Here is a 1,032,442-nt window from a genome sequence, read left to right on the forward strand (position 1 = left end):
CAAAACTATGGAGATTAATATTAGTGGTTGCTAGGGTTAGGAAGGCAGAGTACAAAGGATTTTTAGACCAGTAACAATGCTTTGTATAATGATAGATATATATCATTAGATGTTTTTCCAAACCTATAGAATGTACAATACCAAGAGTGAACCATAAGGTACACTATGGATTTTGGGTGATTAGGATAGGTCAATGTAAGTTTGTCCTCAGTAAAATGTATATCTTTCTGGTGAGTGATGTTGATACTGGCTATGCACATGGGGTGAAGTAATAAATGGGAAATCTCTGAACCTTCTCAATTTTGATGTAAACCTAAAACTGCTTTCTTAAAAGTAAGGTTTATTAGAGAGAGAGCATATGTGGGTGCATGGTGAGGGCAGAGGGAGAAGGAAAGAGAATCTCAAGCACATACTGTTCTCAGCAAGGATCCTGACACAGAGCTCAATCCCACGACCCTGAGATCATGTCCTGAGTTGAAATCAAGAGTTGGATGCTTTTTTTTTTTTAATTTTTTATGATAGTCACAGAGAGAGAGAGAGAGAGAGGGAGAGAGGCAGAGACACAGGCAGAGGGAGAAGCAGGCTCCATGCACCGGGAGCCCGACGTAGGACTCGATCCCCGGTCTCCAGGATGGCGCCTGGGGCCAAAGGCAGGCGCTAAACCGCTGCGCCACCCAGGGATCCCAAGAGTTGGATGCTTAACTGATTAAGCCACTCAAGTGCCTCTAAACCCTAACATACTTTTTTTTTTTTTTAAAGATTTATTTACTCTTGAGAGAACAGAGAGAAGCAGAGACCTAGGCAGAGGGAGAAGCAGACTCCCTGAGGGGAGCCCGATGTGGGACTTGGTCCAGGGGGCCCCCGGACCATGCCCTGAGTCCAAGGCAGATGCGCAACCACTGAGCCGCCCAGGTGTCCCCTTTACATACTCTTAATATTGAAGAGTAACTTGGCAATATCCATTCAAGTTAAAATGTTCTTAGCTCCTGACTTAGCAATTCTACTTATATAACTGTATAAAAATAATTTTCACAAGCAGGCAAAGATATGTGCAAGACTTTACTTGAGCTTTACTTATAATAATAAATGTTGGAAATAACCCTGATGCCCCCTGGTAGTTAGTAATTAAACGCTGGACAATGGAATACTTCACAGTGGCTAAAAGATTAAAATAGTGCTATATGAGGGGATCCCTGGGTGGCTCAGTGGTTTAGCGCCTGCCCTCAGCCCAGGGCATGATCCTGGAGTCCCGCATCGGGCTTCCTGCTTCCTGCATGGCACCTGCTTCTCCCTCTGTCTGTGTCTCTCATGAATAAATAAAATCTTAAAAAAAAAAAAGAAAAACAAGTAGTAATTTGAAAAAGATTATGTATTATCAGCTTGCTTTCATTTTAAATTATATACACATATATTAATACATGCACAGAAAAATGGATACATACATCAAAATCTTAATTATTCTGTTGAAATAGGATTACAAGAGATTTTCACATTCTATAGCAATTGTTAATTCACAATATTCCATAGGATTCCTGTAAGGATTAAATGAGTTAATATGTCATAAGGCAATTGAAACAGTGGACCATAGCACATAGAAGATATTACATAAATATTTTTGAAATATTTTTTACAATAAATTTTATTAAAGCAGAAAAAAATGAGGTGGCAAAAATGCAGTGTTTGAGCTGTTTAAACATGAAAAGTTAGAAATAAAATGAGAGCTGGAAGACTCATGGGTCCTCTATGCATATTTGAAAGAAGGAGTTAGTTAAAAAGGAAAGGTTAATAATGATAAGGTCCAAACAGAAGAGAATGGGAAACTATCATAATATTAACTGATATTTAATGAATGTTTATAAGGGAGCAGGTGCCCCAATTGCCTTGGAGCCCACAAGGAGAAAGGGTTAGCCTGGAGAAAGGGAGAAACAACCTTCCTTTGAAGATTAGAACAAAAAGATTTTTAACTTCACTCTTTTGAAATTATATGCTAAATTTAGGGGACAAATGCATTTCCTAAATATCCAAAACAAGATCCATAACTTTCATCAGATTTCTAAAAGAATGTGTGAGCCCTCTGAAACGTAAAAGAATCAAGGATGAAAGATTGGTTGCAAAAGTATTTTGAGATGAAGAGATAAGAAAACGAGAGGGCTTTTGCCAGATACAGTATTCTTCTTCACATTAGTTAAGAGGATTAAGAGATATCCTTTAAGGACAGTGAATTTTAGTGATTATCGCATTGCCAAGTTCTGAAAACCGATTCATCCTCCTCCCTTCAAAATATACGTCTAATGGCAGAGCGAATTTCTACCGCTCAGGCTCAGCGTTTAGTTTTCGCAGACCAATGGGCTCACCCCGGATCTTTCCCTTTCGCTTCATTGAAGTCAATCCAAATTCTTTCCAAACATCTTTTCAAGGAAGCCTTTGATAAATCTTACTGTTTGGATGCTAGATTTGGCTCCTATCAACTTTTGGTGAATAGCCTTAATGCCTCTGATTTCGTTTTTTTGCATGTGTCAGTCAGCATTTCAATTTCTTATACGGATCAAACGAGTCATCTGTGAAAACCTCCTGCAAAGTTTTGGCAAAGGTCGGTGCTATGCAATTTTCAGGATACGTTCAGGAAAAATTTTAAGCTGAAGAACTGGTGTCCTGCGGAGTCTCGCCCCTTACAAATAATCAAAGTGGGTGGGCGCTCCTCCCGGTTTGAGGCTACGTCTTTCGCTCCTTTTGTCTTTTAGTCGGGACAGAACTGTCATGGCGCCTTCAAGAGGAGACGGAAGGCCTTCCTTTCGCCCGGCGGACTCATCGGGGGCATCTGGACTGGACGGAGGGGTGGACAGTGAGACCAACCCCAGCCGAGACCCAACACACCGATGCCTCCGAGAGGTCTCAACCGGACAGGCTCAAGGGGAGGAGACCGGCTTGGAGACTATGGCAGCGAGCGGCCGTCTTCCCGGGGCACCGCCCACCTTGGCCGCCTCATCCAATGGCAACCCAACGGCAGTGCGGCACCGCCCATCTGTTGGTCTGGACGCCGCGAGGGCGGGGCCCGCAGTTCGGTTGCGCTGCGGAGCGCAGCTGTGAGGGAGTCTCTCTGGTCCGCGGCCCCGAACCCGAGCTGGAGCTGAAGCGCAGGCTGCGGGGAGCGGAGTCGGGAGGTGAGCGCCGAGGGGAGGGAGCGGGAGGGACGGGTTCGGCGACCGGACAGAAGGGTCGGCTTCCGCGGCCCGACGCGCCGGGACCCCGGCAGGCGGGTGTCTGGAGGTTGCTCTGCTCGCTCGGCGGCCCGAGGCCCGGCCCGCCGGAGCCCAGGGGCCGCTCCGGCCCCACAGTCTCGGCCGGGCCCTCCCGGCCTGCCCTGAGTGGCGGCCACCCGGAATTCTGCCGGCGCGGGGCGCGAGGCCCTGGCGTTCGTGTCGAACTGGGGCTGACGAGAGGCGGGGCCGGCCGCGGGGGCGGGGGCGGCGGTGGCGGGCCCCGCGGCCTGCGGAAGCGCAGCGTCGGGGCCGCGCCTGCTGGCGGAGGCCGGCGCGCCGACAGCGCGGGGGCGTGGCCTGCGCCCCTGACGGCGCCGCGGGGCTGGCCTTTGATGAGGTGGCCGCCCCTGGCTCCCGGGCCTGCGGGACCCGCGGCGCTCGCAAGCAGACGGCGGGCAGGGGACCTGTTGGAGCGTGAGGCCGTTCCCTGCGCTTGCTTTGACGTCTGACCACACAACCCTGTGGCTCCCGGAGGCCCTTTGGTCGGCTCGGGGTGAGGGCAGCCCAGAGGCCTGTGGCCTGCGAGCTGTTGCTGAGGAGTTGAAATGCAGAGGGGCTGCAGTCCAATAAATGAAAGTCTCCGAGAAAAACTTTGCGCGACGATCTACCTACACTGCTCAGAAGTGAACACAGTATTCTCGGGGTGGCTGGAAGCGGCGAGGAGTTTCCCTTGTAGGGGCGTGAATGGCCTTTTCCGTATGTGATCTCTTAAACCTCTGAACGACCCTAAGAAGAAAAGCGTTGCAAAGGTTTCTTCATCGGGAGGGGAAGTGCTAGGGCATCTTGGGCAGTGCCTTGGTTTTGCCTGCTGGGGAAAGATTGGGGAGGGAGAAGACAAGGTCACGGCTGTGACTGGTAAAGGTTTGGCTTCTATTGTGGTGCTTTACTGTGGATTGCCTGTGACCTGGGTCAAGAGGTTTCCTTAGAATCCATTGGCTACAGGCTTCCTGTATTGGAGCTCCAGTGGTATTTCCTATTGTCATTTAGCTGGAATTTTTACTTAGCTGTTCAGATTCAAGATGCATTCTATAAATATAGCTGCTCTAGGAAGTAATCTCTATGAACTTTCTTACCATTTTCTTAGTTGCTTTTTAGGGGGGAAAGAAAAAGGAAAGTGGTCTCTAACTGGTGTTCTGGTACATTACTAAGACAGCTTTCTTGTCTGGTTGAATAAAGTCTATGATAGGCAGGACCTAGAAAATAACAGGCAAAGAATATCTTGCCAGATTTTCTCTGTAGTGCTTTATGGTTATCTGGTATTTACTAGAATGTCATCTTAATAAGAATCTGATTTGGGTTAAACATAGTGTAAATTGGGGGTGGAGATTGGCAGAAGGGGTTCTAAAATAAGAGCTTTTTGAAAGATTGTTGTTGATCAGAGGCTTCTGTATTCTGAATTTAGAGGAGGAAGTCTACTTTCCAGAATGTCACTTTCATATGGAGCACTCCTTTGAGCCCAGCACACACAGGTTTCAGCTCCGTCATAGACTTTGTTCTTAGAGATATGGAATAACATTCAGTGGTTGTCCTGTGACTGTATGGATAAGTTAGCGACATTTAGCTTGTGAGAATTCTTTTTCTTCCAAATAGCCATGTGCCATAAAAAAAAATATTGTACTATATAGTATTTTTTCTTGTAATTGCTGTATTTTGAGTTATTTGTTCTTTTTAAAAATTTTTTTATTTTAAAGATTTTACCCATTTATTTGAGAGAGAGTGAGCTTGAGCAGGGGAAGTGGGAGCCAGACTCGGGGCTCAATCCCAAGATCATGTCCTGAGCTGAAGGAAGATGCTTAACAGACTGAGCCAACCCAGCACTCCTTGAGTTACTTGTTTATGAGGGAATATCTCTGTCAGATCTGGTATCCCTGAGGGTGGAGCCTTTGAGCTGTTTGGATGAAATGAAAGCTGGAAGCTGAAAGTTCTAGATTTGTTTAAATTTGTGGTTCCAGGGCAGCCCGGGTGGCTCAGCGGTTTAGCGCCTGCCTTCGGCCCAGGGCGTGATCCTGGAGTCCCGGGATCGAGTCCCACATCAGGCTTCCTGGATGGAGCCTGCTTCTCCCTCTGCCTGTGTCTCTCCTGAATAAGTAAATAAAATATAAAAAAAAAAAAAAAACACAACTTAAAAAAAAAATTTGTGGTTCCATAAATGTGGGCATCTCATTTATTTTATTCACTATTTTATCTCTAGTACCTAGCCCAGTGCTTGGCCTACAGTAAGTGCTTAATAAATATTTGTTGAATGAGTGAATGAAAAAAAATGTTGCTAACCAATACCCATTTGCACACTCACATCACAGGGGAGGTGAGGGCATCAGGGATGAAGTCACTAACCACTGCCAGTTACCTGGCCCAAGGGTATCCTCAGCATGGACTGGTAGACTTGATCTATGTGTAGGAGGAATGGATAGCAAATGCCAGAATTCTAGTGGAATAAATTAGCTTGAGGGTTTCATCTGGATAAATTGGCTGAGAGTGCTACAGGTCCAGACTTAGGGCTGAATCAGTGAAAGATTTTGGGGTCTAGAGTCATCTGAATAGGGCCATGCAGCTTTGTTCTTGAACACATAAAGGCAGGTGAAGATTTAAAGGAAGATTGTTGGGTGAGTATTGCTGAGAAGGAATGGTGTCTGTCCCTGATTTGGCTGTTCATTTGAACCTGAAAAATGGGAGTTATATTGTCATAAATCTTAGGGTTGCCACTCCTCATGGGTCATCTTCAACCACTATAGCTTGACTTCTCTAGACTAAGAAGTAGTTAATGTTTCAATGTTCAGACAGAATTAGTTTGACTTTGGATTTAAAGGAAACAAGGGAGACCGATGTTTTGTTTTGTTTTTTAATCCCAGATGAGGTTATTAGGATTAAGCATGGAGCCCAACATGGGGCTTGAACTCATGACCCTGAGATCAAGACCTGAGCTGAGATCAAGAGTTGGATGCTTAACTGAGCCACCCAAGTGCCCCAGGATTAAATCTTTATAGATCTGTCCTGACCCTTTCTGCCTTCTCCCTTCATCCTTGCCCCAACCAATACAGGCCTGAGTGTTCGTTCCAGCATGTCGGAGGGGGAGTCCCAGACAGTAGTCAGCAGTGGCTCAGACCCAAAGGTAGAATCCTCATCCTCAGCTCCTGGCCTGACATCAGTGTCACCTCCTGTGACCTCTACCACCTCAGCTGCTTCCCCAGAGGAAGAAGAAGAAAGTGAAGATGAGTCTGAGATCTTGGAAGAGTCACCATGTGGACGCTGGCAGAAGAGGCGGGAGGAGGTAAAGTGGTGGTAGTGTCACTCTGGGGGGAGTGGAAAGGGAAAGTCTCAAAGGGTCACACCAAACTTTAACAGATCAGAGCCTAGGAGAGGATGATCATTTGGAGTATTAAAATGGTTTATAAAAAAAATAAAAATGAAATGGTTTATAAGGTAACTTTAGTAATTCCTTTCCATTTGGATTTCTTCTCAGGTGAATCAACGGAATGTACCAGGTATTGACAGTGCATACCTGGCCATGGATACAGAGGAGGGTGTAGAGGTTGTGTGGAATGAGGTCCAGTTCTCTGAGCGCAAGAACTACAAGCTGCAGGAGGTAGGTAATGGTGAAGAATGTAGCCCGTAGGGCATTAGAATGCAGGTGTTAAAGAGAAATTGGTGTTGAGAAGCTGATTAGGAAGAGAGGATGTTGGGGCTAGATCATTTCTGGGGAGGGATAGGGAATGGCTTTTCAGGATTACAGTAATTTCTGAACCTTGTATCCCACTCTCTCTTCTGCCCTCAGGAAAAAGTCCGTGCTGTGTTTGATAATCTGATTCAGTTGGAACATCTCAACATTGTTAAGTTTCACAAGTATTGGGCTGACATTAAAGAGAACAAGGCCAGGGTAAGAACTTTTTCTTGAGCTTACTGCAAAGAGACTAGCTACATTTATTGTTCTTTTTACATTCAGAGATGAAAATAGATAGTTTTGAAACAAAACTGGAATCAGCTATTGTGGAGGTGAGAGTAGGGCTTTGCCTACTATGATCTATGATGCCTTTTGTTTGGTTATGGACGGGGCAGAAATGAGCGAACTTTTGTTTCCTTTCCATAGCTTTTATTGTTCAGTAGGGTTTTTTCTTTTCTTTTCTTTTCTTTTTTTTTTTTTTTTTTGTTTGTTTGTTTGTTTGGTTTTGTCCTGTTAAATCTAAGGATGTGGTGCTAACAACAAAAGGAGGGAAACTTAAAATAATCACCACCACCAGGTTTCAGATCTAATATATATCTGGTATATGTATCATCAGATAGGGAATCATTCCTACTCTAAGGTTTTATTTGAGTGTTTTGCCTCTCCAGGTCATTTTTATCACAGAATACATGTCATCTGGGAGTCTAAAGCAATTTCTGAAGAAGACCAAAAAGAATCACAAGACTATGAATGAAAAGGTATGAAGGGAGAGCAGACAAAGCTTTAGGCTAGTTTGGGTGTTTTAAAAAGATTATATTAATCATGAAGCTAAGCAGGAAGGGATGGAGGAATACTAGTTGGAGGGTTAAGAGAAGGGATTACTGTTGACTCTTTGACTACACTGTTTCTAGGCTTGGAAGCGCTGGTGCACGCAAATCCTCTCTGCCCTTAGGTAAGTAGCATCTGGTTAGTGTTTTTCCCCTGATTTAGTTTCTGGTTTAGTTCCTCCAAAGAGATTTTAAGGCACTACTCTGCTGTTTTTTTCTGCTTTAGCCCACTTTTTTTTTTGAGTCCTCTACTGTCAAGATTAGGCCCCTATGGTCTTTTAAAGGGTCCATTGTAATGCCCTAACCACAATACTATCTCCCACCTCTTTCTCCTAGTGCTTATCCAGCTATTTAACTCATCAGGCATAATGGAGATTCAGAGTGTGGGGATTATCTTTGTGGTGACCAGCAGGAGACCAGGCCCTTGCTCCTCTTAACCCTTGGGTTCCCCCTGCCCTTAATTTCCCAGTGGCCCCTCTAACAGCCCAGTGCCCCCACAGCTACCTGCACTCCTGTGACCCCCCCATCATCCATGGGAACCTGACCTGTGACACCATCTTCATCCAGCACAACGGACTCATCAAGATTGGCTCTGGTGAGGGGAGGGAGAGGTTCTGGGCAGGGGAGCCTCGGGAATTTGGGAACCATGGGGGTAAGATGAAAGGAGTGGGAGAGTAGAGCAAAATTCTGAGGTATGGGCCGGTGGTAAGAGATAGGACTCTGCTAGGGGTTATTCATAGGGATAGGCCAGTCAATTAGGGGGTAGGGTCTAATCTTAAACATTTTTTTTGGAGGGAAGTGGGTTAATCCAGAGATCTTAGTAGGAAGTTGGGAAAGGGCAAGAGATGGGTCTAAGGTCTGACTTGAGCCCCTGTGGCCAGACCCTACGAAAGGAGGTTCCAGGCTGTGTCTGCTGTGAGTGCTTTCATTTGCCGTGTATCTGTGTGCAGTGTATAACATTTCTGTGTGCCGTGTTTGTGTGTGGTTTGTGTGTCCATTTGTCTGGGGCTTGGCTGCTCCATCGCTCACAACTTTTCTCTGTTTTCCTCCCTCCCGCTTACGGGCTGCTCTGTTCCCAACAGTCTTTCATAGGATTTTTGCTAATGGTGAGAGCTCCCTGTTGCCCCACTTGGGGCTCCGTTTGTGCTCCCTCTGCTCCTCTTTGCGGCTGCCCAGTGCATGCAGTCGTGGGAGCAAGCCCCGTTCCCCTACCTTCCCTGCCTACTTATGCCTGCTTGGCTTCTCCCTACCAGCCCTCCACCTGCTTGCCCTTCCATAATTTGCTTGTTTCCTGTGGTTTGTGCCTGGCCGGCCATTTATGTCCTGGATTCTTATTTCCCTTCATCATCAGGCTGGTTCCCTAAATCATACTGTGCTCCTAGACACTCTGTGATTCGTAGTCATTGTTTATGATCTGAGTGAGTCCAAATTGGGCCCGGCCCTGGTTCCTCGTTCAGGCCTGTGGCAGGAATGTTGAGGAATAAGAGAGTAGAGGAGGAGTTTCACATTTTGGTGGATTAAACATGAGAATGATTCAAGGGTGTTGGTTCAGCTTTGAGCTGTTTTGAGTTTCAGTCAGCAAAGTTGGGTGAGAAGGAGGCTGTCTAGTTAATTGTATTGTTAATCCTTCTTACTCTTTTTTATCCAAGTTTCTGAGATCTTTAAATTGTCCCAGGTTAGGAAGGGCTGCCTACGTTTTTATGCTAATTTGCAGGTGTCTGAAAGAACTAGACCAAACATTTTCATGTGACAGGGATTAGTTATTCTTGAGTTTGGGGGAAGGTTTTCCTTAGCCTCCATTGCTGCTTGGCCAGCCCAAGGCTCCCATATTCCTGTTAGTTTAGTGTGGTATGTTTGTTGTTACTGAGTTAGGGACCTTAAGTGAGAAGCGCTAGACCCAAGAAAGGGGAAGTAGGTGGTGTTCATGTTTAGTTTGTGGTTCAAGATAAGAAGAGGACAGGTTTGCACTTTCAGTGTTAAGAGTCTTCAGGAGAGAATTTGGCTTTTGGGGAACCTCTCTCTGGAGTGAGACTATGCTTTGTTGATGGTGGTCAGATTGTGGGTATCTCCCCTACTCCCAGTGGCTCCTGACACTATCAACAATCATGTGAAGACTTGTCGGGAAGAGCAGAAGAACCTACACTTCTTTGCACCGGAGTATGGAGGTGAGGCACCTCAGTTTCTCTGCCCTCTCTGTTCCCCAGGTTTCCACCTTATAACCTGAGGCCCAGAGGTAATAGAACTGAAACTTCTAGTTTCTGCTGGCATACATAAAGTTTTTAAAAGGCATTTCTGCCACCCTCTGCCCCTATCCTCTGATTCACCAAAGGTTTCTCTGTTTTCCCTAGAGGTCACTAATGTGACAACAGCAGTAGACATCTACTCCTTTGGCATGTGTGCACTGGAGGTGAGGAAACCACAAGCAGTGGTGATGGAAAGGGATCAGATTATAAGATGGGAGGGGAGGCCAACTAAGGTCTTGAGGGAGTGATTCTGGAGCACTGAAATTCTGAAGTCTTTTCTGTTCCCTCTCACTGCAGATGGCAGTGCTGGAGATTCAGGGCAATGGAGAGTCCTCATATGTGCCACAGGAAGCTATCAGCAGTGCCATCCAGCTTCTAGAAGACCCATTACAGAGGGTAATAATCTTTTGGGTCACTCCATAAGCAGAGTTTGAAATGTCTTGAGGTTTTTCTTCCTTTTTACTTGGAATATGCTGTCTTCTAAGAGCCAGAGAACAGAAAGCAGAAAGGACAGGCAAAAGCAGTGAATATTTAAATATTTTCCTAGGTGGTGCCTACCTTGTTTTTTTTACACACACAGGTTAAGGGTTTAAGATGGGTAGTATTGAGGGTAAAGGTTGTATATTAATATAGGTGTATCTGTGTCAAGGTAAATAATTTAATGGTTACCTCAAGGTAATTGGTATATGCTATCAGACAACCATCTTGATATTTTTATTTTATTTATTTATTTATTTTTTAAAAGATTTTATTAATTTACTCATGAGAGGCAGAGAGAGTCAGAGACACAGGCAGAGGGAGAAGCAGGCTCCATGCAGGGAGCCTGACGTGGGACTCGATCCTGGGTTTCCAGGATCACACCCTGGGCTGAAGGCGGCGCTAAACCGCTGAGCCACCCGGGCTGCCCCCATCTTGATATTGTTAAACAAATTGATGAGTTTGAATTAAATCCATCATTTAGGGTTTCGTATGCGTGTGTTTGTGTGTGTGTGTGTATGTATGTTGTATGTATGTATGTTTTAGGTGGGAAAAGTGCCCTGAAATAACAAACTAAGATTTAAAGGATGTAGCTTTATGAATCAGTAGGTAGATTATAGTTAAGTAAAGGCTGGACAGGGATCCCTGGGTGGCGCAGCGGTTTGGCGCCTGCCTTTGGCCCAGGGCGCGATCCTGGAGACTCGGGATCGAATCCCACATCGGGCTCCCGGTGCATGGAGCCTGCTTCTCCCTCTGCCTGTGTCTCTGCCTCTCTCTCTCTCTCTCTCTCTCTCTCTGTGACTATCATAAAAAAAAAAAAAAAAAAAGGCTGGACAGGAAGGTCTGAACAAGGATAGTTTGTAACTCATTAGGTAGTTGTTACAGCTAGGTTAGTGTGGAGTAAATTTCTGGTTCAATGTGTTAGGTTGGAGCATTCAAGTGACAGATTAGGCATATGACCTTGGCCTTTGAGTTTGTAAGGAGGAAAAGAAAAGCCCGGTTATGGCCTACAGGAAGTGGGAAGGGTAGGCTGTATGTGTAGAGGAAGCTTGGGGAAAGCCAGTAAATTTAATAAATGATTGTAGGAGACAAAGGAAATTGTGGTAGTAGGCTTGAGAAATAAAAAGATGGTGAGTACTATTGAGCACAACAGATAGGTTTGGAAACAGGTGAACTTTGGTGAAAGAGAGGAACGTAAGGTAGGCAGTGAGTGGGCTTATAAAGCAGAGAAGTAGAAAATCAGGAAAAAGAATTCGTAAGTTTGAATAGAAAAAAAAAAGTTTATGGTTGGAGAGTAGAAAAACCATTAAAACCAGAAAACCAGTGAACAGCACCTTTCATATTATACCTCAGCATCTTTAGAGCCCTTTCAGATACATGTAGCAGTTTGTTCCCTCAACTGGTGCTGACCACCTAGTATGTAGGCCTGTGCTAGGTATGATGAGTGATGAAGTAGCACGATGAGTGCGGTGGCCTGGTTGCCAGATGCCTACTCTCCTTCCTTGTTCCCTTTTCTAGGAGTTCATTCAAAAGTGCCTGCATTCTGAGCCTGCTCGCAGACCAACAGCCAGAGAACTTCTTTTCCACCCAGCACTGTTTGAAGTGCCCTCGCTCAAACTCCTTGCTGCCCACTGCATTGTGGGACACCAACGTGAGTCTTCTTGGCCCTACTAGGAATTTTCTTCCCATCTGGAGCCTTAATAACTATCACTGGCATGCTCTCTTCCCTCTTCCATTTCCAAAGGAGTTCTTTACCCCCCAGGACTCCTGGGCTTTCCATGACATTAATCTATCTCTCCGTAACTTCCCATCTTATCATGCCCTCTAGACATGATCCCTGAGAATGCTCTGGAGGAGATCACCAAAAACATGGATACCAGTGCTGTACTGGCTGAAATCCCTGCAGGACCAGGAAGAGAACCAGTTCAGACTTTGTGAGTAACTAACTTAGAGGATCTGAAAGGGACAGATTTGTCACTACCATCGAAGGTTCTGTCAACTGTCCATTTTTTGGGAATTGTTGAATCTGTTTTGTTTATTTCCTTCCTTTTTGTGTGCTTTCTCTCTTTTCTTCTGCAGGTACTCTCAGTCACCAGCTCTGGAATTGGATAAATTCCTTGAAGATGTCAGGTGAGAGAAGGTCGAGAGGAAAGCCTTGCTGGAGGAAGCAGGGTGGGTGTTCTAAGGCATTCACAGAGCCTGTGTGACCTGTCTGACCTCCCCCTAGGAATGGGATCTACCCCTTGACAGCCTTTGGGCTACCTCGGCCCCAGCAGCCACAGCAGGAGGAGGTGACATCACCTGTTGTGCCCCCCTCTGTCAAGACTCCAACACCCGAACCAGCTGAGGTGGAGACCCGCAAGGTGGGGCTCTGCGGGGATGGAGGTCTCTGGTCATGGTGTTGGGGAGAAGAGGACACATCAAATAAGGCTTTGTCCTTCAGAGAAAAGAATGTTCCTGTGGACTGGAAAATATTCCAGCTGTTGGCTTTTTATGGCCTAGTGTCTCCTGTCATGACCCTCTGTGTGCCCTCTCCCTAGGTGGTGCTGATGCAGTGCAACATTGAGTCCGTGGAGGAGGGTGTCAAACACCATGTAAGGCTCAGGGCTAAGGGCTGCATGGGGCTAGGTGGCTGGGGGTGGGGGGAGAAGAGGAGCCTTTTTCTGACCATCCTATTCTCCAGCTGACACTTCTTCTGAAGCTGGAAGACAAACTCAACCGGCACCTGAGCTGTGACCTGATGCCAAGTGAGTCTCTCCTTTCCCTCAGGGCATGAGAGCCCGTGAGCCTTATCTGTGAGGAACATTCTTAGGGGTGGGGAAGAAGGCTACAAGGCAGCAGCACATCGACGCACAAAGAACGAATATCTTAGCTCCTAAAACTGGAGGGGAGATCCTACAGTTTTGCTTGTTTCGTTCTTTCGCAGCGAGGCTAACCCAACCAGGGCTGTTGGAAGGGCTCTGGGCTCCTGACTCCCACACTGTGCTCACCGTCTCCCTTTTCTCTGTCAGATGAGAACATCCCCGAGTTGGCAGCTGAGCTGGTGCAGCTGGGCTTCATTAGCGAGGTGAGCTTTTCTGCCTTCAGCTGCCCTGGCTGCTGCATTCTCCTCTTGCCCTGTCTCACCCAGCTCTTCTCCTCCAGGCTGACCAGAGCCGACTGACTTCTCTGCTAGAGGAGACTCTGAACAAGTTCAATTTTGCCAGGAACAGCACCCTCAACTCAGCCGCTGTCACCGTCTCCTCTTAGAGCTCACCCGGGCCAGGCCCCTAATCAGAGCTGCAGCCGTCACTAGACGCGCCCGCAGCCTTCCTGCCTCTCCCCCCCCAGTCAGTATTACCCTGTGAAGCCCCTTCTCTCCTTTATTATTCAGGAGGGCTTTGGGGCTCCCTGGTTCTGGGCATCACCTTCCCCTTCCCCATCTCTTCCTCCCCTCTGCACTTTGTTTACTTGTTTTGCACAGACGTGGGCCTGGGCCTTCTCAGCAGCCGCCTTCTAGTTGGGGGCTAGTAGCTGATCTGCCGGCTCCCGCCCAGCCTGTGTGGAAAGGAGGCCCACGGGCACTGGGGGAGCTGAATTCTACAATCCCGCTGGGGCGGACAGGGCGGGAGAGAAGGGTGGTGCTGCAGTGGTGGCCCTGGGGGGCCATTCGATTCGCCTCAGTTGCTGCTGTAATAAAAGTCTACTTTTTGCTAAAGCGTCCCGTGTGTGTGTGTGTGTGTTTGCGCGCCTTCCCCGCTAGAGGGAGCGGGCTGGGAGCCCCGCCCGGGGCGCGGGGTTGGGCCTCCAGGTGCGGAGCGGGCGGAACTGGCCGGGAGAGCGAGGGCGGGGCCGCGAGGCCAGGTAGAGCTGCCCTGCGGCTGGGCGCGGAGGGCCGCGATGAGGTGCTGCGGCCTCTACACCTTCGGTAACTTCCGGCCCTGGTTCGCTGCCCTGCGTCCGCCGGGGACCCGTCCCACAGCCCTCCGCTCACTCGGGTGGCCACCAGGGGGGCCCTCCGGTTCCTTTCCCGGCTCAGGCCTGCCTCTCCCCCGTGCTTTGCAGACGCGGCCAGCGGCCCCCGGCGGCTTATGCGCGTGGGCCTCGCGCTCATCCTGGTGGGCCACGTGAACCTGCTCCTGGGGGCCGTGCTGCACGGCACAGTCCTGCGACACGTAGCCAATCCCCGCGGCGCCGTCACCCCGGAGTACACCACGGCCAATGTCATCTCCGTGGGATCCGGGCTGCTGGTGAGCGGGGCGGGGCCGCGGGCGTGGGGGCGGGGCGGCGGGGCGGCGGGCCGTAGAGCGGCGCAGCCTTCAGGCTTTGTGTCTTCCAGAGTGTTTCCGTGGGACTTGTGGCCCTCTTGGCATCCAGGAACCTTCTGCTCCCACGACTGGTGAGAGGGGATTTCTGGAGCTTTAATGGGGCCTTGAGTCAGGGAAATGACCTGACTCAGCTTCATCTTCAAGTGGGAGGAGGAGCCTCAAATAGAGAAACCAAAGTATATTATCAGTGGGAGAGTCAGCGGCGCTCGCAGCCGCTCACCCTGATCTGCCCGCTCACCCTGATCTTCTGCCCGTCAGCACTGGGCCCTGCTGGCCGTAGCGCTGATGAACCTGCTCCTGTCCGCCGCCTGCTCCCTGGGCCTCCTCCTTGCCGTGTCGCTCACTGTGGCCAACGGTGGCCGTCGTCTTATTGCTGACTGCCATCCAGGACTGCTGGATCCTTTGCTACCGCTAGACCAGGGGCCTGGGCGGGCTGACTGCCCGTTTGACCCCACGAGAATCTATGTGAGTGCGTGCTCTTCTCAGCCTTTCTGCAGCCTACAGGTCTTGGTCCTGGCCTGTCAGCCTCCCCTACATGCCTGCCCTGCTCCCTCTCAGTTCCCCACCTTCCTGCTTCGCCCCAGGATACAGCCTTGGCTCTCTGGATCCCTTCTGTGTTCATGTCTGCAGCGGAGGCTGCCCTGTCTGGTTACTGCTGCGTGGCTGCACTCACTCTCCGTGGGGTGGGGCCCTACAGGAAGGAAGGGCTTCAGGAGCAGGTAAGGAGGATGGACAAGAAAGTCCATTCAGCAATGACTGGCTGTGTGGGAAAGGTGCTGAACTGGAATTCAGGGCAGGAGTAGTAACTCCGTCCATCCCGACAGCTGGAAGAACTGACAGACCTTGACCTTCCTAAGTGTACAAGGCAGGAAAATGAGCAGCTACTGGATCAAAATCAGGAAATCCAGGCATCGCAGAAAAGCTGGGCTTAAGACAGGTAATCCATGAGGAGTGGGGCCTGGGAGAGGGTGGAGGCAGGGAACCACTCTTAGAACCGGGTCAGGTCCTCTGCTGTCCTGCTTGCCTTCTGACCCCCGTTCTCCCTTCAACAGAGCAGGTGCCAATCCAGAGGCTCAGTTCACAACGGTGACATAAACCCCAGGATGACGTAAACAGCTGTAATAAAAGAACTCTTTCCTTCTACTTGGTTATGATTCCTTTTGGGAAAAGGGCACCAGATTGATATTGGGGATGACTTTGATCAAAGAACACAGTGGTCTCCATTACCTACAAGACTTTAATGAGGGAGAGAATCCAGTAACTCCTCCCTGAGCCCTCCCAGTTACTGAAAGGAAAAACTGGTGCTGGGTAGCCCTCCACACCACTGACTAATGAATTTCAGCACATCTTGGCACACGGGGCTGTGGGAAGTCTGTGGACAAACAGAAGAACAAGAGAGGAACATTAATGCTAAGGAAAAGCATTCCTTCTCTAAAGAAAATCAGCCCCATCTTAGAAGGTAGAGCAGAGTTCAGGGCCTGCACCTGCCTTCTTGACACTCCCACCCATCCTCTCTTGGTTTTGTGGTTTCCTTCAGTGCTGCTCTCCCTCTCTAACCTTTTTTTTTTTTTTTTAAGATTTATTTATTTACTTATTTATGATAGACATAGAGAGAGAGAGAGGCAGAGACACAGGAGGAGGGAGAAGCAGGCTCCATGCTGGGAGCCCGACGTGGGACTCGATCCCGGAACTCCAGGATTGCGCCCTGGGCCGAAGGCAGGCGCCAAACCGCTGAGCCACCCAGGGATCCCCATCTCCCTCTCTAACCTTGATAGCCATAAGGAACTTATTCCAGTTGTCCTTGTTGGCTGCCTTCCCTGGCCGCTTAAATTCAATTTTGTTCCTCAGAATGGGGTACCCTGCGGGAGAAGAAAAAAAGATGAACTGGCATTTGAGGGGGAAAACCAAGAGCGATTTCAGAGTCAAATACTTTCTTGGTCCTGCTATTTTCCCTTTCCACCCACCACAGAATGTGGGGGGCTACAGGGTTCTGTACCTGTAATGAGGCAGGGTAGTGCCCGAACTCCAGTGCTCGCTGCCACCAGGGAAGCTTCGTAGGCACCACGCTCATCCCGAGGTAGAACCTGCTCCAGCCGCTGGTCCATTGAGACCGTGAGTACCCAGTCTCGAACCTCTTCCCTCTGAGCCTCCTGGGAAAGACAGAAGAGCAGTAGCTTCACACAGGGCAGGGCATGCAGAAGGTGGTGAGTTAGGAGTCTTACTAAACCGTCATCCTGTGCATCATCTATTTTTTTACCCATACATGATCCTCCTTGGATGGGGTTCATGGTCACCACTTTTTTTTTTCTCTGCTTCTACTTTCACTGACAGAAAACTGAGGGCTGAGGCCCTTCCAAAGATGTTGCCAGCTGATGCCCATAACAAAGGTTAGGAGGACCAACATGAAGTGTCCTCCTTTCACAATGCCTCCCACTGGTGAGGCCTTCCATTCTTCAATCTCGTCACCTTACCGGCACATGCTGCTTGGCTGGAAGTGGCACCTCAAAGGGAATGTCTGTATCCTGAAAGTCAGAGTGGTCAAGGGCATCCAGAGTTCCTTCTTCAATTGCCTGCAGCAGAGTGGGCAGCCATGAGATAGACACAGCTGGTGACAGGCAAAACCACCCTCCGGGCACAACTTCTCTACTCACATCAGTCAGATCCAAAAAGCGGTTGAGGAAGATGAATGCCATGTTCTCCCAGCCAACTGCCTGCAGCGAGAGAAGGTGCAAGTGGGAGTGAACAGCTGGGCTTGGATGCTGCTTTTCCGGGATGCAGCGGGAGGAACACAGGAAGACACAGGAAAATGATGTCCTCCATAATATCAGCCTCACACTCAGCTTTGCTCTACCTGAGCAGACAAGATACTCTACCTTCCAACTTTTGATTTCCCTCTCTCCTCGGCCACACCCTTCCTTGTCCCAGCTCACCTTGGCAGCAATGCCTGCTTCATAGAAGGCCTTGTCTGCAGGTAGTAGCTGGGTGTGGCGTAAGAGCGAAACAGAAAGCCTGGCAGCCACAGTTTCCTACAGATTAAAGTCAAAGCATTATGATCCTGGCACTGGAACAACTGAGCTACCAAACCAGTGATCTTATAAGTAAGGCAGCCCCAGAACCAGAAAACCAATAAAAACAGTTGCTCTGGATCTTGAGTGGTTCTGGGTCTTAGTCTTTTTCATCTCCCCAAAGAACTAGGCCTAGATTATTTCTATCATGCAAGTACACACAGTAAATATACAATATGCTATCCCGAAGAAGCCAAAAGGATGTATTCTAAGAGATCAATACAGAAATTGTGGGGATTGAATGTTTTATAATGACGCTGGAGCTATGTGGGCAGAGAGCCTGAAGGAGGCCAGTGGAGGAGCCCAGGAAGCCCAAGAAGACCATCCTCAGTGAGGCTAAAGGGCTAAAGATTTCTTTAAACATAGGAGAAACTAGGAGAGGAGTAGACCAAGCTGGAGCATCTGGGACTTGAATTCATTCAGCCTGATACATTTGAAGATGTGTCCATAAGACGGAGTGTTCCTCCCCTCCCATCTCACCAGCTGTTTGACACTCTGGGCCGCTGAGCGAGTGGCATAGTAATGAGCAATCAGAAGCATCGTCTCAAACTCCTCATGGGCTGGGGAGTTGACCTCACTAGACTTCACCAGGTTCTCACACTAGAGCAGGAAGAGAGCACAGCCTGGGTCAGAGTTGGAGGAGAGCCAGAGCCACAGGGTGGTCGGCTACCGGCAACCTGGACAGACAAAGGTGTAGTCCATCTGTGTGCATGAGAGAAGAGCTAGGGACAGGGAGAGGTGGGGTAGACTTGTCACCCTGTTGTGGACCTGACTTTCTCACCAAGTTAAAGAGCACATCCCGAAGATCAGCCCAGTTGTGATAGGCTTCAGCACTGTTGGTCCCAGGTGAGCTCACCATGTCGGTGAAGATCCTTTTGTAGATATTGAAGTTCTAGGGGTAGTTGGGAAAGGAGAGCTGAGTGAGAATGAATAACTAGAAGAGAAAGTACATGTGGGGCCAAAGAGGAAACAAGCAGTATGTGTGTGGAGGGGCTAGGGGGCAATGATGGAGAAAGTGTTGATCATTTTTAGGGAAGAGAAAGAAGAGTAAGAAAATAACTTTCTTACAATTGGTGCTCTGCGTGTGGACAAATGTGTGAATGCGAATGCAGTCACAGTGTTAACGGGCCAATGTTCCAGGGAGCTGAGATGCTCAGATAGGAGAGCAGTGTTTAGTCTCTGAAGGAAGCTAATGAGACCTTAGAGGTGAGTGCAGGATTCATCTCTGTTCCTTGTGTGAGCTAAGAGCATGAGGAGGTTGCTGAAGGTTTCCTCAAATGATAAATCTGTAGAGGCTGTACATTTCAGAAGAGGTCAGTGGGGGTCTCTGGGCCTGATGCTCTCTAAAAGAATGCTTTGAGAAGACAGTTTCTGAGGGGATGGGTGGTTCTTCAGGAGAATGTAAGAATTTCCTTGAGGAAACATTCACTCCAAGGAGCAGGTTGGTACCTGTGGGTTAGCAGGGGCTCCATGCTGCACATACAGGGCCAGCGCCTGGCCATAGCCACCTTCTCGGATCAGGTGAGTCGCATACAAAGCCACGTACTTGTGCAGAATCTTGTAGTTCTGTCCCGGGGATGGAGGAGAAGCATGGGAAGGTTGGGATCAGTAGGACCAGGCAGTGAGGGTGGAGTGGTTAACTTGAGGCCATGGATTTGTTTAGGAGGCAAAGGCCTATGCAAGTCAGGCCCAGCTAGGCCTCTAACCCCAGTTTCAAGAGGATCGAAGACTGATTCTCTGATGATGCTGGGTATGGATCTTTGGGGTTGGGCTTTGGAGGAAGTAAGAGAGAGAGAGCTCTGGGTCAAGGGGAGCCAAGGGCAAACATCCAGAAGAACTACGGATGGGAGGAGGACAGCAGTACCTGCTTGGTAGCTGTTTCAATGCACTTGTCCCACTGGCCCTGCTCCACATACAGGTCCAAAGCAGCCACCACATCCACACCCACCAGCTATGGATCAGTGGAAAAGAGAGTTAAGAGGACAGAGATGACATGAGTGGGGAGAGAGGAGGGAGAGAATCCCTTGAGCCTTCATGCATTCTGCCTCTTATTAACTCTGCAAGTCTCACCGAGTCCACTTTGCCCTGGTTCTTGAGGAACTCTTTATAATGCTGGTCCACATAGTCTTCATACCTGCGAAGATGTGCAGAGATCTAGCACTGCATGGTCCCAAAATGCACACCCTTCCCATGAGAACCTCCTCTTTCTCTTTACAAAAAGAAGCAAGGGAAGAATTTCTTGGAGAGAAGGGGTCAGGAGCTTACCGGGGATCTAACTCCTTGGCCACACGCTTAGCCTTGTTCCACTCCTCACCCTCAATGAAAGCATCGATCGCCTCCTTGACTAGGTCCAGGTTCAGATAGAGCTCTGCTGCCTGCATGGTGGGAAATCAGAGCCTGGAGAAATCTGTGATTCCACAGAACTAAGTGCAGGTCACACCTCCCAGGAGGCCTACCTCACATACCCTCCTGGGTGTAGATGGCATCATTCCAGCCCTCCCCATGGAATCTATTTCTTTTCTGTTCCAGCACTCTACTTACTGCACTATGCTTTCCAATTCCAATCAGCTGGGGTCCCACAGCTTGAACTACTTCCAGACTGCGTTGGGGAGGCAGAAATTTGATGGCGAGTTCAGCCGCCTGAGTGGTTGAATGGGGAGGAGAGACAGATACATGACAGACATGTCCTCAGTCTCTGTTTTTTCCTTCCAGTTACCAACCTTCTCTCCTGCACTTTCCTTTACCTTCTACCCTCCTGGGCAAGGCCTGTCTCATGGTCCCTCACAGTTCCTCAGAGCCTTGAAAAGACCACAGTGGACCTACCTGTTCCTCTCAGCTCCTCTATCAGACACTTGCTATGCTGTCTGAGGTCACTGCGTTTGGTCCTACCACCTCAAACTGGTTTCTCAAGTTCTTTGTCACAGAGTTTGGGTAGCGTGGTATCAAGAAAGAAGGCATTCTGCAGCTATTTGTGCTGGGCTTTCCTTTTTTTTTTTTTTTTTTAAAGATTTTATTTATTTATTCATGAGAGACACAGAGAGAGAGAAACAGAGACACAGGCAGAGGGAGAAGCAGGCTCCATGCAGGAAGCCTGATGTGGGACTCAATCCTGGGACTCTGGGATCACACCTTGAGTCAAAGGCAGATGTTCAACTGCTTAACTACCCAGGCGTCCCTGTGCTGGTGTTTCCTGAGCCTCAGTTTCTTCACCTGTAAGAATGATGACTGGTCTAAATTTGTACCATCTGGAACAGAAGCCACTAGTCACATGTGGCTAGTTCCAACTGAGATGTGCTATCAGCTTAAATACACACTGGGTTTCACAGACTTAATACGAAGGAAGGAGTGTAAAATATCTCAATAAATTGAGAAATAAATAATATCAATAATATATCCATCAATAAAATACTGATTTCATGCTGAAATGAGTTTAGAAATATTTGGGGACACCTGGGTGGCTCAGCGGTTGAGCATCCGACTTCGGCTCAGGTCGTGATCCTGGAGTCCCGGGATCAAGTCCTACATCGTGCTCCCTGCACGGAGCCTGCTTCTCCCTCTGCCTATGTCTCTGCCCCCCACCGCCTTCTCTCTCTCATGAATAAATAAAATGTTTAAAAAAAAAGATATTTGAGGGGCACCTGGGTGGCTCAGTGGTTGAGTATCTGCCTTCGGCTCAGGTCATGATCCTGGGGTCCTGGGATTGAGTCTCGCATCGGGCTCCCTGCGTGGAGCCTGCTTCTCCCTCTGCATGTGTCTCTGCCTCTCTCTCTGTCTCTCATGAATAAATAAATAAATAAGATTTTAAAAAAATTTTGATTAGGTAAAATATAATTATTTTTTTGTGTTCCTTTTTACTTATTTGAATGCGGCTACGAGGAAATTTTTAAACTTACATGTGTGACTTACCTTTGTGACTTGCATTCTACCTCTATTGGGACAGTGCTGATCTTGATGACTTTGGAGACACCTTCCAACCCTAAAACTCAGTAATTCTACAAACCCGAGCATTCTATAAGTTTACTCTATGTCCACTGTGATGTTGACAACTTTACCAGATTTTAATTTCCACATACGTGGTCCATTTTAGTGACAGTCTATGCCAATCCTCCTGGTCTCTCCTCTATCTTGGCTCACCTTCTTTGTTTGCCAAGATAAGGTTTAAAGTGCCCCATCCAGGAAGCTAATCTGAAGAGGGTATAGTCATGCACAGATGCTAATAAACAATGCTCCAGAGTAAAACACAGTGGATGCTTCATCAACATCTGCTGCTTAAATCTGCTAAATTTGCATAACAATCCTTTCTACTTCCTTCTCTCCAAACTATTCTAGGGGCTATTCAATTACAAGGCCTCCTAAATCTGAGGGAAATTCTGCAGGGGCATCACCACACCAACATTTATTTAGGGAAATGATCAATCTCAACCCCCTCCCCACAACTCCTAATACCATATTTCTCTGAATCAAAAATGCATCATTTATTTATGTTTTGTTTGAGAGAGAGACAGAGAATGCGAGTGGGGAGGGGTCGAGGGAGGAGAGAGGATCTCAAGCAGATTCCATGCCCAGTGCACAGCCCGATGTGGAACTAGATCTCACAACCCTGAGATCATGACCAGAGCCAAAATCAAGAATCAGACACTTAACTGACTGAGCCACATAGGCGCCCTAGACACATCACTTAAAACTTCACATGCATCCCAATTTCTAAGATACTAAAAATGTGATTATATGTTTGTTTTAGAATCACATTTAGAAATGTGATTATATGTTTTATAAACAGCATGTTTATATGAAACATGCTGGCTTGGCTTAATCTGTTAGATGGTTCTTTTCAGGAGCTTCTGGTAGGGGAAGAACCTCTGCTTTCTTCATGGCCTCCACATGGCCCCAGCCCTGGTCTCTGGATTTGCCCTTCCAACTCTGGTTCTGGGCCTACCTCCTCCCTCACAAAGCCTCCCTGACCACTACAGCCCACAGAGATCTCACCCTTCTCTGAACTCCATCTTGAATCACATCCTTTAGTTTTCACTGAGATACGCAATTAATTGAGGCCCATTGGTCTAATTTCCCCCAATTTCTGGCTCTGCCTTAGATCCCCTCTTCTAGCCTTCCTAGGCTCTGGCTCTAGCATCCAGTGAACACTCCGGAGATACCCACTGCCTGAGTGAACAGAGAGGCACAGGAGGGAAAAGGAACAACTGAGGAGTGCTGGGTGTGAGGGTGGTCCGGGAAGCCGGGGGCCAGGAAGCGTGTGGCAGGCCTCACCTTCATCCAGCATTTTTCCATCAGGCTGCCGCTGCTGGAGTCCCGCACTTTAAGATAGCAGTCCACTGCACGGCCATACTCCCCAGCCTGTTCCCACTGCCGAGCCTGCTCCACCAGCCCCTCCAGGCCCCTGAGAGGATGAGAGGATGCGTGAGCAGGGACAGGGTGGGCAGCATGGCCTATCCTGTGCCTACCTTGTGACCCACCCTCCAGGCCGACACCTGCTGCCTCCTGGCTTCATACCTGGCCCCCTTCTTGGTAGCTTCCCGCTCATACTCTTCCTGCAGAGCCTCCAGCTGGCCTGGTACATAGTCCTTGCAGATCCGCAGAGCATCACTCCATAATCCAGCCTCCTGCTCAGGTTTACAGGTATCAGGGAGGCAGAGGCAAGGAGAAGAGCTTCCCACTGCCATGCAGGTGCTATGTGCTATGAGCCCCTGATCCATGGGCCCTTGGACCTTTCTCCTCCTTGTCTCCTTCCCCCTCCCCAGTGCTAACTCCATGGATCTTTCTTGGTGGCAGGGCTCAGTGTAGTGCTCTGTGGGTTCTCCTACCCTCTCGCCCTCCTCTCATGGCCCCAAATCCAGTGCCCTACCTTATAATAATTGAGGGCCAGGCCTGGCCTCTGGGCCCGAAGCAGCAGCCCTTCTGCTTTCTGAAAGTCCTTCTCCTCCAAGGCCCCCCGGGCCTGCCCCACGAGCACCTCGGCGACGCTGTCAGGATCGTGGGCCTCGGCCACACGCTGAGCTGCCTCCCAATCCTGATTGTGGACAAACCTGCTCCCAGGTGAGGAACAGGAAAGGCTAAGTACAGGACCGAAGCCTCGACAGTGGGAGGCAAACAGCCATGTCACGGAGGGGGTAGAAGATTTATTGGTACTAGGTCAGATGCCAGGTCCTGTGGCTGCGCTTGGGAGGATGGGAGAAAGGAATTTAGGGGTAACTCACATGAGGACTGCTTCCTTGGGTTTACCAGCCCTGATGAATTCAGCTTCGGCCTCTTCAAATTTACCCTACAGGTACAGAAAGGCAGCCACACATGATAAGCAGCAGATTACCATCACCGGCAGCCAGGAGACAGGAGGAGGTCAGGGTCAAAAGCAACTGGAGAAGAATCACATCTATACCTCATCCTCCAGGTACATAGCGTATCGGAGATGAATCTCAGGGGTTTTGTGCTTGAGGGCCAGCCGAGAGAGTTCAAAAGCAAATTCAAATGAGCTGAAATGGAAGGTGGAAATAAGGTCTCCCTACTCAATACTTCATTTTGTAAGACAAGAGCAGAAACAGGGCAAAGACAGTGGGAGGAAAAAGGACAGATTAAGAAAGACAATGCCTGTGAAGTGACAGGGAAGCACACAGACACATAAAGGAAGATGTGGATCAGGAAACACTTGAAAAAGCCTGTGTTTCCCTCGTAGGCAGATGTGAAGGGGCCGGATGGGCACGAGGAAGGGGCCTGCAGCGAGCCTCCCAGCACTATGCTGCCCACTGCCCTCGGAAGCCAGGGCTCCTGGTTCTCTAGCACATCTACACTAGCAGAAAAAACGCTTGCTTAAGAAAAGCTCTTCCTGCATTTAACACATTTAATAATCATGCTTCCATCACTCAGAGGTAAGACACTCACTTAATATGCCTTGGCCTGAGAAGCTGTTCTCTCTGGGGTGCCTGGCTGGCTCAGTTGATAAAGTGAGTGACTCCTGATCTCAGAGTTGTGAGTTCAAGCTCCACATTGGATGTAGAGAGGACTTAAAAAGATCTTTAAAAAGCAAAACAAAACAAAACAAAAGCCCTGTTCTCTCTCCAGCTTCTCTTTAGAACAGTTAAACAGTAAACACTGTTCTGAGCCCCCAGGGAAGAGGAGCAGAGCTGCGGATTCATTCTTGCCTCTCTATCAAGTTCTTCCAAGGATTCCTTCACTGTAGCCTCAGTTTTTAGAAATGCTCTCAGTTATACAGCAATTTTCTTTGTCTCTATAGAGAGGCTCTGTTTGGCAAAGGGCCAGTGGGGAGAAGCCTTAGGGCCTCACCAGTTGTCCGCAGCGTGGTCAATGGCAGCTTCCAGGAGTCCCAGCTTATTAAGCAATCTAACTGCAGACTCTCCTCCCAGGCTTTTTGCCCACAGATAGGCCACATGTTTGTGGGCATTAGCTCCTCCATGAGCCTTGGCCACCTGTGAAGCAAAGGCATTTGGCAATCCTCCCACGCAGGGGCACATGGCTGCTACCTCACCTCTGACCCGACTTCAGCTTTGACAAGGATCAAGTACTTCTAGTAGAACAGGGAGAGGGTTACGTTCCAGGATCTATTAACCTGCATAGGGTCCAAGGATGGACTTCAGTAGTCCACAGAACCTTCATACTGTATGTGAAATTTTGCCTATTGGTGTGGACATTTTTCAAAGATACCCAAGACCAGTTCAGAATTAGTCACCTGAGGGTGGGAAAGAGGGATGGACGTGCCCCCAGCGCAACCTGGACTACTTACCCGGTAGGCCTCCTCCCAAAGCCCACTGGACCGGTACATGTTCACTGTTGCTTTCCATTCCTGAGCCTCCAGGTAGTGATACTCAGCCTCCTGAAGTCGGCCTTCAGCCTCCAGCTCCTGGAGAAAGGTGGGTCAGGATGGAGAAAGGGGGCATGAAGCCTGCTTGGGGAAGGGATGGCAGAGACAGGAGAGGGCTCACCTTGCCCAGGTGTAGGTGTGTGTCACTGAGGAGATCTGGATGGTGCTTCCCTACCAGGCGGATCATATCTTCATACAACTTGTGCTTTTTGAACATGGTGATGGCAAGATCAGGTTCTTCCACTGTCACATATAGCCTGGGGATGGGAGACACACCCAGGGCCTCCTAGACCCAGATGCCTGCCACAAGAGTCATCCCTAAGAGATTCTGTCACTGCCTTCTAGGCAGAGGGCACATCGGCACATACCCTCAGACCTGTCCCTCCCTGCAGCCCAAAGCCTCATCTCCCTCCATGCCTCCCCTGGGGCTGCAGCTCACCTTTCAGCCTCACGGTACTTGCCCTGCTTCTCCATCTCCTGAGCCTGGGTGATGTATAGCACTGACACATCCTCGGGTCTCATGCACTTCACTGCCAGCTGTGCAGACACACAAAGCCAGAGTAGCCTTGCCAGTTTCCAAGGAAGGCAGAGGGATATGCGTAACAGCCAGGGAGGCGGGACTCAGGGGCCACCTGTTTTCTCAGCAACTCTGAACTTTCCCAACAACCACAGGAGTTTGCTTACTGCTGCTTTCCTAGTCAGTGCAGGGAATTCCAAGTCCATCAGGTGTAAAGTGAGAACTGTCTTCTGCTCAAGCAGAAGGGCCAGAGATGCCTTGTGCTGGGGCATCTATCCATTCCTACTCCCATGCTCCCATTACCCACCGAGCTCTGGGAACAGGAGTGGAACAAAGTTGCCACTGTGACTAGAGCTTGAGGAGGGATATTTCAGACTTCCAGCTCTCAGGCCCTTCTGCTTGCTTCAGAATTATAGGTTTGGGAATGAGGGCCTCTTTATCCTTGCCTTTCCCTGTGGTTAGGGATCAAAGCTCTCTAGACTTTATTTTGGGACTCCTCGGCTTTCAGGGAACCCGGTGAAGGGGGGGAGATCAGAGAACCAAGGAGAGTGGCAACACACCCAAAGAGGTGGAATTCTCTGATAAACTCTACCTTGTGGGCTTGCTCCCAGCGGCCAGCCTGAGTATACATGTCTATTGCATCTTTTGTCCGGTCTCCCTTAATATAGAGTTCCTCAGCAATCTGTGGGTGAGAGAGGTAGATACAAAAGGCCAAGAGTCAAAAAAGTTAAACTCTCCCTCTTCACAGATGACATGATACTGTACATAGAAAACACAAAAGACTCCACCCCAAGATTGCTAGAACTCATACAGCAATGCGGCAGTGTGGCAGGATACAAAATCAATGCCCAGAAATCAGTGGCATTTCTATACACTAACAATGAGACTGAAGAAAGAGAAATTAAGGAGTCAATCCCATTTACAATTGCACCCAAAAGCATAAGATACCTAGGAATAAACCTAACCAAAGAGATAAAGCATCTATACCCTAAAAACTACAGAACACTTCTGAAAGAAATTGAGGAAGACACAAAGAGATGGAAAAATATTCCATGCTCATGGATTGGAAGAATTAATATTGTGAAAATGTCAATGTTACCAGGGAAATTTACACATTTAATGCAATCCCTATCAAAATACCATGGACTTTCTTCAGAGAGTTGGAACAAATCATCTTAAGATTTGTGTGGAATCAGAAAAGACCCTGAACAGCCAGGGGAATATTAAAAAAGAAAACCATAGCTGGGGGCATCACAATGCCAGATTTCAGGTTGTACTACAAAGCTGTGGTCATCAAGACAGTGTGGTACTGGCACAAAAACAGACACATAGATCAATGGAACAGAATAAAGAACCCAGAAGTGGACCCTCAACTTTATGGTCAACTAATATTCGACAAAGCAGGAAAGACTCTCCACTGGAAGAAAGTCTCTTCAATAAATGGTGCTGGGAAAATTGGACAGCCACATGCAGAAGAATGAAACTAGACCATTCTCTTACACCATACACAAAGATAAACTCAAAATGGATGAAAGATCTAAATGTGAGACAAGAATCCATCAAAGTCCTAGAGGAGAACACAGGCAACAGCCTTTTTGAACTTGGCCACAGCCATAGGTTATGAAGCTAATCCTGGAGTCCCACCAGCAACCATGAGTGGTTCCATGATGGGAAGCGACATGCGTACTGAGCGCTTTGAGCAGGGAAGTGCAGGACCTGTGGGTGGACAGGGTCCTAGAGGAATGGGGCCTGAAACTCCAACAGGATATGGTAGAGGGAGAGAAGAGTATGAAGGCCCAAACAAAAAGCCCCGATTTTAGATGTGATATCTAGGTTTTCATTCCAGTTTGTTTTTGTCTTTTCTTGTTTAGATACCAATCTTTTAAATTCTTGCATTTTAGTAAGAAAGCTACCTTTTTATGGATGTTAGCAGTTTATTGACCTAATATTTGTAAATGGTCTGTTTGGGCAGGTAAAATTATGTAATGCAGTGTTTCAAACAGGGGAATTTTTTTCCTTTTTATTTCCTTTTTTTTTTAAGATAGATTTATTTATTTATTTATTTATTTATTTATTTATTTATTTATTTATTTATTTATTTATGATAGACAGAGAGAGAGAGAGAGAGAGAGAGAGAGAGAGAGAGAGAGGCAGAGACACAGGAGGAGGGAGAAGCAGGCTCCATGCTGGGAGCCCAACGCGGGACTTGATCCCGGGACTCCAGGATCGCGCCCTGGTCCAAAGGCAGGCGCTAAACCGCTGAGCCACCCAGGGATCCCCCCCTTTTTTTTTTAACTGTATAATGTCCCTCAAGTTATGGCAGTGTACCTTGTGCCACTGAATTTCCAAAGTGTACCAATTTTTTTTTACTGTGCTTCAAATAAATAGAAAAAATAGTTATATATATATATATAAATAGTTATATATAAAAATAGTTATATATATATATATATATAAAAGAACTTGGCCACAGCAACTTCTTGCAAGATACATCCACGAAGGCAAGAGAAACAAAAGCAAAAATGAATTATTGGGACTTCATCAAGATAAAAAGCTTCTGCACAGCAAAAGAAACAGTCAACAAAACTATGGGATCCCTGGGCGGCGCAGCGGTTTGGCGCCTGCCTTTGGCCTGGGGCGCGATCCTGGAGGCCCAGGATCGAATCCCGCGTTGGGCTCCCGGTGCATGGAGCCTGCTTCTCCATCTGCCTGTGTCTCTGCCTCTCTCTCTCTCTCGGTGTGACTATCATAAATAAATAAAAAAATTAAAAAAAAAAAGAAAAGAAACAGTCAACAAAACTAAAAGACAACCTACAGAATGGGAAGAGATATTTGCAAATGACCTATCAGATAAAGGGCTAGTATCCAAGATCTACAAAGAACTTACGAAACTCAACAGCAAAGAAACAAACAATCCAATCATGAAATGGACAAAAGACACGAACATAAATTTCACAGAGGAAGACATAGACAGGGCCAACAAGCACATGAGAAAATACTCCGCATCACCTGCCATCAGGGAAATACAGATCAAAACCACAATGAGATACCACCTTGCACCAGTGAGAATGGTGAAAATTAACAAGACAGGAAACAACAAATGTTGGAGACGATGTGGAGAAAGGGGAACCCTCTTGCACTGTTGGTGGGAATGTGAACTGGTGCAGCCACTCCGGAAAACTGTGTGGAGGTTCCTCAAAGAGTTAAAGATAGACCTGCCCTACGACCCAGCAATTGCACTGCTGGGGATTTACCCCAAAGATACAGATGCAGTGAAACACCGGGACACCTGCACCCCGATGTTTATAGCAGCAATGTCCACAAGAGCCAAACTGTGGAAGGAGCCTCGGTGTCCATCAAAAGATAAATGAACAAAGAAGATGTGGTCTACGTATACACTGGAATATTACTCAGCCATTAGAAACGACAAATACCCACCATTTGCTTCGAGGTGGATGGACCTAGAGGGTATTATGCTGAGTGAAATAAGTCAATCAGAAAAGGATAAACATTATATGGTCTCATTGGGGAATATAAAAATTAGTGAAAGAGAATAAATGGAAAGGAGAGAAAATGAGTGAAAATATCAGAAAGGGAGACAAAACATGAGAGACACCTAACTCTGGGAAATGAACAAGGGGTAGTGGAAGGGGAGGTGGGCAGGGGGCTGGGGTGACTGGGTGATGGGCACTGAGGGGGGCACTTGGCGGGATGAGCACTGGGTGTTATGCTAAATGTTGGCAAATTGAACTCCAATAAAAAATAAAATAAAATAAAAATTAAAAAACAAAACAAAACAAAAAAGGCCAAGAGCAAGAGTCAAAGCAGCTGCAGGAGGAAAGAAGAAATCTCAGCTGGGATGGAGGAGAGCCGTGGATACCATTATTCCACAATGAGCGAGAAGAAAAGAGAGCAATGGGTGTCTCATACCTTCTACTGTTTTGAAAAAAAGACCAGCCAAAAACAGAATGAGAACAACACAACGGCAGTTTAAAAGGACCTCACATTTCCACAACACAAGGCAACTGTACATTGTAACTCTGGTGGAGCCACCATGAAGAGTCACACATGCTAGCATAGGCAGAGAGCTGGTGACTAGCTTTCTATATCTGGGAGAGGGGTCTGTGTCATGTTGGACTGAAATAAGGGAAGTCAACTGCCTTTTCCTCACTCTGGGTGGCTGGTACTTCTGGGACCCAGAAAGAAGGATTTGGTGAGGTGGCCCCCACTTCCTGTTCTGGGTTCTCTCCTTGTTACCCTGTACTGTATTGCCCCCAGCTCCAAAAAAGGGATTCTCCTCACCTCATACTCCTGCAGAGACGCATAGTGTTGGGCCACACGGGGATAGTATTTGGACGCAGTGTTCTGGTCCTGGAGATCTAATATATAAATTGCCTTCTTCCACTGGCGGGCACCCAGGGCAGCCTCAATTGCCTTAATGGAGCACCTGGCAGAGTTGGGAAAGGCATCCATACGTATAAGGAAAGAGAAGGTAGGGAGAAACCGCAAGCATACTCCAACCTATATTTTGCCATCTCTCTTCCAGCGCTGGCGCCCTCACTTGTCCCATCACCTTAGACCTCATGCCCAAGCTCCTTTGCGCCCCTCTACCTGGCTTCAATGTAGTGATTAATGGCTGCATCCAGCTGCTTCTGCTGCACCAAATGATCCCCCCATGCCTCTTCCAGTCTCACTACTTCCACTGGGAATGCCAATCGAGCCAACTCCACTGCTGCCAGAGACAGAGAGAGCACTCAGCTAAGACTTCCAGGGATGGGACTCAGGAAAAGTAAGACAGGGAAATGGGGTGTGGAAAATAAGTGAGAAGGGGAGGAATGGAGAACAGCCGATCGGACTGAACAGATGCACAAAACAGGTGCTGGGGACTATCTGGGTAAGACTCTAACAGTGAAGGCTGGGCTGTGCGTGGTAGTACCTTTCATGAATGCGTTGCCTTTACAGTAGCACTCCAGGGCCCGCTGTGGATTTCGAATCTTCTCGAAGAGATCACCGGCCTGTTAACACACACCACATGACTACAACAATAGCCCTACTACACAAAGAATCAAGTATCAGCCCCTAGGGGGGAGACTGAGCCACCAGTCATGGGGAGGTGCTGCATTCCAGGCCTCCTCTGGATAGGAGGGGCCCTGAGCTCTGGAGATGAGGACAGGAATGGGAAGCCAGTCACACCCTTTCATACAGCTCCCCCTTGACAAGGGCTGCAGTGATGTGTTCCACCAGCTCTGTGTTGGCTAGCAGTTCCTCCCGGGCCAGCACCAGTCGAGCAGCTTTGGCAGGGAGCCCTGCTTTGAGGTAGAGGCTGATGGCTGCTAGTCCATCCCCTTGGCTCTCCTGTAGTTCACCTGCTCGCTCCTCTTGCTGGGTGTCCATCAGCCACTGATAGTAACCCCGGCGCAGCTTCTCCAGGGCCGGGTGCCCCTAGATGTGCAAGAGAGGCAAGAGGAGTCACATCCCTCCTTCCTGCCCTGCTGCTTCCTAAACTTCTCCAATCCCACTGTAACAATGGAAATCCTCCCGGTCACCACCATCCTAACTCCCAGCTCCAACTCTGTTCCAGTTCCTATAGCATCCTTGATTAGAGAAGGTCTATGATATTGGTGGAACTGAGTTGTGAGCACTGTGGAGAAGACAGAATTGGTCATACCTTGGCCTGAGCCACTGCGATACACTCATCCCAACGGTGTAGCTCCTGGTACATGTCCATGGCCTCCTCGATGGCATTCTGGGGAGGATCCGGGCAGAGGAAAGAGGGACACCAGGAAGACATATGAGGACCAGAAATCAGCAGGCTGTTCTCAGTCTGGCTACGATGCCAGCCTGTGTGGACTGAAAACCTCATCCTTTACTTATGTACAAGCATTGGTCCATTTATTATGAAGGTAAAAGCAGCTTAAGCCTCAGGGCATCTTATTTGCATAGGCCCCTTCCAAGGCAGGTTTTTCTTTTTTTTTTTTTTTTTTTAAATTTTTTATCCATTTATGATAGTCACACAGAGAGAGAGAGGCAGAGACACAGGCAGAGGGAGAAGCAGGCTCCATGCACCGGGAGCCCGATGTGGGATTCGATCCTGGGTCTCCAGGATCACGCCCTGGGCCAAAGGCAGGCACCAAACCACTGCGCCACCCAGGGATCCCAAGGCAGGTTTTTCTTAAAGAGGGCTCCTCAAATTGTGTAAGCTTTCATTTCAGGCCCCACAAACCTGGATCTGCCTGTGTGCACAAGAACTGCCAGGACAGGCTCTGGAGTACAGGGGGAGACAGCAGACAGTTTATGAAAGAAACATAACTGTAAGGACTAATGCAGAGGGGAAGTGAGGAGTGAAATTAGCTGCACAAACCTTTCTAAAAGCTCTCCCCAGTCCTCTTTCCTCTTCTCTGTTTGCCTTGCTTCCCTTCCCCACCAACCCCACTCCCCTCTTCAATCTGGTTCCTCTGCTCCCATTACCTGTTCCAAGAAGATCATTTCAGCCAGCTTGTAGTTCTTCTCTAGCATGGCTAGGCGTGCTCGGACCTGGTAAAAGTCTGTTCCTTCTCCACCCTGTGGGGAGGAAGAAGGTTCTGTTATTCTGTTGGTGCTGCCAGAGCCATTCTGTCTGTGTGAGCTTAAACAGGAAAGCGACAAAAGACAAGGAAGCTAAGAGATTGGAAAGCTGAAAAACTTCATGGGCTTAGAGGATGAGATCTGGCAAGTAATTCCAGAGTGGTTTGACTTGAGGGTGGAGGTGGGGTAGGAAGAATAGAGCAAACAAGCCATGGCTGGAAAGCCAGAGATCATGGGGCTGATCATGAAGAGAAATCTCAGCTTGAGAGACTGAATAATTCAGGAGGATAATACTTGCATATTCCCGAGACACTTGATCTGCAATCTCATTGGTCTCGTGCAGGAATCGAGCTTTTGCTACATGGCCCAAAGCAGAAAAGCACCTATAGTATGGAGGCAACCATAGTAACAGCAGTATTACTATAGGATCATCATGAATTCACTGGCTTAGCAGATACACACTGAGCACTGATTACGTGCCAGGCACTGTTTTTGCCACTGGCAACACAAGGGGATGAGACAGATGAGGGCCTTGCTCTCACAGAACTTACTTTCTAGTGGAAACAAATAATTAGTAAACAAATAAAGATATTTCAGAGAATGAGGAGTGAAATAAAATAGTGTGAAATTACATATAAACAGTCGAGCTGGTAATCAGGGAAGGCCTATCTGAGGGGCTGAGATCTAAACACAAGAAAACGTCAGTCATGGCAAGATGGGGAAAAATTATTACAGGCAGAGGGAATAGTACATGTATAGGTGCCATGGAAGGAGTGAGTGTGATATGCTCAAAGGGCCCAAAGGATGCCAGGGTGGCTGGAGACGAATGGGCAAGGAGGTACCTGGTATAAGAAGGAGGCAGAGGCCCAATACTGTAGGGCCTTAGCATACGGCAAAGAATATGTATGGATCTTATACTAAGTAGAACAGTAAGCTACTGGCAAGTTCTGAGAAAATAAAAAAAGACAATATCTAATTTATGGTTTAAAAAATGATCTCAGCTATTATGCGATGAACAGATGGTATGTGAGACTAAGAGACTTTTGTGACACTGCAGGTAGTTGAGGTGTGGTCTATTCTAGGGTGGAGATAGTAGAGCTGGACAGTAAAAGCTTCAGGAAATGTTCTAAAGACGCTGGTCAGGGCTGAGGAGAAGCTGGTAGTCTAGCTGTGGGGGTATGGGAAAGAAGGGGTCCAAGAGGACTCCTGGACAAAAATAGCAGCAATTGACGTTTACTGAGCACTTAGAATCTGCACTCTTTGCACAGATTTTCTCACTTTCTTCACTGCCACCACACTTTCTTTACTGCCCTAGGAGGTAAACTGTATTAATACCCTCATTTTACAGAGAGAAAATTGAGAAACCAAGGCTTGGAAAGGTTGGTTCACTTAGCCTAAGGTTATACAAGCTGATAGACAGAGCCAAGATAACTCAGAGTCTAGAGTCCCAAGTTTGTCCTACTAACTACAGTCCTATACCACATTCGGAAATACACATCAACTGTGGAGTGGAGGGTATGGATGTTAAAACTCTGAAAGGGCACCTACTTATAAGAAAGGGAAGCAAAAACAAGAAAAGACATGCTCCTATAACCTAGGATGGAAGAATGTTTGGAATAACTACATGAAAGGGTTCTAAGATTGTTGTTGGCATGGAAAGGAAGCTGTGCCTAGGCACTGGGAGGAGCGGCCTACTGGCACAATACCTCCTGGCTATCCTTCCTAGCTGCCCAGCACCTCGGTTCTGGTCTACCGCACCTCTCGGCAATGTGGAGCTGCCTTGCCTCTAGCGCCAGTTTGCTCAAGGTTTTCCACATTGCCTCTGTTTCAGGGGTCATTTCCAGAGTCTCCAAGAAGGCTGTTGCCCTGAAGAGAGAAGAAAAGAAAGCAACAGTCCAGCGTCAGCAAGACAAGGAGGAAAACTGGTGATGGGGCAAGGGGCAACATGGCCAGTTTTCTGGCCCATCCCAGGTCCTCCCTCCTCAGAACCAGACTCTCCCACACCCCGTGGGTTATTAGCCCAGCCTCTCACCGGGTGTAGTTGCCATCATCGATGGCTGTTCCAAACTCAATAAGGCCTTCATCCAGCGTGTAGGCAACTGTAGTCACACCTTCGGTCACCATCACCTCGGTCTTCCCCCCACCCCGTTCCAGACTTATGACATCGCCCTGTAAAATTTCAATTCCCCCACCCCACCCAAATTCCAGGTTAGTGTTTCCACAGATGCCATCACAGAATGGACCCACCCTTATCTAAACCCTAGTGCTCACAGACTGCGGGGAATTACAGTGGCCTTTGCCTAACATTTAGTTTCTCTCAAGCAGGTAAGAATTCCTTATCTATGCTAATACCTTCAGGTTAAACTACACTCAGCTGTGCCCACACTAATGCCTGGAGGTAAACTGACAAAGTGTGCATCCACTTCTGCTTCCAGCTTGAGTCCTCGGTTGAAATACAACTTCAACCTGGGACATACTATTTAATGCATTTGTTGCTGAATTCATCTGAAGAAATCACTAGGCATGTGGATAAAGGGGAACCCTCTTACACTGCTGGCGGGAATGCAAGCTGGTGCAGCCACTCTGGAAAACAGTATGGATGTTCCTCAAAAAGTTAAAAATAGAGCTACCCTGTGACCCAGTGATTGCACCACTAGGTATTTACCCAAAGATACAAATATAGTGATCCAAAGGAGCAGCTGCACCCCAATGTTTAGAGCAAAAATGTCCACAATAGCTGAACTATGGAAAGAGTCCAGATGTCCATCAACAGGTGAATGGATAAAAATGTGGTATATAGATATACACAATGGACTAGCACTACTCAGCCATCAAAAAAAAAAAATGAAATCTAGTCATTTGCAATGACGTGGATGGATCTAGAGGATATTATGCTGAGTGAAATAAGTCAATCACAGAAAGATAATTATCATATGATCTCATTCATATGTGGAATTTAAGAAACAAAACAGATGATCAGAGGGGAAGAGAGGAAAAAATAAAACAAGATGAAATCACTGAGGGAGATAAACCATGAGACTCTTAATCATAGGAAACAAACTGAGGGTGGTTGGAGGGGAGGGGGTTGGGGGGGACAGGGTAACTGAGTGATGGACATTAAGGAAAGTGTGTGATGTAATGAGCACTGGGTGTTATATAAGACTGGCGAATCACTGACCTCCACCTCTGAAACCAATAATACATTATATGTTAATTAATTGAATTTAAATAAAATAAAAAAATCACTAGGCATGTTTCTTACCCTGTCTCCTACTGGAAGGAAGGGAGGGAAAGAGGGAGAGGAGGAGGGAGGGAGGGGAAGGAAAGGAAGTGAAGAAAAAGAAGAAAGGAGAGAAAAGGAAGGAAGGAAGGAAGGCAAGCAGGTAAGCAAGCAAGCTAGCTAAAACCTGAGCAGGGAAAAACAGAACAAGTGGAAAGGGTACAATTGCCCTGATGGCAAACACAGTAGCAGAAGAATAAACCAGGGATCCTCCAGCAGGATGAATCTGAGAATCCATCAGTCATGAAATCTGGGATCCTTTCTTCAGGAAAGGGAAGAAAAGTCATTAATATGCCTGATTCCTACAGAAGCAAACACTGATCATCTCTGGAGGAAAATATGTCTGTGTTAGGCCCTTGAGATTCTAACAGATTATATTCAATGTAACATGAGCTCCCAATAAAAAAAATAGTACCAAAATAAAATATAAGTGAACCACCATAAAAGAGTAAACAATAACTACAGCACTTTTGGGCCTGCAAGGATTTCCAGTATTAAAAATGAGTTATGGAAAAAATTATGGAGTATAAGTGTAAAATGTTTAAAAACCTAAAAGATGGAATGAAAAATTAAGCTAGAGACAAGAGACTATCAAAAGTGGCCAGGCTGTACTTGCTTCAGCAGCACATACTAGGAAAAATGACCAGGCAGACTGGAGAAAGAACCAAATAAAACCATATGAAAAATTCAATATTTGAAGTAAAAAAAAAAAACCTCAGTAAATGGTTTCAATAGCAGATGAGATGATGGTGAAAGCAAATCCTTGACCTGCAAGAAATTACCCAGAATGTAGCATGGAGTGAAAAAGAGAAAGGAAGAATAAGAGAGGTTATAGAAGCACAAAGACAGAACAAGAAATGGAACACATGCCTAATTAGAGTTCTGAGGGGGAGACTGGAGAGTGCAAGAGAAGAAGCAACATTTGAAGAGCTCATGGCTGAGGAACAACTGGGTTCCTCGTAAATGTGCTCCCTTACACGCATATACATGGAGCATGATGAGTAAAAGGACATTTACATGCAGATGTATTATAGTGAAGTTTCAGAGTGCTGAAGAAAAAGACTTTAAAAGCCGCAAGAAAGAAAGGACAGAAAGGGCTATTAATAAGCTTCTCAGAACAAAGGAAGTCAGTCAGTGGGACAGTATTTGTGAAAGGCTAAGAAAAACTGCCAATCTGGAATTGAGAAGGGAGTCCAAGTATCTTTCAAGAACAGGCCAAATAAAAACATTTTCAGATAATTCCATTTCAGGAATTTTCAGAAACTGAGCATTTGTCTTTAAAACACTTTCTCTCAAGGAGAAGAAAAATAACTCCAGAGGGAAGATCAATGCAAAAGAAAAAGTGAACAGAGAAACTGGTACTATGATGGTAAAAGTAAACAAGTTCTGGCTGCGTAAGAGAATAATATCTAACTTTGTGGATAACAAAATACTGAACAGGGACCTCTGGATGGCTCCAGCGTTGAGTGTCTGCCTTTGGTCTGGGGATCGAGTCCCACATCGGGCTCCCTGCCAGCAGCCTTCTCCCTCTGCCTATGTCTCTGCCTCTCTCTCTCTTTCTCATGAATAAATGAAATCTTAAACAAAATGGCAAAGGGGAGGTGATCAAAGTTAAGGTCCTTGTATCATTTGCCGGGAAGTTAGATGCTAAGTAACTTGAGACTATGAATTTAAGTATATGGTAAACTTCTGAGGGTAACCACTGTAGGAATAAAATGTAAAACTACCAAAGCAAAAAGATGAAAAATGGTGTTTAAAAAAGGATAAAACAACCCCCAAGCCCCAAACTTAGTCTAAAACGAGGCAAGAAAGGAGGAAAAAAAGAGATATAGAAAAAGGACCAAAAAAAACCTCTCAAGTGCTCTACATATACCCATATCAGTCATCCCAGCCTAGCACAAGGGCTTCTCTTGTTTTCACAGTTCTTCCCAGATTTTGGAAGACCACTGGAATGTAAGTGATGCTGGCGGGATAGACAGAGTGTCTGACCTTCAGGCTGATTTTTTTTTTAAAGATTTTATTTATTTATTCATAGAGACCCAGAGAGAGAGAGAGAGAGGCAGAGACACAGGCAGAGGGAGAAGCAGGCTCCATGCAGGGAGCCCGACGCGGGACTCGATCCCCTGTCACCAGGATCACACCCTGGGCTGCAGGCGGCGCCAAACCGCTGCGCCACCGGGGCTGCCCTTCAGGCTGATTAAGAACGAACTCTGAATGGCGTACAACAGAGAAGCAGCACACAGGAACAGACACAGAACTGCCCTTCCCATGGAGGCTCTTCCAGCTTAAAAAAACTCATTATGAACCTGGTGAATTCCTAGGGCCACTGTAATAGGGATATTACAAGGACTTAATGTCAGAAATCTGAAGAAGGATGGTTCTGGAACCCAGGCCACTGTGGGGAAGAATATAAGCTTTACTTGCCAACTCTATTACAGAGATTATGTGTGGTGGTCCAGAGAAAACCAAATAACCTTGGGAGCTTCCTCAGGGTCCTAATCAATCAATCTGACACTATGTCTAAGGTGCTCTGGTGTCAACATACCCTAATAGAGGACATGGTGACCCTCTCAGGTGCCTCAATGTTGTACCAAACACACAAGCTGTTTCGGTTCTGAGCTACCAGCACATCACTTCCTGGGATCCATTGCACGTAGGAGCAGAAGTTGAGGATCATTGTCTTAGTGCAGCTTTCGATATCGTATAGATGTAACTAAAGAAGGAAGAGGTAATACAATTAGAAGGGGATATAGAATGTTTTCTGATCTTGACCATTTCTTTAATGGTGAAATGTGGTGAACTAACCCACCAGTCAAGTAAATGCTGAATTTCATTTTTTTTTTAGATGTTGAATTTCAAAGCTTAATAACCTGCAACACTTGAAGTTTATGTTGACTTGGTATATGCTGACACTGGCCAATAAGAGATAACCGAGTAAGCAAAGATCTACACCCAGAAATTTAAGTTAGGGGAAGGACAGACTTTCATTCTTAGAGTAACTCTGGGTCAGGGTTGCCAGATTGGATTACAAAAGTAAGGTCACCAGGCAAATTAAATGGTCTGGAAACTTGTGATGTGGCTTTCACAGCACAATGAAAATGAAATGAATAATCACCAGACAGTCTCTCTGCCCTTGAGGCTGAGCTCTTTGGTGTACTTCATTGAGATTAGAGTCAATAAAGGGCTCATGAGGGACTTTCCTCAAGCCAGCTTTAATTCTGTCAGATAAGTGTAGCTGAAGGACACTGGAACGAGTGTGGGTAAAGGTCAGCTAGGCATGTGGAGGTGATGCAGTTTCACGAGGGCAAAGATTTGTGAAGTAAGAGAGAAACCAGCTACCAAATTCCCCTCTGGACTTTGGTGCCATCTCCTTAAGGGTAATATAGGATGGGCTATGATGTCAGCCCAATGTTGATTCTTCTGTGCCTTTTGCTATGTTAATGGCACAGCACCAAAAAATTATGTCCCATCCTGCCCCCTACAATCCCTGATAGCAGGTACTACCACATCCTCTATGGACTGACTACTCAATGGCTAAGGCCTTAGTAACCCTCCTTACACGAAGTTTCCGGTCCCTGAAGAGAAGCTTGTGCCCAGTTTCATTAAGTTCCAGCCAATCCACACGGCTGTCGTGGCTGATGGTGCCAATGTTGTAGCCACCAATCAGATCCACTACGAAGTAAAGGAGACGGGGGTTAAGAAGACAGATTCCACAAAATCATATATAGGACATGAGGCAGCCTGCAAAAGTCTAGCCTTCAATTGTATGCTGGGATTTAAGAATGATGCATCAGTCTACAGTTATGAGGAATGCAAACAGTCAATAAAACATAATTTTGCTAAGGTGCTTACAATACTAGATTTCTACTAAAATTTAACTCTGTAGTTAACTCCAAAGGTCTAGATGTGTCAAGAAATGAGATTCCTCTCTGGGATTCTTGGGGTTGTCTCATAGCCCATCAGAACAGATCAGAGCAACTGGCTTCTGTTACTCACAAAATCCTCTGGAAGGCAGCATTGAGCACATTAAGAAAGAGCCCTATCCCTATTCCAGCACACCAGTGAGAGAAAGCTGATGGATGAGATGACCTTCATGAACATTTTTGCTACAAGGAGTTGCCTGCACTTTGAGTGCCTATGATGTAAGAGTACTGAGAGGTCAACAGTGGTGAAGGCCCACAGACAAAACAGGAGAAACCTCTGACTCAAGTTAGGTTGATCATGCTGAGGATGAGTATTTTAGTTTGGTGTGAATTTTGTAGACAATATAGGAAATGATCACACTTAGACCACTCAGCATTGGCTAGGATGCTTTCAGGGGGTCTCCTGAACACAGCCCATTCACTACTCTTACTTGTATACATTACCAGGGTGCAATGTCCTGCCTTTGTTATACATGCCCAACGTTTTCTTTTTTAAAGTTTTAAGTAATCTCTACACTCAACATGGGGCTTGAACTCATGACCCCGAGATCAAAAGTCACATGCTCCTTTGAGCCAGCCAGGTGCCTCAAGGAAACTTCCTAAACAAGACCTCAAAAATCACAAACTATTTCTTAAAAAGTGATTAAATGGGCAGCCTGGGTGGCTCAGGGGTTTAGCGCCACCTTCAGTCCAGGGCGTGGTCCTGGAGACCGGGGATCGAGTCCCATGTCAGGCTCCCTGCATGGAGCCTGCTTCTCCCTCTGCCTGTGTCTCTGCCTCTCTTTCTTTGTGTGTCTCTATGAATAAATAAATAAAATCTTTTTTAAAAAAGTGATTAAATGAACTACATTAAAATTAAAAATGTCTGAACACTAAAAGAGGCTGAGACAAAATATCCACAATATAAATGACCATCAAAGGCTAGATACGCACATACACAGAAATCCTTCAAGTCAATAAGGAAGAGATAACCTGATTTTAAAAATAGGCACGGGATAAGAACTGGCAATACGCGGAAGAAATCCAAATGGCCAATGAACAAATGAACAACAGAAATTAATACAATGAGATATTATTTCATGTACGTCAGATTGAGCCAAATTATGAAGTCAGGCAATTTTAAGTATTGGAGAGAATGCAGAACACTGGGACCTCTAACTGTTGGTGGGAATGTAAATTGGTACAATCTCTTTGGAGAGCAATTTGGAAATATTTAGTGAAATTGCAGATGTACCTCTTCTAAATTTTTTTTAAAATTTTTATTTATTTATGATAGTCACACACAGAGAGAGAGAGAGAGAGGCAGAGACACAGGCAGAGGGAGAAGCAGGCTCCATGCACCAGGAGCCTGATGTGGGATTCGATCCCGGGTCTCCAGGATCGGGCCCTGGGCCAAAGGCAGGCGCCAAACCGCTGCGCCACCCAGGGATCCCCAGATGTACCTCTTCTATGATTCAGCAGTTCCACCTAGGTGTAAATCTTAGAGAACCAAAATAGTAGAAACAGTGAAAAACCAACTTACATGTCCCTCAATAAGAGAAGAGCTAAAAGATCCAAAGTAAATATAATGAAAGGTCAGGACATGATAGAACTGGGTGTGGTACGCAAGTAATAATAATATTATTAATAGCTAACATTTGTTGCTTATTATGTGCCAGATATTAATCTGAGTGCTTTTCATATAAGATAGGTACTATTTTTTTAAAGGTAGTTACTATTTTTATACCCATTTTATGGTTGAAGAAATTGAGATATAGAAAGGGTAAGGAACTTACCTAAGATCACACAGAAGTGGAGAGGTTTGACTCCAGACCCTTGTTCTTACCAACTATGCTATATGGATATGTTATTCTCTATATTTCTTTGGAAATACTATGCTATTCTATATGCATTTTTCTGTGCTTAAAACATTTCATGAGGGATCCCTGGGTGGCGCAGCGGTTTGGCGCCTGCCTTTGGCCCAGGGCCCGATCCTGGAGACCCGGGATCGAATCCCACATCGGGCTCCCGGTGCATGGAGCCTGCTTCTCCCTCTGCCTGTGTCTCTGCCTCTCTCTCTCTCTCTCTCTCTCTGTGACTATCATAAATAAATAAATTAAAAAAAATTTCATGATACAGAGTTAACTATTAATATACAAAATAAGATTTATTTATGTGAACATTTGTGAAATTCAAATAAAGTTTGTCATCACTGGCTACTAATGACAAAGTCTACAGAAAATAAGTCCCCTTCAAGTTGTAATTGTCTATTATCCTAGGAAATCTAAACAGGAAAATTCATAAATTCACTAATGGTTCCCCTCTAAATTTATAATTTCTAACCCTAAGATACATGCCTAAAGAACAGGAATAATTATATGGACAGGCCAATATATGTAACAGTGTATCTGTATCTATATATCTAGATACAAACTCACAGACATGGATTTGTACATTTCACATGTCCTCTGTAAGAGCAGGGTCACATATTTACCTGGTGCCTCTCAGAAACCTGGATTCTCCACTGTACGCAATCTTGTGATATGGAAGTGTATTGTAAATATTTTGTTATCAGAATTATGAGAGAGTCTTACTCACCTATAGCAATAGTTTTAATATCAACAAGATAAGCCAATTTCTTATTGTCTTCCATTCCTCGCTGACGCCTCTCATTAATGCGGACGCTGAAACATGAAGGGTGAGGTAAGGTGGAATGGGCTTGGGCCATCAAGATGCTTATCAAGGGCCCCAAAGTAACACATGGGATGCGATTTTTAGATTCATCTTCAGGACCACGAGTTAAAAGTTAAAAAAGGAATTCTTTTAGGTTTCAAAAATTTAGAGAACCTTTTGGGGTTACCTGATGAGGTGGGGGTTCATGAACTCAGTACGTACAGAACCCAGGGTATCATTACTCCCATACTCCACTAGAGTTAGCTCTCCAGCATTGAAGATCATACACACCTGGGGATGAATGGAAGAGTCATGTGGTGGGAAGTTACATGAAGAGAGAGACCAAAGTAGTAGAGGGAGGTATCCTGCTAGTTCAAAGTGACTCCCACTTTTCTCTTTATTCTGTTCCTCTGCCTACTTTACTCTTCCTTCTTTATCTGCTCTCTCCTCAACCCCTGGCCATTTGCTATCCTTCTGTCATAGGAGCTAGAAGGAGGTTTATTGAGATGATGATGGTTAATCAAGCTCTACTCACATTTTCATTTTCAAAGAAATACTTCTCATTGCCCCCAGATCCCTGCCAAGCAACCTGTAAGGGAGGGAGAAGACATAAGGAACAATGTGGATAACTATCCAGGACAATGCTGAAAGAATGACAGGGGAGGAGGCAGAGAGACTGAGTTCAGGACAGTCTTGATGTTGCACAAAAGAGATGCTAAGTCAGATTTTACCCTAGGTTTCTCGGTCTCTGAGAGATGAGGTAAAAATAGCCCAACGGTGGGGATTCACATTCCAGAATTCCCCAACCCCAGCATGTTAAATCTTTCCCCCTCAGAACCCTGGCTCCCTTGAAGTAGCAACTCAAGATACTGATTCCCACCCCTCCATTCATGGTTCCTACCTCACTGAGGCGATTAGTGTTCAGGTCCCCCAACAGCAGTGTGTCTGATGTGTGGGCCACCAGGTAACGTTCCTTTCCCAGGATTTTCACCTCTTCCACTTCATAACCATAGTGTGACTTGAGTACCACTCGGGTCCCCGATGACAGGTTCTTCACAATCACCTTGGAAGGTACAAGTCTGATCTCCCAATCCCAAAGAGGGGTGAACATGTTGTGCCCCTTCTCCACTCCAGTATCAAACTAATAAAGCTAATATCTTTAATATTACCTAGCCTAGGTTATTGTTGGTAAAAATGACACCTCACATTCCCATGGTGCTTTACTATTTATGAATGCTTTCAAAGATTCTCTCGATACTTATAACACATAATATATAATACATATGGGGTAAAACCAATCATTCTCTCTACATCTCTGTACCTCTTGTGAAAGTGTTTGTGATTACTTTAATCACATGTACAATACTGTCGTTTCATAAACCTGTTTCCTTTGCTAGAATGATCTTCTTGATTAAGGGACACTATACTACAGATAATTATCTTTGTATTCTCAATACCTAACAGTGCTCACACATAGAGAATGGATAGAAAATGAAAGAATGGGGGCATCTGTTTGGCTCAGTCCAGGAGCATGTAACTCTTGATTTCAGGGTTGTGGGTTCAAGCCCCATGTTGGGTGTAGAAATTACTTAAAGATAAAATCTTAAAGAAAAACAAGAGGGAGCACCTGAGTGGCTCAGTTGGTTAAGCATCTGCATTTGGTTCAGGTCATGGTCTCAGGGTCTTGGGATCAAGCCCTGCATTGAGCCCCATGTCAGGCTCCCTGCTCACTGGGGAGCCTGCTGCTCCCTCTCCCCCTACCCCCATTCATGCTCTCTCTCTAATTAAAGTACCTAAAATCTTAAAAAAAGAAAAAAAGAAGAGACCAACAAATAATAAATGGAATGAAAAAAGGATAGAGGTAGAGAAAAGAGAAAAGTGGTCTCAGAAACTAAGAATTATCTTACAACGTCATACACAGTGAGTTCAGAGGCCCTAAAGCAATGCTATTCACGTGCATAATTCTAAGCTCCTCAGTTGACTGCATATAGGTAGTAAAATTTTTTTTCTTTCTTTTTTTTTTTTTTTTTTTTGTTTAGAGGGACAGTTAATAGGTTGAGGGAGAGGGAGACAGAAAATCTAAGCAGGCTCCATACCCAGCCCAGAGCCTGATGCAGGGCTTGAGCTCACAAACCTGAGATCATGACTTGAGCCGAAACCAAGAGTCTGACACTTAACTCACTGAGCCACCCAGACATCCCAGGTAGTAAAATTTTAAACTAGGAAGATGTAAGTGGCAATCTCTGTACCCCTTAGGTCTGGTGTTTAAATCTTTTCTTATAATAAGCTGGAAGTACAATAACTTCGAAAGTTGCCCAACACATTCTGTTCTCTAGAACGGCTCTGCCAGGGGTTAAATTTGACACTGTCTGTGTCCAGAAGGCAAGAAAGCATCACAAGGATGAATGAATGCTGGTAAGATCTTGGCATAGCAGGCTATCAGCTGCTTACCTGGCTAGGTCCCACATACGTCAACTCAAACTTATTCTTATAAATGCTCCTCCGGAGGCAGCAGTCAAACTGTTCCACTCCACCACAGAGTGTGCCCTAGAAGGGAGGTTGAGAACATAAAAGGTAACAGGCATGGGGAGGATATCTAGAGACATTCTCAAAACCTAGGTTCTAGAATCTAGAGAAGAGTTGGCAGTAAAAGGGCTGGCAGTTTTTGGAAGTACCAGATGGGAAGAGGTGGCAACTATAGGACTCAAGGATAGTGATGGGATGAAAGGGAGAAATCAGCCCTGCCTACAGATTTCTTTGTCTCTTTTGGCTTCCAATAAAGTGTGAATTTCTCTTTCCTGCCTTTAATGTCATATTTTTAGGTTGGAGTCAAAAGGGAAGAGGAGATTCTCTAGTTTCAGGACAGAGTGCTTTAGGAGAAGGCAGGATTTTTCCTAGTTTGAAGAAAGTCACCCATGCAGAAAGGGACTACTAGTGAAACACACCGCACAGAGTCGTGAGCCATCCCGTTTCCAGGCCAAGGCAGTGACGGTGTATAAGTTGGCAATCTCCTTGGGCTTGGCCTCTTCCCAGATGCTTCTTCGAGGGCTCCAGTTGAGCACCCGAAGTCTGAAATTAAGTAGGTGGTTTTTAGAAGAAATGGAGGCTGAGCAAAAGAGTGGAAATAGGTGGGTAACTGAAGGAGATGAGTCTTGCTGTATTAGAGAAGGAAGTAAAAGAGAACACACAAGCTAAGTAATTTCACTGGAGAGGACAAAAAGGTTCAAAGGAAGGAAGCTGGGAAAATCCAAGTCAAAAGTAAAATGGGATAAGAATGATGGGAGCGGAGAAAACAAAAAGGAGATCTTAGCTGGTGAGAAAAATAAGCTGTCAGCAATAGAAAAATAAGGAAAAAGAAAAGAGAAACAGTAAGAAACAGAAAAAGGAAGGAGGAAACACACATGAGATTGACAAAGGGTTGACAAAGCTGATGAGAGGAGACCCAGACCTAGCTGTTTATTTACTGTTCCATCCATCCCTCATTCATTCGCCAAACATTTAAGTGTAGATTATGTATTATATGTTAATTTAGGCACTGGAGATTAAAAAAAAAAAAAAGAATAGGTCCTCTTCTCAAGGGCATTTCAATTTTGCCAGATAGCTATAAACACAAAGTGTAATATAATGTGAGAAACATGGGACGCCTGAGTGGCTCAGAGGTTGAGCATCTGCCTTCAGCTCAGGGTGTGATTCTGGAGTCCCCGGATCAAGTCCCACATCTGGCTCCCTGCATGAAGCCTGCTTCTCCCTCTGTGTCTCTGCCTCTCTATCTCGGTGTCTCTCATGAATAAATAAATAAAATCTTAAAAAAGTAATAATGTGACAAACACTAAGCCAGTGGTCTGAAAAGAGGCAATAGTCATACAAAGAGAGTAGAGATGAATTCGACTGTGGAGTCCCAGAGAGAGGCACAGAGACAAAATCCTGGTGCATTCTGGAACTGCCAGAGTGCCAACGGATGGTGGGAGCAGGAAAAAGGAAGTGTGTGAATTAAAAGTTGAGGATCTCTTTCAATATCCACTTGATTCTCATCCAGTTTCCCACTCTGGTTGAGAATAACTGGCTAAAGCAGAGTGTACATAGGGAAAGCAGACAAAATATACACATGGAAAGGGACCCACCTGTCATAACTTCCCAACACAACAGACTGGCCTCCAGGACTTGCGGCGGCTGTGGTGAACTCCCGCTCATTAGGGTCACGGCTGTAATCGAAAGTTTGTAGTACATGGCCTTCCTTCCCATAGGCCACAATCCTTCGATCACAGCCTGCAGCCACGATGCTGTTGGTTGCCCAAGCCAAGGCATAGGGTGGGCATGGGTGGTTAACCAACTTCCCCTAAGACAGAAGGGGAACATTTCAATTACTAATTCTGACAGCTCCAGTTGGGCATTTCTCCTTTCTAGCACCTAACACGCTCACTCTGATCATCCTACTCTGTGTAAATATTTCAACATTTTCCCACACCAACACATCCTAATCTGGAGGACTTCACAAATTGTCTTTCCGTTTTATATTGTCACACACATATGTATGACATACATACATGCTTATTGACATTGTGCTCAAGAGGAAGCCTCAAAATACTTGTATGTTGGAGTCCTTTAAAAAAAAATCTATAAAGTCTCCAAGGAAGATATCCTAGACATTGACCAACGTTGGGTAGGCCCACAGGGAGCATATGACTCTTATTTTTAGGGGAAATAAATTTAATTATTACATGAGTAATTTTTTTTTGAGCTTTAGCTATTTAAGTAATCTCTACACCCAACATGGGGCTCGAACTCACAACCTTGAGATCAAGATTCACATGCTCCATCAACTGAGCCAGAAAGGCGCCCTATGCAAATAATTCTTAATATAAGGTATTCAAACAACAGAGAATTATAGAGAGTAAATTATGAACATTTCATTTATCCCCCATCTTTTCCCTCTCGAGAGTAAATGACTTTTTTCCCCTATGAATTTGTATACATAAATATACTTTTTACATAGATGAGAATAATTTTCGCTTTCCCTTACTCTCAGAATCCCTTCCACTTGACTCCCTCTTTCTCACAAGTATTAAGCTCTAGCCTCCTGAACACAAATTCTCTCTATGGCTGTATCCAAATGGCCCCCTCCCACCTCTCTCCTCTAGCTACCTCCCCTAGCACATCAATCTTAATGTCTGCCCTCCTCTAGAAGGGGTCTTGGGTTTCCTTACCCCATGACACAGCATGCTTTAATCATACCTGTGACTCTCCAGAGCCTTCATCATCAAAGAAATACCTAACAATGGTGCCATCTGCATGACCAGAGAGAATTCCTTTCCCAGAGCAACTAAAAAAGGGGAAGAGGAGCCAAGGAAAGAGATTATTCTGTCTCACCAAGGAATCCCCTTTCTCTGTCAAACATCACCCTATCTGGCCTTCCTGCTACCAGTCCTACCAGTCCTCTCCACCTTCCATATTACAGTCTCCCAGTCCCAACATCCGCATCACTTCTTCCTACAATTCCAGGCTCTTGGGATCTGATCTTCCTTACTTACTTTGTTGTCAGTGATACCACGTAAGAATCTGTCCCATAGATGGTAGATGATTTATTAGTTTTAGTGTTTGCTAAACGAACCTGGAAATGGGAAAATGGATACAAGTCTGATTGGGCTACTTTCAATCCCATCAAGATCCTAAGGAAAGAAAAATAAGTAACAAAAAACTGGTCTTTCTGTATTCTCCCCCAATACACAACTTGACCCTAAGGGAGAAATTTAACCATATTTCTCTTTCCAGAACCATTATCTCCACCCACCACCTCTCCTGTGTTTCTCTTCCTCTGTTACCTTCCCTTCAGCCAGTCCAAAGACAATGATGTGCTCCGCTGGCCACTGCAGACAAGTGACAGCACTCTGTAAGAAGAAAATCATGAAAAGGATAATCCTGTCTACGTAGCTTATCATATTTCTAACAAACTGAACCCCCTGCCACATGCCACCACCCCAGTTGCCTATAGGGGAGGAGAAGACACAACTGGGCTCAAGGAGGAAAGCAAATGAGGATGAGCAGCCAGGCAGCACCATCCTTGTAATTGGAAAAGTGAGATTCATATGTTAAAAAAATGCAACTCCTGGTTAATTTGTAAGTAGATATATTGATACATGTTCGTTCAGCCTAATCTCCCAGAAACAGGTCTGGACTTTACCGTCTGGATGAATTTGTTACAGATGACTTTCTTGTCACCCCTGCCAAATAAAAGGAGGGAAAGCATATTAAAAACACTTTCATAAATAAATTGCCACATATGATGCTGGGGGAAGGGAAGAGAGAACAGACACCTTCCCTGCTCCCCTAGTGTTTCCTACCATTCCACAGGAGCCCTGAAAGGAGGCATAAGATGTAGCCTGAGAAGCTTTGGAACAATAACAAAGATGCTCTACCACCGTGGTCTCCCCAGAACCTCACAGGCCCTCATGTGGACCTTAGGCTGATTCCACCAGGGATGGGATCTCAGAACACATGGAGCAAGCAAAGGTAGGGAAGCAATGACAGGCTCTGGAGGGCCTTTGTTCATGTCCCAGCTTGGATTATCATCTTCTCCACTCTCCCTTCCCCAATGAGGCATTTCTTCCTGCCCTCTCCTTCTTTTCCAGGTCATCCCATCTCCCAGTCTCTATTCTCACCAATCTTCTCCAATCTTGTACACATAGATGATGTTGTCGGTCTGTCCTATGGCAATTTTAGTGGAATCAGGAGAAAAAGCCATGCCTTTCACCATATAGCTCTTCCTGCCATACTAAGGGTTAAAAAAAGAAAAAAAAGTAATGAGTACACATGAAAGAGAAAAGAGAAGAAGAGGTGTATGTTTGATTATAATGAGCTTGAGGGATTTGTCCTGAGAAAAGAAGAGGCAGGCCATTTCCTATGCTGAAGGCTGGGGAGTCAATTATGAAGTTTTCCAGATTTCTAAGGCCCCACCAACAGGTTAAGTACACACAGAGTACTCTCTTCACCTTCATGTCAGCTGGTTTGGTGGAAAATTTGTCTCTCCGCTCCCCATGCTCATCATATAGCAACACCACTCGGTCAACTGTGCAGACAGCAAATTTGGCATTGTTGTGGGACCAAGCCATGCAGGTCACCTTCGCAGCTCCATCCTGCAGAGACAGTGGGGGAAAAAATAAACCCAGATGCTTTCTAGAACAACAAAAGCTTTCTAGTTCCTTTATTTTATTTATTTATTTTTTTATGATAGTCACACAGAGAGAGAGAGAGAGAGAGAGGCAGAGACAGGCAGAGGGAGAAGCAGGCTCCATGCACCGGGAGCCCGATGCGGGATCCGATCCCGGGTCTCCAGGATGGCGCCCTGGGCCAAAGGCAGGCACTAAACCGCTAAGCCACCCGGGGATCCCTAGTTCCTTTAGTTCTAGTGTGATTTGGTCAATTTTCCTCATCATAGTCCTTAAACAGATGTTTGTGATGCATCCTGGTCTCCAAGACGATAAAACCCTGGACCAGGAGAACAAGGGGCTTTAGCAAACTATTATGCAAATGCACTAAGAGGTGGCATGCTAAATCAACTGTACCAATGTGCCCCTGCAATGGCCTCACTCTCTCATATCCTAGGACTGCTACTGAAATAAATTCAATTGGTCTGATAGGTTTTTTTAAAAAAATAAGTTTTGGTCTTTAGTCATTCATTCAATATTTTTTGAATACCTTATTGAGAAAGGCATGTGGCCAGGAACTGAGAGGGGGACAAAGAACAAAATATGGTCCCTGTCCCAGGCTAATAAGATGGAGCAAAACGAGGGGCACCTGGGCGGCTCAACAACAGTTGAACCTGGGGTCCTGGGATCAAGTCCCGCATTGGGCTCCCCCACAGGGAGCCTGCTTCTCCCTCCATGTCTCTGCCTCTCTGTGTGTGTCTCTCAAGAATAAATGGATGAAATCTTTAAAAAAAAAAAAAAGATGGGTAAAAAAAAACAGGAAAAGTCCTGTAAGAGAGGCATATACAAAGCATGGTAATAGTTTGGAGAAGCCTAAGGTAATTTTATGTTTAAATGATCAACTTTGGGACACCTGGGTGGCTCAGTGGTTAAGCATCTGCCTTCAGCTCAGGGCATGATCCCAGATTCCCGAGATCAAGTCCCACATCGGGCTCCTTGCATGGAGCCTGCTTCTCCTTCCTCTGTCAGTGTCTCTGCCTCTCTTTCTGTCTCTCTCATGAATAAATAAAATCTTGAAAAAAATAAATGATCAACTTTAAGCTTTGAAGAATGGATGCAGTTAAATGAGAGGAATTATCTGAGGTAGAAGGAATGATATGAGCAAAGGCAAGTCTGGTCAAGAAATAATAATTTAATTTAGCTGCAACTACCTTGCAAATAGAACAGAGGAGGTAAGGCAGGAACGACAGTGAGTCCAGCTCAAGAAAGATCTTTGAAATTTGGCCAAGGAGTTTGGGCTTATTTTGTGGGAAAGGGAGAGACAGTGAAGGTTCCAGAATAGGGAGTAAGACAATTAGAGTTGAGACTTAGGATGAATATGCCACCTGGTTAGTTTTTTTGGATCCCCCCTCCCCCGCCCAAGGACTATGCACTGCACAGAAGCCCAATTTAGAAGTGACCATCTCCCAGTGAATTATTTTTGCCACATCTGTCTGCCACCAGCCCTGGTCCTCACTTAATGGTTCTGCACTAAGGATTTCCCTCCTTGAAATTAAACATTTAGATTCTGCTCCAATTGCATGATTAATTACTTGGGCTCTAGCACTCTGGTTTCAAACTTTGTTAATTTTCATTCCTAATCCACTTACCTCTGAAGTCAGAGGTTTAAACAAAAAAAAAAAATGCTTTCTTTATCAAAATTCTCAGAGTCAGAATATAGCCACACCACCACCTTCACCACCCTCCAACTCTTGATTAAATTAGGTTTGAAGGACTCCTCAATAACCATTGTTCATCTTCCTTCATCATTTTGCCAACTCTGGGCATTCGCCCTTCCCTGCATCATGACATCCTATTTTCAAAGACTGAAGGAGGTTTTCATTTTCAATAATTCCATTAGGGTAAAGAAATCTTTAAATTACATTTTCAGGGGCAGTTTGCTGAGCCAATGAGCACACTTCTCTTTTCTTCTCGTTTCCCTCTGTTCTAATGCCACATCTTCTGTGAAGCCTTCCTGATTCCTCACAGCAGTCATAAGGATTACATGAGGTAGGGAACAGAATAATAAAAGCTAATCTTTAACAAGATCTTACCACAGGCTAACACTTTGATAAGTGCTTAATATGCACTCTCCTTTTACCTCATAACACTGAGACGGATGCCATTATTGGGTACATCTTACAACCAGAAACTTGAGGTTCAGAAAGGTTAAGTAATCTGCTCAAGTTTACATACACAGTTTAGAAGTGGCAGAACCAAGATCTAAGTCCACGTATGTCTGATTCCACAAACCACAATCTTAACAACTAATGCTGCCCTGCTACCTATTAAACATTCACTTGTGACAGATATTATCATTTGCTCTGTATGATTTTGTCCTTTAAATTTTGAATGCTGGGATCCCTGGGTGGCGCAGCGGTTTGGCGCCTGCCTTTGGCCCAGGGCCCGATCCTGGAGACCCGGGATCGAATCCCACGTCGGGCTCCCGGTGCATGGAGCCTCCTTCTCCCTCTGCCTGTGTCTCTGCCTCTCTCTCTCTCTGTGACTATCATAAAATAAAAAAAAAAAAAAAAAAAAATTAAAATTAAAAAAAAATAAGTTTTGAATGCTCTCCTCTCTTGTCTATCAGTTTTAATACTGCTTTTAAGTTTGCAATGGCCTTTGTGTGCATTACTTCCTTTAACTCTTCCTCCAAATCCCCCTCAGGTTGCTAATTATTGTTACTCCCGTTTTCCACTCAGAGACTTTGTGTGACAAGGGCCAAAGTCAGCGGTACTGGGTCATTTATTTAAAGTAGAGCTGGCCCTAGGACTTGGATTCTGGTCTCCCAGCTCCAAAACCCAGCCTTTCTTTAGCATGGTTCCTCCCCCAGGGCCCCGCCTCTTCTGAATCTGAAATCTTCATCATCAGAATGAACGTGAGGTCTTCTGCACCCTTTCTCTGGGGCTTGCACCTAGAGCGCTAGTTTCTTTGGGTGCAGACTTAGGCTCGCAGTTTACAAGCGCGCCCACCACGGGGCCTCCTCGTCCACAACTGACGTTAAATGAACGGGCATGAAAGCTACCGAGGCTAAGAGGTCCGTCTCGCCTACTGCACACTATCGAGCAGAGTCGAATCATCCTTAGAGCCTTCAGTCTTCGCATACAGTAGGCGCTCAACATCTTGACATTTCAGTTCCCCCTTTTCTTGCAACGTTAAGGCGGGCGGGGAAGGGAAGAGGCACGCAACTCCTCACCTGAGGGCTCAGCAGGGTCCTCAGGTGCTTCAACTGCATGACGAACACCTGCCTCTCAGCTGCCACCAGTCAGCGACAACTCCCGTGGTTACCTGGACAACCCGCCACGCAGCCGCAGCGACTGCCGCTGACGCAGATGCGAGCGGGACGCAACACACTTCGCAAGGTCACCACGTAGGTTCGCGGCGATGCAAACAGAACGTGCGCAGGCGCAGTGAGGCCTGGGGCGGGACAACGAGAGGGATGGAATCCTCTCCTTAACGAACCAATCCCGGCGTTGCCTGCAAACCCAAGCTCAAGCCACGCCCACAAGTCCTAGGCCAACTCGAGGTCCTACGTAATCGCGGTGTTTCTCGCGCTGTGTTGCGAGTAAGCGTGGCTGAATGCATTATTTCGATCTTCACTACCTCGGAGGAAATCAGGGTAGTTGCTTCCATACGTTTTGCAGCGGATGGAATTGAACCCAAATACGTTATACGACTCGCAGGGGATCGCAAGGCTGGCTAATAATGATTGCTAACTGAATACTCAGTATGCGCCTGCCAGGTACTGTGCATTATCTCATTCAATCTCAAAGCCGCCTTTTGAAGGGGATGGCATTATTAGTCCCATTTTACATACCAGGAGTCTCAGGATTAGAGGGGTCACTTACCCAAACTAATAGTAAAGGCTATAACTGGGATTCAAGCCTGAGCTGGTGCTTTTAAACACCTTGTGTATTCGTTCTGAACTCCTAGCTCCCTGTCTCCATGCCATGCTTCTTATACTCTGTGCCACTTCCATCCCAAGAAACGATGTGTCCAGAGTCTGAGAGATGAGTGTTTTGGAACCAGTGGCCAATGAGAGGTGCTACTATACAATTAGGTAGCAGTGGATTAAAGACTCCTGCCCAGATCGGGATGCTTTGTGGTTCAAGGCAGAGGGCAAACCGGAGCTTGGCTCGCCCGATTGCCTAAGATTAAGTCCTGTGATAACTGGGATTGGAGCTTGGTTAAGTAAAAAGGATATTGACTTCTTGATCTGTATAGATTGGGGTCCCTTTCAGAATTTCTGTTCTAAATTCTTGTACCAGAGCCTGAGATGCAGAAAAGGAGAGTTAGGAGAATTATTCTTATACCTCCTCTGGAAAAATCTGAAGCTGAGAAGACCTATACTTCTCCAGAAAGGGTAGCATATGCTGTCCAAGCAGATTCTGGGTTCTGAAGCCTTTCCCCCACCGTGGTTGCAAATGTCAATAGATACTTCTCTCACTGGCACCATCCCCCCCAACCCTTGGTATTTAGGAAAGAGTAGAGGAAAGCCCCTATTTATACAGGAAACAAGTAGCCCCAGAACCCAAAGTATAAGTCTTTTGACAGGGGAATTCCAATCCCTCAGTTTTATTTCCATAATCCTCCTCTGGATGTAGTGGCAGAGAGTGAATATAAACTCATTTACACTTTACAATTATTATTGACTTTGACCGGATGAACAGAGACAGACAAAAGGGAAAGCCAGAGGGCAGGGAAGAATAGGTATGGGAATGCACAGGATAGGAGCACATGGATCCATTAGTATAGGTGCTCTGTCCTTTGTCCCAAGATACTATTCAGTCCTTTTCTGGAAATTGACTCAGGCTTGATGGAGGAATCGGAGGAATAAATGGTGAAGAGCTTGGTTATCAATGTGGGCAGTGAACCTAAAAGGTTACTGACCCCTCTCATGTGGTATAACTTTTCACTTCCCCTGGTGCAGGAGAAGTGGTATCTTCCTTTCCTTTGCTTCTCCCCCCTTCTCACTGAACAAAACAAAAGGAAGTAGGGCTCTAGTTTTCTACACCCATTTCTGGCCTCCTCCTCACCTCCCTCCCAGGCTAGAGAATCAAAATAACACCTTAAAATCAGAATGCTCCTGTCGAGTTGGTGGTGGTGTGAGAGGCCCTTGTAGTCAAGGGAGAGACAGTGGGGAAATGTCTTCAACATACTATACGGTATACCATACAGTCAGCTCCAGTTTGTCCAAGAACCTTTATTGGAAAAATGTCCAAGGGCTGAGATCACCAGCAGCTGAATGGGCTACCAGGTGAGAGGGGAGCACCTCAGGCTCCATGGAAGACATTGGAGTAGTGCAGTGCAACATCTGCCTCCAGACCCAGGCAATTCCTTTTCATTGCTGGGGGAGGGGGAGTAGCGAAAGAAACACCCCTCTCTGAGACCCAGAGGCAAGATGTGGGGGCAGCTGGGGATGCCAAGAGTCCTGATGCAGGTGAAATGGGGGCCCCATTTGGGACCTAGTGGGATATGATTGAACAAGTGACTCTCCCCTGGATCTGGGGGATGGAAGGACATATCCCATCTGATAGCCATTCCTCAGGTCCAGGGGCACAGACCTTAAGAGACCTACCTTCTGGCCTTGCTCACAGTGGAAAGAGGATGGATACCAGGCCTGAGATTGTGGGAGTGTCATTACCCTCTGGGAAACTGTGGGATCCTTCACTCTTGGGCACATCACTGCCTGAAGCTCTCCCTGACCCTATCCCATCCCCAGGTTGTTAGTGCATCCATTTTCTGGTTCTGTTTCTTCACTCATACATCAATGGTGTTGATGGACGGTGACTTTTTCTGTAAAAGAAAAAGGCTTGAGTCTCTGATTTCAGGAAAGGAATAGCTGCCTGCATCCCAAATATCCATCTTCCCTCTTTTCCTACCCCTCTTTGGCCTTCTCCCTTTCCCTGGCTGCTCCTAGAAGCAAGATCACCGTTCCCTCCCTCATTTGCCGCACATCACCTGTCTTGTCCCCACTGGCCTTCCCTGAGGACTCTGTTCCGGCCCCTTCCCCTTCTCCTTGGGGTTGTTGTTGGAGTCGTTGTCCTTGATGATATCATACTGACGGCAGAATAGCCCAATTACAGCTGAAACACAACAATACAATCTGCACCTTGATCTTGACCTCCCTACTCACAGCCGTGAAGGGCAGTGAGATACCCACAGAGTTTCTAGAAAACCTGAGAGGAGAACCCTTGAATTTCTAGTACTCGTGTGAGCATCACCCTCTTAATCTTCCTCTTCTCAAACTTTTTTTTTTTTAAGATTTTTAATTTTTAGGTATTCATGAGAGACACACAGAGAGAGAGAGAGGCAGAGACATAGGCAGAGGGAAAAGCAGGCTCCCTGTGGGGAGCCCGATGCGGGACTTGATCCCAGGACCCTGGGACCACAACCTGAGCTAAAGGAAGATGCTCAACCATGAAGCCACCCAGGGACCCTTTCTCCTCAAACTTCTGCTCACCCCCCTCGACTAAGCATCTCCCCACTCAAAATCTCTCCCTATCTCTTCTCTCCTTCACCACCTCACTCCTGCACTGAGCCCCACTCCCCTGTCCTTGGTCCCCGGTCCAGCTGCTCACTCACCAGCCCACATGAGCAACACCACCACAATGATGACCACTTCCCCCGTCTGTAGGGGTCGCTCTCCGTCCAGACCCTCCACTGTGATGTCACCTGAGGAGGAGGAGATAGACTCCAGGTTATGGGGAGCTGCTAGAGAGCTCTTCTCTGCAGACAGGTAAGGATGGAGAGTCTGGGGACTAGTGTCGGGGTAGACCGACCCATCACAGGGTTGCCCCTCTTAGTCTCTCTAGGAAGCTGTTGGTGGACAGGTAGTTAGAGACCAAAAAGCAGGAAGGCTGTGGGTGAGTACTCACGTAGGCTGTGGTGGCCGTGAACTGAGGTTGGTTAAGCCCTTCTCCCAAGCGATTCATTATCAGCCTGTTTATACCCAGTCCCCTGCCAACCTTTTCCCTGCGTTTCTTGGCAGTATGATGAGTTAAATCATCCTTTTATTCATCTAAGCTAGACTGTTGCTTGATTGGGGGAAGTTAACAGGCTGAAGGCCGGTAAAAAGCCAGGGAATCCAATGCTTTCGGGGGTGGAGAATAGCTGAGACCCTCACCTGGGCTTGAGCTGTTTGAGGGTAGCCGGTCAGAACCCTTGAGAGTTCGGAAGTGCACCCGAGGCCCTGGGGGGCTCTCTCCTCGGAGGCCGATGCTCCTGACCTGCACTGTGTAGTCGCTGTCTTCAGCCAAGCCCCAGAGGGCACAGGCCCGAGTGGTAGTGTTCACCTCCCGGATCACACGCTGCCCAGGGCCATTCTGTCGCTGCAGGGAGATGATGGGATAGGAGGGCAGTCTCACACCAGTCCCAGGACTCTTGAACATGCAAGCAGTCCACAGAGTAAGGGTGAAAAGGGCAGCCGGAGCCAGGGAACACCTGCTCCCAGATTCCCCCATCACCAGGTGGTGAGCTGAGGTCTGGGGTGGGGGCAACTGAAGGAATGTTCACAGATCCAAGGACACAGGTTGAGGGAGCAGAAGGGTGATTCATACTTGCTGGGAAATGGAGTAGCCAATGACGATGTTGCCTTCTGGGACGTCCCAGGATACAGTGGCCGAGTTGGCTCTGAGGTGAGTGACTGTCACATTCACAGGAGAGGGAGGTCGGTCTGTGGGTGCCAGAGTTAACAGATTAACAGGTTCCACCCGCGGACTAGCTCTGGTTGATGCTACTACCCCTTTACTCACCTGCTCGCACAAAGCCCAGGTCACAGCTGACCAGCAGGAGGACCGTGGGGCTTAAATATGGGGAGAGAGGCATCAGCGAAGCCATGGTCCCCACCGAGTCCGCTGGGAGGCACCGGGGCATCCGCTTGACATCCAGGCGGGGCTCCTGGAGGTGGCAGGAGTTGTGGGGGCGGGGGTCAAGGACTGCCCAGAACGCTCGGGTGGCAGCCGCTGTCCCGGGCTCCCCACCGCCCACAGCGGCCCGGGAGCCCCCCTTCTCCCCACGCCTTCCCCGCCCCCGCATCACCCGGGCGTCCCCAGTGGGCGGCTCTGCCCTGCCCACACCCACCTCCGCCGGTCCTCGTGGTCTGTCAGGCCTCGGGGGGCTGCTCGGTGCCCAGAGGGCGGCCCATCGCCCGACGCGGTGGCGCTGGCCCTACCCCATCCCGGCGCGGGCCCGGCGCGGCGGGCAGCGCGGACCGAGCTGCGGGCAGGGGGCAGGCGGAGGCGTAGCGGGAGCGGGCCGCGGGGCTGCGGGGGCCCCCGGAGCTCGGACGGGCCGCGTAGTCTGTCTCTGGGCAGGGGGCGGTGCCGGCGCGGCCTGGCCGCTGGCCTGAGTCCCGGTGCGGGAGGCAGTGCGGCTGCCCCGCCGGCCCCTGCAGCGGGATGTGACCGTCCCGGCCAGCCAGCCGCCGCCTTCTGCAGAGCTGGCCCGGCTCGCTCCGCCGCAGCCCGAGCGGGACGTGCCGGCCCGGCCCGCCCCGCCCCGCTGGGGTTCTCGCCGCCGTCATCCCCCTCATCCCCCCCGCCTCCGACCCCGTTCTCCCGGGGCTCCTCCCACGACCCTCCCATTGGCGGCCTTTCGGGTCCCCCTGCCTCTGCTCGCGGCTGGGTCCCAGGAGCCTGCGGGGCGTGGGGAGAGGCGCGGGTGCGAGGGTCTCCGACACCTGGAGGGCCCCTCCTTCCCCGGTGGAATTAGCCAAGTTGGGAGGAGAATTCCACCTCCCCTGCGGGAGGGGATAGCGTGGCGGAGAGAATTGTTTTAACAATCTCCTACTTGTAGACTGCGTCAGCTTTTAAATCTCTTCCCCATTCATAATGTGGTATTGATTCTCTTCGCTCTCTCATTCATTCTTGAATTTATTAAGCAAATATTTATTGAGCATCACCTATGTGTCCGGGTGTGTGAAGAGCCGGAGACACAGCGATTGAGATTGCTGGGTTTATAGGGAGGAATCTAAAGAGCAGCGACCTACGGTCTTGTCTTAGCTCTGCCACTTACTGCCTGGCCCGAGAAATTGGTCATCTGAGTGTCCGGTTTCCTAAAATCAGAGCGTCCAGAACCTCATAGGGCCGTTGGCAGGACCGAATGAGACAATGGTGGGGAATGTCTTTAAAAAATCTTATTTATGACACTGTGTGAGTCAAGGATTATCATTAATTTGTACCAATCTGTTAGTTACTTCATTCATTCAACTAACATGTAAATCCTTCAGGCATTTCATGAGATCTGGAGTGACAGCCTGGGTGTGAGTCCCAATTCTGTCAACTGTGTGAACTGTGTGATCTTCAGCAATGACCTAACTTGTCTGAGCCTCAGTTTCAACATCTGAAAAATGAGGGTGTCAATATCATCTTCTTAGTGTTGATGTATCCAATGAGATACCTTATGTGAAAAGTGCATGGTTCAGTGTAAATAAATGTTGGCTAATGTTATATTTAGGACAGATGCTTTGGTTTCTAATTCTCATTGCAGCATTTCTATTTCTGTGGTACTTTTGCCTCTAATATTCAGTTCATCGTGTGCCCCCCTGGGGCTCCAAAGCTTCTGTTGCCTTCCTTCTGAGATGAAAGAGTGAAATGGAGCAAGAGGAGCAGGGAGGACTATGTGTTCTGAGCATGTGATCAAGCCATGGCCCAGGTCCTCTGACCTCTGCTGTCCCTGAGGACCCTGATCTCTGGCCTCCTGATGCATCCTGGTCCCAGGGCACTCTTGCTCAGGGATTCTCACTGCCCTGGGCCTGGGCCTGGGCTTGGGTTTTATCCTACACTTCCAGGTTTTAGGCCATCCAGAGAAGAGGTCATTGTATCCAAAGGTTAAGAGAAATGAACCTCAGGTTTTTCCCCTCAGGGGCAAAGCTGAGGCTAGACGGTCTGCATACATGCCCAGAGGAACCCCAGGAGCTTCCCTGGGGTGATCAGAGGGCTGGGGGGGGTCTACTGACCAGGAAAGGGTGCAGGAAGTGGTGCTTGGAGGGGGTGGTGCTCAGAGAGGCCAGGGTACTTGGGTTAATCATCACTGTAGCTCAGATAAGGCCCTGCCAGCTGGAAGCAGTTAGGGTGACAGAAGGGTTTGTGTGGCTGAAGAGGCAGGCACGACAGGGTGTCCACAGCGTGTGACCATGCCCAGCACAAAACGATTTCAACATGTGATTGAGACCCCAGAGCCTGGCAAGTGGGAGGTGAGACCCCCTTCTATATGTCGGTTTTCTGCATTGATTCCTAGAATCATGTCTCGTCTGGACTTCCCTCCATGCTGGGTTTCTACTCTCCCTCTCTTCCTTCCCATCTTCCTTCCTGGTCTTCTGCCCCTATTAGGCCCAGAGTACCGAGCGCAGGCTAAACCCTCGGGTGGGGTGGATGTGTGTGTGTGTGTGTGTGTGTGTGTGTGTGTGTGTGTCCAAACATTGTGTCTGCTGCCACTCTTACCTCCAGATCAGCAGGCACGAATGAGGCTTTGGCTTCCTGACTGTATCCTTGTGCCCCTTTCCCTCCAGTTGTCTGGGTATGAGGCAGCCCTGCCAATCACAGAGAAGTCAAATCCACTGACCCAGGACTTGGACAAAGCAGACGCCGAGCAAATTGTTCGATTGCTGGGGCAATGTGATGCTGAGATCTTCCAGGAGGAGGGGCAAATCATGCCCACATACCAGGTGACCCAGACCCATCCCCTGGCCACTGAAAATAAAGATACCAACTCCAACCACATCTTAACGTCTGCTCTCTCAGACCACGGTCCTTGACGTTTGAGACCCAAGGGCCCCTCCACTTCACCAATTACACCCCCACCCCCACCCCCGTGCCAAATCCTCTGTCCTTTACCTGGCTCCTGATTTCTGCCTGTTCCCTACAGCGACTGTATAGTGAATCAGTTCTGACTACCATGGTACAAGTGGCTGGAAAAGTTCAGGAAGTGCTGAAGGTACAGACTCTCCATCTGCCCCCCTCCTGAACTTTTGCTCCCTCCACCTTTCTCTTTTCTTGATCTCCCTTTCTCATTTTGCTCCATCGCAGTTCTCCTTTCTCCCAGTCCTCCCTTTGGGATCTTTATTGTCATCTTATTCATCAACAGTAATTATAATAACTGTTACCTGCGTAATACTTTATAATTGACATTGTACTTTCCCACTCATTACCTTTGCAAAACTCTGTGAAATTGGTGTTATGGTCTCCATTTTTTTTTTTTCAGATAGGAAAACAAAGAATAATCATAGTAGCTTGCCCAAATATATCCAACTAGTGATTGCTGGGGAACATTGTTTGTATTGATTGGTTGGTTGATGACAAGGGTGCTCTCAGTCCTTACTGGAACAAGTCAGGGTTGGAATAAGTAGCTAAGCCAGAGTTGGGAGTCAGACTGAAGTTTCGTTCTCAAAAACAGTGTTCTTTCTGCGACACCATATTGCCTATGTTCTATTTCCTTTTGTCGTAAGAGGAGGGTTAAGAACTCTCAACGATTGCTCTTCTGCTGTTGACAAAGAAAGAATATGCTTCCCCCCAACCTGAGCTAGGCCCTGGTGACATAGGTGTTCTTTTCCTTTCTCAGGAGCCTGAGGGGGGACTGGTGGTGCTGAGTGGAGGGGGTACCTCTGGCAGGATGGCATTTCTCATGTCGGTGAGTACCCTGATCCCCATCCTCCCTCTGCCTTATCTGGGTGACTCTCAGGACCATAAAGCTCACCATAGCTAATCTCCTAGGTGGTCCCCTCTAGCCCTCTCTTCCAACAGCTAGATCTTACTACGGAGCCCCATATCTTCTGAACTCACTTGAGCCCCACTATTACTCATGTATCTACAGCCCATGCACCCCCAATCAATCATTTTAAGTGCCAGATTCCCAGCAGTACTGGCTTAAGCACTGGTCTAAGGGAATCCCTATACAGCCCCTACCCTCTAGGTGTCAAAAATCCAAGATAATCGCTTCCTTCACTGTCATCACTACTTCATGTCCTCTTGCCCGTGACAGGTCTCCTTTAACCAGCTGATGAAAGGTCTAGGACAGAAACCTCTTTACACCTACCTCATTGCAGGGGGTGACAGGTAAGCCAAGTTGGCCTATGAATATTTTGTGTGGCCTGGATAGTGTTTTTTGGAAGTTTCATTTGAAGACTTTTAGGTGAAGATTGTGTCCAGCTTGCTTGGTCCCTGTCATTCTTGTTGTCTTACACTTGGCCCACTTCACGTACATGTGTTACCTGACCAGAGCTAGCTGACCAGTGCATGTAGGTATGTGAGTTTTTCAGCTATAGAGTGTTGATCATGGCATCTAGCAAATAGAGAATATTCAGTCTATGATAGCTTTTCCCTCAGTCCCTTCATTCAAAGCAGTCTGTTCTCTGTCTTAGTATACCATAGACTTCTGCTTCCAAACCAGTGCCACTGACCTGGAGTCTGTCCTCTTAGGTCTGTGGTGGCATCTAGGGAGGGGACAGAAGACAGTGCCCTGCACGGGATTGAAGAACTGAAAAAGGTGTGTGTTTAACTAGTAGCCAGTCAACCAGACACCTCTATCTGTCCCTTGTCATGATGATACAAAAGCCCCCACTCCAGCCACAGCCCATTCCCTCCTCCAGTGCTGACCCCATCATCCCCACGCAATAGGTTTGTATTCTAGTTCCTTGTGGCGCTGTCTCACTCATCTTCCTCTCCTAGGTGGCTGCTGGGAAGAAGAGGGTGATTGTCATTGGCATTTCCGTGGGACTCTCTGTGAGTATGAAGACAGGCTTAGTGGAACCATTTTAAAGGGAAGGGGTGGGACTGTTCCATAGCATGGAAAATAGGTTGATGAAGTGGGGGCTAGAAAACAGAAAGGGTTTGCACATGGAATTTTGATTTTACTCTCACCAATTAAGATCCAGTTGCATGAATGTGGGATGACAGGGAAAGGATCCTATTTCAGAATACCTGTGTATCAATCCATTCAACAACCAAGGTAGATGGACATTCCTAGGGTCAGCAAACTACACTGCCAGGTCAGTCCTGCCACTGACTCTTTTTGTAAATAAAGTTTTATTGAGATACAGCCATTTGTGTTTACTTTGTATCTGTGGCCACTTCCTGCTACAACGGTAGGGTTAAGTATTGCACAGAGATCGTAGGGCCCCCAAAGCCTAAAATATTTACTCTTGTTCTTTACAGAAAAAGCTGACCCCTGGACCGGTCTCTTGCTACTTAAGCATGGTCCTTGCATAGCAACATGCGTATCTCCTAAGATTTGCTAGAAATGCAGACTCTCAGGCTCTGCCCCAGAACCACCGAGTCTGAATCTGCATTTTAACAAGATTCCAGGTAGTCTGTTTGAGAAGCACCAACTTGGTGAGAACACCCACAATCTTCTCTCACCACTGCAGCATATGGATTTGAACAATTCACTAAGTAGAAATGAGTCCAGCCATGTTAGATGTGGAAGGAGGCACACAGGAGGGCAGGACATTGACTTTCAGGAGCATACAATTTAGTTCAGTAGCTTTTAAACTTTACTACACAGAGGATTTCCTTGGAGGAACTTGTTAAAAATACAGGCCTGGAGCTTTCCCCTTCCACTGTGGACCCAGTAGATCTTACCTGGGCCTAGGAATAGGCATTTCTAGCAAGGATTCTGGGGGATTCTGATGCTCAACGGCCTTGTGGGCAACACTAGAGTAACCCCTCTCATCATGCGTCCTTTCTACCCCACCCTCTGTCAGGCTCCCTTTGTGGCAGGCCAGATGGATTACTGCATGGACAACACAGCCATCTTCTTGCCTGTCCTGGTTGGTTTCAACCCTGTGAACATGGCCAGGTGAGCCTGCTGTAATGAAAGGCAGGGACTGCTCAGACCCCTGGGGGAGGTGGAGAGGAAACCTGTCAACATCTACAGTACAATCATAAAGGAGAGGCATGGTGGATGCGGTCTTATTCAGGACATCTCAGAATAGTAAAGTAAATAAGTATTATCCCTGAGTTATGAGGCTTTTGTTTGGGGGGTTTGTTGTTGTGGTGGTTTTGGTTGGTTGATTTATTCCCCTGTTTCAGAAAGGATTGAAGGCAGCTTTCAAAGGCCACATAAAATACCGGAAAGCATACATTCAAAACAGGCAGTGGAGGGGCAAGGAAAACAGGGCTGCAAGATAGAATGGGCTCAGGAAAATGCATACCATAGAGATAAGCATCTTTTCAAAGGAGCAGTGGCTCAGCGGCTGAGTGGCCTCCCCTTTGCCCAGCTTCCTTATTTTAGCACCTGTTCTCCTTTGTCACTCCATGCATCCCGTGGGTCCCCTCTGGCTACTCAAATCCCCAACCCTGTTCCCCTTTCCTGAGAACTCTGTGCCCCCCAAATCCCCTCCACCTTATTCTCTATGTAGATGATCACTTTGAGCTCAGAGGAGGTCAGCTTATGAAACCAGCAGTGCTCTGGTGTGGTTCTGTGGTTGTGCAGCCTTGAGGGTGTTGAAGCAATAAGAAAGGAGATTCTTAGCCCCTTGAGGGAAAGCTCTGATGTCACTTTGGGGTAAGGCCCTGAAATACCTATTTTTTGAAAACATCCCTGGAGATTCTGGTGCACAGCCGGGTTTGGGGAACTCTGCTAACTTAACCACTGGAGTGGGCCTCCTGGTGGAGTTGAAGGCTTCCTGTCACTGGAGTATGCCAGTGAAGGCTTGTTGATTCCTCAAGAGCAGCCTTGCATATTCAGTGGTGGTCTTGGGGGGAGGGACAGCTGCGTGCTTTCTGAGGTCCTTTCCTCAACTCCCAGATTCCAGGCTTGTAGTGTAATTTGTGTGAAGATATAAATGAGTCTGAGATACTTTTAACCCTGCTCCTTTTAATGGAGGACTCTCCTTCACCAAAAATGTATCTGCTGCAGTGGATGCTAATTTCAGGCACTGTGACTAAGTGAAATGAAGGATTTCAAACAATGTAGGCGTAGAGATCTTCCAGTTGTTCCTTAAATCGGTGGCTCCCAAACTTGGCTGATCTTCAGAGTCGTCTGGGAAGCATTTTAAAAATACAGATTTTTGGGCTCCACTCCAGAACTCCTGAGGCTGACTCTCAGGGTGGGCATGGTATCCAGAAATGGGTAGTTTTTAAAAAACAAAACTCCCCAGGTGATTTTGACTAGCCAAGTTTGGGAATCTCCATTTTAAACCACACGGTGAACACTGGCTCCTCACTCTGCTTAGGTCTCCAGGGACTTCCAGCAGCAGTTTGAGGCCCAATTATAGGAAACACTTTACACAACAGGCATGTAATATATGAAACTTGTTTGCCGTCGAGGAACTACAGATAAAAAAAATACAAAGATAGTTCAAGAAGGGGTAGAGATTTTGAAAAGATGGGATGATAAGGGGAGGTTAGGGAGACCTTATACAGAGGTCACTCTTGGAGCTCCTGCCACAGTGGAAGATGCGCTGAATATCTCCCAGCAAAGTTGATCAGCAGAGGTCAACTACAGAAGATCCCCATTCTCTGAGATTTCAGGCTCACACCTACGCAGAAATCAAGACTGTTACTCTCCTGTCCCAGTAGCATATTGTTTTGTTTGTAATTGGTTTATTCAAGAAATGTTTGCCAACCGTTAGGTGCGGTGCCTCATACCTTGCAGTTTCTTCCTACAGTAGGAGCTGCTGTTCCTCCCTCAGGTAATGAAGGGTTCACTATTTGGGGAGATTGCCAGAATATATTTCTAGGAAAGGGAAGGGCTTCTGGTGGACCTTAAGACTAAATAAAGTGGCAATTTTGACATTCTGATGGTGGGTACTCCTCCAGGGACCTAAAGAGAGCTGTGGGTAGTATGGCCATAGCAATGGGACATGCACAAGGACCAGGATACAAGAAAGTTCTGGTCTCAGGTTGGAGCTTTATTTTTTTTTTAATGATTTTGTTTATTTACCCATGAGAGACACACAGAGAGAGGCAGAGACATAGGCAGAGGGAGAAGCAGGCTCCCTACGGGGAGCCAGATGAAGGACTTAATCCCAGGATCCCAGGATCACACCCTGAGTTGAAGGTAGATGCTCAATCACTGAGCCACCCAGGCGTCCCTCAGGCTGGAGCTTTAAACTTGAGTGTTGACTTTGTTCTGGGATTAAATTGCTGAATGTTTTACTAATCCTGATCTTTGGGGTTCAGGGACACAGTGCCCTATGAAGCTTCAAAACACACCTCTAGGAGGTTGTTGATGTTAGACCCCAATCCCAATGTGATCTTTGATCCCGACTCCCATCTGAGGTCCTTCCTTTAGATCCTCACAATCTCCCCACTTCTTTCTCTGTGGGCCCCAGAAATGATCCCATTGAAGACTGGAGTTCCACATTCCGACAAATAGCAGAGCGGATGCAGAAACTGCAAGAGAAACAGGAAGCTTTTGTGCTCAATCCTGCAATTGGGGTAGGATCCTCCCCACCCCCACCCCCCCACCCGGGGAATGCTTGCCACCCAAATGCCTCTGATTTTGTGACATCTTGTCTGAATTCCAGGCATTGTGTGTCAACTAAAATGTCCTAAAGCAAATCCGATTTTCTCATTTCATCATTCACCTTAAGATGTTGCATTTCCATCCTAACCCTGTCTCCTAAGTCAGTAATCATTAACCTCCTAACCTGTCTAGGGCATTTCCTGTGTGGAGAACCTCTTTTGCATCTGTGAGTAGAGAGTATTGAATGGAATGGTGAATTGCTTTCTGTGTCTTTTTATGTTTTAGTTTCAAATATGGGCTTAAAACTATGAGAGGTGGCTTCCTTCTGCCTTTTTTTTTTAATTTAGATTTTATTTCTTTATTCAAGAGAGACACACAGGCAGAGACATAGGCAGAGGGAAAAGCAGGCTCCCTATGGGGAGCCTGATGTAGGACTTGATCCTAGGACCCCGGGATCACAACCTGAGCCAAAGGTAGATGCTCCATCACTGTGCCACCAGGTGCCCACTCTACCTTTCTAATCCTCTCCAAAACTGGGTGGGCCTTCCAAGCCTCCAATGCTCCTGCACCTTTTTCTCAGGAGTAAGGAGGCACAGCACTAGGGATCCAGCACCATCTCCCCTCACTTTGACTTTACAAGGGCCTGAGCCAAATCCCTGCCCCTGCCCCTCTCTGCCAGTGATGGGCACATGTGTGAGGTTCTTGCTCTTCCCTTTGTGAGATGGGAAGGCAGTAGCCCCGGGTTATGCACACGGTTGTATCTTTCACCTCTCAGGCACTCAGTTTTCCTCCTGTCTGCAGTTGTTTACTTTTAATCTCCTTTTCTCAGACACCGGGAACACCGTTTTTATCATTCTTTTTGCAATGATCTCTTTATGCTTGATGTGTCGTGTTACATCCCTGTCTGTTGCAATGGCTGCTTCATTGGTCTGTCCAAAGAACATGAAATGTGGTGTTTGGATTGACAAACCACTATGAAAAAAATGGGGGGTTGGGTGGGGAGAAGGTTCTTGAAAACAAAGCAAAACAAAATCCTCTCTGAAAACGCTTCTTTCCTGCTAACTGTGGCTTCCTTCTCAGAGTCCTGAATATACTGTAGAAATGACCAGAGGTGGCCTTTACCCTCTTTTCTTTCAGCTAAGCCTTCAACCCAGCACTCCTCATAGCACACTGGGCACCGTTCATACTGCCGAATGCAGGCACAGTGGCCTCTAACCAGACTGCATGCCCAGGAGTCACTAACCAGGCTGCATGCCCAGAAATCACTAACCAAACTCCGTGCCAGGAGTCACTAACCAGAGAGCATGCCCAGCCGCCACTAACTAGTGAACTCCAGGACCCTCCTTCCTCTCCCAATTCCTTCTGGGTGTCATCACCTCCTCAGCCCGAGGGTCTCAGTGGCTCATCCCGGATGAAAGGTGGAAGCGCTACCAAGATCCTGCTGGAAACCCTGCTACTGGCAGCCCATAAGACAGTGGACCGGGGCATTGCAGCATCTCAGAGGTAGGGAGGAGCTGGACAAGAGATGGTATGGGGATGGTACAGGTTGAGGGATGGCAAGTCCAGATGCAGAGATGAGTTAATGGCAGCAAGGCTGATGCTCTCACCACTCTTCCCGTGGGAAAAGAGCTGGCCGGGGACTCTTACCACAGAGTCACTGAGTCTCAATTGGTTCCAGTGGACTCTGGTTTCCTCAGGTCCCACTAATCCCTGAGCCCACCTGGGACATCCAAAGCTAACTTAGTTTCAAAGAGTCTTTGACTTGGGGATGGTCCAGGTCATATAGAAAGAACCCATTCCACTGGGGGGCTTTTTCCCTTACTGGGGTCTTTGGCTGGCTCCCAGATCCCCACTTACCTCCTCATCAAGTCTGATCCCATACTCCTCCTACTGCTCTTTTAATGTCCTTATCCCTCTGTCTGTTCTTTGCGTTCTGCTCACCGAAGCCCTCTCTGTCCTCTGTAATGCATTTTGACAGTACTCACTGCACCTCCGTTAGGGACCAGCAGAACTTAATTTTAAGGGAATTCTCCTGGGCAGGGATGGGTACCTAAGTTTTCTGAGGGGGCACAGGGACCACCCTGGGAGCTGGTGACCTTTCTTCCAGGTGCCTTCTGGAAATCCTGCGGACATTTGAGCGGGCTCATCAGGTGACCTATAGTCAAAGTCCTAAGATTGCTGCCCTGATGAAACAAGCCAGCAGCAGGTGGGTGAAAATGTTTTGGAAGGGGGGAGGTGGTGTGGATGGGGAATATCCTGAGAGCAGTGGAGATTCTACCAGATATGTTAGCATGTTGACGGGAACAGATCTGCATGGTGGAGGGTCATAGCAGGCCTTCTGTTGGTTGACTCCTGTGCTCTGCCATGTGCATCTTTCCCTGATTCCTGGTCTTTTCTCACTGTGATGTCTCCTCCCATGTCCTGATCGCTGCCCCATTCTCAGCCTGGAGAAGAAAGGCCGAGTATACCTGGTTGGCTGGCAGACCCTTGGCATCATTGCCATCATGGATGGAGTGGAGTGCATCCACACGTTTGGTGCTGGTGGGGCCCCAGTCCATACTTTCTTCCTGGTTCCTCCTGATGCAAACCAATTGTTCTGCCATCCAAACACTTTTCCACTCCCAACCAATGGGGGTTCCTCATTTGCTCTCCATCCTCTTGTATCTGAATAGGCATTTCAGTTAATTGTTCCTTCCTTTGAAACCGTACTCAGGCCTTGGTCCCTGGACTCCCAGCCCTGCTTAGACATGGCCTCCCATGTTACCTCACCCAACACCCCCTTGCCGCTTTCCTCCAAGCCCCATTAATATCCCCCCAAACCTAGAACCTTTCTTTTCTATAAAGCCCATCATTCCTCTCTCCCTGTCCTTAAACTTTCCAGATTTCCAAGATGTCCGTGGCTTTCTCATTGGTGATCACAGTGATATGTTTAACCAGAAGGCTGAGCTCATCAACCAGGTGGGAGGATGATGGGACATAGGGCAGGTTGTGAAGGTGACTGGTATGCAGAGAGTGGGAGGTAAGGGGAGATGGAGACAGGTTGGGGAGTACAACAGGGCAGATGGTGCAGAAAAAGGAATATGGGTTAGAGGTCAGGAGGCTTTGGGGCAGCACAGGGAGGGTAGAAGGCTCTGGGTTCGCTCTCTAAAGCTGGCTCTAGTCCAGTGCTCTTCCCTCAACTTGCTGCATCATCTTGGCCAAAACACTTTACTTCCTTGAGCCTCACTTCTTTGATCTTTATACAAAACACTGTATGAGAGGTTCTGTGAGGCCCTCTGCAGTCTCCAGGTCTATGTACTAGAGTTTTTCATAGAGGGGGGACTCCCATCTTCGTCTGCACAGGGTCCCCAGTTCTGCTTCTCCCAGGAGGACTTCCTGACTTCCATCTTGCCATCCCTCACGGAAATTGACACCGTGGTCTTCGTTTTTACCTTGGATGGTGAGAGGGAAGACGGGAGCAGGGGGATGAGCAGCTTGAGGCAATGCAATGACTCAAGGGAACTGTCATTTTTCTGGGTCTTAAGGCACCTGCTCAGAGGGAGGGACAGGGGCCTGGGTCCTGACTGAATCCCTGAGGGACGGGAAGAATTGCTGAACAGCCAGCCTTCCAATTCTGGTGCCCTTCCCCCGCTTCCCCCCAGACAACCTCACGGAGGTGCAGACACTGGTGGAGCAGGTGAAAGAGAAGACTGCCAACATCCAGGCCTTGGCACATAGCACTGTGGGGCAGTCCCTGCCGGTGAGTCCAGCCATGAGAAGGGAACCTGGGGTGGTTATTGCAGCAAGGCCTTCCTGGAGATGCTGCTCTTGATTCTCTCTCTCTCTCCAGACCCCTCTGAAGAAGCTCTTCCCTTCTATCATCAGCATCATGTGGCCACTGCTTTTCTTTGAATACGAAGGGAATTTCATCCAGGTATGGAGAATGATTAGGTATTATCTGTGTGAGGGACTCAGAGGAGGAGGGATTCCAGAAATTAGAAAACTCAAGGCTGGAAGGTAGAAAGCTTTGTTGGACTTCCACAAAGCCAGCTGGGCAAGTTCTTGTGTTAACCAAGGCAATGGCTCAGTTCTCTCCAGGAATATGCAAAAAAGACAGGCCAGGCCGCCAGTCACCTGACAGATACTTATTTGTTCTTTGTTACAGGTTCATTGTAGATATTTAGTCCTCCTTACTCTGCACTTTACAAATATTTCACTTATAATATCATTTCTCATAACGGATCTCCAAAGGGATGTAGGTTTTGTCCCCATGTCCTAGATAAGAATGCTGACACTAAGAGATTAAGGGATTGTAATCACAGCCACAAGGCTAAAGCAGGAGTCAGGGCTTGAACCCTGCCCTTGTGACTCTACATCTGTGGTTTATAAATATAAATTTATAAACAATATAAATTTCAACCATATCCATGAGTTGAGCCAGATTCTTTTATTCAGTCATTGAACAAATATTGTTTTTATGCACCTATCCCATGCCAGGTACTATTCCAGGGATAGGGAATATAGTAGGGGATGTTAACCTGTGATCTTTTGAAAAAAGATCTGTGTTTTTAAAGAAAATTATAATAGCAATATTTTTATTGTAAACACTCTAGAAAATCAGAAATCAAAAGAAGGAGAAAAGCATCCATAACAACTTTCTTCCAAAAAAAACCATTTACACAAATTTTGGAGAATGTCCCTCTAGAGTTTTTTATGCATATGTAAATATATTTATAAAAAAATAGGACCATATTTGACATGTGTTTTTTTAAAGATTTTTATATATTTATTCATGAAAGACACACACAGAGAGAGAGAGAGGCAGAGACATAGGCAGAGGGAGAAGCAGACTCCATGCAGGAGGCCCCAGTGGGACCCAATCCTGGGATCACACCCTGAGCCAAAGGCAAATGCTCAACTGCTGAGCCACCCAGGGATCCCTGACATGTTGTTTTTAACTTGCTTCTCTTCACTGAAAATTATGAACACCTTTCTGTACAAATATATCCACATCATCTTTTTTTTTCAGATTTATTTATGTATTTGAGAGAGAGCACAAGTAGGGGGAGAGGAAGGGATAGAAAGAGAGGGAGGGGCAGATTCCCTGCTGAACAGGGCACCTGATGCGGGGCTCCCTCCCAGGACCCCACACCCACCCCCCCCAGAAATCATGACCTGAACCAAAGTTAGACACTTAACCAGCTGAGCCACCCAGGTACCCCCTCATTATCATTTTTAATGGTGATGTAGTATCTCCCTGTATGGATGTACCATAATTTGTTTACTCTCACCTCAATTGTTAGATATTGTAGATAGTTTCAATATTGTGGCTTTTATCAAAATACTGCACTGAACGTCCTTCTACATGTACTTGACTCTTCTGTGAGGAGAAACCCTGGGATAAACCTCCAAAAGTGGAATCACTGGGTCAAAGGGGGTATAAAATTTTAAGGCATTTTGATGCAGATTGTCAAAATGACCTTGAAAGATTTATAAACAAAGTGTAAAATTGCTTGTACCCCCACATCCTTTAAACACTGGGTAACACTGTTCTTTTTCATCTTACTAATCAACAAAGCAAGAGAAGAGAAACTAAACAAAAAGCACTTCACTGTTGTTTTAATTCATATTCTTTTTAAAAAAGGTTTTATTTATTTATTCATGAGAGACACAGAGAGAGAAGCAGAGACACAGGCAGAGGGAGAAGAGGCTCCATGTAGGGAGCCTGATGTGGGACTCGATCCCAAGACCCTGGAACCATGACCGAGCCAAAGGCAGATGCTCAACCACTGTTCACCCAGGCGCCCATATTCTTTTTTTTTTTTTTTTAAATTTATTTATGGGATCCCTGGGTGGCGCAGCGGTTTGGCGCTTGCCTTTGGCCCAGGGCGCGATCCTGGAGACCCGGGATCGAATCCCACGTCAGGCTCCCGGTGCATGGAACCTGCTTCTCCCTCTGCCTATGTCTCTGCCTCTCTCTCTCTCACTGTGTGACTATCATAAATAAATAAAAAATTTAAAAAAAAGATTTAAAAAAAAATTTATTTATTAGAGAGAGTGTGTGCATGTGTGCAGGCGTGAGTGGTAGGAGGGGCAAAGGGAGAGGTAGAAGCAGACTCCCCGGAGAGCACAGAGCCCAACACAGGCACTTGATCCCAGGACCCTGAGATCATGATCTGGGCCAAAGTCAGCCACTTAACTGACTGAGCCACTCAGGTGTCCCTAATTATTATTTATTTTTTAATTTTTTAATTTTTATTTATTTATGATAGTCACACAGAGAGAGAGAGAGAGAGAGAGAAGCAGAGACACAGGCAGAGGGAGAAGCAGGCTCCATGCAGGGAGCTCGACGTGGGATTCGATCCCAGGTCTCCAGGATCGCGCCCTGGGCCAAAGGCAGGCGCCAAACCGCTGCGCCACCCAGGGATCCCATGGTGTCCCTAATTAAAATTCCTTTGATGACTATGGAAATTGGCCACTTAAAGACATATATTGGCCACTGAATTTTTTTTCTTTATTCTCTCTCTTTTTTTTTTTTAGATTTTATTTGAGAGAGAGAGAGAATGGGCAAAGGGGAGGAGTACAGGGAGAAGTAGATTCCCTGCTGAGCAGGGAGCTTGATGTGGGACTTGGTCCCAGGACCCTGAGATCGTGACTTGAGCTGAAGGTAGATGCTTAAATGCTTAACTGACTGAGCCACCCAGGCACTCCTATTGTATTACTTCTGCATACCTTTTGGGCATATTCTTTGGGGAGTATTTATCTTTTCTTTTTTTTTTTTTAATAAATTAATTTTTATTGGTGTTCGATTTACCAACATACAGAATAACACCCAGTGCTCATCCCGTCAAGTGTCTCCTTCAGTGCCTGTCACCCATTCACCCCCACCCCCCGCCCTCCAGTATTTATCTTTTCTTACTAATTTATAAGGAGTGTATATAGCAAGGACAGTAGCCTTTTTTCCTGTTCTATATTTTCCTTCAGTTTATTACTATTTTTTACTTCTACATTTTTGTCGTAGAAACATTTTATTTACATTTTTCTATAGTCCTATCTATTAATTTTTTTGTGTGTGTGTATGGCTTCTGTCTTTTGCTTGATTCTGGTTTGTATCTAAGTATATTGCAATTGTTTGAAATAAGAGGCTTGCATTAGTAAATCTTTAGTTGCAGAAATATTGTTGATGTATTCCCACACTTTTTTTTTTTTAAGATTTTATTTATTCATGAGAGACACAGAGAGAGAGGCAGAGACACAGGCATAGGGAGAAGCAGGCTCCATGCACGGAGCCCGATGTGGGACTCGATCCTGGGTCTCCAAGATCAGGCCCTGGGCCGAAGGCAGGCACCAAATCGCTGAGCCACCCAGGGATCCCCCCCACACTTTTATTTTAAAAAATTGAACACCAATAAAAAATAAATTTATTATAAAAAATTTTTTTCCACCCTACAGAAAAATTGCAAGAATAGAACAATGAACACCCATACATTTTTCCCTAGCTTCATTAATCTTTAACATATTGTCACGTCTGCTTCATCCCTCTTTTCCTCTGAATTATTTGAAAGATGCTTGGAGATACAATGACACTTGTCACAAATTACTGTGTCTCCTAAGAGCAAGGACATTTGCCTACATAACCACAATATAATTAACACACTCAGGAAAATGATAGTGAATATGATTACCTAATATGCAAACCATATTCAAATTTCCCCAATTGTCCCTGTATTATTTTTGTTTCCATTTCCAGGTCCGGGATCCAATCAGAGATAATGTGTTGTACTTAGTTATCAGGTTTCTTTAGTTTCCTTTAATTTAAATGAATTCTTTAGCTGTTTTTTGTGTCTTTTATGACATTGACATTGATAGTAGAGGAGTCTGGACCAATCGTTTTCCAGAATGTGCTTCACCTTGGATTTTCCTGTTTCTTCATTATATTCAGGTGAAGTTTTTTTGGCAGGAGTACTGCATAGATGAGGTTGTACCTTTGTCAGTACATCACATTAGGAGATGAATAAAGTTCATCCCTTTATTGGTGACATTCTGTTTGATCACTTACTCAAGGTAGTCAGATTTCTTTCTTTTTTAAAAGATTTTATTTGTGTGTGTGTGTGTGTGTGTGTGTGTGAGAGAGAGAGAGAGAGAGAGAGAGAGAGAGAGAGAGAGAACATGAGTGGTGGGGAGGGGCAGAGGGAGAGGGAGAAGTAGAATCCCAGTTGAACACAGAGCCAGACTTGGGGCTTGATCCCAGGAGCCCAAGATGCTTAACTGAGCCACTCTGGTGTTCCAGTAGTACCAGATTTCTTTGCATCCTATTCCTTAGCAATCTTTCACCCAATGGTTTTAGCATCCATGGATGATTCTTGATTGAATCAATTTATTAGTACAGTGGTTTTTAAATGGTGATTTTCCATTTTTATCCTTCTGTCCACATTTATTAGTTTGTATTCTTCTGTAAAGAAAATCTCTTCCTTCTTTCCCTACCCCATCTACATTTGTTTAGACTCACTATGGACTCATGAATTTTTTGTTATTAAATGTGTTTTAATCCATTCCTGTCATTATTGATTTTAGTACTCAAAATAAGAGCTTATTCAAGCTGGCCCCTTTGTCCTTGAGACATATCCACATTAGTGTTTGAACACTCTTTGCTGTGTTTCTTTTTGGAAAAAAAAAATCACCTTTTCTCTTATGCAAAAGGGTAGCATATTATAGTCTTTTGTACCTTGCGTTTTTTCTTAACAAGATGTCTTGAAAATCACTCCACTTCAGTTTCTAAATCTCTTAACGATTATTTACGTGGATGTGGATGTGGATGTGTGCATGTACAATAGTGTCCCCAGACATCTATGTAGGAGTACAGAAATGTTGTCCCAGGTTCACCTTGTACTTTCCTTGGTTCCAGTCCTGGCTGGAATCAGTAATTTTCAAGGATCCCAGGTGGTTGTCAGTGGAGATACAGCAGTCCTGCCTTCTCCACGGTTTTGTTTTCCACAGTTCCATTTACCCCAATCAACTGTAGTCCAGATGATCCCCCTGATAGATCACCAGAGGTGTCACAAAAAAGAGGAAGGGTGAATACAGTATAATAAAATATTTTGAGGGCAGCCCGGGTGGCTCAGTGGTTTAGCGCCGCCTTCAGCCCAGGGCGTGATCCTGGAGACCCGGGATTGGGTCACACGTTGGGCTCCCTGCATGGAGGCTGCTTCTCCCTCTGCCTGTGTCTCTGCCTCTCTCTCTCTCTCTCTCTCTCTCTCATGAATAAATAAATAGAATCTAAAAAAAAATCTTAAAAAAATATTTTGAAAGAGAGAGACATTCATATAACTTTGTTATGTCTGTACATTGTTATAATTCTATTTTATTATGGTTGTTAATCTTTTACTGGGCCTAATGCATAAACTAATCTTTATCATAGGTATGTATATGTAGGAAAAGACAGTATATGTATGGCTCTGTTCTATCTGCAGTGCCAGGCATACATTGGGGGTCTGGAACTTATCCCTGTGGGAAGTGGGGACTGCTATATTTAGAACCCTAGGTGCTTAGGTCCGTTCACTGCTACTGGTGATTTTTGCCTCTAAGCTCATTTGGTAGAAAGAACAAGGAAATATAGGGGTGCCTGTTTTGCTCAGTCGGTTAAGTGTCAGACTCTTGATTTTGGCTCAGGTCATGACCTCAGGGTCATGAGACTGAGCCCCACATCTGACTCTGTGCTTAGCATGGAGTCTTCTTGAGATTCTTTCTCTTCCTCTGTTCTCCCTTCCTGCTTGTGTGCGCTGTCTCAAAAAGAAAGAAAGAAGGAAAGAAAGAAAAGAAAGAAAGAAAGAAATAGAAAAGAAAGAAATACAGTTGACCCTTGAACAACACAGGAATTAGAGACACTGACATCCTACATAGTTGAAGATCGCCATATAACTTTAACTCCTCCAAACATAATAGCCTACTGTTGATCACAGCCTTACTGATGACATAAATAGTCAATTAACACTAATTCTGTATTCTTACAATAAAATAAGCTAGAGAAAATAAAATGTTATGAAAATCATATAGAAAATTCATTTATAGTGCCACACTGTATTTATTGAAAAAAAAATCTGCAGGGATGGCTGGGTGGTTTGGCAGTTGAGCATCTGCCTTTGGCTCACGGTGGGATCCTGGGGTCTGGGATCGAGTCCTACATTGGGCTTCTTGCAGGGAGCCTGCTTCTCCCTCTGCCTGTGTCTCTGCCTCTCTCTGTGTCTCTCATGAGTAAATAAAAATCTTTAAAAAAAAGAAAAAAAACCCTGCATATAAGTGGACCTGTGCAGACCCTTGTTGTTCAAGGATCAACCGTATTTTTCACAGAAATATATATATATATATATACACACATATATGAATGTATGTGTTCCTCTTCCTGTTTTCTCTTAGTGAGAATGTTGACTTTCAACATCAATATGTTTATTCATTTGCTAAGTCCTGCAATAAATACCAGTTTTGAAATTGCTACCCTAATACCACTATCATCAACAAACTTACCAAGAAATGGTCAAGATTTCTTTCCTGATCTCTTTGTCTTTTGACCATATCCCACTAAAGATACATAGAGTGTTCAAAAGTCACTTGGATTAAAAATTTTCCCCTCTCTCTGTGGCTATCTTATCAATATGATATATAGTTTCATTTGCTTTATTTATTTTCAGTTTTAGTTTTTGTATGTCATTTTATCCTTTGAATATGTAAAACATAACGTGGTTAAGAATCAAACTATAAAAAGGAGATGTTCCATCCCCTTCACTCTTCCCTCTTCCTGTTTCCCTGCAGGTAAACAGTTTCATTAGTTACTGACTTACCTTCCTGTGTTTCTTTTTGCAAAAAAAAAAAAAAAGGGGGATCCCTGGGTGGCGCAGCGGTTTGGCGCCTGCCTTTGGCCCAGGGCGCGATCCTGGCGACCCGGGATCGAATCCCACGTCGGGCTCCCGATGCATGGAGCCTGCTTCTCCCTCTGCCTGTGTCTCTGCCTCTCTCTCTCTCGCTGTGACTATCATAAATAAATAAATTAATTAAAAAAGAAAAGAAAAAAAAAACATGTTTAAAAAAAAGTATTTATTTGTATGTACTTTGCACATTTTTCTTTTTTTTTTTTAAGAACATTTTTCTTATACAAGAGGCAGTGTACTATGCATATACTTTTGTGCTTTGATGAGCTATCCTGAAAATAACTCCACTGGGGTTAATAAAAACCTTATTATTTTTTAGATTTGTGTTATTGTATATGTGCAAGAGTTATCTGGGCAGTCTCTCTTTTTTTTTTAAAGATTTTATTTATTTATTCATGATAGTCACACAGAGAGAGACAGAGAGGCAGAGACACAGGCAGAGGGAGAAGCAGGCTCCATGCAGGGAGCCTGACGTGGGATTCAACCCCGGGTCTCCAGGATCGCGCCCTGGGCCAAAGGCAGGCGCCAAACCACTGCGCCACCCAGGGATCCCTGGGCAGTCTCTTATATAGGACATTTGATTGTTTCCAATATTGGTATTGGAATATTTCCAATACTCATGCAATGAATATGAATATATTTTGTAATGGTAGAAGTGTATCTTTGGGGTGAATTTCTAGGAGAGCTAGGTGAAGGGATAAATACATATGTAATTTTGTTAGATACTGCAGAACCTCTCTTCGTAAGTGTTGTGCCATTTTGCTTCTTGTATCAGCAATATATGAGAATGCCTGCTTCCCTATAGCCTCCCCCACTTTTTTTTAAAGATTAATTGATTGATTGATTTCTTTATTTATTTGAGAGAGGGGGTTAGAGGAAGAGAGAGGCTCAAGCAGATTCTTCACTGAGTGTGGAGCTCAACACGGGGCTCAATCCCAAGATCTTGAGATCAGGACCCTGAGATCAGGACCTGAGCTGAAACCAAGGATTGGTTTTAACCAACTGTACCACCACTAGCCTCTTTAAGAGCATTGTCAAGCTTTTGAATTTTTGCCAATCTGATAGCAAGTTCTATTTCTTTTTGTTTTTGTTGTTAAAGTTTTACTTGAATTCCCGTTTGTTAACACAGTATAATACAGTTTCAGGTGTACAACAGAGTGATTCAAGCCTTGGATACAACGCCTGGTACTCATTAAGGTGCCCTCCGTCATCCCCATCCCCCATTTTCCCATCTCCCCACCTTCCTCTGGTATTTATTAGTTTATTCTCTATGATTCAGAGTGTGTTTCTTGGTTTGGTTCTCTCACCCTCCCCCCTCTTTGCCAGTTTGTTTTGTTTCTTAAAATCCACATGTGAATGCCATCGTATGGTATTTGTCTCTCTCTGACTTACTTCATTTAGCATAATTCCTTTTCACTTCTTCCACCTCGTTGTAAATGGCTTCATTTCATCCCTTCTGATGACCGAGTGATATCGCAGTGTGTATATTTACCACATCTTCGCTGCCCATTCATCTGTCGATGGACATCTGGGCTGTGTCCGTAGTTTGGCTATTGTTGATAATGCTGCTACAAACATTGGGCTGCACGTCCCCCTTCGAATCTGTACTTTTGTATCCTCTGGGTAAATACCTAGTTGTGCAATTTCTGAAAGAGGGTAGCTCTATTTTTAACTTCTTGAGGAAACTCCATACTGTTTTCCACAGTGGCTGCACCTGTTTTCATTCCCACCAGCAGTGTAAGAGGGCTCTCCTCATCCCCACCAATACCTGTTGTTTCTTGTGGTGTTAATTTTAGCCATTCTGATAGGTGTCAGGTGATAACTCATTGTGGTTTTGGTTTGCATTTTCCTGATGATGGATGATGCTGAGTGTCTTTCCATATGTCTGGTGGCCATCTGGCTGTCTTCTTAGAGAAAATGTCCGTTCATGTCTTCTGCTCATTTTCAGTTGGATAATTTGTGTTTAGGATGCTGAGATTTATATCTGCTTTATATATTTTGGATACTATTTATTGGATTTGTCATTTACAAATATCTTCTCTCGTTTTTATGTTACCTTTTAGCTTTGGTTGTTTCCTTCACTGTGCAGAACCTTTTCAACTTAATGAGGTCCCAATAGTTTATTTTTGCTTTTGTTTCCCTTGCCTCAGAGGCATATCTAGAAAGAAGATCCAATAGCCAAGTCAAAGACATTCTGCCTTTCTTTTCTTCTTTTTATGGTTTCAGGTCTCACATTTAGGTCTTTAATCCATTTTGAATTTGCTTTTCATATATGGTATAAGAAAGTGGTTCACTTTCATTCTTCTGCATGTGGCTGTCTGGTTTTCCCAACAGCGTTTGCTGAAGAGACTGTCTTTTTGCCATTGGATAGTCTTTCCTGCTTTGTTGAAGATTGAGCATAGAGTTACAGGTTTGTATCTCATTTCAGTTTTCCATTCTGTTCTATTGATCTACGTGTCGTCTTCTTGTGTCCGCACTATACTCTTTTGATCACTAGAGCTCTGTAACATAGCTAGAAGTCTGAAATTGTGATGCCCCAGATTTGGTTATCTTTTTCAACACTGCTTTGGCTATTTCCAATCTTTTGTGGTTCTATACGAATTTTAGGATCATTTGTTCCAGCTCTGTGAAAAATGCTATTTCTATGTTGATAGGGATTACATTAAATGTGTAGATTGCTTTGAGTAGTATAGCCTTATTAACAATATTTGTGCTTCCAATCCATGAGCATGAAATGCCTTTCTATTTTGTTTGTGTCACCTTCAATTTCTTCCTCAGTGTTTTGCAATATTTACAGTAAGGGCATTCACCTCCTTGGTTAGACTTAATCCTATGTATCTTATTGTTTTTGGTGCTAGTATAAATGGGATTGAGTCCTCAATTTCTCTTTCTGCTGTCTCATTATTGTTGCATAGAAATGCAACAGATTTCTGCAAGTTCACTTTGTATCCTGTGATTTTACAGAATTTATCAGTTTTGGCAGTTTTTTTGATGGGGATTTGGGGTTTTCTTTTTTTTTTTAAGATTTTATTTATTTATTCATGAGAGACACACAGAGAGAAAGAGGCAGAGACACAGGCAGAGGGAGAAGCACAGGCAGAGGGAGAAGCAGGCTCCATGCAGGGAGCTGGATGCTGGACTCCATCCCAGATCCCTGGATCACGCCCCCAGCCGAGGGCAGATGTTCACCTACTGAGCCACCCAGTCATCCCTTCTGTGTGGTTTTCATGTATATTTTACTTATTATGTGTTTAGTTGAGCATCTTTTCACATGCTTAAGGCTCTTTAGTAAATCTTTTTCTTTGTGAACTGTGTGTGTTCATGTAAATATATAAAATATATTAATTTTCTAATGGTATTGGGGTCTGTATGATCTCTTGATTTTTAGTACTTTATAAATGAGAGGCATTAGTCCTTTCTTTCAGATATATATTGTAAATATTTCATTTGGGTTTTAACCATGCAAAAGTCTTTTTAAAATTTTTTCTGGGGTAGGGCAGCCGGGGAGCCTCAGCAGTTTGGTGCTGCCCTCAGCCCAGGGTGTGATCCTGGAGACCCGGGTTCGAGTCCCATGTCAGGCTCCCTACATGGAGCCTGCTTCTCCCTCTGCCTGTGTCTCTGTCTCTCTCTCTCTCTGTCTCTCATAAATAAATAAATAAAATTAAAAAAAAACTTTTCTGGGGTAGAACTTATTAATCCATTTTTTGTTGAATCTGGACCTTGAGGCACTGAAAGCTCTCTACTATCCCCAGTTTATAAAAGAATTCTACCTGTGTTTTCTTCTAGTACATGTTTCTTTTAGTAAAAATGGTTTCTTTTTTTTTTTAAGCACGTAGACCTGCAGTTCATTAGTTCATTGTGTATGGATTAAGGTATGAACCCAATTATATATTTTTTCTAAGTGACTATATGATTGTCTCAATATATTTTTTAAGTTCATCTTTTCCTGAGTGATTGAGACATATCCTTTATCAGATACTTAGTTCCCATGTGCACTGGTTTATTTCTGGATTTTCTGTTCTGTTCTACCAGTCTGTCTATCGATGTGATGGTGCCATACAGTTTAAATACAGAGGCTTAATTGTAGGCTTAATATTTGAAAGGTTAGTGCTTTTCTCATTTCTTTTTTTTTTTTTTTAGAGGATTTTTCTAGGTAAAGTTGCTGTCTTTTTTCCATATGAACTTTAAAATGAATGTGTCTGGATTCAGATTATGTACACTTTAAAATATATTTTTTAAAGATTTTATTTATTTAATCATGAGAGACACAGAGAAAGAAGCAGAGACACAAGCAGAGGGAAAAGCAGGCTCCACGCAGGGAGCCCAATGCAGGACTTGATCCTGGACCCAGGGATCATGCCCTGAGGCAAAGGCAGATGCTCAAGTACTGAGCCACCCAGGTGTCCCTTTTTAAAATATTTTGGTTAATGATAGTTAGTGGCCTAAATGGTTATGTAATGGTTAGTGACATAAATGATATAACCCAGAATTGATTGCTCTCTTTCCCACTGGGCAGTCCGTGTACTGCATACTAGCTAGCTTCATTTAGATTGGTCAGATTTCTGTGCTCTTTCTCTTTCTCTCTTTTGGCCAAATGAGCCAGAATATCTTTTTTTTTTTTCTGTTTTTATTTAAATCCTGTTAATAGGGACATCTGGGTGGCTCAGCAGTTGAGCGTTGGCCTTTGGCTCAGGGCATGATCCTGGACTCCCAGAATCGAGGCCCCGCATCAGGCTTCCTGCATGGAGCCTGCTTCTCCCTCTTCCTGTGTCCCTGCTTCTCTCTATATATCTTTCATGAAAAAATAAATAAAATCTAAAAATAAAATAAAATAAAAAAATAAATTCCTGTCAGTTAACATAGTGTCATATTAGTTTCAGGTGTACAATATAGTGATTCAGCACTTCCAGACAACACCCTGTGTTCATCACAGCAAGTGCACTCCTTCATCCCCATCACCTGTTTAACCCATCCCCCACCTCCCTCCCCTCTGGTGACCATCAGTTCTCTATAGTTAAGAGTCTGTTTCTTGATTTGTCTCTCTTCTCTTTTTTTCCCTTTGCTTGTTTGTTTTGTTTCTTAAATTCCACATGAGTGAAATCATATGGTATTTATCTTTCTCTGATTGATTTACTTCACTTAGAATAGTAGTCTCTAGCTCCATGCCCATCACTGCAAATGTACTTATACAGTACTCATGTCCTTGTCAATCCCTTGTTAAGTATTTTCAGTATACCCTCTGCAAGGGGTGTGTGTGACCTGCTATTTGTAGAATGCCAGAAGGAGGTAGAAGTAGTGGTAGCCTGTTCCTTTGCCTGGCCAGGACCCAGTAATTAATCCTTTCAATTCCTTGTCTGGACTCCTGTTACAGTAATAGATGCAAAGTGCAGTAATAGATGTTATAAAAGCAAGAGATGAGGGTTAAGGACAGGTGGCGTTTATACTCACAGTACTATGTGTTTGTGCAGCATTTTAGTTTTCAGTGTGCTTTCACGTACATTATCTTATTCACCCAGGAGATGACTGTGGCCAAGTAGGAAACGCCCTCATCACCAATCAGAAGACCTGAAATTAGGTCCTCATTCTGCGTCTCACTATCATATAAACTTATTCAAGTTACTTTACTTTTTTTTTTTAAGATTTGTTTATTTATTTGAAAGAGGGAGAGAGAAGAGTGAGAACCAGCAGTTGGAGGGGCAGAGGAAAAAGGAATGTCCAGCAGACTCCCTGCTGAATCTGGAGCCCAGCACATGGCTTGATCCCACGACCTTGAGATCATGACCTGAGCCAAAATCAAGAGTCAGATGCTTAACTGATGAGCCACCCAGGCCCTCAAGTTACTTTATTTCTAACCTCTAATTTCCACATATGTAAAAATGGGGATAGAAAATCCTATTTCATTAGGTTGTTATAATTGTTAAATTGAATTAATTCTCAACAAACATGTATTGCTCAGTAACCATGTATCAGCCATTATCAAAAAGATTGGGGCTCTGGAGCAGAATAAGACACTATCTTTGCTCCCGAGAGGCCTTTGGTTTCATGGAACGAATCCCAGGACTTTCACTCCTCGTATCAGGTACCTGGAGAGCAGAAGGAAAGTTCTGATACGTGCAAAACCCTTCTGTGGAAGATCTCAGAGAAGATATCTGTGTACCTAGGGATCAAAACCACAAATATGTGACACCACCAGGCTTGCCTGGGACTGTCTTGGCTTACAGCTACTATCCTAACATCTAAACTCTGGGCTGCTGAAACAAATTACGTCTGTATTTGGGTCTCTCTTTTTTGATCCCTGGATTCCCATGTGACAATAGGGCCCTATTCATCCTGTTGCTCTACCCTCCTCTAATTTCCGTCACCCCCCTATGTGTGCCCTATTTAGAAGTTCCAGCATGAGCTAAGCACCAAGTGGATACTGAATACTGTGAGCACAGGGGCCCATGTGCTTCTTGGGAAGATCCTCCAAAACCACATGTTGGACCTCCGCATCCGCAACTCTAAGCTCTTCTGGCGGGCGCTGGCCATGCTGCAGGTAGGCCATGATGGGTCGGGGCTGTGTGGGGCTGTGTTGGGCCTGGTGTCATGCCTAGACCGCCACAGAGATAAGGGGACACGTGGGGCTAAGGGCTGACTTTTCTCCTGCACCTCCACTTCCTCTTATCAGGCTCATCCTCCACTCTAGGGAGTGTATGTGCATGCATGGGTAAATGTCTGAGATTATAACTATCAGACAAGATTATTTCAGTTACAAGTATGTGACAGAACTCTAATTCATACTGGTTTAAGCTAAACAAGGCAAATGACCGGCCCATGTAACTGAAGTCTCAGGGGAGCTAGATCCAGATACTCAAAGCAATGTGCTCCAGAATGTCAGCCCTTTACTTTCCTCTGTGTCCCTCTCATTCTCAGGCAGGTTTTCTCCAGTAGGTGGCATAAGTGGCCACCAGCAGTGCCAGCCTACATCCCACCAAGGTAGCAACCCAAGTGGAAGGAGAGTTTATCTGTCCCTGTGATTCCCACGAATGCCTGGCAGGAAGGGCTCTTGCTGTCTTGTCTTGGGTCACATGCCATTCCTGAGCCAGTCACTATTCTCCAGGGGAAAGCAGCTCTCTACCCAGGTCTGGCTCATGTGCTCTCCCCATGGGATGGCACTGGAGGAATAGGGTGGGAAGGGAGCCTCAGTCAAACAGCATGGCCTCAGAACGGCAGAGCCATAGTTCCCCAGAGGAAGATCAAGGTGCTGGTACTAGGAGGACGAGGAATGGCTTCTGAGCAGAGAGCACAACAGATGGTCATGAAAGGAGGGTTGCAAGGTTTAGCAAGTAAAAATGCAAGACACCAGTTCAATTTGAATTTCAGATAAATAAGGGATTTTTTTTAAGTATAAGTATGTCCAGTGCAATAGTTGAGGCATACTAATGCTATATTTTTCATTATTCATTTGAAATTTCTATTTTGATGTATTTTTATTTGCTAAGTCTCAGAACTCTACATAAAGGGAATCAGTCAATCAATGAGCATTTAGTGAACACCCACCGCATCCCTAAAACAACCTTCTCAAATAAGTAGAACCAACCAACCAGGAAAAGAAAAGTGCTTTATGCTTTTTTAGTTCCTGGGGTTGGCGTGTTTAGGGGAAATCAGAGATAGGTATGATCCAGTCTTTGCCATTCCAGAGTAGCTCATCTAGTGGAGGATAGAAAAAAACCTACATTGAAAAAAGAGAACAAAAACAAAACAAAACAAGAACAAAAAAAAAAAAAAAAGAAAGAAAACAATGAAGTATCTAACTGCATGATCCTTACCGAAGGCCAGTAGAATTTCAAGGAATGTCCAGTCCAAATGTACTAGTGCAAAACAGAAGCCACCAGGGCTGCCCTCTGTTTCTTTTTAATTCCACCTGTTTCTCTGTCTCTTTTTAAAAAGATTTTGTTATTTATTTGAGAGAGAGAGAGAGAGAGCATGAGCCGGCAGAAGAGGCAGAGGCAGATGGAGAGGGAGAGGCAGACTCCCCACTGAGTGGTGAGCCTGATGCAGAACTGGATCCCAGGACATGAGCTGGAGGCAGATGCCCAACCAACTGAGACACCCAGGCACCCCTCACCTGTTTCTTTTTTAATGCAGCACTTAGAAAATCTTAAATTAGATATGTGGCCCACATAATATTTCTGTTGGGAAGTGCTGAGCTAGCAGAGGGGAAGGGTGGTGACAAAATAGATTCAGCTTTGGCAGGTGAGCAGTCTTGGCAGAGGTGTAAAAAATGGATGGGGTTAAGGAAGAAACCAGGAGGGGCTGCTGGCAATTTGGCTGAAAGTATGACCAATTTGCTATTAATCCTCCAGTTTGGGACGCTTGGGTGGCTCAGTGGTTGAGCATCTGCCTTTGGCTCAGGGCGTGATCCCAGGGTCCCAGGATCGAGTCCCACATCAGGCTTCCTGCACGGAGCCTGCTTCTCCCTCTGCCTATGTCTCTGCTTTTCTCTCTGTATCTCTCATGAATAAATACATAAAATCTTTTAAAAATCCTTCAGTTTAATCTAGCCAGTCAAAGCCCACCACTAACCCTTTTTCTTCACACCTGGGGACTGTGAATTTGGTATCACCTATAGGGACCAATTCTCTACAGCCTCCATGGCCAGTCTTCAGGATCCCATGCACCTGTCCCATCTCCCACTTCTTTCTCCTCCTTGACTCCATTCTCCACTCCCCCTGGCTTCCTAGCCCAGCACTGACCTTCCCACTTCTTCCACAGCGGTTCTCTGGACAGCCCAAGGCTCGGTGCATCGAGACCCTCCTCCAGGTGATCCATTTCCCCCAGCCACTGTCGGATGATATTCGGGCTTCTCCGATCTCCGTCCACATCCAGACTGCACACGAGAAGGAACAGGTATCCTGCCGGCAGCTTGTCATTCAGCAAACATTCAGCGAGTCCTTTGCGTGTAGGAGAAATTCTGCTTGGTACTGGGTTTACAAGGCTCCGTGACATTCTGCCAAGAAGCTCCCTGTTCCTGAGGGAGTCGTGATTGTGACAGGAGGCACAGACATGTGGGAATGGCGTCAGAGGGGTGCAGAAATGGGGCCTTCAGTTCTGTTTAGGAGGGGAGTCAGGAAAGGGGGAAGGGGGCCTTCGAACTGGCTCTTAAAGATGAATAGGAGTTTTCGGGTCCGGGTGAAGGCTTCTCTCAGTTCTTAACCCACCTCACTACAATTTCTGGTGTTGGTAACTCTTCTATCCTAGCGTCCAACCTAGTGGCTTCTGACTCCCACATGCTACACTCTGGCTCGTCCAGGGTTCCTTCCTCATGGCCTCACTCTCTCGGGCTTCAGGTGTCCCGGCCTCTTCCCCACAGGTGATCCCCATAGCCCTGCTGAGCCTCCTATTCCAGTGTTCCATCCCTGAGGCGCAGGCGCACCTGGCTGCGGCTCCGTCTGTCTGTGAGGCTGTCAGGAGCGCCCTCACCGGGCCAGGGCGCAAACGCAGCGTGGACCCCTTGGAAGCACTAGAGCCTGCCCTGCTGTGAACTGGTGTGACCTGGTGTTTCTGGGCGGTGAAGCCCTCGGAGGCACGTTGGCCTAGCAGCACGTGTGGTGGGAGGAGAGGCCCAGTCCCCGTGCCACCCGCAGCCCAGGATGGGGAGAAAGAGCCTCTCTATCTTGGGGAAGTTCTTCGCGGTCTCCACTGTTACTGGCATGTTCTGACTTCAGAAATAAAGTGAAATGCCTTGTTTTGGAAAGTTAACCTTCCTCACTCAGTAGATCAGAATCAATAAATTAGAGGTGGGAGAAGATGAGTGGCATGGTTGTTCCCAACAACCGGTTTGTTTCTTTACTCCTCCCTCTGTCCCCACCAAGCCCCTTTCACTGGCCACTGATCCAGACCTTATTCCAGCCTCTCTGTATCCTCATCTGCAATACCTAGGTTCATGTGTGTGCGCACCTGCACAGAATCACACAAACAAGGAGAGCGGGGAACATAGATAATTCCAGAGGAAGAGGGGAAAACTTGTGTCCCCAACATAGGACACCCAGAAAAAGAATCCCAAATAGGCAGGACAGGTTCCTTATCACTAGAATGAAAACTACATCCAGGGGTTAGACCCTGCCCGAGCGTGTAAGGGGAAAATAAGGAACTCTGGGGTGCTGAAGAGCCTTTGGTGGTGAGACGCGACAAACACTCAGAAGCCCCTGACTGGGGGTGCCTGGGTGGCTGAGTCAGTTAAGTGTCTGCCTTCAGCTCAGGTCATGATCCTGGGGTCCTGGATCGAGCCCTGGGTCAGGCTCCCTGCTCAGCGAGGAGTCAGCTTCTCCCTCGTCCTCTGCTCTCCCCCACTCCTGCTCATGCTCTCTCTCTCCTCTCTCTCGAAGAAATAAATAACAATCTAAAAGAAATAAAGCCCCATTCTGTCCATTTTAGACATCAGCTGTCACCTGTTTTGGTATATCAAAGGCAAATCTTGCTCATCCCAGACCCATGCCAGCTGTTTGGTGCCTAGGATATACGAGTCTGATAATAGAGAGTTGGCTCCCACTTGTGCCCGAGAAGTACACACACGTAAAACCTCTGAAGCTCTCTGGAAACTTCAGGCACTAGAGTGGCCTCCAAGAAGCCAAACAGATTTTAGTTTTATGAGCATAGAGTAGCCAACTTTTTTTTTTTTTTTTAGTTTTCTTTATTCGTTAGAGACACAGAGAGAGAGGCAGAAGCGGAGTCCATGCGGGGAGTCTGACGTGGGACTTGATCCCAGGACTCCAGGATCTTGCCGTAGGCGGAAGGCAGCCGCTAAATCACTGAGCCACCCAGGGATCCCGAGTAACCCACTTCTTAAAGGCAGCTGTAAGTACTCTCTAAATGTCTGTGGGCCTCCAGCCTCTATCTGAGCTCTCTTTTCCTGCTGTACATTTACATTGGACCTTAGATCCTTAAGCAGTGCCACTTTCCTCAGCCACTCCTCCCCTGACTTCTCAGTGTCATCCCTTTGTTTTTCATCCTCCAAAATGCCTCTTCCTAACTCTACGGCTCAAAATGTGTAGAGTGAAGAAAGGGTCTTCCTGCAAAAGCTCTCTGCTTCTTTTTACCTTGAACTCTCCTGCTTGTGTTTTCTTTGGGTAAATTCCTCTCTCTTCTTGGCATTACAGCTGGGTCAGGGCAGAAGAGATACCCAGCTTTCTAGTACTGGAGAGGGAAAAGTACCCCCTTGATCCTGTCAATGATGCCAGCATGTGCAGTAGCCCCACTTCCACATGTGGAATGGATATGGTTCAGGGTCATATTTCCCCAAGGATGGATGCAGGAGGACTGTAGAAGTCTAGAGGGTGTTTTGGTTTGGTTTGGTTTGGTTTTTTGCCACGTACTTGGATGGTGCAATGCTATCAAGTTGATTCAACTGCTGGACAGTTGTGTAAGATGTTCAGGTGTAACAAACAAGGTGGAGTAGGTGCTGGAGACAGTCAGGCATATGGAGGAGATAAGATGGCTAAGGTCTGATGCCCACCCCCAGGAATTCATGAGAACATAGGAACAATTCCAACACAAGACAGAGTTGAAGTGGATTCGAACAGCAAGCTAGGTATGGAGAGCTGCCAGAATTATTTGGGGGGATATTATAAGGTAGGCCAAGAGTCAAGGAAATTTTTGGAAGAAAGGAGGTTGAGTGTGGTAGGGTGAGGGAACATCCAAAGAAAACTTGGAAATGTTCGGACACTGTTGTGGTTCCAATATCAGAGAGTCAGGTCATTGTCAGTAGACTCTGACCTCTAGGCAGAGCTAAAGAGATTCAAAGATTTTTTAGAATTATGCAGAGACAAATGGTAGGATGACAACATTTACCATTATTTTGGAGAAAGTAAACTTCTGAGGTAAGAAAGGTGTAATCTGTTATCAACACAAGGCAGTAATTCTGCTGAAATGATGGAAGGATTTGTCCCAGAGACTGGGATTGTCCCAGAAGATTGGATTGTGGAAGACGAAGTCAACAATTTCCTGCTATATTCATTTGCTTGAAGACAAGTAAGAGGTAAGGGTGGAAGATATTTGGATATTGCATATACTTCAAACTTACTATATTAAAAACTGGAGCCCAGGATCTCTCCTCCAAATAACTGTTCTTTTCATAACGTAGTTGGTCTTGAATAGTAGATAGGCTGGGGCCAGGCACATGGGACAGTAAGGCCGGTGATCAAGGGGCCCCAATGTGGCTCCAGGGATGGAACACAGCAAATGTTTAATATCTGATCCAAATTCAGCTATAATTTGGACAGGTGGGTCAATCTCAGGCACTGAATCTAGGCAGTGTAAAATATTTCTTTCCTGGAAGAGAGAAGATTGGGGCTTACCTGTAAACTAGTGACTACATTGCTCTGTCATGGGAGAAAGAGACAGGAAGGGGAGCCAGGAGCATCTTGTAGGGCCAGAAAGTAAAGAAGCATCCATAAAAACAAAAGGATTGGGTCATATCGAAAGGAAAAAGGAGCCAACCCGAGAGAGCTCACAAAGGCCAAAGTTGGAACAATTTGAGCAACAAAAGAAATAATGTTGTATTGGACTAAAACACAAAGTACAAAATAAGTATGCATGAGTTTGTACTGCTATAACAAAAGAATTGAACAAATAAGAGGAGACAAATTTTCTCTATACAAGAATTCCAAATAACATTGTGTATAGGGCAGCCCAGGTGGCTCAGATGTTTAGCGCCACCTTCAGCTCCGGGAGTGGTCCTGGAGACCCAGGATCGAGTCCCACATGGGGCTTCTTGCATGGAGCCTGCTTCTCCCTCTGCCTGTGTCTCTGCCCCTCTCTCTCTGTCTCTCATGAATAAAGAAAATCTTTAAAAAAAAACAACAACATTGTGTAGATACACCCACTCCGCCTCTCACTCCTTCCAGCCACAATGTAGGCTCCACTTAGGGGCTTGCTTCCAAAGCACTGAGAATAGAAAGAGAAAAATGAGAGCTTCACACAGGAGACACTTGGCAAGCACAACCTTAGCCAGGTCATAAAGATTAGCAACACCCAGGTGATCTCATGTACTGCCTGATGTGATGTAATGAGAGGGGCATGTTGCCTCTGTGGTTTTTTTTTTTTCCCCAAAACACAGAACCTCAGGCTAAGCATACAGAAAACAGAAACCTAAATTTAAGAACCTGCCAGTACTCCTGAAAACTGTCACGGTCAGAGAAAACAAGGAAAGACTGAGAAACTGCCATAGACCAGAGGAGATTAAGGAGGCATGACAGCTAAATCCAACATGGACCCTCGATTGGATCCTAGACAAAAGAAAGGATGTTAGTGGGAAAATTGGTGAAATCTGAATGAAGTTTGGCATTTAGTTAAAAGTAAACGTACCGGGATCCCTGGGTGGCGCAGCGGTTTGGCGCCTGCCTTTGGCCCGGGGCGCGATCCTGGAGACCCTGGATCAAATCCCACCTCGGGCTCCCGGTGCATGGAGCCTGTTTCTCCCTATGCCTGTGTCTCTGCCTCTCACTCTCTCTGTGACTATCATAAGTAAATAAAAATTAAAAAAAAAAGTAAATGTACCAATGTTATCACATAGATTTAACAAATGTACCAACGTTCTACGGTAACGTTAGGTGAAGCTGAGTGAAGGGCATACATGGACCCACCGCTACTTTGCAACTTTTCTGTGAATCTAAAATGATTCCAAAATAGAGTTTATTAAGAAAATAAAATTCCTGAGTACAATAATGTCTATGCAGGAAGGGGAAAATATAATTAAAATATTCCGAGGGGGACACCTGGGTGACTCAGTGGTTGAGCACCTGCCTTGGGCTCAGGTCATGATCCTTGGGTTCTGGGATCGAGTCCTGCATCAGGCTCCCTATTGGGAACCTGCTTCTCCCACTATGTCTCTGCCTCTCTCTCTGGGTCTCTCATGAATAATAAATAAATCTTAAAAAAAATATATTGAGGGACTTGATTTATCATCCATACAGAGGTTTTAAGAATTTGGTACATTAAAAAAAAAAATATATATATATATATATATTGCATTTTAAAGGATATCCACTAAAAATGGGGTTGCAAATTATCTCTAAAGGGCTAGATAGTAAATATTTTAGTCATTGCAGACCCCTGTGGTGTTTGCTCTAACTACCTACTGTTGTAGCATCAAAGTAGACATAGACAATGTGCAAAATGGGTGTGGCTGTGCTGGAATACATTGTTATTTACCAAAAAACAGGCATCAGGTTAGGTTTGACCCACAGGCCATAATTTGTCAATCCTTGCACTAAAAGAACAAGACCAGAGTTTATCTTCCAATGAATAAAGGGAAAAAATGGAGTAATTCATTAAAAATACCTAGTTATCTAACAAAAAGACAAGAAATGAGAAAAAAAAAGAAATATAAAACAGGGTGAAACAGAAAGTGCCAAGTAAAAGGGTAATTTTGAATCTCATGCTTTAGTGATGACATTAAATATAATGGAACATGTAATGGAACTGAAAATGGAATACATGATGTTCAGGGTGGCAGAGTCTGTGTTGTATGAATGGAGGTCTCAGTTGTTGGGTTTCCTATGAACAATATCCATGAGGATCCATGCTCTAATAAAGATAGTTGGGAGGGAGGTGGGTAACTGGGTGATGGGCCCGTGATGTAATGAGTGCTCGGTGTTGTATGCAACTGATGAATCACTAAACTCCACCCTGAAATGAATAATACACTATATATTAACTAACTTGAATTTAAATTTGAAAAACGAAGACAGAAGAAAGTAGGAAGCACAAAGCAGTTTGTTAAGGACAGTAAACCCTCGGGATCCCTGGGTGGCGCAGTGGTTTGGCGCCTGCCTTTGGCCCAGGGCGCGATCCTGGAGACCCGGGATCGAATCCCACATCGGGCTCCCGGTGCATGGAGCCTGCTTCTCCCTCTGCCTATGTCTCTGCCTCTCTCTCTCTCTCTCTGTCTCTCTCTCTCTCTCTCTCTGTGTGTGTGTGTGACTATCACAAATAATAAATAAAACTAAAAAAAAAAAAAAAGACAGTAAACCCTCAAAGTGGGAGAGTGGGCCGGCTCAGCAGTGGCAACTGCCCCGAGGTTACAGGAGTCTTCTTTTTGTGTGTGTGTGTGTGTGTGTGTGTGTGTACGGGGTGGTCTCTAATGGAGGCTTCCAATCCTTTGAGGGACTCCTTCCACAGGTTGGGAGAGGTTAGTTTCTGACTTTACAAAGTTTGTCCCAGAACTGTCAGGGCAACCTTCCCTCTTGGGATTGGGGGTATGGCTAAAACACAACGTGAATGCATTATAATGAGTCTGGGGGTTACCCTGGAGCAGAGGTGGGAGAGGAGAGTGGCCTGTCCTGCATCTGTGGCTCTTGGTCTATTAGCCCAGGGGTCCTGGAAGACACAACTTCAAGATGCTGTGCCCCCTTCAGGCTTCTAATGTGTAACCATTTATCACCATCCTTGCCTCCAGCTTCTGTCTACCTAACTGCCTACTCTATCAGTGCTCCAATAAAATCTGTTTGTTTTAGATGTGTCTCTTGCACATTGCATATATTTAGATTTTGTTTATCCAACATTAAAACAAAAAGATATAGAAAAGTTGTAAGTAAAAGAAAGGGAAAAGATACACTATGCAAGTATCAGTCAAGAGAATATTGCTATAGCAATATTAGTATCAGACAAAAAAAGTAAAGGCTAAAAGTATTGTTAAAGAGGGTCTTCATAGTGATACAAGATTTAATTCACCAGGAATAAATAATGATTTTAAATAACACTTAAAAATACATAAAGCAAAACTCCGTGTTCAAAGGAGAAATACACCCACGATCATTATGAAAGATTTTACATACTTGTCTTAGTAACTAGTGGAAAAAAAGCAGACAAAAGTTAAGGAATAATACAGACTTGAAAACACTGAGATGAACAGAATTGACCAAATGGTCATAGAGACGCTCCCCCCACCCCCGCCACCAAAGGAAAACTCTGGAGAGACTTCTTTTAAAGATTTGTTTATTTGAGAGAGAGAGTGCAAGGGGAGGGCAGAGGGAGAGAGAGAGAAAGAATCCCAAGCAGACTCCCTGCTGAGGGTGGAGCACAATGTGGGCCTCCATCCCAGGACCCTGAGATCTTGACCTGAGCACAAATCAAGATTCCAGTGCTTAACTGACTGAAGTGTCCTGGAAGAGACTATTTTTAACACCTGCCGAATACATTGTATTTTTAAGCAAATAATTTTTTTAACTGACCATGAAGTGGGAATAAAGTCTTAGAATATTTCAAGGGAGTGAAATTAAAGTGTACATTCTGGCCACAGTGCAACTTTGTTAGATAACTAGAAAATCCCCCTGTGCTTAGAAACTTAAAATGAACTACCAAATAACCCATGTATTAAAGGAGAAATCATCATGGAAATTAGAAAACAGTTGAAAGAGAATGATAAAAATTTTACATATCATAACTTGTGCAATGAAGCTAAAGTAGTACTTAGGAGAAAATTTATACTCTCAAATGCAGATGTTAGGGAAAAGGGATTAAAAGTGAATGATCTAGGCATTTATCTCAAGAAATTAGGGGAATAAAACAGCAAGATAAATCCAAAGGAAGTAGAACTGTGCCAATAAAATGGGGCAAAAACGAAAGTAGAAGTAAGGCAATAATAAAGACAAAGGGAGAAATTATTGAAGTAAAAAGCAAACATACAGAAAATTGGTCCTTTGAAAGAATTAAGACTGACAAATCTTTAGCAAGAAGACACAAATAACCAATATCATAAATCCAAGGAGACAGAACTCCGCTTGAATAACTTTATGTCAATACATTTGAAAGTGTAGATTAAATAGAAAGCTTACTAGAGGGATGCCTGGGTGGATCAGTGAGTGGCTGAGCTTCTGCCTTGTGCTCAGGTCGTGATCCTGGGATCTGGGATCGAGTCCTGCATCAGGCTTCTTGCAGGGAGCCTTCTTCTCCCTCTGCCTATGTCTCTGCCTCTCTCTCTCTCTCTCTCTCTCTGTCTGTCTTTAATAAACAAATCTTTAAAAAAAAGAAAAATCACTAAAAAATATAACTCACCAAAGATGATTCAAAAAATGTACACATTCTCAATAGCATTGTAACCTGCAAGGAAATGAAATCTTTTGTCAAAAATCTTCACTCAAAGACACCTCCAGGCCTGTATGGCTTTGCCGACAAATTCTAGCACATGTTGAAAGATCAAGTAGTTCCAGTCTGATGCAAACTTTTTCAGGAATTACAGAAAAAGACAAAAAAACATTCCCCAACTCAGGAGTCTAGCACAACCCTCATACCAAAAGCCTGACAAAGACAGAACAAGAGAGAAAAATTATAGGATGGCCTCACTCATGAAAATAGGTAACAAAAATCCTAAACAAAATATTAGCAGCTAGAATACAGTATTATGTTTAAAAACGAAATGCCCAATTAACTCATGAAAGTGTGTTCACAAGTTAGTAATTATTAGTAACCAGAGAAATTTAAGTGAAGCAATGGAATACCGTTACCACATCTACCCGATTGGCTAAAATGAAACAGCCTGACAATACCACACGTTGGTGTGAAAAAGAGGCAGGAAGAACTGCCATTCACTGATCCCGGGTCTCCAAGGATCACGCCCTGGGCTGTAGGCGGCGCTAAACCGCTGAGCTACAGGGGCTGCCCTAGAGCAGGGATTCTTAATGTGCCATCCTTGGTCCAACAGCATCAGCAGCACCTGGAAACTCCTTAGAAATGCCAAATTCCTAAGATCCACTCCAAACTTACTCAATCAGCAGTACTAGGGGGAGAGCCCAGCAGTCTGTGTTTTAACAAACCCTCCTGGTGATTTTGGTGTATATTAAAGCTTGAGAACCACTGCCAGAAAGAACTAGGAATATATATCCAGCAAGATATATGGACAAAGATGTTTTTAACAGCATTGTTGGGCAGCCCCGGTGGCGGAGCGGTTTAGCGCCGCCTGCAGCCCGGGGCGTGATCCTGGAGACCCGGGATCGAGTCCCACATCGGGCTTCCTGCATGGAGCCTGCTTCTCCCTCTGCCTGTGTCTCTGCCTCTCTCTCTAGCTGTGTCTCTATGAATAAATAAATAAAATCTTTAAAAAACCAGCATTGTTTATAAAAGCCAGACATGGAAGACAAGCCAAATGTCCGTCAATATCGTAATGGGAAAATAAGTTATGCAGTAGTTATGCAGTGTAATGAAATAATAAAAATGAATCCTAGGTGTACCAAATAGCATAGATGGCTCAAACATAATGGTGAGTAAATATTCAAGACACTTAGAATATATATTTTTATATACGCATAGAAAAAAGTGTGGTGCCTGGGTGGCTCAGGTGCTTCAGTGTCTACCTTTGGCTCAGGTCATGATCCTAGGGTCCTGGGATAGAGCCCTGCATTGGGCTCCCTGCTTAGTGAGGAGCCTGCTTTTCCCTCTCCCTCTGCCACTCCCCCCCTCCACCGCTTTTGATCTCTCTCTTTCTCTCTTTCTCAAATAAATAAATTAATTAATAAGATCTTTGGGGAGCCCGGGTGGCTCAGCGGTTTAGCGCCGCCTTCGGTCCAGGGCGTGGTCCTGGAGACCCGGAATCGAGTCCCGCGTCGAGCTTCCTGCATGGAGCCTGCTTCTCCCTCTGCCTGTGTCTCTGCCTCTCTCTCTCTCTCTCTCTCTCTCTCTCTCTCTCTGTGTGTGTGTGTGTCTCTATGAATAAATGAATAAAATCTTTAAAAAATAAAAAAAATAAAATATTTTAAAAAAAGTCCTTGTCAAACCGTGCAAATGTATTCTAAGAACCAAAACTGTACCTCCGGCCCTAACCTTAGATCTCCAGGCTGGCATATGGTAGTATTGCCACATAATGTGTGCTCAGCCTGACAAGTATGGCTCTTTATAATTATCTTTATAGTGACTGCAAAGTCTTTCATAATTTGGACATACCATATGTTATTTAGCCATTTCCTTGTTGATGGGCTTTCTGAGAATATTACTTTGGCTGCACCAATAGACTGAAAATTCTATAAAGTGAGAACCATAATTGTCTTTTTCAAAAACAGTGCCTGCTATTCAACAGTTATTTAATTGAATTGATTTTCCAGATTAACATTGGTATAAGAAAAAATACCGTGGCCAGTTTTATTTACCTTTATTATAGCATAGGTCGATTCCTTGTAAATTTTGTTTACAGTGAATTAGCATAGAAAATCCAGGTAGCTCTGGGTGTAATGATATAATAAATGTTCTAGAAAATGAGACCCTGGATTCTGGAGTAGAGTGATCCTCTGAGATTATTTAATTTCCCTATGTGACATCTCTTCTCTGTTTCAGTGCTATAGCAACTAAGAAATGGGTTAAGCCTTGGAGTAGGAAATTATATGTATCACATTTTTCTGAGAGTGTTTACTTAAGATATCCAAGCTTTCTTAAATGTATTTGACTCTGTATTCTAGTTTGTGATTTGGGAACATACGACACCATAACTGACCCTCTATGGAATGACTGGTTCCAGAGAAGAGAAGATGCTTTAGTGCAAGACAGGCGACTTGGAGCCTTTGAAATCTTGACTCCATATTCTCTACTTTATGACAAGTTGTCCAGCCAAATCCTAGTAGAATTGTAAAGGAGGCCTTCCCTGAGCATTGATTGTCAGGACAGAACCCGTGAGCAGGTGCAGAAAAGGGCAGCAGATGGGTATGGCTCAGAGGAGAGAGGCCAGCAGCTCGGACATTGGCTGGGCCCTGTCAGGTTTACCTTGAAGTTTCCATTGTGACATCATATGGGGTCAGACACAGCCTTGAGGGAGAGGAGCTGAGAGGAGCATTGGGTTGAGAGGAGCAATGGGTTGAGTAATGGCACTGATTTGGAGTGCCATTTGGAGGCTATGCCACCTCCACTGTATGTCAGCCTTCTACTATTATTTGGTTTCCTTGCATGGGGACTTTGGATACTCTTTTCTGGGAAACAGAGCAGGAAGCAGGTGGCAACCAAGACAGACTCCAAGGTATGTAATGCAACCCTCCCTTGAAATTCACTGCTCCCTGTCTCTGCCCCAGAAGCCATGGCAACTCCCACATCTTGGGCCATGAGAGGAACTGGCTGGGGAAAGAGGGGAGTTGAGATCGTTCCTATGCATGTCTTTCGATAAGTACAAGTCATGCTCGATCCTGTTCCTTTCAGTTTGTTTCAACAAACCTCGAGCACCTATTATATGTGGTAGCATACTAGACATTGAAGAAAAATAAAACACCATCTCCCACGTTTTAGGAGCTCGAGGTGAACTGGGGGAGATGATCAAATGGGTATGTATATATAATCCAAGGAAAGAGAACGTGATGAGTTAATAGAAGAATAAATATTGCGGCAGACGTTGGAGGTGGAGTGTTTTGAAGCAGGGAGATCTATAAAATGCCTCTGGAAAGCTCGGGTTTGAAGTATGCTTCAGAGGAGGGGTAGGGCTTTGAAGGTGGATAGTGTGGATGGAAGAGAGTAGTGAAGACTTTCCTGATGTAGGGAATGGATTGAGAAAAAGCATGGGAAGCTGAAGAGTGTTGGATGTGTTTGTAGAGAGGACACCTATGAGGATGGCGTGTAGAATAGGGAGCCCAATGAGAGAAAATTTTAGAAAATTGGTAGAGATGACATTGTAGAGGGCTTTGAATGCCAGGCTGAATGCTTCTGATAAATATTAATCCCATATGCAATTGAAAGATGGCAGAGGGGTGAGAATGGGGAAAATTAACAAGGCAGGAAACCACAAATGTTGGAGAGGATGTGGAGAGAGGGGAAGCCTCCTGCACTGTTGGTGGGAATGTGAACTGCTACAGCCACTCTGGAAAACTGTGTGGAGGTTCCTCAAAGAGTTAAAAATAGATCTGCCCTACGACCCAGCAATTGCACTGCTGGGGATTTTCCCCAAAGTACAGATGCAATGAAACGCCGGGACACTTGCACCCCGATGTTTATAGCAGCAATGTCCACAATAGCCAAACTGTGGAAGGAGCCTTAGTGTCCATCGAAAGATGAATGGATAAAGAAGATGTGGTTTGGGATCCCTGGGTGGCACAGCGGTTTGGCGCCTGCCTTTGGCCCAGGGCGCGATCCTGGAGACCCGGGATCGAATCCCGCGTCAGGCTCCCGGTGCATGGAGCCTGCTTCTCCCTCTGCCTGTGTCTCTGCCTCTCTCTCTCTGTATGACTATCGTAAATAAATAAATAAATAAATAAATAAATAAATAAATAAATAAATAAATAAATAAATAGAAGATGTGGTTTATATATACAATGGAATATTCCTCAGCCATTAGAAATGACAAACACCCACCATTTGCTTCAACGTGAATGGAACTGGAGAGTATTATGCTGAGTGAAATGAGTCAATCGGAGAAGGACAAACATTATTTGGTCTCATTCATTTGGGGACTATAAAAAATAGTGAAAGGGAATAAAGGGGAAAGGAGAAAAAACAAGTGGGAAATAACAGAAAGGGAGACAGAACACGAGAGACTCCTAACTCTGGGAAACGAACTAGGGGTGGTGGAAGGGGAGGTGGGCGGGGGGTGGGGGTGACTGGGTGACGGGCACTGAGGGGGGCACTTGATGGGATGAGCACTGGGTGTTATTCTATATGTTGGCAAATTGAACACCAATAAAAAATAAATTTATAAAAAAAGAAAAAGTAAAAGAAAATGGCAGAGGGTGCCTGGGTGGCTCAGTTGGTTAACCCTGTGATTCTTTTATTTTTATTGAAGATTTTATTTGTTTATTCATGAGAGACAGAGAGAGAGAGACAGACAGACAGACACAGAGACATAGGCAGAGACATAGGCAGAGGGAGAAGCAGGCTCCATGCAGGGAGTCCAATGTGGGACTTGATCCTGGCACTCCATCCCTGCACTGGATCCCAGGACTCCAGGATCACGCCCTGGGCTGAAGGCGGCGCTAGACCCCTGAGCCGCCCCCCCCCCCCCCCCCGGGGGCTGCCTGAGAGTCTGCCTTTCTAACAAGTTCCCAGGTTCTGTTACTGCTGTTAGGCCACAGACCACTTTCTTTCTTCAGAACAGAAAATTTTATTTTATTACTTAAAAATTTTAATTCCAGTATAGTTAACATGCAGTGTTATATAAGTTTCAGGTTTACAATATAGTAATTCAGCAATTCTGTACATTACTCGGTGCTTGTCAAGATAAGTGTACTCTTAATCCCCTTCACCTGTTTTTACCCATCCCCCACCCACCTCCCCTCTGGTAACTATCAGTTTGTTCTCTGAAGTTAAAGCAAGTTAAAAACCACATGTCAGGGACGCCTTTGTGACTCAGCAGTTGACCATCTGCCTTCAGCTCAGGGGGTGATCCTGGGGTCCAGGGTCAAGTCCCACCTCAGTCTCCTTGTGGGGAGTCTGCTTCTCCCTCTGCCTATGTCTCTGCCCCTGTCTCTCTTTCTCTCTCTCTCTCTGGGTCTCTCGCAAATCAATAAAATATTTGTAAAAATGCAACTGATTTACTGTATTTTGCAACTTTTCTAAATTCATTTATTAGCTCTAATTGGGTTTGTGTGTGTGTTCTTAGGATTTTCTGACAACAAGATTATGTCATCTGTGAATAGACATGGAGATAGTTTAACATTTTCCTTTCCAATTGAGATGGCTTTTATTTTTCTTACCTAATTGCTCTGGTTGAAGTTTCTAGTCCAATATTAAAGAAAAAGTAGTGAAAGTGAGTATCCTTGTCTGTTCCCCCCTTAAAGGCAAAGCTTTCAGTCTTTCACTGTGAAGAATTATATTAGTAGAGGGTTTTTCATAAATGCCATTTACTATATTGAGGACATCCCTTCGAACCCTAGTTTGTTGAGTGTTTCTATTTTTTATAAATCATGAGTGAGTGTTGGATTTTGCCAATGCTTTTTCTCCATCAGTTGACATTATTGTTCAGGTTTTTCCTCTTCATGTCATTTCTTAAAGGTTTTATTTATTTATTCATTCATTCATTCATTCATTCATTCGAGACACACACAGGGAGGCAGAGACATAGGTAGAGGGAGAAGCAGCCTCCTCATGGGGAGCCTGATGGGGGACTCGATTCCAGGACCCTGGGACTACAACCTGAGCCAAAGGCAGACACTCAACCACTGAGCCACCCAGGTGCTGCTCTCTTTGTGTTATTAATGTGGTATATCACATTGGTTTACTTTCTTAGGTTAAACCACCTTAGTGTTCTTGGGAGATCTTACTTTCAACACTTCTATCCAACATCCGATTGCTTAGCTAAAACATTTGCTAATACTATGAATAAAATTGTATAGGCTGTTTTAATATGCTCTCAGAGACTGATGTCCTGAATCAAAAGGAAGAAATAAAAATTATTTTATTTGAAATGGCAACACATATCACTTCTGTCTTTAAAATGATCTGGGGTGTGCCTGGGTGGCTCAGTTGATTAAGTGTCTGCCTTTGGCTCAGGTCATAATCTTAGGATTCTAGGATGAAATAGGTTCTCCACTCAGGTGGGAACCTGCTTCTCCCTCTCCCTCTGTTTGCCACTCCCCCTGCTTGTGCTCTCTTCTCTGTCAAATAGATAGATAGATAGATAGATAGATAGATAGATAGATAGATAGATAAAATGACCTGGAACAACTTGGCTTCCACCTATATTTTAGTTTCATCTCTCACTACTTAGCAAAAGTACACCCAACAAATCATGACTTTATAATCTTCTTGGTCATGTTCCCGTTGGCTGGAATGCTCTCTCTTTACCTAAAAATCTTCTGGTGATAATTTAAACTCCAGTTCAACTGGCCATTTCTTGAGTAATTTTTTCCTTTTTTCCCAGGCAGTTAACCACTGTCCTCTTTATTCCCTAACCTTTATATTTCTGTTACCACCTGATATTGTAACTTAGCCGTTTAGCCATCTGTTTTCCCCAGTAATGTGAGTTCCCAGAATACAGGGATCTCATTTACTTTTGTAGTCCTGGCACCTAACATAATGCCTAGAAGTTAGTAAGCGCTCATTAGATAATTTATGAATAAGTGAATGGGGTGGTAATTGTTGCTGTGGTTATGGTTACCAACTGGATGAATAATTGTATCTGTAAGACGAAATGTGCTGTTGATAAATTCTCTAACCTAGAACATTTTCTGGTTTTATTTTTTCTTTTTGTGCCCCTCTAGACTTCAAGGCAGCGTAAATTGAAAAAGATCCAGAAATTCACAGGTCAGAGAGATCTTATACTTTATTCTTTAGCTCAAGGCTAATGACAAATCAACAGTGGGTCTGCTTTTAGACTGTAGACTTTAATAACAGGTAGAGGGTGGGAGGTTGAAAAAGATTGTATAAGTGAAAGAAATGTGCCTATTCTTCCTAACATCTCCAAAGATGCTAAATTCTTTCTGGCAACTTCCAAAGAGATGTAAACTGATTTATAGTTCTTTCTATGCTTCCGTTCCTCATGTTTTCTTTCCTAATTTCCTTTTATGCAAAACTCAAAGTATCAGGAAAGAAATTTGATGAGATCTTTAGTGGGGGAAGTTTCGATACATTTTTCCCCTGCCATAGACGCTGAATAGACTCATTTGAAGGAAAAAATATGTATTACAGATTTATTTCCCTTACTCCAACTCCCTCCTACCATGATTGTTTCAGCTGTTTCCAATGACTTACATCCACTACATGGTAAAGGCGGCATAGTATATTTTAAAATATAAAAACTTAGACCTACATTACGTCTGAGCTCTATCACTACTTAACTTTATGATCCTGGACATGATTTCACCTTCGATCTCTTCTTTGTAAAACAAGTGGCTTGAACTAGGTGGTATCAATAATTATGATTCTAACAGATTCTTTACCTCTGCTCCCAGCTTCCCAGTGGGAAGAAAATCTCAGAATGGGTTGCTCTGAAGCTAACCTGACAAAGTGAGTAAAATTGATCGTCACTATCTATTCTTTCTTTCTTCAGCCTACCCTACTGATAAACCCTGTAAAGTGAGGAGAAAGATACCTAGTACTGTTTTACTTTTCTGACTGTGATAGTAGTTTCCTTTCTAACTTAAGCCACTCTTCTTATTGGTTTCCTTATTAGTACTTTTAATATCACTTCAATTACACTGACACACTCTGTTGTATCCAGCTTTTCAGGACTCCCTGTGGGATGGGCCCAGGAATATATACTCTGGTCAATGACCAGAAGTCTTCAACAGATCTTCAAACATCTGGAATGCACAAGGTCAGGGAAGGTAGTTTCTGGGTGGGGGTTGAAGTGATGGAAGGTCTTTTGTTTGTTTTTTTTTTTAAGTAAACTCTACCCCCAATGTGGGGCTCAAACTCACAGTCCCGAGATCAAAAATTGCATGCTATACTGACTGAGGCAGCCAGGTACCCCAAAGCTGGTAGAACTTTTAAGAGAGAGGAAGGAAGGGACTGAAGGGAGGAAGGGTTATAGAGAGGGAAGGAGGGGAGGGAAAGAGAGAGGGAAAAGAGAGATTGTTAGTTGGTTGGTTGGTTGGTTGGTTGGTTGGTTAGTTTTGATAGTGGGGATGAATTCTGAGTTCAAAGGTTTAAGAACAACTGGTTTATGAATCATTTCTGATTGCAATGGAGACAATGGCCTCCCTTTCCTCCTGGTAGAGGAATTCTTTCTATAAATAATTGAAGTTGGGGAAAGCAACCTCTTTTGTTGTTGTACTCCCTCAGGTCAAAATATTTTACATTTGAAATGGCCATTATCTTTCCCTTTTCCTACTTTTCCTACCTTCTCCTGCTTCAAAGCAAATGGAATTTTTCTTTATTTCTTAGATCAAGTCTTATGCACTCGTGTTTGCAAGAATCTTCGGATATGATTTCTTCCTCTACCTCCTCTGTTATTGTGTCTCAGGAGCCTGTTCTACCCTGTTGTGGCTGTAAGAAGGCAAAACATTCTACTGATCACAGCATCTCCTCTGGATCATTATGCAACAGCTCCAGCCTGTCACACCTTTCTGTCATTTCTGAAGGAACAACCTGGCAACTCCAGAGCCGTAGTTTACCTATTTTACCCAAAAAACAGTCTTCTGTGCTCAGGAACCAAGGCACATCCCTGCCCCCTTTTCAACTCTCACAGCTTGAGAAATCACATCTTTTGGAGGATTTGGCAGCTCTTTCACCATTAAGGTCTCAAAGCTCTTTTATCAGCTCTGTTTTTGAATCCCCAGGTCTCTGTCAACAAGAACAAACAAAGAATGGGAGAGGGAGCAAGAGTCATTTGACATTGGATCATGGGTCAAATTCTATTTGCAAGGCAAGACCAGGATTCTCAGGGCGGGCTCCACTCCGGCTCTCTCCTTTGGCTGGGTGGAAGTTAGAAGGACATATGGCTTGGAAGGTTTGTACTTTGAAGGAACAAACAGTTCCTCTGCCTGTGAAGGAATCATGGGAAATGCTGCATTATTTAACTGAGGCACGAGGAGGAGTCCCTGAACCAGAGAAACCTCAAATGCAGGTATCTATGCCTATCCATCAAAGCAGTGAACAAAGTATCAACAATAAATCCCCAAACTGTCCATCATTCCAGCTCCATGTGAATATTGGAGTGGAATCTGGATTGAATAGAACAGAAACAAAAATTTCACAGTCACTTATCCCAGGTAAGCTGTCACAACTGGGGGATGGCCCCCAAATCGTTGAATCCAGGCCCTTAGTTACATCACTGGGCACTCCACCTCCCAAAAGTTTAGGAGTTGACATAATTCAAGAGGAAACCAATTTCCTGCAGAAAGAGCCAAAACACATCCTAGAGCTTAGTATAGACCAGAGGGTCATAGGTTTTCCGGAAAAAAGGATGCAGCAGCATGAGACCCAAGTGACTAAAGTGGAGTTGGCCCCAAGGCTATCATATCAAGTTACAGATAGCATAAAGGTAACTCCACTGGCATTACTTCAAGTCATGGATTCAATGGGGATCATCCCAGAGTCACATTCAGAAGTGGCAGAATCTGTGGGTTTGTTCCCACAGCCACCAGATGAAGTTGGGAAACCAGTGGAAACGATGAAAAGAGTGAGTGTAAGCACAAAACCATCATATCAAATCACTGAATCAGTGGAGGTAACATCAAGTCCTCAGCATCAAGTTATGGAATCAAAGATGACCTCCAGATCACCGAATCACGTCACAGATAATGTGAAGGTAACCCCTGTAGAATTGCTTCAAGTCATGGATTCTATCGGGATGATTAAAAAATCACATTCACATATCATAGAATCAGTGGGAATAACCCCAAGAACACAGTATCCAGCCATGGAGTCTGGGGATATAAACACATCGTTGGATCATGAAGTCATGCCACCAGGAGACATAGGTCCACAGGTAGGACATGAAGTTGTGGAAACTGTGGAAATGACTGTAGGGCCACAGTTTCAAGTTGCTGAATCCGTGGACATAACCTCAAGGCCACAAAATCAAGCCATAGAACCACTGAACATTCCTCCAGGACCAGTGTGTCAAAACACAAGATCCCTGGAAATGATCTCCACTCCATTGCACCAAGTTACAGATTACACAAAAGTAACTCCAGTGGCACTATTACAGGCTGTGGATTTCATGGGGATAATTCCATCAGCACAGTCACATGTTATAGAATATGGAGATTCACAGTCTAAAATTGCAAATTTGACCCCAGGAGTGACTCAACCAGATGGTTTGACTTCCGGCTCTCCTACTACTATTGGTTCACCTGGAGTTGTAGAAACTGTGGGTTTACCTCCAAAGCCACCACCTAAAGTCACAGAATCAGTAGGGGTGATTCCAATGCCATCACATCAATCCGTACATTCTCTAAAGGTAACTCCAGTAGCCCTGGGGTCAACCATGGGAATGATCATAGCATCACAATCACAAATTGTGGAAACTCCGGATTTGACCTCGAGGCCAGTACCTCAAGTCAAAGAACCTCTGGAGTTGACCCCTGGGTCATGGATTCAGGTGCTGGACTCTGTGGGGATGACTCCACAACCATATCATCAACGCACAGACACTATGGCATTAACCCCAGGCCTATCACATCAAGTCATAGAATCTTCAAGGATGACCCCGTGGGATCAAATCTTAGAACCTTCAGAGATGAGTCCAAGGCAAAGCCACCAAACTATAGAAACTAGAGGGTTGGCCTCTGACCCCACAGTCAGAAATCTAACTGAGTTGACACAGTCACCTCGTCAAATAATGGAATCTTTAGGTACAGTCCCGAGGTCACTGGGTCAAAGTACAGCGTCTGAGGGAATGAATCAAGAGCCACTGCATCAAGTCACAGATTCTTCAGTATTGACCACTACATCACTACTTCCAGATGTAGAATATTTGGGGGTGAAGCCAATGCCACAGCTTACGGTTGTGGATTCCATGAAGTTATCCCCAGGATTACAAAATGTAAAACCTATAGACGGAACCTCAGGTTCAATCCCACAAATGGCAGAATATGGACAGTTGATCCCAACTGTGAACTCTATAGAATCGGCCCCAGAACTTCAACTGCAGACTGTAAAATCTGATGGGTTGGCACCCATTCCACTGCTGGAAAGTGGGAATTCTGTGCAGTTAGCCCCAACGTCTCAGCTTCAAGGTCTGCAATCTATTCGTTTAGGAACACAAGAACAAAGTGGAACATCTGCTGAGTTAGCCCCAGCACCACAGTTACAGAATAGGAAATCAATGGAGTTGACCTCCGCTCCACAGTTGCAAGGTCTGGAATATGTTCATTTGGGCATGCCACCAGAGTTTCCAGATATAAAAGCTGTGGAGTTGACCCTAAGACCACTACAGGAAGACATGAAATCCATGGAGTTGGCCCCAGAGCCATGGTTACCTGATGAAAGACCAGAGGAGATAGCTCCAGCACTCTTACTTAAAGATGTGAAAATTCCTCGAATGGTAGAATGCAGAAGGTTGATTCCTAAAACACAGGTGGAAGGTATGAAATACGAGGAGCCGATTTCAGGGGCACGCACTCAAACAGTGAAATCTGTAGAGCTCAGCCTCAAGCCAAATCATGAAGCCATAGATCCTGAAGGATTGACTCCATGGCATCAAGCTTTAGAATCTTCAGGGATGATCACAGAGCCAGGATACGAAGGAGCAGAAGCAGAGTTGACCTCTGACACTTGTCACCAGAGGAAAGAATCTATGGAGTTGAAACAATCATCTTTAGGAAGTACTCCAAGGCCATTGAGCCAGACCTTAGAATCTATGCAGATGAACTCAATGCCATTCCAAGGTGCTCTTGAGACAATGCTCCAAGGCGTAAAAGCCTTGGAGACTCGGATGTCTCAACACATAATACAAGAATCTCCAGAGTTGGTCCCAGGATCAGAGATTCAAGATCTGACCCCAGAAGTGATGAACCCAGAGTCTCAAGGTATGAAGTCTGTTCATCTGAATCTAGGACCATATTCAGAATTTATGAACTATAAGGAGTTGGCCTCAGAACCACAATTTCAAAGTGTGAAATCTGTGCCATTGACCCCAGGACCACGGGGGCCCCAACGTACAAAACCTGAGACGTTGACTCTAGGGCCACTAATGCATGATAATAAATTTGTGGATTTCACTGTACCACTGGAAGAATCTGGGAGGTTAATTCCTGAAACACACTTACATGTTGAATCAAGGAAACTTACCATGGAACCACACTTAGAAGCAATGAAATCTCTGGGTTCAACTTCTAGATCAAGGCATCAGGACACGGCCTCTGCAGCTTTAGCTTCTGAGATCTGGCCACAAGAGGAGGAATCTGTGAAGTTAATCCCACAGCAAGTCACGGAAACTGCTGGGATGATGCCAAGACCACATTTTCAAAAGTTTTCAGAGATGACCTTGGGACCAGGCCATCAGGGCACAGAAACTGAGAGGCTGACTTCTGAGGCTTTGCTCCAAATGGCATTAACACAAAAACCAACAGGTCAAGTTATGGAATCTACAGGAATGACTCTAAAGCCACATTGTCAAGTTACCGAGCCTTCAGAGATGTCCGTAAGGTCAGAACATGAAAATACAGAAAATTTTGGGTTGGCATTGCTTCAAGTTGAAAATATCCAGGAGACAATGCCAGTACCACCATATTTAGTACAAGGATCTCCGGAATTGACTTTAGGACCAGGGATGCAATATGAGAAATCAGAGCCACTACTGCAAAATTTGAAATCTGTGATGTTAACCCCTGGAACATCCCCATTAATGGAAGGATCTAAACAATTTATCACAGGAGCAAAACGACGTGTTATGGAGTTGACCGCAGAGCCACAGCTCCAGGGAGTAAAGTCTATGCAGCTGAAGCCAGAGCCACAATTACAAGATGTGGACTATGTTAATGTAATTCAACAGCTAGCTACTACTGGAGTGGTAGGATCTGAGAAGCTGGTACAAGAACCAGTACTACAAAGTATACTATCAGAGGACTTGACTAAGGGGGCACAGCTTCAAGGTGTGAAATTGACCCCAGGGCCGCATTTACAAAGTGTCAGATTTTCAAAGTTATCCCCAGGGCCACTTCTTCAAGGAGAAAAACCTGTAGATTTAATCTCAGGATCCCCACATCACAGTGTGAAATCTGATGAACTGACCCCAGGTTCACCAATGCAAGAGATGAAATCGTTAGATTTAATCCCAGGGCCAAACCATCAAAGTGTTATGTCTGTACAATTGACTCCAGAATCACAAACTCAGAGTATGAAATTTGTGAAACAAAACTCAAGACCACGCTTGCAAGATGTCAGATTTTCAGATTTGACCTCAGAACCGAAGCATCAAGGTTTCAAACGTGTGCAGTGTGTACCAGGAACACAGCTTCAAGATGTACAGTCCATAGGATTTGCAACAGAATCGTCTTTGCAGTCAAACCAAGGGCTCTTGAATGAGAATATGAAATCTCTTCTGTCTATTGAAGGATTAAAGTTTCACAGCATGGAATCTATGAAATTGACCAAAGAACTACAGTATCACGGTGTGAAGTCTCAGGAACAGAATCTAGGGCCAAGGCTGCAAGAGGTGAAATTTTCTGAATTGATGTATGGGCCAAAGCTTCAAGGTGCCAAATTTGGGGAGCAAACCCCAGGATCAGCGTTTGAAGGTGTGAATTCTGTGGAGATGACCCCAGAATTAGGGCTTCAATATTCTAAATTAGCAAAGATGTCTTCGGGGCTTCAAGATCTAAAACAGGTGGGGCTTAGCTCAGGGCCATCGCTACAAGATATCAAATTTTGTGATCTGACATCAAGAAGTCAACCTTCCAGTGTGAAATCTTCAGAGTTAAACTCAGGGCCACAGCTACAGCATGTGAAATTTTTTGAGTTGACCCCAAAGCCAAAGATGAAAGGAATAAGATCTATGGGGTTGTCCCCAGGACCTCAAAAGCAAGTGGTCAAGCCTGAGGTATTAGTACCAGAGACATTGTTTCAAGGCATAAAACATTTCGTGGTGGGCCAAATGTCTAACTTGGAAGGTAACGGTCCTTATAAATTCGTCTCACAACCACAGAAACCAGATGCAGAATCTATGGAGTTGACTCCTGAGTCACAGTTGCCAAGAGTAAACTATTCTGAGTCGACTAGAAGACCACATTTACAAGCTATAAAATCTTCTGAAATGATCCAAGGGCCACACGTGGGAGGCGTGAAACCAATGGAGCTGACACCAGGCTCAAAACGTCAAGGTTTAAAACCTGAGTTGTTGATCTCAGAGCTGAAAGATGTGAAATCTGTGGCCTTAGCTACAGGACAGTGTCTAAAAGGTATGAAATCTATGTTGTTAACCCCCAATCCACAGCCGGAAGGTGAGAAATCCATGGAGACAACCACAGTGCAAGGGATAGAACATGTCAAATCTGTGAAAGACACCAAAGATACTAAGCTTCAAGTTGCAACACCTGACTTGGCTCTGCATGCAAGAATTCAAGAATTCAAAGGAGTGGAGATGGTCCCGAGAACACAGCCGCAAGATGTGAAAACCGTGGAACTGAAATTTGGGCTAAAGATGCAAGGTGAGAAACCTGTGCCTTTTGCACCAGGACCATTGCTCCAAAAGTCTGAACCGCAAGATGTGAAACCTGAGGAATTGACTTTAGAGCCACAAACGCAAGATAGGAAAGTTGTCGACGGTACCCCATGTGTAAAGCATCAAAGCTTAAAATCTGTAGAGGAAACTCCAGATTCAGAGCTGCAACATGTAAAATCTGTGAAATTGACCCCAAGGGTAAAGAAGCAGGAAGTAAAATCTGGGAATGTGACCAGAAGAGCAAAGTTTCAAGGAGTAAACTCTGTAGACTTAGCCCCAAGCCAACAGTTTCAAGGGATGGCACTCATGAATTTAACTTCTGGGCCAGAACAGGATGGCAAGATATCTGTAATCTCATCAAAGCAGCAATGTAAGAATTCAGAGCAATTGAAGAGAAGGCTTAAGGCAGAAGATGGGATGTCTTTGGAGTTAATTCCAGAACTAAAATTTAAAGGCAGAAAATTAGAAGACCTCAATTTTGAGTTAGGATTTAAAGATATAAAATCACTTGATTGGACTCCTGAATCAAATATTCAAGGTTTAAAACCTAAGGAATTCAACCCTGAACCACAGTTGCAAAGCCTAAAATCTCCTAAGTTGACCCCAGGGCCCCAGTTGCACCAAGTAAAACCCTCAGAGTCAGCTTCAGAGCCACAGCTTTGTGTAAAAACTCTTGAGTTACAACAAGAGCCACTGCTTGAAAGTATGAGATGTATCCAGTGGATACCGGGACCTAAGTTCCAAGCTGTGAAATCTGTAGAGTTAAATCTTGGGTCACATTCTCCAGGTGTTAAATCTGCAGGGTTGAAATCTTCGACACAGTTAAGAGATGTAAAGTCATCTGAATTGACTCCAGGGCCAAAACCTCAAAGTGCAACATATACAGAGTTCAACCTTGGGCCACAGCTGCAGAAGGTGAAAACCCCTGAGGTACTACCAGGACCACAGCTGCAAAAAGGGAAGGCTTTGGCATCCACCTCGGAGCCACAGCTTCAAGATGTAAAAACTATTGGGTTCAAAAGAGAGCCACAGCTTGAAACTGTGAGACGTATTCAGTGGATACCAGGACCCGATTTCCAGGCTGTGAAATCTGCAGAGTTAAATCTTGGGTCACATTCTCCAGGTGTTAAATCTGCAGGGTTGAAACCTTTGAAACAGTTAAGAGATAGAAGGTCACCTGCGTTGACTCCAAGGCCAAAGCTCCAAGATAAACAATCTTCGTCATCACTCCAGGAACATCAGCCTCAAGGTTTCGATTTGAAACCTTGTCTACAGGTTAGAAGTGTGAAATCATGTGACCTGACTTCAAAGTCAAAGTTTTGTGATATAAAATCTATGACATTCAAATCTAGGCTTTGCTTGCATGATAGGAAATCTACTAAATTGACTGCAGGACCAAAGCTTCAAGAAGTGAAATCCTTACAGTCATCCCCAAGAGCACAGCTTCAAGGTGTGAGGTCTCTAGTGCTTGCGCAAGAGCCACAGCTTCCTGACACAAAATCTGGGGTATTAAGCCGAGTGTCACAATTACAAAGTGGTACAACTATAGAGCTGAACTCCCCACGACACTTGAAAAGGATGAAGTCATCTGAGTTGACTCTTCGGACAAAGCTTCAAGGTGTGAAATCTGAGAATTTCAACTCTGGGTCACAGTGGCAAGATCTAAAATCTTCTAAGTTATCACCTGAGATAAAGTCCCAAGATATGACATTTATTGAGTTAAATCCAAGTTCCCAGATGGAAGGCATAACCTTTTCTAAACCGACTGCAGGGGCAAAGATTCAAGGTGCCAAATTTACAGATTTGTTTGGGTCATCGTTACAAGGTGTGAATGCTGCTGAGGGGACCTCACAATCGAAGCTTCAAAGTGTAAAACATAAAGAAAGCGACCCCAGTCCCCAGACGCAAGTTGTGAAATCCTCTGACCTGAACCTTGGATCAGAGCTTCAAAATATGAAACTGGCGTCCAGCCCTGAGCCACAGTTTCAAGGAGAGAAATGTTCTAAGTTAATCTCGGAAACAGAGTGTCAAGATGTGGAATCTGTGAAGTTCAAACCTGGGCCACAGTTGAGGGGTGTGAAATCTTCTGAATTGATATCAGGGACAAAGCTTCAAAAGGTGCAATCAGTGGATTTCAAGTCAGCCCCACAGTTACAAGATATGAAACCTTCTAGGTTGATCATGGGTATAAAGCTTCAAGACATTAAATCTACGAATTTCAAGTCTGGACCACACTTGCAGGATGTGAAGTCTTCTCAAGTGATCCCAAGGGAAAAGCTTCAAGGTATGAAATCTGTAGAACTGAAACCTAATCCAAAGTTACAAGGTGAGAAATCTTCTGATTTGACCCTGGGGAGGAAGTTTCCAGCTGTGAAATCAGGCCCACAGTTACAAGATGTGAAATGCTCTGAGCTGATCATGGGTATAAAGCTTCAAGATACAAAATCTACGGGGTTCAGTTCTAGATCACACTTTCAAGGTATGAAGTCTTCTAAAGTGATCCCAGGGTCAAAGCTTCAAGAAGTGAAATCCTCTGAGTTCAACCATGGTCCAAAGCTACAAGGTGGGAAATCTAATTTAACCCAGAAGAGGAAGTTTCAAGGTATGAAACCGGTGGAATTCAACCCTGGACCACAGAGACAAGGTGAGAAATCTGATTTGATACCTGAGTGCAGGCTTCGAGATTTGAAATCTGTTGAGTTAAAACCTGTTCCACGGTTACAAGGTGTAACCTCTTCTGAGTTGGCACCAGAAACAACGCTTCAAAGTGGAGAATCTGTGGAGTTCCTTGCCAGACCCATGCAGCAAGATATGAAATCTCTTGAATTGACTCTAGGTGCAAAGGTCAAAGATGTGAAATCTTTGGGGTTTGAGTCAGCCCCACAGTTGAAACTGCATATGTTGACACCAGGGGCACACCTTCAAGGTGTGAAATCTATGAAATTCAACCCCGGGGCAAAGTTGCAAGGTGCAAAATCTCCTGAGTCCATAAACCTTCGAATAATGAAAACGACAGAAGTCAAACATGACCCAGAATTTCAGGTTGCAAACCCCTCTGAGTTAGCCTTGAAATCAAAGACTGGCAGTGTGCTATCTTCCGAGTTCAAAGCTGGGAAACAGTGGCAAGAAGAGAAATCTTGTAAGTTGAAACCATGGCCAGAGCCTCAAAGTATGGAATTTATGGTATTCAATCCTGGACCACATCTGCAACATATAAAATCTTCAGAATTATGCAAAGAGACAAAGCTTCACGATGTGAAAGCTATGGAATTCAATCCCGAGCAGCAGTTGCAAGATGTGAAGTCTCCCGAGTTATGCAAGGGAACAGGTATGCTTCAAGGTATGCAGTCTTTTGAGTTCAATCCTGGGCCACAGCTACAAGAGATAAAATCTGAGTTGTGCACAGATGTGAAGCTTCCATATGAGCAATTTCTGGAATTCAAGCATGAGCCTAAATTACAAGGTGGGAAATCCTCTGAATTGAATCCAGGGCCACAGCTTCAGTGTACAAATCCTGTGGCATTCAGCACTGGGCCACAATTGAAAGGTGTAAAATCTGAGTTGAATCCTCAGCCGGGGCTTCAAGGTATAAAATCTCAGGTGTTCTGCCTTGGGCCACATGTGCAAGGTGTGAATTCTTCTGCATTTATTTCAAAACCAAAACTGCAGTGTGTAAATTCTTTTGGATGCAACCCTGAGCCACCTTTGCAAGGTATAAACCCTTCTGAATTAACTTTAGTTTCAAAACTTCAAGGTATGAAGTCTTCTGAATTGAGTTCAGGGACAGAGATTGCAAGTGAGACATCTATGGTGTTCAACCCTGAACCGCATTTGCAAGATATGAAATCTGAACTGATTCCAGGGTCGAAGTTTCTAGGTGTAGCACCTATGGAATGCAACCCTGGGCCACAGATGAAGTGTGTAAATTCTTCTGAGTTGAATGCAGAGCCAAAATTACAATGCGTAAATTCTATGGGGTGCAAACGTGGGCCACTTTTGGAAGGCGTACAGTCTTTTGGGTTGACTTCAGGGACAAAATGTCAAGGTATGGGATCTGAGGTGAATCCAGGGACTAAGAAGCAAAGTGAGACATCTGTGGTGTTCAACTTGGAATCACATTTGCAATGTTTGAAATCTGAATTGATTCCAGGGTCAAAGTTTCTAGGTGTAGCACCTATGGAATGCAACCCTGGGCCACAGGTGAAGTGTGTAAATTCTTCTGAGTTGAATCCAGAGTCAAAATTACCATGTGTAAATTCTACGGGGTGCATACTTGGGCCGCCTTTGCAAGGTATACAGTCTTTTGAGTTGACTTCAGGGATTAAATGTCAGGGTATGGGACCTTTTGATTTGAATCTGGGAACAGAAGTTCTAGGTGTAAAATCTGTTCTGTTCAACCCTATGCAACATTTACAAAATGTGAAATGTGCATTGACTCCAGGGACACAGTTTCAAGGTATAACATCACGGGAGTTCAATTGGGGCCCACAGCTGCAAAGCGTGAATTCTTCTGATTTGAAACCAGGGTTAGAACTTCAATGCATAAATTCCATAAAGTTTAATCCAGGGCCACAGATGCACGGCACAACGCCCTCTGAAACTAACCCTACATCAGAATATCAAGGTACAAAATCTATTCTGTTCAACGCTGGAGCATATTGGCAAGGTGTAAAATCTTCTGAGTTAATTCCAGGGACAAAGTTTCCAGAAATCCAGTTTTTGGAGAATCACTGTGGGTCACAGCCACAAGTTGTACAGTCGGTGTTCACTTTAGGCTCTCCGTTAAATGGTATGAAATCTGTGTTATTTTTACCAGAGCCACTGCTTAACGATGTAAAGTCGGTGGAGATGAACAAAGAGCCACTGCTTTGTGGCGCAAATTCTGTGAAACTGATTTCAGGCTCCGAGCTGCAAGACTTGAAATGTGAGATGTTTGCACTAGAGCCATGTTTAAAAAAAATGAAATATGTGGAGTTAAATCCAGGGCCACATCCTCAAGGTATGAATTCTGAGGCGTTGCCCTCACACCTTAGACAACATAGTGTGAGATCTGTGGTGTTTGCACCAAAGCTGTGTTTTCAAGATGTGAAATCTCTGGAGTTGAAACCAGGACCGCAACCTCAAAATGTGAATTCTAAGGATTTGAATTCTTGCCTCAGGCAGAAATCTGTGGTGTTTGAATCAGGGCCACGTTCTCAAGATGTGAAATCTTTGAAATCAAACCTATTGCCACATTGTCAAAGTGCTAATTCTTTAGGGTTGTCAACATGCCTCAAGTCACCACATGCTAACTCTGAGGCCTTTGCACCAGAGCCATGTTTTCAAGATATGAACTCGGTAGAGTTGACACCAGGGTTCCAACAGCAAGGTACGAATTGTCGAGAGCTGACTTCAGGATGGCAAGGTATGAAATCAGTGGTGTTGGCACCAGAGGCAACTAAAAAGTTTGCACCAGGACCATTGTTGACTAGCGTTAGATTTTCAGACTGGTCTCCGGAATCACAGCAACAAGATGAGAAATCTTTGGAGTTTACTCCAGATCCAAAGTTGCAAAGTATAAAACATGTGAAATTGTCCTCAGCCTCTCTACAGCAAGATACAAAATCTGTAGACTTAGCACCGGGGGCGCTGCTTCAAGGAACAAGAGCTGAGATGCTAAATCGGAAAAGAAGCTATCAAATCACAGACTCTGAGATAATCCCTAGACCAGGGCATCAGTTTGTAGAATGTGCAGAGATGATCCCGACACCAAAGCATCAAGTCCCTAAATCTATGAATTTGATTTCAATACCAGTTTATCACATCACAGAAAGGTTGGCACATCAAGGCAATGAAACCACAGAAAAATCTGTGGAGTTGACCCCAAAGCCAACAAGTAAAGCCATGGATCCTAAAAGGCTAGATCTTCAAGTACCAGAATCTGTTGATCTGACTCCAGTGCTAAGGAATCAAGGCTCTAAATCCTCGAAATTAACGCTAAAGAAAAGCTGCCAAATCCCAGAAACTCTAGAGTTGCTCTCTGAGTCACGGCCTCAACTTAAGGATTTGAGAGAGTTACATACAAGGCCACTGCAGCAAGCTGTAGGATCTGAAGAGATTACACTAGAGCCCAGGCATCACACTACAGAAACTGTGGGATTGACCTCCAAGGCAAGGCTAAAAGGGAAGGAATTCCTCGGAGTGACCCCAAAGCCAGTAAGCAAAACCACTGGATATTCAGAGAGATGTCCTAGGCCCTATCCTCAAGCACTAGAATTTGTGGAGGTGATCTCTGAGAAAAGACTGCAAAGAGGAGAATCTGAGGCACTGATTACAAAGTCATTGCATCATGTTCCAGAATCTCCAGAAATGACATCAGGGCTAGGATATCAGGTTCCTGAATCTGTGGGTTTAACCTCTAGGCAACGGCTTCAAAGGAGGAAATCTTTAGAGTTGCTCCAAAAGCAAACAGGTCAAGCTGTAGGACACGCAGAGTCTGTAGAGCTCACATCTGAGACGTGGCAGCCAGGGGATGGATCAGTGGGGCTACCACAGTCACAGAATCAAAGTATAAAATATTCACAGAGAGCTCCAGGAGTACGGGCTCAAACTACAGAAGTTATGAGGATTAGTCCAAAGCCACTAGATCAAGTCCCAGGATCCACAAAGACACAGCTTCAAGCTGCGCTCTCAATAGGAATAACCCCGGGAGCCCCCCAAAAAGTTACTGAGTATGTGAAAGTGACTCCTGGGCCACCACTTCAGGTTGTGAAGTCTGTAGCATTAACCCCAGGGCCAGCCTTTCAAATGATAGACTGTGTTCAGCTGACCCCAAAACTGCAAGATGTGAGACCCTCTGAGTTTACCTCAGAGCTGTGGTTGCAAAGTGTAAAATCTAAAGAATTAACCACAGAGCCAACACACCAAATTTTGGACATAATGAAGTTGACAGGCTTTCAGATCGTAAAGACTGTGTTAATCCCATGGCCACCACTTCAAATTGTAAAATCTGAGGAGTTAGCACCAGGGCCGATTCCTCAGGTTGTAGAACCAATAGGAGTAGCATTAGGATCAGCGATAGAAGTAATAGATTGTTTGGATCTTCAAGAAATGGTAGAACCCGTGGAATTAACTCCAAGGCCAAATACCCATGTGAAATCTGCAGAATTACTCTCACAGCCAGCATGTCCCTTTGAGGAGCCTGCAGTGTTCACTCATGAACAAGAGCTTCAGGCTGTGAAAGCAATAGGGATAAAAATAAGGCCTCCTCAAATGATGGAATCTGAGGATTTGAATCTACGACGGGTATATCAGAATAGGGAATGTGAGGATTTTACATCAAGAGAGGAGTTACAAATAGGGAATTATTTCTCTAGATTTCTCCATAACTCTTCCAACTCCCTCACCTCAAGTTCTGGTGAAACAGAATTCGGAAGCCTTTGTGATTTTGAGATGCCAGAACTATCAAGGGCCTTGTATATAAAAAACATTGGGACAGATATTTTTCAGCCTGAAGAGTCCTTTATAGACCCTACTATGATACAATCTTCAACTCTTCCCTTTTCCCTTCATAATCAACTCTCTGCTAAGATAGCTAACATTGTAGAAACTCCACATTTTGAGATCTCAGGAGTGGGTGTCATATCTAAGACGACTGACAAGAAGCAGGTGGAAGAGCTAGGGAACTCACTCCAGGGCCTATCCCAACATCCACCACAAAGCTGGAGATCACCACCTAGGACATTCCACTCAGGCTCCAGAACTCAAAGAGGCCTTACCTGCTCTGTCCTGGGCAGACAACAGAACGTCTGGGAGAATCACTCCTGGAGACAGCGACTACCTCGAAAATATCTCTCCAATATGCTAATGTTGGGGGATGTCTTGGGAACCACGATGGAAAGGAAGCTTTGTTCTCCAACGTCTTTAATGGAAAGAGCCACTAGAGATATCCGTCAATCTATCCAGAATTTATTTGGGGTTCCAGCTGAACTGATGAAGCCTTCCCAGAGTCTGCTAGAGAAAGGTCGAGGTGTTATTCCTCAGCCTTCAGTGGCCAGAAACTACATTCAGAGGCACACTTCATGTCGTGGTCACGAGCAAAGAACAGCCTTAAGAATATGGACACGTAGCTCCATGTCCTCCATAATACAGCAATATTCTGGGACTAGAGTGAGATTAAAGAAAAGTTCAAAGCTCACTGATATATCCCAGGACGTCATTCAGCACATACCTGTTTCAGAGGGCCAGCCTCCTGCCCCAGTACAGCTAGAGTCTTCCTTCAATATAGTTTTCACCAGGAAAGATTCTGTTCCAGTGGAAGAGAGTGAGAACTCTTTGAGGTTTGAGTCCCAACACAGTCTCAAGCCAAGTTATCTTCCCCACCAGGCCAAGACTGACTTCTCAGAACAGTTCCAGTTGCTACAAGATCTGCAGCTAAAAATAGCAGCAAAACTGTTAAGGAGTCAAATACCCCCAAATGTACCTCCACCTCTAACTTCAGGTCTGGTTTTAAAATACCCTATCTGCTTACAGTGTGGCCGATGTGCAGGATTTAATTGCTGTCATAAATTACAGGGCACTTTCGGACCTTACCTTCTTATCTATCCACAGCTCCACCTTGTACGCACTCCTGAGGGCCACGGAGAGATTAGGTTGCAACTTGGCTTTAGGTTGCAAACTGGGAAAAGACCCCAAGTCCCAAAGTACCACAGAAGAGACAGATCCATCACACCACGAAGTCCTATATCACCATCGCTAAGGACAGCGAAAGTCTATACTCGAGCTTCCAAGAGTCCTACTTCTACGATATATTTCCAGTCTGGATCTTCCCAGTCTCCTTCTCCTGTACAAGTCCACATCAGGCGAAGGCATTATAGAGGCCCTGACCTAGTAGGAAAGACAGAAATTAGAAAGCCGGGGCTCTATGAATTTACTCAGGTTCACTCTCTACCAGAGAGTGTCTCTGAAAGCAATCAGAATGTAAAATGGGCTAAAAGGAAAACCAAAAAGACCCATAATTCAAAATACCCATACCCAATGAAAAGAATCACCAAGGGAAGCAGAACACAAAACACAAAACTCTACACAAATGGTAGAAGCATAATACAGAGTCCTTCTAGGGAATTACCAGCCCAGGTAAGAAGCAAGAGGACTGGAACATCTCAGACTACTTCTGCCTCTTTAAGAAGACAATCTAAGAAATCCTCCCACCCCAAATTCATTCAACTGCTTTTTCAAGGCCTAAAGCAAGCATTGCAGACAGCACACAGAATTATGACTTCTGCTGGGCAGAAGCCCGTGGACAGGCCAAGGCCAGACCATTCGTGGTCAAGCAAAAACCAGCATCTAAAACAAAAAGCCAGAAATGATTACCTAGCAAGAGATATCAAAAGAGACAGGGTGTCAGTTGTTAAGGTAAAGCCAACAGACATAGCCACTAAGCAGAACATGTTATGGGAAGAAATAGAGCAATTCAGATCAGCTCAACGACCAGAAAGAGATAGCTCTTTCCAACTCAGACGTACCCAACTGCCTAAGCCCATAGTTTCCCAAGGAAGTGCCGCTTTCAAAACCAGTTCACTTGGACAGCCTATGGGTATTGTTCAAAATGACTATAGCAGCAAAGGTAAGAAAAAGCTCTACAGAAGTGAAATCTCTAGCCAGGAGTCCAAGAACTCCAAAACAGGAACCGGAGTTCAAGTCGGAGGGAGAAATGTACATGGTTCACTTCACAGAACCTCACACAGACACCTTAAAGAGAAACTCACACCCAAGAAGCAAAACCACAGCTTCTTAAGGGAGAGAACCCCATATAATTCCTCTGTCAGGAGCCATCGCAGTCCCTCCGAGAGGAGATGTCGCAGTCCCTCTGAGAGGAGCCATCGAAGTTCTTCTCAGAAGAGCCAACACAGTCCCCCTGAGAGGAGGCATCACGGTCCTTCTCAAAAGAGCCACCACAGTGCCTCTGAGAGGAGCCATCGTGGTCCTTTTCAAAAGAGCCATCACAGTCCCCTGAGAGGAGCCATCGAAGTCCTCAAAAGAGCCATCACAGTCCCTCTGAGAGGAGCCTTCGAAGTCCTCAAAAGAGTCATCACAGTCCCTCTGATAGGAGCCATCACAGTCTCTCTGAAATAAGACATCACAGTCCCTCTGAGAGGAGCCCTCACAGTCCTTCTCAGAAGAGCCATCACAGTCCCCCTGAGAGGAGCCATCGTCGGTCCTTCTCAAAAGAGCCATCACAGTCCCTCTCAGTGGAGCCATCGTGGTCCTTCTCAGAAGAGCCATCACAGTCCCTCTGAGAGGAGCCATCATCACAGTCCTTCTCAGAAGAGCCATCACCGTCCCTCTCAGTGGAGCCATCGCAGTCCTTCTCAGAAGAGCCATCACCGTCCCTCTCAGTGGAGCCGTTGCAGTCCTTCTCAGAAGAGCCATTACAGTCCCTCTGAGAGGAGCCATTGCAGTCCTTCTCAGAAGAGCCATCACCGTCCCTCTCAGGGGAGCCATCGCAGTCCTTCTCAGAAGAGCCATCGCAGTCCCTCTGAGAGGAGATGTCGCAGTCCCTCTGAGAGGAGCCATCGTTTCCTAAGAGGAGTCAGAGGGGACTTGACTCTTATTGGCCTCCTGATACTATCAAGTCTTGCAAGTAGAGATTTTTCCCATTGTTTTGGATGGTGGGTTTTGGTCCTAGAGTACTGCTAATTCCTGTTAAAATTTTTTATACTTTTATTGAGGTATCATTGAAGTACAATAGAATGCATCTTTACAGTATACATATTTAAAGCATATAGTATGATCAGCTCTTTTTTTTTTACATTTTTTTTAAAGATTGTGTTCATTTATTCATGAGACACACACAGAGAGAGAGAGAGAGAGAGAGAGGCAGAGACACAGGCAGTTTATTCATGAGACACACACAGAGAGAGAGAGAGAGAGAGAGAGGCAGAGACACAGGCAGAGGGAGAAGCAGGCTCCATGCAGGGAGCCTGACGTGGGACTTGATCCCGGGTCTCCAGGATCAGGCCTTGGGCTGAAGGTGGCACTAAACCGCTGAGCCACCCCGGCTGCCCTTTTTTTTACATTTTTTTTAATTTAAATTCAATTTGTCAACATAGAGTATAACACCCAGTGCTCATCCCATCAAGTACCCTCCTCATTGCCCATCTCCCAGTTACCCCATCCCCTCCACCAACCTCCCCTTCCTCAATCCTTTTTTGTTTCTCAGTTAGGAGTCTCATGGTTTGTCTTCCTCTCTAATTTTTCCCACTCAATTCCCCCCTTTCCCTTATAATCCTTTTGACTATTTCTTATATTCCATGTATGAGTGAAACAATACTGATTAGCTTTGACATATGTAAATAACCATAACAGTGTCACCACAGTCCAGATAACATTTCTATCCCTCCCCAAAGTTTTTTTTGGTTCCTTTGTCATCCATTTCTTTCTCTACTCCTGTTCCCAGACAACACTGACCTTTCTTTCTGTCACCATACAGTGGTTTGCATGTTCTAGGATTTTATATAAATGAAATCAGGTAGTATGTTCTATTTTTGCATGATTTTTTTTTTCATTCAAAATAATGGTTTTGAATGAGAACTATTTTTTATTGCTGAATAGAATTTCATTATAGGTATACCATGATTTGTTTAGCCATCTTCCTTGATGGACATTTGGGTTATTTTCATTCTGGGAGTATTAAAGTAAAGCTGTTCTGAACATCCATGTGCACATCTCTGTGTGGGAAATATTTTTTTTCTTTTTCTCTTGATAAATACCTGAGATGATACTGTTTTACCAAGATATGCCATCTTAGGTTGATTGGTCATATGTCTGGAGTATGTTAAACTTTTTAAAAAATTGCCTGTTTTCCAAATTGGTGGTATAATTTTATATTACTACCAGCAGTGTATAGGAATAAGTCTTTAATTTTAGCCAATTTTAAGGGTGTATAGTGGTGTTTCATTATGATTTTAGTTAACATTTTCCTAATGAATAATGATATAGAACATCTGTTCATGTGCTTAATTAGCCTTTCATATATCTTCTGGGAAGTACCTGTTCATATCTTTTGCCCATTTAAAGATTTGTTTTTGGGGTTCCTGGGTGGCTCAGCAGTTGAGCGTCTACCTTTGGCTCAGGGTGTAATCCCTGAGTCCGGGAATCCCGGGATTGAGTCCTGCATGGGGCTTCCTGTATGGAGCCTGCTTCTCCCTCTGCCTGTGTCTCTGCCTCTCTCTGTGTCTCTCATGAATACATAAATAAAATCTTAAAAAAAGAAATAAAGATTTTGTTATTTATTTACTTGATAGAATATGAGAGAAGGAATGAACACAAGTAGGGAGAGGTGTAGAGGGAGAAGCCGACTCTTTGCCAAGCAGGAAGCCTGACTAGGGGCTTGATCCCAGGACTGGATCATGACCTGAGCTGAAGACAGAAGCTTAACCAACTGAGACACCCAAGCACCCCTCTTTGGCCCATTTAAAAAAGTTGAGTTGTCTGTCTTGCTATGGAATTGTAGTATTTTTAAAAATTATATTCTGAATACAGTATGTTTGATAGATATGTCTTGAATATTTTCTTCCAGTCTCTGGTTTGCATTTTATTTTTCTTAATGGTATTTGTATGTATGTATGTATGTATGTATGTATGTATGTATGTATTATTTATTTTTAAATATTATTTATTTTTAAAACACTGAGCCACTCAGGCATCCCTTTAATGGTGTGTTTTAAAGATCAGTAGTGTTAATCCAATCATGAAATGGGCAAAAGACATGAACAGAAATTTCACAGAGGAAGACATAGATATGGCCAACAAGCACATGAGAAAATGCTCCGCATCACTTGCCCTCAGGGAAATACAAATCAAAACCGCAATGAGATACCACCTCACAACAGGGTGAATGGTGAAAATTAACAAGACAGGAAACAACAAATGTTGGAGAGGATGTGGAGAAAGGGGAACCCTCTTGCACTGTTGGTGGGAATGTGAACTGGTGCATCCACTCTGGAAAACTGTGTGGAGGTTCCTCAAAGACTTAAAAATAGATCTGCTCTACGACCCAGCAATTGCACTGGTGGTGATTTACCCCAAAGATACAGATGCAGTGAAATGGCAGGACTCCTGCACCCCAATGTGTATAGCAGCAATGTACACAATAGGCAAACTGTGGGAGGAGCCTTGGTGTCCCTTGAAAGATGAATGGATAAAGAAGATGTGCTCTATATATACAATGGAATATTACTCAGCCATTAGAAATGACAAATACCCACCATTTGTTTCGACGTGGATGTAACCGGAGGGTATTATGCTGAGTGAAGTAAGTCAGAGAAGGACAGACATTATATGGTCTCATTTATTTGGGGAATATAAAAAATAGTGAAAGGGATTAAAGGGGAAAGGTGAGAAAATGAGTGGGAAATATCAGTGAGGATGACAGAATATGAGAGACACCTAACTCTGGGAAACAAACAAGGGGTGGTGGAAAGGGAGGTGGGCCGGGGGTTGGGGTGACTGGGTGATGGGCACTGAGGAGGACATTTGACAGGAGGAGCACTGGGTTATGCTATATGTTGGCAAATCAAACTCCAATAAAAAAATACAATAAATTAAAAAAATTAATTAATTTTAAAAATCAATAGTTTTGTTTATTTTTTAAAGATTTAGTGTTTAGTTTACCAAGAAAAGGGATGAGCAGAGGGAGAGAATTCTGAGCAGACTCCCAGCTGTGTGTGGAGCCCAACTTGAGGCTCTATCCCAGGACTCTGAGATCATGACATGACCTCAGCTGAAGTCACTCAATTAACCTAGCACTGAGGCGCCTTGAAGACCAACAGTTTTAATTTATCATCAAAAATAATTAAAATGTTATTTTTTCCTTCTATATGTCATGCTTTTTTTGTATGTATTTGAGAAAACCTTGCCATCCCTATTTGCAAAGATTTTCTCCTTTTCTAGACTTTTTCTAGGTTTTACATTAGATATATAACTCGTTTAGAGTTAATTTTTTGTGCATGGTATATCCTAAGAATCAATGTCAATTTCTTTAAATTTTATATATTCTGTTGTTAAGACTTTCTTTTCCTTATTCAATTGCATTGGCACCTTGGTCAGTAATTATGTAAACGTATATATGTGTGGGTCTGTTTCCGGACTTCTTATTCTGTTCCGCTGGTGTATATATCTATCTTTTTGCCAATACTAAAACTGTCTTCATACTGTGAGATTAGAGTAAGTCTTGAAATCAGATAGGGTAAGTCATCTAACTCTATTGTTCTTTTTAAAAGTTTATTTATTCTAGTTTCTTTGTCTTTTTACATAAATTCTAGAGTTAGTTTGTCAATTTCTATAAAAAGAAGCATGCTGGAGTATTGATGAGTAGTATATATTGAATCAGTAGATCAGTTTGGGGAGAATTGCAATTTTAACAATACTGAGTTTTCTGACTTATGAGCATGCTGTATTTTTCCTTTATTTAGATCCCTAACTTCTCTCACCAACATGCTGTAGTTTTCATTATAAAAGTCTTGGTTATCTTTTGTTCGATTTGTTCTTAGGTGTTTTTTTGTGTGTGTGTTTTTAATATTACTGTAAATAATAACTTTTAATAAGTTCATTTCTAGTTGCTTGCTGCTAGTATGTCAGTCTAACCACAGGATTGTCAATTTTGTTGATCTTTTTAAAGAACCAGATTTTCTGTGCTGTCCTAATTCATGAATTCCTCCTCTTTGTTATATTTTTCCTTCTATTTTGGGTTTACTTTGCCCTTTGTAAGGTATCTTAAGATGAAGTATTGTCAGGAAATTAGATTTTAGGTCTAATTTTGTAATAGGAGTATTTAGAGCTTTTAAGTTTCCTTCTGAGTGCCACTTTGGTTGCAATCCACAAATTTTGATATGTGTATTTTTGTTGTTACTTTGTATTTCTCTTGTGATTTCTTTTTGACCTATGAATTATTTACAAGGAGATTATTTAATTTCAGGATTTATTTTTAATTTTAAATATCTTACTGATCTTGATTTCTTTTTTTTAATTTTTTTAATTTTTTATTTCTTTATGATAGTCACACACAGAGAGAGAGAGAGAGAGAGAGAGAGAGAGAGAGAGGCAGAGACACAAGCAGAGGGAGAAGCAGGCTCCATGCAGGGAGCCCGACGTGGGACTCGATCCCGGTCTCCAGGATCGCGCCCTGGGCCAAAGGCAGGCGCCAAACCGCTGCGCCACCCAGGGATCCCTGATCTTGATTTCTAATTTAATTCTGATGTGGTCAGAGAATACATGAATGATTTTCCTCTTTTTATTTTGTTAAAGATTTTACTTATTGATTCATGAGACAGAGAGAGAGATAGAGAGGCAGAGACACAGAGGGAGAAGCAGGTTCCATGGAGGGAGCCAGACATGGGGCTCGATCCTGGGTCTCCAGGATCAGGCCCTTGACTGAAGGCGGCGCAAAACCACTGAGCCACCGGGGCTGCCCGATTTTCCTCTTTCTAAGTTTAGAGTTATTCTTTATCTTGTTGAATGCACAATGTCTACTTGAAAAGAATGTATATTCTGTAGTTGTTGAATGTGTTGTTCAATAAAGTGATCTAGAATAAGGTAGCTAATATTGTTGTTCAGATCTTCTATGTCTTTACTGAATTTTTGTCTAGTTCTATCACTTCCTGAAAGAAGGAAGTCTTAAAATTTCCTTCTAAGACTGTAGAATTGTTATTTTTTTGCTTTAATTCTATCAGTTTTGCTTTGTGTACTTTGATCCTCTACTGCTAGCCACATAAAATGAGGAATTGTTTCTTTGTGATGATTTGTTACTTTTATCAGTATGATATGTGTCTATTTCTATCTCTGGTGATACTCTTGTCTTGAAGTCCATTGTATCTGGTATCAAAATAGCCATTTCAGACTTCTTCTGTTTGCTGATTGTGTAGTTTAATTTTTTCATCCATTTATGTCCAGTCTCCATATGTTTTTACACTAAAAGTGTGGGGACACATGGCTGGCTCAGTTGGAGGAGCATTTGACTCTTGATCTCCGGGTCACGAGTTCAGGGGCCACATTGGGTATAGAGATTACTTAAATATATTAAAAAAAAAAAAAGAAAAGAAAAGAAGTCTGCCACTTTTGGCACAATTTACACTTAGTTGACCCTTGAACAACACAGGGGTTAGGGATGCTGACCACAACACAGTTGAAAATCCACTCCCCCCAAAAGTAACTACTAATAGCCTATTGTTGCTGGAAGTCTTACTGATCACATGAACAGTCAATTAACACATATTTTGTGTGTTATACATATTATATACTATGGTGTTCTTACAATAAAGTAAGCTAGAGGAAATAAAATATTATTAAAATGACAAGGAAAAGGGGGCACCTGGGTGGCTCGGTGGTTGAGTGTCTGCCTTTTGCTCAGGTTGTGATTCCAGGGTCCTGAGATCAAGTCCTGCATTGGGCTCCCTGTGGGGAGCCTGCTTCTCCCTCTACCTATGTGTCTGCCTCTCTCTCTCTCTGTGTCTCATGAATAAATAATCTTTTTAAAAAAGTTTATTTATTTATTGACATTTATAATACTGTACTGTATATTAAATAAAATCCATGTATAAGTGGATCCATACAGTTCAGATTCGTGTTGTTCAAGAGTATTACTAGAGTACTAGAGTATTGCCTTTTTATTCACTCTTAAACAGTCTCTGACTTTTTAACTGGAGTGTTGAGACCATAAACATTTATTTTTTTATTTTTATTTTTTTTTAACATTTAACATTTTTAACATTTATTGAGGATTCTTGCCCAAATCTGGAGACCATAAACATTTAAATTAATTATTGATATGGTTGGATTTAGGTCTGCCATTTTTATTACGTGTCTTTGTACCCTGCTTTTTGTTCCTTATACCTTCTTTTGGATTATTTGAATATTTGGTGTCTGATTTTAGTTTACTGATTTTGACTCTTTCTCTTTTCTCTTTCTCTTGTGTGTAGTGGTTGCTCTAGGAAGTATAATATACATACCTATTGTTTCATAGGGTTGAGTTAATATACTACCACTTTGCTTAAATGTAGAAGCTTTACAACCATATAGATTGTTTAAGCCCTGCCTGCTGACCAATAAGTTATAGCTGTCATAAGTATTACATTTACATATGTTGAAAACTCTACCAGAGAATGTTAAAAATTTTTTTTAAACAGGGTTTTCTGTTGTTGTCATTGTTAACGTATTTACCCAGCTATTTACCATTTCTTTTGCACTTCGTGCTTAAAAATCCAGATTTCTCTCTGGTATCTTTTTCCTTCATCATATCTGGAATAATTTCCATTAACATTTCTCATAGAGCAGGTCTGCTAACAACAAATTTTCGTTTTCTCTTTTTCTTGTGAAAAGTATATCTAAGCTTTATTTTCACTGAGTATAGAAATTTGGTTTGCCAAATCATTTTTCTTAGGATTTTATTTTATTTTATTTTATTTTTTTAAATTTTTATTTATTTATGATAGTCACACACACACACACACACAGAGAGAGAGAGAGAGAGAGAGAGAGGCAGAGACACAGGCAGAGGGAGAAGCAGGCTCCATGCACCGGGAGCCCGATGTGGGATTCAATCCCGGGTCTCCAGGATCGCGCCCTGGGCCAAAGGCAGGCGCTAAACCGCTGCGCCACCCAGGGATCCGTTTTCTTAGGATTTTAAAGATGTTATACTATCTTCTGTTCTCCTTGGTTTCTGTTGAGAATTCTGTGATCAAACCATTGTTTTCTATATGTAATACGTCATTTAAAAAAATATTTTCTTCATTATTTGAGAGAGAGAGACAGAGATAGCAAGAGAGAACATGAGCAGGGAGAACAAGGATAAGCAGGCTCTCTGCTCAATGTGGGGCTCGATCCCAGTGTCTGAGTCTAAGGAGACTCTTTAACCAAGTGAACCACCCAGGTGCCCCTGTAATATGTCATTTTTAAAGCTGCTTTCTAGATTTTTATTTCTTTGGGTCTGAACAGTTTCTTTTTCTTTCTTTCTTTCTTTCTTTCTTTCTTTCTTTCTTTCTTTCTTTCTTTCTTTCTTTCGTATTTATTTATTCATGAGAGACGAGGAAAGAGAGGCAGAGACACAGGCAGAGAGAGAACCAGGCTCCCTGCAAGGAGCCCGTAGTGGGACTCCACCCTGGATCATGCCCTGAGCCAAAGGCAGACACTCAACCACTGAGCCACCCAGGCATCCCGGTTTTGAACATTTTCATTAAGATGTGTCTAGGTGTGTTTTTCTTTGAGTTTATCCTATTGAGTATTTGTTGAGCTCCTAGAATCTGTAAATTTATGTCTCATTAATTTCGGTGATTTTCTACCATAAATTTTTCAAATGTATTTTTGTGCCACAGTCTCTTTTTCCTTTCCTTCTGGGATTGTGGCTACACTTAAGTTAGACCTTTTGGTATTGACCCACAGGTTGTTGGGGCTCTGTTTACTCTTTTTCAACCTTTTTCCTCTTTGTTTTTCAGATTGGATAATTTGTCTTTAAGTTCTTTCCTTTGTCATCTCCATTCTATTATTGAGCCCATTCTGGTTTTATTTCAAACATTGTATTTTTCAGTTCTAAAATTTCAATTAGTAGTTTTCCTGGGTGGTTAAGTATCTACTTTCAGCTTAGGTCTTGATTCTAAGGTCCTTGGATCGAGCTCCACATCAGGCTCTCTGCTGAGAGAGAGTTTCTCCCTCTCCTGCTGCCTGCTGCTCTCCCTGCTTGTACATGTGGTCTCTCTTTCTCTGTCAAATAAATAAATAAAATATATTTAAAAATTCAATTAGTTCTTTCTTATGGTTTTTATTTTTCTCAGAATTTCTACCTTGTCCTTCATTTCAAGTGTGTATTCCTGTATTGCATGGGTCATAGTTATAATTGTTGCCCTAAATTTTTTATACTTCTGGCATCTGGATCATCTTGGGGTTGACATTTGTTCATTACCTATTCCTTTCAGAATTATGCACATTTTCCCATTTTTTGTGTATTACATCATTATGAATTTATTCCTAAGATAGTGCATGTTATTTGTATAGACTTTGGGTCTTCTTATAATTTTCTGGGGGATTGGCTAATTGAATTCAAATAAATCAAAAAGAATCTTCTGGGCGATCATTGCTGTTTTTCTTTTAGCAAGTAACCTGTTCACTGTTCAGACCATAGTTCTGTCTTGCTTTCTGAGGGTATTGGTTCAGTCTTAGTTTCATTCTTTGAGTCTTTGCTATGTTGGTTTACCTCTGCTTAAATTGCTTAGGGGTTCGTCTGAGACTTTTTCAGGTATTTCAAGTCTTGTTTCATTTCTCCAAGCTTTTGATACATTGGTTTGGGTCTGTCTTTTACTAGCAGCTCTCTCAGGTTAATCTGGTGTGCAGCTTGTTCACATCTTATTTCATTTTTCAAAGCCTTTGCTAAGCTGGTTTGGGTATGCTCCACACATATGAGATTTGGAATTAAGCCATGATTTGTATAGATTCATACAGAGAATTATGGGATCATCCTCCTTGTCTGTCTCTTCTCCACAGTTCTCTTACACAGTTTTGTCCATGGAGATCCCTTTTCCAGGTTTCTCTTGCCAGAAAGATAGAGTTTCTAGAGTTTCTATTAGAATTTAGGCTGCCTATGCTGCTCTGCAAATGGGGCCCACCCTTAATTGCAGAGCCACGTGAGGAAAAACAAAAAATGGGGAAACACACTCAATATGAGTCACTTCTCCTGATTTTGATTCCCCTCCACAATCCACCTGCTTTGTTTACTTTTCGGAGTCCAGGATTTTCAGTTGTGATCAGCAGGGGGGATGGGTCGTAGTGGCCTTATGCACTGCGGCAGAATGATAACTTCACTGTATTAAAATTCTTTGTAACTTTGGATCTCATGTGCAAAGAACTGGAAATCATTCTTCCCTGTTCATAGCATACTGACATCATCAGTTCCTAGTATTTTCTGTTTTCTTTATTCCCATTCCCTTTCAAAGACAACGGTGTTAGCGAGTTTGATATTTGTCCTTAAATATTTATGAATCCTTGTAAAGTAGCTAGTGTTGTTTACATGTATACTAGTTTTTAATTTACCACATTGAAGTTAAATCTTGTTCTATTACTTTTTCCTTTTTCTTCTAATGATTTATTTATTTTTGGAGAGAGAGAGAGAGCGTGCATGTGTGTACATGCTCAGGGTAGAGGGTAGAGGGCACAGGGAGAGGGAGAGAGAGTCTCGAGCTGATTCAGCGCTGAGCAGGGAGTCTGACTCAGGGCTCGATCTAACAGCCCTGAGGTCAGGGCCTGTACCAAATCTGAGTCAGATGCTTAACGAGCTGTGCCACCCAGGCACCCTTGTTTTCTATTTTTCATTCACCAGTATGCTTTTCAGTTATGTTCATGTCTTATGTATAGAAAAGGTTTGTTGCTGGGACGCGTGGATGACTCAGGGTGTGATCCTGGGATTCAGGGATCGAGTCTCGCATTGGGCTCCTTGAGGGGAGTCTGCTTCTCCCTCTGCCTATGTCTCTGCCTCTCTGTCTCTCTCTGTGTCTCTCATGAATAAATAAATAAAATTTTTTTTAAGTTTGTTGCTTCCAACTACATACTATTCCATAACAGGCATATATCACATTTTATGTATAGATTTTCTTAAGAAAGGTCATCTGTGTTACTTCCAACTCCTTCCTACCACAAACCTCTATGTGATTCTTATCTGGTTTACCTCTAACGTGTTATCTTGAATCTGCCAACTTACCTATACTACCAAACCCTCGTTCAAGTCCTTTTACCTCTTCCCTGTACTGTTAAGCCCTCTTCCTTTATTCACTCTTCCTCCATGGGCAATCTTCCCTTTTTTTTTCCTTTTCATCTTCCATATAGCATTCAGAGTGACCGTTCTAAACCATAAACCTAACATAGGCCTCACACAGATCTTTAGCTGGAAAAGGGAATGTCTCGAGGTCCTTGGACAACACTTTGAGAACTGCTGCTCTTCTGTGCATTCTGAACCACCTAGAAGACACTTTGTAGTTACTCAGTAATGTCTGCTAACTACATACTTACTGGTCTTAGATTTGAAAATTTGGATCTGGCTTACCTCAGACAAGGTAGCACTGTTCCTTGAACTATGGGAGTTAAGAATCATGTTGCCTAAGTGAGACAGGACAACCGTGACACCAGGTTTAGGGAGAAGGCTAAGGGAGAGGGAAGATGGATCAAACGAGGGCCCTACAAACTGTTCTTTTCCTCCTGTTGTCTCAGGGATACTATTTAGTTACTGTCCCTCTGTCAGAGAAATAGGGAGGCCTGGACATACCTGGTTCCAGATCCAGGAGCTCTTCTGAAGGGTCATAGAACACATAGAACACATATTACTTTGACTACTTTCTTTTCTTTGATCAACCTAGGACAGAATGCCTATGTGGGCTGCAGAATGATCATGAATGGACTGCTTTCTCATTATAATGAAGTATAATAATTTTCTATGCTGCATTTGATCAACGATTGTAGTTGTTAGATTACAATCCCAATTCTGTTTTTATTATCAAGTTTCTTAGTTTTTGCATAGATAACCAACTTGTCTTCTGAGGATATAAATAATTAAAGGAACTTAACTCTAGATCCTCCTTTGTGGTATATATATCTATATATATCTATGTCGTATTAATAGCAGGCCCCAGTGCTCCATAAAGGATAATAGTTTCCAGTACACTATCCCTCACGATGACTCCTTAAGCGGTTCATCATCTGCCTCTTCATGTGAGCCAGTGAGTGATTTTCCAACATCCTTCCGAAAATCTACCTACTGGATGAAGATGAGAAGGGTCAAGCCAGCTGCTGCTTCCCGTGTCGAAGGTATCAGTATCTCTGTCATGTTTCAAAGGCAGAGTACTCCCCAGGGAGCTGTTGTAAATGGCTCTTAAAGTATTAAGTATCACATATGTGTTTCTCACATTTGTGTTAGGCTGCCACATACTATTCAGCTTTGTGAACTGTCCTTCTATCTTAGAGTGAAATTCTGCTAATCTTAGTCCTGTAGGTTAGACCGGTGTCAGCCTGTCCCCTAAAAATGATTTGAATCTCTTTCCCACTGTTCCAGTTTGATCCTCTGTCGATGCTTAGGGTGATTCTAGGTACAGTTGTCTTGGTGGGCATGGTGTCAAGGGTCCTGAGCAGCCCTTTTTCTGGAACAATTCTTCTCCTTCATTGTGAGCCTCTATTCAAGACCAAAGAAAGCACACTGCCTTCAGGCTCTTATTATTCATAGGGAACAATTGATCACTTGGGATGGAGAATAGTGGAAAGGGAAAAGGGGAGGTTGTGTAAGTTGGTGAAGTTTTACCAACTTCCCTAAAAATGTCACAGCACCTCTGTGAGGCCTGTGCTCGCTCGTGAGCTTTCTCTGTGGTGGTCTTGTGAGTGATGTTTTGAAGGCAGGCCAAGATGTTCACTTGGAAGCCATACTGAGGGTTTTGTTTGTTTTCCTCTGGTATTTCAGGGTCTGGTGGAATATCAACCAAAGGAAAAAGGAAACCCAGGCAGGAAGAAGATGAAGATTATGGAGAATTTCCTCAGAAGAAGCATAAGCTTTATGGTAAGGGAGTAGTGTGGCTCATTCTCTTTCCTTCGGTGCCTGGGCTTTATTCCTTAGAGGTGAAAGAGAGAAAGCCCTTGGGTTTTGACCCTTGGAACCCTAGTGAGCCTTTTGATTTCTTGGCAAGGAATGGCTTCCGTCCTGACCTTACCTGTTGTTTTTTTCTGTTACAACTTAAGAGGGTCAGTTGGTTGAGGGAGTGGGGCACAGGGTATCGGGAAGAGGAGGGAAGAGATTTTGGTAGTAGAGAAAGGGTAGCAAGGTGATATGTTAGGCTTCAAGTTTCTGTCTTGCGTCAGGGAGGAAGCAACGGCCTAAAACTCAACCTAATCCCAAATCCCAGGCTCGTCGTATTCGGAAGGAACCACCAGCTTATGCAGCAGGTATGTGTTCTGCTGGACGCTTTGGGTACCTAGTGCTCACACTCTTGGTGGTGGCGGCGGCGGTGGTGGTATTAAAGGAATGATGTAGCAGGGTTTCTTTAAGGAGGCAGTTCTTAAGGGCATGAGTTTGGAAACCAGTCAGACACTTGTTGAAGTTTGGCTCTTAATTAGCTTTCTGGCCTGCTGCCCTCTAGTTAACTTCTGCAAGCTTCAGTTTCCTTGCTCTCCATAGGGGTAATGAAGGCAGTCAGAATTTTCGAGGAGACTAAATGGGATAAAAACACTTCACAAAGTCTCAAGCACACCCGTGGCTTGCTATATATCTCGGATCCCGCTGTTAGATGCTGCTAGGAAAATGTTGCCCGTTGTCAGTCATACCTCAATAAAGCTAGAAAAAACATGACGCTTAGAGCTTTTGAGTGGTTCTTAGATGGTTTTTATCATGGGGAACGAAGTAGGAGTTTCAGAAACTCCTGATTGTCTGAAAACAGATTATCGGTAGAAATCATCTGCAGCAAGGTTCTTTTCCCCAGGAAGGGGGGCAAACCATTTTATGATACTTTTACTAAGCTTCAGGATTGTGCTTTTCCTGTCTAGAGAATTGTGAAGATTATGAGGTGTTCCTTTTTCTCCTTTGTAGGCAGTTTGGAGGAACAATGGTACTTAGAAATCGTGGATAAAGGCAGTGTCTCCTGTCCTACTTGCCAGGCGGTAGGGAGGAAGACAATAGAGGGCTTAAAGAAACACATGGAGACCTGCAAACAGGTTAGAGATTTTGTGGCATTTTGTGATGGTTGTGATCTTTTCCCATACCTTAGACATCTTTCGCCGTCAGGTATACTGATTACACAGGAGAAAAAGCAGCATTGTGTTATAAGGAAAAAACATAAGCTTTTGAGTCTGACAGACTTGGGTTTGAATCTTCACTCAGCCACTCACTGTCCTTTAGCTTTTCAAGTGTGGGCCTTGGTTTTCTCATTTAAAAAAAGAGAGAGAAAAAGGGCATGTGGCTCAGTGGTTTAGCATTGCCTTGCCTAGGGCGTGATCCTGGAGACCTGGATGAGTCCCAAGTCCCACGAGGGGGTCTCCCTGCATGGAGCCTGCTTCTCCCTCTGCCTGTGTCTCCGCCTCTCTCTCTCATGAGCAAATAAATAAAATCTTAAAAAACAATAGAGAGAAAATTATTTTGTGTAGTCCCAGAGAGCTTAAGAAAGAAATAAAGTGCTAAGTGCCCATCCCATCACTCCACAAATAATTGACACTTAGTAAATGGTAATTCTTGCTACTTTAAACACGCGTTGCAGTTTACTTCTTTGCCTTTGAGGACATGACACTGAGGTTGTGGGATTTTGAGATTCATTGACTGTTGAGGTTGGGAAATGAGGGTAGATACAGACAAGAGCTTCTGAGTAGGATTTTGTAACATTCTGTTTCTCCGTTGAACAGCCTGGCACTGAGCAGTCTTTCTTCCTCGTAGGAAATGTTTACTTGTCATCATTGTGGGAAACAGCTTCGTTCACTGGCAGGGATGAAGTATCACGTCATGGCAAATCATAATAGCTTGGTAAGAGTATCTTCGGTACCGTATGAGTGAGCCTGTGTGTTTGGTGTTTGGATGTCTTTACACAGATGAGTGTGGATAACCCAGCGGAGGTGCCTAGGTTCTGGGGCTTTATAGGGGTCTAAAAACACCCTTTCGATAGAAGAGTTTCACAAAATGAAATCCTTGTTGGGTATTTGTGTGTTTCGGTTAGCCTCAAGGGTTCATCTCCTGGAAGATAGAGCCTCTGAACTCTTACTTGCATTGCATTTGCTTCCTTGTCTGTCTAGGAGAAGATGGAGAAAGCCAGGAGTCAGATAACTAAGCTTCATGGGCATCGGCTTAGGTGCTAGTCCAGTCCTTGATTCTCCTATGATATAATTTTTTTCTGTATCTGTCTTTTCTGTGAATCATCTTCTTGTCTGCTTCTCTTGCTTTCTAGCCCATTTTGAAGGCGGCTGGAGATGAAATAGATGAGCCAAGTGAGAGGGAACGGCTCCGAACAGTTCTAAAGAGACTGGGAAAGCTCAGGTGCATGCGTGAGGTAAGAGCCCAGGGACAGCACCTCCTTCGGCCTGGAGTCTTGAGTCAACGTCTTTCTGTTACTTTCTTCCATTTCTCCTCCTTCTCTCTTGTAGACTTTGTCTGTGTCACCTTACAGCATAAGAGTGGCTCCTGCTTTTCCAGGTGTTTTGAATTCATTAATAGTTCTTTATTTTCTTTCTCATCTCCACAAACTTATTTTTCTCCCCTTTCCCTTTGTTTGGAGGTGTTTCTTGACCATCTTTCTTTAGTGTGATGAAAAGGCTCCTAGCAGTCTCCTTGTGAGGAGCTTTGGCATTGCTGGGTGTTTGCTACTGGGGTGGAGTTGAGTCACAGACCAGAGAGGACGCTCTGCCACGGAGGAGATGGACAGTGCTAGTTTACTGAATGTCGACTCAACTGATTGAACATGACTCTTGGTGGTAGACAGGACAGATGTTAGGGCAGGGACAAGGGACAAGGAAGGGTTGTGAGAATGGGAGATGTTGGAGAGGGTCTAGCGATATCAGAGGATCTGTGTGATGATTGAGTCCTTTGTGGCTGTTTAGAAATTGAGAAATCACGTCAAAAGATGTAAGATTATAGTTCAGGCCTCTCTCCTGTATTCAGAGCTGTTCTAGTAGCTTCACCAGCATCATGGGATATCTGTACCATGTCAGAAAATGTGGCAAAGGGGCTGCAGAGCTGGAGGAGATGACCCTGAAGTGTCACCACTGTGGAAAGCCATATAAATCGAAGGCTGGACTTGCGTATCACCTGAGGTCAGAGCATGGGCCTGTGAGTACTGATTACTTTCCAGACCCTGTTTGGGGATCTATTTTGTGATGACTACTTACCTTACATCCTCCCATACATCTTTGGTTCTTCATTTGTATCCCTTTTTAATCTTTGAATGCTTTTGTTTTCTCTTCCATGTTTTTCCTTGGTTCTCTTATTTCTGCCTTTTGAACATAATTAGGTTAGAGAGATCCAAGTTCACTGTATAATCTGTGCAGAAGTAAACTCATTATTATATTTTTAAAGCCTAAGGCATTCCCCTTTAGCTAGAAATTTTGTGGAATTCTCTGTCCAGTTCTTCTTCCATCCCCATTGTTTTGTTTTGACTGTTTTTTTCTTGATTTCTAGGCTTGCCCCGCTCCTGTTTTGTTATTTTTTTTCAAGGTAAATTAATGGTCCCATTTTTTAGTGTACAGTTTATAAGAGTTTTGACAAATCCATACAGTTGTATAGTCCCCACCCCACAGTCAAGATATAGAACGATTTGACCACTGATCAAATCTATTGATCTATTTTCTGTCCCTATAGATATGCTTTTAAAAATTAGATCTACAGAGTACCTTCACATCAGCGTGTAGATTAGTGTTTGATTGAATAACTGGTTGACTGTAGCCTATTCAGGGTAACACATCGAAAACCCATCACACGCAGCATGACATAAATTTCCTTCTTCGGTTTCTTCTAGAAATTTTAGAGTAATATGGTTTATATTTGATTCATTTTCAGTTACTTCTTATATGTACTATGAAATATGGATTGAGGTTCATGTCTTTGCACATGGCTATGTCTTGACCCTTAATTACTTCACTTATTGAAGCAACAGATTTTATCCTAAGAAGTTTTTTTTTTTTTTTTTTTTTACCAATAAAATATGCATTAAGGTGGTGGAGCTTTATGCTAATGGAAAGCAAGCTAGTAAATAGCTTTGGTACTTAGAGCAGGAGGGATAGCTTTGAATCATTGGCTCTGATGGAACCCCACTTCTCAGGCCTGTGTTTTGCTATGTCTCATTCTTGCAGATCTCATTCTTTCCAGAGTCAGGACAGTCAGAGTGCTTAAAAGAGATGAGCCTGGAGCCAAAGAGTGGGGGTCGAGTTCAGAGGCGTTCTGCCAAGATAGCTGTGTACCACCTGCAGGAGCTGGCTTCTGCTGAACTGGCCAAGGAATGGCCTAAGAGGAAGGTGCTTCAGGATTTGGTACCTGATGATCGGAAGGTAAAGTAGAAACTTGTATTAATTTAGAACCATGTCTAATACTATGCTTATGTACGGAAAAGTAAATGCACTTGAGTACATGATAAATGATATTTTACTTCCTTATTTTTAGAGATGGGATATGTTTAATCCACTTTCAGTGTTTGGATTCATGTGGGTCCTAGAGAGACAGTCTGTTCCAGAAGTTTCTTAAGGAACCCCGTTATTTCTGGTCTACTTCCCGAGGGAACCAGAATTCCCAGATTAGTCTTTTGCTTAGTTGTTGCCCAGTATGTTTCCACTTTGTTAGTTCACGTGTGGGAGTCTATATTTAGTTAATGCTTTCCATTTGTTTTTCTAGCCACAGAACTCCTCTCCCCACGCACTCTTTTTTCCAAATGAAAGCTTATCTAAAACACCAGTATGTGAAATAACTGAAAATGGAGTCACTCCAAATAACTAGAGGTAGTGAGCCCAAAGCCTTGTCTACTTGGCCTTCTCTTTGATACTTTTATCATTACCTCCATGGTTCCAAGTGTACTTGTGAGTGGTATAGAACCCAGCTTGGAAGCCTTTGGGGTTTTTTGTTCATTTGTTTTTTGTTTAAATCATTTATGTATTTGACAGAGAGAGAGCACAAGCAGGGGGAACAGCAGAGGGAGAGGGAGAAGCAGGCTCTCCGCTGAGCAGGGAGCCCAATGTGGGGCTCAATTCTAGGACTCTGGGATCTTCTTGACCTGAGCTGAAGGCAGACGCTCAAAGGGCTGAGCCACCCAGGTGCCCCTGGAAGCCTTTGGTGTAAAACAGATCAAAGACCAGAGGAAGATTATTTGGCCAAGAGGAGACAAGGGGTATATGACTTAATGGGAGTAGTCATTCGAAAGCTTGGAGGATATACAGTAAGGATTAAGATTAGAGCTAAGGACCTATTACTCTCCATGGTATGGAGAAGAATAGTTTATATTTGGCCTAGGGCTTTCACTCATGCGAGGGGAATGTCATAAGTTATATGAAATTTGTCAAATCTCAGAAGTTGATACCTCTTATTTGGCCTAAAAATCAGTCCAAGGAGTAATTGAACATCAAGGCATCCTGTCTTGTTTCAGACTTATTGCTATTTCCTGCCACAGGCTAAAGTATATGGTTATCTAAATTCAGTTTAAATGTGAATTTTATACATTGGTAAGTACATTGTGATATTATAGTCCATCTGTGCATTGTCTGTGGTAGGGAATTTGACATAAATATTTGTTAGCTCATCGATAAGTTTTGATAGTCTTATCTAGCAGCTACTTTACTAAAATCATCTGTTTTATGTTTCAACATTGTGTAGGCTAAGGGAATTATTTTGTTTTTTTAAACTAAAAATTCAGGGGAATCTGGGTGGCTCATTCTTAAGTGTCCAGCTCTTGATTTTGGCTCAGGTCATGATCTCAGGGTTGTGAGATTGAGCGAGCCCCATGTCAGGTCTGTACCGGGCATGGAGCCTGCGTAAGATTCTCTCCCTTTCCATATGCCCCTCCCCAATAAAATAAAATAAAATAAAATAAAATAAATAAAATATGATAAGATAAGATAAGATATTAATTTGTTTGAATAGATTATACATTGTTGTCGTTAAAGTCAAAATGAGGGATCCCTGGGTGGCGCAGTGGTTTGGCGCCTGCCTTTGGCCCAGGGCGCGATCCTGGAGATCCGGGATCGAATCCCACGTCGGGCTTCCGGTGCATGGGGCCTGCTTCTCCCTCTGCCTGTGTCTCTGCCTCTCTCTCTGTGTGTGTGACTATCATAAATAAATAAAAATTAAAAAAAAAATTTAAAAAAAAAAAAAAATAAAGTCAAAATGATGATTAACATTGAGGTATCTCACTCTCACCCCATCCTTGTTGTCTTGTCTCCATGGTTAACCATTCTCACTGATTTCTGTGTCCTGCCAATGTTTCTTTTCTTTTCTTTTTTTCCCTGCCATTGTTTCTTGATGCAAACACAAGCAATATTGTCTAGGAGAAGCTCTTGTGTTTTCCTTTACTCTCACGCTACTACACACTTAAGCTTTGACATCAGATGTGTGGGTTTGTCCCATATAGAACAATTTTCTATCACCACCTGGGCATCCTACAAATAATTCAGTTCGACATTATCTATCTGGGCTTGGTGGCAGATCCTACAAGTTAAGGGCTCAGTCCCACCCACAGGACTGCTCCAATTTCAGATGCCAATCGCAAGTCTCAGTTTGCCACCTGTGCTTCTGAGTGATTGGCTATAAATTGGGGTTCCTATAACCCCATCCTTGGTTTTGGTAATTTGCTAGAATGGCTCACAGAACTCAGGGAAACACATTTACTGGTTTGTTATAAAGAATATAATAAAACCTACAGATGAAAAGTCAGATGAAGAAATTTATATAGAATGAGGTCTGGAAGAGTCCCAAGCACAGTAGGAGCTCCTGGCCCTGTGGAGTTGGGGGTGCATCACCCTCTTGGCCATATATATGTTCATCAACTCAGAAGTTCTTTGAACCCCATAATCTTGGGATTTTTATGGAGGTTTCATCACATAAGCACGATTGATTAACTCCATTTCTAGCCCCTTTGCCTTTCCAGAGAATGGGGAATTGGTCTGAAAGTGCCAAACTTTATCCCTTAAATGGATTTGTCTAGTGTTTTCTTGAGATTAGATTGAGGGTTATATGTTTTTGTCAAGAATACCACTGGAAAAAAAAAAAAAAGAATACCACTGAAGCAGTGTTACACCGTATCAGGAGGTATGTGATATTGATGTGTCTTTTTACTGATAACTTTGATCACTTGATGAGGGTGTTGCCCAATTTTCCCCAAGGCAAAATTATACTTTCCCCTCTTGTAATTAGTGAATATTTTGGGGGGAGATTGACAGTATGCAACTAGCCTGAGTCTTTTCATACTTCTGCCCACTTACCATAGCATCCATCAGTGATTCTTGTCTGCAATAATTATAATTATTATTATGGTGGTTTGCCTAATGATGGTTAGTGTTTCCATTATTTCTTCCATAGTTATTAATTGGAACTCTCCTGTGAGAAAGATATGTCCTTTTATTCTATAAATCTGTTTATATCCATATGGACTCATGGATATTTTATTGTAGCATTATCATCCAGTGCTATTATTGTTGTTCATTTTATAGCTCAAATTGTCTCAGATTTGGCCATCAAGAGCTCTTCCAAGTACGTACCTATGTCTTTTTGAGATGCTTCTATCATTTTTTGAGCCCCCCCTTTTTTTTGTTTTGACACCTCGAGACGCTATAGGGTCATCTCATATATTCCCTGTCCCAGCCCTGGAATCAACCATTTCCCTAAGGAATCCTGATTTCTTTTATTGGAGAATAATATATTTAAAAACCAAGATTTGAATGCTACGTGTACTCATTCCTGCTAGGGTGTCATTGTTTCTGGGCCCTCTTAGTGGATAGAGCTAGGATATATATGTATATTCATGGATACATGCACACACTCTGTTCTTTTTTTAAAAAAGATTTTATTTATCCATTTATTTAACGGAGAGAGAGAGAGAGAGAGAGAGAGAGAAGAGAAAGAGGGAACAGGGGGAGGAGCAGAGGGAGAAGGATAAGCAGACTCCATGCTGAGTGCAGAGCCTGACGTGGGCTTGATCCCATGACCCTGAGATCATGTCCTGTGCCAAAATCAAGAGTCGGATGCGTAACTGACTGAGCTACTCACTCGCTCCCCTCTGTGTTCATGTCTGTCTGTGTATCAGTGTACAGATTTAAGGCCATGATACCTTCAATTCCAATCCAACACAAGTTTCATTCTTGCCTTCCTCTGTGCTTATTTCTAACTTCTTTCTCCAACAGCGAGAGACCTCTCATAGAGTACAATATATTTACTTACTTGCTTAGTCCTAGTATAACCTAGTTTCTCAATTGTTAACCCATACCCCTGTAAAAACAGATTTACTACCTAGAGAACAATATTTGTTATAGTTCTTTTAATCTTTAGCCTTACAGTATATAGTCAAAGTACTATTTTACAGTTACTTAGATTGGCTCCTTCCTCACTTCATTTGGTTTCCCATTTATCATCATTAGCTTCATGTGTTACTCTTACTACATTTTGGGTTCCCCCTACATCCCATTTAATTGAAATGAGTAATTTATCTTGGGAGTATGTGAAACGTTACCGTGGTTCTAAAAGTCAGACCTGTACCAAAAGTCTTCTTAGAGAAGGGCTACTGCCCTCTTCCCAGCTGTCCCATTCCTAATACCCTTTTATTTCCATCCCGTTCCCACCCTGCTCCCTGCAAAGATAATCATGCTCAGTAGTTTCTGGTTTATCCTTCTTATATTTTTATGGGATGCATAACCAGATAATGCATATTTTCTTATATTCTTTTCTTTCTTACATAGATGCTTTTTTGCGTTTTGCTTTATTTCACTTCAAAGTCTGTCCTAGAAATCACTCCGTATGTGCTCATAGATTATTCTCATTTCTTTTTTTATAGCTGCATAAATATGATAGTTTATGAATATAATAGCTTATGTAAATATTCTGCTATCACTATAAAAAGATTTTATTTTATTATTTAAAGATTTTATTTATTTCCTCATGAGACACACACACACACACACACACACACACACAGAACCAGAGACACAGGTAGAGGGAGAAGCAGGGTCCACGCAGGGAGCCTGACATGGGACTGGATCCCAGGTCTCCAGGATCACGCCCTTGGCTGAAGGTGGCGCCAAACCGCTGAGCCACTGGGCTGCCCCACTATAAAAGGATTTTAGATGGTCCCACATACACTAGCTGCAGAGGAGAGGAGGTACTTAGAAATAAAGCCAGCTCTGTGCTCTGATTGCCTTTATAGATTTGTCAGCGTTTCCTGAAGGTGACTTCCTTACTTCCCCTGACCTCTATGGGCTTTGGCTCTGTTTTTCTATCTCAGTATCTGTTTCAGATACTTAAATTTTTCAAGCAGGAGGAGGATTGTTTTCTCACTGGAAACATAGCTATTACTTGTGGTGGGCTTTGTGAGAACTGTCTCTCCAAGTGCCAGCTGTCTCTTTTCTGGAAACTACAGTTGTTGTTTTAAGAAGAGACTAACCTGGAGCTCCAGTGGCACAATCGGTTAGCGCGCGGTACTTCTGCGAAGAGACTAACCTGTGTCAAAGCACATGAAGGAAAGTGCGAGGAATAGTTAATTCTCGTCTCAGGCAGTATCAGGAAAGATAGTGTATTCCATCCCCTGAGTTCTCTCACATCTTTTATTTTCACATTTTTGTTTTAAAATGTTTCACATTTTTAGATTGAATCTCAGTGTTTGTGTTTGAATTTAAAATTACCCAGAATTAACGTGACACTTCTGAAGAAAAAGGAGAAATGCAGAGGAGCAGGGAAAAGACATTAAAACCACTCAAAATTCCACCACCCAGAGATGACTACTGTTCACGTGTTCATTTATAACCTTCTAGCGGGATCCCAGGGTGGCGCAGCGGTTTGGCGCCTGCCTTTGGCCCAGGGCGCGATCCTGGAGACCCGGGATCGAATCCCACGTCGGGCTTCCGGTGCATGGAGCCTGCTTCTCCCTCTGCCTGTGTCTCTGCCTCTCTCTCTCTCTCTCTGATTATCATAAATAAATAAAAAAAAAATAACCTTCTAGCCTTTTCCCAATTTACATATATTTCTATCAAATGTATTATATATGTGCGTGTATGTATGTACCCTGTGTTTAAGTATACCTATAATAAGTATAATTTACATGTAGTACATATTTGTTTCCCTGGTTTTTTTTGTAAAAGTGTTTTAGCTGTATAAATGCTCTGTCAGTAGCTTTTTCAAATTATAGATGAAGTGCCATATCTGAAAGTCTCCTTCCCTCTGTTAAAAATCAAAACATTCTAAGATTAAACTATAGAAAATTATACTTACCAGTGTTAGGTACTTTGTACTAATTTGTACTAATTTGTACTAATTTGTACTTAAAGGATCATACCTACTACAGTTTTTTTGCACATGAAAGGATGCTTGTCGAACTCCAGAATTACATAACCTGAAGAGTTGGGTGTGAAACTTTTGGGGTATTTTGGTTGGAAGTTGGGTTCCTCCAATAAAATATTTCTTGTCTTGTAGTTAAAATATACTCGCCCTGGGCTGCCTACCTTCAGCCAGGAAGTGCTACACAAATGGAAGTCAGATATCAAGAAATACCATCGCATTCAGTGTCCTAACCAGGTGGTTCTTTCTCATTTATTTATTCCGTAAATGTTAATCAAACTGCTGTTTCAGTTATTTATTCCATCATGATGAAGTACATGAACCTCAGTGGCTTAAAACCTCAGTTATTTTATTTGTTCAGAATTCTATAAATCAGTAATTCTGCCAGGGCTCAAAGAACATTCTCCTGTCATACGTGGCATCAACTGGGATCATTCGTGGGTTGTATTTAGCCGCAAGCTCAGATGGGACCGGATGTCCAAGATGGCTTCTGTGCAGCCAATTGAGCTCCTTCAGGGTGTAGTGGGTTACCAGCAGGGCACATGGCAACTGACTTTTCAGAGTATCCCAGGAACATGAAGATGGAAGCCGCAGAACTCTTAAGGCCTAGCTTCAGAATTTGTTCAACATCATTTCCATGGGATTCTATTGGTCAGAGGAATTACAGGGTTCACCCAGATTCAAAGGGAGGGTAAGTAGCATCCACTTGTTGCAGGAAAGAGTGGCAGAGAATTTCCAGCCATCTTCTAATCTACCACAACCATATGTGCAGAACTTTGGGAAGAAGCAAATATACAAGAAATAGGAGACACATTTGTACTGAAGAAGGCAGATTTAAAAAAAATACCTAACTGCAATTTTCTGTGTCAGAGAAAAAGTAGCAGGGAAGAGAATATCTTAAGCTTTTCTCAACAACTTGTTCACCATTTGTTTTTAAACCTTTCTTTGGTTTTTCTTTTTTGCTTTTGTGGCTTGTGTGTGAATTTTTTTCCTGTTTGGTTTGTAATGTGATTTATTGGGCTTCTTCCTCCAAGTGTAGGGCTGGTCAGTGTAAATAAATGGCCAGGTTGCTAAGAGAAGGATGCGGTTTGCTATAGTTTTCATGGATTTCTTCTTCTCTTTTTCAGGGTTGTGAAGCTGTCTACAGTAGTGTATCAGGCCTTAAAGCTCACCTGGGCTCTTGTACCTTGGTTTGTAACTTTCTGAACAATTTATCTTACCATGACCTCTAAAATAGTCTGACATGGAAGAGAATTCAGTTTAGATGAACAGCTAGTTGTCCTGTTTGCCATTATCTTCAGAGGCTGGCTTAGTTTTTTCATGTCCCAAAGATGCTTGGTCTGTTATTAGAGGGGATGCCCGGCTATGTTCAAGATACAGGAAAAGCCAACATAGCCTTAAGTCTTATCAATTAAGGAATTTGGAGAAATATATTATTAATTTTGAGTCTCTACCAGGGATTTAACATCTTCCACCTGAGCCTCTCCTGCCTTGGGCCTTCCCTATCTTATCGGGCCTTAAACTTTCTTGAATCAACTTACATGTGTTTATCTGGATTGTTGAAGATCCTCTACTCCCATCTGAATTATACTGGCCTCTGCGGATGAGAAGTAGGCTCTATCTGCTGTCAGGCAGACGGCTGTTCACCTCACTGAATCTTTTTTGTGTTGACCCAGGTGCCCTACAAACTGCTGTAACTTTTTAATTCCCATTCAGAAATATCTCTTCACACAAAAGGAGCCCCATGGGCACTCAGAGCTTCAGGAGTCAAGGCAGCACGGGAGTGTAGACATCCAAACCCCATCTGTCCAGGAATGCTCAGGAGTTTGTCATCATGATCTTAGTTTCAGAGTCCTTAACCTAGATGTTGCAAATGATACTTCTCAAATTCTGGATGTCCAAGGCACTCTTTGAAACAGTGGATTATAGTGGGAAGAATTATATGCATTGGTGCCTCTGTTTAACCTCAGGAGTCCAAGAGTCATTCCAAGAGAACCAGGAAGTGAAAGAAACAAGGACGTTAGAAAAGTGTGACGTGTTTTATAGCAAAAGAAGGAGAACCTCAGTTTGTGTTGAAGGGGTGGGGGTATTATGTATAGAATTATAAGTAGGATAGATTTATATTGGTGACAGTCTGCCCAACCGAGTTTTCCTAAATGTATTGCTGTTTTGGATTTTCTTCCTTCTTTGCTGAAGTAAAATCCCCGCCCTTTCTGTCTCTAACAATCTCCCACATGGCTCAGGTATGTGTTCCTGAATTTACGAGTAATTCCCTTTTCTTTCTCTCTTGAAAACAGGGAAACTTTGTGGCTGGAAAATACAAGTGTCTTCTGTGTCAAAAAGAATTTGTGTCAGAGAGTGGTGTCAAGTATCACATCAACTCTGTCCATGCTGAGGTGAGGTCCCTGCTTTCCCCGCCATGTTTTTGTGATCCTGTGGAACCCATAGGTATGCGCCCCCAAAAGTGGATTTTGTGCGTTTTTATGGGCTGGGACTGTTGAGGAAAGGAATTTGAAAGTGCTTACCAGAGACAGAGTTAAAATACTTTGTGAAATTAGATGTGTAATTGTATTTTTATGTGAAAGCATTTGAAATCACTGTAAGTGTGAGCACCCCTGAGCTCTTGTGATTCTTTTAAATTCAGTTAAACCAAGAGTTTGGGCGCTGGGCTGAGTTTATAGCTGTAGAATTCTTGTTTTATAGCAGTCTCTATACTTCTGTTTTCTCCTATTCTAAGGCCTTTGAGCAATCTGTTTTTAATGTTTCAAATACTGCAAAGAAACAACTGTAAGGGACATTAGTGAGACAAACTGGAGAAATTGGAATACTGGCTCTATTAAATAACAGTGATGAGTCAATGTTCATGTTCCCAAATGTGATCATTGTGTTGTAGCTGTGCAGAAGGCCCTTGTTCTCAGGCAGATCTATGCTAAAGTTTTTAGGGATGAAATATGTCTACAAATAACTTGCAAATGGTTCAGCAAAATGAAGAGAAGAAGGAAGAAAGGGAAGAGAGGTAGGCAATGGTAAATCTAGGATTCATTGAATTCTTGTCACCTTTCTTAAGGTCTGTAAATTTTCAAAATTAAAGAATCAATTCTGGGGTGCCTGGGTGGTTCAGTGGTTGAGCGTCTGCCTTTCACTCAAGTCATGATCCTGGGTTCCTGGGATGGAGTCCCACATTAGGCTCCTCATAGGGAGCCTACTTCTCCCTCTATGTCTCTGCCTCTCTCAAAAAAAAAAAATTAAAAAAAAAATAAATAAATCGATTCTGCATAAAAATACTTTAAATACAGAAAGTCAAGAGGTTTCTCCTGGGGCAAGTTTTTAGTTATACAGGTCGATAGAGAAATTGTTTCCTGTGTAATTAAATACCTGTATTTCAAAAGCTTAAGGAGTAGAGTGTGCATTCTCTTGGAATATCTTACCGCAGAAGCTATTGTGGCCTAATAAGGAAAAAGAGCAAACACCTTCAACTGTTCTCTGCCCTCACATTTAATACTTCCTAACGCTGTGGGCTGTAGTTAGTGTCATGAAATGTGGTCTCTGTTGTTTTACAGGTTTAAGCTTTGGAATCGCTTTCTATATCTGAGATTTCCTCTGGAAGGCAGTCAGTCATATCTTCCTCATAGTAATAGTGTACCTTTTTATACTTCAGGAAGTATTTAAAAGATAATTAATCTCCTAACAAAATCCAGCATTTATGTAGTGAGCCTATTTCTCCAATTTCTTCTTAAAAAGTTGGAACCAACAAATTTCACTTGGTTTGGAGTTTGTTCTCCAAGTCTTATTAGTTCAATGATTTGTGCCTATATTTATAAATTATACGTGGTGGTAAAACATTTTCACTCTGTTCCTCCCTCTCTGCCTCACATATTCTGAAGCTACTTTTTTTCAACAGAAATTTTCAAATACATGAAAATGGACAGAATAGTATAATGAACAGCCTAACAGACATCAGTGTGTGGCCAATCTTCTTTTCCTTTATAATCACACCCACTTTTCTTGTCCCTTAAAGGCTTATTTTTTTTTAAAGGCTTATTTTAAAGCAAATTCCACATACCATGTCAACTGTCACTGCTTCTTTTGATGTGTGTGTGTAAAATATAAGGACTTTTAAAATTGTATAACCACAATCATCATTACACCTAAAAAATTAGCAAAGAATGGTTCTTGAATATCGTCATATACCTCGTCATTATTGAAATTATTTAAATTTCCTTGATTGCCTCTTAATTTTTTTTCAGAGTTGGCTTGTTCAGGAGGAAGAAAAAAAAAATGTCCGTATACTGTATATTTTAATCTAGAGTGCTATCCAATAGAAATGTAATGTGAGTCATGTATATAATTTCAGATTTCCTAGTACACACATTCTAAAAATGTTTTTAAATAAAAATAGGTGAAATTAATGTTGATAATATATTTTATTTAACCTAGTATACCTAAAATATTATCTTTTAAACATGTAGTTAATAAAAACTAATGAGATACTTTACATTTTTTCATACTAAGTCTATGCAATACAATGTGTATTTTTTATATTGAAAGCATATCTCAATTGCAGGTCTAGAAGTTTCCCCTACTCCCCCTTTTTATTTGTTGGAGAAACGGTCATTTGTCACATGTGTATACACATTTTGGATTTTGCTGAGTGCATTCCTGTCGTGGTGGTGGTCCTCTCTCCGGGTATTTCCTATGAATTGGTAGTTAGACCTAGAAGACTGATCAGATCACTTGATTTCAATTGAAATCCTTCCTTCCTTCCTTCCTTCCTTCCTTCCTTCCTTCCTTCCTTCCTTCCACAAGAGTGTTTCATAATTGGATTTCATGTTCCTCAACTGTTAATTTTTTTAAACTGAGTCTCAGAGAGGTTGAGTAATTTCCCCATGGTCACAGAGCCAGAAACAGCTGAGATTTGCACTAAGATGGTCTCGCTGTAGAATTCATGCCCTTAACCACTATACTTTCGTGAAATAAAAATGTCCTATGGCCCGAAGCTTTATAGCTCATGAGATTTTTACAAAGGAGATAAATAAGTAGGATGATGCTAAGTGAACAGACTTTGTAGTTCACTTACTGAAGTATGAAGTACCCCAAATCGTGTGCTACACAATAAATGCTTGTAATGACTACTCACTATTCTGTATTGAATTTCTCCCATTTAAAGTACAGAATTATAAGCCCTGGTTCCCTATCCGTTTCCTTCTTACTGTGTTCTGCCCTAGCCGTGCCTTTTAGAAAGTCTTCTCACACCCAGGGCGCCTGGGTGGCTCACTCAGTTGAGCATGGGATTCTTGATGTCATCTCAGGTCATGATCTTAGGGTCGCGGGATCGAGCCCCAGCCTAGGGCTCCATGCTTGGTGGGAGGGGTGGGTATCTGCTGGAGATTCTCTCTTGCCCTCTGCCCCTCCCTCTCCTCGTGCTCTCTCTCTCTGTCAAATAAATAAGTAAATCTTTCAAAAAAGAAAGAATTTCTTCCCCCACCCATTCCTTGTGCTCTCTACTGTGTATTGACTGGATGATTTTTCCATTTTGCCTCTGTAGGACTGGTTCGTCGTAAACCCAACCACCACCAAAAGCTTTGAAAAGCTAATGAAGATAAAGCAGCGGCAGCAGGAAGAAGAAAAGCGGAGACAGCAGCACAGGAGCAGAAGGTCTCTGCGAAGGCTGCAGCAGCCAGGCATCCAGCTGCCTGAGGCGGAGCTGAGTCTTAGAGTAGGGAAGGATCAGAGGAGGAATAACGAGGAATTGCTAGTGTCGACCTCCTATAAGGAACCGGAGCAGGAGCCAGTGCCAGCACAGTTCCAGAAAGTAAAGCCCCCAAAGACTCATCATAAACGAGGAAGGAAATAGGCAGGCAGTGTGAAAGCTCCTAGGAGAGCAAACGGGATGCTGTTGTCACGGGGACCTGTGCTGGGAGGACTGAGTCACTGGGGCTGAGCGAGGAGAAATGTACTCTTTTGTTTGGGTAAGGCTGTGACTTTCTCAGCTCCTTCCTCCTGTGTAAATTTCACTGTTCTCTCTATTTATTCACTTTGACCCCACTCCCCCCCCACCCCCACCGCCTCTTGGGTAGGTGTTCCTGCTATTCCTCATTGGAGTCCTCTTGTTTTTCTCTCATTTTGCCCAAAGAGCTCCCTCTTCAGTCCAACTGTGGGCCCTTCTTGCTCTGTACAAAACTGAGAAACCCATTTGGTTGTCCTTTTCCTTCCCGGGCTATAGAATGTTCTCGGACTCTCCACTGATTAGTCATTCCATCATTTCGCTTATAAAACAATTCCAAATTAATTTTTAAGAATCATACTGATTTATCATTTTGTATTTGTGATATAACAATCCTAGAAGCTAGAACTGTTGTCACTCATGTAATAAGCTTATCCTGTCTCCCTGGGTAACAGATTTTATGGAGGCCGTTTGTTCTCTCTCAATGTGGTTTTAGGATTGAAAGTAAGAAAATGGACTTAAGATGAAAAAGCTAGAACCTCCCTATGCTGGTTTTACTGGGAAGTGTTTCGTTTGTCCCAAGTAGCAGTGACTGGCTAGACCCCCAAGCATGAAAAGCAGCCCAAACATCAAAATGTCCCAAACATGAAAATGGTGGGAAAGCAGGAAGTAGACGAAGCAATAAATACTGCCTTGACTTTCCTAGGGCTTGAGTCCTCATCTGTTGCTATGATCAGTGTCCTCTGGGCGCTTGTCCCCCACCCCCAACCCCCCAACCTCCAACCCCCAGTTTTAAGGATGAAGAATTACCGCATTGCACTTGATGTTTTGACACAGAATCCTAGTGTTCCTAGTAATGCCAGACTGGCAGCCAAGGGGCACATTCCGTCTCCCCTGGGCTTGACCTCACTTGTTAGTCTACACCATGCTAAGTCCTTATTCCTCCCCTCAGCCGACGTCTGTCTTTTGGAGTTTTCTGAGAATATAGTCCTCTGTCCTCTTTTGTATGTGGCGTTTATCCTCTTTATATCTTGAGACTTGACACCAGATGTAGGTATTTCTCTGGTGTTGGAAAGAAAAATTCCTTTTCTGTACCTCATGCCTACCTGGTAATGTCTAGTGGGCTACTTTTCTTCTTCAAGGCTGGCTTTCTCTGGAGCATTGTTTAGAACAGCTCTGTTGTGTTTCTAGATTCTCTTCCCCTCTTCCATAAATATTGGTCTTATATATTCTTGCCAACTTTTGTGGCATATGCCACATAAAAAGCAAGGGCCCTTAACCCTGATATGGATAAATACTACCTTTTCAAATTCTGAAAGGCTGTTACTGCTCTTTAACTCTGTATTCTGTGCTGCTCCACATAGCTTTAAAATGTGGGCTTTTGTGAAGACCACTTTCAAACAAGGGAGCATTGAAACCAGATTTGGATACTGCCAGATAGATAGTTTTGAAACAGGTCAAGGACGTGGTATGTCCAGTCTACCTTTTCATTGGCAGTTGCACCCTTGAAACCCTTTCGGTAGGTGAGGATTGTCAGGGAGGAGAAATGAAGAAGCTATATTAATTTCTGGTGAGTAAGACTTGGGGAATGTTGGGCAATGACAAAAGAAATAAATGACTGTCGGTTAGAATGATGTTTCCAGTTGTTCATTGACTCCAACCTGCTGCCCGACTTGCCGACACAGTGCCGACACTGTGCATGGGGATAAGAAGATGGCTAGACATGGGAGTGGGTTTGAAATAAGTACCAAATGCGGTGTCTCAGTAGTATTTTAGTTCCTGAAATGTGTTGGCTAAAACGAGTAATTTGTTTGAGGTTAAAGTGAATTAGTATAGGAAACTTGTCCAGTCTCATCTAGGGCCATTGTAGGCACTTAAAAAAAAATTTTCCTTCCTGGGGTGCCTCGGTGGCTCAGTTGGTTAAGCACCTGACTTAGGTGTACGTCATGATCTTGGGGTCCTGGGATCAAGCCCCACGTCGGGCTCTTCACTCGGCAGGGAGTCTGCTTGTCCCTCTGCCCCTCCTCCTGCTCATGCTCTCTCTCTCTCTCTCTCTCTCTCCTTCTCTTAAATAAATAAAGAAAATTTGTAAGAAAAATTTTTTCCTTCCTGAGGCCATGTCTCAGCAAGTCTCAGTAGAGAGTATCATAATCATTCTACTGAGTTCTTAAGTTTTTAAACAAAGTTCATTAGAATACAAATTTGACAATATCGAATATAGCCAGGTTGTACAGAATGTGAACTCTCATGCACGAATTGGAATGTAAACTGGTACAATCACTTTGGAAACGATTTGTTAGTATCTAGTCAAGCTGAAAATATGCCTTAAGATGCAGCAGTTTTACTCCTGGGTATATACAGAGGGAAATCCTCCTGCCCAGGTATACCAGGAGACATAAACAAAGAATGATACTGTAGTATGGTTTACTCCACCATAATCTGCTCTCACCTTGCAGAGTTATAGGATTACAGGACAAATGGTTAGATTATGTTTCCCAGCTCTCCACCCCCCCGCCCCTGTATTGAAGGGGCAGCCAACTAACTTCTCTCCAATAGAACGTTAATGGAATTGAGGGTGTCACATGCAAGCTAGAATTTTTAAGAAAATGAGTATACTTCTATGCTTTTTTTCCCCCTTCCTTGGGCCACATGCAGATGATAAAATGACTTTAGAGGGTGGCAGAGCAGAAAATGGAAAATGGTTGATGCCCCGAATCACCCCATGAACATCTATCTGAAGAGAAAAAAGATCTGTTATTTGAGGCACTATACCTTCTTGGGTCTCTTTGTTAACCTACTTTAAAACTAATCTAATTGTCCATCAGGAGAAGGGATAAATCGTGATACAGTTATATGCTGAAATACTATACAGCGATAAAATTAAGGCTTCTTGTATCATGAATACATCTCAACAATAATGCCTGGAAAAAGCAAGTTACAGAATACATGAAGTAGGCCATTTATATAAGGCTTAAAGACAATGCTCTATATTGTTTATGGATATATAAAAATATATTTATATGCTACATATGTAAATATTTGTATGTAGTATACATTTATAGTTTAATATCATATGTATATGTATACGTGGCATGAAAACATGCACAGGAATGATAAACACCAAATTTAGGACAGTGCTTCTAGGATTCAGAAGGACAAGTGAATTTTTAAGTTCTTATTTCTTAAGGTAGATAGTGGGTTTGTTCTGATCTTCTGTATTTTGTGTCTGAAATACTTCTTTTAAAAAATCAGTGCCCACAAACTATTCTGCTCACCTCCTTCTTAAAAGGGAACACCTTAGAAATGTTACTTGTCTTAACCTTTCATTTTCCCTTCACCCTTTAGTCTGCTCTTCTTTCTACTTACTTCTATTTCAGCCGCCCTACTCCAAACCATCATCACCTCTTGGCTAGACTATAAGTTTCCTAATTGTTTCCTTCTGATTTTTACTGGTTTGGATACACTCCACATAACAGCCATAGTGAGTTTTTAAACTTGTAAATCAGCGCTCGTTCACCAGCTCAAAGCCTGCTGGTTTCCCATTCCACTTAGAATCCAAGTCACTCCCTCCTTGTCCCACAAGGCCTTCTCCTCCTCCTGCTAACCCATTTAGCCTCTTCTTCCCCTACTCCTTTGTTCTCTGACCATTCCCCAGCTACCCTTTAGCCATAGTGACCTTTTTGTTCCTGGAACCTAGTAAGCTCATTCCCATCTTAGGACCTTTGCATTCACTGTTCCCATTGCCTGGAATGGCTTCTTCCTTGGGCTTTGCAAGGTAGGCTTCATTGTATCATTTAGGTCTTAACCTAATTTCACCTCGGAGGTCCTTTTCCACCTAAATGCACTTTCTGTAACATCACTGTGTTTAATTTTGTTCATTGCAAAGCAGATTCAAAGTAGATTGAAGTATTAGTTGGCCAGCCTACTGCTCACTTGCAGGTATGGATTTCAAATTATCTTTATCAAATGATTCACTCTCTAAATAGTCTTCAAGGGAACCCTGGGTGGCGCAGCGGTTTGGCGCCTGCCTTTGGCCCAGGGCGCGATCCTGGAGATCCGGGATCGAGGCCCACGTCGGGCTCCTGGTGCATGGAGCCTGCTTCTCCCTCTGCCTGTGTCTCTGCCTCTCTCTCTCTCTGTGTGACTATCATAAATAAATAAAAATTAAAAAAAATATATTAAAAAAAATAAATAAATAGTCTTCAAGCTCTCAAAACCTCACTTGGAAAGGGACAGACCTAAAGCAGCAATACACCAGATTCATGATCTGGGATAATAGGAATTAAAAATAAACGTATGAGATGGAAGTTAGCCACTCCCCACTTAGGTAACTGGGTCAGCAAAGGCAGGAGAGAAATTAACAGCAGAATACTAAGATTCTAAATCCTTCCTGCTTTCTAACTCCTTATCGAGCCTTGGTATGTATTTTCCTACGCTTTTTGGCACATTTTTGCATCTACAGAGAATAAGGCTTCAAATTTGTGTTGGTTACCATATTTTTCAGGTTCGACAGTCTTTCTGTATTTTCGGCTCAAGAACTGAAGGTTAAGTTACCTGCATACTATCTAAAATTCTACTTTCTGTATTGAAATTGGTTTTATTATATCCATACTAGTATGAATGAGATATGCAGAAGCAGTAGTAAGAGAAGAGTGATGAAACAGGAAATCCGTTACTGGGGAAAAGTCAACAGATACATTATAATCTAAGGTTTTTATTTCAATAAGCTGCACATTAAAAACATTGTTAAAGCTAGAAGGTGAAGGCATTGAGGGAGAAAAAACTTTTTACTCCACAATTTTAAAGGAATTCATTTTTTCATAGGCATAAAACTGAAAACTCAGGAAAATTATTTTGAAGTTTTTATCACTGACAATTTCTGGAAAACATAAAGTTGACTTTATTTTCCCATAGAGGAGCAATGTTAAAATGTGGGATTATATTCCTGTACTAGGATTCAGCATGCAAATAAATAACTAGTCTAACCATCTATATGTCGTCAGTGCAAAAAAATTGTTAAAAACTACCATAAAAGTCTTACCAATTAAAAATATTATTTCCAGTTCTTCTACATTAGCAATAATCGTGCCTGGATAAACTTCTTTGGCTATGATGGATACTGTCACTGTGCAAAGCTTGTTCTTCTCAATAGACATAAATATAAGGCACTTTTAATTATAAAAGGCATTTCCAAAGGTACTATCAGGTACACACATAGTAAGAAAATGTAGAAGTACTTATATTTAAGTAATCTTACTCGTTGTCTTAGAATTCAGAATGTTGTTAGGGAAATAGACGGCACAAGACTCTTTACAGTTGTCCCAATATTTTAAAATGTTTTTCATATATTTTCCTGAAATAAGTAGAGGCATTCAGCTACCTCATTAATGCTAGAGGTATTTCTTGACAGAAAAGGTTTTTCAAAAGTTAAGACTTGACCTAATATCTGCTCTTCCCTTAATTTACTCAAAGCTAAAATTGTAGGGGCTGAGCATCAGACAAAAGGTAATTCTGCCCAGTGGGTTTTTTTTTTTTTTTTTTTTTTTTTGCCTAGCTCTTATTGAACATACCGTTTAAATTACTTTTCCACTCTTGACAAAACTATAGACGAAGCTGCCTGGTCACTGGTGCAAACTTGAAAAAGACCTTAAAAGCACTTTGCCTTTTTTGTGTGGAGCTGGCCAGGAGGCATGAGGATAACCAGTTTGTTTACAGAGAGGAAGGTATTATATAAAGTCAATCTGAAATGCTACTCTTAGAAATCTAACTTGGCCACACGAAATAAATCACACCACTGTTTTCCTTTCACTACCTCCAGGTGGTTTTCTTGAACTAGTTTAAAGTACTGGTGTTTGGGAAATGGTGTTATCTAGAGATTTGAGGAACATCCCATTTATTAACAAGATGTAATTAAGGAAAAATCTCCTAATTAAAGGAAGCTGGTGGCACAAATATGTAGCAGTACTGCTGGAAAAATGCACCTAATATTTCACACTAACACATCATGATGGATACTTTGCCATAGCAATCTGAGATCCTAAGGCCTTCCTAACTAAGTTTATGCAGCAATCGGTTTATAAGAATACTTGCTCCAGTCTTTATTTACGCAGTGTTATTTTAGGAATTGCTTTGGATTAATCTTTGGTTTGGTACTCAGAGGTGTTAGTGTGGTCCTTGGAGCATCCTGTCCTGGGCACCAATTACGCCTTCTTTGCAGTCGTTGCCTCGCCCGGATTAAGCCCTCCACATACCACTGTTCCAGCTGCAGCTGCTGCTTCTGATTTTCTAACTGGCTTTTAGTAGCTTGCAACTCCCGGCACTGCTGAGTTTGCTGCAGTAACTTCTTCCGTAACTCCCGGTTCTCTCTCCTGATGCCACGGTAGAACTCAAAAGTATACTGCTTTGCTTCCAACTCCAAGGCCTGGGCCTTCCTGTCAAGCTCCTTTCTTTTCCTCTTTCCCACCTGCCCCATGTCTGGCTCACTCAGTTGTTTCTCTAGAAATGCTTTTTCCTGGAGTAACTGGACCTGGATTTCCTGTTTCTTGGCATCTGTCTCAGCTGGGGTTTTCTTTTTCTCGTCCTGTAATATCTGGATTTCTCTCTCCTGTTTCTCCTTTAACAGTGAAATTATCCTCAGTGTCTGCAACTGCTGCTTTAAGTTGCTTTGGATCTTTTCCTTCTGCAAAAGCTCCCCTTTAAACACTGAAGTTTGTTTCGCATATTTGGAGGCATAGTCTCGTCTCCTTTGTTCAATCTCCTGACTTTTTTGTAAATAGCTGTTCCACAGCTTTTCAGGCTGCATTCTATACTCTTCAGTTTTGTTGGTTAGATATTCCAGGAAGAATTTGTTTTCAGTCTGGACGAGTAACTTCTCAGCATATAGCTGCTTGGTTTCCTCCATTAGTGACTCTTGCTGGCTTTGAGCTTGTTTTATTTGGTTGTTCAGCTTTGTCATTTCCACCACTGCCTTTTCTTTAAACCTCATCTCTGACTTGCTTAGCTTCTCTGGCTTGAAAAAATCATTTATTAAACTAAGATTCGGTGGAGAGGAACTCCTAGAGTCCTTAGCAAACCTGAAGGAAGAACAAGTAAGACATTCCCCCATCAATTCTTTCTTTTTTTTCCTTAAGATTTTATTTATTCATTAGACACACACACGCACGCACGCACGCACGCACGCACGCAGAGAGAGAAGCAGGCTCCACGCAGGGAGCCTGACGTGAGACTCCATCCCGGGACTCGGGGATCGTGCCTGGAGCCAAAGGCAGACGCCCGCCGCTGAGCCACCCGGGCTGCCCCTCCCCATCAATTCTTAATGAAAGTTTAGTAAACACAAAATGCACAACTATACCTTAATTCACACGAGAAAATACTTTTTGAGTACCTATTACGGTTCTGTCACTACAGCTAGGGGTAAAGACGAATGAATGTGGCTTACAATTTGCAAGCACGCATTCACTACAACCCCCGTAAGGCATTCCGTCCGTTTTCGAGAGGAGGAAACAAGTTCAGAGAATTTAAATGACTTGGCCCGACACGCACCGCCCGCAGCGGCAGCGCGTGGGTGTGGAACCTAGATTTTAAGATTCACTGAACACTGCAGTAGCCACAAAGGGCGACGGGACCCGCTGAGGTGGGCGAGAGTAGCAATACATTTCCTGGCTTTTCCAGCCCCTTTCCGGTATCCGAGGACACTTCCGTGGAGGGAAAAGCGCCCCCTTCAGTACCTACTTGCTCCAGGAATCCGAGCGTCCGTCTCCAAGGTGACGGTGAGGTTCGCCGAGGGGGACCGCCAAGGAAGGAGCGCTCGTGTCAGGGGCCAGCGACGCGCGGACGCGGCGCCCCCTTGCGGAACGTCTTCGCAGTTTCTCGGTTCTGTGCTCCACGGGGGTCGGCGCCGCCCAGCAACCCCCGGGGTCGCACTCCGCCCCAGTCCCAGCCTGTCCAGCCCTGAGCTCCTGAACCTCGTCGGCTGCCGAGTAAGGCCCAGCAGCCAGTTCCCCGGCGGCTCCGTCCCCCGCTACTTGGGGGCGGAGGGAGAAGCGCACTCTCCTCATTTGCGACCTGGGGGCGCCCTGCCTTGGGGACCCCATCTCGTCTTGCCCTGCTGGGGACCAGAGCCTCGTCTCTCCCAGACCCTTGGTTACGTTACGGCGGTGAGCGCCTCTCTCCCGGGTCCTCCCCTGCCCTCCATTTCCCCGCCCCTGTCCCTGGCTGGCCCGGAGGCTAGGATGCTCTGGCGAGCGGCCCGCCCCTCCGCCTTCCCCGGCCGCGCCGCGGAGGCTCTAGCGTCTCTTGCGCCGCCCGCGGCGGCACGGAAGCCTCTCTAGGTACGCGGCGTCTCTATGGTAGAGCGGGCGGAGCCCGAGGAAGATGGCGGCGCCCGCGGAGGCCGCTGAGGAGCGGGCTCCGGGGGGTCCTCGGCCCCCAGTGTGTCTGTTGGTGTTAGGAATGGCGGGATCTGGGAAGACCACCTTTGTACAGGTGACGTACAGGGCGCGGGAGTAGGAGGTGCGCTCGAGAGGTTGTCGGTGGTGGGCGGAAGGCCAGGGGGACCTCGAGGACGGGCTCGGGAGTTGAAGGGGGTCCGCGTGTGGCTTTCAGGACCTCGCCAGCAACTCCGGTTCCGAGCCTTTTCGGACTCTAGCCTGGTTCAGTTAGGGCTCTCTTCTCCGCACCCTCAGTTCGTATTTGGTACAGCTTGCCACGTTGTTCTGGAATCGTCTTGCCGCTAAAACTGCCGCCTCCTGGAAGGCGGGGGCTCCCACGTAACCGGCAGTTAGGACGGTGCTGGCGCCCAGGCTTCGGGTGGGGATTACTACGGTGCTGTTTCTTGCGCAGCTCTTCCGTTTCGAGCGCTGGAGATGCAGCGATTGAAGTTGACAAGGTTCCCGCTTTATCGGAGCTAATGTTTCAACGGGAGTGATGGGGAAAAACCTCACACGAATCAAGTAATTAAGTGATCGACAGACAATAGGGGAGGCCCTGTTGGAGGGATGATCAAGAAAAGAAAGCATTTCACCTGAGAGTTGAATGTTGGAGGCGGATATTGGGGACGAGTGTTTCAGGTAGAGGGAGGGACACGTAAGTGCAGAAGTCTTCAGCTGTGATCCATAAAGGGATCTTGGCCCCTTATCATTCCCTCGGTCTCACTCCATCGCTCTTTCGCGTCTCTGCAGAGGCTTACTGGACATCTGCATAGCCGAGGCTCTCCACCTTATGTGATTAATCTGGACCCGGCTGTACATGAAGTACCCTTTCCTGCCAATATTGGTGAGTAAACTGGAACAGAACTCTGAAGTTCTTCAGAAAACCAAAAGCCTCCAGCTCGGCCAATCTCTAATGCTTTCATTTTTCGTTTTCTCTAAACTATCTTTCATTTTCCTTGAATTTCCTAAAAATTCTAAACAATTTTCTTTGTTGACTCCTTTCCCTAAGTATATTAGTTTCCTTACCTCTCACTCTCATGTCTCCCCTCTTTCTGATCCGAGGGTGTCAGGCTACTGTTGTTTCATTTGTATTTTTTAAACATCTTATTTCTTGGACAGCCCGGGTGGCTCAGCGGTTTAGCGCCGCCTTCAATCCAGGGCGTGACCCTGGAGACCGGAGATGGAGTCTCCCGGACCCAGGCGAGCTCCGCTTATGGAGCCTGCTTCTCCCTCTGCCTGTGTCTCTGCCTCTCTCTCTCTGTGTGTCACTCGTGAATACATAAATAAAATCTTTAAAAAAAAAAAAAAAGATTTTCTTCCTTCATGAGAGAGAGAGAGGCAGAGACACGGGCATATACATAGATATGCATATATGCATTGTTTTGGGGAAAGGTTTCCGGTTATCATCAGACTTCCAGAGAAATCTGTGACTCTGACAGAAATTAAGGGTGAATATGATGCACTGTCATGATTCTTGATTGAATCTAGGAGCCTGGGATCCTTGGGTGGCTCAGCGGTTTAGTGCCTGCCTTTGGCCCAGGGCATGATCCTGGAGTCCCGGGATCGAGTCCCATATCAGGCTACCTGCATGGAGCCTGCTTCTCCATCTGCCTGTGTCTCTGCCTCTCTGTCTCTGTGTCTCTCATGAATAAATAAATAAAATCTTGAAAAAAAAAGAAAAGAATCTAGGAACTTCCTGATTTTCAGGCTGTCGCTGTGCTAATCCTCTCATTTTTTGTCTCTTAATTCTGCTAAGCTACTTGGACCCTAATCATACTAATAAAGGAAAATCTTGTTCAGGAGCCAGAGGTCATTTTGGGAAGTTGGGGAAGAAGTTAATATCTTCTTGCTTAAAGGATGGACTTCTACCTGATGATAGATGACTAGATAAGAAGATATAGATATGTGTGTGTATATATATATATGACTGGATAAGAAGATATATATATTTGTAAATAATATATATATAAATATATGGTTTTTTGTAAAATTACTCAGCCATAAAAAAGAATGAAATCTTACCATTTGGGACTACATGGATGGACCTAGAGGATGTTATGCTAAGTGAAATAAGCCAAGACAGAGAAAGACAAATACCTTATGATTTCACTTATATGTGGAATCTAAAAAACAAAACAAAGCAGAAACAGACTCACAGATATAAGAAACAAACTGTTGGTTACCAGAGCAGGGAGGAGCTGGGAGTGAGTGAAATAGGTGAAGGGGATTAAGAGGTACAAACGTCCAGGTACACACTAAGTCATAGGGATATAACTTATAGATTAGGGAATAGAATTAATACTATAATAACTTTGTATGATGACACATGGTAACTAGACTTGTGGAGATCATTTTGAAATTTATAAAAATATTGAATCAATATGATGTAAACCTGAAACTAGTAAGATACTATATGTCAGTTACACCTAAATTTTAAAAAAGATGGAATTCAAATAGTTGGTAGAGTCTGTAGGCTGGTAGACAGGTTTAGTTAGATATTACTGGATGCATTAATTCCCTTTGAAAAATCAGGTCTGCATTACCCCTTGCTACCAGTAGGCAGTTAGTAAGAAATAAACGTTTTTTCTTGATTTAGCTCCCTTTTTCTTTGTGTGTGATCACTGATAAGGTCCTTAAGTGGTATAAAACTTTTCCCCTGGGGCTCCTGGGTGGCTCAGTGGTTTAGTGTCTGCCTTCATACTCAGGGCATGATCCCAGAGTCCTGGGATCGAGTTCCACATCTGGCTCCCCTTAGGGAGCCTGCTTCTCCTTCTGCCTATGTCTCTGCTGCTCTCTCTGTCTCTCTCATGAATAAATGAATAAAATCTTAAAGAAAATCTTACAGAAGAAAAAAAGACTCAACTTGGCTACATTACTTAAACACACACACACACACACAGGGCAGCCCAGGTGGCTCAGTGGTTTAGCGCCACCTTTAGCTTTAGCCCAGGGCCTGATCCTGGAGACCTAGGATCAAGTACCACGTCAGGCTCCTGCATGAAACCTGCTTCTCCCTCTGCCCCTCCCTCTGCCTCTCTCTCTCTCTCTCTCTCTCTCTTTTTCTCTCTCGTTAATGAATAAATAAAATCTTAAACACACACACACACAAAACTTCTCTCCTTGTCTCAGACCGTTTCTACCATAACTTCTGAGCCCCTAGCCTAACATTTTTCATGGATTGCTTGCCACTTACCAAGTAAGGAAGGAAACCAATGTGAAGCTGGGGGGATTAGTAGAAGAGAATGCAGACAAGAGAAGCCTGAAAGGCTGGTTTCAGCTTCTTGTTGGTAGGAAGATACTTGCAGGGCACTTTCTGCCTTTCTGTTCTTCTCTTCACGATCTTGCTTTTTTCTGTATCACAGTTCAATGACCTTAGCTTAAAACTTTAGAAAATAGACTTGAAAAGTACCTGAGATACCAGGAGAGAAACTTACTTTTGTTTTCCTCAGAGGAAGCAGAGATGATTGGCGAGGCCCATTGTCTAAGGATGTTATAGGTGGAGTGTCTCAAACTATATTGTTTCTATGTGGGTTTTTTTTTTTGTAAGATTTTTTTAAGATTATTACTTATTTATTCATGATACACACACACACACACACACACACACACAGACAGGCAGAGACACATGCAGAGGGAGAAGCAAGAGAAAGGAGCACGACGTGGGACTCGATCTGGGACCTGAGTATCACGTCTGGGCCGAAGGCAGGCGCTAAACCGCTGAGCCACCCAGGGATTCCCTTGTTTCTATGTGTTAAATTCCATTGAATTTCCCCCCCCCCACCCTCCCAGATATTCGTGACACTGTGAAGTATAAAGAAGTCATGAAACAGTATCCTTTTCTGCATCTACTTCATTGAGTCATCCCTAGCTAGTTACTGTCTGTATTTTGTGGCTTTGAGAGTATTCTGCATTTTCTTTCTGAAATATACTAGCAATAGCATTTAATTGCTTTAAAGTAATTTACTTAAGAGGATAGAAAGATGAGTGAGGAGAGGTATTATAGGTGATTAGACTATTACACCTTGTGGTTTCAGTTTTCTTACCATCTTTCTAGACTATGGGCTGTTGTAATTAGAAGCACCCAGAGTGGGAGGCTGGGTAGCTGGTGCCATACCTTGCTTCCACAAAGTAGTATTGCCCTGGAGGCCACTGCCTCCTCTGATTGGGAGACTCAAAGGAGTAGGTTTATTTAAGAGCATTGAGTGTTAGTACATGCTGTATGAAATGTGTACTTTCCTTGCAGGTAGCTCTAGCTGGGTAGACCAATTATAATCAGCAGGTTGACCAGTGAGGATCAGAGCAAGGAGTGTGATATCTTCAGTGATAGTTTAAGATCTTAGTGTCTAATACCATTAAGCTGTCAGTGCCAAGTGCATCTGTCTGTTAGATTTTGGTCACTTTAATCTCTTCATTTTGCCTAGGCATCCCCAGAATGATAAAGGAATGAGGAAGATGTTGATAATGAAAATTCCTTGTGAGGTTAAGTTTGTGTGGTATATACTAGTCAAGGATTAGCTGCCAGTTTCCATTTGTGGAACACTAATGTTACGGTGCTATGTGTGTGAATAATATCCTAAGTGTGAGTTTCATCACCTAAATTGATCTGTAAGTAATTTAAATCCTCAACTTGGTGTCCAGGTATGGGCTTGGGCCCAATGGTGGTATAGTGACCTCACTCAATCTCTTTGCTACCAGATTTGATCAGGTATGTCTGTTTTTACTTTTATAGACATGAATGCGTAAAAACCTACGACTTTTTTTTTTTTAAAACCGATGACAGACTTAATTTTTTAAAGATTTATTTATTTATTTATAATAGACCTAGAGAGAGAGAGAGAGAGAGAGAGAGAGGCAGAGACACAGGAGTAGGGAGAAGCAGGCGCCATGCCGGGAGCCCGACGTGGGACTCCATCCTGGGACTCCAGGATCGCGCCCTGGGCCAAAGGCAGGCGCCAAACCGCTGAGCCACCCAGGGATCCCCAAAAACCTCTGACTTTTGAATGCTTGGCTTGCTCACATTGGGAAAGAAGAGCAATAAACCTGGATATACATATGGAAAATAAGTAAACATTTTGATAGACAGAGAAGTAAGTTATGACAGGATAATCAGTATTGTGAGACACTTCACATTTAACATTTGTGATGGCCAGTAAAACAAAAATCTAGGTTCTTTTCTTGATCTTGGCTTATACTGTCACCTTGAGGATGGAGTGGAGGATTGGGGAGTGGGAGGGGCTAGCAGGCATGGAATGGAAAGATAATGGGGCTTTTTTACATGTGACAGATAATTGTCACTGTTTAGGTTTTTCTCCTACTTCTACAAGAGTGTTTTGTAATCATGAATTTTTTACCCTCATGTCACTCCAAGAGACAGGCTGTTAAACATTTTATACCAAAGTACTAAGAGATATGACCCGAAAGTGAGAGATCGTCTTCAGCTTCTCAGGACCCTGCAGTACACTCTGGGGTGTGTCAGTGCTGCTGATGTGACTGTGTTTCCTTAGTTCATGGAGTTTATTAGTTGGTGTCCTAAGACTGAGAACAGAGATTCAGTAGTTGATAGTTGCCTATAAGGTGGGCCACCCTGGAAACGGTGATTTTTGTATTGAAGATGGATCCTGTTTTTAATTGGCATCTTTTTTCTTTCAGGTGATGAAATTTATTGAGAAGGCCCAGAACATGTCTAAGTAAGTGCTTTTGGCCTAACACCTGTTTATTACACTGTAGTTGCCGTGTCTCAAGGATTTCAGGATACCATCGGGCTCTGAAAGGGTGTAGATTGAGATGAAACCATTAGAAGTGAAACAAAAAGGTGGGCAAAAGAAATCATTAAGATGCTCTACAGTGATGAGCTAAATTCAATAGTATCCTACCCCCAATCACTGTCATATATGCCCATGGCTTCCTAGGAGGTGTTTTAAGACTTTGTCCAAATTCAGTTGTCTCCCTACCTTCTCTTGGGAAAACACATTTGTTGGCATTAAAATCTCTGAAGTACCTTTCTAACCCTTGTTTAAAAATAAATCATAAGGGGCGCCTGGGTAGCTCGGTGGTTGGGTGTCTGTCTTTGACTCAGGTCGTGACCCCAGGGTTCTGGGATTGAGTCCTGCATCGGGTTCCCTGCAGGGAGCCTGCTTCTCCCTTTGTTTATGTCTCTGTGTCTCTCATGAATAAATAAATAAAATCTTAAAAAAAAATAAAAGGAAAAAAAAAGACTATATGCTCATTATAGAGAATTCAAAACCTTCCTTCGACGCCCCCCACCACGACCCCAAGAAACCTTGGTTCCCCAAGAGATTTGCCTTCTGGTTTTGTTTATCTCTTATTTTTAACACAGTGTGTTTCTAATATGATCATAGTTTCTTCTGTGATCATTTGCAGCAATTTGTGGACTGCTACTCCTGCCTGGTATCATGAATACTGGACAGGTAGTATACGTTTTAAGGGTAGTGGGAGGAAGTTAGAGTTGACAGTGTGAAGAGGTTATTCCTTCTTGGATAAGCAGATGTTCAGTGTTACGTGTGCTGGAATATCTTTCAGTATTTCACAGGTGTGATACTTCTCGAATGGTTGTTCTTGATACAGATATGTCTTGCTTGACACACCTGGACAGATTGAGGTTTTCACGTGGTCGGCTTCTGGGACAATCATTACTGAAGCCCTGGTGAGTATTCGAGGACTTGTTAGACTGACTAACTAGAGCGCTAAACTGGTTAAGCATCTTTTTATTGAGTGGGATGCCATATGGGAAGTTAGTTGTGGAAGCTCTTGGCACCCTGCCTAAAGTGGTTTTCCCTTGCTAAGGAAGGTGGGAAAAGAGTTTGGAGATAGGTCATGAGTCCTTTGACTAAGGCTGTGATTATTTTGTGGCTTTAGGCATCCTCATTTCCCACAGTTGTCATATACGTCATGGATACATCAAGAAGTACCAATCCAGTGACCTTCATGTCCAATATGCTCTATGCCTGCAGGTAATGAATTGTTGGTGGGCCATGGTATTACATCAAGGTAGGAGGCCTCCTCTTTTCTTTTTTATATTTGAGTCCTGAGTGCTTACCAACCTGGATTTGTGCTCATTCAGATGTGCCCCTCAGTTTAGTAGTTGTGAGCTGGGGAGAGATTAGAAGAGAAAAGAGGCATATGTGTTAGCATTCTCTTTGACCAGCTTCTCATCTCCCCCCTTTGCTTGTTACAGAAACAGGTACTGTATGAATATGAACCTTTTGGTAGTCGCTCGCAGTTGAATGAAACAAGTCTAAATAGAATAGAGCCCTCTGATATAAATGTTCCTTTTCTGTGTTATGACATGTAGACTTAAATTATAAAATGAGAGATTGTGAATAAAGAGATTTATCTATAATTCCAAAAAGCACAAGTTTGCCCCAACTTGGTGTCTGTCATTAAGGACAGAGAGACATGCCTTACTAGGGTATGTGAGTGCATTCGACATAGAGCAAGGGAAATTATTATGAAATTTGAGAGAATTTTATTTGGTGGATACACAAAAACCATCACCAGCATTTGTGCCTTCTCCTATGACTAGGGATATACCTTCTTGGTAGATGCAATAAATTGTAGTCCAAATAGAAATCTGACGTCTGACAGCGTTGTTTCCGTATATATTGTTTAAAAGAGACCATTATTTGGTAGAAACAACCAGACAAAAAACCCATACACAGAAAACCAGATGAATATCAAAGCATTATTACTCCAAGAAAGAAAGAGAACGTATGTGTGTTGTTTGCTTAATGGTAGCGGTGAAGTCCCTCTTCCTCTTGGGAGAGTAGAATGTGAGGGCTGTGTCAGGATGGATAGCTGTATGTAGCGTCTGAACCCATTCCAGTTCTCGTTACTCGGTTCTAGCAGACTGACAATTGGGTAAGCAAGAGCTTAAGTGCTTTCACTGATAATGTCTTGATGTTTGATTTTCAGCATCTTGTACAAAACCAAGCTGCCTTTCATTGTGGTTATGAATAAAGTAAGTGGTTCCTTCCTTTTGTGGTTTAGTATTTCTTTTTCATCAGAACCTTGTGTTATTGGAAGGTTTAGGGGTTTGGGTAGGTGAGGATTTTCACATGTCGGAGAATAGATTCAAACTTAACTGAAACAAAGTCATGAGCATTTGTAGGAAAAAGATTCAGTCGAATTAAATGAATATTTATTACTGGCTCTCCTCAGAGTAATTTAAAACTGGATAGAGTAGCCCCTCAATCATAGTGTATAGGTTATTCCTCAGAATCACAACTATGTATATGGGGGAGGGACTGCTTGTTTATTGGCAGAGCAATTAAAACAGAAAACTTCACTTTTCTTGAGTCGACAGCAAGGATTCAAGAGAGTATATGACTTCAGAGCCTAGTATGTGCTGGCATCTACTGTGGTCATGGTCACTTGGCAGTGGATAGTAAAGGGTTGGCTTCAACCAAGAGAACACATATGTTCATTTGTTTACAGTATCCGTGGTCCTTTATGGTTTGTTGTAGTGGAGGAGGAAATGGGGGAAGCAGAGAAAAAAAAATAAGAATAATTGCTTTGTGGTTGGCATTTAATTAAAAAGTTTTTGACGTTGTTTGGTATCTAAACACACCTCTGATTGCTGATAATTGTCTTCTGTTTGGTACAGACTGACATCATTGATCACAGCTTTGCAGTGGAATGGATGCAAGATTTTGAAGCTTTCCAAGATGCCTTGAATCAAGAGACTACATATGTCAGTAACCTGACTCGTTCAATGAGCCTGGTGTTGGATGAGTTTTACAGCTCACTTAGGGTAAACTTTCTCCTCTGCTTATACTGACAGTCCCTTCAGACATCCTCTTAACCATAGGGCTGGCGTTGAGCCTATCTTAGAAAAGAAGTTTGGTATTTTCACAAAGCATTTAAAGGATTACTTATTAAAAATTGGAGGTTTTCCCACCTCTTCTTTTACATGTTGCTGTCCAGTTTTAAAACTGGAAGTTTAAGAGATAAAGTAGAGGTGGCTGGCTATTTTTTTTTTTTAAAGATTCTATTTATTTATTTGAGAGAGAGAGAATAAGCGCCCATGAGCAGGGGGAAGGGCAGAGGGAGAAGGAGAAGCCAGCTCCCTGCCGAACAGGGAGCCCGACATGGGCCTCTATCCCAGGACCCTGAGATCATGACCTGAGCCGAAGGCAGATGCCCAAACTATTGAGCCAACCAGGTACCCCATGGCTGGCTCTTAATCTCAGGGTCATGAGTTCGAGCCCCTCATTGGGAGATTACTTCAAAAAAAAAAAAAAAAAAAGAAGATAAAGAAGATAAAGACCCTACCTTCAGAGTTTATGATCTAGTTCAAAGGGAAGGCTACATACAGAATTGAAACATAATATATTGTGGTAAGGATCTTACTAAGATTGGAGGTTGGGCCTGATGCTGCTGAGGGGCAGATCACTCTTGAAATGAGGCATTTTGGAGGATATAGCATTAGAGGTATGCTTTGAAGGAAAGGTATGATTTACATAAGCAAATGTGAGTCGGGATGGCAGGGAGGATGGTAATTGCTCAAGCAAAGGCATTGAGATACTAATTTTTTTTTAAAAGATTTTATTTATTTGAGAGAAAGAGTGAGGGAGAACATGAGCAAGGGAAGGGGCAGGAGAGGGAGAAGCAGACTCCCTCCTGTGCAAGGAGCCTAATGCTGGGCTCCATCCCAGGATCTTGGACCATGACCCGAGCCAAAGGCAGACACTGAACCGACTGAGCCACCCAGGCACCAGAGATAGTTAATTTTTATAGAGAACAAGCAGTGGTTAGATTTGACAGGGAATAGATGAGAAGCCTCGTTGTGTGTTTCTCCTAATTTTCTTTTTATCCAGTCTTCTCTTTTCCATAAACTTCTTTCCATGGCTTTTGAGTATGTGTGCTGTTTTGTTTTAGCTTCACCCTTTGCCAGAGACTTCTTGAGGTATCTAAACTTCTTTCATGAAGATTTTATGACATTTGAATAAGGTAATATATACAGCATTTAAAAATACACAGTTGTTTGCTCAGTGGCATTGATGCTTTTGGCAGGTGGTGGGTGTGTCTGCTGTTCTGGGTACAGGCTTAGATGAACTCTTCGTGCAAGTCACCAGTGCTGCAGAAGAATATGAAAGGTGAGGATGAAGGAAAAATCCTCTTGATGACATTTTTAGTAACCCACAGTCTGATACGATAGCGTTTTGCCAGGCAAAGCATTTGGGTTTCACAGTGTAGGTATTACATTTGTCATTTGGATGTGTACGGGATCTGTGTGTGTACACTTAGGGATAAGAAGTCTCCATTAACCTTCTTTAAACATAGTGTACAACTTTCACTGTATTTAGTGATTAAGAGCAAGAGTGTTCAGACTTTTTATTTTTTGTTTTATTTTTAAAAAAATTTTTAAGAGATCTTATTTACTTATTTGACAGCACAAGCAGGGGAGGCTGCAGGCAGAGAGGGAGCGAGAGAAGCAGGCTCCCCGCTGATTAGGGAGCCCAATGCAGGGCTGGTCCTGGATCCCAGGACCCTGGGATCATGACCTGAGCTGAAGGCAGATGCTTAACGGACAGAGCCATACGGGCGCCCCACACATTTTTTTTGTAAAAAGCCAGATTGTAAATATTTCAGGCTTTTGTAGGCCTTACGATCTTTGTTGCAACTCTCAACTGTCATTGTAGGGCGAAAGCATCCGTAAACAATTTGCAAACGAATGGGCATGGCTGTGTCCTAATAAAATTTATTTACAAAAATAGGCATGATTTGGCCTGTTTGCCACATTGGCTGACCCTGGATTAAGAACATAGCCTGTGGAGTCAGACAGACATGGGTTGGATTTCTGTTTTCTCCACTGAATAAATGGGTGGCCTTAGCAGGTTTTCATCATTTGTACATCAGGGATAGTAGCATTTTATTGTTAAGGTTGTGAGCGTTATTTGAGAAAATACATCTGAAGCACCTAGTATAATTGCTGACTGCTGACACATAGCGAGCACATTTCACGATAAATGATTGTTGTTACTGTTATCATCGTTAATACTGGAATTTGTTTACTTAAAGGAAAATGTAATCCGAACGCTTTCCTTGGGGGGTGGCATGATAATTAGCTTCCTTTGGCTTCATTTGTTAGCAAGATTCTAACAACCACATGGTGATTTTTAGACACATTATTTTGATTTTGATTCATCAGAGAAGGGGTCTTTCTGTGTGTTACCAAAGCCTCAGGACAGACCCTTCTGTATCCTTTTGTTGTCGCCCAGATAAGCCACATAATTACACATTGAGCTTCCTGAGCCCAACGGGCCTACCTTCTTTTATTCATTCATCACTGTGTTTATCCAAACAAATGATGAGCTCATCAGACATGAACTCCGCAGAGTTCATCTTTCCAGGCCAGCAGTTTTTTGTCTCTTTGCTGGTTTCAGAGTGGGGACAAGCACTTTGACTTTTAATTCCATAGGTATATAGAATATCAGTGACTAAGACTTGTTCCATCTAACATTCAGTAAAGTAAGGTCTTCTGTTATTGTCAGAGCCCTAGGAACATGGAAATGATGTGGAGGCGGGTAGGACAGATTATTAAACACAGGAATTTAGAAAGTGTTTTCTCTCTCCAGGGAGTATCGTCCTGAATATGAACGTCTGAAGAAGTCACTGGTAAGAGAGGAGGCTATGTGTATGTTTTGGGCCACTAAAAAAGAACTTTAAACCATGCACTAATCCTCCTGCCATAAATACTTTTTTGGGGGCTATCAGTGTACGTTCTACGTGTTTGTTATTTTAAATTAGTAAACCTGTATGTGTGCTGTCTAGATGCAGGAGGGCCCCTTAATTGTTTTTCTTCTCTTTATTTGAATTTCTTAAAGTCTGATTTTTCCTGTTAGATGCGCTAAGCACTTCTTGGGCCCCACCCCACTCCTACTCTAAGCTGCATTTAAGAGCTGGTTATAGAATTTTAAGAAAAAAGTGGTTCACAGTGCTTATTCCAAATAATCGCTTGGCCTGCCCCCTTCAGCTCCATTGGGCCCCTTATCACTGCTGTGTGCTTGACGTTTCTTTTGATGGGTTCTTGTGTCTAACTTCTGCAACCCCTAATTCATTCTGCAGAGCCCTCCAGTCTGAACTTGTGCTATCTTGATCCACACTGCTTGGTGTTTCTGTATCTGCTATCTCTTACCTGCCTCAATGTCTAAATAGCCTCTAGTGTTTGTGTGTATACTTAGTCATCTCCAGTTACAAGTCTGGCATCTAATTCAGGGCTCCTATTTTTTTTTTCCCTAAAGATTTTATTTGACTTATATTTATTTTGTAGAGAGAGAGGGTGTTACCTGGGTGGGGAGGGTGCGGAGGGAGGGAGAATCTGAAGCAGGCTCCATGCTCAGCGACACAGATCATGACCTGAGCCGCAATTAAGAGTTAGATGCTTAACGGACTGAGCCACCCAGGCACCCCTAGGACTCCTTTTTTAATATGAAGATATTTTTCTTTGTGTGTACAGGCCAATGCAGAGAGCCAGCAGCAGAAGGAACAACTGGAACGCCTTCGGAAAGATATGGGCTCTGTAGCCTTGGACACAGGGACTGCCACAGGTACTGGAGGGTCTCCTCTCCTGGTGTTAGGAACTGAAAGGATGATATGCGTATTTCCACCGAGCAGGAAGATACTTCTGTTTAAGAGCGAGAAAAGGATAAAAATAATGTGTTTGAGATTGATCAATGTATTTATTTATCTATTCTACCGCTTTTGCTTTGTGTGTGATTTGCAAAGGTAAACTGGACGTTGTGTTTAACTATACCACTTTGAGTTCTTCCTCTTCAGGTAGGTTTTGCTTTACTTCAGCTAGATACTTGATGTCTTCTCTATTTTCTTAAACACTTTACAAAAAACCTAAATTAGTTAACATACAGTGTATTAGGAAGTTGAGGGTAGAGTTTAGTGGTTCATCAGTTGCATAATAGCACCCAGTGCTTATCACATCAAGTGCCCTCCTTAACGCCTGTCCCCCAGTTACCCCATCCCCCCACTCAGTTTTCTTAAATACGTTTTTTGCCTTCCACTCTCCTCCCTTGTTTCCTGTTTATTTTGACCTACTTTCAGATTAACAGAAAAATTGCGTGGCTAGTAGAATTATTACTAGGTAGCATTCAACCAGATTCACAAAATGTCAACGTTTTACCACGTTGCTTCATTGTCTTCTTCTCATGATGTATGACTTTGTATATAAGTATACATTTGTAAACAAAACATGTTCCTTTTTTCAGAGTCCTGTAAGTTACACACTTCTTATTTTTCAATATTATCCTTGATACTTCTGTCTGTATTTCCTAAAACAAGGATATTTTATATAAGCTCATTACTAGAAATTAGGAAATGAACACTGCTACTGTCGTGTAGTGTGTAATCCTTATTTAGGTGTAGCTATTTGCCCTGTACAGCAGGTGAAAATCCTGGATCTGCATTGCATTGAGTTGTCTTGTCTCTCTCTCCTTTAATCTGGAATGTTTCTTTAGTCTTTGATTTAATTTTTATTTATTTTTGATAGTCGCACACACACACACAGAGAGAGAGAGAGAGAGAGAGAGAGAGAGAGAGGCAGAGACACAGGCAGAGGGAGAAGCAGGCTCCATGCACCGGGAGCCCGATGTGGGATTCGATCCTGGGTCTCCAGGATCGCGCCCTGGGCCAAAGGCAGGCATCAAATCGCTGCACCATCAGGGATCCCATGTTCTTAAATTTTTTTAAAGATTATTTATTTGAGAAAGCGCATAAGGTGGGAGTGGCAGAGCGGGAGGGAGAGGAAGAAAGAATTGGAAGCTGATGTCTGGGTGGCTCAGTCGGTTGAGCGCCCGATTCTTGGTTTCAGCTCAGTTTATGAACTCAACACAGAGTGAGGAGCCCAGTGTGGAGCTTGAGCCCATGACCCATGAGATCATAACCTGAGCTGAAACCAACAATCGGGCGCTCCACTGACTGAGCCACGCAGGCGCCCCTGTATTTTCTTATTGTTTGAATTCATTTTGTCATTGATTCTTAGGGGTTTCTAGATTGGCGCTCATATTTAGTATGTATGCACCCCCACCCATCCACACTTATGGATGGACTGACCTTTAAAGGAATGAAGTTCTACTCACGAAAGCTGTTGCTGTATCTTCGATAGTCCATGCAAAGCAGCTTGGAGGGGGAGATGCTGGACTGTGGCTGGGTTTACCAGTTAAGTGAACTGGCCTGGCCATCCTTGTACACCTCAGCGACATAAACACCTGTGTGCTGCGCTCCTTTAAATCACTCAAGAATATGTGAAGCAAAGCAGCCCGGGTGGCTCAGCGGTTGAGCCGATGAGCCCAGGGCATGATCCTGGAGACCTGGGATCTAGTCCCATGTCAGGCTCCCTCCATGGAGCCTGCTTTTCCCTCTGCCTGTGTCTCTGCCCGTCTCTCTCTCTCTCTCTGTCTGTCTCTCTGTGTGTGTGTGTCTCTCATGAATAAATAAATTAAAAATCTTTAAAAAATATGTGAAGCAGTAAGTGTTCAATCTGCTGCAAAAGGTCTTTCACAGTCAGATAACCTGTTAAAGTTGAAGACTTGCAGTAAATTATTGGGGGAACATCCCAAGTATAGTTAGGCACCGACTGAAGCTCTGACTGTTAACACGCCATGCCACCATCCGTCTTCAGGGCCGCAGGGCCCCAGAGATCTGTGTCTCTTGCTGTTGTCACTGTCGGCCTCCTCAGTCCCCAGGTGACTTTTCTCTGACGAGGCTCCTGAAGGCTCTAGGATATGTGGCATCATGGAGGTTCTTGTAAAGCCCAACCCTCGCAGGCTGAATTCGACTTTGCTTGGCACTTAGCCCTCGTTGAGTTTCTCGGAGTAGGAAATTAGTCTCTAAGAGTAGATTCAGTTTCCCATTTTCCTCCTTCCCTCTTTCTCTTGAAAAATATCCGGGCTCCTTTGCTGCCTGCCATTTCACCATCTGTTCTCTTCAGACCCTCAGAACTTAAATTTCCATCTGGATCTTCCTTTACCCTGACTCCCCAGCACACTGCATCTGCTCACATGTCCTTAGTCTTCATAAGAAAAACTATAGCCTCTTCTAGCAGCTAGTAAGAATGAAAGAGGGCGAGCTACTTGAAAATTATTTTCTTCAGCTTAAAAAGAGCACCTTGGGGTTACTGGGATCCTGGAAGCATATTGTGAACTATACTACTGTAAAAGTTAAGTGGTATTAACAATAATACATTTAGAAAAGGTAAAATCCTGCATTTATATTTATCACGACCACTTTCATCCTGCCAATTTATAACCATAGTCACTGAATCAGAATCATCTTTTTGAGGACATATAGGTTCATGACATGCTACTGATTGGTGTTTTCTCTGTAGGCAGCTTATCTCGGGCACTTGACCCTTCTGACTTGATCCTGACTCGGGGAACTTTGGATGAAGAGGATGACGAAGCCGACAGTGATACTGATGATATTGATCACAGAGGTGAGAGGTGGCTGAAGTGGCTCATGAAGAGAGTAGCTGCTCATCCCCATCATGTTTGCTCGGGAGCTGCTTATTCAGAGAAACCTTACACATGCAGCCAGTGATAGGGGAGAGAAGAGATGGCACTGGATATAGCAGCAGGAAAGAGTGCATGTATTGAGAGTTCCTGGCCTCTACTGAACGGTCAACATTGAGCTCATTATAGGCTTTTAATTAGTCTTGTGTCTTCTCATCTTTAGCTCGAAATCCATTTGAGAAATCTAGAATTTTTGTTTTCTGTAAATACTCTTTTAAGAATACGTAGGGGGTGAGGGGCAGCCTGGGTGGCTCAGCGGTTTAGCATCGCCTTCAGTCCAGGGTGTGATCCTGGAGAGCCGGGATCGAGTCCCGCATCGGCTCCCTGCATGGATCCTGCTTCTCCTTCTGCCTGGGTCTCTGCCTCTCTCTCTCTCTCTGTGTCTCTCATGAATAAATAAATAAAATCTTAAAAAAAAAAAAGAAGAATACTTAGGGCGTGAGGGGCAAGAATGCATAAGGTGGCCTCAGCAGGGTTCCACCTGGCATAGTTTATGGACTGTGATCAGAATCCGTTTCTTGAAACAACATTTGTCGGTTCTAGCTACGACCAAGAGCAAACCTCTCTTTGCCGTCCAGTATGCTGGATGCTAACATCTAAAATGGCTCATTGACTCAGACTTATTGAGGTATAATTTACAAACAGTAAAGCCCACCCTTTTTAAGGGTTTTTAGTTTGCTGAATTTTAACAAATATATGTGCATTAGTAACAGCCATCATACGTCAAGATACGGAATACTTCCACCACCCCCAAAAGCGCCTCATGCTTGTTTTTATTCAGTCCCCTTTCTGCACACTTAGTTTTTCGCAGTCACTAATCTGATTCCTATTCCTGTAATTTTGCTTTTTTCTAGAATGTTGTATAATTGGAATCGCAGTGTTTTAGCTTTTCGCGTTTGACTTTTTTCAGTCAGTGTAATGCTCTTGCAAGTCCATCCTTGTGTCAGAAGTATGTTCTTTTTACCGACGAATAATAATATGCCATGATATGGCTTTTACCATGAATGGTCTATCCATTCACCTGCTGATTGCCATTAGGGTTGTTTCCAGATTTTAGCTGTTATGAATAAAGCTGCTGTATATATTTCTCTTGGTTAAAAATACCTAGGAGTGGGACCTCATTTTAGTTACTTTATGAGGGGGGTATTCTCCCCACTTATAGATGGAAGGAATTGTACATTTTGGGCAACATGATAAATAGGGCATGCTTGTGGAAGATATTTCTTCTTTGGGAGAAGTAAACACTTAGCTTATTAGAAGCAGAGTACTGTTTCTGATGGATTAGTGACAGCAGCTCTAGTCTACCATTATCTGATACCTTTCTAATGGGAAAGTTAAGAATTGACCTTTTTTCCTTGCAGTTACAGAGGAAAGCCGTGAAGAGCCAGCATTCCAGAATTTTATGCAAGAATCAATGGCACAGTACTGGAAGAGAAACAACCAGTAGTTTCTAGAAGTCTGAAATTTTGGAACCCTGAAGGAACTATCCTAACCTCTGATGGGGGCTACTATAAAGGACAATTTTGTTCAGAGTAGCAGTGTTTCTCTTATAGGGAAATTTGACTCCTATGCAGCCAGGGATACAAGACCATTGGGCCTAACAGGCTTCACGTTTTATCATTTCAACTTAAGTACTTTTGCTGCTGATGGATGGAACAGAGAGAACTTACTATTCACCTCAAATCTCTATTAGGCTGGATCTGTACTCTACTCTCCCGTCTTGTCCTTGACCCTGTACCATGAATTCCCCTCCTTTTAGCAGAAAGGGCGAGAGGAATCATGAGCTTCCCCAGGGTGGCAGCAGTCTGCTTGGCAACCAATCAATGTTGGGTACAAAAGGTGCCTCACACGGGGTACCTCATTGTAGAATAACAGGTTCGTTGAAGAAGGTGAGCAAAACATAGGATTAATGAATAAGAATCCTGCTTTGGATGGTGACTTGGATAAAGAGTTTTAAATTTTAACTTTAAGTCTGCCTGTCATAATTTCAAATAATAGAATTATGTAATTGCAAGTAGGTTCGCTTCTATTCAACACAGAGGTTTAAAGCCACGTGTCCAAACCTGTCTCAGTAAAGAGGGGACGTTTACTAAAGTCTCTCTTGTAAACATACCAAGTAACTGGGTACAGAGCCAGGCACTGTTTGTATTCTACATTAACCTTAAGGAAAAGGATCTTTTGTAATTTACTCAAAGGCCATGGATTTGGGTCAGGTGCATATTCCATATATAAATAATAACCTTGGTAGGGTTTGCCCTGCCTCCACATTCTTCACAGTACACACAGTAAAACTGCGTTTCTCTCAGGAAAGTTTATCCCTGCCTAACCTGTACTCGAATTCAGTGGTTCTCAAGTGTGGTCATTGGATCAGAAGCATCGGCATGACCTGGGGAATTGTTAGAGACACAACACTCAAGATCTGAATGAAACTGTGGGTGTGGGACCTAGAAATCTGTTTTAATAAGTCCTTCAGAGGATTCCCATGTACATGAAGTTTGAGAACCACTGCCCTAACTACCATAGCCTGTGACAGTTCCAGGCCTTGAGAATCTCCAGTATCTCAAAACGACCTGCTATATCAGAGTACCTAACCTTAACCATCTGGTGCCTATTCTCCAATGTAAATATTCCAAAAAGTATTTTATTTTGCCATTAAGTATTAATTTCAGTGTTCCATACCTGTCGATTATAAGCCTGTATAGATCTATAGGTATCTATACTTAAGAGATATTAATTTCAATATTCTATATCTAGAAACCACTAGGCTAAAACTTTGAACCGTTCAAAAGGAAACCATCTGCAAAGCAAGACTGAACATACTTGGTTTTCCCCTTTTAGTGCCTTTGAATACTTCTTTAAAAAATAATTTGGAGGTGCCTGAGTCGCTCTGTTGGTTAAGCATCTGACTCGATTTCAACACAGGTCTTGGTCTCAGGGTCGTTAAGTTCAAGCCCCATGCTGGGTGTGGAGCTTACTTAAAAAAGAAAAAAAAAAAAAAAGGCCTATTCCTTAAAGCTCTACTTTATAAGGACAGAGAGAAAGTCTTCCTTATCTTTGTATACCTTGTACAGGAACCAATACATAATTGGTGTTCAGTAAGTGTTTGCCAACTGAATGAATTAAATGCTAGATGACTACTTTATGGAAACTGCCTGATGTCTGCTTTCATAAATAGGGAAAGATGAAGCTAGGTGTGGAATGGAAGTTTAGAGAATTGTGTTCAGGATTGTGCAATTAGCAAATTTATAAATTATCTGAGAGTTTACATTGTAATCTCATTGCGACTGCATTCGTCTTTTTTTTTAAGTTTTTATTAGAGAATGTGTGCGCTTGAGTGGGGAGAGGGGCAGAGAAAAACAGACTCGGGGATTGATCTCAGGACCCCAAGATCATGACCTGAGTCAAAGTGAGATGCTTAACAGCCTGAAAGCTACCTAGGTTACCCTGCATTCATCTTTGTTCTCAGTGCCTCTGACATTCAAGGCATTCAGGAATATGCTAATTAAAGCTGTGCCTTGATTTTGGTCATTTAAAAGAGTGTGCAGATTTCAAAAGACTGGTATTCTGCACCCAGAAAGCAAACTTGAGCAGTACTTAAATGCTGGTGCCCGCTATCAAGGCATAAAGCACACATTTGTTAATTACCGCTAATAATTCCAGTGCTAATCATTCACTTAATAAATAAATGACTGAGACCATCAGATGCCAAGCAGGGCTGATCCTGTGATGGGTAACAATGTAAGGTTGAAGACATGATGTAAAGGAAGAGAGATGTGTACCGCTAGCCTTTTAGCTGCCTAGCCAGCAGGAACACAGTGCAGATGCTGAATTCTGGTAAAGGGATGGACTACTGTCCTCTGACGGCCAAGTAGATGCAACAGATGTAACTAGCACCAGTCTGTCCTTGGACAGGTCCTGTTTGCTTCGTTCCCAATGCAGAAAATGAAGGAAACATACATGGTAAAATATTTTTAAAAATCTGAATGGAAATAAGAAAATGACAGAATAAGGGTAGATGGAGTGAAGTCTAACGAAGAAGAGGGGCACCTGGCTGGCTTAGGAAAGCATGTGACTCGAACCTGGGGTCGTGAGTTTGAGGGGTAAAGCTTAGTTGAACAAAAAAGAAACGATGCAGACGAGATGAGGGCTGTCCGAAGAAACACCACAGACCCCTGGTTTTGTGAGACATCATGCACAGCAAAAAGTGTTTCAGAAAGACTACTGATCGATAAAGGGGGATTAGCTATTTCCTGTTAGGTTTTAGTACCAGGTTCCCAATGATTTGGCCCCAAAGTGAAGCAAGTTCAGTGAAAACAGTGACATTTAACATCAGCATGTATTTACTTGTGAATCTCTTCAAGCATAGCTTTGAGGTTTGATAAGAATCTCAATCTGTACAATATCCCTGCAATATAGAGCCAAGCAGTAGGATTCTTCTCAGTTGTGCAAAGACAACAGTCAGGGACAGTGCTTTGGTCTCCCGGTTACCATCCCGGTATTGTGAAGTGTCTGTGAAAGGCGGCTTGGTTGTAGAAAACTACAAAAACTAGCTGTAAAAGTAAAACGCAAACCTAATTGGTTAAATTCAGCTCCAACGAAATCGGGAAAGTTCACTGTGTTTAAGAGTAAGAGTCACGTCACCTTTTATGGAAACAAATGTAATACATGAAGCTTGGAGAGAAAGTCTCCCCTTTACCTTTTATATTTTCCTCATCCTCTTCTTGCAGTGCTGGTTGAAAACAGGGGAGGACCCCATGAGGCTATCAGTGGAGTGGGAACCGTAGCTGCTGTCTGAGTCATCAGGACTCTGAGGGATCCCAGCTTCACTCATCCCGGACATGGGCTCCTCGAAGACATCACTGCCCAGCACGCCATGCCCAGACACATTGCCTTCTTCACTCTCTTGAGGCTCCATTTTCACATGGGCCAGATTCCAAAGAGGGGAAGCATTTACCTCTGTGCCTGGCAATGGAGGAAATACAACCAGTGGTAAGCCAAGGCTGGAACACAGCAGACAAATATTTCATCAGGGCAGATTCCTAGCCTTTGAGCTCAGTCTTCAGTCTGACTCTACTTGACTGGAGATTATGGTGGTCACCTTCTGTTCCTAAAACTACTAATTCTGAGTATTTTCTTTCTTTCTTTCTTTCTTTCTTTCTTTCTTTCTTTCTTTCTTTCTTCTTTCTTCTTTCTTTCTTTCTTTCTTTCTTCTTTCTTTCTTTCTTTCTTTCTTTCTTTCTTTCTTTCTTTCTTTCTTTCTTTCTTTCTTTCTTTCTTTCTTTTTTTTCTAAGTATTCTGAGTATTTTCCTTTCCACTTCTTCCACCCTACTTAAATCCCACCTCACCCACCAGCCATTTCCCTTAAATCAGGGAAGTAAAACTATGTAGGTGGAAAGATTCCCTGTCTCATGGCCCAAAGGCAGGCACAACCACAGGCTCTTAATCAGGTGCTGAGTTGCTTCTTTCCTTCCTTCCTTCTATAAGGCTGTCCTGTTTTCCTGCCTTTTGTTTGGGTCCCTGGTCCTCTCTCACAGTATGAAGTTAACGATTACTACAAAATGCTGGCAGCAGTTCCTAGGCTGCTGAAGAGTGTCATGGCTCCTAAATCTGTAACAATTTATCTTTGGCCCTCCTGTCTCTGTTCTAGCAAAGCTGTTCTATGGTCATTACCTCTTTCATGGTGAAACTCTCTGGCCAACACTAAAAAATGTGGCCTTGGGCGCCTGGGTGGCTGTTGGTTAAGTGTCTGACTTTGCTAGGTCATGATCTCAGGGTCCTGGGATCAAACTCAGCATCGGGCTCCCAGCTCAGTGGAGAGTCAGCTTCTCCCTCTGCCCCTCCTCCCACTTGTGTACATGTGTGCGCCCTCTCTCAAATAAAAGCTTAAAATGTTTTAAAAAATAACGTGGCCTGATTCTGTTTAGGATTTGTTACTTGTATCATTTGTGCATTGATGAAGTGACAATTTATATTTGAGTAGAACTGAGGATCGAAACTAATTTGCAATCTGACAGAAGGATCAAGTATCCTGGTTCCTAGGGTGATCACAGAGTCTGTCTGGAAAAGGCCAGCTGCGTCTGATTGGATAGCCCTATTTCAGTCCCTTTCCGGTCGAATCTTTTGGGGGTACTCTAGCAAGGAAGCCCAACTATTCAAACAGCCTTGAGCAATTAGCCTTCCTTCATCTGTGTGGAAGTTGTCTTACTGAGTACAAGCATCAGGAAAGACAAATACAGCACACTAAGTATGGGATGAAGGGGACATCTGCCCACCCAGCTGGGTCAGCTAAATTAGCTCCAGTACTCAACAATAGAACACCTATTGCATCTACACCCTAACTCGGAATTATTTTAAAGAATGCCTGTAAAGTTGTGCTAGTCCTCCCTTCACTAATTACAAAGAAGAATGTTGACATATCTAGATCAGTGAGGCTGTATTTGTTTTTAGGCTTTCCATTTTCTTGCCCACTCCCACTTTTTCCTCTCCTCTCCACAGTTTGATTCCAAAATGCCAGAAGTGCTGAGATTGGCAGATATCCCAGAATCACAGTCAATTGTTTTCTTACTTGAAGCCTGTGGTGAAGCCTCAACTTCCAGGTTAGATGGGAAGCGCTCACTCTGAGCCCCGAGGACTCCCATGGGCAGTGACTGGTCTCCAGAAGCAAGGTCAGCCTCCAGTTCCTCACTGACAGGGAATGTGATGTCGCTCACAGGTTCTTCCTTGATCTTTACAGGTTTAGTGTCCTCTGTGGCCTTCTCAGGGTTGACAATCCTTTCATACTCCTCAGATAGTTGCTTACTAATCTGTTGGCAAGCAAGAGTCAATCTTCCAAAGAAATGTTAAGAGCAAAGTGGATGGTTAGCTTGTGGCATCGCACGTAAAACCAACATAATATGAATATGAATAAAGCAACCACTGCCAAAGGAAAGAACTGGTTTTTTGTTTCATTGTTTTAAAAGAGATTTTTATTTACTTATTCATGAAAGACACACGCACAGAGAGGCAGAGACACAGGCAGAGGGAGAAGCAGGCGCCATGCAGGGAGCCCGACGCAGGACTCCATCCCGGGACCCCAGGATCACGTCCCGGGCCGAAGGCAGGTGCTAAACCGCTGAGCCACCCAGGGATCCCCTGATTTTTTGCGTTGTTTTGTTTTTTTACTTTTTTTGAGCACAGCAGACACATGGAAGGAATTTGTTTGTGGTGCTGAGTTTGCATTTGTAAATGAGAGAGACACAATGAAGAAAAGTTGTTTTAGCAGAGTTTCTCATTAATTAAAAGTTACATAAAGGTAAAAGAGACTTTGTTAAAGACAAATCAGAGTGGGGACAAAAGATCACATTTTTGGCTGTAAAAACTAATAGTTGAGATCTGTCCCCTAGGTGGATAATGAAGGGTATAGGAAATCTGGATCACTTAGCAAAGACTGTCAGGTGTTAAAAATCCCTATCGCATTTTAGATTTGGGGAAACCGAAACAATGAACAAATGACTTGCTTAAGGCCACAGGGTTTGAAGAGATTAGGTAGTTCTGGCTGCAACCAAAAATGGTATCTCTATCCCTTCTTCTGCCCTTGGGCAGTATCACTTCATTCTGTTTGGTTTTGCTTTTTATAGCACTTAACGCCACCTGAAATTGTTTTGATCACTATTTATTTACTTGTTTTTGTTTCTCTCTTTAAAAATGCATGCTCAAGGGACTTACCTTATTAACTGCTGCTGTCTCCTGTAGTGCCTGACTCACAAAAGGCACTCAATAAATATTTATTGAATAAAGCATGCTAACCACATTCTCTCAGACTCCATATTCCTGTCTGTAATGTTTTTCCAGCAGAAGTGTTATCAAAAAATGTGGCTGCTCATTGACTAAAGGAGGCCCCAGGGTCTGGCCAGGTCAGTGATGAAGTCAAGAAAACACAGCTAGGGCCATGAGGAGAGCAGGTCAAGTCCACTCTATTCCAAGCCCCTGTGCTCTGTTCCCTAGGGCAAGTATGGGGATCCTGCTGAACACCCCTAGATTACACCCAGCTCTCACAGGGTGACCTCACCTGTAGCATGTAACTGTGATAGTCCTTGATTCGGTGCTGCCAGAACTTCTGGAGGGAGAGCACACTGCCAATGCCCACTTCATGGAATACTTGCTCCATAACGTCAGGGAAAGGAGTCTGCCCCAGCCGGGCTTCCCGATCCACAGCGAAGCGCAGCAACTTGGTGAATTTAAGGCAATATTCATGTGCCACATCAGTAAGGGTCTCCAGGACACTTTCATTAGCACACTCAAAGCCTGCATGGGCCAGGATTGTGGCCACTGCCTGGTAGAGAAGCTGCCGGCAGGAGTGCCAGCTGAGTTCAGTCACCGGTTCCCCTTTCCCGCTGAAAGGGGAAATAACATGGCAGTGTTATTAATGCTCTTGCAAAGGGCTGACCCATCCTGTCTCCCTAGGAGTTTTACAATTTTAGTCAAACCACTGGCCCCGCTTTCTAGGGGAATCCTATGCAGTTACAGAGCCCGGTTTATCTTGCTGCTACACAGGGCATGTCTCAACAACCCACGATCATATCTCTGAGCTCCTCCAATTACATAAAAGTCTTAATAGACAATACATGTCTACAATAAACAATATAAAAGTATCAGGTGAATATGAAGTTTCCTTTTATCAACTGCTCAGTTTTGACTACTTTCAGGATGTAAAAAAGTTTATAGCTCAGGCACTGTTCAAGAGTGCTCTAATTATTTCACCACATAGCTTCCTCATACGCTGGATGATACACGGAGTTTCAGAAATTCAGTCCCAATTAGGAGATTCTTATACAACTACAACAGACCATTTGTAAAACTGGACAAGCAACTCAATTTCATAAAAGCGATTTAAAATGTATACAGTTTACAAAGCATTTTTATCCTATCCTGTGCAAAGTGGGTAGTAGATCCATATTATGATTCCCATTTGGCTGCAGGTTTCAGAGGTTGAGGTTCAGAGGTGCGGACCTGCCGGAAGTTGTTTCGATATTATCGGAAGGTGGAGCTTCTGATTTCAGATCCCATGTTCTTCATAATACACCATTTTACTCCTAATCACTGCTGTAGAAATCTTAATCTAAGAAATAACTTCAAAAAGGTCTCTGACCTCCTAAAAATAACTTTTAACAAATTTCTCATCATTTACCTGTCTCCTGAAATTCCTATCTTCTGCCTCCCTCTGACAAATAAGTAAATGGATAAAATCAGGTATAGAAAATTTCTTGGGCAGCCCAGGTGGCTCAGCAGTTTAGTGCCGCCTTCAGCCCAGCGCCTGAGCCTGGGGACCCGGGATCGAGTCCCACGTCGGGCTCCCTGCATGGAGTCTGCTTCCCCCTCTGCCTGTGTCTCTGCCTCTCTCTGTCTCTCTGTGCATGTCTCTCATGAATAAATAAATAAAACCTTTAAAAAAAATTTCTTAAAAAAAAAATTTCTTTTCTCTGGTCCATACTTGGCATGTGTCACTATGTGCTGTACAAGAGGGCTAGAGGAGCTTTGTACCCACTTTACTATTATCTGCTCAGAAGCAATTACTGCAGTCCACATAATAGTTGGAAAGCAAGAAAACCAACTGCCAAATAACTTTTCAAAGATTATTTATTTGAGAGTGTGTGCGAGCAAGTGGGGGGTGGGGGGGAGCAGAAGGGGAGGGAGAAAGAACCTTAAGCAGGCTCTGCACTAAGTAGGGAGCCCAACATGGGGCTCATCTCAAAACCCTGAGATCATGACCTGAGCTGAAACCAAGGGTCAGACACTTAACTGACTGAGCCACCCAGGTGCCCCCCAAATAACTGTTCATTTACTATTTCCACCATCATTTCCTATGGCCAGTCTCCAACGCCAAAAGGGCCAAAAGCAAAAGGCCTCAGAAATGCCCAATAAAAACAGCCAAACCAGTATTGCTTTGAGTAACACATGGACTTACTTCAAAGGAAGATAATTCTTTCAGCACCCCATAGCTGACGCAAATTATTTTTGCTAAACGTTTCTTAAATATGTATAAAACAAACTAGTATAAACTTCTGATGTTAACAGCTCTTCTTAATTAAAATTAGAAGTTTGAGATTGGAAGAACAAACACGGTTGAAATAACTATACTACCCAAAGCAATCTACGCACTTAATGCAATCCCCATCAAAATACCACATGCGTTTTTTCACAGAGCTAGAGCAGGGGTGCCTGGGTGGCCCAGCGGGTTAAACATCTGCCTTCAGCTCAGGTCATGATCCTGGGGTCCTGGGATCAAGTTCCTACATCAGGCTCTGCTCAGCTGGGAGCCTGCTTGTCCCTCCCCCTCTGCCCCAAGCTCCCCTTGGTCATGCTCTCTCTCTCATTCTCTGTCAAGTAAATAAATAAAATCTCGAAAGAAAAGAAAAAGAACAAACAATCCTAAAATTTGTATGGAAACACAAAAGACTTCAGATAGCCAAAGCAAGCTTAAAAAAGAAAAGCAAAGCTGGAGGAATCACAATTCCAGACTTTGAGTTATATTACAAAGCTGTAGTGATCAAGACAGTATTGTGCTGGCACAAAAAATGGATGCATAGATCAACAGAATAGAAAACCCAGAAACGGACCCACAACTATGATCAGCTAAACTTGGACAAAGCAGGAAAGAATATCCATTGGAAAAGAGGCAGTCTCTTCAACAAACGGTGTTGGGAAAACTGGACAACAATATGCAAAAGAAGGAAACTGGACCACATTCTTACACCATACACAGAAATAGATTCAACATGGATGAAAGACCTAAATGTGAGACAGGAAACCATCAAAATCCCAGAGAAGAACACAGGCAGCAACTTCTTCGACAGTGGCCATAGCAACTTCTTATTAGATATATCCCCTGAGGCAAGGGAAACAAAATAAAAAATAAACCACTGGGACTTCATCAAGTTAAAAAGCTTCTTCACTGTGGAGGAAACAACCAAACTAAAAGGCAGTCTTTGGAATGGGAGACGATATTTGCAAATGATATATCCGATAAAGGGTTAGTATCCATCCGAAATCTATAAAGGACTTCTAAAACTCAACACCCAAAAACCCAAATAATTCAGTTAAAAAATGGACAGGAGACATGAATAGACATTTTTCCAAAGAAGACATACAGATAGCTAACAAACACGTGAAAAGATGCTCAACATCACTCATCATCAGGGAAATACAAATCAAAACTACAATGAGATACAGATCACACCTGCCAGAGTGGCTAAAATTAACAACACAGGAAACATGGTGGAGACATGTGAAGAAAGGGGAACCCTCTTACACTGTTGGTGGGAATATAAACTGGCGCAGCCACTCTGGAAACACAATGGAGATTCCTCAGAAAGCTAGAAAGAGAATTGCCTTACAATTGTGCTACTAGGTATTTACCCAAAGAATGCAAAAATGTTGATTCGAAGGGATACATGCACCTCCATGTTTACAGCAACATTATCAATAATAGCCAAATTACTGAAAGAGCCAAATGTCCAATGACTGACAAATGGATAAAGAAGATGTGATATATATTTACATATGTACGTATATACACACAGTGGAATATTAGCCATAAAAATGAATGAAATCTTGCCTTTGCAATGGCATGGATTGAACTAGAGAGTATTTTGCTAAGTGAAATAAGTCAGAGAAAGACAAATACCATATTTCACTCATATGTGGAATTTAAGAAACCTAACAGATGAACACAGGGGAAAAAAAGGAAAGAGGCAAAGCATAAAACAGACTCTTAACTATAGAGAAGAAACTGTTGCTGAAGGGGAAGCAGGCGAAGGGATGAGTTAAACAGACGACGGGTATTAAGGAGGACACTTGTGATGAGCAGTGGGTATTGAATGTTAAGTGATGAATCACTAAATCCTACACCTAAAACTAACATTACACTGTATGTTAACTGGAATTTAAATAAAAACTTGAAAAAAAATTAGAAGGTTTGATGCAAAACTACAAAATTCTAAATAACAGCATCAATTTAAATATGATGGCAATATTCTTAAACCTAAATTGCCTTCAAAATGTAAATATGGTACTGATCACTACAGAGCAAGTTTTGTGAAGCTGTATCTATATGAACATGTGAGATGCATGTAATGATAGTTACCCCTACCTTTTTCACTATTCCAAGGACTTCAGAACCTTCAATTATACAGTGTGCAGCAGGACATCATTTGGTCAACTGGAACTGCAACCCTTACATAGTAATAAGTCCATTTCTGTTCTTTTCTCACTACTTTGGGACAATTAAAATAGTAGTAACTATTATCAATAACAGATGAAATTAAGTGGTATACATATTACTTACTATATTTTTTCCAAATATATTTAACCTTCAATCTAATCTTGAGGAAATAATCAGCAAATCCAGTGAGTGGGACATTCTACATCTAAATGACCTGAACTCTTAAAGATTAGTATCCTGCGTTTTAAAAAAGGGGGAAGCTCTCTCCTTTCCGCCGCCATCCTGGTTGCGTGTCGTTGACTGTGATCGCCATGTCTTCTCACAAGACTTTCAGAATCAAGCGATTCCTGGCCAAGAAACAAAAGCAGAATCGTCCTATTCCCCAGTGGATTCGGATGAAAACTGGTAATAAAATCAGGTCCAACTCCAAGAGGAGACACTGGAGAAGAACCAAGCTGGGTCTGTGAGGAAGCATCGCACATCATGAAATAGCAAACATAATTGGTACACATATTTAAGCCACATGGAGATCACATGTTCCTATCCTATCAATATGGAAACATCCTTCCTACCTGGCCAATAGACATGTCTTATCAAGGGAATGATTTTCTCTGTTACTATGCCTCTATACCAGTAGGTTGGTTCAGTAATAAATGTGAGACCTTTCAGCTGAGCTGCTGTTGTGTCCTGATTTGTGAAGTACTGAATTCCCCCTCCTGTCAGATCTCACATAGCACCGTCTGACAGAACTTTCTGCAGTGATAGAAATGGCCCTTGACAACGAAGTATTTAAAGTGTGGCTAGGGGATGCCTGTGTGGCTCTGTCTGCTAAGCGTCTGCCTTTGGCTCAGGTCTTGACGGGGAGTCAGCATGTCTCCCTCTCTCTGCTCCTCCCCCTGCTCATGTGCTTTCTCTCAAATAAAATCTTTAAAAAAAAAAAGGGGGGGGGAAGCTATTCTTTTAAAAAAAAAAGATTTTTTTTTTATTAATGAGAGACACAGAGAGAGAGGCAGAGACACAGGCAGAGGGAGAAGCAGGCTCCATGTAGGGAGCCTGATGCCGGATTGGACTCGATCCAGGGTCTCCAGGATCACGCCCTGGGCTGAAGGCGGTGCTAAACCGCTGAGCCACCCAGGCTGCCCAGGAAGCTCTTCTGGTTTAAAATTCATTAAATAGGAGCGCCTGGGTGGCCCAGTTGGTTGAGTGTTTCACTCGTGGTTTCAGCTCAGGTCATCATCTCAGGATCTCAGGAAGGAGCTCCAAGTCAGGCTCTGCACTCAGCAGGCAGTCTGTTCTGGGATTCTCTCCCCCACTTCCTCTGCCCTTCCCCTGCTCACACGCTTTCTCCAACAAAAACGAAAACAAAAACAAGACACTAAACAGCTAAATGAAATTCATTTTTAGGTTCTGGATTAGGGGAAAATCTATTTATAAAGGATATTTTGGAGAAATCGGAATACAGAATTAATAATTGATATTATTTAATTAGTGTTCATTTATTTTGGTGTGATATTGGTATTGGGGTTATGTAGGAAATTTTCTTTATTCTTAGGTTAAAGTGAACAACTTAGGGGTGGAAGAATACTTAAGAATTAAGGGGTGAAATACTGAGATGTGTGCAACTTTAAAATATTTGGCAAGGCCTGTACGTGTGTATATTTACAATTGTTATGCATTTATTTACGTGTGTATGTGTGTGTATACATGCTTATACAAATGTGAGAGAAAATAGATGTGGCAAAATGTCAACAATTGGTGAATCCTGGTAAAGAGTATTTAGCCATTTCTTGTACTATTATTTAAAATTTTCTTTGGTCTGACAAATTTCAAAATGAAAAATAATTTTTTGGCCCCAGATGCAAACTTACACACTGAAATGCAGTAGTAGCATTATATCATAAAGCAGTCGTTTAGAGGATATGGAGCAGGGCTTCTCAAACTTAAATACACATATGAATCTTCTGGAGATCTTGTTAAAATGAAGAATTTTTTTTTTAAAAGATTTTATTTATTTATTCATGAGAGACAAAGAGAGAGGCAGAGACAAAAGCAGAGGGAGAAGCAGGGCTCCCTCTGGGGAGCCCAATGTGGGACTCGATCCCAGGACCCCGGGATTATTACCTGAGCAAAAGCAGATGCTCAACCACTGAGCCACCCAGACGTCCCTAAAATGAAGATTCTGATTCAGGAGGCTGGGTAGGGCCTGAGACTCTGAATTCGTAATAGATTCCCAGGTGATGTTGATGCTCGTAGTCTGAGACCAGATTTTGAGTAGCAAGGATCAAGAACATTTTTATATTACTTCTAAAGTGATGTTATCACAATGAAAATATAGCTGGACCCTTGAACAACATAGGGGTTAGGGGCACCAACTCCCTGTGCAGTTGAAAATCCACAAACAGCTCTGACTCCCCAAAACTTAATGATTAACAGCCAACTTTTTTTAAAAGCCTATTTTACCTTATTTTTTTAGTAATCTCTATACTCGATATGGAGCTTGAACTCATGACCCCGAGATCAAGATTTCACGTGCTCTTCTGTCTGAAACAGCCCGGCACCCCAATGATTTATACTAGCCTACTATTGACTGGAAGCCTTAGCGATAATATATAAAGTTGATTAACACTTCTTTTGTATGTTTATATGTATTATATACTGTATTCTTACAATAAGTCAGCTAGAAAAAAGAAAATCGTAAGGAAAATCCATTTCTAGTACTGTACTGTAAAAACATCCACATATAAGTGGACCCACACAATTTAAACTCATGTTGTTCAAGGGTCAACTGTACACAACTTAAAAATTCTTGTATAGAACTTATGGATTCCTCATAATATGAGAGTAAATCCATGAATCTCAACTTGAGGATACTAACCTAAACCCATAATATACATTTTAAATCAAACAGAAAGACTAAACTCTGAGGACTGAGGCCATGGCTTCTTTAACATACTAGTGCAGTATCTTGCTCCTAGTAAAATGTTTGGCATGTAATAGGCACTCAATAAATATTTGTTACCTCAAAAGTAAAAGATACAGACTGTGGATTTGGAAGATCAGGATTCAAGTCTTAGACTTCCTTCCAATTACCTGAGCAACTTTGGCCATGTCGATTACTCTTATACTCAGTTTCCTCATGGAATTAGGACTGCATGCTTAACAGTGCTGTTGTGAAGACTTTTTGGAAAAAAAAAAAAAAAAAAAACAGCAAAGCCTTGTCTTACCGATAAAAGTCACTCTCTGGGTCACTGTGCCGGATCTGGAATGGTGCATTGGGATTCTTACAATCTATAGGCAGGAGGTCATCAGGAAGAGGAGGTGACCCAGGGCAAGAGGGAAGAGGTTCACTCTCTTCGGTCTTTACACCTTCTGTCTGTTGCTGACTCTGGGCCTGAGCTGTGGCAATGAGATTGCGCAGACGTCGGTTGTGCTGGATCAGCTGAATAGTATGGATGGTGAGGCTGCATGGCTCTGAGGGGATGTCCAACATTGTAGGGGGCTTGGGCTTGTTGGCTGAGGGCTGGTGCAGTGGTGGGTCATGGACTTCCACTAGACGGAACTCCCGTGGGAGCAAATCAAAAGAACTTCTGTTGGTCTGGCTTGATGAGATGGGTATCTCTCCCCAGTATCTCAACATTTTGGAATAAGAAAGGAAGAACCTTCTAGATAAATGTAGTAGTGACCTAAAAGCAGTGTTTTTAAATCTCTAGGTTACAGGCTTCTATAGTAAAAAAAAAAAAAAAAAAAAAAAAAAAGTGAAGTCTAGCCAGTTATTTACATAGAAAGTAGGCTGTTCAAGACCACTCAGAAAATGTCAATGTCAGCAACACTGTAGGACCAAAGATGTTCTCCCTGAAGAAATTAAGAGAAATATAACTGTTAGATGCCATTCATCACAGTCACATACAATGACAATTCCTACTGGACTGAACCACGGGTGGAATTTGGGTCATTAGTAGACTAAAAGCTGCAATGGTATTGGGAGGGCTAGCGTCCATGTTTTCAATATTACCCCACTAACTCATTACGAGAACTACCATCATGCTCAATCCTGAACAATCTGCAAGGCAAGATCCTCAAATGAGACCTGGAGTATTTCTCAGGGTATCTCGACACATCCGTCCTGAATCAGTAGGAGAAAGGGGTGGGGTGGGGGGTAGAGTTAAAGATAGGAAGAGGGGGTTCTTACTATGTGTGTCAAACACAGGCAACCTTTTCCCTGGTCCCGATGAAAAAATCTATTGACCAGTAATCTAAATGGCCTTACGCATTCAACCTCTGACATATATACAGAAGAATCTCAGTGATTTCTGCTGCCTCCTAATTGGTATCCCTTACTTCAGTATCTCCCCGTATGTAATCTATGCTCCAGTGCTGCTAGACTTCATCTTTTTAAAACTCACATCTAACAACTTCTCTTTGCTTACTGGAAAAAGTCAGCCAGGAGTCTTGGAGCTACCATTCATCAAAATCTGCAATCTGACTTAACCCACCTTTCCGGATTCGTTGCCCATATGTCTCTTCAAGTTCAACAAACGTTTATCAAGTGCCAGGCGTTATGGAAGAAGACAAACACCACTGCAAGATCCCTGACCTGAGGTGAGGGAGAGAAATATAGAAACAGAACATTTCAATGAAAGTGTATGGTAAGGGCTGTTCTAGAGACACAGACCTGGTGCAGTGGAAGCACAAAGAAGGAGCTTCCTGGAGGAAATTTCCACCCTGGTTCTAACCGTATCATTACTATTCAGTTTCTTGAGCATGTCATGTATTTCCAGTTGACCCTTTAAGTTGTGATCTCTGCCAGAAATGCCCCTCCACGCACTACATCCCTGGCAGACTTGCATTCGATTTAAGTATAGTTGAGGTCACCAGTCTCCATCACCTCCCCAGGAAATCTCCCTTCCTTATATTCTCACAGCACTTCTCATGCCTTCACCACAGCATTTATACCTGGATTGAAACTAAGACTTATCTCAGTCGAGTTTATCCTTCCATCTACCCCCATGATCTTTGTACAGTGTCTGGCGCACAGTATATTTGGCATTTATTGAGTGCTTACCATGTGCCAGGCTTTGTCTTTACTGTTTCATTCAATCTCCACATCTATCCCATTTTTCAGAGGCGGAAGCTGAGGCCCGCCGTCTTGCCCAACGTCACAAATGACGGAGGGAGAAAATCAAGACAGGCTCCAGAGTCTGCGCTCCTCACCACTACACTATGCAGTCTCAATAACTGGCTTCCGAAAAAACGAAATGAACAAAGAATTGGATCAACGAAGGGACCAAACAGAACAAAATAAAACCTCAATTTCACCGAAAAGAACACGAAGAATAAGTTCACAGAAAGCCCCGGTCCTCGGCAGCTCCCCGTCAGCGTGAGGAGGCGCAAGGGCCTGGAGTCATTGATGCCGGGGCGGCTGGGAGACGAGGAGGTCTGGGCCTAGACCGTGGCACGGAAGCGCGACCATTCACTGCCGCGTCACGGGAGTTGGGCTGGAAGACTGCATGACTCGGAAAGGCCTGGGGCGAGGGTCGCCAGGCCCGCGAAAGCGGGCTAGGTGATGGGTGGTCCTCGGCGGTCGGAAGCGCTTCTTCTCACGCAGGATATGCCACAGGAAGCTATTACGACAGGTTGCACCCTCTAAAGATGTCCCCATTTTCACAGCACCTCGGTCTCCTTTAACTGTTTTTTCCTTCCCGTGATGTTGCCCTCTTCGTAACGTTGTGTGTGGGTGGTGAAGGAGCAACTCCGCCATCGCTGCCCAGAGAAGCCGCTGGGAGCTGAGAGAGAGGAGAGAGAGAGAGAGAGAGAGAGAGAGAGAGAGAGAGAGAGAGAGAGGAGAGGGAGGGAGAGAGAGAGAGAGAGAGAGAGAGAGAGAGAGAGAGAGAGAGAGAGAGAGAGGAGAGAGGAACTTAGAGACTGCGGGGGGCAGGTTTCCCAGGAACAGATTTTGAGAGTGCACCCGCCCGAGGATGGCTGATAGTCCCTCTCAGTCCGAGTCGCTGGCTTTGCCGGAGCTCAGTGATGACTTCAAGAAACCAACCCTGCCGGTGCCCCCGGTTGTGCGGGGCAAAGCTCCGGCCACCAGTCCTTCGAACCCTGAGGAGGTGAAGAAGGAAAGGCCCACGGCGCTGCCAGAGCCCGACCCCGGGGAGCCCGACGTCCCGCCAGTCCAGCCCGACAGCGGGGACACCAGGAGTCCACCGACCGAGCAGCCGCGGCCCCCCTCAGCGGCTCCTTCAGCTGGCGGCCCGGCCCGGGCTCCCCCTTACCGGGAGCCGCGGTGGGGCGGCCCCGCCTCGGCCCCCTACAGCCTAGAGACGCTCAAGGGCGGCACCATCCTTGGCACCCGTAGCTTGAAAGGGACGAGTTGCTGCCTCTTCGGGAGGCTGTCTAGCTGCGACGTGTGCCTGGAGCACCCTTCGGTGTCCCGGTACCACGCCGTGCTGCAGCACAGGGCGGCCGGCCTCGAAGGAGAATGCGACGGCCAAGGGCCGGGCTTCTACCTTTACGATCTGGGAAGCACCCACGGCACTTTTCTTAACAAAACCCGCATCCCACCGCGCACCTATCGTCGCGTCCACGTCGGGCACGTCCTTCGCTTTGGAGGCAGCACCCGGCTCTTTCTTCTTCAGGTAAGTAGAACAAGGTAATGCTGAAATCTCTGGAGTGCACCGGGCTGGGTTCCAGAGTTGCTTACGCTTTCTGTGAAGAAGGAGGTTCTCCCCGTCCCCGAGGACAAAGTGGGGGAATCTGGCTCCTCTGCAGACACGTGTCCCCGTTGCCATATTTCTGAAAGTGACTCCAACACTCCTGAACTCTGAAAGAATTCTTTCGCTTGGTTCATCAGGGACCAGAGGAAGACCGAGAGGCAGAATCCGAGCTGACGGTAACGCAACTGAAGGAATTGCGCAAGCAGCAGCAAATGATGTTGGAGAAGAAGATGTTAGGAGAAGACTCGGATGAGGAAGAAGTGGACACCACCGAAAGGAAGAGAAATACTAGTAGTCAAGATGATGAAATGGGCTGTACCTGGGGAATGGGTAAGAGATTAAAATTGCTGCCAGAACTTAATATTGTAAATTCATTACAAGTGGTATGTATATAGAGCACTGATCTTGATTATCATCACTGGAGGGGCTGGAACTACATTCAATCAAAAACCATGGAATGTTCAGTGTAGGATAGTGCCTCATTTTTTTTCGTACTTTATGTGTGTAAATTCCCTGAAATGTGAAATAGCTGATCAGAGAAAGCTTGTCCCTTGGCCAGAAGAATAAATGGAATTTTCTATAATGCCAGGCAGTTTGGAGGATGGGTATTCAGGAACTAGGAATATAAAAAGAAGATCATCTTAATGTATTGTTGGGAAGATTGGATAAATGTGATGAAATTACTTCGTAAGTGTAAAACAATAGCTAGAAACCCTAAGTATGCTGAAGTAAGGGTTTAGAGAAGGGAGTAATCACTGAGGACTTAGACGTGCACTGTCCAATATAGTAGCCATTACCCATATGTGGTTATTGGACACTTAAAGTGTGACTAGTCCAAACTGACTTGTACTATAAACCTAAAATACACACTAGATTTAAAGGCTTACTGTGAAAAAATAATGTAAAATATTCATAATATTTTCATATATTTTTAAAGATTTTATTTATTCATTCATGAGAGACACAGGGAGAGAGGCAGAGACACAGGCAGAGGGAGAAGCAGGCTCCACGCAAGGAGTCCGACGTGGGACTCGATCCCGGGACTCCAGGATATCACCCTGGGCTGAAGGCAGGGGCCAAACCGCTGAGCCACCCAGGGATCCCCCAATATTTTCATATTGATTACATGTAATAATTTTACCTGATCCCCCCCCCCTTTTTTTTTTTAAAGATTTTATTTATTTATTCACTAGAGACACACACACGCACACAGAGAGAGAGAGGCAGAGGCACAGGTAGAGAGAGAAGCAGGCTCCATGCACGGAGCCCGACACAGGATCCAACCCCGGGGCCCCAGGACCTCGCCCGGGGCTGAAGGCGGCACCAAACCGCTGAGCCACCCAGGCTGCCCTGATTCCCCTTTTTAATGTGGCTACTAGAAAATAAAAGTTTTTTAAAGATTGTATTTATTTAGAGAGAGAACAGGTGTGAGCTGGGGGAGGGGCAGAGGCAGAGCGAGAGAGGGAGAAGAAGAAACAGTATCTCAAGCAGACTCTGCACTGAGTGTGGAACCGGACAAAGGGCTCAACCCTGTGGTTTGCAACCCTGAGATCATGATCTGAGCTGAAATCAAGTGTTGGATCCTTAACCACCTGAGCTACTCAGGCACCCTGAAGATAAAAAATTGCATGTATGGCTTTCATTGCTGTTGGGCAACACAGACTTAAAATTTGAGAATGTTTTTAAGTTTACAAACAGATGTGTCTTGAGCTGGAACTTGAAGGAAAGGAAAATTAGCCCCTAGGAAGCTTAGTATTGAGATGCAGGACTTGATCCTGGACCCAGGGATCATGCCCTGAGGCAAAGGCAGATGCTCAAGTACTGAGCCACCCAGGTGTCCCTTTTTAAAATATTTTGGTTAATGATAGTTAGTGGCCTAAATGGTTATGTAATGGTTAGTGACATAAATGATATAACCCAGAATTGATTGCTCTCTTTCCCACTGGGCAGTCCGTGTACTGCATACTAGCTAGCTTCATTTAGATTGGTCAGATTTCTGTGCTCTTTCTCTTTCTCTCTTTTGGCCAAATGAGCCAGAATATCTTTTTTTTTTTTCTGTTTTTATTTAAATCCTGTTAATAGGGACATCTGGGTGGCTCAGCAGTTGAGCGTTGGCCTTTGGCTCAGGGCATGATCCTGGACTCCCAGAATCGAGGCCCCGCATCAGGCTTCCTGCATGGAGCCTGCTTCTCCCTCTTCCTGTGTCCCTGCTTCTCTCTATATATCTTTCATGAAAAAATAAATAAAATCTAAAAATAAAATAAAATAAAAAAATAAATTCCTGTCAGTTAACATAGTGTCATATTAGTTTCAGGTGTACAATATAGTGATTCAGCACTTCCAGACAACACCCTGTGTTCATCACAGCAAGTGCACTCCTTCATCCCCATCACCTGTTTAACCCATCCCCCACCTCCCTCCCCTCTGGTGACCATCAGTTCTCTATAGTTAAGAGTCTGTTTCTTGATTTGTCTCTCTTCTCTTTTTTTCCCTTTGCTTGTTTGTTTTGTTTCTTAAATTCCACATGAGTGAAATCATATGGTATTTATCTTTCTCTGATTGATTTACTTCACTTAGAATAGTAGTCTCTAGCTCCATGCCCATCACTGCAAATGTACTTATACAGTACTCATGTCCTTGTCAATCCCTTGTTAAGTATTTTCAGTATACCCTCTGCAAGGGGTGTGTGTGACCTGCTATTTGTAGAATGCCAGAAGGAGGTAGAAGTAGTGGTAGCCTGTTCCTTTGCCTGGCCAGGACCCAGTAATTAATCCTTTCAATTCCTTGTCTGGACTCCTGTTACAGTAATAGATGCAAAGTGCAGTAATAGATGTTATAAAAGCAAGAGATGAGGGTTAAGGACAGGTGGCGTTTATACTCACAGTACTATGTGTTTGTGCAGCATTTTAGTTTTCAGTGTGCTTTCACGTACATTATCTTATTCACCCAGGAGATGACTGTGGCCAAGTAGGAAACGCCCTCATCACCAATCAGAAGACCTGAAATTAGGTCCTCATTCTGCGTCTCACTATCATATAAACTTATTCAAGTTACTTTACTTTTTTTTTTTAAGATTTGTTTATTTATTTGAAAGAGGGAGAGAGAAGAGTGAGAACCAGCAGTTGGAGGGGCAGAGGAAAAAGGAATGTCCAGCAGACTCCCTGCTGAATCTGGAGCCCAGCACATGGCTTGATCCCACGACCTTGAGATCATGACCTGAGCCAAAATCAAGAGTCAGATGCTTAACTGATGAGCCACCCAGGCCCTCAAGTTACTTTATTTCTAACCTCTAATTTCCACATATGTAAAAATGGGGATAGAAAATCCTATTTCATTAGGTTGTTATAATTGTTAAATTGAATTAATTCTCAACAAACATGTATTGCTCAGTAACCATGTATCAGCCATTATCAAAAAGATTGGGGCTCTGGAGCAGAATAAGACACTATCTTTGCTCCCGAGAGGCCTTTGGTTTCATGGAACGAATCCCAGGACTTTCACTCCTCGTATCAGGTACCTGGAGAGCAGAAGGAAAGTTCTGATACGTGCAAAACCCTTCTGTGGAAGATCTCAGAGAAGATATCTGTGTACCTAGGGATCAAAACCACAAATATGTGACACCACCAGGCTTGCCTGGGACTGTCTTGGCTTACAGCTACTATCCTAACATCTAAACTCTGGGCTGCTGAAACAAATTACGTCTGTATTTGGGTCTCTCTTTTTTGATCCCTGGATTCCCATGTGACAATAGGGCCCTATTCATCCTGTTGCTCTACCCTCCTCTAATTTCCGTCACCCCCGTATGTGTGCCCTATTTAGAAGTTCCAGCATGAGCTAAGCACCAAGTGGATACTGAATACTGTGAGCACAGGGGCCCATGTGCTTCTTGGGAAGATCCTCCAAAACCACATGTTGGACCTCCGCATCCGCAACTCTAAGCTCTTCTGGCGGGCGCTGGCCATGCTGCAGGTAGGCCATGATGGGTCGGGGCTGTGTGGGGCTGTGTTGGGCCTGGTCTCATGCCTAGACCGCCACAGAGATAAGGGGACACGTGGGGCTAAGGGCTGACTTTTCTCCTGCACCTCCACTTCCTCTTATCAGGCTCATCCTCCACTCTAGGGAGTGTATGTGCATGCATGGGTAAATGTCTGAGATTATAACTATCAGACAAGATTATTTCAGTTACAAGTATGTGACAGAACTCTAATTCATACTGGTTTAAGCTAAACAAGGCAAATGACCGGCCCATGTAACTGAAGTCTCAGGGGAGCTAGATCCAGATACTCAAAGCAATGTGCTCCAGAATGTCAGCCCTTTACTTTCCTCTGTGTCCCTCTCATTCTCAGGCAGGTTTTCTCCAGTAGGTGGCATAAGTGGCCACCAGCAGTGCCAGCCTACATCCCACCAAGGTAGCAACCCAAGTGGAAGGAGAGTTTATCTGTCCCTGTGATTCCCACGAATGCCTGGCAGGAAGGGCTCTTGCTGTCTTGTCTTGGGTCACATGCCATTCCTGAGCCAGTCACTATTCTCCAGGGGAAAGCAGCTCTCTACCCAGGTCTGGCTCATGTGCTCTCCCCATGGGATGGCACTGGAGGAATAGGGTGGGAAGGGAGCCTCAGTCAAACAGCATGGCCTCAGAACGGCAGAGCCATAGTTCCCCAGAGGAAGATCAAGGTGCTGGTACTAGGAGGACGAGGAATGGCTTCTGAGCAGAGAGCACAACAGATGGTCATGAAAGGAGGGTTGCAAGGTTTAGCAAGTAAAAATGCAAGACACCAGTTCAATTTGAATTTCAGATAAATAAGGGATTTTTTTTAAGTATAAGTATGTCCAGTGCAATAGTTGAGGCATACTAATGCTATATTTTTCATTATTCATTTGAAATTTCTATTTTGATGTATTTTTATTTGCTAAGTCTCAGAACTCTACATAAAGGGAATCAGTCAATCAATGAGCATTTAGTGAACACCCACCGCATCCCTAAAACAACCTTCTCAAATAAGTAGAACCAACCAACCAGGAAAAGAAAAGTGCTTTATGCTTTTTTAGTTCCTGGGGTTGGCGTGTTTAGGGGAAATCAGAGATAGGTATGATCCAGTCTTTGCCATTCCAGAGTAGCTCATCTAGTGGAGGATAGAAAAAAACCTACATTGAAAAAAGAGAACAAAAACAAAACAAAACAAGAACAAAAAAAAAAAAAAAAGAAAGAAAACAATGAAGTATCTAACTGCATGATCCTTACCGAAGGCCAGTAGAATTTCAAGGAATGTCCAGTCCAAATGTACTAGTGCAAAACAGAAGCCACCAGGGCTGCCCTCTGTTTCTTTTTAATTCCACCTGTTTCTCTGTCTCTTTTTAAAAAGATTTTGTTATTTATTTGAGAGAGAGAGAGAGAGAGCATGAGCCGGCAGAAGAGGCAGAGGCAGATGGAGAGGGAGAGGCAGACTCCCCACTGAGTGGTGAGCCTGATGCAGAACTGGATCCCAGGACATGAGCTGGAGGCAGATGCCCAACCAACTGAGACACCCAGGCACCCCTCACCTGTTTCTTTTTTAATGCAGCACTTAGAAAATCTTAAATTAGATATGTGGCCCACATAATATTTCTGTTGGGAAGTGCTGAGCTAGCAGAGGGGAAGGGTGGTGACAAAATAGATTCAGCTTTGGCAGGTGAGCAGTCTTGGCAGAGGTGTAAAAAATGGATGGGGTTAAGGAAGAAACCAGGAGGGGCTGCTGGCAATTTGGCTGAAAGTATGACCAATTTGCTATTAATCCTCCAGTTTGGGACGCTTGGGTGGCTCAGTGGTTGAGCATCTGCCTTTGGCTCAGGGCGTGATCCCAGGGTCCCAGGATCGAGTCCCACATCAGGCTTCCTGCACGGAGCCTGCTTCTCCCTCTGCCTATGTCTCTGCTTTTCTCTCTGTATCTCTCATGAATAAATACATAAAATCTTTTAAAAATCCTTCAGTTTAATCTAGCCAGTCAAAGCCCACCACTAACCCTTTTTCTTCACACCTGGGGACTGTGAATTTGGTATCACCTATAGGGACCAATTCTCTACAGCCTCCATGGCCAGTCTTCAGGATCCCATGCACCTGTCCCATCTCCCACTTCTTTCTCCTCCTTGACTCCATTCTCCACTCCCCCTGGCTTCCTAGCCCAGCACTGACCTTCCCACTTCTTCCACAGCGGTTCTCTGGACAGCCCAAGGCTCGGTGCATCGAGACCCTCCTCCAGGTGATCCATTTCCCCCAGCCACTGTCGGATGATATTCGGGCTTCTCCGATCTCCGTCCACATCCAGACTGCACACGAGAAGGAACAGGTATCCTGCCGGCAGCTTGTCATTCAGCAAACATTCAGCGAGTCCTTTGCGTGTAGGAGAAATTCTGCTTGGTACTGGGTTTACAAGGCTCCGTGACATTCTGCCAAGAAGCTCCCTGTTCCTGAGGGAGTCGTGATTGTGACAGGAGGCACAGACATGTGGGAATGGCGTCAGAGGGGTGCAGAAATGGGGCCTTCAGTTCTGTTTAGGAGGGGAGTCAGGAAAGGGGGAAGGGGGCCTTCGAACTGGCTCTTAAAGATGAATAGGAGTTTTCGGGTCCGGGTGAAGGCTTCTCTCAGTTCTTAACCCACCTCACTACAATTTCTGGTGTTGGTAACTCTTCTATCCTAGCGTCCAACCTAGTGGCTTCTGACTCCCACATGCTACACTCTGGCTCGTCCAGGGTTCCTTCCTCATGGCCTCACTCTCTCGGGCTTCAGGTGTCCCGGCCTCTTCCCCACAGGTGATCCCCATAGCCCTGCTGAGCCTCCTATTCCAGTGTTCCATCCCTGAGGCGCAGGCGCACCTGGCTGCGGCTCCGTCTGTCTGTGAGGCTGTCAGGAGCGCCCTCACCGGGCCAGGGCGCAAACGCAGCGTGGACCCCTTGGAAGCACTAGAGCCTGCCCTGCTGTGAACTGGTGTGACCTGGTGTTTCTGGGCGGTGAAGCCCTCGGAGGCACGTTGGCCTAGCAGCACGTGTGGTGGGAGGAGAGGCCCAGTCCCCATGGCACCCGCAGCCCAGGATGGGGAGAAAGAGCCTCTCTATCTTGGGGAAGTTCTTCGCGGTCTCCACTGTTACTGGCATGTTCTGACTTCAGAAATAAAGTGAAATGCCTTGTTTTGGAAAGTTAACCTTCCTCACTCAGTAGATCAGAATCAATAAATTAGAGGTGGGAGAAGATGAGTGGCATGGTTGTTCCCAACAACCGGTTTGTTTCTTTACTCCTCCCTCCGTCCCCACCAAGCCCATTTCACTGGCCACTGATCCAGACCTTATTCCAGCCTCTCTGTATCCTCATCTGCAATACCTAGGTTCATGTGTGTGCGCACCTGCACAGAATCACACAAACAAGGAGAGCGGGGAACATAGATAATTCCAGAGGAAGAGGGGAAAACTTGTGTCCCCAACATAGGACACCCAGAAAAAGAATCCCAAATAGGCAGGACAGGTTCCTTATCACTAGAATGAAAACTACATCCAGGGGTTAGACCCTGCCCGAGCGTGTAAGGGGAAAATAAGGAACTCTGGGGTGCTGAAGAGCCTTTGGTGGTGAGACGCGACAAACACTCAGAAGCCCCTGACTGGGGGTGCCTGGGTGGCTGAGTCAGTTAAGTGTCTGCCTTCAGCTCAGGTCATGATCCTGGGGTCCTGGATCGAGCCCTGGGTCAGGCTCCCTGCTCAGCGAGGAGTCAGCTTCTCCCTCGTCCTCTGCTCTCCCCCACTCCTGCTCATGCTCTCTCTCTCCTCTCTCTCGAAGAAATAAATAACAATCTAAAAGAAATAAAGCCCCATTCTGTCCATTTTAGACATCAGCTGTCACCTGTTTTGGTATATCAAAGGCAAATCTTGCTCATCCCAGACCCATGCCAGCTGTTTGGTGCCTAGGATATACGAGTCTGATAATAGAGAGTTGGCTCCCACTTGTGCCCGAGAAGTACACACACGTAAAACCTCTGAAGCTCTCTGGAAACTTCAGGCACTAGAGTGGCCTCCAAGAAGCCAAACAGATTTTAGTTTTATGAGCATAGAGTAGCCAACTTTTTTTTTTTTTTTTAATTTTCTTTATTCGTTAGAGACACAGAGAGAGAGGCAGAAGCGGAGTCCATGCAGGGAGTCTGACGTGGGACTTGATCCCAGGACTCCAGGATCTTGCCGTAGGCGGAAGGCAGCCGCTAAATCACTGAGCCACCCAGGGATCCCGAGTAACCCACTTCTTAAAGGCAGCTGTAAGTACTCTCTAAATGTCTGTGGGCCTCCAGCCTCTATCTGAGCTCTCTTTTCCTGCTGTACATTTACATTGGACCTTAGATCCTTAAGCAGTGCCACTTTCCTCAGCCACTCCTCCCCTGACTTCTCAGTGTCATCCCTTTGTTTTTCATCCTCCAAAATGCCTCTTCCTAACTCTACGGCTCAAAATGTGTAGAGTGAAGAAAGGGTCTTCCTGCAAAAGCTCTCTGCTTCTTTTTACCTTGAACTCTCCTGCTTGTGTTTTCTTTGGGTAAATTCCTCTCTCTTCTTGGCATTACAGCTGGGTCAGGGCAGAAGAGATACCCAGCTTTCTAGTACTGGAGAGGGAAAAGTACCCCCTTGATCCTGTCAATGATGCCAGCATGTGCAGTAGCCCCACTTCCACATGTGGAATGGATATGGTTCAGGGTCATATTTCCCCAAGGATGGATGCAGGAGGACTGTAGAAGTCTAGAGGGTGTTTTGGTTTGGTTTGGTTTGGTTTTTTGCCACGTACTTGGATGGTGCAATGCTATCAAGTTGATTCAACTGCTGGACAGTTGTGTAAGATGTTCAGGTGTAACAAACAAGGTGGAGTAGGTGCTGGAGACAGTCAGGCATATGGAGGAGATAAGATGGCTAAGGTCTGATGCCCACCCCCAGGAATTCATGAGAACATAGGAACAATTCCAACACAAGACAGAGTTGAAGTGGATTCGAACAGCAAGCTAGGTATGGAGAGCTGCCAGAATTATTTGGGGGGATATTATAAGGTAGGCCAAGAGTCAAGGAAATTTTTGGAAGAAAGGAGGTTGAGTGTGGTAGGGTGAGGGAACATCCAAAGAAAACTTGGAAATGTTCGGACACTGTTGTGGTTCCAATATCAGAGAGTCAGGTCATTGTCAGTAGACTCTGACCTCTAGGCAGAGCTAAAGAGATTCAAAGATTTTTTAGAATTATGCAGAGACAAATGGTAGGATGACAACATTTACCATTATTTTGGAGAAAGTAAACTTCTGAGGTAAGAAAGGTGTAATCTGTTATCAACACAAGGCAGTAATTCTGCTGAAATGATGGAAGGATTTGTCCCAGAGACTGGGATTGTCCCAGAAGATTGGATTGTGGAAGACGAAGTCAACAATTTCCTGCTATATTCATTTGCTTGAAGACAAGTAAGAGGTAAGGGTGGAAGATATTTGGATATTGCATATACTTCAAACTTACTATATTAAAAACTGGAGCCCAGGATCTCTCCTCCAAATAACTGTTCTTTTCATAACGTAGTTGGTCTTGAATAGTAGATAGGCTGGGGCCAGGCACATGGGACAGTAAGGCCGGTGATCAAGGGGCCCCAATGTGGCTCCAGGGATGGAACACAGCAAATGTTTAATATCTGATCCAAATTCAGCTATAATTTGGACAGGTGGGTCAATCTCAGGCACTGAATCTAGGCAGTGTAAAATATTTCTTTCCTGGAAGAGAGAAGATTGGGGCTTACCTGTAAACTAGTGACTACATTGCTCTGTCATGGGAGAAAGAGACAGGAAGGGGAGCCAGGAGCATCTTGTAGGGCCAGAAAGTAAAGAAGCATCCATAAAAACAAAAGGATTGGGTCATATCGAAAGGAAAAAGGAGCCAACCCGAGAGAGCTCACAAAGGCCAAAGTTGGAACAATTTGAGCAACAAAAGAAATAATGTTGTATTGGACTAAAACACAAAGTACAAAATAAGTATGCATGAGTTTGTACTGCTATAACAAAAGAATTGAACAAATAAGAGGAGACAAATTTTCTCTATACAAGAATTCCAAATAACATTGTGTATAGGGCAGCCCAGGTGGCTCAGATGTTTAGCGCCACCTTCAGCTCCGGGAGTGGTCCTGGAGACCCAGGATCGAGTCCCACATGGGGCTTCTTGCATGGAGCCTGCTTCTCCCTCTGCCTGTGTCTCTGCCCCTCTCTCTCTGTCTCTCATGAATAAAGAAAATCTTTAAAAAAAAACAACAACATTGTGTAGATACACCCACTCCGCCTCTCACTCCTTCCAGCCACAATGTAGGCTCCACTTAGGGGCTTGCTTCCAAAGCACTGAGAATAGAAAGAGAAAAATGAGAGCTTCACACAGGAGACACTTGGCAAGCACAACCTTAGCCAGGTCATAAAGATTAGCAACACCCAGGTGATCTCATGTACTGCCTGATGTGATGTAATGAGAGGGGCATGTTGCCTCTGTGGTTTTTTTTTTTTCCCCAAAACACAGAACCTCAGGCTAAGCATACAGAAAACAGAAACCTAAATTTAAGAACCTGCCAGTACTCCTGAAAACTGTCACGGTCAGAGAAAACAAGGAAAGACTGAGAAACTGCCATAGACCAGAGGAGATTAAGGAGGCATGACAGCTAAATCCAACATGGACCCTCGATTGGATCCTAGACAAAAGAAAGGATGTTAGTGGGAAAATTGGTGAAATCTGAATGAAGTTTGGCATTTAGTTAAAAGTAAACGTACCGGGATCCCTGGGTGGCGCAGCGGTTTGGCGCCTGCCTTTGGCCCGGGGCGCGATCCTGGAGACCCTGGATCAAATCCCACCTCGGGCTCCCGGTGCATGGAGCCTGTTTCTCCCTATGCCTGTGTCTCTGCCTCTCACTCTCTCTGTGACTATCATAAGTAAATAAAAATTAAAAAAAAAAGTAAATGTACCAATGTTATCACATAGATTTAACAAATGTACCAACGTTCTACGGTAACGTTAGGTGAAGCTGAGTGAAGGGCATACATGGACCCACCGCTACTTTGCAACTTTTCTGTGAATCTAAAATGATTCCAAAATAGAGTTTATTAAGAAAATAAAATTCCTGAGTACAATAATGTCTATGCAGGAAGGGGAAAATATAATTAAAATATTCCGAGGGGGACACCTGGGTGACTCAGTGGTTGAGCACCTGCCTTGGGCTCAGGTCATGATCCTTGGGTTCTGGGATCGAGTCCTGCATCAGGCTCCCTATTGGGAACCTGCTTCTCCCACTATGTCTCTGCCTCTCTCTCTGGGTCTCTCATGAATAATAAATAAATCTTAAAAAAAATATATTGAGGGACTTGATTTATCATCCATACAGAGGTTTTAAGAATTTGGTACGTTAAAAAAAAAAAAAATATATATATATATATATATATATACATTGCATTTTAAAGGATATCCACTAAAAATGGGGTTGCAAATTATCTCTAAAGGGCTAGATAGTAAATATTTTAGTCATTGCAGATCCCCTGTGGTGTTTGCTCTAACTACCTACTGTTGTAGCATCAAAGTAGACATAGACAATGTGCAAAATGGGTGTGGCTGTGCTGGAATACATTGTTATTTACCAAAAAACAGGCATCAGGTTAGGTTTGACCCACAGGCCATAATTTGTCAATCCTTGCACTAAAAGAACAAGACCAGAGTTTATCTTCCAATGAATAAAGGGAAAAAATGGAGTAATTCATTAAAAATACCTAGTTATCTAACAAAAAGACAAGAAATGAGAAAAAAAAAGAAATATAAAACAGGGTGAAACAGAAAGTGCCAAGTAAAAGGGTAATTTTGAATCTCATGCTTTAGTGATGACATTAAATATAATGGAACATGTAATGGAACTGAAAATGGAATACATGATGTTCAGGGTGGCAGAGTCTGTGTTGTATGAATGGAGGTCTCAGTTGTTGGGTTTCCTATGAACAATATCCATGAGGATCCATGCTCTAATAAAGATAGTTGGGAGGGAGGTGGGTAACTGGGTGATGGGCCCGTGATGTAATGAGTGCTCGGTGTTGTATGCAACTGATGAATCACTAAACTCCACCCTGAAATGAATAATACACTATATATTAACTAACTTGAATTTAAATTTGAAAAACGAAGACAGAAGAAAGTAGGAAGCACAAAGCAGTTTGTTAAGGACAGTAAACCCTCGGGATCCCTGGGTGGCGCAGTGGTTTGGCGCCTGCCTTTGGCCCAGGGCGCGATCCTGGAGACCCGGGATCGAATCCCACATCGGGCTCCCGGTGCATGGAGCCTGCTTCTCCCTCTGCCTATGTCTCTGCCTCTCTCTCTCTCTCTCTCTGTCTCTCTCTCTCTCTCTCTCTGTGTGTGTGTGTGACTATCACAAATAATAAATAAAACTAAAAAAAAAAAAAAAGACAGTAAACCCTCAAAGTGGGAGAGTGGGCCGGCTCAGCAGTGGCAACTGCCCCGAGGTTACAGGAGTCTTCTTTTTGTGTGTGTGTGTGTGTGTGTGTGTGTGTGTGTACGGGGTGGTCTCTAATGGAGGCTTCCAATCCTTTGAGGGACTCCTTCCACAGGTTGGGAGAGGTTAGTTTCTGACTTTACAAAGTTTGTCCCAGAACTGTCAGGGCAACCTTCCCTCTTGGGATTGGGGGTATGGCTAAAACACAACGTGAATGCATTATAATGAGTCTGGGGGTTACCCTGGAGCAGAGGTGGGAGAGGAGAGTGGCCTGTCCTGCATCTGTGGCTCTTGGTCTATTAGCCCAGGGGTCCTGGAAGACACAACTTCAAGATGCTGTGCCCCCTTCAGGCTTCTAATGTGTAACCATTTATCACCATCCTTGCCTCCAGCTTCTGTCTACCTAACTGCCTACTCTATCAGTGCTCCAATAAAATCTGTTTGTTTTAGATGTGTCTCTTGCACATTGCATATATTTAGATTTTGTTTATCCAACATTAAAACAAAAAGATATAGAAAAGTTGTAAGTAAAAGAAAGGGAAAAGATACACTATGCAAGTATCAGTCAAGAGAATATTGCTATAGCAATATTAGTATCAGACAAAAAAAGTAAAGGCTAAAAGTATTGTTAAAGAGGGTCTTCATAGTGATACAAGATTTAATTCACCAGGAATAAATAATGATTTTAAATAACACTTAAAAATACATAAAGCAAAACTCCGTGTTCAAAGGAGAAATACACCCACGATCATTATGAAAGATTTTACATACTTGTCTTAGTAACTAGTGGAAAAAAAGCAGACAAAAGTTAAGGAATAATACAGACTTGAAAACACTGAGATGAACAGAATTGACCAAATGGTCATAGAGACGCTCCCCCCACCCCCGCCACCAAAGGAAAACTCTGGAGAGACTTCTTTTAAAGATTTGTTTATTTGAGAGAGAGAGTGCAAGGGGAGGGCAGAGGGAGAGAGAGAGAAAGAATCCCAAGCAGACTCCCTGCTGAGGGTGGAGCACAATGTGGGCCTCCATCCCAGGACCCTGAGATCTTGACCTGAGCACAAATCAAGATTCCAGTGCTTAACTGACTGAAGTGTCCTGGAAGAGACTATTTTTAACACCTGCCGAATACATTGTATTTTTAAGCAAATAATTTTTTTAACTGACCATGAAGTGGGAATAAAGTCTTAGAATATTTCAAGGGAGTGAAATTAAAGTGTACATTCTGGCCACAGTGCAACTTTGTTAGATAACTAGAAAATCCCCCTGTGCTTAGAAACTTAAAATGAACTACCAAATAACCCATGTATTAAAGGAGAAATCATCATGGAAATTAGAAAACAGTTGAAAGAGAATGATAAAAATTTTACATATCATAACTTGTGCAATGAAGCTAAAGTAGTACTTAGGAGAAAATTTATACTCTCAAATGCAGATGTTAGGGAAAAGGGATTAAAAGTGAATGATCTAGGCATTTATCTCAAGAAATTAGGGGAATAAAACAGCAAGATAAATCCAAAGGAAGTAGAACTGTGCCAATAAAATGGGGCAAAAACGAAAGTAGAAGTAAGGCAATAATAAAGACAAAGGGAGAAATTATTGAAGTAAAAAGCAAACATACAGAAAATTGGTCCTTTGAAAGAATTAAGACTGACAAATCTTTAGCAAGAAGACACAAATAACCAATATCATAAATCCAAGGAGACAGAACTCCGCTTGAATAACTTTATGTCAATACATTTGAAAGTGTAGATTAAATAGAAAGCTTACTAGAGGGATGCCTGGGTGGATCAGTGAGTGGCTGAGCTTCTGCCTTGTGCTCAGGTCGTGATCCTGGGATCTGGGATCGAGTCCTGCATCAGGCTTCTTGCAGGGAGCCTTCTTCTCCCTCTGCCTATGTCTCTGCCTCTCTCTCTCTCTCTCTCTCTCTCTCTGTCTTTAATAAACAAATCTTTAAAAAAAAGAAAAATCACTAAAAAATATAACTCACCAAAGATGATTCAAAAAATGTACACATTCTCAATAGCATTGTAACCTGCAAGGAAATGAAATCTTTTGTCAAAAATCTTCACTCAAAGACACCTCCAGGCCTGTATGGCTTTGCCGACAAATTCTAGCACATGTTGAAAGATCAAGTAGTTCCAGTCTGATGCAAACTTTTTCAGGAATTACAGAAAAAGACAAAAAAACATTCCCCAACTCAGGAGTCTAGCACAACCCTCATACCAAAAGCCTGACAAAGACAGAACAAGAGAGAAAAATTATAGGATGGCCTCACTCATGAAAATAGGTAACAAAAATCCTAAACAAAATATTAGCAGCTAGAATACAGTATTATGTTTAAAAACGAAATGCCCAATTAACTCATGAAAGTGTGTTCACAAGTTAGTAATTATTAGTAACCAGAGAAATTTAAGTGAAGCAATGGAATACCGTTACCACATCTACCCGATTGGCTAAAATGAAACAGCCTGACAATACCACACGTTGGTGTGAAAAAGAGGCAGGAAGAACTGCCATTCACTGATCCCGGGTCTCCAAGGATCACGCCCTGGGCTGTAGGCGGCGCTAAACCGCTGAGCTACAGGGGCTGCCCTAGAGCAGGGATTCTTAATGTGCCATCCTTGGTCCAACAGCATCAGCAGCACCTGGAAACTCCTTAGAAATGCCAAATTCCTAAGATCCACTCCAAACTTACTCAATCAGCAGTACTAGGGGGAGAGCCCAGCAGTCTGTGTTTTAACAAACCCTCCTGGTGATTTTGGTGTATATTAAAGCTTGAGAACCACTGCCAGAAAGAACTAGGAATATATATCCAGCAAGATATATGGACAAAGATGTTTTTAACAGCATTGTTGGGCAGCCCCGGTGGCGGAGCGGTTTAGCGCCGCCTGCAGCCCGGGGCGTGATCCTGGAGACCCGGGATCGAGTCCCACATCGGGCTTCCTGCATGGAGCCTGCTTCTCCCTCTGCCTGTGTCTCTGCCTCTCTCTCTAGCTGTGTCTCTATGAATAAATAAATAAAATCTTTAAAAAACCAGCATTGTTTATAAAAGCCAGACATGGAAGACAAGCCAAATGTCCGTCAATATCGTAATGGGAAAATAAGTTATGCAGTAGTTATGCAGTGTAATGAAATAATAAAAATGAATCCTAGGTGTACCAAATAGCATAGATGGCTCAAACATAATGGTGAGTAAATATTCAAGACACTTAGAATATATATTTTTATATACGCATAGAAAAAAGTGTGGTGCCTGGGTGGCTCAGGTGCTTCAGTGTCTACCTTTGGCTCAGGTCATGATCCTAGGGTCCTGGGATAGAGCCCTGCATTGGGCTCCCTGCTTAGTGAGGAGCCTGCTTTTCCCTCTCCCTCTGCCACTCCCCCCCTCCACCGCTTTTGATCTCTCTCTTTCTCTCTTTCTCAAATAAATAAATTAATTAATAAGATCTTTGGGGAGCCCGGGTGGCTCAGCGGTTTAGCGCCGCCTTCGGTCCAGGGCGTGGTCCTGGAGACCCGGAATCGAGTCCCGCGTCGAGCTTCCTGCATGGAGCCTGCTTCTCCCTCTGCCTGTGTCTCTGCCTCTCTCTCTCTCTCTCTCTCTCTCTCTCTCTCTCTCTGTGTGTGTGTGTGTCTCTATGAATAAATGAATAAAATCTTTAAAAAATAAAAAAAATAAAATATTTTTAAAAAAGTCCTTGTCAAACCGTGCAAATGTATTCTAAGAACCAAAACTGTACCTCCGGCCCTAACCTTAGATCTCCAGGCTGGCATATGGTAGTATTGCCACATAATGTGTGCTCAGCCTGACAAGTATGGCTCTTTATAATTATCTTTATAGTGACTGCAAAGTCTTTCATAATTTGGACATACCATATGTTATTTAGCCATTTCCTTGTTGATGGGCTTTCTGAGAATATTACTTTGGCTGCACCAATAGACTGAAAATTCTATAAAGTGAGAACCATAATTGTCTTTTTCAAAAACAGTGCCTGCTATTCAACAGTTATTTAATTGAATTGATTTTCCAGATTAACATTGGTATAAGAAAAAATACCGTGGCCAGTTTTATTTACCTTTATTATAGCATAGGTCGATTCCTTGTAAATTTTGTTTACAGTGAATTAGCATAGAAAATCCAGGTAGCTCTGGGTGTAATGATATAATAAATGTTCTAGAAAATGAGACCCTGGATTCTGGAGTAGAGTGATCCTCTGAGATTATTTAATTTCCCTATGTGACATCTCTTCTCTGTTTCAGTGCTATAGCAACTAAGAAATGGGTTAAGCCTTGGAGTAGGAAATTATATGTATCACATTTTTCTGAGAGTGTTTACTTAAGATATCCAAGCTTTCTTAAATGTATTTGACTCTGTATTCTAGTTTGTGATTTGGGAACATACGACACCATAACTGACCCTCTATGGAATGACTGGTTCCAGAGAAGAGAAGATGCTTTAGTGCAAGACAGGCGACTTGGAGCCTTTGAAATCTTGACTCCATATTCTCTACTTTATGACAAGTTGTCCAGCCAAATCCTAGTAGAATTGTAAAGGAGGCCTTCCCTGAGCATTGATTGTCAGGACAGAACCCGTGAGCAGGTGCAGAAAAGGGCAGCAGATGGGTATGGCTCAGAGGAGAGAGGCCAGCAGCTCGGACATTGGCTGGGCCCTGTCAGGTTTACCTTGAAGTTTCCATTGTGACATCATATGGGGTCAGACACAGCCTTGAGGGAGAGGAGCTGAGAGGAGCATTGGGTTGAGAGGAGCAATGGGTTGAGTAATGGCACTGATTTGGAGTGCCATTTGGAGGCTATGCCACCTCCACTGTATGTCAGCCTTCTACTATTATTTGGTTTCCTTGCATGGGGACTTTGGATACTCTTTTCTGGGAAACAGAGCAGGAAGCAGGTGGCAACCAAGACAGACTCCAAGGTATGTAATGCAACCCTCCCTTGAAATTCACTGCTCCCTGTCTCTGCCCCAGAAGCCATGGCAACTCCCACATCTTGGGCCATGAGAGGAACTGGCTGGGGAAAGAGGGGAGTTGAGATCGTTCCTATGCATGTCTTTCGATAAGTACAAGTCATGCTCGATCCTGTTCCTTTCAGTTTGTTTCAACAAACCTCGAGCACCTATTATATGTGGTAGCATACTAGACATTGAAGAAAAATAAAACACCATCTCCCACGTTTTAGGAGCTCGAGGTGAACTGGGGGAGATGATCAAATGGGTATGTATATATAATCCAAGGAAAGAGAACGTGATGAGTTAATAGAAGAATAAATATTGCGGCAGACGTTGGAGGTGGAGTGTTTTGAAGCAGGGAGATCTATAAAATGCCTCTGGAAAGCTCGGGTTTGAAGTATGCTTCAGAGGAGGGGTAGGGCTTTGAAGGTGGATAGTGTGGATGGAAGAGAGTAGTGAAGACTTTCCTGATGTAGGGAATGGATTGAGAAAAAGCATGGGAAGCTGAAGAGTGTTGGATGTGTTTGTAGAGAGGACACCTATGAGGATGGCGTGTAGAATAGGGAGCCCAATGAGAGAAAATTTTAGAAAATTGGTAGAGATGACATTGTAGAGGGCTTTGAATGCCAGGCTGAATGCTTCTGATAAATATTAATCCCATATGCAATTGAAAGATGGCAGAGGGGTGAGAATGGGGAAAATTAACAAGGCAGGAAACCACAAATGTTGGAGAGGATGTGGAGAGAGGGGAAGCCTCCTGCACTGTTGGTGGGAATGTGAACTGCTACAGCCACTCTGGAAAACTGTGTGGAGGTTCCTCAAAGAGTTAAAAATAGATCTGCCCTACGACCCAGCAATTGCACTGCTGGGGATTTTCCCCAAAGTACAGATGCAATGAAACGCCGGGACACTTGCACCCCGATGTTTATAGCAGCAATGTCCACAATAGCCAAACTGTGGAAGGAGCCTTAGTGTCCATCGAAAGATGAATGGATAAAGAAGATGTGGTTTGGGATCCCTGGGTGGCGCAGCGGTTTGGCGCCTGCCTTTGGCCCAGGGCGCGATCCTGGAGACCCGGGATCGAATCCCGCGTCAGGCTCCCGGTGCATGGAGCCTGCTTCTCCCTCTGCCTGTGTCTCTGCCTCTCTCTCTCTGTATGACTATCGTAAATAAATAAATAAATAAATAAATAAATAAATAAATAAATAAATAAATAAATAGAAGATGTGGTTTATATATACAATGGAATATTCCTCAGCCATTAGAAATGACAAACACCCACCATTTGCTTCAACGTGAATGGAACTGGAGAGTATTATGCTGAGTGAAATGAGTCAATCGGAGAAGGACAAACATTATTTGGTCTCATTCATTTGGGGACTATAAAAAATAGTGAAAGGGAATAAAGGGGAAAGGAGAAAAAACAAGTGGGAAATAACAGAAAGGGAGACAGAACACGAGAGACTCCTAACTCTGGGAAACGAACTAGGGGTGGTGGAAGGGGAGGTGGGCGGGGGGTGGGGGTGACTGGGTGACGGGCACTGAGGGGGGCACTTGATGGGATGAGCACTGGGTGTTATTCTATATGTTGGCAAATTGAACACCAATAAAAAATAAATTTATAAAAAAAGAAAAAGTAAAAGAAAATGGCAGAGGGTGCCTGGGTGGCTCAGTTGGTTAACCCTGTGATTCTTTTATTTTTATTGAAGATTTTATTTGTTTATTCATGAGAGACAGAGAGAGAGAGACAGACAGACAGACACAGAGACATAGGCAGAGACATAGGCAGAGGGAGAAGCAGGCTCCATGCAGGGAGTCCAATGTGGGACTTGATCCTGGCACTCCATCCCTGCACTGGATCCCAGGACTCCAGGATCACGCCCTGGGCTGAAGGCGGCGCTAGACCCCTGAGCCGCCCCCCCCCCCCCCCCCCGGGGGCTGCCTGAGAGTCTGCCTTTCTAACAAGTTCCCAGGTTCTGTTACTGCTGTTAGGCCACAGACCACTTTCTTTCTTCAGAACAGAAAATTTTATTTTATTACTTAAAAATTTTAATTCCAGTATAGTTAACATGCAGTGTTATATAAGTTTCAGGTTTACAATATAGTAATTCAGCAATTCTGTACATTACTCGGTGCTTGTCAAGATAAGTGTACTCTTAATCCCCTTCACCTGTTTTTACCCATCCCCCACCCACCTCCCCTCTGGTAACTATCAGTTTGTTCTCTGAAGTTAAAGCAAGTTAAAAACCACATGTCAGGGACGCCTTTGTGACTCAGCAGTTGACCATCTGCCTTCAGCTCAGGGGGTGATCCTGGGGTCCAGGGTCAAGTCCCACCTCAGTCTCCTTGTGGGGAGTCTGCTTCTCCCTCTGCCTATGTCTCTGCCCCTGTCTCTCTTTCTCTCTCTCTCTCTGGGTCTCTCGCAAATCAATAAAATATTTGTAAAAATGCAACTGATTTACTGTATTTTGCAACTTTTCTAAATTCATTTATTAGCTCTAATTGGGTTTGTGTGTGTGTTCTTAGGATTTTCTGACAACAAGATTATGTCATCTGTGAATAGACATGGAGATAGTTTAACATTTTCCTTTCCAATTGAGATGGCTTTTATTTTTCTTACCTAATTGCTCTGGTTGAAGTTTCTAGTCCAATATTAAAGAAAAAGTAGTGAAAGTGAGTATCCTTGTCTGTTCCCCCCTTAAAGGCAAAGCTTTCAGTCTTTCACTGTGAAGAATTATATTAGTAGAGGGTTTTTCATAAATGCCATTTACTATATTGAGGACATCCCTTCGAACCCTAGTTTGTTGAGTGTTTCTATTTTTTATAAATCATGAGTGAGTGTTGGATTTTGCCAATGCTTTTTCTCCATCAGTTGACATTATTGTTCAGGTTTTTCCTCTTCATGTCATTTCTTAAAGGTTTTATTTATTTATTCATTCATTCATTCATTCATTCATTCGAGACACACACAGGGAGGCAGAGACATAGGTAGAGGGAGAAGCAGCCTCCTCATGGGGAGCCTGATGGGGGACTCGATTCCAGGACCCTGGGACTACAACCTGAGCCAAAGGCAGACACTCAACCACTGAGCCACCCAGGTGCTGCTCTCTTTGTGTTATTAATGTGGTATATCACATTGGTTTACTTTCTTAGGTTAAACCACCTTAGTGTTCTTGGGAGATCTTACTTTCAACACTTCTATCCAACATCCGATTGCTTAGCTAAAACATTTGCTAATACTATGAATAAAATTGTATAGGCTGTTTTAATATGCTCTCAGAGACTGATGTCCTGAATCAAAAGGAAGAAATAAAAATTATTTTATTTGAAATGGCAACACATATCACTTCTGTCTTTAAAATGATCTGGGGTGTGCCTGGGTGGCTCAGTTGATTAAGTGTCTGCCTTTGGCTCAGGTCATAATCTTAGGATTCTAGGATGAAATAGGTTCTCCACTCAGGTGGGAACCTGCTTCTCCCTCTCCCTCTGTTTGCCACTCCCCCTGCTTGTGCTCTCTTCTCTGTCAAATAAGATAGATAGATAGATAGATAGATAGATAGATAGATAGATAGATAAAATGACCTGGAACAACTTGGCTTCCACCTATATTTTAGTTTCATCTCTCACTACTTAGCAAAAGTACACCCAACAAATCATGACTTTATAATCTTCTTGGTCATGTTCCCGTTGGCTGGAATGCTCTCTCTTTACCTAAAAATCTTCTGGTGATAATTTAAACTCCAGTTCAACTGGCCATTTCTTGAGTAATTTTTTCCTTTTTTCCCAGGCAGTTAACCACTGTCCTCTTTATTCCCTAACCTTTATATTTCTGTTACCACCTGATATTGTAACTTAGCCGTTTAGCCATCTGTTTTCCCCAGTAATGTGAGTTCCCAGAATACAGGGATCTCATTTACTTTTGTAGTCCTGGCACCTAACATAATGCCTAGAAGTTAGTAAGCGCTCATTAGATAATTTATGAATAAGTGAATGGGGTGGTAATTGTTGCTGTGGTTATGGTTACCAACTGGATGAATAATTGTATCTGTAAGACGAAATGTGCTGTTGATAAATTCTCTAACCTAGAACATTTTCTGGTTTTATTTTTTCTTTTTGTGCCCCTCTAGACTTCAAGGCAGCGTAAATTGAAAAAGATCCAGAAATTCACAGGTCAGAGAGATCTTATACTTTATTCTTTAGCTCAAGGCTAATGACAAATCAACAGTGGGTCTGCTTTTAGACTGTAGACTTTAATAACAGGTAGAGGGTGGGAGGTTGAAAAAGATTGTATAAGTGAAAGAAATGTGCCTATTCTTCCTAACATCTCCAAAGATGCTAAATTCTTTCTGGCAACTTCCAAAGAGATGTAAACTGATTTATAGTTCTTTCTATGCTTCCGTTCCTCATGTTTTCTTTCCTAATTTCCTTTTATGCAAAACTCAAAGTATCAGGAAAGAAATTTGATGAGATCTTTAGTGGGGGAAGTTTCGATACATTTTTCCCCTGCCATAGACGCTGAATAGACTCATTTGAAGGAAAAAATATGTATTACAGATTTATTTCCCTTACTCCAACTCCCTCCTACCATGATTGTTTCAGCTGTTTCCAATGACTTACATCCACTACATGGTAAAGGCGGCATAGTATATTTTAAAATATAAAAACTTAGACCTACATTACGTCTGAGCTCTATCACTACTTAACTTTATGATCCTGGACATGATTTCACCTTCGATCTCTTCTTTGTAAAACAAGTGGCTTGAACTAGGTGGTATCAATAATTATGATTCTAACAGATTCTTTACCTCTGCTCCCAGCTTCCCAGTGGGAAGAAAATCTCAGAATGGGTTGCTCTGAAGCTAACCTGACAAAGTGAGTAAAATTGATCGTCACTATCTATTCTTTCTTTCTTCAGCCTACCCTACTGATAAACCCTGTAAAGTGAGGAGAAAGATACCTAGTACTGTTTTACTTTTCTGACTGTGATAGTAGTTTCCTTTCTAACTTAAGCCACTCTTCTTATTGGTTTCCTTATTAGTACTTTTAATATCACTTCAATTACACTGACACACTCTGTTGTATCCAGCTTTTCAGGACTCCCTGTGGGATGGGCCCAGGAATATATACTCTGGTCAATGACCAGAAGTCTTCAACAGATCTTCAAACATCTGGAATGCACAAGGTCAGGGAAGGTAGTTTCTGGGTGGGGGTTGAAGTGATGGAAGGTCTTTTGTTTGTTTTTTTTTTTAAGTAAACTCTACCCCCAATGTGGGGCTCAAACTCACAGTCCCGAGATCAAAAATTGCATGCTATACTGACTGAGGCAGCCAGGTACCCCAAAGCTGGTAGAACTTTTAAGAGAGAGGAAGGAAGGGACTGAAGGGAGGAAGGGTTATAGAGAGGGAAGGAGGGGAGGGAAAGAGAGAGGGAAAAGAGAGATTGTTAGTTGGTTGGTTGGTTGGTTGGTTGGTTGGTTAGTTTTGATAGTGGGGATGAATTCTGAGTTCAAAGGTTTAAGAACAACTGGTTTATGAATCATTTCTGATTGCAATGGAGACAATGGCCTCCCTTTCCTCCTGGTAGAGGAATTCTTTCTATAAATAATTGAAGTTGGGGAAAGCAACCTCTTTTGTTGTTGTACTCCCTCAGGTCAAAATATTTTACATTTGAAATGGCCATTATCTTTCCCTTTTCCTACTTTTCCTACCTTCTCCTGCTTCAAAGCAAATGGAATTTTTCTTTATTTCTTAGATCAAGTCTTATGCACTCGTGTTTGCAAGAATCTTCGGATATGATTTCTTCCTCTACCTCCTCTGTTATTGTGTCTCAGGAGCCTGTTCTACCCTGTTGTGGCTGTAAGAAGGCAAAACATTCTACTGATCACAGCATCTCCTCTGGATCATTATGCAACAGCTCCAGCCTGTCACACCTTTCTGTCATTTCTGAAGGAACAACCTGGCAACTCCAGAGCCGTAGTTTACCTATTTTACCCAAAAAACAGTCTTCTGTGCTCAGGAACCAAGGCACATCCCTGCCCCCTTTTCAACTCTCACAGCTTGAGAAATCACATCTTTTGGAGGATTTGGCAGCTCTTTCACCATTAAGGTCTCAAAGCTCTTTTATCAGCTCTGTTTTTGAATCCCCAGGTCTCTGTCAACAAGAACAAACAAAGAATGGGAGAGGGAGCAAGAGTCATTTGACATTGGATCATGGGTCAAATTCTATTTGCAAGGCAAGACCAGGATTCTCAGGGCGGGCTCCACTCCGGCTCTCTCCTTTGGCTGGGTGGAAGTTAGAAGGACATATGGCTTGGAAGGTTTGTACTTTGAAGGAACAAACAGTTCCTCTGCCTGTGAAGGAATCATGGGAAATGCTGCATTATTTAACTGAGGCACGAGGAGGAGTCCCTGAACCAGAGAAACCTCAAATGCAGGTATCTATGCCTATCCATCAAAGCAGTGAACAAAGTATCAACAATAAATCCCCAAACTGTCCATCATTCCAGCTCCATGTGAATATTGGAGTGGAATCTGGATTGAATAGAACAGAAACAAAAATTTCACAGTCACTTATCCCAGGTAAGCTGTCACAACTGGGGGATGGCCCCCAAATCGTTGAATCCAGGCCCTTAGTTACATCACTGGGCACTCCACCTCCCAAAAGTTTAGGAGTTGACATAATTCAAGAGGAAACCAATTTCCTGCAGAAAGAGCCAAAACACATCCTAGAGCTTAGTATAGACCAGAGGGTCATAGGTTTTCCGGAAAAAAGGATGCAGCAGCATGAGACCCAAGTGACTAAAGTGGAGTTGGCCCCAAGGCTATCATATCAAGTTACAGATAGCATAAAGGTAACTCCACTGGCATTACTTCAAGTCATGGATTCAATGGGGATCATCCCAGAGTCACATTCAGAAGTGGCAGAATCTGTGGGTTTGTTCCCACAGCCACCAGATGAAGTTGGGAAACCAGTGGAAACGATGAAAAGAGTGAGTGTAAGCACAAAACCATCATATCAAATCACTGAATCAGTGGAGGTAACATCAAGTCCTCAGCATCAAGTTATGGAATCAAAGATGACCTCCAGATCACCGAATCACGTCACAGATAATGTGAAGGTAACCCCTGTAGAATTGCTTCAAGTCATGGATTCTATCGGGATGATTAAAAAATCACATTCACATATCATAGAATCAGTGGGAATAACCCCAAGAACACAGTATCCAGCCATGGAGTCTGGGGATATAAACACATCGTTGGATCATGAAGTCATGCCACCAGGAGACATAGGTCCACAGGTAGGACATGAAGTTGTGGAAACTGTGGAAATGACTGTAGGGCCACAGTTTCAAGTTGCTGAATCCGTGGACATAACCTCAAGGCCACAAAATCAAGCCATAGAACCACTGAACATTCCTCCAGGACCAGTGTGTCAAAACACAAGATCCCTGGAAATGATCTCCACTCCATTGCACCAAGTTACAGATTACACAAAAGTAACTCCAGTGGCACTATTACAGGCTGTGGATTTCATGGGGATAATTCCATCAGCACAGTCACATGTTATAGAATATGGAGATTCACAGTCTAAAATTGCAAATTTGACCCCAGGAGTGACTCAACCAGATGGTTTGACTTCCGGCTCTCCTACTACTATTGGTTCACCTGGAGTTGTAGAAACTGTGGGTTTACCTCCAAAGCCACCACCTAAAGTCACAGAATCAGTAGGGGTGATTCCAATGCCATCACATCAATCCGTACATTCTCTAAAGGTAACTCCAGTAGCCCTGGGGTCAACCATGGGAATGATCATAGCATCACAATCACAAATTGTGGAAACTCCGGATTTGACCTCGAGGCCAGTACCTCAAGTCAAAGAACCTCTGGAGTTGACCCCTGGGTCATGGATTCAGGTGCTGGACTCTGTGGGGATGACTCCACAACCATATCATCAACGCACAGACACTATGGCATTAACCCCAGGCCTATCACATCAAGTCATAGAATCTTCAAGGATGACCCCGTGGGATCAAATCTTAGAACCTTCAGAGATGAGTCCAAGGCAAAGCCACCAAACTATAGAAACTAGAGGGTTGGCCTCTGACCCCACAGTCAGAAATCTAACTGAGTTGACACAGTCACCTCGTCAAATAATGGAATCTTTAGGTACAGTCCCGAGGTCACTGGGTCAAAGTACAGCGTCTGAGGGAATGAATCAAGAGCCACTGCATCAAGTCACAGATTCTTCAGTATTGACCACTACATCACTACTTCCAGATGTAGAATATTTGGGGGTGAAGCCAATGCCACAGCTTACGGTTGTGGATTCCATGAAGTTATCCCCAGGATTACAAAATGTAAAACCTATAGACGGAACCTCAGGTTCAATCCCACAAATGGCAGAATATGGACAGTTGATCCCAACTGTGAACTCTATAGAATCGGCCCCAGAACTTCAACTGCAGACTGTAAAATCTGATGGGTTGGCACCCATTCCACTGCTGGAAAGTGGGAATTCTGTGCAGTTAGCCCCAACGTCTCAGCTTCAAGGTCTGCAATCTATTCGTTTAGGAACACAAGAACAAAGTGGAACATCTGCTGAGTTAGCCCCAGCACCACAGTTACAGAATAGGAAATCAATGGAGTTGACCTCCGCTCCACAGTTGCAAGGTCTGGAATATGTTCATTTGGGCATGCCACCAGAGTTTCCAGATATAAAAGCTGTGGAGTTGACCCTAAGACCACTACAGGAAGACATGAAATCCATGGAGTTGGCCCCAGAGCCATGGTTACCTGATGAAAGACCAGAGGAGATAGCTCCAGCACTCTTACTTAAAGATGTGAAAATTCCTCGAATGGTAGAATGCAGAAGGTTGATTCCTAAAACACAGGTGGAAGGTATGAAATACGAGGAGCCGATTTCAGGGGCACGCACTCAAACAGTGAAATCTGTAGAGCTCAGCCTCAAGCCAAATCATGAAGCCATAGATCCTGAAGGATTGACTCCATGGCATCAAGCTTTAGAATCTTCAGGGATGATCACAGAGCCAGGATACGAAGGAGCAGAAGCAGAGTTGACCTCTGACACTTGTCACCAGAGGAAAGAATCTATGGAGTTGAAACAATCATCTTTAGGAAGTACTCCAAGGCCATTGAGCCAGACCTTAGAATCTATGCAGATGAACTCAATGCCATTCCAAGGTGCTCTTGAGACAATGCTCCAAGGCGTAAAAGCCTTGGAGACTCGGATGTCTCAACACATAATACAAGAATCTCCAGAGTTGGTCCCAGGATCAGAGATTCAAGATCTGACCCCAGAAGTGATGAACCCAGAGTCTCAAGGTATGAAGTCTGTTCATCTGAATCTAGGACCATATTCAGAATTTATGAACTATAAGGAGTTGGCCTCAGAACCACAATTTCAAAGTGTGAAATCTGTGCCATTGACCCCAGGACCACGGGGGCCCCAACGTACAAAACCTGAGACGTTGACTCTAGGGCCACTAATGCATGATAATAAATTTGTGGATTTCACTGTACCACTGGAAGAATCTGGGAGGTTAATTCCTGAAACACACTTACATGTTGAATCAAGGAAACTTACCATGGAACCACACTTAGAAGCAATGAAATCTCTGGGTTCAACTTCTAGATCAAGGCATCAGGACACGGCCTCTGCAGCTTTAGCTTCTGAGATCTGGCCACAAGAGGAGGAATCTGTGAAGTTAATCCCACAGCAAGTCACGGAAACTGCTGGGATGATGCCAAGACCACATTTTCAAAAGTTTTCAGAGATGACCTTGGGACCAGGCCATCAGGGCACAGAAACTGAGAGGCTGACTTCTGAGGCTTTGCTCCAAATGGCATTAACACAAAAACCAACAGGTCAAGTTATGGAATCTACAGGAATGACTCTAAAGCCACATTGTCAAGTTACCGAGCCTTCAGAGATGTCCGTAAGGTCAGAACATGAAAATACAGAAAATTTTGGGTTGGCATTGCTTCAAGTTGAAAATATCCAGGAGACAATGCCAGTACCACCATATTTAGTACAAGGATCTCCGGAATTGACTTTAGGACCAGGGATGCAATATGAGAAATCAGAGCCACTACTGCAAAATTTGAAATCTGTGATGTTAACCCCTGGAACATCCCCATTAATGGAAGGATCTAAACAATTTATCACAGGAGCAAAACGACGTGTTATGGAGTTGACCGCAGAGCCACAGCTCCAGGGAGTAAAGTCTATGCAGCTGAAGCCAGAGCCACAATTACAAGATGTGGACTATGTTAATGTAATTCAACAGCTAGCTACTACTGGAGTGGTAGGATCTGAGAAGCTGGTACAAGAACCAGTACTACAAAGTATACTATCAGAGGACTTGACTAAGGGGGCACAGCTTCAAGGTGTGAAATTGACCCCAGGGCCGCATTTACAAAGTGTCAGATTTTCAAAGTTATCCCCAGGGCCACTTCTTCAAGGAGAAAAACCTGTAGATTTAATCTCAGGATCCCCACATCACAGTGTGAAATCTGATGAACTGACCCCAGGTTCACCAATGCAAGAGATGAAATCGTTAGATTTAATCCCAGGGCCAAACCATCAAAGTGTTATGTCTGTACAATTGACTCCAGAATCACAAACTCAGAGTATGAAATTTGTGAAACAAAACTCAAGACCACGCTTGCAAGATGTCAGATTTTCAGATTTGACCTCAGAACCGAAGCATCAAGGTTTCAAACGTGTGCAGTGTGTACCAGGAACACAGCTTCAAGATGTACAGTCCATAGGATTTGCAACAGAATCGTCTTTGCAGTCAAACCAAGGGCTCTTGAATGAGAATATGAAATCTCTTCTGTCTATTGAAGGATTAAAGTTTCACAGCATGGAATCTATGAAATTGACCAAAGAACTACAGTATCACGGTGTGAAGTCTCAGGAACAGAATCTAGGGCCAAGGCTGCAAGAGGTGAAATTTTCTGAATTGATGTATGGGCCAAAGCTTCAAGGTGCCAAATTTGGGGAGCAAACCCCAGGATCAGCGTTTGAAGGTGTGAATTCTGTGGAGATGACCCCAGAATTAGGGCTTCAATATTCTAAATTAGCAAAGATGTCTTCGGGGCTTCAAGATCTAAAACAGGTGGGGCTTAGCTCAGGGCCATCGCTACAAGATATCAAATTTTGTGATCTGACATCAAGAAGTCAACCTTCCAGTGTGAAATCTTCAGAGTTAAACTCAGGGCCACAGCTACAGCATGTGAAATTTTTTGAGTTGACCCCAAAGCCAAAGATGAAAGGAATAAGATCTATGGGGTTGTCCCCAGGACCTCAAAAGCAAGTGGTCAAGCCTGAGGTATTAGTACCAGAGACATTGTTTCAAGGCATAAAACATTTCGTGGTGGGCCAAATGTCTAACTTGGAAGGTAACGGTCCTTATAAATTCGTCTCACAACCACAGAAACCAGATGCAGAATCTATGGAGTTGACTCCTGAGTCACAGTTGCCAAGAGTAAACTATTCTGAGTCGACTAGAAGACCACATTTACAAGCTATAAAATCTTCTGAAATGATCCAAGGGCCACACGTGGGAGGCGTGAAACCAATGGAGCTGACACCAGGCTCAAAACGTCAAGGTTTAAAACCTGAGTTGTTGATCTCAGAGCTGAAAGATGTGAAATCTGTGGCCTTAGCTACAGGACAGTGTCTAAAAGGTATGAAATCTATGTTGTTAACCCCCAATCCACAGCCGGAAGGTGAGAAATCCATGGAGACAACCACAGTGCAAGGGATAGAACATGTCAAATCTGTGAAAGACACCAAAGATACTAAGCTTCAAGTTGCAACACCTGACTTGGCTCTGCATGCAAGAATTCAAGAATTCAAAGGAGTGGAGATGGTCCCGAGAACACAGCCGCAAGATGTGAAAACCGTGGAACTGAAATTTGGGCTAAAGATGCAAGGTGAGAAACCTGTGCCTTTTGCACCAGGACCATTGCTCCAAAAGTCTGAACCGCAAGATGTGAAACCTGAGGAATTGACTTTAGAGCCACAAACGCAAGATAGGAAAGTTGTCGACGGTACCCCATGTGTAAAGCATCAAAGCTTAAAATCTGTAGAGGAAACTCCAGATTCAGAGCTGCAACATGTAAAATCTGTGAAATTGACCCCAAGGGTAAAGAAGCAGGAAGTAAAATCTGGGAATGTGACCAGAAGAGCAAAGTTTCAAGGAGTAAACTCTGTAGACTTAGCCCCAAGCCAACAGTTTCAAGGGATGGCACTCATGAATTTAACTTCTGGGCCAGAACAGGATGGCAAGATATCTGTAATCTCATCAAAGCAGCAATGTAAGAATTCAGAGCAATTGAAGAGAAGGCTTAAGGCAGAAGATGGGATGTCTTTGGAGTTAATTCCAGAACTAAAATTTAAAGGCAGAAAATTAGAAGACCTCAATTTTGAGTTAGGATTTAAAGATATAAAATCACTTGATTGGACTCCTGAATCAAATATTCAAGGTTTAAAACCTAAGGAATTCAACCCTGAACCACAGTTGCAAAGCCTAAAATCTCCTAAGTTGACCCCAGGGCCCCAGTTGCACCAAGTAAAACCCTCAGAGTCAGCTTCAGAGCCACAGCTTTGTGTAAAAACTCTTGAGTTACAACAAGAGCCACTGCTTGAAAGTATGAGATGTATCCAGTGGATACCGGGACCTAAGTTCCAAGCTGTGAAATCTGTAGAGTTAAATCTTGGGTCACATTCTCCAGGTGTTAAATCTGCAGGGTTGAAATCTTCGACACAGTTAAGAGATGTAAAGTCATCTGAATTGACTCCAGGGCCAAAACCTCAAAGTGCAACATATACAGAGTTCAACCTTGGGCCACAGCTGCAGAAGGTGAAAACCCCTGAGGTACTACCAGGACCACAGCTGCAAAAAGGGAAGGCTTTGGCATCCACCTCGGAGCCACAGCTTCAAGATGTAAAAACTATTGGGTTCAAAAGAGAGCCACAGCTTGAAACTGTGAGACGTATTCAGTGGATACCAGGACCCGATTTCCAGGCTGTGAAATCTGCAGAGTTAAATCTTGGGTCACATTCTCCAGGTGTTAAATCTGCAGGGTTGAAACCTTTGAAACAGTTAAGAGATAGAAGGTCACCTGCGTTGACTCCAAGGCCAAAGCTCCAAGATAAACAATCTTCGTCATCACTCCAGGAACATCAGCCTCAAGGTTTCGATTTGAAACCTTGTCTACAGGTTAGAAGTGTGAAATCATGTGACCTGACTTCAAAGTCAAAGTTTTGTGATATAAAATCTATGACATTCAAATCTAGGCTTTGCTTGCATGATAGGAAATCTACTAAATTGACTGCAGGACCAAAGCTTCAAGAAGTGAAATCCTTACAGTCATCCCCAAGAGCACAGCTTCAAGGTGTGAGGTCTCTAGTGCTTGCGCAAGAGCCACAGCTTCCTGACACAAAATCTGGGGTATTAAGCCGAGTGTCACAATTACAAAGTGGTACAACTATAGAGCTGAACTCCCCACGACACTTGAAAAGGATGAAGTCATCTGAGTTGACTCTTCGGACAAAGCTTCAAGGTGTGAAATCTGAGAATTTCAACTCTGGGTCACAGTGGCAAGATCTAAAATCTTCTAAGTTATCACCTGAGATAAAGTCCCAAGATATGACATTTATTGAGTTAAATCCAAGTTCCCAGATGGAAGGCATAACCTTTTCTAAACCGACTGCAGGGGCAAAGATTCAAGGTGCCAAATTTACAGATTTGTTTGGGTCATCGTTACAAGGTGTGAATGCTGCTGAGGGGACCTCACAATCGAAGCTTCAAAGTGTAAAACATAAAGAAAGCGACCCCAGTCCCCAGACGCAAGTTGTGAAATCCTCTGACCTGAACCTTGGATCAGAGCTTCAAAATATGAAACTGGCGTCCAGCCCTGAGCCACAGTTTCAAGGAGAGAAATGTTCTAAGTTAATCTCGGAAACAGAGTGTCAAGATGTGGAATCTGTGAAGTTCAAACCTGGGCCACAGTTGAGGGGTGTGAAATCTTCTGAATTGATATCAGGGACAAAGCTTCAAAAGGTGCAATCAGTGGATTTCAAGTCAGCCCCACAGTTACAAGATATGAAACCTTCTAGGTTGATCATGGGTATAAAGCTTCAAGACATTAAATCTACGAATTTCAAGTCTGGACCACACTTGCAGGATGTGAAGTCTTCTCAAGTGATCCCAAGGGAAAAGCTTCAAGGTATGAAATCTGTAGAACTGAAACCTAATCCAAAGTTACAAGGTGAGAAATCTTCTGATTTGACCCTGGGGAGGAAGTTTCCAGCTGTGAAATCAGGCCCACAGTTACAAGATGTGAAATGCTCTGAGCTGATCATGGGTATAAAGCTTCAAGATACAAAATCTACGGGGTTCAGTTCTAGATCACACTTTCAAGGTATGAAGTCTTCTAAAGTGATCCCAGGGTCAAAGCTTCAAGAAGTGAAATCCTCTGAGTTCAACCATGGTCCAAAGCTACAAGGTGGGAAATCTAATTTAACCCAGAAGAGGAAGTTTCAAGGTATGAAACCGGTGGAATTCAACCCTGGACCACAGAGACAAGGTGAGAAATCTGATTTGATACCTGAGTGCAGGCTTCGAGATTTGAAATCTGTTGAGTTAAAACCTGTTCCACGGTTACAAGGTGTAACCTCTTCTGAGTTGGCACCAGAAACAACGCTTCAAAGTGGAGAATCTGTGGAGTTCCTTGCCAGACCCATGCAGCAAGATATGAAATCTCTTGAATTGACTCTAGGTGCAAAGGTCAAAGATGTGAAATCTTTGGGGTTTGAGTCAGCCCCACAGTTGAAACTGCATATGTTGACACCAGGGGCACACCTTCAAGGTGTGAAATCTATGAAATTCAACCCCGGGGCAAAGTTGCAAGGTGCAAAATCTCCTGAGTCCATAAACCTTCGAATAATGAAAACGACAGAAGTCAAACATGACCCAGAATTTCAGGTTGCAAACCCCTCTGAGTTAGCCTTGAAATCAAAGACTGGCAGTGTGCTATCTTCCGAGTTCAAAGCTGGGAAACAGTGGCAAGAAGAGAAATCTTGTAAGTTGAAACCATGGCCAGAGCCTCAAAGTATGGAATTTATGGTATTCAATCCTGGACCACATCTGCAACATATAAAATCTTCAGAATTATGCAAAGAGACAAAGCTTCACGATGTGAAAGCTATGGAATTCAATCCCGAGCAGCAGTTGCAAGATGTGAAGTCTCCCGAGTTATGCAAGGGAACAGGTATGCTTCAAGGTATGCAGTCTTTTGAGTTCAATCCTGGGCCACAGCTACAAGAGATAAAATCTGAGTTGTGCACAGATGTGAAGCTTCCATATGAGCAATTTCTGGAATTCAAGCATGAGCCTAAATTACAAGGTGGGAAATCCTCTGAATTGAATCCAGGGCCACAGCTTCAGTGTACAAATCCTGTGGCATTCAGCACTGGGCCACAATTGAAAGGTGTAAAATCTGAGTTGAATCCTCAGCCGGGGCTTCAAGGTATAAAATCTCAGGTGTTCTGCCTTGGGCCACATGTGCAAGGTGTGAATTCTTCTGCATTTATTTCAAAACCAAAACTGCAGTGTGTAAATTCTTTTGGATGCAACCCTGAGCCACCTTTGCAAGGTATAAACCCTTCTGAATTAACTTTAGTTTCAAAACTTCAAGGTATGAAGTCTTCTGAATTGAGTTCAGGGACAGAGATTGCAAGTGAGACATCTATGGTGTTCAACCCTGAACCGCATTTGCAAGATATGAAATCTGAACTGATTCCAGGGTCGAAGTTTCTAGGTGTAGCACCTATGGAATGCAACCCTGGGCCACAGATGAAGTGTGTAAATTCTTCTGAGTTGAATGCAGAGCCAAAATTACAATGCGTAAATTCTATGGGGTGCAAACGTGGGCCACTTTTGGAAGGCGTACAGTCTTTTGGGTTGACTTCAGGGACAAAATGTCAAGGTATGGGATCTGAGGTGAATCCAGGGACTAAGAAGCAAAGTGAGACATCTGTGGTGTTCAACTTGGAATCACATTTGCAATGTTTGAAATCTGAATTGATTCCAGGGTCAAAGTTTCTAGGTGTAGCACCTATGGAATGCAACCCTGGGCCACAGGTGAAGTGTGTAAATTCTTCTGAGTTGAATCCAGAGTCAAAATTACCATGTGTAAATTCTACGGGGTGCATACTTGGGCCGCCTTTGCAAGGTATACAGTCTTTTGAGTTGACTTCAGGGATTAAATGTCAGGGTATGGGACCTTTTGATTTGAATCTGGGAACAGAAGTTCTAGGTGTAAAATCTGTTCTGTTCAACCCTATGCAACATTTACAAAATGTGAAATGTGCATTGACTCCAGGGACACAGTTTCAAGGTATAACATCACGGGAGTTCAATTGGGGCCCACAGCTGCAAAGCGTGAATTCTTCTGATTTGAAACCAGGGTTAGAACTTCAATGCATAAATTCCATAAAGTTTAATCCAGGGCCACAGATGCACGGCACAACGCCCTCTGAAACTAACCCTACATCAGAATATCAAGGTACAAAATCTATTCTGTTCAACGCTGGAGCATATTGGCAAGGTGTAAAATCTTCTGAGTTAATTCCAGGGACAAAGTTTCCAGAAATCCAGTTTTTGGAGAATCACTGTGGGTCACAGCCACAAGTTGTACAGTCGGTGTTCACTTTAGGCTCTCCGTTAAATGGTATGAAATCTGTGTTATTTTTACCAGAGCCACTGCTTAACGATGTAAAGTCGGTGGAGATGAACAAAGAGCCACTGCTTTGTGGTGCAAATTCTGTGAAACTGATTTCAGGCTCCGAGCTGCAAGACTTGAAATGTGAGATGTTTGCACTAGAGCCATGTTTAAAAAAAATGAAATATGTGGAGTTAAATCCAGGGCCACATCCTCAAGGTATGAATTCTGAGGCGTTGCCCTCACACCTTAGACAACATAGTGTGAGATCTGTGGTGTTTGCACCAAAGCTGTGTTTTCAAGATGTGAAATCTCTGGAGTTGAAACCAGGACCGCAACCTCAAAATGTGAATTCTAAGGATTTGAATTCTTGCCTCAGGCAGAAATCTGTGGTGTTTGAATCAGGGCCACGTTCTCAAGATGTGAAATCTTTGAAATCAAACCTATTGCCACATTGTCAAAGTGCTAATTCTTTAGGGTTGTCAACATGCCTCAAGTCACCACATGCTAACTCTGAGGCCTTTGCACCAGAGCCATGTTTTCAAGATATGAACTCGGTAGAGTTGACACCAGGGTTCCAACAGCAAGGTACGAATTGTCGAGAGCTGACTTCAGGATGGCAAGGTATGAAATCAGTGGTGTTGGCACCAGAGGCAACTAAAAAGTTTGCACCAGGACCATTGTTGACTAGCGTTAGATTTTCAGACTGGTCTCCGGAATCACAGCAACAAGATGAGAAATCTTTGGAGTTTACTCCAGATCCAAAGTTGCAAAGTATAAAACATGTGAAATTGTCCTCAGCCTCTCTACAGCAAGATACAAAATCTGTAGACTTAGCACCGGGGGCGCTGCTTCAAGGAACAAGAGCTGAGATGCTAAATCGGAAAAGAAGCTATCAAATCACAGACTCTGAGATAATCCCTAGACCAGGGCATCAGTTTGTAGAATGTGCAGAGATGATCCCGACACCAAAGCATCAAGTCCCTAAATCTATGAATTTGATTTCAATACCAGTTTATCACATCACAGAAAGGTTGGCACATCAAGGCAATGAAACCACAGAAAAATCTGTGGAGTTGACCCCAAAGCCAACAAGTAAAGCCATGGATCCTAAAAGGCTAGATCTTCAAGTACCAGAATCTGTTGATCTGACTCCAGTGCTAAGGAATCAAGGCTCTAAATCCTCGAAATTAATGCTAAAGAAAAGCTGCCAAATCCCAGAAACTCTAGAGTTGCTCTCTGAGTCACGGCCTCAACTTAAGGATTTGAGAGAGTTACATACAAGGCCACTGCAGCAAGCTGTAGGATCTGAAGAGATTACACTAGAGCCCAGGCATCACACTACAGAAACTGTGGGATTGACCTCCAAGGCAAGGCTAAAAGGGAAGGAATTCCTCGGAGTGACCCCAAAGCCAGTAAGCAAAACCACTGGATATTCAGAGAGATGTCCTAGGCCCTATCCTCAAGCACTAGAATTTGTGGAGGTGATCTCTGAGAAAAGACTGCAAAGAGGAGAATCTGAGGCACTGATTACAAAGTCATTGCATCATGTTCCAGAATCTCCAGAAATGACATCAGGGCTAGGATATCAGGTTCCTGAATCTGTGGGTTTAACCTCTAGGCAACGGCTTCAAAGGAGGAAATCTTTAGAGTTGCTCCAAAAGCAAACAGGTCAAGCTGTAGGACACGCAGAGTCTGTAGAGCTCACATCTGAGACGTGGCAGCCAGGGGATGGATCAGTGGGGCTACCACAGTCACAGAATCAAAGTATAAAATATTCACAGAGAGCTCCAGGAGTACGGGCTCAAACTACAGAAGTTATGAGGATTAGTCCAAAGCCACTAGATCAAGTCCCAGGATCCACAAAGACACAGCTTCAAGCTGCGCTCTCAATAGGAATAACCCCGGGAGCCCCCCAAAAAGTTACTGAGTATGTGAAAGTGACTCCTGGGCCACCACTTCAGGTTGTGAAGTCTGTAGCATTAACCCCAGGGCCAGCCTTTCAAATGATAGACTGTGTTCAGCTGACCCCAAAACTGCAAGATGTGAGACCCTCTGAGTTTACCTCAGAGCTGTGGTTGCAAAGTGTAAAATCTAAAGAATTAACCACAGAGCCAACACACCAAATTTTGGACATAATGAAGTTGACAGGCTTTCAGATCGTAAAGACTGTGTTAATCCCATGGCCATCACTTCAAATTGTAAAATCTGAGGAGTTAGCACCAGGGCCGATTCCTCAGGTTGTAGAACCAATAGGAGTAGCATTAGGATCAGCGATAGAAGTAATAGATTGTTTGGATCTTCAAGAAATGGTAGAACCCGTGGAATTAACTCCAAGGCCAAATACCCATGTGAAATCTGCAGAATTACTCTCACAGCCAGCATGTCCCTTTGAGGAGCCTGCAGTGTTCACTCATGAACAAGAGCTTCAGGCTGTGAAAGCAATAGGGATAAAAATAAGGCCTCCTCAAATGATGGAATCTGAGGATTTGAATCTACGACGGGTATATCAGAATAGGGAATGTGAGGATTTTACATCAAGAGAGGAGTTACAAATAGGGAATTATTTCTCTAGATTTCTCCATAACTCTTCCAACTCCCTCACCTCAAGTTCTGGTGAAACAGAATTCGGAAGCCTTTGTGATTTTGAGATGCCAGAACTATCAAGGGCCTTGTATATAAAAAACATTGGGACAGATATTTTTCAGCCTGAAGAGTCCTTTATAGACCCTACTATGATACAATCTTCAACTCTTCCCTTTTCCCTTCATAATCAACTCTCTGCTAAGATAGCTAACATTGTAGAAACTCCACATTTTGAGATCTCAGGAGTGGGTGTCATATCTAAGACGACTGACAAGAAGCAGGTGGAAGAGCTAGGGAACTCACTCCAGGGCCTATCCCAACATCCACCACAAAGCTGGAGATCACCACCTAGGACATTCCACTCAGGCTCCAGAACTCAAAGAGGCCTTACCTGCTCTGTCCTGGGCAGACAACAGAACGTCTGGGAGAATCACTCCTGGAGACAGCGACTACCTCGAAAATATCTCTCCAATATGCTAATGTTGGGGGATGTCTTGGGAACCACGATGGAAAGGAAGCTTTGTTCTCCAACGTCTTTAATGGAAAGAGCCACTAGAGATATCCGTCAATCTATCCAGAATTTATTTGGGGTTCCAGCTGAACTGATGAAGCCTTCCCAGAGTCTGCTAGAGAAAGGTCGAGGTGTTATTCCTCAGCCTTCAGTGGCCAGAAACTACATTCAGAGGCACACTTCATGTCGTGGTCACGAGCAAAGAACAGCCTTAAGAATATGGACACGTAGCTCCATGTCCTCCATAATACAGCAATATTCTGGGACTAGAGTGAGATTAAAGAAAAGTTCAAAGCTCACTGATATATCCCAGGACGTCATTCAGCACATACCTGTTTCAGAGGGCCAGCCTCCTGCCCCAGTACAGCTAGAGTCTTCCTTCAATATAGTTTTCACCAGGAAAGATTCTGTTCCAGTGGAAGAGAGTGAGAACTCTTTGAGGTTTGAGTCCCAACACAGTCTCAAGCCAAGTTATCTTCCCCACCAGGCCAAGACTGACTTCTCAGAACAGTTCCAGTTGCTACAAGATCTGCAGCTAAAAATAGCAGCAAAACTGTTAAGGAGTCAAATACCCCCAAATGTACCTCCACCTCTAACTTCAGGTCTGGTTTTAAAATACCCTATCTGCTTACAGTGTGGCCGATGTGCAGGATTTAATTGCTGTCATAAATTACAGGGCACTTTCGGACCTTACCTTCTTATCTATCCACAGCTCCACCTTGTACGCACTCCTGAGGGCCACGGAGAGATTAGGTTGCAACTTGGCTTTAGGTTGCAAACTGGGAAAAGACCCCAAGTCCCAAAGTACCACAGAAGAGACAGATCCATCACACCACGAAGTCCTATATCACCATCGCTAAGGACAGCGAAAGTCTATACTCGAGCTTCCAAGAGTCCTACTTCTACGATATATTTCCAGTCTGGATCTTCCCAGTCTCCTTCTCCTGTACAAGTCCACATCAGGCGAAGGCATTATAGAGGCCCTGACCTAGTAGGAAAGACAGAAATTAGAAAGCCGGGGCTCTATGAATTTACTCAGGTTCACTCTCTACCAGAGAGTGTCTCTGAAAGCAATCAGAATGTAAAATGGGCTAAAAGGAAAACCAAAAAGACCCATAATTCAAAATACCCATACCCAATGAAAAGAATCACCAAGGGAAGCAGAACACAAAACACAAAACTCTACACAAATGGTAGAAGCATAATACAGAGTCCTTCTAGGGAATTACCAGCCCAGGTAAGAAGCAAGAGGACTGGAACATCTCAGACTACTTCTGCCTCTTTAAGAAGACAATCTAAGAAATCCTCCCACCCCAAATTCATTCAACTGCTTTTTCAAGGCCTAAAGCAAGCATTGCAGACAGCACACAGAATTATGACTTCTGCTGGGCAGAAGCCCGTGGACAGGCCAAGGCCAGACCATTCGTGGTCAAGCAAAAACCAGCATCTAAAACAAAAAGCCAGAAATGATTACCTAGCAAGAGATATCAAAAGAGACAGGGTGTCAGTTGTTAAGGTAAAGCCAACAGACATAGCCACTAAGCAGAACATGTTATGGGAAGAAATAGAGCAATTCAGATCAGCTCAACGACCAGAAAGAGATAGCTCTTTCCAACTCAGACGTACCCAACTGCCTAAGCCCATAGTTTCCCAAGGAAGTGCCGCTTTCAAAACCAGTTCACTTGGACAGCCTATGGGTATTGTTCAAAATGACTATAGCAGCAAAGGTAAGAAAAAGCTCTACAGAAGTGAAATCTCTAGCCAGGAGTCCAAGAACTCCAAAACAGGAACCGGAGTTCAAGTCGGAGGGAGAAATGTACATGGTTCACTTCACAGAACCTCACACAGACACCTTAAAGAGAAACTCACACCCAAGAAGCAAAACCACAGCTTCTTAAGGGAGAGAACCCCATATAATTCCTCTGTCAGGAGCCATCGCAGTCCCTCCGAGAGGAGATGTCGCAGTCCCTCTGAGAGGAGCCATCGAAGTTCTTCTCAGAAGAGCCAACACAGTCCCCCTGAGAGGAGGCATCACGGTCCTTCTCAAAAGAGCCACCACAGTGCCTCTGAGAGGAGCCATCGTGGTCCTTTTCAAAAGAGCCATCACAGTCCCCCTGAGAGGAGCCATCGAAGTCCTCAAAAGAGCCATCACAGTCCCTCTGAGAGGAGCCTTCGAAGTCCTCAAAAGAGTCATCACAGTCCCTCTGATAGGAGCCATCACAGTCTCTCTGAAATAAGACATCACAGTCCCTCTGAGAGGAGCCCTCACAGTCCTTCTCAGAAGAGCCATCACAGTCCCCCTGAGAGGAGCCATCATCGCAGTCCTTCTCAGAAAGAGCCATCACCAGTCCCTCCTCAGTGGAGCCATTGCAGTCCTTCTCAGAAGAGCCATCACAGTCCCTCTGAGAGGAGCCATCATCACAGTCCTTCTCAGAAGAGCCATCACCGTCCCTCTCAGTGGAGCCATCGCAGTCCTTCTCAGAAGAGCCATCACCGTCCCTCTCAGTGGAGCCGTTGCAGTCCTTCTCAGAAGAGCCATTACAGTCCCTCTGAGAGGAGCCATTGCAGTCCTTCTCAGAAGAGCCATCACCGTCCCTCTCAGGGGAGCCATCGCAGTCCTTCTCAGAAGAGCCATCGCAGTCCCTCTGAGAGGAGATGTCGCAGTCCCTCTGAGAGGAGACAGTGAAGAAATTCCTATGGTGACAGTTTCCTAAGAGGAGTCAGAGGGGACTTGACTCTTATTGGCCTCCTGATACTATCAAGTCTTGCAAGTAGAGATTTTTCCCATTGTTTTGGATGGTGGGTTTTGGTCCTAGAGTACTGCTAATTCCTGTTAAAATTTTTTATACTTTTATTGAGGTATCATTGAAGTACAATAGAATGCATCTTTACAGTATACATATTTAAAGCATATAGTATGATCAGCTCTTTTTTTTTTACATTTTTTTTAAAGATTGTGTTCATTTATTCATGAGACACACACAGAGAGAGAGAGAGAGAGAGAGAGGCAGAGACACAGGCAGTTTATTCATGAGACACACACAGAGAGAGAGAGAGAGAGAGAGAGGCAGAGACACAGGCAGAGGGAGAAGCAGGCTCCATGCAGGGAGCCTGACGTGGGACTTGATCCCGGGTCTCCAGGATCAGGCCTTGGGCTGAAGGTGGCACTAAACCGCTGAGCCACCCCGGCTGCCCTTTTTTTTACATTTTTTTTAATTTAAATTCAATTTGTCAACATAGAGTATAACACCCAGTGCTCATCCCATCAAGTACCCTCCTCATTGCCCATCTCCCAGTTACCCCATCCCCTCCACCAACCTCCCCTTCCTCAATCCTTTTTTGTTTCTCAGTTAGGAGTCTCATGGTTTGTCTTCCTCTCTAATTTTTCCCACTCAATTCCCCCCTTTCCCTTATAATCCTTTTGACTATTTCTTATATTCCATGTATGAGTGAAACAATACTGATTAGCTTTGACATATGTAAATAACCATAACAGTGTCACCACAGTCCAGATAACATTTCTATCCCTCCCCAAAGTTTTTTTTGGTTCCTTTGTCATCCATTTCTTTCTCTACTCCTGTTCCCAGACAACACTGACCTTTCTTTCTGTCACCATACAGTGGTTTGCATGTTCTAGGATTTTATATAAATGAAATCAGGTAGTATGTTCTATTTTTGCATGATTTTTTTTTTCATTCAAAATAATGGTTTTGAATGAGAACTATTTTTTATTGCTGAATAGAATTTCATTATAGGTATACCATGATTTGTTTAGCCATCTTCCTTGATGGACATTTGGGTTATTTTCATTCTGGGAGTATTAAAGTAAAGCTGTTCTGAACATCCATGTGCACATCTCTGTGTGGGAAATATTTTTTTTCTTTTTCTCTTGATAAATACCTGAGATGATACTGTTTTACCAAGATATGCCATCTTAGGTTGATTGGTCATATGTCTGGAGTATGTTAAACTTTTTAAAAAATTGCCTGTTTTCCAAATTGGTGGTATAATTTTATATTACTACCAGCAGTGTATAGGAATAAGTCTTTAATTTTAGCCAATTTTAAGGGTGTATAGTGGTGTTTCATTATGATTTTAGTTAACATTTTCCTAATGAATAATGATATAGAACATCTGTTCATGTGCTTAATTAGCCTTTCATATATCTTCTGGGAAGTACCTGTTCATATCTTTTGCCCATTTAAAGATTTGTTTTTGGGGTTCCTGGGTGGCTCAGCAGTTGAGCGTCTACCTTTGGCTCAGGGTGTAATCCCTGAGTCCGGGAATCCCGGGATTGAGTCCTGCATGGGGCTTCCTGTATGGAGCCTGCTTCTCCCTCTGCCTGTGTCTCTGCCTCTCTCTGTGTCTCTCATGAATACATAAATAAAATCTTAAAAAAAGAAATAAAGATTTTGTTATTTATTTACTTGATAGAATATGAGAGAAGGAATGAACACAAGTAGGGAGAGGTGTAGAGGGAGAAGCCGACTCTTTGCCAAGCAGGAAGCCTGACTAGGGGCTTGATCCCAGGACTGGATCATGACCTGAGCTGAAGACAGAAGCTTAACCAACTGAGACACCCAAGCACCCCTCTTTGGCCCATTTAAAAAAGTTGAGTTGTCTGTCTTGCTATGGAATTGTAGTATTTTTAAAAATTATATTCTGAATACAGTATGTTTGATAGATATGTCTTGAATATTTTCTTCCAGTCTCTGGTTTGCATTTTATTTTTCTTAATGGTATTTGTATGTATGTATGTATGTATGTATGTATGTATGTATGTATTATTTATTTTTAAATATTATTTATTTTTAAAACACTGAGCCACTCAGGCATCCCTTTAATGGTGTGTTTTAAAGATCAGTAGTGTTAATCCAATCATGAAATGGGCAAAAGACATGAACAGAAATTTCACAGAGGAAGACATAGATATGGCCAACAAGCACATGAGAAAATGCTCCGCATCACTTGCCCTCAGGGAAATACAAATCAAAACCGCAATGAGATACCACCTCACAACAGGGTGAATGGTGAAAATTAACAAGACAGGAAACAACAAATGTTGGAGAGGATGTGGAGAAAGGGGAACCCTCTTGCACTGTTGGTGGGAATGTGAACTGGTGCATCCACTCTGGAAAACTGTGTGGAGGTTCCTCAAAGACTTAAAAATAGATCTGCTCTACGACCCAGCAATTGCACTGGTGGTGATTTACCCCAAAGATACAGATGCAGTGAAATGGCAGGACTCCTGCACCCCAATGTGTATAGCAGCAATGTACACAATAGGCAAACTGTGGGAGGAGCCTTGGTGTCCCTTGAAAGATGAATGGATAAAGAAGATGTGCTCTATATATACAATGGAATATTACTCAGCCATTAGAAATGACAAATACCCACCATTTGTTTCGACGTGGATGTAACCGGAGGGTATTATGCTGAGTGAAGTAAGTCAGAGAAGGACAGACATTATATGGTCTCATTTATTTGGGGAATATAAAAAATAGTGAAAGGGATTAAAGGGGAAAGGTGAGAAAATGAGTGGGAAATATCAGTGAGGATGACAGAATATGAGAGACACCTAACTCTGGGAAACAAACAAGGGGTGGTGGAAAGGGAGGTGGGCCGGGGGTTGGGGTGACTGGGTGATGGGCACTGAGGAGGACATTTGACAGGAGGAGCACTGGGTTATGCTATATGTTGGCAAATCAAACTCCAATAAAAAAATACAATAAATTAAAAAAATTAATTAATTTTAAAAATCAATAGTTTTGTTTATTTTTTAAAGATTTAGTGTTTAGTTTACCAAGAAAAGGGATGAGCAGAGGGAGAGAATTCTGAGCAGACTCCCAGCTGTGTGTGGAGCCCAACTTGAGGCTCTATCCCAGGACTCTGAGATCATGACATGACCTCAGCTGAAGTCACTCAATTAACCTAGCACTGAGGCGCCTTGAAGACCAACAGTTTTAATTTATCATCAAAAATAATTAAAATGTTATTTTTTCCTTCTATATGTCATGCTTTTTTTGTATGTATTTGAGAAAACCTTGCCATCCCTATTTGCAAAGATTTTCTCCTTTTCTAGACTTTTTCTAGGTTTTACATTAGATATATAACTCGTTTAGAGTTAATTTTTTGTGCATGGTATATCCTAAGAATCAATGTCAATTTCTTTAAATTTTATATATTCTGTTGTTAAGACTTTCTTTTCCTTATTCAATTGCATTGGCACCTTGGTCAGTAATTATGTAAACGTATATATGTGTGGGTCTGTTTCCGGACTTCTTATTCTGTTCCGCTGGTGTATATATCTATCTTTTTGCCAATACTAAAACTGTCTTCATACTGTGAGATTAGAGTAAGTCTTGAAATCAGATAGGGTAAGTCATCTAACTCTATTGTTCTTTTTAAAAGTTTATTTATTCTAGTTTCTTTGTCTTTTTACATAAATTCTAGAGTTAGTTTGTCAATTTCTATAAAAAGAAGCATGCTGGAGTATTGATGAGTAGTATATATTGAATCAGTAGATCAGTTTGGGGAGAATTGCAATTTTAACAATACTGAGTTTTCTGACTTATGAGCATGCTGTATTTTTCCTTTATTTAGATCCCTAACTTCTCTCACCAACATGCTGTAGTTTTCATTATAAAAGTCTTGGTTATCTTTTGTTCGATTTGTTCTTAGGTGTTTTTTTGTGTGTGTGTTTTTAATATTACTGTAAATAATAACTTTTAATAAGTTCATTTCTAGTTGCTTGCTGCTAGTATGTCAGTCTAACCACAGGATTGTCAATTTTGTTGATCTTTTTAAAGAACCAGATTTTCTGTGCTGTCCTAATTCATGAATTCCTCCTCTTTGTTATATTTTTCCTTCTATTTTGGGTTTACTTTGCCCTTTGTAAGGTATCTTAAGATGAAGTATTGTCAGGAAATTAGATTTTAGGTCTAATTTTGTAATAGGAGTATTTAGAGCTTTTAAGTTTCCTTCTGAGTGCCACTTTGGTTGCAATCCACAAATTTTGATATGTGTATTTTTGTTGTTACTTTGTATTTCTCTTGTGATTTCTTTTTGACCTATGAATTATTTACAAGGAGATTATTTAATTTCAGGATTTATTTTTAATTTTAAATATCTTACTGATCTTGATTTCTTTTTTTTAATTTTTTTAATTTTTTATTTCTTTATGATAGTCACACACAGAGAGAGAGAGAGAGAGAGAGAGAGAGAGAGAGAGGCAGAGACACAAGCAGAGGGAGAAGCAGGCTCCATGCAGGGAGCCCGACGTGGGACTCGATCCCGGTCTCCAGGATCGCGCCCTGGGCCAAAGGCAGGCGCCAAACCGCTGCGCCACCCAGGGATCCCTGATCTTGATTTCTAATTTAATTCTGATGTGGTCAGAGAATACATGAATGATTTTCCTCTTTTTATTTTGTTAAAGATTTTACTTATTGATTCATGAGACAGAGAGAGAGATAGAGAGGCAGAGACACAGAGGGAGAAGCAGGTTCCATGGAGGGAGCCAGACATGGGGCTCGATCCTGGGTCTCCAGGATCAGGCCCTTGACTGAAGGCGGCGCAAAACCACTGAGCCACCGGGGCTGCCCGATTTTCCTCTTTCTAAGTTTAGAGTTATTCTTTATCTTGTTGAATGCACAATGTCTACTTGAAAAGAATGTATATTCTGTAGTTGTTGAATGTGTTGTTCAATAAAGTGATCTAGAATAAGGTAGCTAATATTGTTGTTCAGATCTTCTATGTCTTTACTGAATTTTTGTCTAGTTCTATCACTTCCTGAAAGAAGGAAGTCTTAAAATTTCCTTCTAAGACTGTAGAATTGTTATTTTTTTGCTTTAATTCTATCAGTTTTGCTTTGTGTACTTTGATCCTCTACTGCTAGCCACATAAAATGAGGAATTGTTTCTTTGTGATGATTTGTTACTTTTATCAGTATGATATGTGTCTATTTCTATCTCTGGTGATACTCTTGTCTTGAAGTCCATTGTATCTGGTATCAAAATAGCCATTTCAGACTTCTTCTGTTTGCTGATTGTGTAGTTTAATTTTTTCATCCATTTATGTCCAGTCTCCATATGTTTTTACACTAAAAGTGTGGGGACACATGGCTGGCTCAGTTGGAGGAGCATTTGACTCTTGATCTCCGGGTCACGAGTTCAGGGGCCACATTGGGTATAGAGATTACTTAAATATATTAAAAAAAAAAAAAGAAAAGAAAAGAAGTCTGCCACTTTTGGCACAATTTACACTTAGTTGACCCTTGAACAACACAGGGGTTAGGGATGCTGACCACAACACAGTTGAAAATCCACTCCCCCCAAAAGTAACTACTAATAGCCTATTGTTGCTGGAAGTCTTACTGATCACATGAACAGTCAATTAACACATATTTTGTGTGTTATACATATTATATACTATGGTGTTCTTACAATAAAGTAAGCTAGAGGAAATAAAATATTATTAAAATGACAAGGAAAAGGGGGCACCTGGGTGGCTCGGTGGTTGAGTGTCTGCCTTTTGCTCAGGTTGTGATTCCAGGGTCCTGAGATCAAGTCCTGCATTGGGCTCCCTGTGGGGAGCCTGCTTCTCCCTCTACCTATGTGTCTGCCTCTCTCTCTCTCTGTGTCTCATGAATAAATAATCTTTTTAAAAAAGTTTATTTATTTATTGACATTTATAATACTGTACTGTATATTAAATAAAATCCATGTATAAGTGGATCCATACAGTTCAGATTCGTGTTGTTCAAGAGTATTACTAGAGTACTAGAGTATTGCCTTTTTATTCACTCTTAAACAGTCTCTGACTTTTTAACTGGAGTGTTGAGACCATAAACATTTATTTTTTTATTTTTATTTTTTTTTAACATTTAACATTTTTAACATTTATTGAGGATTCTTGCCCAAATCTGGAGACCATAAACATTTAAATTAATTATTGATATGGTTGGATTTAGGTCTGCCATTTTTATTACGTGTCTTTGTACCCTGCTTTTTGTTCCTTATACCTTCTTTTGGATTATTTGAATATTTGGTGTCTGATTTTAGTTTACTGATTTTGACTCTTTCTCTTTTCTCTTTCTCTTGTGTGTAGTGGTTGCTCTAGGAAGTATAATATACATACCTATTGTTTCATAGGGTTGAGTTAATATACTACCACTTTGCTTAAATGTAGAAGCTTTACAACCATATAGATTGTTTAAGCCCTGCCTGCTGACCAATAAGTTATAGCTGTCATAAGTATTACATTTACATATGTTGAAAACTCTACCAGAGAATGTTAAAAATTTTTTTTAAACAGGGTTTTCTGTTGTTGTCATTGTTAACGTATTTACCCAGCTATTTACCATTTCTTTTGCACTTCGTGCTTAAAAATCCAGATTTCTCTCTGGTATCTTTTTCCTTCATCATATCTGGAATAATTTCCATTAACATTTCTCATAGAGCAGGTCTGCTAACAACAAATTTTCGTTTTCTCTTTTTCTTGTGAAAAGTATATCTAAGCTTTATTTTCACTGAGTATAGAAATTTGGTTTGCCAAATCATTTTTCTTAGGATTTTATTTTATTTTATTTTATTTTTTTAAATTTTTATTTATTTATGATAGTCACACACACACACACACACAGAGAGAGAGAGAGAGAGAGAGAGAGGCAGAGACACAGGCAGAGGGAGAAGCAGGCTCCATGCACCGGGAGCCCGATGTGGGATTCAATCCCGGGTCTCCAGGATCGCGCCCTGGGCCAAAGGCAGGCGCTAAACCGCTGCGCCACCCAGGGATCCGTTTTCTTAGGATTTTAAAGATGTTATACTATCTTCTGTTCTCCTTGGTTTCTGTTGAGAATTCTGTGATCAAACCATTGTTTTCTATATGTAATACGTCATTTAAAAAAATATTTTCTTCATTATTTGAGAGAGAGAGACAGAGATAGCAAGAGAGAACATGAGCAGGGAGAACAAGGATAAGCAGGCTCTCTGCTCAATGTGGGGCTCGATCCCAGTGTCTGAGTCTAAGGAGACTCTTTAACCAAGTGAACCACCCAGGTGCCCCTGTAATATGTCATTTTTAAAGCTGCTTTCTAGATTTTTATTTCTTTGGGTCTGAACAGTTTCTTTTTCTTTCTTTCTTTCTTTCTTTCTTTCTTTTCTTTCTTTCTTTCTTTCTTTCTTTCTTTCGTATTTATTTATTCATGAGAGACGAGGAAAGAGAGGCAGAGACACAGGCAGAGAGAGAACCAGGCTCCCTGCAAGGAGCCCGTAGTGGGACTCCACCCTGGATCATGCCCTGAGCCAAAGGCAGACACTCAACCACTGAGCCACCCAGGCATCCCGGTTTTGAACATTTTCATTAAGATGTGTCTAGGTGTGTTTTTCTTTGAGTTTATCCTATTGAGTATTTGTTGAGCTCCTAGAATCTGTAAATTTATGTCTCATTAATTTCGGTGATTTTCTACCATAAATTTTTCAAATGTATTTTTGTGCCACAGTCTCTTTTTCCTTTCCTTCTGGGATTGTGGCTACACTTAAGTTAGACCTTTTGGTATTGACCCACAGGTTGTTGGGGCTCTGTTTACTCTTTTTCAACCTTTTTCCTCTTTGTTTTTCAGATTGGATAATTTGTCTTTAAGTTCTTTCCTTTGTCATCTCCATTCTATTATTGAGCCCATTCTGGTTTTATTTCAAACATTGTATTTTTCAGTTCTAAAATTTCAATTAGTAGTTTTCCTGGGTGGTTAAGTATCTACTTTCAGCTTAGGTCTTGATTCTAAGGTCCTTGGATCGAGCTCCACATCAGGCTCTCTGCTGAGAGAGAGTTTCTCCCTCTCCTGCTGCCTGCTGCTCTCCCTGCTTGTACATGTGGTCTCTCTTTCTCTGTCAAATAAATAAATAAAATATATTTAAAAATTCAATTAGTTCTTTCTTATGGTTTTTATTTTTCTCAGAATTTCTACCTTGTCCTTCATTTCAAGTGTGTATTCCTGTATTGCATGGGTCATAGTTATAATTGTTGCCCTAAATTTTTTATACTTCTGGCATCTGGATCATCTTGGGGTTGACATTTGTTCATTACCTATTCCTTTCAGAATTATGCACATTTTCCCATTTTTTGTGTATTACATCATTATGAATTTATTCCTAAGATAGTGCATGTTATTTGTATAGACTTTGGGTCTTCTTATAATTTTCTGGGGGATTGGCTAATTGAATTCAAATAAATCAAAAAGAATCTTCTGGGCGATCATTGCTGTTTTTCTTTTAGCAAGTAACCTGTTCACTGTTCAGACCATAGTTCTGTCTTGCTTTCTGAGGGTATTGGTTCAGTCTTAGTTTCATTCTTTGAGTCTTTGCTATGTTGGTTTACCTCTGCTTAAATTGCTTAGGGGTTCGTCTGAGACTTTTTCAGGTATTTCAAGTCTTGTTTCATTTCTCCAAGCTTTTGATACATTGGTTTGGGTCTGTCTTTTACTAGCAGCTCTCTCAGGTTAATCTGGTGTGCAGCTTGTTCACATCTTATTTCATTTTTCAAAGCCTTTGCTAAGCTGGTTTGGGTATGCTCCACACATATGAGATTTGGAATTAAGCCATGATTTGTATAGATTCATACAGAGAATTATGGGATCATCCTCCTTGTCTGTCTCTTCTCCACAGTTCTCTTACACAGTTTTGTCCATGGAGATCCCTTTTCCAGGTTTCTCTTGCCAGAAAGATAGAGTTTCTAGAGTTTCTATTAGAATTTAGGCTGCCTATGCTGCTCTGCAAATGGGGCCCACCCTTAATTGCAGAGCCACGTGAGGAAAAACAAAAAATGGGGAAACACACTCAATATGAGTCACTTCTCCTGATTTTGATTCCCCTCCACAATCCACCTGCTTTGTTTACTTTTCGGAGTCCAGGATTTTCAGTTGTGATCAGCAGGGGGGATGGGTCGTAGTGGCCTTATGCACTGCGGCAGAATGATAACTTCACTGTATTAAAATTCTTTGTAACTTTGGATCTCATGTGCAAAGAACTGGAAATCATTCTTCCCTGTTCATAGCATACTGACATCATCAGTTCCTAGTATTTTCTGTTTTCTTTATTCCCATTCCCTTTCAAAGACAACGGTGTTAGCGAGTTTGATATTTGTCCTTAAATATTTATGAATCCTTGTAAAGTAGCTAGTGTTGTTTACATGTATACTAGTTTTTAATTTACCACATTGAAGTTAAATCTTGTTCTATTACTTTTTCCTTTTTCTTCTAATGATTTATTTATTTTTGGAGAGAGAGAGAGAGCGTGCATGTGTGTACATGCTCAGGGTAGAGGGTAGAGGGCACAGGGAGAGGGAGAGAGAGTCTCGAGCTGATTCAGCGCTGAGCAGGGAGTCTGACTCAGGGCTCGATCTAACAGCCCTGAGGTCAGGGCCTGTACCAAATCTGAGTCAGATGCTTAACGAGCTGTGCCACCCAGGCACCCTTGTTTTCTATTTTTCATTCACCAGTATGCTTTTCAGTTATGTTCATGTCTTATGTATAGAAAAGGTTTGTTGCTGGGACGCGTGGATGACTCAGGGTGTGATCCTGGGATTCAGGGATCGAGTCTCGCATTGGGCTCCTTGAGGGGAGTCTGCTTCTCCCTCTGCCTATGTCTCTGCCTCTCTGTCTCTCTCTGTGTCTCTCATGAATAAATAAATAAAATTTTTTTTAAGTTTGTTGCTTCCAACTACATACTATTCCATAACAGGCATATATCACATTTTATGTATAGATTTTCTTAAGAAAGGTCATCTGTGTTACTTCCAACTCCTTCCTACCACAAACCTCTATGTGATTCTTATCTGGTTTACCTCTAACGTGTTATCTTGAATCTGCCAACTTACCTATACTACCAAACCCTCGTTCAAGTCCTTTTACCTCTTCCCTGTACTGTTAAGCCCTCTTCCTTTATTCACTCTTCCTCCATGGGCAATCTTCCCTTTTTTTTTCCTTTTCATCTTCCATATAGCATTCAGAGTGACCGTTCTAAACCATAAACCTAACATAGGCCTCACACAGATCTTTAGCTGGAAAAGGGAATGTCTCGAGGTCCTTGGACAACACTTTGAGAACTGCTGCTCTTCTGTGCATTCTGAACCACCTAGAAGACACTTTGTAGTTACTCAGTAATGTCTGCTAACTACATACTTACTGGTCTTAGATTTGAAAATTTGGATCTGGCTTACCTCAGACAAGGTAGCACTGTTCCTTGAACTATGGGAGTTAAGAATCATGTTGCCTAAGTGAGACAGGACAACCGTGACACCAGGTTTAGGGAGAAGGCTAAGGGAGAGGGAAGATGGATCAAACGAGGGCCCTACAAACTGTTCTTTTCCTCCTGTTGTCTCAGGGATACTATTTAGTTACTGTCCCTCTGTCAGAGAAATAGGGAGGCCTGGACATACCTGGTTCCAGATCCAGGAGCTCTTCTGAAGGGTCATAGAACACATAGAACACATATTACTTTGACTACTTTCTTTTCTTTGATCAACCTAGGACAGAATGCCTATGTGGGCTGCAGAATGATCATGAATGGACTGCTTTCTCATTATAATGAAGTATAATAATTTTCTATGCTGCATTTGATCAACGATTGTAGTTGTTAGATTACAATCCCAATTCTGTTTTTATTATCAAGTTTCTTAGTTTTTGCATAGATAACCAACTTGTCTTCTGAGGATATAAATAATTAAAGGAACTTAACTCTAGATCCTCCTTTGTGGTATATATATCTATATATATCTATGTCGTATTAATAGCAGGCCCCAGTGCTCCATAAAGGATAATAGTTTCCAGTACACTATCCCTCACGATGACTCCTTAAGCGGTTCATCATCTGCCTCTTCATGTGAGCCAGTGAGTGATTTTCCAACATCCTTCCGAAAATCTACCTACTGGATGAAGATGAGAAGGGTCAAGCCAGCTGCTGCTTCCCGTGTCGAAGGTATCAGTATCTCTGTCATGTTTCAAAGGCAGAGTACTCCCCAGGGAGCTGTTGTAAATGGCTCTTAAAGTATTAAGTATCACATATGTGTTTCTCACATTTGTGTTAGGCTGCCACATACTATTCAGCTTTGTGAACTGTCCTTCTATCTTAGAGTGAAATTCTGCTAATCTTAGTCCTGTAGGTTAGACCGGTGTCAGCCTGTCCCCTAAAAATGATTTGAATCTCTTTCCCACTGTTCCAGTTTGATCCTCTGTCGATGCTTAGGGTGATTCTAGGTACAGTTGTCTTGGTGGGCATGGTGTCAAGGGTCCTGAGCAGCCCTTTTTCTGGAACAATTCTTCTCCTTCATTGTGAGCCTCTATTCAAGACCAAAGAAAGCACACTGCCTTCAGGCTCTTATTATTCATAGGGAACAATTGATCACTTGGGATGGAGAATAGTGGAAAGGGAAAAGGGGAGGTTGTGTAAGTTGGTGAAGTTTTACCAACTTCCCTAAAAATGTCACAGCACCTCTGTGAGGCCTGTGCTCGCTCGTGAGCTTTCTCTGTGGTGGTCTTGTGAGTGATGTTTTGAAGGCAGGCCAAGATGTTCACTTGGAAGCCATACTGAGGGTTTTGTTTGTTTTCCTCTGGTATTTCAGGGTCTGGTGGAATATCAACCAAAGGAAAAAGGAAACCCAGGCAGGAAGAAGATGAAGATTATGGAGAATTTCCTCAGAAGAAGCATAAGCTTTATGGTAAGGGAGTAGTGTGGCTCATTCTCTTTCCTTTGGTGCCTGGGCTTTATTCCTTAGAGGTGAAAGAGAGAAAGCCCTTGGGTTTTGACCCTTGGAACCCTAGTGAGCCTTTTGATTTCTTGGCAAGGAATGGCTTCCGTCCTGACCTTACCTGTTGTTTTTTTCTGTTACAACTTAAGAGGGTCAGTTGGTTGAGGGAGTGGGGCACAGGGTATCGGGAAGAGGAGGGAAGAGATTTTGGTAGTAGAGAAAGGGTAGCAAGGTGATATGTTAGGCTTCAAGTTTCTGTCTTGCGTCAGGGAGGAAGCAACGGCCTAAAACTCAACCTAATCCCAAATCCCAGGCTCGTCGTATTCGGAAGGAACCACCAGCTTATGCAGCAGGTATGTGTTCTGCTGGACGCTTTGGGTACCTAGTGCTCACACTCTTGGTGGTGGCGGCGGCGGTGGTGGTATTAAAGGAATGATGTAGCAGGGTTTCTTTAAGGAGGCAGTTCTTAAGGGCATGAGTTTGGAAACCAGTCAGACACTTGTTGAAGTTTGGCTCTTAATTAGCTTTCTGGCCTGCTGCCCTCTAGTTAACTTCTGCAAGCTTCAGTTTCCTTGCTCTCCATAGGGGTAATGAAGGCAGTCAGAATTTTCGAGGAGACTAAATGGGATAAAAACACTTCACAAAGTCTCAAGCACACCCGTGGCTTGCTATATATCTCGGATCCCGCTGTTAGATGCTGCTAGGAAAATGTTGCCCGTTGTCAGTCATACCTCAATAAAGCTAGAAAAAACATGACGCTTAGAGCTTTTGAGTGGTTCTTAGATGGTTTTTATCATGGGGAACGAAGTAGGAGTTTCAGAAACTCCTGATTGTCTGAAAACAGATTATCGGTAGAAATCATCTGCAGCAAGGTTCTTTTCCCCAGGAAGGGGGGCAAACCATTTTATGATACTTTTACTAAGCTTCAGGATTGTGCTTTTCCTGTCTAGAGAATTGTGAAGATTATGAGGTGTTCCTTTTTCTCCTTTGTAGGCAGTTTGGAGGAACAATGGTACTTAGAAATCGTGGATAAAGGCAGTGTCTCCTGTCCTACTTGCCAGGCGGTAGGGAGGAAGACAATAGAGGGCTTAAAGAAACACATGGAGACCTGCAAACAGGTTAGAGATTTTGTGGCATTTTGTGATGGTTGTGATCTTTTCCCATACCTTAGACATCTTTCGCCGTCAGGTATACTGATTACACAGGAGAAAAAGCAGCATTGTGTTATAAGGAAAAAACATAAGCTTTTGAGTCTGACAGACTTGGGTTTGAATCTTCACTCAGCCACTCACTGTCCTTTAGCTTTTCAAGTGTGGGCCTTGGTTTTCTCATTTAAAAAAAGAGAGAGAAAAAGGGCATGTGGCTCAGTGGTTTAGCATTGCCTTGCCTAGGGCGTGATCCTGGAGACCTGGATGAGTCCCAAGTCCCACGAGGGGGTCTCCCTGCATGGAGCCTGCTTCTCCCTCTGCCTGTGTCTCCGCCTCTCTCTCTCATGAGCAAATAAATAAAATCTTAAAAAACAATAGAGAGAAAATTATTTTGTGTAGTCCCAGAGAGCTTAAGAAAGAAATAATAGTGCTAAGTGCCCATCCCATCACTCCACAAATAATTGACACTTAGTAAATGGTAATTCTTGCTACTTTAAACACGCGTTGCAGTTTACTTCTTTGCCTTTGAGGACATGACACTGAGGTTGTGGGATTTTGAGATTCATTGACTGTTGAGGTTGGGAAATGAGGGTAGATACAGACAAGAGCTTCTGAGTAGGATTTTGTAACATTCTGTTTCTCCGTTGAACAGCCTGGCACTGAGCAGTCTTTCTTCCTCGTAGGAAATGTTTACTTGTCATCATTGTGGGAAACAGCTTCGTTCACTGGCAGGGATGAAGTATCACGTCATGGCAAATCATAATAGCTTGGTAAGAGTATCTTCGGTACCGTATGAGTGAGCCTGTGTGTTTGGTGTTTGGATGTCTTTACACAGATGAGTGTGGATAACCCAGCGGAGGTGCCTAGGTTCTGGGGCTTTATAGGGGTCTAAAAACACCCTTTCGATAGAAGAGTTTCACAAAATGAAATCCTTGTTGGGTATTTGTGTGTTTCGGTTAGCCTCAAGGGTTCATCTCCTGGAAGATAGAGCCTCTGAACTCTTACTTGCATTGCATTTGCTTCCTTGTCTGTCTAGGAGAAGATGGAGAAAGCCAGGAGTCAGATAACTAAGCTTCATGGGCATCGGCTTAGGTGCTAGTCCAGTCCTTGATTCTCCTATGATATAATTTTTTTCTGTATCTGTCTTTTCTGTGAATCATCTTCTTGTCTGCTTCTCTTGCTTTCTAGCCCATTTTGAAGGCGGCTGGAGATGAAATAGATGAGCCAAGTGAGAGGGAACGGCTCCGAACAGTTCTAAAGAGACTGGGAAAGCTCAGGTGCATGCGTGAGGTAAGAGCCCAGGGACAGCACCTCCTTCGGCCTGGAGTCTTGAGTCAACGTCTTTCTGTTACTTTCTTCCATTTCTCCTCCTTCTCTCTTGTAGACTTTGTCTGTGTCACCTTACAGCATAAGAGTGGCTCCTGCTTTTCCAGGTGTTTTGAATTCATTAATAGTTCTTTATTTTCTTTCTCATCTCCACAAACTTATTTTTCTCCCCTTTCCCTTTGTTTGGAGGTGTTTCTTGACCATCTTTCTTTAGTGTGATGAAAAGGCTCCTAGCAGTCTCCTTGTGAGGAGCTTTGGCATTGCTGGGTGTTTGCTACTGGGGTGGAGTTGAGTCACAGACCAGAGAGGACGCTCTGCCACGGAGGAGATGGACAGTGCTAGTTTACTGAATGTCGACTCAACTGATTGAACATGACTCTTGGTGGTAGACAGGACAGATGTTAGGGCAGGGACAAGGGACAAGGAAGGGTTGTGAGAATGGGAGATGTTGGAGAGGGTCTAGCGATATCAGAGGATCTGTGTGATGATTGAGTCCTTTGTGGCTGTTTAGAAATTGAGAAATCACGTCAAAAGATGTAAGATTATAGTTCAGGCCTCTCTCCTGTATTCAGAGCTGTTCTAGTAGCTTCACCAGCATCATGGGATATCTGTACCATGTCAGAAAATGTGGCAAAGGGGCTGCAGAGCTGGAGGAGATGACCCTGAAGTGTCACCACTGTGGAAAGCCATATAAATCGAAGGCTGGACTTGCGTATCACCTGAGGTCAGAGCATGGGCCTGTGAGTACTGATTACTTTCCAGACCCTGTTTGGGGATCTATTTTGTGATGACTACTTACCTTACATCCTCCCATACATCTTTGGTTCTTCATTTGTATCCCTTTTTAATCTTTGAATGCTTTTGTTTTCTCTTCCATGTTTTTCCTTGGTTCTCTTATTTCTGCCTTTTGAACATAATTAGGTTAGAGAGATCCAAGTTCACTGTATAATCTGTGCAGAAGTAAACTCATTATTATATTTTTAAAGCCTAAGGCATTCCCCTTTAGCTAGAAATTTTGTGGAATTCTCTGTCCAGTTCTTCTTCCATCCCCATTGTTTTGTTTTGACTGTTTTTTTCTTGATTTCTAGGCTTGCCCCGCTCCTGTTTTGTTATTTTTTTTCAAGGTAAATTAATGGTCCCATTTTTTAGTGTACAGTTTATAAGAGTTTTGACAAATCCATACAGTTGTATAGTCCCCACCCCACAGTCAAGATATAGAACGATTTGACCACTGATCAAATCTATTGATCTATTTTCTGTCCCTATAGATATGCTTTTAAAAATTAGATCTACAGAGTACCTTCACATCAGCGTGTAGATTAGTGTTTGATTGAATAACTGGTTGACTGTAGCCTATTCAGGGTAACACATCGAAAACCCATCACACGCAGCATGACATAAATTTCCTTCTTCGGTTTCTTCTAGAAATTTTAGAGTAATATGGTTTATATTTGATTCATTTTCAGTTACTTCTTATATGTACTATGAAATATGGATTGAGGTTCATGTCTTTGCACATGGCTATGTCTTGACCCTTAATTACTTCACTTATTGAAGCAACAGATTTTATCCTAAGAAGTTTTTTTTTTTTTTTTTTTTTACCAATAAAATATGCATTAAGGTGGTGGAGCTTTATGCTAATGGAAAGCAAGCTAGTAAATAGCTTTGGTACTTAGAGCAGGAGGGATAGCTTTGAATCATTGGCTCTGATGGAACCCCACTTCTCAGGCCTGTGTTTTGCTATGTCTCATTCTTGCAGATCTCATTCTTTCCAGAGTCAGGACAGTCAGAGTGCTTAAAAGAGATGAGCCTGGAGCCAAAGAGTGGGGGTCGAGTTCAGAGGCGTTCTGCCAAGATAGCTGTGTACCACCTGCAGGAGCTGGCTTCTGCTGAACTGGCCAAGGAATGGCCTAAGAGGAAGGTGCTTCAGGATTTGGTACCTGATGATCGGAAGGTAAAGTAGAAACTTGTATTAATTTAGAACCATGTCTAATACTATGCTTATGTACGGAAAAGTAAATGCACTTGAGTACATGATAAATGATATTTTACTTCCTTATTTTTAGAGATGGGATATGTTTAATCCACTTTCAGTGTTTGGATTCATGTGGGTCCTAGAGAGACAGTCTGTTCCAGAAGTTTCTTAAGGAACCCCGTTATTTCTGGTCTACTTCCCGAGGGAACCAGAATTCCCAGATTAGTCTTTTGCTTAGTTGTTGCCCAGTATGTTTCCACTTTGTTAGTTCACGTGTGGGAGTCTATATTTAGTTAATGCTTTCCATTTGTTTTTCTAGCCACAGAACTCCTCTCCCCACGCACTCTTTTTTCCAAATGAAAGCTTATCTAAAACACCAGTATGTGAAATAACTGAAAATGGAGTCACTCCAAATAACTAGAGGTAGTGAGCCCAAAGCCTTGTCTACTTGGCCTTCTCTTTGATACTTTTATCATTACCTCCATGGTTCCAAGTGTACTTGTGAGTGGTATAGAACCCAGCTTGGAAGCCTTTGGGGTTTTTTGTTCATTTGTTTTTTGTTTAAATCATTTATGTATTTGACAGAGAGAGAGCACAAGCAGGGGGAACAGCAGAGGGAGAGGGAGAAGCAGGCTCTCCGCTGAGCAGGGAGCCCAATGTGGGGCTCAATTCTAGGACTCTGGGATCTTCTTGACCTGAGCTGAAGGCAGACGCTCAAAGGGCTGAGCCACCCAGGTGCCCCTGGAAGCCTTTGGTGTAAAACAGATCAAAGACCAGAGGAAGATTATTTGGCCAAGAGGAGACAAGGGGTATATGACTTAATGGGAGTAGTCATTCGAAAGCTTGGAGGATATACAGTAAGGATTAAGATTAGAGCTAAGGACCTATTACTCTCCATGGTATGGAGAAGAATAGTTTATATTTGGCCTAGGGCTTTCACTCATGCGAGGGGAATGTCATAAGTTATATGAAATTTGTCAAATCTCAGAAGTTGATACCTCTTATTTGGCCTAAAAATCAGTCCAAGGAGTAATTGAACATCAAGGCATCCTGTCTTGTTTCAGACTTATTGCTATTTCCTGCCACAGGCTAAAGTATATGGTTATCTAAATTCAGTTTAAATGTGAATTTTATACATTGGTAAGTACATTGTGATATTATAGTCCATCTGTGCATTGTCTGTGGTAGGGAATTTGACATAAATATTTGTTAGCTCATCGATAAGTTTTGATAGTCTTATCTAGCAGCTACTTTACTAAAATCATCTGTTTTATGTTTCAACATTGTGTAGGCTAAGGGAATTATTTTGTTTTTTTAAACTAAAAATTCAGGGGAATCTGGGTGGCTCATTCTTAAGTGTCCAGCTCTTGATTTTGGCTCAGGTCATGATCTCAGGGTTGTGAGATTGAGCGAGCCCCATGTCAGGTCTGTACCGGGCATGGAGCCTGCGTAAGATTCTCTCCCTTTCCATATGCCCCTCCCCAATAAAATAAAATAAAATAAAATAAAATAAATAAAATATGATAAGATAAGATAAGATATTAATTTGTTTGAATAGATTATACATTGTTGTCGTTAAAGTCAAAATGAGGGATCCCTGGGTGGCGCAGTGGTTTGGCGCCTGCCTTTGGCCCAGGGCGCGATCCTGGAGATCCGGGATCGAATCCCACGTCGGGCTTCCGGTGCATGGGGCCTGCTTCTCCCTCTGCCTGTGTCTCTGCCTCTCTCTCTGTGTGTGTGACTATCATAAATAAATAAAAATTAAAAAAAAAATTTAAAAAAAAAAAAAATAAAGTCAAAATGATGATTAACATTGAGGTATCTCACTCTCACCCCATCCTTGTTGTCTTGTCTCCATGGTTAACCATTCTCACTGATTTCTGTGTCCTGCCAATGTTTCTTTTCTTTTCTTTTTTTCCCTGCCATTGTTTCTTGATGCAAACACAAGCAATATTGTCTAGGAGAAGCTCTTGTGTTTTCCTTTACTCTCACGCTACTACACACTTAAGCTTTGACATCAGATGTGTGGGTTTGTCCCATATAGAACAATTTTCTATCACCACCTGGGCATCCTACAAATAATTCAGTTCGACATTATCTATCTGGGCTTGGTGGCAGATCCTACAAGTTAAGGGCTCAGTCCCACCCACAGGACTGCTCCAATTTCAGATGCCAATCGCAAGTCTCAGTTTGCCACCTGTGCTTCTGAGTGATTGGCTATAAATTGGGGTTCCTATAACCCCATCCTTGGTTTTGGTAATTTGCTAGAATGGCTCACAGAACTCAGGGAAACACATTTACTGGTTTGTTATAAAGAATATAATAAAACCTACAGATGAAAAGTCAGATGAAGAAATTTATATAGAATGAGGTCTGGAAGAGTCCCAAGCACAGTAGGAGCTCCTGGCCCTGTGGAGTTGGGGGTGCATCACCCTCTTGGCCATATATATGTTCATCAACTCAGAAGTTCTTTGAACCCCATAATCTTGGGATTTTTATGGAGGTTTCATCACATAAGCACGATTGATTAACTCCATTTCTAGCCCCTTTGCCTTTCCAGAGAATGGGGAATTGGTCTGAAAGTGCCAAACTTTATCCCTTAAATGGATTTGTCTAGTGTTTTCTTGAGATTAGATTGAGGGTTATATGTTTTTGTCAAGAATACCACTGGAAAAAAAAAAAAAAGAATACCACTGAAGCAGTGTTACACCGTATCAGGAGGTATGTGATATTGATGTGTCTTTTTACTGATAACTTTGATCACTTGATGAGGGTGTTGCCCAATTTTCCCCAAGGCAAAATTATACTTTCCCCTCTTGTAATTAGTGAATATTTTGGGGGGAGATTGACAGTATGCAACTAGCCTGAGTCTTTTCATACTTCTGCCCACTTACCATAGCATCCATCAGTGATTCTTGTCTGCAATAATTATAATTATTATTATGGTGGTTTGCCTAATGATGGTTAGTGTTTCCATTATTTCTTCCATAGTTATTAATTGGAACTCTCCTGTGAGAAAGATATGTCCTTTTATTCTATAAATCTGTTTATATCCATATGGACTCATGGATATTTTATTGTAGCATTATCATCCAGTGCTATTATTGTTGTTCATTTTATAGCTCAAATTGTCTCAGATTTGGCCATCAAGAGCTCTTCCAAGTACGTACCTATGTCTTTTTGAGATGCTTCTATCATTTTTTGAGCCCCCCCTTTTTTTTGTTTTGACACCTCGAGACGCTATAGGGTCATCTCATATATTCCCTGTCCCAGCCCTGGAATCAACCATTTCCCTAAGGAATCCTGATTTCTTTTATTGGAGAATAATATATTTAAAAACCAAGATTTGAATGCTACGTGTACTCATTCCTGCTAGGGTGTCATTGTTTCTGGGCCCTCTTAGTGGATAGAGCTAGGATATATATGTATATTCATGGATACATGCACACACTCTGTTCTTTTTTTAAAAAAGATTTTATTTATCCATTTATTTAACGGAGAGAGAGAGAGAGAGAGAGAGAGAAGAGAAAGAGGGAACAGGGGGAGGAGCAGAGGGAGAAGGATAAGCAGACTCCATGCTGAGTGCAGAGCCTGACGTGGGCTTGATCCCATGACCCTGAGATCATGTCCTGTGCCAAAATCAAGAGTCGGATGCGTAACTGACTGAGCTACTCACTCGCTCCCCTCTGTGTTCATGTCTGTCTGTGTATCAGTGTACAGATTTAAGGCCATGATACCTTCAATTCCAATCCAACACAAGTTTCATTCTTGCCTTCCTCTGTGCTTATTTCTAACTTCTTTCTCCAACAGCGAGAGACCTCTCATAGAGTACAATATATTTACTTACTTGCTTAGTCCTAGTATAACCTAGTTTCTCAATTGTTAACCCATACCCCTGTAAAAACAGATTTACTACCTAGAGAACAATATTTGTTATAGTTCTTTTAATCTTTAGCCTTACAGTATATAGTCAAAGTACTATTTTACAGTTACTTAGATTGGCTCCTTCCTCACTTCATTTGGTTTCCCATTTATCATCATTAGCTTCATGTGTTACTCTTACTACATTTTGGGTTCCCCCTACATCCCATTTAATTGAAATGAGTAATTTATCTTGGGAGTATGTGAAACGTTACCGTGGTTCTAAAAGTCAGACCTGTACCAAAAGTCTTCTTAGAGAAGGGCTACTGCCCTCTTCCCAGCTGTCCCATTCCTAATACCCTTTTATTTCCATCCCGTTCCCACCCTGCTCCCTGCAAAGATAATCATGCTCAGTAGTTTCTGGTTTATCCTTCTTATATTTTTATGGGATGCATAACCAGATAATGCATATTTTCTTATATTCTTTTCTTTCTTACATAGATGCTTTTTTGCGTTTTGCTTTATTTCACTTCAAAGTCTGTCCTAGAAATCACTCCGTATGTGCTCATAGATTATTCTCATTTCTTTTTTTATAGCTGCATAAATATGATAGTTTATGAATATAATAGCTTATGTAAATATTCTGCTATCACTATAAAAAGATTTTATTTTATTATTTAAAGATTTTATTTATTTCCTCATGAGACACACACACACACACACACACACACACACAGAACCAGAGACACAGGTAGAGGGAGAAGCAGGGTCCACGCAGGGAGCCTGACATGGGACTGGATCCCAGGTCTCCAGGATCACGCCCTTGGCTGAAGGTGGCGCCAAACCGCTGAGCCACTGGGCTGCCCCACTATAAAAGGATTTTAGATGGTCCCACATACACTAGCTGCAGAGGAGAGGAGGTACTTAGAAATAAAGCCAGCTCTGTGCTCTGATTGCCTTTATAGATTTGTCAGCGTTTCCTGAAGGTGACTTCCTTACTTCCCCTGACCTCTATGGGCTTTGGCTCTGTTTTTCTATCTCAGTATCTGTTTCAGATACTTAAATTTTTCAAGCAGGAGGAGGATTGTTTTCTCACTGGAAACATAGCTATTACTTGTGGTGGGCTTTGTGAGAACTGTCTCTCCAAGTGCCAGCTGTCTCTTTTCTGGAAACTACAGTTGTTGTTTTAAGAAGAGACTAACCTGGAGCTCCAGTGGCACAATCGGTTAGCGCGCGGTACTTCTGCGAAGAGACTAACCTGTGTCAAAGCACATGAAGGAAAGTGCGAGGAATAGTTAATTCTCGTCTCAGGCAGTATCAGGAAAGATAGTGTATTCCATCCCCTGAGTTCTCTCACATCTTTTATTTTCACATTTTTGTTTTAAAATGTTTCACATTTTTAGATTGAATCTCAGTGTTTGTGTTTGAATTTAAAATTACCCAGAATTAACGTGACACTTCTGAAGAAAAAGGAGAAATGCAGAGGAGCAGGGAAAAGACATTAAAACCACTCAAAATTCCACCACCCAGAGATGACTACTGTTCACGTGTTCATTTATAACCTTCTAGCGGGATCCCAGGGTGGCGCAGCGGTTTGGCGCCTGCCTTTGGCCCAGGGCGCGATCCTGGAGACCCGGGATCGAATCCCACGTCGGGCTTCCGGTGCATGGAGCCTGCTTCTCCCTCTGCCTGTGTCTCTGCCTCTCTCTCTCTCTCTCTGATTATCATAAATAAATAAAAAAAAAATAACCTTCTAGCCTTTTCCCAATTTACATATATTTCTATCAAATGTATTATATATGTGCGTGTATGTATGTACCCTGTGTTTAAGTATACCTATAATAAGTATAATTTACATGTAGTACATATTTGTTTCCCTGGTTTTTTTTGTAAAAGTGTTTTAGCTGTATAAATGCTCTGTCAGTAGCTTTTTCAAATTATAGATGAAGTGCCATATCTGAAAGTCTCCTTCCCTCTGTTAAAAATCAAAACATTCTAAGATTAAACTATAGAAAATTATACTTACCAGTGTTAGGTACTTTGTACTAATTTGTACTAATTTGTACTAATTTGTACTTAAAGGATCATACCTACTACAGTTTTTTTGCACATGAAAGGATGCTTGTCGAACTCCAGAATTACATAACCTGAAGAGTTGGGTGTGAAACTTTTGGGGTATTTTGGTTGGAAGTTGGGTTCCTCCAATAAAATATTTCTTGTCTTGTAGTTAAAATATACTCGCCCTGGGCTGCCTACCTTCAGCCAGGAAGTGCTACACAAATGGAAGTCAGATATCAAGAAATACCATCGCATTCAGTGTCCTAACCAGGTGGTTCTTTCTCATTTATTTATTCCGTAAATGTTAATCAAACTGCTGTTTCAGTTATTTATTCCATCATGATGAAGTACATGAACCTCAGTGGCTTAAAACCTCAGTTATTTTATTTGTTCAGAATTCTATAAATCAGTAATTCTGCCAGGGCTCAAAGAACATTCTCCTGTCATACGTGGCATCAACTGGGATCATTCGTGGGTTGTATTTAGCCGCAAGCTCAGATGGGACCGGATGTCCAAGATGGCTTCTGTGCAGCCAATTGAGCTCCTTCAGGGTGTAGTGGGTTACCAGCAGGGCACATGGCAACTGACTTTTCAGAGTATCCCAGGAACATGAAGATGGAAGCCGCAGAACTCTTAAGGCCTAGCTTCAGAATTTGTTCAACATCATTTCCATGGGATTCTATTGGTCAGAGGAATTACAGGGTTCACCCAGATTCAAAGGGAGGGTAAGTAGCATCCACTTGTTGCAGGAAAGAGTGGCAGAGAATTTCCAGCCATCTTCTAATCTACCACAACCATATGTGCAGAACTTTGGGAAGAAGCAAATATACAAGAAATAGGAGACACATTTGTACTGAAGAAGGCAGATTTAAAAAAAATACCTAACTGCAATTTTCTGTGTCAGAGAAAAAGTAGCAGGGAAGAGAATATCTTAAGCTTTTCTCAACAACTTGTTCACCATTTGTTTTTAAACCTTTCTTTGGTTTTTCTTTTTTGCTTTTGTGGCTTGTGTGTGAATTTTTTTCCTGTTTGGTTTGTAATGTGATTTATTGGGCTTCTTCCTCCAAGTGTAGGGCTGGTCAGTGTAAATAAATGGCCAGGTTGCTAAGAGAAGGATGCGGTTTGCTATAGTTTTCATGGATTTCTTCTTCTCTTTTTCAGGGTTGTGAAGCTGTCTACAGTAGTGTATCAGGCCTTAAAGCTCACCTGGGCTCTTGTACCTTGGTTTGTAACTTTCTGAACAATTTATCTTACCATGACCTCTAAAATAGTCTGACATGGAAGAGAATTCAGTTTAGATGAACAGCTAGTTGTCCTGTTTGCCATTATCTTCAGAGGCTGGCTTAGTTTTTTCATGTCCCAAAGATGCTTGGTCTGTTATTAGAGGGGATGCCCGGCTATGTTCAAGATACAGGAAAAGCCAACATAGCCTTAAGTCTTATCAATTAAGGAATTTGGAGAAATATATTATTAATTTTGAGTCTCTACCAGGGATTTAACATCTTCCACCTGAGCCTCTCCTGCCTTGGGCCTTCCCTATCTTATCGGGCCTTAAACTTTCTTGAATCAACTTACATGTGTTTATCTGGATTGTTGAAGATCCTCTACTCCCATCTGAATTATACTGGCCTCTGCGGATGAGAAGTAGGCTCTATCTGCTGTCAGGCAGACGGCTGTTCACCTCACTGAATCTTTTTTGTGTTGACCCAGGTGCCCTACAAACTGCTGTAACTTTTTAATTCCCATTCAGAAATATCTCTTCACACAAAAGGAGCCCCATGGGCACTCAGAGCTTCAGGAGTCAAGGCAGCACGGGAGTGTAGACATCCAAACCCCATCTGTCCAGGAATGCTCAGGAGTTTGTCATCATGATCTTAGTTTCAGAGTCCTTAACCTAGATGTTGCAAATGATACTTCTCAAATTCTGGATGTCCAAGGCACTCTTTGAAACAGTGGATTATAGTGGGAAGAATTATATGCATTGGTGCCTCTGTTTAACCTCAGGAGTCCAAGAGTCATTCCAAGAGAACCAGGAAGTGAAAGAAACAAGGACGTTAGAAAAGTGTGACGTGTTTTATAGCAAAAGAAGGAGAACCTCAGTTTGTGTTGAAGGGGTGGGGGTATTATGTATAGAATTATAAGTAGGATAGATTTATATTGGTGACAGTCTGCCCAACCGAGTTTTCCTAAATGTATTGCTGTTTTGGATTTTCTTCCTTCTTTGCTGAAGTAAAATCCCCGCCCTTTCTGTCTCTAACAATCTCCCACATGGCTCAGGTATGTGTTCCTGAATTTACGAGTAATTCCCTTTTCTTTCTCTCTTGAAAACAGGGAAACTTTGTGGCTGGAAAATACAAGTGTCTTCTGTGTCAAAAAGAATTTGTGTCAGAGAGTGGTGTCAAGTATCACATCAACTCTGTCCATGCTGAGGTGAGGTCCCTGCTTTCCCCGCCATGTTTTTGTGATCCTGTGGAACCCATAGGTATGCGCCCCCAAAAGTGGATTTTGTGCGTTTTTATGGGCTGGGACTGTTGAGGAAAGGAATTTGAAAGTGCTTACCAGAGACAGAGTTAAAATACTTTGTGAAATTAGATGTGTAATTGTATTTTTATGTGAAAGCATTTGAAATCACTGTAAGTGTGAGCACCCCTGAGCTCTTGTGATTCTTTTAAATTCAGTTAAACCAAGAGTTTGGGCGCTGGGCTGAGTTTATAGCTGTAGAATTCTTGTTTTATAGCAGTCTCTATACTTCTGTTTTCTCCTATTCTAAGGCCTTTGAGCAATCTGTTTTTAATGTTTCAAATACTGCAAAGAAACAACTGTAAGGGACATTAGTGAGACAAACTGGAGAAATTGGAATACTGGCTCTATTAAATAACAGTGATGAGTCAATGTTCATGTTCCCAAATGTGATCATTGTGTTGTAGCTGTGCAGAAGGCCCTTGTTCTCAGGCAGATCTATGCTAAAGTTTTTAGGGATGAAATATGTCTACAAATAACTTGCAAATGGTTCAGCAAAATGAAGAGAAGAAGGAAGAAAGGGAAGAGAGGTAGGCAATGGTAAATCTAGGATTCATTGAATTCTTGTCACCTTTCTTAAGGTCTGTAAATTTTCAAAATTAAAGAATCAATTCTGGGGTGCCTGGGTGGTTCAGTGGTTGAGCGTCTGCCTTTCACTCAAGTCATGATCCTGGGTTCCTGGGATGGAGTCCCACATTAGGCTCCTCATAGGGAGCCTACTTCTCCCTCTATGTCTCTGCCTCTCTCAAAAAAAAAAAATTAAAAAAAAATAAATAAATCGATTCTGCATAAAAATACTTTAAATACAGAAAGTCAAGAGGTTTCTCCTGGGGCAAGTTTTTAGTTATACAGGTCGATAGAGAAATTGTTTCCTGTGTAATTAAATACCTGTATTTCAAAAGCTTAAGGAGTAGAGTGTGCATTCTCTTGGAATATCTTACCGCAGAAGCTATTGTGGCCTAATAAGGAAAAAGAGCAAACACCTTCAACTGTTCTCTGCCCTCACATTTAATACTTCCTAACGCTGTGGGCTGTAGTTAGTGTCATGAAATGTGGTCTCTGTTGTTTTACAGGTTTAAGCTTTGGAATCGCTTTCTATATCTGAGATTTCCTCTGGAAGGCAGTCAGTCATATCTTCCTCATAGTAATAGTGTACCTTTTTATACTTCAGGAAGTATTTAAAAGATAATTAATCTCCTAACAAAATCCAGCATTTATGTAGTGAGCCTATTTCTCCAATTTCTTCTTAAAAAGTTGGAACCAACAAATTTCACTTGGTTTGGAGTTTGTTCTCCAAGTCTTATTAGTTCAATGATTTGTGCCTATATTTATAAATTATACGTGGTGGTAAAACATTTTCACTCTGTTCCTCCCTCTCTGCCTCACATATTCTGAAGCTACTTTTTTTCAACAGAAATTTTCAAATACATGAAAATGGACAGAATAGTATAATGAACAGCCTAACAGACATCAGTGTGTGGCCAATCTTCTTTTCCTTTATAATCACACCCACTTTTCTTGTCCCTTAAAGGCTTATTTTTTTTTAAAGGCTTATTTTAAAGCAAATTCCACATACCATGTCAACTGTCACTGCTTCTTTTGATGTGTGTGTGTAAAATATAAGGACTTTTAAAATTGTATAACCACAATCATCATTACACCTAAAAAATTAGCAAAGAATGGTTCTTGAATATCGTCATATACCTCGTCATTATTGAAATTATTTAAATTTCCTTGATTGCCTCTTAATTTTTTTTCAGAGTTGGCTTGTTCAGGAGGAAGAAAAAAAAATGTCCGTATACTGTATATTTTAATCTAGAGTGCTATCCAATAGAAATGTAATGTGAGTCATGTATATAATTTCAGATTTCCTAGTACACACATTCTAAAAATGTTTTTAAATAAAAATAGGTGAAATTAATGTTGATAATATATTTTATTTAACCTAGTATACCTAAAATATTATCTTTTAAACATGTAGTTAATAAAAACTAATGAGATACTTTACATTTTTTCATACTAAGTCTATGCAATACAATGTGTATTTTTTATATTGAAAGCATATCTCAATTGCAGGTCTAGAAGTTTCCCCTACTCCCCCTTTTTATTTGTTGGAGAAACGGTCATTTGTCACATGTGTATACACATTTTGGATTTTGCTGAGTGCATTCCTGTCGTGGTGGTGGTCCTCTCTCCGGGTATTTCCTATGAATTGGTAGTTAGACCTAGAAGACTGATCAGATCACTTGATTTCAATTGAAATCCTTCCTTCCTTCCTTCCTTCCTTCCTTCCTTCCTTCCTTCCTTCCACAAGAGTGTTTCATAATTGGATTTCATGTTCCTCAACTGTTAATTTTTTTAAACTGAGTCTCAGAGAGGTTGAGTAATTTCCCCATGGTCACAGAGCCAGAAACAGCTGAGATTTGCACTAAGATGGTCTCGCTGTAGAATTCATGCCCTTAACCACTATACTTTCGTGAAATAAAAATGTCCTATGGCCCGAAGCTTTATAGCTCATGAGATTTTTACAAAGGAGATAAATAAGTAGGATGATGCTAAGTGAACAGACTTTGTAGTTCACTTACTGAAGTATGAAGTACCCCAAATCGTGTGCTACACAATAAATGCTTGTAATGACTACTCACTATTCTGTATTGAATTTCTCCCATTTAAAGTACAGAATTATAAGCCCTGGTTCCCTATCCGTTTCCTTCTTACTGTGTTCTGCCCTAGCCGTGCCTTTTAGAAAGTCTTCTCACACCCAGGGCGCCTGGGTGGCTCACTCAGTTGAGCATGGGATTCTTGATGTCATCTCAGGTCATGATCTTAGGGTCGCGGGATCGAGCCCCAGCCTAGGGCTCCATGCTTGGTGGGAGGGGTGGGTATCTGCTGGAGATTCTCTCTTGCCCTCTGCCCCTCCCTCTCCTCGTGCTCTCTCTCTCTGTCAAATAAATAAGTAAATCTTTCAAAAAAGAAAGAATTTCTTCCCCCACCCATTCCTTGTGCTCTCTACTGTGTATTGACTGGATGATTTTTCCATTTTGCCTCTGTAGGACTGGTTCGTCGTAAACCCAACCACCACCAAAAGCTTTGAAAAGCTAATGAAGATAAAGCAGCGGCAGCAGGAAGAAGAAAAGCGGAGACAGCAGCACAGGAGCAGAAGGTCTCTGCGAAGGCTGCAGCAGCCAGGCATCCAGCTGCCTGAGGCGGAGCTGAGTCTTAGAGTAGGGAAGGATCAGAGGAGGAATAACGAGGAATTGCTAGTGTCGACCTCCTATAAGGAACCGGAGCAGGAGCCAGTGCCAGCACAGTTCCAGAAAGTAAAGCCCCCAAAGACTCATCATAAACGAGGAAGGAAATAGGCAGGCAGTGTGAAAGCTCCTAGGAGAGCAAACGGGATGCTGTTGTCACGGGGACCTGTGCTGGGAGGACTGAGTCACTGGGGCTGAGCGAGGAGAAATGTACTCTTTTGTTTGGGTAAGGCTGTGACTTTCTCAGCTCCTTCCTCCTGTGTAAATTTCACTGTTCTCTCTATTTATTCACTTTGACCCCACTCCCCCCCCACCCCCACCGCCTCTTGGGTAGGTGTTCCTGCTATTCCTCATTGGAGTCCTCTTGTTTTTCTCTCATTTTGCCCAAAGAGCTCCCTCTTCAGTCCAACTGTGGGCCCTTCTTGCTCTGTACAAAACTGAGAAACCCATTTGGTTGTCCTTTTCCTTCCCGGGCTATAGAATGTTCTCGGACTCTCCACTGATTAGTCATTCCATCATTTCGCTTATAAAACAATTCCAAATTAATTTTTAAGAATCATACTGATTTATCATTTTGTATTTGTGATATAACAATCCTAGAAGCTAGAACTGTTGTCACTCATGTAATAAGCTTATCCTGTCTCCCTGGGTAACAGATTTTATGGAGGCCGTTTGTTCTCTCTCAATGTGGTTTTAGGATTGAAAGTAAGAAAATGGACTTAAGATGAAAAAGCTAGAACCTCCCTATGCTGGTTTTACTGGGAAGTGTTTCGTTTGTCCCAAGTAGCAGTGACTGGCTAGACCCCCAAGCATGAAAAGCAGCCCAAACATCAAAATGTCCCAAACATGAAAATGGTGGGAAAGCAGGAAGTAGACGAAGCAATAAATACTGCCTTGACTTTCCTAGGGCTTGAGTCCTCATCTGTTGCTATGATCAGTGTCCTCTGGGCGCTTGTCCCCCACCCCCAACCCCCCAACCTCCAACCCCCAGTTTTAAGGATGAAGAATTACCGCATTGCACTTGATGTTTTGACACAGAATCCTAGTGTTCCTAGTAATGCCAGACTGGCAGCCAAGGGGCACATTCCGTCTCCCCTGGGCTTGACCTCACTTGTTAGTCTACACCATGCTAAGTCCTTATTCCTCCCCTCAGCCGACGTCTGTCTTTTGGAGTTTTCTGAGAATATAGTCCTCTGTCCTCTTTTGTATGTGGCGTTTATCCTCTTTATATCTTGAGACTTGACACCAGATGTAGGTATTTCTCTGGTGTTGGAAAGAAAAATTCCTTTTCTGTACCTCATGCCTACCTGGTAATGTCTAGTGGGCTACTTTTCTTCTTCAAGGCTGGCTTTCTCTGGAGCATTGTTTAGAACAGCTCTGTTGTGTTTCTAGATTCTCTTCCCCTCTTCCATAAATATTGGTCTTATATATTCTTGCCAACTTTTGTGGCATATGCCACATAAAAAGCAAGGGCCCTTAACCCTGATATGGATAAATACTACCTTTTCAAATTCTGAAAGGCTGTTACTGCTCTTTAACTCTGTATTCTGTGCTGCTCCACATAGCTTTAAAATGTGGGCTTTTGTGAAGACCACTTTCAAACAAGGGAGCATTGAAACCAGATTTGGATACTGCCAGATAGATAGTTTTGAAACAGGTCAAGGACGTGGTATGTCCAGTCTACCTTTTCATTGGCAGTTGCACCCTTGAAACCCTTTCGGTAGGTGAGGATTGTCAGGGAGGAGAAATGAAGAAGCTATATTAATTTCTGGTGAGTAAGACTTGGGGAATGTTGGGCAATGACAAAAGAAATAAATGACTGTCGGTTAGAATGATGTTTCCAGTTGTTCATTGACTCCAACCTGCTGCCCGACTTGCCGACACAGTGCCGACACTGTGCATGGGGATAAGAAGATGGCTAGACATGGGAGTGGGTTTGAAATAAGTACCAAATGCGGTGTCTCAGTAGTATTTTAGTTCCTGAAATGTGTTGGCTAAAACGAGTAATTTGTTTGAGGTTAAAGTGAATTAGTATAGGAAACTTGTCCAGTCTCATCTAGGGCCATTGTAGGCACTTAAAAAAAAATTTTCCTTCCTGGGGTGCCTCGGTGGCTCAGTTGGTTAAGCACCTGACTTAGGTGTACGTCATGATCTTGGGGTCCTGGGATCAAGCCCCACGTCGGGCTCTTCACTCGGCAGGGAGTCTGCTTGTCCCTCTGCCCCTCCTCCTGCTCATGCTCTCTCTCTCTCTCTCTCTCCTTCTCTTAAATAAATAAAGAAAATTTGTAAGAAAAATTTTTTCCTTCCTGAGGCCATGTCTCAGCAAGTCTCAGTAGAGAGTATCATAATCATTCTACTGAGTTCTTAAGTTTTTAAACAAAGTTCATTAGAATACAAATTTGACAATATCGAATATAGCCAGGTTGTACAGAATGTGAACTCTCATGCACGAATTGGAATGTAAACTGGTACAATCACTTTGGAAACGATTTGTTAGTATCTAGTCAAGCTGAAAATATGCCTTAAGATGCAGCAGTTTTACTCCTGGGTATATACAGAGGGAAATCCTCCTGCCCAGGTATACCAGGAGACATAAACAAAGAATGATACTGTAGTATGGTTTACTCCACCATAATCTGCTCTCACCTTGCAGAGTTATAGGATTACAGGACAAATGGTTAGATTATGTTTCCCAGCTCTCCACCCCCCCGCCCCTGTATTGAAGGGGCAGCCAACTAACTTCTCTCCAATAGAACGTTAATGGAATTGAGGGTGTCACATGCAAGCTAGAATTTTTAAGAAAATGAGTATACTTCTATGCTTTTTTTCCCCCTTCCTTGGGCCACATGCAGATGATAAAATGACTTTAGAGGGTGGCAGAGCAGAAAATGGAAAATGGTTGATGCCCCGAATCACCCCATGAACATCTATCTGAAGAGAAAAAAGATCTGTTATTTGAGGCACTATACCTTCTTGGGTCTCTTTGTTAACCTACTTTAAAACTAATCTAATTGTCCATCAGGAGAAGGGATAAATCGTGATACAGTTATATGCTGAAATACTATACAGCGATAAAATTAAGGCTTCTTGTATCATGAATACATCTCAACAATAATGCCTGGAAAAAGCAAGTTACAGAATACATGAAGTAGGCCATTTATATAAGGCTTAAAGACAATGCTCTATATTGTTTATGGATATATAAAAATATATTTATATGCTACATATGTAAATATTTGTATGTAGTATACATTTATAGTTTAATATCATATGTATATGTATACGTGGCATGAAAACATGCACAGGAATGATAAACACCAAATTTAGGACAGTGCTTCTAGGATTCAGAAGGACAAGTGAATTTTTAAGTTCTTATTTCTTAAGGTAGATAGTGGGTTTGTTCTGATCTTCTGTATTTTGTGTCTGAAATACTTCTTTTAAAAAATCAGTGCCCACAAACTATTCTGCTCACCTCCTTCTTAAAAGGGAACACCTTAGAAATGTTACTTGTCTTAACCTTTCATTTTCCCTTCACCCTTTAGTCTGCTCTTCTTTCTACTTACTTCTATTTCAGCCGCCCTACTCCAAACCATCATCACCTCTTGGCTAGACTATAAGTTTCCTAATTGTTTCCTTCTGATTTTTACTGGTTTGGATACACTCCACATAACAGCCATAGTGAGTTTTTAAACTTGTAAATCAGCGCTCGTTCACCAGCTCAAAGCCTGCTGGTTTCCCATTCCACTTAGAATCCAAGTCACTCCCTCCTTGTCCCACAAGGCCTTCTCCTCCTCCTGCTAACCCATTTAGCCTCTTCTTCCCCTACTCCTTTGTTCTCTGACCATTCCCCAGCTACCCTTTAGCCATAGTGACCTTTTTGTTCCTGGAACCTAGTAAGCTCATTCCCATCTTAGGACCTTTGCATTCACTGTTCCCATTGCCTGGAATGGCTTCTTCCTTGGGCTTTGCAAGGTAGGCTTCATTGTATCATTTAGGTCTTAACCTAATTTCACCTCGGAGGTCCTTTTCCACCTAAATGCACTTTCTGTAACATCACTGTGTTTAATTTTGTTCATTGCAAAGCAGATTCAAAGTAGATTGAAGTATTAGTTGGCCAGCCTACTGCTCACTTGCAGGTATGGATTTCAAATTATCTTTATCAAATGATTCACTCTCTAAATAGTCTTCAAGGGAACCCTGGGTGGCGCAGCGGTTTGGCGCCTGCCTTTGGCCCAGGGCGCGATCCTGGAGATCCGGGATCGAGGCCCACGTCGGGCTCCTGGTGCATGGAGCCTGCTTCTCCCTCTGCCTGTGTCTCTGCCTCTCTCTCTCTCTGTGTGACTATCATAAATAAATAAAAATTAAAAAAAATATATTAAAAAAAATAAATAAATAGTCTTCAAGCTCTCAAAACCTCACTTGGAAAGGGACAGACCTAAAGCAGCAATACACCAGATTCATGATCTGGGATAATAGGAATTAAAAATAAACGTATGAGATGGAAGTTAGCCACTCCCCACTTAGGTAACTGGGTCAGCAAAGGCAGGAGAGAAATTAACAGCAGAATACTAAGATTCTAAATCCTTCCTGCTTTCTAACTCCTTATCGAGCCTTGGTATGTATTTTCCTACGCTTTTTGGCACATTTTTGCATCTACAGAGAATAAGGCTTCAAATTTGTGTTGGTTACCATATTTTTCAGGTTCGACAGTCTTTCTGTATTTTCGGCTCAAGAACTGAAGGTTAAGTTACCTGCATACTATCTAAAATTCTACTTTCTGTATTGAAATTGGTTTTATTATATCCATACTAGTATGAATGAGATATGCAGAAGCAGTAGTAAGAGAAGAGTGATGAAACAGGAAATCCGTTACTGGGGAAAAGTCAACAGATACATTATAATCTAAGGTTTTTATTTCAATAAGCTGCACATTAAAAACATTGTTAAAGCTAGAAGGTGAAGGCATTGAGGGAGAAAAAACTTTTTACTCCACAATTTTAAAGGAATTCATTTTTTCATAGGCATAAAACTGAAAACTCAGGAAAATTATTTTGAAGTTTTTATCACTGACAATTTCTGGAAAACATAAAGTTGACTTTATTTTCCCATAGAGGAGCAATGTTAAAATGTGGGATTATATTCCTGTACTAGGATTCAGCATGCAAATAAATAACTAGTCTAACCATCTATATGTCGTCAGTGCAAAAAAATTGTTAAAAACTACCATAAAAGTCTTACCAATTAAAAATATTATTTCCAGTTCTTCTACATTAGCAATAATCGTGCCTGGATAAACTTCTTTGGCTATGATGGATACTGTCACTGTGCAAAGCTTGTTCTTCTCAATAGACATAAATATAAGGCACTTTTAATTATAAAAGGCATTTCCAAAGGTACTATCAGGTACACACATAGTAAGAAAATGTAGAAGTACTTATATTTAAGTAATCTTACTCGTTGTCTTAGAATTCAGAATGTTGTTAGGGAAATAGACGGCACAAGACTCTTTACAGTTGTCCCAATATTTTAAAATGTTTTTCATATATTTTCCTGAAATAAGTAGAGGCATTCAGCTACCTCATTAATGCTAGAGGTATTTCTTGACAGAAAAGGTTTTTCAAAAGTTAAGACTTGACCTAATATCTGCTCTTCCCTTAATTTACTCAAAGCTAAAATTGTAGGGGCTGAGCATCAGACAAAAGGTAATTCTGCCCAGTGGGTTTTTTTTTTTTTTTTTTTTTTTTTTGCCTAGCTCTTATTGAACATACCGTTTAAATTACTTTTCCACTCTTGACAAAACTATAGACGAAGCTGCCTGGTCACTGGTGCAAACTTGAAAAAGACCTTAAAAGCACTTTGCCTTTTTTGTGTGGAGCTGGCCAGGAGGCATGAGGATAACCAGTTTGTTTACAGAGAGGAAGGTATTATATAAAGTCAATCTGAAATGCTACTCTTAGAAATCTAACTTGGCCACACGAAATAAATCACACCACTGTTTTCCTTTCACTACCTCCAGGTGGTTTTCTTGAACTAGTTTAAAGTACTGGTGTTTGGGAAATGGTGTTATCTAGAGATTTGAGGAACATCCCATTTATTAACAAGATGTAATTAAGGAAAAATCTCCTAATTAAAGGAAGCTGGTGGCACAAATATGTAGCAGTACTGCTGGAAAAATGCACCTAATATTTCACACTAACACATCATGATGGATACTTTGCCATAGCAATCTGAGATCCTAAGGCCTTCCTAACTAAGTTTATGCAGCAATCGGTTTATAAGAATACTTGCTCCAGTCTTTATTTACGCAGTGTTATTTTAGGAATTGCTTTGGATTAATCTTTGGTTTGGTACTCAGAGGTGTTAGTGTGGTCCTTGGAGCATCCTGTCCTGGGCACCAATTACGCCTTCTTTGCAGTCGTTGCCTCGCCCGGATTAAGCCCTCCACATACCACTGTTCCAGCTGCAGCTGCTGCTTCTGATTTTCTAACTGGCTTTTAGTAGCTTGCAACTCCCGGCACTGCTGAGTTTGCTGCAGTAACTTCTTCCGTAACTCCCGGTTCTCTCTCCTGATGCCACGGTAGAACTCAAAAGTATACTGCTTTGCTTCCAACTCCAAGGCCTGGGCCTTCCTGTCAAGCTCCTTTCTTTTCCTCTTTCCCACCTGCCCCATGTCTGGCTCACTCAGTTGTTTCTCTAGAAATGCTTTTTCCTGGAGTAACTGGACCTGGATTTCCTGTTTCTTGGCATCTGTCTCAGCTGGGGTTTTCTTTTTCTCGTCCTGTAATATCTGGATTTCTCTCTCCTGTTTCTCCTTTAACAGTGAAATTATCCTCAGTGTCTGCAACTGCTGCTTTAAGTTGCTTTGGATCTTTTCCTTCTGCAAAAGCTCCCCTTTAAACACTGAAGTTTGTTTCGCATATTTGGAGGCATAGTCTCGTCTCCTTTGTTCAATCTCCTGACTTTTTTGTAAATAGCTGTTCCACAGCTTTTCAGGCTGCATTCTATACTCTTCAGTTTTGTTGGTTAGATATTCCAGGAAGAATTTGTTTTCAGTCTGGACGAGTAACTTCTCAGCATATAGCTGCTTGGTTTCCTCCATTAGTGACTCTTGCTGGCTTTGAGCTTGTTTTATTTGGTTGTTCAGCTTTGTCATTTCCACCACTGCCTTTTCTTTAAACCTCATCTCTGACTTGCTTAGCTTCTCTGGCTTGAAAAAATCATTTATTAAACTAAGATTCGGTGGAGAGGAACTCCTAGAGTCCTTAGCAAACCTGAAGGAAGAACAAGTAAGACATTCCCCCATCAATTCTTTCTTTTTTTTCCTTAAGATTTTATTTATTCATTAGACACACACACGCACGCACGCACGCACGCACGCACGCAGAGAGAGAAGCAGGCTCCACGCAGGGAGCCTGACGTGAGACTCCATCCCGGGACTCGGGGATCGTGCCTGGAGCCAAAGGCAGACGCCCGCCGCTGAGCCACCCGGGCTGCCCCTCCCCATCAATTCTTAATGAAAGTTTAGTAAACACAAAATGCACAACTATACCTTAATTCACACGAGAAAATACTTTTTGAGTACCTATTACGGTTCTGTCACTACAGCTAGGGGTAAAGACGAATGAATGTGGCTTACAATTTGCAAGCACGCATTCACTACAACCCCCGTAAGGCATTCCGTCCGTTTTCGAGAGGAGGAAACAAGTTCAGAGAATTTAAATGACTTGGCCCGACACGCACCGCCCGCAGCGGCAGCGCGTGGGTGTGGAACCTAGATTTTAAGATTCACTGAACACTGCAGTAGCCACAAAGGGCGACGGGACCCGCTGAGGTGGGCGAGAGTAGCAATACATTTCCTGGCTTTTCCAGCCCCTTTCCGGTATCCGAGGACACTTCCGTGGAGGGAAAAGCGCCCCCTTCAGTACCTACTTGCTCCAGGAATCCGAGCGTCCGTCTCCAAGGTGACGGTGAGGTTCGCCGAGGGGGACCGCCAAGGAAGGAGCGCTCGTGTCAGGGGCCAGCGACGCGCGGACGCGGCGCCCCCTTGCGGAACGTCTTCGCAGTTTCTCGGTTCTGTGCTCCACGGGGGTCGGCGCCGCCCAGCAACCCCCGGGGTCGCACTCCGCCCCAGTCCCAGCCTGTCCAGCCCTGAGCTCCTGAACCTCGTCGGCTGCCGAGTAAGGCCCAGCAGCCAGTTCCCCGGCGGCTCCGTCCCCCGCTACTTGGGGGCGGAGGGAGAAGCGCACTCTCCTCATTTGCGACCTGGGGGCGCCCTGCCTTGGGGACCCCATCTCGTCTTGCCCTGCTGGGGACCAGAGCCTCGTCTCTCCCAGACCCTTGGTTACGTTACGGCGGTGAGCGCCTCTCTCCCGGGTCCTCCCCTGCCCTCCATTTCCCCGCCCCTGTCCCTGGCTGGCCCGGAGGCTAGGATGCTCTGGCGAGCGGCCCGCCCCTCCGCCTTCCCCGGCCGCGCCGCGGAGGCTCTAGCGTCTCTTGCGCCGCCCGCGGCGGCACGGAAGCCTCTCTAGGTACGCGGCGTCTCTATGGTAGAGCGGGCGGAGCCCGAGGAAGATGGCGGCGCCCGCGGAGGCCGCTGAGGAGCGGGCTTCGGGGGGTCCTCGGCCCCCAGTGTGTCTGTTGGTGTTAGGAATGGCGGGATCTGGGAAGACCACCTTTGTACAGGTGACGTACAGGGCGCGGGAGTAGGAGGTGCGCTCGAGAGGTTGTCGGTGGTGGGCGGAAGGCCAGGGGGACCTCGAGGACGGGCTCGGGAGTTGAAGGGGGTCCGCGTGTGGCTTTCAGGACCTCGCCAGCAACTCCGGTTCCGAGCCTTTTCGGACTCTAGCCTGGTTCAGTTAGGGCTCTCTTCTCCGCACCCTCAGTTCGTATTTGGTACAGCTTGCCACGTTGTTCTGGAATCGTCTTGCCGCTAAAACTGCCGCCTCCTGGAAGGCGGGGGCTCCCACGTAACCGGCAGTTAGGACGGTGCTGGCGCCCAGGCTTCGGGTGGGGATTACTACGGTGCTGTTTCTTGCGCAGCTCTTCCGTTTCGAGCGCTGGAGATGCAGCGATTGAAGTTGACAAGGTTCCCGCTTTATCGGAGCTAATGTTTCAACGGGAGTGATGGGGAAAAACCTCACACGAATCAAGTAATTAAGTGATCGACAGACAATAGGGGAGGCCCTGTTGGAGGGATGATCAAGAAAAGAAAGCATTTCACCTGAGAGTTGAATGTTGGAGGCGGATATTGGGGACGAGTGTTTCAGGTAGAGGGAGGGACACGTAAGTGCAGAAGTCTTCAGCTGTGATCCATAAAGGGATCTTGGCCCCTTATCATTCCCTCGGTCTCACTCCATCGCTCTTTCGCGTCTCTGCAGAGGCTTACTGGACATCTGCATAGCCGAGGCTCTCCACCTTATGTGATTAATCTGGACCCGGCTGTACATGAAGTACCCTTTCCTGCCAATATTGGTGAGTAAACTGGAACAGAACTCTGAAGTTCTTCAGAAAACCAAAAGCCTCCAGCTCGGCCAATCTCTAATGCTTTCATTTTTCGTTTTCTCTAAACTATCTTTCATTTTCCTTGAATTTCCTAAAAATTCTAAACAATTTTCTTTGTTGACTCCTTTCCCTAAGTATATTAGTTTCCTTACCTCTCACTCTCATGTCTCCCCTCTTTCTGATCCGAGGGTGTCAGGCTACTGTTGTTTCATTTGTATTTTTTAAACATCTTATTTCTTGGACAGCCCGGGTGGCTCAGCGGTTTAGCGCCGCCTTCAATCCAGGGCGTGACCCTGGAGACCGGAGATGGAGTCTCCCGGACCCAGGCGAGCTCCGCTTATGGAGCCTGCTTCTCCCTCTGCCTGTGTCTCTGCCTCTCTCTCTCTGTGTGTCACTCGTGAATACATAAATAAAATCTTTAAAAAAAAAAAAAAAGATTTTCTTCCTTCATGAGAGAGAGAGAGGCAGAGACACGGGCATATACATAGATATGCATATATGCATTGTTTTGGGGAAAGGTTTCCGGTTATCATCAGACTTCCAGAGAAATCTGTGACTCTGACAGAAATTAAGGGTGAATATGATGCACTGTCATGATTCTTGATTGAATCTAGGAGCCTGGGATCCTTGGGTGGCTCAGCGGTTTAGTGCCTGCCTTTGGCCCAGGGCATGATCCTGGAGTCCCGGGATCGAGTCCCATATCAGGCTACCTGCATGGAGCCTGCTTCTCCATCTGCCTGTGTCTCTGCCTCTCTGTCTCTGTGTCTCTCATGAATAAATAAATAAAATCTTGAAAAAAAAAGAAAAGAATCTAGGAACTTCCTGATTTTCAGGCTGTCGCTGTGCTAATCCTCTCATTTTTTGTCTCTTAATTCTGCTAAGCTACTTGGACCCTAATCATACTAATAAAGGAAAATCTTGTTCAGGAGCCAGAGGTCATTTTGGGAAGTTGGGGAAGAAGTTAATATCTTCTTGCTTAAAGGATGGACTTCTACCTGATGATAGATGACTAGATAAGAAGATATAGATATGTGTGTGTATATATATATATGACTGGATAAGAAGATATATATATTTGTAAATAATATATATATAAATATATGGTTTTTTGTAAAATTACTCAGCCATAAAAAAGAATGAAATCTTACCATTTGGGACTACATGGATGGACCTAGAGGATGTTATGCTAAGTGAAATAAGCCAAGACAGAGAAAGACAAATACCTTATGATTTCACTTATATGTGGAATCTAAAAAACAAAACAAAGCAGAAACAGACTCACAGATATAAGAAACAAACTGTTGGTTACCAGAGCAGGGAGGAGCTGGGAGTGAGTGAAATAGGTGAAGGGGATTAAGAGGTACAAACGTCCAGGTACACACTAAGTCATAGGGATATAACTTATAGATTAGGGAATAGAATTAATACTATAATAACTTTGTATGATGACACATGGTAACTAGACTTGTGGAGATCATTTTGAAATTTATAAAAATATTGAATCAATATGATGTAAACCTGAAACTAGTAAGATACTATATGTCAGTTACACCTAAATTTTAAAAAAGATGGAATTCAAATAGTTGGTAGAGTCTGTAGGCTGGTAGACAGGTTTAGTTAGATATTACTGGATGCATTAATTCCCTTTGAAAAATCAGGTCTGCATTACCCCTTGCTACCAGTAGGCAGTTAGTAAGAAATAAACGTTTTTTCTTGATTTAGCTCCCTTTTTCTTTGTGTGTGATCACTGATAAGGTCCTTAAGTGGTATAAAACTTTTCCCCTGGGGCTCCTGGGTGGCTCAGTGGTTTAGTGTCTGCCTTCATACTCAGGGCATGATCCCAGAGTCCTGGGATCGAGTTCCACATCTGGCTCCCCTTAGGGAGCCTGCTTCTCCTTCTGCCTATGTCTCTGCTGCTCTCTCTGTCTCTCTCATGAATAAATGAATAAAATCTTAAAGAAAATCTTACAGAAGAAAAAAAGACTCAACTTGGCTACATTACTTAAACACACACACACACACACAGGGCAGCCCAGGTGGCTCAGTGGTTTAGCGCCACCTTTAGCTTTAGCCCAGGGCCTGATCCTGGAGACCTAGGATCAAGTACCACGTCAGGCTCCTGCATGAAACCTGCTTCTCCCTCTGCCCCTCCCTCTGCCTCTCTCTCTCTCTCTCTCTCTCTCTTTTTCTCTCTCGTTAATGAATAAATAAAATCTTAAACACACACACACACAAAACTTCTCTCCTTGTCTCAGACCGTTTCTACCATAACTTCTGAGCCCCTAGCCTAACATTTTTCATGGATTGCTTGCCACTTACCAAGTAAGGAAGGAAACCAATGTGAAGCTGGGGGGATTAGTAGAAGAGAATGCAGACAAGAGAAGCCTGAAAGGCTGGTTTCAGCTTCTTGTTGGTAGGAAGATACTTGCAGGGCACTTTCTGCCTTTCTGTTCTTCTCTTCACGATCTTGCTTTTTTCTGTATCACAGTTCAATGACCTTAGCTTAAAACTTTAGAAAATAGACTTGAAAAGTACCTGAGATACCAGGAGAGAAACTTACTTTTGTTTTCCTCAGAGGAAGCAGAGATGATTGGCGAGGCCCATTGTCTAAGGATGTTATAGGTGGAGTGTCTCAAACTATATTGTTTCTATGTGGGTTTTTTTTTTTGTAAGATTTTTTTAAGATTATTACTTATTTATTCATGATACACACACACACACACACACACACACACAGACAGGCAGAGACACATGCAGAGGGAGAAGCAAGAGAAAGGAGCACGACGTGGGACTCGATCTGGGACCTGAGTATCACGTCTGGGCCGAAGGCAGGCGCTAAACCGCTGAGCCACCCAGGGATTCCCTTGTTTCTATGTGTTAAATTCCATTGAATTTCCCCCCCCCCACCCTCCCAGATATTCGTGACACTGTGAAGTATAAAGAAGTCATGAAACAGTATCCTTTTCTGCATCTACTTCATTGAGTCATCCCTAGCTAGTTACTGTCTGTATTTTGTGGCTTTGAGAGTATTCTGCATTTTCTTTCTGAAATATACTAGCAATAGCATTTAATTGCTTTAAAGTAATTTACTTAAGAGGATAGAAAGATGAGTGAGGAGAGGTATTATAGGTGATTAGACTATTACACCTTGTGGTTTCAGTTTTCTTACCATCTTTCTAGACTATGGGCTGTTGTAATTAGAAGCACCCAGAGTGGGAGGCTGGGTAGCTGGTGCCATACCTTGCTTCCACAAAGTAGTATTGCCCTGGAGGCCACTGCCTCCTCTGATTGGGAGACTCAAAGGAGTAGGTTTATTTAAGAGCATTGAGTGTTAGTACATGCTGTATGAAATGTGTACTTTCCTTGCAGGTAGCTCTAGCTGGGTAGACCAATTATAATCAGCAGGTTGACCAGTGAGGATCAGAGCAAGGAGTGTGATATCTTCAGTGATAGTTTAAGATCTTAGTGTCTAATACCATTAAGCTGTCAGTGCCAAGTGCATCTGTCTGTTAGATTTTGGTCACTTTAATCTCTTCATTTTGCCTAGGCATCCCCAGAATGATAAAGGAATGAGGAAGATGTTGATAATGAAAATTCCTTGTGAGGTTAAGTTTGTGTGGTATATACTAGTCAAGGATTAGCTGCCAGTTTCCATTTGTGGAACACTAATGTTACGGTGCTATGTGTGTGAATAATATCCTAAGTGTGAGTTTCATCACCTAAATTGATCTGTAAGTAATTTAAATCCTCAACTTGGTGTCCAGGTATGGGCTTGGGCCCAATGGTGGTATAGTGACCTCACTCAATCTCTTTGCTACCAGATTTGATCAGGTATGTCTGTTTTTACTTTTATAGACATGAATGCGTAAAAACCTACGACTTTTTTTTTTTTAAAACCGATGACAGACTTAATTTTTTAAAGATTTATTTATTTATTTATAATAGACCTAGAGAGAGAGAGAGAGAGAGAGAGAGAGGCAGAGACACAGGAGTAGGGAGAAGCAGGCGCCATGCCGGGAGCCCGACGTGGGACTCCATCCTGGGACTCCAGGATCGCGCCCTGGGCCAAAGGCAGGCGCCAAACCGCTGAGCCACCCAGGGATCCCCAAAAACCTCTGACTTTTGAATGCTTGGCTTGCTCACATTGGGAAAGAAGAGCAATAAACCTGGATATACATATGGAAAATAAGTAAACATTTTGATAGACAGAGAAGTAAGTTATGACAGGATAATCAGTATTGTGAGACACTTCACATTTAACATTTGTGATGGCCAGTAAAACAAAAATCTAGGTTCTTTTCTTGATCTTGGCTTATACTGTCACCTTGAGGATGGAGTGGAGGATTGGGGAGTGGGAGGGGCTAGCAGGCATGGAATGGAAAGATAATGGGGCTTTTTTACATGTGACAGATAATTGTCACTGTTTAGGTTTTTCTCCTACTTCTACAAGAGTGTTTTGTAATCATGAATTTTTTACCCTCATGTCACTCCAAGAGACAGGCTGTTAAACATTTTATACCAAAGTACTAAGAGATATGACCCGAAAGTGAGAGATCGTCTTCAGCTTCTCAGGACCCTGCAGTACACTCTGGGGTGTGTCAGTGCTGCTGATGTGACTGTGTTTCCTTAGTTCATGGAGTTTATTAGTTGGTGTCCTAAGACTGAGAACAGAGATTCAGTAGTTGATAGTTGCCTATAAGGTGGGCCACCCTGGAAACGGTGATTTTTGTATTGAAGATGGATCCTGTTTTTAATTGGCATCTTTTTTCTTTCAGGTGATGAAATTTATTGAGAAGGCCCAGAACATGTCTAAGTAAGTGCTTTTGGCCTAACACCTGTTTATTACACTGTAGTTGCCGTGTCTCAAGGATTTCAGGATACCATCGGGCTCTGAAAGGGTGTAGATTGAGATGAAACCATTAGAAGTGAAACAAAAAGGTGGGCAAAAGAAATCATTAAGATGCTCTACAGTGATGAGCTAAATTCAATAGTATCCTACCCCCAATCACTGTCATATATGCCCATGGCTTCCTAGGAGGTGTTTTAAGACTTTGTCCAAATTCAGTTGTCTCCCTACCTTCTCTTGGGAAAACACATTTGTTGGCATTAAAATCTCTGAAGTACCTTTCTAACCCTTGTTTAAAAATAAATCATAAGGGGCGCCTGGGTAGCTCGGTGGTTGGGTGTCTGTCTTTGACTCAGGTCGTGACCCCAGGGTTCTGGGATTGAGTCCTGCATCGGGTTCCCTGCAGGGAGCCTGCTTCTCCCTTTGTTTATGTCTCTGTGTCTCTCATGAATAAATAAATAAAATCTTAAAAAAAAATAAAAGGAAAAAAAAAGACTATATGCTCATTATAGAGAATTCAAAACCTTCCTTCGACGCCCCCCACCACGACCCCAAGAAACCTTGGTTCCCCAAGAGATTTGCCTTCTGGTTTTGTTTATCTCTTATTTTTAACACAGTGTGTTTCTAATATGATCATAGTTTCTTCTGTGATCATTTGCAGCAATTTGTGGACTGCTACTCCTGCCTGGTATCATGAATACTGGACAGGTAGTATACGTTTTAAGGGTAGTGGGAGGAAGTTAGAGTTGACAGTGTGAAGAGGTTATTCCTTCTTGGATAAGCAGATGTTCAGTGTTACGTGTGCTGGAATATCTTTCAGTATTTCACAGGTGTGATACTTCTCGAATGGTTGTTCTTGATACAGATATGTCTTGCTTGACACACCTGGACAGATTGAGGTTTTCACGTGGTCGGCTTCTGGGACAATCATTACTGAAGCCCTGGTGAGTATTCGAGGACTTGTTAGACTGACTAACTAGAGCGCTAAACTGGTTAAGCATCTTTTTATTGAGTGGGATGCCATATGGGAAGTTAGTTGTGGAAGCTCTTGGCACCCTGCCTAAAGTGGTTTTCCCTTGCTAAGGAAGGTGGGAAAAGAGTTTGGAGATAGGTCATGAGTCCTTTGACTAAGGCTGTGATTATTTTGTGGCTTTAGGCATCCTCATTTCCCACAGTTGTCATATACGTCATGGATACATCAAGAAGTACCAATCCAGTGACCTTCATGTCCAATATGCTCTATGCCTGCAGGTAATGAATTGTTGGTGGGCCATGGTATTACATCAAGGTAGGAGGCCTCCTCTTTTCTTTTTTATATTTGAGTCCTGAGTGCTTACCAACCTGGATTTGTGCTCATTCAGATGTGCCCCTCAGTTTAGTAGTTGTGAGCTGGGGAGAGATTAGAAGAGAAAAGAGGCATATGTGTTAGCATTCTCTTTGACCAGCTTCTCATCTCCCCCCTTTGCTTGTTACAGAAACAGGTACTGTATGAATATGAACCTTTTGGTAGTCGCTCGCAGTTGAATGAAACAAGTCTAAATAGAATAGAGCCCTCTGATATAAATGTTCCTTTTCTGTGTTATGACATGTAGACTTAAATTATAAAATGAGAGATTGTGAATAAAGAGATTTATCTATAATTCCAAAAAGCACAAGTTTGCCCCAACTTGGTGTCTGTCATTAAGGACAGAGAGACATGCCTTACTAGGGTATGTGAGTGCATTCGACATAGAGCAAGGGAAATTATTATGAAATTTGAGAGAATTTTATTTGGTGGATACACAAAAACCATCACCAGCATTTGTGCCTTCTCCTATGACTAGGGATATACCTTCTTGGTAGATGCAATAAATTGTAGTCCAAATAGAAATCTGACGTCTGACAGCGTTGTTTCCGTATATATTGTTTAAAAGAGACCATTATTTGGTAGAAACAACCAGACAAAAAACCCATACACAGAAAACCAGATGAATATCAAAGCATTATTACTCCAAGAAAGAAAGAGAACGTATGTGTGTTGTTTGCTTAATGGTAGCGGTGAAGTCCCTCTTCCTCTTGGGAGAGTAGAATGTGAGGGCTGTGTCAGGATGGATAGCTGTATGTAGCGTCTGAACCCATTCCAGTTCTCGTTACTCGGTTCTAGCAGACTGACAATTGGGTAAGCAAGAGCTTAAGTGCTTTCACTGATAATGTCTTGATGTTTGATTTTCAGCATCTTGTACAAAACCAAGCTGCCTTTCATTGTGGTTATGAATAAAGTAAGTGGTTCCTTCCTTTTGTGGTTTAGTATTTCTTTTTCATCAGAACCTTGTGTTATTGGAAGGTTTAGGGGTTTGGGTAGGTGAGGATTTTCACATGTCGGAGAATAGATTCAAACTTAACTGAAACAAAGTCATGAGCATTTGTAGGAAAAAGATTCAGTCGAATTAAATGAATATTTATTACTGGCTCTCCTCAGAGTAATTTAAAACTGGATAGAGTAGCCCCTCAATCATAGTGTATAGGTTATTCCTCAGAATCACAACTATGTATATGGGGGAGGGACTGCTTGTTTATTGGCAGAGCAATTAAAACAGAAAACTTCACTTTTCTTGAGTCGACAGCAAGGATTCAAGAGAGTATATGACTTCAGAGCCTAGTATGTGCTGGCATCTACTGTGGTCATGGTCACTTGGCAGTGGATAGTAAAGGGTTGGCTTCAACCAAGAGAACACATATGTTCATTTGTTTACAGTATCCGTGGTCCTTTATGGTTTGTTGTAGTGGAGGAGGAAATGGGGGAAGCAGAGAAAAAAAAATAAGAATAATTGCTTTGTGGTTGGCATTTAATTAAAAAGTTTTTGACGTTGTTTGGTATCTAAACACACCTCTGATTGCTGATAATTGTCTTCTGTTTGGTACAGACTGACATCATTGATCACAGCTTTGCAGTGGAATGGATGCAAGATTTTGAAGCTTTCCAAGATGCCTTGAATCAAGAGACTACATATGTCAGTAACCTGACTCGTTCAATGAGCCTGGTGTTGGATGAGTTTTACAGCTCACTTAGGGTAAACTTTCTCCTCTGCTTATACTGACAGTCCCTTCAGACATCCTCTTAACCATAGGGCTGGCGTTGAGCCTATCTTAGAAAAGAAGTTTGGTATTTTCACAAAGCATTTAAAGGATTACTTATTAAAAATTGGAGGTTTTCCCACCTCTTCTTTTACATGTTGCTGTCCAGTTTTAAAACTGGAAGTTTAAGAGATAAAGTAGAGGTGGCTGGCTATTTTTTTTTTTTAAAGATTCTATTTATTTATTTGAGAGAGAGAGAATAAGCGCCCATGAGCAGGGGGAAGGGCAGAGGGAGAAGGAGAAGCCAGCTCCCTGCCGAACAGGGAGCCCGACATGGGCCTCTATCCCAGGACCCTGAGATCATGACCTGAGCCGAAGGCAGATGCCCAAACTATTGAGCCAACCAGGTACCCCATGGCTGGCTCTTAATCTCAGGGTCATGAGTTCGAGCCCCTCATTGGGAGATTACTTCAAAAAAAAAAAAAAAAAAAGAAGATAAAGAAGATAAAGACCCTACCTTCAGAGTTTATGATCTAGTTCAAAGGGAAGGCTACATACAGAATTGAAACATAATATATTGTGGTAAGGATCTTACTAAGATTGGAGGTTGGGCCTGATGCTGCTGAGGGGCAGATCACTCTTGAAATGAGGCATTTTGGAGGATATAGCATTAGAGGTATGCTTTGAAGGAAAGGTATGATTTACATAAGCAAATGTGAGTCGGGATGGCAGGGAGGATGGTAATTGCTCAAGCAAAGGCATTGAGATACTAATTTTTTTTTAAAAGATTTTATTTATTTGAGAGAAAGAGTGAGGGAGAACATGAGCAAGGGAAGGGGCAGGAGAGGGAGAAGCAGACTCCCTCCTGTGCAAGGAGCCTAATGCTGGGCTCCATCCCAGGATCTTGGACCATGACCCGAGCCAAAGGCAGACACTGAACCGACTGAGCCACCCAGGCACCAGAGATAGTTAATTTTTATAGAGAACAAGCAGTGGTTAGATTTGACAGGGAATAGATGAGAAGCCTCGTTGTGTGTTTCTCCTAATTTTCTTTTTATCCAGTCTTCTCTTTTCCATAAACTTCTTTCCATGGCTTTTGAGTATGTGTGCTGTTTTGTTTTAGCTTCACCCTTTGCCAGAGACTTCTTGAGGTATCTAAACTTCTTTCATGAAGATTTTATGACATTTGAATAAGGTAATATATACAGCATTTAAAAATACACAGTTGTTTGCTCAGTGGCATTGATGCTTTTGGCAGGTGGTGGGTGTGTCTGCTGTTCTGGGTACAGGCTTAGATGAACTCTTCGTGCAAGTCACCAGTGCTGCAGAAGAATATGAAAGGTGAGGATGAAGGAAAAATCCTCTTGATGACATTTTTAGTAACCCACAGTCTGATACGATAGCGTTTTGCCAGGCAAAGCATTTGGGTTTCACAGTGTAGGTATTACATTTGTCATTTGGATGTGTACGGGATCTGTGTGTGTACACTTAGGGATAAGAAGTCTCCATTAACCTTCTTTAAACATAGTGTACAACTTTCACTGTATTTAGTGATTAAGAGCAAGAGTGTTCAGACTTTTTATTTTTTGTTTTATTTTTAAAAAAATTTTTAAGAGATCTTATTTACTTATTTGACAGCACAAGCAGGGGAGGCTGCAGGCAGAGAGGGAGCGAGAGAAGCAGGCTCCCCGCTGATTAGGGAGCCCAATGCAGGGCTGGTCCTGGATCCCAGGACCCTGGGATCATGACCTGAGCTGAAGGCAGATGCTTAACGGACAGAGCCATACGGGCGCCCCACACATTTTTTTTGTAAAAAGCCAGATTGTAAATATTTCAGGCTTTTGTAGGCCTTACGATCTTTGTTGCAACTCTCAACTGTCATTGTAGGGCGAAAGCATCCGTAAACAATTTGCAAACGAATGGGCATGGCTGTGTCCTAATAAAATTTATTTACAAAAATAGGCATGATTTGGCCTGTTTGCCACATTGGCTGACCCTGGATTAAGAACATAGCCTGTGGAGTCAGACAGACATGGGTTGGATTTCTGTTTTCTCCACTGAATAAATGGGTGGCCTTAGCAGGTTTTCATCATTTGTACATCAGGGATAGTAGCATTTTATTGTTAAGGTTGTGAGCGTTATTTGAGAAAATACATCTGAAGCACCTAGTATAATTGCTGACTGCTGACACATAGCGAGCACATTTCACGATAAATGATTGTTGTTACTGTTATCATCGTTAATACTGGAATTTGTTTACTTAAAGGAAAATGTAATCCGAACGCTTTCCTTGGGGGGTGGCATGATAATTAGCTTCCTTTGGCTTCATTTGTTAGCAAGATTCTAACAACCACATGGTGATTTTTAGACACATTATTTTGATTTTGATTCATCAGAGAAGGGGTCTTTCTGTGTGTTACCAAAGCCTCAGGACAGACCCTTCTGTATCCTTTTGTTGTCGCCCAGATAAGCCACATAATTACACATTGAGCTTCCTGAGCCCAACGGGCCTACCTTCTTTTATTCATTCATCACTGTGTTTATCCAAACAAATGATGAGCTCATCAGACATGAACTCCGCAGAGTTCATCTTTCCAGGCCAGCAGTTTTTTGTCTCTTTGCTGGTTTCAGAGTGGGGACAAGCACTTTGACTTTTAATTCCATAGGTATATAGAATATCAGTGACTAAGACTTGTTCCATCTAACATTCAGTAAAGTAAGGTCTTCTGTTATTGTCAGAGCCCTAGGAACATGGAAATGATGTGGAGGCGGGTAGGACAGATTATTAAACACAGGAATTTAGAAAGTGTTTTCTCTCTCCAGGGAGTATCGTCCTGAATATGAACGTCTGAAGAAGTCACTGGTAAGAGAGGAGGCTATGTGTATGTTTTGGGCCACTAAAAAAGAACTTTAAACCATGCACTAATCCTCCTGCCATAAATACTTTTTTGGGGGCTATCAGTGTACGTTCTACGTGTTTGTTATTTTAAATTAGTAAACCTGTATGTGTGCTGTCTAGATGCAGGAGGGCCCCTTAATTGTTTTTCTTCTCTTTATTTGAATTTCTTAAAGTCTGATTTTTCCTGTTAGATGCGCTAAGCACTTCTTGGGCCCCACCCCACTCCTACTCTAAGCTGCATTTAAGAGCTGGTTATAGAATTTTAAGAAAAAAGTGGTTCACAGTGCTTATTCCAAATAATCGCTTGGCCTGCCCCCTTCAGCTCCATTGGGCCCCTTATCACTGCTGTGTGCTTGACGTTTCTTTTGATGGGTTCTTGTGTCTAACTTCTGCAACCCCTAATTCATTCTGCAGAGCCCTCCAGTCTGAACTTGTGCTATCTTGATCCACACTGCTTGGTGTTTCTGTATCTGCTATCTCTTACCTGCCTCAATGTCTAAATAGCCTCTAGTGTTTGTGTGTATACTTAGTCATCTCCAGTTACAAGTCTGGCATCTAATTCAGGGCTCCTATTTTTTTTTTCCCTAAAGATTTTATTTGACTTATATTTATTTTGTAGAGAGAGAGGGTGTTACCTGGGTGGGGAGGGTGCGGAGGGAGGGAGAATCTGAAGCAGGCTCCATGCTCAGCGACACAGATCATGACCTGAGCCGCAATTAAGAGTTAGATGCTTAACGGACTGAGCCACCCAGGCACCCCTAGGACTCCTTTTTTAATATGAAGATATTTTTCTTTGTGTGTACAGGCCAATGCAGAGAGCCAGCAGCAGAAGGAACAACTGGAACGCCTTCGGAAAGATATGGGCTCTGTAGCCTTGGACACAGGGACTGCCACAGGTACTGGAGGGTCTCCTCTCCTGGTGTTAGGAACTGAAAGGATGATATGCGTATTTCCACCGAGCAGGAAGATACTTCTGTTTAAGAGCGAGAAAAGGATAAAAATAATGTGTTTGAGATTGATCAATGTATTTATTTATCTATTCTACCGCTTTTGCTTTGTGTGTGATTTGCAAAGGTAAACTGGACGTTGTGTTTAACTATACCACTTTGAGTTCTTCCTCTTCAGGTAGGTTTTGCTTTACTTCAGCTAGATACTTGATGTCTTCTCTATTTTCTTAAACACTTTACAAAAAACCTAAATTAGTTAACATACAGTGTATTAGGAAGTTGAGGGTAGAGTTTAGTGGTTCATCAGTTGCATAATAGCACCCAGTGCTTATCACATCAAGTGCCCTCCTTAACGCCTGTCCCCCAGTTACCCCATCCCCCCACTCAGTTTTCTTAAATACGTTTTTTGCCTTCCACTCTCCTCCCTTGTTTCCTGTTTATTTTGACCTACTTTCAGATTAACAGAAAAATTGCGTGGCTAGTAGAATTATTACTAGGTAGCATTCAACCAGATTCACAAAATGTCAACGTTTTACCACGTTGCTTCATTGTCTTCTTCTCATGATGTATGACTTTGTATATAAGTATACATTTGTAAACAAAACATGTTCCTTTTTTCAGAGTCCTGTAAGTTACACACTTCTTATTTTTCAATATTATCCTTGATACTTCTGTCTGTATTTCCTAAAACAAGGATATTTTATATAAGCTCATTACTAGAAATTAGGAAATGAACACTGCTACTGTCGTGTAGTGTGTAATCCTTATTTAGGTGTAGCTATTTGCCCTGTACAGCAGGTGAAAATCCTGGATCTGCATTGCATTGAGTTGTCTTGTCTCTCTCTCCTTTAATCTGGAATGTTTCTTTAGTCTTTGATTTAATTTTTATTTATTTTTGATAGTCGCACACACACACACAGAGAGAGAGAGAGAGAGAGAGAGAGAGAGAGAGGCAGAGACACAGGCAGAGGGAGAAGCAGGCTCCATGCACCGGGAGCCCGATGTGGGATTCGATCCTGGGTCTCCAGGATCGCGCCCTGGGCCAAAGGCAGGCATCAAATCGCTGCACCATCAGGGATCCCATGTTCTTAAATTTTTTTAAAGATTATTTATTTGAGAAAGCGCATAAGGTGGGAGTGGCAGAGCGGGAGGGAGAGGAAGAAAGAATTGGAAGCTGATGTCTGGGTGGCTCAGTCGGTTGAGCGCCCGATTCTTGGTTTCAGCTCAGTTTATGAACTCAACACAGAGTGAGGAGCCCAGTGTGGAGCTTGAGCCCATGACCCATGAGATCATAACCTGAGCTGAAACCAACAATCGGGCGCTCCACTGACTGAGCCACGCAGGCGCCCCTGTATTTTCTTATTGTTTGAATTCATTTTGTCATTGATTCTTAGGGGTTTCTAGATTGGCGCTCATATTTAGTATGTATGCACCCCCACCCATCCACACTTATGGATGGACTGACCTTTAAAGGAATGAAGTTCTACTCACGAAAGCTGTTGCTGTATCTTCGATAGTCCATGCAAAGCAGCTTGGAGGGGGAGATGCTGGACTGTGGCTGGGTTTACCAGTTAAGTGAACTGGCCTGGCCATCCTTGTACACCTCAGCGACATAAACACCTGTGTGCTGCGCTCCTTTAAATCACTCAAGAATATGTGAAGCAAAGCAGCCCGGGTGGCTCAGCGGTTGAGCCGATGAGCCCAGGGCATGATCCTGGAGACCTGGGATCTAGTCCCATGTCAGGCTCCCTCCATGGAGCCTGCTTTTCCCTCTGCCTGTGTCTCTGCCCGTCTCTCTCTCTCTCTCTGTCTGTCTCTCTGTGTGTGTGTGTCTCTCATGAATAAATAAATTAAAAATCTTTAAAAAATATGTGAAGCAGTAAGTGTTCAATCTGCTGCAAAAGGTCTTTCACAGTCAGATAACCTGTTAAAGTTGAAGACTTGCAGTAAATTATTGGGGGAACATCCCAAGTATAGTTAGGCACCGACTGAAGCTCTGACTGTTAACACGCCATGCCACCATCCGTCTTCAGGGCCGCAGGGCCCCAGAGATCTGTGTCTCTTGCTGTTGTCACTGTCGGCCTCCTCAGTCCCCAGGTGACTTTTCTCTGACGAGGCTCCTGAAGGCTCTAGGATATGTGGCATCATGGAGGTTCTTGTAAAGCCCAACCCTCGCAGGCTGAATTCGACTTTGCTTGGCACTTAGCCCTCGTTGAGTTTCTCGGAGTAGGAAATTAGTCTCTAAGAGTAGATTCAGTTTCCCATTTTCCTCCTTCCCTCTTTCTCTTGAAAAATATCCGGGCTCCTTTGCTGCCTGCCATTTCACCATCTGTTCTCTTCAGACCCTCAGAACTTAAATTTCCATCTGGATCTTCCTTTACCCTGACTCCCCAGCACACTGCATCTGCTCACATGTCCTTAGTCTTCATAAGAAAAACTATAGCCTCTTCTAGCAGCTAGTAAGAATGAAAGAGGGCGAGCTACTTGAAAATTATTTTCTTCAGCTTAAAAAGAGCACCTTGGGGTTACTGGGATCCTGGAAGCATATTGTGAACTATACTACTGTAAAAGTTAAGTGGTATTAACAATAATACATTTAGAAAAGGTAAAATCCTGCATTTATATTTATCACGACCACTTTCATCCTGCCAATTTATAACCATAGTCACTGAATCAGAATCATCTTTTTGAGGACATATAGGTTCATGACATGCTACTGATTGGTGTTTTCTCTGTAGGCAGCTTATCTCGGGCACTTGACCCTTCTGACTTGATCCTGACTCGGGGAACTTTGGATGAAGAGGATGACGAAGCCGACAGTGATACTGATGATATTGATCACAGAGGTGAGAGGTGGCTGAAGTGGCTCATGAAGAGAGTAGCTGCTCATCCCCATCATGTTTGCTCGGGAGCTGCTTATTCAGAGAAACCTTACACATGCAGCCAGTGATAGGGGAGAGAAGAGATGGCACTGGATATAGCAGCAGGAAAGAGTGCATGTATTGAGAGTTCCTGGCCTCTACTGAACGGTCAACATTGAGCTCATTATAGGCTTTTAATTAGTCTTGTGTCTTCTCATCTTTAGCTCGAAATCCATTTGAGAAATCTAGAATTTTTGTTTTCTGTAAATACTCTTTTAAGAATACGTAGGGGGTGAGGGGCAGCCTGGGTGGCTCAGCGGTTTAGCATCGCCTTCAGTCCAGGGTGTGATCCTGGAGAGCCGGGATCGAGTCCCGCATCGGCTCCCTGCATGGATCCTGCTTCTCCTTCTGCCTGGGTCTCTGCCTCTCTCTCTCTCTCTGTGTCTCTCATGAATAAATAAATAAAATCTTAAAAAAAAAAAAGAAGAATACTTAGGGCGTGAGGGGCAAGAATGCATAAGGTGGCCTCAGCAGGGTTCCACCTGGCATAGTTTATGGACTGTGATCAGAATCCGTTTCTTGAAACAACATTTGTCGGTTCTAGCTACGACCAAGAGCAAACCTCTCTTTGCCGTCCAGTATGCTGGATGCTAACATCTAAAATGGCTCATTGACTCAGACTTATTGAGGTATAATTTACAAACAGTAAAGCCCACCCTTTTTAAGGGTTTTTAGTTTGCTGAATTTTAACAAATATATGTGCATTAGTAACAGCCATCATACGTCAAGATACGGAATACTTCCACCACCCCCAAAAGCGCCTCATGCTTGTTTTTATTCAGTCCCCTTTCTGCACACTTAGTTTTTCGCAGTCACTAATCTGATTCCTATTCCTGTAATTTTGCTTTTTTCTAGAATGTTGTATAATTGGAATCGCAGTGTTTTAGCTTTTCGCGTTTGACTTTTTTCAGTCAGTGTAATGCTCTTGCAAGTCCATCCTTGTGTCAGAAGTATGTTCTTTTTACCGACGAATAATAATATGCCATGATATGGCTTTTACCATGAATGGTCTATCCATTCACCTGCTGATTGCCATTAGGGTTGTTTCCAGATTTTAGCTGTTATGAATAAAGCTGCTGTATATATTTCTCTTGGTTAAAAATACCTAGGAGTGGGACCTCATTTTAGTTACTTTATGAGGGGGGTATTCTCCCCACTTATAGATGGAAGGAATTGTACATTTTGGGCAACATGATAAATAGGGCATGCTTGTGGAAGATATTTCTTCTTTGGGAGAAGTAAACACTTAGCTTATTAGAAGCAGAGTACTGTTTCTGATGGATTAGTGACAGCAGCTCTAGTCTACCATTATCTGATACCTTTCTAATGGGAAAGTTAAGAATTGACCTTTTTTCCTTGCAGTTACAGAGGAAAGCCGTGAAGAGCCAGCATTCCAGAATTTTATGCAAGAATCAATGGCACAGTACTGGAAGAGAAACAACCAGTAGTTTCTAGAAGTCTGAAATTTTGGAACCCTGAAGGAACTATCCTAACCTCTGATGGGGGCTACTATAAAGGACAATTTTGTTCAGAGTAGCAGTGTTTCTCTTATAGGGAAATTTGACTCCTATGCAGCCAGGGATACAAGACCATTGGGCCTAACAGGCTTCACGTTTTATCATTTCAACTTAAGTACTTTTGCTGCTGATGGATGGAACAGAGAGAACTTACTATTCACCTCAAATCTCTATTAGGCTGGATCTGTACTCTACTCTCCCGTCTTGTCCTTGACCCTGTACCATGAATTCCCCTCCTTTTAGCAGAAAGGGCGAGAGGAATCATGAGCTTCCCCAGGGTGGCAGCAGTCTGCTTGGCAACCAATCAATGTTGGGTACAAAAGGTGCCTCACACGGGGTACCTCATTGTAGAATAACAGGTTCGTTGAAGAAGGTGAGCAAAACATAGGATTAATGAATAAGAATCCTGCTTTGGATGGTGACTTGGATAAAGAGTTTTAAATTTTAACTTTAAGTCTGCCTGTCATAATTTCAAATAATAGAATTATGTAATTGCAAGTAGGTTCGCTTCTATTCAACACAGAGGTTTAAAGCCACGTGTCCAAACCTGTCTCAGTAAAGAGGGGACGTTTACTAAAGTCTCTCTTGTAAACATACCAAGTAACTGGGTACAGAGCCAGGCACTGTTTGTATTCTACATTAACCTTAAGGAAAAGGATCTTTTGTAATTTACTCAAAGGCCATGGATTTGGGTCAGGTGCATATTCCATATATAAATAATAACCTTGGTAGGGTTTGCCCTGCCTCCACATTCTTCACAGTACACACAGTAAAACTGCGTTTCTCTCAGGAAAGTTTATCCCTGCCTAACCTGTACTCGAATTCAGTGGTTCTCAAGTGTGGTCATTGGATCAGAAGCATCGGCATGACCTGGGGAATTGTTAGAGACACAACACTCAAGATCTGAATGAAACTGTGGGTGTGGGACCTAGAAATCTGTTTTAATAAGTCCTTCAGAGGATTCCCATGTACATGAAGTTTGAGAACCACTGCCCTAACTACCATAGCCTGTGACAGTTCCAGGCCTTGAGAATCTCCAGTATCTCAAAACGACCTGCTATATCAGAGTACCTAACCTTAACCATCTGGTGCCTATTCTCCAATGTAAATATTCCAAAAAGTATTTTATTTTGCCATTAAGTATTAATTTCAGTGTTCCATACCTGTCGATTATAAGCCTGTATAGATCTATAGGTATCTATACTTAAGAGATATTAATTTCAATATTCTATATCTAGAAACCACTAGGCTAAAACTTTGAACCGTTCAAAAGGAAACCATCTGCAAAGCAAGACTGAACATACTTGGTTTTCCCCTTTTAGTGCCTTTGAATACTTCTTTAAAAAATAATTTGGAGGTGCCTGAGTCGCTCTGTTGGTTAAGCATCTGACTCGATTTCAACACAGGTCTTGGTCTCAGGGTCGTTAAGTTCAAGCCCCATGCTGGGTGTGGAGCTTACTTAAAAAAGAAAAAAAAAAAAAAAGGCCTATTCCTTAAAGCTCTACTTTATAAGGACAGAGAGAAAGTCTTCCTTATCTTTGTATACCTTGTACAGGAACCAATACATAATTGGTGTTCAGTAAGTGTTTGCCAACTGAATGAATTAAATGCTAGATGACTACTTTATGGAAACTGCCTGATGTCTGCTTTCATAAATAGGGAAAGATGAAGCTAGGTGTGGAATGGAAGTTTAGAGAATTGTGTTCAGGATTGTGCAATTAGCAAATTTATAAATTATCTGAGAGTTTACATTGTAATCTCATTGCGACTGCATTCGTCTTTTTTTTTAAGTTTTTATTAGAGAATGTGTGCGCTTGAGTGGGGAGAGGGGCAGAGAAAAACAGACTCGGGGATTGATCTCAGGACCCCAAGATCATGACCTGAGTCAAAGTGAGATGCTTAACAGCCTGAAAGCTACCTAGGTTACCCTGCATTCATCTTTGTTCTCAGTGCCTCTGACATTCAAGGCATTCAGGAATATGCTAATTAAAGCTGTGCCTTGATTTTGGTCATTTAAAAGAGTGTGCAGATTTCAAAAGACTGGTATTCTGCACCCAGAAAGCAAACTTGAGCAGTACTTAAATGCTGGTGCCCGCTATCAAGGCATAAAGCACACATTTGTTAATTACCGCTAATAATTCCAGTGCTAATCATTCACTTAATAAATAAATGACTGAGACCATCAGATGCCAAGCAGGGCTGATCCTGTGATGGGTAACAATGTAAGGTTGAAGACATGATGTAAAGGAAGAGAGATGTGTACCGCTAGCCTTTTAGCTGCCTAGCCAGCAGGAACACAGTGCAGATGCTGAATTCTGGTAAAGGGATGGACTACTGTCCTCTGACGGCCAAGTAGATGCAACAGATGTAACTAGCACCAGTCTGTCCTTGGACAGGTCCTGTTTGCTTCGTTCCCAATGCAGAAAATGAAGGAAACATACATGGTAAAATATTTTTAAAAATCTGAATGGAAATAAGAAAATGACAGAATAAGGGTAGATGGAGTGAAGTCTAACGAAGAAGAGGGGCACCTGGCTGGCTTAGGAAAGCATGTGACTCGAACCTGGGGTCGTGAGTTTGAGGGGTAAAGCTTAGTTGAACAAAAAAGAAACGATGCAGACGAGATGAGGGCTGTCCGAAGAAACACCACAGACCCCTGGTTTTGTGAGACATCATGCACAGCAAAAAGTGTTTCAGAAAGACTACTGATCGATAAAGGGGGATTAGCTATTTCCTGTTAGGTTTTAGTACCAGGTTCCCAATGATTTGGCCCCAAAGTGAAGCAAGTTCAGTGAAAACAGTGACATTTAACATCAGCATGTATTTACTTGTGAATCTCTTCAAGCATAGCTTTGAGGTTTGATAAGAATCTCAATCTGTACAATATCCCTGCAATATAGAGCCAAGCAGTAGGATTCTTCTCAGTTGTGCAAAGACAACAGTCAGGGACAGTGCTTTGGTCTCCCGGTTACCATCCCGGTATTGTGAAGTGTCTGTGAAAGGCGGCTTGGTTGTAGAAAACTACAAAAACTAGCTGTAAAAGTAAAACGCAAACCTAATTGGTTAAATTCAGCTCCAACGAAATCGGGAAAGTTCACTGTGTTTAAGAGTAAGAGTCACGTCACCTTTTATGGAAACAAATGTAATACATGAAGCTTGGAGAGAAAGTCTCCCCTTTACCTTTTATATTTTCCTCATCCTCTTCTTGCAGTGCTGGTTGAAAACAGGGGAGGACCCCATGAGGCTATCAGTGGAGTGGGAACCGTAGCTGCTGTCTGAGTCATCAGGACTCTGAGGGATCCCAGCTTCACTCATCCCGGACATGGGCTCCTCGAAGACATCACTGCCCAGCACGCCATGCCCAGACACATTGCCTTCTTCACTCTCTTGAGGCTCCATTTTCACATGGGCCAGATTCCAAAGAGGGGAAGCATTTACCTCTGTGCCTGGCAATGGAGGAAATACAACCAGTGGTAAGCCAAGGCTGGAACACAGCAGACAAATATTTCATCAGGGCAGATTCCTAGCCTTTGAGCTCAGTCTTCAGTCTGACTCTACTTGACTGGAGATTATGGTGGTCACCTTCTGTTCCTAAAACTACTAATTCTGAGTATTTTCTTTCTTTCTTTCTTTCTTTCTTTCTTTCTTTCTTTCTTTCTTTCTTTCTTCTTTCTTCTTCTTTCTTTCTTTCTTTCTTTCTTTTCTTTCTTTCTTTCTTTTTCTTTCTTTCTTTCTTTCTTTCTTTCTTTCTTTCTTTCTTTCTTTCTTTCTTTCTTCTTTCTTTCTTTTAAGTATTCTGAGTATTTTCCTTTCCACTTCTTCCACCCTACTTAAATCCCACCTCACCCACCAGCCATTTCCCTTAAATCAGGGAAGTAAAACTATGTAGGTGGAAAGATTCCCTGTCTCATGGCCCAAAGGCAGGCACAACCACAGGCTCTTAATCAGGTGCTGAGTTGCTTCTTTCCTTCCTTCCTTCTATAAGGCTGTCCTGTTTTCCTGCCTTTTGTTTGGGTCCCTGGTCCTCTCTCACAGTATGAAGTTAACGATTACTACAAAATGCTGGCAGCAGTTCCTAGGCTGCTGAAGAGTGTCATGGCTCCTAAATCTGTAACAATTTATCTTTGGCCCTCCTGTCTCTGTTCTAGCAAAGCTGTTCTATGGTCATTACCTCTTTCATGGTGAAACTCTCTGGCCAACACTAAAAAATGTGGCCTTGGGCGCCTGGGTGGCTGTTGGTTAAGTGTCTGACTTTGCTAGGTCATGATCTCAGGGTCCTGGGATCAAACTCAGCATCGGGCTCCCAGCTCAGTGGAGAGTCAGCTTCTCCCTCTGCCCCTCCTCCCACTTGTGTACATGTGTGCGCCCTCTCTCAAATAAAAGCTTAAAATGTTTTAAAAAATAACGTGGCCTGATTCTGTTTAGGATTTGTTACTTGTATCATTTGTGCATTGATGAAGTGACAATTTATATTTGAGTAGAACTGAGGATCGAAACTAATTTGCAATCTGACAGAAGGATCAAGTATCCTGGTTCCTAGGGTGATCACAGAGTCTGTCTGGAAAAGGCCAGCTGCGTCTGATTGGATAGCCCTATTTCAGTCCCTTTCCGGTCGAATCTTTTGGGGGTACTCTAGCAAGGAAGCCCAACTATTCAAACAGCCTTGAGCAATTAGCCTTCCTTCATCTGTGTGGAAGTTGTCTTACTGAGTACAAGCATCAGGAAAGACAAATACAGCACACTAAGTATGGGATGAAGGGGACATCTGCCCACCCAGCTGGGTCAGCTAAATTAGCTCCAGTACTCAACAATAGAACACCTATTGCATCTACACCCTAACTCGGAATTATTTTAAAGAATGCCTGTAAAGTTGTGCTAGTCCTCCCTTCACTAATTACAAAGAAGAATGTTGACATATCTAGATCAGTGAGGCTGTATTTGTTTTTAGGCTTTCCATTTTCTTGCCCACTCCCACTTTTTCCTCTCCTCTCCACAGTTTGATTCCAAAATGCCAGAAGTGCTGAGATTGGCAGATATCCCAGAATCACAGTCAATTGTTTTCTTACTTGAAGCCTGTGGTGAAGCCTCAACTTCCAGGTTAGATGGGAAGCGCTCACTCTGAGCCCCGAGGACTCCCATGGGCAGTGACTGGTCTCCAGAAGCAAGGTCAGCCTCCAGTTCCTCACTGACAGGGAATGTGATGTCGCTCACAGGTTCTTCCTTGATCTTTACAGGTTTAGTGTCCTCTGTGGCCTTCTCAGGGTTGACAATCCTTTCATACTCCTCAGATAGTTGCTTACTAATCTGTTGGCAAGCAAGAGTCAATCTTCCAAAGAAATGTTAAGAGCAAAGTGGATGGTTAGCTTGTGGCATCGCACGTAAAACCAACATAATATGAATATGAATAAAGCAACCACTGCCAAAGGAAAGAACTGGTTTTTTGTTTCATTGTTTTAAAAGAGATTTTTATTTACTTATTCATGAAAGACACACGCACAGAGAGGCAGAGACACAGGCAGAGGGAGAAGCAGGCGCCATGCAGGGAGCCCGACGCAGGACTCCATCCCGGGACCCCAGGATCACGTCCCGGGCCGAAGGCAGGTGCTAAACCGCTGAGCCACCCAGGGATCCCCTGATTTTTTGCGTTGTTTTGTTTTTTTACTTTTTTTGAGCACAGCAGACACATGGAAGGAATTTGTTTGTGGTGCTGAGTTTGCATTTGTAAATGAGAGAGACACAATGAAGAAAAGTTGTTTTAGCAGAGTTTCTCATTAATTAAAAGTTACATAAAGGTAAAAGAGACTTTGTTAAAGACAAATCAGAGTGGGGACAAAAGATCACATTTTTGGCTGTAAAAACTAATAGTTGAGATCTGTCCCCTAGGTGGATAATGAAGGGTATAGGAAATCTGGATCACTTAGCAAAGACTGTCAGGTGTTAAAAATCCCTATCGCATTTTAGATTTGGGGAAACCGAAACAATGAACAAATGACTTGCTTAAGGCCACAGGGTTTGAAGAGATTAGGTAGTTCTGGCTGCAACCAAAAATGGTATCTCTATCCCTTCTTCTGCCCTTGGGCAGTATCACTTCATTCTGTTTGGTTTTGCTTTTTATAGCACTTAACGCCACCTGAAATTGTTTTGATCACTATTTATTTACTTGTTTTTGTTTCTCTCTTTAAAAATGCATGCTCAAGGGACTTACCTTATTAACTGCTGCTGTCTCCTGTAGTGCCTGACTCACAAAAGGCACTCAATAAATATTTATTGAATAAAGCATGCTAACCACATTCTCTCAGACTCCATATTCCTGTCTGTAATGTTTTTCCAGCAGAAGTGTTATCAAAAAATGTGGCTGCTCATTGACTAAAGGAGGCCCCAGGGTCTGGCCAGGTCAGTGATGAAGTCAAGAAAACACAGCTAGGGCCATGAGGAGAGCAGGTCAAGTCCACTCTATTCCAAGCCCCTGTGCTCTGTTCCCTAGGGCAAGTATGGGGATCCTGCTGAACACCCCTAGATTACACCCAGCTCTCACAGGGTGACCTCACCTGTAGCATGTAACTGTGATAGTCCTTGATTCGGTGCTGCCAGAACTTCTGGAGGGAGAGCACACTGCCAATGCCCACTTCATGGAATACTTGCTCCATAACGTCAGGGAAAGGAGTCTGCCCCAGCCGGGCTTCCCGATCCACAGCGAAGCGCAGCAACTTGGTGAATTTAAGGCAATATTCATGTGCCACATCAGTAAGGGTCTCCAGGACACTTTCATTAGCACACTCAAAGCCTGCATGGGCCAGGATTGTGGCCACTGCCTGGTAGAGAAGCTGCCGGCAGGAGTGCCAGCTGAGTTCAGTCACCGGTTCCCCTTTCCCGCTGAAAGGGGAAATAACATGGCAGTGTTATTAATGCTCTTGCAAAGGGCTGACCCATCCTGTCTCCCTAGGAGTTTTACAATTTTAGTCAAACCACTGGCCCCGCTTTCTAGGGGAATCCTATGCAGTTACAGAGCCCGGTTTATCTTGCTGCTACACAGGGCATGTCTCAACAACCCACGATCATATCTCTGAGCTCCTCCAATTACATAAAAGTCTTAATAGACAATACATGTCTACAATAAACAATATAAAAGTATCAGGTGAATATGAAGTTTCCTTTTATCAACTGCTCAGTTTTGACTACTTTCAGGATGTAAAAAAGTTTATAGCTCAGGCACTGTTCAAGAGTGCTCTAATTATTTCACCACATAGCTTCCTCATACGCTGGATGATACACGGAGTTTCAGAAATTCAGTCCCAATTAGGAGATTCTTATACAACTACAACAGACCATTTGTAAAACTGGACAAGCAACTCAATTTCATAAAAGCGATTTAAAATGTATACAGTTTACAAAGCATTTTTATCCTATCCTGTGCAAAGTGGGTAGTAGATCCATATTATGATTCCCATTTGGCTGCAGGTTTCAGAGGTTGAGGTTCAGAGGTGCGGACCTGCCGGAAGTTGTTTCGATATTATCGGAAGGTGGAGCTTCTGATTTCAGATCCCATGTTCTTCATAATACACCATTTTACTCCTAATCACTGCTGTAGAAATCTTAATCTAAGAAATAACTTCAAAAAGGTCTCTGACCTCCTAAAAATAACTTTTAACAAATTTCTCATCATTTACCTGTCTCCTGAAATTCCTATCTTCTGCCTCCCTCTGACAAATAAGTAAATGGATAAAATCAGGTATAGAAAATTTCTTGGGCAGCCCAGGTGGCTCAGCAGTTTAGTGCCGCCTTCAGCCCAGCGCCTGAGCCTGGGGACCCGGGATCGAGTCCCACGTCGGGCTCCCTGCATGGAGTCTGCTTCCCCCTCTGCCTGTGTCTCTGCCTCTCTCTGTCTCTCTGTGCATGTCTCTCATGAATAAATAAATAAAACCTTTAAAAAAAATTTCTTAAAAAAAAAATTTCTTTTCTCTGGTCCATACTTGGCATGTGTCACTATGTGCTGTACAAGAGGGCTAGAGGAGCTTTGTACCCACTTTACTATTATCTGCTCAGAAGCAATTACTGCAGTCCACATAATAGTTGGAAAGCAAGAAAACCAACTGCCAAATAACTTTTCAAAGATTATTTATTTGAGAGTGTGTGCGAGCAAGTGGGGGGTGGGGGGGAGCAGAAGGGGAGGGAGAAAGAACCTTAAGCAGGCTCTGCACTAAGTAGGGAGCCCAACATGGGGCTCATCTCAAAACCCTGAGATCATGACCTGAGCTGAAACCAAGGGTCAGACACTTAACTGACTGAGCCACCCAGGTGCCCCCCAAATAACTGTTCATTTACTATTTCCACCATCATTTCCTATGGCCAGTCTCCAACGCCAAAAGGGCCAAAAGCAAAAGGCCTCAGAAATGCCCAATAAAAACAGCCAAACCAGTATTGCTTTGAGTAACACATGGACTTACTTCAAAGGAAGATAATTCTTTCAGCACCCCATAGCTGACGCAAATTATTTTTGCTAAACGTTTCTTAAATATGTATAAAACAAACTAGTATAAACTTCTGATGTTAACAGCTCTTCTTAATTAAAATTAGAAGTTTGAGATTGGAAGAACAAACACGGTTGAAATAACTATACTACCCAAAGCAATCTACGCACTTAATGCAATCCCCATCAAAATACCACATGCGTTTTTTCACAGAGCTAGAGCAGGGGTGCCTGGGTGGCCCAGCGGGTTAAACATCTGCCTTCAGCTCAGGTCATGATCCTGGGGTCCTGGGATCAAGTTCCTACATCAGGCTCTGCTCAGCTGGGAGCCTGCTTGTCCCTCCCCCTCTGCCCCAAGCTCCCCTTGGTCATGCTCTCTCTCTCATTCTCTGTCAAGTAAATAAATAAAATCTCGAAAGAAAAGAAAAAGAACAAACAATCCTAAAATTTGTATGGAAACACAAAAGACTTCAGATAGCCAAAGCAAGCTTAAAAAAGAAAAGCAAAGCTGGAGGAATCACAATTCCAGACTTTGAGTTATATTACAAAGCTGTAGTGATCAAGACAGTATTGTGCTGGCACAAAAAATGGATGCATAGATCAACAGAATAGAAAACCCAGAAACGGACCCACAACTATGATCAGCTAAACTTGGACAAAGCAGGAAAGAATATCCATTGGAAAAGAGGCAGTCTCTTCAACAAACGGTGTTGGGAAAACTGGACAACAATATGCAAAAGAAGGAAACTGGACCACATTCTTACACCATACACAGAAATAGATTCAACATGGATGAAAGACCTAAATGTGAGACAGGAAACCATCAAAATCCCAGAGAAGAACACAGGCAGCAACTTCTTCGACAGTGGCCATAGCAACTTCTTATTAGATATATCCCCTGAGGCAAGGGAAACAAAATAAAAAATAAACCACTGGGACTTCATCAAGTTAAAAAGCTTCTTCACTGTGGAGGAAACAACCAAACTAAAAGGCAGTCTTTGGAATGGGAGACGATATTTGCAAATGATATATCCGATAAAGGGTTAGTATCCATCCGAAATCTATAAAGGACTTCTAAAACTCAACACCCAAAAACCCAAATAATTCAGTTAAAAAATGGACAGGAGACATGAATAGACATTTTTCCAAAGAAGACATACAGATAGCTAACAAACACGTGAAAAGATGCTCAACATCACTCATCATCAGGGAAATACAAATCAAAACTACAATGAGATACAGATCACACCTGCCAGAGTGGCTAAAATTAACAACACAGGAAACATGGTGGAGACATGTGAAGAAAGGGGAACCCTCTTACACTGTTGGTGGGAATATAAACTGGCGCAGCCACTCTGGAAACACAATGGAGATTCCTCAGAAAGCTAGAAAGAGAATTGCCTTACAATTGTGCTACTAGGTATTTACCCAAAGAATGCAAAAATGTTGATTCGAAGGGATACATGCACCTCCATGTTTACAGCAACATTATCAATAATAGCCAAATTACTGAAAGAGCCAAATGTCCAATGACTGACAAATGGATAAAGAAGATGTGATATATATTTACATATGTACGTATATACACACAGTGGAATATTAGCCATAAAAATGAATGAAATCTTGCCTTTGCAATGGCATGGATTGAACTAGAGAGTATTTTGCTAAGTGAAATAAGTCAGAGAAAGACAAATACCATATTTCACTCATATGTGGAATTTAAGAAACCTAACAGATGAACACAGGGGAAAAAAAGGAAAGAGGCAAAGCATAAAACAGACTCTTAACTATAGAGAAGAAACTGTTGCTGAAGGGGAAGCAGGCGAAGGGATGAGTTAAACAGACGACGGGTATTAAGGAGGACACTTGTGATGAGCAGTGGGTATTGAATGTTAAGTGATGAATCACTAAATCCTACACCTAAAACTAACATTACACTGTATGTTAACTGGAATTTAAATAAAAACTTGAAAAAAAATTAGAAGGTTTGATGCAAAACTACAAAATTCTAAATAACAGCATCAATTTAAATATGATGGCAATATTCTTAAACCTAAATTGCCTTCAAAATGTAAATATGGTACTGATCACTACAGAGCAAGTTTTGTGAAGCTGTATCTATATGAACATGTGAGATGCATGTAATGATAGTTACCCCTACCTTTTTCACTATTCCAAGGACTTCAGAACCTTCAATTATACAGTGTGCAGCAGGACATCATTTGGTCAACTGGAACTGCAACCCTTACATAGTAATAAGTCCATTTCTGTTCTTTTCTCACTACTTTGGGACAATTAAAATAGTAGTAACTATTATCAATAACAGATGAAATTAAGTGGTATACATATTACTTACTATATTTTTTCCAAATATATTTAACCTTCAATCTAATCTTGAGGAAATAATCAGCAAATCCAGTGAGTGGGACATTCTACATCTAAATGACCTGAACTCTTAAAGATTAGTATCCTGCGTTTTAAAAAAGGGGGAAGCTCTCTCCTTTCCGCCGCCATCCTGGTTGCGTGTCGTTGACTGTGATCGCCATGTCTTCTCACAAGACTTTCAGAATCAAGCGATTCCTGGCCAAGAAACAAAAGCAGAATCGTCCTATTCCCCAGTGGATTCGGATGAAAACTGGTAATAAAATCAGGTCCAACTCCAAGAGGAGACACTGGAGAAGAACCAAGCTGGGTCTGTGAGGAAGCATCGCACATCATGAAATAGCAAACATAATTGGTACACATATTTAAGCCACATGGAGATCACATGTTCCTATCCTATCAATATGGAAACATCCTTCCTACCTGGCCAATAGACATGTCTTATCAAGGGAATGATTTTCTCTGTTACTATGCCTCTATACCAGTAGGTTGGTTCAGTAATAAATGTGAGACCTTTCAGCTGAGCTGCTGTTGTGTCCTGATTTGTGAAGTACTGAATTCCCCCTCCTGTCAGATCTCACATAGCACCGTCTGATAGAACTTTCTGCAGTGATAGAAATGGCCCTTGACAACGAAGTATTTAAAGTGTGGCTAGGGGATGCCTGTGTGGCTCTGTCTGCTAAGCGTCTGCCTTTGGCTCAGGTCTTGACGGGGAGTCAGCATGTCTCCCTCTCTCTGCTCCTCCCCCTGCTCATGTGCTTTCTCTCAAATAAAATCTTTAAAAAAAAAAAGGGGGGGGGAAGCTATTCTTTTAAAAAAAAAAGATTTTTTTTTTATTAATGAGAGACACAGAGAGAGAGGCAGAGACACAGGCAGAGGGAGAAGCAGGCTCCATGTAGGGAGCCTGATGCCGGATTGGACTCGATCCAGGGTCTCCAGGATCACGCCCTGGGCTGAAGGCGGTGCTAAACCGCTGAGCCACCCAGGCTGCCCAGGAAGCTCTTCTGGTTTAAAATTCATTAAATAGGAGCGCCTGGGTGGCCCAGTTGGTTGAGTGTTTCACTCGTGGTTTCAGCTCAGGTCATCATCTCAGGATCTCAGGAAGGAGCTCCAAGTCAGGCTCTGCACTCAGCAGGCAGTCTGTTCTGGGATTCTCTCCCCCACTTCCTCTGCCCTTCCCCTGCTCACACGCTTTCTCCAACAAAAACGAAAACAAAAACAAGACACTAAACAGCTAAATGAAATTCATTTTTAGGTTCTGGATTAGGGGAAAATCTATTTATAAAGGATATTTTGGAGAAATCGGAATACAGAATTAATAATTGATATTATTTAATTAGTGTTCATTTATTTTGGTGTGATATTGGTATTGGGGTTATGTAGGAAATTTTCTTTATTCTTAGGTTAAAGTGAACAACTTAGGGGTGGAAGAATACTTAAGAATTAAGGGGTGAAATACTGAGATGTGTGCAACTTTAAAATATTTGGCAAGGCCTGTACGTGTGTATATTTACAATTGTTATGCATTTATTTACGTGTGTATGTGTGTGTATACATGCTTATACAAATGTGAGAGAAAATAGATGTGGCAAAATGTCAACAATTGGTGAATCCTGGTAAAGAGTATTTAGCCATTTCTTGTACTATTATTTAAAATTTTCTTTGGTCTGACAAATTTCAAAATGAAAAATAATTTTTTGGCCCCAGATGCAAACTTACACACTGAAATGCAGTAGTAGCATTATATCATAAAGCAGTCGTTTAGAGGATATGGAGCAGGGCTTCTCAAACTTAAATACACATATGAATCTTCTGGAGATCTTGTTAAAATGAAGAATTTTTTTTTTAAAAGATTTTATTTATTTATTCATGAGAGACAAAGAGAGAGGCAGAGACAAAAGCAGAGGGAGAAGCAGGGCTCCCTCTGGGGAGCCCAATGTGGGACTCGATCCCAGGACCCCGGGATTATTACCTGAGCAAAAGCAGATGCTCAACCACTGAGCCACCCAGACGTCCCTAAAATGAAGATTCTGATTCAGGAGGCTGGGTAGGGCCTGAGACTCTGAATTCGTAATAGATTCCCAGGTGATGTTGATGCTCGTAGTCTGAGACCAGATTTTGAGTAGCAAGGATCAAGAACATTTTTATATTACTTCTAAAGTGATGTTATCACAATGAAAATATAGCTGGACCCTTGAACAACATAGGGGTTAGGGGCACCAACTCCCTGTGCAGTTGAAAATCCACAAACAGCTCTGACTCCCCAAAACTTAATGATTAACAGCCAACTTTTTTTAAAAGCCTATTTTACCTTATTTTTTTAGTAATCTCTATACTCGATATGGAGCTTGAACTCATGACCCCGAGATCAAGATTTCACGTGCTCTTCTGTCTGAAACAGCCCGGCACCCCAATGATTTATACTAGCCTACTATTGACTGGAAGCCTTAGCGATAATATATAAAGTTGATTAACACTTCTTTTGTATGTTTATATGTATTATATACTGTATTCTTACAATAAGTCAGCTAGAAAAAAGAAAATCGTAAGGAAAATCCATTTCTAGTACTGTACTGTAAAAACATCCACATATAAGTGGACCCACACAATTTAAACTCATGTTGTTCAAGGGTCAACTGTACACAACTTAAAAATTCTTGTATAGAACTTATGGATTCCTCATAATATGAGAGTAAATCCATGAATCTCAACTTGAGGATACTAACCTAAACCCATAATATACATTTTAAATCAAACAGAAAGACTAAACTCTGAGGACTGAGGCCATGGCTTCTTTAACATACTAGTGCAGTATCTTGCTCCTAGTAAAATGTTTGGCATGTAATAGGCACTCAATAAATATTTGTTACCTCAAAAGTAAAAGATACAGACTGTGGATTTGGAAGATCAGGATTCAAGTCTTAGACTTCCTTCCAATTACCTGAGCAACTTTGGCCATGTCGATTACTCTTATACTCAGTTTCCTCATGGAATTAGGACTGCATGCTTAACAGTGCTGTTGTGAAGACTTTTTGGAAAAAAAAAAAAAAAAAAAACAGCAAAGCCTTGTCTTACCGATAAAAGTCACTCTCTGGGTCACTGTGCCGGATCTGGAATGGTGCATTGGGATTCTTACAATCTATAGGCAGGAGGTCATCAGGAAGAGGAGGTGACCCAGGGCAAGAGGGAAGAGGTTCACTCTCTTCGGTCTTTACACCTTCTGTCTGTTGCTGACTCTGGGCCTGAGCTGTGGCAATGAGATTGCGCAGACGTCGGTTGTGCTGGATCAGCTGAATAGTATGGATGGTGAGGCTGCATGGCTCTGAGGGGATGTCCAACATTGTAGGGGGCTTGGGCTTGTTGGCTGAGGGCTGGTGCAGTGGTGGGTCATGGACTTCCACTAGACGGAACTCCCGTGGGAGCAAATCAAAAGAACTTCTGTTGGTCTGGCTTGATGAGATGGGTATCTCTCCCCAGTATCTCAACATTTTGGAATAAGAAAGGAAGAACCTTCTAGATAAATGTAGTAGTGACCTAAAAGCAGTGTTTTTAAATCTCTAGGTTACAGGCTTCTATAGTAAAAAAAAAAAAAAAAAAAAAAAAAAAGTGAAGTCTAGCCAGTTATTTACATAGAAAGTAGGCTGTTCAAGACCACTCAGAAAATGTCAATGTCAGCAACACTGTAGGACCAAAGATGTTCTCCCTGAAGAAATTAAGAGAAATATAACTGTTAGATGCCATTCATCACAGTCACATACAATGACAATTCCTACTGGACTGAACCACGGGTGGAATTTGGGTCATTAGTAGACTAAAAGCTGCAATGGTATTGGGAGGGCTAGCGTCCATGTTTTCAATATTACCCCACTAACTCATTACGAGAACTACCATCATGCTCAATCCTGAACAATCTGCAAGGCAAGATCCTCAAATGAGACCTGGAGTATTTCTCAGGGTATCTCGACACATCCGTCCTGAATCAGTAGGAGAAAGGGGTGGGGTGGGGGGTAGAGTTAAAGATAGGAAGAGGGGGTTCTTACTATGTGTGTCAAACACAGGCAACCTTTTCCCTGGTCCCGATGAAAAAATCTATTGACCAGTAATCTAAATGGCCTTACGCATTCAACCTCTGACATATATACAGAAGAATCTCAGTGATTTCTGCTGCCTCCTAATTGGTATCCCTTACTTCAGTATCTCCCCGTATGTAATCTATGCTCCAGTGCTGCTAGACTTCATCTTTTTAAAACTCACATCTAACAACTTCTCTTTGCTTACTGGAAAAAGTCAGCCAGGAGTCTTGGAGCTACCATTCATCAAAATCTGCAATCTGACTTAACCCACCTTTCCGGATTCGTTGCCCATATGTCTCTTCAAGTTCAACAAACGTTTATCAAGTGCCAGGCGTTATGGAAGAAGACAAACACCACTGCAAGATCCCTGACCTGAGGTGAGGGAGAGAAATATAGAAACAGAACATTTCAATGAAAGTGTATGGTAAGGGCTGTTCTAGAGACACAGACCTGGTGCAGTGGAAGCACAAAGAAGGAGCTTCCTGGAGGAAATTTCCACCCTGGTTCTAACCGTATCATTACTATTCAGTTTCTTGAGCATGTCATGTATTTCCAGTTGACCCTTTAAGTTGTGATCTCTGCCAGAAATGCCCCTCCACGCACTACATCCCTGGCAGACTTGCATTCGATTTAAGTATAGTTGAGGTCACCAGTCTCCATCACCTCCCCAGGAAATCTCCCTTCCTTATATTCTCACAGCACTTCTCATGCCTTCACCACAGCATTTATACCTGGATTGAAACTAAGACTTATCTCAGTCGAGTTTATCCTTCCATCTACCCCCATGATCTTTGTACAGTGTCTGGCGCACAGTATATTTGGCATTTATTGAGTGCTTACCATGTGCCAGGCTTTGTCTTTACTGTTTCATTCAATCTCCACATCTATCCCATTTTTCAGAGGCGGAAGCTGAGGCCCGCCGTCTTGCCCAACGTCACAAATGACGGAGGGAGAAAATCAAGACAGGCTCCAGAGTCTGCGCTCCTCACCACTACACTATGCAGTCTCAATAACTGGCTTCCGAAAAAACGAAATGAACAAAGAATTGGATCAACGAAGGGACCAAACAGAACAAAATAAAACCTCAATTTCACCGAAAAGAACACGAAGAATAAGTTCACAGAAAGCCCCGGTCCTCGGCAGCTCCCCGTCAGCGTGAGGAGGCGCAAGGGCCTGGAGTCATTGATGCCGGGGCGGCTGGGAGACGAGGAGGTCTGGGCCTAGACCGTGGCACGGAAGCGCGACCATTCACTGCCGCGTCACGGGAGTTGGGCTGGAAGACTGCATGACTCGGAAAGGCCTGGGGCGAGGGTCGCCAGGCCCGCGAAAGCGGGCTAGGTGATGGGTGGTCCTCGGCGGTCGGAAGCGCTTCTTCTCACGCAGGATATGCCACAGGAAGCTATTACGACAGGTTGCACCCTCTAAAGATGTCCCCATTTTCACAGCACCTCGGTCTCCTTTAACTGTTTTTTCCTTCCCGTGATGTTGCCCTCTTCGTAACGTTGTGTGTGGGTGGTGAAGGAGCAACTCCGCCATCGCTGCCCAGAGAAGCCGCTGGGAGCTGAGAGAGAGGAGAGAGAGAGAGAGAGAGAGAGAGAGAGAGAGAGAGAGAGAGAGAGAGAGGAGAGGGAGAGGAGAGAGAGAGAGAGAGAGAGAGAGAGAGAGAGAGAGAGAGAGAGAGGAGAGAGGAACTTAGAGACTGCGGGGGGCAGGTTTCCCAGGAACAGATTTTGAGAGTGCACCCGCCCGAGGATGGCTGATAGTCCCTCTCAGTCCGAGTCGCTGGCTTTGCCGGAGCTCAGTGATGACTTCAAGAAACCAACCCTGCCGGTGCCCCCGGTTGTGCGGGGCAAAGCTCCGGCCACCAGTCCTTCGAACCCTGAGGAGGTGAAGAAGGAAAGGCCCACGGCGCTGCCAGAGCCCGACCCCGGGGAGCCCGACGTCCCGCCAGTCCAGCCCGACAGCGGGGACACCAGGAGTCCACCGACCGAGCAGCCGCGGCCCCCCTCAGCGGCTCCTTCAGCTGGCGGCCCGGCCCGGGCTCCCCCTTACCGGGAGCCGCGGTGGGGCGGCCCCGCCTCGGCCCCCTACAGCCTAGAGACGCTCAAGGGCGGCACCATCCTTGGCACCCGTAGCTTGAAAGGGACGAGTTGCTGCCTCTTCGGGAGGCTGTCTAGCTGCGACGTGTGCCTGGAGCACCCTTCGGTGTCCCGGTACCACGCCGTGCTGCAGCACAGGGCGGCCGGCCTCGAAGGAGAATGCGACGGCCAAGGGCCGGGCTTCTACCTTTACGATCTGGGAAGCACCCACGGCACTTTTCTTAACAAAACCCGCATCCCACCGCGCACCTATCGTCGCGTCCACGTCGGGCACGTCCTTCGCTTTGGAGGCAGCACCCGGCTCTTTCTTCTTCAGGTAAGTAGAACAAGGTAATGCTGAAATCTCTGGAGTGCACCGGGCTGGGTTCCAGAGTTGCTTACGCTTTCTGTGAAGAAGGAGGTTCTCCCCGTCCCCGAGGACAAAGTGGGGGAATCTGGCTCCTCTGCAGACACGTGTCCCCGTTGCCATATTTCTGAAAGTGACTCCAACACTCCTGAACTCTGAAAGAATTCTTTCGCTTGGTTCATCAGGGACCAGAGGAAGACCGAGAGGCAGAATCCGAGCTGACGGTAACGCAACTGAAGGAATTGCGCAAGCAGCAGCAAATGATGTTGGAGAAGAAGATGTTAGGAGAAGACTCGGATGAGGAAGAAGTGGACACCACCGAAAGGAAGAGAAATACTAGTAGTCAAGATGATGAAATGGGCTGTACCTGGGGAATGGGTAAGAGATTAAAATTGCTGCCAGAACTTAATATTGTAAATTCATTACAAGTGGTATGTATATAGAGCACTGATCTTGATTATCATCACTGGAGGGGCTGGAACTACATTCAATCAAAAACCATGGAATGTTCAGTGTAGGATAGTGCCTCATTTTTTTTCGTACTTTATGTGTGTAAATTCCCTGAAATGTGAAATAGCTGATCAGAGAAAGCTTGTCCCTTGGCCAGAAGAATAAATGGAATTTTCTATAATGCCAGGCAGTTTGGAGGATGGGTATTCAGGAACTAGGAATATAAAAAGAAGATCATCTTAATGTATTGTTGGGAAGATTGGATAAATGTGATGAAATTACTTCGTAAGTGTAAAACAATAGCTAGAAACCCTAAGTATGCTGAAGTAAGGGTTTAGAGAAGGGAGTAATCACTGAGGACTTAGACGTGCACTGTCCAATATAGTAGCCATTACCCATATGTGGTTATTGGACACTTAAAGTGTGACTAGTCCAAACTGACTTGTACTATAAACCTAAAATACACACTAGATTTAAAGGCTTACTGTGAAAAAATAATGTAAAATATTCATAATATTTTCATATATTTTTAAAGATTTTATTTATTCATTCATGAGAGACACAGGGAGAGAGGCAGAGACACAGGCAGAGGGAGAAGCAGGCTCCACGCAAGGAGTCCGACGTGGGACTCGATCCCGGGACTCCAGGATATCACCCTGGGCTGAAGGCAGGGGCCAAACCGCTGAGCCACCCAGGGATCCCCCAATATTTTCATATTGATTACATGTAATAATTTTACCTGATCCCCCCCCCTTTTTTTTTTTAAAGATTTTATTTATTTATTCACTAGAGACACACACACGCACACAGAGAGAGAGAGGCAGAGGCACAGGTAGAGAGAGAAGCAGGCTCCATGCACGGAGCCCGACACAGGATCCAACCCCGGGGCCCCAGGACCTCGCCCGGGGCTGAAGGCGGCACCAAACCGCTGAGCCACCCAGGCTGCCCTGATTCCCCTTTTTAATGTGGCTACTAGAAAATAAAAGTTTTTTAAAGATTGTATTTATTTAGAGAGAGAACAGGTGTGAGCTGGGGGAGGGGCAGAGGCAGAGCGAGAGAGGGAGAAGAAGAAACAGTATCTCAAGCAGACTCTGCACTGAGTGTGGAACCGGACAAAGGGCTCAACCCTGTGGTTTGCAACCCTGAGATCATGATCTGAGCTGAAATCAAGTGTTGGATCCTTAACCACCTGAGCTACTCAGGCACCCTGAAGATAAAAAATTGCATGTATGGCTTTCATTGCTGTTGGGCAACACAGACTTAAAATTTGAGAATGTTTTTAAGTTTACAAACAGATGTGTCTTGAGCTGGAACTTGAAGGAAAGGAAAATTAGCCCCTAGGAAGCTTAGTATTGAGGATCGTTTTCAGGGCAGAGATTATGATTTTTTTTTTTAAAAGATTTTTGTGTTTTTATTTGACACAGAGAAAGAGAGAATGAGAGAGAGATGCACAAGCCGGGGGAGTGGCAGGCAGAGGGAGAGGGAGAAGCCGACTCCCCGCTGAGCAGGGTCCTGACTCAATCCCAGGACCCTGGGATCATGACCTGAGCTGAAGGCAGAAGGTTAACCGACTGAGCCACACAGGCCCCCGGGATTGATGATTTTAACTGAGTAATGAGTAGACCAGTCTATTTGGCAGATATGGTAAATATTAATAAATTATAATGGATACAGAGTATTAGACCCAGGTGTTAGCAGGAATACCAGAGCAAGAAGCTTAGGTTTTTTCCCATGGAAAATGTGGTAGGTAATTTTGTTTTTAAAATATAGTGATGGAGGGCAGCCCGGGTGGCTCAGTGGTTTAGTGACGCCTTCAGCCCAGGGCGTGATCCTGGAGATCCGGGATCGAGTCCCACATCAGGCTCCCTGCATGGAGCCTGCTTCTCCCTCTGCCTGTGTCTCTGCCTCTTTCTCTCTCTCTCTGTGTCTCTCATGAATAAATAAATAAAATGTTAAAAAAAAAAAAGACTTCGTTTTAAAAATTAAAAAAAAAAATATAGTGATGGAGAAAAAAAAATAAGATGCCATGAAAGCAAGTTTTAATTTGTCCCACAATTTAGAAAAACTAAAGATATTTATACTAGTGGTTTTGTGTTTGCCCCCTTCTCCCCGACCCCTCACCTTTCTTTTCATTGATAACTGTATGTTTGTGCAGGCTGAATGGAAAGTGGGTGTCATTGAGATAGTCTCTTCTTATGTCTGTCTGTTCTTTCCCATGTCCTGTAGGAGAAGATGCTGTAGAAGATGAGGCTGAAGAGAACCCCATTGTGTTAGAGTTTCAGCAGGAAAGGGAGGCCTTTTATATAAAGGATCCAAAAAAGGCTCTCCAAGGTTTTTTTGACCGAGAAGGTATGTAAACAGATTCTGACCCTGCCGGTAAAAGGTATCCATTGCGGTGTTGTTTTATAGATCTTCAGGGTACTTAGAAATGCTGTATTTTATCTGCTGTTCTGCTGTTCCCCTTAATCAGTTCTTGCCCTATGGTCGATCGCTTCAGGTTTATTTTGAAAATAGTAAAAGTCTTGTTAGTTCTTCCCATCTTGGAAAAAGAGACTACCTTTTTTTTTTTTTGACTTGTCCCATTGTCTCAAAAGATCTTAGACTTGGGTGGTGGGGAGATTGTCCTAACGTCTTAAATTTTTTTGTTTCTAATTCATCTGCTCTTTTATAATCCTTAACATGAATGTTCACTTTATATGATGTAAGGGATGTTTCCACAGAGGATTGTTTCAGGAGTGATGCTTGAGAGAATATCTGTGTGTGTTTATGAATATGTATGTGAACTGGATACATTCTGCACTTAATATTTATGCTTCTAAAAACCAGGCAGTTATGACAAATTAACTACCTCTACAACTTAAATAAGTGTGAAAGCTGCTATATAGTGGATAAAGCCATTTTGGGGGAGTTTTGATCTGTTTGCTTTTCTTTTTTTTTTTTTAAGATTTTATTTTTTTTATTTGAGAGAGATAGAAATAGCAAGAGAGAGCACGAGCAGATGAGAGAGGGAGAAGCAAGCTCCTGCTGAGCAGGGAGCCCGACATGGGGCTAGATCCCAAGACCCTAAGATCATGACCTGAGCTGAAGGCAGATGCTTAACCAACTGGGCCACCAAGGCACCCCGATCTGAGTTTGCTTTTCTTTGCCTCAAGCTCATCCTAATTTTTAAAAAATATTTATTTATTTTAGAGAAAGAGAGCAAGTAGGGGGAGGGGCAGAGGGAGAGAGATTCCTGAAGCAGACTCCCTGCTGAGTGTGGAGCCTAATGCAGGGCTCTATCCCAGACCCTGAGATCATGACCTGAGCTGAAATCAAGAGCTGGCCCCTTAACTGACTGAGCCAGCCACGCAGGGTCCCCAAGTTCATCTTAATTTTATTATTTAATGATAATCCCTAGGAATAAGAAGTGAAATGCTTTGAAATTTAGTATTCGGTGTGGCATGGGAATTTGATATTCTTATTTAACCCTTCCTCTCTTTTCCCTTTGTCTCAACTAATAGTTTTCAGATGTTATTAAAATTGTTTTGCCTTTCTTCCTCCCACAGGAGAAGAATTAGAATATGAATTTGATGAACAGGGGCATAGCACTTGGCTCTGCAGGGTGAGGTATGTTCTTTTCTCATTAATGTCCATTTCTGAAAGTGGCCAATTTCAGGTTGTAGACAACAAACCCAAAGAGTAACTTTAGTCTTATTTTTAGGGTATACCTGAATTTGGGCTTTGATAATTTGGCAGATGGGGTGGGATGGGTCAGAGGTATGAGGAAAAGATTTGAAGTCCAACCTTGGCAAGATAGAACAAGATGAATGAGAGATTATAAAAGCATGTCAAAAAATGACTATTATCACAGCATATTAGTTTTTTTGTTGAAAATTAGAGCTTAGTGTTGTGCTGTGATTCCCTCCAAACCAATATAGATTACCTGTGGATGATTCAACTGGAAAACAACTGGTAGCTGAGGCCATTCATTCAGGAAAGAAAAAAGAAGCAATGATCCAATGTTCACTGGAAGCTTGTCGAATCCTTGATACTTTGGGATTGCTGCGGCAGGAGGCAGGTATGTGGAAGACATTTTTTTCTTTAAAAGAAAGAAAGCAGAGGAGACAGAGAGGGAGGGAGAAGGAGGAAGAGAGGGGGAAAGAGATAGAGATGGACATAGACAAAGAAAAAGAAAGAGAAAAGGAAGGAAAATTTAACACAAGGCAATAAAATATCTTTCAGGGGAAGGTGTAAACTGTATAGAATTCTGTAGTGAAAAGAAAAGATTCCATATCTCAGTATTCAAAGGAAGCCATTGTATATATTCTCCTAGACATTTTTTTATGGGTATAGATGTATGTTCAGAATTAGGTCCTTTAGGGGGAATCCCTGGGTGGCTCAGCGGTTTGGCGCCTGCCTTTGGCCCAGGGCGCGATCCTGGAGTCCTGGGATTGAGTCCTGCCTTGGGCTCCCGCCATGGAGCCTGCTTCTCCCTCTGCCTGTGTGTCTACCTCTCTCTCTCCCTATGTCTATCATGAATAAATAAATAAAATCTTAAAAAAAAAATTAGGTCCTTTAATAAAAGCAAGCACTGGACAGCCCGGGCAGCTTAGTGGTTTGGTGCCACCTTCAGCCCAGGGTGGGATCTTGGAGACCCGGGATGGAGTCCCACATTGGGCTCCCTGCATGGAGCCTGCTTCTCTCACTACCTGTGTCTCTGCCTCTCACTCTCTCTCTCTGTGTCTCTCATGAATAAATAAATAAAACATTAAAAAAAAATAAGACTACCAATGACTCATAACAAAATACACCTGTTCCTTGCCCTGCCCCTCCTCAGTCTTCAACTTTAGAAGGCTTTTTAACTCTTTCAGTTATTCCTTTTGGCATTTAAAAATATCCATATTTCTAAAAAGGAAGAGTGTGCTGCTTTATTTTGAGTCATTTATTTTAAACATCTACTGACTCTGTTATATTAGTAGTTAGTATTTACATGATTATGTTTATGCAAATATTAGTCATAACTCAGCAGTTTTTTCTTTTGTTTTTCCTAAAGTTAATAATTATGTTTGTTTTTTATGTATTTGGATTTTATAGCTCTTAATCATTCTTCCCACACCTTTCAATAACCTTTAAATAAATTTTCCCACATCGTCAATCACATTAAATAATTGATCAGTTCTGACTTTTTTGGAAACATTCCTCCTAAAGAGCACTATTTTTTTTAGGACTTAGTGCTCTCTGAGTTGCTACAGGACTGTCAACTGGACCTTACTTTGCTGTTATCCTTGAGATTTCCTTTGTCTTTTTTCAGGGTTAGATTTTCTGTTTCTTGATTCCTAGATTCTCATGTTTCTTGTTGTATTCCTTGTTTTATTGGAGTATTTCTTTCTATAGTTTTAGCAGATTAAAAAGCTGGTACTACAGTAATGGGCATGGATGATTATAGTCTTCAGTGGATTTCACATCTTTCATTTTTCTTGATCTACTCTCATTTTGGTGGAAATCCTCTAGTGGATTCCTCAGAAAGGATGGATAGCAAGTAAACTTTATTAAATTCTCCATTCTGAAAATATAACTATTTTAGCTTTACTCTTAATACTGTTCAGAAACATTTCTGAAATTAGCCATTAGTCATTTAATCCCTCTGTTTTCTCTTTCTCTCTGGAATTTTGTTATTAGATATTGAATATCTTAGACTGACCATATAAGTTTTCTTTTTCTTTGCTTTGTTATCTCAATGTCTTTTTGTTCTTTCTGGGAAATTTCTGCAGCTTTATCTTTCTATCTCTAGTTTGCTATCAAGATTTTAATTTCCAAGGTTCATTTTTGTCCTTTGAACATTCATTTTTTAGAAAGATTTTATTTATTTATTTGAGAGAGAGTGTGCAGGCAGGAGTACGAACGAGGGGAGGAGCAGGGAGACAGGGAGAGAAAGAGAGAATCTCAAGCAGAGTCAGCACTAAGCACAGAGCCAGATACAGGACTTTATCTCATGACCCTGAGATCATGACCTGAGCCAAAATCAAGAGTCAGACGTTCAGGATGCCTGGGTGGCTCAGCAGTTGAGCATCTGCCTTTGGCTAAAGGTGTGATCCCAGGGTCCTGGGATTGAGTCCCACATTGGGCTCCCTGCATGGAGCCTGCTTCTCCCTCTGCCTATGTCTCTGCCTCCCTCTCTCTGTGTCTCTCAAGAATAAATAAATAAAATCTTTAAAAAAAAAAAAAGGCAGATGCTTAACTAACTGAGCCATCCAGATGTCCCTGAATATTCATTTTAAAAACATAATATGCTATTGTTTCATGGGTTGTAAATCTGTGTCCTTCAGGTTGCTTTTCTTTTTTGTGTGTGGTCTCTATCCTGCACATTCGAGGTGTTTCTCAGGGCACCTGGGTGGTTCAGTGGTTGAGTGTCTGCCTTGGGCTCAGATCGTGATCCCCCGGGGTCTTGGGATCGAGTCCCACATCAGGCTCCCCTCAGGGAACCTGCTTCTCCCTCTGCCTATGTCTCTGCCTCTCTCTGTTTCTCTCATGAATAAATAATTTTTTAAAAAAATTTTTTTTAAGTTTTAGAGGTGTTTCTCAGTTGTATAGTTCTTGGTTGTAGATTCTTATTTGGGGACAAAAAAGGTGCTTGACAGCTTGGATTATATAGGTGAGACTTACTAACTTTGAGCAATAATATAGAATGATGTTGGTGGGCCCTTTATTGGGGAATTCCTCATGTAAGTGTCCTTAGGTTTTTCCTCTTCTGCTGGCAGGATTCCTCAGAGAATATTCTTCCAATCTCCTGCATGAAATTCCTGGAGCTAGAGGCTGGAAGATAGCTGAGCAGATTCTCAATATCTGGCTATTTTCAGGACGGTACTATTTTTAGAATATAGTACCCATGTTCTTGTCAACTGGTCAGTCCACAATGCAGACTTTCCATCTTACCCTTTCTAGAGATTAACTTCTGGATTTTTTTCTGGGGATGGGAAGAAGTGAGCAGGCAGGGAGGAGAATCTATTTCTCAACTAGCTTTTACTCTATTCTGCTTATTTTAGCACTACTATCCATCCTCAGTTCCAGATCCTTTCGTAGATTTCTGCAGTATCATCAGATTGGTTCTCAGCTTTCCTCACTGTTGGTTTAGAGTTCATCTTTATTAGTTCTGCTAAGTTAGTTTCCACTTGTCTGTCTACTTAATAATTTCCAAAAATGACATGTTACTATCCCTTCTCTCATTCTGTGTGATTTGTAGATTTAGTATTTTTATCTTTTTGTTTACTTATTTTTTAAGGAAGCTCTTTACCGAGCATCGGACTCAAACTCACAACCCTGAGATCAGGAGTTAGGTGCTCTACCAACTAAGCCAGCCAGCAGCCCCAGTATATTAGTGTATTTATTTATTTATTAGATTTGTGTTTTTTAAAAAGATTTCTTTACTACAGCTTTAGTGGGATATGAGGAGAGAGTAAACTTAGAATGTGTGTTTAATGTACCATCTTAACCTGGAAATTACGAAGTTTATATTAATAAGGACTGTTGTGGTTGTAAGTAATAGAAACCCAATTCAAACTAGCTTAAGGGAGAAAAGTTATTGGCTCTAGAAGGTGGGAAGAGTAGCTTACAGCATTGAAGGAAGAACTGCGTGAACCAGGACTTTTAACTTCTGGTCCTATCAAACTAGAACTGTCAGTATCACCAGGATACCATAAAAGCTGTATGTGTATATCTGATCAGTTTTATGAGTGCATGGTTTTATTTTACAGATAGATTCTTATCCTATGCAGAAAAGCTGACTGCTCACAGCCTGAATTTATATCTTCCCTCTTTCCTAACTTCATTGGAAAGAGAGTCTTTTTTTCCTTATATCTAAATATAAATATAAGGGAAAGATTCTTACTGATTTGGCTTTGGTCACTTGAGTACCCCTAATCCAGATGGAATGGGGGAGGAGTTTTCTAGAAGAAAAGGGATACTTTTACCAGAACAAGGGGAATAAGATGGCATAGGGTAGACAAGAAAGTAATAGGTCCTGTAATCCCCTATTATAAGCCTTATACATTTTCATGGTTACAAACAATGTTGCATTGATATCTATAGGATAAATTTCTCTAGTGGAATTGCTGGTCAGTTGTATTTTTATTATTGACAGATGTTGTGATATTGACCATCAAAAAGGTTGTATTAATGTATATTCCCAACAGTTGTTTGAGAGTTCCATTTCCCCATACCCTTGCCACATTGGGTATTATTAATCTTTTTTCTAATATATAGGTGAGAAGTGGTATCTCATTATTTTAATTTGTATTTTTTTTCTTTTGTAAGGATTTTATTTGTTTATTCATGACGCTACACAGAGAGACAAGAGAGAGAGGCAGAGACACAGGCAGAGGGAGAAGCAGGCTCCATGCAGGGAGCCTAACGTGGGACTTAATCCCGGGTCTCTAGGACCACGCCCTGAGCTGAAGGCGGTGCTAAACTGCTGAGCCACCCAGGCTGCCCTAATTTGTATTTTTTAATTATTAAAAAATGTTTAACATCTTTTTTTCGCCATTTGGATTTCTTTTTCTGTGAACTGCTTTCATTATTTTTAAAATTTTCTTTTGGATTATTAGCCTTTTCTTTGTTTACCTTTTTCCTTTTTTAACTCATTGATTTTTGAGAACTTCTTGTTCACTAAATAAATTAGCCCTTTGTTTTAATTCTTTCATTGTGGTAAAATATATATCACATAAAATTTACCATTGTAAGTATTAAGTGTATTAAATACATTCACATTCTTGTGCAACCATCACTACTGTCCATCTCAGAAGTTTCTCATCTTCCCCTATTAAAACTTTGTACCCACTGAACACTAACTTCTTTTCTTCCTTCCCCCAGCCCCTGGTAATTACCATTCTACCTTCTGTCTCTGTGAATTGAACTACTCTAATTAACTCCTATAAGTGGAATCATGTGTGTCTGGTTTATTTCACTTAGCATAAAGTCTCAACCCTTTGTTTTTATATGTAGTTTGATAGCTTATTGAGTCTTGCAGTAATTGATGATATTTTAAGTTGCTTACCTACTTGCCTTTTTCTTTTTTTAAAACTCATTTCATTACCATTTATTTTATCTCCTAGTATCTCGAAAAAGGAAAGCCAAGAACTGGGAGGATGAAGACTTTTATGATAGTGATGATGACACATTTCTTGATCGGACTGGCCTTGTTGAAAAGAAGCGTCTGAACCGAATGAAAAAGGCTGGGAAGATTGATGAGAAGCCAGAGACCTTTGAATCACTGGCAAGTTTTACTTATAGAAATAGCTGTGGTAGTTCAATTTTTATATAAGATATTATTTAAGTTTGTTTTAAAATTTTAATTTTTAAAGCAATAGCATTGAAATCTGGTAGTGAAGTATAACTTTCTTGATCTGTCAATTTGTTAGTAATAACCAGTCTTATCCAGGTTGGAAAAAAGTTTGGCTTGCTGCTAGCCTCTGTCTACCTCTAGGTAGATACTGATTTATTAATGAAACTTCTTTGAATATGATTAACAGCATATCCAAAAAGAAAGGAAAATTCAGACATTCTGAAGTGAAATCAACTTTAGACTTTTGGCAGTCAAGAATTGTGAAAGGAATTTTGAGGAGTATACTTTATTAATAGTCTTAAACAGTATATCCTTTATGAAATCGTCATAAGATGGCATGTGTTTTCACTATATTAAGTAGTATTGAGAGCTTTAAAACATTACCTAACATCTATTTTTTTGATTCACCAATGAAAACAAATGCCTTGAGTTCTTTCTTTTGAGTAACATCAAGTCTATATTCTGTACAATCAGTTTAATTATGAATTAATTCAGAAATTAATTCAAATTAAACACATGAAAAATGTTAGCTCCATAAAATTCAGATTTAAGTGGATTTCTGAATTAATCCTCTTAAACAAACAAAAAAAATCCTTTTAAACCTTGTAACAATAGTGAAAATAGGAGGAAGACAGGAAAGCTACCATATTTTGAGAGAAGAAAAACATTTGTTCACCCTGTTAATTTGGGTATTACAGGTTGCAAAATTAAATGATGCTGAAAAGGAACTCTCTGAAATTTCTGAGAAACTGAAAGCCTCAAGCAAAGGTAAGTTAATGACCTATTAAACAAATATGTATTGGGCGTCTATCATAGGTACTATACGCTATATGCTTGTCAGCACTGAGGCTAATAAGATATACAAAATATGGAGCCTTTCTTTTTTTTAATTTTTTTTAAAGATTTTTATTTATGTATTCATGAGAGACACAGAGAGAAAGAGAGGCAGAGACACAGGCAGAGGGAGAAGCAGTCTCCATGCTGGGAGCCCAATGTGAGACTCGATCCCGGGACTCCAGGATCATGTCACCTGGGCGGAAGGCAGGCGCTAAACCGCTGAGCCACTCAGGTGTCCCTGGAGCCTTTCTAAGGAGCAACATAGCATCGTTGAATGAGAAAGAACATTATAAATTATTTGGTTTAAGCTCTTTATGTAATAGATGATGAAAATGAAGCCCATTGAGGCAAAGTGATATCCCAAGGTCTTCAAGTTATCACCTGTTTTCTTATTCCTAATATGAATAATGTCCTCTATCCAGCTTTATGTTAGTGGATTTTTTTTAAAAGGATTTATTTATTTGAGAGAGAGAGTAGAGCGGGCAGAGGGAGAGAGAATCTTAAGTAGACTCCTTCCTGAGTGTGGAGCCTGACATGGGATCATGACCTGATCTAAAATCCAGAGTTGGATGCTTAACCTGTTGAGCCACCCAGGTGCCCTTATTAGTGACTTTTCTATGGAAACTTTGGCTGAATTTTAAAATATTTGAGGCCATTTTTCTGAACATGTATTATCCTTTCTTGGACAGCTCTATCAGAGTCACCATCTCAGGACTCTTTAGATGCATTCATGTCAGAAATGAAATCAGGGAGTGCATTGGATGGTGTGTCCCGGAAGAAACTTCACCTGAGAACTTTTGAACTTAGGAAAGAACAACAGAGACTTAAAGGGTTGATAAAAATTGTAAAACCAGCAGAGATTCCAGAGCTGAAAAAGTAAGTCTTCATTATAATTAAAATTTTAAGAAGGCATGTTTGAATACATAACATTTTGAATTATATCATTGTTTTCTTACATAATCATTACAGAATAGAAATAGAATGTAAGAGGGCCTTTAAAGCACAGGAGACAGTGATTTCAGAGTCAAAACCCATTTCATTTATGAAATATAGACTGCTATGGAATTTTTAGAGAAAACTCTATTGATTCTTGTTTCATTGGAAGACTCTGAATTTTTTACTTAATCTTTTAATGCAGAGTAAACTTCTTTAAAGAGCAACATGCACAAAAGACTAGTATCCCTAATATATAAAGACCTTTGAATAAGTAGACAACCATCTAGCAAAGAGAAAAATGGGAAAGGGGTATTAACTGACAGGCCACTGAGAAAGAAATAAACATAGCTCTTAACTATGTAAAAAAAGTGCTCAATCTTGCTCATAAGGGAAATACAAATATAATAATGTAATATTTTTTAATCTATGATTTTATCTTATTTTTTATTTTTTAAAGATTTTACTTATTTATTCATGAGACACACAGAGAGGGGGGAGAGAGAGAGAGAGGCAGAGACACAGGCAGAGGGAGAAGCAGGCTCCATGCAGGGAGCCGGACATGGGACTCGATCCCAGGTCTCCAGGATCACGCCCTCGGCCGAAGGCAGCGTTAAACTGCTGAGCCACCTGGGCTGCCCTAACCTATGATTTTAAAACCCCAGAGGAAATAAAAGTACAAATTGTCATTTTAGCACTTGATTTGTCATTCCTAAGAACCGGTTGATAACTTTAATATATTTAGATACTGTGTAAAAATTATATTTTTTATTTATTTATTTGAGAGCGAGAACACAAGGCAGGGGATGAGCAGAGGGAGAGGGACAAGCAGACTCTGCTGAGGACCTAGCCCTGATAACAGGGCTCAGTCCCATAACCCCGATATCACGACCTGAGCTGAAATCAAGAGCCAGATGCCCAATGGACTGAGCCACCCAGGTGCCCCCCTATATTTAAATACTTTAAAGTGGACTTTCTTCCTTTAAAATGGGGGAAGGCATAATCCCCTAAAGTTGATTTTATTGGTTAACTTTGATTTTTGTGGAAATTATTGGAAGAAATTAACCTAAGTCCATTTGCAGAAATCTAGAAAATTTTTGAGTAATTTGTAAATAGGATTTTGGGAATAGTTTTTCCCAGACTCAGCTTGTATTTGTGAATGTATGAATGTATACATGGTGTGTGTGTGTATACGTGTGTGAGAGAGAATAAGATCCAAACTTTCAACTTGACAGTATTTTCAAATTTTGTTCTATGTGGTCTCAACAAATTTTGAAAATGTTGAGTAGGTTGTTGTGGAAATGAGCAATTCCCAATGAGCACAATCCAGGTAGACATCTCAAAAACTGGGTATTGCCTGGGTGGGATCACTCATTTATGAAGATAATTAACTCTGGAAAGTTTCTTATTTTCTTTAAAATTGTGCTGTCCTATATAGCACCCAATAGTCTCCTGTGACATTAAAATTAAATGAAATTTAAAATTGAGTTCTTTAATCAAGTAGTCACATTTCAAGTTCTCAGTAGCCACATTGTAGCTAGTAGCTTCTGTATTGGACAGTGTAGAAGTAGAACATTTCCATTATTGCAGAAAGTTCTGTTGGACAGTGCTGCTTTAAGTAGGCTCCATGTTGGGCGTGGAGCCCAATTTGGGTCTCAACTCACCATCCTGAGATCCAGACCAGAGTTGGGATCAAAAGCTGGCCACTTTTGATGACTGAGCCACCAAGTGCCCCATGGACAGTGCGGCTTTAGATTGTGTACGCATTTAGGCAGCCCCTTTCCCATATACAAAAAGCCTATAACTTGATGCTAGGGACATTGCATAGATAAGTATCTAGATATTAGAAGGTACCTTTTTTTTTAATAGAGATGTTTTTGGAGCCCTTGATCATCTGTACAGAAAATTAATCCCCAAATTACTAGCAGGTTTTTAAAAGATGTATGTATAGTTTGGATATTTCATACAGTGATTCCTAGGTCAGTCCACAAAAGTCTATGACCCAAGTAGTATTTCATTTACTAATAGTAAGGAGGGGAGTTAGCACTAAAGTTAGACTCCCTGGCTTTCATTCTTAGTTCTTTTCATTCTCAGCTCTTTGGGCATTTTGAGGCAAGTTATTTCTTTGACCTTTGCTTCCTTCAGCTGTAAATTAGAAGTACTAGTGATGTTGAAAGATGACATGAATAGAGGTGTCTGGGTGGCTCAGTCAGTTGGGCATCCTACTCCTGGTTTTGGCTTGGGTCAGCATCTCAGGGTCATGGGATCGAGCCCCACGTCAGGCTCTGTGCTTAGCAGCAAGTCTGCTTGGGATTCTCTCTCCCTCTGCCCCTCTCGCATTCATGGTGCTCTCTCTCTCTTTTTTTCTAATAAAATAAAATCTTTTAAAAAAAAGGAAGATAACATGAATAGCACTTGACAAAGTGCTGGCATGTATGTATTATTATTGTCATCATTGTCCCATTTTGCTTATACCTAGCAGCTATTTATAACATTGTGTTTATGGAGAAAGGATAAAAACTCCCAAGACATAGAACGGGTGAACATTAACATTGAGTTTTAATTCTAACTCCAAAATCGTTTCCCTTGGTAAGTCATCCCTGTGAGGGAGGGTATGCCAGCTTCCTCCAGAGCCTCCCTTCATGCTGTCTGCGTGTCTGCTTAGTTTCTCCTCCCTTTCCTACATTAGATCTGTCCTTTAGATGTGTATACCTTCTCTTTCCTCTTCTGACTTGAGGGTTGAACTTCCAAACTTTCTATCTAACATTTTTCCCGCCTGACCCAAGTAGCTGTTGATTGCGATCCCATCTTCTGTCTTTTCATATCCTTGGGGTGTCTTTGCTCATCCTCCAGACCAGCCAAGCTATTTAATAGAGCTGAAAAATATCTGTGTTGTTCTTGACTTTGTCTTTGTATGCCAGAATCTTCCTGAAGCCTTTGAAGAGGGCCTGTGAAGGATAGTATTTGTCAAAGAGTCTTTAGGCAGGCAGAATTCTTCTGGTGGCCTTAGCAAGGCAATGGGTGTGTCTGTGGTGGAGAGCACGGGGCTAAGGCTACGCTCAGGAACACTGCTGAGGGGATAGGACTTAGGTAGAAGAAGGCAGTAGTGGGATATGGGGCTTTAGCATGGAACAGCAAGGTCAATTTCTCATATGGGTCCCTGTGTGTCCAGAGTGCCATCTCGATCCCTGTATTCCAGAATGCAGGCCTGTCCTTCCCTCTCTCTCCTCATGCTATCTCGCCTACTCTCTGAGTGTCTGATCAACTCAACTGCTATCCGTTTTGTTTTTGCTCATTTCTTGTTTCCCTCTGCTCTTTCCTAATTTCTACAATCTCTTGTTTTTGCTCTTTTTCAGCTTTACCCTAGTGGGCTCAGCTATTAGAACTCTCTTTGGCAAAAAAAAAAAAAAAAAAAGAATTCTCTTTGGCCATTGAGAATGGTGACAAGCTCATTAGTTGTAAGGTCTCTCATATGTCTTTGTCATTACTTATCACGCAGTGTAGCTCCTACACACACTTTTTTTTTTTTTTTTTAAACTTCTGTGATCAGAGCTTTTGTGTGTGGTTATAAGTTTGAACTCCAGGTAAGTAAGACACTATGAGTCCTCTTGAGAGGTTGGTGGAAAATAGGGCTTTACACCATGGACTCATCCTGCCACTCGGTGGCAAGGAATGGGGTCTTGCCCCTTTGTCAATGACCTTTGTAGTCAGTATCATTTTATGAAGGTGAAGTCGTGGCATGTTACAACTTACTAAAGTCAGACCCTCATCTTGCTCTGAATAGCCCTGTCTGTGAGAGTCAGCATTCAGATTCTCTTGGCCTTTCCCATTTGTATGCTTAGATGTTCATTTTTTGGAAATTTTTGTTTTGCCAAAAGTTTGTCATCGTCCAGGGTGTTTTTAGATAAAATCTTGGCCTTGCCAGAATAGATATGTATAACTGTTCTTTCTTCTTAGGACTGAAAGTCAGACAGCAGATGTGGAAAACAAAGCTAAAAAGCTTACATTGCCTCTTTTTGGTGCCATGAAAGGAGGAAGCAAATTCAAATTAAAAACGGGAACAGTAGGGGTAAGTTGTGGGTCATGGTGTTAAACTTTTAGCTCTCAAGTCAGTTTGCATGTAACTGATAGGTACACTGACCATCAATTTATTAATTAGTGATAAATGTTGCGTTTAAGAGGTGTTTCTTGGGATCCCTGGGTGGCGCAGCGGTTTGGCGCCTGCCTTTGGCCCAGGGCGCGGTCCTGGAGACCCGGGATCGAATCCCACATCGGGCTCCCGGTGCATGGAGCCTGCTTCTCACTTTGCCTGTGTCTCTGCCTCTCTCTCTCTCTCTGTGACTATCATAAATAAATAAAAATTAAAAAAAAAAAAAGAGGTGTTTCTTTTCCTAGTGAGTGGATGTTGTGGCATTTAGACTCTGCTAACATATATGAGTCACATAGTCCCTGCACCTGGCCCTGCCATATGATGTTCCGTACTTCATTTAATCCCTCTAACACTTCCTGATGTGTGGGAATTATAACCTTTCACAGGTGAGGAAACAGGGTCAGAGAGGTTAAATATGAGATCACATCATCATTAAGTGACTAGACCGGCAGTCAGATCCAGGTCCACTGTTTCTTGAGTTTTATCATCTTTCTATTATCCTCTAACACTTCACTGGTGAATATTTTTGCTTTATGTACATCACTTTTCAGAGATTCAGCTTTTAAAAGATCTTCATCACCTAAAGAGCTGAACCTTATGTATTAGTGTGTGAGGGCTGCCCTAACCAAACCACAGACTGGGTGGCCTAAATGACAGAAATTTATTTTCTCACAGTTCTGGAGGCTGGAAGTCCCAGATCAGCATGCCAGCAGGTTTGGTTTTCCCTGAGGTCTCTTTCCTTGGCTGGAAGATGGTTGCCCTCTTCCTGCATCTTCTGTGCACTTGTACCTCTTAGAAGAACACCAGTCATCTTGGATTAGGGCCCCACCCTAACGCTTTTTTTCAACGTACCCCTTTAAAGAGTTTATCTCTAAATATGGTTACCTTCTGAGGTACTGGGGATTGGAACTTCATGAATTTTGTGGGGCCAGAATTCAGCCCCAAGCACCTTGAATTAGGGCAAACTGCCCCCTGGTGGCAGAGGCCTGAAGTCGCAGGTTGACCTGAGATGCAGGCTTTTCTGTGAAGGTGGAGGAAGGGAGGTACTTGTGTTTTAATTAGAGGAAAAAGTCTTTACTAAAAAGCTCTCTTGGGCAGCCCCGGTGGCCCAGTGTTTTAGCGCCGCCTTCAGCCCGGGGTGTGATCCTGGAGACCTGGGATCAAGTCCCACATCGGGCTGCCTGCATGGAGCCTGCTTCTCCCCCTGCCTGTGTCTCTGCCTCTCTATCTCTATCTACTGTCATAAATAAATTTTAAAAATCTTTAAAAAAATCAAATAAATAAATAAATAAATAAAAAGCTCTCTTTAAGGTTTACTGAATTAAATCCTATATTTAAAAAATGAAAAAAAAAGATGCGTTCAGTATATACTTTGGTACTTTTTCTCTATTCCTTAAGCTCCAATCAAATTTTTCTAATAAAAGGTCTTTTAGAATACTTGGCTTTATTCCTTAAGAAATGTCTTTAGGGGAAAAAAAAAAGAAATGTCTTTAGGGGATGCCTTGGTGGTGCAATCTGTTGAGCATCCAACTCTTGGTTTCAACTCAAGTCATGATCTCGGTTGTGAGATCAAGCCCCAGCATCAGGTTCTGTGCTCAGTGCAGAGTCTGCCTGAGAGTCTCTCCCTCTCCCTCCTGCTCTTTCTCTTCCTGTCTCTTTCTCTCTGTTTATCTCTCTCTAAAATAAATAAATAAATCTTAAAAAGAAAAAGAAATGTCTTCACAATCTGTTTTACTGATTGACATGTCTTATTTCTTTGAAATTGTGTCAAATCTAAAATGAAAAAGCTCCACAAATAATCTGTTTCTTAAAGATGTGTGTCTGATTTTCTTCTGCAAAATTTTGTGATGAATTAAGATCCTTTAACACCATGAGGGGTAACAGGACAGAATTCTTGCAGCTGACATTCACCTGCAATAAATGTTTTTGTTCCCTACAAGCTGTTTTAAGTGTTCTGTACTTAATATTCTTTTGACCCTAGAAACTTATAGACCTGTGTGTTAAGGGTCCATAGATGGATAAAATTTCACATGCAAGTCCTACTTCTGGCAGACTTCTGCAGGGTTCATCAACCTAGAGAGGTTAGATATACACATTTAGCTTAACCTCCTTAAAGAGATTTGTTTCTTTGTTATTATTTGGAACTATTTGTTCATGGTTTTGTTTTGTTAATAGAAGTTACCCCCCAAGCGTCCTGAACTCCCTGCAGCTCTGATGAGAATGAAGGATGAGCCTGAAGTAGAAGAGGAGGAAGAAGAGGAGGAGGAAGAGGAGAAGGAAAAGGAGAGGGATGAAAGGGGGGACATGGAGACTGGAAGCAGTAGGCTGCAGCAGGAGACAGAGCTGGAAGAAGCAGTGCAGGACACAAGGCCTCCTACTGACCTCATGTGTTCTAAAGAAACAAAAACCCATGGTAATATTTTTCTTCTTCTTCCTGTGGTGTTCAGTAGGGCATTTTCATTAATTGTGCATTGTTTTGAAAAGCCAAGCTAGTTCTTGCTTGTGCATTTTGACTCTGTGGCACTTGATGATATGTAATACAGTGGACTCTGGAAACATACTTTTTTGCTCTTTGACTGTCAGTCATTATTTATCATTGCCAAATAAGGAGGGCATGCATTTCCTGTCTATTCCAGAATTATGGAGCACTGAAAGCTGTGGAATCTGAAACCACAGCTGCTGTGGAACAATCCTGAGCTGCTGCCATTGTGTGATTAGAGGGCAGTAGAAGAGGGTGCATGATGGAGCCTAATCAGTAGTCTCAGTGTAGACCTCCCCTTAGTCATTTTTTTCCCCATCCCTAAAATGGAGGCTAAGCATACCTGTGCCCACAGAACACACTTCCTAGGAAGTATGATGCGTTGTTCATCTTTTTGCCCATGGTACTGGCAGAGAACCCAGCACAGTCTTCACCCACCTCCGCCAAGGCTTGATGACAAATGACAAAAGAGGGAATTGGTTGGTTTTAACTATGTTTTCTTCTGATTATAAGAGAAAGATGTATTCATTTTAGAAACTTCAGATCCTACATAAAAGTCCAAAGAAGAAAAGAGAACTCTCCTGCAATCTCATCCCCAGAGATCATTGTTCATTTTTCAGTATCCTCTTGTCCCTTGTCAACTGCAGGAGTTATTTCCCTGCAGGGTGGCCAAACTGCTTGGAATTGTTAACACTTTGTAGAAAATAGGGAGCATGAGGAAAAACAGAACAGAAACTGACATTAAATATTTATGGGAATGCATGCCATGTCTACTTCCAGAACAAACCAGGCTTGTCTGCATAAAGTGCCAGGCCTGGTATGGAGGCCTTCTCCTGAATCATCCTCAGTTGGTTGAGAAAAGTTTCTGTTTTTTTCATCTGTGAGAGATCTTTTGTTTTTGTGTTCTCCTTTGCTTAGTTATTGGCAAAATGCTTAGCCTTTTCAAACAAGGTACTTACACATACTCTTTTAGAGTCCAGTCTTTGATCCATACGTTGTGAGGGTGGCATGTAAGGTTAGCAGGAGGGGGAGTAATAAGTGTTGAATTTTTTTTGTTAAGAGACCAAAGGAAATATGTGTATGTATAAAAATGGTAGATTTTTAAATTTGGTAAAGATACATTAATGAATAAATCTGCAACTGCTTAGGGATTACTCTAGGCCTCTTTTTTATTTCAATATTAGGATCATATTGTACATGCTATTTTATAACCTTTTTTTTTCCTACGTCTTAAAATATTCTTTTTTTTTGTCTTAAAATATTCTTTTAAAATGTGGAGTCAATAAGGAGCATAGTGGTCCATCACATGCAAGTGCCATAATTTATGTAATCACCTCTCTATTGTTAGACCTGTATGTTATTTATTAAGTTTTGCTATTATAAACATATTGTATATAATAAATCTTGGTATCCGTCTTTGATTATTTTCTTTGAATATGTTCCTGGAATTAGAATTTCTAGGCCAAGGAATATGTACATTTTTAAGGCTTTTGGTAAGTAGTGCTGAAAAGTTTTACCTCAGAGTTGGCCAGTTTTTAAAGTGGAAAACTGATTTCTCTATTAAACATATGGAGGCACATTTTTTTGCAAATCTAATTAAGGTTATTGAAGCTAATGATAGTAAAACTGGATGATTATGTATTTACTTAGCTTTTCCTGCTTTTGTTTTTGTTTTCTTGGTTCCCCACTATGAATTAAATAATAACAATATGCTCTCGTTCTGCATTTTATAGAAAACACGTCTCAACTCACCCAACTGGAACAGATTAAAGATTATCAAGAGATTAGTGAAACAGCTGCATCATGTGAGGAACCCTCAGGCAAGTAGTGTAGCCGACTCTGTTGCTGCTCTGCACACAACCAGCTGGTGTCAGAGAGAAGTTGGCAGCTGAGCTGAAGCAGCAGGAGAATGGCCTTTCAGACACTGGGGAGATGCTCTTGCAAGGGCCTTCGACAATACTGGAATATATGAGAGGTTATGTGTGGTGCCATACCAGTTGCCTTTCTTTATTCCTTTTTCTGCCTCTTGGGGTTCCATCTCCCTGACCTACAAAATTCCTACTGCCTTTGTGCTTCCTTCTGTCCATGCAAGGCCCTCCATAATTTTCCATCTCCCAGAGATGAGTCTGTGTCTATCTTGGCAGTAATTCTAAAACTATTTAAAGAAGTTGGTTGAAAGGTTGTCCTATCGAAAGGACCGATTTTGAGGCCTCTGAGTGGTGTAGTTGGTTGAGTGTCTAACTCTTGGTTTCAGCTCAGGTCCTGATCTCGCGAGTTGTAGGATCGAGCTGGAGTTAGGCTCTGCACTCAGCGCAGTCTTTTGGAGACTCTCTGCCTCTCCCTCACTTGCGCGCGCGCTCTCTCTCTCTCTCTCTCCAATAATCTTTAAAAAAAAAAGAGAGACTAGTTTTCTACTGCTTTTAACTGTAATGGTTGAACTGTAGAATAGTAAAATCAGCCCCATTTTCCTTGCCCCCCTTTTTAAAAGAGATTCTTTTTATTTGAGAGCAAGATTGAGAGTGCATGAACAATTTGGGGGAGGGACGGGGGAGAGAAGCAAACTCCCCACTGAGCAGAGAGCCCTGCGTGAGGCTTGATCTCAGAACCCTAGGATCATGACCTTAGCCCAAAGCAAACACTTAACCACCTAAGACACCCTTTTCAAATGGTGCAGTTGTATTCAAGCTTGTAGAACAGCCTTAGGATTTGAAAACTAGGGTTATTAGCAGAGAGAAAATTCTCTAAAGATAGATAGTCTTTATAATAGAAGAAAAAAATTTTTTAAAGATTTTATTATTCATGAGAGACAGAGAGAGAGAGAGAGAGGTAGAGAAACAGGCAGAGGAAGAAGCAGACTCCGTGCAGGGAGCCTGATGCAGGACTTGATCCCGGGACTCCAGGATCATGCCCTTGTCCGAAGGCAGGCACTAAACTGCTGAGCCACCCAGCGATCCCCAATAGAATAAATTTTTGAGAATTTGTTACATGTTTGCTTCAATTTTTATAATGCTCTTTTAGGGGGAATTTTTTCTTTTCTGTTTTACTTATTCTGAAGTAGCTATTGCCTCTTGTTTTTCTTTTTCTCAAATTAGCATCAAAGAATAAATATGAGAAAAACAGAGATGAACCGAAGAAAAAAAAAGCTCCTGGTCCAGGCAAAGTAAGTACTTAGCCATAATCTTCATCTCTCTAGAAATAAAAGTGAATCCCCTTGTCATGGACCACATTCAGAAGAGTGAATTTTTAGGGATTGTCTTAGTAGAGTTCCCAATTGCCTAATCTAGAAATCCAGGCTCTCTTTTATTTTTGAATTTTTATGTTTTGCATTCTCTATTTTTGTCTCCATCCACATGGTTCTCTACTACTGTACATATACCTCTTTGATTAATTTGTGAATCTTTGTTCATATCCTTTTATGCCATACAAAGACATTCGCATAATATATTCTAATTTGACTGTTTATTACATAGAAGATAGAATGTAATGTACTGCATTCTATCAGGAATTTTTTTTTGTAACCCATTGTGGAAATCACTGGTCATCAGCATACCAAGAACTTCTTACTATGTGGATACCTAGCCAATCCCCTGTGGGTGGATACTTGGGTTGTTTTTAGTCTTTCATTGTAACAGTGCTATAATGAATAATCTTGTGTATACGTAATTTTGTATGGATACAGTAAGTTCCCAAAAGTGGGATTGCTAGATTGTGTCAGGAGGTCCCTAAGACCCTCAGGCTAGGCAATTCACAGAAAGCCTCACAGGACTCAGTACGTGGTTGTGCTCACAGCTATGATTTACTAGAGTAAAAGGATACCAAGCACAGTCAGCAAAGGGAAAAGGCCATGGGGCAAAGTTTGAGGAAACTAGGCGTAAGCTTCCAAGAGCTCTCTTTCATGAAGTCACACAGGATGTATTTAATTCCCCTAGCAATGAGTTGTGACATCTTATGAAATGTTGCTAACCAGGAAGGCTCTTTAGAGACTCAGTGCCCAGGATTTTTACTGGGGACTGATCACAAAGGCATCTTCTGCCTGACATGTACTCAAATTCCATTTTCCCAAAAGGAAAGTAGATGCTCAGTATGAGCCATATTGTTTTTATAGACAGTTTAGGCTCAGTGAGCCACTTAAGCTTATCAGGTAGTAAGAACCCTGCTGAAATCCAAATCCTCAGATACCAAGTGAAGGCCAGCATTGTAAATAGGCCTTTCAAGGGATAGCAGTCAGGCTTGCCCTGTTAAGTCTTTTCTGTACTTTGATCAAAATACAAATGTCAAATTTCCCTCTATGAGGGTTATACCACTAGAACTCATATCTCTGTTAACAGTCCCTTGTAAAAAACATCACTTCACTCTCACTGGCTGAGAATCAGCTTGTTGAGGCTTTACAGGAAAAAGTCAAGGTTCAGAGAGAGAGTGTGCTGCCATTTTTTGGTTACTTATGTCAAGGTAATTAATGGAAGCTTTTCTCTCTTAATTTTTATTTGCTGATAGGCATAGGGACAATAATTCTTAGAGTTAAAATTCTTTTGAGTAAAATAACCTATCTTTTCTTCGCAGCTTCCAGCAACACTTTCCTCCAAATATCCAGAAGATGACCCAGACTACTGTGTGTGGGTCCCACCTGAAGGTAGATTGTTTTCTATTACTTTTCTTCTCTTCTAAGACTTACATATTTATATTTCTGAATAGGTAATGTATGTTTAAGGTTCAAAATAAAGTTTTATAAGAGTATATGGTAAGATGGAGCGCCTAGGTAGCACAGTTCGTTAAGTGTCCACCTCTTGGTTTCAGTTCAGGTTGTGATATCAGCATCATGAAATCAAGCCCCATGTAGGACTCCTTGCTCAGTGCAGAGTCTGCTTGGTGTTCTTTCTCCCTGTGCCTCTGCCTCCCATTCACTCTCTCGTATTCTCTCTCTCTCTCCCTCTCTCTTTTCTCCCTCTCTGCCTCTCTCCCTCTCTCCCTGTTCCCCTCTCCCTCTCTCTCTCTGTCTTCCCTCTCTCTCTCTCTCTCTCTCAAATAAGTAGGGGCACCTGGGCGGCTCAGTTGGTTAAGGATCTAACTTTGGCTCAGGTTATGATCTCAGGGTCCTGGGATCGAGCCCCACGTCTGGCTCCCTGCTCAGGGGGGAGTCTGCTTTTCCTTCTTCCTCAGCCCCTTCCCCTGGTCGTGCTCTCTTTCTCTTTCTCTCTCAAATAAATAAATAATCTTAAAAAAAAAATCTTAAAAGAGTATGTAGTGGGAAAGTTCTTCCTTCTAGGGAAACAGAGTAAAAGATCTAAAAAGACATAGCTACTAAATATAATTTGTGGATTCTGCTTACATCCTTATTTGAACAAACAACCATTTAAAAAATTATATACCAGTCAGATAATTTTGAATACTAGCCAGATATATGATGATACTAGAAAATTATTAATTGTTTTAAAGTGTAGGTGACGTTATGTTTTTTAGGAAAAGTCCTTATCTTCTAGGACTAAGTACAGAAATGTTTACAGATGGAATGGTATTTTGTATTGCCTTAAGATAATCCTGTAGAGGTAGAGGATGAGGGAGCATGGAGGGGGTAATAGATAAAGTAGGACTTGCCACATATTGATAATTGTTTTAGCTGGGTGATGAATGGAGGTTCATTAAAATTTTTTCTTTACTTCTGCATGTCTTTCACATTTTCTTTACAGTTAAAAAAACAACAAATGCTAGCAGCTTTGCCTCAGCTACTCAGTGTTTTCCTCTAAAGCCAGCCAAATATCACTTTCTTATGAGTTCTTATATATGTCACATAAAATGCTTATGTGAGCAATAAAATACATAATATTTCACCATTGTTCTTACACAAATAGAAGCATATTCTATACTTTGCTGTCTTGCACTTAACACTATATGGAGATCCTTCCATAGCTATTTATAGATTCCTTCTTTCCCTCTCTCCCTCCCTGTCCTTCCTTCCCTAGTCCGTCCTTCCTTCCTTCCTTCCTTCCTTCCTTCCTTCCTTCCTTCCTTCCTTCCTTTCTTCCATAGTTCTTTTTTATGGTATAGATAATACCATTACTTATTTATTCAGTTCCCTCAATGAATATTTCCTGTGTTTCCAGTTTTGCCATTACAAACAACTCTGCATGGAGGGACCGGGGTAGGGGGATGGGGTAACTGGGTGATGGACATTAAGGAGGGCACATGATGTAATGAGCTCTGGATGTTATATAAAACTGATGAATCACTGACCTCTACCTCTGAAAACCAATACATTATATGTTAATTAATTGAATTTAAAAAAAAAAACAATTCTACAATAGGTAACCTCTGAAATACTTTTGCAAGTGTAGAGGTTCATGTGTAGAAAAATCATAAAAGTTAACATGCTGGATCAGAGGCTATAAACATATTTAAGACATTATAAATTTCATTCTATAGAGAGTGTACAGCTTATGTTCAAGATCTGTTTGAGAACAGACCCTGATTTTTCAGAACACAGTTCAGGCACACTTTTAAGGCAGTATATGAGATGCTTGCTCTCCATATGGTTATCATAGGTTGCTTTTTTTATGGATCAGGTTTCTAATATACTAGTAGTTAATAAAAATTTTGTTACAAGAAATGTTTGCTTTTTATTGGCTAATAAATGTAAGGATAGAAGTGAAAAGAAGACCATGTCTTGAAGTCATATGCAAAAAGGCAGAGTTCTAGAATAGAAGAAACTGTTTTACTTTTTAGCCCACTAATGTCTGGATATCTTTTCCCTCCTGACTTTGGGAAAGTGAATGTGTTTCTTTCTTTCTTTATACTCTGATCTAGGCCAAAGTGGAGATGGCAGGACCCATCTGAATGACAAGTATGGCTATTGACTGCTTCAGAATCCTAGAGGAAGATCTTGTGGACCATGTGACATAGGATATTTAGGGTACTATATCAAGTTGAATATCCAGAGAAGGAGTTCAGGTGATCTTTTGTAAAATCTGGTGACTGGCCTTTTCTTCCACTCTTGGCTCTCTAAATTTATCTACTCATCTGATGCCCTTGAATTTGGCATTTATGTTTAAAAGTGTTTGTGTATGTATGTAAAAACCATATATTTGAGAATTGGTAAAGTGAGAGACATAACTCTATTAAAAGAGAAAGAGAAGATGTCTCACGTTTGGGTAAGGCCACAGTGTCTTTCATTAAGTTTTAGGGATTGTGCTTCACTTGAGGAATAGGGTGCTTCTGGCAGTTAGACCCTAGGCTTCACTGATACGGTTTCCTCAAAGAAGTGTTGAAATATGAGGTCATGCCATAGTGTGACCCTGGGTGCCCCAGTCATTCCTGGAACTAAAAGTAGATACAGAGTGGGGGCGTCCTACTCCCTCCTACTATCATCCTCCTGCCAGGTTTGAGAACAGACCCTGATTTATCAGGACACAGTTAGGACATAGTACCATCTTGTGCACTCAGGCACTAGTCTTGATACAAACTCAGTTCTTTGCATGTCCTGTACTCTGACCAATCAGATTAGTCACTCCTTCTCCTGTGGGAAGGTGCAAATAAGGTCATAGAATGAAAAGTTGGGTGTGTTCTACCCAGCGTGAGGCTTCTCACCTCTATGGAGAGGAGAATAAAAGTTCTTCCTCTCTGGAAACACAAAGAAATGCGAGAAAATATCATCCCCCCCCCCCCCCGCACCCTCTTCCCCCTCAAAGGTTAATGAAGGCCTCACTTCCACAGGGAATGAATGAAAGCCTAAGAGTGGCAGCAAGGTGGAGAGTTTGTAGATTAGGCTGGAGGCAGATCCAGTGAGCAGGCAGGAGAAACTCTGTGGCCCAGGAAGAAAGTGGATGAGGGTGATGTTTTCTGTCTTTTATATGGCATATATAAAATGTGGCATATATTTTCTCCATTATATGGCATGCATGAAATAGGCAGGGAGCAGTAATGAGAAACTTCAGTTACCCTGACAGATATAGGAGGTCCTGTCTACTGAAAGTGATGCCTTTCATTTCTCAATGAACAATACCAATATTGTATTATGAGAAACTATTATAATTTTGGGCTTCATTTAGACCAACAGGGAAGAACTTGATATAAGAACTGACAGGAATTTGGGGGCAGAGTGACCATGCCATCTTAGATTGAAACTATAAGCAAAGGTCCCAGCCATGTTATTGGTCCTCAGAGGTGGAACTCTTCATTCAAACAAAATCGTGTGTGGGATCCTTAGGCTTGAACAGATAAAAACATATCTGTTCTAGTTTAAGTGTGGCCTTGGAGATGGGATCTATAGATTCTATATAGATACATACCCACAGGCATCCTCTCCTTCTCCCCTCACGGTGTTCCTAAGGAATCCTAGGGGCTCACAGAGCATCATCTACTTAGGACCCCGAAAGTGAATAGGTTTCCATATGCCAAAATACACTTGATCTTAGCCAAAAGGACGAGAAGCGATCCATATGCCAAAATAAAACATAAATCTGTTACTTGTACAGTGAACATCAGTGGTCAGTTGAATTTGGTTGAAAAGATGTGCTCATGAATCTTTACTCCCTTTACTAAATAGGAGACTTTGGAGACATCACTTAAGTCCCCTGAGCCTCAATTCTGTCATGTGTGAAGCAGGGACAGTAATGCTTCCTGTTTTTTGAACCTTGGATTTGTTCTAAGGGTCAAATCAGATAATGTAGAGAGATGTGCAGTACAGGGCTTTGAAGGTACTAGTAGTTGTCTCTCATTACAAACAGGAGACAAATCCTGACCTGTGGGCCTGGCTCCTCATCTGAGGCAAGAGACCGGATAAAATTAGTGATTCTCAACTGTGGCTGCGTATTAGAATCACTTAGGGAAATTTGTTAAGTCTTTCATTTTAATACTTGGATCCCACTTTAAATCTGTGTTTTTTTTTGTTTTTGTTTTTTGTTGTTTTTGTTTTTTTTTTAGATTTTATTCATTTGTTTGAGACAGACAGAGATAGTGCCTGAAATAGTACAAGCAGGGAGGAGAGGGAGAAGCAGGCTCCCTGGTGAGCAGGGAGCCCAATGTGGGGCTGGATTCCAGGACTCTGGGATCATGACCTGAACTACAGGCAGATGCTTTACTGACTGAGACACCCAGGTGCCCCCTTAAATCAGTTTAATCAGAATCTTTGATGTGATCTCTTTTAAAAAGCACTCCAGCGGGCAGCCCCGGTGGCCCAGCGGCTTGGTGCTGCCTTCAGCCCAGGGCGTGATCCTGGGGACCCGGGATCGAGTCCCGCGTCAGGCTCCCTGAGTGGAGCCTGCTTCTCCCTCCTCCCTCTGCCTATTTCTCTGCCTGTTTCTCTGTGTCTCTCATGAATAAATAAATAAAATCTTAAAAAAAAATAAAAAGCACTCCAGATGATTTTAATGTGCAGCCTAAACTCTACAGCATGGTCAGCAAACCTTTTCTGTTAATGACTAGATACTGTAGGCTTTGCAAACATGCAGTCCCTGTTACAACCACCCAGCTCTGCTATTGGAGGGCAAATGGCCTAGGCAGTACACAAATGGATGAGTATGGCTGTGTTCCAATAAATATTTATAAAACAGGTTGGAGTCCTGATTTGGCTTGCAGGTATCATTGGCTAACCCCTGCTCTAGGCTAATTCATCTTCAAGGACCCATCAGGCTCATGGTGTTTACAAGGACTTTAAGAAGTAATGTGTGCCTCCGTTCACAGATACTTGAAAAGTTTCTGTTCAAAAGGCTAATTATCCCCTCCTAAACTGGGACGTTGCAATTTTATGATCACCAGAAATCAAGGTAATCCCGTCTCCTTTTTAGTCATTACAAAAAATACTGTAACAGCAAGAACATAATATGTTAACTAAATGCAAGGTGTCCCTGGTCAGCTGTCCTGGTCTCCCCAGGACATCTTCTCTAGATTTAAAGAACAGTGGGAAGCCATTTGGATGTTAGTGATGGTAAAATGATCAGATTTGGGTTTTTAAGAGAACACTCAAAGTTACAGTGTGGAGGAAAGAGGGAAGAGGGCAAGAGGATGCAGGAAGACAGGTTAGAAGTCTGCTACAGGGGCACTTGGTTGTGGGCTTAGTGGTTGTGCATCTGCCTTTGGCTCAGGTCAGGGTCCTGGAATCGAGTCCTGCATCAGGCTCCCTGGGGGGAACCTGCTTCTCCCTCTGCCTATGTCTTTGCTTCTCTCTATGTCTCTCATGAATCAATAAAATTAAAAAAAAAAAAAGTCTGCTACAGAAGTCCAGGTGAGAGATTGTAGCAGCTTGCACTAAGTAAAGATCAAATGCAAAGAGGTACATGGGTCCTAGCAATATCTTGAAAAGTGGAATAGCTGAGACTGAGTGATGGATTGGTGGGAGGAGGGGGTGGAGTTAGAGGAGAGTAAAAGTTCAGTTTTGGACAAGTTGAGCTTGATGTCCCATTGAGACATCTAAGGAAATATGTCAGGAAAGCAGTGGGTACAGAAGTCTGGATCTCAAGAGAGAAGGCTGGACAACAACTTCTACCAGGTGACCCTAAGAGTCAGGAGGGGTTTAAAGACCAGTAGGCAGGCAAGGAGTTTATAGCACACCCCAGTTTTGGATAGCTGATTGCCCTTTTTTTTTTTTGGTATTGGGAGCACTTTTTCTTGGTATGAAAACTCATTTATTGGAGGTAAAAGGTAAAGTGTCAACAGTAAGCAGCGTACTGGAGAGAAAAAGTCAGAGGTATATATTTAACATTAAGGCAAGTCTCTTTGCTTTAGGAAATTTCTAAGGAGTTTGCAGTGCCTGGTACATTCAGATGTTTGTTGAGTGCCTGCCTTAAATATTTTTCCTGGAATTGCCCCAATCTAGGATAGGAATTATGAAGCCTCACTGTCCCCTTGTAGTCCAACCTTTACCGGTTACCACTTTGTCGAAACTGGATGGAGTTAGCTCTTTTGGGAAATATGACACAATTCCCAACAAACTTGAGGCTCTTAGCGACTGCCTGGGCATCTGTTGCTTTACCATTGAAATGCTGCCACCTTCCAGATAGGGTGTGACAAGTAGCCAGCAGCTGTGGCCAGCTTCCTGAGAGTGGGGAACCAGAGGGAACCCTGCCAGCCCAGCCCTGCTGTAGTCAAAAGCAGGAATTCAAGCCCCTGGGGGGCAGCTGCCTTCCTATACAGGGTCTAATCCAACCCTGTTTGGACCCAACCAGGTTCAACAGACTACTGGGAAATGACATATAATACTCTCCCTGACCTTTGGGAAGTGGGTCACGGCATTAAACTGGCCTGATCTCTTCTGTGACAGGGTGCTCTTTGATCCTGAGATTCCTTGCTTGTTGTGGGCATTGAGAACAATTTTTAAGATTTCTTCTCTGGTCTCACAGCAGACTTTACTCTGTTTTGTTTGGTCTTAGAGGTTTGGCACAACCTTAGTCCAGGGTGAGACTGAGGCTTCCATTCCATGGGAGACCAGAAGTTTCCCTTCCCACAGTAAGACCTGGCATTGATGAGGTGGGTTGGAGGGGACAACATGGGAAGGGACAGTAGTTACCCCCCCCCAAAGGTAGCTCCATTCTCTTCATCTTCCAAGTCAGTTTTAACTATTTCTGCATGTAAAGGTTTTAAGATTCATTTTTTCACTTGCCCACTGCCCTGACCCAAGCTTCACAGAGGTCCTTTCTTCTTGTTCCTGCCTCATCACACTCTTCTCCACACACCCGAGTTATCCTAAAATGCATCCCTGAGTAGGATCCTGTGCTCTGATATCTCAAAGGTTGGGCCCCTGTTTGGCTAAGTCGATTAAGTGTCTGCCTTCGGCTCAGGTCATGATCCTGGGGTCCTGGGATCGAATCCCACATCCTGCTCAGCAGGAAATCTGCTTCTCCCTCTACTCCCCACTGCTCATGCTCTCTTTCTCTCTCTCTCTCTCTCTCAAAGTCTGAAAGAAAGAAAGAAAGAAAGAAAGAAAGAAAGAAAGAAAGAAAGAAAAAGAGAAAGAAAGAAATCTCAAAGGTTCTTCAGTCTCCAAAGGGTGAGGTCTAAATTCATTTGAGGCTTTAAAATCCTGGATTGTAGGGTCTTGTACTTTCTGATGATCATACACCCCATATTACCCTTGTCCCTTCCTTTCTGCCACTTGACCAGGTGTACCTGATGCTCTAGTAATTGATTATTTCCCCAAACACTTTTAGCTTTTACTTCTTCCTATATTTTCTATCAAGCCCTGCTGTATATGGCCTTAAGCTTCAGTTTCCTGGTCTATCAAATTGAGAAAATAATGCCTCATAGTTTATGGAGATTAAATAACAGATGTTTATAAAACTCTTAGCTGTCTTGATGCATAATCAACTCCTTCCAAATGTAGCTATTATTAGTATCACTCTGGTCTTCCTTGCTCATATCTGCTCATGCCTGTTATTTTTTTAAGTCCAGCTTGAGTCTCAGTACCTTCAGAAAACTATGATCCCCATGGTCGTCATGAATCTCTCCTTTCCCACCAGCCTTGTAGCATTTTGTTTTTTACTTCTGTAATGGCCCTTACTCCTTTGGCCTGATCTCCATTAATTATATATATGCTTGGGTTATTTACATTTGTAAGCTTTATGAGTTTTTGAGGACAGGAATGATATATCTTATACCCCACTCTCACCCCTTGGCACCTATCAGTTCACAAAATAGGGACTCAATTTCTGAGTGGGGGTTGGAAGTTCTGGTCCTGGCCCTTTCTACTCTACTCTGGGTCTTCCAGGCAGAGAAGGGATACCTCAGAGCTGCCTTCATTTCCAAGATCTTGCTCCAGACAAACTGGACAATCCAGGAATTGACCATTTTAGTAGTCAGTTAATGGAGAGGGCCTGGATTCCTGTCCTACTTGGGGCAAAACCAGGCAGAACTACCCCTTCCCGTCAAAGAGCTCTGAATTCCGGCAGCTGGCTTTAATTTGGGCTTTAAGTCCTCTGCTGGGCCTGGAAAATCTTGATCTTGAGGGTTGGCTCTGATTTCCTCAGGCTGTCACGCACATCCCTTCGAAAGTTAGTGCCGCAGTGTCAGAGAATGACCACAAGAGGGCAGTAGAGACCCATTACTATGCCATCAAGTTACGTGCTGGGCTGGAAGCAAGAAGAAAATGTTTCAAAGCAGAAAAAGGATTACAAATCAGAGAAAAAAATAAAAATTCTGAAAGAGTTAGTCAGCAAGCTGGCTTGGGTCACCAGTGTCTTCCTGGGCCCAAGACCCGAGAGCAGCAAGTTAGTCACGGATGCTGGTAAGACCAAATGGTACTCCTCAAATCTCTTCCCAAACTTGTTGCTGGTCCATCATTTCACCTTGAGAAAGTCATTCTCCAGTGGTAATGCAAATATTCTATGGAGGAGTTTGGGCATTGCCTATTTAGTTCTTAACACACTGTATTACAGCTTTATGGTTTTTTACAGAGGATTTTTCACTCCCATTTCCCTCCATCCTTATTGAGATATAATTGACAAAAATTGTATATAATTGAGGTGAACAACTTGATGTTTTCATATATTATGCCCATTTTAAAAATCTGAATCTCTTGTCAGTCTTAAAAGGTAACAAGAAGAGATGTTATCATCTCTGTTTAAGGAAATTGAGACTCAGAAACATGAGGTGACTTGCCCAAAGGCATGCCAAGTTCATGGTGGAACCAAGTCTAGATTTTCTCTGATCCCAGATCCTTTGCTCAGTCTTTATAGTTTTCAGTTGTTTATGTTTGTAAATTCTGAGTTTTTAAGAGCAAGGACTATATCTGATTCATCTTTATGTCTTTGAATGGTGTCCCCTTTAATTTTTAGGACTGTGATTAGGTGTGTTGTATAAGGTCCTGCCCCTTAGGAGTTGGATTCCATGATTTCAGTTTTATCCTCCATGATTCAGTAACTTTGTGATTTTGAGGCATAGCCATTTCAACAAGGACAGCCACTTGGCTGCCAGTCTGTGAAGATCTATCCTTAGTAATGCAGAGTTGATGTAGGACAGTTGGACAGTTTCTCAAAGAGTGCATTGGCATCCCTGGTGTTATGAGAATTGACTTTAAGATATGAGAATGAAAATGTTTAATTTTAGTAGCTACACATATAAATATATACACATATTACTTATGCATAGATACAGATGCACATATATTGTTTAGAATAAAGTCAATTTTTAAAGTGAATTTATTTAAAGAAGAGTGTTAAATAAGTAATAGTATGGTGGTATACAGTAGTCAAAAAGCATGAAGCAGGTGTATCAATGACTCAAATTCAAGGAAATGTTGTGAAGTCAGAAGATGTAACTAGAGTCACACAATTCAAGTCTGGCTCTGTGACCCTCAAACCACATAACCCTGATTAAGTTGCTGACCTTGAATGAGCTTCAGTTTTCTCATCTGCAAAGGTGGAAAAGAATTCTAGCCCTCTTTAACTCAAATGAGAACTAATGAGAGCACACTGAAGCCTGAGAAACCCCTGTGCAAATGTTCAGTGGTGCTAATATCCCAATTCCCTGTCTTACTGAGGTTTATCTAGGATCTTTTCTCTCTCTCTCTCTCTCTCTCTCTCTTTTTTAAGATTTTATTTATTTATTCTTGAGAGAGGCAGAGACATAGAGGGAGAAACAGGCTCCCCACAGGGAACCTGATGCAGGACTCCTTCCTAGGACACCGGGATCATGACCTGAGCCAAAGGCAGACACTCAACCACTGAGCCACCCAGGTTCCCCTCTCCTTTTTTTTTTTTTTTTAAGATTTATTTATTTATCTATCTATCTATCTATCTATCTATCTATCTATCTATCTATCTATCTATCTATGATAGACAGAGAGAGAGAACGAGAGGCAGGCTCCATGCCGGGAGCCCGACGCGGGACTCGATCCCGGGACTCCAGGATCGCGCCCTGGGCCAAAGGCAGGCGCCAAACCGCTAAGCCACCCAGGGATCCCCTCACTCTTTTTTAAAAAAGATTTATTTTTTATTTGAGAGAGAGTGTATGAGTGTGTGAGTAGGTGGAGGGGCAGAAGGAAAAAAATCACAAGCAGACTCCCCACTGAATGCGGAGCCCAACCCCTCAGGCTCAGTCCCACGACCCCTAGTTCATGACCTGAACCAGAATCAAGAGTCAGATGCTGAACTGACTGAGCCACCCTGGTGCCCCAGGACCTTCTCTTTACTGCTGCAGAGGATGCCTCCTAATTAGCATCCATTTCCCAGGATCCCAAGGACTGAGTTCAGTTCAGTTAGTTGTCCACACCTAGGCTGCCATTCTAAAGATCAGGAGGAGGGAGATGCTGGAGAAGCCTGGAATCAGGGCAGGAACAAGCCCCAACACATGTCACTGTTTGCTTTGTCATCCTGATTCAATGACCTCATACAAGGAAGGGAGGGAGCAGAAGGAGCTGTTCTCTTCCAGATACCTAAGGAGGCTTCTGACATCTACTGTTTTCCTTGGCATGAAAGGAGCAGGCGCTGGGCTGTGATTTTTAAGGTCTGAGCTAATCTTGGAAATGAAGGAGAACAGCACCTCCCACAGCTGGCCAGACTCTGCTTGTTGGGGAGCTGCCTGGAGTAAAAGGGCAGGAGAAGAATGACCCCAGGGGCCAGGAAGGATCATCATCCTCACACACTCAGGCATTCCGTGAACACTTTCTGAGTACCTACTATGTACCAGGCTTTTTGGGGAAATGAAGCAGCCATGTGTACCAAAGGGCTGCATAGGACCTTAGGGTCACATTGTTACCACTAGAATTCCTTTTGTCACCCTTAACCGATCCCCTCTCCACCCTAGACTTAATTAAGGTTTAAATAAATTAAGTTGTCACCAAAAACTGCATTTATTAATTATTTACTTCTAAGTTTTTGGTAATTATTTATGTAACTACAAATAAGTAAATGCATTTGATCAACACAAGATAATAACTAGCATTACTACACCGAGTAAGTATCCAGTCAGACAAAAGCAGTCAGCATTTTAGATATCTTGTTTATCCTGGTTGAACTTTTTAAAATTTGGAAAGTGGCTGGCTGACTACCTGAGGAGTATGTTTTAGAAGTGGCAACATAACCACGGGGTTTTGAAAGAGAAGCAGGAGTTCAGCAGAGATAAAGAGGGTGCTGCCAGGAGAGGGACCAAACAGCCCCACACTGCTGGTGTACCTTCTCTGCCCCTGGGCCAATGGAGTGGATCAGGCTGTGGCATGAACTCAGTGGGTGGAAGTGGGTTTGGGAATGGAGCTAATGGGTGGAGATGAGAATTGAAAATTTTATGGTCAAATGTTCTGTCTTTCCACATCATGGTTCTAGAGAAACTGAGGCAGGAAATCCCACTGGAGTCTCTTTGGTTCTCAAGGGCAGAAGAGAAAAAGACAGCAAAGAACAAGCCAAAACTCTGCCCCAGAGCTGGCCTGAAACCTGTCTCCCACCCTGGCTGCCCCACCCCTTTGCTCCAATAGCAGACCATTTTTCTGTGATTTTTTGGCTCATCTCATAAATGTTCCAGAGCCAGAACAGGCTGTGCCATGGCTGAAACAAACTTGTTGAACAAATAAACAAGGCAGACTTGCAGGGCTGGGGAAGGCACCAGACATGGGCCCCCAACTGGATCCATGGGTTCTGGCAAGTCTGTCCTGAGCCTGGGCCTCTGCTTCTTCCTTCCAACTTGAGAGGTGGAAGCATGGGATTTTTAGGGTGCCTTCCAGCTCTGTGATCTAAGCAAACTGCCCACAGAGGGGTAAATGTCTGAATGGCAAGTTCAAAAGAAACCTTCCTTTTACATAGGACAGCTAAGGGCTGGGAAAGGGAAGATCTCCCCATGGCAGATACTGAAACCAAGGGATATCTATTCCCGTTTACTCAGCAAACACGGAGTGACCAATCTGTGCTGGATATTCTGCTGCCCCAGTCCCTCAGGAGCATTCACAGCATCCTAAATGCTCTAGCAGAGGAGAGAATGTCATAGTTCCTTGCATGTGCTGAGTGCTTGCCCACTTCAGGGCCTGTGCTCCTGCTGCTCCCACCACCGAGACTGCCAACCCCTCCCTCCGTGTTTTTCAGTCTCGGCTTAGATGTCATTTCCTCGATAAGGCTTTCCCTGACCACTGTATATGTGGTAGGCTTCCCCAGTTCTCCTGCCACTCCATTACTCATAGAATTTATGGCAGTTTGTAGTGCTATGTCTGCCTGTTCATTTATTTATTTGCCACTGTTTTGACTACAGTATAAGCTGCATGAAGAGCAAGAATTCTGTTTGTATTTATCACTTCTGGACTCTTAGCGGCATATACTTGTAGAATCTGAGACCAAAATGTTGACATGTACCAGATTTTTTTTTATAGACTACCTCATTTAGTCCTCTTGACAACCCTAAGAGAAAAGCATTATTATTCTGTACATTTTAGTGAAGGGACAGAGTCTAGGGATGTTAAGCATCTTGGAGCTGACGGGGCTGGGTTTGGACCTCATCTCATGTCAGTCTCTTTGGACTTCACATGAGGCTCTGACTTTTTTTTCTTTTTTACTTTTTTATTTTGAAATAATTTCAACTGACCAAAAATCTACAAGACTAGTACAAAGAACTCCTGTGTCCTCTTTACTCAAGTCCACCGATGTGAGCATTTTGCTATATTTGTTTTAATATTCCCTCTCCTGGCTTGTGTTTTTCCATGTTTATACTGATTTTCCTTTTTTGAATGATTTTAGAGTGAATTGCAAACATTATACATCTTTGCCCTTAAATACTTCATTGTAAATTTCTCAGGAACAAGAAGTTTGTTTTACACAAAATCAAAATCGGAATTTACATCAATATGATGCCACTACTTAATATATAACCCATATTAAATTTGTCCAGTTGTTCCAATGTTCTTTATAATGATACTTTTTTAGTCCAGGATCCAACCCAGGATCACACTTTCCTTTTAACTGTCTTATCCCTTTTGTTCTTAATGCAGAACAATTCTTCAGCTTTTCTTTTCTCTTTCATGACATTCATATTTTTCCAGAGTATAGGCCAGTCATTTTGTAGAATGTCCCTCAGCTTGGTCTAGTCTGATGTCTGCTCATGATTAGATTCAAGTTAGGCATTTGTGGACAGGAGTCTCACAAATGTGATGCTATGTCTTTCGTAGTGCATCCTATCAGGAACCACTTGATGTTTGCTTGTTTCGGTGTTGGTGACATTAACTTCAAACACTTGGCTAAAGAAGTGTCTGCCAGGTTTCTCCACTGTAAAGTTACTGTTTCTCTTCCTTTATAATTTTTTCTTTTTTAATTTAAATCCAATTAATTAACATATAGTATATTTTTAGTTTCAGAGGTAGAGTTCAGTGATTCGTCAGTCTTATATAATACCCAGTGCTCATTACATCACGTGCCCTCCTTAATGCCCATCCCTCCCATCTCTCCTCCAGCAACCTGTTTGTTTCCTATGATTAAGAGTCTTTTATTGTTTGTCTCCTTCTCTGATTTCATCTTGTTTTTTTTCCCTCCTTTCCCCTATGCTTCTGTTTTGTTTCTTAAATTCCACATACGAATGAAATCATAATTCTTTCTCTGATTGGCTTATTTTGCTTAGCATATAGTACTCTCTAGTTCCATTCATGTAGTTGCAATTGTCAAGATTTCTTTTTTTTGATAGCTCAGTAGTATTCCATTGAACGTATACACCATATCTTAATCCATTCATCTGGCAAGGGACATCTGAACTCTTTCCATATATTAACTATTGTGGACATTACTGCTATAAACATTGGGGCACAGGTGCCCCTTCAAATCACTATGTTTGTATCCTTTGGATAAATACCTAATAGTGCAATTGCTGTGTAGCTCTATTTTCAACTTTTTGAGGAACCTCCATACTGTTTGCCAGAGTGGTTGTACCAGTTAGCATTCCCATCTACAGTCTAAGAGGGTTCCCCTTTCTTTGCATCCTCGCCAACATCTGGCATTTCCTGACTTGTTAATTTTAGCCATTCTGACCAGTGTGACGTGGTGTGGTTTTGATTTGTATTTCCCTGATGCCAAGTGACATTGAGCATTTTTCATGGGTCAGCCATTTGTATGTCTTTGGAGAAATGTCTGGTCATGTCTTCTGCCCATTTCTTGATTGGATTATTTGTTCTTTGGGTGTTGAGTTTGGGAAGTTCTTTATAGATTTTGGATACTAACCCTTTATCTGATAAGACATTTGCAAATATCTTCTCCCATTCTGTAGGTTGTCTTTTGGTTTTGTTGACTGTTTCCTTTGTTGTGCAAAAGCTTTTTATCTTGATGAAATTCCAATAGTTCATTTTTGCTTTTGTTTCCCTTGCCTTTGGAGACTTGTCTAGCAAGAAGTTGCTACAGCTGAGGTCATAAAGGTTGCCGCTTTTGTTCTTCTCTGGGATTTTGATGGATTCTTGTCTCACATTTAGGTCTTTCATCCATTTTCAGTTTATTTTTGTGAATGGTATAAGAAAATGGTCCAGTTTCATTCTTCTGTTTGTGGCTGGCCAATTTTCTCAATATCATTTGTTGAAGAGACTGTCTTTTTTCCATTGGATATTCTTTCCTGCTTTGTTGAAGATTAGTTGACCACAGGGTTGAGGGTCCATTTCTGGGTTCTGTATTTTGTTCCATTGACCTATGTGTCTGTTTTTGTGCCGGTACCATACTGTCTTGATGATTACAGCTTTGTACTATATCTTGAAATCTGGCATTGTGATGCCACCAGCTTTGTTTTTTTTTTTTTTGTTTGTTTGTTTTGTTTTTTCAACATTCCTTTGGCTATTTGGGGTCTTTCATGGTTCCATACATATCTTAGGATTTTTGTTCCAGCTCTGTGAATCTCCCTTTATAATTAATAAGTAATTTAAGGTGAGATATTTTAAGTCTGTGAATACTCTGCTCTCACCAGACTTTTCCATCCATTGATGATTCTTGACTGAATCAATGATTAGTATGGCAGTTGCAAAACGGAGATGTTGGTTTTGATTGTAAGGCTGGTGTCTTTATTTCAGGATGATAGGATAGACTGGAAGGGAGACGGGGAGCTGGAGACAACATCTAATTCTGTAAAGAGTTAGTTTCTCAAATGTCTATTGTGGAAAGTAGAAGATGACTGGTATTTACTTTCTAACCCTGCTAACTAAAAAACTAAAGAATCAGATTGGATTTTTTTAAAGATTTTATTTATTATTAATGAGAGACAGAGAGAAGCAGAGACATAGGCAGAGGGAGAAGCAGACTCCCCTCAGGAAGCCCAATGCGGGACTCGATCCCCTGACTCCAGGATCATGCCCTGAGCCAAAGGCTCAGCCACCTAGGCATCCCAATCTTTTATCATTTAAAATACAGTCTGGGGTCGTCTGGGTGGCTGGTTGAGCATCTGCCTTTGGCTCAGGGCATGATCTGGGAGTCCCGGGATTGAGTCCTGCATTGGACTCCCCACGGAGAGCCTGCTTCTCACTCTGCCTATGTCCCTGCTTCTCTCTGTGTGTCTCTCATGAATAAATAATCTCTTTTAAAAAATGATAAAAGATGTTACTTCCTAATAAAAGAATGATTTCCACTTATGTAGCACTTACTAAACTCCAAACACCATTGGAGCTACTTGGCAGACACTTTTACCAGCCCTTTGTAACAAGTCTATGATGTTACCTCCAATTTACTGATGAGGAAACCAAGTCTCAGAAAGGTTAGGGTATTAGCCTAAAGTCACACAGCTAAAAAGTGGAAGAGTCTAGATTCCAACTAAGATGTGTTGGGCTACAAAACTCTTACTCTTTTTGGGAAGAAGAAGCTTGGTGAGGTCATGACATTTAGCCTTGACACACATTCTCGGCAGATCAGTTTTCTGCCCAATTCCCACCTTATGGATGAGGTTAGGCTCCCAATATGGATGTTAAACCTGGGGATCTGAGTCTTGCAAAGAGGCTGGTGAGGCCCCAGTGTAGTTATCTTCTGGCCTCAGCCAGGGATTGCAGACCATGAACAGCTCCTTGGCTAGGAGTGGCCTGAGAGGACCTCCTGGCCTGCTCTGTAGCCATCCCCCATTAGCCCAGGTGGCAGAGCCATCCCCAGACATTGAGTCATCAGTTCCCCTCACTCAGCATTGCTGTATCTCCTGTGCTTAGAAAGGCAGGAAACTGAACTCCAGTACTTTAGAAAGTCTTTAAACAATAAGCTTGATGAAAAGGGGATTTTCCAGTTAACCCTGGAGAATTTCAGTTAACCAATATCTTAATGTAGTCTAGTTCTTTGAAATATGGTAATCTATCTTCAGTGTGTGTGTGTTTAAAGATTTTGTTTATTCGTGAGAGACACAGGGAGAGAGAGAGGCAGAGACATAGGCAGAGGGAGAAGCAGGCTCCCTCTAGGGAGCCTGATGTGGGACTCGATCCTTGGACCCCGGCATCACAACCTAAGCCAAAGGCAGATGCTCAACCGCTGAGCCACCCGGGAGCCCTGTTCAGTGTTTTTATGGTAAATCTCATTTTTAAAAATTGTATAGTAAATCTCACTAACTAGACAATTCAGTTAAACAGTATTTCCCCCACCATTTAGGATAAGCTGAGGAACCACAGAATTACCAAATTGAAAAGGCTTTGGGATCATTTAGTAGGATCCTTCATGTACAGATGAGGAAACTGAGGCCCAATGGTATACAGCTTGTTACTGACACAACTGTAACTTAGAAACTCCCAGCCACAGTGCTTTCTCCCATGTCAAGAATAATTATAAAGCAGGAAGCCTTTATGTCTGGAGTTACCTATAGACTGAATTTAGCCTGAGGTCATGTTTTGTTTGGCTTGCACAGTGTTTTATTTATTTTTATTTTTTTATTTTTTTATTTTTTTTAAAGATTTTATTTATTTATTCATAGACACACACACACACACACACACACACAGAGGCAGAGAGAGAAGCAGGCTCCACACAAAGAGCCTGATGTGGGACTTGATCCAGGGTCTCCAGGATCACGCTGTGGGCTGCAGGCGGCGCTAAACCGCTGTGCCATCAGGGCTGCCCCTTGCACAGTGTTTTAAAAGTTGGGAAATTTCTCATAAAAATCCAAATCTGTTTCTTTTGAAAAGCTGGAAAATCTAGTTATACTTGGCCCAATGGCAATGAATGAGGACTGAGTAGAAGCAACCACTCTAACTAGGGATATGGGATGTAGATGCCATCTCCTTTTACCCTGTCATTGTATACCTGGCCTATTTCATCCATTTCATGACCTACTGGCCCCTCTAGGCATTGGAATTTGGGTTCTCTGCTTTATGGTGAGGGCATTCCTTGGTTAATAAAGAAGAGGGCTGAAGTGGGACAGACCAAATAGGGGAGATAATGAGGAGTCAGAAGCACTTGTGTTAAATACCAAGGTGCAACACCAGAGGTCTTGGCTCATCCCGCACAAGCTTAGGTCAGGGGCTGAGAAAGAGCTCTAGGGTCTTCTCCGTTTAGGTGAAAAATGTAAAACATGAAGTTATAATAGGAGAGATATCACCTGGCAAGATAAGATGTACTGGCAAAGTGACTAGAACAGGCAAGATGTCCTAAAGCCGTTCAGATGGTTGAGAAAGCTATAATGGAGATAGGTCTTGACTCCCAAGTTAACAGAACAGAGAGACTATGGGTAGAAAAACTAGCCAGGAAGCTACGACAACCATCAAAGCTGAAAGCTAGGTTCAAGTGAATGGAGGTGGGAAAGAGAAGGAAGGGCTGGATGCCAGGGAGATCCCAAAGGGGAGACAGACAGGATTTGGTGCTGGCATGGAGGTGGGAGGAGAGGAGAGAAGAGTACCAAGTTGATGGCACCTTTGTGCTGGGGTGACCAGGGGGGTGTTATGCCTCAAACAGAAAAGGGAAAAAAGGAGGGAAAGCTGACTTGGGGGAAGATGAAGAATTCATTTTTAGATGATAACAGGGCTTACATTTACTGTCCCAGTGGGCAGATGAAACTGAGACTGGAGCTCAAGAGAGGTTAGAGCTGGTAGAGGAGATAGCTGAAACCACCAGGGTCAGTGCCACCAAAGGGCAGAGGGCACACCTTGGGGAACTGATGGTGATGTGATGAGCCCTAGGCACAGCGACTCTTTCAAAGGCATAGAGGAGGAAGGGAGCCAGCATGGAGAAGGAGCAATAAGAGGTGGGAAGAGAGCTAAGCTGGGGTATTACTGTAAGAGAGCTTGAGAATAGCCCTCTGTAGTGTCAGAAAACACATCCAGAAGTTAACGGAGAAGAGGCTGAGAAAAGGTCCCCAAACTGGACAATGAGGAGGCCATCAGGCTAAGAATGCATATTTAGGAGTAGACATGACTCTCGCACTCTAGAGACATTGCACAGGGCTAGGAGAAAGAGCTAAGGGGGGACGCAGAGGGCATCTTAGGGAAGAGGGGAGGGAGGCATGTCTGTAAGTGGTAGGGAAGGTTTCAACGGAGAGGAAGAGATTGAGGATCCCTTTTAACACTTGTGGGAATCAAGAGCAGCCAGATTTCTTTTTTTTTTTTAAATTTATTTATGATAGTCACAGAGAGAGAGAGAGAGAGAGAGGCAGAGACATAGGCAGAGGGAGAAGCAGGCTCCATGCACTGGGAGCCCGACATGGGATTCGATCCCGGGTCTCCAGGATCGCGCCCTGGGCCAAAGGCAGGCACTAAACCACTGCGCCACCCAGGGATCCCAAGAGCAGCCAGATTTCAAAGACTGATTTCCACGGTAGCTGCTCTGTTTGCCTGGCGATGGGCTCTTGACTTCTCACTTATCATTCTGGAGATAACTCATCTCACATCACTTCCTTATTTTGGACTCATTTTTCCTATTGGCATTAAAAAAGACAGAAACTTCATCGAGTGTTGCCTGCTCTGAGGGGCAGCAGACAAGGTCTAAGTGATTCAGTGAGAAGTAAACCGGCCCTTGACAGAAATACCTTTGAGAGTTGCCTCCCTTTGCACTGGCTCATGTAGTTCTGTGAGGGAAGCTTGATTAATAGACTTCCCATTGTGCAAATCAAGTGAAGGCTCAGGGAAGCCAAAGCGCCAAAGCTACTAGGTGTTGGATTCCAGTGCAAGTCTCCACAAGTCCAAGTGTGATGTCCTTTCTACCACCAGTTTGGCAGGACCCAGGGAATGAACTAGACTGGAGATCAGAGGCGTGCCCACCCATCCCAAGTAAGCACTTTACACACTGACCTCCCATGGCCATTTGGGGGTGAAATCCTTGCACATGCAAAGCGACTTTTTAAAACACATTGAGGGGATCCCTGGGTGGCTCAGCAGTTGAGCGCCTGCTTGCCTTCAGCCCAGGGCATGATCCTGGAGTCTCGGGATCAAGTCCCACATCAGGCTCCCTGTATGGAGCCTACTTCTCCCTCTGCCTGTGTCTCTGCCCACCCCCCACTCCCACAGTGTCTCTCATGAATAAATAAATCTTTAAATAAATAAATAAATAAATCACACATTGATTGAATATAAAGAGGCAGATCACAGGGGAGGAGAGGAAGAAGGGAACAGTGAGTTTGTTTGGGAGGAAACTGGCAAGAGGAACTGATCTATGGGATACTGGGGGCCTCTGAGCTGGAGCTTTTGACCTGGGGTCCTGGGACCCCTAAGGTTGCATACCCAACTCTGACATTATAATCACAATTGCAGAGTCTGTGTGTGGAGAGGGGAGGTTACATATGGATACTTTCTGGGGGAAGGGTGCGTAGCTTTCATCAGATTCTCAAAGGGGCTTTTGTCCAAGAGAAAATTGAAAACCACTGATTGCAAAGCTACAGGGGACACAGTGGTATAATTTATACCTGGTACCCGTCATTTTTTTCTAAATCCTTGCCCAGAAATACTCTAACTAGCCTTTCATCGGGCACAGGACAGGGAGGAGGGGTGTAAGGCCCTCCTCTTAAAGCCTCCTTGGGGGCAGTTGTGGCAGAGTGACTCCCTCAAAGTCTCTGGGGTGTGGTGCAGCCCAGGGTGCAGAGGTGGCCACCCAGGGAAGGGTCGAGTTGGTGCTTCCAGCGGGAGGGGGAGGCTGCGGGAGCTGAAGCGGATGTCACGGCTTACCTCAGAGCCCGAATTAGAAGGCTGAAAAAATCACAGCAGGAAATAATGTGGTGCCTAAAATAGAAGCATCAACTGGGAGAGAGGCCGGGGAGTAGGTGGCATTTGAGGCTCCTGCCGAGTCCTCCCCAGCGGCTGCCTGACTAGTGCTTCGGAGGCGTGCGTGGATGCAATCAGGCCAGAAAAGGCCAGAATAGGCCAGAAAGGCCGAGGCTGCTGTTTCTGCTGAGGAAGGAGGACTCACTGTTCAGTAAACAGTCACACTGTGGATGGGAAGGCGGAGCTGCCCTTTCTGGCCTGGAGCCCCACTAGTTTCCCTGCTGGTTCCTTCTCAGCTGCCTCCTCCTTCCTCTCCTCGACAAGCTCCCCTCCCTAACTTTGGTCTTCCACCTTCCCCACTGCCTCTAGCCTCCTCCCCACCCACTACCTTTCCCTTAATCCTCCCTTTTTTTCTCCCTCCCCTCCTCTTCTGGTTTTTCCCACACCAGCCCCTCAATTTCTACCCTCTCCCCCAAGACCCTGCCCATTTTGCTCCTGGCCTCTGGGTTTCAGGCACCTTGCTGTCTTACCCAGGAAGCTGCCTGGAGGCCTTGGTGTCTTCCTAGGCAGTCCAGTCAGAGGTCATTCTAGCAGCAACAGCCTTCAAGGTCAGCCTCCCTCTGTGTGATTGCATGACCCCTCCACCACCCCTGACCCAGGCACCATCCCCACATCTGTGAGACTGTCAAAGTCTGGTGCCTGCAGAAAGGCTGGCAGGGAAGTCATTGCTTCACCTGGACCACTGTCTCCAGAGGGGTTGAGCAGTAGCAAAAACTCTGCCTACAGACCCAGACTGGCCCTCCTTCCATGGACACATCCTCAGAGGGGACCCTCATACAGGTTCCTGGACTGCCTGTGAGGTTTACCAAGCAAGGGGCCCGCTGCTACAATGCTGCCCGAGACCAACAGCCACATGCAAAAATAGTACCTGACCAGCACTTACATATTAACTCAGTCCTTGCAACAACCTCCCACTAGAAAAGTAGGTACTTTTGTTATTCCCATTTTCCAGATGAGGAAACTGAGACAAAAAGGTGAACTAACTTGGCCATGTTCGCAGAGATAGTTGGATGGAAGAGTCAGGATTTGGGCCCCAGGGGCCTGACTATGGGGTCCCTTCAGCCAAATTTCACATGCTATTGCCTCTTAGCTTAGTGCCCTTCTACTCAGCTTTTCTTTCTAAAAATGATCTTTGTTTTGTTAATTTTTTTCCCCTGAAAATAAGTATAAGATATTTGAGATTCTAAGCATTATGGATGTTTGGAGATTTCAGTGCTTAAAAAAAAATCAGATATTCTTATTTTTACTTCTCTGGGTGTTTTTCCCCCCCAGCTGTTCCTCTACTGAAAATAAGTGCTCTCATTTTTGCCATTTTCAAATGCTGTACATCTTCATCACCATCTGGAATGGAATGGGCATTCATTCGTGCTCAAGTGCACTGCCCACACACATACATGCGCCACTGGCTCCCTCCCGCATTATGCCTTTGTGTCGCTCTGGGCTTAGTCGCTCATGATTTGCCAAACACAAATCTCGGGAAATGTATGTGGCCAACGTGGCTTCACATGGGCTTTGCTCCCTGGAGACTGGGAATGATTGGAATAAATGGTAAGAAATGGTGGGTAAGGTTGTGGGAAGGAGACTAAAATGTCAGAATGAAATAACAATGTAGTTTACATTTATTAATACTTACTAAATGCAAGGCATTATCCTAAGCATTTTACAGGAATGATCTCACTGTGACACAATAACCTATGTTAATAGTATCACCCTATGGCATTAGTAGTATCAGCACCATTTGACAGAAAACTCAAGGTCGGGGAAAGGCTTAGGGCTTGAGGTTCTCAGTGCACTGAACCAGCACTCTGCAGATTAAAAGGAGGTGCTAGTTTTTGCAAGTTTTTTTTTCCTCCAAAAATATCTGGAAATATCTTTGTCATCATGCTAATTTTACAAGTAATATGCTCACTGTGAAGAATTAAAACAACACAGAAGTGTACAAAGTAAAATATAGAAATCCTTTCCCACAATGTACCTCTGCATTGACTTTGACACACTTCTACATTTTAAGATGCCTGGTATCACACTATCATGCTCTTCAGTGAACATCTTTGTGTGTGGGCAGTACACACTTGATTATCTTTTCAAAATTCCAGTGGGGAATCGGTGGGCCAGAATTTATGAACACTTATATTTTGGTCACTCATTGAAATATACAAGTTGTGGTTTTATTTTAAGCCATGGTATGCAGTGAGAGGTGAAGATGCAGTGCAAATAGGCCCCGCATTGCTAGTGGCAGTTTAATGAATACAATCTTAGAGAAAACAGTTTGTTGACATGTATCCGGAGACTTAAAAATGTTCACACTTTGTGAATCAGAATGATTCCACCTATAGGAGTCTAACCCACACAAATTAATAAATGAAAAAGTAATATTTAGGGATCCCTGGGTGGCGCAGCGGTTTGGCGCCTGCCTTTGGCCCAGGGCACGATCCTGGAGACCCGGGATCGAATCCCACGTCGGGCTCCCGGTGCATGGAGCCTGCTTCTCCCTCTGACTATGTCTCTGCCTCTCTCTCTCTCTCTCTCTCTCTCTCTCTCTCTGTGTGACTATCATAAATAAATAAAAATTTAAAAAAAAAGAAAAAGTAATATTTAGCATCATGAGAGCCAAACTTTGGGCATAACTTAAATATCTTCCAATAAGAGAATGGTTAAATAATAACTAGGAAAAAAAATGACAGACATCTTTTTTGTGGGAATACTATATGGTCATTAAAAGTGATGGTTATGAAGACTAGTAACCTGGAAATGCTTAGAATGTGAAGTCTAATGAAAAAAAAGTTCACACAGTTACATGTATAGGTGATTATAATTGTGTAAAAAGAAACCATAAAGAGATAGTAGCAGAATGATGTCAATGGTTATATTACAGTGTTGGGATTAGGGTGGTTTTTGTTTTTCATTCTTTCTGTAATGTGGTTTATTTTTATAGCAAAAATTATATTTATTTAAAGGCCAGAAAATGGATGGAAATTGTCAGAGAACTCTGCTTCCTTTCTCCTCTCTGGATTTGAGTTTCATTTTCTGTAAAAGAAGGAGTTAGACTAGGAAGGACTGCTAACTCATCCCAGTTCTGATGTTGTATATTCTCTGATAGAAGCAGGTGGCTTTTTCTGTTACAGATTTGAAGCCAAAAGTCAGTCTTCACACCAAAAAACGGATAGATCAGACAAGAACCTGTTTTGTAACCATTAGCTTAAGCTATGATTGCATATGTCAAAGTCTTCATTTTCATTCAAAGAAGAATGTTATTTAAATCTATGTAGATGCATGCTTAGGCTCAGTGTTTTCATGGGGAGTAGGGGGCCCCAGAATTGGCAGTCCTGGGACTAGATGTTGAGCAGTCACTTCCTGGCCCATCCCAACATTGAGGGGCTGTGTCTAGGGAATGAGGTCCCTCATTCCCCCTCCTATGACCCAGGATGCCAGTGGTGTGTGCGGCAGCTCTCCCAAGGCCATACTGGCCCACTCCTCTGCAGTGCAGGGCCTGAATGGAAACTGTTTCCCCTCCTTGGTGGAGGGCTCCTTTTAGGTAAGAATTAGGTTTTTATCCCTGATATCTGAACTATAAATGAATGAATGAATGAATGAATGGGAGATAGAGTGAAGAAGACCCATCAAATGGGAGGCTGAGGAATTCAGTGAGCCTTTGAAATAAGTGAGGCTAGCAGTCAGAAGAAGCATGTGGTGAGTTCATGGATTTAGAGTATTGAGAGAGAGAGAGAGAGAGAGAGAGAGTGTGTGTGTGTGTGTGTGTGTGTGTGGTATGTTTGGAAAGGGGCAAGGCTGGAATACCTCTCTGCTGGCACAGCCTTCGTCAGAGCCCCAAAAAGGGCTGAGTGGGCTCTGACTCAGCTCTGTGACTCACTCTCTGCATTGCCGTCTCCATGCTCTGGGCACATCCTCTGGACCATTTCAGCCCAGCTTCTAGTGGAGGAGGGCGAGATATGGGCCAGCACCTCCAGATGACTCAGTCCTGCTGAGCTAGAAGGAAGGGGCCAAAGCCCCACTATATCCTGCACCCTCATCACCACCCCTGCCTCTCCAGGGGTTCCCATGCAGCCCAGATCTCATGCACAGATTATGGCTGTTCCACTAAGGTCCCCACCCAGGCATTACCCACCCACATCCCCACACCTCCCTGCTTCAACTGCCACAATTTCATCTGAAGTCAGCCTATAAGGAGGCTTGTAAGACTCTTCCACACCACCTAACTGCCATTGTATTCTTTACTTCTCATAAAACTTTTCAGTTTACAAGATAGTTTTGCATCCCTTTTCTCAACTGATTCTCTCTGAGACCTACAAAGCCTGGCAAGGTCGCAAATTATCACCATTGTGCAGGGAAGGACATGGAAAGCCAAAGTGAAGGACATAATAGAAGGAAGAGTGAAGGGCATGGAGATGGTAAACAGAGGCATGCTGAGGAAAAGACAGAGCCTGCAAAGGAACTGAAAGGCATTTGGGTGGACAGTGGGCTGGGGAGGAGGGATGATGCTGGCTGGTTTGTGACACAACAAGAAATGTGGCTGCATGGGGGCAGAAGACAGACAAGGTATTTCGACTTTATCTGAGACCAGTGGGAAAGCATTGAGGGTTTTTAAGCAAGGGACCCTGAATGTGGTGTGGCAGGGACTTGGAGCAGGGCAAGCTAGGAGGCTGTCTGCTGTGGAGGTGAGAGCTGGTGGTCTGCCTGTGGACAGCAGCTTCTGGGATGATGTCACCCCTGAGTAAATTGTATATGCTGATTTCTACGGTAAAGGGCCAGAGCTCTCAATAGATGGTGACTGGAACAGGGCAGTAGATGAGGAGGCTCAAGGAAGAGGGAGGAATACTACGGACCCCAACACTTAAGAGCTGAGCAAAGGCAGGTACGGCCCCTGTGGCAGTACTTTCACAGGAGGAGCACATGGTGTAATGTTAGGGCACCTGCCCACCAGTGCCCTCCATTCTTACGGCCAAGACGCTGTGAAAGAGACAGGTTACTCTTGTCTCATAGAGGTTCACAGGTGAAATGACCTGAGCGGACCTCTCATTCTTCCCCGTGTCATGATCCTTCTGCCACCCAATGCTGGGCTGCATGGGTCACCACCCAGGAAGTAAGAACACAGCCTTTGCAGGCAGCCAGGAAGTGGCTTCTCAGAAGAGTTCCCAGAACAGCCAGTGGGCTCTAGCTGCAGGCTCTGAAAAGGGGCTGGGTTCCTTGAGCCCTTTTAACCCTGGAGATTTCGGGAAGGATAAGGTTTCCAGATAAAATATGGGATGCCCAGTTGAATTTGAATTTCAAATAAATAACACATAATTTTTAGTGTAAGTATTTGTCAAACATTCCTGGGGGTAGGGGTGGGCGGCGCCTGGGTGGTGCAGTTGGTTAAGCCCCTGACTCTTGATTTTGGCTCAGGTCAGGAGATTGAGCCCTGCATTGGGCTCTGTGCTCAGCGTGGAGTCTGCTCAAGATAGTCTTTCCCGGGATCCCTGGGTGGCGCAGCGGTTTAGCGCCTGCCTTTGGCCAAGGGCGCGATCCTGGAGACCCGGGATCGAATCCCACGTCAGGCTCCCGGTGCATGGAGCCTGCTTCTCCCTCTGCCTGTGTCTCTGCCTCTCTCTCTCTCTCTCTGACTATCATAAATAAATAAAAATTAAAAAAAAAAAGATAGTCTTTCCCTCTGCCCCTCCCCCTGCTCTCTCTCTCTCAAAATAAATAAATAAAATCTTTAAAAATATTCCATGGGATATACTTATATTTTTAAAGTATTTGATTCTTATCTGAAATTCAAGTCTAACTGGATGTCTGTCCTATTTTCTTACTTGCTAAATTTGGCAACCGTTGGGGGTGCCTCACTGCCACTGCATACCAGGGCCTTGGGGATTTTCCTCTGCCTGAGACCACGTTAAGAACAACTTCTGTATCCCTAAGCCTGCCTGGGGCTTAGGTCACCTGAGGAGATAAGCTCTGTCCCCAGTAGCCTCCAGCTTCTGGCTCAGCCTAGCCACTATGGCTTCCCACCTGGTTGGACATCCTGCTGCTTCCGATCATGGGACCTAATAAATGAGGTACCAGGGCTGTCCTTTGGTCAGCAGCATTTGCCAGGGTGTCACATCCCGGCCCAGGAGGTGGCCCGGTATGTAAGCTCTGCCCTGGGTCTAGGGGATGAAGGTAGGAGGTCAAGGTTGGGGGGATGTTTCAGAGGCTTCCTGATAGGAAACCCCACACCTGGCCTGGGCTCCACAGAGTTGAGGGGCTGTCACATGTCTGACCTCATTTGACCCTCACCATGTCCTTGTCAAGTGAGCAAGGAGGGTACTTGAAGCTGCCTTCTTTATAGATGAGGAAATGGGCTGAGAGATTAAGTCTGCCCAGAGAGTTCAGGCTCCTCTTAGCATAGAGCAAAGTGATCAGCCAGGCTGCTGCTTCAAGAAGTATGAGAGTTGGGGACACCTGGGTGGCTCAGTGGTTGAGTGTCTACCTTTGGCTCAGAGCATGGTCCCAGGGTCCTGGGATTGAGTCCTGCACTGGGCTTCCTGTGGGGAGCCTGCTTCTCCCTCTCCCTATGTTTCTGCCTCTCTCTCTGTCTCTCATGAATAAATAAATAAAATCTTAAAAAAAAAAAAAAAAACAAAGTATGGGAGTTGGCACTCTTGGTGAAGTTCTTCCATTTTCACGGTAGGGGGCAGACCTGAGGCCATGCTCTAAGAACTAGAAGGACAAGGCCACAGCCCTACTCTGGCCCTAAGCACAAAAGGCAGGCTGGCAGCTCTCACTGAAGAGCTTGGAGGGCTTCCTTAGGACATATCTATACCCCTTCCTGGGCATGCAGTGGGCAGCGGAGAAGACCTCCCTGAGGCAGCAGGATGGGTGCTGAGTACTGTGAGTGAGGATGTGGGTCAGTCACATCAGAGTCTCAGTGAATGTTGAGCCAGACTTTGAAGGAGGAAGACACAATGGTGTGTGTGGCTGAAACTGCATATGTGAGGAGTTGTATGTATTTATTCGAGAAATATTTTCTGAGCATCCACTGCATGCCAGACACCATTCTAGATCCTGGGGATACTAAAGGATAGAATAGATGTGCACACACAGATGCCTCACAGATTGTTCTCTCTTGTTGTGAGTTGTTTTGACCTCAGCAAATGTAATGAGAAATTGAGCCCCTTTACCAGCTTCCAGAAAAAATCCTTGTCTACCAAACATGGGTGGGGGGCTTGTTTTACTGAAGATTTCCTGCAACAGGGCAAGAAAGATGTTTCATTGTGTGAAATCTTCTCCCAAGGCCCCCTTTGGTCCTGCAGCTCCCTGGCCCTATACCTCCCTCCCTCTGCCTCCCAACCCTAGCTTTCCATCTGGCCAGCCTTTCTCCAGCATTTCACACAGACCCCAGTCTTGGGAGGGAAGGCTTTTTGTCTCTTTTCTGTCTCACTGTTTGGCCTTGAAGGACATGGCCTCAATCTGCAGGGGCCCCTGCTTTCTGACGTAGAGATGTTGTCTCTATCCCATTTCCATTCCACTTCTCAGAATTATTCCAAGTGAAATGAGCTTATATATGGAAAGACTTCCTCAGATCTCTAGCACTGTGGGTCACGTCAGCCAGAGACACACTTGATGGCATCTTGCTCAGTGTTAGATCAGCCTGGGGAAGACCAGGCCCTCGTGTTTTCTAAACTCAGGAGATGATTGTCCTTATGGGAGTAAAGGTTCCCTTTATTTTAGATTAGATGGGGTTTAGCACCTTGTTCTCACTCTTGTTAATAAAATAAAAAAATAAACACACACTACCATCAAAAGAACATTGACAGCCTGTGTTTATGTGTTTGTGTTGTGTCTGTCACTAAAGCAGCAACTGCAATGTAGATTTTTAACAAAATGAGTTTTCCCTCAGTGCTGGGGAGTATGATAATTAAGAAAAAAAAGGAGAGCAGATTCTTCTACTGTGTCTTTTCAATCCTGCTTTCTCTTCCTTTTCTTCTTTTCTCTTTCTCCCTTAAAACAGAGGTGTTGACCTGTCTGTTAATATGACCTTGGGGAACACCTGGGTGGCTCAGGAGCCTGCTTCTCTCTCTGCCGATGTCTCTGCCTCTCTCTTTTTGTCTCTCATGAATAAATAAATTAAATCTTAAAAAAAAAAAATTGACCTTGGCCATCTCTGACAAGGCCAAGGTAGATAAACTGGATTCCAAGAGTGCTGGTGCTCACACTGCAAAGGCTCCAACTGGGGAGCCCGGCAAATGCTCTCCTTCCTTCTGCTGTTGCTGGGGGTTTTAGCCACTTGTCTATCCTGCCCTCCCCTCAGAGGTCTGCAGTGTGATCTGGACCCTGAATGTGGTGCCTCTAGTGAGCAATGTGAGCCCCATATTGGGTGTAGAGGTTACTAAAAAAAAAAAAAGTTTGGTCTATTGGCTGAAAGTAACAGGAACCATTCTAATTAGCATGAGCCCCCAGGGGTAAGGTGTTAGCTCACAGAAGCTGACTGTGGAGCAGAGAAGGAACAACTGGGTTCCGGGAGTGGACACCCTTGGGACTTGCCTTCCCCTCTTGGGTGTTGGTTCATCCACAGCTCTCAGGGCTGTGCCAGAGAGAAAAGAGAGAGATCTTCCCACCAGCTTCAGGTAGGAGGCTCCAGCAAACAGTGACATATCATTTTTCAGTTGTTGGATTTCAAAAATGTTAAACTTCGATAATCTCAACTATTGGTGAAAGGATGAGGAAATGGGGACATTAATGCTCTGCTACCCTGCTGGAGGGCGGTATAGGTTGTCCCAGCCACTCTGGAGGGAAATGTGGCACTATGTATTATTATTATTTTAAATGTGGGTACTATTGATCTGATGGTGCCACTTCCCAAAAATCCAGATTAGTAAATCTCACACATGTGCATAAGGAAATAAATGCAAGGATGTTTCTTGAAATGCTATTTGTAGAACAAAAATAGGAATAACTTAAATGTCCATCTAAAGATGGACTGTGGTATATTTTATACTCCAAAAATGGTGCCAGACACCATTCTATATCCTGGGGATACTAAAGGATAGAATAGATGTGCACACACGGATGCCTCACAGATTGTTCTCTCTTGCTTGTGAGTTGATTGTTTTGTTGAAATATGTACTGACATAAATCCCTAAGACATCTTAGCAAATAAGAAAAGTAACTTGCAGAATGATGCATATAACATGGCATCACTCAAGCATAAATGAAAATGAAAATAAGACCTCGAAATAATAATAGATATGTGTATTTGTATGTTTTTTTTCACATATATTTCAAACTGTATCCAAATGCTTACAAAAAAGTGATGAGGAACTAAGATTAGGGTGGAAATTGAAGGAAACTGTCAGGTTTGAAGTTTTTCAATGATAGCATATTAGTGTATAATTTATTTAAAATTAAAATTGAAGAGGAAAGAATGATGGAAGCATCCTAATTGGTGTAACTTGGATCATGTGATTATTCCTAGACCAATCAGTGGCCAAGGGGCTCCTAGGGTTCTGTGATGCGCCCCAGCTGGGGTGTTCACCCCTGTGAATACTGGGACAATACTCATGATTGACAGTTCCTTCTATAATTACATATTGTAGTGGGAAAGAGCCCATTCCCTCAAAGAAGGGAGATGCTGTTCTTTTCTTTCTTTTTTTTTTTTTTTTGGAAGGGAGGTGCTGTTCTGGGCAGACAGAATGGTAAATCTCTGTAGTGAAAGCATTTGGGCCAGCATCATCTATATGGATTCATGTATGTGCCATCAAAGACTGAAATGCTTCATTCAATATATTTCTATTACAGTGTGGAATAAGGATTTGTATTCTCACTGCTATATTTCCAGAACTCGTGAAAGTTCAGGTTATATAGTAGTTGCTTGGCTTAGCAGATATTGGTTGAATAGAGATACCACTATTATCATCTATGATTATTTTAATAGTAATCTACAAATGGACCAGCTGACAGAGACAACTTCCCCCAAATGCTCTCAGTAGGGACAGAGGGAAAAAGGAAAAAGAAGTCAAATTGCCAGCTCAGGACTCCTCCCAAGGCCAGGGAGTCACCAGGACACACACCTGGGACAGTTTGGCAAGGACCTGACAGAGGCAGGGGGTTGTTCAGGGGGAATGTCTGCAGCCCAGGCACTCATCCTTCTCATGGTTAAATTGTGTTTCCTTTCCAGGCTACTCACTTTGCAAATGCTCTCTTAGCCTGTGTTATAGCCTCACCAGGTGTGGAAGATGGGGGCCACAGTAGAAGAGAAGATGGCAAAATGGCTTGGTTACCCAGGGTGGTCATCTGAATGGTCACCTTAAGTCATCTGAATTCTTTCCTTATCTGCAAAGTGTGAATGATATCATAAAGAATCTCTCCCTTAGCCAGTGGTAAACATGTCCCTCCATTATCCATTGGTAAACATAGAGGCATCAGCTGAAACCCTGAGAGGTCTTGTTTTCCTGAGAGAGCCCACCATGGTGAAAGGAGTCCCAAGGATTGAGCCTTGGGGGGTGCCCCCAGCAGGGAAGGAAGGACTTGTAAAGGACACAGTGAAGGAGGAATAGGTGGTCTCAGGGGAAGAATAACCAGGAGCTTAAGGTCAGGAAAGCTAATGATGCAGAGGGTTCCAGAAAGGGGGCACCAGCAGTGTTATCACTGGTGCTGTCAGAAGGAGGCCTCTCTATCAAGAAAATGCTTCCAGAAAACAAATGAGTGAGGCTGGAAGCCAGCCTGCAGAAGTGGCAAGAAGGAAATGGCTTCCAGTTCTCTTATCCCCACTTCCCAAGACTGGGTAGTCCTTCCCCTTCTTCCATTCTCCTCCTGGGTGCTGGCTCTGCCTGAGGAAAAAGCTGGTCGCCCCAGGTCTGCAGGCATGGAAGACTCAGCTCCAAGCCTCAGGCCTGACCCAGCCCTCATTACCCCCTCTGCAAGAGAACTGGATCCTGCTGGGTCCTGCACTCACCCCACCCCTCTATTCCAAATAGCCTGAGATGCTGCCTGGAAGGGGGTGACCAGCTAGAATCCTTCTTCCCAGCCTGGCCTCCCTGGGCCCAGTGGCAAATGAGCTTCCTTTAGCCAGGTCCAGAGTGTGTCTGCTCCAGGACCCCTCTGTGTCTTGGGCATGTGTTTACTCTCTTTGGGTCTTTCCCCGGCCAAGTAGGTACCCCCAAGCCCCGTGCCTCTTCTGCTACAGTTTCCAGAATGCCTCTCACCTGAGCACTTTTCCTGAGTGGAGAAATAGGATGATCTTAAGACAGAGCAAAGTATTATATAAACATCTACATAAATGTATAATTTATAAATGGTATAATATACATATGTCTATATGTTTTATATTTGGGGATTGAGACTTTACCATAGAGATAAAATTTTGTATCCCTCCCCCACCTTTTTTTCACAGAATGCCAAATCAGAATCATTTTTCCAGGTCATAGAAAACGTGTGAAGGCATTTTAATTAAGGCCAGGAGAGACCAGCATGGAAATCAGTGTGTATTTGTAGGCAAAGGAGGAGGTGTGAGTGGAAAAAGAGGCTTAGAGATGCAGGGTGATAGGTCAGGCAAGAGCCCAAGTGGAGCCTGAGCTGGGAGAGAGGGCACCAGGGCAGTTAGAGCTGGAGGTGTCCTGGATCAGGAGGTAGACTGCCCCTGCTTTCACTCTCACTCCTGAGCTTCGGGACCCCCTACAGACCGGCAGTGAGTCCACATTCTTCAGCTTTGGTGGATTTTCTGGTTGGAGAATCATGAGAATTTAAAGTGTTGCCACTAAACAGATCTAGTTGCTGACCATTTGAATCTTGGGCTGAATTTGGCTTGGCTGAGTCTTCCATAAGAAACCAATGGGAGCTGGAGGTGTGCATATCTGGTTGAAACTAGAAACCCAAGCCAGGCAATTTATTAACTAAGCAGATCCCAGGACACATGTTCAAATGCCTGTCCTTCACTCCCCAGTGCTCTGTCCCCTCATCAGCCCTGTCATCACTGATCACCTCATCATCCCACAGCTGAGATTCTGCACCAATAAACACCTACCTCCACCTCCACCTTTTGCTATGGTCATTACCCAGCATTTGATGAGTATCATTCATTCTGTCAACAAATATTTATTGAGCATCTACTGTGTGCCAGACACTATATTATGCTGGTGTTACAAGACATATCCTTGTCCTTAAGAGGGTTGCAACTAAACAGAAACTAGCTCAAGGGACAAAAGGGATCACCAAAACTTTGGCTGGGTAATAGACCCCTCTCTGAACTGATGACAGCTTTATACACCTCCCCAGAAAAACAACATGCTTGGAAATTTGCCTACTGTTCAAGGTGGCAGATTCCCTGGAAGCCCATTTACCTTTTTTTAAAGATTGTATTTATTTATTCATGAGAGACAGAGAGAGAGAGAGAGAGAGGCAGAGACACAGGCAGGGAGAGAAGCAGGCTCCATGCAGGGAGCCCGATGTGGGACTCAATCTCGGGACCCCAAGATCACGCCCTGGGTCGAAGGCAGACAGTCAACCGCTGAGCCACCCAGGCATCCCCCATTTATGATTTAAACATCTTTGTTCCCCAAGTTGTAAATGGTTTATCTGATTTAAACTTCTCATTCTGGGGATCCCTGGGTGGCGCAGCGGTTTAGCGCCTGCCTTTGGCCCAGGGCATGATCCTGGAGACCCGGGATCGAATCCCACATCAGGCTCCCGGTGCATGGAGCCTGCTTCTCCCTCTGCCTATGTCTCTGCGCCTCTCTCTCTCTCTCTCCGTGACTATCATAAATAAATAATTAATTAAAAAATTTCAACTTTCCTAATTTAAAAAATTTAAATTGGCTGTAGAGTCCATTCTTCAAAAAAAATAAAAATAAAAAAAAATAAACTTCTCATTCTGTAGATGGGGAGACTCAGACCTAGAGAGAGAAATTACTTGTCCAGGGTCATGTGGTGGGTTAGGGACTGAGTCAGCCTTTGATGCCCGGACCACTGGCTCCCCAAGCACTGCTCCACCAGGCTTCTTCTGCCTTCCCTGTTGGCTGGGAGAACCTGGCTGGAGAGGGGTCCCGGGCCAGTTCCCTTTTCAGCTGTCAAACCTGGGGCTGCCCAGCCTACAGGCCTCCTTTTCCACCACTTTACTGCCCCCTCAGGGATGTAGGCCAGTGGTCAGGAGTCCCTTGAACAGTTGCTCTGACCCTGACTACCTGACTGGTTCCTCCCAGACGTCAGGGGAAATGTTCTGCAGAGAACAGGATGTGTTTTCCTGCAAAATCATTTGTCTCACAAGATGATTTGCATACTGGTAGGGATACAAATGTCATTCCCTGCCCATTTCCTCCCTAGGGAGAAGTGTTCCCATCACAGCTTTCCCCTTGAAGGACAAGCCCAACCCCAGCCCCAGTGGACAACTTCCTGCTGGAGGGATTCATACATTAGCAAGTGCTCCCAGAAGTAAGGAGTCTCCTTTCTTGCCTTCTCCCTCACCCCACTAGGCTAGAGGGGGCTCTAGTCTCTAGTTTGACAGACGGTCTGCTCCTTGATCCCCAGGACCCTAGGCATCTACCTTGTTCTTTAGAACACTTTCTTGCAGATAAATTACTGAAAATTCAGCTACTGGAAGGGAGGCTTGAGGTGATGTTAGGTCAAATATAGTAACACATACTTAGTGCTTATTACACGCCAGACATTGCTCTAAGCAACTTAACTGTAAATTCATGGGATCTTCACAGCAACCTAATGAGCTTGGTTCTATTATTTTTTTCCATTGTCCATATGAGAAATCAAAGTTCCAAGAGGTTAAATAACTTGCCCAAGGTCACAAAGCTGGTGAGCAACACAACCAGAATTTAAACACAGCCAATCTGCCTCCTAAATTGAGACTTTAAATACTATGTTATAAGAGGGAGAATTAGAAGGTTGAAGGTCTATCTAACCCTGGAAGGCTGTGCTGTAGTCTAGAAGCACTGACATGGAGTTAGGTTCTCCTATGATTTGATATCAGCTACCTGGCTATCCCTCCCTGCCTTCTACCACTATGATCCACTGCCTAAACAGTCTGTGAACATGCCCCAGCTGGTCCATACATATTGTTTCCTCTACCCGGATACCACTTCCTCATTTCTGTCTGAAATATCTCTTTTTCTACTGAGAACCTCTAAAAAACCCCTCCAACATCTGTAGACTGAGGTGGGTGGTCTCCTTATTTTATTATTATTTTTTTTTTTTAGAGTGGCTCTCATCATTTTGCCTTCCAATTATTGGCTAAGTCTCTTTTGCTCCTAGACTTCACTCCAAAGGGCTAGATGTCTGTCATTCATTTCAGAATCCTCAGCACTAAACCTAGCAATTGATATGTGGTAAATACTCAGCAGATGTCTGTTATGTATAGTGAACAAAGTATGTTACAAAATAATATGCACAGGGGATCCCTGGGTGGCTCGGTGGTTTGGCGCCTGCCTTCGGCCCAGGGCATGATCCTGGAGTCCCGGGATTGGGCTCCCTGCATGGAGCCTGCTTCTCCCTCTGCCTGTGTCTCTGCCTATCTCTCTCTGTGTGTATCTCTAATGAATAAATAAATAAAATCTTAAAGAATATATGCACAGTATACTAAATATTGTATTATGTTTACTCTAAATATATCACCACCCAGATCAATCCCAAATGTTAACAATGATTTTCACAGAATTTGGGGGTTACAGGTGGTTTTTATTTTTTTGCATGTCTGTATTTTCCAAAATTTCTGTACTGATCATGTATTACCTTAATAATACAAAAGGAAAAATAAATTATTTGGAAAGTATTTTTGAATGGATAAAGCTAATATTTATTGAGTATTTATCACATAAACTGAGAGCTATATACAAAGATTAAGAGCCATACATGTACTGATTCTAATATAACAGTCCTCTTTGATAAGTACTATTGGCATAATTACCATTTTACAGATGAGAAAACTGAGATCAAGAGTTGAGCCCAGCCAAGTGCCCCCACATATTATTATTATAACAGTTTTAGTGAGGTATAATTCACATTCTATACAACTCACCCATTTAAGCTGTATGATTCAATGGCTTTTAGTATATTCACAGATATATACAGCCATCACCACAATTTTAGAACATTTTTATCACCTCAAAAAAGAAGCTCTGTACCCTTTAGCTAACTCCCCCCACTCACCCCAGCCCTAAGAATACATGAATCTACTCTCTGTCTCTATAGATTTATTTGCCTATTCTGGACATTGCATATAAATAGAATCATATATGTCATTTTTGTGACTTGGTTCTTTCACTCAGTGTAATTGCTTCAAGATTCATCTATATTATAGTTTGTATCAGTACTTCATTCCTTTTTAGAGCCAAATAATATTCCAGTATACAGATATATATATATACTACATTTTATTTATCCATTTACCAGTTGATAGACATTTCAGCATGTACATTGTGACTATTAGGAATAATACTGAACATTGGTGTACAAGTTTTTGTATGGACACATGTTTTCATCTCTCTTGGGCATATACCTAGGAGTGGAATTGCTGGGTCATATGCTAACTATATGCTAACTGTTTAAGGAATGATAATATAATCATCATTTCTTTTTGTTTTTTAAGATTTATTTATTTATTTGAGAGAGAGCAGAGGGGGAGGGGTTGGGGAGGAGCAGAGCGATGGGGAGAGAGGAACTCAAGCAGACTCTGCTGAGTGCAGAACCCCACACAGGGTTCCATCCTATGATCCATGAGATCATGACTGGAGCTGAAACGAAGAGTCTGACTCTTAACCAATGGTGAGACCCAGGTGCCCCTATAATTATTATTTCTAAACCTTATGAGAATAGGTTGCAGATGTGTCCTTTTATCCAAATACTTTGGAGAAAACAAACCAAGAACTTTTTTTCCCCATTTTTATCATAAATTTCAATAATCAAATTTAGGAAATTTAACACCAATATAATATTACCATCTATGATATAGTCCCTATTTAAATTTTGCCAATGACTTCCTTTATGGCAGTTTTTCCTCTGATCTGGATGCAGTCCAGGGTCACCCAGTGCATTTAGTGGTCATCCTCTTTAGCCTTCTTTAGTCCCAAACAGTCCCTTGGCTCTGTTCTCTTTCTGTTGCTCTGGAAAGAGCCCTCAGTTTAGTTGTTTCTGAGGTTTGGGTGGATGAGTTTCCATTGTCCATTTGGTAGGCACTGAGGCCAAGCTGTGTAGCTGCAGAAGGGAGGAAACATGGCTGGGCACACACCTGACCCTTGTAGTCAGACCTGGACGCAGGGACCTTAACTGTGTGGAAAATTCCTCCCCTGGAGGATCTGCTGGGAAGTGCCTCAGGAAAGAAAAGAGGCTTTGTGGGGGGTTCTTCCTCAGCCTTCCCCAGGAGCAGCTGAGAGCGGGAGGGATATGACTCCTGACCATGTGCTTCCTCATGGCTGCACTCAGGGCTCCTAAGGGCTAACCAGTCTGAGCCCAGCCTGAAAAAGACTGCAGTGAGGGACACCAGCACGTCCGGGAAAGGGCAGAGGGGGGAGACCAGCAGTCCCAGTGCTAGGAAGGACCTGCCCCTTCTGGGAAGGACCCTGATGCAAGTGCCCACCCACCCCCACCCCCTCAGCCTCGCCCTGCACTCTTGCTTCCGGCAGCCCCAGCTTGATTCTCTGGAAGGCTCCTGGGGGAGGAGATTGCAGCCTGATTCTAATCAGAGCACGAGATAGAGATTGGGAGCTGGAAGGCAGTTTACTTCCCTTGGCTCTGAGCCTGCTTGCTCCACAAGGACTCCCAGCCAAAGGCCCCACCAACCTTTGCAAGAGGTCTTCTCAGAGTTCTGTCAACATTATTGAGAAGAGCATAATCTTTAGTCCTGCCCCACAGCTGCCAAGCAAAATTCTACTTGAGTCAGCTCTCTTTCATTTATTCTTAGTTCATTCATTCATTCATTTTGCGGTTGAAGATCCCTGTTCCTCATCTTTCCTCTCCCTCTTGGGAAAGAGGCTTAGTGGGGCCTTCTCGAGTGGCAGGCCTGCACCGGCCTGCTTCTGTTGAGAACATCTGTCCCCCCTCAGCCCCACCCACGGCCTTGGGTTCAGACCACCTCAGGGCTGAACTAACCCCAGCTCGGTTTACAATGTGGGTGACAGACACCACTAGGGAAAAGGCAGAGCCTTAGGGAGCCAGGAAGAAAGGACTAAAACAGGGAGAGGAGAAAGGAAACCCATACTTCAAGCACATAGTGTGTCAGGAGACCTGTAGGAACGTCATTGTTTTCTGAGTTGATGCTCAGATATCCTGCAGACATGCTCTATTCTGTCCTCACAGAAAATTGGAAAAGTTCACGTGAAAATACAGATTTCTGATTTTTCTGACAAATAAAAAGATCTGGGAGCCCTGAGCCTGTGTTCCATGTGGCAGCCATGACTGAGTCAGGAAAGCTTTTTGTGGGAATTCTCATCACTAGTTCCATCACCTGCCTGTTCCCCCAAGAGCACCTGTGATCTCATTCAGGCCTTCCCAACTCCCATCGAAGAACATTAACCCAATTCTATACATGAAAAGAGCAAGGGGAGAGGTCAATAGCGTATGGCCCTAGGTCATAGCCAGGGAGAGACAGAGCTGGGAGTCTTACCCCTTTTCTTCCTGGTCAAAGAGCTGGTATTCCCAGCAGAAGTTGGATGGACTTCAGATGTAGACGGCAAATGAAAATCTGCCCACCCAGATCTGGGGCCTCCTAGGCCACTGCAGAGTCCTGAGCTTGGCTAAACAGCTCTTGGCCGAGCCTCTGGAGAGGCAGTGCTTTACCAGAGCCTGGAGCGGGAAGTGCTTGGTCAACGGTCCCACAGCAAATATGGACAGGAGAGAGGCCTCAGGCACCTTGGCATGGGGGCATTGACCTCTCTGTGGTCAGTCTGGTGGTTGCCCTTCCTGGCTTCTCTCTCTTCTCTGGAAACAGACTCCCTTTGGCGGCATTTTGCTGCATTTGGCCTTTTGGCCACACATGGTGCATCCTGATGGCTCAACAGTGCCAGAACCACTGTAGTCTGTAAATCACAGCATAGTCCAGTCCAGTGAGGCTTCCTCGAGCAAAGCACTCTTTCTCTTCCATTGTACATTCTCCTCCCGGAAAGGCTGGCCGACTCTTTTCTTAGATGGGCTTGGCCAGTCCGCCCTAGCAGTTTCTAGGAATGAATGGAGGGACAGCACCTTAGGGTCACGGGGCATCAGAGGAGGCAGGGTAACTGCTAATGAGAATAGTTCAGTTGTGTATGACACTCTATATAACCATTTCACATCCATATGTATTTCATTCTCATAATTTTATGAGTCAGACAGGGTAGAACTGGCAAATATGATCATCTACGGAAAGGGCACAGAATATTGAGTTACCTTCTCAATTCTGCTACTTACCTTGGGCAAATTCACTTCATCTTTCTTAGCTTTTATTTCTCATTGATTTTTTTTAAAAAGATTTTATTTGACACAGGGAGGGGGAGAGAGAGAGAGAGAGAGAAAGAGAGAGAGAGAGAGAGAGAGAGAGAGAGAGAGAGCACAAGCAGGAAGAGCTGTAGGCAGAGGGAAAAGCAGGGAGCCCAATTTGGGACTTGATCCCAGGACCTTGGGATTATGACCTAAGTCTAAGGCAGATGCTTAACTAACTGAGCCACCCAGGTGCCCTATTTCCTCATTGATTAAAAAAGATAATAATCTCTCCCAGGCAAGGCTACTCTGCTTTATAACTCCAGGGAGTGCTATTCACATTAAGTACCAAGAGATAGGTCTCCTTGCTACTATGTGATGGGCCCCCTTGCAATTGTTCACAGCATGAAACTCCTCATGTGTATGTTGTGAAGATTAAGTGACATGATTTATGCACCAGCAGCACAGGGCCTGCGAGATAGTAGGTGATTAACAAATGCTTGTCAAATGAATGAACTGCTCACTCAGTCATGATGCCTTTTAAGAGGAGCTCACAGGAAGAAGGAAGTAGTGCTGGCTCCCTGTGGCTGGTGTTGCATTTCCTGCCCATTTTTCTGTGACTCCTGCCAAGTTGCCCTTTGTCCCAGGCCTCTGGGCTCCCAGCCGGCTGGAGGCACAGACTTATCTATGGGGCCTGGAGAGCTGGGCCTGGGCCGAGTAATGACCAGCCTTCCGCTCACTTGAAGTTTCCGTTGGGGGGCTGGAAGCCACAGCATCCAGATGGCTAATTGCTTTGTGCCTGTTTCTGCAAATCACAGTGATTCACTGTCCCTGCTGAAAACATGCTCTCTTTTCAAAGATTTAATGGTTTCCAAAATTAATTTAGCCTCATCTGTTATCCCCCTGCCCTTCTGCACTGTCCCCTCCTCCCAACACCCTCCTCCACCCCAGGATGGAGCTTTCTGCTCCAGAAAACTGGCTTTCACTCTGTAGGGTATAGTAGAAAAGGTTGGGGAACACAGAACACTTTCCAACTTTCCAGGGTCACCTGAGCAAATACTAAGTGTGGAGTTTTTGAGTAGAAGCCCAGGAGGGAAGGGCTTGTGTGAGGAGCACTTGTCTCACCATCCTATGTGTTTTTGGCCACCCAGCTCAGGTATGACTGACGCTCCAGAATCAGGAACTCCAAGAAGCTCCCATTTGCACTGCTTTGCTTGTAAAACTCCCAGACATCATCTGTTTTCTACATGTGAGAGACATGGTTAGTTTTGTTTATTGTAGACAGCTCATTATGGGTCCATGAGACCTGGAGGCCAGAGCCTTGGCTAAGAGAACAGAACTTTAGGGAATTTACTTTCATCTGATTCTGACTTGTTTCTGCCCATCTCTGAGTCTTTGTTCTTCCCCAGTAACACAAAGATAATATAATTCCTACCTCTGCCCATTATTCATTTATATTTATATTTTTAATTTTTTTTAGATTTATTTATTTTAAGATGGAGGAGGGGCAGAGTTTAGGAGAGAGAGAGAACCTGGATCAGACTTCTCCCTGAACATGGAGCCCAATGCAGGGATTGATCCCATGACCATGAGATCATGACCTGAGCCCAAATCAAGAGTTGGATGAGCCACCTACTAAGCCCCTACTATTCATTTGTTTAATAAACATTGATCCTTTCCATATATTAGGCATGTTCTAGAGGCTGCAAGTACAGTGATTAGAAATCAGCATAACTCAACTCACAATCCGGAGTAGAGAAAGGCAGGCCCAAGGCCAGCAGGTGAATACATGTTATGTTAGGCAATGTCAGGCATCTAAGGAAGCACCAGTCTGGCAGAGCCAGAAAGGCTCCCTGGAGGAGGCGATGCCTGAACCAAGTCCTAAATGATTAGAAAGAATTATATTGAAGAAGAAAGAAGAGGAGGAGGAAGAGGAATGGAAAAGATGAGCCATGTTCTAGGTAGAGGAAATAACATGTGCAAAAGCCCCAAGGCAAGGGAAACCATGGTCCGTACTAAGGATACAAACCAGTTTGGTGTGACTGCCTGTAAGAGTGGGAATGTGGCAAAAGTGGCTGGTAACAAACATGAGGCCAGAGCAGCAAGGCTTTCTAGCACCTTATGGAATCATTTTAAGCATGGGCCAATGCATGTTTTAGAGAAATCATTCTGGCTTCAGTATGGAGAATTGATTAGATGAGATAAGACAGCAGTAGGAAGGTCAGGTATGCAACAATTGCATCTACAAAGCATTCTAAGACCCTGGTGAGATATTGTTAGCCATTTTTTATGAGAAAAATAAACAAAATGTCTTTATGGATTTGTAAAATTCTCTCTGTAACTTTTGGATTTTGCTTTATCTATTTGAAGGCTGCATTAAATACATTCAAATTCCAGTTATTATATCTTTTCGGTGAATCATTCCTTTTATCAATATGAAATGTCCCACTTTGACCCTTACAATATTTTTTATCTTAAATTTTATTTTATTTTGCCCATCAATAAAGGACTAGTTGAATCATTTGCATTATATCTACACAATGGAGTACTATGCAATTATGAAAAAGAATGAGTGCCATCTCTATATGCTTCTCTAGAGTGATTTCTAGCTTATGTTGTTAAGATGAAACAGTAGAGTAGCATACAAACCAGTGTATGCTACTGGTTTTTGTTTTTTGTTTTTAAAGATTTTATTTATTTATTTATTCATCAGAGACACAAGAGAGGCAGAGACACAGGCAGAGGGAGAAGCAGGCTCCATGCAGGGAGCCCAACATGGGACTCAATCCCAGGTCCCCAGGATCAGGCCCTGGGCTGAAGGCGGTGCTAAACCGCTGAGCCACCTGGGCTGCTCCAGTATGCTACTGTTTAAAAAAATTTTTTGTCTGTATGTGTTTGCCTATATTCTAAAAAGGAGAATAAACCATAATATTAAAAAAATAAATTAAAAACTAAAATGTTTCTCTCTGGGAGAGAGACTAAGCACAGGGATCACTGATAAAAGCTTGACTTCTTTGTTTTTTGTTGTTGTTGTTTTTGTTTTTTTGTTTTGTATTTTAAAGATCTTAAGAAAAAATTAAGTAACCTCTATACCCAATGTGGGGCTTGAACTCAAAACCCTGAGATCAAGAGTTGCATGTTCTACCAACTGAGCCAGCCAAGTGCCCAAAGCTAGATTTCTTTGAATACATGATGTTATGGCCCTGACTCTGGAGCCATATAAATATTTACATAATTATAAAAAAATTAAATCAAAATAGAAAAAGTAATTTAAAAATAAGGAAATGATACCATGTATCAAATTGGGGGCAAAACTCAGGGAATTGTTTCAAGAGACTTTAAAACACAATAGTTTGAGGATATGACTATAGAAGAACACATACTATGGAACAATAACCAAAAGCCTTGTAACAATATTAAACTTTTTTGGGTAATCATATACTAACTATATAGTTAGTAATATTATTAAGATTATTCTGATACTACTGTATATACATAAGATGCAGCAAATAAACAATTATGTTAACATCATTAGCATCCAAGATTTTCCAGGTAAGAGAAAAGATAGACACAAATATAAAAATCAAGGGGCACCTGGGTGGCTCCATTGGTTGAGCATTTGCCTTCCACTCAGGTCGTGATCTCAGGGTCCTGAGATTGAGCCCTGCATCAGGCTCTTTGCTCAGCAGTGAGTCTGATTCTCCCTCTCCCTCTCCCTCTGTGATCTCTCTGGCTCTCACTCTCTCTCAAATAAATAAATTAAAAATCTTTTTAAAAAATCAAATAAATTAAGCAAAAATCCAAAATTTGAATTGGAAATATAAGTATGTTCTTATAATCAGTTTACTTATTTACTTAGTTTTTTAAATATTTTACTTTTAAAAGACCCAATATGGGGCTCAAACTCACAACCCCAAGATCAAAAGTCACATGTTCTACCAACCGAGCCAGCCAGGCATCCCTGGACTTATAATCAATTTAAAATAATTTCCCAGTGAGGTCAACTGAGAAGTCCTAGAAACAATAACCAACCCGGTAACAATGAGCACCTCTAATTCCTAGACTGTGACTTCTAAATACCACATTTTAGTAAGACCAGGGTTCCTTGGAGGAAATGGCTGATTATAGGAGGATAATGTACAGTGTGGAAAAATTTGCCAAACCAGATAGAAGGAAACTGTCAAAGACAATTAAGGTCTTCTCAAAAGAACTACAGCATCAACTTGAAGAGGCTCTCATTGGCCAAAGATGGGATAATTTAAGTGTCAATAGCAATGATATCTTTACTGGATTAAAACACAGAAAATATCTTAAAGCCTGAGTTAATATTATTGTCAAAAAAATAATTAGTCACCATGGGAGGATGCTATGAAAACAGCTCATAATTCTGAAAATTAGTAAAAGAAAAAAATTAAGCATTTAACCTCCTTCTTATATGAACTGTATCTCAGGGTGACCAAAAGGCTGATGAAATATTCCTGCTAATAAATAAAAAAGGAGTAAGAGATTTAGAATATCATTTCATAAAGTACTAATAATAGATTTAGCAAAGGCCATGATCAATGTCCAATAAAAATCACAGAGAGAGTTATCTGGATATAATGTGAGTCCTGATAGAAGTATACAACACAATCTAGTAAGTATTCTTGCCAAAAGCTGAACCTGAATCAAATAAAAATGCCACATATTAACCAATTCACTGGAAATACAGGGTATAAAGAAAGATGTAAACAACACTACTGTTAATCAACAAAAATTCACCTGAAGAAAAAAAAAAAACAAAAATTCACCTGAGTAAGTTTGAAGATCTAATTAGCTTTATTAAGTGATTCATGAGTTAGGCAGCATTCCATTTAGCAAATAGAGGAGTGCTTCCAGGAATTATACAAAATGGAGGGTTTTTATAGGAAAGGAGCATGGGGCAAACAGCTATTAGGAATAGAAAAGAAAGCATTGTTTCAGGCAAGGTCACCTTTCTTTAGGGAGAAGGGCTGGGGGTCTTATCTTGCAGATTATCTCACCTTCCTTTGGAGGAAGGAGAGGGACCATATGACAGATTACCTCATTGGTGCTGACCAGAAAATTCCAGATGGATTGGTTTAAAATTCCACTGCTGGAGAGGTCGAAACTGCAATTAAATCTTGGTTTGCTGTCCTGGGAGCGAGTTACTCCACCTTGGACCTGTGGTTTTCTTTTGACACTACAAAGAGGCAATCAGCAAAATCCACACCATGGGAAATTCTATTAAAAAATGACACAGTTCCATATATATATATATATATATATATATATATATATATATATATATATATTAAGATATATATTTAATAATATATAATATTTAATATATTCATATATTATATTTAATATATACATATAGAATAAAAAGGGAGGGACCCTGAAAATTAAATGAGACTTAAAAGATATATCAAATAAATGCAATTTAATATTAAAAACTAATGTAAAGAATGTTTAAATGTGATACTATAACCAAGAAGCTGAAGCAACCCAAATGTCCATTGATGGATGAATGGATGAACAAAATATCATATACACGTACAATGAAACTATTCAGCCTTAAAAGGGAAGGAAATCCTGTCACATGCTACATGGATGAACCTTGCATTATTTTAAGTCAAATATGCCAGTCTCAAAAAGACAAATACTGCATGATTCCACTGGTATGAAGTACTAAAGTAGTCAAATTCATAGAAACAGAATGTAGACATGGTTACCAGGGACTGGAATGGGGGTGGGGCAGGAAGCAGAGGTGTTTAATGAATACAGAGTTTCAGTTTTGCAAGATGAAAAAGTTTTGGAGATCTGTTTCATAACAATGTGAATATACATAACATTACTGAAGTGTATGCTTAAAAATGGTTAAGATGGTAAATTTTATGTATTTTTTACCACAACTTAAAAAAATAGGTTCAAGGCAAAAAAAAATTTAAGTGTTATAATGACATTGTGGTTATTTTTAAAGAGAGTCTCTTAGCTGTTAGAGACACATACTGAAATATTCACAGTTTAAATGATAAGAGATCTTGGATTTGCTTCAAAATAACCCAAGAAAAAGATAGGGGAGTGGGTGGGGATATAGTTGAAATAACATTCCCTAATTATTGAAGTAGAATAATGGATAAATGGAGTCTCATTATACTATTTTCTCTATCTTGCTGTGTCAGAAAATTTCTATAAGGTGTTAGTCAGCTTTTCTGTGTGGACAGTTCTCCAAATCTCATTATCAAAATTTAGGGAGGTACTCACTCTCAGGTGCTGGATGGTGGCTCAAAGTTCATTTCACATCTCAAATGGTCAATTTCTTTTAGTACAGGCTGGTGACTCTTTTGACAATGCAATTCTCTCAAAAACTTTGTCTTTAAAAAAAAAAACTATTTGATTTTAGGGAGCTCTGTATGTCCATAGTTGTTCCCATAAAATTTTTGGAGAATTGCCTCTTTCTAGATTTCACTGCAAGTATTTTGATTAATCAGCTTCTATAGAATCCTGTTTATACTCTCTTTTTTGTCCAACCCAAAGGATTTACTGGGGGCCACCTTGTTCTCTTTAGAATTGTTGGCTTGTGGGTTTTTTTGTTTTTTAACCTTTTCCTTCAAATAAGTTATTTGCTGTGGGATCCCTGGGTGACTCAGTGGTTTAGTGCCTGCCTTTGGCCCAGGGCATGATCATGGAGTCTCAGGATCGAGTCCCGTGTCGGGCTCCCGGCATGGAGCCTGCTTCTCCCTCCTCCTGTGTCTCTGCCTCTCTCTCTCTCTCTCTCTCTCTCTCTCTCTCTCTCTCTCTGTCTATCATGAATAAATAAATAGATCTTAAAAAAAATAAGTTAGTTGCATTATCTTTTCTAACTCTAAATGACTCAAGGGGAGAGGTCATGGTATTTATCCCATGTTTCCAGTGTGCTATGATGGCCCATGGGAGGGTCTAAGGAAAAACATGCCATTGAACTGATAAATGAAAACTTATTCGGGTAACCAGTTTTACCCTTAGACTGTGAATTTACATTTAAAATTAAAATGCCCTTGTAGTTAGTTCAGTACTCAGTGAGGTGGGGGAGCACCCCTTAACCCAACTCTTTGTTTTGCATGGCAATAATGGTGGAACAAGATGGGTGGGGATGGCTGGGAGGTGACAGAGAAAACATGCAGCTCTTCTCAATGGTCATGTCCAAACCCATGGCTGTTGGCCCAAAGACTATCTCCAAGTTTGATCCCTCCTGGCCTACCTTCCATATTAGGATTTCATCACCCACTCACCTCTCTGGGTGCTGGTTTATGCAGACTTCCTATATGAATAGGTGGTTTGGGTCTCTGCAGTTTCTCCCACTGCCTTGCCTGTGTTCACGCATGTGCTCTCTACAGGTCTGCATTAATTACCAGTATTGCTTCCAGTCCTGATACAGGGCCATGAAGTCTGGCACTGTAGAACAGGAAGCAAAATAGGCAGAGCAGATCATTAACTGGTGTGCTGGGGTCTCCACCTTCCTCATCCTCTTGTCTTGGCCTCTTGAGCCCAGATGTGGCCTTGAGCTCAGATTGAAATCCTGGGGAGTCTTAGAAGGCAGGAGGATGGGGCAGCCTGGATGGCTCAGTGGTTTAGCGCTGCCTTCAGCCCAGGGCCTGATCCTGGAGACCCAGGATCGAATCCCATGTCGGGCTCCCTGCATGGAGCCTGCTTCTCCCTCTGCCTGTGTCTCTGCCTCTCTCTCTCTCTCTCTCTCTCTCTCTCTCTCTCTCTGTCTGTCTCTCCTGAATAAATAAATAGAATCTTAAAAAAAAAAAGAAGAAGAAGAAGAAGAAGGCAGGAGGATGGGTCCAAAGACACACTCCTGGAGCGGTGGCATCAGATCTGTAGGAGACCCCTATGACAACTGGAGCTCTTCTGTGCCTCCCTTAAGGAAGCAGCCTCTCATGGGGAAGCATGCATGGTTGGGAGCTGGGTCCACTGCCTGTTCTCATTGGCTCTAGTTCTATTTAGCAGTTTTAACAAAAATCTTTGCCCAAAAGCTGTCTTTTTTTTTTTTATGATAGTCACACACACACAGAGAGAGAGAGAGAGAGAGAGAGAGAGAGAGAGAGGCAGAGACACAGGCAGAGGGAGAAGCAGGCTCCATGCACCGGGAGCCCGACGTGGGATTCGATTCCGGGTCTCCAGGATCGCGCCCTGGGCCAAAGGCAGGCGCTAAACCGCTGTGCCACCCAGGGATCCCCAAAAGCTGTGTCTTAATTGACTTTGTTGCATGCAGGATTTTGCTGCTTTATTTCTACTGATCTTTCAACCCTCCAAGTTCCCAAATTCTGGATTCCCTGTTAATCTTTCATCCCTTCTTGAAAACCAGCTAATCATCTTCTAAACCTTTTTCTGTCTTGTGGAACATTGTCAAATGCGTGTAGTAATAATCAAGATACACTACTAAACATCCTGTTTCACAGCCTCTTCACTTGAATCTATAAGTTCATTAGGTACCTAAACCTTCCAAATGATCACAAATGACAGCTTTTCAAGTGTTGCACCACCGCGACACGTAGGCCACCATTTTTTCAGGCTTCCAGTAAAATTTTCCTCACTACCCTTTACCCAACTCCAAAGCCAATACCACATATTGTAATGTTTTCTTTTTCCTTTCCCTTTTTCCTTTGGTATGGCAGCATCTCAATTCCATGTAGCAATTTCTGTATCTGCTTTGCTGGAGTAATAAACGTACCACACAGAAGAAAAAAACTGAAGAAAAGAAAGCTAAAAATTCATTTTATTTGACAATAATATTGAATTAAAACCAGCTTTTTATTGGTTAATATTCGCTTGGTTTATCTTTTGCCATCCCTTTATTTTCATCTGTTTTATATCATTGCTTCAAGGCTTATTCTTCTCTTATACAGTATCTAGCTGCATTTTGATTCAGAGATCTAACTGGAAGTATTAATTTGTAATTAATATATTAAATCTATATTTATTGAGATTAATGATATATTTTGGCTTTTTTTCCCTGCCATTTAAGAAAAAATTTCTATCCCAGATTCTCATTATAGGAATCTTGCCTCGTCTTTTCTTTTTTTAAAGATTTTATTTATTTATTCATGAGAGACACAGAAAGAGAACGAGGCAGAGACACAGGCAGAAGGAGAAGCAGGCTCCATGCAAAGAACCCGACGCAGGACTTGATCCCGGATCTCAGGGATTATGCCCTGAGCCAAAGGCAGATGCCCAACCGCTGAGCCACCCAGGCAATCCCTTCTTTTATTTTTTTTAATCCCATATCTTTTATCTTTCTGGCTATGATCTAGGAGACTTCCTCACTTCCATATTCCAAATCACTAAAATCTACTTCAGACTAGAGTTGCAGAACATGAAACTGTTTATCCACAGTTTAGAATTGGCCCCTCAGCAACAGGTACCCACAACTCACATTTCAGTCATCTGTCCCTTTTTCCTTCAGTGTCATCCCTTTTAGTGTCTGGGACCAGGATCACAGGCAGCTGACACCTTTGGCTTCTTCTTTTCATTGTCTATGTGAATAATAAATTGTCTAAATCTAAAAGTGGCCCATTATATCTTTACCGGTTGAATCAATCAGGTCTTGCCCTTGCCTTGATTCCCATGCATGAACATGACAGATACTGTCTGTGGATTTCCTCCATGGTAATAGAAGTTTTAGTTTTCTTACATTTTCCCTTCTTTCATGTTCCTGTATAAGTACAATATGATTTTTAAAAATTAAATCGGTAGTCAATGTCTATTTTATTATGACTGTAAATTTTATTTACTGCTGAACAATATTACAAATTATATTCCTTCCAACTTTTTGGGTTTTTTTGTAGTTAACAGTTGCCATAGTTTTTCTTTTGCTTAGTTTCTTTTTAATAACTATTGCTAATATTTAAAGAATGTTTTCTAGGTATCTGTTAAGCATCTAGTGATGTTTCTTTCCAAATGTCCAAATATATCAAATAATCTATGACTATCTTTCCTGCCATCCACCCCTGGAGGTCTCTCTTTTATGCCCTCTGTCATCTTGCTTCAATTTGGTTGGGTTGCTCTTTATACCTGGGACTCAGGAGTCATCTTAGGACTTCTTTTTATCAGTCTTATCCTTTGGATTGTTTCTCTGTTTTCTGGCATCCCGTTGTTCCCAGTTCTTGGCTTAGTCTTTCATTTCACTGAATCATATCCTTCACTATCTTCCTAAGAAAAGGTGTGTGGGAGGTACAAATTTTGAGTTCTTACGTATCTGAAAATATCTTTATTTCACACTTGTCCTTTATTTGGATAAGTATAGAAGTATAGGATAAAAATGATTTTCACTCAGAACTTAGGGTGCCCAACACTACTGTCCAGCATCCTGCGCTGCTGTTGAGATGTCTGATTCCACAGCTTCTTACACCTTCATACGCAACATGATTTTTCTCTCTAGAAGCTATTAGGTTATGTCTTTTATCCTGGCATTCTGAAATTTAAAATTATTGCCTTGGTATTTTTCCTCCATTCTCCTAAACATTTAGAGGATACCTTTAATTTGGAGATTTCTGTCTTTTACTTCCAGGAAATTTTCTTACATTATTACTATCAAAAAATAATAATAATTTCCTATATTTTGTTTTCTGAAACTGAATACTGATGTCAGAACACCTTAAATAATCCTCTAAAACTAATTTTCACTGATGTTTTTATTCTACTTTCTGGGAGATTTCTTCAACTTTATTTTTCTGCCCTTTTATTGAATCTTTTATTTTAGCTATCACATTTTAAATTTCAAATTGTTTTTGCTCATCCTCTGATGATTCCTTTTTCAAACTACCCAATTCTTTTTGCATGGAAGTGCATCTTCTTTTAGATCTGAGGCCGTTAATTAAATGGATATATAAAAAATATTTTCTTCTCTTCATCTGTTTCCTCTGAGTTCATTTTATGTTTTTAATGTTTGTTTTGCTTTGGTCTCTTTCTTTCATGTGGGTTGTTTCCTGCAAATTTGTGGTGATCCTGGGCTATACAGTTCTTTAAAACAGAGAGGCATCAATGTGGGGATGCAAGAGGGATTTATTTGACTGGCAGGCTTCACTCTTAGGCCATTTCACTGGGAGATCATTTCATTGAGAGAAAAGTCATTACTTAGGGGATTTCTCTCTGGAGCTAGTAAATATTTATCAGTGAAGAATCCTCCAGTCTTCTACCCAGGGGACATATACCTGTCAGTCTCTTTCTGGGTATGGGGTAATGGAAGAAGTCTGGCAGAGGGCCCCAATATTAACCAGTGAACTTACACTTAATTTCCCTGTTTACAGCCAGGCAGCTGCATTTCTACTGTTGCTGGAATCACTGAACTTGGAGATTCTCTGTTTCAATTCAATTTCTCTAGAGAAAAAAAACCCTCTAGTCTCTTGTAGGGACATAATTGTCTGACTGTATGGGATTAAGAGGGGATTTAGAGTTGTCATTTCTCCACATATCTTTTCCAACCAATTCCCTAGTGTTTAGCCCATGCTTCAAACCCACTTTTGCAAAATCCTCTGCCTCTGAGTTCCCCATATCTCTGGGCTGTATGGGTAGAACCTGCTTCATCATCCCCATCAGTTCCCTCTCCAGGCCTTTCTGAGTCTTAGTTTTACTTACTCTACTAATTCAGTTACCTCTCCTTCAGTCACTTTCAATCATCCCCAGATGCTGAACTGACTCTCTTGTCTAGATTTGTCTTTGTCTAGACAAAGTTCTCAGAAGCCACTTTGGCTGCAGTGAGAGATGAAAGTATCTGTTTAATGGTGTGTTCCCATATTACCACATACCACATTGCCCAAGGAAACACTGCTATAAATAGTACTTGGTCTCCTCACCAGTTCACCACAGCCTAGTTAACCCAGATGTGATGGGACTTAGTAGGATGAGGAGAAAGCAGAAGAACAGATAAAGCAAGGAGAAGAAAGGAAGAAGAATGGTGGGGAAAGGATTGTAATATTAATAATAATGTTTATAATCAATGACTTTCATAATTGCATGTGCAAAAAACTTCCAATGCATGGTCTCACTTATCCATTAATTATAACAACTCAAAGAAGTATACTCACTTCACTTAAACTATCTTATATATGAAATTGGCTTTTGTGGGGTCTAGATTCAGGGATAGACACATGACATGAGCTGGGCCAATGAGAATTGGCCCTGGGATTATTACTAGAAGTATTGAAAAAGAAGCATGTTCTCTTTTTCTTTGGATTATAAAATAAGTATCAGTGGGTGTTCAGTATATCTAGTTATTTGTTTGTTTGCTTTTCCTCTATATGCATAGAGGAAGCTCTGAAGGAATATTCCAAAATGTTAATATCAATTAATTTTTGGTGGTGGGATAACTGGTAATATTTATGTATTTATTTTTAAAACTAATTTAATTATTTATTAATGAGAGACATGGAGAGAGAGAGACAGAGATACAGGCAGAGGGAGAAGCAGGCTCCATGCAGGGAGCCTGATGTGGGACTTGATCCCGGTACTTCGGGATCACACCCTGAGCTAATCCACCCAGGCATCCCAATATTTATGGCTTTTAGCATTCGCTTTGTGCAATGGTAGTATCGTAACCAATGAAGTTTATCCAAGGCGCAATTATTGCTAATATGGCTTTTACCATTTACGTATTATTTATATTTTCTATAAAGTAGTATATTACATTTATATTAACATAAATTTTTCTGTTATAAATTACTGTTTTTAATTATAATATATTTATGTTATAAAAAATATAAATACATAGTAATATATTTACTATCTTTATAGTATATTATTATATAAATAATAGATGAATGTAATTTTTACACTAATGTAAGACAGAAGTGCAAATACCCATTTATTCCTTTCTTTGGTTACTGCCTTAAACCCAATTCCCTATGGCTGGCAGGGCATGCATGCTTGATCCCATGATGATCGAATTTCCCAGAACAACTTTTTCAAAACTGAGTATTTTACCTTATCAAACTAAAGTATTGAGAAAAAAGAAAATTGTCAACTAAATTTTAGCAACTAAACATTTAGCAACTAAAAGGTTCTACTGGTTTGTCCATATCCCAGCAGACCTTGAGGCTACTAACAGAACAAAGTTGAAAGGTGGGGAGACCCTGCTCTCCCAGAGGGGTTCTCACTCCACTCTGGGTGGCCTGTGGCAGGGGGTCTAGGGGTAGATGTGCCAGTTTTACATGACTTTGTGGTCTTTTCGGAAAGAGCTCAGTGGGCTTGTCACTGACTTTGATGGTCTCAGTAGCCCCACCAGAGAGAGGAACAGATCACAACCCCCTAGCAGAAAAAGGAACAGCCCGGGCCTGGCTCAACCCTTCCCTGGCTTTCCTCCTCCAGGGTTTGTGAGTCCTCCTGGGAATCCCACACTGACAAGGAGGCCGTCCCTGCTGGCTAGGACCTCAGTCCTCTTTTCCACAGCCCAAAGGGGCCCCTCCCACAACTCCCCAAGGCACAGCTAAGGCCAGGCTGCAGCATTTAACAAAACTCCCCCTAAACCCTGAAGAGATAGGAAAATGCCTTCTACAATTAAGATGCAGGGCCCCTAACTTCACATCATACCGAATTGCTTTGTCTCTTTTCTAGAATAGATTGAAATTTTATCCTTGTGTAACCCAAAGACCTATTAAAATATTTTCCTGAAAACAAAAGGGATTATTCCCACCAGAGCAATCTGCTTCCCCCTCCGCAGGAGACAGAGGAACTGGTATAAACCCCAGCCCATGCAGTTTCCAATAGCTGTTTGGCCCCTTTTCTTGCCATTGCTGCTTCCAGAAACAGCAGCGCCCACTTTCTGTATGCTCCGCTGTCTGCCTGTTTGGAAACAAGTCTGACTCTGAAAGAGGGCAGGGATTTGGCTGACTGGGGACTATGGACTATGCCAGAGACCCAGGAGAGGGGCAGCAGGCCAGTGGCCAAAGAAACCACCAGTGTTCCCGAGACTGGGGCTTTAAATCTTGGAGTCAGATGTGGGGAGGGAGTGCTCAAGGTATCAGCTAGCCAGGAGCTCCGGGATCTCTGGTGACCTCTAAATGTAAAGGGGGCACCTGGAACAGATGACCTCTCCTGGCTCTTCCTGCTCCGAAAGTCTCCTTAGCTCAGTGAGGTCAGTGAGGCAAGGGACTTGTTCCCCAGTTGTAGGTTTCCACTGGGCTCTTCCCAGTTTGCTTCAGTGCTGCCAGAGTGCAGCCCTTCCACCCCAGAGTGCCTACACCGCCCTCCTCCCCTTCCAAGGCTTCTTAGCTTAAGATAACAGTCTTTTGTTCTCCCAGTGACTCCACACCCAAGGGGAGAGGGAATGAGGAAATCTTAGGAAAGTGTATCCTATCTGATGAAGGTAAGAGGCTGCTCCTCTGCTCTGTGCCTTCCAGGGGAGTTTGTTCTCAAGGGCCCCCACCCAGTTCAGGAGGCGTTTCTGGGCTTGGCTTCCTGGCAGGGGAAGCTCAGAGGCACTGGGGACACAGAGGGTGGCAAAATACCTTGGCCCATAAATTTTCATCTTGGGGATACATTAGGGATTTTTTTCGCCAGAGAATCCTCCAAGGAGAAGGTGGGTGTCTTCTAGTGGCTTCCCACCAGACCCCTGATTGGGTCTAAACTTCTTAGCATGGCATCCAAGACTCTGCAGAATCTTGCCCCAGCTTTCCTTGCCAATCCCAACTTCTGCTATCTCTCCTCAGACCCGCTGGGCTCTAGTTACATGGAACTACTGTTATTCCCCTGAAAATGTTATGCATTTTCACACCTCTGTGACTACTTTGCATATACTATTTCCTCTGTCTGAAGTGCCCCCCCTGCCACTTCTCTTTGAACTCCTACTCATTCCTCAAGACCCTGTTCAAAAGTCAGAGGCCTCTTCAAAGCTTGCTTGACTCCCCAGACAGGACTGGTTGCTCTGTGCTCCAAGGCATAGGGTTCCCTTTCCTGGCTCATCACCCAGTAAGTACTTATTAGGATTTGCATGTTTATCTTACTCTAGTCGCTCCTTCAGGGCAAGGACTATGTCATTCACCTTTGTAAATCCAGTGCAGGGCCCCAATAATTCCTCAGGCAATATCTGTGTAAGAACGAACACCCAACACCGTTTCTGCTGGATTTGTGGTATTTTTGAGTGGCATTAAGAGAACACTTCTGTCACCATGGGTCTCCCTGGCCCATAGTGCCATCTCTCCAGACAAAGGTAATATATTTGTGAATCTGAATATTCACACAGCATCAGTACAGCAATCCTCAGGTAATTTTACATCTGATTTTATTTTATACGTTAACTCCCTGGGTGATTATTATAGTTACCATCATAAGATGAAGAGACTGAGATGCCAGGTGATTAACATTGTGTTCAAGGTTAGAGTACCTACAGAGCAAAGCTGGGACTTAAACCCTGGTATTCTGGCTGTAAGATCCACAAGACCTCTGCCTATACCAGAGATTCTCAGTAAATGGTCTTTGAATCAGAGCAGCAGCATCTTGGATCTTGTTGCAAATGAAAATTATTGGGCCCTGCCCTAGACCTACTGAATCAGAAACTCCTGGGATGGGCCCAGCAGTCTGTTTTCACCAGCCCGGCAGGTGATTCTGTTACATCCTTCAAGTTCAAGAACCCTGGCCTACACTATAACTGTGCCAGCAGCCCAGAGCTGGAGCCAGAGGAGGGCGCTCCAAGGCAAACTTTCACCTCAAAGCAGTCGCGGCAGCTGGGATAGGGCAGGTAGCAGTCAGGGTAGAAGGGAAGAAAAGGCAAAGACTGAGTTAGGAGACAGAGTTCTAATCCCACCAGCTCTGCAATTATTAGCTGAGTGATTCTGAGCACTTCTCTGGGTCTCAGTTTTCTCATCTGTAAAATGAGGATGTTGACTAGCTGATCTCAAATTTATGTTCTTTATGTTCTGTTATTCAGCTCTCCTTCTTTGGAATAATATGTTGTCTATGTTAGGAATGGAACGAAGACAGAATATGAGTGCTCATTTTTAGTGGATTTTTCCCATACTTGGAAATCAACAGCCCCAAATTCCAAATGCTTGGACTAGCTACCTTCTCCTCCTTAGGGGCAGAAAGTTCAGAGCAAACATTTGAGTCGACTCATGAAACTTCATTAGGTGAAAAAATAGAAAACTGTCTGATGGTATTGGTTTGGAGCCCTTCCACTGAGGCTCCTCCACATGGGCCTTCCCCCCTCACTGATCCCTCTCCTGTTACCTGCTTCCCCACTGTGACTCTCCCATACCCTCTTGCTCACAGGACCATCTCCCTGTTCCGCTAGTGAGCCTGTGTACATTTCCTACCCCTTTTCTTGGGGCTGCCCAACTCATAAGCTCTCACTTATCCAACTTTTTTGAGGAAGGTGAGGTATGATGTGTTAGGGTGACTTACTAGGTGTGCCAGGGACTCAATGGTCCAAGGGGGAGTCTTCCCTGGAGCCCCCCATAGTGGATGGGCTGGGCCCATAGGTACCACATGGTACCTGGTGGGGCCCAGTATTTACTGGCAACTGGAAAACCTTTATACATCAGGATGAAAAGAAGGAAGATTGTTTCTTGCCCCTTTGAGATGATTATGAAAATTTGAGACAAGTAATTGTGCCGTAAAAGTAGAACCCTGAATCAGAGAGGTGGGTAGTCAGCAAGAGTGCATGATTGAACTCTCAAGTCTGGGGGGCTATGAGAAGGTGGGCAATTTTAAAAACCAGCCAAATAGTATGTCACCTTTGGTATAATCACATGTGCCAGATAAATGGCCTGAGTGTCAGTATCACACTCAGACTTTCAGTGTGAGTTTTCCAGAGTCCAGAAAAAGCTTAAAATGCAGGATGTCAGGTGTTGCCAAGTCCTTAGGTTAAAAGCCAAAGAAGGTAGTTATTAAACAGGGCCCCAGAAAGGACAGGAGCTTACTGAGGCTGTACTCCTCGGCTGCAGGTAGCTCAGTGAAGCTGGATCCCTCCTAGATTGGGTATCAGTGGAATCATGCAGGTTAGTAAAGAATACGTATATTCTCCAAACTCACCAAGTATACATGAAGTATTTTTGGTTTTTATATGTTAATTGTGCCTAAGTAAAGTGTTTTTTGTTTTTTTTTTTTAAGAACGTGTGTGAATTTGTGTGCAGTTCTAATGTACTCTTTAAATCCGCACACCTCGTCAGTGGTGGCTGATTTCCACTCAATTCCCTGGAGTCCTGTGTGAACACTTTCTGTGGATGGCTACTCCTTTCCACTCCATTCTGAGCCCTGTCAAAGGGGCCCTGATAGTTGAAGTGCAATCTGGAAACTGCCAGTCTGCCTCAGTGGTCCTGGCACCTCCCAGGATCCAGGGGGCTTGAGGGCCTGGGCAGATGCAGGCATAGTGTCATCTCACTGGGACTGCTCCAGAATGGGTCCCTCCTCTCTATAACAATCTGTTCCTGCCCCAACTCAGCCTGATGTTGGCCTGTTCCCCTGTGAGATATCCCTCTCCTCCTTCTGCATATGTTCAGAAGGTGTGTCAGCTTCACTCTTTAGAATCTTCTAAGCATCCTACTTGCCAGCTTATATGACTTCTGAACATTCATTTCTGGTGCTGTCTTCCATCCGCAGGTTGGCCAAGTCGGAACACCGTGGTTCTTTAGCTGTTCCTGAAGTGGTGCTGGAGCAAGGAGGTGTGGGCCAGAGTCGGAATAAGCTGATGCAATCTAGCTGTGTGGGCCCCCTTCCACCCACTCCACCCTTCCCCTTGCAAATTATGTTACTTCCCTGGGCCTCACTTTTATCATCTGTCAAAGGAAAATGTTGATTCAGATGCCCTCTCAGGTTCTCCTACTCTAACATTCTGAAATCCTGGAGCCCAACCTGCCTAAAACAGAAGGCTCCGATCTGAGGTCCTGCCCATGACCCCACCCATGCCCAAGTGGAGCTGGAAGGGAGCACATGCAGTGTCAGGACAGTGGGGAGGACTCTGGGCCAGTTGAACACTTGCCTTTCATGGACTAAGGTTTAAGGAGCGCCTGTTGGGTGGGACCTGGCTGGAAGGAATGAGCCAGCCTCCCCCAGATTTCCCCCTGCCTGAGTGCTTGCCTCATAGACTGTTACTTCACCCTCCTTACCACTTCCCAGGGCGGGGAGGGGAAGGGCAGATGGGCAGAAGCTGATGCAAAAGAAGACAGATGCAAGCCTGTGGGGTTCTTCGAAGACAGAGCAAAGGTCAGCTGGGCCGGCCCACCTAGGCTGCAACTGCAGAGTTTCTCCTTCCTTCCTTCCTTCCTTCCTTCCTTCCTTCCTTCCTTCCTTCCTTCCTTCCTTCCTCCCTCCCTTCCTTCCTTCCTTCCTGTATATATATATTTTTTTGGAGTTTGATTTGCCAACATTTAGCATAACACCCAGTGCTCATCCCGCCAAGTGCCCCTCTCAGTGCCCACCTCCCTTTCCACTACACCTTGTTCGTTTCCCAGAGTTAGGAGTCTCTCATGTTCTGTCACCCTCTCTGATTTTTCCCATCCATTTTCTCTCCTTTCCCCTTTATTCCCTTTCACTATTTTAATATTCCCCAAATGAATGAGACCATATAATGTTTGTCCTTCTCCAATTGACATACTTCACTCAGCATAATACCCTCCAGTTCCATCCACATTGAAGCAGATGGTGGGTATTCGTCGTTTCTAATGGTTGAGGAATATTCCATTGTATACATAGACCACAGCTTCTTTGTACATTCATATTTCGATGGACACCGAGGCTCCTTCTTCAACCTCGACTCTCTCTTGGAATGGAGTTTACTCTCTGGTGTCAGAGCCAATAGTTGATACTATTGGTTAGAGTCTCTTCACATCCATTCACTTGTGGTATTCTAACCTGCAGAGAACATCCTTGCATGCTAGTACACACACACACACACACACACACACACGCACACACACATGCACCTGCCTAGTGGGGGCATCCGGAAATGAGATAGTTGTTCTGAGTATGTGCTCCCATTGCTCTTCTGAGGAAGTAGGGTCAGTCAGAAGGATGAGAGAGTGTCAGAAGATCTGGAAAATTCCTATGTAGCCAAAGTATCAAAATATGGCCTAGGCAATGCCATTTCTATTCAAGACCCTATGTATCAAATATAAATGAGACTCTGAGCTAACTTGCCTATCTCCCAGGGATCTGCATGCCTTGGACACAATATAACTCTTTTAATCTTTAAAATTAAAACAAAGTCTGCAAGGGGAAAAAAACCAAGGTGCATCAAATCCTTTATCAAGTCCTTGACAGAAGGAAAAATTACTAAATATTACACTCAAACTAGCTTGATAATGAGTAACTATAGTTTCATGATAAGTGAAGATAAAAGAACATTGTCTTACTAAACTCATGCTTCAAGGCTGCACATTCTGCTCACTAGGCTCAAGAAGTATAGTCTAAGTACATTTAGGCCTTATGTGACTCATAATCATCATAATTTACTTTGCATTTATAATGTGCCAGACGTTGTGCTGAGCAATATACATGAATTCTCACATATTATCTTCAAACCCTAGGAGTTGGAGTCTATTATCATCCCTTTTTACAGGTGCAGAAATTGAGGCACAGATACTTAAGTAACTTGCTTAAGGACACAGAGCTGTTAAGCAGTTGAGTTGAGATGTTAATCTGGTTCCCCTGACTCTGAGCTGTTTTTTTCTTCTTCTCATAAGCATCTGGAAAACTCACCTATACAAATAAAGGATTTAAGTGAGATAGAATCCTTCAAATTATAAAAGGATTCCCCAGAATGTTCTCTAAATTCCAAATTCCTCTATAACATCAGTCAATAAAATCCACAACTTTATTTTCTTGGAGCTTATTTTATTTTCATATTTTAAGGAACATAGTTTTTGAATATAACAGACTTTAGCTCTTTGGGAAGGGTCACTACCAAACCTCTCATCAAATTAGTTAATTCCAATATGATTAATGCTGTTAACAGTTGATTCATTTTCTAATGGGTATTGAGTAACTGAATTTAGAAAGGAGCTTTGGCAAGGTAGTTTATAATTTAAGTATGAATTTTATAATTATACATTTGTATATCTTCACACATAATCAAATTTAATCAAATAAATAGTCTGAAAGAGTGAAATTATGGCCTTATCACAGTGTAGCAGGAGTTGGGGGCTTTCTTCTTGAATCAGCCATCAACTTGATTTATAGATGTTTTATCTCATTAACCTTTATGTCATAGAGCTAATTGGTGATGCTGGGAACTGCAAAACACAGTTTTGCAGCCACGTAGCTCTTTAATTCCATTGTGTACCAAATTAAACTGGACCCAATTATTCTGAATCATAGAAGCCATCTCTGGAAAAACTTTGCCTCCTTTATTTCAAATGGCTTATTGGAATGAGAAACAAACTTGATGTAAACCATGTTTTTTCTCTTTTGGCCACACACTATTTTATATCAAAACCTTCTGAGTCCTTCAAATGCTCTTCCCAGAGAGGCAAACATGCAGATTGTTCTGACCTATCCCTGTTTGGGTAAAGTTGTCCTGGCACCCCATGGTGGGTCCTGAGGATTTTACTCATGGCCTTGCATGTGCTGATGAGCATCAAGGCAGCTATACCTTGAAGGTATAGCTCCCTTCAAGACAACTCCATTTGAAGGGCTACCATCTTAAGGATGGAGAAAGTTCCTCAGGTTCTCACAGTGCTCTCAACATTTTTTTGCTCCTGTTCCCCATTTTTACTTTTGGGACTGAGCCCGGGAGGCACAGGTACTTACAGCCTTTCTTCCCCCCTAGCCTTCTTTGAGAGGATTCAGAGCTGCTTGGCCTCCCATTCTTGTGGCTGGATTAAGGTGATGGCTAGGATGGAAGGACAATGAGAATCCATAGGCTGTATTGATTTATACAGGAAAAAGTGTGAAGCTACTCTCTGGAGAGAGAATGCACTTGGTGTAGCTCTCAAGTGGGATTCTGAGTGAGAAAAACGGCTACTTCTTCAAGAAGCTTAGCAAAGATTTATGCTTTAAGGCATTTGGAGTTCAACTTGTGTTTCTTTTTAAAATATTTATTTATGAGAGAAAGTACACAAGTGGGGGGGAGGGGTAGAGAGGGAGAGAGAGAATCTCAAGCAAGCTCCACAGTGAGCTCAGAGACTGACTTGAGGCTTAATCTCATGACCCTGAGATCACAACCTGAGCCAAAATCAAGAGTCGGCCACTTAACTGACTGAACCACCCAGGTGCCCCAACTTGTGTTTCTTTTGAATACACATGAAGATGGACCTTCATCAGGGAGGAAGAAGGCTCAGGTTTATTCAAATTACATTTCAAGTCATTTTCTGAGAGTGGAAACTGGTTTGAGTAGAAAAATCCAAGACAGTGGCTTACAGTGGGGTTTTCTGAATTTGCATGGGCTTAGAACAGGACTGTGAAGTGTGGGAAGTTGTAAGAGAGGGGCCTGTGGGAAGATATATTATCAGGTGGAGGCCCTTCACCTTCCTTAGATTTGTGAGTGAAGCTGAGGTTTCCTTTGGGAAGGATTTCACATGAAGAGTAAACCTCAGACTTGTAGTAAGGTGACACCAAATGTCAATTTCTTTTCTTGGTTTAGTTTAAAAATGGACTGGATTGTTAACATACAGAAGAATTTTTCTGTGAGTTCTTGCTCCTTAAATGCCAAACTGATGTTCTAATGCCATTTGACATGTCTCTTGGGTGAATGACTCAACCCCAGCCTCATGGACCCTCCACAGGCTCTCCTTCCCTCAGGGGTGCAGGTGTGTCCCCACCTCAGTTGGAGGCTAGGAAACTAACCACAATCTCCTGGCTATGAGACTGGAGGCTCCTGCCTTGGAGGCAAAAGAGGGTGTGAAACACAGGCAGGCAGGATCCCAAACCACAGAAGCTCAAGTTAGGTCATCTTTGTGAACATGACAACTTGCTGTCTTTCTCAGTCAATAACAACAACAAAAAACACATAGACTCATTAAAAAATGGCTTGGAAAGACAGAATTTGCATGACTTTGGTGACTTGCCATTGAGCTCTATTCCAAAGCAACAGAGAACTAATTAGCCAGTCCTTTTCACGAGCCAAGAAAAGTGCAACGGTACATTCATACCAGTTTGTTGCAGGGACCGTTGAGTACCAGAGTTTATTTATTTATTTTTTTTTAAATTTTATTTATTTATGATAGGCACACAGTGAGAGAGAGAGGCAGAGACACAGGCAGAGGGAGAAGCAGGCTCCATGCACCGGGAGCCCGACGTGGGATTTGATCCCGGGTCTCCAGGATCGCGCCCTGGGCCAAAGGCAGGCGCTAAACCGCTGCGCCACCCAGGGATCCCAGTACCAGAGTTTAAATCACTTGTTTGGTAGCCAGTGAGTGCAATGTCTGATTTCTTGTTCCCTCTTCATATGTACCCAGCAACTTGGGGGACTCTGTGCTCTAGGGGAACTATTTCAAAGCTCTTGGAGAGGTTGCAGAGACACTCATGGAATTGTCCCTCTGTAGGACTGGGCTCATTGAGGCAGTTAGAAATTAGGTTGAAGATCAGGTTAGTTAGGAGATAGCAGTGATGGAAAATTATTCTTCTGAAAATAGTTATTCATGGGAACTTTGCCAAGACTGGTAGGGCCATTAATATGGTCATTTTGCCTTAAACATGGGATCCAGTCCAGGGTGAAGGGAGATGAACCCTTAGGAATGCACAATGACTATTTACCCAGTTTACTTGTGGGAATCAACCAAATGAAGTGGCTTGAGAAAAACAACACTGCTTTAAAAAGCATTCTCCTGTATTCACAGTATATTTAGAATAATCATTAGGAAATAGGGGCTGGTGTTTTGAGGAATCTATCAAAAATCTTCAGCCCAATTTGTTGTTAGGGCAGAGTAAGAATAAATTTACTTCACTGAAATCCTAACTGCTACTGTCAGGGTTAACCAGAAAGTCTGGATAATGCTACACATAGAAAATACAAACACACTAAAAAAAAAAAAAAAAAAAAAAAGAACAAACAGAAATGTTTTCTTTTCTAGACTGGCACCCCTGAAGACTAGGAATAATAATCATTTCAAATATGAGTTATTAATCCATTCCTCTAAGGCCAGTTAATAACAAATACTGTTTGTTCTTTGTAGGATTTAACATTTGCCCAAACTACTTATAGCACATGGAATTTGGTCTTAACCCACAGAGCCACACTGGTTGCCTTTGACCCTGGCATGTATCTTACTGACATCTATTTTGAGCAAAGGAAATAGAGTAATAGAGTTGATGGTGAGTGTACTTAATTCTTCCCATGACAAATGTGTTTCAGGCAGCTTCATGGAATTACTCCTACTGGGCCTGGGGTTTCTCTGGCTACCTACCTCCCCACTGGTTGGTTCAGTCCTTGATTCCTATAGCAGATCTACTTAGAAGGCTGGTGTATTTTCCTGGTTGCACTATTCTGTAGCCTTTTAATTGCCTCAGATGAGACGACTTAACATGCTCTTGTCTCCTGTGGCCAGAGATCTGCTCTAGGACAGCTTCAGAACCAATCTTTCCTGGGCAGAGGGCCAGACAGACCTTGGCCCTAGTAGTTAGCATCAAGTCATGGTGGTTCCTGCCTCCACTCTGGCCCTTGCCTGACTCCAGAAACTGGACTCTTACATTGTCCATTTACTTTATAAATATTGACACCTGCTCTGCGCCAGGCCCACAAGCATGGCAGTAATTAAAACAGATGGAAATCCCTGCCCCTCTGACTTTTTTTTTTTTTTAAGATTTTATTCATTTACTCATGAGACACTCAGAGAGAGAGAGAGAGAGAGAGAGAGAGAGAAAGGCAGGCTCCATACAGGGAGCCTGATGTGGGACTCGATCCTGGGTCTCCAGGATCACGCCCTGGGCCAAAGGCAGGTGCTAAACCGCTGAGCCACTCAGGGATCCCACCCTCTCTGACTTCTACTTCAGTTTAAGAAACTGAGTCTTGTTCTACCATTATTATCCCAAATTTCAATTGTGGTTCCCTGGTCAGTAAGGCACTTCTAGAATAGATTTCTCAAGCTTTAATGTGCATGCAAATCACCTGGGGGATCTTGTTAAAATGCAGATTCTGATTCAGTCAGTCTTGGGTGGGGCCTGAGATTCTGCACATTTAACAAGCTCCCAAATGTTACTGCTAGGATGCTGCTTAGCTTACGCTTTGAGGGGCAAGGAGGTACAACTAGCAGTTTCAGCACCATCTACAAATTTGTTAGAAGTGCAGACCTTCAGGCCTTGCTTCAGACCTATTGGCTCAGAATCTGCCCTTTAACAAGATCCCCAGGAGCTGAGAAACAATAGTCTAGAACAATGACTCCCAAAGCACATGCAACATCAGAAGCTACAGGTGACAGTTATAAAATACCTGTGGGTCTCGTTCGCCCATCTACCGAGTTGTATTACCTGGTAAGGTAGTGAACAACCCAGGCGATTCTGATGGATACCAAGTTTGAAACCTCCAAAGCATTTTCAGAGCTCAAATTTCCGAGCTTCATGGGACTTCACAATGGAAACAACTTTAGAGATGACCTGATTAATCATCGGAGATCGTGTGCTCCTCTGAGGTTATCCTCACATAAGTCTCAGATAAGAAACTGAGGCCAGGGTTTGCCTGGGTGGCTCAGTGGCTGGGGATCTGCCTTTGAATCGGGGTGTGATCCCAGGGTCCTGGGATCGAGTCCTGCATTGGGCTCCTTGCCAGGAGCCTGCTTCTCCCTCTTTGTCTCTGCCTATCTCTGTGTGTCTCTCATGAATAAATAAAATAAAAATCTAAAAAAAAAAAAAAAGAAAAAGAAAAAAGAAACTTGCCCAGGGTCCCATGGTTATAAATGGGGAGTCTGACCTCCAGCACACCTGAAGTTCTCTTCCTACCACCGTCCTGCTTCCTATCCATGGAGGGAATGACTCTTTTTTTTTTTTTTAAGATTTTATTTATGCATGACACACACACACACACACACACACACACACAGAGAGAGAGAGAGAGAGAGAGGCAGAGACACAGGTAAAGGGAGATGCAGGCTCCATGCAGGGAGCCCGATGTGGGACTCGATCCCAGGTCTCCAGGATCCCACCCTGGGCTGAAGGCGGCGGAATGCCTCTTCTTTACCATGACCCAAACCTTTCCCTCCTCCAGCAGCCAGTTTCAGCCCATTACCTCTAATTCTCCATACCTGCATAGGTGCTTTACTGCCATCCTCTCCCCACCCACATCACCCATCAACTAAACCACATATTTAATTTGTTGACTTTCCCCAAAGACTGTTACTGTCAGCCTTTTGATAATGTTTGTGGCCCTTCTTGGGGACAGGTGAAGTATGCGGGTGGGAAGGGTGTTGTCCTCTGGACTTCCATCCATCTTTCATGAAGGCAGCTAAACTTTCTGCTCTTTGTGTTCCATTTCAGCATCTCTGAGAAGTGTTCTGCAGCTTTTTTGGATGTATGTGAGCACCTCCTCTTTGCTTACAGCTTCAAGACTTCATCAGTCTTTCAGATTGGGCACTTTCTCCCCTCCACCCTGCTCAGGGAGGTGCTGCTCACTATGCGAAGTTAAATGGACACCCTTGGAGCTTATGGTCTAAGACTGGGGACCTGGCTCGGCGTCCACGTACTCCAGCATAGTACTTTTCAATCTTGATTGTACATTAGAATCTCTTAGGAAGCTGAAAAAACTCGATGTGTGGACAGCACTCCGATTGATTAAATTAAAAACTCAGGGTGGGAGGTAGGAACCAGTAGTTTATAAAGCTTCCCAAGTGATTCCAATGTGCAACCAAGGTTGTGGGCGACTGGAAAGTCCAGGTAAAATTGTTTCTAGACCAGTATATGTGCATTTCCTGGAAAAGCTAAGCCGTATCAAACAAGACCTAAGCAGAATACACCCTAGATGATTCCAAAGAAGTCAGAGACCAGAAAATAAAAGAAAAAGAACAGAACAAAATAAAACAAAAGGATCACTAAAGTGAAAAACAAATTTTAAAACAAAGTAGTAAAAATAAAAATAAACTTTTTAGCAGATTCTCAAAGATGTCTATGGCACCTTCCTCCTTCCCTTTCCCCACTTCAGAAAAGGCTCAGTGACCGGTCTAAGATAATAAATAAGCAGGAAGAACTTACCAATTGTCAAGGAGACGCCAAATACCTGTGTTAATTTAAATAAATCTGCATTAATATACAGAGCAGAGAAAGTCCCTATTGTTGCTTCATAAATGAAAAGGACATTGGGAGTGTTCTGGTTGGTGGGATGAGAGAGTCCTTACCTCTCTCCCAATTAGCCAGGAAAACCATGTGATTTCAGATGCTGCCAATCTAGGGGTCTGATCGCATCACTTAACTCCCCCACTGCCACAGAACCAGACCCTGACTCCCAACCACAACATCCTAGTTCCTTCGTGACCTAGGTCCAGCCATCCTTTCTAGCTCCTCTCCCTCACTTCTTTAAACACTAAGCTCCAGGAAGATGCTCACTGTCCAGCATTTAGACATTGTGCTTTTGCTTCTATTCTTTCCCAGGTTCCTTCCATTCTTGGGGTGGACCTGGGTGGGGAGGAAGATTGAAGAGACAGGGAATGGCGGATGCATGTTCCCTGAGTACATAAGGTGCTCAGTTCATATTTGTCAAAGTGAGTAGGGCAGCCACCTTAGGAGCTCTTGCCTGCAGGGTTAGAGGGATGATGTGCAGAGATTCAGAAGCTCTGGCCTTCAGGGGACTTAAATGCCAGTTCGGGGAAGCAAACCAGTGAGGAGTACAGGGAAGTATAATAGGGGTGGGAGGGTGAGTGGAGGGTGAGGAGAGACTTCATCCAGAAAGGGACGAATACTTAGCAGGCCCCAGTGAAGAGAGATGGGACTGAATTAGGAGGTCAAGGCTAGATTATGGAAGGCATTGAGGGCCAACCTGAGGACACCCACAACACAGATTTGAACCCAGCTGGTGCCCCCAGGGCTTGCCAGCCTTTAGTCTCACTCCCTCAGGAAGTCTTTGCTGTAATACCAAGCTGTGGAGGGATAGGGCCTAATTCTGAAGCTGTCTCATCTGCCTGGAGGTGTCTGTACTTGGGAAGGTGCCAGCATTGTGCAGGGAGCCCCAGCCTTCTCCTGCAGAGTCTCCCTCCCTACACTGCCCATGTTCCCAGGCCCCTGGAATAAGTCAGGGAGCCAGAATCACTGACCCCGTAGATAAGAATTGTGACTGTACTTCCCAACCATAAGTCAGGTGGGACATAGGTATGACAGTGAGCTGGACAATGGGATTTCTTGGAACAGTAGAGGAGGAGGGGAATAGCTTCTAGATCTTGGTTTTGAATTCCAGTGCTAAGTGCTAGGAATGCAGTGTTCAGCAATGTAACACAGGCACTGTCTAAAACTCTGCAAAAGTATATGTTCAATAAATGTTCTCCTCCATCTGCTTTCCTGGGCTGAGAATCCAGGCTAAACAGCTGTACTTTTCCCCAACTCGGCACATCCCTTCCAAAGAGATGGGTGCCCCTCCCCTAAGCCCTTCATCCCTTCCACTTGGGCTGCCAGGATTCTCTAATTATTCTACACTTTAATAAGGTACAGAGGGCTCATTGTGTAGATTCAGGCAAAAAAACCCCACCCACCCAAAAACCCACCCCCAAACCCAAATCATGAATTGCATCTGTATTAATAAACATTTTAATTAATACTTATCAACTGCCAACAGAGTGTTACATGTAGATAACAGGTGGATGCAGGTTGAAGTAATGAGACTAGAAAGCCACTGCTTCCTTTCTACTCCATTCAGGAATTTCAAGAAATAGTTCATTTGCTATCTCTTTTTATTTATTTATATATATTTTTAATTTTTTAAGTGGGTTCCATGGTCAGTGCAAAACCCAATGTGGGGCTCAAGCTTACGACCATGAGATCAAGATCTAAGCGGAGATCAAGAGTCAGACACTCAACTGCCTGAGCCACCCAGGTGCCCCAATATCTCTCTTTTAAATTTTTATTTATTTATTTAAGTAATCTCTGCAGCCAATGTGGGGCTTGAACTCACAATCCCGAGATCAAGAGCTGCAATCTCTTCCAACTGAGCCAGCTAGGTGCCCCACTGCTATCTCTTTTTAAAAACAAGCTTGTAGGAAGGAGCAAGCTTGGGTGGGTGGCCTAGTCAATCAAGTGTCCGACTCTTGATTTCAGCTCAGGTTGTGATCTCAGGGCCCTGAGTTTAGGATCGTGAGATTGAGCCCCACATCAGGCTTCATGCTGGGCATGGAGCCTGCTTAAGATTCTCTCTCACCCTCTGCCCCTCCTGGCTCAGTGCACACTCTCTAAGAAAAACCCCCAAACTCCCACAAGCTTATAAATTCTCCTGAATGCTAAAACTATTGGTATACCCTTATTATTGTTTGCTATTTAAACATATTTATTAATTAAAATTTGTATGGTACCTCTCATCTCAGACTCATTTACTCGTTCATTCATCAGATTGTCAATAGATGTGGTAGGCACTGTGTTAGGCTCCAGGATACAGCAGTAAGTGTATAAGACTTAGTTCGTTCTTGATCTCAGGAAGTCTACATTGTGGTGAGCAAGACAGATAATAAGGAAATCAACAAGTACAAAATAGTAAATGGTGAGAAGTGCTATAAGAAAACATAAAGTGAGGTAAGGAGAATAGGGAGTGTGTGTGTGTATTGCTTTCCTTCTGTGGCCAGGGAAGGCTTCACTGATTGGGTATTTGATTGACAGAATTTACTGATTGATTACATATAAGGCATGAGAGAAAGAGGAATTAAGTTGGCTCCTGGGCTTTTCACTTGAACAACTGGAAAAATGAAATTGCCATACACTGATACAGGGGAAGCCTTAGGGTTACAGAGCAAGTTTGGGAATTTGATTTTGGACATAAGATGTCAGTAGGCAGTTAAATATGCAATCTGGAATCCAGAGGAAAGGTTAAGACTGGAGATATAAATTTGAAAACTTCAGCCCCTAGCTTTTCAAAACCCAAACTCAGGTGTGACCACTAAGGGAATGAGTGGACAGAGATGAGATCCAAAGACTGAGCTCCTGGCATGCCTCCATTGAGGGGTGGGTGAGGTGAAAACAGAGAAAGAACTGCTGATGAGGAAGGAGGAGAACCAAGAAAGTGGACACCTGGACACCAGGTGAAGCAAGTTTTTCAAGGAGGATTGGAGGAACCGTGTAAAATAAAACTGATAGATGCTGAGTAACATAATGCTGGAGAATTGACCATGGGACTTGGTACTGTAGGGATCACTGGGGCCCTCATCAGAGTGGCTTCTGTAGAGAGGAGGAAGGAGGGGAGGCAAAAGTTTGATGTCAAATTATGACAGAGAGAGAGAGAGAGATGTTGTCTTAGTCCATTGATTAGATACTGTTTTGGAAGAAATCAGCTATAAAAGACAATTTGAATATGGACTAGACATTAGGAAATTGTTGTTAATTTTTGTAGGAGAGAAAGTAGTATAGTTATAATCTTAGTCTTGACAGATACCTACTTAAATGTGTAGGGGTGAAGGGTTATGATTTCTGCAATTTACTTTCATATAGCTTAGCAAAAAAACATATAAAATATACTTATTTATTCAGTATACATAGCAGAATGTTAACATTTGTAGAACTGGGTATATGGTGTCTTCATTGCACCATCCTTTCAACTTTTTGATATGCTTGAAATGCTTCTTTATAGAAAACTTGGGGAAAATACAGGGTCTGAAACTCATTGGTGGCAAATGGATTTTTAAAAAGACAACAGGTGACTCTGATATAACATCAGGGATGAGAACCACTGATCCAATGCTCCACTGAACATGAAACTGAGGTGTGAATAGTTGACTTTCCAAAGGTCAGAACAAAGGCTAAAATGCATGTCCTGGGTTCTTTTCTTATATATCCTCTAAAGGGATTTCCTAGATAAGAAACCTGACCTTCTTGAACACCTAAAACTCTTTGTCAGCAGATGAACTGCACAAGGTAAGGAAGGATTTGGGCACTTAGAAGGCACTCAGTTGTTAGAGTCAGGTTATTAAAAGATTGAAAATCATTAGACGGTGATAAAAACCTATAAGGTACTAAAAGGCAAGGACAGCCGCAATTTATTTTTATTTTTATTTTTTAGAGATTTTATTTATTTATTTGAGACATTAAGACTGCACACATGAACAGCAGGGAGGGGTAGAGGAAGAGGGAGAGGGAGATGCAGACTCCTTGAGGAGCAGGGAACCTGATGCAGGCCTCTATCCTAGGACTCTGGGATCATGACTTGACACTTAACTGACTGAGCCACCCAGGTGCCCCAGGGACAGTCCTAATTAAAAAAAAAAAAGGAATTGAAGAACTAAATTTTATTTTTAATTTTTCCCAAGATTTTATTTATTTGAGAGTAAGGGGGTGAGAGTGGGAGAGTGGGAGAGAGAGAGAGAGAGAGCATAAGCAGGGGGGAGGGGCATAGGGAGAGGGAGAAGCAAACTCCCTGCTGAGCAGGGAGCTCCATGCAGGGCTCTATCCGGGGACCCTGGGATCATGACCTGAACTGAAGGTAGATGCTCAACCAGCTGAGCCACCCAGGTGCCCCATGAAGAGCTACATTTTCTTTCGAATAATTTTATTACTTTTTGTGAAGAGAATCCATGAGATTGAATTTTATTTCACGTTTGTAAGATTTGATATACAGACAAAATCACAGATTAGGAAAAAAATCCAGAAGTCCTGATTATTAGTTGGGAAATGAGGTTACAGATGCTCTTGGTGTTGAAAGAGCCCAGGTTCCTTGCAGAGAGACGTGAAGAACTGAAGATGCAAATTAGTAGTAGGTCCCAACGTCTAGTGGGAAAGGCATGAGTCTCCATACAAGCCGTGTTGGAATTCTGACTCTGCCATTTACTAGTTTTGTGACACTGAACAAGTTACGTGAGCACCCCAAACCTGTTGTCCAGCCCCTCTTGGAGGTACTGTAGCAGGTGCTCGGATACAGCAGTTAACAGAAGTTGCTCAAGGTGGTGCCCTCTTAGAAATCCAACAGATTAAGGAATGGGGGGGTCTTCAGGTGGGAGTTCTAACTCTAAAGAGACTGAGAGCAGCTCTTAACCAGGTGGAGATGAAGTTGGTTGGGGAGAGGCAAACGAAGCAAACTTTTTTTTTTTTTAGATTTTATTTTATTTTATACATGAGAGACAGAGAGGGAGTCAGAGACACAGGCAGAAGGAGAAGCAGGTGCTCGAGGGGAACCTGATGTGGGACTCGACCCCAGGACCCCAGGATCATGTCCTGAGCCAAAGGCAGATGCTCAACCACTGAGCCACCCAGGCGTCTCCGAAGGAAACATTTTAAGGAAATACAGGGGGGCCTGATAGCCTGGAGCAGCTGAGAAACAGTTCCTATGGCTTTAAAGCAGGTGGTGGCGATTATTTAATGAAACAAGTATGGAAGGACCTAACTCTGACCCAGAAGTAAGTAAGACGCCAGGCCTGCAACGAACTCAAGTCACCCGTGGGGGAGGGCCTGAAAATTTATACGGGGGGCGTGGCCTCGGGCGGCTCCCGACGTCCTCTTCCGGGACAAGGTGTGTGCCCCGGAAGCACTTGTTTGTTGAGCGATTTTTGGGCCCGTTTCGGAGACCGCGGGGGTGTTGTCACCATGTTCCTGTCCGCGGTCACCTGTGAGTGGGGCTGGAGGCGGCGGCTGGGCCTTCGGCGAGGGCGGGAGGCAGGCGTCGCGACGGTGCGGGGCCGGGGGCGCGCGGCGGCCGGGAAGCTGGCGCTGCGACTCTCCAGGCTTTCTGGACTACAACGTCCGGCATGCCCCGCGGCGCGCCTCCCCTTGGGGGCGGGTGGTACTTGGTCGGAGTGGGGGGGTTCTGCGGCGGTGGTTCTGGGTCCGGTTGGGGTCCGACGCGGGGAGTGTAGAGTCTGAACAGCAGGAGCGGGGCGCTTTCCCCCGTCCTCCGTAGGGACGTGTTGGTACAATCCCTGCATGTCCGAATTGGGGGAAAAACCTCAGAATTTTTAGTTCACTTGCTTCGAACTCTGAAGATGGGGAAATGGCCTGAACCGGGCAGTGATTTACCCTAAGTCAGAACAGCTGGGCTCTCGGTAGTTTCCCTCCTCCACCTAATATGACGGTGGTTCCAATTTGCATCGGCTAACTTGTCAAACCAGTGGCTTGTTCCATTGCAAATGTTTTGCACCTTAGGAGAGGAACATACGGAGCAGATCTTAGAGAGATTTGGGCAGTAACCGGTCCACCTGAAAAGGGATTGTGCAAAGCATTATATCCAGAATTGTGTTGGTCTTCTTGGATCTTTGTCTTCCTTCTAGAATCCTAGCGGGAGCTCTACAAGCTAGGGAGTAGTTGAATGGCAAGCCATGGCCTACTTCGTGACTTACATATGTATCACAGACATTTATATGAACTTTGCATAAAAAAGCTAATAAATTGATATTTTTTCTCTTTCAACCTTTCCTCTCTGCAAAAAAGTTGCCAAGAGCAAGTCAAAGTAAGTAAGGTTTTTCTTTCGTTCTTTTTATTTATTTATTTATTTTTACTTGTTTATGTTCAATTTGTTTTTCCAGCCGCTGCCAGTACTTCCTTAGGTTTAACTAAGCATTTGGTCTGGATTTTCTGAAAGTTGGTTTGAGGATTATTTACTCGGGGAATTGTTTTGGCTCTATGAATTCTTTCAAAAAATATTTTCCCTTCTGCCCAACGACCTACTTAAGTGAGTGTTTGAATAATTGAAGAAGCTCTTGTTGTCTTGTTCCTAAACAAAACATCAGGGTTCCCATGCTCTCTTTTTGGACTACCACCATATTTCTGTGTCCTCAGAGGGAGGACCCAGGGCTATTTGTCTGGAGCCCACCCACTACAGGAATCAGGCTGAACAAGCTGTGATTTGATTGAACTACAGTCAGTTTTAATGAGTTTTGTAATCCTTTGCATTCATGGAATAAGCATTTCAAAAATAGCAAAGATTAAAGATTCCACACTATACCAGAGAGACTATAAATACCAAAGTGGCATCTCAAAATAAATTTTGTAGACAATAACTGAAGTAAGATTTTCTGTGTTAAAAATAGGAAAATTCTTTTCCAGGAAAAAAAAATTGGAAAATTCTAATGCAGCCTTTGCTTACAACCCAAGACACATCACAGATCATAAAACTAGGTATTTTGGAGTAAAGTTAATGAAAAACATGTAAGTTAGTGTTTTCTCCAAGATAGCTTTTATTCATATTGCTTTTCCCACAATCCAGTTATTTATGTTAGGGTTCCCCCCTCCAGGTTCTTTAGGAACCTCCCATGCCTTTGGTTTCTTTAGAGTTACTCCCTGCCTCTAATGTTCTTTGTATCCTTCTTGTGACATCTATCAAATATGTCTTGCCTTATAGACCTTGTCTACACAACTCACCTTCCTTACTGTACTGTTGGTTCCTGGAGGGGGCAGCTATAGCCTTTTAGAGCTTTGCAATTCCTGTAGTGCATTCCACAGAGTAAGCACTTAATAAGTATTTGTTAAATCTTTTTGAATGAATGACTAAATATTGTCTTTCTTAATTAGCAAGTGTATGCCTCTTAAGTGTGAGGCACTGTGCTAGACATCGAAAAGGAGGCAAAGATGTGTAATGTATTGTAGGTGCTACAAATTCTTTTTGGAGTTAGATGAGAAATAAAATAGCATGGTCTACACAGGGAAGCCAGACACATGAAAAAGTAACAGTACAAGGTATTAAAAGGTCTAGTGAGGCAAAACATGAACTTTATTCTTTGGATGACTATAACTTAAAATATGAAGGGGAACAAGGTTTTGCATGTTAGCAGTGTAAAAGTTCCAATCCCTTTATTTTGTCCCTTTCTGACTACTCCTATTGCACATCTTGGAAGAGAGGGCTCTTTCTTGAGATGGCCATCTTCACAATTTCGTGACTGGTCACCTAGCATTACCAGTACTTTTGCAAATTCACACCCTTCCTGACTTCTCCTTCCAAGAGGTGGTTGTCTGAGTTCCCACAACAACAGTGTGGTTTGATTTTTGTTGCTTGGTTAGTTGATAACCAAGGCACTCTATAATGAAACAAACCTTGGAAATCTGAGCCATTGAAACTGTGGTTTATGGAAAATGTAGGCTGTCTTAGAACTGAACCTTCTTAGGGCTAAGTGATATTCCCACAACTAATACTACTGTACAGAGTTCTCACAATACGCCATCCTCCTGTGACTGACTTTAGTCTATTTCCTCAGCTTGTAATAGCTTCTTTTTAAATCTTAGAACCATTCTGGTGAAAATGCTGAGCCAAGCTGGAACAGGTTACTCCTTCAACACTAAGAGAAGCCGACTACGGGAGAAACTCACTCTCTTACATTATGACCCAATTGGTAAGATTCAGATAAATTACTCCAAAATAAATTCAGATACTTACAAGGTCTGCTGCCCTTTCCAGAATGAAGCTTAACATATCTTGGCAGTTTTGCGGCCCCTTTAATTCTGTAGCATTCAGTTAGCAAGTGCGTTTTGAATGTTTACTGTAGTGCCACTTACTGTCCCAGGTGCTGTGATATACCAGGACACATTCAGGCTTAGTCTCCGCACTCGTGGTACTTATAATCTGGTTTGGAAGGGAGAGAAAGAAAGAAGAAAATGATGTTCTGCTCAGTGCTTTGAGAGACACAAGCGGGATGCTGAGATACAGCATAAAGTTGGGAAGAGGCAGATTTCACCTCTATTCTATCCTTTAGATAGGTTTCTTTCTGGGAAGGAAACTAGCCATGTAAAAAGTATAGCTGATACTGTTCTGGAAACAAAGAAAAGAGTATCTTCAGAAAGAAAGGGACTATTCTCCTGGGATCATCTAACAGTGGCAAGCAGTTAGGTCAGTCCAGATTTGAATTTAAGAAGTATGGTATCTGTATATTAGTGCTGGAAGATAAGAAAAGTCCTTTTCCATTTTATACCCTCTGCTAAAATGCCATAATAAATGGTAACTTTAAATGGTCTCATTAAGGGGCACCTGGGTGATTCATTCGGTTAAGTGTCTGCCTTAGGCTCAGGTCATGATGCCAGGGTCCTGGGATTAAGCCCCACATTGGGTTCCTGGCTTAGTAGAAAGTCTGCTTCGCCCTCTTCTTCCCCTGCCTGTGCTTTCTCTTTCTCTCAATAATTTTTTTTTTTTAAAGGTCTCAGTAGATAGAAGTATTTGTCCAAAAGAGACAAGTGTTCCCAAGGCCAGATTGCCTGCTTACAAACAAAAGACAGCAGCTGATTGCTATTGGTAGGAGCCCAATTTTGTTTTTGGATTTCATGAGCAGATTTATATAAACTAGCAAACAAATTATTTATTTTAAAACTCCAGGCCATTTGTTTCATTTTTGTGTCCTGGATTCTGAATAGTCTCTTTATAATTGCTTCTTAATAAGAACTGTACTGGAGCTTCTGGGTTGGTGACCGTGTAGTGATTGTGGGAGGGTGACCTGCTGGGAAAGGGCATAGAAGCTTTGTGCCCCTTCCCCATACCTTGCCCCTGTGTGTCACTTTTGTCTGGCTCTTCCTGAGTTACTAATCACTGGTAGTTGCTATCAAGATTTTTCTTCTTTTTAAATCATGCTGTATTATCTTTAATTAAGCATAATTTCAGTCACATCACCTGCAGACCATTTTACCCACTGCTCTGGCTGCCAGTCTCTAGTCTCTCTCTCAAGCAGTGGTGAAGCAGATACCTTTTCAATGGGGAAAGGAAATGGTTTGTTGCTTTTGCCAATAACAAAAATGTTGGGGAGCCGGGTGGCAAAGCTCTCATATTGGTATCTTTCGCTTGAACTACATCAAAAGAACCAGGGTGTCTGTCTGTTGGTAATCACACCAATTCTTCCCAGGTTAGCACCTCCAGTCACCATACACAGATTACCAGTGTCAAACTTGATGAAATCAGTAATCTTTCCAGTCTCCAAATCAGTCTGAATGTTGTCCTTCACCTTGATGAGCTCAAGATTTCACATGGTGTGAGCATCATGCGTCACCAGTTGAGGGATTCCTTTTGTCCCAACAGAGATCTTTCTCAGTTTGCACAACTTCTACTTGACCTCCTCAGGTGTGATATGATGAATAGCAAAGCATCCCTTGGGGTCATACATCAGATGGATGTCTTGTCAATGCTGGTGACATCCATAAAACCAGCAGGGTAGGTTATATCGGTTCAGACCTTGCCATCAATCTTAATAAAACACTGCAAACAGATTCTTTACTTAATCTCCTGTTAGGGCATACTTAAGTCTGTTCCTTAGGAAAATGATGAGTGGGAGACATTCTCTGAGGTTGTGGGGACCAGTAGATGGATGAGAAGCAAACGCACTGGTCAGTTTATCTAGCATCTAGTGCTTTGGAGCTACACATGCTTCAGATGCTTCTTGGGACCACGAGCCATGGCTATGCTAGGGCACAAAAAGAGAGCAGAATTGAGTTGAATTGTAAGACACCCAATTGGTGATCAGAATTGAACTGGTATCAGAATCCTATTCCCAAAATTAATCCCTTATATAATGAAAGACAGTTACTTAACCTCATAATCAGCTTTTTCATTAACTAAGACCTCATAGACTCTTACTTCTGGCCAAGATGGAATAATAGGAATGGAATTTCCCTTCCGCCCCCGGAAACAACAAAAGGACAATAAAGGCAATAAAAGACAGTGATCCCTAAAAGAAAGGAAACAAGTGCTTTGAATGATCAAAAAAAATGGAAAGGTCTGTCTTACCTATTCAAATCTCGTATCTTCAGATGTCATGAACACAAGCACCTGTACTCTCCAGGCAATGTCCATTTTGTAGATGAGGAATCTCTTGTCAAGAATCTTGATTAATCAAGGACACACAGCTAAAATATGTTTAAACAAAGATTTGAACTCAAGACTGTCTGACTCCAAAGCCTGGGCCCTAAACTACTCTATGTAGGGACCTATTAATGAGAGGTTTCACAGACAGTGCATGATGTCTGGGCAGGCTCTAAGTGTGAATCCTGGCTAACAGCTACATTTTACATTCATAGCCACCTTCAGAGTCTGTACAGGTCTCACAACCACTATTGAACCGTTCATTATGCTGCATTCATTAATGTCTAAGAAAAATAAAAATATCACCTTCAAAATAAGCCCTGTTGTCAGCTTAAAATTGGATAATTTCCATTCTTCAACAAAAGTAAAATTCCCTGCTGTTTTTATGGTGTTAAAATTTTTGGTCATTCTTTATCATTACATAAAAGAGATTCTAGGTTTGTACCTGATGATTGGGAGTCTGAATTTCAGGGTGATACCTCATATGGTAGAAAAATTACTAGAATGATAGAGTATGTGTCTTAGTCCTTTTGGGTTGCTATAACAAAATACCACAGACTAGGTGGCTTATAACAACAGAAATTTATTTCTCAGAGTTCTGGGCCTGGGAATTTCCAAGATCAAGGTGCCAGCATGGTTGCTTTCTGGTGAAGGCCCTCTTCCTGGTAGCCTTTGGAAGGGCAAGCAGGCATTGTGGGGGTCTTTTATAATGCGTTACTCCTGTTCATGAAAACATCCTCATGACCAAAGTACTCCCCAGAGGCCCCCACCTCCTAATACCATCCTGTTTGGGGTTAGGATTTCAACATATGTATTTGGGGTAGGGAGAACACAAGTATTCAGACCACAGCAATATGATACTGAGTTGGTGTGGTATTTTTCTCCCTCTGATTTCTTTAGATCAGCTGATGAAAACTCAGAGTGATGAACTTTAAAGTAATTGTTTTTCTAGCATTAAGCATCTTTAGAGTTTATTTTTAGGAACTTGTCCAGTGTTAACAAATGTTACTTGAATAACCTTTTATATTTCAGTATGAAAATGTATCAGGATTTTCATACTTAGTGTAGAAGTGTTAGGAGCTTATTATTTATCAGATTGATAAATAATATCAAACTTAAAAAGTTTTGAGATTGGGAAAGAACACAACCATGAGCAGTTCTGATCATAAGTTGAAAGTGGGAGGACAGATTCATATATAAATTTCAAACAAACTGTTAGAGCTTTTCTGATAAGGGATGGTCTAAGTCTTGACCGCACAACTTTGTCTTTTCTGAAGAAGAGAATGTTCTGGGACAGTGGACTGCTTGGCTTTCTGCCCACCTCCTGAATACCCTGCAGGCCAGAATGATGATGTTCGCCTTGGGGCCTGCCCCATTGCCCAAGGTACCAAATAGCTTGGCAGTTCTCCCAGCATATATTATTGCAGTGAGTAAATGGTTAGTTTAAGGGTAATGTTTTATTAGTCTGCTTTATAAAGGAAACAGAAGAGTTCCCAATTATTTGAGCATTTCATAGCATACTCTGGCTAGAACCAGCCTGTGTCTTTTCAGACTCCTTTTCCTCATATAAAACTAGATGCTCATTTGCAACGAGGAAGGATTAAAGGCTGAGGCGTAAGCTTATTTAACTTTGCTAAATATATGAAGGCTTATCGTAAAGAAAATGAAAACTTGTCAGTTTTGATTCCTTGGATGACTAAACAAGACAATATAGACTTTAATTGAAGCAGAATAGATCTAGGTTAGATGTAAGGAAAGAGTTTGACAGATTTATTCTTCTATGAATTAAGCAGCAGATATTTTGACAGAAAATTAATTTATGTTTATGATTATGGATAGCAATGTGTCCTTTCAATTCAACTGTATATCTGACAACAATTCTGTGAGGGAGATGGAGTTATCCCCCTTATAGGGAAGCAAACTGAACGCCGAGCATTTTGAGAGAGGCAGAGACACAGGCAGAGGGAGAAGCAGGCTCCATGCACTGGGAGCCCGACGTGGGATTCGATCCCGGGTCTCCAGGATTGTGCCCTGGGCCAAAGGCAGGCGCTAAACCGCTGCGCCACCCAGGTTTAAACCCAGTTTCAACTCCAGGCTCCTACTTTTTCTATGAAGTGGACCTAAGTTAACCTTCCTGTTATTATTTTTGAAATCGGGGAGTGCTATAAGGCATTTTAAGAACAATGAAAACCTTACTGCCCAGCACTAGTTCCTGACCTTTCATCCAGGCAATTAGTACTTTTTTAAAGATTTTATTTTTATTTACTTATTTTAGAGAGCATCTGCACATGCATTAGTGAGGGGAGGGGCAGAGAGGAAAGGGGAGGGAGAGAGAATCTTGAGCAGACTGTGCTGAGCATGGAGCCCAAAGCGGGGCTTGATTTCTTTTTTTTTTTTTTAAAGATTTTATTTATTTATTCATGATAGACATAGACATAGAGAGAGAGGCAGAGATACAGGCAGAGGGAGAAGCAGGCTCCATGCCAGGAGCCCGACGCGGGACTTGATCCCGGGACTCCAGAATCGCCCCCTGGGCCAAAGGCAGGCGCCAAACCGCTGAGCCACCCAGGGATCCCACGGGGCTTGATTTCTGACCCTGTGATCATGACCTGAGCTGAAACCAAGAGTTGAACACTCAACTGACTGAACCATCCAGGCACCCCAGGCAATTAGTACTTTTGTTTTGGTTTTGTTTCAGAGAGCTGTACTCTGTTATGGTATTTTCAATAATGAGATTTTGGTTATAGTTTTCATTCTATTACCATACTACAGAATCCATATTTGGGTATATTAAGGCATCTCTGGAAAGTATAAGGTTTGATGTGTATTTACTCTTCTAGCCAGACTGCCTTTTCTTCCTTGGTCTGCTCAGTTCTTGTTGCTTTTTTTCTTTGGAGTCCAGCTCTTGTCTGGTCTTGCTAATCTTCTGCAAAAGTGTTCATTAACTGGGTGAAGACTTTGAGTGCTTTCCATGCTTTGTTCCTTGCTTTTTTTAATTTGGATATTTCACATTGGGTGAGAAATGACTGTGGGGTACCAGATGTGCCACTGATTGGCTGGTGAGCCTTCCCTTGGCTTCCTTCCCATTTTCTCTAGGTTTCTCTGGCCTCTGGGATTGAGGAACTGAGTTTGCAAATCTGCTCCATCCCCGTGTCAGAGGAATAGTAAAATAAGAAAAAGGAGAGTACTTGTAGTCTGATAGGTATTTTTATTTAGAAATTTTCTGGTGACGCTTTTAGTTTTCTGCTACAACTCATTTTTCTCTTACAGTGAAAACAAAAGTCCTCTTTGTGGAACAGAAGAAAATACGCTCCCTCTAAACAATGGATTGAAAATGAATTTGATTTATAAATGAGAAGACTAAGGGCGGGATACTGATTCAGAAATTCTGCAGTGTGTAATAAAAGAAGAGGAAATAGCATGGAATCACTGCCTCCTGTGATTTGAAGGCAATTGTGAAGAAAAACAATGTACTGAAAGAAAGTAATTCATATTAGGACATATATCATTGCATCACATTTATTTATCTTTCTGGATATTTTTATAGCCCTTAATAAAAAATATTAAAATAGCCTGTGCTATTGTCTCTTAGTGATGTTTTCCCCCACTCTTTGAAATAAAAAACAACTATATTACTAAAGAATAACCATTGTTTCATATAAAAGAAAGTTTCCATAATGAAACTTGTGCAAGACTTTCCAGTCTGCTCCTCTTTGTACTTCATAGGAAAGGCAGAGTCACTCTCCAGAGTGATCTTGAAAAAACTCTTGTGTGATATAACAGGGTAATGCTGAACAGGAATAAGAAGTGGGCCAGCCTTGTAACACAAAAGAAACCATGAGAACTTTTGTGTGCTTATATAATTAGGAAGAATGCCATTGGTCCAATTCTCAAACTCAGGTCACTAAAGCAGTATCTAGGAGTTTCTAGGAATGCTTTGGACTCCCTTTATCTTCTAATTTCCTTTTTTTTTTTTTTTTTTTTTTTAAGAAGAACTATAGTATTTCCATAGAGACACAGCTAGGACTTCTGCAGCATGGTACCACACAGCTAACCAACATGGAAATTCCACTGATAATCCCTAATGTTCACGTAAAGTAAGACTGCCCTACCCAGATCCATATACTTTCTCACTCAAACTATTGTTTACTACAGATTTTCAGAATTATTCAGTTTTCTTCTTTTAAAGATTTTTTTTTATTCATGAGAGACAGGCAGAGACCTAGGCAGAGGGAGAAGCAGGCTCCATACAGGGAGCCTGATGTGGGACTCAATCCGGGACTCCAGGATCACACCCTGAGCTGAAGGCAGGCGCTTACTGCTGAGCCACCCAGGCGTCCCAATTTTCTTCTGATCACATTTCTGATTGAATATAAGAAGGATCAGCTTCTGTTTTGAGTTGTGCTGGTTCATATCCTACACCACTTAAAGCATTTATGTAGAAGACTGATGGCGTGCTCACCATGACCCCAAGCATGAGGAAACCAGTGTTCCCTCCCTGTGGCCCACGCTGTCTATGGAGGATATGTAAGAGTGGCTTTGGCTTTCTGAAGTTGGAATTAGATGTAGACAGTTGTTGACTTTCAGGGGGCTTGTGGTATTATAGTCCATTAGCTATTTTCTGGCATCTATTGTTAAAACTCTGCTCAAAGTAATAATAGGTGAGATCTTCGCTTTTTTTTTGGTTGAAACTATATATATGATACTGGGTTACAAGAAAAATTGTTCACCAGATCCTGGGTAAGCCTGACACAAAGGGTCTGTGACACACAGGAATCACCATTAAAAACAAAGCAAAACAACAGCTTAAAATCTGGCTTAACAAATGATTCGTCCCTTCAGCACATGAGCTTAATGTGGCCCACAGGTGGTGTTTATGTTTTTAAAAAAATCAATTGCTGATACTTAAACATTGATAAAATTTCAATGAACATCCAAGCTTCTGGCTTCCCTGGCAAAACAAGCTTTGGCAACACTAAGGCTGAATATCAGCTGTCCCTCTTAGGGACTGCTTGAACAGTCCATGTGCCCCCTTTATTTAACATTCTCTGCTCCCGACTCTAGATATTGTTATCCACAACCCTTGATCTATGGTGGACACACAGTGTTCATAATCTGTTGGCTAGTGAGTTTGCTGGTTCCTGCTGGTGCTAATGTTTGTATAGTTCCCGGGCATGGGATCTTAATTTTGGTTGGCTCTTGCAAATACATAAAGAGCAAAGAAATCATCATTATAAAAGAATAAATGAAAGCTGGAGGATGACTTCATAAATGAACATATTTGCAAATAAAGGAGAAGAGGGTATTTTATAGTAAGCTGCTGGCTAAGAGGAGCCACCTCCCTCCCCCAAGTACATTTTATTTCCAGGTACGTTTATTTTAGGGTTAGTAGTAATCAAAACAGATCAAGTGGCAGGTCTTTTTTGTATGGATAAGATGACTGTGTTCCTGCAGCCTGGACGCTGACTGCAGCGATGAAATTGGATCTCTTGAGCATTTCTTCCAAGGACAGATGTGGGTAGTAAGCCAGGTAGAAGGCCAAAGCCCCCACGAAACTGTCACCAGCACCCTGAAATTAAAAGCATAGTTGTGGAGATAAGCATTAGTCACCTGGTGTCCAGATTGTATTTTAGAACTATTCAAGTACACTTCTTATTTTAAAAGAGTTTTAGATTTACATAAAAGGTAAAAGGTAGTATACAGGTTTCCATATACCCCACATCCAGGTAATGTCTAGTAACCCCTGGTAATGTGCTACATTTGTCATAATGGTGAAATAGTATTGATATTAGTTGAACTCCATAATTAATTTGGATTTCACTAGTTTTGCTTAATGTCCTTTTTTTGTCCCAAGATCTCCTCCAGGATACCCTATTACATTAAGTTGTCATGGTTCCTTAGACTCCTATAGGCTGTGAACAGTTTCTTGGACATTCTTTTTGTTTTTTTAAGATTTTGTTTATTTATTCATGAGACACACACACACACACACACACACACACAGGCAGAGACACAGGCAGAGGGAGAAGCAGGTTCCATGCAGGGAGCCCAACCTGGGACTCAATCCCTGGTCTCCAGGATCAGGCCCTGGGCTGAAGATGGGGCACTAAGCTGCTGAGCAACCCGGGCTGCCCACATTCTTTTTGATGACTTGATAGTTTTGAGGATGGGTCAGATATTTTGTAGAATGTGCCTCAGTTGGGATCTGTTTCTCTCATAGTTAGAGTGTTATGGTTTTTGGGAGGAAGAGGTGAAGCGTCATTCTCTCATCACATATATCAAGAGTACATACTGTCACGGGGACTTGCCACTGATAATGTTAATCTTGATTACTTGGCTAAGGCAGTCTTTGCCAGCTTTCTCCACTGTAAAGTTACTTTCCTCTCTCTTTACAAGAGAAGTAAATCATTAAGTGTAGTCCACACTTAAGGGGAAGAGCAGAGTATTATTTGGAATTCTCTATGGGAAATTTGCCTCCCTCCCCATTTATTCAGCACCTAATTATATCTGAATGAACTCATGGGTCTTTTTTTTTTTTAAAGATTTTATTTATTCATGAGACACACACACAGAGAGAGAGAGAGAGAGAGAGAGAGAGAGAGAGAGAGAGAGAGAGGCGGAGACATAGGCAGAGAGAGAAGCAGGCTCCATGCCGGAAGCCTGATGTGGGACTTAATCCCAGGACCCCAGGATCATGCCCTGTGCCAAACGCAGGAACTAAACCGCTGGGCCACCCAGGGATCCCCCCATGGGTCTTTAAATTTTTTTTTTGTAATTTATTATTTGGGCTATAATCCAGTACTACATTATTTCATTGCTCAAATGTTCCAGCTTTGGCCATGGGGAGCTCTTTCAGTTGGCTCCTCTGTCCCTTTGGTATACCCCCATTGTTTTGTTTCTTGAGTGCTTTACTTTCTGATATTATAAGATACTCCAGGCTCATCTTTTATTAGTCTCTGCTTTAGCCCTAGATTTAGCCATTTCTCCATTAAAATGGATGCAGAACAGGGTGAGAGCTATTCAGATATCATTTTCAAACTAAATACAGGGAAAAAAACAATTGCTTTCCCTTTTCTCTGAAGTTCCAAAGGTCTGAGTTGGTAAAATATATATACATGGGCCCATAGAAACAGAAAACACTAAAGTCTGTTGACTTCTGCCTCAGGCAGGGTAATACCTAGTTACGTGTTCATCTAACAGAGATATTTAAATTAATTTAAATATGATTATACAAACTCACTTGAAAAATCATTCTGATATTTAATAGCTTTCAGGGTCATTTTCCAGTTTTTCCCAGTTTGTTGTTCCTTATACCCAAGGGTTTTCATAACAAATCTTGAGGTTATACTTCAGACTTCAATGAAGAGCCTTGGCAAACAAGATTGTTCCAGTTGCAACTAAAGTATTTAATGAGTTATATGCCCAGGACAGCGATGGGTGCCGGTAAAGGGGTGGATTCCCTTTAACCCATTGTGGATTAAATGCTAGGTAGTATGGCAGAGTTTATAAGTGCTGTTGGATTTTTTTTTTTTAAGATTTTACTTATTTATTCATGAGAGACAGAGAGAGAGAGGCAGAGACAAAGGCAGAGGGAGAAGCAGGCTCCCTGAGGGGAGCCTGAAGTGGGACTCAATCCTGGGACGCTGGGATCATGACCTGAGCCAAAGGCAGATGCTCAACCACTGAGCCACCCAGGCATCCCTATGCTGTTGGATTCTAAGAAAGAGTTTGAAGACAGCCTCCCTGAAGAAGGGAGTTCTTATAGACAAGACAGATTTATAGAGAAGGCAGGCCTCAAGGAACAAAGACACATGAGGAGGAAGGAAAAGAGTGAGCTCATGAGACAGTGAATGGCTTTAAGGAGAATGACATTTCCCCTTGTTTACACAGATAAAGCAGTCAGTATTAAACTTGCCAAGGAGTCATAGTAACCAAGGTGTGAATTCAACACTTTCCTTCCTCCCATAAATGTTTTTTGAGTGCCCAAAATGTGTCAGGCGCCACGCTAGATGCTTTGCAATTGTTTGTATCAGTCTTTCCTGACGGAAACAATGGAGTAAGAGAGACAGGGCTCTTGCCCTCCCTCAATACAATGTTTACACAACCCACACTCCCACAAGTGGGGGCAGGGAGGGGAGAGGGACAGACTCCCCACTGAGCTGGGGGCCCAGTGTAACTTGACCCCAGGACCCTGCAGTCATGACCTCAGCAGAAGGCAAACGCTTAACTGAATGAGCTACCTAGGTGCCCCAATATTTGGTTTTCTTTTTCTTTTTTTTAAAAAGATTTATTTATTTATTTATTTATTTATTTATTTATTTATTTATTTATTTATTTATGAGAGAGAGAGAGAGAGAGAGAGAGAGAGAGAGAGAGAGAGAGGCAGAGACACAGGAGGAGGGAGAAGCAGGCTCCATGCCGGGAGCCCGATGCGGGACTCAATCCCGGGATTCCAGGATCGCGCCCTGGGCCAAAGGCAGGCGCTAAACTCCTGAGCCACCCAGGGATCTCCCAATATTTGGTTTTCTTATTTACAAGGCATGGGGACAGTATTTTTTTCTTTTATGTATCTTTTATATTATTGCTTAAGTTTATTGTTATGAGCTGATAATATTTTTCAAAAAAATTTAAGAGAATAAACATACTTTATGAATAGGTAAGTCATATTTATGTAACTCTTTCACCTTTAACTTGTAGCCTGACCAGTGCAAAGGCACAGGGCTGAGGGGAAACATTTTAGCATCACTGACAGAAATCAGTTTTATATACTCCTGTTGGCTAGTGGAGTTATTTAGCTGCAGACAAGGTCTTTAAGAATGTATAAAAAGGATTGTACTTCTGTCTGAAAAGACTACTGAAATAATTTAAATTGCTTCTCATTATAGCCAAAGCCAGGGAAACAGTGTTTGATAGAACTGTGTGTGTTGGAAGCATTATTTAGGCAATGGTGATTTTCACAACTTGATTTCCTTTCATTCTTAGTGCTACACTGTTGATAGAAACTACAAAGGTAAACCATTCCTTTATTAAAAATAGTTTCTCCACATAAAAAACCTCTAAGCTAGGGATGTCTGGGTGACTCAGTGGTTGAGCACCTGGCTTCAACCCAGAGTATGACCCTGGAGTCCTGGAATCGAGTCCCACATCAGGCTCCCTGCATGGAGCCTACTTCTCCCTCTGCTTATGTTACTGCCTCTCTCTCTCTCTGTCTCTAATGAATAAATAAATAAAATCTTAAAAAAGCCCCTCTAAACTAGATAGCTTCATTGATAATTCTAGCAAACGTTTAAGTAAGAAAAAATACTAATTCTACCCAAATTCTTTCTGAAAGTAGAAGAGCCAAGGAAACTTTCCAAATAAATTTGTAGGGCTAGCATTAGTGTGATACGAAACCCAGGTAATGATAATCCAAGAAAAAAAAAAAGACAAAGCAAATCAAAACTTCTCATGAACTTAGATGTAAAAACCTTAAAAAGTTTTTAGTAAACTCATGTGTGTGTGTGTGTGTGTGTGTGTGTGTGTGTGTGTATCTCATGAACAATAGGGCTTATCCCAGGAATGCAAGATTAATTTAACATTAAAACTAATTACATTTAAAACTAACATTAAAAAATCAGAGTACGGGCAGCCTGGGTGGCTCAGCGGTTTAGCGCGGCCTTCAGCCCAGGGCGTGATCCTGGAGACCCAGGATCGAGTCCCACATCGGGCTCCCTGCATGGAGCCTGCTTCTCCCTCTGCTTGTCTCTGCCTCTCTCTCTCTGTGTCTCTCATGAATAAATAAATAAAGTCTTAAAAAAAAATCAGTGTAGTTTTACTATATTAAAAAAGTTAAGAAAATTTTAGTAGAAACAGAAAAAGCACTTGACAAAATTCTACACCCATTAATGATAAGAATTCAGCAAAATTGTAATAGGAGGTATAACTTGATCTTCTTGATAAAGGGAATTTATGAAAAATCCAGTGAACTCATGATTAATGAAAAAGATTGAATGATTTTCTCCTGATATTGGAAACAGATCAAGGATGCCTGTACTCACTACTTCTATTTGACATCATACTAGATTGTAGCCAGTGCAATAAGATAAAAAGAAAGAAAAGGTAAGCAGATTTGAAAGGAAGAAGTAAATCTCTTTCTTAGCAGATGGCATAATCACCTATGTAGAAAATCATAAGAAATCCAGCAAAAAAGCTACTAGAAATAGTAGATTTAGCAAGGTCACAGGACACAAGGTCAATATAAAAAAACAAGTGTATTTCTATACAGTAGCAGTGAACAATAAGAAGTTTAAATAATCAAAACATAACCACATTAGCATAAAAATATTAAGTAGGCTTAAATGAAATCTGTGCAATATAAATGAATATGTGCAAGATTTATACACTCTTACTATGGAAAGTAAAAGAGATTAAAAAAATTCAAATAACTGGTGAGATAAACTATGTTCATGAATTTGGAAAGCCCAGTATTGTTAACGCATCAATTCTTCCTAAACTGATGTATAGTATAGATTCAGAGTAATTCCAATAAAAATCCCAGTTAGCAGTTTTTAGAAGTTGGAAAACTGATCTCTAAAATTTATATGGAAATACAAAGGACCTAGAATAGATAAAACAATTTTGAAAAGAACAAAGCTAGAGGATGTAAACTGATTTCAAGACTTACCATAAGATATAGTAAGCAGTGAGATAGTGATATAAAGACAGACATTGTAGATCATTTGAACAGAAAAGAGTCTGTTAAACAGACCACCAACTTATTTTTAACAAGGTAATTCAGTGGAGGAAAGGATAGCTTTTTCAACAAGGCAATTTAGTGGAGGAAAGGATAGTGCTGGAAGAAATGGATATCCATATAGAAAAACATGAAACTTCACATAATACACAAAAAATAATTCTAAATGGGCCATACACCCAAATATAAGGGTTAAAACAACAAAAAAAAATCTAGGAGAAAACCCTCATATATCTGATAAAGCATTCTTATATTTTAATAGTACAATCCAAAAAGACAAAAATCCCAGTAAAAATGGGCAAAAGAATTGAATAGAGATCTCATCAAAGAAGATACATGGATGGCAAATAAGTATATAAAAAGATGCTCAACATCATTGAACACTAGGGAAGTGCAGATTAAAAACACAATGAGAGAATACTGCTTACCCGTTAGAAAGGTTAAATTAAAAAAAAACTAAAAATACTGAATTTTGTTCCAGTGGAACAACTGGAACTCTTATCTGTTATGGGAATACAAAATGATACAGACACTTTGGAAAAGAGTTTGTTAGTTTCTTACTAATATTCAGCATAAACTTATATAGCCGAGCAGTTCTACTCTTAGGTGTCTATGTAAGAGGAATGAAAACATATAGCACACAAACATTTATATGTGAATGGTTATATCAACTTTATAATCATTCCAAGTGGGAAACAATCCAGATGTCCTTGAATGGATAAGTGGGTAAAAAAAACTGTGGTGGCTTAGCAGTTTAGTGCCGCCTTCAGCCCAGGGCGTGATCCTGGAGACCCGGGATCGAGTCCCACATCGGGCTCCCTGCATGGAGCCTGCTTCTCCCTCTGCCTGTGCTTCTGCCTCTCACTCTCTCTCTCTGTGTCTCTCATGAATAAATAAATAAAATCTTAAAAAAAAACCCAAAACCTGTGGTACATCCGTATGGTGGAATACAACTTAGCAACAAAAAGGGAAAGACTGCTAATACAACAAGGATAAATCTCAAACGCATTATCCTAAGTGAAAGAGGTCAAACACAAAACACTACATATTATATGATTTCATTTACATGACATTCTGGAAAAGGCAGAAGTAGATGACCAAAAAACAGGCCAGAGGGTAGAGAATATCAGCTCCACAAGGTCTATGCAGGGAACTTTCTGGAGTGATTCAAAGTTCTAGAATTATGATTGGTAGTTCAATGCCTCTACGTTTGTCAAAACTCATTGAATCATACACTTAAAATGGGTGAAATCTTATGTATGAAAATGATATTTCAATAAAGCTGATTTTTTTAAAAGGCAGGGTTGAGGGGTGGAGGGCACTGAGTCATACAGGAGTGTAATATAAGGTTTGGAAACTTTGACAATATCTAAGTACCCTCACCTTATTGCTGATTAAAGTGCATGGTTAGGATAATTTTTGAGACTTAATTGTGGGCCAGTGTTGTCATGATTGGCATATTGGAACCTATTGGGCCTTATGCTGTGAGCCCTAATTCCACCTCTGTTCTTCACTACAAATGTTTCTCTCCTTGTGCTGTGGCTTTGTAGTCAGATTTGTATTGAATCTCGGCTTTGCCACTTACTAGCTCTGCGACATTGGGAAACTACTACAAATTCTCTCTGACTTAGTTTTCTCATAAATAATGAGGCTATTAATAATATCTCATAGGAATCTTGTGACTCCGTCATTCCTTACTTCCCAGTTTTCTTACCCAAATTCAGTTCACCAAACTCATGTTGTTACTTTAGCTTAGCCTTTCCACCTTACTCTCCTGACCTCTTTGCTCTTCTGCATATTCGTTCCATCTCCCTGCCCTTCGTCCACCCCACTTGGTTCTGTCATGCCCCCCTTTTTCTGTCCAATCATGAAGTATGATTGTGCCACTCTTCTTTCCCTTCTCATGTCTTCCTGCAAAACCCCTTTCTTTCCTTTCTTTCGAAGGGCCTGCTCCCTTGTGTCTTCTTGCGGCATCCCATTTTGCCACAGCTACTTAAAAACACTTTTTTTAAAAAAGATTTTATTTATTTATTCATAGACACACACACACACACACACACACAAGAGGCAGAGATACAGGCAGAGGGAGAAGCTGGCACCATGCAGGGAGTCCAACGTGGGACTCCATACCGGGCCTCCAGGATCACACCCTGGGCTGCAGGCGGCGCTAAACTTCTGTGCCACCGGGGCTGCCCTACTTAAAAACACTTTGATTACCTATGTGTTCAACCAAAAATCCCCATAAAAAGTTCTGTTTTCTATTTCCTGTTTGCCTTTGTAAATAGTGGGGTGTAGATGAAATGTTCAGGTCCATATCAAAAAAGAAATATGCTTGCAATGAGGCTGACCCATCCACAAATGCAGAAGTGATTTATTTATTTATTTTAATTTATTTTAAAGATTTTATTTATTTATTCATGAGACACACACACACACACACACACACAGAGGCAGAGACACAGGCAGAAGGAGAAGCAGGCTCCATGCAGGGAGCCCGACATGGGACTCGATCCCAGGTCTCCAGGATCAGGCCCTGGGCTGAAGGCAGCGCTAAACTACTGAGCCACCTGGGCTGCCCGCAGAAGTGATTTATAGAAGGAATAGATAATAGGTAATCTGTTAACACAATCATTTGAAAATTTATTAAGAATTCATGAGTCTGGGGTGTCTGAGTGGTACAGTTTGTTAAGCTTCTAATTCTTGGTTTCATCTCAGGTCATGATCTTGAGGTGGTAGGATCAAGCCCTGAGTTGGGCTCTGTGCTCAGTGTGGAGTCTGCTTGGGACTCTCTCTCTTTCTCTATCCCTCCCCCTACTCTGGAATAAATAAAATAAATCTAAAAAAAAAAAAAGAATTCATGAGTCTATACTGATTTTAAATAGATAAATGAAAAAATAAATAATGTAGAAAGGAAAACTCTTCCTTAAAGTAGAATGCCAATTAGTAAATACAGAAGTTTGATGGTGATTTTTCAACCATCATAGTAATAACTGATTCAGGCAAGAATCATCAATGGATGCTTTTAAAACTGCTGGATAAAGGTTTGATGAGGACACAATATTTGCAAGTCTGAAAGTATCTCCATACAGATTGCCTATTCATAACAGATAACTGTCTAGTGAAGAGCCCTGGGAGACAGCACCTTGACCTAGTGAGCAACCTACCAATAATGAGACAAACTGCTGTCACATGTGCTCTCCGATATGGGGCCTTGATGAGGACATAATGTCACTTGCGTAGTATTCCTGCCTAAAGCAAATTCTCTAATTCAGATCATGGGGAAGCCCTCAACAAACCTAAATGGTGAAAAATTCCACAAAACAATGAGCTTGTGCTTTTCAAAAAAAATATCAGTATCAGGAAAGACAAGGTTGAGGACCAGTTTCATAGTAAAGAAGCCCAAAAGAGCATGACAGTTAAATGTCATACATACTCTAGGACTGCCTCCTGGACCAAAAAAAATTATAAAAAAACACTTTGAAAAAAAAAACCACTTTGAGACATTATTGGACTAGGCATATAAGATTATTTCAGTGTTAGGTTGTAGTTTTGTTATGTCCTCGTTCTCAGGAGTTCTATACTGCAGTAGTAAGAGGTGAAGAGTCATGATGTCTGCAAATTGTTCTCAATGGGTTCATCCAAAAAGAAGTATATTTAAGTGCTCTGAGAGGCAGCAATAAAATCACTGGTGAAACTCCGCAGTGTATATACAACTACAACTTGTCTGTAAGCTTTACTTAGGTAAGCAAACGTTTTAATGTTTTTAATAAAAGAAATTTTACTAAAGATATTTTAAAAATCAACATCACCCTTTGTGAATTTACAAATGAGCTGATTTCAGCCTCTGAATAATTTTCCTTTTTCTTAATTTAGTTAAGACATCGACTCCAGGTCAGGGTGAACTGAATTGAGAGACGCTCCTCCCTGAATTGAGAATACCCATCTCATCCAGGCGGTTTCCCTTGCAATGAAGGACTAGGCAGTGACATCCATCTGAAAGTCAAGGGGACTGGGAGGAACTTTCTGGCCATGAGAGTGACTGCAGAGGAACTGCGGTCCGGGATGTTAGGGGTAGCACTGTGGTGACAGCGTCCGGTGCCTCATGCCAGTCCCACAACTGGTCTGCTGTTTTCCACCAAGAATCTCGACTGAGGTGACACCAATATGTTGAAGTCTTAGGAGAGGTCAGAAATCGTGTCTAGTTCTTTCCTTGACTCCTCAGAGTTTAACTGTATGTGCTCAAATACAACATACGCTCATATACGGTATATGCTCAATGACTGCCAATGGGTCGGTTCTCAGCTGCCCTGGTCTCCACCTTCTCACCAGAAAGGAGGTGGCAGGCGGGGTGGTGGTGGGTTTTGCATGTTCTTTACAAAGAGGGCAGCAGTGGGGCCTCTGAGTCCCAAAACACGAAGAAGTAGGAAAGCTCTTGGAGGACAAGAGCCATCAACTCAAAGACATGCAGCAAATACCCACCTTGAAAATCACCTTATATCCAATGATGGACAAGCCCTTTGAAATTTAAGCATGAAAAGGGTGGAAAACTAAGTACTCCTTAACCTTCACAGAGGTGTGGAAGGGTGAGGAAGAAGTGAACTTTCACCATTTGCTTTGCATCAGGAAGCAGCAAAGCTGGGTACTTAATATACACACACAGGACATTTCATCTTTACAACAACAGCCCCCTGCCCCCTGCAACCCTGCCGGGGCCTGATTCCTAGAGACGTGAAATCATTCTGTCCCGGGTCACGCAGCTAGTGAGTGGCAGGGTTGCTGTTTGCATCCAGACCCAGCTGACTCTGTGTTCTGTTCACATTACACCATAGGGAGACTGTGGGAGGCAGGGAGAGGGGAGGGAGGGAAGGAAATTAGGAAGTCAAAAGAAGCTCTCTCCCTTCTATCTCCTATCGCACTGCCCTTCCCTTAGGACACCATGCTGGCGACTGTTTTGTGTGCAGGCCTCCAGTCTGGGACAATCTGAAGACTCTTTGAGGGCAGAGGCCACAGTGCTGTCCCTCTGTCCCTCCCACTGGCTCACCCAGTGCTTTGGGTTGACCTGACCTGTTGGACCTAATTTTGCTGTGTTCTTTTCCAAGGTGGCCAGATGACTCGCTGAACTACATGTGACTTTCTTTTGTGTCAGTGAAAATGGAGGTTAGATTGCCACAGCCCAGAGTTACTTGAGATTCATTCTCATTGTTGAATCTATTTATATCACAAGGCTTTCAAGTGCCAATAAATTCCTCGGCTGTTGATTCACATCTTCAGTATAACTATTTTTATACATTGGTATGATTTTTTTTTAATGGAAAGTGCTTTAAAAGTGGAAGCTGCATTGTATCACTTTGATTTTCCTGTAAGTAAAGTACTTTCCAATCAATCATTCTTGGAATAATGGAACGATTCTCATTGATACAACATGATGGTTTTAACCTTTTACTGAAAATTATTTCTGTGCCAGAAGGGGTGATGGCATAATTCATCTTTCTTCCATAAAAATACCCAGGTGGCTACTATTCATTGCCTTTTGCACAGTGGTTTCCTCTTAAGGAAGAGCTGCTCTTACAGGATGGACAGGCCTTCTGAAATTCCTATTCTCCTGAAGGCCTTCCCACTCCTGGCTTTGGAGGAGTCCTGGTCTGTGGCATCCATGGGGGCAGGTGGACTATCAGTGGAGTGAAAGAACAGCAGAACATGTCCTCTGGCCTACCCGAGCCTTCCAGTGGGGTGAGCAGGTGCAGGGGCCCAGGCGGTCTGCAGGCATGGTGGGGTAGGGAGCATCACACTCATGAGCAGCTAGGGAGAGGTCTCCATTGGGAAAATCTGAGAAGTGGGGGTTCCTGAGGGCAGCTCCGCAGAGTTGGAGTGTGGGGCGGAAGTGGGCAGCCTCTGCCCCTAGTACCTGGGGCACTGTTGCTCGGGAGGTGGCCACTCATTTGGACCAATCTCTGTCGACTGTCCCACTGCCCCGTGCCCTCCTGGAGCCCCTGACTATGACCATAGGTCTGCTCCCTCACTTCTCAGCTCACTTCCAGTCTCTCAGGGCTCTGTTCTCCTGACAAGAAATGGGAGCACACTGATAAACCTCACGGAGCTGGCAAGAGATGCCTAAAGAGGGCCGATGGTGCCATCCCAGCAGAGCACACCCACGTGTTGATCCAAGTCCAAGTGGTCTATGTTAGCTCTTTTGTCTGAGGTTCTGCTCAGTCATGCTCTTGGCCGAGTGCCGTGCATATTATGGCCTTTATTTCACAAGAGCCCATACAGAGGTAGGTGCAGTTGGGGCCGCAGTGGGTGGTTCTGCAAGGTGGCACTGCACCAGGGTGCCCAGGTTGGGGGGGGGCTGTGGTCTGCAGGCCATGCTTGGCTCCTCACGCCATCTGCCTGGCCAAAGGGGCACCTGCTTCAGGTTTGCACAAGTGCCATAGAGGTTGGCAGCAACACTGGTGGGTCCCGATTTTAAGACTGAGGACACTGGTATTCGAGGAGGTTAAATAACTAGCCCAAGGGAAAAATCAAGGTGGGAAAGGGCAGTCAGGAGTTGCACCAAGGTCATCTGTGTGGAAACCCAGCAACAGAGCAGGTGGAGAAGCTATTTTCAGAGAGAGAGAAATTGGGCTTTTGGCTACGGCTTGAATTTTCCTATTTCCCCATGGGAAGGCGTAGGTTTTCTATAGCCACGAAGAATGACAGGAATGACAGAGTAGAGATAGGGAATGTCTAACGATGTTCCTCTGTATGGAGTCCCATTTTCCTCAGTGTGCTTGGGGCAGGAGCAGAGAAGAGGCTGTGACCTTGCATTGCCCTGGTCACGTGTGGGGGAGAGTGGGAGTGCAAAGAAAGCTAAGGTTTCAGGAAACACCACCTCTGATCAACAGCCAGATAGTCTAACCTGGTTAAGGAAGGAGGAGAGGTCAGGAGGGAGTCAAGAGGTCAGAAGAAAACAGAGGGGGCTAAGGACAGTGAGATAAGCGTAGGAGAGATGAGAGAGCTGGTTGTGCTCAGAGAGTAGGATGTGAGGTTTGTTCCCATATAACGGAAGTGAGGCAGATATTAACCATTTCCTGGGAGTCTCTTGGGAGTGGGAGGCTGGAGGGGAGGTGAAGAGTCACTGGAAGTGAGGGCACCGGGGAACTGTAAGCCTCGGTACTGGTTCACCATCATGGCACTGAAGTCATCTGGTAGGATGGCAGCAGTGGGGTGGAGAGAAAGATGGTGGTGCAGGTAAACAGAATGGTCAGGAAAGGACGTCAAGGCATTATAAGTGAATTGCATGAGCCTTGAAAATGCAGGATTCTCTACGGGAGGGTGGGTGAGGGATGGCTGGAAGTTGCAGGGAATGGGCTTTGGGATCAGGAGCAGCTTTCACCTGCAAAGGCTGTATGGGGAGCTGAGGATTAAAAGGAGCTTGCTTATGAGGAGTAAGACTGCCAGAGGGCCAGTGGAAGGTTCAGGAGGGAAGAGAAGGACAGAGCAGCAAGGGACTCTCCTGGGTCCTGTGTCTCTCTGACTCTCCTTTGTTTCTATCATGGGGCCCTTTTCCTTCTCCTGAACTAACAATACTGGCATTCCCTGGGGTTCTGTCCTTGGCCCACTGTCTTCTCATTGCCCATCACTTCCAGGGTGCCTATACTGCTATGCGGTTACAGTTTCAACTGTGATGAACACCAGGAGTCCTAAGTCAATATCTTTAGCTCACACTCTCCACTGTCTTCAGATTCATGTATCTAACTCCTCATGATCAGCTTGACCAGTCTCATGGCCCCTGCAGGCAACTCTCACTTGGCATGTCCCAACTGAACTCGTACCTCTGCCTGAACATGGGCTCCTTATCTTTCCCACACTGAAAATCTGGGGGTCTTCTGGATATCTCCCTTTTATTTTTTTTTAATTTTAATTTTTTTTAATTTATGATAGTCACAGAGAGAGAGAGAGAGAGGCGCAGAGACATAGGCAGAGTGAGAAGCAGGCTCCATGCATCGGGAGCCCGATGTGGGACTCGATCCTGGGTCTCCAGGATCGCGCCCTGGGCCAAAGGCAGGCGCCAAACCGCTGCGCCACCCAGGGATCCCTGATATCTCCCTTTTATAAAACTAATTAGTCACCAGTTGCCAAGTTTAAATCCTAAATATTTCTCAAATCTCTCTCATCTCCATCCTTCCTCTCATCACCCTACTTGATGCTCATGTCACCTCTAGAGGACTGCATTAACTCTCTGACGAGTCTCCCTGCCTCTAGTCTGGCCCCTTCCAACTCAGCCTCCATACATTTGTAAATCTAGCCACCTCACCTCCACGCCTAAAGCCCTTTGAACGTTTTTCATCTTCCGTAGGATACATTTTAGCTCTTCAGCATAGCACGCAGGAGGCTCTCTAGCACACTTGCCCAATTTCATCTCTTACCTCTTCCTATTCACCTATGGAAACGTAGGTCTTCATTCATGGAAATATCTTGTTTGGACTCTTCCCTAGACTAACTCCTACTCATCTTCTAAGACTCCACTTAGGTATTCACTTAGTCATCACATGTTTACTCACTGACCCCACATTGAAAGCACTGTGTTTCCCCTGATCCCATGAGTCTGGGTAGGTGCCCTCCTGCATGCTCCTGCCCTCCTCCTTGGTCTTCATCCCCTCAGACTAGCTTGGCACCAGGCTCACCACTGAAACACGTGCTGACTGAATCGAGGACTGTCAGGAGAATGGGTGCTGAGTGATCAGTTGAGGAGCACACACTGTCCCAAGAGTGCCCTGTAGCAGGGACGACAATGAGACAGACTTGTGAAAGTCCTAGTTTGCCAAATTCTAGGTGATAGAAAACTGGATGAGTTAGAAGGCATGATGGGTATTAAGTGTATTTGGGATAAAAACCATGTGATGAAAATCCCCAAGGTAAGAACTTGTCAGGCGGCTACAATAGATCCCAGACAATCTTGCAAGAATGATGTCATCACGAGGCTTCATTTCTTAGGAATCTGTACCCACACCGGATGACTCATTACCCGAACTGCTGACGGACCCTAACACTCAAAACCCTCACATTCTTCCTCGATGTCTTAACACATTCCATCTGATGAGTAGATACCACTTTCCTTTCTTTTCAAAACCTCTCCCTACACAAAGCTATTCAAAGCTCACACTGTGGACCCGAATTCCTAAGCCAGGCTTGTGGTTTTAGAGGCCAGGGAAAAGGCAGATGGATGAAACATGACTAAATCCCAAATCAATGCACTGTTTCTTCACAAGAAAGAATATTGCAAGGGGTTCAGGAAACAGAGATAGAGAACAGTGTCAACCTGCCAGGACTCCTGCCCCCTTCCACCCACGCAGGCAGGGCTGCACCAACGTTGAGACGGCTCGCCCTCAGGCTAGCTAGGTGGCAAGTCCTGCTTTGCTCTGGCTTCCACGTCCTGAGAATGGGCTCCTGCCTTGCTCCCATCTGCAGGAGGTTGAAGCCTGAACATCTGGCGGGTCTGGGGAAGTAGAAGTCATTCTTTATCCTTAAAGTGCTAATCGTGGACTGGCAGGAGATATCATGTCATGACCCTCGAGGAAGCGGCACAGAGGGAACAAACAAACCAGCATTTTTATTAGCCATGTGTCATCTTTTAAGAATGGTAAATTCATTATTTTTATACCTACAGTGAAGCCCCCCTGGAAACAATTGGGAAAATGTTTACACATTTTCTCAGCTGGAACAATGCAGTAAATGGTTTGGAATCAGATGAACCTGAATTTATGTCCTGATTTCACCACTCCGGCAAGTTACTCAATCTCTACATGACTATCTGTAGAATGGGAACCTACCTCATGGGGCTATTGTAAATCTTGAATTAGATAATGCATATGAAAGGCCTAGCACAGTGCCTGGAGCAGAGCAGGTGCTCAACAAAAGTGGGATGGACTAGATGGCATCATCTCAGCAGCCCCTTCATTTGTTAACGTTTTTGGAAATGAAAAAGCCCATGACCTAGGTCAGAAGGGGCCAGACAAGGGTTCTAAGGAACAAGGAGGGTCATGATCTTATGGCATGGCCCTATGGGTTCTAGGAGGATGAGTTTATGCCATGACTAGCTTTATGTTGCAGGAATGCTCTCACAGCCTGGAAGAGACAGAAGCCAGTGTCTGGTAGCTCTTAATTACAAGGGAGGCCAGGCTCCAGAGAGTTCTAATAGTGGCTGCCTGTATGTGCCAGGGTCTGGGATATCCATCCCTCTGTGGGGGAAGAGAGATACTTTAGGAGACTTATAGAGAGGCTGCGAGGAGGAGATTAAAGAAATGTCAAGTGAAGAGTGCAAGACTGGAAACCTGGTAAATCTTATGCTTCCATTTGGGGTGAAGGAACACAGGAAGAGCAATGAGTGAGGCTTCTGGGAGAGGCCTACAGCTGGGAGGTTTGGAGGACAGCACAGGAAGAGGGTGACCCACTGTCAAGGGAAGCTGTGCCCTTCCACCAGCACTGCTGCTTTGATGAAGGATCCTGTTTTCTATCACAGCAAGCCAGTCGCCAGGCAGAGGGCTGCTGCCCAGGAGGAGGAGGTGGTGGCAGAGCCTGGAGGATGGCAGGCAGGCCGAGCAGATGGCACAGGGACAGCGTGATTTTGGAGGACACTCCTCTAGCTGTGCTGTAATCCGAAGTCAGGGCCCATCCTGGTTAGTGATGGACACGGGGTCACCCGATCCATCTTCTCCATGTGAATGATCACAACACTCACTCAGAGTGTGAGCAGAGAGAGAGAGAGAGGCTCTGCCTAGATCGTTCATTCCATCCAGGGCATGGACTCTCAACTGGAGCGGTACATCTCAGACAGGGGTGAAAATTCATGCTTGCATGGTAGGGAGAGGGTTGTGGTGAAAAAGTTTTCTAAATATTACAGTGGTCTGTGGCTCTCTAAAGGCACAGTACATAAATGTATCTATCTAGAAAGAGAGAGCATCTGTGGTACCAAAATTTCATAGGGGAAGATGATAAAGAGGAAAAAAAATACTAAAAGGCTCCTTGAGGTGGATGGTGATAACCCAAAGATAGGGTAGGGTCTGGTGTCCCAGAGAACTGCTGGTGGCCTTGTTATAATCTGCTGGTGTACTACGAAGCCCTAACCAGTTAACTGTCTGACTCTTGATTTCAGCTCAAGTCATGATCTCAGGGTCATGAGATCGAGCCCCGTGTCAGGCTCCATGCTTGGGGTGGAGTTGGCTTCACTTTTTCTCTCTCCCTCTGCCCCTACCTCTACCTTCTTTCTCTAAAATAAATAAGTAAATAAATTTGAAAAAGAAAAAAAAAAAAAAGAAGAAGAAGCCCTAAACAGCAATCTCTAAGTTGCAAGACGCACTGAGCAGGTGTTAGTAGCTCCTTGCTCGCTATCTGCTGAGCCAGAAATCCCCACATCTCCCAGCTACTTCCTCTCCTGTTTGCCTCAGTCAGGTCTCCATGGCCACCAGTGAGCCCTGGGCAAGCCCCACACTGTGGTGTGAGGACTTTCCAAGGAGATTAGAACTAGTGGAGGCTGGCCTATCTTCCCAAGGTAGGAAAGTGTAAAGGTTCTCTCCTAGGCAGACAAAAGTAAGTCTGAGGAACATACCATGAAATAGGATGCTGCTTACACAAGAGCCCCATTTCATAGTTCAGTTCTGAATATCTCTATTTTCTCTTATCAGCGCATACTGACATCATAAGGATGAGATCACATCCTTTCCAACCTCAACCTTCTGGCTGTCCCAACCAGATCAGTTTAGAAGCATCAAGATGGACAGTGAGAATCCTGTTTTCTTATCACTATTGTGTAAGGGCTGCTGATTTTTATTCTAAATAAACCTGTAGGGAGCATGGACAAATCATTAGGTCATAAATGCCCATGACCGTGGCTTCAACTATTAGCCAGCTTCGTTTGTTACATTTAAATTTCAATTATCAGGCTGAGATAGTCAACTTTTAAAACACAGTGTGATTAAAGAAAGACAAACATTTCCTGCCTTAATATATTTCAAGTGCTCATTATTTCATCTTAATCAAGTATGAAACTGCATGCAGCAAAGTATTGATATTTATTCCTGTCTTTCATTTTATTTTATTTTTTAAAGATTTATTTATTTATTTATTTATTTATTTATTTATTTGACACAGAGAGAGACAGAGCGTGCACAACCAGGGGGAGCAGCAGGCAGAGGGAGAGGGAGAAGTGGGCTCCCTACTGAGTAAGGAGCCCAATATGGGGCTCAATCCTAGAATCCTGGGATCATGACCTGAGCCGAAGGCAGATGCTTAACCAACTGAGCCACCTATTCCTGTCTTTTAAATAGGCACAATGTTTTCCCAGCTCTACAATTTATTAGCTATTTAAAAACAACAACAACAACAACAATAACAACAACAATTTTTGGGGGTATCTGGGTGGCACAGTCGGTTAAGTGTCCACCTCTTGATTTTGGCTCAGGTCATGATCTCAGGATTGTGAAATGGAGCCCCACATGGGGCTCTGCACTCAGTGCAGAGTCTGCTTGGGTCTCTCTCTCCCTTTCTTTCTGCCTCTCCCCTCCCCCACCACTCCCACAAATAAATAAATAAATCTTTAAAAAAATACTTTTTTTTTTTTAAAGTCAGCTCCAGACCCAATGTGGGGCTACAACTCACAACCTATTGATCAAGAGTCACATGCTCCACCAACTGATCCAGCCAGGAATCCTAAAACAGCTTTATTGAGATATAATTAAATAACATATAATCTGCCCACTTTAAGTATACAATTCAGTGTTTTTAAATATATTCACAGGGTTGAACAACCATCACCACAGTCTAATATTAGAAATTTTCACCCCCACCAAACAAAACCTTGTACCCACTAACAATCATACCTCCTTCCTCCCTGATCCCCCCACACCTAGGAGTTACCACCCTACTTTCTGTCTCAGTTGATTTGTCAAGTAAGCACATTTTTGAACAAAATCATTTCATATTCTAACTCCATAATTAACCAATAGCTTATTATTACATAATCAGCCAATAATTTAATCACATTTAACCAATTCAATTCATACCTAATCTCTTGATTTTAACTGGCACTTTGTGTGAAATGTGAAGTTGATGTTGGCCTAGTGGGAACTGCTCTGGGTTACTAAAACTGCATTCCTAATAAGCACTAAGGTAATAGATTTAATTTCCTGCCCGGGTATGTTCACTGAAGTTCAGTAAAGTTTTTAGGTGAAATCATAAATGCATCAGGAACTTGCTATTAAAGAATTCCTATGGTGAAGGTGTTTGGAAAGGCTAATCTCTAAGGTACAATCCACCTACATTCTCTCCAGCACAGATATGTTGACTGGTCTGGTTTTGAACTCTTGGCTTATATAGATTTGGTTTGCCTGAGGGGTTTTCTTTTTGGTCCTCTCTGCAACAATTACTGTGTGGCAGTGGACACTTAGCATCATCCTTCTTCAAGGTCACAACTCCTTTGCATAGTGCTGAAATGGGTGGTTTCAGGAAAGACCCTTCCACTGCTAACAGGAGACAAATTCTGGTCATGAGAGCTTCCATGCCCACATTCACAGTCTGTCCTTACCAATCATCGTAGAGCTTTCCATGGAAAACAGCATGTCTGAAAATGGATATATTTTCTAGACCTTGTAGCCATTTATCAGGCAGTAGTATCCCTCTCTTAGCATCAGATAAACCATTAGGCTAAAATGGCAGAATCAGAGGCACATCCACAAAGATGATGAAGTGGTCATTATATAGATAAAAAGGTGGATATGGCCAAGGGAATTATAACTTTTTCCAAGTCTTCACCCTGGTATAATGCTTAGATCACCAGAATCCTGTCTGCAGAATAACAATGACTTTCATTTTTTCACAGTACCAAGAGCATACCAACATGCTTTATGGAGTGTGTTTGCAGATGTGATTCACTTTGAATCTCATTACAATCCTGTGACGTAGGTCGGATGCGTCTTTCATTTTCCAGATGAGAAACCAAGTGTGAGAACTTGCTTAAGGTCAAATGGCGAAGTGGTGGGAGTGGATGCCTCAGCTGAGGTAGATTTCTGCAGAAGCAGTCCTCTGGAGAGGCCAGACATGTACTCCAACTTCGCTCAAAAAGATTTAGAAATTTTTCTTTGGAATACTTTCCAAGTCTGTAATACATCTTTGAATATCCTCAATGGAGGCAATATTTCTTTTTTTTTTGGAGGCAATATTCCATCTTCAGTGGTTCCCAAACTACAGTGAGCATCAGACTTACTTGGAGGGCTTGGTAAAACACATATTGCTGGGCCCACTCCCATGTTTCTGATCCATTAAATCTGGGGTAGAGCCCAGATGATATTCCTAGGTGATGCTGATGCAGCTAGTCCAGCACCGCATTTTAAGAACCACCACCCTAAGGAATTTATTTCTGGAAAGAATGAATCATTTAAAACCAAGTCTAGTAATTAGTGGGAGATCAAGCTAGGGAATTCCACCATTGGCCAAGACAGTAGGCAACTACCAAGACTACCCACCAGTTCTGAGGGAAATTTGAATAAAGAGCTCCAAGGAGGTTCTAAATAATGGCAGTCTGATTGGACTAAATGTGAAGCTTCCCAATATCACTACTTTAAAGGAGATTTCAGGGATCCCTGGGTGGCGCAGCGGTTTGGCGCCTGCCTTTGGCCCAGGGCGTGATCCTGGAGACCCGGGATCGAATCCCACGTCGGGCTCCCGGTGCATGGAGCCTGCTTCTCCCTCTGCCTGTGTCTCTGCCTCTCTCTCTCATTCTGTGTGACTATCATAAATAAATAAAAAAAATTTAAAAAAAAATAAAGGAGATTTCAGTCTTTTGGATGTGTGCTAAAGAAGTTTTCTCTTGCACCGTATTACATATGTGAGATGTGTGTTATCAAGTCTTTCTTTTCCCAGCTTTAAGAAAAGAAAAGAGACCATGGAGGTGACACACACATTAGGGAGAATCAGTATCAGGGAAGAATTAATAGCTATTTACAGCAGATGACTAGTCAGACTGGTGTCTCGGGGTCCTTTCTAGGCTGCAAGCATGATTGGCGTGGAAGATGTGGAGGGAAACGTGGACTCTTTCTACCCTGACTGCTCTGTTGAGATTAGAATGGAAAAGGTGAAAAGATCTAATTTTGGATGCCAAAGACAAACATGCAATGTTTTATGGGAAAAAGATAATTCCAGCAGGCAAGAAAAATGAACTGTATTAGGTACTTAGGCTGGAAGTCAATCCTTCGTTGTGTCACAGAAGGGGAAAAAAAAGAGGCGGAGGACTGCCTGAATATTCATTCTAATTTTATTTTCAATTCTACATTCCATTAAACTCTCCTTGTACTCCTGTTTAATTTACAGCAACTGCTGACACAAATTGGTGTGCCTTCTCTTCTTTGACATCAGTATTTCTCTTGAATTATGCATTTCTATCTGGAATGGGGTTTGGGGGCTAAACCCATCTTTATTTTATGGGTAAAAATAGACAGGGATCAATTGGGGGTTGAGTGCAAAACCAAAGTAAGGTGGGGCCAATATATGTTCAAGGTAGCATCTCACTGCCCCCAAATGACTATAAATGCTATTAAAAAATAACATCAGTCTTTCACTTTTTAGCATACTGGTTAAAATTCAACTACTAGGGGCACCTAGGTGGCTCAGTCAGTTAAGTGTCTGCCTTAGGCTCAGGTCATGATCCCAGGGTCTTGGGATTGAGTCCCATATCAGGCTCCCTGCTCAGTGGGGAGTCTGCTTCTCCTTCTTCCTCTGCCTCTTCCCTGGCTTATGTGCGCCTCTCACTTGCTCTCTCTCTCTCAAATACATACATACATACCTAAAACTTAAAAAAAAACATCCTACTACTAGAGAATAAGAAAAATTCTATCAACCTCCATCTCAGAACTTCCAGATTCTACATTAATTGGTACCTTACATGTATTTGGTAACCATTTGTAAGAGTACAGATGATCATAATAATTGTATCAATTCTATTTGATCTATGGTGTACATTGGTTGTACACTCAGATATTAGCACCATGGGCTGACTTGGCTCCATTTTTGGTGATATATGGCTCCTGGTCCAAGTCAATCAGTGGTTCATTTTGACAGAGGTCATTTGCTGGCTCCATTTAGGGCCTTATTCAGTGTCCACTTAGTTTCTGGTTTTTGAGGTTTCTGGGCTGGCCAATCAATCAGTAATGAAATGGGGAATCAAAAAACATATATTTATTTATTTGAGAGAAAGAGAGAGAGAGAGAAGGGAGGAGGAACAGAGGGAGAGAGAAGCGAGGGGGAAGGAGTCTCAAGCAGATTCAACACTGAGCACAGACCAATGTAGGGCTCAGTCTCACAATCCTGAGATCATGATGACCTGAGCCTAAACCAAGAGTTACACACTTAATCAGCTGGGCCACCCAGGTACCCCAAAATGGGGCATTTTGATGAAGCTATTTTGAGGTAGCACTTGCATCAAAATGACCATATGAAAATGCAGATATACTGTGTCATATTACCATGTAACATACAGAACAAACATCCCTGTTCCCATATCCTTTTTTGCACCTCATGCCTCTCTCAGCCCATGCCTGGTCTCTGCCCTAAAAACAATCCTCAGCCATCTCACAAAACCTTTCATCTTTAATCCTCACCCATCACACACTCCACCCCAGCAGTGGGATTTAGGGATGAGGTGAAACTCTTTGCTTTGTACATTGCTTGATTGTTTATTTAATTTAATTTAATTTAATTTAATTTAATTTAATTTATTCATGAGAGAGAGAGAAGGAAAGAGACAGAGACAGAGACACAGGAGGAGGGAGAAGCAGGCTCCATGCTGGGAGCCCAACATGGGACTCGATCCTAGGACTCCAGGATCACTGTCTGGGCCAAAGGCAGGTGCTAAACCACTGAGCCACCTAGGGATCCCCTTGATAGTTTAGAAGAGAGGAGAATTTTATGTTTCATTTATTGTAGTTTAATGTGAAAAATGTTCTTGAATAAGTATGGCCACATGAAAGCAGCTTGATCATAATATTGTTTGGCTAAAACTGGCTGTGCCCAGCAGCCCTGGCATGATGTCCCTTCCTTTCTAGAACAGCAACCAATGGTCGGCCAGCTTCAAGAACAGGTGAGGGTCAACTGTCAACCTGGGAGGGGTTGGCCATGAGGCCGGGGGCTGGTGGCTGCCCTAGCCTCTCTTCAATCTTAGGGGCAGAGCTGGCATGCGCTCAGCAGGTGCTGCTCTGAATCACAGCCCTTGAGGCTCTTCTGTCTGGCTGTCCACAGAGAATGGCCAGTGGAGACTTGAAACTGGTTAAAAAACCCCATTCTGGCCAAAATGTCTGTGGTGGATTAATTTATTCTATCATTAAAGAACTCCATTATTGGAATGGAATTAATGAAAGAGAAGCAGAACCCTGAGTGTGAGCTAAAACTGGAACAAAGAAGGTCCATTCTTTAGGCAACATTAATGGAAGCTTTGTATATAAATAACTTTATATATTGGTGAGTAAGTGGCACTTACAACTAAAATGTCTGTGAGTGATTCACCAGGTTCTAAAGGCTGGCCCTGCCTTCTGTGGCCAGTCATCTTTTTTCTTTGTGACTCCACTATTCTAGACAGAAAACAGTTAACCCAATATGATTTAGTATCTCACAAAAGATTCTGCTGAAACATTTTCTGCCAAATGTTCGTCTTCTAACAGCTGCTTTTTTATTTCAGTGAGAGGTACTTGAAATAAAATCATTGTTCTCTGTGCAAATTGCGTGCTACATAATATAGAGCTACCCGATTATTAAACAGTAAAGACATGTGATAATATTAGCACCAGCCACAGGTTCCACTTCTGCTGATGCACAAAATTTTGAGTAATTAGTCATTGCACAATATTGTATTTATATCCTTTTTTTGCTTGAGCTGTTAGGCCACAAAATCGGTAGGCAGTTGCTGTTATAAAAGGGTTCTCTGGGTTATTTATAATGTTTCTGGTTCCTTACAGTTGCCGGTTCACTCTTGGGTCTTGAGCTAGTTGTACATTGTGGGAATGAAGGTTGGGGACGCCTGGGTGGCTCAGTGGTTGAGCGTCTACCTTAGGCTCAAGGCATGATCCTGGGGTCCTGGGCTCCAGACCTGCATAGGGCTCCCCATGGGGAGCCTGCTTTTCCCTCTGCCTATGTCTCTCTGCCTCTCTCTCTCTGTCTCTCATGAGTAAATACATAAAATCTTTAAAAAAGAAAAGAAATGAAGGATGGAACTGAACAATTGTTCTGGGAATCTCCCTGCTGAAGGATGAGGTGGATGATTCACAACAAACTGTACACCTAGGCTGGAATAGCTGGTGTTTTGTCTACACAACCCAAATTCATCACATGCTGGCTGATTTGTCACTTCATCAGAGGGAGAACATGTAGTTACATGAAGGCTGTGTTTGTATCTAGAGAAATGTCTCAGGCACAGGTGGTAAGGGAGATACCTCAACCAGCATTGTGTTGCAAAAGAGTTTCCTTCACTGTTTCCTTCCTGTTTACTTTATTTATTTTTTTTTTTTTTTAAAATTTTTTTTTAATTTTTATTTATTTATGATAGAGAGAGACAGAGAGAGGCAGAGACATAGGCAGAGGGAGAAGCAGGCTCCATGCACCAGGAGCCTGATGTGGGATTCGATCCCGGGTCTCCAGGATCGCGCCCTGGGCCAAAGGCAGGCGCTAAACCACTGCGCCACCCAGGGATCCCTCCTGTTTACTTTAAATGAAGGATAAATTTCTGCTCTAAATGCTTCTCTGTTGCACAGATCAGTGATTCCACAGAATGGGGCTGGCAGGCAGCCAGACATGCCCAATGGAAGGGCATGGAGGGATCACCTGAGCATTTCATTTTATTTTCTGTAAACTACATAGCCATCTTCTGGTGCCATCTGCAGAGAATCACCAATGATATGGACTGTTTCTAATAGGAGTAGGTCTTAGTCCTTAGGTGAGTCAAGGCTCAAAAGATGTTGACAACCACTGACACTGGTAGAATGACCTACTGGTTTTGACCATTAAATAACCAACTTACTTGGTCCCCCCACCCTTTTATTTTAAGAGAAATGAACTACCATTATGTTCTCTGATTCTTAAGAGTTCTTAAGCTCACTTTTCAACATCCTCTTGCCACCTCCCTAGTCCAGGCTGCCATAATCTGTTACTAGATAGATCAGTGCAACAGTCTTTGGGTGGTTCTTCCTGCCTCCAGTATTGTAATATTCAATTTATTCTTTTTTTTTTTTTTTAAGTAGGCTCCATGCTCAGTGTGGAGCCCAATGAGGAGCTTGAACTCATAACCCTGGGATCAAGACCTGAGCTCAGAACAAGAGTTGGATTAACTGACTGAGCCATCCAGGTACCCCTCCAATGTATTCTTTATAAGCAGCCATGTTAATCTTTTAATAGAGTAGAAATCTGATAAAATCTATCCCTGCTTAAACTCTTCAATGGCTCCCTGTTGCCCTCAGGAGAACATGTAAATTTGCAGTTGTGGCAAATGAAGCACTTCACAGCCTGTCCCTGTTACAGCTGCACCTCATCCTTTTCCATTCTCCCTTGTACTATAAGCTCTTTTCACAAAGAACTACTTGAAAAGGCACAAACATTGACAACTCTTAGCTTTGGACCTTTCATGAGCTGCCGCCTCTGCCTGGATTACCCTTCCCCAAGCTGACTTATCCTTTAGCTCACCTTCCCTTGCCCTCTCATAGTAGGGTCACAGGCTCCTTAGGCGAGGTGGGCTCCTCAGCTGCACTCCCATAACACTGTGCGAGCATCTCCATCACGGCACTTCTCATTCTGACTGTGGGCTACAGACTCTTCCAGACTCAAGTTCTTTGTGTCCAGAGACTGTCTTATTACACCAGTGTCCCTATGATACCGGTGCACACCTGCTATTTACAATGAAGAAAATGAAAATATAGTGTGCTAAGTAAATGTGTGCACAGTGGGGCACTTCTCACCTTGTTTTGCTATAAATTCCCACAGTGGTCTTTCTATTTCTTAAAAGACTGTGACTTTCTGTGTTTAAAGTACTGTGTTGGCAGCCCTGGTGGCGCAGTGTTTTAGTGCCGCCTGCAGCCCAGGGTATGATCCTGGAGACCCAGGATCGAGTCCCAGGTCGGGCTCCCTGCATGGAGCCTGCTTCTCCCTCTGCCTGTGTGTCTGCCTCTCTCTTTCTCTATGAATAAATAGATAAATAAATCTTAAAAAAAATAAAGGACTGTGTTTTCAGTTCTCAAGGTCACTTTTGTTTCATTGACCCTGGAACAAGAATAGGTGACAGGCAGCCTCAGGATCCCAAGCTTCTCTCTCTCTAGCAGTTTTTTTTTAAAGATTTTATTTATTTAGGAAAGAGAGAGAGAGAGAGAGAGAGAGACTGAGAGCATGCAGAAGGAGAGGCAGAGAGAGAGGGAGAAGCAGATTCCCTGCTGAGCATAGAGCCTGACGTGGAGCTGGATCTCACAATCGTGAGATCATGACATGAGCTGAAACCCAGAGTTGGATGCTCAACCAACTGAGCCACCTAGGTGCTTCTCTCCCTAGCAGTTTTAAAAGATGTGAAGAATAGAAAAGAAATGGTCTAATATATACCTTCTAGGGGTTCTAGAAGGAGAAGATTGAGGAAGAAGGAGAGGCCATGATAAAAGAGAGAATGCTTAAGAATTGTTCATAACTGAAGAGAAACACAAATACTGAGATTCAAGGAAAACAGAGTCACGAGCAGTATTAATGAGAATACATTCAGATCTGGGCTCATTGTAGTAAAAATGCAGAATGACAAATTCTTACAAAACCCTACCATTCTTCTGTTCAAATGTGCATCTAAAAGCTAGGTTCTGACAGGCTGTGTCTTCATAGCACTAAGGATCCTAAGCCAAGAGGTCACATTGTGTTCATGACACTTTATTTCTTAAAAACTACTTGAAGGAAACATAGCAAAATATTAAGAAATAAAGCTGGGTGGTGGATCCATGAGTGGTCATGATCTTGTTCTCGGTATACTTGAAATATTTCACAGGGCACCTGGGTGGCTCAGTTGGTTAAGCGTCTACCTTCAGCTCAGGTCATGATGCTAGGGTTCATGGGATCGAGCCCCACATCTGGCTCTGCTCAGCCGGGAGCCTGCTTCTTCTCCCTCTGCCTGCTGCTCCCCTTGCTTGTGTTCTCTCTCTCTCTCTCTCTCTCTCAGTCAAATAAATAAAATCTTAAAAAAAGAGAAATATTTCACAATTTATAAAGAAGGAAGGAAGGCAGATGGCAGGCAATCTGATTGGCCTTGGGAAGACTGTGGGGAGTAGTCAATGTAAGTATTTGATGCAAATTATATTTCATGTATCTACACAATTAGATGCCCACATGCTAAAATTAAAGGATCAGACTAAGTAGAGAAAGATTTTTTTTTTAATTTTTAAAGATTTTATTTATTTATTTATTTGAGAGAGAGCATGCCCAACCACGTGTGGGGAGAGAGGCAGAGGGAGAGGGAGGATCCTGAAGCAGACTCCCCGCTCAGTGTGGAGCTCAGCTTGGGGCTGGATTCCAGGATCCTGAGATCATGACCTGAGTCGAAGGCAGACACTTAACCAACTGAGCCACCCAAGTGCCCCAGAAGATGGTTTTCTTAACTGGGAAAAGGACAGTCGCGTGAAGTCACTTAGGAAATGTACCTGTGATTTTTCTTTTCCTAGTTTTCATTTGTTTTGACCAAAGGAAGGAAAGGATATAAAATTTTGTTTTTAGAGACACTTTTAGGGTGCAGTGGCCATGGCCCCAACTCACTGGGCTCTACAGCTTGGCTCCAGAAGGGTTTTCACCTCATAATTTCAGGTCTACCCAAGAAACATGTTCACACATTGGAAACCACCGAAAAGGACTATAGTCTATAGTCCTGGCAGTTTTGCTCCAGAGAACATGAGTGTAGCATCTTAGGATGTAGGCAAGGAGGAGACATGTGATCACACTGCTATCAAGGAGCCGGAAGAGGTGGAGGGTAGAGGTAGGAAGCTACATGTCTTCACTGTGAATGGATAAGGAAGCTCCTATAACCTTAAACTGTCCCTTCTTACTGAGACAGGGACTATTTCCTGTCCTTTCAAATAGGTTGCATCAAGGCCCACAGAACACTCTAAATCTAGATCTAGACTTTGCTTTCTTGATTTTTGCGGAGGTTTTAACAGTTGTCTTTTTTTCCTACATCTTACCTCCACCTCCATGCCCCTCTTCTCCACTACGATGGCTCTTTATAATCTCTGGGTGGATCTGAGTTCTGAAGCAGGGCCAGGGATCCCAGCTGCCGGTTCAGGAGCCCCTAAGATGTCCGGCACTAGGCACATGTACATGTGTGTCCGGGTCTGGTCATGGGACGGTACTTTAGGAAAAGGGAAAACACAGCCTTGTATTTGGCCCTGGTCCAATTCCTCAAAGTGAAGATGACATTTCTGGTAAGCAGTTACAATTAGATTTTTAGAGCCCTGGGTTTTCAACTGATCACATGTAGGATTAAGAAAGATAATGTAAAATATTTAATTCTGCTTGATTAGCCAGCAAATGAGGTGATCTGCTGATACAGAAGTAATGGAATAGAGCTAATACGGACCCCCGGGCATGACAGATGTCCTGTGCCTTGTCGATCCATCTCTTTAGCAGTTACTTTGTCCTATGTCCTTTCTTTATATTCAGTTACCTTCTTTTTGTCCTTCATCTTTTCTGGCAGCCAGAGTTCACTCAGATCATGTTCATTTACTGATATCATTCCTAAGGTTAAGATGATTATTTCAGAACCTCAGCTGGGTTTTCTGTACTCTGTGATGCCTATTTTGATATGCCATTTACCCTCTGTAACTTAATTGTTTTGGTCTGGCCTATCACTGCAGGTGAAACAATTTATGTTTAAAAATGGGAAACTGGGTATTTTGTTTTCATAACGTTAAAAAAAAAAGCATTTGTATCTGAGATTTTTTCTTTCCCTTGGCATATTCAAAGTAGAATTTAAGGACTATAAGGAATCCTGGAGATCCTCTAGTCTCCTGAGAACAGTGGGGCTCAGTGAGGCTAAGTGATACACACACTAGTTACTTTTCCAGAAGGAACTAGAACTCTTTCATTACTTCAGGAGGGCTTGTTATTATATGCCAAACATATACTAAGCACTGAGATTGCCCAAAAAGGAACTCTCTGAGCTGGACCTTTAGGATGGATAGGAGTCTGCTAGGCAGGGAATGAGGAATGTTTTTGTCTTTCCTTAAACTAGAGAGCTAGTTTAGGAATGTTAAAAAAAGAGAAATTATAGGGGTCCCTGGGTGGCATCAGTTAAGGATCAGTTAAGCATCTGCCTTAGGATCAGGGTCATGGGATCGAGCCCCAGATCGGGCTCCCTGCTCCTCGGGAAATATGCTTCTTCCTTTCCCTCTGCCTGCAGCTCCCTGTGCTTGTGCATGCTCTCTCTCTCTGTCAAATAAATAAATGAAATTTTTTTTAAAAAAAGAGAGGGGAATTATATTTTCCCTAGTTTCTCCACTTAGCAATTCAGGCCCCTATTTACAGAAGTTTCATGGAAAGATGATCTAGTGATTTTGTCCAGGAGTGGTGCACCTCTCCTTCACGTTTGATGACTCAGTGACAAGAATGAATGGAAGTGATCTGTGCCTGAAACTTTGAAATTCAGACTGGAATGATCCTGCCACCCTACTATCCGTGCAGTCCAGCTCCTTGTTCTGTACAGGAGGATGCTGGAAGGGAATGGCAGTGGGAAGTGGGTTTCCTTCCAGTAATGTACAGAGCCAAGGTCATGCCCACTTTATGTATTGGAAGGTGGTGCAAGCTCTATGCAGGCTTCCTGGTACCCCTACATGATCCAGGTACAGTGAACAGACATGTAGGGACCTACTAATGAGCACCTAAGAAGTATTGGGTGCTTATATGTGCCAGGCACTGTTCCTACATGGGTGCCTGTTTTTAAGTGAGGCTGCAGTGTACAGCACAAAGCAGGCAGTGCCTTTGCAAGATCTGGCAGTTTCTGAAAACCTAGAGAAATGGAGTGATTACAGAAGCCTGTATCATGACAAGTGACAAGGAAAGTCAGTGCCGAAATGCCATAAAGAAGGGACTGCAGGTAGGCAGACTGCCACAATATCAAGAGGCAGAGTGGTGTGGCAGGGAGTACTTGGATATAGGCGTTAGACAGACAGAGCTGCAATCAATCCCTGGCTCTGCCAACCTGCCTGCTGTGTGACTGGGCAGGTGGTTTGTCTTTGGGAACATTATTTTCCTTCTGTCTAGGGTGGGCATTATCCTCACCTTGCAGGGTTGTTCTACACATAGGGGGTCCAGCACAAAGCCCAGCACAACATGATGCCCGGCTTTTCCACATTAGCCTCATGTTCCCAAGAAGCTATAAGAATCATGGAATGTCAGAGGTTGAAGATACCTCAGAGATGACCCACTCCAGAAACGTCATGTTTGGATGCACAGCCTGAGCCCAAGCATAATGAGTCCTTTGCCCAAAGAAGCCTGCTAGTTAATGGCTAAATCAGGGTTTGACCTTAGGACATCAACTGGCCTTACCTACTGGGACCCATGATTACAGTGAAGCCAGAAGCAATACTCTCAAGACATTCACCAAAAAGGTGACTTAGGCTGATCCTGTTATTTCACTTAGGATTATTGTCTCCTCACAAAACAGCAGTATTTGCTTTTCAGTGTTTGCTTTTCAGTATTTGCTTTAAGTCACTTCTGAAGTATGCTCATTTGCTTTCCTATGTGTATTTGGGCCACCATATAAAAACCACTAGCTGGGTGGCTTATACAACAGAAATTTATTTCTTATAGTTCTGGAGGCTGGAAGTCCAAGATCAAGATGCTCACAAGGCAGGTTTCATTCTAAGGCCTTTTTCCTGGCTTGCCATCTTGCTGTATGCTCTGACCTCTTTGAGCCTACACAGAGTGAGCTCTCTGGTGTCTCTTCCGGTAAGAACAGTAGTCCTATGGCTATATCCTTATGACCTCATTTAACCTTAATTACCTCCTTACTTCAACATACAAAGTTTGGAGGGGACACACTTCAGGCCAAAGGATTGTGTTACGTATGTCCCTCCATCCCTCATGAGCCATTCCATTCAGGTCTGTTTCAAATGGGAAGTATATGGATGATGAAGTATGTGAACTATTAAGTACCCAAACATGAGGTACCACCTATGGCCTGGCTCTTTTTTTTTTTTTTTTTTTTTTTTAGATAGTGAGAGACAGAGAGCACAAGCATGGAGAGGAGCAGAGGAAGAGGGAGAAGCGGATTCTTTGCTGAGTAGGGAGCCCAGGCAGGGCTTGATCCCAGGACCCTGAGATTATGACCTGAGCCGAAGGCAGACGCTCACCTGACCGAGCCACCCAGGCACTCCATGTCCTGGCCCTTTTTACAATTCCTTCAGGTCATCAACTAATAGAGCCTGAGAAATGGGACAAAGGCAAAGTCTGGAATGTTCAATATATTATTAATTGTGGGAATGAGGGTTGAAGAGATTAAGATATGTAAACTGACCTATTCAGAAAGAAAACTTGACCATGAGTAAAGCTTCTCTGAAGATCTGCCATGCATATGAGTGATGAACAGAAACAGTGCAGCTTTGACATTTATTCTGTTATTTCTAAGGAAAACTGTATAAAATAATATATTTTTGAGGGAAATTGTTTCTTTAGGAAGATTAAGGAAAAAAAAATCCTGTCAAAAGTGTGTAGTGAAATATCTAGACCTAAAGAGGTCTGGGTCTAAAGGCAATACAGATCTATTTCTTTGGTATCAGGTGTCCATTCATTCAGAAGTCGTCTTAAGTCAAAGGGCTACTCATCCTACTTATATAGAGATTTTGGAATGCTTGAGAGATTCTTTATGAAACCAAGAGTGCGGGCAGCCCCAGTGGTGCAGCGGTTTAGCACCACCTGCAGCCCGGGGCGTGATCCTGGAGACCTGGGATCGAGTCCCACGTCAGGCTCCCTGCATGGAGCCTGCTTCTGCCTCTGACTCTCTCTCTCTCTCTCTCTGTGTGTGTGTGTCTCTATGAATAAATAAATAATCTTTAAAAAAAAAGAAAAGAAAAGAAACCAAGAGTGCACTTGGCCAATTACTGGCTCCTTTGTGAAGATACTGCTCAGCATACTCTTTGAGAAATATCACCTCTCTTGTTAGATGTGGCTCCAAATAGTTTTTTGCTCTGTCCCAAATCATATATCCTCCCAATTTCAAAGTAATACATGAAATAATAAATGAAATACTAAAGAAATTCAGAAGAATATGGAGTAGAATGTATAAGCCCTCCTTTATGACACCTGCCTCCTATCTCCTTCCCATGAGCAATGATCATAATGGTTTGGTGGGTTTTTTCCCCCAGATTTTTAAAATGTGCTTTTATTTATGGATAGCTAGAGTTATTTTTTTTTAATAAATAGCACCATTACTATTATAATTTGAAGTTCTTGGGTGGCCCGGGTGGCTCAGTGGTTTAGCGCCACCTTCGGTCCAGGGCCTGACCCTGGAGACCCGGAATCGAGTCCCACGTCGGGCTTCCTGTATGGAGCTTCTCCCTCTGCCTGTGTATCTTCTTCTCTCTCTCTCTGTGTCTCTCATTAATAAATAAATAAAATCTTAAAAAAAGACTAATTTCTTCTACTGATGATTACGTAAATATGTCTGATCAATTTTTGATTATTACAAACAAAGCTGGAATATTCTTTCAGAAATATTTGTATATATGGAAGGAGGGTTGGGGGATGGGGTAACTGGGTGATGGGCACTAAGGAGGGCACTTGATGGCGTGAGCACTGGGTGTTATATGTTGGCAAACTGAATTTAAATAAAATATTTTAAAAAACAAAAAGATAATCAGCCTTCAGAAAAAATATTTGTATATATGAACATTTCTGTAGGATAGATTCTTAGAAGATTTACTGGGTCAAAGGGAAAGCATATTTAAAAAATTGTCAAATTTTTAACTGTCAAATTCCCCTCTGAAAACATGGTAAAATTTACACTCCCATCAGAATTATATGATAGCGTGTGCTTCCAGTGTATTTGGACTTTGACATTATCAGTCTTTAATTTTGCTGAACTGATAAGCATTTAAAGGGGGGGAATCTCACTGTGATTTTCATTTGTATATTCTTGATTTCTTGTAAGGTTGAACATGATCACATTTATTTTCTGATTTCTTCTTCAGTGAATTGCCCATTTACTAGAGAAATGGTTGATCTTTTTGAGTAGTAGAGGCTTCCCCTAACTATACATGTTAATCTCTGCTGGGGCAAATATTCAAATTTTCTGTTAACAGATATTCAAAAGTGTGTGAATGGGTCTGGAAAAAAATATGGAAGGATTTGTACTAAGAGGATAATGGTGGATGGGGTACCTGGCTGGCTTGAGCCAGTGGTGTATATGACTCATGATCTTGGGTTGCAGGTTTGAGTCCCACACTGAGTGCAGAGACTACTTAAAATCTTTAAAAGGATAACGATGGTTACATCTAAGTGGCAGACTCATGGGTATTTTATTTTCGTCTTTATCCTCTTCTGTGTTGTCTGTTTTTTTCTCCTCTTGAGAACTATGTATTAATTTTATGAGTGGATAGGAAAAAAAAAAAACCAGTAGGCTGATAAATAGGGCAAAGATGGTCTCAAGGCTATTCTAAAAGATAATTTTCCAAGATGCTTTGAGTGGTGACAGTATCAGTAGATACTTAATTTTCCTGAGGTCAAAATGTAGAGGAAATGACAGTTACTTCTTGGATCATAAATTGATATGGCAGTTAAAGTTAGCCTTATTATTTTATATTTACCTCTTCAGCACCCAAGATTCTATCATTCTTTACCCACAGTATTTTCCTCTCCCAACCCCTTTTCAAGTCCTGGCAATCAACAGTGAGGGGAGCTCAAATGATATCTTGGCTACAATCTAAGTTCCTGGACAGAACTGTGCAAAGGCTCTTTTCAAGGACAGAGTGGAGTATGAGCTACAAAGACCCCTTAGAAACCCTACCAATTATTAACAAATGCAAAGAACGTATGTATTCATCAGAAAGAAAGAGTGGTTTGCTGGGGAAGCACATTTTAAGGAGCGTTACAGAGACTAACATTGGCAGTGTCTGTGTAAGAAACTGAGGAGTGAAGAGAAAAAAAAACAACTGAGGAGTGTTTAGTCCTCTCAGTGAGACCATGGCTAAGTAGGAAACACCTCAGTTTGCCCGAATTTAGACACACCTCTTAAGAGCTCTAAATTCATGGGTTCTAGTGGCATCCAGCAATAGTAACTTGCCCTTCCACTTGCAAGGGGGAGGGAGCAGGAAGAGGATGTAGGTTGGGGGGGAAAAGTCATACCAAGATGGGAACATGGCCCTTTGAATCTGGGTTTCCAAAGGCTGACCTGTCATTCTGAATGGTGCCTCAGAGGTAGATCAATGGGAGCCAGTACTCAAGAACAGCCTGGATGGCTGAAGGCCAGATCCAAGGATATGGGGAATATGCTAAGGAGAAGTTACCTTGGAAAACTGGAGGTAACCCATCAGTCATAGCAATCACTGTACTTTCATGAGCGCTTCCATGCCAACTTTAAAAGAAACTATCCCCACATCCTATTGGGGCAATTTCTAGTTCAGGGCTGACTCTCCAAGCCCTGAGTTATCTGTTGGGGTCATCCATGCAGCTGGCTGACATTGCCTAGTGCCTCAACCAGCAGCTGCAAATACTACAGGACTCAAATATAATGGATAGAAAAAAAGGGGAATCAAAAGGAGGTAAGAGAATCCCTATGCCTCTGGCTTTTGATCACTGTCAGCTTGTGTGTATACCCTGAATTATGATGATTTATTATAAGGTGAGTGATTCTAGGGAAGATGGCTTTAGTCTATGGGTTGAGTTCTTAAAATCAGAGTAAGAATGCAGATTCTCGGATTTCACCATTTACATGTAGAAAAGCAATTTCTATGTCAAGAGTTTTATGTAGCTTGTAGGCCATGGATAACCAACATTATATCACACTAGAACGATAACCCAAAATATTACCATGTTTAAATGTGTGTGACTCTTGACTACTGAGTGATTATTTAGTGCAATGAACACAAGAAGGCAAAGCTCCCCTAACCTTCAGCGTGGAGGACAGCACTGAGAACACGAGGGCCGTGGCATTTTGAGGCTGAGATACCCTCTAACATAGAGAGGTCAAAGAAGAAACACATCTGTCATGTCTCCTAACCTCAGCTGAGGACATCTGTACTACCACCACCATCTCACTGGCATACAATGGGAAAAATGGATATAAAAATAGAAGTGATACAGCCAACTATTAACACGGAGGTAGGGTGAATAGAGCACTGCACTAAGTGGGAAATGGCTCCTTGTAGGGCAGGCTGCCTGTCTCAAGGGGACAATGTGAACCAACTAAAGGTGTTTCCACCATCCATGCCATCCCCGATTGATTGATTGATTGATTGGATTTTGGCCAGCTCGGTCGAAGTGTGATTGACAAAAATTGTATACGTTTGGGTTGTACAACATGATTTTTTTTTTTAAGGTGTGCATTGTTGAGGGATTAGGAGGAGGAGAAAAGTGAGGTAATAAATCTCTGGAGAGCAAGTAATGCCCTCCTGACAGAAAAGTGAAGGAGCCCATTTGTTCAGGAGAAAATGGCTCCCTGGGAGCTCTTCACCTCACCCTGTGAATTATCTGCTCTTTATTAAGACTTATGAAGAGGCTGAACAGTTGTGTGCAGAACAGGCAAGGATTTTCATAATGACAGTGCAGGATGAGAGGACAAGATAGCATAAGAGGCTGAGGGAGATTCTACACCCAGAAAATAACTACTCTTGTTTCCTGTGTCACCTCCGCTCCACTGGGGGGACGTTGAGAGCCCATTGAGTAGATTCAGTGGAGCAATGAAGTGGAAAATTCTTTATCACAAGAGTATCTGCTCATTGGTGAAGTGCCTATATGGATCTTTGTATTACTATTGTCTGACCTTTGTTTTCTAAATTGATATAATTCACATATCATAAAACTCAGCCTTTAGAAGTGTACAATTCAGTGGTTTTCAGTATATCCACAAGGTTGTGCACCTATCACCAGCATCTAACTCTAGAACACTCTCCCTACCCCAGAAGGGAATCCTGTACCCATCAGCAGTCACTCTCTCTTCCCCCTCTTCCCAGCTGCTGGCAGCTATCAATAGACTTTCTGCTCCTATAGATTTACCTTCTCTGGACATATCCTCTACATGGAAGCATATAATATGTGGCCTTTTATGTTTGTCTTCTTTTTAAAAAGATTTTATTTATTTATCTGATAGAGAGAGAGAGAGAGAGAGAGAGAGCAGGAGCGGAGGGGCAGAGGGAGAAGGAGAGAGGATTTCAAGCAAATTCCATGCTGGGCTTGGAGCGTTACACGGGGCTCGATCCCAGGACCCTGACATCATGACCTGAGCTAAAACCAAGAGTCGGATGGTTAACTGACTGCACCACCCAGGCACCCCTATGTTTGTCTTCTTTCCCTTAGTATAATACTGTCTTAGATGTTCATCTATGCTGCAGCCTGTATCAGTACTCCATTTAATGGCTGAATAATATTCTATTATATGTATGTGCCATAATTTGTTTATCCAATCATCTGTTGTTGAAAGTCAGGTTGTTTCCAATTTGGGGCTGTGAGGACTAACGCTGCTATAAATCTTTGTGTATAAATTTTTGTGTGTTTCTATTTCTCCTGGGTGTATACTTAGAAGTAGAATTGCTGGGTCCTATTGTTAACTCTAAATTTAACTTTTTGAAGCACTTCCAGACTGTTTTCAAAGCATTTCCGTTTTCCCTTTCTACCAGCATTAAGGCTTCTGATTTCTTCATATCCTAGTTACACCTTGTTATCATCTGTTTTTTATTCCAGCCATTCTAGTGGGTATCAAGTGATATCCCACAATGTTTCGTCATTTCAGAAAAAAAATCAAATCCATCCATATATATAGTGTAAAAATACAAGTCTTAAAGAGTAAATGTCCCATCTCTTTCCAGAACCATTTCCATGAGGCAAATACTTTAAATTCCTTTAGCGATTTCTTCTGGTATTTATCTTCTCTTCCTGATAATATACTTCTACTGCTGTTTCTTAAGATCAGTTTCTGACACTGGGACACCTGTACCCCGATGTTTATAGCAGCAATGTCCACAATAGTCAAACTGTGGAAGGAGCCTCGGTGTCCATCGAAAGATGAATGGATAAAGATGTGGTCTATGTATACACTGGAATATTCCTCAGCCATTAGAAATGACAAATACCCACCATTTGCTTCAACGTGGATGGAACTGGAGGGTATTATGCTGAGTGAAATAAGTCAATCGGAGAAGGACAAACATTATATGGTCTCATTCATTTGGGGAATATAAATAATAGTGAAAGGGAATAGAAGGGAAGGGAGAAGAAATGGGTAGGAAATATCAGAAAGGGAGACAGAACATGAAGACTCCTAACTCTGGGAAACGAATTAGGGGTGGTGGAAGGGGAGGAGGGCGGGGGGTGGGAGTGAATGGGTGACGGGCACTGAGGGGGGCACTTGATGGGATGAGCACTGGGTGTTATTCTGTATGTTGGCAAATTGAACACCAATAAAAAATAAATTTATTATTTAAAAAAAAAGATAGTTTCTGATACTCTCTCTTGACTTCCAACCCTGGAGGATAGGCATTCAGCTCTCTTCTCTTCTTCCAGGTGCACAGAGACACACACTCACTTTATCTTCCATCTTCTAAACAGGATTACAATCTCCATTTTTGGTTAAATCAATAATTGGCACTTGCACTGTTATGACTGCATATTCATAGCCGTGTGAAAGGCAATTATATTTACTTAATCATACTTTAACCCTCAGACTGCAGATGACATAGAACAAAAAATTTGCCTGTTTTTCATTGCCACAGTTTTCTGCATCTTAGTTACTACTGTATCTTCAAACTTTGCAAGAAAACTAAGAATCTCTGGGCATACTCAAACACATGGATATTCCACTGTTTCTTTCTTTGTCCTTTCCTGTTTTTGTTTTTGTCTCTGGGAGAGATCCTCCAGGGCTCTCCACTCCTGCTCTCACCAGGATGGCCCGGTTATGGGCTTGCTGCATCGCTGGGGCCCTGGGACTCCCCTTCATTGTCCTCGACTTCTCTCCTTGGTGGCCTTGCCTGATTCCTAAATCCCGTGTTTCCTGCTGTCTTAGTTTTATCCCTCAGTTTACAACAGCATATCTCCAGTAGCTTCTTTAGTCCTCCATTCCTGCCTTCGTTTGTGTTAAACAGATATTTTTAAGTGTACCACTATAATTCCTTTGTTGCTTTCAGGGTTTTTTTGTTTGTTTTGTTTTAGTTCTTTTTTAGTGATCACATTGGTGATTCCAGTGAACACCTACCTTAGAACAATGTAGTTTAGATGAATACCAACTTCGTTTTGATAGCATCCAGGGTGGAAGTGAGTAGTTGTGACAGAGCGTGTATATATATAAGGCCTGTAAAGCCTAAAACTTGACTGTCTGGCCCTTGATGGCGAACACTCGTTGATCCCAATCCGGTGCCCTCATCTTTGTGATCCCATTCTCTGCTTCCCGCCTCCAAGCATTAGTAATCATTTCTTCTCTGAGCTCTCACTGTGTTTCCCCTTTCCTGAAACCCAAACATTAACTGCACATGCTAAGAAGGCAAATAAAAGGGCATAACAATGTGTGAGAACCTCCCTGTACATATCGCTGTGTTTAAGATAGATGCTCAAGGCACAGTCCATCATGATCTATGAAATCCAGTTCTTCAACATGAAACGGCTCTGAGGATAATGACTACTGAGTCAAATCTGAGGATTTCCAAGGCTGGCTTCCTCATCACTTGGTCCCATGCCCTGGTAGTGCATTTTCACACACTTGTTCTGTGGTGAGCAGGGCTTGTTTTTGTCTGACCAGCTTCCACTTCCCATCCTCTGAGAAGAGTTCTTTGATTTTTATGTGATATCCAGGGGTGGGGACATGACATGAGGTACCATGTAGGCAGGTGGCTGCCAGAACCACTCCTTGGAGGGAATCTGCTTGAGCTCAAAGTCCAGCACAAGGCAGACAGAGAACAGGGAGAGAGTGAGCAAGCCCCTGGGACGTGGCTTCGCCTCTGTGCTCGGCCCTGCCTTTGGACCTTCCACATAGGTGCACCAAATCAATCCCTGTTTCTGTGGAGGCCCCTCTGATTTGTGCTTTGGTGCTTATGTACCACAGACACAGACATTGGAAGCAGAGGCTGAGTCTTTCTTGGGGAGATATGTAGGCCCGACATCTTCACAAAGACCCTTCATTTTTTAAGTGTATTTTTTGCTCATCATATGCATTTTATTTTAAGTAAGTTTTATGCCCAATGTGGGCCTTGAACTCATGAGCCTGAAATCGAGTCACATGCTCTGACTGAGCTGGCCAGGCAACCCCCCTAGGACCCTTCATTTTTAGCAAAGGAGAGTAAACTCTTCTGCTCTTGTTCAGGACCTGGATAGTTTTACTCTAATGCAGGGTCGATTTGAGAACTAAGAAGGAACCTCTCAAATTCAGGTGACTGCTTGACAGAACAGAAAAACACTAATGGTTTCTAAAATGACTCAGTATGAAGAAGATGACAACATCAAGTACAGTTTATCAAATACCCGATCACGCACACTGTGAAAGGCAGTCAGGGTGTAATTTCAGGTTATAAAAGCATTCCTTGTACTAATCTGTTTTTCAAAGCATATTCGCACCCATGACTTCATCAGATTCTCTTTGGTTCCTTTCTGATACGTGACCCACATTTTCAAGTATTTTCTAAGCATAAAACCAAAGTATATTTTATAAATAATTATATACTAACTTCTTATAAATAAGAATCTTAAAATGTTTATTCTTCTTCAGCTCTAGTTTTGCATCTCTGACACTTATTTACTTTGCTAGTCAGCTCTTCTCTTTTTTTAAATTAAAAAAAAAAAACAAACTTTTAAAGTAGGCTCCACACCCAATGAGGAGCCCAATGCGGGGCTTGAACTCATGATCCTGAGCTGAGATCAAGGTCAGCCACTTTAGCTGCTGAGCCACCCAGGCATCTCCCCATCTCTTCTCCATTGTAGGCCACAAGCAATTTTTATTTTCCCGGTTTTAGAGGGACCCTGAGCTTCTTTTTCTAATCTGTTTCCTTTCTACTCCATTCTGGGCTGTGACTTATCCACTTAACCTGCTTATCCTTAATGCAGCACCTTACGCAAGAAGTGTCTGGAGTCCACAGGCCGAGTTTTGAACCCCTATCTCTGTTACAACCTAGCATTATGGTCCTCAGCAAGTTTCTAAATCTGTAAAACGAGGACAGTAACTTGCATCTCATAATTGTAAAGATTATATGAGACGTATACAAAAGAGACACAGCAAGCATGCAGTAAATGTTAGCTGTTATTGTCTGTTGACTAAAATAATGATTTCTGCCAACCCGTGCACTTGTTCTCTCCACACGAGAGGCTTATAAGAACCAGCGATTGCTATATCATCTAAAATCTAAGCCCCATGAGACAGAAATTTTGTCTTGTTCATCACTAAAGCCCCAGCACCTAATAGATGACTGGCACATAACAGGTAGTCAGTACATATTTATTGAATGAATCAGTGATTGAGTATAGGTAATACAGGTATTCTGCTATTGCTACTCCAATTTTATGGATGAAGAAACTGAGGCTCAGAGAGGTTAACTGACTTGTATAAATTCCCCCCGTTGGTTAAGGAATGATCAAGAGCTAGTCCTCCTGCCTGGTTTTTCTTCTATTCTATTGTATCACTTCCTCAGGCCCTTATCTTATGATCCAAAAATTCAGGTGCAGAATCTTTGTTACCAAACGATGATTTTCAAGGAGGCAGAGGTAATTTTGAAATTTTAAAACCTACCGTGGTATCCACAGGCTTAACTTTCTCAGTGGGAATGTGCTTTGGGACAGGTTCTGTCTGTGACAGCATCACACATCCTTCAGCACCTAAGGTGACGATGACCACGTGGCAGCCCCTCTCCATGAGCACCAGCGCAGCCTTCCCAGCATCTGCAGGGCTGCCGACTGCCAGGCCAGTTAGGATCTCAGCCTGGAATACATAAAAGTGAAAGGAAAAAGCAGTGAGAAAAGTGACCTTGGTCCTCTTCCAGATTAGATCTGTTCTTCTAGAAAACATTTCCCTTCTTTTGCATAACAACCAATGCCATCAGGAGCTTTGATGCACATTGGCTCAAGAAAAGAAATAACCCAACAACGACAACAAAAATTAGCTCTCAAGGACACTCTTGGGACAACTGGGGAAATTTGAACGTGGCCCTGGATGTTAGATGACAGTATATCATTATTGATAATTTTCTTAAGTGTGAGAATGGTATTGTGGCTCCTCTCAGGAGACACACACTGAAATATTTAGGGGTCAGGTATCATGTTATTTGCAACTTACTCTGAAACGATTCAAGAAAAACAAAAGGAAATACACACGGGGAGAGAGAAAGCAAAACGGCAAATGTTAACAACCATTTGGGCGGACAGTCTATGGCTATCTGTTGTATTGCTCTTTCAGCTTTTCTGTGTGTATGTGTGATGATTTTCATCAAGAATTAGGGAGAACGCAGGCAGCCCAGGTGGCTCAGCGGTTTAGCACCTGCCTTCAGCCGGGGACGTGATCCTGGAGACCCAGGATCGAGTCCCATGTCAGGCTCCCTGCATGGAGCCTGCCTGTCTCTCTCTCCTCTAGCCCCAGGTGGGCGCAGCGATGGGGGAATATATAGGGGTATTAGAGGTATGTGAGGCATTGACTGTCTATTTTAATTATCTTCTAGATATATATATATCTTGACGGGTGCTCTGCTGTCTTCTGATGAGCATACACAATCTCTCTAAAGCTCCATTATATATCATATAGGAGGGCAGGCTCTCTTGAGGGCTATCAGTGCGTCCATCCGAACCGACATTGTATATAAATCAATGGCTGGTATGGATGTGGGTGGTAGGTGGGCCGTTGTATTGGAATGATCTGTTGACACAATCTTGCACACACACATAAGGGGGGGTTGGCTTCTCTTAGTCTAGTCACACGGCCCACTTGGGATATTATACACACACACAATGGGGGGCGTGTGATGTGTGTGTGGAGGGAGTGGAAGTTGATGGTAGAAAATGTAGGATGCAGTTTGATTGATGGAGGGGAGAGGTCATGTTATGTATGAGTTCGATCTAGTTTTGGGTAAGTAGAAAATTGATATTATTGGAGGTAGATAGGAGGTGGGGGTTAGTTATATTAATAATGGGATAGAAATGTTGGTATATAGAGGAAGGTGGTAAAAAAGAATGAAAAGTGATGAAGAGTTGATGAGGTAAAGAGTGGAGTTAGTGAGATTTTGGTAGGTATTGTGTTGGTGTGTGTGGGGGGTAAATTTTTGGGGTGTAATTTGGGAGGGAGGGAAAGTGGGAGAAGTTTTTTTGGAAGGGGGCAGGAAGTGAAGTAGAGTTTCATAAAATTGTAATGAATTGAATGTTGATAAAATTGATGGGAAGGGAGGAAAAATATAAAATGTCATTAACTTGACCATGTGTCCTTCCTGAACCATCTTTTCCACAGACCCTTTCTGTCTGCGTTGGCTATGCCTTGAGGCCACCTTCTATTTTCTTTTCATAAGTTTTTCACTGATCTTCATTACTGAGATCACTTACATCTGTTGAGTTAGATGGTATATTTGCAGAAACATGGAATTCTTGTGGTTTCTAAAAACCTGTTAAAAACTATTCTTTTATGAAAAGTTCCTAAATGTAAAAAAGTAATACACCCATGTACCTACCACCTGCTTTTAATAAATCTTAATGTGTTATTTTATTTGCTTCAGATGTTTCTCTTTAAAGAAGGTGAATCATGCCTTCCATAGATACTATTTAGCAATGTGCCTCTTCCCTTAACTTAATTTCATTTGTGTTGATATGTGTAGCTCTACTTCTGTTTAACTGCACAGTTCCATATAGTACAGATATATTACAAATATACTACAGTTTAAAAAGATCTATTCTCCTTTTCATGGACACAAATTTTTCCATTTTCCCCTTTTACAATCAGTGAAGTATTGGATATTCTTATCATGTATATGTTATCTGTCTTTTTTCCCCTCTGGCTGTTTAAGAATATTTTTGTCTATACTTTTCACTCTATGCAGTTCCATTAAAATGCATGTTAGGAGGGAGTTTTATCTATTTATCTCAGGTGATACTTTTTTAAAAAAGATTTTATTTATTTATTTGAGAGAGTGTAACAGGGAGCAAGAGAGAGCATGAGTAGGAGTGGGGGGGGGAGGATCAGAGGGAGGAGAAGCAGACTCCACATTGAGGGGGGAGCCTGATGTGGGACTCGATCCCAGGACCCTGATATCATGGCTCAGATCCCAGGACCCTGATATCATGACCTGAGCCAAAAAGAGAGTCGGACACCCAATGGATTGAGTCTACCATGAAACCACTGCAGAGGCAGGATCAGCCTAGTGGGAACCAAAGTGTGGGATTCCCCAACTCAGAGAGAGCAACATGAGCCTGCAAATGAGGAAGCATAATGCTCAAAAGTTATCCAACAACATCAATAGTCTTGGATGAATTTTCCCAAGACAAAATTCAAATAATGAAACAATGCCAAGAAAGACTTTAAAATAAGTATGATTGAGATTCTCATTCATTAAAAAAGGAGATGAAGACTCCTAACTCTGGGAAGCGAACTGGGGGTGGTGGAAGGGAGGAGGGCAGGGGGTGGGGGTGAATGGGTGACGGGCACTGAGGGGGGCACTTGACGGGATGAGCACTGGGTGTTATTCTGTATGTCGGCAAATTGAACACCAATAAAAAAATAAATTTATTATTAAAAAAAGGAGAAAGTAAGTGTGAAAGAGAAACAATTGAAGCAATGATATGTGAATATAAAAACCAATCAATTAGAAATCTTGGAAATGAAAAGACACCTTTGAAATGTTTCTATTATTACACTCATTAGGAAAAAAAAACCCACTCACTAGAAGATAAACATTAGAATAGAATGAAGAATTAGTGAATTGAAAGAGAATCTTGATCAGTTCACCTACAGTGAAAAACTCAATTCACCTAGAATGTATCACAGAAATAATTTTTTTAATATTAAAAAGAAATTTAGAGAAATGAAATAGCTCAAGCAATTCTAACATACATCTAGTTGGAGTGAAAGAAGAGAAAGGAGGGAATTAGAGAGAAACAATATTAGAAGAACTGTAAGGTGTTATCAAGAACTGAAGAAAGGCATGGGTCCTCAGATCAAAAGTAGATTAAAAGTACCACCCCTGCCTTTTCAGTGGTTTCATAGTAGCATCTGTTAGGCCCCTGAGGGTCTCTAAACCAGAGCCAAGTTTTATATCAGCAACATGGAGTTCCTGTTCTGCTGTTATTGGCGATATTGCCAATCTAGTCACATTCCTGGTTACCAGGTTAGCAGTTGGCCTGATTCCTTCTTGATCACAGGCAGTACCTCTGTCCTGTCTCCACAGCTTGGTAGCTTTACATAATGCTGTAGTCTGGGTAGCAGGCTGAGCAGCTTCCTCTACTTTTTTTGGTTAGCAGGGGAGTCTCAGCCTAGCATCTCTGGGTTCCAGCAGTGGCCACTGCTCCAGGCTCCCATGAGGGGCACATTTTTAGTGCCTATTACCCATTGGAGGTCCCTACCACCTATACCTGCTTCTAGCACACTCAGGGCTGAATGCTCTAGGATTCTGTTCCCTTTCTGATCTGTGGAGTTATCTTGTTTCTGAGCTTGTATCTTTTCATTGTCTCTTTGTGTATTTATTTATCAATGGTTTGTCTGTTAGCAGAGAGAGGTTTTTTTTTTTTTTCCTTAAAGAGAAAGCGAACAGGGTGGTGGGAGGGGAGAGGGTGTGAGAGAATCTTACGAAGCCTCTACACCCAGCACGGAGCCCGATGTGCAGCTTGATCTCATGATCCTGAGATCATGATCTGTTCCAAAATCAAGAGTTGGATGCCTAACCAACTAAGCCCCCCAGGTGCCCCAAGAGAGAGTATCTTAAAGCATGAATTTACATTATTATCCTTTTTAGAAGTCATCCATAGAATCTTAATTAAGCTTTTAAAGTTTTTCTTTTTTCCACTGAGTGTCTGAGATCAACTTTCCTAAAGACCAAAGTTTGTTCATTTGCTCATTAAAAAGCATTTACTAGGTGCCAACTATGTGCCAGGTCAATATAACAGAGTTACATAATTTCCAAAAATAATTCTATCAATATATATCACACTATAAATGCTCTTTTCACACTGTGACAAGGACAATCTTGTATTGAAACAAGGGGTGCAAGGGTAGACTTTCCTGCCTCAGTCAATAGAATGGACCAGAAGAGATACTGTGTAACTTCGAAAGTGATGTCATAAAAGGCAACATGTCTTCTGCCTGGTTCCCTCTCTCTCATCCTCTGGATACTGTGTCTTGGAACCCAGCTTCCATTGTGAGGAAGCCCAGGTCCCAAGGAGAGGTCCTGTGTAAGTGTTAAGTGTTCTGGCCAAAGGCCAGCATCAACTAGCAAGCATGGGAGTGAAGCATGATTCCTGCTCTCCACCCTGAGTCTTCTAGGCCCCACACATCATGGAGACAGACAAGCCATGCTGTGCCCTCTCTCAATTCCTGATGGACAGAAACTGTACAGGACACGAAATAATTATAGTAGTCCCCCCTTATCCACAGTTTCACTCTCCTTGGTGTCACTTATTCGTGGTCAACTGCTGTCAGGAAAGTAGGTAATCTTCCTCCTGTCATATCGTCAGAAGGTTAATAGTAGCCTACTTGCTGTGTCTCAAGCCTGTGTCACTCACCTCACTTCATCTCATCATATAGGCATTTATCACCTCACATCATCACAAGAGGAAGACAGGTGAGTACAGGATAGTGAGATATTTTGAGAGAGAGAGAGAGAGACCACATTCATAAAACTTTCATGACAATATATTGTTAAAATTGCTTTATTATTAGTTATTATTGTTAACCTCTTCTGTGCCTTCTTCATTACTTAAACTTTGTCAAAGGTATGTATGCATAGGAATAAAACATAATATTTATCGGGTTCAGTACTATCTGTGGTTTCTGGCATCCACTGGGGGTCTTGGAACTATTCCCCATGATAAAGGGGGATTACTATATTGTAAGCCCTGAAATCTGGGGGTAATTTATTATGCAACAGTAGATAACTATACAATTAGGATTACCCATTAGGGATACAACAGTGAATAAGACAGATGTCCCTAGCCTCACAGGACTAGTAATTCAGTGGAGAAGATAGAAGTATTGAATAAGTAATTTGAGCTGTGATGAGTGTTTGAAGAATAAATATAGTGCTCTCCAAGTATGCAGCAGGGAAATTTAAGCCAGTTGGCAGTGGAAAGTAATCAAACTTCTTATTGTGCAATAGCTACTATTTCCCACAATCCCTTTTTCCTAGCACAAGGCCTGGCTATGGTGGTTGCTCAAAAATATTGCATAACCTGTTGTGATTTGTTAAAATTAGTTTCCTTGTGGCAGTCTTCTTTTTTGTTTACTTCATGTTCTGAGAGATAAAATTAACAAAAAGGCAGGTCGGGAAATCCTGGAAACATTCATGCAGCCTTCTTGAACCACATGGACAATTACTATTATAATTCTTTAATTACTAACTTTCTCTCTCTACATGTTGTATTGTATAATAATATGTCCTTCTTCCCAGTGTGGAGAGCAAGCTCTGGTCTAAAATGATCTGGCCTATAAAAAGGAGGAATACTGAAATTTTCTTCCTAAAATGCTTCAGAATAGATGGCACCATCTGAACATATTGATCAGTATTTTATGCAAATCTATACATTATGATCCTCAGGTGGTCTGAGAGGGCCCTCTCCTAACAGAGTGGCCCCTGAGGTCCTTCCTGTGGTATCAACAGGGAGCCTAAGTCTGTACACCCATGCAGTCCCAGGGTCTTCACAAGAAAATGTAGCAAATGCTCCAGGGGTCGTATCTTAATTAGGGTTGTTAGGCCAGCTGAACTTGAATTTCAGATAAATAACAAATCATTCTATAGCACAAGTACATTTAATATACCACTTGTTGTTTATACGAAATTCAAATTTAACAGGGCATTCTGGATTTTTTTTTTGCTAAATCTAGCAACTCTAGTACTAATTAGTCCACAGAATGTAGAACAATTTAAAAAGAAAACAAACCACCAATAGCGTGAAGGCAGGGAGGGAACTAAAAATAACTGAGGTTTGATAAATGCCAGATTATGGAGATGACTCAGGAAATCCCCCCCCCCCCCCCCCAGAACTCACTAATTTCCTTTTCTCCACACCCTAGTTGTCTGACAATTGTTTTCAATGGGCCCAAGAATTTACATGCAATCAAACTGAAGTGGTTAGTACTGCCTCTTTGCTTCATCCACTTGCATGAAAGTCTTTGGCTTCTTCTGGAGGGAGCAAAACCTTCCATCCTTACCTCAGTTTCATTGCAGCAGAACACATCTGAAAGCGTGTAGAAGCGAGGGTCCAGGTCAGCAATAGCAGGAGCTGGATTGAACAATGTTTTCACTGTAAAGAATGGAAAGGGGGGTTCAGCGATCATTTTTTAACATGGTGCACTTATAGATAGTAAGGGAAATCCCATGTGCAGCATTTTCCCCATTAGATGACAAATTGACTTAGAAAAGTCTGAAATCTCAATCTCTGTGGTGACCTAGTCCCAGCCCCTTTTTATTTCCATTTGCTCCCGTTTTCACTTTACAACATTTCAACTTCAAGGGCAAGCAACAGTATCACAACCAAGGTGATTACAAAGTTATGTCAAAGGGCAACATTAAATTTTAAATGCTGTGACATGAAAGGACATGTATGGATGTGAACATTCAGGCTGGTGAAAATTTTTGTTCATAAATCCATTTTCCAGGAAAAAAAAAGAGATATTTGGAAAGAAGTAATGAAGAGATAAAAGAAATTTCCTGGTAAGAACAGGAAGTAGGAAGTTCATTTACATATGTAGGTTTTGTACACCTATGCATGTCTTCCAAATATATCACAATTACTCATGCAAACATGTACTTTTTTTTTTTAAGATTTCATTTTTAAGTAATCTCTACACCCAAGGTGGGGCCCAAACCCACAATCCCTAGACAAAGAGTCCCATGCTCCACCAACTGAACCAGTCAGGCTCCCCAAATATACACTTTTCACAGAAGCTTACATTCTTGGCTTCTATGAGCAACCTGGAAACATAAAGAAAGCTTGAGAATGGAGGATAAATTCGATCTGAGGCTGAAAGCTAGCTCAGACTACAAACCTATAAGAGAAGGATGGATGGGGATAGCAGACAGGGAAAATGAGAATGTCATAGCATTACAGTGTTAGAAGAATATTTACATTTTTCAGAGGAGGAAAGTGAGCTTCAGTGAGGTCTAAGGTCATACACTGGGACACAGTTAAGCTGGGTCCCTACCTGGCGTCCTCCAGCTTAAAGTCCAGTGTTTGGGGGATCCCTGGGTGGCTCAGCGGTTTATCGCCTGCCTTCAGCCCAGGGTGTGATCCTGGAGTCACGGGATCAAGTCCCGTGTCTGGCTCCCTGCATGGAGCCTGTTTCTCCCTCTGCCTGTGTCTCTGCCTCTCTCTCTCTCTCTCTCTCTCATGAATAAATAAATTAAAAATCTTAAAAAAAAAAAAAAAGTCCAGTATTGGTCATCTCTAGGCCAGGACTCTGTTTATAGCAGTGCAAACCTTCATCCCCATTTATAGAATTTTAAAACAATGTTTGATGTGGAATTTTGAAAATATATATATATACATTTTAAAGTCTTTAGAGATTACATTCACAGGAAGCTCCCTCTTTGTCAAAACACTTACTTATCCACCAGAGGATCCAACTAGATTGGTTGGTCTTCTTTTCCTCTACCCAGGTCCACTGACTTATGTGTTTAGCGACTCCAATCTACTATGGACCCACAGAGTAAAATCTTCTACCTGCAATTCTCAGAGACCCTTCCAGGACAGTGGCTCACAAACTTAGCTGCACATCAGCATCACTAGGAGACCTCATAATGTTGTGCCCGAGATTGCAAATCCGAGAAACCACCAAGGAGCCGACACCGATGCAAACGCATGAGGGTTTATTTACAAGCTTGGGTCCAAGTGTACCCGACACAGCGGAGCAGGGACTTGGACCCCGAGATTAAGAGGGGTAGCAGCTTTATAGGGGCCAGTGGCCCATGGGATACGCAGAAAGTTGCGCAGTCATGTCGGTCCACACGCAGGTGGCCAATTGAATTACATCTTACCCTATAGTATCCATTTGAGCTGGCCTATTACTTTGGTCAGAATTGGCACGCAGTTTTGGCGGGCACAAGGCAGGGTTACATTGTTATGAGCCGATTTCCGATTAGGGTGTGCCCAGCGGCTTGACTAGGGTGGGGCAGCGCCTTAAGCAATAAGCAGGTCATGTGGGGGTGATACAGGAGGTGGCAGGTGGCAGCACAAAATGGAGTTAGTCCTGCTCTGCTTGTCCAGGGGTAGGGGATTTTTGTTAAATTTCCTGGGTCCCACAATTAAAGTGCATGACTTTTAGGCTCCACCTCAAATCTGATTAGAATCTCTTGGGAAAATGCACACATTGATGAGTTGTCCATGTGGCTTTTCCACAGCTGTCACAGCACTGATCCATTCCACATTCTTGGGTAGATGCTTATCAGCACATGGCTAATGGAAACTGTCCACTACTGCCTGGTGAGGCTAGCTAGTTTGCTTCTACACCTTCCTTGGTCTTAACATTTTGGTTTGGTTAGTGGATCTTGTCCAGTGGTTTACAGGCTAATGCTATTCTCACATTTTCATTATTTTAGAATCTAGAATGTCCATCCACAAAAATTCTATGGTATATTTTTGGCTGCTCATATTTTTGTACAGGTCATTGTGCAGCTTAAATTAGAAGCTGGGTGTAAAAGCCCTCTGTAAACTGTAGAGTGTTGTACAAGTGTAAGGGATTATTACTGTTATTATATTGTCCTTCACACACAGCCCAACACCCCCGCCTGTCCACCCATCTCTTTTGCCTTCTGTTGGAATTCATAGCCTGGCAACAGTCTCTCATTGGTCTTCCCGTTTCTGCAAGGTCTTAGAGATGTCAATTATGTGTAAAGGCCCTCCATGCCCAGCATTCCAACACACCCATTTACTTTTTACAGTTCCAGAACAAATATATTGCTCCCTGTTTTCCTCAAACGGTGAAATGAAAAAGCATTGCTCATGTATTGTGATCTCCAATCTGCACGCAAAGGCATTTGAGCACAGGGTAGAGCAAGCTACCCGTATGGAACAATAGCATTAAGCTACTCTTATTAAAGTTCCATTTTATCTCAAAAGAGCCCTGATCTGGCAATTCCTTTTCCAAATCTCTCCCACAGAAACACATAGGCATGCAAAGTGATGCTCAGCTAGTTTTTAACAGAAAAAAATAAAAAATAAAAAGAAACCTAAACTTCTACCAGACAGGATTGGTTAGGAAAAAAATAGCTCTAAAAGAATACTCTGCTGCTGTTAAAAAGAATGAAGGAGATCTCTGTTTTGTCACAGAAAATTTTCTATAATTTATATGTGAAAAAAAGGAAGTTTTTCTTTTTTTAAGATTATATGTATTTATTCATGAGAGACACAAGAAAAGAGAGAGAGAGAGAGATTGAGAGAGAGAGGCAGAGACACAGGCAGAGGGAGAAGCAGGTCCCATGCAGGGAGCCCAATGTGGGACCGAATCCCAGGACCCCAGGATCAAGCCCTGGGCTAAAGGCAGGCGCTAAACCAGAGCCATCCAGGGATCCCAAAAAGAAAGTTTTGTAATAAAATCTTTAGTATGACTCCTCCTTTTTTAATAAAGCAAAACATAATTGTATGTGTATTTACATTTATACACTTGGACAGAAGAGAAAAAAGTCTGAGAGGTTATTCACTAAACTAATAAGGATTAATTCCAAAGGGTGATGGGAATAAATCTGACCAGAGATTACCTGGTGTACACCAGGCAAAGACATCATTCTTAAAAGATGTGTAATATCTTACAGCAAAAATCAAGTCCATTGTGAATGAAATGATATACTGTTTGGCTGGTGCTTCAGAATATAACCCAAGGTTGCAGTGGGAGGGTGTGGGGAGTAGTCAGGGTATAAATGCAACAGGATTGGCCATGTGTTGAGAATTATTGAAGCTAGGTGATAGTATATATGGGTTTACCATACTAGTCTCTGTATGTCCACATATATTTGAGATTTTCCACAATAAAAATAAATTTTATTTTTATTTTTTAAAAGTTGTATCTATTTGACAGAGAGAGAGAGAGAGATAGCACAAACAGGGGGAGAAGCAGAGGGAGAGGGAGAAGCAGACTCCTCAGTGAGCAGGGATCCAACACAGGGCTTGATCCCATGACCCTGGGATCACGACCTAAGCCAAAGACAGATGTTTAACCAACTGAGCCACGCAGGCGCCCCTAAATACAAATTTTAAAGAAACAACTACACTGAATTTTAAGCAATAGAATTGCTGGAACGAGAAATCCTACAATTTAATTTGACCATAAATATTGTATAAAAGTCAATAAACTCAAGACACCTGGGTGGCTCAGCAGTTGAGCATCTGCCTTCAGTTCAGCAAGATCTAAGAATCGAGTCCAGCATCAGGCTCTCTGCAGGGAATCTGCTTCTCCCTCTGCCTATGTCTCTGTCTCTCTCTGTGTGTTTCTCATGAATAAATAAATCAATCTAAAAAAAATGAATCAAATCTTATCTGCTTATTTCCCTATTGAAGGAAAGCATTTTGACCAATGCTGGATGGTAATAGGCTGGATACCTAGGCTTAGAGTCTGACTAGTAAAAAAAGTTAGGGGAAAAATGAAAATGCCATAAAGCAAGGACTCTTCTTTGGCTCATGCTACCAAAAATAAACATAAATACTTTACCATGGTGAAAAAAATGTGAAGAATGAGTAGATGTGGTTAATCAAAGAAGAATGCACATTTGCAATAGATAAGGTGGGGAAAATGATGCCATCCTGGAACCACGTAAAACTAGAGACACAAGATGTACCATGGAGTAGTGTGGAGCTGCAGAGGGCACTGACCACACTCGACATAATCATTATTCATTACAACATAAGGTGGGCTAAACTCCTGGTTGTCTTAACAGCATGCCAAAGGCTGGCACAAGAATGTCAGTGAGGAGCTGCATAGGTACAGAGCCAGGAGAATGAGGTGGAAGCTCTTTTTTTTTTTTTTTTTTTTTTTTTAGGTTTTATTTACTTATGAGAGATGCAGAGAGATGCAGAGAGAGGCAGAGACATGAGCAGAGGAAGAGGCCGGCTCCCTTCGGGGAGAGAAGCCTGATGTGGGACTTGATCCCAGGGGTCCTGGGATCACCACCTGAGCTAAAGGCATATGTTCAACTGCTGAGTCACCCAGGCATCCTGAGGTGGAAGCTCTTACCAGTCTCACCATGGAGGGCATGAACTGGACAGTTGAGAAGGCCATAATAACTTAGCTCAGAGAAATAGGAAGAAAGTCACCCTAAGTAAAGAAACTGTGGAAAGGCTGGGGTAACCAAAACGCTGGCTTGGCAGTCTCCCTCTGGGGGTTGTTTCCTGTGAGTTGAGCAGCGGAAACACTCAACACTTGGGCTATGTGCTGGACAACGTCACTGTGAAAGTCAAGGTGGCCAGCCAAGAAGTTTGGTTTGACAAATAGAAAAGGACTCAAGTGTCATTAAAAGATATTTTGTGTCCTACCTAGAATTTGATCTTGGCGATCTTACAATCTCAATTATTTATAATTGTTCCAGTAATGTTCCATTTGCTTTGAAATGGATATAAAGACCAGACCCGACATGCATAATTTCATCACGAGCAGCTGCAGCACCAGCTCTGCTGTGGGCCTGCCTCACAGCATCATGACCTAGAGAGGAGGGGGCCACTGAGGGCCACTGGTGCTGTCCATTTAAAACCAATGCTTTCCTTTAGGTGAAGACAAAACAGAGTTCTGACACCATATATTCAGAGATGGGGGATGGGGGGAGGTGTCGGTTTCCTCTGTATTTTTAACAACTATATATAATCCAGTCATACTATGTATGTGCTTAATTCAGATAAAGAAGCTGTGATAATAAACCCAGAGAGGAGGAGGAGGAGGAAGAGGAGGATTATTTTACCTCCTTTCTTGTAGGTGGAATATTGCTGATTAGCACATAGGTAGTCTCACGGGGCAATGGACAGGACACGAGGTGCTCAACGTATCTCTAAGCTTTGCCTGCTCTGCTCTGTGACCAGTCCATTCATATATCCTGACAGTAAACAGCTGCAAGAGCTCTTGGACCAGTACTGTTTCACAGAGGCCTAGAACCAAGAACTGACTTATTTGCATGCGGTCCCCTATTTACTAAGGGATGGATTCTGTATTCAAACCCAAACTTCATGACTGTATTCAAACCCAAACTTCATGACCAGTGCTTCCTTCATTGTATCACTCTTCTCTGACGTGAGAATGAAAACACATTAAATTCACACACACACACACACACACACTCATGGTTATAGAGAGTCTAAGCTGCTTCTGGCTGCTTCACCACGTGAAGACCAGCTGAATTCTGGTCAGAGGAGTCCATGTGCATGTATTTTATGGGAGCAGGTAAGAGATGCATCGCAGAAAGTAGTCTAGTGTCTCTGAGATGTGAGCTTCAAAAACACTCAAAGCTTAGGCTACGTGTTGAACAATATTACAGTTTATGGGTTTTACTTTTCTCCATCAAGGCTCAGTTCCTTGGAATCAATGGGGTGTGGTAATATTTAAGGTGTGTTCTAGGACACAGAACTTGGGTCTTGGCATCTGAAATCTGGGTTTCTACACTGACCTTGGGTAATTACTTACATTTTCCTAGTGTATCTTCTCGCCTTCATTTTGGGAGAATGATGCCTGCCATATCTTTGTCATGAGGTTTTTCAAAGGTCAAATATATATGAAAGTACGTGGAATTAATACTTAGACATGCTGGCTCTTAGTAAAAATGTGGAATTGGCTAGTGCTAGTTTACCATCACTACGCCTGCCCATTCCCTTCCCCCTCCTTTTTTTTTTTTTTTTTTAATGGTAGGCTTGAACTCATGACCCTGAGATCATGACCTGATGATCATGATTCTGAGCTGAGCTCAAGAATCGGACCCTTAACTGACTGGGGCACCCTGGCACCCCATACCACTGCCCATTCCTGATGCCCTAGGTCATCTAGCTCTAGCCTAGCAGAGCTGGCTAGCAGGTGATGGAGGAAGCATTTTTGGACTCCACCCAAATGACAGCCCCAAGGTCAGGCTGTCTGCCCATTGGGATAATTCTAGCTCACCTGTGAAAGATATTCAACTGTGGTGGCTTTACCTTTCTCTCCTCCACAAGCTGAGTAGTTAACCTGAAACTAGACTAAGACAAAGGGAAGAGTGATCTCTGAGAAGCAAGGGAGTGTAGGAAAAGCAATTACAAGAGACTATGCCCCAACCTGTAAAAGGAAAGACAGGAGCATGAATGAAGTGTCATGTTGTATTCACATTGCTCAATTCAGATGAACACGGTGTAGGCAATGCTCACCATAAGCATTAGACTCTATCTGTGACACCCTGAGAAAATGTAACCAAATGGGTTTTTGGCTTACTTAGAATTCTTTCTGACAGCTTTGAGTCCATTAAAAATACATTAAATGTCAATGAGAATTTACCACAGCACGTTGTTTTGCCAAGAGGAAAATTTGTTAAATCTGGACATACATTTAAAAATTCTCTACAAAATCATTTCAAGTAACTTACTTTCCATTTATTGCTTTGTAGAACGCTGGAGATTTGGGGAGAAACCACTTATACAAACACACACACACACACACATACATTTACTGTTCTTTTTCTTCTCTTTTTTAGTTTTGTATATTGATGAGAAAGTTTTATGTGGAAAATTCAAAGTGGTTCTCTCTCTTAAGTCACAGAATTACGGCTGCAGTATCAAGAGGAAGCCATTGTTTTAGAATGGCTACGATCTATTTTGATTTTTTTCGATGCTGAGATCAGGATATTATCCTAATTTAAATTTCAAGAGAGAAGTGAAAAGGAGAAGAAATGAAGAAATTTGGGATTCGTTTAGATATATTACATCATGCTCAGCATCATATTTTATTTTGTTTCATTCTTAGAACAATTCTATAGGGGAGTATTTCTATATGCTCTTAACAAACAAGGCTTAGAAAAACTGGATCATTCTAGAAACACCTCAAAGCTAAAAAAGGAATGGAAACGGAATTCTAACTCGGAAGATGCTTTGCCCACCAGTCAATGGTGAACAAGAAGTAAACACAAAGAAACTCTTTGGATTTTTAAAGAGTTTGTGATTTGCTGGGGGTAGAAGCAGAGAGTGAGCAGGAGGGCAGACGAGTCAACATTAGCCACATGTTGATAATTGTTGACACTGGGTGAAAGGTTTCGTTAGGCAATTCTACCTGCCTTTGTGTGTTTGAAAATTTTCAAAATTGAAGGTCAAAAACCAACTAACTGCTCAAAGGACATTGACAACATAGAAAATATTACACGTAAATAATCTTTTCTGGTTTATCGAACAGAGATGGAGTTTTACAAAAAAAGAGAAAGAGCTAATCTTTAATTCCTAGAGACACTTATCAAAATAGACCTACCAGGGCAGTCATTGTACATGACATGAAACTTGACCTCTGCTTCTACTTTTGGGCTATGGGCTGTTTCTGAGGTTCTAGTCACTACTTGTATCATCTCCGCGAACTAGATAGAAGATTTATATTGTGGGGTATCAGTAGTGCTACTCAGGTTATTTTTTACCCTGTTTGTAAACTTTCCTAGCTACAAGAAGATCGTGAATCTCACAGGTGGAAGAAAGGATATTTTACTACAGGGAAAGTATTGCTTTGCTTAACTTAAAAGGCTACCTTTTATTAAATTAACAGTGATAAAAGCTTTTCTAGGGGGGCACCTGGGTTAGGTGTCTGCCTTTGGCTCAGGTCATGATCCCAGGTCCTGGGATCAAGTCCTACACTGGGCTCTCTGCTCAGCGGGGAGTCTGCTTCTCCCTCTCCCTCTCCCTCCTGCTCGTGCTCTTTCTCTCTCTGTCAAATAAATAAAATCTTTAGGAAAAAAAAAAAGCTTTTCTAGGAAGAATAACAAATAGGTAAAATCACCTCCATTGCTGTGGGCCATTGTCAGGGCTTCCAAAGATGTTTCTGGAGTTATTTCTAACTGGCAGATCATGACTTTGGCTTTGTTAATGGTCGTAGCTGCTTTCTTCAGGTCTTCAGTATTCAAAAGTAAATTTGCTCCAGCCACTATAATGATGATATTCTGGCCTATAAAGATTTTCCACATATTTATATTAAAAAACAAACAAGGCTAAGTAATGATATTCTGCAATGTTACAATCACTCTTCCAAAGTCATCATGCTAGATGTATTATAAGTATTAATTTTGACATTTTTAGGTGATTCAGGTGAAATTCTACATTCCTACTGTATCTTCTTTTATGATACCCCTGCTCTGTAAAACTGATATTATTCTGACAATTTTGAGTAAAATCTAAAAAATAATTCCCCTATCAGTATTCTTATATACAAAGAATACTAGCTGGGAAGAGATATATAACATACTTTAAAATGGTTGGTACAAGGCATCTGGTAAAGATTCCGAATCCTAAATGACAGATGTCATAAGGATACATATGGACAGGAGTGTACTTTCCCAACATTAAAAACTAAGGCTCTGTGGTATGCAGTCAGTTCATGTGTGTACCCTAGAGTATTCTGAAAATCAAAACATATTTTATAATATCTAACAGATGGGAAATTGTGTTAGATAACCTAAGGTCGAGAGAGAGAGATCTGACCTATGCTGTACCAGATCAAACAGAAGCAGGAGTAAAGAATCTTACATACTTATCACTTGGACCTACTCTCTACAATACCACCTAAAAGGGGAAGGATTAGGGGTGCATTTTATCTGTTAGGTGAACTCTTAAGAGCTGTGCTGTCCAATATGAGAGTCATGAGTTCAGGCCACACGTGATTGTTAGCACTTGAGATGTGTCTGGTGTCTCACATCTTAAGTGAGATGTGCTTCAATTGTACAACACACAGCAGATTTTAAAGACTGAGTACAAAAAAAAAAGAAGGTAAAATATCTCATTAGTCTTTAAGTACATTTTGATTACATGTTGAAAAGATGATATTTTAGATATATTGGGTTAAGTAAGTATATTAAGATTAATTTTACCTGTTTCTTTTTACTTTTTAAAATGTGGCTAATGGAAAATTTAAAATTATGTATGTGGCTTGCATTGTATTTCTTTTGGACAGCACTGATCTAGAGGGACAAGTTGTAGCAGTCTTTTTTTTTTTTTTCTTTTGTGCTCCAGGCTGCTTGTGATGGTCTTGTATAGACATGACCTAAAATTACCTCTGAACACAGAACACATGCTAGCCGATCATCTTACCACAGATGTGTCTGTTGGCCACAAGGAGGACTTAATAAAGCGAGGATGGTTCAGTATAAACCCAATCTTGGTACTGGAAAAATTCAAGTACCCACACACTGAAAGATGGCATATCTCCTTCCTTTTCTCCTTTGGTGACCTCATTCCTTCTGCTAGAGTTAACTGCTGCTTCCGTGTTGCTGACTCCAGAAATCTATGTTTCTGGCCTGGCCTTGGCTGATGAGCAATAAGACCAAGACTACAGCTGTCTGGTAGACATTGCCATATGGCGAGATCATTCATGTCTCAAATTTAACTTGTCAAAACTGAATTCCTTACTTTACCTTGGTACTGATTCCTTCACTTAAGGGAGTTGATGGTCCCCTCTCAGGGTATTTCTGTTAGCTCTTCTATGACAATCTATATTCTCTATATATTTACATATGTGTTATGTAAATCAGACAAGTTCTAGCATAACAGGCATCTAATACATGATATTAAACTAATCTTTGCATGGGAAGTGTAGTATCTTGCTACACTGATAAGCAAGAAATGGAACTTGAAGATATTCCTAGAATACAAAAAAGAAGTTTAAGACAGGGAATGAGGGGCTGTTGGCAGCAATAATTATTTAAGATGTAGCTTAAAGGAATGAACATAGACTGTCTATTGTTAAACATTTTTTCTTCTTTAAATATAACACATAAAAAAATAAAAAAAGATAAATATACACATATTTTCACTGTTGTTATTGCAACTTTGGGATCACTAGAATAGAGTGAAAAATACCATACCTTCTGTGAGAAACAATTGTTTGAAACTCTATTACAAATCAAAGAGATATTATGACAAATCCTAATTTCACAAAATGCACGCTGACTGCCTATAATGCATTAGGTTCTGTCCAAAGTGCCCCATGAAATGTCTAGTCCTTCAGAATATTAATTCTGAATTAAACAATTTTACATAGTTTTTATATATATATACTTAAAGTAGTTGGCAGAAATCATGAAGACTTTACTTGGGGGTAAAGGGAAGTTACCGTTTTTATAGACAAATATTTCAACTGTCACAAGGCCCTGTGACAAATATAGTTGTATATATCGACTTTTGAGATTTGATTGCCATTTAAAGAGCAAACAAAATTGAACACAAATGATAAGTTAGAAGTAATTAGTTGCTGCCATTTGCTCAGTAAATATTCTATAAATATGATTCATTAACTTCCTTGTGCACCTATCTATTTACATTTATTTACCTAGTATAACTGAAATGACAGATGAGAATACTTAACTGCTTTTAGAGACAAATATCAATTCTGAGTTCACATGGAGGGTAATGGGATGCTTCAGGATATAAATATTATTTTGAGGCAACTTAACACTTCCTATGTATTGGACGGACAATTTTATATTTAAATGATCAAGTTGGGAAGTATAAATAAGGGGAAATATTCATAGTTAGACTGGAAAGACCACAATTGAGGCCTTGGAGTGGTGGGTATGGTAAGAAATCCATAGGATTATGTTAAAAATTGATGCTCCTACTCTAGTTGTGGACATGAAATGCTTCATGAAATGACACTCCAATATGCGAAACACGTACCTTCGTTATTGACAATTATAGAAGCAGTTCCTGTAGCAGCATCTTGAGTCTGATATGTAAATTCTGAGAGAAAAAAGAAATTACAATCATGTATATATAGCCTGGCATGGATAATCTATTTTAGCAATTTCAATGCACCACTCATCTTTGGAAAAACTTTTTAACCTTTAACCATCTGGAATGATAAAAGAAATAAGTAATTAGCGCTAATTTATACCCATCACCTATACATCAAGGAAGACAGAAGACTTTACATTCAGTTGCACCTTTGCTCTACATTAGTAACAACCCAGCAAACCAACCCCACTTTCAATCTGCTCAAATTATTCATAGCGTATACATCTGCATTTTTCTAGACCACCATATTTCTTTTCTTCAGTGAAAGAAATGACAGAGTTGAGTGAGAGATTAAAGGTCAAACCTATACAATGAACTTGGTTGCGTTTCTTCATAAACTTTGCATTTCATCAAGAATCATGGTCTGGAGCATCAATGGAAGTGTTGATCAGACAGCCTTTGGCAGCAAAAAGCCTTGAAATGGAGCCAAAGACCTGCATTCTACTCCTGGCTGTAGCTCCAACTAGCTGTGTGCTCTTGGACACATTGAGAACCAATCTGGCCTTCAGTTTCTCTTTTGTGCAATGATGGGATCAGCTTCAGTGGTTTTGAAGATCGTTTCCAGCCATGACATTCAATGACTTTTCTTAAAATATCTTTTGTGAATGCAGCACCTGTTTTTTTCTTGTCACCTGCTTTTGAAACATTTCTATGAGATGAAGGTTTGTAACCTCCTATCATTTAATTCCCATCTGGAGGAATGTACATGAAAAGAATTAACCAAACGACATTTAAGTAAGATGAGACAAAGCTGTGCATAAAAATTCTCTGGCCACCAGAGGAGGATCTAATAATTCTATTCTATATTCAACTGTTCTTGTAACCAGATCCCAGAGGAAAAGTCATAAAAACTAACTTTAAAAAAGATGAAATTTTACCTGTAGAAATATCGTTCTGTTTTAAGTTTTCTATATAGTCACTGCCAAAAGAATCTTTGCCAACCTGTACCAAAGAAATGATGAATGTTAGATCTTTTACATTTAGTAAAATGCTACAATGTAGTTTTTAGAATACTTAGCATTTTAAAAGGGCATATCTGCACAGTACTTTATAAACATTAGCTAATTAATCTTCTTAATGTAAGATGCTAAACTTGGTTTCAGCCCAAAGAATTGTCCCACTTACATCCTAAAACGTGAAGCATTTAATGAACTTTGCTCTCATTTTGATCTGTTCGTGTGGAACCTCCCACTGAGCCAGAGCTGTCTACCATCAACAGTCCTCAATATTTATGAAGAATCTCAGTTTTTTGTCCTTCACTATAAATGAGGGCATCTTTGTAATGACTTGCCTGTTTTAGAATCTTATCGGACATGGGATGGCAGCATAGTCAAATTGTTAAGAGAAGAGGGAATTTAAAAAGCCCTCATTGGTGGGTCTGGGAAGCTCAATGGGTTAAGCATTAAGCGCCTGTCTGACTGTCTTTGGATCCCTGGGTCCTGGGATCCATCTCCTAGTCTGGCTCCCTGCTTAGCAGGAGTCGGCTTCTCTCTCTCCCTTTGCCCCTCCCCCTCTGCTTGTGCTCTCTCTTGCATTCTCTCTCTTGATCTCAAATAAATAAAATCTTTCAAAAAAAAAAAAAGCCCTTGTTAACTTGGGTAACTCAGTATAGTGTAAGTCTGTTGCTTCCGCATCCTAGCATGTATTCTGATAATGATAGTTCAGTTTTTCCCAATCATTGATCCTATGTTGACACATTGTTATCACCCAAACACCATAGTTTACATTAGGGTTCACTCTGGTGTTGTACATTCTATGGGTTTTGACAAGCGTATGTCATGTATCCACCATTACAGTTATCCAGAATGGATTCACTGCCCTGAAAACCCTCTGTGCTCTGCCTATTAATACTCCCTTCTCTCTCCAAGCCCCTGGCAACCACTGATCTTTCTACTTTCTCCAGACTGTCATACTGTTGGAATCATACAATATGAAACTTTTCTGACTGGCTTTTCACTTAGTAAACCCATCTAAGTTTCCTCCATATCTCCTCATGGCTTATCACTCATTTATTTTTAGTGTTAAAAAATGTTCTGCGGTATGGACATACTGTAGTTTATCCATCCATTCACTCACTGAAGGGCATCTTGAGTTGCTTCTAAATTTTGGTAATTATAAATTTTCATGTGCGGGTTTTTGTGTGGATGCCCTCCTATTGTGTTATTTTATTTTAACTTCAGTGGAGGTAACATACAGTGTTTATTAGTTTCCTCCCATCTTAATTTAAATTCTAATCAGCTGTCACCATTTAAGTACTAGGCCACTTCACAAAAACAAATTCCCAGGAGGTCCTGAAAATTCAGAGGTTCTGGCAACATCGGGCCCACATTCCTGCAAGGCAACCCAGCTAGAACTGCCCCAAAGGTGAGCACATGATCTCTAGTTGACCACAGCCTGCACCTGGCCTACTGCAATTAATGTTACTTGCTTGGCACCTGTAGACTTGTAGGGTGGCCACTCCTGAATTTCTATTTTGTCCTGTAGGGAGTGCTCACTACCTCAATGGATCATGTATCTATCTGGGTCTCAGCCACTCCTGGTGTGTTTTGCTTTTCCACATAAAATTGCTTTTCTCGGGATATATCAATAGAAAGAAATCTAGAGATTTGCTTGGGTTGAGAGCCTCAATGAGTGAAGAGAAGATTTTGGACTATCTAGATCAGTGATTGGAAAATTTTTTCCTATAAAGGTACACATAGGTAGTAGTTTAGACTTGGTGGGCCAGATGGTCTCTTTTGCAACTATGCAATTTCGCTGTGTGAAAGCAGCCAAAGAAAATCTGCAGACAAATGGATGTAGCCTGTGTTCAAATAAAACTTTATAAAAATACATGGTAGGCAAGGTTTGCTTCCTGAATGGTAGTGTACTGACCCCTGATTTAAATGCCACTTCTGAGAACTTCTTCTTCAAAGAACACTTGCCCTGTGCTCCTTTCCCGGCAGAAATGCTGACTAGGCAATAATTCTGAACAATATACAATAATTTCTTTTTTTTATTAAAGGTTTTATTTATTTATTCATGAGAGACAGAGAGAGGCAGGGACATAGGCAGAGGGAGAAGCAGGCTCCCTGGAGGGAGCCCGATGCAGGACTTGATCCTAGGACACCAGAATCATGATCTGAGCCAAAGGCAGATGCTCAACCACTGAGCCACCCAGGCGTCCCTATATAGTTTCTTATTAGCAGATTTTCTATCTCTACAATGAAGAGTGTCCACTCTAAAGCACTGCTGTGGGGCAGAGTTCCCCGGGGAAAGGAGGTCATCTGTCAAAGGTTTTCTTCATGGAAGATAGGCTACGTATCTACCAAAGCATCCCATTTCTTAGGTCAAAGATTCATACCAGAAACAAATTGTTTATTTTCTCATCTCTCTCTCTTTTTTTTTAAACATGTATTTCTCTCTTATGAGCAATTAAGATGCCATATAGTTGGGAAAGCATCATTTTAAGAATGTTGTAGCAATTAAAGGAAGGCCATTCCTAGGCATGTGGGGCTTGGTACAGATTAGAGCAAAGAAACTTCTCTCCCTTTTCCAATCAGTTTAATATAGGCAAAAATCTGTTTTTTTTTCCAGGCAAAATCTGTTTCAGGTGAATTTCAAAGGCATGTTTGGTAAATGGTATCGTGATACAAACGTTAGGAAGTGCAGGGATTAAGAAGAATTGTTGGAAAGAAGGAGAAAACCAATGAGTAGGCAGCTTTGCCTTCCAGAAACTGTTGGAGGGAGGAGAAGACTTACAGAGGCACCTCCAAGTGGAGTATCACGTGCATCCAAGGCATAATCAGGAAGGGACTGCATGCTCATGGTAACTGCATTTTGCAGGGTTGCTGCAGTGGTATTTTTTATTTTTTAAGTAGGCTCCATGCCTGGAGCCCAATGTGAGGCTTGAACTCATGATCCTGAGAGATCAAGCCCTGAGCTGAGATCAAGGGTCAGAAGCTTAAAGGGCAGAGACCCCCAGTGCCCCCCACCCCCCACAATGGTGTTTTAGAGGTGGCAAAGCTGTCTGCTTCCTACAGGGGAATCACCTGAGGGAGCTACATCCTTGGAGATGTTATGGTTCCAGATTTATTCCACTAGTGATTTCCTGGCAAACCTGTTGGCTGGCATCCTAACCTCTATATGAGAGTGGAACAAAATCCTTTGCTTTTGCCCTTTTTGATATTCCCATGACAAAATTAAAATCTGGTAACTAAGGCAGCCCAGGTGGCTCAGCAGTTTAGCACCGCCTTCTGCCCAGGCGTTATCATGGAGATCTGGGATCAAATCCCACCTCAGGTTCTTTCCGTGGAGCCTGCTTCTCCCTCTGCCTGTGTCTCTGCCTCTCTCTCTCTGTGAGTGTCTCTCATGAATAAATAAATAAAATCTTAAAAAAAAATCTGGTAACTAAAAAAATAATGGTAAAGTAACAATACCCGCTGAGGATCAAGAGAAATCAACCTTAGCTCCATTAACTTTGCCTGGGGGTCATGGTAACACATTACAAAGCAAAAGAAGTGGTAAGAAGCCTACAAATAAGCCACAAGAGACTCTTAGCTCTAGGAAACACACTGAGGGGTGCTGGAGGGCAGGGGGTGGGGGATGGGGCAACCGGGGGATGGGCACGAAGGAGGACACGTGAGGGGATGAGCACTGGGTGTTACCGGGTATGGATGAATCACGGAGCTCTACCTCAGAAACTAGTAATGCACTGTATGTTAACTAACTGAATTTAAATCATAATAATAAAAGAAGAAGCCTACGAAAAGGAAGGCGATATTTGCATTTGTGTCCTGGAAGTCAGAAGCCTCTTCATATTTCCTTTTTTTTTTTTTTAAGATTTTATTTATTTATTCATGAGAGACACTCACAGAGAGAGAGAGGCAGAGACACAGGCAGAGGGAGAAGCAGGCTCCATGCAGGGAGCCCGACGCGGGACTCAATCCCAGAACCCCAGGATCACGCCCCGGGCATGAAGGCAGATGTTAAAGGAAAAAAAAAAAAGAAGGCAGGTGCTAAACCACTGAGCCACCACGGCGTCCCACCCCTTTACACTTCCAGTGTGGCTTGGGACAAGCCACTTTAACCACCTCTCGGCCTCAGTCTCCTTATCCAGAAGGTCAAAGCACGTTTGCTGTGAGGGTAACTCACGTGAAGCACGTTTACAACTGTAAAGGATTAAATAACGTCTCGGAGTCACTGTCATGGTCCCCATCCTCCTCATCACCATGGCAGTACCACTGCCACTGTGGCGGCTTCCCTGGGGGGAGGGACAGGGCTCCTGCTGCTCGGATTCAATCTTATAAACTACTTTCCTGCCCATCTGGTTCCCCCTAACGTTTCCATTTCTTCCTGTTGCTCCCTATCTTCAAACAGAAGAGTAGTACCTGGTCATGGAAGCAAGCCCATGGGTGCACTGAATTATTTTAAAAATAAGACTGCATTACTGTTATTAAAAAACATAACATCTCCATTAATGGTGACATGAATGCTGTTTAATTAGCCATGTATCTCGTTACTTCCATAGGAATAACAGAGCCAACTGCGAGCACGTCTGTGTCTTAGACATGCATATTTATTATATCGAAATGTGGGCAAAAAGCAGCAGAGATCTGAGTCCTCCTTTTCCCCCCTGCATTACAGAGTTGCACAAATGCTTTGTGCAATGTCAGACTAAAAGAATGCCATTTCCCGTTTCCCCACCCTCAGACCTCTTACACAATCATTTGTTCTGCTGGATTTGCTTTTAAAAAGGTTGACAGAGGCAAACACCTTCCAATCCCCTTTGCCTACTTCTGACTCAAATGTAAGCCTCTTCCTCAGTAACTGGAAATTGATAACCAGAAATCAGAGTAGAACCTAGACGAAGGTGTCATGCATCGAGTGCCATTGAGAGCTGAGTGAAAAGTGTCCTGAAAAATCACAGTGAATGATACAAATGGAACGATTTGTAATGAATGTGAATGAAAATCGTAGTGAATGACTTAAAATGGTCCTTGAAATAAAAAGGACTTGACATAATAATATCATAGAGGAATCGTCATAGGTATTTTGGGGGGCTTCTCCATATTCCTGGTCACGTTTTGTCTATTAAATTGATAAGAGAACTTTAAGTGTAAGTATCTTGGTCATGCAGCAAAATAGAGCAAATGAGGGTCAGGAAACTTGGAATCAAATTTCAGTTCTGCCATTATCAGGCTAGTTAAAATTCTTTATATTTTGCTGCAAATTGTTGCAACTGAGCCAGGTAGGGTGGGACTAGGGTAGGAGACCAGTAGTTCTCGGCCTTCACTGTGCATTAGCTCCCATGGAGCTTAGACATCTTGGTGCCCAGGCTACACCCCAGATCAATGAAATCAGACCCTGTGCAGAGAAGGGGGGGGCCGTGGCACGCGCCCCAGGTGATTCCAATGTATGCCTCCAGCTGAGGCCCACTGGATTGCAGGATGAAAGCTGGGAGAGTGAGTGCGAAGCTTTGTGTGGAAGTAACGAGGAGGAAGAGCACAGTCCTGCCTGGCCCTATGTTGGGAAGTCAACTAAGTGGGAACACAGTGTGGCCTATAGCGTCAGCCCTAGGGCAAGGGGCCCAAGAGTGCCCAACACTGTGATCAAGTTATTGTAAAACTACACACGTCCTTATGCTTGTGTTTGCTGACTCCGGCCTCATTTTGATGTCACCAGGCTTGCTTCCCCTTGCTTTGTTGGCTTCTCTAACACTCCTATTTGGCCAAAAAAAAAAAAAAAAAAAAAAAAAAAAAAAAAAAGTTGGATATCCCTGTTCTACAAAGTGGTCAGTAGAAAGGCACTATTAACTTAATATTATCATTTGACTGTGTTAAGACGCAAGGTGAGTACAATACATTTGTGTCAATTTCCCTGCCCTCTGAGAACCTAGACGTCCTTTCCTTTCTCCATTTAAGCAAACTTCACCTGTTTTTCTTTCTCTTTTTTAAAGATTTTATTCATTTTTTCCTGAGACACATAGAGCGGGAGGCAGAGACATAGGCAGAGGGAGAAGCAGGCTCCCTATGGGGAGCCCGATACAGGACTTGATCCCAGGACCCCGGGATCACAACCTGAGCCAAAGGCAGATGCTCAGCCACTGAGCCACTCAAGCGTCCAAAGTGCTTCTGTTTTCTATCATGGAGAGCTCCTGGAGGGAAGTAATTTCAGATTCCTGCTTCCCAGGGCCCAGCACAGACCTTTACCCACAGTGGGGTTGGATAAATGGGACCAAGTTAAATGTGGGTTTCTGTACAGGTTAATCTGGCCCCTCACCTATTTTTCAAGTGCCACTTAAGGCCTCCCTTCCCTATTCTAGCCCTTCTTAATGCTCTCATTTTCTGGAACTCCTAGAGCATTCCTGATAGATACTAGTAAATATTTAATTGAATACCACCTTATATTGTTTGCCTAAACAATCTTCCTAAAAATCTGGCCTTCCTAAAAGCTTATTGGAGACTCCAGTTTAGCATATATTTATCCTTCCTTAAGCCCTGTGCATGAAATGTGTTCTATTAAGTATTTGGTCATCCTTAGTTGCCTGTCTGTTTATTTTCCTTGGCCTAGCTTGTCATTCTTAAAGGGACAGGACTAAGGCACTCAGACTATCCTAGCTGGGGCTGCCAAAAGGTCCTCTACAAGGTTTTGCTCCTAATAGCCCCCTGGAAGGCACTCCTATACTCTTTCGGTAGCAGCAGTGAAATACTTTTGGGCAGGTTTCTGGGAAAACCACATAGTCTGAGGTAGCCTGTGTAAGCCTGTTCTGGGTGAAAGAAGCCAGGTCATCAGCAGTTATGGACAACCACTTGCACTTAATCTAAGGCAACTCCTAGAACCCCAGAAGCTCTTTAGGAAATCCCAGGCTCAGCTCTACCTTGAAGACTGTAGAGTCATGCAGTTGGATAGAACTTTCTACAATGATGAAATGCTCTCTATCAGTGTTACCCCAAACAGGCACTTGAAATATAGCCAAGTATGATAGAGCAACTCAATTAAAAATTTTATCTGAATTACATTTAAATCTAGCCACACATGGCTAGTGGCTGCCATCTTGGATAATGCAGCTATAGAGATGTAAATTAGAATCAAGGGAAACACGACTGTGTGTATCAGGAGTAGGAGCATTTCCTCCAGCTAAGGGCACTAAGGTATTTCCTTTACTTTTACCACTGAGAAGGCTCCCTTTGCATTGAGGGAGAGCCTACCAGTGGCTTCCACAGTCCAGAACCGTGATCTAATGCTGAGAAAGGTAACTTTAGTTAGCACTACAATATAACGAACATCCACATTTCAAAATGGTTGAGGAATCAGCTGCTTGGAACCCTTGAATGGTAGAAAACATCTAAAAATTCCATCTGTCAATATACAGTTGAGGTAAATAAAACCTAGAGGCCCAAGATATCTAAACTGAAGTCACATGAAGTTGAAGATTTCTGCTAAAAAAGTAGTCACATGTATTAAAACAGGTTATCAGTTTTCAAAGTTAGAATGCACAGAAATATAATTAACACTAAAACCAAGTTGAATGCAGCTTAATATTTGTGATTCAAGACATTTTGTGACTTTTCAGTGCCTGAGGGTAATGATGAGCAGGTTTGGGAGACTAACAGGAATTTCTTGTCATGTAACAAAACCTGGCAGTTGCTTTTTTGAATTAAGTCTCTCATATTAACTTTTTAACCTGTCACTGTGGCTTTGTCATAAAAGAGGACAGAAGAATACATATAATTCCAGTTGCTTAAGCTAGCTGATTGTTTAAATCCTATCTAAATGGAGATAATGACCTTTAACAAAAAAAAATTAATGTTTTTATTTTAAACAGTCACTATTGAGTCCTGTTTATTTGGGAGTAGAGGTGGATAGGAGGTAAGAGGTGGTTGGTGGTAACCCCAGTTTTGTTCCATTCTTCTATAGGAGACACTTATTGTTTATTTGTTTGGGGTCCTAGGGTACCCTGTGTTTGGACATGTGGCCAGGGACTCCAAACAATATAGCCAATATTGTCCTCCAGGAGAGTTCAGGCAAGGACAGATTTCGCTTCATTATATATTACCTGGAAAGTGCTGGTGACTACTCATTTGATCTTTGAAAACTAAATCTTAATGCGTATCAGTTAACAGTCCCACAGTAATCTGACAGACAATCTAACCTTTTTTGGTTAAGATGATGAGTACTCTAATACACTGCTTTTCAAAGCCATCTGTGGTGAAGGCTTTTTTTTTTTTTTTTTTTCATTTTCAATCCATTGTGGACTAATAATTCTGTAAAATATAAAAATGAAATAAACAGAAGAGAGTCCTACAAAACACAAGGCTTAATTTATTATTACTATTATGTTCAACAGCTATAAGATTATTTTGTCAAATGCTCTGTTTATAACTGCTTACTCTCAATTTCTGTACTGTCCAGACCAGTGACAATTTGCAGCCTGGCCTGAATTTCAGACTTTAAGTAGTGTGGCTCTAACATACTGCCTCTGTCACAGAGCTTAATATATGCCCATTCTGCAAAGAAAGCACACATCTGCTTGTATTACAGAGGTTTTTCTTTTTTTCTTTTTTTCCCTCTCTCTTTTTTTCTTTTTAAAGGAAGCTCTCTATGCCCAGTATGGGGCTTAAACCCACAACCCCAGGATCAAGAGTCATGCATTCTACTAACTGAGCCAGCTAGGCACCCCTAGAGAGTTTTGAGAGTGTCATATTCCAGGAAAGCAAGACCAGGTAATTTCTTGGAAGTTCTCCCACATGGCTGATTTCAGATCTGGGTCATTTGGGCCCATGCCTGTTCAGGGCTTCTTCCTACCACATAAGAAGTAGGCTTATGACTAGCTTTAGGTTCAGACTAGCCCACTACATCTTTTTTTTCTTTTTTAAGATTTTATTTATTTATTCATGAGACACACACACACACACACACACAGAGAGAGAGAGAGAGAGAGAGAGAGAGAGAGAGAGAGAGAGAGAGAGGCAGACATAAGCAGAGGGAGAAGCAGCCTCCTGTGGGGAGCTCGATGTGGGACTCGATCCCAGGACCCTGGGATCACGACCTGAGCGGAAGGCAGAGGCTCAACCACTGAGCCACGCACGTGCCCTTAGGCCACTGAATCTTGAACTCTTTATTCTACTACGGTGCTCCTGAGCAGCCAGTTCTGGATATCTGGAAATAACTTCCTCCTCTCGAACATTTAGCTTCAGTGGAAGGGTGGAGGAGGAAACACTTAAGAAAATTGTGTGAAGTCCTATGAATGGTATTCTCGCAGGCTCTTGCCCTGCCAGCAGACTTCGTTTTTCTATGATACCTGCCTGGATTTGTAATCTGAAAATATCACTTCAATTATCCTTGGATTGTGGCCTTGGGCCCATGACTCAGGTGAATACTGACTGTGTCACTCTTTAACAACTTGAAGTGTTTCATCATGACATGTTTCACTGGATGCATATTGACAGACTCTTGCTTAATAGTCCTTGTCACAATATCTTGGCAAATAATTCCCTTGAGCTCAATATCACCTGTTTTGCATGTGCCATCAAACAATCTTACTTTACCAGAGCTTGTATTTAGGTTTGTTGTGGGGCAGTCATAGGTAAGTTAACATTGCTAAGAAAACCAGAGGCAATTTTCTACCTGTTTTTCTTTTGCTCCATCTGTTCATTTTTATCCTGAATCATTTCATGATTTTGGTTTCTACTTGAAATTTGTCATCTTTGACAAACTGCTATACAGCAGGTTGGCTAATTCTGCTTAATGAGAATCTACTGCACCATGGACAAAAAAATTATCATGATGAAGGGGTAACAAACAACAGCTTCTATTATAATTTTTTTTTCTTTTGAAGAAGTCTAAGAATATTATGCCGTTTGTTTAAGTTTAAAAAAATACGTGTCTAAAGATGCCAAGTTGGGGACGCCTGGGTGGCTCAGTGGCTGAGCATCTGCCTTTGGCTCAGGTCATAATCCTGAGGTTCTAGGATTGAGTCCCATATCGGGCTCCCTCTGGGGAGCCTGCTTCTCCCTCTGCCCATGTCTCTGTCTCTATATCTCTCATGAATAAAATAAATTAAATCTTTTAAAAAAAAATAAAGATCCCAGGTTGTCTAAGCAAAGTCACCCCATGGGGTTTTGGCTGCAGCCATGCCTTCTTATCCTCTCTGTGCGGCCACTCAGGAGTCCAGCGCCAAACGGCCGCCGGCTGCGTCAGGGGCATCGCGGATAGAAACAGCTTTCCCGACCGTACAGGTGTGAACATAAACTGCTGGATACAGACCAGAATAAAACAAACGCACCACTGCTTTATCAAACTCCCGACTGCAACGATTCCCCAAAGACAGCCCTCTGCTGTCTATTCCTCTCATATCCACTCCTGACGATTGTATGATTCACTTCCTAAGTTCAGTTCCACAACTCAAATATTTCTATTTTGCGTTTCTTTTTTGCCTCAAATTCAACAGGCCCAAAATAACACCAATCTCAATCTTCGAGTTGGATGAGATCCCAGGGGACATCCAATTTTGACTTTCATGGCTACATGAATAGCATTTATGAAGCTTCCAAGAGGGGTTCTCTAATCTCTCCTTGTATGGCTCCGGCTCCAGGGAACTCCTCTCTTCCCAGAGCAGCCATTTTTGGTACTTTGCTTCCAACACCAATTCTCTGTCCACATTTTTCCAGCCAGGAAATAGCCTCCTTTTGCCAGTTCCCAAGCCCCGTTAAGTCAGCACCATCTGATGACTCCCCAGACCCTTCATTTCTAATCAAGTATACACTGGTCAGGCCTACTGCTCCCTCTCCTAGCCTCACAGTTCCTAGCATGGAACAGGTCATCAAAAATTAATGGCTGATTAATTGACACTGGAAATCCATCAAGAATTCAACTTCAGCAAATATGCATTTCTTACTTTGAATCTTGTGCTTTAGGTGATGTTTTTGACCAAACAGCCAGATGAGAATTTTATCACATCAATCATAAATTAGAAATAAACTACACTTCATTAGCAGATGAAAAGATAATTGTATAGCTTGTACATCATTTAAAGACTCCTGTGGAGAGAAGAGTGCTGTATGTAATGAGAAATGACATTTCAGAGAAATTTTGGTAAGACTGACCCAGATCACAGGAGCGAGCTCATTCTTTTAAATTTCTCAGGTTTTTCTTATCCTTTACTGTGCAGACTTGTGTCTAGCTTCCTGAAGATAAACTATCTTTCATGTTATACCAGTAATGCTAGCATCTTAAAATTTCACTAAACACGCAAACCTTGAACCTTTGGAAGCCAATTTTATTTTCAAATTATTTCAGTCAGGAGAGAAAGAGGGACTATTGGATTTTACATATTATTTCCTTACATACTTGCAAACAGAACTGTGTCTAAAGATTAGTTATGCATAGTTCATTAAGGCCCAGGTTCCTTTCTGGTCCAAAAGCTAGCATTAGAAGACCTAATTTAGAGATGAGTGGATCAGCAGTTATTAGACCAAGTTTCCAAAAGCTGTGTTGCAGCAAAACCTGCTAAAAACAGGATGACTTTTGCTGTTGTGAAGCCAGACTATAGAAACTCAGTGGAGTAGGCGAATTCCCCTCACTTTTCAGCCTTCACTTAGAAGTTCATTAAGTTAAAGGAATGCAGCATTAAGTTATTTGCAGCATTAAGCTACTTCCCAGAGGACTCAGGGAAGAAACTATTATAAAGGTAAGGAAAATTACTCTCTATTTAAATCTTTAACAATACAAAACAGATATTCACGTAAGTACCTGGACACACATGTTTACAGCAGTACTGTTCACAACAGCCAGAAGGTGGAAACAGCTCAAGTGTCCACCAACAGACAAGTGAATAGACAAATTATGGTCTCTACAATATTATTCAGCCACAAAAGGACTAAAATAGATAACATGCTATAGGGTAGATGAACCTTGAGAATATCATGCTAAATAAAAGAAGCTAGACACAAAATGCCATGTAACCTATGATTCCACTTATAGGAAACATCCAGAATAGATCAATCCATAGAAATGGAATGCAGGTTGTTGGTTGCCAGGGCCACGAGGTTGGGTGGTGGGAGGACTGGGGGAAACTGCTTAATGGTAAGGAGTTTTACTCTGGAATGATAGAAATGTTCTGGGACTAAAGAGAATCATGGGACGCCTGGGTGGTTCAGTAGTTGAGCATCTGCCTTTGGCTCAGGGTGTGATCCTGGGGTCCCGGGATCGAGTCCCACATCGGGCTCCCTGCATGGAGCCTGCTTCTCCCTCTGCCTATGTCTCTGCCTCTCTCTCTGTGTTTCTCATGAATAAATAAAGAAAATCTTTAACAAAAAATAAAAAGAATCCTGGTTGTCCAACATTGTGAATATACTAAATGCCACTGAATTGGCTGCTTTAAAAAAAAAAAAAACAACAAAAACCAATCAGCACTAGTCTTAAAACTGGACTCTTGCCTCTAGAATCCTCTCCACCATACTTTACACTTACCTTGCATACCATGGATGTCTTTGCTCCAAGCCTGGCAGCTTGGACACACTGGTTGGCACCTTTCCCTCCAAAGCCAATAAAAAACTTATGTCCATGGATGGTTTCTCCAGTTTTTGGCAAACGAGAAGTGAGACTATCATAGTTTAAAAAAGAGAAGGAAAAAAAAGGCACATTGGTAACTGCAATCAATTTAAGTTCTTCAGAAGAGAGAGAGGGAAGGTTCTCTGATGGAGCTCTAGTTTTAGCTTGCAAAAATGCAAGCAGAAGCAGAGATGACCTATTCCTTTAAGGTAACATTCAGTAGTTCATGGCATCACTAACCAGAATGAATCTGCTGACAGGATGTCTCTCCCCCATTCCCAGTACCACAGTCATGCACTGTAGCTCCACTTCAGACCACGGTTTCTAGTGTCTACTGCATCAGGGGTGCTAATGGGTGCCTCTTTTTTCTTTTTTAAGATTTTATTTATTCATCACACACACACACACACACACACAGGCAGAGACACAGGCGGAAGGAAAAGCAGGTTCCCCAGGGGGAGTCTGATTCGAGACTGGATCCGAGGACCCGAGGACCCCGGGATCATAACCTGAGCCAAAGGCAGACACTCAACTGCTAAGCCCACCCAGGTGTCTTAAGTGCCTCTGTTTTCTATCATAGGGAACTCTTGGAGGGAAGTAACTTCAGATTCCTGTTTCCCAGTACCCTGCGCAGACCTGTATTCACAGTGGGACTGGATAAATGGGACCAAATTAAATGTGTGTTTCTGTACAGGTTTATCTGGTCACTTTAACAAGAAGTAGGAAGTTTACCAGGATTCTGGTAACCATGATCAGGACTTAAGGAGAAAAGGGGAAGTGGCAGGTCTTGGGCCTAAGGAATCCCATTTGTTTCCCTGCAGGTGGGGTGGGCATGGGTTATTGTTTTGATGGCAGGGTCAGGTGTTAATCCCAGGCCATCCTGTAGACCACCCGTTTCAGGTCCTGACTCAAAAACAGCATCTATTTTTTTTTTTTTTAATAGAGTCTAGAGAGCTACACTTAGCTTTGAACGTTTACTATAGGAAGTTTCAAAAGCAACTAACTCTGTTTATAAAACAAGAGAAAACAGTATACTGACTTCCCCACCCCCATGCCCTCATCACAGATTCAACTGTTAACTTCTAGCCAACCCCGTTTCAGTCTCTACCTGGTGGACTTCTCCAAGAACTAAGGATTTTTACTGACCTGTTACCTCCTAGTGAGGGCAGTGCTAAAGGACACAGAAAGTCAGAGTAAAAGATTTTCTCCAGGGTAGGACTCTCATAACATTAAAGTAGAAGATGTGAGGAAACCATCCCTTTGAAAGACTCCGGAGATGTGGAAATGGAAAGAGTCCTGCATGTAAGGGTGAGTGAGGGAAGATGGGTGTGAGTAGCAGGCGGACTGGATGGCTACAAAGAAGCAGGCCCAGGGCCAGATAGAGCAGATGGAGCCATGGCAGGTGTGACTAAAAAGGTTAATTCGCTTTAGATGAGGAAGAAGAGCCAAGAGACAAGTTCACAACAGTAGGTCAATTGAGATCCTACCCTGTTTGGGCAGATTTGAAATTTATATTCACTTCCCCACCCTAGGCTGTGACCTATCTGAAACCAGTATTTGATGCCTAATATTAGAGTACCAGCATGATGCCAATTCCAACAGGTCACTCACAGCCTGTTTGTCATGCAATGACCTATGACTGATGCCAAGAACACTTGATGGTGTTGGCAATGACCAAATTCAACCTGTGTACCTCCTGTATGTAGCTCTAAAAGTCTCAATAAATTGGCTAAACTACTCCATTCCCTAGCAGTGCAGTGTCAAATATGGTTCTTTGAGATTCACAAGAGACTCATCAATAATTTGAAAACATTCTATTCCACTCCGCCCCTTTTCAGTTCTATTTTTATCTCCTATTCTAAATGCATTTATAGTACCGATGAAAAAATATCCATCTACAAGGTTCACTTCTGAAAAAGGTACTCAATCAAGAGAAAAATGGTTTTAATGTAATGTTATTATCCTGTCATTTAATTTAGCGATGACAAGTGATGATGAGATTTTGATTTGCATCAGAAATCTTAAACATTTTAGGATTCTGTTATGAACAGGCAGTGATGAGTAATCTGCGCGACTGAGTAACTATGTGAATTCTTGGCTTATTGATGCTGCTACAAACAACACCCATAACAACCTTAAAAAGAAAAAAAAAATCCAATGTGGCTAAAAACAGGCCAAATAACTTAATTAGTAAGATTGTCAGTAAAGAAATGTATGACTTCCACTATATTTATACTTAGATATGGGTCACAATTCACTGGCTTGAATCAAGTGTATTTTTTTTTTATTATTGGCTGTGGGAAATCATGAAAAATAGACCAGCAGATGATTATTGGGATGTATATATATATGGGATGGAGGAGTGAAATCGGGGGTACAGTGTGTATTTGTCTGATGTGGGAACAGATGGCTGGGATTGAAACTCCTTTCTAAACAACTTGTATTAACACAAGCACTATACTAATTTAGCCATCACTGAAATGTCTCCCTCCTTTAGAATTCTACTCTTTTCTTTCTGTATCTTTTCCCTATTCTTTCTTCCTTCAGTTGGGAGACTTTCCCTGAATAGGGACAGGGCCATGTCTGTTATGGTCTCCATTTTATCCAGAGTACCTGCCACTTGGCCTGGGGTTAACATGTTTCTGAGTGAGTGAATTTTTTATTTTTTTCTAATTAAAAAAATATTTTATTCATGAGAGACACACACAGAGAGGCAGAGACATAGAGAGAAGCAGGCTAACAGTGGGGAGCCCGATGTGGGACTCAATCCTAGGACCCGGGGATCATGACCTGAGCCAAAGGCAGATCCTCAACCACTGAGCCACACAGGTGCCCCTGAATACATTTTTTTGTTAATTATTTATTTATGATAGTCATACAGAGAGAGAGAGAGGCAGAGACAAGGCAGAGACATAGGCAGAGGGAGAAGCAGGCTCCATGCACCGGGAGCCCGACGTGGGATTCGATCCCGGGTCTCCAGGATCGCGCCCTGGCCCAAAGGCAGGCGCCAAACCGCTGCGCCACCCAGGGATCCCTGAATACATTTTTTTAAAAGACTTCCCTTGTCTTTCTGAAGGGTAGCAGAATGTACCACTCCAAAATATAACTGGAGGAGCTCAGGACCTGCTGGCCAGATATGTCACTTTGGTATACGGATTATGTTGAGCTGTAGGCACTTGGAAAGTAGCAAATGCAGAGAGAGGCTTTCTCTGAACTCCCCTTTATCTGCCTCAGGATCAGTCCCCCAAAAAGGACTCAACAGCCATGAATCCCCTCCTGGGAGTTTCATCAACCAGCAGGGATGGACTCCTGTCACAGACTAGAAGTGAACATCACAACGAGACAAATGTTCTCACAAACATTGTCATATCTCCTATTTATTCTACTGAGGGTGAGTTCATCTTTCATAAGTCATTTATTCTTTCCTAAGAGGCCTCCCCCTTCCTCTCCCTTCCCTATTAAAAGCCCTGAATTCTTAATCACCTTGGGGAGTTAACTCCTTTTCTCCTGGGCATCTTCCATTTATACGGTGGGGCATACAGGTTAATACATTTGTTTTTCTCTTGTTCATCTGTCTTTCATTACCAGGGTCTCAGCCAAGAACTGAGAAAGGAAGAGGGAAAATTATTTTTCCTCCCCTATGTTTCTTCTCTGTGTCTCCCCTGTGTAGCAACCATTTTTACTTCTGAATTGCAGATGTGGAGGTGTTGTTGAATGGGAAGGAGGAGACTGGCAGGGATGTTCAATTAGCTGGCAGTGACAATTCCATGTTTTACCTGACCTTGCCCATTGCATTCCCAGTATTAGTAGCACTCCTGTCCTATAAGCAGGAACTGTAACTAGAAATCAGACTATCATTCTTCATTCATGTGTTAATTCAACAAATGTTAAATCAGTGTTTTCCAGTATACCTCTACAGGACAAAAGCAACTCGCTGACAATGTAATAAACCCTAACCCTGATACAAGTAATAGATGAGTGAAAAAATAAAACAAAACATGTCAGAGCACAAGATTATTATGATCTGATTCATGTTTTTTTTCTTTTAAAGATCAAATTGGCTTTATTAAGCAATTCATGAATCAGGTAGCATCTAACAAGAGGAGGGGAGCTCCCCAACTTATGTTTTTTAAAAAATATAAAGCTATATGTTCTCATAATATGTAAGTGCATAGAAAATGAACTGTTAATGACAAGTATCCATGAAAAGGGTGGAGAGAAGGAGCAAAAGTTCATGTTTTACTTTATAGATGTATAGAGGTATATGCAAGAAGCATATACTTGTGCATTAGGAGGCCATTTATTACTACTTCAGATTCATTTGGCTTCTCAGCATCTTCTTAAGAGCCACCAGCTCTTCTTTGGCTCCAGCTGGCTTCTGGCAGGTGCAACCTAACACAGCCTTGTCCAGCGCCACTCTCTTTCCACTCCTTTGTCATGGTTCCCGGCTCTCCTGCAGCATTGAGCAATCAGCAAAACATGTCAAGTATCTTTGTATAGGTTTTTCTTGCTCCCTGGATTTTAGTCCTGTGCAGATTATATGCTGTTAAGCCTTTGTCTTGTGCCCTTTCTGTTGAACCCAGACTAAGGCAGTTTCCTGCTTACTTTTTTTTTTTTTAAAGTAAATGAACTGGAGTGGAAAGTCGAGTTGAGAGCAACTAGTCAGTTACAGGGATGTCTGGGTGGTTCAGTGGTTGAGCATCTGCCTTTGGTTCAGGGTGTGACCCTGGGGTCCTGGGACCCCTAGTCCTGCATTGGGCTTCCTATGGGGAGCCTGCTTCTCCCTCTGCCTGTGTCTCTGCCTCTGTGTCTCTCATGAATAAACAAATAAAATCTTTTTTTAAAAAAGATAGTTACAGACAGGCAGAGGCATTTCTGAATTATAAATCCCAAGTTACCTTGAATTAGGTTTTCCTATCTCTTTCCTTATTAAAATCATGAAATTAAGGTCTGGTTCAAGAAAGGATCTGCACAAAACACCATCCTTTAAATGAAAGCATTGCTATGATTTGCCCCAATTCAAACACAAGGTTTAGCAGGATGCCATGGACAAATTAAAGTGCTCAAAGGAAAATAAAAAGGAAGCAGTTCTGATAGCAATACACTGTTACTACCATTTAAAAGTTAAAAATAGTGTCAGTTTCTGAATGAGGGAGAAAACCCAAACAGAGAAAAACAGCCATAAGAAATATACTTGAATTTAAAACAAATTTGTAGCTTTAACTGTCAAATTTTAAATCTGCACAGGAGGAAACACTGCTAAATGTTCATAGACAGGGGTGCCTGGGCAGCCCAGTTGGTTAAGCATCTACCTTGGGCTCAGGTCATGATCCTGGGGTTCTGGGATCCAGTTCCGCACTGTGTTCCCTGCTCACCAGGGAGCCTGCTTCTCCCTCTCCTACTCCTCCTGCTGTACTCTCTCTCTGTCAAATAAATAAATAAAATCTTAAAAAAAAAATGTTCATAGATGGCTCTGCAGTCTTCCAGGCCCTGAGAGGTCACATGGTTAGAGCCTAGTTGTGTGAGGCAGCAGGCTTGAGCCACTTACTGATTGTATTACCTTTGACAGCTTTTCCCTCTTTGAACCAGGTTCTTCTCTTGCAAAACAGGTTTAATAATACTTGTCAACTCCTTAAATGCCTGGGTTTTGTGCTCTGAGTTATTTCACTGACAGGTGTTATCAGAACAACTAATCAATTGCTTTTAGCTTCTTGACAATGATGTGCTTGTTACAGGTTCTCAGAGATGATTCATACCAAAGGAAGGAATGACCTGGTGAAACAGGGCTGAGAAGTCTTTTGACCAAAGAGGTCACACTATCCTGGTTCCAGCCAAAAGTCAAGGAATATGCTTCTCTTTGGCTTTCTGTGTTCCATCCTTTCTTCTTCGGGCTGCAAGTGTCTGACACACTGTATGCTTCCCTAATAGGGGATTGTACTATTATTGCCCAATTAAAATTCATTACACCCATTTATTATTCCCACTGTCTGTACTCTTCAACTGTATCTATTCTTCTCAGCATTTGTGTATGTCACATTTACAGGAATGAGCATCATTTCCAAATCAACTTAGTGATGCCTCTTTCTAGCTCTGTTAAAAAAAAAAAAATCTCCCAACTAAATCTTCATTCTGTGGTTCCTAATCCTAAATTTGCAGACATAAGATTTATTTAAGGGAATGAAAGCTGCATTATGCTTTAAACCGTTTTGTTTTTTTTTTTTTAAACTGATTTTGAGTACTAACTCTTATTCTTTCTTAGCTAACCAGTGGAGGGGTACAAAGTAGTTTTGCCTGAAGATGTAGCTATTCTTTTTTTTTTTTTTTTTTAAGATTATTTATTCATGAGAGACACAGAGACATAGGCAGTGGGAGAAGCGGGTTCCCTGCAGGGAACCTGATGTGGTACTGGATCACAGGACCCTGGGATCATGCTCGGAGCCAAAGGCAGACGCTCAACCACTGAGCCACCCAGGTGTCCCAAGAATGTAGCTATTTTTGAATTTATAATAAGATAGTTATGAAAAATATTGGTCACAAGTGGCCAATCTGTCAGAGTGTCATATTCTTGAACCATATATATATATTTTAAAGATGTTATTTATTCATTCATGAGAGACACACAGAGAAGCAGAGACACAGGCAGAGGGAGAAGCAGGCTCCATGAAGGGAGCCTGATGTGGGACTCGAACCCGGGTGTCCAGGATCACACCCTGGGCCGAAGGCACTCAACGGCTGAGCCATCCAGGGATCCCCTCTTGAACCATATTTATTTAAATTTTGCTTATGTGTAAAAAAGTGTGCTAGGCATAGGGAGAGCTAATAAAGAGGAGTATATTATGGACTTACATGGCTTCCTTCCTTCTCATCTCTGGCAGATGTTACCTCCTCAGAGAGGCCTTCCCAGACCACCTTTCAGGAGTTATCCTTATTCCTAATTTTTGTTAAGTATTAATTCAATCTGACAAAGAATACTATGTTTCTGGATCAGAGACAGCTTTTTAATTACTTATAATTGTGTTAGTTCTCTGTGTTCCAATCTTCCCCAAGGTGACGTGAGAGGAACTTCCAAATAATGAAATCTTTAGAGTTTATATAGGAGCTGACATAGCTGTTGCTCCTTCTCCCCTGCAGAGTGGAGGAGAGGGGGAGGGAGAAAACAGGACCGTTGCTTTGTAATGTAAATGATGGGGGGGTTGTCTCTAGATTTACAACTCCTAGAATGTAAATAAATGTGTCCAAGGAAGAAGTTCCTAAATCTCTCCAGAGGTCTCTGATTTGGTTTGCCATTCAAACATTCTTTAATCCTGGTGCTAGCGATCTTTGCTCAGAAAGTCCTCATCAGGCAGAAATGTGAGAACATTCATGGAGCGTTGCTTCCTGACGATTTTCTTCAGATCAATATCACCATCTGACATTATAATGCTCATTTATTTCCCTCCTCTCTCCCTACCTTCTTCTGGATTGTTTACCATTTCATCTTCTTTACATTCAACGTAGGTCTCGAGCTTACAGCCCTGAGATCGAGTCGAGTCGCATGTTCCATCTGAATAAGCCAGCCAGGCACCCCTCCCTTTTTTCTATTTTTTTTTAAAGATTTATTTAATCATGAAAGAGAGAGAGAGAGAGAGAGAGAGAGAGAAAGAGAGACATAGGCAGAGGGAGAAGCGGGCTCCACACAGGGAGCCTGATGTGGGACTCGATCTCAGGACTCCAGGATCACACTCTGACCAGAAAACAGATGCTCAACTGCTGAGCCACCCAGGCATCCCTCTTTTTCCTATTTTTCAAAGTGATTGACAGGCAGCCAGGGTGGCTTAGCGGTTTAGTGCTGACTTCCGTCCAGGGCATGATCCTGAAGACCCAGGATTGAGTCCCATGTCAGGCTCCCCGCATGAAGCCTGCTTCTTCCTCTGCTTGTGTTTCTGCCTGCCCCCCCCTCCGTGTTTCTCATAAATAAATAAATAAAATCTTAAAAAAATAAATAAAAGTGATTGATCTAAGGTTTAAAACGAGCATCTTTAACTTAATACAGCTTATTTTCAGACATTACTATGCTACTTTACTTACAAATATAATTTACAGTTGTATTTCATTTCCCTTCCTAATCTTTGTGCTATTATTGTTACATATTTTACTTCTATATGATATAAACCTTACAACACTGTGTTTTTACTTAAACCATCAATTGCCTTTTAAAGAAATTAAGAAATGGAGGAAAAAAGTCTTTGTATTTGCCCCTGTATTAACCGTTTCTGGAGCTCTTCATTCCTTTGGGTAGATCTGAGCTTCCATCTAGTATCATTTCTGTTCTGCCTAAAGAACTTCCTTCAGTGTTTATCGTAGTGCGAGTTTCTGGTGATAAATTCTCTCAGCTATTGTTTTTCTATCTTTATTTCTCCTTCATTTTTAAAGGATATAAAATCCTATGTTGACAGTTATATATATATATTTTAAAGATTATTTATTCATGAGAGACACAGAGAGAGGCAGAGACATACGTGGAGGGTGAAGCAGGCTCCCTGTGGGGAGTCCGATGTGGGACCTGATCCTGGGACCCCAGGATTACACCTTCAACCAAAGGCAGACGCTCAACCACTGAGCCACCCAGGGGTCCCAACAGTTGTATTTTTAAATATTTCTTTAAAGAATTTTTTTTTTCTGGCTTGCATTATTTCTGACAAGAAGTCTGCAATCTTAGTTCCCTTATATGTAATGTCTGTTTTTTTTTCCCCCTCTGGATGCTTTTAAGAGTTTGTTTATAATTGGTTTGCAGGAATTTGATTACAATGAGCTTTGTGGTTTACAGGATGCTTATCCTGCTTGGAGTTCACTGACATTCTTAGATTTATATATTTATAGTTTTCATAAAATTTGAAAATTTTTCAGCTATTATTTCTACAAATATTTTTTGTGCTTCACCTACTCTTTCTTCTTAGACTCAATTACACAGACTCCTTGTCTCACATCACAAAGGCTCTGCATTTTGGTCATTTTTTCTTGTGCTTCAATTTAGATAATTTTACTATCTTCAAGTACACTGATAATTTCTTTTGTAATGTCTGCTCTGCTGATAAGCCTATTGTGAATTTTTCATTTCAAAAGTTGCATTTTTCATTTCTTAAACTTCTATTTGGTTCTTTTCTATATCTCCCACTTTTCTCCTCACTACACTTATGTTTCTCTTTAAACCACTGAGCATTTTATAATGGCTCTTTTAAAATCCCTTTCTGGGGCGACTGGGTGGTTCAGTTAGTTAAGTGTCTGTCTTCGGCTCAGGTCATGACCCTGTGGTCCTGGGATTGAGCCCCACATCAGGCTCCCTGCTTGCCAAGGAGTCGGCTTCTCCTTCTCCCTCTATTGCTCCCCCTGCTTGTGCTCTCTTGCACTGTCAAATAAATTAAAATCTTAAAAAATCCCTTTCTGCTAATTCCACCATTCTAGTCATTTCTCTATGTCAATTTTGATGGACTTCTCTTTCCTTGGTTACGCATTGTTTCCTTTGCACCACTATTGATTTTTTTTTTAATTTTTATTTATGATAGTCACACACACACACGGCGAGAGAGAGGCAGAGACACAGGCAGAGGGAGAAGCAGGCTCCATGCACTGGGAGCCTGACGTGGGATTCGATCCCGGGTCTCCAGGATCACGCCCTGGGCCAAAGGCAGGCGCTAAACCGCTGCGCCACCCAGGGATCCCTTGACTATTGATTTTTGAGTGGATGCTAAATATTGCAAGTGTTGCACTGTTGCATGTTTTAATTTTGTTGTGTTTTTCCAAAGGGTTGAACGTTGCTTTTTTGGGCAGCTAAGTATCTTGATTCTTTTGAGGACTGCTTTTGAGATTTATTAGGAAGAGTTTAGAGTAGCCCTTACTTTAGGGCAACTTTACCCTTTGTACTAAGTTGTGGTTCTTCTGGGATCTCTACTGAATGCTCCAGGGGTTCAATAAGGTCTCTGGCCTAATTGAATGTAATACCTCCCATTCCTGTATAATTTCTGGGAAATGTTCAATTTAGAGCTCTCTAGTAGTAGCCAAGCTTTGTGGACTTTCTCTCTATGTATGTCCATGTAGAATTTAGCAACAGACTCATGGGGACTCCTATGCAGATCTCTGGACCTTTATCTGATTAGCTTTCTTTTCCAGTATATGTTCCCACAAATTCTAGTCACCTCAGTCTCTGTAAGCTATGAACTCAGTTTTCTCAACTCATTGATATTGTCACACTTTCCTTGAGTTTCTTCTTTCTGTGCCAGTCAGTAATGTGCCTCCAGGACTCACCTGTTTGTTTCCTTTCTTGGCTGGATAACATGCCTGTTGTCCAACATCCGAAACAGAAACAGCTGCTGTTATATATGTGTGTGTGTGTGTGTGTGTGTGTATACACATATATATATTCCATTTTCTTGTTGTTTATGGCAGGAAGGTAAGGGTGGTACTAGTCACTCCATCATGGTGAGAAGTAAATATATTTTTTAGAAGATTTATTTATTTGAGAGAGAGAGATAGAGAGAGAATGCACACAGTGGGGAGGGGCAGAGGGAGAGAGAGAATCTCAAGCAGACTCCCTGCTGACCATGGAGCCTGACACAGGGCTAGATCTCAGGACCCTGAGATCATAACCCAAGTGGAAATTAAGAGCTGGACACTTAACAGACTGAGCTACCCAGGTGCCCCCAGGAGTAAATATTTTTGAATGAATGGTCTACACTTTAAAAGACATTTATAGAGACAATTGGGACGACAGATGCCTGTGTACACAGTAAGTCATACAGTGAGATGAGAGAGTGCACGAATGCTGTGTATGACTGTAACCCAAGGGAAAAAAGTAAACTAGTTATTAAAAAGAATATGGTCAGAATAAAGGAAACAAAAGGGGGTCACATCCTCCTTTATCTCTCTAATACAGGACTGAAGACTCAACATAGAAGGTACCAGGAGAAGCATAGTAGTTAGAAACATACTTAAAATTTAAAATGTCATCTGATGTCAATGAATTATTTTGAATAATTATACAGAGACCTCCAGGCTTCCCAGTTGAGCAAAGTTCTGGACAAAGAACAGAAGCTTAGGGGTGCCTGGGTGACTCAGTGGTTGAGCATCTGCCTTTGGCTCAGGGCATGGGATCCTGGGATCAAGTCCTGTATCGGGCTCCCTGTGGGGGTGGCCTGCTTCTCCTTCTGCCTGTGTCTCTCCCCCTCTCTCTGTGTCTCTCATGAATAAATAAATAAAATCTTTAAAAAGAACAACAAAGAACAGAATAGAGAGGTATAGAAAGAGCTCATACAGGAGGTAGAATCGGCAAGAGGAGAGGGCAGGAGAAACATGACTGTATGGGGGGGGATCAGTGAGTGGGAACTGAACAGGATGCAGTAAGGTATGTGGGAAAATCAGGATGCAGAAAAATAGAACAGAAAGGGAATTGGTGAGACCAAAGCTTTCATCAAAGTTCCTGATGAGACACATTTAAATTAATTGAAGAAGGCAAGCAAAGTATGACTACTGACAAATTAACTACAAAACCGGCATTTTATTTTCTATTTTGCCAATTAATTACAGTAAACTTTAAATTTCAAAATGACTTCTGTCACCACATTGTAATTATCTAGGCTACTTCTTCCTGCCATCTGCTGGTGTAGGTTAAAGAAATACACATGGAATTAATTTTACCCTAAGCAAAATATAATTAGAAAGATAAATCAGCATATAAAAAATAATGTATTCTGGAATCAATTATTAAAAATGTTAACTTATCTACGATTTTTGGGTTTTGGTGCTCATGTTTCTTTCACATTCCTATCGTGAATAATCAAGAATGGATTATATTTGAGCTTCACAATACATTTTGTAAGATGGGCTAGAGTAGGCATTATTCTCTTTGGCAGCTAGTGAGCTATGTGAAATGTCATTCTTGTTCTTTGAGCCTTTCACTGGTCCCCAGGGCCAGCGAATAAAACCCAAGCACCTTGGCATGGCTGATAAGGCCTTTCCACATCATCTTACATCTGATGCTCTACCGACTTAGTAGCTTCTGTCCCCAGCATACCCCGTGTATACCCACATCCATGACTCTACTCCTCCTGTGTTATTCTGGCTGGCCAGAATGTACTCCCTCCTCTTTTTTTTTTTGTGGGGTTAGCACTTGCTTATTTGCTAAACCTTGGCTCAGGAGGCATCCCATCCAGGCACTTTTCCCTATACTCCCACAGACCCTGCAAGCACTTACTGCATCACACTACAATGATCTCTGTGTCTACCTTCTTCTTTGGACTAGAAGTTCCTCCGGAACAATTACCATTTTTTTCTAACTGCAGTATCCCTAGCACTCAGCATAGTCCCAGTCTTTCAATAGTGTGCACAAGTAACCAAAATACTGGAGTGACATTCATCATGAAGCCCACCCAACCTTCCTCTCCTGAGAACGTAGACACTAGGGCATGAAGAGCTGGCAAAGGAATAGGTTACTAAAGGAACTTCTTTGTAATGCCACATGGTAGGTGTGCTTGCTTTGTCAAATGTTTACTTTTTCATGTGTTTTCCTTGAAGGGGCCAAAGTAGCAAACTTCTCGTGAATGATCTCTTTTGATGTTAGGGCATTTGGTTGACAGAAACATGTTTACCGAAATACTAATTTAAGAGTTGCTAACTGGGATCCCTGGGTGGCGCAGCGGTTTGGCGCCTGCCTGGCCCAGGCCGCGATCCTGGAGACCCAGGATCGAATCCCACATCGGGCTCCCGGTGCATGGAGCCTGCTTCTCCCTCTGCCTGTGTCTCTGCCTCTCTCTCTCTCTCTGTGACTATCATAAATAAATAAAAATTAAAAAAAAAAATAAGAGTTGCTAACTGATATGCAACTTTCAAGACCAATTTAAGGAGAAGAAAGAATAATAAAGGATATTCCTGTAAGATTGGGAATGCAAGATACCACTCAGGTCAACAGCCCTCTGGCTTTGACTTTACTGAAAATGTGATGTACAAGAGATTTTTCTGTTCTAAATATGAAAAGTCAAGAGGCTTCTGTTAGAGTGCCAGGCTAGAGGTTACTGTGATATGTTAGACACATGCAACCTTTTTCTAGGCATGGTATACATTTTCAGCCTTTTTTCTTTTTTTTAAAGTAACCTAGGTCCTATGTTTCATCCATCTTGGATCAAAAAGCTTCTAAATTCACTTATTCCGCCATCCAATTAAAGTCTTTTGAAAATTAAGCAATCATTTCCTGACTTGCCAGGGATTAAATTTAGATGCTTGGTTGAACATGAGCCTTATCTCTCAAGCCATCACTTTTAATTGGAGCATGTAAAAGGATAACATAGGGTTTTAGTTGACATCATAGTCTATTGCCATGGAAATGTAAACATGGGTTTGTACTAAGCTTGTCTCAAAGCAAGTTTTAGGGGTACAGAGAGACTGGGAGACAGGAGATAAATTATATAAAAAACGTATGCTGTAGAGATGTTGGAATGCCCTTGTAGTTCAAACCTTTAGTGATCTCATCCCTGCCTTATGGCCTCAACTTTCCTCGATACACTGATGACTCTCAAATTTATTTCTCCAGTTGGTCCTATCCTCTGAACTCCTGTATCTGTCTTCTTGATGGCCTCAGTTGGATGTCTAACAGACACCTCAAAGCTTACATTTGTACCCTGAACTCCTGATACTGCCCTCTTCCTAGCCAGCTTGCTCTGCTCAGAGTCTTCTGCATCTCAGCAAAGGTCAGCTTCCCCTTCCTCATGCAGAGGCCACAGAACTTGGGAGTAATCCTTGCCCCACCTGTCATCCTCAGCAAACCCTGTCAGCTCTGCCTTCAAAATGAAGATGCTCACTTCTCCACACTTGCACTACTTTCAAGCTACCATCATTTCTTGCTGGAATTATTGCAAGGACTCCGGTCTCCCTTTTTTTGCCCTTGCCTTCCTTTAGTCTGTCTGTTCTGAGAGAGCCCTCACAGTGATGATATTAAAATTAGATCAGATCACTCCTCTGCTCAAACCCTCCAATGGCTCTTCATCACTAATGATCTTTGAATCATTAATTGCCCTTCCCCCTCCCATTTTTTCTTCTTCAGCCACACTGCACTCCTTGTTCATTGATCATAAAAGGCATGCTTCTGTCTCAGGGCTTTTGCATATGCTCTTACACTGGGTATCTGTACGGCTTGTTTCCTTTCCTCCTTTATGTTTTTACTCACAATCATCTCAGTGGGGCTTTCTGTGGGCAATGACCTAAAATTACTACTCCCATCTCCCTTTCACACCTTATTTTCCTCCTTAGCATTTATCTAACATACTATGCATTTTACTTACTTCTAGTGATATTGTTTCTTCCATTAAAATAGAAGTTCCACGAGGCAGGGATTTTTGGCTGTTTTTCACAGCTGCATCCTCTGCACTTAGGGAAGTACTTGACATATATGTAAAGTCAATAAATATTTGTTGCATGAATAATTTAGAAGATGGGTGATAACCGTCATAAGAAAGATTAGTGAAAGCATGATTAGCAAAGATCTATGAGCTTAATGTCTAAAAAAGTTCATTTGTTGCTGGGTTTTCATGGAAACCTGTCTTTGGTGGAACTCTGACTTAATTTTCCACAAGCCTGACTTATCTTTGCATTGTGGAACTTCAGAGATGAGTGTTCAAAAAGAGAATAATGATAAACATAGGTGGGTATTAAATAATGTTCATTGTCTGCCATGTTGGATGAGCTAATGATATTTTAAAATTATTAGTACACAGAGCTTACTATTCATAGCAAACTGAAATTACACATGAAAAAAAAGTTGCTCATTGAATAAGCAGTGTCTGGCACACAGTAATGTAATATATAAAGTGAATTGGATTGGATGCTGTCCAAGTGGGCTTAGTTACTGAAGTAGTTTTATTTCTCAAGTGATTACAGAATAAAGGCACAAGTGTCCAGGTTGGCTCCAGTTAAACTAAGAAATTAAGAGACAGTCATGAAGATACCATCTTAGGCTTGAAAATTATAAATCCTTAGTTGTTGTTCTTGATCAGCTTACAAACAATGAATGCAAACACTACAAGCTTTCAAACGAACTGCAGAAGAAAAGGCCAATAAAAACCAGCAAGAGTTAGAGGTAGAATGATATAATGGAAAGATAAAGCTTGGGAAATGTGGGTTCCAGCTTTCACTGTGCTACCAACTGGCTGTGTGAATTAGGGTGAGTAATCTAACGTCTCTTAGTTTCCTCACCTGTAAAATGTGGAGAATGGACAGATGGGCTTCAGTGATCCCCCAAGCTCTAAGTATTGTAAGATTTTTTTGACTTTAAGCTTTAATCACTGTGGTAGGTAGAGTAAGGTCCCCCCAGTCTCTTCCTCCTGGCGCCAAAGATGTCCACATCCTGACTCCCAGAACTTGTGAATGTTACATTACATGGCAAGGGAAATTAAGGTTAATAAGCTAACTTTAAATAAGCATATTACCCTGAATTATCCATTTGGGCCCAATATAATCACAAGGGTTCTTATAATGTAGAAGAGGAAGGCAGAAAGTGCGCATTAGGGTGATGCCATGTGAGGAAGCCTTAACAGACATTCTGACTTTAAAGGTGGAGGAAGCGGCCATGAGCCAAGGACTGTGGGCAGCCTCTAGAAGCTGGAAAAGGCAAGAAAACAGATTTCCCCTAGAGCCTCCAGGAAGGAAAGCAGCCTATAGACACCTTGATTTTAGCTCAGTGAGATCTGTGTCAGACTTCTGACCTCCAGAACTGTATTAAATTTGTAACATTTAAGCCACTAAGTTTGTGTCAATTTGTTATAGCAGCAAGAGAAAACTAACAGGATCATAGTATGTACCATAACTAGCAAAGCTGGACCCACATTTATCACCCATGTAGAGTTTATTTTTTATTTTTTAAAGATTTTATTTATTTATTCATGAGAGACACAGAGAGAGAGGCAGAGACACAGGCAGAGGGAGAAGCAGACTCCATGCAGGGAGACAGATGTAGGACTCCATCCCGGGACTCCAGGATCACGCCCTGGGCCGAAGGCAGGCGCCAAACCGCTGAGCCACCCAGGGATCCCCATGTAGGGTTTTATTTTATTTTATTTTATTTTATTTTATTTTATTTTATTTTATTTATTTATGATAGTCACAGAGAGAGAGAGAGAGAGAGAGAGGCAGAGACACAGGCAGAGGGAGAAGCAGGCTCCATGCACCAGGAGCCCGATATGGGACTTGATCCCGGGTCTCCAGGATCGCCCCCTGAGCCAAAAGCAGGTGCCAAACCGCTGCGCCACCCAGGGATCCCCCATGTAGGGTTTTAAATACAAATTCCATACTCAGGTATTTTGTAAAGGTCTTCAGAGGCAGGAGTAATCAGCAACCATAAGAAGTGTGCAGAAAAGCCGTGAAACAGTCTCTAAGGGAGTAAAGTTTTTGCTAGTGATTTATGAGGAGTAGAAACCTGGTTATTTTACAAGGGGAAAATGAGGAGAGAAGAGATATTAGAAAGGTTATATACAACATAAGAGTTTATTCCTTTATGAATGAAGGGCTGGGATAAAAAAATTTTTCTAAATTCTTTATTTATTTTTTTAAGCAAGGGAGGGGAGGGGGAGGAGGAGCAGAGGGGCAGGAGCAGAGGGAGAATCTTAAGCAGACTTCAGCCCAGTGCAGAGCCCCTCTGGGCTCATGACCTTGAGATTATGACCTGACCTGAAATCAAGAGTTGGATGAATCACCAACTGAGTCATCCAGGAACCCCAAATTCCTCTAGCTCTTAAATAAGATTTCAAAATTCCAATAGATGCTACATGAACTTTTGATACCCCGCCCTCCTCAAAGTATGAAGAGTATTCATTTTAAAAGTATAACTACCCTTAATGTCTGATGGTCGAGCTTCACAGAGAGCTCAGACTTTAAGAAGTGATTCTGAATTTTAACCCTGACACTTATTCAGTACGGTGGAGGGGAAAATTGTTTAGCTGACTCTTTTACCACTGCACCTATAAAAGTATGTTTTTTGGCAATCGTCATACCTGCCCCTACCAGTCTCTCCCCCTTTCCACTCTTAGTCTGGAAATTTGATAACCTAGTTTATAAACATTTTAAGCAGTGTTAAGACTAAATTGGTTACATACAGACCCTTAGAACGATTTTCTAAGTAAAACATAGGTGGTGCAGAGATTTGGTGACTGACTTGATTTTTTATTTATTTCCAGGCTCTCTTCTATCCTTTGGAAAGGCAAGGTAGGTTTCAGGACAGATGAGGTCTTCCTGTAGTATGCCTGACCATTTTTAAGTTTTATAATGTAAATATAGCATATCTGAAAAGCCATTCATAAAAATATTAAACAGAAGCAATCTGAATGGTAGAATTTTCTTGGAGTATCTGATTTCTTTTTACAATGAACATATATATATATTTAAGATTTTGTTTATTCATGAGAGAGACACAGAGAGAGGCAGAGACACAGGCATAGGGAGAAGGAGGCTCCATGCAGGGAGCCCGTCGTGGGACTCGATCCCAGGGTCTCCAGGATCATGTCCTGGGCGGAAGGCAGGTGCTAAACCGCTGAGCCACCTGGGCTGCCCTATATTATTTTTTATAAACAGAAAATCCTTTTTTTCTTTCTTTCTTTCTTTCTTTCTTTCTTTCTTTCTTTCTTTCTCGCTCTTTCTTTTCTTTTTTCTTTTTTTTTCTTGACTAGCCTCTAAGCCCAATGTGGGGCTTGAACTCACAACCTCAAGATCAAGAGTCATGTGCTCTACCTACCGAGCCAGCCAGGTACTCTGCCATTTTCATTAGGGGGAAAAAAAAAAAAAAAAGAAAAGAAAAATTAGTAGGAGGATCTCACCATCCAACCTATTTTCACTTGGCATAGTTTCATTATTTGATCTTTTTTTTTTTTTTTATGGTTGTAAGCATTGTGTTTATGGGCTTTTTATTTCGATTCACACTCAGGTTGCCGTAAGATAACCCATATGCTGATACATTTAATACTGAAAAGCAAGGTGTAAATACGAACTATTGCGGGAATGCCAACAGTCAATAGGACCTCTGGTCTATACATCCAGGCTCAGATGAATAGTTATCCAACCTGGTTCATGTCACTTTCCTCCGCGGGATCCTCACAACAACCCTGAGAGGTAGGCACGTCCCAAGAGATGGAATGACTTGCCCCAAAGTTACTCAGGCTAAGTCAGGGGACAGGTTCAGCTGACTGCTCGAGACAACGGGAGGGCGGGTTCTTTGCAGGCGCTTCCAGCCAACAGTAAGAGCTTTCCATACACCCCGGCCTCTGCGATCCCTGACTTCAGGTACCTCGACAAACTCAAACTCTGCCTCTTCCGCGCCAGAGAGGCAGGCTGCGGGCTCGGGAGACCCCTAGCTCACCCCGGAAGCGGGCACCCTCCACCGCCAAAGCCCAGGCGCCCAGCACAGTCCGCCCCCGCCCCCAATACCCCGCCCGCGACCGCGGGCTCGGCGTTCAGAGCCGCACTAACCTGACCAGGTCGGTCATGCAGGAGCCCACCACTACCACCGCCGCCACCTCCTCCGCCCACTGCTGGCCGGGATCCCCAGCCGCCGCCATGGCCCAAAGGAGGCGCTCTTCACCCCCAGGGACTGACCTTTGCCCTCTGCCCGACCCCGCACCCAGCAACGCCGCTGCGACGCTCCCTACCGACGCGCGGGCCTTCCCGACGGCCCTGCGGGTCGCCCACCTGACTGCCCGAAACAGCCCCGCCCCCAACCTCCCTCTGTTCTTCCCGGGACGGTCTCCCCGCACCACCTCCCGTTACAGAGCCCTCCTGACGGCTCCAGACCCCACGCCGCTCGCCGCCCGCGAGGCCGGGGCGCAGGAAGGGCCCTTCAGGCACTGCAGGGACGCCTTTCCGAGCGCCCGGCTCGGCGCGTCCGGGGGCGCGCACGCCGCCCGCTCCGGGGCCGCAGAGGGGGCGGGGCGGGCGGGGCGGGACGTCCGGGGCCGCGCACGCATCCGGCTCGCGGTGCGCGCGCAGGTCGGTGCGTCAGTCGGGGGCGCGCTCGGGTAACCTGTACCCCACGTAGTCGCCGGTTACCGATCGGACTAAGTTCCAGGTACCTGGACTGGGGCTGGTGCGGGGAGGTTGGATCCCGAGTCGCACAGGTGGCCCGAGGACCGTGGTTTAAGTATGCCCAGGGCTCGCCGCCTCTTCCTATAGAGAAGGCCCCCGTTCTGAAGATGCCCTGCTCATCCCCATCACGCTGGTCCCCGCAAGAACCAGCCCCCAAGGCCACAGGCTGCTTTTGGCATATCTAGCCCGCCCCCCTCCCCACCCCCGCTCCCTCGTTAACCTCAGACTCCTTTCTCCTGCCCGCCCGACGAGGGGATCATACAGTTTGGGAAGAGGGAGAGTATCCCTTTATAGATGGCCCCTAGAGAGGGGTGGTCATTCCTTGGGTCTGAGCCTACTTGTTTTTCTTGAATGTTGCCCCTGGAGAAATAGCTTCCCTGCTTAACTTCCCTCGTGCGCTGTATGACGTTGAGGTGACGCAGCGGGACGCCACCCCTTTCCGTTCCGTGACGTCAGCAGGGCACATGTTTCCGTGTTTGTCATCCTATCTTAATTGCGTGATAGTGGACGATGCCTTAGACGTCTTTGTAGTCCCCAGGCTGCCCATCCGAGGACCTCAGGTGACCTTATTTTGAGCAGCAGACCCTGTAAAAATTGTCTTTCTGCATTTTCCTTCTGTAATACGTCAAAATAAGGAAGTACAAATTGCACAAGTAGCATTTAGGGAAGGTGGCCACTGTAAATTTGTGCCTAGCTGGGATCTATTGTAGGAATGTAATGTGTAAAATCCACTATTGGGGATGATTCCCCGTCCATGTCCCTGGCTCAAAAGGATCACACCCAAACTATCATCTTTGGCTATTTGGTGACTTCTGGTTTTGGAGCATTTGTTTCCCCTCTGTCTTAGAGAAGTCACTACACCTGTGGTTGAAACAGATTTAAACGCTGCAGGAAGTCTTGCATTGTCAGAAAATAGTATTGTAGTTGTTCTGAAAGAAAAAAAAATATTCCTTCAGGCGTTAGTCTAAGGTCATGAGATTAGCTGAGTTGGGATGGGTTGTTGTCACCTTAAGTAAGTATAGTTTGGCTTTTGGTACAGGTCTCTTCCCTGTAGCATTTGACTGGTGAATCACTCAGGCCAGCTTTGGCAGCAGACCAGCTGTAGTCAAATGTGTTTCTAGTGGTCAAACAACCATTAATTCAAATTCATGACCTTTTGTCTGTTCCAATTTTATAAGGTGTACACTTAGATGACTTTGATGCTTTTCTCTTTGGTGATTGCAATTATACATGCTTATGTGAGAGTCCACATGCATAGTGGACTTTGAGGGACATCTGTATTTAAATTCTGATCTTTATGCTTGCTACTTTGTGATTTTGAGCAAGTTACTACTCTTGTTGAACTTTAGTTTTCCTTTTTTTTTTTTGAGCTTTAGTTTTCCTGTCTGTGAAATGGGGACAGTAATAGAGAACAAGTAAATGAAGTTACTGGTGGAGATGGGAAATATAGGGCCTGATTCTCAGTATATTTTTCAGAATGTGTTGATTCTGTTTCCATTTTTCATAGAAATGAGAGGTAAAATAATGATAGGTATTATGGGAAAAAGCATGGAAGAATAATTTTGTAATGTAGGTGAGATCCTTTTGCTTTTTTTCCAGATGAGTATTTCTCTGTTTTGCATAAGATCTATATAAGCATCCTTTCAAGAACTGTGACATCAATGGATAGAAATAAGAGTGGAAATGTTGCAGAATAGGAAAGAAATAAGCTTCAAAATGATAATATGGGTTAGTATACTGTTCAAAGACAAATTACACAAGTTATCCCTATCGTCTGTGGTGTGCGAATTCTAATACCTGCCTTACTGTCCAGGATTGTGACGATTAACTATGATAATGTATTTGGCGGGTCTTTACAAGTGGTAGTGTTATAAAAATGTACAACGTGATTTTTATGATTGATAATATAGTGCACTGGGTGTTTATTCTTACTTTGTAGTGACGATGGAGTGGTGAAGGGAGGTCATCTGTTAAGTGGCTGGAAGAGGAGTTTGTTTTATATTTGCAGGAAGGATGATTTGAGTACTGAATATAAAGCTTTTACTGCCTCAAAGGTACTTCTGGTTGTCATCACTATATCAGGTCACCAAGTTATTTATTTATTTATAAGATTTTATTTATTCATGAGAGAGAGAGAGACACAGAGAGAGAGGCAGAGACATAGGCAGAGGGAGAAGCAGGCTCCATGCCGGAAGCCAGATGTGGGACTCGATCCTGGGACTCCAGGATCATACCCTGGGCCGAAGGCAGGTGCTAAACTGCTGAGCCACCCAGGGATCCCCACCAAGTTATTTTTTGAAAGATCACTGCAGTCCTTCCCTTTATTACTGTCTGAAGTGATTTAAGCAAGTACTGGTTTTCAACATTTATTTTGGCAGAAACCTAGAAGTCCTCATATGGTAAATATATGAAAACTAGAACCAGAACATCATTTCCTTGTAGTTGTAAGAAATTAATTTGCTTTTGATGCGAGATTATCCTTTCAGATTGAAGAAGGAAGTGATTATTAAAATGGACTTGTTCACCTCTGAAAGTAGAGGTTTTCATTTAGAAGTCTATTTAGAGGAATTCATTCTTTCCCTCCCTTAGCTCCATGGGTTTCCAAATAATTTAGATATGCTTTATTGGTTTTACTTCTGTATTTTCAAGTGTAAGGACTTTTTAGTGACTTAAAGTCAATGATTTTTATTTTTTTTTTTTCTTGTTTTTTTTTTTTTTTTTTCAATTTTTTTTTTTAATTTATTTATGATAGTCACACAGAGAGAGAGAGAGAGAGGCAGAGACACAGGCAGAGGGAGAAGCAGGCTCCATGCACCGGGAGCCTGACGTGGGATTCGATCCCGGGTCTCCAGGATCGCGCCCTGGGCCAAAGGCAGGCGCCAAACCGCTGCGCCACCCAGGGATCCCAAGTCAATGATTTTTAGATCCATGTTAGTTTGTGCTACTCAATATCAGGATAAGTATATATTTTCATGATTTTAAATAGTTTTTTTTTTTTTTTTTTACTACATATGTTCCTGAGATACATTTTCCTTGACCAGGTTTTTTAAAGGCATATTATCTTCTCTCCATACCTCAATATTTCTCTAGCTTTTGTCTCTTTATTTACTTATATATTAAAAGCTTTTTATTGGGTGCTTAGCCTGTGCCAGGTACTTTTGTTAAACACTAGGGATTCAGGACAGAGTCCTTTCCTGGGAGAGATCACAAAGCAGGTCAGTGTAGCACACTGTGGAAGGATAGTGTATCAGAAATAAATAATTTTTAGGAAGTAACAATTTTAAGTGGGTTATGCTTTTTCTAGAATTTTATACAGTATTATCAATCAAGTCCTTCCTGTGGGGATGCCGAGGGAGTGGTTCCTGACTTAATGGTGTGTACATCTTGTGCGTTGGGGAGAGGATTGTTAGCAAAGGCTTCTTAGGGCCTCAATCAAAGCAGGAAGCTGCCGGTTGTAGAATAGAGCAGGGCAACTTTAAGCAGTGCGGGGCAGCGTAACAGTCAGCTTTGGAAAGTAGGATGGAACTGGATTCGAAGGGTTGCTGCTTTTCTCTTTTCTCTGAAAAGCATTGGTATAGTCTCTGTCCTAATGAGGTAAGCAACAGAGGTTTGGTTTCTTCTGGAGGGTCATTGGAAAAGGCCACTCCAAGACAGGATATGCAGTGTTTGTTTGTGCAAGAGAAACTTCTATGTGCTGTGCCAGTTTTCAGTACAGTTGTTTTATCTAGTTCCTTTGAATACTCTGACCACGATTCTTTTCTTCTGTTTCCAGTGGTGATTTGCAAGTCAAACTAAAATGTCCCCAGAAGTGGCCTTGAACAGAATTTCTCCAATGCTCTCCCCATTCATATCTAGCGTGGTCCGCAATGGAAAAGTGGGGCTGGATGCTACAAACTGTTTGAGGATAACTGACCTGAAGTCTGGGTATGTACCAGAACTAACTCAACTGTTGGATCAAGCCCAATCTAGCCTTTCCCTGATAATAAACTTTTCTTACCAGATTCATAAAAATTGAACACCATAGAAATTCATCAAGTCATGATCTCATCACATGTTGATGCAGTTGGTTTTGTCCAGTACTTGATGTTTTGTGTTTCAAGTTGTTTTATTTGTGTTGTGGGCCTTTGCTTTATAATCACAATGTTTGTCTCACTCACTCTCTCTCTCTCTCTCTCTCTTTTTTTTTTTTTTGGTGTGTCTCTTTGTTAACAGTGTGCCGTGTGGTTTTTAGCAAGTATGTTTTCCATTCATTGATTTGTGTTCTTGTTATGTTTGCTGCAATCCAGCATGTACTAGAAGAGTTGGGTTTTGGAATTCTGAATCTGATATTATTTGGTAATCTCTCCTGATAGGAAAATTATAATATCTAGCCAGAAGAAGTCATTTTTCACAATGAGGTTGGAACATACTCTCACACCTGGAAATGCTGCATTAAAAAGCCCTAACTTTTTATTTCAAAATAAATAGAGAGTTACAGAAAATTTACAAAATATTACAGAAAATTAATGTTGCTATAATGCAGTATTACTGTTGCATACTGTTAATTGTTCTATGGGCCTTGTTTGAATTTTGCCACTTTTCCCACTCATGCATGTCCTTTTCTCGGTCTAGGATCCAATCCAGAATACAGCCTGAATTTAGCCATCATATCTTCTTGGTCTTCTTGACCTATGACTGTTCCTGTCTTTCTTTCTCTTTTATGATTTTGACACCTCTGAAAATAGCACTGGTTATTTTGTAAAATGTTGCTCAGTATGGGTTTATCTACTGTTTTCCCTTTATTATAGTGAGAATTGCATCCCCCTCCCCCCCAAGAGTACTACAGAATTGATGCTGTATCGTTTTCAGTGCCTTAGGTCAGGGAGTATGTAATGTTCATATGTGTGTTAATGGGACTGTGAACTTTGACTACTCAGGTAAGATGGTGTCCACCAAGTTTCTCCACTCTGGAGTTAGCTTAATCTTCTCTTTGTCATTGGTAAGTATCTTGTGGAGTGATGCCTTGAGACAGCATAGATGTTCCCTTCCTCTTTGTACTTTTGTCCACTAATTTCAGCGCCCATGGATGGTTCTGGCCTGGAAATGTTATTACTATGGTGCTGGTCTAAGTGATTTTCTTAGACTCCCCTCACATTTTTTAATTTGAATTCTACTGTAAAGAAGTGCTATCCTTTCTCTCTCAGTCACTTATTTATTTATGTCTGTGTGAATATTTAGGTGTTTTTTTTAGTCTGTGAGTTATCATCCAAAACTGTCTTCATTTATATTTTTGCTCAGTTGTTCTAGCTTTGTTAATGGGAGCTCTGTCAAATTGGCATTTGTGTTTTTATGACATAACCCCATCAGCTTTTGAGCACTTTCTTACTAGAAATATGTTGCATTCTTGATTCTCTTTTAGCTTCTCTTTTAGGCTCTTTTGCCTCTATACATCTAGCTATTTTTTGACTGAGCTGAAGACTTAGATATGAGGATATACACTTTCTTCAGCAATAAGATAAAGAAGACTAAGTTAGTTGGATATTTTATCGCAAAGTAGGATACTTTTTTTTTTTTTTAAGATTTTATTTATTCATGAGAGACAGAGAGAGAGAGAGAGAGAGAGAGGCAGAGACACAGGTAGAGGGAGAAGCAGGCTCTATCCAGGGAGCCCGATGTGGGACTCGATTCTGGGACCCCAGGATCACGCTCTGGGCTGAAGGCAGGCGCTAAACCACTGAGCCACCCAGGGATCCCCCTGGAAAGTAGGATACTTTTTAAAAGATCTGGCATTGGGACGCTTGCCCGGGTGGCTCAGCAGTTAAGCGTCTGCCTTCGGTTCAGGGTGGGATCCTGGGATCTGGAATTGAGTCTCACTTTGGGCTCCTTGCAGGAACCCTGCTTCTCCCTCTGCCTGGGGCTCTGCCTCTCTCTCTCTCTCTCTCTCTCTCTCTCTTTTTCTGTGTCTCTCATGAATGAATAAATAAATATTTAAAAAAAATCTAAAAAAAAAGATCTGGCATCATCTTTAATCAGTGGGTGAGGGGTTTCTTTTGGAAGCGACAAAACTGTTCTATTTATTTTTTATTTTTTTATTTTTTATTTATTTATGATAGTCACAGAGAGAGAAAGAGAGAGAGGCAGAGACATAGGCAGAGGGAGAAGCAGGCTCCATGCACCGGGAGCCCGACGTGGGATTCGATCCCGGGTCTCCAGGATCGCGCCCTGGGCCAAAGGCAGGCGCCAAACGGCTGCGCCACCCAGGGATCCCGACAAAACTGTTCTAAAAGTAAATAATGGTGATGGTTATACAATTCTGAAGATATATGAAAGATGACTGAACTGTGCACCTACAAGGGTGGTTTTTTGGTATGTGGATTATAGCTTAGAGAAGCTGTCCTCAAAAGAAGCCAAACCCATGAAACAGGGATGTTCACTGTCCCAAATGGATAGGACATGGAATTAGGTCTTCTTTAGTTTGTGACAAACATTTTTTTTTTTTAAGAGATGGCAAGGACATGATGGGACTGATCGCCAGAGGACTGGGGACTGGCTTATGTAAGATGATGTCATCTGAACTCCTTACTCCTTCTGTCTGTATCCTGAGAGAACAGTTGGGTTCATCAACATGAACTTCTTTTCTGCAGACTCCTTCTCCAATGTCCTCCAATTCCTAAATGATTAGTTGAGTGCTTAGGTGCAAATAGTGAATCTGATGATACATTTCAATGAATCCACTAGAGCTAGCTCGGTCTTGACTAGCTCTGTGAAAAATATTTCAAGTGGCCTTTTTTTTTTTCTTTTTATTTCAAGTGGCCTTAATGGCATTTAGTGTTTATGGAATTTGCTTTCTTTAGATTTAAAAAAGGAATGCAAATACCTCTACCTACATTAACAAAGTTGCTATGCATAAGACGTTATTAATCTAGAGCATTAGTGATGCCTTTTATCTTGTGCTTGTCTGAAAGATTTGTGAAAGTTCTTTGAAATCTCATTAACAATTCTTTCTTCAATCCTTCCATCAGGCAAAGTGTGCATTCCTCAAGTTTCTATAGCAAAATAGTGGTGGGGTTTGGGAACAGAATGGCTCCTTTTTAGTGTGTCACTTCTGGCATTTCCCTTTCTTCTAAAAGAAGAAGCACTCATGATTGCAAGAAACAGGGTGCACATTTGTGATTTCTGTGAACTTGAAGGGGCATACCCTATAGGGCACAGCATACACAGAATTAGTCTTATTTCTATATATGACTCTTTGCCCTTAAAGTGATGAGGTCTGAGGATCTATATTCTAGATCTACTCATAGGAGTAATAGATAGGTAAGAATCTTTTCAATAAGATTTTTTTTTTTAAATAGCAACTCATCTTTATTTTTCTAATGGCACCTAAATCTTTCTACCTTATGTACATCTATATGTGTGTGTGTGTGTGTGTGTGTGTGTGTGTGTGTGTGCTTCTAAGCTCCATTGCTAGCCTGTCATGATGTTAAGGACAGGATTCTTATTTAATTTGTTTTTAGGCATCCTTAAGGTTGGCTATGGTAACTTTCACAGATAGTGTAGCAAGTAGGGGTTGAATGATGAATAGATAAGATGTTTTCCTAGAGAAGTTGCCTGGTTTGGGGATCATAGTAGTTTGGACTTCTGGCTTGGAAATCTGTCTATTGGTTTATTAGTTTATTGCTTAAATTTTATTATCCATCATCCTTTAAAATGTCATTCCTTGACAAATGAAGTGATATTTTTGAAATTATAGTGAAGTGTATTACAGTACTGGGTTTTAGTCTTTGAGACAGAGGGGCCAAATTTTTATTTTAGGGAATTATTCCATGAGGCTACTGACTGTTTATTAGCTTTTTGGTCTGTGACAAATGAAGTGATATTTTTGAAATTATAGTGAAGTGTATTACAGTACTGGGTTTTAGTCTTTGAGACAGAGGGGCCAAATTTTTATTTTAGGGAATTATTCCATGAGGCTACTGACTGTTTATTAGCTTTTTGGTCTGTGTTAATTGGATCACAAGCATGTGCTATTTGTAAGATGCCATATTTTTGTCATTTTTAGTGATATACTAATCTCAAAGATGTCTAAATGTTCAGTGTTCTGGAATGGTGCCTGGCAAATAGAAGAAAGCAGAGGGCTTACTGCAACCTGTGGCAGCCAAGCCTTATTATCTTTTTTCAGCATATCACAGTGACTCAACCTTACTGGCACATGGCTGTGTTTGGGGCATCTGCTATGACATCTCACCCGCCCACAACTACCTGTTGCATTTTTTGTTCATGTTCTGAATTTCATTACTTAATTAAAAATAGATACTCAGTGTACTTGGTTACTAAATAGAACAGTTTTAAAAGATGAACGCTGCAAACTTTGAATACTGATCTCTCTTTGGTGTGTTGGTCCCTCTGGCGGGCTCAGCCTTTATTAGCTTTGTGCCTGGAAGGAAGATGCTGCCCCAGGAGGCAATAGTTTAATTTTGAAGATGGGTAACTTTTAAACATTTACTATCTAGTTGTTTACTGGGCTTTTTTTTTTTCCCTTAGGTTTTAAAAAAGTTTTAAATTTAAAAACATTTAACAAATTAAAATTTTTAGATTAAAAAATTTATTTATGAGAGACACAGAGAAAGGCAGAGACATAGGTAGAGGGAGAATCAGGTTCCCCGCAGGGAGCCTGATGTGGGACTCGATCCCAGGACCCTGGGATCCCTACCTGAGCCAAAGGCAGATGCTCAACCACTGAGCTACCCAGATGCCCCTCACTGGGCTTTTCCATTTCACTTTCTTTTCTGTGATCTTTTTCCTTTTCTCTTATGCATATCTTTATACCTTCTGTATTCATTATATAAAAATATATCCCTAAACCATACATAGTATTATTTTGCATGTTTAAAAAGTTTATACAAATGATATCATCCAGTGTGTGTGTGTGTGTGTGTGTGTGTGTGTGTGTGTGTGTATTCTTCTACAGCTTGCTTGTTTTGCTTAGTAGGAAGTTCCTGAGATTTACTTATGTTAATACTTATGGTTCAAGTTCTTTGGTTTGCATTGCTGTGCATATTCCATTGTATGAATACACCTTCAAATTTTTTTTTTAAGATTTTATTTATTTATTCATGAGAGACACACAGAGAGAGAGAGAGAGGCAGAGACACAGGCAGAGGGAGAAGCAGGCTCCATGCAGGGAGCCCGACGTGGGATTTGATCCTGGGTCTCCAGGATCACACCCTGGGCTGAAGGCAGATGCTCAACTGCTGAACCACCCAGGCGTCCCGAGCCAGCCAGGCGTCCCTACACCTCCAATTTTTTATTCGCTCTCCTACTGATTGATTTATATCTTTTCTTTTGACAAAAAATGCCATAATGAACATTCTCTCACCTTTGTATAAGAAAACTATATATGCGAATATTTTCTGAGGCATGGGTTTTTGAACTGGGTGGGTTTATCCATTGGTAGTTATACAATCAATTGAGTGAGTCACTCCAACATTTTAAAAATGAATGAGAATAGTATGGAAACTATCAGAATGTATCACGCATAATAAAAATAAGCACTGTTTTGTGAATTTTGCTTTCAGTTAAGTAAGTATATATGTACTGGGTTAGAATGTCAAATATGTGTCTCATGATAAAAAATTTTGAAAGTGGAAAAAAAAAATTGGAAGTGGAAAAAAAGTTTGAAAGCTCACCCTCTAGAATATATTCCTGGAATAAATTGCAGATTCTTATGATATAAGCACCTTCTAGTTTATTTAGATATTGCTACATTTTATCAATTTCCTTCCACCAGGAATGAATAAGAGTTCCTATTGTTCTGTAGTCTTTTTTTTTTAATTTTTTTAAAATTTATTTATTTATGATAGTCACACACACAGAGAGAGAGAGAGGCAGAGACACAGGCAGAGGGAGAAGCAGGCTCCATGCACCGGGAGCCCGATATGGAATTCGATCCCGGGTCTCCAGGATCGCGCCCTGGGCCAAAGGCAGGCACCAAACCGCTGCACCACCCAGGGATCCCCCTTTTTTTTTTTTTTTTTTAATTTGTTCTGTAGTCTTAACAGTACTCTGTGTTGTCAGACTTAAATTTTTGCCAATCTGATGGGTATGAAATAGAATCTCATTATGTTTTTAAGTTTTATTTCCCTGATTACTAGTGTAGTGAAGAATCTTTCAAATCTTTATCACCTATTCAGGTTTCTTCTTTTAGGAATATCCTTTGCCCATCTTTTAAGTGGGTTGTTTGTAGTTTTGTATAGATTTTAAATCATTCTTTATGTATTTTGGAAACTAGCTTTATACATATAACTAGCAGTTTGTATTACAAATATCTGCATTCAGTCTGTGGTGTATAGCATCTTAATTTTTATTTATTTTTTAGCATCTTAATTTGATGCTACTGTTGCCCAGAATTTTTAATTTTAATGAAGTCAAAAATATTAGTATTTTGTTTTTATTTATTTATTTATTTATTTTTTAGTTTATTTTTTATTTATTATTTTTATTATTTTTTATTTTTTTAAATTTTTTTTAGTTTTTAATTTTTTTAAAAGTATTTTTGTTTTTAGATTTACACTGTGTGTGTGTGTATGTGTGTGTGTTTGTGAGAGAGAGGGAGCTTTTCAAGAAATTCTGACACAAAACTCATATATCTATCTTCCTGTAAGGATTTTAAAGTTTTCCTTTTTTGGTTTTCAAATAGAAAGTTTTTCTAGGGCAGCACGCCTGCAGCCCGGGGTGTGATCCTGGAGACCTGGGGTCAAGTCCCACGTCAGGCTTCCTGCATGGATCCTGCCTCTCCCTCTGCCTGAGTCTCTGCTTCTCGCTCTCTCTGAATAAATAAATAAATTTTTTTTAAAAAAAGAAACTTTTTCTATAAAATATGTTGTGAGATAGGGATATAGTTTTTTTCTTCGTACAGATCATTGGTTGTCCTACCATCATTTATTGAAAAGGTCATCCTTTGGCTGTGGATCTGCAATGCTACCTCTTGTGTCAAGTTTATGTCATATGTGGATCTGTTTCTGTTTGATCTGTCAGCCTCATTGTCCTTATGCCAGTTGCACACTGTCTTAACTATTACAACTTTATGCTATGGCATAATATAGGAAAATTCATCCATCTTGTTTTGATTCTTAAAAATTGTCTCACCCATATATTCTACATATTTTTTTTTTTTTTTAAGATTTTATTTATTTCACAGAGCGCAAGCTGGGGGAGTGGCAGGAAGAGGCAGAGGGAGAAAGGAGGCCCAATCCTAGGACCCTGGGATCATGACCTGAGCCAAAGGCAGACGCTTGCTTAACTGACTGAGCCACCCAGGCACCCCTCTAGATACTTTTTGATAACCTCATTTAAATAGTTGCATAACCATCCTATTAGGACATCTGCAAATTCAGTTAAAAACTCTTCTTTTTAACTCATTGAGAAAAGGAAATGAAGGGAAACTGACCTGATGAAGGACTAATTGAGAATTAATGGTCAGGAAAGCTCTCTGAGAAAATGACATTTAAGTTGAATCATGAAAGATGAGAATAATTCAATGTGAAGAGCCAGGAAAATTGATGTAAAAAAGGGAATAATACTACGTGTAAAGGCAGGAGAAAGCTTTACATGTTCAAGGATCTGCAAGGCCACTGAGTGTTGGAATGTAGTGAGAGACCGTGAGAGGGAAATGAGATTCTAAAGATAGTCAGGGGCCAGATTATGCAGAGCCTGGTGGGCTATATTAGGAAACTTGGGTTTTATTCTGGGTGGAATGAGGAATTATTGAAAGATTTTAAATTTTTTTTTATTTTTTATTTTTTTAAATTTTTATTTATTTATGATAGTCACAGAGAGAGAGAGAGAGAGAGAGAGAGAGAGAGAGAGAGACAGAGACGCAGAGACATAGACAGAGGGAGAAGCAGGCTCCATGCACCGGGAGCCCGATGTGGGATTCGATCCAGGGTCTCCAGGATCACGCCCTGGGCCAAAGGCAGACGCCAAACCGCTGTGCCACCCAGGGATCCCTTATTGAAAGATTTTAAACAGAGTGACATGATGTAATTTATATTAAAAAAATCATGGTTGTTATATAGAAAGAGGCTTGTGCAGGATTAGGTAGATTAGTTAGGTGTCCATTTGAACACTAGGCCGTGTGACAGATGATGGCATCTTAGAATATGATGGGGGCAATGGAGGTGGAAGGAGGTGAATATAAACTAGTTAGAAGGTAAAAACATGAGGATATTTAATTTGGGGTTTGAGAGAGAATCAAGAATGACTTCTTTCTTCTTAACTTGAGCAAGTTGGGTAGGATGGTTAGGCAGTCAACTGAGATGGGAAAGATGGGTGGAGGAACTGCTTTTATTTGGATTGATTATTGTCTGCGTCTGCCATGCAGTTATCATTGTAGGTGGTCTTTTGCCTCTTTCCTCTGTTGAATCTCATGTCTTGCTTTCTTGTTTTTCCCTCTTGCTTTATTGGAACATGCACTCCAGTAGTATCCCAAGAAAGGGAAAAGAGAAGGCTTATTTTTTGAATTCCTCAAAGTCTGAAATGTGTTTATTCTACTTTTAAACTTGATTGATAATTTGGGCAGGTATAAAAGTCTAGGTTGCAAATTATCTTCCCTTCAAATTTGGAAGGCCTTGGTCTATAATATTGGGGACCCTCAACATATATATTGTTGTAGTTTCATGGATGCAGTGCCTCCTCTTCTCTGTGAGGATATTAAGAATTGTTTGTTTTTAAAATTGAGGTATAATTGACTCTGGTTTTAAAAGATTTTCTCTATATCCCGTGTTCTCTGTTTTGGTCACTTTACTCAAACTGATGATTCTTGGCTGTCTATGCCTATTGAGGGAGAATGTAAAATGTGACCTTGAAGCTTTTTGTGCATAGGTGGACTTCTTAACTACTGAGCTTCACTGTAGTGTGATCATATAGCACCTTGGCCTTTTTATTAGATGATTGCCAGATTAATTACCTGGAGATCTTTTCTCTGGGGCTATAAAAAAATAGAAGTGCCTGTATGGATGTGTATATTCCTATGTGTCAGCAAAATTCTAACTTTTGGGTCAGAGTATATAAATTTTAAGATTTCTGATATATTTGATGTATTCTTCTTCTTGGTTCTGGTCTCCCAGAGAGACACTGGCCTGCATGACTAGTGCTCCAGCTGCCCCAGCTCAGTTTGGCCCCAAGCCAACCTATTTGCTGAATGCAGCTGCATGCATGAGCCAATGAGAGGCCAGCAGAACTGACCAGCTCATTTTTTTTTAAAAGATTTTATTTATTTATTCATAAGAGACACAGAGAGAGGCAGAGACATAGACAGCAGGAGAAGCAGGCTCCTTGTGGGGAGCCTGATGTGGGACTCGATCCCAGGACCCTGGGATCATGACCTGAGCCAAAGGCAGAGGCTCAACCACTGAGCCACCCAGGTGCCCCCTAATCAAATATTTCAAAGTAGATCCACCTGCTGTAAAAGTGATGAAGAGGGGCACCTGCCTATGTCTCTGCCTCTCTGTGTCTCTCATGAATAAATGAATAAAATCTTTAAAAAATTTTGATTAGGTAGAAGAATGAATGGGCTTGGAAATGTCAACTTCTTTTTTAACAGACAGGTTCTCTTTTCAATAGTTATTAGAGATTGAACCTTGGCTTTAATGAGCAGAGACATGCAACAGTTTTCAACAGTGGGTTGAAGAAGCCTGCGTCTTTAGCCTCCACTAAAGTGGGAAGCTCTGTTGGAGGGTGGAGAGCTAGTATGGGCAGTGGATGGGTGGGGTTGTGAATGCTACAGGGCAGAATTTTGGCTAGGGCTCGAGGTGCTTATCTAGGCACCACAACATCTAGAAACACTGAACAGTGCACAGTGTTGATATTTTGTCTTCTATTACAGTATCCAGTTTATCCTCCAGGAATTACTTCCTTTTTTTTTTTTAAACTCAGAGAAATATAAATTCCTCTATTCCTCATGCTCTAGTGCATAGTATTTTCTTCTCTTAGATCTTTAACTCAGGTAGCTTGCCTGTCCAGCTGCCTTCTGATTATAATAGTATAATGTAGTAATGTCAATAATGTTAATTAAACAGTTAATGGGTCTTTTAACATTTCAGAGAGCTTTCACTTATTTTGTAGTTAGGATTTTTTGGGGGAAAAAGTCAAAGGGTTGGTATTGGCCTTGGGTCAGTAAACTCTGAAATCATTGACCTTATTAGGAACTTGTGCTAGGATTCCACGGTCTTCCCACAGAGACCAGAGTGATGAATGCTGGGAGAGATCTGGATTTGCAGTTTTAGATGATTATGAATCTTGGACTTTTCATGCCCTGCAGTGACTTCATTTCAGAATGACTTTGTTTGGTATGGAAGTTGGGGAGAGGAAGAGGTGAAGGGAAGTAGCCAGTCTAATGTGTAAATGAAAGGCGATAGAAGATTCATTTAATTGATTCCTAGCTCTACTTTGTACTAATCAAGGGAACAAAAAATCACTCTGTACTGTTATCTTTTGTCTCCCCTATTCTACGCAATTTTAAGGTGGTGTTTTTTGACTGGTTTCTGTTTGATTAGAATGACAAATTTATAGAGCTCTTTAAGATTAGAAGAATAGCGGGGCTCTTTTAGTTCATGTTGATAAGCACATGTTAATAAGTTTGTTTCAAGACTGCAAATTAACTAATCCTGAGCTCTTATGTGTTAAAGGACCTCTATGCCCATGTAGACAGCCCCCTTTTTAACTTCCATGATACTTGAATGATCTTGCTTTCTGGTGCCATATTCTTGAGAAATAGTTTTGTAATCTTCCTTTCAGGGCCCCATTTCCTGAGTAATGTGGTTATCTTTCTGATGGCATGTGATGAAAGTTGTTTTTCCCGTTGGCCTTGCTTCTCTTGACTTTTTGAAAAATGTATCCTTTTTGTTTTCTGAAATAGTTTTCATCTCAACCTTTGCTCTTGCCAGTTTATCGATAAGAGCTCTTGAGTCAAGTGGAAGTTTAGGAGAATGTTTTGAAGTTCTTCTGTGAAGTAGGTACAATGCCCTTACAATGATTGTTTTTTCCATCTATGGACTACTTAGACTTTTTTAATCTAAAAAAAAAATTAAAAATTTCGTGTTTCAGTAAATTATTAACATGTAGATTCATTTTGGGGCTTAGCACATACTTTTCTTATAATATGGTAAAACATACATATTATTTACCACGTGCATCGTTTTTATGTGTACAGTTCAATGGCATTAAGTATATGCATATTGTTGTGTAGCCATCACCATCATTTATCTCTAGAATCTTTATAATCTTGCAAAACTGAAACTCTATGCCATTAAATAATAACTCCCCGTTCGTCCTTTCCCCCACCCCTGGAAATCACTATTTTTTAAAATTTATTCATGAGAGACATAGAGGCAGAGACATAGGCAGAGGGAGAAGCAGGCTCCCTTTGGGGAGCCTGATGTGGGACTCATCCTAGGACACCGGGATCACACCCTAAGCCCAAGGCAGACGCTCAACCACTGAGCTATCTCGGTGTCCTGGAAGGAAATAACTGTTTTATTTCTTGACTACTTTAAGTACCTCGTATAAGTGAATTATGCAGTATTTGTTCCTTTATGACTGGCTTATTTCACTTAGCCTAATGTTTCTAAGGTTTTGCCATGTCGTAGCATATGTCAACATTTCATTCCTTTTTAAGCCTGAATAATATTCTATTTTTTTAAAGATTTTATTTATTTGTTCATGAGAAAGAGAGAGAGAGAGAGAGAGGCAGAGACACAGACAGAGGGAGAAGCAGGCTCCCTGCAGGAGCCCAATGTGGGACTCGATCCTGGACCCCAGGATTAGGCCCTGAGCCAAAGGCAGACGCCCAACTGCTGAGCCACCCAGGCATCCCAATATTCCATTTTTTAAAAAAGATTTTATTTATTTATTCATGAGATACACACACACAGAGAGGCAGAGACATAGACAGACGGAGAAGCAAGCTATGACCCCGAGATCATGACCTGAGCAGAAGGCAGACTCTCAACCACTGAGCCACCCAGGTGCCCCTGAATAATATTCTATTGTATGTATATACCACATTTTGTTTTTCCATTTACCCGTCGATGGATACTTGGGTTACTTGCACCATTTGACTATTATGAGTAGTGCTGCTGAAAAGGTAGGTGTCCAGACATCTGTTGGAGTCCCTGTTTTCAGTTCTTCTGGCCATATACCCAGAAGTAGAATTAGCAGATCATATGGTAATTCTATGTTTAATTTTTTGAGGAATCACCGTAGCATTTTCCTCAGTGGCTGCATCATTTTATATTGCAACCAGTAATGCACAAGGGTTCCAGATTTTCCACATTCTCACCAATGCTTGTTGGTTTTTAAACGTTTTCTTTGTGTTTTTAAAATAAAAAAAAAATTTATAGTTATCCTAATGGATGTGAAGAGGTGTATCATTGTAGTTTTCCATTTTCCTAATGACCAGTGACATTGACCATCTCTTCAGGTGCTTAGTGACCATTTGCATATCTGCTTTTGAGAAATGTCTATTCGAGGTCTTTGCCCATTTTTTAATTGTGTTGTTGTTGGTAGTGCGTTGTAGGAGTTCTTTGTATAGTCTAGATAATCAATTCCTTATCAAATATATGATTAGAAAATACCTTTTCCCATTCCATGGGTTGCCTTTTTATTCTTTTGATAATATTCTCTGATGCACAATATTTTTACTTTTGATGAAGTCCAGCTTATTAATTTTGTTTTTGTTGCCTATCCCTTTGGTGTCATATCCAATAAATTATTGCCAAATCCAATGTCTTTAAGCTTTTCCTCTATGTTTTCTTCTAAGAGCTTTATCATTTTAGCTCTTCTGGTTAGGTCTTTGATCCATTTTGAATTTTTAATTCAAAGTTTTTGCATGTGGATATCCAGTTTTCACAACAGTATTTGTTGAAAAGATAGTCTTTTCCTCCATTAAATGGTTTTGGCACTATTGTTGAAATTATTTGACCATATATTTGAAGATTTATTTCTGGGCTCTGTATTCAGTTGGTCTGTCTTTATGCCCATTCCACAGTCTTTTGATTACTTTAGCTATGGTAGTAGGTTTTGATATCGGGAAGTGTGAGACTTTCATCGTTGTTCTTCTTTTGACAGATTGTTTTGGCTATTCAGGATCCATTGACCTTCCATATGAATTTTAGGATGGCTTTTTCTATTTCTGCAGTTTGTTGTTGAGATTTCGCTAGGGATTGTTTTGAATCAATAGACTCTTTTGGGTGGTATCACCATTGAACAGTATTAAGTCATCAATGAACACAGGATGTCTTCCCATTTACCTGTGTTTTCTTTAATTTTTTTCAGCAGTGTTTTGTAGTTTTGAGTACAGTATTCTTTTTTTTTTTTTTTTATGTGGTTTTGCTTTCCATGGTTTCAGTTACCTGCAGTCAACTATGGTCCAGAAGCAGGTGATCCTCCTCTTGACATGTCGTTAGAAGATCAGTAGTAGCCTAATGCTATCTCATGATGCCTACCTCGTTCACCTCACTTCATCTCATCATGTAGGTATTTTATCATCTAACATCATTACAAGTAGTAGGGTGAGTGCAGTATGGTAAGGTATTTGAGAGAGAGAGACCACATTTGCATAACTTTGATGTGAATGTGTTACAGTTCCTTTTTTTCCATTAGTTTTTGTTATTAATCTTTTACAGTACTTAACTTATAAATTAAACTTTATCATATATATATAAAGAAAAGAGGGATCCCTGGGTGGCGCAGCGGTTTGGCGCCTGCCTTTGGCCCAGGGCGCGATCCCGGAGACCCGGGATCGAGTCCCACGTCGGGCTCCCGATGCATGGAGCCTGCTTCTGCCTCTGCCTGTGTCTCTGCCTCTCTCTCTCTCTGTGTGACTATCATGAATAAATAAATAAAATCTTAAAAAAAAAAAAAAAAAGAAAAGAATATACATACGGCTTGGTACTATCTGTGGTTTCAGGCATCTGCTGGGGGTCTTGGAATGTATTTCCGGTGGATAAGTAGAGTCTACTGTATCCAACCCTTGCCCTCTAGGTTAAGTTTATTCCTGAGTATTTTATTCTTTAAAAAAATTTTTTTTTTTTTTTTGTGTGTGTGTGTTGGAGACCTGTTTAATGTGGACGTTCAAGGCCTGGGCAGAGTGAAGAGTGCCCCAGAATTGGGCAGGCAGGCAAGGTGGGTGGGTCGAGGGCCCACACCTGACCCCGGGAGGGGATGTGGGATGTTGGGGGCTGGCCCAGGCATGCCAAGGGGAGTACCAGAAGGGTGTCCAAGGCAGGCAGACCCACTGGGGAACCTGGAGGCCAGCCCCTGAGCAGGTGTTGAAGCCAGGTGGTGAGTGCCTAGGCCAGAGCCTAGCCCAGGGAGGCAGGGTTGGGGCTGGCTGGGAGCTCCTAAAACCTAAGGACTGGCATCAGGAGGGGCCTCCCCAAGCTGCTGCTGGAACTCAAGACGTGTCTGCCGGTTGGACTCAAGCAGCTCCTGGAGGCGGGCATGGAGGTGGTCATTCGTCTCCTCTAGGTGGTCTAGACAGGAGTTGATCTGGTCCAACATGGAGTTGATGGCAGCATATTCTGCTTCCCCGAAGCCGTCGTCCTCGCCTTCTGCGCCCACCTCCACCGGCAAGTCCAGGTCCCCGTTGGCGCCCGACATTGCGGGCTCGGGCGCAGCGAGTGCCCCGCGGCGACGGAACGCGGCGACAGTCCCACGGACAGCCAGCGCCGGGCGGAAGGTGGAGGCACGGGATGGAACGCGGCGCCGGAAGAGTTCTTTTAAAATTTTTTTTAAGAAAGATTTTTATTTATTTATTTGTCAGAGAGAGAGAGAGAGCAAGCAAATGTTTACAAGCAGAGGGAACTGCAGGCAAAGGGAGAAGCAGGCTCCCTGCTGAGCAAGGAGCCCAGTGCAGGACTCAATGCCAGGACCTTGGGATCATGATCCAAGCCGAAGTCAGACACTCAGCTGACTGAGCCACCCAGGCATCTTTTTAATACTATTATAAATGGGATGTTTTTATAATTTTCTTTCCAGATTGTTCATTGTTAGTGTATATAGAAAGGCAACTGATTTTTCCATGATCATGTATCCTGCAACTTTGCTGAATTTATTAGTTTTGATTGTGTGTGAATGTGTGTGTTTGTGGACTCTTCAGGGTTTTCTGCATGTAAGATCATGTCCTCTGCAAACATATTTTTTCTTCTACCTTTTGGATGCTTTTTATTTCATTTTCTTGCCTACTTGCTCTGGTTAGGAGTTTCAGTACTATTTTGAGCAGAAGTGGTAAAAACAGGCATCCTTGTCTTATTCCTGACCTTATGGAAAAGGCTAGCAATCTTTCACATTTGACGATTGGAGTTTTTTTCCCCCCAATTCATGCTTGATTTAAGCTTTTGGCTGAGGAGGCAAACTAGTTAAGTACTGTGAGAAAAGTTAAAATAGTACTGAAATTGTGAACTTATTTTTGAACCGTAAATTCTTATGAAAATAGCTTCTGTATAGGAATCTGCCCCCAGATTCAAGCCAGAATACATGGGTGGAGCGCCCTCACGGTTTTAGAAACAGCTGAGGGTCTTAAAACTCAAAGAGGCTTTTTTCCCTTTTCAGTGTGTGTAAGAACATAGATTTGCATTCACACTATTTTCACTCTTTTACTGTAAATGTATCTGAATATATACTGTTTGGTGTAGGGCTGAGAGAATAGCAGTTGAGAACAGAGGGAACAAACATCTGTAGACAGTTTAGACTCTATGCCAGTGGCTTTTAGTGGCCTTCTACCTATAAAATAATCAAAATAACGGTAGTAGGAATATTAGCTGCTGCACCAGATCCCGTCCTTGGCATATTATGTCTGTTACCTACTGAAATCTCACATTGCCGCATGAAGTATAGATTTTAGCAACCTCATGTTACAAGTGAGGAATGGGTCTTGAAATGTCCAGGTGAGGGTCCCAAGCTATTCTGTGGCAATGCCAGGGTTTGTAACCGAGCCTCTGGGATGCCTGGGTGGGTCAGTGGTTGAGCGTCTGCCTTACGCTCAGAGTGTGATCTCGGGTCCTGGGATTGAGTCCTGCATCTGGCTCCCTGCAAGGAGCCTGCTTCTCCCTCTGCCTATGTCTCTGCCTCTCTCTCTTTCTCTCTCTGTGTCTCTCATGAATGAATAAATGAAATCTTTAAAAAAAGAAAAAAGAAACTGAGTCTCTGATTATATAGCTCTGCAGCTTTCCCCTGAATTTGTTGTTTTTGTTTTGTTTGTTTGATTTTAATTCTGTAACTGCATCTTAATTACAAGGTCCTTTAATTAGGAACCTTGACTCATTGTGGTCAGCACCAAGAAAGTGCTATAATAAATTAAGGTACAGTCCTTCATATACATTTCTTTGGTTGGTTAATTTGATCTCTGAGATGCTGATATCACTTCTCTGGCCAGCCCGTCTCTTAGCACTGTCTCCTTGTGCTTGATTTTCTTTAAAGGTGAGAGAGGGCTGTGCTGAATTTGAGCCAGGCTTTTGTATGGGTAACACTGCTTTAGAAGGAGAAGAGAGCCATTAATTGATAGACCTGCTTCTACCAAGAGTAGAAGCCTTTTAATTGAGAATTAGTGACCTATAAAATATTATTCATTGTTAATATTACTGTATTAGTGCATAGATCATGCTGACATTGGTTAACTCAACAACTCTATATTAAGCAGTAAGGGCAATAATAAGAGCTATTATCATTCATAATGCTATTATTGTAATATAAGTGCTTTGAGAGATATTATCATACTTAATCTTTATAATAATCCCCTTAAGGCAGATGAGGTAGCGGAGACTCAAATAAGTTAAGTGACTTGTTCAGGGTTGCCTAACTGGACCATTCCATCAAAAGCAGATCTCCCATGTTTTGCTCCCTCCCAGGCTCTGTCCTCTTGCCAATCTCAAGCTTTTATTTATATATGTATGTCTATATTTATTTGTTTTATCAAAGAAGGCAGGGGCCTCATCTGGCATTGCAGCTGTATCCTCAGTACCTCACATAGAACCTGGTACATAGTAGAAGCACAGTCAGCATAAAGTTGGGAATCTGAAAGTAGATTTCATGGTTCCAAGTCAGGGCTGTGTCACAGCTGTCTTTTGGGGTAGAAAAAAATAATCAGCTAAGAAGTGGTTAGTTGTTGCTTTTCCCTTCCTCTGGACATTAAAGTTTAACCTCCTTGATTAAAAAAACCTTTTTATTGAAGTATGGTATATATTTAGAAAAGTGCTCCTAATCCTATATATATTACTCAGAGGATTACCAGAAACTGAACACATTTGTGTAATTGGGACCTAAAAGAAAAGGAACATTACCAGCACCTCACACATCTTCTGGTGTGCTCCCCCTCCCATCAGGCACAGAATAACCACCATCCTGCCTTCTAAAAGCAGAAGTTGGTTTTGCCTTCTTAAAAAAACCTAAGTGGAATTTGTATCCCCAAAATGGCATTTTGTGTCTGGCTTCTTTGGTTTGGCATCATGTTTGTGAGATTCTGTACCGTTGCAGATATATTCCTTCTCCTGGCTGAGGAAGGAGTGGGGTGTTCCACTGTGTGAACATACCAGTTTCCCTGTTCTGCTATTGAGGGACATTTAGGTAGTTCTGAGTTTCTGTCTTTCATGAACAGTGCTGCTGGGAATATTATAGTACATGTCTTTTGGTGAATGTATACATGTCTGAACCCTCTTTATTTTATTTTATTTTATTTCATTTTATTTTATTTTTTTACCCTCTTGATTTTAAATTAAGAATAGGATAAATGGGGGATCCCTGGGTGGCACAGCAGTTTGGCGCCTGCCTTTGGCCCAGGGCGCGATCCTGGAGACCCGGGATCGCATCCCACGTCGGGCTCCTGGTGCATGGAGCCTGCTTCTCCCTCTGTCTGTGTCTCTGCCTCTCTCTCTCTCTCTCTCTCTCTGTCTGTGACTATCATAAATAAATAAAAATTAAAAAAAAAGAATAGGATAAATGAATATTTAAAATTCTTTTCAGTTCCATATTGTAGTGAAGTAAGGCAGAAGGCTAGGAAGGGAAGAGAAAAGGCGATAGAGAGGGATAGAAGAGAGGCAGAAGGGTAGTGTGAGGGGAGATGAAATCAAGGAAGAGGAAAGAAATATGGAGAAAGGGTGAAGAGGAGCAGAGGCAGGGGTCTGGCCATTGAGAGGGGCTCCTAAATGCAATGACCAAAAAGCCCTGTTCCAATTTTGAGGATGGGCTTCAAGGTATTACCAATTCCTGAGATGCTTCTCTGGTGCTTCCCATCCACATCTCTCAAAGGCCCTCTGGCCTCTACTCTACCCATTTACTCCTGTCTGTGTGGTGGATTCAGATCTCCAAACAGACCATGTCTGTCGTATATATTTTTTTCTATAAAGAAATGAGCAGTAAATGAATTTAGCTTTTGTGAACAGTATAAAGCTCTTTTCTCCATAGGTTGTCTTTGCCCTCAGTAGGTCTGTGAGGAATGTTTTTATAATCTCTCACTAAAATGTTATTTTTTTATTTATTCATGACAGACACACAGAGAGAGAGGCAGAGACATAGGCAGAGGGAGAAGCAGGCTCCCTGTGGGGAGTCCGGGACCCCAGGATCATGACCTGAACCAAAGGTAGACACTCAACCACTGAGCCACCTAGATGCCCCTTAAAGTGTTTTTTAAACACATGAGGATAACGCAAGTCTCAAAGAGGTTAAGCAGCTCCTTCAGGGTTACTTAGCTGATAAGTGATGGAGGCCAGGACTAGACCACGGGACCAATTCCAGGTCTTCTTTACCAGATGTTCTGTATTTTTTTTAAAAAAAAATTTTATTTGTTTATTCATGAGAGACACAGAGATGCAGAGAGGCAGAGACACAGGCAGAGGGAGAAGCAGACTCCATGCAGGGAGCTTGACATGGGACTCCATCCTGGGACTCCAGGATCACGTCCTGGGCTGAAGGCGGCGCTAAACCGCTGAGCCACCCAGGCTGCCCTGTTTGTATTTTTTAAGGAAACATTTGCCATCATGTGATTAAGGAACAGATGCCTTATAGTATGTACCTAGGTATTAGGTTTACCTAGTCCTACTTCTTATTTTCTGGATCTTCCTAAGGACTAGGAATGAATTAGACTTTTGGGTTCCACTTGATATTTACCCCTCCATATGCTATTCTATTTTGATTTTTTTTCCCTCTCAAACCTTTTTAAAGAAATTACACTGTATTTTACCAATCCTATTTTTCTCTCATAGCTCCTCTGTGGTGAATTAAATCTGTTTTAGTTAATTTTTAAAAATTTTACATATATTTTTTAAGTGGGCTGCTTACCCATTGTGGGGCTTGAACTCATGACCATGAGATGAAGAATCACATGCTCTCTACCATTTGAGTTAGTCAGGCATACCCTAAATTTTTTTTAAAATACAAAGTCCTATATGATATTGGGCCTTCTTAACAAAAACAAAAACATAAAACCAAAACCAAAACAAACAAAAAAGCGCATCTGACCAGGAAAAGTTAGGAATCACTTGTTAATATAGCATACAATGGAATTGGTTTTCTAGCTACCTGTATTGATCTGTATTTGTGAAATATCTTCAGGTATGAATGTGAAAAATGCCCCCCCTTCCATTACTGGCTAGAATTCAGATAGAAATTGGTTCGGTGATTGAGATTAAACCTTAAGCGTCAGGAATAGTTCAGTTTTAGAACTCATTCAGAAAAGACAGCTATCTAAAATAGCAGTGTTTTTGAGGCAATAATTTACTATAAATGGGCTAGATCCCAGATCATTTGACAAGAGTTTGTAGATGTCTACAAATTAAAAATTGAGGGGAGGGAATACAATTTCATAGTTGGTACTGGGATAGAAATTCAACACATGCAGTTATTTTATGGTCTGTCACTGATTAACTCTTTGACCTTAAATTATCAGACTCCCCCCTCTCCCCCCCTTTTTTTTACATTATTTAAGTCATTGAAGAGTTGGAAGCATGGTTGATATTTCAAATCTTAACTAAAAGCATATAATTATTGGCACTGTAGAATAATTTCCTACAGCACATCACTGTGTATTTATTTAACATTTCCTAAGAGTATTACTCACCATACTTTAATGTAATAAAAATATCTTTGAATTGTTTGTTGGCAGGTTTTTATAAATATATTTATTAAATCTATCTTTATACATGTTTATGTAAGAAATAAAAGAATATGTAAGTCAGAAGAGGATTCTGGAGACCAAAATAGTTCAAATGGAGAATTGAAAGTCAGGTGTGTTGGCAAAATTGCCAAGATAAGCAGTCTTTGAGGATGAGCGGAGGCCTGGCATTTAAAACTGTGCTATGCTGTCTCTAGACTTTCTCGAAAATGATGATTGACTACCATGGATTGTGCCAGCTATCACGTTGCAGGATTGGGTGACCCTCCCAATTCGATGGATCATCAAATTAGTTAATATCTTCTTACAAGGGATGAATCCAAGAATATGTTGGAGCTACATCTGGATGCAGATGAAGTGATGTTGCAAGTTCTGAGCAATCAAATAATCGGGTGATAGATTTTGAGCCATGAACTGTGATATTACTGACAATTAAGCAGAGATATCAAAAGAACACTTCAATAAACTGGTAGGGTTTGTTACTGTGGTGAGGAAACCAAGGTGAAGAGGGAGATTGGGGGACATCAAAGTGAAGTAGTTTATCTTCTTCTCCAAGGACCTTCAGCATTTAAAGGACCTTTTGAGAAGTTTTCTCAAATTGTCTTTGCCAAAAGATAAGTATTTTAAGATTTTCTGATCTGTTACCAACTGATACTTTTGCAAAATATAGTAGAAATGAATTACTAGAAAAGTGGAATAAAAAAGACATAAGATACAAGGCTGGGCTTTTTAATATTCGATTCAGCAGACTTAAAACTCATCTTACAGGGATCCCTGGGTGGCGCAGCGGTTTGGCGCCTGCCTTTGGCCCAGGGCGCCATCCTGGAGACCTGGGATCGAGTCCCACGTCGGGCTCCCGGTGCATGGAGCCTGCTTCTCGCTCTGCCTGTGTCTCTGCCTCTCTCTCTCTCTGTGTGACTATCATAAATAAATAAAAATTAAAAAAAAAAACTCATCTTACATATTGCTGGAAAAGCCTCTTACTCTCATTTTCTCTGCTTATCTTATTATGGGTTAGTAACAGTTTATAATGCACTGTCCATGGACCCCACTTTGAGTAGCACGGTCCTAGAAGGGTTTCTGCATTCTAACAGTCCGGGAATTGGCCTTTGTAGAATTATGTTTGAGAATAGAGATAAATAATTCCTAACTACACATCTGAGATATGGCAGTATTTTCCTTTTAGACAAATATGGTAGAACAAATATGGTAGAGGGTTGTAAGAATGAAGATTTCTCTCAAAATTATTAAAATTTTCAGTTGGTCGGGTCAGTAAAAACTGAGAGAGCATTGTTATTTTGTTTATGTTACCTGCATGCATACCAGAGAAGTATAACTTGAGTAGGGAGAAAATGTTTACAGTACAGTCTTTTCTGGGTAACCATTCTTCCTTTATTCATGTACATCTTAAAGGTCAAACATTGTTTTTCTATTTGCTTGTTAAAGCTGTATATGGATTTATATTTCTAAGTAGGTGCACATCTTAACACCAGTTCAGTGACTCAGGTGGCATTTCAGTTGTTCTCTAGTTTTAACTAGATAAAAGATTTAACATGTTTGGCACGTTAAGTCAACTTTTATTACATTGTTTTTATTAAAATATTCTCATTTTGTCTTTAAAGGTGGTTTTATGTAGTTCATAGAAGAATTCATTTCTTTTTTTAAACTTTATTTCTTTTATTTTTAAAAATATTTATTTATTGGGGGAGCAGAAGGAGAGGGAGAGAGCATCTTAAGCAGATCCTTGCTGAATGTGGAGCCTGATGTGGGGCTCAATCCCACCACCCAGAGATCATGACCTGAGCCAAAATCAGATGCCCAAGATGTCCAATTGACTGAACCCCCCCGGGTGCCCCAGAATTCATTTCTTTTTAAAAAGGTAATAAAGATATGGTGTTGGATTCAGAAGTCATATTATAGTATAATATTTTCATAAACTATTTGAGAATTATAGAATTTCAGGATTAGAGGCATTAAACTCTAGTGACCACCATATGCTAAGTGAGCCCCTTCTAGGCTTCCCTGCCAGGTGACTGTCTTGTCATAGGAAAGCCCCCTGAGGGGCCCAAGGCAGTTTGCTGGGCAGCAGATACTGTTAGAAAGGACTTTCCTATATTGACTAAACCCCTTTTTTTGTGTCACTTGTACCACGTGGCACAATACAGAACAAGCTTAATCAATCCTCCATGTGACGACACTTCAAATAAATGAAGTAGCTATCGTGTGTTATATTTTTATCTTCTGTAGTCTGACATGGAGTCTGCTGATAACCATATAATTCATGTCCTTTTCAGCATCCTCGCTGGCTTCTTCCCATTGAGATCCAGTTAGTCTCTGTCTTTCTTCCAGTGTAACACCTGGAACTGAATGACGTGAAAAGAAAGAATAAATAAATAAAAGAGGAGAGGATCTGTATGGTTTACTTGGAGAAGTGTTAGTAATTAGGAAAGCCAATAGGAGGCTAATGCATAAATATCTGGAAAAAAGAATAAAGAATATTTCCCATTACATGCAAAAAAAATCTAGAATTCCACATATTTTGTAGAAGATCCCAAGAATGAATTCATTGAGAGCATAATTTTAAAGAACAATAAGCTTTATGCCAACTCACCATTCACAAAACATTGATCTACTAAGTAGAGAGAAAATATTATGTGACTCAAATCTAAAGATCACTTGTGTCTGTCAATGAAATGAATTAGCATGTTATTTCTTCTATAGTGATAACTTACAGGAGGTAACTCAGATATCTGTCAGGATTATCTGTAATATATATATATTTTATATACATATAATTATTATATTTTATATATAAGTTATTATATATATAATATATATGTGTGTATTTAGTCAAGAAGATATTATTTAACTGTTCTAGTGACTTTAAAATATAGAATATATGTAAGGAACTTACTTGATACTTTCTGATAAAATGCCAGTATTTTAGACTGTATTTTGAATGTATTTTGAATCCCTGGAACTATAGATTTTTAGGTTTTGGCAATGACCATGGTTTTTTACATGTATACTAATGATAATTATTTAAAAGTCTTTGTGATTAAATTGCATTATTTACCTGACATGCCACATTTAAAAAATCTCATTTAGCCATAAGAAAATAAGGTAGTTTAAAAAGTATTAGAGTGAGGAAGATCATTCTATGACAGTCCACAAGCCATAAAACAAAAAAAATAATAAATTCAAATATATTTTAAAAAAGTCCTGACCAGTAAAAAAGACATAAGAAAGGAAAAGCTATTTCTTATTTGTGTAGAGTGTATACATGTATACATACCTATATACGTAGTTATTTCCCTTTTATGGGTCAGTAACCCACCTTGGATTTAAAGAAAACTTTTTTAGATATCAGCTATAGGCAGAATATACATGAATCTTAAATCTAGCAAAATGTATGCAATAGTTACCTTTTCTGCTTTTTTTTTTCTTTTTGTAAAGGTTTTATTTTAAAGTAATCTCTATACTCAGTGTAGGGCTCAGACTCATGACCCTGAATTCAAGGGTCACATGCTCTTCTATCTGAGCCAGACAGGTGCCCCACGTTTGTTTGTTTGTTTATTTTTTAAGTGTAACACCTACAACTGAGTGAAGTTTTCTAGTAATAGTTTTGACTAATGTGGAGTAGAGTACTGTTATCTTCATTTTTCTGGAAGCTACATTCTTTGAGGATGTATTGGAATGAGCTGTGTGTTACAAACCATTGGTAGATTGTGGTTCACTGGTATGTTATGAAATCACTTTAGTGGGTGTTGATTCAAATAAAAAAAAAGAAATAGAATTGAACAAAATATCTGAATTTCACGTAATAAAGCTAAGTATTAAAGCATACTTGTTTCAATTTATATACACACTAATAAACATGTATATGTACATATATGCATATTACATATATGTGTACCAAGTGGTGATATAAAATAGTGATTTAAAAGTTTCTTACTGTGTAAAAAAAGTTTGAAGGCCTCTGCTCTAGACCAGAGGCTTTCCCTCTTTGTTTTTTTCTCTGACAACTCCTTCTAGTCTCTTCTTACCCTACCACTTAGATATTCCATCTTTATACTCTTCTGTGAGTCTCCTGCTCCGTGCACTATGGGCTCCATTAGATTTGCTTTTGGACCTAGGAAAATCATTTTATTGCTCTGATTCAATTTCTTGTTAACTGGATTACCTCTGAGAATTTTTGTCTGTGAAATGAAGAAGGCATAGTAATTGAGGCAAGAGGGTCAGTTGAAGTTTTTTTGTTTTTTTAAATTCTGAAAATTATCAGCCAAGTGAATTAAGGGTTTAATGAAAATAGTGTTTGAAATAGACTCTCCCGTATTTTTGACTTTGCAGTTTGTGCTTTTGAGTAATCATAATAGTAAGTATCTACTATGTGCTATGTTCTGTTCTAAATGCCCTGTGTGGGACGCCTGGGTGGCTCAGTCGGTTGAGGGTCTGTCTGCGGCTCAAGTCATGATCCTGGGGAAGAGACAAATTGCTTAACTTGAACAGGGCTGAAAAATTCATAGTGTGTAACGATAGTATATCAAGCAGCAATCTAAGAAAAAAAATCCCCCCAAACCATTGAAAACCTCAAAATACATGGGTGCACATTTATCCTGTTATCCTCCAGTTCCTGATAATGCTCATAAAGCAGATGCTAAGTCTTTTTGTAATCACTTAATTAGAAGAGTTTGAGGATTTAAAAAAACTTTTCTTGGTGCACCTGGGTGGCTAAATCAAGTTAAGCATCAGCCTTTGGCTCAGGTCGTGCTCCCAGGGTCCTGGGATTGAGACCTGTGTCTGGCTCCCTGCTCAGTGAGGAACCTGTTTTTTCCCCCACTCTTTCTCCCACCCTAACACTGCCCCCCCATGTTCTCTCTTGCTATCTCTCTCTCAAATAAATAAAATCTAAAAAAAAAAAGGCCAATAAACTTTTCTTCCATCTTTAGAAGACACCTTTCACCAACAGGAAGGAGAGTCCTGTAATGGCACTTCAGAATCTATCAATTCCCCTCTTTCCTTCTATTTCTACTCTTCCACTCTCTTTTTTCCATTTTTTCCCCTCTACCTTCTCTGTTTCCACTACAGCTCATTCTAACGCTTTTTTTTCCTTGTTCTCGTTCTTCCCCCCCACCTCTACCAGTTGCCATCTGTTTTTTTCTGTACCCTGCCCTTGTACGGTTCATATTTACCCAAATGTATTTTTCATAAGAAAAGCATATACCGAGTACTTAGTGAGAGGTACTGTGGAGATGCAAACATAAATGAAGCAAACATCAGGAAAGCTAGTAAGGGAACCATCACAATTCTTCTAGTTCATTCCCTTGAGAATCTGAGCTCCATGCCAAGCTACTTTCCTCCTTCTCTCTGAGGAACAGGAATTGAGATTGGGATTTTGATACATAATATACAAGTATAAAATATAAAGCCTCCAGAATTCAAAGAATTGGGAATACATCCATTTAGGACGTGTTTTGGGTCAAGGGATGAAATTGGTGACCTAAAAAGTTTACAGGAATATTTTTACTGAACAAATTAAAAGTTTAGTATAAAAATTACTTTTTATAAAATTATGATGCACATTAAATGTATAGAAATAGTATGTAAGTTGGCCTTGTCCCCGGGGATTTCTTTTTTGAAAAGATTTTATTTATTTATTAGAGAGAGAGCATGGGGGAGGGTGGGGGCAGAGGGAGAAGCAGGCTTCCCACTGAGCAGGGAGCCCAGTGTGAGACTTGATCCCAGGAGCCCGGGATCATGACTGGAGCCAAAGGCAGATGCTTAACCGACTGAGTCACCCAGACGCTCCCCTGGTATTTCTTATAACATTTATTAATGGAAGAATGACCAGCATTCCCACAGTTGGATAGGAATCAGTTCAGGAAATTTATGTAATTTGTTTTGACTTTGACATGACCTTGGAGTGTGCTTGTCATCACCAGCTCCACTTGTTCACCTGCACTGTTTATGAGGCACTTATCAGGTGCCTCCTGTGTGCCAGCAGGTGGGCTGCTGGGCACTAAAGGATCCAAGGTATAATAGACTGTTTCATTACAGAGCTTTCAATTTAGCTGAGTCTCTGTCTCCTTGGTTTTGTCCTTACCTAAGGACAATAAGTAAGTATTTTCCCTCTGCTACCCAACTTGACTGGATCCAAGTCATTCTTAGAGGCCAGTCTTGTATTCCAGTGAACCTTCCTTGATTATCCCAGTTAAAAGTGGTTTCTCTGCTCTGGCAACTTCTATTGTGCTTCTTTTCTTTAACCACTAATTTGGCAATTAATCATGTTAATTGCTTTGTGACTTGTATCTGTTGTTGTCTTGAGCTGTTATTTAAATTGTGCTTGTTTGACTTTCATGGGTTTGATTTTTGTCTTCTGATTTACAATTTGAGGTTCTAGAGAATAGACTCCTTTCTGTACTCTTGTAGCTGTAATCTCTAAACTTTTTGATTATGTACCTTAAATAATTTATGAACCCTCAATACACGTATACTTATTTAATTATAAAATATACTTATGTTATGAAACATATATAAAATATAAATTAGAAAGAATGACATAAAATGAAATAAGCAATATTGTAAAAGTAATTTATATTACTTATAATATGGTATTTTCACCTGTCATACCCAAAAAGGAAATCTGCAAAAATATATAGATATTAATGAAAGAAATGCCATGTTGGCTGTATACACTATGCCATAAGATCAGTTTTTAATCCCACTTGGTAGTGTCGGTTTGATTTTAACCACTCTGATGGGTGTGATGTGTGCCTTATTGTAGATTTAAATAGCATTTCTCTTGTGACTAATTAGGTTAAGCACTTTTTCATGTTTATTGGTCATTTGGATCCCTTTTTATGAAGTGTTTTTTCAGGTCTGCTAACTTCTAGAGAAAAGCTCTTACCAATTTACAGGAGTTCTTTATATATTTTAATATCAATTTTGTATGTTTCAAATATCTTCTTTCTGTGGTTTGTCTTTTCACTATTTTTTTATGAACAGAAAATCTAATATTAATATAATCCAGTTTACTCATCTTTTCCTTCATAGTAGTACTTTTTGGGAATTTTTGTTCACCCCAAGTTCTTGAAGATATTTTTCTATTTACCCAATTAACCTTCCCCCATTATCTCCTAAAAATATTTTGCTTTTGCTTTTCCCATTCAGAGCTTCAGTTCACTTGAACTTGATTCTTATGAATGGTATGGGGTAGGGATTAAGTTTCGTATTTTTCCCTGTTAGTATGTCCAGCCAATTCAGCACCATTTATTGAAAACAATTTCCTTTCCTTACTGTGCAGAGATGCTTTTATCGTAAATTAAGTGTCCAGGAGTGGCTGGGTGGGTCAGTCAGTTAAATGTTCTCCTTTGGCTTGGGTCATGATCCTGGGGTCCTGGGCTTGAGCTCCACATAGTTGGGCTCCCTGCTCAGCAGGAGCCTACTTCTCCCTCTGCCTGCCACTCTCCCTGCTTGTGCTCTCCTCTCTTTGTCAAATAAATAAATAAAATCTTAAAAAAAAATTTGAGTGTCCAGATACATGAGGATCTGTCTCTGGACTTTGTCTTTGTATCAATACCAATATTTTAATTACTAAGATTTATAGTAATTTTTAATATCCAGTGGAGCAAGTTCCCCAATAAGTTTTTTTTCCTTATTGTGGTAAAAAAACATAAAAATTATCATTTTAACCATTTTTAAGTTTACAGTTCACAGCATTAAGAACATTCACATTGTTGTGCAACCATCATCACCATGTATTTCCAGAACTTTTTCCTCTTGCAAAATTGAAACTCTGTACTCGTTAAATACTGTCTATTGTACCCTCCCTCAGCTCTTAGCAACTACCATTCTCTCTATGTCTTTGAATTTGATGACTCTAAGGATCTCATATGAATGAAATCCTGTAGTATTTGTCTTTTTGTAACTGGTTTATTTCACTTAGCATACTATCTTCAAGATTTATCCATGTTGTAGCATGTGTCAAAATTTCTTTCCTTTTTAAAGCTATTAAATAATATTCTATTACACATATATGTCACATTTTGTTTATCCATTCATCTCGATGGACACTTGGGTTACTTCCAGTTTTGGGGTATTGTGTATAATCCTGTCACATTTTTCTTCTTCCAGAGAATTTGGTCTATTCTTGGTTCTTGGTATTCTATTTACATTTTAAAATCTGCCTCTCAGGTTTCAGATTAATTGAGGGGAACTAACATCTTTCCATTATGTGTGTTTTAATCATGAACATACCTATATTCATTTATTTTCTTCTAATAATAGCTTTCTATGTAGAGATCTTGTACATCTTTTGTGACATTTCTATATATTTGATAGTTTGATGTTATTTTTGATGGCCTCTTTCTAAAAGATTTTATTTTTATTTTTAAAAAGATTTTATTTATTTATTTGACAGAGAGAGTGAGAGAGAACACAGGAGTAAGGAGAGGGGCAAAGGGAGAGGGAAAGGAGCCTCCCTGCTGAGCAGGGAGCCCAACATGGGGCTTGAACTCTAGGACCCTGGGACTGTGACCTGAGCTGAAGGCAGATGCTTAACAGACTGAGCCATCCAGGTGCCCCTAAATGTTTTTATTTTTTAACTGATTGTTGATGGTGTGTAGATATGTGTATATAGTCTACAGTTGATTTTTATGTATGTCCTTTGTCTAGCAACTTTGCTAAATGCACATATTTCCAATAATGCCTATGAATATTTAAAACATTTTCTAGGGAACCCTGGGTGGCGCAGTGGTTTAGCTCCTGCCTTTGGCCCAGGGCGCGATCCTGGAGACCCGGGATCGAATCCCACGTCGGGCTCCCGGTGCATGGAGCCTGCTTCTCCCTCTGCCTATGTCTCTGTCTCTCTCTCTTTCTCTGTGTGACTATCATAAATAAATAAAAATTAAAAAAATATGTATTAAAACGCTTCCTATATGCACAGTCCTATTATTTACACATAAGTATAGTTTTATTTCTTCCTTTCCAATATATATACCCTTATTTTCCCATGCTGCTCTGCACTTGCTAGGATTGCCGGTATGATGTTGAATAAAAGTGTTAAGATCAGATAACATCTTGTTCTCTGTCTCAAAAGGAAAAATGTAACATTTTGTTATTAAATGTGATCTTGTTATAGGTTTTTTTTGTAGATGGTCTTTATCATATTAAGGAATAGTTCCTTTTTTATCCTTATTTTCTTTTTTTATCCTTTTCAAAGTCTTTAAAATCATAAATAGATATTTAATTTTATCAAATATTTATCCTGTACTAATTGAGATAATCCTATTAATTTTCTCTTTTATTCTGTTAACAGAGTGAAGTAAGTGCACATATTAGAAAAGAAGAAAGAACATTAATGAGCTAAGCATCTGTCTCAAAATATTAAGATTTTCCCCCTCCCAGTTAACTGTTAAAAATAGTTTTTGAAACTCTCATTCCTACTGGAATCATACTGTAAATTAAACCATGTTTTTGTTATAGGAACACCTACTAACACTTAAAAACGTTCCCTACTTTAGGATTGAAGTCTATCATTTATAAATGGAGATACAGCATATAAACTGGGAAGAACAGTTGATGCCACATGAACTGGCAAACACTTTTTTTGAATATTTTAATTTTATAATTTTTAAAACATTCTGAGCTGAGTCACATATTTTGGTAATGGCATTTTGGAATCCTATGCTAAGAACTGAATCCATCACTTTCTAGTAGGGCCTAGAAATAGATTTCAGGCTTTGGAGATGTAGAGGATATATTTGGTGTATCAGGAACATCATATGTCATCAAGCAAATAGTGCCATTCTTCTGAACGATGTAAAAAAATCTCAGTGCAATGTTTTTTGGTCCTTTTTTACCTATTTTAATTCATGAGTCCCCTTGTAGAAAGCCTAAATTTGACCCAGCAGGTTTTTGATGGGCCAAAACTCCCTTCTCATAAGGCTGAGAGTGTAAGATCCTGTGAGTCAGAAGTTGAGATGGCTTTGCAGATCAGATGACTGTTTTGCAGATGATTTGGTAGCTGTTGAGATAGCCTGAGGCACTCTTCAAGCTTCTTTGCTGTGCCTTTCAGTCTGGAAGCTGTGATAATTTTGAAAATGCTTTAGTCTGAGTGGAATCATTGATGATAGAGTTAACTCAGAGGAAAGAAATTCTGTAAAATGAAAAGGTTGGTAAATATGAGCTAACAAGAATCCATTCTAATTTGTGACTTCACATTCATGTAGCAGCCAGTTATTGGTCTCTGAGCTGATCTTGTTTCATAGTTACCTGTGATTTTAGGTTGCCAAAGCTGAGGACTTCCTTCTCAGCTGCTGGTGAATATTGTTGGTTAAGCACAAACGTCATTATCAAGAAAACAGGAAGCTATGTAGGAGAACGTGCCAAGTGGTAAATTAATAGCGTAAAGGAAACTGACGTAGACTCAGGGAAGGAACCCTGGACTCATCTACTTTGTTCTTTTCTAATGGCTTGCAGAGGAGAAATGTTTTAAATCACTCTTTTTCCAGAAAGCATTATCGAATAATAGAGTTAGTATCAAATTAGAAAGCATGTATTTTGCATTCTCTTAAAAATGCTAATGTCTTAAAGGTTGTAGAATATTTTTGTATAACTGTTAATCAAGATTAATTCTTGGCTGTCACTAAAATCCTATAAACTGTAGTGAAATTGCCAACTTTTCCTGTTTGTAGCAATACCTTAATAATTTGAGTCAGATCTCAGGAACTATGAATAAGTAATAATTTAAAGATGATTCAAATCCAAATTTACTTTCACTGTTTGTTTAAAGGGCTTGCTAAATAAGTTAATAGTGTTAACATTGCAGAGCCTTGTTTAATCAAATTAGGAGCACCTTGTTCCTGCCTTTGCATCATTGATTTACATGTGTATACAGTTCTTATACTTATTACTGATTAATCATTTTCATTTCACTGAAGCTCACGTGATAGAGCACTCTTTTTTGCAACATTCTGTCAGCTTTTACTTTTTATTATTTTAGGTACTTCATAAAGTGGCTTTTATTGACAAATTTATAATTCACATTTTTTACTAATTCTGATGGTTTCCCCTTTAATTATTGAAAGATGATTGAGAGTTTAAGAAAATAGGCCCTGGGGGATCTCTGGGTGGCTCAGCAGTTTAGCACCTGCCTTCGGCCCAGGGCGTGATCCTGGAGACCCAGGATCCAGTCCCACATCGGGCTCCCTGCATGGAGCCTGCTTCTCCCTCTGCCTATGTCTCTGCTTCCCTCTTTGTGTCTCTCATGAATGAATAAATAAAATCTAAAAAAAAAAAAAAAAAAAAAAAGAAGAGAATAGGCCCTGGAGCCAGACATCCTAGGTTTGGATCTAAGCTCTGTCACTAACTAGCAAGATACTGTGCCTCAGTTTGCTCATCTGTAAAGTGGAGGTAATAATAGCATCTTTCTCTGAAGGTTGCTTTGGGTTTGAATAGTTCAGTCTAATTAAAGAATTTAGAATAGTACCTGCCACATAGCAAATGCTTTATAAATGTTAACACCTTTTGTCATTATTTATTGTGAAAATAGAGTAATTTTAGGAAGTGACTTTAAATATAAATTCTGGGTCACACATACAGCCCTTCAAAGGGAGGACCTTTTACAAATAATCGTACTTTGGTCTCAGAGGTGAGGTTAAGAGCATCTTCCCAACTCCAGTAAAATCATTAGTTTATGTCATGAAAAGAGCCCCAGACTGGGAGTCAAAGTTTATGCATTCACTTATCAAACCTTTATCTCCATGCATGGTTGATGGAATGAATATCCATGTCCCGAACACCAGTGCTGGCTGCTGGAGATTTACAGATGACCAAATATGCCTAAGTCAGAGAGACTGAAATGTGACCAGAGCACCCTGGGAATGGTTCCTGGTCCCCATGTTCTCACTAGCACATGTGAGACCCTTGGGTTTCACTGTCATCATCTATAAAATGACAGTTTTGAGTTTAGTGTATGATGTTAAGTATGTGCTATAATGTCATTAGTGCTAGATGCTTAGTATGGTGCTAGATGCTACACTAGGACATTATAAAAAGTATAAAACTGTTTTGGCACTATGAATCCTATGATGTGGTTGGGAGGACAAACTACAATTGGAAAATAGATAAAGAATAATCTTGGGAGTCGTGATTAGATGTAAGGTAAGATATGGTAGGGACAAGAGTATATGGAGGTAGTATGCTAAACATTTTACTGTATCTGTGGTTAGCTGGCTGTAATTTCTGTAATAAAGTACCATAGTAAACTACCGGTTCTGATGTGATCAGGGATTCCCACTTGATACTTCCCACTTTTGGAATCTGTAGAATGTGGTAGTTTAACTTCCTCTAATCTCCCAGGTGTTAAACTTTAAAATGGTACATTCCCAGTATATTGAGGTAATTCCAATTTAGTAAAAGATATATTTTTAAAGCATAGTCTTCATGCCAAAATTTTTTTTCCCAATCTAATGCCGTGATGTTTTTTGTCTTCATCACTGTTGTATTCTGTGCACCTAGCACAGTGCCTGACAAGTGGTAAGCGCTCGGGAAATTTAGTTGAGAGACAAATTGAGAGTTACATTTTGATCGTCAGAAATTTTTAAATCATTTAAAGTTAACTTATTACTTAAAGATACTCCGTTTGGAATATTGGTTTTTAACTCTTAGATCTGTGTTAGGACAAGTTGCCACTATACAAATATAATTTTAATGAAGCCAGCAGCTGGGTTATTTAGTAGCTTTTTTGTACTTATATAAGGAAACGATTTTCTAGATGAATGAACTTCTCCACTATATTAGTTATCTGTTGATGACGTCTGATTGCAGTATCCTGGGAGACCTTACACCAGAACTGCTCAGTCAGGCCATTCCCAAACTCTGACACAATGAAACCATGAAGGATAATAAGTATTAGTGGTGTGAAATTTTGACATACAATATAAAGACCTCTCTATATATTTTACTTGAAGACTTCATCAGCAGATTACCCTTGCAGTTTTTCCTTCTCACTAAAGAGTGAAGCTCTTTTTTTTTTTAATTTTTTTTATTTTTTTTTTAAGAGTGAAGCTCTTTAGAGGAAAAAGATAAGTCAAGCCATCTAGTCAAATATAAAAATGATCCAGTTAACTTTAAAATATTTATTTAAATATAAAATAGTCCATGTTCATCATAAAAATCAAAGCAGCACAGAAATGTAATCAAAGAATGTTGTAAAAATTACCCCAAATCCTGCCATACTTTGGTGACTCTCCTGAAATCTGTTTATGTGGATAGACACACACACACACACACACACACACACACACACACACACAGATTTCTCTTTTCCATAAGTGGAATCTTACTGTTCATATGTATTCTTTGATCTTTTTTAACCCATGCCCTTTCTTGAGTAACAGAAAAACTAATGCCGTCCTTGAATGTGATTTGAAATTTCATAGTAAATTAAATACGTGACCAAAACCAACTTTATTTATGTATATATTTATTTATTTATTTATATTTTATTTATTTATTCATGAGAAAAACACAGAGAGCGAGAGGCAGAGACACAGGCAGAGAGAGAAGCAGGCTCCATGCAGGGAGCCTGACGTGGGACAGGATCCCAGGTCTCCAGGATCACGTCCTAGGCTGAAGGTGGCACTAAACCGCTGAGCCATTGGGGCTGCCCCAAAACCAACTTTAGGCAGAAGTAATTTTAAAGAAGGGGAAACATTTTAGTTTAATCTTAGAACCTTTAAGTAACATGACATTGGTTTATTTCCCATAAAGCTGTTTAACCTGGGTAATATGGAAGATAGAGCATAATAGATATTTAAAATATTTGTTCAACATTTCATTTGAGAAACTGAGTTCTGTGTAGGGGAGAGAGACCTGCTAATGGCAGCGTAGTCTTTGCCCTGTTTCCTTGAACAGTTAAGCTCTTGGCCCTAAATTCCTATAGCAAAACAGAAACCTGCAATTAACTAGAGATTAGCCATTTTAACTTGGGAATGCTCTCTGGGTAGTATGGCCTCTGCCCTTGTCCCCACACCAAGTGAGTGATCTTTTCAACAATACACAACACTCACTCTGAAGTCAGTTTTGGCAGATTTTTCTTCTGTCTTCTCTGTGATGTTTTCATGGCTCTTATGGATTGGCAGGCCTACCCATTACTCTGGCTCTGTTTCCATATATGATTTGGCTGTTGTCTCATACCATCTACTCTTGATTGCCCTTCTTCCTAAACTTGCTTCCCTCCTAGATGACCTTCCTGAGTAAATCCACATCTTTCCATTGGCACTGCTGCTCCCCTAGTTGAAGTATCCATCATCTTTCTTTCCTGAAATGGATTCCTCTTGGTTTTTGTTTGACATCCTTACAATCTCTTTGTCTTGTCCTTAGAGTAGGCGGGATGATCTCTTAAAAAGCACAAAATCAGATACTATTACTGTTCTTAAAACCCTCCTTTGGGCTTGGAATAAAATCTGAATTAATTGCCACCACCTACAAGGCTCTGCAAGATCTGTCTTGCTTACCCCTTGTCCTGATCTCTTGCTGTTCTCTCCCTTATTCATTCACTCTGCTTTAGTTGCATCGCTCAGACATACCAAGATTTTTTCCCTGAGATCTATCAGACTTTTTCCTGCCTTCACGCCTTTGCACCAGCTGTATCCTCTGCCTAGAGGGCTCTGGCCCAGAACTGGCCCTGGTGGGACCCTTGGTGATAGTTATGTAGGTTTCAGATTTCACCTCCTGGGAAGGAGGTCTTCTCTAGTCTTCCGGGGCAATATAGCTCCTGTTCCACTGCAACACTGGTTTATTTTCTTTATAACATTTAGCAATCTTGAACCATCTTTATTTCTTTGTCTCTGGTTTATCCCTTCTTTTTCCCTTTGCCAGAATGTAAGTTCCATAGGACTGGAGATGTCTGTTTTGTCCACCCTGTATTCCTCACACATACAACAAACCTCAGTAAATCTTTCTACCCACCTAGGTGGAAAAAAAAAATCAGTGAGCGAATCACTCAGGTGGAGAAATGCACTTTTTAACACCCTAGGGTGTCTGGAGCCAACTGTTCACATAGGAAGGGAGGAGGGTGAAGGGGCAGAGCATAAAGCACTTTTTAGTCCTAGTTAAAGCATAAAGTAAATAACCCAAAAGGTGGTCCAAACAGTGAATATAACAACTCAGAAACTGATTTCACATTGAAGAAGGACGAGTTATTCAAACTAGAATCAAATTAATTGTGAGGATTTCCTGTACTATTAATAGCTTCAGTTGCTAAGCTATGTAAGATAGGTAGATAATTTGATCTTCAAAAAGAGATGCTCGATTGTGAATGGTGTTTATTTTTTATTGAAAAATAATTTTAAAGCATTGTTCTTTGAATATATGTAAGAGAAAAAATTCTTAGTGTTGCTTATAGGGTCATTTCTATCATTAGATCATAGTTTATATTTCATAATGCTTTAATTTATGTGTTTTCCAATAACTGCTGTTCTAGGGGCTAGAAAAGATTATACTATAAGGGAAATATTTTATTATTTCTTAAAGATTTTATTTATTTATTCATAAGAGGCACAGAGGGAGAGGCAAAGACATAGGCAGAGGGAGAAGCAGGCTATACACAGGGTGCCTGATGGGGGACTTGATCCCCACACTGGGGATCATGCTCTGAGCTGAAGGCAGACGCCTAACCTTGGAGCAACCCAGGTGCCTAAGAGAAATATTTTAGTACCTTTAATAAAATGTACCCCAAAGAATTTTTTATATTGAACGGTAAAGGAGAATGTGTTCTTAAAACCTGTAAGAAATTGAAAGAGGTTACTGTGCAGTTACTAGAGCAACTTTGTTGTTTCATTTGTAAACTGGTGTTTTTTAATTATCCCCTAAAGATAAGAGGAATAATCATCCTAGTGATTTATGTTAAATACATCTGAGTTAAACTTTCCATCTGGTCTTTTCTCTTTCACACTCAGATAGTTTTGGGAAAAAGTAATGGTAAATCTGAGATCTGAATTAGTTTTTTTAAGTCAATTTTTTTTTTTTTTGAGAAAGAGCACGTGCATGCATGCCCAGGCTTTTTAAAAATTCTTTTTATTTTTTTATTTTTATTTTATTTTATTTATTTATTTATTTTGCCCAGGCTTTTGAGTGGGGGAGGAGTAGAGGGGGTAGGGAGAGAGATAACCGCAGGCAGACTGCACTGAGCCTGGAGCCCTACAGGGGCTGGATCTCATGACCCTGAGATCTTGACCTGAGCCAAACTCAAGAGCCGACACTTAACCAACTGAGCCACCCAACTGTGTCCCTTAGAATCAGCATTTTTTAACTTTATTTTTAAATGACTATTGCCTTCAAGGTGGCCATCTAGGGAAGTGGTACATTTACTCTAACAATGCTTCCCGTTCCTTAAAATACCCTTTTCAGAGATGCCTCATAATCAGTATTGGAATTATGAAAGAATTTTGCATTTTTTATTTATAATTGAAAAACCTTGTTTTTAAAAACTAAATGAAGACTTATAATTTCCTCAGTTGACTTCATATTAATATTACACTGATTTATGAAGCCAGTACTGCTGTTATGCAGTTAAAGTTATGACTTGTGAGATCATGAACAAGATCTTGTAAATCTATGGAAAGAACAAAAAACATTGTATAACTTTGTGGAGTAACAGATTGAAAAGAAACCAAACTCGGACTAATTCAACCCCCTTTTAAATTTGCAATTTATCTGAAACCAAGGGCAGTGCATTGTGCTCTGCTGTAGATGGAAGTCACTGGGGTGCCAAATCCAGAGGAAGCACCTTACCTTTGGGGAGAGAGAATGATCTGGTGTCAGAAAAAAAGTGGACTCTTTTGGTTCTGAGCGAAAGAGGCTATTTAAAGTCTGTCCATAAAATTACTATTGCAATTCTTGACATCAAAGAGTACAGATCTGTTTTGGATGATACACTTCCTTTAAAATTCAAGATACACTTATTGGAGAGAGAGAAGTAGTTGAAGCTTTGTTGGTGTTTGTCATTAGAAAGCGTGTAAGTTTTATTGTGAGATAAATGGATTACTTGTTTTGGGGCAAGTCTTATTGTCTTGGCCTCCTTGACCATCAAGCACTTTTATTTTGTTTATAAGCCAATGTTTTAAACTTTGACCTATAAGGCTCACCTTTTACTTACTTTATTAAATATCACAAATATGTGGACTTTTTAAACAAAACCTTTTCTTTTCTTTAAAGCTGCACATCATTGACTCCTGGACCCAACTGTGACCGATTTAAACTACACATACCATATGCTGGAGAGACATTAAAATGTAAGTAAATGATGACTATTCTATTGAAAGTGTAGATTACAGTGCTAGTTGTCTGACTTTGTGCTTCCGTTTTTATTTCTGGCTAAGTGTTATCACTAGGATTTACCACTTTAAAAAAGTTTGTCTTTCAATCCTAGTTCTATTCAAAGTAAGGCAGTTGTCAGTGGTCAAAGTGACCTGTTTGCCTGAGTGCCTGAAATAGGCATTCACCGAAATTTTAAATTTTTAGGTCAATGCGATAATTCTTGTATTTTTGTTTTTCTCTATTGGCAGATCTTATGTAATATCCCATAGAGAGAGTCTACTGCTTTAAGATACCTGGTTATTTAGAAAATATATTTAGATAGAAATGGGTGCTCTGCACCACTCCTGGTAACTCCTTCCTGGAGCCAAGGCGGCCAAGAACCATTGTCATTGATGTACTTCTGATTGCTACCTGAGCATAAGAATCCTACTCTAGAGGTTCTTTCACAGGTTAGGAATGCTAACAGGTTTCTTCTTTTATAGCAAGGGTCAGAAATGCAAATGGCTACCACAGCTGGACTGGTAACCGAAATGAGGGGAGGGAGCAGGCTAGGTGTGGTGGGGCACACCTACCCTTCTTGAGGGGACTGCCTCTGTTGATTTCTCTGTTGAGAAAAAATGGAAATCCAGATCAGTTTTGGATGCTGACTACTTTTTCAAAAATTAAAAACGGCATGAGCCAACATAATGCATATCCAACCAAATGTGTGTAGGGTGTGGCTGGAGCTCTTGGACCACTAGTTTGTGACCTTGATAAATAGTAGGTGAGACCTACCCTTGGATTTAGTCCACCATCCACAATACCTGCCTTGGTTGTATCAGCCCTTTTCTGCTGTTATGACAATTGCTGATGCTCTAGCCCAGTGTGGAATTAATGGTGGCTTTGGTCACTCAATCTCACCAGGAATTTTCTCTCTTAAGCGTATTCTTGTAGTAAACAGGGTATTGGGATCTCTCCATTCTTAAAAAGAAGAATAAAGAACATAAATGTTCAAGATGGGACAGATGAGTAAATAGTGCCTTTCAGACTGTGGACTGTGTTTTATAATTACAGGCCACCAGGGGCCACATCTTAGTATTCTGTAGAATCACAAATGAAGTATTAAGTGAAAAATATAGGACATGCTAACTTGTGAACCTGGCATTGTTAGATCATTCTCTGGAAACCATTAAAATACATAAGAATTTCAGCTGCCTGAGATAAGATAGTATGACATTCTAGATTGTGACTATTTTTGAAAAAAATATTAACTAAATTTAAAAGAAATAATCAAAGTGAATCATTCACATGGTAAAAAATGTAAAAAGTTCAGAAATTTTTTACACATGAAAGCAGTAGTCCTCTGTGACATTTCTTCCCAAGTTTAGTCCTCTTTCCCAAGGGAAGCACTTAAATTTTGTTGTTGTTGTTTCAGTATGTAGTTCTTCTGGGGATGATTGCTGTATGTCTAAATAATGTTTATGCCCTCTGTTTCTTTACTTGCCAATTTTAGATATTGTTATCTTTTGACTTCCTGCCCTGATACATGAGGCATCAGCCCTGTTTTCACCATGCTCTTTATCTTTCTCTTTCCTTCCCTTTAATGTAGTTATATCATCACTGTTGGTTCCTATGGCTAACAGTGTTCCTATGTTGGTTACCCTGTGGCTAAACATTTTTCCTTTCTTTTTTTTTAAGGATCTTTTTGAGCATCGTATGGTACAGTTAAATGAACAGCCCCTAGAACATTCTTTGTAAGTGGCACACAGTTAGCACTGTTGTTATGTAAGCACAGTCTCTGGGTTAGTATATTTTTATTTAGTTTCCCGTGAACCAGAGAGTGTCTTTTTGGCTCCTTACTTGTGAGATGAATATATTAGCTTCTGCCCTTCTCTCCATTCCTCTTCTTTCACCTCCTAACTTTTGTATTATTTTCCTTTGGTAGTGTCAACATTAATAACTTATTGTCTGTTTCAAAGCTAGAGTTATCTTCTGTGCTTTGTTTATAAATTGCTTGAATGAATGATCTGTAGGCCTGCTCCTATTCAGTTATCACTGTGGGGTTTACCTGCTTTATTTATTCTTTTGGATTTGACCATGTTTTGTAGAGTCTATGTATTGAAAATTCTGTGTTTTGTGGGATTAAAGCATAATTGTTGGAACACAGTCAGATACCTTGCTTTGATTCCATTCCTCTCTCTACTTTTTCTGTAGCCCTTCTGAGAATTTTTACTTAACCATAGTTGTAATTAGGTATCTTAGTTTCTAAGAGCTCTTTTTTGCTCTTGCTCTCTGCTCCTCTTTCACAACGTCTTGTTCTTATTTTTTGAATACAATGTCTTGAAAGCTTTCAGAGAATGTAACTTTTTAAAAAGGTTTTCTTAATTATTTAAATTTTCCCCAGGGATTGTATTTTTGTTTGTTTATCATTTTCCCTTCTCTATTATTCTGTAGTCTTTCCTTAAATAAGAGTTGGGTTTTGGTTGTCTGCTTACATTTACGACAGACAAAAAAACTGATTAAGACTTCTGTATGGGTGAACCAAGCTTATTCATAGGTTAATGGTAGGCTGCCTCTTAGTATGAGAAAACCCTATGTGTTGTATCAAGGAGTTCACCTGTTCCTGGCACTCCCTTAAATCATTGTTTCTTTAGAAAATCCCCTACATTTTTTTTAGGAGGGGGCATACACATGGCTACCATGCCATTTTTGGGGGACAGGTATCATAGACTATTCCCCATGGAGCTTTACGTTAATTTCCCCATTCTTGGCCCCATTTTTCATTCTTTCCTTTCTATGTACTGGATGACTACAAGTTTCTATGGGTTTACCAGGACAGATGGCTTCCCCCTCATCAGTAGCCTTTTTCTCATGTTATTGTAACCAGAGCTTTCCCTGCCCTGTCTCATTAGTTACTACTCTTCCATCTGCATTCTGCCTCCTAGGCATTTGTTGAAATTGTTCATCTACGGATTGCTACTCTTTTCCCTTTCTCTTTGCTTGATACTGTTTTGGATTCTTATTTTCTCTGTTTTATTATCATTTAATGGAAGGGTGGGTCTTACAAAGGAGAAGAAATAAATGTGTGTGTAGTCCACAGTCTTGAAACAGAAATAATGTTAGATATTGTATCTTCTTGTTAGATATTGTTATCTTCTCAAAGATGTTAATTGCTGTATGAATTTGTGTTAGAAAGCATTTACTAATATTCTATATCCTGTCATTACTGTAAGATTTTCACAGGAAACCTCTTATAACATTGATGATTCTGGTATTTGGACTGATATTCACCATATAAGTTAATTATGTCCTATTAAGCTACTGCTGTATGTAATAATATGTACTAGGGACTTAATTTAAGCCATAGAATACTCTGTAATAATTCAGTAAAAAGGGATCCCTGGGTGGCGCAGCGGTTTGGCGCCTGCCTTTGGCCCAGGGCGCGATCCTGGAGACCCGGGATCGAATCCCACGTCGGGCTCCCAGTGCATGGAGCCTGCTTCTCCATCTGCCTGTGTCTCTGCCTCTCTCTCTCTCTCTCACTGTGTGCCTATCATAAATAAATAAAATAAAAATAAATTAAAAAAAAAAAAGAATTAAAAAAAAATAATTCAGTAAAAAAATGAACTTTGTATATTGAGGTTCTTCCACATTAAGGTGAGTCCGTATTCTAGCCTTACACAGCCCATAGCCAAATAAAAGGAAAAGATACTTGATTATGCACTATATTTATAAAAGTCCATTCAATTGGAAGAATGAGTGTAGTTTTTTTCTTCTGAAATTCTGGACATTCTTTAGGAAGGCGTTCTAAAGGATGTTGGTCATATGATTAAGTATAGTGTTAGAATCCCTTGCTTTAAAAAAATTATCTGTTAAACCCTAAAAGTGGTATACTTTGAGGTACCACAGTGCTTCACTATGGAAGCCAAACTCTAAACCTTTTAAAATTTCCAGATGGAAATTGTTTTTTTAATGGCTTTTTAAAATGTGATAGAATTGTCAAAAATAAATCAACTACATAAAATTATGAAACACAAGTCACTGTTCTCTGACAGTATGAAAATGGAAAAATTTACATGGAGAAAATCAAAACAAATACACAAACCTTTTGATATAGTTGAAACTTAAGATCAGTGGAACCATCTTTATTGACTAGTGTTTTGTGAATCTACCCACATAAATTTGTTCATGTCACTAATTATATAGCAAGATTATTTTACTTTCCTTAACTTGTATAATATTTAGGTTATAGTTATTTAACATTTCTTTCTTTCCACCTCATTTTAAAATTATTTCAAAATTATTTTTGTTTCCAATTATTTTAATAAATGTTTTTGTGAGGAGTTTGTAGAGTCATTATGGGTTGATTGTAGTAGTAATGTAGAACAATTATATATTTTATTAGCTTCAATAATTAGTATAGGTTTATTCTGTGTATGGTTTGAATCATGGAAACAGATAATTTACTGTTTCAGCCAAGTTTATTGTAAAAGAAATTATTCAGGGCAAATCATGAATTTGCAAAGAATCATTTTCCCCTCTTGGAGAACACGAAGATCTTGCATTGCTTTAAAAGTAATGTTAGACTCACTCCTTTTTCTTTTTTCTTTTTTTAACTCCTTCATTTTACTTTTAAAAAACCTGGCAAGGCCAAACACTTTTTACATATGTTTTTACTCCATCAGTTTTTATAACCTCAAATATATCATCTCCAAGATCAGTAAGGTCATAGTGGTTAATTATCACAAGATTTGTGATTGAATTCCACCTCCTACAACCAACACAATGTTCATCTTTAGATAATTAACTCTCATACTCTACAACAAATATTTTAACACATGTTTTCGAAAACAAATGTACAATACTGAAAGGTTATATAGTTTAATAGTCCTTGGAAAATAACACTCTGAGCCAACAGAAAAGCTCTTTGCCTTATTTAGGAAACAGACCCAGAATGAGACTTAATTTCATGGTAGTGAGAAATTGAATAAGTATCAATTTAAATTATATTCTGTGGTAACTACTAGATAAATATTTTTTAACTTTTACCTTTTTCTTTTCTCAGCACAGGGTGATGGCTAACCCAGGACTTTACAGTGTCAAAGCCAGTTATGTAAACAACTTCTTTATCTAAAGTTTCTCATTAAATCCTGTGGTGGGTGTTTTCAACTATAATTTTAACCAAGGCTGAATCAAAGTATTTGACACTTATAGTAATTTTATTTCATAACTTTAGTTCAGTGAACTTAGAGATAGAGACTGTTTTGTTTGTTAAATGATATCTTCAGGCCCTAGCCTAGCAAAGATATTCAATTCAATCTTTGTTGAAGGAATGGAGTGAATGCATGCATACATGAATTAATGAAGCTTAGTGTTCACATTTTTGTTGAAGTATAGTGTTATAAAGAATATGGCATTCTATTACTTGTATCAGTCTTTTACCAACAGAAATTCAGTCTTTAGAAGTTATTTATTCTGAAGGGAATTTGTAATTGGATCACTGCTCTTCATAATTCAGAAAAAAGGAAAAACAGAGTACTTTGTAGATTTGGAGTCTGTATCAATTTTGTCTTTTATGTATTTCACTTTGCCTTAAAGTAGATTAATGAAAATAGCATGTAACTAAAATTTATATTTTGAAATATTTTATATGTTAGAAAACAGTTCTTCTATAAATGTCTCCTCTGTGAATAAAGGAAACTGTGCAGTTAATAATGAGAATGAAAGACGAGGGAGAGGACATATTTCTCCCATGAATTCGTGAATTGATGCCTACAGAATTACCCACATTCAAAATTAAATCACTGAAATGAAAAAGACCAGAAGATTACAGTACATTAGGAATGATGTTCCTGTTTCTTCAGCTCTTTCAATGTGAAGAGACAACTGTTGGTCAGTGAAAGAGTTGCCAATTTTTGTAAGATTCTCATGCAAGATAACAAAGAATGTCTGAATTAAAGAGAAGTCCTTGAATTTCACAATTATATAGAAGAGACAGTTGGCACTTGAATAGTATTGAAAGAGTGAATCTTTGGTAATCAAGACTGACTTAAGAAAATACATGTTAAAGTGTAGGATGGTGCCACTTTATTTATTTATTTTTTAAAAAAGATTAATTCATGAGAGATGCACAGAGAGAGGCAGAGACATAGGTAGGGGGGGAAGGAGGCTCCCTGTAGGGAGCCTGATGTGGAACTTGATCCCAGGACTGCAGGATCATGACCTGAGCCAAAGGCAGATGCTCAAACGCTGAGCCACTTTAATGAGTCAGGATCATGTCACTTTAATGAGTGAAAATCTACTAGTTATAACAAAACTTAGAGAAAGAGCAATGAGCTTCATAAAAATGCATATTTGTAAATATAGCGGCCCTTGTCACTATATATAGCACTTAACTCTTAAAGAAATTATTGTTTGTGTTTTTGTAGACCCTATAAATATGGCAGGGAGTGAGGCTGTTTTCTTATTTTATTTTCAATCTCTAGCTTATTGCCTGGCATGTAGAGGGACTTGTTTAATAGGTATTAGTGGAATGCATTAACCATGTTCATTCTTTGGATCTGGCAATGGTGAGGTTTAACGAAGAAGTGACAGAACTTTGCAGTATTCTCAATTTTACAATTTCTTTGAATGCACCACTTACATAACTATATAAAGAGATTATTGAAATATTTTAAGTGTATTGAGCAAGTTTGTGGCCAGTAAATCAAACTGTTTGCTAACATTGGTTTCAAATTTAAAATTATCTTTTGTTTAAAATTTGTCTTTTTCATACTAACAATTTTTTCCTAATCAGGGACTGTTTGGTATAAGAAACCCATTGAAAGAAACATAAAGAGTTTGTTTGTTTTTCTGAGGAATTATATGAATTCCATGGTGCCCAAGGGCAGGAAGTATAGCCAGGTCTCAAGAGGGACTAGAACCTGGGACTAGCAGCAGGATGATAGACACCATTGCAGACAGTCAGCATCTGTCCTTGTTTGTCTGGCTCTTCCTCCTGTAGCATATCCTATTATTACTTTATTCATTTTATTTTTTCCCCCCTTCAGATTTCTCTGTTTCTCCTCACATAAAGTGGAAATGGCTGAGCCCCTTATGTGGTGACTCAGTTCAAGGCCACAAGAGACAGCCTATGGTCTTTGAGTCTAAATTCCTGTGAGAGAAAGTCTGATTGGCAGCTTGGACTGGATATTCACTCTTGATCCAGTGGTTTGACCAAGAGTTCTGGGTTATGGTTACAAGGGGGTAGTTTTAGCACAAGGTAGACATGAGCTGGGCAAGTACCCACAGAGGTATCGATTACACTGTTACAGGAATTCTTTCTAAAGAGCTTCCAAATGAAATTATAGACATTTCCCTTTTGTCTTTAACAATAGAAGCAGTATGGTTGTTTATCATTTGAGAGGAATGATGAACATTTCAAAGCCATTTGCTACAGAGTGAAGAAGTCATGCCAAAAAATTATCTCCAAAGGTTTTGAAGTGGAAAGACTTTCCCAGAGGAAAAGCCTTTTTTTTTTTCCAGAAGGAAAAGAAAAAAAAAAAAAAAAGAATTATGATTTGGATAATACTTTCTCTCCCATGTCCTCAGAGGGACATTGTAAAGTTGCTGTTCATTTCCAAGGCTTTGATACTACATCACTGCATTTAAATTTGTATGTTTTGGGGAATGCTTACAATAAAATGAAATCAACCTTAGAACTGCTATTTTTAAGTGGGATGTTTTGTTACACAATGGTCAGATGTATACAAGGATTTTTACAGACACGTTGCAAATAGTGTTCCAGAACTTCTATTTTATTGGATCTTGAAACTGAACTTCATGTTTGATTCTGTCTCCTTGGTGGCTTGACTGCTGTGTGTGTGTGTGTGTGTGTATGTATGTGCATTCACACTGGGCTTCTTGTACCTTGGATCTGTTACATACTGCTTTGTCTTATGCAGATGCATTTGTTAACTCAGAATGTTCTTTTTCCTCCCTCCCGGCCTTTGTCCTCTAAGATCTTTCTTAGGCAGCACTGTAGAGACACTCAGGGTCCTGACATTGACAGCTATCCAATAGAAACTGAACACTGGGATGGTAGCCCTGAAGGACCCAGTGGTGTTGTGGGGAGTGTTGCCCCAGCTGACAAAGATATTAAGGTCCTGTTGATTTTATCTTATCTAGAAGAATTTTGCACTTTGTTTGGTTTGTTACTATACCTTGTGTTTTGAATTTTGACTAGATCCAAAAGCTGGCTGCGGTGGCTATAGCTCTCAGCACTCTTTTTGGGTTGACAATGTGATTTCTTTCTTACATTGTCTAAAATAAATAATCTGTTTGGAAAATGTTAACTAAGTAATCTTTCTGCCTTAACCCTGTCCTCCTCCCTTTCAGTATTTGAGGACTGAATCCCTGAGCCTAGTATTCACGGCTGTCAGAGCCTGCCATTCCCTCTTCTCTGCCCCCATCGTTGGAGCTGAGCTGACGACAATCCATGTCAAAAGCTCACCAACAACCAATTTGCTCATTGTCCTTCTCCAGTACCCCTGTCTTTCCAGTTTCAGCTTTGTTTACACCGTTTTGGCATTAGTAGGTTGGGCCAAGGAAATCATAAAGTAGCCTGTTTTGGTGGCATATTAGGTTCTTCATTTGCACTCACAAATCTGCTGCTCTAATGGATGTGCTCTCTCTGGAGGCTCCTTGGCTGGCACCCTTCTTGTCTCCGAGATCACCTGCAGGGAGAGTAGGTGGTACTCGTTTTCAGTCTGACTTGTTACAGTTGAGCTAAGTAAAAAGTCGGACACTATGTCCAGGGACTTAGTATTTTGCATCATGCTGAGAGGCATTATAATTTTCTTGGGAGCATAGTTCATTTTACTTTTATTTTTATCTTTTTAAAAGATTCATTTACTTAAAGATTATTATTATCTAGCATTCACGGTATTTTTAGAGGCTAATTAGGGAGGCAGGTCACCTTTGATATAGTGAATGTTCTAAAAAACGCTCATGAAAGGCAAGTAAGAAGTGCTAATTTTGTGGATTAGACATGATTTCTCCTGTAGATTTTGAGGATTCCTTTGTCCTGGTATTTCAGAACATTTTATTTTCTTGGAATTCATGGAATGTTAGAAAAACTTCTGATTAAAGTTTATTAAAAAATAGCCGATAGATAATTGTTAAGATAACTTATTGAGCATTTATTTTGTAGAGAGGTAGGCTTATTTATATACATGATCTCATTTAATCATACAGTAATTCTGAGGTGGCAGTTTTTTTTTTTAAGACTTTTAAATTTATTTATTCATGAGAGACATAGAGAGAGAGGCAGAGACCTAGGCAGAGGGAGAAGCAGGCTCCATGCAGGGAGCCCGATGTGGGACTCGAACCTGGGTCTCCAGGATCATGCCCCAGGCTGAAGGCAGCACTAAACTGCTGAGCCACTGGGGCTGCCCTGAGGTGGCAATTTGTATTCCTTTCTTAAAATATTAACTTTATTGAGGTATAATTTCCATATAATAAAATATACCTATTTAAGATGTATACTTCAATACATTTTGTCAGTTGTAAATACCTGAGTGACTCAACCATAGTCAAGATACAGAACATTTCCATCCCCCAAAGATAGAGAACATTTCATTCCTTCTATAAGTTCATCTCCTCCACCACGATCCCTGCAATTCCTGAGCGTTCTTTCTGAAACTATAAAACAATTTTGCCTGTTTTAGAACTTCATATAAATGGAATCATATACGATGTAGTTTTTAGTGTCTGGCTTCTTTCATTCAGCATAATGTTTTTGAGATTCATCCATGTTATTCCTTGTATCAGTACTTTGTTTCTTTTATTGCTGCAGTATGACATTGTGTGGATATATGTGCCACAGTTTTTTTGTATTCATTCATCTAATGAAGGACATTTGCATTTTCAGGTTTTGGCTATTATGAATAAAGGTGCTATCATATTTTTGTACATGTCTTCTGTGGAGATTATGTCTTAATTTTCTTGGGTACCTACCTAGCAGTGGTATTGCTGTGTTGTAAGCTACATGTATGTTTATAAGTAATTGCTAACCTGTTTTCCAAAGTGGTTGTACTGTCTTACATTTCTACTAGTAATTTATGAGCAATCTAGTTATTCTATATTTTTGCCAAATTGAGTATTATTATTAATTATATCCATTCTAGTGGATGTGTAGTGGTATTTCATTGTAGTTTTATGTGCTATTGGCTATCCATTTATCTTTTGTTGTGAATGTCTGTTGACATCTTTTGCTCAACATTTTGATTGGATTGTTGGGCTTTTTGTTGAGTAATAGGTAGTCTTTATATTAGTCTAGAAAGAAGTTGTTATTTTGTCAATATATTCTTACAATCTGTGGCTTCCCTTTTTATTTTCTTAATGATGTCTTTCCAACAGCAGAAGTTTTTAATATTGATGAAGTCCAGTGTAATAGTTTTTTCTTTCATAGTTCGTACTTTTGGTTTTTTGTTTAAGAAATCTTTGCCTACCTGAAAGTCTTAAGGGTTTTTCCTAGGGAGTTTTATATTTTTACTTTTGACGTTTTGGTCTATGATCTATTTTGAATTAATTTTGACCATATATATGTTAATTAACCATTTAAGTGTGAGTCTATTTCTGGACTTTATGTTATATTATTCCACTGATGTATCATCTATCCTCATGTAATATAAGTTACCAAAATAACTTATATTATTCCACTGATGTATCATCTATCCTCATATCCACTGCTTCAATTACTATAGCTTTATAGGAAGTCTTTAAATTAGGTAGTGTAAGTTCTACAACTTTTTAAATAACTTAAAAAAAAACTGTTTTGGGTATCTTAGGTCTTTAGTATATCCATAGAAATTTTAGAATCAGCTTGTCAAATGTCTGCAGAGATCCTGCTGAAATTACATTGAATCTGAAGATCTGTATGTAGAGAACTCAATCAAGTGTTCCAGTAGATGAAAATGATAGCCTCTCTATTATTAGGTCTTCTTTAATTTCTTCTGGTCTTATAGTTTTTTCATGAATAGGTCTTGAAAGTTGTCTTTGTTTTTTAACAAGTTTTTTTTTTTTTTTTTAAGCTTTTATTTGATCCTTGATTCGAGGATTCTGAGATCATGACCTAAGCTGAAGGTAGATGCTTAACCAGCTGAGTCACCGAAGTGCCCCTTGACAAATGTTCTTAAATTTACCTCAAAATATTTTATATTTTTGAGACTAATTTATAGCACATATAGATTTCTTTGAATTTTATCTAAGTCTTTGTTGCTAATCTATTGAAATATCATGGATTTTAGTATCCAAACCCTTGTATTGTTTCTGTGTCTTTAAGTTCACTTATTAGTTCCAGTAACTTTTTTGTAGGCTCCTTATATATTTTCTTCAAAAATAATCATGTTGCTTGTGAAAAAGACAGTTTTGCTTCTTCCTTTCCAATCTGTAGGATTTATATTTCGTATTCTTCCTTTATTGCACTGAATGGGCTCTCCAGCATAGTATTGAGTAGCAGTGATGAAATCAGACATCCTTGCCTTATTTCCAGCCTTAAGGGGAAGGTGTTTAGCGTTTCATCACTAAGCACAACTGTAGTTTCCCTTTATTAGTTTGAGAAAGTTGCCATTGTTTTTAACATGCCGAGAGTTTTTATTATGAAAAGATTGTTAATATGTTAAATGCTTTTTCTCTATTGGGATGTATTATCTCTTTTTTTTCTATTAATATGATGAGTAAACTGATTTTCAGATGTTAGACCATGTTGCATTCCTAGGGTTAATCGCACTTGATCATTATGTATTATCCTTCTTACATATTGCTGGACTTGCTTCATTCATATTCTTTTAAGGACGTTTGTATCTATATTTGGAGCTATTATTTCTGTACTTCTCTCATAGTTCTTTTGTATCCAAAAGTACAAACTTCCAGTTATAAAATAAATAAGTCTTGGGGATGTAATGTGTAATAGCAAAGTTATAATTCTATATTGCATATTTGAGAAAACACAAAAAGAAAGCCAATAGTGGCTTTACCCTTCACATTTCTCTTTTGATACCATTCACATTAATACCAATGATAACAACCCTGCCCAAACCAAACCAAACCAAACCAAACAAAAATCCTTGTTTTCCTTCTGCCTTTAGCTACAGGGCTAGGTTGTAAAAGGAAGGGAACAAAATGTTTTAGTAAGATCATGTCTTTAGTGATGGGGAATTAGAGCCGTTAAAAAACAACAACAACAACAACAACAACAACAAACAACTTAACCAAAAATATGGCAAAATACGAAGTTGGTGGCTAGAAGACTTAGGCCATTCCAGGGAGTTTTGTAGATTTGGGATTGTAGATGAAGACCAGATACATCTACTTTGTGAGGGGAATGAAAGACCAAGGGAGGAAATAGAATTAGCTTGAGGAGAGAGAGAATTGTTTTTTAAAATACACTCTTATGCGGTCTGAATAAAGTTTACGTTTCCCCCTTCCTGGGGCCTTAGAAATTAGAATCTTTTCATAGTACTGTCATACTATGCTTTTGATAGTGGTGCTGTAAGCCTAAGTTGATGTGGTTGTGTTCATTATATAGAAAAGTTACATACAACTCATCTCTAGTTAGTTCTCCTTTTGTACTTATGCCTAAACCTCTCCATCTGGAGAAGTGCCAATTTACCACTAAATTTAAATAAATAAGAACATTTCTCATCAATAGGGGTGGCAAATTTAGCCCCTCTTTACAGCACTGAGCAATTTATGACCATATGTTAAATACCATAAAACAGCTTTAAAGACTTGGTCCCTGGCCATTGCCAGATTGCACTGTAGGAGTACAGCAGCGCTGCGAGGGACTGGGAATGTTTCCTCCGGCCCTCGGAGGCCTCAGTAACTCACTGATGTCACAGCCAGAGAGGCCTGTTTTCAAACATTCCCTTTATAAAGGTGAAATACTAAAAGATTCCATTTTGGCATTTGGGTGCAAAGAAGGCAAGACTTCTTTTTGATTCTTAAGGGTCAAAATTAATATGGAAAGTGTTGTGTGGGAGAATGAGTAACTTGGCAGCAGTGAGTCCAGAAGGCAAGTCTAGGAATAGGTAGTAGATATCCTACTCATTCTTTTTCTTGGAGCATGAACTGGACTTTTATAAGGTATAAGCAAACCAAATATCACATGTTTCTAAATTGTTTTCCTTTTGCCAACTTTTATGGCATTAATATTCATGTTAAAAATGGTTATTAAAATTTTGTCCCATAGCTCTGCCAGTTGTAAGGATTTCTCTTCTTCCAGGAGGATGACTCATTATTTGGTGAGCTCCAAATATTAGTTTTTCTCCTTACCATCATCACAGGCTGTGAATCATTGATGGCATTTAGTGGGCTCGTGGCTGAGGGAATAAAGGACTGTGCCAGCAAACCTGGGAGTTTTGATCAAGTTGTGCTGCAGGACCTCAGCTGGACTTTTAACATGTGTTAAACTGCTGGTTCAGGCAGGGGGCAGTGTTAATAAATAGTACTGGGCACCAAAAAGCTTTCTACTAGATTTTTCTGACCATTTTTTTTCTGAAGGATAACTCTCCCTACAAAGGGAGATGATGAAATTTGGCTGTCAGAGGTCCAGGATTCCTAGCCTTCTTGACTATGCAAGTGTCAGCCCAAGGGCTGATTTCCTGTCACTTCCCGTGTGGTTTGTGCTACATCCTCTTTGCAGCAGATCAGTATTTAAGGTCATCGATCATAACTGCTATCCTGCAAAATCTTGGCAATTTGATCTCGGTTTACAGAAGGCAGCTGGCATACTTCTCTAGGAAGTGCAGCTGGAGAGTCCCAGCTCCCTCTTCCTAAGGCCAGGAAGTACACTATTGTTACTTGTTGCTGCTTTCTTCCTTTAAAAGAACAAAAATCTTCAAACTTTGGCAAATTCTGAAAGTACCCGTGACAGTTTGAGATGACCTTTTCCATTTTGTTGGTCTAGGGCAAAAACTTGAGTGATCTCTGACATCATCTGTAAATCTGGTCTGGTTTTCCCATAACACAGATACGTGTATTAGTGAGATTCCCACCCGCTCCCCACCACACCATAGATGAAGTCATGCTGAAGTCCTTAGAGTCATATCAGGGTATTTGTTTTGGGTTTTGATTTTCAAAGGTAGTCTAATTACTTAGGCCATGCTGTTGCTTAGTTATTCCTCTCTGTTTCTTTCTCCCAACTCTGGGATTTTTCTCTTCCTGTAAGCAGCATCCATGAAAACTATTCACCTAGGGTCTGACTTAAGTATTTGCATTGGATTTTCAAACTATATGGAACACAGAGATATTTAAATCACATTTCTTCACTATTTAATATTACAAAAAAAGTATCAGTTGAGTTTTTCCCAAGTGATCATGTGTTGTGGACTTGAGAAAGGGAGCACCTTTCTTCATTTCATATGACTCAGCAGTCACAGTTTGGCAGTTTGATTTTGTTGATGTAGAACAAGAATTGCCTTTAGCCCAGTTCATCTGGGAGAAGAACCTGTTTGTAAAGAGAATGCAAACTCATGCATGAGTTATTTTTACATAGAAACCTTAGCAATCTGTGTGGCACAGATCATTTTCCTTTTTCATTTTTTTGTACAAACTCTGTTTTATAGGATTCAGCACCATCACTAGTGTACATCTTGGTGTCCTTTGTATTCTGGTTTTTTTTTTTTTTTTTTGGTTTTTGGTTTTTAAGATGAATGGAGGGCCAAGGAAAGATAAATTGTGATGCTTTATAGAAAAAAAAGTGAACACCATGACAATGGATTTGATGTCAGATTTACAGACATTAGGCAGTATCATCAGAGAAGCCTCCTGAATTCTGCTAGTGCACTGAGGATGGCTTGAAGGAAGAAATTTGGATTCAAGACATAGGAGAATTTGATATCTAGATTATTTGTATCAAATCATATCTGTAGTTCGTAAGATCGTGTGTTGTTAAACTCTAGGGGTGGGAACCCCTTTGAACTCTAAGGTCCGTATAACCCATAGAGTAATTGATCAGGAAATGTTTGTTTATTAAATGAGTGAAACCAGGACAGTAAAAGATTATGTCTTGTGTGGAAAGTCTTAATTGGAAGGATACTAATTTTTGTGACCTTTCAATGGGATAAGGGGGTATCTAAAGATCTGAGAAAGAGCAGCATAGTTTCCTTATTAAGGAAAGGGAAAGAAAACTAGGAAAGGTTATATACGTTAACCAGGTTAATATACATATTTAGAAAGAACCCAGAAAAAAAGACTCACAAAAGTAGTTTAGTAACACTTGGGCTAGAATAGGACTAACCACTTTTACTTTGTAAAGAATGACTCAATAGATGAATGTCTTACTATAGAATGATGAGAATAGTATTAACTTGGGAAGAAAAGAATAAAGTTGAATATATCCTGAGGATAGCAGAGCATTTGATTCTGTCTTTGAGATGGATCCAGTAAGCAGATAATGAAATTAGTTAGACATAAAATTATTGCTTGACAGCATGCCCGAAATCTCATAACTAAAGAATGAATGCTACTTAATGTCGAAATCAGAGCATTTTGCCATCTTAACATGGAGCAGTTAGGATGTAGAGGTCCTGTAGAGCAATTGTTTCTTCTGTGGTTATTTATTTATTTTTATTGTTCTTATCCTCATATTTTTCCTTCCTGTAATTTCACTGTACTTGGGTAAGACAAGTTCCAGGCAACTGCACCCAAACGTCAGATTTCTTTTTTTACCTGCTTTCGCAGAGTTGACCATCTCCCATACAAAGGAAAGGAAAGAATCTACAAACGTCAGAATGCTTTCACTTCTCCACCCCACCTGCCTAGTAGCAGAGCACCTATCCACCCAGTCCAAATTCTGAAGCATGGTATTGGAGGGCCTCCATTGTTTGGCACCATCATAAACTTTCCAGCATTCTCTCTTCTCCCAAACCAGATTACTTTTTGATAGTTTGCCTCTAACCTTTGTTTTCAACTCTGTTGTTTTCCCTTCTGAACATCTTGTTCCTGTTAGTGTCGTCTACTCATCATTCCTAGGGGCACATGATTTTCTGCTCCCTCAGTTTTGCTAATTCTTTTACCCGTGCCTGTAATTACCTTCTCACGTTTCTTTATGTCAGCCTACTCTGGGCAACAGAGAGTGGACATTTTTAAAAAGGATTAGATGGAGCATGATTTTAGATGAAATATTTAATGAAAGTCAAGTGAACACCATGACAATGGATTTGACATCAGGTTTACAGACATTAGGCAGTATCATCAGAGAAGCCTCCTGAATTCTGCTAGTGCACTGAAGATGGCTTGAAAGAAGAAATTTGGATTCAAGACATAGGAGAATTTGATATCTAGATTCTTTGTATCAAATCATATCTGTAGTTCGTGAGATCGTGTGTTGTTAAACTCTAGGGGTGGGAACCCCTTTGAACTCTAAGGTCCGTATAACCCATAGAGTAATTGATGGGTTGGATCAACAATCCAACAATCTGTGTTGGATTGTCCAGAGGTGGCCACAACTGAATCTCCTGTCCCACATGCTCTTCTGTACTGAGTGTCACCTTGTCACTCCTCGTTCAGGAATTGGAGTATAGTTTTCCTCCCCTTGATTCTGTGTGGGCTTATGATGATTTTGACCAGTGGAGTGTGATGCAGATAATGTTGCATTGATTTCTGAGGCTATATAGTTTCTGACTTCTCAGAGGAATACTGAGCTGTGCATAAGAATATGTCTGACTGGGGCACCTGGGTGGCTTAGTCAGTTAAGCATCTGCCTTGGGCTCAGGTCATGATCCCAGGGTCCTGGATTGAGCCTCACATCTGGCTCCCTGCTGACTGGGGAGTCTGCTTCTCCCTCTCCCACTGACCCTCCCTCGCTCATGCTCTCTCTCTCAAATAAATAAATAATCTAAAAAAAAAAAAGAACATGTGACTACTATGAGGTTGTCATGTTGCCAGGTAGCTGTGCTGTGTGGGGAGGCCACTTGTAGGCATGTGGTTGGCAGGCTTGGGCTTTGAGTTACCACAGCCAGGTACCAGACACCGGAGTGGAACCTGTATTGAACCAGCTGAATACCACTTAGTGATCTCAGTGCTACAAGGGGCCACCTTGTAGCACTATCTGCATTCTGCTTATATTTCTAACCCACGGAATCTGTGAATATAATAAAATGGTTGTTGTTTTAAACCTCTGAGTTTGAGGCGTAGCATTAGTAATTAGAACATAGTCATTGGAGAACAGGAGCAGAAGAGGAGCCTGTAGGAAGATGGAAAAGATGGGTGTAGGAGCAGACATACAGAGGCTCAGGCTCCAGAGGGAGGAGGAGAAAACCAAAGAATTGGAAAAGAATTGGGTAAATTTTGAGGAAAAAGGGTGGAGAATGCATATCAAAATTTATTAATTGTATATCATTAATTATATATTAATTGTGTATAATATATATTATTAAATGCATGAATATATTATTATATATACAGTTATTAATTGTGAATATATTTGAATATATTTATATTTATTTTGTATGGAGCTGGGGTTGAGGTCACTTACCAAAAAGCAGAAGGTCTGGAGAGGGTCTGGCAGCCTAGTGGAGAATATTGAAGACCGTATAGATTATTGGCCTTCAGTTTCTTGCCTTTAGCAAATACTCTTGTGAGGAAAAATAGAGGGATGGCATTTGATTATGGCCTGACTTCCTCAAGAGAGCTTTATGCGTAGTGTATACCGTCAGCGTGAAGTGCTTTGAGCCCTTCAGAAGAAGTAAAAGTGATTCTTTCAGAGGAGTGCCTCAGGCCACTGTGGCTCTTTGTTTATGAATTCTGAACCTCAACATGACTCTTTAGGGTTTCAGATAACCAAAGCCGCTAGTGGTTTGGGGAAATGGAAGGGATCCTACCTTTTAAAGCAGGGAGTTTGATTTTAAGTAGCAGCTTTCCTGAGAGGAGGAGAACAAATCTCCCATTCTAGTTATGAGCTTCAGAGGGCTTTTATCCACACCGAGGACTCAGCAAGTGTTGTTAATTGAGTGGTGGAATGGCTTATGTAAAATAATTGTTTTCTGGAGCATCCAAGGGTCTGGCCACCAGCCACATGTAAGTCAGTTTGTTCCTCTGAAGTATTACATGCTCCACGTCTCCATGTACTCTTAAGAGTCTGGGAATCCTGGAAGTTTTAGAAGGTTTTAACCATGTAGTAGACTATCTGATTTGTTGTTGAAATCTTGTAATTAATTTTGTACTGAGCAGAGCTACTCTAGAACCTCATTGAACTACTATTACTGGATAAAAGAACACTACTTTCATGACAGGGTGACCGTGGATCATGGATCAAACCTTTACTTCATGGATTATAGGCAGAGTATATGAAATTCTATGGTCTTACAGCATTTGCCCTCATGCTGTTGGAGATTCCACTATATTTCAGTTGGTCTCTGTTAGATGGTTTTATTTCACCATTTCTTAATGTTTTATTTTTATTTATTTATTTTTTTTACTGTGTTGGAGTGACCTTGGCACTTCTGAGCTGTTATGACTTGTGTTTTGCATATTTCTCCACCCTTTCCCTGAAAATTGCGGTACATGTAGATAACTTGCTCTTACAGACCCTGCTTGATTTGTTTCTTTCTGACTTGCGAAATTTTCCTGGCAGGAGCATGACTGTCTTTGTCCTTTGTTATCATCAACTTAGATTTAAATGATCAAACAGAAAGTGTTGTCATTGTGATACCATTGCTTTTAAAAAACTGCTTGGGGGCCTCTGGGTGGCTGAGTGGGTAAAGTGTCTGATTCTTGATCTCGGCTCAGGTCTTGATTTCAGGGTTGTGAGTTCGATCCACGCCTGGCATGGAGCCTACTTAAAAAACAAACAAACAGCTTATTTTCGGTTGCTTGATTTTTTATTTTTTCATATTTTCAGTGAATATTGGCTAGACTTTGTGCACCTTTAACTGTTTTTACTCTGGTAGTAGATTTATTTGTAAAAATATTTTCATTCATTGTTTCTGAAAAGCATTTTCTTATATCTACTTTTGAAAAATTTGTTTATTCATCCTTATTTTTCAGCATCCTAAATTTTCATTCATTTTCATAGATTTCCCCCACTTTCGCTTCTGTGGCTTAGGGACTTGCTTTTGTTCATTATTAGACTTGTTTAGCTCTGTCGTGTGTGAACGCAAAGGATCCTTCATGCTGTCTTTTTTTTTTTTTTTTTTTTTAATATCTTTCTTGGGCCAGCTGCTGGGCATTTCAGAATTATTTGACAGTAGCAAGTATTATTCAGTGTTTTTTTTTCTTTTTCATGAATTCCACAGGCTAAAGCTAGGTTTTCATAAAGTTTCTGAAAGTTTATGAGTGGGCTGTTGCACGACCTTCCAAGCTCTGTTTGTGGGAGCTGGAGCACAAAGTCTGGCCAGAGAATGTTCTTTGTGTGCTAGTTTGGTTCTGCTGCTGGGGCTCCGGTTTGCGCCTGTGGCTGCAGTCAGCAGAAGTCACATTGTTCAACAATGAACTCAGAACTGAAAGGAAGATTGGTGTGGTTTCTTCTCCCCCAACACCCCATCTTGCATTCTGTGGTTATTTCTCCTGATTTTTTGGCAAGTGTTACTTGTCTGTGTCAAGCTGTGCCACATCAGCCTTAAATTTCTGCTTTGTATAATTCAGTGAGGAATTTGAAAGAAGTATTTACAGTTGTATAGCAGTCCGTATTTTCCAAAGTATTTTTACTTAAGTGATCTCATTCTAAGCTCCCATATAAGGGAGGGCTCACAGAGGCTTAAGTGACTAGCAGCCTGAGGTCACATAACTGGGAAGTCAGGGACCCAGAACTCAAATCCAGGACTTCCGAGTATAAGCCCAGTGCTTTTCCCACCATAACGTGCTGGGAAATAAATACCATTTTTTATTACCTTACGGTAACTGTGCTTCTCACAGTAGAAGCAGATTAATAGCAAATTAACATGAATAATCAGTGGCTCACAGAGAGAAAGTGCAGCAGGAAGTAAAAACAAGCAATAGCATCACTCAATAGGAAGTGTTAAACACAACATCAGAAGCTAATGGCATGTGCCATACATCACTAGGAAAGGTGGTGGTCTGTTGACTAAAATCTGATTGGGAAATTAACTGACAAACTTACACTTTTGTTTTTGTGTAGATGTCTCTTGGACACTTGTGGATGGTTTTCTTTCTGAGGGCAAAATTCCCAAGAAGTTCGAGAAAATAGGGTGAGAAGTTAATCAGGCTTATGAGCGATAAAGGCTCATTTTCAGCTTTGAGAGATAGGGGATAGTATTAAATGCTATATTTTACTCTATGTGTCTTTTAGGCTAATTAGGCTGTGATCTGAAGTTATCTTGGAGGCCCTGACCTAGTAACATGGCTTTATGATTCTGTTCTGTTATTTCGCCTCATACGTCTTTAACTCTCTTAATTATAGCTTTCTGATATAATAAAAACTGTTGTTTAACTTACAGTCAGATCACAAATTAAAAAAGTTATGAACCACTTTGTCAAATCACTTGGGTGATTTTTCTTTAACGTGGAAAAGATGAGGGAGGAAAACTTAAAGGCCAAGATAATAAGGTGGATCAGATTATATAGCTCAATTCTTTGGACATTTGTGAGTGAAAACATTGGGTTTTCATTTTAAAATGTACTTAAATTTTATTTACAAATGAAATTATCAAAAGATTTTAACCTTAGCCTGTACTTTAGGGTAGAGTCTAAGTGACTAGCTGATTACATACCCAGTTTTATTTTATTTTATTCAGAAGAGATCTGGAATAAATTAGATAGGATCAAAGTCAAATGTAATTAAAATAGAATATTCTCCCCTCAACCTGTTAGTCATGCTACATTTCCTCTTAAGAGACATGGATTTGTCAGAACTTATGTCATCATAATAATTAACTAAAGTGAAAGCATTCTATTTTTAGAGCTAAAGAAACTTTGATGCCATCTATTTTACTACCTGTTGTAGCAGCTTCTCTGGTAGTGTCCTTGGTAAGTGAGTCTATAGCTACTATCATTAACTAGGATCTTATTGTTCAGATGTTGAGACATTACTATGCTCATTCAAAAAATATTGTTGTCCTAGGGACAGAACAACTTTATTTCCTCATCTGTGTGATAGTTTATGATACTGAAAGGAGAGCTCAGTAGAATTCTTGTTTAAATTAACTAGCCATATCCATATTCTTTTTGTAGTGGTGATCTTTTTGAAAAATGGAATTGTTAGAATTGCCAAAGAGCCATCAGGGTGGAGAAATTGTGGATAGTGGCAACAGACTACAGATGAAGAAAAACATGGTCTCGATATTTAGAGAAAAGGAAGGAGAGATATATTCTTAAAATTAGTCTAATTTTTATATTGGCATTTGGTAAGAGTTAAGACCGGATTATTAAACAAATGGTTTGAGAGCATTTGAAACATGTTGTCTTTGGTAGCCAGCATAGGTTTACTTAGAAACAAGTTATATCAAACTAACCTAATTTCTCTTTTGGTGGTTGATCAACTGACATAGCAAATCATTTCAGCAGGAAATCTGACCATTTCTCTGTGTTGTTTCCTGGATGTTTTATGTTTTTGAACCAAAAAATGATATATTGATTAATCATTGGAAAGTCTTTAGGGTCATATGTTTTGCTTTTTTTTTTTTCAGTATATTTGTGAACGATATTGACATACTTGTTCAACTTGTAGAAGAGCACATGTTTAAAGAGATTGATCTGTGGTATGTGACAAGTAGGCTATCCCAGTAGGCTACTATATTGGATAGGAAACAACAGGATGAAATTTAACAGAAAATGTAAAGTCCCTTATTTAGATTTCAAAAATTACTTGCATGGGTAGATGGAAGCAGTTACATGTGGAAAGATCTGGGATATATAGTATGAACCACTAATGTGATATCAGTATGGAAAAAGCTAACAATCTTGTTCTATATTAACAGAAACATCCTGTCTATAGCTTGGAATGAGGTTCCTGTGCAGAGCCTGTGGCATAGCAGGCCATACATAAGTGCTATGTTGACATTTGTGCGCCTCAGTGTAGGAGACACATTATCAAACTAGTGTGTGCTTGACACGTTAACAGTGCTTGAAGACACTAGGAGTACTAGTTTTTAAAGATAGAAAGGACTGGAAATGGAGTCTCAAGAGAGATTAAGTCAATTGTCCAAGATGGTATTAGCTAACGGCAGATCTAGTTTTCTACTCTTAGGTCAGGATTCTTTCTACTCATCACACTTTGCTTTTCCAGAAAGTAAAACCAGTATTACCAGGGAGAAGTTATTAGGAAAGCAGCTTTCAACTCTGCACAAGAATTTTTAATAATTGGTCCAGGTCTGGGGCACCTGGCTGGCTTAGTAGGTAGAATGTGCAACTCTTGATCTTGAGGTCATGAGTTTGAGCCACATGTTGGGTGTAGAGATTACTTAATTTAAAAAAAACCTTAAGGGGATCCCTTGGTGGCTCAGCCGTTTGGCACCTGCCTTTGGCCCAGGGTGTGCGATCCTGGAGTCCCGGGATCGAGTTCTGCGTGGGGCTCCCGGCATGGAGCCTGCTTCTCCTTCTGCCTGTGTCTCTGCCCGCCCCCATCTATCAAGAATAAATAAATAAATAAATCTTAAAAAAAACATAGTAAAAAAAATTGGTGTTGTCTTATAAGAAATTGCTTTGAGAAATGAGTTTTTTGTTATTGGAAGAATTGAAGTAGATACCATATAACTTCTTTACTGGAAATATTGTGTGTTTTAGGGGATAATTCTGAGCTGTCTGAACTGTATAGGGGTGAGGTAGGATGTAGCAGGATGAGGAGGAGAGGGGGGAATGAGGGAATGAGAGTGGGGTTCAGAGTGAGGAAGTAGTGTTGGTAATTTGATTTAGAGGCTTAATCAGATTCAGGTTCATTTATTAATTTTTTTTGGCAAGAATATCTTACAGGGTCACATATTCTTCCATTAGGAGGTCTATAATGTCTGGTTGTCTTTTGATGTAACAGAGCCTTTAAATGGTCATGGCTTAGATTCGTTAATTTGTTAAGAGTTGCAAAATGGTGATATTCTATTATCTCTTCCTTACTTGTTAGCTGAAATATTTCTATAAAAAGAAGTTTTTCCTGATTAACTATTTGGTACTCCTAAGTACAGTTCCTTTAGAAGGTGAGAAGAAATGCTTGATTCTTTTTTTTTTTCTGGTTTTAAAATATTGCGTATGTTTCTTTGTATCTTCCAAAGATAACTCTAACTATGGTTCTTTAGAATATTGTTGTTAACTCATGGGTTTGAAGTTCAATATGTTTTAGCCCATTACACATTATTATTATTGAAGTTTGAAGTAACCCATCTTTGGCTAGTGAGAGAGACTCTTCATGATGTTCCTGAGTCTTGTTAATATGACCCCAAAAGCCTTTGATAGCTTTTGTGCTTTCTGGCATGACCAGATGTTCCAGGCTCATCTTGTGCTTTTTTCATTCTGGGCCTTAGGCCAGCCTCATCACTCTTCCTCATCCTCCAGGGGAAAGCAGGGAAGCAATTTCTTGTATAAAATTGTTGGATTTTGCACAGTTGTGTGTCTGTGTCTAGTGAGTTGTTAAGCCAGATTCTCTGAAGTCTCAAGCTATGCTTTGGTTTGATTAAATTGGTGTATCAGGCATCTTTGATAGCTTGAACCATTCTCCTCTGTTGGAAATAATTTTGTTTCATCTTTTATTCCTTTTCTTGTCTTTTACCTGCTGCATTTCTTTATTGGTTGTGGGATAGAAATGGAGGTATTGAAGCCCTGTCTTATGGCAGGGAACTTGAGTGGCCCCTATTGAGTGCTCCCTTCTTATGAGGTCATCACTGAATGAACAGAACTGTCAGAAATGAGATTTTGGAAAATCATACATTAGCCATGATTCAGTATTAGATGTGTTGTTTCTTTAGGAGCAGAATATATTTCTTTATTGAACAGTCAATTTTTTGCCTTGGTTTGGATTCCTAAAACACAGAGCTCGCGACAAGGATTTGAGTATGTACAGCTTATTTGGGAGGTGATCCCTGGGAGCACAGTGAGGGAGTAGGGAAGAGAGACGGGGAGGAAGAAAAGCCAGAAAAGGGTACATAAATGAGTGGGTTATTAATGTGGTCAGAGGGGTTAAATCCTACTTCCAACTCCACAACTGTGTATAACTCATCTCAGCATTGTCTCAAGAAAGGCAAGGAAATTGTTTATATTTTCACTCTCATCTCTTGTTCTTAGTGTCATTTACTTTCAGACATCGGGGCTTTCTCCCCCCCCCCCCAAGCTCCCTTTTAGGCCAGATAAAGTTATTTGAGCTGGGTGGACTATAGCTATGGCCAGGGTAGGGGTGAGAGTGTATAGGGGTGAGGTAGGATGTAGCAGGATGAGGAGGAGAGGGGGGGAATGAGGGAATGAGAGTGGGGTTCAGAGTGAGGAAGTAGTGTTGTTCCCCAGAGATTATTAATATCTGGAGACCATTTTTGTTGTCAACTGAGGAAGGAGGAGCATGGTACTGGCTGGCATGTAGTGGGTTGAGCCCAGGGATACCACTAAACTTCCTACAATTCATAGAGCAGCTGCTTTCAACAAAAAAATCATCATCCAGTTTCAGATGTCAATAGTGCTGATTTTGAAAAAAACAGATGTACGGGAATCCAGAGCTGCAGATGACCATGGGGATGGGTGGACCGAGGGAAAATAGCTGGGGCGTCAGTGGTATCTGCTCTGCTTCCATAGGTATGTTCTAGGTCTCCTGCCCCTCTCCTGTTGCTCATGATGTTCCCTTCGTATCCTCGCTTCTGAATCCTTTTTATTTTTTAATGTTTGGGGTATATTCTATATTATTTCACTTTTTAAAAATTTCACTTTTTTATAGAAGAGTTCAATGTGTTTTATACAGTTTGTTTTTATTAGAATTGTTTGGGTTGCCTAATATCCAGCTCAAGTGCCACTCTTTGATGAAGCTGTCTCTTTATTAATTCCTCCATTTTCAGAATTACCATAGAATGCTATTTATGACGTTTCTTGCGACACTAATCAATTTTTACCCTCTACTATTTTTTTCTCTGAAATTGTAAATTTTTAAAAAAGATTTTATTTTATTTATTCATGAGAGACACACAGAGAGAGGCAGAGACATAGGCAGAGAGAGAAGCATACTTCCCACAGGGAGCCTGATGTGGGACTGATTCCAGGACCCCAGGATCATGATCTGAGCTAAAGGCAGACACTTAACCATTGAGCCACCCAGGTGCCTCTCAAATTGTAATTTGTAAAAATAGCATTTCTCTGATAAAATTTTTTGAAAGAATTGTATGTACAATGAGTATCTGTAAACCCTTTATCTAGTTTATCAGTTGTTAACATTTTGCCAGTTTCTCTTTCTTTGTACTCACATGCATATGTGCATATGCATGCAGATACACATACCTATATATCAATATATCTGTATATCAAAATATCTTTGCTGAACCATTTTAAAGTAAGTTGTAAACATTTCGATGCTTCACCTTGAATGCTTCAGTATATATCTCCCAAGAAAAGGATATTTTTCTTTTGTAGAATCTCAATGCCATTATCACACTCAAGAAATTTAACATTGATAGATTAAGATTATTTAATAAGTGGTCCGTGTTTATGTTTCCACAGTTGTCTGTTAATGTCCTTTTAGCTTTTTTCCCCTGGTCTATGATCCAGTGAAGGATCATGTATTTCCTGTTGGTATCTATTGAATTTTCTTTAGAACAATTGTCTTTTTTTTTTTTTTGTCATTCATTATATCAGTGATTTTAAAGAATTGAGGCTTATCTGATTATCTCTTCATGGTTGTATTTTGGTGAGACATTTTTGTCAAGCTTTCTCGATAAGTGATGTTCTGTCCCCTGGGCGGTAGTCACAGGGCCCATGATGTCCCGTTTGTTCCATTGTCAGTCTGCTCAGTTTGACCCTGTGGTTAAATTAAGGTAGTATCTGCCAACTTTCTCCATTCTAAAGATACCTTTTTCTATTGTAATTTATTAGTAGTCTGTGGGGTGATACTTTGAGACTATTCCCCGGTGACCTTTTGTCCAGTGGTTTTAGTATCCATTGATGATCCTTTCCCGAATCAATAATTCATTAGTGTCTGTAGTTATTTTTATAAATGTCTTACCTCTAAGATCATATATCCTAGATTACAAGCTTTATCCAGGGCAGAATCTCTTAACTTCTGTGTTACTGACACTGTGTGGAGTGATTACATATACTTAATAGTTTTTGAGGTATTGAATGAATTAATAAGTGAAGATTATTTCTCTAGAAAATGAGAGAAGTCTTCTTTTATCCTGTCAGCTTAACTCCAATCTTTACAGTCATGTGTCCCTTTTCTTAAGCTTCCTCAAGTCTAGAATAATCGTTACAATTTGTTTACATTGCTTCACATTTCAGGAGTTTTTCCATAGTGTTCTCTAAAGGACATGTCCCTTTTTCTTTTCTATAAATGCAGAACTGCTTACATTATACATTTAAACTAGCCTTTTTATGTATCTCTCTGACAGTTAGTTCCCAGAAAGTGAAATGTAAATACAGGATCATGTAGAGGCTATACCCAGATTAATGGCATGTGTATAAAAATCAAGCTTGTTTGCTAAGATTTCCTTTACTGTTGTTTTCCCAGTGTCTCATAATTTTGTGACAAATCATCATTACTGATTTGTTATAAAATTATCTTTAGTTCCTAACTACCTTTTAAAACTATAAAAAAAATCACAGAAAGGTTGAGAAAGAGTACTTTCTTTTTATGGTGTCAATGCATTACAGTCATTAAAAAAGAATTGGTAATAAATTGTATTAATGAAACAGTTTGTGAATATGCAGTAGAAAATTATTAAGACTAAAATTTTCTGCAGTAGAATATTTATTATTCAATAAAGTAATGCTAATTCATAGCATTTGGCTTAAGATAGTGTTATTTTATGCACTGAAATCAATATATAAAATACAAGGTTAAAGATTCATTTAAAACATATTATAACATCTGAAGGTGGGACTTTATACCCCTTTCCTAATTGGTTCAAGTTTCTAAGAATCAGCAACATAGAAAATTCCCTCTGATATACCTAAGAATCATGTAGCTTAATTTCCTGAGAACTGTCTTTTATTATAAACTACTGAAATAATGGAGCCTGTTTAACTTGAAGAAAACTAAAAGAACAGTCATTTGCAGATGGATTTGGGGACGGCCACATAGATTAATGCTTAGGGTAGGACCACCCTTAATAGATAAAAGTGATTTGTAGGCATATGTATATTTTCAACACATGAAATAATTTTTTCTATCAACTAATAATTGCTCAGCAACAGAAAGTGCTGCCTAATGATGTAGTGAGCACATTTTACCAGGAAGGAGTCATAGAAGGTTACATGACTTTCCCTTCATTCCCTTTGTTCTCTTCTTTCTTTTAATTTGTTCCTCTAGATCTGTGCTGCCTAACATGGTCACTAGTAGCCACCCGTGGCAATGTAGTACTTGAAATATGATGAGTCTGAATTGAGATGAGTTGTATGACATATCATATTCTGAACCCCTAGTTCTAAAAATAATGTAAAACATCTCACTAATTACTCTGACATTGATTCGTGTTGAAACAATACTATTTTATATCTATTGGCTAAATAAATGTATGTATTTAATTAGTTATTTTTATGTATGATTATCTATTAAATATTGATTTATTAAGAATAATGATCAGTTCTAGATAAGAAGGTCTAAATACTCTCCACCTTATCTCTCTTAGCGGTTGCAGTGAAAAACCGTAGGATACCTGAAGAATACATATAGCAAATATCTGAGAACCCTTGAAAGTAAATAATTGCAGACATACTAAGAACAAAAATCAGAACTCAAAGAATGACACATATAAAAGTTAGTTTTCTGTGTCCTGCCCCCATTTTTTTCTTTCTTATCTCCTGGTTTAGACCCTAGGGCACCCTAGATCCTAGAACTATGCCATAGGCATCAACAGAAAAAGCTCCAGTGAATACTCTTTCTCTTGAGTCATAAGACCAAAAGGAGGAGGCCCCTCAGGCTTATCCTTAAGCTGCACATGTATGGAACCAGACAGAATCAATGTAGCAAAGCCATTGAGAATTGATCTATAAGTGTAGACCATTGCCTAGATCCCAGACTGGTTTCTGGGTAGCACACACTTGGAGAAAACCAGAATAGCATTAAATGGCTTTGAAGACTATACTGACATTTCTTTTTTAAGATTTTATTTATTTATTCATGAGAGACAGAAAGAGAGAGAGAGAGAGAGAGAGAGAGAGAGAGAGAGAGAGAGAGGCAGAGACACAGGCAGAGGGAGAAGCAGGCTCCATGCAGGGAGCCCGACGTGGGACTTGATCCCTGGTCTCCAGGATCATGCTCTGGGCTCAAGGGGGTGCTAAACCACTGAGTCACCTGGGCTGCCGTTTCTTGTACTTGAATCCAACAGAAAAAAAATGTATGTGAAATGCATATGCATTTATGACCAAGTGGATTTTATCCTGGGAATAAACCTACAGCTAACATCATACATGATAAAAGACTAAATGTTTTCCTCCAAGATTGAGAAAAGGCAAGGATGTTCACTTTTATAGCTTCTATATAACATTATACTAGAAGTTGTAGACAGTGTATTATGGCAAGAAAAAGAAATAAAAGCCATACAGATTGGAAAGGAAAAGATAAAACTTTAGCTTTTATTCACATATAACATGTTTGTCTACATTGAGAATCCCAAGGAATTTCTAGAAACCTTCTACAACTAATAAGTTTTTCAAAGATGTAGGATACAAGGTCAGCATAGGAAAGTCAATCCTATTTCTTTTTTTTTAAATCCTGTTTTCTTTATACTAGCAAGAGCAATTAGAAACACAATTTAAAAATAGTGCCATTATAATAGCTACCCTGTAAAAAAAAAGGAAAGGAAAAAATAGATTTTTTAAAAGATTTATTTATTCATGAGAGACACAGAGAGAGATAGAGAGTGAGAGAGAGAGAGAGAGAGAGAGAGAGAGAGAGAGGCAGAGGGAGAAGCAGGCTCCATGTCATGCCCTGGGCCAAAGGCAGGCACTAAACTGCTGAGCCACCTAGGCATCCCAGAATAAAATAGTTATAAATCTAATAAGATATGTTCAGGATCTATATGTAGCAGGTGAGAGGAATTCAGTATATGGAAAGATATCATGTTCATGAATTGGAAGACTCAATATATTTAAATTATTTTCTCTGAATTGATCTACAGTTTTTTTTTTAATTTTTTTTTAATTTATTTATTTATGATAGTCAGAGAGAGAGAGAGAGAGAGAGAGAGAGAGAGAGGCAGAGACATAGGCAGAGGGAGAAGCAGGCTCCATGCACCGGGAGCCCGATATGGGATTCGATCCTGGGTGTCCAGGATCGCGCCCTGAGCCAAAGGCAGGCGCCAAACCGCTGCGCCACCCAGGGATCCCTTGATCTACAGTTTTAATGCAATCCCCATGAAAATCCCAGCAGGACTTTGTAAGATATTAAAAATATTATTTTAACTCAGGAAACAACAGATGTTGGCAAGGATGTAGAGAAAGGGGAACCCTCTTACACTGTTGGTGGAAGTGCAAACTGGTGCAACCACTCTGGAAAATAGTACGGAGTTTCCTTAAAAAGTTAAAAATAGAACTACCCTATGACCTACCAATTGTACTACTAGGTATTTATCCAAAGGATACAAAAAAATTCGAAGGGGCACATGCACCCCAATGTCCAGAGTAGCAATGTCTGCAGTAGCCTAACTATAGAAAGAGCCCAGATGTCCATTGACAGATGAATAGATAAATACATATATACATAATATATGGATATGAATGGATATATATATATATATATATATACACACACACATATATGCATACAAACATACACACATACATAATGGAGTATTACTCAGCCATCAAAAAGAATGAAATCTTGTCATTTGCAATGATGTGGATGGAACTAGAGGGTATTATGCTAAACGAAATAAGTCAGTCAGAGGAAGACAAATAACATATGATTTCACTCATATGTGGAATGTAAGAAACAAAACAGATGAACATAGGGGAAGGGAAGGAAAAATAAAATAGGATAAAAACAGAGAAAGAGGCAAACCATAAGAGACTTTTAACTATAGGAAACAAACTGTGTTGCTGGTGGGGGATGGGATAATTGAGTGATGGACATTAAAGAGGGCACTTGATGTAATGAGCACTTGGTGTTATATGCAATAGATGAATCACTAAATTCTACCCCTGAAACTAGTAACACACTACATGTTAACTAAATTGAATTTAAATAAAAAATTAGAAAAATATTACTTTAAAATTTATTTTGAAAGGCAGAGGAATTACAATAGCCAAAATAATTTTGCCAAAAAGAAAGTTGGAGGAGTCAGACTATTAAATTTTAAGACTGATTCTCAGGGCCAGTGGTATTGGCAAAAGATTAGATACCAATCAATAAAACAAAATAGTCCAGTAATTGAACCACATAAATATGGTCAATTGATTTTTCACAGTTATGCAATAGCACTTCAGTGGAAAAAGGATAGTATTCTTGACAAATGGTGCTAGGACAATTAGGTATTCATATGCCCTCCCTACCCCAAAGAAGGATCTTGACCTGTATCTTAAACCATGTACAAAATATAACAGACCACATTTTGAAATTTCAAACTATAAAATTCTGAGAAGAAAACATAGCAGGAAGTTTTTGTAATTGGAGGTAGGCAATGAATTCTTAGATATGACATCAAGAACACAATCCTCATAAAAAGTTGATAAATTGGATTTCACCAAAATTAAAAACTTGTTCCACTGGAAATGCTTTTGAGGCATTGAACAGATAAGACACACTGGAGAAAGTATTTGCAAATCACATATCTGACAGAAGACAAATTTCACCAAAGAAGATATACAGATTGCAAGTAAGCTCATGAAAAGATGCTCCACTTCATTAGTCATTAAGGAAATGTAAATTAAAACCATCGAGATGCCATGACACACTTATTAGAAGGAGTGAAAAGCAAGGACAGTGACAACTACAGACTGACCACATCAGGTGTAGGTGAGAATGTGTAGCAATAGAAACTCTCATGCTTTGTTTGTGTGACTGTTAAATGAAAGAGCCATTCTGGAAAACAGTTTGGTAGTTTGTTTTAGGGCTACACTTTTTCACATGACCTGCTGTTTTAGGATACACTTTTTCATGTTGCCTACTGATTCCACTCTTAGGTATCTAGAAATGACAATCATTTCTCTAGAAATGGAGATTTTATGTTTACACAAAAACCTGTACATCGATATTTGTAGTAACATCATTCATGACTTATCAAAAACTGAACTAGGGGGCAGCCTGGGTGGCTCAGCGGTTTAGCGCCACCTTCAGCCCAGGGCCTGATCCTGGGGACCTGGAATCGAGTCCCATGTCAGGCTCCCTGCATGGAGCCTGCTTCTCCCTCTGCCTGTGTCTCTGCCTCTCTTTCTCTCTCTCTCTCTCCCTCTGTGTCTCTCATGAATAAATAAATAAAATCTTAAAAACAAAACAAAACTGGAACTAACTCAAATGTCATCCATTGGGCAAATGGATAAACAGACTAATAAACAGACTACACCTTCATAGAATGGAACACTAGTCAGCCATAAAAAGGAACAAACTGCCGATACATGCACTTATATATATCAATATATTTGGCTACACATTCTCAAATCTGTGCTAGGTGAAAAGAAGCCAGTTTCAAAAGATTACAATCTATATGGTTCCATTTGTATGACATTCTGGGCAATGTGAAATTGAAGGGACAGAGAACAGATCAGAGGTTGCCAGGGCAGAGGGATAGTGGGAAAATTTAACTACAAAGTGGGAAAATTTAACTACAAAGGGATAGCATAAGGAAATTTGGGAGGGTGATAGAATTGTTCTGTATCCTCGTTTTGGTGGTTTACGCAAATCTATGTACATGAATCTATGTACATGAATCTATACATGTGATAAAACTCATGTACAAAAAAAGAGAATTGTACTGTATATAAAATTTTAAAAAATAGCTTAAAATTTAATTTCACCCTTGTATTTTTTTAAGATTTTATTTATTCATAGAGACAGAGAGAGAGAGAGAGAGAGAGAGAGAGAGAGAGAGGCAGGCAGAAACACAGAGGGAGAAGCAGGCTCCATGCAGGGAACCCGATGTGGGACTCGATCCCTGGACTCCAGGATCATGCCCTGAGCCAAAGGCAGACGCTCAACCACTGAACCATCCAGGCATCCCACTCTTGTATTCTTTTCATGTGGCTACTAATAAGTTTAAAACTAGGTACATATTGTATTATATTTGGTACATTGGTATTGGAATGTATTTGGAATATTGGTATATTAAGGTACACTTGTATTATATTTCTGTTATATAGCATAACTTTAGAAATGCAAAGAAGCATTAGATATAGTCTCAATCTAGAGATAGGGATCTGTAGAAGGAAGTCTCATAAGGAAAGAAGGCCAATTTAAATGACCTGTTTTATTTGTCCCCACTTCCATCATTTCTTCTACGGGTAGTTTTTGAAGACATGTTTCATGCAAATTATGCCAACTCTCAGATATGATAATTCTTTATAGTTTATTTCCCTTGTTACAGGAAAAGAAATTCTACCTCTCAAAAAAAAAAAAGAAATTCTACCTCTCAAGACAAAATCTGTGTTGTACAATGGAACATTGACACTATCTCTAAATTTGTAGGACAAACAGTATATCTTTGAGGCACTTGGTAAATTTCTTTGTGATATCCTTGTGATGAATGTTTAGTCTCATAGTGTTATTGGGTAAATATTATTTAAAAGATTGTACCCAAGAGGTACTGATTAATTGAACTGTGGCTGCCAGAGAGGGAGTTTTCCAGAAGCATGCTTATATCTGTTTATAACTCAGAACTGGGAGTGCCAACCCAAAATTGGAATAGAATCTAAGAATATTGTAACAGGCTGTAAATAGAGAGATAAATCTAACAAGATTGAAATATAATAGGGATAAATTTAAAATCCTGAAATGGATTCTGAAATTCAGCTGTCCAAATTAAGAATGAGGGATATGTGGCTTAGCAATAGTGTGTATATAGAAGTCTTCGGGCTTTTAGTTGATAGGAAGCACAATACAAATCAACACTGATGTGGCTGCCAACAAAGTAATTTCAGTTTGCCATGCTATTTATTAATAGAAGTTTAGCATCTAAAATGAAGCCATGGGTTTTTTCCTCTTGATTCTGTGTTCTTTAGAGTGCACCTGGAATCTTATGTGTAGTTCTGGGTTATCCTGGAAGAGAATTCCTGACAAACTGGTACATATGAAGAGAAGAGAGAGGACAGGGCAGTAAAGGAAATTGAGGCCGTGTTATATGAGGAATAATGAAAGAAACTGGAGTATTTATTTAGCCTGGCCAAGAGGTGACTCATGGTGGGGTTAAAAGAGAGGTCACAAGGACTGCCTGCAAATCATTGAAGGGCTATGATATTAAAGTGAAACTAGAATTGTTGGTTAAATTTTTAAGATCCAATGGATGACATTTTTGAAGAGAAAGAATTAAATTTAAGTGTAAGGAAACATTATCAAGAGTTGGAGCTAACTCTTGTAAATGAGTCCCCTCTCAGAAGTCTTTTGTAAAGCTATTGCTTGAACCTACCTTTCCATTGAAAATCCTCATTACCCTGGCATTTTCACAAGATTCATATCTGACTCTTACTTCCTATTCTTGGAGTTTCAGTAAGTTATCATTTTATCCAACAATTGATAGGAATAATTCTTTGATCATTCCAAAAACTCCAGTTATTTACCATTTGAATTGTTTATTTGAAAGTTGGTTTTCCTGGCACTTAAACTTTAAGACAGACAAACCAACATGATAGTATTTCACTGGTGAAAGAATAAGAAAAGGAGCATGTGGATAAGCTGTGTACTGTCTGTAACTGGGGAGCAGGACATCTGGTCGATCCTGCAGATCTGGTGATTGGGCTTTCTGGAGATGGTGCTGATAGCTTCTAAAGATTGTCAGCCTCCAAGGTATAATGTGAATCAAAGCTATCTTCCACCTGGAACTTCTGTGATTTCATGTAAATGTAATATCATGAGTAATGGTAAGTCTGTATTTTCAAAGGGAGGAACTTGTACCTGTTGGTCCCACTATGGTAGCCTGGGCAATTTTTAGGGAGTCATGAAAAATAAGACCTGAAACTACCATTTTGTTGTCGGGTGGTCATAACACTTCTAGCCATTCTAGGTGTTTGTTTCTTTACTTTTTACTTTGTTTTTTAACCTCACCTTATATCACTTCTTATCCTATTTTTATTTCTTTGTACTCTTGCCTATTCTTTCATTTTATGAAAAGTTGAAATAAGCAGTATCCAAGTAATGTATGCTCTGTGTTCATATCATCTTCTCTAGGGTGAAATAGAGGAAATACAATGTTATTGCTCTTCTGTATGATTTGTGTTGGTCTTTTCTCTGCCATCTCTGCCTTGAGGTCAGGTACTATGTTTTCTCCTTCCTGTATAACTCCCCAGGTGTCCAATATGTCCATCTGTGCATGGTGGGTTTTTAATAAATGTTATTGACTGATTTACTGACTGTTCACCATAGCAAGAAAACAATGCCACGTTTTATTCCAAAGAGGCTATCGTGTATTGAGGCAAAGTGTTTCAAGAGTTCTTTGAGGTTGAAGGTAAGTATCTGAGAAATTCTGAAATGTAAGAGTGTGAGATTCTGAAATATATTTAAATTACTTCCTTGTTTTGAAAAATGCTTGTATAATGTTTTTTCCTGTATGCAGAATAGTAATTTCCTTTTTTCTCTCCAAAGAGATCTTTTTAGTTGAAGATGTGCTAATCTGGTATACATTGTTTTTAAAAAAATTATTGTGTTATCAAATACTTTTGACTGCTTTAGAAATTTTAAAAAATCAATAAAAATTAAAAATCAACATTCTCCAATATTTTCCTTTAAAATGGAGCCATTTGGGGAGTGCCTGGGTGGCTCATTTGGTTAACTTCTGTCTTCGGTGCAGGTCATGATGCTGGGGTCATGGGACCCACCTCCACATCAGGCTCCCTGGTCTGCCAAGAGCCTGCTTCTCCCTCTCCCTCTGCTGCTTCTCTTGCTTGTACTCTCTCTCTGTCAGATAAGTAAATAACTAAAATCTTCCAAAAGGGCCACTTGGGGACTTTTTTTAATTTTTTTTATTTTTTATTTTTTTAAATTTATTTATTTATTTATTTATTTATTTATTTATTTATTTATTTATTTATTTATTTATGATAGTCACACAGAGAGAGAGAGGCAGAGACACAGGCAGAGGGAGAAGCAGGCTCCATGCACCGGGAGCCTGACATGGGATTCGATCCCGGGTCTCCAGGATCATGCCCTGGGCCAAAGGCAGGCGCCAAACCGCTGTGCCGCCCAGGGATCCCATTTTTTTTTTTTTTTTTTTTAAAGTAGGCTCTTTGACCAGCATGGAGCCCAAGGCAGGGCTTGAACTCACTACCCTGAGATCAAGACCTGAGATGAAATTAAGAGTCACACATTTAACCAGCTGAACCACCTAGGCACCCCTGGGGGATCTTCTTGAAAAATAAAGTTCTTTGTTAGTATTCATTGTATAAAAATATTCTTTGCTTTTAAAAAGGGCTCACTGTAGAGTTTATTTTTTATTTATTTATTTATTTTTTAATTTTTATTTATTATTTATGATAGAGAGAGAGAGAGAGAGAGAGAGAGAGGCAGAGACACAGGCAGAGGGAGAAGCAGGCTCCATGCACCGGGAGCCCGACGTGGGACTCGATTCCGGGTCTCCAGGATCGCGCCCTGGGCCAAAGGCAGGCGCCAAACTGCTGCGCCACCCAGGGATCCCTCACTGTAGAGTTTAAATGGAAAACTTCCCAACTGTATTTTCAAGATGGTTTTATTTATAAAAAAATAAATTAACTCATAACCATTGAGTAAACACTTTCTAATTTATTTGTATTTTAGTCAAGATTAAAGTGGAACAAATTTTTACATCAGATTAAAAAAACATCTTTACTGAGATATAATTCTCATAGCATCCAACTTACTCTTTGAAGGATACAATTCAGTGGCTTTTTAATATATTCACAAAGTTGTACAACCTTTAATATTAATTTCAACATTTCGATTTTCATCACCAGTAAAAGAAACTGTGTACTCATTATCATTAGCAGCCCCCCCACCCCCCACCTCTGGCAGCCATTAGTCTACTTTCTATCTCTATGGGTTTGCATATTATGGACATTACATATAAATGGAATTATTCAATAATCATACCTATTTGTGGACTTTTGTCTTTGACAGTTTTCACATAGCATAAAGTTTTCAAGGACATCCATATTGTAACATGTATCAATACTTCTTTCTTTATAGCTGAATGATAGTTCATTGTATGTATTTGCCACATTTTATTTCTACATTGATCAGTTTATGGACTTTGGGTTGTTTTACTTTTTGGCTATTGTGGACAATGTTGATGAAAACATTCATATGCAAGCTTTTGTGTAGACATGTTTTCACTTTTCTTAGGTATGTACCTAGCAGTGGAATTGGTGGGTCATAAGGTAACTCTGTATTTAACATTTTTTGGAACAGCCAAACAGTTTTCCAAAGTGATGGCACCTTTTTATATTCTCACCATCAGAGTATGAGGATTCTAGTTTTTCCATGTCTTCACCAACACTTACCATTGTCTTTTTGACTGTAGCAATAATAGTTGGTGTGAGGTAGTATTAAATTGTGTTTTTTTTCTTAAGATTTTATTTATTCGAGAGGCACCTGGGTGGCTTAGTGGTTGAGTGTCTGCCTTTGGCTCAGGTTGTGATCCGGGGGTCCTGGGATCAAGTCCTGCATCAGACTCCTTGGAGGGAGCCTGTTTCTCTCTCTGCCTGTGTCTCTGCTTCTCTCATGAATAAATAAATAAAATCTTAAAAAAAGAATAATGTTAAAAAAATATTTTATTTATTTGAGAAATAGAGAAAGAGAGCATGAGCAGTGGGAGGGGCAGAGGGAGGAGGAGGAACAGAGGGAGAGGAAGAAACAGACTCCCCACTGGGCAGGGAGCTTGATGTGTGGGGCTCAATCCCAGGACCCCAGGATCATGACTTGAGCCCAAGGCAGACGCTTAACCAACTGAGCCACCCAGGGACCCCTCAAATTGTAGTTTTGATTTTGATTTCCTTAATGACTAATGATGTTGAGCATCTTTTTTTGTGCTTATGAGTCATTTCTATATCTTTTTTGAAGAAATATCAAATATTTTGTCCATTTTGATTTTTAATTAATGAAAGTTCACCTTCTTTCTTTTTTAAAAAACATTTAATTCTGGTATAGTTAGCATACAGTGCCATATTAATTTGAGCTGTATAATATAGTGATTCAAGAATTCCATACATTAGTCAGTAACAATTCCATACATTACTCAGTACTCATCAAGATAAGAGTACTCATAATCTCTATAGCCTATTTCACCCATCCCCCTGCCCACCTTCCCTCTGGTTACTATCTGATTGTTCTCTGCAGTTAAGAGTCTGTTGTCTGTTTGTCTTCCTCCCCCCACCTTTGTTCATTTGTCTTGTTTCTTTCCTTTTTTTTTTTTAAATATTTTTATTTATTTATTCATGAGAGACACAGACTGAGAGAAAGAGGCAGAGACACAGGCAGAGGGAGAAGCAGGCTGTATGCTGGGAGCCCGATGCGGGACTCGATCCCGGGACTCCAGGATCATGCCCCAGGGCTGAAGGCAGGCCTTAAACTGCTGAGCCACCCAGGAATCCCCTGTCTTGTTTCTTAAATTCCACATATGAGTGAAATCATATGGTATTTGTCTTTCTCTGATTTATTTCACTTAGCATTATACTCTCTAGCTTCATTTGTGTTGTTGCAAATAGCAAGGTGTATACACACACACACATATCTTCTTTATCCATTTATCTATTGATAGACACTTGGGTTGCTTCCATAGTTTGGCTATTGTAAATAATGCTTCTTTGCCCATTTTTAAGTTGAATTATTTGTCTTTTTATTGTTTAGGTATAAGAGTTCTTTATATATTCTGGATATAGGTTATTTGTCAGATAATGTGATTTGCTAAATCATGTATTTCCTCTTTTTCTGTGGATTGTCTTTTCACTTTCTAGATAATGTTCTTTGAAAGACAGGAGTTTGAGATTTTTTTCTGAGGTTCAGTTTATATAGTTTTTCTTTTGTTCTTTGTGCTTTTGATCTCATATCTAAGTAAACATTGCTTAGTTATGAGAATTTATTCTTATATTTTCCTCAAAGAGTTTTATAGTTTTTGCTCTTACACTTAGGTCTTTGATCCATTTTGAGTTAGTTTTTGTATATGATATGAGTTAGGGACTCAGATTCATTCTTTTGCATGTGGCTATCCAGTTGGCCCAGCACCATTTATTAAAAAGACTCTTAATCTGTTCAGGCTACTATAAAAATTACCTACACTGGGTGACTTAAACAAATATTTATTTTTCACAGGAGTCTGGGAAATCTGAGATCAAGGTGTTGGCAAGTTCAGTGTCTGGTGAGGTCTACTTCCTAGTTTATAGACAGTTTGTCTTTTCACTTACCTCACATGGCAGAAGGAGGCAAGGGAGCTCTCTTGAGTTTCTTTTATAAAGGCATTAATCCCATTCATGAGGGTCCTACCCTTATGACTTAGTCACCTATTGAAGGCCTTCACCTCCAAGTGCCATCACATCGGGGATTAGGTTTCAACATGTGAATTTTAAGGGGATGCATTCAGTCTGTAGCAGACTCTTTTATTTTAAAAAAAATTTAAATTGTGGTAAAAATAACATAAAATTTGCCATCTTATTTTTGTGTATATTTCAGTAGTGTTAATAACATTCATATTGTTGTACCACTAATCTTCATAACCCTTTTCATCTTTAAAAACTGGAATTCTGTACTAATTAAACAGCTTCTAATTCTCCCCTTCTGACGGCTCTTGCTAACCACCATTCCACCATTCTTTCTATCTCTGAATTTGTCTACTCTTGGTACCTCATATGAGTGGGCTTATAAAGTATTTGTCTTTTTGTGACTGGCTTATTTTCACTTACCATAGATAGCATCCTCATGTTTCATCCATATTATTTTAAAAGGCTGAAGAATACTCCATTTGCGTGTATACCACATTTGGTTTATTTATCTGTCAGTGGACACTTGGGTTGTTTCCACTAGGCTATTCTGAATAATGCTGCAGTGAACATGGGTGTACAAATGTCTGTTTGAAACACTGATTTCACTTCTTTTGAGTATATACCCAAGAGAGTAGAATTGCTTGATCATATGGTAATTTTGTTTTTAAATTTTTGAGGTACCACCATATTGTTTTCCACATCAGCTATACCATTTTACATTCATCTCCACGGTATACAGGGGTTCCCATTTCTCTACACCCTCACCAACACTTGTTATATTCTCTTTCTCTCTCTTTTTAAAATAGTAATCATCTCTTTTTTTGATAGTAGTATTTTTTATGAGTGTGTGGTGGTAAGAAGACTCTTTTTACCCTATTGAATTGTCTTGGCAGCTTTGTCAAATATCAATTGACTATAATAAAAGAGGTCATAGGGATGAAAAGTATAAAACAGGGAATATAGTCAATAATATTGTAATACACTTGTCATGGAGAGTATTTTGTAATGTATATAATGTATATAGTGATTATTGAATCACTGTGTTGTACACCTGAAACTAACTTAATATTATATGGCAAAAATACTTCACTTGAAATTAAAATATTCAATTGACTGTAAATGTGAAAGTGTTTCCAGACTCTGAATTTTATTCCATTGTTCTTATGAGAGTAGCACACTTTCTTGATTACTGTGACTCTGTAATAAGTTTTAAAATTGGGAAATGTGTTTTCCGATTTGTATTTTTTCCAAGATTGCTTTTTGGCCATGCTGGAACCTTTGCATGTCTGTCTGACATTTAGGATAAGTTTGTCAATTTCTACAAAAAAAGCCAGTAGGGATTTTGATAGGGATTGCATGAAACCTGTGGATTAATTTAGGTGGTACTTCCATCTTAATAATATTAAGTCTTCTGATCCATGAACATGAGATGTTTTTCCATTTATGTAGGCCTTCTTCCATGTCTTTCAACAATGATTTATTGTACAAGTTTTGCACTTTTACAAGTAATGTCTTTAACAATGTTTTTGTGTAAAAGTTTTACACTTGTTTCACTAAATTTATTCCTAAGTATTTTATTCTTTTTGGTTCTTTTTGGTTGTAAATGGAATTTCTTTTAAAAATTTCATTTCTGGGTTATTCATTGATAGTGTATAGAAGTGCAGTTGGTTTTATACATATCTTATATCTTGCAACCTTACTGAACTTATTTGTATGTGTGTGTGTGTGTGTATGCCTTAGGATTTTCTATATGCAAAATCATGTCATCTGTGCACAGAGATAATTTTGCTTTTTCTTTCTGATCTGGATGCCATTCATTTTTTTTTTCTTGCCTAATTGCCCTAGCTAGAACCTCCAGTCCAGGGTTGAGTAGAATTGCCAAGAGTGAATTTCCTTGGATCAGATTTTTAATCTGTAGTGTTTTGGAAATATGTATACTGACAGTGATTGTTTGAGAACTTGTAAATCCAGCTTTATGTCCTCTTGTAGTAACAGAAGTAACAAACTTCTATTGGAATTTATAATGCTGTTTATTTTTTCAACATTAATAGACACAATAGATTCTAACTTGACTTTCTCCAAAACTTTGGTGCCTCTCCTTTTTAGCTTTATAAATTTGTTTTCTAAATGTCACTAAAGCAAGCCAATTGTGGGACTTCTAAAAACATATCTCTAATGTAAATGTCCTCTTCAGGAATTGTGAGTACTGAGTATAGTTGAATAAGAATGAATAATCTTCTGAACTTTATTCCTATTATAGATTTTTGTCAGTACTTAGATATCCAATTCAGAGAATAGAATTTTTTTTCATGTATTAGAGCATTTCTTGAATATACTCTGCATGTTACACTTTGACCATTGGAAATATGAAATAAATATAAGCATGTTTATTCTCTGAATGCTTGCAAGTTATTTAGGAAGATCAAGCATATGTACTTATCTTATACTGCTCTGCATTTGTGGTTCTGTGTATAATGTTCCTGGCTTCCTAACTAAATGTAAGCTCCTTGAGGAGAACCATCTTTGTATTGACACAGTGTCATAGTGCCTCACATATGCCATGTGTTTATTATGAATTCTTGAAATTAACAGAACAGGAAAAACCATATAATACTACAATGAAATACTGAAGTGAATGGCATAACCAATCAGTACTGTTGAATGTCAGGGGTAATGATGATCAGTGTGTACTGGATTTATTAGGAAAGTCTTTATGCAAGACAAGGTAATTAAATGGACTCATGGTTGGAGCAGGGTTCAAAATTTTTTTTCATTGGATTCATGAATGTATGAACTAGGTCATCTGGGCCTGGATAGAGCTGTTTGCAGCAGGAAATACCCATATGAGAAACATTTTGGAAGAAAAATTGAGGGGACTTGTTTTCTAAGAATATAAAGGGTGTGGGTAAGGTCAAAGAAGACATTAAAGTCACAGCATGGGAGATTAAGGAATTCCTAGAAATAGAGAAACCAGCTAAGGGGAAGAGAGGAGTGGGAAAAGGGACAGTCATGAGCATGTTTTTAGACTTGCTGAGTTTGACATTAAAATACATAGTATGTAGTTAGAGGAAAGAAGGCTCAAATGAGAACTGAGATCAGCGTATCATTGGATATAATTATGAAGATATTGTTTGAGCAGGAAAAATGATTGGACTGATAGAATTGTGTGTGCATGTACACACATATACATACCCTTATATGCTAGAATCCAATATGTGTGTTTGATTGTTGATATACTAATCTATGGGTTGGCATTAGCAGAATGATGAGTACTGGTTCTTGGGTAAGCAGGGGACAAAAGCTAAGGGGACAGGAAAGGAACAGAGGTAGAAGAACTTAACACAGATTTGCTAAGGAGACGCTGTAATTTGTCTTGTGTTTCAAAATGATATTAATAATAACTAGTAGAACTCTAATATCACTTACTAAGTGCTTGCTGTGTACCAGACACTGTGATAAGGCATGCTATCTCTATTTATCCTCACATCCAGTTTGTGATATCAGTACTATTAGATTCCCTTTTACTGATAAAGAAACTAAAGTCTAAAGAAATTAAAATTTGCCCCAGAGTTGAGCTAATAAGTAATTAGGATACAGTGTGGATATAAAACTGACTTTCTTGATTCCAAGCCAGATATTCTTTCCATTATACCAAAGGTTTATGTGTTTAATTTCTTCAAGGTAAAGTCTTTATCTTTAGAGAAATAGTCCCCAGTAGAGGCTTATTAATTAGCAGGTAGTGACTGAACAGTAACATTTCCTATAGAAAAATCTGCATATAATTTGGATGTGGCTGCTTCTGCTTTTCTGCTTGGGTGTTTGTATTTATAATGTGGTAGGAGATAAAACTTTTTTGATTGCATATTGTGAATATTTTATTTTTTATTTTAAAGATTTTATTTATTTATTCAAGAGAGACACAGAGGGAAGAGAGAGGCAGAGATACAGGCAGAAGGAGAAGCAGGCTCCTCGCAGGGAGCGTGATGGCGGGACTCGATCCCGGGAGTGGGATCACACCCTGAGTCAAAGGCAAACGCTCAACCGCTGAGCCACTCAGGCATCCCTATTTATTTTATTTTTAAAGATTTTATTTATTCATTTTAGAGAGAGATTGCACATGAGAGTGGGGAGGAGCAGAGGGGGAAGGAGAGAGAGGGAGAAAGAATCCCAAGCAGACTCTGCACCTTATGGAGTGTGGAGCCCTATGGATGGGGGGGTGGTTTGGGAGTGGGAGGTGGTGGTGGCTTGACCTCACGAACCTGAGATCATGACCAGAGCTGAAACCAAGAGTCAGATGCTTAACTGACTACACCGCCCAGGTGCCCCTGTGGATATTAATTTTAAAAGACATTATCAGTTCTCTCATTTGAAGAATTAATCATTCAGAGAGTGCTTCTCAAATTTTTTTGTCAAACTAATATAAACTATAAACTAAACTTCTTTTAGAAGTGTTTCTGATGTATGCCTCAAAACATTCGTAAATTAGCAAGGAAATAATAAGGGCCTGATGTTTTCTTTTTTTTCAGGGGACATCATTTTCAATGCCCAATACCCAGAGCTGCCCCCTGATTTTATCTTTGGAGAAGATGCTGAATTCCTGCCAGATCCCTCGGCCCTGCATGTGAGTACTGCAGGCTTGTTTCGGACGATCTTTATTTGTTGAAGGAAAATAAAATTAGCTTTTGACAATTGCTTGAAAGATAAATTTGCCAAACATGTGGGGTTTTTTTCCACCCCTTTTTTCTCTATCCTCTGCAATAAGTACAGCTCTTCCTGTGCCAAAATAGTTTAAAGAAAAGATTTTTTTCATTGCAGTTCTACTTTCAGACTATTTTGAATTCAAATCTCAAGCATATTGGTTACAATATTTTTACTTCAGCCTAAAGAGACATGTTGAAGACATTTCTTTATTTTAATTTAATATTTCATGCCTGCAATCAATTTTCTGATGTTTACTAACACTTCATCACAGAGCTTGTTAGGGGAGTGTTTCTTGGCTCTTCAAGAGGCCTTTTTTTATATAGAAGTGAAAGTGGCAAATTTGGACTTGTATCCATATTATCTCATTATTATCAGAAGGGTAAAGACCAGATTAAGTGTTCTTGATTAAGCAAGACCAAAAACTTTGTAGTTAAAGTAAAATGTTTCTGGGGTTAAAAGCAAGGAAAGGAGTGGTGGTACTTGTCAGAGCACATGTGGTTTACATAAAAAATTGTGTGTTTCACATTGCTGGTGGAGAAAAACATGTGCCATTTTGTTTAAAAGGTCTGACCAGACAAAATGTCTTTCTTTCCCAAGTCCAGTTTTGCTTTGATGCCTATACTGTAAGAGGGTTTTGTTTTTCAAAACTATGTTCTTTGCTTTGTTTTTTGGACACATTTTGTCTCAAAGTTTTGTAATTAAAGATTTTGATGACTTACTTTGAAATTTTGCCCTCCTCCCTTTTTAAAAAGGGAAGTGTTAAATGGGAAGTATGAACCCAAACCTAAAGAATGATCTTAAATTTTAGAACACAGCTGTAAAAATGCAATTGGCAAGAGTAGGGTAGGTTTGTTGCAAAATTTTTAGTAATTACACTCAAACTGTTAGTTGATTTTTAAAAATTTGTGGTTTAAACATGATTCCTTTAGATGCTATATGTTGCATATTCACCTCATATTGAAGCTGAGGGGTTATGTAGAGAAAATGAGGCAGAAGTATCTCTACAGGCCTCTTCTGTGTTAACACTGCCAGTGGAGGCTAGCATATGCTAAATGCCAAAGATGTATTGTAGGCTAAGTGCTCCAGGAATTTCAAGAAGGTTGTCAGAAAAGGCTCTGTAGTAGGGGTGAGACTTGGACTCATTCTTGAAGAATGAGTGGAGAGTATGGCAGAGAGCATTTCAAGTAGTGAGAGTGACATAAACAAATGAAGCATATGGTATGTTATAGAAGAAGGTACTGACAGGTTTGCTGAAGTGTAAGTCAATATAAGGAAGGGCTAGGAAAGTTGAGAGGGAAATTGGACTGAGATTGTGAAGAGCATTGAGTTTTAAGTTAAGAGTCACAGAAGGAAATGATAATTGGAGAATCATCTCGCAGCAATGTGGTCAACATAGTGGATTAAGGAAAGATTGAGGATCAGAATTGAGGACTGTTGCAAAAATCTGGAGGAGGGAGAAGGAAAGGGCTTTGAGCTAGGATGATCCAAGAGGGAATACTCTGAAGGAAAGGATAAGAAATGTGTTTACAACTTCTTTTTTTGGGGGAATTGCCTTTAAAATTTGCAAGACACATCTTCAATGGTGATAACTATTGTGAAAGCATAGAATTTAAAAGCCAAAAAGGACTTTGAAGTTCAACTTATTCTACTTATCTATTTTAGTATTGAGAAAATTGACCTAGAATTATATAATTACTTAATTGTGTCAGAGTTGATGTTATAACTTTACTCTTCTGATATTTAGTCCCTGAGTGAAGTTTTCACAGATGTTTTTGAGATTAGCTGAAGAGGAACAACCAAAAAATAAATAAAAGAAATCAAAGCACTGTATCTAAAAGAGAGATTACAAATCTAGGGGAATACTTTCTCTTTAGCTGTAGTCAGTCTGAGCACTCAGGCAGGCTATCCAGTGCTTCTTCATGGACCAGTGGTTTGGGTAAGCCTAGTAGAGCAACCAGGGTATACCCTCCACCAGCTGGTGAGGTCCTCCCAGCTCTATAGGTGCCTTTATGTTCGTTGTCTGTCATCTGGCTAACACACTAGGGCAGGATACATGTCAGCAGACATTTCTCTGAGCATAGCATGCCTCTGAAGGACTTTTCACTCACCAGTTCACAGGCTGTGGTTTACTTCTTCAATTCAATTCAGCCTTTCTCCCCCTCCTTCCTGAAATGCGCAGAGCACAATCACTAATAACCTGGTTAGTCTGTATATGGTTCTGAATGAAAGGGAGATTCCGTATTTTATCACCCATGGAGGAGAGAGCAGAATGTCTAGATTTTTCTCCCTGAAGTACTAACTATAGGAGGGAATGGATATGTACCCTTAGGTTCCGGGAGCAGAGTCCATAGTCCAAAGTAGTTGCTATGGCAAATATGGAATTTCCTTGAACCTTCTGGGTTTTATCTTAAAAATTAGTAAAAATTATTTTGCATTTGATTCTATAATATACCTGTACTTTAATATAATAAAAATTATATTAAATTATAAATATATGAGAAAAAAACATGTCCCAGTTTGAGAAATATAATTTTTGAGAATATATATGATCTATTATTATTTATTCAATTTATTTAAACCAGCTTCTTTTTATAAAAGTGTTTGGAGTAACTTAAAGGATACACATAAGGTTAATAAAAATATATGCGGGGTACTCTAATCCATCAGATGGAGCCACCTCTTTTTAAACTTAGGCTTTTCATTCACAGAGATGAGTTTCATTAAGAACTTTGAGATCCTGAGGTGAATGGAAAATACTAGATAGAGATACTAGATCCAGATAAATATGAGATAGATACCAGAGATAGGTATCTCGTAGATATTAGGGAACCAGAAAATCATGGAGTTGTAATTGTGGTTGTCCGATGGTTCCTACTTCTGGCTATCCACTATAATAATTTAGGAAGCTTGTTAAAAATACAGATTCCTGGATCCCACTGGAATCTGAATAAGACCTGTTAGGGAGCTGAAAAGTCATTAAATTCTCTGGGCCATTTCTATGTATTAGGTGAACTGCCATTGGGAATCACTGATTGAATCCATATTTTATAGTAACATCTCCAACAGAAGGCCCATTTGTCTTTGTTTGTTGTATTTCCAGTGAGGTATTATTTTCTATTTTGGGGACAGCTCTATTTTTTTTTAAATATTTTATTTATTTATTCATAGAGACACAGCTAGAGAGAGAGGCAGAGACATAGGCAGAAGGAGGAGCAGGCTCCATGCACCGGGAACCCGACGTGGGATTCGATCCCGGTCTCCAGGATCGCGCCCTGGGCCAAAGGCAGGCGCCAAACCGCTGCGCCACCCAGGGATCCCTATTTTTTTTTTTTTTTTAGATTAAAAGCTTTATTGAGGCATAGTTCATGTGCCATACAATCTACCTATTTAAAGTGTATAATTCAGTGGATTTTAGTATATTCATAGAGTTGTGCAACCATTACCTTATTAAATTTAATTTTTTAAATTGAGGTATAATTGACATTTTAATATTATATTTCAAGTGTACAACATAATTTGATATTTGTGTATGTTGTGAAATGATCCCTATAGTGTCTAGTTACCATCTATCATAATCAGAGTCAAATTTAGAACATTAGCAGTCACTTCCTCTTCCTCCACACCCCTACCCATATTCACTCTAAGCATTAACTGTTCTCCATTCCGTCTCTGCGGATTTGCCTGTTCTGAACATTTCATATTAATGGAATCATATAACATGTGGTCCTCTGTGACTGACCAATTTCATTAGCATACAGTTTTCAATGTGTCATATATCACTCCTTCATTTTTTATCGCTAAATAATACTACCTTGTATGCATAGACCACATTTTATTTATCCATTGTCAGTTGATGGACATTTGGGTTGTTTTCATATTTTGGCAATTATAAATACTGTTGTTGTATGGGCATATTTTAATTTTTCTTGGATATATGCCAGGGAATAGAATTGCAAGGTCAAAGGTACCTATGTTTAGCTTTTTAAGGAACCGCCAGACTGTTTTCCAAAGTGGTTATACTGTTTTATATCCATGCCAGCATCTAAGTGTTTTGGTTTCTCCACACCAACACTTGTTATTGTCTGTCTTTTTTATTGTAGCCTATGAAGTGGTATCTCATTGTGGTTTGGGTGTGTATTTCCCTGATGGCGGATGATGTTTTGCATCTTTCCTTGTGCTTATTGGCCATTTTTATACCTTCCTTGGGGAAATATCTATTCAAATCCTTTGCTCTTTTTAAAAATTAGGTTACTTTTTATTGTTGAGGTATAAGAGTTCTTTGTATATTGTATCTCCATACATGCCAGAATTTTTTTCCATTCTATGGATTGTCTTTTCACTTCTAGGTAGCATTGTTTAAAAGACAAAAATTTAAGTTTAACTTATCTATATTTTATTTTGTTGCATGTGCTGCTGATTTTATATCTAAGAAACCATTGCCTAGTCCAAGGTTATGAAATCTTACTGTTATCTTCCCTTAAATACTTCTGTAATTTTTGCTCTTACATTTAGGTATTTTGGGCATTTTGGGTTAATTTTTGTATATGGTATGAAGTAGGGACCCCACTTCATTTTTTTTTTTTTTGAGATTTATTTATTTTTTTCAGACAGGGAGAAAGAGTACATGGAGGGGCAGAGGGAGAGGGAGAAGGAGAGAAACAGACTCCCTGCTGAGCACAGAGTCTGACGTGGGGCTTGATTCTACAACCTGTGAGATCATGACCTGAGCTGAAATCAAGAGTCGGACACAACCAACTGATCCACCTAGGTGCCCCCCACTTCATTGTTTTATAAGTGGAGATCCAGATGTCTAGACATAATTTATTAGAAAGACTGTTTTTTCCATATTGAGTTGTCTTGGCATTCTTATGGAAACTCAGTTGACTGTAAATGTGAGGATGTATTTCTGGACTGTCAATTCTATTACTTTGATCTGTCTTTTGACCTTATATCAGTCCACACTGTCTTGATTTGCTATGACTTTATAATAAGTTTTGAGATTGAGAAGTATGGGTTTCCAACTTTATTCTTTTTTTCTAAGATTGCTTTGTGGGTCCCTGCATTCCCTAGGATCAGCTTATCAGTTTCTGTCAAGAATCCAGCTGGAGTTTTGATAGGAATTGCATTGAATCTATAGCTCCAGCTAGAGATTTGCTATTCACTATTTTCATTCACTTCTGCCTGGAACTCCCTCCCCTCATTTAATCTGAATAGTTTGCTCTTTTTCTATCTTCAAATGTCTTTATATCAGAGAGGCCTTTCTTGATGTCCCTCTACAAAGTAGTGGTAGCACACTCCCCCATTACTCTCATTTTTTATCATGGCACTTATCATTATTGATACTTTTTTCCTTGCTTATTTGTTTGGTATCTCTCTGCTAGGATGACCAATGGCTGATGGGTTTTCTGGGATGTAGTACCTTCAGTGCTGAAATTGGATAGTCCCAGGTAAATTGGGATGGAGGGTTACTCTTGTTTCTTTACTGGAATGGAAACCTCATGAGAGAATGAATTTGTTTTCTTCACTGCTATGTCCTAATAACTAGAAGAGTGCCAGGTGTGTAGAGATGTGCAGTACATGTCTGTTAGATTTCCTTTAATGTTGTGTATTTCTTAGGGGACTTGCTGGTTTTCAAGATTAGAAATATGTTTTAGATGGAAATTTCAAAATAGAAGAAGAGATTCAGTTTTAGAGAAACTGGGAGATAAAAATCAGTTAGCAGAATCTCTGAAGCAGGGATTTTCATCCTTGGTTTTGCAATGCCCTGTGGTATGTTTGGCTACCTCAAACGGCATTGTGAAATTCTTTCCCCCAAAAGTAATAATGATAATTCACTTTAATTTAAAATAAAATTGCATAAAGGAGGAAGGGTGGTTCATAGATTTAAATGAGAAGGACATGTTGCAATTATAGCAGAACTGGAAACCACTGATATCTGAACTCCTAGTTTGGAGAAGGTGAGGGTGATTTGGGGTTTGGGACAAGCATCTTCAGGCTAGGAATCTAATGCTACTAGTTCCTTCACTGATTCTGTTCTGCTCATATGGAATGTATGTGTAGGAAGAATGCCAACACCTTGTCACTTCTGCCCTACTGTTCACTGTGCTACCTCCAGAAGGACATATTTAGAATGTCTCCTTGCAAAACAGTGCCTATCCCCTCTGTACATGAAATATGTGTGAAGAATACACTTTACTGAGGTGGACTGCATGACCTGCTGCTGAAAAATACTGCCAGATGTGTGGTTGCTTTCTTTTGGACACTTCCCTGTGTGGTAGCCTATAGTACATTTAAAAGCAGAATTCTGTCATTTTTCAAATATTTATTTAATGCCTCATTTGAGATCTTTAAAAGACGCAACTGTAGCCCTAAAGCTGAACATAATGCTCGAGACAGAGAAGCAAACTGAATTGCAGCCTGAGGTGATATGTGCAGGGGTGGAGGTAGATTCATGTCGTGCTGTGGGGACATATGGGAGGAGAACTTTACCAGCTCCCTGTAGAGTGTCAGAGACTTAGAAAGTGATTGTTTATAAATCATCTGTGTTTTTATGTAACTTATAGTCCAGTGACGTACCTACAGAAGAGTGTACAAATCACAAGAGTGTTACATAGAGAATTTCCAAAAAAGTAAACATAGCATGTAACCAGCACTTAGATCGGGAACAGAGTATTTCCGGTTCCAGAAGCCCCACTCACTCCCCCTTCCTTCACTGTGATCACTTTGTGCAAGAGTAAACACTCTGCTGACTTATATCGCCATTGTTAATTTTGCCGCTTTTTGATCTTTCTACAAATGGAATCAAACAGCATGTACTTGTGTGTCTGACTTCTTCCGCACACCATTTATTTGTGAACTTCACCCCTGTGGTTTATTGTTGTTGTTTGCTCATTCCATTGTGTGAGCATAGCATGGTTTATTTGTCCGTTCTAGTAGTGATCAACATTTGGATTCTTTTCTGGTCTTTGGTGTTGTGAATAGTGCTACCATGAATATTCTTATGTATGTTTCAGCAAATATGTGTGCATTTCTGAGAGGCATACACTGGAGGGTGGACTTGCAGGTCATGTGGTCTAGAGCGCTAAGGAGAGGATTGATATATACACATGTGCATACACACATATAATTTTGAAGGTATGTGGTATAAACTAGGCTTTAAAAGCAGTTATACAAAACCAGAACATCTTGAAAGTACGAACAAGGTATACTTAAAAGGAGTAGAAGAGAACTCTAAAGAATGCAAACATAGCAGTTGTAGAGAGCAGCTACTCTGTGGCTGAGAGAGAATACCCAAGAGGTAATGAACTTGGAAGGCCTCGGGTTGAGGCACCATCCTCCTTGTTGGAGCTTTGGTGTGGCTGCAGCCCACTGGATGTTAGACCTACCTGTGCTTGGGGGTGCTGTAGGCCAGAACTGGTGTGGCCTGCTGGGTTCTGGTGGGCCAGTAAGCAGGCTGGAGGGTCTCCTGCATACTGCTGGCAGTTGCATCATAGGAACAGCTATGAAAAGTACATCAGAACCAGGATAAGGAGCTCCTTCCTCTGTTATGCTTTGCACTGTTCTTCCATCACTTTCTCTGGACAAGCTAAACATTGCACCAGCTGGCAAAGGAGCAGTGTTTGCAGGTTCCAGTCCTGGTTTCACAAACAGGACAAAGAAGAGTAGATTTGGAAGATGAGTGGCAATACATAAATAACTAGCACAACTAGATAATGCCAAACTTGTCTTCCAGTTTATTGTTTTCTGTTGTGTCTAATCTGCTGTTAAATCTGTCTAATGAGTTGTTAATTTTAGGTCATATGTTTTTCAATTCACAATTCTTTGGGGTAATTTATTCTTTTCATCTCTAGTTTTCTTCATTTTATTGCACATGGAAATCATATTTATTTGCAAATCCTTATGAGCCAGTTCTCCTATCTGGAATATCCTAGGGTCTATTTATTTTGGGTGCTTTTTTCTTTAGTTTTCAATCGTGTGGTTCTGTATTTGGCATTTCTTCAGTTTTGAGTGAATGTCAGACATTCCTGTTAAAAACAAACAAACAAACTATAGAGGCTTCAGATGATGTGGTTGTCTTATAGAGAGAGGGTTCATTGTCCATTCTCATAGGCAGAGAGTGTTGATTGATCGATAACCTTAATGCAGATGAGGACTTTGCTGGGTTGAGGCTGATGTATCTTTGGCAAGGGTCATCTGTCTGTGGTTCGTTGCAATTTCTGAAGCAGAGCTCTTCAGAGTTTTTTTCTGAAGGTCCAATGGAGTGGCCAGTGTTCCTAGCACATTTAAGTGCCTTGGCCTATAAAATATTTTAAAGTAGAATTCCAAAAAAAAAAAAAAAAACAAAAAAAAAAACAAAAAAAATAAAGTAGAATTCCACATCATTTATCAAATATTTAGACAAACAGGGTGGATCATTGCCCCAATAGATTTGATATCCTAAGGTTTATATTTTAAGACTGCTGATAGCCCTGCTATGTTTTTCAGAGGTACTTGCTTAATTTTAGCTTTTTGCCCACAGGCTGCCCCAGAATTCATCAGATGTCTTTCGGTAACTAGCTACATGTTTGAAGTCTCTCGAGACTCTTGCCAAAAATTGTGATGACTTTTCTGAGTCCAGCAGCAGCTTTGTTAGTGTGCAAAGCCTGGATTCTCAGCCTCTCTCCTTTGCCTGGAGTTTGCCAATGTCCCCAGGGTAAAAGCAGAAGTAAGTTGTCTTACATTTTTGAGAACATACAATTTTAACCTTTACTTTCATAGCAAAAACATAAAAAAAACTTTAGTGAACCATAAAATACTATTCTCTTTGTTGGCAAGAAAACAGAATTACTAAAAATTATCAATTAATAAAAATGTTTGACGTTCATAAAAATATTCAATAGCATTAATAAAGTGTTAACAGTCTACTTCCTTTTTAATGAAAACCTACATTTTAAGTTCTGGTAGATTTTTCTAAGATAGAAGTAAGGGTAAACATTATTTAGAGGTGGCATATCTAGTTCTATTGAATTGAATGCAGCTTGGATTAAAAGGATGCATCAATGTATTACCCAAGTGAACATGGGAAAGTTACTAGAAATTTTGATGCAAAATTGGTTTATGTGCTGATGAATTCTCTATTTGTACTTCTACCATTATCTGTTTTTACTTATCAGCCATGGAAGCATTTTATGAGGTAGGAAGAATGTTGATGTTATTCTTTGTAAGATGTACTTCCTAAGAGGAGATAGTGGAAGGCCCTGGTTTAAAGATGATGATTTATGATTTCATCTATTTTTCCAAAGGTATTGCTATTATAACCAGTTGTAGATTAAGGAGTATTAATATATACACATGTGTATATACACATATAATTTTGATGGCATGTGTTATAAACAAGGCTTTAAAAGCACAGTTGTAGAAAAACAGAACATCTTGAAAGTACAAACAAGGGACATTTAAAATGTTCACTCTCATAAGACAAATGGAAAAAAAAGGCAAACTAAGTTATTTTTTGAAATCCAATGGCAAATATAACATTTAGCAGATGTTACCAGTTTTGATTTACTCGATTGAATTTGTAAAAATGCTTTTGGGAAAATGAGGTACAGAGTTGCATGTGAAGCATTTCAGCTCAAGAATTTGCTTATCCGGTGGAGTTATTTAATTATCGGCTTTTGGATTGTTCGTTGTCTTTGGTTGGTTGTCATTGTCATCCTCTCTTTATCACCCCCTGTCCTCTCCTGCATTCTTCTCAAAGAGTTGGGTTTTAAAATTATGATAATGTATTCTTATTATTAGTAACATGCACACACACACACACACACACACACACACACACACAGGCAAGTGCCAAGAAAACAAACCTATAATCGTGCACAATTTAGAGATGAGTATAGTTACTGTGTTAATGTATTTACTCCCCGTGTGCTGGGTCTGTGTCACATGCACATATGTCCTCTGCAGTTGTCAGTATTTTTTTTTTTACTTTATATATTATCATAAGCATGCCTTTGATGACATTACAGATTTAAGATTGGCTTCTATACTATTGACCTGTCTCTGATGGTTACTAGTTCCCCAGGCAAATAAAGATGTATCTCAAACCAGTCCCCTCCCTCCCTCCCCTCCCTCCCTTCTTCCTTCCTTCCTTTTTTTTTTTTAAAAGATTTTATTTATTCATGAGACACACAGAGAGAGAGAGAGGCAGAGACATAGGCAGAGGGAGAAGTATGCTCCATGCAGGGAGCCCGATGCAGAACTTGATCCCAGGACTCCAGGATCACCTTCTGGGGCGAAGGCAGGTGCTCAACTGCTGAGCCACCCAGGCGTCCCCCCCTCTTCTCTTTTTAAGATTTTATTTATTCATTTGAGATAGATACGGAGAGAGATAGCATGAGTAGTGGGGAGAGGCACAAAGTGAGGGAGAAGCAGACTTCCAGCTGAGCCAGGAGCCATATGTGAGGCTTCATCCCAGGACTCTGGGATCATGACCTAAGCCAAAGCAGATGTTTAACTGACTGTGCCCCAATTTGTGAATTCTTAATAACTAATAATTGGTTATGGTTAATTACTTACTAAAAACAATTCATCATTGTAAGTCTGATGTCTGTGATCAGATTCTACTCATGTTTCTTTTAATAAGGGTGGAATGAAATTTTAGTAAAACAACATGGACTTGTTTTTGGCCAGCATCTATATGGCATCAAGAGGACCTTGGTTTATCTGGAGAAACAGGACTTAATTGTAAAAAAAAAAGGGGGGGGGGAATATTGTAGCAAATGGCAGTATGTTGTCATGGGACCTTATACTACATCTGGAGCCACTACTATTTTGTGTAGTAATAGTTTGTTTCTGTTTTTGCCTTTTCCCAGAGCAGAGACTATATCTTACTCATCTTTAATTTCCCCAGCACTTATTTGTGGTATAGGTACTTAGTAAGCACACACTAACATTTGTTTTTTTTAATGAATGAGTTTGCTAAGTACCACAATAAAGGCACAGGAGTTCTGATGAAGTAGTGATTATTGAGGCTGTGGTGATCTGAGGCTTCATGGAAGAGGGAGGGTTTTAGCTGGATCTTTAAGCAGGGGGTGGAATTTAGATGAGCGGAGGTAGGGGGACAGAGCTTACAGAGAAGCATCACAAACTGAGGAGAGCATATTGGAAGCACTGGGCAAACCAGTTTTGTTGGAGGAGAGTTTGCATAAACATACTAGAAAATATAGTTACAGAAGTAGATTGAGGTGAAATCATAAGGGGTCTGGAATACAAAGCTAAAGATTATTCATTACTAGTTTAGGCTCTGATTTTAAGAAGCTATTGAAGCCATAGGTTTTGTTTACCTTTTATTTATTTATTTTTTAAATGCAGGCATTTTTAAAATTAATTAATTAATTAATTAATTAATTAATTTATTTATTTATTTATGATAGTCACGCCAAACCACTGCGCCACCCAGGGATCCCTTGTTTACCTTTTAAAAAAAGTATGGTTTACTAAGATATTGAAGCCTTTGTGAGGTGTTCATGATCTAAAGATAACATTTTTTTCCCTGTAGTATTGAGGATTTCAAATATTTTGATACCTTTACTTTTTAGCCACCTGCTGCTAAGTACACTTCTGGAAATAGTTAACTTCATGTGTAAACATTAGTTTTTCAGAGAAGTCAATTTTTTATTATATATTTTTAAAGAAAAATGTACAGTTAATTGTTGATTATATTCCTTCAGAATCTCAAATTGATAATTTTATATTCTCTACTTGTTTCAGAGGCTGGTTTTACAACTGGTTTGCTGTGCGTGCTTTGGTATACAGAGCCTGATGAGTGAATAAACGTTAATAAATTTTTAATTTTAGAACTTTTCATTTTAGAATTTTGAGATTTAGAGTTACAAAAGTATTGCAAAAATAGTATAATGTTCCTGTATACCCCAAGTTTCCCTGTTGTTAACACCTTACTGTGATTCATATGTGAACATTAAGGAACTAATATTTGATACATTATTATTAACTGAAGCCCATACTTTATTCAGATTCCCTTAGTTTTTTTTTTCTAATGTTCTTTTTTCTGTCTAGGATCCCATCCAAGGTACCATGCTACATTTAATCTTTATGTCTGCTTAGGCTCCTTGTAGCTTATGGCAATTTCTCAGACTTTCCTAGATTTTGATGACCTTGACAGTTTAGAGGAGTACTGGTCAGCTCTGTTGATTACTGGGGTTGATTATGCTGACCAAGGTATTTAGTATTTACGTGTGTATTTATTTAAAATTGTTAATATTAGTACCAGTCTCACTGGTGGCTGTTGTGGGAATTAAGAAAGTAACATTTGAATGGAAAAATGGAAATAAAACTGGAGATATGGAAACCAAAATGACCAAGGTCAGCATATAATCATAACTCCAGAGGGCTTAGCAAATATTTGTATTTTTCAAAGAAGTCCTCTAGTTTCCCTATACAATTTGAAGCAGCTTATTCTGATTTTTGAGGTTACATTTAAACTCATATAAATGTGAAGTTTTGTACTTATAGAAAGTCTTTAGGCTTGGGATTATTTTGCTGTATTTGGGTTATCTACGGTGTTGGGAACATTAAAAATGAAAAGAGCCTTATAAATTTGAGCCTGGTTCCAATGTATGCTTTCTCCAACATTTTCAAAAAGCTAAAAAAAAAAAACAAAAAAAAAAACAAAAAAAAAAACCTCGTAGCCATTTAAAAACATTTTTCAGAGAAATTATCTGCATCCGGCTGAGAATTTTATGCCAAACTGCAGCCCCCACACAAGCTTTGAAGAGCCAAGATATTTAAACCTGCAAAGTGCCAGCTCAACCCTTACGCTGGTCTGATGTAATCATTTAACCACAGAATGATTTGTAGCCTTGAACTGACAATGACTCAGTAGACCTTGTATACATTAAAAAAAATGTTTTTAAATCATTGGGATTATGAAATACCATAGAAGCACAATGTTATTATAAGCAAAACATTCAACACATTTAATGCAGTTTCTTAACTGTATTTCAGGAACATTTATGAAGAAGACATATTGAAAAGTAAAAAATATGGATTATTATAGATTTTTTAAAAAAGAAAGGCAGATAATTACTTATAGTATCTAAAATAGGCTACCAGAGATCATCACTAATTTTAAATCAAAGGGGTCCTTTAGGAGATTTGAAAAAATTAATTGGTAAGAATAGTGATTAATATAGCAGTTGTCTATAGTTTGTGTGTTTAAGGGTACATTTAATTAGTCAATTAATCAATTACTTTTTAAAGATTTTATTTATTTATTCATGAGACACACACACACACACACAGAGAGAGAGAGAGAGAGAGAGAGAGAGAGAGAGAGAGAGAGAGGCAGAGACACAGGCAGAGGGAGAAGCAGGCTCCACTCAGGGAGCCTGATGTGGGACTCGATCACGGGTCCCCAGGATCAGGCCCTGGGCTGAAGGCGGCACTAAACTGCTGAGCCCCCCAGGCTGCCCTAAAGGTACATTTTAAAAGGGTTTATTTATTTTCTTGATTTGGAGTTGTTTGCAAGGTTAGCATGAACATGAGCTCAGTCAGCCGCTGTAGGAATTACTTTGAAAATGCAAAATTTGTTCCAAGGAAGTTTGAGTTTAATTTAAAAACTAATTTATTATATTAAAAGTATAAGTTAATCATTTGTTTTACTTTCCACTCCTACTGAGGTTCTACTCCTGAGCCCAAATTCATTAAATCCACTCACTTTAAATTAAAAGCATTTCAGGGTAAGGAAAAGATGAAATAACTATTTCAAACATTTGAGCTTATATGTTTATATTGATACATGAATAGAACTGAATAGAAATAATGTTGAGACATGAGCTATAGATTTATGTTGTAAATGTATCTTTTCTAACTCACAGTGAATAAACCATGGCACCTTAATATTTTTTGAATGAGAAAATCCATAATGGTAATTTTCAAACTTTTAATACTAAAAAGAAACAGTTGAAATACTATTCATTAATCTAATGACTTTAACTTCTTGAAGAGAGCCTAGGAACCATTTCTTTATTTTTTGTTAATACTTTTTTTTAGACCTTTTTTATTTATAACTATTAAAGTTGTAATCTAAACTTTTATACTGCTTTACAACATGTTCTGTGAGAATTTTTGTTTTCTAAGAAAATAATGTAGTAGAAGATGTTTATAAAATTTAAGGTAAAGGGTTAATGAAAATTTTGAAAGTTGAGAAACTCCTTTAGTCAGATTAAAAAGTTAAGATTAGTTTAATAATACAGCTCTTTTGGGATCCCTGGGTGGCGCAGCGGTTTGGCGCCTGCCTTTGGCCCAGGGCGCGATCCTGGAGACCCGGGATCGAATCCCACGTCGGGCTCCCGGTGCATGGAGCCTGCTTCTCCCTCTGCCTATGTCTCTGCCTTGTCTCTGCCTCTCTCTCTCTCTGTATGACTATCATAAATAAATAATTAAAACAAAGAAAAAAAAAAGAAAAAAATACAGCTCTTTTTTTTTTTTTTTACTTTTAGCATCATTTTATGACTAAATTTGTAACTAGCCATTTTTGGAAATCAAGGCATAATTCTTAGGTACAATTCTTAGAAATCAGAACAAAACAATATTCTTTATAACTATAGAATTGCCTCATTTTAAAAAACTTCACATTATGGAGAATTTCAAAGGAATACAAAAGCAGACAGTATTGTATAATGAGTCCATACAAAAGCGGACAGTATTATATGTATAATGAGTCCTTATAGGTCTATCACCTAGCTTCAAGAATTATCAACTCCCAGGGTTTTTTTTTTTTTTAAGGATTTTATTTACTTGAGAGAGAGAGAGAGAGAGAGAGAGAGAGAGAGTGTGTGTGTGTGTGTGTGTGTGTGTGTGTGTGAGCACAAGCAGGGACAGAGGGAGGGAGAAAAGCAGACTCTTTGGCTGAGCAGGGAGCCTGAGGGACTGGGGGCTCGAGACGGGGCTTGATCCCAGGACCCTGAGATCATGACCTCAGCCAAAGTCAGGCGCTTAACCCACTGAGCCACCCCAGGCATCCCTACCATATTATTTTGAAGTAAATCTCGTATATTATGTCATTTCATCTGTAAATACTTTGGTATTTGCTCAAAAAGATAAGGGGTCTTTTATTATTATTTTAACATACAGCATTTTATTAATTTCAAATGTACAATGTCGGGATTCAACAGTTCCATATGTCACCTGGTGCTTGTCACAAGTGTACTCCTTAATCCCCATCATCTATTTAACCAACCCCTCAACCTCTCCCCTCTGGTAACCATCAGTTTGTGGTTAGATTTTATAATTAAGAGTTTGTTTCTTGATTTGTCTCTTTTTCTACTTTGCTTGTTTGTTGTTTCTTAAATTTCACATATGAATGAGATCATACAGTATCTGTCTTTCTCTGACTTACTTTGCTTAGTGTAATAATACACTCTAGCGCCATCCATGTCATTGCACACGGCAAGATTTCATTCTTTTTTATGGCTGAATAATATTCCAATATATCTATATCTATATCTATATCTGTATCTAAATCTATCTCACATCTTCTTTATCCATTCATCAATTGGTGGATACTTGGGCTGCTTCCATAATTTGGCTTTTGTAAATATGCTGCTATAAACAGAGGGGTTTAGCTGTCCCTTTAAATTAAGCTGTCCTGCCCCGGTGGCTCAGTGGTTTAGTGCTGTCTTGGCCCACGGCATGATCCTGGAGACCTGGGATTGAGTCTCTCGTCGGGCTCCCTGCATGGAGTCTCTTTCTCTTTCTGTGTCTCTAATAAGTAAATAAAATTAAAAAAAAATAAATTGAGCTGTCCGTTTATTACCTTTTGGGTAAATATTCAGGTGTATGATTGCTGAATTGTAGGGTAGTTCTATTTTTAATTTTTTGAGGAAACTCCATACTGTTTTCCAGAGTAGCCGCACCAGTCTGCATTCCTACCAACAGTGCATGAGTGTTCCTTTTTCTTCACATCCTTGCCAACACCTATTGTTGCTTGTGTTGTTGATTTTAGTCATTCTGACAGTTGTGAGGTTATAAGGAATCTTTTAAATCTTTTTTTTAAAATTTTGTTTATTTATTCATGATAGACACACAGAGAGAGAGAGAGGCAGAGGCAGAGACACAGGCAGAGGGAGAAGCAGGCTCCATGCAGGGAGCCTGACGTGGGACTCGATCCTAGGTCTCCAGGATCACGCCCTGGGCTGAAGGTGGCGTTAAACCGCTGAGCCACCTGGGCTGCCCCTATAAGGAATCTTTTAAAAGACGTAGCCAAAATACTATTACCTTGCCTAAAAAATTACCAGTAATTCCCTAGTATCATCCAGTAACTAGTTAGTGTTCAAATTGTCTGAACCAAAATCTGTACATTGTGTTTGTTAAAGTCTTTTAAGTTTCTTTTAGTTGATAAATTTTCTCCACCTTTCTTTTTTCTCCATCTGCAGTTTATGGTTGAAGAAGCAGGGCATTTTTTGTGTGCAATTACCACAGACTGAATTTTCTTGATTGTATCAGGCCCTGGCATAGTTTAACATGTTCATTTGTTCCTCTGCCTTTCTTATAAATTGGTAGGTAGATACATGTCTCCTGTTTCATGTACCTTTAACCTCCTGGTCATAATCACAAACAAAAAATAACACCTACCCCTAAAAAAAGAGAGGTTCTTAATTTTGTAACACCCATCATAGGGACTATGTGCTGTATTTTATACATGAGATACAGAGGCATCTTTAGTTTTTATTTAGATAATTGTGTATAACATATGACTAAAGATTAAGATCTACAATGACACAGGCTATGTAGCAAAATGAGACAAATGTGTGTATAGTAATTTGAAAAGAACTGTAAAAAACAACAAAGATTCTAAAGGTGCATTATCTTAGAGTTATTTAAGGACAAATAGCCCTATCCACTTAAAAAACTCCTTATGATACCACTCTTAAAAAAGGCAGTATAATACATTCTCATAATAATGAGAATAATCATAATAATGATTCATCAAGAAAGGCGAATTATATGTAATGTGGCTTAATTTTAAAGAGTAACAACCACAACTAGAGAGTCAACAGTTTGGCATCTCAATGATTGAAGAATTATATATTAAAATTGTGAAATGTGCTGTTGTGGTTAATCTGCAATCCTCGTTAATAATGCATGGAATATGTGCACAATAAGTATAGGATCCGTATGTTAAAAATCATAGAAATTCTGTTTATCAAGAATAACTGGGAAATATGGTATACTGATTAATCAAATATTAATACTCTAAAAGTTTACTGGATAAGTCATATATGGATCACCAATTCTTTTCAAATAATTGAATTTTGATAAAATACCCTTTCCACTAAAAGTAGAACATGATATGATCTTTCTTTGATGAAGATTTTAAAGGTTTATCACATCAGAATTATTATTAACCTTGATTATCCCTACATTGTAGCTGCATAGTTAAGTTGATTAATGTAGATTTCCAAAGTCATGTTAATTATCAGAGAATTATTACTGGATTAAGGAAGTCTGAATGGGCTTTGTGACTGGGGTATTCACAGAGCGTCAAATGAAGAGACGTATAGGAACCAATATTCATGGGTATATATGTGTGGGTGCATACACGGTTATGTTCACCTGTGTGCACATGTGTACATATTACGGTTAACTTTATGATGTATATTGTTAAACACACACGTATATGCTAACTTGTGACATGTGCAGCCATTACCACTACTAAGGAAGCTGCAAATTGAAGGAATTTGATCAAAATTTACCAAGAGGAAATTGGCTCCAAAGCATTATGATTTTGGCTAGAGAAGATAGTATCCTGGCACCGTATACTCTCTATTTCCTTGTGAGAGCTCCAAGATTAAATGAATTAGCTACATAGAGGCAGATGCTTGGTAGTTTTCTGGAAGCACAATTATAAGGTTTATGAAAAACAGGAAGATCAACATCTCATGCAGGTTTTTTTGAATTGGGAACTGATTTAATGTGTTATTTTGTATCCATTAGACCTTGTCTATTGAGCCATGATAATTTGTTTTTACAACTTTTTTTTTTTTACATCCTTATTTTAAGTGTGCTAACCTTTGGAAAGAAATGATATCCTGAAATGCTTTTAAGATAATATTTTTCATACTGTTCAAACTTTTCATGATTGCTGACTATAATTAGTCATGTTGCAATATTGTATTTTCAGAGTTGCTCTGAACCAAAATCTGCAGTCTTTCTTGCCTGCTTCTGCTCAAAATGCAGATCAACTTAACTTCCACTAGCCAGTATCTTTCTTGACCCTGGAAAAATTTTGAATCCTTTAACACATTTAACTTAGTTTATAATGAATTGAATAGTAGTGATCATTCACTTGACAAGTAATTTGAGTGTCCATGTTCAAGAGCCCGTGTCTAGCCTAGACCTTGCACAAAGATGAATGGTGCTGTCCCTGTTCTCAGACCACTGACCACTTATGGTCTAATAGAAGGTAAAATGAAATAACTGTATAACCCAGACATCATTTATTTTACAAACATTAATGAGCACACTGAGTAAGCGAACTTCCTTTTTATCTTTCAGTTTCAGTGCCTGAGAAACTTTAGCCATTTATTCTCTTGCATTTTGCTTATACTAATAAACACCTTATGTATTTACTGGTAACAAATGAGGGAGCCATGGGAAGGACTAAAAATATCTTTAGGAAATGCCCTAAAATCTTAATTAAGGTGTTGCAAACTCAGATGCCTAAAGGAGCCAGCCGAGTAATAAAAATGAGTGAAAAACAGAGGTATAAAGATAGTTTTAATTGGTGGAGATTGTGACCTACTGAAGCATGTACACTTTGTCTAAAGATTTTAAAATAAAAAATTCATGTGGTTCAAATAAAGCATGTCTGCAATCTGAGGCTGCCAATTTGCAACCCCATTATAATTCCTTAATATTAATGGAAACATTACAAAAATATTTGAGGGAAAAGATGGTGATTTAAAATTAAATACATCCAGTTTAAGAATGATCACACCATTTAGAAATCTATTTGGTGCTCCCCCCCCCCCCCGGGTCTTAGGTGACATTAAATTAGGGATAATGGGATTTTAGGAGGAGCCTGGAAGATATTGATATAGGCAGGTGAGGGGATCAAGTTTAGGAGAATCATTAGTGTAGGAGAAACAGAAATTAATAAGAATGGTGTTGACTTCCCACTGCTGAAGACTCTTTTCTTCTTGGATATGGAAAGCCCTGAATTCCAGGTGTTAATCATTAGAGGTAGGTAGAATGTCTGGAGACATTCTGCTAATACCTGGGAAATGTGTGAGGCAACTTAATGGAAAGCGTTAGTGGATGGAACCTTTTGCCATCATTTACACAGTGGATCTTACATGAAGGCTTAATGAATTTATGTGAAATTACTTGAGTCTTTGATCTCTGTGAGAAAAGTCATCAGAAAGATGATCAGATTTTCTGGGTTTCTGCCTTGCATCAGAATGCCTGAATGCAATTCTCCAAATCAGGAAACAGATTATCTAGGGCCAGGGAATATGTATTACTCAGGTCCACCAAATCAGTGTCTCAACGGGTAGGACTCGAGAATCTGCCTTTTTAAGTTGCTTCCACGGTTATTCTGATGATAGCCAGGATGGGAACTGAAGCTGTAGATAGAAAATTTTTCATTTACTTGCTGGAAGATACCAGGTTTTCTTGGTCAATGAAGATTGCATATTTACAGCCCTCCAATAAGGGAATTATTTTAATTGGTGGTTAGCGATAAAAAGAACTCCAATCTGTTGGATGATAGTGAGTTGTCAGCAATAGAAATTGGTAGCTTGATATATTGGAGCTTTGTTCTTGAGGCATTTCTTTGGAGGGGTACACATGATTATTTACCTGAGATCCAGGGATGGCTTGCCTGGATGGTCCATTTGAGATAGATGCTTTTCTTTAGTTGGCTGTGAGGAGCCCCACAGCTTTGAAAGAACTGATAAGAAATGGCTTTGGGGGCTAGAGAGGGATGGTGAGTTTAAGGAAATGAAAATTGATAAAACTGAGTAATCGTTGTGTATTGCTAAGTTTACAAATGCTTCAAAGGCAGTCACTGTGACGGCTTTGTGGGGAGCCCTGTTTTAGTCTCTCTGGAGAGGGAACATGTGCAAAAGACACAAAGGCTGAACTAGTCAAAGGTACACATTTCAAGCTTGGCATGGAGCCAGCATTCATGAGACACCACAGAATAGTTTATATGTTCTGGTATGTTTCAGTCAACCAGAGGAAAGGTAAAAATAACTCCTACTTACAGGACCATAAACCCAGAGAAGACCTCCTCTCTAAGCTCAGTGCTGATAAAGTACTGTGCTGCTGCTTATTGTGTACAGCCCCCAAACACATGTCAGTAACCAGAATGTCTTTATCTGGTCTTGAATGGTTGCTCATTTTTCTCCTCTACACCCTTCAACAGGAATATTGGCTTTTACAGAAGTCTTACTTTATTACCCACCCCTCTCCCCCATCTAAAACCTTACTGGTGTTTGAAGAGCCCTATTTTAGATTCATTTTATCTTAAGTTCATTGACTGAATTGTAATATACACGGGTAGAGTCTTCCATCTTTCCCTTATTCTTTCCTTTTATTTATTTTTCTCTTAAGAGAAACGATTGTAATCATTATTGGGTAGTGGAAATTGGTTGTTCTTCTATGTAGATTTTTCTGCAGATAATGTAAGGAACAACTTAACTTTTCTCTCTCGCAGAAGATATCAGGACCCAAACTGAATCTATACTTTGGATTATAGTTTTCTTGAATTGTTATATGGCCCAGTAAGAGTTCATGTCCCTCTCCCTCTGTTTTCTCTCTTGGAGGAGGTAAAATATAGATATGGTATTATGGTATATCAGCACTCTTTTATTCCTCCTCCTCCTTCCTTATCTCCCTCTCCCTCTTTCACAGAAAATCTAACTGTGAAATCTACTTGAATTGATTGAATTCAGTCTTCGTGAAACCGGCTTAAACAATAAAGGAAATTCATCAGCTTACAGATCTTAAAAGACCAGGGGTGGGCTTCAGATAAGGCTTGGTTCAGTGGCTGAAATAATGTAATTAAGGGACCTAGTATCTTTCTGTTTCTTTTCTTTTCTGTTCTGCCTTTTCTGTGTTTTTATTCTTAACCTCCATATCCACCCAGTAGCTCAGTACCTTCTCCTGTGAATACAGAGTTGTTACTCCAGTTCACACTTTATATTCTCCTACTGTGGAAAGAAAGAATGCTTTTATTTCTCAGAAATCTCAACCAATGTCTTCATTTTTCTCACTGGATTTGATTTGGTTTGTGCCCATAGTTGAATCAATTATAGATGCTAGGTGCACAGGAAATGCTGATAGAGTTAGTCAGTCAGGGCCCATGAAGCTTAGAGTGGAAGGTCTCACTCAAAACCCCCACTTGAGAATGGGGAGGAGTGGTTTTCCAAAGGAAATCTGTGTTACCAGGAGGGAAATGGATGTTGAACATCAAACCATAGGTGTCTACTAAATGTAGATTTTGAATAAGGACGTTATATGGACAAGCCCCTCCTGGGGCTAGGAGGTAGAGTTTTTAGGGGCAAGGGTAAAGACACTGAAAGCTTCTATCACCCCATACATTATATTTTTGTGGATATCTTTTCATTTAGTTAGTGTTACTTTGCATTGCTTTTTTCTTTCTTATAGCTGCTTGTGGCTGGGATAACAGAAACAGCCTGGGGTAGCCTCCTTTTTAGCTGACATTTTTTCTCATTTCTATACAAATTGTGTTACCAGGACACTGGTGACTTTAAGACCACTGGCCAGGAATGCCCAAGACCGGGGTTTTGACTAAGAGGAGAGGCATCTGGCAAGTCCACAAGTCTGGAATTCAGTCCAAGGAGCTCAGCTCAGGTCAGGAGAAGCAGTGGTATAATATAAATCATTGTAGCCCAGAGGCCAAGTCTAGCTAGGGAAATCCTCTAGGGCAGGGGTCAGAAACTAGGTGCCAGAGCCTGCAGGTGTTTCTCTAGTTAAAAATAACTTGGTTGAAGCTCTTTGTTCTGTCTTGTTCCATATCGCCCAGTCCTCTGGGTCTCCTTTTGATTATAGAGTTGGAAAGAAATGAGAATTTGCCCTGAGGTCTGGTTCTGACTGAGGCAGGCAAAGAATTACTGTTTTGATTCAAGTGAATGGATAGGACTCCTAAGATGTTGTGACTCACCTATGGCTAAAAAATAGTGCCACAAAGGGTCAGTAAGCTTGAATGATCTTTCACCGTGATATAAATAATTTGCTCCAAGCTCAAAATCTATGGGCAGAAGTTGGGATTTGTAACCCTCTAAGTTTAAAAGGCTCCTGAAGACATTTTCTAATGAAAAACGAAACCCTAACAAAGTGTTTGCTTTAACTAAATGATTGCAGTTAATTTCTTGTAAAGAAACACAGAAGCACACATTAACTTAAAATAAGCTCACACTGTTGTTTCTTGTAGTACAGCCAGGAAAACCAGTAGCAAGCTGTCTCCTTCAAAATCACATCCCTGGATGATATTCGAGCAACCTGGACAATTTAAATACATCCCTAGGAAAAACAATTTGAATTAAGTTAGAAATCATATGTGCCAATTTTCTTTCTGCTATTGCAGTGTTGCCTTTTATTCTTGGAATCTGAGTAGCATTGATTGAGAAGGTATGAGGCATTAGTGACTCAGGTAGATATCAACATTCATTCAGGGGCACAACTAATTTGGGTTTCAAAGGGTTTTTTTTTTTGTTTGTAATTGATGGGATCTTGGTGAGCTGGATGTGTGCTCAGCTTAAAGGGATTTAAACTTATGCTCTTTAAAATACTTTGTTGGCCACACAAAAGGATTTTTTTTAAAGTTTTTTTCTTTTTTTAAATTTTGTTTATTTATGATAGTCACACTCAGAGAGAGAGAGAGAGAGAGGCAGAGACACAGGCAGAGGGAGAAGCAGGCTCCATGCACCGGGAGTCCGACGTGGGATTCGATCCCGGGTCTACAGGATCGCGCCCTGGGCCAAAGGCAGGCGCCAAACCGCTGCGCCACCCAGGGATCCCCACAAAAGGATTTTTGATAATTAGGGCTTATTAATCAAATTTTAGTCTACACTGATGTTTTATGCAAAATTGAACTTCATATTACTAACTCATACTTTATTTTTTTATTTTTTTTTACTAACTCATACTTTAAAAATACTTTAAAATGTTTTTAAAATTAAAATTAAAAACATTTTAAAAAGATTATATTATTTATTTGAAAGAGAGAGATAGTGACAGAGGGGCATAAGCAGGGAGGAGAGGGAGAAGTAGGCTCACTTCCCACTGAGCAGGAAGCCTGATTCAGGGCTCAATCCCAGGACCCTGGGATTATGACCTGAGCCAAAGGCAGACGCTTAACCAACTGAGCTACCCAGGTGCCCCTTATTCATACTTTTTTTGACCAAAAAGAGGTATAAAACTTGAGCATTTTAGCCCCAAATATATTTGATATTATATTCAGAAAACAGCAGCTTAAAGTTGTGAGGGTATAGACAACATCTTATGGAGAAACTAGAATGGATTTAGTTATTATTCAAGTCCTCATTCTCCAAAGTGCTTCTATTCAGTGATGTTGATGTTCCTAGTCTTAGGTCTTTTATCCATGTCATAGAAAAACTACCATTTCTGTTCTCTAAGTGGTTATAACATTGAGAGAAGAAAGGCTAATAAAGGTTTTGTAGAGGGTACTTTTTCCCTTCTTTTCAGCCCTATTGTGCCTGGGTTTCCAAGCTAGAAAAGAATCTGCTCTCTGCTTTCTTCCTCTTAATAAACAAGAAAGGCTGGACAAAAGGATATAGCTTGAGATTCCTTCCCTCCCTGCTCCCTTCAACCCTTGTTTCCTGTCATCTATCTACCTCCAATTCCAAAGAAAGAAACAGAATTAGAGGCCTATTTCAAGTGGCAGTTCAACATGACATTGGGCTGCATGCTGGTCACCTTTTAAGAAGAATTGAAAGGTAATGTTACAGTAACTTCTGATGGGCAAGAAGGGATATTGCAATTCTTTGAATTTTCTAAATGGAACCAAAGGTATAATTTTAGATATAATATTTAGATATTAAAAGTATGTTTACCTGTGAAAGAGACTGACTAAGCAAAGTATACCAGTTCCAACGATTCTGACACCCTAGCACAAAATTGGGATGATAGAAAAATTCTGATGTGATGTGCCGGTGGGTCATCTGTCTGTAGATATTTGAAAATTCTCCAGAACTCTTCTGTTAATTTAAAGTTTTGCTTACCTATCAACTGTGGGTGAGGCTGTCTATTGAACAGCATTTCTAAAGTTCAGATTTAAGATCCCTTATTTTGCTTTCTTTGTGTTACAAGTCTGTCAGTTCTATCACTGGGAAAATCATGTGGGAAAGTGATTTTTCAGCTACAAAGATTGATTGTGGATTTTGTTTGGGATATTACCTTCGTCCTTCTCAAGGATATATAAGTGTCATGTTCTAGACTGACATACAATCAGGATCACTTTACCATTACTAGCCAAGAGATTCTGTTGATTGTAAGCCATAGAATGGACTGCTGTATTTTATCTTTTAGGGCAATACAAAGCCCTTTTAGAAAGATCCTAGGTCACAAAAAGTGAAGAACATAAAAAAAAAAATCAGGGAAGTTGGTTTTTGGTTCTGAGGCAGATCAGAACCTTGGAGAGCTCTAAGAGCAAGCTAGGGGAGAAATCACAGCCAGAAGCTTCCATGGCTGGCCCAGATAGACTAGATTTTTGGGGAAGATGACAATTTCATTTTGTTTATTGTCAAGATATGTATGATATAAGGTGATAATTCCTTTTACTCTAGGCATGAGCTGTGTATTTGTAGACTAATTGGTGACTTGGGGCTAATGTCTTAAACTAGAGAAAATGCATTTCTTCAGCACATCTTGTAGGTCTTCTAGGTTATTTTGTGAGTTTGGATTCCTCTTATCAGGGCTTCTGGTACCAAGATGAAGATGGTCATAAACAGGAGGGGCAGAGAAGCATAAGATTTCACCATAGTATTCACTATGAATAAGACAAGATCCATTTTTTCCAGGAGATTTTTTTTTCAGGTGATATCTTAGGTAATAAAGCCAAATTTATTTATTTATTTATTTATTCATTTATTTATTTATTTATTTATTTATTTATTTATTTATTATAGTCACAGAGAGAGAGAGAGGTAGAGACACAGGCAGAGGGATAAGCAGGCTCCATGCACCGGGAGCCCAACGTGGGATTCGATCCCGGGTCTCCAGGATTGCGCCCTGGGCCAAAGGCAGGCGCTAAACCGCTGCGCCACCCAGGGATCCCATAAAGCCAAATTTAATTAATAACAGCTTTAAACATCATGGCAACAATCTCAGATCTCTGACTCAGTAGGCCCTACTTACAAGGATGAAGATATTTATTAGAGTACTTGAAAATAAACCCACTGGGGTTTGCAAAAATGACCCTATTTAATTTTTTGCTTTCCGAGTATTTATTTCTTTGAGTAGACTACAAATTTTAGTGGAACAGAATACAACTAGTGTACTCTCCCCTTCCACACACTCTGTTTTGTTTTTAACACTTGAAATTTCTTGAAAATAAAATCTCAAAACATCAACTACCAGTTAACTATAAGGGATATGACTGGGAGTGCTGTGTTGTCTTTTTCGTTAGTGGCATGACTATAGATATGTGGAAAGTGGTTATATGGAAGTGGGAGTAGACTTGTTCTGAGTAGTCCCAAAGTTAGCTTCTTTTAACTCAGCTTCTCTGTCACTGACCCTTAAATTTCATGTTATGTTAACTCTACTGTAAGAAGTTGCTATATTTTAAGAAAGTATATAAAAAGTTGAAAATAATTTCATTTAAATTATTTTAGGCGATGTGTTAGAGGAGTTATAATGTACAGTGTGGATATTCATTTTTAATAATACTTGGTCCTTTTACAAATAGGTCAGTTAGAAAATTTATTTTTATTTTTTGTATTCCATAGATGAAGTGACATTTAAAAAATTCATGCTGTCCAGTTACAGTTCTGTTAGAAATATAAAATGTCATCAGTCATTTCCTAAGAATTCCATTCAGAGGAGTATAACACAAAAAAGTTTTGGTTGAGAGAAGCATAATAAATTCCTACAACTGTTGCCATTACATTTTGGCATATTGCAGTAGCTTTCTGGAAATGTTCTGTGAGGTTTGGAATTTAAGAAATAGTTCAAGGTTACTTAGAGCATATTTATTTAGGGTTAAGTGATGCAAGATTTGTTCTCCAGAAGGCTATGGAATTGGGTAACTTTGAGTTGATAAAAAGAGACAATTGAAGTATGACCTTATAAAATATGTAAATGCCAAGTGGAATTTCTTAAACTTTGAGACTGAAACACAGTTTGGAATGAAATATTTGAAGTCTGCTATTCTATATTTAAAAATTTATAGTTTTCCATTATGAAAGTATGTGCATGTGTTACATATGTGCACATATATACATACATATGTATAACAATACAATTAGAAAATTTGGAAAATATAGAACATTAGGAAGAAGGGAAAGAGAACTCTCCTAAATAGCCCCCAATTGTAGATATCAGTTGCTAACAAGGTACTAAATTCATTTCTTTGGGGAGATAAAGGAGGAAAATAAGCAAATTAGCAAATGAGCCTTGGGACCCATCACTGCCTATAATAAGGGAGAGAAAAGAAATTCTTTAACAAAAATAAATCTTATAAATTTTTTTTTCATTAACAAAAGGAATTATCTGATACTTCATACAAAATTTCACACTATCTGACATTCAGATAAAATAGAAATTGAAGCAGATTAACAATATGTGAAAAGTATGCAACCTTATTAATAATCAAGGAAATGTAATTTCTTTGATTTTTTTTCTTTTTCATAAAGTCTCTTTCACTGAAGAAATAATATATACATGGTAAAAGAAACAGCATTTTTCCAATAGCATAAGAGAGCATCAAGAACAAAATAAGTCTCCCTCACAACTTATATTAGATCCCCCCATTCCCCAAGAAGACTGCTCTTATCTCCCAGAAAGAGCCGCACTGGGACTGCGTAAGGCACCAATGTCTGACCCTTTTTGGGTATTACTAGATCACCTTTAGCTTTGCTCACTCTGAATCTTCTCCCCTATTCTTTGACGTTACATACTCTGGCTCCCATGGTTCTACTGGCCTCTGGAATCAGGTGTTAATTTGAACTCAGTAGCCTGACTTTTACTCCAAGATGGAGCCTTAGCCTCATAAATTGTCTCTTGCTGTCATGGGACTCATGATTTGGCCAGGTCCTCACTTTTTAAGCAAATAACTAGTGCTGGTAAGGATGTAGTTTAATGGATACTTTGACAGATGAGAGTGAAAATTGATACAAGCAGGTTATATATCTATATTTTTTTCAAGAATCACAAAAATGTTCAGTCTCAAAACCCACTATAAGTCCTATTTCTTTTTTTTTTAATATAAGTCCTATTTCTGAGAATCTAAGAAAAAAAACAAAAATAAGGGAGGGAAAAAGCATCATAGACAAAAAATGTACAGTCATTTAAAATATCATAAAGCTATAAATAACCTAAATGCCTAATAATAAGAAATAGTTGAAAGTCTGTAATGGTCACTCAAAGGAATAATGCATCTAGTATGTGTATAAATACTGGGCAATAGCATAAAAAATACTATTAAATACTGGCAAAATATAAATGAGGACAGATATAAAACTGCATATATATTATGATCTTAACTTTTTTTCTTAAGATTTTATTTATTTATTCACAAGAGACACACACACACACACAGAGAGAGAGAGAGAGAGAGAGAGAGAGAGAGAGGCAGAGAGGGAAGCAGGCTCCATGCAGGGAGTCCAATGTGGGACTGGATCCTGGACTCCAGGATCATGCCCTGGGCCAAAGGCAGGCTCTAAAGCGCTGAACCACCCAGGGATCCCATGATCTTAACTTTGATTATCCCCATCCCTTCCTAAGCCCCTAGACCAAAACACATCTATGCATAAAAATACATTGTTTCCCAACTTCTTTCATGATTGATGTCCTTGTGTGTCGACATTTGCCCTGGTATGGCTCAGAAACCATGTTATCAAGTAAGTGAGATGTGAATTGGAGGTGATCTAGGCCTCTAAAAACAGTATTCCTCATTATGTTTCTCACATTAGGAAACTGACAAGGAACTGTGGATTGGTTGGGCATGTTCAAGGTTGTGTGGCCACTGATTTGGGAGTATACAGGTCTGGTGAGTGTGTTGATGAAGGTTGAGGGTCCCAGGAGCAGGAGCTTCCCTCAAGTTAGGTGGCCTCAGCAGGGGAGCCAAAGTAGAGAACCCAGAATTAGCACTAGGTGTGAGATACATCGTGGCTGTAGAGAGGCAGGTGCCAATTGTAAGGTAAGAAACTGATTATTTCGGTGAACTGAAGAGAAGGTTTGCAGATTTGTATTCTACACTGTCACTTATCCACACACTTGAATATCAACAGAGTTCTTCAACCTTCCTAGTTAACTGACATGACACCTCCCCGAACTGCTTTATCAGTGTTTAATGAGAGTGAGTAAAATTTCATGGTAGTAGTTAATTCTTTTACTTTGGTTTATTTACTTTTATTGGGCTTTATCACTTTCTTCTAATGTGTTTTTCATTCCTCATTTTTGAAATCTCTTTTCTATTCTCTTTGATAATATGTGCCCTGTGCTTACTCCTTGTGGCCATTCCTCATTTCAGATTTCTTCTTTCATGCATGACCAAAAATAAGTAGAATAGAACTTAGTATGTATAGAACAATATACATACACACACACATATTAGTAATATAGAAGGAAATACTTATTTTTATCTCTTCTCTGAGGACTCTTAATCTACGCCTTGAGCTACAACCACCTCCCCACCCCTGCCCCCACTCTGGCCTGCAAACTTCCCTGAAGAAACTTTGGACATTTTCTCTGTCTCTGCTCAAGAGAGTGGAAAGCTCCAACATCTGCCTTGTTAGACCCTTTTTCAAATGTCCTACTCTTAGAAGTGATCACAATCTTGTAATTATCGTCTATATTCTCCCCGCCCTTACTTTTTTTTTTTTAAAGACTTATTTACTTGAGAGAGAGAGCACCCACACAAGTGGAGGAGAGAGGGGCAGAGGGAGAGGCAGAAGCAAGCTGAGCCTGATACGGTGCTCAATCCCCATACCCTGAGATCATGACTGAAGTGGAGGGCAGACACTTAATCCATTGAGCTAACCAGGCACCCCTGTGTTCTTCCCTTCTAAACAAAGTGGTTCAAACCACAAATTACAAAAGTGAAAGTGGTCGTGTAGCAATAGTGGGGGGATTTTTATCTTGTTGAGCCTATCTGTACCTGCCCTGATGGGGATGCTTTTTGGCTAAGTCATTTCTCAGTGAAGTGTGTGCTGAATGGCCAAAAAGATCAAATATATTTCCATGTCCTGGGAGATTGTATTTTAATGGGAAGGGATTTATTGGCATATCTCTATGCATTTAACAATTAGGTTGAATTACTTGAAATGAATTCAAGTTGTTAAGAGATGTTTGCCAACTTATATCCTTTATATATATATTTATTGTGGGATATAGGCTGGAACTTGCCAAACAGCTTACAAAAAATGATAGAATTTAAAAAGTACAAGTTGAGGCAACTACACTGTTTTCTTTTCGTCCTAGAACAGGGACTTGACTACTTGACTAAGAAATGGAAGATTGGGGGATCCCTGGGTGGCTCAGTGGTTTAGCGCCTGCCTTTGGCCTGGGGTGTGGTCCTGGAGTCCTGGGATTGAGTACCGCATTGGGCTCCCTGCATGGAGCCTGCTTTTCCGTCTGCCTGTGTCTCTGCCTCCCTCTCTCTCTCACTCATGAATAAATAAATAAAATCCTAAAAAAAGAAAAAGAAAAAAGAAAAGAAATGTAAGATTGTATATTTTTCCTATTAATGTTTAATGATGATCGCTGAAGGAAATGCATAGCAAGTTACATGATTTCCCTATTGTTATTTGGTGCTTGTAAATCAACCCACTTAGTAGACCAGAGTAATTGCTCTCCTTTTAAAGGATGCGTTTTTTAACCTTTTGTTTGTTTTCTTTTGATAGAAGACTTTTCTGGTGAGATAAGTTATGATATTAATGAATGTGATTATGTGGTACTAAATAAACATGTCAACATTTGGAAGATCTGCATAACTCTGTGAATCAGTATTTTCTAAATGACCAAATGCATGATGGTACAAAATCATACATTAAGTAGAAGATACATTTAAAATGCAGGATAGATGAATGAATTTAACGTAAGAGTATGAAATGTTTATTAATATAGTTTCAGATTCCATATTGCAACTAATCCTTAAGAAACTTCCACTTGTTGAGTTTTGGTATAGTATTCAAGAAGAATATATCTAGAATTATTTGACAAGGCTATTAAAATACTCCTTTCTTTTTAAAGTACATATTTGAGTGAGGCTGGATTTTTTTCATGTCCTTCAGCCAAAACAACATATTGCAACATTGAATGTAAAAGCAGATATGAGAATTTAGCTCTTTTATTAAGCCAGACATTAAAAAGATTTGCAAGAATGTAAAACAATGCCATGCTCTATTTCTTTTGGAAATCCTAGTGATTCCGTTACAAATGTTTCTATGTTAACATGTAGTAGGTTGGTTATTTTAAAATGAATTAATAAATATTTTTAAAATTTCTTGATTTTCATTTTTAATATAGTGAGTTTAACCCTTATAATTCATCCACACAGAAGCTTGTTGGTGTTCTCAATACTTTTAAAGAGTGTAAGAAGTTTCCAAGACCAAAATGTGTCAGAACCTCTGGTGTAGTGCTTAAGCAGTGACTTAGAGCCAAATTGCTTAAGTTTGAAACTCAACTTGATTGTTTAAAAGCTCTGAACAGCACTGGGTGATATTCTATATGTTGGCAAATTGAACACCAATAAAAAATAAATTTATTAAAAAAATAAAAATAAAAGCTCTGAACAAGATATTGAACTATTTGCCTCATCTATAAAGTGCTGTAGTAGTAGACCTGCCTAAGGTTGTGATATGGATTAACTTGAATATACGAAAGGTTCTTAGGATTTATATAGCACTTGACAAGCTATATAATTATCACCTGTTGAACACTGGTAGTGTGACATAGGTTCTCCTTTATTGATGCTAAATTTCTAGCTTTCTAGAGATTGGGTGTTTTGGGGTATTAACATGGTCTGTTATCAGTAGAGTCCAAGATACTTGCCACCTTTTCTGTAATCCTTTTTCCTTCAAGTCAGTGGTTCTCAATCTTTGCTGTGCATTCAGGTCACCTGGGGAGCCTTAATTAATACCCAATAAATACCCAATACACAAGACCTCAAAGTGGACCTCAGATTAGGGCCCAAGTATTAGTATTTTTGAAGCTCCCTAGGTGATTTCATTTCACAGATTGGTAACCACTGCTCTAGAGTCTGACGCTCTGCCTGGAGGTTCTGTCTTCCCCTCCATGTTCTCCAATCAATTGGGGCCTATTTTTCTCTCACCCTCTTTCTACCACTGTGCCTGGAGGTATGGTAGGTGTTCTTCTTGCTCTTAAATGCTACTGCCAAGGAGACTGTCATTCCCTTCTCCCTAAAATTCTCTAAATACATGATTGAATATTCATATAAATGATTATTCCGAGGCAGGCACCCTTTTGGTGGTACTCCACACCTCGCCAGTCCCAGTTACAGACCACCTCTGTTCTTGATTGTAACCATCCTGTTCTCGGACCACAGCTCCTGTCTTTCCAGTTCATTCTTTTTAGCATTTCATCTCCAGCAATTCCTCCCTTCTACTGATTCTTCTGTTAGTATTAATCAAATGCATTAGTCTTTTCATTCAACCCGTAGCACTAGTGTGGGATTAACTGCCAGTGTTACTGCCAGACACCTACTGATTGACCTAATTGGAGGAGCAAAACTTGCCCTAAAGAGCATCAGCCCACCAGGTTCTTATTCTTATTCTATTCACTGCCCTTGAGCTTGCAGCAGCCCTAGTTTCAATTTCTGTATTTTCTTTGTTTTAAGAATACCTAACTCCTGCCAAACCCAGGACCATTGGTCCTGCCACCCTTTCACTAATTCTCACCCCCCCTTAGAAACTTGCTTGGCTTTTTCCTGGCTTAATGCCCATGGTCCATAACTATATTCATTCTTTTGCAAGCCCTCTAAGATCTTTGGCCTCTCTGTTGTGCTTTTCTGGCAAAGTCTCAGGCTTTGTTAAATACGAATTCCTCTCGATCCACTCCACATTTACACCCAGGAAAGACATTTATACTAATAAGCCTCACTTAAAAACCATACCTCTAACCTCAGTGGAGCTTTTAGCGCTCTCTGGAATTCCTCCTACATTTCTCCAGTCCATTTAGTCTACCAAATGACTCTTCTAAATGACTCTTTCACACTTTTCTTTTCAAAATTCCGGTATCCTTTCCTTCTTCCCATTTGATGACCTTCCTTCCTGTTTCAAGGAGAAAATAGAAGCTCCAGGGAGAGAACTGCCACAAGCTCCTGTCACTACATGGAACAGTCTGTTGGCACTTACACTCATTTATTTGGCTTTTCCTCCTGTTCCTGTGGATGGGTTCTCTGTGCTCATTGCTAAGGCCAGCCCTCTTGGAGATCCCATCCTTATCTACCCATTTGCTTTCTTTCCTCCTATTCTTCTGCCTCCCACCCCTACCTTATTTCCCCTCTTTCTCTACATGGACATTCCAGCAGGTACAGACATCGGAGCAAAATTTACCCTTGACCCCACACTCCACACTAATTACCAGTTCAAATTGTCCTAACTATGTGCGGTTTCTACCCATTCTTTCTTAAATGCTTGACAGTTATATTTTACTTTACCGAAGAGCACCTGTTGAGGATGCTTTTGATGGGCATGTCAGTGGGCCCAGAGGTCAGCTCTCAGGCTTCCTTAACCTACCTTGTCAACACCATTTCTTACAGCTGATCACCTCTTTCTCCCTGAAACCTCCCTTCCCTAGGCTTCTGGGATGCATGCTGTATAGTTCTCGGTAGCATTTATGACCATCTGATTTATTTCATTGTTTGTTGTTTATTTTGGCCCACTAAATTGTAAACTCCTGGAGAGCAAGGGCTTGGCTTGTTTTCTTTACTGCCTAGAACTGTGGCTGATGCTTAATAATAGACATTTGATACCTATCGTTGAATGAACGAATGTGAGCTTAAAAATGACTATTTACTGGATCTTATTCTACCCTTAGCTCTTCTCCTGCTCGTAAGCTACCATAGCCATTTCCTTCCTTTCTCTGAACCTTGCATTTTCTAATTTATTTTTCCCTCTTCTCTACTCCATTCCTAGCATTTCCAGTGTAAACCATCACCAGTGTGCTTATATTTCTGTGGTGCTCTGGTGTTTACAGAGCATTTATGTATATCTGATATTATAGATGCAGATGGTCTGTGGATCTGGGTTGAATGATGCTAGCATAGAACGCTGGATTTATGTGCAGATTGAGAAGAAATAATATTATAAGAGAATAAGAAGGAAATTAATTCTTCTAGGGCTAAAAATGATGGTCTTCTAAGATATCTAGATTTCTTGTTTTAGTACTACGCTGCTTTACACTTTACTGTTTCTGCCTCATGATGGAATTCCTCCTTGATTTTTTGCAAGGATTTTTAGAAGGCAGGAGAAGTCAGAAGACCCTTCTAACTTCAGTTCTGAGTTTTATGGCTAATTAAATCTGTTTCTTTTAGATTTTCATAACTCTTTTCCTCTGTGTTGATGTTCTCATGTGATACTGGATTTGTATCAGAATTCCTTTTTAATTGGTCTTTTACTTATGCCTTCTACAGAACCTTGCCTCCTGGAATCCTTCGAATCCTGAATGTCTGTTACTTGTGGTGAAGGAACTTGTGCAGCAATATCACCAATACCAGTGCAGCCGCCTCCGTGAGAGCTCTCGTCTCATGTTTGAATACCAGACATTACTGGAAGAGCCACAGTATGGCGAGAACATGGAAATTTATGCTGGGAAGAAAAACAACTGGGTAAGGTTTTTTGAGAATGGGGGAAAAAAGGAACTTCATCTGTAATAAAGTAATCAATTGAGATGTTCATTTATAGTAAACCCCAGCCATTTCCTTAGATAGATATGGCTTTGGTTGCCTTTGTACTTTCCATAATTTAGAATTTGAAGGGACTTGAATGTTCATGTGGTTCATGGTATTCCTCAAAATTATACCTGGGGAAGTTTGTCAAACTTGGAGCCTCATATCCTCAGCTTCAGATGTTCACCAGTCAGGGATGACACCTGAGGACCTGCCTGTATAAAAGGGTCCTTTGGAGGTTCTGATGCAGGTCACACAGGCCACATACTTGAGACACCGACAAATGTCCCTTTCAGTGTAGAACGTCTCTAGATTGCAGTCAGATAAGAGAGGTCAGTAACTGGAGATAGCAAGCTTGTATGGAACATTTTATAATCTCTTTTTATAATTTCTCGACTTTGTAGGATCTTTTAAAAATGCAAGTCGGATCAAAACTCTCCTCTGCCCAGAACTTAAATATTTTCTATTTTTCTTACATGGTAAAGTCAAAATCCTTCCACTGGGGTATAAATGCTCTACATGCTTCCCATCACCACCATCCTCCACCCATCATTGCTTCTCTCACTTCATTTCTTACTTCCCTGTCTAAAAATTTTCAGCTGCACACCATATTAGCACCCTTGCTGTGCTGCAGACACACAGGAGTGCTCCAGCCCTAGGGTCTTTGTGTAGCTTTGTCTTGTCAGGCATGTTTCTCCTAGATATCCTCATGGCTGATACCCTTCCTTTTTAGTTTTTACTCATGTGTTAAATTCTCTGTGATGCCTGTGTTAACACCTCCATTTTTTTTTTTAAGTAGACTCCATGCTGGGCTCCCAGCATGGGGCTTGAACTGATGACACTGAGATCAAGACCTGAGCTGAGATCAAGAGTCAGTCACTTAACCTGCTGAGCCATCTGGGTGCCTCAACACCCCCAGCTTTTTTAAACAACTCTTTTGAGATATAGTTAACATACCATAAGTTCACCTATTTTAAGTGTCTGATTCAGTGATTTCTAACATATTTGCCAAGGTGAACAACCACCACTAAAATCCAGTTTGAGAATGGTTCCATCACCCTGATAAGATCCCTCATGCCCGTTTATGGTTAACCCTTTTCCTATCCCTACCCCAAGAGAAAGTAGTTTAGTAGTTTCTGAACTACTTTCTCTCTGTATTGATTTTCTTCATACAGTGGTATCATTTAATATGTGGTCTTTTGTGGCTGGCTTTTTCACTTAGCATAATATTTTTGAGGTTCCTCCGTGTCGTAGCATATATCACTGCTTGTTTTCTTTTTGTAGCTGAGTAATTCCATTGTATGGACATACCACATTGTGTTTATCCATTTACCTATTGATGGACATTTGGGTTGTTTCCACTTTTTGATTATTATGAATAATGCTACTACAAACATTCATGTGCAAGTCCTTATAATACCCCCACTTTGTAAAATATTTTATTTTTTTATTTGAGAGAGATCATGAGCAGTGGGGTGGTAGGGAGCAGACACTCCCCACTGAGCAGGGAGTCTGGCTTAGGGCCTGATCCCAGGACCCTGAGATCATGACCTGAGCCAAAGGCAGATGCTTAATGGACTGAGCCACCCAGGCCCCCTGCATAACACTTCTTTTTAACATCATATCTCATACACGCCCACCTTTATTCTGCTCTACATTGTTTTGCATATTTTTTTAACATACCATATAATTATCATGTTATATTAATATGTAGTGCTGCATAAAATAGCCATTCCAGAATTTAGTGCCTTAAAACAACAACGTTTATTACCATGGTTTTTGTCAGGAATCTGTTTAGACCTTCTGTTTCTGGGTCTCTCATAAGCTGAACTCAAGGTACTGGCCAGGGCTGCAGTCACCTCAAGGCTCAACTGGAGATGGATCCATTCTGAGTTCATTCATGTGGTTGTTGGTACCACTTAGTTTCTTGTGGGCCTTTGGATTAAGGGTCTTAGCTTATTGCTGCCTGCTGGCTGGGGTTGCCCTCAGCTCCTTCCCTGTTCACAGGGCCTCTCCAGAGAGCAGCTTATAGGATGGCAGCTGGCTTCACCAGAGCAAACAAACAGGAGAGAGAGCTTGTGAGTAAGACAAGATGTAACAGTCTTTATGATCTAATCTTGGAAGTGACATCTCATCAGGTTTGCTGTGTTCTGTTTGTTAAGTCCAGTTCACACTTGGGAGGAATTACATGAGAATGTGAAGACCAGGGACCATTGGGAGCCACTTAGAAGCAACCTACCACACTTATTATGTTTTTTATTTGTGTGTCTCTCCCCACTGGAATATAAAATTTCACAAGGCAGGGATCTCTGCTCTGCACACTGTTGTATCAGAAATGCCTAGAACACTGCCTGCCACATTGTTTACATTCTATGAACATTGTTGAATGAATGAGTGAATAAGCCTGAGTCTAGTTAACCTAGAATAACTTATTTAGGTTCCCTTCTCCATGTTAATTCTTTTAGCTGTCACTTAGTCTTTCTTAAGTTAAATATACCTTTTCTTATTTTATTTTTCAGCCTTTTTTTAAAGGACATGTTTCCCAAGGTCTTATACAAGATCGATGCCTTTGAATTAGTAGGTCTAAAATTTGTTGTTACAGATTGTCTTGTTCAGCTCAAGGTGTTTTTTTTTTTTTAACTATTTTGTTTATTGTGGTAAAGGGCACATTAAATTTACCACCTTCACCATTTCTAAGTGTACAGTTCAGTAGTGTTGAGTATTTTCACATTGTTGTGCAATTGATCTCTAGAACTTTTTCATATTATAAATTTGAAACTGCCCAGTAAGTACCAGTTCCCCTTCCTTCTAGCCTTTGCCAACTACCTTTCTACTTTCTGTTTTTATCATTTTGAGTCTTTTAGATTCTTCAGATAAGAGGAGTCATGCAGCATTTGTCCTTTTGAGATTGGCTTATTTCATTTAGTAATGCCTTTGAGGGTTCATGCAGGTTGTAGTATATGATAAATTTCATTCCTTTTTAAGATCGCATAGTATTCCACTGTGAAGATATACACGTTTTGTTTTATCCATTTACTCACTGATGGACATTTGAGTTGCTTCCACCTCTTGGCTACTGTGAATAATGCTGCACTGTATAAGGATGTGCTAATACATCTGCAAGATCCTGCTTTGAATTCTTTTGATTATATCCCTAAGAGTGGGATTGCTGGATCATATTGCTAGTGATATTTTTAATTTTTGAAAAACCTCTTTACTCTTTTCCATAATGGCTGCACCATTTTCAGTTTCCACCAACAGTGCAGAGTTTGGTTTTAAACTATTGATGATTTTGCAGCTTGAATCTGTTCACATGGTTGGTAAGGAAAACTTTACTGAACTTAGTTTATCCTCTCATCCTAGCATTTTTCTTATTAAATAGTCATCTTATTCTCCTCTCAAAAACAGATGCTAGGTTAATTTGGCATGACTTCTTGGTGAACCTGTGTTGTCTTTAGTGCTGATTGACTTTTTTGAAAATGGGAATCACTGTCAAACTAATTGGTCTTTAGTTTTTAGGATTTTCCTTCCCACCCAATTCACTCTTTGAATATTAAGGCTGAATTTAAGTATATCCAGTTTTTTGGCACCATTTCTGATATAAAACATTTAAAAATTACAGTTGATCCTTGAACAACACAGGGTTAGGTACACCATCCCCGCCCCCACCCATGCAGTCAAAATCCATGTATAACTTTGGACTTCCCCAGAACTTAACTACTAATAGCCTGCTGTTTGACCAGAAGCCTCACTGCTAACATAAGCACTCGATTAACACATATTTTGTATGTTATATATATTACATACTGGTTTCTTATAATAAAGTAAGTTAGAGAAAATAAAATGTTACTGAGAAAATTTTAAGAAAGAGAAAATACATTTTGGTCCTGTACTATATTTATTGAAAAAATCTCCATATTAATGGACCCGTGCAGTTCAAACCTGTGTTGTTGAAGGGTCAACCTTATATTTATTGGCTCAGCTAATATTTGTAATCCATCTGGAAGTTGAAGTTCAAATTCATTTAAAGCATCTAGATAGTTTATAGTGTTTTGAAAACTTCGTACTTAATGTTGATTCTTTATTCTTCGCTTAAAAAACCTACTGCTGTACATACCTCAGTTTATTTTGATTTACTGTTGAATAATTTGTAAACACTAGGGCTGTGAGTATGAGTTCAGGGAAAGAAACTGAGAATCCCATAACAAGGCAAGGTGGACAGGTAGAGGTTAAGCTTATAGCAGAGCGGGCCTAGCAAGGGCCTAGTAGAAGTGGGAGCGGAGATTGCAGAAATAAAGAGGTGTACGGGTTGGTCACTGGTCAAGGAACAGAATATAAAGGTGTCTTAAGGGATGAAACACATTCAAACTTGGCAGACTGGTTCAGGAATGCATTAAAGGACAATCTGCTAATAGATTCCAAAACTAGACCAAGAATAGACCAAACCTGGACAATAAACACAGGACCCTGGCAGAAAGAAAGGAACTTGATTTTGAGCCGAGATTTTTTGATTCTGAGACTGTATGAGTTTCCTTTTGCTGCTATAAAAGTTTACCACAAACTTAGTGGCATAAAACTATACAGAATTAATATTGTTATAGTTCTGGATGTCATAAGTCTGAAATGGATCTCCTTGGGCTAAAATCAAGGTGTCAGCAAGGCTGTGTTCCACTTGGAGACTCTGGGGGAGACTGTTTCAAGGTCCTTAAGAAATTGGCAGATACGCTCTCAGAGATATCTTGTGAAACTGTGGAGCAGCAGAAAGATCCTAGAAGACTGTAGAAAGTAAAAATGTTTTGGAGATTTTTAAGAGAAATTACACTCAGGTTTTAAGTGGATGATCTGCAAACATTTAAGTTAGAATGGCGGTAACTGGATGATGGGCATTAAGGAGGGCATGTGATGTAATGAGCATTGGGTGTTACATGTAACTGTAACTGATAAATTACTGAACACTGCATCTGAAACTAAGTATGTACTATATGTTGGCTAATTTAAAATAAAAAAGTAGGAGGAGGGGCAAGATGGTGGAAGAGCAGGGTCCCCAAATCACCTGTCCCCACCAAATTACCTAGATAACCTTCAAATTATCCTGAAAATCTACAAATTCTGCCTGAGATTTAAAGAGAGAACAGCTGGAATGCTACAGTGAGAAGAGTTCGCGCTTCTATCAGGTAGGAAGACGGGGAAAAAGAAATAAAGAAACAAAAGGCCTCCAAGGGGGAGGGGCCCTGCGAGGAGCCGGGCTGAGGCCGGGGCGAGTGTCCCCAGGACAGGAGAGCTCCGTCCCCGAGAAGTAGGAGCTTCACCAATCTTCCCGGGCGGAAAGGCGCTCGCAGGGAGTTGGAGCAGGACCCAGGAGGGCGGGGATGCCCTCGGGCTCCCTGGGACACTAACAGACACCTGCGCCCCAGGAGAGTGCGCCGAGCTCCCTAAAGGCCTGCAGCGTGCACACGCATTGACCCGGGAGCAGCTCGGAGGGGCTCGGGCGGCGGCTCTGCGGAGAGGGGGCTGCGCGGCCCGGGAACAGCTCGGGGGGGCTCAGGCAGAGAAAGAGGCTCCGTGCCGAGGGGGCTGCGTGGCTCCGGGAGCAGCTCGGAGGGGCTCGGGCGTGGCTCCGCGGAGGGGGCTGCGCGGGAGCAGCTCGGGGGGCTCGGGCGGCGGCTCTGCGGAGGGGGCTGGCGGCTGGGAGCGCGAATCCAACAGCGCAGGCCCGGGGGCACAGGGCACCAGTACACAGCCCAGGATCCGGCCTCCCCCAGGGACACGCAGAGGCCGGGAGGGCACAGGACAGCAAGGACGCTCCTGCCCCGAGCTGAGCAGATCAGCGGCCCCGCCCCCGGTGCCTCCAGGCCCCTGCAGACCGAGAGCTCTGGAGCTACTGCGGGAGCTAAATCCAGGTTTCCAGACCTGCCACCGCCACTGCGGTTGTTCCTCCTGGGGCCTCACGGGGTAAACAACGCCCCCTGAGCCCTGCACCAGGCAGGGGGCAGAGCAGCTCCCCCAAGTGCTAACACCTGAAAATCAGCACAACAGGCCCCTCCCCCAGAAGACCAACTAGACGGACCAGTTCCAGGGGAAGTCAAGGGACTTAACGTATACAGAATCAGAAGATACTCCCCCATGGTTTTTTTTTTTTTTTTTTTTTTTTTTTGCTTTTTGATTTGTTTGCTTCCCCCACCCCCTTTTTTTCTTTCTTTTTCTTTCTTTTTCTTTCTCTTTTTCTTTTCTTTTTTCCTTTTTTCTTCCTTTTTTCTTTTTCTCTTTCCTTTTTTCTCTCTTTTTCTCCTTTTCCCAGTACAACTTGTTTTTGGCCACTCTGCACTGAGCAAAATGATTAGAAGGAAAACCTCACCTTGAAAGAAAGAATCAGAAACAGTCCTCTCTCCCACAGAGTTACAAAATCTGGATTACAATTCAATGTCAGAAAGCCAATTCAGAAGCACTATTATACAGCTACTGGTGGCTCTAGAAAAAAGCATAAAGGACTCAAGAGACTTCATGACTGCAGAATTTAGATCCAATCAGGCGGAAATTAAAAATCAATTGAATGAGATGCAATCCAAACTAGAAGTCCTAACGACGAGGGTTAACGAGGTGGAAGAACGAGTGAGTGACATAGAAGACAAGTTGATGGCAAAGAGGGAAACTGAGGAAAAAAGACAAACAATTAAAAGACCATAAAGATAGATTAAAGGAAATAAATGACAGCCTGAGGAAGAAAAGCCTACGTTTAATTGGGGTTCCCAAGGGCGCCGAAAGGACAGAGGGCCAGAATATGTATTTGAACAAATCATAGCTGAAAACTTTACTAATCTGGGAAGGGAAACAGGCATTCAGATCCAGGAAATAGATCCCCCCCCCCCAAAATCAATAAAAACCATTCAACACCTCGACATTTAATAGTTAAGCTTGTAAATTCTAAAGATAAAGAGAAGATCCTTAAAGCAGCAAGAGACAAGAAATCCCTGACTTTTATGGGGAAGAGTATTAGGGTAACAGCAGACCTCTCCGCAGAGACGTGGCAGGCCAGAAAGGGCTGGCAGGATATATTCAGGGTCCTAAATGAGAAGAACATGCAACCAAGAATACTTTATCCAGCAAGGCTCTCATTCAAAATGGAAGGAGAGACAAAGAGCTTCCAAGACAGGCAGGAACTGAAAGAATATGTGACCTCCAAACCAGCTCTGCAAGAAATTTTAAGGGGGACTCTTAAAATTCCCCTTTAAGAAGAAGTTCAGTGGAACAATCCACAAAAACAAGGACTGAATAGATATCATGATGACACTAAACTCATATTTGTCAATAGTAACTCTCAACATGAATGGGCTTAATGACCCCATCAAAAGGCGCAGGGTTTCAGACTGGATAAAAAAGCAGGACCCATCTATTTGCTGTCTACAAGAGACTCAAATTTAGACAGAAGGACTCCTACAGCCTGAAATAAAAGGTTGCAGAACCATTTACCATTCAAGTGGTCCTCAAAAGAAACCAGGGGTAGCCATCCTGGTATCAGATAAACTAAAATTTACCCCGAAGACTGTAGTAAGAGATGAAGAGGGACACTATATCATACTTAAAGGATCTATCCAACAAGAGGACTTAACAATCCTCAATATATATGCCCCGAATGTGGGAACTGCCAAATATATCAATCAACTAATGACCAAAGTGAAGAAATACTTAGATAATAATACACTTATAATTGGTGACTTCAATCTAGCTCTTTCTATACTCGATAGGTCTTCTAAGCACAACATCTCTAAAGAAACGAGAGCTTTAAATGATACACTGGACCAGATGGATTTCACAGATATCTACAGAACTTTACATCCAAACTCAACTGAATACACATTCTTCTCGAGTCCACATGGAACTTTCTCCAGAATAGACAACATACTGGGTCACAAATCGGGTCTGAACCGATACCAAAAGATTGGGATCGTCCCCTGCATATTCTCAGACTGTAATGCCTTGAAATTAGAACTAAATCACAACAAGAAGTTTGGAAGGACCTCAAACACGTGGAGGTTAAGGACCATCCTGCTAAAAGATGAAAGGGTCAACCAGGAAACTAAGGAAGAATTAAAAAGATTCATGGAAACTAATGAGAATGAAGATACAACCATTCAAAATCTTTGGGATGCAGCAAAAGCAGTCCTAAGGGGGAAATACATCGCAATACAAGCATCCATTCAAAAACCGGAAAGAACTCAAATACAGAAGCTAACCTTACACATAAAGGAGCTAGAGAAAAAACAGCAAATAGATCCTACACCCAACAGAAGAAGAGAGTTAATTAAAATTCAAGCAGAACTCAACGAAATCGAGACCAGAAGAACTGTGGGACAGATCAACAGAACCAGGAGTTCGTTCTTTGAAAGAATTAATAAGATAGACAAACCATTAGCCAGCCTTATTAAAAAGAAGAGAGAGAAGACTCAAATTAATAAAATCATGAATGAGAAAGGAGAGATCACTACCAACACCAAGGAAATACAAACGATTTTAAAAACATATTATGAACAGCTATACACCAATAAATTAGGCAATCTGGAAGAAATGGACGCATTCCTGGAAAGCCACAAACTACCAAAACTGGAACAGGAAGAAATAGAAAACCTGAACAGGCCAGTAACCAGGGAGGAAATTGAAGCAGTCATCAAAAACCTCCCAAGACACAAAAGTCCAGGGCCAGATGGCTTCTCAGGGGAATTCTATCAAACGTTTAAAGAAGAAACCATACCTATTCTACTAAAGCTGTTCGGAAAGATAGAAAGAGATGGAGTACTTCCAAATTCGTTCTATGAGGCCAGCATCACCTTAATTCCAAAACCAGACAAAGACCCCACCAAAAAGGAGAATTATAGACCAATATCCCTGATGAACATGGATGCAGAAATTCTCAACAAGATACTAGCCAATAGGATCCAATAGTACATTAAGAAAATTATTCACCATGACCAAGTAGGATTTATCCCCGGGACACAAGGCTGGTTCAACACTTGTAAAACAATCAATGTGATTCATCATATCAGCAAGAGAAAAACCAAGTACCATATGATCCTCTCATTAGATGCAGAGAAAGCATTTGACAAAATACAGCATCCATTCCTGATCAAAACTCTTCAGTGTGTAGGGATAGAGGGAACATTTCCTCGACATCTTAAAAGCCATCTACGAAAAGCCCACAGCAAATATCGTTCTCAATGGGGAAGCACTGGGAGCTTTTCCCCTACGATTAGGAACAAGACAGGGATGTCCACTCTCACCACTGCTATTCAACATAGTACTGGAAGTCCTAGCCTCAGCAATCAGACAACAAAAAGACATTAAAGGCATTCAAATTGGCAAAGAAGAAGTCAAACTCTCCCTCGTCGCCGATGACATGATACTCTACATAGAAAACCCAAAAGCCTCCACCCCAAGATTGCTAGAACTCATACAGCAATTTGGTAGCGTGGCAGGATACAAAATCAATGCCCAGAAATCAGTGGCATTTCTATACACTAACAATGAGACTGAAGAAAGAGAAATTAAGGAGTCAATCCCATTTACAATAGCACCCAAAAGCATAAGATACCTAGGAATAAACCTAACCAAAGAGGTAAAGGATCTATACCCTAAAAACTATAGAACACTTCTGAAAGAAATTGAGGAAGACACAAAGAGATGGAAAAATATCCATGCTCATGGAGTGGCAGAATTAATATTGTGAAAATGTCAATGTTACCCAGGGCAATTTACACGTTCAATGCAATCCCTATCAAAATACCATGGACTTTCTTCAGAGAGTTAGAACAAATTATTTTAAGATTTGTGTGGAATCATAAAAGACCCCGAATAGCCAGGGGAATTTTAAAAAAGAAAACCATATCTGGGGGCATCACAATGCCAGATTTCAGGTTGTACTGCAAAGCTGTGGTCATCAAGACAGTGTGGTACTGGCACAAAAACAGACACATAGATCAATGGAACAGAATAGAGAACCCAGAAGTGGACCCTGAACTTTATGGTCAACTAATATTCGATAAAGGAGGAAAGACTATCCACTGGAAGAAAGACGGTCTCTTCAATAAATGGTGCTGGGAAAATTGGACATCCACATGCAGAAGAATGAAACTTAGACCACTCTCTTTCACCATACACAAAGATAAACTCAAAATGGATGAAGAATCTAAATGTGAGACAAGATTCCATCAAAATCCTAGAGGAGAACACAGGCAACACCCTTTTTGAACTTGGCCACAGTAACTTCTCGCAAGATACATCCACGAAGGCAAAAGAAACAAAAGCAAAAATGAACTATTGGGACTTCATCAAGGTAAGAAGCTTTTGCACAGCAAAGGATACAGTCAACAAAACTCAAAGACAACCTACAGAATGGGAGAAGATATTTGCAAGTGACATATCAGATAAAGGGCTAGTTTCCAAGATCTATAAAGAACTTATTAAACTCAACACCAAAGAAACAAACAATCCAATCATGAAATGGGCAAAAGACATGAAGAGAAATCTCACAGAGGAAGACATAGAAATGGCCAACACGCTCATGAGAAAATGCTCCGCATCACTAGCCATCAGGGAAATACAAATCAAAACCACAATGAGATACCACCTCACACCAGTGAGAATGGGGAAAATTAACAAGGCAGGAAACCGCAAATGTTGGAGAGGATGCGGAGAAAAGGGAACCCTCTTACACTGTTTGTGGGAATGTGAACTGGTGCAGCCACTTTGGAAAACTGTGTGGAGGTTCCTCAAAGAATTAAAAATAGACCTGCCCTATGACCCAGCAATTGCACTGTTAAGGATTTACCCCAAAGATACAGATACAATGAAAAGCCGGGACACCTGCACCCCGATGTTTCTAGCAGCCATGTCCACAATAGCCAAACTGTGGAAGGAGCCTCGGTGCCCATCGAAAGATGAATGGATAAAGAAGATGTGGTTTATGTATCCAATGGAATATTCCTCAGCCATTAGAAACGACAAATACCCACCGTTTGCTTCAATGTGGATGGAACTGGGAAGGTATTATGTTGAGTGAAGTAAGTCATTCGGAGAAGGACAAACATTATATGTTCTCATTCATTTGGGGAATATGAATAATAGTGAAAGGGAATAGAAGGGAAGGGAGAAGAAATGTGTGGGAAATATGAGAAAGGGAGACAGAACATAAAGACTCCTAACTCTGGGAAATGAACTAGGGGTAGTGGAAGGGGAGGAGGGTGGGAGGTGGGGTGAATGGGTGAAGGGCACTGAGGGGGGCACTTGACAGGATGAGCACTGGGTGTTATTCTGTATGTTGGTAAATTGAACACCAATAAAAATAAATTTATTAAAAATAATAAAATAAAGATAAATTAAAAAAAGAAAGAAAAAAAAGAATGCAGGAGTCAAAACAACAGTCGGGTAACCAAGAAACAGTCATGGCAGTTTATTTTGCCCTTTTAAGGAAGGTGGATGTTGTTGAGTTAGATTCTCTTTCTCTCTCTTTTTAATGATTTTATTTATTTATGAGAGATACAGAGAAAGAGGCAGAGACATAGACAGAGGGAGAAGCAGGCTCCTTGCGGGGAGCCTGATGTGGGACTTGATCCCAGGACCCTGGGATCACACCCTGAGCCAAAGGCAGACACTCAACTGCTGAGCTACCCAGGTGTCCCAGATTATCTGATTTTCAACAAAACATTCTATTATTCTCCCTTAGTATTCTACTGACTGTATGTTCCTTTCTTGGTTGTTTGACTCTATGGAAGATCTACACCTAAAAGATTGGATATAACTCTTATTAGCCATCAGGTGTCTTGTGGAATGTCACAGTGCTTGTTGTTGATCACTGTTTTATTAGGACATTGAAAAGCATGCTTTTTAAATTTTCTGATAACGTGGAGTTTGTAAAGGTAGTTGTTATGAAAGACTACAGAAATCCATTTAAAATGATTTTTATATTTTTCTGTACTGGAATGCTGCAGCGAAACCAGAGATGTAGTTTGATAAGGCTAAATCAGTGCAGGACTGATGGGCATTCACTGAAAGTATACTCTGCTAGTTTCGGATAAAAAAGGCAGGACACAAGTCTCAGCTTTTCGGTCTTGAAGGTGTTAAAATCCAGTTCAGAAGACTCAACATAAATTTGTAAAAAATGAAATAGCAGTGCCGGATCAGTTGTCTCAAGTGGAAGTACAGCTCGTTTAAGAATTTAGAAGACCTGGTCACTGAGGAGTGAAGTGACAATGGAAAGCTGTCCCTGATGAAGTGGAACTGGCCAACGCCATAAGGACAGGTGGACACAGATGGCATGATGGGTAGTGGAGGTCAGTGGGTAATGGTTGGAGAATAACTTAGGAGCATGACATCCACAGGGAACAAGAATTATAAGCACACATATATGACTGGTTTACTTATCAGTAAATCACATTTCTCTCTCTCTCTCTTAAAAATTGATTGATTGATTGATTTAGAGAGTGCTCGTGTATGCATGGAAGAAGGGAGGAGGATGAGCAGAGGGAGGAGAGAAAGAATCCTCAGTCAGACTCTTTGCTGAGTGTAGAGCCAGATGTAGGGCGCAATCCCACAACCCTGAGATCATGACCTTAGCCAAAATCAGGAGTTGGATGTTCAACCAACTGAGCCACCCTGAGCTCCACATCTGTTATCTCTTATTGGAATATTGAAGCATGCAGATTTTTTATATGAAATAAATTGATGTTTATTAATGAAAACATTAGTATGTTCTCTAAATAAAACACCATGAGATCAATACATCTTACCTGCCTAAGCGTAAATCCATTTATTTTGGTTCTCCTGATACGACTAGTCGATTTGATAAATACTCTAATGAATCTAAGACTGTGCACAATTATTCAATACCTTTGTATTATAAAGTCCTGTATTCTTTTGAGAGGATGAGGACTGCTTGTCTTTACCTTTGTCATCACTGAATATTTCCTTCTGCTGCATATATTTACATTCTTAACTTTCCATTTCTGCTCTAAAAGTGAGGCTCTTAAAAACCCAAGATGCCACTTCCATTTTACTGCCAGCTGGCAAAAGGAAAATTTTAATAGCCATGGAAAAGAGGAAGAGGGTTCTGATCTGTCAGCCTTCTGACAAGCCTGCTAATACGAAATTCAGTGTTCCCTCCATACCACCTCCAAGACAGACACTCTTCTTCCTCCTGCTTCAGACTTCATCTAGAAGGTTTTAGCAAGTGCACACTTGAAAGTAAACATTTTTAAGAAAACCAAAAAACCCTTTGTTCTCTGCTTTTGTCTTTTATGAAGTCATTTCTTTTATTGCTTTGCCCATCTCCTTGAATGAGTAGATGTTAGTTTTGAACGTTGTGTTCTTTGCCTATGGTGGTTTTATAATTTTTAGTAAGCACTGTTGTTTTTTTTTAAATCTGGAGAAAACAGGTGATACATTGGAATGTAAGGTTATATGTTTAGAATGAACAACTCTTATGTGCCTGCATGGTCAGAGTTCTTTTTTAAGGTATAGTTTTTTATTTATGTAGAAATAACTCTAGACTCACAAGAGGTTGAAAAATAGTACACAGGTCTTATGTACCCTTCACCCAATTTCCTCCAGTGGTTGCATTTTACATAATGATAGTACAGTATGGAAACTAAGAAGTTGACCTGGGCACAATGTATGTGTATACCATTTTACCACATGCATCATTTCCTGTCACTACCACTGCAATGGAGATATAGAATTATTCCATCACCACAAAGATCTCTCTCCTGCTACCTGTTTGAGCAGAGTTAGTTTTAAGATTAGAATTTTAATTTTGATGAATGCCACAATATAAACAGCTATGAAGATCATATATACTGTTTTGATAAGATATATCAAATTAAAGATACATTATAAGTTTTCTCAATGGGTAAAGTATAAGGTGTCATTTTATATTACATATATATATATCTACTGCCTTGCTGGCATTTCCTGCATGGGTCTGTTATATCTAAAGAACCATTGTTTGTTACATGTAACAAAGCACAGTAAAGAAATTTGTGATTTTTTTTCCTTTGGCTTTTAATTCCCAGAACTCAGAGTTAGTTTAGCATACCTAATATTTTGATCAAAGACATTTTTCTTTCCTGCTATGAAATGAATGTTTTGAGATTTCCACAACCACATGTTTTCACATTTTTTACATATTAAAGAATGCCAGTGGGTGATCTGTGAGATAAAACAGTGTTTTGGCAACATTTTTTTCCTTTTGTGGGAATTTTCTTAATAATGACATATATAATAGAGAATGTGAAGCAATTATCTTTTTTTGTTACTGTAGTTGACCCCAAATCCCAGTAAGAATCTAGGAATCTATGGCTTATAAATTAAGCTCTGGCAGCATTTAAGAATATTGTACAGAATAGAAAGGAGCCATTCCATGAGGAGTTCCTCATTTGAGTTAATGACCTAGACTTCTGTCATCACCTGCTGTGATGTGACATTTGAAGGGAAAGGATATGAAGTTTGTTATAAAAATAAACTGAGGCATATTAAAATTTTTAAGAGCTTATTTGAGCAAACATCGATTCAGAGTGGTTAAGAGCATTCTGTTGATAAAAGCTTGGTGTTTCTCTTTTTGTAGAGAAGATACAGAAGCAAAGCTGGGGACTTAACTTGGCGATAGCCTAAGTGGTTGCACTATTTGGGAAAGCCCAGTTGGCTGTTTGTGATTGAGTGTTCTTAATTTTGAGGCATTTATAGGAAATCACTGATTTAGATTTCAGTTTGCTTAAGTCAGCTACCACAGCATTAGAGCTACCTCAGTCTTGTGGGCTCCTTGTTTGATTACTTTTGTAACAGTAGGTGTCAGAGTGTGTAAGGTCCTTCAGAGCAGAGGCCAATACAGAAGAAATGTATTGGAGAGAGAGTGATCTGAAAAGTGGAAGCTTCAGATTCTAATTCTGTCGTTAGTTTTATGTACATGTGACTATAGGTTTTCCCCACGTTACTTTCCTGGAGCTAACTCCCTTGTCACCCAACTTTGACACAAAGATAAATTAGAACCTGTATGTGGGAAGCAAACAGAATTAAGCAAACATGGGGTTATGTAATACACGCTATTATTATCATTAGCATCCTCTTGTAAATAGTTGAGGGCTCAATAATTGATATGATATAGCCCCCTATGATAGTAGGGGCTCAATAAATTCTAGGTTAGTGATTGTTCCTCTGTTGTCTCTGAGAATGCTGTTAATCATAAAGTACCATATGTGGACTAGTAGAGGTTGATGTCGCTAAGATGTAGATAAGGAATGGAAGGCAAGGTGAAAAGGGAAAGTTACTTTTTAAGAGAGAGAGAGAGTGGTACTTATATTTCCAGGAGCAGTTCTGATGGAGTCCTGGGCAGAGGAGAGCAGATTGCAAGGTATCAGGAGTGCAGGTGGAGAAAAGAAAGTAAAGACCATAGGTTTCAACAGTTTTCAGAGGAAGAATGAATGCCATATTATCTGGAAGAGGCAGTGGTGTCCCGTGATCCCTCCCCACTACCCAGATGACGGGTATCAGCGTTCCTGTTAGGAAAGTTCCAAGTTCATGGTACTTGGTAGCTCAAGTAGATCTTCGGGTCTTTGTGACAGAGAGTATCTAACTTAATGTGGGGATTAGTATTAATGGAAGAATGTCTAGAACTGTGTGGTCCAATTAAAGAGCTGCCAGCCACATTTATATGGCTCTTGAGCACACGCAGTGTTACTCTGAATTGAGATGTATGCAAATGTAAAATACATACCAGAATTCAAAGAATTCATACAAAAATGATCTCGTTAACAATTTTTATATTGATTATATGTGAAAATGAGAATATTTTGGATATATTGGGATATAGTATTAAAATTGTTTTCACTTACGGTTTTAAATGTGGCTATTAGAAAATATTAAAAATCTTAAATTACATATGCATGTGCAGCTTACATTTGTGCATTGTATTGTCTTTCTCTTGTATAGAACTGGTCTAGAATGGTGGGAGGGGAGGACCAGAATGCTAAGAGAGGGATCAAAATATCTGGAGGGTCTGGAAGCATGTGGCCTTTTTGCCTTGGGTCATGAGGATGGAGTAGGTGTTCTGGTGATGCCTGTCAGCCATATGTAGCAGGGGATCCAAGGAGCTTCTCTCCTAATCCCTGCTTAATTTACGCTACTTGGGAGTTACACCCTAAAGGGATTTGATTTGTAGACCGGGATAAACTTGTGCGAAAAGGGTGTAGCGTGGTAGTCAGCTGTGTTATACATACTTCTAGGAACTGACAGATTTGTTTGTTTTTGTTGTTAACCACATGGAACTATTATGAGTTGAACATGATTTAAAATAAATGAACCCATGACAGGGGCTCACATTTTTATTATTTTTGTAATGGATTTGTTATATTGAATTTTGACCTGTATGTCAGTAGGAGTACTTAGGATCTTGCTCTAAGTAGTTTATATCTCAGGTTGTGACTTCATTCCCAAAAAGTAGTGTGTGTGTGTGTGTGTACCTAAATTAAAGACATTAAAGGTGAATATGATAGCTTTTTCAAGGTTACTGACATTATAAGGGAATTTTATTATTATTTTTTAAATAATAGAAATACCATTAGGGAATTCACATTTCTTTTAGCAGTAGGGTGCATCACGTGGGAAAGATCCGGTTTTATGAAAGCAGATGAGAGACACAAAGGAAATCCTTTGCCTGCATGTTACAGAGCAGCATCTGAGGAAGGACTGGAATCATAATCCCTCGCTTTTGTTCATGAGGCCACATGTTTGTTCTGAAACCTTGGGTGCCCTGCCCCATTTCCTAGATGACCATTTGGATGTAGGGAGCAGTCTTTACACAAGGACCTACAAAGGTCTTCAAAGGACCTGCTGCCCTGAGTTTTTAATGCTTTCTTTCCATGTAGTAAGAGGAAAAAGGCGAAGAATCCTGTCTTTGAAGCGTTCTATCAGGAAACCCCTCAGAGTATTTTATGGCTTTGGGAGAGTGTACACATAACTTAACCCCTCACTCCTAAAAATGTTTCCTAGCTATTCAGTTATTTTCAGTGAATTTATGGTACCACTAACTCTTTTACTATAAAGAAACGTGGAGGTATTGTTGATGAGTTCAGAAGGCACGGGAGCCAAACAGTATTCTTGCCTGGCTGTTTGGAGTTAGCACTGAGAAAGTGAAGTTGGTTTCCTTATGAGTAACTGGTGTGTCACACATCAGTTTTTTCTCATATTATCTAGCCAAGAGAATCAGAAAGTGGTAGGTAGAGAGAAAGTAAGATAAAGCACAAAGCGAGCAGAGATAAGACAAGGAGAAACTGCTGAGGGTATTAACATCTCTTGAACTGAGGCTGGCCTGCATTTTTAGTCTTAGGTTCTGTGAGATGCCTCATATCCTTTTAAGAAAGTTTGAAGTGGAATTCCGTCACCTAAGATGCAGAGTCCTAACTGAATTACTTCCAGAGCATCTGGTGAATATCTCTGTCAGAGCATCACATTATAGTATTTTGTTCATCTTCTCAGAGTGGACTTTAAGTTCCATGAGTACAGAGGCTCTATATTTTGTTTGTCTTGAGATTTCCATCACCCCATCTGCCACCAACTTGGCACTTGGCACAAGTAAATGTTTGTTGAATTAATGAATGAATGCATGAATTATGAGCATCTCATTATGTATACTTTTAATTTGCAAATTCCTTTTTAAAAAAGATTTTATTTCTTTATTTGAGAGAGAGAGAGTGTGTGAACAGGGGTAGGGGAAGAAGGAGAGGGAGAATCTCAAGCTGACCCTGTGCTCAACATAGAACCTGACCTGGGGCTCAACCCTTATGACCCTGAGACCACGACCTATGCTGAAATCAGGAGTTGGACTCTCAACCAACTGAGCCACCCAGGTGCCCCTGCAAATTACTTTTTAAAAATTTTTGAATGGGGAATAGATTCATATTCTTGAAAAATCAAAATCTTTGAAAATACATGTAGTAAAAAGTCTCCTGTCATTGTCCTGTGTCCACCCAAATCAGGGCCACCTTCTTTTTCTTCCTCCACTCCAGGTAAGCACTGGTATAGCTTTTTTCTAATATAGCTTTTCAGAGTTTCTGTATGCACATATAAGGAAACACAAATATATATGTATATTTTAATACAAATAATATTTTAATACAAATAGTAACATATATTATACACTATGTTCGGCATCTTGCTTTTGACCTAATCATAGCTCAGGGACTTTTTTCCCCCAAATATAGAAAGCTCCTTTATTCTTTTACCTGACATTCTGGCCTGTCATTTTGCATGTGTTCAAGTATATCTTATTGTCAAGTAAGATAAATAGCTAGAAGAAGAATTGCAAGATCAAAGATTTTGTGTGTTTATAATTTTATCTCTAAAATGCCCTCCATAAAGGTAATACTCATTTCTTAACCCAGCAGTGATATATGAAAGCAATTATTCCTCCACAATATTGTCAACAGTGAATGAACATATTTGTAGATTTCTGTCAAGTTCCACTTTGCATAATGGCTCGGTAACTCCTGGACCAACACTTTCACAAACAACAACTGTAAGTTCTGGACAGAACATAAAGACATATGCCTGAAGATGCTGGGTAGTGATTGAAATCAGTTAGATACTGGATAGGAGTTGATACTTGGAAGAGGAGAAGGCGGAGTTTACCGGACAAAATCAAAACATCGAATATACATGGAAATGGAGTCCTGGAGTGAGAGGAAGGAGAAAAAGAGGAAGGAGGGAAATATTTGATAAAATAATGCTAGATATTTCCAAATATAGTGAAAGACATAAATTTACAGATTCAAGAATCTCAACAAATCCTAACCAAGAAAAATGCAAGTCAGAATACTGAAAACCAACATAAAGAGAAAATCTTAGGTGATCACAGGAAAATGACTATTTATTTGTAGGTGAGCAGTTATTTGAGTCAACACTGATTTGTCATCAAAAACAGTGGAGGTGAGAACACAGTGCAGTGGTATCTTTAAAGTGCTGATTTCTGCCACTCTGGTGAAAAATGATACTCAGTTTAGTTTTAATTTGTATTCATTTTGTTATGAATGAGGTTAAGTACTTTTTCATGTTTAAGAGTTTTTTGTATTTTCTATATATTCGTTGTCTGTTTTTATCTTGGATTTTTCATCTTTTTTTCATTAAGGTCATTAGCTTTGTATGAGAGAGTTGCAAATATATTTTCCTCTGTCAGTTGTTATTGACTTTGCTGATGGTGGTTTTTTTGCCATCCACAAAATTTTTATATTCAGGCTACCAAATTTACCTATCTTTTCCTTTTTGGCTTCTGAATTTAAAGTCCTATTTGAAAGGCATTCCTTAGTGTTTTCTTCCTTATGCTTTTAGTTTTGTACACTGAAATTCTTAATCTACTTGGACTTTATCCTCATACATGGTGTGAAATATGGATCTAACTTTATTCCTAGGTGGCAGTTCAGTTGTCCCACATCATCAGTCATACACTAAATGTATTTGGCCTTATTTCTGGACTTAACTTTTCTGTTTGTTAACATCAGTATTACCCTCCTGTAATTACTGTGTCTTTAGTCTCTGCTATAACTAGCCCTTCTCATTGCTTTGCTTCTTTGAAGTTCTCCTGATGGTATTAATTGTTTATTTTTCCATATGGTCTTATGACTTGGCTTTCTAAGAGTTCCCTCAATGTAATGAACCCCAAAGCCTAGACAGGTCTGGTCTTCCTGAAATATCAGAGCACTTTGCTCTTTCTTGGATAGATTTTTTACAGGTTGTAATTTATAGCAGCATTATTTTGATTAATGTCTGACTCACCTGCTAGATGATAAGCCCTAAGAGGGCAGGGGCCTCTTTTACTCATTATATTTGGAATGCCTTATCTAGGGCCTGACACTTTTTAGGTTCTTAATCCATAGTAATGAATGGGATGAATGGATCTTGAGTCTTGAGGTTGGCCTCTGACTCTTTATTACTCTTTGAGTGGCTGTGGGCAAATTTCTTGACTGTTCTAAGACCAAGTTTTCTCATTTCTGAAATAGGTGTAAGGGAATTTATATCTTTTGAAAAGGGTTTTGGTATAACTAAATAATGTACCTTAGAAAACATTTTGTAAAGTGTGAGATATGAAATCCTAGTTAGACTGACTTTGGCTTTCCTTTTCGCATATAATGGGAAGTTATGTATTTGCCAAGGAACAGGCTATAGACGGGCTACAGACTTGGGCTATTGGTTGTTAGAGTCCATTTGAAGAATCACGCTTACCCGACTGTCACCCTGTGAAAGCTGTAGTCATTCTTGAGTGTTTCTTCACTTTTGGCTATCTAAGTGGTAGAAGCAGTCAGTTTTGGATGACAGCTTGTTTGTTGACAAGGGAACAGCCTCTAAGAAAGAAAGGGAAATTTCCCTTTACAGAGCATTCTGGGTTTGGAGCCCATTCCGCACAAGATGTCTACCTGTCACTACCTGTCACATGACACAGATGCTATTACCAGAAGAAAAGCTTAGACCTAATAAATTGCCAAAACTCAGAGTCTTGTTAGTTTAAGGAACTTGCCAATGTACTATAACTTGAAAAAAAGGAAGGATGCACATATTTATTGCTAAGCTGGGGAAATTGCCATTAAGGCAGTTGGCAGAACGGCTGACATTTTAACAGTCATAGGTCAGATAATTTTCCACATCTATCCAAGAGAAGATTTGACCAAGGACTGACAAAAAAATCAAATTATTCTGTTCACTTGGCTGCATCTAAATGTCTCATTTTCAGCTTACAGGAAAGATTGAAATGGAAGCAATTTTTGATGTTACACTAGAGTGGCCGTAAATTGCTTGAATAACCGTTGGAACTTTGAATATAAAAACACAGAAAAAGTCATCTGAGGTAGAACTCAGAATGGATTTTTCACTTATATTTTGCTCCTTATATAATTTATAGCTTAAGTTTTATATTAAGACATGCTATAAGTCAGCATTTCCTTAGTTACACAGAAGGAGATTACTTCCAGGTCACAGGGAAAATCCGTGGCAGAACTGAAAACTGAATTCTTGAGTTGTAGTATCCAATGGTTCCAACACTGTTAGAAACAAATGCTAAGTTTTCTTTATTCTCTCAATGGCAAAATAAAGAATGTATAGTCCACTGGAAAGTTGGAGATCAAAAAGCACTTTCTATGGTTTCCAAGAGCACCAAATTCCTTTCACGGTCTGAAGGTTCTCGTATTATGAAATTTAGTTGTGTAAATTAGCCCATTGCTGATAAACAGAAAATCCTGTTAGTCCTTGGATCAACTTGCTTTTACTATGAGTTTAGTTGTGTAAATCAGTCTTTTACCAATAAACATAAATTTATATTCGTTCTAGGATCAACATTTTGAGAGGGGATAAAGTAGGGATTGTCAAAGCATTTTTAAAGGAATGTTGGTCTAAAATAGCTTGTAGAATAAAAATATATTGTACAAACTGAAATAGGGCAAAAGAGCTAAAATGTAGTACATGGACTAAAATAACTAGCAGTTCACATGAGTCCAAGTGCTAAGTACATAATTATATTTCCCATTACCTTATATGTACAAGACTTCTTTTAATTTTTAAATCCTACATTTTACTCCTTTTTATTGTTTTCAAAAAATATATAGAAGAGCCATTGAGTCTAACAATGTGAAAGTTTTGAGAGTGCCATTTTAACTGACAGATTGCCATGGTATACCAGTAGGTAGAAATGGCTATTTATTGATTGTAAATAGTTTGCTTCTCCAAATTGAAAATGAAGATGAATTGAGTTTGATTCATTATTGTCTGTCCAACTAACTCCCTTTTGCCACCCCTTGTAATTCCTTGGCACTTTTGAAAAACCTCTCTCAATATCCCCAGGATTGACTTAACAAAGTTCCATATAGATGTAGTAGTCATTTTGGTATTTACTAATGTTATGAGTGATTGTTGTACATCCTATAGGGGTTAGGAAAAGAGAGTTTCTGGGTGACCTCTGATCAGTATTAGTGCTTGTTTGCTCCAGTAACACTGATGTCCTTGGTCTATCTAGGCCTGTTCCTGCATCAGCTCTTTAATGCTTTCTGTTCTTTTTGCCTGGGATGTTTTTCCTCCACATTCTACATGATTTTCTTCCTTACCTCCTTCACATCTCTGCTCAATTGTTACCTTGTCATATTATTCTGTAAAGGAGCAAAGGAGGATCATAATCTGACTAATGTGTCAAAAGGGTTGCTGTGCCTTATGGAAACTTCCAGATGAACAGTGGCTGAAGCTGTCGGGGGTGGTTGCAGTGATCCAGGCTAGAGATAGCTATGGCTCAGATCAGGTGGTTGTACTGTGGTGAGAGATAGACTAAGGATCTATTTTGAAGGTAGAATTGACCAGATTTGTTGCTACTTTGAATTGAGGATGAGTGAGAAAGAGAGGAGTCAAGGATGCTTCTGAGGTTTTTTGCCTGAGGGATTGAAAGAATGGAATTGCCATTTACTAACATGAAGACCAGATAGTAAAGGAAGGAAATCAGGAGTTTGGTTTCATTCATGATAGTTGGATAAATGAAACAAGTTAGGGAAAGGTCTGGGAGGAGAGAGAACATTTGGGAATCATCCGCATATAAATGGTATCAAAAGTCTTGGGCCTAGATGAAGCCATCTGGGAAGGGTATAGGAAGGAGGGAGATCTTGAGGCTGAGCCATGGTGGGACACTCCAGTGTTCAGAGGCTGGGGAGTCTGTAGGGAGGGCTGGTGATGTAAAGTAGAACCAAGAGAGGGATCCTGGGAACCAGGGAAAAATGTTCCAGGAAAGGAATAATAATCTGTGTCAAAATTCTGCTGAGAGAACAAGTAATAAAAAATGAGCACTGAGAAATGCCAGTTGGATTTGTCAGTGGGGAGGTCCTCGGTGACCTTGATGAGTTGTTGGGGTTGTCTGATTCAGGGGGAAAGGGTGACAGGAAGAGTTTCCAGAGAGAATAGTAAAAGAAGAAATACAGAGCAGTTCTTTACAGGAGATTGTAAAGTAGAACAGAGAAATGAGATAGGACCTGAAGAAAGATATGAAGTTATGAAAGACTTTTTATTTTTTATTATTATTATTTTTGGTAAAGACTTTTTAAATGCTGTTGGCATGCTGATGGGTAAAGAGGGAAAAATGATTATACAAGAGGAAAGATGGGACAGTAGTTGGGAATTTATTTTCTTTGATGAGTGTCCCTTTCTTTGTAGCACTGTACCAGCACTCAAGGAAGACTTTTTTTTCTTTCTTTATTTTTTTAAGATTTTATTTATTTATTCAGAGAGACCCAGAGAGAGAGAGAGAGAGAGAGAGAGAGAGAGAGGGAGAGAGAGAGAGAGGGAGAGAGAGAGGCAGAGACACAGGCAGAGGGAGAAGCAGGCTCCATACCTGGAGCCCGACATGGGACTCGAGCCCGGGTCCCCAGGATCACACCCCGGGCTGAAGACGGCGCTAAACCACTGAGCCACCAGGGCTGCCCTCAAGGAAGACTTTTCTATTCTTCCCACACACCCCAAATTCCCACTGGGCTATATGTCCCTCTTAAAAACTCCCTTTTAATTCTGTAGTGCTTTACGTTGTCCCTACACTCACCTTTTTCAGTGTATAAGCAAAGAATCATACCTAAGAGGGGGTGTTGTGGTGGAGTCCTCTAGGAGATTAACAAAACACCAAAATCAATACCTTTCTAGTAATCTTGGACTGTAATAGAATGCAAGAATTGTATTAGGTTCTTTCACAAGCTTTTTCCTCCCACCCACCCTGATGAATTGTAGATCCTTAGGTAGCTCTTAACTATTCTTTCAAGTAGCCCACACGTATCGGCGTCCCATACTGAGTATAGCTGCTTAGCTCCCAGAATGCCTCCTATTTCTCACCACTGGCATTTCTGGTGGCATAGTGGCTTCTGTGGGTCTATCTGGCCTGCCTCAATTTTGAGTCTGTCCATTCAGTTCTCTCTTTTCTGCTTTTTGTGTCATGGGGTTAGGCTTGGGGCAGTGAGAAAGTGCTCTGTCCTTAGAGTTCCATGTAAGTTAAAAGATGTTGTCAGCAGGGCAGCCCTGGTTGCGCAGCAGTTTAGCGCTGCCTGCAGCCCGGGGTGTGATCCTGGGGACCCGGGATTGAGTCCCGCATCAGCCTCCCTCTGCCTGTGTCTCTGCCTCTCTCTCTCTCTCTCTGCCCCCCCCCCCGAATAAATAAATCTTTTAAAAATATCTATATATATATATTTTAAAAAAAAAGATGTTGTAAGCAGTAAAGCAATGAACCACCACGCAGATGGTAGTTACCACTTTTATCTTTTGAGCTCAAGGTTTATATTTCTCTCGGCATTTTCAAGGTTTTAAGTCACAGTTTAAAAATGACAGCCATGGGATCCCTGGGTGGCGCAGCAGTTTGGCGCCTGCCTTTGGCCCAGGGCGCGATCCTGGAGACCCAGGATCGAATCCCACGTCGGGCTCCCGGTGCATGGAGCCTGCTTCTCCCTCTGCCTATGTCTCTGCGCCTCTCTCTCTCTCTCTCTATCATAAATAAATAAAAATTTTAAAAAAATTAAAAATGACAGCCATTTGCTAGGGTATTTGTAAGAGAGGCGTGGTGATTAATATGGAATCTTCCATAAGAGGTGTGTAGGTATGCTTGTGTGCCTTCATCTGCCAATCTAAGCATTTGTAAATGCTTGATGTGTTTAAGCATGTGTTTTAGGAGTTTGAGGTGCTTGTTTTTTTTTAAGAGGGAAAGGAAGTAGAGATATTGGGAGCTCTTTAGTGTTCACAAAATATAAAAAGGATAGAGATCTGCTCTTCAGAGCAGTTCTGGATCATCCCCAAAGTTCTTTTTTCAAACATGTCATAGCGAAACCCAGTATGTTAAAACCCGAAGCTGACCTGCAGGCTTCCAGTGAAAGAGGTTGGAAGACCTGAGATTGCATCAGTTCATTACCTTTCTCTGTGGCCTTTGCAGAGGTTCCCAGAAACCCCTAGGTGTCTGATAGCCCAACTGGAAGCCCCCTTCTCCACAGTATGACAAAGCTTTTTTTTTTTTAATGTGATACCTTAGCCATTTCCATCATTAAAAAAAAAACAACTTTATGATTTCACATCATCATAAATTGAGAGGAAAACTCTTCTTCTATATGAGTTCTTTTTTTTTTTTTTTAAGCAGAAGGCATCATTTAAATGTTTTAAGGGGATCCCTTGGTGGCGCAGTGGTTTAGCACCTGCCTTTGGCCCAGGGCGCGATCCTGGAGACCCGAGATCGAATCCCACGTCGGGCTCCCGGTGCATGGAGCCTGCTTCTTCCTCTGCCTATGTCTCTGCCTCTCTCTCTCTCTCTCTGTGTGACTATCATAAATAAGTAAAAATTAAAAAAAAAAGTTTTAAATCTCTAAACCTCTGTATATCTTTATATATGGAGACTAGTTCATAGAATTGCTGAAAAAGATTAGTTGATGGTAATGATGTTAATAGATTTTTCCAGGAGATTAGAATCTTATTTGGGGTACCTACTGATAGACTGCTTTATATGGGTAGATGTTTGACCTTTGTATGTACTTCCAGACACACTATAAAGGATAGTGATCTATGTCAGTGCCTGTGGGTTATAAATCTTAATTGTCTGAATGCTTTAGTAAAAAGAAATGAATCAAAGGGAGAGGTCTGTCTCTTTGCTTGAATTAAAAAAAAAATCATACATTCATGTATTCTTTCTACACTTAAAAAAACCAAAAAGGTAATGAGACATTATAATTTTATTGCATGTTAAAAATGCAGATTTAAAAAATTCTAATTATGCTTTTAGTAGCTAATAATTTAATAATTCTTTTTGATCTTCCCCTGCTTTTCCAATCTTCTTTTCTTGCTTAATGTTAGGAACCCCAAATTGAAAATACCTCCAGTTTGAACAGGTTGAACTTGTGGCCTTGGCTATAATTGTCACTTCACAATCAATTTCTTATTTTAATCTTATTACACCTTTTGTCCTACAGACGGGTGAATTTTCAGCACGTTTCCTTTTGAAGTTGCCTGTGGATTTCAGCAATATTCCCACATACCTCCTCAAGGTAAAAATATGTGATCTCAGTATGATAATGTAAAGGAGCTTTTAAAGTAATTATTTAACTCTGAATATTTGTATGATTGGCTTGTCAGCATTTTCAGATAATGCATTTATTAAAGGTATTTATTGTATGAAGATTCACTGAATTTGTTTTGTAAAAACTAAAATAGTAGTCCTAAAAGTAATTTCAAAGGGAATTTTCCTTATAAGGTAAAATTTGTATAAGTAAATTAAATTTTGGGGAAAGTCACTGTTAGTAATCTTACTGGGAGGAAAGACTCTCATGGAAATTATCTAATAGGCATTCTGTCTTTAGGTAGGATTGCATATTAACTCTGTTGTGCCAAAACACATCTCATTTTCCTTATTTATGTCAGCAGTTCATCTCAGGCACCTTCATAGCTGGTCTGTCCAGAATTGATTTAGACCAGTATATATGGGATTCTTTAAAATGTGATTCAAGCAAGGTATGGCTGGGAGAGCAGCCACTTTAGGGCAGAGTCTGCAGGTGCTTTGCACAGGAGAGGTAGAGTCAAGTGACTGGGCTATGCTTAGTGTGATGGAAACCACATGGACCAGGGAGCAGGTTCTGAACAGAAAGTCTTAACACAAGATCTGGGTTCATCAGAAATGAGGATTTCGGTTGTGATTTAAGATATGGTTAGCTGCCCTCAACCCCATATTTCTAACCTGGAGTTATATGGCTTTAGTGTAATGTAAGAAAAATGTCTGCCTTCCTAATTTGATGTTGTTCAGAGAGTTAATGGTATTTATTACAACCTAGAGAGAAGATAGAAACCTTGTACAAGTTTTCCTATATATTGTGGTAGTCAGCTTAATATTAGATATTAATCTTGATAATGATTGGATGCATAGTCTCGTGGAATATAGACTATAAAAAAAGATTAGGGAACACTTTTTTTTAAACATTCCACTCAAGGTGGGGAAATTATTTTCTTTTCCCCTAAGTAAAACATAGGATTTTTGTGCCTCATTAAACTTTCATTTTAAGTTTCTAGTTGACTAGTTTTCCACTCCGTATCCAAATGATTATGAAGTCCAAATGAGAATGGAAGTCAGCAATTTATCTTAGTTTCTCCACACTCCTGTTGTGGAAAATATACATATGAGATCTGTGATTACCAAGCATAATTAATTTGGTTTAAGCAATTATTATGCTCTATTAGAGTAGCAAGCTAGTCTCCTTGGTAACTCTTAGATGGCAGATTCATTGACCTCCGTATATTCCAGATAAAGCTCTATTTCAGCTTATTAAAGTCAAATTCAGTAGTATATAAGAGTACATTATTTGTATAATCACTTTAATCCATAATTTACAGTTATAGTATCTTTGTTTTGATTTGTTGGGCCTTATCAGTTTAAATGGTTATCTTGTTTATTTGAACCTAACATTGCCTCTTCTTATATTCTTGAGGATCAAAGGAAAAAAATGCTTCTTGGAATATAATCTAATTTTTTCTCTTCAAAATAAAATTTCCATATTTTCTGTTCTAAGAGTTCTAACTTTATATTATTATGTTCTTACTTTCTTTGCTGGTCAGACAGGAAAAAAGTGAGACCTATTTGGCAAAATGGGAAAGCTTCTCCCCACGCCCCCAAAGTATGATGAAATGACATTTCTATTGCAGATGAAATGCCTACATTGCAATATTGATATCTTTCTGGACCTTTAGGCCATGCAAAGAGAGCAAAGCAACAAGGACAAAAAAAAAAAAAAAAAAAAAAAAAGAAGAAGAAGAAGAAAAGAAAGCGACTCTTTATAACACAAAACATCCGGGAAAAAATACCTGCATCCCAGAAGGAATCCAGAATACCTGTTGAAAGTTTTAAGATCTAAGTTCCTAAAGCTTTATCAGAACCTTAGAACATTTGGCTATACTATTCTTAAAACTAAGTTTGCCTCAGGAGCTGATTTACATATTATTAGCATTCCGATACTCCTACTCTGATTATCAGGCTGCTGTCCAATAGTCTCAGTCCCCAAGTAAATTCTTTATGAGGATACTGTTCACCAGCATCAATGTATTTTTACCTTGCCATCCCAGAGAAATGATTGGTGAAGTAGACCTTTTAAATATTGGAATAGCATGAAGTTTGACTGCATACTGATTTGCTAGAGTGAGATTTCATTATGTCATGATGAAGCAAGCCATCATCCACTTACAAGCATACCTCTTTTATCTACTAATAGAATTTTTTGATGTTAGAATGAAAAAAACCATTAAATAGCCAGCGATTTTACTTAATATTATGCTTTAGGTATATATGGTTCTTATGTGGAATAGAGTGAATTTATTCTGAAAATGAGTACTGACTTCAGTGTCTAAATTTTATTTTTGGATAAGGTAAGTCAGTAGGTTAGATAAATCATTTACATAAGAACTCAGTAAAACAAACAAACAAACAAACAAAAAACACCTCTGTATTAGGGTTTTTATCTGTGGATGGTGGAAATCCAGCACAAACTACTATAAATGAAATGGGAAATGTAGTACACATCCTCTACTTCCATAGTCTACATAGCAGGAAATGGATCCCATGTTGAATCATCTACAGATAGGCATGGATCAGTTTCCCCAGGTCTGTCCTACTTGGGCCAGGTCCACGCCCTTGAACTTCTCAACTGATAGGTTTATGTTGCGAATCTGTGGTCCCCAGAATAAAGGGGAGATTATTTGAAATGACAAAAATGTAATATTCACTACAGTTAGAGAAAGAGTGTTTTATACCTGTATGTTTTTTCTTGAAGAACTGGTCATGAAGCTGAATCATATATCATTAGAAGATGCTGCCCTGATTTTATTCCAGATGTGGTGAAAATTGACTTATGTGTATTCTGTCTTTATTCTCATTCTGAGAATTATTAAACTTGATAATAATATAATATAATAGTATATGATGGTGGGAAAGCATTTTTTTTCTTCAGGAAAAGCATACTCCATTGTGAGATAACTAAGGAAAATTTCTAGTTGTCTACTAAAATTTTTTATCATCGGAATCAGAAGTACTCAGAAACTCAAAAAAAAAAAAAAACAAACTCAGAAACTCGGAATATAGTGTTTTGGGAAGAGGAGAAGCTTACTTGTACACATGGTATGTGTGTGAAACTAGCCCTTAAAATAATAAGTCAGTTTATTTAGAATATAGTCAAGTTAAAATTTTATAGTTAGGACCCCTCTCAGTCGATGATACAGAAAATGTCTAGGAAAATTGCAGTATCTCACTGCAGTAGAGGGCTAAATAGTAACCATTTCCTGCTGATAATGGATGTGACAAACATAACCTTTAAGGAATATCAGTGCTAACTTTTCTTTGTTTGATAAGACCATAATTGTTTATATAGTTGTCTTAGTCCATTCAGGCTCCTCTAGCAAAAACACCATAGACTAAGTGGCTTAAGCAATGTACATTTATTTCCCACAGTTCTGGAACCTGGGAAGTCTAAGATCAAGTCAGCAGAAGATCCATTGTCTGGTGAGGGCCTGCATCTAGGCTTGTAGACAGCCATCTTCTCCCTGTATCCTCATATGGCCAAGAGAGAGCTTCTCTCTCCAGGCTCTTGTTGTAAGGCTGCTAGTCCAATTCTGAGGGCTCCAGTCAAAGGCCCTTCCTCCAAATACTGTCACATTGGAGATTAAGCATCAATAAATACATTTAGGGAGGGATACGAAAGATTCATTTTATAGCAGTAGTCTAAGTAGTTGCTGGAACTTCTCTACACCAGGTATCATGGAGCCCTAGCCCAGCCCAGAGGTAGGACTGTAACCAATTTACTATGACTGAAGTGCTTCGACTTCTAATTTCTACAGGAATCTTCTTGGCATCATTTAATATCCCGCAGTCTGAAGGACTGCTTGCTGCAGTCTAGTCCCACTATGGTATATGAATCATGATACAGTATAGATATGGAGTGAAGGTGACAGAGCTGAAGTTGGCCATCTATGTCAGGAGGTAAGGTTCTCAGCCTTCTCATCCTTTAGAAGCCACTGTGGCTATGCTGATGAGTCAGAGCACACTAAGTGCAGGGTTGTGGAACACAGGTTCCTGTGTCTAGCAGAGGCAAAAAGCAGCAATTATGATTGGGTTATCAAGGACAGGCAGAGAGTCTCAGGGAGATCTCCAGATTGGAATCATACATGGCTTAAGAAGGTCATTAACATGGAGGAGAACATCTAAGACTACATGCGTGGTGAGATTTTCCTGTAGGAGCTGCCTCCTTAGCCTGACTGTGACTGGCGGGTTCACCAGCTTACTCAGTCCCCTTTCTAATCACATGTATGTTTGAAACTGCAGGTGCTCACAAGACCAGGCAGGTACTGAGAAGGAGTGAATCTGGCTTGATAAAATACAGGAGGAAGTGGTGAGAGCTCCAGGGAGTCAGCCAGTGTGTGCTTCATGTGGAGCAGCAGCTACTATGCAATCTCACAGTTGTTCCCATGTGAAAATATGGGCCTCATGTTGCCAGATATGCAGATATTATAAAAAAGAGCCTGGAATCTCAGTTTTTGTTTGTTTGTTTGTTTTTAGTATGAGAAAATGGCTGCTTTGTAAGTGATGGCAATGGATAAATATTTTTTTTAAAACACTGATGGCCAAACAGAATGCCTCTGTGTGTTGGCCATGGGAGTTCTGAAGAATATCTCAGGTAGATAAGATATAACTCCCCAGGGCACAGGGCAGTCATTGATTGCTGGACTATGAGAACAGTAGATGGATTAACACTACATTTTGCCTTCAGATGTACAGATGCTGATTCTGAACTCAGGAACCACTCTGTATTTGTCAGTGTTCTCCAGAGAAGCAGAAAAAATAGATTATATGTAAGAGGAGACTTACTACAAAATTGGTTCACAAGGTTGTGGAGGCTGAGAAGTCCAGTATATTTCCTCTGCATGCTAGAGAACCAGGATAAGCCCGAGAACCAGGGGAGGAGAGGAGGCACTGATATAAGGCATGAAGTGTGAAGGCAAGAGAACCAGGAGTTCTGCTGTTCCAGGGCAGAGAAAATGATCTTTGAGATCAAGCTCAAGAGCTCAAGAGAGGAGAAGGAAAATGAGAGGAGGCAAGCGGGAGGAAGGAGGAGGAGGAGAGAGAGGAAAAAAAGAGGGAGAATTCATCCTACCTTTTGTTCTGTTTGGGCTCTCAAGGAGTGGGTGATGTCCACCCCCACTGATGAGGGTGGATTTTCTTTACTGTCTCCTGATTCACATGCTAATCTCTTCCTGAAATACCCTCAGAGAAACAACCAGGGATCATGTTTTACCAGCTATCTGGGCATTGCTTAGTTCTGATAAGTTGAAACAATGTTAACCATCACATACACATTCTATTCATAAGGCTGGTGAATTCATGACTGGAGCCACTAACTGAAAGATAACTAAAGTATATTTTCATAGAGAGAGCAGTTTAGGCCTAGATTTTTGGGTATTCTAGGACATAGAAAGTATATTTTACAATTATCTCAGGAGGTACGTATTGTGTTTTCTTTTGGGATGTATGATACTCCAGAATTCTATTACATAGTTATTGGATACTTTTCTACCCCGATTGCTATCATGTTAAAGGATAGAGATCCATATGAAGTGGCTTGGTTCCCTGAGAGTCTATGGAACCAAAGTAAATCTGGAGAGATTGCATCTGTTCTGCATGGTCTTGTCTGGGGGGAACTTGTAACAGTGGGCAACAAGTGCCAGGGGCCCTTGGGTTCCATTAAACTCTGGACTATGCCAGTTAATTTTAATCAGTGGTTCTCACGTTGGGCTACACTGATACTGGCCCTACATCAGGTCAATGAAACTGGAATCTTTCTCAGTAAAGCTCAAATATTCTTATATTTTAAAAGTTCTCCAGGTAATTCTAATGTGCACCCAGGGTTAAGAACTTCTGCTCTAAGCAGAAGCTGTGGCTTTCTACTTTGGCTCAGTAAACTCAAATGTAAATGGATTTATTGGCACAATGATGGCATGACTGCCACCCTGTCTAGCACCTCCAGCCTCATTTATTAATGGACTGGCAGTGCTAAGCTTAGAAGGGTGAGAGTGAGGAAAGGGGACTAATTGGTATTGAATACATACTGTTTGTAGGAACTGGACTAGGTGCTTTATGCATGTTATCTCCTTTAATATTCTCAACAACTCTGCAGGGTAGTTTTTCCCCTGCATGTTTTTAAATAGATAAGGACTCTGCAGGCACCATTATGTAAGTGATCCAGGTAGCAATTTGTGGAACTAGGATTTGGATGCAGATTCCTTGGCTCTAAAGCCAGGGGTCTTTCTAACATACCACACTGTAGCAAGAAATACTCTGTATAGCTAGATTATTTTAACTTGAGTCATCAGAATGGTAAGCTAGGACTCTTTAGATCTGTCTGAAGTAGAAAGAATAAAGATTGAGGAAGGATGCTAAAGTGAGAGCTGCAGTGGTCTGTGTTTACAGATTTACTTTGTAAAGATTTACAAAGATCTTTAAAAAAGTAAATCTGTCTGAAGTGTTTTTTCAGAGGCAAGATGTTGATGTGCTCTGTGAAGCCCTGAAATGGGTAGGACAAAGGAGGAGGGTGACGTGGATGTCACTGAGTCAGATGAAAGTGGGGGATGCAGTGCACAGGGACTCCGGGGACAGCAGAGAGAAAAGAGAAGGTAGTCCTAAAGGAGTAAAGTGGAAACAGTGGTACAGAGACGAAGGTGATGTGGGGGAGCCGGAGACAGCCTCTTGTGGTATGTAATTCTGAGTTAAGATGGCTGGAAATGTGAAGGGATACTGAAGCTCCCTGCCACTGTAGGAGAGTTTAATTGTGTTAATACATGAGTCATTTTGTTTTAACTGGAGTAAGGAGGTCAGGCAGACTTGGAAATGGGGATGACGCTGGAGCAGGTAGAGGCTGAGAAATTAGTGAGGAGGCAGAGATGGGATCCAAGCCCTTTTTCTCTTTCCTTGACTTATGTTGTAGAGTGATGTTAAGGGGGATCTTAGTGTGACCCACTGGGGTGGCAGAAGGAGAACCTTGAACAGAGGTAGCTCCAGAGCCTCTCCTCTGCCCCAGTATCCTTAGCTGCTTACAGCTGCAACACAGTGTACAGAACGGGCTTGGCTTCATCCCCCTATTGATCTGTCTGCCTATGAATGTATCCTTCCATCATCTATCCATCCATCCATCTATATTCTAACCCTGACCCTGACCCTGACCATATTGGCTTGACTTGGTTCTTCAGTGCAGTACTACTGTGCAGAATCCTGAAGAATTGATTTTGATTTAAAGTGATAGATTCAAATCCTTGAATCTGTCAAGGATTAGACAAGCGAAAAAAAAAAAAAAAGATAATTGTAGGCCTTTAAAAATGTACAGATTGTTATAGATTGGAATGGTTAGAGAAACCTTTGTGACCAAATTTAGGCATAAACTAGACCCCCTAAAGAGGCATAGCTTTTAAAGGCAGGAAAGGGAAGAGGGACAATTAAGTTGGGGCTGATCAGTTCACTCATGGTGGGACTGTGGGCATACTTGATTTAGGGTACAGGGAATAATCTAGACTGGTAGAGAAGTTTCTTGCAGAGAATAATGAGAGAAGAAGCTGAAAAGATGAGTTGGAAAGATCTTGAGTGCTTGAAGAATTACTTCAAACTTCATTAAACAGGTAGTCTTAATCTCTTTACACCTGGATTTTCATGGTAATAGCTTCCTAGTTCATTTCCTTGGCTCCAAGCCCTCCCTTGTCCAATTTCTCTGCAGTGTTACTGCTAGAGTAGTCTCCTTTAATCTGCTCTTGAAACAAATGATGGTTTCTTCTTGGATCCTGCTTTCAGAGCCTACCCATCCATGCAACGCTGTTTTATACTCTTCCCCAACCTGTGCTGTTATTAATCTGAAATCGGCAGCTCTCCTCATTCTCCTGCCACTACTGTGAGGATTACCATGCTATCACTCACAGCCCCTATTCTCTATTTATTTATTTATTTTAAAGATTTTATTTATTTATTCATGAGAGACAGAGAAGGATAGAGAGAAAGAGAGAAAGAGAGAGGCAGAGACATAGGCAGAGGGAGAAGCAGGCTCCCTATGGGGAGCCCAATGTGGGACTCGATCCCAGAACCCCAGGATCACTACCTGAGCAGAAGGCCAGATGCTCAACCGCTGAGTCCCTGAAACCTCTACTCTTTAATCTTTCCCCAGATTAATTAGATTATTACATTAATTAATAGATTAATATTTTCAGAGAGAACTTACTTAATTGTCGTAAGAATATAGGGAAGCCCAAAGAAGTTCCACTTACTTGCCCAAGACCGTTAAATGTTTATTTGGAGCTAATGACAGACTATCTAGTCTTAATTTTTGGCAGCTGGAACCAGAGAGGAGCTAAGTGATTTAAGTAGAGAAGAAGGGGAGCATGTGGGCAGCCTAGGTGGCTCAGCGGTTTAGCGCCCCCTTCAGCCCAGGGCGTGATCCTGGAGACCTGGGATCGAGTCCCATGTCAGGTTCCCTGCATGGAGCCTGCTTCTCCCTCTGCCTGTGTCTCTGCCTCTCTCTCTCAAATAAATAAAATCTTAAAAAAAAAAAAAAGGGTGTGGGGGGGGATCATGAAACCCAAATGAGGAAGTATAACATACAACTACAGGAAAGCCAAGACCTGAACTTGGAGGACCTGATGGAAGAAAGTTGTCATCTAGGTGGAAGGACTGCAGGAGCCCAGAGTTGTGTAAGCCAAAGATTTTAAAATGTTCATGAAGAAGACAATGCCCAAATGCCATTGAATGAACAAGAACAGGCCCAAGGAGGGGGATTTGGCTGGAGTCACAGGGATGGTGAGAATAGGAAAGATATCAGTGTTAATGTCTGAGAGAGACCAGATTGTTGGTGTTCATGAGAACATAGGTGAGGAGATATACTCAGTGGGTATTAGACAAAATGAGTCGTGGAAATGGGATGGAAACTTGAAAAACTGAAATGACTAAGTAAATTGTGAAAAAACACAACTGAAATGATAGCATACTGGCTAAAAGAGTCATAGAGAAGGCTTTTCAAGAAATAGCTTTATTTATTTATTTTTTAAAAGATTTTATTTATTTATTCATGAGAGACGCAGAGAGAGGCAGAGACATAGCCAGAGGGAGAAGCAGGCTTCCTGCAGGGAGCCTGGTGTGGGACTTGATCCCGGGTTTCCAGGATCATGCCCTGAGCTGAAGGCAGACACTCAATCACTGAGCCACCGAGGTGTCCCAAGAAATAGCTTTAATTCATGACAGACTTGAATATGATAATCTTACTGGTGTTCTCTCTGAAAAATTTAGAGGGAATGTTGCTGGGGAAACCTGTTTCAAGTGGTGCTTTGGTCCTTTCATATGGTCAGGGAAAATAGGTAACGGTGTGAGTGTTGGAAAATGTGTGTGTGTGACAGTCACATTTTATGACTTGTCCTCAAAGATTGAGTTTTCATAAGTTCACAGTTTTGAAATTTCTCATTCTTCTCACCTTCCTTTAGGGCCAGGGGGAAGATTTTGCATTCTGTGCACCCAAGAAAAGAGAATTAGGCTGATTAATTTCCTGGGTGTTTTTTTTTTTTTTTTTTGATAAATTCTTGCATTGTCCTTTTTATTTGGAATTGTTTGAAAGTCCATTTAGTTTTACATATTGCTAGGAAGGAAACTGATAATCTCCCCAAAATATTCTCTTTATTTGACATCCAGCCAGCTAGTTAGGGCGATATATATTGATTATAGTCATTTCTCAGCAAGCATAAGATAGCAAACATTAAAAAGTTTTCTGATCCTGATAAATGACTATAAATTCAAATACTGACCTCACAGAGGTTTTTCTCTAAACTACAGATTAAATGATGGCTCAGAATTTGAGACCTTTTAGTTTAGGGAATTTTTTGGCTCCAATAAAATCGCGCTTTTAGAAATAAAGATTACTTTAACTCATTTGTGTGAAATCTGGTTTTAAAGGAAAACAGTTTGTCTGCTGCTTGAAAGACCATAAAGAATTCACAGGGAACCCTCATCTTATCTCAAAGGAAATAGTTTCTGTCTAGTCAAATAGGAGCAGACATACTTTTATAAAAGTGGGAGTGTGTACCTGGAAGAAAGTGCTGTAAAAGTAGGGTGCTGTTTATTCTTGTAATAAGGCTGATTTATCAGTGCTAAGTTGGAGCCAAATTTAGCATTTGAGACCTAACTGCCAAGAAAGTAGTGAGATGGTCTGAAAACTTACTGTGCAGGGAACTTCCTTTTCTTCCTTCATGGACCCCTGGCTGCTTTTAGTTCGTTGCCCTTGTTCCACCCCCCTCTTCTAGAGACAGAAGCAGGGCTCAGAGAAAAATACACTCTAAATCAGGGGCCCCCAAACGTCTTCTCTAAAGGGCAAGATAGTAAAATTTTAGGCTTGCAGGCCATATGGTCTCTTTCACAACTACTCAGTTCTACTGTCACAGCATGAAAGCAGCTACAGACAATATGTGAATGAATGAGTGTGGCTGGGTTCCAATAAAACTTTATTTTCAAAACCAGGCCCGGGGCTGGATTTGGCCTGTTGGCAGTTGTTTGCCAATCCCTTCTCTAGACTCTGGAGGGGAATATTTCTTCACAAAGCACTGGGAACAGCATGGAAAGATAAGTAAAGGGATTTGGTTCAATGAGGATGAGTGGTTTTTAATACCATGGTCTCTGAGTTTATATTTTACAAGTATCGGGATCCCTGGGTGGCACAGTGGTTTGGCACCTGCCTTTGGCCCAGGGCGCGATCCTGGAGACCCGGGATCGAATCCCACGTCGGGCTCCCGGTGCATGGAGCCTGCTTCTCCCTCTGCCTGTGTCTATGCCTCTCTCTCTCTCTCACTGTGTGCCTATCATAAATAAATAAAAAAAAATTAAAAACAAACAAGTATCTTCAACGTGGTTGAAGGCTCCCTCTCTCTTTTCTTTCCTCCTTGTTTCCTTTCCTTCCTTGTTTCCTTCCTTCCTTTATTCCATCTTTTATTTTTAAGTAACCTGTTAGTAACATATAATTTACTAACTTCTCTTCCAAGTCTTAATCTCCCTGCTAAAATATGGTCAGGCTCTGCACACCCACCAAATTGTTGGATATACTAATGAGATGATGAATATGATGGTATTTAATGTATGTCTGAGCTTGGAGTAGATGCAGAATAGAAATGGTTTTGATTTTATTGAGTCATTGAATTATATTTCAAAGTATTGAATGTATTGTGGACTAGGAAGAGAGTAGGTATTCCACTGAGAGGAAGATAAATTATATTTGTTGCTTCTCTATTCCCCTCTCCTGATTTTCCTCATCTAGAATTCAAAATCCAGGTTTACTCTTGCTCCAGATTTCTAGATAAGATTTATGGTAGTTCTGACAATAGTATATTTTCCTACTAAAAATGAACAGTCACAGCTGGCTCTGTGAACTTCCTTTCTTTGGGTGTTCTTTTATAGTTTTATTTGGCCTTTATTTTTTATGGTGTGTTTGTGTTTTTGTTTTCTAAATTAGAATTTTAGAATATAGATGTATGTCAAATGATCATCAGTTGACCTGCTTTGCTACCCTATCACCATATGTGGTGATAATCCTTCAAGTATAGTCTGTTCTGCTACAGAGCATGCCTTAGTACCATGAATCAGTTCATACATGGCTCGTAGTGGAAGCATGTCAGTATAATACAAAAGTTACCACAGTTGATTTTTCCTCTCACGTTAATATTTTGACTACTAAATAACAGCAGCTGAATCCAAAGGATGGCAGTACAGATGAACACAGCAAGCTGTGGGGGGATGTGATGTTGCACACAATGTCCATTCACTCCATATCCTTCTACTTGACTCAATTTTGCCTTATACCTTGTACTTAAGTATTTATCACATGGTTTCCCCTGTTCTTTGTGAAAAGAAACAAACTCAAGGCAGTGAGCCAGAGCTCTCCCTCTCTAATGTCATTACAACTTGCTTCTCCACAGGTTGAGATAATGTTCCCCAACTCTTTCCTATAACTAAGCAGTCCAACCTTTCCTTGTAGTCCCTTTCATTGTTATCTTTGCATTTTCAGGAGTCTTATATTTACTGTAATAATTGTTTATTAGGAATATGGCTTGGTGTTTTAAGGATTTTAATATTTTTAACTGGAGTTACTTTGTGGTTACAAAGTTATGTAGGCAACTGTAAGGTAAGCCTTACCATATTTTTCTCATCAACCTCTTATTCTTAATATATAGTTTACTAGAATGCAGATTTTTTTTAAATGAATGAATATATGATGTTGTAATAGAAAACACTTGTAGGGGATCCCTGGGTGGCTCAGCGGTTTAGCGCCTGCCTTTGGCCCAGGGCGCAATCCTGGAGTCCCGGGATCAAGTCCCACATCGGGCTCCCGGCATGGAGCCTGCCTCTCCCTCCTCCTGTGTCTCTGCCTCTCTCTCTCTCTCTCTCTCTGTCTATCATAAATAAATAAATCTTTAAAAAAAAGAAAACACTTGTATTTTCAACCTGAGATTCTCTTCTCTTATAGGCTAGGCATTCTTAATCCTTTACACTTTATATATATATATATATATATATATATATATATATATATATATATTATAAGTTTTAAATTCTTCTCTATCCTCATGCTTCTCTTCAAGAAGTGTGCCAGATTGCTAGCATCTCTCTTAAATTGTGGTGCCTAGAAAGAAATAAGCACAAAACATGAGATAGAATTGATCAGGTCAGTGTTCCATTAGAACTCTTCACCATTAGTTAGTATTTATTGTGTTGGTAAAAAACCCAGACCTCCTTGTTTTTGTTTTTTTAAAGATTTTATTTATTTATTCATGAGAAACACAGAAAGAGAGAGGCAGAGACCTAGGCAGAGGGAGAAGCAGGCTCCATGCAGGATGCCCAATGTGGGACCTGATCCTGGAACCCCAGAATCACATCCTGAGCTGAAGGCAGAGGTCCAACCGCTGAGCCACCTAGGCATCTCCCTCCTTGTTTTATTAATCTTGTTTTATGCAGTTGGTTTTTAAGACAACATAATTATATCATGTTGTCTTTTTGAATTTGCTTGTGTATGGGGGAGGTATTACTACCTTTAACCACAAAGGGAGGTATAGATTTGAACCAGGTGGCACAGGGATCAGAGGATGTGATTATTATAGGTGACCATTTTTAAATCTGGAGTTGCTTTTCTCTGTGGTGTTTTTTTTTCCTCTATCCACATCATGAAGGCACCCCTTGGTACTGAAGGAGATCAGTTTCTCACTGTCATCTGTTCTCGTGAATCCATTTTCATCAATAAGCAACCTTATACTTTAAAATAAAAGTAAAATATGGTAGGGGCATAAGATGACTTCATAGACAACAGTAATGCAATTCATAATTATTCAAGTAGTACAAGGGAAATACAGGGTTCTTTTAGTGGGTTGATGAGAGATTACATCTGGTTGGGAGAGAAGTGACATATTGGATGGGCCCTGAAAGATTGTTAGTATTGATAGAAGCTAGAGACAAAGAACGAGCATGATTTTGGCTCACAACCATAGCACATTTGGAGGACAACAGAGCAGTCCGGTTTCTCTAAATCGTAGAACATGTGTCCAAAGTAGGGGAAGATAAGTAAGGAAAGGCATTTTAAAGATACAGTGATACAGATAGAGCCTTAAATATTCAGCTAAGGAGTTTAATTGGTTGTTTTTAATAGTACTGTGATAGGGATTGTCTTTAGGAAGAGAAATCTGCCAGTAAACAATATATAACATCATTGGGAAAGGGCCTGATAGGGTTCGGAGGATTTGAATGGAGTACTAAAGCTCCAGGTGAGCCACTTTTCAGACTTGCTGAGGTTTTGAGATGTGTAGTTGAAGTGCTTGCTCACCTAGCTCAGTGATCAATCTCGAAAAATGAGGGAGAGGAAGGAGTTCAGTTGGAACCTTCCAGGCAGTGCTACCCAAAGTTTATCTCTTTTGGTTAATGATAAGTACAGAATTGAGAGTCTTTAGAAACATTTAAAGCAATTTGATGGAATAATCATATGTCTGTTGTCTTGTAATGATAAAAATATTGGGTTTGCATTTTGATGTTTTAAATTTTTTCTTTTTCTAATAACTCATTTTTAATGTTTTGTATGAAGCCATCAATCTGTGAAGGATTAGGAAAAACAAAACAAAACAAATGATAACTGCTCTTTCATTGTAGGTAGTTTGAGAAGCCTTGCTCTAGCCCACACTGTCTTCTGCAGCTCCTGGCTGCTGTTGCCTCTCCTATCCTGAGTCACAGCAGTCTTTTAAGTATCTTGGGGTTTTTTTCAGGTTTATTCTTTCTGCGGAACTGGGTTTTGTATTCACTGTTACCCAGTGTTCTTCTCCCCTTTTTCTCATTATAAATGTATTCCCAGGATTTGGAGGAGGAGAAGGAACCAGCAGCCCTTGATTAGAATGATGTTTAACATAGAACTGGGAGAGAGGGATTTTTTTTCTCGTGTAAAATATTTTAAACAGATTTTAACAGCATACTTATATTTTGATGTTTCATGATAAAGTAATGTCACGATGATTCCTATCGTCTTTCTCCCATTTTTTGAAGACCCATTTTCTTTCTTGAATCCATTGATTGTGGCTTTGTTTTTACATTCTGCCCATATTGTTGGAAGAGTGACTCCCAGAAATAAGGTTGGTGTCATTCTCTGTTCCAAAATCGCTTATAAAAGGTATTGGCTCTCTTGAAGCAGGATGAGATGATGATTTAGGTTTTTCAAGTTTTGTGCTAACTCTAAAAGTAGTCTACAGTGACCCAGATGTCTGTTCAATATGTGGATTGACATCTTAACATAAAATCCTGGAATACTGATGATGATGATATTCTTAATCTCTGTTCTATAGACCAGGGCTTCAGAGGGTATGGTCTTGGAACTCTCATATCTCTAAGATCCTTTCAGAAGGTCCATAAAGTAAAAACTGTTTTCAAAATTAAGAATTTTTTACTTCATGAATGAATAGTGGAGTTTTCCAGAGGTACATGTTATGTTAATATGTCATCATTAGTCTGATGGCCAATGGCATGTTTGCTTGTGTGTCCTCACATTTTAGAAATTTCTCAGTTTTATGAAAGTGTGTTCAAGAAGACATGGATAAATTGAATAGTCTTATATCTATCATAGTTAAACTCCAGGCACAGATGACTTCTGGTAAGTTTTACCAGTCATTTAAAGAAGAAATAATACACAAATTCTACGCATATTCTTTTGGAAAATCGAAAAGGAGGGAATACTTTTCCAGCTGATTCCATGAAGACAGCATTGCCTTACACAAAAACCAGACAATTAGAACAATATTACAGATGACTCCCATGAATATAGATGTAAAATTCAAAAGGAAACCTTACCAAAATACAATATTGTATTAAAAGGATGATACATCATGATGAAGTGGGGTTTATCCCAGGGATGGAAAGTAGACTGAATATTAAAAATCAATATGATTCACCATATTTTTTTAAAGATTTTATTTATTTATTCATGAGAGACAGAGAGAGAAAGAGAGGCAGAGACACAAGCAGAGGGAGAAGCAGGCTCCATGCAGGGAGCCTGACGTGGGACTCGATCCTGGGTCTCCAGGATCATACCCTGGGCTGAAGGCGGCACTAAACCACTGAGCCACCTGGGCTGCCCTGATTCACCGTATTAACAAACTAAAAAGATCACATGATCATCTTAATAGACATAGAGAAAACATTTGACACTTGATAAAAACTCTCAGCAAACTAGAACTGAAAAGGGACTTCCTCAACCTAATGAAGTGCATCTGTGAAAATCCTGTGGCTAGTATATTTAATGATGAAAGATCACCCTAAGGTTAATAGCTAGTTGGTTAATAGATGTTTACTTTCATCCATTTTATTTAATACTGGAGATTCTGGACAGTGCAATAAGCCAAGAAAAAGGAATAAAAGGCAGAGTAGAAAGGAAGAAACAAAACTGTTTTTATTCACAAGTGGTATGATTATTTATATAGAAAAGCCCAAGGAATCTACAGAAAAGCTGTAGTGAATAATAAATTAATTTAAAAATCTATTTATTTATTTATTTATTCTAGAGAGCATGTGCGTGAGAGAGCACAAGAAGGGGGAGGGAGAGGGAGAAGCAAGCTCCCTGCTCAGCAATTCCGGGGGCTGGATCCCAGGGCCCCAGGATCATGACCTGAGCTGAAGACAGATGTTTAATTGATGAAGCCACATAGGCATCCCAATAAGTGAATTTTTTAATGTTGTAGGATGCAAGATAAACATATAAAAAATCCGTTGTGTTTTTATGTACTAACAACAAATAATTTGAAATTGGAATTTTAAAAATATCATTTATAATAGTATCAAAAATAGGAATTACTTAGGGATCAATCAACAAAAGATACAAAAGACCTGTAGCTAATAAGTCAGTCAGAGAAAGACAAATACCATGTGATTTCACTCATATGTGGAATTTAAGAGACAAAACAGGTGAACATAGGGGTAGGGGAAAACAGAGAGAGGGAAGCAAACCATATGAGACTCTCTTAACTTTAAAGAAAGAACTAAGGGTTGATGGAGGGAGGTGGGTGAGGGATGGGCTGAATGGGTGATGGGTATTAAGGAGGGCACTTGTGGGATAACACTGGATGTTATATGTAAGTGATGAATCGCTAAACTGTGTACCTGAAACCAATTTCACCATATATCTTAACTAACTAGAATTTAAATAAAAATTTGAAATAGAAAAGTGCCATCTTAAAAACAAATATATAAAACCTTGCTGAGAGAAACTAAAGAAGACCTAAGCTAATAGATCTGCCATGTTCATATGTTAGAAGGTTCAGTATTGTAAGATATCAGTTCTTCCCAAATGGATATATAAATCTGACCCAATCCTAGCAGGTCAAAACACAGCCAGCATTTTTTTTCAAACAATCTGATTCTAAATTTATTTAGAAATAGGAAGGGCCTAGAATAGCCAAAACAATTTTGAAAAAGAACAAAATTGGAGGACATCCACTGCTTGATTTCAAGACTTACGCAAAAGTTGCAGTAATTAAGACAGTGTGGTATGGTTTTAAAGAGATAAATAGATCAGTTTAGATCAATGTAACAGAACTAGAGTATCCAGAAATAACTCACACATGCATAGACAACAATTTTTGACAAATGTGGAAAGACAATTCGGAAGAAAAACAATGATCTTTCTTAAAAATGGTGCTAGCACAATTGAACATCTATACCAAAAAGAAACTTCAATCCATACCTTTGAACCATATAAAACTTAACTCCAAATGAATCAACTTAAATATAAAACCTAAAACTAGAAAATAACTAGAAAAAAATATGATAAAACTGCAATAAAGCTGCTTTTTAAAAATCTCTGTTTTAAGTTCTGATATACTAAATGTCAAAATAGATAACCCACATAAACAAGAGCTTTTTGGAGTTTTCAATACTTGTGCAAAGAAGGTCCTGGGACCAAAATATTTGAGGACTGCTGCTATAGGCTTCATAGCCTGTTGTATTTCCTAGTGGATTCATAGTGTAATATAAACATGCTCCATGGACCTTCTGCATTATCAGTCCTGATAATTGTGCTAAAAAAGTATTATCAGCTCCTACTAATGTAAAGTAAACCTGAGATCATTAAAATTGCTCTTTAAAATCAATTCTACTTGTAAGCTGCCAACTTCTAGGTTTTAGCAAAAGTATGGTCTGTGTAGGTACATTTGATGAATACTCAAATGTAGAAATTTAGAGTGCTTATCCCCTTTTGTATATCTGCCATTTTCTGTTATGACTCAGAGCCACTTATCTATTCAGGGTATGTGGTTTAGTGTTACAGCTAGCATTTAGAGAGGGATTTTGGTCAGAATCTTGCCACTGATAGGGCAGTGCTACATAAATTTATATTTAATCCTCACTGCTGTCATACAAGGGGGCATAGTGGATATCTGGTATCTGTTGTTGTCTGCCTGGCATCTCTCTTCCCCTTCTTCTTGTAATACTATTCCACATTCATCTTCTTTTCCCTGTGCCATCCATGTGATTCCACTAGGGCTGTACATTACAGTTCCTCTTCTGCCTGCAAGGGATTAGTCTAAGAGCTGGGTATATCATCCAATCTGGCCCAATCAGAGTCTTCCCTAAAACATTTGAAAATTGAAGTAGGAAGAGAAAAACTTTGTGTTGTGATGTTTGTAGGCTGGGATAAATTGAGTCCATAACTGTAGGCAGTCATGTTCCTCACCATGTGGGAAAGCTTCTAGGTCAAGCAGTGCTCAGGAGAAATACAATGTGAGCCACATGTGATTTCTAGTAGTTACATTAAAAGAATTAAGAAGAAACAAGTGAAATTAATTTTAAAAATGTGTTTAATTAACTTATATTCAAAACATTTCAATATGTAATCAAAGTTAAAATTATTAATGAGATATTAGATGTGTGTGTGTATATATATATATATATATATATATATATACACACACACACACACATGGAGTATATGGAGTCACATTTTGGTACTAAGTTTTTGAAACCTGGTATGTATTTTACTCTGTACCCTCTCAATTTAAACTTTTCCTATCTGAAATGCTCCATAGCCACATTTGGTTAATGGCTGCCATATTGGACAGTGCAGCTCTACACAGTGGGAGTGAGGCAACCCAGCACAGAAAAGGAAGTAAAAATGAGAGGTAGAGATTTAGAGTATTGTCAGTAGTGAGGTTTTGGTTTTAGTCCTTGAAATTTGAGGAGCTGTCTTGGCTTTAACTCCTACTATCAGCTGTCCTTTGGAGTCTGAGCTTCTTTCATAGTTTTCTAGTAAATAAGCTTTTTAGCTTAAGTGAGTATGATTTGTGTTTTTGTCATTTATAACTAGGAAGGCATTTTTATCTCCTCTTTTTTTTTTTTCTTAAAGGAGGAAACAAGCTGAGAGAAGTTAAATGGGTTACCCAGGGTTATCTTAACTGTACACTGCAGGTCATGGGTTTCAGTCCAGGTTTGTCTTATTCAAAAGTACATGTGCTTTCCACCCCCAAGAGATTGCATGGGAGCTAGGTGTAGAGCAGGCCGTTTGCTCTGGAGAAAAGGATGGAACTTTACTCTTACTCATGCAAGCCCAATACAGTTCTCTCTAGTTTTTGATATAATGGAATTATGAAAATACTTCTTTTTTGACAGGAACTTCTTGGTGGGAATGCATGGTAGTCCTGTCAACACATTCTACTTCCACCCCTTTCTAAAAAGTGACTTCAGCAAGTCACTTGTCAGTCAGTGGAACCAACTCCAGTCCTGCATATCTTGTGAACACATCTATGCCGCCCTGTAGATTGGTGGAGTAATCTAACCTTGTTTCATTTAAAATGCATTGTAGCCTGTCCAGGAAACTTTATTGGCACCTCTAAACAGTTATGTCATTAAAGAACAGGATTTATAAACTCTGATAAGGCCAACATCTATTTTCTACCCTGAATAAAAATTAAGCAAGTTCTCATAATAAGTTTCGAATGGTTCAGTCTTTTCTAGTTGCTGTAAGTGATGTTGCAAAAAACTGGAAATCAACAAGAGGCTCTTTTCTGTATGTCAGAATCATTCATTTGAATGATTACAATACTCTAATATTGAGTTGATAGTTGATCCATTTTAACAAATTGTCATAAATCCATATGTTGAGAATTAATGTGAATGAGGCTTGAGGTTTTGTGCTAGGACACCCAGGCAATCCATAATTGCAGTAAAAAATTTGTACTTGATGGCAGATAGCTCAAAGTTCAAGTTAATTTATTTACCTCGTTAGCACACTATCAGATATTTCATTATTAGACAGTGATATAACAGTTCTAGGCAGTTTAACTTACTTGGGCAGTGTAACATAAAGTTACCCCAAATTAAAATCTGCAAAGCAAGTGTACTGTCTGGTTTTTGAGTCTGCGGTCTGAACCTACCATCCCCATCACACCTCTCACTCCAACATTGCATCCATACCTATTTTATACCATGTATTAAGAGAAAAAAAAAAAGGTGATAGTTTCACATTGAGAGTCTTCCCATTCATGGTCCTATTGCACCACTCTTGTTCTCACCTGGAGTTACTAAAGCTTGCAGCCAATTCTTGGTGTCCTAGGAACTCTGTTCATGAGATCCTGCCATGACAAGGGTGCCCTTTCAATACTGGTTCTCCTTCAATCTCCTCTCTATTTTCTAGGGCTAAGTAGTCTGGTTCTTTCCTTTCTTAGATGTAGAGTGTAGGAAGGGAAACTACATCTACACATATACCCAATTTGGAGGGGCTTCTAGGGTAGTTGGCAAGTTCTGTATCTTGATCCGAGTGGTTCTTTCAAGGGTGTCTGTTTTTTAGTAATTCAGTCAGCTATAGATATTTTTTGCGAAGTTTTCTGTATATGTATTTTTGAATAAAAAGGTAAAATAATAAAAATAATCTATTGACTGTAGAATTTTCTATTTGCTCTGCCTTAGTCTTTTGCTAAGAAACCCAAGGCTGTGGGATCCCTGGGTGGCACAGCTGTTTGGCGCCTGCCTTTGGCCCGGGGTGCGATCCTGGAGACCCGGGATCGAATCCCACGTCGGGCTCCCGGTGCAGGGAGCTTGCTTCTCCCTCTGCCTGTGTCTCTGCCTCTCTCTCTCTCTCTCTCTGTGTGTGACTATCGTAGATAAATAAAAATTAAAAAAAAAAAAAAGAAACCCAAGGCTGTGAGAGTTGTAATACTGTAAGAAAATCTCCTTTCAGAGCCACCGTTAGGAAGGAGTCCATTCATTCATTCAACACTTACTGAATTGTTCCTGTGAGTCAGGTACTTTACTTGATGCTGAGGATATATATATATATATATATATATATATATATATATATATATACATATATATATATATAGTGTGTGTGCATATATGTATGTGTGTGTATTTATATTCATATCTGATAAACATGATAAATGTGATGTGTCCTCACTGTGCTTTTTAATTATGTCAGTTATATCACAAGTTGAAAGTATTTATCCTTTAGTATACCATTTGAGAATATTGTAATGATTTATATTTATATCTGAAGTCATTGACATTCTTCTTGCTAGACATTTATCAGTAGGTAGCACAGGAGTTATCTAATGCTGCATAATAAATTACTGTGAAACCTCTTACTGGCTTAAAACAATAAATATTCATTATGTCATTGTTTCTCTGGGTGAGGAATTTGGGAATGACTTAGCTGAGAGGTTCCAGCTCTGAATTTCTTGTGTGGCTACAGTCAGAATATTGGCAGTGACTATGGTCATCTGAAGGTTTAAGTGGGGCTGGAGAATACAAGATGGCTTACTCTAATGGCTCTTGGCAGGAGGGCTTAATTCCTCATCACATGGGCCTCTCTATAGGATGCTTGAGTATCCTCACAACATGGCACCTGACCTCCTCCACAGCAAGCAGTCTAGGAATGTAAGAAGGAAGCTGCAGTGCTTTTTAAGATCTAGTGTCTGAAGGTGTATACTGCCACTTTCTTTTATTCACTTCATTAGAAGTGACTTAAGTCCTACTCACATCTTAAGGGAAGGAGAATTAGGCTTTCATCTTGAAGGCAGGAGTATTAAAGAATTTGTAGACATATTTTAAAACCACCACAGGTGATAAGTAGGTAAGTAGGTTGAGAGATGCAAAGATAAATACTAGGTTCTAAAAGCTCACAAGCATTATGTTATCCTTTTATCTCTCTACTTATTTGTATTAACGTTGTATTTCAGCCATACTAGAAAATTAGCCTGAACTTTTCTTACTCTTTCTTGGTTTTTGTGTCTCCCTCAATCTGGAATACTTTATATTACATACAATTTCTGTTAAAATCTTCCCTATAATCTGTGGCTTTCTATTGCTGTCATGTTTGGGAGGACTGAATGTTTGAAGAAGGGCCTAAAGGTAGACAAATATGACTTCTGTTCAAGGAGAAACAAGATTGTTGAGTAGGGATTGTCAGATTAAAAGACTTGAACCTCATTTAGCACATGCTGAAAAGTCACTTAACGTTTGAAAACTGAGGCAGGATACAGTCAAGGTTTCACTGGCAGTGACAAAGGGTGGCAAGGAGTACAGGTTGAAGGAGACAGCAGTCATCTAGAAGTAAAGGAATAGACTGGAGCAGTGCAAACAGGAAGGAGGGGCTGATGTTTATAAAAGTTGAAACTCCTACTGGCAGAATTAGTCTAAGTCACCTCTAAATTTCTCTATGTTATATAACACAGTGCCTTGAACATAGTATTTCCTCAGTAAGATGTCACTTGAAAAATAGATATATGTCTGTGTGTATAGTACATTAAAATGATTGAATGATATTATAGATGAGTTCTTATATTATTCAAGTGAACCCTAAATTTTCAACTGATTTTTAAAAAGAAACATGATCGGGATCCCTGGGTGGCGCAGCGGTTTGGCGCCTGCCTTTGGCCCAGGGCGCGATCCTGGAGACCCGGGATCGAATCCCATGTCGGGCTCCCGGTGCACGGAGCCTGCTTCTCCCTCTGCCTATGTCTCTACGCCTCTCTCTCTCTCTCTCTCTCTCTCTCTCTCTCTGTGACTATCATAAATAAATAAAAAAATTAAAAAAAAAGAAACATGATCTGTAATTACAGCAATTAAAATCCTAAATCTAAAGAAAACATAAAAGGAAATGTAATCCTAGAAGTCATTCTATTTTTATTCAGAACCTATATTTTATTTGGTGTGATGAGACTAGCCTAATAAAGAATAGAAACTGACTTCTGATTATATAATAGCCCGCAATTATTTTTATGGTTATTGCATTCCAATATTCTTATGCAATATTTACAATGTACATGTGTAGCAAGGGCACAAAATAAAAGTTCTAACAATCTTAACAGTAAGTCAGAATCGAGTCACGCAATGTAACATTTGTGAGCTTGCTTGGCTGATGCAGACAACCTTTGTTAAGAATGTGTAAAATACCAAGTTTAAAACTGTGGTAGATTTGGAGTTTCGAGTTCTAAAATTTAATTATCCCCCCCACCCCATAACTAATTCTGCCAAGACATTTTGATATTGGTTTAATTGTGAAGGTGGGGGAAAACTCATATTCAATTTTGAGAAAAACAAAATGTCTTAAATACTATATGAATGTGCTGAGAATTTCAGCAGATTATGGCTACAAAAGATTATGATTCAGCCTGAAAACATAACCTATGGAGAATCATCAACTGTTCAGAATGAGCTCTTCCAGATGACAGATCTTACGAAGAAAACCTGCCAATAAAAGAGAGAATGCTAGAAGAAGAAGAATCCCGTTGACTTTCAACATATGGCCCCGACACTGACATATTTTATAGTTTTTAGTGAATAGCAACCCAAAATAACTGGGTTGATAAAAACCAGAGAGAGAGAGGGAGAGAGAGAGAGAGAGAAAATATGCGTGAATTTAAAGAATTCTTCTTTGATTTTTTCTTTTCACTCTTATTTCAGAGGATGTTTTTAATGGAGTCAGTAGGTATGTGTCTGTGTACAGGGGTGATGAAGGGGGGTACCTCTTAATTTTCACCTTTTAGGATAATAGAGACTTCTGGCAAACTGAAAATACAAACAAATATCCATGTAAATTTATGTATTAGTGAGAACATGCCCTCAGTGTCTATTTTCCTCATTATTGTTTCTCTCAGCTATATATTCCTTGCATTTGTTCTTTCCTTCCCCTCCATTCAGGCAATCCCTTGTCTTTCTTTAGTTAAATCTTTCTTCAGTTAAATCTTTCAAGTACTGCTTATAAAGGGGCCACTAGAGTTGGTCTGGTTTACTTCCTTTTTGTTAGGTAGATTATATAATATGTCTTAATGCTCCGTGAGGTTATCTCTTGTTCATTATTACTTTCATTTGATAAATATGGAGTGCCTGCTATGTGCCAAGCACTATACTAGAGAGACTTATAGTTTATGGGCCAAATCCTGTCTGATATATTTCCAGAGGTCTTTGGTATATAATGGGTCAAAGAATTACAGCGAGTTAAGTTTGTAGGTCAAGTTTCAGGTCAAGTTTACTTTTAATATTTCCTTCTCTGAAATGGAACTGATCCAGATAGATATTCCCTCTAGGGAGCTCTTCGTTTCTCCTAAATTCCATTAAGATTGTCCTGCTGCCCTGAGAACTGTGTTGCTAATTTAGAGCAGGATTGGCCTAACAGGAAGATTAACTGCCAGGTCACTGCAAAGCAGTAGATAAAAGTAAACACACCAAAATGTCAGCATTCCAGCTCTACTGCTTACTAGCTGTGTGCCTTGGTTTCTTCATCCAAAACAACAACAACAACAACAACAACAACAAAACTCGAGCATATAACTACCTGCTTCTGAGAGTGGCTGTGAAGGTTAAGTGAGTTAATGCAAGTCACCAGTTAGTCCAGTGACTACCACAGAGCACTCCCTAAATGTTATGTTACCATTCCTGTTACTGTGATTGGGATCAGAATTAATTCTTACACTAACAGGACAAATATTTACTAATTGCTATTACTAAATATTATGATCTATACAACAAATTCAAGCCTAGATGTTACATGGAATAAACTTAAAAGAGTCAGACCTACTTTAAGGCACAGTTTCAAATAACTTCATGAAATCTAACTATAGTCGAATTGGTTCTGTGCTCTGGTTTTCTTTATTGCTTTAAGAAAAAATGTTTCAATTGACAAAAAGCTTTTTAATAAGTCTTTTCCTGTGTGTTCTGGGGCCTTCTGCAAACTTTCCCCTTTGTTAGCTACCCTGACAGGTTTTATCTACCCAGAGACCTCCTGTTCTAATCCCCCACACATGTCTCTTTTACTTTGGAGAGAGGCTGCTCCATCATTTTCCATCTCTAATGGCCATACCTTGGCTCTCTTCAGAAACCCCCACGGAAGTTTTTATTTTGGTCAGTAAAAAAAGAAAACCAAAGCACTAGATCCTGATACGAAGCATCATTCCTAACCATCCTATACTCAGTTCCAGGAAAAGCTCGCTTACTACCGCAGTCTTTGAAGTACCTTCCTTATCAGCCTTAAGTTGCCAACAACTTGGGTTGGCACCAACAAAGATGTGATCTTAAAGCGATTATGTGGGTCTCTCTTTACATGGACATTTAAAACCATCAGAGCAAAACAGTGTTTCAAATGTAAAGTTCATTGAACTTTACCCTCAAAGTTACACTCAAGATTTGTGCACTTGACTTTTGTAACTTACACTTCAAAGAAAAAGAGGTGTTAATTCAGTTAAATTCTGGGCTAGAGCTTAAGCTTATAGTCAGATTGCTTGTGTCTGAACTCTCTACCCACCATTTATTGTGTAACATTGGCAAGTAGCTCAACCCCTCCAGCCTCATTTTCCTTAATTATAAAATGAGAATAGTAATCTCTGTCCCAAATGTCACCATGTGTTAGGGTTCTGTCTTGACTCCTCCACATGCTTCATCCTAATCACAGCCACCTTTCTCTCACTACCCTGAGTTTTAGAAAGAAACCCTGAGATTCTATTTTAGGTTCATCATCCAAGTGTGCATCTCTTAACTATACCTGAGTTTTGCCTATTGTTTTAAAATTCGATGTGTCTTTTAAGTCTCTTTCCATCTACAGGTTCCTCCTTTCATTCTTTTTCTTTTCCTTACAATTATTTGTTGAGGAACCCAGGTAATTTACTTGAAGAGCTTCCCCTAGTCTTAGATTTTGCTGATTGCACACTTATTGTGCAGTTCCTATGTATTTTCTGTAAGCTGGCAGCTGAAAGCAAAGGCTTAATCAGATCTGGGTTCAGTGCCTTTGGCAAGACTATAGGTGGTGGTGTCTTCTTTTAGCATGAGGCATGTAAATCATCATCTTTCTATGATGTTAGCAGGATTTGGTGCTTAATGCTTAGATCCTTTAATTCATTGAGGGTCACAAAAGGGTGATACTGTAATTTTTTCATCCTGTTTTTATTTATTAGCTAGAATAATTTTATAAGGAGATGATTTCTCTCATCTACTATTTGGTTACCCAGTGGTACAGTTCATATAAAAAAGGCAGGGTAAGTGCTTGATTCTTTCCTATTATTTGCCCAGCGTTTAAGATAATGAATTGTTCTGTCACTCTTAGAAGTTGACTGATTGTCTATATTCAAATTCATTTTGAACTTTGGTCTTTAAATATATTTGATGGATTGAAATTCAAATTGTCCCATCTCTGGCCAGCAGTAACCTTTTCAGGTTGGTGTCCGAGTCCCTTTAGCATGATCCTAGTAGTAGTCTTTGCTGTCTGGTAGAACGAGATGAGACTCATCTTGAGTATTTCCTGACACACATCTGAAGTCAATAATTTTTCTAAGAAACTCTGATTTCTTTTAGCTGAAAACATTTCATTTTCATGTTAGGCTCTTGGAGTGTTTATTGCTATTGGGTTGACTATAGTTTTTAAGCCTTTTTGTGGTACAGAGCTAGGAAATAGGTATTTAACATGCTTAAGCAACTTCAGTGATGAAAAATTTCGAATGTACACATAGAGAGGACATTATATTGTGTCATTAGATAACCCATCACCTAGTTTCAGTAATTACCATCAGAAAGCTGATCTATTTTAATTCTGTTCTACTTTTCCTGCCCCCCATCCTGGATTATTGGGAAGCAAATCCCATACGTGATGTGACTTTACTTATAAATACTCTAGTTCATGTTTGGGTTTTTATGCTATCCTTTGTCTTTCCTTCTCTTTTGTTTGTGAAGCTGAACCCTCTTTTACCGACCTGGCTCTGCTACTTAGCGGGTGGGTCTTACTTAAACTTTCTAATCCTCCATATTCTCCAAAAAAGTCATAATTTAACTAATGGCCCAGTGCTAGGTATTAAGATTGTTCTATTTTTTTTTGGGGGGAGGGGTGGGACTCTTAGTGCTACAGTGAAAATCTCTGAGCACATATGAACAATCCTATTTATTAACTTTGGTTAAAGAAGTGGCATTGCTGGTTCAAGGAATATACAAGGAAGAGAGAGCGAGAAAGAGAAAGATCATCTATATAATATACATCTTTAATATTTAATAGTTATTTATATTTACATTGTTTGTATTATATATATTTTTTCTTCCAGAAGATTGTATTGATTTACTGACCCTCTGAATTTTACAGTTAGTAGTCTAAGGCTTGGTTACACTTGGGAATAAATTGCTGGGACCCTTAGGAGTTGAGTGGTGGACAATTCATAAAGAGTAGGCCTGGATTTATGGGGACGGATTGCCATTTAGCATTCTTCAACTCCAGCACTACTGACATTTGTGTCAGATCTTTTGTGAGGGGCTGCCTTGCGTGTTGTAGGATGTTTAGTAGCATCCCTGACCTCTACCCACTAGATGCCAGTAGAACTCTCTCCCTGCCCCCCAGTTGTGACAACACACTGTGTGTTTCTCTAGACATTGCCAAATGTCCCCTGTAGGGCAAAATTGCCCCAGGTTGAAAAACCACTGAATTTTCCCCCCTAATTTGGTTTCTGTAATGGAAATCTGTTTGTTAAATTTAATTCCTAGTCTCTGCATCCCAATAATTAAATTCCTGTAAAGTAGTTAAGAAGTATTTTCTCTTTTTTGTCATAGTAGTCTCAGGGGAGAAAACAGTCTGAGTTCAGTTCCTTTGGTAAGAACTATGGGTGTTCTTGCCTTATTCCTTTAACGGTAAAGAAAATCCATGGGAATTGGAATGTATCGAAAACTTATTTATGAATGACAGTGTTCTTTTGTTCCATTTTGGTCACTTATGATCTAACATGTTCTCTAACTGGGGTGGCATCGTCCTGCTGTGTTCAGCCCATGCCTCGCCTCTGTGAAGCTGTCTGCTGGGGTTTGTCGCCCTCCCCATGTCCACTTCAGTGCACTGAGGGCCCGTTTTACCCCAGTCATGATGGCTTTTTGCTTCTTCTCTATCTGGCCATGATCTCACTTAAGAGTTTTAACCCACTCCTCTTCTCCTCTCCCAATCACAAATGAATTCAATGTGCACAGTCTTAGAACTTTATTTCAGCTTTTGGAAATTGCTTATGTGGTGTTTCCATTGGAATTGAATCTGGTGAAGCTGATAGAGACCAGATCTTAAATGTTGTAGCTAGCAGATTGCATTTCGTCAATTGTACTTTTGAAACCTGTTTGAAATGGTATATTAAGAAATAGGAATCATTTGTTACCACAACATTACTTTTGTGACATTACTTTTGACTCTGGTGGCATGACAACAGAGTCCTTCCCTGACCTTGATTTCCTCTCCAGGACTCTAGCCTCTGCTTCAGCTCAATTAGTACTAGGGATTTAGGATTCCAAATGCATTTTCTAAAGGAACAGCCACTTACCAACTTTGGGAGGTGCTTGAACCAGGTGAAAGGCTGTGCCTTCAATTGTGTAACATTCCCAAGTGATCAAACCTCCTTGACCTTCAGATTCTTCCTTGCACTCGCTTTCAGAAAATTTGATAGCTGTGCTTTGAACTCTGATTTTCTCTTTATTGAGTTATGTGTAAACTCATATTTAGAACTTGTTGTTTGCTCAGTTTAACATCTCTTGGCCCACACAGAGTTCCCTCTAGTCTCTATTCTACTATGGATTCCACTGGTAACACTTACATTTCTTCATTCAACAGTTACAGAGTGCCTTACTTCTCAGAGCAAGGGCTAGGGCCAGTGCTTTTGGAGCAAATCAAGAGTTAGCCCTTTGTAGATTTGTGCATAAGTTCATGGATAAAACAGGATTTTGACTTCCCTAACTCTTCCAAAGAAACAATGCCATCATACTATTGGTAAATCTTCAGTACACTGATTTCACTTTCTGGGACTTTTGCACTCTCTGTTTTCTTTACTGCCTTCCATGACATTAGTAGGGATGAGGGAAGATGAAAAACATGGAGACCTTACTGGAGGGAATGGTCATCCAAGCCATGGTCATACCTAGACTGGTGGAGGGTACCTGTTCACTACCCAAAGTTTCTCCATTAATTTAGATTAATTTGGAATTTCAAGCTCTTGTTTGAGATGTAAATTTTCCTTGAATAGTAAACTTTATTTGTACTTTCAGCACAGACATAACCAAATAGATACTTGAGACCATGCTTCTGCCAAGACTTTTTGGAAATAGGAGGTTTGTTACAGACCAGGAAAAAGGACAGCCATTTTTGAAGAAGCCCCCCCGGAGGTTCTACCTAAGGTAGTCATCACAGATTTTCTCAATTCATGGACCTTGGGACCACATCTTCATTGAACCCTGTAGGTTTTCCATACCACTGAGTTATGAAGCCAGCTGTTGCCCTTGCCTGCCTCCATTTTTAATACAAAGTGCACCCAGTATAGCTGATACAAGTTTTAACAAGTAAGCCTTTTTCTTTCTTTTCTTTTCTTTTCTTTTCTTTTCTTTTCTTTTCTTTTCTTTTCTTTTCTTTTCTTTTCTTTTCTTTCTTTTCTTTTCTTTTCTTTTCTTTTTTTTCTTTCTTTTCTTTTCTTTTTTTTCTTTTCTTTCTTTTCTTTCTTTTTTTCTTCTTTCTTTTTTTTTTTTGTAAGCCTTTTTCCTGATCACAACAGAAACTGTTTGGATCTAGCAGAGTTTGCTGGGACACACAGTTGTCTGGATTGGACCACACCTCTGCTTGAAAGTGGAAAGGGCTGCTTTTTTAAAAAAATGCAGATTAATTGGCCTTCAAGCTCCTAACAAGTTGGGGATGAAGCTTTACAACTGTGGGGCCCCACCCCTGTGGTAAACAGTGACTCCCTAAATCATAATGGTGTTCCTTTCCAGGCAGGGAAAATTTGTACTTAGTGAAAAAAGGATAAAAGTAAGTATACATTTGAAACCTTCCTATTGCCATTTCAGATTGTAGTTACTATCAGACAAAGACTCTCAGTGTGTGTGTGCATGTATGTACATACACAGGATATCTGTTTGGGCTCTATCCCTTGCTTTTGATTACCAGACAAGTCTTTGTGTTCTGAAGGTTTGGCAGGTATGGACAGTCATTGTGACTAATTATTTGAATGCAGTATACAGTGTTTGCGACTTGTGCTTCAGAGATCACTAATAGGCAGCTAACTCAAATAGAATGTTCTTTAGCATTTATGATTCCTATAATAAAATAGAATAATTGTTTTTACTTCATTTGCATGAGACTATTTCCATATTGTCTCATGTACTTTCCCTTTTTACTATATAAATTTTATATTTATATGTATATTTTATATTGTATAAATTGTATACTATAGATTATTAGATATAATTAAATTAACTTGAGGTAGAAAATTTCACCCCTGTTGTAAAATTTTAGATTAAAAATGTTTTTGAAAATAACCTGCTTCAGTAATTTAACATATGGTTTGAGGTCATTTGAATCTTAGATGACCACTTAACATTTTTAATACAGAATTTTATCATGTATGAAAGTATATCGATACTCTGAGCTCCTCAAAGACAGATTCAGTATCTTATTCATCATTGTATCATCAATACCTAATGTAGGTGATCAGCAGTATTCATCAGTTTGATGTATTCTTTCATTAATTGGAAATTGGTAGTGGGAGAAATGACTTAGAAAATCTATAGTCTCTCAAAGGCTATCATCCTTCATTTTAAGAGAGCCTAAGCAGACCTCTCAGCCTTTAGCTTTTAGAGACAAATGCTAAGATTATCCAGAGATTTGTCTACTTACTGGCAATAGAATTAAATGTAATTGATGGGAGTGAAGAGACTGGTTAGTTATACAAGGACATAAATGTTTGGAATAGCAAAGTACAACCTTCTATATTTGAATATCTTCTTACAGCATGTGTAAGTAAAGTTTTTCCTCTTCAAGGACTAAAGTTTTAAGAGAAGACTGCTGCTCTTTGTTCCTGTATGTTTTATGAATTTAAAATATTTTTATAGAGTGTATAAGATGCTATTAAGATTGTAGTAACTTTTGGATTTTATTTCATAGTATAATTATCTTTGATTACAGACTTCAGAAAAGGTAGTGTATGGAAGAGCTGTTTATCTCAAAAAAAATTTCACATAAGATTCTAGAACTTACTTTCTAAAAATAAAGGCTGTTCTTTTTGAGGTATTTAAACTTTTTTTTTTTTAAAGGACAACCGTCTTTAGTTTTGAGGAACAAGTATTCTTCAGCATGGTTTATTGTGAATACCCAGAATGTCTAGCAGTACCTTATTTGATCATATCACTTCAGTTCCTTTCCTAACCTCCCTCCCACTTCTTCAACCCCACCCCAAGGCAAATGCTCAGGAAAATACAACAAAGGCAGCATATCATGTTACCAGATTTCCTTTTTGTACCAGAGTGCCAATATCTTGGGAAGATAGGACAGTGTTAAATGTAGTTTTCAACAAATCCATTTTATGTTAAGAAAATTAAATATTAACAGATTGATGACTTGAGTAACTGGGTAGATGGTGGTGCCTTCGATGGGGAGGATAGGGACTGGAGAGGGATACAAGTTTGGGGTGGGTGAGCAGGTTGAAGGGTTGATCAAGCATTCCAATTTGGACATGTTAACTTGGAGCTGCCTAATAGACATTTGGGTGGAAATGTCCAGTAGGATATGAAAGTCTGGAGTTAAGAAGAGTGGTTGAGGTAGAGATATAAACTTGGAAGTGTTTAGCATGAAGACTTTTATATCTATTGGAATGCCTGAGGTCACCTGAGGAGAAGGTAGACAGCAAGGAGCCCCAAGGCCTGAGGAATATTTAGAAGTTGTGTAGAGGTGAAGAAGTCAGTAAAGGAGCCTGACAAAGATGATTGTTGAAATGGTATTAAAACCAGGAGAGAGTAGATTGCAGAAGTCAAAAGAGCATGGTCAACTGTGTCTAATGCTGCTGAGGGATGAGGAAAACAGTGTTAACAGTGTGGTGGCTAGCTTGCTTGTTCTTTGTTCATTCATTCATTTGTTCTTTATTAGTATTCATTGAACAAGTGGTTTTTCAACTTAGATCTTATATTCATATTTGTAGCATGAACCAATTTTTAACCCCTTTGTCAATTGAACATGCAAATTAACATATATTCTCAAATAACTTGGGGAATATTGATTTCAAAGTAAGAGAAGTTTGCAGAGAGAAAAAAAAATGACAATAAAGAACATTTCTCAAAAAGCCATCAAGTGTGCCACATTAGTCCCAGAACAGAAATTTCAGGGTGGTAGATAATTGGGAAGGGGATATAATGCAGTAGGGAACCCAGAGGCACTTCTTTTGTATTTAATGCCTTTCTTTATCTGTATGGTGGGTAGGTTGGTATTAATTATATCTGTCTGTATTATTTCATAAAAGAAAACACACATCTTCTTGAGAAAGTCATCAGAATTTGGTGACTCCAATGATAGTGTTTCTTTATTTTCTTTTTGTCATAGTGCAAGCAAGGCAGGAATTAGAAAGAGGTAAAATAAAAGCTATTTGCTTCCTTTACTAGGAAATGTAGCTTACTACTAAAAGATTTTATGATTAATTATGGAATTGCAATATTCTTTATGTAAACTTTATCCTGTGTGGTAACTAGTAAATAAGTATATTACTGTTGACCACTGTATATGTTTTTAACTAAAATTTTGAGCTCTAGGCCCTTGGTTAATATTTTTCCTTTATAATTCTTTTCACGGGAAACTCAGGGTCCATTATATTATTATTATATGTATTATTTATGGTATTTGTTAAGCTGTATAATTCTTTGTAAATGTAAGCATTACCTTTAATTTGAAGTAAAGGTAGGCGGATTTTATTTTATTGATTGAAACAGGTTCAAAGGCTAATATTAGAAGGTAAACTGTTTATTTTATGGTGCTCAAATGGACCCATTTTGAAGAAGGCAGAATCATCCTAATGTTTTTTGATAGTGGCATAAATAGTAAAAGTTATTTTATACTATTTTACAAATGTGTTATCTAAAAATCAATCATGAATTTAGGCTTATAGTTAGCTTAATGTTATAAATGTATTTCTACAGATTTAGCGTACACTTATTTTGCATGGTGAATTCTTAAACTATAGGAGCTCATTATTTAAGAAATTGTTCAGGCAGCCCCTTTATGAAGCAAATAACTTTTTGTAAGCTCACATTTTCAGATTACATTTTTCAAAGTAGTTAACATTGGATACCCTTTATCATATTTGTCCTTGATTAATGATGTGACTCTAGGGAGCTTAAGAAACCTCTCTTGAGTTTTAGCCTTCTTATCTTTAATTCCAGAATTACTTCAGATAATCTCTGAGGTTTGGCCTTGAATTTCTGTGATGCTCATCTTAAAAATAACTGTACCATTCAGCATTTAAAAAAGTTATTAAGGACTTGTGTATTCTTTAATGAAAGCAGTATTATTAGAACATTGGAAAATTTTTAAAAAAAAAGTGGGATTGATCTCAGCAGCATAGATTTGTTTTTTGGGCAGACTATGTGGATAAGGCAGAGGAATCCACAGACTACCTGACTCAATTTAAGGGGAAAAACATCTCCAAAAATAATGGGCAAGAGAGTACTGCTTTAGATGAGCTATTCATGAGCTGATGGCTTTTAAAAAATATTGTAGTAAAAAATATATAACATAAAGTTTACCATCTTAACCACTTTCAAATATAGTATAGTGGTTTAAATACATGTACATCATTGTGCAACCATCACCACCATCCATCTTCATACTCTTTTCATCTTGCTAAACTGAAACTCGATACCCATTACACAATAACTTCCCATCCTCCCAACTCTCCAGCACTTGGAAAACCCTGTTCTACTCTTTGTCTATATGATTTTGACTATTCTAGTACTTCACACATGTGCAATCATATATTTGTTTTTTTGTGATTAGCTTATTTCATCTAGCATAATGTCATCAAGGTTCATCCATATTGTAGCATATTGCAGTTTCTCTCCTTTTTAAGGATGAATAGTATTCAATTGTATGTATATATCATGTTTTGCTTATCCATTTATCTGTCAACAGACATGGGTTGTTTCCATATTTTAGCTCTTGTGACTAATGCTGCTATAAACATAGACGTACATAAATCTTCTCAAAACCCTGTTTTCAGTTCTTTATGATATATTCCCAGAAGTGGTATAATTGCTGGATCAGACAGTAATACTACTGTCATGCTGTTTTGTACAGTGGCCATACCATTTTGCATTCCCACCAACAGTGTAGAAGGGTTTCTGATGGATGTAAGGTGGTATCTCTGATTTTGCATTTCACTAATGATTAAGGCTTTCGGCCTTTCATACATCTGCTTTGGATAAACCCCTCTTCAAGTCCTTTGCACATTTTTGCGTTGGGTTGTTAATTTTGTTGTTGAGTTTTGGGAGTTCTTTATATAGTCTAGACATTAATCCTTGAACAGACATAGGATTTGCAAGTATTTTCTTTCCTTCTATGGGTTGCCTTTTTACTCAGTTGACACTTGTTTGATGCACAAAATTTAAAATTTTTATGAAGTCTAGTTTATCTATTTTTTCTTTTGTTAGTTGTGCCTTTAGTATCATATCCAAGAAATCATTGCCAAATCCAATGTTGTGAAGCTTTTGTCCTGTGTTTTCTTCTAAGAGTTTTATTGTTTTCAGTCTTGCATTTAGGTCCTTGGTCCATGTTGAGTTAACTTTTGTATATGGTGTTAGGTGAGGATGCAGCTTCATTCCTTTGCCATGTGAATATCCAGTTTCCCCAGCACTTTTTTTGTGGTGGTTGTTGAATAGAGTGAACAAACAAGTCATCCTGTTTGAAATTACCTGTTTGAGAGACCAACCCATGCCCTTCAGTGCTCAATGCTTTATAGACCACATTGTTCAAAGCATGATTTAAAAAGATAGAAAGTTTACTTTTAAACCATGTAAAATTACCTTGACATTCTCATTTTAAGTAGCTCTCTATACACATACTAATTTTATTATTTCATTGAACTCCTTATTTGATTAATGAGTGACCTGATGCTGTAAACATTTGTTAGGATGTGTCTTCCCTGGAGATGTATTAAGCCTAGAGCATGTAAGGCATCTTTTCCCCTTCAGTGTTAAGCTAGGGAAGTATTGTGATATTGTGATTACAATTGTCTCAGAACATTAAGAACCTTAGTCTGGATCTTTTTTAGCCATAAAAGGCAATGTATCATGCTTTCCTGTTTTGCATGGATGAGAAGGGAGTAAAAAACACTGAAAGAATTTTTATTGCATAGAAATATTTCCTTCCTAGCAGTGTGTGAAGCAATAATGAGCCTAAAAAACAATCTTATGTAGTGGTGGGAGAGGAAGGCAGGGAAGCACGGTGCCGTCGCACAGACCCGAGGGCTGGTCCCCAGCGCCTGGCTCCAGCCAGATCTGCTTCTCCCTCTCTGCACAGCCCTCTCTCCTGGGCTCGGGCCTTGGTGTCTTGTGCTCCTTCTCATGGCCGCTGAGGCAGGGAGGACGAGTGGTAGCTCCCTCTCTTCTAGAAGAGAAACTTGTCACAGTCTGTGGTACAGATAATTGGTGCAGACAGGCTATGGCCACACTTCCCTAATTGCCAATCTGTGGATAAGATGAGGGAGAAGTATCCATTGTGTTGGAATGTTTTCTGGGAGGCAAATGACTCAGTACAAAGAAGGTTGCATTTCGTGTCTCCAGTGTCTTCCAGTTTGAACCTGGAAGACTGGCACCACTGCATGAGGCTGGTGTGCTGCAGCTGTGGATTCGAGAATGGCCTGCAGTGGTGGTCACACTTTGCGTGTCTTAGGGGCCCACGTTTCCCACCCACCTCATTTACCTTGGGACCTCCCTCATTTTTAATACTATCCTACCCCTGCTTCTTTCCCCTGTATCTCCCTCATTTCATCCCTAAAACAGCTGAGGTTGCCAAACAGAAATAAAACAAACAGGACAGAAATGTTTTAAGCCAAATTCAAAGAGACCCGCCATTTCTTTAGTTTGTGCCTCACACATCCTGCATTCTCCAGGTGTAGAGATGATTCTGGTACCAAAAAAGCACAGGAACATGTCTTATTATGTGCTCTTCCAAAGATGTTTTTACATGCAGTTTAATTCTTAAACAGTTCTGTACCATGTATAAGAATTAAAGTACTAATACATAATATGTTCTGTACTTTTTAGTAATGGGTTAACAGTAACATTGTGGAGACAACCCAGAGTTGACCGTTTTCTTTGGAGGCGAGGAAACAAACATGGACACAAAGCAGTAATTTCACGACATGGCCGTGGCCTAGTGCTGCGCCAGGAAGGAAAACCCAAGCCATTCACTATGACATCAATGATGTGAAAGTGGGGAGCAGTCATTCTTCAAGCTAACGTGTCTTCAGTTTGGAGTTAAAAGTGGTGCATTCCTGAGAAGATGCTACAGTGCCTTCTCAGTGCAATGCAGATAAATATGTGCTGCTAGATCTTGGATGTGGTTGAGAATTGGTATTGCATAGCGTTAAATGAAATGTTTTAAAGATAAAGGAGTGAAGAGCAGAACTATGGGAAGTGGGAATAGTTAATACCACCTGAATCCATCAGTGGTCAAGAACAATGAGGGCTGCCAGGTCCCTTCTGGATTCCAGTCCCAGCTTTGTCATCGACTCTGACCTTGGGCAGGTGTTTAAATCATTTATGCCTTAGCATCCTCTTGTCTAAAGTGAGTGCAGCATCTTTATCATGGTCCAGTTGTAAGGATGAAATAAAATAAGGCATGTACCATTTCACCTAGTGCCTGGTGCAATATAAAGGCCTTAGAGAGTAATAGCTGAGGAATTTGATAGCTGTTATTTTTGTGGTACTTTTAAAGGCTTTCAGAGTATTTTACTAATAGACTCTAAGCTTGATTAATCCAGCCAACATTACAAGAATATGTTTTATCAAACACTCTTCTAAAGGTGTTTTTTGAATGCAGTTTAATTTTTAAACTATTCTATATTGTGTATAAGAATTAAAGTACTAATACATAATATGTCCTGTGCTTTTTAGTAATGAGTTAATAGTAACGCTATGGAGACAATCTAGAGTTGGTTCTTTTCTTTGTGATTTCATCTGGACACATACCTCCTCAATCTTAAGTCATATCTTTACTCCTTTATAAGGCTTCTCCTCTTGTCCTTAGTGAAAATTGATTGTTCCCTCTTCTGTGAAGGCCTCATTTTTCCCACTTCTGATTCACTGAGAAAGTATTAAAACATTGTCATTTGTCTACTTGCATCATTGTCTTCAACTAATCATTGCTCTCTCCACCTGCAGACTCATCCCTACTTTATCAGTCAACCACAGTACCTGGGATGTATCTTTTCTCCATTCTCTACCCTCCACATTACCAGTTTTGGTGTGTGAGATGAAGATCCATTCATTGTTCTTCAGCCTGCTAGGGTCTTCCTACCTCCATCTCTATTCTCCACCTCCTCTTTTCTGTGTACCTTGTGCTTCATCATCACTGTTCTGTGTCCGAGATCTCAGTACTCTCCTTGATTTGCAGAGTCTTCAACTGCTGCTGCCTCTTACATTCAGGTCTGTGATGCTGGATCTTTGCCTTGGACCATCCACTCCTAGACACTACTGATTCCCTGCCCAGCTTGTCCCAGAGATCTGCCACAGCCCTCCCAACCATGTGCTTGGTCCACCGTGATAGTCACAGCATGCTTTTTCTCTTTTTGCCCTGTGATGATAGAACATTTTGGAAGAAAGTCCTAGAACCACACTGATTTGGTCGACTACATATTTGTGATTCTGATTTCATTTTAGGCCTTTATTATGACTTAATGTAGTTTCTTCTTAGTAGCCCATTCTAATAAATATTTTCTATTTCCCTATGCCTCCAGTTGTAACTAGCCACCCTCCCTCTTGGGAGGTGATCTTCCGTCTTACTTTCCTGAGATTATTGTTGTTTTCTGCTGCCGTGCGTGTCCCAGGGAAATCGATGAATAAAATATTACACAGCAGCACTGTGTCCCTGAGGTCTGATCAGGTCTGGAAGTAACCAGATAGTTGGACAGTTAGAAAAAGAGTAACACACATAGCCCATCCTCCCTTTCTCCAAACTGATAATGAAGGAAACAACCCTGCCTAATTTAAGTAAAACTTCATTATTATGCACTTGGTTCTACCCATAAATTTGGTTACCTTAAAGGTCCTGCCCTTTCTTGTGGTGTAGGGTAGAGCAGGATGCAATTCTATAGGTAGCATGGCTGTCTTTTCCTCCTGATTCCAGAGCTATGATAGCTGCTGCTATTATACCCATGAGTGATAGAGATGTACTAGCAACCATTCAGAATTTTTATACTTGTGCTAAAGAAAGATTTGGAGAGGGTCTAAGGCAGGAGAGTAGTAGCAGGTATGAGATTGATTAAAGTAATAGGCCTGGAAAGGCCTCTCAGTAGGGTGTGTTAAGAGGGAAATCGGAGCTGGGCTTGAAGGGGAGAAATATCATTTGGTGAGGTAGTGTGCAAAGAATATTGCAGGGATGTAAGTGGTAATGTTGGCTGGAGAACAGGCTGAGAGCTGGCCTTTATTCTGATAAGTGACGAGGGCACAGGGCATTTCTCTAGAGTGAAATGTAAATGTCAACATTCCTTATACATAGAATCATCATTTTATTTTTGTGTTCAATTGCATTTGAAAGTAGAACTTGGATGGGATCTACAACTCACACAATTCCTTTCCTCCTTTCTGTACTTAAGGGTCTTTTTTTTTTTTTTTTAAATGTACTTATGGGTCTTGAAGGAGCTGATGGGTAGGTAGAAGTAAAGAGTTTTATCATGCAAGAGTTCTTGGATGTCTCCATCGAGGGTAGTTTCCTGAAGAGATAGTGTTGATGCTTTATACATGTGTTGTCAGCATTTTAGTCTTTTGCCAAAAAATATAATCCCAGAGATTTGATTCATTGGAGGAATCTAGGGGGCCAAGTTGTGGCCTCTGACAGGTCTGGGACAGTAGTTTAGGGGCTATGGTCTATGGTCCATGAGAACTTGGCCTGAAAAGTCCTTCTTTCTCACAGACTTAGTATACCATGGTAAAGAGACAAACCTAGGGTAATCTTAAAAGTTCCTGTTTTTGACTCTTCATCAGTCCCATGTAATTTACTTAAAAGGACAAAATGTGCATTCAGGCACTCCCTAATGTCACTTTATGTAGTGTAGTGTTAGAAGCAAATCAAACTAATTTCTTCTTTATTTTTATTAAAAAAATAAAAAGATTGCTCTTACAGAATGAAAGATAATAGCAGAAACAATTAAAGGAAAGAATTTTTATAAGAAATAACTTTTCAGCCTCTCTCCTTTGTGCATTTCCTAACTTGAATACTGCTTTTAAATGTCATTTATAATCAGACATAACATAAGGAATGTTTTAAATACCAAATTTCAGTTTGGGATGAATAGAACATTGTTTGTGTTGTGTCAACAAATACATAAATATAAATTGTTTTAAGGTGCATATTAAGCTTTATTGGGCAAAGAGATAAATATTTTGTCTCTGTTACTGCTTAACTCAAGTAACAGTAAATCTTTTAAGTCCACAAAGACATGAATCATTGCACAATGCATGGTACATTGTAAGTGTATTCTCCAGAAGAGATTTATGCATCTGACTTTTATGGCACTGAATTTCAAAACCTCATAAAGAAGTCATTTTTAGAGAAATGTCATGCTGACCTGTGCTGAGCAAGAGGTAAAATTTGCCCATGTGATCAACTTCATTCCAACTTGACTTGAAGAGTTATAGATAGAGTTGAATACTTGCATATTGCAGATACTCAGTAAAATGTTTGTTAAATGAATATTTAACACATTACTCATGTTATGTATTAGTGATTCCTCTAAAATTCGAGATTTTTAGCCCCAGTGACTGAAACTTGATTTCTTGTGTAGCTTGTTATCAATCCTTCCTTTGGGGCTATCAAAGAGAACCTTACTGTTTTTAGGACATTACTATGGCATCATCACAAACTACTTGTATTTGGTTTAAAAATTCATATCATAGCATCTTTAATATATGGCAGTTTTAATATTTTGGCATCTCCTACACATTGACTTATCAGGGAAGATTATGTCTTTATTTTACTTTAAATGAAGTACTGTTTTCAGAGATGATTTCCTTAAATCCATCTGCACTGAAAAAATGTAATTAATCTGACATTTTGTAAAGGTTTCATTGAATTATATTCTTGTCTTGTGCTGTACAAGGATAAGCACATATACATTTTCAACTAAGATTAGCTTTAGGATGTGTTAAGGAAAAAAGATAACAGTACATATTTTATGATCAATATATTTTAATTAGTCAATTTTCAAATGAGCGTGTCCATCTGTAAATTGTGGATAGGATATGCCCAAGTGCAGAGAAAAAAAAAAGATTTAGAGCTTAGACAAATAGAAGAAAGAATTTTGAATCTGTGTAAAGCTCATGTCTAAGAATAGGCTGGTTGGTCTGTAACCCAGTGTACTCTAATACATTGACGCAGCCCCCCCCAAATACAGGGAAAATTGGACTCGGGCTTTAAAACCCTTTTGAGGTCTCAGAACAGGTTTTCTTTGTTCCTAATTAATTTATTTCTTAACCACAGTGAGTTAATTTAGACCCCAAAAGAAATATGCCTCAGTCTTAGAGGAGCTTATAGTTTTCACTTTACAGAGGGACAAGTTTATCTATAAATACTTGCTTAATGCCTGTGGACACCTGTTTCCAGGTTTAAAAGAATTTTTTTAAAGTCTCGCATCGCATATAGTTACTTTTGTGACTGAGTAAGGTATTGTTTTGCCTAAAGAAGGGAAAATGTTGAAATATGTTTTCAAGGGCCTTATCTATTTTTCCTAGTACTATGATTCTGTTATTTAACTACTCTACTATAAAACTTCACTTAGAAATAGCAATGTAAGAACTTACCTAGGGTATTCTTTTTTCCCTCTTCAAATTTCAAAAAGGTTCTTAAGCACAAAAATGCTCCTAAACGTCTCCAATAAATTCATATTCCTTGATTCCAACATAGTTTCCTGAATTGTTTCTGATGGCTTCATATGTCATCAAAATATATGTAAGAGTTAACTCTTTAATCACCTACCTTCTAAATTAGGAGAAAACAAATGTTTTTTCCTCTGCTCTGCCACCATACTTTATTAGCTTCCTGATATATATTTTTGTTTCAAGAATAAAAAATTAATTTTAATATCCATTTAAGCAGATCTTAATTAGCAGAGAAGCAACCCTGCTGTTAAAACACACCTATAGTTCATTATGGTCTATTTGCCTGTTAATTTTTTTCTTCTTTAGTGTGGATGAACAGAACATGTTGTGTCAATAGATCATTGTGACCCTTTCAGTATGGAGACTCCTGTCTTTCATTTCTAGGAAATTATATTTTTCCTTTGAAAATTTGCTCCATTCTACTTTATTTTTTCTCTTTCTTTAGAACTCCATTTCGATATTGAACTCTAGATTACAGTTTTTTCCTTTGTTTTCTTATATCTCCCCTGGTCCTCTTTGCATTTTTTATTCTGCTTTCTGGAAAATATCTTTGACTTTATCTTCAATTTTTCCATTGAATTTTAAAATTTTACTATCATTTTTAATATATTAATTTTTTAATTTTAATTTTTCTCTTTTCTTGGAATTTCTTCTTTTCTGTTTTGGAGGCTTTCCTCAAAAATCTGGTGGTTCTTTTATATTTAGGAGTGAGATACTAAAAGTCTGAATAGAAGCTATACAAGCTGTGTGTGTGTGTTTGTGTGTGTGATAGAGGGAGTGAGATTGTGTGTTCATGGGTTGTATAGAGAGGGCTTGTCACCTGGGGGCCTAACTATGAAAAGATTAGGCAGTTAGCTGTCTTTTTCACTGGGAGATCCTTAACTGCCACTATCAGTAGGTCTTTCTTGGGAGTGGATTTTAAAATTCTCCAGAGTATAAATTTTTGGTCTCTTGCCTGGGGATGGAACGTGGGGTATAAGATATATAGGCCTGACTGCTTACATTCTAGGAGTGAATTTCTGGTTTCAGCTCTGTGATGTAAAGGGCTGGAACAACATAAGTCCCATCCTTACCACAAGAAAACAGCTGGACAGACAGATTTTTGTGAACGCATGAAAGAACTGAAGTCATAAAACAGGCCATCCCCAAATCTGGAGAGAGAGACAGAGGCCCTCAGCGGGACTTATGAGATAAGCATTTGCTAACCTGAGACACAGTCACTGGATGTTTGTAGAAGGTTAAACTAGAAATTTTCGTCAGTTGCTGGAAACCAAGGCTCTTCAGAACATGAAGTTTCTGGGGCCCACAGTCCTAGAAGGGGCTCTCACTCTTTTGTAAACTTATTCATACAAAGGGCTTGCCCCTGGCCTCAAATTCCACAGAATTGAGTACCTCTGTCTTGCCCTTTGGGGCTTTCTCTGTATAAAAAGTGAATGGGAATTTACTTCTTATCCCTATCGCCTCTGCAGTTTAATCTGTCATCTTAGCCAGAAGTCTCCATTGCAGTATATTATTACCTGAAAATAGCCCATGACAAAGGAGAATATATAGTAGATCTATCTAAAAATATATGACTAATATACACACAGATCATAGATTTTATAAGATGTTTTTCTTCTGTTTTAAAATTTTTCTATAGTGCTACAAATAAATGTTTAAGAGGATGCAGCCAAGAGAAATATCAATTATTCACTACTGCTTAGAAGACTCTCTTTGTTTTCTTCAGCTTGTTCTCATCTAGTATCAAGGATAGTAAACATGTAGCATTCTAGTAAAACTTGTCATTTGGATATGTAAGGTGGGGACTGCAATAGTTCTTTATAGCTGAACCCCCTTGACTGCCTGCAAGCTCACTGTTAGGGTCCCCTGCCTCATGCTAGGTCTTTAAATTAAACTGTTCTGGAGTTGCAGGTGTGGATGAAGATGGCCCTTGGGCTTGTGGGTTTATTCCATTCTCCCAGGAGAGGAGACTTTTGTAGGACAAAATGGTTATTGAATTCCCAGGAAATCCTCATCTGTTTTCAACCTTGATGGTACCTGAGGAACTTTAAAAATTCCCAGTACTTAGGTTGCATTCCATATCAATTAAATCAGAATCTCTGGAGGGGGGACCTAGACCTTTCTAGTTTTTAAAACTCTCCAAATGATCACAGCTAATAACATGGCGAGTCACTGCTCCAAAGGACAAATTAAACGTTTTTGTTCCTGTGTAGCCATCAGGATTTTCGGGGCTAATCTGAAAAAAAATCTCTGAGCTTACTATAATCAATATAGGTACCTCGTGGGGTTCTGTAGACACTTCATGCCCTTTGACTATCAGGGCACACTCGTCTGTGTGTGTACATCTGCCTTAATGTGACTTGTCTTAAGCACTAAGAGGAAAGGCAGTCTTTTTCTTCTGTTTATCATTGTATCCCAAGTGTCTAGAACAGATTTTGTTGTTCTAGTAGATTATCAAAAGATATTTATGGAAGTAACAAGTTCAGCCCTTTTTACTGAAAATGGGAGATGGCTATTCAGCAACTACCTCACTCTCTAGTCCTTGATTTTTAAGAAGTCTGCCAGCCCCGGGGATCCCTGGATGGCTCAGCGGTTTAGCATCTGCCTTTGGCCCAGGGCATAATCCTGGAGACCCAGGATCAAGTCCTGCGTCGGGCTCCTTGCATGGAGCCTGCTTCTCCCTTTGCCTGTGTCTCTGCCTCTCTCTCTCTCTCTCTCTCTCTCTCTCTCTCTCTCTCTGTGTTTCTCATAAATAAATAAATAAATAAATAAATAAATAAATAAATAAATAAATAAATAAAATCTTAAAAAAAAAAAAAGAAGTCTACCAGCCCCAGTGAGGAAGGACCTCTTCTTTATTCCCATAGTGTGTGTATAGTGAATGTCCATAGTTTGCATAGGCATTGTGCCTAGATGGACGTAAAGCTTGGAGAGCCATACCTACAGAGAAATAATAAGCATTTCAATATAAAAGTGAAAACCACCTTACTTTTCCATTACACACTTAGGTTTTGCCCATCTCTGTCTTCTATTCCCTGTTGTTCATGCAGGAGGCTGAGATGAGTTTCACACATTCCCAGATATTGCTAAGTAATTTTCAAGAACCAACTTTAGGGCTTGATTTTCATTCTTTTCACGGTTAGATTCTTGGCCAGAGCCCAAATGATAGATTTCTAGGTATTATAACAGATGATGAAATCCACAATTACATTTGAAGTTTACAGTAAACAACCTGATGAGGAAAAAAAATAGATATTCCTATTGTGCTTATTTTACAGATGAGGAAACACTTTTAACTACTTTGAGCTACTCGCTCAGACTTGTAACTGGTACAGCTCTGGCTTCAAATCTTATGAGTGAGAAGGATTAATATTCCGCTTGTTAGGTAATGGCAGACTGGGTTGATTTTGTACTTCGTGTATTGAAGTTAAATGCTGTTAAAAACGTTAGTCACAATAAATTAGTTTCACTGCCATTAATATTTGTTTTAAAATTACTACCAGTAATCATTGTTGAACTGTGGGTTTTTAAAATTTGCTTTGTTTTGTTTTTGGTGTGTATGTGTGTATTTAATAAGTTAGTATTGTTTTATAGAAAGATATGGGGACTTGAAGGTGTGCTCAGTGCGTTGGCAGAGCCACAGATACTACACATTAGGCTGTGTTTTTCAGTCTCCCATTTCCAGGTAATCTTAGAATAATTTTCACCTGTCTTTGTTAACAGGAATTATACCTACAACTTCTTAAATCCTAATGCGTGAGTAAAAGATAGTAATCAAGAGATGGCCAAATGACAGAGTGCTTATATCCTGTATTCAGAATTTAGGTCCTTGGTAAGAGTAAATTACCTCTTGTAATTTCTATTCCAGCTGTTATTTTCATGTCTTTATTGTCTTTCCTGTGGGTATCACCTATCAGAGTATTTAATTTGGGGCTTGAAATAGAGAAGTATGCTTCTAGCTCAGGGTCATTCCAAGGGGGTTATACTTCTTTAAGGTCTGTTCTTTAGGATAGATTTATCTTCAGGTTTACCTCTGGACTTCTTTATGTGTAAGTTATATGTATAGCCAACCAATGGGCCCTTGGCAGAGTAGAGTGATTTTGTTATCTGGAATTAGAGGACAAAGTGAAAGTCCAGATTTGCCATTTGCCCTTAGCATTCTGGACCTGTTTTCTCATCATGAAAATTAGAGTAGTACTATTTATTTTTCTATTTTCCTGGGTTTTGAGGACTCAAATGAAACGCGTGTAAAACCTATTCTTAACTGCCAAGTGGTGTATAAATAATAGATATCATTGTTTTTTCATCAACCATATGATAATATTATTTTCCTCATTCTTGAGCCTTTTTTTTTTTTTAAATAGGCTTCATGCCCAGTGTGGAGCCCAGTATGGGCCTTGAACTCATGATCCTGAGATCAAGACCTGAGCTGAGATCAAGAGTCAGATGTTTAACTGATTGAACCACCCAGGAGCCCCTCATTCTTGAGCCTTAATAATATATTTTCCCCTTGTTATACTACTTTTGTAAATTTAATTTTCCAATTTCAGATTGTATATAAAGATAGGAAAGTCCATTTGTCTTCACATCACCTTTAACATCCATCAGAACCTCTTGTTTTCCAACCCTACAACAATTAAAATGAAGCCTTATGCCAATCAGGACCTTGCTCTGATTAAAAATGGTGTGGAAAAAAAATACTAGCTCCTTTAATACAGGGTCTTTTATCCGAATGGATACATAATGCTTATGTGTTACTGGCTCACGGTTTCACAGTGTTTTCCATCGCATAGGAAGGTCAGGTTGACTATCCTGGTAGGGGTGGATAGAACAGGAGGAGAAGAGTATTTGGGTGATTGTAAGGATGGAAAGGAGTAGAGATCTCAGTTCTATCTCTACTTGTGTATGGGCTGGTGTATGGGCTGACTAGGAAGAATCAGTTTCATATCTACTTGTGTATGGACTTGGGTATGGGCTGACTAGGAAAAGTCATTTCTCCCTTTGGTGCCTATTTACTCATTTTTTAATATCTGAAGGTGTTAAAATTGGTGATCTACAAAGCTCCTTTCAGCTTTAGACTTCATTGAGTCTGTGACCTAATATTAAGGGAAGGTAACCAAACTGAAAATAATAATAAACTTAGGGTAGTTTTCTTTCTCAGAATCAGGGAAGTATAAACATATGAAAGGTAAATAAATAGAAATATTTGATATTTAGCACCATCCAAAAATTACCTCCTTGTCTCTGAAAGGTAAATGATTAGCACCAGGGAATATGGAGTTAAAGTAAAATATGGCTTAGTTTTCTCCTTATGCTACCTTGGGAGAATAATATTTTGTAAATACTTTGCATATAATTGCTTGTATAACAGTTTCTCTAATAGTTTTACTTACAAAATTTAGCAACCATTCTCTGAATTTGGCATTTTCAGTCTACACATTGCTAAAATCAGCTGTAAATTTTAGCCCATTAGGGTATTTCAATAGGACTGGTTATTATGAGGTCAGAATAACTCTTACACCAAACCTATCTAGGATACTATGAGAATAGAAAATTACAAACCATTATCCCTCATTTGTGAATATAGATGCAGAAAACTTTAATAAAATATTAGCAAATAAAATTGATGTTATATTTAAAAAGGTAATAATACATCAAGTGGAGTTTTACCCTGGAATACAAAGTTGATTTAATTTTCAAAAGCAGTGTAATAAACTACATTAGTACAATAAAGAAGAAAAATCATATGATCACCTTAGAAGAAACATGAAAAACATTTGACAAAATTCAACACCCATTCATAGTATAAGAAAAGAAAAAACTCTGAGCAAACTATGAATAGAAGTCAATGTCCTCAATCTGATGGAGGGACTCTACAGTAAACCCATAACAATCATCATATTTACTGACTAAATGTTAACCATGTTTTTCCCTAATATCAGGACAAAGGCAAAGATAGCTGTTCTCACCACTTGTATTCAGCGTTGTGCTGGATGTGCTAATGTTGCCTCTTCAATAAGGCAAGAAAAACAAAAAGACATAATGATTGGCAAGGAAGAAGTAAAAATGTCTTTGCAGACATTATAATTGTATATGTAGAAAAAATGAAATCTACAAAAAAGTTATTGAACAAAAGTTAAATTTAGTTAGGCAGAGGGTACAAGGCTAGTATTAGAAATAATTTATTATATTTGTTTTATTTATTTATTTATTTATTTATTTATTTATTTATTTATTTATTTATTTATTTATGATAGTCACAGAGAAAGAGAGAGAGAGAAGCAGAGACACAGGCAGAGGGAGAAGCAGGCTCCATGCACCGGGAGCCCAACATGGGATTCGATCCTGGGTCTCCAGGATCGCGCCCTGGGCCAAAGGCAGGCGCTAAACCACTGTGCCACCCAGGGATCCTATATTTGTATATGCTAGTATAAAAACTGGAAAATAAAATAGTACCATTTAAAATAGCATCCTGTAAAATATTTAGGAATATATTTAATAAAAGATGTGGAGGATCTCTACACTGAAATCTGTATCACTGAGAAAAACTATAGACATAGGTAAATGGATAGATAATACTGTGGGGTAAGTCCTAGGAATTGTCAAAATTCCTAGGATGGTTTGAAATAGGGGCATGGTTAAAGAATGGGATAAAATGGATTTTTAATTTTCCCATAGTATTTTTGTACCTAATCAATTACATCCAGTCTCCCCGTTCCCCCTCCCTTCTTCTTTCCCTTCTCCTTTTCTCTTATATACATACACACAGCACCCTGATCATTTGTACTTATTTCTGCCACCCTCACAAAGGGCCGGGATCAAAAAGATCATGTCTTTATGTTCATATTCTCAACATCTGGCATAGTCTCTGGCATGTGGGCACTGAGTAGGCTATGTAAAGATCACCGCCTTTTTGCTGGTATTATCTTCAGGTCATTCTTTATAGTTACCATTAAAGTATATAAAGGTACTTTTGAGGAACTGACACCTTTGTTAAAATGTAATTTTTCCTTGTTCAGTTTAGTCTTACTGAGTTTTAATCATTAACAAATCTTTGATCCAGATTTGAAGAAGAATCAGTCTTGTTCTTTAAATTTGTGTATCATCAAAAAACTCTCATGAAGAGTGTTTAATATGGTCATTCCAACAATTCCAATTCTATGTGGTAGACAATTTTTGTTTGTTTTTCCCATTCTTAGAGGAGGAAACTGTGTCAGAAATGTTGAACAGCTTGCTCAGGGTTTCTGGGGGGGGTAAGGTTTTATTTATTTATTTGTTTGTTTGTTTGTTTAGAGAGAGAGAGAGAGAGAGAGAGAGAGAGAAAGTGTGCTTGAACAGAGGGTGAGGGATTGAGAATCTCAAGCAGACTCTGTGCAGAGCATGGAGCCCATTGCAGGGCTTGATCTCACAACCTTGAGATCATGACCTGAACTGAAATCAAGAGTTGGACACTAAACCGTTTTAGCTATTCAGGTACCCTTAAACCCATGTCTTTTTACTTCAAACTCATTTTTCTTTTCTGCACTACACCACTCTCTACCCTCTCGGTTGAGACATTCGCCTTTCTTTTGAAGACAGCATGTCATCAGCATAGTGTCAGTACTCTGCTACCTCCATTCTCTGCATGGCCATCCCCTCTCTGCGTTTGGGGTCTAGAGCAGGTTACGATGTATACTTGTAAAGGGAATACATTTCCTCAAAGAGTTAAAAATAGAACTGCCTTATGACCCAGCAATTGGGTCATACCCAATTTACCCCAAAGATAGAACTGCCTTATGACCCAGCAATTTACCCCAAAGATACAGATGCAGTGAAATGGCAGGACACCTGCACCCCAGTGTGTATAGCAGCAATGTCCACAGTAGCCAAACTGTGGAAGGAGCCTCGGTGTCCATCGAAAGATGAATGGATAAAGAAGATGTGGTTTATGTATACTCAGCCATTAGAAATGACAAACACCCACCATTTGCTTCAACTGGATGGAGCTGGAGGGTATTATGCTGAGTGAAGTAAGTCAATCGGAGAAGGACAAACATTATATGGTCTGATTCATTTGAGAAATATAAAAAATAGTGAAAGGGAATAAAGGGGAAAGGAGAGAAAATGAGTGGGAAATATCAGAGAGGGTGACGGAACATGAGAAACTCCTAACTCTAGGAAAATGAACAAGGGGTGGTGGAAAGGGAGGTGGGCAGGGGTATGGGGTGACTGGGTGATGGGCACTGAGGGGGGCACTTGATGGGATGAGCACTGGGTTATATGCTATATGTTGGCAAATTGAACTCTAATAAAAATATTTAAAAAAGAAAAAAATTTAGAACATTAATTCCTTTTTGGTTTCTTGGTTCCTTTTCTGTTTTTAATTATCCTTAATTTGGTTTTGTGGTGATTTAATAATTCCTTTTTCCATGTGTTATTATTTTATCCCTCCAGCAAATGTTTATTGACCATCTACTATGTATTTTAGTTAGGCATTGAATAAGATTGGGACTGAGCTCTTGAAGTGCTCACAGTTAGTGGAGAAACAGATAAGCTTTCGTATGAAATATTTGAATCCAGTATAAAAATTGAACATTAACACTGCTGTGAGAGGTTGGTAGTATGACTAATAGGAATAATAGGAAGTCAGGAAGTGGGGAGGGTTAATTTGTGAATTGAACCAAATTCTTATCTCTCCTGAGCCAGGTTATAGCCAAGAACATTTTCTAGCCTATTTAGGATAGGTCTAGGTTGGATTATCAGAAAAATGGGCTGGCCCCTCCTCAAATTTAATTTAAAAGTTTTAAATTAGAAGATCAAAACAACACAAATATCTACCTGTATGTTGAGAAATATGTTGGGGTGATAAAGTTATATTTAAATTTAATATTAACATCTGTATGAGGATGACTTATGGTCACTACAGTGAATGCTTTATTAATTCGGAGACCTTTTAGATCTTGTCAGTGGTTGTGCCTGGCTCGGAGTAGGTACTCAGTAAATCTTTATTGAATTTCAATAAATTTAGAGGCACTTGAAACATTTAAATATAGATAGGAAGAGAAGATTGTGCTAGCCACAGAATACAGGGTCTGACCTAAGTATTCAGTTTTTAAAACTTATAAATGTAAGCATCCTTACTTACAAATAATCAAAGAATCTGATAAATATTTGACTGCATAATTACAAGGTAAATGTAGGTTAAGTCATGTAATTATAGAATATTAAGGGTAGAAGAGCTTCAGAAATCATCTAGTCCAACCTTAAAATTAATGTAAATAAGTGATTAATACATTTACAGGACTCAAAAATTGAAATATGTAAACAGGCATATATTGGAAAAAATTCATTCCCATCCCGGTTCCATGTACCCATTCCCCTTCTGGTCACCTCTAGATAATCACTTTTATTACTTTCTTATACATTCATTGTTCCAGAATTTCTTTATGCACATGTGTGTGTATATTATGTTCTTTTTTTGCATATTATGTTCTTATATATGTTTATTATAACATAAAAATTTTATATTATATATAACAAATATATTTTATATAAATATATAACAAATATATATTCATAAAATATATTTTATATTAACATATATTTATATGTAATTTTACATAATAAATGTAATAGTATATAAACATAATTATTTTTTAAAAACTTTTTAAAAAAAATTTTATTTATTCATGAGAGACACAGAGAGAGAGGCAGAGACACAGGCAGAGGGAGAAGCAGGCTCCATGCAGGGACCTGACATGGCACTCGATCCCGGGTCTCCAGGATCATGCCCTGGGCTGAAGTTGGCACTAAACCGCTGAGCCACCTGGGCTGCCCTAATAAATATAATTTATATATAAAATTTATGTTTATATATATATACTTATATAATATAAATATAAAAATATGTTTATATTATTATATATACATGAACCCTATATTATTAAATAATATAAACATATTATTATGTTCTTATGTATTATATATTCTTATTTATCTTTCTTATACAAAAGGTGGTATACTGTGTATACACTACTCTTCACCTTGTTTTTTTACGTAACAAAAGTATCCTGACAGTCTTTTCATGCCACTATATAGCTCCCCATTTTCTCTTTTTTTCACCAATGCCTAATTGTCTATTGTGATTATATCATAGCTTCTTTAATCATCTTCTATAGACTGGGTTGTTTGTGGACTTTGGCTATTATAAATAGTGCTGTAGTTGAATGAACCTTGTGTATGCATTATTTTCTGTGTTTGCTGGTATATTTGTAGGACAAATTCCCAGAAGTAGAATTGCCAGGTCAAAGGGTAAATGCATTTGTAATTTTGATGGGCACTGCCAAGTTTCCTCCAGGGTAGTCTTTTCATTTTATAGGTGTGGAAACTGAGGCTTTTGGAATTAAGTCACCTACTATGAGTGGCAAAACGAGGACTTGTCTCTGGGAGGTCTTTCCAGATCAAGTTTGGGTCAGATGCATTTCCTCCATGCTCCTATAATACCCTTTATGCCCCCCCCATACAAAGCCTTTATGTGTTGTAATTGTTGATTTATTTACCTGTCTTCCTGTGTGTTTATCATTACAGCCCTAATACCTAGCATGGGGTCTGATAGGGAATAGGTTCCTAATAAATATTTATTGAATGAATGAATGGTAATAAGTTAGGTCTTCTTTCATAGTACCATGATCATTATATTCCATTTCACATTCTTAAAATCAACTTAAAAAAAAGAAACCACATCAGCTATACAAATAGATGCAGGATATAAGGGAGATGTATTTAGAACTGTTCATGTGAAAAAGATTTAGGGCATTTAGGATTCATATGTAAAGAATTTGGGAGTCAGCTGTCAAAAATCTTAGGTAACACAAGTCTTCATTAATGGAAGTGCTGTTTCCAGAACTAGGAGGTGGTAGTTCCAAAAGCTGTCTCTGAGGCGCTAAGTAGCCTAATTCTGGGTGCTGCATTCTAACAGGTATTTAGATGAAGAAGACAAGCAACAGTGGAAGGTGAATAGGATAGTGAGACCTCTGAATTTCCACCAAGTATGTTTGAAGAATTAGGGTTATTTATGTAGGCAAAGAGACAACTTAAGGAAGGTCTTCTGTTTATATGTGTTTTGAAAGGCTTCATAAAGAACAGAGGATTTTTTTCTGTAGTTTCAGAGGGGAACACTGGAGTTATTAAGTCCAAATGATGGATTTGCAGATTTCAACTCAGTTGAGTCCAGAAGTGAATGCCTTGTGAACTGTCATAAAAGTTTTGGCCTTTGTATTCTCTTGGTGAGGAAAACTGTGTCAAGACTTGTATAGACTGGGGACTAGCCCAGCTGATACAAAGACTATACCACTCCAGGGAGAGATCTTCTAGGGAGAGACTACTAGAAGTATGGTGTTGATTTTTTGAGGTCCATTCCAAGGGGTTGCAATATCAGGAAAAGTTTCTGAGGAAATGGAAGAGATGTTGGAAATAGAGTCAGGTTATGTGCATGAGGAAATCAGTACCCCTGTCAGAGCTAGGTTTTAGTTTCAGGAGATAACTACCATGAGAACCGGTCATGCCCTTGGCCACCGGTGAAAGGTATGTGAAAGGTTGCACACAGTAAGTGTAGTCCGATGTCCACGTGGCTATTAATGGCTAACTCCATATTGAATACTGGATGCAAGTAAGAAGAGTAATTAAGAAAGAATATCCTTTATTGAACACTTACTATGTGGTGGGCATTTTACAGTGCTCCCAGTAGTTCAAAGAAGTAGATAATAGTGTCCCTTTTTATAGATAAGAAATCTGTGAATCAAGAAACTTAAATAACTTGTTAGGGTCAGATATCACATAGTACAGTCTGGATTCAAATCCAAATGTGTCCTCTTACTCCCTGCATTCATTGCCTTTCCCTACATTATTCACTGATTAGGAAAGGGCCTCTGAATATGCCAGCGCAGGCTCCCATTGACTCAGGGCCTAGGTGGGTTAGAACCTAGTAGTAGTCCTCACTGCTTGGGGAGCAGAGTAAATGGGGGCCTAATAGGAAAGTATTTAGGTGAAGCAGAGGTTGAATGTCTGACATCTGTCAAAAATGCCATTGTTCTAAAAATTGAACTACACAAATCTTGGAAACCTAATTCACATAAGTTTAGACACTAGAAGCAGGTAAGTTACAACAGTTTTTAGGTATTGTTGATCTGAAAAAAAAATTTATACTATAGTGGAAAAAAAATCTTTTCCTCCTTGGTAGGGCTGAGGGAGGGTACAAAAAGAATACTAGATGGTCTAGGCTTTGGGGTGAGCATGGGTGTTCAGGCAACTAATTTCCAAATCCTTTCACTTCTGATATTACTGAAACATTCCTCCAACTGTTTCCATGTACATATGGTTTACATAGTTGCCGTTTTAAAGTAGTTCTAGAACATTCCATTATGTTCCTATTTCATAGTTTTACCAGCCATTCTCATACCATTAGATACTTAAATTATCTCTCCTTCTTCCAGTCTTCCTCTTCCTGCCTCCCTCCGTCTCACCCAGCGTTCCTTCTTTCATTCCTTCCTTTGCTTTCTCTCTCTTCTTATTTCTAGTAGTGCTGCCTTGAACATTTTATACTAACTTCTGTTGTTTTATTTTGAATTATTTCCTTGGAATAATTTCCCTAAATAGAATTATTGGGTTAAAGAAAGGAAAAGCACAGTTTGTTACATATTTCCAGATTGCATTTAAGATTATACCAGGAGCACTTGGATGGCTCAGTGGTTGAGCCTCTGCCTTTGGCTCAGGTCATGATCCCAGGATCCTGGGATCGAGTCCCACATCGGGCTCCCTGCAGGGATCCTGCTTCTCCCTCTGCCTATGTCTCTGCCTCTGTCTCTCATGAATAAATAATTTTTTTTAAAGAAAGGTTATACCAATTTATAGTATAGTTGACCCTTGAACAACATGGGCTTGAACTGTGCAGGTCCACTTATACACCGATTTTTTTCTAATAGTACTTTAAATGTACTTTTTCTTCCTTATGTTCTTAGTAACATTATCTTTTCTCCAACTTACTGTATTATAAGAGATCAATTTGTAATACAACGTACAAAATATGTTTTAGTTGACTGTTTATGTTGTCAGTAGGGCTTCTAGTCAATATGTTATTAGTAGTTAAGTTTTGGGGTAGTCAAAAGTTATACATAGATTTTTCAGCCATGTTGAGTGTTTGGCACCCAACCTCTGCATTGTTCAACTGTATTTCCCACAGTATGAACAATATCTCCATGATTAATTAGATTCTTTTTTTTTTTTTTTTTTTTTTTTTGTGGGATAAGTCTGGCCCAGAACCTGGCCCTGGAAACTAAACTGATCCATTGGGTAGGATGGTAATCCAGGAAGGTAACTGTACCAGATAACCACAAGACAGTCAAACTGGCAGAAAGAGAGACCAATTACAATAATTGATATTTTTATTTCAGTCCCTAAAAGCAGAGCAAAGTTGGGCCAGAGTTATATAAGATCTCTGATGCCTGGCAGCAAAGCACCTGGGGTCAGGAAAATAAAACTCAGGTTTATTTACTGTAATGCATAGAAAGTAAGTTGTTGACCATATGTAACCAGACAAGACCCACAAAAGTAACGAGAATCTGGACTAGCTGGGGAGGTAGATGGGGTTATAGGATTAGAAGGCAAAGTTTTGTGTACTCCAACCCTGGCGTAATTGTCTATAATTTTTATTTATTTTTGCGAGGGTAATATTTATATGATAATGCCTTCAAATGATTTTTTTTTTCAAATGATTTTTATTGCCTTGTCAAGTTGTGCTTTTTTTCTAGGGTTCATGTCCTTGGACCACTTTTTCAAGTAAAATCTGGCTATTGACTCTTTTTATGTATGTACCGTGGATAGTAGCATCGTATCACATTTAGCTCTTCTGTCTTTTAGATATTTAATACTATATTGGTATATTTGCTATTTGATATATTTGAGAGGACAGATTTTTCTTTATATTTGAAAATATCTTGTCTATGATGATATTCTACTTTTTCTGGCTCTTCCATGGTTGGAATAAATATGCTGTCCTGTTTTTTTGTATATATATCTTCACTCTTTAGCCTGCACATATGGTATAAACTTAAGCTCTAACTTACTTCTTTGCATTTCTATTCACTCTTTAGTTATTCACTCACATTTTTCCTTCTGTAATAAAATTGCTTCTAGATTATCATGTACTAATAACACTGCTTTTATTTATGGATTCTATTTTGAGGTTTTTTTTTTCATTTCAACCAATACTGTACCTATTTTATTTTTAAGATTTTATGTATTTATTCATGGGAGAGAGAGAGAGAGAGAGAGAGAGGCAGAAACTCAGGCAGAGGGAGGAGTAGACTCCATGCAGGGAGCCCGATGTGGGACTTGATCCTGGGTCTCCAGGATCACACGTAGGGCCAAAGGCGCTGCTAAACCACTGAGCCACCTGGGCTGCCCCTATATCTTTTTTAAAACGTAATTTTTCTTTTGTAACAATTTAAAATTTGATAGTGTGAAACTGGTATCATAACTTCATTGTCTTTTGGGTATTTTTTCTACTTTTCAAATACTTTTTTTTTTTTTTAAGTTTGAGTAGTTGTGTATGTCCTTGTACCTGGATAAATGTTTCTTATCACACCATCAAAGCAGGAAATTCAAGGGGTAGGGGTGCGTTGCCATTTGACTCGAGTACCCTAATTGCTGAACACACACCCTTAGAAATGTTTTTTATTTTTTGTTTTTTTCCCAGAGAGGAGGTGGGAGGGGCAGAGGGAGAGAGAATCTTAAGCAGGCTCCACGCCCAGTGCAGAGCCCAACAAGGGGCTAGATCTCATGCCCCTGAGATCATGACCTGAGCTGAAATCGAGTCAGATGCTTAACTGACTGAACCCCCAGGTATCCCACATGTTTAGAAATGCTGTTCTGAAATTCTCAGTATTGATTCTGTTTCATGCTAATCATTTGATGGTACAGAATTGAAGATAACCTGAAATTACTGCTTTTCATCATTGTCTTTACTCTTCTCAGAGGAACCTTTTGAGACTATTGTAAGGATTAATTTGATGATGATGATGGTAGTAGTAGTAGTGGTGGTTGTAATAGCTCTTTCATTGTTTCTTTTGGATAGAATCCACTGATCAATATTAAAACATCAAGTTCTGTAAAATCAGTATTTTATTTGATATATATAATAATTTAGGGAATGTTGTCATCTTTACTGTATTTAGTTTCCTCAGCATGGAGCAAATTATATTTCTCCATTTATCCATCTTTCTGCCATCAGACTTTATGTCATCTTTGAATAAGCCTCTAATTTTCTGATTTAAATTAATACACACTTACTGAATATTTTATCAGCGTTAGAAGTGGGATCTCTTCCACTATTTTCTAGCTGTGGGCCATGATACATAGGCTTGTAGTAGTTTGAAATGGATTTTTTAAAAAGATTTATTTATTTATTTATTCATGAGAGACAGAGAGAGAAAGAGGCAGAGACACAGGCAGAGGGAGAAGCAGGCTCCCCACAGGGAGCCCAATGAGGGACTCGATCCCAGGATCATGCCTTGAGCCAAAGTCAGACGCTAAACCACTGAGCTTACCCAAGCATCCCTGAAATGGATTTTTATCCTGTAACTTTGCTGAAGTCACTTAACACTAGTTATTTAAAATTGATGTTATGGGGTTATATAGCATATAACCTTATTACTTAATGACGTAGAATCATTTCATGTATAAAATATTTTTTCTTTCCTTTCTGTGGTTATACTTTTTAATTCTTTTCTTCTCAAATACCTGATTGCCCTCTTGCTTCCCTAAGAACTAGGAAAAAAGGGTATCAGATTACCCTGTGAAAGTTGCAGCCAGCACATAAATGGATAAAGATATTAATATGTGATATTCTCTTTGGAAGATGAAATGGATTCCAGGTGAGCAATGTTAGACCTGTTTGAATGTGTTCATGTTTCTGAAGAAAGAATCACTCAAACCAAAGCTAGGGAAAGAATAGGAAGAAAGAATGTTGTAGAGTTAAAGTTTGGCAGTAACTATTCCAGCATAACTCAGAATAAAGGATGGGTTAACCAGTAAATTTTGAATAATCTGAAAGTGGAGATGGATGCAAGAGGTTGTAACTCAGACATAAGTACTCTTGGTATCCCCATTGGTCCCACTTACAAGTTTATCCCAAGAGTAGGATTGGTGTATCAGCCTTTATTAAAATGTATTTCCTCTAACTCCCCTTCTTCTGACCCCTTGCTCACCAACAGCCCACATGGATCTTCCTCATAGAAAGAGAATGAACACACTGATCTTAGGAGCTTGTACTGTTCCATTCCCTAGTGACTGTGATTTATCATTACAAAGTAATAGACTAACCATATGTGGGAAAGAATGCGCTAACCATATGAACTTAGAATATTTTAGTACATAATTAATTTCCCATAGTGAATTAATGAGTTAGCATTCTGGTTGTATGTCACCTACCCTTGGTGAATGGCTGTGCAGTTGGTGTGCAAACAGAGCTCAGAAGGTTTACCAGGAACATAAACTACACTCCTGAGGCCTCTTGGAGAGAACCTGACAACTTGGTTGTAGTGTTTGCACTGCCAAGGGGCATGCAATGGTTATTTTAGTTTTCTGTGAGCACTCATTGCAATAGTAGTAGGATTCTTGCTAGTTCTCTTCTTTATGTCGTGAATTATGTTGTTTCCCTATGTCCAGTCATGCAGCTCAAGTATAAATTCTGCTTGTTCATATTGGAAAATTATTTCAATGTGGTTTTGCATTGATTTAATAAGACATTTATTTAAGTATTAGAGCCATACTTATGTTAAAAACCATTGTGGGGGCACCTGCCTGGCTCAGTTGGTGGAGTGTACAACTCTTTATCTTGGGGTTGTGGGTTCAAGCCCCATATTGGGTGTGGAGATTACTTAAAAGTAAAAAAATCTTTAAAAAAAAACCATTATGAATGTCTTGTGTGTTTATGGAAAATAAGAGTGTATTTGCCTAATGAAGTAGCTTGAAAAACACAACATTCTTACCTATTTTTGGAAAGTTTAGAAACAATCTGCAACAAACTTATTGGCTATAGACATTTTTTAAAAACAATAATTCTTTTTTTTAATAAAGATTTTATTTATTCATGAGAGACAGAGAGAGAGAGAGAGAGAGAGAGAGAGAGAGGCAGAGACACAGGCAGAGAGAGAAGCAGGCTCCATGCACGGAGCCTGATGTGGGACTTGATCCCGGGTCCCCAGGATCACACCCTGGGCTGTAAGGTGGCGCTAAACTGCTGAGCCATGGGGCTGCCCTAAAAACAATAATTCTTAATAACATTTCTTTTTGTTGTTATAAGTTGTTCATTTAAGTTTGCTACTTCCTGATACTTCTCTTTTATTCTCTTTAATTTTGAATTATCTATTTCTATTTACTACATTTATTAGCATATAACTAAAACTTATAATGCCCTAATTAAAAAAAAACCCTATTTTCTAATGAAGAGTTCTGATTTAATAATAGAGATTTTTTTCTCTCTTTTGGATTGGTTGAGGTACTTAGCTTCTCTGTTATGTTTCTTCTGCTCTTAGTTTTATTTTTTGCTCTTCCTAATTTTAGTTTGCTATTGCTTCTTTGCTCTTTGTAAGGATTCTTTCAGAGAAATCCTTTTTAAAAAATATTTATTTATTTATTTATTTATTTATTTATTTATTTATTTATTTATTTATTTATTTATTTATTTTATTTATTTATTTATGATAGTCACAGAGAGAGAGAGGCAGAGACGCAGGCAGAGGGAGAAGCAGGCTCCATGCACCGGAAGCCCGATGTGGGATTCGATCCCGGATCTCCGGGATCGCGCCCTGGGCCAAAGACAGGCGCCAAACCGCTGCGCCACCCAGGGATCCCCTTTTTTTTTTTTTAATTTATTTATGATAGTCACAGAGAGAGAGAGGCAGAGATGCAGGCAGAGGGAGAAGCAAAAAATATTTATTTTTTGACTGAGAGAGAGTGAGCAGGGAGAGGGGCAGAGGGAGAGGGAAAGAGAGAACCTCAAGCAGACTCCCCACCGAGCATGGAGCCAGATGCACAGTTCAATCCCACAACTCTGAGATCATGGCCTGAGCTGAAATCAAGAGTCGGATGCTCAACCGACTGAGCCACCCAGGTGCCCGTCAGAGAGATTCTTGATTGCTTTTTTATTTCTTTCTTCCTCGTAATTTAAACAGTTGAAAACTCTTTTGTTAAAAGAGGACTGCTTTCCTTAGGATGGCTGCCTGAATTTAAAAAACCCTAATGGGGGATCCCTGGGTGGCTCAGCCGTTTAGTGCCTGCATTTGGCCGAGGGCGTGGTCCTGGAGTCCCGGGATCGAGTCCTGTGTTGGGCTCCCGGCATGGAGCCTGCTTCTCTCTCTGCCTCTCTCTTTCTCTCTCTCTCTTTCTCTCTCTGTGTGTGTGTGTGTGTGTCTATCATTAATAAATAAAGTCTTTAAAAAAATAAAAAACCCTAATGGTTATCATTCAAATAAAAATTCTTGCCAAATTATCTAAAAAAAAAATGTCCTATTAGTTGAAAATATCCCCTTTGGAGGTATGTGTATGGCCATTCCTACTGTCAGGAGTAATCATCTGAGTATTGCCTTCTGATCTTCAAACTTGGATGATTTCCTGCCATGTAACTATTTGATTATTAATAATAGGAAGCACAAAACCTGCTGGAAGGTGAGACTCTGCCTGGAAGAGAGAAGTTATTACCTGTTGGTATTTTTGTGCTTGCAGAAAAACGGCTAGGAAGTTAGTTGCCAAATGAAAGGGCAGATGATGTCTGTTGGTCCATGACTTTGAATTCAAAGTCCAGGGGCTGTGTGTAGGCCTGGCCAAGCAGGTTGTGGGTGCTAAGGGGGTGACAGTTGCAGTACCACTCATTTATCACAGTCAGGAGGGACCAAATGAGAAAGCAATTCTGCACAGACGGGTCAGGATTTGCCAACAAAGAGTGCACAGAGATGGCAATAGACAAGTATCATTTCCAGGGAAATGGAACAGCCCCCTTATGCATCAAGAGCAGGAAACAGGTGGGCCAGCTCTCCCAAGGTGATCTGAGATTACAAGGATAGTGATGGTGGCCATAGTGGCGGCTACCCTTTACATATGTCATTACTGATACAGTAATTTTATAACCTTTCCTATTTTACAGTTGAGGAAATAGAAGCTAATCCCAGTTTTAAATTATTTACCCAGCCAGGTTGACATAGCAAGTAAGCAGTGGAGCTGTGATTCTTACCAGCCTAACTCCAAAGCCTGTGATCAACCACATTACGTTGCCTGGGCTCTAACACGCAGAGACACATTCACACGTGATTCACATGATTGACACAACAGGGTTGCAGCTGCTGCACCAAGGATTGAGGTTATATGTTTTCCAGGTCTGGTTTTTCCATACTTTATTCAGTGCGTGTTAACAAGAACTGGCAGGTCTGTGTTGGCAGGTAGAGTGAGGCAGGGTCTTCCAAATTCCCATCCCTGAGATGATTAGAATTCTCCTGCTTCTCTGCCTAATTCTCTCACCTGTGCTAAAAGTGATATTTTTGTAAGTTTTTGGAGCAGAGGGAGGACTGAGATAAAGTCTACCTTCCCAGGCTGGCTGTGAATCCCAGGGCCTCCTTTGTGGTTGTCCTACTTGCTCTTCCATATTAGGAATCCCATGTAGTATGCTATAGTCTGGTGCAGGCAGCCACCCAGACTGGGAAAAGTATTTATCTCACCCTATTAGGATTTCTACTGTTTGGTGCATGTTACATGATGTTCACAGTGTTAATTATTAGCATCTCTGTTCATGTATATGGCTTATAAGTAAATACATGCAGACATACTGATGTGGAACTCAAACACTGTTTCCTGATGGGGTATGATTTTAAATGTTTGGAGATCAATACTCTAGGGCAATAGATTCTAAACCTGGCTGGGCAGCAGCTCAGTCTCCTGTATGAAAAAACAACAACAAAATAAAACTCAGATTTCCTTGACCCACTGGACACTTACTGAAGCATAATCTCCAGGGGTAGGGACCAGGAATATGATTTTTAACAAATGTCAGAATTTGAACCACTATTCTAGGGTATGGTCCCTCAAAATCATACTTGGAGTTGCTAGAACAAATGTTGGTGCCTACTATTATAAATAGACTTTTGGAAATCTGAAGTGCTTTGAATACTGTGAATTGGCTTACTTGTTTATTGTTTGTTATTCCTTGTTGAAAGGTTAGCTCCAATAGGAGTTCACCACTTGTTCCTAGAATAGTGCTGGACACATAGGAGTGAGCACTCAGGAAATATTTGTCAAATGAATGAATGAATAATGAGACCCTTTTTCCCCCCTCTGTGTTTGGGTAATACATGTTGCTTCTTTCCTCAACTACCAAAGAATGAATTAGTTTCAGCTGTGCTGCTGTCAATTTGAACACTGATGACGTCCGTGGTCATTCCACTGAACTGACTGCAACTGTTTAATGTTCAAAAATTATATGAATTCTCTTATTTTGTCATATTTTAATACCATCAAAGAAAATAGTGGAAGTCGTGAGGTGATGCCGAGATCTGCTTTTATTTCATTTCCCAGTTCAAGTCCCTGTGTCTTTAAGGAAAGGGCCAAGCTACAACTTGGTCATTCTCCAGATCCAAGAGGAAATGGATTGTAGCAGTTGTGCCTTTGTAGAACAGATGTTTTGGTTGGAAAGGCCATCAACCAGCTGACTCATAATAAATCCTCAATTCCAGTAAATTCCCAGTTTTTAGTTACAGTAGGTAGGATGCAGGAAAACAATGTCTTCCACTTTGGGATTTTTGAACTTGTCTCAGATATTACCACTATTCCCCGTGCATCACAGTGTGTGAAAGAATGAAATGCTCAGGGAGGTTAGAACAATTCCAGGAATAGGCTCAGTCAGTTTTTAAGAGAGACCATTGGAGGTAAACCAAAGCCACTACCCTCTCTGACGTAGTATTAATGACAAGAAGCATAACTGCGTTGAGTTTTCTTATAAGTTTCTGTGTCAACATCATTTCCAGGTTACATTAATCTGAATAATCTATAAATAAGCCTATAGTTCTGTTTGTTTTTTTATGGAGAGGGTTTCCTTTTTCCTTTTTCATAAACTTTAAAAGTAATTATATGGTTTCTTATATGATATATTTAATTTTAGAATATTTGTTGTCTGGGGAAAATTTACTGCATACATATAAGCTTTTCAAAATTCTACCAAGACTTTATGTCCAGTGTTCCAGATGGATAAATCAGAATTACAGAAATATTAAATATGTCATATTTTGCATTATGATTGTGGTTGAGAGAATTTATTATTGACTTAGTAAACTGCTGTCTTAATCTCCTCCCTCTGCTTTCATCTAGGAGTCAGTTTCTTTTCACCATTGCTAAACCAGTTCTTCACAGAGATAGATGGAAGCCTTCAAGGTCCTGTTGCTTCTTCAGGGGGCAGCAGTTCTACTGCTTCTAGTCAGAGGCCTGGCTCTGGGTTTGGAAAGCTTCTCAGGACGTCTCTTCCACTAAGTGAAACATTTAAAGTTTGGGAGTAAGCAGTTCCCACTTGATAGAACTCCTCACATTTCCTGAGTTGGTCTTTGGCTTTCTTATTCAACATCAAATTATTCAGAAGTAATACTATTCTCTTTATATTCCCTCTGTGTCATTTGTCCTTTCCAATTTTAGCTAATGAAGGGGTCATTATATACTCAGTAAGCTCATTTAGCACAGTACATGAAGAGAGCATCTTTTTACCTTCGTATTTTAAGGCACATTTGTACATCTTTGGAATTGCTGTAGGTGTCTCTTCATTGAGGGAAAATATAGTGTCCCTGAGTGCATCATGTGTTACATTCAGTTGTGATGAGGACCAGTGTGTGGGAGAGTGAGAGTAAGGAGGTAAGAGGCAGAAGATTCTGACTACAGCATAAAGGGGGAGGGTCAGAATGGTCAGTTCTCTGAGAATGGCTCATTCTTCTTGGTGCTTGCACAGTGATTGGCATGGTGCCATGTGCCTACGGAGCAACTGGATCCCAGTGGGAAAAGCAAAAGTAGGCTTTGAGCTAGAAAGGACTGACTGTGTGCTGATGCTCTACTTTCTAGTTGAAGACTCTGGACATTCTGCTTAATGTCTTTTAGAAAATTTTAAATCTGCAAAATGGAGATGATACAGTATCTGTCTTAAAGGGTCATTGGTGATGTTCATTTCAGTGTGATATATAGCACCCAGACACAAATAAGCCTTATTAAGCCATTTTCTGTTAAGGACCATTGCTAACCTAGGTTTGACTATTTTAGGCCTCAAATCTCGATGCCAGCATCCGGTGGAGGCCAGCCATTCCAAGTAGATAGCTATAGACAAACCTAGCAAGATTCCTTAACTTGGTGAAAATTGCAATCAATATCGGGGGAAAATAGCAATTTTGGGTGAATTACTAAGCCCATGTTATGATTTGAGAAATATGCACATTTTATTATGCACTAAAGTATAAATATGTACCATAAAATTTTAAAGTATGTTTAATGGGTTTCTGACTTACGATTCCAGCTTCTCTCTTTCCTTTCATTCCTAAGAGAATAGGGTCTTTATATAGTCAGGTCTGGATTTTATCATCTTCCAATTGTTTTCTTTTTTTTTATATTTTAAAACAATATCAAATTTATGATAGAAATATAAAAACAGTAGAAAGCACTTTTTTTCTTTAACCATTTTAGGGTGAACTGTGGATGTGATTGATGCCTGTCACCTCTAAATACTTAGCCTGTATTATAAATAAGGATATTCTCTGACATAATTACAGTATTTGGCAGAATTATATATAGCCATAAGTATCAGGAAGATAATGTTGCTATAGAACTACTATCCAATTCTGAGACCCCACTGACATTTCACCAATTGTTCCAGTGGTTTCTTGATGGCAGAATTCCATTTTGAATCATGTGTTAGATTCATTAGTTATATCTCTTTAGCCTCTGATAGTTCCTCGGTTTTTCCTGGATGTTTACAACATTTTTGAAGACTATAGGCCAATTACTTTATAAAATGGCTCCAAATTTGGTTTTGGCTGGTGTTCATAAAGATTTTTTTTTAAAAGACTTATTTATTTGAAAGAGAGAAAGAGTGCATTTGCACATGAGCAGAGAGGAGGGGCAGAGGGAATGAATCTCCAGCAGACTCTTTGCTGGGTACAGAGCCTGAAGCAGGGCTTGATCTCACAACCCTGAGATCATGATCAAAATCAGAAGTTGGATCCTTAACCAACTGAGCCATCCAGGCCCCCCTTCATCATGATTGGATTTTGATTATGTGTCTGTGGCAGGAACATCACAGAAGTGATGTTGTTCCTGTCTCATTGCCCACTCTCAGGTGGCACACCCTATCTCTTTGACTCATTACTGATGATGTGCTCACGTGGACTTCTTGTTTCAGATGGTGTCTGTAAGGTTCACTCTGAAGTTATTTTTTTCCCCTTTGTAGTGGTACATATTTTGGTGGGGTGGTCCTCTGAAATTACATAAATATCCCATTTTCATCATACATTGTCGACACTGCACAGGCAGCAGCAGGTCCAGCTGTGGTTTATTTGGGGGAAAAGCCCAGTTTAGTTTGTTGAGGCATTAGGAAGTTTTTTTTGCTCTTGTTTTGTTTTGTAATATAGTTCATTAAGCCTATTTTGGATTGTTACACACATTTACTTGTACATTACCAACATTTAATTCAGTAATAAACCCAAGAAACCTAAGAAGCTAATGGCCAAACCTAGTCCACTATCTTAATTGCTTTCTTTCTTGCTTACTTAGTATAAACTTTTTTCAGTAAGTTGAATCCACATTCCAATATGAACTAGAAATGTTAAGCTGTTAATAGCTTCTTCCCTGGAGAATTGCAACTTGCTGGAATGCTTCAGTACTGTCATCATCATTTATGCATCGTGAAATGTCACAATTTGTGTTCATAAGCACGAATGATAAATGTTTGTTAATTGGCCTATCATAAACCTGTTATTAGTTTAGAAATGAAACAAATAGTCCTCACTAACTCAAGTCAGTGATAAAGTCTATTTCAGTTTATAGTTCCCCTAAGTCTGGTCATCAGCATCCTATAATTAGTAAAGTTCTTACAAAGCCACCTACTCAATAGTTATGCTAAACTCAACATTTATAGTTTTACATTTTGGGAACTTTTAATATAATATATTCTTCCTCATATGAATCTTTCCACTCTTTTCATAATTCCCTCCTCTTTGGGATCTTACAGTTCCTTTTTAATTCACACAGGCTTCATTTAGTAAGTGACAAAGAGTTTTCAAAGCAAATTTGGATATAGCAGAACGATAGAATGAAAAAAAAAAAGCGTTGATGCCCGAAATCAGCAGTCATGGGTTTTGGTTTCAGCCCTGTGACTAATTAGCTCTGCACATTAGACAAATCACTTCCCTTATCTCAGTTTCTCCATCTGTAAATCTGTGAAGTGTGGGTGTTGAAATCAATGGTTACAAACTTTATTTTTAATATACTGGCAACATTTTTACAAATGCAATCTTTCTTGAATGCCCAGTATACAAAATAGATAGAATTAGTAACTGCTTTTAAGACATATACTCTTAAGGTACAGTAACCCCTAGTTTTCCCCTAGAACACGGGGTAACGATCACTGGAGCAGATCTTTAAGGAGCTTTTTATTACCTTTAACATTCTCTGATTTTTTTTACCCTTCACTTATATCATTATACCCATGGCACAGTTTTCCTATAATCACTAACCCCAAAGGGCCAGTCTCAGCAGTGCCATCTCTTTCCTGCATGTTCTCTGCTCCTCCATAGAGTATGGATGTGGCTAGTTGGAAGAGTATTTCTACTTTTTAGCTTCCACCACCATTCTTTCCTCCGTTTAACCTTGAGTTTTTGGAAGATGTCTTAGATACTTGTTTTTGTCTTAGAGACCATCTATTCTCCTCACCCAGTGGAGAAACATTACAGTTTGAATTCTCCTCCTGTTTAATCACAGGATGGCTGTCTCTCCATTTTCAGTTCTCTCTTCACCTTCTGACCCATTTTCTTTTCCTTAAGTGCCAGTTCCTTCCCTAAGCCACTGGTTTTCAAACTTGAACATGTGTAGAAGTCAACCAGGAATTTTAGTGTCCCGCAGGTGAAACTGATGCTCTTGGTCTGAGTAGCAAGGTTCCATTCATCCAGGCTTCAGCTGCCTTCTGTTCACAGATGTTGTGCCACACCTGCATTGCCAGTCTGGTACTGGCCCTTTGGCCCTCTGCATTTTGAATTAGATAGCCAGAAACATGGAAGGGGTAGAACTGTCTTCATTGGAAAACATCCAAAGCTGCAGGCTGGAAAAACCAAAACTTCTTTCCCTGCCTTTTATCACTTTAATAAGTTTTTCATTTTTCCTCTTGGTTTACCCATTACTTTCCTGCTTTCTGTATCTCCTCTCTTGTAAGAGTCTAAGGCCAGGAAAGAGTCTGATGAATTCATTCTTAATACATAGAAACAACCGATGAGTTTTTCAGCCTTATAGGGCTTTTGATGATTAAACATGCACTACGTTACAGGATCCCTTATTGAAGGAGAAGAAAAAAACTTTTCATACCTTCATGTGTTTACATCTATCTGCCTCTTAGAGTTGGAGTACTGATTCTAGCAGTTCTTTTTTTTTCTTCCCTTATTGTGTTTATCAAAGTGTCATGTACATGCTAGATACATCATAAATGGGTATTGGCTTAGTGATAGCACATGGTGTATTGTTGGAGGTTTATTAGAAATGCCAAAAAGATTTTTCTTACTTTTCTGTTCTGCAGGGTTTGATCTGTTAAGTGTTTGAACTTGAATTTTCCTCTTATTCCTGAGGTGATCTGAACCCAGGGGTTAATGGCTCATTCTGCCCAAATGTACTCCCGCTGATTACTATTGGAAAGTTAATAATCTACATAGGCTTTTTCTACTAGGGAAATCTACTTGTGGAACCTACGTTTGGATCAGTAGTTTGCTGGCAAGCCCGTGGAGTTATTCTCTCATACATATATTCATACACTTGTTCACCAAATACTTCTTGGGTGCCTGTTTTTGTGGTGGGCACCATACTAGGCACTGGGAGTCTAAAAAAGGAACAACACAGTCATTGCTCTGGAAGGAACTCACTCAGATAAATAAGAGCACATATGCAAATTATTTTAAAATACAAAAGAAATCACTAAACATTAACATTTATAAAGGGTGTAGCTAAAGACCTGTGGGATGTCAGAGGAGAAACTGTTACATCAGAGAGTGGGATTAAGGAAATCTCACTACAGGACACGGCATCCAGATGGGACTGGAAGGTATACGTGTAGGAGATTGGGGGGTTGGAAGAGGGAATTCAGGATTGAGGGGCAGAGTAGAGACAAGGTGATGTGTGGGCAGCTGCCTTTGTTAATGTGTGTCAACATGGGTAGGGAAAAGACAACTCAGAGGGGCTTGAATGCCAGGTCACTGTAGATGCAGGTGGGCTTTGGAGGTGCAGGATTTTCTCTGCTTCTCAAAGCTTGTCTTCTGTACTAAACCTTTCCTCCAGCCAGTTTCAGAGGGATAGGGCTTCAGGCTTTTTCCAGGTGTTTTTCAGAGCTCCTTTCTGCCTTTTAGGTTCTGTAGATAAAACCAATATGCAAATCGGGAGATCTCTGGTTCCTTCAAGGAGAGAGAGTTGCTGGTAGGATCTGTTCTCTGTTTTAACACCTGTGGTTTGTGATTGTCTTCAGTTAATGAGGGTGTGGTGCCAGGTGGCTGAAAGAACTTGGAAGTAACCAGTTGCCTAGTTGCCATGGGCACCTGGCTGTTTGAGCCAAGTGGCTTGCTGGGTGGGTGGGTGCAAGATGTTACGCACTTCTAGGGTTCCTTTTCCTTCTGTCCTCACACACAGAAGCACCTGGGAAGAATCTCTAAACCCTATAACTCAAAGCAATTTGGAGAGGAAGGGGGAGGTAGCTCTAATAGTAGGAAAATATCATGGTAATGGAAATGATATCAGGCCAAGAGTCTGGAAGCAGTGAGAAAAGTGAAAGTAACATTTATTGAACACCTTCTTCATGCCTGCTTCTGTGCTTGGCACTTTCACATTTATTTGCCAAAGCTGGGGACACCTGTTGCTTTCCATGATGTCTTCATTTAGCATATCGTATGGAAAAAACAAAAACATGTAAACTCATTGCAAAAATTCTTATTTCTATCACTAAAAAATCACCATTTTTATGCAGTTTTTACATTGTCTGACAGATTTGCAAAACACTTGATGTATTCAGATGGCATGCTGCTATGGATTTTCTGCCTTTAGAATTGGCACTTCTGATACCTTTTTGTTCACTGGTGAGGTTTAGGGGGATATAGAGCAGTGCAAAGTGTTCCACCCACAACCCAGGATGGGCTAGTGTCCATCAGGATGAGAAGCAGTAAGTCCAGAGAAAGAGCCTTGTTGCAGCCAGAGCCTGGTGCTGCTAGCAGATTGCTCTAGCAAAGCTTTCTTCCGGTATGTGCAGAGGCATGCCACTCAGCTTTGTCCTAGAAGCCCTTCCTGGGTTCTGATTAGGGCCCGACATTCCATAGTATGTAACAAATAACCCAGGGATGAAAGTCTCTTTTTAGCACTTAATTCTGTAGATTTTGATTTGCCATGGTTATCATCTATATTAGTTTAATAATTTACAAGAGAAAATGTTAGTTATAAGTAAAGGAAAACCACTTCATACTGGCTTAAGGAGATACAGCAATTTATTAGCTTTCCAAAGCCAGGAGAAGGTTGAGTTAGCCAGTACACAGTATGAGTAGGATGTAGCTGGACCAAGAGCCTAAGAATGAAGGGTGTGAATACTGTGCCAGGACTTCTCTTGTCATTTGTCCCCATGTCTCTCCACGTGTTGGTGTCCTTCTCTCATATTATGCCTCGCCTCTTCCACGTAGGAGGACTGTGATTACTGACAATTTCTTTAGCCTCTGCCAAGGGACTGGCCTCCACTTGACTCCCAAGTTCATAAATCTTGAAGAAAGGACTGGCCCCTCCTTGGACACATCAGCTGGTCTAAGGGCTGGGAACAGGCAGCTTTATCAAGAGCGCTAGAAGAGAGAGGGGCTTCCCAGGAGAAAGAAGGTGCCAGGCGAGCCTTATCACAAGTGTCCATTATTTCACTGACTGCTTTACACCTGTAACCTCTTTACATAAAAGCCTTTGTGGGCAGCCCAGGTGGCTTGGCCGTTTAGCGCCGCCTTCAGCCCAGGGCATGATTCTCGAGTCCTGGGATCGAGTCCCATGTCGGGCTCCCTGCATGGAGTCTGCTTCTCCCTCTGCCTGTGTCTCTCTCATGAATAAGTAAATGAAATAATAATAATAAAAAAGCCTTCATTACCTTTTCTTTAAGTGACAGAGACATACAGGGGATGTGGTCAGTGGTGATCATATTTGTTCTGTGACTGCTTAAGTAAAACTCACTATTGTTTTAACTTGTTTTCTTGGGCTCTTGGATAAAAGTCTGGCGCAAGGTTTGTATCAGTAGGTGTGTATAGAATCACAGCTCAGAGGATGTCTGAAGATGTGGTTCAGTATGATTTGTAAAACAGTTGCAAACATGGATGTTTAATAAGCTCAGCTCCTTTTTGGACTCATTAAGAACACAATTGCTAGAACAACAAAGAAAATCCCATATTCCAGATTCTCTAAAAATGTTTGTTAGTAGAGAAGGAGGTGGAAGCAAGGAAGCATATTTTGCTTCTAGCCAGGACCCTGGCTTACCTCAGAGGTGTCCCCCCCCCCCCAGCCTTTTCTAGAGCAGTGGCTCCATTTCACATACCTTTTAGAGTGATAATGCTGTGACTAGTCAAAGAAAGTGGGTGGATCGTAGGCTGTATCTATTAGGTAGGGTAACTGATGGGACAGGATTTGACCTGAAGTGAAATTGTGATCATTATTATTTTAAAAGAGCCAGGATTTTTTTCTCCCGAAGTTTGTTTGTACAACATGTGTTTCAATTTAGCTTTATAAACAGAAGCTATAACCAAAATGTTAAGAGTAAGTACAGCTTTGCAAGCAGATTCCTGCATGAACGAGAGCAATGAAATGGTCTTTGTTTATGAAAATAATAAACAAGATATAAATTTTTAAAACCCCTAACCCCATACTGTATCATGACATCTAGTAGTAATGAACTCAAGATGTCACTTTTAGAAAACATGGGTAGGTGACGGCAGCTCTATCCTAGTGTCCTGGACTCACCTTCCAAAAGCTGTATATTTCAAGAACATTGTAGTTTTCCTTTCCTGACCTGACAATCAGCTCTGCCCATTTTCAGAGTATAGTTAGTTAATCATAGAATGTGCCTAACCATACATAATTGAAAAAAGGTTGACATTATAGCCTAGAACTCTACGGGCCTTCTTAGTATTCTTAGAGAAGCCATCCTTCCTTCTTAACTGGGTCTGTGTAAAGATGTCAAATGAATACATTTTATTTGGCATAGTGACCTTTAATAGCTTTTAGTCTTTATATTCTTAAGGATTTTAATTTCTTGTTTCATAGTTTTAAAAAGTAAACATTAGGGGCACCTGAGTGGCTCAGTCAATTAAGTGTCTAACTTTGGTTTATTTATTTATTTATTTATTTATTTATTTTTCTTCTAACTTTGGTTTAGATCATGATCCCATGGTCTGGGGATCGAGCCCCACATCAGGCTCCCCACTCATTGGGGAGTCTGTCCCTCCCTCTGCCCTTCCCCTGTTTGTTCTCTCTCTCTCTCTCTCAAATAAATAAAATCTTTAAGAAAATAATTTAAAAATAAAAAGTAAACATTAAAATAAATAAAGCATATACTTCTTAATTTGTTTTGAATACTCAGATGTGCCTGGTATAGGCTGGGTAGTTTAGTTTGGGTAAAAAGGGAATAATGGCTCCTTAATATGGTCTTTTGGAGCATATAGGATTTAGACACTAAATGGAGAACAAGTCAGTATATGGTAAATCTCTGATATCTTTTCTGCATGTGGGTTTTCAAGTTTTTTATACCTTTCTCTGGGAATTAATAGTCCATTCTTTGTGCCCAGCAGCATGCTAGGGGATATGGCATTGTAGTTAAGAGTCCAGGTTCAAAGTCAGTATATGGGGCTTCAAAACTCATCTTCACCATTTAATCTCTCTCAGCCTCAATGTCTATATTTGCAAATGTATAATAATAGTACCTACCTTTGAAGGTTGTTATGATGATTATATGAGATAATGCATATAAAGCACTAAGCAAAATGACTACTGAGTGAACAATGAATAAATATCAATTCTTATTATTAGGCATAATAGGAAGTAGGATATCTCTACCACGCCCTCAAGAAATTCACAATCTATGGACTATAAACTACATACTGTTTAAACAGCAAGAGAAATTCATGAAGAACATAATGAGAACTGCCAAGGGCAGGCATAGATTACATTGCAGGTCAAAGGAATCTTCATGCAGCAAGTGAATTTACAATGAAGGTTAAAGAAATTAAAACCATGGCAATTAAAAGGAGAGAAAGAGCTTTTTGTTAAGGGGATGATGGCTCCCTTGAAAGTGTTAGTCAAGATCTGGTTTTTAAAAATGGGGGGGAGTGACCCAGCTTTATTAGACTACACTGGGAGATTCTTTTTGTTCCCATTTCCATTTGGAGAAACCAAATCAGAAGTAACTCTTTTATTTTTTTATTATTTTTAAAAACATTTTATTTATTTATTCATGAAAGACAGAGAGAGACAGAGACATAGGCAGAGGGAGAAGCAGGCTCCCTCATGGGGAGTCCTGATGTGGGGCTCGATCCCAGGACCCCAGGATCATGACCTAAGCCAAAGGCAGCCACTCAACCACTGAACTACCCAGGTGCCCCTGGAAGTAATTCTTTTAAATGCTACCTTCATCAGAGATATCAAAATATCAAAGAAGTCCTCAGCCAAGAACTAAATATTTGGTGGAGAAAGGCTGTAACTAGGCTTTCGGAACTCGTACCTCTGTGCTGTACCCCCTTCTGCATGGAAAAGAGGAGGCTCAGGATTGTGAGCCACACCAAAGGCAAAAGAGGCAGACATGACACCTGCTTGCTTCACTTCCTCATCTATTTGACTCAACTTCCTTATTCTTGGATTAGTTTTGCTTTCTGAATCTACTGCTTTCCCTGGCACTTGTACATTTCCCAGCACTTTGGTGAAGAAGTGGTGACCTGATTTCCAAAATGACCAGTGTCATTATTAGACAGAGACTCCTTAGCACTGAGACTAAGGTCTTACAGACATTATTTTCCTTGTTCTTCAATATTCTTTTGCTTAAATTTAATTCCATTTCTGACATATTCATTGCCATGTCTTAATGCCAATAGAATCCAAATTTCAATTTTGATCAAGGCTGCTTCTGTTGGTAAATAACACAGTGAGCCAAGAGATCTTTCTTTTTTTTAAAAAAAAAAATATTTTATTTATTTATTTATTTATTTATTTATTTATTTATTTATTTATTTATTTATTTATGATAGTCACAGAGAGAGAAAGAGAGAGAGTCAGAGACATAGGCAGAGGGAGAAGCAGGCTCCTTGCACTGGCAGCCCGATGTGGGATTCGATCCCGGGTCTCCAGGATTGCGCCCTGGGCCAAAGGCAGGCGCCAAACCACTGCGCCACCTAGGGATCCCAGCCAAGAGATCTTTCTATCTTGAATCTCCTGTCTTAATGAGAATCTACTGCTGAGTCCACCTTTCACCACTCTCTTTAATCTTCTATTCCCTCCTCTTTCCTTTTCCCTTTTCCCTGCTTTAATTTTTCTTCATAACCTTTGTAACATGCTATATATATTTTACTCACTTTGTTAAATGCATTAATGAATGGTAGCACTGTGAGAGTCTTACTCTTTTTCTTGAAGAAACTTGACTTTGAAAAATCTGGATTTATGTAATTTGATGATTAATCCATATTATCAAAATACTGGGGCCTCTAAAGTACAAATCTCACTTAGCATTTTTTTAAAAGATTTTATTTATTTATGTGGGGCTCGATCTGAGGACCCTAGGATCATGACCTAAGCTGAAAGCCGACACTTACCTGAATGAGCCATCCAGGCATCACTCACTTAGTATTTTTAAAAATAAGATTCTGTTTTGGAAATCTTCAATTTGTTTACAGTGTTTCAAAAACTGATAGCTTTTGTATAATGAGGTGCTTACTGAGACCTAGTTTTTAGTCACTCTGGGAATCATGATTAGTCCTGGATCTAGTTTAATACCCTTTAAGTGTAACTCTAAATGGCTCTTACTTGATTTTTGACATACTGTATGATGACTTCTTTATAGTCCTTATGTCTACAAACTGGTTCTGCTAGTAATGGTTATAGCTTTGTTTTAAGCCTTTTGAATTGAGGAATACAGTGGCTTTTTTACAGTCTTCTTATGTGACTTGTAGCTTGTAATATTTATTGTTCAGCTCATGTCTATCAGCAATAGTTAATTGGTAGTTTTTACCTATATTGACACTCAACATATAGGGGCTTGTTTAATGGCTGCTAGCTTCACTTGGAATTAGCATGTCAAAGGGGTGCAGCATAATGATAAATTGTGCTTGTGTTTACTTTCGTTTCCAAGGCTAATCCTTGTTTTTTCCTACACCCTTTTGATACTTGTAAAGAGCCCCATTGAGAACAGTTATATGAATAAGCCATTATGGCCTACACAGAATGTTACCTCTTATTAGTAGGGGTGCAGCCTTTGCTTATATATGGCTCAGATTTGAGTTTTCTTTAACGAAATCTTAAGTAGTCATAGATTCAAGAAAACAGGAGGTAAATATTGAGAATCTTTTTAACTGAAAGTACTTTCTATTTAACCCCATCATTTACTCATTCTCACAATCTTTCCTGCATTAATTCAGTGCCCCCCCAACCAGTTTATCATATATGTGCTTTTTCAGACATGTTCAAACAAACAGGAGAAGCTCCCAGTCTGCAAGGAACTCACCACCTAGTGACTATTCACTATAAGCCATAGGAACCCATTTCTGTTCTATAGCCAAGTGCTGAGCAAAATCCATTGTTAAATCTCAGCAAAATATCATGGCCATTATTGTATTGTCATCTGTATGTCAGCGCCTGATAGACTTTTATAAAGGTGCAAGGCAATATTCTTTTTTTTGCTTCAGATTCGACACATTTCCCCCCATTTTAACCTGCTGCAGTTTCAGATGGTACAGAAAGCAAGCCTTGAAAATGTATGTTTGGGCATTTTTAAATGTCCCCGACTACACTATAACCTCCCCCTGCTTTCCAAAATGTTGCCATTAGTGGTTACAATAATCATCTGTAATGTTAGCTTCTAAGAACCACAGTACAAGAGCTTCTTTTATAATTCCCCAGATGGGAAGGAACACATGTACAAGCCTGTTAGGGTTGCAGAAACTGGAAACAGTACTGTGTAGATTTGTATTTTTGGAACTCTTTGGGCTTATTTAAGCAAACTTAGGGATCCATTAGAAATCGAATACCAATTTGGGGGGAAACTCATGTGTCACACAGAGGCAAGTAAATTACATTAAGAGTGGTTCATAAAAGGAACTCCTGGAAAAACTGCTTTCCTATTGAGACTAATGTTTCATGTACTCTTTGCAGGATGCCAGGTGATAGATATTGATTATAGAAACCAGGGTCATTCTATTTGTTGGGAGGACCGTCTCTGAGCATTTCTGTTCTTGCTTCAATAGCAATGAAATAAAAAGTCACAAAGTAGGGAAAGGAAATAATTATAAATTATCCATATGTATATGGAGTGAAGCTACTAAGTACAAAGGTTTTCAGTGGCCTCTACTTTTTTGCAGTGTTGTTGTTACTATTGTTTTTAACTGGGTTTTGTGACTTGTAGTCAGAGTTTTGACCTTTAACAACGAAACTCAATCTGAAAGTCAGTGTCAGTTCTTTATTATCTTACTTTAAGGTGACCAGTATACCTCTAAAGAGGACTACTTCAATCCTTGGGTTATAAAATGAATTTGTCTTTCTGAATGTATTTTCAAACTCACTTCAACCTTAGTTTTAGATACTGTATGAGTTCTGGAGTTGTATTATATAATTATATAGTTTCTATTTGTTGAGACTGTATTTTAAAAAATTTCCACCCTCATTGTACAGAAAGGAACATTCAGGGTTGAATACTTTATCATTTGTGAAAGAGCACGAAATGGTAGATAAACTCAGATTCCCAATCTTGGCTTTCCTTCTGAAATCACTAGTTCTAGAACTTTGGTGTGTTACGGTGGGGGGCGGGGGGGGGGGATGCAGGAGCAAGGAGTCAGTCATGAGTTTCCAGACCATTGCTGAAGCAACTTTAGTAAAGCAGGTTCCTGAAAAAGCACCAGGTGTGGAGAAAAAAGGTTAGAAATTAACATTAATTTGTTTACTGTTGTATTCATTTAGCTCACACAGAGTGGATTCTGTGTTCCAGGCACTGTGCTAAGGTCTTTCTCTATATACTTCCTAAATCATACAACCTAAGGTTTTATAAACCTACATGTAAAAATAAAATGTTAGGTGAGATGCTAGGGAAGTAGTTAAATAACCTTAGAGTTACTGTCCAGATTTAAGTCTTTAGAAACCTAAATTTCCTGTGCTGTCAGAAGAGTCCCTGAAGTAAACAGTCAAAAGCTGGACTGAAGAGAAAAAATTTATAACACATGTGATAGACCAAGGTTAATAAACCCAATAAATAGCAATAGCCAGAAAAGCCCAAGAGTCTTTAGGACAAAGGGTTTGATCAGAGAAGTTACAGAAGAGATGACCAGTAAGCAAATTAAAAGTTGCTCAGCTTTAGTCATTGGATCTCAGCTGAGACGCCATTCTCCAGTAGCCAGACCGCCAACATTAAACTGCACAGTGAAAACAGCTAGTGTTATCAGCTTATTCAGGATGAGCTAGAAACAGGCTCTCTCTCCTACTGATGCAAATTCAGGAGTCCAAATGTAACTTGCTGTAAAATTTTTAGAAAACTAATCTTAAACTATTAAAATGTAAAATCTTCATAACCTGTGATCCAATCAGCTCAGTTTTAGTTATCAATTCAGAAATATAAGTTCTGCCAGTAGAGGTTACGTATATATCCTTATGTGATCATATTTATTGTAATACTATCAAATGGCTAAGAACTACAAACAACCTGAATGTTGCTAGGGGAATGGTTTAAAAAAAATAAATAAATAAATCCATGCCATGGAATAGTATGTGGCTATTTAGGAAGCAGTTGGTAGAGTGATATGTATAATACAATTCCATTAAGGGAAACAAAACAGAAGGTTAAAGGGAAACAAAACAGAAGGTTAAAGAGCTATTTATATGCAAGTGTGTATGTTTTTATGAGCATAGAAAAAGCTGCTTGAGGCTCCATACACAGTTAATATTGGTTACTTGTAAAAGTGAGGGGTGGAAGAGCTTTTCCTATATAAACTTCTGTATGGCTTGACTTGTTACAAGCCTAAATTTTGTCACATAAAACCAAAAAATAATTGAGAAGCAAAATGATAAAAAACACAAAATGTTGGGCGCCTGAGTGGTTCAGTTGGTTAAGCATCTGCTTTCACCTCAGGTCATGATCTCTCAAGAGTCCTGGGATCGAACCCCGCTTCTTCTGCAGGCTCCCTGCTCAGCGCGGAGCCTGCTTCGCCCTCTCCATTTCCCGCTCTAGCGTGTGCATGCACTTTCTCAAAGTTTAGAAAAAACAAAACACAAACCATGAGAAAGAAGAAAGGAAGTGGTCCCAGAGACAGAAGGTCAGGAGAGTATAGTTTCTTTGAAGCAAGAAACTGAGAGCATTTGCAGAAGAAAGAGATCATCCATGTCAAATACTGTTCAGAGATCAGGGAAGAGCACAGAGAAGCATTTACTGTGTTCTGTGGATGCCTTGGTGAGGGCAATCCCAATTACTTAGTGGGGTCAGAAAGCTATTCCCCTGTGCTAAGAGGATAGTAGGAGGGAAGGGAGTAAAGACTGGAAGTGCAGACACCGTTTTCAAGCAGTCTGTGAAAGAGAGGAAGGAGATGAGAGAGAATGCTGTGTAGAGAACCAACATGATTCTTTTCTTTCTTTTTTTTGAATTTTCATTTAAAAAATTTTTAAGTTTTAAAAGATTTTACTTATTTATGGGAGAGAGGGAACATGAGCAGCGAGAGGAGCAGACTCCCCGCTGAACAGGGAGCCTGGTGCGGGACTCAATCCCAGGACCCCAGGATCATGGTCTGAGCCAAAAGCAGATGCTTAACCAACTGAGCCACCAGGCGCCCCTTTAAAATTTTTATTTTTTAAGATGGGTGAGACTTCTGGTTCTTACCTCTTTGTGTACATGCTACACACACATCGTCTAGGCACAATAGAAGGCAGAATGAGGATACTGTCAGAGCTGAGCTGGGTAAATGTGATGACCAGCTTCCCATAATGCAGGACAGGAAGGAGTGAGGTTAGTTTTAGACTGAAGGAAGGACCCTGGTATCTGAGATTCTCAGTATTCATGGGCAGTGATTCTTAAAGTCTAGATGGGACCCTCCTAGGATGGCAGCTGGGCCCTCCAGAGGACCTAAGAACCAATCCAGAAACATATGCCAGTTCTTACCAGTTCTTATGGGTGAAAGATGTGCAGTCCGATTAAGTTTTCCAAAAATTTATGTTTGACTTAGAGCCACTACCAACCAAAAAGTAAAATGATTAAGAGTTACTAAAATCTGGTTTTCACAAAGTAAAACCATCATGCTACTAGAATTTATTCTAATTCAGTATTTTATTTGGAAATCTGGCAACATGCAGTGCTTGGCAATAATCGTGAACCTATAAATCCCACAGTTTTGACTCAGGACACTTAGATCAGGGTTGGCTTGAGTTGGTTATGACATTCAATTATCACTGTTCTTGCTTTTAATTATAAATTACAGGAAGTTTAGCTTTATCATTACCAGTTTAGTTTATTATGGGTTGTTAATCTTTCAGTGTTTCTTTGGTACATATTTGGATCAACAATGCTTTTGTCTTATAATTTTCTTATAACCGGGCTTTTAAGAAATGTATGTCTTGTGGTTCATATGTGAATCATCCACAGTCGTTTTGCAAAGCAGATGTGTATGTAACCCCCTGCCATTTGCTTGTGTGGTACCATAGGTCATAGTGATACGTTTCTTGGGAATTTTTGCTCTTTATATAACTTACAACATACTCTTAAGGTATAGATCATAAAATTACTGGGTATTTTTAGATTTGTTGTTGTCTTATGACATAAATCACATTCATAACTCCGATTCTTCCTATAAAAAGAAAATTATAAGACATTTATATATATATTATAAAAATTATAAGACATTACATATTATCATTAGCAACATGTTTGCTGCAATTTGTTAACTGTGTTTTTGACCAATTCGTGCTTATTGACAGATTCACTTTTCCCCTCTTGGAATGTGGGAACAAATGAGATAGGTGGGAGTCTTTTCCTAGCTGTGGTCAGCTCTGATCAGAAAGTTTGAAAGCCATAACTCTAGAGGAGTGATTGGCATGTGGCAAAGGATGTGCAGAGCTGCTAAATGCAAATCCAGGTACCTCACATGCTCCAACCTCAATGCCAGTGGACTGTGAGCTCAGCACCAGGAAGATGTTATAAGAGCAGGGACTGATGACAGTGTGTTTTTTACTCCCTACTTAAGGATGTAAATGAAGACCCTGGAGAAGATGTGGCTCTCCTTTCTGTCAGTTTTGAGGACACCGAAGCCACTCAGGTGTATCCCAAGCTGTACTTGTCACCCCGAATTGAACAGTAAGTATCAGTGTCTCTAATTTTATATAGCCTAGTGTTTCACTGTGTTAGCCAGACATATCTTGCTAATTCTTTTACCACTCTTGAACTCTTGAAATAATTTCTCTTGAACTCTTGAAATAATTTCTCCTTATTGACTTTTGTCAAGCTGATGCCTCTAGTCATCCATATTTGGATGGATTCCAAACATGAGTTGTATCGGGAGTTTAGAATGCCGAGTAGATGCAGTTAGTATTTGCCACTGCAATCTTTGGATGAGTCTTAGTTGTGCAACTTGTGATATGAATACTGTACCTTTGTAGAGAGAGATGAGTAGGCAGGCTGAATCCGAAATTGCGACTCCTTCCAAATGTTCCCTGAGTACATATGGTTACAGCCCAAAGAGGACTGCTCAACAGTGTCCTATCCAATTTCTTATATTTTTGTGACTATTATAGTTATTTGTAAAAATGTAACTAGTCTCCTGTGAATATTAGCAACAACTTATTCAGAGGTTAGTAATGGTGATATTAAGAGCTGAGAGCTTTAAAAGAGGACACTTTTGAATTACTCTTCTGTGTCTATGTAGCGCTATATAATTTTACACAACATTCCTGCTCTTTGGCACAAGGAGCTTGATACTGCATTTGTGTTTTAACCAAGTATCTTTACTTGTTGGTATTGAATTGTATGAGGACTAGCCTCACAAAGTGCTTATTGTTGGTTGAAATGCTTCAGAAACTGATTGTACTTCAAAGGAAGCTGAGGTTCATTGAAGATAGATTGTTATGCAGAGTTGGTCGGGAACTTGTGATAGGACAGATTTTTCATCAGCAGGGAGAGTTCATACAGATTTTGACTGAAATTTATGATTAAAATTCTGTCAGTTGGTCAGGGTTGGCTGATTTCTGTCTGTGAGATGTGGTCACCATCCAACGTTCCTACACTGAGTCATTTTTACTCCCTCTGGCCTTAGTTGTTCTAATTCATGGATCATGGACATACCATTTTATGCACTGCTACAAAATGTAGGGGTTTACTGTCAAATATGGATGACTAGAGGCATCAGCTATCTACACATTCTCTCATTTATTTGTATACATCTGAGAGCACCTAGGACAGGACTTTACAGTAGCAGGTATTCACTGAATGTTTTCATTTTTAATTGAAAATACTAACCCATATCAATAAGACACCAAAAGTGTTGGAGACAGTACGATGAGCTGGTGGCCAGGGCTCTCAGGTCAGCATATCCAGTTTAAACTAACCAGGTCCTGCCACTTACCAGTTGGCAAAACATTTAACATCTTTGAACTTGCTTCAAAATCGAAATAGTGATACCTATTTTATAGTGATATTTTGAAGATTACATTAAACCCTCTTCTTAAGGCATTAATTGCATTGCCTGGCACTTAGCAAGTAGGAGCTATTAGTATTGTTATTATCGATATCATTCATAGGAGAAGAATGCATGAGTGAGCAAGTGGTTAGGACAAGTTAGGGCAGGAAAGGAGAGGATGGGTCAGTAAGTGAACAGAAACTAGTTCTAAGTAGTCACTCTGTACACACGTGATAAATTAAGAAGATACTTTGGTGATGAGAAAAGAGGGATCTCTATGAAACAATCACAAGATGTAGGTAACAAGAATATATTGGTTAAGCTGCCCACAGCAATTTGCCAGCTTGGAAAAATGATTTTCCCAGCACCCACATTATTTTTTTTTTAAGTTACTGCCCCTAGGTTGCAAAGAAACTTGCTAATAAAATATTTCCCTGTCTAAAAATCTATGCCATCATGTGATAAATTATCAGAGAAGGTTATATTTTAAAAATTATTTCCTCTAAAATCTAGCTTTCTGTGTGTCCTCCCTCTTCTTTATGTTAAGAACTGGCTGCATCTTACATTTCTAGGTCAGTTTCTTTGGCCTTTCTTTCCAGTAGACTGTCGTTCAACCAGACTCCCTCACTTGAACTTTTCTTAATTTACCTGTGTGCTCTTGCCCACGTGCCTTTGCTAAAGCTGTTACCTCCGTGTATAATGCCTTCTCCAGCACCCTTTTCCTGTTGAAATAGAGCTTTCCAAATGCCATTTCTACCATTTTTCCTGAGCACCATTGGGCTGCCTTCTCTAGCCGTCCCCTGAACTCTCATAATACTGAATTTGTATCAGTTAGAATCTGCTCATCACAGATTTAGTTAGTGATGAGTATTGGTTTTCCCATCTTTTACTAAGTTGCTACTCAGGGACAGAAACAAGTCTTTTCATTTCCTTAATGTCTTGCTGAAATGCAGTGCCTGGGGAGCAGAAGCCTGGTTGGCAGTGTTCTGGGTCAATCAGTAATTATTACAAGAAAACTGGAAAATGCTACACTGAGGGGTTTTACATTTTTTCCTGATTGATACAGATTCACTTTGTAGAACCGCCTTTGTAATAACCAATGAAAACTGCCAAAAGTTCTTACATCCTTGAGTAGAAGTTTTAAAAATTAGGTTTTAGAAAAAAGGTTAAAATGGAAAATGGTCAAACTGTGCTATGACTTTCTAAGGGCTTACATAGTTCCAAGTTATTAATATCTTTGTTAACCCATGCAGAGTGTTTGGAATATAGAATGGAGATAATGTCATTTCAGTAGGGCCAAGGTCATAGGTTGTTACATGGTACTGGGTACTGGTCTTTAATATTGTGTTAAGCTCTCGTTTGTTTTCTGTGTTCATACTATCCTGTCAACTCTGAGCCATCTAAGCATTGATTATAGACTCAGACTTGGAAAGTGCTCTCAGGAGTCATGGAAAAAGCATCCCATGTGGACCTGCCCAAAGCCAGTGCCAGACGCTTGCCCTCAGCCGAGGCTTGTACTCTTTTTGGCTTTGGCCATAGCTCTTTCTAGGAAGTTCCAAACCCCATGCAGTGCATTTGACAGGCAGGGATCCAGGCCTGATCAATGTGGGTCAGTGATTATGTGGATCGATGGCCTGATCCACATTAGGTGAAAATTGGCAAGAAAAGACTTGGATTCTCTCTGTCTGCTCTCCATGGGTGTGGAAAGATATCTTGAGCCTGGAAGATACGTTATTTCAGTCTGGCTAATGCCCCTCTGCCCCAGCTTGTCCATGAAGTAGGCAAGAATATTATGCTTACACTAACTAGTCTTGGAAGTAGGAAAAGGCTACTTTGGGTCTTGTCTTCACATGTGGGAAAAGGGATCAATTTGCTGTACCCTAAAGATTTCTAGGGACATGGTTGCCAGATGTCCCCAAATTAGACGATCCTCACAAAAGGGAACATCTGTCAGAGCCATGGGATTGGAAACTCCCAAGTGTATTATAATTAATGAAGCTCTAAAATACAGTCTCATTTCAAAAGTCTGTCCTTGCCCAGGATCCTGGAAGAGTTCTCTGGTGTTTCTGGAGACACTAGAACCTGACTTGGTGCCTTTATGGTATTTAGATGTATGTTATTCCTGGTCTCCCACTATGGACATACGCCTTGCAAAGTAAAGCTTCTGAGAACTTCATGTTCTTCTCACACACAAGGCATTTATGAAATACACTTATTTCAGGCACTCTATACATTTGTTTTCCAAGGAACCCAGTCCATTCAGGTAAATGAGATACTAAGTAGTATTCATTAAATGAAATAAAACAACTAGTGGTCAGTTATGCAAACTAGATTTTGGTTGAATATGAAGAGAAGAAGAAAAACCCAGTTTCTAAACTAGTTGCCTTTTTTTTTTCCTGGCAGACAAGCTGCCCTTTTAAGGTGACATCATCAGAGCTGGCACCAAACCTGCTCTACCTTTCCCTCCTTCTCAGACTGTTGGTTGTTCCAGCAGTGACACCAGAAGTGAAACGGGCAGTTCTCTTTCCTGAAAGGTGTGGGCCCATTTCTTGGCTTGAGCCCGTTGGTGGGAGTGGTTTGAAGAAAACCAGCTTGTCACTCCCTGTGCTGTTCCCACTCGGTGCATAAAAAGAGGATTTCAGCCCCTGAGGCAGACCAGGTGGCATCTTTCACAAGTACAGAATTTGTTTTTAGAACTTTTTGTTGTTAAGTTACAGTCCGCCTTAGAAATAAGTACTCAAAGCTTACCAGCCCACAAATGCTCACCATTGGGGAGTCCCGGGTGCCTGCAAATACTTTCAGGCATCGAAAGCACAAGAATTGACCGAATGTCAGGCCCTTGGCTGGGTGCTTCGGAGGATATCAAGATAAATGAGATAAGGCTATGCCCTTATTAGTTTGCTTGTAAGACTGTAGGGGAAATAAGAACAAATATGGCAAGTCCCAACTTGTATTTAGGTAGAAAAGGCATGGTAAGACTTGGCATCAGAAGCCCCCGGTTCCTCCACTTATTACCTTGCAAGATACGTAGCCTTTTTGAGCCTCACTCATGTCATCCTGTGCAAAGGTGGATAAGTCCTACCTTTCTGTTTCATCTCATCCAAGGGGGACATATCTGAAAGTGCTTCCTGTAGTGTTGGCACATGGGCAATGCTCAGGTAGTGCTGCTTGATTTGTATAAATATCAAAACTAGACTTTTTAAGTACTGTGAGAGTTCAGGGCAGGACGAGATCACAATTCCATTTAACTTGGTGGAGAGGGGACTTTTTGGAAGATTTTGGGAAGCCTGGGCTCTTGCAGCGTAATGTGGAGCATGATGTGGCATTTCTAGAGATTAAACACATGCTACTGTGAAAATAATAAAAATATATTCATTTAGTACTTTCAGATATTTAACTGCTTTCACTTTATCATCTCATCTGATTCTCATGATAGTATTCCTAATGTGTGTTCTAGAATACATCTCTTTTCATCTATAACATGGAGTTCTTAGACCCTTCCTGATCTTTTCTGCTGACTCTTCTTCCTTTTTCAAGCCATTAAATTATGCTAAATTATGTTTCCCATGATTTCATCCCCAGAGCTTTACCTCTTTGTGGACAATCCCATTTCTCATCTCAGCTTTTCTCCCTGTTTGCAGATCTGCTTTTCTAGCCACTTGATAGGCATGTGTTCAGTTGACACCTGAAATGGGAAGTGTCTGAAACCAAACTCCTCACTCCTCCAGTAAGCCAAGGTTTCTTCTTCACAGCCCTGTTTCTGTTCAGGATACTCTATTTCTGAGGTGTCCAAGTGCTGCATCTGAATGGCATTAGCCAACCTCTGTTTTGTACTAGAAATATCCTGTCTCCATTAGATCTGTCCTTCTGGTCATTCCTACTCTCATTTCCTAGTTTAGTCCTTTGGTTGCCATGTCTCCTGATGGCCTTTTAACTTTTCTTCCTATATTAGTTTATCCAGCATGGAGCTGTCCCTGTCTTCCTGAAGGAAGTCACATAATGTTCTGTCCCTGCTCTGCACCATCAGTGCCCCTCTATCACCAACTGAATTAAGTATACCCCTCTCGGTGTGGCCTCCAAAGCTCTTTCTCTTATAGGCCCAGCTGATCTTTCTACCCCAGCCTGGGTTCTGTGTCCTGTTGTTCAGCCAAGCTGGTTTTCTGGGATTTCCTGTGAACACACCTTGTATTTTTTTTTTCCACTCCCATACCTTTGCTTGGGCTACTGCCTGTACGAGAGCATTGACTTTTATTTCCCTTTCCTGTAGAATTTGTCAAAATTCTGTCTAGCCTCACAGATCTTCTCAGTCCCCACCTCCTCTATGGAACTTTCCCGACCACCACCACCTGCCTCGCCAGCAAGACTCTGCTTTTCCCACCTGCGTTTGTGCCTCTGTTGTCATACTGTTTCCCTGATAGCACACTCCTTAAGGAGTTTCCATCAGTTGAGGGCTGGTGAACCACAGCCCCTATGCTGCCAAGCTAGCCCTGTCACTTGGTCAGCTCCCACTGACAGGAACCCCTGGCAGATCGGAAGGCTTTGAACCTGTTAGATCCCTGTGCTACAGAGGCAAGTGGTCTCCAAAGTGCATGTGTCTTGTGGCCCAGCCAGCCAGCTTATTTCCCTTATGGGTTCCTGGTCATGTTTCCTAGAGGTAGAGCTTCATTTCCTAGGAGTGGCTTATCAACTGAATCCTGAAAGTAGTAAATATGCTTTTGATCTTATGCAACCTACATCTCCTGTTGTGGCTTCTCCAGCCTCTTTCCCCTGCCTTCACCCACAGTGTGCCTAACCACAGACATGGCCTCTTGGAACATTTGGATAGCCTGTAGTCCAGAAAGGCTGGGCTGAATTAAAATTTACCTAACAGGCCTAGGGAAAGGGTTGGGAGGAACTGAAGATTCAAGTAATACTTAGAATTATGGGTGAGAATTAATGAAATGATACATATTAAATTTGAATAAATCAGAGAAAATAAGTTTTTAAAGCAATGAGTGAATTCAATACCTTGTGATTTTATTTAAATTTAGTACTGAATTCAACTTCTTAAAGGGATGGAGAATTTTTGTTTCAGATTCTCAAAAGATTTTTTAGAATAATTAGAAAAATTGTGCATATCTAAACACAGATTTTAAAGAAAAGATAATTCCCTGTCCCCATTTTTTTAACCTATATCAGTTGTCTCAAGAAATAATACCCCAGATCTCTTGGGTGATTTTGTGTCAGGATTTAAGTAATAGAACATCATAGTAAACATAGTTTAATTTAGCCTTACTCGTGTTTACTTGAGTCACTGAGATAATCCTATAATAAATATTGTGCTCCTGGAGGTTCCCCCCCTCCCTTTGATAAATATATAGTCCTGAATATAAGACAACCAGCTGTCAGGAGAAGATGTGTATTTGGTTTTAGTGAAATGAGCTATCTTAGCCTGTAGGGATTTGAGATGTTCGTTTTACTAGTCTGGGAGCAGGGCCAAAAGGGTTCTTCGTGACTTCGAATGGAATTCTGAAAAGTCAGTTCAGCAAGTTTTCATTAGTGAATTTGGCCTTTTGTCTTGCCAGTGCCTCCTGAAAGATCAAGAGCTCAGCCTGCACTTTGAAACATTACCAAAACGAACCAGAATGGAATTTAGTTGGGGGAGAAAATCAATCAGCCCCCAAATAGCATATTTTTGGAAACATTCTGGTGTAGAACTCCCACCCCCCAGCTGCCTGAGTTGGTGGTGTATCAATGTTTTTATCTAGCTTTCTTTTTCGTCAGAAAATATACATTTAGCAAGAAGATGTATACAATAAGTCCGTGATAACTCAGATCTCACTGGTATATGTTTCTTAAACTTCTTTGCCCCTTAAGCTCTGTCTTGGATTTATTTTGTGTCTGTGGGCAGTTCCTATGCCTTGTTTCTCTCAAGTGCTATTCTCCTGTCTACAGCATAATGATTAGCTTTAAACTTAAGATTTAACATGTCTTCGTTTGAAAAGTCAGCCTAGCACCTTTCTGCTAAATATCTCAAGGATTTTGTGCAGTGTTTTTTCTGTAATGAAGATGAGAATTTCATGATTTTCAATTTTTTACTGTATTTCAACAGCAAAACTCTGTGCTGTTTTCTGTAGTGTTCATTTATATTTATTCACAAGTAGGAAAATGATTCCTTAGTGGAAGGCCTGAGATGTAGAATGGTAGTTAACAAAAATATTAGGTTGTGTTACAGGTAGAAGCAGAGAAATTAGCAGAGAAAGTAGAAGAGGAAATGGTTTAGAATGTTCCAGAACTGATGGAAGATACCTATCCTCAAATAAAGGAAATACAGTGAATCTCAAATAGGCTAACTAAAAAGAAATTGACACCTAGACACTTCATCTGAAGTTGCAGAACACCAAAGATTAAAAGTTTCCAAAGTTCACACACTATGTTTAAAGGAAGGGCAGATTGATTGACATGGACCCCTTTGAAAATCTGATGAGAGCCATGGACTTTACCACAAAAAAACGTGCAAAGAAAGTTTAAATACAGTTTTGAGAGTAACACACCTGCCCCTGAAGCCAATTCACAAACCTCATTTGAGGATCTGTGTTCCAGATTTCAGTTCTGCATTTTTAATGCCTTCTATACCATCTCACGCTAGAATAATTGCTGAGGCTTCAGATTTAAATTTAAAGAGTAAATTATAATCCAGTACTACCCATTTCCTCTTCACCAAAATCTACACTTTCCCTGTGTTCTTCATCTTCATTAATGGCTTGACTAGCCTTGTACCCACAGCAATGAAATGTAGGCATCCTATTTTTGACTTTCCCCTCACCATAGTTGCCTGTATGTACACAACTGCTGGTTGATTTTGCCTCCATGGTGTCTTGTGTTCATCTGCTTACCCTTTCCCTGAAACAGCCCTGTATCGAGCCTGTGTATTTTACTGTTTGCCACAGTAATCTTTTGAAAGCAGAGCTAAGCCCTTGTCACTCCCTTGTTTAAACACTCTTGGTATCTCTTTTCAAGACAGGAGTGTGGGGCGGGGGTGGTGGGGCGGGGAGGGGGGGACCTGCATGTTGTCCTGTCTGAGCAGCCTCAGTGCTTAGCACACTCATAGCTGCCTAGATACCATGTATCCCAGACTCCTGGACCACAGGTGATGGAACCAGGGTTGGGTACTTCTGGGGATTCTCCTCAATTTTTTTTTTAGAAGTATAGTTACCATTGTTTAACAACAATTTTTATCCAATATATTTAGATATTTTGTAGCAGGAGGATGATAGGTTATTGAGTTGGCCATGCTGTGAGATATGCTGCATTGTGTCTTGATCTAGTTTTCCATAAGAATTGACTGTGATTGTAGATGTTCTTTGAATGACATTCTGTAATATTCTACTGCTTTTTCCCGTTCTTTTTACCTCTTGTGGTTTTTAGTAAAACGTACCCCTTTGAGATAACTTATCTGAGCTACTGTAGTCTCTCAGCTGGACTATTGAAATACTCTTCTAACTGGTTTTCCATGCCTTGTCTCCCCACTCCTAACTAGTTGCTAGACTGCAGGCAGAGCAGGCTTTCTTCACAAATCAGATCTCATCATTCTTTTTTTTTTTTTAACTATGTATGTATGTATGTATGTATGTACGTATCTATGTGAGAGAGCAAGAGAGAAAGCAAATGCATGAGCAGGGGGAGAATGGCAGAGGGAGAGGGAGAAGCAGACTCCCTCTTGAGCAGGGAGCTTGATGTGGGGCTCCATCCCAGGACCTTGGGATCATGACCTGAGCCAAAGACAGAGGCTTGGCTGACTGAGCCACTCAGGCACCCCTCATCATTCTTTAAAAAAAAAAAAAAAAGAAATCATATTTTTCTTCATAAATGATCACTTCAGCTTTATCACACTGAAGGTTTTTTCCTGTATCTACCAGGTGCGTGTGTGTGTGTGTATGTATACATATATATAGTGTGTGTATATATTTATTTTAATGCCACCTATTGTAGTCTTTTATCACATTCTACCATTTTTTCCTTCATACTGTCCTGAAATCTGAATTCTTCCAAGTCTTTACTTCTTCCTATCCTGTTATTTTAGTTTCCTTCCCCTTTAATTTTTTTTGTCAAACCTTTGGTGGAAGTAGAGATGAATATGTAAAAAAGGTGACATAAAATTATAAAAAAGGTGGCCCTCAACACTCCTATGTGGCAGTTGTTTCCATCCCTCTCAAGTGTGAGGACTAATTTTTAGTCAAAACCTTTTCCATGAGGGGGCCCCTGGATGGCTCAGTTGGTTGAGTGTTGGGCTCTTGGTTTTGGCTCCAGTCCCCATGATGGGCTCTGCACTAGGCATGGAACTTGCTCTGGATTCTCCCTCTCCCTCTGCCTCTCCCATGCCATGCATACATGCTCTCTCTCAAACACACACACACACACACACACACACACACACACACACACACACCTTTCCAATGAGGATGGAAGGAGGGTTTGACTATAATTGGGCAGCCCAAGATTTTTTTTTTAAGATTTTATTTATTTATTCATGAGAGACACACACAGAGAGAGGCAGAGACACAGAGGAAGAAGCAGGGTTCCATGCAGGGAGCCCGACGTGGGACTCAATCCCGGTTCTCCAGGATCACACCTTGGGCCGAAGGCGGCGTTAAACCGCTGAGCCACACAGGCTGCCCAGCCCAAGACTTTTAAGGATTGCTTCAGCATGATGGAATCGTTTAGTAGTATGATTGTGGTGGTGGATATACAACCCTGTGCATTTATCAAAACTCAAGAGAACAAATTTTACTGTGGTTAAAAGATAACATTGAAAAACATTTCAAAAGTCTGTATAGATAAAAAGTAATCTTTTAGTATTTTGTGTGAATAAATGAATTGAATGCCTTTTAAATGAACCTGCATTTTATTAATCACTTCAATGTGTGTACATATTTGAAAAATGAATATATATATACACGTGTGTGCTGTAGATGTGTGTATGCATATATGTATATACACATTCATGTACCTATTTTTATATGTATCAAACATAACACATATGACATTTATTCAGTCTTCAGCTGCTTGGTATCCAATAAATTAGCGAACCTTTTGTATCCTTTCAAATCAGTGTAAGGCCTGATAGTGTCCTGAAGCCACCAGATTGGGAACATTTTTAATAAGGGATGTTTAATAAATGACCATTTTTCCACGAATTCTGTTGTTTATATGTATTGGTATTTGTTTAAATAAAAGAGCATTTTAACTTATTTCTTGCTCTCAGAATAGCTAACATAATTATTATGTTTAGAAGCAATCTTTACGTTTATTGTTTTGTCTCTTAGTGGAATGACAGATCCACAAGCGCCTGGTTTTCTTAGTTTAGATCACGGTGAGGACAGAAGAACTCCAGAAGGAGCAAGGCTCCAAAGCGTTGAAACTAAGACTTTGGAGCTCTCCTCTTGTGCTTGGGCCTTGACTTGCTTGAAGCTCTTGTGATTCACAGCACAGCACTTCTTTTTCTAGGGCTCTTAGCTCTCAGATGTTCCACTCTTTTCTCAGACCAGTCAGTAGGTTTCTAGCTACACAGTGATCTCTGAATTGGCCTATTACATTCATAAAATATCTTTCACTTGGTTTTCAGAGCCAAATGTGGATGTGGATAGGGGGATATGACAGTTGGATTATGGAAAAAAGTCATCTTGCCTCATTTTCTTAAAGAAATATATGGTTTGTTATGTCAAGAGCATGGTTTCAGAGGGTAATTATTTAATACCAAAAGTAATGGCATGGTTCTTGATTACAAGTGTTTGGTGTGAGTAAATAATAACTAAGACTCTTAATCTATAAAATTCACATAGGCAGTGTAACCCCTTATAGTATTGTTAAAGGGAAGGTCTAAACACCAATGATGTCAGATTTTACTGTGTGAAGCTTTATTAAAGAGCATATAATTTGATTCTGGTATGTCTGATTTTGCTTCTCATAATATGGGGCTCATAATTATATTGGAGTTTTTCTGTACTTATTAAAATTCAGACATGCTGTCTTTCACTAATGACTTTAATGAATGGAGAAGCCTTTAGTTTAAAACAAAACAAATGATGAGTTCACATAATATTGTAAATAGGACCATAACAGGGAATGAACATCCTGTCTGTGAACATTATATGTTATAGACTGCTTCACCAAAATAGAGGCCATTCTTGAAAAAGACTAAAATCTTCTACCTTGCCAGATTTCAGCTAAACCAAACCATTAATTTGAAGAAGTTATGTATCCGTGGAAAACTTATTTTACTGACAGCCTTTTTTGCCTTTTTTTCCTACATACGAAGAGCTTTCCCCTCCTACTTTTTAATCCCTCCCCTCCCTTTAAAAAGGATGATGTAAGATTGGGTTGTTTTGTGCCAAGTTTTCATCCTGGAACAGATTTTTATAGCCATGTTTCTCTGAGAAGAGGAGTTTATGACCAAATGGTGATAATACTTCCATGTTTTCATTTCCTCCTCTGACCTAGTACTTTTTTCCTAACTTTGGCGGAGTTTAATGTGACCAATCCAATATGTGTGTTAAAGCCAAAGAAAATTATTTTGGAAGCTTTTAAGTTTTCATTAACTGTAACACAATCTATGATTCTTTTGGGAAAAAAAGAAGATTATGGAGCATATAATTATTTGAAAATTTTAGAATTTTCTCTTCGTACAATAAGGAAACCCTTCAGATTATCAAGGATATTACTTGTTTTGGTGACTGATCTTTATTATTTCCACTTGTTTAGGATTCACTGTTCATTAACTTTTTGCTAACTCCTTCTTAAAAACACAGATAAACCTGGGCCTCTTTGGTCTTGGTCATTGGGGAATTTAATGTTAGAAGTCCAAATGGTAGGGCATCCCAGGTGGCTCAGCAGTTTAGCACTACCTTCAGCCCAGGTTGTGATCTTGGAGACCCGGGATCGAGTCCCACGTCAGGCTACCTGCATGGAGCCTGCTTCTCCCTCTGCTTGTGTCTCTGCCTCTCTCTGTGTCTGTCATGGATAATCATGGATAAATAAATAAAATCTTAAAAAAAAAAAAAAGGAGTCCAAATGGTAGAAACAGGTGAATGACATGACTTAAAATACATTGGCATAGAATGAAGCAATCTTGAAGGTAGATTTCTATATACTCACATAGACAGATTTCTGAGTTAAAGAAAAAGCAAGTATCGGAAAGATGAGCAGAATTATACATTTTTTACAAAGATTTTATTTATTTATTTATTTATTTATTTATTATTTATTTATTTATTTATTTATTTATTTATGGTAGATAGATACAGAGAGAGAGAGAGAGAGAGAGAGAGATAGAGAGAGGGAGGCAGAGACACAGGAGGAGGGAGAAGCAGGCTCCATGCCAGGAGCCCAATGCAGGACTCGATCCCGGGACTCCAGGATCGCGCCCTGGGCCAAAGGCAGCCGCTAAACCACTGAGCCACCCGGGGATCCCAGAATTATACATTTTTATGTTAAAAAAGAAAGCTAGACCTCAAACCATCATGTGTATTTTCTAAAAGGGAGTATGTCTATGTGTGGGTGTGTTTGTGTACACTGGATACTAGCAATAGCTAATACTTGATGAGCACTTATGTCACATTTTTTAAGTACGCTCTACTCATTAACTCATTCATTCCTCACAATAGCCCTATAATCGTAGTTGGTTACTACTGTTGTCCCTATTTTATAGGTGATGAGGTTGAAATTCAGAGAGGGCCAGAACTTGGATGAGTCACATCCCCAGCAAATGGTGGTAGCACCATTTGCAAGTAGGTAGTTTGACTCTAACAGGTTTGAGGGTAGAGATCAAAGGGAACTTCAGCTTACTGGTAATGTTTTGATTCTTTTTAGTGGGAATCTAGGCATTTTACTTACAAAATCAAAATTCTTAGAAAAAGAGTCCAATTGGAAGAAATTTACTGGATATTTGATGGCTTCCGTACTTTTTGGTGGAACCTGTGTTCTTCATATAATAAATGCTATTGGGGCTTCTGAACATTTTGCAATTGTCTGAAGCACTATACTATAATCCCTGTCATTTCCTACAAGGTCTCTCAACTTTGGCACTGTTGACAGTTTGGGCTGGATGGTTCTTTTCTGTAGGGGACTTTCCTGTTCATGGGTGTTTAGCAGTGTCCCTGATCTCTGCCCACAAGATGTCAGTAGCCCTCCCCAACCTCTCCCCCCACACCCCCCCGGCCCCCGTCATGACAGTCAACAATGTCAGTAGTGTCCCCTGAGCAAAAGGTGGCAGGGGATGCATTAATCAGTCCCAGTTGAGAAACTCCAATATACTCTCATTGCCCTTCAGGAACCTTTAAAAGTCTGTACTTGTGCTGAGCTTTAGAAATATCTTTACTTGACACTATCAAATTGTTTTCCTTTATGTTTATATAATAGTTGTCATGCCAAGGTCATGCAGAACAATTAGGAATTGAAATAATGGATCCTTTAGTACTCTTCAGTTATTACCCCATTCCTGTCTTACTCCTAAACTCAAAGCCTCTAGGAATTACATATGTCACGTGTGCTGTACAGCCCACTTGCTTTTAGGGTCTCTCTAATTCACTATCTACCTCCTGTCATCCCTCAATCTCAGAAAGGAGGACCACAGCTTTCTACTTGGTACCATATGTAAGGTATGTTTCTCCATTTGTATCTCTTTTTTTTTCCTACTTTTCCATTTGACATATGAGTATGTCCCAGGTCAGTTCTCAGTGTCCTCACAGATTTTGGTGATCAGAACAGTTTTGTATGTTTACACTTTAGAGCTGGTTTTTATAACCTTACTGGAAGGATCCCTCACCATTTTACTTCCAAAGGACTAATATAACTCAAAGATCAACAGGGCACAGAGCCCAATTCTGTCTTTTGCCCAGACTCCCCACCTTTGGGAGATAAATGTAGCTAAGCCAGAAGCAGAATCTTCACCTCTGTTCTCCATAGGTGCATTACCCTTTATCCTGGCCCACCAGGCCCTCCCACTGGGATTAAGTGTTTAGTGGCATACAAAGGCAGGCATTGGCTAAGAGCACTGCTTTACAGGAAGACAGATTTGGGATTAAGCCTGACTACCAGTCTCTGGTATGTCACCCAGTGTCAGCTATTTGACCTGTATAACAGTTTCTTCATCTATAATCCTCACAGAGTTTTTGTCAGGAGTGGGTGAGAAAATTGGATGTATAAAGTGCTCATTATAGTGCCTAGCACATCATAAACCCCTGATACATGGTAAGTGCTCTTCTTAGTATTACTGTCATTGTCAACATTATCATCATCTTTGTCCTCCTCTTGAAATGTTCAGAGACCCCAGTTTTTGAAAATTCCTCTCCAGATGGTAGGGACTGGGACCTTAAGATATGTCAGCCCCTGAATTCATTTAGGGGAAGCTAGTGGGGAAGACAGAAGAACAGATATCTGAAATGACAGACAGAAATGACCTAAAGATTTCTCTAAGGGAGCAGCTCTTGACTTTTTGGGGGTTACAACCTGGGAACCCCTGACCACCCCCTCCCTGAGCCCTACTACAGATTATTTTGTATATTCCACAGAGGATTCACAGACTTCCTTATATACAAGCCCAGACCCTTTAGGAATCTGCTGCCCTCCATTAAAAATCCTTTCTCTGAAGTTTCTTCTTGAGATACCAATCAGTGAGATGGCCACTGGCCACTGCAAGGGGTAAGCTGGCTAAGGACAAAAATCACAGACAGGAGCAATCCAGCAGCCACTGAGCACTGGCCGCGAGAGATGCTGTGCCAAACATGTTGCAAACATTATTTTATTCAATATGCATGGTAGGAATTGCTGGTTCTCAATCACACGTGTGAATTTTGCAGCACAGGAAGGTTAATTAATTGTCAGAGGCCAACAGTGAGTATGTGGCTGGCAGCATCAGGGCTCAAACTCTGATCTGTCATTTTCACAGCCTTTGCTCTTACATGCTACCTAATGATTCACAGGGATTGCTGTGCTCCAGAGTATGGTACGCAGGACACCTCCATCTGTGTGAACTTTCAAGTTAAGATTGGATTCCAGAGGACAGCCCCATTCTGAGTCTCAGGTCTGGGAGTGGGTTCTGGAACCTGTGCTTTTAACAAGTACCAGGTGATTCTTAGGCTCACTAAATATTTTGGGAGGTACTGGTCATTCCAGTGCCATGTGGCTTCGAGAGTTGGACAGAACTGAAACAAAGACTTTGAAGGGCAGACAAAAAGAGCTAAGAGTATGCCCTACAGGTACTCATATCCTTAAATACATACTGCTTTTGTTTTAGCTCAACCCTGGCAGTTTTAATCTCGACGTTATGCTTTTTGATTGAGTCCAACCTTTCTTTTGCTGAAAGAAAGGCTTCCTACACTACCTTCTCTTCCTGACTTTCATCACTTCTTAAAAGTTGTGTTTTCTCCCCATTTTTTTTCTTTCCATTTTTTAATGATACTTACCCTTCCCAAGGCCCATGAGAAATGTGCTATGTCTGAAGGCTGAAATTGTCACCCTGAGTTTTCAGGCATCTTGTCATTCTTTTCTTCTGCTTTGTCTTGGTGTACTTGCCTTGCTTTGTCATTCTTTTCCTGTACTTTGCCTTGCTATTTTTTAAATAGCAGCTTTATTGAGATATAATTTATACACCACACAGTTCATCTATTTAAAGTAGACAATTCAGCATTTTTGAGTATATTTACAGAGCTGTGTAGCCATCACCATAATTTTAGAACATTTTTATCACCCTAACAGAAACTCCATACTCATTAGCAGTTATTCCCCATTTCCCCCTAGTCCCCGGAAACTACTAATCTACTTTCTGTCTCTGGATTTGCCTACTCTGGAGATTTGTTAGGTAATGGAGTCATGTAATATGTGGTCTTTGGTGACTGACTTCCACACTTAGCAGAAGTGTTCATCTGTGTTTATCATGTACCGGAACTTCATCCCTTTTTATTGATTACTAACACTTCATTGTATGGATACATTTTATTTATCCATCCATCAGTTAATGGACATTTAGATTGTTTTCATCTTTTTTCTATTATAAATAAGCTACAAACCATTCATGTTACAAGTTTTTGTGTAGACAAATGTTTTCAGATTCCTTAGGAAGAATGTTCACTCAGGTATTTTTCCCATTTCTTAATTGTATTATTTCTGTTACTGAATTGTAAGAGTTCTTTATATATTCTGGATACTAGACCTTTATCAGATGTGTGATTTACAAATATTTGCTCACTTTCTGTGGGTTGTCTTGTTCACTTTCTTGTTGGGTATCCTTTGAAGTCAGCCACTTGTTGAAGTTCCTTTTGGCTAGTATTCTTACCTACTTCCTAATATAATCATATCTTATAGTTTTCCTATGTGCATATTTTCAACCTTTTCTATGTTAGATCATTTATCTCCCTGGTTGAAAATCCAAATTGCCATTTCTTCATTTTATAACTTTAAACATAAAATTATAAACCTAAAATAACTGATACAGAATTCATATCCAGAATAAGGAACTTAAAATTAATAAGAAAATGGCAAAAAAAAAAATCCTATAGAAAAATGGCAAAAAGTGTGAACAGACACTTCACAGAAAAGGAAGCATGAATGACTAATAAAATATGAGCAAATGTCTTACCAGTGGGCCACTGTAGACTGTTGAGTGGCTGGAACTATTGAGTGACTCTGGATTTTGCTCAGCCTCTGAGATTTTTTTAAAGATTTTATTTATTTATTTATGAAGGACACACAGAGAGAAGCAGACATAGGCAGAGGGAGAAGCAGGTTCCCTACAGGGAGCCTGATGCAAGACTAGGTCCCTGGATCCCAGGACCATGACCTGAGCCCAAGGCAGAGGCTCAACCACTGAGCCACCGAGGTGCCTCCAGCCTCTAAGGTCTTAAGACTGAACTGGGCTTTCTAAGTCTAAAGACTTAGAAATTTTTCAACCCCCTAGTGAGACCATTCTGATCCTGGCTTGGAAGCTAATCTTAAAAACTCATATATTGGTTAAATTCCCAGCATTTGGAGGAATTTTTAAAAAAACTAGCACAGCCTTTTAAGTTCATTTTTAAAGGTGCTCAAGATTCCCCTGAAGGAATCCAAGGACTATGGAAGCCTTCTCATTTTAGCAGATTGTATTGGACCCACAACAGAATATAGTAGCATCTAGAGGGTCTACCCATCCCAGAGCCAAACATCTGAATCCTTTCTGGACATCTGAAAGGAGGGATTTTGTACTTAATGGCTGGCCTTTACATCATCTCTAACTGCTCATTTGCAAGACAACTAGAAACTCTTACTGAGCTGAAGACCCTAACTTTGGACCAGGGGCTTCTGCACTCAAACATTATAGTAGCCCCAGGCAGATTTACCCTGGAGCTGAGCCAGCGTGGTGCCTCCTGCACCCACCTATTTTTGGAACACTGTCCTTTCTTAGAGATTAAAGTTGCTTTCTTTTTCATTTTAACAAATCGTTGAAAAATTTTCTGTCATTTGCTTAAGTTCACATCTTTGTCATAGAACACCTCATTAAACAGATTAAGAACTTTACAAATATTAGATTTTGTTTACCCCTCCCTTTTTATCTTTTGTTTTTGAAGAAGAAAAGACCAGTGACAATGTATTAAAAATTGATCATTTTCCCATTAGGAAATTCTTTTGGTGATATGACACTCTCTCCAATGTGGGTGTTATACTCCTTTTGTCATGTGATGCTGTCCTGTGCAGGGGAGGACACTTAGCACCCTTGGTCCCTACCTGCTGCATGAATGACCCCTCACTAGTGGAGGCCACTTAACATATTCCCATACATTTCCATATGCAGGGTGCTGTCATTCCAATTGAGAAAGAAAATAATAGGCTTTTTTTCCCTTTGAGTGCCAGATTACAAACCGAACACCTTACTGGGTTGTTTATATGAGAATCTTATTCCTGTTCTTAGAAGAGGTTTCTAGGAATCCCAGAAGTACTTGACTCTTACTCTGTGGTTGTCTGGCCTGTTGGTTTTAGATCAGGATCTCATCCCTTGGAGTGTAGTTTCCTGCAGAAAGCATCACATGGCCTGAGCTAGCACACTTAGGTTTGGCTCTTCCTGCCCTGGCCCTTTCCTGATAGAGTGCCCTTTGAGTCTGACTGCACAGACACCTGTTCTGGCACCACAATCAGGTTGTCAGGGCTATTCTTTAAGCTTGCTAAGGTTTTCAAGTGTGGGCAGCCCCCCACTAATAGGTTACATTTCAGATTGCATGCGTATGTTGATTATTTCGAGTCTGGGACATGGTTTGCCATAGAAACCATTCAGTACATAGTTAGGTTACCAAGGAAACTAGACGTACTAAAGAAGTCCTTGAAGCCATAGTGCCTACCATGTGTATCACCACCTTTTGAGGGACAGAACCCAGCCCTCTTTCTTTCTCTTCAGAGGCCAGTCAGTTGTATACCCTGCCTTGCTGGGGGATGGCTGGGAGCCAGCAGTGATCCAGTCATGGCAGATTGGGCAGGAGTGTTTCACACAAAGGAAATCCATATAACAAGAGGTCCCCAAAGCCCAGGCATGTCTTCTTTCTACAAAGTATGAGTGCAGAGCAAACAACACCTGAGCTGTCACTCAGTTCTAGCTTGTTCATCTGGAACAGTGCTAAGCAGTTTCCCTTCATTGCTTATGAAACCCACTCCACATCCCAGAGCCAGGAGAACTGGAGCAGAGCGAACACAGAGTGGATGACGTACTTTCCTATCTTCCTTAGGTTTTCAAGTGCTTTGGCAATACACTGTTGTCTCTGTGAGCCATCTGTGTGGCCCCTGTGGTCACCCAAGGAAGGCCAACCAACTTAAACTGGTTAGGAGGCCCTTCCACAAAAGCTTATTACCCCATGGTATAGGTTCTTCAGTATTAATTGTGAAGCATTTCCCTGTTATATGTCACTTATTACAGTAAAGATAGGAATTGTGAGAACAGTAGGCCTATTGTACTGTTCAAAAGACAGCATGGTAACGGCGTTATTGCTTCCATGTTTTTATTGTCTTTGTTAAAATTAAGCTGAATATAACCTCAGTGTTTGCCAAGCCTGTTTCTCCCTAGCCCTGTCCCCTAGGGTGGTGGGTTACCACCGGCCTGCCAAGCACTGGGTACATAGTACTCAGCCATTGGGTATGACTTTCCTGGAGTCTTCACTGGGTGCCTCCTGGTCAGGGTGCTGGTCATCACCCTTCTGGGGCATCCTTATTTTCATCTTTTCTTGTATATCTTTATGCACTGGTTAGTAGCAGTCATTTGACTTTATGTTGCTAGTGTACTTCCTACTTTAGAAGCACACTCTCCACTCTTTCCTTTGCAAGCGAGGTAGGGCTGGTAATGTAATTCCTGTTTTCCAGGGTTAAAATCAACACTCGGGTGCCTTAAAGGACCTGCCCAGCTCTGGCAGCCCTCCTGGTGGGTCTGTAGCTGGCGCCCGGGCCTCCATGGGCCCTCTTCCCATGCCTTCTCCACAGCACCCGTGCCCTCATTGCCTCCTCTAGCTCTCCTTATTCCTTAACCGTAGCTCTCTTCACAGTTGCTTTTTTTTCCCCAGAGTGAAACATCTAAAGCTCCCAGCTCTGGCTGCTCTAGTCGGTGTTCTTGGCACTTTGGCCCTAGTATACTTCTTACTTCAAATTAGCACCTGAGGACAAGCTCCTGCTGTAGCATATTTATTAGTGGATTGGCACCTTTGCATATTTTATAAAGTGAATTAATGCCTTCGTGTATTCATCTTGGTGCTTAATAATCATATTTTGTTTTATACAGTGTCTTTTCATCAGAAGCATATATTATCTTCCATTATATAGGGGAAGTTAACTAGTTAAATTGCTTGTCTAAAATCATTTTTTGAAGGGGGGAGGGGCAGAGAGAGAAGGAAAGAGAGAATCTTAAGCTGGTGACAGGGAGCTCGATCTCACCACGCTGATATCATGACCTGAGCCGAAATCAGACGCTCACCCAACTCAGCCACCTAGGTGCCCCTGCTTATTCAAAAATCTTCACAGTAACAGCAGAAAAGGGGAGAAAGAAACTAATTTCTTTGAGGAGCCCATGTGAACAAGATACTGTACTAAGTGCTTTAAATTTATGATCTCATTTCATCCTTGCAAAAAAACCTCTGAAGTACATAGTGTTTTAGATTCTGCAGGTGAAGAAACTGTAGTCCAGATAAGCTAAGTAACTTATACTGCAAGTAAAAACTACAGGGAATATTAAAATCTGGCTTTCTCTGATTCTAAGGCTTGCATTCCATCTGCTGTGACACATACCAGCTCTTGGTCAAAGAGCAGCATTTTCGGCCCTTATAGTAACAAACAGAAGTGTGCTTGGACACATGGCAGGGAGGGAGAAGCCAGAGTATAGTCTTTTCTTTTTCCTGACTGCGACCAGAAAGGAGCGAACTCACTCCTCTAAACATCGTGGATCTGTGGACAAGTGCTCTGATGTAACTGAGGTAAACTAACCACGAGCAGTCTATAAGTGTTTCAGTGGCTCTTAAAGAAGCACCCTTCTTGGACAATCCCCCATGCTGAGCAGCTAGAAAGTCACTTGGAGAGTCACTTGGAGAACCAGAGAAGGAAGGGCATCCGAAGTCCAGACTGCTGTGTTCTGGCCCTGCTTCTGTCTCTGACTCCAGCTGTGTGACCTGACATTGGCAAGTCACGTCACCTTTGTGGGTTCCAGTTCCCTCACTGGCAAAAACGTGGGAACTGAGCGGAATGTCTCTCCCAGCATCTGCAGCTTTACCATCATCCATAGAAAGTTCTTTATCATGTTGGTAAGAAAAGGATCCTTAGAAAACAAGACTGTGAGAATGATGGCAAACCTCTGTCGACTCAGCACCCTTGGCAATTACAGCTTTTGAAAGAGCACCGAGTGTGAACAACTCTTAGAGCTTTGACTGTTTTAAAGAAGATAGAGGCCACAGAAGGTAGTGTTGTAATTATATTTGTGAGTAAATAGTTATTGATTATTGAAGATCGGTGAATAATGTTGACGGTATTTAAGCGTACTTGTAATTTTTGATTCTACTTTGTAGTTTCCAAAACATAGATGAGGTTTTAAAATTTCTCTTGAACACTATGTCTGCAGCATTTTGGCTGATTCCAGATGACTTGTGATGCCTTTTTTATGCCTGCATGCTCTAGGCAGAGTAACTGCTTTTGAGGCAATGGCAGACTTTTTCATTATGCAGACTTTTCTACAATAATTCTTAAATAGTGAGCTAAAACTAATAACTATTACTAATATTTACATAATAAATATGAGAAAAAAATCACAGTTTAGTGTAAGATAGTTCAAAATACTTTGATACAATTTGGTCCCTTCCATAATAAACTAAAATTTTAAACCTTTGCTACTTAATCTACCTCTGGATTTCCCGAAGTGGAATATCCAGTTCAGATCTTTTCTTGGAGAGGAGAGCTTCCAGGTCTGATGTCTTCTTGGGACATCAGAGCATTTTAGGTGTCTGTGGTTTTCACAAATTTCCTCACTTTTCATGGGCACTGAATACTTCAGCAGAGAGTTGGGTAGGTTTGTGTGGTGTGAGACCAGATTATTTATACAGCATTGTAAATAAGTAATAAACCTGATCTTCCAGAGGCTGTTTTTATTTTAAAAGAATGATTTTAGAAAAAGTAATTAAAAATGAATCTATCATACTAGAATATATAAGAGTTTTCTGAGGAGATATGTCTTCCTGAGGCATTTTAGCTGTAATATGCTGCACACAGCACTGCTCTTCTGTGTGCTCAGAAGACCCACACTTAGAGTTAGTAACCCCCCTTGTAAAGTTTAAACTCTTGCTTTAAATAATTTAGAGTGAGAATCCACGGACCCCTAGGGCTCTGCCCTGGCATCCTGGAACTGCCAAGTCATGTGCTTAGAGCTTTGGAACTTTCTTGCCATGTTTTAAATGCTTCTGAGTGGAGCTTTCAGGAACTCCACTGTACACTGGGCAGCTTCTCAGCTCCAGCCAGTGGCCTTGCTACCAGCTTCCATTTCTCTCTGCCCAGGGAAGAGCTCTCTCAACTAGGGGATCTTCCCCCTTCCTCATGTCTAACCTGGACCTTTTTGTTTTGGACTAGAGGCAGGAGCTGGGTGGGAAGGAGGCTCTGGGAGGCTTTACCTGCTTCGCAGTGAAGGTGTCTGGGGTGAGTGGTTGGGGAGGCAGGAACTGGTGAGCGGGGCAACAATTATAGAGAACCCAGGATGCATGAAGCTTCTCATCCACTCTGAAATCATGCTAATACATCGGCAGAAATATTGGCATGTTGCTTTGTGAAAGTAGTATGATACCAGAATACCAAAACCAGTATTGTAATCATTAGTGAATTTTTCTTGCTAGGGTAAGGAAGGGAAGGCTTCACAGAAGAGGTAGGATATGAGCTGAGTCTTAAAGGATAGTCGCCAGCTATCAGCTACAGATCCAGTTGATTTGGCCAGTGGCTACACCGGGAGTTGAACGTGAAGTTTATCCTATCTTTGCCTGTAGTTCAGTCTGTAATTTAGTAAGGGGGTGGGGTCTATAGATAGTTCTGTTGCTCTGCAAATCCGCTCTTTGCTTCATTCAGCCACTTCTCTTCTACCTCTACTTGTCTTTGTAATAAAAGCTTCCAGGAATCACTTGAGCAGTTTTGTGTGTTATTCTTAGTGGGTAACGCTTCGAAACATTAACACCTCATAACATTTCACTGGGAGTTGTTTTTTTCTCCCCCATGACTTTAGCATTTAAGAATGTAAAGACACATTAGGATTCTGGATCCTGTTTCTTGGATGCTCCTCCTTACAGAGGCTTATTCACAAAACCCTTTTTTTTTCTCTCTCTCTCTAGTTTTTCTTTTAATAGGCATTAAATTGGTCCATTGTTTGTCACACCTGTTCCCCTGAGCTGCTAGTTGGTGGTTTTGAAATTACAAAGGTGTAATAATCACCTTTGCTTTCTAAAAGGCTTTCCTTCTGTTCATTTACATGTGGATTTCTTGATATTGCATTTTTGGAACAGTTTCTCAATTCAGCTTCTTTTTATTCAAGACTTTAGAATGAGTAGTCCAAATCTCAGCCACTTAAATTATTCTTTAATCGAAGCTGTGTTGAAAAGTAATTGAAATGTTCCACCTTGTGTTGTCATCCTTAAGACCTCTAAATCTTTGTTGAGTGTGTTGAATTGGAATTTCGTTTTTTTATTAGATGGCTTTCTGGAACCTCAAAGCAGCGCTTCTAAGAGTGTGGTCAGCAGATCACCTGTACCAGTCTTGTAAGTTGTTAAGAGTGTAGATTCCTTGAACCTACCCCAGACCTACCAAATCAGAACCTTGATGGCTGAGAAACCTGCATTTTTATTAACTTTAGAGGTGGTTGTATGCATACAGTGTTTGAAAACTGCTGTGAAGTTGGCTCAGCACTCACTTATTTGGGTTTATTACCAAATTTTCTCCAGGACATACACGGTTGAATTCTGGTCTTTGTACAGTCTCTCTTTGATTTGATTTCTATGAAGAACAATCTTAGGAAGGCATAGGGTCCTACTTTCCCTGGTGTTCAGCAGAGCTGCAGAGAATACCAGGTTGCAACACTCTTGTCAAGGCCAAGTCACCTGGACTCTTGCAGACCTATTGTGTATGGTGCTTTGGAGGTATTTGAGAGCAATGGACCCAGCTCATGATGCTTGGATATCACTTGCCTGGGTCATAGAGGACCACTTATACCTTAGACACTAGACTATAGCTAATCTAAGCTCTGGAGCCTTATAATAATAGTAATTAACATAATGACACTTTGTATTTCTCAAGTGCCTGTGGGCTGAAGGCCTTACAGTGCCATATTAAACACAGTGTACAATCTGCAGTTGAATACAGAAGTTCTTCTTAGACACTTCTCTTCGATAATGGCATGTTCAACTTGGAGAAATTGAATATTTCTAAGGAAACATTTGTGATTTTAGTGGGAAGTGAGGTGGTAAGGGGGTAGGGTGATAGCTATTTTGGCATTCCAAGGTCTATCCTGGGTGAAAACAACCCACTTTTGGTTACTTTAATTATTGTCTTTAATGACAAGAGGTGTTTAGCCAGAAAACACCCTCATTTTTCCTATTAGCTGTTCTGTGGATTTTACAAGTCCCATTCCCATATTCCTTCTGGATCCTTTATACACCCTTCTTTTCCCTGGCCCTCATTATTTTGTAATCATTTAGAGAGAGAATGTTAAAGAACCTTCTAGAAGGAACATTAAAGATTTCTATGATCAGACCCCTTTGTTTTATGGGGAAAGATAATTGAGACTGGAAAAAATGAAGGAAGAGTCACCCCAAATGGCCCAAAGAGCTTAGCTTAGGTATGGGAGATAGGAACATTTAAGTTCTAGTTATTCTCTGTGTATGGCGTTGACAACTATGATCACCATGTTTTGTTTTGTTTTAAGATTTTATTTATTTATTCATGAGATACACACAGAGAAAGGCAGAGACAGAGGCAGAGGGCGAAGCAGGCTCCCTGTAGGGAGCCCGATGTGGGACTTGATCCCAGGAACCCGGGATCATGCCTGAGCCAAAGACTCAGTCAACTGCTGAGCCACCGGTGCCCCACCATGTTTTTCATTATATCCTTAGACCTTGTTTGTCTTAGAGTGTAAGTTTGTGTCCTTTTACCAACCTCTCCCTATTTCTTCCACCTCCTAGCCCCTGGCAACCACTTTTCTGCCCTGCTTCCAGAGTTCTTGTATTTGTGAGTTCATTTGTGTATCTTTTCTCAACTGAGCTGGAGTCTATATTAAATAAATACAGTTTAAAGTTGAGACTCAGTTTGGGTCTTTCAGAGATCCTGTTTAGTTATCAGCATTTTGCCTTCCCTTTTTTTTTTCTTTTATATTCTTTTTTAAACCTCAACTTTTGACCCTATGGTAGTCCCTTACCATTGCTGCTTTTTCATTTTCCTTCCATTAGCTTTTTCTGTATGCATTCTATCCCCTCTTTCCTCTTTCTTTTGCTTTTATGAACGAATCCTGTCACAACTTAGTAATTAAATATCCCAGAAAAATGAAACTGAATAAATGTTTTAAAATCCTAAAGATCAACACTTTAGGAAAAGCAGACTTAATTGAAAGATAAAGAAAAAAGAAAAAGTACTGGGAGACTTCTGGAATATTTGAGTTTGTTTTTTTAAGCAGTTCAACAGCTGTAGAAATAGAGAATTCTTCATTATCATAATCTTTAGCCTTCATCTGCTCAGCCACAAGTGTATGCATAACCAGCACTGCTCTTATGGGTGATTTATGGTGACCTTTGTCTTACAAATAAAATGAAAAAATAATTTCTAAGATAACAGACTAAGAATTTGAATAGGATAGAAAATTTAATCATTTATTCATCAAATGATTGATAGAGAGGGGTCATCTCCTTATAGAGTACACTGTATTTTTTTTTTAAGGATTTTATCTATTTATTCATGAGAGACACACAGAGAGGCAGAGGGAGAAACAGGCTTCCTGGAGGGAGCCCAATGTGGGACTCGATCCCAGGACCCCAGGATTATGACCTGAGCCAAAGGCAGATGCTCAACCACTGAGCCACCCAGGTGCCCTTAGAGTACACTGTATTTTAATGCAGACTGATGAGAGGCCTGGTGGTTTATGCAACCCTGCTCTTCATCTTCATAGTAAGATGACTGAGCTAAAGGTACTCTGTACATATAAGAAATGCTTGGGAAAGATGGAAGGGGCCATGCAAAACCTTGTAATTTCTTATTCAAAACAGCTCAGTTCTATAAATATTTACTGGGAATCTAGAAAACAAATATTTGTGTGCTAAGGACCAGGTGCTGGAGATACTGAGCTATAGAGAGAAAGGTAGAAACAGTGGGGGAACATAGCAAATTCATTCATTTCTCTGGGGAAGCAAAGTAGTCATGGAAACACCAACCATGTAGTTCCCCATACTAACCACCAGATGGGACTATCAGCCATAGGCAGCTCGGTTGCTCCTCCAGTGGGCTTCCTATTGGATAGTAGGGGGAGAAGGTGTGGAGGTACTTGCCTTATATGCGGGTAATCCACAACACAAGGCACTGTACTGTAGGCAAAATATTCCCTTTATTGTTTTTATCTCTCTGAGAAGAAAATTAGAGTAATTTTATTAGATTTATTTATGAAATGATGCTAGTTACTATTAGCTCTTCCTTTTCTGATGTTTACAGATTTAAGTTTTGGGGCAAGTACAGATATATTTTTCTGAGCATATGTATCAGAGTTAAGAGAGAACATGAAAAAAGTTATTTCCTGTTTTCTCTGACTGTGATCTTGCCTTCTTAGTTAATTCCTATTCCTCCAAGACTCAGCTCAAATGTCCCCTCCTCTTCAAAACCTTTCGGCACTCTTTTACCAAGCAGAGTTAAGAACGCCCTCTTTCACCTCCTATGTGGCTGTTTATGGTCTATGATAGCTCTTACCTCATTGAATAATTTTTTTAACGATATTATGTCTGCCACTAATTAGGAGATTCTTGAGACTATATATTATTTCTTTTTCTATGTCCACCATTGAGTACAAAACCGAGTGCAAAACCTCACAGGTATTAGTCATAGAGTAAGCAAGTGTGAAATATTCATGAACTGTACTTTCTATAGACTATTTAAAGAGTATTAAGTTATTAATAGTTACTGAGAAGTCTTCCTCGGGGTTATAAATAAGCTATCAGGAGTCAGCTTATAAAATAATTGATTCTAGAAAACTTCTAGAAGGAAGCATTTATCTTAAGAGGGAAAGGGTTATAGGATTACTTCCAAGGACCACAAAATATGAAAGGCTTATCTTACTTGAGGCCTACTCCCATTGCAGCAGATGTGTGGAATTTTAAGACTTACTTGGAAGTTTAATTTTGTGGCTTATTTGGAATGCATTTTCTTACTACTTTAATTGAAAAAAAAAATAGGTCCTTTCCTTAAATGAGTTTAAGTAGTTCAGGGATATCTTTGAGTAGTAGTCCAAATTTTATTCTATATTATAAATTTTTAAGAAGATCTTAATGGGAAAATGTGATTCACTTCAATCAATTCAAGTGATTGAAATCTGTTTTATAGCCAGCTTTTCTTTAAAGTGAACTATGTATTTCCCTTTAGAAAACAAACATATCCATCTATAATTTTTAGACTTCTATGGAAATGAAAATAGCTCTTTAACTTAAGACTGTAAGACTTTTCCTTATAAAAATAACATCCTAGTAATTTCCCTGTGTATGGAAATTTTCAATTTCTCTAATCTCGACTGGAAAAGTTTCTCCAAGGCAATTTAGAAAACTAAAGAAAAAAGTATTTCATCATCTTCAGCAAACATTTATCAAGTTCCTGCAATGGGAAGGTCATATTACCAGTTCCTTGGAAAAACCCCACTTATCCAAAAATGAGACTCCTAGCAAGCCCCTGGAAAAGAGCCTTGATCCCTACATGCATAAAAAGGGAGTCTGAGTAGCTACATAACCTATTTTAAAAATGCACTCAGCAGTTTTGTTTTATACTGACCTGGAAACTTGGTTGGTCTATTTTTATAGCCATAGTATATATGGAACAACAGATTAGAAGGCAGGTAGGCTGCAATGGATAGACTTGCTTTGAAAGCAGCAGGAAAGACAGCTATACAAAGCAGGAAAAATAAAAAATACAATATGTTAACTGACATCTTCAGAGGTGGTTCCACACCATTGATAGTGTTTGTACTAAAATCCATTAATTCTGCTAGGCAACTTATTTAAGGATGTGGACTGTGGGGCCAGACAGGCCTGGGTTCTAGTCTCACATCTACCACCTACTGATGATACAGTCATGAATAATTTACCCATCATTCAGACTGAGCTTTTCTTCTGTGACAAAAATATCATGAAAACAACAAACAAACCATAAAGATATCTATCACAAATACAACAAAAGCTGACATTTTTTTCCTGTAATAGTTGATCAGAAGAACACTTTATCCTTTTATAAAAGGATAAGGAATAGTGCCATTTAGTTTCCAAAAGAAGAAATAAAACAGCTAATGAATATAGAATATTTGCAGTCACCTAATGATTCCAAAATTCAAAATTTAAATGACGTACTCTCTGCATCAGGTTTAAATCAGCAGGACAGTAAAACTATATAGACAAGCTCTAAATGAAGAAGCTCATTTAGGGAGAAAAGACAGAGATCCAAAGGAAGAACAAAGTGACTGCTTGTAGAACGCTCATTGTAGCAGGAAAATTTAAAAATGCTGGTACACACACTGTTCTCCTCATAAGATAGCTCCCGCTATATGGCTCCCAGTGGCGCTAACACTATCCGTAGCAAAGGTGGTTTCTGGGAAGGGACCCCCGTCACCATTCTGTATCTCCATGTTACTACTCTGACCCCTATAAAAGCTTCCAGGAGCAGTCTCCTCTTAGGACTGACAATCTTCACATGTCTGTTTGTATTCTCCACTTCTTGGACCTTTCTGTTCTCTGTGTCCATTATTTGGAAGCGGAATTCTTACTCTTTCAACATTGCAGAGAAGCAGTGAGACTTCTTCCTCCCCTGACCATCCAACTGGCTTCCTGCAGCTTGAGTCTGTATTATTGCTATTATTGCACGTCTTACACCTTGAATTTTTACATAGAGATTGTGGGAGGTGTTTTAAATAGAGAAAAAAAGTTAAAGTTGGCAGAGTAGGGCATTTTTGTTTATTCTCCATGAATGCCATTGTTATTTCTTTCTCTGTTTCAAGTTATCACCTGTGGCTTAAGCTGTCTGGCAGCCTCAATTCTGCTTTAGTTCATGCCTGGAAATCGTACGGGTATGGAAAGCAAATTGTGGAGCTTTGGAATCATCAGTAAGACTCTCTTTTCATTTGGACAGCTAGAGGAGCACACATTTCATCGGAAATTCCTGTATTCTGAGGGAACTGATTTATGGCAAAGCATTGCAGGAGTTTGTGATGAAAAGATGTAGAGTTCTTTATTCTTTCAGCCAATATCATTGGAGTGCCTGGCACATGCCAGGCGCTCTCCTAACATGGTTGGAGTGGAAGTCAGGTGTGTGAAATAAGGGTGAAGACCGCCAACCCTCAGAAAGAATGTAGTCGGCCGATAGAGAGAAGCACATGAGTTTCTCGCTGGGACAGTGATGAATTCTGTGCTGGAAGTATGCACACAGAACCAGCCGAGCCCAGCCAAGAGTGCTGTGGGTTCTGTGTAACTAAAGGCCCAGGGGCCCACAGAAAGGGTACTGAAGGAAGAATGAAATTTTCCCGAGAGGTGAAGGAGAGGACAGATGTTCCGGGCAGAAGGGATGTGCGAGTTAGACCCAGAGGCAAGAGTGTGCCTAGCATGGTGCATGGAACAACGTGGATGTCTAATCATGAGTGATCCTGGCTGCAGCTCACTCACATGCTAGAATTTAGTTAGGTAAACAGTAACAATCTAGAAGGGTTTCACATCCTCCAGGAAGACAAAAACAGAAAATTACTGGGTTTTAGTGTGTTTCTTGTCCCTGGATCATGTGCCCAGAGCTCACCGTGTGTTGGGGCTGGAGTGGACACCCCTCCAGTCCCCTGTGCCATCCCCAGCCAGCTGTGGTCAAGTCCCTCTTCACACATTATGTTGAGAGCATTCCCCACTCCCTTAGCCTCCGTGTAGCGTGGTGGAGGCAGTGATTTAAAGGAGCCCACACCTTGCACCCATGTGTGGTTATCACCCCCACACAGTCACACAGATGTGCTTCTTTGTCTTTCCTTCCATTGTTTCAAATAAAAAAGTTGAGCCCCTGCGAGGCACTTTCTAAATACTTGATGACTTTTGGGGGCACGAGCACTAGCATCTAGCATGAGCACATCCTACCAGCTCATTTATCCGGAGAACTGAATTCAGTGAACATGGGAAGGAGGGACACAATAAATTGCTTTCTTTACAAAAGAAAAGTAGGTGGTGGTGGTGGTGGGGCATCTCCTGAGGCAACAATATGGGCAGGTGAGCAAAGGCTGTGATTTGGTGGGTATTTGAAAGTGACGGTGAATTGGGGAGTCTGGAAAGGGGGAGAGACTTGTGGTCTAAATGTGTCAAACTCAGGCACATGAAAGATCTGTAGCATCCATGCTTTTTTTTTTTTTTTTCTTTTCACGTAATGTTACTTAGTCAAACTTTTGGAGACTATTATAATGTTAAAAGTACCAGTGTGGCTCTCTTTGAATTTGTTAACAGTGGTTTATAATCTGATGATCCTAAGTTTTCCAGTTGTTAAGAGCCAGCTTTTCAACAGATTCCCATTAGAGAAAAGGCTCATAACTGAGGAATTGTTTCAACCGGCTAGACTTCATCAGGGAATTATGGGTAGGCAGTTTCTTTTTTAAGTGGCTTATAAAGCATTTGAAAAATGTCGTTGTGGGGTAGAGAGCACATGTCCAACCATTGTCCTTTTTTGGGGAGGGACGCTGGTTGGCACATTCTTGTTTTATGTCACCCGCACCCCATGGCTTCTGTGTGACTCCTTGGGGGCTTGGGATGGCTCTTAGGGTCTAGGTTGGTGCTGGAGGAAGCCAGTGATACTATCGGGGCTTGACCAGGTTTGTAGTGCCAGTGACTCCAGAGCTTGGGCCTGGGGATGGGGACCACAGTTGGACTGGGAGTCAGTAGAAAACAGAAATGAGACGTGGATTAGATGAGGATAAGCCATTTATTTCCCTCATTCTCAGAGAGTCTCTGGTTTGGCCCAACCTCCCAAAGTGTCTCAAAGGGCCTTTTTCCTTTTATTCTGGAACTACTTAGAACCCAAACTCTCCTATTTTTCAAGCAGAGCTTAGCCAGAGCTCTGTGGCAGACCTGCCCAGGATCTTATCCCAAACCCCATGAGCAGGGCTGAGCCCCTGCATTCAGAGTATAAAAGGGAACACAAATGGGTGTGTCCTTTTTGGCACTCATCCCCCTGCAGTTTGTTCTTTTGTGGTCAGAGAATCTTGCACAGCAGTTACTCAGTGTCAAGCTGGCACAGCTGCAGCTAATTTAACCAGTCATCTGTTGAGTGAGGTACTATTTCCATTTTGTGATTGGGGTAAACTGAGGGATGAGAGCTTTAATTATTTGATTTAAAGCCAGAGATAGACTCCGAGAGAACCAGGACCAAGCATTTGGACATCCTTTCTTTGCTTTCAATTTCAGACATACTTTACTAGATTATACCATTCCCTGTACCCTTATTTGGCATAAGTTTAAATTTTAGCCACTGCAACCATCACCTCATACCAGTTACTAATTCCTTAAATGAGTACCAGTTCAAATGAAGCCTTTTGAACTTATAGTCAAGTGCCTAGGAGTTGCACTTGTTTAAATAGAAATTATTTAGAAATTTGAAATGGCATACTTTTGCCTTTTATCATGGTTCCTCTAGTAGTGTTCAGGCCCAGAAGAAAAGTGCTGTCTTTGGGTACTAAAGTCCCTGGGCAGTAAAGATAAAGGGTGTTTGGAACATACTCCACTTTCTGTAGAAGGATGCATGTGGGGAACTGGAATTTGCATCGTGGTTAGTGTGTAGACTCCAGAGTCTGCCAGAACTGGCTTTGAATCCTGCCTGCCCCAGCTGGGTAATACTGGACAAGTTCCTTAAGCTCTCTGTGTGTCCATTTTGTCCCTTGAGGACAGTTGTGAGGATTCAGTGGGTTACAGCTACAGAAGCACCCACACTAGGGGCTCTCGGGCTCTACTCCACACAGGAAGCACACAGGGAACAAGAGCTCTGCCTGGGGTGGCCTATCCCGGGCCAGGCTCCTCACTAGGTGCCATGACGCACATTCCTCTTTCCATTTCCCCCACCATGGAGTCAGGTATTCCTCTTCCTTCCACAGCTAGAACAGTGTTAGTCAAACGTGATTTTTTTAAGCATCTTGACTGAATATGACACTGCATCAGTGACATTTTGATAGCTGTCATTGCATGGTTTAGTTCCAGCATCTTTCAGCACTTTCAGAAGCATCAACCTTTACATGTTGGGGCTTCTCCAGCAGCAATTATAGCCACAAATGAAGAAAAGCTATACATGTTCCCATCAAATATCATTGAGATTTGTGTCACAGGCCTCTAGTGACAAAGACTTATTTAGCTGCTAGATGTCAGCTCTTTTTTCCTTCAGATAAAATTAAACTGTGGGGTAACCATTCAATCCATGAGAATAAATTGCCTTTCCAATCATAATTCTGTAGAAAATCAGAGCTGGCACCAAATATCTTGACTTCTGTATAGTTTTGTTCTTGTAAGTGTATGGACGGATAGAGTGGGATGCCCCAAAGAAAAGAAAAGGAATTGTGGATTTTGACCAGCTTATGGCATTTCCCTCTGGTGAAATCCTTGCTCTTACCCGCATGCCATCTCAGCCTGTAGCTGTTCTGCTTTCTCCATGACCTTCATCTGAATGTGAAGCTCTGAGTGCTGGTACTTATTCCAGCCAACTCAGTAGGTGGGCCAGGATAAGTTTTATAATTAGTTTCCTTAACGGCCCCAACTGGCCGCTCTCAAAATAATTGTGTTAAATACGGCCTCTTGTGTTATGTGGGGGTAAGTCAATAGCTGGCTATCTGCAGGGCTTTAGGACATGTAGAGAGCTATCTGCCCCTGGGAAGAAAAGAGCATCTTTCTGGACTTGAGGCAGGTCACCAAAAAGGTACATCTGGAAAACAGTCGCATGTGGCTTAGATGGTTAAGGCAGCCCTTATGTCGACTCACGCTCCTTAGTAGATCACACAGAGCCAAGAGCAAAGATCTAGGAGAGGTGTGTAAGGCAGTCATCCTTGCTTGATAGTTAGGCGCCATATTTAGACATCAATGATATGTGATGAGTGAAATACTGACATTGCTAGGCCTTCGAAAGGGAAAAGGGAAGTGAATCAGAGGGCAGAGCAAGAAGAATTTTGACCACAGCCAGAAAGAAGGATAAAAGGAGAGGCAGAGTCTATCCCCACCCGACACGGTGTGCTACTTCAAAGTGTGGAACATGGTTTGGATGAGGTAGGCTGGTAGAACTGGCCAGAGGGCCCCTGAGTGGACCCACATGGCCCAAAGCTCTAAGGCAAGGTGTTCCAGAGCCATGAGAATGAGAGCTAAGGCCATGTGGGGGTGTTTCCCTTAGGGACACTGCCCATTGAAAATTGCTAGGTCCTCCCCATTTAGTTTCATCTCTAGGCCCACAGCTGCTCACCTCTACTCAGTCAGGAAGGCTGGAGATTGGTGTAGAACTTTCCCTGGAGCTGTCTTCTTAATAGGAAGTCCTAGACTTCAGGGACCAGTTGCAGGGGTGCATCTGGTGCAAGGAAACAGACGCTTTCAACTTATACTTCGTATCTTGATACCGGAGATCATAGAGATGGAAAACAAATGCAAATCCCACTCCATGTGGTATGTCTGGCCACCTTCATGTGGGCAGTAAGAACTGGTGGAACCCCAGTCCAACACTGGTGGAAACGTGGCAGGTAGAGCAAGGCACTTGTGCACGGATGGATGGATGGCATTTATGCTTCTCTTCTGTGTGGTATTCATTGTTGTCAAACAAAACGGAGTGAGAGCTGCCCCTCCCAGCCCCGACTGGAGTTTGTGCAGTGTGTCCGGGCCTAGAGCAGGCCTCCTCCTGGGCCGCCTTGTGGGCTGCCTGTGTCCTGAGAACACAAATATAAACCTCGGGCACATGAGGACATGCACAGGCCGCGGAGCCTGTCAAGGGCTCTGTCATGTTCCGAACGAACAGATGTTTATCCCACAACATTTTTCTTCTTGGGGTTTGTCCAATGCCTTAAAAAAAAAAAAAAAAAAAAAAAAAGCTGTTTACTCTAATTATTCCCTTTTGCTGCCTTTGCTTGTTTTGCTTTGCTCTTTTCTTTTCCCCATACATTAAGGACTATTCGTGTGAGGAAATTCTGCCCAGCTGCTTTCTGGAACAGGCCATTCCATAGCTTAAACCAGGAACCCTTTGTTCTTGGATCGGAGTGGAGCTCAGATTGCCTTGTCACATGTATCTTGGCGCTTCTTTCCTGCAGTTTATAGGCTTTTTAAAATCTATTTCCTTTCTACCCCAAAGATAATCAGCTTCCATAACTTTTCTGAACATAAGTAACTCCAGATCCCTTCCTTGTCTCACGTTTTCTCCTATGGTTCAGACAGTCCTTTATTAATAAGCACATACCGAATTTCTGAATACCATGACACTGTACTGGGTATTAAAAGAGAAATTGAATTCTTTTCTCGTTCATTGGTTTGTTTGTATTTCCTTTATTCAAGAAATATTTTTTTTAGTTCCTACTATGTACCAGGTCTGTGCTGGGTGCAGAGGAGTCAGCAATGAGCAAAACAAACACGGTCCTTGCCTTCAGGGAATAACCAGCATGGTGGTGGGGCGGGGAATGGGGGAAGACATGTAAAGAATTAATAACAATTCAGGGAGATACAGGCTGTAAAAGTAGTGCTCAGGGTTCTTTGAAGAATGGAAAGAGTGTTAATTGGTCCTGCCTCAGGCATCAAAAATAACTTTGCAGAGTACCTGACATGTGAGAATATTCCAGAGAGGGCAGCATATCCAGAGACAAGGAGGTATGAAAGTGTGTTTGGAAAATGATAGTTCAGTGGGTTCAGTATCTAGAGTGCAAAAAGAGAGGACAGAGAAGATGAAGCTGGAAAAGTAAGATGGGTAGCCAGGTGGCGAAGGTCACATGACATGACACATTTAGAAATCTAGAGTTTATCTTACAGAAGATGGGGGTGGGGATGTGAAGGGCTTTTAAGCAGAGAAAATACATACTCAGTGTTAGGAACTGAATTGTGGGGAGGAGGGGCAAGATGGCGGAAGAGCAGGGTCCCCAAATCACCTGTCCCCACCAAATTACCTAGATAACCTTCAAACAATCCTGAAAATTTACGAATTCGGCCTGAGATGTAAAGAGAGACCAGCTGGAATGCTACAGTGAGAAGAGTCCGCGCTTCTATCAAGGTAGGAAGACGGGGAAAAAGAAATAAAGGAACAAAAGGCCTCCGAGGGGGAGGGGCCCCGCGAGGAGCCGGGCTGAGGCCGGGGCGAGTGTCCCCAGGACAGGAGAGCCCCGTCCCGGAGGAGCAGGAGCTGCACCAACCTTCCCGGGCGGAAAGGGGCTCGCAGGGAGTTGGAGCAGGACCCAGGAGGGCGGGGATGCCCTCGGGCTCCCTGGGACACTAACAGACACCTGCGCCCCGGGGAGTGCTCCGAGCTCCCTAAGGGCTGCAGCGCGCACGGAGGGACCCGGAGCAGCTCGGAGGGGCTCGGGCGGCGGCTCCAGGGAGGGAGCTGCAGGGCGGGAGCACGAATCCAACAGCGCAGGCCCCGGAGCACAGGGCGCCGGGACACAGCCCAGGATCCGGCCTCCTCCGGGACAGGCAGAGGCCGGGAGGGCCCAGGACAGCAAGGACGCTCCTGCCCCGAGCTGAGCAGATCAGCGGCCCCGCCCCGGAGCCTCCAGGCCCTGCGGACAGAGAACCGGACAGAGAACCGAGAGCCCCGAGCCCCCGTAGTTCCTGCAGAGGCTAAATCCAGGCTTCCAGAGTTGCCATAGCAACTGCTGCTGTTCCTCCTGGGGCCCCACGGGGTAAACAACCCCCGCTGAGCCCTGCAGCAGGCAGGGGCAGAGCAGCTCCCCCAAGTGCTAACACCTGAGAATCAGCACAGCAGGCCCCTCCCCCAGAAGACCAGCTGGACGGACCAGTGATACTCCCCCGTGTTCCAATACAACTTGTTTTTGGCCACTCTGCACTGAGCAAAATGACTAGAAGGAAAACCTCACCTCAAAAGAAAGAATCAGAAACAGCCCTCTCTCCCACAGAGTTACAAAATCTGGATTACACTTCAATGTCAGAAAGCCAATTCAGAAGCACTATTCTACAGCTACTGGTGGCTCTAGAAAAAAGCATTAAAGACTCACGAGACTTCATGACTGCAGAATTTAGATCCAATCAGGCAGAAATTAAAAATCAATTGAATGAGATGCAATCCAAACTAGAAGTCCTAACGACGAGGGTTAACGAGGTGGAAGAACGAGTGAGTGACATAGAAGACAAGTTAATGGCAAAGAGGGAAACTGAGGAAAAAAGAGACAATCAATTAAGGGACCATGAAGACAGATTAAGGCAAATAAATGACAGTCTAAGGAAGAAAAACCTACGTTTAATTGGGGTTCCCGAGGGCGCCGAAAGGGCCAGAGGGCCAGAATATGTATTTGAACAAATCCTAGCTGAAAACTTTCCCAATCTGGGAAGGGAAACAGGCATTCAGATCCAGGAAATAGAGAGATCCCCCCCTAAAATCAATAAAAACCGTTCAACACCTCGACATTTAATAGTGAAGCTTGCAAATTCCAAAGATAAAGAGAAGATCCTTAAAGCAGCAAGAGACAAGAAGTCCTTGACTTTCATGGGGAGGAATATTAGGGTAACAGCAGACCTCTCCACAGAGACGTGGCAGGCCAGAAAGGGCTGGCAGGATATATTCAGGGTCCTAAATGAGAAGAACATGCAACCAAGAATACTTTATCCAGCAAGGCTCTCATTCAAAATGGAAGGAGAGATAAAGAGCTTCCAAGACAGGCAGGAACTAAAAGAATATGTGACCTCCAAACCAGCTCTGCAAGAAATTTTAAGGGGGACTCTTAAAACTCCCCTTTAAGAAGAAGTTCAGTGGAACAATCCACAAAAACAAGGACTAAATAGATATCATGATGACACTAAACTCATATCTGTCAATAGTAACTCTGAACGTGAACGGGCTTAATGACCCCATCAAAAGGCGCAGGGTTTCAGACTGGATAAAAAAGCAGGACCCATCTATTTGCTGTCTACAAGAGACTCATTTTAGACAGAAGGACACCTACAACCTGAAAATAAAAGGTTGGAGAACCATTTACCATTCAAATGGTTCTCAAAATATACCCTAAAAACTATAGAACACTTCTGAAAGAAATTGAGGAAGACACAAAGAGATGGAAAAATATTCCATGCTCATGGATTGGCAGAATTAATATTGTGAAAATGTCAATGTTACCCAGGGCAATTTACACGTATAATGCAATCCCTCTCAAAATACCATGGACTTTCTTCAGAGACTTAGAACAAATTATTTTAAGATTTGTGTGGAATCAGAAAAGACCCCAAACAGCCAGGGGAATTTTAAAAAAGAAAACCATAGCTGGGGGCATCACAATGCCAGATTTCAGGTTGTACTACAAAGCTGTGTTCATCAAGACAGTGTGGTACTGGCACAAAAACAGACATATAGATCAATGGAACAGAACAGAGAACCCAGAAGTGGACCCTGAACTTTATGGTCAACTAATATACGATAAAGGAGGAAAGACGATCCACTGGAAGAAAGACACTCTCTTCAATAAATGGTGCTGGGAAAATTGGACATCCACATGCAGAAGAATGAAACTGGACCACTCTCTTGCACCATACACAAAGATAAACTCAAAATAGATGAAAGATCTAAATGAGAGACAAGATTCCATCAAAATCCCAGAGGAGAACTCAGGCAACACCCTTTTTGAACTTGGCCACAGTAACCGGAGAAGGACAAACAGTGTATGTTCTCATTCATTTGGGGAATATGAATAATAGTGAAAGGGAATATAAGGGAAGGGAGAAGAAATGTGTGAGAAATATCAGAAAGGGAGACAGAACATAAAGACTTCTAACTCTGGGAAATGAACTAGGGGTGGTGGAGGGGTAGGAGGGTGGGGGGTGGGGGTGAATGGGTGACGGGCACTGAGGGGTACACTTGACGGGATGAGCACTGGGTGTTATTCTGTATGTTGGTAAATTGAACACCAATAAAAATTAATTTATAAAATTAAAAAAAAAGGAACTGAATTGTGCTCCCCCCAAATTCATAATGTTGAAGACCTCATCCCTAATATGTTAGAATATGACTGTATTCTAACAGTCTAACTGTATATTTGGAAGTAGGGTTTTAGAAGAAGCAAATTCAGTTAAAATGAGGTCATTCGGGTAGGCCAATCCAATATGACTGTTGTCCTTATAGAAAAGAGGAGATCGGGACACACACACACACACACACACACACACACACACACACAGGGAAGACTGTGGAAAGACATAGGGAGAAGACCATCTAGCAGCCAAAAAGAGTGGCTTCAGAAAAAGCCAGCCCTGCCAGCACCTTGATCTCAGACCTCTGTCCCCCAGAACTGTTAGAAAGGGAAGTTCTGTTGTTTAAGCCAATCATTAGTGAAATTATTTAATTTAATTTATTTATTTATGTTAAAGATTTTATTTACTTGTGAGAGAGACAGACAAATAGGCAGAGGGAGAAGCAAGCTCCCTGTGGGGAGCCTGATGTGGGACTCAATCCCAGGACCCCGGATCACAACCTCAGCCAAAGGCAGACACTCAACCACTGAGCCACCCAGGTGGCCCAGTGAAATAATTTTGAAGAGAATATTTACATAGCTTAACAGTAGAAAACATTTTTGGGTACTGTATTCTTAAGGATCTCAGAAATACATTTGTTTATAAGTAATCTGTATTACCTAATGACAGGCCATTTGTTAACCAGTTTGCTAAATCCCTTTGGTAGATAACGTTCAGTCGGTCAGCGGAGATTCAGTTACTCTATGTATCCCAAAGTACTTGAACTATAGTACCTATAACATCAAGAAGATAATAACATTCAGATGCTGTTTTTCTTTGCACTTATTTAATCTGTGTTTCTACACCATGAATTGGGTACCATTAATATTTTCTCATTGTCAGGGGTGAAACGGAGGCTTAGAGAAATTGCTAATTTTCCCAAGACCACACAGCCAGTGAATGTTAGAGTCACATTCTTCTATTTATCTGAATCAATGAGCGTTTTCATTAATACTTCGAAAGACTTTCTTGGACCTCATTCAAGAGCTTTTTGCTGCAGAAGAACTCAAGGAACCCAATGTAACACACTTAACACCTAAAAGGTGTGCTTCTGTAGTCTAGACTCAGAAGATACCTTTAAAGAAAGTCCAACATGGAGTTAAACCATTTTGCCATAAAGGGCTGGAATGGCCCAGTAGGACGGATAAAGGATATCCTTTCTATCTTTGTCTAGTATAAAAGTTGTATCCTTTGTACTGAATTAAATAATTTCACCAGTATCTGATTTCCTTGGAAGGCCATTGCTCCAGCCTTGTGCAAGTGTAAGCAAAGTACAGTTAGGACTTATATAAGCCCTGGCCTGCCACTTCTGGGGGAATTCTGCACATAGCTTGGTGTGGTATCATGGGGGTTGGCCGGTGTGCTTTGAGCAGGTAGTGATCACTCCTAGTGGCTATGAATTTTTTCCTTTCGTTTATTTCTAACTCTCCCCCTATTTGAGGGCTTCGCCAGGTTTGGGGCATGTGAAAATGAAAGTTTATGGCTCAAGGTCCTTATCTTCCTGTTCAGTACATTGCTGAAACTTATTCATAGATTTATGATTCTCAGAGGACAAGAAGTGCAGTTCTGAACAAGATTCTGATCTCTGAAGCTAGTATCTTGAATGAATTTAAAGGATCTCTCTAAAAGTTGAATGGCTTCAAGTCAGACCTGAAATGGAAACAGGAAAATATTAGTATCCTCACTTTTTTTTTTCCTCCTGTTTTTTCTTGGTGGATATCCGGTAACTTCACCTCTCATCCAGGATAATTAGTGTCAGTTCTAGTCCTCATGTCAGTCAATTCAGCCAGCCTTAGAGCGACACTGCAGTATGGGTTTTGAACAAACTGATGAAAGATTGAGCTTAACTCCAACGTGTGGGCTTCTTATTATCTTAGTACTCATATTAAAGACCTGCCTAACTGTATTTTATTATGGGTTTATTTGAAACTTTATTTTTTTAAAACCCAGGTAAGGATTGTGCGTCATTTTTTTACGGGCTCTTTGGAACATAATATTGAATGAAATTTTCTTTCAAGTGGTAGTAGTAAAATAAACCTGAAATCTATTACTTTGATTGTAAGTGTCTTTGGTTGAGGGGGAAATCACTTCTATTTTTAAAGATGTTTTTGTTTTACTCTAAGCATGTGCAATATCAATGACATTGTTTCTACTTATCCATTCTAGAAGATAACTTGACAGTATGTTAAAAACCTTGAAAAAAATGGATACCTCTTGTTCCAGAATTAATACAGTTCTTACTTAGGTGGAGCCTCTTTGGCTTAAGGCATTTATTCACCTGTCTTTATCAGCTCTTCAAAGAAACAGTCTAAATGTCCAATAACAAGGGGTTAGATACGGGTATTATGACCTATCCATATAGGAGAATCCTGTCAGCCATTAAAAAAAAAATGACTAATGGCATGGAAATATATTTCTAGTACGGCATTCCAGAAGTCTTGGTATACTGTTAAGCTTTAATAACTTCAGAAGTGTAAATGCTTCAATAATTTTAAAAAATTATTTGAAAGTTTAATTCTTAAAATTTCTTTTACGTTTCACTTTTTGAATTTGGGATGATTTTTAATTTTTTTGGTTTCAGTTAATATTTATCAGACTAAAACAATAAATAAAAATCAATTTGTGGGATCCCTGGGTGGCGCAGTGGTTTGGCGCCTGCCTTTGGCCCAGGGCGCGATCCTGGAGACCCGGGATCGAATCCCACATCGGGCTCCCGGTGCATGGAGCCTGCTTCTCCCTCTGCCTATGTCTCTGCCTCTCTCTCTTTCTCTCTGTGTGACTATCATAAATTAAAAAAAATAAAATAAAAAAAATAAAAATCAATTTGTTTGAAATTGTATAAGTAATGTATATTTTATAACAATAAGCACAAAAATTATAAAACAAATGATAAGTAGGGGTGATAATTTCTTAAAGCTGACTTTTAAAGTGGTAAGTTTAGCTTGCATGATTCGATTTTTGTAAAAAAATATATTCTTGTATACATTGGTAATAAAAAGGAAGGCCATACATCAAAATGAATAGTAGTTTTCTCTGGGGTGGTAGGATAATGAATTGTTTTAGTTTTCCTCTGTATTTTTATCTATTTCTCAAGTTTTCTACAATGAACATGTATGACTTTCTATTCAGAAAGTCTTATTTAAATATTTTAAAGAGGAGTCAGTATCCTGATTTCTCTGATATCCAGCGTATCACAGTTAATGTGTATGAAAAGCCAGGATTATTAACTCCATTCACCAAGTGCCATTAAAGTAATTAACTTAACTTTTAATGCTGAAAATAAAGAACAACTGAAATACAAGAAAGAAATATTCTTCCTTATAGCTATAAGCTGTTTCTTTTTGATAGTATCAACATTTTCTAGAAGTTATTTTTAGATTTTTGTGAACTACAACAGAATAATATGAACTTCAACAGAATTATATAAATGTAGAAGGAAGATTGGAGGGCTTTTTATTATTGTTTTGTGTTTTATGGTTCTAAGCAATTAAACAAGGATTCATGAGTAGAAGCAATAAAGGAAAAGAATTTATCTTTGTAAGAAATTTGTTTCTCTCTCACAGTTTTAAAATATTGTTAAAAGAAAAATCAGTGTATCCATTAAAGGATAAACAAATTAAAAAGACATTTAAGTGAAGTAAAAGATATAAAAGGATATACAGTGCAAAGTACATTTGTACAACCCTAGATCCCCTAGATCTGTAGTCACTCTTCTCCCAAAGTAGCCAGTGGACAAGTATGTGCATCCTTCAGGAATATACAAGGGTATACGAATGTATCGTTTCACTTGTCTGCTATCAAACTATACACAGTATACTGTAGCCTGTTTTTTTTTTAACTTAAAAATATAGCATGGAATCATTTTGTATTAAGCCAGATAGGTCCACTGGATGGTTATGACATACTTTATTTAACCACATCCTTTTTGATGAACATGTAGTGTTTGTTTTTGTTTTCACTCTTTTGCCACTATCACTAAGTAGGAGTATCTTTGTACTTACACTGAGGAGTACTGTTACAGTGGTCACAATCTGTCAACAATCAGAAGTGGTGATTCCTCTAGTACTTGATAGTTTTTGAAGCTTTTCTTTTGTATTACCTTATTAGCCTCCCTTGGCCTTCACAAATAGTTAGTTCTCCACTGTTGGGGGTAATCAAGCATCAGAGGCATTTGCAAGGTTGCTGTAGAGATGAGGTCACTCATTTAATGGTCAGGGTGCCCTCTGGCCCAGTTGCAGGGAGGTGAGGCAGTCCGTTTGTGCTCTTGCCATAATAAAGGCATATGTCTTTTAGCAGTTGGTGTTTTCTTACTAATACAGACTGAAGACAAGGGAAAGAGGAGGGAAATCCCATTGTATGCTAATCATTGTTCATCTTTAGTGCCCTATGCTCAATTTTAAATGGACTACTCTAGTTGGAGAATTTCATTTACACCTTGCTTGTGGCGCTTCTCAATTCCATAGTAATTAATAAGTTATATTGTTGATACCATAGCTGGGTCTCCTGGGGTGTGTGTAGCACCCAGAATGTTTACTGATTTTTATGAAGCTCATCACAGAAAACTATAGATTGGGACCTTGTTTTCTTCAGATTTCAGAGTTAGTTTCATTTTCTTCTCTTCAGCTAACTTAGAAACAGTGGCTACTTGATTTTTTGTGTGTAATAATTTTAGAACAAAGGACTTTCTTAACATGTTATATGCTCATCAGAGTTTTGCTCAGAGATGTAATCAAAAGGGAATGGTAAAGTCCCAGAAACTCAGGGAATGAAACATAACTAAAGATTACCTACCTCTTCTATGTTCAGTTTATTTTGTTTCGGGCTGTGCATTGGCAGTATTCAGCATACTACCCTTAATGGAACTGGTCATTCTTTTTTTTTTTTTTTTTTCTGGCATCTGATAGTATGATCAGATGAGTATGTTTGTTCAGAGCTTTGGAGAACAACATCTGTGATAAACTGCATGAGTCTGTTCTCACTTCCAATTTTTTGATGTTCATTGTGTCAAATTTTTCTTATCAAAAAGACAAAAAGGTTTTCATAAGAGTCTGAAGGATCTCCTCTGGTTACAGAACAGGGAAGATGCAGTAGTGCTTCGTGGTTGCCACCCACGTTTAGCCCCAACACACCTACACTGCATGTGTCTGCTGCCCTATTCTGCTTCATTGGCTCCTTTGGACAGGAATCACATCGGAAAAGGACTGGGCCAGAAGTCCAGGGCTGTGGCACTCTGCTTCTACATGCCTTTTTCCTCAGGACATCCTGGGTCTGTTCTTTCTGTCAGCTTATACTTCAAAGCAAAGAGAACCTTATCTTGGCAACGTGTGGCTGCTCTCAGAGTACTCTGGATGAGTGAGTATGAGTGTGTGTGATGGTGATGGACAAGTGTTCCTGTATTTTACTGAGTAGGAGAAGAAATCAAGTTTCAGGTATTATCATCAGAGCAGTCCAAATGTGTTTTCTGGACAAGTTAAAGCAACTTTTAAAATTTAAAACCTCATTTATTATTAGCTCAGGCTACTGTAACAAAATACCATAGAATGGGTGACTTAAACTCAGAAGTTAATTTCTCACAGTTCTGGAGGCTGGGAAGTCCAAGTTCAGTATGGTCAGTTTCTGGTGAGACTTCCTGGCTTGCAGATGGCTGCCTTCTTGCTGACTTCTTCAGATGGCAGAGAGAGCAAGCTCTCCAGATCTCTCTTTTAGGACACTAATCCCATCAGACCTGGGCCTTGCCCTCAGGACTTCATCTCATCTAATTACTTCCCAAAGACCCATCTCCAAATACCATCACGTTGAGAATTAGAGCTTCAGCAGCACATGAATTTGAGGGGGACACAGACATTTGGCTTCTGCCTGAGTTAGCTTTGTGGGGCTTGCCCTCATACAGGTTATTATTTACTTTTTACAAGGCCCTAATTGAGCAAAAACTAATGATATATAAATACATGACTCTATTTACTCTTAATCCCTTTGGTGTGTATAATTCACAAGCCCCTAGGCCTCACAAGACCTCAGGTAAGGCCAGGTAGGATGCCTGATCCCCCAGATCCAAATAGCCTCAGGAAGGGGTGAGAATGTTTTAAATTAGCTGTCTGAGATGTCCTAGTGTTCAGAGCAGGGGGAGGGTGTACTTGAGTCATTAAAAGCAGCCACAGTGACCCAGCACATCTCTGGTGATCTGGCTCCCAGGTTGTTGAGTGCAGCAGGGAGCAAGGCTTTTGGATCACACTGAGTGTGGCTCTAATGTGTGCAGACTGACTTCATGCTGGGACCACAGCGTCCCTAATCTTTTCTTGGTGATTTTAGATTTTTAACTCAGGTCTGGTTGTTGGATTGACATGATATTGTCATTTTTGTTTGATTTATCAGTGCATCATTTGATGATGTACTGCCAAGAAATCAATGACAACTCTGTATTGCCAGTGAAAATTTCTGGCAGCTTCAAGCATTCTGTGGTACAGGTTGGTACATGACCTTTGGGTTTGCAAGTCTTGGATGTTACCCAGGAGAAACAAAAAATGAGGACAAGATTGAGAAATAGGATTTATAAAGGTTAAGAGAATTAGGAGGATGAAGAGAAAGATTATAAACTCCCTGTGTACAGGTATTTGAATGAGAAACAAAGTATTAAGGGACAGGATCCCTTGCTTTAGAGTAGAATGACACCTTCCAGCCAGTTTATGAAGCACATCTCACTAAGGAGTTTAAATTTTCCCATTAATCTTCACAATAAAATCAGAAATGTGGTTATCCATAGGACTATATTCTAAACCTTTGGGAAGGCCTACTAACCCATTTATTCATTCATTAAACAAGTATGTACTGGGCATCTACTTTGTACCAGGCACTATTCTAGGTACTGGGGAGGTAGCAGTGAACGGAACAGATACGAATTCCTGTTGGTGTGGAGATTATGCCCTAGCTGGGGGAGACAGACAATAAAATAAACAAGAACATGGTGAGAGAGCAAGGAAGAGGGATGCGATGTGGGGGTGGAGGCGCAAAATGAAGTTGCTATTTTGGATATGGCGGTCAGGGAAAAGCCTCACCAAGAGAGTGACATTTTAGCAGAAGGAAGTACAAGAGTGAGCCATGCATCTGTCTAGGGAAGGAGAATCAGCAAGCATGGAGGCTAGGATGGGAGTTTACTAAAAGTGATCAGGGATCAGCAAAGATCCCAGTGTGGCTGGAGTAGAATATGTGTTGAGGCTGGGGGGTAGGATGATGAAGGTGGAGTGTATGGGAGTGGGGAAGGTGAATGATGTGATCCATCATTTTAACAAGGTCACTCTGACTGCTTTCATGTGGATAGATGAAAGGAGCAAGAGTAGAAGCCAGGAGACTAGTTAAGAGGCTCCTCCAAAGTCCAGGTGAGAGGTGATAGTAGCTTTGAGCAGAATGATAGCAGTAGAAGAGATGATGAATGGCATGTGTCTGAATATGCTGAGGCAGTTGAGGATTTGCTGGTAGATTGGATGTGGAGTGAGTAGAACTAGTGTTAATTTCAGGGTTTTCGTTTCTTTGTTTGGTTTTTATGGGTTCAGCCAGAAGAATGGAGTTATTCTTTACTGAAATTAAAAACTCTGTGGTAAAGCAGGTTGGGCTTTGGGGTGGGGCTGGGGAAGATCAGGAGTTAGGTTTTAGATAACATTGAGTTTGAGATGTCTGTTAGATCTCCAAGTGGATATGTCAGTTAGACAGTTGGATGTGTGAATCTGGAGCTCAAGGGAGAAGTCTGGTCTGGAGATACATATTTGAGAGTTGTTGGTAGATAGGTACCATTTAAAGTCTTGATAGTAGATGAGCTCATGTAGCAAGCAAGTGCAAGATGGAGAAGAGAAGACTGAATCTGAGCCCTGGAGCTCCTACAGGAACTAGCTCCAGGCAAAGTTGATTGTCTAAGTCAGGGGCCAGCAAACTTACTGTAAAGGACGCTGTAGTCAATAGCTTATGCTTTGTGGGCCAGCCCTTCAACTCTGCCAGTGTAGTGCAAAAGCAACCATAGACAATCTATAAACTAATGAACATGGCTTTGCATATTTAGGCAGCAGGCTGGATTTGGCCCATAGGCCATAATTTGTCAGCCTTTGGTATGTTCCAGCACTTGTCTTTGTGCCAAGACTTTTCCTGCTTTCTTAGACTGTAGACTTTTATTCTAACAGTCCATTTTGAGTAGACAGCCATAGTGTGTGATAGAACCAGTATATAACTTGATACATTAAATTGGTCCAGCCTGATCTAGTCAGAGAAGTCCTAAATTTCAATATTTTACTTTACTTTAAGTTCTGACCCTTTACTGTGTTTTAATCAGTTGTATGAGGAGAATGCATAACAGTTACTAGAGATAGGAAGACAGTAAAATTGACAAAGGTGAGTTAAAGAAAAAGAAGCCAATCTGCAGCAAGATAGATTTAGATTGTGTATAAATAACCTTATGATAGTCACAGTTGTTAAATAGTTTAATAGTTTACCCAAGATAATTCATGGGATAACTACCTTAAAAGATGTTTGTTTTCTTTTGATTTTGTTTTTGTTTAAAGGTTCTTTCTATAACTTGGGGGTAATTTGTGTGCATTTTATAATCCAAAGACAAAAGCATTAAACACATGGCAATGAGTTCTCTTTTTGACTCCTGATAGTATCTGTTCACTTAGTAATATGCATTTAAGGTTCCTTCATGGTGCACCTGGGTGGCTTAGTTGGTTAAACATCAGCCTTTGGCTCAGGTCAGGATCCCAAGGTCCTGGGATCCACCATGTCTGTCAGGTTCCCTGCTCAGCAGCGAACTTGCTTCTCCTCCTCCCTCTGCCCTTCCCCTTTGCTCATGTTCACTCTCTCTCTTTCTCTCTTTCTCAAAATAAAAATAAATAAATAAATAAATAAATAAAATCTTAAAAAAAAAGATTCCTTCATGTTTTTTTCATGGCATGATAGATAATTTCTTTTTAGTGCTAAATAATAGTCCACAATCTGGATGTACCACAGTTTATCCATTCACCTACTGAAAAACATCTTGATTGCTTCCAGGTTTTGGCAGTTATGAATAAAGCTGCTATAAATATCCATGTGCAAGTTTTTGTGTGGACTTAAGTTTTTCAGCTTTTTTGAGTAAATACCAAGGAGAATTGCTGGATTATGCGGTAACAGTATATGTAGTTTTCTTAAGCAACTGCTAAGCTCTTTTCCAGAGTGGCTGTAGTGTTTTCGTTCCCACCAGCAATGAATGAGAGTTCCTGTTGCTCCACATCTTCACCAGTATTTGGTATTATCAGTGCTCTGGATTTGGGGTCTTCTAATAGATGTGTAGTGGTATCTCTTTTCCTTATGACAGATCACATGGAACATCTTTCCATATGCTTGTTTGCCACCTGCATATCTTTTTTGGTGAGGTGTCTGTTAAGGTCTTTGGCCCACTTTTTTATTTGGTTGTTGGTATAATTACCTGTTGATGTGTCTTGGTTGGTTGATTGGTTGGTTTAGGAAACTGGATTAGGAGTATATTTCCAAAGAATGGTCATTGGAAGTATAGGAGAGCCTTGTGACTATCTAAAGAACTTTGAGTAATAGTAATAGATGTTGAGTAGTTGAAGTTATGCAGTCCTGTGTCATTTTTGAGAAATTAGTCCATTATGATGGCTCTAACATAACTGAATTTATCACTATGTATTGCTTATCTTGACAGTAAATATATATCTTTTGATGGTCAGTATTTAAACATATTGATGCCAGCAATAAAGTTCTCACGGACTATGAAAGCCATCTGGGTTGATCTGGGACTTTACTTTTGGACTCATTATTCTGGAGCCTCAAATGGTTCAGTGATATTGGGAATCTTCGAACCTCTTCTGAACTGTTGAAGAAAGAACCAGTGTAAACCTACTTTGAGTTGCATAAGAACTTCCTCTCTCCTCTGTTCAGCTCTTTTTGTTTCACCCACAGCCCCAGGTTGTCTGGAGAAGGCCCCGAGATGTTGTCTCTGGTTCAGAGAGGTTGTCCTCCCAGAATCTGTCTCTCTTTGCTTTGGGGGAGGGTGGAATGTGTGGGAATGTGTCAGAGCTGATGACCCCCCACTTGGGGACAGAGGTTCTCCTACTAGATGATATTGCACGGTCTTTGTAGAAACACATTACAGGGCACTTAAAAGTGGAGTGAATCCATTACATTTTAGTAGGGCTTCTTTCCTGAGGGTCTCTAGATTTCTGAACTATGACACCCATAGAATCATGGTTCACAGCGCGGAGTTGAGACACCACTAGGGCACCCCGTCGGCTCCACACAGGTGATAAAACTATTGAACAGAGACATCCCTCCCATGTTTAGAGTCACATGACATAACTAAATGGCAGTGGCAGGACTAGAATTATGGTGGGTCAGTGTCAGAAAGGATTTGGATCATCTGTATTGTAGTTCAGAGTTCCCAGGCTTTAAACAGGGGACCAGGTTGGGTAAGGGGATCTGCTATGGGGTTATTACAAAGACTGCAAACTCATATGTACAGCAACTGTTGTTTGCAGACTAAATAAGTGTCTAACATCTGTATGCCATTACCTTAAGAATCAATGCTGGCTCTGCTGTGATTAATAAATTGGAGTTTTGTTTTCAGCTGTCATTGCATCAGAAGTATCTTTTTATCATTGTGTATTTTCTAATCGTACAGCTTTTTAAAATATAACTGCTGTTATTTGATTAGCCTGACAGAGGCTTTAATGCATTAAAATGTCCCTCATGCTTGAGAAGATTGAGAAATGCAAATCTAGCCCAACCCTCCAACTTACTTTACGGGCTAGGACACTGAAATCCAGAGGAGATGGTCAGTAATAAAGTAGGGACTAGATCCTGGTTCTTGCAGATCCAAAGGGATTATTGTTTTGGTGTTTTTTTAAAAGTATGTCATTGATGGTTCCCATTAATGCAAAGCACTCATAAGAATTAGGAAAATTCCTAAGATATACTTCTTCCCTCAGTATAAGTGAAGGTCGCATAATGAGGCATGAAACAAGCAAGCCATAGCAACACATTATGACAAAGGCTGGTGCCTGGCTTTACTGTAGAGAAACTGAACATTTCTCCAGCCCAGCAGCCAGCCGCCTTATCATGGAGCCAATCACCAGTTCAGACAGCATTTAAACAAGCCTGACAGGTGTTTGCTCCGTTATAAGCCTTACACAGATTCTGCAGTTACACTGTCAAGCCAGCCGCACGGCTTTTCATATTACTTTTGGATAGAAGATGTTACACAAAAATAAAGTACATTGATTTGTTTGTGAGAGCTGAGGGTAGACGCCAACATCTGTTAACCAAATGGTGGTGGTGTACAAAATGCATCTCCTGTTTATGTGTGTGTGAGTGTGCTCTAAAGAAAGGATTTGTCTTTCTTGGGAAAGCCTAATCTCAGAGAGTTACAGTGTAATTTGCTCACAAAGACACACACATACTCTCTTTCCTTTGTGCTCTTATTCACACAAAACGTAACTCCCGGTGTGTTGAGCAATGGTTTGCATTTGAGCAAAGGATGTAAGTGTACACTTGCTCAGTTGGATCAGTAACTCCTTAACTATTGTTAGTCTTCTTTTGTAAATGAGATAAATCTCTGGATTACTGAGAACCTCAACCAAAGATCCAGGGCCATGACTTGTGAAGATTAACCTAGACTGACTTGTATTCAATTGCCTCTGCCTCCCTTATTCTAAGGAGTTCCAAATTTCATGAAACAATTAGTATGTACTGTCTTATATAGAGGAAATGTCTACTATGAAATCAGTCATTGGATGTATCTCACACTACTACTTTGAGAGGTGACTTTGATTAAGTCACTTGTTTTCTTAAGGGTTTATCTTGATAATTTTCTTTCATGGTTCATAATGAGATGGAAGAGATTTATGCCTCTACTGTCCTGAAGTTTTTGTGTTACTCTTTTATGTTTATTGAGGCCAAAAAGAATAAAGCTGTTTAAATCACTGGTGACTGTAACTCATTTATGTTGAGAGATGGGTCTTTGAATAGGTTAAAAAAGAATATATAGGCAGATGTATAAGGTGCCTGTCAGCTAAAAAGACCCACCCAGTTTAGAGTAACGTTAATGTATCAAAACCTCATTTCTTATCAGAACGTAATTATATTAGAACAAAATTCCGGAAAGAAATTCATCTGCCTGCAGACAGAGCCATGCACCTGAACCCCAGGTGGGTGTTTGTGTTTGGGTCTGTTTCTAGGTGGAATGAGCTCATGTTCTCCTCTTACCGCAGAATTGTGCAACACTGACACACACCTGTGTTTTGATCTTTAAAATCTGTCGTGCTTACATGTCAAGCAATTTTAAATAGCTTCATGAATGATCCAGAATGCATGTCTGCCAGAAACATCGTTAGGCACAGTTTTGTAACTGACTTGGACTCCTCTAATTTTAAGCTTGAGTTACATTCAAAATATATTGGGTCTCTAATTCTAGTCATATGCCTGAGACTTTAGTCTGAATGCATATTAGTACCCAAATAATCCCCTGGGTGGGGGTCAGTGCATGATGTCTTTGCAGTTACTACTAGAGTTGGTAAGCTTCTTAGAAAGTAAAGCAGATTATTTGGCTCACCACATTTCTTTTATTTTCAGTATTTATCTTAAATACTTGAAGCATTCTTTTGCCCTTTTAAACATCTTTTTCATAAAAGTTATTTTAAAATGGTTCAATAATAAAGTGCCTACTATGACCTGAGTCGCTCTGACATGGAATATCACTGATCTCTGTCTTTAAAGGCTGGTGCATAACCCAAGATAGGTTTAAGTGTGAGAAATGGTAAAGAGGAGCGAAAGGAAGAGAGCTGAAGACAGGGCTTTCTTTCTTTAAAAAAGAATGAGTCATGAATGCAAATTAAGGCATTTCTGTCATGTCTGCAAATCCATGGTTAATTCCTGCTGTAGCCTAGCACCATATTTTCAGGGCAAAAGGTTGATGTGGTAAGCGTTTGAAGAATTGTTTATTTTATTTTCAATATTTTATGAGCAATTTTGGAAACATAATAAAAGTAGAAGAGTAGAATGAACGTCAGGTCCCCGTCATCCTGCCATTCTATCTGTGCCTTGTTCCCCCTTCACTTCCCAGTCCCGCCTCTCCCTCTTCCGCTGCATGATTACCAAACCAATCCAAAAATGTGTGGTAAAAATGTTTGTCTTTTAGGGGGACATTTTAGAGGACCTTATCGTCACGCAGAGAGAGCAAAGGGGAGGTGAGACAGGAGAAAAGAGTGGAGAGAAGAGGTGGAGGGAGGCAGGTCAAACTGGAACAGTAGTGAAGAAAGGTGGTAGCTTCTCCTCCTTGCTCTGTATTATTTATTGTAACATCACAGATCACAAGGACTTGGACGTTTTCATAATGGGGAAATAGGTGTGCGTAGCTGGCTTTGTGGTGCATGAGCCTTGACTGTTTACCTCTTTCGTGCGAGTACCTCTGCAACTTAGCCCCAGTACTGCCAAGGAAAGTGGCAGTGGCAAGGTGCAAAGGTCCTAGTGGCCACTAGAGCGTCTCAGGGGCAGGATCCATGTCTGTTTCGCATGGCACAGTTGTGACTTCCACTGTGCCCAGCAGGTTTTGTTGAATGAGTGAATTCTTCTGTCTGTAGAGCCCTCTGCACATACAGTTCCTTTCCATAGTGCTTTAAAGACAGAGCAAAGTCACAGGAACAGGTTGTGGGATTCTTTGTGCTTTGAGTCTTTTAGTATAAAATTCTGTCTGTCCTATTTATTGTCTATCTGAAATCTAAAAAAAAAAATGTTGATAATGGCCTCTGGCTTTTACTAACAGAATTGAAACACGCATCCATAATATAGTTATAACCATTCTTATATAACAGGACCGTTGAGATCATTTTTTTAAAGATTTTATTTATTATTTATTTGAAAGAGAATACACAAGTAGGGAGAGGGGCAGAAGGAGAGGGACAAGCATGCTTCCCAGTGAGCAGGGAGCCCATTGCAGGGCTCCATCCCAGACCCTGGGATCATAACCTGAGCCGAAGGCAGAGGCTTAATCTGTCCAGTCACTCAGGCACCCCAGGATTATTTTGTAAAGATGCTTCTTTACTATCTTTGTAATTTAAAAGGACACGCTTCCTTTCACCTCACCCCTAGCCCAGGCAGTAGACATGAATTCTTTGGGATTGAACCTGAGGGTTGCTTGGTAACAGAAATAAAATGCAAATCTACCATTGATTCTTCATGTCATTGGGTCTATAAATATTAGCAGATTTTATAATGAGGCCTAGTGGATTTTGAACTAATATTTCTGATTTAACTTTGCTATAATGGCACTGTTTATTTCTCCCATTTATACCTGTTTATTACTATATATTCCTATTTTCCTTTTTCAGAGAATCGTGGATGGGATACCTCTAGCACTCTGTAGTGAGCTTGGGCTGGGAAGCTAGCCATCTGACTGACACAGCCTTTCACTTACACACTCTGTTATCTGCAAGCTTGTGAGGTGGATTGAGATGGTTGATATGGACTAACTCCGAAAAGTTGAAACTTGCATAAGATGATAAATTGCAAACATAGAACAGAGCCTAAGTATCTTATTTGCAAGTCTGATGTTTTAATGTCTGGACTACATGAACTCTGAGACATACACCACTGGAGGAACCATAACACAATGCCCACCTCATATATCTGCTCCTCACGGCTCTCATGTGATCATTTCTGGGCATGTATCCCTTTCTCCATTCTACCTTCACATTTGTCTATGTCATGGCAGCAGAACATTCCAGCCATCTAACTGGCTTTCCACTTAAAATACGCAGTTGACAACTTCCTTAAGTCTTTTTTTTTTAAGATTTTATTTATTTATTTGAGAGAAAGAGAAAACACAAGGGCAAGTGGCAGAGGGAGAGGGAGAAGCAGGCTCGATCCCAGGACCCTGGGATCATGACCTGAGTTGAAGGCAGCCACTTGATGGACTGGGCTACCCAGGGACCCCTCTTGTATTCTTTGTGGTGAATAAGCTTGAACATGATTTTCTTTGGAGAGGAAGGAGGAACTCTACAGGTCAGGGCTTGAAAACATATTGGTTACAGTCTTAAACTGTACTGAAAAATGGTTAGGGCCAGGATCCAGAATCCAATAATGGACCTGAAATCACTGAAAATAATTCTTGGATATGGAAAGGTAGAATTTGGCCCATATCTTATAAATAGCTGCCTGTATCTTATAAACAGACTCAATCAAATGCTAACAGCTATTTGTCAGAATTGTGCATACCAGGGACTGAAATGGAAAGTGGACAGAAGCCATCGTGGAACTAGGCTTCCCCTCAACAACAGGCCCTGTGGCCCCTTGAGAACTGCCAGCTGGACATGGAGGGCATGGTCTCTGTCATGCTTTCCTTCCTTGCGAGCTCCCAAAGGACATAGAAGCAAATCCACTGTTCCCTGAACTCCTTAGTCCCTAGGCTACAGTTGAACAACAAACATATATTTAATATTGGTTTTTTAATTGCTTAATTCTAAGTTTTCATCGGATACAGATAGACTGGAGTTTCAAATGGTTTTGTTTGGTGAGCTTTATTAGTCCTTTCATTAAAAAAGGACTTTTTCCTGTTTGTTTATCAATATTCTGGATTTGTGGATTTACAAATAAATATATAGTTTTTTACTCCCAAGAGGCTTGCAATTTAGTTGGGCAGCTGAGATGTGTCCAAGAAACAATAAAGAACACAGCAGCATATGTGACAATGTTAAGTTGTGTGATACAGTCAGAGGTAAATGGGCTAAGTAAATATGACAATGAGAGCAAAGGGAGAAGAAGTCATCATGGGCCAGAGTCTTCAGATCCTGGCATACAGTAATGACACAGAAAATGCTGTTGGACAGAAGGCTTGGAGATTAGAGATAAACAGAATAGAAGGAAAAGTTCATATCTTTCCTTTGAAAATGGATTGTTGTTAATGCCATTTATGAATAGCCTAAAAATAGGAAGTACTCAAGGAACATTCAACAAAAGAGGCATAAAACCTGTATGCTAGAAACTGTAGAAGGGTAATTAAAGAAGACCAAAATAAATGAGAAATAAATTAGCCATGGATTATAAGGTTCAATAGTAAGATGTTAGTTTTCCCCAAGTTGATCTATAAATTCAAGGTAATCCCAGTCAAAGTCTCAGCAGATTTTTATTTGTAGAAATTGAAAAGCTTGTCTGAAATATATGTGTAAATGCAGAGGACCAAGAACAGCCATAACAATTTTTAAGAAGTGCATGGTTGGAGTAAGGACTTATATACCTGATCTCAAAACTTACTGTAATGTTAAAATAATGGAGGTGAGGTGGCATTCATATAACGAGAGAAAAATAGATCAATGGAATAAAATATCGAGTCCAGAAATATATCCACATATATATGGACAATTGATTTTTGACAAAGGTACTAAGATGACTCAATAGAGAAAAGATAATCATTTCAAAAAAATGGTGCTGGAATAGCTGGATAATATAAGCAAAAGATGAACCTCAGTCACTTCCCCATACCATGTATAAAATTAACTCAAAATAGATTATAGACCTAAATGTAAGAGCTAAAATCATAGAATATCTAGAAGAAAATGTAGGGAAAAAAACCTTAGTGACTTTGGGTTTGACAAAGATTTCTTAAGTATGATACACAAAAGTACGTGAAATAGAAAATAAAAAATCAATAAATTGGATTGTATAAGAATGTTTGCTCTTCTGGGTACCTGAGGGGTCAGTTGGTTGAGCATCCCACTCTTGGTTTCTGCTCAGGTCATGATTTTAGGATTGTTAAGATTAAGCACCTTGTCAAGCTCCATGCTGTGCATGGAGCCTGCTTTATGATTCTCTCTCTCCCTCTGCTCTCTTCCTTGCTCACTCGCTCTCTCTGTCTCTCTAAAATAAATAAATCTTTTTATTTAAAAGATTTCTCTAAATAAATCTTTTTAAAAAGTTTGCTCTTCAAAGACAATGAAAACAAAATGGCAAACCAGCAGACTCAAGAGAAAACATTTTCAAAATGTGTTTGACAGAGAACTTCTATCCAGATATACAACAAACTCTTACAACTTAAGAAGACAATTCAATTAAAAAATGGGCTAAAAATATTTGAACAGATACCTAGTCATTGGTGAAATGCAGACTAGAACCACAGTGAGAGAATACTACCCACCCACTGTAATGACTAAAATTAAAAAGACTAACCAAAACCAAGTGTTGATAAGGTTATAGAGGAACTAGAATGTTAATGAGAATTTAAAATGGTACATCTGCTTTGTAAAGCAGTTTGGCAGTTTCTTGCAAAGTTAAATATATGCCTGCCATATGACCCAGTAATTTTCTTCCCAGGTACTCAGGTAAAAGAAATAAAAGCAAATGTCCACACAAATATTTGAAGACAAATTTTCATAGCCGCTTTATTTATAATAGTCAGTGGTGGAAACAACCCAATGTCCATCAATGGGTGACTGGATAAATAAAGTGTGTTATACCTATACAATGGAATATACTTACTCAGCAATAAAAATGAAAGTGTCAGGCAGCCCGGGTGGCTCAGCAGTTTAGCGTCACCTTCAGCCCAGGGCATGATCCTGGAGACCCAGGATCGAGTCCCACATCAGGCTTCCTGCATGGAGCCTGCTTCTCCCTCGGCCTGTGTCTCTGCCTCTCTCTCTCTCTCTCTCTCTCTCTCTCTCTCTCTCTCTCTCTCTCTCTCTCATGAATAAATAAATAAATAAATAAAATCTTTTAAAAAAATGAAAGTGTCTTTGATACATAGAACAGTGGATGAATCTCAAAATAATCATACTCAGTGAAAGAAACCAGACAAAGAGTACGTACTATGTGATCCCATTTATATAAAAGTCTAAAGGATGCAAACTAATCTATAATGGCATAAAGCAGATCAGTGGTTGCCTAGGGATAGGACTGGTACAGTTGCAGGAGGGAGAGATGATAAAATGTAAGAAGAAACTTTTGGGAATGATGTATACATTCATTATCTTGATTTTGGTGCTATTTCTTGAGTGTAACATGTCAAAAGTCATTAACACTGTTCACTGTGAAGATGTGCAGTTTGTTGTATGTCAGTTATTCTTCAAAACTATAAAAAATGTATTGTTTGCTTATTATCGTCATTTTCATTTGATTAATAACATCAAAGAGGTATTTCCAACAAGAGCTCAGTGTCCCATTGATATTGGCAGGAGATTATCCAGTAAGCCAGGTCGAAAAGCTAAAGCAATCACAATTTGTGGGTCTTTGTTAACTGCACTGGATTTCTAACTCCTGTTTTTAGCTTGTGTTTGCCTTTGTTTCAAAAAAGGTGCTGTAGAGCAATAGTTCTGTTTATGGTACCTATGGAGAATAAATTAGGTGCATTATAAAATTACGTTTTTATTAGATTTTAATTTGTTCAAGATGGAAGCCAATAATTATGCACTCTTGAGCCCTTGGCCCTCAGGTGTTAGACAAGGTGCTGGATTGATGCCTTGTGCCAACTGGATGCAAGTCAACCCTCAACAAGGAGACTGGAAGCCTAGTCTCTGGCTTTGCCACTTAATAAACTCATGACATTGGCAAGTCATGTGTTGCAGAGTCCCAGTTTCCTTATGTGTAGTGAGTCATAATAATAGTTGTCCTGTCTACTTTCCAGAATTGATAGAGTTATGTGACCACTCTTGAAAAGCTGTAAAATGGCATAAAAATGCAAGGGGTTATTGTTCCTTCTGTTGTTATCTTACCCGGGATCTCATTGTCTGCTTAATCATTGCTCAAGAAAACCAAATTACATAATCTTTGTAATTAACAAGGAAAAGAACGCTATGTCATAATACTACTTCTGTGTAGAAACAGATGATGTCACTCAAACATATGACACTGTTGCAGTGGACACTCCACCCTGTTCCTTCAAAAGCAATCTTTCTCTTGTCCCTTTTTTTTCTTCCCTCCTCTGCTTACTTCACTTAGTCAACAGATATTTGCTAAGCACCTGCCAGGTGTCAGGTCTTGTAGGCAACAGAAATAAAACAGGGAAGAAAACAGATGAGTCATTGCCTTCGAGAAGCTGGCATTCCAGTGAGGAGCTGTAGTGCAGTTTGATAAGTGCAATAATAGGAAAAATGGGGGGTCTGGAGCACTTGGGAGGACTCCTGACCCAGATCTGGGGAGTCAGAGGAAGGGACATCCAAATTGTGACTGGAGGATAAGTGAGGGTGTAGCCATGGAAAGAATGGGAAAGCATGCTCCACTTGAGAGGAATAGCCCATGCAGAGCTGTAGAGGAGAACCTGGTGTGACTGGAGATTGGAAGGGAAGGAATATAGGCAAGAGGTGGAGTTGGGGGCTTCCTGAGATTGTGTTGGAGCCTGGAAAGCCATGGAAAGAGCAGCCAGGAGCCACAGAGGGGCTTAAGCAGGATTGATTTGCCAGTCCCCTGTCTCTGCAGGAGGCTTCCTGCTCCCAGCGCCCAGGTCCCCTGTGGAATCCTGCTGGTGGTCTTCAAGATGAGGGAGGCCACGGACCTACATCTAGGCGAGATTTTCTTGGATAGAATGTACTTACAGTAACCAAACCAACTTGGTTTACCTTGTTTGTCGGAGGAAATAGAAACCTCTGCAAATAAACAGTGACTATTATTTATACTGGTTAATAAAACATACTTTTCAATGTTTCCCTCATAGTTTGCTGTGTGGTTGTAACAGAGACTACTTTATTTTATTATTTGATCATAAAATTTATTTATTTATTTATTTTTATAAATTTATTTTTTATTGGTGTTCAATATGTCAACATATAGAATAACACCCAGTGCTCATCCCGCCAAGTGCCCACCTCAGTGCCTGTCACCCAGTCACCCCCACCCCCCACCCACCTCCCCTTCCACCACCCCTACTTCATTTCCCAGAGTTAGGAGTCTCTCATGTTCTGTAACAGAGACATTTTAAATAGGGATTCTCTACCAGAGAGAAAACTGTGCTTGAGCAGAGAAGACCAGAAAGATTTGAATACAGGGGAAACTCTGAGGTCAAATGCAATAAGATTTTATTTTTTGAATGGTAGAATAATTAATTTCTGTTCCCTTTTCTTGAAATGTCACATTGGCATTTTTAAAACAGCTCAGGGAAGGTGTGCTAACTTTTGCAGGCCTTGGGGATACTATTAAGAATGCGTCTGCAGTTTATGCTTATTTGTACCTGTACTGGTCTTCCTTTTATCTATTTTATAGCTGAAAGTTTCTTTGGACAACATCTCACACTATACTTTTCAGATTCCTTGGTCTCTTACAGCTAATAATAACATATAATCTTTACAAAATTTTCCCCAGGTGTCAGGATGGTTTGTTGTTTCTTTGTTTTTATATTCAGAATTCTGTCTGGGGAAAAAAAAAAATCTCTATAACCTGAGAATTCCGAAGGGCAAAGGGCAAAGGGCTCAGGGCCTATTAGCCTGGGAACAGTTTCCCTCCTGTGGGTGGTTAAGTGGATGGCGGAAGAGTCTGTCAAGAAGGTCTGAGTTTTCAGGTAGTGAATTGTTATTGAACAAAATATTGGTGTCTGTTTAGTACCGTTCAGATGTGAACAGCCTGTGTGCATAAAAGTGACTGTCGTTGGATAAAAGGTCTCAGCAAGCATATTTGACACAGGCCTTTAGTCCACTTTCTGGCAGAAATGGGAATGCCAGGTTGAACGGAACACTTTCTGGCAGAAATGGGGATGCCAGGTTGAACGGAACACTTTTTTTACACAAAATAGTTGCAAATCCAGACTGGATAGTGTGGAGGTAGCTTTGTGCAAGTCTAACACACACATAAAATATTAGTTTGAGCAAGCAAAAAACAGTATCCCATGATGAATCCCAAATATACTGCTAGAGCCATTGCTAATGCCTAACACATTGGAAGATGGTTTGCTGTAAGCTCTCATACTTTATATGAGTGTCATCTACCATAGTGAGCATTGTGCTCTCACAATAGGGAAGAATCCAAAATTAAGATGTTTTTGCATTAAAATTTCCATTTTTTTAGGGTTAAGCATGCACACTGTACTCTGCCATAATTTGACCTGTGTTTGTGAACTTGTCTTCAACTATTTTTTTTTTAACTATTTTCTTCATCTCTGAATTGGCATACCAGTTTACTAATTAAAACGTAAGCTCTGGGAGAATGTTAAGACTGTATTCTATACTTTTTTTGTTTTAAAGATTTTATTTATTTTCTTGGGAGAGAGACAGAGATAGCAAGAGAGAGCACGACTGGGGAGAAACAGGAGAAGCAAGCTCCCAGTTTGGCAGGGAGCCTGATATGGGGGTCCATCCCAGGACCCTGGGATCTAACCTGAGCTGAGAGCAGATGCCCAACCGACTGAGCCACCTGAGTACCCCCATATTTCTGAAAAACTGCATGGTAGGTAAAGGAGAAAACATTTTTTTTTTTTTTTAGTTACACTGACTTTTGATTCAAAGCTTCAATACATATGTATCCCTGATCAATTTATTTAGCCTCTCTGAGCCTGTAATGTTATTGTAAAAGTACAGCTAGTAATTCGTAATTTACTAGGCTGAACAAAGAAGAAATAGTGTATGGGGAATCCAAAATGGAAGACTTTGTGCTTTACAAGTACTTAGAATGTGCTTTTCTCCCTTTTACAAGTACCAAAAACGGTTGTTATGGAAAATGGCATGGTGCATCAGCTTAGAACATTTCTCCTTTACAATTATCTGCATTCCCTACCCTTGAACCTATATGGGAGGTGAAGATGGGGTAAAAGAGATTAATTAGATAATTGCTATTTTTGTTAGCAGTCATCAGGAAATTATGTCTACTGCAGTCATAGTTTTAGAGCACCAGTAACCAAACCCAATTCTGTGTCAGAATCATTTGAGGAACTTGCTCATGAAAAATATATGTTTCAACTTCTGTTTCTCCCAGTATGTGTTATTAAGTACCTGAACAAAAACTCTCTGACTAAAAACTCTAGAAATGAACTAAACAAAAATTAAAGCTGAAAGAAAGTAACACAACCTCAAAGGCCAGAAATAATGTTTAGGCAGGAGTCCAATAGAATAGATTAGCATTAAAGTCAGCTTTCAACACAAAGACATCTGCTTAACCATTATGTCCTTGGACTTAAGTTCTCATAACTTATTGGATGTTGAGAACAGGAGCCAAATCAAAGGTTTTGCCCAAGGTAAGGATTCCAGTAAAAGGAATTTGTATAGAATTGGGATCCTAAATTACAATACCCTCCATGTAAGGATAAATGGGAAAGGAATCTGTACTACGGAAGGGGACAGCAACATGCCTGCCTTGGTGTTGTGTAGAAGAGAGCCAAAACTCCCTCCTCAGAATTTACAATCACAGGCAGCCTTCAAGCAAGCTTACCGCCTGTGTTCACACTGTCTGAGGGCCTGAAAATCCTCAACAAGAGTCTTCTTTAACATAGCTTTGGCTTGTGGGTACCCATGCTGCCTTTTTTGCTCCATATCCAAAGTACCTGCTCCCTTCCTACCTGCCTTGCCTTTAGTTCCAGTGACTAAATACTAGGAAAGCCTAAGAGTGGATCTTCTTTTGACCTTCAGTTACTGGAGTTTATAGTTGGCTGAAGTATTTTTCATGAATATGAGTCTTACCTAAGGCCTTTAGGTAAGCAGAAACCGACTATGGCATCCACAGTCATTGGTCTTGACCTACAGTGTACAAGTGGGAAGGGGGAAAAAGAGAAGAGAATACTTTTTTATCCCCTAACTATATTAAAAATCAGTCTTAAGCGTAACAACTGTCTCCTCCAAAAGCAATCCTAAAGCAAGCCCTCTGTGGGCTTTAGGGGTGGAGGTCAGGGGTGTGGTCTCAGGATGTGGAGATTTTGGCCACGGGACTAGGAAGAGAGCATCTGATCTAGGTGAGACCGCCCTAGGGCAGCCAAAGAAGGAGAAAGACAGTAACTGGGCCCTTGGGTGCCCCCACAGGGTGTATCTCACCAGGTACCCTGGGATTGCAGATTCAGGAATGCCGCTGTTTAGGTGAGATTATTAAAGGTAGAACTTGAGGTTGGTTGGCTTGAATTAGTGTACCTGTTTCCACGGTTCTGCCCCAGCACATCTTTTATTGCCTTCCTTGTTTTTGTGCTTCTTGGATTCGTTTTTATAATGCAGTGCTAATCCCTCTACTGGGTCAGTAATGAGGGCAAACGATTGATTTTGGAATCATTGTGCCAATTGGTGTAATCCCAGAAGCAAGGTGGCATGTGTTACATTACATGCTGAATTGACTTGTTGGCCGACACACCACCTCTGCTCTTTTATTACATGCTTGTCGCAAGTTGCTTGTTTTATGTGCATATTTTTGGCTAGGCTGGCACAGGTGAGTGCCACTGGCTCTTCTTTCCCTAAGCCTGTATTTGCTGTTTGGTTGGCTGTAGGTTTTTCTAGCAGATGACAGTCTTTATGTCTAAATTTAAAAATTTCACAAATGACTTTGTTCATGGCTATACACCCAACTCCTAGAATTGTTTGGCAAGCAGTAGTATGCTCAGTAAATTTTTTGAATAAATTATTATTTTGTACAGACTGCAGTTAACGTTCAGAAGATAAAACTGAAAATAGGTATTAGCTAAGAAGATAAGGAACTGGTATTGTAAGCTTAGGTTGCAGAAGATTCAGGGATTGTGTTGTTCTTTCAGTTGGCAGTGAAGCAGGTAAGGAGCAGAGAGCCAACTAGTGTGTTTGGTCAGAGTCGGCAGATTGAGCTGTAGGAAAGTAGCAGTGTATAGCGACTGAAGTTTGAAGAACCTGCAGATTGATGAGTTTCTTACTAAGATTTGGGAGCCTTTGTCAGTAGGTATAGAACCAAGTACCATGGATGGTAAGACCTAAGTAAGTGTTCTTTATCCAGAATTGACATGCATGCAGAGTATGGGGTAGAGTTGGACAGTTCCTAACACCCTGTTAATTTGCAGAAAATATTAGGAAACTCCTGTTTGTTCTGTATGTGTTAATAAAAGTGAACTGCTAATCACAGTTTGCACTGGTATCTTCGCTTCTCAGTGTGTGAAATGTGCCTTTTAGGGAAATAGTCTTGTTGATCTTCACAATTGAGTTACTGTCTACTTTCCAAACAACCTTTCCTAGCTACTGTGCCATTAACAGTGAACAATACCAAGAAGAGAAGGCAGGACTAAAAATTGGATCTTTACACTAAATTTCTTTCCCTCATAGTAGTTATTGCTGAGTCTTCTGTATTCCTTTTTCACGGATCATCATTTGCCATTGGCCTCTAAGTCCAAGTGTCTCTGTTGAATATGTTTGTATCTTATTACCCTCTACTAATGGAAGGCTAACAAGGTTAATTTGTTAGAGAAGTGAATGAAATATAATGTTATCCATAGATATGAACCCTCTTCTTCACTCCTGTAGATAACAGCACTATATCATTTCAGATGGAAGGAAGCACCGTGAGCTCCCCATTTGTGACCACACCATGCACACACTCAATCAGTAAGGGGGTCAAGTGCATGTCAGTAGGCATCTGGGAGTTTGCCAAAGCAATTAATCGGCCTCATCATCTATAAATAATAGTTTAAATAACTTCCTTTTCTTGCTCATTTGACTAAAACAGCCAGTCAAATGCAAACAATAGATAGCATCATTGACCTTTCCAAAAATAGACTAAGACTACAAAGTTTGTCTTTCATGTTTAAAACCTCCAAGCTGTTTGCATGTTTACCCAGTTTTGTGAGTTTTTTATGGGGTGGGAGATAAATTTCAGGAATAACCAAGGAGCTATGTCTTATGCTCCATTAAAAAAATAACACAGTATGCTATTCTGTATTAAAGTGTCATCTTTTTGTGGTTATTGTTTTGTTTTGTGTTTGAGGATTTAACTATAAGGAAAGAAATCCTGGTATACAGCACAGTAACAGAAATAAACAAGATGCCAGATTTCAGAGATGAATTTGAATTTCATATTCTTTGGTCCTAATATCACATAATGATTGTTTTTACCCAAAAATACCATATGGCTAATGTGGACCCAATCTCCTCAACATTTGTTTGCTGCCTTACCCACACATTTTCATTTATATTTCTTCCTTCCTTCCTTTCTTTTGAAAGTATGGAGCTTTGAGTAAGATGCCAAGAGAGATGATATGTTTGAGGAACTCATTGCCCACTCAGAGTGGATGTGATGTTGGCCTAGGTATTACATGGCACTCTAAATCTCTGTGCATACAGAGCAAGCAGCCTTTGATTTACGGCTACAGTGCTCACCAAGAGATCATTGCTAGTTTTTCTTAAAAACTCTTCTTTTGTGGATTTTCAGTATGAAGGGAAGGGGGGGGGGAAGAATCAAGGACAAGTGTGGCCAGACTTTTAAGATTTGGCTCTATCAGGAGTTCCATCTCCATTTTGTAGCCTCAACTAATCCTCCACAGTTTCTTGCCAGGGATTTAAGTCTTAAGACTTACAAAGATGCTGGCAAGCAACTGCAGTGCATCAGCAGGAACAGGTTGCAAAATGAAGACAAAGCCTCTGGCAAGACATGGAGTATTGATAGAGGCCAGGCCACAAAATGGAACCAAAGCCCCAAAATGCTGAAAGATCACTGTGGTCACCGCACAGATACAGAGACGGGATGTTCCTCCTCTTGGGGAGTCATATAGGGTGAGCCACCATGCCCAGTTGGCCAGAGGAACAATCAGGAGCAGCGGGCCAAGGGCACCCTTTGCCAGAGGATGTTAAAAGCTTTTAGGACTGAGAGTACTCAGAGGTCTCAGAACAATCTCTGGATGCAGTTCACACCTCCACTCTGATAAGGACTGTAGAGCAGTTGGAAAAGCACTGCTGGGTCAGGGGATGAAAATAAATCCTAGAGAAGATAACAAAGACTTAGTTAAGTACTATTTTATGGAGTACAGTTCATGACTAGGGTGCTTACTGTATTGTTTTTTTTTTCTTTTTAAGATTTTATTTATTTATTAATGAGAGACACACAGAGAGAGGCAGAGACACAGGTAGAGGGAGAAGCAGGCTCCATGCAGGGAGCCCGATGCGGGACTCGATCCCAGGATCATGCCCTGGGCCAAAGGCAGGTGCTAAACCTCTGAGCCACCCAGGGATCCCCTACTGTATTCCTAATATTGGATTACTTTAGTCTTGCTCTGTTAGTAGTCTGCAACTTGGGCCCTCCTCTGCTCATCCCTGCCTCCTCTCCTTCTTTCCCTCTCATCTCCATTTGGGCCCCCTCCTTCCCTTTCTTACCCCCTCCCTGTCCCCTCTCCCTTCTCTTCTGACTGAAGAAGTAACTTATCTCAGTAACTTTATCAAGGAGTGCTTATATTCTTGCACGGTTGAGTACAAAGTTCCTCAGGGAACAGAAAATTCTGCTTTAATTCCAGCACCCGGCTGCTTCAAAACACAGCAGGGTGCATTGAGTTTGTCAAAGCTGGACTTGGTGATGTTGCTCTAGTTTTATGTGGTGGGAACATTTTAGTTGGGGCTTTTGTTGATTTAATACATGCACCTGGGGAAAGAGTAGGACATGGCATTAGTTACCTAGTCGATGACATTATCTTTAAATATCCCCCACCCCCTGAAAATTTGGCATATAAGTACAAATAATTCGGACTTTCATCCTTTCTTAAGATATGATGAAAGGAGAGAGAGAGAGAGAGAGAGAGAGAGAGAGAGAGAGAGAAGAAAAGAGTAAGACAAAGTCTATAAAACACACAACATAAATATATATGCCTTTAGTGCTTTAAACATGGGACAAAACTACTCCCATTTTTTATTGCAGTTGATTGTGGCAAAGTATCAGCATGTATTTTGTACCTTCACCTCACCTGTGTCCTTACACTCCCCCACAGAGAGAATGCATTCTTATTGATGAGTCACTGTGGGACACATCCTGTCTCATGTATAGGGTAATGATGTGCCAAAATTAACACGTACCAAAATTGGGAAAGTCAGAATGAAGTGTCAGAATGAGCTAAGGTGACAGGTAGTACTTTGACCTTTATAATGAATTCACTTAATTTTACTTCTAAGTCTCTGTAAATATGTTCTGCTAGGGCTGCCTTATATTTTAGGATCTGGGTTTCTGGCTTCAAAGCATGTATCAATTAATTCTACACAAAAAGTGCTCACTTCTAAAGGCTCCTATGAAACAGTTTTGGTTTACTCTGGCAGCTAAAAAGCAAGTAACAACAGCAGTATGTTTTTTATTTGCCTCAGTCTTTTCTGTTTCAATTCCTGTCATTCCATAGCCTATTTTATTCTATATGTCTATATACATCAGTCAGTTATTTTAGGAAGAATTTTGTGGTAACAACTAATTCCTGCCAATGATTTTCTACCTTTATGTGGGGGTGTGAGTATGTGAAACTTTGGAGCAGAGTCTGAATTCCTCATACTGGTTTGTCAATATAATGTGTTATCATCACCACCAGTTAGGGCAAGGCCCTGCTTTTGCCTTCTTTTTATTTCTTCACTTCTTATCTCTGTTCTGTTTCCTTACCCTTAATAGTATTCTTGATATGCCCTTAAAAATATATAGTGTTATTTTGTGGACTTTACATAAGTGAAGTTTATCATTTACATTGATGATATACTATGGTTCTCATTTTATTTCTCATGTTCACTAGGCTTTATACTTTTAAGATCTTAACTCTTTGGGGCACCTGGGTGGCTCAGTCAGTTAAGCATCCCACTCTTGATCTCAGCTTAGGTTTTGATCTCAGGGACAAGAGTTCAAGCCACATGTTGGGCTTGAACTTAAGTAGGGTCAAGCCCCAGTGAGGAGCCCACTTAAAAAAAAAAATCTTTCCTCTTAATTTCTATGGCTTTTTTGTTTAAAAAAAAAAAACTTTGTGTGTTCATCGAGCTAGACATTGGTATATATGGTATGAAGGTTATGATATGTAGGCCAATGTTTGGAGAACTCAAGAACCAGCCTGATCCTTGAGACCAGAACAGTTCCGTAGGAACTTTCCAAGAAGCATGATCAGGGGGTTGAGGGGAAGCTCAGCAGTCACTTATAGTGTGGACCAGCACTTGAGTCATCTGTAGGGATCATCTGACTCTTTGGAATATCTTTCCTCAGCATACTTAGGAACGGGGTTGTTTCAAATGCCCACATTAGTGCAGAGAGATCACATTAAATTCTAACTCAGACTGAATTTTCACTCTGTAGGAGATTTTTGAATATAAAGATCTTGTGTTAGTTGGCCTGGACCATGTCATTACTTCTTGTCAGTCACACATGAACAGAGTTGACAGTGTCTCTTTCAGGTTGTGTTGGCAAAAACAAAACAAAACAAAACAACCTTTTAAAACAAACAACAGCAACAAAAAAAACAGCTCTTTTTTTACCAAATTGTCCAGGCCCTCTCTTCTTCAGCCAGCCTGGATTGCTGAGCGTCGAATTGAAGACACCTACCCAGGATAGTCTCTTGTGCACGGAGCCAACTTTCCATGAGCTTTTGCAGTGATAAGACACAAACATCCAAGAGACTGTAATATGTACAGCATTACCTAACCTATCCTAATTCATAAAGTGTGCCACTACTATTAACCCTCACTTTATAGGTAAAGAAGACATAAGAGATTAACTTGTCCACATTTCTCATGTCCTAAGTCTGACTCCAAAACTCAACATCCTAGCTTTAGTAGTTCTTCCTATAAGATTAATGCAATCCTAAATTTAAGTTGGCTTAGATGCCAACCCTTGTGTAGAATACAGAACGAAGCTAAGTAACTGCTTGTTTTAATTAAATAGACATTACAATCTGAGGCATTTATACATACCTGACTTAGAGCTATAATGGACAAATATGCTAGAGTAATTTGGCTACTTTCAGAGGAGTAAATGTTTTTGCCAACACGTCAATTTTCAAAATTGATAAAAATTATATTGCTGACTTCTTTTTAAGTTGGGCAGTTTGTTCAGATTATTCCATGGAAGCAGAAATTAGAACTCAAGAAAGCTTTCAAATAGGACAGACATGGAAGGAAAGATAAAATTGTGAAGCCTGAAGGGGTTTCCAGGTGAAAGGGTCTGCAGTAAGAAAATGTATTCCTTTTCCAGTATGTATTGAGCACTGACTGTATGCTAGCAACTCTTCTACATACTTGGGATACATACCTGAACAATACAGATAAAAAAAAAATCTGTATCCTCGTGGTGCTTGTATTCTAGCAAAGGTAGGAAAGAAGTATTTGCAAAGCTTCCAGGTGGCAATAGAGGAAATGCAGCTCCGAGGTAGATAGGAACCTTTGAGAACCTTGAGTTCCAACCCGAGTAATTTATATGTAATTTAGCTGGAAGTAGAGATCAAAGAATTTCCTAGAAGGATGACCTGATTGGAAGTGGTGGACCAAGACTCACTTAGACAGATGAATTTAGGAATATTAGAAAGAAGAATCTAGAGTAACCAGAATTGTTGATGTCTCTTCTGAGTCTCCATTTTTCTTATGGGTTCTTGATGGTGATGGTGGTGATGGTGATGCTGCTGCTGATGGTGATAAGATGGTGAGTAGGGCCTGAAACCTCAACAGTTCTATTCTTGCCCATCTGCTCTTCCTGCCAGGCTAGTGCCCTTGGGCACATCCCTCCTTAGAGGAAGGGGCATCTGTTTGTCATTCATCTTCAAAGGAGAGGGGGTACATCTTTTTATAATCTGCATAAGGATTCCTTATGTGCCTGAGAAGCCTGGAATAGGCAGCAGTGCTAGGATTTGACTCCAGTCCTACCTAACTACTAACCTGGTGTGATTTTGCCACTGTTTACTGCTATTACAACAGCTACCCCTACTACTGCTATTACTACTACTACTAGCTTGAAGGAGGAGAAGAAACAAATAGCGTCTGACATTCCTTGAGAGCTTGTTGTATGCTGGGCACAGTATTCAGTGCTGTCCATGTGTGATCATCTGACATCTTCGTAGTGTCCCTGTGGGACAGGTCCTGATAACTAGCTCCCTAAGTGGCAGAATGGGGGTTGAAGCCCATCTTCTTGACTCCAAATCTGAGGGCTTCCCCACTATCAGACCTCCCCTGAATACTTGAGGATGAAGTAACTCAGACAACAAAACTGCTACACTGTTAGAAATCAAATAAAACAACAATAGATTTTTAAGCAACAAACGAGCAGTACTCTGCCATAGTAGGTGCTCAGCAAATGTTTCACATGGTTTGTTCACACAGCCATCTTGAATGCTGGCATTTGAGCGAGGAGAATAGGTTAAATTAGAGGACACTGTAAAAGTAGATAAAAATTGTGAAAATTCTTTTATTTTTAAAGATTTTATTTATTCATGAGACACAGAGAGAGACAGAGAGAGAGAGAGAGATTGAGAGAGAGGCAGAGACACAGGCAGAGGGAGAAGCAGGCTCCATGCAGGGAGCCTGACATGGGACTCGATCCCTGGTCTCCAGGATCACACCCCGGGCTAAAGGTGGCGCTAAACCGCTGAGCCACCAGGGCTGCCCCCCAAAATTGTGAAAATTCTGATGGTCGTTTCTGGACACTCCCAAAAGAGCTTAAGTTCGGTGGGATAGGCTGACTATTCATCGGATCTAATTTCACTTCCTTTTCCATACCACGAATATATATCTAGTTCACTACCTATGACTGGTAGGTTTCTCCTCTGTGATTTAGCTCCCTGGCCTCTGCTACTACTGTTTATATTTCTGTTTTGTTTTGTTTCTTTGCTTCACCGATGGAACAAAGGGAGAGAATACCTTTTTCCTGAGACAGTTCATCACAAATTATAAGCGAGAGGGGAGGGGAAGGTGTTAAAGACTGTGTGCACACAGATTCATGAGAACAGGATCACTCAGCGGCAACAGACTTTACTGAGCTGCAGGAGGAAGACACTTGTGGGCAGGTGCCTTGCTGCAGATGCTGCTCCCTGGGGTTAGTGGTAATCCAGGAGAGCCTGGACATAATCAGGACAGACTCAGCTCAAGATGAGGTGTCTGTAGTGGGCCATTTACATTTATGGAACATTTCTCAACTGGGTGTTACTATTAAAAAAAATAAAAGCTAACTTGTTGAGTTTGGTTTAGAAGTACTATACGACAATGGTTTTGAGACCTTGGACATTTTTTAGGTTAGTAGAAATACTCCCTTTCCAACCCCAGTGTGTATAACTTAGAATCAGAATCCAGCCTGGTGGACCTCTATTTACTTAGTCAGTCTTCCTACTATTTAGAAGTGGCCCTCGAAGCATGGCCTTCTAGACAAATACTTCTTTTATTGTACCTTTCCTTCAATTTCAATTTCTTTGGCCTTTTTTACCCCTTGCATACCTGCTTCAGTGCTTACCCTCATCTTCTATTCTTCAGATCATTTTTTGAAGTTCCCAGTTATATCTGTCTTACAGTTTTATCCTCTCAGTACTTGCATGGGATTCAGCAGACCTATCTGGGTGAGCAGGGCCTCTGGAGCCCACCAGTGGGATGATGGGATAGCACCCCCAAACACACATATTAGATACATCCTTTCATGATGAACTGATTATAGGTTTCACTCCTTATTTTTCTTTGTTTCCTGGTACCCTTTCTTTGCTAGGAAACAGAATAGATGATTCTAGTCGTAACTGCTTTCATTGACTGTGTTCTCAGGAAAGTGACTTTTAATGTGTCTGGTCTCAGTTTCCTGAAATATACAGTGAGGCTAAATTATATATGAGAGTCCTTAGTAAATTCTTTGCAGTAATAAGTTTTGACACTCAAAGTCAGGAGAGTTGGTTACAGTTGCTGTCATACCCCATTCCCACAGCTCAGAGAGCCTTTTCTGGTCCAAAGTGGGCACCATAACAGGAAATCAGCTTGTCTCTCCTGATTCTTCCTCAGGAGATGGAGTTAGGGTGATGGTTACTTTGTTTATCTCGAAGGCAGTGGTGTTTTCTGTAGGAGCTACCTTGGGTGGAGAAGGTTCTGATTACTATTAGCAATCTGCTAAGATTGGCGTCCCACAAATTGGGGGTGGGGACTCTGCCAATAACAGAAACTTTGGACTTTAGCCTGATCCTCAGATTCCTTGTAAAGGGTGTGGCTTGAGGGAAAAGGATTATCTTGATAAGGATAAGTAAAAAATTTTTAATTTCTAGACACTGAATTATAAGCATTGCCGAACGAGAGAGAGAAGGAAAGGCCTGCCAGATGAGTAGAAGATGATATATGTGCTCTAATTGTATTGTTATTGTTGTCACATTACTCATTCATTCATTCAGCATACGTTCACTGAACAGCAATGTGTCAGATATTTGTCTAGCCACTGTGGGTTCTTTGTTCCTCAGGGCCACTACTGAGGACTGTGTGGTTTTTTTTTAGATATTTGGCCCACAGTTAGGGTTTCCTGCCATTAGAAAGTAGTGATTTTTTTTTGATCATGCTACATAATCCAATTCTAGGGATTGAGACATAGTTTACTTAAAGATTCTAATATGACTTTTCTTTATAGAAATAAAATTATTTCATAAAATAATTATATCTTGAATTCTAAGAGGAAATATTGCTGTATTAAGGTAAATAATACAGAGAAATCCAAAAGAAAGCAGGAAGTCTTGGTATAATTGTGTTATTCACATACCTTTAACTGTTCTAATTGTTAACCCTGTGGTTTCATTTCCATGGTGTCACCATTTTTTCCTTGTACTTCCTTTTTTTTTTTTTTTAGATTTTATTTATTTATTCATGAGAGACACAGAGAGAGAAAGAGAGAGAGAGGGAGAAGCAGGCTCCATGCAGGGAGCCTGATGTGGGACTCGATCCCAGGACTCCAGGATCATGCCCTGAGCCAAAGGCAGGTGCTAAACTGCTGAGCCACCCAGGGATCCCCTGTACTTCCTACATTTAAAGAATGTAGAAATCTCTAGGCTTATCCATGGTTCATTGGCTCTGTAGCTTCCCATAATATCATTCCATTTCCTTAAAGCTGAAGTCTCTTAGAAAAGCCTGCAGGGGGAGCTAGGGTAGGGAAAAGCCTTTCTTTTCTGGTTTTTCCGGCTTTCCTTTCCATTATTAATTTATAAGGTATTCACTACCTATTACGTGACTGGAATGGAGCCAAGTCCTGTGGCTACAAAGATTAATAAGAAAGATGTGTTTCCACCCTTGAGCTGCTCCACAGTCTAGGGAGGGAGAACGGCATATGAAATAGTAAGTTACACTCTACTGTGGAAAGTGCTGTGTTTGAGTTATGAACAAAGTACACTGGAAGAATAGAAAAGAGTGCTAGTAACTTCCTGAAAGGGCATAGAGGTTTTACAAAGGTATGATGATGGTTGAGCCAGATATTAAAGCAAGCCATGGAGTTTGCCAGGTGGCAAAGGTGGTAGCAGGAGACAGTTACTATGGTAACTTTTTTTTCAATGAAAAAAGGAATTATTTTTTTCTGAGAGAGAGAGAGAGAAAGAGGAAAGGAGAGAGAGAGAAAGAAAGAATGCAAGAGAAAGGAAAAGCAAGACAAGTAAGCCTCCCTCTTCCTAATAGTGTCAATTGAAGTTCCTGTATTAGGTGTTCCATGAAACTACAGTAGCAAAGCTTAGTCATTAAATAATTTTGACCAGTCCCTTTGAAATGAATCTCCGAAAAGAAAAAAAAAAACTTCCTCAGAGCACATTTCTTGAAATAATTATATTTCTTCTAAACAAAACATTTTAAACATGTAAGCAGAATACTGAACCTAAATTTTGGAACAAAGATATAAAGTGATTTCACCTCAATGTTAAATCTCAATTTCTTATACAAATGTAGGACAGTGGTACAAGACAATTCAAATATTTCAAATCTATTTTCAGAATGCAGTCTGTATAACTTGGAGCTCCAAGGTTGCCATCATACTTTTCTTGGATCAATAATAAAATGAATTAGCATCTCCTCAGCAAATAGTAGCCAAAACCTTCAGAGAATACCACAGAAATTCGTTTTCATGTCTCTTGAATTACCTGTTGATCATCAAAAAGTAGAGTAATCAGGTTGGTTTTGGAAACTGTTGTCTTTATGTTGAGTTAGGTTAGGACTTTAAAAAAAATTTTTTTTTTAAGAGATGCCTGGGTGGCTCAGTTGGTTAAACATTTGACTCTTGATTTCAGGTCAGGTCTTGATCTCAGAGTCGTGAGTTCAAGCCCTGCATTGGGCTCCATGTTGGGCCTAGACCCTTCTTTTAAAGAAAAAAGAAAAAGGAAAAAAAAATATATATATATATATATACACATAGTTCTCAAGCATACACAAAACCAAAAAAACATAGTATAATGGACTCCAGATAGTTACCCTTCATATTTAACAACTTTTGTTATGTACTGCATCCATCTATCTTCTCTTCAGCATCTTTTTAACCTGCATTCATTTGTGTGTTTTATGCATGCTTATGTGTAGCTCTATGTAATTTTATTTTACATAGTTTCATGTAACCACTATCACAGTCATGAGCCAGGGCTCTTACATCACTGCAAAAGAATTTGTTTATGCTATATCTTTGTTTCTGTATTATACTTAGGAAGGTAGGTAGGTATTTATTTTATGGGAGTGATTATAAATGATACTGTGCTTTTAATTTTGGTTTGGATATGTTCACTGTTGGTATATAGTAATATTAATTTTTGTGTGGTGATCTTGTATCCTATAATCTTGTAAATTTGTATATTCTATTGGCTTTTTGTAGATTATTTGGAATTTTCTACGTAGACAATCATGATGTCTGCAAATAAGGACAGTTTTATTTTTCATTTCTGGTATGTTGCCGGTTATTTTATTTGTTTGCCTTATTGCATTGCCTAGAACTTCCAGTACTGTTGAATAAGGGTGTTAAGAGGCAACATTCTTGCCTTGTTCCTGATCCTAGATGGATAAGTATTCGGTCTTCACTATTAAGTATGATGTTTGCTGTGGAATTTCTCTAGATTTTCTTTATCAAGTTGAGGAATTTCTCCTTTATTCTAAGTTTGCTGAGAGTTTTTTTTCACGAATGCTTGTTGAAATTGGTCAAGTGTTTTTTTCTGCATCTATTGAAATGCTTATTTGGTTTGGCAATTGAAATCTTCCCCAAACTCTCTTTGCAGGCCCCATATTGCCAGTAGTTGAATAACGTAATCTAAAGAGGAAGATTCCAGAGAAAGCAGTCTGGGATATGAATTTATGTTATTGTTAATTCTGCATTGATGAATATCAAGAGGAATTGATCAGATACTTGTTGAAAATCCGGACTTTGAAATTCTTTCCTTTCTTTGCATTGCTGTAATATATATTGAGGCAGGTGTAGAGCAGAGGTTAATAAGAGTATGCACTTCGGAATCCAACTTTGTTCTAATGTGACCTTCATCATTTACTATGTGTGACCTTAGGCAGACCACTTGTCTAAGCCTCAGCTTCCTCTTCTGTAAAATGGGGCTAATAACTATCTCATGTTGTTGTGAAGATTAAACAAGATAACACATATAAAATGCTCAACTCATAATAGGCATTTAGTAGTGTCAGCTGCTGCAGTCATAGTTGTTTCAGTATACATATATTTAACAATAATTCATTGCAGTCTCACATTCAAAGCATTGTGTTGAGCATTTTAGTTGAGACAGTTATATGAAGTGCCAATTCAATCTTAGAAGATTTGATTTTCAAACATCCCATGTGTTAGAATAAATGAATGAGAACTCCCTTCTATTCCACCCATCCAAGACCAGTCATTCCTTAGCTTCTCACCCCTGCCCCTTTGCACCTGTCCTGTCTTTCTCACTCTCCCCTTTTTCCTCTCTCCTCCTCACTTCCCTGGTTTTTGGTAGCAATCAAGCTGTCCTAGGTGAACCAGTTTCTACTCTTGTCAACTCTCATTCTACCTCATTTTACTTTTTCAGTTTTTCATAGTTCCCCTAATTATGTTTTGGGCCATCTTTCTCTTTAATCTCTTTTGTTCCCTTAAAGAATCTCAGGATAGCCTGCAAACCTCATAGCAGCCCCTCTTCATGGCTTGTTCTCTTATTCCTCTGTCCCTAATGACCATGATTATGACTAAGCTCTCTGAGAGACACCTGAATCCAAAGTAATAATAATCAAAAAATTAGTGACATTAACCTCTAAAAGCCTTGATGGTGCCCAGAATTCCTTAATAGAATCTGCACTAAATTTTCCACTTGCCTCTTCATTTTCTTCTAATTAAACCTTCTTTTCCTCAGATAAGGACATTAAGATAAATTAAAAGCTTCAATTTAATTTTTGTTTAATTGCTACATTTCAAAAAAAATCATTTCTATTATTTTCTCATTGCAACTTTACAGTATTTCTGCTACTCTCTGAATGTTTAAGAGCTTTAGTGGATTGGCCTATGAGTATAACCTTTACAACAATATTTCTAAAGGAAAATGCATCCCCTGGCTTCACAAACAAGTCAACTTTGGGAACCCACTTTGTTAGTAAATTGGACACTCCCTGTACTAAATGTTCCAACTTGTAGAGGATTGCAGTCCTTTCAGATTTTTTAGAGAACCAAACCAGCCTGTAAGTGCAGTATTTGGTTCATCCTCCTTGGAAAGAAAAACCATCTAATTAGAGTTGCCATGACAACTCTGTTTTCCCTGCAGTATAACAGACCTATTGACCTGAAGTTGAGGTTGATGGAGCACATGTACATGTGGGTGATAGAAACCATCATCCAAGATCTTAGAATATTGGCTCCATTTCCCTCCTAGCTTCTTTCCTAATTTATGCCCCTAACAAGCATTTATTAAGCACCCATTGTGTGGAGAGCTTATATAAGCCCATGAAACATCTACATAGGAAGAAAGAAACAGTATAAAACTCTCATGGAGATAGAATTAAATCCAAACACCTTAGGATCACCTTCATACTCTAGCCCTTACCAGTGCATTTGGCCCTTCTACTCCTGCTCACCTCTGGTGCTCTCTGTTTTGGCCACATCGACCTCTTCCTGAACTGCAAGCCTTCCAGGCTCATTGCCACCTTTGGGCTTTTGCACATGCTCTTCCCTCTACCACAAAGACTCCTTTCCGCCAAATGTTTACTTATTTGGCTCTACTTCATCATTTGGGTTTATTTAAATTTATGTCCTCAGAAAGGCTTTTCCTGATTGCTGTAATGTTGCCTCCCACTACCTTCCCACATACCTAGTCATGCTCTTTGACATTATATTTTGATTTCTTCTTAGTGCTTTCTATTCTTTTTACTTATTTTGTTATCATTTTATTATTGCATTGTTTGTGTCTTATATTGAATGTCTCTTAGTAGAAACTCTATGAGGGCAAGAGTGGTATTTGTCTTGTTCCCTGCAACATCTATTAATATTTGTTGAGTGAATGAAGAGGAGAGTGATTGAACATCATGGTAGTCAAGAAAGGCTCCAGATTGTCTTTGATGCTCAGCAAGTGAAATAGCATCATTTTTTTTCAACTATCCTTCTCTATTTTTAATAGATTAACAGCAAATTGCTTGCTTATTGTACAATTCTCTAAGAAGCCCCCCCCCCAATGACTGTGTTACTGAAAACAATATATAAATAATAAAGTGATTAAAAAGGAAAAAGAAAGAAAAGAAAGGCTTTGTGGACTGGCACTCAAGTGTTTTGGATGATGGACGTGGTTGGGCAGGAATAATGGCCAGAAGGCATTTTATGTGTGAGGAATTACCTGTATTCATAAGTGCCGTGTGGAAGTTGATAATCATTAAGATAATCAATGAGAGCATCTCTGAGTGGCCCGCTGAACTGTAGTGGAGACACCACTGGGAGAGTAAGCATGGAGGAGGCTGGACACGTGCAATTCAGAATGTTCAGGTGGGCTCGAGATACAGAAGTCATCCTACATTCAGGAAAATAAATAGTGGGTCCAAAGTAGAAAAAAACAAAAGTCTACCATGCAGAAGCAATTCTCTATTTGAAGAGATATGTCTAAAGTTATAGAATCTTGGGGCAGGGGTGGCAGGTAGGAAGAAGGAGGAGCCTGTTGGCTTAGTGACCTAGAAAGTTTAAAAAGAGCCCCTTAGCTACGCTTTCCTCCAGAGCAAGTTGGTCTTTTAAATAAATTAGAAGTGGGACTTTTCAAACATTTGACAGTAGATGACTACCAAATGAATGTATGCCCACTAAATGAATGTATTTTTTAGTTTGGTTTGAATGTTGATTCTCTTTCTTGTCAAACAATTATTGTACCTAAATATTGGAACTCAATGGTAGTAAGAAGTAGCCTTTAAAACTATGTGTGAGCCATTTGCTAAATACCTCACATGATTCTTTAATTCACTTTTCACAGTAGCCCTGTGAGCTTTATTATGATCCCCATTTCATAGATGAGCAAACTGAGGCTTAGGGAGGTTTTAAACAACTTGTCCCAAGGTTATTATGCTCAGTGGCCAAATCGGATGCAAAATCCTCATGGCCAATGTGATTCCAGAACAAGGGCCCTTAATCGCCTCATTTTTCTGGCTCATTCACACTTTAGGCTAATTTTTGTTAAGTTTTTATTTTGTATCATGTTATATATCTCCATGCTTTTATTTAGGATGCTGACTTTCTTTCTAAAACTAAAAGTTCAGTAAATCCACAGGTACTCATTGCTTGCCTACTGTATATAAGGTATTATATAGTGTATTAACATTAATTGAAAAATCACCTAGCCACTTTTATATTGTGTTCCATTAGAGAAAATTGAACTCATTGAACTCATATTTTCTTTCCCTAAAATTGTCTTTGCATGTCATATAACAGCAGATCAAATATGAGCATAACAATTTAAAGGATAATTTATAGGGGTTTTGGGGTAACTATCTATGTTGATACTTAAAACTGGAGAAAAAAGTTACAAGAACGATGAACTCCCTTATAGCTTTTACCTGGTTTTACCAATTATTTACATTTTGCCACATTTTCCTTGTCATTATATAAATGTATATTTATATATTATGGTTATTTTTTAACTCAGCCAGTTAAGAGGAAGTTGGGTACATGGTGCACTTTACCCTACTTGCTTCAGAAAGTATTTCCTAAGATCATGGGCCTTCTCTTCCAGCTACAGTGCAGTTATCAAATCAGGAAATGTATCATTGACACAGTACTATTATCTGATCCACAATCTGTATTCTAATTTTGTCAATTGTTCCAATAATATCTCTGTTGGCTATTTTTTACCCTGGTCCAGGATACAAGCCAGGATCGCACATTGCCTTTAGTTGTCATGCCTCTTTATTTTTCTTTAGTCTGGAACAGTTTTTCAATCTTTATCTTTCTTGACCTTGACAGTCTTGAAGAGTACAGGCCAATTATTTTGTTCCTCATTTTGGGTTCATTTGATGCTTCCTCATGATTAGATTCAGGTTATGAGTTTTTGGCAGCAGCACATATACACGTTGTGTGTCCTGAGTGCATTATACCAGGAGGCACATGAGGCCAGTTTGCCGCAGGTTTGGTGATGTTAACTTCAATCACTCGATTAAGGTGGCGTCCACAAGATTTCTTTAATGTTACTAATTTTCTCTTTGTAACTAATAAGAAATTTATGGGGCAGTATGTTGAGACCATGTAAATATTCCCACCAGACTTTGATCCACTAGTTTTAACATCCATTGATGATTTTCTAGCTTCATTTTTCCTTCTAAATTTATCAGTTGGGTTTCTATTTTAAAGAAGAGCTTTCCTAATTTATTTATTTACCCATTTATCTACTTATGTCAGAAAGATATACTGATTCTGTTCTATTTAATGGGACATACGCCATTTCTATCATTGTTTTGTTGCTTAAAGAAAGGTAACCTCATGTCCAAAAAGAAATTATATTTTGAGTGCTGTATTAGATTTGTATTGCTGCTATATCAGATAACCACAAATGTAGAAGCTTAAAACAACAGAGATTTATTATCTTAACAGTTCTATAGGTTAGAAGTCCAGTATGGGTTTCACTCAGCCTAATGAAGGTGGGGAGCTGTATTCCTTTCTGGAGGCTCTAGTGGAGAATCTGTTCACTAGTTCACTCAGGTTGTTGGAAAAATCCAGTGGCCTACACTCAGAGGACTGAGGTCCATGTCCTTGCTGGAGGTCAGCTGAGGGCCTTTCCTGGCTTCTGGAGGCTGCCTGCATCCCTTGGCTTATGGCCATCTTCCTCCATCTTCAAAGCCAGCAACAGGTCCCTCTTGTTTGCACTGTTTTCTAGGTCTCCTGTGGTGACATCTCTTACTTACTCTTCTGTTTTCTTCTTCTACTTTTAAGGACTCATGTGATTAGATGGAGCCCACCCAGGTAATCCAGGATAATTATGTCAAAGTCCTCAACTTTCTGTAAAGTCTGTTTTGCCATGTAAAGTAACATATTCACAGGTTCTGAAGACTGAGGCTTGGACATCTTTTGGGAGCCATTATTCTGCCTATTGCAAATGCCTACCCTTGTTCCAGGCTTATGCTAAGAGTTTGCTTCTATTTAATCAGAGAAAACATCAGGCAGGGGATTATAAGCAAAGAAACTATTCAGTGAGAGATTGTTTCATATTTAGTAAAAGTAACAGGCTTATAGTCAAAAGTAGGGGCTGGGAAGAATATATAGTATTAACAGGGCCTCAACAACAGGGCCTGAAGGGTTAGGCAGGCTGCAAAGGAGCCAAGCAAGCATGTAGGGCTTAATGTCCAAGTGTCTCTCTTGCAAAATGAAACTGTGGTACTGTTAGCTGCAGGAACTTCCATGCATGCAAGGCTGGTGAGAAAGATCCTAATATGGTGGACAGGCATGGCTCCGTTTCCTGAGTGTAGCATCTCCTTTTTCTCAGAATCTAACACTCCTGCTTCTTAATCATGTGCTTTCACTCTTTCTTAATTTTGTGCCAAGAAAGTTTCTATACTAAGATTGGATCTCTCAGTTGTTATAGGATTTCTAAAGCTTTCTTTATTTTTTTCTTTTTTTTAAAAAAAGAAGATATTATTTTTTTACTTGACAGAAAGAGAGAGTGAGTACAAGCCGGGCGGGGGGTGGATCGGCAGAGAGAGAGGGAGAAGGAGGCACCCCACTGAACAAGGAGCCCGAGGTGGGACTCAATCCCAGGACCCCAGAATCATGACCTGAGCTGAAGGCAAACAGTTAATTGCACCACCCAGGCACCCAGAATAAAGCTTTTTTAAGTAAGACAGGCTCCTAGGTTTCTGAATCCAAAAAGCTACCTTCCTGTCTACACTGCTGCATTAGACCAGGGGATAATGATAGAACCAAAAAAGATTTGAGAGTTAGTTGGTCCCATCTTCCCTGTGCATATAAGAAAACGATACCAGGAAACCTAAGTGATCACTAAAGCCTCCACAGCCAGATGGTCTGTGGTATGAGGCAGAGTATAGAGCAGTGGTGAAATACGTGGCTTCAGGAATTGAATGGCTGGATTCAACCCAGTGTCTATCATTCATGGATGAGTTAATGGAGTCAATTGGTTAACCTGCCAAGCCTTACTGTGTATCTGCAAAACATGTCAACCTTAGAGGGCACTTGTAAGGAGTAAATAAACCTAACAAATGAAGACTTTCAGTACAATGCCTGACTCATGGAAAGTGCTCAGTATGTGATAACTGTCATTACTGTTCTAAATAGTAGTAGAATTCAGATCATGCTGGGGGCACCTCTGACCTGTGAGGGACCACCCTCTGCCTTGGGACAATGAGCCTCAGGCCTTCCATCTCAATGAAGAGGCAGAGGGGAAATGTGACTTACTGGAAAATACACTATAGGTAGATATAGTATTTTCACAATGCTGTTCCTTTTAGCTCATTTTGGGTTTTTGTTGTTGTTTTAATATAGCCATAAAAATGGTGTGATACATACTATTCTGCAACTTGCTTTTTACTTTAACAGTCATGGTCATTTTTCTGAACCATGACCTGTAGGTCACTGTCATTCTTCCCTAGTGGCTACGTGGTGAGTCCACTGGAAGATTCACTTTAATGTATTCAGCAACTTGATGGGCGGATGTTTCATGTTGAAACTCGTTTACATTTGAGATTTAGTTCTACCCGTGTGAACTTGTCATGCATTCTCTCTGAGCTCAGTCCTCACCCTTCTGAGGAGGCTCCCGTCTCCAAATATGTCTGATCGATGTGTGAGTCTAGAGGACAGTTGGAGTGTATGCTGCTCAGGTGATGAGCATGGCTGCAGCTTGAGTTTGAGGATGTGATATGAGTGAACTTGACAGCTCCCCCTGCTCAGAAGTGATGCTGAGCCCCATTAGTTCCTAGCAAAATGAGAAAGCACCCACAAAACTGAGTTGTCCTCAGTTGGCCACAGCTCATACTGAGAAGCGTTCTCTGTCTGTTGGGGAAAAAGGGATGCTGATGTGAGCCTGGGGCGCCTCCTCTTAGTGGTTGGAGGCTCTGCCGTGGCCTGCTGAGCCCTGCAGACTTTGATGCTTAGGATTTGCCTGGTGGCCTCGAAGTTAGGGACCTCTCCCTGCCCTTCTGTTTGAAGACTGTTCATATCCACAGGACTCTGTGGGATTGTTAGTGTGGGAGAGTACCAGGACTCCTGAGAGTTAAGAGTGTCTGGATGTGCACCCTCACACCAAGAGGTCCACTTAGCATGTCCTCCTAACCTCTAGGTCAGGGTGAAATTACTTCAGACCCATTGATGCCCCGATGCAATCCTGAGACAGAGTCAAGCTTGAGTGGCTGTGGTTCGGCCATACAACTTGTGAAGTAAGTCATATTTGCATTTCCCTCTCTGCTGTTAATATTGCTCTGTTACTAAGTTTTGAGTGTTTTAGTTTGGAAAGCCTAAGAAAATCAAAATTCTGAAGCAGTCAAGAAAGTGAGTTTCACACAAGTTGTTAGGCCAAACCCAATTATACTTGGCCCAGTGAAATTGGTATCATCCTTGCCTGCATTTACCAGAACCCATCCCCATCCTAAGTCTCTCTCCTTCTGTTGCATCTGTGCCAGTGGGTTAAAGGAAGCAAACACATCTGCCTTGTGGGGCAGTCAAGCTCCCCACAAGCCCAGACTCCCCCCAAGCTGCCGGGACCCACACCGGCGCGTGCCTCTTGGGCCTCCTATGGCTTCTCCTCAGGCCTGCCCTGCAGTCTCTGTCTGGGCATGTGCAGGCCCTTGCTTACTGTCATGGCTATTTTGAAACATCTATTTTAGAGAATTTATAAAAATAGTGTTAAACCAATGGATTTCTTTTTAAGTAAGAGACACAGGTAAATAAATGGTGATATTCAGAAACAGGCTCCCAGTTCTGCACAGATGGATATTAACAGAACTGAACTCCCACTTTATCCATTAGTAAGTAAACAATTTGTTTAGTAAGATAAAATGTTTTTTAAATGACAGGCATCTACCAAATGCGTGTTATTTCAGTTAGAATTCTGACTGTGCTCAGAGCCTCCTCAGTCCTCATCTCTGCAGATTCCCAGATGTCCTTTCTCATCATCTTTTCCTCAGCTCTCTCTCCCCAGTGTGCCCCAGAAAATGGCTCCCTCTGCATTCCAGGTGACTTTGGAGCACACTGCCTGGGGATAGCAGGAGGAGATTCTTTGGGGGGTAGCAGTACTCCCATCCACTGTCTGTGTCCTTCTTTGGTAGACTGGTGACATCCTGTCCTCACATTTGTGGACATTTCCTGGGGCAGTAGCTGGCAGCAGGACCAGGCACCTCAGCTGCAGCAGCAGCATGGAGAATGGGGGGGGGGTGCTTCTAAGCAAGCACCTGCCCGCAGTTCCCACTTCTCTTCATTGTCCACGTCTTAACCTTATCATACTCTTGGACATACTGGGCAGCCGTGGTGTTGTGATGGGGAGGAGGAGCTGGAAAGCGGATGAGAAGATTGATGGGCATCTGAAAAGACATGGGCAATTTGGCTCTTCAGGGTGGAGCTGGGGCCAGGCTGACTGCTGCCAAATTGCAAGGCCAGCGGTTTTCCCTGTTAGCTGTGAAGGTCTTCGGCTCCTTAGGATACAAGACTTTTCCTTCTCTATGTTTGAGACAGAGATTCTCATGTTGGGTTGGGGGCAGTTGAAAAATCTATACTATCAGTCCATATCAGAACCAACTACAATACAAGGTGTTTTGTTTTGTTTCAAATCACACATTTCTTGACTCTGAGATTCTAGTATGCTACCCTGGAATGGGGATGAGTGAAGAAATGTTTCTCCTACCCCTTCCGTTCTCCCCAAGAGCATCACCAGAGGGATACCCATTACGTGGGTGTGCTGGGACAGATAAAGGTGGAGAATCAAACCAAAATCACAACAAGAATACTTACCTTCTTTGTGTTATGGTTGGTGTAGTTTACCAACTGAGTCACAAAAGATAAAACCACTATGTCAAAAGTATTCAATCTCTAAGTGGTATTTTCCTTTATGACCAATATTATTAGCCAGCTGTTGTTAAACTTTAGCTCTAACACATATACCCCGAGGAAATGAAATAGTGACTTCCAAAAGTTTCGGAATTCTGGCACCTTATTGTTGTCCCTAAATGGTTTTTGCGTTGTTGGACACATGTTTTAATTTCGAACAACAGCAAAACCACACTTTAACTTTACACAAGCCCTTTTGTGATAACTGTAGATATCATGAGTGTCACAGAGCCAGACCTAGGAACAACTGCAACTAAGCTGAACAGGTCATTTATTTATTTATTTAGATTGAATATTTTGTTACTTTTTATGGCTAAGTTATCGTCCATTTTATTTACCCAGTCCATTTCTCACTTACCTCCCCCGATTAGATTACATCTTTTAAATTTCTGCAAGTGACTTCAGTCTAACCTTTGCCTGGCTTACTAAAATTTGGGGTGTCTCATACTCCAATCATTGTGCTTAGAGCGATTGTCCCTCTTGTGATGGCAGAGGATGCCTGAGTAATGCCCAGGACACTTGCCTGAGGCTTCTGCTTACAACCCTGAGCTTCTCACAAAACGTTGAAGGTTTGGCCCACATACCAGCAAGAAGCCAACATCCCCATCCTAAGTACAGGCCTGGCCTAAGGTTAACAGTAAGACCAGCATTTTGTTGCTTCATTTTCCTATTAAGCTCTGGGTTGCTGATTGAAGCAAAATTCCAATGTATTGACACACCACCACATTGTTAACACGATAGGGAGGATTTGATTATGGGAGAACAAGTCCAAAAACGGTAAATTGAAGAAAAAAAAAATCTAGGGCCTTGCTTCTCAAGGCAGCTTTTGTGGTTGCATTCCTTTATTTGATGTGGTTCCCTCCTTCTCCTGTGCCAAACGGTGCAGTGTGGAAAAATGATGAAGTTGCAAGAAAGGGCAAGGGAGGGGTCAGGAGGAGATAGGGAGTGAACTGTTTAGTAACAAGAGAAAGAAAACAGAGCTTAGGGATCAAAGACAAAAATACCTGTTTCTCCAAGCAGGAAGAAAAAAAGGAACGTGGGATTCCTTTCCCTGTGCTTGGGTCCAGACCGAGACCACTGTCAGCTGGCGCCTTTCAGGCCAACCCAGAGCAGGAGGCAGGCAGGCCACAAGCTGCAGATAGGTAAGAAGAGCAGCAGTTTGAGAAAGTCAGAGCTTAGTGCCGTGGGTTACGAGGAACAGCAGGGTTAGCCAGGGAAGGCCCCAGGGAGAGGGGTGGAGAACAAAGCTGCTTTCCATCATCAGATTATGAGACTGAACACGTTTTAACACCAGCCCATCTTGGAGGCAAGTCCTAAGACAAGCATCAGAATCTAAATGAGGAAAAATGTTTCCATGCAAGAGCAGGATTTTATTTATTTACAATTTTCAGGCTGGGCAGCTTTTCTAATTGTATGGTTTGTGACTACCCAAAGTGACATTTTCTGAGTTTTAAAATTATCTCTTTTTGCGCTGTGAAAAGAGCATATATGATTCATCTTAATATTTCTGAGGATCAGTCACCAACTAACAGCTAGTATTTTGGGTGGGAGGAAGGCTTTTGTAGGCAGCTTTTTCACCTAGCAAAAAAGTAGAAAGCACCAGAATATGCCTCAAGCTTCATTTGAGATTATATAAATAGCTCTCTTGCACAGTTCCAATCCAGTATCATTATGAGAACTCCCACAGTCCACGAGGTGCCTAATGCTCACCTCACCCTTGCCTGAGAGGGACTGATGCTTGTGGTTGCCCTGCTGGGCAAATACAGTTTTTAAGAGGTTTTTAAGAGGTTTGGCCTGAGCGACTGCTTTTCATTTTTGCCAACCCAATCCAGGGCTTTTAACCTATATTTCTTCCTGGATAGATCCCTATTCCCAGCATCCCTAGAATTGTCAAATGATCCTCTGATCCTAGATCAAGAGTCAGCAAAACTACAGCCACTTTGTCTCATGAGCTAAGAGTGATGTTTTACATTTCTTAGATGGCTAGAAAAACACTTAAAGAATAATATTTTGTGATTTGTAAAATCTGCATTGCAGCGTCTATAAATAATTTCATTAGAACACGATGTGTCACCTGTTTACGCATCGTCCGTGGCTGCTTTCATGCCGCAGCGTCAGAGCTGAGGGGTTGCGACAGAGACATTGTGGCCACAGAGCCGACACCATTTACTGCCGGCCCTTTACTGACGAAGTTTGCTGACCCCTGTCTGAGACCCTTTCACAACGACTGTTTCAGAAAAGATGTATTTATTGACTTCTAATGTCTGTTTTGGAAATTTGACTCCTATCTCTTTCCCTACATTCATTTGACTTTAAGACCACAAATTCTTAATTGAGTGCCTACTATGAATTTGGCGTTATTCTTGTTTCTCGTGTTACAGCAGTGACCAAAACAGTCAGAGGTCCCCATGCTAGTCAAGGGTACTGAGGGGAGACAATAAACAAATCCCCTATGTAGAGTGTCTTCGGGACAAATATGCCATAAAAAAGGCAAAACAAAAATGAAGGGATACCTGTGATGGAGGCGAATTGTTATAAATAGCTTGTTCAGGCTGGGAAAAGAGCAGAAGGACTGGGCCAGTTGACTGAGGTGGGAGCATTGCCATGGGGGCAGCCCTGGACTCTCTAGGGAGCAAGGAATCCGGATGAGGAGTTACAGGAGACAGGGCTGATTGAATGTGGAATGTGAGAGAGAAGAGGCAAGAATGACTGAGGAGGAGCCAGTAGGCTGGAGCTGCCATTGCCTGCAGTGGGATGAGGCCAGGAGCAGGAGGTTTTACAAGTGGGCCTTGCTTGTGAGTAGGTCAAGTTGGAAGTGCGCTTTAGACATCCAGATAGAGGCAGTGAGTAGGCAGTTGGCTCTGTGAGTCCAAGTTAAGGGAAGGTCCGAGCTAGCATATAAATATGAAAGTTGTCAGTGCAAGAGAGGTATGTGAAGCATTGAGACTGGCTGAGATCAGTCTCCAGTTGCAGATGTCTCCTTCTCTCCAGGACACCTCTCATTCTGTGACTAAACAGAATTTCTTCTCTGACCTCAAATTTTCTTTCCTGCTCAGGTCACCACTGGCATGCATCAGGATCTACCACTGCATCTTCTTACTCCCTCTCCAGGCAGATGCCCTTTCACCAGCAGCCGCCCTGGGCAGCCTAAAGCGTGAAATACGCTTTTCTCACAGGTGCAGAAGCTGCTCTCTGTGGTCCAGGACCCATGGTCCGCTGTCTGCAGAGTCCCTAGCCTTTGATCCAGGGCCTTGCCTTGTTGAGTAGAATCCGTGGCCTTCTTACTTCAGTCCCCAGTCTTGATTAGACTGTTCCTTCGCCTTGTCTTCTGATTACCCACATGTAACTAGGCTGCCTTTTGCCCATGAATAATCTCAGTGGTAATCACCTTTTTTCTAGTTATTTCCATAAGTATCTTATATTCCCACATTAGACCTTAAGGTCCTTTGTTTTCTTCATCTTGTCCACAATGCCTTTCAAATTGTCAGTGACGTAATGCCCCAGGGATGGGAGGCAAATTTGCTCTTACCACACCCTTCCCCATTCCCAGCCCCAGTTGTACACCCCAGCGTGAGGTACAGAGCAGTGGTGTGAGGCCAACCTGCTCTGCATCCATAGGGAACCTCTTAAAATGCACATACCCAGGTCCCATCTCAGACCCGCTGAACCTAATAAATCAGTTTCTCTGGAGTGGTGCCTGGGTATCGAGTTTTTAACAGGCTCCCCAGAGTATTCTCACACAGTCCTGACAACTACTAGTACAGAGAAAGGATTACAAGATGGGTTTCACTGTTTCCAAGCTGTAGGACCTTGGGCCAGTCATCCATCTTAAGCCTCAGTCGTCCCATCTCTGCAATGGGTGTAATAAGACTTGCTACCTACTTTCTAAGGCTGTTGTAAACCAAAAGAGAGAGAGAGAGAAGAGCACTTTGGAAACAAATTGTAAAGTGTATGTCCTGGCACTCTGGCTAATCTCATCTTCTGGTATCTTTGTTTTTGTGTATGCAAGCCTAACTGCAGCTTCCTACAGATTAGTTCTTAGAGCACAGAGACTGGTAATGTGTGCATGAAGTTGCCTAATGCTCTTTGTGTGCCTGAGGCTCTAGTAAAGAACAGTGAAACAGGAATCAGGTGGATACCCTTCTCTGCCCCAGTCAGGCAGAGGCATTTTTTCCCCCTCATTCCCCTCTTCCTTTGAGCATCATTAAAACCAGTGTGCAAGAAGGTGGGAGTTATAAAAATGCTTGTGGATTTAGCTGAGGATAACTATGATATGCATTGAAGTATGCATTGAATTTTTATTAGCTGTACTGAAGTATAACTGACAAAGTTGTAAGATATTCAAAGCAGACAATGTGACGATTTGATATATGTATGTATTGATTTTTTATTCCAGTAAATATGTTATAAAAGTACTTCATAGGAAAAGTAACCTATACCCATATACTAGCAGCACAGTAAAGCCATTCCCTGGGGCCCCAGAGCTGTAAATTGCTAACAAACTCATAGTAAATGTACTCAGCCCCGATGCCTGGTGTTTGAAAATAGTTCCATCTCTTAAAGAAACTGTGGTGGAGTCAGCTGCAGATAACAGGCCCAGGATCAAAATGCAACAAGAGGGGAGAAGCTTTTCTTTCACTTCGTCTATTCTTGTCTTGCGCGCAGCCAGGCATCATTGTAAGTAGTTCATACCAAACCTTAATAGAACATCTGCTAAGTCCATTGTTGTTTTGGGGGATTTACTTTAAATGCTTTTCCACATGCTGACGGAATCCTGATGGTGGACATCTGTTAAGATTACTGTCCCTGGAAGGCTTTTTAAAAATGTTAACAAACTTAAAAAACACATTTCTGAACAAAAACTTGGTTAGTGTTCATGTCGTGAGACATATTCTGTTTGCAATTACAATATATCCATTTTTTGTATTTTTTTTAAATGTCAGGTTTCTTTGCTTGCAAACCACCTCCTATCTGCTGGAAATGGCCCGGCCCGTCAGGTCCTCTGGCCCTCAGAGTTCTTCAGGGTCTCCTGGGGTTCCTTTGCCTAGAATGAAAAAGGCCTTCATTGCTTCAGTTCAGGTACCTAAATCAGTTTAATAAGTGTTCCTGGAAACGGCTTCAGTGGATCAGCCTGAACTACCCCAAGCCACAAGTAGCCAGAGGAACCCGACATGTGGAACCAGTTGTCAGGCCCGCAGATGGATTTTTGTGTCAGAAATGACAAAAGTGGTACCTAAAGACCTGAGGCATGGTAGGTTTAGGTCAGAGACACCTGGATTTAGATGCCTCTCTGCCATTTGCCACCTCCATGACCTTGGAGAACTTCTATAGCTTCTCTAAGCTCCAGCATCTGGAAAATGGGCTAACCCCTCTGTCGCAGGCTGGTGTGAAGCAGAGATGATGTTATGCAGGAGGGCACGCAGCATAGTGCCTGATACTTAGTGCTTTTTAAAGGGAGCTATTACTCCTCTTCCATCTTGTGGAAAATTCATTCACGGTACCAACAAAATCCGTTACATTTTAAACTCTTCATGTTTACTGTGCCTAAGTAGGGAGCAGCTGATTCAAATTGTCCATATAGTAGTCACTCTATAATAATTCCATAACTTGCTAAGTAATTTCACTTAACAATTTGAGCTTCTTTTCAGATTTTGGTCCAGAGGAGCATTTTCCCAGTGTCTAATCATATTTATCATTGTCTCAGTTCCATTTTCATATGTCCCTCTAAAAATGGGAAACAAGAAATGGGATACAGTATTCTAATAAGGACCTGATATATACTGCAAAGAAACATGTTTAATGGAAGTACTGGGTTAGTCATAAATGCAGTATGGCCAGGCCTCCATCCGTTCTTAGTGAACCCCTCATTCAGTTTGACTCCCCAGATTTTCTTCCTGTAAACTTGTCACTGTGATCTCTTTTTTTTTTCTCCTGTTGCACTCATTGAGACTTTTCAATTTAGAATTAGACCCTGGTTTTATTAACTGAGGTATCAAAAGACTCTTGAAATGGCTCAAAGTTGAATCTATAAAATGAGACGACGGCTAACAGCAGCTCTAGAAAATTCTTTACTAACACAAAGAAAATCCAATTGAGGGAAACAGACCAACCAGAGTCTCTCCTTTATCTACCAACTGTGCAATTCTGGGTTTTAAGAAGCTATATAGGACTTTTTTTCTTTCTTCTACAAGTTAACTTGTTGTGACATACGATATTTTAAGATAAGAACAAATGAGATGACACAGTGATGAGTTTTAAAATATAATTTTTGGAGGATAATTTCAGCCACTTATACCACTGTTTCAGGACATAGGGAAGTTAGAGTTTTCAGTTTTTCACACTGCCTTTCTGTGAAAGAATTTCTGATGAAAAAGGATGTAGGGATCCCTGGGTGGCGCAGCGGTTTGGCGCCTGCCTTTGGCCCAGGGCGCGATCCTGGAGACCCGGGATCGAATCCCACGTCGGGCTCCCGGTGCGTGGAGCCTGCTTCTCCCTCTGCCTGTGTCTCTGCCTCTCTCTCTCACTGTGTGCCTATCGTAAATAAATAAAAATTCAAAAAAAAAATATTAAAAAAAAAAAGTTTAAAAAAAAAAAAAAGAAAAAGGATGTAGACTCTGGAACCAAGACAACTGGGTTTCGAGTCCATCTCTGCAGCTTACTTGCTGGGTGACCTTGGAAAGATAATTAGATCCTTAGAACCTCAGTTTCTGCTTCTGTAAACTGGGCAAATTAGATCTACTTGGCCGGGTTGTTATGAGGTGGAAAGGTAATGAAATGCATAGTAGAGTGCCTGGCAAAAGCAGATGCTCAATAAATAACATTGACTCGTGTTTTGTTGTAATGGCTCTCCTGGCAGGCCACCAGGAAGCATACTCTGACATTATAGAGTGCCCCAGATTCTTGAGGGCCCTGGCGTTCCTCTACCTTGAAGGGAATTAGCAGTGGTGCCCTAGTCACAGATCCAAAATGGGAAGCTAAAGTCCTTAACAGAGTTAGGCATACAGTTAGTGTTTGTTGAATTGAGTTGAGATGAGTTGAATTGAGTTCCCTTAGGATGTCTCTTAACCTGGGGCCTCCTGGTAATTTGTGTCCATCCATCCATCCACAGTCCTGGAGGGTTCCCCATGACAGTGCTTTACCCCCCAACACTCCCCTGCATCATACTGTGGAAGAGGCAACCAGGTCATCTTCCTGTCCCTCAGAACCCTATTCAGAGGCACAGCAAGATGATAATGCTGATCCAGGTGTCTCTGACGTGTCCTAGACATAATCTTTGACCATGGTGTACTCAAGCAGGAGACGTTTTAAAGTCTCTCTTAGAGTGCTTGGTTCTATCTTAATATTACTGTAATTCTGTTTATCTCTTGAAGGAGATGGATCTTGTTGAGAGTAGTGTATACCACTGCACTGATGAGAAAATTGAGTAGAACCAAACAGAACAGACTTGGCGGAAGCAGGAATTATAACTGAAGATCACTGGCCCTTCTGGTTTTCCCCAGCACCAAGTCATGTTTTGTTCATTTTATTTGACCCGTAAGGTAAAACCCCCAAAGAGAGGAGGGAGTCACCGTTCCATAATGGGTTAAAATCAAACCCAATTGTCCCAAGTGAGGGCTTCAGACAAGCTGACTCCCTGCATTTTTCCATGTCAAAATGCTCAAAAATACTTCCTTTGTGCCATTGCACCGTAGCCAAGTCTTCAATATTAGAAGTGCTCTGAATTTGCAGAGAGGGCCAGGTTCCCAAAGGGCTCTCTATTAGCTATATCTCCATGGAAAACAATTGCATCAATACAGTGAACACAGACAGTTTTTATATTTGACTTTTAGACCCAGTTAGACAGACCTGGAAGTGTTTTTCTGGCTACCTTTTGGGATATTTAGCTCCATTGTTGGAAAGGCTTCTCAGACTCTGGCCTCATCCTTCTAATTTATATCCACAGATTTGGTTTCAGGTCTAAGAATTAGCAGCTAATTTCTCATTTCAGTCCATGAAGAGACAGAAGGTACTTTCTCATTGAAACAACCCCTGCGCCCCTTTGTCCTTCCAATTTCAGCCCAAGACACAGCCACCATTCTAGTTGACTTTCACTTTTTACTCTGCTTGCTCCCCTCCCCAGTCTGGAGATCAGAGGAGTGGACAGCAGTGGTCCCTTCCACCCCTGCTCTCCCTTCCTGGCCCCTCCAACCACCACCACCCCCGGCCCTTCTGCACCCTACCCTGCCAGGAGCTACTCAGTCCAGCCTGTCCTTTCTGCAGCCAGCCCTGCATTCCTGGGAAGCACCCAGGGAGCCCTACAATCTCTGCAGGATGCTGAGCTTTCTGTTATGCCTGCTCCACCCAATAGATTTTGATTCATGAATATTAAATAATTAGAGATCACCAGGCTGGACCTCCATCCTACACCCTTTAAAAACATAATAGCTTTTTTATTTCATGACACTTGACTTTATTTATTTAGCATGATCAGGGCAACATTCAGGCTATAACAGGCCTGTTAAATATTTACCCACGAGGCGGATATTTATACGTGAATCAGCAGCGCTTATCAGTATGTGACGCTGGCAGTCAGGTTCAGTACCCTCACTAGCCAAGGACCTTCTGAGTTAAAGGGGGTAGTAGGTGTCCTTTTAAAAATAAACTCTCATTGAAAGCAATCCTTCATAGATCTGAAGCACTGCACACATTGAGGCTCACGCCGCAACACCAACTCAGGCATTCACAAGTCGATGTGACAGAGGCATTGGCCCCTCACGTCAGAGGTCCAGTGGCTGTGCTTGTGTGAAGGTTGGAGTAGGAGAGGCTGAGTAGGAACAAAATGGAGAGGAACGCTTGCCCTGCTGCCGTGTGGAGCCCAGTAAGAAGAGATGAGCTGTATATCCCAGGGCCTGCTTCAGTGTGAGTGCTTCTGGAAGCCCTGTGGCATCACTGCAATCCTGACCCAGCTTGCTGGTAGCCAGACCCCCTGTTTCTTCCCATCCTCATAGCCCCTTCTGGAGGAGAATCCCCCTGCAATCAGGGAGGCTCATAATTCAGCAGTAACAGCATGGACTCTGGCAGTAGGCCACCCCAAGTTCAGATCTTGGCTCTACCATTTCCTCGTTGTGTGAACCCAAGGAAATTTCTTCTGTTCCTGCCACCATTCCTTCTCCTGTAAAATTTGAGTGATAATTCTCACCTCACTTAATTGTGGGGAGGATTCAATTAGGTCTTGAGAAAGCACCTAGCAACAAGTGTTTTAGCTCCTGATAATCACAGAAGCAGAGTGCAGAGATGGACCTGGTGGCCGAGCTGCCAGCCTTTGGATTTCTCCACATCTCTGCTTCTTTTCATCATTATAGGTAATTTTTTGTTTAATGACTATATTTTAGAAGAGGAGAAAGTCTCAAGTTTAGAGGATTCCCTACAGACTATTTTCATTTTTTTAAATTCAATTTAATGAATGATTAAGAACTTATACTGTAATATTGTATACAGTTCAAAGCCCATTATAATCAATTCCAGGAAACTGTCCAAATTATTTTATTTTTTGGAATTTTATTATGCTAAAGATTGTTCCTCTAAGTAAGCTATGAGAAGCCTGGATCTTGATATGTTCTATGTTATACAGATATCCCCGCCCTCACCCAGTATGGACAGCATATAAATATTGGATTTATTTCTCTTGTATTATAGAATTTTCTTCTTAATCAGTTTCTATCCTAATGGAGTCATTAGAACATTCTGGTTAGAAGTGTGCCCTCTGTATATTTTTGCATACAAAGGAGAGGATAGAAACCCTTCCTCCAGTTCACAAGAAGTCATAGGAATTTTCCTAGCCTCCTTTGGAGTTTAGGCTCAATCTCATCCAGTATCTACTCTGAGAGTAGCAAACGGAAGTGATGTTCTTGCTGATTCTGTGCAGTTGCAGACTGTAGATGATTCATTAATGTCATACTTAGTCAAATGCTGTCTCATAATTTTTTCAGTTGTCAGAGATGTGCTTTTTAGGTCTCATCTGAATAGAAAAAGTCAACAGCAAATATTTCCACCACATGTTGACTTCCTCACATCACCCTGGATTTTATTCATGTGTTGGGGCTTTTTCATTCCATAAATAAATATAATAATCATTTCTACTGGAGAAATTAATTTCAGAAATCTGTGGTCAGTAGGGAGACAGGCTGGGTCTGGGACCCTTTCAGTACTGATATATATTGTGTCCTGTATTGCAAACCCTAGGCTAAGTCTGTCTGCTCTAAACTGCTTAGGAATGATCCTCTAGATTGTTCTTGTGAAGCACTTTGCTTCCATTTACGGCCTTGTAACTGTGGGGATTTGGTTAATGAATAATCATAGCATTAATGGATATTAGGGGTCTTTTTATACCCATCATGTTACAGAGGTAGTTTAAGAGGTGGTTTTACAGTAAAAAAAACTATACATTAAACTAAAACTCAAATAGGAAAAACTAATTAATACCAAAGAAAAGTTAGAGTAGAAAAGAAGATGAAATCGAGAATAAGAATGGGATACACAATGTATACTGTGAGATTCTGAACAGTTTCTTTAATCATATGCTGGTTAATTTAGACTGAAAAGGAATCTCCACAAAAGTCCTGGAAACTGTTTCTGGATCAGCATTGTGTCTTATGCTTGGATCGATGATTTTTGACTGCACCTTCTTGTTTAGATGGATTGAATGTCAGTGTTGACTTGGAACAGTTGCTGTCTTCCTACCCATATTGGCCCATAGACACGGGACCGGGCAGCACAGTGTTTCAGAAGATGTTTGGTTAGCTGCCACCATTTAAAACTTGAGACATTAAATCATCTGGCTTTCTGGCTTCACGTGAAAAATAAGGGTCCACTGAGACCAGACTTGTGTTTGCGCAGGGTGGAGGCAGAGGTCAGCCGGAGTCGAGCAGTGGAGAGCCCTCCCCACTGTGCAGAAACTCTGCAGTTCTCTGAGCTTGTTTGTATCAGCTGCCTGTGCCGGGTCCAGCCTGGAGTCTGCAGCCCTGGTCCTAGTCCACCAGCCTCACACTAAATGTGAGGAAGCTGTCCCCAGCAGCCCAGCTGCAGGAATTCAGTTCAGCTCAGTGTACAGGTTTAAGGAATGACTGACTCCTCCTTGCCCAGCACAGAATGGAGAATATGAAAACATGTGTCTCCATCATAGGTCCAGCCCATTGGCATTAAATAGGGCATTTACAATCCACACCATTCAGGGTGTGCTAATTCGTCCTGTCATGTAGTCATGGGTAATGTGAACATTCTGATTTAACAGAACAGATTAAAATAAAGAAAGGTAACTATAAAGTGAAGCCCATTTTCCCATCCTCGTTCATCCAAGCAGTTGGTGGGCAGACCTTGAGAAGCGAAACCGAATCTGTTTGGGGGTGTCACTTCCTACATTGCTGGAGCCCTAAGAGAAGTGTCCCTTGTACTCTTGTCCTTTCAGCGCACTTGGAGGCTCCTCAGCTCTTCATATCCCAGCTTTTCCAGGAGGAGGATGTCTCATTGATTATGTGCCTCAAGTATGCCACCTACTCACCAACAAGGTAAAGAAGCAAGTCTCCTGCCCCTCCGGTTGCGAGGCTCTTCCCTCCTGCATAGCCCCGTCCTGGCGTTGTGCTGTGAGGGCGCCCTCAGCCCCAGCTTTCACCTGCGCTGGCCTTTCCTCCTTCGAACTACAGTTCATCCGTTTCTCTCCTAGTTCTTTACGCCCCTTCTTCCTTTTCTAAGGATTCTGACTTCCTGTTCCAATCTTAACCTTCATCCTTTAAACTGCTACCTCTTCTTAAATTTCCTTTATGTCCTAAGTTTTTTGCTAGATCTTGCACCTTTGAACTCCTCCATATCCCAGTTATCTGGTGCATGCACGCATGGGTGTGTGGGGATGTGTGTGTGTGTGTGTGTGTGTTTGCCACTAGTTAGCATCAAGGTAATTCACCAGAGCTGCCTTTACCTCTTTCTGCTTTTCTGTACCTCACTTTTTACTAGTCAGCTCTTGATTCTCCATGTCACCTCTAGGAGCAATTTTCCAGAGTCCGGCTCTACTAGGGGCAAGCTTTCCAGGTCAGCTGGTCCAGTAGGCAGGCACGTCAAGTTATCTAAAGCTTTCTCTTAGCTTCATGAATGAGTCATTACATTGGCAAGTAGCAGAGTTTACATTAATGGCTATTGTCAGATATTTCTAAAAAGTATAAGTATATACATGTGAATATCCAGGTAGTGTTTTTAGCTAAAACCTGGAGATGTTCATCTACAAGCAATACTGACTTTCTTCTCCCACATTGACTGACTCAGTTTGCTTTATTCCCAAAGTACTGTTTTCTACTCTCCTATTGACTTATTCACATGGCTTGGAAAATAAATCTTTTGTTTGTCTCTTTCTTTCAAAAGATAGCTCATCTCTATATAGGAAATATTTTTAAAGTACAATAATATTTCAAAGGCTTCAGTATTATTTTTTTAAATGTCAAAGAAACTAAAATCTGGCAACTCTGCAGTCTGTGGGCTTGGCACAGATTCCAGGGCATCTCACTCTCTTGGAGTGGTTGCTTCTCATTGGACCAAATTCCCCCAGCCTCTGCCCTCCTTCAAAACTGATCGGAGGAGAGAATTCTTATTTACATTGTGGGACTTTGCACTGCCTTCAAATCTGTGTCCCAGTATTATAGAGAAACATGCAAATTTGGTCTTCCAGAACTGAGAAGAAAAGCCTTTTTTAAAGCTCTCCAATTGAGATTAATTTCTAGTCATACATTTTCCTCAAAAAAATTATATTACCATTTTCCCAGAAATATAAGAATCAGTCTGTTTTTCTTATCTGGTTCCCTTTCATTAATTTTACTTGTCTTTTAAAATTGATGTTCTTATGCTTGCTACAAACGAGGACAGTATGGGCTGCTTTTAGAAACAGTCTCTTCAAATGAATTTCCATAATTACATTGGAATCTATCTTTGTAGCCAGTTTTGTTGTGGGTTTCTGTTAAAATGGTTTTCTGTTTTTAAAATCAAGTACACAGAACTGTTTTCATCCCTTTTTAAACAAAGCCACTTAAGCAAACTTATCATCTGTTTTTCTTTTCCCAAAATAACATTTCTGATCCTGCATTAAGCCTGCAAAGTAAGCACTGTTTTTATAAATTGACATAAACCTCTATTATATAAATAGAATTGTTTTACTTTTAAAGGGTACAAAATGGCTATCACTACCAATTGTGTCAAGGTTATTTCAAGCACTTTATCTCAAGCTTTTGTTAGCCATGGAAACTCATTGTGGCTACAGCCAATATAAACAATTTGGGGGGGCCTCTTTCTCCCCTATTTCTTTGAGCCATTATGAGGACATTATGAGGAATGTATTTCTGTGTTAGTAGCTGATGAGTATATGACTTTCAGATGTCCAGCTTAATATGTTCACAATTTTTTAATAAAAACTGTCATTTGGTGATAACAAGGAAATATAAAAAGGCAAAATAAAATCCCCTATTTAACACTCCTTTTTTGGATATTAGGAATTTAAAAAGAAAGAATTGAGCATTGTCCTGCCTTTTCAACGGGAGCTGTAGTTCAGGATAAAATAGCCCCCATTTTATGAGAGGATACTCTTCTTTACAGATAATTCCAGCTGATAAATGCACAAGAAGTGATAGAATTCAAAAAAATCACTGTTTTTTGGCTCTTAATGAAATAATTGATTCAGACAAGGATATCCAGTGGATACTAAAATTATGAGGTGAAAGGTTAAGAAGGGGACTAGGTCTTCACATGCTTTGAATAATATGCCCACAGGCTGCTCCTGGCAGCAAAGGGGATACCTCCCTTTATAGTGGGGGTAGTCCTGCTGTCGTCACCTTAACCAGTGATCAAGCCCACTATCACCTATGAAGTTTTCTTGCCCAAAATATTTAACCTGAATCTAATTACACCTTTAGTCTAACTTCCAATTTATAGGAAATATAGGGAGTAGAGGGAAAAGGAAGGAGATGACCAGAGGGTCTAGAATGCAGAATATATTCTGCAAGACAGCTAGGCCAACCTTTTTGAAAAGTCAATATCCTATATGTATGTGCAATATCACACACACACACACACACACACACATACACACGTGTACACACCCCAAAAGGTACTTTTTTAAAATTTTTTTTATTTATTTATGATAGTCACACACACACACAGAGAGAGAGAGGCAGAGACATAGGCAGAGGGAGAAGCAGGCTCCATGTATTGGGAGCCTGACGTGGGATTCGATCCCAGGTCTCCAGGATCGTGCCCTGGGCCAAAGGCAGGCGCCAAACCGCTGCGCCACCCAGGGATCCCCCAAGAGGTACTTTTATTCTTTATTAAAAGACTTTCTAGATTAAGTGCCTGATCCTTAGTTATACCCTCAATTATACCCTTCCTTTTAAAAGAATATTTTGGAGACAGTTGGGAAATTATGAAAATGCACAGGACACTAGACAAAGTCCAAAAAATGATTGCTAAATTTGTTGGGTGTGATCATGACACTGTGGCTCTGGAGGAAAATGTCTTGTTTCTCGGGAGTACGTGCTTACGTATCTAGGGGCAAGCAGTCATAGCGTCTCAAGTTTCCTTTGACTTGTTTCAGCAAAGATAGACCAATAGCTTGATCAGGAGGTAGGTGGCTGGATGAAGCAACTAGACAAGATGTTCATAGTTGTTGAATATGGGTGACGGGAATGTGGGGATTCATTTGCCATTCTTTCTATTTCTCTGAGTCTTTGTAAGTGTTTTGTCAGAAAGCATTTGGAAATTTCTGACTCCTCAGCTTTGTGTTCATGTTCCAGGTGCAGTATGTGATTCAAGGGTACCACAAAAGAAGGGAATATATCGCTGCTTTCCTCAGCCACTTTGGCACGTAAGTTTCTACATGTTTACACCATCTACCAGCCATGGCCTCACATCCCCATGACCCTGATGTGAGAGCTTGATTAGGAACATAACAGTCTGTGCTTATGTATGCTAGCTTTTCAGTACCATTTTGACTCTTTCTGGTATGTTGCATACACAAAAGCTCCCAGGAAGATCACTTTTAGGATTCTTTGCTAAAGAATAGAAACAAATATCTTCCTTGGAGCAGCGTCATGCTGTAAGCCCAGCAGTAACAAAGGCAGCAGTACTGGAGCTCTTTACAGTGTGCCTAGCACTTTCACCTCCATCTGCTCCTAGGAGTCCCAGGTGAGCCAGGTGGGCTTTATTGGCACAAGTGAGTGAAGAGTGCCCTGAAACTTTAAGAAGCCTTGTAAACTGAGGGAAGTCACCCACCTACAAGAGATAGAGCCAGGGTGGGAGCCCTGGTTCTCAGGACTCAGGTGTTCTGACACAGGACTCCTGCTCACCGCTTGCCACCTGAATCTAGGCAGGAAATCCTGCGTTAGACCCAAAAGCAGCGACTCTCACTTGGGATTAGGCATTGGAAGAAGGCACAGAGAGGGACGAGGAGGCATGGGACTGCAGGTGTAGGGGATACCTCTTCCGTGGCTCAGGTTCCTTAAATGACATCAGAGGCCTTATTGAGCTTCTGCTTAGAGCTTAGCCCAGTGGCAGAGGGAACATGTTTTCCCCACAGTCGTCTTCAAAAGGTGGGGGACCTTCTACCCATTCATGGGGACTGAGCACTAAGGGTGTTAGTGGTCTGTTTATATCCCACCTTATCCCGGAGAAGGCTTATAAATATAGAAAGATATATATAGTAACACAAAATTAAAAATTTAAATAAGGAAATGAATAAATTAAGGCCAAAAAAAGTGGGAATAGGGAGGAGCAGGTGAAATCAAGAATAAGGTTAGCCATTTCCTGGGATATAATTTTGTAAACCATGGTGTAATTATGGGCAAAATTTCTAACTCCTTAAAAACAATTTTAAGAAATTTTCTCATTATCCATAGTGGAATTTTTTATGCCTCCAAAATAGAACTGTCAATATCTTAAGCGGTGTGACTGTCACTTGCATGAGTCTTTAATACTTAGGATTTTTTTCAGCTTTGTTTATGAACATTTTGAGAAAGTACTTATGAAACAAAGTGGTTAATAAATGACACTATTGGTCTTCTAATTTTTGAGGAAGATTATTTTTAGTATATACAATTAAAAATGAAAGACCTAGGACAGTAACCTCCCAAGTAGGGTGCACACACCTGAGAATGTGTGTCTCCCCTCACTCCATTAGCACAAAAGAAAAATATGAAAACCGCATTTATATCTTTTAAAAAATCTCATTCTTGGGCACCTGGGTGGCTCAGTCCATTAAGTATCTGCCTTCTGCTCAGGTCATGATCTCAAGTTCCGGGATCCAGCTCCATGTTGTCGGACTCCCTCTCCCTCTCCCCCTTCCCCCAGCTCATGCATGCACTCTCTCTCTCTCAAATTAATAAAATCTTTTTTAAAAAGCCAAAATAGGAATCCTTTTTTAACATACATTTTGTCTATGTCTTATGCATATAATACAGTAATATAGTAGTACCTGTATGCAACTACTAAATCATATATGCGATTCAGTATAAATTAAGTGATTTGCCTGAAGTCACATTCCTATTATATTGCTATACTGTATGCATAATGAAAAGGATTCTATGCTTCTTTTTACTTACAGCATGCAGGATCTGAAAAGCTTAGATAGCAGTCTTGTAACATACTGCGTTGATTACAAATTCATGAAAAAAAATATAAACTGGTGAATGAAATTGTTGACCTAAGTCAAAGATCTGAATGCTACACCAATAGTCTTCGAGTAAATCACTCAGCCTTTTGAGTCTTAGTTCCTTTACATTTACGGTGAGTTCTCTCTTCCTACTTGAAGTGAGAGACCGTCAATACTGATGGTCTGATGCTCTGGACTCCACCAGGGAGATAGCAGATGCCTCCTTGTGTGGATGACAGAGATGATTCTGTCTGTCGTTGTGTGTGGCTAGCATCATCATGTTATGGTGATGTCTCCCAGGTGGAAGCTCTGGTGGAAAATGGGAAAGGCAAGCCTATTAGGATTTCACCCAGGCCCTTCCATGGTCCTGAGCTATTCTCTTCAACGCATGACACGTACCCTGTGCGTCTCCCATCTGAACCAGCGCCTACCCAGCTAATGTGGCTCTTGTCTTGAGCCTGGTGGGGAGGGGAGGGGACGCAAATGAAAGGATTCCAAGTGCTTTAGAAGAAAATAATATAGACTCCTAAACTAAGTAACGTTGTCATTGCTCATTACTGCTTAGTGCTTAAATGAAAGTAAGACTCATCATCACACAGACAGTGTCATTGCTGACCTTATGGCTTCATTTGTCCTTTTACTCATAACTAGTAACCAGCATTTGCATGGCATTTTATGCTTTATCTTACTTGTTTTTCACAATCTTATAATGAAGCTTGAAAATATTATTATATTTGTTTTACAGATGAGGAAACTGAGGCTCCAGAGGTTAAGTGATTTGCCTGAAGTCACAATAGTAAATGTAAAACTGTAACTTAAACGTAGATACTGTCATTTCAAACCCCACATCCTTCCTATGATAACATTCACTTAACCTTAAATGCATCTCAGATTCAATCACCACGATTTTATGAATGTATTCTTTACTTGGTTCCATCTCTTTTATGCCCTTTTTTTATGAGGGTTTTTTCTTTGTGTGTGTATTTTTTTTTTATCACTTAGAGGTGTCGTGGAATATGATGCAGAAGGCTTTACAAAACTCACTCTGCTGCTGATGTGGAAAGATTTCTGTTTTCTTGTACACAGTGAGTACACTTTTGCTGTGAGCATGCCAGCATACATTTGCAAATATACTAAACCATATGTAATAATGACCGTGAAAATCTTTAGCATCTTGATGTGGTTCCTTTTACTTTAGTATATTTACCACATGGTCTTAAAGAGAAAATATCTCTAGAGCAGGGGTTCTCAACCAGGTATAATTTGCCCCTCGGCACATGTTTGACAGTGTCTGAAGACATTTTTGATTGTCATGATTGGGCAGGACAGAAGTGGGGATTGTTCTTCTGGCATTTAGTGGGTAGAGGGCAGATGTGTTGCAGGACAGTACCCCAACAACAGCAAAATCATCGAGTACAAAATGTCAGTAGTGCTGAGTTTAAGAAACCCTGCCCTGTGTCCAGGGTTCCAGATTCTTATTTCAAAGCATCTTTCCAGCATGAGATTCCAAAACTTTCAGGATTATTCAAAACATATTTGCTTTGATCATGTGGCTATCATCCTTAAGTGAAAATAGTACAACTTTGATAATATAATATGTAAAAGATGAGACAAGTTTGAATGTATTCCCATCATCACTTTTTAGTTTTATTCCACAGATAGGCATATTAAAATGCTTGTTCTGTTACATTAATCAATGACTCAAAAAACTTTATTCCAGCTTTCTCCCTCTCTTTTTTAAACTAATTTATTTATTTGTGATGGGGTGGGGGGCAGAAAGAGAGTCCCAAGCAGACTCTGCATTAAGCATAGAGCCTGATGCGGGGCTTGATCTCAGGACCCTGAGATCACAACTTGAGCTGAAACCAAGTGTCGGCTGCTTAACCAACTGTGCCACCTAGGCACCCCTGGTCCAGCTTTCTCTTAATGGATAATTTGGAATTTGTTTAATTCTTTGTTATGTAAGAATCGTTGACCCATAGTACCAGGTTCCAGTTGCAAGTCAACCAAGACCTTTATTCTTTAGTAATTTGATGTGCAAATTTAGTAATTTGATGCCTAGTCTTCAAGCCAAAGACACAGAAGTTCCAGCTCTCCCAAGTCAAGTTTCAGAAAAGCAGTGGACTTGAGTTGGCTTCACTTAGTGGCTAGAACTACCCTAGACCTTTAATAAACTATTCCAGGAAGAGGAGCTTTGGCTCTGTTGAGCCATGCCATGGGACAGCGTAAAGGCATTGGCTTGGGGGTTTTGTTTCCCCAGCAGACTGACATTCTTGGTTGTGATTTGGTTAGGCTAAAAAAATGGTTCTTAAATTCATTTGTCTTACCCCATCTCACACCAACAGTGAGGGAAGACAGCCTCTAATACCGCGGTATAATCTGCACAGAGAAAACTGAGAGTTGGCCATCTTTATAAGGTGTTTCCTAATGATAAACACCTTGCTACATGTGCTTCTTATTGAGCTTCTGCTCTGTAGTGAGTTACGTACTGGGACCATCTCTTCAAATGCATCTGAAGAATAAAAGCATATTGCTGCATATTAATTATGTGCACAGATTTTTAAAAAATTGGAGAAGTAAGACTTTAATTTGGGTGTTCCTCCAACTAGTTACGTGATATTGTTCAAATCACTAGAACATACTTCTCTCCACTTTAATTTCCTTATATATACACTGGGGATCTGATCATTAAGTCCTTTGGAGACGTTTACATATGGAGCTTAACCCATCATACAAGGCCAGGCCGAAGAGGGAGCCTCACGGTCAAGGTCTCCTAGCAGTCTCCTCTCTGCCTGTCATCTTCTGTGGCCCTACTGGTACTTCCAGCCACCACTTTTGATTCTCACCTTATGTGTTGCTCTTTTGTTTTTTCATTCAGAGCCTTAATTCCTTTGTGAGATCTCATTTCCTATTTGCCATGTTCACTTTACACACCAGTAATTCTGCCTCTAGCCTGGTAACTCGCCCCCAGATCCTGATCACATCGTGGGTCTGTCACCACCCTGAACAGTTGCCTGGTTGATCCAGTGGGTGTGAATCCCCTGGCCCAGTTCATCAAGAAGCCTCACCCAGTGGCTCTGAGAGAAGGACACAGAAGGAGGGACAATTGCAAACATTAAATTAGAGGAATGCTCAACTAAAGTGGCATGAGATCTCAACTCTTTAAATGAAATTTACTTTGGTTTTCTAGCTATGATTCTACTTTCAAAAATCTTGATGTCAGATCATATCAGAGAGAAGGGGGAAAAGCTATCCTTGGCATTGCTCATTCTCACCTGTGTCTTCCATGTGCAACTTTTTTTTAAAAAAAAATATTCATGAGACACAGAGAGAGAGGTGGAGACACAGGCAGAGGGAGAAGCAGGCCCCATACATGGAGCCCTATGCGAGACTCGATCCCGGGACTCCAGGATCACACCCTGGGCCAAGGGCAGGCACCAAACCGCTGAGCCACCCAGGGATCCCCAATTCACATGCAACTTAAGAGTCACTCTTCTGGTGGTGGCGCACAAGAATGATGCACAGGGATGAAGGAGCACTGCCCTCCCTTACCAATGCCTTTGGTGTTGTAGCAATATCCTGTTCCTCTGGGAGTTCTGCTCCCCGAAGACTGTTTCCCCTGGTACCATTTGTCCAGTATCTCTTACAGCCCCTTCTCTACTTTCCCATCTTAGCTTTTCTTTTTTTTTTTAGATTTTATTTTATTTTTTTTAGATTTTATTTATTTATTCATGAGAGACACACACACACAGAGAGAGAGAGAGAGAGAGAGAGAGAGAGAGGCAGAGACACAGGCAGAGGGAGAAGCAGGCTTCATGCAGTGAGCCCGACGAGGGCCTCAATCCTGGGTCTCCAGGATCACACCCCAGGCTCAAGGCGGCACTAAACTGCTAAGCCACCAGGGCTGCCCATCCACCTTAGCTTTTCTAAGTCAAACATGTAACATGTAGTCCCAAAGTCATATTTTCACTTAGTTTTGGTTGCCTTCTCCAGAAACATCAAACCCATGGGCACTCTTTGGCACTCTTTGGAACGATTACAAGGGCTTGGGGATTTGGTTAATTTACTTTTTTTCAGAGTGTTTCCTCAGGCTCTTATTCTCTCCTTCCCCAGGCTGCTTATACCTTGCCTCTCAACATCACTGCTTACACGCATGGCTCTTTGGCAGATATGACTTTGTCTGTGAATCAGGGGACTTGATGCTGTTTCCTGATCCATCACTAATACACAGCCTGTCCTTAAATAAATGAGTCCCACCTGATTGCTTCTTATATCTAAAACAATAGGACTTGCTCCATCAGAGTGAAGCTTGGTTGGATAACATGTTTTATTTCATCATGCAGTTAAGCATCTGATAGTTTCCTTTGGAAATTATCTGCTTACTTGGTCACAACACCCAAGAGACCACTTGTTCCCTTTTTTCTTTCCATCAAGATGGGGGAGTGAATATGGGATGGCAGAGAGTTAGTGATAGAACACTGCTGTGAATTATTCTGAGTTCTCAAGAACATGAGGAAGGAAGGAGATGCCTAGAGATGTTGCTGGTCTTCTGTGGCTGGCTCTGCTGCTCCATGGAGAGTGAACACCTGGCAGGACACCAGATCACTTCCCTACCCTCCTTTCTTTCTACCCCTTCCCCAAGACTAGGAAGAAGGCTGTCACTAGGGCAGGTCCTGGTAATAATTCTGAGCATTTTGGATGCTAGAGAAAAGAGGCACTCCTCTCTTGAGGCAGATGACTCTGACCTCACACTTTGCTAGAGTGTTGCAGAAGCAAAAATGCCCCTCTGGAAAACATTGTACGTATTCTGGGATGTCTCACAAGACACTGCAACCTTCAACATTCTGACGGTTTCTGGAGTGGAGATGTGGCCATGATCATGGCCGTGGAGTTTTCCATTTATTCCTCTTTTTTTTCTTTCCTTCATTATCAATATACTGCAAGACTTGGGATCATGCAAGGATCACAGTGTTCCCATACAAAACTGTTTTCAGGAAGGTTTCCTGGCCATTATCTAAGAACTGTTTGTAGTGGTTATAGGGGTAATTCCATATTTGCCAAACTCTAGGGGTAGATGTTATCTTTAAGCCAGAACATTTTCGGAATGCTGGGTGACAAGAGAACCAGACAGCCAAGCATGGTAACACAGAGCAAAAGCAACCACTGGGAGAAGTGTCAGCTCTTCTTCATGGTCCCAGTCAGCTGTGCTATAAGTAGGTACAAAAGGAGGCAGCTGCCTGTGGTAGCAGGATTGCTTAGAATTAGACGGTATTGAGATCTGTGACTCCTAAGGCAAGTGAGAGAGTGTGTGTTTGTATGACAGGTTGTCTTTTTCCATTACCCATAAATCCTTGGTAAGTGACCCTTTGAGTCATCCAGCCTGCACCAGAGGCCATGTCTCCTTGGTAAAATACCTATTTTAAATCTGACCATTTGGGCTCTTCCATTTAATTTTTTAACCTCTCTACCCCTAACCCAGTCACTTTAACCCAATTCAACTGAGTTCTAGTTTTATTGAGAACCTCTCTGTGCTTAATACACTGAAAGGTCCCAGGGGATATTAGTAAATAATTCAGCCTTGACCTTAAGACATTCAGAGCCTGGCAGAAGAGTTGGTGAACTACACCGTGTGGGCCAAAGCCCACCCTCAGCCTCTTTTCATATGGCCATCAAGCTAAAAGTGGTTTCTGGGTTTTTAAAAGGTTGTTGTTGGGGAATCCCTGGGTCGCTCAACGGTTTAGCATCTGCCTTCAGCCCAGGGCATGATCCTGGAGTCCCAGGATCGAGTCCCACATCAGGCTCCCTACATAGAGCCTGCTTCTCCCTCTGCTTCTCTCTCTCTCTCTCTTTCTCTGTGTGTGTGTGTGTGTCTTTCATGAATAAATAAATCTTTAAAAAAAATCGTTGGGAGTGAGGGGAGGAAGAACAGAAGACAAGGGTGGTAAAGCCTAAAATACTGACTCCTTGACACTGTACCAAAAAAGTTTGCAGCCCCAGGTCTAGTTGATGAGAAAGGAGACCAGATAATGGTGAATTACAGTGGTATGCATTTTTTAAAAGAAATCGTTTGTGAACTTGCCTCCTATATGCCAGACACAAAGAGACCAAGGGCAGAGAGAGAGCTTCATATGTTTTATATATAAGAGAGAGATGTAGGAAAAGAGAGATCCTCTCTAATGGAATCTAATGAGAAAGACAATAAAGAAGTAAACTATCAAATAGGCACATTTCAAATGCTGACACCTCTGTAACAGAACAAAGCAGGAGTCTACAAAAGAGACAAAAGGGACGTGTCCTTGGTCAGGGAAGACCAGTCCTAAATAGAATGGAGTGGACTCATCTCCTTGCCACTGAAACAAAGTCTTGTAGAGTATGTAGCAGTGACAAGCATGATGGCTACTAGATAAATCAGTAAAACCAAAATTGTGAGGCTTTTCAGAACTTGCTTAGGTTTTTGGATACAAATCACATTTTTCTATAAATAAATAGATTTGAGGAACAAATCAGAATCATTAAAGTGGTTAAAATCAGGAACCACAATGTTATGTATTAGAATTCATTTCAAAGCAAATCTATGGGGATCCCTTGGTGGCGCAGCGGTTTGGCGCCTGCCTTTGGCCCAGGGTGTGATCCTGGAGACCCGGGATCGAATCCCACGTCAGGCTTCCGGTGCATGGAGCCTGCTTCTCCCTCTGCCTGTGTCTCTGCCTCTCTCTCTCTCTCTGTGTGTGACTATCATAGAATAAAAATAAAAATAAAATAAAAAAACAAAGCAAATCTATGAAAAGTGTAATATTATTTTAGAATTATTATTATTACTTCAGATAAAGCATATATAAAGATTTGTGACTTAATTTTTATCATTTCTAGTATGAATAATAGCTATCAAAGCAGCAAGAACTAAAACCGATTGTGCATAAAAAGTGAAACTAATCAGCTCTCTTTATTCTTCAAAGAGATAAAAGAATATGGAAAAAGATAAAAGAAAATCCACTTTCTAAAATAAAATGCCTTTTTGCTTTGATTATGAGAACTGTTGGTCCTTTAGATACTTTAAACATTTTGGTTAATTTTTATCCTGGACTTCCTTGAAAGTGGTTAGCTCTGCTAGGTAAAGTGGTTTTCATCTTTTGATTACATACACAAGCACACCCTGTTCACAGTTTACAACCCGAATAGCACTAGAACTTTAGCGACCACTGTCACTATTTTGATTCAGATTGAAACTCCTGTTTTATCTTTACAGTCTACTTCTAGAAAGCCTTTCTCTGCAGTTTCTGACACTGGTTTGAGAATTCATGTCATTAATCTTCATAATATTCTTGAGAATATTCTTTTCATTCTGATACCTTGGATTTATGTGACACCTTTTTAATGACCTTAAAGGATTTCTTGTAAGGAAGGAGGTTGTAAATCAGATGCACCATGTGGTCATTTCTTTCCTTGTACCCTCTCATATATATTGTGTGTTTCCTTTCCATTGTAATTACTGGATCAAAGTAATTGCTAAAGTGAGTTTATCTGATCAAAGAAAGGGCATTAAAATGTGGCGATTTTGACTTAATGTATGCAGCTGCTTTGAAATTAACACATTGAAATCCAAGAAGGCATCTAAGTCAATGAAACAAAGGAAGCTGTTTACAAAGAATAACTTTTATAATATTGATCCAGTTCAGTATACCCTTTTCTTAAAATCAACTTTAAAGTATTATTGACATTGGTGGAAACAGGGGCATTATTTTGGTGCAGAACTTCTGCTGTTGTTAAAAATAATAGGAATAGTAAAAAATAGTTAATGTGTGTTGAACATATACAATGCTCTAGTATTGCTCTAGTATGGTTCTAGTAATGCTCTTGTATTTTACATATACAGTATTGTGTTGTTCAAGCCTCATAATATTCTTCTGAGGATAATTACTAATGTTACTTCATTTAACAAATGATAAAAGTGTGGCAACAGAATTGTGACAGACCTAGGATTTAAAATCCAGGAACTGATTCCAGAACCCGTGTGCTAAACTGCATTACTATACTATTTCAGATAATTGGTTGGCAGTACCCCCAATGAATTTTGAAAGCCCTTGGAGCTTCCCAGAGAAAACCTGTAAGCTCTAGGAACCAAAGTGTTCACCCAGGCTCTGGGAGATATGTGTAGACTGTCTCATTTCTCAGACACATGAATGGACATCTCACCAATGACAATATTGATCTGAAGGCAGCAAGGCATGAAGCTGGTGTTGCTCCTCCATAGTAATGATAGGCTTTCCAGCTGTAAACCTCTGCCTAGCAGCCCAAAAGATACCAGCTTGAGTAGAGTTTCACTCTGTGGCCATAAAAAGCTAAACCTAATGGATTAATCAAAGAATTAACCACCTATTGATTATCTAAAACTAAATTTAACGTGTTTAGACATAGTGCATGTGGTCAGTTATGATGGCTCATTATACAAAGTCCTGCAGTTGCAAAGCCTGCAAAATTGGAGTCAAATAGACAATGTAGGTGTGAGAGTAGCCCAGGTTCTAAGACAAGAAGGAGTGGTAAGAACTTGGCAAGCTGCATACCCCTTTACATGATTTTGATTTTTTTTTCTAAAATGGAATATAAACCTAACATTTCTGTGACCTGGATTTATCCTAATGGCCAATGAATCTTTTTTTAGAAAACACTTTAAAAAAAGAAAGAAAGAAAGAAAGAAAGAAAGAACTTTTTTTTTAACAGTATGAAGGTTTCTCAAAAAGTTAAAAATAGAACTACCCTACCACCCAGCAGTTGCACTACTAGGCATTTATCCAGAGGACACAAAAATATGATCCAAAGGAGTACATACATCCCATTGTTTATAGCAGCAATGTCCACAATAGCTAAAATATGGAAAGAGTCCAGATGTCCATCGACAGATGAATGGATAAAGAAGATGCAGTATACATATATATGGGGAATACATATACAGTATACATATAATATGCATATATATACACATACACACATACACAGTGGAATAAAACTCATCAAAAAGAATGAAATCTTGCCATTTGCTATGACATGGATGGAATCAGAGAGTATTATGCTAATAGCAAACTAAGTCAATCAGAGAAAGACAAATACCAGATGATTGTAGAATTTAAGAAGCAAAACAGATGAACATAGAGGCGGGAAGGAAAAATAAAATAAGAGGAAAATAGAGAGGGAGGCAAACCGTTAAGATTCTTACCTCTAGGAAACAAACTGAGGGTCGCTGGAGGGAGTTACGTGAGGGAGAGGGGTAACTGGGTGATGGGCATTAAGGACGGCACTTGATATAATGAGCACTGGGAGTTATATGCAACTGATTAATCACTAAATTCTACCCCTGAAACTAATAATATACTATCTGTTAAACTGAATTTAAATGTTTTTAATTTTTAAGCGAAAAAAAAACTTTTTATTATAAAAATGTCAAACAAACACAAAAGTAGATAAACCCCCATGTGTCCATCACCCATGTTGCAGCTTTGTCTACCTTGCTTGTTTCATCAATCCCTTTCTCCTTTTTTAGTTTAATTTTTAAATTTTTCTGGAATATTTTGAAGCAAATGTGAAATATTTCACTTATAGATACTCAATATGTATCTCTAATAGATAAAGATCTTTTTAAAAGATGTATCCAAAACAACATTATTAGAACATTACAATTCAGTAACAAATTGTAGTATTATTTAATATCATCTAATAGCCAGTCTGTGTTCACATTTCCCCATTTGTCTTAAGCATGTTTTTTTTTTTTTTACAACTGATTTGTTCAAATCAGAATCCAAATAAGTCAGGACTCATGAATCTTGAGAATCTTTCCTTAGAAAAGAAGAGATGTGAAGAAAATATGGAGTGAAGTTATTAAAAACGTCACTTCACTAATGGACCTATAGAAGACAAGGTCTGACATTTGTTTATCACTTTGATTTCAAAGTGCTTTTAATTACTGCATTTAAAATATGAGTCATTGATTCTCTGTGTCAGTTCTGAATGAATTCTTAGCACTAGAATGAATGGTTTGGGATTATCTAATACAGGGACTTCTAATGTTCTTGTGCCAAAGACTCCTTTGGGAAACCCTCTAGAACCATTCTTTGAACAGTGTTTTAAAAAGCATAAAATAAAATATATAATGCTACAAAGGAAGCCAATTCTATTAAAATACTATTACCAAATTGTTAAAAATGATTTAATCATATGGTTAAAAACATATGATATGAGATATGCGCTTCTTTGATGACACCTTGAAAAACAATATCCAGTGGTACATCTAATAACCCTTGTAACTTTGAGATAGTGATGAGCATAAAGAATATTTTAAGATATGAGCAACACCTGCAGTGTGATTAGAAGCATCTGTGATTTCTTTTGATAACAAAGTCAAGATACTGCTAATACTGCTGTAGATTGTTGCCTACATTCATAATTGGAGGAAACACTAAATTTAAGTTAAATGTAGTGAATGTGAAAGATACACTTTTTTCCTGTGCAAGTTCCCCCAATGCCCACATTTGATTCTAAGACCTTGCAGAGTAGGAGGCAAGGAAGGTGTGTGGATCTGAGATTGAGAATCTCAGAAAATTCCCTGTCTTACAGGGGTAGGTTGTGGCTGAGTACCTAACCCCAAGCCATGCATAATGTTAGGGAAGAATAGGACTAGAAGCCAGGTTCCTATATTCAATTAAGCATTTTCCCTGTTTGAATGGCTGAATTCTAAGATTCCTAGGTAAGGTAAATGTAGATATTTTTGCAGCAGTATGTGGTCAGTATTATGTTGCTGATATCTTAATACTATCCTGAAGAACTGAGTAATGTCCAACATAAGGAAAATACCACAAAATAATACTCATTTAATTTTTAATGACCTTCCTTTTGTATATTATATGCTCCCTAATTGTACAAGTTCAACTTTCCTAAGTCCATGGGACATTTTTCCCCTATCTTTTTGAAGTATAACTTTATACTTTAACTTATAGTAAAACTCACCCATTTTAAGTGAATACTTTAATAAATTTTGTCAACCACATACAGCCACAGAACTAGCATCACAGTCAGGATGTGGAATATTTTCATCACCCTACAAAGCTTCCCATGTGCCTTTGCAGTGGATTCCCTCTCTTGACGTTCAGTCTCAGGTAGTCACTGACCATTTTATGTTACTACGGTTTATTCTGTTATAGAGGGTATAGAATTTCATAAAACTGGAATCTAATAGTATATGGTCTTTTGTATGGGACTGCTTCCACTTAGCATAGTGTTTTTGAGATCCATCCATGTTGATATTTCATTCTTGTTTATTACTGAGTAGTAGTCCCTTTTTCCATTCCACTAGTCATCCATTTACCAAGTTGGTGGACATTTTATTTGTTTCCAGTTTCTGCCTATCAAGAATAATGCTCCTCTGAACATAGTTTAAGAATAAGTCTTTAAAAAAAAAGATTTTGGGATCCCTGGGTGGCGCAGCGGTTTGGCGCCTGCCTTTGGCCCAGGGCGTGATTCGATCCGAGACCCCGGATCGAATCCCACATCGAGCTCCCAGTGCATGGAGCCTGCTTCTCCCTCTGCCTGTGTCTCTGCCTCTCTCTCTCATTCTGCGTGACTATCATAAATAAATTAAAAAAATTAAAAAAAAATAAAAAAATAAAAAAAAAGATTTTAATTAGTTATTCATGAGGGACACAGAGAGAGAGAGAGAGAGGCAGAGACATAGGCAGAGAGAGAAGTAGGCTCCATGCAGGGAGCCCAATGTGGGACTCGATCCCGGAACTCTGGGATCACGCCCTGAGCTGAAGGCGGACAGACGTTCAACTGCTGAGCCACCCAGGCGTCCCTCTCATTATGGTTTTAAGGTACAATTCCCTAAGGGCTAGTGATGTTGAGCACCTTTTCATGTACTGTTTGCCAAGTAAGTTGTTTTGTGAAATGTCTGTTCAAATCTTTTTCCTGTTGTAATTGGATCATTATCTATTTTTGAGTCATGAATTCTTCATATATATTAGATGCAAGCCCCTTGTCAGTTATATGTTCTATGCATTTTTCTTCCAATCTGTTTCTTGCCTATTCATTTTTTAACTGTTTCTTTGAAAGAGCAAAAATTTTAATTTTGATTAAGTTCATTTTATCACATTTTCGTTTTATGGTTGTGCTCTTGTTTTTAAAATTTTAATTCCAGTATTAGGTAACATACTGTGTCATATTAGTTGCAGGTATAGAATATAGTAATTCAACAATTCTGTACATTACTCAGTGCTCATCATGTAAGTGTACTCTTAATCTCTATCACCTAGTTCACCCATTCCCCCTCTCCCACCTCCTGTCTGGTCACCATCAGTTCTCCAGTTAAGAGTCTGTTTTTTGGTTTGTCTCTTTTTTTTTCTTTGTCCATTTGTTTTGTTTCATTAATTCCACATGTGAATGAAATCATACAGCATTTATCTTTCTCTTTTTCACTTTGCATTATGCCATCTAGCTCCATCCATATCACTGAAATGGCAAGATTTCATTCTTTTTTGTGGCTGAGTAGTATTCCATTGTATCTATATACATTACATCTTATCCATTATCTATTGATGGACATTTGGGCTTCTATCATAATTTACCTTTTGTAAATAATGCTGCCGTGTTGGGGTGCATATATCTTTTTGATTAGTATTTTCATACTCTTTGGGTAAATACCCAGTAGTGGAATTACTAGATTATGTGGTAATTCTGTTTTTAATTTTCTGAGGATATTCCATACTGTTTTCTGCAGTGGCTTCACCAGTTTGCATTCTTACGGACTGTGCTTTTAGTGTCCTACTTAAGATGTAGTTCAAAAAGAATTTCTAATCTAGTTCAAAAAGAATTTCTACATTGTTTTCTTATGCAAAATTCATAATTTTAGCTCTTACATGTAGGTCTGTGGTCCATTTATTATTGTATAGAAGTACAATTGATTTTTGTATATTGACATTTAGTGGATTCCTTAGAATTCATGATCATGTCACCTGCAAATACTTTTCCAACATGTATTTCCTTCCTTCCTCCCTTCTTCCTTTTTTTCTTCCTTCCCTCCCTCCTCCTTCCTTCCCTCCTCCTTTCCTTTCCTTTCCTTTCCTTTCCTTTCCTTTCCTTTCCTTTCCCCTTTCCTTTTTGCTTTCCTTTCCCCTTTCCTTTCCACTTTCCTTTTTCCTTTCCTTTTTCCTTTCCCCTTTCCTTTTTCCTTTCCTTTCCTTTCCTTTCCTTTTTCCTTTCCTTTCCTTTCCTTTCCTTTTCCTTCCTTCCTTCCTTCCTTCCTTCCTTCCTTCCTTCCTTCCTTCCTTCCTTCCTTCCTTCCTTCCTTCCTTCCTTCCTTCCAGGGATCTTCAGACCTGACCTGTTTGTTGATTTAGTCCATGCACCATATATTGAGCACTTGCTCTGTTTCAGGCACTGTCAAAACTCTAGGGATACCAGAATGAATACCACCTGCTCTGAAATTGCTCAGTCTAGTAAGAACATATAAAAACAAATGCAATCTTAGGCATCTACCAGACATTTTGGGAACATAGCCCCAACCTGATAGCACAGGAGGACTGTAAGAACATTTCAGGCAAAGGAGCTAGCATAAACAAAGGCACTGAGGGGAGAAATAGAGTAAGGGACTGTAAATCATTTAGAATTTCTCCAATGTGTATTGGATCCTGGGGAACTGTGAGAGATTGAGCTAGAGGCTGTCAGAGCCCAGAACTCAGAGAGCATTGTATACCAGGCTGAAGAGTATAGATCTTATATCCCAGAGATAGCAAGGAGTTATTGAAGTGTGCTCAGTAGAGCACAGTAGAGAAGTGGTATGTATTTTCTTTTTTTTAAAAAAAAGGGGGGGGGACTATTTTGATAGATGATTTAGGGAAAAGATAATTAGACCTGAATGAGAACAGTCATAACAAGGATAAAGAAGAAGGAACACTACTTACAAGGTTCGGTTTGGGAAGATGAAAAAAGCTCTGAAAGTGAGTGGTGGTGATGGTTGTATAGCAAAGTGGCTATACCTCATGCCACTAAACTGTACACTTCAAAATGGTTAAATTAGTTATTTTTATGTTAATGTATATTTTACCACAATGGAAAATGAAAAAATAAAAAAGACACAATTCATTAGTAGGCAGGCATCTTACTGGCAAACTTTCTTCAGTCTCAGTCATCATGGTATTTTTCTCTAATTCATTGTCAATCAGAGGTTATTTGTGCTAAGAAGTGACCTCTAATGATAGGTAATAATAATAATAATAGTAATGCCATTGTTCATATATAAATAATATTGTTTGCGGAGTGCTCATTCTGGGCAAAGTACTGTGTTAAGTACTTTACATTCATAATTCCATAGAATTCTCTCAACAGTCCTGTCAAATGGCTCCTTATCTGCATTTTACAGTAGAGGAGAAACTAGGGCATCTAGAAGTAAAATAATTTGCCGGATGTCCCATAGCTAGTAGTGGAAGGAAGCAGCATTAGAATTAATACCTTTTCATTCCAGAACCCTTACTCTTAACGGTTCACTGGAGCGTACTAGTTCACATGGTGGAGCATGCCACTGGTTTGGGAATAGGCTACAGATGGGCTGCTGATCGCTTTAGTTCTTATAGGAGCTGGAACCCATGTTGGCAACCTCTGCTGGCCTCACACATTTTTCCCAGGGTGCCATGCAGTCACACCATTTTTCCCATGATGCCATGATTTCAAAAGAAGCTGAAGAGCACGGTGTAATGCTATGTTGTCTTTTCTAAAACAATTAGAAGACCCTAGATACGTATACTACGAGGAGACTCCCAGCCCCAGTCTGCATGATGGGTAAAGAAACTAATCCATAGTTCCTTTCTGCAAATGAAGTCCCACAGTGTTCTCCAGTGTTATTTCTGATGTACCCAGCTGTTAATCTGTCTCTTTGTACTCTGAGTCTTTTGAGCCCTCCAGAGTGTTGAAAAAGTAGATTAGGATCCCCTGTCTCCAGGAAAACCATAGCGCCTGCCAGTGACCAGCAAACTTTGCATACAGGTGAGCCTAGAGAAGATCATTGCAAAGAGGAATCTGTGAGTGTGATTGAGGCCAGGGAATTAACATTCACATTTTAAACAACCTCCGCAGTCTCTGATCTAGACCATTTTTCCCACTGTGTTTCCCAGTAAAGAGACAAATTTAGTTCCTTGCATCTTCCCAGTTAGTCTTTCAGGTTAGACACAGAGTCTTACTCAGCTTTATAGTCCTGAACATTTATAGGACTGGGGTTTGCCTTTTTATGTACTCCCAGGTGGCAGGTGCATTTAATTCCATGAACACTTAAACATATTTTTTTGTGCCAGGCACCATGCTGAATACTAAAGATACAGGGCCGAATGGGACATGTTCCTTTTCTAAAGAAACTCACAGTCTAATGTACTCAAAATTCCGTGAGGCTTTTCCCAATGAAGATTGTCTTAAAAAAAAAAAAATCTCTTTGGCTTTGCTAAAATTTCTTCTTTCTCATTTGGCTGTAGTTTGGAAACCTCATATGTATTGTAAACTGTCTCCTGTGTCAGACAAATTAAAAAGAATTTGCAAAGTTTATCCTTAAGCTCTCGTTTGATTGAGACCTCAGAAATGAACTGTGGTCTGAAGAAAGCATCTCCAAATGGTGCGTAGCCTTTGTTTTATGTCGGAAGAATGAAGTGGGCCAAAACCCTCAGTTCAGTCTGTTCCACCACAGCTAGTCAATGAGAAGGTAGACCCTAATTGATGGGACAGTGCTTGAACACTGTATTTACAAGAAGATGAAAACATGCTCTGTTGGCCTCTAACCAAGAGGACCGAATACTTCAAAAGACCCATTATTCTGGAAGATGAACAGCCCAAGATCGCAGCAGACTCAGTGGACTCCACAGAAAGTAAACAAAAAGAGACTGTCTGCTCTAATGTTCAAAGACAGTTTACTCCAACAGCATCCATTGTTTCCATTATTCCAGAGATCATGGGGGCTGCAGAAAACCCAACACAATCAGAAAGAATGGCTTCTTGATTTCAGCTTTCCAAACTTGATTCTTTTAACAAGTAGAAAGTCCTTTGAAACAACCCAGATTGCACTTTGGTACCCTGAGAATGTTAGTTGTTTTCAGCCATGTATGAACCACGGAGGTGCTGGTGAGTGACTAGAGTGTTGAGTGGGAGTAAAGACCTCAGTGTCTATTCCTGGTCCCATTTTGTCCTGGCAAGTGTGTTAGGTCAGCTCAGTCTCCCCACAGAAGGTAATAATATAATTAAATCAGTTGTTTTTCTTCAAGCGGGCTAAGGGGCAGAAAATGGAAGAGCAGGGGTGGCCACTGTGCTGATTCACCTTGCACGACTCCTGTGTATTTCCAATTTGGGAGAACAGGAAGGAGGTAGGGCTTAGCCAGAATTTTCAGGCATGTGTGGGCTTGTTTTTGCACATGCGTGCACACACACAAATACACACACACCTCAGTGAAGACACTTAGCTAACTTAACACTCCTGGAACTAAGGCATGGAGAAAAACAAAAAGTAGCTGTCCCTCCCCGCCCCCAAACACACACAAAATACAGGGACCCTTCTAAGAATCTTCCTTTTTAATTTTTTTATTTTGTGGTTTGTTTATTTATTTATTTATTTTGTGGTTTGAATGGGCAGTAAAGTCACCTAATTTTTTAAGAAAATGCACACTATGAAAAAAATCTCTCCTTCCCCCTTGCTTCATCCATCTTGTCTTCTTGTCACTATTTTTTTTTTTGAAATTGACATACAGTGTTACAGTAATTTCAGGTGTATAGCATGTTCATGTACATTAGCTTTTTAAAATTCTGCTTTGCAGAGTTTCTTCACACAGATAAATGTTAGAATATATTCTTAATTTTCTTTCCTCTTGCATGAAAAGCATATTACACGTCCAGTTCCCCAGGATCCAATACACATTGGAGAAATTCTAAATGATTTACAGTACTTGGAACAAGTATTTTTGAGGTCTTGTTACCATGGATGTGCAGTTCTTAACCTCCCCTCAATCTCAGTTCCTGAGTTAAGACAAAGGCTCAGAACCTGCAGCTTTCCAGCTCTTGTAAATTTAGGTGGGATTTATAATGCTTCTGTCACTCTCAAGTGGTTATTAGAAATGTCTCTTCAATATCTGCTATAAGACTTTACAGTATTTCAGAGTCCTCTCCCACTTATCATCTCATTTAATTTGAAGCTCCCTGAATACCATGGAGTTGGTAGAGCAGGTATTACCCTTGTTTTTAAGGTGAGGAAATTAAGAACAAAGAGTGTGCATTGGGTCACACATGGCTCTAAGGGCCATTCTCGTACCTAACGCAACTTTTCCTATTTTCTGAAAACAAGAAACTGCTTCCCATAGTTTTGTTAATACTTCTCCATATCTACCACATAGTCTTTCATGGTTTTTAAAAATGTTTTTATTTTGAGATCATTGTATAGTCGTCACATCTAAGCATAAGAAATAACCAGACAGAGAGATGTTGTGGTACCCTCTACCAAGTTTCCTCCAGTGCTGGCATCCTAAACAACTGCATTACAATAGCAACAACCAGAATATTCACATTGACACTGTTATGGGGCAGAGCATCTCCATCACCAGGAGGATCCCCAGTGCCCAGGCCAGTTCCTATTCCCCTGCAGTTTCCATTAAATCAGCCACCCTCACCCACTGACTCTTTGTTGTTCATACTCCTAGTGTGTGGTATGACTTGATGGCTGTTGGGGAGATTATTCCCTGCAGAGAAATTCTGCAAAATTATATCCTGATCCTTCCCAATGAGAGGCAAGTTTTCTGTATCTGGATGTACTAAATCCTGTTTCTTTAGAAGTGTCCCAGACCTACAAAGATGTAACCAGATCCAACATTTCAGCAAACAGAAGGGGAGGCTTGTAACAAACAGGAGTCATTGCTCTATAGTTACCCCCACGAGCACATACTCCCCTTCCAGGGCAACCACATTACTTCATAAACATGCCACCTCTTCTTTATCTCAGAATGAAAGACCTAAAGGAATCACCACAATAATAGTTGCCAGCCAGGATCCATTCCTTATCTGGCTGCTGTCAAACTATCTGTAAATAATCAATCCAGAACAGTCCTCCAGGTTATTTTCTCTCCCACTTCTCTTCTTCCTAAGATTTGGCCTTTACAGTCTCCACCTTTGGAGGGGATCCTGTGCTCCCTGTACCTGGAATGAGTCAGCATATGGATTCATACCTGCATTTCCAGGGTAATGGACTGAGGTTATCAAAAAACCCAATCTGTCCAACCCTAGATCAAAATCAAGGCATTTTCTAGCAACCTAGAGAGCTGTATGCTGGAACATACAGTACAACTCTTTTGGGAAATACCTGGCTGGGGCAAAATGTTCATTTCTCAGACAGCAAAGCCTTTGTAAAAGGGAAACAGACTCAAAACTGGGTGGTGATGAGATAAAGATGGGCCACTCCTGTTGGAATGTTTGTCATGTTGGTGGGGAGTTTGTTGAACAAGGTTTCTACCTTATCTGTCTCTTTTAGATTTATAGCTCCAGAGCCCACAGACAGGAGGCCACAGATGTGAACACAGGCTATGGAAAGATTAAAAACAAACCTAGGCTTTTTGATAAAAGTAATCTTGAGATTTTTTGGATTTTGTTGTTTTGTTTCAGGGAAGAACACGTTAGAGGCTCTAACAGGGCCTTGACTAGCCATACTTAGCAGTACTTGGCTAACCATGTGGATTACAAAATGCTGGAAGGAATATTGCCTTGGTGTTATTGATAGCAAGCATGGTATTTCCCATTACTCTGCCCTGAAAAACAGGGTTAAACCCACTATTTTAATTCAGCTAAAAGTGATTTAGACCAGCCACTGTATCAGGTATGTGAATAAGATATGGCCCCTCCCTCATGGAACCTATAATAAGAAAATCATCAATATATCTTACTGTTCCAGAAATTAATATTAAAGTTATCCCAGAGAAAGGGCCAGATCGAGGAACAAGCTCCTCAAGTGGTGGTGTCTGGCACCTCTTTTGCAGCCTTTCTGCTGTGGAGGAGGTTTGGGCTTCTGCTATTGGTCATGGGCTTCTGCTGTGGAGAGGGTTTGGGCTCCTGCTATTGGTCATGGATTTAATTGTACCTAAACCAGACACCACCTTTGTCTTCTGCTCCTGAACAAAGAGTCATCCTGCTGTTCACCCAGATGGCTTCATTATTGCTTCAATCTGTTGATACCTTCTGCTCTTTCTATGGAAGAGAAAGTGTCTCAGCCCTCAATTCAGTTCACACTAATCATGGTCATATGGAACACTCATATGAGACAGTCACTTTGCTAGATAGTTTATGTGCATTATCTCACGTCATCCTTATAGTACTGCCATGTAAAAATCATGATTGCCATTCTACAAATGAAAAGGTAGAAAGCAGAGAGGTATAGCAACTTGCCTAAGATCCCACAGGTGATAAATGCAGAATTATTTAAATCGGGTCCCAACTTTTCAAACTCTTGAGCCCTTTCTGCTCTGCCTTGCTTTATCTTTCACAGTGATAGGTTGCTATTATCTCTTGATTCTTAAAGTGATATGCTCTTGCTCTGTTTTCCTGGGTTCGGGAATCAGTTATGCAGGGGGTACATGAACACAGAGTTGATGTATACATATTACGTTCCAGAGTCTTGTGTGCGAAAAAAGATGTAGAGCATCTCTGGCTTTTTCAGTGAATAGATGGGAAGGTGAGCATTCACAGCTAGACCTCAGTGGAGTGCCTAACTTGTTCGGTAGTGTTTGAGATGAAAGGAGCCTGCTTCACAAGTATGGAATTCTTCAGAAGAACACAAACCCAGAGGCTTAGAGTTTTCACCCATCTAACTAGAGGAGGTTTTTAAAAATGCAGGGTTGTTGCATGTGTTTGATTTGGTTGGGCCTCAACCTGGACCACAGCCACCATCTGCCACCAGGGCCACTTCCTGGTGCATCGGGGAGATTGTTCCTTCAAGGTCTCACCCACCCAGGCAGTGACCCAACGTGACCTCCTCTCCTCATGACATGGGCCTCACAGGGATGGCTGTGCTTCCAATTGTAGTGATGTGACTTGGTCTCAGTCTTCAAATAGTTCCTGGTTTTCTTTTCCAAGAAGTTTTGAGAGGTCAGCCTGTCAATATGTTGTAAAGGAAATAAGCCTTTTAAGTGTCCATGCCCTTTATCCATTTTGGTTGAGCTGTAATTGAATATTTAAAGTTGCATATACAGTTGACCCTTGAACAATGTGGAGTTGGCAGTGCTGACCGCCGTTTAGTTAAAAATCCACATATGATTTTTGACTCCTCCAAAACTTAATATCAAGTAGCCTGCTGTTGACCAGAAGCCTTACCAATAATATAAATTGTCAATTAACATACTTACTATGTTTGATGTATTATATACTCTGTATTCTTACAATAAATTAAGCTAGAAAAAGAAAATATTAAGAAGATCATAAGAAAGAGAAAGTACATTTGCAGTACTGTTATTTATAAAAAAAAAATCTGCATGTAAGTGGATCCATACTTACCTGCCTATAAGTGAATCAAGCCCCTGTATTCATAGGTCAGCTGTATTTAAGGTATACAGCTTGGTGTTTAGATATACGTATGTACTATGAACTGACCCCCAGGCAAGCTGATTGGTCACGTACCCCTCACCTCACAATAACCATTTTCTTCTATGTGTGTATGAGTGGTGGGAACATAAGATCTACCCTCTTAGCAGATTGCAAGTATATAATATACTATTATTAACTTAAAATCCCCATGCTGTACATTAGGTCTCCAGAACTTATTTATCTTACAGAACTTTGTGCTTTTTGACCTGCATCTCCCCATGTCCTCCCTCCCACCCAGTCCCTGGCAACCACCATTCTACCCCTTGCCTCTATGAGTTTGACTATTATAGATTCCTCATATAAGCAAGATTGTGCAGTATTTGTCTTTCTGTAACTGGCTATTTCCTATAGCCTGATGCCCTCTGGGTTTATTTGTTTTTGTCACAAATGGCAGGATGTCCTTTTTGAAGGCTGAATAATATTCCATAATGTATATATACTAAATTTTCTCGATGTATTCATCTATTGACAGACATGTAAATTATTTTCCTATCTTTACTATTGTGAATAATGCTACAGTGAACATGGCAGTGCAGATATCTCTTCAAGGTACCCAGAAGTGGGATTGCTGGATCATATGGTTAGTTCTATTTTAAATTTTTTAGTTTGGAAAGGAGGAGGGGCAAGATGGCGGAAGAGCAGGGTCCCCAAATCACCTGTCCCCACCAAATTACCTAGATAACCTTCAAATGATCCTGAAAATCTACGAATTCGGCCTGAGATTTAAAGAGAGAACAGCTGGAATGCTACAGTGAGAAGAGTTCGCGCTTCTATCAAGGTAGGAAGACGGGGAAAAAGAAATAAAGGAACAAAAGGCCTCTGAGGGGGAGGGGCCCCGCGAGGAGCCGGGCTGAGGCCGGGGCGAGTGTCCCCAGGACAGGAGAGCCCCGTCCTGGAGGAGCAGGAGCTGCACCAACCTTCCCGGGCGGAAAGGGGCCCGCAGGGAGTTGGAGCAGGACCCAGGAAGGCGGGGATGCCCTCGGGCTCCCGGGGACACTAACAGACACCTGCGAGCGCAGGAGAGTGCTCCGAGCTCCCTAAGGGCTGCAGCGCGCACGGCGGGGCCCGGAGCAGCTCGGAGGGGCTCGGGAGCGGCTCCAGGGAGGGAGCTGCGGGGCGGGAGCGCGAATCCAACAGCGCAGGCCCCGGAGCACAGGGCGCCGGGACACAGCCCAGGATCCGGCCTCCCCGTGGGACAGGCAGAGGCCGGGAGGGTCCAGGACAGCGAGGACGCTCCTGCCCCGAGCTGAGCAGATCAGCGGCCCCGCCCCGGAGCCTCCAGGCCCCGCAGACGGAGAGCCGAGAGCCCCGAGCCCCGTAGTTCCTGCGGAGGCTGAATCCAGGCTTCCAGAGTTGCCATAGCAACTGCGGCTGTTCCTCCTGGGGCCTCACCGGGTAAACAACCCCCGCTGAGCCCGGCAGCAGGCAGGGGCAGAGCAGCTCCCCCAAGTGCTAACACCTGAAAATCAGCACAGCAGGACCCTCCCCCAGAAGACCAGCTGGACGGACCAGTGATACTCCCCCGTGTTCCAATACAACTTGTTTTTGGCCACTCTGCACTGAGCAAAATGACTAGACGGAAAACCTCACCTCAAAAGAAAGAATCAGAAACAGCCCTCTCTCCCACAGAGCTACAAAATCTGGATTACAATTCAATGTCAGAAAGCCAATTCAGAAGCACTATTATACAGCTACTGGTGGCTCTAGAAAAAAGCATTAAGGACTCACGAGACTTCATGACTGCAGAATTTAGATCCAATCAGGCAGAAATTAAAAATCAATTGAATGAGATGCAATCCAAACTAGAAGTCCTAACGACGAGGGTTAACGAGGTGGAAGAATGAGTGAGTGACATAGAAGACAAGTTAATGGCCAAGAGGGAAACTGAGGAAAAAAGAGACAATTAAGGGACCATGAAGACAGATTAAGGGAAATAAATGACAGCCTAAGGAAGAAAAACCTATGTTTAATTGGGGTTCCCGAGGGCGCCGAAAGGGACAGAGGGCCAGAATATGTATTTGAACAAATCCTAGCTGAAAACTTTCCCAATCTGGGAAGGGAAACAGGCATTCAGATCCAGGAAATAGAGAGATCCCCCCCTAAAATCAATAAAAACCGTTCAACACCTCGACATTTAATAGTGAAGCTTGCAAATTCCAAAGATAAAGAGAAGATCCTTAAAGCAGCAAGAGACAAGAAGTCCCTGACTTTCATGGGGAGGAATATTAGGGTAACAGCAGACCTCTCCACAGAGACGTGGCAGGCCAGAAAGGGCTGGCAGGATATATTCAGGGTCCTAAATGAGAAGAACATGCAACCAAGAATACTTTATCCAGCAAGGCTCTCATTCAAAATGGAAGGAGAGATAAAGAGCTTCCAAGACAGGCAGGAACTAAAAGAATATGTGACCTCCAAACCAGCTCTGCAAGAAATTTTAAGGGGGACTCTTAAAACTCCCCTTTAAGAAGAAGTTCAGTGGAACAATCCACAAAAACAAGGACTAAATAGATATCATGATGACACTAAACTCATATCTTTCAGTAGTAACTCTAAACGTGAACAGGCTTAATGACCCCATCAAAAGGCGCAGGGTTTCAGACTGGATAAAAAAGCAGGACCCATCTATTTGCTGTCTACAAGAGTCTCATTTTAGACAGAAGGACACCTACAACCTGAAAATAAAAGGTTGGAGAACCATTTACCATTCAAATGGTTCTCAAAATATACCCTAAAAACTACAGAACACTTCTGAAAGAAATTGAGGAAGACACAAAGAGATGGAAAAATATTCCATGCTCATGGATTGGCAGAATTAATATTGTGAAAATGTCAATGTTACCCAGGGCAATTTACACGTTTAATGCAATCCCTATCAAAATACCATGGACTTTCTTCAGAGACTTAGAACAAATTATTTTAAGATTTGTGTGGAATCAGAAAAGACCCCGAACAGCCAGGGGAATTTTAAAAAAGAAAACCATAGCTGGGGGCATCACAATGCCAGATTTCAGGTTGTACTACAAAGCTGTGGTCATCAAGACAGTGTGGTACTGGCACAAAAACAGACACATAGATCAATGGAACAAAATAGAGAACCCAGAAGTGGACCCTGAACTTTATGGTCAACTAATATTCGATAAAGGAGGAAAGACAATCCACTGGAAGAAAGACAGTCTCTTCAATAAATGGTGCTGGGAAAATTGGACATCCACATGCAGAAGAATGAAACTGGACCACTCTCTTGCACCATACACAAAGATAAACTCAAAATGGATGAAAGATCTAAATGTGAGACAAGATTCCATCAAAATCCTAGAGGAGAACTCAGGCAACACCCTTTTTGAACTTGGCCACAGTAACCGGAGGACAAACAGTGTATGTTCTCATTCATTTGGGGAATATGAATAATAGTGAAAGGGAATATAAGGGAAGGGAGAAGAAATGTGTGAGAAATATCAGAAAGGGAGACAGAACATAAAGACTTCTAACTCTGGGAAATGAACTAGGGGTGGTGGAGGGGGAGGAGGGCAGGGGGTGGGGGTGAATGGGTGACGGGCACTGAGGGGGACACTTGACGGGATGAGCACTGGGTGTTATTCTGTATGTTGGTAAATTGAACACCAATAAAAATTAATTTATAAAAAAAAAGAAAGAAAAAGAAAAAAAAGAAAAAAAAACAGTAAAATGTGGTAATGATATAAAGGAAAGAGTGGTTTTTGCTCTCTTTAAATAAAAAAGGAATAGATTCTAAAAAAAAAAAAGATTCTGGTCATAGGTTCAGGCCTCTAATCCATTTTGAGTTGCTTTTTGTATATGATTAGCTAAGGGTCCAATTCATTCTGTATGTAGTTATGCAGTTTTCCCAGCACCATTTGTTAAGGAGTCTGTCCTTTTCCCCCTTGTATGTTGTTTGTTGGTAACCTTGTCAAAGACCAATTGGCTGTAAATGTGTAAATGTGTGGATTTATTTCTGGGCTCTCTCTTCTGTTCCATTGGTCTGTGTGTCTGTTTTTGTGCCAGTACCATACTCCTTTGATTACTGTAGCTTTGTAATATCAGAATGTGTGATGCCTCCAGCTTTGCTCTCCTTGATGAAGATTGCTTTGACTATGTAGAATCTTTTGTGATTTCATATAAATTTTAGGATTTTTAAAAAGATTTTATTTATTCACAAAAGACACAGAGAAAGAGAGAGAGAGAGAGTCAGAGACACAGGCAGAGGGAGAAGCAGGCTCCGTGCAGGGAGCCTGATGTGGGACTCGATCCTGGGTTTCCAGGACCAAGCCCTGGGCCGAAGGCAGGTGCTAAACCACTGAGCCACCCAGGGATCCCCAAATTTTAGGATTTTTAAGAATTTCTCTAAAGAATGCCATTGGGATTTTGATAGGAATTCCATTGAATTTATAAATCACTTTGGATTGTATGGTAAATGTCTATGCCCTTTGCAGCAAGAGTTCCATTAACATATTGAAGCTGAGGCAACTGTACGGAATTGGAAAGGATTTTAGATAAATACAAAAGAGTATGTGTCACCCCCAATCTTTCCTTTCTGAGACCATTAGTTAAAAGGGAAACACGAAACCTTGCAGGTTAAGTATATAGTGTAATATTAGATGATTCTGTTTATAAATCTCAAAATGGCAAGTTTAAAATAGGTTTTCAAGTTTCACAGATGTGGCTTAAGCTTGGTAATTGCCTGTAGCTTATGACATTTATGCTAATCAATAACATTTAATAATTTTAGATGATCGCTTATCCCATTCTAGGAACATGATAGGAGATGATTCCTACTGTTAAGGGCGTTAACTTTCAGTTGACATGGGTGTAGAGAATACAAAAACCATAGATAGAAATACATTCTAAGAGGGGAGAAAGAGAGAGAGTTGTATTAGCAGTTAGAGAATTGGGAGAATTCCTTGGAGAAAACATGTAAGGAGTTTTAAGATTTCACTATGAACGAAGGGTAGGGTGTGATGAACAGGAGAGTAAGAGGTTCTTTGCAGTAGTTAGTCCAGTTTACTGTTCACAAAAGCAGCAGTTGAGGTCTGTGACCAAGCAATATGTTCAGAGCTGTCATTCCATAAGCTTAAGAGAAATCAGACACTTATCCCTGATAACTTTAAACAAGCTAAATGAAATAGCATGGTTTTTGTTTTGCTTTTAGAATTGTGTCAGCTTGGTTTGATAATGTGGATATCTCCTAGGAAGATGGTCATTAAGGCAAAATCTTTTAAAAGTTGTAGCTTTGAGGAGGGAAGTAGAGGGTGAACCCCACAAAATAAAGGGGTAACCTCCTGCTTAGGCAAAAGCTCAAAGATAAGTAGAATGCCTCAACTCAAAGATTCAGTCCTCAGTATAAGTCAGAACAGTCAAATGGAGGTTTGGTTTGATAGAAGTTTACTTCTATTCCAAAGGCTGGTTTGGGGGGTGTAGCAGAAAGCTGAACTAGACAGCGGTTTATTCAGTTTGGTTCAGTGGCCACCACACAAAGTAAACAAATAGGTCCTGAGCCTCTCCAGAGTCAGAAGTCTGAGATGATCTCCATGGTGCCTGCCATTAAGTTGCTCACTGTCAAATGGTGAAGTCTGTGAGACCAAGAAAGCCCACGGTGGGGTGGCGACTGCCAGGTTCTGCGGGAAACTGCCATTCTCCCTGGCAGTGGAGAAACCTTCACAAAGACACTTGAAGTGGGCCCTGGCATGGCCAAGGCAGCACATGGAGTAATGAGCGCTTTGGAGACAGGAGACCAGGAGGGCCCAGCAGCACCCACTCCCACTCCGAGCTGGGAGAGCCATGGCCCCCAGCACAGGAAGTCATCTTCCCAGCCACTGCTCTCCACACGTCTTCTGGAATCCCTTAAAGCTTCTTTTACTCTGGCTGGCAAAGACCAGAGCTAAGAGCTGATACAACATTGCTGTGTGGGAGATAGTTTTTACCAGAGTCTCGGGATTGAACATCTGCTTCACCCAGCTCTTAATGATGGGGCCAGACCCCATGAATAGCCTTCAGACCAGGGTATGGGGTGTAGCTTCTCCTTCTCCTTTAGCATCTCCTTTAGTCCACGTGGGCCCTACGTGCTGCAGCACAGTGTGGTATGTGGCTCCAGTACCGACTCAGCATCACAACCCCCCAGAACCTTGAAAAGGGCTGCCACCTCCACACCTCCTTGCCTTTCTCCATCCCAGCCCCCTCTCCACTGCTGAGTCAGAATTAGAGGCAGGGGTTTGGTGCTGTACTCAGGATTTGTAAGGAAATCACTCAGTTCCTAGGTGAGTGAGGCACAGGTGAGCTCGCTTGACAGCTGCACAGATAGTGAAAAGAACATGCCTCACAGCCACAACACCTGGCTACAGTTTCCATGCTCACCACGTCCTGGCCCCCAGACTGTTCCGCATCTGTGAAATGGGACTGCTGCTTCTCCTGCCTACCTCACAGGGGTTTTGTGATGGTGAAATCACACAGAAGCAAATTGGAAATGACCACTGCAATAAAGTGCAAGGTGTTATTTATCCCGGTGTTCACCGTTCCCATGTCCCCACCCTGGAGGATCCGACTAGTCACTTCACTTTAGGACAGTTTCAGTAGCCAGCTGATTTGTCCCCTGACCCTACACCCTGCCATCAAATTACTGTATTGAAATACCACTCCCAGGGGCACGTGGGTGGCTCAGTTAGCTAAGTGCCTATCTTCGGATCAGGGCATGATCTGGGGGTCCTGGGATTCAGCCCCATATTGGGCTCCCTGCTCAGTGAGGAGCCAGCTACTCCCCCTCTCTCTCTATCCCTCCCCACCACTTATTCTTTCTCTCTCTCAAATAAATACATACAATCTTTTAAAAAAGAAAAGAAATACCACTTCCATTTTGTGTCTTCTCTGTTCAGAAGCGCCCGCAGGCCTTTCTCAGTAGGTAGGCTTACCTTGTCCATCAGACTTTCTCTCTCACTCAGCCTTGGCCTCTTTGTTGTCCCTTCCTTGCAGTCTCTCCTTAACCTCCATATCTTTCTTGCAACCTTTCTTAAAATCTGTCCTCTAACCTGATCACCTCCATCTTGATCACCTCCATCTTGATCCAAATAATGTAGTTATGAGACTTTAACATATATTTTCTGGGATGATTTTTTAATTGTCACATGTATTTGCTTCATTATTCTAGTTAATTTGCTTGCCAAGGTCCAAGACTACATCTGAGTGACATTTTACGCTGTGAGGTGATTAAGCCCAGTGTTCCACAAAGGGTTAGGCAGGTGGCAGGGACTCTGCAGCCCTGTGCCGAGGCTGGGCAGGGGCAGGGGGAGCCTGGAAGTCAGAGCACACTTGCAGCCTATGACACACTTTCATTTCCAGGGCCACTTTTCATCATCACTACCCTGGAAGGCAGTGGTTATTTGCCCCATTTCACATGAGAGAAGAGAGCCTTAGGTGAAGGAATATCAGTTTTATGGGGTGAAAGGGAGTCAAGGGGACCCTGTGTTCTTGAGGGGAGCCACAATGTGGCGTAGCCCACAGGTGGGTGTGAAAGTGAAGGAGAGCCCCTATGGGTCAAGGCCTGTTGTTGGCCAGGCTGGGGCTGAGGCCAAAATAGTGAAGAACTAGTGAAGACCTAGCAGAAATGATGGGTCCGGACAGGCTGCAGGGCTGGCTACTTACCAGGGGGAAGAGCAGAGTCCAGGTGATTCCAGCTGGCCTCCTTGGGAAAGGCTAGTGAACAGGAGTCAGGAAGGATTTCAGTGACTCAGCCTCTTCCCTGGTGTGAGCCAGGCAGTGGGCTTGGCAGGCCATTTCCTGGGGAGTTTTCACATGGACCGGTGATTTCATCTTTGTCTTCTAAAGCACCTCCATTCCCTGGGAGCTGTTGTTTATAGGGCCCTCGGACTGAGCCACGTGGTCTGATTTCTTAAAGGAGAAGCCAAAATGGCCTTGAGAACTTTGTAGGCCTTGAGTTATCAGTAATTTTGTTCTTCACCAGCACTGATAAGAAACCCTTCCAGTCCTCTCTGGCTTCAGCCAGAGTGCAGTTAAACAGTGCTTTGACATTTCAGTATTGCTACCTAATTTATGAAGGCATGAGGTCCATGCAGGTAACCTGCTTCTGCCTCTGGTTGAAGTCGTAGTGCTTATTGCCTAACTGGGACAGGCCTGGGGTGCGGCTGCTGAGGACTGGCAACACCAGGCCCAGAAAGGCAAGCTGAAGACCAGCAGGCAGGCCTGAGGGTTGGACAGCTACCTGGCAAATGGGTGGAGACCAAAGCTGAGTTATATAGCTAGAGAATCCAGGGCGTGGTGAGGGAAATCAGCCACTGGGACAGCAAAGATGAATGTTGAATACATGTGCATTTATTAGCGTGGCTGGTTCCTTTGTCAAAAACATCATAAATTCATAGTTCAGGATTTTAAATAAGATTACTGATGTTTCTTTTTCAACAATCTATAAGCACCCCCTCACCAAAAAAAAAAAAAAAAGTGCAGTCTTTTGATTCATCTTAAATCTGAAATATTAAGATTTTTTTAATTTTGAGAGAGAGACAGAGAGTGTGCCAGCGGGGGCTGGGGGAGGGATAGAGGTAGAGGAATAAAATTGAGCAGAGCTCAATCTCATGACCCTGAAATCATAACCTGAACTGAAATCAAGAGTCAGATGCTTAACTAGCCACCCAGGCCATACCTAAAATTTTTGTTTGTATAAGCTGTTAGAAATGGCTTTCATGAGACTCCCCCCACCTCAAACTTCTGCCCATGTCAGAGGTTAAGAGCAAACCATATTTTCATTAAAACATTTGATAAAACCCTCCTCCCTTCCCTAAGTCTACCAAATTTTGACCTCAAAAAAAAAAAAAAAAAGGAAAAAATGGGGCTAGTATGACAGTAAGATTTGTCCCTTTCCAAGTAAATATTACAATTTAACTGGGTAACTTGTGGAAGCTTGTCAAGTCGAAGTGACTCACTTGCATAGATGAAGTTATTTTTAGAGATATAATTTGTACTGTTTAGAAAAGAATAAAGAGATGGTAAAAGGCTAGATCGCTCATTATAGTTTACAGAGCTCATGAACCCAGCATCCATGCAAAAGATGACTAAGCAACGGGTCGGTTGGTACTTTCTCTCAGAATTTTACAGATGTGAGTCACCCACATTAGACTGCAGACACAGCATCAAGGTACCTGTGTGACTCAGCTCCCATTTAGAAAGAGCACTAGAATTCAATTCTGGTATACTTTTATAGTTAAGTACCAAGGAAATTACATACCACAGCAAAATATGTCTTTGTACCATGCAGCCATCGGATGTTTTTAGCAAGGATTGGTGTATATTCATCTCTGGCCTTTGCAAGACTCTATTTGTGACCCATGGTAGCTAATATGCCCATTCAGTCTGTTGCTGTACATTGCTGTGCCACCTTCTTGATGTTTGGGTCCCTGACTCTGGTGCACGACTGTCCTCAGTAGAAATATCAGCTTCACCCTTTCTGCACTAGGATGTCCGGCATTCAGGTCCATCTCCTTTAACTTAATGTGTGTGTGTGCATGCGTGAAAATCTTTAGCCTACTATAAAAATTCTGTTTTTTTATGAATTGGTAGAAAGAGCTTTCAGAGGCTAGCTCCTGTGCCCATATCAGGGAATTAGAAGAAATAAAATCACCTTTTTTTGAAGTATATTCTTAGTTTAAAAAAAATACATGTGAACACACATTGATAAAAATTATCTCTACAAGTAGGCAACCTAGTCAAAGCAAATGCATCGTTCTCTCTGCAGGGCTTCTGTGTTGTTCTTGGCACAGGGCTCTGCTGGTGAATGACTCTGCAGGTGTCCCCTTACACCAGGCTTGGCCCCCGGTCATTGACCCACACTGATGATGCAGCCTGATTGGAGTTATGCCTTCAGAACATGACCTCTCCTTTCAAATATACAGAAAATGCCGTTTGTGGTTCATAGACATAGCAATAGATTATTCATAACCAACCCAACAAAGAATTTTCTGTGTATTATTATTATTTTTTAAGATTTTATTTATTATTCTTGAGAGACACACACAGAGAGAGAGAGAGGCAGAGACACAGGCAGAGGGAGAAGCAGGATCCACGCAGAGAGCCCAATGTGGAACTTGATACCGGGACTCCAGGATCACGCCACAGGGCCAAAGGCAGGCGCTAAGCTGCTGAGCCACCCAGGGATCCCCTATTTATTGTTTTTATCAAAGAAATGTGAACATGGTTACAAAAGCAATATTCCAGAAAGACAGATAATGAAAAGCAAAAGTACCCTGCTCCATGCCTGCTCAGCAATGATCACTTTTAACTCCTGTCAATGGGCCCTTAGCCCTGTGACTTTTTCATTGCCTAACCTGCTGTGCATGTAGCACCATCAGTAAAAATGCCGTAGCGTGCAAAGGTTAAAAACTTGGTTCTCTTGTCAAAGAAAAAAGCCTCATGTACCTGCAAGTCAATCAACTCAGCAAGCACTTGAGCATCTACAACGGACCAGCTTCTGTGTTAGGCCCTGTAGTCACATAAATGGGTAGGTGTGCTGCAGTTTGCAGTCAGGTCGGGGAGGCAGGAATGTAAACACAGTAATGCAGCTACTGTGTAGAAACACTGTAACGCAGATATATGCTACAGGTGGGTAAAACCCCTTCTATAAAGTTTTAGAGAATACAGGGAATAATTCATAAAATTGCATGTTTAAGGTGCATGAGTTAAGGCACTAGCAGAAGATGAGGTGGGAAAGAGTGTGCCTGGTTATGCAAAGCTTTGTATGTGAGGAGTTCAAAGTGTATCCTGTTACTCTTGGAAAGCCATGCAAGGATTTTAAACTTGTGGTGTTACCTCAATAATGCTATAGGTCTGCTTGCAGAGGGGAGGAGGAATTCAAGTGGGAGAGAGCCTGGGGTAGGAAAACCCTTTGGGATAACTAGTCCAGACAAGGATATGGGAGGTACTGAGACAGTGGGAAGTAGGAGGAAGAAGAAAGGTCAGGTCCTAGAACTACTTCAGAGATAGCATCAGCAGACTTAAGTAGAGAGGGATTGCAGAATCCCACATAATTCCTGGCTAAGGTAGCTGAATGGTGAGCAGAAACTTAAGAGGACCAGAATGTGGGGAGAAAGACAATGAGTTTGAATATATTGCATTTGAGGTGCTTATGGGATAAGCAGGTGGAGATACTCAGTAAGTAGCCAAAAATGTGAGGCTGGAGTTTGGAAGAGCCATCCTGGTGGATGCAGGCGTGTAGGCCTTTTGGCCCGGCCAGTGTCAGTAATGATAAGCAGCAGGGGAGGGTGAGAACCCAGTGAGAGGGGTACTGGGAGGGCAGGGCTGCAGTGAGCCGAGGATGAAAAGCATTTGCGTTGGTAATAGACATCCTAGTGCACGATGTTAGAGTAGTAAAGGACGATGTTAGAGTAGTAAAGGACGCATGTGCCTCCGCGTAGGCAGACACCTGGTTCAGTGGGTTAGGGGATTAATGGACACCAAAGCAGTTGAGCCAGACCTCTTGCAGAATTTGGAAAAATGGAGAAAAGCGAATGGGAAGTAGCTGGCAGGGGTGGTGGTCAAGGGGATATTTAGGAGATAAGGGATTCTTCAGCATGATGAGAAGGAACCAGTGGAGGAGGTTGAAATTTAGAGAAGAGAGTTGAAAGAGCAAAATCCTAGAGGTAGCTTAAGAGTATGGAGCCTGAGACACAGTTGAGGAATAAGCTTTGCAGAAGAAGGAGCTCACCTCCTCTGAGACTGGAGGAAAGGATGCAGACAGACCTTGTTAAATAAGAGGTATGGGGAGGCAGGTAGGGCCAGAAATGGAGATAGTTCTCCTTGAATGTCCATTTTCTCTAAGGAGTTGAAAGCAGGACTATCTCCCAAGTGAAGATGTCAGGAGCGAGATTAGGGTTTTTGAGGAGGCAGGAAGTTTTGGCATAGTCATCAGAGCCAGTACAGCAAACCAAGGGGTGTTTCCATATTACATTTCCATATTACTAGCACCTAACAGTGCCTGGAATATAAGCAGCAGGCACAGCTCTCTCTGAATCAATGAACTTTTGGGTCAGAGACAAAGATTTCAGAAGTTACTATTTTGGGACTGGAGCGCAAATAGATGAGAAGGTTCGGGGTGTGGCTCCAGGGACATGGGTGCTGGGTGGGTTGCCCTCGAACATGATGAAGCTGCACTGGATGATTACAGAGATCAGAATGGAGAGCAGGCTTGAAGCAGGTGTCAATGTCTAGTTAGTATGTAACCAGGAGCCTGAGTAGACAATAGATAGAACGATGGACAGAGGTGAGGTACCCAAGTGGTAGGAGCTTTTCTCAGAAGAGAGGCTTGAATGTGTAGGCAGGTCTGGGAAAACAAGTAACTTCTCCTCAGGGGGTGGCCACGATAGAAAGCCAGATTTCACCTGAGATAAGAGGTGGCAGGAACACTCTGAGAGGAAGTGAGAAGGTGACTCCTGGAACAGAAGCAGAGGTAACCAGGGTGTGGTTACAGACTGGGCATTTGTCATTTGTCCTAAGAGGGGACAGAGGGCATTAGGGTATGTCAGGAGGACAGGTTTTTTTTTTTTTTTTTTGACAGATGATGAGCCTCCCTGGGAGGAGGTAGAGGAGAAAAGAGGTAAGTCAGGGTCTGCACAGGGCTAGCCCCAGCCACAAGGAGAGGTGTGGTAGACAACTTGGCACTGTTCAGACAGACCCTCGGGCGGCCGCAGTTAGTCCGGTAAGCGGGTAGCCAGGAATGTGCCAGGAGACCTGCTCCGGAGGCTCGGAGTATGGGCTGCAGACTGTTGCTTCGGACCTGATTAAAGAGACACAGAAACTGAGAGGAGACAGTCATTTGCAAACCTGTATAGCAATTTGACATTGCTGCCACATCCAAACACATAATTGTTTATTCAGTTACTCAGTTTTATCAATGACAGATTGGAAATTAAAATGAAATTAATTCACCTCAGCGAATTTAGGAAGCACAGCCCTACAGCATTCCTCCCTTAGCGCGAGCCCTGGTGCAAAAACCACCCACTCCTCAGATTAGCCTTGGGGGCCTGTCGCTCCGTCCCAGTTCTTGCAATCCCAGGGACCAGTACAGCCTGTCTAAACATAGTATTTCTTGGCCATAGAGTTTGGCCCCTCATGAGCAAAACACAGACAAGAGTTAAACACTCATCCACCAACTGTCCTACCCAAGGAGCCCCTTGGAGCTTGGGTTTGCACTCGGCTTCTCTGCCACGGCCATGTGAACGGGCCACCTGGGAGACAAAACTGAGTTGTCCCTGGACCTGTGGCTTAGCCCGAAACCTCAGGACAGTTCAGCAAGGATGCACATCAGCAAAGCAAAGCCATTGAGCTCACCATTTACTTCTTATTATCTGCTAAGGAAAAATGGCACATTATGAGACACAAAGAAGACCAAATCAGTCTCTCTTCATCCAAACCCCAGACTGTGTAATGCAGCAGCCTCCTACTTTGGACTTCTCACACGGTACCATGAACATTTGGCTTACTGATCTTTCCTAATGATGAACGTTCTAAAGCAGAGTTCATTTTTCCTTCATCTCGAAATCCCCTTTGCTTGGCTCAGGGGTCAGTCAGGGCAATTCAAAGTCTTGATAAATCAAGGTACAAACTCACATACCCTTTTCTTGTTTGCCTCACAATCATGCATTTGGTCCTATTCTCATACCAAGTCATAACTGATTTTTAAATCATTAAAATGCCATAGGTCATACTAATGCTAAAACTTGAAGTCGCCAGGAGCAGTCCCATAGTCAGGAATGTTCATAGTCACCATCATTGAGGTTCAGACAAGCCGCGCTCTCTCCTCTTTTTGTACAAGTCAGAAACTGCCCTGCCACTTAAACCAGAGACATACACATATACACACACGTATAAATGTAGATACGGGGTGTGTGTGTGCGCGCGGGCACGTATGTGCATTGCATGCACAGACATGAGATATGGCACCACCTATGAAAGCATTCCTCTAGACTTGGGCTTCCCACACCTCTCCTCTGGAGCTATATCGGTGCCTGCCCATGCACTCCTTTGCAGATTTCTATTTAACTTTTCCCTGAGCTAAGTTTGAGTGATGACTTAGTAAGTTGAACATTTAAAGAATCAAACCTGTTTTTCCATGAAACCAATTAATGATATACCTCAAGTGAACCATTTGGCTTATGAAAACAAAAGAGTTTTCCATCACACAGAGGATTGGTAAGGGGTTATGAATAAAATGGGGCAGGTAAGAATAGCTATTTTATTGTAAGGGCAGCAGGCAGGCTAAATGAGTCCATATCAGGCTCTCCTGAGGTGTGACCAGTTGAAGGTATTTATATTAAAGCTCTTTGGAACTCCCCTCTCTTTTCTATTCCCATCTGGTTCTTTTCTTCTGTCCTTAACTGTTCTGTGTATATGAACTTCAACTTTTGTGTTCGAGTCTTAGTCTTTTAACCAGAGCCTGATGGCTGTACCACACCTTCTTTAGAAGGAAAAGCTAGATAGACCTCATCTGAACTGCCCCCTGATTAGCTTTCAAAATTATATTTTTACCTAGGAGACCTTGGTTAGTTCAAATGGGCTAGAACAGGGGGTACAATTAGGGTAATTAAGCTGGCGTCAGTGTGTAAGACAGGTAGAAAAGCTATTCCTGGAGGCAGAGGAAACATATTGAACTACTTCAGGTGTGAATGATTAGTGTTTGCAGCAGACCTAAAATGGTGGGCGTGGAAGGCTTAATACAAAGTGTATTCAGCTGTTTAAAGTAGGATGCTGGTTTTTAAAATCTACATCCCCACTTCTTTCTATCTATGGTGGAAGTAGACATGGCCCTCAGGCCCCTGCAGTCCCCTTCTGATAGGACAGTGCCTTGTGGACAGTCCTCTGCAGGACTTGGTGTCAACAGTGAGCCTCTCCAGAGATGAAGAGTCTCAGGTGACAGAATATTGGCAGCATGTTAGACCCAACCTGGATGTGAGTCAATGAGGAGCAAGCGGTGGCTTTTATTTCAGACATGCAGTATGATTCTTCCCCAGTCAGTAGCAGAACACTCTAATGGTACTGGAGCCACTGGGGTCAGAATCTAAAGACCTGAATCTGAGGTCCAGCTCTGTTCTATAACTGTAATTCTAAACAGACTGCTCTCTGTTTCTGAGTGTCCGTGTTCTGACCTATAAATGGGGTAATATGCCTAGCTTGAAAAGTACACAGGAGACAGTGTGTGTGAAAACATATTTAAACCATAAAACTTATATCATGGCAGTCACCAGGCATCTGGAATTATCAGACTGAAGTGCGGGCGAGTGGTCAGCGAAGGATATGGAGATTTTGAAGTCATCAGAGAGAGTAGTTGGGACTTTCTGGGACTTTCTAAAGGAGGAAAGCTACAGGCCAACCCTTTGGGTTAACAAGTCCCTCAATTGAGCTTTGGGAATGAGGGGCCATTAAACAGATGGAGAAAAGGCAGTAAACATTTTAAAAGGGAAGGAAGTAGCAGATCAATACACTGTTATGGAAACCATGGGAGAAGAACAGAAATGAGTAACAGAGTCAAATGCCACTAAAACCCCATAGATATGACCATAAAATACTTTCCCAGTCAAAAGGAAAAAAACAAGGAAATTGAAACATCAAAAATAAAAAAGTCTTCAAAGTCTGAGATCATTGTACCCTTGAGCATAATTTGTAAGGTCTGAAAGACAAATGCCTCCTATTCCTTCTTGAGGTCCATTGTGACTGTACATTGCCAGTCCTCTTTCTCCATTCTTGTACGTTTTCTTGATCAATGCCCATAGCAACCCCTGGCTGAGATGGCAGATGAGCCAAAATGCCCGAGGAGAACCTCCTTCCAGAATGTCCGAAACAAGTAGTAAATACAATTTGGTAGCACCTGCAGTGGAGAGAACATGGACCTCAGACCCAGGCAGGCTGAGAGTAACCCATCTTCTTCATGGCTGCAAGTAATTTCTACTCACCCCAGGGACAGGCTTGCTTCCTCGTGACAAGGGACAAGAGAGAAATCATGTGGCAGAAAGCACCCAGCATAGTGTGGGTATTTGATACATGTTGACTTCCTTCCTGTTTCTTAGCATTAAAAAAGTGTATACTTAGGGCAGTCCCGGTGGCCCAGTGGTTTGGTGCTGCCTTCCGTCTGGGTTGTGATCCTGGAGACCCAGAATCGAGTCCCACATCAGGCTCCCTGCATGGAGCCTGCTTCTTCTCCCTCTGCCTGTGTCTCTGCCTCTTCTCTCTCTCTCTCTCTCTCGAATAAATAAATGAAATATTTTTAAAATGTATATTTTTTAGAATGAAACACAAAACATTAAAAACTACCACAAAAACTGCCTATGCCTAATCTCTGCCCATGTGGCAAGAGATTTTTCAGAGTTGGTGTAACGATGAACCCAAAGTCTGACTAGAAAAGTAGCTGTGGTAGCTGCAGTCACTCAGCTCCTGCCAGGAGAAGTGCCAGGTTATGAGTGGCATGGCACATTGTAGCTCACGAGATGTGGGGTCCTTGAGATGGCTGCTTAGGTGGTTCACCCTTCCGCATTGCAAGCCGCTCAGTTACCAATGCATACATGATTCCCAAGGCCCCTTTCTGCACTATTGTTTAACGAGTGTGTCCTCTGTTTGACAGGACATAGAGAATTTAAAGTCAATATCTCACCTATCTGCAGCTCAGTTCTCCCCTGTGAGCACACCTGTCAAAACACAGCCGAGAGGAAGGGAGTTGGCTAAAGAGAGGCCACAAAGTCTGTGTATTTTACTCCCAGGGAGCCCTCCAGGCCTGGCTCTTATCCCTTCTAATAAGCTGGCATGCTAGTTCCCACATCTCCAGCAGCTTTGCTGCCCATAGACGGTCCTAGCATATAGGTGTACAGACCAGAGAGCCCCAGCTGGAAGGTTTAGATGGAGGGAACCAAGAATCCACAGACAGCAGATGTTAGACAACTAGTATAGGGGCTGGCTTGCTCATGTCTGGTGTCGTGAACGTATGGCCCACTCTGAGAGTTCATATTTATAATTTTCACTCTGAGCCATTTAGAGAGGGGTATGGGACAAGTAAATGTGAAGTTACTTTAGAAGGATTTTTATCAAAATCGGTAAAAAGAGCAAAGTTTTGGAGCTTCCAAGAATAAACCCTCAGTTATTGAATGTGAATATGCTCCTCTCAGGATCTAGAGCCTTGCCTTGAAAATGATCTTATTCCTTTACATTTGAATGTACAAGCCAAGCAGCTCACTTGGGTCAAGGGCTTGCCTCCACATGACCATCTCTGCTTACAGTTTTTCTCTTTTCTTTGAGTTAGTGAGATAGGAGAAGAGGACCATTTAAAAACATCATTTTAGGCAGCAATCATATCTTCATCTCAAATGACATTTCTGATGAGAATTGCTATCAAGGAAGAACATTAATTCATTCCCATTCCCCTACTGCATCTCTCACCCATTCTTACAGAAGAAATAATGACCAAGATGCTGGCTCCGAAGTGGTAACCACTAAACAAAAACATGGAAATTCACAGACTAAATAATAATATTTAAATATATGAAGACTGATTATATTTCTGGTCTTTTTTTCCCAAAGAGCAAAACCACTTAGGAATAAATAGTTTAGGTGTGCTCACTTTAGTAGCACATATATGAATAAATAGTTTAGCAAAAAAAGAAAAAGTTTAACTTACAGGAAGCACCTATGAGAATGGAGAGAGTAAAGCAGTATCCAAGCAAAAAAAGGAAACCATCTGGCCACGTTTTCATCAGGCTGCCTCTGTCTTCAGCTGGTCTCTGGTTCGTGGTCAACTTTTGCTACAAAACCCCATTTGACCCTAGATACTCCAAAGTTTTTTTTATTTAAAGGAAGAGGATTATAGAATTCAAAGTGAAGAGTTCCTAAGGACTCTTGAATTTGCCTCAAATAGAAATATGGTCAGAACTAAGTTGGAAGCTTAACTGAAAGAATTTGGCTACTTTTAATCTATGAGGTGGTGTTTTCTCAGCTGGAAGTCAGGTTGGAAAAAGAAATTATATAGACTCGGGTTTGGTTGGTTGTTTTTTGGTTTTTTTCTAATTGCTTCTAAGAGAAAAGTGAGTAATCACAGGTCTCATTTATGGGTATTTTCTATGTGCCAAGTATTCTATATATATTCATTATATCATGTAAAGCACTCAACAGCCTTGCAAGGTAGGTATTATCCCATTTTAAAGATTAGAAAACCTAGACTCAGGAGTTTAGTAAATTGCCTGAGGTCACCCACGTGGTAACTGGGAGAGTAGGAATCAAGCCCAGATCTGTCAAATTCCAAAGATCATATTATTTCCAGTATGCCGTCCTGTTCTTGATTCCTTTTCAGCTCCAGATACTGTACCACATGCTTTATTTCCAACCCAGAAGTTAGAGTTTTTCTTGGTTGATGGATGAGGAGAGAAGCTTGGAGGGACTAGTTAGTATGCCAAAGCTGTACAGCTACTAAGTGGAGCCCAGTTAGCCACATACAGAGCACGTGCCTTCTTCACCTGAACATTCAACTTCACTTAGATAAGCTATTTCCTGTCCACCTCACCAGATGGAACTGAACCCAAAGCAACCAAAGAATGCAGTGGCTTATCTTTGGACATGTCCAGGACAAATATCCCATACCACCTCATCTAGTGGGTCAGACATTTTCCTATAATTTTAATGTCCCAGCACAGTATAAATCTGGAATGGAGAATGCTTAGGAGGTGCAATGCACAAATAAAAAACAGGCTAGTAAAAAAAAAAAAAAAAAAAAAACAGACTAGTGGAGGTTTCTTTAGATCAAAATGACATGGGGACCCGGAGTTCTAATCCCATCTTATGAGGAAGCATATAGTTACCCTTGAGGGGCATGGTTTCCAAGCACTGCCAGATATTTGACATAAACTGTATCCAAGGGGATCCCTGGGTGGCGCAGCGGTTTGGCGCCTGCCTTTGGCGGGCCAGGGCGTGATCCTGGAGACCCTGGATCGAATCCCACGTCAGGCTCCCGGTGCATGGAGCCTGCTTCTCCCTCTGCCTGTATCTCTGCCTCTCTCCCTGTGTGACTATCATAAATTAAACTGTATCTAATCCCAGTCTTAAATCCAGTCCCAGATCTCAGGCCCTACTGTTTGGATTGTCCACACAGAAAGTCAGAGTTGAGAGAAAATGGAGGACTCCCATAAATGACCAACAGCCCACCATCATCATGCTTTTCCCTCAGAGCCTCCCATGACTGTAAGGGATGCACAGGTAAGGTTTAAGAGATGTTTACAAAGAGGAATCAGTTCCTATTCTAAGGAGTGCACAACTGCATTCCTCTAATAATAAATAATACTGATCCTTGATTTGTGCATTCTACTCTCCATTCTGGAAGATTTACACTATGCTTGAGTATTTAAATTATAGGACAACTCCTGGCCCTCTGGAGTGGGTGGGATGGGACATTTCCTCTAGGAATGTCCAAGGCTAACAATGCTTATAGAAAAGTATCCACACTCCTTTGCTTTGTGTTCACAACTGTGCACACTTTGACATCTTGATCAAGAGCCCCTCTGCACCAGCTGCTGTGCTCCTGGCCTGTGTTCCCTGACTACCCTGCATTCCCTCACTCTTCTCTGTTCTGGCTGCCCAATACTGTTCCCTCTGCTTGACATCCCCTCATGCCTGTGTCTCTGCCTCTCTGTGTGTGTGTGTCTCTGTTTCTCCCTCTGCTCCGTCAAGAATCCTCCTGTGGTACCTGGTCAAAATCCACTTGTCTTTCAAGTCTCTACCCATTCAATAATTAGGCTTCTGGAAGCTGGGTTTTTTATTTTTTATTTTTTTAAAGATTTTATTTATTTATTCATGAGAGAGAGAGACAGAGATATAGGCAGAGGGAGAAACAGGAGACTATTGTAGGACTCCATCCGAGGACCCCGGGATTATGACCTGAACTGAAGGCAGACATTCAAAACACTAAGCCATTCAGGTGCCCCTGGAAGCTGGGTTTAAAAAAAAAAAAATTTAGAAAGGGGGAGAGGAAGAGAGAATCTTAAGCAGGCTCCACTTGAGTCCAGAGACCAACTTGGGGCTCTCTCACCACCCTGAGATCATGACCTGAGCCAAAATCAAGAGTGAGATGCTTGGGATCCCTGGGTGGCGCAGCGGTTTGGCGCCTGCCTTTGGCCCAGGGCGCGATCCTGGAGACCCGGGATCAAATCCCACGTCGGGCTCCCGGTGCATGGGGCCTGCTTCTCCCTCTGCCTATGTCTCTGCCTTGTCTCTGCCTCTCTCTCTCTCTGTATGACTATCATAAATAAATAATTAAAAAAAAAAAGAGTGAGATGCTTAATCAACTGAGCCCAGGCGCCCCAAGGATTCTGGAAGCTTTTACACAGATTCTCTTTCCACCCCATACCCCATGGTGGTTACTACCTGTACAATAAGCCTTGTCACTCTCTCCCTTCCCGAAGTCAGTGATAATCAGGTACATGCCAAGAGGAAGGCCCAGCTTGGGTCATGTAGCCTTCCTAGAGCTGGCTCATAGGAAATGCTCCAGGAATGCTTATCACATTGGATACTCGTTGCTGTTTTCTCTAGAATATAAAGCTCATAACTAGATCCTTTGATAAAACAAGATTAGTTTCAGACCTTTTTTTCTTCTAAGGCTCTGTTAGTCATTCTTTAGTCTGGAGGAGTCACAATATTTGTAAATTTGTACCTGGCAGGATGTTCCAGTTTTTCAAGACTGGATTTTAAACTGACCAGGGTCAGTCCCTCTACTTTAGCTATTGTAAATGTGTCCTTTTCCTTCTAGTCATCTACATTCGGTACGTTATCCATGAATTTTTTTAATTACAAGCTTATGGCTCTTTAAAAGACATTGCCTAGTTTTTAATGCCAACGCCTTTGCATTTGAATATATTTTGATTTATTTAAGAATTCTTTTCATCAGATTCTTCCCTAATTTAGCCAGATTTCTTTTTTAATCCTTCCAGGCCAAGAGTTTATTTATTGTGACTAAGTTGTTCTTTTTTTTTTTTTTTTGTGACTAAGTTCTTTTAAAGATAGACGTTAAAACAGTATTAAATGCTATTTATGGTGTTCTCTGTTGCTTGATTTCTCTCTGCATCTCATAAAAACATGTTTCCTTTATTTTACATGTCTAGTACAATCAATGTTTCCTCACTTTTATGATCTATGCCAGTCAATCACTAGTTATATATCAACCAACTACTCTGTGTCCAGCCCAGTGTTATACATGTGGAAGACATAAAATAACAAATACATTGAATTGTTAGCCATCCGGCCATGGCTGGATTATGTGGCCACAGAGGATGAAGAAACCACTGAGCCACAGAGCAGGCAAGAAAGGCTTCCTCTAGAAGGTGGGACCTAGACTGTGTCACAGAAGCAATAGCCGGTTGAGAGATTAAACAAGGAGGCAGGCCTGAGGAAATGCTTTTCTGAATTGAATATATATTACTATAAGACATTCCAGTGAAGAACATACCACAGTGTATTTATCCAGTCTCATGTAGCTAGACACTTAAGATGTTTCCACTTTTTGTTGCCACAAACAATGCTTCAGCAAACTTTCTTCTAGATGTCTTCTTATGCACATGGTATAGTATTTTAGGAGTGGAATTCCCAAGTTATGAAGTGTGCATCTTCACTTTTATCGTACAAGAGGTTGTAAAAATCTGCATTCTCATCAGTGAATGAGAATTCTCACCACCTTGACAACAACTTGTGCCTTGTTGGGTTTTAAATTTTTTGTCAATCTAATCGGTATGAAATGAGATGGCCTTGAGGTTTTATTTATTTATTTATTAAAAGATTTTATTTATCCATTCATGAGGGACACAGAGAGAGAGGCAGAGACACAGGCAGAGGGAGAAGCAGGCTCCATGCAGGGAGCCCGATGTGGGACTCTATCCCGGGACTCCAGGATCACACCCTCGGCCAAAGGCAGGCGCTAAACCACTGAGCCACCCAGGGATCCCAGCCTTGAGGTTTTAATTTGGAGTTCCTTTACTTGCTCCATTCCTTCAGGCCAGCAAGCTTTTATTAGGAGTCTTTCCTGTGTCATGTTCCGGTCCAAATTCTAGAAATACTCAAATAACTAATCCCTGACCCTCACCCTTAGGGGCTCACAGTCTGAATGATTCTTACCTGAGGAGACACATCAGAATCATTTAAGGTGCATTTTCAAAAATCAGAGGTCTGAAGTAGGGCCCAAGCAGCTGTACTGTTGATTCCATGGTGATGTTGATGCTTACTTCCAGCTGAGAACCTCTGATCTCGTGGGAGGAGAAGCCTATTCTATTTAGTCTGGGCTCGTCTATGTGGGCAGGGTGAGAGAGCCTCACTCTTCACGGGCTAGTACTGTGGCATCCCTTTTATCTTGAGGTTCTTCTTATAGTTTTATTTGAATGTCTCATTGGGTGTTGGAATGATTCATTTGTATCTATAAAGTACCTCAAAAGCAAATGCTAAACAAAACATAAGCAGAGACCAGATTTCCCGTAACTCCAGCTATCTGGGACAACTGTAAACCTGGAAGGAAACAAACAAACAGATACAAAAGATAGAGGAGGATACTGTCACTGAGCAGTGCTGGAGGAAGGCACCCTAGATTCACACTGCAGCATCTGCTTCCACGGCATGTTCTGGTCTCGGGATGGACAGGCGGCTGCACCCAACTCTTCAGAAGCTGAGACACATGTGCAATGGAGTAGACAAAGAAAAGAGAAGAGGGAAGAGAGAGCTATGACATTGAGAGTTGGCCTTGAAGAGAAATGGTAAAGCAAAAAGGAGCTGTCTGGTAAAAGGAAACAAAGTAGAGAAAGTTTGTTAGGGAGCAGACATGTCACCCCCTAGCAAGCCCCGGGGACCTCAGTATGCTGTTCTAAGGGCACATCACCTCTTACTAGTGGACAGTTTAAGAGGTCTGGCCCTTAGGTAGGAGGCACTGGGAAGGAGCAAGCTAAGTCTTCCTTAACACTTGAGGCTACCATGTATAATTATTTTTTCATGTGTTTTCTGTCAACAAGAAAAGGCTAAGCTATTTCCAGTGTACTATATATGCTGAAACATGAAGATAATGTACAAAGCTTAGAAAGTTCCATCAAACTAGTTAAAACGTACATGCTATGAGCATTTATGCTATAGTGAGAAATTTCATGTATATGGAACAGTGTATAAAGCCAGATTGAAAACAGAACAAACTAAGAAGAAGGGAGAAGAGGAAGGGAATGCGTATTTATTTATTACCTGCTCTGCTTTTGTCTGGTCTTGTCAGTAATGCTGAGAAAAGAATTATCCTCATTTTACAGATGAGAACATCAGGATTCAGAGAGATGAAATATTTTGCCTGTGGCCTCACCACTAATAAAAGATGGGGCTAGGAATTAAACCCATTTCTGTCTGACTCCAAAGGCTGTGCTTTTTTTCCCACCACAGCATGCTGTCTCCTCTCATATTAGGATGTTTAGAATTTACAGTAAAATTCAAGAATCAGACTTTACTTTGCTAATACTAAAACCCCACAGGTAACCTGTCTCCATGATCAAATCTCACAAAAGATGAGATGCCTGGGTGGCTCAGCAGTTGAGCATCTGCCTTCGGCCCAGGACGTGATCCTGGAGTCCCAGGATTAAGTCCCACGTTGGGCTCCCTGCATGGAGCCTGCTTCTCTATCTGCCTATGTCTCTGCCTCTCTCTCTCTGTATCTCTTATGAATAAATAAATAAAATCTTAAAAAAAAAATCTCACAAAAGATCATGAAAATTTGAAGCTAGTTCAACAAAATCTGGCTAATATTTAGTCTCCTCTGTCACTTACATGTAAGGCAGGGTTGGTAAAATGAGACACCATTTGATGTTTAAGGTCATGGGTAGGGATACTTCAGAAATGGAAGACTTTACTTTTATATTTCTTGTAGGCAAGTGCTTTGGATATGTGATGTTTCACTTTCTAGTGCTTAGAATCCATTGCATCTCAAAGGGTTAGTGTGCAGTTAGTAAGATGGTGTCAGTAAGGGTTGGTCAGTTAATAAATGGCAGACTTTGCTGGGTGGTTGTGGGACCACTGTGGGAGTAGCCTGAGAATGGGCTGTGAGCAAACTGTTTTTAGAGAGAATTGACCTCAGATAGAGTCATCATTGGAGGGGAGTTTACAGCAAGTCAACATGGTGTTCAAACTCTCTGCTAATGAGGCTTCGAGGAACTGGAGAGTCTACAGAGTCCTGAAAATGGAAACACCACCGTAACCACCACAAAGTGAAGGCATGAGTATCTTCCCTACTAACCCAAGAACACGGCAACATACTGTTTGGAAGGTTTGGAGAAATGAAATAACGGCTGACTTGTGAATAAGGATGAAAATATCCGATGATGTGACTCCCAAGGGCAATTATGGTTAACCCCTCATTTGTTTGGCATTTTCAAGGATTGAACTGTCCCACAGAACTGAATTTTCCTGACAACTCAAACTTTCCTATCTATGTGCCTTGAGTGTTTTCAACCAGGCTTGGTGGAAATATTTCTGAAATTGGTTATTCAATTATCCTGCATTCTTGAACAGAAGCTGTAAGAAATAGCATTTCTTTAGATGCCTCTGACTGCAAGTCTGAGAAGACCTGATTAAAAGAGAAGTCTAAGTAGTTAGGACTTGTGATGGTCTCACAAACAAGGAATCCAGAACTGGGCATTCCAGGGCTGATGAATTCAATAGCTCAGTGATGTCAGGCTGACTTTCCCCTCATGGTCACAAGGTGGGTGCATAGCTCAAGCCTCAGGGTCTCACATGACAACATCTAGGCAAGAATGAAATGGGGGCTTCTCCTTATACATGTCTTTACTCAGAGAGGAAAATATTTCTTAGAAGACCCTTACTCAACTTCCCCTTGGGTCTCATTGGCAGGATTGAGTCACAATTCCATGCCTTGGTCTTATGGAAGCCTGAGAGAGTGAATACCTAGCACTTTTGGACTCTGAAATGGGAGGAGGGTTCATAGAAAAGAAGGATGGAGAGGCGTCTGGGTGGCTTGACCGGTTAAGCATCCAACTCTGGATTTCGGTTCAGGTCATGATCTCAGCATCATGAGATTGAGCCCCACATTGAGCTCTGAGCTGGATGTGGAGCCTACTTAAGATTTTCTCTTTTCTCTCCCTATGCCCCTCCCCATCCCCAAAAAAAGGATGGAGAATGGCTGTTGGTTGGGGTTCAAGAGTGTCTGCTAGGTTACAAAGATTGGGAGTGAATATCACTTACAGTTTGTAATGGCTCAAGAGATGATTGGGCTTTTTGTTATTTGCTGAATGGCCCCAGACTGGGATTATTTTCTGTTTCCTAAGTCTGCTTTTTTTTTTCCCAAGTCTGCTTTTATTTATTATTTATTATTTATTATTCTCTCTCCTTCCTTTGCATCAACTGCGAGTTATCATTACTTGCTGTTCATTTATCTTGTCCTAATCTTGCCATAATTCGATTTTTTTTCCTGGAAAGATCATATAATCAAACTTGTGAGGACTATGCCTGAAATGTTCTAAGTGAGCATCTGACAGCTGTCCTGAGTATCACATACATGATGTAGCATTGCCTCTGGCTGTTCAGGGTCATTTTTCCATCGTGAGGCCTTTGGAGAAGTGACACATTTCTAGAGAGTCTTATGAATTTAGGTACAACCCTAATGAAGTCGTCTTATGGTGAAAGGATGAGCATTTGGGGACAGTTAAGCTTGTTTACAAGAGAAAGCAAAACTACATCTGTCCATCTAAACCCCAGCATGGTTTAGAGAGAGGCAGCAAAGTTTACTGTTGCATATTCAGCTCCCTCTCAAAGCCACATGGCTGCCAGTTGCATGGAGAACACTACTAGCCCTGGGACTGTGACCAGTGGAACTCCTCACCTCAGTGACTATCCAGTATGAGGCAAGCTGGTGCAGAACTACGTGATTCCTGCCCTCTGCCAGGGCAGCAGGGCCCTGTGAGGGAATCCTGTGAAATGCCCAGGTTGTACAGGATCAGAAGTGTTTGGCAGTGACTTGTTTCAACAAGTTCTTAAAGAAAGTGATACTTTGGAAGTGGTTATTGAAATTGTACTGAACAAGTGAGGCCCATCCCTTCTGTGGATCCAGAGCTGACCAAAATTCAGTCTCTGTCTACAGGAAGAAGGAAATAGGAAGCAGTTGTCAAAATAGCACTGATGATGAGTAACTGAACCAAATGGAATGATTCTCCTCTGGGAATCAAACTGGAGCTAGTAGGTGGGTTGTGTCCAAAGGAGTCCAATGGTTAAGATGTTCTGTTTTGATACAGCTAAAGCTATGAGCCAAACTGCTTAGAACCCTGGGAGTACCTTCAGAGCAAGTTAGCTGTTTGAAGACCTAAGGTCATCATTTTACTATGTATCAGAAAATCATGAGTGAGGGGCTCCTGGCTGGCTCAGTCAGCAGAGCGTGAGGCTCTTGATCTCAGGGTTGAGTTTGAGCCCCACATTGGGTGTGGAGATTTCTTAAAAATTAGATCTTAAAAAGAAAAATCATGAGTTAGCTCCATAGGCAAACGTTAAGTGGCAGAAACATTTGGGGATAAGGAAAACAAGCTTTGTGGGGTTTTTTTAATTCTGACTAATTTGTATCATTCAAATCATTCTTACAAGAAAAATGCAAAGTATTTCTCATAAATATTTTAGTTCTTAACTCTTTATGCAGAACATTTTTAAAGAATCTATCCTTTTATTGACTGTTGATGATACAGACAGGATATAGTTTAGTTAAGTTGAACAAGATACTTCTATTTTTTAAATTTTATTTTCTTATATGTAGATTACCGATTTCATTTCTCAAGGACTCTGACCATTCCTGATTCACTGATCATCCAGCTACTGTGTTCAAATTTTAATATTGGCTTCAACTATGCTTTTTTAGAAGAAGCTCCACAGAGAAATAATCATGCAATCAGTGTTTTTCTGGGATCACGGTACATATCAGCATGTTACTGGTTGGCAATTTTTTTTTCCTAATCATAACAATTCACTTGCCTGGGTAAATAAATTTGCGTTCACATTTTTGAATTGTTTCTGATCTTAATTGGGCATTTAGGGGGTCAAAGTGGATGGTCCAGAACTAGGTGGAAAAATCATTTTTCAGCATGTCAAAATACCAGCAACTCATTTTCTACCAAACAAAATAACAGGAACAAAAAATATAATGTATTCCAAAGCCCAGAAAAGCTGGTAGCTTGACAATCATGAAGACTGTGGTATTCTGTGTATTACTTTGATACTGAATATGACTGTACTTACTTTAAATTGGTAAATTATTGCCATTGAATTGTATTATTCAAAATGACTGCATTTTTGAAGGGAAGCTTGCATGTTAAATACTTTTCACCAGTGCTGTTGGCAATTGCTCCGGGGGTTAATGTGAATCTTGTTTTATATTTGGAAACTTAATATGTAATATAAACAATTGAAGTCAAATTAAACTATATATGAATAGGCATTTTTTTCTAAAATTAATCAGAGGAGATGCAGTGAGTAATCAGAAAAGATATAAACTTAATTTTAGAAGCAGTATTTATTCAGAAAGACTAAGGATGTTACAAATCATGCTTTGTAATGTAAAGGGACACAAAGGGGTTTTCTGAAATGAATTATTTATAATTTGAGTCAGTCTGTTTTTCATATTTTGTATTGTTCCTATATGTTACTAAATCTCTGCTTTGGCACAAATAGGCAAGTGCTAAAACTGCATTGAGGCACATGGAAAATGTGACTTACGAGTGGACGTTCACAGTATTGCCACTTTTTTGGGGTTGTGGTGACTCATATGTAGAAACCCCCTACAGCACTGAGTCAGAGTCAGATATACTCAGTGGTCTCAGAGGCCACTGGACATTTTTCTATTTCTTGTTTTTTGGATTTTTTTTTAAGTTTGCTGCAAACCTGACTTTTCCTTCATGAAATCATTTTGGATGCTGAGAGGGCCTAGCCCAGTCAAATGTCACCCTACCCTGGCATGGTGACAGGTATACAGCTATCTAGTATGTATTTTCATATATTTGCCTCATGTAACCAAAAAGATGAATCTTGTATGTTCTTCACAGTAGAGGCTTTAGCTTCCCAAATTGTATTTGTGGCACAGCGAATGCGTTGTGTGTGAGCAGGTTGTACCAGTATCATGAAGAGCAGGAGGCAATGGGGCCCAATAGAAGGAGCTCAGGATTTACACCATGGGACTAGATTTGAGCCCTACCTCCTTTGCACCTAGCTAAGGCATGAGCAAGTTAATAGACCTCTTGGAGTCTCAAGTTTGTTCGTCTGTTAAATGCACATGGTAAAAATAATGTCTGCTTCATGGATTTGTAAGTCTCAAATTAGATAAAATATGTGGAAGTACTCTGTAAAGCTAGGAAATTCTATACACATTTTTTTCTCATTATTATATTTTCATAAGTTAACGTGCTTATTATTTGCCCTGGAAGTGATAACATCCACATAACTATACATTATATGCCTCGAGGAATGTGCTATTGAAACAGTGTGTTTGTAATCTTGGCTTGCCTCAAACTACAAAGAGGGAGTCATTTTACTTTTAAAAATTGAGTTAAAGGACCCCAAAATGAACAGACAAAAGCACATAATACTTGTTAGCAGCAAACATTGGAATCAGGCTGCACTCTATCAGTAGACATAATGCAGTGTTCAGATGAGTCCCTGTTGGCGTTCCATTAAGGAGCCCCCACTAGTTTAGGAACTATATGTGGTAACACATCTGGAGAAGCTTCAAACTGCTGAGTAGCAGAATTCACTGCTTGATTGGAAGTAAAGTGATAACTTTATTTTTTCTGGTGGTCCAGTGGCCATATCCTATAAAGTAGAAAGATTATCACCTGCTCTCTGGCTCCTCATTCCAAATCCATTCTTTAAAGACAGCCTCTATCCCACCCCCTCCATCAAATTCTAGATGAGGAAGATACTGCCCAGCCTTTGAAGAGTCTAAGATTTATTTTTTTTTTTGAGTCTAAGATTTAATAGAGTCTTAAAACAGATAATCAGCTAACTTCTCTATGGAATACTGGATGAAGTAAGTGCCATAGGAGGAGTTCACATGGCCGGGAGTGCCCAGCTTCTGTGAACACTTTATAGCATTTGGTTAGCATCCACACACTTTCCTCATATTGGTTAAATTTGTGTGTGATTTTCATTTATGTACCTAGATTGTAGATTCCTTGAAGGCAGGGAAGGCACCTTGGTATTTCTTGTTCCCTCCCTCCATACCTTTTACCTAAACCTCAGGCACTATTTGTGGTTCGGATGGTCTGTACCCAACACTCAGGTTTAACCCATACATTTAACCCCTAACTTGTCTCTTTCTTTCTTTTTCTTTCTTTTCTTTTTTTTTTTTTTGTGTGTGTGTATGTGTGTGTGTCTTTGCAGTCGACCTGCCCCTGTTTTTCCCTCGAGACCAGCCGACTCTCACATTCCAGTCCGTCTATCACTTTACCAACAGTGGACAGCTTTATTCCCAGGCCCAAAAAAATTATCCGTACAGCCCCAGATGGGATGGAAATGAAATGGCCAAAAGAGCAAAGTAAGTGAATCCATCGCTGTTTCTTACAAACAGGAGCATTTCGTTTATCTAGTCCAGGAATTGGCGACCTACTGCCTGCAGGCTAAATCCTGTCCTGCACCTGTTTTTGTGAGTAAAGTTTTATTGGAACACAGCCACACTCATTTCTTTACTCATTTTGTATGGCTGCTTTCATGCTACCATGGCAGAGTGAGAAATTGCAACAGATCACATATGACCTGCAAACTCAAAAATATTTGCTGTTTGGCCCTTTACAGAAAAAATTTGCCAACCTCTTATCCAGACTCATCAGGCAGATTGTTGTTGTTGTTGTTGTTTTAATGTGTTACAGGATTTATCTGAAATCTACCAGTCTATTTAGAGTAAAAGTACTAGAGGAATTAAAGTTGTGGGTAAATGGTGTTGATGGTAAAGATGTTAGCAGCTACCAAGTTTTTCACGTGGAACTGTCATGTCTCTGAAGGAACAAAGTAGAAAAATACCTCATTGCATCTCTACAGCCATTGCCCAAAATAGGGCCTGTGTCTTCTTCATCTGAATAAATGGCTATGCAAATATCTTAGAACTGTTAGAATCCCTATGCAAGTAGGCTGTCCATGTGGTAGAAGTTGAAGTTAGCTAGAGTTTGGAGCTTAGAGATTTAAGTCCTGCACGTGAACCATCTGCAGAAAGCGTTCGTAAGTCATATGGAATAGGTAAATGTAAAAGTATGTTGGTGTTTTATTGGTCAGACTTTAGTAACTGGAATGCCAGTTCATGAACCATGGTCTCCTAGAGGAAAGTGACAGTGGACAAAAATAAGTCATGGTTAGAGTGGCAGGTGGTTATTACTTTATAACTTTGAACAGCCATACAGTCACCCCTGTGATCCCAACTAAGGAATGATGCAATCTGCAGAATCACACTGTGAAGAATATTAAATATCTTCTTCATTCACTCATTCAGTGTTTACTGAGCATCTCTCATGTTCTAAGCGGTGAGCTCCATGCTACAGATGAAGTGATAAACAAATTGGATGTAGCCCGTGTCTCCATGAAATTTACAGCCCAGCAGGAGAGATGAAAGCCTTTATCAAGCCAAACTTCTGACAGTTTGTTTTTTTCTTTTTTTTTTTTAAGATTTAATTTATTTATTCATGAGAGACACAGACAGAGAGGCAGAGACACAGACAGAGGGAGAAGCAGGCTCCATGTAGGAAGCCTGACGCAGGACTCAATCCCGGGACTCCAGGATCACGCCCTGGTCCGAAGGCAGGAGCCAAACCGCTGGGCCACCCAGAGATCCCCCAAGTTTGAAATTCTGTTTAAGGAAAACAACAGATATATGCAAATGTGCCTAATAACAATGATTAAGACTTAGATATCTTGAAACAGACTTGAAAAGGGTGATTAAAAAGTAAGTTTTAGATTTGAGGTATTGCAGTTGTTTCATTTTCTGGGCTTTCCCTGTGTACATACAAGATCTGCCCTTAGAAGATGGGCTATTATTTGTGGTATGTGCTATGGAGTCTGAACCAGACATGTCCTTGTGGTTTCCATGGCAAAACTGTGTGTGTGTGTGTGAGTGTGTGCATTTCTTAACTAGACATTTTAGCATGTATGAATTGAGTCTTTAAGAAGTTGCAGACCACAAGCCTATGATTTCAGTATAGGAATATCGTAAGTGAAGCCTGTTTATCTTAACAGATTGGTTCAGAGTTGCAAGAGACATTTGCTTTATGTTAACACCAGTCTAAAGAAAACATCTGAAGTAACATTAAAAAAATCTGCTTTTTACTGTAGTGAAGATGGATTCATTTTAAATGTAATAAAAGAGAAAGCCAGCCACTCATGCTAGGAAGAAGAAATAGTTTAAAGCTCTCTTCTTAAAATGAACTGAGTAACTTTCCTGGGTTGTATCAGAAAGCCAGGTAATAGATAAACATAATCAGAGGACTGTCCTGCAGGACAGGCTTGAGATTGTTAGGGTTTCAGAGAAAGGACAGAAAGAAAGGTCAACTGTAGCATTCCTTACACACCCTGTTTCTTTGTCCTGTGAAAATATTGTATGTGCACAGTGCGTAAAAGGCTATAATTCACTTGGAGAGCTCTGCCCATGACATAAACACTCTCACGGTTTATGAACAGCAGTAGAGCCCTTTGAGTGGAGTCAGCTGTTTATTCCCTCTGGTAGAGCAAAATTCTAAACATGTGAACTCAGAAAGGATGCTTTCTGGCACAGACCAGAGTTTTTCTTATGACATGTGCTTCTTGCTCAGGGCTGTCCAGCATATTCTGTCCTCGCAAGTGAAATGCCCTCTACTGGGTGAGCACAGGCTTTGGGGTCATGCATGCCCATGCCCAACTCCTATTACAAGCTCTTACACAGAGCTTATCAAATAAGCTCTGTGGCCTTGGGCAGGGTTATTAACCTTTCTGAACTTCATCCTGTAAAACAGGACATACATACTCCTCCCTATTGGATGGGCTTGATATGAAGGGTCAAGGAATGGACATATGAACAACTTCTGGGTTTAGCTTCTGCTTTGTCCCACAGTGCCTTTACTCACCACTTCTTCCCACCCTCTTCCTACCCCTTCAGATCCTTCAGTGTTCTTCCTGTGGTTTTCTCCATCCATGCTAATGTGCAGGCAGCTTCTTTCTCTCCCAAGCCTCAGTGGACTACTGGTCGTGTACAGATCTTCCTCAGCTTACGAAAGGGTTATGTCCCTAGAAACCCATCGTAAACTGAAAATATCATTTATAAATTGAAAATGCATTTACAGGGCACCTACATGGCTCAGTGGTTGAGCGTCTACCTTTGGTTCAGATTGTGATCCCGGGGTCCTGGGATCAAGTTCCACATCAGGCTCCCTGTAGGGAGCCTGCTTCTCCCTCTGCGTATGTCTCTGCTTCTCTCTCTCCCTCTCTCTCTCTCTGTCTGTCTGTCTCTCATGAATAAATCTTTAAAGAAAGAAAATGCATTCACTACACCTAGCCTACCCAACATCATAGCTTAGTGTAGCATGACCATAAATGTGCATGGGACACTTAACTACTTGCCACCATTGGGCAAGATCATCTAAGCTTTATGTTAGATGAACATAAAGTGTTCTCATAAAACAGTGTTAAATATCCCACGGGATTTACCAAATAGTATACTGAAAGTGTAAGACAGCATGGTTGTAAGAGTACAGAATGGTGGTAAGTGTAACAGTTGTTCACCTTTGGATTGCGTGGCAGACTGGGAACTGCAGCTGGCTACGACTGCCCAGCATCACAAGAATCCTGCCACTTACCACTCGCCTAGGAAGGAATCAAAAATCAAAATTCAGGGGCAGCCCGGGTGGCTTAGTGGTTTGGCCCTGCCTTCAGTCCAGGGCGTGATCCTGGAGACCCAGGATCGAGTCCCACATTGGACTCCCTGCATGGAGCCTGCTTCTCCCTCTGCCTGTGTCTCTGCCTCTCTCTCTCTCTCTCTCTCTCTCTCTCGTAAATAAATTTTAAAAATCTTTAAAAAAATCAAAATTCAAAAGTATTGTTTCTACTGAATGCGTATTGGTTTTGCACTACCATAAACTCAGAAAGTCAAGTGGAACCATCTAAGTCAAAGACCAGGTATACTCCTTTTAAATCTCTTTTGTATTATTCTTTTTCACGTCTTTATATTGTTTCATTTCCGTAATCAAATTGTGAGTTCTTTGAAGGGAGGGCTTTGCATATATATCTTGTTAAAGATATTTATTGCAGTGTAATTTACATATAACGAAGTGGACAGATTTAAGTATATCTTTTGATGGGAGTTCTGACAAAGGTACCTTCTACCTTTTCCAGAACACTGTCTGATTTCTATTACATCTTAGTTTTTCCTTTTCTAGATTCTTCTTATAAATCAAATAATACAGATTGTATTCTTTTGTGTCTTTTGTATCCAACCTAATTATTTTAGATTTGTCTGTTATAGCATTCCTTTTTTACTGCTGAGGAATTTCCATCATAGGAATATACCATAATTTATTAATACATTCATCCACTTATGTATATTTAGGTTTTTTCCGGTGTGGGGACTTTATGAATTGAGCTGCTAAAGACATTCTTAAATAAGTCTTTTTATAGATGTACAGTTTCAATTCTATGAGTAAATAAGTGGGAGGGGGTGTGTGTTTGATTAACTTTATAAGAAACTGACAAATTTTTATGAAGTTTTCATGCCAGTTTATACTCCCACTAGCAATATATAGGATTTCATTTGTTCCATATCCTCTCTGAAACTTGGTATTGTCAGTCTTAATTTTAGCTGTTCCAGAGGGGATGAAATGAGATCTCATTGTAGTTTTTAATCCTAATTACTTGATGATTAATGATGTTGATCATCTTTTCATGTGCTTATTGGTATGTCTTCTTTTAAGAAGTGTCTGTTCAAATTTTGCCTATTTTCAATTAGGTTATTGGTCTTTTTATTATTGAATTTTAGGAGTTATTTATATGTTTGTCAGATTTATGCATTACAAGTATGTTCTCCCAACCTATGGCTTGCCTTTTCATTTTCTTAATGGTGTCTTTTGATGAGCAGAAATTTTTATTTTTAATGAAATTGATTTTATTAGTGTTTTCTTTTTATGTTAATGCTTTTTGTAGCCTCCTAATTATTTGCCTACCACAAGATCATAAAGAGATTCTTCTATGTTTGTTTGTTTGTTTTACAAGCTCTCATTTTGGTTTGACATTTAGATCTCTGATCCATCTCAAATTAATTTTTGTGTATGGTATGAGATGGATGCTGAAGTTAATTGTTTACATATATCCAGGTATTCCAGCAAAATGTGTTGAAAAAAGTTTTTTCTTTCTCTGTTGAATTACCTTCATGCTTTTGTCAAATTAAATTGACTATATATGAGGTCTATTCCTGGATACACTGTTCTGTTTCCTTGGCCTATTTTTCTGTTGGTATACTAATACTAATATTTCTTAAAATCAGGAAATATAAATTCTTCAACTTTTCGTTTTTGAAGATTGTTTTGGCTCTTCTGGGTCCTTTGTATTTCCATATATGTTTTAGAATTAGTTTGCCAATTCCAACTCCAACTTCCCCTCAAAAACAAAAAACCCACTGAGATTTTGGCTGGTGTGGCATTAAATCTATGTATCAACAAGGGGGGAAATTTACATTTCAACAATATTGAATCTTCATATTAATGAGCAGTTTTCTCTAGGTCTTCTTTAATTTCTCTGAGAAGTGTTTTGAGATTTCAGTGTAGAAGTCTTGCATCTTTTAAGCGGTTTTGCTTTTATTATAAATGATAGTTTTTTGAATTTTATTTTTGACTTGTTTCTAGTATATAGGAATACAAATGATATTTCTGTATTAACCTGGTGTCCTGTGGCATTGCTAAATAAGTTCATGATTACTACTAAATTCTAGTAGTTTTTTTGTGGTTGTCTGAGTGTTTTTTACATAAACAATCATATATGTTAACAGTTTTTACTTTCTTATTTCCATCTTTATTATTTTTGTGTTTTTAATTTTTTTTCTTACCTGCTTATACTGGATTGGATCTCCAGTACAATGTTGTACACAATGATAATAGCAAACATCTGGCCTATGTTTCATGTTAAGATTGAGGTTAGCATAGGTTTTACATAGGTGTCTCTATCACATTGAATAAATTCTCTGATATTCCCACTTTGCTAAGAGTTGTTATCATGAATGGGTATTGAATTATTTAGAATGCTTTTTCTGTATCCATTGGCCTGATCCTATGGTTTTGCTTTATTCTATTAAAATGCTTAATTACATTAAGCAATGAGTATTGCTTAGTATCAGACTAACCTTGAATATCAGACCAACCTTGTATTCCAGGGATAAATAAATCCTCTCAGTCATGACATTTTATCCTTTTTTATATTATTAGATTTGATTTGCTAATGTGTTAAAATGTTTATGTTTTCATTCTCATTTTCATGAGTGATACTGGTCTGAAATTTCTTATGTTGTCCTATCAGATTTTGATAAAAGCACCATGCTGGCTTCATAAAATAAACTGGAAAATTTTCTTTCCACCTCTGTTTTCTGAAAGAGTTTATGTAGGTTCAGCACTGCTTTTTTTAATATTCGATAAAGTTTTATTTATGGAAAGAAATTCAAAGAAATCTTTACTAAATATGGGGATATTTATTCATCTTTTTTCCTTGTGTTAGTTTTAGCAAGTTGTGTTTTTTAAAGCAAGTTATCCATCATGTCTAAGTTGTCGAATTGATTGGCATGAGATTTTTTATAATATTCATTCATTTTCCTTTTAATGTCTGTGGGCTGTAACTTTTTTCATTCCTTATGGTGAAAGTTTCTGGTTCTTTCTGTCCCTTTTTCTTAAAACAGTCTAGCTAAGGGTTTATCAGTTTTACTTATCTTTTGAAAGAAAGTTATTTATTTTATTAATTTATGCTTTTATTTTTATTATTTCCTTCCTTCTATGTATTTTAGTTTAATTTGTTCTTCTTTTTCAAGCTTCTTAAAAATGGAAGCTTAGGTCATTGATTTTAATTCCTTCTTCTTTAATATAAGCCTTTAAGGCTACAAATTTCTAAGATTTGCATTAGCTACATCGGACAAATTTTAACACATTTTTGTTACTTTATTAGAAATATTTTCTAAAGAAAAAAATATTTTCTAATTTCTCTTGTGAATTCTTTTTGAACCATGCATTATTAATAATTGTGCTTGAATTTCAAGTGCTTGGGGTTTTTCTAGATATCTTACTGATTCCTAATTTAATTCTGTTTTGATGGAGATCATAATCTGTATGATTTCAAGCCTTTAAAATCTATTGAGATTTATATTGTGGCCCATTATATGGTCTATCTTGGTAAATAATCCATGTGAACTTGAAAAGAATGCGTGTCTTGCATTTTTGAGGTATAGTATTATATATACATATTAAGTCAAATTATTTCTTACTGTTATTCAAAATGTCTATATCCTTACTGTTATTTTTTTGTGTTTAGTATTGGTTTTTGAAAGGAGGTGTGTTAAAATTTCCACCTGTGATTTTGGATCTGTTTATTTCTCCTTTTAGTTCTTTTTTTTTTTTTTTTTTTTTTTGTATTTTGAAGTTTTGTTATTTAGGTACATACATACTCAGAATTTTTATATCTTGATAAATTAGCCCTTTGATCATTATAAAATGGCCCTCCCTGTTTCTGGTAACTCTCCTTGACTTGAAGTCTGCTCTGTCAGATTTTAATATAGTAGTACCAGCTTTCTTATGCTTATTTTTTGCATAGTATATGTTTTTTCATCCTTTTTCTTTCATCCTGTGTGTCTTCATATTTCAAGGAAACTTTCTGTAGGTTGGTTTTCTTTAAATCTAATTTGATAATCTCTGCCTTTTAATTGGAGTATTGGTCTATTTACATTTTATGTAAGTAATGAACTGATTGAGTTTAAGTCTACCATCTTAACTGTTTGTTATTTAATTTCATTTATATGTTTATGTATGTATTTTGTATTCCTTTGTTCTTCCCTTTGATTTTTTTGAGTACTTTTTAGTATGACTTCTTTCTCCTATTGTCCTCTTAGCTACAGCTTTTTGTATCATATTTGAGTTATTAATATACTAAAATATATCCTTAATTTGTCATAGTCTACCATGAATTAGTATTATAACACTTCAAGTATAATGTAAAAACCTTAAGCACTGTTAATTCCCTTTATACTTTCTACTATCCTTTGTGTTACTATATTCAAATGTTTCACTTCTACATATTTTGTGAGGCCCATAATACATTGTTGTTACTTTGGCTTTTAACAGTGAGCTGACTTTTAAAGAATTTAAGAAAAGAAAGAAAAATCACATTCCATTTTATTCTGTAGTTCCCAAATAAAGGACATGGAGACTCATTTCCTCCCAAAAAAAACCCACTAATTTTTAAATGTCTTCCTGGAACAAACCATCAGAGAATCATACCCCACCTGTATGCAGGGGACATTGAGACTCGAAGTCATCAAGAAAAGAAAGCTATACCTGCATAATATCCAGGCACCTTTGTCTACCCTATGGACTTCATCATTTACAGAGCACCCTCACACACCTTCATGGGATCATCACTGCAGCCCTGTGTGGGGTACAGTGTAGAAAGAAATCCTCACTGTCGTTCATGCAGATAAAGAAACTGAGGCTGGAGTGATTAAGTGACTTTCCTAAGGGCACACAGCTAGCTTCTAGTAGTCAGGAAATAACACAGAGCTGTGAGTTTCTGCACATCTGTCCCTAGGCAGACAGATACAGTTCCCCATTCTTTTTACCACTTGTCTGAGCCTCCCTCTCAGAGGCCTGGTACTTGAATAACATAAATACAGAGAGGAAATGCATGTGGCAATTAAGAGCACTGACCCTAAAGTCAAGACAGCTGAGTTGAAACCTGTTTCTGCCACTCACTAACTGTGTGACTTTGGGCAAATTCATAATCTCCTTGAGTCTGTCCCTTTCTCTATTAAATAGTGAAGCTAGTTTTAGAGGGTTATTATGAGTATGAAATTGTGTGTGTGATTTTCTATTGTTATTTTTTTGAGATTTATTTATTTATTTATTTGAGAGACCACAAGCAGGGGGAGAGGGAGAAGCAGACTCCTTGCTCTGCAGGCTCAATCCCAGGACCCTAGGATCATGACCTGAGCCAAAGGCAGTCACGTAACCAACTAAGCCACCTAGGTACCCTGTTTTCTATCATTAATTAACAGATTACTATACACTTAACCGTTTAAAATAGCACAGTTTTTTTTTTTTTTTAATCTCATAGTTTCTGTGGATTAGGAGTCCAGTACAACCTTCCTGGGTCTCCATTCAGGGTCCTAAACAACTAAAGTTGTTGGCTGGGGCTCCTATCTCATCTGAGGCCCAAGGCCTCTTCCACTCTCATTCAGGTTGTTGGCAGAGTTCAGTTCCTTGTGGTTGTAGAATGAAGATACTGGTTTCCTTACTGACTGTCAGCTGGAGGCTGTTTCCTGCCACATGGCCCCTCCATCACTCAGCCAGCAGCAGTGCTGTTTCTAGCCTCTGACTTTGGTGTCAGTGACTTCTAGACTCAGACTTAAAGGGTTCTTTGATTAGGTCAGGCCTACCGTGAATCTCCTTTTCCTAAAGTCATCTGTTCTGTGTAACATAGCAATCCTGATTATAGAAATGAAATCCACCATTTTCATAGTCCTGGTGATTATTATTCAGGGGGTGAGGGATCTCAGGGTCCATGTTAGAATTCTCACCATACAGGGTGATATAGGTGAATTATCCAGCAGAGGGTCTGGTCTGGCACGTTGTGAGCACTTGGTCATTGTTCACTCTCAACATCACTATCCCTGGAGGGAAAAAGATTTTTCATTAAAAATCATCACAGTCAGCACTGGATCCAACCAAACAGTCCCCTAACCTCAGTGACTTGGCCAGAGATTTTTAGATTCTAGGCTGTCCCATACATGGCCACTATCACCTATGGTTGTGTCTTCTGGGTGCCAGCCCAACCAGTTTAGAAAGTTGGAAAAATCCATACTTCCATTGTTCAATCTACATAAAGCCAACTATCACTTTGAAAGAAATCTGAACTTACTAGTTACCTATGTTGGCATCTTATATAGCTGTTGATCTATCATGATGAATGATTCAGATGATCTTTTGTAATCCTTTCTAGTCTGATAAATCTGTGAATAGATGGAATGAGTTTTCTGTGAGTTTAACATTGTGTATAACTATCAGCTTGATCCTAGAGGTCTAAGTAGTTTCTTAGAATAGGATTTAACCCCAAACCACCCACTGCAATGGTTTGTCACAAATTAAATCCATTATATAAATGGAATCACTTGAAGCATATTTCAAAAAATAGCTTCTCAGTCAACACATGGGAGTAATTCATGAACCTCCTAAAACCATTTGTTGTTTCCCTTCATGCCTCAAGGTCAGAAAGAGATGTTATTTTCTTATTTAGAAACCTATCCCAAGTGCTCCCAAAGCAGTCCTTAATTCCCCATATGTTCTTCGCCATGCATACTTTTAATATTTGTCATCGAGTTGTCTTTGCAGAATAATTTTCTCTTTCAAGGGTTTTGTTTTTAAAAATCACATTATAGACTATTTTTATAGACTAGCTCAGTTACCTTTTGTTGTTAATACCTTCATATTCCCTAAGACATAGTTTTCTCCAAATTTGTCATTAGCTGCCAAATGCTTCAAACCAGTCTTATGCATTAGCCCTCTAAAGAAACCAGATAAAAATAGATCTCCTCTCTTTGATTCCAGAGAAGGGGGTTAGATGTCCCCACCTGATTTACTCCCCATCCCCACCCTTACTGTGGTTCTGAGGCCCCTCTGGGTCCCTCAGATGCCATGGAACAGTGTGGAAACCCCATTTCAAAAAGAGTAGTTCACAGTGCAGTCACAGGAGCCCTGAGGCCTGAGAATTCTTTGGGATGAGGGTAGGGCTGTGGAAGGGGTGTTGAAGTGTAAGTGGTCATATATGAGCCTATGTATGTGTTTGTCTCTCCACAAATCTATTACTCACTTCTTTACTGCCTTATTGGTAGCTCCTTAAGGCAGCTCAAACTATGCTCTGTTTCTGTTAAGATTTCCTTACAGAGTCCAGCCTCTCTCTGCAGTCCCTATGCTTGGTCAGCTGGCCAGGGGACACCATGACTTGTGTGACACCCATCAGTGTTACGAAAAACCCTAATGGGGACTTTGCCACCTACTCTTTCTCCCTGGACCACTATCTTACCCTTCTCCCACCTCCTTGGTCTCCATCCCTCCTCCTGTTTATAGCTATATTTCTGGAATTCTTTTCTATAGCCAAGGGTAGGGGGATGACCCAGAAGATAAGAATTGTGGTCAGCTGTGATTGCTCACCCCTACATCCCCTCTGCAAGGGGGAGTAGCTGCAGACCTGATCCACTCTGGGCCAGAAGAGTCATTGGCAGAAGGGAAGGCACTGAGGGGGGCAAAGCCACCAGGTTTGAGCTCCCATGAAGCTGTGCCACAGTGATAGATCCCACAGTTCCAATGCTGCTATGATTCATAGGTTTTCTTTCTTACATTATTTTGCCTTAAGTTCCCTAGGAAGAATTCCCTTTAAAAAAAAAAAATCCCAACCTCATATTAGCTGTCCTCCCCTCTAGAGAGAAGAGGGAATTTTCTGGCCTGGCCAGCACTGCTTGGGCAATCAGGGTGCCCTGGGAGGATGGGAATAGAACCACGATGGAACTGGGGAGGCTGAGGTCACACAAGCCTTCCCCTCACCATCATGCCCTGGGTTCCTGCATGGGCAAGCGTGCCTGGCCCTCCCTAGGGTTTAGAAATCTAGAAGCTGTGAAGAGAAAAGTAAAGCAAATAAATAACATGGAATTATTGGGTCCTTGAACTCTCAAAGAGAATAATTTTGAAAAGTATCTTCAAGGGATTTGGTTTATTTTTCCTTTCAGAAAAGAGAGCAACAGAGATGAGGAATCCAGATCTGCCTGCCGTCCAGGCATCCTCTCCAAATTGCGTAGGTCAGAGAGAACATGTTATTTATTAGAACCTGACATCTGTTGCTGTGAAACGATAAGCTCCTTTAAAAAGCCTGGCCATCAATTACTGCTAATAGAGCCCTCATCCCAGGAGAACTGCTTACCGTCCTTCCAGCCTACACCAGCCAGGGTGTACCAGGCACAGAACGTTTACAGCCCAGCTCAGCCTCCTCACTCCCCTCGGGCTGGACCCCTCAGGCCATCTTTTAGAGGCTCTGCATCTGTGTCCCTGGCTTCTTTTGATTCCACTTTTTGGCCTCTCTGAGGTCTGCTTTAAGGACTGAACCTTACCCCCCTTCCCCTGCCATCCTGCCATCCTGCCATCCTGCTATCCTGCTATCCTGCTATCCTGCTTTCTCAGTGGAAAACAGGGCTAGAGTTTATTTTCTGAGCTCAGTTGTATAAACTGAAGAAACTTCAAGAAAAGAGTAGCTGGAAAGTCACTACATCTTTGTTGTGGAAATGAACTTTAAAAGTACCCTTGTAAAGCTACCAAGTGCCCAGGGGAGGGCTCAGATGACCCCTGCCAGCCACTGTGAGAATGTGGTGATAACCAGATACAGCTACCTTCCTCGTTTGTGAGTTATAGTCATTTATTTTCTTTCTTAGAAAAATAGGCAGATGTCTTACAGAGCCAAAAGGAAAGGATAAGGGAATTGGTTTGGATTTTTATAGAACACCAAAGTAGAAACATACATTTATCAATGGAACCAGAGTTGCCTTTGAACTGTTGGAAGAAGAAATCTAACAGTAAGTAACGACAATGTGAAGAACAGTGGCCTGAGAGTTGGGAGACCTCGGTCTTATCTGGGCACAATTACTAATTGCATGTGTGATGTGTGATCTTGGGAAAGAAACTTCATCTTGGGCCTAATGCCCTTCTCTAAAAGCATTGGGCTAGGAACTAATGATCACTAAGTTCCTGTACATTCGGGGGATTTTAAGTGAAAATTGTGTGTAAGGTAGTTTCGCATACTTTTTTATTCGTGTTGAAAAAATTCCATCTCTGTTGCCAGAGGTCAGACACAAATTGAAAACATTACTAAATGGAATTAAGTACACTCTGTACATGATGCTTTTTTGTACAACCCATATCTGGTATTTATAGAACATTTCAGTTGCGGAACGTGCACACATATGCCCTGAACACACACCCAGTAAAATACTTCTAGATGTAATACACTTTCAGATGTCAAGTTTAAAACAGCTTCTTGGGAATTAGGCTTGACTGTTCAGATGTACGTGTTGGTACCGCCAGGGCTGCTCAGGGCTGTCATGTGTGATGTGAGTCCAGCCAAGGCAGGAGGGCCGAGTTGCTCATTTCTATCACTTCTCATTAAGGCATGAAGCCTAGGGATCCCTGGGTGGCGCAGCGGTTTGGCGCCTGCCTTTGGCCCAGGGCGCGATCCTGGAGACCCGGGATCGAATCCCATATCGGGCTCCCGGTGCATGGAGCCTGCTTCTGCCTCTCTCTCTCTCTCACTGTGTGCCTGTCATAAATAAATAAATAAAAAAAGAGTACATCTTTAAAAAAAAAAAAAAAGGCATGAAGCCTAGAAAAGAGGGAAGCAGCAAAGAACATTCAGGCCCGTCCATTCTGTGCACATCATTAATGACAAGCAGAGGCCTTGTTTCTTCAGAAATGGGATTCTCTCTGGCCTGTTGTCAGATCATTCAGCATAGGGGACACCGGTGAAAATGAACAAATGAAAGATTCATGACTTGCCGAAATGCAGCTTTATAGAGGTGAGCAGAAACAAGGAGCAGATACTGGATACTGAGGCAGTTACCTCTGCTCAGAGATCAGCAGAATAGCCAATAGCAGAGCTACACTGGGTGGCCAAGCAGGAGTATATCCAGGAAGGTAGGTGTGACAGTGGGGACCAGTCTCGGAACATAGAACTCAGAAGGAGCCTTAGAAACCATCTAGTAGAGCTAAGATTGAGTATAGTAAGCATTAACCATTGTGATGGGAATAAAATGAAATAATTGGAATATGACCCTTAGCACAGCTTTTGGCATAGACTTGACATTCAATTCATCATTTTCATTTCCTGGAAAAACTTGCTCAAGGCCATACAGTACCATGATTAAGAACACTGTGCCTCTGCTCGCTGGCCCAACCCAAGCCACCTCTGACCTCCCACCTTTACTCTGCCTGTTGCCCACTCCCTTGCTCACAGAAGCAGTACAGGGAAACCAAGGGCTGGAGGTTAGCATGCCTGCATGCACACACCCATCCACCTACCCGATGTGTGGCCTGGCTGTCTTCCTGGTGGCTCACCTGGGAGGCTGAGGTCTGCTGTGGCCAGGGGGAAAGCCCAGGGTATTCTTAAGTAGAAATAGCTCTTCTGGGAGTATAGAGACCTTGTACTGAGTACCTTTAAGGGAAAGTAAACATTCCTGTGGCTGAACTTATCACTAGAATCAGTGGGCAAAAGAAGAAAGGGAATGTTGTAATGGAGCGGGCCTAAAGACAGACGCTGCTTCACAGCCTCCACACTGCAGGAAGGCTGCACGTGGAGAACAGGATGAAAATTTCCAGTGACTCTGATCTTCCCAGACAGACAGAACCCCTGGCACTTAGTCATACCTCAGAGAAGATGGAAGCCAAGAAAGCAGAAGAGCCTGGAGTGATCCAGGGTCATCCTCTATCCAAAGTCCCTTCTGAGGAGCAAAAGTGGTTTGCCTCCTGGTGTGCCCTAGGTGGTCAGGGCTGAGTTGTCAGGTAGAGACACCGTGGCTGTCAGGAGAACAGGCTTCAGGGCAGCCATGGTTGTAAGAATCAAGTGTAACAGTGGTTTCTGCAGTTAAGTTACTACTCGTAATTCATTCAGCAAACATTTAAGAGTTACATATATTATATACAGAGTATGTGCAAAGCACTTGAGACCACAGCACACCTGGTTTAAAGAGCCCCAACTACAAAGCCTGCTGATGAATTTTGGGGGCAGTCAATCACTGGGTGACATTCCTTTCTGACAATGGGGCCATCCATGGTATTAACTGCTTGGTATGCTAGGTATGAGTCAGAATGGCAAAGTGGAAAGCTCGGCTGCTCTTCTAAAAATCAAAATTAAAATTTAGAAGACCAAAATTTCCCACTGGTGGTCATTTTAGGGATCAAATAATCTTTAAATGGACAATGTTTCAATTATCCAGAAAAGTGAAATTTACAGGAATATATCTGTAAAACCACAACTGTTGTTTTCTCCATAGAAATGATAGTGGATCCCCCAGCCTCTCCTGATCGTCTGATAGATTATGATGATGATGATAAATGTATACTGGGTGCTTGCACTGTAACAGCACAATTCCAAACGCGTCATAGATTTTTAATTCTTAAAAATCTCATAATAACCCTATGAAATCAATACTGCCAGTATGCCTATATTATAGATTGTGAACCTGAGGCCCTGCAAAGCCAGATGACTCGTCCAAAGTCACAGGGTGACATAGCATGGGAACTAAGAATATACCTCGAATTTCCCGACTTTTTGACTACATTCTGTTAACACCCAGGTTCAGAGTGCCTCAGTATGGACTTGCAGATATATTTTTTTTTGACTTGCAGATATTTTGATTAGGCTTTCCCCAGATCACCAACACCCTTTCATCCACTCATTCATTCATTCATTTATTCAGCAGATGAATACAGTAAACACTGTATTCAAAGTATGTATCAGACACCATGATAAGTGATGTGTGGGACCCAGTCCCCGCCTTCACTGAACCAGAGGAAGGGTAGAAACTCTACATTAATACCTCTCTTATAAGGCAGCAACATGTGCCTTGTGCAGGTGGGGTACGCAGTAGGAGCGGAAATGAGATCTGTTTCCCGAGATCAAGGAGGCTGACATTGGAGTATGGGTAAGATGGGACAGAGGGAGGAAGTTCCTGCCAGAGGGAACAGACTGCCTGAGGCCAGGAAGCATGGGGGTTCTGGGTAAGCCAGGATACACTGAAGAGGTAGCAGTAGATGATACAGGAGAGAAGAAGAGAAAAGAGGCACATAGCAGTTCTGCAGGGTGGAGGGAACATGTTCTCTGGAATCAGACCAACCAGAATTCAGATCCTGGTTCTGCCACTTTGTAGTAGTATTTTTGTTACCCCTGCAGACATTGGTTTTCTCATCTGTACATGAGGGTAACAGTCCTCTTTCACAGAGGATTGTGAATGTTAAATGGGAAACTGATTGTAAAAAGCCTGGCATATTGTTGGTGTTCAACTAATGGTAACTATGGTAATTAACTGTCATGCTAAGACATTTGACCTTTTCTTCTGTGGGCAGTAAAGGTTTTCTTAAATTCATAAATTACATTTTAATACAGTGTTCTGCCTGGGAGTAGATGTATAAATCATGGTAGGTCCTTCTTAGCCTTGGAAACAGTAACAAAGGCGGAATAAACTAAGTTCTATGGTCACATTGGTGGAACACTATAGAGGAATGTTTGCCTTGGGTCCTTTCACCCCTGCTTTGCCACTTCTGTGCCCAGGGCTTTCAGAGACCAAATAATTTAGTGTAAGTAGATCCCATGCAATATTTAGGACACACTTATACTGAAAGGTTATTTGTTGTTGGCCTGAAATTTAAATTTCATTGGGCATCCTACATGGGGAGGGATAGCCCAAGAATCAGTCAGAACCATCTGTGTGGCTTTTTGGGGAAGGGAACTCACCAGTCTTCTAGGTTTCTCTCTTGGGTAATAAAGACTCTGCACAGCTGGCTTTAGGCAGTGCCTTCCAGCCACTTCTTGGGCAGAGATGTTAAATGCTGGCGGGTGCCCCTATGTGTTTGGGGGTGGGAGTAGAGGTGATGTGGGTTGCCTTGTACCAGTCTTCTCATATCCCCACCCTCTTTCTTCAGAAAAGAAAGCCATTTGTGCAAACAGTTGGCAGAATGAAGACAGCCTTTGTGGTCTGATAACTTGTCTCATAGAATAAGTGCAGGCTCTCTTTCACAGAGTTTCTCTTCCAGGAAGATTGCTTAAGGTAGGAACTTCAGCTGTCCCTTGTGGTATGACTTGAGATGGCCAGAGCAGGCTGATGGTAACTGACCAAGTACTCCCTGCTCTAGAGAGTCTGAGGATCAGAGCCTTGGAGCTAGAGGGCCAATCCAGCTGCCTCACCTCTTTAATATTAATTTTAGGGGAATTTGAAAATTCCAGTGCACTTATTTAGTTGATTTCTAAACATCTTCTCTGGGTTACCTTTTTTTTTAAAAAAAAAAAAAAGATTTTATTTATTTATTTATTCATGAGAGACAGAGACACAGGCAAAGGGAGAAGCAGGCTCCATGCAGGGAACCTGACGTCGGACTCGATCCTGGGACTCCAGGATCAGGCCCTGGGCTGAAGACGGCGCTAAACCGCTGAGCCACCCGGGCTGCACTCTGGGTTACTTGTTAACAGTCGTCTCCAGATCTCCCATCTTGAGTGGCCTTTGGTGCTGCCGTAGCCAGCTTTATGCTTGACTCATCCTGTCCTTGAGGCCGAGTTTGTTAAGCCCCTAAGAGTGAGATCACTACTGGTAGGGAGTTAATGCACTTTCTAAGACCAGCTTGATCTTGGCCCTCCCCTTTGGTGCCTCCTTGCTGATCCCTTTGCCCCACCCGACCAAGTGCTCTGCGGTTGAAATGGAAAAATCCACCTTAGAGCAGATGGCATTTAACCTCAGTTTCAGAGGCATAATTTGTCCCCGTAACATGAGGTGAAAATTAAAACAACGCAGGGCGTAGGTTTGAGCTGAACAGCGCCCTTGGGCTTAAGAGTGACTTTGACCTATTCCTCCCAGACCAGAATGATTATCCAGCTGCCAGAGAGTTCTTAGAGGAATCACTTTATTAAATGGTGTCACCAGTGAGGTGGTATTAGCCCTAAGACCGGCTTTATCTGCACACTCTGAAAGTAAACCTGACCGTGCAGGCAGAGCTTGCCCACGTGGAAGCCCGGAGCAGCGATCATGGGATCTTCCACTCTTTTCATTTTCTTCTTCTTGCCACAACCTGTCATGAGACCAAAAAAACTTGTTTTGAAAATGCTTGACAGCCAAAACAACCTGTTCTCAAGCCCTAGACAAGAGGGTTTGTCCTCTCTGACCATTTACGTCCTGTTAGATGTTTGACTAGCTGCTGACTGGAAAAAATGAATTTTCTGTTTTCTTCTCATATTGTTCACAGACAAGTGCCCGTGGCTTCACAGGACCTTGTTTCCCCTTTTTTTTCCACCAGAGACATTTTAAGACAGGGCCTGAGTCTCACTGATGAATGAACTTTAGCAACATATACTTAGAAGGATATAACCGATGGTTACATCTCTGCAAGCTGAGCTTGATACGTGGGTTGTCTTTCCCAGTCCTATTAGGTTTTAACCTGTGATTTTCCACTTTCATTTCGGTCCTCTCTGAAGTTAAATGTGAGAGCCCAACTCTCCAGTTTCCCCAGGGGCCAGCTTGGCCTTTCACACACCCAGGGCTCTAAGGCCTGAGGCAGTATCTCTTTTCCTCCCCTCAAGCCATGCAGGTCTTAGTTTGGGATGGTCTTGGGTGGGTCCTGTGACGGTGAAGGAGTCACTTAACTCCTTCTCTGAAAAGTCTCAGGGTTGGACTTGAATAAGAATTGGCAAACAAGGGATCCCTGGGTGGCGCAGCGGTTTGGCGCCTGCCTTTGGCCCAGGGCGCGATCCTGGAGACCCAGGATCGAATCCCACGTCGGGCTCCCGGTGCATGGAGCCTGCTTCTCCCTCTGCCTGTGTCTCTGCCTCTCTCTCTCTCTCTCTGTGTGTGTGTGTGTGTAACTATCATAAATAAATAAAAATTAAAAAAATAAAATAAAATAAAAAATAAAAGAATTGGCAAACAACAGCCGGTTGTCTGTTTTTATAAATAAAGTTTTATTGGAACATAGCCACACCTGGTCATTTACATATCATCCGAGGCTGCTGTCATTACAAGGGCAGAGTCAAACTGTAGAGATAGAGTATATGGCCTACAAAACAGAAACTAATTACCATTTGACCCTTTACTGGAAAAAGTTCACTGATCCCTGGACTAGATGGTCTTTAGGGTTTTCAGATCCAGGTTTCTATGGCTTTTGAGCTTGGGGCAGGCAGTCTTTTTAATAACAAGAGTTCCCGAAGTAACTAATAAGGGACTTAACTCCACTTGTAGTAGTTTGTGTCTGTAGTAGTTACGACACAAAACATGCTTTGGGATTGTTGAAGTCTACAAACGATGGGGACTTATTCTGCTGTTTTTACTTTTTATTTTGCTACATGCCTATGTTGATCTGCTGGCTCTGCCATCCATGGTGTTCACCAGTTTTAGAAAAAAGATACCCCAGCTGTGCAGGTCTGATAGCATTCAGTGGCATGGTTCAGGGTGGGACACCAATTGTACCCCATGGAGGAGAGCACTAATTTTTTGGCGTGATAGCCATGGCAGTAAAAGGGAGCCAAATACTGCCTTGAAGACCTGTGTGGCTGCCCACACCTGCCCCACCCCCTTTCTGTCTGTCCATGAGTCTGGGCTGTAGGATGGGGAGGAGTAGCCCAAGTCGGGTAGGTTCGTGGCTGTGGTGAGAAAAACAAATGGGTCCTGAAGATTCCTTAAAAAACTCCAGAGACTAGGAAAGAACTAATCTCTTTCATTTTCTTCCCTCATTAGGAACCCAAACAAGATTCTAATTTATAAAATTTGCATCCTAGTGACATGCATCCCCTGCATGTAATAGAGAATCCAAAGTACAGAAATGAATGATCCTCTTCTAGGGCCACGCTGGTCTATAAAGAACTTTTGTGCTAACTAGAAAAGGTGCCCCCTTTGGGTTGGTGCAGAACAGGGTTCAACTAATAGCTTTGGGAATTAAAACATTAAAAACCCTGTCTGTTTCTCTGGGCATATAGCCCTGGGAGAGCACACAGCTTAGCAAGTAGAGCATGGAAGAACTTTTGGCTCCCACTTGCTCCCTTGGCCAGTCAGATGCCTTTGTGCAGAGTAGAAGCTGCACTCCCAAATGTATCAGCCCCTCTTGATACCTGATATCTTAGACATCTGTGGGACCTCCTCACAGAGGCCCTGCTGGCCAATGACAGGTTAACACTGCTTGGCCTTGGTTTCTGAGGCCACGGCAGCCTGGGCTGGCTCCTGGCATGCCCATTTTACCTGTCCCTGCCAGCAGTGCTGCATGGCAAGGGTGGCTCAGAGCCTCAGGGCTGGCAGAGGGGCGTCCCACCACCAGAAGCATGAAGACTTGGTCCCCTCCCAGCAGGCATCATAGAGTTTGATCTACTTGAGGTGCATATTGGAGAGCCCACGTCCTGGCTCTTTGCCAACCTGTGACCTGAAACTGGCTCTCAGCTTCAGGAATGCACGTGACTTTCAAGAGTTATATCTCAGAGGTAATGTGCGAGCAGCACAAAAAAATGTGTTAAGAGGTCCAGAAGATGGCAGCCCTGATGGCCCAGCGATTTGGCACCGCCTTCAGCCTGGGATATGATCCTAGAGACCCGGGATCAAGTCCCACGTCAGGCTCCCTTCATGGAGCCTGCTTCTCCCTCTGCCTGTGTCTCTGCCTGCCTCTCTCTCTCTCTCTGTGTGTCTGTCATGAATAAATAAATAAAATATTTTTAAAAAGAGAGGTCCAGAAGAGATGAGCGGTTGGAACTGACCTCACTCCCGAGGCATTGGGTTACATGTCGCCCGGTGTGTGCAGTGACACCATTCCACCGGGGCACCCCTCCTCCGCAGGGTGTGTCATCAGAGTGGTTTTCAGAAGGTTGTTAATGAACTTTCCATGGGTGAGATGACTTTGTGGTCAGATATGGTTTCCAGCTCTCAGCTCACATTGGGAATTGTGTTCGGGCCAGCCGTGTGAGCAAATTTTGAAAGATTCCTAACCTACCCTTTCCATTCCACATCTAGTAGCAGTTCCCAGCAGTTCAGAGGCTAAAGGATTGGGAAGAAAGAGAAACTGGGAGCCCACTATAGCTCAGGACTTCATATCTACTTTCTGTCCCCTTTCTTGGTTCTGCAAGGCTGCTGGGAACAAGAGGGAATGGTTTGTCATTGTCTCAAGCCCCTAAAATGTGCAGAGCTCTCTGCTAAGGAACAGAGTCCTGTATATAAGAACTACTCTCTGTGCCCTAGAAAGATGCCAGAGAGAGGGAAGGAGTGGGATGTGGGCATCCGTGCTACCGCACCCTGTGGGGAAGGGTAATGGTAGCCCAGTGAGGCCAGGCCTGGGGAAGAACCCTGTAGTTAACTTGGGACCAGAGGCCCAGGAGCTGAGAAACAGAAAGCTTACACTTAGCAAATGTTTCTGATTTTGAAAACTTACTACTTCACCTCAGCAGGCTCACAGTGATGCCCCTCGCTTTCAGCTGCAGATGCTCTGCACAGACATGGGATTGGGGTTGAGAGCAGCTCTGAGCTGGGCCCTTCCGGTGGCCCATTGTGACCCAAAGCCGGTTAGTAGAATGGGAGTGCCTCAGCACCATGCCCTTTTTGCTCCCAGCCTGTGGCCTCAGGAGGGCACAGAAGATCTTCCCGGGTAGGCTCTGTGCTCGCATGGGGCACTCGCTTGTACCCGGAGCCCCTGTGCCTTCACCACATAGCTGACCTCCTGCAGGTTACCTGTTCTCTTCAAGTCTTGTCTCTTCATATATCTAGGGAGGGGGTAGAGCAGTGTTATCTCTTTCATACACTTGATTGTTGCTTGGATTTTAAGATTTTATGTATTTATTCATGAGAGACAGAGAGAGAGGCAGAGAGAGAAGCAGGCTCCCTGTGGGGAGCCCGATGCAGGACTGATCCTGGGACTCCAGAATCACGACCTGAGGACCTGAGGGCAGACGCTCAACCACTGAGCTACCCAGGCGCCCCTGTTGCTTGGATGAAAATGAGGTTATTTTCAAAGCAGATTATAAACTATAAAATACCAAGTATCAAGGTCATTCATTCGCTTATTCAACCAATGTCAAATGCCTGCTAGACTCCAGCACTATTTAGGCAGTGGTCACAGGTATTCCAGACCCTCTTGTAAAGAGGAACTGTGCCAGCAGTGCTTCTTGACTGGAAGTGAAGCAGGAGTTGCTCAGAGTGTGTTCCTGCAGCCATGTTAGGGGAGGGGAGGGCGGGAGGAAAGGAAACTAAAATGGTTTGAGCTCTTACCACGTGCCTGGCACAGCTTCCTCATAACAACCACACAAGTTGAGTCCTATGGGAAACACTCGGAGATTCAGGGTGGTTAAGTAGCTTTCCCAGAGACACACAGGTACCAAGTGACCAATCCATATTTGAATCCGGATCTCTCTGACTCCAAAATCCACATTCTTCCCTCCAAAGCAGGTAGGGATGGTTAGGGGGTGCTCCTCTTGCCACAGAATGACACACTCTCTCTAAACGCTCTGATTTGTCTTCTCTCAAATATCCCCCAGATCAATGACTCAGGCCAAATCCTGGCCAAAAATGATCACCCCTGATTCTAGGCCAGAAAGTGGGAATCATGTGAAAGCAAAGCAGAATGAAGCTATATCACCACAAGCCAAACCTCATGTTCATGAGGGTCCAGGTTTTAGGAAAACAACAGCCTTCAATGCATGCTCAAAATTCCTTCTGTGGTAAAGCCCCATGAGAAAAATCTAACCCAAACAATGTACTCCTGGCAAAAGGAGGGTGGGTGCCTTTTCAGGCATAAAGCTAAGCAAGGACCCAGAAATCACTCAAAGGAGTGATTTGGGAAACAAACTAGCAAAGGATTTCACTTGCCCCCATCATGAGGCCTGTCTTGCCTCTAACTCCTTGGAGAGGAAAGGGGATCACGGAACTCTTGTCCTGATGTCAGTTCCCGGCTCAGCAACTGGCACATCCTTTTCTTAGGTTTAGCACCAAGTATTTATTCTGATAAAGAAGGGTTTAAAAAAGAATGAACAAGGTCATTATCTGACTTGGTCTGCAAAAACCAGTCCCTGCAATTTACAGTTACTGCCTAAACTTAATAGATTTAGGAAAAAAGGATATTCATTCACTGTTAGTCAATCATTTGACAGAAAATGAGAGTATTTCTGTGTCACTGAGGTACAGTCCCCCCAAAATGAACATAGAGGTCCCCAGTGTCTACACCAGAGGGGATGGGGAATCTAAAGAGCCACTTCAAAGCTGAGTAGACCCAGGGCTCCAGAGCCAGCAACATTCCTGCCCAGGACTCCTGCCCACAGTGTTCAGGAAGGCAGCCTGGCCCTGGGGCCCAGAGCGCATGGTGGAGGCTCAGCTGCCCTGACCATTCAGTTCACGAGGGCCCCCTAAACCTTGGCTGACTGTAAGCCACTGTGCTCCGCTCGAGGGTGGTCACAGAAACAGGCAGCATGTATACAAGAGACATCAACCTGCTCAAGCAATTCAGGTAGGATCTTTTGTTCCAAAAGACACAAGTAGGACCGAGGGGCAGGGGCTCCCAAGGGACAGATTTCAGTTTTGAATAAGGGAAAACAGTATAACTAGTAGACATGCCTTTAAATAATGAACTCTCCCTCATGAAAGGTATTCAGGCCAGGGCTAGAGGATCATCCCTCGGAAGTACTGTTAGGGCAAGTCCTGCCTTGGGCAGCATCCCAAGATCTCCTCCGCTGTGTTTCTGCTTAGTACCAAATGAGTGGCTCAACAGTGGTGCTATGGCTTCAGAGGCAGGACAAATGCCATGGCTGCGGTTGACAGCCACCGGCTTTGTGGAGGGCCTGATGATCATGCCAGCCTTGAGGGTGTGCAGATTTGGTAGGAAGGGAGGCCCCCAACATGTTGCACGGTCCAGAAAAGTTCCCTTTACCTGCAAAGCAAATGAGTGCCTGCTTAACTGGCTCCCAGAGTTGCAAAGGGGAATTAATTACTGTTTGTGATACACTTTAAGATTCCCCGATGAAAGACCTTGTATAAATGCAAATTGTTATTATTGTCATTAAAGGTGCTAGACGTCTGGCCTGCTGGATAATGCCCTGGCATAGCTCTGAGCAGAAAAGAAAGCACACTCCAGGCAGAAAGTTTGCTCTGGTTGTTCCAGAGCAATAGCACTAAGAAAGAGAGGGTCACAGAGGGCTTGGCTTATGACTATGAAAGTGAAGCCACTCAGCTCCTGACCAGAATTACCATGCAGCCCTCTGCTCTGGGAGTCACACGTCTGTGTGCCTCTGAGGGCCAGGGCCCTACTCAGATTCATTCCTTGATCCCTGTAAGATCCGGCCCCATGACTAGAGCAGGAGCTAGCCATGAATGAGCAAAAGTTTGGCTGTCTGCTGTTCTGAAGGATGAAAGGAAGATGGCCAGGATGGATGCTGGCCACCCAATCTTGGGGTCCTATGTCAGATCTAGAGACAAAAGGGAGAGATCTAGAAACCTCAGATGTATGATGTCTCCAATGATGCTTATTAAGGCTTTGAGAGAACCCCTCTAGCAAAGCACAGGGAGAGGTGGTTAATTAATTACTGTTTCCACTTAAAGACACTATCTCTGGGTAAATTGGTTGGATTGCTACCAAAGGATAATAATAATAATAATAATAATAATAATAATAATAATAATAGAGTATTAGACCTGGAAGTGAACTCAGAAGCCATCCCTTCACTTTACAGATAAGCCACCTGGGGTTCAAAGAGGTGAGATGGCCCATCCCCAGTCACATAGCAAGTTAGAGGCAGAGCTGGGATCACACTTCAGTCCTCCCCATTCCTAGTCTACAGTTCAATTATATCAAGATAGTAATACCTCCCATTTTACAGCACTTTACAGACATAGTACTTCTCAAAAACCCTGGAGAGTTTTAGGATTCCAGATGACTGTAATATTAAAGGATCTTCTGGGGTTCCTTATTTAGAGAACATTTGTGATGCCTGTCATGTGCACCTGGGTAGATCGCACATATCTTTCTTGTACTTTCTTTCCCGTCTCATGGACATTCAGGGTAGGCCTCCTTCTTCATTAGGGTGCTTTCATACTTCGAGGAACCAGAGGGACAAGCAGAGGGAGGCCAGGTTCATCCCTTTATCCCTTGTTATTGCAGTCAAAATTCTACTGCAAAGCCACCCGGTGCAGGTCCCTAGGAGGGGGACTGAAGAGACCAGTCAGCACCTCTAGACACAAAAGCCTTTAAGAGGGAGGGCCGTATAGAGGGGTTTGCAAGAACAAATGTGGGTGTAACGGGAGCTGGCAATAAGGAACTCTCTAAATTCATAACTGGGCTGTGGGCAATTCCAGTTTTAATAGAGGAAACTGAAATATAACTAAAGTGATGTTTGGGATGGGAGGCTCAGCAAATCAAAGCACTGGAGAAATCCTGTAGTGCACTCCCTCACTGTGTAGACAAGGGTTCTGACTCAGGGTCATACAGCAGCCCAGAGGTAGAGCCCTGGCTTCCCTACTACATCACTAGCTCTTTTTCCTCTGGAAACCATGGATCTGTGGAAAGAATGTGTACTTTGGAGTCAGGCAGCTCTGCATTTATAAATAGCATTGCCACCAATTACCTGTGTGATCTTAGAAAAATTACTTTGCATCTCTGAATCATAGATTTCTCATTGGCAAGGACAGATAATAAGGCCTACCCAGTAGAAGGCCCAGGAGGAGAAGTCAACGTAAAATAATACAGATGAAAGCAGCACGATATCTAGCATGTAGTAGGCACCCCCCTCCTTTATACTTGCAGCTTCCACGGTTTGTTTGGTTTTTTAACCGCAATCCACAGGAACACATTTATCTTATATCCTAATCCAATATTTATAACTCAAACGAAAGTTTCATGAAAAACTACTTTCCCTTGCTGCATGTGATACACTCTGATGTTATTTTGTTTCATTTGAATGCCAGTCGGGACCCACTAAATTGAGTTTACAACCCACTACAACCATCACACCCATCATTTGAACGAGCCTGTTTGATACCACGTGTGGATCTCATTTACCACATTGCATGTGTGCCGGCCCTTTCCTTCCAGTCCTTCCTTCCTGCTCTTGCTGTCTGTAACTGGCACGCGGGCCCTGAGCTCCCTGTAGACAGCCTGCGCAGGATCCCGGGCTTGGCACAGAGGAGAAGGAGCCCTGCAGAGCAGGTGAGCCCCTCTGCCTGCACTCTCCCTGTCCGTCCGCGGGGCACTTGACCGAGAGAACCCGTGAGGCCTTCCACCTGCCACGGTTCTGCCTCCCGCCAGCCTGCTGGAGAATGCCGCTACTCTCCCAGCCCAACATTGCCTACCTGAAGTTTCTGTGAAGGCCCCTGCAACCCAGCGGGGTGGGGAGGCCTCGGGCACGCTTTCCCATTACATAATTTCTTCTTTTGGAATTCTGCTCTTCCGTCTGTAAACCCCAGAGCCAGATGTCTGGGAATAGGATTCCAGCTGCCAGGAAAGGGGATTAGAAAGGGAAAGAAGAGGCCCGTGGCCATCCTTGCTGCCCCTCCCTCAGGTGTGCATGGGACATCTATCTGTGAGCACCCCGCTGTGCGGATGAATACCTGGAGAGCAGGCGGGGGCCTCAGCAGCCACGGAAGACATGAACTGTGGCCTCCAGATGCTGAGAGTCTAAGTGGGAGAACCCAGATTTCAGCAGACACCACTTTATTTTTTTTTTAAGATTTTATTTATTTATTCATGAGAGACAGAGAGAGAGGCAGAGACACAGGCAGAGGGAGAAGCAGGCTCCATGCAGGGAACCCCACATGGGACTCGATCCCGGGTCTCCAGGATCAAGCCCTGGGCCAAAGGCAGGCGCTAAACTGCTGAGCCACCCAGGAATCCCCAGCAGACACCACTTTAAAGCCCCAGGGACATTCTCTAGAGAGGACAGGATTGTTCTGTGCCCCCAAAGACTTGATTTCCTAAGTGTCAGTCTTCTAGAGGTCAGCACTCTCTTAAGAGGCTGATGCCGGGCAGTGGCGAACGGGAACCTCGTGGCACAATGCCCACTGGAGTGTGACTTGGGGCTGGGACCTACACTCAGCGTGGCCAGCTCAGCGGGGCCCCTGAGCACTTCCCTTTTGAGGTCTATCCTTTGGTTTTTCCCGCTTCACTGACTAAGAGCGGGGCAGCGGGGGGGGGGGGGGGGTAACCTGTGACCTTAGCAGTGACTCGCTGCCATCAGGCGGTCAGCTTCTCCTCAGCGCAGGTGAGCACAGAAGCAGCCCTTGCCCTGGCAGGGCCCATGGAGGGACCTTGGCACCCTCCACCGGCATCCACACAGCCATCTGCCGGAGCCAGTGCTCAGCTCCTGTTTGTGCAGCCTCAGGCAGAGCAAGCAGAAGACGGGTGCCCGCTGCCGAGGCCCCTGCCATCTGAGGCACAGCGGGCAGGTGCAGACGGGGACACAAGGTGAGCACAGGGCTGTGGCTCTGCTCTGGGGCCCCAGGCAGTGCCCTCTCCTTAGCTCCCCCATGCACTGTCTGGCTTCGGGTACACCCCGTTATCTCAGCCCACCCCCCCACGTGGGGGCCCCGCCTTTTTCAGCGGCCACACGATACCCTCTCCTCCCAGCCTATCCTCAAGTAGGTTCAGGATGGATACGGCATCAGGCTGAGGGGAATGAGATAGGGAGGACTCTGCCCCTAGCTCCTGGGCCTCTGGTCAGCCTTGGGGCAGACCTGCCTGCCTGCCTGCCTGCTTCCCTCCTTCTTTGCTTCATGCGCCGAGCTGGCATCACTTGCTGTGAGGCCCAAAGGAAAGTGAGTCCTACTGAACATTCAAGGTGGACCATCCCTGGATTCTGCCCTTGGCTTACAGAGAAGACCTATGCTAGCAGCCGTAATTATTGTGTGCCGTGTTAGAGGAACCACTAACTTTTCTGGCCCTCAGTTTTCCCTTCCCTGTCATGATTGAGCTGTAGGACCTCTGAGATTTCCTTTTGTTCCAAAATTTTATAATTCTAAAGCCAAATGTCTACATTCGCTTGAGAAATACCTGTTGAGTCACTGTGTGTTGAGCCCTGTACACAATGCTGGGACGCCAAGTGGGATGAATGTGACCATGGTCTGCCCTCAAGGAGTGGATGGTGGCTGTGGCAGGGTGGTTGGAAGAGGACAGATGTTTGCACGCAGGGGTGGAGCCTGGTGGAGGTCAGGGGCCCTGTGGCTGGGGGCGGCTCGGGAGTCCATAAGGGCTAGCCATCCCTCCTCATCATGAGGCCAGCTGACCCCTCCTTCCTCCCTCACCTTCTCATCACACGGCCCCAGAGGAGGCCAAGGGGGCAGAGACACCTGCAGCCCCTGGGAGCAAGAAGCCGGCTGCAAGCTGCCGTAGCCCGGAGCAACTGGCCAGGCTCCAGAGGGCCTCCTTGGAGGGCCTCAGAGGAGAGAGAACCACTAGGTAATTTTGATGATTTTAGTAAGCATTTAAAAATACCCTGTGATTTAGAAGGAGCCAGATTTCATCCCAATACTTTGATGTCTAGGTTCCTGGTCGGTTGTTTGTTGAAATCTTCCTAAAACGGCATCTGATTTAATTCAACACATACTGAGACTACAGTTCCAGCCGCCGGCCGTCTCACAGGCGAGGAGCCCGAGCTGTACAAGATGTAGTCTAGACACCGATCTAAACATTCCAGACTCAAGGCAGACCATGGCTGGGCCTGAGGTGGGAGGCCCCGTGTGCCATGGAATCCAGCAGAGGGGGGATTAATTCCAGCTGAGGCTGAGGGCCATTGCATGAAGCCAAGAGCACGTGAGGCGAGGTGCCCAGTAAGGTATCAAGCCTCTGCATCTCAAGCGTATTGATTTTTTTGTTTTGGAAGTTTGAACCCCCTAAAAATGAACCAGGCATCCTCAGGGATTGGCACATTTACGGTGACTATGTGAACCAGTTACAACCACTTGTTTGTTCCTAAATCCCACACCAGAGAGCCAAGTTGATGTCGCTTGGGGCACAGCCACAAAATAAGCTTCCATTGTGCCAGTCACTTGCCCACCAAGGCACCCAGAGCTGGATGGGCAGTCTTCACCGGGGCCTTTGAAGGGTTTGGGGTGAAGGATATTGGAGTAGAACCAGGTCTCTTTGTAGAGATCCTATTTTAAGGATGACCCCTATGACACAAGTAACCCCAAATGAGTCAGTGTGTACAGTGCCCATCCAGGACAATGAGGACAAAGCAAGACCACGAGAAATGATTAGCAGGACTTGTCTCACACTATTTACAGGACTGCTTTGATTTTCAGACCACAATCGGTTTTCATATGACTGATTAAAAACATGTGCCAGTTGAAGTCACAGCTGCAGAAGAAAAGTGGAAAAAGCAATGAGCCTTGGATGTTTTGGAACTTGCCTCTATTTGCAAAAATGAATTCTGACTTGATTTATATTTCCTTGATTTCCTGACAATGAGGGTCATGTCCCTGAACCACTTCTCCCACCCCACCCCACTCCACCACACGTTGGCCTGTCTCCGGCAACATCATAAAGCTCATCTCATGATTGCCCAGAGAAAAGTATTTGAATTCCAGCAAGAGACTATGGAGTTCTGTTTCAGAAGAAGATCATTGTAATTTGTAAAATAAGAAGTCCCAAAAAAAAAGTGAGGCAAAAGGCAGCAAGGCCACGGGGTCTCCCATGTGGCCCCTTATGTGGCTGTGGAGTGAGAAGCATCATTCCAGGGGTGCCGAGATCAGGGTATCAGTGGGCAGGTACCTTCCCTGAATTCCCAAAGCTTCTGTTTTCTGGCCTGCAAACTGAGAGCAGGGCTTCCTGCCACACTGGACAGGGGCGTGCTTAACCTGCCTCCTGTAGCTCCTTCCTTTCTCCAGAGCCCCTAACCTCTTTAGGCTTTCTTTTCTGTTTTTGCTTTTGTTTTCTTAAAGCTGTATCGGTTCAGATGTTCAGGTGTTGATCTTATGGATTTCTGTTCTTTTGAAAAGATCCATCAAATTAATATGGAACTATAGGGGATCCCTGGGTGGCGCAGCGGTTTAGCGCCTGCCTTTGGCCCAGGGCGCGATCCTGGAGACCCGGGATCGAATCCCACGTCGGGCTCCCGGTGCATGGAGCCTGCTTCTCCCTCTGCCTGTGTCTCTGCCTCTCTCTCTCTCTCTCTGTGTGTGTGACTATCATAAATAAATAAATAAAAAAAAAAAAATATGGAACTATAGTTCCAGGAGGGAAAATCCCTGTTGATGAGCCTTTGTTGGGCAAAGTTCCTAACTGCCTTGCCCTGAAGGCCCCTGAGGATTTCCCTGATGTTCCCTGTCATAACTAACTCTTAAGGGTCTCCAGAGCCCCTTCCCCAGAACGCGCTAACACCTTGTTATGGCACCTCCCCTCGGTAGGAGGACAGAGGGGCACCTGAGGAACCAGCCTTCCATCCTTTTTTGTGAAGTGCCACTAAACATCTTCTTGGTGCCACTAAACATCTTCTTGGAGCCCTGCGGGGTTCTTCGCTGATCCTGTCTTATTGGTGAAAGAGCATCGCAAATAGTAACAGCCACCACCGCAGCCTGACCGCACTGCCGCCACCTGTGACATGGCTAGGGCTAGGGCCCCAACTTAACAGATGAAGAACCAAGACCCAAAGAAGTTAAGTGGCTTGCTTAAAGTCATCTTAAAACCATAACTGGATGGCATTAAGAGATCATCAAGTATAACCTTCCTGTTACGGGTGAGGAAACTGAGTCCCAGTTCCAGATGACACAGCAAGCCAAAGCCTGGACTGAACACATGTCTTCTGCTTCATGACTCAATACTCTTTCCACTTGACCCACTGACACCCCCTTACAACACATATTACCACCCCTTCCTGAACAGAAGGGGGACCCAGCCAACTTTGATGGCCCCATCATGAGCAACAAGAGCCCTGTGATTCTTAAATATCCCTCTAGTTCCCAAACCACACCCTTGACCAGAGCCTTGCACAGAAGCACACCCAGCAGGCTCGGGCAGAGACAGCAGAGCCTGCAGGTGCCTCTTGGTGCACAGCTCATCCTTAGATAACTCAAGTGTGCCACTGGCAGCTCTGGACTGGATTTCAAGAGATACACAGTGTCCCAACAAGGTTGGCTGGGCATCCAACCCCGACACTGGCCATCTCTGTGCCTGCAAGTGCCAGCTCAGTGTGATGAGCGAGAAGTTATCCAAGAAGCCACGGCGGAAAGGACAAACTGAGGGCAGGACCCAAGGCCCCTCTTCTTCTGCAGCCACACATGCTCCAGCTGTTCCCACAGACTCAGAGCCTCTCCCCTCAGGCCCAGCATGGTCCCCATGGTAACAGTTGACATCTATCAATCATCTCTTAAGCCAGGCACCAAGCCAAGGGCTGACTTGGACCATCTCATGTAATCCTCACAAGGATTACCCTTCAAGGCAAGTTAAGGTTATTTTTCCCCTTTTATAGTTGAAGAAATTAAAGCTAACGAGGTGAGTCACTTGCCCAAGTGATACAACCAGTAAGAAACAGCACCAGGCCGGGAGCCCAGGTGTGGCTGGCTCCAGAGCGCACACCACACACCCGGCCTTGTCCTTCCTGGCCCACGGCCTGCAGGACCTTGGAGATCACCAGGCTCAGCTCCCTGTGCTTTGTTCATGAGGAGGGTGACACCTGGAATGAGGAAGGGATTTCCTGCTGAGTGCCCCCTTCCCTGTTGCCTGGCTCCTGGTCGGAGGGATCTGGCTACCTCGCTCCTTGCCTAGGAGCCAAGGCCTGGCCAGAGCTGCTCTGAAGTCATGCAAAACCTACCCAGCTTCGGCCGGGGGTCAGTTCTTGAAGTTTTATTCTTTTCACCTGAGACTCGGGAATTGGCCGGAGCTGTGATTTTATAACGCCTGGAGGAAAGAACTGAGACCAGGGAGGGAGGTCAGGACCTTACTTTGTCTTGAGGCATATTTAGCTCAAATTTGGTCTAAAAATAAATTCACTTCCAGTGTAAATAGATAGAATGATGAGTTTGACCGACACAGGGCCTCTCCCCGCAGGTCCTCTGGGCCAGTCAGTGGAGGTGAGGAGGCCTGCCCTCCCCCGCCCGAGGCCCACTTACACTTCAGAGCTTGCCATCCACTTTGTCTTTGGGTCAAAGAGGTTTTTAAAAGGTGACAGATAACTAGTGCTTTTGGCAAGCTATACCCTGGGCAGGTCTCCGTTTTCTCTGATAAAAAGTGAGATAAATGAAAACAGCACTTAAAAAAAAAAAAATCTGTAAATGGATGGGAGCCAGTCACCATTTCCCCTTCCTCCTCCTCCCGCTCCCTGGACTGACTTGTGAGGAGCCAAGCGGAGCAGCCCTCACTGACAACAGCTGGTAGCCTCATGCCTCTAAATAGCCCTCCTCCACACTGCTTCCCCTTGGCGTCACGCAGCTTGCCCTGGCAGGGAAAACCCAGGACAGAACAGGAAACTTCAGAACTTTCTGAAGAAGGAAAGAGCTTGCTCTAAATCATGCTCCCTCTTGCCAAGACCTTTAGGCCCAAAGGAGCTCATATTGCTGCAGCCTGGACCCCCGAAGTTTCTAAGGGAAAACTGAACTGATCCGATTTGCTTCAGGACTGGGACCGTGTGACTCTGGTGCTGCAGGAAGGGAGAGGGAGGGTAGGGGAGGAGGAGAGAGATAGGGAGAGCTCCCTGCCCCAGCAGCAGCCGGCCCCCTCCACTCACTTCATCAGGTGCCTGTTGCAGGGCCAACTTCTACCTCAGATGGGGGGACACTGCCCTGCCCATGGGTGCCGGTGTTGGCCACACTCCACGGGATACTTGAAGCAGCAAAGCAGACACAGTGGAGGTTGGCAGCAGCCTGTCAGTCTCTGTCCCTTGAGGATGGGCCACCAGGCTCTCCTCCAGTGGATGCATGCATGTCACTGGGCAAACAGCAGCAGATGGAACGTGGGTGAGAATGAGTGGCCCACACATCTGGGTGATGGCAGACAGTCAGCAAGGTCCCTTCCCACACTATCCCGGGCAAGCGTCATGGTAGGGTGGGCTCGTCACCCCTGCTCACTGTGGGAAGCAAAGCTTCCCTTGCCCTGTCAGCCTGGCTCTAGGCCTGTGGCTCTCCGGACCTCAGCGCCATCCTTCCCGTCCATAAGAATGCGTATAGTGGTACACTGGCAGAAAAGGGCTTTGGGCTCGTAGGTCTCAGAGACAGTGACAGTTTGGCAGGCTCAGGACTGTGTCAGACAGGATGTGCATGGAAGAGAGTACTTTATCTTTCTTTTCACTAACTGTTGGCATAATTTGACATTGGAGAATGGGCTGCATTTTTTCAGTCCCTAAATATCACATTTGTCCACTCTCTGAGGCTACTCTCACCTCAAACAATGTGTAATGGACACACCTTAACTCTATTGCAAACCAGTAGCCATCGGTAGTGATGTCACCTGTAGCCACTAAGTCTCGCTGAGTGTTGTCTGTCGGCTGGCCTGTGGGCTCATGGGGAAGATGTGCTCCTGCTTGCCGGGACCCGCCATGCAGCCTGGCAAGTACGACATACATGCCTATGTGGCACACAGTCTGAGGGAAGCACAGAGATTGTCTTGGCAACCAAGCGAGACCTGATAGGAGTCAGGGCATTTGGCCTGAGCATGAATAATGCCCAGAGGTGGGAAATAGCACAAGTGAGGAAGAGCAGGTGGCCAGATTGGAGTTGGGGGCTTGCATCCTGGACCATGCATGGGCTTCAGGGGGTCTGGGACAGGATCCTTAGCTTTCTTAGCTTCTCTAGGGAGGGGTGCATGAGCTTGAAAATGTGGTGGAAGGACAAAAACAAATTAGTGACATGGAGCCAGAGAGTCAACATCATTGAGTGCCAGGCTGCAAGTGTGGGGAACATGCAGGGTGTGTTTGGGGTAGTGGCAGAGACCCATACTTGAAGAAAATGTATTTAGTTGCAACAGAAAGGCCAAGTAAGCCTGAATGCAGGGGGCAAACAGCCTTCTGCACCAGTTGTGTTGAAAGGTAACAAGACCAGGAGCCATGGGGTGTCACAGAGCATAGAGGGACGTGGTGGAGGAAGAAGAACCTTCAGGAGAATTCACCACAAGGCTTTAGGAGCGGTGGAAACACGGCTCTGTTACAGAAGTACGAATGGGCCAAAGCACATTCATGACAACATTGAGGAACCCTTCACTTGGAGCACACTGGCTTAAACTCCAGAGGTGTCCAGGTCACAGAGTCCTGCAAGCGGCTGGAATGTGGGACCGGAAGTGTGGCAGAGAAATGAGGGCCCGAGGCCCAGATGGGGTGATTCTGTGCTCAGTGAGTTGTGTGAGCCTGACCAGAGCACGTGTGTGAGGGATCTGGGGGGCAAGACAGGAGGATTCCAGAGAGAGGGAGCTCACGAGGGGGCACAGCAAGGAGCAGGGAAAGGAGCCCTAGGGTGTGGAATGTCACCCGGGAGGACACCTTCCCAAGAGAGGAGCCCTCACATAATGCTGCACAGAGCCTGCGGAGGCCAGGGTGGCAAAAGCCAGGGCAAAGTGGTGACATTTGAAAGCAGTTTCGGTTGACTTGGTGTCAGAGCAGTGGGGCAGGCAGTCAGGTGTCACATAACTGCATAGTGGGGCCCCAGGGCCTTTTGACTTATGCGGGGCTACTTACCCCTGCATCGAAGGAGCCCTGTTAGGGGCCTTTGTGGTCCTGGTGATGACAGGGCCTCTTGGTTCTGATTACTGTCCTTTTTCTGAGTGAGCCACTCTGGATAAGTTAGGTGTGACCACTCTGGCCTCATGTTGAGTCAGGGGCAGGGGAGAGAGATGTAGGTGGCAAGCTCGGATGACCAGGGGCAGGGGGTTCCCACCCCTCCACTTTCTGCCTCCCCTGCTGTCTTTCCGCAGAGCTTTGGGTTCCTAGCTCACAGCAAGCCACCCCTGCCCCCAGTCCCTGATCCCACCGTGCTGCTGGCCCACAACGCCTGTGATGCTGCCTCCACCTTCCTTGGTCATGCCAGCCCAGCGCCTCACGGTACCTCCATCGGTGCCCTTACCACCTTGACTGGTGTTACTGATATGTTTATCTCCTCCTCTAAACTGGGATCTCCTGTTCTGCAAGGGCCCCATCCGGGTCCTCTCGCAGCCCCAGGCACCTCATACCGTGCCTGGTGGAGCGGGCCCACGTCACATGCGGAGTTCATCTCCACGAATTTGAATCTGGGTTCCAGGAAGGCCAGATGGTCTGCCCCAGATCATGTCAGCTGTCCGTGACTGACCAAGGAAGGGTCTCTCGATACACAGCCTGGCTTTCCTGCCAGTAGACCAAACCGCACATATGTTTGGAAATAAATGGAGACTGTGGAACAGTTAGAAACCCTTTTTATTAGACCCTCTTTGTAGGAAGTCAAAGATCCAACGGAGTGAAGAATACAACTCTTTCCATTTAAGCCACAAAAACGGCTAGGCCACTGGCTTGGCCACTCTGGCTTGTGGCGGGGATCAGGCCCTTGTCTCTGGCCGAGGAGAGGCAGAGAGAGCCTGAGTACTGATGTCTACTAGGAGCTGGCGTCCGGGGAGGGCTGCCCTTTAAGCAGCCGTGCAAGATAGCACAGACGTGAAGTGCATGTCCCTCCCTTGGAAAAATCCAGAGGGTTTTGCATCAGCAGGGAAGGGAAATCCAACCCAAGATGCAGGAACAATAAATAACAACTGTTCTGAGTTAGGCCGAAAGCTCTGAGTTGCACTTTTTTTCAAGTTGTTTGCGCTAACCACATTTTTTTTCTCCCCCTCTTTCCCACCAGGGCTTATTTCAAAACCTTTGTCCCTCAGTTCCAGGAGGCAGCGTTTGCCAATGGAAAGCTCTAGGAAACACCAGTCTGGAGAGGCGGCCAGCCAGACTGCTGTGTCCACATGCGTGTCAGCACATATGGCCGCTTCCTGGAAGCCGCTTGGAATGCCTTCATGGCAGCGTTCTGCTCACACCGTGGCTTTGCACGCCCCGCCTGGAACCCAAACTGAAGCTGGCTGGCGGTGACCTGGATCCTCGAGCCCCCACCTCTGGTTGCTCCCTCTTTGTTTCCTTCAGTATATTTCTTAGTTGGAAGAAATAAAATGACAAATAATGACACAGTATTTTTCCGGGGAAAGTAAGACATCACAGATGCACACACCCTTATTCCAGGAAGGCCTTTGTCTCTAAGACCTCCCATATTTGCTTTTATTTTTCCCTGAAACTAATGTTGTGTATGTGTGCATGTGCGTGTGCATGTGTGTGTGTTTTACACCCCAGCATTTCCCACTTGGGGTAGTTCTCCATTGGAAAAGGCGCTGCCTGAATGAATCTGACCACCCTGCATGGTTTCAGTCACCCACCCAGCCAGGCCCAGGGCTGGTGCTCAGGACCAACTGGGATCCAGCACAACCGCCGCTGCCCCGCCTCCCCAGCTCCCTGTGAGCGCACCATATGCACAGAGGCAGTGATTAAAGTTTGCCAAATGTGCCACCTCTGTCCTCCCCTCTCTCCAGTCCCCCCTCCCAAGGCTGGTGGGAGAGCTCTTTGGGCTCATGCAGCCTCGTGCAGATCAAACCTGTAAGACAAAGGTTGGGTCTTGTGGGCCATCACTGGCATGTCTGTGGCATCCTGGCTCAGGCCCGGCAGCTCTGCAGCCACCCAGGAGCAGAGTAGGGGCAGATACCCTGAGGAAGTTCCATCTTCCCTGTACTTCTGGATTGTCAGAGCCAGATGGAGTCTCGGAACTCCTCTCATTTTCACCCCCAGCCCTCTCCCCTACTGCTTCCGCAAGCGCAGAGAGAAGTTAGGCCCAAGAGCTACAGAAACTTGACAGGCAACCTGGGAGTAAAGCTGGAGCTGGGGGCCAGGCTCCCCCCATCACCATCGCACAGCTTCCCTTAGCTTCCTCACCAGCTGAGTCTAGCCAACCTGACCACTTGACAAGATGTACAGTTTCGCTTAGCATTGTTGTGTCCTGAAGGCTTCCAACACGGGCAAGTGGGACCTCGGTGCAGAGGGGAGAGAAGCAAGCGGCTGGCCTGCCTGGGCAGTGCTCTTCCCTGGGCACCCGCCTTCCCGGGCGAAGGGGAAGCCCTGGCGCACCTGTAGGCTCTCACGGGCCTCTTGCCATTCTCTTGGTTGAACCAGGTTTTACCTTGTGAGCCTGAAAGGAAGCCAGATCAAGGCCCTTGTGGGGACTGGGAGGGCTGCCTCTCCTTCCTGTGTCCTTGAGCACCCAGGAATATTCCCAGGGGGCAGGAGAACAGCTCGAACAGACCTCCCTGTTGGCTACCAGCTGGACGACCGCCCAGCTTTGGGCTCTTACGGCTGTGGGTACTTTGCCCCCTGCCCTGCAACCTTGGGAACTCCCATGACAAGAGAACAGTCCAGTGACCTGTGTCCACACCCCAGCTCTGCCATTAGCTGGCTCTGTGGCCTAGAGGAAGTCCCTTCTCTCGTCCTATAGGGACTCGGCTCATCAGGAACTCCCAGGGAGCTATTTGAAGAGTGGTTGCTTGGGCCTCCACTGCACCTCTCCTCAGTCAGTTCTTACCAGCCAGGGCTGAGACATCTGGGTTTTGATAGAACTATCGTGATTCTTCTGAGCTTTAAGCCAGCTGACCACCCTGGAGCCTCTTCTGTCCCTGGTCATTGGACTGCCCACTCTTCCTCAGTGCAGCGGTGAGCCAACTGTCACTCTCTTTGTCCCATGACACCATCACTTAGGGTTGCTGTGACCCCCTACCCGCATGGAGGGCCATGGATTGGGCTCTCGGCCCGTAGAGCCAAGAGTTGACTGAATCAACTCAGTAGGGGACTCCAGGCCAGTTCCAGCAGAGGGTGGTTTGGCAGTTGTGGGACGGGGTGAGGTCATGTGGCCTGGACCCTTGGCGTTTCAAACAGCCAGTTGATAGAACAGCCAGTAGTGGGCAGTGTGACCTGGGGACAGCCCTCCTGCCCCTGCCAACTTCTAGGGGTGCACATATGCCCAGGCTGGCCGGACCATCGATGATATACCCACGCTTCTGCCAAGTAGGCACAATCTGAGCAGGAAGCGCTGTCACACCCTTTACCTCAGAGCATCTCACAGCAGACCTGTGAAGTCAGCAAGCCGGTAGGGTAGCCCCTGTTCCACCAATGAGGAAGCAAGATCAGAGAGGTTAAGTGAGTTACCCACAACCACCAGCCAGTCAGTGCCAGAGTCAGGATCCAACCCAGGCTCCTAGCTGAAGACCCAGCGCTGCCTCTCACATATGTCCCCATCACTGTCGTAAAACAAACTGACATCTTTGCTTTCCCAGTGAAGGATGATGTGCTATGTATAGACTCATGAGCACGAGGATTATATGAATTTTAGACACTTTCGTTCCCCTTACCACAGGAGGAGGGTTTGGGTTGATTTTTCTCAGGAGGAACCAAACAACAGAAGGTGACAGTGGCCACTTCGTGTTTCTAATACCACGGATCCAAAAACCAGTGTTTGTGAGTTTGAGCTCTACCCTCATCAGCAGCAGAAGCAAGTGGTGCCTGTAAATGGGTGACAGTCACCAGTGTGTTTTTAAATCCTTCTTGCTAGTTCAGCCCATCATCGGGCATCATACCTGCATACAGAGTGCAGCCCAGGACTAATTAGTAAATGACTATAAAATGCTTTGAAGAAGAAAAGTGCCATATATGAGAGCACATTATTATTACCTCGTAAATCCTGTCACCAGCTTAGTCAACCCTTGTAATTTCAGTTGAATCTTGAGCTGAGCACAGACAAGGAGAGGGTCTGGGATGCGTTGACTGCTATTACCTGGGCATCTCCCGGGGGCCCCGGGGCGGAGGCACAGGGCCCTGGACGGCGAGCCTTGAGCCTTCTCCCAGCCTCTCAGCCTCCTGAGGACCCGTGGCCAACAGCCCGATGGGTCCCCACGACAGAGCCACCGTGCTCCTGGGAACAAACTGGAAAGAGCACGAACCTGGGGCGAGACTTCTATTTGAATCCTGGCTCTGCCCACTTAGTGGCTGGTGAATATTTAACAAGCAGTTCTTTAGCGGGTTAAAAAAGGACAAGAAAAACAGGAGGGGCCCGATTTATACTGTTTGCCAGTTTCCACGGTGTAAATACCGCCCCGCCCCCCGCCCGTGACCAATTTCCAGCTACCAATGTGAGGTCCCTGGATGCAGATCTGGGAAGAGCAGGGAGGGTGGTTGTGGGAGCCCCCCCGGGGGCAAGCGGACTCCAGGGCAGATCTTCACTGGGTCTCTCTGAGTTTTGTTTTCCTCATCTGTAAAATGGGAGTAAAGATCTGCCTCCTAGGGTTGTGAGAATGAAATCAGGAATGTACGGAAGGCACCAAGTATGGTGATTGGCGCACGGGGAAATTTGATAAACGGTGGCTGTTATGATCGCAGACCAGAAAAATGATTTTCTGATGTTGACATTGGCCTTTTTCTGAAAAGTCAGAGTGCCCCTGTTAAGAAGTCCTGCCAATGAATGTGGCCTTTGGAAGAGTGACTCTGTCTGGATGACTAGGAAGACAAAATGATGAATCATGTGGATTTTAACGAATGGGAGAGGAGAAATTTCTGTGGGAGTTCCCACCGCCGCCACCACCCCCCACCACCACCATCACCACGCTGGGGCGGTGGGGCTTCAGGCTCTGGGGAGCGCTGGAGAGCAAACACCCCGGTGACCTGCTTCTGTGCCCCAGCACCTGCTCTCTCACAGGCAGGAAAATCAGAGCAACACAGGTCACTTTTGCTTCTGACTCAGTTTCAGTTCCTGATGACCACAGACTCTTGTTTTGGAGGCACAGCCCTGGTAGAGAAATAACCACACTTGGTTTGCTTCTTGCTCGGGCCTATAAATAGTGCCGGTCCCAGAATCTGTCCCAGTTCGTTGGGGACTGGCCCATCCCACAGCTTTCCTTAGCGTGAACGTTAAAAACATCATCTTGTGGTCAGACGGCATCTAATCCTATTCGTGGCCTCATAATCAATGGATTGGTGCTTTTAAAAATAAAAACGAGAAGAAACCTTGCCTTTTAGTTTATGCGTCTGTAGTGCTTCTGTGCAGGGCCTGTAGAGTGAAAGGAGAGTAGATCAGATGCCAAACAGAAACAATGCTGGATGGGTGGCCGTGGTGTTGGTGACCCTTATCAAGCTCTAAATGACATTCCATGCTGGCTACTTTTTATACGTTGTCTTTTTCAATCATCAAAATGACTAAATGAGGTAGATTATCATCCCCATTTTATAGATCAAGAAACTGAGCTTCAACGAGGTTAAATAACTTGTGTAAGGCCAGGAGGCTGGTGTTCTTAACTATTCATTCATCCCTGCTACTCTCTCTCCCTCCCTCCTACCTTCCCTCACTTCTCCCTCTGCTCCCTGTCCATCCCCCTCCTTATCACACAAACACAATGAGCCCAGGGCTCTGCTTCTTTCCACTTCCCTTATCCAGCTTCTCCAAATGGAGGGAGATTTATTGTCTACTCTATAAAAGACATTCATGTCCTGGTTTTTGACATTTTCTGGAGGAGGAGAGGGGCCTGGGGTGGTCAGGCAAGGCCAAGATCAGATGGAAGCATGAGTCAGGCCAAGATCTGCAGGTTCCAAGGCTAGACTTCACCCCAGGGGGTTCTGTGTGTCTGCGTGCACTCACCCAGAGGATGCTTTGAAGTAGTCTTTGTATAGGCAGATAGGCCAATCCGTGTGGTTACATATATATATATATATAATCTCCACTGATTTTCAGATGACTGAGCCAGGGCCAGCCCCACAGTTGAAAAAAAATCTGACTTTGTGCCATGTTCTCAGGTTAAAGTCCAAAACACACTTGGTTGGAATAATGTCCTAATATCAGGGGAAAATGAGATGAAATGGCTGTGGCAATTATTAAGGAAGATTACCAGGGTATTTCCAAAGGCACAGGATCCATGAACTGATTCCAGAGCAAATATGAAAGAACTCCAAGGGTTATTTCCTAACGTAGCTCACGTTCTCCTTCTGTGGGGCACCCACATTGCGCCTCCATTCATCTCTGACCCCTTTGGAAGAGCCACACTTTACAAGTCTGAGAGGTCATGCTTGGGGTCATGACGAATTATGACTAATTACAGTAATAAAAGTAGCCCCATAGGCAACCCAGGAATGACCAGAATGACCCTCCCTGCTCTGGGCCAGCTGCCCTTGCACCACTGTGGGATGAGCAGCATGGCGTGTGGAAGGTGTGACAGATACACATTCCTCCAGAACGGAGCCCACCACCTGCTTCTTCAGTGTCATCAAGGAGCAGTCCTTCTACATAAGTCTCTTCATTCCAAAGTTTCTCTCTGGAACATACCCTTTGAACCCTTTTAGGTTCCACCCAGGGAAATCCATCCCTTTCAATTCCACGATCCCACTTTTGCCACCAAACAAGACTACCCGGCTCCTGGTGACCTTTGGCTGTCTGGGCAGGTGCCAATAGAGCAGAAAAGCTCAGAAGGCGCTGCCTTCTAGAAATAAGGTGGTGGATGGGTGTTAAACAACAGAAGCCCTCTTGAGGGCCAAGCATGAGACCCCAGGCCTTGTTCTGGGCCCTGCACATCCACCGCCTTTCTGGTCTCTGGCCATTAGCAGAGCTCATAGGCCCCTACTGTAGAGAGCCGGAGGTGGGTGGCAGAGCTCTGAGCGCAATCTCTGGGTAGGCCCAAAATCATGTGAGTGTAACAATGCCCGCAGAGTAAGAGTGCCACCTCCCCAGGGTACAGCCTTGGAGTCTTCTGGGTGCATATGTGCAAGTAGGTTTATGGAGGGATTTTACCTCATTTCATAGCCCAGCAGGGGGCTGCTGTCATGCCTGGGGACCCGAGGTCTGGGGCCAGGGTCTGCCTCTTGGGGCCAGATGGACCTGGGGGAAGACTCCTCCGGGGATCATTCCTTCACTCACAACACAGCCCGGGCTTCAGATGACCCTGATGGCCCCTATCCTGCCTCAGTGCCCACTCCTGACACTACACTCAAGCACAGGCCCCCATGGGGTGAGGAGGGTGAGGAAGGTGAAGAGTCCTCCCTACACCAGGCCGTCGGCCTGCATGGGCTGGTGGATTGCACCACCGGACGGCTGCCTCCACCTCTCCCGCACCGTCCTGCTCCTACTGCACCCAGGCCACCCCCGGGGTGCCTCCTCTGCCTCGCCTGGCATCAACCCAGCCACCAGGACAGCAGCCCCCCAGCCTGGCCACTCGGAGTGCCGGCAGTCAGCAGCCAGGAGCCACGGGGCAGTCGCAGGATTATCCAGACTGGAGGCCGCTGCACGGAGACCCAGCCCTTGGCTAATTGGCTTGTTGTGGGAGATGAGGCCCGTGGGCTCTGGAGCCAGCCGGCCTGAGTCACCACTTACAAGAGGCGTGAACTGGAGCAAGCCACTTGACCTCAGTTTCTTTCTCTGCAAAATGGGGCTCCTGCCTACGTCATGGGCCTGGCAGAAGAGTTCAGTGATTTGGGACGGATGTCACGCTGAGATCAGCCCCGGCAGGTGGGGAGTGCCCAGAAGAGCCTGTCTTAAGTCTGTCCATCTTTCTCTTTCACATCCTGACTCTTAAGCTTCAACTGGCCACCAAAAAAAAAAAAAAAAAGTCCTCTTTGGCCCCTGCCTGACAGGCATGTAGACAGCACTCCCTCCCTCGTGTCTGCGACACTCTGGCTGCCAGCTGTCGCACCCCCACCCGCACCCCCGTCCGCCTCGTCCCGCACCACCCCCCGGAGCCCGTGCCCCCTGCCAGCTCTTCACGGCCACCAAGACCCCTGCTTTCAAAACATGGTGTTTATTAAACTACAGCCATTAAGTAATCATTTCCCCCCTTTTAACCAATGACATATACTTGCTTGCTAGGGATTCCAAAGAGTGCCAGGGACTGGAAATTACCTCACTGGACGGGCATGTTTCCAGACAAAACTAGAACATTTTATTAGCCAGGGGTTCCTTCTCTCTGGTAAACATATAATAAACATTCGCCTTCCTTAAAAATCCTTACTGTTGCTCCCAGATCCCCCACTCAGTGCCTTCCAGGCCTCTGGTGGGAAAGCCTGGTCTGGCCAGGCCAGGCCAGGCCCTGGACTGAGGGCCGCGGGGGGTTCGCAGGTTATCTGGAGAAACAGGATGAACACCCAGCGTTAACCATCCACGGCTGTGGAGACCCGCAGAGCTCCCTCTTCGGTGCTCCTCGCCCCCACACGCTCACGTGCGAGCTTCCCCGGTCTTGACAGGCGGCCCGGAGAGGAAGAAGCAGGTTTCCAGGGCTGGAGAAGGGCATGTCACCCTGAAACCCTGAGTGTCCCACACCCCTGAAAGGGGGGCCAGGCCTGCAGAGGCTGAAGGACGAAACATTGGAGCCATCCTAAGCCAGACCGCCTTGACCAAGACAGGCTTAGAGCCAACAGGACACAGGTGAGCCCACGAGTGTGGTGGGCTCAGACAGGTTAGGACACACTGAACAGGTGTAAAATAGAGCAGAAAAGCAGTGTGGAGCCAGGCAGGCCTCCGGCCCTTCCACGTGTTTACTGAGCACTTTCTGTGTGCCTGGGGGCGGGAGCTGCTTCCAGGGAGAAGCAGGGATTGAATCCCATTTATACATTCAACAGACCTCTGTGGAGCACCCCCTCTGTTCCTGGCACTGGGACTGTACAGATTTAGATAAGGCCAACCCTGCCCCCAAAGAGCCAGAAAGATAAGGCAATTACACATTCCCACTGCTGCGGGCGGTGGTGGTGGGGCGGTGCGGGGAGGAGCAGTGATAAGCCGTGTGGGAGAACAGCAGATCTGCACAGCTTCCTTCCAGCCCAGGCAAATCAAGGAGGGCTTCCTAGAGGAGGGTCAGCTGGGCACAGATTAGCTTCTTGGCTCCCAAAGTAACTTATCCCTTTGCCTCGTGGTGGTGGTTGGGCCTCCTGGTGGGCTCTCCAGCTGGGCGGAGAACATGATGCCTAGTTCGCATGCATTCAGCTATTTATTGAGCATCTACTTGGTGCCAGGCGCTCTTCTGGTCACTGGAGACAAAGCAAGGAATAGAGCATGAGGATGCTTGCCTGGAGCTTCAGCTCCCAGCGGGGAGAGAGAGAGCATGGGAACGAGATCCACCGTGCACTGTGGAGTGTGAGGCACGGGGAGTGTGAAGCAGAAAGGAGTGGAGGTGTGCTAACCGGGGCGCTCAGGGAAGATGTGAAGGGGGCAAGGCTAAAGGGCCCCCAGAGCCCATGTATCCCCAGGCCCCAATGTGGGGGGAAGCCACTCAGTGGAGTGGGGCCCTGACTCTGGAGCATCCACGCGTGGCAGGCGGGGAGCAGTGAAGCAAGCAGGCAGGGCTGAGTCCTGGCAGGCCGCCCTCCGATCACGCGGGGCCTTACCTCTCCCTCGTCTGTGCAGTAATGAGCCCTCTCCACAGGCTGGTTATGAGAGTAAGGCCGATAGGGACAGGGGAGGCCCCGGGAATGGCAACACGTCACAGCTACACCAGCAGTTTGCCACTGCCACCACTTACTGCAGAGTCCCTGTCGCTGCCAGGCAGGGGCCCAGGGGAGGCACCCTGAAATACCACGAACTGCACAGGAAATGGGTGCCGATGCCCGTCCTGCTCTTGCTCCCCAACCCTCGGCCTGCCCCCGAAGCATCAGCCAGCAAGCCGGAAAGGAAAAGAGCACTGGCCACCCTCTCTTTGCATGTGCTTCCACGGGACCCGAGGTGGGCAAACGGGGTCCCCAAGAAGAGCCCCCGTGAGCCCTGCCTGGAAGCTCTGCTTTTCGGATCCTGGATCCTCCCGGGGTGGGAATGACCTGGAAGGTGAGTGCCTGGACAGGTGCGGTAGCCAGCGGCGAGCTCCCAAACCGCCTTGTCATTCCCAACAAAACTGTCATTCTTGATGTCTGTTTCCCCCTCTGGAAAAGGAGCAAAAACCAGCACCCACAACCCATCCTCCTAACACAACCACGTTTAATGTGTGTTTGACACTGGGCAACAAATATTCTGTCCCTACTTTGTGATCGGAAATGATTTCCAAGGTATTCATGGTTAACACGTTCAAAAGCAATAGAATATAACTTTGTAGCCTGTTTTCCTTTTTTTATTTTTTTTAAGATTTATTTATTCATTCAGAGAGAGCGAGAGAGAGGCAGAGACACAGGCAGAGGGAGAAGCAGGCTCCATGCAGGAATCCTGACGTGGGACTCGATCCCAGGTCCCTAGGATCACACCCCGGGCTGCAGGCAGCGCTAAACTGCTGCACCACCAGGGCTGCCCCGTTTTGCTTTTTAACATTATTTCCTAGATATTTCTTTTTTTAAAAAAAATATTTTATTTATTTATTTGAAGGAGAGAGAGCACATGCAGGGGGAGGGGCAAAGGGAGAGGAAGAAGCAGGCTCCCCACTGAGCAGGGAGCCTGACTGACGTGGGGCTCGATCCCAGGACCCCAGGATCATGACCTGAGCCGAAGGCAGACACTTCACCGACTGAGCCACCCAGGCGCCCTGTATTTGCCATCTCACTACGGTCTTCACAACCATCTTGGGAACATCTACCTCATATTTCTCCATAGTTCACATACTGCTTCCCTTCTTTTTGGCCATTTGAACTATTTCATGAGTTTCCCTATTATAAATATATTCCATGAATAATTACTTAAACCTACTCTGGGAAAGTCACTTGGACAAGCTGAGCACAGGGCAGCCACTTAGCAAGCAACAGGAAAAAATGAGTATGGTGAGGGGCCAGTTCATGCCTCAAAAACTTTAGAGCAGTGGAAAATGGGAGAATGTGCTAGAATAATCTGGCAAGGGAGGAGGAAGCACTGAGGTCGGTGCCTTTGGTGAGACAACGAGGAGGGTGCTGGGCCTCTGGGCTGAGCTGAGGTGGGGAGTGAGAAGTGAGACAGTCATAGAAACAGCCCAGGAGGCCTAGGTGTCCAGTCGCTGCCAGAAGAAGAGGGGGCCCTTGCAGGCTGCTGAGCAAGGGAGGGATAGGATCAAAGTGGTATTTCAGGAAGGTTCATTGGTGTGGTGGCTGGAGGTGACAGGGCAGAGGCAGCCTAAGCTGGAACTTATGAGGGAACCTTACCTCCAGGTGTAGGTAAGGGAAGGCAGGGAAGGGTGCTGGAGTGGAAGGCGCTTCTGGAAAGTTGGGAACCAGAAGAGATGAAAAGGGGGAAAACATTTGATGACAGCCCCTCAAGCTTTGACACCAGAGGGCTCAGAGCACGAGAAGCCAGGCTGCTGATGCCCAGGCCGCGGTGGGGAGTGGCCAGGAGTCGGAGTCCTTCTGCCTTCACCACGTGGCTTCAAGCCCTGGGAATGGAAGCAGCCTGGGCAGGTGGCACTGGGACAGGCCTGGGTGGGGGCCCCACAGAGAGCCCTGAAACCTGCGTCTATCCAGACGTGTGTGGGCGCAGAGGTAGGAGGGGAGGAGGAGCTCTGAGACTGAGACCAAAGGGAAGGTGTCAGGGCCTCAGAGACGGGAGGGATGCCTCTGCCAGCCTCCTACCAGCCAGGGCTGATGGGAGACCCGGGGGGCTTGGCCTGAACACAGTCCAGAACCCCCACTTGGGGTGATGAGCCCATGCCTGGAATCAGAAATGAAAATCCTCACTAAGCTACACTCTGGCTACCTGACCTTCACCTTTGTGAACCTCAGTTTCTTTGTCTGTAATGGGATGATAATAGCTCCTACTTAACAGGCTGGTTGTGCTGATTGGACGAGTAATGGACATAACATGCCTGCGATATAATAAGCAGCCGTGGATGGGAGCTGCTGTTGCTATTATTACTGTCATTAAGGAGCCCTCAGCGCCCCCTCCATGTCTAGCCCAGCCACACCTGGCCAGCGTGGGAGGCTGCAAGGGGCGGCTTACGGCCTCCTGCTGGCCACCTCACTCAGGGCCAGGGTGCCAGCCACAGGCCCAGCCCCTTGGCCAGAACAACCTGAGCTTCCCTTGGGAAGGGCCCAGGCCCAGGCCTCAGTGCTGGGGCATTCCACACTCTAGTCGAGAACACCTACGATGTGCCGGGCTCTGTGCTAGGCACTGAGAACTCCAAGAGGCCTCATATCCAGCCTGTCTGCAACGACCACACAGAGAAGCAACTCTGTTCCAAGGGTGTTCTGAGAGAGTGTATGTGGTGGAGGTAGAGATTCCAGCTAGGGCATCAGACAACGTGGCTTGGGAGAGGTGGCTCTTGTCTGCCCTGCGGGTTCTGATGGGCAGGAGCCGGGAGAGAGCATCCCAGGTGGAGGGAACAGCAGGGGCTTAGCTGAGGAAGGGCACGTGGCCCAGCGGCGGGATGATGATGGCGATTCATGTCTGGAGAGCCTTCTGCTCTGTGCCAGCTCCGGGGGCAGAGCCTTGCTCACACCCAGGCTTGCCCTCATGTCGACCTTAAGAGGTAGAAGTTTTTATCCCTATTTTACAAAACAAGAAAATGGAAGCCCCAAAGAGCGACTACCAGGCTCATAATAATCACTACTAGGACTAGAACTCAGGTCTGCAGCTCCCAAACTGTAGGATGCCAGGCTCTGTCTCACAGGCCACAGGTTGGGGCGGGGGGCGGTCAGGGGGACGGGGTCTGAAAGCAAGAGGACAGGCGCTGAATGCGGAGGCCTTTGGCCACACCTGCATGATCCAAGGCTGTTATCCACTTTGGGAAGGGTTATGGTGTCCCCCCAGCATGAACCCTCAGAGGCATCTCCCTGTGACCCTAGACACCCAGGCAGTGGGTCTGGCCTGCAGCCCAGCCCTTCCCACACTGGCCACACCCTCATCCCCCACTTCTTGTCCCTCTGGGCCAGTGCTCAGACCCCTGAGCCCTGGCTCCTGCCCTCTGTGGGAAAGGCCTATGGCAGAGAGCCTCACGCGGGGCCATGGGCAACCTTGACTCTGGCATTTGTCAATGGGTCACCCCACATCCTGGCTTCTAAGGCCCATCGAGACCAGGTGGTCCAATGCTAACACAGATTAACTGTGTTACATGAACTGAGGCCCAGGGAGGGATAAGGATCCAGGATGGGCTAAGACCTGATCTGATTCCCCAAATCAGTGTTTCTTCATCCTTCCTCTGACTCGCCCAAGGCAAGGACCAAACAGGTTGGCCTGTCCCCATCAGAGCCAGCGTGGGGTGGGGGTGGGGGGTTGGGAATGAAAACCTCAGAGGCCCCATGACAGCAGAAGGGTCTGGATCTGCAGGGGACCATCCAGGTCAGGATCACCCCATACAGTGAGGAAGGAGGAGGTGGGTTAAAGCGTGGCCCCAGCCCCCATCTCCTCAGCTGGCCTCGGCCCAGGCCTATAGCTACCCAGACAGGAGCATGTTTTTGCAGTTTGCTCACAAGGCCCCATAGGGACCATCTGCAACCCTGATGCACATCACCTGCCCTGGTCTGGGAAGGCTCACTGGCCAGTTCGGGGAGTGACTGCAACTCGGAGCCCCTCTGCCGGGGGCTGGTCAGGAGGGGGCTTTGGCACTTAGAGGGCTGGCCCTGCTCTGGGCTGATTTCCTCTTTCCTCCTGCCTGGCCTAGGAGCAGAGATCCTGCTTTTGTTTCCAGAGGCCAGTCTGACCCCCAGTAGTGTTTTCTCATATTGTGCTCATTCCCGCCAGGGGCTCCTGGCACCTGCTTTGGGCTCCCGCCTCTTCCCACTGGTCCCTGGCCCCAGCCTGTGCAAAGCCCCCTCTGGGGCTGCCCTTACCCCTGCATGCGGGGTTGCCACACCTGTTCAGCCTCAGTGGGCCCGGGCTCACCTCCCAGAGCTCGGGCCTGGCTCTGAGCCCCCGTGGACCTGATCGCCTCCCCAGCATGCTGTATGTACATCACTCCAGCTCTGACCCAAGTATGTGAGGCCTTGCTGGCTTCCCTCTGCTTTTCTGGCCGTGTGGCCTTGGGCAAGATCACTCACTTGTGTCCACCCCTCTTGCTCACAGGATGCCGTGAGCTATGGACATGACAGGTGACTGTCCAATGCCCAGGATGCCTAGACATCCCCTCCCACACCTCCCCTCTCTTGCTTTTCTTCTTGGCCTTCCCTGCCCTCCTCCACTGTGAGGCTCAGAGCTGCCCTGGCCACCTGACAGTGGCCAGTGACCAGAGGCTGAGGAATGAAGCTTTGTGTGACTCCTTTCTTGCAGGGCTCAAAGCACTTTATAAGCACGAATCTCCTTTATCCACTCTGGCTGTTGTCTCGTTTGCTCTTTATATTTTATGATCAGCTGAGGTGTCATGTTTAATCCTTGGGTAGGGGGAACTCGCCAGTCAGAGGATGCCTCCCCCGCCAGCGTGGCAGGGACCTGGGGGTCGGCTCCCACCCTAGCTGGGGCTTAACTCTTGGCTGGCACCTGCCTCTGGCTGGGAATTTGTCCCCAGCTCCACACCAGCTGGGGATGTCCCTGGAAGACCACTGACGGGCCGTGAGGTGGGGACCCAGGGCCAGCAGGTGTGGCCAGGAGAGCACTAAACACAGAGGCAGGAAGTCTGGGCTCTGGCCGCTGTGGCCAGGTGACCTGAAGCCGGTCACCTGGACTCTGAGCCTGGTTTTATTGAGACATAGGACAGCGATAATGAGACTCCTGAGAATATCAGATGGAAGTCTGCAGGAGGGACGTGTAAATGCTAAAGTTCTGTGCAAATGTCCGGGGCAGTGCTCCCACCTATAGTGCAGGGGCTGGATGATCCCACCGGGACGTCAGCCCAGGACTCTCACTCGAACTCTGAGATGAAAGGAATTTATTCCCTCCTCCCCCCCACAGCCATGAGCCTGTGCCTCTTGGCCCAGGTGGCCAAAATTGGGAAGGTGGGGGCAGATGGATCCAAAAATCAGCCTCTAGTGCCTCCAGATAGATGGCCTGACCTGAAGGGCTTCCTTCTGCTGCTCCCTGCAGTGGGCCGCTTGTGTTATCATGAGCTCTCAGACCCGGGCAGGCCTTCAGAGCACATCCAGATGGGTGGTGTCGGCCCCACTGTGGCCCATCCGCTGCAGGGTGCCTTGCTGGGCTGGTGTTCCCTGCCCAACGGAAGAAATGCCTTCTCTGTGTACAAAGTTGCTCTCTACTTGCCAAGCCTTATCTCTGGTGCTGAGCCTGCAAGGAGGCAAAGGTGCCAGGTGTCTAGTGGAGGCCCTGCCTGACTGGGACACTTTCCAGGACACGCCATGACAGGCAGCCCGGCAGGGCAGGAGGAGATGCCCAGCCGCCACCACCCCCCTCCACAGTGGGCTTGCCTTGGCATCAGAGCCACCCCGGAGCTTTGGGAAACATTTCTGCACTTACTCCTTGACAAATCATCGTCATGACAATACAAGGCCCCCAATTCCTCGTCTGCATTTCCAAACTCCCCACAGTACTAAAACTCAGAATGTTTTAAATAACCTATTTGGCAGCAAAACCTGCCCCCCTCAAACATTAGGCTGCCTGGAGTCTTTCTTTTTCCCACTTACGATGAATGTTCACAGCTGTTAATGAGGAAATACTCATGTGTTTGATCACAGGGTGCTGCCAAGACCTCACTGAATTAGATGTGATATTAGAATATGCACCTTATGACCTTTCTAAAAATTCAAAAACATATAATCTCTGAAACAGAAATGACCAAAAGCTTCAGATAGGAAATCATGGCTGCGTAATAACCAGTGCTTAGTATCGGCCTCGCAATATCCCAGATACCATGCTAAGAACTTCACGGGTAGTGATACTCTTGTCATCCCAACAACTCAACTTATTTCCATTTTATAGATGAAGAAACTAAAGCCTGGGAGGTTCGGTCACTTTGCCCAAGTCCCGTAGTTAACTCCGGGTGGTGTCAGGATGTGCATGCAGGCAATCTGGCTGCTTGCTGTTGATCTTGCTTCGCCTAGGCAAGGAGATTCAGGCCCAGAAGGAGAAAGCAACTAGCTCAGGGTCCCCAGTGAGTGTGAGGTGGGGCTGGGCCTAAATCCTGGAGGCCCCCCAAGCAATGCCTGCTGCTGTTGATGGGGCCGACTGTGGGGGGCAGTGGCTCCCCCAAGCAGCTGCTCAGGAGCTCCCAGCCTGCTCCGGGTTAGTCTGTCCAGCCCATCCGGGAGGAGTGCAAAATAGAAGAAGTTCCCGTGGAAAGTTTTAAGATTTCACTGGATTGAAACCAGATGGCCATGTGCAAACAGACCCCACCAGCAGGCACAGGGTCTGGGCATGTGCTGAGCTCCCCTTGCCTGTTCCCAGCCTACCCCGGGGGAGGAAAACTGCCCCTTTCAGAGAGCCAGTGACAGGATGCTGGACAGCACAGGCCAGGCCTCACTGATGGGAAGGGGCAGGAGATCCTCTCCTCTACTGGGAGCGAAGCGGCCCTGACACTTGCTGGTTCCAGCTATTTTATGGTTTCTGAAGCTGGGTGGGAGCTCTGGGAGAGCACCTCCCCCCATTTTTATAGGGTTACAGTCGTTCCTCTGTTCTTCCACTGACTTGTTCTCCTTCGAATGAGTTCACTCCCTCACTGGCACACCTAGGTCCTACAGCAAACACAGGGAACATCCCAAGTGAGGCGCTGGCTGTGGATGCAACACAAGGGACGCAGCCTTGCCCTTTGGAAAGCCCCAGTCACACTCAAGAGTCGTCTCAGCAGGAGCAAGGGTTTATGCTGGGAACACAGGAGCAACCCCAGGGCGGTCATGGAAGGGGTAAGGAGCAGGAGAGCCCAGATGGAGGGAGATAAAGGAATGTTCTGGGCCAAGGGATGGCCTAGGTCCCTGCAGCAGGCTCAAGGTGCTCAGAGAGCACTAGCAGTGAGACAGGGATGGGGGTTGGCGTGGGCCCCATGAGCCATCCTGAGGATGCTGGGAGGCAGGAGAGGATTTCCCACCTTTCTGGATCCAGGCTGGTCCAGGACAAACCCTCTCCTGCCACTTGACAGTGGCCATGTCAAGCTCCTCTGAGACGGGCACTGGCTCTGTCACCTCGGTAGCCCAGCCCCTGGCCAAGGGCGGAGAACTTTAGGAAGAGGTTGCTGACGATCTCCCCTGTCCTAGAAATCAGTGTGCTGCTCCCGGACGGATGAGACCACCAGAGAAATCTGAGTCTGAGCTGGGGTTTATGGCATGTTAAGAAATCATCATCGTTAGCATTATCAACAATTGCTAAGACTCGGCATTGTGGTTATGTAAAACAGACAAATAAGCGCAATCTGTTGGAGATAAAAACTGAAGTATTTATGGGTAAAATTATCTGATGTCTGGTATTGTTTTAAAATGAAAAAAAAAGAAGTGGGATGGGAAATAGGAAAGATAGAATATGCTGTTGAGTGTTGGGGCTGAGTGGTGGGCTCATGGGGGGTCGTGACATTCTTGTGTTATACCTTTTGGGTGTTTGGAATTTTTTTTTATGATTTTCATTACAAGCAGAGAGAGTATGAGTTTCTAGAGTTCCTACCCTGCAGAGCGATTGCACCCAGTAGATATGACCTCACTCCTCCCACCTTGGAAATTGACGGAGTCAGCGATCCTCTGCAGCAGGGAGGTGAGAGCGCAGGCCCAAGTCGATGGCACCCCAAGTGGCCTGAAAGACAACATTATCTCTGACCCCCACGTCCAGTCACTGGTCTGGCTGATTCCCCCTCCAAAATCTGCATACTGACCCCATCTTCTCTGCCACCCCGTTCCTGCCCCTGCCTGGCCCGCAGCCCCAGGCACTGCCGTGTCCCTGCCTTCATCCCAGGCCCACACTTGGCAAAGACAACAAATGGACACTTAGCCGTCTGTGGGTTTGGCACTTCGGAGGCTGACGAGGCCCCGCCTCCAGGGCTCCCAGGTTGGGAGATGGACAGTGAAGCTGAGAGCAGTGCCCAGGGATGGAGCTCCACGTGGGTGTCGTGCTCTTTGAGAGCAGATGTCAGGTCGCAGTCCAGCCAGGATACAGAGCGTTGGGATGGAAGGCTTTCTGAGCAGCTGAGGGGCTAGTCCCTGGTGGCCGTCCTGGTCACCTAGGGGTATGCTTGCAGCCACATCAGCCACGGCACATGAGGTTGCCCACACGTCTGGCTCCTGCGTTAGCCGTGCTCGGCTTGTGAGCAGGGCCCAGAGCAGGGATGGTGCCCACCTCTCAGGCACCTCGCTCATCCTAGGTTCCAGAGCCAGGGGCAGCAGCTGGCCAGGTGACGGCCGGGTGGTGTGGAAAACACGACCCACCCCCCTGAGCAGCCCCAGTGAATCACCGTGCCCAGGAGGAAGAGTGGGGAGCATTCTAAAGGACTACAGGGGACAAACCTGCTTCCCCTGGGGTCCGGCCACCAGCCTGAGTCTGGATAATTGGAAAAGTGTTCCTGCTGATTCCTGCAATCTCCACCCAGATAGTTAATGAAGAAAATGGCTTTCCCGTGCCTTCTGAGCAGCCACACACAGCCTGGGCAGGCCCCACAGGGCCACGGAGGCCCAACAACTTGGTTTTCCCAGGCCCCTCCCACCCAGAGCAGGGCCCAGGAGGCAGTTTCTCAGTCACGAATCAGCCTGTGAGGCCGGCTCTGAGCCTGGGCCTCCCGCCAGGAGCGTGAGCAAGGGGGAGCTGGGCTCAGAAACCGTCCCCAGCGCCCTTGCTCAAGGCTCGCTGCCCTTGGCCTTGCCCCTTCTCCACCTCTGAGCCACCCTCGGGCAGGGCTGGGCAGTCCTGCTCCCTCCACTGGGGGGGCCCAGAGAGCCACTTAGTGGAGACCCAGCTCCTGATGGTGGAGGAGCAGGAGATGGGTTGACAAGGGGAGATGGGAGGGGGCCAGAGGCAGAGAGGAGCTGCGGGAGCTCTGGCTGTGGAACGGACCCCAGGGGGGCAGGGAAGTCTCTCCACCCCCACAGGGAACACAGGCAGAGGAGGCCGGCAGGCAGCTGGGGCCACCTAAGCGAGCCTCGTGATGACCGGCGATGGCTTTGGGGACAGTGTCTGGGAGCTCCAGAGGCTCTGCAGCCAGCCCAGCCTGCAACATGGACACTGAGCGTCTTCCAGACTAAGCTCCAGGAGTCCAGGCCAGGGACAGAGAGGGCCCTGCTGGCTCCCTCCCCGGCTGAGGGAGACCACCCACAGGGCCTCTATCAGCTCTCCTACTCTCCAGGCCTCAGGCTCCGCCCACAGCTCCCACTGTCTCCTCCGAGTTGGCTACACTAACTCAGGCCTTCCGCCCTGGAAGGTCCCAACAGCTGACCCAGGGAGGCATCTGGACCACGGGGAGGGATGCGAGGTGGATGGAGAGCAGAGGACAGTGGCACAGGGCCAGAGAAGCTCCCGCCTGCGCTGGCCTTTGACCTCGAGGACACAGCCTTCTGCGAGGAGCCCACGCTTGAACTAGGGTGGCTGCTACCACCCGGCACTCAATTTGCCCTGCTCCGGTCTTGATCTGCTTCCAGATGCACCCCCCTTCCCAAGGCCCTGGGCTCCGTCCCAAAGGAACTATTTTCTGCTCCCCCTGAGTCCCACGCACACCATGAGTCCCAGCTGACCGTTGGCTGGCCCTGGTGCCCCTTGTCTCCGACGTGCCGGTCTAAATCCTGCCTGCCTGTCTCAGGCCCTGGCTCCCCTGCATCCCCTCCTCGGCACATCAGCCACTCAGCACGCTGTTTTGGAATGTGGGTCCTTCCGCTTCGGGTCTGACCTACTGGTGTTCTGTGGGCAGGACCACGGGCCTATCATCTGACCGTCCTGGATTTGAATCCCAGCTCTGCCATTTCCTACCTCGTCACCTTGGGCAGGAGGCCAAGGCTCAGTTGCCTCATCTATAAAATGGGAATAATGGCCACTTAACAGGTTGTTTTCCACAGGCATTCAATGAGACATACATGAGACATGCTTTGTACGGGGCTTGGGACATAGGAATGTACCGTGGGGCAGATACAGTGACTAACACCACTGTGGAGGTGGGGGCGGTGGCCATTGTTCCTGTCACTGTACCTGAGAAGATGGTTAAGTTCCCTGAGGATAGGAAACCCTGGTTTTTTTTTTTTGTCTCTGTTTTCTCTCCCCTCTGGCCAGCCTCTATGTTCCCCAGAGGGCCCTGCATAGTGGGCATGACTGGCACAGAGTGGAGGCCCGATAAGAATGTGGATCAAGTCGAAGGAATTGGGACCCCACTGGATCCATTCCCCAGCAGTGATGGATCCCAACCGAGATGCTTCGGTGTTGCGCTGGCCATCTGCAGCCCCAGCCCGACGCCCAGACTCCCAAGGAGGGCCCCCTCTGTGGGTGCCAGCGCATTTGGAATGGAAACGGTCTTGTCCTGTGCATCGCAGAGACATCTGCTTCTCCTAGAAAAGGTAGCATCTTGGCTCCTTTCTACGTAGCAAACATTCCTGAACACCAACTGCGTGCCAGACCCATTGCTAAGCAAGGCCTCGGGCAGATCCCGAACCTCTCTGAGCTTTGGGTCTGTCATCAATCAACTGAACACTCTATGTATTACCTACTTCAAAGACTCGTTGGAACATTAAATGAGATTATAAAAAGCACAGAGCCTGAGACAGGTGGGTATTCCACAGACGGAAGCTGTCCTTTGCCCACCCCCCAGCCCTGGCACCGCATACCCCAACCCCTTGTCTGGTTAGCAGCAAACAAGATTGGGGAGGGGTCTTTGGCCTGATCTGAGGAAGGGGGCGCTGTCTGCCCTGGCTCAGGCTGCTTTTGTCCCCCTGTCCTGTGTGGATAGTGGCTTGGAGTTGGGTGCTCTGGCGCATGGGGCCTGTGAGGTCCAGCGCCTGAGTCTTACGTTTGGAGGGCCCTGCCCACGTCTACACTAACCAAAGGCCTGCTGGAGGGCCACCCCCACACCCCCGCCAGCCATCGCGGGGCGCCCCCCGCCCCTGGGCCAGGCCTGCAGTGCCTTCCCTGGCAGGGCCACAGCTCCTGGCTGTTCTCTGGATCTTCAGATGAGGAGCCTGCACAGGCGCCATCTCCCCAGGACCAGCAACTCTTGGAGCAGTGAGGTCTCTTCTGGTTTATCTGGAGGAAGGAAGATGACATCATGAGGTAAACCACACAGCCTGGAACCACGAGGCCGGGTGCCACAGTGATGTTTGCTTTTCAGCAAAAGTCACTCCTGTGTAGAGGGGCAGAGAGCCGAGCCTTTCTGGTCAGAGGGTGGCTGGGAAGACAGAGGGAGATTTTCAGACACGGAACCACAAGAACAGAGAGGGCTCCTGGAGAGGACGAACGTCAGAGCCCAGGCAGGGCGGCTTCCTGGGTGCTGTTGGGGCAGGCGGGGCGGGGGGGGAGATCACCACCTCTCATGAGGGCCTGGGCTTGGCCCCTGAGGGTCTGAGGATCGTGTCTACCGTGGTGGTCGTGATAGGTGACAACCATTTATGTGGGTCCCTTACCCTGTGAGCTCCTCAACAGCAGCCCATGAGATCAGACCCTGTGAGGATGGTGTGGTCCCCACGTACAGATGAAGCGGGCTGGGGCATCCCCTGCACTGTGCTTTCAACCTCAAAACTAGAAAGCTGTTTTTGCCAACAGGCTGGGTGTTTGCCCAGAGATTCTGGCTTAAGCCCCAACCGTACCTTCCATGACCTGAAGGAAGCCCCTCACCCTCTGCAAGCCTTGGTTTCTTCATCCTCCCAAGATTCTGACTCACAGGGAAGGGGTTTCCTAAGGTGAACCCCATTCTCCAGTCGCATGCCATTATCTTGTCAATGCTTTGAGCAATGTTCTCTGAGGAAACTGGCTCCAGAGAAGGCCTAGGCACTGATTCACGTAGGTTAGTGGGGTGGAACTGGAGAGGGTGCCCTCTGTCTAGTGGGGGCCGGTGGACAACTTGACTGAGGACAGCTATCAGGAGAGACCAGGAGAAGACTTGCTTCTCTCAGGAATCAAGGACTGAATGAATTGGGGTGGGGTGGGGGTGCCTGAGGGTGTGTCTGGGTGGGAGAGTAAGGGTAGGCGTGATGCCCACAGGGGTGTGTGAGATCCTTGATCCCACAGCTGAGACCTGCCATGTGCGCTAACCTGCCCCAGGCCCTGGCCCTCACCTTGATGTGGGGGCATAGTTCAGGCTCTGACCTCCTCAGAGGGCCTGCAAAGGCTGCGTCTCAGGCAGAGGACCCAGTGCCTTCCCCACAGGCCTCCCGAGACTGGTGTTTCCTCAATGGAGCCTCAACTGTTTGGGCTAAGGCTTGCCCTTTTTAGTTCTTTTCTCTCTGATGCAAGTACCTCATGGGAGAGGCAGCACCTCATAATCCTCTCAGGGTGCAGAGAAACATAGAGACACCCAGCACCAGCCTCTCATTTTACAGAGCAGAAAACAGACCGGAGAGGGGAAAGGATTTCTTCATGGCCACTCAGTTAGCTGAGGGCAGTGCAGGAGCAAGAACCAGGTTGTCCTCTCTCTGCTGTGGGGTTCCCCCTCCCCAGCACTGCTGCTACCATCCTACTATGAGTTTCCCATCAAATGCTCTCCCAGATGCCATCAGCTGCAAGCAAAGGGAAAGCTTGGGGATGAGGAATACTGGTGTGTGGGTATGGAGCTGAGGGAGCACTGCTGGGGGCCTGGGGAGGCTTCCAAAGAGACTAGGCCTCTTTTGCCGCTTTCCCAGAGCTGACTCAGCACCTTGTGTGTGAGGATTAGTCATAGCAATTGCTTGACCCCAAAAGTCGTAGGTCACTGGGTTGGTATCACAATGAAGCTTTTCTGACTCATGGTCGGGGATGACATGAAGCCCCGGGGGACCAGCTAGAGATCCTGCTGGCTCCGCCAGATGCTCTGGGGTCTCTCTCTTACCTGGTGGCTGGGACTCTACAGAGGGAGAGCTGTAGGCAGTCAGAAGGGCAGGCAGAGAGGCAGGCAGGCTCCCGGGGTCCAGCCTTGCATTGGAGAGGGGAGAGGGCTTCTCTCCTCTTCCCAACATCAGTCTCTTTATCCATAAAATGGAAAGTCCAATCAGATGATGTCTGAGTATCTTCCCAGCTGGTTTCAGCCTCAACTGTTCTTGGGGAGGATGGGTGGGTTGAACTGTGCCTGTGCACCTCTCCTAGCCCCAAGACCTGCCAGAGCTTGGAGCCCTCTCACCCTGACTTCTCATGTCCTCTGAGGCTCACTGGGGCCAGGCTGCCTGACCCTCAGAGCTCACTCTTGGCTTTGTGCTCTATCAGCAGCAGAGCCTCCCAAACCCCCAAATCCCACTGACTGGTGCTCCAATGAACAGAGCAAGGCCAAAGGAGAACAAGGAACTTATCTGAGGCCAAAAGCAAGCCAAGGACGAGGACATGCCCCTTGCATCAGCTGCCTCAGTTAGTGCCTGGAGGAACCCTCTTGTAGGAGAGCTACAAGTAGTCAGGTGAGGACTCCTCAGAACCCCCCTCCCTGTCACCCCCACTCCCCACGGGCACCAGCATCAGTTCTGACCCTCCAGCACCAACACCACCACCTCACACTCCTCTTTTTCCTTGGTGCTGGGGGGGCGGGGGGGGCGCTTTTCTCACACACTTATTCCTAGAGGAAGCCAGTGGGGAGGATGCTCGAGGCTGGCAACCTGCGTGACCATGACCTTGACAAGGACTAAGCTTTTCTTCTTGCTGAGCTTTGGTCCCCTGGCAGCAACAGTGAGGATGCTAATACATCTTCCCCCAGGGCTGTTGGGGCTTGAATACATTTGATACTGTAAAGTGCTGGGAGCAGGGCCTGGCACATGAATGCTCAGTAAATGCTATCATTCATCCATTTACCCATTCATTCACTTACTCTATCCTGTCTGTTTCTAAAAAGATTTGAGATGACTCACAATGGCAAAGATGGATATAATAGGCCATTAAAGTAGAGTTTTAAAAATACAAGCCTAGGTTTGAGGAGAAGAGAGCTGCCCCAGAACCCTGGGCGGAGGGTGCTGTTACATCTGAACATGACTTCCTGGCAGCTTTGTCCACGAGGTAATGCTGTTGGGATCAAGTTCTCCTTTTCTGATAAAAGGGAGCCTATCAGCCTTTCAGGGGAATAGGTTTTTCTGGTTCAAACTTTATAATCACATGAAACACACTTTGGTTAGCCTCCCCATCCCCGCACTGTGATCTTGAATTAACCCCCTGAGGACCTCAGGATCTCCTCTTCCTCAAGTCCATTCCCACCTCTAGAACCTGAGGAGCCTGGGAAATCACACTGAAGCTAAGCCCTTGGCTGTCCCAGGAGAAAGGGGGCTGGAGGTGGCAGTTCCTGGCATCAGTGGAACTCTGGGAAAAAGCCAGGTCACTGAGACATGAAGGGCCTTCCCTCTGATGCATGTGAGCCCCCCTCCCAGGGGCCACTTCCCAGCAGCCAGAGCAGTCAGGGCCCCGGGGAGGGGGCCTGGGAATGGTCACCAAGAAATCCCAGGGCTGCCCACACACTTCCCCTTCTCTCAAATGCCAGAAGGATTCCTCCCGCAGGCGAGGGGAAAGGTGAGCAAGGCTCACCCCATACTGAGTCACTGGGAAGATTAGGGGACCCAGGGGCAAAGGGTCTCCTTCCACCTCCTCAGAACCCCTAAGGGGGAGCATGTTTCTAGGTGTGGCCTGAGACCATACCCACAGACTTAGATGGCACCAGAGAGTGGAACCCGGAAAGCTCCCCCTTCCCTGCCCCCCAGGTGCCCCCAGTGTACCTGCAGGGTCACTACTGCCTGCTTCCAAAACTGGAGAGTCTCCTTCCAGTCCTGTCCCAGAATGCTCTGCCTCCCTGATGAAAGAGAGCCCCAACTCTCATCCACCTCTTAGCTCTGGGATTCCACCTGAGGGACCCCCACGTCCCTTCCCAGTCCAGGCCCCTGGGGTGTTTTCCCAGCAGCCTGCGGGCCTTTGGGCTGTGAGAGGAATCTCCCCGCTTATGTTCCTCACTGCAGGGAGCAGGCCGAGGAGCTCACTGCAAAAGCACACCCCTCCTAGGACTGTCAACTGGGGCTCAGGCTACAGCTGCCCCCAGCCCCCCAGCCCCCCAGCCCCCCAGCCCTGTTCTCCAAGTCAGCTGGGAGAAGCAGAGAAGCTGGCTCAGTGCTGGCCTGGGCGCTCTGCCTCTTGGTTGTAGAAATGCCTTTGGCGACAGAATGGTAACCAACCAGGACATATGATTCGCCCACAAGGAGGTCTGCGCATACACTAGTCATGAAATAGTTTGCCCAGAGGGATTTTTGAGGGCAGAGGCCAGACATGAGTGTGAGGGAAGTCCCAGCTGGTCCTTGGACCCATCTTTTAAAGGTGGTATCACTAGGAAAGGTGGTAATGAGGAAGGAGTGGGGTCTAGATTGGGACAGGGTCGGGTTTGGGCTTGGGGTTAGTTAGAGGGGTGGTGGGTGGAGTAACCAGTCCCTCCTCTCCAGCCCTCCTTGGTCCTCATCACCTCTTACCTGGACTGTAGCCTTCTCTGGTCCTCCCTGCCCAAGCCTTGAACCTCTAATCCATCCTCTCACTTTCTCTACTCTGTGCCCTGGGTGATCCTTAGACATGGCTACCAAAGGCCAAGTCTCTCCGTGGCTGATAAATCTTCAATGGCTTCCCATTATCCATGGAAAACAGAAGACCTTGCAGTCGACCTCAACCGTACTCCCCAGCCGCCCTTCTCAACATGCCCTAAGAGAACCTTGGGCTTCAACCAGAGACGGAACTGTGCCTCTTCAGTCTCCAGGTCTCACCTTCCCCTGGACAGTCCTCTCTTCCTTCTCAAGGCACAACCTGAGTCCTACCTCCTTCAAGAGATTTTACCTGACCATCCCATTGTGATAGAGAACATTCTCTGACTTCTTGACATTCATTTGTTGGGTGAAGAGCTTAATTTTGGAGCCTTAAACACCTGGGTTAGAACACCAGCTCAGGGCTAATCCTATTAACTTTTCTGAGCTTCCACCCTCCACTCAGTAAATGGTAAGAAAGCCCACCCTGCAGGACACCTGAGAGTACAGGAGGTAGAGGACCATCTATTATTTTGACCTTCTCAGTGTCCATTCCTCTTCCTTTTGGTGATATTATTTGGATTTGCTGTTGGATATGTGGTCCAGATAGGGCTGACCTTACTTTCTGGTTCCACTGTGAGCACTTGACCCAGGCCTGGGCACTGAGAATATTCCATGGCCCTAGCCATAGAGACAGGTTCCTGGGAATGGACATGTGACTCAAGCCAGGCCAGTGGGAATTGTACTTGGGATTTTAGCTAGAGTTACTAAGACTTTCTTTCCATCAGAGTTACTAGCTAGAACCTTTAGCCACTATGTGGATTGAACCGTGTCCTCCAAAAAGTTATGTCCAACTCCTAACCCCCTTAGAATGTGATCTTATTTGGAAATAGGGTCTTTGCAGATGTAAGCAAGTTAGGATAGAGTCATATCACATTAGGATGGATCCTAATCCAATGACTGGAGTCTTTATAAAGTCTTTAAAAAGTCTTTATAAAGGGAAATCTGGACACAGAGACACACAGGGCCAAGGCCATATGACAACAGAGGCAAAGGTGAGAGTGATCTATCCACAAGACAAGGAACACCAAGGATTACCAGTCACTACCAGAAGCCAGGAGAGAAACGTAGGACCATTTTTCCCTCAGAGCCTCCTGAAGGAACCAATCCTGCCAACACTATGATTTCAGACTCCTGGCTTCCACAACTCTGGAGGATAACTTTCTGTGTATGAAGCCACCCAAGTTTGTTACAGCAGCCTCAGGAAATGAACACAGCCACCACATGGAGAGACTGTGCCTGAGATGAGAGCCAATGCTGGGGACATAAGGGCAAGGTTTGGACTCTTGGCTCTGTGACAACACTTGGATCCCATGGAGGTTGATGCAAGAAGTCTAGGTGAGCTGATACATTCTCAGTTTTATTTATGCCATTTCAGCTGAGTTACTGTCTGGTTCAACAGAGAGAGGCCTAATAGAGAGGTAATGAATATGAAATGCATAGTATGGCGTCTGGCGGATAGGAAGCACCGTGCAGTGACGATTGCTGTTGTCTCTAGCCCCAACTGGACCAAGAGCTCTTCAAGCACAAGGGTCACTTTCTTGTCTGTGTCTCGGGCTGGGTTCCCTAGAAGCAGACTCTGAGATGGGAGCTAGCACTCAGATGTTTCTTAGGGACTGGCCTTGGGATCAAGCTCCATGGACAAGGCACAAAGAAGCAGGGCTGGGCAGAGGGAAGGCAAATAGGGACACCCAACAGCAGCCTCAGCCAGCATCATGGGAGTTCTGGAACTAGATCTGGTGAAGAGTGAAGCCATGGGAGCAGGGGTCTCTGCAGCTGAGGCCATCCCTGGAGGTGTAGATGGCTGACCGGTCCCGCCACTGGCTGGGGAAACAAATCCTTCACCAGAGGGGACCTGGGTGGCCACTGTAGTGCCACCTCACCACATTCCTTCACTCATTCATTCATTGATTCATTGATTCATTCAAAACCTAAGGTTGATGTGGGGCAGTCGGGTGGTCTGGTGGTCTGAGTTGGTGGAGTCCTTCAGGAGGAGGGTCCTGGTGGTGGTTGGGGTGGGATCGGAGCATGATGGAAACACCACGATGGTGCTGGAGGGGCTATAATCAGGTTGGGTACGGTCGGATAGGTGGTGTGGCCTCACCCAATGCCTGGCATGGAGCAGGTGTGGAATGAATGAATGGGGTGCTGTGGGCCACATCCCAATAGCTTGTCCTAAGAACTGTAGGCTCCTGAGACCATTAAGTTTCTTTCATCTGTTGATTTCTTTGCGTAATGGGTGGACGCAGGAGGCTAATGAAGCCTTTAAAGCCTCCTTTGTTGAGTCCTGCCTCCCCAGGCAGCTCTTCCTATAGCTGTGGTGACCCCAGGTCCCAGCTCCAAACCAGGGTTCCCACACATGCTCCCCAGACGCAGGGCCCCATGATCCATACGGGCTGGTACCCTGACTGGACCAGCCCCCAGCCCAGCCCAGCCCAGCCCCACTGGAGAAGTCAGGCCCTCCTTCTTATAGGAAGAGAAACCAAGACTCAGAGAGGAAGCTCCTTGTTCAAAGTAACAGTCAGTGGTTGAGCCAGGAAGCGGGACCCACTTCTCTCTCTCCTCTGCCTTCCTCATGTGCAGCGTAAACCGCAGCTCAAAGCACACCCCTCCCTCCAGGGGGCGTCCAGCCCCCTGGGTGGTGGTGGGGGGTGGTCAGCAGGTGCCCCGGGGCGGGTGTGGGAGCCCCGCCCCCTCACTGGGGCTTCTCCAGGAAGCTGAGGGCCTCCGGAGGCTCCTGCATCTGGCCCTGCCCCTTCCCTTCGGCAGGTGAGTGCTAAGTGGAGGCCACACAGTGAGTTGTCGGTGGGGGTGGAGCCCAGTGGCTGTCCTGTGTTCTCTAAATTGCTCCCCAACCTAAGTTTACATAAAGCCCTTAACCATATTTTATTTTATCTTATTTCCAAATGGTCTTAACAAAGAACAACACAAGGATTGGTTTTATTACACCGCTTGACCATAAACTTCTTAAGGGCGGGTTGCCAGCAGTGAAGGGTGCTGGCGATGGGAAAGGCAAATCACTTCACCTTTTAAAGTAACCCAGACCGCTGTTTAAGAAGGTGGTTCCATTAAAAAAAAAAAGGCATTTTGTTCTGTGAGCACCTGGCTGACTTGGATGTGCAGAGAAGGGTGTAGAAGTCAGGCGGGAGGAGATGGGGAAGCTGAGTGGACTGCCTAACAGAAGACTGGAAGGGCACCCAGGGAGGGGGGGGCGGAGAAGGCACCCAAAGAGGGGGAAGGAGAGAGGGCACCCAAGGACGGGGGAGGACACCCATGGAGAGGGGAGGACACCCGGGGGGGGGGAGGAGGGGAGAAGGCACCCAGGGGTGGAGAAAGGAGGAGAGGGAAGGGAAGAGGGGAGACGGGGCTGGAGGAGCCTTGTGAAGCTGAGGTCAGCAGAGGGGAAGGCAGGTGCAAGACTCCCAACAGTGCAGTGACTGAGTGACTGGAAGGGCATTTGAAGAACCTCAGGGAGCTACCTGCCCGTGGAAGCTGTTTGCTCCTGTGTCCTCCAGTCCACTCGGCAGTCAGAGCCTCACCCGCTGCCTCTAGACCTCTGGGAACAGGAGGGGGCTCTGGATGGAAAGAGAGGAAGGGGCAGGTGCCAGGCCTGGGTTATCACAGGGTGGCATGGAGAGGGAAAGGCCGGGCAGGCCAGAGGCTGAGGGGCCCCCACATCCCCCAGCTGCTCCGGGTGGTCTGCAGAAATCCTGGGGAGGCCCCTGCATTCCTCCAGGCCTGGGCCTCCACACCGGTTGACCTCAGGGCATGCGGGACCCAGCTGACTCTGGGTCACACTTAAATTTTCTGGGTTGCTCTTTTTTCATATCTCCCTGTAGGAACTACTCTTATCCCATTCGCCACTAGAAGCTCCTAGGGCCCCCAAACTGTTTGTGGTCAAACTGGGGTCGAGTCCAGTCTGTTCCTCCCCATTCCCCAGAGTCCAGCCTCTGCACTCAGCTGCCTGACCTCACCCCACCCGAGCGCTGGGCTCACCTCGGCTGCTCACTAAATACTGCGCCATGTATGTGGAAGGGATGCAAGCACTGGCGCCACAGATCTGGGTTCAAATCCTGCTCTGGTGCTGAGCAACTCTGTTACTTTAGGTAAGTCAAATTCTCTGAGCTTGTTTCTCATCTGGGAAATGGGGGTTTTGATGGAGGTACATGCTAGATGCTGAAGGAGTGTTAATATCATCCTCACTATCACTCCCCAAGCAGAGGCCCCATGGAAGCCCTCCCCCAGGAGAGGCTCATCTTGCTGGGGGAGGCCACCCTTCCTGCCCTCAGTTCCTGCCCCCCTTCCCCGGCTTTTATAGAACAAGGGTCCAAGTTCACCTTGGTTTTCCCCGCATGCCCTGCCCTTTGCGGAGTGAGAGTCCTTCCCAAGGGGAGAGGCAGCCCTGGCAGGGACCCTGGGAAGGACCTGTGACTACACGAGCCTCCAGGAGGAGCCTTTGGAAGGAGGACCATGGCCGGAAATGAGGGAAATGAGCCGGGTGAAAGCCTGTGGTAGTGGCTGGTTGCTTAGTTCCCAACTTAAATGGGGAAGTACAGAGACCACCCACCTAACCACAGGCTAAGGACCTGCGCCTTTTCTGTGCCTTTCCATATTCTTCTGCCACAAAGTTCCCAGTGTCTGGATAGTGTTTCTGGATCTTGGATGACTGATTATCGCCTGTATGGACTGAAAATCCTGCTCTCCATTCCCCTTTCCTTCCTGCTCCTCTGCCCGGGGCCCTCCCTGGGGCCCCCTCACTCTTCGGAGTCCTGGGCAGAGCGCGCTGACAGGACTCAGACAGCCTGTGGTTTGGGCACTGATGCGCTTCTCCAGCTCCGGGAGGTGTGGCTACCCATTTTACAGACAAGTTTGCCCAAGTCCCTGCAGCTTGATAATGGGTGCTGGGCTTCATGCCCGGGCACTGGCCGATGCCAAAGACATCCTGAAGGATCTGGAAATGAGAAAGGGAGAAGGAGGAAGAGGGGAAAGATACCCAGTTTTGCCCGTAAGCAGAAAATGTGTCAATCACATTTCTTGGGCAGTGTCTGCAAATGCCTTTTAGCATCACTTGAAGAACATTTAATTACTTGGTACAAATAATAATAACAGTGGCGCTTCTGTTGGGCTTACTTTGTGCCAGGCACAGCTAATAAATCACAAAACTGAATGGGTCCTAGGGTTGGGATTAGAGAAGCTGTCCCTCTCGCCCCTCCAGCAATACTTTTGGCCATCCCACCAACACTGTGTGCCACACCAGCCTCCAGGCCATGACCCCAGTGACTTTGGCACTGACTCTTTGCCCACTTCTTGGGTTCCACCTGGAGACATTTCAACACCCAAGTGGGCAGTCTATCCAGATCCTTGCCTCACACTTTCTTGACCTCTCCAACCCCTGGGACTTTCAGCTTTCCTTCAGTAAGCCACCCCCTGCCCAAAATCTGAGACTTGACTCTACCTAGAAGGGGTCCATTCTTCAAAATCCCCCCTGAAACTGCAACATGCTGTGTATCCCCCTCTCCCTTATGCCTTATGGGGCCCTCCTCTACCTCCTGTCTCTTATTTCTCCTTCTTTCTCCCCTGGAGCTCCAGGACCCCACATTTCTGTCACACAATCCCTTGCATTCTGTTTCCAGCCCACTGACACCACCAGCATCCAACCAAATATTAAAACAAAACAAAACAAAACAAAACAAAAACAACAACAACAGGGGAATGCTAGGCTCTTCTCACTTAGGCATATTGACACACAATTTCTAAATAAAATATTAGCACATGGAATCAAGCAGTATATGATTAAAAAAAAGTACACCCTGACCAAACAGAGTTTATTCAGGGAGAGTGATATGGTTTAGTGCTGTTAGATTTTATACTAGAACACATTAATATATCAAAAGAGGAAAAACAACTTGGCTGTTTAGATGGATGCCAAAAAGTGTGTTTTATAAAATTCAATATCCATACCTGCTTTAAAAAAATAAACTCTGAGCAAAATTGAAATAGAACAATCCTTCCTTAATACGGTTTTAAAATATCTATGTCAAATAAAACGATACCCCAGTAGCAATAAGGCATCAAGAACGCAGATCTCAGTTTTAAAATACCATTCCCCACTCAAAGGAACCAGAGAAATAGCTGATCCCAGGGCTAGAATAGGGGAAATATAAGATGAGATTAAAACATCTTTTTTGTGCCAGATGGTCTAAGAGTAATGGAGACGTATCAAAACAACACAGGAGTCTGCCTGAAGGTTGGATCTGGGACAATGAAAGGATCAAAATAAATAATTATAGTAACAGATCATAACCCCTTGATTAAAACAGGGTCCGTGACTCCATATTGATATGAGTGAATGAGTGACAGAGAAAGGAAAACTCTTCTTTACCATAGAATGCCAACTAATAAGTGTAGGATGAGTGATAGAAACAGATATTCACCATTTGGCAACCATCATAGTCGTGGTTGAATAAGGCTGAAGTCATCAAAGGATGCTAAGGCTGGTGGGCAGAGATTTGACGAGGAACAGGATATTGGTGTAGGCTTGGAGTGTCTCCCCACCACATACTTATCTAAGACAAAGGGAAAGATGGTGAGTTCATGGTGCAGAAACCTGACAGGCTCCAACCTGACCTGGTCATCAGGGTTACAGCATCACTGTTGGTAGGATGGGTCAGGAGCACATGCCCACATGTGACACCCTGAGCACAGCACAGCATCTTGTATTGGTTCCATTCTCACCAGGCATGCACAGCCTGAAAGCAGACGCGAGGAAACTCTGGAGAGACCCAGATTGGGGGACATCCTGCTGAATGAATGGCCTGTGCTCTTTAAGATGGTCGAGGTCGTGAAAGACAGGGAAAGATTGAGGACTTGTTCCAGACTGAAGGAAACTAATAAGGCATGACAACCAAAGCAAGTCAGGATCCTGACTTGGATCCTGGACCAGAAAGGCACATGAGGCATTGTTGGACAGTTGGAGAAGTTTGGATGGGGTCAATGGATTGAATGATGGCATTGCATTAATTTTGCTTTCCTAATTTGGAGGGTTGAATGATAGTAATGACAAGAGGGTGCTGTTTGGGGAGAATACAGACTGGGGTATTTTGGGGTCATGGGGCATCCTAGGTCTACAATTTGTTCTCAGAGGGTTCAGAGAAAAAGAGGTCTATGTAGATAGACATAGAGACACACACACAGAGGGATGGCGTGAATGCGCTACAATATTAACAGAGAATCTGGGTGAAGGGGATATAGTTCTTTGTAACTGTTCTTGAAATGTTTCTATAAGTTTCAAGTTATTTCAAAATAAATTATCAATAAATAAACCTAACATTCCGGGTTACCCTGCAGATGGCTTTCACGCAGCTCTGCCAACAGGTGGCCCGCAAATGCGTGGCACCCAATACTCAGGTGTTCTTGACTGCTATCTGGTTAACTGTCCCTTTGATTCCTGAGACAGAAATGCCAAACTTTCACCCCTGGCTCGGGCCTCTGGCTGGCTGTTCCAACCTCCCCTTTCGTCAGGTGAGAGATCAGAGGCCATCCTGAAGGGTCTCTTTGATTCCCCTGACTTATCACTCCTTCGCCACTCACCTGTTTAGACCCCTGGTTTCCTAGATCCCTCCTTTTTCCCTTGTTTTGGGGGGAAGTATATTAGATAACAGCTTCCAGTGAAAGGTTTGGCTGGAGGTCATCTTTCTTAAGATCTGGCACACCTGAGATTCTGTACATATTTTTCTACCCTCACACTTCATTGATAGTTTGCCTAAGTATAGTCTGGAGATGATTTTCCTCCATAATTTGAAAAGCAGAGCTCCATTGTCCTGCTGCTTTCAGCATTCCTGTTAAGTCGGATTTCATTCTAATTCCTGATCCTTGGCACAGGCCTGTTTTCTTTCCACTTGGGAACTTTTAGGTTCCTCTCTGTCTCCATTCGGAAATTTTACAGTCACGCACTCTGTTGCAGGGCACTAGCTTGGTGGGGCGGGGTGGGAGCCTTCATACCGGTCAGCCACATCATTAGTCCTGGGAAGTTCTTCTTGTATTATTTATTTCTTCAATTACCTACACCCCCCGCCCCCCTACAGTTTCTCCACTGTCTGTTTCTGGAGTTATTTATAGGCAGATGTTGAAACTTTGGGATTCACGCTCTTAAGTTTTTAATCTTTTGATTTATCCTCTTTTCTCACTTTTTGCCTTTTCATTCAGATTTCTGGGAAAGTTTCTCACCTTTACTTTCTGACTTTTCTATTGGGTTTTTAAAGGTTTCCAGCACCTTCATTTCAAAGAGCTCTTCTTTATTTTCCAATGAGACCCTTCGATATCATCTTGTTCTGATTTCACGGGTGCAGTAACCTCTGTCAGTTTCCTGAATATGATTGTCCATTTGACAGAGGTGTCACACTTCCTTAATAGTCAGGTTTTTTTGTCCTGTTAGTCTGAGCCAGGGGCAGGCTCGGAATGCCAGGCTTTAAGTCAGAGCCTCTGTTCCGAGGCCTCTCGTTTTCAGTTTCCCATAACCTCTGCTTTTCCCTTTCCCCTCACCAAAACTTACCTGGCTTATGCCCATTTTCTTAGCAACCCGCTGCCACCTCCCAAGGGAACCTCCAGAGAAAGACCCCTACAAAACCAATTCTTAGAGCAGGGACCTGGACCCTCCTTCTTTCCATCCACATCAGGGTTTTGCTGTGCACAAGGGTTTCATAGGAATTTCTGGTGACTGAGAAAAACCAGTGAAGGAAGTATTTGGGGTGAGCAGGACCTCCCAGCTCCCTCCCTGTGGTACCAGGTACCCCTCTCTCCTTGAAGAAACAGGTCTCAGAGGACAGCAATGTGCACAAGCTGGCCTGAACCAGCCTAAGAGAACCACCTGTGTCAGAGTTTCAAGAATCTGGTGAGCCGGTTGATGGCACATGGGTGGCTTGAAGTCAGCAATGGTAAGGATTTCCACCATGGAAGTTGGCAAATGTTACCTGTCAGGTGTTTTTTTTTTTTTTTTTTTTTGGTTTTGTTTTCTTTTTTTTGAGAGCTTTTTATCTTTTTAAAAAAATTTTTATTTATTTATTCATGAGAGAGAGAGGGAGAGACAGAGAGAGACAGAGAGACAGAGAGGCAGAGACACAGGCAGAGGGAGAAGCAGGCTCCATGTAGGGAGCCCGACATGGGACTGGATCCCAGGTCCCCAGGATCACGCCCTGGACTGAAGGCGGCGCTAAACCGCTGAGCCACCAGGCTGCCCTTGAGAGCTTGTTATTAAACATACCAGCACATCACTGAACATCAGTGTCCCTCATCTAGTGCTCTGGTTCCTGGGAAGTGGCGTAGTGAAGCAGGACAAGAGCCTGGCAGCCTTGCTGGGGATCCATGCTCTGAGACTGGGCCTGCTATTGAATACCTCTGCAGCTCATTACGTTAATGCATTGATTTGACTTTATGTACTGGGAACCAGGGCTTATTATGCAAACAATTGCAACCTGTCTTCAAATTACTAGCTCTGGGGCACTTTAAAAAAATAATAATCACAGGATCCACATAGCAGAGCACCTAGGACCCAACCACAAGGACTGGGGGCTCCTGATTGTCCCCAGAGAGCATAATAGGCCTCCTCCAGAAAAGGCAGGCTGTGGGCTCTCTTGTGCATTAAGCCCTCGACAGGCCTGACAGTAGGGCACCACCCACCTCATCACTCTTGGAGCGTTGTGTTTCTTCTCCCTCTTGAATGTCCCTGAAGGGATAGCTTGGTAGGCTGGGCCAGCCTTGGTTACCCAAGCCTGAATTTGATCTTGCCCCCAAGGTGACAAGAGGAGTTTGAGAAGCTAAAGGAGAAAGGGAGAGACTGTGCCTAGAGCCCCATAGCAATGAGCTGCTCTGGCTCTTGATTTTCCCTGTCCCTTCATAAGCGCTCTGCTTTCATCTCCTACTACTGCCTTCCTTCCTAGCCCTCCCCCAACCCCACCCCCCACCCCATACCAGCTTCTGGAGATGTCCTGAGCATCCTTCCTGGGACAGTGTGATGAGGAGGGAGGAATCAGGAAAACAGGTGATGAGGTACCAGCTCAGATGCTCACCAGCCCCTGTGGACCAGGGCTGATTAGTTTAAAGGAAGATGCCCAACTGTACCCTGGAGGGCTGGGGGTAGAAGGGCCATGGTGGCAACAGATTCTAGGAATAGTGAGGTCATTGTTACCCCTTCTGCCCTGCTCTGACTTAATTTCTGTGTCTTGGTTTTCCCATATGTGAAATGGGACTAATCACCCTCAAAACACCCCTGCAAGGTACTAATTACTGTCTGTCAGAGACTTTGAGATCTTTGGATGGAATATAACAGTACTAATAATGGATAATAACACTCTGTCCTTCTCTAGTGCCTTTCATCCCTGGATCTCAAAGCCTTTTACAAACCTTAATTAATTCTCACAACACCCCAGTGCAGGAGGCTGATGGTCATTAGCTCTATTTTACTGGTGGGGAAACTGAGAGAAGCCAGGGGATTGGCTTGAGGCCACACAATAATTTGGCAGCCCCACGAGGGTTGGAACTTACAGCCCCCGGCCCCTGGGAGCAGCTCAGACAACATGGGCTGCCACCCCGCCTAGCAGGGAAGCCGATGGGGCAGTGGCAGGGCCTCCCAACCGACCGAGGGGAGTCTGAGCCACTGAGCTCTGGAGAGACCTGGGAAAGGACAAGAAGGCCCAGAGACATGGTTTTGCTGGCTTGGTCTAGCAACTGGGGAAGAGAAGCAACCTCTGTAGGGCACCCAGTGTGTGCTGAGGCCCTGTACAAGGCACATTTGTAATTTGGTCTCATTTTGCCTATGAGTGGGGCAGACTGGTCCCATTTCACGGGGGGGCAAGCTGGCTTATGGAGGAGCCAGCACTTCTTCTCACCCACTGTGGACCACAGGACATGCTTTTGCCTTCTTTGTCCAGAATTATGCCACGAGTCATCCAGGCAACCTCATGTACTATCGGCCACCATTGCAGAGCTGAGGTACACGGAGGAAAGCTGACTTGTTCTAGGGTGTGACCTTGGTCAAGTCATACTCTTCAACAACTTCTCCCTCCCGCACCCCCAACCCCCCATGGGCAGTGAGGTTGAATGAGATCATGTCAGGAAGGACTTTGAAGTGCTGGAGGCAGCAGCCTAGGGGAAGATGAAAGCCTTCTGTCCTGGGCTCTGTGTCATCCCACAGGGAAGTTCTCAGAAGAATGGAAACAGCAGGGTTACCTGGGATGACTGGGTATCATCTGGGGACAGTAGGCCCATGGGCTTCCCTCTGGGCTCAGGGGCAGCCTCCCATGCCCTGCCTGGGGGTCTCTCTGTAAACAACCATACTTCCTGAGATGGAAGGCTGAGCGGTGACCCTCCTTGCGCTTAAAGGGCAGGACGGGTTTGAGGCCAGATCATGTGACTGGGCAGCTAATGTCCCTCTCCCAGGCCCAGTTCTCCAAGGGAGTCACCCTAAAGACTTCTGAGGTCTCTTCCAGCTCTCACAGTCCCCAACACCCTACTCAGCACCACTCTCCCCAGAATCTTTTGTTTTTGATGATTCCCGCTGCATGAGCTCAAAAATTTTACTAGAAAGCAGATTCATTCTGAGGACAGTGGCAGGACCTTTGGGACAAGAGCAGGGTGTCAAGAGACCTGGTTCTGGACCTTGGCCCTCACAGACATGCTGTGTGCTCTGGACAAGGGCCTCAGTTTCCCTGTTGGGGACATTCCAGCAGGCAAGGAATGTCAATGGAGTAACTCCAAGGCAGCTTTTGGAGCCTAAGGAAAGGGATGCAGGGAATGGCCAGCTCAGCCTTTGTCTTAGAGAGAGGGTGAGGAGGGTGCAGAGGGCACAGTGCTCACGGAATAGAGCAGGTGGTGTGCAGGGCTTGGGGAGAGGAGAGTGCAGTTATCTTCGGGGGAAAATGCTAAAAGCTCCATTTGTGCTTTTGCTCACAGCCTGCTGAACCTTGACAGAAACGCCGTATAAGACACGGGTAACCTCTTACCTGAGTTAGTGAAAAGCTTTTGCTCCCACGTTGCTTTTTTCAATCTCCCCCACCCTGACACCTGTGAGAGAGGTCTAGCACTCCCAATTTACAGATGAGGAGACAGAGGCTCAGGAAGATGAAATCACCTGCTCGGTAGGAAGGGGCCGACCCAGGCATCGCTCTCTGAGACTTGCTTCTCTAGAAAGTTCTGCTTCACAGAGTCCCTCCTCGAATCTATGCAGAATCTATGCAAGGTGGGCCTATCCTTGGGGTTGAGGCCCCAGAGCCCACTTGTTGGACCTTTCCTCCCCCTGAGGTTCCTTGGGGTGGAGGCCTGGCCTGTTGGGAGGAATCTCAGATCGTGAGTCCAGGGTGCGGCCAGCAGTGGGCGGGAGGCGCTGGAGGCTGCTGCTGGCTGGGCAGGGCAGGGCAGGGCGGGCACCGGGAACAGCGTGACCTGGACGGTGTGACCTATGATAATTGAGCGGCAAGCAGTGTGACCTATGATAATTGAGCGGCAAGCAGTGGCGGTGGCGGCAGGGAGGCCCCTCTGTGCCTGCAGGTGGCCTCACCGAGGCTGGGGGCCTCTGGTGCCTCCGTCTCTGCTGGTTCCCCTTTGGCCACTACTCTGCAGCTTCCAGGAGGTGATGTTCTTTCTCCCTCCCAGCAGATCTTCACCCAAGAGCCTGCTCAGACCTGCCCTCCTTGCAAAGCGCGGTAGCAACTCCCTGGGGCAGAAAATGTCTCTTGTGAAAGCAAGACATGAGTTTAATTAAGCCCTAAATGTGCACAGTTGAGCCTGAAATTAGGGTGGTGAAGGGAGGGGAGGGCAGAGGCAATCAAGGACAGGGGGCTTCAGCCCAGCCCTGCCCTCGCTGAGCAAAACAACCCTGCAAGCAAACATTTACAGAGCCCCAGGGCTTGGTTACAAAACATTTCTGACCTAGAAAGGGGTGAACGCCATGTTCCCTTCCCCCTGAACTTGGATAGTGGGTCTGCAGAATTTGGAGAGTGGAGAACAGGGGCCAGCAAGTAAAGAGAGGCCACCTCTGGGACTGTCCAGGGTCTGGGGGGGGGGGGGGCGGGGGTTGGGGGGCTAGCAAGGCTTCTGCTGTGACCAGAGCTGGGCAGGTGGGAACCCCTTCCCACCCCTGAGGGCCAGCAGGGCTCTGGGTGAACCAGTCAGACCATACACACAGGTGTCCCACGGTTGGGGCTCCTGCCCAGCACCCAGCTTGGCTCGCACAGGTGGGCAAATCTCATTGTGCTCCCTAAGGAGGAAGGTAGCCGTGGCCAGCCCTGATGTGGCCAAGTGGCTGGGCTCTTGGCTTCGGGGACAAAGCACTAAGACTTGCTTCATGAACAACCATGGGCATTTGGGCAGTCGGCAGCCTTGAGGGCGGGGCACTGGCTTCAGCCCCTGTCTCTGCTGTCCTCAGGTCTCCCCAGATTGCTGCTGAGACAGTTGAATGCAGCTGCCTCCTTTGCCCTGCAACTTGGGCTGGCCTCACTCTGCCAGGCAAGATGAGACGGGCAGACGGGCGTGTTATCGCTTGTCCCTGGGCACTGGCGGTTGCGACAGAGCCCCTGAGTGCATGGAAAAGTGCACGCGTGTAGCAGACGAAAGGGGTAGGTTGTATGTGGGGCTGCAGGCCTGACCCTCCTCTCCTGGGTGTGTATGTGTGGTGGGGGGAGGGGTGCAACAGGCCTATTTCTGTCACAGAGAGGGGGCCCCAAGGACAGCAGGTGCACCTGGCTTGGTTGACACAGAAGCTGCTCTTTATGGCCCTGTTTGTTAGGCCCTCTGATCACTTAGTGGAGATGGTCTGACCCCAGGCCCCAGGGCACCAGGCTTGGACGCTGCTCACGGATTCCTTGACTTTAGGGGACATTCTGCTTCAGAGGCCAAAGAGGGTGGCCAGGGGAAGCACCAGCCAGGGTTTAGACACTCAGCTGCCTCTGTTTGCTGTTCCTTTAAAAAAATTTTTTAATATTTTATTTATTCTTGAAAGAGACAGAGAGAGAGGGGCAGAGACACAGGCAGAGGGAGAAGCAGGCTCCATGTAGGGAGCCCGATGCAGGACTCGATCCCGGGACTCCGGGATCACACCCTGAGTCAAAGGCAGACGCTCAACCATTAGCTGCCCAGGCGTCCCTCTGTTTGCTGTTCCTATCTTGGATCTTACACCTGGGGGCTTCCCCTCCCCTGGACAGATGGGAAAGCCTGGCACAGCCTTGGAATCACAGGTGTCATGCGGGGTGGTGACTGGTGGTGGGCAGAGGGTCAGGACAGACCTGAGGACCATTCCATGATGCAGCCTGTGACCACCTATGCTTAACTCCCCTTGACAGCATCCCCGTCTCCATGAGCCTCCTGTGGCTGCTGTAACAAATGACCACAAACCTGGTGATCTTAGACAACAGAAATTTATTGTCTCATGATTCTGTAGACCTCATCAGGTCCAAAATCAAAATGTTGGCACAGCCTCTTCCAGCTTTGGGTGGCGTGGGCATTCCTTAGCTTTGGTGACTTCACATCATCGCTTTCTCCCCTGCTTATGTATCATCTCCCTCTGCCCCACTCTTATGAGGACACTTGTCATTGGATTTCAAGTCCTTCCAGATAGTGTAGGATGACCTCCTTCTCTTGAGATCCTAAACTTCATTTCAGCTGCAAAGACACTTTTTCCAAATAAGGAAACATTCACAGTTTCCAGGGATTCAGTGGTAGAGATTTCTTTTGGGAGGTGGGGGCACCACCATTCAACCCTCTCCAGTGGTCAGTCAGCCAAAGACAGCTTGGATACCTCCAGTGCTGGGAAGCTCACTACCTCATGAATTGGCTCAATTCACATCCAGACAGGTCTAATTATTTTAAAGTTCTTACTGCGTGGAGCTGAACTTCTGCTCAGGAGGAAACTCTATCCATTGGCCCTACTTCTGGCCTTCAGAGCACATAAAATACTTCTAAATAAAATTGGTATTCCTACTACCCCCTGCCCCCAGCCACAATGTAAAAACAAAACTCAAAGTATGAGCCAACTTGGTCCTAAAGGACAGGGACAGCATGTAGACTCTTGGGTCAGGAGACCTAGACTCACTGGTGGCTCTGTTCTGAGAACCTTGTTCCTCAGTTTCCTCTCTATAATGCCTGTGAGCTGGCCCCATCTCTATTTCCATGAGACACCTTTGGGAAATGCATCCTGGATATTCAAAACTCACACTGGCATATTAAGGCTCTAAGAAGCCCTGAGTAGAGACACCCATTTGAGCCAATATTTTCCAAACTAATTTGAAAATAGAGTCCCTTTATCAACTACCATCTTCTTTTATCACCCTGCAGAACTTCCGGGCTGCTTTCCGGTCTCTGCAATGCCTGGGGGTCCACAAAGGAAGGCCAACCAAACCCTTGAGTTCAAGTTCATAGTCTTTGGTTCCAATCCCCAGAATTGTTGCTTAACGTTTTGTGGGAGGTAACAACACGATCCATTACAGGATGAGAGGCAAGAATCTGGAACATGAGAGGCCCCTCCCTCAAGCCGCAGACAGCTGGTGGAGGCCAGGCCGTGGGTCATGGCTTCCTCCCAGGGGCCCCGGGCCTCTCTGGCCCCTGCCTGGCACCGCCGAGACCCGGGCAGGCGGGAGGAAGGAAGCCAGGGGAGGAAGGAGCATCTCTGCTCACCCCCAGGATCCAGACCTCCCCTGGACCTCAGACTCCACCCGCTCAGTGGCCCCCCCACCCTCCCCAACTGGGGAACACTACCTCTTAACCAAGCTCTTGCACAGGAGCTTCTGCTGAAGGTCCCAACGAAATCCCTCCTAAGTTTGCTGGGGGGGGGGTCGAGGGGGGGGGAATCTCAAAGAAGTTGGATCTTATGAAATGAGAGCAAAATGTCAATCTGCACTTCCCCAAGGAAGGGTGCTCCTGGTCTGGGAAGAGGATGGGGAGCTACACCTGGGCCTCCATCCCCTCCTGTTTTCTAAATCCCAGAAGGGGCCACGGGGCTTGGATCCACCTTCAGAGCCCATCAGCTGACAGGCTCACCATGCTCTCCAACGGCGTTGGGACTATTTATTAAGTGCCCATGTATTCACCACGATGCTAGCTGCTCTCACACGTAGAGGACTTAATCCTCACCAACTCTAAAATTTTACTGGTGTAAATTCTGGGGCCTAGGGACATTTAGTAGGTTGATAAAAGTCAAGAGGCAAAGCAGTGACAGGACCAGCACTGTCTGGCTCCCAGTCCTACCCCACAGTGTTTGAGGTTGTTCAGCAAGGCAGCCTCAGGATCCTGATGGTGCGGACAGTTCTCCCTCTAGTCTGGCCTGAGTCTCTCCTACCCTTGCCTGAGCTGGATCTGATGGAAGGACAAAGTATAGGTTGGATCTGCTCCCAGCCCAGCCTGGAGAGACATCTGTCCTCTGGTACAGGTAGCAGCCTTCCAGTTACTGGGGTGGGGAATGTTTGCCTTCTGTTCGTGAAAAGAAATAGATGTGATAATAAATACATGCCCAACCCAGTGCAGTAATCAGTGTCCCTAACAATAAGACTCTGTGTTTGCCCTCGGCTGTGGGTTATATTCATTGGCTATAGTCACTTCTCAGGAGCCTCTGCGCACGTCATGCAGGGCGGGGCCCAGGCATACTTACCAGGGGAGGGAGCGAGCCTTCCTGTCTTAAGCTCCTAGAGTTCACCCAGGAAAGTGAGGCTCCTGCAGACCGGCCTCAGGGGCGCCCCAGATTAAAGTGAGGGAAATGTACCTGGCTCCGGAGTTCCTGGGGCAGTGGACATGGTGCTTTGCACTTGGCATCAGAAAACCAGTCAGCTCTGCCTCTGCTGCCCTGGGTGACCTGAGGCAAGCCGACTTCCCTCTCCGGGCCTCAGTGTCTACATCTGTATAATGGCTGGTGGGGAGGGGTGGGTGGAGCCAATGATCTCATGTTCCTTCCAGCTCTGACATTACAGGACCCTGTAGCATGAAATCGCTTTTTTTTTTTTTAAATTTTATTTATTCCTGAGAGACACACACAGAAAGGCAGAGACACAGGCAGAGGAAGAAGCAGGCTCCCTGTGGGGAGGTAGTTGCTCAACCACTGAGCCACCCAGGTGCCCCTCTGTGGAATTGCTTTGTGCTTTAAGTGTATGGGCCCCTAGCTGCTGGGTGGAAGACCTCCGGACCCCAAGAACTCAAGCTCTTCCTCTGGTGGTGGCTAGATGTCCATTCCTGCCTCAGTTTCCCTAAACCCTTCCCGTCTTTGCCACTTTCTTTAGCTCCCACCTGTATGGAAATTCCCAGTTTGGGAGACATTTTCGGAAATATCCCATGGGAGCCTCACCACAGCCTTGTGAGACTAGCAAAGAAGGGAATGCTATGCTGCCAGCATTAACCCGTGCCAGCCCTTCCCGTGTTGTTCACTGAATCTTCCCCATAGCCTCAGAAACCCTTTTGGGAGTAAGGCAGATCATAAATAAATAGATGGTGGGTGGATATTTATATAAAGGCATACATGCACAACCCTCCCCATGGCCCTGAGCTTATTACCATTGCCACATCACAAGGGAGGAAAGTGAGGATCAGAGGGATTTAGTAACTGCCAGGGTCCCTTGGCTCTCAGAAGAAGCAGGATTTGAACCCAGGTTTCTTTGATCCAAGCCCATGGCCCTTTCTGTCACCTTGAGCCATGCACAGATCAGCAGTCTTCACCCCACTTTGCAGATGAGTGAATTCTGGTGTCTAGAGATGAAGTGACTGTCGAGGTTTGGCAGCTCTGAGTAGCAGACCCAGGAATCAAACCTTGACTTTTGTCTACAAACCTAGGGCCACTTCTGGAAGCATCATAGCTGCCTCAAAACAGAAATCAGTGGCGTCCCTCCCTCCTTCCCTCTCTCCCTTCCCCCCTCCCTCCCGCCCTCCCTTCCCCCCCCTCCCTCCCTCCTCTGCTTCCTTCTTTCCAGGAACATCTCCTACCCTCTCAAGAGCTTTCATGTCCCAGGCAGGAAATTGCATGATGTGTTCACTTGTGCAGATAACAGAGCCACCACTCCCCAGGCTCAGTGTGTCTTTAGAGGCACAGGTCCCACAAGGCAGCCCACATGCCCGGTGACCCAGGGCAGCTGATCTGTGGGGTGCCAGGGGGGGCCTGTGCCGACACCCAGGGTGAGTGCTCAGTAGGGGTTCTGGTGGCACCCAGCTCATTCTGTGTGTGTTGTACTTAGGGTGTCTGGCAGGGTCTGTGCAGGTCTGCCCCTGCACCTGAGCATTCCCCAGAGAGCTGGAGTGGTGGGCGCCACTCAGGTGGAAGCACTGAAGTCAGACCTGGCCTTCCCACTCCCTGGCCTGCTCTGGTCCCCCTCTCCGGCTCTCTCCCGTTGGTCTTTGCCCTGGGTCCTTCCCACTCCTCTCCATCCTCTACCCTGCCATCAGGGTGATTAGCTTCATGAGATTTTTCAAATTCAGGGCTGCAGCCCATGACATGTTTCCCTTGATTCATGGGGAGAAAAAAGGGGCTACCCTGAAGGTAGCATTCAAAATTGTTTGGAAAACTCATGCTTAAGGCATACGTTAGATAGTTAGATCGTGTCTTCTCTCCTCAAGAAACTGCCAACGGAGGAGTCCTGTGTACTTCAGATTGCTCTCTGTCTCATATATATCACAATTCAATCTCTCCTCCTCTCACGTGAGTGTGGGGGGGGGTGGCATTTTGGGGTAAATTTATTGAAATACAAAACATACATCCATTAAAGTGCACAGAAGATGTGCACAACTGACTGAGTTTTTGTAAAGCAAGCACACCTTTGTAAGTCTGCTCCAGCCAAGAGACAGAACCGGACTAGTACCAGGGGTCCTCAGGCCCCCCAGCCTGCCTGACCCTGTGAGGGCAACCACTGTCTTGACTTCTAACATCACAGACTCACTGTGCCTTTAAAAACCTTTATAAAATGGAACCATACAGTCAGGATCATTTTGCCTCCAGTTGTTTTTGATCAACATTATATTTGCTAATTATGTACTTGTGTGTAGTACATGCATACACATGTATTTACATGTGTGTACATAGATATATACCTGTGTACATGTACACATACATATATATGTGTGTGATAAATACATAATTCCCCTTGCTGAAATATTTAAGAACATTTTTTAAAACTGAGGTATAGTTGACATGCAAGGTTACATTAGTTTCAGGTGTACACCATAGTGGGTGATTCAACAGCTCTATACATGGTACTCACCACCAGTGTCTTGCTGAAATATTTTAACTCAAAACCAAAATGTTGTCCTTCATCCCTGTGTCCTTCAATATGTATCTAAAAACATGGATATTATCTTACAGAAGCACAATGGATGTCACCATCCCACCTAAAACAATTTGACAAAAGTCCTGGGCCCCGTTTATTTTCCATCTACCCCAAATCGTGTATGTACAAAAGTAATTTCACAGATCCTGGCAAAGCTCTGACCCCATCACTGCCCCTGCCTCCTTTCCTTGCTCTACAAACTGGTGTGTTTCAGCATGGCCTTCGGAACGAAATCCAAACCCCTCCATGGCCAGCCACAGGCCATTTCCAAGTCTGGTGTGGAACTCACAGAGTCATCAGGGTCAGCTGATTCAGATTCCTATCTGGTTTTCTAATCCCTCTTGTGACACCTACAGAGTCCCAGCCTCTTTCTGAATATCTTCCCCAAACTTCCCGTGATATTTTCAGGCAGTCCTGCCTCCCCCAGCACCAGCCCTTAGTCCTTGCCTCATCCTTTGGGGCCACAGGGCATAGTGATAAGCCTAGCTCCTTAGCCACAGGGAATCCCTGCAGATATTTGGAGCACCCGCCTGGACTCTACACTTTAGGCCATTCCCCTGGGCCCAGTCAATCCCATCAATTTCTTCTTGCTCCGGCATAGGCATGCTTTCCTGAGCCTGGACCCTTCCAATGCTGTCTACTCTGCACCCTCCCTGACCTTCACCTTGGCAATATCCCATCAGACTCCTGTGGGCAGTGTTACTGCCACCACCCTCATGAGGACTTTTCAGATGTGTTCCATCTGCTACATTCTCACCCTCTGCATTAACTAGAGGACCCCAGGAGCTCTCTTGTGCTAATTGTGTGATGACTTATAAAGCTGTTTGAGGATCTTTCTCATCCCTCACCAGATTCCAAATTTTTGGAGGACAGCCACCTCTTTACCTGTCTTTCTTTTTCTTGAGATGTCTGGCAAACAGTAAGTGCTACCAGTAGGTGCTCTTTATGTGCTCATAGGTATGTCATTAACTCTCTTAGTGGCAAGTTACAGATCGCCAACTCAGTTGCTCTGGAATAAGCAACCGGGTCTCCTGTTCCTGGCTTTTCTTTGGGCTCCACTTCTATCCCCTGTAGCCCCAGTATGTGGAGAAGAAAAGCAAAAAGCCTGGCCCAAGGGAGTCAGGGGCCCTGGGTACACCCCTCCTCTGCACGCAAGGTTGGTGTGACCTTGAACCTATGACTTACCTGCACCTCAGTTTCTTTATCTGGAAGATAGGACCAGTACCGTGGGCCCTGTCTGCTTCACAGACTGTTGAGAAGATCAGATAAAACCCTAGCGGGTGATGTGTCCGTGTGTGGAGAGATGGATGGTGTGTAATGGCCCAGTGCCATGCTAATAGCAAGATTCATTAACATCTTCTGTACCAGGAGTCTGGGTCCTGGATGCACATGTTCAAATCCCAGCTCTGTTTCTGTTTTGCTCTGGAAGTTTGGATGAGTTTACCTCTCTTGACTTCAATTTTTCTCATTTGTTGACTGGGAATAATAATTATGACTACCTCATAGAGTACTTGTGAATATTAACAGAGTTAATATCTATGACTTAATTAAAACACTGTCTGGTGCAAGGTAAGCCCTATAAAAGGTTTTTATAGGTGTCACCATTGTTACTGCATCAGGCCCCCAAAACTATGTGTGCTGCTCCTTATTCTTCTAACTAGATTGGGAGCTGCCTGCGGGCAGGGCCCATCCAGTCTTCAGGCTTCTCTTCTCCTCCTCCTTTTCCCAGCACCAGCCAGGGGAACCCTGGGGCTGGCCAAGGATGACTGTGACAGCCTGGCAGGGTCCTGGGCTCTGACCAGATTAGAAGTGGGTGGAACTTGCCTGGAACCTCCAGCCTGGGCATGGCACAGAAGGGGAAACCCTCACACTGCAGCCAAATAGCTCCTTTCTCCTGGACTTCTGGGTCCTTAGAACAAGAGGGTAGAAAGTTATGTTCCAAGCAGAACCTGAAGATGCCCAACAGACTCATTTTGGACAAGTGAGTGGCAGGGAAGGAGGCTTCCCCTTTAGGCCTTCTATAACTCCCTTTGCCCTAAGACAGACCCTTTGTCCAGTCCAATTTCTCGGCAGCAGATGAGGAAGCAGAAGTCCAGAGATATCAAGAGACTTAACTCCAGGTCACACAGCCAGGTGTAGCAATGTCATCCTTGGACCTCGTTTCCCAACTGGGACCTCAACACTAAGCCGCCTCTCCTTGTGCAGCAGTGAGACCTGAAATGATAAGTGATAGAAGTCCTGTTCCTCCTCTGCGGACCCCACAAACATTCCTACCAGTGGTAACTTCTGTTCTAATTCCTAAATATATTTCTGAATAATAGCACTGGGCTCTCTATCTCTGGAATGTACCGGCTTAAAAAAAAAAAAAAAACAAAAAACCCGAACACCTGGGAAGTATCCTTTTCTTGCCTGAGTCTTTCTGGAGGCATTGACTACTCAAGTCTCCTGGGGCCATAAGCAGGTGGCCAGAAAGGCCTCTTTTGCATTTGCTTTCTGAGAAGTCTTGCACAAACTTCAGTATAACTTCAAATGTGGTCTGAGGCAACAAAAAGGCTTTGTTATTGTTTGCTTTTGTGTGTTATTGAAGGCAAAAATATAGTGCCCTAACCTTAGGGTAGAGCTTGATGAATTTTGAACAGGTGACCATGACCATCAGCCCAATGCAGCACATTGCAGTTTTAATATTACTATTCTGATGGCCTCTAGACTGAGGGTTTCTGGACCTTCTTGTTTTCATTTCTTCTCATTAGGGTATGTCCTGTACATGAAATGGGAATTGTGGTGGGTGGAGGTACGTGCCACATCTCAGAACACTTAAGCTGGGAGGGTCCTCCTTGGAATTTAAAGGAGGCCACAGGGGAGGGAGTCAGCACTGTTTATTCACTCATATCTTTTGATCTGTGGTTCTCAACTTGTCTTCTGCCCCCCACACCTGAGGGAGAGGACACATTCCCTTAGGATTAGTGACTCAGTGCCTCCGTACAGTTTAAAGGGAGGGGAGGTGCAGTTTGAAAAAGGGGTGCAAGTTATTCTGATGCTCATCCCCACTCAGGGTGAGGCATGGGACCCACTGGTTGCCTTGCATCCTCCCCACCCCCTGCAACTTGAAATGCCGCCTAAGAGAAGACATACCTGGGTTTAACAGCATCTTAATACTGGCTACTCCCCAACTTGCTGTGTGTGCCTCCCCCACCCCCACCAGATCCACTGTTCACCCTTCTTTGCCCTTCTATATGTCCTGGTGGGGGGGCTGACCTCAGTGGACTGCCTTTGGCTAGAGATGGGGTACAGGGATGAGAGAGAGGGGTCTGGTCTCCCTCCCTGACCCCACCCCCTCCAGGGCTCTCTGGCTGTGGCTACTTCCCTCTGTGCTACCTGCTGGCCCTCTTATAGCACAGTGCACACCGGGGCTCTAATAACACTATTTCCTCCCCTTCTCAATCTTAGGGGTGGTCACAGTTTCCAGCTGTTACTAGGCTCTGGGTGCCAAGGCCCCTTGTTTTAGCTCTGGCCCCATCTCTATATGGAGATTCTTCATAAAAGCCTCTTCCTTGGGCAGCCCTGGTGGCTCAGCGGTTTAGCGCCGCCTTCAGCCTGGGGTGCGATCCTCAGACCCGGGATCAAGTCCCATGTCGGGTTCCCTGCATGGAGCCTGCTTCTCCCTCTGCCTGTGTCTCTGCGCGCCAACCCCCCCGCCTCTGTATCTCTCATGAATAAATAAATTAAATCTTTTTAAAAAGCCCTTCCTTTGAGCCAGCTGGGCTGAAGTCTGTGTCCTAATAGACTCCTGACTGATGCAGAGATCTTCGGGCAAACCCAAAAGCTTCCATATTAAATAGCCATCGATTATAAGATGCACTGCCTTTCAGAAATGTTCAAAGATCACCAATATGTATGGTGTACCACAGAGAAATACTGGCAGATTTGCTTAGGTATGATGTATAGAGGACCATTTATCATGAAGATGTGGAGCTTGCCTCTGACCTGTCAAGGCTGGGAGCAGAGGTGATGTGCAGAGTGGGACGGCTCTGAGCAGGCTCTGACACCCACAGGCTGGGAAATCTTGAGTAGGTTGCCTTGCCATTCTGTTCCTCTGCCTCCTCTTTGGCAATCCGGAGTCACCCCCGCTGCTGTCACATCCCTGGCAGGGCTGCTGTGTGAGGACAAGTGAGGCCATGTATGTGAAAGGTCCTGTGAACTGTCCGCCTCTCAGATGTGTGGGCCAGTGCAGCCCAGAGCAGGCAGTCATTCGGATTCAAGTCAGGGAGCAAGCATTGTGCTAGAGGGACAGAGGAGGAGATGGAATTGCCACTGCCCGGCGGCAGGGAGGTCCCAGGGACCCAGAGAGACAGTGAGAAGACAGCCTCAAGTGATGATCCTCTTCTCCCTATCCTTTTCTCTCACCTCTGCCTCCCTCACCCGGCATGACCTTCCCCTATTCTGAGCCTCCGTGTGAGGCTGTTTATTTATTCAGCTGAGAAGGAGCACCTCTAAGTGCAGGACGAAGTCATGCACCAAATAAAGTCCATGCTTTCTGAAGACCAGTAAGAGAGAAACAAAAGACAGACCAGAAGGAGGCAGGACGTGCAGCGTCCTGGGTAAAAAACGAAGAGCCTGGTGTTTTAGAGGCTCCGCTGCATTTCCAAGTGGATCACTAACCCACTGACCAAATCTCCTGGACAAGTTACTTAATCTCACTTTCTTGCTCTGCAACCAGGGACTAGCAGCCACCTCAAACGTTTTGTTGGGAGGATTGCATGAGACAATCCCTGTAAAGTCATCAGCCTGATGCCTGACTCTGGTGGAGGGCTCAGTGAAGGGTGGCCTCTGTTCTTCTCCTATGCTATCCCAAGGAGCCAGAGGCCCCTTTCTAACTGGGTGATCAGAAATGATTCCGCAAGAAGGAGGCAATAAACTGGCCTCGGAGGTTGAATTCTCGGTTTGACATTCACAGTTAGTTTGGCTGAGACACCAGGCTGACCATGGGGGCCGGTCCCTGCAGCAGCAGGGCGCAGCTCTGTTCCTCTGCCTCCGGGGACTGAGGAGGCGAGGACGGGCCGCCGAGCGCAGGCCTCCCGGCGGGCAGAGGCACAAGCTCTGGAGCTGGGGAAGACCGGCATCAAAGCGCCCCGAGGCAGGCCCGGCGCACCAAAGGGAGGCTGGCGACTTGCATCAGCACAGATTCCGTGATGCTCTGCAGACGTCTCGGTGCTGCTGGGCTTTACGGGAACCCACAAGAAAGGAAAGGGCCGGGGCGCAGGCAGGGCGGGGGCGGGCGAGGGCGAGGGCGAGGGCGAGGGCGCGAGGGTGCGCTCGCCCGCCCGCGCGCTCCCGGCGGCGCCGGCAGGGGCCTGGGCGCGCCCGGGACGGCGGAGGCCGCGGAGGAAGCTCCCGCTCCCTCTCCCCCTCCTCCTTTCCCCCCGCATTACTGGAAGGACTGTGTGGGAGAGACCCAGAAGCACCCGGATTTTCGAGCGCGGGGTGGGGGAGGGACGGGCAGCCGCCGGGGCTCAAAGGAAAACCAAAAGTGCATCTTCGGTTCGTGCCGCTTCGGCACGCGGCTGCCGGCGGGAGGGTCCCGGGCGCGCCTCGCTTTGCAGCACCCCCAAGAGCTCGCTGAGGCACCCGGGGGCCGTGCGGCGCCGGAGAGCACGGCGAGGCGAGTGAGAAGGTGTCACGATTTCTTTTCCTGCGCTCTCCCCGGCACCGTCCCCACCCCCAGTTTTCTGGTTTTGCCACTGCCGCTGGGGAAAGGGCTGATCGGTTTTGCGTCAAAGAACTGCATTTACTCAGGTCCTGCTGGGAGAGGCGCGTAAACACCCAGGCAGGCAGGACTCAAGGATGAAACGACAATAACAAAACCAACCGCCCCCCCCCCCGCCCCGTCCCCGCGACCGCGGTGCACATCCGCCGGCCACACACCTCTCGGGGCCGGCGGAGCTGGGGACTCTGCCCGCAGGGCGGCGGCGGAGGTGCGAGGGGTCTGGCCAGCCTCGCCTCGCGCGTCCTTGGGGATGGAGCTCGGGACAGAATGTGTTTTATAGCTGTAAACAATGACCCCGAGTATTGTTTGGGATTACCGTATCTTGGGGCCAGTGGGGCGGCCAGATGCCGCCAGCCGTCCCGGAAACGCCAGCGCTTTATATAGAGCCCCGGGAAAGCTTTGAGTTCCCGGCTCTATTTTTCTTTCCTAGCAACTCCCCCACTTTACAGATAAGGAAACTGAGGACCGGATCTGTGACGTGTTACAACGCACAGCGCTTCACAGAGTTCACGGTCCTCGCACATCTTCCCGTCGGGTCTTCACGGGGACCCTGTGGGGGTACAGAGGGCGCCGCTCAGAGCTGGGTAAAGCAATGCGTGGACCAGAACCCAAGCATCTTGACTCCTAGTACAGTGCTCCCCCGATCGTCTCTGCAGAAGAACTGAAGTTCCAGAGCTGACAAGGGCCCTAGAGGGTCACCTTTCCCGGCCCCTTCATTCTATAGGAAGGAACCGAAGCCCAGAAGGGTTAAGGGACTCTCCCAAAGTCGCACAGCTCGTAAATAGCACAGCCTGGCGTTCGTCCTCCGAGGTCTGTGCTCTTTAACCCGCACCGCGCCCCGCCCCACCAGGCGAGGCGGGAAGACCCAGGAGTCCAGACTCCTTGCTCCCAGAACTTCCCTCCAAAACAGCTGAAGACTTCGTTGGGGCACACCCTCTCCCGGGCCTCCCTCCCTTCCTCTTGTTTTTTTTTTTTTTTTTTTTTTAAATTCCTAGCAGTCGAAGTTTGCTTCTAACGCCCGATCACTATTAGATGCGTCCTAATTGTCCCATCCAGAGAGAGGCCGGAATATCTCGACCGGTTAATTTCGTCTTCAGGGCTACTCCTAACAAATTAATTGTAGGGCCGGAGGAAAAAAAAAAAAGTCTGTGTGTGTGTGTGTGTGTTCGGGGTTGGGGGAGGGAAGCAGTGGGCAGCCAGCCACGTAGGGAAAAATAGGCAGGTCGGCCCCGCCCGGCGGCGCCGCGCCCCGCCAAGGCCCGGCCGCAGGGCGGCGCGGGGACCCTGCGCGCCCGGGGCGCCCGCTGCACCGGGCGGCGCCGCGGAGGGCGCCGACGACCGCGCTCGGCCGCGCCCTCCCTGAGAGCGGCTGTGCGCGCCCGGCTCCCGGCCTCGCGGTGGCGCCGCACCGAACCGCCCGTCTCGCTGTGCAGGCTGTGATTATTTTGTAAAATCCGGCGCCCAGGCCCGCGCGGCCGCACTCTGGGGGCCCCGCCCCGCGCCCCTTCCCAGGGCGGTGGAGGGGGGAGGCCGCGGCGCGCTCGGGAGCCGGCGAGGGAATCCCTCTCCCTCCACGTCACCCGAAAGCGAGGGAACCCGCACTCGCGTCCTCTAACGCAAATGACCATCTTTGGCAACGTGCGCCAGTGGAATAGACCAAGGGCGCTGGGCCCGGGGGGTGCGCGGGGGCGGGGAAGGGCCGCGGCCGCCTCGGCGCCCCCGAGCCGCGCCGCCCGGCCGCTTCGGCCCCGCCACCGCCTCCGTTCCCCGCGCGGGCTGCGCGGCTGGCGTCAGCGCGGCCGGGAGCCGGGGCACCGAGGGGAGCGCTGCGCCCGCCTCCTCCCGCGCCTCTTCCTCCTCCTCCTCCTCCTCCTCCCCCCCCCCGCCTCCCCGCGCGCTCCTCCCTGCAAGGTGGAGTCTGGGGTTGACGTGAGTGAATCCACATGGTACAGGGGCTGGAGAATAAAGAGTGTGGAGTTGAACTCGTGCCATTGTAGTGACTCATCTCGGGCAGAGCGCAGGGGCTCCGAGCGCAGCGACGAGCAAGTGAGCGGCGCTCGGCGGGCCCGGGAGACAGGGAGAGAGGGAGAGAGGCGCGGCCGGGCGAGGCGGCCCCGTCCGGGAGCTGGGCGCGGGGAAGGGGTGCAGCCGGGCGGCGGGCGGCGGCGCGGGCAGCGGCGGCAGCGGGGGCCGCGGGGGCCGCGTCCCTCTTAGCAGCGCAGCGGGCACCCCGCACGCCGGGCGCGGGCTCCCTCTCCCCGCAAGTGTCCGAGCGGCTCCGAAACTCCGGCGGCGACTCCGCCACAGGAAGTTTATTCTCAGCTCCTTTTCTAAAAGGAGGAAATAGAAGTTTCTCCCGGCGGGCAGCCTTTCTTTTCGCTTTTTTCTCTTTTCCGCCCTGTCTGAAGTCGGGGGGCCCCCCGGACCTGGCAGGCGTGACCCGCCGGGCTCCCGTTTCTTTCTGATTTCCAGCTTTTGATCGCGCCGGCCGTCCCGGCTGGGCTCCGGCTGCGCGCGGGAGCGGGAGCGGGAGCGGGAGCGGGAGGGCGCGCGCGGGGAGGGCCCGGGGACCCGCCGGGGCCGCGGCGCTCCGAGAGCAGAAGCGCCCCGCGAGGCCCTCGCGAGGCACGGTTCCCGGGCTGTCGCCGCCTCCCGCCCGCGCCCGCCACCGTCGCGGAGACGCCGGGGAGCCGAGACCGGAGCCCCAGGCGCGGCCGCGGGGAGCGAGCGCGCAGCAGCCGGTGCGCGGCCGCGGCGAGGGCGGGGGAAGAAAAACACCCTGTTTCCTCTCGGGCCCCCACCGCGGATCATGTACCAGGATTATCCCGGGAACTTTGACACCTCGTCCCGGGGCAGCAGCGGCTCTCCCGCGCACGCCGAGTCCTACAGCAGCGGCGGCGGCCAGCAGGTAGGTGCGGGCCCCGGGTGCACCTGGCGGCGCGGGCGGACCCCCGCCCCCCTCTCGCCGCCACGGCCCCTTTCGCTCTCTCTCCCCGCGTTTTTGGCTTGGCGAGGACATTGCTACCGGGTCACCGTTGCAAGTTTTGGATTTTCCTGTTGTCCTGTGTACCCTTCTTTTCCCACCACTCAAAAAAACAGAACAAAACAAAACAAAACTGGAGCGAGGAGTGGGCTAGAAGAGCCGGCAGAACGTTTCTTTTCCTCACACTACGTTTACCCAGACTCGCTCCTAGAATTCCAACCCCCCCGCCCCCCCAGCGTCGCCTTCGCAGGAGCCTGTTAACTCCTCTCCCAGAAATCCCTCCCTCCTTCCCCCTCACTCCTCCGTGGTGGGCAAAACAAATCTTTGCCCCCACTGGCCCCTCCCGACATCCAAGGACACTATTCCTGTGGGAAAGCCCTCTCTCCCTCTCTCCCTCTCTCCCTCTCTCCCTCTCTCCCTCTCTCCCTCTCCCCCCCCCTCCATCAGTCTTAATTTCTGAAAGAGGTTAGGGATTCGGAAACATGGTTGGGCTCCTTCAAGTAATCCAGAGTGAGGGCGAGGGTTGTCGCTCTGGGAATAGGGTGCGAAGGTCAGGGGAGGAGGAGGTCAGCCTCGAGAGGCTCGGGGCCTGCCCCTTTGTGTCCCTGCGCCCATCTCTCTCCTGTTAGGGTCAGAGAAGGAACTTGTGCTGCCGCCAGAAGGGGCACCTTGACGGTCTGGGGGGGGGGGGGTGTACCTGGGGCAAGGACCTGCAGAGAGAAGTGGGGGGTGGGAGTGAAGAGACCTTTGCTTAGGCTCCTGGGTGGTTCTGGAAGCGGAAAAACAACTTGTTTCTAAAGCAGCCGGACTGGTTTGCACTGGAAGGATTGTGCCTGCGATCTGTGTCTATAAATACCAGAAAGGTGCTGGTGGGGTGGTGGTGCTGGTGGGGTGTCTGCCCTCTGTAGCAGCCACCCCCCCCCCCCAGGTTTCAGAGGGAGCTGGCTTAACAAACACGGCCACTACAACCTGAAGCCCATCTTGGTCAGGATCTGCGGAGTCTCTAGCCAAGTTGGCTGCAGCCAAGAGTTGCTCTGGTAAGGCAGTGGCCTTGGCTTCTTAGAAGCCAGCCAGCCAGCCAGGAGGGACTGGGGTGGGCTTAGCCCAGTGGGGTGGATCCTGCCAGAAAATAAAATGGAAAAACGGCTCTTTGGGATCTGAAGAGGGATACCTTGTTCCAAAGTGATTCCCCATACTTGGTGAGTCCCCAGAATGGCTTTTCTCTATGTCCCCTGCATCTCCATAAGCGCCCACTCTAGAGAACCTAGTCTGTGCATTGAGGGGGTGCATTCAGCACCCCTTTAATAATGAGCACCAAGGTGATGAGTTTTAAATCTTGTCCTAAAAGCGATTTTGTTTGCTTTCCAGTCCTGTTGGTGATTTTAATTGAATCCAAATAGCATTAGGCAATGGGTTGGAGTCATTTATACCCATTCCCTTACTCTTCAATTCAGCAAGCTGCCAAAACATCCCTCTCTTCCCTGGATCCAAAAGAGATCATTTGATATCTTGTCCCTCTGCTGCTGTGGGTTTTGTTGTTGTTGTTGTTGTTGTTGTTTTGCTTTATTTTGGTTTGTGGCAGTTATCACTGTAATATGACAATCTTGCTGCCTGGCTTTGCCCAGACCCTGGGGCCCGAATGGGAAGTCAGACCGGACATCAGTGGCCCAACTGAATAATCTGTGTCACTAGGGCTTTGAGCCCAGGATGTGAGCGGAGGCAATTCCCTGTTTTGGAAGAAAATCAGACAGGAAACCAGTGCTAGGAAGAAGGAAGAGAACTCAGTCCAGCAGGGTGTAATGGGGCCTCATTACCGAAGCAAAAAGCAGCTGTGGGCTAATTCCTAGCATGCTGTAACACATGAGGATTTTGCAATTAGTAATAACTAGTGCACGGGCTTCTCGCATATACGCCTGCCTGCTTGGCCCGGCAGCTTGAGTGAGGTGCCTTTCAAACCAGAGGGATTGGCAAGGTAATGCGGCTTTGGACAAGTTTCTCAGCCTGTCCACTCCTATGGAAGGGGGTGTGAGGGGGGGGGAGGTTTTTCCATCCTGGCTCCAACTTGGAGCAAAGCTGTTCTGTGGTCCTCAGGATTGACTTGAGAGGCTTTTGTTAACTTCCCAAGTCTCTGCTAGGACCCCACCCGATCTGGGGCTCAAGGTAACTTTATTACATACCAGATACAACTTGTAATCACTTTATTTCTCTCCGCTTCCTTGAAGGGGAGGCTTTCCTGGCATTTAGGGCTGGGCCTTCCACCTTTGTGGCCTCTCAGTGGACCAGTCGGTATAAGAGAGAGGGTTCTCTGGTTTTTCCCTTGGGTCAGTGAATATTATTTTTTCCTGATCTGTTTGTTCGTGGGGCCTCATATTCCCGATAGGTTTGTTGCTGTGTACTCAACCCAGAATTTTCTTCTCTCTTAGCTTAATAAAGCTTGATTTTAACACATGGCCATGAGTTCCAGGGACTTCGGAGGGGTGGGGGGGGCAGATAACTCTTTGTTAAAACCACTCTTCTTGTATATGGCAGGAACTTGAAGCATGAAAAATATTTCCTGTTCCAGTTATAGTTTTAATCTCAAAGGTTGGTCATTGGCAATTTTATTTTGTCAATAATAGTTGCATACACCTCCCCCTCCTGGCCTTTTCTGTTTATTGTTGTTGTTTTCTCTCTCTTCTAACTTTCCTAGGAAAACACCTCCCAGATATATGCCCTGCCTGGCTGCTCGACTATTACCGCTTCAGAGCCTGAGCATTACGCAATCAGCCAGTTACACAAACACAGGTCATTTCATAACTTGTTTTCATCAGCTGGGCCCCCTTTTAATGAAAAAACAAAACAAAAACAAGACCCAGAACTTTTCCAAGGCTGCCATTTGTCTGTTCCTCAGATAACTTGTGAAAATAAACCAAGAGGGACAGTTCCTTTCTGGAATCAAGGAATACCAGACTAGCTCTCGTCCTCGGCAACCGCCCTTTCCCAAGAGACAGACAGACACACACACACACACACACACACACACACACACACACAAAATTCCCCGGAGTGAACTTTTGCCAACTGTACCAGGCTGGGACATTCCTCACATCAAAGAACTTTTACCAGAAATGACTGTGATTCCCAAGTCTGTCCCAATCACACCTCTTTAGTGCCCCCTACGGGACATTCTTAGAAGAGCTGTCTGGGGAAGGTATTTTTCCAGCCTCAGACAGTGTTAACTTGGTGAGTTTTCGGAATTCTTAGGATTTTTTTCTTTTTAATTCGGGATAAATAAATGCCATATATTTAACAGTGGTTCGCTAGGAACTGCGTGACTTTGAAATGCAGTTTTTTTAAAAAAATTTGTTCTAAATAAAACCTGGTTGAAAAAGGAGTGCTTTTTTTTTCTTTCCCTATTTCGATGTTGGTCTATTCTTTAGGGTGCCAGGAACAATGTCTTCAACTTCCCAAGGCTTGTTTTCTTGATGTGTTTGTATTAGGACCCTGGGGATTGTTTGGGAGGGGGGGGGTCTTCAGAATTGGTGGGAAGGTGGGAGGTGGATATTAAGGGTTTGGTGCCCCTCTCCCCCCCCTTTTTTTTGTCTTTGATCTTGTAGATGTTGTAGATTAGGATCAAACGAAATGTTATCCCAGGAATTTGTCTGTTCTACTGATTCTTGTTGGTGGAAGTCAGTGTCACTTTTTCATCAAAGTGAACTGGGTAAAGTAGCAGTCATGTATTGTCTGAGTGGCTGTTGAATTTTCCATTGCTTTATTTTTGCCTGCCTTATTGTTCAAGGTGTCAAGTTAGGAGCCTCTTTTTTTGTTTGTTTTGTTTCTATCTCTTTTTTTTTTAAGGATTTTATTTGAGAGAGCGAAAACATGGGAGGGGGAGGGGCAGAGGGAGAAACACGCTCCCCATGAACAGGGAGCTGAGCAGGGGACTGGATTCGGGGGTTTGATGCAGGGGCTCAATCCAAGGACCCTGGGATCATGACCTGAGCCAAAGGCAGACACTTAACCGACTGAGCCACTCAGGTGCCCCTTTTCATTCCTACCTTATGCAAACACACCAGAACTTATACACCCAGGTCACTGTGGTGCTCTTTGTAATTATTCCTGGAGGAGCCTAACCACTTCTTTGACTGCTGTGGCTCTGTCAGACTCACCTTTGACAACGCCCCTCTTTTGGAATCGCCTTCAGCAGATTCCTTCAAAAACCGTCCCTACTCACAAATCTTTGTCCTTTTGAGGGTGAGTTTTGATATTTGGAAGTTACTGAAAGATGGGACATAGAAGGAATTGAGTCTGCCATAGAAGGCACTGGTGATCCAGCTGGGTCCAAAGCACAGTGGGACCCCGAGGCATTTTGATCTTGATTTCAAGAGTCCGCCTGGGAGAGCAGTCACCAAGACAAGGCACAGCAAAGTAGGCACTTTTGCCATCCATACTTTAGATTCCCCGCCCCCTCTATTAAACAGGAATTAAGGTACTGGTTTTGAGAATTCATTGTGCTCTATTTGTTGAAAGGGAGGGAAAAAAGCCTCATTACTTTGTGGACATGTTGCATGTGGTGTCTTTTGATGGTCACTACATTTCAACAGGACAGCAGCTGCTTTGATTGAGGCGAATAGATCTGTTCCAAACCCCACTCGGTAACTCAATCCCTCTGACTCACTGGGCCAGAGAGGGAAGACAGGCATTCTCTTGCCCACCACCGTCTGTCTCTCCCTGGCAGTGACTTGGCCAGGCTCACCCTGCTGTGGTTGAAGGGAAGATCAGATGCCATGCCCTTGCACTGAGTGCAGAAGAGGGTACCCAGAATAGTGAGAATTCCACCCCCCCAACACCCCCCCCCACTCCCCTGCCATGCTTTAGAGTCGGGCTTCTGGCCAGAAAGAAACTGGGGAAGCTGGGAGGAACTCCGTACCGTCCACTTTGTTCCGTCCCTTGTTTTTCTTTTCTTCCTTGCTTTGCTTCACCCTGGCAGTTAGGATGAGGGGGAGAGGGTGGTTCTTCTGAGAGAAGCTGGGAAAGAGAGGAAGCTGACAGGAGGCTGGTCACCTGAGAGAGTGTGTACTTTAAACTTTGGGGGAAATCATGAGTTCTTAGGAGCTATTTCCACTGTGACACAAGTGGCTTTCTTCATCTAGGAAAGGTCCAAGTGATACCCAATGCAGAATCTGTGAAGACTGCTTGAATTCCATATAGAAGGCTTTGGAGAACATCCCCAGTTTAAAAAATAGCATTGGAGTCAAAGTGGACCTTGGTTGGGTGTCCTGGGGTGTTTGAGGCAGCAGTTGTCCTTTCTCCTCTTCCCCCTTAGCCAATCTCTGGTGATTTTGGAACTTTTCTTTTCCTATGCTGCAAATTTTATTTATTTTTAAGATTTTGTTTATTCATGAGAGAGACAGAGAGGCAGAGACATAGGCAGAGGGAGAAGGAGGCTCCCTGCGGGGGCTCTGATGTGGGACTTGATCCCAGGACCCGGGGATCACAACCTGAGCCGAAGGCAGACGCTCAACCACTGAGCTGCCCAGATGCCCAATGCTGCAAATTTTTGAAAAGGGGTTCTTAGGAGAAAGAAGCCAGTCCCTTTCCAGACAGGCACAGTCATACCTGCCTGCCTGCTGAGACAGGTCACAGATATTCATGGGGTTCATGGCTTGAGAGCTTGAGGGCCCAGTCTAGAATCAGTGTGATGGCAGAATGCCTGGCTGAATGGACGGGCCAAGAACACCGATCCTCAGTGCACCTCAAATGCCATTTCTGCCCAGCTCAGAAGTTTTTGGGCTAAGCCCTGCCCATGTCTGCAGGAAATGGGAACCCAAACCCTACTTCCTACACCCTGATGGAAAAGACTGTGGTTGTGACCCTTATTTTTGAATCCAAGGCCCAGCTGTCAAGTTCAGGAAGGTCATTTTCCCAAATCAAAAAGTGTTAGGCTGTAGGGACTGTTCTGACCTGATGAAGGTGGGTGATTCTAGGGCTCTGTGTTCTGAGCTGTGTTCCTTATAGGTTGTGAGAACAGGACTGAACAGCCCATGGCACCCTTACATCCAGGGACTTCAGGATAAAGAAGGGTTTTTATGATGCCCACAGACCCACAGCAAAGCTTATAAGGGCTCAGACTTCAGCTTTAGGGTATGGAGATTCAAACTGGTGAGTGAGACTCCCTGAGTTAAAGAAAGAGTTCTCTCTCTCTCTCTCTCTCTCTCTCTCTCTCTCTCTCTGGCTTTCTTATTTCCTTTCTTTTTTTTCCCCCCCAACCTGAGCATTAGGAGAGGGAATGGTCCTCTAGAACAGGGGTCGGCAAAGCGTGGCCCAGGTATTTTTGTAAATAAGGTTTCATGGAACACAGACACACCTGTTTGTTTATACTGTCCGCCGCTGCTTCCACGCTAGACGGCAGAGTTGAGCGGTTGCGACAGAGACCGCGTGACCCACAAAGCCCAAAATATTTACTATCTGGCCTTTTACAGCCAAAGTTTTGTCAAACTCTGCTCGAGGAGGTCGGTGGGGGCCACTTTGTCCTTTTATAGGCATCCCTGCCCTCCCAGAAGTCAATAGGATGACACAGTCAAATAAAGCATTTGGAGGCTTTGCCAGGCTGGAATGCCACTTGGCCACCGGGCGTCTTCCATCCTGTCCCTGGAGGAGGAGGAGAGCTTCCTTCTAAGGGGGCTGGAGGGCCCCAGGGGATGCCAGGGAGGTCCAGGGTCCCCTCCTCTACCTCCCCACCCCTTTCCCCGTCCCCAGGACACACCTGTGTTGCGGCAGGGCTCACTACCCTAATGCTTTCAGCAGAGAAACCCCATCTTGGTGTCTGTTCAGTATCAACCCTTCCACAGAGAACCATGACTTATCCCAGCATGACGTTTGACTGATTTCTGGGCCAGTTGTCAAAGAAGAGTGCCGGGCTGACTCCCAGGACCAGAAACTCCTAGCCTCACCTCCTCTCTCCTACACCAGGGTAGCTTTCTGGATAATACGTCTGGAGCTGAGACAAGTCACAGCTTCTAGATCTCCTTTAAACTTGTGGGAGCGTCTCAGAGAGGCTCCTCCAGGAGACAGAAGCCTTCTGGATCACAGCCCCAGGCCCCTCTGGGGATGGGACATTTTTCCCTGCACTCTTTAGAGCCAGTGTGTTATCCAGATGGCTTTACCTCTCTCTGAAACCAGTTGTACATGCACTTAGAGGCAGTCATTACCCAGTGCCTTGTTTTCACTGCTGTCTTGTTTTGTCTAGACCAAGCCATAGCTGCAAGGAATCTGGCTGAAGGCCGGGGAGCAGGTTCTATCGACCTAGCACGGTGGGCCTGGAGAGGCCCCAGGGGGACTGAGGGCCATCTACTTATTCCCCAGGGATCTTAGCCTCCACGCTGTGCTTCAGGTTTTTTGCTTGCTTCCTTTAGGCTGAAACAGGAGCTCTTTTGTTTCTTGAGATGCGGAGGGAGTGGATTTTCTTGGAAGGTGTCCTGAGAGAAAAGCTGACAGTTCCCTCACAGAGGTGCAGGGTCACATTAAACCCGCATGCTGGATGCCTCAGGTGTTCTTCATACCCGGAACCTAACCTAACTCGGGGAGTAAGATGGAATAAAAATGTTGGGTGCTTCCCAGGAGTGGGAAGCTGGCGGTTTTTCCTGGAGCCACCCCAAGCGGAGCGCGGAGACACAGTGACGCACCATCATGGCGGCGGCGGCTGGGGGAGGATGGTGCCGCCCGGCCTTTGGCGCGGTGTTTCTCAACCCTGGCTGCACGTTAGAATCTCCTCGGGCATTTTTTTTAAAGAAAAATACCTTATCAGAACCCCACCCCAGACATGTTATTTTAGAACTCTAATGGTGAGGCTGGCTCCAGCTTTGGTGTTTTGAAAAGGCTCCTCAGAATATTCTAATAGGCAGCCACGGTTGAGAACCACTGGTGTGCTTTCATGGCCGGTGATTACAAGGAGCTGCTTATAATGACAGTGCAGTGAGTGTGGTGTTCGGATTCTCCCTCATAGACAGGCAAACAGTCCTCCGTGGTTTTGCGAAGGCCTCAAATCCAGGTCTCCTGACTCCAGGTACGGCGCTGACTTCTTGCCACGTCCTCGCCTCCCATCCAGCCGCCCAGGAGAAACGTAGCCGTCTGGGCCTCTGGTGCTTCTGCACACTCGGCCACGCTCACGTGCTTTCAACACTCTGCCTCCCCTCAAGGCCTGGCTCGGTTGTCTACGTTTTCTCCTTGAAGATCATTTCCCACTTGGAATCTTCCTCGTTCAGTGCATCCTTCCTACACACACACACACACACACACACACACACACACACACACACACACGGCTCAGTCAGCTCCTGATAAAAAGCCGAGTTGTCTTTGCCTTCCATGATGACTCAGAATCTTTGGTACTTCTCTTAGAATTCCAGAATCTGTTGCATGGGTAACTTCACAGAATCCCAGAATTCGTTGCACTGGTGGCTCTCCTCGTGGAATCTTGGAACCTCTGGTGCTGGATTGTGCTTTCTTCACTGAGCCCCTTGCCCTGGGGCTCCTGGGGTGGTGGGGGGCAGTTTGAGAAGTGAGGCAGAGACATTCATTCCACCACCCAGATGAGATGGTCAGGCAGCTGGCAGGAGGGGAACGAGCAAGGAAGGGTCCCCAGGTCCCTCAGTTACTGTGAGGTGCTCTAAGCTTCACTTTATTAACACAATAGGAATCCAGGTGTCGTCACCCAGGACAGAAACAATGGTGGCAGCTGGCCTTGCTGTTAATACTTCTACTCCTGGTTGGGTCTGACCAGGCCAAAATAGGGGGGATGCTATAGCACCCATGCCAATGATAGCAGGATTTTATCTGGGGTTGGGCCTATGGGGCCTTCTGGATGAAAGGGATGGTCTGTAGGGGCTCTTGGCAGGGATGAGCTGATGCTCTGAGGGCAGTTGGGGTTGGTACCAGTGCTTGGGCCTGGATTTCGAGGAAGAAAAAAGCCATGCACAGCAGCTTGTGTTGTGCCACGTTTGGGAACCTTGGCCTCTTTATCAAGCTGAACTGTGTTTGAATCCTGACCCCCATGCTTATGAGCAGGGTTATGAGCAGGGTGGCCTTGGACAAATTACTTAATCTCTGTATGCCTAAATTTCTGCCTCTAAAAAGGAGATAATGGTAGTTCTTACCTCAGAGTGAGAAGTAATCAGATAATTGAGGTCAAACACTACCACAGTGTCTGTCATTTAGTAAGTGCTTAGTAAGTGACATTGACTTTCATCATGTCACCCACCCGGTTAGGGAAGGAAGAATTTGCAGAACCCTTATGTGGAGAGGGAATCACCTGAGGGTAAGCACTCCCTGAGGGGAGCTTTCCTCTGAAAAGCTGGAAACCTGAGAGGGAGTGTGTGTGGGGGCAGGGAGGTCCTTCCCTTCTTTGGCTCACTTTCTAGTAGCCTGCCCTGAAAAAAGGCCAAGACCAACTGCTAAGGAGCGTGACCCATTTTAGTGTTTGTACTCTGTCATCATCTTATATTTTAAATAGAATGCTTCCTGCAGTATGTTCCGGAGAGTTCTGCAACACGATCTGGGCATAAGTTGAGAGACAGGAAAAAACTCTGAGCTAGCAGCACTGATGTTTCCCACAGACAAATCTATGAACACAGATATGTAGGTAGAGAGAGAGTGTGTCTACTCTAAGCAACATGGTGGTCAAGGGCCGGGAGGAGGACAAGGACTTAGAGGGAAATCTGGCCACAAATGCTACCACTTTTCAGTCTCGTGAGTTGGAAGGCACCTTTTCGTGGACCTGGCCTCACCCTGGATCGGTTCACAGCTCCATCCTACACCTATTTGGGAAGTAACAAAAGCAGGTATAATAAGCTGTAATATGATTACATCTTCATGAGCCACCTGGAAATGGGGTCCCGAGGCCCTCAGGGGAACAGATTTGACATGGGGCCTCAGGAATAGTTAAGATCCCACTCATTCTTGCATGTCCAGGGAAGCCCACCGAGTGTTCTGAGCTTGGCCCCACAGGCAGTGACTCTGCTCTCCCTCCTGGCTCTGCATGTCCTCTTCTGCGGGGTACTTACTGACTCAATACTCTGTTTCTCCTCATTTCAGAAATTTCGGGTAGATATGCCTGGCTCAGGCAGCGCCTTCATCCCCACCATCAACGCTATCACGACCAGCCAGGACCTGCAGTGGATGGTGCAGCCCACAGTGATCACCTCCATGTCCAACCCGTACCCCCGCTCGCACCCCTACAGCCCCCTGCCGGGCCTGGCCTCTGTCCCCGGGCATATGGCACTCCCAAGACCCGGCGTGATCAAGACCATTGGCACCACCGTGGGCCGCAGGAGGAGAGATGAGCAGGTACAGCTCAGGTCAGGGTGAAGGAGCCACCTCGGTGGCTTTCGGAGCCTCATAACATGGAGTGTCTTTCCGTGTACTGGTGAGGGGCTGAGGCAGTGTCCTGGGAGCACTGAGGACAAGAGGGAGCTCGGGACTGGGGGCCCGTGACACTCATTGTTGGAAGCAGAGCTGGAGGCCCAAGACTCAGGCCTGTCTCTGTCATCTTGCTCATGTCCCTTAGCATCCCAGAGTCTCAGCTTCCTCAGTTGCAAAATGGGGATAATGGTACCTGCCGGACAGGACTTACTACCACGCAAATGAGATCACATGTGGGAACACACACTGTATGTGGTAAGGTGTCAGCAGATGGGAAGGATTGTTAGGGCCTGCCTACAGCTGTGTCCTTCCCTGATTCGTGGCAGAGGGGCTGCAGGCCAAACGGCCAACCAAATTCTGGCCGGGAGCTCTTGTGGATTGGTCCTTAATTGTCACCTGGTATCTGTGCAGGTGAAACACTCTGCAGACCCAAAGGGTCACCCTCCAGGCCCAGGTCATCCTCCTTGGCATTCCTGCTTGGTGTCCTAGGCCTCTGGCTTGGAGCAGGATCCCATTTCGAATACTTGGAATGCCCATCCTAGAAGTGCAGTAACTCTGGGGTCTTTGGAGTCTGCTCAGCTGCTTCAGCTAACAGCGTGTGATGGGGGGCAGGTCAGACATCAGCTTTGTCCTCCCTTCAAAGGGCTCAGCTCTGAGAAAGAGTCAGCCTGGCAGGGAGGGACACCAGAAAGCTGCTCTCTAGACACTGTCTACATACTCAAAAGCATGTCATCTGTGTTAGTAGTGAACCAAGATAGCGACGGGCCCCCTGATTCCCAAAAGCAGAAATCAGAGTCCTGCATAATAAGAGGGGATGAGCCTTCAGAAAGCTGCCTCTGCCGTCCTTCACAGATGATGCAACCAGAGCCTAGACAAACCTGCCTGGGGCCACTTGGCAAGAGAGTGAGGAAGTCTGGACCCAGTTCCCTGGACTCTCTGTGCGGTGCTCTTTCCACAGTACCATGCCCCCATGGATCCAGGGAAGGGAAAATACTTTAGCAGTAGGATCCCTCTTTGAAATGAAATATTAGCTTGGAGAATCACTCTTATCAGTTACCACCATCCACTTGCATTCTGGGATCCCAGGTCCACAGTTTCCCAATACAAAAACCTTTTGCACATGGGCTGCTGTGGAGAATCATGGATCCAGGGCCAAGAGTCCCCAGGATGCTTAGGATTACAAGGGTTCCTAATCTGAGGAACTGGAAGCATTCACAGGATCTCCATTTCTCTGAGGACAAAGCTGGGCCTTGCATCCCCTACACACTGGTTTATTCTGTTAATGGCAGGACCCCACAGGGCGGTGTGGAGAGTTGTGGACACTAATAGTTGCTGCTTGGGATCCCTGGGTGGCGCAGCGGTTTGGCGCCTGCCTTTGGCCCAGGGCGCGATCCTGGAGACCCGGGATCGAATCCCACATCAGGCTCCTGGTGCATGGAGCCTGCTTCTCCCTCTGCCTGTGTCTCTGCCCCTCTCTCTCTCTCTCTCTGTGACTATCATAAATAAAAAAAAAATTAAAAAAAAATTAATAGTTGCTGCTTGCGGTTGCTGGGCTTTTGCTCCTGGGGCAAGTGGCCGATATCTCCCTCTCCCCTACTGTTACTCTCCAGAATTGTAGTTGTCAACATTGCAGTAATGGTAATCATACTGTCCTTTATAAAATATGCTTCCTTCAGGAGCCCAAGGTGTCAAGCTTTACAGTCACTGATGAGCTGGTACCATATTGTGGAAGTGACCCCTAAGTGAGAGCCAGTTTTGTGACTTTCAAGCTAGCAGGACAAAACGTATGATGTGCTGAACATTCTCCATTCCTTTCTGGGCCAAGCTCACACTAAATTTAGAAGCTTGCATCCGGATGGGACTTAGGAGACCAGTTTTTCCAATTTCCCCTCTGTACCCATTTTACAGATGAGGACACAGGTCTGGAAAGGAGAAGGGCCCCGTCTAGGGTGACACCGTGAGTTAGTGGCAGAGCCAGGGCTGGGATCCACCTCCTCTGACCTTCAGCCCTGTGGTTTTCCCAGCATACCACCTAGGCGTGCCTTAAGACAATCTGTCTGGAGAATTTCCTTCCTTTTCTGAGAGGGAGGGAGAGAGCCAGGAGCATTTTATCCCACATCACTTAGGAATTCAGACAATCATCCAGCAGCTCGCAGGAGACCTGGGCAGTAGCATCCTGGAACCTTGGCTCTTTGGGTTCCTAGCCTGAGGGTCTTCCTCTGAAGCAGACTTCCACCTTGCTGACCTCTGCCAGGGAGAGGAGCCTGTTACCCAGAGCCAGCATGGTGCCTCGCTAGCCTCCTCAGAGCTTGCCCAGAGGCTCCTCTGAGGCCAGTGGTGGCGACTGAGAAGGCGGGGAGCAGGGAGTGTGTGGCTTGTGGGTAGGTACGTGGTGGGGCTGACACACTAGAGTTGTAACTCTGTTGGTGTCACCACCCCTCAGCACTTCCTATGCTGACAGCTCCCGCTAGCTGCCTCATATCTTACAGATAGGGGAGAGACTTCTAGGCTAATCAGGAGGCCAAAAGTTGTCCGGAAGCTGCCAAGGGGGAAGGGAAGCTAAAATGTACTACAACCATCTCTTCATCTTTTCTGCCCGTCGTCAGTGAAGGATGAGGGGCTTTTCTGGGCCTCCAGGGGAGCCCTGGTAGCCCTTTGAGTAGAGAACCCAGGACTGCTCAAATGCAGGACTGCAGCAGGGCCAGCAGGCTCTCTTGGTAACTGTTGGGCTCAGGTTGAGACAGGTTTAGGAGGAGCAAGTACTTAGGACCTCAGCCAGGTGGCCTCATGACCTCAGCTGGGCAGCCAACCCACACACACAGCAAAAGGTATCCAAGTGGGTGAACTCTGGATCTCTGGTTCATCTGGACTCTTTCAGGGCTCTGAGAAAGCATCAGCAAAGGGACCTCTGATTTATATCTTTTCCCTTCCAGCACTTTCTAGTAGAAAGGGCTTTCACACTGCATCTCATCTAATCACGACAGAAACTTTTTGGAAGATAGGACAGGTCCTAGCAATCCTATATTCTTTTTTTTTTTTAAGATTTTATTTATTTATTCATGAGAGATACAGAGAGAGAGGCAGAGACACAGGCAGAGGGAGAAGCAGGCTCCATGCAGGGAGCCCGACGTGGGACTTGATCCAGGGACTCCAGGTTCACGCCCTGGGCCGAAGGGCAGGCGCCAAACTGCTGCGCCACCTAGGTGTCCCGCAAACCCATATTCTAAATGGGAAATGAGGCTCAGTGATTTGTCCACAGCCACACAGAAACGCCGTATCTGTGTTCTGCTCTCAGGCCGCCGTGGACTGCTCAGAAGAGAGGATGTGGAGCCTCTGGCTTTCTGGGGGGAGGTGGAGGATTTCCGAGGCTGGGACTGAAGACAGGGCTTGAGGATGGAGGTGGAGCCAGGATGAACATGGGCTCTAAGAGCAGGCCTTTGGAAGGGGCCAGGGAGCTAACAGGGCCGTTACCAACTGGGCGGGCTCTCTGTGCCCCAGCTGGAGGCCACTGCAGGTGACAACAGAGGCAGTGAGGGCTGAGCTGGGCCTGGCTCTTAAGCCCAGTGCGGTGCCATCTGGGAGGTGGTGAAGGAGCATGGGGAAAGTGTCCCGGGAGTGAAGGAGGCCCCAGAGGCAGACGCAGGACAAGGCAAGGCAGGAACACAGCGGAAGCCCTGGGAGACAGGGACCTTCCTGGCGGTCGCGGGAAGCTAGTAGGTCTCCCTATAGCCCACTAGGCTTCCTGCCCCCACCTCGGGGGGGCCACATGGGGGCTGGGGGTGGATTTGAAAGTTGGGAAGGCGAGGTGAGCCTCTCTATGCTCTGGTGGCCTGATGCCTCAGAGAGAGGTTCTTTCTGAACAGTTAGTTGACTGGCTTGCTTCCATGCCAATGTTTGGAGCATTTGATGTAGGACTCTGGCACCTTGGTTGGGGCCACGGAGTTTCCTTTGTGTAGACAGGGTGGGGATCATCCTCTCTGATGCTGTGCCCTGCTTTGCCATCTTGGACATGACAGCAATAGAACTGCAGGCTGTGGCGAGCACTGTGGACTCTGACCTGGGCCCAGCCAGGACCACGACTCCTTCCCTCAGGGGGTGGCTGGCAGTGAGGCAACATCTCTCAATGGGGCACCTCTTCTCACCTCCTCCAAAAGTGGCTTTGGCTTTTTTCCCCCAAGTTGTCCCTTGAGGATAGGACCCAGATCTTATCCCACATGCAATCTTCTAAGCCCCCAGTACTGTGCTTGGCACATAGTAGGTATGCCGTCATTGTCTGAGAACTGCATGGGATGGCCTTTCTTTTGGAATTATTTTCTGCCTTGGCCCACAGCCATCTCCTCGAGTCACCTCAGCCTGCGAGGGGCACTGGGGTCACAGGAAGGGCTATATGTAAACAGAGCATCAGCACTGTGTTGAGCAGAGTTCTTGCCCTAGGGCATGAGTCACAGGCCTCTATCCAGCCTCCTTATAAGGAGCTAGATTGTAAACTCTGCAGGGGGATTTTTGTTCATTTGGTTCTCAGATAAATCTCCAACCCCTCAAACCATGCCTGGCGGCACATAGAAGTTTCTCATTTGTTGAATGAATGGATGTGGTGGGCAGCAGGATTGAATGTGCCTGAGGGCTCCTTCTCCTTTTGCCTGTCCTGTCTAGCCTAGCATTGTGCCAGGCACACTAGCGAGTCCCCCAGGTTGAACGTTGAGCAGCTGGCACTCTAGGAAAGGCAGAGGAAGTTGGGAGTGGGGTGGCATCCTTGGCTTACCCCCTGGCAGTAGAACATTCCCCCCTCCAGGGTGGTTCTTACTGTGGGCCTAGCTACTTAACCAAATGGGGATAATGAGGCTTGCAGAGCTGGCAGGATGGTGGGGAGGAGTAATTAGCCAGGGTTTGGAAGAAGCTATTTAATTGGGTGGGGCCAGGCCTGGCTGGTATGAGGGGACTCTGGGGAAGAGGCCCCAGCTTCTTCTCTCTGGCCTTGGCACTGAATCAGGGCTGGCATGATAAATGCTACTATCTTGCCTAGGCTGATGAGTCCCTGACACATGGCTGCCCTGGCCTCCCCTCAAACATGGGATGTCACCTTCCAGGGTAGGTTCAGCCCTAAGTGTCCTCCCTGGTGGCTACAGCAGTGAGCCACGTATTCTGGAACTGCCCATGCCAGCCAGCCTCCTCTCGCCTTTCTCTCCCTGCACATTCAAAAAAGGAAGGGTTTCTTTTTTTGTATCTTTAAAGGTTTATTGAGTTATTTGAAAGACAGAGAGAGAGAGAGAGAATGCGTGCACACATGAGGAGGACGGACAGAGGGAGAGGGGCAGAGAATCCCAAGCAGGCTCTACCCTGAGCACAAGGCCCGAAGTGAGACTCGATCTCACAACCCTGAGATCACCGGTGTGCCACCCAGGTGCCTCTCAGCAGAGTTTCTTAAAATACAGTTAGAAAATAAAAGCTGGTGGAGCATTTACTCAAACCTAATCATGGTCCTTGACTTTGGCCTCTAGCTGTCCCCTGAAGAGGAGGAGAAACGTCGAATCCGGAGGGAGAGGAACAAGCTGGCCGCAGCCAAGTGCCGGAACCGACGGCGGGAGCTGACGGAAAAACTGCAGGCGGTGAGGAGCTCTGCGTGGGGTGGGAGCACTTCTGGGTGGACAAGAGCAAGAGGCTTGGGGCTCCTGGCCTCCCACCCTCTCCTTGTCCACTAGTGGCCTAGAGATGAGTCAGGGTGGACAGAAACAGCCCTTCTTTGAACACATCGGTTTAGCACCACCCCAATTAAAGAAGAGAGAGGGAAGGGGAGAGGGAGGGAGGGCCCACCAGCCTGGGCCCAGGGAGGGAACCGACTCAATGACTCAACAGCCTCCTGGGGCCTAGCATCCTTTCTTACTCAGCACCTGAGCGGTCCCTGCTCTCGGACCTCCCGGGGCCCATGGTTGTCAGATGGTAGAGGGTGCTGGCATTGCTAGGCCCTGGGAGCCAGCTCAGTCCCAGACCTACCCCCTCCAGGGCCGTTTCCCGTGGTTCCCGCCGCCCCCATCCCTACCACCAGCAGGAGTGGCCAGATCATCCAAAGTGATCCAGTTTGGGCAGGGGGAGACCCGCTGTCTGGGCCTCTTGCACCTCTGCTGGGTTTTGAAGTTCTCTGGGTTTCATGGAAGTGAACATGGGCCAGCTGAGTGGTACTGTCTTGGGGTTTTCTCATATCCTTCATGGGCAGAAGGATTCCCCACCTCTGCTATGAGCCTGAAGCTGTCACCTTGATAGCTCACTCTGCCCACGTGAGTCACTCTCCCCTGCTGCCTAATTGCCCACACCTGGGGGCCGTGGCCCTGCCTTTCCCTCTTAAAAGCCTGACCTGACCAGCTTCACGTAACTCCCTCCAGGGCCTAGCCCTAGGATGGGCTGAATGGCGTGTGGAGGAAGCCCAAAGCCCTGACTCTTCTGGGTGGAATGTTTTCAAAGCAAAGACATGAGAGAGACTGTTGACGGTCCTTACGGTGACCAGGCCGGGGAGGGGCTTTGGAAATCACAAATTACCTTGCACCTCCTGTGTGACTTTGAATGCTCCTGGGACCCTCCACCTGCTTATAGCTTCCCTTTGTCCATCTGGGACTCGGAGCCCTCCCTCTTGGGGATTGAATATATACTGCATGAATTCCCCATGGCCCACGGGGAGTGTCCGGTGGAGGTGTGTGTCTGAGCATTGGCAGGGCAAGCAGACGCTCTCTGTCACTAGGTGAAGAGATCCCTTAGTGACCAGATATCCCTGGGTAGACTCCCCCAGTGGAGTCCTCCCACCACTTACCTTCTAAGGAGCCAGGTCCTCTGGGTCGAGCCTGGGTGCTCCCTACACTAGCCCTAGAATAGCCCCTCCTCCAGGGCGCCCTGCTTTCCTCTTCTCTCCCTCCCCCAGAAGCCTCACACCCTACTCCCCTGCCGCCCCACCCGCCCTAGCCACCCAGGCCCCTGAGCCACATCCTCCACAGGAAACCTCTCAGAAGCTCATGACGTTCGTCAGACCCTTGAGACAGATGGAAACTTTTTTTCACTGTGGAATATGCTGTACACTGCTTTGTGAAGCTCTGGCCCATATCATTGCATTCTTGAACAGGAATCTGTGTTCGGGGAAAAGTGGGAGGAGGCCCGTGACACACACCTCTGCATCTTTCATACCTGCTCCCTCCACGTGCTTTTGCTGCTTCTCTCTGGCTTTGTGTCAGAGGAAGGGGCTGAGTTCCTTGTGGGGGGACCCTGCCATCCTCACGTGCCTGCTCGGGGCCTGTCGGGTTCCTCATCTTTTAAAGCGCGGGGACTGAACGGAATGTTCTCTGAGGGTTCTGTGTGCCCTGAATCACATGCTTCAGAAATTAGAGCAAAAAAGGGAAGTGGGGCAATGACAATTTAGCCGGGACTGCTGGAGTGCTTCCTGCCAGCCTGGCGCCATCCTTGGCTCGTGTGTGCAGCTTAGAGTTCAGTGTTTCTGCACCCACAGGCGGGCTGGATGGGGTTGAAAGAGTGTGAGAAGGAGAGAGGGCTGAAACTACATGCCATGCTCCCTTACCCCACACCTCACTGTAAACCTTCAAGGGTAGCTGAGGGCAGTCCTGGCAGTGAGGTACCAGAGCATGGTAGCAGATGGACTCTAGAGTCAGATCTGTCGGGGTCAAGTCTGGGCTGCCCTACCTGCTTGCTCTGTGACGTTGGGCAGACTACTAAACCTCTCTGAACCTCAGTTTCCTTGTCTGCAAAATGATGGAAAATACCTGCTTCAGAAATCTTCTGGAGGATTGTTCTGCGGTGTCTGGCACAAAGTAAGCCCTCAGTCGTGGCAGCTAATTGTTGTTTCATCCTTCCTCCAAGCCGACTTTCCTCCTTTCTCAGTCTGGAGCTTTGGACATGAAAGTGATCTTGAGCCTCCAGGTCACTTAGAAGCAGTGGGGTCTGTGGCCAGGGTTGTGAGCTGGCTGCTTTCACCGTTGGTCCTCTGAGCACAGTTATGGTTTTCCCTTTCTCAGCTGGTTTCAAACCTCCCACCCCTAGCAGATCTCTGGCCAGTTCCTGTCCCTCACACACTTCTCTTTCCCCTCCTGCAGGAGACAGAGGAGCTGGAGGAGGAGAAGTCAGGCCTGCAGAAAGAGATCGCTGAGCTGCAGAAGGAGAAGGAAAAGCTGGAATTCATGCTGGTGGCCCATGGGCCCGTGTGTAAGATCAGCCCCGAGGAGCGCCGATCACCCTCTGCCTCTGGGCTGCAGCCCCTGCGTGGTGGGGGCGGTGGAGTGGGTGCCGTGGTGGTGAAACAGGAGCCTCTGGAAGAGGACAGCCCCTCATCCTCGTCCGCCGGGCTAGACAAGGCCCAGCGCTCTGTCATCAAGCCCATTAGCATTGCTGGGGGCTTCTACGGGGAGGAGCCCCTGCACACCCCCATCGTGGTGACCTCCACGCCTGCCATCACTCCGGGCACCTCGAACCTCGTCTTCACCTACCCCAGCGTCTTGGAACAGGAGTCTCCTGCGTCACCCTCCGAGTCCTGCTCCAAGGCTCACCGCAGAAGCAGTAGCAGTGGGGACCAGTCATCGGACTCCTTGAACTCCCCCACCCTACTGGCTCTGTAACCCAGCTCCCAGGGGGTCCTCGTCTCTGCCTCCTTCCCAGGGACTAGCACCTTCAAGTGCTCCAGGGCCGTGAGGCCAGGAGGGGGACCCTGCCAGAGAGCTTCCCAGCTCGAGGGAGACCTAGGTGGGGTTTGGTGGTGAGGCGCCGGAGGGCTTCAGCAATCTCTTAGAAGTCACAGGACCTCCTCCCTCATGCATCCTGCAAAGCAAATCCTGTTTCTTGAAAAGCCTTGGAGAACTTGGTTTGGTGGACTCAGGCATCTCTCCAGCTTCTGAAGAGCCTGCAGCGGGTGTGGACCAATCCTGTGCCATTGTTACGCTGCATCTCTGGAGTGACGGTGTCCTTCCCCACCCCGCCCGGCATGCTCAGTGCCTTTTGGTTTCACCTTCCCTCTCTTCACCCCTTCCTTCCCCCCAGTGTCAATTTCACTTCCTCTTGGTTTTTATCAAATTTGCCATGACATTTCATCTGGGTGGTCTGAATATTAAAGCTCTTCATTTCTGGAGATGGGCAGCAGGTGACGGACTCTTCTGCTGGGGCTGACTTGTCCGGAAGGGGACAGTCAATGTGCAATACAGAACCTTCCCTCCCTTGACACTCCTCGGTCCACCACCATCTCCAGGACCACCAGCAGGGCTCCCTGAGCTCTCAAGGAAATGCTGCCACCACTGGGAGGCTCGGAGGACCCTTCCTCCCCATCCTCGGAGACAACTTTTTGGAGGAGCGGCTTGGCCAGAAAACAGGGTGTGAGTGAGACAGCTGGGGCGCAGGTTGGGTTTGCCAAATGCCTAATTACCAGGGCAGGAATAGTGCCAACAAGCCACGCAGGTGTCCTAGGCAGCTTCCCTTACCTGGTGTCTTGAGCAGGACGTCTCCTATAATTACTGCCTCGCCATCCTGCCCCTGGACCCTTCTCTCTAGACCAGGGAGGCGTCCCTCCCTAGGAATCACATGTCGCTCCAGGTCCCTACTGGCTCTGCCCTACCCCAGCCTGGCTTTCGGGGTGACGCCACCCACGGAGATTTAATGAGCGTGGGCCTGGCCCCTCCCCAGATTGCTGCCAGGTGGCCCTTCCGGAAGCCTCAAAGGCACTTTTGCAGTGGATGGAAAGGTAGGGGAGGAAGGAGGGAGGCAGAGTGGGATTTGCCTCTCAGTTGGATGCCAGGCCTTTTCTACCTTCTGTGGTCCCCTACAATCTGATGGAGTGCTTTCTTTTTTATATACTCCGTCCCCCGCAGTGCTCTGCAGGTCCAGCCAGCCAGCTGTGAACCACTGGCCCAGAGCTGTTGCTAAGGCTTGGGGCTTACATGCCATTCCTGGGGGCTGCTGAAATCAGATAAGATGTATTGCTTCCCACTGCTGGAGAGGTGCCCCCTTCCTGTGGGGTAGGGAGTGGGGAGTCCTCCCGACCTCCTGCAAGAGCACAGCTCAGCATGGTCCCTGCTTCCCACCCCTCTGAGCCTTTCCCTCCTGAGGGCATAGCTCTGGCTGACCCCCTAGGATTGGCCTCTGCTGGGCTAGTGCCCTGGGGGACCCCCGCTGTTGTGATTCAGCTCTAGAGATCATTGTATGATAATTTAAAATTATATAGATATTATTTAAATCAAACCCAGTGGGGGTTAAATTTCAAAGTTCCTCTGGGGGAGGAGAGAGAGAAAGAGATTGAGAGAGCGCTGTGACATGTTAGCTCACACGCCCAGGCCTCAGAGCTGGTCCTTCCTGCCCATCCCCTCTCCATGCACTAGAATGGAACACGGAATGGAGCAGCAGATGCTCCAGATATACAGCCCGCTATGACCTGAAGGGATGCTTGGAAGGTTAGGCCATGCAGAGCGTGGAGATTTAAAAAAAAAAAAAAAAAAAGGATTTTGTCCAAAAATCCCTTAAAAATGTTATTTCCCACATTCCTTGGCTATGAGGCTGCCCTCCACGTTTCCCAGAGGTTCTGGGAGGGGCACTCCTTATTAGATTGGGCAATTGAGTTTCTGGCGTCTTCAGACTAATTGAAGACACAGAGTCAGCCAGGAATAGCAGGAGGTGGGCAAAGAAAACCGGGGTGTGCTCAGCTCTGAAAGGCTTAATCATCTCAAGAGGTATTTGTGGCCAATTGCGAGCTATTTGCTTCTTTTCTGCATATATATACATATATATTTGCATATATATGTATACATATTTCTTAAATGAAGCTGCTTTGGTGTTTTATTTCTAAAAGACCCTTTGTGTCCCACTTTGCACAGCACTGATCCCAAGGCAGGACACAGTCTGTGACTCGGGGCCAGGCTGGACATTCCTGAGACAGTTTGGCTGTTGTTCAGATTTCAAGCTGTGTTGGCTTTGGGACCAGCAGAAGGCCAAAATCTACCAATCCATAGGCTTTTAGAAGCTTCTAAGCTGTCCCCTTCAGGACCCTCTGGCTTTGTTCTAGGAGGTAGTGTTTGGCTTCCCCAAAGCCAGAGGTTATTTGGGGAAGGCTGAATATTCACCCCTAACTCATGAGCACGTCCTTCTTTTCTTCTTCTGGCTTGTTCTCTGAGTTCATGCACACACACCATTGTTCAGAATTACCAGACGCCAGGCCTGCTGCTTTCTCCTCCGTGGCTCCAACTAAAGGAACAGCTGCAGTGGGGGTGCCTTTGTGCTTGGGCTGGAAACTGCTGTGCTTCTCCTGTGTTCCCAGCCGTGAGGCAGCTGGTGTGAACTCCAGTTGGGCTGCAGGCAGCTCTGGGACGGCATAGGGCAGGCACTCCTTGACAAGCTAGTATGCACCACACAGTCCTCTCTGCCACCTGGCTGGCCTCTGGGATCAGTCCTCTTCCTGGCTGAGTGGTTGGGGACAGCTGCTGACACAGGAAAGAGAGGAGATCCCAGGTGAAGCTTAGGCAACTGCTGGAGCCAGCTGTAAGCAGAGAATTCACGGGGGGAGTTTTCAGAAAGAAATCATTGTTCTGCCTGTGAGAAAGGCCAGGTGTGTCCACCATGGCCAAACAAGCAACTCAGCCAAGAGCCATCAGAGGCTACTGCTTCCTTTTTCTCAGGCTTTGGGGAAGAGTCTCTGCTCTGCTCCCACTAGGCTCTGAGTCTAAGGGAGGGCTCAACCCATAAGCATTGGAACTTCTCTCCCCTTACCTTGATGGACCAGCAGTGCTTCTGCAATCTCACCATTTCTCTTTCCGGTCGGTCTCCTTCTGGATCAGATATCACATGGCCCCTTTAAGAAGGAAAGGAATAAGCACCTACTATGTGCCAGGCACTGTGTTAGGCACTTTTTGTAAATATACCCTCTTTAGGATAAGACTAAGGGATGAGGGTATCCCCTATTTAAGGCCCCCAAGTAATGGATGAATGAAAACACTTGGAGGTGAAAAGGTCTTTCTTCAAAGATCTGAGGCAAGATTGCCTTCAATCTGAGGTTGGTTCTCAAAGACCCCCCCCCATATCCTCTCGCCTCCAGACTTCTGTTCCCTCTCCCTCGTGATGTGCTCCTTTGCACTCCTCAGATGGTTGGAGGGGTAATCTGAGTCCTTATAGAATTTGTGGACCAATAGGATATGTGACGTAACTTTCTTTTTAAAACTTAAGTAAAGGGGTCTTGCTACTTTCTGCTTGTTGAGTCTTCTTGGCATTCATCTTAAAAGCCAGCATCTCACTATTTATTGACAGGTTGGATGTGTGCGTGCGTGTGTGTGTACGTGTGTGTACATTTCCAGGGTGCCTCTTGCTACTTTTAAAAATTCAGTCATCCCACTACTAATTTGACATCTTTTCATGCTTCTAGTGTTTTGGCCATACATCAACAGAGGGCTTTCATTTTCCAATGCTGATGTGTTCAGGAAAGGCTGGGTCAAATTTTGAGTGGGGGATAGGAAGGGGAGGGGGAGAAGAAATTGACATTTATTTTATTATTTATTTAAAATGTTTACATCTTTGTGTTGTACCAAGCCTGATGAGAAACAGCATTAAAATACTCGGTTCCTCTCTCCCTCTCTTTCTTCATTTTTTTTAAAAAATTTAGGCTAATGATGCTTTTTTTGTTCCTAAAATGATTTGTGACATGTGCTGTATAAACTGTATAAAATGGTTCTGTTTTTAAAGATGGATTGTCATTCCTCTGGGGACAGTGGTCACCAAAAAGTCTACATTGTAAGAGAATACAAGGAAAGATCCTGCCCTGTTCCTCAAAAATTATTTTCTCTGTATGATTAAAAGTTTATTCCATTTATTTTAGTTTGTGGTTACTTGATGTGGAGGAAGAAAATATTCGCCTTTGTATAAAGAATAGGTATCAGGGTGTCTTTTCAGCGAGAGATGTATATATCGTATTTTGGTATATAGTGGAAAAGCATAAGCTCTGTGCATCTGTATTTGAGATATGTCAATGATGTGGAGTAAAGTCTGCTATAAGATTCTGGAGGCAAACAAGTTGTACAAGATTCCTATAGCTCTACGGGGAATTGAATTACCTTTCTGAGCATCTTCTTCTTTTCTTCTTCTCCTTCTCCTTCTCCTTCTTCTTCTTTAAGTATTGGTGAAATGGTTCCATTGGAAAGGCTTCCAAATAGGCCTCTCCATGCAGGACCACAAGCTCAAAAGTCTTTGTATAGCTTTGAAAATTGAGGAGTAGCTCTGCTCTGAAGCATTTCTGGTGGTGTTTTCTGTTGTTTTGTTTTGTTTTGTTATTTTACTGTAATACAAGCCTACAGTATTTGCACTAAAGAAAGCTTGTTAGACAAAGCTTGCTGCTATGGAAGAAAGAACATATTAAAACTTTTTTTTTTTTTTTTGGTTAGCTTTTCCACTTTCAATTGAGTAGTTTTTGTAGAATAAAATGAATTAAGATTGAAGAGCCTCTGATGGTTGGTTTATTCCATCCTTTTCCCCCCTACCTCTCCTGTCACTTCTCTTTTTCTTCTAGACTTTTCTATTTTTGGCCTTGGGGATGGAATTGGTCTCTCTGGTGGATGGGCAAAGCAGGGAAATGGCTCTGCTGGAGCCTCTTTCTGCAACAGGGTGAAGTGGGCCAGTGGTTGGCACGTAATGCTGCCCCGACTCCTTTCTCCTGCTTGTCCCCTTGACCCTCTTTCAGCCCCTCCTAATCCTGTTCCCCCTTCTCAGGGCCTCTCAGCTAGCTGCCAACTACTGCCAAGGTATGAGCCAATAAAAGTTCAAGGTCCTGTCCCTTCCTGGGGGTATTTTGTTCAAACAGGTTGGCTCTGGAAACCCAAGGATCTTCAAAGAACCAATTAAATGTATCGCTAAGATTGTCCAGGTGAGCAAATGAGATCATGTGACGGAAGGGCCTCTGAAAAAAACGGAGGCATGCACATAAGTGGATGATCCCATCTCCAGATTTTCTTCCTGAAGAGACCCAGGTTGTTAGATGAGGAACTGAGAGGTGTCAGCCCAGACCCCATTGCCCAGGGTAAAGGGAGCACATCTGTTCAGGGCCGCTCTTCCCTTGCAGCATAGATGATAGGGAGGCAGAGCTATCGTGAGTTCATGCTTGTAGCGGTTGGCAGCTGGCTGAGAACTAGCCCCTGACGTTGCACTGGTCACTGCAAATCTGCTTCGGAGGAGTTTGGTGTGTGGGCCTCATTCTCTGGAGGACCTGAGAGCATGGGACTGGGCATCAGATGAGCCCTAAATCCCCAGCCTGTGGCCACTACTCAGTGGCTGTTGAGTTCTGAAGAAAGCCATTTAACTGCTTTGAGCCTTTGTCTCCATGTCTGGAAGGGAAGAGGGTAAAGAAAGTACAATAAGAGGAGGATGAGGGTAGCTCCTCCTTTCCTTCCTGAGAGGGCTGGGCCCTGTGGGACAGGGCACTCAGAAGTTTCAGTGCCCGGCCTTCTAGGAACTTCTTCTGCCCAGGCAGACACCATGGAAAGACGTGTCTCTCTTTTTCTGCACAGCGGCTGTGTCCCCCGGTTGTGGAAGTGTCAAGGATTGCTGGGAACGTTCACACGGGCTTCTGTCGGCTTCAGGGACTATGCTGCCTGGGGAGCCGCCTGTGCTCACGTGTCTCCGCGTGCCTCTCATGCCTTGGCTCTTCCATGACACCTTCCATCTTCCACTAAGACTTCAAAATCTCCCTTGTTTAAATTTCCACCTCTTTGTCCACATGGCAATTAGAGAGGTTGATGATTGCCAGGCACTTACGAGGTGGAGTCCTATGCCTCTTTGGGCAGCTATAACTACCTTAAAAACATCTGGACAGATTTTCAGGTTTTTAAAATTTTTTTTTAAAGCTTTATTTGAGAGAAAGAACAAGGGGTGCAGAGGGAGTGGGAGAGTCTCAAGCAGATGCTGTGCTGAGCACAGAGTCCAATGCAGGGCTCAATCTCACGACCCTGAGATCATGACCTGAGCCAAAACCAAGAGTTGGATGCTTGACTGATGGTGCCATCCAGGTGCCCCCACCCCGCTTTTTTTTTTTTTTTTTTTAGAAAAACAGTAAGGGGCCAGACCAGGGTCTGCCAGAGAATTTTGTAGTCACTGCTAAATCTAGGCTATCCTGGTTCAAACCCTATTGAGTGACTCGGGTTGATAGTAAGCTGTCCTGATGACATGCCCAGCAAAGTTGGAGTTTCAAGGATTAGTTAGCATCCTCTCCCCTGGAAAAATATGTTGGTGACAGATTCCTGGGACTCTCCTGGACCTAGAGGTCTCCAGGTGCACAGAACTTTGTCACCAGGCTTTCTCTGTTCATGGCACTGCCACTATGTAAAGGGAAAGGAATTTTCCCTGGAGCCAGTATTTTCCAAGACATTCAGCAGCATTTGTATCTTGGGCTCCTGAATGGCACCATGTATGTGAAGGCATATGAGAAGGTACGAAGTGCTGAAATCAGGAGGCAACATAAGTGCTTAAAACCCATAGACCTTGGTTATAAAGTTGATTGATGCATCCTGATTATAGGTATAGCCATTGGGTTCTTGGGTTCCAGTGCCACATTTGAAGTGGAAGGGTACAATTTCCCTTGGGTCCCCATGTGTTTAAAGGATGGAGGGGATATTTGTGCACAGGCAGCCCAACCCCACCAGGCCCCAGCAAGGAGGAGGCCAGATGGCCTCCCCTCCCAGTCAGCCTCGCTCCCGATCCACGATGCTGCTCTTGCACCTTGGTAGATAGTCTGTTCCACCTTGGACAAGACAACACAGCTGTTAGGACAAGTCTACCCACCCTTGATACAGTCAGCCTTTGCCTTTATAGAACCTACCACAAATGGAGACAAACTGCTAGCCCATGACTCTGCCCTGTGCCCAGGCTCCTTCTCCTTCCTCTCCACTGGGCCCTGGTGGACAGATGGCCCGGTCAAGTGTCCAGAGATTCTATCCACAGTCTGTGGGTTGTTGTCACTGGAAGATTCCACTCATTTAAAGGAAAAAATAAAATCCACCACAGGTTCCACTTTTGGAACTAGAGAAGTCCTTCATCAAACTAAACACACCTTACCAAGTCCTGGTGTCAGCCAAAGGAGAAACAAAGGAAAATACAAACACTCTGCAGCGTGTGGCCTGTTCGTATGGTGCTCAGCTGAGTGTCTCTGAGGACACTCACAGGACATGGCCCTGCTTATACGTGGGGGGACCCCATTCCTTATCCAAAGGCCAGGTACAGGATGGTGGGGCCTTGGATCTGGGGCTGTTCAGGAATACAGCACTGCCTTGTCTTGTAGGACATTCAGAAAAGCATTCAGTAGTATTTAAAGTCACATGTGACTTTTTTTGTTAGGGTGAAGTTCACATAACCTAAAAGCAGCTCTTTCAGAGTGAACAACTCAGCAACATTTCCTACCTTCACAGTGTTGTGCAACACATACTCCTCTCTAGTTCCAAACTTTTTCTCACCCTAAAAGGAACCCCAAAAGGATCCATCGAGCAATTTCTCCCCATTTCTCCATGCCCCCTTGTTCCTGGCAACCACCGATCTACTTTTCTGTCTCCATGGATTTATAGTTAGGATTTTTCAGAATCAAAATTACTTATTTTCTTAACTAGAAAACAATCAGGAAACATCAGCATGGAAAATAAACTAGTAAGTATGAATAGCAATATAGTCTCCTTGTTGTAGTGTTTCATAGGTTTCAGATGGCTCCACACTCAAGGTCTCTTTCAGAAGCCCAAGAGACAAATGTTACTGAACATGTTGGAAATTATCAGCTCCAGGAGAAATTCCTTTTGCCTTACGCAGTGGCGTGTCTGGTACACTGACGAACACAGTCCCTACCTTGATCTGCTGCATAAGGCCTGCATTTGTTTCTCAAGTAAAGATGGAATAAACCTAAAAAGACGGACTTTGTTCACTGGTGAAAACAGACATCTTTTTCATGTTGTAAGCATGCAGGACAACTGCATTTAAATTAATTCTCAAAAGTGACATGTAGACAGAGACCATATTCCTATGGATATGAGGGAGAAAATATCTTATTCATTTAAAAATATGTGTGTCCCTACAAGTGTGGGACCCCATGAAGGTTACCACTGGGGACACAGCTGTATAGGAGACTATACAGGTGTCATAGAAGGCAGTTCTTTGCGCCACAAACATTGTCATGTGATATGTCAATTAACTACAAACTGGAAGCTTCCCTCAAGATTCTAGCCTGATGGGAGTGAAGGGATGGGGGGAGGGCAGGCATTCTGGACGCCGAGGTTCTGGGGTTTGGCTGTGGCAGGTGGAGGTTTCAGAGAAGAGTCGGCAGGGGAAGGGCCCTGGGGTAAAAGAGGGAGCCCATGTCTGTACAGGGGGGGAGTGCCGCACGATTGCGGGCACAGAGGGAGCCCTCAGAGTTATGACACTTCCTGGTGCAAAAGGAAAGTGGGGGGGGGGGCAGCTCTGGGGCCTGGAATGGAGTCCCTAGCATCTGAAGCATGGGTGGCTTTAGGGCACGATGGAGATTTAACCTGAGATCCTGAGGGCCTGACAGTTTTGGCTCTTGTCATTAGTTGGTCAGGCAGGCAGCGTCCTCATGCTGGGGAGATGGAGGTGTTAAGGAAGTGTGGGCTTGTATGTGGGTGCATGCCCCCCCTCCCCACACACTGCCACTGTTAATGAGGAGGGATTCAAGTAATTACTGAGTCTATAAACCTGAGAAGGTTTATAAAGTGTCCTGAGTGCAAGCACCACTGGAATTTTCCCTAATCTAGGGAAGCTTCCCAAAACTAGTGGCATTTAAGCCAAGATCCCCAAAATAAGCAGAAATGAGAACTTTTATTTTGAGGTGTTGGGAGCTGCAGAGCGGTATTACATGGGGAGTGACAAGGTGACATCTCACTCTAGGAAGCTGAATGCACCAGAGGTACAGAACAGGGGTGGGTGGTGAAGGGGAGGAAGGAGGCTGGGAGGGGTTGGGTGGGGGTGGGGGTCCATGAGGAGGCCCCACCCACAGCCCTCTGGAAGCCAGCCAGAGCTTGCAGTGGGGTCAGAATGGCAAGAAGGTGCTCTGGGGAGTCTAAGAGATCTGGTTCCAGGAGTAAAACCCAGAGGAGCAAGAGGTCACAGAGGAGGAGGAGTGGGGTAGGGGCAGGGAGGCATGTTAATTCGGGGAGCGTTCGGGGTTGGCAGGTGCAGACGTTCTGCTGAGCGACGATGGGCCTGCAGCCTAGGACCGTCCTGGAGAGGAACCACACACAGCCTCGCAGACTGCTGCCACCCCGCTCCTGCTCCTGCTTCCAGCCGGGCCGTGCTCCGCCGTTTGTGCTTTGCTGGCCAATTCTCCTCTTCCTTGGAAGGGGCGCTCCAACGGCCTCCTCTCTCGGATCTTCTCCAACCCCCTCACTTACCACGATGACATCATGGCCACTTCGCAGAAAACGGAGGCCCTCAGAAGGGGATCTCCTCCGCCTGTCATCGCTAAATCTGCAGCCCTATCAGCCCGGCCGCCTTCCGTCCTGCCCCTGCTTTAGCAGCCAGGCTCCCCCCGGCTCCCCCAGGATTACGGCCCCCCGGGCTGCGGGGGCCACGCGGTCCTTGCTCTCAGGGAGCCTCGGGAGCCCGTGTCCTCCTCTTCCTGTTCTGTCGTGAACCTTTACCTCCCCAAGGGCCCCTTGCTTTCCACCGGCATTAAACGAGGTGAAGTCCGACCCATCTTAAAAATGCCAAGAACCTCCCCGGCCCCCCTCCTGGTGCGGCTGCCCGGCCTGGGAGGGCCTTGGAGGAGATATCTTCCATCGCTGGGCCACTTCCTCACCCCCTCTTCCCTCGCCACCCCCGCAGTTGGCTGCGCCCCCAGGGCCCTGCCACTGCCTCCCCCTGAGGAATCCCAGCCACGGCCACCTGGCCACCTGCCTCCCCTTGACCGTGGCACAGCCGCTGGCCCTGCTCCCTGCTCCCTCTTGGGTCTGCCGTTCTGTCTTTCTGTCTCCCTCTCCCTACGTGTGACCGCCTCGGGGCAGCACACGGCCCGGTCCTTCTCACCTCCCGAGCGGGTTTCCACTCTGAATGTTCTAGCCAGCCCTCCTGCTTCCACCATCCTCACACTTGCCATCCCCTTCCCGGGACAACGACAGCCACCCCCACTCTGCATGCTCTTGCCCAAACTGATTTTGTGTGTTCACAGTCTGTTTCCTGCTGCTGCGGAATCTGGGGCCCTACCACCCAGTTATGTAAGTCTGCTGCTCAAAGCCTAGCCTAGAGATGTATCAGTTAGGGTTCCTTTCAGCTGCCTGTAACCAAGCACCCAAATGAACGGACCCTTGGACACACAGGGTTTTATTCCCTCCTACAAAAGTCTGGAGCCAGAGGTCAGGGGCTGGTCTGATACTTTCACGAAGTTGTCAGGGGCCAGGGTCCTCCGGCTGTCCTTTCTTGTCTATTCCCAAGGTGTGAGCTTTATTTCCACGACCTAATTTCCAGAAAACTCTGGCCATTATATTCATTTTCTAAGAAGCAGTATGGAGGAATGGGAGAGGAGTATCCTCTTCCCCAATTTTTTTTTTTTTTTTAGAGCCAGAACCCGAGCAGGGGTGGGGGGGAGAGGCAGAGGGAGAGAGAAAATCCCAAGCAGGTTCCACTCCCAGCGGAGCGTGAAGCCTGACATGGGGCTGGATCTCACGACCCTTAGATGACAACTTGAACCAAAATAAAGAGCTGCTCCTTTAATTGACTTAGCCTCCCAGGCAACCCCCCACACTTTTATTTTGACTCCTTCCCTGAGAAACCTTATGTTCGTATCTTATTAGCTAGAACTTCTGTTTCTATGTTATTAGCTAGAACTTACTACTAAGGCCAGAGCTAGCTGCAAGAGAGTCTGAGAAGTGCAACCTTATATACAATCTCAGTAATAAAACTGGGCGTTGTGTTGGTAAGAAAGGAGGGGAAGACAGATACTAGGGTAGGCAACTAGCAGTCTCGGCCATAGTCAGCCCTCTGGCCACCTGAAAATTCATGTGCTCCCCTTTTCCCATGCATTGAATTGTATCTTTCCTTCTCCAGGTGAGACAACCCCCAAAACTCATGCAGATCAAGGTCTGGGATTATCAGGCGACATGCAATCCTCTCCATGGGCTTCAGGTGTAGCTCTACATGAGAACAATAAACTTAAAGACCCCACTCTACACTGGGTGGAATGGGAATGTGTTCACTACAGTAAAGACCCTCACTCAGGAAAGGGAGCACATCATGAGCCGTTTCATCAAAACCATCTAATGCTCATAGGCTGGAGGAATAAAGACCTCCCTCCTGGGCAGTGGAGTACAATGCTTGGTTAGCCCCTCTGGCAGCCCTTGTTCTCATCTCTGGGAAGAGTTCTTTCATTCATTGTCTGTCTCTGGGCTTTTCCTTCTGGGAGGTTCTTCCTGGCCCGTCATCCCCCACAGCTATGCTTGAAATGGGTACTGGGAGCTTCAGACAGTTCACAGTCTACCTGCTGCTGCTGTAGGTTCTGGGGCCCAGGGACAAGGCCATAAGGAACCTGCTGTTAAATGACAGGCCATGGCCAATACTTGTTCAGTGAATTTTATTTTTTGAAAGTGCAGGCTTTCAAACTATCTACTTCTGGTTAGTTTTTTATACAAAACCCACAGCTAAAGATTGAATGCAGCCATCATTTTAACATGGAAACCCAGGGTGGATTGAGAAGACTAAATTCACCCTGCGTGGGGCTTGAACTCACAACCACAACAGATAAGGTTAAATTCAAAACTTCCCTGTGATTAACCACACGGAAGCTTACTTTGATGTGAAGACCTCTAGATAGATATGTACAGAAATCACCTCCCACCCCCATCTAACACACGTCTGCTTGGGGCTTCAAATGGAAGATGGGTGATTAGGACACACACCTGACTTCCTCCCACACCTGCTTCCTCTCTCACCTCCTCCCCAATATCCTTCAGACCTAAGAGCGGGGCTTTCTCCTCTGTTTTCTTCCTGAAGTAAAGTTCTACCATCAGTCCTGTCAGACTTGCTTCTCAATTGATATCTTGAAGAGGAAGTTAAAGACATCCAGAATACCCTGTTTCTTAACCAGTGAATGTCTCTCTCAAGACTTCTGTCTGGCTGAAAAAATATCTATTTTGGCTGCCAGAAGCTAAATATTACTTGTCTCCTTTGCATTTGTTTCTTTGCTAATCCTAACTTCACTTCCAAAGCAAGCAGATGATTGCAGTGACCAGGAGGAAGGTCACATGAACAGTAACACAGAAGAGAAATGCCAGTTATTCCATTTTTCAAAATACGATCCTGCTTACATCATTCAAGACTTCCTATTTGACTTAGGGTAAGTCCAAAATGTGTAAGAGTGTTCTTTGGGGTCTGAACCTCACGTATCTCCCAGCCCCATCTTGATCAAACTCCTAGCCTCATACTGTGTATAGCAATCACACTAGACTTTTCTTAGTTCCTTCAGCACATTTTGCTCAGGACCCTCCTTTTAAGCTTTTGTGTAGTCTGGAAAGCTCTTTGCCTCTCTTTAATTGACCAAATCTTGTTCATTTCTCAGGTTTCAATCTAAAAGTCACCAACTTTGGGAGGCTTTCCCTGACCTATGGCATCCCTCAGAATACCTCATGCCCTTGTGACTATTGAATTAATTATTTTATTTTATTATTTTATTTTTTAAAGGTTTTATTTATTTATTCATGAGAGACACAGAGAGAGAGAGAGAGGGAGGCAGAGACACAGGCAGAGGGAGAAGCAGGCTCCATGCAGGGAGCCTGATGTGGGACTCAATCCCAGGACTCCAGGATCACGCCCTGGGCCAAAGACAGGCGCTAAACTGCTGAGCCACCCAGGGATCCCTGAGTTAATTATTTTAAATGATATTTTAAGTACCTCTGTTTCCCGTTGAAACAGCTAGAGGACAAGAATGATGTCTGTTCTGTCCTCCTGGCACATCATCAGATCATCATAATCTCTATTCCTGACTAGAAAGATGAGTAACTTGAATGTGAATCTGCTTAAAGCCCTTCCTCTTTGCACCCAGGTGAAAGCCATGCTCCGTCGTGTAAGTTTCCAAGGCCCTGAAAGCTCTGGTCTCGTCTCTTCTCTCCTGCCTCCCCCTTCCCTTCAACATTTATCTAGACGGAGATGTCCTTCAGTGTACTAAAGCAAGGGAAGCTTTGCCTATGAGGTTTCAGATATGCTATGCAGATTTGCATTCATCCTTCAGCTCTTAGCTCTTAGCTGCATTAATTGGTTGATTGACCTGTTCATTCAGCCTGTTCCATGTGCTGGGGACTGTACTAAATCCGGAGGAAACAGGTGAAGAAGACAGTTGGGGGCCCCATGTTCTCTTCCCTCACCTCCTTCACCCCAAGGCTGGGTTATGCATCTCTTCTATGAGTTTCCCTGCCTCTCTGAAAAATCCATACCATTGCCTGATCACACGGTTGTAAGGACTGTTTCCCCATCTCCTCTGCTAGCTCATGAACAATTTGTTGAATGAATTAGGAACTGTCAAAGTCCTTTGTTCACGACAGTTAATAGAAATAGGAAATGGCACAGAATGGATTAACTGGATCACAGACACTAAGGGCAGAAGGCACAGGGCACTGTGGACAGTGGGGCAGGGTCAGAGGCAAAGGCAGCCAGAGAGATCTCTACTCTTCCTCCTTCCTCAGGAAGTTACAGAAAGTGTGGTCTGAGACGTGTGTGGAACCGGAGACAGATTCTGTTTATTCCATGACCAGAATAGGTAAACCCAAAAAGGCAAATGGTTGGTGGTTGCCAGGGGTTGGGAAGAAGGAAGAAGGGAAAGTGACAGCTTAGTGGGTATAGGGTTTTCTCTGGGCGGAGGGGTGATGAAAATTCTTTAAAGCTGGGTAGAGTTGGTTGTACAACATTCTGAATATACTGAATGCCACTGAATTGTACACTTTTAAAATGATTAATTTTGTTATGTGAATTTCACCTAAGGAAGGAAGGAAGGAAGGAAGCAAGCACAGGCAGACTTGGAGTTGGACTGAGGGGTGGGTGTGGGGACCATTTCTTTTCCTCTGCCAGTCCCTGATGAGGGCATGGTGACTCCTAGGACTCTAGGGCTGGCTGAGTCGGCCCTTCAAGGAGAAGGGGCTTCCCAGAGCCACCTGGTTCTCCTCCAGGTACAGGTAAGCTTGGAACACCTGGATGCTGGCCCCTGTATGTACCTGGGTGTCGTGCAAGATCATCACAAGCCTCTCAGATACAGGGACCAGACAGACAGTGGGCTTTCCTGGATGGGACAGAAGAGGATACATCTGCAACAAGAATCAGGTTTCAAAAGCAATGGTGAGTAAGTGTGAATGTGTTTGTGAGGGCAGGAGATTGGCCTGTCTGGCTGATGGGCAGTGTGGTCAAAGGGAAACCGCCCACAGTGTGGAACCAGAAGGATTACTTTTTGGTCCCTGTCCTGCCAACTAATGGCTGTGTACTCTTAAGCAAGGCCCTTTTTATTTCTGAATAAAAATAAAAGCCACAATCATTGCTGGTGGGAACGCAAAATGGCACGGCCGCTTTGGAAAACAGTTTGACAGTCTCTCACAAAGCTAAGCATATTCTTTACAAACCTGACATGGTGTTCCTAGGGGTTTTTACCCAAAGGATTTTAGTATATGTGCTGTCGAAGCGAGCACGTTTTTACCCAAAGGAGTTGCAAACACTGCACACAGATGTTTATAGCTGCTTTATTCATAATTGTCAACCAAGATATCCTTCAGTTGATGGATGGAAAAATAAACTGTGGTCCATCCAGATAATGGAATATCATTCAGCGCTAAAGAAATGAGCTACCAAGCCATGAAAAGCCATGAAGAATCTTAAATGCATCTTACTATGTCAAAAAAAAAAAAAAAGCGCCAAACTGAAAATGCTACGATGCTGTATGATTCCACCTACATGACTTTCTGGAAAAGGCGAGACTAAGGAGATAGTAGAAAAATCAGTGGTTGCCAAGGGTTAGAGAGGAGGTAGGGCTGGCTAGGAGGAACACAGAAGTCTTGAGGAAACCAAGCTACACTGTGCGATACCATAATGACGGGGAGATGGCCTCCTATGTTCGTCCAAACCCATAGAACGTGCAGCACCAAGAGTGACCCCTAATGTAAACACTGGGCTTTACACAATGATGTGTCATTTGTGGGCTGACATGACCAGCGCAGGTTCGTGGACAGTCAATCGTACTGCTCTGTGTGGGGCCATGGGCTATATGGGAAATCTCTGCGTGTTCCTCTTAGTCGTGATGTGAACCTCAAACTGCTCTAAAAAAATTGTTTTAGAAAAGGGCCCTGACAGCCCCGGTGGCTCAGCAGTTTAGCTCTGCCTTCAAGCCCAGGGCATGACCCTGGAGACCCAGGATCGAGTCCTATGTCAGGCTCCCTGCATGGAGCCTGCTTCTCCCTCTGCCTGTGTCTCTGCGTCTCTCTCTCTCTCTCTCTCTCTCTCTCTCTCTCTCTCTCTGTGAATAAATAAATAAATAAATAAATCTTAAAAAAAGAAAAGGGCCCTGAAAAAGAAAAACTTCTCACTGCTGGTTGCTGACTCTGCATGAGCAGGGTGCTGAGCACAGCCCATCCACTCTGTATTTAGTTCTTCTAACCATCCCCAAGCAATAGATGGGGAAGCTCAGGCTCTGACACACTGGTCACCTGTCCAAAGCCATGCAATTAATTGGTCATTACAGAGCCATAAGTGATGCTGCAGCCCCTGCTCCTGGCCATGTCTCCACCTCAGTTGACTGTGGAAATGATGACGATGGTGATGACATCCCCTGCCAGGGTGGTTGTTAGTAGCACATGAGCCCTGTCTGCCAAGTTCCTCTGTAGAGGTTTCCATAGAAGTTATTATTGTATTAAGTGGAAGAGTGAGAAGCTGCTGTGTAAAGGATGTGTGTAAGCTCGGAAAGAGGAGCTCAGGGTAAACTCAAGGCAGCCACCTTTCTTAGGCCTGTGAGAACAGAACAGGGTGTGCGTGTTACGGAGGGTGTCAGGGCTCCCACCTCTGCCCCTCACTCTGGTAGTCTGGGCCATCCCTGCCCATTCTCTGCCCTCCTGGCTCCAAGCCTGGCCCTTATGGCCTCTCCAGAATCCAGGTGGGCTTCCCCTGACTTTTCATGCAGAGGATGGAGTACAGAGCTGGCCCAGAGGGATCCAGTGTGGCCTTAGCGGGTGCTCAAGGCTTTCCCACGCCGGGTCTCTCGTTATCTGAATGGCCTTGGACAAGTTACTTAACCTCCCTGAATTTCCATTTTTCATCCATAAAATGAGGATTTGGATACCTACAGCCCAGGGTTGTAGGAAGGATTGTGTGAGATAATGTACATAAGGTGACTCAGGTGTAGTAAGCCCTGCGTAACGATGAATGCTATCATTATGCAGCCATCCTTCTGTATTACGACATCAAGGAGGTGGAGCCCAGAGAGTAGAAGCAAGTCATTCAAGGCTGCACAGTTTACAGTGGGCACCATCTTCCTCTGTGATCATTTCCACCCCGGCCTTGGTCAAGCCTTTTCTTAGAATCCCTAACCCACGGGTGAATTGATCCCTGGATTTCACACCTGAACAATGCCCCTCACTCTCATTGGGCAATGGAATCAGAAAACTACAGGCTGCTACCGTTTCCCAGCTCTGCCACTCCTTAGCGAACCAGGGTGGTTTTGTTGAGCTCCTCTGTACTGAGGCTCTATCCTGCTTCACTTTGTGGAAGATAGCTGGGCTCCAAGGGATCAAGACACCCCTCCTCTCCTCGTGCGATTTTAATATTCCAAAGCCCCTTGCCCACAGCCAACCTCCCACCCTGCCTCTCCCGAGGGGACACAGACTCCTCAGCATTTCTCTGACTTGATACCTGTCCCCACCTTCTCAAAAGTGCTACCTGACATACAGATCTTCTGTCCAGTTAAAGTGAATTGAAAATAATTCTATTGGGAATTTTTCACAATAGTCCCCGAGATCCTGACACACCTCGGCACTGTGAAACAGAGCTCTGGCTCCTGTAAAGCTTTCTCTGATACCCCAGTGCCCTCCATTTACTGACCAACAGCCTTTGCCCTGGGCAATCCTCCCTGCTGGGGTCTCTGCTGCTCTGGAACCCTGCCTCCTCCTTCTCTTCCCACCCTAGGGGCCATGGCTACTGTCATTCCCTGCCCCTAGGGCCAGCACTCCCTTCCCTTCCTGTGCTAGCGGTGCTGCTACCAGGGCAACCCCATGGGCCCCAGGAGCAGGGGTGAGCCAGTGGCTGGTTGCGGGTAGAGACATGGTAGTGTGGGGACCCTACAGGGGCTCTTTGCGAGGCCCAGCTGGGACATCCATGGAGAGTCCACAGGAATGACCATGAGCACTAATGCAACAGGCCTCCCTAGGCTCCAGCTGTTCCAAACACCTAATAAACAGTAATCTATGAGGCAGATACTATCATTACCCCACTGTAGAGATGGGGGAGATTGAGACCCAGAAAGGTTAAGTAACTTGTTTGAGGTCACGCAGCTTGAAACTGGCAGAGCAGATTTGAGTCCATCATCTGGGCCAGCATGCCCCTTGAATACTGGGACTGGCCACCCTCTAATCTAATCCCACTTCCCCTGTCACCTCTCCCCTCTGCCACTGACAGGTGTCTCAAGTCGTGTCTGCAGTGACATCCTCAGGACACAGCTGCGTTCTCTTTGCAAGTCAGGACAAGCACCTGCCATGGATGGAAGCCCCTCGGCTTGCTTTCCCCCCGCCTGCAGATCCAGCCTCATCCCCGTGTCCCCCCCCCCAAATTCATATGTTGAAGTCTAACCCCACCCAGGTGATGGTATTGGGAAGTGGGGCATTTGGGAGGTGATTTAGGTCATGAATGGGATTAGTGCTTTTATAAAAGCGGCCCCAGAGATACCCCTCATCCCCCTTCTACCATGTGAAGATACAAGAAGTCAACAGTCTATAGACCAGAGAGGGGCCCTCACCCATCATGCTGGCACCCTGATCTTAGACTTCCACCCTCCAGAAATGTAAGAAAGAAATTCTGTTGCTCATAAGCCACCTACCTGTGACATTTTCTTAATGGCAGACCCAAAGAACTAAGAGAAGTGGTTTAGTGTGGTCACCTGGTTACCCTGAGCCTGGTCTGTGGCCAGATGCCTCGGGTACCGCGTGGAGACCTGTAATCAGCCCTGAGGTGGCAGGTCTGGGGTCAGGCCTGGAAGCACCCTCCACCCCTAGAGAGGCTGCCTGAGACCTTGACCTACAACCCACACCTGCCTGGGGGCTGAGGATATGAATGGGGCACCCAGAAGTGTAAGGTGTAGGGTGAAGGAAGTTATTGCCTCCAGCACTGGCCCTACTTGTCCCCTCCTTCATGCCTCCTTTTCTGTATCAACTGCTCCAGGAACAGACCCTGCCCAGCCCCCTGCCACCTTCTCCCATGTCCTTTCTCCTCCAGTCCAGATCCTCTTACCCTTCAACATACATAGCCTTGGTCCCCTTGCATCCAATGAGGAGGTACCCACAACACCACTCAGCACAGGACTCAGCAGGTAGGAGTTCAACAGGTGTGAGCTTCCTTGCCTTTTACCCATCACCTCTGCAGGGGTCTGGCCACAGCCATGCAGCCGAGTAGTGTACCTTGAAGCCCCTCATCATGGATGACACTCCTCTCCCTCCTCTCTTCCTGGGAAACACCTTCTCTTTCTTCAGAACTCAGCAGAGGTGTCACTTCAGGCAGTGTCACTGAAGGACCCTCACTCCAGCTGCCACCATCGGCTCACACTTCTTAGAACACCTACTGAGAAGATTTGATGCTATTGACTTGTTTGATGTCTCTAGACCCAGGTACACAAGGAAGTACACATCTCTTCCTTTTTGCTTTGAATTATTTAAAATTTCTAAAAATTCCACAAGTAATTCGTGAATATGTACATACTGTAAAAAAAGAAAATGGTACACAAAAAGCATAAGCCTCAAGTCCCTCCCCAGAAAATATCATAGTTAATAGTTTTTCATGTTTCTCTCTGTATAAATCGATTTAGTATTTTCTTACATATGTGAGATTTACCCATATGCATTGTTCTGTGGCTTGCTTTTGTCACTTAATAATGAACTGTACAGGTGGTAGGCAGAATAATGCCCCTTCTCCCAAAGATGTACATGTTCAAATCCCTTAAATCTGTGAATATGTGGCCCTCTATGGTTAAAGGGACTTTTGCAGATGTAATTAAGTTAAGGACCCTGAGACAAGAAAGTTATCCTGGATCATCTGGGCAGTCCCAATGTAATCATAAGAGCCTTTATAAGAGGGAGGCAAGAGGGTCAGAGAAAGATAGATTTGAAGATGCTACACTGTTGGCTTTAAATTAGAGGAAACAGACCCAGACAAGGAAGACCAGTTGCTTCCAGAAGCTGGAGAAGGCAAGGAAATGGATTCTTCTCTGGAGCCTCCAGAATGAATGCAGCTCTACAGAACCCTTGATTTTAGCCCAATGGGATTTTTGACTTATAGAACTATAAGATAATAAATTTGTAGTATCTTTTTTTAAAAGATTTTATTTATTCATGAGAGACACAGAGAGAGGGGCAGAGACATAGGAAGAGGGAGAAGCAGGTTCCCTACAGGGGAGTCTGATGTGGGACTCGATCCCAGGACCCCGGATCACGACCTGAGCTGAAGGCAGACGCTCAACCACTGACCCACCCAGGCGCCCCTAAGTTTGTGGCAATTTGTTATAGCAGCAATAGGAAATTAATGTGGTTGTATGCAGCTGAGATAAACCATAATATTTATGGTAGTAATTAGTATTTACTGAGAGTGTACTATATGTCAGATGCTGTTCTGGTGCTTGAGGTGGTGTATTAGTCTGCTCTGGCTGCCATAATGAAATGCCAAAGACTGAGTGGATTAAACAACAGAAATTTATTTTCTCAGAGTTCTGGAGGCCGGGAGTCCAAGATCAGGGTGCCCACGGGGTTAGTTCTTTCTGAAACCTCTCTCATTGGCTAGCAGATAGCCATCTTCTTCTTATCGCTTCACATGATCTTCTCTCTGTGTGCCCATCTTTTTGTCTCTTCTTCTTTTTCTAAGGCTACCAGTCAGATTAGATTAGGGTCCTACCTTAAATGGTCTCATTTTACCTTAATCGCCCCTTTAAAGGCAGGCACAGAATAGTTAAGTTACTTGCCCAAATTTACACAGCAAATAAGTGGCAAGGCCAGGTCAGGGAATTGCCTGTCCATAGACTCTGCCCATTTTTCTATGAGGTGTTTGTTCTTTCTGGTTTGTAGGTACATGGCAGCTCAGTAAGCATGGATCAATTGAAGGAGTGGGAGCAGCTCCCAGGACTCCTAAAAGAACATGGGTCAGGCTGGGCCAAGCTTCGGTGCCCCCACCCCCAACCTCTCCAGGTTGGCAGTACATGCCTCCAGGGAAAGAACAAAAACCAAGCAGACAGTGAGTGGTCATAGAGGATGGTGGGGGTGGAAGGTACCACCCTCTATTCATCAACTGAGCACAATCCTGGGAGACTTTCTGGAGGAGGGGGATAGTCTGTGTCTCCTAACCCTCACAAACTGTGGCAGACAATTCTGTAGCTTGGGGTATTCCATGGATAGTCGTGGGGTGCTAGTGCCAAATCTCTCCACCTGCAATTCCACATTCCAGATTCCAGGTACTCAAGTGTCCCAAGGGAACTCTTCAATATGAAAGATCCAGGACGGCTGCAAAAAAGAGATGACCAATGACTCAGCCAGCTATCTCCTGGATATGGGTAGCTGGCCAACACTCATGGCCAAGGCGGGGCTTGCCTTGACCTGGCCTGACAACTCATTTTGGTCACTGTGGCAAAGGGGACAGCTGCCATGGGCTTAGACAGGTCTGTGGCTAGCTGCCCAAATCAATGAGAATGCCCCAGTTACCTCTAGAGAGGGCAAATAATCATGGCCTTAATACACTCACCCCTCAGAGTGTGGAGGTCCAGAAGAAACTTCCCATGGCAGACCTTGTTTGGGTTTGGGGGCCACCATACTCACTCCCAGCCCTACTTCTTGACTCTTTCCCTCCATTCCTTCCTAGTCTCTCATAGCAGGCAATAGAGACACTCAGCAAAAACTCTGTCTTGATCCAAAATGGCACTCATTAGGGGATTTCTGGGATGCAAATAGAAGGTGAAATAATTCCCATTTCATCGTAGGCTCTCGGTATGAAGAAGCGTCGATATCAGGTAGTCCATTCTTCCCACTTAGCCTTCTAGGGGTTGAATTTCCTATATAACATTTTCAGGGCAGAATGGCTACTTAGTCTTTGTGAACTCCTCCAGTGATGGGGACCCTATCTTACAAAGTAGCCATTTACATCCCCAGGCAGTTCTCATGGCTGGAGAATTCATCTTTACATGGTCCTTCCTTACACTGTGTTCCATCTATTTCTTTCTCTTTCTGTCCATAGTTCTCACAGAAGATGGCCATTCCCTGTTCGTTTTCAGAGATTTGAAGGCAGCTTCAGGGTCACTTCCTCTGAGAAAGAACACCATGGAGTTTAGCAGGAGGAAAATCCAGTCCTTACAAGCCTCAGGGAAGGTTTGCCCTCAGTTTCAGACATGCTACAGAGAAACTGCATTACTGTCCTTCTCTGTGGACCCGGGTATGGTCCAGGGCAACAGTATGGTGGTTCTCTAGGCCCTTTGGACTGCAGACACAGAGCAGATACGTTGCAGATGCATAGCCTTGCTAGCTGGGAGAACCTCAGCCTATTGTCTGAGTCCCAGTGGAGTGTTTCTGGGTCCCTAGGGCTGGAAAGAAGGACACGGTGTCCTAGAAAGAGCGCTGTTCTCAGAACTTGACCACCAGGTGCCCAGTCCTGGTTCTTCCACTTCCTGGTTGGGATCCTTTAAGCAAGTTGCTTAAACTCTGAGCTTTAGTTTTGCCCTCTGTAAAATTGGAAAATATCTCATTGTATTGCTATGAGGATCAAATGACATCATGTATAGGAAAATGCTTTGTCAACCAAAACACACTCTTCAAATGGTTACCCAATTCAAGTGGTTGGTAAAAGGGCTTGTAGAGCCTGGAGGTTCTTTGGTCTGGGCCTTCCTAGTGGAAGAATGTCTAGGGCAGAGTTGGTTTTAAGAGGACTTCTGACTCTTCCGCAAGCCCTGTGGCTGGTCTTTGGCACCTTGAGGGGCTCTCTACTGAAGGCTCATGGCTCCCATCTTGCATGACCCCTACAGGGCCTCTGTACACACATCTCCAGGGAGGACTCTGGCCCAAGTACCTTAGCCTTGGCTTTGGAGACCTGGAGAAAGTTGAGTAAGCTTCTCAAAATCGAGGTTTGGGGTCGGGATTGTGCAGAAGGTGCAAGGCAAGGTCCCTTGGCTCATAGTTGGCTTTTTACTCTTCTCAGGAGGCCCCAGGGCTGACTGGCCAGAGCTGCACCTGCCCAGCCTCTGCCATGGCTCCCTGCCTAGCCTTTAATTTAGACAGATTAATTCTAATTCCCCAACTTGAGTCGGTTTTATTGAGAAAAATAGTGGAGGGACTGAGAGTCAGGGAACACAGCCTAATGACAGTGGAGGGATTATGAATTGAGAACATCTCATTTAATCCAACGCCCTCATTGGATAGATGAGGCCCTAGGAGGGGAAGGCTGCCCTAGGCAGGTAGTGGCTGGGTTGAGGTTTCTGTGTTTGTTGTGTTGGGGTTTCCTGTGTCCCAGGCCTGGGCTCTCTCCTGGCAGCTTCCATGGCTCTGCACAGATGCTGTGCCTCCAGCGTGTGGCCTGGACTCCATCTGGGCTCCCCAGCAGGCCCCAGTCCGTGACTTGGCAGAGATGACTGCCACCCTCACCCTCCCAGTGTCATGGGACAGGAGCCTCCACAAATAACAGCATGTTGCCACCTGCCTAACCCCAATCCGGTTTATCCTGAGTTAGCAGAAGCGCCTGTGAGATGTACTTCCCAGGTGGGGCCGGGCTGGGCAGCCCCAGCCTTCCTCATGCCACACAGTGCCCGGAGGCCAGCAGCACTGCAAACAAGGCAGAGGGGCGGGCTAGAGGTAGGGGAGCCAGGTCTGGGTGATCTGGGGGGCTGCAAGCTGAGGTGGGGCTAGGAGGAGCAGTCAGCCTGTTTCAGGGGGCACATCCCTACTCCCAGGGGGCAGCACCTACCTTGGGGGGCAGGAAGATGGGCCGGCAGGGGCCTTTGCCCAGGCTAGGCTGTGCCGGGGCCTCCTCTCTCTGCCTTCCCGTCCTCTCCGCTTGGGCTCCCCAGCTATAAAGCAGGAACAAGTCCCATCCCTTACCTGCCTGGAGGGACATTGAGCAGGAGTGAGATAATGTCTGCAGGCTCAGCCCTCCACTGAGAGAGGCAGCGTCTGAACACACATCTATTTTCACTGCCTAGAGCTCTGCTGGCTCCCTCCGGGGGCCCCTGCTGCTCCCTGGCCCCCAAGGAGACGGGAGCCTGGCCACTGTGTAGACCCCATGAGCCCATCCTAGGCATAGCAGAGGGAGCCTCTGAGCTCCAGCACCCAGGTTTCTCGGCCTGAACCTGGATTAACTCCTCACAGCCCATTGTTCATGGCTCAAGGAGCCACCCCCCCGCCCCTGGCATTCTGGTTCGACCAGGAGTCTGGGCGGCGGGGCGGGGCTGGGGCCTAATGAGCAGGGTGTGCCCTGAGGAGTTGTTAGGAGCGGGGTGACTGCTGTGGGCAGGTCCCCACCCACGGCCGGTGGGCGGGCCGGCTTGCACAACAGTCACCTGTGCGAGGGGCACCGCATGGCATCTTTGCCAAGTGTTTATTTTTAAAAAACAAATACTCATCTTTGGTGGCAAGGGTGGGGAATATTTCTATATATTTAAAAGAACATCAGGCTAACACTTTTTAACCCCTAGATCTATTGTATTAAGAGAGGTGATGCAATCGGTAGGGTTTGCAGCGCAATACAGAAAGGGTAAAACGCGAAAACTGTTCCTGGGTTCTGGTCTCCCTCAGCTGACCCCCTTGCCCAGGATTTTCAAAAGCAAGGGGCTTCTGCAGCCACTGGGGAGTCATGGGCAGGCGGGGCTCAGCCTTGGCCACCCCCCACACCTCTGTCCCGTCTCTGTGGGAAAAGTCAGCTGCAGCTCGGCCCCCTGCCCTGTGGAGGGCTTCCTGGGCCTGCCCGGGGTCCACTCATGGGGCTGGCACCCAGCTCCGGCGGCTCACGGAGTCTGGACCAAATGGGTCCTCCAAGGGACGACCGGGTGGACTCAAGGCACAGTTTGCCATCGAGTGTCTTCAGGGGACACGGTGCTGTTGTCAAGACACTGGGTGTCCAGTACTTTTTTTAAAAAAAAAAAAAGATTTTATTTATTTATTCATGAGAGACACAGAGAGAGAGGCAGACACAGGCAGAGGGAGAAGCAGGCTTCATGCAGGGAGCCCGATGTGGGACTCGATCTCGGGTCTCCAGGATCACGCCCTGGGCCAAAGGTAGGGGCCAAACCACTGAGCCACCCAGGGATCCCCTGTCCAGTGCCTTTGAGCACAGGTTTGGTGGGTGTGTGGAAGTGGGTCACTGGAGGACTGCGGCCGAAGCACCTGTGTCTGCATCTGCAGCCTTGTCTTCAGGGTCCTGCTGTTCACTGCAGGGTCTCCAGTTGAGCAACGGGGTTGGGGAATCCGAGGCCTTGATGGGCCTCTGGCTGCGGGGAAGACCGAAGGCAGGCAAGCCCGAAGAGCTGAGGTGGTAAAAACGGCCTCTGGAAGCTCAGGTAGATACCTCTGGGTCCCACAGCCCAGGATGAGAATCTGGAGCCCCAAGACCTCTGTGTGGCACGGGGTTGGGGGGTGCAGGGGTGGAGTCCAGAATAGAGATCGGTCCTCTGGGTTCTCTTCCCAGTATCACAGGTGCCTGGACCTCAGGGAGCACAACTGCTCAAATCTCCTTCATCGAATAGCTTCGCAGCTCGCTGTGGGGGCTCTGAGGGGCCAAGACCAAACCTTCCTTTTGGGGAGCTGTTGCCAGCACGACTTTCTATCTAGCTCCAGCTCAGATCTCTCTTCAGAGCCCTAGATCCTGCTGGGCTGCGCATCTGACACTGCTCACCTCATCTCTACAGGCAGAAGGTGGACACCATCACCTCTGCGGAAGTAAAGTGTAGACCTCTTTCCTGTCCCCCACCATCCCCTCCCTCAGTCCCTGTACTCCCCACATCATGGCCCCTCAGGCTCTAGGACATTCTAAGCTCATACTTCCATCTCTGCAACACACTGTAGTTACTGTTCTTACTTCTATTCTTTCTTTCTTTCTTTCTTTCTTTCTTTCTTTTTCTTCCTTCTTTCTTTCTTTTTCTTTCTTTTTTTAAGATTTTATTTATTTATTCATGAGGGAGAGAGAGAGAGAGAGAGGCAGAGACATAGGCAGAGGGAGAAGCAGACTCCCTGCAGGGAGCCTGATGCAGGATTCAATCCCAGGACCCCAGGATCATGACCCAAGCCAAAGGCAGATGCTCAACCACTGAGCCATCCAGGTGCGCCTCTTACCTCTATTTTCAGACTTATTTTAGAAATTTAAAAGTCCCACCTTCCCTCTTCTGGGGAGCAAACTTCAGCCAAGCCCTTGAAATGTGTCTCTGTGGAGGGAGCTTCCACCTCCAGCAAGGGAAGGGGGTTGTCAGAACCTGGAGGTTAATTGTTAGGGCAGGAGACAGCCACAATTGGAGGGGTTGGAATAGATAATCTAGAAGTATCTCCAATCTTAATTGTAAGACTGCCTTCAGTGAGGTGAGAGGGGCAGAGGCTATGCCTAATGTAGCCCAAGAACTTAGGCAAGTCTGCTCTCCATTCTGAGCCTCAATTTCCCCATCTCCAAACTGGGAATGATGGAGTCCACCTCCCAGGGTACTGGGAGGACCAAGTGATATAACCATTGCAAAAGCTTTAACACCGAGCTGGCATGTAGGAGATGCTTCATAAATGCCAGCTCCTTTACCCTCTCCCACAAGGCAGCTGTCCACTCCAGGTGCCCCCATAACACACACTTGCCCCAGGACACTCAGGACCCATGAGGAGGTGGGGGACCCGGCAGCAGGGGTGGTGGGGATTGTGAAAACCGGGTGTTAACAAATTGCCCAGCACTGTGGCCCTCATGTTTGCCTCCTAATTAGCCCGAGTTAATGAACAGCATGATTCATGATTCGCTGCTTCTCGAGGGTGCCCTTGCTGTTTGCCTTCCTCCCATCTGGGCCGCACAGCTGCTCCCACCCCCATGCCACCGCCTGCATCATTCCTCAGCCACATGGCGAGCCTGGACGTCAGCCGCATGCGGGGGATTGGGGGATTGGGGGATCAGCTCTCCCCGGCTCCTTGGGCCTTCAGCCCTGCCCCAGTCTTGTTCCTGAACAGGCAGAGGCAGGAGGGGCATCTCAGCCAGTGCTGAGGGACTCAGGGTAGAAAGTCCTGAGCTGGTTCCTGGTTCCTATACCCCCCCCCCTTTTTTTAAAAACAGATGATCGACTTGGCATAGGCCACATAAGGTACTATGTGTGGAGTCCAGGCTCTCAGGCTGAGGCTGCTGAGGCTCATCATAGCACCCTCACCTGCCTTCCTTGGGCCCCACCACACCTGACACACACCCAAGGCAGGGCCTTCTCCTCTTGGTACGAGCAGATCTCTAGGGTACCGGCTGGGTTTGCAGGGCCCTGTTCTCAGCAAATGAGTTCATGAGAGAGGCCTCCTGAACCTTCCACTTTGACCCACACTCCTTGACTATGTGAGGTGATATCTGGCCCCTCGAGCAGGGTGGGAGTGGGGGAGAGCAGAGGTGAAAAAGACCCAATACAGAGACATAAGAAATCAGGCTCCTTAGGATGAAATTCATCAGGAAGTCCTTCTAGAACTTCTCTCCCCCAGTAGTACAAGGTTTGTTAGGTTGTTTGTGATAGCATATTTTGCTCGGTTTTATTGTAAAATAACATAAAATTTACCTTATTTTTTAAAAAAGATTTTATTTATTTGAGAGAGAGAGAGATTGAGAGAGAACTAGAGAAAGCACAAGTGGGAGGGAGGAGCAGGCTCCCCACTGAGCAGGGAGCCTGATGTGGGGCTCCATCCCAGGACCCCAGATCATGACCTGAGCTGAAGGCAGTTTCTCAACCGAGTCACCCAGGTGCCCCCCAAGTTTACCTTATTAATAATCTTTAACTGTACAGTTCAGTAGTGCTAAGTATATTCATATTGTACAACCAATCTCCATAACATTTCATTTTGCAAAACTGAAGCTCCATATCCATCAAACAGAACTCCCCATTCCCTCTCTCCCCAGCCCATGGCAACTGTTTTTTTTTTTATTTTTTTTAACTGAAATACATTCTACATACGGTGAGATGAATAGATCTTAAGTGTAAAATCTGGTGACTTTTGAAAGATGCATATACCTATGTAATCTCATTTCCAATCAAGATACAGCATATTCCCATCACCCCATGATGTTGTCATATTTCCCTTTTAAAAAATTTTGTTTTTCAGTCTTAAGTATAATCATAGTCACCATGTGATGATGATTCCCAGAACATTAGACGCCCAGAACTTTTCTGTCAATCCCCCCACTGCCATCCCAAGGCAACCAATGTCCTGATTTCTATCATCATGGATTGATTTTGCCTGTTCTAGATCTTCATAAAAATGGAAACATCCCATTTGTACCCTTGTGTGCTTGTCTTTCTTTTAACATAATATAATATTGAGACTCAGCCATGTAGTATCTATCAATGGATTGGTTTATTCGTTTCCATTGCTGAGTAGTATTCTGTTACACGAAGATAACATAACTTGTTTATGTACCCATCTATGGATGGATATTTGGGTCATTTCTAGTTTTCCTGCTATTATGAATAAAACTGCTGTGAACATTTTTGGATGATTTTTCTTATGAATATGTGTTTTCTTGTTTCTTGGATAAATACATAGGAATGGAATTGGTGAATCATCAGGTATGTGTATGTTTCACTTTATAAGAAACTGCTAGACAGCTTTCCAAAATGGTTGTACCATTTTACACTCCCATCAACGATGTATGAGTTCTATCTAGTTGCTCCATGTCCTCACCAGGATTTGGTATTGTTGCTCTTTTTAAGTTCCGCCATTCCAGTGGGTGTGAAATGTTACTGCACATTTCCTAACACAGAGATGTTGAGCAATTCTCATTCGGTTATTGGCCACTTGTAATCTTCTGTGACATGTCTGGTCAAGTCTTTTGCTCTCTTTCATTTATTGTTTTTGGGTTTTTTTTTTTTTGGTCTTTTTGTTATTGATTTGTTAGTGTTCTTTCTATATCCTGGATACCAGAACTTTGTCAGATATCTATTTAGTGAATATTTCTTTGCAGACTGGCTTGTCTGTTTTTTTTTAATAGTGTCTTTTGCTTTTAAAAATTTTTGATGAAGTCCAGTTTATCAAATTTTTTAATCGTTTGTAGTTTTGCGACCTTTCAAGAAAACTTTGCCTGCTCTGAGCTCATGAAAAATTTCTTCTCTGTTCCCTTTTAGAAGCTATATATAGTTTTAGGTTGTGTGTTTAGGTCTGTAATCCACTTCAAAATAATTTTTGAGTATGATGAGAGGTAAGGGCCAATGCTCATTTTTTAGTAGCTGAATATCCAGTTGCTTTAGTACCATGTAAAATTAAAAAGACTTTCCTTCCCCCATCAAATGGCATTGGTAGACACCAATGATGATAATCACACAATTGATGATAATCAGGTGACCACATGCGTGTGGGTCTACTTCTGGACTCTTCCCTTGATCCCATTGTCCATTCTAATGGCAATACTGCACTATCTTGATTACTGTAGCTTTACTGTAAGCCCTAAATCAGGTAGTGGAAATCTATGGGATAGCGAGTATTTGAAATACCAATCCATTCCCTCCAGTATGTATCCTTGGCCATTTTCACCACTCAAGCAATCATTTGCTAATTGCCAAGGGATGTGAGAGCAATCCCAAGATGCAGGGCAGAAAAAAGAGGGGTGCCTTTCTGGCTTTGGTTTTGAAAACCTAAGTCCTTAGGGGAATAGAGACAAAGTTTGAGGAAAATGGCATGCTAGCGAGCACACGCCCTCCCTTCCTGCCCTCAACTTCCAGTTAACAGCACTTCTAAGATGAGAGAAAAATCTCCTAGGCAGTATAGAAGGAATCCGAGCAACTATTCACCCCTAAATCCAGGGTCAGGATCTCAGGAACCATGGGGACCTCAGGGAGGCATGGGGAAGCCTTGCAGAACTCTCCCCCCACCCCCATCTCTGATAGCCTAGGAGCAGCAGAAGGAAGGTTGGGCCCTTACTGTGGCCTGGAGAGAGCTGAATCCTGAAATTGTTAGTTGGAACAATGGCCATCCAAGCAGAGGTTTGGACAAGTGGCCCTGAGGAAAGTCACCCCAGCTGTTTTGGCTCTCTGTAAACCTCCAGAAAAATCAGTCTTGATGCCAAGAAAAGGGAGAGGGGTCATGAATCGACTGTGATTAATGTTCTGCTACTGTGGGGGCAAAGGTGTCTTAGCTGAGTTACATGAAAAGAAATAGCTCTTAAACACCACTGAGTTTACTGCTTAAGACTTATTTTGGCTTTACATGGATCTTCTAACAAATTACATTTAAATGACTAGGCCTAATGATGGGGTGTCTGGGTGGCTCAGTCGGTTAAGCATCCGACTCTTGATTTCAGCTCAGGTCATGATCTCAGGGTCGTGAGATGGAGCCCCAGGCAGGGCTCAACCTCTGCACCCAGCATGTAGTCTGCTTGAGATTCTCTCTCTCCCTCTCCCTCTGGCCTTCCACCATGTTCTCTCTCTAAAATAAAAAAATTAATAAAATATTTAAAAAAATAAATGACTAAGTCTAATGTTAATAAAGAATATGGGGTGGATGGGTAGAGGATCCATCCTTTCTAATGGGAGAGTACTCTCTGGAAGGGTTTGGGGGGCCCTGGTCAGTCGGGTTGCCGGCCTTACTTGTGTTCCAGCTCCTGCCTTCAGGATGTCAGACTTGATCAAACAAGTCATCCTTACAGTATGTTCTTCTGAGTTCTAGTTCCTCCATCCTGAAACACCTTGATGAAGTCCTTATATTTGATGCATAGCTCTTCTGTTGAGCCATTTGAAGAACAACACGGTGGGTCCCAAGCAATACCTCAGTATCCTCATGGATCAAATCTTGGGGGATGAGCCCTGGTCCCCACCCAGGAGTGATTGCTTGGGGACCTGAGGCTCAGAGCAAGGACACCATCTTGTCCTGGTTGCAGAGGACACTGAGGTGGGGCTGCCTCAGGCTTCAGAGTCCTGGCGTTTCTTTCCGTCCCATCCATGTCCTGTCCACACCCATACTAGGTATGGGGAAACTGATGCTTCAGCCCTATTTATTAAGTGCCAAGACAGTCTAGTTTGCGTGTTGTTATGCTTATATTAGCATGTTCAGCCTGTACCTTAACTCCAAGAATGTAAAAATAGGCATTTCAAAATGCATTGAATTAATACATGCCTTTGCTGTGATTGCATTTCTGCCAAATGCTCAGAAATGGGACACATGGAAAATGGAAAACAGACCAAAATTATTTGCTTGACTGGCACCAGGGATTAGGGTATACAGGAGAGTGTAAACACACACACCCACCGCACACACGCACCCTGCAGTTCAGGCCCTGGATTAGGGCCCTTTCAAAGGAGTCAAGGCTAGGCTGCCAAGTTCAGTTGCCCTGGGCCACTCTGTGCTGGGGTGAGGCCAGGGGTGTTTGGGTCAGAGAAACACAGTGTCCTGGAGCTTAGTGAGAGCCCCTGGCAACTTGTCCAGGCCTCCTAGACAGGTGCTGGGGCAGTACCCCCAAGCTGAGAAGGCCATCACCACTCAGGGGCTGGAAAAGAGGAAATGGTCAAAGGACTCCTAGTTCATCCTAAATAAAGCTTAGCTCATCTCTAGGGTCCCACGGCCCCCCTCCCCAGACTCCTGGCACATGGCTAAGCGGCCCTGCTCAAGGGAGCATTGAACTCATTCACCCTGCCAGCAGTTGGGCCATGACGTGCTCGGCCTCTTACTCATCCTGAAGTCATCAGTCATGTTTCCAGGAGTGTGAGTAATTCAGGGATGGGGGGAGGGGGAGAACTCCCAGGTCGGGGTGGGAGATGTCGAAGAGGCAGTGCAGCCCAGACGAGCCCTCATCCTTCTTACTCCAAAGCTGGAAATGCTACTCTTTTGGAGACAGGGATGCATCCTCAATCTGCTTTAATGTGTGGACTGTGTGTGTGTCAATGCTGGCAGTTTAAGGAAACTGGAAACCAGAGCAACAGGGACATCCCCCTTCTGCCTCTGGCAGCTGAGGAAGTCGGGTAGTCCAGATGAGGGATGCTGGTACGGTGACTTTTGGACTTGCTAATAATATATGAACTCACAATTTTCTAACACGTTGTTTCCTTTGTCCCTCTGAGGGCATTGAAGCTCAGAGAGGTCAGGTGAGTGCAAACGTCCCACCACTGGGAGAGCCAGGAGTGGGAGTAGAACCAAGGTGCCTTGACTAGTCCAGAACCTACACCTCTGGACGCCGAGGGCTTCCTTTGGCCAGAGGTCTTGGCCAGCCTTTGGACGTGCTTTTCCCGCAAGGTCAGCTTTCCACAGCTGGGCTTGGCCTGGACCCCAACAATTGTCCCCCCCACTTCCTCACAGTGTGCTGTCACAGAGGTCCCAGCGGTGGGTGCTCCTGAGGAGGTTCAATCCCAGATCATTCTTCCCTCCTCCAGCTCTGAGTCTTGGCTGCCTGAGGGGTGGAATGTATTCCAAGGGAGTGACAAGTGGAAGGCACCCTGTGCCCAGGGTTTCTTACATTCCCTGGCACGCTCCCCCTGCCAGAGAATGGTTATAATACATCCTTCATTCCCTGGAAGAAGAAATCCTGCAGAGAGCACACCTGGAGAAGAAATTTCCATTTCTTGAGCACCTACAATGCCCCTGGACGTTGTGTTCTGTTTTACATGAATTATCTTCTTGGATCTTCACAAAAATTCCCCGTGATGCAGGTAGTAGTAGTCCTCATTACACAAACAAGGAAACTGCGACCTCAGAGGTTTTAAAACTTGGACAACATCATCCAACTAGTAAGTGAAAGAGGCAGAACTTGAATCCAGATCTGACAGCTAAACGCTTGCTCCCCCTGAATCATCCTGCCTCAGAAAGTCTGCTACAGCATGGGGAGTACATCCTAAACCACCTCACCTCGGATACTAACCTCAGATAGAGACTGAAGGGACACTGTCATGGGAGAACGACTTCTTGAGATCAGAGCCTCTTATCAACTGAATTGTGTCCCCCTACTCCCAATTCATATGGTGAAGTCCTAATGTGACCAAATTTGGAGATAGAGTCTTTAAAGAGGAAATTAAGTTAAAACGAGGTCATAGGGGCCCCAATCCAATGTGACTGGTATCCTTATAGGAAGAGGAGATGGGGAGACAGACACATATGTAGGGAAGACCACGCGAAGACCCAGGGAGAAGGCAGCCATCTGCAAGCCAAGGGGAGAGCCTTAAAAAAAAAAAAAAAAAACCCTGGGCACCCCGGGTGGCTCAGCGGTTTAGCGCCGCCTTCAGCCCAGGGCATGATCCTGGAGACCTGGGATAGAGTCCCATGTAGGGTTCCCTGCATGGAGCCTGCTTCTCCCTCTGCCTGTGTCTCTGCTTCTCTCTGTGTGTGTCTCTCATGAATAAATAAATAAAATAAAATAAACCCAACCCTATGGACACCTTGATCTTAGATGTCTCTCTCCAGAACTGTGAGAAAATAAATATCTGTGTTTAAGCCATCTGGTCTGTTATGGAAGCCCTGCAAATAAATTCTGAGCCCCTTTTAAAAATCACCTTTGTGCTCCTAGCCGCTGCACACAGTAGGCACCAAATCCATGTGTGTCGATCCACTGAAGGAAGGAAATGCTGTGAACACCGGGCCTCTCCAATAGGCAGAGAGAATTCAAATTTTGATTTTTGTAACCAGCCTCTTTCCTCCTGTTGAAACTTCCTGTTTCTGAGGAACAGAGATTTTTACAGATCCCAGAGGACATCCAGTAAACCCAACAGCTATTACCAAATAATTCTGGTTTTGATGAGCTCAGCGGGTATGAATCAGAAGCGGCAGAATGCGTTTCCTTTGAAATATACCCAAGGTTAAACGTTAGAGGGAGAAGCAAAAAATATGTTTAGGGATTTATTGCCAGCAAGGAAACACTGGCAATGTTGGCACCTCAGGCCAGGTGGAAATGGTCTCTCCTTCCTTCTGTGTGAACAGGAACCACCGTGGGCCTGAACGAGAGGGATGCTGCTATGGCCCACAGGGAAGGCACCCCTTGGTATCCAGGACCCATCCTTATGGTTCTCACCTGGGTCTCCTATTTGTAAAAGAGAATTCCAGGGGGGAGGGTCCTTCCTGGTAGCCCTCATCATCTTGGAGGACTGCGGCCTGCAGGAGGACCTGGCTTCAACTCCCTCGGGAGAGAGCCCCAGAGCTTCGCCCAGACATGGGGGTTTGAGGCAGGGAGATAGCACACAGCTAGCAACTGCCCAGCCCTTGACTCAGGGAGCCGGGCTCCTGGCCCTGCCATGGAATGAGAAAGGGCATGGCCGAGAGGGCCCCGGGCTGGGGGCCGCACTTCACAGTGAAGCCTGGCTGTTTTTAAAGGTGCCCTGTGAAACTGGCTGTGGCCAAAGAGGAGCTGTAAAACATGGAAAGTGAGGTCAAGCCGGAGGTCCTAAGGAGGCCTGCTGGTGGCCGGCTTTGGAAGCTCTGACAGCCCTGGCTTCTGATTCTGGCTCTGCCGCTCCTTGGCTGCGAAGCCAGGGCAAACTCCACTGTCTCCTGCACCTCAGCCTTTCCACCCATCCACCGAGGGATGTTGGATCTACCTCCGAGGGGGCGCTGGAGGGTGGCGTGGGTGATGTGTGGTGGCGCCTCCAGCACAGGCCAGGCCCCTGAAGCGCTCCATCCCTGAGACCCTTGTGTCCTGAGCAACCTGGGCATCTGTCTACCAATCACTTGCTTAACCACATGAAGAGTGTCCACTCCCCGGGGGGGGGGGGGTGGGCGGATCTGACCACACTCCCCTGGGCTCTCCCCTTCAGGGGGCCTCACCACCTGCAGATAGCCCTGAACTCCTTTAAGACCTGCTTCCCTCACCTCTTCAAGCTCCTTTCTTGCCATCTCTCCCTTCACCCTCTCAGGAACCACTTACAGTTCCCCAAACCTCCCCTGCCACCCTCCGTGCCTTCGAGCACGAATCTCCTCTGCCTGAAACTCCCTACCCCACCCTCCTTCCCCTCCCTCTGTCTGGCTCCTGCCTACTCCTCCCACGGAAACTTCTACCAGACGACATCCCTTCCCCACCCTCCCCTTCCCTCACCAGGCATCTTCCCTGGCAGCTCCCTCTGAGAAGAGGCTTGCCCCCTCCCCCGCCCCCTGCACGGGAACTTCCTTTCCTGCCAGGCCACAAGCACCCAGGGCCCCGTCAGCGCGCTCTCTCTCTCTCTCTCTCCCCTGCTGCATGGTCCAGTGTCTGAAACATAACAACAGCTCGGTAAACATGTGTTGATGCAATTAATGACTTACTAAATGAATGAATTCTGGATGCAGGGGCTAGGCTCATAACTGAGTCACAGGGCCCCACTCACCATGCTTTGCCCCCACCCACTGACCCGGGTGAAACGCTCCCCATGATGACATCACTAGCTACCCTCAATTCTCAGAATCACCCATGCCTTCTTCTTTCTTCTCCTTTTGCTCCTGTTTGCTTCTTGGCCCCTCCCCCTCCTTCCTTTTCTTCCTTCTCCGGGGGTGGCACATCTAAATAAGGCAATGCTCCCCCAGGCCCCGTGTATTGTCATGGTTTTCACCCAGTTATGACTCTTGGGTAATGGTGTGATAGAATCTGGAGATCAATCCCCAGATGAGAGGTGGGACAGACAGAATTCTGTGGGACACCTAGGGCTGGACAGACACAGAGCCTGTTGTAGATGTGGGCCTCTCATGCTCTTCAGCTAACAGAGGGGGGACCTGGAAGGAGCCAGGTGGGGGAAGGAGGAGGAGGTTTGACATGAGCCGTGGAACCTAGCAGAAGGTTTTGGCCTCTTAAGTCCTCCCCATTCTAAGGCATCTCTGGTTCTGGCATGGATGTGGAGGGGGTACCCACCCCCGTGCCCACACTCTCACTCCAGGCTGCCTACCATTCTTGAGAGAAGGCAATCCTCCCCCAACCCAACACAGATGACTAGGGGGAGGTCAGAGGTGACTGTTTCAGTCACGAGCCCCAGCCAACCCCAAAGACATCACCACCTCCTTCTTTTTTTTTAAGATTTTATTTATTTATTCATGAGAGACACACACACACAGAGAGGCAGAGACACAGGCAGAGAGAGAAGCAGGTTCCCTGCAGGAAGCCCAATGTGGGACTCAATCCCAGGACCTCGGGATCATGCCCTGAGCCAAAGGCAGATGCTCAACTACTGAGCCACCCAGGCGTCCTCACCACCTCTTTTAATTCCTTTTGTCTCCTTTTGCTCCTCCTTTCCTTTTCCCTAAGATACAACCCCCTCCGCCCCAATCTTGTGAACTGTCCATGTGTGTTTCAGCATAAGTAATGAGGGCTGGTCATCCAGAGAGTTCCTCTAGATTGCCACCATTTCCTGTCATGTACTTTTCCATGAGAATGAAAAAAATAAATTGAGATCCTGTTTCTGGAAAGTTGGTGTTTAGAGGATCATAGGACAGATGGGATGTTTGTAACTCTTTTTTTTTTTAAATACCACAAATATTTGAATAGAAGGCAGCTTCTGAGACTGAGAAAAAAATAATATTATGACGAATAAAAAGGATCCTACCTCATGTATCCGGTGGAAAATGTATGGCAAGAAGTGACCCCCAAGGGTTGGTTTGTAAATAAGTAAAACTAAATAAACACAAGAAAGGTAGATAAATCAAAAGATGTTTCTTTGTAGATTCTTTTTTCAAAAATTTACTTATTTATTTATTTACTTGAGAGCAAGAGAGAGCACATGCATGAGTCAGGGGAGGAGCAGAAGGAGAAAGAGAATTCTAAGCAGACTCCCCACTGAGGATAGAGCCCAACACAGGGCTCGATCCCATGACCCTGAGATTACGACCTGAGCTGAAATCAAGAGTTGGATGCTCAACCAACTGACCAACTGAGCCACCCAGGCACCCCAATCCTTGGTAGGTTTTTTTTTTTAAGATTATTTATTTATTTATTTATTCATGAGAGACACACAGAGAGAGGCAGAGAGAGACATAGGCAGAGGGAGAAGCAGGCTCCATGCAGGGAGCCTGATGTGAGACTTGATCCCGGGACCCCAGGATCATGCCCTGAGCCAAAGGCAGACATTCAACCGCTGAGCCACGCAGGCCTTCCCCTTGGTAGGTTCTTAAGGGGCAGGGGGACACTAGTTGGCCACACAGCAGCACCCCCAGCCCCACCTTCTCACACTGCATTCCTGTGTCTTCCTGGAGGGGAGCCACGGAGGCCAGGGTTTGTGTACATCATCCCTCTCCCAGTCCCCAGTGCCTGGCATAGGATCTGGCACAGTAAGTAGGGTGATCCTATAATTTATCATCCAAACTGGGACACTTCAAGAGTGAAAGGAGGCTATGAATAATTGTGTCAGGACAACAGTTGTAATTTGGGATGAATGAATGAATGATTCTTTAACAGGTTGAAACTGTTGGCACTGAGGCATCTAGGGCTGCCTACATCCATTAGTGTCACCGTCCAGTAGAAGATTCTGCTGCGTGTACCACGTGTACCATATTGCCTTTTAAAGCCCATCTTGGTCTTTCTCCTGCAGACGAGGACTCCCACAACAGAGCTGGGGCTGAAGGCCATGCTGGGGCTGCTCAGAGCCTCCTCCACTCTCAATGCTGCTCGCCTGGCTGCCAGGCGCTGAGCTATGCGCTTTCTGTTCTTTATTGCCGCGCATCGTCACACCAACCTTACGAAATAGATACTCTTATTACCTTTTGCAGATGAGTCACCTGAGGCTTAGAGGAGTTAGATGATGTGCCCAACATCACATAGCTACCAATGTCAGAGCTGCAACCATGCCCAAGTCTGTTGGACACCAAAGCACTTTTAATAGTTCCCAGCTCTGCCCTTGGCACAGCCTTCTTGGAGAGAGGATGGAAGACAGAGGTCCAGGGCGTCCTGTTTAAAGGAAGCAGGCCTGCTCGCCTCTGCTCTGTGCCTCGATGCCCCAGTCAGTGATCTCAGGTCCATGGCTGGGGGGAGTCATCTCCCCCCTGGGGAGATGGCCCCAGCCCCAGGGTTTTGTCTAAACAGGAATAGTTTGCCCCTCTGGAGGCCAATCCTGGGTCCGACTGATTGCAGGGCAGAGTGCTGTGTGGGGTACTGGCCAGGCCAGGATGGTGAGAAGTGGGCTCTTTGAGGGTCACAAGCCTTCTGGCCCCTCCAAGGGAGAGGACGCTGAGGTCTGAGCATTGTGTCTGAGTTCTCAAGGCTTAGGGAGGGTGGACCAGGGGGAGAAGGCAGGTCCCCGCTCCTAACCAAGTGCTCTATCAGCCCTTCCACCCCCTGCCTCCTGCCCTCTCTATTCCCACACCCACCTTTTGGAGGGCTGTGGAGTTTCCTTGACACTTGACCCATCTTTTTTTTTCCCCCCAGAACAGCTACCTACAGCCCAATCCCAACCCATCAGGACAGCAGGCCCTGTGGTCTGAGAGGTCTCCAACCCAGGGGTGAGCCATGTTGTGCCCGAGATCCTGGGGGAAAGGCTGGCAGGGGCCTGGCCAGTCTGTAGTGGAGAAGGGACCAGTGCCAGGAAGCCTCTTCCCACCTAGGATTTCCAGGTCCCTGGGAAGAGAGGGCTGTGCCTGCTGAGGAGCTCTGCGGTGTGGATGGGGGGCATGAGAGGAGCTGGGCCAGGCTGGGTCTAGGCCAGGAAGGGCCTCAGCCAGGGCTCGCACCTCATCCCCTCACCTGTGGATTCTGCTCCCTAGAGTGGCCTAGCCCAGGGCTGCCAGGCACCTGGAGACTCAGAGGCCAAACACAACTGACTGGTGCCCTCTAGTGTCTGCCTCTCGAGGCCCCGGTCCCCTCTGGGCAAGCAGGTCCATCACATATCACTGCCCCGCACCTGCCTGGGGAGAATTCCCACACCTATCATTTATCTTCCACACCAGGTCACTTCTGAGACTGAGAGGGGGCTCTGTTGATGGTGCTGCTGGGACAACAAACGTAGCAGGACTGCGCGGGCCAAGTCAGGGCATTTGGGTCATCCCACCGCACAGTAGCCACCAGAATCATCTCTGGGAGCCACCCCATTAAGGAAATGCAAACACGTGTGAAGTCCTGAGCCCAAGGCCTGGGAGAGTAGGCAATCAACGAACTTGTGATCAATAAATAACTATTAGCTACACTGGGCAGTAATCACCATCTGTTTCGTTGAGCTCCGGGGCTCACTTAGAGGGGAAGACGGGAAAAGCTGCATCCCAAGCTCCTTCTTGGGAAGGAGCAGGAAGGTGAAGTCTAAGTTCTGAAGTCTGGCACATAGCAGGAGGGCAGGTGCTGGGGCTCGGCGGGCGCTCACTGATGGAGCGGGCGCTCACTGATGGAGCGAGCCCAGAATATCAGCCTGTGCTTGATCATGACCTTGCTGTTTCAGGCCTTGCTGGGGAGTCCAGAAGGCAAACTGCCCCTCCAGCAAGAGGACATTTTGACCCAGTGCCTCTTCCCACTGGTTTTGCAGATGGGCCCTCCCTCTTCCCACCTATCCCGCTTGCACCAGCTTTATTTATTTATTTTTAAGAATTTATTTATTTATTTATTCATGAGAGACGCAGCAAGAGAGAGAGGCAGAGATACAGGCAGAGGGAGAAGCAGGCTCCATGCAGGGAGCCCGATGCGGGACTCGATCCCGGGTTTGCACCAGCTTTCGAGATGACTTCTGCTCTGCTGGTGGGCACCCTCAGGGACGAACACAGGCAAGTGTGTGGGCCGCCACTTGTCCTGGCCTCTACCCCACCTCCCTGCCTCCCCGCTTCATTTCCTCATCGCTGCCTCGTGGTTTCTGGGGGCAAGGCCTGGGGGAGGTGTGATGGCTGCTGCCCACCCCCCCCCTTTCCCTCCACCCAGGGCTCCCTGCTGTGGGCGTGGGCTGATGCAAGCTGGCAGCTCCTGTGACCCCTGCACCAGGTCAGGCCCAGTACGGGACTTGAGTTTTACTCTCAGGGAGTTGGCAGCTGCGAGGGAAGCAGTCAGGGCGGAAGGCTCCAGTGGTCAGAGCCGGGTCAGAGGGCCTGCAGCAGGCTTTGGAGGGCAGGAGAGGGAGGGCGCCTTGGGCCCAGGGAGCACAGAACATTCTGCTGGACGGGGACAAAAGGTTTCCGCAGGTGGAGGTGGGTGAGGGCAGGACAGGCCTCTGCTTGGGGCTCCCACAGGGAGGACTCTGCGCAGCACTCTGTGTGTAGGTACGACCCGGGATGACATGTAAGTGACTCTAGCGAAGTCAGCAAGATTTGGAGCCGGGCAAATGTCATGTTGGAGAGTTTTCCTTGGCGGAGGGGCGAGGGGCAGGAACGTGCCTTGTGCAGGAAAAGGAAGAAGCTTCCAGTTGGCTTTTGTGTTCCTCAAACCAGTTTGCCCACATCCTTGGCTTCTGCGTCCTGAGAAGGACCTGTCTGAAGCCGTGCGTGTCTGGGCCTGCCGGGCAGCGGTGCCTACGTGAGGCTAGCCGTCTCTAAAGTCTCCCCTTGAGGGGTCAGCGTCTCTGTCCCGCCCCCCCCCCGCTGCTCGCCTGGCCCCCCACCCTCAGCCAGCAGCCATGGGCTCAGCTCCAGGCAGCCTCCAGCACAGGCAGCGCTTCTCTGTCCCTCCTCTTCTCTCCTCAGGGCCCGGCTCAAACACTAGGCCTCCTCCCCCTGCTCACGCTCAGAGCTCTGCACCACCAGCAACGCACACAGGCCCTGGGCCTGGAACCGGAGAAAACCTGGCTCTGAGCTCAGCCTCTGCCATCTACCAGCTATGTGGCCGCGAGCAGGTCAAATGCCTAGAGCCTCAGTTAGCTCATCTGCAAATTGGGGTTAATGACATTTAATGGGACTTATCTCACGGGGTTGTCATGAGGAGCACATGAAATGATGCATGTGCAAACACTTTGCGGAAGGCTTTACCAATGCAAGGGATGATTATTGCTGTTTTCATACCACACATGACCCAACCAACACTCACCCAAGGAGGGAAATGCTTGAGCTGTGCGTGCTTTGCACCCTCGGTTACCCTACTGTGTGCCAGGCCCTGTTCTCAGTTTGTGGGACAGACAACCAAAACCCCCCCCAAGATCTTGCTGTCTTGGAGCTTACGTTCTAGGGGAGGGGCTGCCCTGCCTCCCTGTCCACCCAGCACGCGTTTGGACCTCTTGCCTCCACCTACAGACCCAGCCTAGGAGGTCAGCGGTGCTAGGAATTCTCTAGGAAATCTCTTCCCCTAAGTACCACCCAGTGGCCTAGCAGAAACCCTCGGGTCATCCTGCCACTTGCCGGACCACTCAGAGCACTGCGGCAAGAGGAGAGCAATTAAGTCTAATTGCCCATTTTAAGATGGGGAAGCTGGGGTCCAGAGAAGTTTAACTGCCTTGCCCCAGGTTACGCAGCTGGTCAGGAACATAATTATTCGGCCTATCAACAAACACTTGTTGAGCTCTTACTCTGTGACACCCACTGTTGTCCACGCCAGGGACGGTCTCTGCCTTGGCGGGGCTTACATTCTACTGGAGTAGAATGTGTCAAAGAAATAAGTAAGCAAGTAGCTCATTTCAGGCAGTGATGTGTGCTGGGCAGAAAGCCGGATGGGATGGTGGTTCGGGGTGGAGGCTGGGGGTTAGGGTGCTCAGGGAGAACCTCCTAAGGAGGGGACATTTAAGCTGGAGTGGAAGTTTGCAGGATTCCAGAGAGCTTCTCCCTACTTCACTAAAAAGGCAAAGGCATGGCAGTTGTCTCTGCCCATGGGAAAAAAAAGAAGCATCAGAAGAGAGAAAGGGGCTGTGAGGTCTCCTGGGGAGGAGCAGAGCTTTCTGAGCCTGGAACCATGTCATTGGTGTGAGGAGCCAGATAGCAAATCTGGTGATGTTCTTGTTTTGTCTTGTTTTGGTTTTGGTAGACTTTATGTTTTAGAGTGGTTTTAGGTTCACAGCAAAATTGAACAGTGGGTACAGAGTGTTCCTGTATACTCTGTGGTCCCACATAGCCCCTCCAACCACCCCCCTCCACAGCCTCCCCCCAGCAACACCGCCCATCAGAGTGGTGCATCTGATCCAGTGCACGAACCTCACTGATGCATCATGATCACCCCACATCCGCAGTTTTCGTTAAGGTCCACTCCTGGTGCTGTACATTCCATGGGTTCTGACAAATGTATGACAACATATATCCATTGTTACAGCATCATACGGAGTAGTGTCACTGCCCTAAAAATACCTGTGTTCAACCTCTCTCCGCCTGCCCCCACCGTCCCTGGCAACAATTGATCTTTTTCCAGAATGTCCTATCCTTGGAATCCTAGCGTATGTAGCCTCTTCAGCTTGGCTGCTTTCACTTGCTAATTTGCATTTAAGTTTCCTCCATGTCTTTTCACAGCTTGATCGCTCATTTCTTTTTAGCACTGAATTAAATTCCATCGTCCGGATGTAGGGGCTGCTTTTGGTTTGGTTTGGCTTTTTATTTTTTTTATTTTGGCTTTTGTCTAGCTTCTGAAGCACATTTAGCCTGCAAGTCCTTCCCTTCCCCAGTGATGGGCCTTGTGGCCTCTCTGCACCCCAAGGCTGCAACACCTCCAGTGCCCAACAGGTGGCCACAGCACCCTGTTTTGTTTTTTTGGTAGACAATGGCTACGCAGGACAGCAGGACAGGATTCTTGGGAGGTGGTATGAGTGAACAAGGGAGAAACTATGGCTGCTCCCCATGGACCACCTCTCTCTCACTCCCCTGCCCAGGCAACTGGAACAGTTGAGCTACATTTCTGAGTCTGGGGAAGGAAGAGGGCCTGGAACATTTTGCCATTTGTTCTTCAAGGAAGGAAAAGTTCTAGTGCCTGGCACTCACACAGTACTGTCTTCTCGAAGACCAGAAACTTCTAAGAAGTCTGGTCCTCACAAAGGGATCTGATCCAAGGAGGTAGTTCTCTGTGCAGACAGCCCTGTGTGCACAGGGGCAGCCTCCCTGGGGTAAGGAAAAAGGATGCTGGTATGTTTTGATCTTGGGACGGGCAGCTAAAAGGAAAAATACTTCTGATGAAGGAGGCTGCTATCTTTTGTCAGCAAGATTGAACCATGGCCACAAAGAATAGATACACAAAATGGAGTGTGTGTATCTATGTGTGTGTGTATACACACACACACACACACACACACGTGAGTATATGTATATGTATATATATACATATATACAATGTATATATATAATGAAAATGATTCAGCCTTAAAAAGGAGTAAAATTCTGTTAAATGCTACAGTATGAATGAACTTCAGAAATATTTTGCCAAGTGAAATAAGCCAGACACAAAAGGAAAAATATTGTATGATTCCACTCATATGAGGTCTCTGGAGTAGTTAAATTCAAGCAGACAGAAAGTAGAATGGTGGTTTTCAGGGGCTGGGGCTGAGGAATGGAAAGTTATTGTTTAATGGGCACAGAGTTTCAGTTTGGGATGACAAGCTAGTTCTGAAAATAGTAGTGATGGTTACCCAACATTGTGAATGCACTTCATGCCATTGAACTGTACCTTTAAAAATGATTAAAATGTTAAATATCATGTTACACAGATCTTCCTCCATTTACAAGGGGATTATGTCCTGATAAACTCATTGTGATTGAAAATATCCTGTCAAGGGACACCAGGGTGGCTCAGTCGGTTGAGCATTGGACTCTTGGTTTTGGCTCAGGTCCTGATCTCAGGGTTGTGAGATTGAGTCCCGCATCAGGTACTGTGCTCAGTGTGCAGTCTACTTAAGATTCTCTCCCTTTGCCCCTCCCCTCACTAGCACATTCTTTCTCTCTCGCTCTCTCTCTCTCTCTCTCTCAAATGAACAAATCTTGAAAAGAAATTTTAATATCCTAAATCAAAAATGCTGAACATCATAGCTTAATGTAGCTGAACTTAAATGTGCTCAGAATACTTACACTAGCCTAGAGTTGGGCAGATAATTGGATACAAAGTCTATTTCATAATAAAACGTTGAATATCTTATGTAATTTGTTGAATGCTATATTGAAAGTAAAAAAACAGAACACTTGTATGCTTACAGAGGCTTGTGAGTGTGTTGATTGTTTACTTTCATGATCCCGTGGCTGACAGGGAGCAATAGCTCGCTGTCAGTACTCATTGTCACAAGAGGATATCTGCACATCATTGACCTGAGGAAAGAACAATAATTCAACATTTGAATTACAGTTTCTACCGAGTGTGTAGCACTTTCATGCCATCATGAAGTGAAAATCATAAGTTGAATTATCGTAAGTCTGGGACCATCTATATATATTTTATCATTAAAAACTTTTTTTGGGGATCCCTGGGTGGCGCAGCGGTTTGGCGCCTGCCTTTGGCCCAGGGCCTGATCCTGGAGACCCCGGATCGAATCCCACGTCGGGCTCCCGGTGCATGGAGCCTGCTTCTCCCTCTGCCTGTGTCTCTGCCTCTCTCTCTCTCACTGTGTGCCTATCATAAATAAATAAAAAATTTAAAAAAAAAAAAAAATAAAAACTTTTTTTGTAAAACTGATTGAATCAGGATTATAAATTCCACAGAGTTCAACTTGTTCTTTCACCATTGTTCGTACACACATACACAACCCCCCCAGCCCCCAAAACACACACCCCCCAATCTGACATGGAGTCCTATATTTTCCACCAAACACTTCAAGGCTGGAGATCTCACTACCTTGAAAGAGCACTGACCCTCAAGTCAAAAGACCCGTATTGGTGTCTAATTACTGAGCCTTTGCTTCCTTATATATAAATAGGGGAAATAATACTTGCCCTATCCTAGTCACAGAATGGTCATAGGTATATGCAAGTACTTTGTGAACTCTTAAGTCCTCCATACCGATAAAGGATCACTAGGTTATCATCCTGTTGACCTTACAACAGCCAGGTTTTCTTCCCAGCAAAATAAGTTTATTCAGGAATCATGGAGGAATTGCCATTCAGAACAAGCAAGCTACAGCAAAAGCCCTAGGTAAGTGGGCAGAACATAGGAGAGGAATCCTCTTTTATAGAGTAAAAGGGGGGTTATTGGGAGGGGCTTGTTATAAATGAAAAGTCCATTGGAGTAAACTGAGGGTTTGAAGTGTAGTGCCTTTTCATTGGCTAAGTTGTGAGTCTCTCATTGGCTGGGTTGTTGCCAGACAAGGAGAAAATCTTCCTTTCTCTTTCAGTATGGTAAAGTTGGCTTCTTCTGGTTTGGAATTTAAGGTACATCTTTTCCTTTGAGTCTGCAAAGGGGTGTGAGTAGTACACCTTGAGAGCTCCCCTTTCTGGCCTTCCAATTCCATTTTATTTTATTTATTTTTTAAAGATTTTTGTTTTTTAATTTATTTATTCATGAGAGGCAGAGAGAGAGAGAGAGAGAGAGGCAGAGACACAAGCAGGGGGAGAACCAGGCTCTGGCAGGGAGCCCAACATGGGACTTGATCCGGGGTCTCCAGGATCACACCCTGGACTGAAAGTGGCACTAAACTGCTGAGCCACCCAGGCAGCCCCACTCCATTTTAAATGAGATTCCCTTGACTCCGTTTCACAATCCTTATTGTCTAGGTCATTGGCTCCAGTTGGGGACAGCTCTAGCTGTTGGGAAGTTCAGGCAGAACTGTAAAGCAGAGGGATCCCTGGGTGGTGCAGCGGTTTGGCGCCTGCCTTTGGCCCAGGGCGCTATCCTGGAGACCCGGGATCAAATCCCACATCAGGCTCCCGGTGCATGGAGCCTGCTTCTCCCTCTGCCTGTTTCTCTGCCTCTCTCTCTCTCTCTCTCTCTGTGACTATCATAAATAAATAAATTAAAAAAAAAAGAACTGTAAAGCAGAAAAGGTTGCACTTGGTATCACCTCACCTCTTACATGTCTTAGAATGTCCTTTTCCTTTTTTTTTTTGAAGATTTTATTTATTTATTCATGAAAGACACACACACAAGCACACACAGAGGCAGAGACGCAGGCAGAGGGAGAAGCAGGCTCCATGCAGAGAGCCAGTTGTGGGACTTGATCCTGAGACTCCAGGGTCACACCCTGAGCCAAAGGCGGACGTTCAACCCCTGAGCCACCCAGGCGTCCCTCCTTTTAGCAACTTCATACTCCATCTCACCCCTTATAATCATGAACAGTCTAATCGTGATGCTACCTCCTTCTTATAGCTTATACCTTGGAACTATGTTAGGAAAAACTCTGTGTGTCTTCTTTACTCAATGCTATTATCAGCTTGCAATACTTCTGACACCAGATGTGTGGGTTTTCCTGGCACTGAGCAATTCTGCAACACCAGCTGCGTGTCCTACAATTGAACTCAATTCTGACATTGTCTACCTGGAGAGTAGCATCAGATCCCCTAGGTTAAGGGCTCAGTCCTTCCTATAAGACTACCCCCACCCCTTCACTTCAGATGCCAGTTTAAAGTCCAGGTTGTCATCCATGCTTCTAACTGATCAGATAAATTCAGAGATTTCCACAACCCTTTCTTCAGGTTTGATTAATTTGCTCGAGCAGACCACAGACTGAGCTCAGGAAAAGTTTACTTACTGTTTACTGGTTTATGATAAAAGAATATGATAAAGGATACAAATGAATATCCAGATGAAAGAGATGCATAAGGCAAGACACGTGGGAAAGGGTGAGGAGTTTCCATGAGTCCTCTCTGAGCACTCCACTCTCCCAGCACCTCCATGTGTTCACCAACCTGGAAGCTCTCCAAACCCCCTACTTTGGGATTTTATGTAGGCTTTATCACATGGGTGTAATCAGTTATTAACTCCATTTCCAAACCGTTTCTCCCCTCTGGAGAATGGTGGGCTGGGTGGGGGGGGGGGGTTGAAAATTCCAAGCTTCTTCATCATGGTTTCGTCTTTCTACTGACTAGCCCCCATCCAGGAGCCCACCAAGGGTCACCTCAATAGAACAAAAGACATTGCTGTCTCACCAAGGAAATTCCAAGGGATTTAGGATCCCTGTGTTAGGAACCAGGGTCAAAGATCAAATGTTAGAACAAAAGATGCGTTTAAGAAATTACAAAGGTTTTAGGAGTTCTGTCCCAGAAATCAGGGGTAGAGACTAATACATACATTTTTTATTATTTTATAGGAACCAAGATGCCACCTTCTCCAGAAAGTCTGTCCAGATATTCCCTTCCCTCTTCCTTCACCTGAACCAGATGGGGTTTGGGGGGCTGTGTGATGAAATGAATATATAAATGAAATTATAAAGACCTAGGTTTGAATTCTGCCATCATTTACTATACACGTAACCTTGGCAATCAAGTGCCCTCTCTGAGCCTCAACATCTCTCTGTAAATTAATGGCAGCAAATTATTTAACAGGATGGTCATGAGGATTAAATGATATAGCATAGCCAACAGTGCTAGAAATGGACGATGCTCAGGAAATACTAGTTTCCTTTTTGAAGCTCTCATAGACCTTTATCTGAGCTTTCAGCTTTGTATTACAGGTATTTGTGTCATTCATTCACTCATTCAACAAACATTTAAATAAGAAGGCAATAGGTGTTATAAAGAAAACTAACATAAGATGAGGAAGGAAGAGAATGTGTATTGTGTTGTTAGGATGGTTAGGAAAGATCTAATGGATAAGGCATCATGTGGACAGAGAACTGAGTGCCTAAGCCCTGTAGATATCAGAGTAATGGGGTGAGAGGTAAGTCCCTGAGGCAGGAGCATGATGATGTGTTTGGGGAACAGCAGACAAGCCAAGGTGGCCAGATCAGAGTGAGCAAGAGACAGAGGGAGGAAGGGCAGAGAAGTATTAAGAGCCACACCACATGGTGCCTTTGTAGACTATGACGAGGACTCTTTTGTTTCTTGGTGAGGTGAGAAGCCAAGGGAGAGTGTTAACCAGCAGAGTGAAAGAACTGACATAGGTGTAGAGGGTCCTTTAGCTGCTATATCATATGCCATTGACTGTATATGGTAGCAAGGGTTAAAATAGGGAGGATTGATTGGCAGGCTATTGCAGTAATCCAGGTGAGAGATAGCAGTGGCTTGGACCAAGAAAGCAAATAGAAGTAGGAAGAATGGTCAGATTCTGAATATAAATTGATTTGAAAGTAGAGCTAAAAGTACTTGCTGGGATATGAGAGAAAGAACTAATGCCAAGAGTTTTTTGCCTGGGGAACTGTGAAAATCAAGTTTTTATCACTGAGATAAGCAAATCTACTGGAAAAGCAGGCTTGGGTGGGGCAGAGTGGGGATGAGAAATTTGGTTTTGTATTTACCTTGTTGTTTACCATTTCCTATGTTCTTCATTTGTTTCTAATGGTCCAAATTTCACTCTTACATTATTTGCCCTCAGCCTGAAAACTTTCTTTAGGATCTTTTGTGTGAATATTTGCTAATGGTGATTTTTTTTTTTTTTTTTTTTTAGTTTCCCTTTATCTGGAAATAAAGTCCCTTTGTTTTACCTTCATTGTTGAAGAATTTTTTTCACTGGATATAGAATTCTGGTTTGGAGCTTTTTACTATCAGTTCTTTAAAATGTTGCTCCACAGTCTCTGGCCTCAATTGTTACTTTTCTTTTTTTCAGCTTTATTGTGGTATTACTAACAAAATTGTAAGATATTTAAAGTGTACAACATGTTGATTTGATATCTCATTGTGGTTTTGATTTGCATTTCTTTGATGATCAGCTATGTTGAATAACTTTTCAGGTACCTCTTGGCTATTTGTCTTTTTCAGAAAAATGTCTATTTAGGTCCTTTGCCCATTTTTCCAGTTGGGTTGTTTTTCTGCTATTGAGTTGTATGAGTTCCTTGTATAGTTTGAATACTACTCCTTTATCAGATGTTGGTCTCCATTTTTTGATGAGAAGTCAGGGTCCTTTGAGTTGTTCTTCCTGCCCCCATAGGAAATGTAATTTTTTTTCTGCCTACCTTCAAGATTTTCCCATTATCTTTGGTTTTCAGCAGTTTGACTAGTGTGCCTAAGGGAAGTTTACTTTGTATTTATACTATTTAGGATATCCTTGTCTTCTTGAATCAGTAAATGCATGTCTTTCACCAAATTTGAGCTATTATTTCCTCAAAATTTTTTTTTTCCTTTTGGTAGTCTCTCCCCTTCCAGAGAAGAGTCAATTACATATGTTAGACATTTTGGGATCATTTCTTAGGCTTCTGAGGCTTTGTTAATTTTTTTCTGCAAGATCTATTTCTCCTTGTTCTTTGAAATGGATACTTCCTATTGACCTGACTTCAGGGTCTTTGACTCTTTTCTCTGGTGTCTTCACTCTGTTGTTAAACCTTCCACAGATTTTTTTTGTTTTAAATATGTTCTTTTTCAGTTCTAGAATTTTCATTTAGTTTTAAAAATAAAGTTTCTTTCCCTACTAAGGTTCTGTATTGTTTCATTTGTTATAAATATGTAATCCCTTTCTTCATGAAGCGTAGTTATAATAGCTACTTTAAAATTATGATCTGTCAATTCTAACATCTGGGGCATCTCAGGGCCAGTCTCTTAATTGTTATTTCTCTTAAGAATGGGTCATAAATTCCATTTTCTTCATATGTTGAGTAGTTTGGTATATCCTTGACATTGTGATTGTTAAGTCATAGAGACTCTGGATTCTGTTATAGTTTCCTCTCAAAGGCTGACTTTCAGTTTTTTGTTTGTTTGTTTGAGCTGGCAACCAAGTTGGTTGGATCAAAGTCTAAATTGTTTCTTGGGCCATAGCTCAAATCTCAATTCAGTATTTTTATTTTTATCTGGACTACTTAAGCCTGACTCATGCACACATGGTTCAGAAATTGGCCAAAGATTTGCACAGAGTTTATATACAGAATGTGTGGTTCTTTTTTTCTGGCTCTCTTTGCCTACATTCCTCCCCTCACTTTCCAAAGACTGTGGTTACCTCAAACTCTATACTTTGCTTCTTCAGACCAGAAGTACTGCAGGTTTTCTATCATTTATATCTGCTCTGTGTGAACCTACTGTGTACTGTCTTTAGGTTAAAAGTCATAAAAAATGAAAAGTCATCCTGTGCATTCATTTTTCCAAGTGTTGACTCCTCTCCAGAAACTCCATGTTTTGTTCACTCAGGGCCTTCAGGTAGGCCCTGTTTTTTTTATCTTTTTGTTCAGAGTTTGTCATTGTTATCTGCAGGAGTTTGTCTACTAGAAGCTTATTGAGCTATCCTGGAACTGGATCTGTCAGTATTTTTGTTTTGGACACATCGGGTTTGAGATGCCCATTGACATCCAAGTGGAAAAGCCAGTTGATATGCACCTGGAGTTCCAGGAAGGAATAATTTAACATTTGACAGGGTACAGGTGATGTACAGTCATGGAAGTGGATAAAACCAATCAAGATATGAGTAGAAGAGAAACAAGCCCACAACCAAACCCAGGTGCATTCCAGGTACATGATGAGGAAGAATTTGCAAAGCAGATCAAGAAAGAGTAGACAGTAAGGGACATAAAATAAGTGTTGTCTTGAAGTCCAATCGAAGAAAGTATTTTTTAAAAAAGGCAAAGTAGTCAACTGTATTAAATGCTGCTGATAGGTTAAGATAAATATTGAAAACGGACTACCAGATTTAGCAATATGAAATATGAAATATTTCAACATTGTATTATTATATTCGAATATATATGTTAGCAATATGAAATATGAAATATCAGAAAGGGAGACAGAACATAAAGACTGCTAACTCTGGGAAACGAACTAGGGGTGGTGGAAGGGGAGGAGGGCGGGGGGTGGGGGTGAATGGGGGACGGGCACTGAGGGGACACTTGATGGGATGAGCACTGGGTGTTATTCTGTATGTTGGTAAATTGAACACCAATAAAAATTAATTTATTAAAAAAAAGAAATATGAATATATTGCTAAACCTGAGAATAGTTGTTTTGTGCAAGTGGTAGAGTGAGAACTCACTGAAATCAAGAGTTAAAGTCTAGGAGCATGGAGAATTCTTTCAAGGACTTTTATGATCAAAGAGAGAAGAAAAATGGGATTGAAGCTGGAGCAAGATTTGAAGTCAAGAGAAGTTTTAATTTTTGACATTGGGAAAAATCGTACCATGTTGATATGCTAAAATAGGGCATAGTTGAGAGGAAATAACTGGTGTGTTGAGAGAGAGAGAAGAAACAGGATCCTGTGCACAAGTGGAGACCAGTCCTTAGATAGAATTATGAGCAGCTCATCCATAGCAACTGGAGGCATGTAGAGATGCTGTTGCATATTGGATGTGATGAGGGTGACGAGGGGACTAATAGGGGACCTAGCCTAAGGGGAACTCAAAAGATGCAGCAGGTCAAAAAGAAATCTCTTTATTTCCATTTTTAAGAGAGAGTATGCCTGTGAGTGGGGTGGAATGGAGGGGTACAGGGAGGGAGGAGAGGAACAGAGGGAAAGGGAGAGGAAGAATCTTAAGCAGGCTCTATGCATAGCACAGGGCCCAACGCCGGGCTTGATGTCACAACTCTGAGATCATGACCTGAGCCAAAATCTAGAGTTGGACACTTAACCAGTTGAGCCACCCAGGCATCTTTCCTTTGTTTTTTAAACCAGTTTGTACTGGATTTTGTGTGGCTTAGAACCAAAATCTCCCTAAATGATAAATGTGGGTTTTATACATGTTTTAAAAAAATGAATTATTATAGAACAGAGTGCTATTATTATAAGAAATGACTACAAAGTAATGAAACTTCATTCTAATAGACCAGAAATTCTGAGTCCAAATGGGTTTTGCCATTCTTTCAGTTAGTTCTGAGGAACTGCTCTGAGGAATATTGCCAAAATTCAAAATATTTTTGGACACTGTTTTGCTTTGAATTGCTTTTAAAATCTGAGTTATGTGTTTTGAGTACTCTCAAAGACAACAAATCATGGTTTTTTTGTTGGTAGATTTGATGTTGGATATAGACAAAACTAGCTGAAGTAGAGTCTAGCAAATATCCAATTTAGACCAAAACGTTTTCCACAGAAAGTCCAAAGTACTCCAGAGCCTGAGCATGGAAGAGAAAACAGTGCTCATCCTTTGGAGTAAAAAGTCATCTCTTGGATTCCTCCCAGTAAACCTGCGCCTGTTCAACCTTGTAGAATATTTTCAGCAGAAACCATACTGCTAATGCCAAGGAAAATAATCAATGTAAACTTCATTTCTGATGTGAGGAAGTTAACTTTTCTACTTTGAGGTTGTATGTCAGAGTCTCAATGCAGTTACTGGTCATCATTCAACTGTGTGTGAGGCAAGAGAGCCATGGAAGGGCTTCACCTCACTGATCTTTCACAGTGAGTCTAGCGAGTCTCCATCTTCTTTTTTTTTTTTTTTTTAAGATTTTATTTATTTATTCATGAGAGGCACAGAGAGAGAGACAGAGAGAGGCAAAGGGAGAAGCAGGCTCCATGCAGGAAGCCCAACGTGGGACTCGATCCTGGGACTCCAGGATCACGCCCTGGGCTGAGGGTGGTGCTAAACCACTGAGCCACCCAGGCTGCCAGTGAGTCTGCCTCTTTAACTAAATTAAAGCCACAGCAGGCATTGTACTGATAATTTCCCCCCAAACTTTGCATTCTTCTAAAGGAACTATTCAAGCAGCACTTGGAAGTGTGAAATGAGAATTAGACTAGGGTCAGAAAAATACAGGTTTCATTTTGGTTCTTCTGTTTATTGGGCATGAAACCTTGGATGAGAAACACATTCAAACTTCAATTTCCTCATCTGTAGACAGTAGTAATTCATATTCTACCCACCAAGAATGAAAGGGGAGAAGTTTACAAAAGTACCTCATCAAGGGGTTGTAGTAGTAGTCACGTTGTAAAAGTCAAGGAGTTAGTTGGGTGGGAAAGGGGAGAGAGAGAGGCTTGATATTTCACTTGCAGTGAGAAAGGTCTCCATCCTTTTGTTCTCTGAATTTTGTAATGTATCCATATAATACCTATTCCAAAAAATTACTAAAAATGTAAGAGTTTTTGATGATGTATTATTTGCATTTCACTATAAGACAGACCCATCCTAGGGTCAAGTTACATGAGTTATACAGCATCCTGCTTTTTAATCCCGTTCAGGGAACTCACCATAAATCAGAGCAGATAGAAATGGGCTTTTGACAGAACAAATTCCAAAGTGAAATTCAAAAGGCATGGCCTAGCTCTAGTTTTTGTAAAATGGTACCTAAACAAGCTGTTCCAGTGCTTAGATGAATTACAATAAGGTACTGCTGCCATACAAATAGTGATGATTGGGGTATCTTCCAGAAGGTCTTTGAGGGGCAGGCAGTTACTGCAGGGAGAGCAGCTCAGCAAACGCTGCCATAGGTCACACCATTGTTCTTTGGTCAGTTCCTTTAGTCTGCAGATAATAGAAAATAAGCCTATTCAACAGTTTAAGTAATTCAGGAAGCTGGAGGGAGGGGTTTGAATTATGGAGCTAATTCATTGGCATAACTCAGGCATTTAGGCAATCTTAGGCAAAACATTTGGGGCTGAAATGGGAGAGTCAGTGAAACAGATCTGGTAATGGGGCCAATTCCATAGATACAATGGGCATAGAAGCTTCTGGCTTAATCCCAGGGTGAGGTGAGTAGTGTGGTCAAGATGGTGGCTGCCATCATGATGCCGTATGTCTACAAAGTGGCAAAATTCTCAGGGAAATGATCTCATTCAAGAATATGGGCAGCTTCTTTCTGAGGAAAGTCAGGGATCTTCCCTGTGTATATTGCCCCTGCCTCCTCAATTGGGAACATAACCCATCAGAGGTTGGTTCTGGACCTAGCTGTCACCTTGCTCTAATCAGGACTGCACTTGGTGGCCATCTTGCTCTGAGCCTGACCAGATAAAATTAATCTGAGACAGGATTTGGCCCACAGAACAGGGTTGCTCCCATTCTGTTTCTATCAAAGTAGCTTTCACACGTTTTTCCCACCAATTTTACATCATCATTCAGTGCACACACACCTATGATATTTATACTCACACATTATTGAAACCGAATTTTAATGGAGCAGTTTGTACTGATTACTTGTGATGAACACTGATACCTTTCTATTGTGTGTATGCATTTTGATGCTAGTTACAACCAATCAAATTGCATAACTCACTAATGGGTTCTAATGAGTAATCTGGAAGACACTACTCTAACCGTATAAGCTAGTCAGCTTTGGTCTGTCTGGTTCTCACGTGGTGTGAGCCGTGTAAGCATCCCAAGAAGGCTCATACACAGTTGATTATCTCAGCCTACCTATCCGTTCCTATAGATCCGCATATACAAACTCCAGAGTGTATTTACATAAATGTATGCTTTGTCCTCCTGGAGCTGACCTCAAACACATGCACTTTTCTGCACACTGAGAGCCACAGAGCTGAGCTCACCACTTCATTCCTTGGTTCTCTTTTATACCCAGCATCCCAACTTGCCCAATTGGTCCCTGTGGGAGGTTTTTGAAGTTAAAATATTTGAATCAAAGAATGTCAGGGGTGAAAGAGACCTTAAGAATTGTTTAATACAACTGCCCCTTTGATGACTTTCAGTTTGTGGTCTCTGTTTACATTCCTCCAGAGACAGAGAGCTCACTACTTACTTCCATCTTTGGACTACAATCAAAATTTGTCTTCCTATGGCCTCTGTTTCTTAGTTTTTATGTCAAAATTAGTGAGTCAACATGTATACTTGAAACAATGCCTGAAATATAGTAAGCATGAAAGATTTATTACTGGTGTTATTAGTAATGGTTATATGAGTGCTATTGACAGTAGTAACTAGTATCACCCCATTCTCATATGACTGCCCTTCATGTTTAAAGGAAAGAATCACATCTCTTGGGGCTTCTCTTTATCTGCTAAACAACCCAAGTTCCATCAGTCCTTCCTATTATAGTGTGGTTTCCAGGCCCTTCCCACATAGCTCACTGTCCCTCTCCAGATACAGGCAAGTCTCTAAGAGGTTTGAAGCTTCTCTGAAAACACCAGCCTTCAGAATTGGATACAAGACTTCTCATATGAGGCCATCAGGACAGAGAAGAGAGACTCTCACCTCCTGTGACCTGAACGCTTGGAGGCTAATAATGCTGCCCAAGATTATTAACAATCCACATCAGAGCAGAAGGAGAGAGACCTGTAAGTAATGGAGGAGTGGGAGGGGTGGCGTCCCTCCCTTCAGATCGCATCCCTCTCAGGACATTAACGGGCATCCCGAGAGGACTCAGGTGTGCAGGAATGTGGATAGCCCTCCAGGAAGAGCTGGATATCCAATGGCTGCACCAGGTTATCTCAGACTCAAGCAGCTGCAGGGAGATGAGAGGGAGTAAAGGGGCTCTGATGAGCCTGGGAGGCCCGTGTTCCAGCTAAGCAAGGAAGCATTTACCCTGCTCAAGCCACTTATTGCCACACAGGAATGTGGGTCCCTGATTGTTTTGAGATCATTCAGATTTTCCAAAAAAAAGCCAGAATTGTGAAGTTTTAAATATAGAATCATCCCATTCTTAAATGTCAACTAATTCAAAACTTTTTTCAAAATATCATGTGAGGCATCGGTGTTCAGGCTAAGCCAAACCACTGTGACCCTCAGTTCTCCCCTGTTCTCTTCTTGCAGAGCTGGGGCACTGAGGCCAGGTGGAGCCTGGTGACTGGTCAACCCAC

General features: G+C 42.5%; 21 protein-coding genes, 2 long non-coding RNA genes and 1 pseudogene across 61 annotated transcripts; 14 read left to right on the forward strand and 10 right to left on the reverse strand.

Moving 5' to 3' along the window:
• The first annotated feature begins 3,034 nt into the window (after positions 1 to 3,034).
• Positions 3,035 to 14,163, forward strand: NRBP1 (nuclear receptor binding protein 1). Of its 2 annotated transcripts, none has more exons than XM_055327036.1 (18): positions 3,035 to 3,161; positions 6,299 to 6,528; positions 6,721 to 6,843; positions 7,033 to 7,134; positions 7,587 to 7,676; positions 7,830 to 7,870; positions 8,246 to 8,340; positions 9,827 to 9,910; positions 10,094 to 10,152; positions 10,286 to 10,384; positions 11,984 to 12,116; positions 12,294 to 12,399; positions 12,545 to 12,595; positions 12,693 to 12,828; positions 13,006 to 13,059; positions 13,149 to 13,212; positions 13,477 to 13,532; positions 13,610 to 14,163. In XM_055327036.1, exons 2-18 carry the CDS (start codon positions 6,319 to 6,321, stop codon positions 13,712 to 13,714), a joined length of 1,608 nt encoding a protein of 535 aa, XP_055183011.1. In that variant the 5' UTR covers positions 3,035 to 3,161; positions 6,299 to 6,318; the 3' UTR covers positions 13,715 to 14,163. The 2 variants fall into 2 exon arrangements, with proteins under 2 accessions (XP_055183011.1, XP_055183012.1); XM_055327037.1 differs by lacking the exon at positions 3,035 to 3,161 and adding an exon at positions 3,689 to 3,956.
• Positions 14,164 to 14,243: 80 nt separating this feature from the next.
• KRTCAP3 (keratinocyte associated protein 3) lies at positions 14,244 to 15,915 on the forward strand. Of its 2 annotated transcripts, none has more exons than XM_055327039.1 (7): positions 14,244 to 14,372; positions 14,510 to 14,694; positions 14,784 to 14,843; positions 15,031 to 15,237; positions 15,357 to 15,491; positions 15,597 to 15,709; positions 15,825 to 15,915. In XM_055327039.1, the coding sequence occupies exons 1-6, from the start codon at positions 14,345 to 14,347 to the stop codon at positions 15,702 to 15,704; spliced, it is 723 nt and encodes a 240-aa protein (XP_055183014.1). In that variant the 5' UTR covers positions 14,244 to 14,344; the 3' UTR covers positions 15,705 to 15,709; positions 15,825 to 15,915. The 2 variants fall into 2 exon arrangements, with proteins under 2 accessions (XP_055183014.1, XP_055183013.1); XM_055327038.1 differs by having other exon boundaries at positions 14,261 to 14,372; positions 15,830 to 15,915.
• An 80-nt stretch (positions 15,916 to 15,995) lies between these two features.
• On the reverse strand, positions 15,996 to 53,167 carry IFT172 (intraflagellar transport 172). Of its 3 annotated transcripts, none has more exons than XM_055327033.1 (48): positions 52,979 to 53,167; positions 49,588 to 49,731; positions 49,258 to 49,370; positions 48,780 to 48,819; positions 48,421 to 48,486; positions 48,130 to 48,209; positions 47,834 to 47,921; positions 46,723 to 46,937; positions 45,547 to 45,670; positions 45,053 to 45,148; positions 43,503 to 43,664; positions 43,137 to 43,190; positions 42,789 to 42,892; positions 42,527 to 42,612; positions 39,586 to 39,698; positions 38,572 to 38,739; positions 34,779 to 34,915; positions 34,505 to 34,612; positions 33,045 to 33,129; positions 32,651 to 32,743; positions 31,851 to 31,928; positions 31,376 to 31,624; positions 31,119 to 31,197; positions 30,794 to 30,911; positions 30,485 to 30,629; positions 26,775 to 26,864; positions 26,105 to 26,202; positions 25,787 to 25,922; positions 25,588 to 25,704; positions 25,131 to 25,273; positions 24,229 to 24,322; positions 24,050 to 24,114; positions 23,698 to 23,878; positions 23,346 to 23,455; positions 23,103 to 23,232; positions 20,379 to 20,477; positions 20,103 to 20,212; positions 19,908 to 19,971; positions 19,702 to 19,788; positions 19,287 to 19,403; positions 18,619 to 18,729; positions 18,318 to 18,437; positions 17,703 to 17,798; positions 17,424 to 17,483; positions 17,244 to 17,342; positions 16,769 to 16,922; positions 16,540 to 16,631; positions 15,996 to 16,144 (listed from the first exon to the last, which is right to left on the reverse strand). In XM_055327033.1, exons 1-48 carry the CDS (start codon positions 53,015 to 53,017, stop codon positions 16,055 to 16,057), a joined length of 5,247 nt encoding a protein of 1,748 aa, XP_055183008.1. In that variant the 5' UTR covers positions 53,018 to 53,167; the 3' UTR covers positions 15,996 to 16,054. The 3 variants fall into 3 exon arrangements, with proteins under 3 accessions (XP_055183008.1, XP_055183007.1, XP_055183009.1); XM_055327032.1 differs by having other exon boundaries at positions 30,794 to 30,914; XM_055327034.1 differs by lacking the exon at positions 20,379 to 20,477 and having other exon boundaries at positions 30,794 to 30,914.
• Positions 53,168 to 54,965: 1,798 nt separating this feature from the next.
• FNDC4 (fibronectin type III domain containing 4) lies at positions 54,966 to 58,202 on the reverse strand. Its single transcript, XM_055327744.1, has 7 exons — positions 57,865 to 58,202; positions 57,537 to 57,681; positions 57,342 to 57,457; positions 56,909 to 57,113; positions 56,368 to 56,457; positions 55,744 to 55,868; positions 54,966 to 55,578 (listed from the first exon to the last, which is right to left on the reverse strand). The coding sequence occupies exons 2-7, from the start codon at positions 57,655 to 57,657 to the stop codon at positions 55,543 to 55,545; spliced, it is 693 nt and encodes a 230-aa protein (XP_055183719.1). The 5' UTR covers positions 57,658 to 57,681; positions 57,865 to 58,202; the 3' UTR covers positions 54,966 to 55,542.
• A 1,218-nt stretch (positions 58,203 to 59,420) lies between these two features.
• Positions 59,421 to 148,712, forward strand: LOC129511172 (zinc finger protein 512). 3 transcript variants are annotated; one of them, XM_055327711.1, is made up of 33 exons: positions 59,421 to 59,977; positions 60,293 to 60,448; positions 60,649 to 60,717; positions 61,342 to 61,410; positions 61,762 to 61,835; positions 62,199 to 62,265; positions 62,448 to 62,501; positions 63,482 to 63,576; positions 65,354 to 65,413; positions 66,056 to 66,161; positions 67,574 to 67,692; positions 68,297 to 68,395; positions 68,633 to 68,730; positions 69,071 to 69,147; positions 69,532 to 69,628; positions 69,831 to 69,928; positions 70,019 to 70,102; positions 83,476 to 83,625; positions 85,845 to 85,979; positions 101,228 to 101,270; positions 101,918 to 101,972; positions 130,709 to 130,893; positions 131,537 to 131,632; positions 131,932 to 132,015; positions 132,656 to 132,780; positions 133,493 to 133,579; positions 133,998 to 134,099; positions 134,708 to 134,875; positions 135,895 to 136,089; positions 142,202 to 142,303; positions 143,194 to 143,256; positions 144,364 to 144,462; positions 147,612 to 148,712. In XM_055327711.1, exons 1-33 carry the CDS (start codon positions 59,918 to 59,920, stop codon positions 147,918 to 147,920), a joined length of 3,480 nt encoding a protein of 1,159 aa, XP_055183686.1. In that variant the 5' UTR covers positions 59,421 to 59,917; the 3' UTR covers positions 147,921 to 148,712. The 3 variants fall into 3 exon arrangements, with proteins under 3 accessions (XP_055183686.1, XP_055183687.1, XP_055183688.1); XM_055327712.1 differs by lacking the exons at positions 65,354 to 65,413; positions 101,228 to 101,270; positions 101,918 to 101,972; ... (10 more) ...; positions 144,364 to 144,462; positions 147,612 to 148,712 and adding an exon at positions 86,443 to 86,826 and having other exon boundaries at positions 59,768 to 59,977; XM_055327713.1 differs by lacking the exons at positions 59,421 to 59,977; positions 60,293 to 60,448; positions 60,649 to 60,717; ... (16 more) ...; positions 101,228 to 101,270; positions 101,918 to 101,972 and adding an exon at positions 87,816 to 87,926.
• Positions 148,713 to 152,708: 3,996 nt separating this feature from the next.
• CCDC121 (coiled-coil domain containing 121) lies at positions 152,709 to 156,166 on the reverse strand. 3 transcript variants are annotated; one of them, XM_055327719.1, is made up of 2 exons: positions 155,742 to 156,166; positions 152,709 to 155,083 (listed from the first exon to the last, which is right to left on the reverse strand). In XM_055327719.1, exons 1-2 carry the CDS (start codon positions 156,101 to 156,103, stop codon positions 154,123 to 154,125), a joined length of 1,323 nt encoding a protein of 440 aa, XP_055183694.1. In that variant the 5' UTR covers positions 156,104 to 156,166; the 3' UTR covers positions 152,709 to 154,122. The 3 variants fall into 3 exon arrangements, with proteins under 3 accessions (XP_055183694.1, XP_055183696.1, XP_055183695.1); XM_055327721.1 differs by lacking the exon at positions 155,742 to 156,166 and adding an exon at positions 155,395 to 155,724; XM_055327720.1 differs by lacking the exon at positions 155,742 to 156,166 and adding an exon at positions 155,362 to 155,724.
• Positions 156,167 to 156,319: 153 nt separating this feature from the next.
• On the forward strand, positions 156,320 to 175,123 carry LOC129511181 (GPN-loop GTPase 1-like). Of its 5 annotated transcripts, XM_055327737.1 has the most exons (14): positions 156,347 to 156,494; positions 157,190 to 157,283; positions 160,229 to 160,268; positions 161,078 to 161,144; positions 162,089 to 162,126; positions 163,025 to 163,103; positions 163,316 to 163,410; positions 164,372 to 164,417; positions 165,063 to 165,209; positions 166,472 to 166,554; positions 168,037 to 168,076; positions 168,918 to 169,008; positions 171,798 to 171,905; positions 173,343 to 175,123. In XM_055327737.1, exons 1-14 carry the CDS (start codon positions 156,384 to 156,386, stop codon positions 173,426 to 173,428), a joined length of 1,125 nt encoding a protein of 374 aa, XP_055183712.1. In that variant the 5' UTR covers positions 156,347 to 156,383; the 3' UTR covers positions 173,429 to 175,123. The 5 variants fall into 5 exon arrangements, with proteins under 5 accessions (XP_055183716.1, XP_055183712.1, XP_055183715.1 ...); XM_055327741.1 differs by lacking the exons at positions 156,347 to 156,494; positions 160,229 to 160,268; positions 161,078 to 161,144 and adding an exon at positions 156,320 to 156,340; XM_055327740.1 differs by lacking the exons at positions 160,229 to 160,268; positions 161,078 to 161,144 and having other exon boundaries at positions 156,369 to 156,494.
• Positions 163,417 to 187,928, reverse strand: LOC129511177 (STAGA complex 65 subunit gamma). 5 transcript variants are annotated; one of them, XM_055327726.1, is made up of 5 exons: positions 187,406 to 187,928; positions 180,030 to 180,354; positions 178,548 to 178,785; positions 176,678 to 176,943; positions 163,417 to 163,548 (listed from the first exon to the last, which is right to left on the reverse strand). In XM_055327726.1, the coding sequence occupies exons 1-4, from the start codon at positions 187,816 to 187,818 to the stop codon at positions 176,681 to 176,683; spliced, it is 1,239 nt and encodes a 412-aa protein (XP_055183701.1). In that variant the 5' UTR covers positions 187,819 to 187,928; the 3' UTR covers positions 163,417 to 163,548; positions 176,678 to 176,680. The 5 variants fall into 5 exon arrangements, with proteins under 5 accessions (XP_055183701.1, XP_055183700.1, XP_055183698.1 ...); XM_055327725.1 differs by lacking the exon at positions 163,417 to 163,548 and adding an exon at positions 165,987 to 166,535; XM_055327723.1 differs by lacking the exon at positions 163,417 to 163,548 and adding an exon at positions 168,870 to 169,085.
• On the forward strand, positions 184,439 to 184,854 carry LOC129511185 (60S ribosomal protein L39-like). Its single transcript, XM_055327746.1, has one exon. The coding sequence runs from the start codon at positions 184,493 to 184,495 to the stop codon at positions 184,646 to 184,648; it is 156 nt and encodes a 51-aa protein (XP_055183721.1). The 5' UTR covers positions 184,439 to 184,492; the 3' UTR covers positions 184,649 to 184,854.
• A 2,133-nt stretch (positions 187,929 to 190,061) lies between the features above and the next one.
• LOC129511182 (kanadaptin-like) lies at positions 190,062 to 194,795 on the forward strand. The gene is made up of 3 exons (XM_055327743.1): positions 190,062 to 190,819; positions 191,035 to 191,227; positions 194,717 to 194,795. The coding sequence occupies exons 1-3, from the start codon at positions 190,157 to 190,159 to the stop codon at positions 194,728 to 194,730; spliced, it is 870 nt and encodes a 289-aa protein (XP_055183718.1). The 5' UTR covers positions 190,062 to 190,156; the 3' UTR covers positions 194,731 to 194,795.
• LOC129511173 (zinc finger protein 512) lies at positions 194,732 to 259,991 on the forward strand. 2 transcript variants are annotated; one of them, XM_055327714.1, is made up of 16 exons: positions 194,732 to 194,866; positions 197,086 to 197,220; positions 212,487 to 212,529; positions 213,177 to 213,231; positions 241,996 to 242,180; positions 242,824 to 242,919; positions 243,219 to 243,302; positions 243,943 to 244,067; positions 244,781 to 244,867; positions 245,286 to 245,387; positions 245,996 to 246,163; positions 247,183 to 247,377; positions 253,487 to 253,588; positions 254,479 to 254,541; positions 255,649 to 255,747; positions 258,891 to 259,991. In XM_055327714.1, the coding sequence occupies exons 1-16, from the start codon at positions 194,807 to 194,809 to the stop codon at positions 259,197 to 259,199; spliced, it is 1,908 nt and encodes a 635-aa protein (XP_055183689.1). In that variant the 5' UTR covers positions 194,732 to 194,806; the 3' UTR covers positions 259,200 to 259,991. The 2 variants fall into 2 exon arrangements, with proteins under 2 accessions (XP_055183689.1, XP_055183690.1); XM_055327715.1 differs by lacking the exons at positions 194,732 to 194,866; positions 197,086 to 197,220; positions 212,487 to 212,529; positions 213,177 to 213,231 and adding an exon at positions 199,015 to 199,167.
• A 3,992-nt stretch (positions 259,992 to 263,983) lies between these two features.
• On the reverse strand, positions 263,984 to 267,442 carry LOC129511174 (coiled-coil domain-containing protein 121-like). 3 transcript variants are annotated; one of them, XM_055327716.1, is made up of 2 exons: positions 267,018 to 267,442; positions 263,984 to 266,359 (listed from the first exon to the last, which is right to left on the reverse strand). In XM_055327716.1, exons 1-2 carry the CDS (start codon positions 267,377 to 267,379, stop codon positions 265,399 to 265,401), a joined length of 1,323 nt encoding a protein of 440 aa, XP_055183691.1. In that variant the 5' UTR covers positions 267,380 to 267,442; the 3' UTR covers positions 263,984 to 265,398. The 3 variants fall into 3 exon arrangements, with proteins under 3 accessions (XP_055183691.1, XP_055183693.1, XP_055183692.1); XM_055327718.1 differs by lacking the exon at positions 267,018 to 267,442 and adding an exon at positions 266,671 to 267,000; XM_055327717.1 differs by lacking the exon at positions 267,018 to 267,442 and adding an exon at positions 266,638 to 267,000.
• A 152-nt stretch (positions 267,443 to 267,594) lies between these two features.
• LOC129511179 (GPN-loop GTPase 1) lies at positions 267,595 to 286,399 on the forward strand. 4 transcript variants are annotated; one of them, XM_055327733.1, is made up of 14 exons: positions 267,623 to 267,770; positions 268,466 to 268,559; positions 271,505 to 271,544; positions 272,354 to 272,420; positions 273,365 to 273,402; positions 274,301 to 274,379; positions 274,592 to 274,686; positions 275,648 to 275,693; positions 276,339 to 276,485; positions 277,748 to 277,830; positions 279,313 to 279,352; positions 280,194 to 280,284; positions 283,074 to 283,181; positions 284,619 to 286,399. In XM_055327733.1, the coding sequence occupies exons 1-14, from the start codon at positions 267,660 to 267,662 to the stop codon at positions 284,702 to 284,704; spliced, it is 1,125 nt and encodes a 374-aa protein (XP_055183708.1). In that variant the 5' UTR covers positions 267,623 to 267,659; the 3' UTR covers positions 284,705 to 286,399. The 4 variants fall into 4 exon arrangements, with proteins under 4 accessions (XP_055183711.1, XP_055183708.1, XP_055183710.1 ...); XM_055327736.1 differs by lacking the exons at positions 267,623 to 267,770; positions 271,505 to 271,544; positions 272,354 to 272,420 and adding an exon at positions 267,595 to 267,616; XM_055327735.1 differs by lacking the exons at positions 271,505 to 271,544; positions 272,354 to 272,420 and having other exon boundaries at positions 267,645 to 267,770.
• LOC129511178 (STAGA complex 65 subunit gamma) lies at positions 274,693 to 299,223 on the reverse strand. Of its 5 annotated transcripts, none has more exons than XM_055327731.1 (5): positions 298,698 to 299,223; positions 291,322 to 291,646; positions 289,840 to 290,077; positions 287,954 to 288,219; positions 274,693 to 274,824 (listed from the first exon to the last, which is right to left on the reverse strand). In XM_055327731.1, the coding sequence occupies exons 1-4, from the start codon at positions 299,108 to 299,110 to the stop codon at positions 287,957 to 287,959; spliced, it is 1,239 nt and encodes a 412-aa protein (XP_055183706.1). In that variant the 5' UTR covers positions 299,111 to 299,223; the 3' UTR covers positions 274,693 to 274,824; positions 287,954 to 287,956. The 5 variants fall into 5 exon arrangements, with proteins under 5 accessions (XP_055183706.1, XP_055183705.1, XP_055183704.1 ...); XM_055327730.1 differs by lacking the exon at positions 274,693 to 274,824 and adding an exon at positions 277,263 to 277,811; XM_055327729.1 differs by lacking the exon at positions 274,693 to 274,824 and adding an exon at positions 280,146 to 280,361.
• Positions 295,730 to 296,146, forward strand: LOC129511184 (60S ribosomal protein L39-like). The gene has a single exon (XM_055327745.1). It carries the CDS (start codon positions 295,785 to 295,787, stop codon positions 295,938 to 295,940), a length of 156 nt encoding a protein of 51 aa, XP_055183720.1. The 5' UTR covers positions 295,730 to 295,784; the 3' UTR covers positions 295,941 to 296,146.
• Positions 299,224 to 301,350: 2,127 nt separating the features above from the next.
• Positions 301,351 to 381,999, forward strand: SLC4A1AP (solute carrier family 4 member 1 adaptor protein). 3 transcript variants are annotated; one of them, XR_008664708.1, is made up of 15 exons: positions 301,352 to 302,110; positions 302,326 to 302,518; positions 304,817 to 304,939; positions 306,136 to 306,196; positions 306,508 to 306,647; positions 311,677 to 311,837; positions 312,605 to 312,674; positions 313,433 to 313,619; positions 317,634 to 317,745; positions 320,002 to 320,239; positions 322,039 to 322,125; positions 323,398 to 323,465; positions 324,866 to 324,935; positions 327,104 to 327,247; positions 355,534 to 360,105. XR_008664708.1 is itself a non-coding variant. In XM_055327089.1 (14 exons), the coding sequence occupies exons 1-14, from the start codon at positions 301,448 to 301,450 to the stop codon at positions 381,356 to 381,358; spliced, it is 2,205 nt and encodes a 734-aa protein (XP_055183064.1). In that variant the 5' UTR covers positions 301,351 to 301,447; the 3' UTR covers positions 381,359 to 381,999. The 3 variants fall into 3 exon arrangements, 2 of the variants coding, with proteins under 2 accessions (XP_055183064.1, XP_055183063.1); XM_055327089.1 differs by lacking the exons at positions 327,104 to 327,247; positions 355,534 to 360,105 and adding an exon at positions 381,327 to 381,999 and having other exon boundaries at positions 301,351 to 302,110; XM_055327088.1 differs by lacking the exon at positions 355,534 to 360,105 and having other exon boundaries at positions 327,104 to 329,848.
• Positions 382,000 to 394,703: 12,704 nt separating this feature from the next.
• MRPL33 (mitochondrial ribosomal protein L33) lies at positions 394,704 to 405,892 on the forward strand. Of its 4 annotated transcripts, none has more exons than XM_055326960.1 (4): positions 394,704 to 395,373; positions 396,192 to 396,210; positions 397,980 to 398,086; positions 401,811 to 403,622. In XM_055326960.1, the coding sequence occupies exons 1-4, from the start codon at positions 395,352 to 395,354 to the stop codon at positions 401,978 to 401,980; spliced, it is 318 nt and encodes a 105-aa protein (XP_055182935.1). In that variant the 5' UTR covers positions 394,704 to 395,351; the 3' UTR covers positions 401,981 to 403,622. The 4 variants fall into 4 exon arrangements, with proteins under 4 accessions (XP_055182935.1, XP_055182933.1, XP_055182934.1 ...); XM_055326961.1 differs by lacking the exon at positions 401,811 to 403,622 and adding an exon at positions 403,804 to 405,892 and having other exon boundaries at positions 395,219 to 395,373; XM_055326958.1 differs by lacking the exon at positions 396,192 to 396,210.
• Positions 398,993 to 401,804, reverse strand: LOC129510747 (40S ribosomal protein S4, X isoform-like; annotated as a pseudogene).
• A 30-nt stretch (positions 405,893 to 405,922) lies between the features above and the next one.
• RBKS (ribokinase) lies at positions 405,923 to 497,320 on the reverse strand. Of its 4 annotated transcripts, XM_055326955.1 has the most exons (9): positions 496,577 to 496,613; positions 481,583 to 481,702; positions 478,019 to 478,151; positions 465,448 to 465,511; positions 464,453 to 464,515; positions 461,565 to 461,729; positions 452,808 to 452,899; positions 446,205 to 446,393; positions 405,923 to 406,102 (listed from the first exon to the last, which is right to left on the reverse strand). In XM_055326955.1, the coding sequence occupies exons 2-9, from the start codon at positions 481,612 to 481,614 to the stop codon at positions 405,929 to 405,931; spliced, it is 912 nt and encodes a 303-aa protein (XP_055182930.1). In that variant the 5' UTR covers positions 481,615 to 481,702; positions 496,577 to 496,613; the 3' UTR covers positions 405,923 to 405,928. The 4 variants fall into 4 exon arrangements, with proteins under 4 accessions (XP_055182930.1, XP_055182932.1, XP_055182931.1 ...); XM_055326957.1 differs by lacking the exons at positions 481,583 to 481,702; positions 496,577 to 496,613 and adding an exon at positions 497,176 to 497,320; XM_055326956.1 differs by lacking the exons at positions 481,583 to 481,702; positions 496,577 to 496,613 and adding an exon at positions 496,703 to 496,760.
• Positions 497,045 to 905,862, forward strand: BABAM2 (BRISC and BRCA1 A complex member 2). 3 transcript variants are annotated; one of them, XM_055326952.1, is made up of 12 exons: positions 497,045 to 497,171; positions 500,961 to 501,112; positions 538,548 to 538,624; positions 581,861 to 581,955; positions 615,898 to 616,092; positions 642,135 to 642,209; positions 720,838 to 720,947; positions 814,939 to 815,038; positions 818,297 to 818,367; positions 821,152 to 821,234; positions 870,190 to 870,343; positions 905,537 to 905,748. In XM_055326952.1, the coding sequence occupies exons 2-12, from the start codon at positions 500,985 to 500,987 to the stop codon at positions 905,598 to 905,600; spliced, it is 1,152 nt and encodes a 383-aa protein (XP_055182927.1). In that variant the 5' UTR covers positions 497,045 to 497,171; positions 500,961 to 500,984; the 3' UTR covers positions 905,601 to 905,748. The 3 variants fall into 3 exon arrangements, with proteins under 3 accessions (XP_055182927.1, XP_055182926.1, XP_055182928.1); XM_055326951.1 differs by lacking the exon at positions 870,190 to 870,343 and having other exon boundaries at positions 905,537 to 905,862; XM_055326953.1 differs by lacking the exon at positions 821,152 to 821,234 and having other exon boundaries at positions 905,537 to 905,675.
• On the reverse strand, positions 515,573 to 515,824 carry LOC129510750 (bublin coiled-coil protein-like). The gene has a single exon (XM_055326963.1). The coding sequence runs from the start codon at positions 515,822 to 515,824 to the stop codon at positions 515,573 to 515,575; it is 252 nt and encodes an 83-aa protein (XP_055182938.1).
• A 50,952-nt stretch (positions 905,863 to 956,814) lies between the features above and the next one.
• Positions 956,815 to 981,416, forward strand: FOSL2 (FOS like 2, AP-1 transcription factor subunit). 3 transcript variants are annotated; one of them, XM_055326964.1, is made up of 4 exons: positions 956,815 to 957,255; positions 968,264 to 968,515; positions 974,089 to 974,196; positions 976,678 to 981,416. In XM_055326964.1, the coding sequence occupies exons 1-4, from the start codon at positions 956,830 to 956,832 to the stop codon at positions 977,194 to 977,196; spliced, it is 1,305 nt and encodes a 434-aa protein (XP_055182939.1). In that variant the 5' UTR covers positions 956,815 to 956,829; the 3' UTR covers positions 977,197 to 981,416. The 3 variants fall into 3 exon arrangements, with proteins under 3 accessions (XP_055182939.1, XP_055182940.1, XP_055182941.1); XM_055326965.1 differs by having other exon boundaries at positions 957,186 to 958,117; XM_055326966.1 differs by lacking the exon at positions 956,815 to 957,255 and adding an exon at positions 959,115 to 959,229.
• LOC129510752 (uncharacterized) lies at positions 959,241 to 961,481 on the forward strand. Its single transcript, XR_008664684.1, has 2 exons — positions 959,241 to 960,164; positions 960,722 to 961,481. It is a non-coding gene; the product is annotated as an uncharacterized LOC129510752 (long non-coding RNA).
• A 16,060-nt stretch (positions 981,417 to 997,476) lies between the features above and the next one.
• On the reverse strand, positions 997,477 to 1,001,105 carry LOC129511036 (uncharacterized). The gene is made up of 2 exons (XR_008664740.1): positions 1,000,739 to 1,001,105; positions 997,477 to 998,295 (listed from the first exon to the last, which is right to left on the reverse strand). It is a non-coding gene; the product is annotated as an uncharacterized LOC129511036 (long non-coding RNA).
• Between the last annotated feature and the right edge of the window lie 31,337 nt (positions 1,001,106 to 1,032,442).

This window comes from Nyctereutes procyonoides, unplaced genomic scaffold, assembly GCF_905146905.1.
Source record: "Nyctereutes procyonoides isolate TBG_1078 unplaced genomic scaffold, NYPRO_anot_genome, whole genome shotgun sequence".
Classification (NCBI taxonomy): Eukaryota; Metazoa; Chordata; class Mammalia; order Carnivora; family Canidae; genus Nyctereutes; species Nyctereutes procyonoides.

Excerpts from the sequence above, each read along its gene's own strand:
- LOC129511185 (XM_055327746.1), top strand. The coding sequence starts at position 184,493 with ATGTCTTCTCACAAGACTTTCAGAATCAAGCGATTCCTGGCCAAGAAA.
- LOC129511177 (XM_055327726.1), bottom strand. The coding sequence starts at position 187,818 with ATGTTGAGATACTGGGGAGAGATACCCATCTCATCAAGCCAGACCAAC. Across the intron at positions 180,355-187,405 it reads CCAGAGAGTGACTTTTATCG|CGGGAAAGGGGAACCGGTGA; the intron begins GTAAGACAAGGC and ends TTCCCCTTTCAG. Across the intron at positions 176,944-178,547 it reads GGCTTCACCACAGGCTTCAA|GCACAGAGGTAAATGCTTCC; the intron begins GTAAGAAAACAA and ends CTCCATTGCCAG.
- LOC129511174 (XM_055327716.1), bottom strand. The coding sequence starts at position 267,379 with ATGGGGTCCCCAAGGCAGGGCGCCCCCAGGTCGCAAATGAGGAGAGTG. Across the intron at positions 266,360-267,017 it reads CGCTCGGATTCCTGGAGCAA|GTTTGCTAAGGACTCTAGGA; the intron begins GTAGGTACTGAA and ends TTCTTCCTTCAG.
- IFT172 (XM_055327032.1), bottom strand. The coding sequence starts at position 53,017 with ATGCAGTTGAAGCACCTGAGGACCCTGCTGAGCCCTCAG. Across the intron at positions 30,630-30,793 it reads AATCACTACATTGAAGCCAG|GTGCTCCATTAAGGCAATTG; the intron begins GTAGAGGGGCGC and ends CAACTCTGCCAG. Across the intron at positions 16,145-16,539 it reads AGTTCCTTATGGCTATCAAG|ACTTCCCACAGCCCCGTGTG; the intron begins GTTAGAGAGGGA and ends GTTTGTCCACAG.
- LOC129511182 (XM_055327743.1), top strand. The coding sequence starts at position 190,157 with ATGGCTGATAGTCCCTCTCAGTCCGAGTCGCTGGCTTTGCCGGAGCTC. Across the intron at positions 190,820-191,034 it reads CCCGGCTCTTTCTTCTTCAG|GGACCAGAGGAAGACCGAGA; the intron begins GTAAGTAGAACA and ends TTGGTTCATCAG.
- SLC4A1AP (XM_055327088.1), top strand. The coding sequence starts at position 301,448 with ATGGCTGATAGTCCCTCTCAGTCCGAGTCGCTGGCTTTGCCGGAGCTC. Across the intron at positions 312,675-313,432 it reads ACTGAAAGCCTCAAGCAAAG|CTCTATCAGAGTCACCATCT; the intron begins GTAAGTTAATGA and ends TTTCTTGGACAG. Across the intron at positions 313,620-317,633 it reads GAGATTCCAGAGCTGAAAAA|GACTGAAAGTCAGACAGCAG; the intron begins GTAAGTCTTCAT and ends CTTTCTTCTTAG.
- LOC129511181 (XM_055327737.1), top strand. The coding sequence starts at position 156,384 with ATGGCGGCGCCCGCGGAGGCCGCTGAGGAGCGGGCTCCGGGGGGTCCT. Across the intron at positions 160,269-161,077 it reads TATAAAGAAGTCATGAAACA|GTATGGGCTTGGGCCCAATG; the intron begins GTATCCTTTTCT and ends CTTGGTGTCCAG. Across the intron at positions 168,077-168,917 it reads AACGTCTGAAGAAGTCACTG|GCCAATGCAGAGAGCCAGCA; the intron begins GTAAGAGAGGAG and ends TTGTGTGTACAG.
- BABAM2 (XM_055326951.1), top strand. The coding sequence starts at position 500,985 with ATGTCCCCAGAAGTGGCCTTGAACAGAATTTCTCCAATGCTCTCCCCA. Across the intron at positions 538,625-581,860 it reads TGCTGGAGAGACATTAAAAT|GGGACATCATTTTCAATGCC; the intron begins GTAAGTAAATGA and ends CTTTTTTTTCAG. Across the intron at positions 581,956-615,897 it reads CAGATCCCTCGGCCCTGCAT|AACCTTGCCTCCTGGAATCC; the intron begins GTGAGTACTGCA and ends TGCCTTCTACAG.
- CCDC121 (XM_055327719.1), bottom strand. The coding sequence starts at position 156,103 with ATGGGGTCCCCAAGGCAGGGCGCCCCCAGGTCGCAAATGAGGAGAGTG. Across the intron at positions 155,084-155,741 it reads CGCTCGGATTCCTGGAGCAA|GTTTGCTAAGGACTCTAGGA; the intron begins GTAGGTACTGAA and ends TTCTTCCTTCAG.
- MRPL33 (XM_055326958.1), top strand. The coding sequence starts at position 395,138 with ATGGAAGGACCTAACTCTGACCCAGAAGTAAGTAAGACGCCAGGCCTG. Across the intron at positions 395,374-397,979 it reads GTTCCTGTCCGCGGTCACCT|AACCATTCTGGTGAAAATGC; the intron begins GTGAGTGGGGCT and ends TTTAAATCTTAG. Across the intron at positions 398,087-401,810 it reads CTTACATTATGACCCAATTG|AAGAGAATGTTCTGGGACAG; the intron begins GTAAGATTCAGA and ends TCTTTTCTGAAG.
- FNDC4 (XM_055327744.1), bottom strand. The coding sequence starts at position 57,657 with ATGCCCCGGTGCCTCCCAGCGGACTCGGTGGGGACCATGGCTTCGCTG. Across the intron at positions 57,458-57,536 it reads CCTGGGCTTTGTGCGAGCAG|ACCGACCTCCCTCTCCTGTG; the intron begins GTGAGTAAAGGG and ends TGGCACCCACAG. Across the intron at positions 55,869-56,367 it reads GGTGTTGCTCATGTGGGCTG|CTGTAATTGGGCTATTCTGC; the intron begins GTGAGTGAGCAG and ends GTTGTGTTTCAG.
- LOC129511184 (XM_055327745.1), top strand. The coding sequence starts at position 295,785 with ATGTCTTCTCACAAGACTTTCAGAATCAAGCGATTCCTGGCCAAGAAA.
- KRTCAP3 (XM_055327039.1), top strand. The coding sequence starts at position 14,345 with ATGAGGTGCTGCGGCCTCTACACCTTCG. Across the intron at positions 14,695-14,783 it reads CCGTGGGATCCGGGCTGCTG|AGTGTTTCCGTGGGACTTGT; the intron begins GTGAGCGGGGCG and ends TGTGTCTTCCAG. Across the intron at positions 15,238-15,356 it reads TTGACCCCACGAGAATCTAT|GATACAGCCTTGGCTCTCTG; the intron begins GTGAGTGCGTGC and ends GCTTCGCCCCAG.
- FOSL2 (XM_055326964.1), top strand. The coding sequence starts at position 956,830 with ATGACCATCTTTGGCAACGTGCGCCAGTGGAATAGACCAAGGGCGCTG. Across the intron at positions 968,516-974,088 it reads GCAGGAGGAGAGATGAGCAG|CTGTCCCCTGAAGAGGAGGA; the intron begins GTACAGCTCAGG and ends TTTGGCCTCTAG. Across the intron at positions 974,197-976,677 it reads TGACGGAAAAACTGCAGGCG|GAGACAGAGGAGCTGGAGGA; the intron begins GTGAGGAGCTCT and ends CCCCTCCTGCAG.
- NRBP1 (XM_055327037.1), top strand. The coding sequence starts at position 3,806 with ATGCAGAGGGGCTGCAGTCCAATAAATGAAAGTCTCCGAGAAAAACTT. Across the intron at positions 10,385-11,983 it reads TAGAAGACCCATTACAGAGG|GAGTTCATTCAAAAGTGCCT; the intron begins GTAATAATCTTT and ends TCCCTTTTCTAG. Across the intron at positions 13,533-13,609 it reads AGCTGGGCTTCATTAGCGAG|GCTGACCAGAGCCGACTGAC; the intron begins GTGAGCTTTTCT and ends CTTCTCCTCCAG.
- LOC129510750 (XM_055326963.1), bottom strand. The coding sequence starts at position 515,824 with ATGTCGGGCGCCAACGGGGACCTGGACTTGCCGGTGGAGGTGGGCGCA.
- LOC129511178 (XM_055327731.1), bottom strand. The coding sequence starts at position 299,110 with ATGTTGAGATACTGGGGAGAGATACCCATCTCATCAAGCCAGACCAAC. Across the intron at positions 290,078-291,321 it reads ATCACAGTTACATGCTACAG|ATTAGTAAGCAACTATCTGA; the intron begins GTGAGGTCACCC and ends GCTTGCCAACAG. Across the intron at positions 288,220-289,839 it reads GGCTTCACCACAGGCTTCAA|GCACAGAGGTAAATGCTTCC; the intron begins GTAAGAAAACAA and ends CTCCATTGCCAG.
- LOC129511172 (XM_055327711.1), top strand. The coding sequence starts at position 59,918 with ATGCCCAGCACAAAACGATTTCAACATGTGATTGAGACCCCAGAGCCT. Across the intron at positions 62,502-63,481 it reads GCATTTCCGTGGGACTCTCT|GCTCCCTTTGTGGCAGGCCA; the intron begins GTGAGTATGAAG and ends ACCCTCTGTCAG. Across the intron at positions 67,693-68,296 it reads GGCATTGCAGCATCTCAGAG|GTGCCTTCTGGAAATCCTGC; the intron begins GTAGGGAGGAGC and ends CCTTTCTTCCAG.
- LOC129511179 (XM_055327733.1), top strand. The coding sequence starts at position 267,660 with ATGGCGGCGCCCGCGGAGGCCGCTGAGGAGCGGGCTTCGGGGGGTCCT. Across the intron at positions 274,687-275,647 it reads AATATGCTCTATGCCTGCAG|CATCTTGTACAAAACCAAGC; the intron begins GTAATGAATTGT and ends TTTGATTTTCAG. Across the intron at positions 276,486-277,747 it reads AGTTTTACAGCTCACTTAGG|GTGGTGGGTGTGTCTGCTGT; the intron begins GTAAACTTTCTC and ends TGCTTTTGGCAG.
- LOC129511173 (XM_055327714.1), top strand. The coding sequence starts at position 194,807 with ATGTTGGACCTCCGCATCCGCAACTCTAAGCTCTTCTGGCGGGCGCTG. Across the intron at positions 245,388-245,995 it reads AGCTCAGGTGCATGCGTGAG|AGCTGTTCTAGTAGCTTCAC; the intron begins GTAAGAGCCCAG and ends TCCTGTATTCAG. Across the intron at positions 254,542-255,648 it reads ACCTGGGCTCTTGTACCTTG|GGAAACTTTGTGGCTGGAAA; the intron begins GTTTGTAACTTT and ends TCTTGAAAACAG.
- RBKS (XM_055326954.1), bottom strand. The coding sequence starts at position 496,665 with ATGGCGGCGGCTGGGGATCCCGGCCAGCAGTGGGCGGAGGAGGTGGCG. Across the intron at positions 465,512-478,018 it reads AGACATCCATGGTATGCAAG|GTTGGCAAAGATTCTTTTGG; the intron begins GTAAGTGTAAAG and ends TCTTTGGTACAG. Across the intron at positions 446,394-452,807 it reads TCTGCTGCAATGAAACTGAG|GCTGAGATCCTAACTGGCCT; the intron begins GTAAGGATGGAA and ends TATGTATTCCAG.